This window comes from Stegostoma tigrinum, chromosome 20, assembly GCF_030684315.1.
Source record: "Stegostoma tigrinum isolate sSteTig4 chromosome 20, sSteTig4.hap1, whole genome shotgun sequence".
Lineage (NCBI taxonomy): Eukaryota > Metazoa > Chordata > Chondrichthyes > Orectolobiformes > Stegostomatidae > Stegostoma > Stegostoma tigrinum.
This window is the reverse complement of record NC_081373.1, coordinates 31,310,532-32,256,147: the sequence shown is the minus strand read 5'-3', so window position 1 is coordinate 32,256,147 and position 945,616 is coordinate 31,310,532. Positions and strand designations below refer to the sequence as shown.

General features: G+C 40.2%; 7 protein-coding genes across 19 annotated transcripts; 4 read left to right on the top strand and 3 right to left on the bottom strand.

The window, feature by feature from the left end:
- Positions 1 to 22,643: 22,643 nt before the first annotated feature.
- On the top strand, positions 22,644 to 377,115 carry LOC125461867 (disintegrin and metalloproteinase domain-containing protein 12). Of its 3 annotated transcripts, none has more exons than XM_059653083.1 (23): positions 22,644 to 23,173; positions 79,817 to 79,950; positions 99,866 to 99,939; positions 228,311 to 228,389; positions 253,630 to 253,706; positions 268,872 to 269,058; positions 272,955 to 273,020; positions 276,376 to 276,447; positions 284,340 to 284,509; positions 296,963 to 297,047; positions 308,534 to 308,682; positions 323,362 to 323,539; positions 324,279 to 324,368; positions 329,597 to 329,792; positions 332,224 to 332,332; positions 338,003 to 338,201; positions 344,170 to 344,247; positions 362,410 to 362,518; positions 363,165 to 363,300; positions 365,210 to 365,297; positions 366,113 to 366,358; positions 369,882 to 369,997; positions 375,365 to 377,115. In XM_059653083.1, the coding sequence occupies exons 1-23, from the start codon at positions 23,011 to 23,013 to the stop codon at positions 375,414 to 375,416; spliced, it is 2,853 nt and encodes a 950-aa protein (XP_059509066.1). In that variant the 5' UTR covers positions 22,644 to 23,010; the 3' UTR covers positions 375,417 to 377,115. The 3 variants fall into 3 exon arrangements, with proteins under 3 accessions (XP_059509066.1, XP_059509065.1, XP_059509067.1); XM_059653082.1 differs by having other exon boundaries at positions 22,645 to 23,173; positions 366,110 to 366,358; positions 375,365 to 377,114; XM_059653084.1 differs by lacking the exon at positions 99,866 to 99,939 and having other exon boundaries at positions 23,060 to 23,173; positions 366,110 to 366,358; positions 375,365 to 377,114.
- fank1 (fibronectin type III and ankyrin repeat domains 1) lies at positions 377,074 to 438,965 on the bottom strand. Its single transcript, XM_048551160.2, has 11 exons — positions 438,806 to 438,965; positions 431,188 to 431,356; positions 413,061 to 413,185; positions 409,746 to 409,827; positions 404,880 to 404,954; positions 397,774 to 397,839; positions 395,163 to 395,328; positions 386,560 to 386,703; positions 384,118 to 384,195; positions 379,183 to 379,227; positions 377,074 to 379,065 (listed from the first exon to the last, which is right to left on the bottom strand). The coding sequence occupies exons 1-11, from the start codon at positions 438,810 to 438,812 to the stop codon at positions 379,030 to 379,032; spliced, it is 993 nt and encodes a 330-aa protein (XP_048407117.1). The 5' UTR covers positions 438,813 to 438,965; the 3' UTR covers positions 377,074 to 379,029.
- A 2,032-nt stretch (positions 438,966 to 440,997) lies between these two features.
- Positions 440,998 to 473,784, top strand: LOC125461738 (putative pre-mRNA-splicing factor ATP-dependent RNA helicase DHX32). 3 transcript variants are annotated; one of them, XM_048550841.2, is made up of 11 exons: positions 440,998 to 441,559; positions 453,398 to 453,591; positions 454,691 to 455,075; positions 463,993 to 464,238; positions 468,085 to 468,184; positions 468,796 to 468,954; positions 470,213 to 470,404; positions 470,767 to 470,916; positions 471,139 to 471,329; positions 471,775 to 471,956; positions 473,427 to 473,784. In XM_048550841.2, the coding sequence occupies exons 1-11, from the start codon at positions 441,269 to 441,271 to the stop codon at positions 473,611 to 473,613; spliced, it is 2,277 nt and encodes a 758-aa protein (XP_048406798.2). In that variant the 5' UTR covers positions 440,998 to 441,268; the 3' UTR covers positions 473,614 to 473,784. The 3 variants fall into 3 exon arrangements, with proteins under 3 accessions (XP_048406798.2, XP_048406797.2, XP_048406799.2); XM_048550840.2 differs by having other exon boundaries at positions 468,796 to 468,966; XM_048550842.2 differs by lacking the exon at positions 468,796 to 468,954.
- Positions 473,785 to 473,844: 60 nt separating this feature from the next.
- bccip (BRCA2 and CDKN1A interacting protein) lies at positions 473,845 to 489,665 on the bottom strand. 2 transcript variants are annotated; one of them, XM_048550843.1, is made up of 7 exons: positions 489,321 to 489,664; positions 482,716 to 482,790; positions 482,528 to 482,608; positions 481,202 to 481,291; positions 476,304 to 476,488; positions 474,761 to 474,932; positions 473,845 to 474,156 (listed from the first exon to the last, which is right to left on the bottom strand). In XM_048550843.1, exons 1-7 carry the CDS (start codon positions 489,435 to 489,437, stop codon positions 473,986 to 473,988), a joined length of 891 nt encoding a protein of 296 aa, XP_048406800.1. In that variant the 5' UTR covers positions 489,438 to 489,664; the 3' UTR covers positions 473,845 to 473,985. The 2 variants fall into 2 exon arrangements, with proteins under 2 accessions (XP_048406800.1, XP_048406802.1); XM_048550845.1 differs by lacking the exon at positions 482,528 to 482,608 and having other exon boundaries at positions 489,321 to 489,665.
- Positions 489,485 to 523,192, top strand: uros (uroporphyrinogen III synthase). Of its 6 annotated transcripts, none has more exons than XM_059653090.1 (10): positions 489,485 to 489,708; positions 497,296 to 497,380; positions 497,720 to 497,734; positions 502,672 to 502,768; positions 506,318 to 506,395; positions 510,210 to 510,287; positions 511,864 to 511,947; positions 514,772 to 514,857; positions 520,613 to 520,711; positions 522,988 to 523,192. In XM_059653090.1, exons 2-10 carry the CDS (start codon positions 497,318 to 497,320, stop codon positions 523,105 to 523,107), a joined length of 720 nt encoding a protein of 239 aa, XP_059509073.1. In that variant the 5' UTR covers positions 489,485 to 489,708; positions 497,296 to 497,317; the 3' UTR covers positions 523,108 to 523,192. The 6 variants fall into 6 exon arrangements, with proteins under 6 accessions (XP_059509073.1, XP_059509070.1, XP_059509069.1 ...); XM_059653087.1 differs by having other exon boundaries at positions 497,651 to 497,734; XM_059653086.1 differs by having other exon boundaries at positions 497,242 to 497,380; positions 497,651 to 497,734.
- Positions 523,193 to 529,385: 6,193 nt separating this feature from the next.
- On the top strand, positions 529,386 to 543,769 carry mmp21 (matrix metallopeptidase 21). The gene is made up of 7 exons (XM_048550875.2): positions 529,386 to 530,366; positions 530,959 to 531,655; positions 532,506 to 532,645; positions 537,960 to 538,101; positions 539,680 to 539,937; positions 540,023 to 540,195; positions 542,156 to 543,769. The coding sequence occupies exons 1-7, from the start codon at positions 530,220 to 530,222 to the stop codon at positions 542,453 to 542,455; spliced, it is 1,857 nt and encodes a 618-aa protein (XP_048406832.1). The 5' UTR covers positions 529,386 to 530,219; the 3' UTR covers positions 542,456 to 543,769.
- edrf1 (erythroid differentiation regulatory factor 1) lies at positions 542,907 to 605,394 on the bottom strand. Of its 3 annotated transcripts, none has more exons than XM_048550872.2 (25): positions 605,030 to 605,394; positions 599,165 to 599,367; positions 597,498 to 597,564; positions 591,775 to 591,900; positions 589,808 to 589,932; positions 588,610 to 588,769; positions 587,298 to 587,399; positions 586,970 to 587,091; positions 585,807 to 585,918; positions 584,168 to 584,315; positions 581,907 to 582,018; positions 577,719 to 577,830; positions 576,459 to 576,725; positions 576,083 to 576,154; positions 575,048 to 575,198; positions 574,201 to 574,392; positions 567,524 to 567,724; positions 566,380 to 566,598; positions 565,963 to 566,189; positions 559,760 to 559,918; positions 556,657 to 556,806; positions 553,434 to 553,587; positions 551,670 to 551,785; positions 549,664 to 549,824; positions 542,907 to 545,855 (listed from the first exon to the last, which is right to left on the bottom strand). In XM_048550872.2, exons 1-25 carry the CDS (start codon positions 605,132 to 605,134, stop codon positions 545,684 to 545,686), a joined length of 3,735 nt encoding a protein of 1,244 aa, XP_048406829.1. In that variant the 5' UTR covers positions 605,135 to 605,394; the 3' UTR covers positions 542,907 to 545,683. The 3 variants fall into 3 exon arrangements, with proteins under 3 accessions (XP_048406829.1, XP_059509063.1, XP_048406831.1); XM_059653080.1 differs by lacking the exon at positions 542,907 to 545,855 and adding an exon at positions 548,976 to 549,270; XM_048550874.1 differs by lacking the exon at positions 542,907 to 545,855 and having other exon boundaries at positions 549,705 to 549,941.
- Between the last annotated feature and the right edge of the window lie 340,222 nt (positions 605,395 to 945,616).

Genomic DNA, 945,616 nt, shown 5'->3' with positions numbered 1-945,616 from the left:
ATCTTATGAATAAAGTATATTTTTTCAAATTAAAAAAAGATGATGAAACGTCTGAAAATGAACCTTCCAGCTCTGCGAGCAAACTCACACCCAGAACTTTTACTTCTCTTCGTTCTCTTAATTCATTAATGGTTGCTAATATGTTCTCGTGACAACAATTAGAGCCATTGTTTGCTCAGTAAATTTGTAATAACATCAGTGGTTCACTTGTTATTGAGATTTGTGATATAAAGTGCCAGGATAACTTTGAAGTGAGCTGCTCCAGGCCATGTTCAAAATATAGGCCCACAGTTGCATTCAGCTGTTAAGTAGCTGGGTTCACAAAATCAAGCAAGCGCTCTGGCATGGATTTCACTTTCCTTGCAAATCATTTTAGTCTGGTGTCCAGGAAAAGTAACACCAAAGAGGCTAAGCAATCAAGCATATTGAAGAATTTTCACATAGAAACATAGGAGCAAGATTTGGCCATTCAGTTCCTGTTCAGCCATTCTAGACTGTAGCTGATCACCTGCCTCAATGCCATCTTCCTGCACTAATCTCGCATTCTTTGTTGTCATTGCTGACTAGAAATCTAGCAAACTCTATCTTGAATTGATTAATGACTGAGCTTCCACAGTCCTTTATTTAAAGATATCAAGAATTCACCATCCTCTGGGTGAAGTCAGGCCTCCTCATCTCAGTCCTAACTGGTTTACCATTTTTTCTGAGACTGTATCCCTGGGTTCCAGATCTCACAACCAGTGGAAACATTTTTTCTGCATCTCCTCTGTTTTTCTCCTTCAGATGTTTGTAAGTTTCTATGAGGTCTACCTCACATTCCTCTACACTCCAGAGATTGGACACCCAATCTCTTCAATTTCATAAGACTGTCCCATAATCCCAGGAATCAATCTGGTGAACCCCTGCTGCATATCCTCCATGGCAAGTATGTCCTTCCTTAGACAAAGTGACCAGAACTGCGCACAGTGTGCCTGGTCCAGCCTAAACAGTGTTTTATACAATTGAAGCAAGTTTTCTTTCCTCTTGTACTTAAATCACCTTGCATTAAATGCTAACATTATGTTTGCCTGCTGGACTGCTTCTTGAACTACCTGCATGCGAGCTTTCATCGACTGTTGGATCAGGACACCCAACTCTCTATAGCTATCAACACTTTTCAATCTCTCACCTTTCAAGAGGTACCCCACACCTCCATTCCTCCTAAACTCACTATTATCGACAATGTATTCTATCTGCTATGTTCTTGCATACTCAGTCAGTCTAAATGAACTTGAAGTCTCTTTGAATCCTCCACAGACAACAAACCAGGAAACGACAACATAGGTTTTATCATGCTTTCCTTATGAATTTACAAGAAACAACATACATATTATACAAATACAATTAAAAGTAGAAACTGAAATACTAAATTATTTCTTCTTGAGGTGACATCCTTGATTACTTAGGGGTTGCTGATCCAAGGCTTGTGTCATAATTTTACTCGGTCGCAGGTACAGGAGGTTGGCTCTATGTTTACCTCAGCTAGAATGATGATTGAGCCTTGACTGGCCTAGGAAAATATTACATACAAACTTCTAATAATATTACTCTCAGAATCTATAGCAATTTTATTACTTGATAAAATAAATGAGAAATCACAAATCACAAATTAGTTTTTCAGAGACAGAGGTTGTTTGAAAGCAATTGGGATTTAATAAATTGCTAAAAAGTAATTATCATAATGAAACGTCTTTGCACGTTCAAGATTTTCTACAGTGAGAATAATAGCTTAAAAGAAGATATTAATGTGAGTTCAGTATCACCTAATTGATTTCCATCTGTGAGGCCTTTGGTAATGCATCCTGGAGAGGAATGGGCGTTCACTGACAGCCACCTTTTGATTTATGAGTTTACCTGTGAATATGTGGATGGTAGAGATTACTGTCACTTTGGAAGAGTGAACGCTGACAGATTTCACTACCTTTATAACCGTAACATCTGAGCTACCGATTCATCATTTAATTTGTGGCACTAAATGTTGGGTCAGTTATTTATATTCTGGCTAAGTAATTGACTACCTCCAACACTGGTGTACTGAGCTATGGAATGTATGTTCTATGCACTGCAGTAACTCGCTGGGGTCACTTCAATACCACTAGACTCCCAACATCTTACAACACCAAGGAGGACAAGACCAGCAATATCTCAGGTATAAGACAAGCTCTACACTGCGTTACACACCATTCTGACTTGGTCATGTATGTTACTTCATTGTCACTCCTTGAAAGTCTCTACAAAGAAGAATCATTGTTAGATGATCAACACCAAAAGGAATGCAACAGTTTGTGGAAGTACCACCACTTTTTTCTTAGGACAAGTAGGAATGGGAAATAAATGTAACCATGCTACTATTACCCACGGCAGAAGTCATGAAAACAGAATTATTGTTCTTAATGTGCATCTTGATTGTGTCTAAATCAGAATGCACTCTTAATATTAAAACAGGTCATTGGTAAACACTTTTGGTAGCATGATTTCGCTTCTGCGCTAAGTTAGGGTGTAGTTTAAAATTAGATCAATGGAATGAAATTCATGTATGCTTAAATTTGAGAAGAATCTATGCTGAATCAGAGAACATTAAATTCTGTTACCCAGCGCTTTCCCAGCTGTATTGACTTGCTATGATTTCTAAGGAAATGAATCTCAACATGCCAGAAGAATGACTGCTTTCTCACTGCTGGGAAACTGGCTGTACATCATAACATGGGGAGTTGGACACTCCTCGCAATGTTGTTGTTATCATACTGTACACTTGATAACATCTTTTTTTAAAAAGTAGGCCTGTTTTGTTGGCTGAGTCACCAAAGAATACGTGTTTTCCTGGTATTAACAGAGAAACTGTGTAAGAATAAAGGAATATTGTTTACCTCTGCTCACTGATAAAATTCAACAGGAACCTGTGTTGTCAAAAATGTTACTATGTAGCCCTGCTCAATGAACATTCAGCTGTGAAAGTGGGTCTTGCTGAGCCGACATTGGAACTCAGCTTGAGGATCTCTGTGGGACTAGAAGGTGCCTCCTCAGAGGGTAGCCCTTGTCACTCAGAATTTAGGTGGGATAGAAAAGCAGGCTTGATGCCTGGAATTTGAAGGAGCTGTAGCAACTTCCTGGAAAGCAAATAAAAACTTTGTGTGGATGGAAATTCAATGGTGCAACAGCAATGCCACCACTACCAGGAGGCACCCACACACTGTGGGCAAACATGTTAAGTTTACTTCAATAAAGACTTCATGTTAAACACATTGTACATATAAATCACAGACCCAGGATGGACATGTCACCCAGGGAGTGGGAGGGGGAGTTAAAAATGTTTGCTACCAGTAGGTGTTGTCGTTGTTCGCGTACAGAGCGCGGATGCTCTACAAAGCGGTCTCTGAGCCTCCACTTGGTCTCACAGATGTAAAGGAGGGCACATTGGGAGCAGTGGATGCAATAGACCACATTGACAGATGCGCAGGTGAACCTCTGTCTGATGTGGAAGGTTTGATTGGTGCCTTGAATTGCAGTGACGGGGGAGGTATAGGGGCAGGTATAGCCCTTTCTTTGGTTGCAAGGGAAGGTGCTGGGGATGGTGGGGCTAGTGGGGAGTGTAGAGCTTACATCGGTGAGACCAAGCAGAGGCTCGGAGACCACTTTGTAGAGCACCTGCACTCTGTTCACGACAAACGACAACACCTTCGGTCGCGAACCATTTCAACTCCCCCTCCCACTCCCACTCCCTGGGCGACATGTCCATCCTGGGCCTCCTCCAGTATCACAGTGAAGCGACCTGGAAACTGGAGAACCAATACCTCATATTCTGCCTTGGAAGCCGACAGCCCAATGGCTTAAATGTGGATTTTACCAGTTTTAAAATCTCCCTACCCCTAGCCTCATCCCATGACCAACCCTCTATTGCATCCCTGCCTTCTTCTCCATCTTCTCTCCCACCTATTCGGTCCTCTTATCTCACTGACCAAACCCCACGACTCCCCACCTGGACTCACCTGTCACCATCCCACCTGTGTTCCCCAGCCCCACCCCTCCTCTCTCTATTTATTTTTGAGTTCCCTTCCCCATCCCCCATTTCTGAAGTAGGGTCCTGACCTAAAACGTCAACTTTCTGGCTCCTCTCATGCTGCCTGGCCTGCCGTGTTCCTCTACCTTCTCACTGTGTTATCTCTGAAGCAAGGCTGGATTTTCTTCCAGACACAATGGCAGAATTATGAAATAATGACAGATTTAAGGTTGAAGTTGCTACATTTTCACTATTAGTGTTCCCAAACATATTCCACCCTAAATCTTTTTGAAGAGCAGAAAAAACATAACAGTAATTTTAAAAACACTTCTCGGCGCATTCAGAACTTTTTTGAATGTTATGTGTGAATAGTATGTACTCAATATTAAGGAACAAAGTGAAAAAAGAGTCCATTAATCAATAAGTAACATCATTGACACAGTTCACAGAAGCCTGTGAATTTGCAAAATTAAAGGGTGATCTAATTAAAGATAAGATTGTATTAGGCATACAGGATCATGAAGTGAAAGCACACTTACTGAGAGAGGAGAAGCCTAAAGTCACAAGAGCAATCTTCATCCAGTCATGTGTGTTTGTGCAATGATAGTTCTGTGCTTGGCTACCATGTTCGTTAGTTAAGTAGTCAACTGAAAGACACTATTAAAGTCTACATATAAGTAAAGGTATTGGGGAAAGTACAGATGGTGAGTGATGCTCATGAATCAAACTTACCAATATTTCAATAGTAACTACTTCCACCGTCTTCTGTGGAGCCTGTTACTTAAATTAACCAAACCCTTTGTGAAGTATTGGACAGAATCTTATCAGAGGTGGCTTTAGAAGTAAGACAGGCAGGGCAGTGTCTGCCTGGCAGTGGTAAGTAACTAGTTATCAGCAGTTAGTTACACACTTAGGTTCAAATTAGTGATGGCCCTGGAAGCTTGCTATTGGGACTAAAGTCTAGCAGCTGAATGGAGGTGACCACCAAGGAGAACCACAATTGTCATTCCTGCTCCGCAACAATAGCCTCGTAGCTACATTTGCAATTTACTCAACCTTCTTTTGAAGTGGTCAGAGTAGTCCTCCACCCGAAAGACCCCTCATGGTCTTCCTCATACATGGCAAGTCTCCTAGAGATCCTGGCAGACACCCAGAGCACAAGGTGCTCCCATAGATCCTCCTGCCATGCTCCATAAGACAAGGCAGGTGGAGGTACCCTGTCAATTTGTCACCTCTAGTAAAACAACAAGCAGGTGACCCTCAAACCCTGGAAATGACCTAAAATTTGTTTAAAACTTAGTTAATAAGGTTCTGTCAATTCTTTTTTAGTTTTGAAACGGTTCTGTCAGCGTTTTTTTAGCTTTGAATTTATTCCTCCAGCAAACCTTTAACAGCACTTAGCAAACAGCAATGGTCCATAAACCAGATCATATGATCAATATTCTTGCTACCTTAGTTTAAGTCACGTGTCTGAAGTCCTGCTGCATTAGTCACTGCATTATGAGCTGTTAACAGCTGTGCTACAAGCAACAGCCTGTCAAAATCTGGCTTCAAATCTGCCAGCTAATTCCTCTTGGCTTATATTTTAATATTTACCTTGGACTATGTCCTCCTTACATGTCAGGACTGTAGCAGCCACAATTTCCAGATTCTGTCTCCCACTGTGACCATTTTGTAGGTTTGAGCAAAAGTAGTATTGGAAACCATCTGCTTCTGTGTACGTGTCCAAGATGTTAAGCAGTAACATCAGCAAAGTACAACAATGTTGCTGTGGCAAGGTGTTCCTTCTCATTTCATTTCTAGGCAAATGTTTAAAGGTATAAATTGACAAATTTTGGATAATAACTTTACTAAATAAGTGATTAAACATCATGGGGGCAATTGCTAAATTTTGACATCCCATTTACAAGGTTTTTTGAATTGGTGCCATATTTCAATTGTAGGATATTGCTGCTGTTCAAATGTTATTTACATTTGATCTTGCATGCCAACAATGCACCTTTTGGGATTTTTAATGAGTCTTTCTTTTTTATCGGTAAACCAGTGGAAACTCTAAATTAACCATGCTGCAGACAATCTCTGCTGTTTTTGTTATAATACATACCTTCTAATATTTGAACCTTTACGAAAATGGTGAGACAAGTCCTAACTAATGTTCTGTTAATGGGAATCTTGATTGTCATAAATTGGGTGGAATCTCTCCCATCCCTGAATAATGTGGACCATGGCAGAAAAGTTGGGAAAATTGGGTGAGATATTCAGCGAGGGCCTTTTTGATGTTGAGAGAAGGCAATCCCATTTTCCAGCCAAATGTTGAATGGTAAAATGAGACTCTTGTTAGTGAGTGGCAAGACACTGATTATTGTGGATTATCACTCATTAAAACCCTCATCACCACCTAATCTCATCTCATTAATATGCAGTTTCCGATTCTCTCACCTGCTAGGTAGAAACTAGATGCTGAGGATTATGAACACAAATGTCAGAGCAGTCCAGTTTACCTACTGCTCCTCTGGACTTTCATCTTGAGACACCTGGCATTAGCATCTCAAGGCACATACTGAGGACAGTGAATGCACTCTCCACGGAGCTTGGTTTCTAATGCTACCAGCTTCACCACATTGTTATGGCATATCTTCGATACTCTAATGTAAAGCTCTGAGCTTCAGTGCTGTACTTTTCAGGGCACTGGCATCTGCCATTGCAATGCTGCTGCAAAGAGGGTCTTTGTACAGGGACTGGTACCCAGCTCATGGATTGGATCAGATAGCATTTCAGGGCTGCTTGCTTGCTATCATGGTGCTCACTCAATTTGTGTTTATTTCGATGCTTCCAGCATTCCTGCCTTGCTTTGCAACTGCTTCACCTTCCCAGGTGCACCTTAAATGACTCCATTATGCAATCTGCTGACTGAGGTGGAGCATAGATACAATGTAGCTCATACTTCAACCAGAGTGACTATGGATAATATGATAAGCCTCCTAGAGATGGGATTCTGCTGCTTGAATCACTCTGAGACAGGGTAGGGGGTTTTGTAGTACAGTCCAGATAGGTAATGCCTTATAATTCTCGGAAGTTATGCTCTGCCCAACTGCAGTAGGATTAAAAAGGGATGTGAGACAGCTGGAGCAGTCATCCACTGACAGAGATGAGAACACCTAACAGGAAGTAAGTAACTTCCTGCATGATACAATGCAGCAGTGTCAGGCACAAAAAGCCAGACACAACTTAATTGATACCCAGCTCCTAAATGAACTCAGGTGGGTATCCATTAGGTGCTGTGGTCCATCAGTAAAAGCAGAATTGTATTCAGCCATAATGTGTAACCTCATGTCCCAGCACATCCTTCACTACTCCATTACTATCAAGCTAAGGATCAATCCTGGTTCAATGAGCAGTGCACAAGTGTATGTCAGTCTTCATCCAATTTGACACACTCCTTATGACGTCAAGAAATGGCTGAAGGCACTGGATACTGCAAAGGCTACAAGCTGTGACAACTGAATACTTGTGATTTAAAACTAGCTGTGCTCTAAGCCAAGCTGTTCCAGTACAGCTACCACAGGGCACCTACCCAAAATTGTAGAAGATTGCATAGGTATGTCCTGTACACAAAAAGCAGGACAAATCCACTTCGGCCAATTCCTGACCCTCAGTCCACTCCAGATCATCAGCAATATGAAGAAAGGTATCATCATCAGTGCTACCAAGTGGCGCTTGCACAGCATCCATCTGCTCATTCATGTTAAAGTTGGTTTCCACCAGGGCCACTCAACTCTTGATCTCTTTACAGGCCTGGTCTTGAACTCAAGAGGCAAGTTGTGAAAACCTGGTCTTGACACAAAGGAGACCTCGCGAAATTGAAGACAGTGGGAGTCTAGGGGAAATCTCTGCACTGATTGAAATTATATCTAGCATTCAGGAAGATGATAGTAGTTACTGCAGGGCAATAGTCTGAGTCCAAGCATATTACATCAGGAATTCCTAAGGATAATGTTTCATACCAAATCATCTTTAGCTGATTCATCAGAAGCAGCATTGACCATCACTTTGTCCATGGTGCTACTGGCCTGATTTGCTGGCAGCTCTGTCTGGGAGGAACATCATATTCTGGGGTCCTCAGCTGGGAGAAAGGCTGGCTAGTGTTCACCTCAGTGCCTGGTTGACAGACAATCTGGTTGGCCTTCGTACTAAGAGTGAACATGGGTCTTTCAGCATTTTATCAAGGCAGTGCACAAAGCACCTGCTTAACTCAGAAGATCTACCTGTTGTTTCAATTCTTACCTGCAACATTAACCATATTTTCCATTCTCCAGAGATACCAGTGGACTACCAGGCATTTATACAATTTTCTATTTTTATCTCAGGTTTCCAGCAATTGCAGCATTTTTCCTTTTGCTCTGAGTTTTGCATTGATATCTGCTGCACTGTTTTGTGTTCAAGAAATATATATTAAACTTAAGGCTGAGAGACTGACTGGTGAAGGGGGAGGAATAAACAAAAATATGCTTGCAGCACAGCCTACGAAGGAGAGAGGGGAATTCATTCTCATAAAAAAGAGCCTTTATTAAATCTTTATACTATACTTACATAAAGTAGATAGAAGAGAGTGTTCCTTGAACCGTGCTGGCTTAGTCTTGGCTCCAAGTGTGTCTGACATCAGGAGGCATCACTTATATGTATATACACACATTAGTATATTAGAGTTTGATTATTATCCTGCAATGCTTTCTTTGAATAGGGTTGAATTTTAACAAAAAATTGGAGGGAAATGCATAAAACAGTACAGTAGGAGGGAGAGGAACTACATGAATTTTGTTGAGGGTTAGAGGATCACATGGGTCTTTTGTAATGCACCTTCAATGAGGAGAAAACAGAAGGTAAGACTGCATGGACAGATAAAGGTGGAGTGAGTGAGAGTGCAGCAAAAGGAAGGGATGGGAGGATACATTACTTTATTGGATCACTGAATGACATGATTTAGTGAGGGAAACATGGGGTTAGTTGGAAGAGAAATGCAGTTTGGAAAGGTGACAGGGTCAGGATGCAGCTGAAACGAGGCAGCGGGAGGAAGTATGTGTGGATGAGACAGGAAATGGGCTGCTTATATTTACATTTTAAAGATGGAAAGAAAAGTTGAAGTCACAAATAGAAAAAAAAACACCAAATAAGCACAAAGAAGATAAAGATAGCCACATGCTAAAGAGAAAAGAGATAATGTACAGTATGAAGACAGACCTTTCAGAGAGTGCTTACATTGTCTGACTTATTGGGTAGGATTTAATGATCCTCTTTGAAGCAGTTTGGGAGAATGGACCAATAAGGGGTTGTAGATAGAGACAATCAACTTCCTGACTAACCCCAGATCAAGTCAGAGGTGAAAAAAGCTGAGGTTAGTTTTCCCACACTTAGTCAAGTGAGGCTGTTATCCTTGCAGTTACCACTTGGGTTGGGGACATCTGATCAGGCATCCTGTACATTACAGAGGGTGTCTCAAGCAGCAAGGATCTCATTAAAAGGGGCCTTTATTAAACTTTACACTATATACATAAGTGAATTGGAGAAAGCATTCCTTGAACCACTGCACCCTCTGGGGCCTTACGATATGCGACAATTTCTGTACACATAGCTTCTTGAGCCTCCATCACAGGCTGCCTGTTGCAGGAACCAGCAGTGGTCAGTGGTCCTGCCGGGATGATGAGTAGTCAGCCAACGACTGGCCAGTAGCTCTCAGAAGCTGTCTCTTCAGACTCAAAAACCCAAGATCCCTGACAGCAAGGTAGTTAAATGCATGATTACCATTTAATCCTGTCAGTGTTCCCAAAAATGGCTGCAGTGCTGTTGTAACTAGCTCTAAAGGACAATATCATTGGCACAGCTGTTGAAGCCAGTCCCTCATATGCAATGTTATGAAGGAATGATTACTACTATTGAATTAATTATTAAACCAGAGTTGGTGGGATTAATAGACGAGCATCTGATTAGCAGATGATATACACACACAGACATTTCCTTATGCAAATCGCTGGTGCCTTCTGGCCCATGCCCACTGAAACTTTGATTTTCACAAACTCATGCTAAGGTTACCAATGTCCACTCCTCCCATCCAATCCTGGCTAAGTTTCCCTCAGCACCACAAATAAGGAGGTTTATCTGGGAGTTTTGAAAAATTCCTTTCTGTAGGAGTAAAGATCCCAGTTCTGTGCGTATCCTGCTGGTGAAGCCACAATACTCCCTTTTGGAGGCTGATATATTGTATCATAAATTCAGAGTACTGCTGTCCACAGATATGCTACATTCCTATCCAAAATTCCAGATATTGGGAATTCTGTACTTAGCTGCATTTGCTTTGGTAATGGAAAGGAAGCTTTCTTCCCCCCTTACAAGGCACTCAGAAATGATTAAAGACCCAATTGTTCTGGATCTCCACCACTTTCTGAGGAATTCTAACAGTCTTCTGTTGGAATTCTCAGGGCTTTGATCTCTATTGAACCTTGCCTCAGATAAAATTTTTTAGATCGTGCTTTTATGATGTTTTCACTGTAAAAAAAGTGCAATGCCTTTCCTGCTTCTAAGACTTTCCATGACTAGTCCTAACTCCTTAGCCAATTGTTCATCATTGATAGCACAGAAAGGCATTGGAAATCATTAACAGCAACTTTGGACCCATTTTGTACATAACCAACCTCACTGTCAATGGTTCACCAACCCTTTGTGATTGTAAGTGCAGATATAGTCAGAGTGTTCCGGCCTTCTCATTAAGTCCTTTGCCTCAAATTTTAAAAGACAGATGAAAAAGTTTCTATTAGATAGATTTCAGACCTAATCAAAAGACTTCTGTATAAGTAGGTTGAATGATTTTCTTGTAAGGATTAATATCTTTCATTAAATTAAGTTACTGATCTTATTTCTAATAAGTTTCTCCTTTTAAACAAAAGTGTAAATGACTTTAATCATACCCTTTCTTCTTTTGTAGCTTTTGTTTGATTGGTCACTTTCATAAACTCATAATAGTTTCCTTGTGAGTTTGTGTAGTTAAGTTTGATAGATCCCCTGTATAATCAGTGATGATTTAGTGCAGCTTTATGAATATGGTATCCAGCCAACTAAATGCAAATATAGATGCGTTAATCATAGAATCATACAGTACAGATAAGACTCTTCAGCCCATCGAGTCTGTACCAAAGTAGATAACTACCTGCATTAGTCACACTTTCCTGCACCAAGCCATAGCCTTGAATGTTATGACACTTTTAAAATGCTCCGCCAAGTGCTTTGTAAAGGTTGTGAGGTTACTTGCTCTGACTACTTTCCAAGGCAGTGCATTCCAGGGCCCACCACTCTCTGTGTGAAAACAATCTTTACTCAAATCCCCACTTAACCTCCCGCCTTTCACGTTAAAAGCTTGTCCGCTTTTCTTTCAACCTTCTACTAAGGAGAATGCGTGCTTTCTCTCCATCTTGTCTATGCCCCTCATAATCGTATATATGTCTATTAGGTTCCCCTCAACCTTCTCTGCTCCAAAGAAAACACCTTGAGCTTATCCAGCCTGGCTTCATAGCTGAAATTTTCCATCCCAGGCAATATCCTGATAAATCTCCTTTGCACCCCTTCCAGTGCAATCACATCCTTCCTATAGCTGGTTACCAGAATGCTACACAGTACTCCAGCTGTGGCCTAACCAAACTCCCTACAGCTCCAACATGACCTCCTTGCTCTTATAATCTATGTTTTGATTGATGAAGGCAAGTATCACATAAGCCTTCTTAACAACCCTATTTACTTGTTCGGTGCCTCCGAGATCTGTCGACAAGCACATCAAGATCCCTGCTCCTGTGAGCTTCCTCGTGTCCTCCCATCTACATAATCTACACAACTCTTTGAGTTACAAAACTTTGATATTGAAATATTGAAATAAAGTGTATATACATACATGCCACTTTCCCTTTCTAAGTTGATCAACAAAGTTAAAACTTTTTCTTATTTATGAACTTTTATACAGAATACATTTAAATTACCTTGACAACTTCCAGTAATGATTTTTCTCTACAGATTATTTTACAGGCTTCCCACTAATGCAAAACAATGCAATACCAGCTAAGCTTACAAATAGCACATCCAGGAGAAGCTGTGAATGGAAATTCCTGTTAGCAATTATCAAAAAATGTGTATGTTAAAGGTACAGCTGCAAGCTTAAACCTATGGCTTTAATTTTGTGAGTCTCTCATCTGAAATTGATGTTTCTCGGAAAATCTGTACTGAGGCTCATTTAAGCACAGACCTTGGATAGAAAACATTGCAACAATTTATTAGTCTTGCAGAAATTACTATTGTACAGGCAACTAAGAATTTTCTTATAAATTTAGATATCCATTAGATGCTTGTTATTTTACAAATCCTACTTACAGCTTTAAATTCTCAATTACAAGAAAAAAATGGCAGCTGGCAGTAATTGAAAAAAATATACTGGGAGATTGTATCAGTTTGTCTTTTTAATAAGTGTTGCAGACAGTCCATTTTTGACTTTATGGGCTATAACTTAGATAAAGCCCTTTGGGGGCACAGGGATTATGAAACGCAATTGCCTCACCAAATAAAAGTTATGCAGACTTCACACATACCGTAATGCCTATTCATCTATCTGATTATAGCACTCATTCATTCAGCAGGGGCTCAGGTTCACGTGAGGCTAGCAACAAGTAAAGTTAGACTGCATCTCTAAAATTCGGCCAGTACTACTTAACAGGAATACGCATTCTGGCTGAAAGTGATGTTGGATAAACCTGTACAAGTATCTCTCAGAGGGATGAAAAGAAAATAATGGAGCAGCAAGGCAGATGCAGGGCTGCCAGATTCTTTGAAGTAGTGCAAGGGGCCTCAGTACGGGGAGGATAGAGTTCATAAGACATAGAAGCAGAATTAGGCCATTTGGCCCATCAAGTCTGCTCTGCCATTTGATCATGGCCCATATGTTTCTCAATCCCATTCTCCTGTCTTCACTCTGTAACCCTTGATCCCCTTCTCAATCAAGAACCTCTCTGTCTTAAATATACACAATGACTTGGCCTGCACAGCAGAATTAGGCCATTTGGCCCATCAAGTCTGCTCTGCCATTTGATCATGGCCCATATGTTTCTCAATCTCATTCTCCTGTCTTCACTCTGTAACCCTTGATCCCCTTATCAACCAAGAACCTCTCTGTCTTAAATATACTCAAAGACTTGGCCTGTGCAGCAAAAAGTTCCACAAAAAGCATAGCAGAACTTCAAGGAGTTCTCTTGAAGAGAACTCTGGCTGAGGAAATTCTTCCTTATTTCAGTTCTAAAGGGTCATCCCATCACCCTGAGGCTGTGTCCACAGGTCCAAGTCTGTCCTATTAATGGAAACATCTTCTCCGGCCTTCTCTATCCAGGCCACTCAACACTCTGTAGATTTTAATGAGATAATGCTCCCTTATCAATCTAAACACCATCAAGTACAGACCCAGCATCCTCAACTGCTCCTCATATTCCTTCATCCTGAGACCATTCTTGTGAAAATCTTCTGGACCCCCTCCAACGCCAGCACACTCTTTCTTAGATATGGGGCCCAAAACTGCTCACAACATTCCAAATACAGCCTGACTAGAGCCTTAAACAGCTTCAATAATACATCTTTGCTTCTGTGTTCTAGCCCTCTCGAAATGAATGCTAACATTGCTTTTGCTTTCCTCACTGCCAATTGAGCCTGCACGTTAATCCTGAATCAGGACTCACAAGTACTTTCGTGCTTCAGATTTCTGAAATTTTCCCCATTTAGAACGTAGTCTACACCTCTGTTCTTCCTACCAAACTGCATAATCTTGCACTTTCCCACATTGTATTCTATCTGCCACTTCTTTGCCCACTCTCCAAACCTGTCCAAGTCCTTCTGCAGTCTCCTTGTTTCCACAACATGTCCTGCCTTTTCACCTATCTTTGTGTCATCTGCAAATTTAGTAACAATGCCCTCAGTTCCTTCATCTAGACTACTAATATATAACAGGAATAGATGCAGTCCAACATGTAGCCATGTGGAACTCCACTAGTCACTGGCTGCATCTTGAAAAAAAATTTCTGTATCCCTACTCTCTGCCTTGTGCCAGTCAGCCAATCCTCTATCCATGCCACTACCTTGTTCCTAATACCATGGACCCTTATTTAGCAGCTTCCTGTGCAGCACCTTTTCTGGAAAACCAAAAGGATCACATTTGTCTAACTTGCTTGTTACTTTTTCAATTCTAAGAGATTTGTCAGGCAAAATGTCCCCTTGACAAAGTCGTGCTGACTCAACCTTATTTTACCATTCACTCCCAAGTATTCCACAATATCATCCATAATCATCAATTCTAAAATCTTATCAACAACTGAGGTCAGGCTATCTGGCCTATAGTTTATTATCTTCTGCATCCTCCCTTAGACATTTTCCAGTCCTTTGGAACCCTCCCTAACTCCAATGATTCGTGAAGGTATTTCATAAATGCCTTGACAATGTCCTGAGCAGTCTCCTTTGGAACTCTGAGATGTAGACCATATGGTCCGAGTGATTTATTCACCTTATCCTAAGTGATGGCCACTATACTCACCTCTGCCCCCAACTTCCTTGAAGTTCTGTTATGCTGCTGATGTCTTCCACTGTGAAAACTGATGCAAAGTCCCAATTCAGTTTTTCTGCCATTTCTTTATTCCCTATTACTATTTCTCCAGCCTTATTTTCCAGGTGTCCAAAGTCCATTTTTGCCTCTCTCTTGCCTTTTAGAGAATCTAAAAAAACTTACAATTGTCTTTTATATTACTAAGTAGTTTACCATCATAATTCATCTCCTCTCACCTTATTGCCTTTTTAATTGTCTTCTGTTTTTTAAAGCCTTCCGAACAATTAGTTTCCCATTAATCTTCAACACATTGTATGTCTTTTCTTTTGCTTTTTTCTGTCCCTGACTTCCCTTGTCAACCATGGTTGCCTCCCCTTGAATACAAGGCCCCTATGGCTGCTGAGATGCTGCGATGGATGGTGAACTGGGAAATATTGGTGATGCCACCAGGTTTAGACTGCATAATTCCTGAGGGATAGAAATTGAGAATGACTTTGATCTTAACGTCCACTCAAAATCCCATCCTGCCTTATTCTGTGGCTGATGGCCTGATTCTAGGAGACACAGTTCTGTACCCACTTTCTTGATGCCATCTCAGTCATTGCTTCTAACTTGGATCAACCAAATACTATAAACCAGATAGGATAAAGATATCGAATGTCATGAATGGAGATGAAGGGGATCCAAACAAAGAAAGAGAAAATATATATGCCAGGCTGTGAGTAAATTAGCTGAGGGATATGTTGAATGACAAGACAAGACAATGTCGTTGAGAGACTGTTGCCTACGTTACAGAAGAAGGTGGACACTTCTATAATAGAAGAGGATTTTGGTGATTGACATAGGTTTTATCATACATTTTGAGATGGAATGTTGTAAGCTGTCAGCCATTCTTAATACATTCTTCTTACAGCTGCGAGATCTTGTGAATTAATCTTGAGCACAATAATTGTAATATTGTGAGGGTGCACGGCTTTCATTGTGTCGACTGGACTCTAATGTGTGCAACATGAGCTTAGTTGGCTAGTCACCAACATCTAAGCTGGTGGCAGTTTTAGGAAGAAACCAAATTAAGATTGTTCGCTTTAAACATTTGACTGAAGACAGTGAAAACCCTCTACTTGTCTTTTGGACTCACATGCTGGGTTTTACCATTGTTGAAGATGGGAAGTGTTCAAGGAATTTCCTCTTGCATTGTTTGACTGCCTTTTTGCCACCATCTCCTCAAGGATGTACAGGGGCACTGAACTTTATGTTGATTTATTGTTACCCAGATGCAGAGTGATTTCTATGTCTTTTTTGTGTTTCATCTTCTATCTATAGTTGGTGTTTTAAATTGGCAGTCCAGATACCTGGCGTTGTGAATTCATGGGTTTCGTACATTTACATTGCTACTTTCTTGTTGATGTAAATTTGCTTCAGACACACATCAATGAGATCATGACAGAGTTATTCATGACAGAAAAATAGGTCTCATTTTCAAATCCAAACTCACAAAAGATAAATGACCCAAGAATCCTTTCACAGTAGACTTCATACTGGTTGGGTGGAAGTCACTTGCTGGCGTAACCACAGAGGAACATGAGACTCAGGAACAGGATTGTGGCTTTTGGCCCTACAAGTCTGCTTCCCCATTCTATCAGATCATGACTTTCACCTCATAATAACATTGCACCCCCTTGCTTTCCAAGAATTTGCCTCTGCATTAAAAATATTCAAACTTTCTGCTTCCATTGCTTTCATGGGAAGAGAGTTCCAAGGACTCATGGTCACTGTGAGAAAAACAAATTAATCTCACCTCTGCTTTAAATGTGCACCACTTTAAAAAGTGACCCCTAGTTCATAAGAGGAAACATCGTCTTCACATTTACCCCATCAAGAACACTTATGTATTTCATTCAAGTCATCTCTTGGTCTTCTGAACACCAGCAAATACAGCCTTAGCTTAGCCTGCCAAACCTTTTCTCATTAGACAACCAGCCCATTCCAAGTACTAGTTTAGTAAAATATTTGTTCTCACCAGTGCCTTGTATAACTGAAGCAAAAACACCCTATTTTTGTATTCAATTCCCCTCACAATATATGATAAATTCTATTACCTTTCCTCATTACTTACAGACAAACCTTTTGCGATTCCTCTACTAGGACACACTAATCCCTGTACGTCTTTGAGCTCTGCAATCTCTCACCATTTAAATAATATGCTTGCTTTTCATTTATCCTATCAAAATGGACAATTTCATATTTTTCTACATTATTCTACCAATGGCAGATTTTTGTCACTCGCTCAACCTACCCAAAACATTTTGTATCTTCCTATGTTGTCGACAGAGCTTACTTTCCCATGTATCTTATGAAATCCACCCCGTTTTTGTCATCAGAAAATTTGGCAAACATACTTTCTGTCCTTGCATCCAGGCTATTTATTGTAAACAGTTGAGGTCCCAACACTGCTTATTATGTCCTGTCAGTATGAAAGATACTTATTTATGTTAATTCAGTATTTCTTGTGAACCATCCAGTCTTCTATCCATGGTAATGTGTCACTCCATATAGAATTTTTTAAAAAATCCCCAATAACCTTTGACATAGTACTTTATCAAATACCTTTTGGAAGTGCTATTACATCCACCATTTCCCTTCAAGAATCTCCAACAGATCAGTTAAACACGATTTCCCTCCACAAACTCATGTTGATTCTGCCTTGAACTAATCTATGTGTCCTGCTGTAATTTAGTTAATGACAGCTTTTATTATGTTCCATATGACAGATGTTAAATTAACTAGTCTGTAGTTTCCTCTTTTCTGTTTCACTCCCTTTTAGAAAATAATACTTATATTTGCTATCTCCCAATGAAATGGGACATTCCCTGAATCAAGGGAGTTTCGGAAACTAAAACCGATGCATCAATTATTGCACTAGCCACTTCTTTTAAGATCTTAAGATGAAGTCCATCAGGATTGAGGCATTTGTCAACCCACAGCTCCAATAATTTACTCAGTATGACTTCTGTGGTGTTTGTAATTTTCCTGAGGCCCTCCCCTTCCATCTCCTGATTTAAAGCAGCTTCTGGGATATTGTGTAGAGCTGGATGAACACAGCAGGCCTTCTGGGTCTAGGCCCAAAATGTCGGCCTTCCTGTTCCTCTGATGTTGCTTGGCCTGCTGTGTTCATCCGGCTCTACACCTTGTTATCTCAGATTCTCCAGCATCTATAGTTCCTACCATCTCTGGGATATAGCATTGTCTATGACAGGGACTGATGCAAAATATCTATTCTATTCAACTGTCATCTCTTTGCGTTCCATTATCAATTCTCTAGGCTCACTTCCATAAGCCTGCTCTCTTATAAATATTTATAGAAATTAACGTTTTCATATTTCTTGCTAGCTTTCTCAGATATTCTTATTTCTGCACCTCACCCAACGCATTATTTTTTAGGCCTGTCTTTGCTGTTTTTCATTCTGTCCAATCTGCTGATGTTCCAATTGTCTTTGCACATTTATATGTCTTCCATTTTGATACGATCTTTAACCCTTTCAATAAACCAGACATGGTGGGTACATTCCTTAGAATTCTTATTACTCATTGGAATTAATCTATTCTGTGCTCACTGAAATATCCCCTTAAATGCCTGCTATGGCTTCTCTATTTACCTATCCTTTAACCTAATTTGCCAATTCACCATAACCATCTCGGCTTTCTTGACTTTCCAATTGTCCTTATTTAAGTTTCTAAAAAAGCAGTCTTGGAGCCACTTCTCTCTCCCTCAAACTTCAATCAGATTATGGTCGCTACTACATGCTTGCCTTCACTATGAGCTAATTAAATAATGCTGCTTGTTGCACAATACTAGGTTTAGTGCAGCCTACTCTCTGGCGAGCTCTAGAATATGCTGTGCCAAAAGACTATTCTGAAACATTTTATGAATTCTTCATCCATACTACCTTTGCCCATTTGACTTTTCCAGTCAATGTGTAGGTTAAAATGTCCCATGATTATCCTCACGTCTTTCTGACATGCTCTTTCTATTTCTTCCTTTACACTCCACTTTACTGTGTGTTTACTGTTAGGGGCTTGATTCCACATCCTGGTTTCCTTAATTTAAGTCATTCCACTCTATTTTAGTAATACAATAATTAACTAATCAAGTCACGCTAGGCATTTTCCTAACTCCCTGTCCTTCTAAATGTCCTATATTCTTCAATATTCAGGTATCAATCCATGTCAGCCTGCAGCCATTGCTCTGTAATCGGTACCAGATCACACTTACTTATTCTACTTCTGCTCTCAGTTCATCTATTTTGTTTCAAATGCATTCAGTTACAGAGGTTTCAGTTATATCCTTTTTTTTGTAACTCTAGTCATATGTTGATTTTCTGTTAGATTTGTCCCGTCTATTCTTTCCTGTCACAGTCTGTTTATCCCGTGTTAAAACCTTTCTCTTTGTCCTGTATTACACATTTCAATTTATTACATCTTCTCAGATTTGATCCCTAGCCCTCTCTACTTAGTTTGAAAGTCTGTATAATTCCCTCATTATCCAGCTTGCAAGAACATCAGCCCCAGCATGGCTTGTGGAGACCGTCCCAATGGTGTGGATCCCACTTTCCCCAGAACTGGTACCAGCGCCCCATTAACTAGAAACTATTTCACTCCAATCAACTTTTAAGCCACACATTATTCTCCCTTATCTAAGTTTCTCTGTGCCAAATTACACATGGCTCAGGTAATAATCTAAATATTATTACCTTTGAGGTTCTTAAATTGGTGTCTAGCACCCAGTTCCTTGTACTAACTATGCAGAACTACTTCCTGTGCTCTGCTGAAGTCATTTGTACCTAGATGGACCATGATAACTGGGTTCTTGCCCACCCATCAAAAATTCATCTCTACTCCTGAGGTATGGAGCCCCGAACTCTGGAAATAGGCAGGCAACACAACCATTTGAACTCTCACCCTTTGCTGCAGAGAATGCTGTCAATCTCTCAACTATAATGTCCCGTACTACTATTATGTTCCTTTCTGCTCCCCCATTTGAATGGCTTCTCTACCACAATGTCTTGAACAGTTGGCCTCACTCACATCAAATAAGCTCAATGGACCTCAAACCCATTGGACAACTGCAGTGTAGAGGGTCCTGTCTCCAGCCGTCTATGTTCCCCCACCTGCCTCATTTGTTGTCTCAATCTCCTGTCCATGAGCACTGACCTAATCAGAAGATCCTGTCCTAAGAGTTGTGGCTGCTTCCTGGTACAAAATATGCAGACAACTCTCCTAGTCTCTGAGGCACTGCAGTGTCTGCAGTTCACCCTGCAGCACATAAGCTCTGAGCCCGTGGCTTACCACAAGACATGTTTATCTTGGATCACACTGGCATCCTGGAATTCTGACATGTTTCAGCTGTGATCCATCACTGTCCTGCCATCAAGAATGTGCTTTGAGTAAATACCTTCTTATCTGCAATTATAATTTGAATAATGGTACCACCAGTTGCTGTACTATTTTAAACCTGAGGAATAGGCTAAACTTTAGGCAGTTACCAAAGAGTGATCAAATAATTAGATTTCCCTCCTGTAGCACAGTAAGAACTAATTCCTTGAGGCTGAAAATTTTAGGAAAAGCAAATACAAAGGAATATCTTCTCCCCTTCCTCTGCTAACTCCTTTAGTCCCTAACTCCCAGTACTCGGTAACAAGTTGCAGTCAAGTGCTAAGTTGCTTGTTTAATTAAATAAGCCCGACTGATCTTTCCACAGGTTCTGAAGAAGGGCCACTGGACCCGCAATGTTAAATCTGCTTTCTCTCCATAGATGCTGCCAGACCTGCCGAGTTTTCACAGCATTTTCTGTTTTTGTTTCCAACTGCTCTTTCACTGGAAACCTTGTTAAAACCAAGCTTAAGGCTAGGAACTTTATAACTTAATATTTAACTGAAATCTATGGTTTCACTACAAACAAAATAGATTGTAGAAAAAGATTTAGACTTTTACCTACCATCTGTGAGGATTTAGTCTCTTTCATCTGGAAGATGCTGACTGCCTGTCATAACATCTATTTCCCACCTGCTTCTCTCTGATCATGGTACCACATTACAAAGGAACAGAAACCAGCTCATACTAATGAATGGCATACCTATAATGTATGAAGAGAGGGAAGAACATTAGGATGATAATGACTGTGTGGTGATGTTGAGTGACAGCAACCAGCAACAACAAAACAAGTTGTCAAACAAGTTCAACAGAGAACAACAGGTACCTCTCTAGGAGAATACATGATCACCAGATCAGCATGACTTGTCTGACCTCCAAAACATTACACTGAAGAATGAAATGTTATTCTCGAAAGCTCTTTCTTACTTGCTTGTATAATTAGTGAATTGGCAACATGTCATGCTTTTGTTTTTGGAGGAATAAAGGTTGTTGTGTTATGTCTCGCCTGTGGAATTCATTCCCACGTAGTGCAGTGGAGGCCGGGACGTTAAATGCCTTCAAGGCAGAGATCGATAAATTCTTGATCACACAAGGAATCAAGGGCTACGGGGAGAGTGCAGGGAAGTGGAGTTGATATGCCCATCAGCCATGATTTAAATGGTGGAGTGGACTCGATGGGCCAAATGGCCTTACTTCCACTCCTATGTCTTATGGTCTTATGGTCTCATGGTCAGATTCTTTTAGGAGACTTGCTTTCGATGTCCTCACTGCACCATGGCATGTGACTTGAAGATGTCAAGGTCTCAGAACTACATCTTACTTTGGAGTACTTGAAGTATGACATAATATTAAAACCATCCTCTGTTTTGATAACTTAATTTTAGTCCAGATACTCATGGGCCTATTAATTTAATGTATATAATAATTAGCTGTACTGGATATGTTTTGGATTATTTGATGCTACAATATCCAGGCCCAGTTTATTTTGTTATGGCAGAATACAGGCATTGGCACATCAGGTAAAATACTTTGTTGGAGCAACATCACATCATAGGCAAGATGGGAAACTGCGACAACTCCATATAAACCGGTACAACATAATGCAATTGTAACCATTCTGAGATTGGCAGTGAAATAGTAACAATTATTAATTTGATATCACCACCACATCTTCCAGAACGATTCCAAAACATACAGGGAATTAATTCATTTGAAATTGTGTAGACAAAAGCGGCAGCAATTTTGCATAAACGCCATTGACCGGATAATTTGATTTTTGGCGATCCTGTTTAATGCAGTGTGGATCAAGCCGGGGAAACTTCATTCCAATGGTGCCATGGAATTAAGTAGTTTTCACGAGTATCCTTGTATTATAGTGTTAACTTGACGGTTGTAGTTGTAAAATGCTGCGCATAAACATGTTAGTTTCATCTCCATATTATAGACCTACTGCCACTATATCACACAGATTTTCTGGGACAGGAGTTGTTTCAGTAAAAGGAGAATGTTGTTTATTTTATTCAAAGTGTCGTTGAGAGTCTGACTGCAAACAGGCTGGAAACGTTTCTGCCCGATGCGACCTTGTTTTGGAGGAGTTCTGGTGGGCACACATATAGTTTGTGTCACTGGTATTTCTGTCTCAAGCTTATCTCTCGACTTTTCAGTGAAGTTTGTGGTGGAATGCAATAAGAACACCCCTCCCCCTCCACACTTCGAAAAAAGCGAACAAAAACCCAGCTGAGTTTCGACTGTTAAAGATACGCACACTGCCTACCGCCTCAACGGTTTCTGCTTCGTTTGTCTGTACTACTGTGTGCGCTTTGTGATCTAGTTATGAAACATTGTTTCACACTGCTATCATCCCGGCGCCAGTGAGCATTTTGAGCTTGTTAAATAGAACACTTTACTCCCAATCCCTCGGAGTTTTTGCTGTGCCTGAAGTTTCAGAAATCCAACATCAAATTTGGAAAGACATTGGTCACTGTATAGACCAAATTGCTATTCACCCTTCAGGCTTTACGGGAGAAACAAGTATCTCTCTTTCTGCCCAGAGAACCGTTCAAGTGGACGTTTTGTTTTGATTACGTCAGCAGCATTGGTCCATTCATATTTTCAAACTGAACATTGAACTGGCCGGGCTTTAGGACCACGCGGAAACCTGTGTTAAGTGGTCGGGCGAACAGCTTTCCTGGGAGGAAAGAAGCTGCTAAGGTGGCATTTTTCGAGCGGGGTTTCCCGTTTGGGTCTGGAGCACATGAATTGGGCATCTGAGCCGTGTCCCGTTGCTTTAGGAACACATGTCTTTACAGCCTTTGTCCCAAGTGAACTTTGTGACAGTAACCGTGATCCAGCCTCGTCTGGGAGGGCTGAATGAGGAGAGTGACCCTCTGCCGGAAATCTCCCACGTCCTGATCTCGGCTCACTCTATATTATGGTGCTGATCTCCCTCTTCCAGTCACATGAAACGATCGCAAAGTTATCTCACAGTCTACACAAGATGACAAGAAGACTTGGACGCAATGGTTTGGCAGCAAGGCTGCAAATACTTTATGTTCTGATCAACGTAACCGATGCCTTCGTAGCGTTGAACGATGGTGAGATTTTTTTAAACAAACAATCTATACTTGTAATAGGATCCCAGAAGAATTCTAACTTGTGTTTTGCTTTTCCGGGTATTTTATGTGCAATGCAACCCTCTTGCTACCGCGCTGTGCCCACTGCTGCTAATTCACGTTACTTGCAGCCATCCAGTGGCGGTTACAGCATCTGGCTCCTATTTGAATTAATCCAAATACATTGGGAACAAACTTCTCTCCTGTGCACTACATCATCTAGACAGTTTACTTGGTACCTTGGGAGATGTGGATTCAGTCAAGGTGCTTCGTGCCCTGGGAACTCTGAACTAGACTGGCTTCCTGCCTCTTGGTTAATTTCCAACATCAGATTGTTGACTGTTAAGGTTTTGATTGCCAGATTTAATAATTAGTTTGTTCCCCAGTCTAGTCTACATCGTTTACAGCGCAAAACAGTTTTAGTCTGTTATGCTCAGTGCGCTGTTTGGAAAATCTAATGACCATTTATAGGTGCTAAACGTTGGAAGTATCTTCAAATCAGATATTCTCCTTGTAACGTTTGTCCGGTTAACTCGTACCACATAACAGGACTTAAGCATTTTACTTGTAAAGTGACAGGAGACTGAACAGAGTGTCTTTGATTGCACTTTTGAATGGAATCAGCTTTTAAACGCAATGTACTATGTATTTAAGTAACGTTCTGATTTAGAAGTATGAAGCAAAGACACTTAGCACTTTACTGTTGATATCCTATTTTAAATGCCAACATTACGTCACCTCTCACCCATCTCTTCCTTACCAGTGTGACCAGTACTGATTCATACTTACATGTACTAGCAACAATAGCCTGCCTCCAGACATCAGTGCCAAATGTCAGTTTTCACCCCAGACTTCTGGCTTAATGCTCCAAGGGAAGGGCAACATCCTTTTCTTATTTGTTACAGTTAGAGAAATACGTACTGATAATCTCCCAGTGAAAATGTTTGGACTTAAAACAACTTACAGTATTCGGTGAAGTTACTGTGGGATACATGTCTCAGCTCAACTAGTTACAAAACAGGAGTCACTCGATATGTTCCTTTTTCATGACTGTAAAGTGTTCAGGTCTTCTATTTGTTGAAATACACTTCATCTTTTATGAAAAGCTAAGACAAAGCATTTCTTCCACAGGCTGAATAGACTATTAAATATTCCCTGTTTATTTCTTCAGTTGGGCAAATTACCTCAGAATTTATTAAATAGCTTGGCACCAAAGGCTAATTGCTTCTCCAGGTCAAGGAGTTGCAGTAATCAGCTGGTTATTTTCTCTGCAGTGACAATGAATGCTCTTAGGATTTAGGATTCCCTCTACCTGTTTGTCTGAATAAAATTGTTCAAATAGTTCCCCTCTTTAAAGCAGAAGTCTGGACTATGGTAATCTGCATGATTCTGAATTGTTTGAATGTATCCATTTGAAGAAGATTAGGGACCAATTAGGTGCCATAAGGATTTATTCAATGTCTCACAGAAGGAAATCACAGACGATGAAATATTTAATCATAGACTATTGTCCAGTTTCTTTGGAAATGATATTGCTGGTTCTGTAGGCAGTAATGGGAATGGATGAATTGTTTTGTTTATGAAATCCAATTTTTTAAATTTCATTATCAGTGAGATTAATGCTCAGAGAGGGAATACCACTTTTATATGTGGCCATGAAACCCCAGTGTTCCATACCACAGAATATGACAGATTTATTCCCTGACTCAGCAAGCAATGAACTTTCAATCCCTGCTTGGTTAGTATGGGCGATGCTGATATCAGGGCAAATATTCATCTGCAAAAGAATATGAAAAATTCATAAGGAAACTCACTGGAAGCTCTGTGAAACACTTCAAATTGGTCACACAATGACATGACAGAAGCCCATGAGCTGCTGCACTTTCTAACTCATAACTAATATGCTTTGCAACTTTACAGGGAAGGAAAACAATCACTCTCTGAAATTTTTCAGCATCACAGTTTGTGTTCTTGTTGTCACCACATTTGCAAAGAGCTACTATTAACATGAGAGATAATGGGAATTGCAGATGCTGGAAAATCCAAGATAACAAAGTGTGAAGCTGGATGAACACAGCAGGCCAAGCAGCATCTCAGGAGCACAAAAACTGATATTTCGGGCCTAGACCCTTCATCAGAGAGGAATAAACAGGGAGAGAGGGGGAGGTGGACCGAAGATGGAGAGAAAAGAAGATAGGTGGAGAGGAGAGTATAGGTGGGGAGGTAGGGAGGGGAAAGGTCAGTTCAAGGCGGCGGGATGAGGTTAGTAGGTTGGAAATGGAGGTGCGGTTTGATGCTGGCTGTCCAGTACCCTACTGAAAGAGTGCTACACTGTTAGTGGTGTCTTCCTTTGGATGAGTTACTATACTCAGGTTTTGCCTTCCTCTTGGCTGGATGTAAAAGATTGCATGACGCTATTTCAAGGAGGAGCAGGAGAGTTATTTTTCTGGTGTTCAGGCCAATATTTAAATATAACTGACAAACAGATCAGAAAATTTTGAAGTACTCAGCAGGTCTGGCAGCATTGCAAAACATAAACTGTTTTTTTTCTGTACAGATTCTGCCAACTTCCTGAGTATTACTCATTTTTAAATTTTATTTTTGTTCTCCTGCCTTTGCAGTATTTTGCATTTGGAAGAAACAGTTAATGAAGTCATAAGCGTAATTCTAAGGTGGGACCTCACTATGTGTGTTTCAAACATTGCAATCATAACTACAGTTTGAAAATACTTAATGAGCTGTGCAACATTTTAGAAAGCTTTGATGTTCGAAAAAAACTATGTAAATGCAAGACTTTCTTATTTTTTTAGTTTCAAAAATATACTTTATTCATAAAAATAATCTATTAGTGCATGCAGAGGTTCAAAATCACATCTTCACACACCTTGCGGGAAAAAAAACAAAACATTGGAATTTTGACATTCCTCTGAGCTTCTCTACAGTTGCAAAAATCAAAGGCATTTCCTATTAAGCAGGTAATGATTTACGTTCATTCTGAGACACAAAGAGGACCTGACAACTTGATGGACTCTTGTTATATTTGGCAGAAAGCCTGTAGATGGTGGTCTTCCCCCACTGCGCTTTTGTGGCAGCTGCCCCAAGCTTTAGTGCATCCCTCAGCATATAGTCACATGGAATGTGACAGTCTGCAACACTCATTTGAGTCAATTCTGTATCCTGGAAGACCAGCAAGTTTTGGGCAGACCGAAGGGCGTCTTTCACCAAGTCAAGGCCCTCCACGTGCAGTCAATGTTTGTCTCAATGTGCATCATGAAGAACGGCCCTTAGACACAGAGGGCGTTAGTCATGTGTCTCAACTGCTCCGTACAAACCTCAACAAAAACCAATGCATTTCTCTCCTGACTTTCTTAGTGAAGGCACATTCCAGAAGGAGTTGAATGATAGTTTCTTCAGTAGTGCAGCTGCTTCGAGGGCAGTGTGCAGTGTCACACAGACTGGCATTCGTAGAGTTGTACAGCACAGAAACAGACCCTTCAGTCCAACCAGTCCATGCCGAATTTAATCCCAAACTAAACTAGTCCCACCTGGCTGCTCCTGGCCTGTATCTCTCCAAAACCTTCCTATTCATATATCCTTCCAAATGTCTTTTAAATTCTGTAATTGTACCCGCATCTACCACACACAAACCATCCTCTGTGTAAAACATTTGCCCCTTATGTCTTTTTTAAATGTCTGTCCGCTTTCCTTAAAAATTTCCCCGCGATTGATTAATTGATTGATTTTGAGAGATTGATTGATTTATTGTCATGTGTGCGGAAACACAGTGAAAAGGTTTTGTTTACAAGCAGTACAGACAGATCATAGTAAGTAAGGATGTACAGATCAAATTGACTTAGACAGAGGCACACAGGTAACATTGCACAGGGCATGCACTTGGCGGAATCAGCGTTAGCAAGATCAGCATTATTTGAGGCTAGAGAGTCTATTCATCACTATCATAAAGGCTGGGCAGAAGCTGTTCCTGAAGCTGCTCATGCATGTGTTCAGGCTTCTATATCTTCTGCCTGACAGAAGAGGTTGTAGGAGATCATTACTGGGGTTCAATGCGTCTTTGATGATGTTGGCAGCCTTTCCATGGCAGTGAGCCGGATAAATGGAGACTATGGATGGAATCACAATGATGCCACCTGAAGGTTGCAGGAACAGCAACTCATATGCCGCCTGGGAACCCTGCAGCCATATGGTATCAATGTGGACTTCACCAGTTTCAAAATCTCCCCTTCCCCTACTGCATCCCTAAACCAGCCCAGTGCATCCCCTCCCCCCACTGCACCACACAACCAGCCCAGCTCTTCCCCCCCACCCACTGCATCCCAAAACCAGTCCAACCTGTCTCTGCCTCCCTAACCGGTTCTTCCTCTCACCCATCCCTTCCTCCCACCCCAAGCCGCACCCCCAGCTACCTACTAACCTCATCCCACCTCCTTGACCTGTCCGTCTTCCCTGGACTGACCTATCCCCTCCCTACCTCCCCACCTACACCCTCTCCACCTATCTTCTTTACTCTCCATCTTCGGTCCGCCTCCCCCTCTCTCCCTATTTATTCCAGTTCCCTCCCCCCATCCTCCTCTCTGATGAAGGGTCTAGGCCCGAAACGTCAGCTTTTGCGCTCCTGAGATGCTGCTTGGCCTGCTGTGTTCATCCAGCCTCACATTTTATTACTATGGATGGAAGGTTGGCTTCTGTGATGGTCTGGGCTGTACATACCACCTTCTGTAGTTTTTTTACAGTCCTGGGCAGAGCAGTTGCCATACCAAGCCATTTTGCACCTGGATAGTATGCTTTCACTGGTGCATCTGTAGAAGTTGGTCTGGGACCTTATGGACATGCCAAATTTTCTGAGCCAGCTGAGGAAGAAGAAGTGTTGTTGTGCCTTCTTGATTGTTGTATCTATGTGGGAAGTCCAGGACACATTGTCAGTTATCATCACTCTGAGGAACTTGATGTTCTTCACCCTCTCAACCTCATTTCCATTGATGTAGATGGGGGCATGTTTTCTTCCTTTCCTTCTGTAGTTAATAATCAATTCTTTAGTTTTGCTGACATTGAGAGACAGATTGTTTTCATTGCACCACGTCACCAAGCTCTCCATCTCCCTTCTGCAGTTTGGCTCGTTGTTGTCCTTGAAATTTCCCATCTTAGAGAAAAGACAACTACCATCGACTCTATCCATACTTCTCATTATTCTATAAACTTTTATCAGGTCACTTGTCAACCTTCAATGCTCCAAAATATCCCAGCTTATCCAGTCTTTCCGAGAACTCAAACCTTCCATACCTGGCAACATCCTAGTAAATCTCTTCTAAACCCACGTCAAATCACCCTTCCTATAACTGGGCAACCAGAATACCAGAAGACACAGTATACCAGAAGAGGCTTCACCAATGTCCTGCACAACCTCAGCATAATGCCCAACTCCTATACTCAAGGACAGAGCAATGAAGGCAAGTGGGCCAAATGCCTTTTTAAGCATTCTGTCTAAATGTGATGCAAACTTTAAAGAGTTATGCACCAGCGCCCCAAGTCCCTTTATTTTACAACACTATCCAAGGCCCTACCTCTAATTCATGAAGTATCGATGGGCAGTGCACTTCTCACCACCAACCAGGCTATGTCTTGGTACTTGTTAGAAAGTTCTGTCAATGAGGCATTCTACCAAATGACTGTGACATTTTGCTCAGGATCATCACCCATCTTCCGAACCAACCCCCATCTACAACCGGATCCATCCTCTCATTTGACCACAGGATCTCAAGGACAGAATGTGCTGATGACTGCCTGATGGACTCATCAAAGGTGTTTTTCTTTGAACATATTTCCATGATATGGAACAGTCCAACTACTTAGAGCATTCTGCAGCACCAAGACCAGAAGACCAGACCCATCCTAACACTGGGGACAGATTGAATCTCAATATGTAGTGACACTTAATGTTTGCTTACCGAGGGTATATGCACATCTTGATGCAGCCACACACAAAGGTGGTCATCCGGATGAAGGCGGCGTTGGATACGTCCTTCCCCGACGTTATCCAAAACTTTGTATATTGTGTACCCTACGGACACAGTCTATTTTTGACTTCCAGATGAAGTGGAAGATGGCTCTGGTCTCAGATGCTCATGAGCCTACGCACTGACACCGGATCCGAGCAGAAAATGGGGTCGTCATCCATATACAGAGAGGCCTTGACCAGAAGGTCTCCACTGCCTAGAATAGCCACCCCTCTCTGGGTCATTTTAGAGGTCCCATCCCTCATGTAGGTGTGTTACATCCTATCAAAGGTCCAGGTTGATGAGGCAGGCATCCATCTCCCTGTCCTGGACAGGTGATCGTATCCCTGAGTACCACAAGGCCCTAAGAGATCTTCTTATTCGGTAAGGCACAGGTTTGGTCATAGTGAGTCGCCGACCCAGAGCAGACCTGATACGGTTGGCACAATTTTGTAATCCACATTCAGCAGTGAAATTGGTCACCAATTTCTGATTTCCTGCCTTCCGCAGGTCCTAGCCAACCAAGTCCCACAGAGTGGAATACAGTGTGGCTGGTAACCTGTCACTTCTGGAAGTTTTAGTCTTCTAAAAGGATTCAAGGACATTGGTCAGCTCATTGAGGGATAACAGCTGGTCCAGACTCTCCTCTATGCAGGTGCAATAGACAACAGGAATGACTGGAAGACCACACTGCCTATGGGCTTTGTGTCATACTGTTTAGCATAAAAGGATTTGCTGACCCTCAAGGTGTCAGACTGAGATGACGTTACTGAGCTATCTTCTTCCTTTAGGCTGTTGATTACGGAGCTGTTCCTGTGCACCTTCTGGAAGAAGAAACACGAGCATGTCTCATCCTGCTCCATGGGGCGGACCCTGGACCAGAAGGTTATCTTGGAGACCTCAAAAGGCAAAGACTGAGGCTTACTGGTTCTTCACCATCTAGAGATCTTCCTTGACATTGACCCCTATCATTTGCAGCAGGAGGAGATTCTGCAGACTCTTCTGAAGTTTGGACAGTTTTCCTGATCTCTCTAGCCTTTTGAACACCTTTCAGGATGAAGAATCCCTTGATATTCCCTTTGACTGTTTCCCACCAGTTCACTGGAGACTGAAAGAGGGGTTTCGTGGTTCTCTAACCTGTGTCATCCCTTATGAGTTACTTAATGTGTTCTGAGGTCAAACGTTTCATATTCTGCTTCCACATTTGCTTGCTGACCTGCTGGTTTTCTATTGGTGACAGTTGGCCGGCAGGAGGTCGTGGTTAGAGTTTGTCATGGGCTGATGACACTGGAGACACAAACAGGAAATCTGTCCTTGAGTGGATAGACCTACCTGGCCATGACCAGGAGTAGCTACACTGTGCTTCATCTGCAGGGGTACTGAAGATGTTATGCAGCTTGGTGACTTTACCTGTTTCCATCAGGAATCTGGATGTGGCAGCCCAATTTCATGTCATGTTCCAAATTGGGTTGAACTTTTGTTATGCTCTGCACCTGGTTTCTCGGAGTTGTGCAGTGTTGGGTACCTCGTGGTTCCCGACATCAAGAAGTGAGATTTCACTAGGCCCCTCAAAAGGTCTAGCATTTCCATGTCAGGGGTGTTCATCTCCTCCCCGCTGTTGGTGCTTCGCTTCTATTCTGTTTATGGCCATCTTCTCACATGTTTCCATCGGAAGAAGAGTCACTGGTGTGTCCTTTGTGCAGCTGTCTCTTTGTCCTTCTTTCAGCTGTCTCGCTACACTCTGCAGCTGGCCCTGTGTAACTGAAGGGTTTTCTTGTAGTGGGTTTTCCTCAGCACCTGCCACACACTGTCCTGTTCACTGTGTCCTCCTCCTTCCATTGACTCTGTATTCTCAGGCAGAGGTTCTGTTGGTCTATCACTCGCTAGAACATCTTCGTTGATCTCTTATAAGTTTTCTTTCCTTCTGGCTGTCCTCTTTCTCAGTTGTCTTATTGGAGGGTGACGCCTTGCTGTCTTTTGGGGGCCCAACTGCTTAAGTTGTCACTTCTGTCCATTTGTGGCCCCTTGTCTCAGCCAAAACTTGTAGAGATGGCTTACTTCCCCACACAGGTTGCAGGTCTTGGTGTCTTTGCAGTCCTTAGTCTGGTGCCCTTTGTAAATGTGGTTTGACATGAAAATATGATTGTATACTTAGTATCAAACTGAAGTGATGTGTGATTGCCCCTTTTTAAGTGGCGGTGGTGCTTGGAGGAGTAGCTTGGTGTCCAACTTCAAAATTAAAGTTGTAACTAATGTGCGATTGTGTTGCACATGCAACTGACCTTGTACTGAAAGTGAACCTGCTACCACTTGGACTGTTTGTAGCTGAAATACTTCTGTGCTAAATAAGTGTATGAAAGAGGAAGCAATAGAAAAATAAGTTGACAGGGTGAGAAGAAATAAGGTTGTTCCCTGCCATAGTTTTCTTTTGTTTCTCTTTTATTTTCTCTAGTATGGTCTTCGAGTTCATTATGTTCATGAGTTTTACTTTCGGCTGACTTGACACTATCCCCATTAAACTGCTGACCGGTTGACTCCCTCCTTAGCTGTCATGTGAGTTAACGTTATTGATCATCTCAACCACCTGTTGTACTGCCTCCTTCTTATATCTGCTGTCTTCACCCCTCTCCAGAACAGAACAACACTTGATCCTTGACAACAAAGTGTGGAGCTGGATGAACACAGCAGGCCAAGCAGCATCTCAGGAGCACAAAAGCTGACGTTTCGGGCCTGGACCCTTCATCAGAGAGGGGGATGGGGAGAGGGAACTGGAATAAATAGGGAGAGAGGGGGAGGCGGACCGAAGATGGAGAGAAAACAAGATGAGTAGAGAGGAGAGTATAGGTGGGGCGGTGGGGAGGGGATAGGTCAGTCCAGGGAAGATGGACAGGTCAAGGAGGCGGGATGAATTGGTAGATAGGAAATGGAGGTGCGGCTTGAGGTGGGAGGAAGGGATGGGTGAGAGGAAGAACAGGTTAGAGAAGCAGAGACAGGTTGGACTGGTTTTGGGATGCAGTGGGGGAGGGGAGATTTTGAAGCTTGTGAAGTCCACGTTGATACCATTGGGCTGCAGGGTTCCCAAGCGGAATATGAGTTGCTGTTCCTGCAACCTTCGGGTGGCATCATTGTGGCACTGCAGGAGGCCCATGATGGACATGTCATATGAGGAATGGGAGGGGGAGTTAAAATGGTTCGCGACTGGGAGGTGCAGTTGTTTGTTGTGAAACGAGCGGAGGTGTTCTGCAAAGCAGTCCCCAAGCTTCTGCTTGGTTTCCCCAATGTAGAGGAAGCCACACCGGGTGCAATGGATACAATATACCACATTGGCAGATGTGCAGGTGAACATCTGCTTGATATGGAAGCTCATCCTGGGGCCTGGGATGGGGGTGAGGGAGGAGGTGTGGGGGCAAGTGTAGCACTTCCTGCGGTTGCAGGGGAAGGTGCCGGGTGTGGTGGGGTTGGAGGGGAGTGTGGAGCGGACAAGGGAGTCGTGGAGAGAGTGGTCTCTCCGGAAGGCAGACAAGGGTGGGGATGGAAAAATGTGTTGGGTGGTGGGGTCGGATTGTAGATGGCGGAAGTGTCGGAGGATGATACGTTGTATCCGGAGGTTGGTGGGTGGTATGTGAGGACGAGGGGGATCCTCTTGGGCCGGTTGTGGCGGGGGCGGGGTGTGAGGGATGTGTTGCGGGAAATGCAGGAGGTATGGTCAAGGGCATTCTCGACCACTGTGGGGGGAAAGTTGCGGTCCTGGAAGAGCGTGGACATCTGGGATGTGCGGGAGTGGAATGCCTCATCCTGGGAGCAGATGCGGTGGAGACTGAGAGGTCCAGGAAGGTAAGGGATGTGTTGGATCCAGGAAGGTGTCTAGGCTGGAAACGTCAGCTTTTGTGCTCCTGAGATGCTGCTTGGCCTTGCTGTGTTCATCCAGCTCCACACTTTGTTATCTTGGATTCTCCAGCATCTGCAGTTCCCATTAACACTTGATCCTTGTTTTCTCATAAACTACAAAGTCAGCTCCACCCATCCTATCCTTTTCAAAATTCTTAATTTTGTCAGATGAAATCTTAAAAGGGTCTGACCGACATGGGTTTTGTCAAGTTTTATCTCAGAATTGGGTGAGAAGTTTCAACATCAAGATCATGTGGCTCCATTATGTCAGTCAGGGAGCTGCGTTGACAGTGATTGGGGCCTGGTCAGTTATACCCAGGGGTTGCTTGTTGAAGAGAGAGTAGGAACTACAGATGCTGGAGAATCAGAGATAACAAGGTGTAGAGCTGGATGAACACAGCAGGCCAAGCAGCATCAAAAGAGCGGGAAAGCTGATGTTTTGGGCCCAAACTCTTTTTCAGAGGTTGGTCAGAGGTTTGGACAAATTAACATTTCTGTATGTCTGTCTGTCAATTGTTAGGAGGATGCCATGTGGGCCTATAAGGGCAGTGATTGGGGGTGGGGCATCAAGGCTGGGAGGTGAGAGCAGAGGCATCTGTGGAGTTAGGGACAAGGACATTGATGAGAAGAAACTCAAGATGTGTGGGGTTATGCAGAACAGTGTTGGATGTTATTGAGAAGTTAAGAGAGGTGCCTTAGTGGCAGCGGTCACCACAGGGGAGTCATAAAGGAGGGAGGGGAGATGGGTTAAAATACAATGATGTGGTTATGCAAGATAAAAGAAGACTTGAAGGTGTACCTGGTGACCACAATAGGCTCACTGTTGAAGGTGTCCACCATGAGTTGTGTTCCCCATATCACTTTATGTTATGTAGATAAGTAATGTAACTGATACATGACTGGGACAATGCCTAGAGTGGAGTCAGTGTCACTTTGATGGCCAAAAAAAGTGGACTCCATGTCTGCTGGGCATTAGGATATTGAAGGATCATATACACGGGCTTGAGTTTGCAAACCCCAGCTACATTTCATTGGTAAACATTTCTTCACTTATATGCAGAGTGAATATCTGTGTGCTTCAAATGTTACTCAAAGGTAGAGTGCACCATGCATGGTGTGTGATCGTAGTGATGCTGAAGTTTGTAACATTAGATTAAAAAGTGGCAAACACTTGGCAAGAGTGTCCCTTTATTTGTGGGACTTGCAAGGGTGTTTTGAGATGAGGCGACTATCACTGCATCATAAGTCATGGAAGTATGATGATGGACTGTCATGAATATCATGGAAAGTAGGATGTTCGAGGTTGTTCTGGGATGAGAAGGGAGTTAAAGCACAGTAGGCACTCTATTTTTGATATAATGTGTTGGTAACTCAATTGGCACAGCACCTTCACTGAATTGGTGCACATACTGCGACCAGAGCTGTGTTGGAACAGAGTAAGGTGCTGTTGAAGGTCAGGCTCGGCAGCTGAGAGTGGTCTGGAACGGCCCTCCAGTCCAATCCATGCAGAGTGTGCCACACCATCCTGCTGTGCTGTGTTCTACACAACTGGTGGAGCTACAAGGTGATGTGATAAATGCTGGGCATACAGAAAAACGAGAGCAGCCTTCTAAGTAGAAGGATGAGGATACTGAGCCGGATGTCTCCTTGTGACTGACAGAGCTCATCTGCATCAGGCCCTGAAAGACAGACAGGACCTGATTCACATCTGATTCCAGTAGTTATTAGCTGGGTGCCAAAGAATCATCCTGGACCTTCAAGGTAAAAATGTCAGCATTTAGTTTACGTTGTAGGTATGAAGGCTGTATTCATTTCTTTTGAGTTTCCTTTTTGCTGGCTGTCATTAATTACTCGTGTTTGGACTTGTCTGAATGCTTGCCTTTATTGTATTGCACCCTCATGTGACAATGACAAGTTGCAGGTGACTATTGGACATCAGGTAAAGTGTATTGAAGGCTCAGAATGGATCTTCATGAAAGATGGTATTTAAGGACAAGTGTGGTGTAGTGTTTAAACAGCGACTGGGATAAGAAAATGAGTGTGAGCATGTTGGCAATGTGCTGTTAACACCAGAACCTAATGGCTGCTCTGCCATCATGCAACCAGTGAACCATCAACATCTGATTGCCAGTGTTTCTCCAAGTGCTCAGCTGTCCCTGAAATGTGTTGCAGAGACAAAGGATGCTGATTCTTCAGCACATTTAGACTGAGTGGTGAGCGGTTCTTGGAGTGGCATGCCATAAGATCCCATAGCAGCAGGTTAGGTATCATTGAGATATCTCCCTGGGCCGCGTAGCACAATGCTGTCCAAAATACTCAATGCAACTTCCCCTTAGCCAAAAATACTAAGGTCAGCCTGTTGTCATGCCACAAGGTAATACTTATCTTTCCTGGAAATCCACATCTGAATCTCTCCCGTAAAGGGTGAATCTTTCTTTTCTGTTTGGCTAAGTGTAAGTTGCATTGTTTGTCACAATGATTCTTGCTGCAAGCTCAGGCGAGTTTTCTCGCCATACCTTACCAAACTCATCACATTAGTTGTCATTTTTGCCCTCATGGTGAGTATCAAGTTTGACTCCCACCCATCTTACAATTTACCATTCCTGGAACAACTTACCACTCAGCAGAGATCCCAAAATTGACTGATAACCCTGATGCCAGCACCACTTTAAAAAGACTGTTGTGCACCCAGAGAAAGCACTGTCAGCCCTAAGGTGCCATGCATGGGTTCCTGACATTTTCCCTGGATGTGGCAGTTAGGGGGATATCAAAGCCCTGCTTTCTGGGCATTTTTCTGGAGCTCCTGTTGGATGGGGTTGTGCAGCAGTGGAGGCTACGACACCAGACCATGCCAGGCTGATCTGAGGTTCCCACCCAGATTAAAACAGTCTCATCCATTTAGAGGGATACCCAGAATTATAGATAAAAGTTCAATGACCTTCTGCACTCTTCCAGTATATGATGTTCTTTCTGAAACCTCACAATTATTTGATCTCTGCTACTGTACGTACCTCCCACCAAATCCTATACTCTACCCCTGCCACAAGTATTTGCAACATTTTCCTACCTACCATTATCCACCCTAAACGATGCAACCACTCACCCTGCACATCTTCTGCATGGCTATCTCACTCACTTGGGATATCTCCCCACCTGTACCCACAGAAATACTTGTGCCACCTTCTGTCTCATTCCAGGAGCAAAGCAGCCCAAAGTAAGGCAGAAAGAGTCAAGACCAGTGATGTGCTGCTCATCATTCAGTTCCTCACTTCCTTATGAGCAGAGGAACCTGACTGTGATGGTCCCAAGCACGGTTTGGACTGATATCAGAGACTGCACTAGATCCACTGTGTCAGGATCCCCTGGGCGATGGACATCCCACTTGACTGGACTGAAACCTGCTGACATCAGTGTCAAGTTTCCTAGCTTTATGTCTGCACTAAATGGAGCAGCAAGACAGCAGTAATTTGAGCTTGGTATCTGTGGCTCATGGGTCAATGCGCCAAGGCAAGGCAATGCAAGGCAGGGAGACTGAGAGCAATGAGGTAGGGTAAGAGTGAGTGAATGCTACACCACTGAGTGAAGATCCTGGAATTGTAATCCAGTCCAGTCCATGAGTGCACAATGTTCTTGTTGCGGTGTTACAGTAATAGTTGTAGTTGCAGCCCAGGTGGATTAGGGATATGACATGAAGATTCATAGTGGCTGGCACATGTTGCGTACCAGTGTCTATAACTGTGGGATGTATTTGGTTGGTACCTATGGAGTATTTTGGTGGTCAGAGCCCAACAAGGAGGTCTTTTGCAGCAAGCAGTGAGTTGAATTCACTATATACCTACTCTGGATTCCATGTCGTGTTTTCCTGATGACTGGTTTGTGTGGTGAGCTTGGTAATGTTGTAACCTAGATAATAAAGTGTGAAGCTGGATGAACACAGCAGGCCCAGCAGCATCTCAGGAGCACAAAAGCTGACGTTTCGGGCCTAGACCCTTCATCAGAGAGGGTTCTACAGCATCTGCAGTTCCCATTATCGCTAATGTTGTAACCTGTTGGGCTGTTAATAAGGCATTTAACAAGCAATAATGAGTGTCAATGGGGAACTTATTAGCAGGAGTCTCACTGTGCCACTTTGGTAAAGCGTCCAAGATGCAATGACATTAAGATGGGCTTCACTGAATATCTCAGCTGATTCTACCATTTTCTCACCGTAGGCCACACTGTTCAGAGTCTAATAAGATTGCACTCAAGGTTTTCACCTCTGTAACATTATTGTAATGAGTCTTCTCAGAATCAAATAGTGACAAAATCCACCCTCTGCCCTTTCTTCCTTTACTTGTCTACAACCTTTTACAGATTGATCTTGCAATTCCTCTTCAAACCTGGCCATTGTTATCTAGCTGAGTAGGACTGCTGTCACTCAGTTCGGCACTTGTCAGTTCAATTTTAGCAAAAGAATCATATGTAATAGCTTTTCTTCCAGCTCTCATACTGTTATATGTCATGTTCCTGAAGGTTCTGTCATCTTTTCTCTCTCCGCATACTGACTGTTAGCAGCATCTTCTGAGTACTCAGTGTCATTTTCCACATGGGTGCTGACAACATCTCAATTCTCTCGATCTTGCACCACCTCTAAGTTTGTGAACTGCTTAACCATCATTCAGGATACAATGCCTACTGTCTTCGTTTTTGGTCCCCTCCACAAACATACTCCCTCAGACCCAGCTCCATTCGTTTTCCTGATAATTGCCTGAATCTGAACCAACGGTTCGTAAACTTGATGTCATAGCAGGCAGGATGAGGAGCTTCCAGCCATGTACCTTCACCTCCATTAAGAGTGCATATATGTACCTTTGTAATATTGGCCTGTACTGTCCCTGCTACAGTTGTTCTGACATAAAATCCTCAGCCCTGCCTTTCTATCTCTTGATCTTGGTTGGCTTCCTACGTGAAATCTTTTGTAAATCCAAGATTATCTGAAACTCTGTTGCCGTTGTCCTAATTCACATCAGTCTCTGTTTGTCCATTACCCCTGTGTTCACTGATCTACACTAACCAGTCGACAGCTTTAATTAAACATTTTCACCCTTGTTTTCAAATTCCTCCATGTCCTTGCCGCTCTTCTTTTTGTATTATAATACTACAGCAAAACATCTTAAGAAGTAAAGGTATGATTTAGATCACAAGGTAGTAGTAGGAGGTACTATGGCACGTAAAAGTAAATGCCTCTGACGAAGGGTCTAGGCCCGAAACATCAGCTTTTGTGCTCCTCAGATGCTGCTTGTCCCGCTGTGTTCATTCAGCTCCACACTTTGTTATCTTGGACCTGATTGATCTGTTTTTGGTCTTGTAAAATTCTGTGGAATTCTAGGCGTATTTGCTTGAATGTAAGAGAAATTTAACCAAATTGTATGTTAGTTGATAGATCTGATGCCCATTATTGAATTAATTCATAATCCAAAATTACTTCAGTGCTGCTTCTGTTATCATTTCATTGGCATTCACATTCGCTTATTTAGACTTAAGCAATTAATAACTGGTAGAAGAATACAATGCACCTTAAAGTAATTAATATTAGAGTAGAGCATTTAGTATTTCACTGCTAGGGTAAAATGGTAATTTTATTGCAAAGAATGCATTAGGTACAGTTTAATAAAAGTACAGAATAAGAATTTAAATACTCATGAAGCAGAGCGAAGTTTACATGAATGCAGGAGCAATCTTAAATAAATTAATTAATTTGTGGCAGTACTCTTCAGATTTCTCAATATTATAACAAGGTACACTCAATCATTGTTGGTAGTGAGAAATACAATATTAAAGGTAATAATTCCAGTCTTTATTAACTTTCGATGAAGGAACTATCCTTTAATGGTTCATTAAATGCTTATGAGCATATATTAATATATGACGTTAAGCTTACTATTGTTATGTAAAATGTTTTAAAGAGGTCAGTCTTTCTTACCTTTAATTCCACTTAATATGCCCATCCAAGGAGCCTTCTTGTAGCTTAGATCCTTATAGATTATGTTCAAAGCTTTTGGATCAACTCCAGATGTGGTAGATGTTAAACCGAAATTGCCAAAGCTGGCAAACATGTTCTACTTGGCCTAATTGTTCTTTCGAAGAGTAATAAATCATTGATACTAGAACTGACTCATTTAAGATACAAAATAAAAATGATTCTGCTTTTAACGCTTTCAGTTATAGCCTTCTACAGTATATTTGTCTTGTATGCTCTGCTGAAAGGCAGACCCTTGGTTCATAGTTGGCTAATGCTTCAGTCTCAGCTGTTTTCCTGGAACGTTTTGCTGCTGGTGGCTTGTCATTTTTCATTCTCAGAGGTAAGGTGAGAAGGCAGATCCCAAGACAACCTCAATTGGAATGAGAGTCAAATCCATGCTGTTGGCATTTTAATAAACCATTCATTAGCCATTTGAGCTGATTTCGGATTCCATGCTTTATGTATATATTGCTGATCGTGAAGGGCTTTTCTTAACCAGTACATCCATTGCAGTTTACCTTGGAATTTACAAACTGTTAAAATATTGTTACAAAATAGGTAATGCAAATTCTTGAATATTTTGAAGCATGTTGCGAAGTCTTGCCATTTTACATTATTATGGTTAAAATTTCTTGATATGATTGTGAAAAACCTCTATGTTATTAAACATCTTGCCTAATGTTTTGGCAAAAGGAAGAATATGTTTTGAGATTCTTAAAATATTTATCCCACAATATCTCAACATTTCCTTGTAACTGCCAAGTTGAATTACAACGAAAGAAACAGTAATGTTCTTGACATGGTTTTTTTGGTTCATTGTGCATCGCACGTTTGGTTTATTTTTTGCATTTCTGTTGTCTGCTCCTTACAAGTCTGAGTGTATTGAGTCATTGCTGGTCTCTGATTCCATAGATATAGGGTGTTATCCAGTATTTCATCCAAGTCGTCGTTCTTCCTGATTATATGTAAGGAATTTGGGCTTGAACTTGACAAAGAATTGACAATGAGACTAGTCAACCTTTAACAAGCCAGAGTTTTTTTTAAAGTACAAAATTCTAAAACCTAACAAACCTAGGCAGCAATATGCAGGGCTCAGACAAACTTTGCTTCCCACATATGAATAGTGAAGGTTTGTAGAACTTGTCAAGTAGCCTTGCTTGTTCCTTGCCTTTCACACTGCTGTGTGGCAGTCCTTTGTGATGATGTTCCTTGTCTCCTGTGACTAAAATTTTTGGCATGATGTTTTATAAAATATTTAGTGAGGATCTCCACTGCACAATCCTTTCTGGTTAGTGTAGACAGACTTACACAAGTCAGATTGGAACCATTGATCCAAAACTGAAAAAGCATTTGCATAGAACTGTTACTCCGTTAATATATCCCTGAATTGTATCCCAAAGCTGTGTTGGTATGGGGGCATCATCGTTGAGTCTAATCTTGTTCTTGTCACATATTCACACGTGCATTGCAAGAGAGATCAGTCTGTGGCAACCAGCAGTGAGAACTTGGATAACAAGAACTGCAGATGCTGGAGTCAGAGACGTGGATAGAATTTGTGCATTATAACCCAGTTTTACTAAGATCAACCGCAGTGTGTGTTCATCACTTTGGTTGTGATTGTTGACTTCAACATACTGGGGACCGAACCTACAATCTCTGGGGCCTGGAGTTTCAGCAAACTTTTCAAACCCAGGTGAAATCAAATAAGAGAATTTTATGAGTAACCATTTGCATCCTTGTATAAGTTTAACACTCCCTTTTGTAGTAAGAGAGGAGAATAAACATTTGAGTATAGTTGTTCCTTGTGGGAACTCAAAACAGGAGGGAAAGGTGGCATTTATGCCATTGGTGGAAGTGAGGTTGAGAGGGGTTTGCGAGAGAATAGAGTATGTGGAAACACTGCTCAGAGACAGAGAGAGAGAAAAAGGGTAGGCAAAAAAAATTGTTGATGATAAGTTGAGACAGACAATTGCTAGAAAGCTGCAAATGAAAAGAGTAAATGGTTGAAAATGGGTTGGATGTGCTCAGAGCAGCTTATAACTAACAAGACCTGGTGTTTGGAGAAAGGTAATGAACAGAGAGGGTGTTTATGTCCTTAAGTTGTTAAATTCAGTGTTGAATTCTGAAGACTGTAAGGTGCAAGGCAGAAGAGAAAGAGTTGTTCGTTTGGCCTGCATCAAGCCTTGTTGGCATGCTGCGGCAAGCCTGAGACTGAAATGTTGGCACAGGAACATAGTGGTGTGTTGAAGTGGCAGGCAGCTGGAAATTTTGTGGACAGAGCATGGAAAGTACTAATGCAAAGTGACAACTTTGAAGATGATCTCTCCCTTGGTTTGACATCAGTAATCTCTTTGTTTGCCAAATCCTTTTTTCTCCCTGTCTCTGTGGGCACTATCTCCGTGTACTCTATTCTCACCCAACCTTCTTCAGCCCCACCCCTGTTTATCAGCATAAGTACCACCCTTTCCCAGCTATTTTCAGTTCTGATGAAGGGGCACTTGACTCGAAATATTAACTCTGCTTCTCTCTATGCTGATGAGTTTCTCCACGACTTTCTGTTTGTATTTCAGTTTTCCAGCATCCACAGTTTTCTTGTTTTTATTTCACACTTCCTTTGCCTGAAACTGTCCCTGTCCACAAAACTAGCCATGCCTCCAGCTTGGGAAGGTGAGCTGCTTTTATTTGGGAGAGGAGATGTTCGTCACAATATTTTCATGTTCTCAAAGTGCTCCAGAGTCACTTGAATCCAGCGTGAATTACCTCACCAGCAATCAGTTGAGGCCACCGACCAAATCTGCCCTTTAGCAACAGAAATAATGAATTGGTTTCAAATATTTTTTTCTCATACCTTTTATACCATCCCACCCTAGAACCTTGAGGTGCAATTGGTGCCATTCTGTTTAGAAATTGAAATTTACACTGATTCGTACAGACTTTATGCTTGGTATTATGCTAATGAGTTTCTCCGAAAAAGGCAGGTGCAACTTCACCTTGGTAAATTAACTGTAACATTATCAGCAGATATTGATTGCATGCCCGACAGAAACTCCAGACATTGGATTTTATGGCTTTAGACAATCTTGACCAACTGAGCCATTAAGCAGATCCAATTTTAAAATGTTATTTAAGCCATGTTTTAATCTATGTAATGGTTCATAGCGAATTCACAATCCCTCAGAATCCCTTTTGAAACATGTGCAGCTGAAGCTGATTTAAATCAATTAAAAGACTCCACTTTACATGAACATTTGATTTTTTCAGGTTTTACTTTAGGCACAAATCAAAAACAGGAAATCAAATGCAAAAATGTGTGTTGAAAATGCTTGTGCTTATCTTATCCCTCGCGTGGTAGCTTGGCTCTGCTGATAACGTTGTCGTCTGAGTCTGAAGATTGTAGGTGGAAATACCACACCAAATCTTGAAAATGTGCAGTTAATTGAAGGAGTGCTGCATTGTTGGGTGTCTCATCCTTTGGGTGTGATTTTGAATCCTGCTCCATTTGCTTGTTAAGTCAGATATTTTTAAAAAATCCATAAACACCATTTGAAGAAGAGCAAGAAGTTGTTCTGCTGCGAAAATAGGGCAGTACGGCACAGTACAGGCCCTTCAGCTCACGATATTGTACTGACCTATTATCCCACTGTCAGATCAAACTGACCTGCATACCCTTCATTTTACTATCATCCATGTGCCTATCCAAGAGTTGCTTAAATGTTCCTAATGAAAACAAAATATTGAAAGCAGATCAGGCAGCATATATGGATGTTGAAAGAAAGTTAAATGTTTTTGATTGATGATGTTTAAGAGTTTTTGCTTTTGTGTTGAAACTCTCCTGGCTAACATTCTTCAATGACTTTCCCTGACAAAAATGGATTAACTGATTTTTCATCTCTTTTACTATTTGTGATCCTTCTGTGTGCTAATCGCCTGCCACATTTCTTTGCATAATGGTGATCACACGTCATCAGTTTACAGCAATATGTTGAAGGTACTATTTTATACAAATTCTTTTCTCTATGTTCAGTGTGCTTGCATTTATAAACCACTTTATTGTGTTGAAATGTCTGTGATCACAGTCAATGATATTTGAAGAATATTCTTGTAAACACCAGACTAGCCAAGCCAGATAGCTGCAAGAATTTACACTTCTGAACTCCAATCCTACTTTGTGATCTAATCTTGTTAGTTTTATAAATTATATACACAATTCTTTCCCTGGTAAACTTTTACGGTAAACAAAATAAATTGTATTATCTGTTCCACTGTCTTAAACATCTCCCTTTGCATGTGGCTCCAAATTTCACAACCATTTATTGATCCAGACCTTTTGGGAGGAGGGGGAGGGTTAAAGATAAACGCTGGAACTGGTGTCTAAATATTTTAAAACCACATATTTCCAGTCAGTAGGAAGATAAAGCTTTGACATATCAGGAGTCTGCCTAACCTTCTAAAGTAGAAAGCTTAGATAGTTTCTTAGATAATTTTTACCATAACCAAATATAACCTGAAAAGAAACATGCAGATCATGGGGTTGGAGTGGTGAAAACAATTTATTTTCTGTGGACGACTTGAAATGCCATCAATCTTATCTTAAAATAACACTTCCAACATACCTTCATGAACTTAAATCTTGAAAAAGTAATCTTATTCTAATAACCTTAACCAAACAGAAAGCCTTATCTCAAGTTTTCTAATCTGACGATTAACAGAACCAACAGAATTAACTTATTAAGTTAATAAAACTTGACCCATTATTACAATTCCTATGTAACATCTAAATTATGAAACATAACTGCCCACAAAGCACGTATAAGTAATTTGGCACAAACCAAAATGATGATGCCTTAAGTAGAAGATGTTATCCGAACTTTTCATTTATGTACTATATCCCTGTTTATATTTAAAGTGATTGACACATATGTAGTTGTGATTTTTATTGTGAAAAATAATGGGAGATGGATTTCTTAATAGTTAGTTTCACAACAATTCTCAAATCTTGTCAATGAAGAAAATATCAGCAGCTTTTCATTGCAAATTTAGAAACAGTTATAAATTAACATACTCTGTGTATATCAGATTTTTGAATTGCATTTAAAATTTGAATGTTAGTGACAAGAAGAGAATGTAATAATTATAAATAGTGGTACTCCTTTTCAGAATGAAGAAGCAGTACACTAAATTGTTTTGAATAGTTCTGATTTGATTCAACCTGTCAAAATGTCCCTTAATGCGGTTTGGAAACATAACTAGTGTACTTTTTTGCTTATACCTATAACATTCATTAGGGGGTTGGTGCTGGACAACTGGATTGTGATGGGAAATGATGGCAGCAGCACAAGTTTAATTGCAGCACTGCCTGAGGTTACCATGAAGAACTTTTCTTCTCAGCATTAGTCTTGCAGTGATCCTCTGATAAAACCACCAGATATATCTTTATAATGAGAGAGCTGCATATGGTCTGGTTATCCTATTGTAACTTTACCTTACATACATTAAGAATTAGTGAAATAAGAAAACCAAACAGATAGGTTGAAAGGCGTAGATATTCCTTTGTAGATTAGTTGCTCAATTGCCAGCATTGTGATGTGCCGGTTGCACATTGTGTTTTGTATATTTAGATTATCCACTCCAACAATTATTGAAGAAAACTTAAGTTTCTTGCACATCTTGGTTTTAGATGTAATAAATTTGGTTAATTTACTTTATGGACGAGAACAATTTATTGTCATTGGAATTTGACTATTGCTAGAGCAATCCAAAGTGATAGAATAACATCTGCAATGAAGTTCTTAGGTATATATTGCTGTCATAAACAGTTACAGCATGGAGAGCTGCTCTTACTTAAGGATTGGCAACCAATTGCCTATAGCGCCAAGTGAGTATCTAGTTAAGAATTCTGCTCTGTGTATTTTCTAATCAACCTAGTTATGAGGCGAGATATATTTTTGATGTTTCCCAAAGTCTTTCAGGATTTTGGAGAAAATACGTGACATTCAACTTATAAGTACATTCACTTCCTTAAATTTTACTTAATGCAATTTTCTACTGCTTTCTGCTGCCTAGGCCCTATATTTTGGAGTACCCTCCCTAATCCTCTTTGCGTCTCCATTTCCTTCTCCTCCTTTCACATGTTCCTTAGTACTTAGGCCTAATATTTCAGGAGGCTTAGTGTCAAATTGTGTTTAATAATGCCAGTAAAGTACCTTGAAATGTTTCATTGTTTTAAAAGGTGCCACGTCAATGCAAGTTGTTGTCATCCTGGTCAACATTTATTGTTTGAACAACACCAATAACTTAGATAGTTTTTAACTTAACTCACTGTTGTTTGAGAATAAAATGGCTGTCATATTTTCTAACATTGTGGAAATGGCATCTGTCTTTGTCATGAGTAGTGACAGTACTCAGGATGTGTGTTCCTTCAGCATTGACACTATTCTATTTATAGTGGACATTTTGTGAGTGGTAGTGATTTCTGCAGTTGGTACAGATGGATAGTGTTGGCTAAACGCTGACTGTATTTTTTCTAATCTTATCTGGGCTCTCTTTCCCACCATCAGGTCATTTTGTTTGCTCTGCGTTTTATTACGTCTCCCATCAACCTCCATTCATTGATTCCAAGAATTCCAGTCAGCATTGAGGACTTGGAATTTTAAAGAATGAGGAGGGATCTGATTGAAACTTACAAAATACTGAGAGGCATGGATAGAGTGGACATGGAGGAGATGTTTCCATAAGTAGGAAAGACCAGGACTTGAGAGCTCAGCTTTGCAGTGAAGGGACAACCCTTCAGAACTGAGATGAGGAGAAATTTCTTCAGCCAGAGGGTGGTGAATCTGTGGAACTCATTGCTGCAGAAGGCTGTGGAGGTCAAGCATTTGAGTATATTTAAAACAGAGATGGACAGGTTCTTGATTAGTGAGGGATCAAAGATTATGGGGAGAATGCAAGAGAGTAGGGTTGAGAAACATATTAGCCATGTTCAAATGGTCGAATAGCCTAAATGGGCCAAATATCCCAATTCATCTCCTATATCTTATGGATTTCCCATGCACCAATGCTGATCCCAGTCGACTTGAGGCCTTGCATGCAGCCAACCTTGCGTCACAGATGTGGGCAGTTGTAAACCTCATGTCAGTTGTAAGCTCACCAGAGCTTGTGTTTGGCAAATTGACCATCATCCATTCAACTTCGATGATGTAACCAACAGAGCCACCACTGACCAAGAGGACACAAACACTGGAGATTCCTGCATGATGATGTACTTCTGTGTTTGCCATATTGTTTTATAAGGCGATGTCCAATAACAGTCTGAGGAATGGGAGGTGGAACCCATGCAGCCACCTGTCTTAACTTGCAGTAGGTCTTACTGCTACAATCTGGTGCATTTTAACATACCGGTATCTGGCTCAAGGTGGGAAAAGTGAAAAGTCTTTGCAGTGGAAAGCATCAGGAAGTTTATGCCAGATCAAGTACATAACCTCTCATTTGTGTTTAGATTTCTGGGCATGGGAAATGCTCCCTTTTTTTCTATAAGGCAGAGGCAGAACCCATTGTTTTTGATATCTGCCTTTGCTACTTATACTCTACAGGCAGCTCCATTAATTGGGTGGGGAATTTGCCTCAACTCTTGTTAAGATATTTACATTTCAATGTAGCATCAAGTTTTTCACAAACATTTAAAATACGTCCTAATAGCTAGAAGGCCTTCATTGTTAAATATCATTTATATCTGGTAGGGAAAATGAATTGGAAAGTTCTTAAATGAAGAAAGCAACTAGACAACTCGTACTGTAAAAGATGGCAGTTTTAAGACTGTAACATGAAAAGTGTACTATCTCTGTACACAGACACACACATGGAATAAGAACAGGCAGAGTATCAGGAAAGATGCAGAGTTGAAAGTGGAGAAAAATGTAATTTTTTTCCCATCAATGGAACAAAAGGCAGAGTCTCAGAATAAATAAGTGCCAATTTAAGACTGAGATGAAGATAACTTTCTTCTCTCAGGCTGAGTAACTTTGGAACTCCTTGCCACAGGCAGCCTTGTGTATATATAAGGCTGAGGAAGATAGATATTTGATCAGTAGAAGAATCAAGTGTTACGGCGAATGGGCAGAAAAATAAATGTCAGGAATGCTGAATCAGCCATGACCATGTTGAATAGTACAGCAGGATCGAGGAACTGAATAGCTTTCTCCTGTTCCTATTTCTTATGGCTTGTGGTCTAATTGGGGATCACTTGGTATGTATAAAGCACTTTGTTCTGTCGTCTCTATTTTAAGATATAGTAACCCATGATTCAGATAGGATTGTTTAATTTGAAGAGACGATGCTATTCCAATAAAGGTGCATAAAATTGAAGACATAACATTACATTTATGAACAAATTAATTATTTAAAATTAATTAATTATAAATTCAAAATTAATCCAAAATAGATCACAATATCCTTGTCATGCAGTTTTGAACAAGCGATTTAACAAAAATACAAACAGTTAAATCACTTTGTATATGGAACAACTGTGTAGCATTGGAAATCATTTGCATAGCCATAGGGACTATTTTCATTCTGAGAGCAATGAGGTTAGGACCACTGCATTTGGAAACAACACGTACCTGTAGGGCATAAAACTGATCACAATGCCTCAATGCTGAGTTAATTTCTTTAAATTAATATTCACTGTTTCGTGTAATAAATGCTGGAAATATTAAGGCAATAGCCTGGAGATAATTGGGTGCTGAAAACCTTTTATAGATCCCTTAAAAGGAAAACAACATAAAATTTTAGGCCAAGCAGCATCCCAGGAGCACAAAAGCTGACGTTTCGGGCCTAGACCCTTCATCAGAGAGGGGGCTGGGGTGAGGGTTCTGGAATAAATAGGGAGAGAGGGGGAGGCGGACCGAAGATGGAGAGAAAAGAAGATAGGTGGAGAGAGTATAGGTGGGGAGGTAGGGAGGGGATAGGTCAGTCCAGGGAAGACGGACAGGTCAAGGAGGTGGGATGAGGTTAGTAGGTAGATGGGGGTGTGGCTTGGGGTGGGAGGAAGGGATGGGTGAGAGGAAGAACCGGTTAGGGAGGCCGAGACAGGTTGGACTGGTTTTGGGATGCAGTGGGTGGGGGGGAAGAGCTGGGCTGGTTGTGTGGTGCAGTGGGGGGAGGGGATGAACTGGGCTGGTTTAGGGATGCAGTAGGGGAAGGGGAGATTTTGAAACTGGTGAAGTCCACATTGATACCATTAGGCTGCAGGGTTCCCAGGCAGAATATGAGTTGCTGTTCCTGCAACCTTCGGGTGGCATCATTGTGGCAGTGCAGGAGGCCCATGACGGACATGTCATCTAGAGAATGGGAGGGGGAGTGGAAATGGTTTGCGACTGGGAGGTGCAGTTGTTTGTTGCGAACTGAGCGGAGGTGTTCTGCAAAGCGGTCTCCAAGCCTCCGCTTGGTTTCCCCACTGCATCACAAAACCAGCCCAGCTCGTCCCATCCGCTCACTGCATCCCAAACCCAGCCCAGCCTGTCTCTGCTTCCCTAACCTGTTCTTCCTCTCACCCATCCCTTCCTCCCACCTCAAGCCACACCTCCATTTCCCACCTACTAACCTCATCCCACCTCCTTGACCTATCCGTCTTCCCTGGACTGACCTATCCCCTCCCTACCTCCCCACCTATACTCTCTCCACCTATCTTTTCTCTCCATCTTCGGTCCGCCTCCCCCTCTCTCCCTATTTATTCCAGTTCCCTCTCCCCATCCCCCTCTCTGATGAAGGGTCTAGGCCCGAAATGTCAGCTTTTGTGCCCCTGAGATGCTGCTTGGCCTGCTGTGTTCATCCAGCCTCACATTTTGTTATCTTGGAATTCTCCAGCATCTGCAGTTCCCATTATCTCTGATAAAATTTTAGGAATTGATATTATCGTTTTGTTCAAAAATAAAAGCAAATTAGTAAGCTACCTGTCTCTGCATAAAAGAACCTATCATACATTTGGAAATAAATCAGCAGGTAATAACAGCAATTTTAAAAGAGGAATCCACTTTTTGAATTAAGACAAACATTACTGCAAGAGCAACTCTTACAGCAACTACTTTAAATAAAATTGAGAGTGCACAGTAATCTTCAGGCAACTAAGATCTGCTACTGAATTTTCCCTAATTTACATAAAACTCAGGACCTTAACCTTGAGCTTTGTGCACAGTTCATTTGTACATTAAGTGCAATGGGCATTAAGTAGAGAAATCAACCAGACAGGATCGGTTAGCACCACTATCATCACGGTCGCATTATTGGCCTCATGGAGCTGTGGCAACAACATTAAGTGCCTTTTAATAGTGTTAAAATCTGCTGTTTATTAAAAGCTCTAGAACACAACGTCTGAGACAGTCATCATTTTTCTGAATTCATACACTGCATTGCCACTGTTCCACACTGAGTTTCAACTTGCACTGGTTCACAATGTTTCCTGTATAGTATCTTTTATGTGTCATCTTTTATAAAATATGTAATCACTCTTCAAATGTAAACAATAGTGATTCCGTAAGGCAAAATATAACATCAAGTTGTTGAGCGTGTAGAGAAGAAACTTGTTTTCATGTAAAGTGTCCGTAACCATGGTACCCAGTAAATGTAACACAATTTATCTCTTCTGTAAGCTGTATCCCAGCAACCAAAAGGAGCTTCAACATTGCAGCAAATATTGGGTGCCATACAGTTTGTTGTTTTGAAAATTTGTTAACACCTGGGAGACCAGGTCTGGGCAACAATCTTCTCTGGAACTGTCCACGGTACCAGACAGATCTTAGCTGCATTAAATATGCTAATCAGGGCCTGTGAATCTATTTATAAACCCTTTTTCAAAATTGTTTATGAACGACACATACTTCCCACAGCTTTTCTAATTCAATAACAACATTGCCAATGGTCTTTAAACAGATTGCTGAACTCACCTACCAAAAGATAGCTGACTTTTTCTTAACTCTATGCTTTAGTGGAGGCAGCAGGGTGGTTTTGTGGTGCATCAGGTGGCATCCTTGCCTTGAAGTCAGAAGCTATTGATTTCCTCACACCCAGGACTCTATGGCCTTAGTAGGATTGTTCATCACTTGGCCAAACAGCTCGATTTTCAATCTGTAAATTCTTCCATTTTGTATGAAGATTAGGAGAATGTCTTGGATTGCCATGATGCAGAAATGTTGACAAACCACTGCAGTACTTTTGCATGATGGACCAGCATAAACACAATGGAAGTCTAGTGTGGTACCTGAAACTGAGAGACAGAGAGAGACAGAGAGAGAGAAAAGAAGCAAATTTGCTCATGTTCATTCCACAAAAATATTGCTAGAAAAAGCTCTCTAACACCAACTCACTTTCCCCCTTGCCTTTATACTTGCTCAGTGTTGCAGAAGCTGAGCTTCTTTAGCATCTGCATCTGGAGCAGTAAGATGACTGATTAAATTCTGAAACTTGCTGCCTTTATGCAGACAAGGCCCAAAACTCAATTTACACTGAACCTTGTGCATAAGTGTACATTTTACCTGCTCCCAACGCTCATCAAATTACTTCATCTATCAGCATTTCTTTCTGTGACCAAAAGAACTGCGGATGCTGTAAATCAGGGACAAAAACAGAAGTTGCTGGAAAAACTGAGCAAGTCTGGCAGCATTTGTGAAGAAGAATCAGAGTTAATGTTTCGGGCCTGGTGATCCTTCCTCAGAATTCTGATCTTTCAGAGTGCAGCCAGACCTGCTGAGCTTTTCCAGCAACTTCCATTTTTGTTCACATATTGTGAGGCCTTGTGCCTGCTGTGAGGCCTTCTGAGACAAAACAGAATACAATAGTGGTTGTGTTGCTAATAATTCTCCATCCATTGCCCTAATAAGTCAAAATGTTTTACACCAAATGCTTGCGTTCTTCTGTAAGTTTCCTGTTAAGTTCTAGGCTTTATGCAAAGGTGTGAAAGCTCAGGTATCCATTGATTTTATTTTACAACACACCCATTTAAAAATACACTGTAATAGTACTTGAAGATTACTGATAATAAGTCAACTGATGAAAGCCAGGGACTGAAACTAATCTTCAGAAAATGTTGTAAGTGTTTATTTACAGCAATACGTCAAAAAGAGACACCTCCTGATCCAACAACCCAGCAGCTCAAAAGAGGTTCCACTCAATTGAGGACAAAGCAGCTCACTTGACTGGCACTCCTTCCACTAACTTAAGCATTTATTCTGTCCTCATGTGCACAGTGCAATAGTGTGCACCATATGCAAAAAGCATTGCAGCAACTCACGAAATCTTTTCGACAGCACCTTCCAGAGACATGACCTCTGCCAGCTAGAAGGACAAGGGCAGCAGATTCATCACCCGCCACATTCAAGTTCCCCTCCAAGTCACACACTGTCTTACCTTTTGTCAATGTTTTCTGCATTATCACTGAGCTTGTCTTCACATTTTCCTCAAGAGTAAGAATGGAGAAGGAAGCGTATTTGACAACCCAGCTCTGCCTGCCATATAAACATTTCCATGTGCTGGGATCGTCTCTACCTCTTCATTCTACTTCTGATCTACTAGTCCAGATTTCAAGCCTCCTTTACATCCCCATTCCTCCTTTCATTTAACCTTGAGTGATGGAGTGTTTACATCTTGGCCTAAAATATTTGATCATTTTTCACCTTAACGACCTCTCTCCTCTCCTTCAGATGTCTTGTGAAAACCTGGATTTTTGAATGCACAGTTAGTCACTGTTCTAAGTATTCTGCCACTGCTGTATTACTGATAACGATCTGAGTTAGGAACCTTGACTGATTTTCCTATTCAGAACTTGAGGACAGTAAGGCCTACTGCCACGTTTCTGCTCTTGCCCAGCAGATAGCTAGCACAGCACTGAACAGATAATCAGGCTGGAGAGCATATTGTTACCTTTCCTGCTGTGCATAGGTCAGAATCATACAAGTGCTCATTCACTGATAGATTTATAATTTGTAATCTGTTAGAAATGATAGCACAGAAAATACAATCTATGACATCGAAGGGGGTCTGTACTACATTCAAAACTGGGAAATAAGATACATTTATCCAAAATTCTTCATGCAGTGTATATAGCATAAAATCACTGTCATAAGGAAACAAGTTAAAGTATATAACCTACTTCATCTTAGTTACAGCCAAGTATATCAGCTGCCAATTATCCTACATGTAATACACATTAAATGAACAAAAGATTATTATAAAATATCCTTAAGTGTGCACAATATTGGCATAATCTTCTGATGCAAATATATTTCAAAACATGGTCTTTCTATGAAATATTTTTTGCTTTTAATCTAAGCCAAACATATGTTTACCATGACTGATGAGTACAGATTTCCAAAGTCATATGGTTTGAATGAAGCCATTTATTAGATCCAGACTTGAGGTTTTCAATACGCTGAAATTAGAAGCTTAACGTATTCAAACTGCCTAAAGTGAGGTACAGAAAGTAGATGTGATACTTCCTTTTTGGGATGATTCTGTGAATTTAGAATTGTGTTTCATTTCTTTCAAAATGCTTGAAGAAAAATGGATTTTTGCAGAGTTGGAACTGTTTTCAGGGTAATAGAGATAAATAAAAGTCAGGGATGAAAGTTACTCAGTTACATGCTTGAGTACAGAACCAGAGGAATTTGAGAAGTTAAGAATTTTTTATTACTTTGTATTTTGAATCATAAATTAACGAATGTACTGAAACCATATGTAAAAATTGTGAAAACTTTAGCGACTGCTATTCACTGGGAGGACGGTAACTTATCTGCTATTGCTTGCCTGCATCAAGTGATTGCATTTGTTAACGTTCCAATTTTTCCCTGAGCAATTTTGCCCTGACAACCCAATGGCCCATCTATTTACCATGCAACACAATTATCATTTTAATTACTTTCAGTTTTTCTGTATTACTGTTCAAAATGGAAGTTGCTGAAATATTAGAAGCACAACTATTGAAATTGCAAAGTAGCAACTTCAAGGTGTATCTGGGTGTTGACATTCTACAGGAATGAACTGCCCACCATTGAAGGGCACAAAAATGTGGCTGGAATTTGACTTTAGCTTCAGTAAACAGATATGAGAGCAAATGATTTGAGTACTCTGAATTTAAGCCCAAAACTTCAAATCAATTGCTAAAACCTGCATGTTTGGATTTGAATTTGCTTTTGGGTTATCAGCCCAAGTTTACAACAACATGTATTTATACTGAAACCGAAAGAACTGTGGATGCTGTAAATTAGGAACAAAAACAAAGTTGTTGGAAAAGCTTCGCAGGTCTGGCAGCATCTGTGAAGAAAAGATCAGAGTTAATGTTTCAGGTTCGATGACCCATCCTCAGAACTTGTATAGCACCTTTAACATAGTAAAACATCCCAAGACACCTCACATAAGCTTTTGCAAATTTATTATCAAACCACACATTGAGATCTAAGGGCAATGATCAAAGATTTGGTAGATTTTAAAGATCATTAAAGCAACAAAGGTAGACAGGATTAGGAAGGGAATTCAAAGGCTTTGGTAGCTGCAGACAAAGCTGTCAGTCATGAAGAAACTGAACGAAAGGAAATTTAAAAGGCCAGGATTAGGAAATTGAAGATATCCGGGAAGTTTATAGGTCTGGAGGAAATAGGGTGGGGTGAGGTAACAAAGGGCTTTGAAAAGTGTGATGAGAATTTTAAAAATAGGGCATTGCTTAATTTGGATCCAGTGTTGATCAGCCAACATAGTAGTGACAAATGATTAGGATGTGGCATTGTAAGAATGCAGACAGCAGAGATCTGGTCGACCTCAAGTTTATGGAGGACAACAATGACATGGTAAGGGTTTCAACAACAAATGAGCTGTGGAAGGAGTGGCAGTGGGCAAAATTAATATTGATTAAAGAGGTGGAAGTTGAAATTTAAACTAACTTCAACAATTCCACCCATTTTAAAAAAATGGACATACGAGGGTCCCGACCTGAAATGTCAGCTTTCCTGTTTCTTTGTTGCTGCCTGGCCTGCTGTGTTCCTCCACCTCCACTCTATTATCTCTGTCTCCAGCATCTGCAGTTCTTGCTATCTCAGTGATATACAAGCACTGCAGCCTTTTTCTTGTGTAACCTGAAATTGGTAGTTTGATAGCCAGTTTAGAAATTGAACTGAAAATATGTGTTGTTTTAAGATTGTTGCTTCCCTGTGCCAAAGTAGAGGTGCTTTTGTTTTGCACTCTACTCATGCCACATTGTACTGCAGTTTATTTGACACTACCACTAAATACCAAAGGTAAATAAACGTTCTTTTCATCAGTTTTGATGTACTTGTTTTGATACTAACGAACAATTGTCTCCCTTCTCCAGGGAAAAAAATGACTTGTATCGTCTAAATTAAATGCATCACCAAAAAACATAATTTTCACAAATATGTATGTATAGTTCTGATGAGACCTTAAAATTAAATGTAACTACAACCTTGAACTGAGTTATCAAAAAAGCTTTTCCAATGGCTGCATTTTATCAGGAAATGGGACAAATACTGCCATCAGGAACTAACCACCACTTCTGGCCCACCTGCTTGCGGAACTTTGTGTTGATCCTGGTCCTAACTGACCTGGAGAAAGGTCAAGTACAGAAGAAACAACCAAAAGCCCTCAACTCTATTCTCAAAAACTTGTGCCCTGTGATTCTGATTCAATCAGTCGCTTATCCATGGACAGTTAAATCTTCTGACTACTTAAAATCGTAGAATCCCTACAGTGTGGAAGCAGACAATTCTGCCCATTGAGTGTGCACCGACCCTTTGAAGAGCATCCACCCACATCTACTCTATCCCTGTAACTCCACATTTCCCATGGTCAATCCACCTAACCTGCACATCTTTGGACTGTGGGAGGAAACCGGAGCACCTAGAGGAAACCCATGCAGACACGGGGAGAATGTCTGTGTGGAGTTTGCACAATTGCTCGAAGATGGAATTGAACACAGGTCCGTAGCACAGTGAGGCAGCAGTACTAACTACTGAGGCACCGTGCCGCCCCAAAAACTTCAAAACCCTCCTCATCTAATTCCCACGTCTCTTTACCCCTCAACCTCATGCACCATCAGCCCTTCATCCTCCATCCCTCAGCACCTTTTGTGTCCTCACCCTTTATGAACAGAATTGACAAACTCTATAAGAAATGTGGTCTGGTTGTACAGAACCTCAGTATTGCTGAAAAAAGGCACATTTGGCTGAAGCTTTTCTATTTGCACTCTTCAGAACAATTCATAGGAAATACCAATGTAAAGGCAGATCAGTACATGTGGTTTTATTGGATTTTCTGAAAACTTTTAATAAAATCCCACATAAGACGTTATTGGGCAAAGTCAAAGCACATAGGATTGGTGGAAATGTCCTGGCACAAATTGAGAACTGGTTTGTAGTCAGGGAATAGAGAGTAAGAATAAATGTGTCATTTTTGCAGTAGAAGACAGTGACAAATAGAGTACCACAGAAATTAATGCTTGAGTTCTTGGTGTTTCCATCTACTCACAATATATAACAACAATCTTGAGAAGGAAATTAAATGTAATCTTTCCAAGTTTGCTGATGACACAAAGCTAGTTTGAAGATTGAGTTATCTTAAGTTTTGAGGAGAATGTAAAGAGACATCTTGACAATTAAAATGAGTGAATAGGCAGGCGTATGGCAGATGTGGTATAAAATGAATAAGTGTGAAGTTGTCCACTTCAGAAGGAGAAATAGAATGACAGAGTATTATTTAAACTTAATGGATTGGGAAACGTTATGTGCAAAGGGACGTAGGTGTCTTTTTACATTGGACACTGAAAGCAAGCATGAATTTGCGGCAAACAGGAAGGCAAATGGTATGTTGGTCTTCATTGCACTATAGTTTGTGCACAGAAGTAAGGCAGTCTTGCTGGAGCTGTGCAGGACCTTAGTGAGGCTGTATCTTGAATATCATATGCAGTTATTATCTTGTTACCCAGAATAAGATGTATTTATCATGGAGGGAGTGCATTGAAGATTCACCAGACTAATTCCCAGGATGACAGGCTTGTCATATGAGGAGACCGGGCCTGTAATTAGTGGTGATTAGAAAAATGAAATCTCATTGAAACACAAATTTCTAACAAGCCTGGTCAGATAGGATGCAGCATGGCGTTTCCCCTGGCTGGAGGGGTCCAGAACAGTTAGTTACAGTCCAAGGATATGCGGTAAGACATTAAAGACAGGGTTGAGAAATTTCTTTACTCAGTGGATGTGGAGGCCATGTCAATGCACATATTTAAGAAAGAAATAGATTTTCAGAAACTAAAAGATGTCAAGGGGTATGGGCAGAGAATGGGAATATCGTGTTGAGATAGAGCATCAACCGTGATCGTACTGAAAGTTGTAGTGGGCTTGATGGATCAGATGCCTATTCCTATTCTTAAGTTCTATGTTTCTAATTAACATTTATGGTATTTGAGTGGGGGAGTGCTGATTAGTTAACAAGCAGATTTTTATTGGTAAGAGGTGTTCCCATGAAAAATGCACCAGTTAAATGATGACTGGTAGCTGCCAAGCTTTGTTCAAATTCTAAAGCAGAAGGGTTGACTCAGATTGGTCCAGATATTGTCCTGAGAAATGAACCAGAGAATGCTGTTACCAAAAAAACAAACACAGGTGCAGTGTTCTTTCTGTCTGCAGAGAATAGAACTCGGTCTATTAATATGTCTTTCCTGGTATGCACAAGTGCACTGTGTAGCGAGCCTGACTGACAGACCAAAATTGGTCATTGACATAAGTCTTAACACACTCAAGAATTTTTCAAATATATCATCCAACTGTGGAATCTCATCTAAAGCTGGGCATTGTTTTGAGTTTTGCAGGCCTGAGCTGGTTGCTCATGGTCAGTTCTTTATTTGTTGCAAAAGGCTGAAGGGATGCCCTGTTTGATACGATCTGCAAGTCTTTGGACATTACACTATAGCCATCACACTAACACTGAAATTCATTTTCCACGTTACTTATTTGTGTGATAGACTAAATGTCTTTTGGCTTGATGTTCAGATCTCCGTTTCTGAAGAAGGTTGCTCTTGGTCTTGAGGGAGTGCAGCAGAGGTTTACCAGGCTGATTCCAGGGATGGCAGGACTGATGTATGAGGAGAGATTGAGGGCTAGGATTGTTTTTGCTGGAGTTCCGGTGAATGAGATGGGCTCTCAGAGAGTCTTATAAAATTCTAACAGAACTAGACAGGATAAATGCAGAGGGTATGTTCCCGGTGGTGGGTGTATCCAGAACTAGAGGTAACAGTCTGAGGATTTGGGGTCGACCATTTAGGACAGAGATGAGGAGACATTTCTTCACCAAAAAGTCGTAAGCCTGTGGAATTCAATATGACTGGAAGTAGGTAATGCCAAAATATTGAATGTATTCAAGAGGCAGCTAGATACAGCACTTGAGGCAAATAGGATCAAAGGCTATGGAGAGAAAGCAGGATGAGGCTATTGAGTTGGACAATCAGCCATATTCGTGATAAATGGTGGAGCAGGCTCAAAAGGCTGAATGGCCTCCTCCTGCTCCTGTCTTTGATGTTTCTGTTAGTGGAGAACATCACTTGTGGTGCCACTGCATGGTAGGATCAAAAACAGCTAGCTTTACCTGTTGCGCAGTTCTTCAGCTATCTCACCCTTCAATGACAATCTGAGGTAGACTAGGCACTAAACCAAAAATGACAGCCTTGGGTTGACTCACAAATTTGTGTGATCTACAGTGAGAAATAATCTGATCAGAGTAACCATTATCGCACATAACAGCTTTGATGTTCGCAGTACATATCTGGACAGAATGTATAAAAACAATGGGAAAAGATTAAATTTTGCACATTGATATCATGCCAGAATATCCTTTCAATGGTGAGACATGCACTGTACCTGTTTTTTCCCTGATATGAATATTATTATCTGAAAATTCTTCCAATTTACGTGATTAATTCTTTACTTGACATCTTACCAGTTGACAGAGGTGACAATCTGTAATACATTGTTTTACGGGTAGTTATATTTTTCAGTCACTTTGTCACAACTGAGCACAAATACAAGTTATACTGCCATATTTAATGACAACTGTAAAAGGAGGCAGAACCATTTTGCATAACTTTTAAATTCTTCCAGCCTCTGGTCTATGGTTAACAATTCCATGTACATAACATAGGAACAGCAGTCAGCCATTCAGCCCTTCCAGCTTATTCTACCATTTACTGAAATCATGACTGATATCTGTCCTTTGGTCCATATCCCTTAATACCTTTACCTACCTATCTTAGATTTGAAATTAACAACTGAGCTAGCATAAACTGCCATTTGTGGAAGAGTTCCAAATCTCCACCACCATTTATGTGTAGAAGTGTTTCCTAACTTGCCTCCTGAATGGTCTGGCCCTAATTTTTTAACTATGTCTCCTAGTTCTGGTATCCCCAGCCAGTTTATCTACCCTGTCTTTTACTGTTAATATCTTGAAGACTTTAGTCAGACCTTAACCTTCTAAATTCTAGAGAAAGCAGGCCTAAATGTTCAGAAAATGTTGAAACAACAAACCAAAAAAAATTTTTTGAGGGGTTGCTTGCATTTTGAACAACAGCATATTTACACTCAATAAATTATGCTCACTCATTTCAGACCTAGTGAAAATGGATGTCAACTAAGCTTGTTTCAGAGATAGTAGGAACTGCAGATGCTGGAGTTAATTAAGCTTGATGACAGTCTCCCTGGACCTGATTGAGGACTACTTCCTGTAGACTTCGAAATAAGTTCATTTGGTTGAAGTGCATTCAGTGTGTTTGCTGTGTACGCTGTGGAAACATGGTGTGGGCATGAGATTGATGTAGCAGGGTGCTGCACAACAACATGATGCACCCCCTCCCCCACCTCCCCCACACCAATCACTTTGATTGATTGCTGTTGACAACCATGACAAGCTGCCTGGCTTTGTGTCTGCAATGAGTGAAAAGACAAAACAGAAACAACGGAATGATTGGAAATTCTGAATGACATAACAATGTACCAAAATGCAAGGCAAAGTTTCTGTCAGCAATAAACTAAGTGCAGAGTGAGTGAACACTAAGATAACATGCTCAGATCCCTGAGATGCACTGTGTTCCAATTAATGGGATGTGTCTATGTCCCTGTGCACTAGGCAGTCTGGCAGCATATAGCAATGGAAAGTGTTGATGATCTCCAAGCATAGTGTTGAAGTACTGAAGTGTATTTGAAGTGAATCAGGGATGTGCCATGATGCTGTTGTGAGGCTGATGCATGTTCAATGGCAACTTCCTTGGATGAAGAATGCAGGCTATCACTACCCACTGAGCATGTCCTGAGATGTTGGGAACTCCTGGCCAAGGTGGAGATCTGGAGGGACAACCTCCGAACTGATATTGCTGGGGACCCCCTCTGACTTTCATGTTGGAAGTTGTTACTTTTTACTGCGTCAGCAAAACAACAAATCGTGTGTCAATAAAGCAACATTAGATAATAATGAGATGTTAATACATGCAAATAAGCCCCTCGTTGTTCATGAGCGAAACTCTTGCCTCTCTGTTAAAACCTTGGGTGGAAAATCAGGTGTTTGTTCTCGATGATGAAAAACCGCTTGCTATATTTTTTACAATTGACTGGCCATTGCCCACATCATTCAGGCATTGGGAAGATTTCACCCTGCACTTTGCAATTAAGGATAATAACCCTGTAACTCAATATTCAGAAAAGACATATTTAAGATGGATGAATCGTGGTTAAATTTCATCCATACATTTTGAACAAGTCTCAGTTTGTTGCCATCTAAGCAGTAGAATTGTTCACATATCAAGTCTGATTCAGAGCAACAACTTTGTCTGTTCCAGTGGATTGGTTCTATATGACTAATTTTTACCATTTTCTGCACATAACTGTGGTTTTGTCATGAACAATTTCCATAAGCACAAGTGAGACTTCTAGGCAATTCCCAGAGATACTGGTGAATTGTGGGTAAGAGCTATACTTGATTCTCAATGCCATGTCGAGTACTGAAGTATTTGGCTTTACTTTGTAATTGATTGTTGATTAGCTTGTTAAAAATCTTGGCTATCAAGGTATAGTCTGTGTCCAGTTTCAAATAAAAAATATTTCACAAAAAACAAAGATGTGAAAGATTTAAAAAGTTTCCCATTTTTTGTAGGAAGAAACTGAGTAAGAGTATTTATAAATAAAAATGGGCAAGAACTTTGCAGGAGTATTAAACATATTTGTTGGAAAATAGGTATACATTACCTGTTTATGTGGCAGATATAATGTTTAATTAATAGGTTAACTAAGTTAATTCACAGTTACAGTTTAAGAATATGGAGTAGGCCAATTTAGGGCTGAGATGAGGAGAAATTTCTTTATCCAGAGTGGGGAAGCTATGGGATTTTCTGCCATAGAAAGCAGTTGAGGCCAAAAAATTGACTTGTTTTAGAAGTAGGATACATATTGTTGTTAGGGCTAAAGGAACCAAAGGGTATGTGGAAAAAGGTGGAATTAGATACTGAACTGGATCATTACCCATGATATTGAATGACAGAGCAGGTTTGAAGGGCCTAATCCTACTCCTACCTTCTATGTTTCCATTCTTCAGTACATATGTAGACCTCTGCAGTATACTATGTGTTCCTACAGCAATAACTTTCAAAAATATTGCCAATTCCATAAATCCCCTATTGCAATTAAAATGTGTACAGTATACAGCATACAGATGATAACGCTTGACAACATTATAAGTTGGCCTAACATCATTGAACTGGTATCAGAGATAATGGGAACTGCAGATGCTGGAGATTCCAAGATAATAAAATGTGAGGCTGGATGAACACAGCAGGCCAAGCAGCATCTCAGGAGCACAAATCCAGGCCCGAAACGTCAGCTTTTGTGCTCCTGAGATGCTGCTTGGCCTGCTGTGTTCATCCAGCCTCACATTTTATTATCATTGAACTGGTATTGTTTTGGGGACAATTACCAATTGTATGGCTACTACAGTTTATTAAACAAGTTAATACCATATGCGCACCTGTCAACCAAACATAGAACAGAATAATAGGGCTGAATCTTACAGTTTTTTTTGGCCAAGTGGTGGAGTGATTCTTACTGCAAGGATGAACAAGTTCTCTTGTCATACCTCACCAAACTTGCCATATTAATTGGAATTTCGGCTTCTATGGCACGTATTAAGTCTATTTTCTGACCAATCTTACTATGCGCTGTTCCCAGAGAAACTTGCTGTTCACTGGCGATCCCAGAAATGACCGACAAACCTGGTGCCAAGGCTCTGTTTAAGACTGTTGTGCCCCTGTACAAGCATAATCTTGCCGCAGACATGGGTGAATCAGCAACCCACTTTGCAGACATGGTGTTGGAGCTTCTGCTGGTTAGGCTGATGCACAGGTGGGACTAAAGACCATTAGACACATAAACAGTAGGAGGCTATTCAGCCAATTGCATCTGCTCTGCCATTCAATATGAGATCATGGTTGATCTGATAATCCTCAACTCCAATTTCCTGCCTTTTCCCTGTAAACCTTGATTCCCTTCTGTTTATCAATCTGACTGTCTCAGCTTTGCTTAATGATTTATTTATTTATTATTTAATTTATTTACTTAATAATTTAACCTCAACAGCCTTTGTGGTAAAGAATTCTGCAGAATGTAAGAAGAAGGTCAATGTCCCTGTCCATTCCAACAGCGTGAGTGCCACCATTTCTCTCTGATGCCTCACACTCACTCTCTCTCTCCTACTGCACCCACCTCCAATCAAAGCCCGTGTTCAACCATTTTAATTAATGCATGCAACATGTTCACCATTCACCCTCACGTGATCCAAACTGCGCCAACACTAACCCTGCATGCCTTCTTTATTGCCAACTTACTCTCTCAGGAAACTTCCCCTGCTTGCACCCAGAATGATAACTGTGCCATCCACTTTCATCTTCCATCATACTTGCTTCTCAATCCACAGCACAACAGTCCACAAAGGGCAGAAAGAGTCAAGGCGGGTGTTATGCTGCCTATTGTTTGGCACCTTATCTTTTACGGGCATATGGGCTGGTGTGCCAGTGCCTATGCAGCGTGTCTGAAATGTTGGTGCCCAGCGTCCAACATGGAGGTCTTTTGGAGCAAGCAGCAAGCTAAATCTACCAAGGTCTGGTTTTGATGTCAAATTTTCACAATGGGTAGTCTATATGTTGAGTTTGGTAAGATCGCAACCAGTCATGAGTTGGACTGCTAACAAGGTGTTTAACCAGTGGTTAAGCATCAATTGGCAACTCACCACTGTCTCACCAGAATCTCTCCACATCGCTTGGGACAAAGATATAAGATGCAATGAGATAATCTCAACATCAGACTTCACTAAACATCTCACTGGATTTTGCCATTCATCTTGCATACCCCATGTCGCTCAGAGCCTGATCCAATTCTCACATAGAATACATATTAGATTACTCAAAAGACATACAGGAGGTGAAACATATAGCAACTGGTATAAGTGAATGGCTTGTTTTACCTATGTTAAATGTACAAACACCAGAAAAGTGTCAGTTGACAAATATATCAGTCGTTTGATAACTATTTACGTAAAATTACTTGAAGTGAAATGTTCTACCAGATGCAAATTGTTTAAAAATCAAACAATCTGTTTTTAAAGGAACGATTGGAAGTGGAAGAGTCATTGTCTAAAAGAAACTATTGGGTTTAATATGAAAATTTTATAATTGTGTAGAAAAGAATGATCATGTTACTTTGATGAACACATTACATCTAATATATCAACTGTTACTGATTAGATGTAACTTAAAGTTATATTGTGTGCTTTTCTGGTCACAATGGTGTTCTGCAATAGGTCAGAAACAATAAGAAAGTTGTTCATTATCAGATTTGAATAAAACAAAATAGCTGTATCATTTTTTTTGGCAGAGAAACAGTATCACTACCAAAATGTCTGTTTCAGGAAGATAAAGAGATACAGACCTAGCTTTGGTTTTGCAAGTGGAATTCTCCAAAAGGCTTCACTGTTTTGAAAACATTGACCAATGTGTAAAGACGAAGGGTAGAATTTTCCAGTCTGACGTGGTGCGAAAGTTTGTCTGAAAGGGAAATAATTATGTGAGTTGGCGCTGGAGACGTGCTCCCACCCCCTACTCCTCGCTAGCTCACCAATCAAGATCCACTAGGGACTTTCTCAACATGTAACAACTAAGTCCGTTAAGTGGTCAATTACAGTCTCTTAAAAGGCTTCAATCTGCCATGTGCCTGGTTACCTGCATCTACACCTGGCAAGGAAAAGAGCTGATTTCTCAATTAGGGAAACCTTTGCATACCACTTTAGGAAGGGGTTCTGTTTCCCCCGGACAGAGGGCCAGATTGGGCAAGTGGGTAGCCTTTAAAAGCTTAACCTCTGCCCTTTTCTGTCGATCCCCTTCAAAGTGCTCCCTTTGACTCCCACCCCATGAAAAGTATGGACGAAGAAGCCGTATTGTCAAGGCCAGTGATAGGCTAAGAAGCTCACCAGTCAGCTCTTAACAAGTTGGCTTCCAAATAGTTAGACTAAGGATGAAGTTATACAAATACATAAAAGCATTAAAGTATATGGAGACCAGAGTAATTGTTGTCATTCATCTTTATTATGTCAGGCATTGACAGTTTCAGAAGCTACTTATAAGGATGTTCCACCAATTGTAAATTTCCTGGAGCTTGGTTTAATCAGATTACAGTGCCTCACGTGGGTGGGTATAAATTAGTTAATGCAAAAGAGAAAGTTATGGCCTCCACTGGGATTTTGCCATTGGCACATAATTTAAAAATCTCATATTTCGTACTTGGCAGAAGGGACCCAAAAAATGCTGTCCAAGATACCTTGTACTTGTCCAAAAATAGGATTGGAATAATCCCTTTAAAAGTTTTTTTTAAAATTAGCACTACATAAGCTGCTTACCTTGTTTTCCTGCGGTAGGTTCCTGAGGCTTACTGTATCAAAATATTCACTTTGGCTTCAAGGGGAGAAAATTTGAAATGATTTATCTGTGAGAGGTTCCGTGACAGAATGAAGCCTGACTTCCACACTTTTGCAGACGCACCTGAATTGAGGGATGTTAATAGACTGCGGTTGATCTAATGTGAACCTGGCACTGGAGTGGGTTTGATACATTTGGGTTTCTGTAATGTGTTTTAATAGTTACTACTTCTAAAATTAAACGATCTAGCAGCAGAGTCGCATGACTATGGCAAGCCACAACTATACAACATAAAAATGCATTTCTCTAAACATCACCTATTCCCTGCAGTTAGAAATTAGCCAAGTTATCCAATATATGGTCAAAAACAAAACAAGCATTCATCAAATAAATCATGTATTTATTCCATTTCAGACTTTGCAAGTGCATTTCATCCCTGATTTTGAATGCTTTCACATCTTTAAATGACACACGATGAGTTAAACTGGTATCTGCTCCAACACGGAGGTTGTTCAGAGCAAGTTGTGAGCTGAATCTGCCAGATGTTCGCTCTAGTTTCCATATCAAGTTTTCTAAATGTCAAGCTTACTTCATGAGCTTGGTAAAATGGGAGACTGAACATTGATGAAACAAGTTGCAGTGATTAACAAGCAATAGTCCCCCTTAATTGATAACTGGCTGTTATCTCATGAGAAACTTACCAAGCCTTATGAGAAACATCAAAGGTGGAGTAGGATGCTCCTGATGTTGAGATCAGCCTGACCAGACTTTTCGTCTGATTCTACTACAAACCACACCATAGACCATGTCATTCAGAGCCTTTAGATTCTGCCCAATGTCTTTGCTGGGTTGACTTCTAAAGCTTATTGTTTGTTTCGAGTGATTCTTGTTCTGAGCATTAATACCAATGCATATCATCAGCAAAGAGTTTGCACAGAGGCTCACACTCTGATGGCTGAGGTTGTCAAGTTATTCACAAACCCATCAGATCATTACACAACTTTCACATCTGCTCATCATTGCATTTTTGTTATTGCTGTTACTTTGTCAGGACCATGTGAAATCTTTTTGCTGTCAGTAGATAAACTATGCACTTGACATAAGGCATTTTCAATTGCAAATTTTTATTCTTCCATTCTTTTTTATTGCATTTTCTTGTTTGTTGTTCTGTGATGACTGCTTTTTATGTTTTTGTTTGCTTACCATTAACTGCCAATTCTTTAAAGAACAATTTATTTCCCTGCTTGTCTTTCCTTCCATATTTTTAGATCTCCTAGTTTGTTGGTGCTGCCAGTTCCTCTATCTTGTCTTTCAGGCTGGGCTTAAGGCCTTTTGGAACTCTCCATGGCATGTACTGAGTGGATAGCCAACTTATATATTCACCTAGAAAACATCCAAGACCTGTAAACACATCTTTGAAGTCTCCTAGGATCAATTCAACATTCAGCAGTTTAGTGGCCTGTGACACACTGCAGATCTCTTCATGTAGGGTTACCAAACCCAGCAATAGACTTGCTTCAGCTGAGATGAGTGGAATTTGCTGACTGTCTGCTATCTAGAACTCCAAATCTTCATTCTTTCTATTGCATAGTGCTCTCGGCTTCATTTGACCTCAGGGGATGAGTGTCATTCAATTATATAGCCTCAGATTTACCTTTGAAGACTTTAGTTTTCAACCACTTCACACAGGTATGTTAAGGTCATGCTATTTCATGAAGCATTGGTATCTACCTAATGCTTCTTATTCACTTGATGCTGTCTTGCAGTCTTCATTCTTAAAGTCACAAACTGTGTTTCACCTTTAGATGTGACATGATTTTTGATATGTAGTGATTCTGTGGAATCATTGTCTGCTAGCTCTCCAGCATCTATCTTCATAGGCTTCTTTCTAGCTGAACACATGCATGCAAAATCTCATAGCAACAGATCATAACATTGGATTATATGGAATTTCTAATTACAATGTATTCTATAAAAGAAGACATATGCTTGAAACGTGGCTGTAGATGTAAATTCAGTGGCAAGTTGTCAAAACCCCACGCAAACACGAAAAGTGCACACCTGTAGAGTGTCAAGGAAATTTTAAACAGAGAGGCGTAAAAGGAAGAGATGATGAGTGGCTGATGACCCCACTAAGTAGAAAACCAACTCCTATAGAATATGTTCCAAATTTCAGGCATGTTTCTCTTGTATGCTTTCAGGAATATACAAAAAATGGTTTAAAACCAACTGCAACCCTTAGTTTGTATGCTGTTACTCAGCAATATGCTATTGTTGAATAGTGAGCTGTGAAGGTCACAGCATGAGTACAGCCAGAAGGCACAGCTCTACTGCCAGTAAAAGAAAAATTGTCTCTCACTTTGGAATTCTGGAAACCATGCAAACCAGTGACGTAAGGAAGGAAACAGGACAAAAGCCTGTCAACTAACTGCACAGCCAAGACTCTTGAAAACAATTGCTTCGCAACCAATGTCAACATTACCAGCTTAAAGGGCACATCATTCCATCATCAAATCATCATGGAACATGGAGATTGCCTTCGATACCTTTCAACTGTTGCATGTTACTCAATTCACAATTCTAATCTGCATGTACGTGTGCTGTGTTTATAATGATCTTTTCTTCTTTTTAGCAGCTAATAAATCTACCCTTTCTTTAGCACAAGAAAGCCTGTTTAATTTGTTTAAGACATAAATACATTCAGTTTCTGAGAAGGTATCCGTGAAGAAATGGCTCCTTTTTAAATTTAGCTCGTTGCGACAAACTGAGAGAGAGGTTGAATTTAGCTTGTTGCGACTATCTGAGAGAGAGGTTGAATTAAGATGGGAAGCTATTTCATCCCTTTTCACCTGGGTGCATAACCCTTACAGATATCTCATCTGGAATCAAACTCCGAACCCTTTGTTGGGGACTAGGCATAGCAAAATTCATTCTCCTTCTCGCAGTTGGAGCATTGCTTCCCTCAAGCTGAACATGCTTCCTTTTGTGTCGTGTTCTCCCTCAATATTTACATCTTACACTCTGGCATTGATCTTTCTACTCTGTTTTCCAATGCATTGTTCTTTTTGGCCTGGAATCTCTTTCAGCATAATGTATCGCATCAACGGCTCCCTTTCAATACTCCCTAACTGATGGTTGACAGCCTCTGATCTTCTGAACACATTGGTAGCCTTATTAGCTCTAATTTTGAACACATACCTTTCTTAGAGGGTTCAATATTTGTCTTCAGGACTGCCAAAATTTGTCCAGTCAGGCTTTTCTACTTCTCACTGAGACGTAGATTGCAATGTAGCTTGTAGACTTATGTCTTCACACTGATAACAGAGTTGCTACTCTTATTTATTATTCTGTACCCATCTCAGAGTTCAGTTACTGAGACAGAAGAAATTCTGCCTGATGTCACCTTTTATTTCTTCAACAGTAGGGAGGAAAATCCAGAGCCATTCTGACTTGATCAGTAAAATCTGACTCTAAAAATCCACACAATGTTAGCTTCATACTTCTGACCTTATATTTCAGTTAGTGTGTTATAATGGCAACTACTTATAAGTGAAAGCAAGTTGCATGACTTTGGTAAGCTGCAATAGTACAATGTACAAATGCATTTCACCAAACGTCTGCATGGAACCCCTCTAAGTTAAAATTCAATTCTAATAAAGCTTACCCTATTGTTTTTACCTTCTTCCAAAAGTCCACAATCTTAAAAGTCTGTGATCTTAATACTGTACAAATGATGATTGCAAAATATTAATACAAACTTTTCAGATTTAGAACTCATGTTTGTTGCTAGATTTCGATCTTCAAACGTATAAAGTATGCTGAAAGAATATTTTGCTCTACAAGTTATTTTAACACTTAGTGTTCTAATATTTCATTATTCCTGCTGCAGAAACCTTTTCATTAAATTTCAGCAAACTGAGCTCTGGTTTTTGTTTCTGCTTGCTACCATAGCATCAGGATCTTTGGCTAGAGATCAGTGGTACAGCCAAGACAACACAAACTGTGCGTTCTTGTCATCTCTAGGTCTAGGCTGATGTCTTTAGTAGAGTGATACTTTTGTGCATATTATCTATGTTGACAAAATTACTTCTCTGACTGCTTTGGAGATTTAAATTTAAGCACTTTGAAGAAACTATTGTGTATTTGAAAAGAGAATAGTTGCGATTTTATTATGTGTAGTTTCAAAATTGTTTTGGACTCTAAGATTCATTATCAGGTCCTGTGTTTTACACAAAATTATGCCACCACGTTTGATTTTCATTTCACAGATGTGAAGTAGCTCCAACTGTTTTGGGCTTCTGCGAGCTTGATCTGTTTACAATTACAATGATGAAAAATTTACATTTTTCATTTATTGTAGATTTATGATAAATGTTGGCTTAGATTAACGAAGAGATGAAAGAGTGCACAAATTTGGCTTAAAATGTGAAACTATTGTGTAAATATGAGAATTTGGAGTAAGACATATTATCTGAAGCTTTTTGTAATGTTTTTCCAAAAGCAATTTATATTAAAAGAAATAAAACTTGATTTTTTCTGCACAGTGCAAAGACTTGAGTTATTATTCCCTAAAAAGAGTATGTTTGAAATATTTAGTGCTTTACCAGCAAGACAGATAACACATTTTACATTGTACCCATGGGCTGCTCCTCTGTGTTTAGATATGAGTAGAAATTTGTGGTTAGATATTCTTGTACAGCTGGTTTTATGACACCAGAAAGCTTTTGGTATAATGCATTAAATATTTACATGTACAGATGTGATGTTAAGAACACAGAGGAACGTTAATGCAAAATAATACTTTATTCATAGGGAAAGGTACTTTCCCTTGTATTGAACTTAAACACAAAAATCGTAACATCACACTAAAAGCATAGGCAAAATTTATAACCCAATGAGGTGGGTTGGAAGGGGAGGCTGGATGATCCCATAAAACTGAAAATATGAAGTGACATGGACTGCCCATCCTTACTGTATGTACTCCACTCAGGGTTTGGGGAAGGCTGAGGAATACCTTTTTGCCTCGATGTCAACGGAGATCCTTAAGAATCCAGTTAGGAGCAGCTTTAAGACCTCTTTCCACCATTTCTAGCATTGAGTGTCCACTGAAACACCCTTCTTCCCTTCCCTCAGCAACACTCCAACCTTGTGATGGAGGCTACCTGAGTAGCATCAAGGAAGCCAACTATACTAACCTCCATTCTGCAGCCTAATGTACTTAAACAGGAGCAATTTGTTTTTAAATATGATTTAGTTTTATACTTCAATGTAAAGCACATCAGTTTTCTTCAGTATATTTGGATTTGCATTTGTTCTTGTAAATGAGCTGTCCTTATTTGCTCTGGGTTGTCTCAAAAGTCATTCTCCTAACTAAATAGTGTATAGTTCATAATTTGATCCATATTTTGGTAAAAAGCATGGATCCTTCTTAAGACTTATCAGCTAATGGACTATTCTTGTGACACAAAAGTGTCAGAAAAGATGGCAACATTGGTTTTAGTTTTGATTGTTTGAGACATATATTTGTGTCTTCTCATGTGCTCTAAGTTTTAATATGGTTCTCTGTGTGATATCTGTGTCCTTTATTTGTTTAATGCATTAAATATTTGAATAGTGGCAGTCTAAAAAGAGGTTTTTTTTGGATTCTTCTGTGATGATGTCATGTGGTTGAACTACCGTATTGTCATTAACAAGGATGGACAACATGGACTGCATTTCAGTTTTACATTTTCGCTTAGCAAGGAATTCCACATTCAACCTGTGGCCTGCATTTTTAGACCATAAAGCTCTGGAATGAATGAGGCTTGATGAACAATGATACATGGACGGTACCTCCCTTTTTATATCTTTTGGAGTTAAGGAATTGTTATGGTACATGCACATTAAACCTAAGTAAGAAATGAAATGAAGCGATCTGTTATTTTAAAGCATCATTGCTCTGAAATTGTCATTGACATTTCTGTGCAAGCTATTCATCTTTGTGAGAATCAATAACACTTTTGCTCACAAAACTAACATCAACTGTGCCATTCACCAATTATTGAAACTTCAGCTGTTGAAAATTTCTTAGTTAAAATTATTTCTAGTTTTCTTTACAGAAAAACAAATTAGCAGCCTTTCCACACTAAGCTAATTGAAACTAGCTGTAACTGAATTTTTAAAAGGTTATACTGTAGCAAAAAATGCTGAATATTTGTCATATTTTCAGATGTGAGAACTCTCATCCTGTGAAATGTACAATTTAAAAGGGATGTGACTCCAAAGTAGATCATTAGTATCTTGTGACAAATATTCTACCTCCTATGATTTACCTGTAGTCACATACACCAATATCATAGCAGTGCTGACCAGTTAGCTTCAGAAAGCATTCTTCATGGGTTATATGCAATGCCTTAACAATAGAAGTCAATGGTAACAATGAATACTCAATGCTATTTCCATGGTGTAGTCAGCTTTCCAAGATAAATATGTTTGTTACCCAGGTATGGGCTGCATTTATCCAATTTCTTCTATAATTTCATAAAATCTGCTTCCACAGTCTTTGCATTCCAAGTTAAAAAATAATCTCCCCATCTTCTTTCTAAATCTCCTTTGTAAATCTTTTGTCTGTTATTGTCAATCTGTGTGTTTGCATTACTCCCCCTTTCAAAAATGGGAACAGTTTATCCTCATTTGCGCAATCAAAACAATTCATAATCACTTCTTAACCTTCTCTGTTGTAAGGAGATAAATCCCAGTATCACTAGTCTCTCCACCAAACCGGAATTTCTCCTTCTGGAGAATTCCCCACACACTCTCAGTACCTTAACAACCTTCCTAAAGTGTGGAGCTGGAGGAACACAGCAGGCCAGGCAGCATCAGAGCAGCAGGAAAGCTGACGTTTCGGGTCGGGACCCCCTTCAGAAAATTCCTCCAGCTCCACACTGTGTTATTTCTGACTCCAGCATCAGCAGTTCTTACTGTCACTACCTAAAGTGTGGTGCCAAGAATTAGTTATAGTACTCCAGCTGAGGCCTAACCAGTGATTTATGAAGAATTAGCGCAAATTGTTTGTTTTGTACTCTGCCTTTATTTGTAAAACCAGAATCCCACGAATGTCTCTTTTATGCCACATCTAAACTTAAGAACAGGAGTAGGCTATTAGCCGCTTGTTCAGCCTCCCTTCGCTTTGTACCATTAAATGTCTTTGTATAATTAAATCTAGCAACTTCTGATTCAAAATTTAAGTTGATTTATTATTGTGGGGGAGTTCTAAAGCTTGACCATTTTTTGTGTGCAGAATTGTTTTTGAATTTTGCTCCTGAAAGGTCTTGCTCTAATTCCAAGACTGTCTCCTCTGTTCCTAGATCTTCCCCATCTCCAGTCAGCAGGAAAAATTTATTACTATTTGCTCTATCTGTTTCACTTAATATCTGAAATCTTGGATGACAGGTTTCTAGAAATACAATCCGAATTACTGCAATCTTCTTTATAATTTAACCTTTTATCATTCTGGTAAACCTACACTGCACACATTCCAAGGTCAGTGCATTGTTCCTAAAGTTGGTTAAATTTCCTTTTACATTGTTCTGTTTACATCTGAAGTCGATGACCTCACATTTACATATACTGGATTCCAATTTCATTGCTTTAACCCATTCATTTAATCTAACAAATCTCTGTAATCTCATGCATTCGTCGACATTACTTACACTTGTACCTATCATATGTCATTGGCAAATTTGGATCTGTGGATTTCTGTCTTAACATTTAAGTTGCTAATAAATACAATTGTATACGTGATATCATGGAATCCCTTGCAGATCCTTGAAAGACATTGTTAGTCATTTTCTGCCAATTATCCTTTATCTTGGTTTCCCACCAGTCAATAATTATCAAACCAAATCAATTGCCTTCGGGGCTTCAACCCTTAGCTAACAGTTTCTTACATGGGGCAGCATTGAATGCCTCCAGAAGTCCACGTAAATAGCTTACATAGACATTATCCAATACACTACTTTTGCCATTCCTTTGAAAAGCAATTCAGTCAGGGCCATAAACAATGTTTTTATTTAAAAACAGAAAGAACTGCAGATGCTGTAAATCAGAAACAAAAAGAAGTTGCTGGAAAAGTTTAGCAGATCTGGCAGCATCTGTGAAGAAAAAATTCAGAGCTAATGTTTTGGGTCCGGTGAACTGTGGAAGGGTCACTGGACTCAAACATTAACTCATGCTTTCCTAACAAGTGTTCCTAACATAGCTGTAAATAAAAATTGAGTTGATTTTGGTATTCCAAAGACCAAGGAATAAAGAAAATTACAGCACAGGAACAGGCCCTTCGGACCTCCAGGCCTGGACTGATCCAGATACACTATCTAAACCTGCCACCTATTTTCCAGGGATCTGTATCCCTCTGCTCCCTGCCCATTCATGTAACTGTCTAGCTACGTCTTAAATAATGTTATCGTGCCCGCCTCTACCACCTCTGCTGGTAACGCGTTCTCAGCACCCACCACCCTCTGTATAAAGAACATTCCACACATATCTCCCTTAAACTTCTCCCTTCCAACCTTGAAATCGTGACCCCCGAGTAACTGAGTCCCCGACTCTGGGAAAAAGTTCTTGCTATCCACCCTGTATATACCTTTCAAGATTTTGTAGACCTCAATCAGGTACCCCCTCAACTTCGGCTTTCTAATGTAAATAATCCTAATCTACTCAATCTCTCTTCATAGCTAGCTCCCTCCATACCAGATGATAAAGGAATAGTGTAGGTTAGATGGGCCTCAGATTGGTTTCACAGGTCGGCACAACTTTGAGCGCCGAAGGGCCTGTGCTGAGCTGTAATGTTCTGTGTTCTATGTTCTAGCACCCTCCATACCAGGCAACATCCTGGTGAACCTCTTCTGTACCCTCTCCAAAGCATCCACATCCTTTTGGTAATGTGGCAACCAGAACTGTACGCAGTATTCCAAATGTGGTTAAACCAAAGTCCTATACAACTGTACCATGACCTGCCAACTCTTGTACGCAATACCTCGTCCGATTACTGAAAGCATACCATATGCCTTCTTGACCACTCTATCCATGTGCGTTGCCACTTTCAGGGTACAATGGACCCGAACACCCAGATCTTACTGGGCATCAATTTTCCCCAGGGCATTTCCATTTACCGCATAGTTCGGTCTTGAATTGGATCTTATATTTGCATCGATTGAACCCTATCTGCCATTTCTCCGCCGACCTCTCCAATCTATTTATATTCTGTTGCATTCTCCAACAGCCCCCTTCACTATCTGCTACTCCACCAATCTTAGTGTCATCTGCAGACCTGCTAATCAGACCATCTATACCTTCCTCCAGACCATTTATGTCTATCACAAACAATAATGGTCCCAACACAGATCCCTGTGGAACACAACTGGTCACAGTTCTCCATTTTGAGATCCTTCTACTACAACTCTGTCTCCTGTTGCCCAGCCAGTTCTCTATCCATCTAGCTAGTACACCCTGGACCACATGCGACTTCACTTTCTCCCATTAATCTTCATACTGCCTTTCTGTAGCTCTTACTTTGCCATTCCTTTGCACTTTTCTTAGTTTGTTTTATTTCTTTAAAGGATAGGCATAGCCCCTATCAGGCCAGCATTTATTGTTCATCCACCTTGCTCCAGAACTGGGTGCTTGCTGGGCGTTTCAGAGGTAGTTAAGAGTTAACTGCTTTATTGTGGGTCTGGAGTCACATGTTGACCAGACCAGGCAAGGATAGCAGATTTCCTTCCCCAAAGGACATTAGTGAACCTGATAGGCTTTTATGATAGTCCACAGATGTTACATGGTCACCACTCAGCTAGTTTTCAATTCCAAATTTTGATTGAATTCAAATTTTACAATCTGCCAAAGTGGGATTAAAATCCATTATACCAGAACATCAGAGCCAGAGATCACTTTACCACTATGCCACTGCTCCCCACCTTGGATCTGTTTTTTCCTATTGTATTTTATTGTATATTGCTTTGTTTTCTCTTTCAGTTTTACGCTGTCTCTTCCCTCTTTAGTTATCCATGGATGGGCTGTTTTGGCTTGCAGAGCTCTTACCTCTTGTGGGTATTTATATTTCTTTATTATAAATATGTTTGAACAGTTTCTGATCTTCTGACATATCACCCATTAAGAGACTTTTTTCAGTTTGCTGTGGACAGTCTGTGTCTCGTCCCATTTAAATCAGCCCTACCTAAACCAATTCCATTAAGTATTGTTTTATATTTGTGTTCCAAATGCGTAAGTGACCTCAGCCATGTTATAATCACTATCAAGTAATATTCCCACCCTGTTAGGTTGAGGAATTCAGGAAACGATATCAGCATTTGTGGATAAGATGATATTCTAAAAATGGGTTAACATGGCAAATAAGTACCTTGGTTATTTTTACTGTAACTACAACGATTAAGGAATTACTTAATGCTTTTGGAGAAAATGTCTTAGTACACTAAAAGATTGGCTGGATAGCAGAGAAAACAGAGATTATGCAAAGGGATGGTAAGAACTGCCAATGCTGGAGTCTGAGATAACAATGTGGAGCTGGAGAAACACAGCAGGCCAGGCAGCATCAGAGGAGTAGGAAAGCTGACATTTCGGGTCGGGACCGGACCCAAAACGTCAGCTTTCCTGCTCATCTAATGCTGCCTGGCCTGCTGTGTTCCTCCAGCTCCACAGATATTATGCGTATGGGTCTCTGTCAGATTGGCAACATGTGACAAGTGGAGCCTTAATAGTTTGCTATTTACATCAGTGACTCAGGGAAGTGAAGACATGGCAACTAAATTTGCAGATGACACCAAAATAATAAGGAAGTATGTTGTGAAGAAGACATAAGGAAGTTGCAGGGAGATATAGATAGGTTGAGTGAGTAGGTGAAAATCTGGCAGATGGAATATAATGTGAGAAAATGGGACAATGTTCAGTTTGGCAAAAAGAATGAAAAAAGCAGAATATTACTTAATATTATTGAAAGGAAGAATAACTGCAGAATTCTGAGGTACAAAGGGATTTAACTGTTGTGATGCATGAGTCAAAAAAGGTTAGCATCCAGGTACAGCATGTAACTAAGAAGGTGAATGGGATGTTGTCATTTATTAATTGCACATAAAGTTTAGGATGTTAAGCTTCAGTTATGCAGGGCAAGGTGAGACCTCATCTTAAACACTGTGTGTAATTTTGATCTCCTTATTTAAGGAAGGATGTAAATACATTGGAAGTGTCTCAAAGGAGATTTATAAATTGATACATGGAACGTGTGGATAGTTTGGACAGGATGCATTTGTTTGAACTAGTGTTTTGGAGAATGAGAGGTGACATGATTGAACTGTATAAAATCATGAATGGTCTTGACAAAGTGGAAGTGAAAAGGATGTTTCCACTTGTGAGTCATTCAGATCAAGGTTGCACTAATATTAAAATTAGGAGTTTTCTTTTGAGAGATAAGACAATTATTCTGTCAGCAGGGTGTGCAACTTTAGCATACTCTGTTTCAGAATGTGTTGGTGGGTGTGGTAATTGATTATGTGTAAGACAGAGATGCATATATTCTTGCCAGGCAGGGGAATCATGGATTGTCAGGTATAGATGGAATGTGAAATTCCAAACATGAACACAAACGGATCAGCCAGGTTCAAGATGTGAGGGAGGAAGTTTAAAAGAGATGTGTGAAGCATGTTTTTCACACAAAGGGTGGTGAGTACTTGGAACGCGTTGCCAGAGGAGGTTGTGGAAGCAGACACAACAGTAGCATTCAGGAAGCACCTGGACGAATGCATGAGTAGGAGTGGAACAAAGAGATATGGATCCTGTAAGTGAAGGCAGTTTTAGTATGGAACGTCAAAATGTTTCATTGCGGCTTGGAGGCCTGATCCTGTGCTGTATTGTTCTTTGTTCTTTATACCAAAGTGTGGAGCTGGATGAACACAGCAGGTCAAGCACAAAAGCTGACGTTTCGGGCCTAGACCCTTCATCAGAGAGGGGGATGGGGGGAGGGAACTGGAATAAATAGGGAGAGAGGGGGAGGCGGACCGAAGATGGAGAGTAAAGAAGTTAGGTGGAGAGGAGAGTATAGGTGGGGAGGTAGGGAGGGGATGGGTCCCTCTCACCCACTTGAACCTCTCCCCTGCAGAACGGGCAGCCCTCCACTCCAACCCCAACCTCACCATCAAACCCGCAGACAAGGGAGGCGCAGTGGTAGTATGGCGCACTGACCTCTACATCGCTGAGGCCAAACGCCAACTCTCCGACACCTCCTCCTACCGCCCCATTGATCATGACCCCCGAGCACCAAACCATCGTCTCGAATACCATCCATGACCTCATCACCTCGGGGGACCTCACACACACAGCCTCCAACCTTATTGTTCCCCAACCCGCACGGCCTGTTTCTATCTCCATCCCAAAACCCACAAACCCGCCTGCCCTGCTCGACCTATTGTCTCAGCCTGTTCCTGCCCCACCGAACTCATCTCCACCTATCTAGACTCCATTTTCTACCCTTTGGTCCAGGAACTCCCTACCTACGTCTGTGACACTGCCCACGCCCTCCACCTCCTCCAGAACTTCCAATTCCCTGGCCCCCAACACCTCATTTTCAGACGTCCAGTCCTTATACAACTGTATTCCTCAAGCAGATGGCCTCAAGGCCCTCCGCTTCTTCCTGTCCCGCAGGCCCGACCAGTCCCCCTCCACCGACACCCTCATCCGCCTAGCCGAACTCGTCTTCATCCTCAACAACTTCTCTTTCAATTCCTCCCACATCCTACAGACAAAGGGGGTGGCCATCGGCACCCGCACGTGCCCAAGCTATGCCTGCCTCTTTGTAGGTTACGTGGAACAGTCCCTCTTCCGCACTTACACAGGCCCCAAACCCCACCTCTTCCTCCGTTACATTGATGACTGTATCGGCGTCGCCTCTTGGTCTCCAGAGGAGTTCGAACAGTTCATCCACTTCACCAACACTTTCCACCCCAACCTCAAGTTCACCTAGGTCATCTCCAACACATCCCTCACCTTTCTGGACCTCTCAGTCTCCATCTCAGGTAACCAGCTAGAAACTGATGTCCAATTCAAGCCCACCAACTTCCACAGCTACCTAGAATACACTTCCTCCCACCCACCCTCCTGCAAAAATTCCATCCCCTATTCCCAATTCCTCTGCCTCCGTTGCATCTGCTCCCAGGATGAGGCATTCCACTCCTGCTTATCCCAGATGTCCAAGTTCTTCAAGGACCGCAACTTTCCCCCCGCAGTGGTCGAGGGGTCGAGAACACCCTTGACCGCGTCTCCCACATTTCCCGCAACACATCCCACACACTCCGCCCCCGCCACAACCGCCCCAAGGGGATCCCCCTTATTCCCACATAGCACCCCACCAACCTCCGGATACAACGCATCATCCTCCAACACTTCCGCCATCTACAATCTGACCCCACCACCCAAGACATTTTTTCATCCCCACACTTTTCTGCCTTCTGGAGAGACCACTGTCTCTGTGACTCCCTTGTCTGCTCCACACAACCCTCCAACCACACCACACCCGGCACCTTCCCCTGCAACCGCAGAAAATGCTACACTTGCACCCACACCTCCTCCCTCACCCCTATCCCAGGCCCCAAGATGACTTTCCATATTAAGCAGAGGTTCACCTGCACATCTGCCAATGTGGTAAACCTATCCACTGTACCCGGCGTAGCTCCCTCTACATTGGGGAAACCAAGCAGAGGCTTGGGGACCGCTTTGCCGAACACCTCCTCTTGGTTTGCAATAAACAACTGCACCTCCCAGTTGCAAACCATTTCCACTCCCCCTCCCATTCCTCAGATGACATGTCCATCATGGGCCTCATGCAGTGCCACAATGATGCCACCCGAAGGTTGCAGGAACAGCAACTCATATTCCACTTGGGAACCCTGCAGCCCAATGGTATCAATGTGGACTTCACAAGTTTCAAAATCTCCCCTTCTCCCACTGCATCCCAAAACCAGCCCGGCTTGTCCCCGCCTCCCTATCCTGTTCTTCCTCTTACCTATCCCTTCCTCCCACCTCATGCCGCCTCCTTGACCTGTCCGTCTTCCCTGGACTGACCTATCCCCTCCTTACCTCCCCACCTATACTCTCCTCTCCACCTATCTTCTTTTCTCTCCATCTTCGGTCTGCCTCCCCCTCTCTCCCTATTTATTCCAGAACCCTCTCCCCATCCCCCTCTCTGATGAAGGGTCTAGGCCCGAAACGTCAGCTTTTGTGCTCCTGAGATGCTGCTTGGCCTGCTGTGTTCATCCAGCTTCACACTTTGTTATCTTTGATTCTCTAGCATCTGCCGTTCCCATTATCTCTGTTCTTTGCTCTTTGTTGACTTTGAGTGGGCTGGCTGGAGGGGCTTAATGGTCTACTTATGTTCCTATTATGTATTTTCGTATGATTTTGAAGAAGGGTTAAGAAAAGAAAAATAAATGAGAACAATTTATTTTCAATCATTAACAAATTGCTGTTGAATAGAACACACATTTCTGGTAATCACAAAAATGAAAAAAAAATTGGAAGATGGAAAAAATGCTTTATACGGATGGTGAATAGGATGTGGAACAGAACATCATTGTAGTCAATAAAACACTTCTAAGGAAGAATTAGATCTTGGAAAGCTGGGAGATCAATGCGGTGCCACAATCTTAAGATTAAATATGTTGAATGCATTTAATGTTTAACTTTGTGAAGTGTAATGCTATCTGAATGTCATAAATTGTTCAAATGCAAAGTAACAGTCTCCTTTCAATGCATTACTATGTTCCGAGGAGTAAGTGCATTTCTCTTTCTATGATTGAAAGGTTGAAGGCTCATATTTCAGCAGAGGAGAAACTATTATTGTTATTAATTATTCTTAAAAACATTATCAATCTGCAAGCAGGTTAATCATAATCCATTTTTAATTGAGGACTAATGGGGAAGTGACTGCCACTTGCTGTTGTTCCATCTGGCCCGCTCATGAGAGAGTTTCTTAAACTCATCATAATGTAAATAATGCTACCTCAATTTCTGGCTTATCGAATATGACAGTAATCTATTACACCTGATCCTTTGTCTTCTGGCACTTGATAATGAGAGAGATTTTTGTTATTATTTTGCTGGGTGTGCAAAGTTTTGCCAAAATTATATCCGTTTTAAAGGCAAGTAGACATAAGCTTCACATTGGTTCTAATTTTATCAATGCCATGATGTTGTGACTCTCCCTTCAACTTTGTCTTTCGGTCTTTGGAGAAGTGCAGGTCCTTCATGTGATATAAACCCTACACAACAAACTGCATTATATAAATCAAAAACAGGATCTTAACCCTATAACATACGGGCCCAATCTAAAAGTGATGACATTAACGAAAGGAAGAAATCATTCATGCTGTTAGTGTTTAGAAACATTCAGGGATGCAATTGCATTTGCTTTACGAAGGCTGTGATTTTGAAGTGTTATATGGTAGAAGTCGGTTTTATTGAGGGAAATTTTGTAGCATTGTTTATTTAATTCAAAGTCAGAGAGGATCTTTGTTACAAGAATTTTGAAAATGTGTGGCTTAATATACTCCACTTTTTCCTACTGCTACAAAATATAATGTTATATTTTTCACTCTTGACACATAAAAACATCTGAACAATTTGTTATATTATGTACATTTGGGAACATAATCCATTTCCGATCTTTAACAACAATGATGTGTTTACAGGTAATACATTGTCCGGTAAATTGTCATCGCCTAGGCAACAAGATCATCTAAAGCAGCTGCAACAATATGAACAAATAGTCCCTTACCTCCTGGATGGAGATCACCAGAAACAATGTAGCAACCTGCATGGAAAGGTCAGCATCTTTATTTTTACTGTTTCTAACATGAAAAAGTGACCCATGCCTGATTAGACATTAATCATTCTTCATAGTGGATCAAGTGGACATAATTGCCACTGTGTATGTTCAATATCTCTCTAACATTTCTTACAGTGCTTTTTGTCTGGATTTTTAAGATTAGAGTTTGTATCCAAAGAAAATTTAATATCGCTTAGTTGGGCAAAAACAATCATAGCATTTTGAGAAAAAAATTATAATTTCCAGTAATGTTTAAGATCAGACTCAGGCCATTAGACAGGAGTATTCTAATTTTCACAGGGGACAGCATCCAGCCAAATCTGACCTCAGCAAATTTCATGCAGCTTAAGTTGACCATAACCACTGCTGCTCAATCCATTGATAATGGGAACTGCAGATGCTGGAGAATCCAAGATAATAAAATGTGAGGCTGGATGAACACAGCAGGCCAAGCAGCATCTCAGGAGAACAAAAGCTGACGTTTCGAGCCTAGACCCTTCATCAGAGAGGGGGATGGGGTGTGGGTTCTGGAATAAATAGGGAGAGAGGGGGAGGCGGACCGAAGATGGAGAGAAAAGAAGATAGGTGGAGAGGAGAGTATAGGTGGGGAGGTAAGGAGGGGATAGGTCAGTCTAGGGAAGACGGACAGGTCAAGGAGGTGGGATGAGGTTAGTAGGTAGGAGATGGAGGTGCGGCTTGGGGTGGGAGGAAGGGATGGGTGAGAGGAAGAACAGGTTAGGGTGGCAGAGACAGGCTGGACTGGTTTTGGGATGCAGTGGGTGGAGGGGAAGAGCTGGGCTGGTTGTGTGGTGCAGTGGGAGGAGGGGACGAACTAGGCTGGTTTTGGGATGCAGTGGGGGAAGGGGAGATTTTGAAGCTGGTGAAGTCCACATTGATACCATTGGGCTGCAGGGTTCCTAAGCGGAATATGAGTTGCTGTTCCTGCAACTTTCGGGTGGCATCATTGTGGCACTGCAGGAGGCCAATGATGGACATATCATCTGAAGAATGGGTGGGGGAGTGGAAATGGTTTGCGACTGGGAGGTGCAGTTGTTTATTGCGAACTGAGCGGAGGTGTTCTGTAAAGCGGACCCCAAGCCTCCGCTTGGTTTCCCCAATGTAGAGGGAGCCACACCGGGTACAATGGATACAGTATACCACATTGGCAGATGTGCAGGTGAACCTCTCCTTAATATGGAAAGTCATCTTGGGGCCTGGGATAGGGGTGAGGGAGGAGGTGTGGGGGCAAGTGTAGCATTTCCTGCGATTGAAGGGGAAGGTGTCGGGTGTGGTGGGGTTGGAGGGCAGTGTGGAGCGAACAAGGGAGTCACGGAGACAGTGGTCTCTCCAGAAGGCAGACAAGGGCGGGGATGGAAAAATGTCTTGGGTGGTGGGGTCAGATTGTAGATGGTGGAAGTGTCGGAGGATAATGCGTTGTATCCGGAGTTTGGTGGGGTGGTGTGTGAGAACGAGGGGGATCCTCTTTGGGCGGTTGTGGCGGGGGCGGGGTGTGAGGGATGTGTTGCGGGAAATGCGGGAGACGCGGTCAAGGGCATTCTCGACCACTGCGGTGGGAAAGTTGTGGTCCTTGAAGAACTTGGACATCTGGGATGTGCGGGAGTGGAATGCCTCATCGTGGGAGCAGATGCGGCGGAGGCGGAGGAATTGGGAATAGGGGATGGAATTTTTGCAGGAGGGTGGGTGGGAGGAGATGTATTCTAGGTAGCTGTGGGAGTCGGTGGGCTTGAAATGGACATCAGTTACAAGCTGGTTGCCTGAGATGGAGACTGAGAGGTCCAGGAAGGTGAGGGATGTGCTGGAGATGGCCCAGGTGAACTGAAGGTTGGGGTGGAAGGTGTTGGTGAAGTGGATGAACTGTTCGAGCTCCTCTGGGGAGCAAGAGGCAGCACCGATACAGTCATCAATGTAATGGAGGAAGAGGTGGGGTTTGGGGCCTGTGTAAGTGCAGAAGAGGGACTGTTCCATGTAACCTACAAAGAGGCAGGCATAGCTGGGGCCCATGCGGGTGCCCATGGCCACCCACTTTGTCTGTAGGAAGTGGGAGGAATTGAAAGAGAAGTTGTTGAGGGTGAGGACAAGTTCGGCTAGGCGGATGAGGGTGTCGGTGGAGGGGGACTGGTCGGGCCTGCGGGACAGGAAGAAGCGGAGGGCCTTGAGGCCATCTGCATGCGGAATACAGGTGTATAGGGACTGGACGTCCATGGTGAAAATGAGGTGTTGGGGGCCAGGGAATTGGAAGTTCTGGAGGAGGTGGATGGCGTGGGTGGTGTCATGGACGTAGGTAGGGAGTTCCTGGACCAAAGGGGAGAAAATGGAGTCCAGATAGGTGGAGATGAGTTCAGTGGGGCAGGAACAGGCTGAGACAATGGGTCGACCAGGGCAGGCAGGTTTGTGGATTTTGGGAAGGAGATAGAAACGGGCCGTGCGGGGTTGGGGAACAATGAGGTTGGAGGCTGTGTGTGGGAGGTCCCCTGAGGTGATGAGTTCGTGAATGGTGTTGGAGATGATGGTTTGGTGCTCGGGGGTGGGGTCATGATTGAGGGGGCGGTAGGAGGAGGTGTCGGAGAGTTGGCGTTTGGCCTCGGCGATGTAGAGGTCAGTGCGCCATAATACCACTGCGCCACCCTTGCTCAATCCATTCACTATTTTCATTGTTACTTATTCCTTTCCTACAAAGGACCTTTACAAGTCTACAGAAGATTTTGTAGTAAAGACCAGTACCTGGTATACTGAGGACAATGAATGAGTGTTTATAGTTGGAAAACTAAATTGGATTCAATTCATGTAAAGTTTATTATCGAGTACCAGAAGCTGTACATTTTTTCTGCATTCACCAGTGTTTTTTTCTATCTCTTACCTAATGATAGTACTATAATGCTAGAATACACTTTTTAATTAACACTCAGAAGAAACCCAAACATGGTTCACACTACAGAACTAGAACTAAATTCAAGTTGAAGTTTTGTGACCATGCATGTAATTGTTATTCAGGCTGTGACTTGTAATATTCCTCAGGGATCTGCACTGGGTGGTTTATTTTTAATAAAGGATGTGGATGAAGGAAGAGTGAGGAGAAATTTGGCATGTTATATACAGGTCTACATCAAAAACTCAGGGTGGGTAATGCTATGGCCTACTACCTGTGTGGCCGATGTAGTGTTATACTTTGATCTCTATGAAGAATAGCATACTATTCAGGGAACAGCCTGTAGTGCTGGCTGTTCTGGGGAACCAACCTAAGTCAGCAGAAGCAGCGCTACATGAACAGATTTCTCTCTCAGAGGGTGGCACAATAAATAACATAGGTTAGAGCAGAAAGTTGCAAAGGGGTTTTGATGGATTGTGAATTCTTTGGAAAGTATGATGTCATTCACTCTGGACCTAAGAAAGATGGAACAGCGTAAATAGCGAGAAATTAAAAACATTAGATGAGTAAAGATAACTCAGGGGTCCAAATACAGAAATCACTAAAGGCTAGTGGAGAGGCACAAAAAGAATTTAGAATGCTAGTAAAATGTAGAACTTTATCTCAAGTGTTTTGGAATACCAAAGATTGAAAGTTATTTAATACAAGTCTAGAGCTCTGGTTAGATCCCATTTTGTGTACTGCATCCAGTTCTAGGCATCATACTGCCAGAAAGATATATGAGTCTCAAAGGCAAAGCAGTTCAGCTTCACACAGTAATGAGACACTGAGTACTAAGTTATATGAACTGGGTACATAAACTAGATTTGCATTCTCTTGAATGTAGAAGGTAAATAACTAGCTCTTATTGAGGTATTTCCAGTATGTTTTTACTGCTTGGACCAGGAGTCTGGTAGTTTGGATTTTCTTTACTTTTTACAGGATGTAGGTGTCAATGGTTCGACCAGCACCTGTTGCACTCTTAATAACTGACAAAGCACTCCCATTGATTCAGAAGCTCAGATAAATCTAGGTACTCATCTGTAATCCCCTAGCTTCTACTGGAGGACAATCCTCACCTGGTCAACTCCTGACAGCCCTACATTTTGATGGCACACCTTCTGTTTAACTGCGAACATCAAAAACTGCAACTCAATGACTGACCCAAATCAGGTCCTATGTTTCAACCTTCCTCAAAAATCTCAACAATGCTCAACAGTTTGAAGGGAGATCAGGGAAGATGTGCTGACTTTGCTCCACAAGTGGCACATAGGGAAAAGCTCATATCATGGCAAAATCAATGGGCCGGCACGGTGGCTCATTGGTTAGCACTGCTGCCTCATAGCTTCAGCGACTCGAGTTCAATTCCATCTCAGGTGACTGTGTGGAGTTTGCACATTCTCCTTGTCTCTGCATGGGTTTCCTCCAGGTGCTCTGTTTTTGTCCCACAGCCCACAGATGGGCAGACTAGTTGAATTGGCCATGCTAAATTGCCCATACTGTCCAGGAATATGTAAGTTAGGTGGACTACCCTTGGGAAATGATAGGGTGGGATTCTCTTTGGAGAGTCAGTGTGAACTTGTTGGGCTGAATGGCTTGTTTCCACACTGTGGGGATTCTATGTGACTGTGTCCATCAATGTCAGTGCATCTTCTACATTGTGAACTTCTTCCCTGAGAGAATCATTCCTGGCCACATCTCAATCATTCATAGTAAATCAGCTGAAGCTGTTGAATGGATTTTAAACTTTGACATCATACTTCCCCAGCCATGTGTATAATAATAATAGTAACAATTGAGGTGTTTATGATGATTAAAGAATTTGAGAGGCTAGTTAAGATAAACTGATTCATCTGTTGGGAACAAGGTGTCAAAATTAGAGCTAGACTTTAAGTATCAAATCAGAAGAAATATCAGGGAACAGTTGTTTTAACAAAGGGTAGAGTAACTCCGGAAGAAAATAAAGATTGCAGAGGCTGGAAATCTGAAATAAAAGTGGAAATTGCTGAAGGAATTCAGAGCATTCTGTAGAAGGGTCACTGGACTTAAAATCTTAACTCTGCTTTCTTTCCACAGATACTGCCAGATCTGCTGAGCTTCTCCAGCAATTTTGGTTTTCGTGTGGGAAACCTGCAATTGTCATCTGGATAGACCAATAGAGCATTTCAAAATTGAGATTGATAAAGTTTTGTTTATTTTCAAAGATATGAAGGGTTAATAAATGAAGCTTTTATTAATAGAGAGATCGAGTTCCGGAACCAAGAGGTTATGGTGAAGCTGTACAAAACTCTGGTGCGGCCGCACTTGGAGTATTGTGTACAGTTCTGGAAGCTTTGGAAAGGGTACAGAGGAAATTTACTAGGATGTTGCCTGGTATGGAGGGAAGGTCTTACGAGGAAAGGCTGAGGGACTTGAGGCTGTTTTCATTAGAGAGAAGAAGGTTGAGAGGTGACTTAATTGAAACATATAAAATAATCAGAGGGTTAGATAGGGTGGATAGGGAGAGCCTTTTTCCTAGGATGGTGATGGCAAGCACGAGGGGGCATAGCTTTAAATTGAGGGGTGAAAGATATAGGACAGATGTCAGAGATAGTTTCTTTACTCAGAGAGTAGTAAGGGAATGGAACGCTTTGCCTGCAACGGTAGTAGATTCGCCAACTTTAGATATGTTTAAGTCGTCATTGACAAGCATATGGACATACATGGAAACGTGTAGGTTAGATGGGCTTGAGATCGGTATGACGGGTCGGCTCAACATCGAGGGCTGAAGGGCCTGTACTGTGCTGTAATATTCTATGTTCTAAGATTGGTAGAAGAAGTTAAGATTCAGACTAACAGTGACTTAATTGATTGGCAAAACAGGCATGAGGGGTTGAATAGCATACTGTTGTTTGTGCATTTTGTGAGTTGCCGCTTACAAATTTGAATTAACACTGGTTCTGTCAAGTGACAGTTGAAGTGATAGTGAATGATATCATTAGTTGAAACTAGCAGAAACTATGTGGCAGTGATAGAAAAGTTTACTGAATTTATGATGGAGTAGATTGCAATGATCTGCCGAAGGATGATATTTTAAATTCCATTTCTGATATTCTTATGACCATTACTATTTATTCTCATTTATTGCAACAATAAGTGGGACATTTCATTATGATACAAAGCTTAATAACATTTACGACAGGATGTCCAGGCAATTTTCTTTGATACGCCACTCAGCAGTACTTTCAAGCACTTGCATGAGCTACACATGAGAGTTATGACATGAAATATCAAATTCTGAAGTGCGCATAAAAAAATCCTCTTTCTATGGTAAACTGCAGTCTAAACAGCTTCAACTTAATGAGACCATCTTTTTCTCCGTCTTGTTCTGCAAGAATATTGGTTTGTAGGCCCCATGACTAAAATCATAAATTATTTGCAGTCTGTAATTTTGATACCTCTGATTCACAACAAAATAATTTGTGATTATAGTCTGCATTATTTTCTGCTTCATCATCATTCCTCTTGTTCTCTCTGATGTTGGAGAGGTAGAACTGCGTGTTCTGTGCAAACACATGGAAGCTGTCTTTACAGTGACATTATCTTCAGGCATGAGACTAGATTACACATATGCAGTTCTGCTTCATCACCGCTGACTTGTAATCCCAAGTTGCCCCTTTGTTGTCAGACTGCATGTTTGGATCAGATGCACTTCCTCCCAAATGAAAATTGCGAAGAATGAGAATATTGGGTGGAATCTTCCCAAGCCCTGAATGAAGTGGGCTACAATGAGAAATTTGGCAAGATCAGGTGAGATTTTGAGTGTAACATTCCTCAACATCAAAACTAAAAAGTTGCATTTTCAACCAAGTCCCAGATCCCAAGATGAAATGCTTACCAGTGAGTAGTGAAAAGCCTACTAGTGGCAATTTCTCATTATAAACCTCATTACTACCTAATCTCACCTCATTAATTCCATTCTCCCACTCACTGGATAGAAACGAAATCCTGAGAATTCCTGACATGAAAGTCTGAGCAGCCGGTGACACCAGCACACTACCTGCTCGTCCGAATGTCCATCTTCAATAGTAGGCACCAATGTCTCACAGCATACTTGATAGGCAGTGGCCACCCATGTCCCACATCCATGGACTTTGGCACTTGACACATGCCAGCCTCCATCATCACAGTATGCCTTCAGTGTACTTACTGTAAATATCTGCATGGTAATGCTATACTTTGGAGCACTCTATCACCTCTAATTGCAGTACTGCTGCAAGTACATTTTGCACACATGGACAAGCACCCAACTGATGGATTGGATCAGTTTGCATCTCAGGGCTGGTTACTCAGTATCATATCACGCACTTACTCAACACGTGCCTGGATGCTCACAGCAACCCATGCTTTGACTGGCATTGTCTTTTGGCACTATGCCCCCTCAGCTAGACTTTGAAGGCTCACGATACATCACTTTTGCTGTTTATTGCAGACACAAAATTAGGCAACTTGTCATGGTTGTCAGCAATGATCAAGTCAAGGGGTGGACACATTGGCGTTCCACACTGTACTATGCCAATCTCATAGCATGTGCCAACAGCCTACTTGGCAAGCATACTGCATATGCTTCAACCAAATTGCCATATTCCAAAGTTGAAAGGGAGTGTCCCTCTATAAAGGAAGGGGGAGTACTGTCACTTAAGGAACCCCAGTACAGACAATAAGGACAGCATCTGTTTACACCTGAAGGGTTTGAGCACAGTCAGCCATCCACTTGGACTGGTGAGGGACCACAATCAGCCCTGTAAATCCAATAGCCTCAGTTAGGGGAGTCACAGATTGTCAGTTAGTCATTTGTATTAAGAGCATTCAGGGTCTTGTCAGTGATCAATCGGGACTGTCCATCCAAGTTGACAAGCATGTTGAGCCACAGTCAGTCCTGGGGGATATTAATTAATATCAGGGGAGGGGGTACCAGTGGATATTCTTGTGGCAGGAAAGTTGGGGGGAATGAATCCTGGAGATTGGACACTGCAACATGGGACACAGAGGAGTCAATGATAGTGAAGGGGAGATATTTGACTTTTGTGGGGGTGAGAGCTGTGTGGTCATGTGGTGCATGGGAGGACATGAATGCTGCAAGAGAGGGAGTTATAGACAATTACCACCATTGTGGCCTTGATGAGGAAAGTATACATCATGATGACGGTCAGGATTAAAGTGTATTGACGTGCTTAAGGGGTCCGGATGAGAGTTGGATGGTGATCAGTAGTATGGTTATCCAGGGAGTGCCAGGTAGAAAGGAACATAAAGGTTGGCGAAGAGGGGTTACTGCTGACAAGACCACACCTGGGACCGTTATGGCGAGCACATTGTGTGTTGGCTTCCATGATCTCTCCGTTCCTACAAACAGCCTACAAATACAAAATAGTTGTGATGAAGTGAGGATGGCAATTCTGACAGCTAACTCACCTCTTGTTTCTCCAAAGCCTTTCTGTTATCTACAAGGCACAAGTCAAGAATGTGATTGAATGGTCTTCACTTCCCTGGATGACTGCAGCTCTAACAGTACTCAAAGATGTCAACATGAGCCAGTTCAGAGCAACTCACTTGATTAGCACCCATCCATTATCTCCAACATTCATTCCCTTCACCATCATGGCACAGTAGCAGCGATATGTAACATTGGTAAAATATAATAGAGTAACTCATTCAGGCTCCTTCAACAGCCTCATCCAAACCTGTGATGCCTATCACCTAGAAGGACAAGTGTAGCAGAAGTCTGGGAACACTACAACCTGCAAGTTCTTTTCCAAGTCACACACCATCCTGGAACTAGAACTGCATCACTATTCCTTCAGTGTCATTGAACCGAAATCATGGAACTCTCTTCCTAACAGCACTGTGGTGTCTCTACACCGCAAGGATTACAGTGATTCATGAAGGCAGCTCACCACCCCTTTTTCCAGGGTAACCCACAATGACTTTGCTGCTGGTTCTTTTTTTAAAAGTTGAAACACTTCAAAATCAAATTGGTGCAAAAACAAGTTTAACAAGTTCACAGGTTGCAAATTATAACAGAGTTGGAACGAACCCGGTGTAGTCATAATAATACCATTGTTTGTCCCTTGGTTTTCATTTTCAGAGACCTTACATTAGATATTACACTTTACCTGGGCATTTTTAATGTTTTCAACATATTTTATCTTCTGGAACCAACTTGAAATATTTGCAGAGTGGCTTAAACAGTGCCTTTGTTTTACCAGCTTATGTAAATGTAGAGACAATAAATTTTACATTCAGGGAGCATTTGTCTATTTACAGTACTTCTTCTCAGTTTACTTTTGCATTGGTGGGAGTAAAGGCACACTTTTCAACAGGAGTGCCAGCTGTTTACTGTGGGTTAGTTATCAGTTGGCACATAACATCATTACTGCTACAAAAGGAGCTTCTGCTACAGATACATAGAATCAATACAGTGTTGAAGCAGGCCATTTGACCATTCAAACCTACATTGGCCCTCTGAACAGCATACCACCCAGACCCACCCCTATTCCTGTAACTCTGCTTTTCCCGTGACTGAACACTATGGGTAGTTTAGCACGGGAGAATGTGCAGACATCACACACGCTGACTTCAGAGTGTGGAACCCAGGCTCCGAGTGCTGTGAGACTGCAGTGATAACCACAGAGTCATAGTGCCACCTCCACTGTAATGTTTGATTTCAGATATCGCAGAACATCCAAAACTGTTGCATTCAAGAGTGATTTTACAGCAGTTTATTTAGATGTGGCACTTTCTAAACTGCATTTGCTAAAACGAAAGGAAAGGCACATGACCTGTGACATGTGAGGACGACTTACTGGTCCTAGAGTGTGAAAGGACTGGTGAAACTGAATTTGGTAGTCCGGGATTGTAGTTTCTTGATTTCAGTTTGCAGTCTTCTGTATTGCTCTCTTTCTTCTCAAGCTAACCAAGGTGCTTGAAAACTTTGTGTCCCAGTCTTCCTCAGTCTGAAGAGGACTGGTCAACAGGGATCACTTTCAAAAGCTCCTTTTTTTTCGTGTCTCTCAGAAACTTGCTTTTTAACCTTTTCTCAGATGGTTTGTTTATGCATGGATCATTAGATCCAACATTATCAGGGATATCTGTGCAAGAGACCTACCCTTGGCAGAGATAACAGGCCTGTCCTATGTTTTTCAGCCAGAAAACTGCGATAACATTCTTCACTAGACTTCTACAATATGTAATAAATTTCTGAAGACTACACAGCGATTTCTTGTAAAATTCACCCACTGCTGCAGGGCATAAAATCTTTTTCCATTTTTAGTATGTGGAAGATTTTTTTTATTCACTGTTGGACATGAGTTTCATGGCTGGACCAGCATATATTGCACATCTTAAGAAGGTGATGGTATGCTGCTGTATTGAACCGCTGCAGACCATGTGCTGTAGGTAGACACACAATATTCTTAGGGAAGAAATTCCAAGAATTTCACCCAGTGGCACTGAAGGGACAGCAATATATTTCCAAGTCAGGGTGATGAATGACTTGCAGGGGAACTTGCAGGTAGGTGATGGTGTTCCCATGTATCTTCCGCCCTTGTCCTTCTAGATGGAAGTGGCCATGGGTTTGGAACGCGCTGTCTGAAGATATTTCACCAATTTCTGGACTGCACCTTATAGATGTTACACACTGCTACTCCTGAATGTTGGTGGTGCAAGGAGTGAATGTTTGTGATGTAGTGCCAATCAAGCAAATTGCTTTGTCCTTGATAGTGTCAAGGTTCTTGAGTGTTGTTGGAGCTACACTCATCCAGGCAAGGGGTAATATTCCATCATATTCCTGACTTTAGCCTTGTAGATGTTTGAAAAACACTGGAGAGTCAGGGAGTAAGTTACTCACCATGTTATTCCGAGCCACTGGGCTGCTTGTGCGGCCACTGTATTTATGTAGCCACTCCAGTTCAATTTCTAGTTAATGGTAAACCCCAGGATATTAACAGTGTGTGATTCAGCAATGGTAACACCATTGAATGTCAAGGAGTGGCGGTTAGATTCTATCTTCTTATAAGTGGTCTTTTCCAGGCATTTGTGTGGTGCGAATATTGTATGCCTCTTGTCAGCCCAAGTCTGGATATTGCCCAGATCTTGTTGAATTTGAACATAGACCACTCCTGTATCTAAGGAGTTGTGAATAGTGCTGAATGTTGTGCAACAATCAGCAAACATCCTCACTTCTGACCTTATGATGGAGAGAGGGCCATTGATGCAGCTGAAGATGGTTTGACCTTGAGGAACTCCTAACAGGGATGTCCTGGAGTTGATGACTGACGTCCAACAATCACATCCATCTTCTGATGTGCCAGGCATGACTCCAAGCAGTGAAAAGCTTTTCCCCTGATTTCTATTAGCTACAGGTTTGCCAGGCTGCCTTGGTGCCACATTGGGTCAAATGTAACCTTCATGTCAAGGGCTGTGACTCTCACGTCACCCCTGGAATTTGGCTGTTTTGCCCATGTTTAAACCAAGGCTGTAATGGGGTCAGGAGCTGACCGGTGTTGGCAGAACTCAAAACTGGTCATCCCTGAGCAGGTTATTGCTGAGAGAAATAAATTCGGTCACACATTGCAAAACAAACCTCAATGAATATTACAAAATGCATGAAGAATGGAGGAACTACATACAAAGCAAGACATTAGCTAAGTCCTTATAAAACGTCTATTAGACTTTAGGTGGAGTGGTGTGTTGTATTTTTCGCACCACACTTTCAGAAAGGGTGCTGAGACCTCAAAGAAGGTGCACAGGAGCTTGATTAGAACAGTATCAGGTATGAAGGACACCAGTTAAACGTGGAGAGACAGGAAGAAGGTAGAGTCATTGTGTTTTGAGCAGAGAGCTAAAGAAGAATTCTTTCAGAGGTGTTAAAAATCTTGAATTGTTTTGATATAGTAACTAAGAAGAATCTGTCTCCAATTGTTGAAAGGTCAATAACCCAGAGGTCATGGATTTAAAGTGATTGGCAGCAGAACCAGAGGCACTATGTGGAAGCTTTTGGTTTACACAGCAATGTAATATGATCTGCAATGTACTGCCTGGGAGGAGTGGAAACAGATTCAGTACTAATATTTACAGGAAAATTGGATGCATGCTTGGATGGGAAAAGATTCCAGGGTTATGAGGACGAGCAAAATGCTAGGATGAATTGGATAACTCTGTATAAGAGCTGGCACAGTAATGATAGGCTGAATGGTATTCTGTATTCTGTCATTCTGTCAGTTTACTGGAATTTTGGCTATAAGAAGGACATTCTCCAGAGGCTGCATCACAGGATAATTTATGGATTTTTTTTGTTGTTGTGGGTTGTGTGTATTCCTACATGTGATGGGGTACAACTAAAAGCAGGATGACATTTGTCCCAAGCATGAAGAACAGCCCTGGACTTTACCTTCCCCTACTCCAATGATGCTGTCATAACAAAGGATGTCAATTGTCACATCTTCAGCGCGGAATAAAGGATGTGTAATTTTCAAGTCTTCATACAGTTTGAGTGTCACCTAGGATTGTGTTGGTAGTATTCCATCTCTGAGTCACAAAGTTTTGGGTTCAAGTCCTAGCCAGTACAAGATTTTAAAAACATCAGAACCTGGCACTGCAGGGCTGTAGTGAGGGAAAACTGCAAAGTAATGAGATGCCTTTTTTTTGGCAGTAACATTGGACTGACAAACGTCTGCCCATATGGATAGATGCAAAACATCTTATGGTACAGTTTCAAAGAGGAAGGGGATCAGTCCAGTGTCTTGGCCTATATTTAAAACTCAATCAATGTTATAAACAATTAAATGATCATTAATGTTTCCTCCCTCCAAAATTCCCTCCCTTTATTCCTTCTATGTTTCTCTCCTTCACACTCTCCTTCCTTGTTTGGTTCCGTCTCTCCTTCCTTTCTTTTCTTCCCCCATTCTTTCCCTAATGCTGTTTAATGTCCAGCTAAGGACCCAATTGTTTTACTCTGTTCAAGTCAGTGTTACAAGTTTTGCCAGTTACTAACTTGAAAAAGAGATTATACACGTATTACGCATGTTCTTGCTGAATTTCAGAAGTAATTTGTTCAATATGCAAGAATTCATGGCAACTGTTTCAGAGGATATAAGAAAAGACTGTTCTGTTTAATTTGGGGCGCTGGAAATCCCATGAGATGAAACAGATTTTCTCCTGGTCTGTGGTTTGCCAGCTGTGCTTCTCATTCTGAGAACTATAAAGACAGACACTGAGTACAGTCTGTTAATGATATCCAGCAATAACTTGATTTAGTCAGCAGTGTGTCAGAAAACTACAACATTGACTTAATTAAGTTTCATAAACATACAATGCCTGAAGTTTGTGTACATTTTTCTGCCCCTAAGAATTCTCAATAGCCCAAATACTTCCAGCATCTGAACAGAGCAATTTTATCAGAGTTCAGTTCATTGCTCAAGTCAGTTACTGGACATCTGGGTCTTTGCTTAAAAGAGCTTGAACTTGAACTACTAGGATCCCCATTTCCAACAGAGAAGCAATTGAATCTTATAGTCGATGCAGTTATTTTGAAAAAAAAAGTCTTAGTTATAACCTTAATGGAAGATGCTCATTTCAGGAAGATGGAGCAGTGCCATAAACTGCACTTATGACTCCCTTGGAGCCCATGAGCTCCTTTAACCGACAAAGTTAATGGTTCCCATGCTATAGAAAAAGGAAGTGGAAAACATGAAGTGGAGAAAGAATAGAAACAGTGAAACGTGAAATAGGCAGGTTTTTCCATTTTAAATCAAGTTCATTAGTGAAACATGGTTTTAAATAGTATATTATTCATTAATATAAATATTAATACCACTTTGGATAAAGACTATGAATGTCAGAAAGGAGGATAACTTAGAAATTAATTCATGTGGTTAAAATCAAACACCATCTGATAGTCAAATATTTGTTTGTTCATTATCTTAGTAGCAATCAACAATATATTTAAAAATGTTATATTAGAAGATAGAAGAATTCCATATGCATAAGGTTTGTATGCTAACATTGTAAATAGAGATTTCCAGATTAATTCATGCAATGCCTTATTTTGATACCTTATTATGCTTTTGGTGGATTACATAAACTGATCTTGAAAAACCATCAATAAGCAAGCTATTTCTCAATTTGATTTGTGCATTTTTTTGGTTGTATGACTTTACCACAGTCCCCGCAAACTAAGATATGCTGAATTTTTGTTGCATAGGTACAAATGTCAAAGAATTGATTTGTCTGGGATGTAAACTTAGGAAAATCCATTTACAATATTTAAAATCTTAACATTTTAAATTTTAGAAAATATTATCTGGAAGTTAATGCAAATTAAACAGAAAAAAACTGCCAGAATCAAATATAAAGTGATCATTGGAAATAATGTCAAGATTGGAAGTAGTTAACATAGATCTTTGAATCAGAAATCATGTTGGACAAAATCTGTTGCAGTTTCTTGAAGATGTAATAAGCAGAGTAGGTATTACACAGGCTCAAACCCCATTATGGAAACTAGTAGAGTGTGAAATGAAAGGGGAGGCAAAGGCTTAGTGGGATTATTGCTGGACTGCTCCTGAGACCCAGGTAGGTGGACCTGGGTTTGAAAACTGCCACAGCAAATGGTGGAATTTTCATTCAATAAAGATCTGGAATTGAGAGCCTAACGATGACAATGAATCCATTTTCGATTGCCGGAAGAACCTGTCTGGTTCACTAATATTCTTTAGGGAAGAAAACTGCCTTCCTTACTCGATCTGGACTACATGTGACTCCAGATCTGCAGCAATGCGGTTGACTCTTAACTGCCCTCTGTGCAATTAGGGATAGGCAATAAATGCTGCTTAGCCAGCGACACCTTATCCCATGAATCAATAAAAATAATCCATAAAATAAAGCTAATCTTAGTAATGATGATCATGATAACTCTCATCAGTTGCTGGAGAATCAATCTTTTTCACTGATATCCTTTAGGGAAGGAAATCTGCCATTCTTACCTGGTCTGTCCTACATGTGACTCCAGATCCTTAGCAATGTTGTTGATTCTTAACTGCCCTTTGTTTCAAGTGCAATTAGGAATGGGTAACAAATGCTAGCCTTGCCAGCATCACCCAGTTCCTATGAAAGATTAAAGAAGAAGCGATTTCAGCCTGTGACTAGTAAGGGACTTCAGTTCAGTGCTTGGGTGGGCTATTAACAGCCTATACCAAGGACGTAGATATGGGTCCAAAGGTAATATCTCCAAATTTGTTGGTGACACAGACCAGAGTGTGAAAGTGAATTTGTGAGGAAGAACAGAAGTGCATAGTATTTTTCAGATGGCGAAAGACTAGAATGTGTTGATGTTCAAAGAAACCTAAGTGTCCTTGCTCATAAGTCATTGTAAGCTAACATGCAAGTCGGCTGGGAGGGCAATTGGTTTATTGACTTTTATTACAGAAGCATTACAGGAGTAAAGAAGTCTTGCTGCAATTGTATAGAGCCTTGGTGAGACTTCAAATAGAGCATTGTGTATAGTTTCCTTCCCTAAAGAACTTGCCACAGAGGAAGTGTAATGAATGTTTATCAGACAGATCCTGGGATAATGGAATTTCTTCATGAGGAGGCAGTGAGGACACTGGGCATTAAAATTTAGAAGGCTGGGAGGGGATTTCATTAAAGCATACGAAATCCTAACAGAGCTCATCAAGGAGGATAAGGGAAGAATGTTTTCCTTGGGTGCTGTGTCTAGAACCAGCGAACACAGTCTCAGGATAAGAGATAGATCATTTAGAAGATTGAGGAAGAATTTCTTCAGAGGATGGAATTCTCTAACCTGGAGCATTATGATGATTCTGCCATTAAGTATATTCAAGACAGAAATGGACATATGTCTACATATTAAAGATATCAAGGAATAAGCAAATAGTGAAAGAAAATTGAGTTAAGATCAAGGCCTAGCCATGAACTAGGTAATGGGTAAGCATTCCTAGGTCCCTATATAAGTATCAGAGATAATGGGAACTGCAGATGCTGGAGATTCCAAGATAATAAAATGTGAGGCTGGATGAACACAGCAGGCCAAGCAGCATCTCAGGAGCACAAAAGCTGACGTTTCGGGCCTAGACCCTTCATCAGAGAGGGGGATGGGGGGAGGGAACGCCACCCGAAGGTTGCAGGAACAGCAACTCATATTCCGCCTGGGAACCCTGCAGCCATATGGTATCAATGTGGACTTCACCAGTTTCAAAATCTCCCCTTCCCCCACTGCATCCCTAAACCAGCCCAGTTCATCCCCTCCCCCCACTGCACCACACAACCAGCCCAGCTCTTCCCCCCCACCCACTGCATCCCAAAACCAGTCCAACCTGTCTCTGCCTCCCTAACCGGTTCTTCCTCTCACCCATCCCTTCCTCCCACCCCAAGCCGCACCCCCAGCTACCTACTAACCTCATCCCACCTCCTTGACCTGTCCGTCTTCCCTGGACTGACCTATCCCCTCCCTACCTCCCCACCTACACCCTCTCCACCTATCTTCTTTACTCTCCATCTTCGGTCCGCCTCCCCCTCTCTCCCTATTTATTCCAGTTCCCTCCCCCCATCCCCCTCTCTGATGAAGGGTCTAGGCCCGAAACGTCAGCTTTTGTGCTCCTGAGATGCTGCTTGGCCTGCTGTGTTCATCCAGCCTCACATTTTATTATCCCTATATAAGTAAATGGCTTTGAGTTTTTTTCTGGAAGTTAATGTTTAATAATATGATAAATGTTTTGGTAATGAAATAATTTTAAAAATGCAGCTATCAGGGAGAAAGCAAAATCTTACACTTCTTAGATGCATTTGAAGGAAGCAGCTCTGCCTTAAGGATATCTGAATTTCAATTTTTTGCAAACATTAGTTTCAGACCATGCAGATTACATGACCCACAGATGCCAGACATTCAGCCAAATTGAAAGAAGATTTCTTCATCACTGTGGGGTTTACTCTTGACACAGCTGTACAAGTATAAATCATCTGTTATAGCTTTCTGTGTTAGCTAAGATTGTAACAGAGAGTGAAGACTTAAATTCAAGAGTGTGCACTTCAGTTAAAAGGTTAGCATTTCCTGGATCTGCGGACAAGCTGAACAGCTTTGATACAGCAAATATCAGAAAACAGTGTGATTCAAAATATATGCTTATATCAAATCCTAACTCATTTTCCTTCACACATCACCAATCATTTTTCAATATTGGCAGGGTTTAGGCAATCGAGTGCATCTGACTGCAGATCTTAGAAAATCTACCTCAATATGTATGAACTATTTGATTACCTTCAGTTCATTTATCATCAGTACAAATTTTTACTTTAGGGTGTCAGAGATTGGAATAATACATTAATTCAGACAGTATCGAACAACAATGAATCTCTTAGGCCATGCATGATCAGTTAAGTAGAACAACAAGAAAGATGGCTGTAAGCAATTTATCACATACAGGTTATTTCTTTGGTATGTCAATTCACCCTGAAATTACACTGCATTACTGTTAGGCTGTAATGACTTAACATGATCACATGTAGTTGTCTGTCCTCCACTGTGACAGGTTCAGAGCTCACTTTAGTCAATAGAAAACTGTGCAATGAGTCTCAATTACAACACTCTAAACATTTGCGAAGAGGGACGTAGTATATTCGCAACTACAGGAAAAGGGGGCAGAGAAGTTCAGAAGACATTTAGCTGTAAAAGCGCTTGTGTAATGGAGACAGAAAGTAATTGTAAAGTTGAAAGAGGGATAACCCATCAGCCAACAAGCATTTTTTATACCTACGTCTAACCTTTCAAGAGCTGTGCCATGTGTTTCTCCAGGTATAGAATCAGTTTCAATTCTTAATTAACACAGGATTTGTGGAGAATTAACATCCATTGAGGGGCAATCTACATTTATATGAGTTAGCTCTTTTACTTTCCATTATACTTAAGGCCAAAGGAGAACCTTTGAAGAGCAGGTGTGCATGCTGGAATGGATAGAGATAGAAGCTAATGTGCTGAAAATCTTGTCAAACATTAAGATTGACAAGTCGCCAGGCCCGGACCAGATTTGTCCTCGGCTGCTTTGGGAAATGAGAAATGCAATTGCTTTGCCACTTGCGAAGATCTTTGCATCCTCGCTCGCCACTGGAGTCGTACCTGAGGACTGGAGAGAGGCAAATGTAATTCCTCTCTTCAAGAAAGGAAATAGGGAAATCCCCGGCAATTACAGACCAGTAAGTCTCATGTCTGTCATCTGCAAGGTGTTAGAAAGGATTCTGAGCGAGAGGATTTATGACCATCTGGAAGAGCATAGCTTGATTAAATGCAGTCAACACGGCTTTGTGAGGGGCAGGTCATGCCTCACAAACCTTATCGACTTCTTTGAGGATGTGACTAGAAAAGTTGATGAGGGTCGAGCTGTGGATGTGGTGTATACGGACTTAAGCAAGGCATTTGATAAGGTTGCCCATGGTAGGCTCATTCAGAAGGTCAGGGGTAATGGGATACAGGGGAACTTAGCTATCTGGATACAGAACTGGCTGGCCAACAGAAGACAGCGGGTGGTAGTAGAAGGAAAATATTCTGCCTGGACGTCAGTGGTGAGTGGTGTTCCACAGGGCTCTGTCCTTGGGCCTCTACTGTTGGTAATTTTTATTAATGACTTGGATGAGGGGTTTGAAGGATGGGTCAGCAAGTTTGCAGGCGACACGAAGGTTGGAGGTGTCGTTGACAGTATAGAGGGCTGTTGTAGGCAGCGGGACATTGACAGGATGCAGAGATGGGCTGAGAGGTGGCAAATGGAGTTCAACCTGGATAAATGTGAGGTGATGCACTTTGGAAGGTCGAATTTGAAAGCTGAGTACAGGATTAAGGATAGGATTCTTGGCAGTGTGGAGGGACAGAGGGATCTTGGTGTGCAGATACACAGATCCCTTAAAATGGCCACCCAAGTGGACAGGGTTGTTAAGAAGGCATATGGTGTTTTAGCTTTCATTAACAGGGGGATTGAGTTTAAGAGTCGTGAGATCTTGTTGCAGCTCTATAAAACTTTGGTTAGACCACACTTGGAATACTGCGTCCAGTTCTGGGCGCCCTATTATAGGAAAGATGTGGATGCTTTGGAGCGGGTTCAGAGGAGGTTTACCAGGATGCTGCCTGGACTGGAGGGCTTATCTTATGAAGAGAGGTTGACTGAGCTCGGACTCTTTTCATTGGAGAAAAGGAGGAGGAGGGGGACCTAATTGAGGTATACAAGACAATGAGAGGCATAGATAGAGTTGATAGCCAGAGATTATTTCCCAGGGCAGAAAAGGCTAAGACGAGGGGTCATAGTTTTAAGCTGGTTGGAGGAAAGTATAGAGGGGATGTCAGAGGCGGGTTCTTTACACAGAGATACACTGACTTGTCATCATATTCAGCACAAGACAAATACATAAAGCAAAGCTAAATTAGTACAACCATTTCATCTACTATGTTAATGACTGTTAATGTCTTGCCCAATCACAGACTGGCACCTTTTAAGGTAGCAGCTGCCTCTAATGCACCCGCCAGTTGCCCATGATCTGTGAATGACCCCAGGCAAGAGGTGATTGAAGATCAGTGGCAATGGACTGAAGCATTTAAGTGGGAACTGGAACATTAAACATTACAGTATTGGTTGCTTCTCATTTAAATCTCTCATCTTCTGTCTTCAAACTTACTTTGGGAGTCAGTATTTAATTCCAAGCTGCATTTCAATTCCTCACAATCTGGACTTTACTGCCTGCATTCACAGTATTATCAGTTAGGCAGTTCTAATATTAATATGTAAAATGCCAGGATTTAAAATAGCCTGGTATCAACTGGATACATACTACAAAGGGAATTAGTGAATAGACTAAACACTATTTCACACAGTATCAGACATTTACAAACAGAAAGTCTAACTACCCATGCATTTTAAATACTATGTTTTGTGAATTTTGTATGTTTTACTACAGAGTCACCCGAAATGGGCTAAGTTCCTAATTGAAGCTGAAGGCAAACAGTTGGTCATCGAACTTGAAAGAAATGAGTGAGTAGTTCTTAAGCAGTCTGAGCTACAAATTGATGACATATGTATTGCCTCGGGCAGTAACTGTGTTCTGTTAAACGATGCGTAGCTTCTGGTAAATATTTTGTAACTGTAATGTTCCTATTTAAATTTGAATTACTTTAAACTCAAATAAACATTAATCAACACATTTTAGGATTTTGGTAAACATATAACATTGGACAGTCATTAACATAGTAGATGAAATGGTTGTACTAATTTAGCTTTGCTTTATGTATTTGTCTTGTGCTGAATATGATGACAAGTCAGTGTATCTTAAAGACCTTGCTGTTGTTATTTTTAATCATTAAAACATGTAACGATATTTTTATCATCAATCAAATATTTATCTGTTGGCAGAATTGGTACTTTGTAGTACACTGTCTTGCTCTCATAAATCTGAACCTCAAGATTTCACTTAAATATTTTTACTGTGAATGCTCCAGCAATGCATGAATGCAGATATCATGCTCAATTCTAAAGTTGAAGACTTTGGTTTTGACGTTAAATCTGTCTCCTGAGGATTATAAAGTCCTTACTACACAGAACGAAATAATCCCTTTTTTGTATTACGTAACTGTAGTAAAAAGAGACAAGTTTTGGTTTTGGAAACATAAGCACTTAAGATGGAAATTGATAAGTTATTTTGAAAAAAAACGCACATGGCAATTAATTTTGAACCTCCAGCAGCTGCCATTCCTCAAACCTCTCCCCATTTTTATCCCATGGAGACATAACGACTACAGTTATTTGAACAAGTGGTACCTTTGTCCCTGTAAACCTCATGCTATATTCTACAAAAGATTGGTTTGCCTGTGATCACTTCAATAACTAGTGAGGATAACCTGAGCAATGATGACAAGTTCATCAAAGTTGATTGGTAACCAGTGAGATTTTTAAAAAATTTACTCTTGGGATGTGGGCATCACTGACTGGGTTAGCATTTACTGCATGTCACAAGTTGTCTTTGAGAAGGTATTGGCTCTCTTGAACTACGAGAGTCCAAGTGCTGAAGGTAGACCCAGAATGCTGTTAGACCAGGAGTTCCAGGATTTTGACCCATCAACACTGAAGAAACAGCAATTTGTCTCCATGTCTGGATAATAAGTGGCTCAGACAGGAACTTGCAGATGGTGTTCTGCTGCCCTTACATTTCCAGATGGCAGTGATCATAGGTCTAGAAGGTGTCAACGATGAATATCCTCATTTCTTAGCTAATGATGGAGGGAAAGTCATTGATGAAGCAGCTGAAAATAGATGGGCCTAGGACACTGCCCTGAAGAGCTCCTGCAAAGCCCTGCAGCTGAGATGACCTCTGGCAACCATAACCGTCGTTCCTTGTGCCAATCCAGCAGAGAGTTTTCCCTCGTTCCCATTGACTTCAGTTTCGCTAAGGCTGCTTGATGCTACACTTGGTTAGATGTGCCCTTGATACCGAGAGTGAGTGCTCTTACGTCACCCTTGGAATTCATATCTTTTGTCCATGTTTGAACCAAAGCTATAATCAGGTCAGGAACTGAATGGGTCTGGTGGAACCGAAACTGAGTATCAGAGAGCAGCTTATTGCTAAGCAAGTGCTGCTTGGTGGCACTGTTGATGACACCTTCCATCGCATTATTAATGATCGAGGGTAGACTAATGGGATAGTTATTGGCCGAGTTGGATTTGTCCTGCTTATAGTGTACAGGATCTCCCTGGGGATGTACCCTAATGTCAGGTAGATGCCATTATTGTAGCTATACTGGAACAGTTTGGCTAGGGGTGCCACACATTTGGGGGCACAAGTCTTCCATACTATTGCCAGAATGTTGTCAGGTTCGATAACTTCTTCAGTATCCAGTGCCTCCAACTGTTTCTTGATATTATGTGGAATGAATCGAATTGGCTAAAGATTGGCGTCTTTGATATTGGGGACATTATATTGATCTCAAAACATTAACTTTGTTTCTATCTCCACAGATGCTATCTGACCTATTGAGTTTCTCCACCATTCTGAGTGAGTTTCAGATTACAACATCCACAGTAATTTTATTTTGTATGGGTGTCATTTTACTAGTTTTCCAAACTGTAGTCCCCCTTTCAAACACTGTTTTTTAAAACAGCTCTTTTTCATTTTGGTCCCCAGTTTTCAAAAACACAAAATTAACAGACATATTCGTTATATATAGAAAGTAAATGCTTTTGACGCTCACCAACTAAAGCCACATAAGAGTCAAATACTGTTGAATTCTCTTTAGTTCCATATTACTCTCATAAAATGCTTTTATTCATTGCTTTTCATTGCTATTATTAATTATGTATTAAGTAACCACTGTAACGTTTCTTTAATTTGACTTGCAATGAAACTACCAGAAGTAAAGGGAATTTTGTTGAGATAGCATAATAATATTTGATTAGTTTATTTATACAGTGTACAGCTGAAGCAGAATTTATTCAGGACAGAGGTAAACAACAAAATTGAAATATTTGCTCGAGACTACCATTAATTCCTAAAATTTGACCTAGTTTGTGATAAAATGTTGTTTGTTTATTTATTGTTACACGTAATATATATTTTTAAAGACAGATTGAGTTAAAATCCAGGAAGAGGGTGTAATTTCTTACCTGAGTGATGAGATCTGTCACGGCCCTGATATATGACCTTGGTCCTTATTTTAACAAGCTAATTTAGTACGAGTAGCTAGCCAGTGAATTATCAATGCAGATCTTGCTTGAGAGCTGCTGACAGTGCCACAACAGTTCTCAGGCAAATGGATCTTGAGGAGAAAAACAGGCAGGGGAGAGAGTGTGGAAATAAGATTGGGGAGAAACATTGGCAAGGTAAATATTCAGGGACAGAGAAAAACAGGGCAAGATGGGGTGTGTTGGGGGGGTGATGGTGGGCGCACAGTTATAAGATCAGTGGACCAGTGTTGATCAGAGCCCAACAGTGAAGGCAGGCTGTATTCTTTAAATCTGAAATCCTTGGGTACATTCTGGCTTCTCAAAAAAGTTATCTTGTTGGGATTGTGTACCCCAAAATCTAGTAGTTCCTGAGTGCACCCCAGGAAACCAGTCTTGCATTGGTGGGTTTTAAGCGGTATTCAATTCATTATTCTCCCTTATAATTGATTTATCTTGTGCTTAAGCCACGAATTCCACCTACCAGTGAGATACTTGTTTGGAGAAGGTTGGGCTGTGGGTGTTTTTACATATACTGTTCCTTAGGCTGTTTGCTCTTTATCTCTAAGTATGGCTCTTAAACTCCTTTTAGACTGTCTTGTTTATTTACACGTGTAGTAGGTTATTAAATACAACTAACTAGTGTAATGCCTAAGACCTCTCTCTTCACATTCTAGTCTTGGGTCTTCTCTCTCATTGAATCATGTGATCAGCTACATCAGGTATTGTTATAGCCATGAATCTCATCGTACCATACTCATATTGCATTGGGTACACCTTCAACTTCAGACAAGCGCTACCTTCCTGCTATCTTGAGCATTTTGTTAGCTGACTTGCAGAATTTAAGATAATAACTGTTATTGTTGTTATAAGACTTTGTATTGACAGAGAATAAATGATTCTGCTTTCCTGGTTTCCAGTCCACGGATCTATTATTACTAAAGTATACATTTTCACGAATACTGTCAGTTGTGTAGTTGCATTTTAACACAATATTTTAAAAACTGGTCATCTTGCTTTACATTCAATTTCACAGCAACTCAATTTCTATCCATCTGAATGGTTTGAGTTATAGTGTGAGGCTGAATAGGCTGGGACTTTTTTTCCCTGGAGCATCAGAGGCTGAGGGGTGACTTTATAGGGGTTTATAAAATCATGAGGGTCAAGAATTCGGTGATAGCCCACGTCTTTTCCCTAGGTAAGGGATTCTAAAACCAAAAGGCGTTGGTGAAAGTGGAAAGATTTAAAAAGGTCCTGCGGGGTAAATTTTTCACGCAGAGTGTGGATCAAGCTGCCAGAAATTGTGTAGGTGGGTACAATTACAACATTTCAAAGGCATTTGGATGGGTATATGAATAGAAAGGTTTATGGGGATATGCGTCAAATGCTGACAAATCGGAATAGGTCAGATTGGGGAATCGAGCCTGCACAGACGAGTTGGACCAAAGGCTCTTATTTCGTGCTGTATGATTCTATGACTCTCTAAATGATGAGAGTAAGTTATAAAAACAATTGATGGAGCTGAGTTAAGTATTTGCACTTTTGAAACCAAAACAGTTGACAAGCCAGTATCTTATAGCTTGACCCTAATGTTAGCTAAAAAAAAACAAAAAATGTTTATGTAAAGAATCAGCCTTATTGGATTCAGTTACAACCGCAGCATGCCCGTGAAATGTCCAAGGCAGGCTGGGCCAATCAGTTCAATCCCCCAATGAACCAAGCTAAAGCTTGCAGTTAATACTGTTGCTAATGGTGAATAAAGAACTGCTGCTCTGCCGAATAAAACATTTATGAAACAGACCTTGTTCTTTCTACAATTAATTCTGTTTTTGAATTACTTGTTGCATGCATTATTCTACCAATAGAATTGACCTAGTCATTCATTATTGCCAAATTCAATATCTCAGTGAGATGCATTTAAATTAAAACAGATTAACATTATGTCAAATAATCCATGCATTATTCAGGATTTCTGTTCTTGGTGGCAGCACCCATTTTGTTTGCTGTATGTTGGCTGTCTGTATTGTAGAAATTCAAGACCATTAGAACAGCTCAAGTATATTGAAAGTGCTGCACAGTCTTTTATAGCCAGCATTAATTCAGCTACTCACTGACTATATCCCGCTAACCATCAGAAGCCGAAGCAAACGTAAACTTAGATCAGAGACGAGCTTCACACCACATTTTTGTCAACTCGCACCTCCATAACACCACTGCCTCAGTTCATTTGATGCTCAAATTCTCATTGGTGTCTTTGTTAGCTCTGAATTTGACTATTGTAGCAAGCACTGAATAGCTTATGTGAATTGGAAAACATCCAGAACCCGGCTGTCCATTTCCTAACTCACACCAAGCCTGGTGCAGAGTCATATTGGATTTGAAATGTTAACTCTATTTGTATCTCCACAGATGCTGCCAGACCCTCTGAGTTTCTCTAACATATTCCAGGTTTGTTTCTGTTGTCCAGCATCTGCAGTATTTTTAGTTTTATTAAGCAAAGCCTTAGATGTAAAATACTCATCTTTATTATCAAATGTCTTCATTGCCTTACCCTGCCCTGTCTCTAATTTTCTGCAACCTTATTATTCTCTCAGATATCTGGACACCCCTAATCCTGGCTTCTTGAACATCCCTAATTTTAACATCACCTCATGTAATCGGGTATTAAAATTTATTTGTTAATGCTCCTATAAAGCACTTTGGGAGGTTTTAATACATTCGGGGGATATCTAGCCACAAGGTTTTGTTACACTCTTCAATTATAGCATCATGAATTTGCTTCAAGGTCAGTATTAAAGTATTGTTGTGGAGCAGATTCATAAATACTGCACTGAATTTAATGCTACCATGTTAATGGGTTTGAAAGCAAAGTTGGGGAACACATTAACTTCAGCAGCTAGCTTATCCACTGCTTTTGCTTTGACCCTGCATTGGTGCAGCAGCTTGCTCATGTCAGTCATGCCCACTTAAGGAACTCATTCTGCTTCTGCAAAGATATAACTGACAGTAGGAGAGCTCTGTGCCAAGCAGTTTTCCTTCATGGGCTAGTGAAGCACATGGGATAGCCCAACTTAACCACCTAACTCTGTTCGGTGGAGGGCCCTCCCTCCTCCATGATATTACTCATTCTCCCCAGCTTACTGCCCTTAGGGGCCTCTCAAACCCCAGCCACTCATTTTCCTTGCTAATGCATGGAACCAACAAGAGCCTCAATTCTATATAAATACTCCAGGCAATGAAGAGGTCTTCAGCTCCCTGAGATGAGAATACCTCCTTCATCTGGATGGAATTCTCACTCCTAGCCAGAACAATGGCATGGCTGTGCGGCAGCCAATGTTCCCCTGTTATGACCCTGTTATAAGGAGGGGTGAATTGGCCTCATTCTGCTCTTCGCTGAATGATCTCAGAAATGATTCAAGCTCATTTCAGGATGTATAAACATCTCCCCCAATTAAAATGTAGTTCACTGTTTTCCTCAGAAACAATAAGCAACCAAATATAAGGTTGCCTTTAGTTTAAAAAAAAGACAAATTTATTATCTACTAACTCTGAGGTAAAGAATAAGGACGCAACGTTACGTTAACAGACCCTGAAATCAGGATCTGATTCCTGATAATGCAGGACCATTGTATGAAGGAAGTTGGGATTGCTTAGGACTATATTCCCTGGAATTCAGAAGACTGAGGAGGTATCTTACAGAAACCTATTAAATTCCAAGAAGAATAAACAGGAAAAATGCAGGAATTATGTTCTGATGATGAGGGAACTGGGGTCAGAGCCTATGTCCATTTAAGACTGAGATGAGGAAAAACTTCTTCACTCGGAGAATGCTAAGCCTGTGAAGTTCTCTGACACAGAAAGCAGTTGAGACCAAAACATTGAACATTTTCAAGAAAGAGACAGACATAGTTATAGAATCGTAGAGAACCATAGAAGCCCTTCAGCCCATTAGGTCTGCACTGACAAAAAACTACTTTGAACCTGCACTAGTCCCACTTTCCAGTACTTGTTATAACATTTCAAGTGCCCATCCAAGTGCTTTTTAAGGGTTGTGAAGTGTCCTGGCTCAACCAGCCTCCCAGGCAGTGCATTCCGACCTCCACCACCATTTGCTCAAATGCCTTCTGAACCTCCTGCCTTTCACCTTAAAATTATGCCTCTTTGTTATTAACCCTTCAACTAAGTGGAACAACTGCTTCTTAGGGCTAAAGAAATCAACAAATCATGAGGTGAAAGCAGGAACAAGCTGCTGAGTTGGCCAAGCAGCCATGATCATGTTGAATAGTGGAACAGGCTTCAAGGGAAAAATGGCCTACTCCTGTTCCTAGTTTCTGTGTATCTACATAGACCATCTTTCATAGTAACAAAACCAGAATACAATACCTTAATGTATCTGTAATAAACTTGGTATTCCTTTAATTTTCTCGTGAATTCCTTAGTACAAGTTAGTTCTTTAAAAATGAACAAATTTTGAGGTTCCTTCTCTTTCTACCCTTTGGCATGACTTTCCCCTCTCTGCTGCTGGTGAGGAAGGTGGCAAGAAAGGCAAATGATTGGGTGGGTTGGCCTGAGAGAGATACTTCATTTCCCTCCACCTCAGCAAGTAAATTCTAGGTAGGAAAGTCTATTGGTGACATTCTCAACTTGCTGCCAGCTCAATTACATGCCATGTCAGCAGGAGGTTGCATCCATTGATGCCAGTCTGGAACGATCAAGTGCAGGGAGGCAGGACAAGTGGGTTGATCTGCTGAAGGTCATCCCTGAGCCTCTGCCTTCACACCCTTCTCCCCATGACACATGACTTTCCCACTGCTCACCAATCCAGCTCTTCATGGCTGCGCAGCCTGGATTTGCACTAATGTTCTTCAATTCCTTGAGGTTGCCAGTCTGTGTTTGGCCAGTAGCCAAACCTGGTTTGGACTTCAGCAGTAAGACTCCCGATGGAATGAGAAATTCTCCAGAAGACCATTAAGTAACTATTTGGCACTTAATCACCCAAGCTTTTTTTGGGTTGTTTGGGATTTAGAGTGAGCCATCCCTGAAATTACCACCTCAGCAACTGAGTGGCACAGAGCACAAAATTCACGAGACGTAGGAGCAGAAATAGACTGTCTGGTCCATCGAGTCTGCTCCTTGCCTGTGTTTCCATAAACTTTTGATGATAGACAGTGAGCCTTAGACAAAAAAAAGTCTCTACAGATGCAAACAGTGCTGCTTCTTCAGCAAATGTCTTTATAATTAAATAGCAAAGGAAAGGAATTCTTTCAAGTTTCTTATCCTTTTGTGTGTTAGTCCCTGGCTGGACACGTCCTCTGCAGGAAGTAAATAAACAAGGTTTATAATTATCAGCTTCAGAAGCCACAAGCAGGACATGACTACGACTCAACTTCTTTTTCTCATGTAGATTTGTAATCTCATGGAATACTTGCTACTAAACATGACTGCACAATCTCTGGAAGCTTTAGTGAAGGAAATAAAAAAGTTGCTGATTAGGGGAAGAAGGATATACACTTGGCACTGGATCAGCCTGTCTGGAACAAGAATTTGGAGAAAAATAATTCAAATAGAATAGTTGAATTATCTTCCTTTGTTTTGGAACATACTGTTTTCCAGTACTGTGGATCACAACTCTAGTATCCCAACATTTGGAAGCCCAAAACCTGGGGCTGAGGAATTGCGGAATGCTTGTCGATAAATGGATGTAAATACACTATTTGAAAAAAAATCACCTGAAGACACACATTTCATTTGTATATCATTGTTCTTGTCGTTGTTATGTTAATGTATAACAATTCCTCAAGGTATTTTCTCACAGTCCTTTACTGCTGTAATAAACTTGGCTATTTATTTCCCATTATTCAGCTTTATAACATGTCACCCATCTCAGTATAGTTTGTAGCTTGTTTCAATTCTTTAAGAATCCTGTTGGACATTCTAAGTTGAGGTTTATTATTAAGTGCAGGACATTGAAAAATGTTTGAACAAACATCTTTGTGGGAGTTTCCTCGATTTCTGCCCAGCTGCTTTAGTTTTGGAAAATGTAAGCAGAAAATTATTTCATGTGTGTAAGTGGGGGTTTCCTCTAAAATTTTGCCAAATTTAAAGCAACATATTGAAATTAGCTTGAAGAAATTCATGCAATTCACATGATCTGCAGCAAAAACAGCCTCAAGCAGTCCTGAAGACAGATAGCATTTCTCCCCTCCTGCTGCTGGAATTTAATTCTTCAGGTGCTGGTGAACTAATTCAAGAGACCATACCTCATATGAGGTTAGATGCTACTTGTCAGCAGCCCATAACATTATGAAAGACATCTCACTTGAGCCAGATCCAGTTTTAATTTGATGTTCTCAAATGCACACTTTTAAGCATGGATCACGAGCAAACAGAAGTGGAAACACTGCCTGGATTTTCTCAGGATGAGGACTTAAATTAATTCAATCAGCTTTAGACTCAAAAGATTCGAATATAATACTCAGCACTGTCATATGTGACGTAAGATACATTACCTGAGCTCTCGTGAAATAAGGTATCAAAAAAACTGCTTAACGAGTCTAATGTTGAGCAGCTGTTAACAATTCACCTGCAACAGATTATGGTTTTAGTCATTTATCTCAAACTTTAATAGTAATGAGCCTTTTTAACCAGACATTTACTGCTGTTCTGCATCCAGCTTCAACAGAGATTAAACTATTTCCCTTTATGAAATTGAGGCCTGGAGACCTTTCAGGAATATGATAAAAAGAAAGGAACTCTGTATCATGACTCATTGTTGGGAAGACACTTTGGCTTGGAAAGGAGAAGCCTTGGATTAATACCAGTTGTAAAAACATCACCCATTTCTTTGAAATTGTATTTTAGAGTCTCATAAATTTCAAATGTCTATTTCATCCATGCAGTAAATGTCAGCTTTTTTTAAAGGTGATCTAATGTTCCAATATACCTCATCCACATAAAGTTTTCCACTTTTCAAGTGCAGATGCTTTTATGCAACATTTTAAGGATTATCGTAGCGCAGTAATGTTCTTCTTGCATCTGATTTACCAAAGTTTGTAACATATCTAAAGTGATATATCGCTTATTGTGATCCAGATGTTAGATCATTTTGGCGCTTTCCTTAATGTACTTTATTTCGGATGTGGGAACACAGAAATGGCTTAGTTGGACTCGTCAGATATAATACAGATAAACTCTGTACAAAAAAAGTGAACACGTGAAAAACAGCAGGCAGTCAGGCCAAGCACTTGTCTTCCTGCCGCACACCTAACTGGGACAGTGGGGTAAGATGCCAGGTTTTCAGTCAACATCTGCCCACCTAACTGCTCCCCAGTCACCAAATTTGCCAGAGCAAAGTCATTGAATTCCACCATAGAGTTAAGAAAACAATATAATAGAGGTATATAATCTGAAGTTTTGCTGTTCACATTTACAATTCATAATCACTGGCAGCTAATGGTATTTTGATTTGCAACAGGACAAGTATTTTCATGACTATGTATTGGCCATAGGTTAGCATTCCAGAGTTTGTGAATACACTTCTTGAAAAGTCAGGCTGTAACTTTGAATTCAACAAATTTAGCAATTTGTCATCTGACAATGGCTGTATATTATTCATCAAGCAGTTCAAACATGTATGACACATTCCTGGGAAGGAATGTGAACCTGGACCTACTGCCCCAGATGTAGAGGCAATACCACTGCACCACAAGAACCCTCCTCATATTTTTAATCAATCTGAGGTTGTAGACCTGCTTGCCGAGCCGGTGGGTTTGGTTGCAAATGTTTTGTTACTCTGCTAGGTAGCATCGTCTGTGTGCCTCTGTCCCATTTGTTATTTATATGCCTCGGTTTGCCAGGGTGTTTGGTATTATTTCTGGTTCTATTTCTCAGTGGTTTACACACAGGGTCTTATTCAATATGGTTGTCGATGGAGTTCCAGTTAGAACACTAGGCCCCCAGGAATTTCAATGCATGCCTCTGTTTGGCTTGTGCAATTATGGATGTGGGGAGAGAGATAATGGGAACTGTAGATGCTGGAGAATCCGAGATAACAAAGTGTAGGGCTGGATGAACACAGCAGGCCAAGCAGCACCTAAGATGCTGCTTGGCCTGCTGTATTCATCCAGTTCTACACTTTGTTATCTCCAGTTTTGGATGTGTTTCCCAGTCAAATTTGTGTCCCTTGTTGTCCATGTGTAGTGAGACAAGTGAGAATTGGTTGTGTTGCTTGGTGACTAGTTAGTGTTCATGTATCTGTATTGTCAGTTTTCTTCCAGTTTGGCCTGTGTAGTGTTTCACACAGTCCTTGCATGGTAATTTGTTTCTTGCACCAGTTTTGCCGGTTTTGGGTATGGGATTCTTTCTATTCGTTAGTAGCTGTCGTAGGGTGGTTGTTGGTTTGTGGGCTACTTAGGGGTCTGAGTAGCCTTGTGGTCATCTCTGAAATGTCCTTGATGTACGGAAGGGTGATTAGTGAGTCTGGTTGTATTGTATCTTCCTGTTGCGGTCTGTCTCGGAGGGATTATGTCTACAACCTCATCCACAATCCAACCGACAAATCTTTTCAAAAAATTTTAATCAAGCTGTTTGGACATGTTATGACACACCTCCAGGCAGGTAGAGCTCGAAGATGGCTGTATTGGCCCAGAGATAGGGTCATTGTCGCCATACCATCAGATCCAGCAATGACTGAAATAAGCTACCAGGAACAAAAAACTGAAGTCTCTGGAAAAACTCAGCAAGTCTGGCAGCATCTGTAAAAAGAAAATCAGAGTTAACGTTTCGGGTGCGGTGACCCTTCCATAGAACTGATGGTAGCTGGGAAGATGTTGGTTTATATTGCAGTAAAAAGGAAGGGAGATGGGGTAGGGTGTAAACAATAGGATAAAGGATAGAGCCTGAAGAGTGAGGAGAGAAGTTGGATAGACAAAGAGAGCGATAACGATCTGGCTAGGATGGTGAGTAGTTGGTAATGGGGACTGTTAGTGACTAATAACAGGTAGTGTGTAATGGTAGACTATGTGATAAAAAGCCTAGTATGTAGGGTAGGGGGCTAGGATATGGGAGAGTTTAGGCCCTAACAGTATTGAACTAGATATTGAGTCCTGAGGACTGCATGGTCCCCAAACAGAAAATGAGGTGTTGTTTTTCCAGCTTGTGTTGAGCTTCGCTGGAACACCGCAACAAGACAGAGACAAATACGTTGGCCAGGGAACAGGGTGGTGTGTTAAAATGGCAGGCAGCAGGTAGCTCAGGGTCTTTTTTTTTGCAAGCAGAGTGTAGATGTTCTGCAAAGCGGTTACCCAGTCTATGTTTCTTTTCCCCAAGCTACCACCTGATTCATCAAGGACCTTTAAATACAATGGACCCATCATTCCTTCTTGGCTTAGCCTTATTTGACTCTTGTATCAAACAATGTGATTAACTGGCAATACTCTCAAGGCAGTAGAGGAAGTGCAATGAATGCTTATTAAACCGTAGACAGAGAGTTGTAGTGGAAGGGAGTTTCTCAAAATGGAGAACTGTGACCAGTTGTGTTCCACAACTGTGTGCGAGCACTGTTGTTTGTGAGATACATAAGTGATGTGGAGGAAGGTGTAGACGGTCTGATTAGCAAGTTTGCAAATGACACTAAGATTGGTAGAATAGCAGATAGTAAAGGGGACTGTTGGAGAATGCAGCAGAATATAGATAGACTAGAGAGTTGAGCACAGAAATGGCAGATGGAGTTCAATCCAGGTAAATGCAAGGTGATGCATTTTGGAAGATCCAATTCAAGAGCGAACTATATGGTAAATGGAAAGGTCCTGGGGAAAACTGATGCACAGAGAGACTGGGTGTTCAGTTCCATTGTACCCTGAAGGTGGCAACGCAGGTGGATAGAGTGGTCAAGAAGGCATACGGGCATGCTTTCATTCGTCGGACGGGGCATTGCCTACAAGAGTTGGTAGGTTATGGTACAGTTGTATAGGACTTTGGTTTAGCCACATTTGGAATACTGCATACAGTCCTGGTTGCCACATTACCAAAAGGATGTGGATGCTTTGGAGAGGGCACAGAAGAGGTTCACCAGGATGTTGCCTGGTATGGAGGGTGCTAGAACATAGAACACAGAACATTACAGCGCAGCACAGGCCCTTCGGCGCTCAATGTTGCGCCGACCTGTGAAACCAATCTGAGGCCCATCTAACCTACACTATTCCTTTATCATCCATATGTTTATCCAATGACCAATTAAATGCCCTTAAAGTTGGCGAGTCTACTACTGTTGCAGGCAGGGCATTCCACGCCCTTACTACTCTCTGAGTAAAGAACCTACCTCTGACATCTGTCCTATATTGGTGCTAGCTATGAGGAGAGGTTGAGTAGATTAGGATTATTTACATTAGATAGACGGATGTTGAAGGGGGACCTGATTAAGGTCTACAGAATCATGAGAGGTACAGACAGGGTGGATAACAAGAAGCTTTTCCCAGAGTGAGGGACTCAATTACTAAGGGTCACGATTTCAAGGTGAGAGGGGAAAAGTTAAAGGGAGATATGCACGGAAAGCTCTTTATGCAGAGGCTGGTGGGTGCCTGGAATGCGTTGCCAGTGGAGGCGGTAGAGGTAGGCACAGTCGTGTCGTTTAAGATGTTTCTAGACAGATACATGAATGGGCTGGAAGCAGAGGGATACAGATCCTTGGAAAAAAACGTGACAGGCTTAGATGGATCGGCACAGGCTTGGAGGGCCAAAGGGCCTGTTTCTGTGCAGTAATTTTTTTTTCTTTGTTCTTTGTATGTCCACTTTCTATGAACAGTTTTTAAACAAATTGCATCTGAGTTTTGCATTTGCATTTCAATGGGCTAAAGACATGACAGCAGCATGACACATCGTAGCAAGGCAGTTCCATCAACCACTAACAAAACCCATCAAAAAATTCTGTTAAAGTACTAATTACTAGAAGTTGAAGTGAAGTCTGGATTATTAGGAGGAAAGGAAGTTGGTGATAAATTGCAAAATTTCTGCCTGTGGTGAATCATGGATTTGAAGATGGACCAGGGGCATTGGGGGTGGTCTGTTTTGACCCCAGCTGTTCCCTCTATGATGAAACAAATTGGATGAGATCTCCAAATGTACATCTTGTATATATTAGAGGTTTGCTGATAATGCTAAGCTGTGTAATTAAAGGAAAGTAAACAGCGTTCATAAACATTCCTGTCAATTAAACAGGGATGTGCAGATGAATTTTAATGTAAACAAATCTGAAATCATTCATATGATAAATGTGTACACAGTGAAGGGTGCCCATTAAGTTGCTTAGTATTGGTGGAATGGGCTATCATTCACCAAAGTTTTCCAGCCAATTTAAAACTACCATCAACAAATCACAGCAGCCAAATTATAATGGAATCTGCTTTTTTTTGTATTGCAAGCAAATAGTTCAGTACTGGATCTCCAAACAGATAGCTATTATTGTTTATGTTACTCTTTGTGATTTTGCAAATCCTTGCTACCAGTTGAGACCTTGAAAGGAACAACTAATGCCCACTTAAGGGTCTCACTGCTGGCTTTAACCTTACAGTACAGACAGGAGACACACCATGCGAGGAATCTGAATAAAAACCTCTAGTGTGTTTGATGGCAGCTTCTAGTGAAATCTATCACTCAGGTGCACTCAGTGCCTCTTGGAGGGCACTGGCATTGTGAGAGACAGAGTGGATGACCTGCTGAGAGCCACCCCACTCACCCCTGTTGCTCCCCCCTCACCCACTCAGAAAACCCACATGAAACCCACATGAAACGTACCTTCTGCCTCCACTCTCCAGTGGCCAGTGACAATGCCCAGCTTGGATGGCTGTTGTACTGGCAGCAGTCATTGCTTCCTTGTCACTGCTGCTTGTCAGTTTTGCTGCTGGCCTTTGATTGCCTCTTTTTGGAGGTGACATCTGACCCCAGAGTCTCACTGCTGTCCAGTTAATGCCTGACTGGCACTCAGTATGGTGGGTCTTCGTCAGAGAAGTTAAATTAGCCTTGCCTTTATATAATGCTCTTGGTATGTATCTCTTAATATGGAAAGCAAAGGATAAGATGTAAAGAATTGTTCAGAATTTCTTTGTTTCACATTACTGTTTGAAATTGTACCTCCGGTCTTATTTAACATTTCAGAGAACTGGGTTGCGCTGCACTGATATCACTGATGTTACAATTAATAACTTGGATTTAGTTCATTAGTGCATTAAACTAAGGAGAAAAGGATAAAATCCAAAAGGACTGCAGATTCTGTGAATCAGGAACAAAAACGGAAGTTACTGGAAAAGCGCAGCAGCTCACCAAGGAAGGGTCACTGGATCTGAAACATTAACTCTGATTTTTTCTTCATAGATGCTGCCAGACCTGCTGAGGAAAGGATAAACTTTATAATGCTTAGTATGTTTAATATTTAGAATCCAGAGCACAATACTGAGTTTTAGGGACGATTTTCAGATTGATAATACTAATACTTTTCACAACTTTTATATATTCATCTGCCCATGACAGGCAACTCAGTTATCAAACCCCATAACTTTAGCAGCTTGCTTACAGCTAGACTACGGAAACTGTGAATGCAAATTGCATCTTCAATTAGTGAATATTAGGGAAGATGACCAAAAGCTTTGGTCAGAAAGGAGAGTGTTCAAGGTGGACGGAGAGGTGTAGGGAAAGTGGGACAGTGGCTCATTGGTCAGCACCGCTACCTCACTGTGCCAGGGACCTGGGTTCAATTCCACCCTCGGGCGACTGCCTGGATGGAGTTTGCATGTTTTACTCATGTCTGCATGGATTTCCTCTAGGTGCACCGGTTTCCTCCCACAGTCCAAAGACATGCAGGCTACGTGCATTGGCCATGTTAAATTGCCCGTAGTGTCCAGGATGTGTAGTTTAGGTGGATTACCCATAGGAAAATGCAAGGTTACAGGGATACTACAGAGAGGTGGAACTGGGTGAGATGCTGTATTAAGAGACAGTGTGAAGTTGATGGGTTGAATAGCCTGCTTCCATATTGAAGGGATTTTATGAATTCCATAGCTTAGGGCATGGGCAGCTGACTACACAGTAGCAAATGTGGAACAATTAAAATCAAGATCGTTAAAAGGTCAGAGTATTTCAGAGGGATGTAGGAAGCGATTAGAGTCATAGGGAAGAATGAGGTCAGGGACTGAAAAAATGACAACTATAATTTCAACATGTTGTTTTATTGGGAGCTAGTGCAGGTCAGCAAACACAGGAGAGATGGTTGCACAGGACTTTGTACGAGAAAGGACATTATAGCAGCAGTAGCAGTGTTTTGGATAACTTTAATTCAAAGTCACATCTTTGCCTAGCTGAGTTTAAAAGGGCTAGATAATTTAGTGACGTTGGTACTAATGGATTCTGCAGAATGCAGAAGGACCAACAAACTGTTTTATAATTCTGAAATGTTCTAAATGGTATAGCAATGCTATACTGTCATTCTGCGTTTCTAGACAGTCTGTATTTCACTAGTACTAATACTTCTGCTGTGCTGAAATCAGGAAAGTATAAAACTCCATGATCTTTGAAGATTGTGATTTTTACATGAAGGCATATTTGCACAGCTTTAATTTGAGACTACCACCATGCTGACATCACTGCTGTCTGAATCTTGCTGGTTCTAACACCAGTTTTGTCTGAACTATACTGTTGAATCATGTCTGAGGTAGTGGCAGAAAATATGCTGCCATATGGCATCACTGTATTTTAATTTAGTGCTGTAAATATAAGACAAGACAGAGCTATGAGACAGGATTTCAACTTCTTGAGTTCTGTTGTTAAGGAGATTTGTCTCAGAAAAAAAGTAAATTTAGAAATCTGTTTGCCAGCCAGCAATGAGATTTGATTCTGATTGACAAGGTACTATTTCATGCAAATGTCAATGGAGGGTGGGGATGGGGTTTCAGCTGCTAGCTGAAGAACCAGCGAGAGCCTGGTATTGCTGCTTTTGAGGAAGGTATGTCAGGATTAAGTGTCTCTCAGGCTCTGAAGTGGTCAGTAGCAGGTCTCCCGTGGTATCAGGGACCCTGGAGTGGAAATGCCTCACCTCCCTTAGAGCTGTCAGCTAATCAATGGCCAGTCACTTTCTATTGCACGCAGGACCCATAAGAGCAGTGGTGGTGACCAGCAATGCAGTAAGACAGAGGCTGAGGACTGTTATGGGACTCCAGTAAGGCCACTGGTGAGTGATGGCAGGATGGGTGACTGGGAAAGGCAGGAGGATGGAAGGATGCAGTTGCAAGGACAGAGAAATGGCTCTTTGATCCTTTGATCAGGAGTCGGTTTTCAAGTTCTTTGCAGGACAACTGCATTATCTGTGCTGATTGGATACCAGCGACATCATGATGAGGTCCTTAAGTAGGCACTTGCTCCTCCAATTAAGGGCCTTAATTGGCTGCAGGAGAAGAACAGTCCTCCCACTGGGCACACCCTCTCTTTCCCCTGTGCCCACCTTCTATTAAATTTGTTAGTCCCCAAACTCGCTTCAGGGTAGGGCATCAAATTTATTCCGCAGTTTCTGTACTGTCAGGGAATTTACTTTTATGTTTAATTGTCAAAAAAGGAAGGTCTTGCGAAGTAACTGTAGCTGTCATTTGAAAAGCTTAATGTCTATATGACATTCAGTTGCAACCCAGGATACAATGTCATCCCTTTTTAGGGTTGGACTTAAGACAGAAGTGTGGAGTATAATGTGTCAAACTAAAGACACTCAAGACAGTTAGTCATTCTTCACTCAGCCAAATGGATCCCTGTCTTGATTTAACTATCTTATGTATATTGCTAGATGCTCCAAGTTATTCAGACACTGATGGCTCTTCAGACGAAATCGCAGGAATGTCAAATTGATGTGCTTGTTTTTATTGTTGCAGTGATGTATTCATCAAAATTATATCTTGGTGATCATTTCTTGAAAGCTGATCCTTCTTAAAATTACCAAAATTAATTTAAGGTGATTGAATGGATTTCTGAATCCTCCTGTACCAAATTTCCTCAAACTCCATGTTTTTTCATTAAACTTCAGTTCAGTTTTGTCTTGAAGTCACTTTCAGTTGCCAGCTCTGGGAAGTTAATTGCAAAACCCTACAGTAAATACATATATTTTAGGACGTGAGTTTGCTCGCTGAGCTGGAAGGTTAGTTTTCAGACGTTTCCTCACCATTCTAGGTAACATCATCAGTGAGCCTCCTGTGAAGCATTGGTGTTATGTCCCGTTTTCTATTTATCTGTTTAGGTTTCCTTGGGTTGGTGATGTCATTTCCTGCATTGGTGATGTCATTTCCTGTTCTTTTTCTCAGAGGATTGTAGATGGGCTCCAAATCAATGTGTTTGTTGATTGAGTTCCAGTTGGAATGCCATACACTTCTAGGAATTCTCATGCGTGTCTGTGTTTGGCTTGTCCTAGGATGGATGTGTTGTCCCAATCAAAGTGGTGTCCTTCTTCATCTGTATGTAAGGATACTAGTGATAGTGGATCATGTCTTTTTGTGGCTAGTTGATATTCATGCATCCTGGTGGCTAGCTTTCTGCTTGTTTGCCCAATGTAGTAGAACATAGAACATAGAACAGTACAGCACAGAACAGGCCCTTCAGCCCACAATGTTGTGCCGACCATTGATCCTCATGTATGCACCCTCAAATTTCTGTGACCATATACATGTCCAGCAGTCTCTTAAATGACCCCAATGACCTTGCTTCCACAACTGCTGCTGGCAACGCATTCCATGCTCTCACAACTCTCTGCGTAAAGAACCTGCCTCTGACATCCCCTCTATACTTTCCACCAACCAGCTTAAAACTATGACCCCTCGTGCTAGCCATTTCTGCCCTGGGAAATAGTCTCTGGCTATCAACTCTATCTATGCCTCTCATTATCTTGTATACCTCAATTAGGTCCCCTCTCCTCCTCCTTTTCTCCAATGAAAAGAGACCGAGCTCAGTCAACCTCTCTTCATAAGATAAGCCCTCCAGTCCAGGCAGCATCCTGGTAAACCTCCTCTGAACCCTCTCCAAAGCATCCACATCTTTCCTATAATAGGGCGCCCAGAACTGGACGCAGTATTCCAAGTGCGGTCTAACCAAAGTTTTATAGAGCTGCAACAAGATCTCACGACTCTTAAACTCAATCCCCCTGTTAATGAAAGCCAAAACACCATATGCTTTCTTAACAACCCTGTCCACTTGGGTGGCCATTTTAAGGGATCTATGTATCTGCACACCAAGATCCCTCTGTTCCTCCACGCTGCCAAGAATCCTATCCTTAAAGTAGTGTTTGTCACAGTTCTTGCAAGGTATTTTGTAAATGATGTTCGTTTTGCTTGTTGTCTGTGTAGGGTCTTTTAAGTTCATTAGCTGCTGTTTTAGTGTGTTGGTGGGTTTATGGGCTACCGTGATGCCATGAGGCCTGAGTAGTCTGGCAGTCATTTCCGAAATGTCTTTGATGTAGGGGAGCGTGGTTATGGTTTCTGGAGGAAAACGACAACAAACTGCTATTCCTAGATGTCACAGTAGAGCGAACAGTCAATGGGGAGCTTCAAACCAGTGTCTACAGGAAAACAATACATATGGACCAAATACTGAACTACAGGAGCAACCATCCCAACACCCACAAACAAAGCTGCACTAGAACATTATTTCAATGAGCCACTACACACTGCAGCACAGAGAAACTATGAAGAGCAGAAGAAAGTCACCTATCCAGCGTATTCAAAAAGAATGGGTACCCAATGAACACAGTCTGCCGATTTCTCAGCAAAAAAACCCAAACAAACAGACAAAACGCGGCCAGAAACCATAACCACTCTCCCCTACATCAAAGACATTTCGGAAATGACTGCCAGACTACTCGGACCTCTTGGCATCACAGTAGCTCACAAACCCACCAGCACACTAAAACAGCAGCTAATGATCTTAAAAGACCCTGTACAGACAACAAGCAAAACAAACATCATTTACAAAATACCTTGCAAGAACTGTGACAAACACTACATTGGACAAACAAGCAGAAAGCTAGCCACCAGGATACATGAACATCAACTAGCCACAAAACGACATGACCACTATCACTAGTATCCTTACATACAGATGAAGAAGGACACCACTTTGATTGGGACAACACATCCATCCTAGGACAAGCAGAGACACGCACGAGAATTCCGAGAAGCATAGCATTCCAACCGGAACTGCATCAACAAACACATTGATTTGGAGCCCATCTACAATCCGCTGAGAAAAAGAACAGGAAATGACATCACCAATGCAGGAAATGATATCACCAACCCAAGGAAACCTAAACAGATAAATAGAAAGGGGACATAACGCCAGTGTTTCACCGGGGGCTCACTGATGATGTTACCTAGAATGGTGAGGAAACATCTGAAAATAACCTTCCAGCTCAGCGAGCAAACTCACATCCAAAACCTCAACCGGAGCTACAAATCTTCTCAAAACTTGCTAACATGTATTTTACTTTAGTATGAACTGTTCTCTTCAGATCGATAATTTTTTCTAAGTCTGCGCAGAACACTGCTAAGGGTGGTTTAGATATTTCACAGAAATCCCTTTCTGAGTAGGTGGATTTCAGAATTTTCTGTGAGGAAAATGACTGGGAACTAAGTCATATTCTATCAAGACTGGTAACTGTCAAGTTAATTGAAGTGGACAGTCAAAGAGACTTGCTGTATAATCAATGCGGTGTTTATGTAAGCTGAAATGTTTTGATCTGATTTCACGTCATGTAAGATCATTCCCTTCCACCCTATCCCATTTCTTTCCATTCTTGTCTTACAAGTAATGTCTTACCACATTGAGTCTTTTTTTTTTCTTTTCGTTCTGTTGAATACCACTCTATTTGGTTTGGATTTTCCCATTAGAAATATTGCATTCCTATGCTTAGCAGACATAAGGACAACATCAAGATTTAACATTGCCGTATTGATTTTATTACACATTCTTAGAGTTTTAGCAGATTTTACATTGATTTTCTGAATTGAAAATCTTAATGAGGACACACATGGCTTGGGAAGATAGAGGGAAACCATGTGTCTGTAATGTTTAAACTCTTTTTTTTCATTCAGTCATGTATTGCATGTAAATCAGCCAGTGCAGGTTCACAATCTACCAACGAAATCATACTCGTGAAAAATATCCAATGTCATTGGACTCTAAATTTTATATAAAATTCCAAAGAGAAAAGTGCTTACATTAGAGAGAATCTGGAATATGTAATGAAAGGGCATCTTTGGATCATCTTTGCCACTGAATTAGATATATAGAAAGGGCTGTTTATAAACTTATCTGAAACTGCTGCGCTCATAAATTTGTTGTTTTTAAAGAAGAGTTCCTGTGAATGAAATACAAGGACAATTATCTCCTCCACTGTTTGGGTGTAATCTGGCAGAATGGTCATCTGTCTATTGTAGAATATGCAAAACTTTGTTTTACAGAAGTCAGTAAATGTACATTTTTAACCTGATGAATGTAAGTATTTGGCTTAGTTCTGAGTTCAATTGATACTATAAAGAGATTTCCAAGCTGTCCAAAGAAATTCTGCCCAATATTTGAATATTTTTCTGTGGGATTATATTGCCTTACTCTCGACACTTCAGTAATTTTACACCAGAAGTAATGGTGAACATCCTTTTCAAAACATAGTGGAGGTATTGTGGTACAACAATATAAGGACCAGAGAATAGGATTTAAATTTTAACGAAAATGTTCGTCATGTTAGTTGATCATGGGACATCCATCTATTTCAGTGAACCTATTGCAGAAATCCTGACCTACTTTTTCATTCAACCTGATTGGCATCCTAGCTTGCACCCTTGTTAACGTCAGCTAAACCGGAGCCCTTATCCTGTCTTGCAGAATTACAGAATGATATAATGTTTACAGGAGGTCTTTTGGTCAGTCAAATCCATGTTGGCATCCAATCAGATATAAAGCCCCAATCATCCTTCATTCCTGTCCTTGATGACATGCAATGACTCAAATTTAAAATTCTCACCTCAAACTCTAGCCCTTTTTTTAATCTCTGACTTCCTCTAATCCTACACATTTTTCCTTTTTTTACAATGCTTTTAACTACTAATTCTTAAAATCCTCGGCTCAGTACCAGTTTATTTTAAATCACTGTTAAGTACCTTCAATGCATTCCTACAGTGAGGAAACCATATAACTATGAACTGTTATGTACAGCAAATTAACCACTCCAAAAATTGGAACCGTATTTTGCAGGGAGATATTGTCGGTGAGATTATTGTGGTTTGGTTCTTCTGACCTGTTCACAGTGTCTTTCAGATGAGGACACACCTTTCCTCTGATGGAACCATTTTGAAGATGGGCAGAGGAGTTTTGCCTAATGTCCTCGCTAATATTTATCCTTCAAACCAACATCTCAATAAAAAAAATCTAGTCGTCCATCACATTGCATTGCGCTATCTAAATTGGAAATCATATTTCCTACATTACAATAGTAATGTACTTAGAAATAATTCATTGGCTCCAAAGCTATTCAAGTCATCCAGGGGTTGTGAAGATGCTGTATAAATGCCGGTATTTAATCTGTTATTTTCCAGCCATTAATTTTACCTCGGGGCTAGCTTGAGACTTAAAACTCCAATTAGCTTATATTACCTAAGTTTTACCAGAGTTGTTCAGAAGCATCAGCAGCGAGTATTACAATGCTTGGCCATGCAGGGGTTAGGGGTGGGTGTGGTGCCTAGTGGAAGGTAATATCTGGTAGATAGAGACAGTTTAGATCGCCTACTATGTTAATTTGGAGGTGGCTTGCAGAAAGAGTGGTCATATCTTCTTCTACTAAGAGTGGGAAAATGGTTATTGTCAAAGCTAAGTAGACTAGCAAGTTAAAAATCTGCATTCCAGATTTGGCCATGTGAGATCGGATCATATGTACTTGCCTTCCCTTCTTATTTAGGAAAGTGGAGCACATGTTTGGCAAATTTTTGGTTTAATCATGTACTCATTTTCATCAACTATTTCTTTCGTATTCTTACGTTTTAAGTCATGTAAGCGTTTTCCTTATTGAGGAACTTCAGAGAAGTTATTTTTGTCGTTTTGCACTTTTTTGGGAGATGTGGGAATAAAGCAAGGGGACATTCTGTACTTGTGGAAAAGACCACAGTTATGCATGGCCTCTGAGAAGTATGTAACTCAGGTCAGGCTTCATTACTGCTCATGACTAGTTTCAAAAATTTAATCTGAAGTCTGCATTTGTTCCAGAATTCAAACTGCATATTGGAATTAAATCTCATTCTGGGCCTGTGTTGAGTATGCAGGGCTAATAGGTTCTTTGGTTGAACTGAGCTTTACAGCAGGAGAACATTTTGAAATGATATTCAATTCCTTATTAAGCAGATGGTATTTCCATATGTCATTTTCATATACCTATGACTTTACTGTGAATTCTGCTCCAAAAATTTCTTCAGAGATCTGCACGACATGCTTTTATAATATAAATACTTAATCTGTTTATTTGGTGTTCCTCCTTTTGTTATTACGCATCCCCAAACTCTCACGCTACCCTTATATTAAACATTAACTAAATTTCAAACATATACTTTTTGAAATGCACACTAGAGTTGGATTCAGTGGTTTGTGCTGCTTTTTTGTGGGATGTTAACAGGACTTTTGCAATAGAAGAAATGATTGCTCACGTTGGATGCAAGAGAAGGGGTTTAAGCATTTTGGAAGCAAATATGATTTATACTATTTGCTTTTGTGGAGAGTAAACTTTGTGCCAAATGTCTATTTTTTATTATGTTCTTATCTTTGTATGTATTTGATTGAGGTTCTAATTATAAACAGATGTGAGATTTACCAATCAGTTGCAGTATCACCTTAAGGTCCAAGTGATGTTATTCTTATAGATTCATACATGTTTACAGTACAGAAGGTGGTGCAGAAGTATTATGCGGTGGTCAGTACTGCACACAGCACTCCGAAAGTGGCCTGATCACATTTTATACAGATCCAGGGTGACCTCCTTGTTCTTGTATTCCTTGACTGGGCAACAACTGTATATACTTTGTTAACCACCGTATCTACTTGCCCTGCAACCTTCAGGGATCTGTAGATATGTATCTTCAGTACTTTTAGTACATTCTACCATTCATAGTGCAATCCCTGGCCATGTTACAGCTGCCAAGCGCATTGCCACACACCTGTCTGAATTAAATTCCATTTCCAACTGCTCTGCTGACTGACTAGTCTTTTGGTATTTTCCTGCAGTCTATGGTTATCCTTCTCCCTATTTGCCACTCTACTAATTTTTATGTCTTCTACAAACAAATTGATCATGTCCCCTACAGTTGAGTCCAAATTAATAATGTACATCACAAATAGCAAGGGCTGCAGCACTGATTCCTGCAGAACTCCTTTTCAAACAGATTTCTAGTCACAGAAACACCCCTCTACCATCATCCTGTGCTTCTTGTCTTTCAATCAATTTGTCATTTTGCTTTGGATCCCAAGGGCTCTTACTTTTCTTGACCAAACTGCCATGGGGGATCAAAAGGCTGGGTAATGTCAATTAGACCACATCAAATGCGTTATCCTCAACAAACTCCTGATTGTTTCCTCAGAATATTTGATCAAATTTATTAAACATAACCTTCCTTTCACAAATCCCTGCTAACTATCCCTGATTAATCGCTGTCTCTTTAAGTGTGGACATATTTTGCTCCCCAGAATTATTTCTCATCACTTCCCCACCACTGATGTTAGACAGAATGGTTTGTAATTTCCTGGGCGATCCTTTTCTCCCTTTTTAAAAAATGGGAGAACATTAGTAGTCCTCCAGTCCACTGGTATCTCACCTGTGGCCAGAAAGGATTTGAAAATGATGGAGGGATCCTAATATCTCCTTCTATACCTCTGTCATCTGACTGGAATATATCTCATCTGGGCTTCCAAATTGATCCACTTTAAGGCTCTCTAGCACCTTAACACCTCCTCTTTCTCTCTCTGAATTAATTTCTTCTAATATTTCACAGTCTTCTGCACAGATTTCTATACCTGTACCATTCTTTCCCATTAAGATTGATACAAAATATTTATTGAGGACTGTGCCCATGTCTTCCAGGTTCACACAAAGATTAGCCTCTCTAGTTCCTAACGGGCCCTATTCTTTCCCTAATTATTATCTTCCTCTTTATACATTAAAAATATCCCTTTGGGTTTTCCTTTATTTCACTAGCCAGTATTTGCTCATGCTCCCTCTTTGCTTTCCTAGTTTCCCTTTTAAGTACCCTTCTTCACAATTTATGCTTCTCTAGGGGCTTTGCTACATTGAGCCCTCAGCATCTGCCTCTTTTTTGCTTAATCCTAACCTATGTCCCTTGGCATTCAGCATTCTCTAGCCTTGGTCCAATGCTTTATCTTCGCGGGAACATGTTTGCCCTGTAGTCTCACTGTTTCTTGTCTGAATGCCTCCAACTGTTGTGACTCAGACAACTGCTGTGCATAATCCATTTTGGAAAAATCATATCTTAGCAAAAGTAGCCTTTCCCTAGCCTATCCTGATTTTTTTTTTGTAACTATCTGTTGTTATGATCACTATTTCTAAAATGCTCCCCTATGAATATCCTTTGTACCTGCCTGGCTTATTTCTGAACTTTTTGGTCTGGATCTGCTCCATCCCTTGTTGGGCTTTCTGTATTTCATCTAAAATTATTATCCTGAATACAATTTAAGAATGTTGTTCCCTCTCTATGTTGTACACAAAAACAATCCCGGTTAATGTTAGGACAGTTAAAATTCCCTATTCTCTGAAATTTTATTTGATACTTGTTGGACAAACCTGAGTAAATCTAGAATTCTTAATATCTGTCTTCAATTCAAAAAGAAATACATCATTTCGGTAAAAGAGATGAACATTTCTAAGTTATGCCTGAATTATTGCAATTTATCCTAAGTATTAAACATACTAAAATTAAAAATTTTGGGCCACATAGTATTTGCCAAAAAAGGATTGGAAGTTTGTTGAGCATAATAATTTTTCATGAAGAAATTGACACACAGATGGCAACATTGGCGTATCCACTCACAATCCTTTAATAAGGGACATGTACATTTTAGCCAAAATGTCAGACAGCTGGAAACACTGTTGGAAGGATAGGTTGCATTCAGGAGGGGTTCTGTGTGATGCATTTTGCAGTTTGAAGAGCACTGTATATAGAACAACATAAACTATTGATATCCATTTGATTTTACACCTTTAGAGTTCAGCCTATGTATTTTAAACTAAGCTCTGAGTACTGCAAAGAGTAAAGATGACAATGTGAACATTGTCTGAAGCAGAAACTGCTACATTGCTAATATTCAGTTTCTAACTTGAATCCAAGGAATGAAAGTTTCTGGCATCAATTTAGGAACAACTACGTGTCCACCAGCCCTGCATCTTTCACAGACTGTGGTCTAACATTCCTTCCTGTACTGAGATGGTCTGTAGGGAATATAAGGATTTCAGTGTATAATAACATCTGGAGGGGGCAATTAATGGAATTATATGGAATCATTATTTTGCAGATTTTCCCACAAATAATGTTTTATATTTTTATGCACCATTGAAAATTGAATTAATTTTTACATATCCCCAATGATTTGTGCATTTTGGGCATTTTATCTGTGTATCTAAAATAATCCATGATGTGATCTGATCACAGATATCTTGTTGGAGGGCTTGAGGAGGAACATTTCATGAGGTTGGCTTGGAACCTTTTCCATGTTGTGGCATTTTCTATTCTTTGAGCAAATGTTCCTGCTAGTTCAATTATGAACCACCCAGCCTGAGGATACAGTACATGATGGTGGGTACAAGGAGTGCTGCACATGCTGCTCATTCAGTGCGACTGTGCAGGCCAACATACTTAAGCATGAAAAGCTCCATTGTTTCTGCACAGTAATCATTTAGCTTTCAGTCTTTTAACACCAAGAGGGAAATTTTCTTGCACTTTATGCTGGAACAAAAAACTCCTGAGGCGGGAATGAAAAGATGATTCCCATCATTGGGTCATCATGCCTTTTATGTTTCTCTGGGACTTTCAAGGGAGCAGTGCTTGGTTCTGGTCAGCAATAAGCTCAAGCCAGTTGGAGAATTTCTAAAGAGGCAGGAGGTAGGAACTTGTCATCATCTTCCACTTTTTGGCTGCTTCTTAGACATCACAAAGCAAGAGCTGTCAAATAAATAGATACTGTCGTCGAGCTATGGAATCTCACTGGACAGAATGATTGAGGGAAAAAGCCAAACATTTCATTTGAGAAATAGCTGCATTTAAAAAAAAATCCAGTTGGAAACTCTTGGCTGGCTATAACTCAGTTTCTTGCTTCTTTTCCTATTGCTATTGTATACCTACTTTGGCTGCACTGTTGCTGGTGCATGGTGTGCTGAACCAAAAGAGCATAGCTATAAGATAGTCTATTTTGGAAACACTATAGGTAGGTTAAGGTAATCTGAACCCCAGAGAATGAGCAGGAACATGTTGAGGCAGGTTGAAAAATGTGAAGCCCAATCCTAACCTGCAGCAAACTTGCCAATTTTCAATTTAGTTGCTGATGCTTGTGCACACCTGAAGTACTATCACTCTAGAGAAGCAGGTCCATCATTGTAATATTTAACTGAGGCTCCAGTCATTTGAGTTTAATAGCAGCTGCATGATCCATCAGATGCATGTTTTTTATCAGCACTGTTTATGGCTGGGCGAAATAGGAATGCTTCGTCTGGACCCCCCAAGCAAACCTTTTGACAAAGTCTACCTCCCTCCCTGCCATCAGCAAATCGCTCAGCAATCTTTAATTACCTCTCCAATCATTAAAACACCAACCGCCACTGTAGTCTCTTTCTCCCCTGTACTCTGTGCTCTGAGCACTCCCACTATGCCCCAATTTTTTAAATTGCTGGGAAACACTAATTGTAGCTATGCTGCTCTATTGCTGAACTTCCCACCTGGACAAGAAACCAAGTAGAGCAATTATTGTATCAGAGATAATAGGAACTGCAGATGCTGAAACATCCGAGATCGCAAGGTGTGGAGCTGGATGACCACAGCAGGCCAAGCAGCATTTTAGGATCAGGAAAGCTGATGTTTCGGGCCGAGACCTTTCTTCAGAAATCCATTTCTGATGAAGGGTCTAGGCCCAAAATGTCAGCTTTCCTGCTGCCTGGCCTGCTGTGGTCATCCAGCTCCACACCTTGTGATCTCTAGAGCATTAATGAGAGGTTTTGTAATTAAATCTTGCGGAATCTCCATGTTTCTTGCATTTCCAGGTTTCCTGACCACAAAAAGAAAAGCTCCTGCCCCCTTGTTGTTCTCCTGTAAATTTTGGGGTCTATCCATCAGAATACATACAATGCTCATATCAAGAGGTTTCTAATAAGAACAACCCAGGCATATGACATGTAATTTTTTTAAAACAACTTTTTATGATAAAGCTATTACTGCTCTTATTGTGAAATGTAATAATGTAGCCGGCACCGAGGGATCCTATCACTTTGTCAATTACTGTTAACGGTGCTGATTATTTATTTGCCTTGTATACATAATTAAGTTCAAAGCACAGAAACAGATTGAAAAAAGGCTGTAGAACAGATGTAGTGTCAGCTGCAATTCAACTTACCCCTATGGCTGTTGTGACACCTTTTGAGTGGAGATTTCAGAGCTTTTCCAAGAATTGGGCCTGATTGGAAACTTCTGAACACACTGCACTCTGCAACAGGAGAACGTAAAGGAACCCAGTTGCTGACTGAGCAAGGGTATTTAATTAAATTCATCAATACAATTCTCGATCCACTTTTATACCCAGATTGGAATTACTGTAATTTATAATTCTGTCAGTGCCGTACATTCCTCCTTCATGTATACATGGATATCAGCCTGATTTGATGAGCACATTGCAAATGCAGTGAATAATGAGGAAAAACCATTTCCCTTCTCCATAGTTCCATAATCAGATGGAATTTTGACATGTATGAAGATCAATAAAGAATTTAACTAGATGAAAATATAATTTGCAATAAATAGAGAAAAGAAACATTCACAAAATGCTTAATGTCAAATCCTTAGTGTTGTTTGACAGCACCAGCATTCTCATGTCTATGGAATTTCATTTTGTTAAAAGAGAATAGATTACCCTTTTACTTTAATGTGACCCTGGGACTTTTTATTATTAATTCAGGCGGATGTGGTTATCACTAACGAGACCAGCATTTTTTGCCCATTCTTAAATGTGCTTGAGAAGACGGAGAGCTGCTTCCTTGAACTGTTGTAACTTGTGGAAGGGCCTTCCACAGTGCTTTTGTGGGAGCGTATTCCAGGCTTTTGACCAATTTACACTGACAGAATAGCAATATATTTTAAAGTTGGGATAGTATGTGACTACTGGGAATTCGGAGGTTGCAGCATTTACCTGCTACCCATGTCCGATTAAAAATCAGGAAGAATGAAACTGTTGTTTACAGTCCCTGCTTCAAAATCCACCCCCATGCTATTTACTGCACCACTGACCCTGACAATTAAGCTAGTTTCTTTGCAACCTTGCAGTCGTATTTGACCCCAAGGTAAGCCTCCGACTCCATGTTTATGTGACCGCTAAGACCTGTGGCTCCATTCAATCACTCAGCTTCTTCCCTGTCTAGGCCCATTTGCTGCTTCAAAACTCTTTAATTCCTTCAATACCTCTTGATTTGAGTATTCCATTCGATTCCCGTCTAGCCTCTGACATTCTGTCCTCCATACATGTGTGTTATTCAATGCTTGAATGGTGAGAGGGAGAGGGAGAGGTTAGGTGTCTTTGTAAACCAGTCACTAAAAGTAAAAATCCATGTTCAGTCGGCGGTGAAGAAGACAATAGGTTTGCTGGTCTCGTAGCAAGAGGATTCGAGTACAGGAGCAAAGATGCTGCATGGCGATTGAACAGTGCCTTGGTGAGACTACAGCTGGAGTATTATGTTCAGTTTTGTCTCCTTATCTGAGGAAGGATGATATGGAGAAACTGCAATGAAGAGTTACCAGACTGATTCCTGAGTTTGCAGGACTGCTGTACGAAGAGAGACTGCGTTGGTTCGGACTATGTTTACTGGAGTGCAGAAAAATGAGGGATTGGGGAATCTCATAGAAACCTATAAAATCCTAATAGGATGAGACAGGGTAAAGACAGGAAGGAAAATCCAATAATCTGTTTTCCTACTTTTACAACCGAAATGGATAGCATCACACTTATTCGTATTATATTTTGCTTGCCATTCATTTCCACATGCACTGAACTTGTTCCAAATCATACTGAAGCATCTATGCATCTTTCTGACCCTCCAACCCAGCTGCGCCATCTGCAAACCATCTGCAAATCATCAATCGATATTGTGAATGGCTGGGGTTCAAGCACTGATCCTTACGTGTGTCCTGCTAGTTACTGCCTGTACTTTGAAAAAAGACCTATAAATTCTTACTGAGACAATAGGAACTGCAGATGCTGGAGAATCCGAGATAACAAGATGTAGAGCTGGATGAACACAGCAGGCCAAGCCGTATCTTAAGAGCAGGAAAGCTGACGTTCCAGGCCTAGACCCTCCATCAGGGACCTGCTGTGTTTATTCAGCTCTACATCTATAAATTCTTACTCTTTGTTTCCTGTTTGCCAACTAGTTCTCTATGTCAGTGCATTACCTTTAATTTCATACACTTTAATTTTACAAACTAATCTCTTATGTGAGACCTTATTGAAAACCTTCTGAAATTCCAAGTAAGCTATATCTATCCCTTCCCCTGCACAAGCCAGGAGTGTGATGGAATACTCCCGACTTGCCTGGATGAGTGCAGCTGTAACAACATTCAAAAAGATGAACACCATCACGTCCACAAAAATCCACCAGCAAGACATAATAGTAGCAATGTGTTGCACCTACAAGGTGCATTGCAGAAATTCAGTGAGCTCCCTAGACGGCACCTTCCAAACTTACTACTGGTCCTGTCTAGAAGAACAAGAGGATCAGATACATGAGAACATAACCACCTGCAGGTATCCCTTCAAGTCACTTGCCATCTTGACTCGGAAATTATCCTTTCCTTCAATGTTGCTGAGTCAAATTGCTGAAAATGCCTCCCTGTCTGCATTGTGATATGACTACACCAAATGGACTGCAGTGGTTCAAGAAGACAGCTCACCACCCTCTCCTCAAGGGCATTTAGAGATGGTCAATAAATGCTGGCCCTGCCAGAGAGGCCCATATCTCAGGAATAAATACAAAATAAAGAGCCTTCAGGATTTGTTGGTTGCTGAGATAGTCGATGCATTATTTTTAATTTTCTGAAACTCCCTTGCTTCAGGGCTCGTCTTACTAGTTTTGAAAATAGTGGCTGTAACTCGTTTATTCAAAAAGCTGGGAAGCAAAAATCAGGAAGCTGCAGGCCACTGACCTTAACACTGGATTATAAGGAAAATGCAAGAAATTATGATTAAAAAATCATATCAGGGCATTTTGATAAATTCAAAGTTTGAGACAGATGAAGCATGAGTTTTGTGAAAGGGAAACCATGTCTAACCAATCTATTTTTAAGGTGGAGATAAACAGATTTTTTTTAGGTAAGAGGGGGTGAAAGATTTTGTTGGGTATGCAGGAAAGCAGGTTTGAGGTTACATTCAGATCAGCCACCATTGTACTGAATGATAGAGCAGGCTTGGAAGTTGAAGGGCCTACCTCTGCTGTTAATATTGTATATTTGTATATATGTTCATGTATTCATAATCATATCTCATATCAAAGACAGGCCATCCCTTGATGCTGTCAATAAATCTATGATTTTAAGGTCCCCCTGCCTCTCATGCACATGCACACACAGCTACATGCACGCACGCACTCACTGTGGTACTGATAGATTGTGGAAGCAGTCACACAGCATGAATCCTAAAATGGTAGCCCTCCAGATTGTGTCAAAAAAACATCAATTGCAAGCACCGTGTTCTTTCAACTGAGTCAAAGCAGGCTTTTATTCCCCCACAATTTACAGGGCAAGGGATTTAAGACCTTGACAGCTTAACAGCTCCACAGAGCTCGTGCAGTTTTTATTCACAGCAACAACCATCTACTGCTACCAATCCTAAACATAAGTCTGAACTTGTCTACAAGGATACCCGGACATCTCTGACAAGGGAAATTTCTGGTAGGTTCAGACTTTCCCACAAATGCCAAAGCATATGAGTCGTGTTTCAGAAATGGTGACAAGAATTTCTTTTCAGTTAAAGCAGCTGTGATCTTCTATGCACTCGGGACTCCGATTCCAAACCCCACCCACTGCAACAGTGGTGCTGTTAATGGTATGGGCTTCCAGAATTTTGAGTCTGGTATCATTTTGGCTAACGAGAGGAGCCCTCATAACTCAGTGAAACAATTCAAACCCAAGAAACCAAAATAAGAGGAAAATTGAGTTTGTTCTATAGCGTATAATTGTTGAACTTGAGAAGATAAGGGAGCTATTGCACACAACAAATGATTAAGGTTCGGAATGCACTCCAGATTCAGTAGGAGCTTTCAAAAGTAAATTAGAAGGAGAAATAAAGATCACAAAGATATGGAGTAAGAGTGGGACATTTGGGACAAGCATTTGGATCACACTTCCAAAGAGCCAACGCTGACCTGATGGACCAATAGCTTTCTTCTATGCTCATTTTTGCTGAATCTCTGATGAGGTGAGACCATGGAAGAATATAAAGGGAGGAATAAACACATTGTGAGCCAATGTGTTTCAGTGAAGTTGGAAGTGATGAGTGTAGGATAAAGTACCATCAGCAAAGATTTGGATAAGGTTTAGTTTCTGGATTTTGGAGGATGAAAGACACACACAAAAGCATTAATGTAATGAAGTCCGAAATTTTTGCAGATATACATATGAATTTCATCAGTGACCCTCATGGCCTTTAACCTCTTTCCTTTCATCCCATCTTCAGCCACTTTCCTGTGAACCTAGGTCAATGATCTCTCTTCTACCCCTAGTGTTTTATCTCTCAATGCCATCTTATAGCCATCCCACCCCCAAATCCTTGACCACTAACCCAGTCTCCAATCACAATCTTACCCCTCAAGATGTTTGAATCCCCACCTTTCAGGACTCTGACTCCCTCTTCACCCTTAGCTTGTCTCTCTGACTGCAGCCTCTGCCAATGGCTTAAACACCTGACAGCTAGCTTCTTTTCTGGCTGACTGTGGTCAGGAAGTGGGGGAAAGTGGGTCTTGTACTATAACCTTGTGGTGTATTTTTACAGAACCTCATCCTTCCAACAAAATGTAAACCTGAACAGAAAACCATCTATCCCATTACTCCTTTCTCAAGTCTAGACAGAGGCTTTATTGTGACAGGAATCTTGGGGTTAAGGGAGAAAGCTAAAATTACTGAGGTTATGAAATGGGCTCATGTCTTTTGTGTGAGGTTGCCTTCCATTGCAAATGTTACTTTGCTGCAAATGAAAATAGAGTTTCTGTCCAAAATGCACAGGGTAAAATAAACATTGAGTGTCAATATCAGACGATCAGTAAAACAAACGATGGCTTAATATTGGAGCCACATTCTTATATTGTACTGTACTGTGACTAGCAGGGAAACATGAGCTTAAAGGCTTTAGGTATTTCCAGCAGAACCCCTTGCTTCTGTAGGCTAAGGAATGTCTGAACTCTCAGCTGTAATAATGTCAAAAAGAATCTGACTGAGATTGCATATTACATTAAATTTATGTTGGTGACCTTTGTTTTGTTTTATTTGGTATTTTGCAACAAGGTATACAGCAGAAATTGAAAATTAAACTGGAGCTATCTGCTGCTTATGGAGAATGGCTACCTACTGGCCTTATGTGGAAATATCTGCAGGTAGTCTAAAAGACAGATTTGCCAGTTATATTTGCATTTCTGAATTATTAGCATTTGATTTGAATTGGTTTAGGCAGACACTTTGTTAAAACCTTCTTTAAAACCAATCTCTTTGACAAAGTTTTTAGCCATCTGATTGCAAGCTGCTGTGATTTGGTGATTTGGTGCATTTCTCAACATTATAGGTGCTATATAAATGTAAATTTGTTGTTGCATGTTGATTTGAGAACTAACTAAATGGCACCCAACCCTAAATGTATTCTCGATAGCTCCATTAATGCGAATTGGATAGAACGGATTTTGCTGTTAATCTGACATTGAAGTAAAAATCCTAGAAATAAACAACAATTCCACCAACATTTGAAAGCAAAAAGAAATATTTCATGAGAACTATAAGGAACTGTTCAGTTCTAACCGCGGATCTACATCTACAATCTTATCTTTCATCCTGTTAGAAGCTGCTAAGTCTGATTTTAATTTCAGGATTAATTTTCAGAAATATTGTTCAGAGATTGGTATAAAACTTATTTCTGTTGGTTTCTGAAACTATGGAGGAGATTTAATCTCTAAGAATGGATGGGCTTTGATTGAGAAGTAGTGGGTTTAAAAAGGCCCTGAAGAGACAAGGCAAATCCCTTGAAGAGGTGGTTATTGACCCCTTGTGGGAATCCTAGACAGATGCAAAGTTAATACAGCCAATACCACCGTCTCAGTCTAAAACCACTGAGCAGCCCAACAGGCATCTGAAGTTACAATTTGGTGTTAGAACTAGCCAGATGGTGTCATCCTGCAAAGATATTGCTCATTGTGATGGCCTGCTACAGTCACGATGACATGAGCCACAAGAAACGAGTGACTCAGTCTTAAGGATGGTGAGACCTTTGAAAGGAACAGGTCATTGTGGAAGGAGCAAGAGGAGGAAGATAAAACAGGGGGTCATGCTGCTAAATGGATAGGTACCTCTGGCTGTGGGACAAATGGCATTCTGCTGCTATCATTTAAACAGGATTAAGCTCCTCTGCCTTACTGCCCTTAGGTTAGATCCAGATGGGCACTGAGGCCTCCCAAGACCTTTGTCTTTCTTGTAATATCTCAGTAATATCTTGTAATGCCTTGCACAATCAGAACAACCAGTGCCTGCCAGTGGCAAGACTAAATGAGCCCTGCACTAAAAATCTGATCCATCTCTGAGTCTCAAAGCAAAAGTGGAAATAAATACTTACCATCTGACATGACTGGATAATGCCTTGGATTTGGTTCTAAATCGTGAAGCGTATAGGAATTTTAGGAAAAGGTGGAGTGGCTCTTATAATTAATGATGATAATGGGACAATAGAGAAGAGGACCTAAGTTCAGGAAAGCAGGCTAGAACAGCATTTCGGGTGAGATGAGAACCTTGTGAGTTGTGACCAGACCTCCTAAGAACACCAATTTAGGAAATCAGAGAATAAAGGAAGAAAGAAATGGAATAGAAGCAAATTATTATGAATGCTGGAAATTTGAAGTAAAATCAAAGTACTAGAGAAACTCAGTGGGCCTGGTAATGTTATGGAGCAAGAAACAAAGTTAATATTTGAAGTCCAATATGACTCTTTAGAATACTGGCAGTTTGTCAGAATTACATAAAAAGTATATTCCGACAAGAAAGGAACATTTCAAGGGTGGATCCATTTAATAGTGGAAATTAAGGAAATGGCAGATGAATTGAACAGGTTTTTTTTTTACAACACTCTTCACTGTAGAGGACACAATTGACATCAGCCTCCTACTGTACACTCAGGACCGTATGGCCAAATTTTGTCCAAACTCCATCTCTAAGCTCGCTGACAACACCACCATTTAACGCTGGATATCAAATGATGAGAGAGAACACAGGAATAAGACAGAGTACTTGGTGACATGGTGCAAAGATAACAATTTCTCCGACAATGTCAGCAAAACTAAAGACCTGATCATTGACTTCAGGAAGCAAGTAGGAGGGCACATCCCTATCTACATCAATGGAGCTGAAGTGGAGATGGGTGAGAGCATCAAGTTCCTAGGAGTGACAATCACCAACAATCTGCCCTGGACCATCCATGATGATGTGACAGTCAAGAAAGCACAACAACGCCTCTTTTTCTGGAGGTGAAGGAAATTTGGCATGTCTGTAAGAACCAACTTTTACACATGCACCATAGAAGGCATACTATGAGGATACATCACAGTTTGATGTGGCAACTGTTCTGCCCAGGACTGTAAAAAACTTTAGAGTTATGAACACAACTCACACCATCACACAAGCCAACCTTCCATCCACTGACTCCATCCACACTGCTTGTTGCCGCAGAAAGGCAGCTAACATCATGAAAGACCCTTCCCATCCTGGCTATAATATTTTCCAACCTCTTCCATCAGGCAGAAGATACAAAAGCTTAAACACACATACCAACAGGTTCAAGAACAGCTCCCCCCCTGCTGCTATTAGACTTCTGAATGGATTTTTGAAATTTCAAATCTGTTGTTGATCTTGTTTTCTGTGCACCTTCTCTGCAGCTGTAACTTTGTTTTCCTGATTCTGTTCAATCACCTAATGATCTTTGTATGTTACAATCTGCCCATAGTGCATGCAAAGTAAAACTTTTCTCTGTACTTAAGCATATGTGACAATAATAAATAAAATCAAATCAAATCAAATCATCTCAGAAATAGCTGTAAATTGGGAAATGGAAGTAAGAGAGGATGTGAAGAAAATTATAATCACTTGGGGAGTAGTCCTGAGCAAATTGTTGGAGCTGAGGGCTGACATTTTCCCAGGTGACCTTCATCCTTAAAAGAAGTGACTAGTAAGAGAGTTGGTACATTGGTATTAATTTTCTAAAACTCCCTTGATTCAGGGAAGGTTTCCTTAGATTGGAAAAAAGAAAATTGAATTCCTTTTTTCAAAAAGCAAGGAAGACTAAAATCAGAAAGCTACAGGACAAGAGATATTGGGAACTGCAGATGCTGGAGAATCCAAGATAATAAAGTGTGAAGCTGGATGAACACAGCAGACCAAGCAGCATCTCAGGAGCACAAAAGCTGATGTTTCGGGTCTAGACCCTTCATCAGAGAGGGGGATGGGGTGAGGGTTCTGGAATAAATAGGGAGAGAGGGGGAGGCGGACCGAAGATGGAGAGAAAAGAAGATAGGTGGAGAGGAGAGTATAGATGGGGAGGTAGGGAGGGGATAGGTCAGTCCAGGGAAGACAGACAGGTCAAGGAGGTGGGAACAGACAGGTTAAGGAGATGGGATGAGGTTAGTAGGTAGGAAATGGAGGTGCGGCTTGGGGTGGGAGGAAGGGATGGGGGAGAGGAAGAACAGGTTAGGGAGGCAGAGACAGGCTGGGCTGGTTTTGGGATGCAGTGGGTGGAGCGGAAGAGCTGGCCTGGTTGTGTGGTGCAGTCGAGGGAGGGGATGAACTGGGCTGGTTTTGGGATGCGGTGGGGGAAGGGGAGATTTTGAAGCTGGTGAAGTCCACATTGATACCATTGGGCTGCAAACCTGGCCCTTGGTTTCATCTGGAATTGTTTGGAACCTAAATTGTTTTGATGTCGAAAAATACATGACTGCATTGTTAGTCAATCGTAAGAGCAAAATTTTAATAATTCACTTTGTAGCTGCTCAGTAAATTGTAGCCTTCAATTCTACATTGTAGTATTTCAGCATGCTGTGTAATAAATATAGGTTCTTAGAGATTAAATAACTGTCTAGTTTTGAAATTGATGTCGTAATGTAAAACTGTTTGGATTTGCTGCTGATAATATTTCAGTCTTTCTGTTTTGTGGACTTCAAGGTATAACTAAATTGTTGCTGATGCCTTTGATATAATCACAGTGTAATCTAGTTTCAGCTTAGCACTGAAATCTGTTTTTGGGCATCTAAAGACTGTACATGGAACAGTTTGAGTACTGGACAAGGAACCTTGCAATCATAAGATGGGAGGTATATGGAGATATTCAGGTGGGCCACATTGGAGAGAAGAAGCTGCACAGCAAACTATGTTGTGTTTGGAAATACATGTAGTGAACCAGCAAACAAGTGGAGAAACATATAGTTGTGCAAATGCAAAATGCAACCAGTCATGAAATGCAACTGTGAAGTTCGGTGAGTTTGATCCCCTTGATATGAAGTCCATAATTTCAGCTAGACAGATAGGGTGAAGAGGCCAGGACTGTTTTCCTTGGAGAAAAAAAGGCTAAGAGGTGAGTTGATGGAAGTATTCAAAATCATGAGACATCTGGACAAAATGGTTGGGAGAATCTGTTCCCACACATGAAAAGATCAAGAATGAGAAAACAGAATGAGAATGTAGAAAATAGCAAAAGGGTCATAAGGATTTCTTTTTTTGATGCAGCAAGTGATTAAGGTCTGCAAGGCACTGCATGACGGTGTGGTGAAGGTAGGTTCAATTGAAGCTTCCAAAAAGGAATTGGAATGTTATCTTGAAAGGAAGAATGTGCAATGTTACAGTGAAAAGGCAAGAGAATTGCACTAGGGAAAGCTGATGCAGACTATTGGGCCAAATGGTTTCTTTTTGCACTGTCACAATTCCATCATTTTGTACGTTTTGCTTAAGATAAGAAATAGGAGCAGGAGTTGGTAATTTAGCCCCTTGAGCCTTCTCTGCCATTTAATATAATCATGAATGGTCTCACCTGGGTCTCAACTTAACTTTCCTGCTCGCTTTCCATAACCCTTCAACCTGTTTCTACCTAATAATCTATTAAATCTCCTTCTTTACATTTATTCAATGTCCTAGCATCCACCACACTCCAGGGCAGCGAAATCCACAGATTCACCACCGTTTGAAAGAAATAATTCCTCCATATCTCTGTTTTAAATCTGCTACTCCTTATCCTAAAACTTTGACCACTTGTTCTAGATTTTCCCAGATGGGAAAAAGTTGGGTGTTGCAGGATCGAGGGGGTTGTTAAATGTCAAAGAAAATATAACCTAGGTTAGAGATATTCGTGATGCTTTGTAAAGTCAAACACTTGTTTGCCTATGATTTTTTGTGAAGTAAGTGTCGTATGATAACATTTCAATTTGTACATGTAAAGTGAATTAAGTTATTTTTAAACCTGTGCCAGTTCAATAGAATTTCTGTCTGTATATTATGCACATAATAACTGACAGCATCAAAGAAGTTCATTATCTACGAAATAACTTGAGATATCTTTTCAATTTATGCTGGCCATAAGCTCTGATTGGCTTGAATCAGCATTTTTTTTGTTATTTGTGGAGTTCAATAAAATAATGCCACCGAGCATTGTGTGGAGGAGATGTTCTATGCCTCATTTTTACTCAAGGCAAAATATTTCAGTGGCTTTCCTTCAAGTTCTGCATGCTGGAGTATGCTGTCAGATTTTCCAATAGCATCTGCAGGCATTTGGCTGCATTTTCCCACTTCTGGACCCCACAGACTGTATTTATGGCCTGATCGGTGAGTCAGTTTCCCTTCTTCAGCAGAAAATGTTAGCCTCGGGTCAGACATCCTGCTTTCAGCTTCCCTCTAATAACTTTGTCTTAATCTGATTGAGGGCAGTAGTCTGCATGTCACCAATTATGGCCATCGTGGTGAGCTCTCAACGGAAACATGTCATTTTCTGTGTTCCTTTGGGAGCCTTCTCATTGTAGGGAATCCTGTATTAATGGCTACATATGCTGGCTGAATTTTGGCAGGCACACATAGCTACCAAGCAGTGCACTCTACAAATTTCCTCTATCTGTAAAGAATGCTCCAAGTTCTGACTAACCTTTTCTGTGAAAATGTTGTCCTCATTTTTTCTCCCCTTCACCTACCCCCTCCCATCCCTATCTCGCTTTTGGCTTTCTCATCCCTAAACCCTCCTATAGTTTCCTCCCCCATTTCAATTGTGGCCTTCTCTGCCCACCCTTCTTGTAATCTTCTCCTCCTCTTGCAGCCTTTTGTTCTTGAAGTGAATTGAATTCTTTGGCAATTAAAAGCAGTCTGCAATAGAAAATAACCCTTCACTTCTACCTTAATCCAGGAATGCCTAAATTGCAGAGCATGTGCTCACATGGCCATATCTAACCTTAAATGAATGCTCCCCTTTCAAGAACAGAAAAGATTGTTATGATAGACATAGGAAGAATATTATGCGTATGAATTCTATTATCCTGGCAACTCCAACAATTCCTTCATCCAATAGCGGTCAACTGTGCCAGCATTTTGGTTTGGGCCAAGAAGACTGTGGGAATGCCTGTCAGAAGAACAGAATATGTACTATAGCCGTAGCTCATAGACCAGGGACAGGAGCAGAAGTAAACTAAAATAAAATATTTATTTAGACCTTGATCTTAATGAAGCACATGAGCAATTCAGGTGTCTGGAGATGCCAAGGTGAGTGTTAAATTCTGATTCACAAGGATCCTCAAGATTATTGTAGCTTGCTAAGCCCTGTAGAACATTGCCCTAATAAAAGGGTATGACCATACAACAGGAAGAAAGATCTACTTTGATTTGATTTATTATTGTCACGTGTACCTGCATGTAGTGAAAAGTTTAGTTTTGCATGCTGTACAGGTAGATCATATCAAACAAAGAAAATAAGGTGATAGACAGAGCGAGGAATACTAAGTTAGGCAGTAAAGAAGGTACAAAAAAACAAGATCAAGATTAGATTTGATTTGAAGAGAAAGGCAGCAGCAAGTGGAGGGAGAAGGCAAAAGCTTATTTATACAAAGATGTGCTGAGTCATCAGGAGTCATCAATTAGTATTTGTCAGACCAAATATTTACTTACGTATACAACATCCATTTCAACATGTGTGCAGTCCCCTTGTCAAATATAGCATGTTATTGGGCTCATCAAGGTCCATGAATAACATTTAATTTCTCTCAAAGAGCATTAATCATGCTAGACAATAAACAGCAGAACATATCATGATATCAATTAATTGTGTTTGCAGGTCTGTCCTCTACTAAATACTTGTTGATGTTTTTCCAGGAGAAAAGAGTCCAGCAAATGCAGGGTCTAGAGTAAAATAAAATCTACCTCAATTGTCATTGAACCATATTGCACAAATGAATGCATAGAACAGCTATGTTAGCAAACTTTTCACATTCATAATAATTCAGCAATGCATTGGTAGTTTGATGAACATTTACGAATCATTATTACAGATGTGTGATTTTGTTACCAAGAATGAGATTGATTTCTTATGAAGCAAGTCTTCTATTACTTTTGGGGAAAAATTGGATTGCCCCAGAAAATTGATGCTGAGGTTACAACATGTGATTAACCAGTGCCTGTTTCCTCCAATGCAGGCAGTATCCCAACCATGAATTCAATATTTACCCAGCACAAACCAAGCTGTTGAGTGACTGCACATCCCAGCAGCCAGGAGGCCATATGAAGGTACTATAATTTAAGTCTAGTCCATAAAGCCAGATTGATGATATACTCAAACCCAAGGCTCTTTCTCAAAGCCCGCTTCCTCCTTCTTCTTTCTGATTTACAAGCTGCTGGAGATGCAGGAATGCACCTCTTATTTTCTTGACTCTTACCACAACCGTCCTCTGGTGCTTTATTTTGATCAGTTATCTATGAATTATGACTTGACTGGGAAATGCTGCAAGGACAGACTACTGATGAAGAAATGCAATCATTCATTATGAAGCTTTTCGCCAACTGCTTAGTTACTGATGTTTTACTTTAAGTTTGCATGGCAACAGGTCATGCTTGTGTAGCTTCAGTCAGAGCTTCCACTGTCATAGCCAATACATGGATGGCTTTTTTTTGTGCTTAACAACGTCTGTCAACCTACTGTTCTGCAAGGAAAACAGTTACCACTTCTCCAATATACCTACATAACTGAAGTTCCTCATCCCTGGAACCATTCTCGTAATTGTTTTTTCTGAATCTTCTCTTGCCATACTCCAGTTAAGGCCAGACCAGTACTCTGTAAAATTTTAACATAGATTACTTGCTTTTGTACTCCATGCCCCTACTAATAAAGCTTGGGGTGCAGTATGTTTTATTAACCAATCTGCTAACCTATCCTGTAGCTGTCAATGATTCGTGCCTATGTGCATCAACGTCTCTCTGCTCCTGCACTTCCTTTTGAGGTGGGCCTTTGTTTTATTTTCATTGTCTATATCCTTTCAATCAAAACAAATCACTTCACTCTTCTTTGTATCAGAGCCAGCATCGATTTTTAAGATAAAAGTTGTATTTAACTAACTTGCTAGAGATTTTTGAAATCATAACCTAAAGGCTCAATGAGGGTAATGCAGTAAAATGGCATACATAGACTTCCAGAAGGTCTTTGATACAGTGGCACACAACAGCCCTGTGAGGAAAGTTGTGGGTTATGAAATAAAGGGGTTAGTAGCAGCTTGGATACAAAAGTGGCTGAGTTATAGGAAACAGAGAGCAATGGTCAATGGATATTCTTTGGGTTTGAAGAAGATTTATGGCGGAGTTACCCAGAATTCAGTATTAGGCCCCTTGCTTCTTCTAATCTACAGCATGAATGTACAACATGAGGGCTAAGTGATAGGTAGAGACAGAGCCTGGAGGAAGATCTGCCTAACTGTTCTTCTCTCCCTCTGGGCTCTGTCTTCATCTATTGCATACTCCTCCTCCCCTCCACCACCCTCTGCCTTCAGCATTTTTACTATCTTTTCCTAACATCTACTACTAGTTCTGAAGAAGAGTCACCAGACCTGAAATGTTAACTGTGTTTTCTCAGCAGCAGTTTTGGGTGCCATTTGATAGTAAAGAAGTGAGTGCATTGAGGAGAGTACAGAGCAATTTACAAGAATGATTTCGGGGATGAAAAATTTCAGTTATGAGAATAGACTGAGGAATTTAGGACTGAGTTCCTTGGAAGAAAGAATGCTACAAGGAGATCTGATAGAGTGGGCAAGATAGATTAGATAGGGAGAAACTGTTCCACTCATCAAAAGAACAAGCGCAAGAGGGTGTAGATTGCAAGAGGTCTTCGTAGAAAGCAAGGGTGAATAAGGAAAAGCTTTTTCACTTAGTGAGTAGTTAGGGTCTGGAATGCACTGCCTGGAAATGTGGCTGGAGGCAGGTTCAATTGAGGCATGCAACAGGGCTTTGGATGATTATTCACGAGAAATAATGTGCAAGGGGATGGGGAAAATGCAGAAGATTGGCACTGGGAAATAAGACCATAAGACTGTATGATTTAGGAGCAGAAATTGTGCTATTCGGCCCATCCAGTCTGCTCTGCCATTCATTCATGGTTGATAAGCTCCTCAATCCCATTCTTCTGCATCCTCCCAATAACCCTTGATGCTCTTGATAATCAAGAATCTATCCACCTCAGTCTTAAATGTACTCAATGACCTCACCTCCAAAGCCTTCTGTGGCAGTGAATTCTACAGATTCACCACTCTCTGGCTGATGAAGATGCTGCTTATCTCCATTCTTTACTCTGAAGGCTGTGCCCTCAGGTCCTAGTCTGTCATAACAATAGAAGCATCTTCCCAACATCCACACTGTCCAGGCCATTCAATATTCTGCAAGTTTCAATTAGATTCCCCCTCATCCTTCTAAACTCCAATGAGTATAGTCCCAGACTCCTCGAACCTTCCTCATACGTTAAGCTTGCCATTCCTGGGACCATTCTCATGAACCTCCTTTGAACCTGCTCCAAGGCCACTATATCCTTATTGGGATATGGGGCTCAAAACTGCACACAATACTCCAAATATGGCCTGACCAGGGCCTTATAAAGCCTCAGTCATACATCCCTGCTTTTAAATTCAAGTCCTCTCAAAATAAACGCCAACATTGTATTTGCTTTCCTGACTACTGACTGAACCTGCAAGTTTACCTTGAGAGGATCCTGGACTAGAACTCCCAAGTCTCTTTGCACTTCAGACTTCTGAATGTTCTCCCCAAGTAAAAAAAAGTCTGTGTTTTTATTCTTCTTAACAAAGTTCATGACCTCACACTTTCCCACATTGCCCTCCATCTGCCACTTCTTTGCCCACTCTTCTAACCTGTCCAAATACTTCTGCAGCCTCCCCACCTCCTCAATACTACCTGTCCCTCCACCTATCTTGGTATCATCTGCAAAATTATCCAGGACACCCACAGTTCCTTCATCTAGATCATTAATGCAATAAATTTAAAGTTGTGGTCCCAACACTGACCCTTTAAAGTTGTGGTCTCAACACTGGAGAAGGAGTAAGCCATAGATAAAGATGGAGACCAGAGGGAGAGAAGAGCAGAAAGGCAGATCTTCTTTCAGGCTCCATGTCTACCTATCAGTTAACCCTCCCCCACTTGTGGCTTCAGCATAGGAACAAAGGAACATGAATAGACCATTCAGTTCCTCAAGCCTGCTCTGCCATTCAATAAGATCATGGCAGATCTGTGGCCTAACTCCATATGCCTGCTTTGGGCTCATAATACCTTTGCTTAATAAAAATGTATATATACCAGATTTACCTATAACAACTGTGGCGGAATTTGAATTCAATAAATATCTGGAATTAAGAATTTAATGATGACTATAAACCCATTGCTGATTGTCGGGAAAAACCCATCTGGCTCACTGATGTCCTTTAGGCAAGGAAACTGCCATCCTTACCTGGTCTGGCTGACATGTGACTCCAGACCTACAGCAATGTGATTGACTCTTAACTACCCTCTGGGCAATTAGGGATGGACAATAAATGAAGCCTAGCCAGCAACACTCTCATCCCATGAATAAATAAAGAAGAAATAATTTACACAAAATGGCATTTGAGGAAGAGAGTTCCATACTCCATGACTCTTAGCATGTAGAAATACTTTCTAATGTCTCTCCTGAATTGCGTAGCTCTAGTTCTTGGACTATGCCCCCTGGTTCTAGAATCTTCAAATAGTGGAAATTGTTTTATTTGTATCTACCCTGTGTTTCCCTGTTAATATCCTGAAGACCTCAATTATATCACCCCTTAAAGTTCTAAATTCTAGAGAATAAGGGCTTGATTTGCCTCATCTCTCCTTGTAAAACTACATTGAACCACCAGTGCCAAAATATCCTTTCTAAGATGTAATGCCCTGATCTGCTCACAGTACTCCACATTACAGCTATTTAAGGTTTTAAATAACAGCAACATAACAACTTTATCCCTGTACTCCAAGCCATTAGGTATGAAGGCCAGCATTCCATTAATCTTCTTGCCTATTTTCTGCATCTGTTTGTGACATTTTAAAGAGCTATACACCTGAATGCCCAAATCTCATTAGACATCCACTGTATTTAATTTTGTGGCCTTCTGAAAAAAGCCCTGATCTGTCCTTTTGCAGTCCAAAATGGACAACATCACACTTGCTTATGTTAAAATCTATCTGCTATAGCTTTGCCCATTCACCTAATCCATCAATATCCAAGTGTAATTTTATGCTGTTATCAACAATGTCAACAATGCTGCCCAATTTTATGTCATCAGCAATTTGGATATTTGACTTTTTATGCTTTATCAAAATTGTTAATGAATATTATGTATAGTTGAGGACCCAACACAGTTCCCTGTGGGACACCGCGAGTCACGTCCTAACAGTTTGCATACTTATCCATTATTCCAACTGTCTGTTTCCTGCTGCTCAAACAATTTCCTATCCATGTCAATAATTGTCCCTCAATTCCATGGGCTCCCACCTTAGCTGGAAGTCTCTGTGTGGAACTTTATCAAAAATCTTCTGGAAATCCATACATATAACATTGACTTCTGTCCACCACCTTTGACATCTCTTCAAAAAACTCTGTGAGGTTTGTCAGGCATTCCCTCCCCATTATAAATCCATGCTGACTCTCCCTGATTAACTGAATTTTTTTGAGGTGATCAGTTACCCTATCTTCGATAATAGATTCCAACAATTTCCCCACCGCGGATGTTAGGCTAAATGAAAACTGAAAGAACAGCAGATGCTGTACATCAGGGACAAAAATAGAAATTGCTGGAAAAGCTCAGCAGCTCTGGCAGCATTTGTGGAGAGAAATCAGAGTTAACATTTCAGATTGAATGAGTACTGAGGAAGGGTCACTCGACCCAAAACATTAGCTCTGATCAGCACAGATGCTGCCAGACCTGCTGAGCTATTCCAGAAATTTCTTTTTTGTAACACATGTTAGAGTAACTGGTCTGTAATTCTCCAGTTGTCCTCTGTCCCATTTTTAGAGAGCAGAGTGACATGAATTTTACATATAAGCCACACCAAACCGTAGATTAGATACCAGTCTGTAACACACTCTAGGTATCTGTTATTTTATATAACCTCACCCTGAACCCCTCAAGCACCTTCTGGACAGTGACTCACTCCCAGGTATCTGTTATTCTGTACATAAACCACCCATACATTTTGGTTAGATTATAATCTAGAACTCACTGACGGTATTTGTTCTTTTCGATATAAACCCCCTGAACCCCTCAATTAGATTCCACTCTGTAACCCACTCCTGGGAATTTGTTATTCTACGTATAAACCAACCTGAACTCCTGGATTAGATTTCAATCTGTAACTCACTTCCAGATACCTGTTATTCTATATATAAACTCCACAAACACCTTGAATAGATGCTAGTCTATTCCCAAGTATCTGTCATTCTACATATAAACCACACGAAGTCCGTTGAATAGATTCCAGTCTAACTCACATCAGGGTATCACTAATTCTTTGCATAAATCCTCCCCAAATCCCTCAATTAAGTAACAACCTGTAACTCAATCCAAGGAATCTTAACACTCCCAAACGACCCTAAGCTCCTCAATTAGATTCCAGTCTGTCTCTCACTCTCGATATCTATTATTCTATATAAAATCTTCAAATTAGGTTCCAGTCTATAATTCACTACTGGCTATCTGTTATCCTATATATAATTCCACCTGAAACCCTTGATTAGATTCCAGACTGGAACTCACTTCAGGATTTTCATTGCTCTCTTTTTAAACCACACTTAACTCATCAATTAAATACCACACTGTAACTCACTGCAAAATATCTGCTATTCTACATATAAGTCACCTGAACCCCTAAACTAATTTCCAGTCTTTAGCTTACACCTGTGTATACGTTATTCTACACATAAACCAACCCAAACACCTCGATTAGATTCCAGTGTATCACACACTCAGTGGTATCTGTTATTCTAAACATAAACTACCTGAACCCCTTAAATAGATCTGATACTCACTCCCATAGATATTTATATAATCCCTGCCCCTTAAAACCCTCAATTAGATTCTACGCTGTATCTCACTTCTGTGGAGATAGTAGGAACTGCCGATGCCAGAGCCTGAGTTAACAAGGCATAGAGCTGGATGAACACAGCAGGCCAAGCAGCATCACACGAGCAGGAAAGCTGACCTTTTGGGTCTGGACCCTTCTTCAGAAATGGGGGAGGGGAAGAGGACTCTGAAATAAATAGAGGGGGGGAGGCACTGATGGAAGGCGGATAAAGGAGCAGATAGGTGGAGAGAAGATAGACCGGTCAAGGAGATGGGGATAGAGCCAGTAAAGGTGAGTGTAGGTAGGGAGTTGGAATGCAGGTTGGTCAGTTGAGGGAAGATGGACTCGTCAAAGAGGCGGGGATGAGATTGTAGGTAGGAAGTGGAGGTGGGGATTTGTCAGTGAGGTTGGAGGAGTGGATAGGTGTCCATCTTTTCACCCACTTATCTACTTCTGAAGAAGGGTCCAAGCCTCAAACGTCAGCTTTCCTGCTCCTCTGATGTTGCCTGGCCTGCTGTGTTCATCCGTCTCTATACCATGTTATCTCATGGCTGGTTATCCTTTTATTCTCAATGTAAACCATAGTGAGGACTCAGTTCTGAGGAAGGGTCACCGGACCGGTAACATTAAATCTGATTTTTTCTTCACAGATATTGCTAGACCTGCTGAGCTTTTCCAGCAACTTCTGTTTTTATTCCCGGTTTACAGCAACTACTAGTTCTTTCTGTTTTTAAACCATGGTGATCTTGTTGACGAGATACCAGGCCGTAGTATCACCTTTTCCTAGCCACCACTAGTTTTGAACAAGGGCCAGTGAACCTGAAACGGTGACTCTGCTTTTTCTCTACAGATGCTGCCTGTTGTATTGTGTTTCTTCAGCAATTTCTGTTTTAGTTTCTGGTTTACAGTATCCACAGTTTCTTTTTTTTGTTTAGAGATGTTATTATACATCTCTGGAGCAAGCGAGACTTGCTCAGTTAGGGACATTACCGCTGCACCACAGGAGAGCCTATTGTCCCTTTCTTTTATTGTTTACTTTTAATTAAACTGTTCAGACGTTTAGAACAAACCTCTGGAACAGGTGGGACTTGAAGTCACACTTTCTGGCACACATGCAGGGACAATATCACAAAGGCAAGGATGATACCACTGTGCCTCAAGTTGTCCTGCTGATATTTTTAGTTATTTCCTAACCATCTGTTCAGAGATGTTTTGCCTCACCTATTGAGTAGGTGGGACTTGAACTTGACCCTCCTGACTCAGAGGTAGGGACACTACTGCAGTACCACAAGAACCTCAGAGTCCATCTCTTTTTCCTAATTAACCTGCCAAAAGATGTTTTGACACACATCTGGAGCATGTGGGACTTCAACTCGGGCCCCCGGCTCAGTAGCTGGGACACTACTGATGCGCCAGTAAGCTCTTATTTTTCTCACATAACTTTTACAGGCATTCTTTGCAGCCATGGCAGTGTTCATAATTGGAGTCACGAGCATTGTTTGGAGGGAATAACTCTTGCTACCCAGCAGTAAGCCTGTAACTTGGCAATCTGATTGAATTAAAGGCAGCACAGAGGACTAATGCAGAATGAAAGATTAGTGACTGCTGCCTGGATCACAGGCATAGACCTCCATAATGCTTTGCTTACGCTCTCAAACCATTTAAATATTGAAGGATTGGAATCACTTTAAATTGATAAATGTTTCAGAAATGATCCTCGGTGATTTCCCTGATACGTTGACGGAATACTAACTATGAGATGTTAATGCTATCACCTGTGCAGTCTGAAAGGAGCTTGCAGTATATATGTTGAGGGTGGAAGTGATCTCGACAGCCATGTATTTTGATATGCATGTCGTGGTCTGACACTTTGGGTGATGGTTAGGCAGATTCAATAGTCTGTTAAGTCTCCTTTGTAAAGTGAAGGCACCTCAAACATTGTTCCTCATTCAAGATGAGATAAGTATTCTCCCTGAAGTGCTTCTGTGCTCATGCCTTTCTTGTGAGGTGCCCTCCTCCTTTCTTTTCTGGCAACTGCTCCTGGTTTCTGGTGTATTCTTTGATTCTATCAATCAGCTTCTTTTTTCATCCAATCACTCATCTCTGCAAACAGACAGTTTGTGAAGCAGACGTTAGACAACCTGCACAATGCAAAAAAAGCAACAAACCTTCGAACTAGGAAGGTCCTCCATGTAAGAACATCAGTTAAAAAAAGTAGCAAGAAACAGTAAACTACAGCAACAAATCTCTTTGATCACCTATTAAATAATGGTGGTGAAATGGCCATGACACTAATTATTGGCAGCTTTTGATGAGTGAGCTCAATATGTAGCTCGCGAACCCTGGGAGTGATCCAACTCAAAGATGGATTTTCCTTCAATGAAGGCCTGTCATCTGCATACATTATTATTAACTCAGGATGCTGATGTGTGTGCTGTTCCCTTTACTGATATATTAGACATGTTGTCCACTATTTTGAGACTTTTAAAGGACACGTGCACTTATGCTGCCCAATTTCTAAGGTTTGGTGTTTGCTGTAACTTTGTATTGTTGCAGTGGAAAGCGCCATTCTTGCTAAAATTGTTTCTACATTTTGTCTATGCAACTTGTGGACGGATCTACCATTCATGCGGTGAAACAAATGCAAGCCCAACTTCATAAACACTTCAGTGTTCCCATCTTGAACATGCTCCAGGCCATAATGAAGCACTTCATTTAAATAATTTAGGAAGGTCAAATTGAGAATCACTACCACTTTCTTAGGAACCACTATGAAGAGAAACATGTGCTCGACTTTCTAAGGTCACAATTAAGTTGTTCGCAGTTGATGTGCAATCTCAGGGGATTTGTGGCTGAGTGAAAGTGCACAAATGGTCATCTCTTTTCAAGGGACTATGAAAGCATGTGAAGAATGCAAAGTCAGCAAATAGCTGTGGGTTTTTAATGCTTTGGTACTTGCTTTTTCTTACTTAAACAGATCAACATTCCCCTTGATATGGTAACCTGAATTATGTATATTAACTTTCACATGTTGCTCATATTGTTTCATTATAGACAATAAATGACACCTGTTGCTTAGTCAGTGGGAGGTTGAAGACCCCAATATTAGAGATTACAGCTGAAAATCATTTTGAAAGCTGGAGCCATCCAAGTGTAGGGTGTCAAGTCTGTTTTAAGCTTTTCTAAAATGTTTAAATAGGCTCTAATTCAGACCTTTGTGCTTAGGTATACCGATGTTCCTGGAGAAAATGACGAGCATATGCATGCATGAAGAAGATGCACATGCTTGGTGTTGTTTTCTCTGCGTTCTCCACAGGCGAAGAATACCACAGATCCAGAGCAGAATTTTTGCCCCAATGTGGGGATAAACGCGGAAGTGAGTGAAAGAGTATTTAGTGTTTCGCTGTCAGCCAGCATGTTATTTTACCTGTGCCATCCAATAGCCTTCAGCCTAATTTTCTGGAGGTGGAATGAATATTGTAAGGGCTACGCACCCGCCTGCCAATGTGAGGTGGCCAATGAATGTATGAGTCAAACCATGTATCACAAGTCTACTAGAATCCTGGCTCTAGGAAAAGAGAGATGTTGTTCATTCTGGCAGAAAGTGCGACATGTTTCCCAAAGGCATCTCTGCTAGAACCACTGGTGTTTACCATTTGCATCAAAAATTGGACTCAAAAATTGGAGATATTGTGGTGAAATATACAGATGCCTCCAAACTGAGGGGTACTGATAATAATGTGGAGAAATGGACCAAAGTTTAGAAGGACTTAAACAGCCTGGTAGATTTGACAGCCAAAGGGCAAATTAAATTTAATACAACAAATTAAGATTAATTTTGGTGAGTGAAATTACAAAAAAAAACATCCCTTGAAAGGTAAGATTCTAAGGCTGATTGTGGATCAAGACCTCTGGGAATGCAGATACTTAAATCACTAAAAGTAGCTCCAGAAGTTAAAGCATCCTCAAAGAATGTCGGGTATTTGCGTTCAATTCTAGAACAGACGATGAAATCATAGAGTTGTGCTCACTTTGCGTGACACCTTGGGTTGATCATGCTTGGAATGCTGTGAGCTAGTCTCCATGCTGCCAAGAAAGCACTGAAGTACCAGATCAAGTGTAGAAAGATTTACAAGGGTGTTATCAGAATTCAGCGGATGTCACTATCAGGAAAGACTGAGCAGACACAGTCAGCTCTTCTCCCCGGAGACCTGATAAAAAGCTTTAAACATACAGCAGGGTTCATTAGGGTGAACATGCAGAAATTATTTTGACCTGTGTGCAAATCCAAACAAGTGGCATCTGTATAACATAGCTATGTCACATAAAGAATTTGGGAAAAGCTTTCTTCTGTATGTGATGAGAACAAAGTTGCTATCAGATGAAATAATTGAATAAAATAGCATTGATGGACGTAAGGGGTGGTTAGGTTAATATTTGAATGAAAAGAAAACAGAAGAATACAAGCGCAGAGTGGAAAGAGATAGTTTGAGCTCAAGAAGAGACATATGGAATATAAACATGTGCTGTGTGGCCTGCCTTTGTGCTGTTAGATACTGTGTGGTGTGAATTATGTGTTTTTGCTCTGGTTGTTGTGTACATTCTTTGTTGTAGTTTTTATTATGGATATCATATGTATTTTTTGGATTGTTTTCACTTTTGCTAACATCCTTTTTACCACGTTTTGGCCTACTATGCAGACATACTTGATGCAATAATTTTGATTGTACATCCATTGTTCAGAAAAAGAATTGGATACTTTAGTTTCAGCCATAAAGTAAAATAACACTGACAGACTACTTTGGAAATTTTTGCTGAAGCTAAAGACCCAGTCTAAATAAAAACCAATTTCTCTCTCAGTGAAAAGTGTGTTGTCCAGAATATAAATCTGGTGATTTTGATATAACACTCTGGGTATAATGCTCAATTTACCAGTGGGCTGCTTAATATCTAACTAAGTTGTGCTTAATTAATGCAGTCACCACATTTAAAAAGAAATAAATTTTCCTTGATTGATGTCATCAAGTTTCAAACACAAATGGTCATTTGGAAATGTAAACCCTAGTTAGCAATTTCTATAAGATAGAAGTATGACTGCTGGCAACTCCTGCTTTTGTCTGCTAAACGTAGCACCGAGAAGAAACTGGCCATGATCAGGTATTTCCTTTAGAGTACAACCTTGTTGTAATAGAAATGCTAATTGAAACTTTAACTCCGTTCAGACATGTTGGATTAGTTCAGTTGGAACCTCTCTTATTTCTGAATTGAACATCATGGTGCAAACTCTAGTATGAAAGCTAAGATGATACCACTTTGCAGTGCTGACAGAAGCTCTAGACACAATTTTATTGATGCATATATTTAATATTTAAAGGGATCATCAACCAGTAAGAAATTGATTGCTGTGTGACTTTTACTGGAAGTTGCTGACAGAGTGTGTTTCAAGCTTCGTATTGTGACATGAAGTTTATGAAGTCCTTAGAGAGCTGTGTCTGGCCTGGTCCTAAACAAGTGTTTGTGATGTCACTATTTCTTAAAGGAGCTTCTAAGAGAAGTCTGCCACCTCACGTGGGAGGAGCGGTTATCTCAGAGCAGGGTGAGGACAGCATTGCCAGTGGCTGTGAAGGTAATCATGGCATGGAACATCTTCATGTTAGGCTTCTTCCAGTCTGCAACAGGCAACATCTTCAACTTCTTGTGGTCTGACATCCACTTTTGCTGAAAGAAGCTCACTGATGCAAAGAGAAAGATATGTATCAGCATAGAGGCATGGCCTAATGGTATTGTTGCTCAACTATTAATCCAGAAATTCAGCTAATGTTATGAAGACATGAGTTCACGTCTCACCATGACAAATGGCAGCTTTGACTTCAGTATAATCTGGAATTAAGTGTCTAATAATGACAATGAAACCATTGTTGATTGTCAAGAAAAAAACCCATCTGGTTCACAAATGTCTTTTACAGAAGGAATTCTGTCATCCTTACCTGATCTGGCCTACATGTGACTCCAGACCCATGTGATTGACTTGTAACAACCCTCTGGGAAATTACAGATGGATAATAAATGTTGGCCTAGCCATAGACACCTATATTCCATGACTGAATTTCAAAAAAGTCAGAGCAGGAGCAAAAGCAAGGCTTTACCAAGAATCCGGGGTTCCACTGACTGTACAAAGGTCATTTTGTGGGCGTCATACATAAATTTAGGGATGCACCACAATAGCACAGAGTTTTTGCTTCCTCATGATGTACTGAGTACACCTGCATCCCTGCTGGATGCTGACACCAAGATGAAAACGTAGTCGCAATGAAACCTTGGAAATAAATTAAAATAAAGAGAGATTAAAAACCTATCAAGATTGAAAAAAAAGGTGAAGTACAAATAGATTTTTCTAATTGTACAAAATTGGCTTTATGTTGTGCAAGTGCATTTCAAAAAAGTTGGAGGCAAGCATGCGCAATCAGAATTTATCATTGAATGGTTGGTGTGAGCAGACATTCTCATAAATCCTCGCCAAATGGATAGCAGCCTTTTTTAAAACTTTGTGCCAATCCATCAGTAGGAAGAGGTATAAGGTAGGATGTCTCTACTTAAATTGATAAAACACAGGCCTAGATGAAATGCATCTAAGGATACTAAAGGAAGTGAGATTGGAAGAGGCACTGGCAGTAATGTTCCAATCACCCGTAGACATACGAGTGGTGCGAGAAGAATTGCAATTGTTACAAATTTGTTCAAGTGAGTAAATATAAGGCTAGAAACTATAGGCCAGTCATTTTAACTTCAATGGACTTCAGTTGTTTAGACAGGATTTACACGTATTTGGAAAGGCAAGGATTGATTAGGGATAGTCAACATGGCTTTGTGCATCTAAAATCATGTCTCACTAACTTGATTAACATTTTTGAAGAAGTAATAAAGAGGATTGATGAGGGCAGAGCAATGGTCAGGATGTAAATGGACTTCATAAGGCTTTTGACAAGATTCCTCATGGAGACTGGTTAGCAAGATTAGATCACATAGAAGAGAGGGAGAACTAGCTATTTGGATACAAAACTGGCTCAAAGGTAGAAGACAGAAGATGTTAGAGGAGGATTGCTTTTCAAACTGGAAGTCTGTGACCAGCAGTGTGCCACAAGGATCGGTGCTGGGTCCACTGCTTTTCATCATTTCTGCAAGTGATTTGAGTGTGAACTTAGGAGATATGGTTAATAAGTTTGTATATGACACCAGAATTGGAGGGGCAGCGAACAGCGAAGAAGGATTCCTCAGTTTACAATGGGATCTTGAACAGATGGGCCAATGGGCCAAGGAGTGGCAGATGGAATTCAACTTAGATAAGTGTGAGGTGCTGAGTTTTGGAAAGGCAAATGAGGGCAGGTTACGTACTTAATGGTAAGGTCCTTGGGGAGTTTGCTGAACAAAGAATGAACTTTGCAAGTTCATAGTTCTTTGAAAGTGAGGTCACAGGTAGATAGGATAGTGAAGAAGGCATTTGGTATGCTTGCCTTTATTGGTCGGTGCATTGAGTATAGGAGTCAGGCGGTCATGTTGCAGCTGTACAGGACATTGGTTAGGCCACTGTTGGAATACTGCATGCAGCTCTGTTCTCCCTGCTATAGGAAGGATGTTGTGAAACATGAAAGGGTTCTGGAAAGGTTTACAAGGATGTTGCCAGGGTTGGAGGGTTTGAGCTACACAGAGACTGAATAGGCTGGGGCTATTTACCCTGAAGCCTCGGAGGCTGAGGGGTAACCTTATAAAGGTTTATAAAATCGTGAGGGGCATGGATAGAGTATTTTCCCCAGGGTGGGGGAGTCCAAAACTAGAGGCCATAGGCTTAGTGTGAGAGGGGAAAGATTTAAAAGGGACGTAAGGGGCAACTTTTTATTGCAGAGGGTGGTGTATGTATGGTATGAGCTGCCAGAGGAAGTGGTGGACACTGGCACAATTACATCATTTAAAAGACACCTGGATGGGTATCTGAATAACAAGGTGTAGAGGTGGATGAACACAGCAGGCCAAGCAGCATCAGAGGAGCAGGAAGGCTGACGTTTTGGGCCTAGATCCTTCTTCAGAAATGGGGCTGATTTTATCTTCTCACAGGGTGCATATACCATCAGAATTACACTTGGTCCTGACCAACCTCTCACCCCAGGTTCCAAGCCCCAGGTGATGCTTTTCTCATTAGGAGTGAAGGGTCTCAGCCCGAAACGTCAGCCATCCTGCTCCTCTAATGCTGCGTGGCCTGCTGTGTTCATCCAGCTCTACACCTTGTTATCTCAGATTCTGTAGCATCTGCTGTTCCTTTTATGTCTGGCTATATGAATAAGAGGATTTAGAGGGATATGGGCCAAATGCTGGCAAATGGGACTAGATTTATTTAGGATGTCTGATCAGCATGGATGAGTTGGACCAAAGGGTATCTTTCTATACTGAATACCTCCATAACTCTATGATATTGGGGATAAGATTAATAATCATTTTGGCAAATGTGGCCAGTACAGGTTTGTTAAGTGTAAACCATGTTGATGAGGTTATCAAAATCATGAGGAGTCAGGACAGAATACATAGGGAAAATCTGTTCCCATTATCAGAGTTCAAAAATTTGAAAAAAGCCTTTCATGTTGCAAGTGGTTAAGATCGGGAATACATTGTTTGAGAATGCGATGGAGGCAAGTTTAATTAAATCATACAAGAAAGAGTTAGTATTTTATATGAAAATGGATAATGTTTCAGGGTAAAAACAGAAGTTCCTGGAAAAGCTCAGCAGATGTGGCAGCATCTGTGAAGGAAAGAATCAGAGTTAACGTTTCGGGTCTGGTGACCCTTCCTCAGAGCTGGGGAACAGGTTCTGAGGAAGAGTCACTGGACACGAGATGTTAACTCTGATTTCTTTCTTCACAGATGCTGCCAGACCTGCTGAGTTTTTCCAGCAACTTCTGTTTTTGTTCCTGATCTACAGCATCCACAGGTTCTTTTAGTTTTTATTTAATGTTTCAGGGCTTTGAGAAAGTACAGCAGAATGGTTTTTGATCAATTGCTTCTTTGGAGAGTCAGAACAGACATATCAGGCTGAATGGCTGTAACTGATTTCTGGTTCTGATTCTGTAACAAGAACTGTGCAGGTACAAGGAAGACCATCAAGCAGACAATTGGCAAGCAATAGTCTTACTTCCTGGAATTCTCCAGAGGAGCTTTGCATTCCACCCTTGAGTGACTACCCAGATTTTTGGTTGTGTACTATATGTTCTACAACTACATGTTATGAGGAACTGCCTAGGAAGCAGTATGGTTTGGAGGAGGATGAGAAGATGCAATCATTATACCATATATCTACTTGAGCTCTCAGAGATTTGCTCAATGAGGAGTGCTTCTGCTGACTCCACCCTCCCAATCCCCATTCATTGGCTGCTGTACAATCCTCATCTCTCTTCTTACAATGATCATTAATTGCATTCCTTCACTCCACGCTTACTAGTTTGCCCTCACTTCATTACAAAGGCAAAATTCCAACATCAAATCTCTACCTAGCACACATTTAGAATCTTTGAATCATCCGGTAGAGAGGAGGTCCAATAGCCCATCAAATCTGCACCAACAAAGAAAACACTCTGAACCTACACTTGACCCACTTTCAAAGCACTTACCATATAGCCTTGAATGTTTTAACATTTCAAGTGCTCATCCAAGTACTTTTTAAAGGTTGTAATGTCTCCTGTCTCAACTACCCTCCCAAGCATTGCATTGCAAATTCCCACTCTGTTTGAAAAACAATTTACTCCAAATTCCTTTTAAACCTCCTTCCTTTCACCTTAAACTTATGCCCCTTTGTTCTTGACCTACTAACTAAGTGGAACAGTTGCTTTCTATCCACCTTTTCCAGGCCCCTCATGCAACTCAATCAGGTCCACCTTGCCCTGCTCCGCTGCAAAGAAAATAGCTGAAGCTTATCCAGCTTTTCTTCATAGCTGAGCTGTTCCATCCCAGGTGCCATCCTGGTGAATCTCTTCTGCACCCCTCCCATTGTAGTTACATCCAGCTTATGATGCAATGACCAGAACGGCACACAGTACTCCAACTTTGGCCAAACCAAAGTCCTGTTCAGCACAAAGATGACCTCTGTGCTCTTATAATCTAGCCATGACTGATAAAAGCAAGTGTCCTGTATGTCTCCTTAACTAACCCTTTAACCTGTCCTGCTGACTTCAAAGGTCTGCAGACAAGTACCCCAAGATCCCTTTGTACCTTTGAGCTTTGTGGTGTCCTGTTATTCATTGAGTACTCCCTCGTCTTGTCACAACTCCCAAAATGCATCATCTCACACTTGTCAGGATTAAATTCCAACTGCCACTTATCTGCCCATCTGACCAATCTGTCTATATCCTCCAGTAACCTAAGACCTTCTTCCTCGCTGCGAAACACCTGGCCAATCCTTGTGTTATCCGCAAACTTACTTTTCATCCCTCGCCACATTTTATTTGACATCATTTAAATAAATCACATATGATAAGGGACCCAGCACTGATTTCTGTGGTATACCCCTGCGCACTGGCCACAAAGAGCCTTCCAGCACCACCCTCTGTTTCCTACCATGAAGCCAATTTTGGATCAGATTTACCAAATGACCCTGGATCCCATGTGTTTTCACCTTCATTTTCAGTCTCCCATGTGGGGCCTTGTCAAAGGCTTTTCTGAAGTCCACTTAAACTATATCATTTGTACTACCCCAATCTCCACATCTGATCATTTCCTGAAAAATTCAATGAAATTTGTTGGACATGATCCCTCTCCGACAAAGTCATGCTGACTATCCCTGATCAAACCTTGCCATTCCAGCTGGAGATTAATTCTGTCCTTTGAAATTTTCTCCAATAGTTTTCTCACCTCTGATGTAAGATTCACGGATCTGCAATTCACTAGTTTACCTCTACAACCTTTCTCAAAAAGTAGAAACGCATGAGCTGTTATCCAGTCCTTGCTATCTCCCCTGTGGCCAGAGAGGAACTAAAAATTTGAATGAGAGCCCTCGTAATTTCCAACCTCATCTCCCACAATAGCTGGGAATTCAACTCATCCAAACCTGGGGATTTGTCTACTTTTAAGCCCCACCAAAACCTCCAATACCTCCTAAGTCCCTATGCCAATCTGCTCAATAACTTCACAGCCCCCTTCCCTAATTCTGCACCTGCATCCTCCTTCATTCAAGTGAAGACAAAAATTGAGTATTTGTTTAACACTCTACCAATGTCCTCTTGCTCCACGCACAGATTTCCCTCTTGGCCCCTAATGGGTTACTGGTTGCTGAATTCCAAGGTTCTGATCTGGTCTTCTAGCCACAGTAGTGTTTTGTTTGCTTATTCTGGATAATATTAACCTTTAGATATTGATTATATAATTATTGATAATTATGATAATTGATATTGACATATTGAAAATTGTAATTCTTTGAATTGTAAGGAGTCGGGGTTAGATTCCCTTTGTAGGAAATGCTCATTGCTTGTCACTTGTGTGGCATGAATGTTTTTTTTTCCCTTAACGGTCCAAGCCTAGATGTTGTCCATGTCTTGCTGTGCATTGTCGTCTTCCGCTTCAGTACCTGAGAAGTAATCACTGATGCTGAACATTAGGCAGTTGTCCGTGAACATCCCCTCTTATAAATCTAGGGTAGAAGATATGACATTGATGAAGATTTTTTAAATTGTTTTATATTCTGATAGAAATACATGAACATTTTAGTTATATCCTATGCAGAAATGCTAAAAGTTTACAAGTTAAATATAATTTTACCATTGACGTTCTGCAGTATTTCAGTATTTATGGAGGTATTGGAGACAGTAGAAACTGCGGATGCTGGAGAATCTAGGATAACAAGGTGTAGAGCTGGCTGAACACAGCAGGCCAAGCAGCATCAGAGCAGGAAAGCTGACGTTTCGGGTGTAGACCCTTCTTCAGAAAGGGTCCAGGCCCGAAACGTCAGCTTTCCTGCTCTTCTAATGCTGCTTGGCCTGCTGTGTTCATCCAGCTCTACACCTTGTTATCTTTTATGGGGTATTGATGTGTTTACACATCAAGCTGCTTGATTAAAATAAACGGACAACAAAAAAACATACGTAGTGAACATTAAAAATGACTAAATTACAAGTTGAGTAATTGTTCATAATGAGTAATATTTGGTTTACATCCAATCCACATGTGTCTTCAGCACAGGCTCAATATCATGTCTGGGCACCAAATGGGATTTACACTCAAGCACAATTCTTTCATACTTTCATAGAAAAAATATCAGATTATCCTGAAAAATCCCAATCCCTTCCAATATGATAACTTGAAAGAAAATCAAAACAGCTTTACATAGAATGTAACTTTTACATTTTAACATTAATAGCTGGAAAAAGACTGGGCTGAGATCATTAGCTTTGTTCATATTCAGAATAATTACAATACCATGTACCAAACATAATTCAATCATAGGAAACCAGGAGTAACCTTTCACTTTTCAAGTTCAATGTTGTTAAGTGTGTCCCTAGATGACACGCCATAAAACCTATCTCTTTTGCCAAACTTTTGCTGGTCTACCCTCATAACATGTTATACAGCTTTATAATGCACCCGTGAAGCACATTGCGGTGTTTTATTATGTTAATGTTGCAATATAAATACGTGTTGTTGTTGTTATTGGAGTATAGAAATATGATTGCATCTCATAATCACTACCTCTTATCAATGCAAAAGTAATTGCAATAATTAAAACTAATAAGTTAAACCAATGCTGGTTGGAGCACTGAATGAAAGGCTAAATTTTAGACGTATACCCACAGATTAAACAGACATAATGAATGAATAAGTGACTGTGTGTCTACTAATTTTATCTGCTCCCTCACTCTGATTTCTCAGTGACTCCAACAGATTGAAAAGCTGTTCTAAAGATATAGGAAGAGTAAACCACAGGATGGTAAACTTAATCACAATTCTCTGTAACTGATTCTTAAGAGGTCCTGGTAACAATGTCTCTTTCTATAACCAAGCTCAAATATTTGTAAAGCTAGCTCTGATACTGTTTAGTTTGTTTTTGTTCTGTATTATTCTATTATTATTTTCCCGTATGATATTGTGTAACAGAAGAACATTCTGTGTCGGTGGTTCAGAGGAAATTTCCACTGCAAATTGATATTAAACCAAAGAGATGAGGGAAGTTCTGAACTGTGGTCTCTGCATTGACTGAGCTAAGGCAGTTATAGGTTACCATAAACATTCTGAATGTAGAATGAGCAGCCTTCTATGCCATACTAAAAGTGTGTTAGAGGCATTTGAGAACTATTTAGATGAACACTTAAAACGAATAGCATGCAAGGCTGTGGGTCAAGTGCTAGAAAATGGGATTAGAGTCAATGGATATTTGATGACTGGCACAGACACGATGGGCCAAAGGACCTCTTTTTATGCTGTAAAAACGTAATGATGCTCTATGACTGCACTGCCAGAAGTGTATACTTACAAACGGTGAATGAGGACAGAATCAGACCAGATAGTTAATTACATTTTTACCACTTGGTTGAGGTAGCAGAAAATGACTGCTGATCACGGAATCATATTCTATAACTTGTCACTGCCTTCCAAGAAAGGAATAAAATAAGCAAAATCAAAGCAAAGAGATGTGTTTATTTTCAGAATTGTCAGAACAACCTGAAGCATGTCAATCACTTACAATATAATTCAATGGGAAGAAAATTTTAAAAAAAGTTACATTCACTGGAAAGTTAACATTTTCAACATTCATTGTCAGGAAAAACATCAAACTGAACTGAGATTCCAGAAAGGGGCAGAATCTTGTGGTGGTGCCCATGTCTCATTCATCAGTGGTAGAGTGAGTGAGACACCAGCTCTGCCTCTTCCAGGGAATGCCTACTGAACCATATACCATTCATTGGAGAGGCCACTGGTAGATCTTCCCCTGGTATTGTAGCAAGATGAGGTCTACACTGTTGTAATTGACTATTCAGAGGTTTCATTAAAGACAAAAGAAATGAATTTTAAGTGAACATGTCTTGGGAACCCTACAGACTCAGGCTGCAGTTCCGTGTGATCTTGCATCACTACAACTCAGCTCCTTACTCGAATGCTTGGTAGCTATTCCTACATGAAAGACCCTTTACTCCATAGCAATCAGGGGCCTGTGACAGAGGTCCCAGAGCTGGTCAAAGGCTGGCAGTTCTCGCATCTGCAGCACTGCAGAGGAGACCTTGCCTGCTGGAGGAAGAGGACTTCCAGTGTCCCCAGATTACACAGAACCCAATACAAAATGAATACAAGATGAATCAGCTCGGTGGGGAAGGGTTTGGTTTTAGGTTTGACCATGGAGACAGAGGTGCCGGGGTTTCAGAAGTAAGAATAGGGGGCTGAGGACTGATGGCCAGTCTTGATAAGGCACTGATTGTCCATAACAATGCCCTCCCCATCCTCGATAAACTGCCCAGTGGCAGTGGGCTGAGGCCTTTTAAGTGCTTTTAAAAGTGTCCCAAAAGTTTCATTTAAGGACCTCAGTCAGTGACTGGACAAGAAAATTAATCAAAGGCCGTCCCATCCAGAACTTAATTCTGGTAGAGGAATAAAGGTGAGAGATTTAACTATATCATCTCCCATTTAATTAAGTTCCCTTCCAACCAGCAAGCTTCACATCTCTAAGAGCAGAAGATTCCATCCAAAGATCTTAGAATCTTCTCTATCGACTTAATAAAATGATCATAGTGTCTGTTTATCAACCTCTTCTTAAAAGGTAACACTTTACTACATACTATCAAGTATTTTTACTTTTGCATTTCTTAAAATTTACTTAGAATTAAATCTCAGTAATTATCCTTTTTGCTAATTTGCTCAGTTAGCCAATTAATTTATATGAAAGCAGACTTTGCAATGAGGGATAACAAGGTATGGCGCTGGATGAACACAGCAGGCCAAGCAGCAGCAGAGGAGCAGGAAAGCTGACGTTTCAGGTCTGGACCCTTCTTCAGGAATGGGGGAGGGGAAGGGGATTCTGAAATAAATAGAGAGAGAGGGGGAGGTGGATGGAAGATGGATAAAGGAGCAGATAGGCCAAACAGGTCAAAGATGGAGCCAGTGAAGGTGAGCGTAGGTGGGGAGTTAGGGTAGGGATAGGTCAGTCCAGGAAGAATGGACAGGCCAAGGAGATTGGATGAGGCTGGTAGATGGAGGTGGGTTGGGGCTTGAGGTGTGAGGAGGGGATAGGTGGGAGGAAGGACGGACAGGTCAGGGAGGCGGGGATGAGCTGGGCTGGTTTTGGGATGCTGTCGGGGAAGGGGAGATATTGAAGCTTGTGAAGTCCACATTGATATCATTGGGCTGCAGGATTCCCAAGTGAAATATTTCGTGCTGTTCCTGCAACCTTTGGGTAGCATCGTTGTGGCACTGGAGGTGGCCCAGGATAGGCATGTCATCAAAGAAGTGGGAGGGGGAGTTGAAATGGTTCATGACTGGGAGGTGCAGTCGTATGTCGTGAACCGAGGGTAGGTGTTCCACAAAGCAGTCTCCAAGTCTCCACTTGGTTTCCCCAGTGCTGAGGAGGCCACATTGGGAACAGCAGATACAGTATACCACATAGCATACGTGCAGGTGAACATCTGTTTGATGTGGATGGTCTTCCTGGGGTCTGGGATTGGGGTGAGGGGGGAGGTGTAGGGGCAGGTGTAGCACTTCCTGCAGTTGCAGGGAAAAGTGCCAGGGGTGGCGGGGCTGGTGGGGTGTGTGGAGTGGACAAGGGAATCACAGAAAGAGTGGTCCCTCTGAAAGGCAGATAAGGGTGGGGAGGGAAAAATATCTTTGTAGTGGAGTCAGTGGGAAAGCACCACAGTACCAACTTCCTAGTGCTGCTGCTCTACACTTGCATCTCAGAACTACCTTTTTAAGAGCAATTTAGGGTTGGCAGCATATACTGCACTTGCCAGTAGTATTTACATTCTATGAACAAATTTTAAAAAGTTATAAATATCCCTCAGATGGAGACTCAAGGAATAGCCTGCATACCTCACAAAAATTGTTTAGTTAATGTTTCAAACTGCACAAAGAGAATAATGTATATCATCTATAATTTTACACTGTTAATGTGCCTGGAGCAGCGTTAAAGAATTTTCAGTCAGTTCAGCTGTTGAGATACCAAAAATATTTTCTAGTAGAATACCTTCTGTTCATTGCTATGTTGGTTGTTGCAATCAATCTGCCATGAAGCGCATTTTGTGCGGTACTGTAACTATTTTTAAGTATGTGGATTGTTTCATTTTTACTTTTTGTAAAAGCTGATTCAATAAATCAACATTTTATAACAACAGATGAGAACAGTGTCTAATAACATCAGCAAATTTGTTAGGTAAGGTAATCTCTGTCTTCATGATCTTGCTACTTGAAAATGGAGAAATCTAGAAAGATTTGTTTCTGAATTTGGGATTCAAGTGTAGTGATGATATCTGTAATGATTTCTAGCACAGTCTGAAAGGTATCCTGTTCCCGAGTATAACATTCTTCTAGTGTAATTGTGTGTGAACGGAATTTAGTGAATGTCATTGGCTGTAAATATTCCCCTAACTCTCAGACGGCTCGTTTGTACACAATCAAGGCAATAATCTTCACATTTGTTATGCGTGCTAGAAAGTTCCACCAGACTAAATATTCTCCGTAAAGACATTCCACAGATAAAAAGAGGGGAGAAAGCAATGAAAGTGCATTTTGATAATTATGGTCGTTTGCACGTTTGGTCACATTCAAAACCTACTCTGCAATTACTTCAGTGTTTAAATCTTCCAATTGCTTTTCTGCACCTAGATCATTCTATGTTTTTAAAGACAACAACATATGTTTTTGCTAAAAGTAAAATCGCATCTTCCTCATCAAAGGGTGGAAAGGGTTAGGCGAACGGTAGTGATTGTAGGCAGGATCAGTAGAGTATTCATGTAAGAGATGGGGTCAGTCCTGCAAAACATCTGTGTTATTGTAGGAACAACTGAAATGAAATTTGGTAGATGATCGAATGTTGATAACTTGTTCAAGAGTGCATGGTACTAGAACATTTTAAATGTTTTTGAGGTATCCATTGTTTATGTGCAGCGTTTCAGAGGTGGATATTAGAGCTAAAAAGGTTATCTGTGAACAGTTGCACATAAAACCATATTGGCAATCATGTAAACCAGCAGGGTCTAAGTTGAGTAAAAAGTGCTAATGAAAATGATGTATTTGAGGATATGAATACGCAATTAAGAACAGTAAGAGTGACACCAACAGGGTCGGTGGACTTACTGGAGTTCTGATAGGAGAAGATACAAGACACTTAATGGTCATAAAACTCGATCCTGGTCATGGTCGTCAAATATAGTAGAATATTAGAGGTAAGACCCTTATCCACTTCATTGATCAATACAAGGCAGAAAAAGACGAGTCGCAAAAGTTAGCTTTCTCCTCAGAAAAGCTAGAAATGGTATTTTGCTGATTGAGGAGCAAAGTTGTGAGAGAAAATCTGATGGACTATAAAGTAAGTGACAAAGTTCCTCTTGTTCATTTTTATCTCGTGATGCAAGTTACAGTTGCTCCCACAGCATGGCATAATCTTGTGGCCAAAATGATTATAAAATAAAATCTTCACATTTCAGAGGACAGAATTCTCAAGAAAAGTAAGTTAATTAATGAAAGTAAACCTTACAATGTCATCATTCTACAGTTTCATAACATTGTTAACTGAATATTGTCAATTATCATTTCACAGTCATTCTTTCATATATAGTATATCTTGTAGTATCTTTCTTTCACCTTTAATAGTGATGTTTGTTCCCTAATCCTGCAGCCCATTATGGTCTCATTGCAAATAAAGTGGTACATTGCACAACAAGGACTGGGAGGCAGGAGACATAGTCCACAAGATGGAGAGCCCTTCACCTGCCTGATTCTCCCGATTAGGTGAAGAACAGGGTGAACGAGGTCAGCCACCTGTTAGGGTTCTCAGATATATCTTGAGAATGAGCCCATCTTTCTCAAGGGGAAGCTTTCTGCTTCATTAATGAAGAAAATCATCCTGGATTTGAACCATTAACTTTGTTTCTCTCTACGTAGAAGCTAGCAGATCAGTGAGTTACATAGCTTTCCCTGTCTTTATTTCAATATTCTGCTTTAATAATTCTGGTGTCAAAGGCTAATACCTGTGATCTTTCAATATCCTGATGGACTTTGACATATCTGTTCCACTCACCTCTCCTCTGGGCTCTCCACTGTTGCACCTGCTTCAGGATCTCCTGCAGTCCCAGCAGTGATGACTGTTAATGGTGGTCCTCTGATTGGTGGACACCGCTCTTAGGCTCAGAACTGCATTTTTAAGAACACAGGACTCTCTGGTGGTAGGCATTTAACTGGCTGATTGGCATTTAATCTGATCAGAACCTCCACAAATGGCCACAAGACCGTTACCACTGGCTTTCCAGTTGTGGATAGAGACTGGTGGTGACATTCAATTCAGCCTCAGGTGTAGACTGGCTTAGTTAAGGCTAGTGATGTGTCAGTATTCTTTAATAGCATTTCTGCCAGATTAATCTTTTGTATTACTTCATTTGTCCGATGATCTTAGATTGTTTTGTACAAATAACTTGTTTGCTGTTCGCAGTTAAGAGATGCATAAACTGCCAACATCAGCTTCTCTGTGTGCTTTCAGCCAGGAGAGAAATGATTGAAGAGATTCAGTGCTAAAATACTCCACGTATCAATTAGATAGCTGTTTTAATATCTGGATTGTAGTGTCTTTGGAGTAATTTAAGAATTACTATTTCAAATATAATTTGATGAATATTGTATTGTATGTAATTCCTCTGCTGTTCTATCAACAGCATAGAACTGGGTTTAAGCGTCCAATAAAATACCACCCAGAGAATATTATCTTAAACAGGTCAGGTATTAAAATTTGTAAATGTCACCAACTGCCATTTCTAATGAATATTCTTTCATAAAGAATTAAAATGATATGTAAGTAGCTGGTATTTCTGAAACAAGATGGTTAAGAAAAAAAAATTGCTACACAATAAAGCATTAGTGCGTGGTGTAAAAGAGTAAAATACTCCCAGAAGTGCAAGCAGAGAGAGCCTGGTTTAGTGGGTGGCCAACCCACCTTCATTCTCCGAATGCCAAGACAACATCCAGCAGATTAGTCTTATCTGATGAGAATGGACTGATCTGTGTTGTTGCATCTAGCCAGTCCGCCTGGTTGGGGTAATGACCTATCCACACTGAAAAAATGCCTTGTTGTGGAAAAAAATAACTCTGTCGGATGTTCTGCAGCAGTGAAAGAAATGAGTGTTTGATGTGCTGTTGGACACAGGGAAGAGAATGAAAGATAGTGCAAGCCCATCCTTAAGTCATGCTGCCTAATAAAGCCTCTTTTGCTTTTAGGCTTTTATATCATTGATTCATTTTACCAATGCTTATAGAATTTTGATCATCACTCAGTCTGATGGCCAATGAAGTCTGGCTTTTGTGATACCAGGTGACAATTCTGTGAAATGCTATGGCAGAATGTGTGCAATCAGGAACATAAAATTTTAAAATAAAAATAATAAGAGCAGGATTATTCCATTCTGCATCTCATGCCTGCTGCACCATTTGGTAAAAAATGGTTGATTTGATTATGATCTAACTCCACTTTTTCTGCACACACTACCCACCCCCGTCCTTAACTGCCCTATTGTCGTTGCTGCCTGAGGAAAAGGATTCCAGTGAGTAACAGCAGTTGCTGAGAGCAGAAATTCTTGCTCTTCTCTGTCTTAACTGAGACCCATTACTTTTTAAATTGATTTAGCTCCAGATATCTAGATTTTATATTTTAAAAAAGCATGGATAGGAGTAACCAAATTTGTTTGGTTGGGTTCTAGCCCAACTTCCCTCCACTTGGCCTCAGCCACTGAAGGAGGGGATGTCAAATGCCTTGTTCACTACCTGATATCTTCAAGAGTATAGGATATACACTGCAGGATCCCATCAACCTCTGCACTTTTCAGAACCCTACCATTTGTTGTAAATGTTCCTTTCCTTGTTGATTTTCCCAAAATGCATTATCTTACACTTCTCTGAGCTGATTTCCATTTGCCACTATTTACCTACCAGTTCATTGATGTTTTCTGGCAGCATCTAGCTTTCCTTTAACATTTGTCACATGGTCAAATTGACACAATCTGCAAATTTTATAACCATGTATGCTGCCTACATGTAAGCAAGCCTAACTCATTCATCTGTGCCTTAAAATGCATTTTGAAAGGTCGAATTTGAAAGCTGAGTACAGGATTAAGGATAGGATTCTTGGCAGTGTGGAGGAACAGAGGGATCTTGGTGTGCAGATACATAGATCCCTTAAAATGGCCACCCAAGTAGAGAGGGTTGTTAAGAAAGCATATGGTGTTTTGGCTTTCATTAACAGGGGGATTGAGCTTAAGAATCGTGAGATCTTGTTGCAGCTCTATAAAACTTTGGTTAGACCACACTTGGAATACTGTGTCCAGTTCTGGGCGCCCTGTTATAGGAAAGATGTGGATACTTTGGAGAGGGTTCAGAGGAGGTTTACCAGGATGCTGCCTGGACTTGGAGGGCTTATCTTATGAAGAGAGGTTGACTGAGCTTGGTTTCTTTTCATTGGAGAAAAGGAGGAGGAGAGGGGACCTAATTGAGGTATACAAGATAATGAGAGGCATAGATAGAGTTGATAGCCAGAGATTATTTCCCAGGGCAGAAAAGGCTAAGACGAGGGGTCATAGTTTTAAGCTGGTTGGAGGAAAGTATAGAGGGGATGTCAGAGGCGGGTTCTTTACACAGAGAGTTGTGAGAGCATGGAATGCGTTGCCAGCAGCAGTTGTGGAAGCAAGGTCATTGGGGACATTTAAGAGACTGCTGGACATGCATATGGTCACAGAAATTTGAGGGTGCATACATGAGGATCAATGGTCAGCACAACATCGTGGGCTGAAGGGCCTGTTCTGTGCTGTACTGTTCTATGTTCTAAAGCGGGGGCCACAGAACTGAGCCTAACAGAACCCCTTGGAAAACAGCTTCCAAACTCAAAAACGTTCATCACTCCAACAATCATAAAAATGACAGGGTTCTGAAGAAGTCTTATTATTAGCCCTATTTATTTCTCCTCAGGCTCTGCCAGATCTGTTGAATTTCACCATCATTCCCTGCTTCATGTCAGATCTCCAGCATTGGGAGTATGTTGTATTTTAATTGAAATTAACTTTGAATTTTGATTTGATTTGATAGCCACATGTACCAAAATATAGTGAAAAGCTTTATCTTGGGAGCAGTACAGGTAGATCATTGCAACAAGGACATACAGACTATAGGGTACTTAGACAGAGCGAGTCTTGCAGTCTTCCACTGCACAGAGGTGTGCAAATTACGATCAACATTAGCGAGATCGACATCATTTGAGGTTAGAGAGATCCTTTCAGCAGCCAAATAATAGCAGGGAGGAAGTTGATCCTGGACTTGGTGTATGTGCTCAAGCTTCCATATCTTTTGCCTGACGGAAGAAGTTGTAGGAGAGCATTACTGAAATAGGATAATGGGAACTGCAGGTGCTGGAGAATGTGAGATAACAAAGTGTGGAGCTGGATGAACACAGCAGGCCAAGCAGCATCTTAGGAGCACAAAAGCTGACATTTTGAAGGGTCTAGGTCCGAAACATCAGCTTCTGTGCTGCTTGGCCAGCTGTGTTCATCCAGCTCCACACTTTGTTATCTCATTACTGAGATGGGATGGGTCTTTGATGACATTGGCTGCCCTTCCATGGCAGTGAGCCATGTAAGTGGGGCCCATGGATGGAAGGTTGGCTTTTGTGATGGTATGGACTATGCTCACAACGTTTTGTAGTTTCTTACAGTACTTGGCAGAGCAGTTGTTATACATGCACTTGTTATGCACCTGAATAGCGTGCTCTCTATGGTGCATCTGTAAAAGTTGGTCAGAGTACTTATGGACATGCCACATTTGCTGAGCCTTCTGAGGAAGAAGAGGTGTTGTTGTGCCTTCCTGATCTTCACATCCACGTGGGAGGTACAGGACAGGTTGCTGGCTATCATCACTCTGAGAAAAATGTTAACAGTCAGAACCCTCTGAATCTCCTCTCCATTGATGTAGATGAGGCATGTCCTCCTCCTTTCTTTCTGAAGTCAATAATCAGTTCTTTTGCTTTGCCAAAAATGCGAGAGAGATTGGTATTATTGCACCACGATATCAAGCCTTCTGTCTCCTTTCCATATTCTGATTCATCATTGTTTGATATCCATCCTACCATGGTGGTGTTATCAGCAAATTTGTAGGTGACGTTCATTCAGAATTTGGCCACATAGCCGCGGGTGTACTGGGAGTACAGTAGGTGACTGAAAACGCATCCTTTGGGTGCTCCAGTTTTGAGGGTTATTGTGGAGGAGGTGCATTTGTCTATCTTTACTGATTGCAGTCTGTGGATCAGGAAGCTGAGGATCCAGTTGCAGAGGGTGGAACCGAGACCAAGGTCTCAGAATTTTGAGATTTGTCCGGAGGGGATTATGGTGTTGAAGTTAAAGCTGTAATTGATAAGTAGGAGTCTGATGTACATGTCTTTGTTGTCCAGATGTTCCAGGGATGAGTGTAGGTCTAGGGAAATGGCGTCCGCTGTGGACCTGCTACATCGATAGGTAAATAGCAGACGATTGAGGCAGGCTGGGAGATTAGATTTGATGTGGGCCATGACCAGCCTCTTGAAGAACTTCATGATTATGGAGATCAGAGTCACTGGGCAGTTGTTATTAAGGCATGTTGAACGTGCTTTCTTTGTTTTCTGTCACTAAGTCAGTTTAGATTTAACCTGTTACAGTCCTTTCAATCTTAATGAACTTTTAATTTATCACCAGCCTACCACATGGTACCTTGTCAAACACATTGCTAAAATTCATCTTGGCCATATCAAAAGCATCAGTCCACCTTGTTACCTCTGCGAGCAAACGGAATTAATTTAGCTTTTCTATTCATTCATGGGATGAGGGCATTGCTGGCCAGATCAGCATTTATTGCCCATCCTTAATTGTCCAGAGGGCAGTTCAGAGTCAACCACATTATTTTAGGCCAGGTACAGATGGCAGTTTCCTTCCCTAATGGGTATGAAAAACCCAGATAGGTTTCCCTGGCAATTGGTAATGGAAACATGGTCATTATTAGACTGCTAATTATATATTTTTTAAAAATTATTGTTTTCACATTCTACCATGGCAGGATTTAAACCCAGATCCCCAGAAAAATACCTGAGTTTCTAGATCAACAGCCAAGCAACAATGCCACTAGGCCTTTGCCTTCCTGCAGATATGCCCTTCACTAAATAAATCAAGACTGAATCTCTGAATAATCTGTGCCTTTGTCAAACTTATTCAGAATTGTTTCCAACAGTTTTTACGTCATTGAGATTAGCCTAACTGGCCCGTATTTAATCAGATTAACCCTTCCTCCCTTCTTAAGCAAGAGTAAAAAATTAACTGTCGTTTGGCCTTGTGGCACCAGGCCCATTGCCAGAGAGGCTTGCAAAATGACAGTCAGATCTTTTGCTATTCCTTCCTTTGCTTCCCTTAGCAGACATCTGGGCCTAGCAATTTATCTAGTGATTTAACATTTTGTCTGGGTGTAGTAATCTATCTAATAATTTAACTTTTCTTCTAAGCCTTGAGATTTACCTAATAATTTAACACTTCTTTTGGGCCTAGTTATTTGTCCACTTTCCAGGATGATGAATACTTTACTGTTTTCCCTTTTACTATCTTTATCCCATTCAATATTTCACACTCCTCTCCTTTCGCTACAATGATTACTTTGTGCGTTCTTCTTTATGTTGCTCATTAAGTATTGTGACCACATCATTGCATGTGCCCCCCCACTCCAAACTTCACACAAGCTACCAACCAGCTTTTATGATTCTAGTCATAATGCCTAGTAATTTTGAGAGTTTCAAGATAAGAATAGATGTAAATCCTGAAATTAAACTCATGTTATTTGGCTTTGGCGCTGATATAACTGATCTGTTCAATCATCCAAGAAACCTTATTTTAACCAAGTTCTCCCAAGAAAAGGCTGATTGTAATTATGATGAACCAAATCTACTTATATCAACGCAATGACAACCATTGCCAGTGTTTCTGCAAGCCATGCTCCGTTAGTAAGTGCTAGGAGGTACATGAGAGTGACCCAGAGTGACCTAGTGAGAATCCTGGTAATTCTTTGGATTGCTTACAAATCCCATCCAGTTTATACGCCTCAATTTCTAGCTTTTGCTTGATTGTGTATTGAAGAGGAAGACTTTTTATAGAGAAGCTATAACCTCACATTCTACAGGGATTGTCAGCTTTAGTGTCCTGCTGTGAAAGCAACAGTTCTTTTTAATTATGCAATTTTTATTGATTCCAGAGCATTTAGTGTATCCATTAGGCCATCTGCCATTTTTTCCTTTCCTTTTTAGTGCTATACGTAGCCAAGAATGATCATTTCAGACCACAAGGCACAGCAATAGGAAGTATTGACTGAAACTAATTGAGACCAAAGCTTGTTATCTGTAGCTGTATTCTCAGGAAATCTTAGGCAATAACACACAGTTACTGCTTATTTCTTTTTACTGCTATATCACACTTTTACCAGGCACCAAAATGTAAACTAAGAATGTTGAAAACCTAGTGAGAATCCTGGTAATTCTTTGGATTGCTTACAAATCCCATCCATCAGAAAACCTTTGTGACTCAGCTATTAATTTGTATTTTATCCTATACAGTTGCATGTCTTCATGTTAAACTCCATGTTCTATATTTAGGTTTAGTTCTGGTAACTGAATGATTTAATTAGCCATTCAAAGGATTCATATTTTCCCTGAGGAAAATTTGCTGCATTGAAGCTCATGGAGCACAGCCTTGTATTTAATTAATACATAGTTGCAGGAAATTATCAGCAAGTAATTTTCCATTGACACGTGCAGTATTTTGAACAATCAAGACATATGTACATAATTTCCTTTATCCTGACAATGATATTGAACTTCCAAATGAGTATGTGGCATTTTGAAATCACTACGGGTGTAGAAAGTTTGGACAGTAATCTTTTGTTGTAACATGGTGGGCTAATTTCAGATTTGACAAAATTGTTCATTGGGAATTGCTGTATAATTCTACAGAACAACTGATACTGTTGTAGAGTCATTTGAATTTAATTGAGTGTCTTTGTTTTGTGTAATAATTGTTTGCTGAATTTAGGACCCGATTTCCCTTCCCAGATCAGAAGCACAGGGATGTGATATTTCCTGGCTCGATGAGCCCAACCTGGGAAAAATTGCCCCAGCAGATTGGAATTTTGTTTTTGGACAGTCAGATTTCCTGGGAGGCAACTGGTTGACTCCAGAAGGAGGGCAGACCCTACTGGTAATGAATGTGAATTCTACACAAGACCCACTTCCATGCACTGGCACTGTATTACAGTTTAGTGAAAAAGAATAATATCAACATTAACGCTCTAGTCCTCATGCCTCACAATTTCTGTACCTGGCACACTTCCCTTGTTAATCCATGCCACACCATGCACTAATTTTAATGAGATTTAGTGACCCATATTGCCACTCACAACTGGGTGATTACAGAGAAAACTGCGCCAGCTGTCCTGATGGCGTTTGCTGTTTGATGTTCCCTGTGATTGTTTGACCACAATTATCGCATATGTATCGCATATTAATTCTTGATGTTTGAGAACAAGTTGTATGTGTAATGTAGATTGCTTAACTGTTCTAACCTTATATAGGGTAGTTCAGTTTGGTTGTTCAAGACTGTAGAATCTTGTGGCTTTAATCTTTTAGTAAAGACATGGGATCACATATTCTACTTCCTTTAAGCAAAGTTACTGGTCCCAAACAGATTGTAACATAAATGTAGGAGTCTTGTTGGGGATTGTAACATCATTTGGCAGCTCATCCAGGATCATTAAATTGTTCTTTGACAATTCATTGACAGTTTGTCAGCTCTCCAATTGACATTTCCAATGATTTAATGCAATTTTTAAGCACAATCTTCTAAGAATCTGAATGTTATCTGCCACCCCTCAAAAATGGGGAATTTGACTGCCTAAGAGCACCTGACCACCACCTTGAAGTTGCCCAGGTTCATACCCACAGAGGTTCTTCAGCTCTCCAGGCAGGTAGTATGGCTTTTCAAAATACTTTTGCTGAAACAGACCTGCCCTTATAGGATCAGCTTTATGTATTTAGGGTTCCAGACAGAAGAGTTACCATGATTGTATCTAAATGAAGGCAGCTGATCATTTTATCTTTGTAGTTGTGTTTACATGAAGACTCAGCTATCACCAAGCCTGTCCCACAAAATTCAGAAGTGACACGTTTGGAGCAGGACCTATGGTTTTCTGAGATCTTCACCATTTTCTGAGCCTTAGCATATAAAAATTCCCAATGCCAGGGGCCATGCAAATTTCAGTTGCATTTAGTTTTCCGGATTGACTCAAAATTAATTTTCTATTAGTAAAGGGTGTAAGGTTACAGTAAGACATGGCATATAATTTTGAATGGAACTGCAGAGTAAAACAGGCTAATAGCTTCTTTTTGTATGTGGTCTAATTGTGGATATACTCAAAAATTTGATTAACAGTAGTTATAATTGATGTATCCATTAAAAGTTGGAAAAGTTATGTGCCGGTACCTAGGTCACATGAAAATAAGGTGTTTTTTTTCTGGTAGTGCAACAATTTGGAGTTTAAAATTTAGATTTCAGAGAGCTATTTAACTGTTAGGGTTCAATCCAACTTAAATCAAATTTCAACTTCAGTTTGATTCTTCGTTACTCCTTTATGTTAATAAAATTGATTTATTGAAGGTGAAATAATCTTTATCCAATAATCATTAAACTCTTAATGGCTGCCATTGACAATCTCTTGTACTGAAGGTTTTGCTAGTAGAGTAATGAATGTTCTTTTGAATTATTTTCTTCAATGTTAGATGAATAACATTGTTAGTCCTGAGCTTCAGGACGAACTTCAAATCCTGTTTGTGCACCTGCAGCTGCTGATGCTACATACATTTCACTACATCCATCAAGATAACAAAAGAATAAATTAAAACAAAGACTGGAGACACTGAAGATCTGAAAGAGAAATGGAAATTGCTGGAGAAACTCAGCAAATCTAGCAGCAATCTGTGAAGAGAAAGCGGGTTTAACATTTCAAGTCCAATGACCCTTCTCCAGAACTGATGAGCCATCAGGTTTGATGAAGGGCAGAGAACAAAAAAAATTTGTATTCACTCAAAAGAAGATAGAATTTGGAAGTAAGTAGGCCAGAAAAACTATTTCATGGCATGTTCTAAGGATCAAAGTAGTCTTGCTTCTGGCATAATGCACAGTTCACTGATTAATCTGAACTTTTCTAACAATATGATGAAGTGAACTAGCTACTTACGTTTTTCAATACCAGAAATTAGAAATTTATTTAAAAGCATGTTTGCCATGATGCTGAAAACTCATGACTGATTGTTCACCAAAAACTTCGCTATTATTGAAGGAATTTTCAGATTCTCTAAGCATGCCAGTTTTACACTCATTGTTGGTAAACTATCAAATTAATTTAGTCAGCAAACATCATGAAGCCACAATCGTATGTTTGAATGAAGGGAGTTAGACTAGATTTCAGAATAGTATTTTGCAGCTGTCCTTCATTTACAATTCCTCATTTAAGCTCAATGTTTCACCCACTGTTATTCCCTGCAACTTACTCATTCAATCCTGGGCTGTTGCTTGGGGACGTTGGTGTGAGGTGGTGTGCCTTAGTAAACAGTGCTTTCTCTTCCTTCAAATCTGAACCCCCTAGCAAAGCAGACAAACATAGGTTAGGGTGTTAACAGTCAAAGATTTCGTTGAACAGAGTTCAGCTTGTGCAAATTTGTAAATTATAGGCTCTTGTGAATTGAGTATACTTATATCATTGACTGAGTGAGTGATTGAATTAGCCAGTAACAGTGAAAGTAGTCAAAACATATGGGTGGTGTTGTCCCTGAGCTCTACTCCCTCAGTGAATTCTGAGACCAGAATTTTGAGCACTTCCTCCTCATCTTGTGTGGAAGACAATTCAGGGGCCCCTTTGAGTGTGCATTTGATCTCATCTGATGCATGCAGCTTTTATCCTGTATACAGTAATGGAACATATTGGGGTAAATTTTCATTTTCACTGCCTGGGTGGTAATCTGTCAGAGCTGAGCAGCTGCCCATTGTAGGACCTGGCTGAGATTTGTTCCATTGATTTATCTCCAGGAAGGAGAATAATGTGAAATCACTTTGTTGTCATTGAATGTAATTAACAATTCCACAGTTGGAAAAGCCTGCAGAGTATCACAAAATAAGTGAAAGCAGCCAAAGCGATCAATGTTTGTTTTGATAAGGAGTTTTATAGCTAAGCTGTCTGGAAACTGGTGTCTCACATTATTAATAGTGAGATGTTGATGGTACTCTGATTCTACTTAACATCAGTGGGAATAATGGAACTCTTTGACATGTGCATCTGATTCTTAATCTTTAGTCCTTGCTGTATAGACATTGCAAAGCAGAGCTTATACAGCAAGAAGCAAGCTAACCTAACAATTGTACTTAATAGGTGCCATTGATGAGACAATGCATGTGGAATTATTTGTAACACTGGATGGCAAATTAAACATTTCTGCAAGAGAAGACTAGTCATTTGTAAGAATATTGAAACTTCGGGCAGCTGTGCAGTTTTTCTGTATTTTAGGAAAAACACACATTTTAAAAGCCTGAGAACTGAGACTGAAGAGCATGTATGTGCCAGAAATCAGTGCCACATTCACAGAATTAACAAAGAATACAGCACAGTAGAAGGCCGTTTCACCCAATGAGCTTGTGCCAGCTCTTTGACCTAAGTAATTAATCAGTCCTACTTGCAGTTTCCTTCCAGCATTTTCCCAATTCCCTTTCGAAAGTTACAATTGAATTTACTTCCATCACTGCAGTATATTCTGGGTCACAGCATCTTCTGTGTACTTTTTTTTCTCTGATGTTGCCTCTGATTCCTAAATGTGTGTGCTCTGGTTGCTGAATCTTCGAACACTAAAAACAGTTTATTTTATTCATTTTATCAAAAATCTTCAAGATTTGGAGCACCTTTATTAAATCTCTCCTGTGTTTTCTCCATTGTAAGAGTTACTTCAGTCTCTCAAGTAACTGAAGTATTCGAGCTAGTTTCATTCTAGTTAACAGCTCTACATTCCAAACCTCCAAAACCGTGACATTGTTCATAAAGGATGGCATCTGGAATTGTCACACCGTTCAGCTTGGGACTATCAATGTCTCATAAAGTGTGACCATAACTTCCTTTCTTTTGTATTCTATGTACTGGATCCTGGTGGCAAAATCAGATCTACAACTATTTAGTGCCTGGCAAAGCTGTTAATCATGAGTTGACCGGCACAACCAACAGTTGAACATGTAGACTCTGGCTCCTAAGCTCCGTTAGAATTTCCTCCTTTTTGGTTCCTCTCCTCCCCATTTTTCCTACAAATTTGAATTACTTTACCTGACTTTGAATTATTCTGCCCATCTTATGTTTCTGTAAATGTCCGCTGAAGTCTGTTACATACTTCATCGTTATTATAATTCTGAGTTCAGTCGCTTTCTACCCCATAGCCAATTACATATCCATGCACCCAATGTCTCTTTAATCTAATCTCATTGGTTTTAATTTTGCTTCTAGTTTAAGTTTTGGCTGAAAGTCCTAATAATTATGGTTTAATGTCATTCAGAAGATGGATCCTCTTGAGGTAAGCTGAAGACCTTATTACAGGTGTTATGAGGAAGAGTCATAACACACTCAAAGCATTAACTCTGCTTCTCTCTCCACTTATGCTGCCAGATCTTCTGAGTTTCTCCAGCATTCTGTGTTTATTTCCCATTTCCAATATTCACAGCTTCTTGCCTTTATTATCCCAAACATTTCTTTGAATAACCTTAGTAAGATGATGGACATTCCTGTAGTTTGGTACTTTAACTTTAGCTACTGTTTGGTCTCTTCCATTCCAAGTTGACACTATTTGGATGAATGCAGCAGGCCAAGCAGCATCTTAGGAGCAGGAAAGCTGACGTTTCGAGCTAGGCCTGAAATGTCAGTTTTCTTGCTCCTCTGATGCTGCTTGGCCTGCTGTGTTCATCCAGCTCTACACCTTGTTATCTCAGATTCTCCAGCATCTGCAGTTCCTACTGTCTCTGAATTGTTTGGAGTCTTTTTTAGGTGCTGAGAAAACTGGAAACTATTTAAGATCACACGAACTAAGTAGTGAACTTCAAAACTAAAATGACTCATTTTACAAATACACTGGACTTTTATGCCAAATCCTAAACAATACTTTCAATTGCTGAGCACAAATTCAAAATCCACAAAATCCAAATCTGGAAATCAGAAATAAAAACTCATTTGTAATGAAAAGTATGTACCTCAAACTATATAATGACCTGCTTGTAACTCCATCATTTTCTTCTTTTACATTTTACTGTTAGATTTTAAATTGTGTTACTGGCATGTGTGTTATCAGGTGGCAAATATTATATTGTGTTAATGTACAATAACCTCAGCCAGAAATGGAACTGGAGGAGTAAGGGTGGAGTTCTGAAAATCAAACTGAACGCTTTCATGAGCCAAGATGGCCAGCTGCAGGCCAGCACAATATTGAACATAGAGGTTTCACAGTGTGGACCTGTGAAGCATTTTTATTTGTTATCTATTGAAAACACAAATGCAATTTCCAAATGCAAAACTAGGTCATTGAGCTTCCAAACAAACATTCTGTATTGTGTTTGGCAAGTTTTGATTTTTCATACACAAGCACAAATTTTTCTCTCTCCCTAACATTTGTTCTACCACACAGGTAGTTTCATTGAATTTATGTCAACATGGTTGTTTAGAGTTGCCAATGAATATCCAATTCCTACGTTCAGATAGCAATAGCATGTATTTAAATAGCACCCAAGATGCTTCACAGGAACATTGTCGAATAAAAATTTGACATGCATAGAAATATATTAGAATAGTTAAATCTAGAGGTGACCATAGCCCTGATGAGGGTTTCCACAGGAAAAGAGCAGAGGTGGGGAGAACATTCAGGCAAAATTATAGAGGTAGAAATAGGTGATCTCCATCATGGCATGGATATGTAGGCAAAACCTCATTTTGGAGTCATATGTGATGCCAGAGTTGTAAACTGTCTGGTTTAGACTAAGACAGTTGGCAGGGAGAGAGATTAAATCAGTAGCTAGAAAAGAGTTTGTGGTGGAGACGAAAGGCAATAGATTCCGTTTTCTCAACTTCTTGTGGAAGGAAATGGTTGAGATTCAGTACCTGATGTTGAGTAAGCAATTATGAAGTGATTGGAGAGGTTGAGAGAGATGGTGGTGAGATGGAACTATGCATCATCAGAACCCATGTGGAATGTGACCCTGTGTTTTTTCAACGACTTTGTCAAGGGTGTCCATGCTTGTGAGAGATGAGAGAGAGAAGGGAGAGATCCTTGTGGAACTTTGGAAAAATGGTAAGGGATCAAGATGATATATTGCAGGTAATTACCAGTCTGCGATTGCATAGATGAGATGGAACCGGGTAGGGCAGCATGTTGGCTCAGTGATTAGCACTGCTGCCTCACAGCACCAGGAACCTGGATATGATCCCACCCTTGCGTGACTGTGTGGAGTTTGCACAGTCTCCCCATGTCTACGTGGGTTTCCTCCGGGTACTCTGGTTTCCTCCCACATTCCAAAGATGTGCAGGCTAAGTGGATTGGCCATGCTAAACTGCCCACAATGTTCAGGGATGTATCGATTAGTTGGGTTGTAGGGCTTGGGTCTGAGTGGGATGCTGTGAGGTTCGCTGTGGACTTGGGCTGAAGGGCCTGTTTCCACACTGTAGGGATTCTGTGATAATGTTAAGCACATCCAGAAGGTAGACAGCCACTGTAGGAGAATGATGTGGTAAATGCTTTAGACAGGTCAAAAAGTGTGAGGAGAAGAGTTTACCTTTGCTACAATCACATCAGATATCATTCTGACTTTCATAAGACTACAATCATTAGAAAAACCTGTTTGGAGAAAGTCAAAAATGGATTTCCAAGTGAATTCAATTTGGGTTTTGGAAATGAGTCCTAGGGATGAATCCTCTTGGGATAAAGTTCAGTTGAAGGTCAAACTGAAAACAAACTATACTTTCTGGAGATTCCACTGGGCAGCTCCGAGGACGACAAAAGTTGATGCAGACAGTCTTAGAGGCGTTTTTTCTATTTACTCACGGGAACTGGACATTTATTTTTTGTCCATAGTTCCTCTTGAGCAGGTGGAGGTGAATCGCTTTCTTGAACTGCTGCAGCCCATGTACTGTAGGTAGACCCCCAATGCCATTAGGGGAGAATTCCAGGATTTTTACCCAGCAACAGTGAAGGAATGGTGATATATTTCCAAGTCAGGATGGTGAACAGTTTGGTGAGGGGCTGGTATTTGCTGCTAGTGGTTCCCATATATCAGCTGCCCTTTTCCTCCTAGACAGATATGGGTTTGGAAGGTGCTGTGTAAGGATATTTAGTGAATTTTTGCAGTGCATCATGTAGATGGAACACACTGTTACTACCAAGCTTCAGTAGTCAAGTGACTGAATGTTTGCAGATGTGGTGTCATTCAAGATGGCTACTTTGTCTTGGATGGTGGCAAGCTTCTTGAATGTTGTTGGAGCTGCACCCATCTGGCAAGCTGGAAGTATTCTACCATGTTATCGACTTGTGTCATGTCTGTGGTAGACAGGCTTTGCGGAGTAAGGAGGTGAGTTATTTGCTACAAAGTTCCTAGCTTCTGCCCCATTCTTGTAGCAACTGTATTTATATGGCACATCCTCTTCAGTTGCTGGTCAATATTAACCAAGGGGTAAGTAGTGGGGGATTCAGTGATGTTGATGCCATTGAATATTAAGGAATGATGTCTTTAATGGAGATGCTTGGCATTTGTTTGGTGCAAATGCTACTTGCCACCTTCATCCTAAGTCTAGCTATTGCCCAAGTCTTGTAGCATTTGGACATGGACTATTTCAGTACCTGAGGACTTGCGAATGGTGCTGAAAATTGTATAATCATTGGCAAATATACCCAATTCTGACCCTATGATGGAGGGAAAGTTATTGACGAAGTAGCTGAAGATATTGGGCCTAGGGCACTACCCTACTCAACTCCTGCAGAGATGGCCTGGAGTTAAGATGACTGACTTGCAACAGCACTACCATCTTACTGCATGCCAAGCATTGACTCCAACAGTTTGGAGAGTTTGCCCCATGATACTCATTGATTCCAGTTTTGCTAGGGCTCCTTGGTGCCATACTGATGTGGCCTTGATGTCAAGGGCTGTCACTCTTATGTCACCTCTGAAATTCAACCTTTTTTTCCGACCAAGGCTGCAATGAGGTCAGGACCTGAGTGGCCCTGGTGGAACCCAAACTGGGCATTACTGAGCAGGTTATTGCTGAGTAGGTGCTGCTTCATAGCACTGTTGTTGAAACCTTCCAGCACATTACTGATGATCGAGACCAGACTGATGGGGCAGTAATTGTTTACTGAGCAGCAATAATCCCTACACTGCTGTGTACTTCAGAGTCTTAGAGAACCTAGAACAGGCACCTTAAGGCACCGGTAGTGTCTTTGTAAGATCCTCCAAATCCCGAAGCTAGCCACCTGTCCAACACTGAGGCATGTATCATTCACAACTAGTTTTGCTAGCAGGACAAGTTGTTCATTTGCCTAACACCAGACTCCAAAGCAACTGAGCTACCCAGGACAACAGGCAGTGTTTAGGAATATCCTCAAAGCAGCCATGAAGAGGTCTAAAATGCTGATAACTCATTTGGATACCTGGTTTGTAATTGACTAAAATGGATAAGGTTCATTTGGAGAACAAAGAATAAATTGTGAGACTACTTTGGAAACTTGCAAAGGCGAAAATAAATTGTCAGAGATAGTGTATAAAACTTCAAGCTACCCATCAGCTCATTAGTTGACCCTCCATAGACTACGTGCCCTGCATGTGGCACAGTCTGAACAGCATGCATTGGACCCATCTCAGAACCCATTGAGTTCGAAAGAAGCAAATAGTCTCCCATTCCAACGGGCTGGCCTACAAGAAAAGACAAAGAAGTTGAATGTACAAAAACACTTGGGTTTAACTGAAATCATTTCAAGATCTGGCAACAATGCCCCTGCACCCTACCACCATCCTCAAACACCCATCAACTTCAAACAGATCCTACAGTGGAAGGCACTGCAAAATCAGCACAACTTTTATTGTTTTGTTATGGCACTTCTTCTTTAGCAAGTATTGTAGCAATCTTAAGACACTATTCCTCGGTGTACACAGGTTCTTAACCTGGAATACAACTCTGTCTGGCTGATAATTGTATAACTGTGTTGTCTTTAAAATACATTTTTTTCTCTGAAAAATCGAGCAACAAGTCTGAATATGTCTCATTGTTCAAATCCAGACAATTTACAATCGAAGAGGTGTTGAAACCAATTTGATATTTATCAGTGGATCATTAAATGACAGTGCAATCTCATCACGAAAGACTTAATGCTGTCAGTTCTTGTCATACACAAAGCTGATTATTGACATGTGCTCTTTTGTGTATATTGCGGCTGCTTGTTCTAGCAAATTATCTATCTCTTGCAGATTAATTTCTCAAAGACAAAATGTAAATGTTTCAATAGATGCAATAATCTGACACTTTTGATGTTGGTCACACAGTTTGAATTTACTGAGAAAAAGGACTGATTTCATAATTCTGAGAGAAATAAGTTAATTTTTTTAATTGACGAACACAAATGGCTATTTTGCTCAGAGATAATGGGAACTGCAGATGTTGGATAATCAGAGATAACAAAGTATGGAGCTAGATGAACACAGCAGGCCAAGCAGTTGCTCATGTCATATTGTTCCCACTAACTTTTAGGATGATATGCAAAGAAAGACAATTATATAAAGTCAATGCGTACATTTGTTTATTAACTGATGCAAAACTGCTTTATTGTGTAAACAAAAATAAAGAACTGCAGATGCTGAATATCTGAAGCAAAAGTGAAATAGTCAGAGAAACTCAGTAGGCCAGGCAGCATCTATCGGGAAAAAGCAGAGACAACATTCCAGGTCTAATGACCATTCTTGTTCAGTACCGAAGAAGGGTCACTGGACCAAAATGTTGATTGTATTATCTCTCCACAGACGCTGCCAGACCTGCTGAGTTTCTCCAGTTATTTCTATTTATGCTTTATTATTTAGACTGATTTCAACAACTAGATGTTATGGCTTGCTTCTAAAATTGCACATGAATTTGCCCTTGCTGCTTTGAACTTAATAGTTTAGTGTTGCTAAATTTATTGGATGACTGTGATTAGTTCTTTTTTGAATTCTTGTGAGAATGCAGTGTAAACTGTATGTAGAAATCCAGAGGCATCAATTTAATCTATGGTTTTCTCGGTGCACGCTTATTTCATGCAGCTGGTCTCGCTTCAGTCAAAAAGAAATGAGGACATGCCTGTGGGACCTGGCTTTAAACTGGGCACAAGAAACAGTATCTAGTTGTCTTGATTTCTCTGCAGCATGGATGTAGGGGGTAGGAAAAGCATGTGGGCCTCTTTCTCTCATTAAAAACATGTGAGCTTTTCTTTCTCTTGTCATTCTCCATTTTATCAATATTATAGTTGTCACTGGTGTTTTGAGCTTCACTCTTCTTCACCTCCTGAACGAGAAACATACCACCTGAACAATCTGAACTGAAGGCAGTGTTTGATTTTGCCTGGGTTATGATTCTGTGAGGTTCAGTTTCCCTGGTGGTCCTTGGTCTCCATCTACAGTGTTCAATTTCACTGGCAATTCTGGGGGAAGGGAGAGATGTTCCTTTTTTGGTCACTAATTTCTCTAGTGACTTATGAAAGCTATCACTAGGCATCCTTCAGGCAAAAGTATATTTTTGTAGCCGTTGGATTCTATTGTTGGCAATTCTTTGGAGATGGATAGGCGGCATCCTATTCCAAAAGCTAAAGCCAGCTGATTGTTCATCCCTAATTAATAAAAAAAAGTTTTGTCTGTGGTATTGGCAGAAGTGTTTTCCCAGTTTCCATGAGCTGAAAATATTATGTTCCCTTAGTCCATTTCACTGAAACTTTACAGCGGTTATATTTCAGGGCAGAACACAAGAAGCTGAGTGTATCTTGAAACAGATCCAACTGTAAGCTTTAATAAATTTACACATGATGTAACATGTTCATGATATAAGCCATTTTAAACATCTGAATATTTTTTCACTATTATTTTGAAAACTCCCTTGTAAGGTTTACTATGACTCCCTGAAATAGTGTAGTTACATTTTCTGGAAATGGTGAAAATTAATTCCAGTGTGTGACCCTTCACCCACTTTTACTGATCCTCAGTGCTGTTTCACAGAGAGTGACTGGAGAGACAGTTATCATGTCTAGTTACCAAAATAATTTGCAGCCATTCACTAGTTGTGCTTACGGGAATCACTTAATGAACAACTAATGTGCTATTTAAAAGCAAAATCTGTGGAACAGTTCATTGGGGGTGCTTAATAGCACTTGTCTGAACAACTGCTTATGGGTTTGAATTCCTGGCTACATATTTTGTCCTGATTGATGGTTCATCCACTGTGTTAACTGATTGAGATACCAAACTGGAGGGAGTGTTTTTGGTGGGTGAAGGGATATTTGATAGCACTCCAATAGTTTAGTGAGGAACCCTCGCATTTCTGAATCAAAAGGTTCCTGGTCAAGTTGCATGGTTCAAACACAAAACTTAAGGCTGACATTCCAGTGTAATACTGAGGGAGCCCTGCACTTGCTGTCTTTCAGATGCAATGTTAAAGTTGAGGCCTAATCCACCCGCTTGGATGGATGTAAAAGTTTCCATGCTACTATTTGAAGACAAGCAGGCAAGCTCTCCCAAGCATCCTGGCAAATATTTATCCCTCAAGCAACACCAGTAAAACAAATGATCATGTCACTGTTTGTCAGTTTTATGTGCTGGTACTGCCTGCCACATTCCCAATATGACGAGGAGTGAGTATGCTTCAAAGAGTACTATGTCAACAATAAAGCAACTTCAGACATTTCAAAAGGGCTGCAGAAATGCAAGTTTCCTTTTTAAGCAACAGATCTCGACTAAAGTTTAGCTTTTGTTCACCAGATAGCTTGTCCTAAACAGCAAGTGACATTAATTGGCAAGAAAGGGAAACAAAGTTGGGGATCACAAGAGAATGAGCTATGTTATTGGCTGATATGGTTCACGAGAATAAGCTTTGTTATTATCAAAGCTGACAGATTCCACTTTGCCACACTGCCAATGTTTAGTTACTTCCCAACAGTTCAGACCTCCAAAGCAGTGAAAGTTTTTGAGGAACACCAGTAAAGTTCTCAACTCATTTTTGACTTTTCCTGTCATTTTGTTTTTGCTGACTGCCTACTAGTTTACAACTTGTTGTATCTATCTGCTCCCCCCAAAGGTCAATCAGCCCATCTTCTCTCCAATTTCACACTAAATGCATAATTTATTCTCCTGTGGCATTTATTTTGCTCAGTCTGTGTTAGTATTTGGTGAGCACAATGTTAATTTCCTAATCGTCAAATGATAAGGCTTAAAAATGTCAGGAGTATAGATGCCTACACTCACTCTGAGAATTACATTGTTTCAATTTTATTTGTATGTATTACTTCAAATCTGGTTTGATTTATATTCTCAGTAGAATTAAAAGGTTTGGTTGCTAAACCCAATTGAATGCTCTGATTCACAGTATTTTTACAGCCTACTAGAATGGGGCTACTATCTTAACTCTATCAATGTCGTTTACTTTATTCCCGTTACTCCTTCTAACCAACTCCTGAATTTTGAGAAAGTAAGAGGAAGAATGGAACTCTAAAGAAAGATCATCTCAAAGTTTTGTAGACAGTGGATTCATCCGTATATTGCTCAACTTAGAGCATGACTCACTCAAAACATGTGGAAGCTCCTTCTGTACTACAGATGTGCTATCAATGGTAGTTACATGAAGCTTTTTATATTGCTGTCATAACCTTCTTCTGTCATCTGACTTTAGACAACTTCAAGTAGAGCTTTGTAAACACATTAAAGTCAATTGCTTCATTTGTTTGTCAGAAACTATACATATGGCAAAGTAATTTAAATGAGTTTATGGTTTGTCCCTCCATTTAAACAGTGCTGACTCAGTGAGATAATGCATCATTTGCATTCATATGCAAATTTTTCTTTCCATTCATTCATATGCTGCGTGCAACTCAGAAATATAAAATGTTTTTTAGTTGCCTATCAATGGATGTCTGTCATCCTTCCATCTGTGCGAGATGATGGGAAACCAGTGTCAGAACCAGGCTGAGGTCAGATGAGATCATCAGCTGCACTTCATCTGGCCGCTGAACAAGCTGATTCTGGAAATGCAAAGTTTTCCACATGCATCATGTGTGAAGTTGGCCCTTGTTGACGGGAGGGGGTGCTCTGTTCTAGTACTTTGCTGAACTGGCACCTGCTTTGGAGCTTCTGAAACCATGTTGTAGTGTTGCCATCATGTGTATTGATCATCAGCAAGAGTTTCCTGGTTGACATGATTGATGTTGAAGGCTTTTATGTCTCTTTGGGTAGCATTGCTGAAGTGGAGCCTCGGATACCCAGCCTATCTCTTGGCACTGGCTATCTCCCAATTTAATATTTCATTTTGGTGATGGCCAATTTCTACTCCATGTACATGGCCAATCCAATGAAACTTTCCTTGCCTAATTGGCTTTAATGACTTTGGGCTGTGTTTTTCTTTGGCAGACACTGTGGACCTTTAAAATTGGTGGATAGTGTTTGATTTCAGAATTCCTATTCCCATCCCCAGTTTTTGCTAATATGAGGAATGAGTGCAGGCAGAAAACTCACACCCAGCGCTCCTGATAGGGCAGACTGCACTACATCTCCTAAATCCCTGCAATTATCAGGGAGTCAGGACAGCTTCTCAAGGGCATATGATTTATGGTCCCTTACTGGTATGTTACCACAGCCTGTTCAGCAAATTCTTTTGAAAGATAACTTCTACAGAGCTTACTAATGGCCTACAAAATCATGGTCCCTGTTACCTTCCATGCCAAATGATTGTACTTCCACGCCCATTTACCCAGTATACATTCTGTACAGAATCAAAAAACTGTTTAGGAACAATGGCACATGTGAAAAGGTTTTAAAAATGACTTTATTTTTAAAAATATTGTCATTGCAATCCTAAGAAAGTATCAAACAACCAAGTTTTAAGGCTTTAATAGCAGAAATGACAGCACCTGACCCCTTTTTATCATGTGGGAACAGGAAACATTGACAAAATAGATCTAAGAAAATAAACCACCCAGCAGCTTTACAAAACACTGAACCTGTGACTCCTAACTGTAGTCATCCAAGTAGGGGAAACATTTATCATCAACATTTATGCTATCGAGTGCCTTTTTAATTGCAGATTTTTCAATGAGACAACCTGTCAGTCTTCTAAATTTAAGGAAATACAAGCTGCTGAAAACTCGGAGAAGCTGGTGTTGTTTTCCTTAGAGCAAAAAAGGTTAGAATAAAGTTCGATACAGATTCTTAAAATCATGAAGGGTGCAGAAAAAGTAAATAAAGTAACTGTTTCCAGTGACTCAAGAGTTGACAACCAGAGAACATAAATTTAAGGTGACCAGAAAAAGAACAAGAGACAGTATGATTAATTCTTTTTGCGCAACAAGTGTTTTAAGATTTAGAATGTGCTACCTGACAGAGTGTTGGATACAAATTCAGTGACAGTCTTCAAAAGGGAATTGTGCACCCCTGTGGGAGAAAACTTTGCAGTGCTGTGGAGAAAGAGTAGGTGCATCGGACTATCTAGATTGGTCTTTAAGTAGCAGACTGAGAGGGTCAAATGGCTTCCAACTGAGTTGTACCATTCTGTGATTTCATCTGGTATTTCAATCCGTGAGTTATGGCAATCACAATATTTCACAGCTATATGTTTAAAAAGTGGATGCCGTCATTGAATGCTAAACAAAGTAAATGAAAATGCAAAATATTCTGTTGCTACAGTTACAGTTTCTAAATAACATCTGATGTCATCAAAATTAGTAACAGCAGTGAATGGAATGCACAGGTGAACTGTAACTGGGCATTTTATGTTACTGAGTAGTGGATAGTGCACAAGAAGTTCTGGAGCAAAGTACAGCCCATGTGCTATCTTTTGAGAGGAGCCATAAATTCATTTCCCAAGTGTATTATTTATAATAAGTTAATTATATAAAAGTCACATGTATGCCGCTTGCTGTCATTTGCAAAGTTCATCTGATTGAATAGAAACTAAGGGATATAGTGTCGGAGACTAGGTCACAATTCCTGTAAACCAGGTTCTCAAATCCTTATGATAATATCAGCAGTTGACCTACTAATAGGAAACCACAAAGGAATTGTGATTGTGATAACAATTTTTCAGATTTTCAATTTTTTTTTAGATTAATGAATCTTTAGATTAATGATTCTTCCTTTATTGTCAAATAACTAAAATGCCCCATATGTACTTCTACAGAGAGAAATGATCTTCAAAATACATCATATTTTTTCATGATTTCAATTCTTTGATGATTTGTAGGCTTACACGTGATATGCACAGTATTATATATGTTTCTTTCTAAAATATTTAACTTTTTAATTCACCACAGAAAAGCTTACTTTGCATGTTGGGTTCTTACTGTGAAATACTTTTAGTCAATCAAAATATATTTTCTTCACTGATCATCAAATATCAATTTTCTATGTATCTTGCTTTATATCTTCTTAAGATTATGACAAAACCCAGAATATTAAAGGTGCTAAGAGGATCTGGAATGAGCACTTGAAACTAAAATATTAAATCATCTCAGAAATTAGAGTATGTCTACAGTTAGTACCTGTACCATTTGAATGAGTCAAATGACCTCAACCCTGCTGAAATTTCCATACTTCTGTACTGTGCAATGCTATTATATATTTCGTCACAGTAATATATAAATTGTTATATCAACTGCACGGTGTAAAATTGATTTACAGTTTATAAAACATTATATTGTACACCATACACTAATGAGGAATTTGTGATTCATTTTTACCTTTATTAGACACAGTGTCAAATTTAGAACATGAAGGTCATCCTTCCAAGGCATTGCATTACTAAATCACCTTTTGACATTTTCATGTCAAACTGATACCAAGTCATATTCAGACACGTGACCAAATGCTTCCTGTCTTCTTTGTGGCGTTTATACTGTTGGAAAATGGGTAAAAGTAGGGAGAATTTTTAAAAAATTTATTCCATTTTCAGGTGTTCAATATCTTGTTTAAATCTTACTGAATGAGCCGCCATGCGGTCTAATATTCGGCTTCGGTCAGCTTTGTTTCTCAGTTGCTTTTCCATCTGGTCTATCCTTACCTTCCTTTGCTAGTGCAGCACTGATTGGGATCTTCAGGTGCAGACTTGAACTATGATTTATTATTGCATGATAAAAATGTTACAGTTGCCTTTCAAAAATGGAAGCGTTAGTTTAAAATGACGAAAAGTCAAATCGCAAGAGGCCCATCCGCACATTATCATTAAGCAGAACATGGAAATAACTGAGGAACTCCAATGTAACCCAATTTTCCTAATTTATGCTTGGTGTCAAAAATAAATGGAGGGTGGGGATGTGAGTGCCGTGGGGATCCAAATGGATCATACAAATTTAACACATCATAATTTCACTGCTGTGAGGAACGGTCACCGGATCCAAAACGTTAACTCTTTTTTTTTGCTTCACAGATGCTGCCAGACCTGCTGAGCTTTTCTAGCAACTTCTGTTTTTGTTCATAATTTCACTGTATTTTTGAAAATAAGTTCTGATAATAGGAGAGAAAATTTATTTTGTTAAGCTAAATTCCTGCTGCTGGTGCTCTCCCAAATCTGAAGCAATAGAAAGAGAAATCAAATGCTGAACCTGTATAAGATACTGGCTAGACCTCAGCTGGAGTATTGTGTACAGTCCTGGGCAGCGTGTTTTGGGAAGCAAGTAAATGTGTTGGAGAGAGTAAGAGGTTTTTGACGATGGTTCCAGTGATAAGAAACTTCAGTTATGAGGTTAGAGAAGTTGGGATTGTTTTTCTGCAGAGGGGATTGCTGAAGAGTGATTATAATAAAACTTTTCCAAATGATGAGGAGGCTAGACAGAATGATAAGGAAGAAACTGTTCCTGCTTGCCAAGTGATCAAGGACCAGAAGCCACAGTTTTAGACTCTACTCTATTTTCTCTCACACATGCTGCCGACCTACTGAATTCCTCCAGCACTGTCTGTTTTTGTTTGTTTCAGATCTCTCGCATCCACAGTTTTGCTTTTATATGTCGCCGTTTTAAAATGTATTATAATGGAAGCAAGTGTGAAGTGAGAAAAAACTTTTTGTTGTAGCGTAGGTCGGGGTCTGGAAGTGTCACGGAGGCAGTTTCAGTTGAGGCATTCAAGGGGGCTTTGGATGATGATTAAATAGAAAAAAATGTGCAGGGTTACAGAGAAAAAGCAAGAGCTTGGCACTAAATGAAATCACTCAGAGACTTGGTGTAGCTTTGAAGGACCTGTTTCTGCAATGTAACAATTAGCCTAATATCATGCACAAGCCAAGGTAAGAACAGAAAAGAAGGAATTTTATGTGAAGTAAGTGGTCTGTGTACACCATTTGTTACAACCATCAATAATTACTTGTTGTGTATGTGTGCGTATACATATATATATAAAATATAGTCATGATAGTGAGATAGGGAAAGAGTATTTGAATTTTAACTTCACCATATTGAACAGCCTTTCTAGTTTTCAAAATAGCATCATGTAACATCTGCACAAGTAATTTTTCATCTCCCTCTACAACTGCACATGGGAATATCTAAATAGAAGTATGCCTAAAGGTATGGACTGTATTTATGGTAGACTCTTCATTATCTTCTCTTATACTTTGTTCAAAAGTGCCTGGGGTCCTCACATGTTTAAATCAAAGCTATTTAGATCTTATTGGAACTTTGCAATTGCAAATCAATTTAAATGCTTCAGTAAAAAGCTGTCTTTTCATTTCAAAGTAACAGAATGAATAATGTACGAGTTTCTATCATAATGCAGCTCATACCAAAGTAACATATTTTAAGTAAATTAACTCTTAATTTACGTCCAGTATATTTAATGGTTTTTTTTTAGATTTCATGGGGTTGGAGCTACAAGCTACCAGAAGAAAAATTGTGATTTAAGTAGGTTTAATCGTTTAGATACCATGAACTATAATGAACCTCTGGACATAATTAATGGTTTAAAACTAATTATCCACTCATGGCAAAGTTAATTAAAATTCACAAAACGTGTGCACTTAATCATTTTTTTTCAGTCATTGACTAAAGTTTAGGAGATTGTGTCACTGTCTAATTTCCATGTCACGGTCCAAAGTACTGACAAGAAAAGAACTATTGTTCTGTAGAATATATTTTCTTCAAAAATATGTGAACTAAGATGTCGTCAAGGAAATTTAACACAAAGAGATTAGCTGTGACTGTTCTGAATTAGATATTTCTTTGACCTTTATCTATATAATTCTTTAATATCTTCAGTTGAGTGGTATTTGATAAATACAGTTTTGTATTTGTTGTTGCTAGCTGTATGTTGCTGAAGTGACTTGTCATGTATTCAGGCTATAGGAACTAACCAACAGAGCAATTAATATGTGACAATGTGTCAGGAAGTAACAGGGCACAAGTTACCATTGCAGAATGTTCCAGAATCAGTGCAACGTGGCAGATGTTGTAGCAGTACATTGTGCACAAAATTGGTTGCTAGCCATGATGATGGAAACTGTTATGCAGACAGCACTGCCTTGTGTTCCTTGATAGAATACTCCTATCTAGTTGTCTACACAGATGCTTCAGTTATAGCGTGCACAATACAAGGCAAAGAAGGGTTGTTCCTCTGCTATTTATTTAAAGGGACTACAATCATGTACATTCTGCTTGAGCAGTCATTTCAGATAAAAGGTTGTTTATTATTATGGTCAGCTTTAAATAATATAAAGTTGCCTCGTGTCACATTAACTGTCTTCTGCAAATCCATAAACCCTATGCAAATTAATGAAGTTTAGAAGGCGTCAATATTTAATTAGTTCTGATGAAGGGTCACTCGATTTGAAATATTAACTCAGTTGTCCCTCCATAGATACTGCCAGACTTGCTGAGTTTCTCCAGCAATTTCTGTTAATATTTAATCTTTTTGGACAGGATGACTGCATCATGTGTTGCCAAGACAAGCAAACTCTCAGTGAACAGCTTTCACTTCGTCATTGCCTCGAATAAACTCACACCCAGCAGGAAAATCATTGTAGGGCCAGTCACTATGACTAGGATCATTTGAAGTATCCCAAAAGTATCATTACTTTTCTATCAGCATTTTGTTGAGTATATTCTAATCAGGTAGAATATTACTGTGTACCGCTAAATCATATTAAACATTAAACAATGACAGCACTTATAAAATAACAACTCAATACAATTAATTTATGATGCATAAGAGATTACTTGAACAGTGTACTTCCACCTTAATTTCAATACTGGTTCATTAATAATTTTCATTTTTCATTTTAAGGTGTCCTTAAATTGGAATCGTAAAACAGTCAAATTAGCTTAACCAAATTAACGTGTAATATTTATTATGTGAAAGATATAGCAGATTCTATTTTCTGGGGTGGATTGAAGCCTAGGTGGTACAGCTGTAAAGGCCAGTGCCCTCAACCTAACCTGCTACCCAGTCTGCATTTCATTCTGTACCAGTTAAATATACAAAATATTCTGCAAATTGCTTCTAAAGAAAGGAGCAATTATGGGCCATTTGTCTTAAGTGTTTCTGCACATTAGATCACAGAATAATTTCTACTTACCTCGTTTATGAGAATCCACAATTTTACCATTGAGATGTGCTTCAGTTTAGCAGAGTACAATTAAATGCCAGGCAGGTATCACTCTCCATCAGTCTGAACGACAGAAGTGATAAATGCATTAACTAGCATTAACAAACAACCTCTTCAGTAATATATTTTTAAATAAGTGGAATTTTTTCTTACATGGAGAGCATTCAAAATGACAGCATACTGCAGAAAGATTAGATTCGTAGAATCATAGAATTTTACAGTACAGCAGGAGGCCATTTGACTCAGTGTGTCTGTACCAGTTCCTGAAACCGCTACCCAGCTAAACCCGCTCTCCTGCCTTAGCTCCATTTGCCTCTAAATTCATCACTTTCAAACATATATCAAGCTCTCTGAAATCTCCAATGGAATCTGCCTCCACTACTCTCCCAGGCAGCACATTCAAAATCCTAACAACACGCTGAATAAAGAAGTTTTTCCTCAACTGACTCCTACCTGTTTTGCTGAAAATCTTTGTGTCTGATACTACCTCTCTAACTAACACCTGATGAAAGAGTAAAACTCGGTGTATTCAAATAAAGCTGTTGGACTCTAACCTGGTGTTGTGTGATTTCTAACCTTGTCCACCCCAGACCAACACCAGTACCGCTACATCATGGCTGAAAATCTTGAAATTGTGACACCTAGTTACTGACGCACCAACTAATGGAAACAATATCATTTTTTACTCTGTGAAAACTATTCATAAGTTTGAACACGTCATTGTGGTCACCTGTTATTTTCCTTGAAGCAGAGAAGATTAAGCCCAAGCTTTTGTGCTCCTGAGATGCTGCTTGGCCTGCTGTGTTCATCTAGCCTCACATTTTATTATCTTGGAATTCTCCAGCATCTGCAGTTCCCATTATCTCTAAGCCCAATATCTCTAGTCTTTCCTTGTATCTAAAATCCTTCATTCCCAGTATCATTGTAGTAAATCTCTTTTGAATAGCCTCCAAACAACTAGCTGCACTCTTAATCAGGGAGATGGTAGCCCCATCAATCTTCCTAGTACTTATCAAGTCAGTAAGTAGTACTTACTCATCCTACGTTACTTTTAATTTGAAACTCCAATATCAATTTTTTCAATTTTTCCAATTTTTTTCAAGTCAACCATTTTTTCACATTGATAGCAATCTTTGGTGTCTCATTCAGCTTTTCAGTACTCTCTAATTAGCAAACATTTTTGGATTTACAATGCAAGGTAGATCAGAGTATGATGGACATTGATTTTAAAGTTCAGTAGTCACACACCAAACCCCCAAAATTACAACTTTGATGACGTTTTGAGCTATGTAAACAATTTCAGACAAATGTCTGTGTCATTAAATATTTCATTGAACAAAATAAATGGCATTGCAACTGTTATGTCTTAAATAATCCTCAATGAAACCTGACAACTCTGTGGTTCCAGTTTTACGTAGCCTTAGAAATGTTCCAAAAATAATGGCTAAAGCAAAGGAATTAACAAAAGGCTTGTAGGAATTTTTGGAACAATGATTTTTATTTTTACCAGCAGTTTAAACAGCAGGGATAGTTTTGTCCCTTTGTCAATGTTTGAATGGATGTAGGATTAAGGGGTTCGTAGAAACAAGGCCAGCCACTAAAAACCAGAGTATTTGAATAATCGACAGGAAGACAGCAAAAGACTACTCAAAATGTTTCTAAAAATGTTGCATGAAATTAATTTAGAAAGATTAGTACGAGTTTATATTCTCACTGCGCATTACAATAAGGTTTGAAAACAAACTGAAGCCATCAATGTTTCAATTTTATGAAAAGGCATGGAGTATTATCATGAAACTCTAACACTCATAGTCAAAATAATTTTTGATCTATCAGGAGGAAAGTATCTCAATTCACTTAATGAAAGTTGACTTCACAACATGCAAATTATGGTCACTATTGTCTGAGAAGGTTGGAAAATCAGTGAATAAGCAGCCCACCCCTGACCTGCCAGAATTTTCCCAACTGTGGGGGGTCACACATCTGGTGACCCACCCATCCTTGGGGCAGCTCAGACCCTTAGTGACCACCTACAGATTTCATCCAGCCCACCTGATATTTTACCTTGCAGGCTGGTGTGAGGCAATGGAGATGATCTCCTTTATGCACAGACTATTAAGATGTCTCCCTCTCCACCAGGTCATCCACCATATTTCCTCCACTATATCAGCCTCTAGAACTCTACCCATACCCTCATTCCCTCACTAAGACTCCCAAATCTGTCAGACACACTTGAGTTCCTCAGCTCTGGAATCAGAAGTGGTCACTGCCAGAGGGTGTTTCTGGGACTACAGAGTTCACCAGCCACCTGACTGTCTTGGAGTTTACTATGACATGATTTCCTCCTGCGAAAGAAGGTGAATTCCACCTTAAAGCCGTTAATGCTTTTCTCAGCATTAAATTACTGTGGGGCAGCGCTGGGACCATGGATAGGCTTGGGCAGTACATTGCGTCTCACAAAGTGCATAACGGCTATCTCTCTGTCCCTCTAACACATACTCTCTCACTCAGTGACTTAATCCCAACCATTCCAGATAGGAGGGATTATAGTGTATTGTATATTTAAATCTCTCCCTTTCAAAGGATTTCACACATCAAACTTCAACCTGTTTGTTACAAATGTAAATCAGTCTTAGCATTTTTATTGTTCTTTTGCTGACCTTGGATAAGCTAAGACATCTATACCCAGCTGATAACAAAGTGTGGAGCTGGATGAACACAGCAGGCCAAGCAGCATCTTAGGAGCACAAAAGATGCTGCTTGGCCTGCTGTGTTCATCCAGCTCCACACTTTGTTTTCGCGGATTCTCCAGCATCTGCAGTTCCCATCATCTCTGATACAATAATACCCAGCTGATAATCTTCAGAGAAATAATTGGCCTCAGGAAATGCCTAAAATGAGTGAGCTAGTAATTGAAGCACAAAAACGTAGAATCTAGGAACAGCAGTAGGCCATTTGACTCTTCTAACTCCACCATTCAATATAATCTCGGCCAATCATCCAACTCGTTATCTTGTTCCCACTGTCTTCCAATACCTTTTATTGCTTTAAACCTGAGAATTATACGTAACTTCTTGGACCACTCAGTGTTTTGGCTTCAAAGGTTCTCTGTGACAGAGAATTCCTCAGGCTCACTACGGGCAGGGTGAAGAAGTTTCTTCTCTGAACTCAGATTTTTACCTATTAGATTTCATGGCTCCAAAATTTGGCCCCATCATGCCACTGCTTTCATCACTACAAGCGCTGGCAGATGTAAAGATAGCAGCTGCCATGAGAATATGTCTGTTTACGATAATGTTTGTTGTGGCCTTTGCCAATAACTGTCTTAGGAAGATTGAGATGGTATGTCATCCTTGATGTTCTGGACACTTGCTGAGTAGGATTTTTTATTTACTCATTTCGTGGGATGTGGTTTTGCTGGCTGTCCAGCATTTATTGCCCATCCCTACTAGCCCTTGAGAAGGTGGTGCTGAGCTGCAGTCCATATGCTGTGAGTTGATGCAGTGCCATTACGGAGGGAATTCCAGGGCTTTGACTTAGCAACAGCGAAGGAACGGTGACACATATCCAAGTCGGGATGGTGAATGGCTTAGAGCGGAGCTTGAAGGTGGTGGTATTCCCATACATCTGCTGCCCTTGTGCTTCTAAATGGGTCGTGGGTTTAGAAGGTGCTGTCTGAGAATCTTTGTGAATTTCTGCACTGCATCTTTTCGGTAGTAATGATGGGGAGGTGCTGGTGTTGGACTGGGCTGGACAAGGTCAGAAATGATATGGCACCAGGTTACAGTCCAACAGCTTTATTTGAAAATACAAGCTTTCAAAGTTTTACTCCTCCTTCAGATGTCAGTGGGAGAGGTAGTACCAGACACAGAACTTATGAGTAAAAGATCAAAGGTTTTACACCACTGCTGTGGATGTACTAAACAAACCTAAGATGCTGTTAGATCTTTAATCAGTTAGAAGGTTTTGATTGATTAATATGTATATCAGTGTGAGAGAGAGAGGGAGACTGTTTGTGTGTGTGTGTGTGTGTGTGTGTGTGTGTGTGTGTGTGTGTGTGTGTGTGTGTGTATGAGAGAGAGAGAGAGAGAGAGAGAGGGTGCGTATGAGAGTGTATAGTCTGGTGGGGCCACCTGTAGTGTGACATGAACCCAAGATCCTGTTTGAGGGTGTCCTTATGAGTACTGAACTTGGCTATCAGCCTCTGGTCAGCAACTCTGCGTTGTTGTGTATCCTGAAGTCCACCTTGGAGGATGTTTGCCCAAAGATCCAAGGCCGAATGTCCTTGACCACTGAAGAGATCCCCCAGAGGGAGGGAACATCCTTGTCTGGCAATTGTTGCACGGCATCCATTCATCCCTTGTTGTAGCATCGTAATGACATCTTAGGTTTGTTTAGTACATTGTCAGCTTGATCTTTTACTTATAAATTCTGTGTCTGATACTACCTCTCTCTAACACCTGAAGCAGGTGTAAGACTCTGAAAGCTTGAGTTTTCAAATAAAGCTGCTTGACTAGAAACAGGTCTTGCTTGATTTCTGAACTTGGAGATAGTACGCACTGCTGCTACTGAACATCGGTGGTGCAGGGAGTGGATGTTTGTAAATATAGTGCCAATCAAGCGGGCTGCTTTGTTCTGGATGGCGTCAAGCTTCTTGAGTATTGTTGGGGTTGCACTCATTCAGGCAAGGGTAGAGTATTCCTTCACACTTGCCTCACTTGTGCCTAGTAGATGGTGGATAGGCTTTGGGGAGTCAGGAGGTGAGTTACTCCACAGTATTCCTAGCCTCTGACCTGCTGTGATAGCCTCTGCATGTATGTGGTGAGTCCAGTTGGGCTTTGATCAAAGATAACTCCCAGGATGTTGATAGTGGGGGATTCAGTGATGTAACACCATTGAATGTTAAGGGGCGGTAGTTCAATTGTCTCTTATTGATGATGGTCATAGCCTGGCATTACTTACCACTTGCCAGCTCAAGCCTGGATATTGTTCAGATCTTGTTAAATTTGGATATGGACTGCTTCAGTGTCTGAGGAGTATGAACAATGCTGAACATTGTGTAAACATCGGTGAACATCCCCACTTCGGGCCTTTCGTGGAGGAAAGGTAATTGCTGAAACAGCTGAAGATGGTTGGGCCTGGGACACTACCCTGAAGAACTCCTGCAGAGATATCCTGGAGCTGAGATGGTGCTGAGTTATTTGTGTTAGTTATGATTTGCTACACCAACTTTCCTTTTTAGTAATTTCAGGCTTTGTTACCATCCTCTATCAAACACAGGCATCTAAACATACATGAGACAACTTCTCCCACCCCTACTATTGTTGCACTTTAAAGGGATTAACATGCAATTGCACATTTGGTATGATTACTCTATTGTGGTACTTTAACAGAAGTTATTTCATCCAGAACAGAGTGGCCACTGTCTTCGCAGGAGGAGAATGCGTGTCGCTTTGCCAGGGCAATGGGCGTCCCAACAGTGTAAGGTGCTCATTCTGCATGTTCTGATGGTGCCCCATAAAAATGGGGAGGTACACTGCACAGCAAAGGGGTTCATGCTTTGAGTTGGCATCTGGCCATTATTTTGCTGAATACCCACTATCCTGGCAGCAATCACCATGTTTCTACCCAGTACCAGTTAACCACTCCAACCAACTTTGGGCCACCACGTCCAACAGAAAGTGGCTGATGATATCAATGGTCAAGGACTATATGTGTGATGAATGCCTTCCCTCCACCATCTGATTATACATGAGCAATACTTTAGAATGGGACCCATGCCACAATTAGGAATCTAGTGAAGCAGACCATCTGCAAGTGGAAGTTTCCACACTTCACCAGAATGTGTCTTATGATTCATAGTGGCTAGGTGTGTCCTCCACAACCCAGTCATCATGCCAGCAGGCCCACAGTAACCACCTCAGACGAGGAAGAGGGGAATGGAGAAAGTGCTTGAGAGATCTTTGCTCCAAAAAGCCAAACAGGATGCTATGGAGCAGCTCTGAACCTTTAGGGTGAACAGACTAATTAGTGGCTGAAAATAACCATGGTTTTAATGTGAGAATTTTCAGCATGCTTTTGCTGGTGGTGTCACCAGCTGTCACTAAGGAACATCAATTAGAGACAAAAAAAAACTGCAGATGCTGGAATCCAAAGTAGACAAACAGGAGACTGGAAGAACACAGCAGAATCTGGATGAAAGGAACAGTGAACATTTCAGGTATTACCCTGCTAAAGAAGGATAATACCCAAAATATTGATTGTTCGTTTCCTTCAGATGCTGCCTGGCCTGCTATGTGCTTCCAGCCTTCTATTTATCTCCAAAGGATCATTGGTTAGGCTGCACATATACTAAGTAAGCTTTACAGCAAGCAAACAGTTTTCACTTCTTGATTTGAGACACTGATTAAGTTTCTTATTAGCATACCCAAAGGGCCCATCAAAGGGAATGGGAGAAAGAAGGAACAGGATATCGATTTGGATGATCAGCCATGGTCAAATTAAATATTGGAGCATACAAGAAGGCCAAATTTCTGCATTTCTATAAAACCTGCTTGAGTCAGCTGTTGTTGAGGTCATAACAGAACTTGGATGAATATATTGTTGAAATATTTTTTGGATGATGTTTGGGCATAAGACATTCATCTCTAAATCAGATAACTTTGCACCTATTACTTCCTGAAAAATCAATGCCGTCTGTGTATTCTCAAATATATTATGAACAGTAATGAACAGCTTCCAAAAGTAGCAAAATACAATGTGCACCAACAAATCTGTAAATACTATCGAGCTGGGTTAACAGTACATCAAAAGAAATCAGTGAAATTTACAAGAAAATACCAGAAACGACTGAGCAAATTAAAGTAGTGGAAGTTTGAACACAGCACCTTCTGCAGTAAACATCATTAAAAAGGAAATTGTTCAGGTTTAATAGTTGGCCAAACATAAGGTGCATCATCAATTAAAGGACAACATTTGTGCGTACATTTGTAAATTTAAGAAAACAATTCCTGGATTTCAAAGAGTGCTGTACTGAAATTCTGTAAGATATACTTGGTCTCTCTATGATTAAAGTAGAATCAGTGAAAACAATTTTAAATGGATGGTGAGGGAATTAAATCCATTCCCATTGTTAGGAATATAGGGCAATAGGAACAATACTGTGGGAGAGTTACTTCTTGCAAAACCAAGTTTAAGGCAAGTTAGAGGACACTGTAATAAGTTACAAAAGAACCAGTCTACTATTCCTTGAGTCATCATCATATAAAATAGTCTACTATTTCATGTAGAAAATGTCGATTTGTTGGAAGCATTCAAAAAGAGTTGATTCGTAGCTATTTTCTACAATGCTCAGAGGGATGGATGTTGAGTTACTGAAAAAAATAAAAACTTGTCAGCTAAAACCTTGAAAAAGAACAGAGTGATGGGATAAGCTCGATAGAATGAATGACAGTTTTTACATTTATACATCGTTCCGCTCAGCCTTCTCATTTCTATGCAATTTAATGATTGCTAGAAAATGGCAAGAAAAGCATTACATTGTCTTCAAATCACTGCCAAAGGGAAATCTTCCATATCTCAACTTCTCACCAGCTCACAGCAATGACGAACATCTTCAGAAGGTGATTGTCAATAAAATAATGCATGGACATCAATTAATTTGAGTTGTGGGAATGTTAATTTAACTCTTTATTTTGCTTTAGATCAGATGAGGCTCAAGCTTCTTTGTTAACTGTTTATTCATGCACATATGGGAGATGTACACTTCAAGAAAATGACGTACAGTTTAAAGTTTGTTTGCAAGAACAGAGATTTTATATTGTTTTTACAGATAGCAAGCTTCCAATCACAGGTTACAAAGTTACTCACCCTTACGTCCATCCTACATGTTTGCATAGTTGAAATTCCAAATTAGTACATATGATTGTATCATCTACTATGTTCAAACAACATATAAGACAAATTTTCAATATTTCCACACTCATATTCTTTATGAATCTGACAAGGAAATGTACATTAAATGATAATTGAGCCAAAAAGACCATGCCCTGAATTTTACCAAAAATCAGCTGTCAATTTCAGCAAGTTTCATGGAGTTTCTGTCTGTGTGCTGTAGTTAATTACCTAATGCAATTCTCCGGTGTTGACTTTATTATGCATACACCAAGATTATACAATGCCGTGCTTACGCTATCATGTGCTTACCAACAGCGAAAGCACAGGCTGCTGGCAGGACCTCCCACAACTCATGCTTCCGGTGCCATATTTCAACCACAGCTGTGCACCAGATCAGTCACTGCTAGTCGTAAACAGTGCTTCACAGTACGTGTATTGGGATGGAAACAACACAGAAAAGCTTCTCAGGGCACACAGGTGGCTGCAAATAGAATCTCACACTCCTAAATGTATTGCTATTTTCCTTCATCACCTGTCTGGTTTTCTGTCATTATAATTGTCACTACAAGAATTAAGCTGCACAGGCTACTCATCCCTAGTACTGTACCATGTTCGAATCCTGTTTAATGTTCTTTCCCTATTGCTCAGTGTAACATAACATCTTTACGTTGTTCAGTGTGGGAACAGCACATGTTGGAAAGCCTTCAAACAGCTAAAAATGGTAACTTTAATTCAACAAATCATAGAGAACAAGCGAAGAGCTGTATTTGCTTCTGGGAACAAACAGTGGCTATTTGCCTTTCAAGTAACAACAAACTTACAGTAAATGAGTAATCAGTGCACCCAGCTCACATCTATTAGCATTGACTGTAATTAAATTCTGGTTAATTGAGCCTAATGCTGCGCCACTCTAGCATGCTGAAAGGAGGAATAAATCTGAAAGTTGCAGTTCTGCTTCTAACGATTTTTAGGCTTGAAAACTAACAGGTGGAATATTATAGGAATGAAAGGTTGGGGATTAGAGGGGACATGTATAGGGTTGTTGTTATGCGATCCCAGGAATTTATGCGCATTCAGCTTGTAAAATGCCTCAAAATTGTTTCAGGAAAGGATAATGAATACTTGCTCAATGGCCTAATTTTCATAAAGGAAGACTGCTACAACTCTTCCAGCTTGTCAGTATCCATCACATCCCCTATTGGCTTGAGCTGTGCAGAGCACAATATGCAGGGATGATGCAGCAGGCTTTTCTGGAGTGGACAGCAAGCACACCTCAAACTGATGATTGACCAGATCCCTGACTGATCTGTGTGCAGATTCTTGACGAAATTATCATGAATCTTTAGCTGAGTTGTACTTGACCTGCATGACTGACCAGGGTCCACTCACTGGACTGCAGTGATACAGAACACCTGACCCTGACTGCTGCAAGAAGCCAACTGACCATGTCCAAGCCCCTGGACTGAAATTGGGCAATGCTGTTGGCTGACTGTGGTGTCACCCTGAACTGAAGACAGTCCATCTTGACATGAATCAGTACTACTCCCCTCAGACTTTGAGACATGGCTATTTGACTGAAGCACGTGCAATGTGTTTACCATATTAACTGTCGGCACATTTTGAGGCAGTTTACATGCAGAATGTGCATAAACTCCCGGGACTGTGTAATAACAACCCCATGCATGTCCCCTCTAATCCCCAACCTTTCACTATTAGTTTTGAGGCCTGAAAATCATTGGAGCAGAATTGCAAATTTTAAAATTTATTCTTCCTGTCCTAATTTTATACTATCACCACTATCAGTTTATAGTTGCCAACTTTAAGCCAAATCATGGACTATTCCATATTTACTGCATGAGTTATAATAACTTAGAAATATTTTCAAATCTAGTCATTTGAAAACCTGTAATAGTCGATTCTCTGGACAAAAGATATGCCATAGAGCTACAAAATTGGTGCATAATGTGGATTCCTCAGTGTGATGTATGCAAATAAATTAGAATTTACATGATGTTGAGTATTTTACCTTGCTCTGAAGATGTTCAAAGTCAAAGACAGCTACTGGACTTGTCTTACATCTGATTTCACACTTTATTTTTGAAGAAGGGTTTTACCACTTCCAGAAGGTTTTTATTTAGGATGGCAAAGGATAATTTTCCTCCGTTTTTCTTGCTTTACTCTATATTCTGAATAATTTCTTAAACCTGCTTTCTCACAGCCATTGTATTAGTGTAGAGACAAATGCAAGCCCCTAAGGAATTAATTGTACAAGAACTTTATTTGAAAAATAATTTAAAACATAATTGCAACTAATTGAAAACAAAGCATTGGAACCTCTGAATTATTTCAATGGAAGTCCTGCCAGAGCCAATAATTGCAGTTTCTCCTTACTGGGACAGAATTAAGCAATTGGATAATTTATGAGCAATGTCTGATCCCAACAATATTATTCAGTTTGACACAAACAAAATGACCATAATAGTTCATGAACTTTCTGATTATTACAGTTAGAACTTAGGTTTGGATACCATTTCAAGAGAAAAACCCTCTAAAGGGAATTATGCTTTATGGGGCCGCAATAATATTCTCCAAGAATGGAATGAAATATCTAGTGTTGAAACATTTTTGGTCACACAATGGGAAAATTTAATTGAGCGTATTTTTCTGATCTGTACATCAATAGCAGGAACATGATAATTATCTAATTGGCAATGAATTTCTTTACTCAAAATTGCAGTCATAGTAGAGTCTAGTTTCTGGACTGATTAACCTGGACAGGAATTAAGGTAAAGAAGCAATCACAATCATATTGAGGAGCAGGGCAGGTCGCAGGGTAAATGGTGCACTCTATTCATATCTTTTGTACTGTTGTATGTTTACATTTGGGACACTGCGTTACTCTGAATCCAGGTCCCAGAACATTATTTGGGTCTCTGCATTAACAGTAAAGCAATAAAGCCACTAGCCTTTTGCCTCCCCATGACACATGACTCATGCACATACACCTTCAAGTCTGTTTGCCTTTACACCCACTTTTGAATTATATCCTATGTTTAAATCTTCTGTTACCTCCTATTCTGTCATATTACTTTACTAAATTAATGTTATTTTTATTTAGTGTTTACATCTACCTAAGGTATATATGTAAATAAAAACCGAATGGACTACAGATGCTGTAAATCAGAGACAAAAATGGAAATTGCTGGAAAAGCTCAGCAGGTCTGGCAGCATCTGTGAAAAGAATCATAGTGAATGTTTTGGGTCAAGTGACCCTTCCTCAGAAGGCTGAACTTTTCCAGCAATTTCTATTTTTGTGTCTAACATATAATCATAATGGCCTATGTTTTTAGCTGATATGGCTTTCATAATTTGGAGGAAATCACACTCAGCTAGACTCATTTGCAGAACATTGAGCCCCATAAATCTTTGTTATGGAAAATTTGATTTGAATTTTTTTACACTAAAAGGTAGTGAGCAGTCATTCATCATTTAAAGATCTTTTGTGTGAAGAGGTTTGTAACTAATGTAAGCAAATTTAAATGGCTGTAATTGAATGAGGCAACTGAAATGTGCACAACAAGCAATAAAAACATATCAGTAATAATTTTATCAAGCAGCTATATTGGCACTTCCATACTAGAACAAGTGAAAATTTCATTAATCTGGCTGTGCACTCCAGCAAATACTATATATTAGTACCATATATAATACTAAGGTACAGAAAAAGTTTGTAAAAGGTAATACTCAGATCAAGGTACAAATGGATTTCAAGAAAGAAACATAAGGCTGAATGTTACCAGAAATTGGTGAAGCAACTTCAAGGAGTTTCATGGATGGTTTCTCTCTGTGAGTTCCAGTCGGTTATATTAGTTAAAAACCCCTTCACACAAATGACCTTCAAATGATGAATGACTGCTCACTGGCTTCTAATACAAAAAAATTCAAATCAACTTTTCCATAACGAAGATTTATGGGGCTCAGTGTTTGCATTTGAGTCTTGCTGAGTGAGTTTTCCTCCCAATTATAAAAGCCATATCAGCTAAAAACATAGGCCGTTATGTTTATGTGTATATGTTAGACACTTCTCACCTCATTATGTATGTGTCACAATCCCATGATGTCACAGCCACACGATCATGCTGACAAGTGGAGGAAGTACGCACTACTGCCAGGAAATTACTGTCATCTTGGAGCTGCCCGTTCCAATTGCAGTGTACAAAGAATTGCCCTATGGATAGCTGATAAAAGTAAGCTGGCATTCTGATATGCAGACAGGGACTTGGAGGTCCTGGTGGACAAGGTGTGGAGACAGGGGTTGAGCTCTTTTCTCAGGACCACGAGATGAAATCATGGTGCCAAATCCTGCCAGACTGGTATGAACTTGCCAGCTTGGTTCATGTGATATCTACGGCCTGGAAGAACACCCAGCAATGCAGGAACAAGGTTGATGACCTTCTACGCTGCAAAAGGATAAATGCTACCGTCTTCACTCTCATATTCATGCTAACTCTGCCATTGCACCTATCTTCTAAAAAGGGTTCATAGTTTCCTGCTCTTTCTATTGCATACAGCATCTTCCCTTACTGACGCTCACCAACTCCAATCCCCTCTGACTACTTAATTCTGCATGGCCTCTGTGCTGCCTATTCAGTAGGGCAACTCATGTATATTGACTGCTTACTGCATCCACTGTCCTTTACTAAATTTTTACTTTACTACTTTTTACTAAATTTTCAAAAACTCATTTCAGGTGGGATATGTAATCCATGGTAGCAGCAAAAGCAGATGAAAAACAGTCACCATTGCTTTTCGCCCCCAGTCACCTTTGTACTCATCTTTCATTAAAACTAAAAGAGGATCTTGTTCCATAATTTCTAATGTCAAATCCTTGACTTGAAGCTGTATATTGGTTCATCTACTTCACTAGAACCAACCTCTGGAGAAAACTTCCTTTATGAACTGCCCCTTACAGTTTTGGTCAAAATTAGTAGCTACAATAGTGAATATAATGTCTACACTTTTTTCTGCAAGGATTATAAAATATCACAATTTGAACAAGCGACCATTACAAATGCTGTGTCGCATACGATAAAGGGACCTTGAGATAAACAGAACAATGAAAACTGTATTACCTGACGTGAGACTAAAAGCATGAATATAAGCCCAACTAATTATTCTTGATTATTTCAAGACAAAGTAAGTACTGAACCTGCCAATTTGATAGATTTAAGACTGTGTGGCTTCAAGGCCAAAGACAGTCTTTTACAACATTCAACATGTTAAGAATTAAAAGCTACTGGAATTTAAAGAAAGAATCAAGCATAAATGAAGAACATTACAGCCTCATAGTTCTCAATGAGCAATAATACAGTATGTGGCTATCAGAGAAATCATTAACCCTCATTAGAACACATAAATTAGAAGCTCACAGGAGTATCCTGTGTGCAGTTGAGTGGAGTGATTGTTCCAGCCTGAAGTTTTTTGAATGGCCTCCACTGTGCTTTCTCTGAAGAAAAATGTTTGATGTGAACAAATCATTGTTTTTCGTCCTGAACAATTGTTAATACAATATCTGAAGCCAAGAACTAGAGGTTCTGGGCAACTGAGACACCATAACAAGAATCAAGAAATCTTGAGGCAGTTGTTTCTTTTTGGGAGGAATATTAAGCCTTTGAAAAATTATAAACTATTTCTTGCAATGTCAACATTTTCTTGGAAATTTCTTTGCCTAATTCTGAATTGAAAATAAAAATTTGGTAATATTGGGTTTGGGTTGCTTTGATCACGAGATGTATTCAATCCCAGAACTGAAATCAAGAGTCAATTATATCTAAAGAATAACAAGAGCACTATAGCCCAATGTCCTGGGAATGCATCCTAGCATTTGTGAATGATTCCAGTGTTGATTTTTCTCTATTGCAAATTTGACTAGTACTGTACATATTTATCTTATGTTGTTTATTGTAAATCTTTATCCATACTAGTAAATCCAGTGCAATGTTGCAGTTCACCAAAGATGCATCTCACTGCAGGTTAGATGCTTTGTCATTATTTAAACCCACTCAATTTGCAGTTTGTTGAAAATCCATTGTATTAGTTCCAGTCTGACACAATGTATGGATTTCTAACTCACATCTCCTCATTCTGTAACGTCTATGTCCTGCACTGTGGTACTTCAGGTACTGAAGCACATTGCAGGAACCAGTGAGCTGGTAGATTAGGAACATTTAGGACAATGTTATGTAATGGACTTTTCTTGTATTGGCCTAACATCAAATAGTCCCCATCCTGTGATGTTATCACCTATTTATGGGAATTTCTTCCTTTTGACTATGGTAATTGTTCTAGTGTGTTCTAGTGTAAATACCATTCTTTGTAAACATCAAGACTGAATAAGTGCACTTTCAAATAATTTCTGGCTATACCAACATGATGCAAAAATCCCTTGACAGAGATACCAAATCCTAAACAGTTATAACAGAGTAGGCAGTCAGAAACATCTTGGCTACAGTCTGAAGATTAATGCTCCAGAATTAAGCTATTCCGGTATCCTATAACACTGGTCTCAACCTGACAATGTGGAAAATGTACCTGTTACATCCTACCCATAAAAAGTAGGGCAAATCTGATCCAATTAGCTATTACCTAATCAAGCTACTCCATCATCAGCAAAGTGCTGGAAGGTATCACTGACATTGCTATTTTGCAGTACTTACAATGAAGTAATCGGGTCACCAATGTTCATTTCTTCAACAACAAATCAGTTACAGACTTCATTGAAATCCTGCTCAAAACATGGACAAAAGAGCTGAATTCAACAGATGAAGTGAGTGTGATAATCGTTGGAGTTCAAGGCTGCATTTGACTGTGTGGCATCAATGGTCCTTAGCAAAACTGAATTCAAATCAAAGCAGGGAGGAAGCTCACTACTGGAGAGTTTGAGTCATACCTAACCCAGAAGTTGATAGCTGTAGTTGGTGGAGGTCGTTTAATCTCAGCTCCAATGCCCAATAGTACCCAGATCAAGCCACCTTCAACTATTTCATCAATATGAAGTCTAAAATGAGGAGCTTCACTGATAATTGCAAGATTTTGAAACTGTCCATGCACATATTCAATGAGTCCTGAAAAATATTCGTCCATGCCTGTTTAATGGCAAGTAGTGTCAGACAACAAGAGTCTGACAGTGATTATCATCATGGGAAAATGTACCGTATCCCTTTAATGTTCAATTCCCCATCAACATCCTACCATTATCATTGACCAGAAACTGAACTGCACCAGTCATTCAAGTACTGTGGCTACAAGAGCAGGTCAGTGACTGGGAATCCTGTGGCAAATAATTCACCTCCTGACTCACCTACAAGGTGCCACTCAGGAGTATGATGGAATACTCTCTGCTTTCCGAGATAAACGAAACCACATCAACACTCAAGAAACTCAACACCATCCAGGATAAAGAAGCTCATTTGATCAGCACACCTTCAAAGTTAACTCCTTTTGTCAGCAACACAACAGTGGCAGCAGTGTGTACCATCAATAGATGCCCTACAGAAACTCCCAAGACTCTTTTAACATCTTCCAAAACCCCAATCTTTGCTATCTAGAAAAATAAGAGCAGCGGATGCATGGGAAGAGACAATCTCCAAGAGTCTCACACCATTCTAAATAACAACTATATATTCTTGCCTTTTGTCACTGGCTCAACCTCTCTATCAGCACTGTGGGCATAACTACACTACACTGACTCTAGCGATTCAAGAATTTGGTTCACCACCACAACCTGCGCCTTGAAGACAATTAGGAATGGTCAATAAATTATAGCATTACTAGTGACACTAATCACAGGAAGCTGGAATAATCGTTATCCAATACGCACATGCTAAAAAAAAGTGGAAACAAATGGTAAACATCGTGAGTCTGTTACCAGCAGAAGTTCAGAGATGAGAGGCCAGGCTTTATATGCCACATACAATGGAAACTCCTGCTTCCTCTGAGACAGCATAAGCATTTACCAGCAAACTTCAAAGGGGGACAGTTGTGTATGCCAGTACAATGTGATCAGCACAGCAGAGAGCTAGCTACTTTTCAGATGAGAGATAATGGGAACTGCAGATGCTGGAGAATCCAAGATAACAAAGTGTGAAGAACCAGCCCAGCTCATCCCTGCCTCCCTAATCTGTTCTTCCTCCCACCTCAAGCCACACCTCCATTTCCTAACTACTAATCTCAACCCGCCTCCTTGACCTGTCCGTCCTCCCCGGACTGACCTATCCCCTCCCTGCCTCCCCACTTATACACTCCTCTCCACCTATCTTCTCCTGTACCCATCTTTGGTCCGCCTCCCCCTCTCTCCCTATTTATTTCAGAACCCTCTCCCCATCCCCCTCTCTGATGAAGGGTCTAGGCCCGAAACGTCAGTGTTTGTGCTCCTAAGATGCTGCTTGGCCTGCTGTGTTCATCCAGCTTCACACTTTGTTATCTTACTTTTCAGATGAATTTGATTTTAATTTAAAACTGTATTCTCCAGACTCCACTCCAGTCACCTGCATCTTAAGTAGCAAAAATTTTATAAAACTACAACTGCTATTTGGAGTTACTTAAGATGCCCAATGGGCTAATTCAGATTTGACAAATGTTCACTGCACTGAATTGGACAAGTTAATTCTAAACTGATTCTAGAATTACCATCTATTAGGCAAGTAAAATGTTGAACCTGAACTTATTCTACCCTAGTCCACAGTCCATTGGAAGTCCATGCCAGAGGATTGGCATTTTATAAGCAACTGTGGCCTTGATGTTTCTCAGTCCATTGCAAGTGCTTTTTAAATAATATTTGCATTGCTGTGACTGAAGTATCCAGAATAAATAAAACTATTGACAAAGTCTGACATTGCAATGCTAATTTAAATCAGCAAAGGAGTTTGAGAAAAAGATACTCCCCCTTTAAGGCACACAGAAATACTTTTCTTCCTGTCATAAATCCTGGACAGTGAACCAATGTTGTTTCACTTATTGTACATGGTACAGCTGTGGTTGTCTCCATTGTCTCACAATGACCACAGCTTCACTGTTGCTTTTTCTGTTATCTGAAATGAGAAATGCAAGCCACTTTAGCAATGCTGTGCCTCATGTTACAGACAGTATCAAATATTCTAAAGTATTGAGGTAGATCAAAGTACTTCTTACATCACTAATTTTACCTTTGTCTAAAAGCCACAACTCATTAGGTGGTAATTCGATCTTAGGAGCAAAAGTAGTGAAATGATTAATATCATTGTAGTCTTTATTTTGCTTTGGATTTTCTTTTCTGTTTCCATAATTGTTACTTGTGTTTTTATCCGTACAAACTCAGATTATTAAAGATATTTTGTAATGAGTAGACATAGTGAAGACTAGCCAAAAGTGTTGCAGTATTTAGGTTTTTCATATAATCTAGCTATTAAATTTTACATTCTTGTCAATCTTCCATAAAGTTTTAATATCCTGTCTTTGCTGGATATGTTTTTACTTTGGAAGCATGAGACATATATGTGGCACAGGGGATTTCATGGATCTTTTCACAACTACAAGGAATCAGGGCAATTCATTTTATCCTTTGAGTTTTGTGAACAAATGGAAGACTTCAGTCTTACTTTAAAGTATTATTTGTGGCATGCACAGCGTAATTGTAGAGTGTTTGAAATTGTGAATTAAGTATCACCTTTCCAAAACTATCAAATTGAAGTGAGTTGGAGCCACATTGACTGAGATGAGCAGCATTTAAATTTTGCAGGCAAGGTAACTGTGGTGGGCCTAATATGATGGTATAACGGTGATAACTTTCTTTTTGCTTTGCTTTTAAAGTGAGCCATTAAATGATGACATAGTCCATTTTAGATTAAAGTTTTAATTTTTTAAAGGAAAAGATCTGCCAGATTTGTTTATGAAATAAATGAAAATAAACATCTTGGCTTTCACTTTCCTTGTCAACAATTTAAAGTTCCTCATTTGGGTGACTTTCTTATTTAATATTCTCTGCATCAAATCTCTAAATTAAAGAAACAACTTTTCAGGCAGTGACATTTTTGTCAAATATTTTCATAACCTCTCTGTGACTTTCATAGTAATAAGATTAGGTTATTTCCCATGTGACTATAGCCTAGTCCTATTTGCATTTATCACTTCATAAATCTGAAGTTGTATTTGTGCATTTATGGATTCTATTGTTGTGATGTAACCAAAGAGAAGTTCATTATTTTATATAATAGTAAGTCATACAGTTGATTGCATTTATCTTTAACTTTGAATTACTGACATTTAAGCTGATGTGTGGGACACGTGGATTTTGTGAAACATTTTCATCAAACAGAAATAGTAAGTCTTTTCTGCCCCATGTTTCGGTCTTATTGTGATATGCTACAGTTTGTCACCAGAGATATTATTAAAATGTATATTGTCTTTTGGTAGAGTTTTAGCAAAATGCTGTGACAGGATTAATAATATACTGGTGTAGTTAGACTGTTGATTTGATTGCTTTGACAGATTTGTTACTTGGAAACTTAGAGATAAAATTGTTTTGTATCTATTTTTGTGCTTGTGACTCGTGACTGTTCACACTCATTCACATGAAAACACTGTGGAAATTTGGTGCATCTTCCTGTTGCCTGTTGGTAGCATTGGCCTGAGCAGTGCCCACACTGCTGAGTGCTTGACCGTGAAATAAGCAGCAAGCACTGATGGTACATGGTGCACCCAGCAAGGTCCTCTTCCAGCCAATTTGCCTCTCTTAAAGGTAAGATGCATTGAATTACAGGAGGTTGCTGCTGAATGTTATCACTGCAACTCTTAGGGATGGGTAAAGATACAAGTCCCAGTTCATTGATGTGGCATAAGAGGCCTTACAGATGGTCTTGGACTTTAGAAAAGAGACCAATGTTTCTAAAGTTGCCAGAAATCCTCAAAGAAGAATTCTGAGTTGGTGTTGTGGCTGGGGAGATCAATTCTGGGAGTCTGGTCCCTAGAACCTACGAGCAGTATCTCAAGACCTCTTCTGATTTTATGTAATTGGCCAAGGCCAAGGATGAATCTTTACATGATATCTCCACCTACTATGCCACTAGCTTTTCATGCCATTAAATGTACCATTTCAGTTGCACTGCAGCACTTCTTGACACTCATAACTAAAATCCACATATTCTATCTCAACTTTAACACTGGCCGATGATGTTAGGCTTAAAGTTAGCCCCTCCATATAACTCAATCTACTCAACAATGACAGCTAATGCACAAGTACAGTATCGTATAAACACTAGCATTCTTCCCTCTCCCTTGCAGGACAACATTGTTCTGAACTGCTGAAAAAGAATGGAATTTAACAGACTGTTAATTTAAGGTCTGCATCTGCTGGGTTTTTCCAAAAAATGACTCCTTACTGTAACATGTTATTCAGTTGACAACAACATTAGTTGTCATCAATCAACCATAATTGATGTTCCTCAATTATGTGCCTTAATGTGCTGTGTTGCAGAAAGCCAGTGATGAAGGATAGAACAGAAACCAATCTTTCCATGCTATTTGTTATATGCTTACTTGGGAAGCATAGAACCAGGAGTCATAGTCTCAGGATCCAGGGTGGACCACTTAGAATTGAGATGAGGAAAACATCTCTTCACTCAAAGAATAGTAAATCTGTGGAATTCTCACCCGCAGAAAGCTGTGGAGGCCAAGTCACTGAATATATACAAGAAAGAGATTGATTCATTTCTTTCTGTGTATTCAGAGTATTGAGGGGTATGGGGAAAAAGAGAAAATATGGCATTGAGTTGGAAGATCAGCCATGATCATACTGAATGGTGGACAGACAGGAAGACTGAATGACTTACTCCTGTTCCTAGTTTTTTTGTTTCTATATTTGCAGATTTACACATTCTAAACATACCCCAACCAACACATTTAAACCTACCTCGTTTTACAGGAACATAAGTAAGTCATCAGTTAATGTTCAATGCTTTCAAGTAATTAAACACAATTTTCTGTTCATACCTCACCCTCTCTTGTTATTTGGCATATAGACTGACAGTGTTACCAGAAGCCAATTGCTTTCCATTTTCATGCTCCTTCCCTCCGTCCAGCCTTCCCCTTCAGACTATCTGCTTTTAGAAACTCAGGAACTGTGACTTGTCAAGTTACAACAGCACCAGGCAGAAGACTGAACACAACAGCATGGTACTGATGAAGCCAACCCTGTCACATGATCTGTCATTCACAATGAGCAACTCAGATGCCGTCATTGTACACACCTTAGAGTTTAATGTAGGGTTATAATCAGCACATGTCAATGGCAAGATATAAATGGTTGGTAACTTGATCGGGGAACAGACTAGTTAGTTCACTGGAGGTCATTGTCACAAGTGGACTCTGCTGAAGGAGACTCTGATGAGGACCTTGATGAGGCAGCATTCAGGAGAAAACTGTTGAAGATTCGAAACAAGAAACTGAGGACCTCTCAAATGAATTGGACTTAATTGAAGAACAAAAACTCAGGGAGAAAATTGAATCTGTGGCTGACTGCTTGGGTTAAGGATAGTATTGGATTAAAAGAAGAGGCTTATAATTTTACAAAGATTGATAGTAAATTGTAGCATTGGGATTGTTTTAAAAACCAGCAAAAAAGAACAAAGTTGATAAAAAGAAAAGAAAATTGTATGTAATAGTGAACTAGCCAGGAATATAAAAATATAATAAAAGATCCATCATAAGCTTATAAAAATGAATACAAATAGTTAAATCTTGCCCCTTAAAGCCAAGACAATAGAAATTATTATGTGAAATGAGGAAATGGTACAGGCATTGCATGAACATTTTATGTATGTCTTTGCAGTAGAAGACACAAGTTACGTAGCAGAAATAAATGGGACCCTACAGGGGCTACTGAGGAAATTCAGGCAATTAATTTCAGCAAAGGAAAATTACTGAAGAAACTCCAATAATAATAAGTCAGCAAATCCTGATAAGCCTTATTCTAGGTTTCTAAAAAAGATAATTAAAGGGATAACACATATGCTGCATATCAGTTTCCAAAATTCCCTAGATTCTGAAACAGAACTAGGAGACTGAATGTTTGCAAATGTAACATCACGATTCAAGAACAGAGCGAGAGAGAGAGAGAAACAGATAATGGAGATCTACAGGCCAGTTAGTCTGACATTTACCTAACAATCTGTTAAGTAAATCTTTACAGTACACTTAAAAAAGCATCATGTGATTTGAACAAATCAACACGGTTTTACAAATGGGAAATACTTGGGGTAATATATTAGCGTAGATTGAGATGTTATTAACAGACAGGAAGCAGTGTATAAGGATAAATGTGATATTTTCAAGTTGGTAGGCTGTGACTCATGAAGTCCTGAGGTCTTACATTTATAATATATTCAAATGATTTGGATGAAAAGTCAGGGAGTAGCATATCTAAGGTTTCTAATGGTATAAAACTAGATGGAATACAAACTCTGAAGATGATACAAAGAGGCTGCAAAGAAATATAGATCAGTTAGGTGAATGGGCCACAATGTGGCAGTTGGACTGTAACATGGACAAGTGTGAGGTTATTCATTTTACTAGGATAAAAACAAGAACTTTTTTTTAAAGGCATAAAACTTCACATGTTGACACTCAGGCCACCTATGAAAGGAACACAAAATGGTATATCATGCAATTTGGAAAGTAAATGATGTTAACCTTTATTACAAGGGGACTGGTGTAAAGGAATAAAGAAGTTTTGCTATATTTATGCAGGGCTTTGATTAGATCATGCCTGGAATACTGTGTATGATTTTCGTCTCTATATTTAAGGAAGGATATGCTTACTTTGGAGGCAGGACAGTGAAGGATCCCTGCAATTAGAGCACTGTCCTGTAATAAGAAGCTGAGTAAACTGGCACTGTATTCTCAGGTATTTCAAAGACTTGAGAGGAGATCTTACTGAAACATTCAAGTTTATGAAGTAGCTGGACAGGGTAGATTGGTCCTCTGACTGGGCAGTCTACAACACTGTTTCAAGATATGGTACCAATCATTTAGGACTAGATGAGAAGAAATGTATTCACTTAAAGTATTGTGACTCTTTGGAATTCTCTACCTTCATGGATTGTGGACATGCTATCATGTTTTGATAGATGAGTTTTGATCTATCAGAGAATTAAAGCACACTAGATCGACCACTATCATATTGCATGATGAAGAAGGCTTGATGGTAAAATGGTCGTCTCCTGCTCATTTTTCTTATTGTCTTCCAATGTGCCTCCCCCAACATGTGGCAGTGTGCAGGCCACGTTCAAGTGGATTAAAGGGCTTTAGCTTCTGCTCATAATGGATCCAAAATTGGCGTTCTTGTAGTTTTATTAAGATTTAACATAAAAATGCAAATACTGAACGGTGGGAAAATTGTATCATCGCAAAAATACACCATCTGTTGCCACGCAATCTTTGTTTGGTAGTCATGCAGTCAAATCTTTGGAACAGCCTGTTCTTGTCTATCTATAAATCAGGCCAATCTTTCCACTGAATTGATAGTGGCACATGGGACATAAATGTTCGAAGCCCTGATTGAGTGGATATAAGTTTTAGTAGATTTGATCAAGTTGTCAAGAATGGGAGAAGGCGGTGAAAGAAAGGGTATTTCCAGTTCTTCCAGGCATAACTTTTAGTCGGGACATGACCAAAAGCGTCCACTGATAATGTCTATAGAGATTTCCACATGTTGTCCATACCTTCAATACTCCAAAATATATGTGAATGTGGGCAGTGACTAATGTAAGAGGGAAAATGATGGGAGATAGATCCTTCATTAAATAATAATCTTTCAGAATATGTATTTAATCAGTGAAAATGTACTATGAAAATAATAAGTAGTGATCTGAATTTATTAAAGTCTAGCTGAGGAAAGGTTGAGGCAGTGCCTTGAAACGTTTTGGTAGAATGAATTATATCACATAAGGAATGAGATTCAATTCATTATAGTTATTAATTTTAGCCTGTTCTAGTAATGTAAAATTTGTGACAATTGTTATTAAAGGCACTGGCACTGAAATCCAGGGTCATAATCTCAGTGGATGTGCCAGGAATATGCCCTCCAAGGCCCTTCTATCCACATCCAGATGAGCAGAAATTGAAATAAAACATTATAAGGGAACCTACTGCTATGTCAGATCGTTGATTTTCATTAAACATCCCATTTGCATCATAAATATTAAAGCATTAATGCGATTTGGAATAATGAATTAATGACTAACTTCACAACTTTAAACAGTTTTAAAATGTAACTTCCCAGTTTTGAAATTGAACAAATGAAACATTAGCATTTTGCTGAATGCAAACTATTTTCTTGATGTTGACATGTTGATAAAACACCAGATAACATAAGTAAAGCTAATGACATATTCTGACCAGGAACTCTCCAGCAGAATATTAATCGTTTAAAGAATTTTGCTTAAGCCACTTAGCCTGAAAGCCTGAGTCCAAGTGGTTTATTTTGTTTACATCTTGCTTTCTCAGGGAATCACCTTTTTCTGTCTCTGACTTTAAAAAAAAATACTGCAAAAAGAAATGCTTGGAGGAAAATTATTTTGCCCCTGAAAGAAAGCACCAGGTTCACAACACCTGACTAACCCACACGTTTCATCTGATGCAGGCAGCACACGCCCATTATGCTACAGCTTGCAGCCAAACCTAATTGTGTTTTAGAGAGGTTGCATCTCTGGTGAGGATCTCAAAAATACGAGCAGCACAAGTTCAAACTGGCCTGCATAACTTAAAGTGAGTCTGTAAATCTTAAAAGAAGGTGCATTTAAATTGGAACATATTCTGGAAGTCATTCTAAGAGTTAGTTTGACCTGAAAAACACAAAGGAATGGCATAACATTGGAAGAAAGTAAACTCCACATTGCTCCAGTACCACAACCAGAGTTGGACCAGAGGCTAGACGGCATTCCATCCAGACCGTAAGACATAGGGGCAGAAATTAGGCCATTTGGCCCGCTGAGTCTGCACTGCCAATCAGTCATGGTTGATAAGTTTCCCAACCCCATTCTTCTGTCTTCTCCCTGTAAAATATGATCCCCTGAACAGTCAAGACCCTATCTATCTCTGTCTTAGATATACTCAGTAAGCTGGCCTCCACAGCCTTGTGTGGCAGTGAATTCCAAAGATCCACCACTCACTGGCTGAAGAGGTTTCTCGTCATCTCTGTTCTAAAGGGTCTTCCCTTCATTCTGAGGCTGGGCCCTCAGGTCCTAGATTCTCCTGCTAATGGAAATGTCTTCCCAAAGTCCACTCTACCCAAGCCTTTAAGTCTTCTGTAAGTTTCAATTTGATTTCCCCTCATCCTTCTACCCTCGAGTATAGACCCAGAGTCCTCAAACATTCCTCATAGATTAAGCCTTTCATTCCTGGGATCATTCTCATCAACCTCCTCTGGATCCCCTCCAGGGCCAGTACATCCTTCCTGAGAAATGGGGCCCAAAATTGCTCATAACATTCTAAATGCCGTCTGACCAAAGCCTTATAAACCCTCAGAAGTTCATCCCTGTTTTTACGTTCTAATCCTCTTGAAATAAATGCCGACATTGTATTTTCCTTCCTAACTATTGACTTAACCTGCAAGCTAACCTTTAGAGAATCCTGAACTAGGACTCCCAAGTCTCTTTGCACTTCAGATTTCTGAATTATCTCCCCATTTAGAACTGCACTCCACTGCAAAGGCAGTTGAAGCAGAGCATATTGAGGGTTTTTGCTAGTTGTGTGCGCATGAGGAAACTAATGCAACACCCAAGAAGATTAATGACCTCTGATCAACGGTCAAGATTACGGAATATTTCTTCAATTGCCATTTCACGATAACTGAACAACTAGACTTGCATTACTCAATTAGCCATTCATTCTTTCATACAACTACACTCAATCTCTAGCAACAATAACTAATAAATTATATCTATGTGTTTACCATACCTGAGCACATTTGCATATTTAGGCAGCTGCCATATTTTCTGTCGCCTCCAATGACCAGAGAGGTTTTGCAAGGGCTCAAAGGAGTCCACTAATCCGTCTTCCAACAGATTACAAGGATTGCTGACACAGCGCCCTTGGGGCCTGGTGGTAGCTGGTTGGAGGATGAACTAATTGCCCTGTCTCAAGATAAAAATTTCTTCCTTTCAACCTTGTCATGCTATCAATGAATTTGTTGTCTACTAACCAGTTTGGGTGAAATGCCACCCATGTGGAATGGATGCATTGAAGCCAGAGCTCTGTGAGTTTATTCTTCAAAGTTGTCTGCAGTGTCCTCAGTGAAAATCAGCAACCTTCTACCAGCTCTGCTACAGCCAGTGAGATAGCACTGTGTAGCAGCATCAGTATAGCCAAAGCGCAAAGGCACAAAAAAAAGGCTTTCAGCCATGGTCCCGCAGCTAAAGCACCCCAACAGGCATGTTTACCAGTTAATGCATTCCTAGTCTTCCTGCCAAACTGTAGAGAATTATAAAATAGTAGTCCAATACCTTGCCACGTAAGAAGACCTCAGTGCGTTGTATTAACTTCACAAACATAACCAGCTGATTGTGTTTTGGAGCACATTTAACATATGACACATTGTAGTTCCCCTCAATGCCATGAAATTGTGTTATATTATTACATTTTCTTGGTATGTTTTACTAACAATTGGACACATTTGACACTTTAAAAAGTACAGGAAAACTGAGCAGTTTACAGGAAAGGCCTGATCATGATCTTGGAGCACTGGAGTGCGTTACAAGATTGAAACTCAATCAAGAGATTCAGATAGCATCATAAGCCACAAGAAACCATGCTTGAAGAGTTCCCCAGTCATCCGAACCAACAGTGTGTCATAACATAAGACACACTGCAAATCATTGTTCCTTTTCATAATAGCTTGATATCATTTAGCATTTCTTAAATGTTTGGGGCTTTATTATTGGTGTTTGTATCTTCTATTACTGGCACTAACCACTGCCGTTACGGCTGCTGAATATTTTTGTGGTGATCTGTGTCCTGAGGCAGGAAGTGGCAATGTTTTACAACGTTATGACAGTCAACTGGCATTATGATAGAGACAGATGATGGAAGAGAGGATTTCTACTGATAAATAATACTCTGTTTTGACAACAATAGTTGCGATTGCAGTAGTTATTTTGGGAGGGGAGGGGAATATATCAAGCATAAATTCATTAAGAGTACTATTGCTAAAAATACTACTCCTCTAAGTGGATTTGCCAATTGGCAGAATGCACACACATTGAGATTATTAAATGTTGGATGCACCAAAATCATTATAACCTTGTCATTTTTCTAATATCACATTGGTTTATTGGCTGAAGGCCAGAGGGAAGCCCATTCTCTGGAATCGGGTTGACTCATTATTGAGAATGCATTTAAGTATATGGTTAGGCATGATTTTCTCTGGCTTCAATCTTTTCATAACATCATAAACACAAGAACAACATTATCTCCTTGCTTTTAGAATTAATTTCTAATTTTGCTGCAACAGTGTACTTCTTTGTTTGTACCGTTTATAAAGTCCTCATCTGGAGGAAGTGTGCTGATTTGCTTGTTTATGTTTGGGTCATGAAACCGCACTCCACAATGTTTAACCTAAACCAACCAGCATTAATAATAGGCAGAAGCTTTTATAAATTTCGAGACAGTGCTTTATATGAACTAGCTTTACTGACATCAATTTCTTAAATTGGTTCAAAGTGATCCCACAAATAAGATTCCGGTCATTGGTTTGCATGACAGCTGGACTCAGTGAGACAGTATATCAGCAAAGTGCTAGGATTCTTGTGGCACAGTGTTAGTGTCTGTATGTCTGGACCAGAAGGATCAAGTTCAAGCTCCAGAGGTGTAAAATAACATGTCTGAGCACACTGATTTGAAAATATCTATAACTGAGGTGGTTGTACCAGTATAAAATAGCTGTAAGCAACTAAACTGTTTGGGAACATCTATATAATCTTTTGCAACACTCCAGGACAAACAGGTAAGAGAGGTAAAATCCTTGACTCTTTCATTTCACTCTTAAATTATTTAATTGATGTTATAGTTTTTTTAATTTCACTTGTTCAGAATTTCAGTTCTGTGCTTCAAGTTTATCTGAAAGTGCAGTGCAACAGGAAAAAAGCTGAGGAATGACACAAAGTGAATTGTTCATTCAAAGAGCCAGTGTGGACACGATGGACCAAATGGCTTCTTTCTGCACTTTGACAAATCTGTAATTCTATTTGTGACTACTTACTGCTCCAAAAGTGATATAGTCTTGCACAGTTAAAAATGTGCACATCTTGATTTTTTAACACGTAACACCATACTTGTATTTCAATTATATACAAGTGCCCAACTTCCATTCCAATTTACAAACTGAAAAGGAAAAATATGTGTCCCTTACAATTAGACAACTCAAACAAGGTTACATTCTTGACAAAACATTGACAATTAAATTGTCCACATGGTAGGGGGGAAATATTCATTAGAAGATGAGGCTGTAATAGCAAGCTTGATTAAAATAATCTGGCATTTTTAAAAATTTTTATGAGTGGCATATATCAACATCCTTCTATAGTCATGACAGATATATATTTCAAAATGTTTAAGTACCAGTAGTTATCCCACGGTTACTTTTCTAACAAGGAGTCGCTCATTTGATGTTGAATTTGCTTTTGAGAAATTCATCTGACTGGCTTCTGTAAGATCAACCCATGCTCTTGTAATAGATCTGCATCCAGTCTCAAATCATTAGCATCAATTGTTAGGGCATCGTGAAATTTGGTAAGGCTATCTCTGGTTAATTGATCAAAAAGACTTTCAGCATCTTCAAAAGGATTTGACTAACTACACTCCTTTGGCATTCATCAAACTCAAATGTATCAGTAAAGCTGCTGTAGTGCTGAAATTTGGTATAACCTCGTGATAAAACCCAGACGTTCCCAAAAATCTCATTTCCCATTTTGATCTAGGGGCAGGGAATTCCACAACACTTGTACTCTTGTTGTTATTGGCAGCGCTTGTCTTTGTCCTACTATATGCTTGTTCTAGGTTTCACATGCCTTTTCAAATTATTTTTGGAAAGCTTCTATCCAAGTCAGCCAATTGAAAGAACTGGAATCTTTGTTTAGGGAATTACAAGTGGTTCTCCCAAATGCCACTCTACATCGTTACATCATCAACATAAACCACACAGTTAAAAATGCTGGCTATCGTTTGGTACGTCAGTCTCTGGGAAGTACGCCCCTGTCTGCCTCAATGGTGTTGAAGTGGAGATGATCGAGAGCATCAAGTTCATAGGAGTGATGTCCACCAACAAGTTGTCCTGGTTCACCCATGTTGACACTACAGTCAAGAAAGCACAACAAATCCTTTGTTTCCTCAGGAGGGTAAGGAAGTTCAGTATGCCCATAAAGGTTCCTACAAATTTTTATAGTTGCACGGTAGAAAGCATCCTATCTGAATGCATCACAACATGGTCTGGCAACTCCTCTTCCCACGACCGCAAGAAACTACAAAGAGTTGTGAACATAGCCCAGTCCATCATGCAAAAAGGCCTTCCTTCCATTGACTTCATCTATACTTCCTACTGCATTGGGAAAGGAACCAACATAACAAGACCCCTCCCAACTCAGTTATACTCTCTTCCACCCGCTTCCATCCAGCAGAAGATATAAAGGGTTGAACGCACATACATAACAGACACAAGAACAACTTCTTCCCTGCCATTTTCAAACTTTTGAATGGACTTCTTAAATATTAATGTTGATCTCGCTGCATTTTCTCAGCAGCTGTAACACTGTATCCTGTGCCCTGTTACTCTACTATACTTGTACAGTATGATATGCCTGTAAAGTAAAAAAACTTTGCACTGTACCTTGGAACACGTGACAATAATAAATCAAATCAAAAACATTGTTGTTTCCCATCATATGCATACATCGCACATTTTATGAAACATCCACTGCCTGCCTTTTACCCAATTTTGGAAGGGCTTGAGCAAATTCGCACAGCTGTCACTGGACTTTGGACCAGACTGATCTTTCATCATTGGATCATTCCTCAAGAGTCAGAGCTTCTGTTATTTACATTCCAGTTTCTAAACTGATTTTTAAAAATCACTCCCTGTCCTTTTCCCTTGTTTAAAAATTCCAGCTGTACCTTCTTGAATTTTGTTGCTTTTTCCTTCTGTTTATGTTGAAGTGTACTTGCCCTTTCAATTTTGTCTTTCTGAAGTGCTCTTTCTCTGTTTTTGCTCTCTAGAATGTTTCTCATTTGAATTTTTTTTATTTCCATTTCTCTTTCATGTTCAAGCTACATCATTTATAATTGCTAATTCAATTGACTCACCATCTGGTTTCCATTGCTGTCTTCCATTTTCAGAATATTTTGTTATTACCTCCAATCTGACACCTCCTAGCTCTCTAATTTTAATTTTAACCATACCTCCCAGAAAACTCAGTTAGCCTTGGTGATAATTTGTAAGTAATTATGGGATCAATCTGTCACCATCAGAAATGACTAAGCAACTGCAAAGCCACTTTGATATCTTAGTCACCATAGACCTAGAAGATCATAGGGCTGCTTTCTCATTCAAGAGAGATGACAGGTGGTGAATTTGACCTGAGGTCACCACTCCTCAGTTAAGGTACTAAGTCAAGAAGGTAGGATCTTCATGGTGATCTCAGTCAGTGTTGTCTAATCAACTGGACAAGAAACCCGGTGTATTTCCTATGTCCTTTTCCAATTACCAGTAACCCATTTCCAATTTCATGATCCCTAGTTAAGTATCAGGATGATCCACCCCTTTTAAGCTATGACTGAGGCTGGAGTAGTGCACTGATGTTCTAGTCCCACTATTCAGTAGGTCATAACATTAAATAATTTTGTCCAGTTACCAAACTGACCAATTAAATACCGTATCTATATCAAATTTAAAAAGGGGCATCTATCAACCAGGTTTCTTAATAAACACAGCTGTTGGTTCATTATTAAAACAAAGCATATTTTATAGAAATGCAATAATTGCTTGATGTGCACAATCTATAATATGGAAGATAAATCTTTATTCCCCTAAATATCCCCAAAACACACTGACATTCTTCAGGAAAATGGGATATTCTTGAAGGCGGAAGAGCCTGGAGTCTGTAGCTTTCATGTTTTGGTATGTATCATGAAATCATGCATGACTATCTCAGAAGTCTTGTAAGACCATAAGAAATAGGAACAGGAGTAGACCATTCAGCCCCTCGAGCCTGTTCTGCCATTCACAGAATAATGTCTGAACCGACATTCCTCATGTCTACTTTCCTGTCCTTTCCTCCTAACGCTTAATTCACCTACTGATCAAGATTCTTTCTATGTCAGCCTTAAATATACACAAGGACTCTGCCTCTGAAAGTTCTCTGTGGCCAGTAATTCTAAAGACTGTCAACCCTCTGACAGAAGATGTTCCTGCACATCTCAATCTGAAATTGACAACCCTTCATTCTGAGACTACCTCTGATCCTTAGTCTCCCATGAGGGGAAATGTGCGCGCAGCATTTATCGTGTTAAGCCTCTTAAGAATCCTATATGCTTCAGTGAAATCACCTCTCATTCTTCTAAATTCACAAGAATAGAGTCCCAAACTGTTTATCCTTTGCTAATAAAACAAGTCCTCCATGCAAGAGATCATCCCAGTGAATCTGCGCTGAAACAGCCCAGATGAGATGTTTTTACATAAATAAGGGCACCAAAACTGCTCATAGTACTCCAGACATGATCTCACCAGCACATTGTATACTTGCAGTAAGTCTTCCCTGGCTGTATACTCTAAGCTCCTTGAAATAAGGCCCAGCATTCCATTAGCCTTCCTGATTACCTGCTGCACTTATATTCTCACTTCCTGTGTTTCATGCACAAGTATCCCAAATCCATTTATGTTGCGGTTTCTGCAGGTTTTCCCCCATTTAAGTAATGCTGTTCATTTGTTGACCCTTCTAAATTGAGCACCTCTATATTTCTCCACATTGTACTCATTTGCCAACATTTTGCCTACTTACTTATGAATATCTCTCTGTAAACTTGTAAACATGGCTTGCTCATGAGATACACAGTTGAATTGTTTATTCAATCACACTTTCTAAAGGGTGACTGAGTTTCACCCTGAGCTGTTGTAAAGGGTTTTATTTCAAAAATGGGAGCATTCAGCTAAGCAGCTTGTTCTTAGTAAGCTTATCTTCAAATCAACTTGTTCAAGTCAGGATTTCCTCCAAGTAAACCAGATAAAACAAACACCTCTTCAAGTCAGTCACTGTTGAAAAAAATTCCAGCAGGGTCAATAGCAAAACAGTTATTAGCAGTCATGTGATTTCTGAGAAACCTTGTTTTAAACAAAACATCTGATATCCACCGTGAACTTTCTATTACTTCATTTCCTAAAATAAATACTTACTGGTATTTCTGTACAACTTGAACTAAATCAATTTTCCTCCATTCTTCAAAATAATAGTCTTCCAAACAATATTATAACACATTTTCGTGACAACTAGCATTGCCTTTCATCTCCCTCACACCAGGATTGCAGCATTGTGTTGGAAAGAGTTGTGCATTCTGAACAGGACAAGCACTGTTCATAGCTGTCTTTTCTTCTTTTCTCCGTGCTGGTGCCAATAGACACATCACTTCACTCAATACTTGCCCAAGTGACAGATCTTAATAACATTGCAAATAATTAAAAACATTTCATGAACTAGAACAAGCTGTCCTGCGCAAAACATTATTGCTGGTGTTTATGCTTCATATAAACATCTTCTTAACCTACTTCATCTCACTGTAGCAATGTATTATGTAAAAGAAGTACATGTAGCCAAAGCTTTTTTGTTTTGCACTTAACAAGACAAACACAAGAAGGCAAATTGCAAATGAACAACACTACAGGAGAAAAGGGTGCTGATGCATTGGCAAGTCAGCTTTAATTGGCCAAGGCACTGCCAAGGATAAAGCAATGGGAAACTGTAGACTCCAGAAGCTCCCAGATAATTTTTTGAAAAGTTCAATGTTTGAATATATTTCTTTTAACAAAGAACGAGTCCCTGCTTACGAATATATATTCCAGTAAGCATAACTGAGTCACATGATGAGTTTGACTAATTTTCTTAAATTGTTTGTTGATACAGCTATTAACACACTCCTGTTCATTCAGTAAATACTGTCTAATCCTGGAAATGGTAAACATTATATTTTGGGTTTAGCAAGTATGAGCTCATTTATTATGGTCTGCACTCTGCTTATTATTGAGCGAACATTTTTATTCACAATGTTGCTCAATTGTGTGGTCAGCTGAAGATCTTTATGGATTGAAATTCAGTTTTGGTCTGACACCAGGTACATAGAATGTACATCCCAATGAATGGCTGATTGAGTCTAACAGCTCGTTCCTTAAGTTGCTTTTTTAATAACTAACAGTTAGGTAGCCACACAGCGTAATTGTCTGATAATTGGCAAAAGAATCAGAGGCAGCAAAAGAGAAAGCTTTCTCACTATATTTTTTTATTATTAACCCTGCCTAATAGGTGATGGGTACTGATTCAATAACAATTGTGTACGTGCTTGGAAACAAAATGTTAGTGGTGTTATTGGTTTTTGGGAAAGAGCAATGGCAAGGGATTAACTGAATTGATACTTCAAAGAGCCAGTGCAGATTTGATGGGTTGATTGGGCTTTTTCAGTGCTGTGCTATCTTAGGATCGTATGAAAAAGCATTTTCAAACCGCAAAAATCACCATAAAAAGTTTTCCATCCTGATCAGATAATCCCAGGAGCTCTTGTGCCTCCTGTGTCTTCAGTCTAAATTGCGCAAAGTACAAGAGTAGTGTGAAGTCAGGAAACTCGGAGCTGGTTCAGTCTGTCTCTGACTCAAGCAAATTAAGCCAGCGGGACTCATCGAGTTGATTGCAAAAAGGCTCAAAAGCCATGAGCAAGCTCAAGAGACCTGTTTTACAAGCAAATATTGCCTATAAACAAACTCAACAAATTTTCTCACGAAATAGCTTTCTGTGCTATTCCTGCACAACATATGGTGAAAACTCAAGGAAAATCACTACGATTATGTCATACTTCTCAATAGTATATTGCATCCACCAGTTAGTTACTTATTCTGCCACCTGTACGTGCCATCATGAAGTATATTTTGCTCTTTTCCTTGCTGTTTGCCCAAATCTCTTTGGTATTGTAAACAAATTTTCGAATGATATTTATGCCATATGAACCATAAGCAGTGAAAAGTAAAGGTGAGTATCCATTGTCCTTGCATTTAAATATTTATAACGCTTCTCCAATACATACACAAATCCTTAACTCATAATTTACTGATCTATTGATAAAATTGCCCTTTACATTCCCACATGTGCTGGAATTTTGTGCATTAAACTGTCTGTCATGCACTCCACTGAACACTCCCTGAAATCTGTTTACATTGCAGCAAATTGTATCCCCATTATCTACCAGTCAGTCTGTACAGGAGCGTCGCAACATTGAACAAGAGGCTCATCCATATTCTAAGGATGAGTTATCCACATTCAGTAATTGATGAGCTCATCCAGGCCAATCCATGTAGTTCATTTAACACACAAGTCTAGTTACTGATCTTTTCATCGCTCTCACCTCTGGTCTTGGGAGTGAACTAACGATGATTATGAATGATGTGAACAGTAAACAAACATAAACAGTTATGTCTCCTGATATTTAAATTTAAGTAGTAAGATTTCATGACTTGAAAATGTCTTGTTGTAAAGGGCTTCCATTACAAACCTTCAAAGATGCTGTCTGCTTCCTACACATGTACTAGGAAATGTTAAGATAATTAAAATTAGTACATGCAATTGAATTTATTTGACCCTACCAGAGTGGCCATGATGGCAGAGTTGTGGAAAAAATCAGGGCACTGTAACTACTTCCAATTCCTCACATCAGGAGAATTGTCCGCAATTAACTTGGTTGCAGGAAGGGCCCAGCGTGGGAATCCTGCTTGCTAGTGATGAGTTAAGCTTATGAATGATCTAATACCACCAGCTATCTGTGTGAACCCACTGGAATTTAGTGGGCCTAAAGACTGTCAGATTTGCCTGCGGCCTGAAAGGAAGGGGAATCCCTCATCTGCAGACATTTAGTGCCAGATTGATGGCATCGAGAAAGGGGAGATTGCTGAAAGCCAACTCCTGACCTTTGTCTCTAACTGGCTACAACCCTTCAATGATATTGTCGTTCCCATAGCCCCATCCCACACCTGCCCCATTCCAAACCACTATCCAGCCCATACCATTCCCCATCCCATCGCCGGCCCCATCCCATAACATTCCCAATTCCATCCTGTACTGCTTACCTAGGTCCAGGGATCCGTAGAGTCAGAGGGCCATGCAGCATTGAAACAGGCCCTTAAGCCCACCTCGTCTATGCTAACCAACAAATACCACACTACTCTAATCCCATTTACCTGCACTTAGTCCATAGCCCACTATACCCTGGCATTTTAAGTGCTCATCCAGATGCTTCCTGAATGTTGTGAGAGTGCCTGCCTTCGCCATCCTCATAGGCAGCACATTCCATATTTCTGCCATCCTGTGAGTGCAACAAAAATTTCTCAGATCTCTTCAAAACCACTTGCTCCTCACCTTAAGCTAATACCCCCTGATCTTAGACACGTCTGCCACGGTGAAAGGTTTCTTAGCAGCAATCCTTGGGCTGGATCTCACAGCTTTACTGGCAGCAGCCACCACCCTGCAGATTGGATGTGATTGCTGCCCCATGAGCATCTTAATTATGTGAAAGGCCCGATGCTAGCCAGTTAGGTTACCTGCATTGGGCCTTCCCTACAGAAGCGATTCGTAGGTTCTGTTTGTGCCAGGAGGAAAGTCGGAGGGGCCCTTTTTCCTAAAAGTAAGTCCCAGCTAGGAGATGTGTTTTGATTTATTTCTGATTGGATTACATGCAGTAACCAGCTGAAATGCAGTGATGACGTAAACCTTCACAATGGTCTCAGTTCTGTAACTATGGCTGAAATACTTACCACCACAATTCAATATATAGAGTAAATGATGCAAATCATTATGCTGGAAAAATGGAGTGTCAGACTGTGCACCATCTGTGTTTACACGTGCTTCAATACTTACCTAATATTTCAGCATTTAGGCACAAAAATGTAATGAAATTCCACGTTGTTTCAACTCATTAGATATCTCTCTAATTAGCTTAAAACATTGGACCCCCACCCCAACTCTGCACCCTTCCCAGCTGAGACCCTTGGATGGTCCAGGCATTGGGGTTAGGTGATAAACAGCTGTTACATTGTTCAATCCATTCAGTTCTCCAGAAGTGGAGCAATGCTGAGCATGCTACCTGGTCTGTCATAAAATTGGTCAGGGGTGGAGGATGAGTGTGAACTCCATCCAAGCTACATACTAACATGGGGTGGGTTAGTAAAATTCAGTGCAGCATGACTTGTATTTCAAATGAAGTGGCAGAACATTAGGGGTTATGGACAGCATAATGTAGCTTGCCGCTTCAGGAGTAACAGCGGAAGAGTTGTATACAATGAGACATATCATGGAAATTCACTCTCTATCATGAATACATCCACCCTATTAAATATCAACTCAGACATGGAAAATTTCAAAATAATTTGTTATAATAATTTACAGATCTGGCATTTATGTGAAGCTTGCCAAATAGCTCTATGCATGATGTTCTGCCCATGTTCAAAAAGCTAGTACAATTCCAAAGAAGAATTCCTATCCCTGCAATTATGCACTCAGTTGAAAAGAATACTTAAATTGGTTGCCTGATTATTTTAGATTTGCAGGAAGAAAGATATTTTAATCTTGAATCATACTGTGTGCATATGATCCAGAATTTGTCCATTACAATTTATTCAATGTGCTGTTTAGATTAGATTCCCTACAGTGTGGAAACAGGCCCTTTCGGCCCAACAAGACCACACTGCCCCATGGAGCATCCCACCCAGACCCAACCTGCTATAACCCATACACCCCTGAACACTACAGGCAATTTAGCATGGCCGATCCATCTAGCCTGCACACTTTTGGACTGTGGACGGAAACCAGAGCACCCAGTGGAAACCCACACAGACACGGGGAGAATGTGCAAACTCCACACTGACAGTTACTGAGGCTGGAATTGAACCCGGGTCCCTGGCGCTGTGAGGCTGCAGTGCTAACCACTGAGCCACCGTTGCCTGATTATTTTAGATTTGCAGGAAGAAAGATATTTTTATTTTGAATCATACTATGTGCATGTGATCCAGAATTTGTCCATTACAATGTTTCCAATGAGCTGTTTATGTTCAGGAAGAAAGATATTTTTATTTTGAATCATACTATGTGCATGTGATCCAGAATTTGTCCATTACAATGTTTCCAATGAGCTGTTTATGTTCTCTGTGTTGTATCGGGCTATACTTTTAATTGTTTCATGCTGTTCCTGTTTTGCAGTGTACTTTTTGCTGAAAACTACACAGAGACACACTACCTGCTTGATGGCAGTGCTGTCACAAACACACGGAATTATACGGTAAGTAGCTGAAATCTCTTGTTTGTAAACAATAAAGTCACGTTGCTATGTCTTCAAGGATAGCTGCACAGGTGGCTAAAGCCTGTACTGTACCAACACCAACAATCAGAAGTTATCCATGTTAACCTATTAAATTCACCATAGCTCGTATATTTCTAATTCTGCTTAGTCTCCTAATTTGTTGGAAATGCCTGGACTGAGTGTTTACCTGATTCACAAAATCACACACTTATTTTGGGGAATGCTTAATACTCATTCTTGCCCACCAATATAAGTTTCATTTGATCCTGTTTGAACCAGCACATCAATTACGTTGTGGAAATGAAAAGTTCACTTCTCTAGCAGATAAAGGATGATTTAGCCATGCTTGACCCTGCTTGAACTGCTTGCTATGGCCGCCTGATGACATTTACAGAACGGGAATTGGTTGAGGCCATCCTGCTGTTTCAATGAAACACTTAAAAGTGTGGGCCAAAGGTGAACATTGATATAAACCGCTCTGATTTGGAAGAAATATACTGCAGTTTATTTTTGTTGGCGTTGCCTTGCTGTTAATAAATTGTCATTATTTCTGGTTTTACTCTTAACACCCTTGAAGAAACTTGATTCTATTTCATTCCAAATGTTGGCAGGATTACTTGGAAGAATCACATGAATTGTAGTTGCTGTTTTGAGTATCAACACTAAAGCACTCTTAGTTTGACATATTACTGCTGTATTTAACATGGCCAATATAGCACTTGTACTATCGCACTACTGCTGCCAAATACTGCTCCATGTTGATTTTCCTGACCTCAGCTGACTTTACTGCCCTTGGGCTGGGGGAGCAAAAAAATCTAACAACATTCTCACTTTGATCTTGAGTTAGTGATTCTGCTGTTAAGTTTTCTTATGTATATAACCACTGAGGGTGGATTTCCAGTTAGTTGTGACAACGTCCACTGGCAAACGTCCCACTGACACTTGGGCCCAAATTTTCAACTTCTAGGTGGGAATCAAAAGTTTCTGGTTAATGTTATCCCAGGATGCCATTGAAGGGACAATCAGTGCTGAAACAGACTTTGAACACCAAGGGAAGGTGTTTAGAACTTGTCGTTTGGAGATGCTCATTGCCCGGAATGTGAATGGTCTGAATGTTATTTGTCAAATCTTAATGTGTCCAAACCTTGCTGGATATCACTGAATCCCTACAGTGCAGAAAGAGGCCATTTGACCCATCAGTCATAAACAACCAACTTGCGCATTGGATTAAAACGGAAGGTGCCTTAATACTAGCCAAGTGCCCACTTCTAATACATTAATGATCCTGTTCTGATCATTTAGAACAGGGTCACAGCCGGGATGGATAGGCACCTGGAAAACTCTGCCAAGAAACACCTCAAGCAGTGCAACAGATCTCCTGGAACTCGTGTAGGCTGATACTACAATAATGTAGCAAATACATTCTTCATCCCAAAGGCATAACTATCAACTTGTATAGACCTGATGAAATGGCAAATTCAAAGTGCCATTGATTCCCAGATTTTGGTAGTTTTTGCCGGATCAGGAGTTGTATTTATTTAAGTATTGAAAAGTAATATACTTTTTACCTAATGTTAGAAACCATGTATATAACTTCAAGTGGATCTGTATTATCAACACTGCTACGTCTTTCTCCAGAAAGAACAAAGAAACCTACAGCACAGGAACAGGCCCTTCGGCCCTCCAAGCCTGAGCCGAAAAAGATCCTCTGTCTAACCTGTCATCTATTTTCTAACGGTCTCTGTCCATTTGCTCCATCCACGTACCTGTCCAAATATATCTTAAACGACGCTAACGTGTCTGTGTCTACCACCTCCGCTGGCAACACGTTCCAGGCACCCACCATCCTCTGTGTAAAGAACTTTCCACGCATGTCTCCCTTAAACTTTCCTCCTCTCACTTTGAACTCATGGCCCCTAGTAATTGAATCCCCCACTCTGGGAAAAAGCTTTTTGCTATCCAACCTGTCTATACTCCTCATGATTTTGTAGACCTCCATCAGGTCCCCCTTCAATCTCCGTCTTTCTAATGAAAATAATCCTAATCTACTCAACCTCTCTTCATAGTTAGCACCCTCCATACCAGGCAACATCCTGGTGAACCTCCTCTGCACCCTCTCCAAAGCATCCACATGCTTTTGGTAATGTGGCGACCAGAACTGCACACAGTACTGCAAATGTGGCTGAACCAAAGCCCTATACAACTGCAACATGACCTGCCAACTCTTGTACTCAATACCCCGCCCAATGAAGGAAAGCATGCATATCCGTGGTACATATTTAGGATGGAAACAGTAACAAATATATTAGATAGCCACATATGGAAAATACTTCTTAATCACGTCCTTTCCATTTTAACGGCGCTATCTTAACCAACCCATAGCCCAACTCCAAAGGGTGTTTTCTGGGGATATTTAAGTTTGTCAACGTCTTAACGGATGTAATCTGCAAGGTTGGTAATTTTCTCTGAAATGTCAGGGATGTAAGTGTAGCATTCTTTCGCAAGGAGGGCACATGTGCCTCCTTTTTCAGAGAGAAGCTAGTCCTGGGCCGTTTGTAAGACAGTTGTGCGAATGGCCAGCATTTCGGCAGTGGTTTTATCTAAGGCCTGGGCTGTGCCATTAGCTGTCTGATCCAGGGCAGCAGCCATATTGTATAATTCCTTGGCCAACCTGGCAGTGCCATATGGGGGAAAAGGAATAGAAAAGAATTGTCGGGTTTCAGTGATGGCACACTGCGCAAAGTCGAGCAGACATCGGGTAGTTTTAGTAAGGTGACCCATAAACGAGACCACATAAGCACAATAATGTAGCAAATACATTCTTCATCCCAAAGGCATAACTATCAACTTGTATAGACCTGATGAAATGGCAAATTCAAAGTGCCATTGATTCCCAGATTTTGGTAGTTTTTGCCGGATCAGGAGTTGTCCAGGAACGGGAAAACCAGGCATATGCCTTGTGGCCGCAAACAAAATAGCTACCGTTAAAATGGGTGAAAAGGGGAATATTTTTAGTAAACAATTTTGTTTAAAAGTGCCTCCGCGGTTGGCTTTGTGAAAAATAAGAAGTCTGTTGGAGCCCTGTGTGAGGACAGAGCTGTTGAGTCCCTTTGATCACAAAGGATTGGCATTTTTTTCCCGGGAGGGGGTGAATAGAAATGTCATAATATTGGGAGCATTTGCTGACTCCCATGGGTGTCCCCTTCTCCTGAACTGCAGTTCATGTGAGACAGATAGGGGTTCTGCACCTTCCTTCATATAAATTGTGGGTCAGTGTAACAAAAGGGGGAGAGGAGGTGGTGCAGTAGTCTGGTTGTTAGAATCTTTTGAAGACAGTGAGGGGGTACCTTGCAGACTGACCACTCTTACATTAGCCTGTCGTTGTTAACCATTGAGCAGCCAGCTTCGGTCTGTAAACCCTCCCAATTTCCGGGCAGTGAATTGTTCTGTTTCAGCACCCGCTCCACCAGAGATATTGAAGGGGATTGGATGTAATTGGATTCCCCCTTTGGAGTGGGTTGGAATATGGGTACACACCCAACAGCTGGACACATTATTCATAAAGGCGTAAGTATGAAAGGTAAAGGAAAGTGGTTACATTTAGTTCTCATTTAGGTATGTTACCAAAAAAGACGCGAGTAACAGATTTATCGCAGACAACTTCATGTTTCGATATTGTGGGTAGTCCTTTTTAAGCGGAAGTGTGGATCCAAGATTTCTTGTTGTGGACTTTAACAGTGGATTGTGTTGTCAGCAGAACTCGATATGGACCTTCCCACATGGCACCCAAAGGTTCTTTATGTATTTTTTTGATGTAGACCCAGGTACCGGGAACTAAGTTGTGTGCTCCATCTGGGGGATTTCCCCAAGCTGGCGACACCTTTTGAGAAGCAGAGCTCACAACTATGGTTAGATCTTGACAATATTGGAGCAAAGAGTCAATTAGCAGGTAGTAACCAGCAGTACGTAGGTCAATGATACTGCGTGGGGACATAGGCCAACGTGCCATGATTTCAAAGGTCTTTGAATCCTATCAGGAGTTGCCCGTATACTGCACAAGACCAGAGGTAAAGCTTCTGCCCAGGTATGCCTTCCTGGTGGTCTTGCTGTTTCTCTTGGGTAAGATGCCTTATGGAACAGGGGACTTGACCATTGTCAAGATTGTTGTTGACGAGTTTATCTGGGTCAATACATCCATGCCCAGTAAAGCTTATGTGAGGGGACCCACCCCACATGGAGGTGACCATTTCATAGGGGCCCAACTGTATCAGGAAGGGGTTCTGTTCTCTCAATCTTGAGTTCTTTCTCCCCAGCTCCCGCTGCTGTCCTCTTCTCACCCTTTCAGGGTAGACCATGGCCATCAAACAAAGGAAGGACAAGTTAACTTGGCACCTGTGTCAAGGAGGCAGTCAGCTTCCTTCTCGCCCACTCTCATTAAATCCAGTCGATTTTCTAAAGCTGCAGTAAAAGGTGCTAAAAGGCGGGGGATGGGATGAGTTAGTTTTTTTTGTAAGATCAATGAGTTGCTTCAGTTGAAACTCTGAGTACCCTTTATATTGCTGAAGTAGAGTCAGGCATTGCATAAGGGTGAATTTATCCCACCTAGAAGACCCTTTAGGTGGTTTGGGATTCTGTTTCCCACCTGGATTCTTTTTCTTCTGTCTGCAAATTTTACTCCAATGCCGTTCCTTTCCACAATTGTGGCATTTTCGGGGATGTTTATCAGTGTTAGTAGGGTCTACAGTGGGCATGACTCTGAATTTTGATTCCATGATCCATTCCATCTTAGTTCCTTCTCCTGTCAGGTCTCTGAGGGAGCTGTGGTGCTGCTCCCGATCGCAGCAATATAACTTCAGCATTATCGCGAGTTCGGGTTCAAGGCCAACCATAAGGGCTGATTTTAATTGGGCAAGTGTCTGCTTTTCTATATCATGCACCCCATCATCCCAAGCAAGCCCTAAGTGTTCTATCTGAATATCCTCGAAGGCTGTAACGTCTTCAGTACCTTTTTGTTGACATTAGTTATGTTGTTACAATCTGTCTTAGGAGGGCTGTGATCGTGGAGCCAGTTGTGGATAGAATGCCACCTGTCCTCTAACTTCTATCTGTTCTCTCTGAACTGTGCTGTCACTCGAGTGAGAAGTTAATTCCCCATATTTGATTCCACCGTGGTGGATAAAATTTGAACTCTGTCCATGGGATGAAACGAGTAAATATTTTTCAACTTTTGCAATTCCCTCCAAGTTTTTAGACTCGGCTTTGTAGGGTCTTCTAGGCAATTCTTTTGACCAATTTCAGATCAGGGGCTCAAGAGCAGCTCATTGCGTGTTTTTGTATTTGGACCCACCCCCCATTGTCCTTTTCTTTAACATTCGTCTTTTTCCATTTTTATTGTTTTAGTCAGGCTGGGCACATGGCTACAGGGGTTCCCTTACTAGTTTCGGAATCATCATCACCTTCTGAGAACGATGCCAAGTTGCCTTTAAGAGGGGATGCACTTGGAGTAGGAACGGAATATAAAGGTGTAGCGGGGTAAGGTGGCAGAGCCAGCATAGAAGTCTTCATGTATTTTATCCCCTTTTTAGCGGTAGCGTACTTGCCTTTAGTTTTTAATTCATTATATACCGTTTTCAACTGGTCTTTCAAATTATTCACTTTTTGGTCATGATTGAACTGGTCAATGATCTCTTGTCTCTCTCTTAATTGTTGCATAACACAAAGAGACCATCAAGTTTGTTATTTACCTTTGAGTTGGGTACTTTTTCCCCAAGCTTGTTTGATTTCATCCAGGGACCACTGACTCTTGGAAATTTACAAATTTCCATTCAGGTGGTAGGGAGATTGAATTGTTGATCAATACATTCTTTTGCGAGACTTCCTCTTCTAGAATGCCAGGCAGTGCCTGCTTACCTTTGACAGCAGTTGGCAATGAACGAGACATTTTTACGCTTGGTCTCACATCTCTTAGATCAGAACCAAAACTAGATTCTTTTTGAGCCATAGATAATCTATTTGATTACCAAAAGGTTCATCTCTTTTTAACAACAAATTCTGGACTGACCCGGTTTATCTTCTTTGGATCACGTAAGACAGGACCTTCAGCATTTAGACTGTTACTTTCTCCCAAGGACTTTTAAATAGAGGAGTCCTTACCTCACAGATGCCGGTAGAATGAAACGAGAGCGATGGTGGTGGTAGAGCATTTTATTGTGATGCTGCCAGCTATGCTAAGTTGTTGGATTCTTTCTGAGACTGGCGAACAGGAGCAAGACGGACACTGGGCAGAAGTCTTAAAGGTTGTCTTTATTGAAAGCACTTCTTTGTACATCTTTGAGCTTAAGCTACTTCCAGTGAGTAGACGTGGCTTTTTATGCAGTATTGCAACAGATACTTGCTTGTGGAGCTTGCTCATACAGCATTCTTATGGCTATCTGTTCCAACTATGATAAACATTTCCTTACAGAATATTCACTCATTGCATCTCTCTAACACATTTACCATGACTTACACAGGCATGACAGTATCTTCTGTCAAGCGCCACTTTAGTCAATCACTTTAACCCGATCATATTTGCTGTCACGTGCCACTTTAGTCATCCTAACTACCTTCAGATGCTACCTTCCACAATGACTATTGCTGTTGTCTTTGCGAAGCTGATCTGGCTTTTACTGCTCTCATGGCCTCACTCTACATTATCTCAGTGATCTTCTTTAGCTGTATGTGCATCATTCCCCCAATACTGTTTATGCTTTTCTGCCCGTTCTCTGCATTTTAACATTATAAACCATTCTTGCAGCCATTGCTAGCATCACTTCTTGTTCTTACCTTCATATCATATTGCCTTGCATTCTTCCACCTTACTTTCAGTCAGAATCTTAAAAAGAAATTACCTTTGACTCACTATTTACTACAAATTTCATTTCTTTTCAGTTTTCCCTTCCTTCCTTCTGTTTCCCAGATTTGATGTATCTAGTTAACGCATGGAAAATGTTGAGTTCAAAGCAAGAGAGGAGAATTATGTTTAAGTATATTATCCAGTTTCATAAAAATGTGTTGCCAAATGTTTTATCTTGGATTTGTAATTGCAAGTTTTTATTACCAATGAAATTGTCTTATTGATTCTGGTTTTAAAACAAATCAAAACTCCAGTAAATTTATGCTTATTTTATGGTCATTGAAAATTCAGTGTCTCATTCGATGCATCACTTTTCAAAGACTCAGTATGCTAACTTCACCATCGTGATTCTATGAGAATGCTTTGCAGAGACAGATTTATGTAGTGCGCTATCATAAAGAAGATTTACTGATCGTACCTGATCTCAGCAGAGTAATAGAAGAAAAGTAGTGTCACTTAAGAGAATGAAATCTTACTAATATATGACGCTTTTAAGCACATAGCCAGGGATGTCCTGATAAGCATTGATCAGAAGAATGTAAAAGCATTACAAAATGGCATTCCCATAGTTAATGTTCTGAGGAGTGCCAGGAGACTTACCTTCATGGCGTTTTAAGAGAAAAGTGATCTGAATCTAAGCGACTGAAGTTTTTTTTCTGTTTAAAATGAATGTCAGGATGACCATGTTAGGTTAAGTGTTCACTCGGGGGCAGGAAGGGAAGCTGGAGACTGCTTAGAAGACAGGAAACCCAAAATAATGAATTTCCTGTAGATCCTGCCAAATTTAATGTGAAACATTTTTTTTCATTTCTACCTCTCAGCCACAACCAGTCAGCATTAGAAGCTGGTTGACTGTAGGGCAGGTGTGCCTTTGACAGTTGGCCCTTGAATAACAGGGACAGAGAAATAGGAAAGACTGGGCAGGGGTGACCTGGGGAAATAATAGAAGCCAGGGAGAAGATGGGCGCCCAGATCAATAGAAATCTGAATCCAAAGGTAAGATTGGAGCCTGGAACAGATTGAAGAGTGGAGGTCAAAAGGAAGAACATTCAGAGAAAATAACAGACCTGCTGGAGGTGATCAGAGGAGTTCAAGAAGAATCAGAAGAGTTAGGAGGAGATCTGAAGGGTGTGGCGTTGTCCAATTGTGGAGGTTTAGTGAAGCAGGAAAGCTGGATCCAAAAGCTTAATGCAAAGGCATCTAGCTCCAGGATCCAGAGGTCCTTTCATCTGTTTAGCTGCTGACGTTCCCAAAACTTGGAAATTAAGCTAGTCAGGATCAAGCTTAAATGGTGCTAAATACGAGGCACACAATCTCATTATGGTATTTAAATTTCCACCCTTTCTCCTGGGAGTGAGTTTGTTGCTTATGCATTCCCCGCCCCACCCCATTAAAACTGAAGCAGATGTGCTGGGATGGAAATTCAGATTTTTAACATTCTAACACCCCACCCTACATAAAACTACCTATTTCTGTGGCTAGAATGCATCACCCTCCCACTTCTTTTGAATCAAACTTGGTTCGCCACTGGAAATCCATTATCAAAGATCACAAATAAATCTTTAACTGATCTGTCTCAGTTCTATTGAATTGAATTTCAAATTGATTAGAATTTGAGTTCAGTTCCACAGATTTTTTTATTTCATTTTCGAATGTTACAAATTGTTTGAGCTACAATATAATTTCTCCTTCACCATTAAGCATTATTTCCTGACCTTCCACATGTTGCCACTGTTCTGAGACCATCATTTTTGTGTCAGTTGGTCAAAATATGGTAAGAGTCAGGTTAACTAAATGAAGACCGCTGAAGTAACTGGGTGGACAGGAAAAGGAAAGTGTTACAACCTATCCTTCTACAGTTCTGTACTGCTGAGCTATCCATTTTGTACAGTCTCAAAATTTCCTGCCTGCTTTTTAATCGAAAACAAATTTATAGTCTCAAACTGCTTTTGAACATGTTTAAAATAGAATTCCTTTGGCTTCTTATTATGTTAAACTTACAGTAACTTGTAAAAACAGGCCACAGACAATAATGCTTCAGCATTTTATTTCTTAAAGAAATTAACATTAAAAGAATAAACTTATTCAGACTGTGGCAAATAAAAATACGCTTGAATCTTTTGAAGCACTGTTACTGCTGGTCTGTCTATTTCCTAACTCTTCTTTGACTAATTTCCTCACTTACGGGTTGTAATTTTCTCCTATATACCAGTGGCATAATTACTAAAAACCAATCAGGATATGCTTTAAATTAGGTACAATTTTGGAGATTTTGTTTCGTTTTTACAAATTATCTTATCACCCCTACCACCATAACCATTAAAGTTCTTACCAGATTTAGATCATTAAGTGATTTGAGTACCTTATATTTAGGTGTGTGCCTGGTATTTAATTATCCAACCATGTTATGATAACACTGCTTTGCTTGTATTCTTAATTGGGATGTAAGCATCATCGGAAAGGCCAGTTTTTGTTGTATGTCACTAATGCCCCTGAACCAAGAGACTTATTGGGCCATGTCAGGAGAAGTTAAGCCTGAAGTCACATGCCAAACAAGGTCAGGACGGAGATCTCTTACACCAAAGTGGATTTATTTGAGGGATTTTAGGACAGTCAATAGTAGTCGTCATAGCTACCATTAATGAACCTGCCTTTCAATTCTGATCCATTGAATTTGAATTCCACCTGCTGCTTTGATTAAATTAGCTATACCCACAGCATTACCATCAGTCTCTGCAGTACCAACCCAGTGATATCAACACTTCACCACCATCTGCTGCTTTGCGATCTGAATCAGGCTTGCTGCGTGCTGCTTCAATCCTTCTAAAGGCAGATTGAAACACCTGGTGGGATAAAACCAGATGCAGATGATTACATTTTTCAATTTAGCAGTAGACAGAGCACATAAGTAATCAAAACTAAATTTGTCTCAAAAAATTCACAAAATGCACATTGGAAAAGGGAAAAAAAAGCAGAGATACATTACTGTATCACTATTGATAGATTCACCTGACTATTTCTGCTACATATTCTGGTCCTTATCAGCTTTAGGCTTCAGATGAGTGAGCTTATGTTTACTAAACTGATCTTTGTCCAACTTTAGCTGGATGGCTTATTCATTGCCCTGTATCTTTCTTCCCCTATCCTCTGCGGCATCACGGAGTATTTAGCTCTCCTTATTTTTCTGTAGGTCAGTGATTCAAGAGATTCAAGAAGCTTTTCATCTTTCACTCATCTGGACAATGTGCAAGAAGTACCAATGTAAAAAATAGAAAGGGGAAGAAGAGAAATGATAGGCAGAGGAATCAAAGGCCAGAATCAAATAAGTGCCACAGTAAACAATACAGGAAACGGGACAAGGATTATTAAAAAGACTAGCCTCAAGGCTTACCACCTGGATGCATGGAGCATTTGATATAAATTGAATTAATTAATCATGCAAATAGATAGTTTAGTGAGAAGGAGGAACTGAATCAAATCTGTATTAGTAGAGAAATAGTGTTGGAGAAATTGATGGGATTGAAGGTAGATTATTCTCTAGGACCAGATAACATCCATCCCAGAGAAGAGAAGAGAGTGGCCACAGAAATAGTGGATGTATTGGTGGTCACCTTGGAAGACTTTTTAGACTCTGATATAGTTCCTACAGGTTGGAAAGTAGCTAATTTAACCCCACTATTTAAAAAGGGAGAGAGAGAGAAAACAGTGAATTAGGGACCAGTAAAACTGATCTCAATAGGGGAAGATGTAAATCAAGAATTTTACAGCAGAGCACTTTGAAAGCCATGGTAGAATTAAACATAGTCAGTATGGATTCACAAAAGGGAAATCAAACTTGACAAATCTACTTGATTCTTTGAGGATGTAACCCGTAGATCTGATCGGGGGATCCAGTGAGTATGATGTATTTGGCCTTTCAGAAGGCTTTTGACAATGCCTCACATAGAAATCAATGTGTAGAATTAAAGCTCATTGCAGTGGGGTAATTATTGAGATGGACAGAAAATTAGTTAGCACACAGAGACCAAAGAGTAGGCATAGTTTTAGAATAGGTCAGTTTCTGAATAACAGTGGTGTACTGCAGGGAACTAGGACCCTAGATTTTCAGAATATGTGTTAATAATTTAGATGAGGAAACTCAATGTAATATCCCAAATTTTGCAGATGGCACAGGTTGGAAGGGTGAACTGTGAGGAGGATTCAGAGATGCTGCAGGGTGATTTGGACAGGCTGAGTAAGTGAGCAACAGCTTGAAAGATATAGTATAATGTGGATCAGTATGTGATTATTCACGATCGTAGCAAATTAAGAAGGAAAATTATTTTTTCAATGTCTGTAAACTGAGAGAGGGGAATATTCAACAAGACCTAGGTGTTCTCCTGCACCAGACACTGAAAGTAAGCACGCAGATGCAGCAGGTAATAAAAAAGGCAAACTGTTCGTTGACCTTCATAGAGGATTTGAATACAGGAACAAGGATGCTATAATTATACAGAGTATTAGAGAGGGTACATCTGGAAGATTAAATGTAGTTTTGGTCTCCTTATTTGAGGAATGATGTTCTTGCTATCATGGGAGTGCAGCAAAGGCTTACCAAATTGATTCCTGGGATGACAGGATTTTCATGAGGAGTGATTGAGTTTGTCAGAATTGTGTTCATTAGAGTTTAGAAGAATGAGAAGTGATCTCATAGAAACCTGTTTGAATTTTATCTAATGTAAAGAGAAAACAGTATATATATTTTTTGAGAGTGGAGTGTTGATTTGGTCAGCAAACAGAGTCTGATCCAAAAAGGCATTACCATTGTAGAATGCACTAGTGAGATGATGACTGACTGCTAACTGCCAAGCTTTGTTTAAATCTTAAACAAAGTAGGTTTTACCGAGTCAGTCAAGGCGTTCCCTGAGAAATTAGCAGAGAATTGCTGTCACCTAGTTTTCTCGTTTGTAATTGGTGCAATGTGTGTACATGTTTTTTTCTGTCTCTAAGGGACAAGGTCTGTGCATTAATATATGTAACTTGCAGAATGCATATTGTGCCACACTGTGAACACAAGTGACAACCTGAATTAGTTTTGTTTGTGAGGAAAGCCTATTTGGGTAAGATCAGCACCTGACCTGTGTGAACAGCTGAAGGAATATGTTTTTTGATACAATCTGCCAGCTCAGGGACATACACACTACACACCTAACTTCATACCAGATATGACATTCATATAAAATTTGTGTGATCAACAGAATATCTTTTTAGCTTGCTGGCGGCATCCTGTTAGTAGAAACTGCCATTGACATTGCAAATGCATTGCAGTCGCACAAAATATTCTCCTTGGTAGTGCCTCAATTTATTAGAGTCCAATTTCCAACCAAGCAGCAGTCTTCTCTCATTCAGTATAATGGCTGATTTCCTTTGGTATTTCTTGCAAAATGTCCTGCTAAGTGCAAGGCAAAGCCTTGAGAAAATGTCTTGTTTTCATCAAGATTCATACTGCCAAAGGGCGATCAACTACCTCTTCTTGAATCCTTGGGATATGGCTTAAAAATAATCTTCTATCACTCCCTCATGAATAAGGAAGATACTGGCTTCATAATCCAGCCTGTGTCAAATCAATCTGGAGACTAACACAAAAGTGATCATCCTCCAGCAGGAAGACAGATCGAGGCATTGAGGAAGGAGCCAATTTAGAACATAGAACATAGAACAGTACAGCACAGAACAGGCCCTTCAGCCCACGATGTTGTGCCGACCATTGATCCTCATGTATGCACCCTCAAATTTCTGTGACCATATGCATGTCCAGTAGTCTCTTAAGTGACCCCAATGACCTTGCTTCCACAACTGCTGCTGGCAACACATTCCATGCTCTCACAACTCTCTGTGTAAAGAACCCGCCTCTGACATCCCCTCTATACTTTCCTCCAACCAGCTTAAAACTATGACCCCTCATGTTAGACATTTCTGCCCTGGGAAATAGTCTCTGGCTATCAAGTCTATCTATGCCTCTCATTATCTTGTATACCTCAATTAGGTCCCCTCTCCTCTTCCTTTTCTCCAATGAAAAAAGTCCGAGCTCAGTCAACCTCTCTTCATAAGATAAGCCCTCCAGTCCAGGCAGCATCCTGGTAAACCTCCTCTAAACCCTCTCCAAAGCATCCACATCTTTCCTATAATAGGGCGACCAGAACTGGACGCAGTATTCCAAGTGCGGTCTAACCAAAGTTTTATAGAGCTGCAACAAGATCTCACGACTCTTAAACTCAATCCCCCTGTTAATGAAAGCCAAAACACCATATGCTTTCTTAACAACCCTGTCCACTTGGGTGGCCATTTTAAGGGATCTATGTATCTGCACACCAAGATCCCTCTGTTCCTCCACGCTGCCAAGAATCCTATCCTTAATCCTGTACTCAGCTTTCAAATTCGACCTTCCAAAATGCATCACCTCGCATTTATCCAGGTTGAACTCCATCTGCCACCTCTCGGCCCATCTCTGCATCCTGTCAATGTCCCGCTGCAGCCTACAACAGCCCTCTACACTGTCAACGACACCTGCGACCTTTGTGTCGTCTGCAAACTTGCTGACCCATCCTTCAATCCCCTCATCCAAATCATTAATAAAAATTACAAACAGTAGAGGCCTAAGGACAGAGCCCTGTGGAACACCACTCACCACTGACGTCCAGGCAGAATATTTTCCTTCTACTACCACTCGCTGTCTTCTGTTGGCCAGCCAATTCTGTATCCAGACAGCTAAGTTCCCCTGTATCCCATTCCTCCTGACCTTCTGAATGAGCCTACCATGGGGAACCTTATCAAATGCCTTACTGAAGTCCATATACACTACATCCACAGCTCGACCCTCATCAACTTTTCTAGTCACATCCTCAAAGAACTCGATAAGGTTTGTGAGGCATGACCTGCCCCTCACAAAGCCGTTTTGACTGCATTTGATCAAGCTATGCTCTTCCAGATGGTCGTAAATCCTATCCCTCAGAATCCTTTCTAACACCTTGCAGACGACAGACGTGAGACTTACTGGTCTGTAATCGCTGGGGATTTCCCTATTTCCTTCCTTGAAGAGAGGAATTACATTTGCCTCTCTCCAGTCCTCAGGTACGACTCCAGTGGAGAGCGAGGATGCAAAGATCTTCGCAAGTGGCGAAGCAATTGCATTTCTCGTTTCCCAAAGCAGCCAAAGACAGATCTGGTCCGGGCCTGGCGACTTGTCAATCTTAATGTTTGACAAAATTTTCAGCACATCAGCTTCCTCTATCTCTATCCATTCCAGCATGCACACCTGCTCTTCAAAGGTTTCATTCACTACAAAGTTCATTTCTTTCGTAAAGACAGAGGCAAAAAACTCATTTAGGGCTTCACCTACCTCCTCAGACTCCACACACAAGTTCCCTATGCTATCCCTGATCGGCCCTACTCTTTCTTTGACCATTCTCTTATTCCTCACATAAGTGTAAAATGCCTTTGTGTTCTCCCTAATCCGTTCTGCCAAGCCTTTCTCATGCCCCCTCCTGGCTCTCCTCAGACCATTTTTGAGCTCCTTCCTTGCCTGCGTGTAATCCTCTCTAGCTGAACTTGACCCTAGCTTCCTCCACCTTATGTAAGCTACCTTCTTCCTTTTCACAAGAAGCTCCACCGCTCTCGTCATCCAAGCTTCCTTTATCTTACCCCTTCTTGCCTGTCTCAGAGGGACATATTTACTCATCACTCGCAACAACTGCTCCTTGAACAGTCTCCACATGTCTATAGTGCCCTTACCATGGAACAATTGCTCCCAGTCCATGCTTCCTAACTCATGTCTAATCGCGTCATAGTTTCCTCTTCCCCAATTAAATATCCTCTCATTTTGCCTAATCTTCTCCTTCTCCATAGCTATGTAGAATGTGAGGCAGTTATGGTCACTATCACCAAAATGCTCTCCCACCACAAGATCTGATACCTGCCCCAGCTCATTTCCGAGCACCAAGTCTAGAATGGCCTCTCCCCTCGTCGGCCTGTCAACATGCTGCGTTAGGAAACCCTCCTGAACAGACCTTACAAAAACAGCTCCATTCAAATCTTCTGCTCGAAGGAGGTTCCAATGAATATTAGGAAAGTTAAAGTCACCCATTACAACAACCCTACTACGTCCACACTTTTCCAAAATCTGCCGACCTATGCTTTCGTCAATCTCCCTGCTGCCATTGGGGCGCCTGTAGTAAACCCCTAACGAGGTGACTACTCCCTTGCTGTTCCTAATTTCCACCCATACTGACTCAGTAGGCAGATCTTCCTCGACAATGGAAGCTTCTGTAGCTGTGATACCCTCTCTGATTAGTAGTGCTACACCCCCTCCTCTTTTTTCCCCCTCCCTATTCTTTTTAAATGTTCTAAACCCTGGAACATCCAGCAACCATTCCTGCCCATGAGAAACCCATGTCTCTGTTATGGCCACAACATCATAGCACCAGGTACTGATCCATGCTCTAAGTTCATCACTTTTATTCCTGATACTCCTTGCGTTAAAGCAAACACACTTTAACTGATCCCTTGGTTCCTTCCCAGGAAAATCCTTCCCACTAGCTGGTCTACCTCTTGCTATTGCCTCAACTGCATCAACTCTCACCTCCGGTATACAGCTCAGGTTCCCACCCCCCTGCCATACTAGTTTAAACCCTCTCGAACTACTCGAGCAAACCTTCCACCCAGGACATTGGTCCCCTTCCAGTTCAGATGCAACCCGTCCTTCTTGTACAGGTCCCACCTTCCCCAGAAGGCATCCCAATTATCTACATATCTGAAGCCCTCCCTCCTACACCAGCTGCATAGCCACACGTTAAGCTGCGCCCGCTCCCCGTTCCTCGCCTCGCTATCTCGTGGCACCTGTAGTAAACCAGAGAACACTACTCAGTTCGTCCTGCTTTGCAGCTTCCATCCTAACTCCCTGAAATCACTTTTTATATCCTCAATCCTATTTCTGGCTATATCACTCGTGCCAATATGTAACACGATTTCTGGCTGTTCACCCTCCCCTTTTAGAACCTTATACACCCGATCGGAGACGTCCCGGACCCTGGCACCAGGGAGGCAACATACCTTCTGGGAATCCCGATCCTGACCACAAAATCTCCTGTCAATTCCCCTAACTGTCGAGTCCCCTACCACGAGTACTTTTCTATTCTGCCCCCTTCCCTTCTTTGCCACAGTGTCAGGCTCAGTGCCAGAGAACTGACTACTATGGCTTTCCTCTGGTAGGTCATCCCCCCAGCAGTATCCAAAACGGTATACTTATTGCAGAGGGGAATGCCCACAGGGGATCTCTGCACTGTCTGTCTGTGCCCTTTCCTCCCCCTAACTGTAACCCATCTATCCTTGTCCTGAGCCTTAGGAGTGACCAACTCCCGGTTACTCCTCTCAGTTACCACCTCTCCCTCCCGAATGATCCGTAGTTCATCCAGCTCCAGCTCCATTTCCCTAACACGGTTTTCAAGGAGCTGTAGTTGGGTGCACCCCACCTGCAAAAAAAGTACATGTCTTTTTAACAAGTGATTGACCACAATTTGTCTGAAAATCCAGAGGGATCACACATCTATTCACAATTGAAGAACCATGAGAAATGGCCTCGTCCAGACCTGCAATGATCTCATTTTAAATAATTTGAACATGCGATTCATTTCTTATTATTCCATTCTTATATGTATTTGTCTGTGTGTTTGATCGAATGAGCATTTTGACGTGTTTACATTTCGTGTGCTGTGTGAATAAACTTTTTTTTCATTTACCAAAAAGCCTGCTTGTGTCTATCCATTAATATCACAACACTCAAATGGTTTAACCCACACCCTCTAAAATATATATTTTCTCCTCCCTGTCTAAAGGTGTTGACTGTTGTAGGCTCTCCCCATGCACACAAAATAAATTTTCAATAGTTCTCTTCCCATGCCTAGTGGCATATGGGAATGACAACTCACATGCTTCCTTCTATATCCATAGCTGTTTTGTTTTCCCAGGACTAGTCTGCGGCTTGTAAACTGAGATGCAACTCCATATTAAACATGGCTAATCGGAAGACACTATTACTCTCATTGTTTGCCTTATGCATATTGGGGAAAATTGTGACATAGTGATCCAAATTCTCATTCTAATTTTGCAGGAGACATTGTTCCAAATTTCCATCACAGCATCTAGTTGAAATTAAAATGAAGTAATACATCTGAAATTGAAAGCTAGTCTCAGTAACAGTGACCACGAAGCTATGATCGATGGTTGTAAAAATCTATCTAGTTCACTGCGCTCCTTTAGAGAAGAAATCTGTCTCTGAAATAGCTTATCAAATCATTCAGTCCATGACAATTTTGGATGGGCAACAAATGATGTGCCTGCTGGCGTCAGCCACATGGTACAAAAAAACAAAGAAACCTTGTGAACCATTGAGGAGTGAGGGAAATGTTATTCTACCTTCTCCCTCCTGCGTGATACAACTTTTCTTAGGCTTTCTTGTGTATCCTCTATGCCTCCCAGGTGCACAGGTAGCATTGTAAAATCTACCTCTCCAGTTGATGAAGGTTCTCCCCAAGTCATGGAGTTAGTAAGTGCCGTCATAATGTTGTCACCAGATATAACTGTAAACACTTCATACAGAACATAGAACATTACAGCACAGTACAGGCCCTTCGGCCCTCGATGTTGTGCCGACCCGTCATACCGATCTCAAGCTCAGCTAACCTACACTATTCCATGTACCTCCATATGCTTATCCAATGACGACTTAAATGTACCTAAAGTTGGCGAATCTACTACCGTTGCAGGCAAAGCGTTCCATTCCCTTACTACTCTCTGAGTAAAGAAACTACCTCTGACATCTGTCCTATATCTTTCACCCCTCAGGTTAAAGCTATGCTCCCTTGTGCTGGCCGTCACCATTCTAGGAAAAAGGCCCTCCCTATCCACCCTATCTAACCCTCTGATTATTTTATATGTTTCAATTAAGTCACCTCTCAACCTTCTTCTCTCTACTGAAAACAGCCTGAAGTCCCTCAGCCTTTCCTCGTAAGACCTTCCCTCCATACCAGGCAACATCCTGTAAATCTCCTCTGCACCCTTTCCAAAGCATCCACATCCTTCTTATAATGCGGTGACCAGAACTGTACACAATACTCCAAGTGTGGCTGCACCAGAGTTTTGTACAGCTTCACCATAACCTCTTGGTTCCGGAACTCGATCCCTCTATTAATAAAAGCTAAAACACTGTATGCCTTCTTAATAGCCCTGTCAACCTGGGTGGCAACTTTCAAGGATCTGAGTACATGGACACCGAGATCTCTCTGCTCATCTACACTACTAAGAATCTTACCATTAGCCCCGTACTTTGCCTTCCGGTTACTCCTACCAAAGTGCATCACCTCACACTTGTCTGCATTAAACTCCATTTGCCACCTCTCAGCCCAGCTCTGCAGCTTATCTATGTCTCTCTGCAACCTACAGCATCCTTTGTCACTATCCACAACTCCACTGACCTTAGTGTCGTCTGCAAATTTACTAACCCATCCTTCTACACCCTCATCCAGGTCATTTATAAAAATGACAAACAGTAGTGGACCCAACACCGACCCTTGCGGTACACCACTAGTAACTGGTCTCCAGGATGAACATTTCCCATCAACTACCACCCTCTGTCTTCTTTCAGCAAGCCAATTTCCAATCCAAACTGCTATGTCTCCCACAATTCCATTCCTCTGCATTTTGTACAATAGCCTATTGTGGGGAACCTTATCGAACGCCTTGCTGAAATCCATATACACCACATCAACCGGTTTACTCTCATCTACCTGTTTGGTCACCTTCTCAAAGAACTCAATAAGGTCGTGCCTCACAAACTGCATGTCCTGCATGACAGTACAAGTTTCAAGGAAGACAAAAGTTAATGAAGAAACAGGCTTTACATTTGGAGCCACAACTAGCCTCTGGGCAATGCCATATCTATAACTCATAGAGGATTAAAAAAAAGGTCTGACAAAGAGCAAATGATGAATATAATGCAGTGCAAGAATGAAAGAAAAAGGAACGCTCAGACTATTGTTTTTCTTCTAAGATATCAAAAGCTTTCATCTGTAATTGCTGGAATTGTTTGTTCAGGTGCAGGATCAATGGATACTTTCAGGAAAAAGCACATGGTCTAATTGAATCTCACAGTACTGTTTTGCTTACTTACCATTTTATGAAGTTGGTTCACTGCTGCAACTTAACTGAAGTTAATAATTATCATAATATTTGTAGAAAATGTGCACAGGGATATAATAACATATATTTGAGAGCCCCATTCATATAGCATATTATTGCAAAGTAACAACTCCAGAATAAATTCATCAGGTTCTTATCTTAGGCAGTGAATTGCGGTAATAATTTTACGCTTAATGACCATGAATATTGTGAAATTTATTCCGTGAACTCTAAATTGGTATTGCTATCTAGATTTCTTTTGTTACTACAACAGTTCCATTGGCGGTCATGATCTGTATATTTCAATATTATGATAACTGCTCCATTCTTTCTGCATGTATGTAAGTATTGATATTGATGAGTGTAATTTAGTTTTACTACATGCCACACAGGGATCATCCCACGCCCTGATATTTGGTACAGAAGCCAATCAGTTTTGTCAATGCATTAATGTTAAGTAATAAACCAATCAACTACAGCTTCTCCATGGTAGTCTAGTATTTAATATCATCTTCTGTGCTACAGTGAACAGACAGATAAACCAGAATAAAGCCATATATAAAATCATTTGTTGAAAAGTCCTACCAACGTTGTCCTTCTTCCTTCTGTAATTTTTTAAAAAATTATTAGTACATGGGAAGTGGGTGTCACTAGTGATGAACTTTTTTGGTTACTATATATTAGCCCACATGACGTTTACCACAAGCAGTTGGGTTCCTAACTCATATTGATATGATTGTATACCTATCTACAAGGTTAGGATATCACAGACTTACACGCGTAGTCTGCAGTTAATACTTGCTGATGTTGTTTCATATTAGTATACGTGTAACCAACTGACAACACTGTCTGCTTTACACAGGCAGACTGAGTGCAGGCAAGTTGGATACTTTCATCGTAGAAGGTGACATATCTTGATGTGATGTAACTGTCTTAAATGTACAGGCCTGTCTGGTCTGGAATCTGTGCCATTTTACAACATCCTACCTTCTCCCATCAGAGAATGTCACAAGTGCAAGAATCCATATTTATAACTTGTATATTCAGAAAGCACCTTGTATAACATGAGCAATCTCATCATAATATAGTTTTCATAACTTGATGGTGTAGCTTCACTCTGTGGTGTGCTTTCTGTCTGTGCAGATGGATATGTTTCATTTGTCACATATGTATGGTTGCTGCAAATAACTAGCTAACATGACCTGCTTTCAATCTACAATTTCTGTAACATTCTTCTACTGCCAATATACTGCCCATTATGCTGCCATTTTTAAACCCATTTCTGGGAGGGAATTTCTGGTTGGGCCAATATTAATTTCCCATCCCTAGATGCCTTTGAGAAGGTGGTGGTGAGCTGCCGTATTGAACTGCTGCAGTCCATTTTTTGTAAGTAGGCCCACAATGTCAATAGGGAGGGAATCCCAGGATTTTGACCCAGCGACATTAAAGGAACAATAATGTATTTCTAACTCTGATGGTGAGTGATTTAGAGTAGAACTTCCAGGTGGTGGTGCTTCCATGGATCTACTGCCCTTTGTTATTATACATGGTAGTGTTCTTGGGTTTACAAGGTACTACTAAGCTCGTTTGGTGAATTTCTGCAATGGATCTTGTAGATGATAAACATGCTGCTACTGAGCATGATGGAGGATGAAAAATGTCTGTGGATGTCGTACTATTCAAGAGGGCTGCATTGCCCTGGCTGGTGTCAAGCTTCTTGAGTATCATTGGAGCTGTACTCATCCAGGCAAATGGAAAGTATTCCATCACAATCCTAACTGAAGCCTTGTGGATGGTGTGCAGAGTTTAGGGAGTCAGGAGGTGAATTATTATTGTGGGAGTCTCTGATCTGTACTTGTAGCCACAAGACTTATTGGCTAGTCTAGTTCAGTATCTGTTGACAGTGATGGTAATGCCATTGAGTATCAAGGGTGATGGCTAGATTTTCTGTTGCTGGAGATGGTCATTGCACTTTTATGGTGCAAATGTTGCTTACCAGTTATCAGCACAAACTTGGATGTAGTCCAAAATGTGCTGTATTTGGCCATGGACTGTTTCAGTATCTGAGGAGTCGCAAATGGTGTTGAACATTATGCAGTCATCAGTGACCATCTTCACTTCTGATGTTATGACAGAGAGATAGTTTAATGAATATTGAACTGCATGTCCCAGACCACATGTAGTTGATCCCCCTTGAGTTAGATATTTGAAGTTTGTTTGAAACAATAACTACTTGCAAAGCTACAATATCACAGATGTGCACACATGGTCTGGATTGGGTGCTTACCAATCTTATTATGCATTATATACACGCATAACTGACTGACTGCTGTAGGTAGAGACAGTGGGTGCAGGCAAGACCTGTACCTTTAAAGCCGAATGTTTTACATATTGATGTCATGTGACTGTCTTAAAGATACAGGCCTGTCTGGTCTGGAATCTAAGCCAATTCAGAGGGCAATTGATAGTCAATATTGTAGCTGTCTGGAATCACATTTAAACCGGACCTAATAAGAACACCAGATTTCCTTCCCTGAAGAAAGTTAGTGAAATAGATGTTTTGTCTTTTTAACGGATAGCAATGATTTCATTGTCACCATTGCAGAAACTAAATTTTAATTCCAGATTTATTAATTGAATTTCAATCCCACCAACTGCTGAGGTGGAACTTGACCCCAAGTTCCCACAGTATTAGTATGGGCCTCTGGATTGCTAGCTCAATACGATTACCACTGTGAAACCAACTCCCCTAATATTGGTGTCTTTGTTTTGGAAAAATTCATTTTGTTTTTCTGAGTTATTTGCAATGTGAATGTTAATTATAATAATTATACTCATTAGAACTATAATAAAAGTGATGTCACTTCCAGGATTTCATAATATTGCTCGCAAGTGTGGAGCAGATTCTGCAAAGAGCAAATTAGAACTCCTACTGATTATCTTTGATATCATAATGAATTTAACAGAATTGTGCATGAAATTTTACATTGACGTAGTAGTCACTATGAGATTTGACAAATTAAAATGTGGATTATGCACCATAATCTTTTGCCTCAAATATCTTTATATATTTGACTTTAATAGCACGCAATATGAGTTATATGAGTATATTCTAGGAATAAATCAGTTGCATTAATCAACCTCATTATTGTGAAGCTGAAATATGTTTAGTCCCATCGCTAAATGGCTGAGCATAGAGCTTGCAATTTGCACTGAGAGCCAGCCCTCTACTTGATTCCGGTTCCCGGTCTCTCTGTGCAACATTCAAACTGCCTGAGATTGAGTGTCTCTCTACCTTTTAAGCAAGCGAATAAAACATGCAATGGAAACAGAAGACTCCACCCATTATTATTGCTATTGCACACACATTGATGAGGAAATATTGTGTTCAAATGTTATAATAAGTGAATATATCCACAAATGTTTACCAATTTGTAGGTAATTATTTTCCTGATGTACCTGTCCAGAGTTATCATTACACATCTCTGGAGCAGATCAGACATGAACCCAAGCCATTTGATTAAGAGGCAGGGATACTCCCACTATGCCACGAGGGCCCTAATTTATTCATTTATGTATCTGTATTTTGTCCTAACTTTTCAATAAACATAAGCATAGTTTCAAAAACAGAATTACTTGTTATATTCTAACCGTGTTGAATTAAAATAATGGCTTAAATTAGATTCCAACTCATAAAATTAGTATAATTTTAATATTTGTAAGGAAATAGTGATGAATAGCTTCAGCTGTATTAAGCTAAAGAGATAAATGCATGTATTAACATATGTAGAAGAGTTGTGTTTTAAATCATTGCCTCAGTAGTTATATTTGAGCTAATGTGCATGATTGCACAAACACAACACTGAGAGGTCAACAGATCTTCCATTATCGCCTCATCTTAGAGATACTACTCCGTAAGTGGACTGTCACTTAAATAGATATAGTTGCTGACTATACAAGGAGTTTTAATTTAGATTAATTAGCAATCACCTCAGAAAATTTATGCTTCTTGAGTTGCCTCTTCGTTTGGGATGAAGGAATTCAGGTAAAGTCTCCGAAGTCTAATCAGACCAAGGGGCTGCTCTCTTTTATACAGAGATGACTGGTTGTGGTTTAATCTGAGGTGAGGGGAGAGGTTGAGAAGGGTGTGGGAATTGAACCTATGCTGTTGATATCACCACGTTGTCCAGCCAACTCAGCTAACCAACTCCTGTGGACGGAATATATGGACTTGCCAAACAGAGAAGCATACTCATGCTGAGCTGAAATGAATCCTTCATCTTGCTTGTGACCATCAACCTCTCCCTTCTGATACTGCTGCCAGTTCTTGGGTTGTCTCTGTTTTCCCAAGCCAAGATCACACTCAATTGTTTAGTTTCCTTCAGTGTGTGAAAAGAATGAGTTGTACTCTGTGGAAGGGATTTTCTCCTCCCGAAAAGTGGTGGGAAAGAGCAATTGGTTGGGTGAGTTTGCATCGGGGAATACCTGCATCATTCAGGTCATCACAACAGTTAGATTTGGGGTGGAAGAGCCACGGTTAGGCTTCCTAACCCACCACCAGTCTGCCTTCCTGGCTGGGAAAATGGGACGGCTTGCCTGATGCTTTTGGGTGGAGCCCTCAGTTTGCCCCAGCCTGACAGTTAATCAGGGAAATTAACTGCAAGGAATTGGTCATTGTAGACCATTCCCTCGCACTGGCCTCCGACCCTCCATGATTTGCTCTTTCCGTGATTCTACTCTGTGGTTCTCCCTTCCCTGCCCCCAGCGAAAACCTAACATTTCACTGATTGGACCTCTAGCACCAAAATGTGGCCAGCAGCCTGGACCTTCCCTCAGGCTCTGGGAGAAGGAAGTGCTTGAGAGCTACAAACAAGATTCATTTCAACTTATCTGAAATTTGCGTTTCTGTTCAGTGACTCTACACTTCCTTCACCCCAGAACCTCTGATTGAGGTAACTCAGCAAAAGTGATCCCTAATGCAGTGGCAGCATGGGACATCTCTACTGTAGCACCGTACACAAGTGTGCCTGAATTTCACCCCTTTCAATGATCATCCCCACTGATCGAGGGGTCCCCCACAGTCTATACCACCTCAGAGAGGCCGTGTATCAGATCTGCTTAGAGAAGGGGGCTGACTCCATTAAAATCATCATGAATGTTTAGTTGTTCACCCTAGCAATAGCATTGGCAAGGGCAGGAGTACTGGGAACAAGCTATCCATGCCACTGGCCTGCATCTGTGAAATAGACAGGAAGTAGGAATACAAGTGAAAATTCTGAAGTTGAGTACTGTCAACCATTTTTATAGGATTCCCAGGTTAATCCGGCTCAATGGAAATCCAGACCGCTATCTCTCACCCTCCCTTCATCGTGCACATATGTATTGGGTCTGTACTTTTATCTAAAAGGGAAATCTTTTACAGACCATTTATAATTGTGTCGGATGGAAACAGTATAATGTTTGATTGATGCCAGAGTGTTGAGTAGAATTAATGAAAGGTAACATTTCAATGATCAGTTTTCAGCAGGCTTTCAAAAGTGTTCCTTGTAAGGGAAAGGGAAATTCCTATTTATTTTAACTTGTTGCGTATTAATTCCTGGCAAACAAACTGCTTCCATCCGACATGTGGTATTTTCTCTTCTGGATGGCACAGGATTCATTTTTCTCTTTAACACATTAGAGCATGTTATTTTAGCGCATGGAGGATGTCAGCTAATTTTAAGTAAAGAGCTTTAGTGATTAAAAGAAATTACTGTTCTTATGGTTCTGCGAAACCTGCTCTAACAGAGGTCCGATAATCAAATTTATTACTTAAAAACCAACAACAAATACAGAATACTTTTATTTTACTGCAGACTTCACATTCTTTAGTGGAATATATTTTGTCCAGTGAGTTATGATAAACATTAAAGGATGTACGTGAAATTGTTATAATTGAAGGATCTTATTTAGTCAAGTAGCAACTCATTCCATTAGAAATGCTTTTGTAGCAATATTTTCATGTGTGGTTTCCAGTTTAATCAACATTCAGTGAATTTCATTGCATGTCTTAAAAATATTGAAGATTTGCAAGAGAAGAAATATGGTTCAAGCTTTACAATATTTTGTTTTAAGGGTCACTGCTACTACCATGGTCACGTGCAAGGATATTCTCAATCTATTGTCAGCCTCAGCACTTGTTCTGGTCTCAGGTATGAATTAAACCCTTTTCATTTGCAATGTGTGTACAGAAATAAAGTAATTCTGCTTTGGGTGAATTTGCCATATTGATTAGCATTTATACTCATTAGCGCCATATTCCAAATAAAAGTCTGTACCTGGAAACTTATTCCATCCCTCGACATTTTGGTTCTACTAAGTCACAGGTAGATAGAGTACAAATGAGCAGGAAATTGATGGTACTCCAAGATACCCAACAGACTGAGCTCCTGATTTTCACCTCCCCATGAATAGAACTCTCTAGTTATCATGTTATGCCTCACCAAAACAATGCTGATGAAATTTGCAATTTATTGAACTGGGAATTAATGAGGCCATTCATCCGAATATTTAAGAAGCTTGTTTCTTCTTTTACCTTTTATTTCATTTGGATTCATCTTCCACTGAGAATATGAATCTAATTTCAGAATGTGATTAATTTTTGAAGTTACAACTAATTGAAAAGCTGCTGAATTTTTAAAAAATAAAACGGCCTTAAATATGACAACTTTGTACTTCTTACCAGATCTGCAGAACCAGCTTCTTCAATACCGCCACTCTGAAGAAAGCCTGCAATTCATGTCAATAGTAATCAAAACTTTAGTTGGTGCCTATGTTACAACCTTTACGTTTTCTAATGGTGCACCTAGAGTAAGATTTAGATCCTTTGAGTCAGTCTCTGGGCACCTTTAAAAATGACAAACTAGACCTAAATGTGGAGTCCCTCTACAATTTCTGCTAGCTCCAGCTCTTGCCAGACAGGATATGAATCACACAGGAGGGAGACTTGAACTCAGACTCAGTGTCCAGTTCAATGGTTCCAAGGCCTTAACCCAATGTGAGAGAGATTTATCAGGGACCCCAGTGCTGCTCTGGCCTAGGTCTCTGGCCCTGCTCCCACCTTTGGCCCCAGCCCTGACCAAAGAACATTGCCCCCCACCCCCAATCAGAGAACAGTGTCTGCTGCCCCCAGCACAAGCACACTGGGGCTCACCCCTGCTCATACACAATGTGCCCCTTTCCCTGAACCAAGCACAATGGGCCAACCCATTGACTTGAGCAAAGTGCACAAACTGGCCAAACTGAATACAGCAGCTCTGCTCCCTGACTTAGCACACAGTCTCGCTGGCTCGCCTAGCACCTCAGCTTTTAGGACCTGACATACCCCCCTTGCCTTTGCCTTAACCCACAATGTGGGAGTCAGGAATTTTTGAAGTGGACATCCTCACTTGTCAGGTGAACAATGTTCTTTTAAACACCATGAGCTTGAGAATTTTAAATCCCTGCTTTTTAAACAGCAAACAACCTGAGACTGTCAGTGAGAGTTTAAAACATCTTCTGATTGTGCAATTTCAATTAAGTTCTTTGTTGATAATTTTCCAAGGGGTTAATAATGTTTGACTCACTTTCAAAAGCATGTATGTCAGTAGGAAGTTCTGGGTCCAGTTTGACTGATGGTGTAAATAGGCTATTAAAGGATAAGATGTCTTTTATGTAAACTCTGAATAAAGGTGTGTAAATGAGTTTGTTTTTGCAAGAACCAAACTACCTGAGGAATTTAAAGCTTTAAATGAGTTTCATGAATGGGACATTTTTCCTGTAATCAAGTATGTAGAAATATGAGGTGAATTAGATTGTTCAAATCTCGGAGATGGATTGGGAGTATGAGAGGACCAGGTTTGGTTAGAGGGCATAAATTAGCATGAAGGGGTAAGTGCGTATTGGGATGTGTAACGGTCATGAGGTGGTAGGGAGATGGAAGGGGATTTGAGTGGGTAGAAGGCATGAATTGGCATGGAGGTGGCATGTTGATTATGATATCTCATTAGGTGATAGAGTATGAGCTAGAGAGCCTAATAACTTCCAACAACTGGACGTAAGCTCTACCTCAACACTCACCCATCCCCAAGACCACCCAGGATCTTATTTTAGGTTTGATGGGTCTGAATCATTCCATACCAGTGCTTCCCCAGAGGGAAGATTGGGACTTATGAGCTCTTTAAAACCAAGGCAAGTCTGCAAACTTGGAACATTTCCCAACTTGATAGCAAAAATCTGCCCCTGAGTCTTTTATATCTTTTATAGTTCTAACAATAAAACATACTCTAAAATTTGCTGACTTTGTAACAAAAGGAAACAATTGTGCACACGTCAGAATCAGCCCATGCTCTTTTTTATTGACTAATACACTCCACATAACTAGCATCAGATACAAGAAACATCTGCAAAAGATCTGTTGCATGACAATAAATTGTTTTACATTACCAACCTACTCAAGATCAAATCATATTTTATAGTTTCCAAAAGTAATATGTTTTCCACCATATTTATTTCCGACATTCTAAACCAAAAACTGAGTAGTCCAACATCTAGAATATGGATTCCAATGTTATAACAAAGTAATTAGAAACTTTTTAGGATAAAGCGCAACAGTAAGAATAGAGTATAGTGTGCTTCCCTGAGCTTTCTTATGCACTTGAATTCATGCTTCCATCAATATATTGCATCCATCTGCACAAAGGTCACAGTTGTGCTCTGACTACTAGGCTCTAAACACTGTCTGCATGACGAATAGAGGATTCTCAGTAGTAATTGAGTCCTGCATCTGTTTGACTTTGCAGTGAGGATTTTTTTTAAAAAAAGATTGAGATCAGGCATGTTGCATCTCTGTTAAAGTGACAAGAATTAGACGTGATTGTGCAGGTTTTCCCAGGATGCCCAATGCACTAGCATGGTACTGGAATGTGAGTTTGTATCATTTTGAATTTATACAGAATCTGCTGACAGCCCAAGCTATGTCTGGCAACTTAAGGAGAGGGGCTTTCAACTCAGTAGGCCCGAATCCCAATGTTATTCGATTAATATTTCATTGTTCTAAGAGTTGCAACCTAATAATGAATGCAAGCCTGCCTTAACTAAGATTATTGTCAGGATCCACCCGATGGGCTGGTTTTTCCCTGCCCTGAACAATGAATCATTTGGGAAAATATGACGAGATCAGAAAAAAGAGACTCTCAACGGTGTAAAGGAATCCAATTTTCCTTCCAAGGTTTGAATAGCGGGATGAGAATCTTGCTGGTCAGAGTGACAAGAGGCCTATTTGCATGCATTTACATCTCATTATTACCTACCTTCTCCTCATTCATGTGCAGTTTATTATCCTCCCACATGGCAGAGAGAAACTAGATGGTGACAATTGCTGACCTGAAACTTGTTGCAGATACTCAGCAGCTTCAGCTCATTGCTTGCTCCTCTGAGCCTCCAGCTTGGACAGGAGTCCTTGCAATCACAGAGCATACCGTGTTAACAGTGACCAGCCTGCACAGTTTGCCCATAGAGGTTGGTTTCAGATGCATAACAGTCTCATCACATCATCAGGGCTCATTACCAACTCACTTAGAATACAATTGTCGACTTTAATGCTTCACTTTGGAGCGCACTGATTAATTTTATTGTAATGTTGCTCTCAGGCCAGTTTGCACACAGAGACAGGCATCCATCTCATGCATCAGAATTGGGTGTATCTGATCTTAACTTGATTTCTTAGAGCGTGTGCACATACAAACACAAACATCTGCACACACGTGCACACACATACACACTTCACAGTTACATATCTACCCAACTCATGTTGCCTACCATGCAAAGCCTTTTTGCTCTTTGCCATCTCATTCAGAACTTAAAGTATCATAGTAGTTCTGTCTTGTCTTGCCTTTTGGCACAGATACAAAGCCAAGCTTCTTGTCATGGTTATTAGTGAAGGGGTTGGTCATGTTGCTGTATGTTATTATCCTATGTCCATGTCACACCTGCACCATGTGGCAACAGTTTATGCAGCAAACATACTGCATGTCCTTCAAACTAATGACTATGTCTTAAAGTGACAAAGAGTAGTCCTTGGTCAAGTCAGGAGGGACTGCCATCAGTCAGAGGGTTGTACCATAGTCCATTACTAGCTACACCTGATCTCAGACCAGTGGGTCAGCCAAGGTCAGTTGGTCACTCAAGCAGTCATGGTCAGGAGTTCCTTATCTGTAGAATCAGAGATAGGGCCACAGTCAGTCCTACATGTCCAGTGAAACTAGTGTGGGCACTCACAGTAACTCAGTCAAGCAGCTGGTCACTCATCTGTCAGCATTGTATTTCCAACTGTGTCAGGGGGTTGTAGTCCTGTGATTCTGATCTCTGAAAGTCAAAGTAAGTTATCAGGACCCACAGCTGTATTGAAGTCAATTTTGAGGACTGAAGGCAGCATGCAGAGGGAAGATGAATTGTGACAGGAGCAACTCAACATACAAGGCTGGAAAGAAATGGTGTTTTGGAGAATATGGAAAACTGTGGGAAAGGAGTTGCATCAGTGGTCACAAGGACACTGGCTGTAGTGGGGGGAGAGTGTATCATAATGTGTAACATTGCTGAGCTGTTGGCCCACGGCTCAAGGATAATGTTGAGGAATGATGACTTAAATAAAAGATTTACGTGTGAACATATGGAAACGCAGAACTGATGGGGTTGACAAGAATGCAAGGAGCAACAGAACAAAGAAATTTGGGAGGAGCCTATTGGTTACCAGGCCAAACCTGTAATTCACTCTGCTGAACACAGATCTGTGTTACCTTCCATCCTCATCTGAATCCCAAAGACAACAGTGGAAATAAAAAAAAGGATGACACCACACTTGGAGTGGATGGAGCCCATGGAACCTGTGGCTCTGTCTGAGCACATGAGCTGTACTTGTGAGTTGGGTGAAACCCTTCAAGAGGCAAGATCATTCATCAGGCACTTCCACAGCATAGGTTAAAATGGTCTGACATCATTGCATCCTGCAGTGTGTGTAACCCTGGTCTCATAACCATGCCGTTGTTCATTGCAGATTGAAGATAGTCATCTCAGTGATAGAGAAATAATCACAGGTGGAAACAATCCAAAGTCTCCGAGGCAACAAAAGGGCATGGTGCTGCTTTCCTCTGAGCTGTAAGCATTCACTAACATACTCCGAGATGCAATGCTGTATTCTTGAGTTTGTTAATGTGGGTGATTCTGCATATATCAGAGTAAGGCCTACTATGTCAAAGTTCCATATAGAGGTATTCTATTTCCCACTTTGTTGGATTGCTCCATGTCCCAGTCTACGGAAGAATGTGCTAAACTGTCACTTGTATGTAATGTAAATGCTGATAGCTCACATTACTAAGAGCTGTTCTGTTTCTCAAATTCCCCACATAAGCTCACTGGAGCCGTATCCAATGGTTGTAGCCACAGTACAAATCACCATAACTGTGGCTGCGATGCAACAAGTTCAGGACCAGGAGCAACCTCCAGCGGTCTACATAAAGGAACTGTAGCTTGTCTCCTCACAATAAAGAGGAGGTAACGGGAGGACAAAGTGTATTGTCCTCTGTGTCATTTCCACTGAGAAGGATGCGGTTTCACTGCAGGCCGAGGATGTCCTGGGGTATCATCAGAAATGTGTTATCTGCTGGAGTGAGTCTTACTCAGCGGGTAGGTGGCCATCCTTACCCAGTGGCCATTAAGGTGACTGCTGCAGGACATTTTTGAGTGACTGGCTCCTTTCATGAACCTCTCAGTGCTCAACCCACAGAAGTATCAAGGCCATTACTGAAGCAATTTGTGCCAGATCACACAGTTCTGTCTTATTTCCCTGTGATGAGATCAGAACTGAGGCCCAAGAAGTAGGCTTTACCAACATATCTGGCTTCCCCCCCATGGAGTAAGGTGTTTTATCCATATGCACATTGCAACAACAACACCATCTCAGAACATGGCAGACTTATTAAACAGAAAAAAAAATCAACTCCCTCAATGTACAGGCTGTCTGATCATTGGTACCACATACTGGAAGTCTGTGCCGGGTACCCCAGAAAATGAATAATGTCTACATTTTTGACAACTCTCAGGTTCCTGCTTTATTTCAAGGGCAGATAGCTAATAAGAGGCAAGGGCTACTGACTCTGACTGTGGTTGATGACTCCATTACTGACCCCTTGGCAAAGGCAAAGCATAGACAAGATGCTGCCCATTCTTTATCAGCACAATCCTGGAGCAGATGATAGGCTTCCTGATGATGCTTGGATCTGTCTGAAGATTGGGGGCAGGGGGGTGTCTTTGAAGTACAGATGTCCCAGCATCGAACTGGAGCAAGCAGAGGGGATGTGATGATGCTGAAGAGCTGGGAGAGTGGCAGTCATCTTCCAGGGACGAAGATGAAGACAGGAAGCAAGAGAAACATTGCCTTCTATGCAATAGGGCAGTGCAGAGTCAGGCACAACAAGGCCGACTGGACTTGATTGACGTCCCCTTCCAGCTGATGCTTGTTGAGTGATGTCATCATTCATTGACTGTGAACGTTGGAGTTGCTTAAAAAGCAAGCAACTTCTGTTTATCCCCAGAGGCAAATGTAGCAATTTTTTGCATTTTTTTTCTTGGCTTTACATTTTTGCTTAGGAAAATGACCTTGAACAACAAACGGGTTTAACAGATTGAGGGTAATGAGTTAATGTTGTTGGGCACTTCATCATTTATTCTGTATCCCTTGAACTTCTGTTCTGCTTCTGCTGCAAAGCAAACTCTTGACAATGTCATCAGCATTCATTATTATAAGAACAATGTTCAAAACATGTAGATTGTTTGCAAATTTGAAACCTCAGCTTCAGATGAAATTATTGCCCAAGTCTAATCATTACTCAAATAAAAAGCAAGCCAATACAATCACCTGGATATGTAGTGCAAAAATAGGAACTGCGCAGCAGATCAATCATCAGCAGTAGACAGAAGACAGTGAATGTTTCCAACTTGTATCTATCTTCTGAGCTTACAAATAAAAGATAAACACATTAATATTTCTTCACACTCCTTAAAGGCAGCAGTTGACCAAGTATAAAATCAACGAGCCTAGCAAACAGGGATCAATGGGAGTGATAATGGGAACTGCAGATGCTGGAGAATCCAAGATAACAAAGTGTGAAGCTGGATGAACACAGCAGGCCCAGCAGCATCTCAGGAGCACAAAAGCTGACGTTTCGGGCCTAGACCCTTCATCAGAGAGGGGGATGGGGAGACGGTTCTGGAATAAATAGGGAGAGAGGGGGAGGCGGACTGAAGATGGAGAGAAAAGAAGATAGGTGGAGAGGTGAGTATAAGTGGGAGACATCAACCGCCTCAACCTCTCCATCCCTCTCGCCCACTCCAATCTCTCCCCTGCAGAACGGGCAGTCCTCCGCTCCCTCCGCTCCAACCCCAACATCACCATCAAACCTGCAGACAAGGGAGGCGCAGTGGTAGTATGGCACACTGACCTCTACATCGCTGAGGCCAAACGCCAACTCTCCATCACCTCCTCCTACCGCCCCCTTGATCATGACCCCACCCCCGAGCACCTAACCATCATCTCCAACACCATTCATGACCGCATCACCTCAGGGGACCTCCCACACATAGCCTCCAACCTCATTGTTCCCCAACCCCGCACGGCCCGTTTCTATCTCCTTCCCAAAACCCACAAACCTGCCCGCCCTGGTCGACCCATTGTCTCAGCCTGTTCCTGCCCCACCGAACTCATCTCCAGATATCTGGACTCCATTTTCTCCCCTTTGGTCCAGGAACTCTCTACGTACATCCGTGACACACCCACGCCCTCCACCTCCTCCAGAACTTCCAATTCCCTGGCCCCCAACACCTCATTTTTATCATGGACGTCCAGTCCCTATACACCTGTATTCCACATGCAGATGGCCTCAAGGCCCTCCGCTTCTTCCTGTCCCGCAGGCCCGACCAGTCCCCCTCCACCGACACCCTCATCTGCCTAGCCGAACTCGTCCTCACCCTCAACAACTTCTCTTTCGATTCCTCCCACTTCCTACAGACAAAGGGGGTGGCCATGGGTACCCGCGTGGGCCCAAGCTATGCCTACCTCTTTGTAGGTTTCGTGGAACAGTCCCTCTTCCACACCCACACAGGCCCCAAACCCCACCACTTCCTCCGTTACATTGATGACTGTATTGGCGCCGCCTCTTGCTCCCCAGAGGAGCTCGAACAGTTCATCCACTTCACCAACACCTTCCATTCCAACCTCAAGTTCACCTGGGCCATCTCCAACACATCCCTCACCTTCCTGGACCTCTCAGTCTCCATCTCAGGTAACCAGCTAGAAACTGATGTCCATTTCAAGCCCACCGACTCCCACAGCTACCTAGAATACACCTCCTCCCACCCTCCCTCCTGCAAAAATTCCATCCTCTATTCCCAATTCCTCTGCCTCCGCCGCATCTGCTCCCAGGATGAGGCATTCCACTCCCGCACATCCCAGCTGTCCACGTTCTTCAAGGTCCACAACATTCCCCCTGCAGTGGTCGAGAACGCCCTTGACCACGTCTCCCGCATTTCCCACAACACATCCCTCACACCCCGCCCCCGCCACCACCGCCCCAAGAGGATCCACCTCGTTCTCACAGACCACCCCACCAACCTCCGGATACAACTCATCATCCTCCGACACTTCCGACACAATCCGACCCCACCACCCAAGACATTTTTCCATCCCCAGCCTTGTCTGCCTTCCGGAGAGACCACTCACTCCGTGACTCCCTTGTCCGCTCCACACTTCCCTCCAACCCCACCACACCTGGCACCTTCCCCTGCAACCGCAGGAAGTTCTACACTTGCCCCCACACCTCCTCCCTCACCCCCATCCCAGGCCGCAAGATAACCTTTCATATTAAGCAGATGTTTACCTGCACATCTGCCAATGTAGTATACTGTATCCATTGTACCCGGTGTGGCTTCCCCTACATTGGGGAAACCAAGCGGAGGCTTGGGGACTGCTTTGCAGAACACCTTCGCTCGGTTTGCAATAAACAACTGCACCTCCCAGTCGCAAATCATTTTAACTCCCCCTCCCTTTCCTCAGACGACATGTCCATCATAGGTCTCCTGCAGTGCCACACTGATGCCACCTGAAGGTTGAAAGAACAGCAACTTATATTCCGCTTGGGAACCCTGCAGCCCAATGGTATCAATGTGGGCTTCACAAGTTTCAAAATCTCCCCTTTCCCCACTGCATCCCAAAACCAGCCCAGTTCTTCCCCTCCTCCCACTGCATCACAAAACCAGCCCAGCTCGTCCCCTCCCCCCACTGCATCCCAAAACCAGCACAGCCTGTCTCCACTTCCCTAATCTGTTCTTCCTCTCACCCATTCCTTCCTCCCACCTCAACCCACACCTCCATTTCCTACCTACTACCTCAACCCGTCTCCTTGACCTGTCCGTCTTCCCTGGACTGACCTATCCCCTCCCTACCTCCCCACCTATACTCTCCTCTCCACCTATCTTCTTTTCTCTCCATCTTCGGTCCGCCTCCCCCTCTCTCCCTATTTATTCCAGAACCCTCTCCCCATCCCCCTCTCTGATGAAGGGTCTAGGCCCGAAACGTCAGCTTTTGTGCTCCTGAGATGCTGTTTGGCCTGCTGTGTTCATCCAGCTCCATACTATGTTATCAGGGATCAATGGGAGTCAAGGCAAAAACTTTCTGCTGGTTGGAATGATACCTAGCTCAGAGGAAGATAGTTCTGGTTGTTGGTAGTCACTCATCCTAGCTCTAGGAGTTCCTCAAGTCTTTCCCCACTTGACTCCTTCAGCTTCTTCATTTTATGAGTGGGTTTGTTCGCTCATGATTGCATAATATTCAGCATAATTCATGAGTATTCAGAGACTGTAACCATTTGTGTCCATTGGCCACAAATAATGGGTCACACCCAGCTGGGCTGATAACTGGCAAGTCGTGTTCATACCACAGAAGTGCCAAGCAATTACCATCTCCAAATACAGAGCATCTTGCCATCACGCCTTGACATTCCTTGGCATTACCATCACTAAATTCCCTCCCATGGGGCTACCATACACCAAAAACTCAACTGGGGCAGCTATTTAAATGCTATAGGTACAAAATTAGGCCAGAAGCTAGGAACTCTCTGGCCTGTAACTCACCCTTTATATTTCCAGATGCCTGTCCACCATCTACAAGGCACAAGTCAAGACTGTGAAGGAATACACTGTATTTGTCTGGATGAGTGCAGCTCCAACAACACTCAAGAAGTTAAATACAATCCAGGACCAAACAATCCAAGTAGGGGCAGCACTCTGTATCACGTACCAGATGCACTACAGCAGCTCACCAAGTTTCCGATGACACCCTATCCCAAATCCTCAGCCTTTGTCACTTAGAAGAACATCGGCAGCAGGTGCATGGGAGCACCCTGAACTGCAAGCTTCTGTCCAAGCCACACACCATCTTGAGTTGAAACTACCTGATTGTTCCTTCACTGTCTTTAGAGCAATGTCTTGGAACTCCTGTTCTAATATCATTGCACATGTCCCCACACTCCAAGAACTGCAACAGTTCAAGAGGCTATTCAACAACAACTATTTTAGGCCATTTAAGAGTCGCCAGCAATGCCGTAAAATTGAATTAAACAAATGCATTTAACCGCAAGAAACTCTATATTTTCCTCTCAAAAGGTGCCTTCTCTCTTGCAAAGATGTCCTGGGTTTAGATCCAAAGAGGTGCCTTATCTCTCCAACAGGGTACACAGTTCTCCAAAAAAAAATGCCTCGTCTAATCTGCATATACTGGGTCCCTCACACCAGGGAATCTAAAATCCGATCTCATTGTAGGCAGCCGATCATTTATATGGCTGGCAGCTTTCGGTATGAGGCATGCATAAAGTATGGACTGCCCCAAATCCCGTTCTGGCAAAAATGAGATGCTGTATCCTAGGGGCAGGACTTAGGATTCATGGCTTCAACCAGAATTTTCATCACAGTTGAAATACTGTCCATCATTGTGAAAATCTGAGACATTGCATCACATAGACCAGGGAGCTATTTCCACTATTCATTCAAGAAAGCAGGACAGTGTGAATTCCAAAAGTCCATAAGACTATGAGATATAGGAGCAGAATTAGGCCAATTGGCCTTTCAAGTCTGATCCTCCATTTTACCATGGCTATGTTTCTCAACCCTATTCTCCTGTCTTTCGCCCATAACCTTTGATCCCCTTACTAATCAAGAACCTATCCACTCTGTCTTAAGTACACTCAATGACTTGGCCTCCACAGCTTTCTGTGGCATTGAATTCTACAGATTCGCTACCCTGGGACTGAAGAAATTTGTCCTCAACTCAGTTCTAAAGGATCATCCCATCAGTCTGAGGCGGTGCCCTCAGGCCCCAATCTCTTCCATCAGTGGAAACACCTTCTCCATGTCTACTCTATCCAGGCCTCTCTGTATTGTGTAAGTTTCAATGACATCCTTCCTCATCTTTCTAAAATCCATTTAGTACAGACCCAGAGTGAGAGAATGAAATGAAATCTAAATAAGGAGTCCATCAGTTAACACAGGTCACTAACAAAAGAGGTTTTAGCAAAATTCTAATCTTCAGGAAAAATTCAGTTTTCTAGGTTTTTACCCATATTACCTTCTCATCACTTTAGTGGTACTTTGCTAACGAAACAGTTGGAAAAGCTAGGAATTAATGTGTCTCATCAGTTAATTGACATTTAATTTCTAACATCCAAATATTTAAACCATGTGAATGGGGAAAAAAATCATCAGATTGCTGCTGCGTTCAAAGAAAACCTTGCTGTGGTGTCATGTCATGGTAAAGAATATTAAAGCTATGTATTCAGTGAAATCAAAGGAGGGTTTCATGGCAATGCGAAATTTGAACTAATGTTAACTTGTGACAAGCCAAGGAAAGTACTGACACATGAAATATAAGCAGACAGTTTATGTTGGCACTTTCTCCACTCCTGACCATGGTGCATTACATCAAATCAATTCAAGCTCTCAAATAGTTGGAAAATACAAAAGCTCCTTTATGCTTTATGGTTTCCTGAAATTTGTTGATTTATGGAATTTAATTGGGTACTCACTAAGGATAAATTGCTACAAAATTAGAAAGTGCTGCGGCAAACATTTCAGTCACCGCTTAACAAATATTAAGTACTGAACTTAGTTTTATTTTAGCCAGAGTGATAATAAGATTATAAAACAACTGCAGACTTGCAGAGTTTCTTCAGTTTATACCCAAAAAAACCTGAGAGAAAATCTATTGCCTGCTAATTTGAATGGCATCCATGAGTTTTGGTCATTTTTCACTAACTTATTTAATTGGTTGCATGTTCAGAATTTAATATTACAATGTAAAAATGTTCTTAAATATTTATGTACATAATTAACACACTACTTAGGAGCAGGAGTAGGCCCTTCAGCCCCTCTGTACTGCTCTGCCATTCTGTGATACCATGCTAATCCAGTTGCGGTCTCAGCTCCAGGAATTCCAACCTACCCCAAGAACTTCCGATTACCTTGTTCGTCACAATTTAACTACTTATTCCTTTGAATTATTCAATGGCTCCACTTCCACCATTCTTTAGGGTGAGAATTTCAAAGACTCATGACTCTTTGAGAGAAAAAAAGCAAGAATATTGATTATTTCTTTAAACTATGTCCCTTAGTTCTAGTATCTCCCCCAGGAGAAATACCCTTCAACATTCACCCTGTTGAATACCCCTCAGGATATTATGTGTTTCAATAAGATCACCTTTTACTCTTCCAATGGATACAGATCCAACCTATCTAATCTTTCCTGTTATCACTCCCTCCCCTACTATCCCAGATATTGGTTGGATGATGTTGCATTCTCTTCGTTGCTCTGAACACCCTTCCATTCTTTCTTAAATAAGGAGACCAGAACTATACATACTACTCCAGACATGACCTTGCCAATATTCTACAACTGTAGCAAAACCTATATATTCCATTACCCTTGCAATAAATGGCAATATTCCATTTGCTTTCATAATCATTTCTTGTTCCTATATTCTAAGATTTTGTGATTCATGTACCAGGACACTCATAAAATGATGATATATGGGAGCAGAACTAGGCCATTCGGCCCATCAAATCTGCTCCATCATTCAATCTTAACTAATATGTTTCTCAACACCATTCTCCTTCCTTCTCCCAATAACCTTTGATCTACTTACTAATCAAGAACCTTTCTATCGCTGTCTTAAATACAATGAGTTCCACAGATTCACCCCCACCTTCTGGCTGAAGAAATTCCTCCTCATCTCCCTTCACTGTCTCCCTCTTTACCTTAGAGTTCTGCAATCGTTGTTTAAATAGTATGCTGCTTTTCTATTTTTCCCGCAAAAGTGAATGAATTCACATTTTCTGACATTATTGGGCACCTATCATATTCTCACCCATTCACTTAACCTGTCTGTATCCTTTTCAAACTCTTTATGACCTCTTCACAACAACTTTTTTACTTACTTTGTATCATCAGCAAATGTAGCAAATATGCATTTGGTTCGTTCATCTAAGTCATTGATGTAGATTGTAAATAATCGTGACACTAATACTGATCCGAATGGCATACTGTTTATTATAATATGCCAACTGAAAAATGACTGATATACTCCTACTGCCTGGAACCTTTTAGGCAACCAATCTGCTATTTATATTAACATAATTATCTAAGTGCTCTGCTCTAACTTCGTTTATTAAAAAAGTCCAGAATTTTCCCAATGACAGATATCTAATTGGCTTGTAGTTTCTTGTTTTCTGTCTCCAATCTTTCTCATCTGAGAAGAGGCATATTCACTGTTTATTATTCTCATGAAGTCTTTCCAGAATCCAGGGAACCTTGGAAAGTTAAAACAAATACATTGCATCTATTATCACAGTTTGTTGAGGACCCTAAGAGGAACACCATCAGGACCTGGGACCTTGTCGGTATTTAATTCTGATAACTTTCTCATTATGCTTCCCTGGTGATTGCAATTGTTGTATGTTCCTCACTCCCTTTCAAATTAATTCAATTCTTTCTGGGCTGATATTTGTAGTCTCTAAAATGAAGATAGATACGAAATATCCGGAGAAACTCAGCAGGTCTGGCAGCATATCTGGTGAGGAAAACATGATTGATGTTTCAAGTCCAATATGACGCTTTTTAACCACTTGTAATTTCAGATTTGCATTATGAATTCTCACTTTCTGGAGGACCTATGCTCATTTTACATACTTTTTTTATTTACACCTATAGAAAATACCAATAGAAACTCATACTTCCTGTTTTGTATATTCCTAGCTAGTTTTTTCTCTCTCTCTCCTCATTATTCTTTAAGTTTTTCTTTGATTTTTAAAACTATTCCATCCAATTTTCTGGCCCACCACAACCCTACATAGATTTATGTGCTTTACCTTTCAAGTTGATACTATTTTTAACTTCCTGAGGTAACCACAGACATATGCTCTTCTTCAGAGTCTTTCATTCTTACTAGAAGGGTTTAGAAACCTGTTTAAAATATCTGCCACTGTATCTCTGCTGACCTTTTTCCTAATTTCCCAATTCACTTTAGCCAGTTCATACTCTTGTTAACCTCTTATTACCCCTATATAAATTTAAAACATGAGTTTTAAATTTTTTTCAAGCTAAATGCAAAATTCAATCATATCATGATCACTGTTACTGAAGGGCACCATTAGTACGGTGTCATTAATTAATCCTGTCTCATTCCAGGATACCAAGTTGATGTAGTATAGCTTGGCTGCAGAAAGTTTTGCTCCAAGAAACTGTCCTGAAAACACACTATAATCTCATTTTGCAGATTACCTTTGCCAATCTGATTCATTAAATCTCTATGTAGTTTAAAGTTTACATGCGTAAGACAGCTTTCACAACTAAAACAACTGTCCATTGCTGCTTCACTGTGGTATGATCAGACCAAAAAAGGATGCTGCGCCAAAGAAGAAGCTATTAGGAGGGATGCTCACAACCTTTGTACAGAGCTGTTTATTTTTGAGGAGAGTCTTGTAGGAGGAGAAATGGAGAAAGGCAGAGGGAATTCCAGACTGTGGGGCCTAGTTGGCAGAAGACACAAATGCCAATGGTGGGAGGAATTGACAAGAGGCCAGAATCAGGACAGTGGGGAATTCTTGGGGAAGATGAGAGAAGACGCTACAAAAAATGGCAAGTTGAAGCTCTGAAGTTATTTTATTCTATTGGTGAAAATTTCAAGTTGAAAGACTAGGATCTGTCTCTCGTGACCATTTTTCTCTGTTTTCTTTGATAGGGGATTTATTTCATTTGAAAATAAAAGTTATATATTAGAACCCATTGAAGGTGTCACCAATTACGCACACTTGATCTACAGAGCGGAAAATCTTAAAGGAAATGTTGGTACTTGTGGACATAACTTCAGAACATCAGCTACAACTGTGGATACTGTTGTTGAGTCCTTACAGAGGTCTTCTACAAGGGTAGGTTAACTGCATTTGCTTAAGGGAATAAAATACTGTTTTGCAACGTGTGGCCAAGTAGCAATGATGTTTTAAGAAGCTTTCTGAAAAGAACTTCCTAATGTAATTATTTTGCAATAAATCTGTCACATATTTGACAGATTCCTAACAGATTTAATTTATATGACTGTTTATCCTAGCAATTATCCTTAGAAGTATATCTTCCAGTATAAAAGATGAGCAGATGTAAAGAAGTTGGAGTTGAATGTTTTTCTTTTTATACAAAGCAATATTTTTTAAAAAATGTTAGGATAAACACATTTTATTGAAAAAAAAACATAAGTGACTGTTGGTCTTCTGCCAGTTAATGTAAAACTAGCATTTGGAAAGTTGCGGGATGCTAACTCATTGCTGTTAAGGTCAGCAGAGAGCAGCAGATGAGCAGGACATTCTGTGCCTGGCAGAGCTGTGTAATGTCATGGGTTCATTGTTGAACATTGCAATGAAAACATTAGATCTACAGTCCCACACTTGCAATCCATTAGTCTTGACCTGATTTGTGGGATGAAGATATCCCCAAAATGAAAAGTTGCAAAAGCATTCAAGAAGGATGAAAATTAATAAAATAAGCAGATGCATTTGACATTAAATCATCTTAAATATTTTAGAACTGCTGAAAGGTAATATTAAGAACTGTTTTTTCAAGTGCAATAATTTTATCTAGTGCAAGCAACATAGACGAGCTTGTAAATCAAAATTACTGTGCAGGCTACTTGGACAGAATTTTTTTGGTCAGTGATATTCAGCACATGAAATTACATACTCTAAATTAAAAATCAGTTGATAAGAAGAAGGAACTGTTGCAGAAGTGTTTTTAAAAAACACATATTTAATGATTTTCATGTTTTCTGGATACCTCAGAGTACTTCATGTCAAAAAGTTACTTTTGAAGTGGCCACTGCAATTTTGTGAGCAAGGGAAATTGTAAACTTTTGCGCAGTTAGTTAAGTGGCAAGTGAATTTGTCATACTGATGTTGGTTTGGGAAATGTGTGAATAACATAGACAAAAATATTGGGATGATTCCTTCTTCCATTCAATAGGGCATTGGGCTCTTTTAATTCTGCACGAGTAGGCAGATGGAACTTCTGTTTAATATCAGTGAAACAGAACTGGATTGAAATGCCAACCTGGATTAGAGTTAGTTGCTTAAATCCAATAGTAAGGCTTGAATCCATAACCATCTAACTTGCATACAGGAGAGCTATCAACTGCCACAAGCAATTGAACAACACAGTTTCAATTCCTACCTTTCACTTGTAGCAGTTCCAGGCATTTTTAAATTTTTTAATTGTACATAATTCTCTGTATTTAATATACAATTGTTAATGGAATAGCTACACTGAAAAACACTCCTCAGTAATGTGACAACATGATAGATTCACAATCCAATCAAGTAATCTAACTGACTGTCTGTTTATACCCTTAACAGAAAAGAAATTAAACAGCAGTGTTCCATTGTGTTATAAGATAATAAACATCTCCTAAGCAATCTTGACATTTAAATTGGGACATTTGTCACAGCAGACTCCATATAACTGAAAACCATTAAAGTTATAAATGCTTGCTTTTACACTTTCACTTGCCTACAGTGGCCCGGAAACAGGTGTCTGTTTGGTTGTTAACAGATTAGTAACTTTGCCATTTAGAAAACTGCCTCCAGGATAAAGTTCAGTTGCAAAATTGAGTGTGTAATAAGACAGTGATTCTGTGTTCATTGTTTTTACAGCCTCAATTCCAGAAAGAAAAAAAAATTGGAACTATTTAAGTATGACCGGAAACTGTGAAAATAATGAAAATTCTTCAAACAATAAAAAGCCAAGTTTTAAAAATATGTCTAATTTTCACATTTTATACGAAATAATTCCACAGGAAAGAGAGAAAATATCCTGAGCCTCATACTGCAGCAAGATTCCTATGTTGACATTACCAGCATATCAGGTGAATACTGGCAATGTCAACATACTAGGATTTTTATTAGAAGTGTCAATAAAATAGAATTTAGCTCACGATTAAAGAGAAATTGAACCCTCTATGTGGTAGGCATCGTACATGTTGATGAGGGCCACGTTTTAAATCTGAAGATTGTCCAAATTTCCCAATGTTTGGCACCCTAGTATTATCATTTGGCGACAGAAAGCTGCTGTGTTTCCAAACCAATTAATGGCTTTACTTTGTAAGCAGAAAATGTTCAGTTTCCAACTTGTTTTCCCTACATAGCAGAAATGCATCAAAAACTATCTCCATTGAACATTCTGTCCTTTTGTAAAGCTCCTTTCTGTGAAGACCATGTACTAGTTTTAGAGGAAGAGAGGGAGAGGTTTATAGATGGAAATCTGAGACCTTCAGATTTTTTTGAAGGCACAGCCACCAGTGACAATGAATGTGTGAAATGCACAAGATTCCAGAGTTGGGGGTAAAATGGAGTCATCGGAGGTTTGAAGGACTGGAAGGTATAACAAAAGTAGAGGAGGATTTTAGCACAGACCTTTGAGTTCTAAATTGGAAGTTTTTAGGGACTGACAATGTTGATTGGCCGGTTAAGTATAAGTGAATTTGGTGAAGGTTGGAATACAGAAAGCAGAGCTTTGGAGAAGCTGAACTTCATGGAAAATAGGAGGATGACAAGAAATGCACTGGATTAGGTAGGTTCTGGATGTACATAAGTATCTAATAGTGGCTAGGCCAAAGCACCTCATAGATTTTGTGAGCTACTTTGTGTACAGCCTTCAGCAGTCTCTTTAAGGATCACTTGCTTGTCCATTGATCATGTATACGCAACCTCTGGCCATTCGCACCTGAGAGTTCTAATTGGAGACCTAAAACCAGTGCTGAATCTTGGCTTTCATATTTAAGCAACTTCACGTCCATTTCAGGCTCCTTGTCCATTTGATGCCCGTCTAAAAATTACACCAGGTAGGACTTATGCAATTATAGGCCAACTGATGTGACCTCTCTGTCAGATCTTCAACTGCTGTCTGTTTTGTTTAGATGAGAAGAAGTTTTTAAAATTGTCTCTATTTATGTTAAATACTTTTGGAAAGACATTAATTAGAGAAAAAGTTTGTTTTGCATCTTCAAAAAAAATGTCAGACTAGGAAGCTTACACATTAATGTTTGTCTTTTCTATAAAATTACCAATAATTTGATGGTGTATTTGAACCTTAATTTTATCATTGATGACAATACATTCCACTATTACTCTGAAAATGAGATTTGACACAACTCTGGTGACCTGTAAAATTTTAAAGACCACCATCAAGTTCATTGAAGGTGTAGAAAATCTAGACTCTCCCAACCACCAATTCTACAAATTTAAACGTGCACTGGGGGAGTGGAGCTCTCGCCATTCCTGTATTAATGAGCTACTGGTGGGCTGGACGCAGTACTACCTTCACAGATCACACGTTACAGGGGATGTACCCTAACAGAGGTTGGGTTTTAGAAGAGGTTCACACGCTGTCTCTTCAAAAATAGAAACAGAAATTGCTGGAGAAACTCAGCAGGTCTGGCAGCAGAGTTAATATTTTGAATCCTGTGACTCTGCTTTCTCTCCAAGGATGCTGCAGTCTAGCAGAGTTTCTCTAACAGTTTCTGTTTAGGTTTCAGATTTCCAGCATTAGCAGCACTTCATTTTATTTTTACTGTCTCTTAAATAACGCATTTCATTTGATGTCATGTAGAGTGAAAAATAGTTAATTATTTAAATGTGATTTATATGCTTGTGATGGTAATGTCACAGAGAGTTTATGAAGCTTTGTGATATCTTCCTTATAATGTCCTTTATTATTGGGTACGTAAATAGACTTTGAGAGATTTTTAGAATTAGCAACTTAATATCTGTACCTTGTTTTGCAGCACAAAAGAGACATATCGAAGACCACTAAATATGTGGAACTTGTTATAGTGGCAGATAATCGAGAGGTAGGATATTAACTTTCAGTTTAAGGTCCTTCAGTCTCATTTTTCAATTAACTATAATTCTGCTATTTTTGTTCTGCTCCTTAACAACTGCACAAAAGATGCACTGCCTTAGCAATATGTAATGAATTGTGGAGCTACAAACAATTATGGAAACCATTTATGAGTGAATTTCGAAGGGGCATCTTAATCATTTGCTATTTGTCACTTTTTATCTGTCCACATTTTATCAGCTAAGTGAATTCTCGACCCTCATCTAAAACCTTTGCCTTTTCCATTACCATTTATTGCAGGATTATGGGATTTGAGTAGTTAGACTGTCCACATGAAATATGTACTCATAGAAACCATGCCCTGCCAATTGGTTATTTTAGCAATTCGCGTGTTTTGATCCCTTTTCTGACTTTTTAAAAAATTATTTAGAAGTTAATAACTGTTTAAATTGAAAAAAATTCCCCAACATACCTGCATGATCATTACTGGCCCATGTTGCAATATAATGGAATGCAAGAATTTAGGATTGGGCCAGACCACTGTTGTCTTAAAAACACCACATCCTACAAATTTCTCATATTTTGCTGTCAGATCATTCACCAAGTATTTATCTGGTTTCCTGATAAAATTAATCCGTTCTTGCAGTCAGATTTTATGCCTTCACTATTGTCACTGTGGATGGTGGACTCAAAAATGAGGATAATTTTCCATTTATGTCCATATGTAAAACTGACATTTGTACATTTGCCATCCCCTCCACATCATTGTTTTTCTTTTTGTCAGTTGAGACGAAAATCGAACTGATCACATGATGAGCTGCTGAAATGGAAGCAGCAATTTTTCATTTGCAGCCAAAATGAAAAGTCGTCCTTATTGTCTTTTCATTTTTTCCTCTTTAAATTTGATACATACATACTAAAACATTCAATGAATCCAAATTTTTATTTATTTATGTTTCTAAAAATTTAGGAAGGCTAGCTCTCTTACTTCATGACATGAGCCAGTGAAGAACATCAAAGCATGATTGAACCAGATTGCCTTGTGCTACTGGCCAAGATTAATTCTCATGCTGTGATTTACTGATCACAAAGTTACATCTCCACATGACCCGAGCTAATGGAAAATGGCAATAATACATAACGTCATACTCTAACAATGAACGCTATACAACTGACTTCTTCATAAAAGATATCCATCCTATCAAATATCCTCATCTTTGTGACCTTCACTGATCAGACAAACTATGAGGCTTAAATGTATACCATGTTCTAAGAAAGCATTATCATCTCATCACTCGTACACAAACTATGGTTCTCTATATTGCATTGCATAAAAACAGGCTCTGAATATTTTTGCAAATGTACATCCTATGCTGTTAGAATCCTGGAAGAGACTGATAACATTTTAAAAGATGTAAAATTCCAGGGAGTGACTGAAATAATCACAACAGAATTTCAGGATTTTGCTGCAACACCAAAGTCAAAATTAACTAAATTCTATTTCAGTAGACAGCATTAATTCTAAACTCCAGAAATATTCCCCATTGATCTTAAAATAATCAAAAGTCACCCTTTATTGTTGTACTTCATTCAGTTCCTTAAACTGACACTTCATTCTCCAGGAACCATTCAAAGGCAACTCTTGGCTCCCAAAGGCTTACTTAATTTCCTTTCCTTTCCCAGTAAGGTAACTTATAATTCAGAATTGACTTTTACAGTGAGGGATGAATTGGAGATCCTCCCCTCAAAGCAAAGCAAGTTAAATCTTCTAGCTCTGATTAAAATTTCAATCTGAGCACAATCTACTTAATGAACAATAGAGACTTGCTGCCTCTCACTTGTGTAAAATATCCAGAGAAATCTTAAAAAAAGCACTGTGAACTGAAACTACAATGGCTTCTGATGGATTCTTCACCACTCAAAGTCCTGCTTTTTGGCAGTGTGAATCACAGTTTTCATATCCGGGTAGAAATGTGAACTGACTGTCCTTTAGATCCCCAGCTCAACAATCTGGAAGTTAAAGAGACACTTCGAAACATATTGAAATTTTTACTACATTCTTAATACATCCATATGAGGTATTGAGAGTAGCAGTCTACCCAGAATTATCATAAATGTCTTTCCATTGTCCACAGTTGTGGGCATATTGCACCTTTTTCCATTAAATTAATCTGGAGCTCATTGCCACCTAAACAACCAAATTGGCCAAGCTTGTTGGCCAACCTCTCTGATGAAGGGTCTAGGCCCGAAACGTCAGCTTTTGTGCTCCTGAGATGCTGCTTGGCCTGCTGTGTTCATCCAGCCTCACATTTTATTATCTTGGCCAAGCTTGTTGTCAAGTAGGATTGAGAGTAGAAACATTTTTGAAGAAGGGCGTAGACCCGAAACATCAGCTTTCCTGCTCCTCTGATGCTGCTTGGCCTGCCATGTTCATCCAGCACTATACCTTGCCATCTCATGCTCTCTATTCCTGTATTTTCCTTCAAATTAAGCAGAATGTCCTAAAACATAGCAAACATCTAAACTTCATATTTGTAACACGGACAAGTGCCCAGCTCACTTGCTAGAATGGATAATCATCCACATGGAATGCTAATAGGTCACAGTTCGGGTGCCTACCATATCTGAAATCTTGAGAACGCCTATAAAGAAATACCAGGGGATATAATGTGCCACTCTCCCCACTACTGTGTCCCTTACTACATCCTTACAAGGAGACTAGTTTTTAAAAGTTATATTTTTTTTAAGTTGATGCTTTTTTGGGACTGCAAGCCTGATTCATAACCTTGTCTCTCATTTAGGCATATCATCTCTAGTTGCCACAAATATACATCTGCCGGTCCAGGATGCCAGACCCTGTGCCTGGTCTTGTCAACAAACTCCTTGAGCTCCTTTGAAAGTTGCAAATGGAATACATCCAATACATCCATACCTCTAAATAACATGCAAGCTCAATAAAAACTTAATCAGAAACAAATAAAAATTTAATGAAGCTCCATTTGAAATATAGAAAAAAACTGGGATATGTGGATCCTTTAGCCTGCTTCATGGGATCATTGTAAGATTGTGTTTTACCTCTATTTCACTTTCCCATCAGAACCTCATATCCATCGATTCCTTGAGAGTCCAAAAATCTATGTGTTTCAACTTTGAATACTCTATAACTGAACATCTACAGCCCTTTGGGACAGAGAATTCAAAAGAATAACAAATCTGAAACAGTTGTTGAAGTTAAACTGGCAGGACTCACAATCCAGTGTAATCATTGAACGTTTTGGAGAGAACCATAATTGTCAGAAGTGATATAGCAAACTTTATAAGCCATTGTAAACATAATTATTGTAATCTTTTGATTAAATCTCAAGTTTCAGAAACAAGGGGCAGATTTGGAAAAGACTAAACAGAGACTGATAGAAATTGGCAATTTTGTGGATAAGGTAAGTATGCAACACAATATTTCGAAAGCAATTAATTTTGTCCAACAATATGATAAGCAAGAAGGGAGTAAAATACATATGTGATAAATGTTGTAATTTGAAAATCAATAGGAATATGTTCTTGTTTATGATTTCCCCTGATAAGACTTCAGTGAGAGATGCTGTCAGCTGCAGAGTACATTTGGAATGGTGTAAAAAGCAGGAAGTGTTCTATAAGGCTACCACTTCATAGCTATGCCTAAAACAAAACTGAGCCACATTTCATTGCATCTCCAAATCCTGTGCCCCATAAGACCTTTGACATAGCCCAGAAATTTTGTAAAAGAGCTATGGCTAGCTTCACAAACCTATTTTCCCTCGATTCGAATCGGCAACAACAACTTATATTTATAGAGAACGTTTAACATAATGAAGTGTCCCAAAGTACTTCACAGAAACATTACAAAATAAAGTAGACAGAAAGACACAAAGGAAATGTAAGATTACTTGATCGAAAGCTTAGCTAAGAATGAACTGAAGGGGAGAAAGTGAGATGTAGGCAGAGAGGTATAGGGAGGAAGTCCAGAGCTTTTGGTCCTGGCAAGTGGTGGAGCATTTATGATGCGGAATGCTCAAGTGGCCAGAATTAGAGGATTCCAGATGACACAGACAGTTGTGGGTTTGGAAGAGGTAAAGAGTGACAAGGCCGCAAAAAAAAATTGAAAATAGGGATGAGCTTTTTAAAATCGAGACATCGTTTGACCAGGAGTTCATGTACATCAGTGAACAGAACAGTGATAGGAAATGGAGCTTGCTGTGAGTTAAGAACTGGACAACAAACTTTTGGATGACCTCAAGTTTGTGCAGGGCAGAATGTGGGACATCAACCAAGAGTGCATTAGAAAGTCTAGAAAGAACAAAAGTAAGAAGAGGAATTCTGAAGAGGTCAGTGAATGAATATGGATAATGTTACTGAAATAGATAAAAACAGTCATTGAGATGACTTGAATATGAGTTCACAAGCTCATGTCAGGATCAAATGTGACATCCAGGTTGCAAACAAACTGGATGAATGTCAGACTGCTGACAGGCAGCAGATGGAGTCAGTACTTAGAGGACAGAGATAATGGGAACTGCAGATGCTGGAGAATTCCAAGATAATAAAATGTGAGGCTGGATGAACACAGCAGGCCAAGCAGCATCTCAGGAGCACAAAAGCTGACGTTTCGGGCCTAGACCCTTCATCAGAGAGGGGGATGGGGAGAGGGAACTGGAATAAATAGGGAGAGAGGGGGAGGCGGACCGAAGATGGAGAGTAAAGAAGATAGGTGGAGAGGAGAGTATAGGTGGGGAGGTAGGGAGGGGATAGGTCAGTCCAGGGAAGACGGACAGGTCAAGGAGGTGGGATGAGGTTAGTAGGTAGCTGGGGGTGCGGCTTGGGGTGGGAGGAAGGGATGGGTGAGAGGAAGAACCGGTTAGGGAGGCAGTGACAGGTTGGACTGGTTTTGGGATGCAGTGGGTGGGGGGGAAGAGCTGGGCTGGTTGTGTGGTGCAGTGGGGGGAGGGGACGAACTGGGCTGGTTTAGGGGTGCAGTAGGGGAAGGGGAGATTTTGAAACTGGTGAAGTCCACATTGATACCATATGGCTGCAGGGTTCGCCTGAGATGGAGACTGAGAGGTCCAGGAAGGTGAGGGATGTGCTGGAGATGGCTCAGGTGAACTGAAGGTTGGGGTGGAAGGTGTTGGTGAAGTGGATGAACTGTTCGAGCTCCTCTGGGGAGCAAGAGGCGGTGCCGATACAGTCATCAATGTACTGGAGGAAGAGGTGGGGTTTGGGGCCTGTGTAGGTGCGGAAGAGGGACTGTTCCACGTAACCTACAAAGTGGCAGGCATAGCTGGGGCCCATGCGGGTGCCCATGGCCACCCCCTTAGTCTGTAGGAAGTGGGAGCTTGTAACTGATGTCCATTTCAAGCCCACCGACTCCCACAGCTACCTAGAATACACCTCCTCCCACCCACCCTCCTGCAAAAATTCCATCCCCTATTCCCAATTCCTCTGCCTCCGCCGCATCTGCTCCCACGATGAGACATTCCACTCCCGCACATCCCAGATGTCCAAGTTCTTTAAGGACCGCAAATTTCCCCCCACAGTGATCGAGAACGCCCTTGACCGCGTCTCCCGTATTTCCCGCAACACATCCCTCACACCCCGCCCCCGCCACAACCGCCCTAAGAGGATCCCCCTCGTTCTCACACACCACCCTACCAACCTCCGGATACAACGCATCATCCTCCAACACTTCCGCCATTTACAATCCGACCCCACCACCCAAGACATTTTTCCATCCCCTCCCCTGTCTGCTTTCCGGAGAGACCTCTCTCTCCGTGACTCCCTTGTTCGCTCCACACTGCCCTCCAACCCCACCACACCCGGCACCTTCCCCTGCAACCGCAGGAAATGCTACACTTGTCCCCACACCTCCTCCCTCACCCCTATCCCAGGCCCCAAGATGACATTCCACATTAAGCAGAAGTTCACCTGCACATCTGCCAATGTGGTATACTGCATCCACTGTACCCGGTGCGGCTTCCTCTCCATTGGGGAAACCAAGCGGAGGCTTGGGGACCGCTTTGCAGAACACCTCCGCTCAGTTCGCAACAAACAACTGCACCTCCCAGTCGCAAACCATTTCCACTCCCCCTCCCATTCTTTAGATGACATGTCCATCATGGGCCTCCTGCACTGCCACAATGATGCCACCCGAAGGTTGCAGGAACAGCAACTCATATTCCGCCTGGGAACCCTGCAGCCATATGATATCAATGTGGACTTCACCAGTTTCAAAATCTCCCCTTCCCCGACTGCATCCCTAAACCAGCCCAGTTCGTCCCCTCCTCCCACTGCACCACACAACCAGCCCAGCTCTTCCCCCCCACCCACTGCACCCCAAAACCAGTCCAACCTGTCTCTGCCTCCCTAACCGGTTCTTCCTCTCACCCATCCCTTCCTCCCACCCCAAGCCGCACCCCCAGCTACCTACTAACCTCATCCCACCTCCTTGACCTGTCCGTCTTCCCTGGACTGACCTATCCCCTCCCTACCTCCCCACCTATACTCTCTCCACCTATCTTCTTTACTCTCCATCTTCGGTCCACCTCCCCCTCTCTCCCTATTTATTCCAGTTCCCTCTCCCCATCCCCCTCTCTGATGAAGGGTCTAGGCCCGAAACGTCAGCTTTTGTGCTCCTGAGATGCTGCTTGGCCTGCTGTGTTCATCCAGCCTCACATTTTATTAACTTAGAGGACAGAGTTTGGAGCAGAGACTGAAAATGTCTTTAATCACAAATATTTGATATACACCAATATTAATGCTTATCATCATCACATTATCTCAAGTAACAACATTGTAAATATGGCATTGGGGACTATAGAGTTATATTTGGGGCAGATGGAGCACTTAAGGAAGGCAACTTTGTTCTTCTATTGAAGATTAGAATTTCTTGGCCCACATTAGAAATGTTGGAAGTTGTATTGAGATGTTTTTATAATTATATTGCATAGCATTCTTGATTCCAATTTCCCATGGAAACAAAAATGGATTTAATTTCATGATATTAGGAAAAGAATGAAGGCATGAAAATTGTCAAATTAGAAATGCCCGTAGTGAAACATCACAGAAGGCAGGTCTCCACTGAGATGGACACTCAATCATCTGGTCTGCGCACTAAAAGTGACCATTTTGTTTGTGTGTGCCTCAGAAAGCAACGCTTCCCCTCCATCATTGCCAATAAAAATTATTGGCAAAATGTGTAATCTTCAAGCTCAAACCCGACACCCAACGCACACATTGTCTAGTTCATCACTACCAAAAACTCAATCCTCCCAGGCAATGACAGGTGATGTACCTCACATTAGCCGCTTGTCAACAAGGATGCCACAGATACTTTCTTCAAGATTACACAGTTTGTTTCTCCAAGAACATTATATCATCTTATGTGCTCATTATGTTGGGACATGAAAAGGTTCGCTACTTCCAGACCCTGAAGATAATGTTCATGAAAATGGTGATGATCACAAGAAGAATGATCAGCAATGAGGATCTTATGCAGGAACGAGTAAATAGCATAAAACAGCCTGAGGTGAAATGAAGCTATCCTGTATGCAATGTGGATATGGCCGGCAAGGCCAACATTTGTTGCCCATCACTATTTGACCTTGAACTGAGTAGCTTGTTATGGCCATCTCAGAAGGATGGATCTAGAGTCACATCATGTCCAGACCAGCGAAGGGTGATAGATTTTCTCCTTTCAAAACATCAGTGAACCAGATGGATTTTTAATGACAATTGCCAGTGTTTTCATGGTCATCATCAATGTGCCTTGAACTCCAATTATTGAATTCAAATTGCACCAGCTGCATTGATGACTAGTCTGGTGACATTACTGCTGCACCACTACCTTGCTTTATAGCAAAGCCATATTACTGAAATTGATTAAATGGAACAAATCATTTCACACCTTCTTGTTCTCACAAAATGCTTCAATGGCTGTAAAATTCTTTCAAAATTAATGTTGTAATTTTTCAACTTTAAGCAGCTTTCATCTCAGGGCAGATGGTCTCCTAGGAGCTACAGCTACCAACATTCTTTCTTGATGTACAATAGAGGAGAGGAACCGGTTTGGAGCACGTGAAGACATTAGAGGAAGGCTTGAGATACAAGCTAGACTCAAAATCACTATCCCAGGGGAGATAGCAGCATCTACATCCATGTGATGAAACTTACTGGTATAAGGCACAGGCTCAGAGATGAAATCACATACCTTCATATCCTCCAAGGGCTGTGGCATTTTTTTGCTTGGACAATCTGCAGAACAGTGTTAGCTGTTGTACTGGAGGCTCCAGTATTTTAAAAACACTTTGTTGTGTCTTGATATCCCAGAATGCTCCAATCCTGTCATGGTAACTATCTCCAGGGTAATCTACAGGTTGTGAGATTCTTCCTGCAATATGCTGTAGATGTTCGGTAGTGGATTGCTTCCACATTCCATCTTAACAGTTATATTTATCGAATCTATCTCCACTTGAGATGTGTCCTTGTGTTAATTACTCTTATGAAGGTGTCGAGTTCAGCGTTCCCTGGATTCTCAGCTCAGGATGGTCAGCTTTCACTGAATATCCACTGTAACTTGTATTTGCATAGTGTCTTTAATGTATCAAAGAGGCTTTGTAAGGAAATTCTGGAATTTAGGCTCTTGACAGTTAAAGATATGATTCCCAAAGATCTGCAAAAAAGAATGGAGTCTTCCCTTTATTACATTCCCAGGTTTTTATTCTTTACCTCGTTCCATGCTTCACTCAGCACCAATTCTTTTACTTCTCTAATTGCTCACAAGTAGGTTCCTCCATCCTTGTTCTCCATGGAGAGTATTGTACCACAGTGTTATTGAGGAAATGTCAGGAATAGAATTTCCTGACTGGCAGTAGATAATGTATGAAGCTCTTGGATTGTCATTAGAGTGTCCAACCTGTTTCTTGAAAAGTACTCCATGAGCTGAAATGCAGGAAAACCTTCTTAGCAATGCAGGTGGTGAAAATGCATCTGGAAGAGCTCACTGCTGAGTACAAAAGAAGAGCAAAACTTTGGGAAAGCACACAAAGTTGAGACAGTTTTGGTATCAATCTTCTACTGTCAGCTCATCTCCAACCTGATGGTGTCTTATCGACACTCTTTGGTGTCGTCGCAGAATTTGCCAAGCTTCCTCATCCTTAACTTGGTGATTCTCCTCCAGAAGTACTTCTCCGATGAGAGAATGCAATATTAACATCTTGTAAGTGACAAGGACACTGTCCCCCACACAAGTGTTTGCATTCCAACCTGATAACAATTGCAACTGCATTGTTACTTTAATTGAAATGTGTTTGCAAATTAGGAGTGACATGTATTGCATTCACCATGAGTCAAAAGAGCGACTGCTAGGTTTTGACAGTGATGAAGTGTTTGAAGAGATTGTCGTTTGCATTGGTGAGTACGCCTGGCCACAAAAACTTTCCCTGGAGAGAAAAGAATCAAGGCTCAATTAGCAGCAAACAATGTAGGCCAATTGAACCTTTGATTTTGTGCTGGTCACCTATATCTAGAGAACCAATGTCATCCTCCTATAGCAACATGTCATCCACACTTGCGAGAAAACTTGCCACCATAATATGTCTATTTTACCTCTCTAGAAACAGAATGATCATTTTAAATAGGAAGTTCTTTCCAACAGTTGTTATCATGACTGCAGTTCAGTTTAACAATTCTTACCAAATGCAAGGCGTTGCATCTGCACCCTGGTCATTCTGCTATTTGCCATGAATAGTGATTGTTTTTTACTGTGGATGAGTCGTGTCAGCTACCAACTATCAAAACCCAACTTTACTGTTGGGTTTGATCCAGATACTTTTCTAGTTCTTCACTACCTATCTCATATTTATTCCATTTTCAGGGTGATTGATAAGGGAAGTTCCAACAGTGTTGACATAACAAATAGGTTACCATCAACTGTTGAAGCAGGAGATTTTGACATAATTGCTTTTTTTTTTCTATTCTTTCTTAGATGTATAAATCCTGGTCTTTGGATGCCGTTGGAGAGTGTTCATGAAAGATATAGAGACCAATAATTTTGATAGATTATTTTGGTTTTAGTGAAATAATAGACATTTGTGAAGAATGAAACAGACCAATATGATAATATGTGATCGTTTAAAGTAACTGAAATTATTAGTGCAGATTTTGTGGTCAGGTGCAAAGTGAATTTGCTCACTATTAACTTTGGAGTGAGCTCCCCACAAAGATCTAGAGGTCTCTATGACGTGGATTTCCCTGTTCCAGACATTAATTTTGAATATGACACCATGTCAAGGGGATTTTCTGGCATCCAGCAATTGTATTGTCATTAAACAATGTGAGTAGCCAATAACATTGAAGAATTCTCACCAACAGCAAATCAGGAAGATAAAGGCACTGATTATTCTTTATTTTTAACATTATTTTATTGAAAGTGAAATCAAGACTGAGACATAAATATCAAGAAAGAAATTAAAAATCATAAACTTTATGAATAGCATATTACTTTTTAAAAATTGTTGTTCTTTTCAGCATATTTGTGGAATGTCAAAGGTCATAAGTTAAGTCTTCAGTGCCCAAAAGGTTGTTTAGTAATAATTATGATGTTAATAACAATTAAAGGCCCAGTTACATCTCATTCAATTTCTACTCGACTGCAGTCTGTGGGGACATCTACAGCACACCTGATGAAAAAGCATAGAATCAGTGATGTTAACTTCTGACTATCAATATTGAACTGTGTTTGTATGGTCTCCAGGCATTGCTGTAGGTTTCAGAGGGTGATGACAGTGAACATTCAGTTTAGTTGTTATTACTACTGCAACATTAGATTAGATTCCCTACAGTGTGGAAACAGGCCCTTTGGTCCAACAAGTCCACACCGCCCCTTAGAGCATCCCACCCAAACCCATCCCCCTATAACCCACACACCCCTGAACACTTCAGCCAATTTAGCATGGCCGATCCACCTAGCCTGCACATCTTTGGACTGTGGGAGGAAACCGGAGCACCCGGAGGAAACCCACGCAGACACGGGGAGAATGTACAAACTCTGCACAGACAGTTACCCGAGGCTGGAATCGAACCTGGGTCCCTGGCGCTGTGAGGCTGCAGTGCTAACCACTGAGCCACCGTGCCGCCCTTAAACATCCAGCCAATGAGTACAGTGTGATTGAATATGATCTATTTATGATATTTGGAGGTTTCATTGTCTTATAACTGGCATTAAGTAATGCTAATACGGAGCTACTTGTAGCTAATATATGGGCCCTATGTTCTATTGGGTATAAGAGTTATTTTATTATAGTTTTACAGATCCTTGAATATACGAGTTGCCCTTGTTGGAGTTGAAGTATGGACTGACATGGATAAATGTTCAATAACTGGAGACCCATTCGCCACACTCAATGAATTTCTTGACTGGAGGAAAGTGAAACTACTGTCCCGTAAATCACATGACAATGCCCAACTCGTGAGGTGCGTACTGGCTGGTACAATTAATTCTGGAGCTGTGGAGTCATCAAAACCCATTCATATGTGCAACAGTCTTAGTATATTGTGCAGTTGCACTCTTTTTTTACAGTTGCAGTGATATTATTAATTCAGTCACATCAAATTTAACTCTTTAATTTGATACCTTTATATTTCAAACAGTTGTGAAAGTAAGAGAAAACATACAAACAAGGGGATGCCATTTAGCCTCTCAAATCTGAGTCACCATTCAATCAGATCATGGTGGATCTGTGTATTCACTCCTTCTACCCACTTTCAGAATTTTTAATATCATTTTGTTGAAAAAAAGACCAAGCTCCGTTTTAAAATGATTCCAGTCTATGAAAAAATTCAACGTGTTCTGGACAATCATTTAATATATATTGAAGTCTCATTGAGATACAAATTACAAGTATTAACCAGAATGAGTGTGACAGACATTGTAATACTGGTCTATATGCATCCAGTCCACCACACAAATCTCATTATACACTAAAATGCCAATTTACTGTCAGTTTAAAGGCAGTTCAACTGCCATATTAGGATATAAGTGCAGAAGAATGTTGTATGTAGATTACAATTCCAGCTTTCAATTTGTAAAACGTTTAAAATTGCTGATTTTGGAGGACAAATTATCTAACCAGTTTTCAGATCACCACAACGCACAACATTCTCCAACTAATGAAATACCCGATACCCGAGCTGTTGTTGATTAATGAAGTTAGACCACAGGAACAGTTCTCATGAAAGGTATTTACATAAAATCTCATGTAGTTCTGCATGTGCCAAATTTTGACAGGTAAGAAAGATGTTAAGCAAAGCACAGCAATCTGAAACAGACAGCAGCTCATAAGTTAACTTCTGTTAAAAACAAAGTATAAATGAACTCAGTTGGAATCCTCCTTATGTGTGTTTAAACCACTTCCTGTTCACTGGAAAATATGAGATTCTGACAATAATTAACAACAAAGGCTATTTTAGATGCATGTTATGCTATCAAAAGGAGTTGAAAATCTACATTGAATTTATTTCAGACACTGGCAGACAGCAGGATATCACATGAACATTGCCAGTATCACTATTCCACATTTCTAGACTAGAGAATTAAATGCTGCTGTTTTTCAGTTCTTTTGCTAAGCCGCTGCTGAGTGACTTGATTCCTTGCTGGAATCTGATTCCACAGGCATTAAGGATGTGAGATTTAACAGGGATTATCGGCAGGCAGTTTAACCATGGGGTCATTATGGACAAATCCAAACTTGTCCTCAACAATTGCTTTTACAACAAGAGTCATTAGATTATGATTAAGACTGGAACTTTGGCTGAATTTTTTCCACTGTTATCTAAGATGCCACAGCCAACTGTAACACCTCTAGTACAGTCCTGCTGAGATCAGCTAACTCAACATAAACCAGGAATCCATCCCAAACTTTATGGCACAGTTTATTGAACCATCAAGTGAGAATGTAATTTGAATCTGAAGACATCAAAAGAGTAATTTATCCACAACTCAATTCATTGCCTTAATTTTGTATCAGGTATTTTTTAATTTTAGTACTTAAAATATTCTGTTTCTACATTATATTAGAATAAACTTGCTGCTATTGAAAGAGATAGTTGTAAGCTCAAGATTCATATTTAATCTATTAAAGTTTAAATTCGGGTGAGTTATTAATAATTAACCAAAGGGTTATTTTTATGATATAATCTTGCAAAAGGATTTTCCATCGACTATTTGTCATGTCAAACAATGAAATAACACTGGTGACAAAATGTAAAGTTTCTTTCTTCTGAAAAATATAAAAATAAATTACCCCAGAAAATTCACAAGGAATAAATCAATAATTCTGCATCCCACTTTTTAAATGACAGTTTGTCACAAGGATAAAATGCTTCAAAGCCTTTGATGAAATTTAATTTCTCCACTGGAAGTGGACGGAGAGGTGGTTGAGTGGTGGTGGAAGTCAGTTGGGCGACAGCAAGGTGCCTGTGGTAATGGTGATAATATATATAATTAATTCAGAAACCATGGAGTGGAGAGCCTGTTGTCTTCCCATCCGATTAATACAAGACTGGGGAAAGTCAAGGAGGCTTACCTGCCCAGAGACCAATTACAGCCCAATTAATAGTCACTTAAGAGCCACCATGTAAGATCAGTCAGAATGCAGCTAAACAGATTGATTATCAATTTAAAAATCCTTCCAATGTGCCAATGACAGGCAGTGAGAGTGGGAGAGTACCCTGGTCAGCCAAAACCATATGATAACAATCTTCCAAGTTAAAAGACTCCACACACAGGTTCTTGCAATAAGCAAGTGTCAACATCGTTCTGAGAGATTACCATGCATTGTCACTCACAATCACACACACACACACACACATACACACACTCATAAATGCACATATAATCACATGCACACACCTCTCACAAATTACACATAATCGCATACTAACATACAGACACATTCTCTCTCCCTCTCTCTCTCTCTCACTGTCTCAATGCACATGCACACACATTTTTTTCCCGGATTTGTTCTATTAACTCTGGTTGAATACTCTGATGGCCTCATTTTTGGCTCAAAATTAAGGGTCTGTGGAGCCTGTTCCCAGGGAGAGCCCATTCAGCACACTGGGATTGAATTTCCTGGCTGTGACAATGATTCCATCTGATGAACAGAAAGTCTGTGGTTACCCTTCTGCAGGGAACACTGAAGGGAACTCTGACAGATTTAATTGTCATTCAGGCAGTGAAGATTCGTAAAGGCAAAGGTCCCACCTCCAAGGGCTGTATTCAGTCAGAGCACTGGCAGATTTTTAGTTTCTGCAGTGGCACTGGAGCAATGGCCATTTTTGGCCTTTCGTCAGGACTAAGAGAAACAACATTAATGGAAACCTTGCAAGAGAAGTGAGCGCAGTGGCTTTCTGGGACCAGTGAAGTAGTCCCTGGTAGTGGGGTGAAGAACTTTCATTTTTAAGGAAAAAGGGAGCCCTCAAGCTTGGGGAAAGGGGGCAGCTCTTGCTGCAGGGGGTATGCTCCAGAACACTTGTTGACTCACACTCCCACTAAGCCTGAAAGGAAGTCTTCAGGGTATGCCATTACCTGCTCATTTCAATTGGCTTCCAGCTGGAAGTTTGTCCTCAGCCTTCTCTCCTGCTGACAACTGGAGGAATTTGAAAAGACCACAGACTCTTCTCATCTCTTCACATCTTCCCATCCCACTAAATGATAGCCCCACTTCCCACTTTGCTGCCACAGTGTGGGAGTGGGAATGAAATTCTGCCTTCTTGGAGAGTAGCTACGTCCACAGGAAGTGTGGGCTCAACAATCCGTAGCCCCACCCATCTATTCCTTCGACCACAGTTTGTTGACAGGGAGCACCAAAGTACCCTCACTGATGCATGTTCCTCTGGACACAGGTAAACATGGTTCAACTCAAGTTTCATCCTTCATGTTTAAATCCACTCAGGGTTACAGGTATCCCCATGATATTCAACATTCCACAGATAGATATTCCCACTACATTCTGAGATCCATACTCAGTGCCATGTGTTGTCACATGCACACTGTTGATCTCTCTCGCCAACAACACCAGTTCATGCTGACTCAGAGGTGCACTGCACCCCGGTTCCACTTCTTTCTCTGGTTCGTTCGACGTGCTAACAAGAAACTTTTCCTTTTCCTTTTAGGCATTGAGTAACACACGACAAAGCAACTTCGAGATACCCAAATCCTCCCAAACCTTCCTCCCCTCCATTCACTCTGATTCCATCTCCTCTGTGCCAATCCTGCCTCCTATTATGTATTCACCATCCATCCTGACCTTCTGCTGTTGATGCTGAAGGTTCTGTATTTAACAACGGTCTCAGTTTCATCCCTCAGAGTCCCCACCGTAATGAATTTTGGGCACAATGTGACATCTTCCATTGTCTTCGCCTGCATGTCCATTTCTTTGGACAAGAGCCCTCTCTCCATACCACAGACCCCTTCACCCACCTCCAACATTCTCCCTCCACCTGACCCCTGCCCTCTGGCTTTTACCTGCACTCAACCTGTTCATTGGTAACTGTCAACGTGACATTGGTTGCCTCAATTTTCTGCCCCCCGCCCCATCACCCATTCCAACTTATTTTCCCAAGAACTGACTGCACTTCATGTTCTCGGATCCAATCCTCACTTTCTAATTAAGACTGCTGACAAGGACAATGCTGTTATCCTCTGGAAGACTGACCTGTACATTGTGGAGGCTGAGCACCATCTCTCTGATACATTCTCCTGTCTACCCCAGACCATGACACCACTATGGAACATCAGGCCATTATGTCCACAACAGTCATTAACAATATTTCATCTGGTGATCTCCCACCCAATGCCTTCAATGCCTTATCGTATTCCAACCCCAACAGTTCCCTTCTACCTCCTTCCCAAAATCTACAAACAGGGCTGCCCAGGCATACCCATTGTTTCTGCCTGCTCTGCCCCGGAGAACTCATCTCTTCCTGCCCCAGCTCAGTTTTTCTCCCACTTGCATCTGTGATTCCTCTCACGCTTTATGCCAGTTTCAGAATTTCCAGTTTGCAGGCTCCAGCTGCCTCCTCTTTATGATGGAAGTACAATTCCTTTACATGTCTATCCCCCGTCAGGATGGTCTCAGGGCTCTCTGCTTCTTCCTGGAATAAAGGCCTGAACTGTCCCCATCCATCTACACCCTCATCCGCCAGGCAGAGCTGATCTTCACACTGAACGATTTCTCTTTTAACTCCTCTCACTTTATTCAGATCAAAGGTGTGGCATGGCTTCCTGCGTGTGCAGCAGTCATATCTGTCTCTTGGTGGGGTACATGGAAAATTCCTTGTTCCACTCCTACTTTGGTCCCCACCCGCAGAGTGCTGTTTCCCTCTCTCACCTGGAATTGGAAATTTATCAATTCCACTTTTCATTTCCATCCCGCCCTCACCTTCACCTGGTCCACCACTGACTCTCCCCTTACTTTTTGAACTCTCTGTTTCTATTTCTTAGATTAGGCCAGCCACAAATATCTACTACAAACCAATTGGCCCCCACAGTTACCTTAATGATTCATCCTCACATCACATCATACTTCCTGTAAAGACTCTATTCCACTCTTCCAGTTCCTCAGTCTCCATCACACCTGTTCTGATGATACCAACTTTGACAAAGGGGCCTCCAAAATGTCCACCTTCTTCCTCAACCAAGGATTCCCCAACACCTTAGTTGACAGGACCCTCAGCCAGGTCTGTCCACCTCCTCTCTTCCCTCCCACAATAGCGATAGGGCCCCCCCACCCTCCCTCCCACAATAGCGATAGGGCCCCCCCACCCCTAGTTGATAAGGTTGCATAGAGGTGTATGGTATGTTGGCTTTTTTAGGCAGGGGAATTGAGTTTAAGAGCCATGAGCTTATGCTGCAGCTTTATAAAACTCTGGTTAGACCACACTTGGAATATTGTGTTTGGTTCTGGTCACCTCATTATAGGAAAGATGTGGAAACTTGAGAGAGGGTGCAAAGGAGATTTACCAGGATGCTGCCTGGACTGGAGGGCAGGTCTTATGAGGAAAGGTTGAGAGAGCTGGGGCTTTTTTCATTGGAGCGAAGAAGGATGAGAGGTGACTTGATAGTGGTGTACAAGATGATGAGAGGCATAGATAGAATGGATAGTCAGAGACTTTTTCCCAGGCCGAAACTGACTGTTATGAGAGGACATAATTTTAAGGTGATTGGAGGAAGGTTCTTTATACAGAGAGTAGTGGGCATGTGGAACGAGCTGCCAGCAGTGGTAGTGGAGTCAGATACTTTAGAGACTTTTAAACGTCTCTTGGATAGGCACATGTGAGATAGTAAAATGTAGGCTATGCAGGGTAGTTTGATCTTAGTAGGATAATAGGTCGGCACAACATTGTGGGTTGAAGGGCCTGTACTGTGCTGTACTGTTCTATGTTCTATGTATTCATTCTCCTAGGCTGACCATTATTTGCTCCTTTGTCTGTCCAGCTGTTCTCTCTCTTTGGGCTCTATCTCCACCTATCATTTACCCCTCACCCCTCCCTCCACCCTATCTTCTGCATAAAAACCAATTTTTTCCCAGCTAACATCAGTTCTGAAGAAGGGTCCTTGGACCCGAAACATTAACTCTGATTTCCCTCCACAGATACAGCTCTACCTGCTGAGCATTTCCAGCAATTTGTGATTTTGTTTCTGATTTCCGGCCTCTGCAGTTCGTCTGGTTTTTTAAAACATGACCCTGGCCTGTCTTCTTCATCAACACTGAGATCCTGAGCAGCCAAAGGATAATTGTCAAATCGGCATTAAACTGATTGCTCTTGTCAACCAGAAGATCCAGCTGTCATTTGAGACTCAGATTCGTCCTTTAATTTCTGGTCTGTTTCCCAATTGTAGGCCTTGTGCTTGGACCAGGGCTACTTTCGAGCTATGTAAATGTCCCGGGGAGGACTGGAGCTTGGATTGAAGAGGTACATGGCTCTTGACAAACGTAGAGGAAGGCTAAATTGGCAGGAAAATTATTTTACCCCTGTTTACAAATACTTTACACCATGGAGGACAGCTACTAACAAAAATTGAGGAAGCAAGAATGAAACAATCTACGTTTGTGGAGACAGACTCCATATTTGGTTCCCACTCACAGCTCTTATCCTGTGACATGTAACATCTAGTTAATTCCCAAACCCTTGGCAGTAGAAACCATTGACCAGCTTTTTGAAGTCAAGAATTCTACAGCAAAGCATTTTTCTTCAATGGCCATCATACTTGTTTCTCCAAGTTATGCTTATTTGTTAGATGACTTGCATAATGAAACTCATGGGACAGTTTTCCTAACATATTGATTTCTGAGGAATACGAACGGATACAATCCCTGCAGTATTGACTATATTGATGGAGTTCTCAAGATACCTCTGCTTGTAATTTTTCTGCAATTCATTGATGCATGAATGATGATTCCATCACAAGCTTTATATCATGAGACCTGACTCCACACAGAAAAAGTACTGGATGTGAAACTTACCAATGAACAATTCTCACAATTGAAAGCCAGAGTTCTGAGCCGGGAGTATGGAACATTGCTGTTTCTTATTACAGCTTTGAGGACTGTAGCCAGCATATTTCACTTTTTACATATTAATTCCAAATGCTATCTCCACTCCAGCAATTCAGCCTCCAAGTATAGAATGTGTCCTCGGGAAAAAAATGAATTTTAACTTAAAAATAATAAATCTTATAAATTTTAGAAGTTTAATTTACAATTAACAGAGACTTAATGATGTTAGAAGGTACATGAAAAGCAAATAGATTTTAATTCAAAAGCTATCAACAGACCAGATTGGTTATTCTGTCTTCACAAATGAGCTCTTCCTGCATCCATACCTCACTGCCAGACAAAAATGTCGATTTGGAAAACCATAGAAGTTTAGTGCATCAAAGCACATCCAGGCTGCTCTTTAATCATCTTCTTATGGTGGAACAGGATCATTAGCATCCATCTGAAATTAGTGCATGTACAGAAAATATGTAATCTCCCTATCCAAATCATCAATACAGATTGTGAATAGTTGGGACCCAAGCATTGACCCTCTCAGTATGCCTCCAGTTAGTACCTGCCAATAAGAGAATGATTGATTTATTTCTCTTCTGTTTTTTCTGTTGACTGATTCTTAATCCATGCCAAATAAAATACATCCAATTCCATGAGTTGCATTTTACTTACAATCTCCTGTGTGAGATCTTATCAAAAGCCTTCTCAAAATTTAAATGCACCATAACTGTTGGTTCATCCTTATCTATTCTGTTACTTGCAACCTCAAAACATTCTTACTGATTTGCCAGTTCCATCATTGATTTCCAACTGTACAGCTGTCAAACTGTTATAATAGTTTCTAGTATTTCCCTGTTACTGATGTCAAGTCACAAGTCTGTCGTTCACCATTTTCTCTCTCTGTCCCTTCATAAATTATGAATTACATTTCCCATTTTCCAATTTGCAGGAACTGTCTCAGAACCTAAAAAATGTTTTAAGTTGACCACCACTGCATCCATTCTTTCTAAACGCCTCTCTCAAGACTCCGTTCTGTAGATCATCAGTTCCCAGAGATTTATCAACTTTTACTCCCAATGATTTCTCCAGTACACCTTTTTTGTGAAGGCTAATTTATTTCAGTTCCTTACTCTTACAAGCTCTCCAGTATTCAAGGAAGGTTTTATATCTTTATCCATGAAGATAGATACAAAATATTGTCTATTCAGATATAGTGGGGACTGCCGATGTTGGAGAACCTGAGATAACAAGGGATGAACACATCAGGCCAGGCAGCATCAAAGGAGCAGGAAAACTGACATTTCGGGTCTAGACCCTACTCCACTTATCTCAAATCTATTCTTATCTCCACTTATCTTGACTCCATTTTCTCCTCCTTCATCCAGGAACTCCCCACCTACGTCCATGACATCACTCACGCCCTCCACCTCCTCCAAAACATTTGATTCCCTGGTCCCCAACACCTCATCTTCACCATGGACATCTAGTCCCTATACACTTGCATTCCCCACACAGATAGCCTAAAGGTCCTCCGCTTCTTCTTGTCCCGCAGGCCCGATCAGTCCCTCTCCACTGACACCCTCATCCACATAGCTGAATTTGTCCTCACCCTCAACAACTTCTCTTTCAATTCCTCCCACTTCCTACAGACAAAGGGGGTGGCCATGGGTACCTGCAGGGCCCAAGCTATGCCTCCCTCTTTGTAGGTTACATGGAACAATCCCTCTTCCAAAGCTACACTGATCCTATGCTCCACCTCTTCCTCTGTTACATCCATAACTGTATCAGCACCGCATTATGCTCCCACGAGGAGCACAAACAGTTCCTCCACTTCACCAACACCTTCCACCCCAACGTTAAGTTCACCTCCAATAGTTCTGTCTCATTCCTGGACCTCTCTGTTTCCATCTCTGGCAACCACCTGGAAACTGATATCCATTTCCAGTCCACCAACTCCCACGGCTACCTAGAATACACCACCTTTCACCCACCTTCCTGCAAAAATGCTGTCCCCATTCCCAATTCCTTTGCCTCTGCCGGATCTGCTCCTGAGATGAGGCATTCCACTCTCATACATCCCAGATGCCTTCATTTTTCAAGGACCACAAATTCTCCTCCACAGTGATGCAGAACACCCTCAACCGTGTCTCTCACATTCCCTGCGATTCATCCCTCACACCCCCGCCCCACAATAACAACCAAAACAGAACCCCCCTCGTCCTCATGTACCACCCCACCAACCTTTGGATCCAACGCATCATCCTTCAGCACTTGTGCCATCTGCAACCTAACCCCACCGCCAAAGACATTTTTCCCTCCCCACCTTTATCTGCTTTGCGGAGGGACCACTCTCTCCGTGATTCCCTTGTCTGCTCCACACTGCCCACCAGCCCCTATACCCCCGGCATTTTTCCCTGCAACTGCAGGAAGTGCTTTATCTGCCCCTACACCTCCCCTCTCACCCCAATCCCAGGCCCCAAGAAGACCTTCCATATCAAACAGATGTTCACCCGCACATCTGCTAATAATCTGGTGTACTGTATCCGCTGTTCCCTATGTGGCCTCTTCTACATCCAGGAAACCAAGCAGAGGCTTGGGGACTGCTTTGTGGAACACCTACACTCAGTTCACGACAAAATCGTGAACCATTTCAACTCCCCCTCCCACTCCTTGGATGACATCTCCATCCTGGGCTTCCTGCAGTGCCACAATGATGCCACCTAAAGGTTGCGGGAAGAGCACCTCGTATTTTGCCTGGGAACCCTGCAGCCCAATGGTATCAATGTGGACTTCACAAGCTTCAAAATCTCCCCTCCCCCTACTGCATCCCAAAACCAGCCCAGCTTGTCCCCGCCTCCCTAATCTGTCCTTCCTCCCACCTATCCCCTCCTCCCACCTCAAGCCCCACCCCCATCTTGTACCTAGCAGCCTCATCCTACCTCCCAAACCTGTCCTTCCTCCCACCTATTCCCTCCTTCCTCCTCAAGCCCTACCCCCATATCCTACCTACCAGCCTCATCCCACCTCCTTGACCTGTCAGTCCTCCTTGGACTGATCTATGCCCTTCCCAAGTCCCCAGCTACAGTCACCTTTATTTGCTCCATCTCTGCCTTTTTGACCTGTCTATCTCCTCTCCACCTATCTTCTTCTTTATCCATCTTCTATCTGCCTCTCCTTCTCTCCCTATTTATTTCAGAATCCCCTTCCCCTGCCCCATTTCTGAAGAAGGGTCTAGGCCCGAAACATCAGCTTTCCTGCTCCTCTGATGCTGCTTGGCCTGCTGCGTTCATCCAGCTCTCTACCATATTATCACAAAATATGTTTTAGTATCTCTGCTATTCCCCTTTATAAATTCCCCTGTCCCAACCTATCGTCAACCAATATTGCTCTTTGCTTATCAATCCCTTTTTATAAAACAGTTTTCTCTAGAATGTTTCTATGTCCCTCAGTTCGCTTTCAGATTCTAATCCTTTTAGCTTTTTCAGTTTTTTGATCTGCCTTTGTTGAATTCTTAAACATTCTCAGCCTTCAGGCATATTACTTTTTTGACAACTCTGTAAGATTCATCTTATGATTTAATATAATCTTTAATGTTTCCCATTAGCCATGGTTAGATCACCTGATATGCTTCCTTTAGTGCCACAAAGGAACGAGAATTTGTTGTAAACCATGTATTAAATGCTTAATTTTAGATATTTCCTATCTATTATCATACCTTCTAATGCAATTTCCCAAGCTACCAGAGCCATTTTTTCCCTCACACTTTCTTAGTTTTCTTTGTTCAGATATAAGTTTCCAGTCTTGGATTGAGCTACATAACCTTCCACTGTGAAACACTAAAGCTGTCATGATGATGGTGGTTGTGAGGGAGGTGGTATCATGTCTAGCAGAGTTAAATTGATAGTTTGTGGATATCAATCAACAGGTATGTTGTCAGGCATAGTGGGGTCAGGTCGAGTTGGAGGTGGGTATGATGTGGTTGTTGCATCAGGTCGGTGGGGTCCAGTCAGGAGTCTAGGAGATGTACTTTGATGGGGGTAGTCAGGGTAGGTGTTAGAGTAGGTTTTAATCCTCTGTGAACTCCTGGGTAACTATAAAACTTAGCTGAGTTGGAAACCTCTAAATTTAAGGAGCTTCTTTGGAGCATTCCAGATGCAGGGTAATTGCCCAGCGGAATGGTAAATTTCCTGGCAATTCCCACAGAGGCAGCTGTGATCCCAGTTGCCATCTAGCCTTTGGAATTCTTTTATTTTCCTAATCACCCTGTTCAGAAATGTTATTAACGTGCCTCTGGAGCAGTTGGGACTTGAACCTGGGACTTCTGGTTCAGAGATAGGAACTCTACCACCGTGTACAACAGCCCCCTAGCCATTGGAATATGTGGATCAACATTTTGTAATCAAAATGAACACACCAACACCTTGACTATTTTATTAAAAATAACCAACAGTGAGTGGAGCAAGTTTGCACATCAATCAATCAACAATCTCCCCACATAATTAATAGCAATGACTTAGAACTTCTTAAGGTATAGTGGTCATGTACTTATCTCCAGGCCAGGAATGCCACTTGCTCCAGATGTGTCATAACCTGCCTGAATGGGTCAATTAGAAATATCTTTGGAGCTTTCAAGAGCTCCAATGGCACAGTGTTGGAGTTCCTAACTCTATACTGGAAGACCTGTGTTTTAAGTCCCTCCTTCTCAAAAGAAGTTGTAATTCTTTTGAAAAGGTTGATTTGCAAATAAAACAAAGGTTTTTGTGCAGTAACCTTCAAGCAGACATGTCATGCCAAACATCTTGACATGTATCTCAATGTCTATTATCTAGGAAGCTGTTGTGCATTGATGACTCAAAATCATTTCTAAAGATGGATGCTTGGAGCTGTCATCTGCAGTTTTGGCTTATGATGCAATATTTACTTCAGTCATTAATAATAATCAATTCTGTAAAATGGAGATACTTTTCTCAATATCAGAGGAGCAGGAAAGTTGACAAATTTCTAAAGAAGTGTCCCGACCCGAAACATTAACTTTCCTGATCCCCTGATGCTGCCTGGCCCACTGAGTTCCTCCAGCTCTACACTGTGTTATCTCTGACTGCAGATCGGCAGTTCTTACTATCTCTGATATTTTTCTCAGCAAATTATTGTCTGTTAACTGTTCTGTCTTGTTTCCATAATTGTGTGACCAGCTGTTAATAACATTTGTCAAAGAGTTGTCTTCATGCCAAAAATCCCAACTATCAACCTCGGCATCAACCCTGCTGCTGTTATTGAACAGATAGAAAGCACTGAACTTATGACTAAATTCAGAAAAGCAACATCTTTAACTTCATAACATGCTGAAGTCTCTTTTGTTATACATTTGCAGTGGGGTGTACTTCCAAGGAACAACCATTGGAATGGCACCTATAATGAGTATGTGCACAGCTGAGCAGTCAGGAGGAATTGTTATGGTGAGTAGTGATCAGCAAAATTGTGCATGGTATGAACTTTGAGCCTGCCTATTTCCAAAGGACTCGTTAATCTTATATCTTTAAAGAAAATAAACTGAATGTTCGAACACTTCTTTCATCTATGCGACCTATGTTTAAATTCAGTTCAATTATTGATTAAAAGTCTGTCCCTCTCTATTGACTGCACACAGCCAAAGTGATGTGAATGTGGCCAGTCTTTGTGCAGTTTCTGCTGGGGACATGTTCACAGCACAAAATGGCAGTTAAACTGATATTAGTTTGTATTTTTCTCAAAATAGGATGACTTCTATGGGATTTGAAAATGAATAGATTTGGATTCAAAATAAGAGCAATTTTTAGTGTTTGGGTAAAGGAACATAATTTGATTAGCTTGAGAAACAGAGGCTGCTTTTGATTTTTCATGATTGATGTTGATTCTAGCAGCTGGGATATTACCGGTGTTCCAATTTCCTTGATGGAACAAAAAGCATTCGCCTAAAAGCATCACCCTGAATCCTAGATTTACCAAATAGGTCATTATTTACTGTTACTCTGTACATATATTGTGTCAATATATACAGACTGACTTAAGACTAACTGTCTAAATATTCCATATACATGTTCTCACTTCCATTGTTGCCATCCTTTCTTGGTAGAACTGCTAAGCCAATATGTGTACAGTCCATGAATGGAGCACTTAATCTTGGGAATTCGCCCAATTTAAAGAAATTGATTTTTTTCTTAAGATCCCTGACAGATTTTCATAGTTTAATGTACAATGTTGTAGGAATTGCTTATCTGGCACTACAAGGCAAGTTATATTTCTTGCCCATCTACACCACTTCCACCCAACCAGAACATTTAATAATCTGTGAATGACTACATTTTCTAAAGGAATATGTTATATGTATAATGCAAAACTGAAAGAATTTGTTTCCAAAATACTATTCTTGCAATAAGTTCATTAAAACAATATTTTATAACCCTCATGTGTTCAACATTATTACACTTTACTCATTTGTTTTCAAATTGTCAAACAATAATCCACTTATGTGATTCTGAAGCCAATTATTTAAGTACCAACAGATTTCAAATATTTCCTGAAGGAGTCAAATTAAAACTTTTAAAAGTCTCAATCAGGACAAACTTCTCTTGCCATTTCTCTTAATATGTAACAACTTTGTTTATATAACCTTTGTTTATGATGGACTTGAACCAAATATTTAGCTTTCACTTTAGAATTATTAATTATATAATAATAATTAATATGAGTGTTACTATTTGCATATATCATGATAACTTTACGAGAACTGAAGTGCAGCAAAGGGGTCAAAATATTTATTTTACTAAAATACAGAATATAAAAACTGTAATGCTTTTGCTGAATGATAAATTCAATACCAATTCACTAGTTTGGTGCTAAAATAATCGTCAAGATGCAACCAGATTATACTGCAGTATTTGTGTCAATGCAATGTGCTTGCAATATTTAGTTGATTCAAAAGCAGCAGCATAGCTAAGCAATTAAGTTGCTTAATGGATAGCATACTCATAGTCACTGTGAGGCCACCTAAAGGAAATTGTTTCACTTAGTGTTGGCTTTGCAGGATCTGTAGCATTATAATTGTTGGGACACATTAGAGCTCGTTAATTTCTTAAAGTTGCTCTTTAATTTATAATGAATCAATTCTTCCCTGACTTGAAATGTAGCCATCGGTTCAATGACCATGGATGCATATTTGCGCAGAGGTCAACTCGACCAGCCTTAAAGTAATACAGGACTGATTGCATAAACCTATGACTGGCAACAACAATTCGCTTCTTAAGTGCTGTAGGTTACAAGAGGAAAAGTCACGTTGCTAGTGAATAGTATTTGATGCATTTCTGTCACAACTCCAACTGAACTCTAAATTAACAATATATATAATGCCAAGGATATTTTTATTCTTATGAAGGAACAAAAGTGATGTGGATGTAGGGCCTGTACTGTCTGTGAATACCTTTTCATTTATTTATTTAGTGAATGCAAATCCTAGAAGCCAAATGAAAGCCCCTTCTTTACGTGATTAGTCTGACAGTCCATAAAGGGTCACAATTCAGTAATGTGAGTCATTGCTTGTGTCTCTCCATTAGTGCAAGAGCGGTTTCTACTCAGGCTTCAGCAGTAGAAGTAAGTAGCGTAGGGTATACTCTCCAAATCCCACAACAATTGAAAGTAGAAGGCCTACTGGCATCTAAGCAAAATGTCATTGGATAGCTTCTAAATATCCATCACACTAGCCTTCAAAATGATTGTGGGTCTTCAAGTTTGATCTTCCAATTCACCAGAAGGCTTTCCCTTTCTGACTTCTCCACTATTTACCCTAGCAAGCATTTTGGCCTCAATCTCATTGACATAACTTTGGTAGAATTGCCTAGGACTTTCTAGCAAAATTATGGTAAGTTTAATGCACACACAATATTACTGTATATGTAGTCTGGCAATGTGTGATGTGTGAGAAATATCACATAGATTAAATTGCCACAAAATGTTAAGATATTTCATGGTCAGCACATTGAAAGATGGGCCTCATCATCAAATTCCCTATGGAACTGCATTAGCACATTATTTAACAACTAAACCATGCAGTCAAATCATTTACAAGAAAATAATAGAAACTGTGGAATTTCATCTTTGCTGGTAATAAATTATTTTCATAAATCTCCAATCATCTAAAACTGCTCCTAGTTCATCTCTACCAAATTGGCTTTGCTGTCTACAAAGGGGAGCTGGTTAGGTGTCAATCCATTGATTTATCTATTTCACCTATTATTTCCTTGCATTTCTAATGGGTGCATTTTTATTCATACCCATCCATATACTTGTAAATTTACCACTTATTGTAAAAGCACTTCAGTTGCTTACTAATCCATGCTGGTCCCATGACTCATAAAATATTCTTTGGCATGATTTTTATATGTATGAACTTAACACACTTGCAAGGGTTAACAATGACATATTTCTTGCGCGGCTGAAAAATTGACAACCAAACTATACTGGATTTTTTCATTTCGGCTAAGTTAGCAGAAAGAGTACTAAAGTTGGCCTCAGCATCTTGGAATAGGGCAGAGGAAATTCGGCCAAGGATGCTGATTGCTTTTCGGAGATCTTTGTTTCGTGTGTGAGTGTGTTTGTATAGTTAAATGATTGCAGGATCAGGTGCAATTGTATTGATTCCCAGAATATAATGGGGTGCTTTAAATTAATGAAGCATATCCACTGGGTGAGAAACCGAGGCAGCCAACATCTCTGGAATTATGCCCCAGCGTGAGTGAGCATTCTCAATAAAGGAGGTGGTGGGGAGAACGGACCTCTTGAGTTGCACTGCAGATTGCTAATCTCCCCTATTAGAACGCACAGATTTGTGAGTTTTGGCTCTGAAATCATGCCTCGGCATGGGTCAAAACTTCAGAAGTGGAAAGATTTTGGCAGGAAAAGTTTAGTCAGGAGATTGTTCTTCTCTTATGCATGTTGGAAACCATAGCTTAAGTTTTTCATTTGCAAATTCCAAGTGCACTTTTTGAACTTGCTGCAGATGTTTATTAATAATTAAACAAGATATATCTTCATTCATTCTGCAGACTAAAAAGGGATGTAAATTAGACTTTAATATCAGCAATGATATGTTTGTATCTAGTACAACAGCCGATTCATCAAGCTAGATCCAAAATGTTTCATAATGTTTGTTAGTTTTCTTAGTTTGAAAATGTAGGTTTCTTTTAAAATTACTCCTGTTAGATTGGTATAATTAATAATGAAAGGTAATAACCACTTGGACTTAAAAAATAATGATGAAATGAATATTCACTGACATTCCATTGCTGAATACCCCACTCTTAACATCCTGGAGGTTTCCAATGACCAAATTACCAAGGCTCCTTAGTCAGCACCTTTCAAATCCACAAGTGCTACCATCTAGAAGGGCAAAGACAGCAGATACGTGGGAACACCACAGCCAAGTTCCATCCATGTTACCCATCTGGTACCCTTGGAAATATATCACCATTCCTTCAGTGTTGCTGGGCTAAAATCCTGGAACTGCCTCTTTAGCAGCATTGTAGATGTGTCTACAACAAATAGACTTATAGTGGTTCATGAAGACAGCTCACCACAACCTTATCAAGGGCAATTAGGGATGGGCAATAATTAGTAACACCCACATTCCCTGAATTAATTATGAAAAAAAGACAGAAATATACAACTATCTTCACATAAAATATAGCCTTCTGAATTGTGAGGTTTTATTCAAGTTTGTTATCAGAATGGATTATTTGCCTTCAACATTAAACCATTTATTGCCCATCTAAAAATTCTTACAACAGTCTTTTGAAAATTCCCATCAATGCCAATATTACTTCGGTGTTTTCAATGAGAAGAATTAGCAACTTCTGTGGGGCTTCTGATAATCTATCACTGATTTTATGACATAAAATTGAGACTACCATGCAGGGGATTCGCCAGATCAGATAATAAAAGTTTGATGAGTTGTTATTTCCTGTGCCTGATATTTTCTTTCTTCTTCTATGATTAAACATGTTGGACTGGAAGACCCGTGAAACTAAATAAACTGCTTTTGGATAGATCCAAACAGCTTTCTGATCAGTCGAAACCCACAAATTGGAGAGCAGGTGTTTTAGTCCTCCAGAAACGGGAAGGTTTAAAAATCTGCTGATGAGCCAGTGACCCAATCCTCATTTCTCAGTTTTGTCTCACAGTGCTAATTTCATGTGCCTTTACTGTCAGCTGTTGCATGTAATATCAGAAGAAGTTGGAAAGTATAGAAAGTACTGTTGGCAAGAGTTGGCTGTTATCATCCTATATATTTATTCAACTGGAGCAGGATTGAATATAAAGAAGAGCCATTTACAGATAATGTGACTGCAGAAAAAAGAACTGTGGCAGGTGGAGCACAGTGTAGAGAGGTGTGAGTAGTTAGTTTCAGATGTAAGAAAGAAATATGGAGTAACTTTTTAATGACAGCAAGCTAAGAATTATGATTAGATGAAAGTGCATTGCAAACCAAAATCCGAAACTGAGAGGCAATGGGTGTAAATCAGGCCACTGTTACTCACCAGTGAACCGAATCTAGGCCCTCAGATAACTTCCCCAAGACCCAGAGTGAATTTCAACAATCCTTTCCCTTCAAGGGTTGGGGAAGGAAGGACATTTAGTAATTGCAAGTCAGGTAAATGGCCAAATGTTTCTTCATTAGCAGCGTAGGTTGGAGTTGGTCATGTTTGTCCTCAGGTGGGAATTTACAGGTTTCCATTGAATCTCTGTTGAAGAAATTGAGAAATTATTAGCATGATTAATATGTACTTGGGCAATTGGGGTGGTAATGATTCTGTGACATCTATTTTCCCAAACCTGCTGTATCCACCCACCTCCACCCTAGTACAAAAGTAGTTATCTGTTACATTTATTGCCTAATAAAGACTAACAATGCCACATTGTTAGCACTGAAGAATATTCATTTCTGTATGCTATAAACTTCCAAGTGAGAACATATCAATAGTGAGCATGCTATTTCCTATATTCAGAGCTTTGCATTGACTGGCCAAATGCAACTCAGCTACCAGCATCAGGTTTACAGATATGAAGTTGTCTACTTTAGTTGTTTAGTTGAAGTTGTTTATTTAAACTTAGTCCATTGTGAATGCCAACAAGAGCAGTTTTTTTATATCTGTTCTTCAGTAACCAGATGTTAGTTTGGAACAGACCTTACACATGTATGATCTCTGTGGGCAAGGCTTCCTACGTTGAGCCCAATTTCAAAAAATCTTATTTACAAATCCAATGTGAATCCCAAAATTCTGTCTAAGCAGAATACCTTTATTATTCATTAAGTTCAAAAATATTTTATATATTTCATAATTCTATTAAAATGTTTTTATTGATATTTAACATATTTTGTCAATAAATTTAAGTTTTAAAATTATCTTTATACTTGTAACTAAAGGAAAGGATATACAAATGTGCAAGGAGTAGTGTGGATCCAGGGCACTGGGCTAGACAAAGATAGTAAGAGGTGCAGAAAGAAAATTTTAAAAGATGCTTGTGATGGATGTCAAAATTAACACGAACAGTTTTCAGTTATATTAGGAAAGAAAGAGGAGACAAGGGTAATGTGTGCTCTTTAAAAAGAGATGCAAGTATCATGGTAAATAAAATTAAGGAAATTGCACATTTGTTAAGTAATTACCATGGAGGGATCTTGAGCCTAAAAGAGTGAGTGGCTTTGAAAGTAGGAGTGTGGGTAAAATGCTGAAATCACAATATGTTTGAAATTCAATTCAAATCTGCTGACCATCCTTTTAAATGCAGCACACTCAGCTGTGAGTGAGAAATCCCTTTGGGAGAGGAATGTTGCCAGTTTATATATGTTAATGGCTAATTAACAGCTGTTTTAACCAGAACTATCAATTTTATTAGTCAACACATAAGATTCCCAAACTTTGTGGAGCTTGCCAGGGCAGGAAAGATAAGTAGACCGTGAGAACTGAGGGGATTGAGCAAATGAAAAGCAGAAATGCTATAAGTACTGAGATGTCACATCAGCTTCCTTCCCTAAGTGAAAGGCTTTTGTTCATGCAACTTGTTCTGGAACAGTGCCTTTCCTACTTTGAAGATGATTTTCACCAATTTGAAGGTCATTCCTGCTGCTTTGAAATTTTGTCTGTGATATGCACTTTTGATATGTCAGACCAAACGTGAACAGCAGTTGCAATGGGAGCCCAGCCCTTGCATGTTCCCCTCCAAGCCACACATCATCTAGTTGGAACAGTCTGGCAGTTGCTTCAATGTGAGTGGATCAAAATCCTGGAACTCCCTTCCCAGCAGCACTGGGTATATGTATCTATCAAGAACTGCAGTGATTCAAGCAGGCAGCTCTCCACCATCACCTCAAGAACAATTGAGAATGGGCAACAAATGCTAGTTTAAATAGCAATGCTCACATTCCATGAATTAATATAGAATAAAATCAGCTCAATGTGGGTGTTTCTTATGCAGCTTAACCTTGAAGCTGTGAAGAAGCCCAAATTGAGCAGCAGCAACAACCTTCCCCTCACCAACCTGCTACTCCACAAGGAGACAGTGAATGAATGCATGGTGAAGCTGCCAGGAGGCAATATCTGCAACGCAGGATGTATAGGAATAGGGTCAGCTTCCAATCACACATCATTGCCTCAGGAGGCTCAGTGTATCACATGTTGTGATTTGTAGTTTTCTTAGAGATCTCATACTGTGTGGACCTGCAGCAACAATTTACCAGTGGCTACGAAAGATACTGCTGCACTCAGCTTATTTATGTTTGTCTTCTTACAAGTATCTATATGAGATATTTGCAAAATTTTATAGTCTGCTGGTCATAAATAAGTTGCACAAAAGGCAGATGGCATGTTTGCCAGGGTCAGCAGTTGTGTATACTTTGCCACTAATGAGGTCAGGCAGAATGACCAAACACTTGGGTTTGTAGCTACGGCTGTCTTCCCACAAATCCAATGCGCCATTGACTGCAGACACATGGCAATAAAAACACCCAGAATACTTCCAGTCTGCTGCAAGAGACACATTCCATTAGCATGCAGCTTGTTTGCAGCTACAAAAAGATTATCCAGCGTATCTGTGGAGGATTCCCAGGCAGCTGCCATAATGCTTTCAACTTGTATTCTCCTTAAGCTCCCCAAATCTTAATCAGATTTAGGGTATATCTTCTGGAGATAGAACCTATCCATTTAAGATAACTTGAGGGATACCTGTTAGGACTCCAAACAGTGAGGCCTACTGTGATACAGTGATCTAATCAAAGCCCACTGACCTCAAAACCTGTTTTCGGGCAAGTGATCAGGATGCTGAAAATGTGCATTAGATACCTGGATAGCCTCGGGATGACCTCCTGTATAAACCAGTCGTGCATCAAAGATGATAATAGATAGTGCAGGAGTGAGGCTTGGAGAATACAGGAGGAAGAAGGTGTTGAGCACATCACCTCTTCAGAGGAGAAGGAGGAAGATACAACTGTGAATAGGGCACTGGTAGTAATGCAAATTGCTCTCAGGATGGCTGAATTCTGGAAGTGTTGGTTGAGATTCAACCCTTGGGACAAGAAACAATGTGTGTGTGCTGACTGAGGAGGCGTTCATTAACCAGGAAGTAAAAGTGTTTTAAGCAGATTTCCCACTTCTTTGTCTCCTTTCTCCATCTCCCCTTTCAAGGCCCTCTTTACATAACCTACACACAAGGAGCTGGAAAGCACTTTGAAAAATGAATGCTAGGTTTTCATCAATTCTGTTTAAGATGGTATTCTGAAACAGCAAGCCTTTTGTAAAGGCCATTTTACACATTTAGTCTGTCACCATTAATGCTGCATACAATGTTCTAAAGGTTCAGTGGCTGAAGATGACATTATGAAGTCCTCAGATTCATGACATAACTTAACCTACTTGAGACAGATTCCTCCCTCCAGCAATGCACAGAGTGGCTGGAAGATATGCTAGCACCTCAGACTTTTTTTTTGCTGCTCTTCTAGAATTGTCCACTTTGTTAATAGCCTCGAAGGCTCAGCATCTGCATTCATCTCAGTAATTGTTGAAACGACCTGTACTTTTGAACAGGGATTCTGATTTTTCAGCCTAGGATTTTCATAGAATCTCTATAGTATGGAAGCAGGGACCACACCGACTCTCTGAAAAGCATGCCACCTACATCCTCCACACCCCCTCCCCCAACCTCAACCCACCCACCCACCCTACTACCTGACCCACCATGTTGCCCTTGGGTTTGCATTGCTGCCTCACGGTGCCAGGGATCCAGGTTAGATTCCACCCTCGGGTGACTCACTGTGTGGAGTTTGCATATTCTCCCTGCGTCTGCATGGGTTACCTCTGGATGCTCCGATTGCAGGTTAGGTGGACTGGGTATGCTAAATTTCCCATAGTGTCAGGGATGTGTAGGCTAGGTGGATTAGCCATGGGAAATGCAGGTTTGCAGGGATAGGTTGGAGTGGGGTGCGTCAGGATCCATTGTCTTCTGAGGGTCAGTTTGGACTCGATGGGCCGAAAGGCCTGCTCTCACGTTGTAGGGTATCTATGATTCTATGATTTTGAAGGAAGTAAATGAGCTAATTGAATTTGCTTTAACCACCATTTTCAAACCTCTCCCAATTCTAGACTGGAAAATTATAACCGTAGTTTTATTAGTTTAGAAAGGTGAGAGAAAATAGAAGATTATAGACCTGTTGGTCGAATGATTGTTATGTGGAAATTATTAGGATTTATAATTAAATTAAGAGTAATAGGAACACTGAGAGAAATTTAAGTTGATTTGGGAGTCCCAACAAGGATTTTTACAGGCTGTCAGTGAGTTCAGTTGGCTGGATGGCTAGCTTGTAATGCAGAATGACAGCAACAGCATGGGTTCAATTCCTGTACCAGTTGAGGTTATCATGAAGTACTCTCCTTCTCAACCTCTGCCTGAGGTATGCTGATCCTCAGTTAAACCTCAAATGAGAAAGCCACCTGTCTCTACTGAGAAAACCGCCCTATGGCTTGTAAGAATTTTGCGACTTTTCCTTTACCCATTGGACACGGACCATTGGCCTCAACTATTCACTATATTTATTAATATAAAATTGATAAAATTAATATTATGTTAATGTAAAATGCAATAGAGAGAACATTTCCAATCATATTAATGACACAAATCTTAGTGACATGGAATAAAAGGAACATTAAATTACAAAGGAGAAAGTGATAAATTAAGTGGGCAAACTAAACTATACTAGATAGTTTTCAGGTAATGTGTGAGGCAATTTTAGACAAAGACCTTTAAATGTTATTTAAATAGTGCAAAGCTTGGACATCCAAAGTTGTTTGGAAGTCCATTTATACTACTAAGCTCTAGTAATTGAATATAAACTTTAATCAAAAAGGTAAACAGAATGATAGTTCTGATAACTAGAGGGATAACATATAAAGAACAGCATGTTATCTTATAGCTGTGAGAAGCCCTAGTTAAGCCACATCTGGGCAGTGCACTACCTGGGCTGGATTTTACTGCCTCACCATCACTCCTGTTGGCATGACTTTGACTGGTGAGCGAGGTGAGGTAAATCCAACACAGGGGATGGCAAGCCCACCACCTTCTTATCTCCCCCAATGTCTAATGAGCTGTATCCCCAAGGTATGGTTAGTGGAAAGTGGTTAGTGCTGAAATCAACAGCCTGTGTGATGTTTTTTACGTAAGTAATTATTAGTGAGCCGGTTGACCTAAATATTGTGCTGCCCATGCCATAGTATCCTTGGTATGGGCAGTTAGACAAGAGTAGACAGCAAATTTGTGAAATGGTTGGTAGTGGAGTGCAAAAAACATTGCATCATGTCCCCTCCAACCCCACTCCCAACAAAATTCCAGCTGATTGGCCTGGGAGGAAGACCAGTGCAAATTCATCATAATAACATTTGTACTCCTGGGTTAAAGGGTAATTTAAATGAGGCTTATGTAGCTGAAAAAGGGGTGGCTTGTGATTTTTACGGTTTTGAAAGGAATTGATAGCGTGTCTAATAGATATTATTGTTTTTCTGCTGGTCTAAAAGAAGTATGGTAGTGTCTCCAAAAAAAAGCAGCCAATGCTGCGTTTATAGTTCTAAACCCAGGACTCATAGATTTTTGTTTACCAAGGATATGAAAAGGTACAAAACTAAACAGGGTCAATAATGTTAGGATACAGCACAAGCAAGAAGTTCTTATGGTGCACTGCTAGAAGGCCTAGGTTCAAGTCCCACCTGTTTTGGAGATGTGTTGCAACATGTCTGAACTGGTTGGTTGTAGATATCTCTAGCATTGAGGTGGAGGTGCCTATGTTGGACTGGGGTGGACAAGATCACTTCGGCTGATGAAGGAGCAGCTCTCTGAAAGCTTGTAATTTCAAATAAACCTGTACCACTATAACTGGGTGTTGTGTGACTTCTGACCTTGCAGATATCTCTAGCTCAGTGAGAAAAGGCTCTGGACACTGAAAACCCTACTCCTTTTATTATGACCAAGGAAATCTTCATAGAGAGGTGTTCATTTACTGACTTAGACTGTAATTAATAATATGATCAATCCCTTGTTATCATTTAATTTGAATCCTGTACTCTTTCCGATGGCATCCCTGAAGTCCAAATTTTGAGATAGCGGGAACCGCAGATGCTGGAGAATCTGAGAGAACAAGGTGAAGAGCTGGATGAATACAGCAGGCCAAGCAGCATCAGAGGAGCAGGAAGGCTGATGTTTGGGGCCTAGACCCTTCTTCAGAAAAACCTGTTCTGAAGGAGGGTCTAGGCCCGAAACATCAGCCTTCCTGCTTCTCTGATGCTGCTTGACCCGCTGTGTTCATCCAGCTCTACACCTTGTTAGTCTAAATTTTGAATTATGAATAAATATTGTTCTCTAATTTTGCCAGGATCATTCAGACAATCCTCTTGGAGCAGCGGTAACAATGGCCCATGAGCTGGGCCACAACTTTGGCATGAATCATGATACTCCTGAGCGTGGCTGTGCCTGCAGGGCAACATTGGAGAAAGGAGGCTGCATTATGACACCATCCACAGGGTAAGTAAGAATATGATTAAATAACGTAAGTGAATGTCTGTCCTTACCATTGAAGCTTGGAAGTTGCCCAAGGAAATGTTTCAAAGCTGAAACTTTAGAAAAAAGAAGACAAGATTTTTTAACTGAAGAAAACATATGTGACTATCCATGAGAATCCTTAACTATACAGTTAGCAAAAAACAAACCTCCCCAAAAAAACTGCCTTATTTCTTGTCTCAGTTTATTTTAGTTTATTTTCTTTAACGCTTTGTAAGAAGTGTCGTTTTGCAGGGTTGGCCTGGATATTCGTTCATGATACTATTTGTCATCAACCATGATAGTCAAGATTTAAACAGTTTGTAGTCATAATGTCAGAAAACTCAGCCATGCATTGAGGTCTTGATAAAATTGTCCAGAAATAGCAAAGAGTGGATTACAAATCTCATAGAGTTATTGAGACAATTCAGAAAGTGATTCAAATATACAACTGCAAAATTTACGGTCATCCTTTATTACATTAGGTCAAGGAAAACCTGCAATGTGCACTCTGCAAACTTCACCGCTATATTTAAGGGATATAAGGATTGGTATTATGGTACATTTATGGAGATTTGTTTTCAAAACCTTAACTAAGTGGAGTGGATTCCATAGTCCTCTTCTTGAATACAGTGTGCAATTCTGGTTGCCCTGTTATACAAAGCTTGTTATTAAATTGGAGAGGGTTTGGAAAAGATTTACCAGGATGTTGCCAGGATTAGAAGGTTTGATTTATAAATAAGGGCTGGATAGACTGGGACTTTTTGAACTGGAGGTTAGGCAGTTGAGGAGTTACATTATAGAGGTTTATAAAATCATGAGGGCGTAGATAAGGTGAACAACAAAAGGTTTTTCCCCTAAGGTGAGGGAGTTCAAAATGGTGCACGTACTTTTAAGGTGAGGGGAAAAAGATTTAAAAAGGACCTGAGGAGCAACTTTTTTAAACAGAGAGTGGTTAGTCTGTGGAATGAACAGCCAGAGGAAGCGGTGGATGCAGGCCCAACGACAATGTTTAAAAGATTTTTGGATAAGTGCATGAATAGGAAAGGTTTCAACAGATATGGGCCAAACTCAAGCAGGTGGGATAGTTTAGTTTGGGAACATAGTCGATGTGGGCTAGTGGTACGAAGGGGTCTGTTTCCATGCTCGACGACCCTATGACTCTGCTATGGCAGTCTGAATGTGGATAATCCTTTGAGCTGGTATTTAGGGGTGGATTGCACAAGGTATCTAAATTTCTTTAGAAATGCTAACCATTTCCAAATGGAAATCTTCATTATATGATTACAATATTGCTACACATTATAGATAATTTTAACCTAACTTGGAAATGGATGGTTCACACATATCCATTCATATTCCACCAGCAAGTCAGGTTCAAACTCACCAAAGTGACTGGGGCAATCCTTTTTCCCAGTCATAGGGGAGCATGAATTTATTTATATTCCTCATTATTTTCATCTTAGTAACTGAAAGTTTACTTGTTAGAAAAACAGATGGAAATAGGTGGGCATTGACTAAATTGACTTCTGTACCTATGGATTAAGTTGACAGTACCTTATGATAAGTTCAATTGTAGCTTTCTTGCAGCTTGTGCATATTATCAACAACTCACAATAGATACATTCCAGACAACAAGGCCTGCTGCCAGCATCGTTGATACAAACTTGTTATTGAATCTCAGATTATTATCCCAGACTAATGTTCAAAGATTACAACTCAGCATGATGATGTCACACAGACTTGAAACTGCCAAATGGAATTAATTAGGAGCTGGTCGTCCTGCTGGGACTAACTACGTAGGCTATAGCTTTGTTTTTCCATCACACTGCAGTTCATTGTAAAATAACTTTGTCAGTACAGGAAAACCGGATTACCACACATTATGGTTTCCCCAGTAAATATTTCACAAATAAAAATCGACCTTACTTTATTGTTGGAGTCACTCATGCTGAGGTTGAAATTCTGCTTATAGAGAAAATAAGTAGTAAGAAGAACATCATGCTAAACCTCTTTGATATATTGCATGTGACAAAACTTGTATGGTTTTGCCAGCAGCACAAGGCTTCAAGTGAAATGCAAGCAGGAATATTAGTTTTACCCAGGAGATGTACCGCTGTAATATGCACTCTTGGGTTTCTATTACTTTTCAGAAGTAAACTGAACCAAGTGCTAGCATTTGAGCTTGTTTCAACATTTGAGTCTCAATTTTCTATTGTCTAATGGACTAGGCTGTTGCAAATTCTCGGCTGTTTGCAACAAAACCTGTGTTGCCAAACTATGTTCATTTCAATGTGTTATTTTTCTGCTATATTTTAATGTAGCATTAGATTTGTGAGCAGAATCAACAACAAATAGTACTTATCTAGCAGCTTTAAAGTAGTAATACATTTCAAGCCACTTCACAGAAGCATTCTAAATCAAAATGCAACACAAAGCCACTTTATGATCCATGGGCAAATAACCAGATGCTTGATCAAAGAGGTAGGTTTAAGGAACATCTTAAAGGATAAAGTAGCAGAAAAGAAATAGGATTTTTAGGGAGGAAATTCCAGAGCCCTAGGGCCTTAGTAGCTGGAGGCAGGGCCACAGAGATAGAATTATTAATAAAAACATTCAAGAGAACAAAGTGGACGGACTGATAACTCAGAGGGTTTTACTGCTGAATGAGATTATGAAGGCAGGAAGGGTCAAGACCGCTGCAGAGTTTAAAAGAAGAATGAGACCCTGTGGGAGACCCCTTAAAATCTACTTATGGACCCCTGCTTCAGAGATACCTGATCGATAATTTCAGGATCTAAGCTCTAAAGTACACAACATGTCAGTGTGTGAATTGATGCCTATGAATCTATGTGACAATGTTGTTTTTTTCATTATTGTCTTTCTGCTCTTTTACCTCTTTCTCCTCCAGCACTGACTGGACAGATTATGTTATTGGGTATCTCAAAGGAGGAACCAGGGCCGGGTTGTGCTAAAGGAAGGTGGGGAAGCTTGCACTATCTACAGTTTGTAAATCAGAAGAGATTGTGGGATGTGGGTCTAGTGGGATGGGAGAAGGTTTGAATACATTATTGTCATTCTGGTTTCAGTCCAAGTGTCAGGGCCATGGCTTCAGTCATAGTTGCTCCAATGATGACAAGAGCTATCTCCTCCAAGGGGTGAAGGACATGTATCTAGAACTATACTGCTGCTACTGGAAGTGCACCAGCTTGTCCTTTAAGACAGAGGGAGGTTTACCAAGGGGTGTGGTGAAAGGTAGTTGGGTAATGTGGCTATCATGATTAAATAATTTAAAACGTGCGTAAGTTATGTGATATCGGTGTGAGGCTTACAACATGACTTTTGGGGTGAAGCTATTTATGCTATGTGTGAGTTGTGGTTGACAGAGATGGTTGGCAAATGACTGGTGGGTATGTGGTGCATTGCGCAGTGTGTGAGGCTAGTTTTCCCTTGGGAGAATTTTGCATTCGAAGATGGCTGTGGAGGGAATTTATTTCTCACAGTACTATATTCTGATCCTCAAAACTGGACTTGTGGCATTGCTCATCAGTTATTTGATTCAGAGAATTTGCCTAGAGGGCCTGACCACTGCCGCCTCCTGTCCACCTCCTTCATCAAAGCACCTAGGGACCTAAAGCTGCCTGCCTAATTGCAACATGCTTTTCTTGCATTGTCATTAGCAACCAGCTCCTTCAGCGAGAATGCACCTTTAAGAGGTTTATTGGCTGCCTAAATCAACAAAGGTTAGCTTTAAGTAGTGCTTATATCACCCAAATGTGAGTCGTCTGATGGAGCATGCAGCCCTTCAGTGTTGTGTTTAGCACTGACCAAATGCCACTATCGTGCAAATCAGTCAGCACAATGAAGTTTTCCTGCATTGGAAACAACAATTTAGTTATGTACTGCAACATCCATATTCTTTTTTCAGGCCCAGCCTAATCTCACAGGCACTGTTTATTGAATCAATATACTAAATCTTTATAGCCAAAAGAAGGTAAGCATTAGCATTTTACCATCTTTGCATCCACAATACATTACTGTGAGACTATGGGAAAAGAGCTTTGCGCATATAAGTAGATTCCTATGATGTGTGCAAAAAATTCAATGCAAAGTAACAAACTGTAGATCAGTAACTTTCATCCTGTTTCGTTGTGCTCAATCCAAGGCCATTAAATGTTGTGCTAAAATACACACATGCTTTGAAAAATTGTCATGTAAGTGGTTTTCTTCATTTATCAACTTCAGAGGATGTAGTGTTTCTGTTTACCAAATTTAAACACAGCCAATCTATCTTGGCTTTCCATCAGTGGTTTTCTACAGATGTAGACGTAATTACTTACCAACACGCAACTGTGCTCTAATCCCATTACTTTTAGCATTAACTCTTCTTTTTGTTCAAAGTTTTCTAAATTGTCAGCAGCAGAAATAGTGTCACATTCCTTCATATCTCTCACCTGTGTCACTGCTGTAATTTATTTTATTGTGGAATTGCAACATGAAAAGAGTCAGTGAAAGAGAGATGAGCCAACCACTGACATGTTACGGCTGATTGTAGCTACTTTACTTGGCTGCCTGATTTCCTCTAGGAAATACTGTTGTCTGAATGAAATTCCCACTGTGGTCTGGAGACAGACCCCTCTGGAATAATGTAACAAGCTGTCAGCTTTGATGAATTAGCACTCCGAGTTTACTTTGTGCTTGAACCACAGCTTCAAAGCTTTACTGTTACATTTGTAAATTTAATATCTTTTGTCAATCTATCCTGGCCATGCCTCAAATCTGTCATAGATCACAATAGCATTAAATCTTTATCATATGGCTTTCCTTGTTGGAAAGTCATTTTATGCATCTTGTGAAAATAACGTTTCAGATTAAAGCTCAATTTTTTCTTGTAGATATTGGAAATAAGGTAGGTGTGTTGAATATAGCAATAATTAATTGATGTTTAGAAATAGACTTGAAAATGTTTTCAGACATTCGCCTTGATATTTATGAGGAAGTGTTGTGTGCGCAGGCAGGCAGGCAATGTAATCCCAGAAAATTTAACACAGCTCCTAATCGCAACCCAATGGTGTCGACCACCCAGACAGCCAGACCAAAAGGCTGTCTAGCTATTCGGCTGGAAGCTCTGTGGCATCAGGTCACAACTGGGGGCCATGCAGAAGGAAGGGGTCATGCAACAGAAGGGACATGAGTGAAAGTTTTCCCAGAAAGATGGAACTGGAGGCAACAAAGTGGCTTAGGGTTTGGAGTCACTTTAGTGACCACGGTGTTTGAGTTACAAGGAGGTTAATAAATTTTCTTGGTGGGCTGGGGAAGACAATCCTGCTCCTCCTGGCCTACAGTCAAAGCTGAAAAATCATATACCCATTGATTCCATCCTGGAAAGCTGCCAGCACTCAGTAAAATGCTTAAATCAGGGACATACATCTGGAGACTATTATAAGTCCCTATCTACCCTATGCCACCTCCACCCCATCTCACCCCACGCCAACTTCCAGTCCGCCTTGGAAATTAACATTACTATGTTGTTTTTATTTTGTGTTGGTTTTATGCCACATTCTCTGGATATGAGATAAACAAAGAAATAGAAGCATCTGTCTAGTGGAAGAGTGAAGGAGTCTGCTCACTGAAAACAAAAGAAGAGAAAAAACAAGGCTGAGAAATCTACACCAGCAAAGGAAATGCAATGAGGGAAGTTAGAATCTGAAATCACTGAACTCGCTGTTGATTCTGGCAAGCAGTAAAGTGACCAGTTGAAAGATGGGACACTATTCCTTCAGATCATGTCAAGATTCAATGAAACACTACAGCAGGTTATCAAGAGAAAAGTCAGACTGAGAACAAGACTTAAAATAACAGATAATTAAATCCAAGGCTAATTTACTTAATTTAAAATTTTATTCATTCAGTATGTTTTTACTTATATAATTGCCTAGTAGTGAAGCTATTTATTTCATAAAGTAACTGTAATTTTATTACAGTACCCATGAAACAACTACCTGCCCACATATGACATCGCACCTTGATAGATTTTGTTTTCTCTCTCTGTCTCTGTTTATCCTCACCCACTGATCTCAGTTGCTGATTACACTCTTACTGCGCTTTCAAGCCTCTGGTCCTGTGAACTTTACTGATCTCAGTCACTCTTGTGTGTGCCCATGTCCAATGCCCTATCTCTAGCCTGACATTTATTTTTGTGTGTCCATAGAACACTTTACTATTCATTTTTATATTCCATGGTAACTTAATTTAATAATTTCTGTCTGCCTTCTGTATTTTGTTTCTTTCTTAATCATTTTATGTTTTCCTCTGCTATTTGTGTCCTTAGTGTATACCTTTTCTTTTAGTATTAATTTTTTCCTTATTTCTTTACTCACCTAAATTACAGGAAAGTTTGTACTTTTTTTAGTGGGCTGCATGCCTTTGATCCTCATGATCGCTGGTATAAATATTTCCCATTGCCATTCTATTTCTGTGTTTCACCGTATTTATTGCCAGTGTACATTCCTTAGTTTCATTCCGTTTCACATCAAATTAGCACTTCTCCAATGTATTACCTTGGCATTTATTTTACTTGCATTTTTCTGAATCACTCCCTTAAACCCTATTATGTTGCGATTACTGTCGCTTAATAGAACATAGAACATAGAACATTACAGCACAGTACAGGCCCTTCGGCCCTCGATGTTGTGCCGACCTGTCATACCAATCTCAAGCCCATCTAACCTACACTATTCCATGTACGTCCATATGCTTATCCAATGACGACTTAAATGTACCTGAAGTTGGCGAATCTACTACCGTTGCAGCCAAAGCGTTCCATTCCCTTACTACTCTCTGAGTAAAGAAACTACCTCTGACATCTGTCCTATATCTTTCACCCCTCAATTTAAAGCTATGCCACCTCATGCTCGCCATCACCATCCTAGGAAAAAGGCTCTCCCTATCCACCCTATCTAACCCTCTGATTATTTTATGTGTTTCAATTAAGTCACCTCTTAACCTTCTTCTCTCTAATGAAAACAGCCTCAAGTCCCTCAGCCTTTCCTCGTAAGACCTTCCCTCCATACCAGGCAACATCCTAGTAAATCTCCTCTGCACCCTTTCCAAAGCTTCCACATCCTCCTTATAATGCGGTGACCAGAACTGTACACAATACTCCAAGTGCGGCCGCACCAGAGCTTTGTGCAGCTTCACCATAACCTCTTGGTTCCGGAACTCGATTCCTCTATTAATAAAAGCTAAAACACTGTATACATTCTTAACAGCCCTGTCAACCTGGGTGGCAACTTTCAAGGATCTGTATACATGGACACCGAGATCTCTCTGCTCATCTACACTGCTAAGAATCTTACCATTAGCCTTGTACTTTGCCTTCCAGTTACTCCTACCAAAGTGCATCACCTCACACTTGTCTGCATTAATCTCCATTTGCCACCTCTCAGCCCAACTCTGCAGCTTATCTATGCCTCTCTGCAACCTACAGCATCCTTCATCACTATCCACAACTCCACCGACCTTAGTGTCATCTGCAAATTTACTAACCCATCCTTCTACGCCCTCATCCAGGTCATTTATAAAAATTACAAACAGCAGTGGGCCCAACACTGACCTTTGCGGTACACCACTAGTAACTGATCTCCAGGATGAACATTTCCCATCAACTACCACCCTCTGTCTTCTTTCAGCAAGCCAATTTCCGATCCCCATACTTTTTCATTCCTTAGCTGTTCCAGTATTTTTCTCAATAGGAGATCCAGCAGTGCTCCTGCTCTCATTGGGATTTTTACAAAATGGATAAAAAGGGAGGCCTGAATGCATTGGAAAACTCTGTTCATTTTAGGTCTTTTATTAGGAGAATTTGGCAGTAGTTAAAACTCCCTATGATTATTATTCTATGTCCTTCAATGATTTAATATAATTGTATACATATTTCTTCCTCTACATCCTTTCCATTATTAAATGGTATGCGAAATGCTCCAATTATCAGGACCAATTTTTTTCTCATCTTTTATTTCAGTCCTCATATATTCTGCTTCTCTTAATTGTATTCTGTTAATTGTGTTAATATTCTGTTATTGTCTCACTTTCTAACTATCATTGTATTATTCAAATTAATAAACACCTATGCTCTTTCTTCTGAGGTGTCCCTTCTTTTCCCTACTTGCTGCATCCTTCTAGCTCTGATGAAGAGTTACCTGGACTTGAAACGTTTGCATGCTATCTATACATGGATGCTGTCTGACACACTGTGGTCTTCAGCATATGTTGCTTTCAGTACAGATTCCAGCATCTGCAGTAATTTGCTCCTCTATTCTTTCTTTCTGAGTTCTTTACAATTAAATAATAACCTACAGCTTTGGTCATCAGCCCTTTTTTTATATTGCCATGTACCAGATGTATATTGTTGTTTGCTCTCGATCCATGCCTTCAGATCTCCCATCTTTTTTTTATTTTTGTCCAAAGTGTGGACAACATTGTCGTGTTGTCCATTCTTTGGAAACTTCAACTAGTTTTGACATAACCTCATTTACTTGCATACTATACTTGACAGGTGGACAAAAGGGTCAGTGTCAACTTACAATTCAACTTAATTTTATTCACAAAATACACTAAAGTCACAAAAGGGCCCAGAGAGATGAACTTTGTGTAAAACCTTACTCTCTCATGATAAAACTCCTGATTCTTACATTAATTATTCTATCAATTGCATTCTTAAGCCTTTATCACAACCTGAACTACTACTGGCTATCTGTTTAGGACTAGATACTACCCATGCATTTAAACGTGGCCAGGCTGTGTAGTTGGCTCTGAAGAAGGTTGGGCTTGCACTTGGCCATCTACTCTCTCTTTCCAGGTGGTTGGAACTCCCCTGTTGGGCCAGGTTGTGTCTTTGCTGAGAGAATTGATCCATGGTGTCCTTTCTTATTGCCCCCTTCCTGCATCCTTCTTTCAAGTCAAGGCCACAGTGTCCAGTGTGATCCCCGATGTGTCAGTGGCATGAACCCGTTCCATACGTGGTCATGGCAGGAACCCGGGGTGCCAGCAAATCTGCTTGCTTTACTCCAAGACACAAAGCAGCCTTGTTTTCTAGGGCAAGCCCGGGCTTGTCCTTGCCTGACTTTGGTTTAGAACATAGAACAGTACAGCCCTTCGGCCCACCATGTCCATGCCAGCTATGATGCCATTCTAAACTCATCCCATCTGTCTGCACATGGTCCATTTTTTTTCTGTCCCCTGCCTGTTCATCTGTCTGTTCAAATGCTTTTTAAACATTGCCGTCATTTCTGCTTCTAAAGTTTTCCCTGGCAGTGAATTCCAGGCACCTACCATCCTCTGCTTAAAAAACTTGGCCTTGCACATCTCCTCTAAACTTTCCCCTCCTCACCTATGCCTTTGTGTGGATGCTTTATGCTTGATCTGTCCTGAATGTCTCATCAGGCCTGGCTGCTCAAAGGTTGCCCATCTTAGTTTTGAATGCCCATGAGATGAAAAGTATACATCTAATTTATTTGCAGTTTCTTTTACTTTATTTTTAATGGGCCTTTATGTTCATATTTTATATCTGCATTCCCTGATATAAGAACAGAGGCCAAGATTTAGTGCCCTTTGCATTAGATGTGAGGATGGGTGAACTTAGAGATGTTTAAGTCTCTGCTCCCATCAGTGAGCTTTCTCAATCACTCAATAGATACTCAAAGGGGTGGCTGTCAAGCAGCTTGATCAACCGGGAACCTTGCCACTGGAGTTTTACCCTGTCTCTCGAGAGAAGGTGGGGATCAGGGAATGCTGAGAGCAAGGCAAGATGTGGCAAGTGGAGCCCCCTTCCACTGCCCAACATGGCAGGCATACCCCACTGGTTTCCAACAACATGATTCTCCTGTCTGCCAGGACAGTTGAGCCCTTGGTGAATTAAGGTCCTTCAGCGACCAATCGTGGTAGCAAAGATTTTCTCAAGTGAAAAATAGCTTGTGAGGTTGCGAGTGTCTCTCTGGTGCTAACCAACACAATTATTTGCCCTCCTCACTACCTTCCACACCACGCCCAGGGAGGGGCTACTCCCAACCATAAGTAATATGAGTAGGAATAGACTTCATGGCCTATTTAGCCTGCTCCTTTGATCCATACGAGCTTGGCAGATCTTTGGATTCAGCTCCACTCCCTCCCCTTCCCAATATTCCTTGATTCCCTGAGAGTCCAAAAATCTGTCAATATCAGCCTTAAATATATTCAGTATGGTGCATTCACAACCCTCTCAGGCAGAGAACTTCAAAGACCAACAGTACCTTCGAGTGATGCATTTCTCCTCCTCACAGCCCTGAATAATGGACTTCTTATTCTGAGATGTTTTAGATTTCGAAGGCAGGAAAACATGTCCATTTATTTTAGTCTTGTTCCTCACTTTGTTATGACCTTTATAGTATTTTTTTTATTTGTTCCATTAGATACTTCACATCAGTCTGATTCCTTTCAGCTAACTTTGAGGCTTCAACAGTCCTAATTTTTGAAGTGAATCAAACAATGCACCAAGTTTTTTAGACCACTAGGGAAAACAGTGCAGTCATGTATCAACTTGTAGAGAAGAAATTCTATCACACAAAGTTATCAGTAAAACTCCATAACCAAACTGAATAGTACAGCAAGATTGTTAGGAATAACAGACATACCTATTTTCATCAAGTGCTTAAATAATCTCCCTTTCCCTCCTCCTATTAAACTTGTAGAACACATTGAGGCACATTAATAATCAGGCCAATAGGACTTGAGAAAACTTAAAGCAAAAAAAAACTATACTAACTTATACATTCAATGTTCCTGTGGCCCTGCCAGTAAGAACATCTGGTTACTTATTACCTGTAATAACAGCAGGAATCTGATGAGAAGACAGGTATAACATTAGAGTCTGTCTGAACACATGTACTCAGAAAGGACAAAGTTCATGGTGAGTGAAATCTTTAAACTGATCTGTAACTTTCATATCAAGAATTTAGTTTAAATTCCACTTATGATTATGTGAACATTCAGAAATGTTCTCAGGTTAGCCCATTTCTAACTAAAACAAGTTAAATTTATGTAATGTAGTCCCTTTAATGTAGAAAAAAGACATCTGCGTCATCATCAAGTGTTACATTTCTGCTGTCCAGAAAGCTTTGTTCTCAAGATTGTTAGTTGTACTTGTAACAAAATACTTAATCTACAAATACTGTGCCTATTTTCCACAGTTTGAACAATATGGACTCAATTAAAAGTGCACAAGAATTGACAGGAGGGAATTAGAAAACAATAATACGTTAAGAACAAACCCAAAAGTGCTGGAAATGCTTAGCAGATCAGTCAAAGTCTGTGAAAAGATGTGGAACATTCATCAGAACTTTAAAAGAATACAGGTGAACAACATTTAAAAATGAAAAGAGCAAAAGGAAACAAGGAAACATATGCACAATACACGTGCACACATTCTCTCACATTTTTAATCTGGAGTTTAAATGCTGAATGAAATACAGGTTATGCACAAGGTCTATTACTGCGACAAGTAATGCAGAGGTCATGTCTGTGCAGTGGCCCACAAATATTGAAACTTGACACTTTCAAAAATGCAAAAATGATTTAAGGTTTTGAGACAAGGGATAGTAATGTTTATTGGAAGAATGTATTTTTCATAATAATTTAATTGTACATTTGTAATAGTTTTTATAACTTGTTATATGATTATATGGTACGCTATATCAAAGATGTACAGCAACGCAAGGATCTGGATGGTGACTTTTTGTCAATGGAAATGTGTTCCCATAAATGTCTTTTGATAAATCATGTTCCTTTAATTAAAATTTGTTCTAAATAGCATACTTGATGCAATTCAGATGCAATGGATTGAGATAGATATAGATTATGATTTTAGTTTAAGTTGTAATCCCAGTGAGTTACTGGTACTTCTGATTGGATTTATAGAGTTGTACTTGTGAATATATAAGTGACGGTGACCTGAGTAGATACACGTAATAGTTTAACTCTTATTTTGAATTTAATTTAGTCAACATGGGCAATTGGGAAAAGGTAGCATGATTGGAGAAATAAGATTCTCACATTGAGACAAAAAAAACTCTGAATTTCAACCTAAGGCCTAGGCAGTCAGATCAGAATCTTGCTCGTGAGCGGTGAGTGGTCTATTGTATGTATTAATATCTCATTATTATCTAAACTGACCTGATTTACATGCATGGCAGTATTTCCCCAGACTATGAAGAGACAGTGGCAATTTCTGACATGAAAGCCTTGAATAGGTGCCTGATAGCTGTAGCTTGCCAGCATCTTATCCAGGCATCCACCTTGGCCAGCATTCTCTTATACCTCAGGGCATGCTCCATTAATAGCAACAGCCTGATCTCATTACCCCTCCCTGTCTACAGAAGTAGGGATCAGACAAGCAAAGGCCTCACTCTATCATTCTGACACATCTCAGATTCACTTATAATGAGGCTCACCACTTCAATACAGCACTGGAGCACACTATCTCTCCCAGGCCATCTTATACACAGGGACAGGAACTGGTCTCATATTAGGAATGAAGTCCACGTCAGGGCTCTTAGCTGGCACTCATAACAGATGAGACTACCTTGTGCCTACTTGATGTTCGCACTAGCCTTTCCTTGCCTTTTAGCACGGGCACAAAGCCAAGCAGATTGCCATGTTTGGCAACAATGAACAGTCAAGCGGATGGCTATGTAAAGCACCATGCTACACAAGCAGCCTATGTGGCACACACACCAAATTAGCTTCAATCAAAAGACCATGTCTCAAAGTCTAATGAGTATAGTCCACAGTCAAGGTTAATTGGTGTTGCTTCAGTCAATCAAAGGCAATGTCTGATCTCAGCAATCACTTTACACACATTACATTTGGGCAACGTTCAAATCATTTGTGATCAATGGTATCACTTTGTAGAAGTGTGCAACAGGTAATCTGAAGCTGCCCTTATGCCTGTATCCATGGTAGTTCTCATCTGCTTGATTTCAAAGGCCAAATGCATGACAGGAATAGAGACAAGGGGTACCATGTGCAAACATGGCTATTGGCTTTGTTATGCAATCCTGTGACAGACTCTGAACATAACTACTATGCAGCCACTCTTCAACCAAGACCATCAGGGAGCAGACGATTGGCCTCCTGAAGACGAAGTACCGATCTTTGGCTCAGTTTGGGGGAGGAGGCTTGCAGTACTCACCAGACACGAGCAGGTAAAGATGAGATGTGAAGGACAGTGAGGAGTTGGGGCAGTGACAGGAGTGTTCCAGTAAGGAGACTGAGCAAGATGAACATCACCTTCACTGTGATAATCCAGTGTAGCTCTGGGCACAGAAACAGACACAATTTAATTGACACCACTTTCAGTAGATCTCAGTTGGGTGAAGACATCATTCAGTGACTGTAAATTTATTGTTGTTTGAAAGACAAGCACCCCCCATTTGCTCCCAGAAATAAATGCAGCTTTTTTGTTTCTTCTTTCTCCTCTCCTGTTGTTTCATAGGTTAACTTGAACGACATTTTCAGGGCTACAGTAAAGTAATGCTTCTACATTGAGCAATAATAAAATGTTATGCTATGATGGGCATGAAGGAAAGTGTAGACAAGCTGAGGATGGCTAGCTTCATTCTTGTATCTGCAGCAACAGTAATGCTCAATCAGATAGGTGATAATATAAAGTGCCAATATATTTACAATCGGAATATTCTGACAACAGTGTCATCCATGTCATCTATGTACCTGCAGAGGTTTTCTTTTCTCATCCCCACCCCCAACTCTGTCTACTATAAAAGGCTATTCCTGTCTAGCAGGAGAGATAGTAGGAACTGCAGATGCTGGAGAACCTGAGATAATAAAGTGTAGAGCTGGATGAACATAGCAGGCCAAGCAGCATCAGAGGAGCAGGAAGGCTGACGTTTTGGGCCTAGACCCTTCTTGAGAAATGGATCTAGGCCCAAAATGTCAGCCTTCCTGCTCCTCTGATGCTGCTTGGCCTGCTGTGTTCATCCAGCTCTACACCTTGTTATCCCTGTCCAGCAGCGTTTGGTTTTGTGCACAGCTGAGCTTTAAAGTTGGTGGTGTTGGCACAAATCCCAGAAGGTGCTGTTAGCAGCAAGTACTACGCCACTGTTTCATATAGTGCAAGACTAGCACTGTAGAGGTGTGCTTATTGAGGCGAGCTATGGAAAGTAGTATGAGATAATGCACTGGAGCTCAGGGTGAGAACTGCAGTGAAACTTCTCAAAATCAAGTTTGTTGATTTTTGGGAAAATTCAGCCTATTAGATTTAGGCATTAAGGTGAGCTTTAGACAACATTGTGTTTTTTAAATACTGCAGCAACCATTGGGAATTGATTCAGTGTGTTTTAGTTGTGAACATCAGCATTATGTGAAATATTCTAATCTTCTGCCGATGATCCCAGTCCAAATTGTACATGTTATAGCAAATGCTGCATGTTGTTTGCAAAGTTAAGCCCGAAAACTTAGTTTTCAAACCAAATAGGTTAATTAACTAGTCTTTCCTTTCTTTACAATGTGTATCCTGTTGCTATTTATGTAAACTGATAAAGAAGAAAGAGGATGTAACAAATGCCATTGCATTGACTTGCACACTTAGGCTTGCCCCTGTTTTCTTTTTAGCTATCCTTTTCCCACAGTCTTCAGCAGCTGTAGCAAGAAAGACCTGGACAGTAGCCTGGAAAAGGGAGTTGGAATGTGCCTCTTCAACATGCCAGAAGTAAAAGAGCTCTATGGTGGGCAAAAATGTGGCAATGGATACGTGGAAGAGGGCGAGGAGTGTGACTGTGGTGAACTAGAAGTAAGGCAATGAAAGAGGCACTAAATCTGTTTCTTAGTCTTGTACAATTTGCAATTCACTCTTTGGGGATGAGTGTCAAGCTTAATTCTGTGCAGAAGTTTATCACAAAATAAGTGGAGAATAGAAATGCGAATGGCCAAAATCCTGCAGTAATAGAATGAGCAACAGACGCTAGAAGTATTAGGGTAATTCAATTTTAGCTGGCCAAACAGATAATGATGGACTACACGGCCTTTCTTTAGAGAAATAAATAAAGCATACAATCTGACCATATCCTAATACTGGTAGCGGCAAAAAATAGTGATATCTTTGAGAAGTTCTGGGTGAAATTGTCAACTATCACATTAGGAAGATGTTGTAGCACGTGGTTTGAATTGATGATCAAGTTTTGGTGAGATATCTGGATTCAACACATTCAGTGAGTTTGTTCTGTTTTTCAAAATGTTATCAGCCAATCAAATGAGCTCATTTATGACATTGCATTTACCAGTCACCACTCGTATGGGATAAATGAAAATCTGAATGTAGCATGCAGAATAGTTCAGACAATCCTATCAATAGATTACTTTTTTTAGGAAATGACTCAAAATTATCGAGATTTGTATCTTTCATTGTATGCAGACAGGCGTTTGTGCACTGTTATCGAATAATAGTTACAAGTCAAAACGTTTTTGTAATGTCTATTGATTTGATTATCGAATAGAAATGTATAGACATAAATAAATCTGCTTTCTTTGAGGAATGTACCAATCCCTGCTGTAATGCAAGCGCCTGCACTCTGAAGCCTGAAGCAGTTTGTGCGCATGGACTTTGCTGCGAAGACTGTAAGGTAATAGAATCTTTTGAGAACTTGGCTCACTTCTCTCTCTCAAAAAATGTACATTTTTATATCTTCAGTTTTTAAATCATGAACCTTCATAAACACATATCTCTAAAGCTGACCAGAATTTAATAGACATGGCAGAAATACCTGATGGTAGCAACATTGTCCTGGACGTTTTCAGGATGACTGGTGGGATTTATTCCTTCTTTTGAGCCTCTCGGCTCATGTGAAGGAAATTTTTCTCTCTCAAAATTCTGGTGCAGGATGGACATCCTTCCTGCAGAGCTTCTGACCAATCAGTTCTCCGTTCATCAGTGAATGCCATCACTGGTGGTGATCAGAGCCAGTGCAGAGTTGTGGCCATGAGGAAGATCAGAGATGGAGCCTCAGAGTTAAGTGGGATGGGTTTGATGGGGTGTCCCTTTCTGGCCTCAGTGACAGTGGGAAGAGGAGACCTGAAGGGGTGGCATGGTGGCTCAGTGATTAGCACTGCTGCCTCACAGTGCCAGGGACCCAGGTTCAGTTCCACCTTCGGGCAACTGTCTGTGTGGAGTTTGCACATGCTACCTGTGTCTGTGTGGATTTCTGCCAGGTGCTCTGGCTTCCTCCCTCAGTCTAAAGATGTGGAAGCTATGTGGATTGGCCATACTAACTTGCTCAGAGTGTTCAGGGATTCCGTAGATTGGGTAGGTGACAGGGAACAGCTAGGGGAATGGATGCTGTGAGGGGCGGTGTGGCCTTGTTGGGCCGAAGGGCCTGGTTCCATACTGTAGGGATTCTATGATCCTGAAGAAGGGTCACCGGACCTGAAACTTTAACTCTGTTTTTTGCTTCTCAGGTCCTGTCAGACCTGCTGAGCTTTTCCAGCAACGTTCTTTTTGTTTCTGATTTACAGCATCTGCAGTTATTTCAGGTTCTATGATTCTATGGTTGCCTAAGACCCTTGATTGGCTTCCAGGCAGGATAGCCTTTCTGCCCTGAATTAAATCAAAAGGGAATGGAAAAGGAAGGCATTGGGATCACCACCCCACTCCTTTCTGCCCAATTACTTTGACCCCTCCCCCCACCCACTGCCTCTAGATCCACTCTACAGGAGTCATTACATTCTGCTCACTGCACATAAAATGATATGAGATAGAGATTCAGAATGAATTGAATTTATTGGATAATGAATAGATGTAGAACACACTGTAGGATAAAGAGAAACTCAATCAAAAGAAGACTGTTGCACTGCATTGGTAAAACATTCTGCCTGACAAGGCATTTGGATCCACGTTTGTGAATTCTGACAGAGTGGATTTATGATTTTGGTTGGAATGCCAGGCCAGGCAACAAGGTGAGACAATTTTGGTTATAGATAGCAATTTGAACACAAAGCAGGTGAAGTTTACCTCTAATAGCTGTACACACCTAGAAATGATCTTGCCTAATTTGCTTCCTGTCCACAAACACAACACCAAGGCATCACATATATCTTCTAAACTCAGTAGATCACATTCCTTGTCCTTCTTCAACCCTTAGGAAAGTCACAATGTACTGTAGATACACTGACCCTCCCTTAGGGTGGAGGAAACACTCATTTATGTTAGTCACGCAACTGCTGGTGTTCAGTCACGTAGCAACATTGTTAAATGACTGGGAACAGCTCAACCTCAACCTCTGTGGCCTAAGAATGAGATATGAATATAAGTAAATTAGCTTGTATGTGTTAAACACGTGAAAAGTTTCTATGCCATCCATTATAGACTGATCTCATTTCTATCATGGAAATACTAAACAGATCAAGCAGCATCTGTGAAGAAACAGAAATCAGCCATCAGCACTCAGGAAAGGAAAGCTTGACAAGGTCCTGTGTGGTAGACTGGTTAGTAAAATTAGATTGCATGGGATCCAGGAGTCATAGCCAATTGAATACAAAATTGGCTTGAAGATATGAGACAGAGGTGATGGTAGTTGGTTGCTTTTCAGACTGGAGGCCCGTGACCAGCCACAAGGATCAGTGCTGGCTGCACTGCTTTTCATCATTTATATAAATGATTTGGATTTGAACGTAGGAGGTCTGGTTAGTAAATTTCCAGATGACACCAAAGTAGGGGGTATAGTGAACAGTGAAGAAGATTATTTCAGAGTACGACAGAACCTTGATCAGTTGGCCAAGGGACGAGGAGTGGCAGATAGAGATTAATTTAAATAAATGTGAGGTGTTGCATTTTGGTAAGGCAAACCAGGGCAGGATTTATATAACTAATGGTAGGGCCTTGGGGAGTGTTGCTGAACAAAGAGTCCAAGGGCTGCAGGTGCATATTTGCTTGAAAGTATAATCGCAAATAGACAGGTGGCGAAGACATTTGGCACACTTGCTTTCATTCATCAGAACATTGAGTGTGGGAGTTGGGACGTCATGTTGTGGCTGTACAAGACTTTTGTAGAGCCACTTTGAGAATATTGCATACAATTCTGGTCATCCTTCTCCAGGAAGAATGTTGTTAAACTTGAGAGGATGAAGACAAGACTTACAGGAATGTTGCCAGGACTGGAGTGGTTGACTTATTGAGAGAGGCTGAATAGGGTGGAGTTTTTGTCCCTGGAGCATTGGAGACTGAGTGGTGACCTTATAGAGGTTTATGAAATCATGAAGGGCATGGATAGGGTGAATAGCTGTGGTATTTTTCATGGAGAGTCCAAAACTAGAGAGTAAGGTTAGAAGAGAAAGATTTTAAAAGGACTTGTGGGGCTCTGTTCTTTTTTCAAATAGTACTCATCTTTAATATCTTCCGGTCTATTGAAGACTTTAAGACTCAATGGTTGACTGATGAGCCTCAATTACTCTTCAAATCCTGCCCAACTTACTGAGTATATTTTGTTTATTTTTCTGTTTTTGTTTTCAGATTTCTAATATTGTTGTTTATGTTTTTTGCTTCCATCTCTCCCTTTTTTAAGTTTTATTCCACATCCTTAGAAAGTAACATTTTCATCTTCTCCAAAGTGTATTGATTAAATTGTGCTCTTTCTCTACTTTGCCATTAAGCATGGCCTTCAATATCACTGCAAGTGTTTTCATTGTTCCAATGGCTGCTTGAAATGTAGTAGTTTACTTTGCTTACTTTGCTCCTCTGTGGCCAAGTTCGAGATGAGATCAATGTTTTTAATAAGAGTGACAAGTTTTGTCAAGTTTCAGCTTCATTGGCACTAAAGGTAAAGCTGATGGAAGCCTGAGTTGAAGTGGAACCCAGGAAAACTGCAGCCCAATTAATAACTGATTCACTGGGGACATCTAGAGGACAAGTCAAAGATCAGCTATGAAAGGAAAGGTTTTTAGTTAATTTATAATCTTTATCCATTTAGTACAATAAAATATAGAGTAGCAGACTGGTGTAAGAGTGTTCTAATTCTGTAACAGGTTATAAGATCAATATGAGATAACTTTCCACTTTCATGCTGCTACCGTGCAGAAATTCAACCATTATTACTGTGTATAGATATTTGAGTATGAAAAAGGCACAAATTTGCTACCACTTAAGTTGATGGAGAGGTAAACAGAGTATAGCATATTTTCAAATTTCTGAGATGTTTTGCCAGCATATGAGGGCCTCTGCTGGTGCTGCAAAGCTGGAAAATTAAACCCTTAGAAGTCTAATAGAAGAAAAGAAATTAATCATACACAATGTGACCCTTCCATGTATCTTCATTCAATCTGTTTATAGCGGAAATGAGGGCTATAATTTGGCTAGGGAGGGCATGGCATTTGTATTAGTAACAATACCTGAAAATCACAGCCAGCGGTTTCACTTAATTTTAATGGCAATTATTTCCATTATGCAAACTGCCAGAAAAATCATTCCATCCAAGTTTTGGTAGAAATGCTGCTAGAAGTGTGTGTAGTAGCCCCTCAGAGTTAGTATGCATTTTGATCATGGCAGGAGACTGCTCATAGAGTTTTTTAACCTGTGAGGCTGTGGCCCTGCAGCTACCACATGGTTCAGGCTGGCCAGGAAATTCTCTCACTCTTACCAGCTGCCACACTTTCATCTGAAGGATTTATAAGTTGCTATTCAATCTGTTTGGCCACGTTATGACATAACTTACCTCAAGTCCTGAGGTAGGACTGCGGAGTCAGGAATACTACCACAGTGCGATAAGACCTTCTGTGCTGTTATAAATGTGATGCCACATGTGGCCTGATTCAATGCTGTAATAAATTTTCTAGATTTATTTGAATAATTTCAGTGGGTTCTTTCCAGTGTTGCCAAATGTGCTTGGAAGCTGACTGCTGGGGAAATGTCAGGGTGGGAGATGACTGTTGCTAAAGGGCTCTAAAACCTCAATAAGCTCAAAGAGTCAGTCAGATCCCCAGTTACTTGCATGTTGTTGCCTCACTTTTTTTTAAAGGACAGCATACCTACGATGGATATTGCTGCAAAGTCTCCCTCCAAAATAATTTTTGCAAAGCCATTTAAACTTTCTTTCCATTATCCTGTTGCCTTGTAATGATAGAAACCTATCAATTTTTATTTCATTCCCCAATGTGAATATCATGGGTATGCATTTTTTACCTATATATGGCTACAATGAGGATGCAGTTGTGGGTCAAAATTCTGGAACTTCTTTTCTGTCAGTGCAGTGGATGTATTCATACCACATGGACTGCAGCAGTGCAAAAATGCTGTTCATCAACACCTTCTCAAGGGCAGTTGGAGACAAGCAATAACTGCTTCCTTCATCCACAACCCATGAGCAAATAAAAAAAAGATTAAATTCTAATTCTCAAACTGCCGCAGTGGAATTGGAGTTTGTGTTTACTATTATTAGTCAGTGTCCTGGATTATAAGTCCAGCAAGTTAATACTGTCATATGTAGGATGCTGTGTAGGAAGTAATAATGATGAATATGCAACACTTGAGAATGAATTATCAGATGCGTTCATCTGTCCATTTATCATATTTTTCATAGTAGATGCACAGAAACCCCAGAAAAATGGTCTTGGGGCACAAGAGACTTGCATGAATCTCAATAGAATTTACTCCCATTGTCATCCAATATTATTGCCTCTATTTAAATATAGCCACTTTAAATTTGCTTAACATATTTATTGATTCTATGTAAAATGTTGAGATTAACACGTACTGTAAATTTAGTTATATCAGTGAGTGACTTTCATTCTATTTTCAAAATTTTAAAATACATGGTATAACTTTCAGCTCATTGACTTTTTTTTTGATAATGTATATTTACAGCTAAAGCCACCAGGAACCCCTTGCCGAGATTCCAGCAATTCTTGTGATCTGCCTGAATTTTGCACTGGAACAAATGCTCAGTGTCCAGCTAATGTGTATCTGCATGATGGGCAACCCTGTCATAAGAAGGATGGTTACTGTTACAATGGGATATGTCAGACCCATGAGCAACAGTGTATTACTCTTTGGGGACCAGGTAAATTGTGATTGTAAATCTAACTATCATACAGCATAGAAAATATTTTTGTGTGTATTCAAGTCAAGACGTTAAAATTGCTATTAAGGATCTGATCCCTTTACAATGTCATAGTGTACATATTACTTAGGAGCAGAATAGACAATTCAACCCTTCAAGCATGCTATGTTATTCAATAAGATCATGATTGATCTGATTGTGTTCTGATTTCATATCTATCTCTGATAACCTTTGATTCCCTTGCCAAACAAGAATCTATCTACCTCTATCTTAAAAATATTATTTGAAACCTTCTTCATCAGCTTCTGAGGTAGAGTTCCAACTTTTCTAAGAAAAGCATTCCTTTCCTCACTGTTCTACAAGGATCACCCCTAATTGTAAAGTAGTTCTTGGCTGTGGACTCAGCAACAAGGAGAAACATCCTTTCCAACTTCAACTTGTCAAGACCATTCAGGATCTTATCAAATTCAAATAAATCATCCCTCACTCTTCAAAAATATAGTGAAAACAGTTGCAGCCTAACCAACCTTTCCTTGTAAAATAATTTGCTCATTCTATGTATCAATCTAGTAAATGTCCACTGAACTACCTCTAACAAATTTATATCATTTGTTAAATAAGGAGATCAAAACTGCGCTCAGTATTTGAGATGTGATCTCACCAATGCCCTGCATGACTGAAGCATAACATCCTTACTATTATGTTCATTTTCTCAGTTAATAAAGAGTAGCATCCCCTTACGCTTCTTAATTAATTGCTATACCTGCATACTACACACTGTGTCAATCCCTCTGCACCTGAAATTCTGCAGTTCAAGTGAAGCCTGATGTAGTGATTGGAATCCTGGCCAGATGGATCTTATTGGCTATGAGATTCTTGATTAGGGTTGTTAACCTGGGCCAATCGGGAAGCCCTGGCTGACCCCGATGTAAACAGGAGATTCAGGCAGTCTCTTCAGTCTAGGCACTGTCTTTCAGCTGGCTGGTTACAGCCCTTGTACTTTGCACATGTAAATAAAGGGTGACTTGGTGATGGGATACCAACCTCTATGCACTTGTTTCACTTAAGGAATACATTGCTTTTCATTCTTAATGCCAAAGTGAACAACTTTACATTTTCTGACCATAATACTCCATCTGCCAAGTTTTTATCCATTCACTAACCTATTTATGTATCCTAGCTGTGTCTTTTTCACAGCGCACTTTCCTAACTATCTTTCTGCCATCTGCAAATTTAGCCACTTGTTCTTCAAGTCATTGAAATAAATTGTAATACATTATGGGCTCAACACAGACATTGAGGGACCTCACTCATTCACATGCTATCAATCTGAAAACGACCCTTTTATGCAAACTTGTCTTCTGCCTGACATCCTATCATTTACTGTGATAATATGTTGTCCCCTATACCATGAACTCATCTTCTGCGTAATAACCTTTTACGTACAAGCTTGTCAAAAGCCTTTTGGAAATTCAATACAAGCTTGCCTTTATGCACAACACACATTATTCTTTCAAAAACTTCCAATAACTTGGTTAACTTATATGAGAGAAGTCAAATCATTCTAATTTATAATGGTTCTACTTCAACTCTTACTTTTTATAATTAAATTATTATAAATATTTACTATCATTAACTTGATGGAGAGAGAATAATATAATGTACTGCCAACATTCTACACATGAAGCTCTTAAACTAAATGTTTGGACATGTGTGAAGGACCCTAGGTTAACCTCCCTGTTAAGCTAGCTTTGCCTACTACATTTGTGAAAGCACACTATCTCTGCAAACCAAATACAAACTAGAACATCCCTGCTGTGTGGTTTCAGAGACAAAAATCTATGATACATCATGAATTAGAACCTAGCACATATCATGAAGCTTCTCTGAGGGTATCGTTACATCATCATCAATTTCTCATCTAAGATCAAATGCCCACCTGAAGCAGCTACCACAAAAGTTGAGAAATGCATAATTCTGAATTTCGGTATAATTGTTATAGAGGATCATTAGAGAAAGGGTTGTGCTACTTATGGCTAATGGTCAGACTTTCTACACAAGGAGACCGATATTAATGAAATGTTATTAGCTCCAGCTGGAGAGAAATTTGAAACATATATTACCTTGGTGTGGACTTGAACTGAGTGAGGAATGAATGGTTCATGACATATTTCTTCGGTTCATTTTGATCAGAGGTTGTTCTGAATAGATTTGAAAAGCTTAACCTCTGTATTCAATGGTAGTAAATCAGATTTAATGTTTTATGAAATCTGTACACAAAACTTTTCTAATAAGTGAAGAGTATTTTTTTCATAATTCACCAGTTTACTTCTGTCTTTGGTATAAAATGAGAGGTAGTTCCATTTCTTAGCACTTTATGCGCCCGGAAAAGTATTCATAAAAGTAACCAAAATTGTTCCAACTCCTTTAGGTGCCAAACCTGCCCCTGCAATCTGCTTTGAAAGAGTTAACTCAGCAGGTGACCCATATGGTAATTGTGGGAAGGACTCGACTGGTCTGTTTGCAAAATGTGACATCAGGTACAAACATCTTTTATCTTTGCAAGACACAAACAGTTTCCACTCTGTAAATTGATGTAAATAAAGACATGCAAAAGTACAGAAACTTGTACAAACTTCCAATTAGCCCTATGTTTTTAATCTTCTTCTTTAGATCTGCTCCCTACTTAGCACACATCACTTGTTTTTGTTATATGTATGAGTTTAATATATGTTGCCTGCCCCATGAATGGAGGATTTCATCTTTGAAGAATTAGTACCTCTTATGTGTTATGAGAATTTTAGATTAGTATAAATTTAAGTAAACTAGAAAGTAGAGGCCTGTTTTATTTTTTATTTAGTTGTGATATAACTCTTCCACCTTATTTCATCTGTGACCTAGGAGCAGTGTATCCGTGATCTGTTTGACTCTTATACACTCTTGTGTAACTGATTGACTCAAAGGCCCATAGTAAATGATGCTCTGTTTAGAACCAAAAGGATCAATTTTCAAGCAATGTCAGTTATATTATTTGTAACCAGCATTTAATTTTCCACCAGACTTGATTTTCTGCAATGGCAAAATCGTTATTCCTTAAAAATTAATTGAATATGTATATCCAATCTGAATTTACTTTACATCCATGATATCTAAATTTCCAAAGGCTAACGTTAGCGCTATCTCTACAATGTCTAATTTTCTATTAGTGCGATAGCGCTGTTTATCCACTTATTCAAGTTCCCAGAAAATCTGATATGGATATCCAACTCTGATTCCCAAATTTCTGCAGAACTTTAGTGTTTTTGCCTACATTACTGCCTGATTTTCCATGCAGCTTAGATCAGATTTCCAAAGGATAGCTCCAGATTCCTTCAGGAGCCAACACCAACTAGCGAATATGATTGTTTCATTTTCCCACAGCAGTTCAGATTGATACAACAAAACAATGGATTGTGGATACTGGAGATCTGAAGCAAACAGAAATAAGAACTGCTGTGGAAACTCAGCAGGTCTGGCAGCATTTGTGGAGAGAAAACAGAGTTGACATTTCAAGTCCTAAGATCCTCGATGCTTTGCTTAGGTTACCCATTTTCTGGTTATTTACAGTGACCACCATTGTATTGCACTCAAAGAAACTAATTTCTGTACTGATATAGAGAAGGTATCTTTATTAACATTTTATGCAACAGGATGCTTGTCAGTGGAATGTTTTCAATTTAACTTCCAATTATCATAATTTGTGAGGAAATGCAAAGGTCTGGAAGTTAGATTGTAGCAAAAGTAGGTATGAGCAAGGTTATAAGCACACTCCATACATCTAAAGAAATTGTTGATTGAACTGCAGCAAGGTTTTTCACAAGCTTCACTTGTATGTTACTTGTGAAATGCTTCATCCTGGGAGCAGATGCGCCGGAGGTGGAGGAACTGATGTCCATTTCAAGCCCACCGACTCCCACAGCTACCTAGAATACACCCTCTCCCACCCACCCTCCTGCAAAAATTTCATCTCCTATTCCCAATTCCTCCGCCTCCGCCGCATCTGCTCCCATGATGAGGCTTTCTACTCCCGCACATCCCAGATGTCCAAGTTCTTCAAGGACCGCAACTTTCCCCCCACAGTGGTCGAGAACGCCTTTGACCGCGTCTCCCGCATTTCCCGCAACACATCCCTCACACCCCGCCCCCGCCACAACCGCCCAAAGAGGATCCCCCTCGTCCTCACACACCACCCCACCAACCTCCGGATACAACGCATCATCCTCCGACACTTCCGCCATCGACAATCCGACCCCACCACCCAAGACATTTTTCCATCCCCACCCTTGTCAGTTTTCCAGAGAGACCACTCTCTCCTTGATTCCCTTGTTCGCTCCACACTGCCCTCCAACCCCACCACACCCGGCACCTTCCCCTGCAACCGCAGGAAGTGCTACACTTGCCCCCACACCTCCTCCCTCACCCCCATCCCAGGCCCCAAGATGACTTTCCGTATTAAGCAGAGGTTCACCTGCACATCTGCCAATGTGGCACACTGTATCCATTGTACTCAGTGTGGCTTCCTCTACATTGGGGAAACCAAGCAGAGGCTTGGGGACTGCTTTGCAGAACACCTCCGCTCGGTTTGCAATAAACAACTGCACCTCCCAGTCGCGAACCATTTCAACTCCCCCTCCCATTCTTTCGATGACTTGTCCATCATGCGCCTCCTGCAGTGTCACAATGATGCCACCCAAAGGTTGCAGGAACAGCAACTCATATTCCGCTTGGGAACCCTGCAGCCCCATGGTATCAATGTGGACTTCACCAGCTTCAAAATCTCCCCTTCTCCCACCGCATCCCAAAACCAGCCCAGTTCGTCCCCTCCCCCCACTGCATCACACAACCAGCCCAGCCTGTCTCTGCCTCCCTCACCTGTTCTTCCTCTCACCCAACCCTTCCTCCCACCCCAAGCCGCACCTCCATTTCCTACCTACTAACCTCATCCCACCTCCTTGACCTGTCTGTCTTCCCTGGACTGACCTATCCCCTCCCTACCTCCCCACCTATACTCTCCTCTCCACCTATCTTCTTTTCTCTCCATCTTCGGTCTGCCTCCCCCTCTCTCCCTATTTATTCCAGAACCCTCACCCCGTCCCCCTCTCTGATGAAGGGTCTAGGCCCAAAACATCAGCTTTTGTGCTCCTGAGATGCTGCTTGGCCTGCTGTGTTCATCCAGCTTCACACTTTATTATCTTGGATTCTCCAGCATCAGTAGTTCCCATTATCTCTGATATCAGGCAGGTGTCCTGGACAACTACAGCACCCCCTAGTGATTATAGCATGCAGTGAACCTCTGTTGCAGGCTGAGCACATAAATGCTGCACATCATTCTCACAGAGATATATTTTAGTTAGAGTTCACTTAAATTTAAGGTATTTTCATGAAAAGAATGTTTCCAGTTGGGCCCAGGTGGCTGAATTCCATAGCTAATAGAAAAAGCTTTTTGACCCAAGAAAATTACTTTTTGAACAGTCATTGAAGCAGTAACATCTCATTTCATACCAATTCCAGCATTTATTTTTGTGAAAATATCCCAAGTCAATTCTGGATTGCTATGCATGAATTTATGAAAGTAGCAATAAGGATACTCCAGAGTTCTCAGTTTTTAGAGTTATGTGCAATCATGAAACTATATTTCAAACCACATGGTGACATTAAGAAGCATTTGTTACACTTAAAATAGAAAACTATGAACAGAATGCAATTAACTGAGCTTGCTTCCAATTTTTAGGTTAATACAGCCTGTGAGTTGACCTTTATTTCTAGATTAGCTTGAACAACCAGTTTCTGTAATTCAGAAGAAAAGTGTTCTGCGTTGTCTTCTCTGAGAAGCTGAGATACGATATAACATCTAACTCTCATGGCCCAGGCCGGGAGGATTCCATCGGATGGGTTTTTATATAAGAGTGTGCTTGAAGGACAAAACACAATTTCTTGATATCTCTTACAAACTCACCATATACATTAGGAATGTGAATTCATTTTTCAATTACTATCTGCTGTCTTCAATTTTTAATGAACATTTGTAACGTTTACATGCTTTCTTCAGACTTAATGCAGAATCTTATATGGGTCTGAGTTCTTGGACGATGGTGAAGTTTGTGGCTATCCTGACTTCAGGAGTATCTCACGCTCTACCATATATGCTTTTCCCAAGCGGCATGGAAAGATTCTCATTAGGCAGTGGCAAGTTGAACATTGTTAGGGGTTGTTGATTGTTAAATGCCATTTTTATGGTCCAACTTGCCTTATTTCATATTCACATTTCTATCTGACCAAACCTACCAAACAAACTGGATGGGACCTTGGGAGAAATGATGGACTATCAATTCTATCCATGTCTTTCATAATTTTGTCAACAGTGTTCGGGTCGCCCCCTCATCCTTCAACATTCAATTGAAAACAAACCAAGTTTGTCAAGCCTCAGACAGCACCTTCTGAATTTGCATGTGCTAAGCTGTTTCCAGATTTTCCGAAGCAGCTTTTGGTGATTCTGCATTTTGCCTGAACTATTGAAATCCCCATGATAGCAATTAATGAAAATAATTGAATAGTGAGAGCATATACTCTTACCCTTGTTGTCTTGCCATTAAAACTCTTGAAAATGTTATCCTTTTTGAGGTGTAATTGGGTTTTAACAGCAAGCTTAGTTCACAATTGCTATTAATAGCCCTGAAAGAGTAGTTTTATATTTATTTAATGTCATATTGCTCTGTTACGTTAAGAAATTCCATCTATATGTATTTTGTTTTTCCAGTGTGGCTAAGCTGTTTTAATTTTTACCTAAATTTCATGTTGCTACCCAATGCATCTACTTTGCCACTTATAAAACTTGCAATTAAAAGTGAGGAAATTTGGTGCTTTAATTTTCCTAGTTTGCCGATTATGGGAATACTTCACATTGATTGGCTATTTACTGCTTACAGCCATTACTGCGGCTGGATGCCTGAGGATGTCCTTGAATTGCTGTAAGGTTCAAACTGACATTTGAAAAGGGGATATTTGTACCAAAATATTGTCACATCTTGGCAAGCAGCTACTTCTTCTGGTGGCAGCAGCAAGTGCCTTCGCTTCAGTGCTGACTGTAAAGTCTAGCCCCTTAAATTCGATCAGCAAATGTACCCATGGATGAAAGACACAATATGTTTCTCTTCTTAGAGACATTGTAATATTTTTAAAAAGTCTGATGATCAACAAGCTTGTCTCTTGTTTGCAGACAAATTCTTAGGTATATGACAACTATTTTATAGCATCAGCCTTATCCCAGAACAAAATTAACAAATGAATACGCATAACAGCTCATGGAGGTAACTTGTACCAAATTTGATGTAAAGCTCAACAAACATATTAGAGCTTTATTTTAAAGGCAAATGCACTGCTCTTTCATACAGGAGTTAACTAGGAGAAACAGTATTACTTGCTTTTAAATTTTAAAATGCAATAGTTAAAACTGTTTTTGCTGAAGGCTGAATAAATTCTGCCAGCAGAATATTGATGTGTACCTGAGCAGCTATCAACTCAGCAAAAATATCGTCCCCACATACACAAGAACAACTTCACTTGAGGCCGAATCATTTATTCAGTGCACAGGAGCCTCATCATTTATTTATTGCCTAGTAGATTTGGCAGCTCAGACTGCACATTACTTAAATGAACTGCGAGTTGAACATTTTCCAAAGTTACAAACTAAGCTGAATGAGGCCTATTTGTAACTTAGTCAATCAAAACAGACAAGCTTGGGAAATATGGAAAGAAATGTTACACTGAATGAGAAGCCTCCGATGGCTGCATGAACAACTGTCAACATATATAAAAACCTTTTACAGATTGTTACAAATTAGGGATTAATTTGGATTTCTCTATAGTACTCTCCATTCAATGCGCTTTTCAATGTGATCATCAGTACAAAATAGAATTCTCAGTGTGTTGTATGGTTTAATTAAAAAATAGAAATTTTGAAGGATGTTTAAGGATATTAGAAGGTACTTGTCACTTACTTTTATTCCTGGATATTGCTGAATATCTTGGCACAATTAATGATATGTTTAACATAACTCGATGGATTGACAAAATCTCTCAAAGTTTAATTATTCTGTGAATTCTAAAGTGTAATTTGTAGCCATCACCTTTCCACTCCATGTGTTACACATTCTGTCTATTTTTCTCGACAGAGATGCCCAGTGTGGAAAAATCCAATGTCAGGGAGGAGCAAGCCGCCCTGTCATTGGGACAAATGCAGTCTCCATAGAAACTAACATTCCCTTGCAAGAAGGTGGAAAGATCTTGTGCCGTGGCACACATGTCTATCTAGGGGATGATATGCCTGATCCAGGGCTTGTGCTGACGGGCACCAAATGTGGAGAAGGGAAGGTAGGTCTAAGCCATTGTCAATCATTTATTGAACCGTCATTCAAATAAGCATTCATTCTCTTTAGATAGGATTTTGTGTTGCTAAATATGAGTGAACTAACCTTTCATTACAACAGGAATTACTACCAAGGACTAAATTGATAGCATTGATTAGCTGTAAAGGTCCAACATTAGCCAAGATTTTTTGATGTAATTGTATATATCGTAACACTGACCATTTTCCTAGACTAATATTGTGATTTAATGAGATATATTGGGTAGATTAGCCTCTGTGGAGTCAGCATGTACCTGAACCATGAAGATTGATAGGAGTTGAGATATTGGGAATGGCAGATGCTGGAGAATCCAAGATAAGAAAGTGTGGAGCTGGGTGAACACAGCAGGCCAAGCAGCATCTTAGGAGCACAAAAACTGACGTTTCGGGCCTAGACCCTTCATCAGAAAGGGTCTGATGAAGGGTCTAGCCCGAAACGTCAGCTTTTGTGCTCCTAAGATGCTGCTTGGCCTGCTGTGTTCACCCAGCTCCACACTTTCTTATCTTAGACCAATAGGAGCTGTTCCCTAGGCCACTTCAGCATAATCAACTTTGAACTGCAAGAGCTGATTGAGCTAGCACATGCAGCTCCTCTGAGCAAAGACGTCAATGTTGGGCTCACTGGCAGAGAGCCTCACGTAAGGTCCAGGAAAACGGAAAAGGAGCAAAACACTGAGTGGTAGTTCACAGCCACTATAGTATCAGAGGAATACCCCTGTTTCTCATGGCTTTACAGAATTTTCCTGAAAATAAGCTCAACTTAGATTAATTCAGTGGGAATTCTGCATCTACCTGAGAAGACAGACTGAACCTTGATTATTTAACGTTTCATACAGTCTGAAAGACAACACTTACAGCTATGAGAGTCTTATCACACTTTGCTGAAGTTCCAGGAAGGCATTTGCCACTACACTCAGGATTAAATGGGAGGACTACTATAAGGCCTAGTACAAGTTTACTGTGTAGGAAGAATGGAAGTATCATAACATCTAATCTTCACCAGGATATCAGTGCAAAATCAACACACATGCCCATTTGTTACTATCTGCTCTGCCATAGAATTTGTGCTCACAGTCCTTCGTGTCCTGGACTTCTGACCTCAGAACTGTAATGGAATGCACCACAGGACATTTCCCCTGAAGGTAACTTCAGGGGCTACTGATCTTTTTGTAGACGCTTTGGATGGAATGGAAAGCAGGTTTTGTGGAAGTTGGTGACGTAGGAAATTTACTCAGGAACAAATGGGTGGTGACCCAGCTGTACTCCCACCTCCACACCAATTAAGACCATGGCAGGAAGGCAATTAATAATGAACGGTCTCACTTTTTGCTGCTGATGGTATCACCTTGGGAGTGGACTTATCATGTGGGAAATGAGACAAACAAACCTGTGCTGAGCTGCTTGTGGTTTCCCAAGGGGATCATAGGATGGGATTGGTATCCCTCATTCAAAGGTTTTCAATTCCTAAGCAAGAGATCTGGGGGAGGGGTAGAGCCTCTGAGAGTCAAACCCCTAACACTGCTTCTGACCCCCATCCCCACATCCTGTGCAACCAGATCCCTTCTCCCTTGCCCTGCCAATATCCACATGTGACCAGGGCACAAGTGATGATACTGGACCTGGAGCCACCAGCATCTGATTGACCATTTGAGACCATAAACACTTTTCGCGTGAGTCCTAAATTTATTCTGCCTCTGAGGATCCTTGATCATGGGGAATTCCTGCTGTTGTCCAGTTAAGTACAAGAGTGATACTTTTTGCAGAGATCCTTCCCTAAAAAAGGTAACATAGCCACCCACTATCTCTTAACTGATGGATAAGATCCCATTTCCTTAATTAAACCAACCCTACGAGTGCAGCATGTGAGGAGTAATCCTATTGGGAAAACATGACGGTGCTTTTCCTGTTTTGTACTTTGCACTTTACTTTCTGAAGTCTGACCTGCTGTCTAACGGTTTGTTTCCTATCGGTATGAAGAAAAAAGCAGATTTCAATTATTTACAGTGTAGCAACTTTTGCGAGTAAATTAGCAACAGTAAGGAAGGAGAAAATTGGCTTATAATTTGTAGAACTTGTAGCCAAATCCTAGTAATTTATGTGCATACTGTGCACCAGCACTACTCCAGCTTCTTTCACACTGTGCTTGTGCAGCAAGTGAAGTGGCTGTACATTGAAGGACTGAATACATTACACCATTCAAGTTGTCAGCACCATTTATGCACTGTGCTCAATGGACAATTGTGCAGATGAATATTTTAATTTCATTCTTTGAACCTTACTAGTTTGAGGCCAGGAACACTCCTCATGTGGCCCTTTAATTTTATTTTCCATTCATGTTCAACATCCACCACATGTTAATCTGACTGGAGTTTGAAAAGGTGAAACTGGAAGCATTTTCAATCTCCATTTTTTTTTCATTTATTTTATTTAGAACTACATAGATTTCACAGCACAGAAACAGCCCAGTCAACTCTACTGATTTATGCTCATGTTCGCAATCTGTATCAGTCACAAAGATGGGTTGAATTTGTAAATTAATTATCCTGCTACTGTACTTTGTCCAGCCTTAGTGAATTCTTCATTAGAACTGAACTTGAATCAGAATTTTAGCTGTAATACTGTGCCCAATTCTGCTTCATTTTAGTCCCTGGCTTCTAACCAGTGCGTCTCTTCCTAGATGTAGAGTCTCACAATTATCACTCTAGTTCCCTTTCTTTGAATGGATTTCTGAACTAACTAAGCAGCACCTCTCTCTTGGCTCAGTCATAAATTGGATTTAAAGTACAACCCCTGCCATCTCCAATCTGTTTTAATCCATCAGGAGAACCACAAAGGTTTTCATCTTCAGCATTTTTTTTCTACATTTCCTTGTTCGTGATTGAATTATTTTGTTTCAAAAAGATGAAAATCACATCAAAGTATTGATAAAGTTTCTGACTTCATGAAAGCCAAATAAAATTTCAATAGAACATAGAACATAGAACATAGAACATAGAACAGTACAGCACAGAACAGGCCCTTCAGCCCACAATGTTGTGCCGACCATTGATCCTCATGTATGCACCCTCAAATTTCTGTGACCATGTACATGCCCAGCAGTCTCTTAAATGACCCCAATGACCTTGCTTTCACAACTGCTGCTGGCAACGCATTCCATGCTCTCACAACTCTGCGTAAAGAACCTGCCTCTGACATCCCCTCTATACTTTCCACCAACCAGCTTAAAACTATGACCCCTCGTGCTCGCCATTTCTGCCCTGGGAAATAGTCTCTGGCTATCAACTCTATCTATGCCTCTCATTATCTTGTATACCTCAATTAGGTCCCCTCTCCTCCTCCTTTTCTCCAATGAAAAGAGACCGAGCTCAGTCAACCTCTCTTCATAAGATAAGCCCTCCAGTCCAGGCAGCATCCTGGTAAACCTCCTCTGAACCCTCTCCAAAGCATCCACATCTTTCCTATAATAGGGCGCCCAGAACTGGACGCAGTATTCCAAGTGCCGTCTAACCAAAGTTTTATAGAGCTGCAACAAGATCTCACGACTCTTAAACTCAATACCCCTGTTAATGAAAGCCAAAACACCATATGCTTTCTTAACAACCCTGTCCACTTGGGTGGCCATTTTAAGGGATCTATGTATCTGCACACCAAGATCCCTCTGTTCCTCCACGCTGCCAAGAATCCTATCCTTAATCCTGTACTCAGCTTTCAAATTCGACCTTCCAAAATGCATCACCTCGCATTTATCCAGGTTGAACTCCATCTGCCACCTCTCAGCCCATCTCTGCATCCTGTCAATGTCCCGCTGCAGCCTACAACAGCCCTCTACACTGTCAACGACACCTCCGACCTTTGTGTCGTCTGCAAACTTGCTGACCCATCCTTCAATCCCCTCATCCAAGTCATTAATAAAAATTACAAACAGTAGAGGCCCAAGGACAGAGCCCTGTGGAACCCCACTCACCACTGACTTCCAGGCAGAATATTTTCCTTCTACTACCACTCGCTGTCTTCTGTTGGCCAGCCAATTCTGTATCCAAGCAGCTAAGTTCCCCTGTATCCCATTCCTCCTGACCTTCTGAATGAGCCTACCATGGGGAACCTTATCAAATGCCTTACTGAAGTCCATATACACCACATCCACAGCTCGACCTAGGAAGTCAAGGTAAATCAATCTCTTCCAACATTCATAACTTTTGATGTTGGAAATCAGTCAAGTACAAATTCGCAGCTCATCAGGAACAAAAACAAAGTTGCTGGAGTAGCTCACCAGGTCTGGCAACATCTGTGATGGAAAAAAAAAACAGCGTTAACATTTCGGGTGCGGTTAACGTTCCGCCACTCATCAGGGATGTTTATTACTGGAATATTAATTGAGTAGAAACTAAACAAAATTGCAGAAAAGGCAGGAGATGGAGAGTGGTGATGCAAGGAAGTTTTCCATCATGGAGACCTGTTGCCAGCGGTGTTCCACAGGGATCATTGCTGGGTCTGCTTTTGGTTGTCATTTATATAAATGATTTAGATGAGAATATAGAAGGCCTGGTTAGTAAGCTTACAGATGATACCAAAATCGGTGGTACAGTGGACAGCGAAGAGGGGAAAAGCCAGTTTTGAGGAAAGGTCACCGGACTCGAAACATTAACTTTGTTTTTTTCCTTCAAAGATGCCGCCCGACATCCTGAGCCTTTACAGCAACCTTGCCCTTGTTCATGATTTACAGCATCTGTAGTTCTTTTGGTAGTTAAGAAGGTATTTCATTACTCAGACCTTTGAGGAGAAGAGTTGGAATGCCATGTTGAAGTTGTACAGGATATTAGTGAGGCCTCTTCTACATTGTTGTGTCCAATTCTGGTCGGTGTTCAAGGAAGGATATTATTAAGCTGGAGAGGGTTCAGAAAAGATTTACCAGGATGAGACAGAAATGGATGGTTTGAGATTTAAGGTGAGAATAGACTGGGGCTTTTTTCACTGGAAGTTTGAGGGGTCACCCAATGAATGTTTATAAAATAGTGAGGGATCTAGACAAGGTGAATGCCAAATGTCTCTTTTCCCTACTGTTATGTTGCAGAAAGTTTTGCTATTCATTTTCAGAGGTTTGAGCGTATTCCCTGTCCTATATCTAGTCCTGTTAACCTGTAATCCTGAGTTGGCGAAAGTCACCAAAATCCTACCAAACCATAAAGTTGCTTCTCATTAGAGAGAGACAGACAGTGGTGGATTAACTTGAGAGTCACCAGGTCTCAGGCAAGAGGAGAAGTAGGGAAGGCGAGTCTTTTGTGGTAACCTTAGCCAGTGCAGGAATTGAACCCACTTTTGGCATCACATGCATGCAAACCAGCCAACTGATCTAAGGTACCTTAGCATCTCAAATTTAAACTTTAATCCTTATGCCTTATATCCCTCATGGCTTATCATTCCCTATCTTTGCAGCTTCTTATAGCATTGTAATCCTCTCACACCCAGTCATGCCCAAATTCTTTGTCCTTCCTGCTTTCCCATCTGTGCAACCTCTTGCCTTGCCCTGCCATTGATTTCAACTGCCTTAGCATTGCCTATGATTCAGGAAATTCTTCTAACTCCTTTACCTCTTTAAGGCCAACCCTTCTTAAAAAATAAACTCTTTGATCTTTCTTTGATTCCTTCTCTGAATGTATTTGTTACATTGTCTCATTATTTATATTTTGATTGCTCATCAATTGAACATTTTATGTCATTTTCCGTATTAAAGCAAATGATGTGACCACTGCAGTTTAAATAGGGGTCTCTGAGGACTGGATATTAATTTACATTGCACCACAAAGAATTATTAAAAAGAAAAGCTTCACGTAAAGTAACACAAATGTTGATCAGAGCACAACTCTGTTATTTACTTGGGTATTCAATTTTCTTAATGTGTGTTTAGATTAATACAGACATTTGTTTTTTTCTCAGATTTGTCTAAATCGACAGTGCCAGAACATCAGTGTCTTTGGAGTGATAGAATGTGCTTCAAAATGTCACGGCCAAGGGGTAAGATTGTGCATCATTGCAGATAAAATGTGTGTGATACTCCCCTAACCATGAAAAGAATAACAGTACCTTCCTTTGCATCAAGCTACTTTTCTTGATCTAGTGAAGATTCATCCTACTTAATGTAAACATCCTTCAATGTACAAACCAACGTTAGATTGAAAGAAGGATCAATTTTAAATTTAAGTGATGCTCAATTCTTTAAAGTTTGTAGCCATCTGAAACTAGTCTTGTTCTCAACTGACAACAGTAATCAAATCTTTATGCAAATATAATTCATTTCCACAGTTGCAAATTAAGTCTTCTGTAATATTTAATATTAGCAAAGCAAAACTGAAAGTGTCAGTCCTGATAATATTAGATAGAATTTAAGCATCAGTACAGTACAGAGCAACAGCATCTTTGAAAAACGCTTTCAACAATGGTAAAATGTGCCAGTGATGTGCTTGGGAGGAAGGATATAAATAAGTGAAAATCTAAGCCTCATTCTCTGGTGGCTATATTCTGGGGAAGTATGTTCTGAATTTATAAACGTAAGTTTGGGCCGTGTATTGATTTTTTTTAAGCTCAACCTCAAACCTACACAGAAAGGTTGTAAGATCTGAATAGAACTTCTGTTCTAACCATGTAGGATTGAAGGATCAAAAAAAGCTGATTCAGCCAAGAGTGCTCGCTCCATTATCCAAATGGTCTTCATTAATCTGACTAGGTTGTAATGATTTTCTATCATAAAATAACATTCCTGCACTCTTGAATGATTCATAAATCAATGTACTTCTCTTCTGAATACTTCAGTGGATTTTCACCTGGGTGACTGTTTGTTTCTTAAGAAAATAAGACTTAAATGTGACAGAGCTGAGCTGAATTCAGTTTGTCGTGGATGACAGGTTTGTGATGCAGAGCAGATTCAATTCTCTCACCAGCTGCACTTACCACGAAGGACTGTCCTTCTCAGCCTCACCCCTTGCCCGAGGCATGGTGACCCTCAGCTTAAACCACCACCAGTTACCTCTGTTTGATGAGAGACAACTCTGTTGTCTGCTAAGACAATAAGGGAGACTTTACCCTATTAATGATGGCCATTTGATCTTTTATTGTAATTCTTTCTCATGTACCTTCATGCATCAATCTTATCCAGGATCCTAACTATTTCAAGCAAAGTTATAGGATAGCTTTCTCTTGTTTTCAGTATAAACACCAAATATTTTTGCTGATTTCTTCTGGTTTCTGTCTGCAAATATAGCAGACTTCCTAATAAAATACAAATGCATGAGCAGACTGGTCTACTTGGTCACATCAGCTATGATGTTAAGTCTTTCCATCATTCCCCCACTTCCCCTTCCCCATAGGTGAGTTTGTTAGTCTGTAACAGTCCATGTAGCCCATGAAAGCTCCTGCGTTGGAGCTCTTGCCTCACAATAGGAGGCTTTCGTCTGAAATTCCTCGGCATAGGGATGGGCTGGGTCCAGTGAAGAATGGGTGGCTTCCTCAACCTGGACCTTTTCAGGGCAGGGAAATGATATGACTTTAAAGAGAGCTAGTCTCCCCACAGCCTGTGTCCACTTGGGATTGGGGAGATCCAAAAATTCCTCACTTTGCCTCAACTTCATACAGTTCAGTTCACCACCAGCACCTGTTACAGAACGGATAGCCACAAGATGCTGTCATTGGTCACATCTGTGCTGGGGTTTAGGTATGAAGATTTTAGATTCTATTTTTCCACCACTTTTTATTCTAGTTGGCTATGAATGTTTACATCATTCTGTAGATACATGGATTGTGCTTTGTTAGTTAAATTCTCTTTTTTTATTGAGCTTAGCAATCACTCCTGCAGTAAATTTCTGTAAGGTGAATAAAAATGTGTGTATGAGTAAATGGAATTTTTAACCTTTTAATCACTAAATAGGGTAAATTAGAAAAGAATAAAGATATGGCCACTTTTACAGACACCATATGACTTCAACTGCCAGCCAATGAAGTAATTTTGAAGTCTAATCTATGTTGAAATGCTGAAAAGAGAGCTGTCAACTTATGCACAGCAAGCTCCCACAAACAGCAGTGATAGTGACAAGTTGCTAGCACATGGAGAAAATGTGAAATTGATGTGGCACTCTGCTGTACGGTGAGATATCTGACCCCTTTACGTAGGATTGTCTTGTTGTGTGACTGTGCTAACTGGCACAGCAAAGCAAGGCAAGGCAGTGCACAGATGCTGTGAGTATGCAGGTAGGCACTAAGTAAGCAAGCAGTAACAGATCAAGCAAGGAACCTGAGATGTGATAATGGGAACTGCAGATGCTGGAGAATCCAAGATAATAAAATGTGAGGCTGGATGAACACAGCAGGCCCAGCAGCATCTCAGGAGCACAAAAGCTGACGTTTCGGGCCTAGACCCTTCATCAGACTGATGAAGGGTCTAGGCCCGAAACGTCAGCTTTTGTGCTCCTGAGATGCTGCTGGGCCTGCTGTGTTCATCCAGCCTCACATTTTATTAACCTGAGATGTTGTCTAGCCCAATCTGTGGATACTGTGTCCCTTCTACAGTAATGCAAGTCTGTGCTCTCAGGGTGCCTTGTCAATGTATCAGAGAGGAGTTTTATTCATTCATTTAGGGGATGTGGCATCGCTGGCTTGGCCAGCATTATCGCCCATCTCTAGTTTGCCTTGAGAAGGTGTGGTGGATTGTCTTCTTGAAGTCCATTTGCTGTAGGTAGATCCATAATGCCTTTAGTGAGGGAGTTCCAGGGTTTTGACTCATTGACACTGAAGCCATTGTAATATACTTCCAAGTCAGGATGGTAATTGGCTTGGAAGGAAACATGCAGATAGTGGTGCTCTCAAGTATATGCTGCCTTTGTTCTTCTAGATGATAGTGGCCATGGTTTTGGAAGGTTCTGTCTAAGGAGCTTTGATGAATATCTGCAGTGCATCTTGTAGATAATACACACTGCTGCTAGTGAGGGTCCATGGTGGATGAGGTGAGTATTTGCATGTGTGGTACCAATCAATTGGGATGCTTTGTCCTAGTTAGTATCAAGCTTCTTGAATATTATTGGAGCTGCACTCATCCAGGCAAGTGAATGGTACTCCATTCATCCTCCTGACTTATAATGTATATGGGGAACAGACTTCAGGCACTCAGGAAATGATTTATTTCCTGCAATATTACCAGGCTGTGATCTCTGTTGTGGTTGTTGGAGGCAGTCATCTCAGCTTCAGGACATTTTTTTCAGGAGCTCCTCAACCAAGGCCCAATCATCTTAAACCAAGTTCATCAATGGCCCTTCCCTCTATCACTAATCAGAAAGTTCACTGATAATTGTAACGTGTTCCATTCCATTTGCTCTTCCACAGATAAGGAAGCAATCCATTCATGCAGCCAGACCCCGTCGACATCCAGGTTTAGACTGATAAGTGGCAAGTAAAAGTTGTGCCACACAAATGGCAAGTAATGATCGTCTTCAACCAGAGAGACTAGTACCCTTTCCCTATGACTTTAGTGACATTACTGTCAGTAAATCCTTCACCATCATAGTCCTGGCAATAGCCATTGACCTTGAACAGGATCAGCCACAAAATTCCAGTGGAAACAAGGGCAGGTCAGAAGCTTGGTTTCCTGCAAAATGTGACCTAACACGTGACTCCACAGAGACTTTCCACCATTTATCAGACTTAAATTGGAAGTGTGATGGAATTCTCCACTCACCCGGATTAGTGCTGTTTCTACAGCATTTAAGTAGTTCAATGTCATCAGAGTCAAAGTTGCCCACTTGATCAGCACCCAGGTCATCACCTTAAAACATACCCTGCCCCTCCATTGCAACTTTGTAGCAGTTTGGACTGTATCCAAAGTGCACTGCAGCAACTCAACTGAGCTTCTTCATAAGAAACCTTTGAATCCTGTGATCCGTGCCATCTAGAAGATGGGTAAAGGTGAATACCACTATCTGCAACTTCCCTTCAATCAGTAATCTGTTAGTTTGAAAGTAAATAGCTGTTCCTTCATTGTTACTGGATCAAGATCCCAGAACATCTTCCTTAGCGGCACTGAATACCTTCATCATATGGACGACAGCAATTCAAGAAGGAAACTTGTCAAAGCCAATTAGGGATGGGCATTAAATGTTTGCTTTGCCAGTGATGCCTTCATCACATCAATGATTTTTTAAAAAAGCCATACAAAATGAAGGAACATCAAATTAAATACAACTACTATTTAAAAGGCACTACACATCAAATTCCTTGTCCCAAGGGTTTGTCACTTCTACAAGATAACAGAATAGGAAAATGATTTAATTTAGTCAACTCTACACAATATAGTTGCATCAGCCATTATACCAGCAACTTGAGTGTGGACAGAAAGGCTGGCCAGTTTTTAAATTGACTCCCTGCAATCAACGTTTTTGCACTTGCATCATTCATGTCACTTCTCAGTTTCTTTTTATTAGCATTATAATCATAACAGTGCACAATTCCAAATGTTTGATATCATCTTAGCATATGAAAATCATTCTTATCAAAGCCAATAGTGTATTGTGTTTGCTTTTACAACTATTGTACTGTATTGTGATGAATATATTAATATCTGATTAATATTATATCATTCCTTGTCCTGTCACACCTTACTTATCATCTTTCCTCAAACATTTCAAACACACACGTTCTTTTTTAATACTTTCCTTCATCAAGATTACTTATAAACAGCAGATGGCCTCCATTTAACACATCTGTCATGCTCCAATGATAATCACTGTTGAAAACTTTTCATTTTCTACTATTTAGGCAATTTATTATCCAATCTGTTGCATCTTCCTTTTATTAATAGATTTCGCGGTCATTGGCTATCTTTCGTTCTGGTAGTATCTTTCTGAATTTCGATCACCTTATTGTAGTAATCTTTCTGTGTCCTCATGATGTACAATTGGATCTCTCAAATAAACTAACTGTAATTCATGAATGATTTGAGAAAAATGAGGAAATATCATTGGATTTGTAAAAACTGCCTTGTCTCATAAAAGTGCCATCCATCCATCATGACCAACTTATTTGTTGGAGAGACAAAAAGCCTGATGGAAAAGATCTCTGATACAAAATAATTAATTGAGCCCATATCTACAGCTTTTTTTGGTGAGAGTTCCATTTTTCTAACATCATTTCTGTTTCTTAATTTCTCATCTGAATAGCCTGGCTCCTTTCCTGTTTTTCTCCTCCTAATGTAACACACAAGATCCTGGCAACATTCTGGTCAATATGCACATTGCTGTTGCTAAAGCCAGTATATCATTTCCAAAGAACGTTAACACATTATTATACACAGTGATCCAAATGGGGTCTAATTTGGACTTAATATAATTGCATCTGTGTCCTTCACTTTTTGATATTTTATTGTAACTGACTTCTATATTTTGATGAGTTGTTGCTGATGAAGGGAGAAGTGCTGCAACTCTTTGTTAATGAGTAAATAGATTTATAAGAAGGTCTGGCCTGACATTGTAATCTGCAGGTTTAGTGCCAGATCAATTTACTTCCCTGTGAGGGCCTTTTGCAAATGATCAATATAAATAACAAGGACTTGTTTCTGTATGATGGTCATCAATGAACTTAAGTTAAGATTTTGTTCTCTCTCCTATGTCCTTTTCAAATGTAAGATCGTCAGTCATTAATTGCAGCTGCAAGGTTTCTTCAACTAATTGTTTGCAGCCACCTTAGAGCTCTGAACATTACTGTGGAAAAGAGACATTTTCTTCCATCAGTATGTCTCTCAAATTGGATTTCACAGTTCTTAAAACATTTACTCTGTTTCTCTTTCCCAGGCTTGTCAGGCCTGCTGGGTTTTCCAGCTTTTTTCTGTTTACATGCTCTATACTTTGATCGACAGAGGATACAACAGGGTGTGGATAGGCTCGAGACTTGGGCAGAGAAATGGAAAATGGAAATTAATCCAGACAAATGTGAAGTGACGCATTTTGAAAGGTCTAATGCAAAAAGGAAGTATACAGTAAATGGCAGAACCCTTAGAAGCATTAACATATAGAGTGATCTGGGCGTACAGGTCCACTGTTCCCTGAAAGTGGCAACATAAGTGAATGAGGTGGGAGAGGAGCCATATGTTCATCGGGTAGGGCATAATGTGCAAATGTTGCATGTCAAGGTTGGACAAACTTGGTTTATTTTCACTGAAATGTCAGAGGCTGAGAGGCAATCTGATCGAAGTTTACAAAATTATGAAAGGCACAGATAGAATGGATAGATGGACTCTTTTTCCCAGTGTAGAAATGTTAATTACCAGGAGACATAAGTTTAAGGTAAAAGGGGGAAAGTTTGAAGGAGCTGTGAGAGGTAATCGTTGCACGTAGATTCATGCAATGCACTGCCAGAAGCAAATATAATAACAACCTTTAACAGGCATCTTGACAGATACATGAATACGCAGGGAATAGAGGGATACAGACTACATACAGGCAAGAGGTTTTGAGTTTAGAAAGGTGCCCTGGGTCATTGCAGGCTTGGTGGGCTGAAGGGCCTCTTCCTTTGCTGTACTGTTCTTTGTTATTTGTAAAACTTTTGAGAAATCCATTGTTCCACTGTTCCTAGCTTTTCACCATTTAAATAATAATAGTTATTTGGCAGGACAGGATGTGAGTATTGCTGAGAAAAATACATGTTGTTGGAATTTTTGTCTTATACTTGTCAGTATATTTCACAAAAATATCAATAATTTATAGTGAAAACCAACATTTATACTACATGACAAGTGGACTCTGTTTGGAGAGTCTACCAATTATATATGATTGATAGTTAACTGGCAGACTTTGTTTTAGTTTTAAGTCAATTTTAGGGAGATTGACTGATTGGTCAGGGCTTTTCCCTGCGAAATGAACCAGTGAATGGCTGTTATTTATCTTGTTGAGTTGAAACAGATGCAATGCATGCAAATGTTCCTTCTGTCAACAAAGAATAGGGCCCTGTGTATTTATAATATATATATTATGTATGTCTTCTCATACATCCAAGTGTGCCACATTGTGAGCTTAACAACTGTCCTGAATTCATTATCAATGTAACACCCAGGAATATGCAGCAGCTGTTGTCCAATTGCAGTATCACCGAAGGTTCTCCACTACATCTACTGCTAATCTGCCTTCACTGGTCACAATACACATTGTGATTCCCACACTCCACATACTACAGGATGGGCCTTCTCACCAGTCATATAAATAGGAGCCAAGCCATTTGTTCACCATGCAAACTCAATGCTTAAATCAGTGGATTAACACCATCCTGTGTGATGATGCTACCCTGATCAGATAATTTCTCACTGTCTATTGTGCAAACGCATGAAAAGCCATAAAGCAGTGACCCTAGCTCTTGAAAAGTATTCAGTATATCTCAGATAATACTGAAGGGATAAGGTATCTCAAGTTTGAGAGGCATGTTGAGCTAGTTATTTCACACAACTACAATGCAGCAACAGCTCAAGAAGTGTTCACCGCTAACAACATACTGCCAATGAGCCAAAATGACATTCTGCCTATCGCATCAACAAGTAACGTTGTGTATAAATTTCAGCACCAGTGTGAAACCAGGAATATAGACTGTAATCACAAAATAAAAACCAAAAGAACTGCGGATGTTGTAAACCAGGAACAAAGATAAAGTTGCTGGAAAAGCTCAGCAGGTCTGGCAGCATTATCCAAAACATTTAACTCTCCTCCACAGATACTAGCAGACCTGCTGAGCTTTTCCAGCAATTTTGTTTTTGTTTCTGTACATCACAAAGACTGACAGATTATTTCAAACAGTATATCTCTTTATCAGTTGGACCATACCCAACTCATTTGCAAAACTTGTGGCACATATCCAACATTATATAATTGAATGACTTTTACTGGATAATCATTCGAATGCAAAGACCTATGATGGCAACCAATTTAGGATTATCAGTCAGGTTTACAGTGTAGCATAATTGCATATGCTGCAACCTATATCTATTAATACACAGGGGACTGTTCTTTGCAGTTAGAATGTACATGTACTCAACAAAATAGGTGACAACCATTTGCTTAATAATTTCTCAAGGCCATGCCCTTACAAGTAAACTACCTGGTTTAAAGTTTACGCGAAGCCTAGCAGATAACTGTCAATGATAAGAGATAATGGGAACTGCAGATGCTGGAGAATCCAAGATAATAAAGTGTGAAGCTGGATGAACACAGCAGGCCAAGCAGCATCTCAGATAACAGTCAATCATCACTAATTGGTGTGTTCTCCATAACAACTCATACACCAATCAAAATCTACTTGCCATTCAATCAGCTGTTGTGCTCTCATGCAGTATAAATGTTGGTGTTTTCATTGAATTTGTATTCTTGCAAATTGTCTTGAAGAGTACAAGATAAAAAGAACAGAAATTGTCCAATGTGGATTCACTGAAACTGGGTCTGATTGGAAGAAAATAAATGACGGAGCGAGATTTGAAAAACTTTCTTCTCTGTTTCCTGAAAACAACACAAATAACAGAGTACAAAGTGTGAAGCTGGATGAACACAGCAGGCCAAGCAGCATCTCAGGAGCACAAAAGTTGACGTTTCGGGCCTAGATCTTTCATCAGAGAGGATTTTTTGTGCTCCTGAGATGCTGCTTGGCCTGCTGTGTTCATCCAGCTCCACACTTTGTTATCTTGGATTCTCCAGCATCTGCAGTTCCCATTATCACCGATCACGATAATAGAGTGATGACAGAAGTGTTTTAAGTTTGCAACAGGTTGGAGTAGAATAACAGCTTTTTTTGAGAGGTCAGAAATAAAGGGTTACACCTAGGACATTTAGAATACACATCAAAAGGAACTTGTTTATATAAGTTATAAATGTATGGAACTAACTTCCAGGTTGAGTGAGTAAGGCAGGAATATAGTTTACTTTCATGGTGCCTCTAAATTGGGAGTGGAGACTGTTTGATAGGACAGGAGGCTGTGAAGTGTGGATACCTCTATTATTTCTCACAATTCTTTTGATTCTTAGTAGGGATGATACAATGTTGTCTGTTTGTGATGATCAGTCTTTGATTTAACAGCCAATCAGGTGGAGCTGGGTCTTTTCTTGTATTAGAATTCTTTCTTTCAGTCTTCAAATTTGATCTTTAAAATGGGTGAGAGGTGCTGTTGTTCACAGGCTTTTGTTGGTCTCTAGAATGCATTACACTGTCAAGTCTGTATCAAACTGAAGTTGGACCAATCCAAAGGCTGACGTTAGGTAGTTTTTCCTGACTCAAAGAATCCTGGTACCACTCTGTCTCACAAAGAATCCACCTCACTGCTCCAAAAAGTAACGTAATTTTTGGAGCTAAAGTGTACACCACATAATCTCACTTATCTTCAAGTTACAAAAGCTCACCTTGTACCTTTAGCTATACAGAGGTAATGGGAACTGCAGATGCTGGAGAATCCGAGATAACAAAGTGTGGAAATTTAATATATTTAATATGAGGTAGAGGTGCAGTGTTGGACTGGGGTGGACGGGCTCAAAAATCACACGACACCAGGTTATAATCCAACAGGTTTATTTGAAAACACAAGCATTTGGAGCTCCAGTCCTTCCTCAGGTGTTAGTGAGAGAGGTAGTATCAGACACAATTTATAAGTGAAAGATCACAGATTCACACCATTGATGAGGATATACTAAACAAACCTAAGATGCTGTTAAATCTTTAATCAGTTAGAAGGTTTTAATTGATTAATATGTATATGTTAATCCCCAAATTCTGTACGGTCTTGAGAGAAGGTTTTATCAGTGTAAAGAAGAGGTGACATTTTAAATCAGACAGTGCATGTTAGGTGTGATCAGAGATAATGGGAACTGCAGATGCTGGAGAATCCGAGATAACAAAGTGTGGAAATTTAATATATTTAATATGAGGTAGAGGTGCAGTGTTGGACTGGGGTGGACGGGCTCAAAAATCACACGACACCAGGTTATAATCCAACAGGTTTATTTGAAAACACAAGCATTTGGAGCTCCAGTCCTTCCTCAGGTGTTAGTGAGAGAGGTAGTATCAGACACAATTTATAAGTGAAAGATCACAGATTCACACCATTGATGAGGATATACTAAACAAACCTAAGATGCTGTTAAATCTTTAATCAGTTAGAAGGTTTTAATTGATTAATATGTATATGTTAATCCCCAAATTCTGTACGGTCTTGAGAGAAGGTTTTATCAGTGTAAAGAAGAGGTGACATTTTAAATCAGACAGTGCATGTTAGGTGTGATCAGAGATAATGGGAACTGCAGATGCTGGAGAATCCAAGATAACAAAGTGTGGAGCTGGATGAACACAGCAGGCCAAGCAGCATTTCAGGAGCACAAAAGCTGATGTTTCGGGCCTAGACCCTTCATCAGAAAAGGGGGACGGGGACAGGATTCCGAAATAAATAGGGAGAAAGGGGGAGGCGGACTGAAAATAAATAGAGGAGAAGACAGGTGCAGAGGAGAGTGTGGGTGGGGAGGTAGGGAGGGGATAGATCAGTCCGGGGAGGATGGACAGGTCAAGAGGGCGGGGTGAGTTTAGTAGGTAGGAAGTGGAGGCGCGGCTTGAGGTGGGAGGAGGGGATAGGTGAGAGGAAGAACAGGTTAGGCAGGCGGGGTCGAGCTGGGCTGGTTTTGGGATGCAGTGGGCGGGGGGGGGGGGGAGATTTCGAAGTTGGTAAAATCCACATTGATACCATTGGGCTGCAGCGTTCCCAAGCGGAATATGAGTTGCTGTTCATGCAACCTACAGGTGGCATCATTATGGCACTACAGAAGGCCCAGAATGGAAATGTCGTCTAAAGGAATGGGAGGGGGAGTTGAAATGGTTCGCGACTGGGAGGTGCAGTTGTTTACTGCAAACCGAGCATAGGTGTTCTGCACAGCGGTCCCCAGGCCTCTGCTTGGTTTCCCCAATGTAGAGGAAGCCACACCATGTACGGCAGATGCGGTATACCACATTGGCGGATGTGCAGGTGAACATCTGCTTGATTGAAAAGTCATCTTGGGGCCTGGGATGGGGGTGAGGGAGGTGGTGTGGGGGCAAGTCTAGCACTTCCTGCAGTTGCAGGCGAAAGTGCCGGGTGTGGTGGGGTTGGAGGGGAGTGTGGAGCAGACAAGGGAGTCATGGAGAGATTGGTCTCTCCGGAATGCAGACAAGGGTGGGGTGGAAAAAATGTCTTTGGTGGTGGGGTCGGATTGTCGATGGCGGAAGTGTCGGAGGATAATGCGTTGTATCCGGAGGTTGGTGGGGTGGTGTGTGAGGACGAGGGGGATTCTCTTTGGGCAGTTATTGCGAGGACAGGGTGTGAGGGATGAAGTGATGGAAATGCGGGAGACACGGTCGAGGGCGTTCTCGATCACTGCGGGGGGCGGTGGGGAGGTTGCGACCCTTGAATAACAAGGATATCTGGGATGAGCGGGAGTGAAATGCCTCATCCTGGGAGCAGATGCGGTGGAGGCGAAGGAATTGGGAATAGGGGATGGAATTTTTGCAGGAAGGTGGATGGGAGGAGGTGTATTCCAGGTAGCTGTGGGAGTCGGTGGGCTTGAAAGGGACATCAGTTTGTATTTGGATGCCTGAGATGGAGACAGAAAGGTCCAGGAAGGTAAAGGATGTGTTGGAGATGGTCCAGATGAACTTGAGGTTGGGGTGGGAGGTGTTGGTGAAATGTATGAACTGTTCAAGCTCCTCTTGGGAGCATGAGGTCGCGCCGATACAGTCATCAATGTAACGGAGGAAGAGGTGGGGTTTTGGGCCAGTGTAGGTGCGAAAGAGGGACTGTTCCACATAACCAACAAAGAGGCAGACATAGCTGGGGCCCATGCAGGTCCCCATGGCCACCCCCTTAGTCTGTAGGAAGTGGGAGGAATCGAAAGAGTAATTGTTGAGGGTGAGGACGAGTTCAGCTAAGCGAATAAGGGTGTCGGTGAAGGGGGACTGGTCAGGCCTGCGGGATAGGAAGAAGCGGAGGGCCTTGAGACCATCTGCATGGGGAATGCAGGTGTATAGGGACTGGACGTCCATGGTGAAAATTACGTGTTGGCGACCGGGGCAGGCAGGTCTGTGGATTTTGGGAAGGAGATAGAAGTGGGCCGTGCGGGGTTGGAAAACAATGAGGTTGGATGTTGTGGGTGGGAGTCCACCTGAGTTGATGAGGTCATGGATAGTTAGGGAAATGATGGTTTGGTGCTCGGGGGTGGGGTCATGATCGATGGGGCGGTAGGAGGAGGTGTCGAAGAGTTGGTGTCTGGCCTCAGCGATGTAAAGGTCAGTGCGCCATACAACAACTGCATCTCCCTTGTCCGCGGGTTTTATGGTGAGTTTGGGATTGGAGCGGAGGGCTGCCCATTCTGCAGGGGAGTGGTTGGAGTGGGTGAGAGGGGTGGAGAGGCTGAGGCTGTTAATGTCTCGACAGCAGTTGGAGATGAAGAGGTCGAGGGAGGGTAGGAGGCCTGGGGGTGGTGTCCAGGAGGAGGACTTGTGTTGGACGCGGGAGAAGGGGTCAGTGGAGGGAGGGCTAGGTTCACGGTTAAAGAAGTCAGTGTGGAGGCGGAGGCGGCGGAAAAACTGCTCAATGTCCAAACGTGACTGGTATTCGTTGATGTGTGGGTGGAGGAGTCAAAGGTGAGCCCCTTGCTGAGGACTGACAGTTCATCTTCTGTCATTGGGAGATTTTGGGGGATGGTGAAGATTTGGTAAGGCTCAGTGTGGCTGTCTCCTCTGGGGTAGCTGGCTGTGGAGGTTGTGGGCAGAGCGATGTGGTCGTCAGCTGTGGGCGGGGTTGCTTCGACAGTGGGCGGAGTTTCACTGGCGCCGGCATTGGCTGGAGTTGCGCCGGCGGTGGGCGGAGTTGCATCGGCGTCATCGGTGGGCGATGCAGCGGCAGTGGGCAGAGCGGGGTGGCTGGCAGCAGCCGCGGTGATAGTGGTGTTAGTGAGTAAGTAGTAGAGGTGGAGGCGGTGGCCCCAGCAGCGGTCATGTTTGCGATTCCAGAGGTGGTGTGCCCGGCGGCGGCAGATGTGATGTCAACGGTGGGCTCACTGGCCGTGTCCTCATGGTCAATGGCGGCGGGTACATTGTGAGGGAGGTGCAGAATCAGGCTGGGGATTTGGGAGGTGGAGGAATCCTGTGTGGAGGTGGCAGGAGCAGTGAGTTTGTTGTACTTACAGTTTTTGGTGCCCAGTAAAGCTGAGTGGAACTGTGTGTTTAGTCTGTGGATCCTGCGGGGGATAAAAAACAGGAGAGGTCCTTTGCAGGTCTGAGAGAGGGAGGCTGTGAGCTGGGGCAGGCTGGATTGCAGTGCCTGGAGATGCCGGCGCATGGCTGTGAGCGTGTGTTTCAGGACTCGCAGGGGGAAACGCTTCTGAAGGGTCTCGATGTTCTGGATGTAGATATGGTCACTGTTGGGACAAAATTGGGAAGGCTTGAATGTGGTCTGTAGTCCATTGGGGATGATCTGGTTCTGTAGGCAGGTGCTGAGGAAGATGATATGGCTGTGGTACCTGGTTTGCTTCATGACATGGTCAAACAGTTTCAAGCCCTCCCCCACCCCCATCCCGGGCCCCAAGTTGACTTTCCACATCAAGCAGATGTTCACCTGCACATTCGTCAATGTAGTATAATGCATCCACTGTACATGGTGTAGCACCATCTACATTGGGAAAACCAAGCGGAGGCTTGAGGACCACTTTGCAGAACACCTACGCTCGGTTCGCAGTAAACAACTGCACCTCCCAGTCGTGAACCGTTTCAACTCCCCCTCCCATTCCTTAGATAACATGTCCACCCTGGTCCTCCTGCAGTGCCATAATGATGCCACCCGTAGGTTGCAGGAACAGCAACTCATATTCCACTTTGGAAGCCTGCAGCCCAATGGTATCAATGTGGATTTCACCAACTTCAAAATCTCCCTTCCCCCCACTGCATCCCAAAACCAGCTGAGCTCGTCTCCGCCTGCCCAACCTGTTCTTCCTCTCACCTATCCCCTCCTCCCACCTCAAGCTGCACCTCCATTTCCTACCTACTGAACTCATCCCGCCCTCTTGACCTGTCCGTCCTCCCCGGACTGACCTATCCCCTCCCTACCTCCCCACCCACACTCTCCTCTGCACCTATCTTCTCCTCTATCTATCTTCAGTCCGCCTCCCCCTTTCTCCTTATTTATTTCAGAATCCTGTCCCCATCCCCCTTTTCTGATGAAGGGTCTAGGCCCGAAACGTCAGCTTTTGTGCTCCTAAGATGCTGCTGGGCCTGCTGTGTTCATCCAGCTCACACTTTGTTATCATCGTTAGGTGTGAGACTTGTTTAGAATCTGTTTGTGTTCTAGTTTGGAGTCAGACTAGTTTTATTTCCAAAGTAGGAATTTATACAATTCCATATTGACTGACTGTCTATAAATTGTGTGCTTTTTGAACAAAATAAAATGTATCTGCAAATACAAATTCACCCCATTGATTCACATCTGTATGCGTGTGTGTGTGTGTGTGTGTGTGTGTGTGTGTGTGTGAGAGAGAGAGAGAGAGAGAAGGGGGGTGGTGACTGATTGTGTGTGTTGGGGCGGCGTGAAGAGAGTGTGTGTGTGAGGGGGGAGAGAGTGTGTTTGTGTGTTTAATAGTAACACTGTTTTTGTATGTAAAATTTTTGTTCCACCAGTTTTGTCATGTGATCCTGATAAATAAGAATTCATATGATTATGAGCATTGTTGACCAATGTATTCCTCATGATAGCATGCTAATAATGTTTCATATTAATTAACCATTATTCAACCTTATTTTAAATGTTCCATTGAACTAATGTGCTTTTACAATGGATGTATGAGATATTTTGAATGTAGTAAATCTGGTTGGTGTTTGCAAGGGTTTTGGTGTATCCTAAGATTTATTCAGATACACAGCATTCAATGCAAGTCACAATTTCATCTGAGTACATTGTTCAAAAGTTGTGTTTATTTGTATTACAAAAGCTAATCAGCTCTTTTAATGAATTATTAAGTGTAATAACCATCCACATTTCTGCACCTATAAGGAGAGATTAAAACATGGACTGTGCCCATACTTCTAGAATTCAGAAGAGTGCAATTTGGTCTAATTGAAATACATAATATACTTAAAGATTTTATGGGAGAGATGCAAGAAGCTGTTTATTCTGGTTAGGGACTCAAGAACAACAACATCAGTTTCAGAATGACAGGTTAACCACTTAGAACTGAGTTGAAATTTCTACACTCAATGGTTGTCCAACTCAGTCAATTCTATCAGTGATAATGGGAACTGCAGATGCTGGAGAATCCAAGATAATAAAGTGTGAAGCTGGATGAACACAGCAGGCCAAGCTGCATCTCAGGAGCACAAAAGCTGACGTTTTGGGCCTAGACCCTTCATCAGAGAGCTCTCTGATGAAGGGTCTAGGCCCGAAACGTCAGCTTTTGTGCTCCTGAGATGCTGCTTGGCCTGCTGTGTTCATCCAGCTTCACACTTTATTATCTCAGTCAATTCTATGCTCGAGCAGCAAGTTAAAAATTAGACCCATTAACATTCCCAGTAAAATGCTCATTCAGAAGAAAACGTGTGAAATTACTGTGTATAACAATTTCAATAAAATCCTTTCGTAACAAAACAAATCAAGACTGCAGAAGCAATTTCACTATCTGTAATATCCTCTACAGACATTAAAAGCAATTGCATAAAGAGCCTTTTCTCATTATTACTTCATGTGCAACACAAAAAAGCTCAGTTTTCCTTGTTCAAATAATTTATTGCAGATGAGGTTTTTAATCACTAAATTGTGCCATCAATTGACTTCAGTTCTAAAGTATTGCTACATTTTGTTAATCTGTTTATTCTTTTTCTTAACGAGATTTTTGTGAATCCCACAAATTTGAGATTCAGGTCACCAGCAAGCACATTTTGTTTTCTTCAGGCAATTCCATCAATTTAGGAATTTTTAAGTTTTCTGAATTTAAATTTGAGTGATTGACGAAAAGATACTTTTGAAGACAGAAAGTGTTTACTTATTAAGTGATCTATATCTCAAAAATATTTCTGATGTTCATTAATGTACAATGTAAAAGATTTACACAAACACTCTGCAACCTTTTAAAGATTACAGTTAGAGAGAAACAGGGATATTCAGTGTTCGTGTGGTCTCAACATTGATCTATGTGCTCAAAGATTTATGTTCCCCCAATGGGCAACTTTGCCCAGCAGCAGTGCTGGCACTGTATAAGATTTTTCAACCACTTTAAATGAGATTGGAAAGTTATGCACAATGTGCAGTTGAATTTTGGATATACATGTGCAGCAGCCAAGGCTACCCACCAGGAACACAAAATGGGAAAATAAACATGTTAGTGTTCCTGGAATAGGGAATCAATGGTTGGCAGAGGAAGGAGGTTTATGACAGAACAATAACCCATTGGTTTTGTATGGATCTGGCTTAAAGGTACTTTCTCAAACTCAATTTCCATATGTTCTCATACTTGCTGCTCTTCTACCAATTACAATTTGTTTTCCTTACAGCATTGCCTTTGTGTTGCTTTTTTGTGATTGAAAAAATAGAGACATGGCATGTGTCCACCCTGTGTCCATACCGCTGTTGATCAGGCTAATGAGAAACATATTGGATTAATCATATATGATTCAGTCACCAGTATTCACATCCAACTTTTAAAAAAATTCTTAAAATGCAGACATTGGTGCTAAAGCTAGCATTTATCATCCACTCTGAATTGTCCTTGAGAAAAGGTGCCTAATCTAGCTTCAATCTGTCTTTCTCTCTTCTGCACTTTGGAAGTGCTTAATCATGCCTACCTGCCCTTTGACCCCTTGGCTTAGGGGTAAGTTTTCATTGGTGAACTGGAATAGTGGCAATTGACTATTTGAACAGCATAACAAGGTTTCTCCTGGCTTCACGTACTAGCTACAACAATTCCAGCAAAAGTCACTAAAGTCTGTAAAGTAACCATAAGATTTAGGAACAGGAGTAAACAATTCAGCCCCTCGAGGCTGCTCTGCCATTTAGTTGGATCATGGCTGGTTCGTCGTGTCCACTTTTCTGTGTTTTTCACCTAAGTCTTGATTCCCATATTGATCAAGAATCTAACCATCCTCGTCTTAAAAATACGCTAGGACTCTGCCTCTACAGCTGCCTGTGGCATGGAGTTCCACAGACTTACAACCCTCTCAGAGAAGAAATTCCTCATCTCAGTTTCAAATTGGCACCTGTTTATTCTGAGACTAATTCATCTGGCCCTAGATTCTCCCATTAAGGGGAGGCATCCTCTCAAAATTTACCCTGTCAAAGCCATTAAGAATCCTGTATGTTTCAATGAGATCACCTCTCATTCTTCTAAACTGCAGTGAGCAGAGTCCCAATCTATTTAGCTTCTCCTGGTAAGACACTCCCTCCAAAGGGAGGATCATCCTAGTCAACCCTCTCTGAAATGCCTCCAGTGAAATTATATCTTTCTGTTCACAGTACTCTAGATGTGATCTCACCAGTACCTTGTACAGTTGTCGTAAGGCTTCCCTATTCTAATACAATAACCCCCTTGAAGTAAGGACCAACATTCAGTTAGTCTTCCTGATTACCTGCTGTGCTTGTGCTCTAGTTTTATGTGTTTCATGCACAAGTGCCCCCAAGTCTTTTTTGTGTTGCAACTTTCTGCAGTTTTTCTCCATTTAAATAATAACCCCGTTGTCCCTACCAAAATGAACAACTTTACATTTTTCCACATTATCCTCCACATGGCAACTTCCTTATCAATATTTCTGTATAAACTGTTTGTATCCTGCTCACAAATTGCCGTTCCACCCATGACATTCAAGCACAATCACTCTGGATGGTTTTTTGACTCCCTAGTTAGAGATATAAATTGCAGCTTTCAATTGGGAACAGCTGGCTAGCAGCTTGATGGAGGATCTTTCCTGATATATTGCAGATTGCCATGCCATATAATACATGTACCAATCAATCTATCTGGACAAAGTGTAGTTATCAGTTCTAAATGTAAAATCTGAAACATTTGGTGCATCACATGTGATTGCACTTAAATTGATAAGTAAAGTAGAAAAATAAAGCTTTTTCTTCACTTGAACTTTTAACAATTGCTTATGAGTAATTTTATGCGTTAATAGGTTTGCAACAACAATAAAAACTGCCACTGTGACCATGATTGGGCTCCTCCATATTGTGACAAACCTGGGTTAGGAGGGAGCGTAGACAGTGGACCCATGAGGCTTGAAGGTGAGGAATGGCTGTATATTCCCACAATAGCAATGGATTAGATTCATGTCGATACAGTCTGATATCGGATTCTTCTACAAAAGTACACCAGCATTTTTCTTGAATATAACGTAACATAATCTTAGAAACTAGCCAATGAATATTATATAATAGGTGATATTAGAAATAAACACCTATTTCATAAATTTAACTGTGCTAATGGAATCATAATGGTAACATGTAAGTTCCCTTCTTGTATAGGGAACTAGCAATGCAGCATAAAATTAACATTTATAGCTTAAACCATTTTTAGCATGAGCTGTCTGATTTTTTAAAAATCTATTACTAAAATACAAATGTTTTACTTGAAATATGCACTGAATGTGGTCTCAGAAAATTTGATTGGGGTGAAGATAGGTTATGGAAGAGCCACTGTGACATTAGAAGAGACCACATTTATGGGAATGCTCCAGTTATGGCAGTCAATTGAAAAAATCCTTGAGGAAATGCGTGAATCAAAACTTTTAGAAATTGGTGGAATAAATAATCAATGAAGCAATTAACTAAATTCATGAGTTAATTAAACCTTTATGTGATTAGGTTGAAATTATTTTGAAGGCAATGTTGCTGGCAAAATTGAATCTGTATTTACTAATTTTTTTTACAGAAAGTAACAGCCTGTTTGTGGGCATACTAGTTACAGTCTTGAGTCTTATCACTGCGGGTGTGATAATGTGTTTCAAACGGAAAACATTGCTCCAGCTGCTGTTCTCACATAAAATAACAACAGTTGAAAAGTTAAGGTAAAGTCTTGCAAAAAGTATTTTCACCAGTTTTTACTCTGGATCCACTTAAGTTTCTAGCCAATGGTAATACCAGACAAGTCAGATTGTAGAATGAAACTTGGTTTGATAGATTATCAGTTTAATTTTTGCAACTGATTACCATGATAGTTAGTCCAAGAGCATCAGTTTGCCAATGGGTCTTTAAAAAAAGAACACAAAAGAAAAAGAACAAAGACATGTTGAAATAAACACGACAGTTTAAGAAGATCTTAACATGAGTAACACAACAGACCTCTTTTTTAATTCCATGTTTAACTGAATTTCCAGTTTTGATAGGCTAAACTTCTTTTCAGTTTGAACAACTTAAAAAACTGCTACACGAACTTTCACAACTAAGGCATTTTACTTACTAACCTGGCCAGCTGCAACAGTGAAACTGTTATTCTGCACTAAAATTCAAATTCTTCTGAACTGCAACCTAATTCTGTACTGAAACATGCCTAATCTGTTTTTACTGTATGTCATAAAGGTATATTTTGTAAATACTTCATCAATTAACTTCATGGTCATCCCGTTAAATGTCAAATTGAGGTGTTGAATCCAGTTTCAAATGAACTCTTGACCTATTTCTAAAAGTTCCTTCATAGAGGTGAAATCACATATCTATTTTACCTTTACTTCCCAAATGACTATAACATAGTATACATCTTTATCAAAAACTGTGTTCTCATTAACATTGCATAAATAAGATATCACTAATTTGCAGACACAGCAAATGATTAGGAATGCAAAAAAGAATATCGGTGTTATTGCAAGAGGAATAGAATATAAAAGTAGGCAGTGCAGCTGTGAAAAGTTTTGATGAGGTAATATCTGAAGTGTTGTGTACAATTTGGGACTCTTTTGGAAAAGGATTTTGTTGCACTAGAAGCAATATGAAGAAAATTCATTTGACTCATTCATGGAATGTTTAACTTATCCATTTAAATTTACTTGTGATTAAAAATGTAGTGCAAAAATGTTACTATCAATGAGCAGAGCAATTGAAGATTACTATTGTGCTGCATTGGAAAAGCTGCTGAGCAATGCTAGCTGATGAGTAACAGTTGATGAATTTGTGCTCTCCTATTACAAGAATATTGCAAAATATTTCAGAGATAAACTTTTAACGTAGTTAAAACATATTTTGATTTCATTTGTAAATTTTTATTCTATAAACATCTTCTGCCTTGTGTTCTGACACTTTGATTTAATTGGTATGACCGAAGTTCTAGATGTTATTGATAGCAAAACTATAAAAAATTGAGAGATTTCCCTTTGTCTATAGAGTGGATCTTTTCATGCATATTCTCTGAGTAATGAAACACTCTGAGATCTTTCAGATCAAATTTGGGCTCAGTCTGAAGCTAGACACCTGATATGGAAAGACAGAGAACCAACCTACTGTATGATCTTTTTTCATTTTTCATTCTTCATTTTCAACTCAAGCAAGTTAATGAACTGTTTCAAACTTCTACTCCCCTTATAAATACAAGTAACCTACTTGTCCCAATCCTCCAAAATACAGTTGCATACTGTCAAGAGAAAAATAAAAATAAGTGGCCTGTTTCCAAGCTTGTAATTCTGGTGACAGTAAATCAAGTTTAACTTCTCAGTGTTTTTTAAGTTAATAGACTGCACAACATAGTAAAGGGGCAATCAGAAAGTGATCAATTTGTAAAAAAAAACCTTTATCTTGACCACCTAGCTATGGAGATGTTAAATTGGATATTATTTTCCCAGGGCAAGTTGGAGGAAAATGGACCAAGAATCCTGCTATGATTGCCATGTCTATGTTATCGTTGTTTTAAAATACTACAATCATAATTGACTATATTAAGTTTGCGTAGATTAATCATACTGAGATCTTTCCCATTCCTATCTACAGGACTGTAGGTCCGACTAGATCATCAACACCAAGCCAGTCCAGTAGTACATACACAACTCCCATCAAAAGACAAGCCAAAATTCACAAGGTATGTCATTAGAAAAATTTATTGAGCAAACCTTCTGATCAGATCCATTTGCTGATGCATGAATGTGATGTGCTATCACCCCTCTCTGGATGGAAATGATGCAAATAGCAGAGAATCATTTAGTTGCTTCATTATCTCCATGATTATGGTGTGCAGCCCAATCCTGTGTTGCCTGGTAAGTGGTTATAAACCCAACAGGAAGCCTAAGTTTCTGCAAGACTAACACCAATTCTAGCTTGACTAGATCACCTAAGGGGAAGGTGCATTACAGCTGCAATTGGTGCTAGAAATGGCTGGGGTAGATTTCTAATGAGGAGGAAACCAGACTACTGGAGGCATAGGCTAGAAAAAGGACTTTTAGGTTCCCAGATACAGCACTGTCTTTCAAGTGAGATATTAACATAGGGCTCCAAATCAGTGATTGCATAAATGTAACAGATTCTATGGCAGGATTTGAAGAAAAGCAGCAGTGTTATCCCTAGCATCCAGGCCAATATTTGATTATCTAGTCATTATCGCACTGCTGTTTTTGGAAAATCTGCTGTGTGCGTATCAGCTGCTGTGTTTCCTACATAGCAACAGTGACTCCCTTCCACAAGGTATTCCACAATGACTGGAAAACACTTTGGGATATCCAGTGATAAATGCATGACTTTCTTTTATCTTCTATTAATGATTTGTTCAATAGTCAACTAATGTTTTTAAATGCAAAGTTTAACATGATAAATAAGGCCTCAGAAGCAGTGTACATCAAAGCTAACTAACATATCCTTAGCAAATTACAGTTAATTTTTGTGGTGCATTTATTTTAGCAGACAGACAATCTGCAATCAACCAGCTCATTTCCACCTCATAATGTGCGAGATCAAGCTATGCGAGGACCACCTCGCTATCAGCCAGTTCACATTAGTAATCCATTGCCGAATTCAGTTGCAAGAGCAAATTTGCACTTTTCCCTGACACCTCAGCGGGTCCTGCCCCCACTGAACCACAGTATGGCATCTAATTCAGGAGTACCAAGCAGACCATTGCCAGCCAACCCCTCCTTCAGAAATCCACAGGTATGCATATATTCTGTGTACTGCAGAGATTTAAACTGAGTCTACATGCTGAAATATTCAAGTCTATCGTTTGAGAAGAGCTATTTCTCTGATGTTTCAGCAACATTTCCTAGTGATTTTGAACTTTCTCACAGTAAATTGTGATGATTCAGACTATTAATGTTTATGCAAAACAGTCTGAAATATGGAAATGTACAATTCATCTTATTGTTCCAGTTGCTCATTATATCATTGTTCAACAAAGGTTACTTCAATTTATTTTGTGGAAATGAATCAGTTCTGTTGGTTAAATATTTAATTACTGCTAAACAAGTCATGCATTCCTTATTGTTTGTCATAAAGTTATCTTCCAAATAAATATTAATAAGCCATATTTCTTAGGCCTTGTTTCCAGTCATACAGACATAACAGCCCAAGTAGAGATATCAGCAGTAACTCACAGCATCCAGATTTTCTGTTCAAGCTCAGCCAAGATTGTAGTGATGGAACACGAGGAACTTCAAGAAAATTCTTAACTGGCCCCACCAAAGATCTTCACCTCTTATCACCTTTACTTTAGAAAGGTTATGTGAATATTCTATGGCTGGTGTGCACATTTTGCTTTAAAATGACAACTCAACATTTTACATAAAGTTTTTGTTGCAATCTTTGAGCTGCGGTTGTGTTTGAGAGAAGTTGAAACAAATGGCTTGAAGGAAACAAAGTACTCTTGTTTTCAAGAATGCCTTGAGTGGCAAACAGAAGGAAGATAGCGCGAGAGAAAAGGTTACTGAAATATTTTTTGTTCAATGACCAGCTTAGAATAAGAAACTTGGAAATTCTGCTCCTCTCTCTGATGATCTTAACAGTTTCTATAGCTATTTCTGACCTCTGCTTATCTCATACAGGCTTGTGACACCTGAAAACAAAATTGTTAGCATTCACTAAACCAATTTTAGGGAGGTTGAAAGACACTCAGATGTGAAAAAGCATTGCTAGTGCAACATAAATTAACAAGCAAGCCTGAGCAACAGTAGTTGTGATTTTTCTTAATAAATTCATGGGACGTAGGTATTGCTCATTCATAACTGACCTTCAGAAGGTGGTAGTGAGCTGCTTTTTTCAAATACATCTGAATTATTTGCTCTGGACCATCGCATTTGTGTGTATCTGGAGCCACATATAGGCTAGGCTAGGTAAGGACAGTAATTCTCTTTCCTTAAAGGATATCTTTAAATCAGATTTGTTTTTACAAACATCTGCTAACTTTATGGTTAATAGTACTGAGATCTCCTCGTTGACATCTTCCCAATGCAGTGCCACCGATGGGGGGGGATTTCCCCAGTAGCAGATTGCAAATATTGCTTCAAGAGCTATTTTACTCAGTTCCTGGCCTTTCGCCAATGCTGGAGCAAACCTCCACCATGTCAGTTGCCGCCAGCATCACGTGAACCTGCGGCTCCATTATCCCAAGGTGAGGGACAAAGAACCTGCCTTCCTTGCTCCCTGCCTGACCATTTCCCCACCCCTGAAGGGTTCCTCCTCTCGTTCTTGTCCCAGAATCTTTAATTTTTAATTTATCTGGAGGGCGCCAGAGTTTCTTTCCTGTTTCAGTAGTCTCCTCTCTGTGCTAGTGGCGCTCCTAAGGCTTCAGCAGCAGCATCAAACCCCACTTTCCATCTTCCATTGAATGATGGCCCTGAGGCAGCCACCCAGGAAGCTGTCTGTAGAAAATTCACTGTGTTCCTCCCGCTGCCAGCAAGTGCAGGCTCACAACCCCTAGTTATGTTCAGCTTATGTCTCTAGATCATTAGTGCAGGCCTGTAGTCCACCAGCATAAGGACTCTTCTACCATGCCTCATTGGAAGGCTACTTTGTTCACTAATTCTATAATCATTGTGAAATCATATATAAATTTTACCATGCAGTATTTGCATGATGTATGATGTTAAGAATGCACTTGTAGCATCAGTGAGTGACATGATTGCCCAATTTCATCTAACTGCATTATTCCATTGCCTTCTACACTGAAGTATCATTAAAAAATCTTGTATGCCATATTACCATAGCAACATCAACCTTTTGATTCCTAATGTTTGGGTGTCCATTTGAACTTTCATCTGTAAAATTAATTATGAATATTTCTAAAGATCCAAGATGATTTTGGTCTTTTCAAAAGAAAGAAAAACTGCAAATGCTTAAAATCTGAAAAAAAAACCCTGCTGGATAATAGTCAGCATATGAAAAGAGAAAAGATGCCTAGTTAACATTTACTCACCCATGAAATAATGACTAATTTTTTTCTCTTTTGTCAGAGTTTGATAGACCTGTTAATGTTTACTTTTATTACAGTTGAGTATTATTAGAAAATAACATTGGATTTTATTCCACTACATGTGGAGAAAGGGGAAGGAAATAGCTTGTGGTCTTTTATGTGCAATTACTATTTCTCTTTTTGTCTGACTTAATATGTTAATAATTGCTTCATTCATTATGGTAAATAATAACCTTTTATAACTTTGGTTTAACAGGAAGAGATTTAACATATTAAGTATTATTAAGTATGTTGGCACTTTGTAAATGAACAGCAAATAGGACATTTTACAGATTGCATGTACAATTTACACTCCCAATTATAGTCATTAGTCAGCAGAAGACCGATTATTATCCTCAATTTGTATTAATGGCAGTTAACCAGATGTGATTCCAAGACCATAATATATCTGGAACTGTCACCTTTTGGCAAACAAAATAACTCAAAAACAGAAAATCAGATATACAAATCAAAATCTTAAAAGCTCTAAATCTCTACAATACTGCAGCTAATAAGTTCATTTGGCATGTTTGAAGTAACATAAATATTGTTGTATTAATTGAGTTAAGCATTTTCACAAAACATACAATGTAATTGAACCATAAACTCTGTTTAGCCACCAATGCAACCCTGTGCTGGCCTCTTTCTCAAACTGGATCAAATTATTTGTAATCTGTGTCCTGTTTGATCCTGAACTGAGTCTGACCCCACATCCTTTCATTGAAATGAATCTACTTCCACTGCTATACTATCACCTGCCTACTCTCCTTCTTTAATCGATCTGCTGCTGAAACCCTCCTTTATGTTACTCCAGGCCTGTTTACTCTAATGCTGTCCTGCACTGCCTCCCATGGTGCATAAACCTGAGCTCATCCACCACCCTGCTGCCCATGTTATTACTTGGACCACATCTCTGCACCCATCACCCAGCATTCACTTCTGCTTCCGATTGACCAAAGCTTAAATTTTAAAATTTAATTTTCATTTTAAACTCCTCTATGGCATTGAAGCTCCTTCATTCTGAAACCTCTTCCATCATTTTGTGTCTCTTTCAATTACTTCATCAGTGTCATCCCATGCAACAGCAGTCAGGAAAATCAAGAAATTGTAGCATATATATATAATTGTATACTTATGACCAATGCGTGTATTTATTTGCTTCTCTACCTGGTCAGTCCGAATTACTGAAATCTCAACTAACAGGCATTATGTTGTTCATGTTCATTGCAGGGTCCTTCAATGCGCAGCCCTCCAAAGAAACCTCTGCCAGCAAATCCTATAAACAGGCCATCACAACTGAATGCTCCCTTCAGACAGCACCCTGAGGCCCAGATCAAGCCTGTCAGGTGAGTTTTTTATACAATTTAGTTCTTACTTGACAGTGAGTGAAAAAAATCATAAAAAACAGCCTAACAGATTTAGATTTCATAGCCAAAAGCAGAATACATGCTCCCTAACTATGCCAACAAGCATTGCATAGATTTTCTTTACTTCCAGAAAGCTAAGACAATGTTCATGAAATTCTGTAAGACTTCAAAATGCTCAAATCCTTGTACACTTACTGAAACAATCAATGATAGGTGTGAATGTGAAATATGGTGGGAATGGGCTCATACAAGAAGCCAAAATTGAATGTCTGATCAAAGTAATGGTGAAGCTTTCAGACATTAATGAAATTGATTTGTACAAAGATATGAACTGTAGATTAATTTACTTGTTTTTATTTTATCAGAATTTGTTTGTAGTGTTCATTTCAAAGACTGGTTTCTCTGCATGAGGCACATCAAAATAATTATTTTCTCTCATCCCTCCCACCTTCGTTCTCCTGCTACCTCAAAACATTTGTCCAGTCAACAGGCTCATAAACACCCGCTTTTGAGCTTTTTTGGGATGATCATTACATTGGCTTTCTTGTCAATTTTGCATTATCCTCTGTGAGGAAGCATGTAGACCCTACTCGACATCCACCTGACACAACCAAAATTAAAAATTTCTATTGTAACATGAACTTGTGCCTTCCTGCTCTATAGAACAGCACACTGAAACACTGGCCTGTTCCTGTATCATAAAAGGTTATACTTAATTGAAGCTTAATAACAAAGCATTTCATTGATGAATTAGGACTACGTAACGAAGATGAGGATTAGTTAAGATTCAATGAGCATTACAGTTCAAAAGAAACAAAAGGCAAAAAGAATACTGCAGCAGAAAACACTAATTAATTTAGATTTCAAAGAAACATTATTTTCCATTCTGCCTATTCTATGTGAGCATTTGAAGCTATATTGAGTACTCTTCTTGCTGTTAATATTAAAATAGAAAAATGTGAAAAATTGTATTTGAAATCTGAAAATACAACATGCATTCTGAAGACAGATCTTGATTATCACATTATCATTCAGTAGCTTTCTTATACCTTGTGTATTCAAAGTAATTTAACAATAAATCCATACTATTTCATTCATTAAAAAGTGTTAACAACTCAATCCATGTTGTTAAAAAGCTAAAATATTGAGGTTATTTCCTATTTTCTTTCTATCTCAGCACAACAACTCCAATAAAATCTGCATTCTTCCAAACTAGGGCTTTTTGTATACTCTACTTTGCTTTACCCCACTATTTTTGTCCATCTTTTGAGATATCTAAACCTGAAAGCCTAAAACTCTCTCCCTAAACCTCAATACTTTGCAATGCTCCTTAAAATATTCTGTAAATTGTCTTATCGACTGCGCTGTCCAATGGGCCAGATATTGTTTTCAAAGTAACAGTGAAGCTGAAGGTAATCCCTGTTATTTAGGTACATATGCTGTGGCATTTTCAGGTCAGGTCAGTTGTATGAATATCTAGAATTTGCTCTCTAAGTTATACTCATTTACTATTAATTTTGTGAAAGCCATATCAAGCTATCTGTCTCCCTGATGACTTGCCTTAAATGGTGTGATATTACTGTTCCTGCTTGCAATAAGATTTCACTAGTACAGGTGTACATTTTCTTTCTTTCAAGCATTAATTGTTTTCCTAGAGATTAAAAATAATGCAAAATGGTGACTCAGTTGTTTTTTTCTTTTCTGCTCGCTCAATCTCGCCTTATCGCCTTCTTTATTTTTCTACCTATGCTTTATTTTATATGGAAATTACCAAGTCTAATTTACACTCCATGTCTTTGTACTTTTCTTTTTAACAAACCTTCATTTTGATTAGTTTGGGAGGTACATATTTGCTTGTTCTATTCACTCAGGTCCCTCAATGTTCTGTTACCAGCTTGCAGTTGTAGAAGCCTGCCATTCAAACGTTTAAAAATCCAACCATGCAAGAGAAAGTCTAATGAATAGAAAATGCTATTAGATAGCTAGCAACAGTTTAGATTTAATAGATTGATGCTAAATAATTTAGATTATGTACTCTGATTCTAGTAAATGATGTGATTTGATGGAGGTGTGTAAAATTATAAAGGGATGGAGCAGAGGATAGAAACAGACTGCTGTTGTTATCTTTCAAGGGGTGCAAGCTATTACTTTGGGAGATACTATTGAAGGAGCATTGATGACTGAGCATATAGTAGTGAAAGACACCTTTTGGCCCATAAATCCCACCTTGTTGTCAAGCACTGACTTACACTAGTCCCATTTCGAGCAGTTGGTCCACAGCCATGTACGCTGTGGCACTTCAAATGATCGTCTAAATATTTCTTAAATGTTATGAAGGGCCTGACCTCTACCACCCTTTTGAGGAGCATGTTCCAGATACTCAACACCCTCTGGATGAAAAAAGTCTTCCTTAAATCCCCTCTAAACCTTCTGCCCTATACCCCATACCCCTAGGTTATTGATCCTTCAACTAAGGGGGAGAATTTTTACCTATCTAACCTATTTATATTCTTCATGGTCCTCAACCAGGGTCCCCTTCAGCCTTTTCTGCTCTAAGGAAAATAATTACAGCCTATCCAGTATCACTTCGTAACTGAAATGCCCCAACCTAGGCAACATTCTGGGGAATCTCCTCTGCACCTACTCCTGCTGTGGGCTGCCTTGTAGTTATTACATCCAGTTAATCCATTTTACTGATCCAGTTAAATTTCTGGTCAATAACAGCCCTCAAAATTCCATTGGTAGGGTCAAGACAATGGTAATGCAATTGAATGTCAGGAGACAGTGGTTAGGGGCTCTCTTGTATGAGATGATCATTGTCTAGAGTTACGTGGCATAAATATTACTTGTCATTTATTAGTGTAAGCCTCAGTATCCCCAGATCTTGCTATATACAAGCATAGATGTCTTCATTACCTCAGGCATTCTGAATATGCAAACAATTATCAATGAACAGCACTAATTCAAATCTTTAAATGGAGAATAAAGCCTAATAAAGAGAAATAGCTGAGGATAAATTCACCAAGAATACTGTGCTATGGAATTCCTTCAGCAATTTTCTTGGGCTGAGATAATCAGCCTTCAAAAACCAGAAACATGACTCAATCAAAAAATGTGCTTATCAATGACACATTACTATTGACTTCAGTTTTTCTTATTCGTCTTTTTATTGTGCCCAAGATTTCTACCGAGGCACTTCGTACCTAAGATTGCGCCATGTGTTGGTGACATTGTGCACACTTCACTGTACTCCTGTCATTATCATTGACTTCAGTTTTACTGGGTCTCCATGGTGCCACACTTCATCAAATGCCTTGATGTCAAGGACTTTCACTTTGGATTGCAGTTCATGTCCATGTTTGGATTGAGGAAGTAACGAGGCCAAGAGATGAGTAGTCCTAGCAAAATGCAAGCTATGGATTCATCGAGTAGTTATTCGGTGGGCTGTGCCACTTTGTTAATGGCTTGGTAAAAATTGCTAAGAGTTTTTTTGCCCAATTCAGATTTGTTCCATTTTTTTGTACCCAGCATTGTAAGTCTTCAACACTGCTACCAAGGTGTTGTAGGTTCCCCTTAGCGTTTTCTGCATACAGCACAGTTAGCTGTTTGTTGATGTTACGTGGATTTAATTGTATTGGTTGAAGATGTTGGCCACCTCGGGAGAAACCTAACTCAATTGGCAGTTTTCACTTCAACCTTATCTTCTGCACTGAAAGGCTGGGCTCTGTAATCATGGAGAATGTGGTGTTCATTCTTAAGCTTAAAAGTGTAAGAAATGAAAACTCACACATTGAGAAGCTGTTAAACAGACCTAAAGTAATGATAAAGGGTTAGTGTGTAAAAACAACCAATAAAAGTTTGCCCTTCCATAGCTAAATAATAGAACTAATGAATCTGTAACACTGCAGTTAGCCCCTTTTGGGATATACATTACTTGTATGAAGCAATTGGTAAGCAAGGAAGAGTCTTGAAGTTTTGATATACTGTTTAGACCAAAGGATATGTTCTTGGTATGCTTGTCACACTTCTCAAAGAATTAAGGCTGGTCACCTGGTGTGATTGCGTTAGAACAGAGAGGGGTGCGTTGGACAATATAATTAAACTTTTGCAGAAAAAAAAATGACCAGCATCTATATAGCACCCTTCACAATCCCAGAAAATTCATCGGCCTTAAAGCTCTTTGGAAACATTTTTGAAATAAAGCAAATATGGCGACTAATTTGAACACAGCAATGTGACAGGGATGGGATGTTCTGTCTTGTGTTTCTTGGTCAAGAAATCAGATACAACTTTCCTGCTCATCTTCAATCATTGAAAAAATACATAGGCCTCGTTTCGATATCCCATCCAACTCACGGCATCCCTGGCAATGACTCCCTCAGCATTGCTTGATTTTTGTGTTCACATCCCTAGAGTTGTATCTGAACCCACAATCTTTTGACTCATAAACTAGATTACTCCCAAATGAAACACAGCTAAATGTGATTCCGCGCAGTATCTACTGATGGCCAACAGCACTTTGTGGGCCATACTGAGCTACTCCCAGCCAAAGTGTATTCTGTGTTTATACAACTGTCAATATTCCCTCTAAATGATGTTCAGTATGAGGGAATAAAGCTTCACCAATTATGGGAAGATGATGGTTGTATTGTTTCATGGTCTCTATGTATGTGTTTAACCTGAAATTATGAGACATCATGGATTCTGAAGTCACTGTTGAGGAATCCCATGACCAACCACACCTGACTGTAAATTGTTGTTGCTTGCGTATTTGGGAGATCTCAACTGTTGTTGGACAGGTCAAGCCCAGTGACTTTAAATTTTCATCTTGTGTTCACTTCATCACTGCATCCTCTGTATCCACGTAACCTGCCCCAATCCTACAACCCTCTGGGGCACTCAAAATTCCTGGAACTTTGGCCATTTGAACATTCCCCTTTTTTTTTTCAACCACTTTCAGTAGTTGTGCTGTGAGCCATCCAGGCCTAGTTTTCTTCAATCAACCTACTCACAGAATGCTCTTCTTCCAAGACGTTATTTATTAGAACTTATGCCTTTAACCAGGTTACTTGAATATCATTTTTGTTGCCTCATTGTCAGATTCTATTCTTGTGCATTGCATATAACATTTAATGATGTGAAAAGCACTTTGTAAATGCAAGCTACTGTTTTGTTGGCATAACCAGCCCATTTATGCCAGATTAAAGGTTATAGTAAAATAGCAGAAAGAATAATGTTTATCAAGTATAAATGAAGTCTACTGAACAAAGCTTGAGGATTAAATAGATACATGAAGAAATTGTGATTAGCTCTAACTTAATTTGATTATCGTCTTCTTTATTTCAGACCGGCACCCAAGAAGCCTCAGCAGTACAATGAGATTAACCGACGATGTTGACATCGAATGACGAAAAGAATTTACCTGCCAGCAACTGACCAAACATGTTTGCACTATATGAGAATTCTACATTGAGTTAGTCCTCTTATTAACCAGCATTGCAAATAGGAACTGTTCTTCTATGTATCCATTTCTGTGCTAGCATTTCTCGACTGGCACGAGCAATGAATAGCAAGGTACTGGTGTCTACCAAGCTGTTCCTTTAATCCCAACTAGACAAGAAATAAACTTCATATGCATATAGTTGAGAGATGCTAGTACTTCAATCTTTTATACAAAGCAAGTGGTCCCGTCACTCTCCTATCATTAATGTCTCATGTTACCACAAAGAATCTTAGCAACATGCCATAGTGGCTTCATTGTTCCACATCACTGGGTTTTTATGGTGTACCATCTGCTTCCACACTAAAGATGCATTTTATTCCATTTTTTAAACAAATATGCCATCAAAGCAATGTATTTAGACAGTAAACACATGAAAATATATCAGTGCCTTCAATGTATAAGCAAGATATCGCATGGACACAATGCCCTTGTGTACTATGCCATCAGATCCACTCATTTTATGGGTTGTATGACAGAGGGCCATACACGGCACTTGTAAAATCAATCAAATTTTGTATGACGTAAGAAACCATATAATTAGGCATTTTAATTTAACAGAAGTGCTAAATATGTTAATAGTGATTGATCAATTGTTTGAAATGCATTCTTATACTGTAAATAAGAGGTAAGCTCACACCACTAAAGGTTGTGAAAAGATTAGTTGGTGCTTAACATATTTTGTGTACTATAACAGAACTGATAGATAAAGGGATTCTGAGCTCCTGTTTTTGGTGCTGTGGCTCCTTATGGTGCTGTGTACTTGCTCAGGTACGTGTAAATTATTAATTTATGTTGAATATTTATTACAATGCAGTGCACTGTGGCAGACACTTTTACAGTAGCTGAATTTTCTTAAAGGAAAATTTCTCTGAGTGTCATAATTGTGATCATTTTCAGCAAAAAAAATTTCACTTAATTGCAACTAAGTAGGATAAATGTTTTGCTCTAAAGTTACTAGGGCACAAATAAACACAATGTGCTATTATTCTTAAACAGCAGGAATTTAAATAAATCAGATTGGGATGAGGAAATTCAGCACAGATTGGAATGATTCACAGAATTCATCAAAAATCAAATCACTGCATTGTTTTCTTTTCAGGTCAACCATTTTGTAAAATGATTTTTAAAGATTCCAAACTTGTTATTAGTGTCTCTAGTTTATTGATTAAACTATACTCACATTTTTGTAGCATTTACATATACTAGAAGGTCAGCTAGCCACTCAGAGCTCTTTTTGTTAAATGAAATGTATGTAACATTCCATTTAAGCTAGTTCAAGTTTGTCGTGTATTTTAGGTTTTACAGGGAAACACTTCCACAGTTTGTTTTCCTCTGCCATTGATTCAAGGTTATGCTTGTGAACAGTCCGTTATTCACTAAACTTGGTGTTCAAATAATTCGCTTTGTGTCAGTAGTTATTTTGTGCATCATCAAGCTTTAATTCTTTCAGATCACACTACTACATTTATATCAAAATAAAGAGTTTGCATTGAATCAGCTATCTGTGTGAAATTATAACAGTATTAGCTAGAAAAGAGGAAACATAAGACGCTTTCCTTCCATATGTCTTATATTCATGAAACATACATTATATTTTCTATGTTACATAATTATTTGAGGTCAATTGTTCTTTAAATTGTATTTGGAATTATCGTCTTGCAAGACACTGGTATAAGCAGAGGATGTTTCAATGTTACTCCTTTACCCATAAACATCTACTTAATACATAGCTGGAATAGGAAGATGTTGTTCATAACCAACTCTATCCCTTTTATTTTGACTCTCAAACAACCTGAACAATCTAATGGCAAAATTAGATTTTAAACCAATCTCATGACAACCCATTGGAATACAGTCCACTTTGGGGAAGCAAGTCGTTCTGTATCATTACTTAAATGATACATGATCATTAGTTTCAGCTACTTGATGGTGCATAAGGAGGCTTTCTGATGGAATGGGTAGTGTTCCTGACTTTGAGTCAGAATCTCTGGATTCAAGCCTCAATCCATGACTTGAACGGTCAGGAGAAGTGCATTCATAATAGGGCCAAACATGCAGAGTCATTCTGCAATCCTTCCAGCACACCATGGCAGGCAGTAAAAGTGGGAGAGATTCCTGGTCAGCCAAGTGACCAAAAAAAGGGTAAGAGCTTCCACCATCCTAATTGCAGATTGCAACGTGCATGTAAAAGTGAATTTTGCCACAGCAACTGGGATATCTTAGTGGTGATGGCCATTGTCTGACTGACTGACATGAACCAGACTGATGCCAGCAGCATGAGGTCCAATAATTGTTTCAGCTGCAGTGGACTTATAACCTTCTTGTGGTGGAAATACCTGTATTGTGGGTCAGACAAATCTTTGGGCAGATAACTAAAGACATTTGAACATCGGGAAGGTGTCAACCTTTCAAGTCTCAATCGAACAAATCTTAACACAAGTGAAACTCAGCCCTTCACGTTCAGTATATTGATCCATAAATGGAATAAAATACTCAACTCCTTTAAGTTTTCTGTACATTGAATTCTGAAATAAGATCCTTAGATCTTTGTAAATTTTTTAGAGAATTGGCTGAAAAGTAGAAATAAAAAGTAAGCTATGAGTGCTGCAAGTCTGAAATAAAAACAAAATATGTTGAAAGTGCACATCAGATTAGTCAATGTAAAACAGAGAGAAGAGCCCTCGTCCACATGTACCATAAAAAACTGTTCTGCTGTCACCAAATCTATCCAATATAAAAGACCATAATCTGTTTGAAATTGTGTTTTCATTTATATCCACTTGTCTGTCAGCCAATAAAGCTCTGCACTTTATTAAAAAAAATTTTCTCTAATGGTATTTTCTATTTCCTACTTAAACCCAAACCCATCCTTAATTGTATAAACTCAAGCCTCATAAATATCTTTGTAATACATCTCAACTGTGAGAAGTGCCTTGGCAAATATGCTTACCGTTGATAAATGTTGGAGCACTAGTTGAAGGCTTGGTTGGAAGAACATATATTCCAAACCACGTTACAAACCTTCTACCAGCCTGATTCAGAATGACACAGACAGAAACATGGCAGTCCCATCTAATGATCATAGAAAACTGATTTGCAGCCCAGTCAGAACAGTAGGAAAATAAAGGGCTTTGTGACCTCACTAAAAAATACAGGAGATAATGAAAAATAATCGGACATTTCATTAATAATCATTTTTGCCAGTAAGATTTCAAGTTTGAAAAGCATAATTTAGTCTGAGTAAAAAAGTGATTAGGCTGAAGTACTCAAACAGAAGTAGAGTGTTACAGGTGCTGGAAACCTGAAAAAATTACTCAGACAAATAGGCAGCATCTTTTTACAGAAATAGAGATAATGTTTCAGGATAAAATGTTAACTCTGTTTCCACAGATGCTCCCTAACTGTTGAGTATTTCCAGCATTTTGTGGAATGAGTTTTGCCTTTGACCTTCACAATCTTCCGAGTGTCTCCTGAATATTTCCAGAGTCTACCTTCTTCTTGTAAATTCTCATCTTCCATACTCTTCAAGCAGACTGATCACATTCTGTAGAATAGAATATAAACAGTTCATCATTCGATAAAAATCTAAAATAATTGTTCCGTCAATACGATACTAACCAATTTCTACATCAATAAAAGTGATCAATAAAATGTAAAATACCTCCGTGCTAAAGGATTTGGCCATTTCTAGGACACTTGTACCATGCTGGAATTAGACAGAGAAAGATGTAAGTGTTCACAGGTCTAAAAACAGTAATTTTGGCATTTTGCTAAAAATGGTATTCTTGATCTACTGTGTTAATGTGCATTATGCAATCAGATAGTAAACATCTTGTACACTATCATTTAAAAAGAAATTAGTATGTATTGATGCCTTAGTGGTATTACAAAAAAATTGACATTACAAATATAGTAAGCAATTAGTTGTTTGCTATATAGTTCAAGTACATGCAATAATTTGTTAGTAAAAAAGTGCTGACTGGCCAAATTCAATTTCTAGCTACAAAAATTTAGACCAACATTTATTGTATCTCATACTGGGAAGTTATCTCAAGCAAAGATACGGAATGAGTATTTCCACGTTTTTTAATGTTAAAAAATCCTGGGATTGAAAATTAAAAATGTTGGCAAATTAGAATAATCATAAAGAAATTGAAACACTCAAAGGCTAAAATCCAGAAGGCCCGCAACCTGTTATTAGTCATACAGCCATTGAGATGTACAGCACAGCAAGAAATCCTTCAGTCCAACTCATGCATGCCAATCAGATATCCTAAATACATCTACTCCCATTGGCCAGCATTTGGGTGATATCCCTCTAAACCCTTCCTGTTCATATACCCAAACAGATGCCTTTTAAATGTTGTAAATGTACCAGCTTCCATCACTTCCTCTGGCAGTTCATTCCATACATGCACCACCCTCTGCGTGAAAAAGTTGTACCTTAGGTCCATCTTAAATCTTTTGCCTCTCACCTTTAATCTGTGCTGTCTAGTTTTGGACTACCACACCCTAGGGAAAAGACTTTGCCTATTTATCCTATCCATGCCCCTCATGTTTTGCAAACCTCTCTAAGGTTATGCTGTCACCAAATCTATCCAATATAAAAGACCAAAATCTGTTTGAAATTGTGTTTTCATTTATATCCACTTGTCTGTCAGCCAATAAAGCTCTGGACTTTATTAAATAAAATTTTCTCTAATGGTATTTTCTATTTCCTACTTAAACCCAAACCCATCCTTAATTGTATAAACTCAAGCCTCATAAATATCTTTGTAATATATCTCAACTATGAGAAGTGCCTTGGCAAATATGCTTAAAGGCACTGTTGATAAATGTTGGAGCACTAGTTGAAGGCTTGGTTGGAAGAACATATATTCCAAACCACGTTACAAACCTTCAGATGCTCCAAGAAAAATAACTCCAGTCTGTTAAGCCTTTCTCTATCACTCAAACCCTCCAACCCATTCTTGTAATTTTTTTCTAAACCCTTTCAAGTTTCACAGCATTTCCCTATAGGAAGGAGACCAGAATTACACGCAGTATTCCAAAAGTGGCCTAACCAATGTCCTGTGCAGCAACAACATGACCTCCCAACATCTATATTCAATGCGCTGACCAATAAAGGCAAGCATACCAAATGCCTTCTTCAATATTCTGTCTATCTGCCTCCAGTTTCAAGCAACTACCAACCTGCACTCCAAGGTCTCTTTGTTCAGCAACACTCCCCAGGACCTTACCACTAAATGTGTAAGTCCTGCCTTGATTTGCCTTTCCAAAATGCAGCACCTCACATTTTTCTAAATTAAATTCTATCTGCCACTCCTTGGCCCATTGGCCCATTTGATCAACATCCCGTTGTACTCTGGGGTAACCTTCTTCGCTGTCCACTACACCTCCAATTTTGGTGACAGCTGCAAACTTACTGACCATACCTCCTAAGTTCACCAACAGGTAATTCCGCTGTTGAACTGGCCACAGAATGCAGTATAAATAGAAATACAGCCTGTGGACAATTGTGGTAGAATCGTAAAGAAGTGAAGACAGTAGACATTCACAGTGCTTGAGGATATGCCAAAATCACTGGCCAGACAGGGCAAATAGAAAAACTGACCACCATGTTTTTAAAGGGACTGAGAAAATAAACTTTTAGCAATTCAATCAGGTTCCAAACATGCATCCATAGGTAGATCCCACATCTGCTGTGTTGTAAGCCAAACCACTCACCCAGAATACCGGCATAATCACCAGGGCCAGGAGAACATAGGCTGGATGTTCTCTCACATTGTCCAAATCCCTTCTGTCAGCATATAAAAGTTCTGCCCCAACAAACCTTTGTAGAAAGTGACAGTGGGGACTGATATCTGGCATATCTATGGTCTTACTTTATTTCCTGAACAGAAAAGCAACAAAATTGTTGATGCTGAAAACAGCAGAAATGCTTAGCAGGTCAATGGTGAATCAGAATTAATGTTTCTGGTCACTGACCTATGGTCAGACATGGAAAAAAAATGTGAGATATAATACACAAATGCATAGTCTGAGAAAGGGTGCAGGTGAGAGAACAAAAGGCAAGGTCTGTATTAGGATGTAAAGCAGAAGAGATGAAGTAGTAAGCTGAATGATGGTGCACGGCAAAAGGAGTAGGTAATTAGACAAGTAAAGAAACAAGAGATGGCACTAGAGAATAGAATGAGAATAGTAGAATCATCATCAACAGATGGCTCCAAACAAATGCCTTTGGTTAAGAGTCTACCCAAATGGCACAGAAAACGCTTTCACCCCCTTCCTCCAGAATTCCAATATCTCTTGGACAGCTCCCTATTGCCTCCTATCTGAACCTTTTTGTTTAAAAATTGCTGGCATAACACTGGTCATCTCTGCTCCCTTCACTCACTCAGCCTACTTCTCCTTGAAACTGCAGCTCTCCATTCTTACAGGTCTACCTTAATGTTGTCATTAAACCTACAGAGAAATACATTCGGTTTGCAAACAATGTTTACCTATTCAAGGCTGAGTGTCAACTCTCTCATGCTTTCTATAACCTCCATGGACCATTACCCCACTACTAAACATCAACTACTTTTAGGACAGTCAGTGGCATCAGCTCCTCTGAAAGATCTTCTCTCCAGGGCCTCCAATCTCATAGTCCTCAACAATATGCAGCATGCTTGTATCATCCTCCCAAAAAGTATGGACAGGACTGCCATGGTAGACTCCATCATTTAAGTTAGTTTGTAGCCCAGAAAACATTGTTTTATCTCAACAAAATTTTGGTTTTCCTTGTTAAGTTTCTTACCAACCACAGCTGTAACTCTTCCAATGTTCCCCAGCATTTTAACAGTTTTTTAGTTTCCTGAATGCCAACAATTTCCTTCTCTTCATGGACAACCAATATGACTACATGTCCACATCCCATCAGGATGGCTTGAGGGATCCCTGCTTCTTACCTAAGCATATATTTTGTCCAAAATCATCGGGCTTAACCTGCTTTCATATTTAATAATTTCGATTTTGATTCGGCTAACTCACCTCAAGTAAACAATGTCCCACAGGAACCTGTCTGGGTCCTAGCTATGCCTAAATCTTTGTGGAATTGAAATATTGATTGGTCTCAGTTCTCCTATCCATCTCATTTTCTGTTTTTTTTTGAAGAATATATATCTGTGCTGTTTCCTACATGTGCTCTGAATTCGAATATTTTAAAATCTTTTTTTCTGATTTCTGCCCTCCTCTTAACTTGCTTTCATGTCATCCATTTCAGACCCTTTATTTCCTCAATTTTTCTGTCTATATTTCTGGGACTAGGTTACCAACAAATAGCCATTACAAACCCATCAACTCCTGTGGTTACCTCTCTACGCTTCCTCCAACTTCTTTTTACGTGAGGACTCGAGTCCATCAGTTTCTTTGTCTCCACCACATCTACTCTAACAATGCCACCTTCCAAATAAATGCTCCAATTATGTCTTTCTTTATCCCCAACTAAGGAATCATCTCCCCAACCCGGTCACCCTGTATTGTAATTGTAAAGGGTCCCAAATATGCCTATCGATTTCTCACACTTCTACTTACAGTACGTATCGCTACCCAAGAGTTTTCTTTGTCCACCCCTTCCATCTTTCATCTGGACCATCCACGGCACCCATGTCCAGCAATAAGAGCCTATCACCCCTTTCAGCATTACAACAGGGGTGTTTCGACTGGGAATGTTCACTCATACCTCAATCAACAATTCCTCCTTACCCACGACCCCTTGCTATTGAAGCACAGGAAATGCAGTAATAACTTTTTACTTCACTCATGCTTACTGTTTAGGGTCAAAACATACGTTCCAGATGAAATAGCGATCCACATGCCCTTCTTCCAATTTATACTGTGTTTGCAGATCATCATGCAGTTTCCTTTCACATCGGGAAGTCCAAGTGCCTAATGGAAGACATCCTTGCAGAGCACACTGCTTAGTCTATAAAGGTGATACCGAGCTTCTAGTCACCTATCATTTTAATTTTGTAGTCCACTCCAACTCTGGCACTATATCTTTAACATCTTGTACCGTCCCAACAGACTTTAATGTGAGCTCAAGGAACAGGACCTTATCTTTCATTTAGTCATTTTATCACTTTCCACACTCAATATTGAGTTCAAGAATTTTAGATCATAATCTCTGTCCTCAGTTTCACAGTTAGCAATTATTGATAGTGATATTTCCATTTATGCCTGTTCCGTACACATCTCTTAATTCTTGTTCCATTATCACTTCCTTTTACATTAATCATATTGCACATGCCTTCCACCCCATCACATACAGCCCCTTACATTCTCTATCCCAAACAGCACACACTCCCTCTAAAGATTCTGTTCTTACTGTGAACCTCCCCTTCTTTATCCATAGAAGCTGTGTAGCCAGCATTTTATACTTTTCCTTTTTTTAATCTCTATTTCTTACGTGCACTGATATAACTATCAACTTATTTAATGGTCGCAGTGTACCTGAAGGAATGTGAGATTTGGAAAAACAATGTTCAATTTCTGTTCATGTAATCTCTCTTCCTAAACAGTCAGTCTATTCAAGGCTTGAATCTATCATAATTACCTGATTTGTTACAGCAGAATCGGCCCCATTGTTCAGCAGCAGGTGGACCAGGTTTTCATGACTATTAAGCACTGCAACCTACAGTTATTTTTTAAACAGTAAATAAAGAATGTTATGAACCATCAATTGTCACTGCGAAACTGCAAAGGAATGGTTCAGACTAATATGATTGACCTAACCAGATCAGAACATGACCAAATTGAGGAATGAAATGACATGTCAGTCTAGGTGTGCACCACAGTAGCCAAGAGCTCAAAGTTGTAGAAACAAAAGTGGATATTTAACCTGGAAAGTGGCAAGGATAGAGGACTGTGAAGGTTTCAGCATCAAAACTGGGGTAGTTGAGCAGAAGAGAGAGTTGGAGGTCAGGATAGATGCAGACCATTGAGTTCTGGATAGCTTTCTCTGCATATGGAAGGAGACTAAAGAGTTTGGGACATTCAGGAAGGCAAACATGATGGTGTTGAGGAAAATAGCAGAAACAAAACAAAGAACTGTGGATGCTGGAGATCTGAAATGAAAACAGAAATTGCTGGGGAAACTTGGCAGGTCTGCCAGCATCTGTGGAGAGAAAACAGAGTTAACATTTCAAGTCCAAAATCCCTTCCTCAAAGGAGGTATTGGTAATTCAGATGAAGGTTAAAATGCTGAGTCTGAGGAATAATTCAGTACAAAGATTAAACAAGGAAAATGGAGATGATTTTGGAAGGAGAGTCACAAAGGGACTTTGGGAAATGAGACATTTTAATATTGCACAAAATAATCCAGTTAAATCTATTATTTCCACTTCACAGGCAGAGAGAAAGTAGAATGTTTGGAAATCCATTATGCAGGCCAATTTTTCTAGACTTTTCAAAATTGTTGTTCGAGCAATTAGTTTCTAATCATTTTATAGCAATTACTTACAGATAACTGGAAGTAAAGAATAGTACATGTAAAGATCACAGTCTTCAAAAGCTCCCAAGAATCTAAAAGGATGATCTTGCTATATAACCTGTTAAATGTGAACTCCTGTTTTCAAATTGGTTACATGTGTTTGATTTACCTATCTCATACAAACGTCTTATATGGGACTGAAAGATGTGTAAATCCTGTTCATAGTGAGAAATACAATTTGTATCATTGAAACATGAATGTGATTTGTTGGCAATAAGATTAAATTTATGGTTCTTTTTCATTATACTCATTGGAGCACTCTTGTGTGTCTCTCAGGCATTGAGCCATTGATTGTGGTATGCTCCTCTATCAATTCCCTCACAGTAATCATGCCTTGTTGATAATGTGGTTACCCATCAAATGTGTTAAAAGCTGCAACCCAGATTAACATGGTATTAATGGGTACAAATGTTGACACGATTGTAAATAATTTATGGTTGAAGAGGAGCATTCAGGCCATCATAATGAATCCATTCTCAATGTTGTTTTATTTGAAATGATTTCAATGTGTTCTGCAGGAAGACGTCTTTACTTCTGTCATGAAGGACAACATAATACCATTTGCCTTCCTAATTGCTTGCTGCATCTTTTAGTCCCATGAACAAAGATACCCATGTCACTTTGGACACAAGCACTTCCCAACATCTCTCAATTTAAGAAATATTTTGCCATTCTGTTTATTCTACCAATGTGAATAATGTAATATTATAGACCACCTACCAAGTTTTAGCCCGTTCATTTATGCTATGTAACACCTCTTGAAGCCTCTTTGCTTCTACCTCAAAACTTACATTCCTAACCAGATTGGGCCATCAGCAAATTTGAAAATAATGCATTGGTTCCTACAACCAAATCCTTTATGTAGATTATGCACAACTCTCTGTTGTTTATTCCTAGTCTCTGTTTTATGTCCATTAACCAATTCTCAGTTCACATCAGTATATATTTCTTCATTTAACCAAACATGTCTGTTCTGAAACTTGCAAATTAAACTCCTTACACTGAGGTAACCTATTTCTAACTGTTCAAAATTATCTCTCTTCTTCAGGAGAAATTGTTTTACATATCTAGCTTCAACCACAATTTCTGCAAACTGAAACTAAAAGATTACTTCAAGCTATGGGTGTTTCCCCAAGCCAATAAAAAGCAACTCCAGATCCTAATTAGCTATTGCTTTCTCTGTTCACTTGTGAAACTTTCCCAATGTAAACAAATCCCCATTAGCCATCAAGAACTAGCTCAATTTTTTAAAAAAATAAATCAGCATGGTTAGGTAGTTATTTACAATTTAATCATTCACCTGCATAGACACAGGCCAAACAGACATACCACTAGTTCAAAATCCAAATTCTAATATTACTATTAAAATTTATCTTAATCATTGCCCTTTCATTTCAGTGTATTATATTACAACTTAATTTTGATTGGTATTCCCTTACAATTTAAGGATATCTGGGGCAACAAAGTAGTATAAGATGCACATCAGTAATGAGCCGAAATACCTACCATTAGTGGTGTTGTTCCTTTCTTGTCTTGGATATTCACATTTGCACCAGCTTTAATTAAAAGAGAAGCAACTTCAGTACTGCCATTCAGGACAGCAACTCGCATTAATGGTGTCCACAGTAAATGTCCATCAGTGATGTCAACCTGTTCACAATTGACAAAAGAAAACCAGAGAAATATGTACATCATGTTAAAACACCTAAGGTAACTTCATTAGGAAATACAGTCAGTGCTGAGTAGTGGACAGAAAGAAAAAGAAATCCATCATGTTGCATAAATCCAGCTTCCCTTTTATTTTTTTTTGGGCAAGTTAACTTCTTGAATCATGTTTGATAATTCTCTGTCAACTACTAAGATTTTGCCTTTGTCATGTTAGCACATCCTAAACTACCCCATAAGAGAAGAACCTGGAGCAAGAATTCAGCACATTAAATCAAAGCTGTTAAATGATAGTACTGCTACTTCAGTATGCTGTGTAATGAACTTGTCATTTTAATATAGTTATTAAAACTAATCTTAGACAATTAAAACAAACAACAGAAACCTTTAACATTTGAATGAGCCTTTCATCAAACTTTGTCCTCAGCTCAAATTGAATACACAACAATAGAACATAGAACAGTACAGCACAGAACAGGCCCTTCAGCCCATGATGTGCCGACCGTTGATCCTCATGTATGCACCCTCAAATTTTTGTGACCATATGCATGTCCAGTAGTCTCTTAAATGACCCCAATGACCTTGCTTCCACAACTGCTGCTGGCAATGCATTCCATGCTCTCACAACTCTCTGTGTAAAGAACCCGCCTCTGACATCCCCTCTATACTTTCCTCCAACCAGTTTAAAACTATGACCCCTCGTGATAGCCATTTCTGCCCTGGGAAATAGTCTCTGGCTATCAACTCTATCTATGCCTCTCATTATCTTGTATACCTCAATTAGGTCCCCTCTCCTCCTCCTTTTCTCCAATGAAAAGAGTCCGAGCTCAGTCAACCTCTCTTCATAAGATAAGCCCTCCAGTCCAGGCAGCATCCTGGTAAACCTCCTCCGAACCCTCTCCAAAGCATCCACATCTTTCCTATAATAGGGCGACCAGAACTGGACGCAGTATTCCCAGTGCGGTCTAACCAAAGTTTTATAGAGCTGCAACAATCTTAAACTCAATCCCCCTGTTAATGAAAGCCAAAACACCATATATGCCTTCTTAACAACCCTGTCCACTTGGGTGGCCATTTTAAGGGATCTATGTATCTGCACACCAGGATCCCTCTGTTCCTCCACACTGCCAAGAATCCTATCCTTAATCCTGTACTCAGCTTTCAAATTCAACCTTCCAAAATGCATCACCTCGCATTTATCCAGGTTGAACTCCATCTGCCACCTCTCAGCCCATCTCTGCATCCTGTCAATGTCCCGCTGCAGCCTACAACAGCTCTCTATACTGTCAACGACACCTCCAACCTTTGTGTCGTCTGCAAACTTGCTGACCCATCCTTCAATCCCCTCATCCAAGTCATTAATAAAAATTACAAACAGTAGAGGCCCAAGGACAGAGCCCTACGGAACACCACTCACCACTGACGTCCAGGCAGAATATTTTCCTTCTACTACCACTTGCTGCTTTCTGTTGGCCAGCCAATTCTGTATCCAGACAGCTAAGTTCCCCTGTATCCCATTCCTCCTGACCTTCTGAATGAGCCTACCATGGGGAACCTTATCAAATGCCTTACTGAAGTCCATATACACCACATCCACAGCTCGACCCTCATCAACTTTTCTAGTCACATCCTCAAAGAACTTGATAAGGTTTGTAAGGCATGACCTGCCCCTCACAAAGCCGTATTGACTGCATTTAATCAAGCCATGCTCTTCCAGATGGTCATAAATCCTATCCCTCAGAATCCTTTCTAACACCTTGCAGATGACAGACGTGAGACTTACTGGTCTGGAATTGCCAGGGATTTCCCTATTTCCTTTCTTGAAGAGAGGAATTACATTTGCCTCTCTCCAGTCCTCAGGTACGACTCCAGTGGAGAGTGAGGATGCAAAGATCCTCGCAAGTGGCGAAGCAATTGCATTTCTCGCTTCACAAAGCAGCCGAGGACAAATCTGGTCCAGGCCTGGCGACTTGTCAATCTTAATGTTTGACAAAATTTTCAGCACATCAGCTTCCTCTATCTCTATCCATTCTAGCATACACACCTGCTCTTCAAAGGTTTCATTCACTACAAAATTTGTTTCTTTCGTAAAGACAGAAGCAAAAAACCCATTTAGGGCTTCACCTACCTCCTCAGACTCCACACACAAGTTCCCTATGCTATCCCTGATCGGCCCTACTCTTTCTTTGATCATTCTCTTATTCCTCACATAAGTGTAAAATGCCTTTGTTTTCTCCCTAATCCGTTTTGCCAAGCCTTTCTCATGCCCCCTCCTGGCTCTCCTCAGACCATTTTTGAGCTCCTTCCTCGCCTGCATGTAATCCTCTCGAGCTGAGCTTGACCCTAGCTTCCTCCACCTTATGTAAGCTACCTTCTTCCTTTTGACGAGAAGCTCCACCGCTCTCGTCATCCAAGGTTCCTTTATCTTACCCCTTCTTGCCTGTCTCAGAGGGACATATTTACTCATCACTCACAACAACTGTTCCTTAAACAGTCTCCACATGTCTATAGTGCCCTTACCATGGAACAATTGCTCCCAGTCCATGCTTCCTAACTCATGTCTAATCGCGTCATAGTCTCCTCTTCCCCAATTAAATATCCTCCCATTTTGCCTAATCCTCTCCTTCTCCACAGCTATGTAAAATGTGAGGCAGTTATGGTCACTATCACCAAAATGCTCTCCCACCACAAGATCTGATACCTGCCCCGGCTCGTTTCCGAGCACCAAGTCTAGAATGGCCTCTCCCCTCGTCGGCCTGTCAACGTACTGAGTTAGGAAACCCTCCTGAACAGACCTTACAAAAACAGCTCCAATCAAATCTTCTGCTCGATGGAGGTTCCAATCAATATTGGGAAAGTTAAAGTCACCCATTACAACAACCTACTACGTCCACACTTTTCCAAAATCTGCCGACCTATGCTTTCTTCAATCTCCCTGCTGCTATTGGGGGGCCTGTAGTAAACCCCTAACGAGGTGACTACTCCCTTGCTGTTCCTAATTTCCACCCACACTGACTCGCTAGGCAGATGCTCCTCGACAATGGAAGATTCTGTAGCTGTGATACCCTCTCTGATTAGTAGTGCTACACCCCCTCCTCTTTTTTCCCCCTCCCTATTCTTTTTAAATGCTCTAAACCCTGGAACATCCAGCAACCATTCCTGCCCATGAGAAACCCATGTCTCTGTTATGGCCACAACATCATAGCACCAGGTACTGATCCATGCTCTAAGTTCATCACTTTTATTCCTGATACTCCTTGCGTTAAAGCAAACACACTTTAACTGATCCCTTGGTTCCTTCCCAGGAAAATCCTTCCTCTAGCTGGTCTACCTCTTGCTACTGCCTCACCTGCATCAACTCTCACCTCCGGTATACAGCTCAGGTTCCCACCCCCATGCCATACTAGTTTAAACCCTCTCGAACTACTCGAGCAAACCTTCCAGCCAGGACATTGGTCCCCTTCCAGTTCAGATGCAACCCGTCCTTCTTGTACAGGTCCCACCTTCCCCAGAAGGCATCCCAATTATCTACATATCTGAAGCCCTCCCTCCTACACCAGCTGCGCAGCCACGTGTTAAGCTGCGCCCGCTCCCTGTTCCTCTTCTTATTGTAACCAATATTATATTCTCAGGGTGAAATTTTATTTAACAGAGATGGGGAGTTTGGGAGCATTTATTGGGTTATAACTCCAAAAAATGATAGCATGTGAGGAATCCAGAATGTCTCGATTCATTTCCTCATTGCACAGGGAATTGGAAATCTGCTTGTAGCTATTATGTCAGACCCTTAAATATACTAGGTAACTATTAACTGACAATTGATCTCACAATCTGGCTTCAGTAACTAGCTTACAGGTTTCTTGAGCTATGTGGATCTCAATTGGAGTCACTACACAAGAGCACAGTGGGACATCATACAGCATTGAAACTTTCACACCACTAAAACCCAATAGCTGAGGCTGTGCCTATGGAAAAGACTTGTACCCTTACTTGGAAACAGTCCAACCTGTCCATGCTGACCAGATATCCTGAATTAATCTCGTTCCATTTGTCAGCATTTGGCCCATATCCCTCTAAACCCTCCCTGTTCATATACCCATCCAGATGCCTTTTAAATGTTTTAATTGTACCAGCCTGTACCAGCCTCCACTACTTCCTCTGGCAGCTCATTCCACACATGCAACATCCTCTGCGTGAGAAAGTTGCCCCTTAGGTCCCTTTTAAATCTTGTCCCTCTCACCTTAAACCTATGCATTCTAGTTTTGGTCGCCCCTACCCTGAGAAGACGATTTTAGCAATTCAACCTGTCCATGCCCCTCATGATTTTACAAACCTCTATAAAGTCACCCCTCAACCTCCGACGCTCCAGGGAAAACAGCGTATTCAGCCTCTACTTATAGCTTAAACACTCCAAACCTCACTTTTGAAGAGAAACAAGAAGTGCAGTAATGCTAACACCAGCAGCAATGGTGGCAGCAACAGGTGCCCTCTGCTTGCCACGTCGCTCAACACAGCTGAAGCTCAAAGGAGGTCATACCTCACAACGATGTCAACAACTTGACAATCAGCTTCCTGGAAATGAAGCTTCAACGCTTTGTAACTTGTCATTGCTGACTACTGCTGATTTTTAGAACAATACCTCTTTCCATGACAGCTGGGCGGATGTGCACTGCTAATAGCTGTTAAGATCACAACAGTCCTCAAATTCTATACTTAGAACTCCTTCCAGGCATCTGCAGGGGAACATCTGTAGGATTTTAGAATCTACAGTATACAAGTCCATATCCCAATTCATAGATAAATTGTTTGCGATGTCACCAGGTCAATGACCCAGTCAAGCATGCAGGTCTGGCCTGTGGGGCAGTGGCTGGATTTTCACAGGATTAGGGAATCAGAATGTACACAAGTGATAATTGAGATACTCTTGGGTCATTCTGGAGCATTCAACAACCAGAAAGGATTCCACTCCATTAATGTCAGGCTACTACATACTCTGTACCACCAAACGCATGTGTTTCCTTCAGGCAAGGGCTTCGAGGACACAGATAATTATGTCTCAAAGGAGATCTGCTTATGATGCAGAACAGGTATAACAGGGGCCATATCATCACATGGACAATCACTGAGCAAGCACTGGTTTGATGTGAGATTTGGTTGCCTTGAGAGATTTGATATTACTCTTCCAAATGTTCCAGCAAGAGCATTTAGAATGGTGATGTTCTGCTTTACCTTGCACAGTTCAAAACCCTTTGAACTTTGATAATCTTTTCATTTTTCTTCATATTTAACATTCAATTTCTATGCTCTCTTTCTTTTTGGTCTTCTTTACTGAATTCGAAATGTCTCTGAATCCTCAGGCTTACAATTTTTCTGGCACATTTACAAGCCTTCTCCTTTGATCTATCTTTAATTTTTGACCTGTGGTGCGAAACAGAATCTAGGTTTGTTTTCAGATCAAAAAACTGCCTCCAGTGGAAAGCTTATTATATAGCTAAACTTCTGGTTGCAAATTGTCCTGAGTGACAGAGTTTGAGTCAGATTTGTGCAATCAAGACAGGTACTGCAAATTTCCAGGACGCACGGTGGAAAGGCCATGAATCTTTTGATCACACTCTGAATAAGCGAGTTGTAGATTCTGTTGAGCCCACCCAATCCCAGAAACTGTGTATAGGTGGTCAGGGCAGGGAGCCAAGTGCCAAAGCAAGCTGATTAGAAACCTGCATTTGCTCTCTGGCACTTTATCTCAGTTGCATTATTTAAGTATTCTACATGCTCTAGCCCTTATTCCCCACACCCTTTCAATCCTCCCACCATTCTGTATGGCACCTCAATGTCAAAAACCCTGTCCATGGCTCTTCAAGCCACCATGCTAACATGTCCGTCGTTAGTGTCCAATGGCATTTCATGGCCTTGCCATGCCCATTAACCTAATGTACACCAGACACAGAATCAATTAGTCATATGATTGACATCCACAATGGTGTGTGGGATTGACTAAGGGAAAACGGAACTACCCACGTCCGTGACACCACCCACACCCTCCAACTCCTCCAAAACTTCCAATTCCCTGGTCCCCAACCCTTATCTTTACCATGGACGTCCAGTCCCTACACACCCGCATTCCCCATGCAGATGGCCCAAAGGTCCCCCGCTTCTTCCTGTCTCGCAGGCCCGATCAGTCCCCCTCCACTGACACCCTCATCCACCTAGCCGAACTCGTCCTCACCCTCAACAATTTCTCTTTCAATTCGTCCCACTTCCCACAGACAAAGAGAGTGGCCATGGGTACCCACATGGACCCAAGCTATGCCTGCCTCTTTGTAGATTACATGGAACAGTCTCTCTTCCACACCTACACTGGCCCTAAACCCCACCTCTTCCTCCGTTACATTGATGACTGTATCAGTGCCACTTTGTGCTCCCACAAGGAGCTCGAACAGTTCATCCACTTCACCAACACCCTCCACCCATCCTTAAGTTCACCTGGACCATCTCTGATACCTCTCTCTCCTTCCTGGACCTCTCTGTTTCCATCTCTCGAAACCACCTTGAAACCAATATCCATTTCAAGCTGACTGATTCCCATAGCCATCTAGAATACACCTTCTCGCACCCACCTTCCTGCAAAAATTCCATCCCCTATTCCCAATTCCTTCGGCTCCACTGCATCTGCTCCCAGGATGAGGCATTCCACTCCCGAACATCTCAGATGCCTTCATTTTTCAAGGACCGCAACATCCCCACTCAGTGGTCAAGAACACCCTCAACCATGTCTCTCACATTTCCCGCAACTCATCCCTCACACCCTCTCCCTACAATAACAATCAAAACAAAATCCCTCTCATCCTCATGTACCACCCCACCAACCTCCAGATCCAAAGCATCATTCTCCGACACTTCCACAATCTGCAATCTGACCCCACTACCAAAGACATTTTTGCCTCCCCACCCTTATTTGCTTTCCAGAGGGACCACTTTCTCCAGAAATCTCTTGTCTGCTCCACACTACCCTCCAGCCCCACCAAACCCGGCACTTTTCCCTGTCAACTGCAGGAAGTGCGACACTTGCCTCTACACCTCCTCCCTCACCCCCATCCTAGGTCTTAAGGAGACTTTCCACATCAAGCAGATGTTCAATACTGCATCCGTTGTTCCCGTTGTGACCTCTTCTACATTGGGGAAACAAACAGAGGCTTGGGGACTGCTTTGCAGAACACCTACGCTCAGTTCTCAATAAACAACTGCATCTCCCAATTGCAAATTATTTCAACTCCCCCTCCCATTCATCAGACAACATGTCCATCCTGGGCCTCCTGCAGTGCCACAACAATGCCACCTGAAGGTTGCAGAAACATGACCTAATATTTCGCTTGGAAGCCCTGCAGCCCAATGGTATCAATGTGGACTTCACAAGCTTTAAAGTCTCCCCTCCCCCAACCACATCCCAAAACCAGCCCAGCTTGTACCCGCCTCCTTAACCTGTCCTTCCTCCCAACTATCCCCTCCTCCCACCTCAAAGCCCATCCCCATCTCCTATCTACTAGCCTCATCTCACCCCCTTGACCTGTCCGTCCTCCCTGGACTGACCCATCCCCTCCCTAACTCCTCAACTACACTCACCTTTACTGGTTCCATCCTCGCCTCTTTGACCTGTCTGTCTCCTCTCCACCTATCTTCTCCTCTGTCCAGCTTCTATCTGCCTCCCCATCTATCCCTATTTATTTCTGAAACCCCTGCCCCTCCCCCATTTCTGAAGAAGGGTCTAGGCCTGAAATGTCAGCTTTCCTGCTCCCCTGATGCTGCTCAGCCTGCTGTGTTCATCCAGCTCTACATCTTATTTTATCTCAGATTCTCCAGCATCTGCAGTTCCTACTAGCTCTCACTCACAAATCTTCTTTAAGGAGAGAATCTGCTATTTCTGTAACATTAGTCCTCACTTGACTTCAGCCGGTCTGTGAGAGGCAGTTCCTAAACACTGACTACATCCAGCAATTCAAAAGATTGCTGATGTCAAGAAGAGATGATAAGAACTCCCAATGTTGGAGTCAGAGATAACACAGTGTGCAGCTGGAGGGACACAGCAGGCCAGGCCACATCAGAGGAGCAGGAAAGCTAACGTTTCGGGTCAGGACCCTTGGAAGAAGCTGGCTTTGATGGTGAGAGACTTGAGATGCTTGACATCTTCCGGCATTTGCAACAATAATGCTCAGCATCATAGCAATCTGTGGAACCAAAGTGTCAGGGTTCTCCATCAACAAAATGCCTCCCTTTGATCAGTGAAAACCACCTTCATGCTTTCTTAGTTAGTCAGCTTCGGTGACACCTTTAAGATTTTCTATGAGAACCGCCACATTTCAAGAAATTAGTATTAGATCAAATTAGTATTTGTAATTGTTCCATTTGCTTTACAATTAAAAAGCTAGTCAGCTGATTAATTTACACACCTTACAACCTTCATTTATCATCCATTCAATCACATTCAGGTGTCCCCCATCTGTAGCCCAGTGCACGGCAGATGAACCCCCATTGTCTCGGGATTCCCACGTAGCTCCAAATCTCCGAAGACATTTAGCAACATCCAGGTGCCCAGCAAAACAGGCCAGCATTAAGCTATAAGATGAGAAGAAAGAGTACAGTTTTAACCTAAAACATGTCATATATGATTTTCTTCTCTTTTAAATATTCTCCACACTTACTCAACCTTTAAAATGGATTCATGCTTTTCCCATTTTCAGGAAGGGCAAGCTGGATTGAAAGACAGACCTGATGACCCAGGAAGAGCACAGCAGGCTGCTGCATTCTGAGGCAGGTTGGATAGAAAGTCTACCTCAGGGTCCCATCACTGTGCTCAAAGTTTAAAATAAAGATTAAAACATAACGCATCCCTCCTACTCTCATTCCTCTTCATGCCAACACATGCTACATACTGCATTGCAGCCAGCCCCAGCCCCTCATACCCCATGCCGACCCATGCCGCTGTACATATCCCATTTGGCCCTTCAAATCCTCACTGTAAAAATATGCCCCATCACCCATGGCCCCTCATATGCCTCATGCCTCCAATCATTCCAACAATGGCTCTTTACTCAATGCCAACTAACTCTCATTCATCACTTCCATGACACGCACACTTTTTGCCCTTCCTGCTCTTTGTCTATTAACCTATTATCTGGCTGGAACATTTGTCAGGAGGCATGCTGGCAGAAAATAAAATTACCTGTCAATCTGATCTGTCATAATTGAAAAGCAAATGTTCTCATTGATACAAAAAAAATTGATAACATTGAAATTACTTCATCTAATCCCTTGTGTAAACAAACATTTCACTTCAAACGCTCAATACATAATATAAATAAATATTTCTCTTACTCACTTGAGCCTGGATGTCGATAAACAACTCCATTGTAAATGCAGTTGTAGTTGTATATTGTAATGTTCATTTTACACACACTCCATTGTGGAAATTATAGTTTGGGAAATCAGTTAGGCAGCACAAATCAGATAATGGCTACTGTGGCAGGAACACTGATTCCGAGCACTTTTGTTTTAAGTCCACTCATTTTTTTTGTACAGTTCCTTGTCAGATTTGGCAGATACCGTCATGATCCCAATCATAAGAAAAGTAATGAAAGGAATTTTGACAGTTCAGTTAAGCTGTACTTACTAAGCAATAGCCCAGCTTGAGTTCTGCCAGGGACACACAGCTACTGAATTCATTCTAGCCTTTAGCCAAACATGGGCAAAATAATTTAACTCCAGAGGTGAAGTGAGAATGACTTTGACATCAATTCAGCATTTGACCAGGTATGGCATCAAATAGTCCTTGCAAAATGAGTCAATGGGAATCAGGGTAAATCCTCTCCACTGGTTAGAGTTTTGTCTAGCACAGAGGAAAATGGTTATGGTTGTCAGAGGTCAGTCATCTTAGCTCAAGACCATCTCTGCAAGTGTCTTTAAGTTAGTTTTCTATGGTAAAACAACTTCAGCTGCTTCATCAAACTGCATCCTTCCATGATAAGGTCAGAAGTCTGGATGTTTGTTGACGATTGCAACACCTTCAAAACTGAAGCAGCCTGTGTCTATGCGCAATAGGATCTGGACAATACCCAGATTTAGCTCGTAAGCGACATTCAAAGTGACCAGCAAATTATCACACAATGATAATCTCCAACAAGAGAATTGAAGTACCCATTTTTCCCAATCCGAAAAGATGCCTTACCTCTCTCAAATATTTTCTCAGCATCAAAAGGTTTCCCATTATTCTCCAAAAGGATACCTCGGCTACTCAAAAGAGAATAAACCTGCTCCTACTTCATCTAATCTCCATCCTCTAGGTATTTCAAACTCCATTTTTATTGGAGGCAGGCTGTCATTTAGTAGGCATCTGCCCCCAGGAACTATGCAAGGGCAAACTACAGACTAGCCCCAGTCTTTTTCTCAAACAAATTAGAGATTTGGGGTTTGAGATTGAGATTTGCAATTCCTGATTTCTGCCAGCTTTTCACTATATTGGAGATATTCTTGCTCATGGTGAATATCTGGAGCATTTAAAATTTAGTGTCTAAAATTAGCTCTGAGATAGAACCTCTACAGCACAGAAGGAGGTCTTTCAGTCTATCAGGTCCACACCAGCAATTCAAAGAGCATCCCACCCAGACCTAATCCCCTTCCATATCCTGTAACCCTTCATTTACTATGGCTACTCTATGTGGCCTACACATCCTGAACACTATTGACAATTTCAGTGTGGCCATCCCACCGAACCTGCACATCTGTGGATTGTGGGAGGAACCCAGAGCACCTGGAGGAAATCCACGCAGACATGGGGAGAACATGCAAACTCCTGAGGGTAAAATCGAATCCAGATCCCTGGTGCTCTGGGACAACAGGGCTAACCATTGAGTCGCTGTGCTGCTCAAATTGGCAATTAACATCATATTTCCACACATGATACAACACAAATCAGAATTTCATTCATTCCCAGGTTAAACAAGGTTGTCTAACAATCCCTCTGATGCCTTTCTAACATTTGCTTTACTCATTTTTTCACCTTACCTGTCTTTACCGCTGCCATTTTTCTGATTAATATCAGCACCAGATTTTATCAGAATTTCCACTATTCTGGGAGAAAAGTAGAGAAATATTAGTTAAGATATGTCTCAGCATTAAGGAAGAAATATGTTTAATAAGCAGCAAAGACAGGAATTGATTTTTTTTCCTGTATGTTCCTCAAATTAAGTTGTGTAATTGTTTCCTTCTATGCATCATGTACACATACTAAAATGAACGTGGCTTATCGTAGCTCCCTCTTGCAGTCAAGATAATATTCAAACAGGCAGCACAATAAAAGGTTTCCATCCTTCATTTGTTGCTTTGGTTAAAAAATACGATGTTTGTCTCTTTTATTTTGTAATCCTTTTCCAAGGCGCTATCTGTATTTCATCCTGCCCTTTATCCTTCTTGGTCACCACTTGAATCCAATCACCTAACAGAACAAAGAAACCTGGTTTGATCAGCAGCCCATCTACCACCTTAAACATCAACTCCCTGCACCACAGCACATCATTGCTATAGTCTGCAGCATCTACTAGATGGCATCTCCCAGACACACATCTGCCAGTGAGAACAAGGGCAGCAGACAAATGGGAACACCATGACCTCCAAGAGCTGAGTGCAACATCCCTTCTCCCCACAACCTACTCGGCAATGTTTTGCTGGAAGGGGCATGGAAAATATTTTGCATGCCTAGCCCATCTACTTCCCTCCCACCATCGACCTGTTCCCCATTATATGGAGTTAGGTAAACTGCTTGTCCATCCTTAGATCTATTTAGCACTTTAACTGCCCAACTAATTGATAAAAGGACTTAAATTCACATCTACCACCACAAAATGTTAGGTCATAGAAGGCCTATCAGAATGCAAAGGGGTTCATGTTTGAAAATGTTTAAGTGAACAACCGGTAAGAAAGGTGGGTGCATATCCATCAGAAGGTGATCCATGCATATTGGGGGCACATCCCTATGTTGTTAGTACATAATTTGCCCATCCCTACCTGCCTCCCAAAACCCAAGGCCCTTAAACCCTCAACTCTTCCCTGGGCTCTCCAGTCCCTCTCTGTCCTAAAAGACTGGGACATACCTGTTTCCAGTTGCCATCACTCATCTTCTTCTGCCTCCTTTTGGACCCAGCAATGCCCATTACTGGGCACTACTGGGACTGCTGGAGCAGCTAACCAATTCAACTTGGAGGAGGCCCACCGCTAAGCCTGGTTAGCCAACACTCAGGTTTTGGCATTGAGAGGCAAGCTTTTTAAAAGTTTGCCTGTTGGAGACCGACTTTCCTTCCAATGGAGGGAAAGGGGCAGCAAACTTTCCACACCATTCTTCATAAAATCCAGCCCGATGTTTCCCTGCACGTCACAAATCACCTTCATCATTGCTAAGTCATCACGTTAAACTAAAAACATTGTGGGATATCTTCACTCCACAAATGACAGCAGTTAAGGAAGGCAGCTTACCATCATTTATTCAAAGTAAATATGGAAATTACAGCAATTATAAGCCTCACTGGTGATGTCCATATTCCAAAATGTTTTGTTAAAATATACAACAAACATCTAATGCTTTTCCTTCACAGTCAGACTTTTAACACAACTCTGTGCTATCCTAATATAGATAAATAGTCACAGAGGTTTATAGCATGGAAACAGGCTCTTTGGCCCACCTTGTCCACGCTGCCCAGTTTTCACTATATACATAGTTCCATCTGCTGTGTTTATTCCATATCCCTCCATACCTATCCCACCAATGTACCTATCCAAATGTTTCTTAAATGACAAAATTGTACCCATCTCCACCATTACCTCTGGCAGCCCATTCCAAACACTTACCATCCCCTGTGTGAAAAAAATTGCCCCTCTGGGCACTTTTATACCTCTTCCCTCTCACCTGAAGTCTATGCCCTCCAGTTTTAGATCCCTCTACCATGGGGAAAAGCTGTTGGCTATCTACCTTATCTATGCCTCTCATGATTTTATAGACGTCTACAAGGACTTTAGCTAGTCACCTATATTCCAGGGAAAAATGTCCTAGCCTATCCAGCCTCTCCCTATAACTCATACTTTCCAGTCCTGATAGCACCTTGTAAATCTGTTCTGAACTCTTTCTACTTTAATGATATCCTTCCTACAGTACAGCAACCAGAACTGCATGCAGTACTCCAAATGGCCCCTCACCAACATCTTGTATAGATGCAACAAGATATCTCAACTCCTATACTTAATAGTCTGCCCAATGAAAGCAAGCATGCCAATAGCCTTCTTCACCACCTTGTCTACCTGTGACTCCACTTTCAAGGATCTATGAACCTGTACCCCTAGATCTCTTTGTTCCAAAACACTCCTCAGGGGCCTACCACTGACAGTGTAAGTCCTGCCCTGGTTTGACCTACCAAAATGTAATACTTCGCATTTATTTAAATTAAACTCCATCTGCCATTCCTCATCTCACTGGCCCAGTTGATCAAGATCTTGCTCTATTTCCAGATAACCTTCTTCACTGTCCACTATACCATCGATCTTGGCATTATCACAAACTTACGAATGGTACCTCCTAAATTGTCATCTAAAACTTTTAAATAAATAGCAAATAATGGTGGACCCAGCATCAATGACAGAGGTGCAATGCCACTGGTCACTGGCCTCAAGTTTGAAAAACAACTCTCTACCACCACCCTTTGTCTTCTGCCTTCAAGCCAATTTTGTATCTAATTGGCCAGCTCTCCCTGGATTCTGTGAGATTTAAGCTTACTCAATAACACCTATGTAGTACCTTGTCAAAGGCCTAGCTAAAGTCCTTGTAGACAACGTCTACCACACTTAACTCATTTACTTTCTTGGTCACCCCTTCAAAAAACTCGATCAAAATCCCCAGACACAATTTTCCACACACAAAGTCATGCTGACTATCCCTAATGAGTCCTTGCATCTCCAAGTCCCATCTCTCAGAAAACCCTCTTACCCACTGTAGATGTGTGGCTCACCACCAGTCTGTAGTTCCCAGGCATCTCCCTGCAGCTTTTCTTAAATAATGGTACAAAATTAGCCACCCTCCAATCTTAGGGTGCTTCACCCATGGCTGTCAATAATATAAACATCTCTGCCAAAGGACCCACAATTTCCTCCCACACAGTCCTGGGATACACTTCATGAAGTTCTGGGGATTTATCTACCTTAATGCGTTTTAAGACTTCCTTCACCTCCTCTTCTATAATCTGGATTCTCTTCAAGATATCACTATTTATTTCCCCAAGTTCCCTAGCATCCATGCCTTTCTCAACAGCAAATACTGACGAGAAATATTAATTTAGGATCTCATGCATCTCTTGTAGCTTCACACATAGATAACCTTGTTGATCTTTACGAGACCCTATTCGCTCCCTAATTATTCTTTTGCCCTTTGTGTACTTGTAGAATCTCTATGCATTCTCCTTCACCTTGTCTACCAAAGCCCTCTTGTGTCCCTTTTTATTGCTCTGATTTCTCTCTTGTGTACCCCATTGCCCTGTATACTCCTCAAGGAATTCACTTGATTCCTGCTGACTATACATTGTCAAATGCCTCCTGCTTATTGTTTTGACTCAGGCCTCAATAACTCTGGTTATTCAGGGTTCCCCACTCCTGCCAGTCTTACTCTTCACTCTAACAGGAACATGCTGGTCCTCAACTCTCATTAACTCAGTTTCAAAAGCCTCCAACTTACCAGTTGTCCCTTTGCCTGCAAATAGCCTCTTCCGATCAATTTTTTAAAGTTCCTGTTTAAGATCATCAAAATTGGCCTTGCCCCAATTTAGATGTTTAACTTGTGGAGCAGACTTATCCTTTTCCATAGATAACTTAAAACTAATGGAACTATGGTCATTGGTCGCATAGTGCTCCCCCACTAACATTTCCAACACTTGCCCTGCCTTATTTCCCAAGAGAAGGTCAAGTTTTGCCCCTTCTCGAATTGGGCCATGTACATACCACATTGGAAATTTTTCCTAAACACACTTAACAAATTTCTCTCCAACCAAGCCCTTAACACTTGTGGCAGTCCCAATCGATGTTAGGTAAGTTAAAATCCCCTACTATTACAACTCATTATTCTTGCAGCTATTTGCTCTTCAATCTCTTGCTGACTGTTGATAGGGGGCCTATAGTACAATGCTACCAAAGTAATCTCCCCCTTTTTATTTCTCAGTTCTACCCATATGGAGCCAGCAGACAAATCTTTAAGAATGTCTTCTCTCAGTACTGCATGATGTTCTCCCTAATCAAAAACACAACTCTCTCTTCTCTCTTGTCTCCCCTTCTATCATTCCAAAACATCTGCGCCCAAACATTGAGTTGCCACTCTAGTTCTTCCTTCAGCCATGTTTCTGTAATAACTACAATATCCTAGACCCACGTACCCATCCATGCCCAGAGTTTATTTGCTTTATCTGTCAGCTCTCTAAATGAAATAAATGCAGTTTAACCCTGACTTCCCTTGCTTCCTGCCATGTTCTTGCCTACTTTGTCTAGTACTAGGACTAACAAAACTGCCTTTACCATTAAAATTGCTCTCGCCAACTTCTGTACTGTCCTCAACCTTCTCTTTCATCTTCCTACTGCTTTGGTTCCTACCCCACTGCCAGATTAGTTTAAACCCTCCCAAATGGCTCTAACAAATCTCCCCACCAGGACATTGGTTTCTCTCCAATTCAGATGCAATTGCTCTCCTTGTACAGGCCACCTCTACCCAGTAGAGAGCCTAGCGATCCAAGGATCTACATCCCTGCCCCCTGCTCCAGTTCTCAAGCCAAACATTCATCTTCCAAATCCTCCTATTCCTCCTCTCGCAAACACGTGGCATTGGAAGTAGTCCAGAAATTACTACACTTGAAGTCCTGTGACACTTTCTGCCTAACCCCATATGATAACTTTTCAGGTTCTCTTCCCATTTCCTACCTATGTCATTGATACCAATGTGTACAACAATTTCTGGCTGCTCAACTTCCCCCTTAAGGATTTCATGCATCCACTTAGAGATGTCTTCAACATTGGTAGTATTCTTCTTTTCGAATTAATTGTCATTTTCATTTTCCGTAATCATCACCTGTCCTTTTTTATTCTGTTCTGACATGACAAGATTGCATTTTTATTTTTACAATTTTGTAATGAGTTCCAAAACTTAAAACACGATCCTGCAAAGATGTATGTTTGTGAGCAGTCACCTCAATATTAGTTATCCTCACCTTTCCCTGGGGGCAAGGATACTTTGCGCTAGGGAAATGAAGGTCACAAACATTAAATTTTACATAAGCATCATTCAGTGGTTAGCCTTGTCAACATTTGCACATTGCCCACTAGGTGAAGCAGAACGTAAATTGTTGATGATTCTGGTGTTTATGATTTCTTCATTGCAAGCATTACATATACTATCAGAAATGTCTCAAACATAAATGGTTATAGATATGAATTGTTCAATATTTACATGAATGGCTATAAAACCTTTAGTACATCCACCTCATTGAAGTGTGACACTGAAGTGTTTTTTTTGTAAATGTGTTTTTTCTTTAAATGTGTAGGTATCAAGCTTTCTTTTCAGGTTGTATTAACTTACCATTTTGAGATATTCTAAACTGTCATGGCTTCATACGGGACAAATAAATCACCTTAGGGTATTCTCCATATTGAAGATCAGATTTTCGCTGAGCTGCAAGATGTAGCATCACTGAAACATAAAACTTCTAACTGTAACCGCTGAGGCAACACTAATGTGCAGCTCTGGTTCACTCAATCCCTTTCTTCATGTGTGTTTATTCATGATAAATAGTGGGGCTGTCAAAAGGACACATTTTTTCCCCACAAATGTCCCAGATTCAGAATTCACAATTGGTTGATTTGCAAGTGTTGCCACGGTGACAGTCCCAGGTGGGCTACTATATCTAAACGTCTAGATCATGTACTGAATTTGCACTGCAAATAAAAGTTAAATTGTTATACAATTACAATTTTATACCAATAACTTCCTGAATGTAATGGATAAAGGCCCATAAGGTACAGGTAGACTGTTAACCATTCTGGTGTTGTCAGGTGTTCCAAATGTCAAATATAAAGAATGGTATTTACAAATTTTTCTTTCCTTCTGCACACAGTAATTAATGTGTCGAGGGCTCGACTCAAGATTAATTCCCCAAAATTCTGTTCTCAAAATATTGGTGACCTCCTTACCTTACATCCTATTTCACATCTGTTGATGTTCTATACGTTTTCTTTTTCCACATATCAACTTTGCACCATCTGGTTTTCTACAAATGCTGCTCAGCCTAGGGGGCAGTTGATATAATTTTCATCTGCAGAGTTTAAATCCTAAGAGGAATTTTACCTTCCAGTATTGTTTGAGTTGGCTCCCCATTTGAAATCTTTCTAAAACCATCAGTAAGCCATGATGTGGCTGATTTTCTGTGATAGATTGAGATAGAGACCACACAGAAACATACATGAACTTTGAAGGATGTTTTGAATTATTTCTTTTACGGTGTATATTTTTTATGAGCATAGAGAATGACTTTTTTTAAATATAATGGAGGGTTCTCACAACATTGCTATTCTTAAAATGTAGATGGGTCTTTGAAATATGCAAGCTGTCCATTTCTAAATTTTCTAACGTACCAATAACTAACATCATAATTGAGAAACCCAGAAAGAATCCCAAGGTCAGGAATTCACATATTGAGAATGCAACAGACAAACAGAACAGAAATGTGTGCTGGCAATAAATATCAATCTCTTAGGATTGGAAAAATATATAACTCAAACTAATACCTTGTGTGTAAAATCCTATAATGGAAATTACCATTCTGTCAAAAATGTTTGCATTTATTTCAAGTTTCTATTGTACATATCTTTCTTTCTTTTTACTATGACCATCTGCCATTTTGATGTAGAATCTGGCATTGGCAATTTAACATAAGTTGATAAGAGGCTGTCGGAAATTTCTGGGATTTCAAGCATAAGATTCAGGAAATGTACATAGTAACACATAAACATAGAAATTTGACAACTGCAGGAAATTAAAACAAGCACTTTACCATTGAATGACTAAGAAATTTTGTACCCCTTAGACAAACGAATACCTTTGGTATCCTTTCTGAGCAGCTAACATAAGCGGAGAGAACCCAAGCTCATCAAGAACATCCACCTTCACATTTCTGAAAGAATAATAAACAGGTTCACAGTGAAATTCTTTTGAAATTTTCAAACCAGACAATCTATTTTCAAATTCAAAAGTAAGAAACAAACAGCATGTTTAACATTTTAAATGTCTTGCTGACACTTTAGGCTCATATATGAAGAATGAGCAGATGAGATCATAGCACCAGCAAACTTTCATAAAGGTACAAAATAAAGAAAATTCCCACCTTAAAAAGTACAAAGAGGCTGACTGATTTCCTGGAAATTACTTTTATAAAGTTTATAAATAATTTCCAATTCAGGTACTAATTTCAGCTTTGTAAAAGTACCTGGCATACAACTGGCTATATTTTGATGTATGCAAAACAGTTAACTGAATATACTTTGCTCTGGCTTATATATATGTTTCTTCATTTGTTAAAGAAAACAAATAATTCAAAATTCACTGAACATCAATATGAAAAAACAGCACTAATATTTTGGTTTTAACTCACAACACCCAATTTCACAAAAGTAAAATCTACCTATTATACTTACAGATAAAAGTTCTTTCTTTCTTCAATATCCCACTTTTCTGGGCAGACACCAAGGATCATCGTCTACATGGCTGAGGGTGAAGTCTAACTGTTCTCTCACTCAGTGAAAAACTCTGAAACTGACATTTTCTGCTCTGCGTGAATTCATCTGCAACCATTTAAACACTAACACAATTCAGGCAATTATTTGCTTGACACTATCATCAAGGAAGCTCAGAGTTGGATGTCAAATGCACAGGGGTGGAGCTTAGCAAAGCTAATGGCTGACTTGCTAAAGGTAAAGCTCCAGGTGCTAATCCTACACAATCTGAACTCATCAAGCATGGGAAACTAGAACTCCAGCAGCATCTACATGAACCTCTCTGTCTCTACCTGATAATTGGACAGTTCCTACAGATGATAAGATGTGGGAGCAGAAGCAGGCTTTTCAGCCCATCAGGTTTGTTTCACTATTAAGCAAGATTATGACTGATTTGAAAATCCTCAACTCCATATTCCTGCCTTCTCCCTGTACTCCTTGATTCTGTTACTAATTAAAAATCTGTCTACCTCAGTCTTCAATATACTTAAGTAGACATCTACAGTCCTCTGCAGTAAAGGATTCTAAAGAGTTCATTTCCCTCGGCCTTAAATGGATGACTTCTTATGGCCCATTTTTCAGGGTTATGCCGTCTGATTCTAGATTCTCCCAAAAGTGGAAACAATCTTTCTACACTTGGACTGTCAAGAACCTTAAGAATTTATATATCTCAATAAGGCCATCTCTCATTCTTCTAAACCGAATGAGTACAGGCACATATACTCAACCTCTCCTCAGAAGACAGTCCCTCCAGACCAGGTATTTGCCTAATGAGCCATATCTGACTGCCTCCAATGCCAGTACCTGGCTCCTTAGATAAGGGGACCAAAACTGTTCACAGTATTCCAGCTGAGGTCTGGCTAGTGTTCATAGTTTTAGCAAGGCCTTGTTTTATACTCCATTCCTTTCGAAATTAATGCCAACATTTGCCTCCCCATTACCTGCTGATCTTGTATACTAGTATTTTGTGATTCATTCGGAGAACTCTCAAACCATTCTGTGCTGTAAGCAAAGTACTGCCAATGCTGAAACAAATCTGAAAGATCTGAAAAAACACAGAAAATGCAGAAAAGTCTGGCAGGAAAGCTGGTTTCTCCACCATTTTCTGTGTTTGTTGCCTCTGTGCTATAGTTTTCTGCAGTCTTTCTCTATTTATATAATATTCTGCTCCCCTAATCTTTCTACCAAAATGCATCAAATTTTCCCACATTATATTTCAACAGTCAGCTTTTTTCCCTACTTAACCTGCCTATATACCTAATCTCTTTGTTTTATCCTCACTACTTGTTAGTAATATATGTTGTAAATAATTATGGCCCCAATCTTGATCCCTGTGGCATTCCACTAGTTACAGATTAGAGAATAGTTCTCCAAAGCCAAATCTTCTTTGGTCTATAACTAATCTACAAAAAATCATGGAAAATTTAAAAGCAATTCGGTCCCTAATGAAATCCAATCTCAAATCTCCTTAGTTACACTTTATCACTGTACTATAAGGTTAATTCATGAAATGACCTACGGATTCCTCTGGATGCTGAGCTCTTCTGCTGAACATTACCCTTTCAAGAATTTTATTTGCTCCCAGCATAAATAAATATAATAAGTTTAAAGAAAGTTTCAGTGCCTTCTTTTGTGGATTGGTCACTACAGTATTAGCAGCTGCATGTTTTGTTGAATACAACAGTATATTTATTTATTCAGCTTTTGAAGAATTTGAAGAAATTTATTATCATAAGGACTATTTTCTCCAAAATATCCAATCTTGTATTCTGTTTGATATATTTCTGATATTATACCATTATGGTAGTATTATTTCTCCTGCCATTTCCTTCTTAATCAGGGTATTTTTTATTTCCTTTAAAGTTGTTGCAAATTTGCAATATCACAATGCTATTGATAATTTGCTGGCTTTTAATGTATGCACATACCTGTATGTAATATAAAGTATATAATAAACTTAAATCAGTGCCACTGCATTTCTCTGCCGACAAGATTTGGTAATTCTGTATTACAGCAATGTCATCCCCTTGTCCTTACTTTAAAAGACTTTAAACTCTATTATAGCAGTGCTGTATTATTTCTTGTACAAAAGCTTTAATTTCTGTGAAATGAAAAGACTGCTTTTTGGGGCTTCCTGCATTTTGTTGCAATCAAAATGGTAGTTTTGTACCTCCTTGAGCAAAATGTAGATATACCTGCCTCTTCAAGCTTAGATGAAGATTTCTTGAAATTTTGCATATAAACTAAATGCTTTCCTTTGATTCATGAGCTAATACACAATGCTCTTCTCAAAAAAAATTGTGGCTGTAGTCTTAATGACCTTCCCACCAAAACGGTCTTCAAATTATGCAACTCTCAATCTCAGTCTTAAATTTCCTTTTAAATTCATTTATTTACTCTGGAAAGTGGGCATCGCTGGCTGGCCAGTTTTTATTGCATATCCCTAGCTACCCTTGAGAGGTGGTGATGAATTGCTTTCTTGCGTCACTGTTGTCCATGTGCTGTAGGTTGACCCACAATAGCTTTAGAGAGGGAATTCCAGCATTTTGACCCAGTGACAGTGAAGGAACAATGATATATTTCCAAGTCAGGATGGTGAATAGCTTGGAGGGGAATTTGCAGCTGGTGGTGTTCCCATGTATCTGCAGCTGTTGTCCTTCTGGATGGAAGTGGTTGTGTGTTCGGAAGGTGCTGTCTAAGCATCTTTGGTGAATTTCTAGCAGTGTATCTTTTAAATTATATGAGCGTTGGTGATGGAGGGAGTGGATGTTTATGAACGCAGTGCCAAATAAGCAGGCTACATTATCCTGGATGGTGTCAAGCTTCTTGAATGTTGCTGGAGCTGCACCCATCCAGGCAAGTAGGGAGTATCCCATCACACTCCTGACTCGTGCCTTATAGATGGTTTTGGAAAGTCAGAAGGTGAATTACCCACCCCAGTATTCCTAGCATCTGACATGCTCTTGTAGCCATTGTATTTATATGGTGAGTCCAGTTGAGCTTCTTGTAAATCCCAGGATGCTGATACTGGCAATAGTAACACCATTGAATATCAAGAAGCAGTGGTTACATTGCCTCTTATTAGAGATTGCTATTGCTTGACATTTGTGAGGTGCGAATGTTACTTTCCACTTGTCAGCCAAGCCTGCATATTGCCCAGATCCTGTCGAATTTGAACAAATTTGGAATGCCTCAGTCTCTGAGGAGTTGTGAATGATGCTGAACATTGTGCAATCATCGGCGAACATCTCCACTTCTGAAGTTATGGTGGAAGGAAGGTCATTGATGAACCGGCTGAGGATGGTTGGGCCTAGGACACTACCATGAGGAACTCCTGCAGAGATGTCATGGAGCTGAGGTGACTGACCTCCAACAACCACAAGCATTTTTCTATGTGCCAGGTATGACTCCATCCAGCAGAAAATTTGCACCCTGATTCTGATTGATTCCAGTTTTGCTAGGGCTCTTGATGCCACAATCTGTCAAATGCAGCCTTGATGTCAAGAGCTGTCACTGTCACCTCACTTCTTGTATCACCAGACACTGTTATCTTAAATCTTCTCTTCATGTTCCCATTGCTACAGCCTTGGTGATTCGTATACTAAGTAGTGTACTATTTACTTAGTAAGTCTTAAAAGAATAATTCTATTCTAATAATACTATTCACCCTCCTAGCCAGATCGTTGTCATCTCCTTTGTCTATCCAACTGCTCTTCTTTCTCTTCAGGCTCTATCCTATTGTTTACTCCCTACCCCATCCCCCTCCCTATTTTCTGCATATCAACCAATGTTTCCCAGATATCATCAGTTCTGAGGAAGGGTCACCGGACCCAAAACATTACCTCTGATTTTGTCTTTACAGATGCTGCCAGACCTGCTGAGTTTTCCCAGCAACTTGTTTTTCTTCCTGAGGTTGAAAGTTTTTGCCTTGAGTACTGTGTTTGCCCTCAATTCCTGCTATGAGTTCTGTTGATTGCTTGTCATTATCAAGATTTTGCTAAATGACTTTTCTCTTCTTTATTCATTAACAGGATGAGGACATTGCTGGCCAGATGGCATTTATTGCCCATCCCTAATTGACCTGAGGGCAATTGAGAGTCAAACACATTGCTTTGGATCTGGAGTCACATGTAGGCCAACCCAGACCAAGTAAGGATGGCAGTTTCCTTCCCTAAAGGACATTAGTGACCTACCCTGACTGCAGAATATGGTGAACTCCTTCTATGTCATTCTTAATTACAGCACGGTGCAGATGTTTTCTGTTTATTGATTCCCCTAATTATAAAAGAAAACAAAAAATTAAAAATTGAAAACCTATATGTTAGCCATGAAAGGGAAAAAGCAAGGCTGAATATTTAACACTGTTGGTTAGCTCATTGGCTGGACAGCCAATAATGCAGGATCAATTCTCATACCAGCTGAGATTAATATGAAGGACGAAGGACTCAACTTTTCAATCTCTCCCATCACTTGAGGCATGGTGACCCTTCAGGTTAAACTACCATCAATCATCGCTCTCTAATGAGAGAGCAGTCCTACGACAGCTTTGCCTTTAATCTCAGAAGGCAGGATCCACATGATTTTCTGACTCACCCATTCCTTGTGTATCAAGTTAGGAAATATTGTGCCCCAACTATTATTATGTCAACAAATACAGACAATATATAGAACACGAAATTTCTAAAGTATGTTATTTACATCATAAAATATCTATGATCCTAGATAGACAGAAATATAATGAAATTACAGACACCTTGGGGTCCCTTTCCAGAGTCTAGATTCTGGTTTAAAATCTCTTGCATTTACCATGACCTTTTCATGGGCAATTACTGATAGGCAATAAGTGCTGGTCTTGCCAAAAACATTTACATCTCAACAACAAATTTAAAAAGTCTAATTTTCAAAAAGCTTCTCTATCTCAATTGAGACATAGCAAACTGATAACAAATTCTTTGCAGTTTTGTACAGTCCACCCATACTTGGTACAAATTTACTTGAAGCTGCCCAAACTAATCTCATGTAGGAGTTTTGGAAACATTAAAATGGGGCTAATAACTCTCATCAGCTTGAGACAGTTTCAAAACAACACAGACAGAAGTGTAAAGGTTGCATGGTAATCAATAGCATTATGTAATCACAAGGAGTCATAAACAAATGTCTCAGCGATGTTTTATAGCTAAACTAAAATACAAATGTTTTTCTTTCAGTTACAGTAATGAGCACACATTGATGAGAATATGAAAGACCAAAAAGGTGGAGGCAGGGAGCCAGGAACACTGTCGCTATTGCCAATGAACAAAGAGAAAAAAGCAAAAGCTGGAAAACAGCCAAAAACAAAAGTATTTCAATTATGTCTCCTACATTCTTGTCTCGCCGTGTGTAATCAGGGACTGTTATCACACTGTATATCTAAGATGGGCATCCTGGTTAGTTTGATGATGAACAACAGTTTAATTCTTCATCGTCTCTTTGGTCTTAGATACCCTCAACAACAAATATTTGCCACTAAGACTGAAAACAAAATATTTATACAATCTTATCTTTGTTATAAGCCTTTTGTGAGACATATTTGTTTATGAGTCCATGAGACTATGTGGCACTGATGATTACCACACCATCTTTATACTACTGGCTGCTGTTCGAATTTGTCTTTGATGTTATCTCAGACTGATGAGAGAAATTAACCTCTTTTTAATGTCTACAAGGACATTAGTTGTTAAAATCTCAGTAGAGACAAATGTTGTGGCATGCATGCTTTGCCTGAAGCCTGGTCTGAAGCTCCTTATCTGCTGATGCATTATTTTGTGCTCTTGGCAGTTTCTGTCAGTGGGTGGTTTGCTAGTATCTTCCACTCTCACGGCCAGGACAAGAAGGCAGAACCCAAGTGTCTTACAGCTGCAACAGAAATCGATCCCTACTGTTGACTTTATTCAGAAACACATGCAGGTCATTTAGCCTACTGAGCTAACATGGCCCCTAAAGACCACAATGTTTTAAAAACATAATTCAAATTCCCAGCTGCTAACTTGAGAAATTATGCTAAAATATTTCACATTTTAACCAAAAATCTTTATTGGATGAGAGTTGAACAAAGAAGGGACTGCAAACTCAATAAAACACAATATTTTGTAAATCCAGAAATCTCAGCAACATACTCCTCAATCTATTTAGACTTTCACCAAAGAATTTCACTATAATTTACAGAATCTTGAGGGCTCCTTCAGTTCTCTTGGCATCAAACTGTCTTAGGTCAAGTCTCTCAAGTATTCATTTTGATTTTCCCCAGTGTTCCCACTGTGTTCCAGGGTATCAGATGTATTTGGGTCCTTCCAACGGCATTCAGTAAATCAAACCCTTCAAATCTCCTTCATCGCTGCAACCCAGTCCTCACTACCTTCTTGCTTCCAAATCAAAATCAAAAACACCCCTAGTTCCTGATGAGTTTCTCTATCTGGTTTGAGCTCTTTTACAGCTTCTGGGATTTTCTATACCTTCTCCAAACTGCTCTGGACCCAAATTTTAATCATCTATTTCCCTGAAAAGTTACACAAATAAAACATAAAAAAAAACTTCCCTGCAATGTATCTCTATCGCAATGTGTCTGGAATAATAAAGATAGGATTTAAAATAATAACTTCCAATTCCTAAACCTTGCTTTCTTTTAGCAGATCCATATGAATAATTTAAACCCCATAGTGAGATAGCTGTCGACATTCTGTCTCCACCAAGATGTTAAAAGAGGTATCCCATTATTTAGTTTCTAATACATCTCAACATGATCTAAAGTAAACATAGGCCACTCTCTGATTTGCCATTAGCCTTGGTTACTTGCTACTCAAGCCAGGTGTTTTAAGTTATTTTACATTAAAAATTCCAATCCCCAAACTAAAGGTTTTACTCCTGGAATATATGATTCATGAAATTACGTATTTGTAACTCTACATAAGACTAGTTTGAGCAGCCTCAAAACAGGTTGTATTGAGCTCATATGCACTGTGCAAAACAAACAGAATTTTCAACATGCTTACAGAAATAAGAGTTTTGCTGTTACAATAGAACAGGAAATCAGGTCTAGATGTAAGCTCTTTTAAAAAAGCTAAAATGTAGCTAGAATTAGTAAACATCAACACGTTCCAGGCAACTAAGACATCATTTCAAACAACTAATTGAATATTATGGTAATATGGTGTTACTAATTCCGAGTATCAAGAGTACAATACTTTCAGCCCCTTGTTAAGAGACTGTTCTCCACTTTCTCTTGCCTCTGAAGTCTGATGCCAAGCTGACAATTCAATCAATATATATTTAGCTCCTAAACTGAACTTCACATACAAATAATTGAGTGTCTTCATGCTAACAACACAAGAAATTGTAAGTTATAATTTTAAAGTTGTAAATCCTGCAGTATTCTTACCAGTACATCAACCACTAAATTAAACAAGCCAATTATTTACTGTCGTGTTGTAGAAATTTTGCCATAAGCAATAAAAGAAATAAGTGAGACTCACGTGTTGTAGAAACTGTCACAGCTGGGCTGTAGGCACAATTTCCTGTAGAATTAATGACTTTTATTCGAAATCTATATGAGGTGGAAGCCTCAAGGCCTGTAACGACATGTTGTTTCGCATATCCTCTGGAAAAATAAAGGCATGTAGAATTTTAGATCAACCAATCTAATAGCTCCAACATTAGATCAAGAGATTAAATGTAAAAAGCATTTTAAATACACATTTGCAAAATAGTTAAGTGGCAATATTATTAAAGAGTTAGCATCACTATTACAAAAGGTAACAACAGTAGAAAATCATAATCAATTTTAATACATTTTCTACTGAGATTTGAGCATAAAATATTTTCTGAATACATTATTTGAGAACAGTCTGACGAGGTTACTGAGACTTATCAGTGTGAGACAGCCACATAGGCAAATTAGCATTTGCCTAAGCATCTAGACTCTTTAATCTGGGATATTCAAACTGTCTAAATTTAATAAATCTTCAGTCAGTTGTTATCCCCAAGGACAGGAAATCCAGTAGTAAAGTCACTAATGTGAAGACATAATGTTTAATATTATGTGTTTCAGCATGAAGAATTATAGTCTCACCTACTCATAAATAAGTCTCGTGATGAATACAACGTACAACATATTCAATTTCATAAATTTAGAGATGACAGCATATTATTCTCCTATAGTTAATAGGCCAAACAAGAATAGGTTATTGGGAAAAAGAAACACATGATCAAGTTCATCAGACAGAAAAATTGCTTCTTTTTACTCTTATAGGATTTAATTTCATACAGAAGGAAAGAATGTTATTTTTCTGGACCAAATTAATGTTGTCTTGTTGCTTACCAGTTTGAAGCCTATGCACTTCTGCCATCTAGTGGTGAATATCAACTGGCAAGGAAATTAAATTTGAGCAAAAGCAACAGTGAAAAAGATAAACAATGTTCCCAGCCTCCTGCAGCAGTCTTAACATTTTAGAATATTAGAATAGGCACCAAACAGAATAAAAAACAATGATTTAAAACAAAAAACGATTAATAATTGTTCTGTGTAATGTGTTCATAATAGTTTGAACATCTGAGACTATATAACGATATACTCTAGAATATTCTTAGTTAAGGTAGACGCAGTTTTAACAGAGCCCATGCACAGAAATGTCTCTCCTGATTGAAGCCATGAACTGACCAGTTATCAGCTGTCAGTATACCAGCACTGGTAACAAGCACAATGTTGTTGCTTCAACAGAAACGATTAATTGTTTTATTGTTTAGCTAAATTTAGATGCTCAAGCAGCAAATCCATAACTGTTTAGCTCTACAGTTAGTTAATTTAGCAAAATGGAACAGGAATTTATTATGTGCCTGAAATATTTGATTTCCTTTCTGTTAGCATCACAGATCCTTCAAATGTTAATGGTTACTCAATTGACTAACAAATGAAAATGGCACATGGAAAGAAAAGTTTTGAATGTGAGTTTTATTAAACAGTTGGCCATATCATATTCATTGCATAATAGTACTTAAAATTGGCTACTGTTTCTCTTCCACAACATAGCTACTGTTTCCCTTTCACAACCGTATTTCTACAAACATACTAAAAAGTAAAAAAAATTTGTTTCCAGAAGCATAGAAACATGACATTGAATTGAAAACACGCATACAGTGTTTTGCCCTAAATGAATTCAAACAATTGATGCCTGGATGTCTTGTAAACACAAAAGGGCAAACAGTCAAATTTGGGTCATCAATCTGTTTCCTTCTAGAGAGGTATGTAAAATCTAGGCTTCCAATCTATGTAATTTCCAGAGTAAAAATTCTGCAAACATCTCACCAATCCTGCAACATCATGCATGTGGAACTCCAAAATATTCAGCTACTTTTCATCATTTAACCATGGCTGGTTATCTTTGACAAGAGATGTATGTCAACTGCATTTATATGGAATCTCAGCAACAAATCTTGAAAGAGCAAGATTTTTTTTGTTCAGGCTATCCTGGCGGGGTCCAGAGACGTAGTCCCATTCTTCTTGTTCCACGAGGGAAAGTTTAACACAGCTTACAAGGCCTCATTCTGCACATAAGACCTTACTGAACAGGTTAGACACACAGTGCATCGCACTCAGACAAGGTACAAGATGTTATTGTCGTCCTATCACAGTCCTGTGGATTTAATTTGCTTAAAAGCATATGGACTATTTTTGTAGGAACAATACTGCCTGACTGTTTCTGAGAGTGCCTTAGGTGTCCAACAATCAACAGCACTCCAATCAACAAATCAGCAGGAAACCATCCCACTGTACATTACCTTTTAATCTGTTCATGAACACTGGGTGAGCAGAGTTAAAATCCCCGCTAGTGTTTCTGATCTAATCCAACTCTGAATAGAATTGTATTAAAGTGCAGTTGGGCAGAGGTTGAGCAGAAAAGGGTATTCCCTCATTTTTCTTTCCCTAACAGCCAGGAAAATGGCACACATGGAAGTTGGGAACAGGAAAACTAGCTCTCTAGTGGACAAACTAGCAAAAACTTATACTAGAAAATTTTATTACTGGATTAGGAGCTCTTTCAATTCAAGAAACATGCTACAAAATGAGATGAGTTCCTGGTACTAGATTTAAATTTTCCATTTACTGAGATAGGAACTGCTTGCGTTGTATAAAACAAAAAACTGTTGGAAATGCTGAACAAGTCTGGAGTATCTATAAACAGAGAAACAGAATTAACTTTGTAAGTCAAACTGCCCTGATAAAGGCTCATCCACCAGAAATACTACCTCTGTTTTTCTCTCCAATTTTGTTTGCAGGCCCACTGAATATTCCTTGCTTCCTAAATTTTTGTTCCATACTTGCAGTATTTTAACATTTTGTTCTTCTGCGGATGCCGTTGAACGTGTTACTAGCTTTGGCTGGGAATTTTCAAAGTTCTGATTGACAAGGAATTCTGGTTTAGTAACCAAAATAATAGCTGAGGTAATATTCCTGCTAGATTGGTAAACTAATGACTAAGAAGAGAGTGTCTCCTGCATATGTTAGGGAACAGACACATGTTATATTTCTGGATTGTCACTCAATATATTTTCTGGTTTCTTGAGGGCGAACTCCCACTTACTGTGGCCCAAAACAGTTCTTTATGTGACTAACATCTGGGTAATTTTCCAAACTCAGGGCTCAAAGCTACTTCTGCATTTTACCTTACACGTTACATTGCACAGTCCCATTTGATTTTTGTTAATTTAGAAGGCTATAGAAGACTTTCTAGATCATGACTTAAGTTATAAACTAATAGTCAGAATTTTTTATCTATACATCAATAATTGAAAAGAAATAATGACACTACATCTCAAATATTGTTCGCAATTTTCATCTCCTTATTATATGAACATAGACCATTCAGCCTCTGGAGGCTGTTCCACCATTCTTATTTAACGAAGGATATAAATGCACTGGAAGCAGTCCAGTGGAAGCTTACTAAATTGATACTTGGAACGTACTTCTTTTTTAATGAGGATAGATTGGGTGGACCAGGCTTGTTTTCCACAGGACAGAAGAAGAGTAAGAGATGACTGGATTGAAGTAAATGAAATTTTGATTGGCTTTGATAAAGCAAGCATGGAAAGGATGTTTTGTCTGGTGGGTGAATCCAAAACTAGGATAACCTTTTAAAATCAGCTGTTGCCTTTTTAAGGCAGCGATGAATTTTTTTTTTCTCTCAAGAAGTTGCATGACTTCACCTCTTTGCCTCAGAAGGCAGGTCTTTATTATTCTAAGGCTTAGCTTGGTAGACCCTTTCTAAGAAACATAATCAAAGATTATATAGGGTAGATGGGAATGTGGATTTCAGCCATGCCTTATTGAATGCAGAGCATGCTTGGGGAATAGGAGGGGATTTGGCAAATGGTTAACTTGTGCTTCTATGTCATATGTTCATTTGTAATATACAGGTTTACAGTACCTAATTGTTTAAACATCCAAAACATCTTACCTTGTAAGACAGAAGATAATGCATCTTCTGAAATAGGGAAGGTATCTCCGCCAAATCTTAAGGCCTGTTTCACGCAACTGCTATGAACAACTCTATGAATTAATATGGCATTGAATGTATTTTGAATGCTGTTCCACAAGCAGCTGGCCTCCTGAACTGGATTCTGCATCCTTACTTTTAGTCAGAGGGCAGGCAGAATAATGTCAGATTCAATCACCATGATGTCTTAGTTGAAAGGTGCTTTCTGACATGTATAAAATACAAAGCAAAAGCTACAATAGTTGCACAATTAGTGGTCATATTTTAATTAAATTTTTTTACAGAAACTTTGTTTAACTAAATGGATAAATGAGAATCGGAAGCTTAGTGATAGGAAGACATTTAATGGTAAAAACACCCATCAAACCCAAAAAATAAGGTTGGCATTAAGCTGATCATCCAGTATAGTGGTGATCCTGCAGAATTTGGGAAAAGCTGAAAAGAAAAAATTAAAAGGCTGTTTCTTGATTTAAAAAAAAATTATCTAGTATTAAATGTTGTCTTTTTTTCCAAACTGACTTTCTTTAAATCACTTAAAAATGATTTCTTTAAGAGCACAGATGCTTTAAACTTTTTTTGTGTGTGGTGAGGTAGGTGGAGTAGTTTAAATGACCTAGTTTATGAATATGCTGAAACTTCGAGCTTGCTGAGCAGGGCACATTGTCTATGATACTGTCGAGAGCTCCTTCCTTTGCCAATCTAGTAATCTGCTTGGTCTTTATGCACGCTTATACTTTGACAGGAAACTCTTTTTTTAACTTTAGGTCAATAACTTTAAAGTTTTTATAGTCAGTTTTGATGAGCTTCAGCTGGCTGAATGCCTGGGAGATGATGAATCAATATTTCATATTCCACCTCATATCATTGCCTGATGTGAAACATCTGGGGTCTTATTATTTGTGCTGGGCCAGCCAGTTACCTCCATGAACAAATGAAATGAGTAAAAGCCTGAAAACATTCATACATTTTACGGCAGTAAAACTGTTTTATTAAGCTGATGGGAAATTCAAAGGTCATTAGAATATCAAACAGATAGAACAATACAGACTGGGTCAAACGAAAGCACCTTTTCAAAAAAGCAGAAGTAAAATTACATGGCAATACAATGAGATTTTCCTCAAAGGGAGAGGACTGCAATTCCACTTTTCTTTTCTGATGGCAGTTAAGACCTTTGGCCAAAGGGAAAATGGTTATGACTTCACAAATGCAAAATATATCTATGTTCAAGAAGGAAAAGATACACAATTCTAGGGCTGGATTCTACCATAAATTTTCACATGGTGTCATTTTTTGTCAAGTTTCTCACAGGGTATGTACTATTTCAAACCTGCCTCATGGCCCAATGGTGCCCTGCTCATCCAACGCTAGCTCAATTCTCCCACTCTTGCAGACACTTATACTGGCACTAGTATAATATTTAAAAGGCTGTTGTGCACTCAGTCAAGGACTATCAGTCCAGGCAGTCCTGTTTATCACATTTCCCTAAGGTATGGCAAATTGGGATAAATTATGGACAGGGACAAGGGAAGTCTAGTTGGATAGGGTGGTATAGAAGAAAGATGTGATCTTCCCACATGGCTGGTAGAGAAGACCATAACACCAGACACCGCCAGCCTGGTTCAACATTGCCACCCAGGTCATTGCATTCTCTTCTACCTGACAGAATGCTCATCAGAATAGGAAGATGATCAGTGAATTTCCTCACTCTGCCAGGTTAAGCGCCACCATCTTCTCTCCGCTTCCTCACACTCAATCTATCTCTGCTACTCCACCTACCTCTCACTAAGGCTCATGCCCTACCATTATGTCCACTGCATCACCCATCCGTCACTTTCCCCTACCCGTCTAATTTCCCCACACTACTAATTCTACATGGCCCCTGTGCTTCCTGTTCACTCTCTCTCGCAAAGCACCTCACCACGCATCCTCCACTTGCACCACCACCAACAGCTGTGCCATCTACTTTCATCGCACTCAATCAATTCCCATTTTCTTTCATTCAAGGAGAAAACAGCATATACTGGCACACCCCACCCCTACAAAAGGTAGGTTCTGACCCTTAATGCCCAGAGTGGTTGAATTATCATACCTAGGCCCCTGGAATGAGACCAGAGGCTGCCCTGGACTTACTGTACCTGACCCCCTGACTGAAGACTGTCTCCCTTGTGGTTTACTCCACCAAAGCAGTGAGACATGGCCTTTTGCTCGATGCACATGCAGTGTATTTGATGCATACACAGTTGGCACATGGTGTAAGTGTGAGATAGCCATAAAGTTGTGCTGGAGAGCAGCATGTCCATTGCTTGATTGATAGCTGATAATTACCAAGCTTCCCAGTTTTGTGTCTGTGCTAAAAGGCAAGTGAAGACAGAAGTTGTCCACCTGTTAGCTCTGGCTGAGGGGGAAAAGTGCTAAAAGGCATGGCAAGGCAAGGCAAGGATGCTGTGAGAATCCAGATTTGTGCTCAGGTGAATGAGTGTCACAGAGACATAGATTCATACAAGAATCTATGGAAAGAGACCCTACGGTCCAACTCATCTGCACTGACCAGACATCCCAATCTGATCTAGTCCCATTTGCAAGAATTTGGCCCATGTTCCTCTGAACCCTTCCTATTCATATAGCATCCAAATGTCTTTCCAATGTTGTAAAATTATACCTGCCTCCACCACTTCCTTTTACAGTTGGTTCTGACACACACCATCCTGTGTGAAAAAGTTACTCCTCAGGTCCTTTTTAAGGCTCTTCCCTCTCACCCTCTAGTTTTGAACTCTCCCAGCCTTGGAAAAAAGACTTGGCTATTCAGTCTATCTATGATCCTCATGATTTTATCAAACTCTAAAAGGCTACTCCTCAACCTCTAATGCTCCAGGGAGAACAACTCCAGACTATTCAGCCTCTCCCTATAACTTAAAACCCTCTAGTCCCAGCGACCTTTATAAATCTTTTTCTGCACCCGTTTAAGTTTAATAACATCCTTCCTATGGAAGGATGACCAGAATTTTACACAGTGTTCTAAAAGTGGCCTCACCAATGGCCTGTATAACCATAACATGTTGTTCCAACTCCCACACTCAGTGTTCTGACCAATGAAGACAAGCATGCCAAATGTCTTCTTGGCATGCCTTCTTTACCACCTGTCTACCTGCGACTCCACTTTCAAGGGACTATGCACCTGCACCCCTAAGCTTAGCAACACTCCCCAGAGCCCTGCCATTAATTGTGCAAGTCCTGTCCTGGTTAGCCTTACCAAAATGCAACTACACACATTTACCTAAATCAAATTCCATTTGCTACTGCTCAGCCCATTTGCCTATCTGATGGAGATCACTTCTGTTCTCTGAGATAATCTTCTTCACTGTCTACTACACCACCTATTTTGGTGCCATCTGCAAACTTATTAACCATGCCCCCTATATTCACATCCAAATCATTAACATAAGTAACAAAAAGCAGTGGACCCACCTGAACTCCTTGCAACAAACCGCTCATCACAGGCCTCCCAACTGAAACACAACCCTCTACCACCACCCTCCGTATCATACCTTCCAGACAATTTTATATCCAAATGAGATAAACAAGGTGTAGAGCTGGATGAACACAGCAGGCCAAGCAGCATCGTAGGAGCAGGAGAGCTGACGTTTTGGGTCTCGACCCTTCTGAAGATATGATGCTGCTTGGCCTGCTGTGTTTATCCAGCTCTACATCTTGTTATCTCAGATTCTCCAGCATCTGCAGTTCCTATGATCTCTCTTTATATCGAATTGGCTGGCTCCCCCGGATCCCATAAGATCTAACATTGCTAACCAGTCTACTATGCGGAACTTTGTCGAATACTTTGCTGTAGTCTACGGAGACAATGTCTATCGCTCTGCTTTCATCAATCATCTTTCTAACCTCTTCAAAAAACTCAAGTTAGTAGGGCATGATTTTTCAGTCACAAAGCCATGTTGAGCATCCCTAATCAGTCCTTGCCTTTCCAAATATATGTAAATCCTGTACCTCAGAGTCCCCTCCAATAATTTACCCACCACTGATAGCAGGCTCACCAGTCTACAGTTGCCTGGCTTTTCCTTGCAGCCTTTCTTTAATAATATCACCATTAGCAAACCTCTAGTCTTCTGGAACCACACCAATGGCTGTCAATGATACAAATATCTCTGGTAGGGGCCGAGCAATTTCTTCCCTAGTTTCTCAAAAAGTTCTCGGAAACAACCAATCAGGTCCCAGGGTTTTACCAACCTTTATGCATTTTAAGACCTGCAGCACCTCTTCTGTATTATGAATTCTTTTTAATACATCACTATTTATTTTCCCAAGTTCCATAGCTTCCATGTCCTTCTGCACAGTAAATACTGTTGTGAAATATTCATGTAGTATCTTACCTATCACCTGTGATTCCACACAAATGGTCATGTTGATCTCTAAGGGATTCTATTCTGTCCCTAGTTCTCTATTGCCCTTATGTGCTTATAGAATCACTTCAGATTCTCCTTAACTCTATTTGCCAAAACTATCTCATGTCCTCTTTTTGCCCTCCTGATTTTACTATTAAGTGTACTCCTGCTGCCTTTATACTTCTCTAGGAATTCACTAGATCCCCGCTGTCCATACCAGATATATGCCTTCTTTGCCTTGAGCAGACGCTCAACTTCTCTGGCCATCCGGAATTTCCTACACTTACCAGCCTTGCCATTCACACTAATCAGAACATATTGCCTCTGAACTCTCATTATCTCACTTTTAAAGACCTCCCACTTCCCAACCATCCCTTTACCTGTGAATACCCCCAATCAACTATTGAATGTTCCTGCCCAATATTGCCAAAGTTGGCCATACTCCAATTTAGAACTGTAGCAGTGATAATGGGAACTGCAGATGCTAGAGAATCCATCCAAGATAACAAAGTGTGGAGTTGGATGAACACAGCAGGCCAAGCAGCATCTCAGGAGCACAAAAGCTGACGTTTCGGGCCTAGACCCTTCATCAGAGAGGGGGATGGGGAGAGGGAACTGGAATAAATAGGGAGAGAGGGGGAGGCAGACCGAAGATGGAGACAAAACAAGATAGGTAGCGAGGAGAGTATAGGTGAGGTAGGGAGGGGATAGGTCGGTCCAGGGAAGATGGACAGGTCAAGGAGGCGGGATGAGGTGGTAGGTAGGAAATGGAGGTGCAGCTTGAGGTGGGAGGAAGGGATGGGTGAAAGGGAGAACAGGTTAGGGAAGCAGAGACTGCATCACAAAACCAGCCCAGCTCGTCCCCTCCCCCCACCGCATCCCAAAACCAGCCCAACCTGTCTCTGCTTCCCTAGCCTGTTCTTCCTCTCACCCATCCCTTCCTCCCACCTCAAGCCGCACCTCTATTTCCTACCTACCACCTCATCCCGCCTCCTTGACCTGTCCATCTTCCCTGGACTGACCTATCCCCTCCCTACCTCCTCACCTATACTCTCCTCTCTACCTATCTTGTTTTCTCTCCATCTTCGGTCTGCCTCCCCCTCTCTCCCTATTTATTCCAGAACCCTCATCCCATCCCCCTCTCTGATGAAGGGTCTAGGCCCAAAACATCAGCTTTTGTGCTTCTGAGATGCTGCTTGGCCTGCTGTGTTCATCCAGCTTCACACTTTGTTATCTCCAATTTAGAACTTTAACTTTTTGATCAATTCTATCCTTTTGAGTAAATATTTCAGAACTAATAGAATTATGAACACTTGCCCCAAAGTGTTCCCCACTGACACCTCAGTCACTTGGCCTGCCTTATTTTCCAACGGCTCAGGTATTGATCCTTCTCTATAAGGTACATCCATGTATTGAATAAGAAAGTTTTCTTGCACACATTTAACAAGTTCCTCCTCATCCAAGCCCTTAACACTATTACAGTTCCAGTTTGGAAGGTTAAATTCCTCCACCATTTCAACCCTATCATTCTTGCAGATATCTGACATCTCCTTGCATATTTGTTTCTCAAATTCCCACTGTATATTGGGGCACCAATAATACAATCTCAAAGTGATCATCCATTTCTTACTTCTCCGTTTCCCCCAAATGACTTCCCTGGATAATCTCCCATGAATATCCTCCCTAAGTACAGCCTTAATGTTATCACTAACCAAAAACGTCACTCTCTTCCTCTCTTTCCACCCTTTCTATCCTTCACATTGCATCTCTATAATCGGAGAATTAAGCTGCCAGTCCTGTCCATCCCTGAGCACATTTCTGTAATAACTGTGATATCCCAGTCCCATGTTGCCAACCATGCCCTAAAGCAAGCCAGCAGCCCTGAACTGTATCAGAGATAATGGGAACTGCAGATGCTGGAGATTCCAAGATAATAAAATGTGAGGCTGGATGAACACAGCAGGCCAAGCAGCATCTCAGGAGCACAAAAGCTGACGTTTCGGGCCTAGACCCTTCATCAGAGAGGGGGATGGGATGAGGGTTCTGGAATAAATAGGGAGAGAGGGGGAGGCAGACCGAAGATGGAGAGAAAACAAGATGCCCTGAACTGTAGCTCGTCTAATCCATGAGCAAGGACCCTACCCCACCCTACAAAGTGTCCTCGCAGCACAACTGTAATTAGAGGTGCCAGAGTACTCCAAAGTGTACTGAGAAAATGTGTCATGATGGTGTGGAAAGGTTGGCATGGGACAGATGTCAAGTTCTGTGGATATTGAGTGTGCTCAGCCATTGCCTCTGAGATGCTGGTGTAGGGTGTCTATGATGGAGGAGCGAGTGACAAGCTGGAGTCACTAGGTAGCCACTTAGTTGTTTCATCAGGAGTTCTCTCTATCCAACAGGTGGTAGGAAGGGAACTTGAACAGTAAATGAAGTGATTAAGTAATCATGAGGATGATAATGAGTGATAATCCCCCGTTAATAGGTCTCTTGTCACTCACTAGTGAGAATATTATCTTGACATTCAGAACTTAGTTGGAAAACATAGTTGGTTGCTCCTGAAATAAAGCACCACCTCACTCAACAATTCACATGACTTTCCAACGTATCTCTTCATTGGCCAGATCCTTAAGGGCCTTGGAAGTTAGTGGGAGAGAAAATGATTTCTCAGCTGTTCAAAGTGAAAAACAATCACTTAAAAAAGAAATATAAACAAAGAAGAGTAAATTCAATGGAAGAAACAGTAAGCATTATTATGGGGTAATTATTATTTATTTAGCAACTGGGCCCAGCTGGCGCCTTCCCCAACTGGTCAGGGGGCCAACTGGGACTGTGCGGAGTGATGACTGCCGGGGTGGTTTCTTTGCTTTGTTTTTTTTCCTTCTTTGTTTTTTTCCTTTAGTTGGTGTATGTACCCCCTGGGTAACCCAGAGCGGCTTGCATGACTGGGTAGGTGTGTAAATATGTTTTATTTTTTGTACATCTTACGAATAAAGTATATTTTTTCAAATAAAAAAAATTATTATTTATTTAGCTATGACTTAAATATCCGTTGTTGTTAAGGAAGAATTCTGGATATAATCCTAAATTTGCTTGACATCAATCTGAAACCGTTTCTTCTTATCCTAGAATCACAGTTTAGGTTTCTTAACCATGTACCTCAATGGCATGGAAGACAAATCTTCTTCAGATCTATGCCCCAAGACTGGTCCAACTCACATCAGCACAATTTCCACCACAAGAAGAGCAAGGAGGCGAGTCACAAATCCACCACACTTAGAATGGGGGAAATCAAACCACATGCTATTGAAATTTATATGTTCCACATCAGTCATCTAGCCAAGGAGCCATGGCAACATTTACTTTTACATGCTTGTTGGTGGATGGAGTGCCAATCAAACAAGCTGCTTTAATCTGAATGGTATCCATATTCTTGCATGTTGTTGGGGCTGCACTCAACCAGGCAAGTGAAAATTATCTCATCACACCCCTTACTTGCAACTTGTCAATGGTGGCCACCCTTAAGGAGTCAAATGGAGATTACTTACTTCAGAAATCCTCACCTCTGACATGCTTTTGTAGTCAGGAGTGTTTATATAGCTGGACCAGTCAATTTCTGGTTGATTGTAACCTCAAGGATGTTGATCATGGGGTAAATCAGTGATGGTAATGCACTTGAATGTCATGGAGGCATGGTTAGATTCCAACATGTTAAGAATGGTCATTGCCTCCCAAATGTATGGCATTGACTTGCTTCTTTTCGGCCCAAAGCTGAATGCTTGGGTATGGACTGCTTCAGTATCTGAGGAGTTGTGAATAATATTGAACGTTGGCAATCATCAGCAAACATCCTCACTTCTCCCCTTAAGATGGAAAGAAAGTCATTGATGAAGATGGCTGGACCTCAGATACTTCACTGATGAACTCTGGCTGCAATGTATAGCAACTGAAGTCATTGGATACCAACAACTACAACCATCATCCTTTGCACTAGGTATGATCCAACCGTGGAGACATTTCCCTTGATTTCCATTGACTTCAGTTTTGATAGGTTTCTTTGACACCACACTCAGTCAAATGCACCCATGAATATCAAGAGCAGTCACTCTCACCTCATCTAACCAAAGTACTTCTTGTCAGTGTGGTCACTGTTGAAAGGTAGGAAACAGAATCAGTTTTGTTATTCTGCATTTCCAGCAGAAACAAATGCTGTCCCTTCCCTGTTTTACACAAGTAGTTTGAACAACATTTTATTCAAAGACTGTTGAAGAGATGATCTTCTTCAAGAAAGGCAGAATAAGTCCCCATTCCAGCCTAATCACGTTCTTGAAGAATTTGGAGGGTATAGAGTTACTACAAAATGGTGCTTCCTAACGATTTTCCAATATATAAGTTTGAAACCTCAAAAGAATCTTTTTGTAAAACCAAAACCAACACTGGATATAGTTAAACTCACAAGAGTGATGAAGTTTAAGGATAGAAGACAGGAATCCAGCCAGAGAAGCAGCATGTGTCCATTCAATACTATAGCCAGTACAGTACGTAACAAAACTCTCAATGATTTTTGAAGTTTTGCTTCTTGAAAGTTATCAAATTAATTGTCTGAGAGATTACAGCCTAACTGAAATCAAAGATTTAAATTCTCCTTAAAAGCAAGCAAAACATAAGTGAAATGGAACATAGTTATTTTCATGATCTTATATGATCAAACACAGAATCCAAAATGAGAACATAAGCAATTGCAACACAAGTAAGGCTAAGATGAATGGGTGCATGCCCATATAGTAATACAAAAAATTGCACAGGGGATGTGCAAGGGAGCAGTCCATTTAAGCTGCATGCATGTCCAACCACATGACAAGCTTAAAGGGATGGTGCAACAAATAGGCCATGGACAGTGGATAGCAGTTAGAGGAAATATTGAACCTGATTGGACTATTCTGTCCCTTAAGCCTTCTCTGTCATTCAATAAGATCTTGGCCAATCTCCTGCATGAATGTCACATTCCCACCCATTCCGGAATCCCTTGATTCCCTGAGAGACCAAAATTGTATCTATCTCAATGTTAAAAATGCTCAGTAATGGAGCATTCAGAACCCTGGGGTGGAGAATTTTAAAGGCATTTATAAATGCAATAGCAATATGGCTTGGTGCAATAATGATAATACTAACAACATCACACCAACAATGATATTATTGAAAACCTGTTCTTGGAGTTAGAAATTATCTGAGTAGGCAAGGGAAAAGGAAGCAGACCACTGAGAAGAATAGAGTGTCAACTTAATGAACAGTATAACATAGAAACATGACAGGGATTGTTGGTGGTATTAAGAGTCACATGGCAATATAATCTGTAATCTGTAAAATGTAAATTACCTACAAAATACCGGTTGGTCAATGCTGCTGTTAATGTGTCTGTAACATTAAAAATCTTTAAACTTTAAATCTTGTTGATTGATCCTTTCAGCCAGTCACAGGAAGGTTATTGGTCTCTACAGTGATCATAACTTGTTTAAAAAATTCAATAAATCCAATTGAACATGATTTGCCCTAAATAAATCAATGTGTGCTTTCCTTAAATTAATCCACATTTTACAAATGAGCACCATGTCTCCTATTCACATAACTTGTACTGCCTTGGATAGAACAGTTTTAAGATAGGATACAAAGAAAATGTTGTGACCTACACAGCAACGTTAATGTAACATAAGGAGGTATAATTTCCAATCTTGACATTCTTTTTATAGGAACATTTGTTTCTTCTGACAATGCTGAATCTGAACTAAAGCTGTATATGCAAAATACAGAATGTTGTTCAGTAGATTTCACACCCTAAAACAAATCCAAGAACTACTACCATAATCTTTGGCAATCTTTAAAATCATTTGTAACTGTAGTCTTGAATGAGTGTAGTGCAGACAAATAAGTGTAATATTTCTTTCAAAGGTACAAGTAGTCTTAAAGAAGTTACAACACAGAACAGGCCATGCAGCTGAACAAATCTGTGTGTTTCCCCTCTCTGGCAGTCAATTTACTGATGATAAAATCCCATAAACATCAAAGAGCTGATTTTTTTTGTTAACCTATTTAGCTAGGATTGAATTGGTAAGGACACCCAAAGAACTACTTTCTTTGAAAAAGAAATTATTTATATCCCTCTGAAAGAGCGGACAGGATTTTGGTTTAATGACTCATTGAAAAATGCAACATTTCTAATGATGCAGCACTCTGTCAGTCCTGCAAAAGGATCAGGCCAGATTACGCTGTTATGATTACATTGAATCATTGATCCATACTGCATGGAAACAAGACTCCGGTCCAACTCTTCCATGCAGACCAGACATCCCAAAGTGACCTAATCCTATTTGCCTGCATTTGGCCCCTATCCCTTTAAACCCTTCCAATTCATACATCTATCCAGCTGCAACCGTACCTACCTCTATCACTTCCTCTGGCAACTTGTTCTATGCATGCATAACCCTCAGGTGCTTCTTAAATCATTCCCTTCTCAACTTAACCTATCCCCTCTAGTTTTGGACTCCCCCACCTTGGGAAAAAGACCTTCTCTATCCACAATATCCATGCTCTTCAAGATTTTATAAACCTCTGGTTTATAAAATAAGGGTGGCCACCATTGACTCTCCAGGGGAAAAACAGCCTCAGTCTATTCAGCCTTTCCTGAAACTCAGAGGTCTTGGTACATGTTCCTGTTAAATATTATTTTTTAATTAATTGGCCTGACACCAATTGGATTTTTATAAGACAGTTTTTGACCGAAACAAAGACTTTGAATGAAACTGAAATTAGTTTCATTCAATTTACAATGTAGTTCATGTTCCGCTCCAGAGGGATAGAAATGAAAAAACAGTGAAGATTCCTTAAGAAACAATAAATTCCTGGAACAGTGTAAACAGCTTTTTTCCTACCTTATCAAAAATCAAGCTTTGTAGTGTGCCAGCATGGAAAAATGAACCATTCAGAAATTAATTGATTGAACAAAAGTCCTTGATTTTCACAAGATGACTATCTGTATGTGAGCTAATTAAAACTACCTTTTGGAATACACAAAGGATTTCTGAATTTCTGATGGTAGTTAAAGTGAAGTTTTCTGACCAACTAAGCTTTGTTTGTGTTTACCAAAATCGTGTTTTAGCAAATGCAGTGTTCGCTGATACTTCCAAGTGCAGAAAAATTCACGTGTGCTAATCCTCAAAAGCACATTCACATGTACCCAGACACATACACCATCATGTAGAATTTACATGTGATGTCATATACAAAGTACGCATACACAGGGAAGCACATGCGCCTTTGGGATTCCGCTGTGGGGAGCAAGGACCGGGGATGGTCTCCATTTAAAGCTTTGTGCAGTTTGTGCATTCTAGGCTTATAGAACACAGGAGGAGAAATAGGCCAATCAACTCATTGAGTTTGGTCCACCATTCAATAAGATCATGGGTGATCTGACAACCCTCAGCTCCACTTTCCTCCCTCTTTTACAATAACCCTTGATTCCCTTAATAAGGCATAAAAAGTAGGAACCAAAGTAGGCCATTCAGCACACTGAAACTTTGACAATATTCCTGCAATAGATAGAGCACTTTTAAAGGAAGACTTCAATTTCCACAACAGTGCCTCCAGAAAAATAAAGATATCAGCGACAACATTAACTGCCAACTGAAGACCAAAACCTTTTGGTAACCACAGTCTGAGTGCACAGCTGGCTACAACTAGTGAACACTCCTTTAATTTTTTTTTTCCCTGTTTGAATCTTAACTTGGTCAAGCCTGTGACTTTGTAATTTTGTAATTTATAATTTTTGCATTTTTGTTTCAAGAATGTGAATGCATGGGTTATGGAGGTTAGGATGTGTTTTAATGGTTTTATTATTTTTATCACGTTTAATTAAAGAAAATCTGTTTTGTTTTGTATCACCATGTACAAACAAGTAAACAATGAACCGGCAATATATTCTTTAAAAATTCAAACTCTGTCATAGTCAAATGAAAAGTAGGCAAAGCAGGGAACCAATCCAGCTCACTTCACCTGGTTGTGACAATGTACTGAAATCCGACAGTCTACTAACAGTGTGCAGTGAGTCAGTTTCCTTATACATCATTTAGGTCACACTGACACTCATTGTTAAAGCTTGATGATGGCACAGCTACTTATTCTATCATGCTCAGTGTTCCACCTTCTAATATTGCATTTATGATGCAAAGCAAAACACAACAAAGCAGTTATGGAAATGCTAATTGTGTAAATTCGGCCATTCAGAATTGTCTGAAATTCTGAATCAACTTCTACATTTGATTGATGAATTTATGGTTCTTTTTTAAACAAGATGAGTGGCAGAACTGGCATTGGTAGACTAATAGATGCAGTGGCAGACATATGAAATAATCAGGAGCAACTCAGAAGGAAGTTTTCTCAGATACCACGCAGAGGTAAGGAATAAAACATTGGCTGTGCACAAGTTATATATCCACAAGCTGTTCAGCTTTCATTTCATTTTATGCTTCACACCATCCTGAACCGCACAGAAATTCCAATATATCAGATTCAAAAAGACCCCAAATGCTTTTTGGTGGTTATTGCCCTGGAGATTCCTGGACAGGGGTCTCCTGTTACACCCTGGTCAAGGAATCCTCGAGTCTTGCCACACAGCAGATCATTGTCAAAACCATGATGACTGGGTAAGGATGCCAAGATGATGAGTAAATAAGATTTCAGATGAGTGAGAAGGGTATAGTGCCGAGTGAGAGAGTGTAGGGTGCCAGATGACAGAGAAGGTAGGGTGCCAAGTGGGCATAGGGGGCTGAATGACTGGCAGGCGGGAGCATTGACTTGCTGGAGGGTAAATGGACAGACTAGCTGATGAGATTTGGGGTATAGATACACAACTGGATTTGTTTAAGGTAAGGCAAGGTGTTAGGTGAGTGAAGTATTTGACCAGGCAGGGTAAGTTAGGGTTGGGTAGGAGGCATTAGGTGCTAGCTGTCAGGTCTGGTTAGGTCCTGTGGCATCAGGTCAGGTCAGGGAGGTATCAGTTCCCTTTAGGGTTGGGGCAAGGGTGTGGGGAGGGATTTGGGGGTTATTGGGGCAGTGGTGGAGTGTCAGCTCCAGCAGGGTCAGGCCATTGCCAGGGCATGAAAGCCAGGTTTAACAGAGATGGAGTGACAGGTCCAGCTGGGGTGGGGAATGGCATCAAGTCCAGTGGACGTGTGTTGGGTCTGATCAGGAGCTAGGGTATTGTCAGGTCTGGTGTGGGGAGATGGTTTGTCATGTGGGAGTTGGAGGGTGTGGATTCATGGGTCAGGCAAGTTACCGTTGGAGGAGAAAAAGTGGTGAGTCAGGGTTCAAGATAATCGCTAGCCTGAAATTAAAACAGATTTCAAAACCTCTAACATTTTCTGCGTGTATATTAAGCTTAGGTGAGTCAAAATCTTCCAAATTCTCTGACTTTAAGGGACTTCTTTCAGAGAGTTTCGGACATAGGTCTGAGCATGCATCTCCAATCTACACTGCAGAAATAACTAACTCACCAGTAAAATATCTAGGCTATAGAACACCTCTCAGTAATATTTTGTGCTCAACAAATAAAATGAATTCTGTCAGTGTGAGGAATCAAAGCCATACAACACCTGTATTGCAATATATCTAAAAGGATTTTGTGGGACAGAGTGAATGGTTATTTTAAAAGTTTAGGTACTTACGTGTATATGTTATCATAAGTATGTGTTTTAATGTCCTCCTCTTCAATTGAAAAACATAGCCCTCGATTAGAAGCTACATATCCTTGCAATTGGTGGTGCTTATTCCAGTAAAGTTCAATGCTGTGATCGGTCACTTTACCCACAACTGGAGGGTCAGGCCTGGGGATTTCTACTCGGCAATTTATTTACAAAAGGAGGTAAAAACACATCATAAGGTCATAAGGCATTGAAAAGTGGTCTTTTACAGAAAGCCGGTGAACTGTAACAGATCATCAAAGTTTCATTTATAGTAATGCAACTTATTTTGTACTGACTCACCTTACTAAGTGAATGAGGCTACTTCTGTAAAGATACCCCACAATACAATGTTATACCAGTGTAAACAAACGTACCATAGTTGGGAACAGGTCCTAAGCACTGCAAACCTATTAAAAACATTTTATCAAGCACATAATTACCATAGAAATAACCATAGTTATAACAAAACTAAGTGAGCTAGTTATTATTAGTTAATAATCAAATCTCTATAAATAGTCAATTTTAATATTTAAATAAGCTATTAAGAGTATTCCAGTTTGCTTTTGAGAGGTCATGTCATATGTCAGAACTGCTGAGGCTCATTCATTACTTGAACCACCAGAGTTTTGAAATCTGTGAAAGCTGTTTTCATTTGTAAAGTGTAATTAACTATCATTATTTTTTCTGTTGGACTGACAACTAGCACATTTATCATTGAACGATTATGAAAAGTCTTGCAAGTAAACACACTTCCTGTCAAGAAACATTTATATAGAAAGGGTCTTCAATTGCCATAACCTAGGCATCGGCAGAAGGAGCTAGGGGATGGCCTTTGAAAGCCTCAGTCCACCATTGCCAATGCCACCCCTCTGAGCCTCGGCTCTCCCCATGACTTCAACCCTGAGAGAAGAAATAAAAAGACCTCTCTTACTACTGAATCCCCTGAGGAGTAGGCCTTGATTAAGGACTTTAAGACCCAGAGGTTGCCAGCCAATGAAGGACAGGCAGCTTCTGGGATCTCAGACTGCTAGTGTTGAGGCCCAAGATTGGCCCAAGATTATGATAGTGACCTCTCTTGCTTGTCAGCTTTTAATGAGTTGAATGATGGGCAATTGGATGAACAATTACATTGATGTGGGTGGTGTGTTAGATACCACTTACCAACATAACACTGTCATTCCAACACTTAGAGAAAAAAAGGGGAAATTCTGTCCATTGTATCTCTGCAGAAATTCCTACAAAAACTGCATTCAGATCCAGGGTCTTTCCTGTGTGTTATGAGACTCAATTTGCTCCAAATGCTGGCAGATCCTAGGAAACCATCCATGTGCAAACTTCAGAAGCAAAATATTGCAGATGGTGAAACAATGAACTGAAAACAGAAAATGCTGGAACTATTCAGCCAGTCTGGTAATGTCTATGGAGAGAAAATTTGAAGTTGTAGACTTGCTCGCTGAACCAGTGTGTTTGATTGCAGATGTTTTGTCACCCTGCTAGATAACGCCATCTGTGCGCCCAGTGAGAAAGGCTACAACCTCATCCACAACATGAGCTACAAATCTTCTCAAAAACTTTAGAGAAATTTTGAGTTTATGGGCTTAAACTTCATATAAATATATGCACATAAGAAATAGGAGCAGGAATAGGCCATCTGGTCCATCAAACCTGCTCAGCCATTCAACAAGATCATGGCTGATCTTTTCATGCTCCACTTACCTGCCCACTCAACGTAACCCTTAATTCCTTTAGTGCTCAGAAATCTATCTACCTTTGCGTGAAAAACATTCAAAGCCTCAACTGCTTCACCTGGCACGGAATTCCACAGATTCATAAACCTTTAAGTGAAGAATTTCCTTCTCAACTCAATCCTAAATCTGCTCCCCTTATTGTGAGGCTATGTCTCCTTGATCTAGTTTCACCCAGCAATGGGATCAACCTCCTTGATCCTGTTCCTCCAAATTGGCCAAATATCAACTTTGAACAGCTTCACAGAGAGTTTCACTCTATGAGTATTAGTTAGTTTTACACAGAATTCTCCACTGTTCTCATTATTAGGCATGTATCATACTCCTACAGTGTCACATTTGTGTCATCTTTTCCTCACCAGAAGTCAAAGAGTTCATCGCTGCTGGGTCCTTCCAAGTTTCTGGCAGCTGGTGCTATATTTAAAACCTAGTCATGCACCTGGTTATTTTGCTCCCAGACAGGTATAGCCCTTTCCAGCACCCTCTATCAAATCTCCGCTCAGCCTTCTTCTCTTCAAGGAGAACAATCCTAACTTCAATCTATCCTCATAACTGAGGCTTCTCATTCCTGGAAGCATTCTCATCAATCACTACTGCACTCACTCCAGTGCATTCACATCTTTCCCATAATAAGACCTCCAGAACTGTGCACAAAACTCCTGCTGAAGTCTAACAAGTGCCTTATGCAAGTTCAGCATCACCTCGTTGCTCCTGTACTCTATGTCCTATGACTATAAAGTTGAGGACACCATAAGCTTTATTATCTGCTCTCTCCACTTGCCCTTCAATGACGTGTGCAAATAAACACTCAGGTCCCTCTGTTCCTGCAGCCCCTTTAGAATCATATCCCATATTTTACATTGTCTTTCTGTGTTCTTCGTACCAAAGTACATTACTTCTTCACATTGGACATCATCTGCCACCAATCTGCTGGCTCAATCTATTTGTCAATGTCCTTTTGAACTTCCAACTCTGCCCTCCTCACAGCTTACAATTCTTCTAAATTTCGTGTCATCTGCAAAATTTGAAACTGTCCCCTACACATCAAGATCCAGCTCATTGATATGTACAATGAAAAGCGAGAATTCCAAGTCTGACCCCGGGACCTCACTGCAAACATTCGTCCAACCCATTTGTACATACATTGCACCTTTTTGAAAGGGTCATGCAGATTGCCAACCTCTGCTGCATTCCCAGAGAAACACACTGAAACATGGAAAATAGGAGTAGCTTTTTGACACTTTGACCTTGCTCTGCCATTCAATATGATCAAGGCTGATCATTCAGCTCTGCACTCTGTTCCTGCTTCTCTCCGTGCTTTTTGGTCCACTTAGCCCTAACAGCCAAATCAATTATTTCTTGAAAACATTCGATGCTTTGGCTTCAACTGCTTTCTGTGGCAGAGAATTCCACAGGCTCGCCACTCGAAGGGTGAAGAAACACCTGCTCATCACAGTCCTATATGGCCTACTATATGTCCATAGACTGTGATCCATGATTCCCATGGCAACACCCTGGCCAATTGGAGTCTACCTGCCCGGTCCGAAAACTAAGATTGATAGTTAACTGTTCTTGCTGCATCTCCATGCCAAAGTGGTCCCAACCAATCAAAAGCACATTTTCATGTATAGATTGATATCCTTTTTTGCAGATGTGTCTCTTGGGTCCTAGGCCTGATGATTGCAAGACCAAAAAAAACTTTGGCATCTTGTCTCCTTTTTTGGCAAAGTTTGAGTTCTGTACTAACAAGTAACATCAAAGAAATAGAAACTTCCAGACACTGACAACATAACTCAGTTGTCATTGGGTGAGGGAGGCAGTTGGCTAACATTTCAGATTCAGTCAGTCTCAGACTCTGTGTTCTCATTTGTGAAATTCCGATGAGACTGAACAGGCACTTCCTGTACCCACTCACTTTTACAAGATTTTCCTATGAGATATGGGCATTGCAGGCTAGGCCAGCATTTAATGTCCATTCCTATTTGCCCAGAGAGCAGTAAGAATCAACGACATTGCTGTGGCACTGGAGTCACATGTAGGTCAGACCGGGTAAGAACAGCAGTTTCCTAAAGACCATTAGTGAACCAGGTGGGTTAATCCTAATAATCAACATTGGTTTCATGGTCATCGTTAGATACTTAATCTCAAATATTTTTATTGAATTCGGCCCAACAAGTCCACAGACCCTCAGAGCATCCCAGCCAGACCCATCCCCTCAAAACCCACCTAATCTACACATCCCTGAACACTACAGGCAATTTAGCACGGCTAATCCTCCTAGCCTGCACATCCTTGGACTGTGGGAGGAAACCAGAGAACCTGGAGGAAACTCATGCAGACACAGGGAGAATGTGCAAACTCTACACAAACAGTAGCCTGAGGGTGGAATCGAAGCCAGGTCCCTGTTGCTGTGAGGCAGCTGTGCTAACCGCTGAGCTACCGCACTTCCCCAGTTCAAATTCCACCATCTGCCATGGCAGCATTCAAACCCAGGTCCCAGAATATTATGTGGGTCGCTGGATTAATAGCCTAGCGATAATACCACTACACCATCGTCTCCCCAGAGTTCCCCACAAAAGAAGAGATGGAGCTGGCAGGATAGTATAATTCTCATGCAATCCTGCCAAAAGTCAATATCAGGATTCTCTGACCTCCATCACAATGGAGCACAGTTATTTATTTCCCCTCTCCCCCTCAGGTCCATAACACAGGGAGTATCATTAGTCTTTGTGCTTCTGCTCCATCATTAAGGCAAGTAAAAGTGTTACTAAATCATATTTAGAGTGGTAATGATAGCAGGGTTAAATTATCCATCCCCAGTCTAACATGTACTGTGCACTTTCTGATTTTACATTCTTTTCCAATTACTGGAAAAGTCCAGCATGTTGAATTTCGCTAAAACAATAACCATAGACCATTTACTGTAGAATAATGCACACAAAATTGCATGCCATAAAATGTTAGACAATAATCATTTTCTTCCATACTCGTGGTAAGCAATTCATGAGAAATTCTCCATTCATCAGGAAAATACCTTTATTTTGACAAATAATCAATGTATATCAATGAACTGTTAAAATAATATGCTTAAAATGAATGGAGTAATCAAGTGCTGAAAATTTGATGATGACAAACTGAGAATGAACATCTTTGGTTATTCTGTTTTATATTCAGAGCAGGAAGAAACTCAAGGTCATGCTGTATGACTATAGCTGGTTTTCCGCTAAATTTGCCATATCTGTTTGAAGTGTATCCTAAAGGGAAGTGTGACATTTATGAATTAATGGATAATATACACTTTATTATCATTGCTAGTCTACAGTCCTAAGCTTCCACAGTCCTGCTCCATAAACAACAATGAGCAATTGTATGCACTGAGAAATGGTGGATTCCAGAACATTTGGCTTCAACAGCTGAAGACATGAACATTGGTGGGTAAAGAGTGTGGATATGCTAAGTGCCAGAGTAAGATCACAGAATCAGAGACTGGCTGCAGTACTGAAAGAGACCAGTTAGCCCATTGTATCTTTGCTAGCTCTCTGATAGAACAACTCACCACTCCCAAGCCTTCTTCCTATAATACTGCATTTTTTTTTTCTTTTCAGATAATGATCTAATTCCACTTTGAATGTCTTGACTAAACTTACCTCCACCAGACTCTCAGGCAGTGCATTCTGGATCATAATCACTCACTGTGTGCAAAGTCCTGTCTCATGTTGTCATTGCTCCTTCTGCCAATTATCTTAAATCTGTGCTTTCTGATTCTCAATCAAATCACAGTTTTCCCTATGTACCCTATTCATTCCGCTGATAATTTGAATACTTCTATCAAACTTGCTCTCAAATCTCTTTTCTCCAATATCAGTCTGACTTCGCCAACCTATGTATTAAATTGCATTTCCTTAATTCTGGAACCATTCCTATGAATCCTTTCAACACCCTCCTTCATATCCTTCCTAAGAATGAATAGGAAGTTAGGGGCTTAGGAAGCGTAGGGGGCAATGGATTAGCAAATTCTGGCACCAGTGAAGAAGTGAATGATTCCTAAGGGATTATAAAAAATGCTAAAAAATTTATTTGAGAGGTATTGGGTCAGCAAGGACCGAGATGTTGACTTGATGCAGATTAGGAAAGAAACAGCAGAATTTTGGATGAGCTAAAATTCATTCAGGAAAGACAGATATTAAAGACCACTGACAACAGAAGTTTAAAAAAATTGCAAATTGCGGACACTAAGGAACATCCAATGGAATGAGATTACACATTTGTAACTTCTTTTAGATCAGAGAGTTCAGTGGCAGCAACCATCACTTATTATGTTGTTAACAATTCATTTACTCCTGAATACATCACATTAACATTTCCTGAGGTCTTTAGTGGGGGATACTATTGAACATTCATTGCACTGATTTCAATGCTGAGTTGATCACTAAGTGTTACAACACACTGTGCGGAGGTGCAAAGTACCTCTGACAGCAACTGTTAGATTTCTATGTTTAACGCTACATGCTCAGACACCAGATTTTCTATACAATTTACTCCATAGTAACTATAAATCATGCTGGTAACCCTACAATTATCTACATAATAGATACTACATGCCATTTTTAAAAATCATTCACAAACTTGTTTTCAATCTAATTCACAAGAAGCAGTCATCACTCACTAGTGGCAGCATGCCTCAATTAGTTTTACTCTCTCCTTTGCTTTAGAAGGTTACAGGTTTAGACCATACTCTGTGTTGAGTGCATAATTTAGAGTGAGGGCAGTATAATGCTCAGAGAAACAGTGGGACTTCATCAGCCTGCCAGGCAAATGCAAAAATCCTATAGAAATTTTATTTGTGAGGCACTGGGTCAGCAAGGACAAAGCTGTTGACTTGATGCAACATAAAGCTTGCTAAGTTGTTTGTCAAAATTCCTCCCTCACCTAATAGCAGGAATTTTTGGATTTTGGATAAACTTAGCTTTGAATGGTGACTGAATAAATTATTAAGCCTGTCACCTGCCTTATTCAAGGTTTATTTTAAAAATCAGAAACAAATGGAAATGCCCTAAGTGTTTGTTAACTTGAAAGTGTACATACAAGCCACAGTCCAAATGCTGAGTATACTGTATAACCTAAACTGACATTTCAATACAGTACTGAAGGTCTGCTGTATTGTTAGACATGCCCTGTTTTTGGATGAGGGAAAAGAGGCCCTGTTTCTCTCTTCAGGTGATTGCTTTAAAAAAACCCCTACAATATTCACATTTACTCACTAACTTGTTCAGATATCTTATTACACATCTTTAGAGCAGGTGGGACTTGACCTAGGTCACCTGACTGAGATGTAGGGACATCACAGCACCGCAAGAACCTTCATAGCAATGCTCAAAGTGTAGGAAGTTCTCTCTGCCACCTGGCCAACAAGTATTCTTCAGTAACTACCACCAATACTTCCAAAATTAGTTATTAAGTTACTGTTTGCGAAATCTTGGCAAAATTCAAATCAATTGTCTTTTTTTTAAAAGGTTTAAACTCCATAAAATTTTTTTTACTTGTGAATCTTTCAAGACATACTGGGGATCTAGATAAAGCTACTTATTAACAAATTATTTATTTCTATGTATCATTTTATATAGATAATTATGAGCTATTTAAGATTAATACCCAAATTCAGTATAATTAGTATTTCTTACTCTCTGATAATTAATTAATATGATGTACATATGTTATCAGTTAGAAAAATTTTTGGCCATGTTGTTTTGTCAGTGTTCACGTGTGCTCTCATTGTAACGGTGCGTAACATCGGTGACCCGTGAATTACAATTTTTTATACCCAGCGAATTCACTTACAAACTCAGTAAAGTTACCTTCCATGGTAGATGTATGATTTTTTAATTTTTCAATTGACGAATGCTGTAGGTTAAGCCTGCGCTTGTAAACTCCCAGGGTCTTTCCGCCTGTGCTCACCGCTTGATCCTAACCTCTCACTCCCTGCTCAGGCCGTCTGACGCTTTTTCCTTTCTCACACTCTCTCTCTCTCTCGTTTACCTTTTTTTCCATCTCGCGTTTTCTTTTCGGACGCCGATTCTCTGTTGCCCTGGAAACACGAATTCGAGCTTCTCTGACTCAACGGCGCCCCACACTAACCAACCTCGCCGCTTTGTCGTTGTGTTTGTGTTCGTCTTCATGCGCTTTGTAATTGTAGGCAAGGAGAATCTGAGGGCTCACTGGTCTGCTCCCTGGGCTAGCTGAAAACACCAAAACTGAGGCTTTGTCTCAAGCGTAACCTGTGAAGTAAATAGACATTAATCAGCAAGCAAATTTAGAACTTATATCACTTTTTCAGAAAATATTCTTTATTTAATATTAAATGTTATGGTCAAGTTAATCAAATAATATTTGATCACTCACATGGATTACTTACATGGTGAGAATTGTTCGGCGTGTTATAAGGAAAACACTGTCGAAACATTCAAAGCGAGTGTTTACAATTCTGCAGCATTGGAAATATTGCAATCCTTCTGTCAGAGTTTGACTGACAGTTTATTCACGTTTCTTTCAAGATTAAGTTTATATGTTGCCCTAACTTCTGATCCCCAGCTTTTTAAAATATATAGATCAAACTATTGCGGGTGCTGGAGATATGATACAAATAAAAACAGAAATTGCTGGAGAAGTGCTGCTGACAGACCTGTTGAGTTTCTCCACCACATTGCCTTTATTTGTATATAAACACTGCTTCCTCCTCGTCCATCTGTCAGTCTTTCTAAATTCCAACTAGCTCGTCGGTCAACATCCATCTTCCAATTTAACCTGACTGTGTTGAAATCAAGACTAATCAACATTCCCCATGGTCGCAAATGTGTGGATTTCTTCAGCTCCCTGATTCCTATAAGCCCCCGGTCAGTTAAAATGAACTCAAACGTGCTTAATCATCATTTTCTAACGTACACGGACCCTTTAGTTCTTATCAGTTGTAATAATGTACTGAGCCATGGTTTTTCATTCAAAAATGAAAGTCAATTTACCGTGTCGTCCATAAAGTATGAACTAAATAAATGCGAACTGCACTTTGCAGGTAGTTTCCAATCGACCTGTTCAGTGATGTTAACACACACGTCTGGGACAGGTGCGATTTAAACCCAGCTCTCCTGATCTAAAGATAGTGGGAAACGCAGATGCTAGAGAATCTGAGATAATGTGTAGAGCTGAATGAACACTGCAGGCCACGCAGCATCTAAGAAGCAGGAAAACTGACGTTTCGGGTCTAGACCCTTCAGAAATGGCTTGGACGACTCATTTCTGAAGAACGGTCCAGACCCGAAACGTCAGCCTTTCTGCTCCTCTGATACTGCCTGGCCTGCTGTGTTCATCCAGCTCTGCACCTTGTTATCCCCTGATCTAGAGATAGGTACAATACCACTGTGCCTCAAGAGCCCTTAACTGCATTTAGTATGGTTTATAGAATCACAGAATAGTCACTGGGCAGAAGGAAGCCATTTGGCCCATCATGCACTGCCTCTTTGAATGAGCATCTGGCTAGTGCCATTCTCCTGCTTTCTTCCCTTAACCCAGCACACTATTACTTTTCAAATCATGAATTTGTTTGCTTCGGGATGAGTTGATTGAACCTTCCCTCTCCACACTCTCAGGCTGGACTCTCGTGGTTATTTCGAGGACAGGTGCAGCAGAATCGGTTAGAGTCTATTCCTTTTGGAAGTTTACTTTCTGGGTATGAAAAAGGGGTCCACAGTCCAATGCCTGCTCGGATTGCGAACAAACACAATAAAATCTGATGTGATTCACATTCGAACACAAGCAAAGAGGGTGATTTGCATTTCTTCCAGTGTCCTGCCCAGGCGGCTCTGTGACAGATGTGTTTGTGCAGCCGGTTACTGAGAGACCAATTAAACCTTTCACTCTGCAGTTTCCAACAAGCATTCCCCTAACCGGTATTGTCAGGAGATTAAGTGGCCACATGACCGTATTATTCTGTACAATACTCTCTCGTTTAGTCCGGTCTATTCAGTCAATAAATAGCGCGACACGTGGCCTGGGATGGAGGGAAGTCGGCAGCTTTAGCCAAAAGAAAGATGCACTTGTTTTACTGCAATACCTTTAAGCGATCGGTTTGCAATAAACATTAATTTCGTTTGCAGATGATCGCTGGCAACAGCAGACGATTAGGAGAGTGCGAAGTGGCGGTAGACAGCAGCAGGAAATGTTGGTGTTGGTTTCCAACTCTTTACAGGACCAGGTATTAATAGAACAAATGATAGGAAGTTGAGTGTGATAGTTCTGCTGAGCTCCCTCAATCCACACAGGCTACAATGGCTGCTGTTCAACTGCACACTGCAAAGCCGGACGGCGCATCGCTCTGTGACAGAGAAACTTTCTGCGAAGAGTTTGGATCCGACAGTGGGGATGAAGTTTTGCTCTGTGATACAGACTTGGAGCTGAATCCCTTTGATGGGTTGCCTTACTCCTCTCGCTATTACAAACTCCTACAAGAAAGAAAACAGTTACCGGTGTGGGGAGCAAAGGGCGCCTTCATGGCGAGTTTAATAAGCAATCCGTTTATCATCCTGTGTGGAAACGCGAGGATCGGGAAAAGCAGTCAGGTAAGAGCAACCAAGCACGTGGGAAATATCCGGCTAAAGTAAACGCTGCTTTAATAGGCTTTTGGCTTTAAAGACTGTCCTGTCACATGGTTCCCAACATGTTTTGAAAAAGGCGCCAATATTATCCATGTTCTTTTTTTCTATTCTTGAATGAGGCAAAGCTACTGTCAACTTTCAAATGAGCCTTTTGTTTCCACTAACGTTGTGCACAGCTCTAAATACAGAGCTGTAATTTCTGCTAACCCGACCTTGGTGATAAGGCTGGCATTGAAAGGACAACGCTGGCACAAGGAAATACAATACATGTTTTGTGATTTGTTTGTGCTGTGTCAAAATCTAGATAATATGAACAAGTGTTTACAACACGTTAATCAGTAATGATAAAATAATATACTTTTCTTCTGGGAATACTTTCAGTTGTTAGCTAAATTTGGTAGTGTTTCCATTTATTGAAAAATAAAGCACATTTGGAGATGGTCTTCACTAATATCCTGAACAAAATCTACAATATATTACAGCTGCTAGCTTAACAGACGTGGGCTATTATCAAAAATTGGATAAATGTTTTCTTTTAAATTCTAATTGATAGGAATGCATGGAACATGCAATCTTCATTGTGTTAGGTGAAGCATAGATGGCAACTAGCAAAAGGTAATAGTGCTTGTTGTAATGGCATTTTAATGTATCTTTGTGACCAGGTGTGGAAAAGTAAACCAAATCCCCTCTTTAAATCCTGTTGGTCGCCCACAACAAAGATCCCTAATTTCTTTTAGAATGTAGCTATATTACATTTCAATCAACCTACAGTTCACTAGTTCAAAAAGGAAGAGGCTAATTACAAAGTTTTCTTGAGTGACAGGAAGTATTTTTGTTTGCTAACTCAACCAGATAAAAATAATTTTAAAAAATTACATCAAATACATATATAATCGTACTTATAAAATTTGAATAAGGAAGACCATATAATTCAAAAACTCCTCAGTATCTTTGAGGTGCTAGGTTTAGCCTGGGATCAATTTTGTTTAATTACAGAGTCAAAGAGTCATACAGCAGAGAAACAGACCCTTTGGTTCAACTTGTCCATGTCAACCAGGTTTGCCAAACTAAACTAGTCTCACTTGCCAGTGTTTGGCCTATACCCCTTTAAACCTTTCCTATTCCGGTACTTGTCCAAATGTCTTCTAAATGTTTAACTGTACTTGCACCATGCTGCCCAAGCTGTACTTTGAGTGGTGTGGTGGCTCAGTGGTCAGCAATGCTGCCTCATAGCACCAAGGACTCGGAGTCAATTCCAGCCTTTGGCAGCTGTCTGTGTGGAGCTTGCACGCTCTCCCTGTGTCTGTGCGGGTTTCCTTTGTGTGCTCCAGTTTCCTGCCACAGTTCAAGGATGTGCAGGTTGGGTGGATCGGCCATGCTAAATTACCCATTGTGTCCAGGGATGTGTAAGTTAGGTAGATTAGCCACAGGGATAGGGTAGGTGGATGAGACTAGGTGGGATGCTCTTTGGAGAGTCATTGTGGACTTGTAGGGCTGGATAGACTGTTTCCACACTGTGGGGATTCTATGATCTACTGCTTCCTCTGGCTGTTCATTCCACATACAACCCACCCTCTCTGTGGAAAAAGTAGCCCCTCAGGTCCCTTTTAAATCTTTCTCCTCACCTTAAAAATATGCCCTCTACTTTTGAACTCCCCTACTCTAGTGAAAACACCCTTGCTATTCACCTTAGCTATGCGCCTCATGATTTTATAAATCTCTACAAGGTCATCCCTAAACCTCTTCCACTCCAGTGAAAAATGGATGACTTTTATCATCCAGAGTAATGAAATTTGTATTACCTCTGTGCACTGAGTGAATAGAAGTTTCTCAATTTGCTCTGAGTGAATGCCTTTCCTGAGGCTGAGAGAAACAGGGACAGAGTGAAAGAGCAAGCTGTTATGGAATCAATTTTCATCTCTCCTCTCTGCTGAAGAGCAGTTTTGTGCGGGGAAAAAAAAGTTTGTAATGCAATGTCTGGCATCTTTACTTTTTCCAAACCGGATAATTTGCAAGTGACTTCTATCACCAAATGAAAGACGTAAATCAAATAGAAAATATCAATGTTGGGTAATTGGTTTCATTCATTTTGATGTATGATAATTTCAGTTTAGGCTGATTTCTATATTGATGGTTTCATGAATTTGCTCAAATCATGGTCAGATGATAACTGCAGCCACCTAAAGTTAGCATCTTTCCTTTTTTTTTGAAACCATTTTCACTTATGAAAGGTCTTGATATTAAAATCGGAAGACAGAAGTTGAAAATTAATATTCCATGTTACTGCTGTCATAATGTTTTGCTTAAACAGAATGGATATCCAGGTATATTAATCCAGCTAACTGTTGATTGAAAGTGGCACAACTTTAGTTGAAAAATCATATTTAGCTATAATTGCTCTTAGCATCTATTGAAAAAAAATTAAATGGCGAGGCTGTCCTCTTCCAATAAAGGTGGCATTGTTAATCAGACTATGAACTTGGCACAGCCATGTTGACATGGATATATTGAGTAATGAATGAGATGATCAGTTTGTTTTCTTGTCATTTGTGGGATGTGAGCATGTGGTCAACATTTATTGACTGCCCTTAATGACACTAGAGGTGTCCATGAGCCACTTACAATTGAGTGACACGCTGTGACATTTCAGAGAAGAGTTAAGAGTCACCATGTTGGTTATATATTTTGTGTTATATATGTATTGTTGGAAAGAGTATCCTGTGGAAAAGGTTAGTCATTGTTCCTCAAATTCCACTGCTTATATAGAACAGGAACTTGACCTCAGTTATGAATTGTTTCATTTCAGATGACAAAAATTTACAGTTGATTTATTTGGCATGAGTCTTGAAGTGTGCATTTGTGAGGGTACATGCAGAATTACTATAATGTACCATATTCCTTTTGAATTACATCACCATTGTTTTGTGGGTTGTTATGATCGGTAACACATTAGTTGAAACATTGTGCAAGTGAAAACAAAGGTAACTTGAGAACAGAAATTGAATACATACTTAAAAAGGTGGAATTTGCAGAGGCATGCTGAAAGAGCTGGAAAGGGGAAGAACTGAGACACTCTTCCACAGACACAGCAAAGACAGAATGGGCCTGTTGCCTGCTTCTCCACTATACAACTATTTATATGCAAGTGCAATAATGATGTTTGCCGCTGTTTCACTACTTAAACACGTTTACATTTGTGCTGCATCATTCGATTACTGGATTTACATATGATGCTGATCTGCTCTTCATAGAGCATAGTGAACTCAGAAAGGTGCATCTGAACAGTAACAAGCCACATACCTCCGCTTTACAGCAGATACCAACAAAAAATCAAGTGGAAACAATGGTGACTCATGAAAAACTCAGTTTTCCAAGTTCAGCCTGCCTGATGTGATTTGTATTAAGAGTGTTGAAATGGCTTATTTTTAAATGGAAGCTGGTAGAATATCATTACACTCAAATACACATTCTGGATTGGTATTCTGAAGGGGTTGAACATCCGAATTCTCTTTGGGTGATATGTTATGTATTGTAGACAATTATAAGCCACTTGTAGCTCCAACGAAGGTCTTGGCTGCACAGGCTGCAAAAACATTTTGAGCATCTTTCTGAGTGCTTCAAAGGTTTTGGGATGAAAACTCAAGAAAAGCTTATTAAATAAACACTGTGTATATTGGAAACCAATTTTAAAATAAATCATAATTGAACACGCACTGTTTGTCATTCATTGCACATTATAAGAATGCTTTTAGTTGTCCAAAATCCAAAGATGATTGTTGAGTTCTGTTCTTGGGAAGGTCTCTGAACATTGAGGGTAGAATGATCATACCTAGTAGTGATTGACTGCTCCTATATATAGTTGGCCTGCTGGTAAACATTTTACAATCTTAGAATCCCTACAGTGTGGAAACAGGCCATTCAACCCATTGAATACACATCTACCATCGGAGAGCATCTCACCCAGACCCAATCCTATCCCAGTAGACCTGCATTTCCTATAGCTAATCCAATGACCAATACATCCCCAGCTGCTATGGGCAAATTAGCATGGCCAATCCATCTAACCCCCACATCTTTGGACTGTGGAAGGAAACCCACTCAGACACGGGGAGAATGTGTAAACTCCATGCACATAGTTACCCAAGGGTAGTGCTGAACCTGGGTCCCTGGTGCTGTGAGGGAATAGTGCTAACAACTGAGCCACTATGCTACCCCAAATAATCTTCCCATGTAATACCCTGATAATGTGCCCGGGTAGCTAACCTGCTGTGTATATCTGCATCCAGTGCCTTGTGTGATTCTCTTAATCTGTACTGTTACAGGATTCATGGGGTCAATGCAAACTGAAAAATATGGCTAGTGACAGTTTTTATCAAGATTATGTCAATATTTGATTTCAATTTCTATTTCTGCTGATTCTCTAAAACAAAAATATGGACCTCTCCCTTAAAAGTGATTTTTTTCAGCTTTTTGTAATTATTCACATTGATGTGAGTTTGTAACAGAATGTTTTAGATAAAACTTGTTCATATTCCAAGTCAGGAAACTATAATTCTAAGTATTTGAGAATTTATTTCTGAATATGTAAATCTACTTGCACCCATTCATTTAGTCTTGAACTTGTACAGAAGCTGCCAGAATTTCTCCACTATTCTGTGCTTGTTTCAAATTTCCAGCATGTACAATATTCTGCTTTCATTCTGTGTAAATTTCCTCATAATTTGCATCCCTGTGAGCTTTTATAGAATGTGAGCTTCTATTTCCAATGACGTGTGAGCTGTGCACCCTCAGAAATATTCATTTTTCCTTTCCTGCCAACTACATGTACTGTGAGATACAATTTGTGGTTGGCATTGATTGACCCAGTGCATAGCTGGGCTTTAAATACTGTGCCAACAGCAGTAATCATGGAAGGTCCCAGCAGTGGCTACTACTTCCACCACTGGTGAGCACAAGGTAGCATATGAGTAGTGCCATAGAGACATGGTGCATACAGAATCATATGAACAATGGACAGCATCAGGGAGGTGATGGCCTAGTGGTATTATTGTTGGACTGTTAATCCAGTGACCCAGGTAATGTTCTGTGGACCAGAGTTTGAATCCTGCCACAGCAGATGAAACAATTTGAATTAAGTTAATTTCTGGGATTAAGAATCTGACAATGATTGTAAATCAATTGTCAAAAAATGCATCTGGTTCTCCAACGTCCTTTAGAGAAGAAAACTACCAGTCTTACCTGGTCTGGTGTACATGTGACTCCAGACCCACAGCAATGTGCTTGACTCTTAACTGCCCTCTGGGCAATTAGGGATGGGAAATAAATGCTGCCTAGCCAGCAATGCCCCTCATCCCATGAATGAATAAAGGAATGAAAAACCCTCCATTTGAAATATACCAAAATTGGCACTTAGCTGACTCTTGGTAAAATTTAGTCCTTAGCATTCATTTTAAAGCCGTAAAAAATTTGAATTTTTAAAAAAATATTATTTTTTAAGTCTGTGGAAGTCCTAGCCAAATTCGAACCAGGAGTAATGGCTACATATGTTTGAAATTTGTTGAGAGCAGACATTCCTCCTAAGAACTTTCTTGTATATTAGATTTTTTAAAAATTGCAATTATGAAGTAGTGTCAGCCATACATTGTAAGTGACGTGCTCTTCTTTGGAGCCTAGGTTTTCCCTTCTAAAGTATTTTCTATGTAGATTTCAAAGTAGTTGTGATACGTTTTAAAAAAGAGATCCGTTTCCTTTTAAGTAGAACATATGAAATGCAACTTGAAACTTTTATGATAATTGTGGAATCTCAGATATTAAAAGAAAACCTCTTATCTAGGTACTAATTTTCATACATAAATAAGAAATAACTTGTATTACTGATCTATCAATGTTGTAGATTGTCAGGTACCACTTTGCAAAGTTTTGATCACTCTTTCATCTCTGTTCTGCCGCCTCTATCATCTTTAAGTTTTGCAGCATATTGGCAAGGATATTTTTCAAGTTTATTTCAAATTTGAGATGTGTATCAGTGACTACCAGTTTTGTAAGGTTTGAGGATGGAAGAGAAGACCATGAAGTCAAAGGAATGAGGGGTAAATTAAACAAGTAGTTTAAAAAAAAGAGGCGAATGTCTCATCACTCTAAGCAGTGTAGTGTATTGTAAAAATAACAAACAGGTAAGAGACATAGGCTAGCTAACACTAATGCCATAAGCTACGTAAAGTAACTTGAACTATTAAATTGACAGTCTTAGTGAGAAGGGCTGTAAAAGACTTATTCAGATTTGATTTTTAGCATTAATGATTAGAGAATGAAAGGCAAGTAATCTAAGGGACATGGTTGTTTTATGGCACATCTAGAACTATAGATAAGATAAACCATTGACCAGTGAATTCCAGGACACAACTTCATTCTGATTTTTTTACTGCAATGTATGCTTTTGCCTGTTGACCTAACAGATGTGTGTGGCAGGTCAATGTCACACTAAAAACTGAGAAAAATGCAGGTGCTGTAAATCAGAAAGAAAAACAGAAATTGCTGGGAAAGTTCAGCAGGTCTGGCAGCAACTGTGGAGAGAAATCAGAGTTAATGTTCCGGTTCAAGTGATTCTTCCTCGGAACATCACTCAACAGGCTAGGTGAAGTGTGCTGCTCATCAGCATGAAGCAGGTTGGGAGGAGAATGAAGCAACTTTGTATCTCTTGAAACAGAATAGGAGGTGTGCGCAGCAAATCAAGGTCTAATATATAGCAGCAGCGAGCCCTTCAACATGTCCCAACCTGTCTGAGCCAAGGTGTGACATTCTCTTGACTTTTGATTGGCCAAGTGGTTTAAATCTGAAGAGTGTGGTGAGAAATTAACTTTTAAAATATTTAACATACAAATTATTAATTAAATAAAACAGAGATGGCTGGGCAAGTGATCTATTGCGACTTTAGTTCATGATGTAATCCATTATGACCACATCTGCAACAAATATTGGCTGCTAGAGGAACTTCAGCTCAGAATTGATGAGCCGACAAAGTGTAGAGGGAGAGTTACGCAGATGGTGGGCTTCAGAAGACAGTCAAGTTCCTTCGATTAACTACCTCAAATTTGGTCCGTGGTCAGACAGGAGGGTGTGACTGCACGTGAGGTAGTTATTGGAAAGTAGAATTTCACCTTGGAGGAGCCAGATCCAAAGTTTTATCCAATAGGTATGAGGTTTTCAATCCTGGCGTGGACGAGAGCCCAGATTGCAGGAAAGACGAGTGAACTACCAAAACATTGTGGTTCAACGGGGAGGGGAAAGAGGAATGTAAGAGAAATAGGGAATAGCATAATGAGGGGAACAGATACTGTTCTATGCAGCCAAGATAGAGTCCTGAAGGCTGTGTTGCCTCACTTAATATCAAGGTTCAGAACATCTCTTCTGGGCTGAAGAGTTACATCCAGTTGTCATTGTCTGCTTAGGTACCAATGAAATTGATAGAATTAGGTAAGAGCTTCTGATGACGCATTATGAGCATCTAACAGACTGAATTAAGAAGGAAAGCCTCAAAGCTAATAATCTCCATATTACTACCTGAAACACTACAAATTGGAATACTGTAAATGAGATTGGAGACGTAAATGTGTGGCACAAGGATTGGTGTGGGAGAAATAGGTTCTGATTATTGGGGCACTGGCAACAGTACTGGGGAAAGACAGTACTGTTCCACTGAAACTGGCTTCATTTGAATAAGGTTAAGACCAGTGACCTGGAGAACACTGTAACTAGAGTTGTAGATGCAGTTTTCAACTAATTAGTTGGGGCGAGGGATAAATTGATGGGAAGTGTAAAAAAATCAGAAAGAAATAAGAGAGCAGAGATGCAGACTGCTGAAAATGCAAACTACAAACACATGACAGAAAGAAGTAGATTCTTCAGTATGTTATTTAAATATAGTGCAATATAATTCTTAAAAATAAGGAGAGTGCAGCAGAATTAGAACCAGAGTAATTAATAATAGTAACAAATTCAAGCTTAAGGCTCTTTATCTGAAGGGCATACAGTATTTTTAACATGATGGTTGCACACAAGTAAATGAAAATTATAGCTCTTACAAAGACATGCTTGTAAAGTGACCAGGGCTGGGAATACAATATTAAAGCGTATTTGGTGTTCCCGAAAAAAATAAGCAAAAGGTACAAGAAGGTGGGGTAGTGTTATTATTAAAAGAAGCTGTCTGTACAGTGGTGAGTAGTTATGCAATTGATCATGACGTGAAATCAGTTTGGGTAGAAATAGAAAAAGGAAAGAAGTCACAGGTGGGAGCAATTCATAGCCCCCAAAGAGTTGGCTCACTGCAGAAAAAAGTACAAATGAAAGGTCTAAGAACAGCAGTAGAATTATCGTGGGTGATTTTAACATGCATTTTGATTGGAACAATCAGAAGTGCTACAGTTACAGGGAAGATTGCATCCGGGATTGTTTCTTAGAGCAACACATTGCACAACCTACTTGCGAAAAGGCTACTTTAAGATATAGTAACTTGTAATAAGGTAGCAGTAATAAGAGATTTAGTAATTAAGGATCCTCTACGAAGTAGTGATCACAACATGCTAGAATTTAAAATCCATTTTCTGGGAGAGAAGCTTAGGTTTCAATCTAGTGTACTCAACTTTAAAAAGAGTAATGCCAATATAAGAAAGAGTTGTCCAAAATAGGCTAGGTAAAAGGTCTTAAGGGAAGGTCAGTGGGCAATCTATAGAAGATATCAAAGCAGATATTTGTAACACTCACCAAAACAAAATTCCAGTCAAAAAGAAAGACTCAATGAGAAGAATGAACTACCCATAGTGAACAAAGGCAATCAAGGAGATTATTTAATCAAAAACTAAGATATACAAAGCATCAAAAATTAGTGGAAGTCCAGAGGATTGGGTACCTTTTAGGAACCACTAGTGGATGAGTAAAAAATTAATAAAAAGTGAGAAAATTAATTATGAAACTGAATTGGCAAGAAATACTAAAATAAATAGCAAGATAGCAGCTAAAGTAAGTGTGGGGTTCTTAGAGGATGCAACTGGGCAATGGATAATGGGAAACAGGGAAACGGCAGATAATTTAAACCAATATTTTGCATTGGTCTTCCTGGTTGAAGATTCTATAAACATTCCAAAGTTAACAGGTACACAAGGTGCTAATGGGAGGACATTAATCCTAGCTCTGTATCTTTGGCATGTTAAACAATCCTCAATCTATACTACTACATTAGCTCCAAATATTTGAGCTACTATCTTGTGCAATACCCTTTTATGTGGAACCTTACAAAAGCCTTCTGGATATCCAAATACACTACATCTACCAGTTCCCCTTTATCAACTCTACTTGTTATATCTACAAAGAACTCTAGCAAATTTGTCAAATATGATTTCCCTTTCACAAAACTATAGTGACTCCATTTGATTATGTTACTTTTCTAAACATGTTTTCAAAATTGTGTTTCTTCCTTAATAATGAACTTTAGCATTTTTCTATCAGCAGATTTTAGGCTGACTAGCCATGAGGGGCAAGAAGTTTAACAAACTAATGGGACTAAAGACAGACAAGTCTGGATGGAAAATTGTTAAAGTGATGCACATCTGCTTTCTGTCCCCCTTCCTTCTTGAAGATGTGCATCACCTTGGCAATTTTCCAGTCTGCTGGAACCCTCTCAGAATTCAGTGAGTTCTGGAATATTTTGACTGATGTCTAAAATATCTCTGTATTCATTTCGTTTAAAACTCTTGGATGCAGTCATCCGATCCTGGTGACTTGTCTGCCTTTCGACCCATTAGTTTGTTAAACACCTTGTCCCCCACAGCTAGTTAACCTAAAATCCATTGTTAGGAAAATGCTAAAGTGCATGATTAAGGAAGAAACACAATTTTAGAAAATACATTTAGAAAAGGAACACAACCAAATGGAGTCACTATGGTTTTGTGAAAGGGAAATCATATTTGACAAATTTGTGAGAGTTCTTTTGTGGATATAACAAGCAGAGTTGATAAAGGGGAAATGACAAATGTAAAGTTTTTGGATTTCTAGAAGGCTTTCGATAAGGTTCCACATAAAAGGTTATTGCACAAGATAGGAGCTCATGGTATTGGAGCTAATTTAGTGCTGTGGTTTGAGGATGGTTAACACACTGGAGTTAGAAAGCTAGGATTAATGGGTCTTTTTCAATCTGTAAAAACATAACTAGTGGAGTGCCACATGAATCATTTGTAGGGCATCAATTATTTGCTAAGTATGTTACTGACTTGGAGGATGGAGCAGAGCTTGCTGTATCCAAATATAGGTGGGGTGGGGGTGCATACTATGATTAGGACATAGGGAATCTGCAAAGGAATATTGATATTGGCAGATGGAGTTTAATGTTAGAATGTAACGTCATACACACATGGAAGAAGAATCAAAAGGCAGACTATTATTTAAATGGAGAGAGATTCCAAAAATGTGCTGCACAGAAGGATCTGACAGTGCTTGTGCATAAAAAAACAAAAAAGTTAGCATGCACGTGCAGTAATAAATAAGAAGGCAAATGGAATTTTGGCCTTTATTCCTGGAGGGATTCATTTTAAAAATACAAAAGTCTTGCTACAGTTACTGGGTGTTGGTGAGGCCACACCTGGAGTACTGTTCACCATTTTGGCCCCTGTATTTAAGAATAAGGCATACAAGCATTGGAGGCAATTTGAGAGATTCTGAGATGAAGGGCTTGACCTATTGAGAAGGGGCAAACAGGTTTGGACTTTATTCATTAGAGTTTAGAAGACTGTGGGCTGATCTTATTTAAACACTAGATTCTGAGAGGGCTTGATAGGTGGATGTTGAGAAGATTTCCACTTTTGGGGGAATCGTGAACTAGGGGACATAGTTATAGAATAAGGGAATGCTCATTTTAAACTGAGTTGTGAAAGAATTTCTTCTCCCAGATGGTAGTGAATGTCAGTGAATGTCTGCTCTAGAAAGCTGTGGAGGGTGGATAAATGAAAGCATTTAAAGAAGATTTTTGAAATATTGAGGAGTAGAGGGCATTGTGGATCTGGTATAAAGAAGGAATTGAGGCTTGAAGTTGATCAACCGTGAATGGCAGGGCAGGTATGAAGGGATAAATGGCCTACTCCTGCTCCAATTTCTTATGCTCTTATAACCTATCGGAAGAATTGCCCAAGCTGTTTGAATTACTGCCTTGACTGATAGCCATCCAACATTTTCCATGTGCAATATCCAGGTATGTGCATATAATATATGTTTCTAAATACATTGTGACAAATACGGGGAAGGCAATGGGCTAGTAGTATTGTCGCTGCACTGTTAATCCAGAGACCCAGGTAATGCTCTGGAGACCTGGGTTTAAATCCCACCATGGCAGATGGATAAATTTAAATTCAATATTAGAAATCTGGAATAAAAAAGTTAATGATGATCGTGAATCCATTGCTGATTTTTGGAAAAACCCATCTGGTTCACTAATGTCCTTTAGGGAAGGAAACTGGCATCCTTACCTGGTCTGGCCTATGTGAGTCCACATCCTCAACAACATGGTTGATTCTTAACTGCCCTCTGGGTAATTATGAATGGGCAATAAATGCTGGCCTAGCCATATCCTGTGAACAAATATTAAAAATTGCCAGCATGCAAGTGTTTGTCAAGAGTTTATTAATTATTGCCTTGCTTACTCTGAAGCTATGTAACATTGTTTTTGTAAGTGTTCAGTTCGATGTTCAATTGTAATGTAATAAAGCATAATGCTAGAGGTAGTGGTGCCCTGATAGTTTTGTTTGTTATCTCTTTTAGATCCCACAATGGTGTGCAGAACACTGTCTTTCTTCCAAGTATCAGCATGGTGTTGTGGTGTGCACACAGACACATAAGCAGACGGCTGTCGGCCTTGCACTCCGTGTGTCAGATGAAATGGATGTCAACATAGGGCATGAAGTGGGCTACACAATTCCATATGAAAACTGCTGCATCAATGAAACCATTCTGAGGTCTGTGTGCCTGTATCTACTTTTGGTGACCCTTGCAGAATGATCAGTCAAATGCAAATAGGAAACAGACTGCAGCTGCAAGTCCTTCTTCAAGCAAATAACACCATATGCTGCTCCTTATCATTTGCATTATGCTTCACGAGGATCAACAATAGAATGCAATCATAGTACTGGGACAAAAAGAAAGGATTAGAAGGAACAAGATTAGTTGGAGGGGGAAAAGATAAAAGGAAAAGTGGAATTTAAAAATTTGGACAATGAAATAAAGGCAATTTAACAAGAAGAGTGAATTAACTTTCATAAATATTTGAACTGATTAAAAATAATTGCAATTACTTATGGCTATAAATAACTATATTTGATACATCAAAGTAGATAACTTTTGCTTCCACAATGTCTCATGTAGTCCTGTTGCAAATATGCACACAATAGATTATGTTCATAACTTTAAAAGCAAATGAATAGTTGGAGGGTGATTATTTAAATGTAACAATGCTAATACAATCCCTATGTTTATACTTTCACATTTTAACTTATGGCTGCAGTCCTACTTCCAGCTGATAAGCATATGTTTATGATATCTAAAGGGAATAACAAAGCACAGAAGTTTTGAAAATTTATAACCATTTCTTTCCTCTCCTTCCAACTCGCCTCAGATCCAATGTACATTTGAAAATACTGTATTATTTCCAATAGCAGGAATGGCTTGGGGGACCTTGTGATGTGGTGGTGTTGTCCCTACCACTGGGCCAGAAACTTTGGGTTAACAGTTTGCTTCTTGGCCTTTAAGATGTCCCAGTATGCCTGATGTCATTCAGGAGAGTTCCCTTATCAACCATATTGCAGTAAATAATAAATTAACTGAGAAGTTCTGAGGAAGGGTCACTGGAACTGAAACGTTAACTCTGATCTCTCTTCATGCTTGCTGCCAGACGTGCTGAGCTTTTCCAGCAACTTCTATGTTTGTTTTTGATTTACGGCATCTGCAATTCTTTCAATTTTTGTGATAAATTACATGGAAATCTGAATAATATCTAACCCATTTCTTTTAAACAAGCTGAGATCAAAACCACCAAATAACAAAATTTTAATATTCTAGGTACAGCACGGATGATATGCTACTGCAGGAAATGATGTCAGATCCTCTATTGGAGCACTATGGAGTTATCATTATTGATGAAACTCATAAAAGAACTGTTTCCACAGATGTACTACTAGGCCTTCTAAAAGACATTGCGAGACAAAGGCCAGAACTAAAAGTTGTAATAATAACCTCCCCTCATATGTCCAAGAAGCTACATTCCTATTATGGCAATGTTCCTCTTGTACGAGTGGAAAGTGAAGAACCCATTGGATATCCCGTTGAGGTTGTTTATAGTTGCATACTTCAAGAAAACTATTTCCTACCTGCACTTAGACTGCTGTTTGAGATACATCAAACAAGGGAAAAGGGTGATGTTGCAATTTTTCTATCCTGTATAAAGGTAAGCTCATTCTTTGAAGCTTTTACAATATATTCCTCCTTAATATGAGAATATAGGAAAGTTAGTGAATGCTCAGTTAGCCTGGCAGCTAAAACCAAAGAACTAATGAGAACTCGAGAACTCATTTGTGTATAAATAACTAAGCCAAATTAATTGTTTTGTTTGATTCATTATTTAATGTATAATATTTTCAGTCAAAATAACATCTTCCATGACAAAATTTGTATGTCATAACATTTTCTGTAAAAAAAACCTGAAATTTTTGGATGGAACTGTGATGAAACTATGACATTTCCTTGCAGTTAATGCACTTCTTTCATATCCAGTACAAAAATTACAAATCAGTAGGATGCATTGTTTTTAAATGTTTTAAAGATAGACTACAAGACATGCTTTCTGAATTTTAGTAGCTTCCTTGTGGAATACTTGACTATTTGGTACATTGCTACTGCAGGTTCTTCAGATATTAGTAATTTGTTGCAGCTTTGAAATGGCACCCATTGTCTTGAATTCTTTGTATGATTTTGACATGATATGCATGATATGTGGTTAATGTATGCTCCCACAGTGCAGTAGCTGAGCACAGTGCCCTGGCTCCAGGAGGAACCGCCATCAGGCTGCCACATCCTTGATTCATCTTAGGGCATTGTAGGAAAGGCACCTAATTTTCTAGCATCATTTGTGGATAAATAAAGCAGCCGCCTTGTGCACATCAATATTCCATATATGACAGAAGGTGAAATTCTTGACCCAGCACTCTCTGACAACCCCAAATGACTTATCCTTAGCTCCCATCTCTTCTGTATCCATGTGCAACTGTACTATACCATCTTTATAAGAATTGCAGTCAGATCATGTTCCCTGCCAACTGTACCCTTATTGACCTATCTGCCACCTCTGTATTATCAGTTGGCTTGTCCAGCGTCCAGTTCTGCATCAGTTCCTGACCATTGCCACACAGGTTTAATCTAATAGTTGCAACTCAATGTCGTTTTTTGATCTCAAACTGATCTTAAGGCCTGTATCATCACTCTGACCTCAGTCCACCTCCTCCAGAAACACACTGTCTTTTACACATCTAGGTTTCATTATTGTACTGTTACCCTGGCCAGCCTACACCCTTGACTCTCCATGAGCTTCATCTCATCCTGATCTCTATTGCCAAATTATAAGTTATATCAAGTCAATGCGTTCATCACTTGTGTGCAAATTTACATTGACTCCTTCCTGGTCCAACAATGCCTCAAGTTAAAATATGTACCTACATGTTTAAAGCCCTTTATGAATTGACCCCTCCCTGCCCCTGTTTCAGCTTCACAACCCTCCAGGAGAACTGCGTTCTTTCAATTCTGTCCTAGTGGGTCCCCACTTTTTGTTTTGCCAATGGTCGCCTCAACCTGATGTTCTAGAATTCAACACCTGAATTCTGCAAATGTTTTGTCTCTTTAAGATCCTTATTAAAACTTATCTCTTTGACCAAACTTTTAAACAGCACTCCTAATATATACTTCTTCAATGTACCGTTAATGATCTCATTTCAATAAAGCATCTTGGGTCTTTTTTTTTCCACATTAAATATGCTATATAAATGCAAATTACTTTTGAGTTAATGACATTGATTTTTTGCTTGAGGGACTGATGTTGCCAGGTTATCAGGAAAAGTCACTTCTTCTCTCTTAAAGGACAGACAATAATTTTGTTGATCTGCTTCATTTAATTCGTTAAATATCCTAATGTTCATTCTGCATTGTGTACCAACCTTTTGCAGAATGTAAGGATCTGTTTGAATTTTACTATTGCCAATTCACTGAAATAAACCTAGGTGAAGGAAAATCATTTAAGCTTGAACAGGAAGGAAATGTATTGTCCTGGCATGTAATCACACTACAATAAGTTTTATATGGAAATACCTTTAATTTGGTGCCCCTTGACTGATGTCCCAAATGTGTAGTAGTTATTTAATTAATGTTTGAAATAGTCACTATTGTTGGGCACAGAAAACTGCAAGGTTCCACATACAGCAAATACCTGATATATTTTTGTGCTGTGCTTAACGGTTTAATTTGATCAGAACACCTACAGTTCAAATCATTCAATGATACCTTGGACAAACATTGAACAGAGAGCCTACCTTTATCTGTCATCCAAAAGAAAACTGCTCAGACAATGTAGCTCTCCAGCTCCTGGAGCCAATCTTCCCCAAGTCCTAGTTTTTTTCTCCACAGTCTTTAACCTGGAAGCATAAATTGTGTTCTTCTTGAACTAGGCTGACACTGATTAAGCTTGTTGTGGGGTTTATGCTAATTTCTGAGGGAATGATCAAACTAGAATAGAGGTTATCTAGAGATGTGGTGGAGGCCAATAATATGGATTCTTTTGCAAGCAAGTTAGATAGTACATCAAAAGGAAAACTATGTACGAGTATTTTAAAACATGTCGTATGTTGAGTGTAGCATAGTTTGGAAGAATGGCTCCCAACTTTTTCCATGACTGGGCATTTTCCAAACCTCATGTTCAAATTTGTTATAGACATACCGATAGAGATTGGTAACACTGATCATTCAACAACTACTCTGCTGCTGTATCATGCAATTATCAAGATAATAAATGGGAAGCCAATAGAAGCTTTTTTCATTGAGCCATTGTCATAGTTTGGCAACTATTTCAATGTTGGAAATAACTTCTGAAAGGCCAAGATGCAATTAAAAATAGTACAAAATTCAAGTGAGTCCATATATGATTTCATTAATGATCCATACAGGCTAGTAAAGAGATGTGATTATGGCAACTTAAAGTAAAAATTCTTAAGAGATCGGATCATCACAGGCATTACTGATGAGTCTTTGTCAGTTTTATTGCAGTCCACAGAAAATCAAACTCCAGAGAAAGCCATTCCAATAGTGAGTGAAGCAGATATCTGGAAGCAAAAGAGATCAATCTTAAGAGAGAGGATAAAACTTCTAAAATATAGGACATCTGTGGAATCTACTGAATTCTTGTGGCACAAAACCTCAAAAGGCACATTTAGATGGACCAATGCAGTTGGGAGGATGGACGTCAGATACGTAAAGCCCTTGCTAGTGCTATGGAGACATGAACAGTGCCAAGATTTAAAACAACTGAATGCTTGTATTCCATGAATGTAGGTCACTTTCAAAAAAAATGTGTGGTAGTAGGTCAAAACAGGACCCAACACAGGAAAGCAAAAGACTACACAACAAAATAACTGAGGTGGAATAGTTGCCAGTCGAAGACAAACCCAAAGGTTTACTACGGAAATCAATCAGACCAAACATTTGGCTTGCAAACATCCTTATCATTAGCCATGTCACAATTTCAAGTCAGACACGGGAGTAGGTGTTACAGTTCTATCATATAAGCTATCGTTGACAAAACTCTGATTATAGCTGAAAAATATTAAACTACAGTCAAGGGTTCATTATACTTCAAGGTGAAGGTATGCTGTAAGCAACAGCCCAACAGAGGGGACACCAAATACTAGAGAATCTATACAGACTGCACAAATAATAATTTTCAGTCCTGAGTAGGACATCTCTTGACCTCAATCACATTCAAAACGTGGATGAGGTTAAAAAGAAAAAAAAACAAATAAAAGCTGGTAGAAATTTTGCTGAACACTGTAAGGTCATGCTGATCCAAAACAAAAAGGAGAAAGTCTTGATTAGTTATGTTTGGAGTAAACAATTGTTCCAAACTATAAATGATTGACTGTACCAGTTTGGCTGATATGTTTTCCAGTGTTATCAAAGACGAAGAGTTAAAGTTGTATTGGTAAGAGTGCAACAGAAGTTTATGAGAATCGTTCCAGGAAGGTGCAACATCAGTAATGAGGATAGATTGGAGAAATTTGGATTGTTTACCCTTCAGAGGTGAAGGCTAAGGGCAGATTGATAGAAATTGCTAAAATGAGGAGGGGTCTAGCCAGGGTAAGTGGAGGGACACTGTTTTTGCTTGTAAAACCATTGAGGACCAGAGGGCACAGTTTTAAAGCATTTTGCAAAAGAAGCAAATACCAGGTGAGAATCAGAGCGGTCTGGGTTTGGAGTATACTCCCTGGAAATCAGGTAGAAGCAGGTTCAATTGAAGCATTGGCAAGGGAACTGGATGATTATTTAAATAGGAGCAATGAGCAGGGATATGGAGAAAAAGCAGGAGTTTGGCGTTCACTCAAAATGCACAGGGTTGGTGCAAGTGCAGTGGGCCAAATAGCCTCTTTCTGTTACATTACAGTTCTGTGATTCAGTAAAGTGGATTCCAATTTCAAGAGGCAATAACATTCAGGAAGAATCGTAAGCAAACCAAAATATTTGCACCTCAAAGATGCACAGTGATATGCAATGCATATATTTGCAATTTGCTGCACCCCACAATGAACAAATATCTACCCAAATTAAGTCCGTCATTAGGGAGTGGACAAGTGCAAGCAAAAAAGAAGACCCAATAAAAGTACAGCTTTTTATCAAGTAAGGATGAGGCTCTAGCTAACATAATTGAAGGTATGGACAAGTGTGGTTTCATCAATAATTGACTCAGGGTGGGGAGGAGAAAGCACATAATATTCAGGAAGTTTAAGTAATAGGCATATCTAACTCATCAGAGATCTACTGGTGAATACGAATCAAATTCCATTGTCACAAATGGTGTGTGTAGTGATTAGAACCAGGTGGACCTCGTTGACTCAGAGATAATGGGAACTGCAGATGCTGGCGAATCCAAGATAACAAAGTGTGAAGCTGGATGAACACAGCAGGGCAAGCAGCATCTCAGGAGCACAAAAGCTGATGTTTCGGGCCTAGACCCTTCATCAGAGAGGGGGATGGGGAGAGGGTTCTGGAATAAATAGGGAGAGAGGGGGAGGCGGACCGAAGATGGAGAGAAAAGAAGATAGGTGGAGAGGAGAGTATAGGTGGGGAGGTAGGGAGGGGATAGGTCAGTCCAGGGAAGACGGACAGGTCGAGGAGGTGGGATGAGGTTAGTAGGTAGGAAATGGCGGTGCGGCTTGAGGTGGGAGGAAGGGATGGGTGAGAGGAAGAACCAGTTAGGGAGGCAGAGACAGGCTGGGCTGGTTGTGTGGTGCAGTGGGGGGAGGGGCGAACTGGGCTGGTTTTGGGATGCGGTGGGGGAAGGGGAGATTTTGAAGCTGGTGACGTCCACATTGATAACATTGGGCTGCAGGGTTCCCAAGCGGAATATGAGTTGCTGTTCCTGCAATCTTCGTGTGGCATTCTTGTGGCACTGCAGGAGGCCCATGATGGATATGTCATCTGAAGAATGGGAGGAGGAGTTGAAATGGTTCGTGACTGGGAGGTGCAGTTGTTTATTGCGAACTGAGCGGAGGTGTTCTGCAAAGTGGTCCCCAAGCCTCCGCCTGGTTTCCCCAATGTAGAGGGAGCCACACCGGGTACAATGGATACAGTATACCGCATTGGCGGATGTGTAGGTGAACCTCTGCTTAATGTGGAAAGTCATCTTGGGGCCTGGGATGGGGGTGAGGGAGGAGGTGTGGGGGCAAGTGTAGCACTTCCTGCGGTTGCAGGGGAAGGTGCCGGGTGTGGTGAGGTTGGAGGGCAGTGTGGAGCGAACAAGGGAGTCACGGAGAGAGTGATCTCTCCGGAAGGCAGACAAGGGTGGCGATGGAAAAATGTCTTGGGTGGTGGGGTCGGATTGTAGGTGGCAGAAGTGTCGGAGGATGATGCGTTGTATCCAGAGGTTGGTGGGGTGGTGTGTGAGAACAAGGGGGATCCTCTTTGGGTGGTTGTGGCGGGGGTGGGTGTGAGGGATGTGTTGCGGGAGACGCGGTCAGGGCGTTCTCGACCACTGTGGGGGGAAAGTTGCGGTCCTTGAAGAACTTGGACATCTGGGATGTACAGAAAGTGCTACACTTGCCCCCACACCTCCTCCCTCACCCCCATCCTAGGCCCCAAGATGACTTTCCACATTAAGCAGAGGTTCACCTGCATATCCGCCAATGTGGTATACTGTATCCATTGTACCCAGTGTGGCTTCCTCTACATTGGGGAAACCAAGCGGAGGTTTGGGCACCGCTTTGCAGAACACTTCCGCTCGGTTCGCAATAAACAACTGCACCTCCCAGTCGCGAACCATTTTAACTCCCCCTCCCATTCTTCAGACGACATGTCCATCATGGATCTCCTGCAGTGCCACAAGGATGCTACCCGAAGGTTGCAGGAACAGCAACTCATATTCCGCTTGGGAATCCTGCAGCCCAATGGTATCAATCTGGACTTCACCAGCTTCAAAATCTCCCCTTCCCCCACCGCATCCCAAAACCAGCCTAGTTCGTCCCCTCACCCCACTGCATCCCAAAACCAGCCCAGCCTGTCTCTGTCTCCCTAATCGGTTCTTCCTCTCACCCATCCCTTCCTCCCACCTCAAGCCGCACCTCCATTTCCTACCTACTAACCTCATCCCACCTCCTTGACCTGTCCATCTTCCCTGGACTGACCTATCCCCTCCCTACCTCCCCACCTATACTCTCCTCTCCACCTATCTTCTTTTCTCTCCATCTTCGGTCTGCCTCCCCCTCTCTCCCTATTTATTCCAGAATCCTCTCCCCATCCCCCTCTCTGATGAAGGGTCTAGGCCCGAAACATCAGCTTTTGTGCTCCTGAGATGCTGCTTGGCCTGCTGTGTTCATCTAGCTCCACACTTTGTTATCTTGGACATCATTGACTATCAGGTCCATGTTTGGGGCTGTTAACCTAGGCCAATGAGGAAAGCCCTGGCTGACCAATATAAAAGGGAGATCTCTGTGCAGTTACTTCACTTATAATTTGAAGAATGTGCAAAAGACTGTCAAGCTAATTATTACCCTGTTTCACTATGTCATGAACACTCCTTTTGCAGTCAATAAGTTGTGGGGTAGGACTTGAATATCAAGCTTCTGACTTAGTGGATCTGGGAATGGGTTCTATCCATTGAGCAACACATCCTTATCCAAAATTCTACCAACCAATCAATGCTGAGAAAATCCACCTCACCTAACCCTTTTGCCACCTCCTTCAACCCTGATATTACTCTAGACAGCTCTGCTATTGATCCTTCACATCCAGATACATACAGCGCTCCATGTTGGTTTAAGCAGATATACAGGGTGCAGCATGGAAACAGGAAATTCACTGTCAGTGTTTATACTCCACAGGAGCCTCCTCCCAGTCTCCTTCCTCTAACCCTGTTAGCATCTCCTTCTGTTCCTTTTACTCTCATGTGTTTCTCCAGTTTCCTCTTCAACGTATCTTTTTCATCCAGCTCAACCACTCCTCTAGGTAATAGTTTCCCCAATTTACTGCTCTATAGATAATGAGGTTTCTCATGAATTTCTGACTGCATTTATTAATGATTATTTTAAATGATCATTAATTTTTAACACTGAGAAGTGGAAAAATTTTTTCTAACCATATTATGACAGGGTCTTTCATGATCTTATGACCTCTATCAAGTCACTTCTCAATATTAATTGAATAAGAAATATAAACAGGAGATTTAGAATCTCCTCAGATCTGGGGACTGACTCTGAGCTGGCTGGCCACAGTCAGTGTGCTGTACACACATAAATAAAAGATGAATTGGTGACAGGATACCAGCTTTGTGCATTTATTTTGGTGTGCATACAACTGCATGAAAGACATAACTACACAGAGGCAAACAATGTACAAAGATCCAAGGTGCAGCACATTTTAAAAAATGTTGGTATATCAGGGCCAGACCGTCACCAATTAAAGAAAAGCCATATATCACAACCCCTCCATGAGAGAAACACAACAGGTCAAAAACCTTTCACTTCAAGACAGAACTACAAACATCAGACTGTCAAGAAGGTAGTTCAAGCCAGCTGCCTTCTACACAACAAACTACAGATCTTTCAAACCTAACAAGAACATTTTGGGAAGAATAGCTAAACCCCCAAAATTGTGTGTCTGAGTTTGTAAAGTCAAAGTATTGGGCTAGATCAGGTAATGGTAATTGTAATTATATAAACAAGTATATAACAATAAAAGTATGTGAGGAGACAAGATGTGCAGGAAAATTTTGCATGTGTCTGAAAGTATTTAACTGAGTTCAGGAACCAGCACCCACTGTGGTGATATCACAAGGACTTGGTCACAGTAAAGTAGGAATTTGTTGGGGACTGACTTGGAACTGGTACACTTCTAACAGTCTCTGTAGTAACATTGAACAGATTTGTGTAATCTGTAAGTAGTTACTGTAATACAAAACCTTTTTATGATTCTACTTGTTTATTGCATGTATCAACTCCCTTCAGAAGTTAATAAAAGGAGGTGCTCTCCCATTGTCTTGCTCTCGTGATGTCATCAATTCTTGTCAGTAAATTAAAAACATTCAATCTTATTTCAAGTAACTTCATCCTTATAATTTAGAAAGCACTTCTGAGATTTATTTTAAAATTTACTTAAAAGATTTAATTACAATTACACATTCTGTTAGTTACCTTTCTATTCCTTCTGCTTTAAGGTTGGGTAGTTAAAGAAATGCCTTTGGCATTCTTGAACCTATCAAGTGACTGTTCTCTTCTTTTGAGCCTTAAGTGTTGCTAAACTTTATGACCATGGAGCATCATAACTACACACAATCTGTACATATATATAAAGTGCTTTTACCAAGAATCACTGCAGAGTAACCATGTATTTGTCTTCCAGTAAGTCCACCAATGTCATGACAACTGGGCAGGCCCAAAACAAAACTGATGGGTTTGGAACATTAATCAGTCTTGTGTTACAGCCCATGGGTCAAATCTGGATCTTTTTTGTGGTTTGATTGTTAACATTCTGATCATGTGTAAGGATACAGAAGTTTTTCTTTGAATACTTTTGGCTGTGAGTTATCAGAATGTATGTGACACTTTATGTATTTGCAGGAAATTGATGAGGCCTGCAACATAATCAGACAAGAAGGTTCTAAACTGCACCCAATATTGGGAGTGCTAGTGCCAATTCCTTTTTACCCAGAGCAGAGTAGATATGTTGATGGACAAAGTGACATGTTGGAAAAGAACTCCAAGCAGTACAAAAGGAGAGTGGTATTGACCACAAGTATGGGAGAATCCTTAATTTGCATAGAGAATGTCAAGTTTATCATCGATGTGGGCATGGAGAGAAAGAATGTGAGTACACCATATCTCTTTGGTGACTTCGTTTAGTAACTGTGTATTAAACGTGTGGTTAGTATAATTCCAAAGTACAGAAATTACTTAATGGCAATCTTTTATAACTTTATTTAACCCAGAAGAAATCTTCTTTTAACTCTTGTACCAGAGCACAAAAGAAAATTGATAAAGATTGGAATAAAGAAGAAATTAAGGAAAAGCACAGATAATGTTTTATGCCATTTCCATTCCCAACCCTTCTTCACAGCTGGATGTTTGTGACCTTTCTTTATGCAGCCACATATCTTTATCTTTTTAAGCAGAAGCTTGATTTTGCTACTCTTTATATTTTCTAATCAAGTTTTCAAATGTAGGTTGACATTTTATATTTCATGGAATGGTGATAGATCTTGATTGCAGTTATTACAGATGATGCCCTAAATTATCAAGTTTATTATCCTGAATATATTTCCGAAGAAAAGGATTTTTTTGTCTGTGGCCCCATTGGAAACAAAGAGAACTGCTGATTCACTGACTTGTTGATTTGAGATTGTTGACGCTGGTTGTTAGTGAGGGAAATGCTGTGCTTGGCTGGAGTAGGGCAAGAATGTGTTAATGAGCCTGTGACAGATTGGTTTTTCACATCCTGATTTGCTTCAGCCACATTTGTTTTGGGTAAGACTTTCCTTTCAAATAGAGAATCACAATGCCCTTTTTTCCCTTTTTTATTTTCTCATGGGACATGAGCATCACTGGTTGGCTAGCATTTTTTGCCTGTCTTCCTGATTGCCTTGAGAAGATGGTTTCAATGTTTCTTTTTCAGTTCTCCACCCAAAGACAAATCCAACCGATACGTCAATATCACTGCATGCCATAGGACAAGAAGGCAGGTCCTGACTCCATCCCCATTAGTACGGGGATCCAACCACATGCTGTTGGTGCTGTTTGGTGCCAATCAGCCATTCAGACAACTGAGCCAACCAACTCCCATTTACGAGGTAGTGTAGCAGCTTGCACTTTTAATGCATGTTGTAGTGCTGAAACTAAAATGCAACAGTCGAGGCTCCAATTTCCTTTCCATTACATGAATGTCTGGGAATTCCTCCCACTTTTATTAGTGTATATTGAAAAAATTAACATTTATTTGGCTACATCATAAACACACCTTTCTTGGCTATCAAGTTGTGGAATGGAAATCACAGAATTGTAAATGAAGAAAGAGGTCATTTGATCCATTGTGTCTGCACCAGCTTTCACTTAGTTCCACTCTCCCACCTTCTCCCTATAAGCTTATTGTCTTCCTTTTTCAGATAACAGTCTAATTCCCTTTTGAATGGCTCAGTTGAACCTGTGCCCACCACTGCCAAGCAGTGCATTCCAGATCTTAAAACACTCACTGTCTGACTTCGTTTTTCTCCAGATTGTTTTTGCTGCTTTAGCCAACTAATTTAAGTCTGCGTCCTCTCGGTCCCAAGGGAGAAGTTTCTCTCTGTTCACACTTCCCAGCCCAATCATTTTGATCTTCATTTCTCTGAGGAATAAGAGACTAACTTTTCCAATCTGTCTTCTTAACAAAAGCTCCTCATCTATGGAACTATTTTTAGGAATCCTTTGTGAAATCACTCTCCAATGTTGTCATAACCTTCCAAAGTGCAACCCTCAGAGCTGGATGTGACACCCCAACTGAGGCTGAACTAGAATCCTATTATACAAGTCAGCTATAACCTTCTTGGTCTTATACTCAATGTCCAATATGTAAGCAGTGAACTGTAGATTAATGTAGCTTTTGTGGCTCGTTTCTTAATTTGTAATGATCCAAGTTAAGACGGACCGGCAGTAAAACTTTGTTTAAACGATTTAAGGGTTAGTTTGCTACAAGCTATTCCTAAAGTTTCTCCAGGTATAAAGAAATAGATTTATTACAAAATTACAGGTACCAAAATTAAAAACAAGTGCAATTCAGGTTGAAGATTACTTGCATGAAGAAAATTCTAGTATGTCTGTGTAGTGTATGGTTAGGACCCTTTTTTGAGGCATTTGTGCTGAAACAAAGAGGTTAGCTCATTAAATCAGATCCAGCAGTTTTAAGGGCTGCTGACGTTGGATAGTTGGTGGTTTATTGTAGATGGACCACCAGAATTTGGGAAGGAGAGAAGATTCCTTGTTCTTCATTAGTTCTATGCTTTTCAGACTTTCGCACTGACTGATTTTCCTTCAATAGGATAGTAGTTGGTTTCTGTTAACCTTTTTTCTTTGGTTAAAACTGTCCCAAGGGTAGTTCTCAAAGCTTTCTACTTGGAGTTCTACATAGTCGATGTTCAGAGGTCTTTTTTATATGTAGTTCATTGGTTTAAAAAAATGATGGTATGTTAGACTTAAGGAATACTGGGATGTACAAAGGAAGAAGTCAATTATGCTGAATCACTTTTAAGTTCTTCCTCCTGTCTGCTGTTTCTCCCTGATACTTGATTTCTTGCACCCAAGCACCTGCTATTTCAAGAACCTATACATGTCCAGACATGACTCTCTGGAATCCATTAATATTTGCAGCTGTGTAGTCAGGTGACTTGTAACTTTTTTTTGCTCTTTTATGCTGAGTCAGTCACATTAACTTTTTTTAAAATATGCATCATCGTAGTAGACTGTAAAGTCAGAACTCCTTTGACCATAACATTAAAATACTCTATGGTTTATTAAGTGTGGTCTCTCAATCTGTCCTGCTATTTTAAATATATATCCCTCCACGTTCCTTTGCTCCTGCACACCCTTTGGGATCATTCCCTTTAGTTCATATTGCCTGTTACCAGAGCCTCTTGCTCACAGGCAGAGACAATACATACTGTTCCACAAGACCTTCTCTTCAGAATTTATATATGAGTATTCAAAAAAAAACTATGATTGAAATTATTCAAATTTTTTGGGGTGGCATAAATGTATGGAATGAAGAAGTGACAGGATTTCCATCCAGCGCAAGACTGCTGTAGCAGGAACCCTTGTGTGAGTGAGCAACTTTGGAGAGTCAGACTGAAAATAATGAACAAATACTTTTGGAATTCTGATGAGAAACATAAAGAGAAGGATGTTCAAAATTCATTTTCTTGTAAAGTTTTATTTAATTGACATATATCCCCCTGTTTGAAAATCTGGATTGGCTATCACCAAAAACTCATTTTCTAGGTGTGTCAACCCTTGCAACTCACTGAAAAAGGTTCAAGTCCCACAGTTTGAAAATGATGCTATTGTTGTCTGGAAATTTTTTTTGAAAAGGGACATTTTTGTGTATCAAGACTAATGAATTGTACTATGTTACACATCCACCACTGGAATCCTAAGAACGTTTTTTATATAAATTAGTTATTTGTCAGTTTACTGGTCTACAAGTAGATAAACAAATGGCTTACAAACTATGTCAAGTGTTAATGGTGGTTTTTAGAAATCTTAAGCAATTTTTGGAAATGTTCTTACTACTCAACTCTTGTTAAAACAGTACCTTGGAAACAAGTGAAGTAGTTCAGGGTAATAAGTCATGGGCAGCTGATAGACATATGCTGAAAAACTGAACGGTTTCAGCTGATTAAACTCCAGCAGCCCCTCAAGTCCCAAATACTTGGGTTTTATCCGACAGGAACCTTAATTTCCTGAGTCATGGCATGCTGAATATGTTGCTAGGGAAAGAGTGTGTATGTGTACTGCATATTAGGAGATCTTCTACTTGTGTGAATTTCTCAATAGCTTTATTTAAAGTAGCTTTGTTCACGTTGGATATCCAGCTGCCCAAACAATTCTGCCTCGCTGTCTTCCTCACTTTTAGTCTTTCTTCATTTTTATTTATTGACTGTAATTTTGTTCGCTGTTTAATCGTAGGTTTACAATCCAAGAATACGAGCAGATTCTTTAGTGATGCGACCCATCAGCAAAATACAGGCCGAGATGCGGACACACATCGGGGGCACAGCTAGATTGGGTAACATCTCTGTAATCATTTGATAGCGTTTTAGAGGAGATGGTATACTTAAATCAAACTAATGCTAGAAACTCTACCTACTGAAAGTAGTTTAATAAAAGAGCAGATGATACCCTTACGTTGTAGTTGAATGAAAGGGATTTTTACTCTAAAGCTTCTTGAGAAAGACTTGGAGTGTTTGATGGCGGCACTGTTTGTTCTTTGTACTCAAAAGAAACAAAATAACCAAGAAAATTACAGCACAGGAACAGGCCCTTCGTCCCTCCAAGCCTACACCAACGTGCTACCCTTCACAACTAAAATCCCCTACTCTTTTTGCTGTAACACCAGTGAAATCATTTGGGGTGAGGTAAAATTAATTTCCAGCAATATTGGGGTGGATATAAAAAAATGTAAAAGAAAATCTCTTATTGAACAAGTCAGGATAACATTCTCATTCTTTGGTGCGAAGAAATAAGCATAAAGAAATTTGAAGGTTGGAATTTTCTATACATCATCAAACAAACATTGCTTTTGCCTTAAGTTTTATAATAACTGTTATTGTAGCCTTCATTTTGCATAAAAATAAACTTTAACTTGTATAACTGAGCTATTCTAATCGGCTTCTTAAGGCAAGTGTTTCCGATTATACACCGAAGAGTTTCTGAACAAAGAGATGACAGAGCTTTCACCACCTTGTGTACTGGAATCCAATCTTACTCGCATGGTTTTATTCCTGAAAAGAATGGATATAGCAGACATGGGGCAGTGTGACTTTATTGATAAGCCAGGTAATATTACAGGTAAAATATGCATCTAATCAGTGAAATGATCCAGTTCTGAAGTGAATATCAGATGTCAACTTGTTTAAACTATCAAAATTTGCCTTAATGTTCTCAAGTTCTAATGAGTTATGCAATCTTTCTGAAACCTCAACTTAATTTCTGCAGCTAAAGTTTAAGTAATCCATAAATCCCAACAAATTTATCGTTTCAACACTTTTTAAACAATACCAATATTTTGCAGTAATTTATCTAAATCCTGATTTTTATATGCAAAGATAATCTTTGCATAAAAAACTTTAAACATAAAATGGTGATTGATACACAAAGCATATTTCAGCTGCATGTATAGCATTCTACTGTAATCTCACAACACAATGTCACAGTGTTTGCATTGTATTTTACTTCTGATGGCTGCATTTAGCTTTCTCTGCAATTTTTATGAATTCCATTTCCACAATACAACTTTGTTTGTATTGAACAAATCCTTTGTCTCTTTCCACATTGTCAAAACATGACACAATGCCTAAAATCAGAAATTTTGAACAGTTGCAAGTTTCAAAACTAAAATTATATGCAGTACATTTAAGTCTATAAAAGCACTGTTTCTTGATTTAAACAGTTTGGGTTTAGTGTCTGTTCTGGATTATTTAAAAGGTTGCCTTTTATGAAAATCCACATGCTGTTATCTGTACCCTAACTGACAGCGCAGTACTAAAGCCATTATTAGGAATCTACTGGTTTGCTCTGTCAAGGATGACTGAGCATGTACTGTATACTCCAATTATGACATATTGCCAAATCTTTCAGATTGTTAAATGCAGCAGAAATTAGAAACATTTGTGTCGGTTCATAAATTATACACAATCAGCTGTACTTTGGCTACTGAATACAAACAAGTTGCCAAAAAAATTGTTTTCCAACACAACTGCACTAAATAACCTAATTTATCTAGTAATTGCAAAGATTGTTTCAGAGAAGAAACAAATTACTAGAATTCTGAGCAGTTGTAGAAAATGAATTTTTTTTTGGAAATAAAAGACGAGATGCACGCATTGCCTAATGTATGTTGGTCAACCTATTTTCTCAGATCTCCCCCTGCCCTCAGCAATTAGGTTAAAGGAAGCTGCACTTTAAATAACGTATTTAGATATCATGGGTCTAGGTTTGGGAATGTAAATTTTCTCATAAAACATTCTACACTGTAAAAAAATTTAAAACAAATTAGTCATTACATAATGAACAATTATATTGCCTTTTCCACCAGCCCCTGAAGCCTTGATGCAGGCATTAGAAGACCTTGATTACCTAGCAGCCCTGGACGACGATGGAAATTTGTCAGAAATTGGAATCATTATGTCAGAGTTCCCACTGGATCCCCAAATGGCAAAAGCTCTTGTTGCATCCTGTGAATTTGACTGTGTGCAAGAAATGTTAACAATAGCTGCCATGGTAACAGGTACTTGGGCAATTAATTACATTTTTGTACTTTTCTGGCATATTCATAGCCATTACATTCAGGTTTTGTTTTACGATGTACACTGACATAACTCTCAGCCTTAAAAACTCAATTCTTCCTTAAAATGTTCAAGAATTTGTATTGATTAGTATTCGTTTACAACATCTGCTTTCATTTGACATTTCAAATGTCTGCTAGATTTTCATGTACAAATGTTCATTGAACATACTTTAAGTTTTGAATATTTGAGTACTTTCTCAAATGTACACAAAGCTTCCAATAGATTTCAGTAGAATCATGAATGATAAATTACACCTAAAAGTTACTGTTATAATTGTTTCCTGCACTTTCTCCTTGTACAGCTCCCTTTTGTTTCTTGGATCCACCTCCTGGTTCAGAGGAAATTGCATGCACTTGTCGAAGGAAATTTTTGCATCCAGAGGGTGATCACTTTACCCTTATAAATGTTTACCATGCATACAAACAGAACAAGCTATTGTCATCAAACCAATGTAAGTAAACTTTAAAATTGGAGGAACACTGTTGAGGGGGATCTTTGTTAGCTGTTGAAAATTTTTCTTGCATGAAACTTTCTATAGTTTTGATAAGCAAGTACTTATTTTGAAACTGATAAAAAAACTTTGATTTTACTCCTATCCATCTTCTGTTATAATGTTTTAAAAACACAAAAAAAATCCGGCTGTTGCAGTTAATTTCATTTTACTCTTGTGCAGTCTGTGAAGATGAAAAGTGGTGCTATGACAATTTCTTGAACTGCTCTGCTCTGAGGTCAGCAGATGCTATCCGAGCTGACCTACTGGACATTATGCAACGCATTGAGTTACCCATTTCAAAACTTGCTTTTGGTACACACAAAAATTCACTGAATGTGAAAAGAGCTTTGTTATCTGGTTATTTCATGCAGGTAAAGACTTTTAAAAATATCTTTCACCATTGTTTTGAAACTTATTCTGACTTCTGAAGTGGGACTGTGTGTAAAAGTACAAGACAGCATTGTGAAGAGTTGCAATGTCCTCAAATGATCAAGGACAATAGAAATATTTCTATTTCTCTAGACTCTTGCAATGTGTTGTTCTGCTTAATGTGTTATGATATGACTCATCATTTTTTTTTAATAAAAGTCCAATCAATAAGTAGCCAAATTCTTCACTCATCAAGTGGCTTTGAATATTCCTCAACTTTGAGATGCCAGTTTACCATGACAATTGATGCAAGAATCGTCCCAGGGCAAAACTATAGACTTGCTTTACTGTTACTTGTACATCACATACTGATAGTGCATGGAATTTTAGTTATAGTTTGCACCCATACAAGCTTTCATTAGATCAATATAACATTCCTATTTCCAGACAGCTCGAGACGTTGATGGATTGGGAAACTATGTCATGCTAACCCATAAACATGTAGCACAGCTGCACCCTTTCTCAAGCTACTCTTCCACAAAATTAAAACCAGAATGGGTTTTGTTCCATGAATTTACAATATCTGAGAACAACTGCATCAGAATCGTTTCAGATGTATCACCTAAAATGTAAGTGTACCTTCATTAAATTCTTTCAGAGTCCAAACGAAGGACGATTTAAAAATCTTGATAATAAAACATGGTTAACAATTGAATACCTTAAATTCCTGTTGCCTACAAATGTCAGTTAATCTGCACAATCAAATGGCAAAATTACTATCAAGGGTTTGAAAAGATACAAAATCAGAGAAACTAGTATGGTTTATAAATATTCCCTCAATCTCAAAACGCATGATTACCTTGGAACAAAAAAGTTTCTCTCCTGATGGAATGTCATTTTGAGCAATAATTGAGAAATATTATTGGTAAATTTTGATTTTGTTTTTAAACATTTAATCCTTATTTTTCAATTATAGCAAAATCTGCTTCCACTCTTAAAAGTTGGAGTTTTCCTTTATCAGTTAATTAACAATCCACATTCAAGCACCTTGCCTCTAACCATTTCCTGTCAAAATGACAGTCATATAGATAAGAAACCGTCCCTTCAGCCAAACTTGTCCATGCCAACCAGGTTTCCAAAAACTCTGCAAGTCTGGCAGCATCTGTGGACAGATTTCAAGTCTCTTTTCATAAACACCCTTGGAGTAGTTTTATCAGCTGAACATTTCAGCACATATCTGTTATGTCTCTCTCTACATCCTCCAAATATTCTTCAATATCCTACCCAAACTCTGCTTTACCCTTTTCTTTCCTCATACAATGCTTAATGTTAGAAGAAGAGGAAAACTGAATTAGAGTACTAATTGTGACTGTTTATAACTTTATAACTTATTTTCCCCTCACTTCCTGTTTTCTGTCACTGGTAATTTAGCTGCACAGCATACATTCTACCTTGGATAAGCTTAAATCAGACATGGTATGTAGTAATAAAAGCAATCTAAGACATTAGCAGGTATGGACAACAAAAAAAACCTGGCACATCTAGCAAATGAAACTGTTAAATTAATATAAAATTGCATTTAAAAATGAGAGAGATGAGAAAACTAAACACCTACCCATGGTTTCCTAATAGGTGCTTAAAAACTTAAAATCTCATTCGAAACTGAATCTGACAGGGACATTCTCATTTTGTATGACTCCGCACCAATTATTTTCCCAATACATTCATGAGTTAATTTACATCATTACAATCTGAAGCTTTGTAGATGTTCTGGATGATAACCAGCTGGACTCTCAGGAAGACCTTCAGTAATGTTCCAAATGATTTTTGGTCAGCCTTGAAGCTACAGTCTACAGTGAGCCTTGATTCTGATGGCAATATGGTTCTGATGTTAAAGGTTCTCTTTTTGACTGAGCAATATAATGAGAATAGCTGAGTTTTTCAGCAACTGAAGATGTCAAAATACAGCTGGCTAGGCTGTGTTTTTGGATCTTTGTTCAACATTTGATGCAAAAATGCAGTTTTGAAAACACATCAACAAAACAGCAGGCTTATGTTACAACAGGTTCTTAATCTGACATTCTTTGTTTCTCCCATAGGTTTGTACAGCTGGCTCCTCAGTATTACTTCACCAACCTACCACCTAGTGAGAGTAAGGAACTCCTACAGGAAATCATTGATCACTTCTCAAAACTGTCAGATGGGGACGAGCAGCATGTAGCCAACAAAGAAAACAAGCAAGAAGATCTTAGCCACCAGAATGAAGACAGATGTATCATTCAATGATGGACTAAATTGCACAATTACTAGATTGGGCAAAAAAAACTTCAATAGAAAAATAAAGGGCCAAAGCTTATGTTTATATTTTGTGGAAAAACATCACATAAAACATCTCCAGGAACTCTCAAGGCTTTAATACTCTTTAAAGCTAACTTAATGGATTTTACTCTGGTTAAATTTTAGGTCAAATGTATTACTTTAAAAATTTTAATACTCATTTGTCTAAATAAAAGAGAATAAACCAAGAAATTGTTTTTTATTTCTATTTCAAAAGATTTATCTTTTCACTAAAATACCAAATTAATGGGATAAAGTAACCACATATTTACAACTTGAAACATTTTGTCTAAAGTGGATAACTTCTGTAGTTTCAGTTCATTATATTGTTAAGTATTCTTCAAGTTTGTTCATAATTGCATTTATTCGGTCAGCAGGAATTAGCATAACTGTTCGAAGAGGTTTCATAGGTACGTCATCAAAAGACCAGCGTCCAGAGAGAGAGCTGTCACTCTCTTCTTGCACAGAGTAGCTGTATGTTATAACAGATTGCTAAAATGAAAGCAGATAATTAGAAAAGGGAAGTCATATTAAAAGATACAACATTCAATAAAATAAAAGTGATACATTTAAGTTTAAACCATAGCAGACACATCACAATACTTTTCCTTTATTAGCAGACTTCATTTAAACAAAAACCTCTGCAATACAACTACTTTGATAAGCTTGGCAAGGAATTGGATCAAGTTATAATTGATATCATACCAAATACAGCAATCTGTTTTGACCAGCATTTTAATAACCAGTATTCTCAATAAACTGGCAAGAAGTTAGATATCTGACATACCAGAATTTTACTATATGATCACAATCTCAGCGATGTCTGAGTAGTCAGTGGAGGGTGCAAGTGAAATGGCTCGCTGAGTTAAGTTTTATTTAAGGCAAAGTTACATTATTTAAGTGATTTACTCTGTAAGTAAAGTTTAACAGTCATATATATATATCTCTGCATTACATTTCTATGATTTAGTGTCTGTTTTTACATTGACTATGTGAACCTATTGATCAACTGGCCCACTGCTGGTGGACACATAGGTGGCAGTTAATAAAAAGTTTGCTGTATATTTTTTTGGGGATGAGGGTGGAAGAAACTCACCTCATAAAAGAATTCCTCTTCTGCATTTATAAACCTTAATTCTTCTTTCACTTTGCCCTTTTGTTGTGGCACTTTTTTTTTTCCCGCTTCCATACAGGTCTTGCTGATCATAAGGTAATAATGACTCTTGCCACAAGATTTATTGGTCTTGCGGGCATCCATCAATTCAGTCCTAAATATATTCAAAATAGTATTGAAATCAAAATATGAAAAATTCCATGTCGGCAGTATGTTAAAGTAGAAGGATTATGCTTCAGTTTGCCAAGTAATTAGCGTTACCGTGCAGATAAACAACAATCAACTCCATTATGGTTCAAAAAATTATGTTCTCCTTCATCTTCAGCCTTCGATCAACTCAACAGCAGTAACGTTAGCTAATAGGTTTTTGGGCTTTTGAAAATCCAGAGAGACCGACCACACCTCCAATACCTTGAACAGTTCTGGGCAACACACTAAGGATAGATATTGTCTGATCAGCTTGTGCAGAGACGTTGTTAAGTGCCCTCTGGGACTTGAATCTCAGTCTCCCGGTGCAGAGGTTGGGAGGGTATGACTGGGCCACAAGAATCCTTAAGCAGACTTTAAGGAGATACTGGCTTTGAACAGAATTAAATGGATAACATTCAATTAAGGGAAAAGACTACACAAACCCGGGCTGTATTCCCTAAAATTTAGATGGTTAAAATATGATGTCATCATAGTTTTAAAAGACATTAAGGGCAACAGATAAGTTAGATGAAGAAAAACTATTTTCCACTGCTTGTGGTGTCGTGGCTTAGTGGGTAACATCAATGGCTCTGAGCCAGTAAACCATGATTCAAGTGTCAGCCCATGAACTGATGGTAAAGGAAGATGCATCCATAATAAACAGGTTCATTATTAACCTATAAATTCTTCTGATGTGTCTCTGGCACAGGGTCGGGAAATCAGAACAGTGTGACAGCTACTGTGCAACAATCTCCCTACATTAAAACATTCCCTGCACAGATTCTTCTCATGGACTGTATTCCTGGGCAAGTGCCTTCCACACTCCCAAGGGGATACCAATTTTAAAATCAGTTCAGACTTTGGTTAAAAAGAATCTACGAGAGGCATGAGACAATGGTGGGTATATTGAATTAGGCTACAGGTCAGCCATGATTGCTTATAGGGTTCTAAGACCAACCCCCGTTCTACTTGTCGAAAAGGCCTTCGAAAGAGTATTTTTCATTAATGCAAGTTCAAACTGTAGATTTAAGCTGTCCACACTGGTCGTATCTGCCTACAGCCTTTTATGGAATGCATAATATACTAGCAAGTATGATTACAAGTGTATGCAGTGAGCAACAATTTTTTTGACCGTTTACTCCAAATATGAACTAATACTTTGTCAGTTAATGAGGGCTTCATCTTGTTTAAGTGGAACTTTTAACCAACTTTATTGTACTAATTTGTGTCACTGGATTAGAAACTCAACATGTTTCTGCCAACAACCCCACCCTGACCTTGGATTATTCACAAACAAGCCTTTTATAACAACAATAGCTCAGCATGAGGTACTTACTGGAGTTGTTTGTGTAAGGGCAGAGAGATCTGTGGTGGCACATTGATGAAGCGTTCACTGATGAGAAAGCTCACTGGCTTGCTGTTGTCATTTAGTATTTTGTCCAGCTGCTCAGCTGTACCCTGGTGGTGAGTCTCGCACTGGCTCAGAACCAATTCTTTAATCTGCTCAACAGGCTCCATTCCCTAAAAGATCACAGAAATAAATCAGTTAGCCATACTGATTTACACTGTGCCTCAACATAAAATTAATTCACAATGATATAAAAAAGTAGCAAAAAAAGTACACACTTTTCAGATAAGCTCACAAATATATCATTGATGCTACTGAAACAGGCTATAACAGCAAAGCAGCTATTATTCAATATCTAGTGGTTTGAAAATTTTATTGTCACTGTCAAATTGAAGGAAAAACAAGTTTATTTTGAAAACTATTAAGGAAATCTGTATGAAGAGAAATATTATTTATTTTTGCTTTTTATTTATTTAAATTCAAAAACTTACCCAACTCATGCAAGCTCAAGTAAATCCTACCCACAAATGAACTTAAATCAATTTGATTAGATGCACTTTTAATTATAATATCTTTCTATATGGTTGCATAACTGCTTCTAATGAATACTGTATATCGACCTGCTACCGTTGAATTTCTCTTCAGTTAATGAGCTGATGCTTAAAGCATACCATGCCATTCTTAACTAAAGTAAACCACAATAGATGCCAGAGATCTAAAATGAAAACAAAAAAGAACACTGGAGAATCTCCAGTTTGGCAGCAGTGAACAGAGCAACAGTTAAATGTTCAGTCTAATAAGATTCCACTTTACAACTTAAGTTTTCTCCAGAACTTTGTTTTTATTTCATGACATTGTTCCAAATTACAGAAAAATATAGATGTGGTTTCTCATGCTAGTTGTACTTTACACTGGTAAAAAGTGTATTATCTCAACATATTTAAAAAGGAAAAATTACCTAATTACACAGATGTAATAAAGAAAATTAATATAAATGAAATATTCAGTGCATCTATCTTACTCCTTCATACAGTTTTCTCCAAATTGTCCTCAATTCTCACTCCACTTCCCATTGTTTCCTCAAGCCTAACTGTTCATTTATTCCTGCACTCACGTTATTTCTTCATTGCAATGACAGTTTAAGTTTCCAATAGTTAACTTATGAACTTGCTTGTTGACGACCTTGGGCTTCATAAAACCGCTTCCTTTTGACTTGCAACAAACTCCAGGTTTGTTAATATGTATGATAGGAATTTACATCTATTGTGCCATAGAGTCAGTATGAAACCAAAATCGCAAGCACAAAAGCAGGTGCTTATATAAAGTCAGGGTCAAAAACAGCTAAATGAGGAAGCAAAATTACCACATGCCCAAAGACACTGAAGAACTACAAACATTTTAGGCCCATTAGAAGATTTTGATATCAAACTACAAAGATTCAATTTGCATTAAAGCTTTGCCTTAAGATACAGTTCAACTTCTACCTTAAAGATAAAACTATTTAAGATTATGTTTAATCATTGCCTTTAAAGTGACTTTTGAAAAAACATTCCATATTTGAAATGCCTACTATTAAAATTTTTTTTAAACCTCTTTATTAAATCAGGTAATGATCTGAATCTGTGGTCTCTTATTATATTTGTCAAACAGTAGATCCTAACTTTCACTAATTTTGATCAGTATCTTTCAAAGTTTTGAAACCTTACACTGGATTCGACTTCAATCTTCATCTTTAATGTTTTAATTCCAGATCATTTCAGTCAAGCCTCAGTACTTTTTCTATGAATGTCTAATATGTTTCTGATGAGGGGGCCCAGAATTGTAGGAGAACTTTTAATGGGTGATTATTAAGACCTATTTCAAAAATCAGCATCACTTCCTTATTTTTCTGTCCAACGCCTTGGTGTTCAAAACTGAGAATTACATTTTTAAAAAAAGCAAATTAATTTTAATCAAACTCAACATGCATTGTCATTAAAAGACTCACAATGATTATCACTCCTCTTCTAATTACTGAGAATCTGACCATTCAAATAGTGTTGCTGTATGCACAGTTCTTATTCTCAAAATTAACACATCACATTCAATGAAGTGTTTCACTAATGCCCTTTAGGAAACGGAATCTTCCTTATGACATTTGGGCTGCATGTGACTCCAGACCCACAGCAAAGTGATTAACTTTTAACAATCCTCTGAAGTGTCCTCAAATGCCACTCCATTGTAGCAAGCTTCCATGATGTCCAATCAAAATGATGAAATTGACATACCATGTGACACTAATCTAGGAACTGAAAATGACAGTTGTGAACAGCCCTGTTGACCCTACAAAATCCTCCCCTACATCATCTGGGAGCTTGTGCCAAAATTAGGAGTGCTGTTTCAATAGATGTGCAACAGCAGCCTGAAACTATGTTCACAGAATTATAGCCTAGGGACAACAGTGCAGACGCTATCGCCACAACTTCTGGCTATATCCTGTCCCAACAGCAGGAGAGACCAAGTAAAGATGATGGGACAGTGGTATATAGCCAAGCAAGAGCTCTCAAGACCTCATGATATCTCAAGTCAAATATGGGAAATGAAACCTCATGGTGATTACTACCTGTTGTCTTCAAACAAAGTCTGTAACTTTCACAATCCTGCATATCCACTAATCAAGTGGATGATCCATTTCAGCCTCCTTCAGAGGTCCCCAGCAACACAAATGTAAAATCTTAAAACAATTCAATTCACTCCACATTATATTAAAAAGTAGTTGAAGACACTGGATACACATTTGATAGCCACAGTACTGAAGGATTGCTCTTCAGAACTAGCTTTCCAGCACAACTATAAACATTTTTAATCTACTGACAATGGAAATATGGCCACGTTTGTCCTGAACATAGAAAACAAATATGGCCTGGCCAATTACTGCCATATCAGTATCCTTGATCAGAAAAGTGATGAGAGGAGCATTGACAGTGCTATAAAAGAAGTGACCTGATCACTGATACCTAGTATCACAACTTCTGGCCTCACTGCAGTCTTGGTCTAAACTTGGATAAAAGGGCTGAACTCCAGTGATGTGATAGTAACTGCCCTTGTCAACATAACATTTGACTGAGTATGGCAGCAAGGAGTACACTAAGAACTGAATGATGGCAAACACTATTTGCAACTCCAAGATATTAAAGCAGTCCACATCCATATCAGCCAGATTACATTTGGGCTTTGTGTCAATATCCATGCCACACAAATGCCAGGCAATAACCATCCCCAACAAAAGAGAATCTAACAACCATTTCCTGAACATTCAATGGTTTTGCCATCACTGAATCTCCGATTATCAACACCCTGAGATTACCATTGACCAGAAAAGTAAACTGGACTAGCAATGTAAATACAGCGGCCACAACAGCAAATTGAAGGCTAAGAATCCTGCAGCAAGTAACTCATCTCCTGATTTTCCAAGGCCAACTCACCATATACAATACACAACCCAGGAGCAGGAATGTTAATCTTCACTTGCTTTGAGGGGTGCAACTCCAAAATCATTTAAGAAGTTTGACATCATCCAGGACAAAGCAACCTATTTTACTAACGCCTCATTCAACACATTTGGTATTCACTCCCTTCATCACCAACGCACAACTGCAGCAGTGTGTACCATCTACAAGATGGACTGCAATAACTCAGCAAAGCTCCACCAACAGCATTTTCCAAACCCACAAACTTTGCAACCTAGAACGAAAAAAAATGAGAACATCAATTGCAATTTCCCCTTCCACTCACCATCCCAACTTCGAAATATATTGCTGCTCCTTCACTGTTGCTGGATCAAGATTCTGGCACTACCTTTCTAACAGCACAGCAGGTGTACCTACGCTCCATTAACTACAAGAAGGCAACTCACCACCACTTTCTCCAGGGCAATTAGGGTTGGACAATAAATACTGGCTAAACAGCAATACCAACTCCTATGAATAAATAATAAAGAAATGCATGTCACTTCACCGAACTATATCTTATTACAATTTCTTCCTCACACTTTGCCAACTGATATTTGGCAAAATTTTGATAATTCCCAAATACATATTTAAAATCTGTAAAAGAGAACAACAAAAAAATTCCTGCAGCAGCTCCTAGGGAGCATCACTATTCAGTAAGTTAAAATAAAATCCATTTACCCTTTTCTTAGATCTTTCTTGAGCATTTCTATATATACACCATGTTTTAGATGGCAAAACTTACATATCTATCAACTTCATTCTCATTGTTTAAGCATTACCTGTGTTTACAAATCTGTTGACTATTCTCAATTTGCTCGTGCACAAGAATTCAAGGATGGCTGGGAATGTACAGTAATCAGATCAACCATTACTGAATAGCAAAGGAGGCTCAGGGGGCTGAGTGCACTTGTCCTGCTAATTCACATATTTGCGGCTCACTGCCATATTTCTAGTCATAACTAACAAATTCTAGAAGTTAACCCAGAATGACCATGAAACCAAATGACCAATAATTTATTGCCCTACCCTTTTCAATTTTGAACAGGGACATAACATTTGTCACTCTCTAGCCATCTGGCATAATTCTTATTTCCAAAAATGCTTGGAAAAATTTAAGAGTGGTTTGCCTGCTTCAAAAGGTGGTGAACCCGACTACTTCCCTTCTTCAGGGAAAAATGCCAAGGATTCCGATTTCAACAACTGATATTAACATAAATGTAGAGATTAGTTGCAGTATTTAATCACTATTAAATGCACTGGTCCTAAAGACGATTTTCAAAACAGTCGAAGAAAACATACAATAACCAGCTTAATTTCTATATTAGAAATCAGTTGCATGTAAATTCAAACACAAATAAAGCAATTTACAAACTCAGTTAAGAATGGCGTATTTACCTTTCTTTCAGTCAGATTTATAGCAGTGATGAACCCAAAGATGTCATCTTCGTCATCTTCTTCATTACTTCCATCCAATATCTCAGCTTGCTTTAAAATATAAAAGGATTAATCTATACAATGCAGTGAAGCATAAATTCAAGCTAAACAATTCATACAAGTCTTATTTCCATTTAATACCTAGGAGTACTTCAGAATAAGTACATCCAGTTTCTCTTTTGAACCCAAGACACTTCACTGACTTTCAAATTTCTCTAATATCAAATATGAAGCATACTATGAATATGATTCACATGGCACCAAACAGTGCAAAGTGTGTTAATAATATCAAGCAGTCAGATTAGTAAATCAAGAACCGTTCTCATCTTAAAAGCCAAAAGAACTGCCGATGCTGTAAATCAGGAACAAAAACAAAGTTGCTGGAAAAGCTCTGCAGGTCTGGCAGCATCTGTGGAGGAGAAAACAGAGTTAATGTTTTGGTTCCGGTGACCATACCGCCTAGAACTGTTCTGAGTTCTGAGGAAGGGTCACCAAGTCCAAAACGTTAACTCTGTTTTCTCCTCCACAGATGTCGCCAGACCATTCTCATCTTAATTTTTTAAGATACTTCCAGTAGCACATTCCAACATCATTATTATGAACATAACTGTCAGGGCAAAAACATTAATCCAATTTTCTTCTTCAGATCACTGACTTGCTTTGTACTCCAACATTTTTTGTTGTGATGTTTTGACCCCCGAGTGAAAGGAGCACTACTTCAAATTACCAACAAACTATTCTCCTTGGATAACTGGCCTGAGAAGATAGCTATAAAATTTCATAAGTAGCAGTAACAGGATTGCCTTCACTACATGTTGGAGGAGAATATAACTTTCACATGTAGGCAATCATGCTAACTACATACCTTGAACAGTACCAATTGCTGTACAAACTCAACTCTGAAACAAGTTTACAAATAATAGTTGCATTTCATAAGGAAGTCATCGCAGGGATACTAATGCCATCTGCTCATACAACAGCATCTTTGCATAGGTCTCATGTTTATGTTGGTTAAATCATATGAAATACATGAAACATTGCAGAATAATCTGGAATTATCAAAACATGCCTAACCAGACTCTGTATCAGAATCTGCAATTTTTATGAGCTAATTTGACCAAATGACAAACCAAATTTATTTGCAACTTTAAGCTCAATTTTCAAGCTCAAAAATCTATTTTAAAAATATGAAGATCAAGCAGGGAAAAAAGCTATTATTATCTTTCTCAGTTTTGATCAGGTACTCTGTGATAGTACTTAAGAACAAAGCCAACTCAGTTGACATACCCGAATAACACTTCCAACATGATTTTGTTGAATTATGATGTTAGCTAGTTCAATGATGTTGATACTGGCCTTGAGAAATAACTGCAAAAGGAAAAACAATGAAATGCAGCATTACAACTGTTGTAAATTGGCACTAAATTAGCCACACAAAACCTACACCTAAAAAAATCTCACATTTTCAAAGTTACCTGTTGCAACAGTCTCTTGATTCCATTATGATCATTGTCAGATATGGCATGCGCTTCAAAATCTACTTGCACTTCCTGCAGAACAGAAATATTTGTAAACATATGCAGGCATTAACACCATAGAGGGTGGGACACCAGCAGCAAAGTCAGTATCGTTTAACCCATCTGCAATTACCAAGATGGCGGCAAGATGCCACCTTGCACCACTGCGGTTACATAGGGGCCTCTAGTATTTACCATAGTGACAGTAAAAGAATGAATACATATTTTCAACACAAGCAACTTGGAAATGCAACCAATTTGGCAAATGAGTTTGGGAAGTTGAGAAGGAACCTTGGTGAATGGCTGCAGTGTATTTTGCAACACAGAGATGGTGAATTGAGTGATTAAGGCGGAGGTGGTCCAAATCAATTGGGCTCTCTCACCTTCCTTGTCCCCTCCCCTTCAACCCTTCCGCCAATTTCTTGTCCCCTTCCCTCCAACTTCTTCCCTTTCTTATCATCCTCCAACTTTTGCCCACTGCGCAACTATCTGCTCCTCCGAGATAATAAAGTGTGAAGCTGGATGAACACAGCAGGCCAAGCAGCATCTTAGGAGCACAAAAGCTGCCGTTTCAGGCCTAGATCCTTCATCAGAAAAGGGGGAGGGGGAGAGGGTTTTGAAATAAATAGGGAGAGAGGGGGAGGCAGATCGAAGATGGATAGAGGAGAAGATAGGTGGAGAGGAGACAGACAGGTTAAAGGGGCGGGAATGAAGCCTCTAGAGGTGAGTTTAGAGAGTGGGGAGGTAGGGATGGGATAGGTCAGTCCGGGGAGGACGGACAGGTCAAGGGGGCGGGATGAAGTTAGTAGGTAGGAAATGGAGTTGCAGCTTGAAGTGGGAGGAGGGCATAAGTGAGAGGAAGAACATTCTAGCGAAAAGGATAAATAGGGTGGTCAGTAGGACTTTAAACTAGTGAGTCGGGGGGAAAGGAAAGTGAAAGAGAGAGGGAGTATGGAGTTAAGTGAAAAGATAAGCAACAGGATAGCATGCGTACAGGTGGATTTAAGCTCGAGGCAGACTAGGAATACAGCAAAAAGGAAGGATAGCTTAAGACACTTTGGGATTTCCAACCTCTCTAATAATGATAAGAAAGCTAGCATTAAGACACTTTATCTAAATGCTCTCGGTATTCACAACAAAGTAGATGAATTAACAGCACAAATCCTCTTGAATGATTATGATGTGATAGGCATCACAGACACAAGGTTGCAGGGAGCTCAGGACTGGCAGTTAAACATCCAAGGATTCACAACATATCGAAAAGACAGGGAGGTGGGCAGAGGGGGTGGGGTTGCATTGTTAGTTAAGAATGGAATTAAATCTATGGCACTGAATGACAGAGGGTCAGTATATGTGGAGTCTGTGTGGGTGGAATTGAGAACCACAAAAGCAAAAAAAAACTATAATGGGAGTTATGTATAGACCTCCTAACAGTGATCAGGACAAGGGTCGCAAGATGCACCGAGAAATAAATAGGGCATGTCAGAAAGGCAAGGTCACGGTGATCATGGGGGACTTCAATATGCAGGTGGATTGGGTGAATAATGCTGCTGGTGGATCCAAAGAAAGAGAATGCATGGTATGTTTGCAGGATGGCTTTTGGGAACAGCTTGTGATGGAGCCCACAAGGGAGCAGGCTATTCTGGACTTACTGCTATGTAATGAGCCAGACTTTATAAAAGACCTTAAAGTAAGGGAACACTTCGGAGGCAGCGATCATAATATGGTAGAGTTCAATCTGCAGTGTGAAAGAGAGAAGGCAAAATCGGATGTAATGGTGTTACAGTTAAATAAAGGTAATTACAGGGGCATGAGAGAGGAATTGATGAAAATCGACTAGAAGCAGAGCCTAGCAAGGAAGGCAGTAGACCAACAATGGCAGGAATTTCTGGGTGTAATTGAGGACACAGTACAGAGGTTCATCCCAAAGAAAAGAAAGATTATCCGGGGTGGGCTTAGACAGCCATGGCTGACAAAGGAAGTCAGGAGATATGTCAAAGAAAAAGAGACAGCCTATAAAGTGGCCAAGAGCACTGGGAAATCAGAAGGTTGGGAAAGCTACAAAAACAGACAGAGGATAACAAAGAGAGCAATAAGGAAGGAGAAGATCAAATATGAAGGTAAGCTAGCTAGTAATATTAGAAATGATAGTAAAAGCTTCTTTCAATACATAAGAAACAAACAAGAGGCAAAAGTAGATATTGGCCCGCTCCAAATTGATGCAGGAAGGCTAGTGATGGGAGATAAGGAAATAGCTGAAGAACTTAATAAATACTTCGCATCAGTCTTCACAGTGGAAGACATGAGTAGTATGCCAACAATTAGGGAGAGCCAGGGGGCAGAGTTGAGTATGGTAGGCATTACAAACGAGAAAGTGCTAGAAAAGCTAAAAATTGATAAATCTCCTGGCCCCAATGGGCTGCATCCCAGAGTTCTGAGGGACGTGGCTGAGGAAATAGCGGAGGCTTTGGTCGTGATCTTTCAAAAATCACTGGAGTCAGGGAAAGTCCCAGATGATTGGAAAACTACTGTTGTAACTCCCTTGTTTAAGAAAGGATCAAGGCAAAAGATGGAAAATTATAGGCCGATTAGCTTAACCTCAATAGTTGGTAAAATTCTAGAATTCATTGTCAAGGATGAGATTTCTAAATTCCTGGAAGTGCAGGGTCAGATTAAAACATGTCAGCATGGTTTTAGTAAGGGGAGGTCATGCCTGACAAACCTGTGAGAATTCTTTGAAGAGGTAACAAGTATGTTAGACCAGGGAAACCCAGTAGATGTTATCTATCTAGACTTCCAAAAGGCCTTTGATACAGTGCCTCACGGGAGGCTGCTGAGCAAGGTGAGGGCCCATGGTGTTCAAGGTGAGCTACTGGCTTGGATTGAGGATTGGCTGTCTGACAGAAGGCAGAGAGTTGGGATAAAAGGGTCTTTTTCGGAACGGCAATCGGTGACGAGTGGTGTCGCGCAGGGTTCAGTGTTGGGGCCACAGCTGTTCACCTTGTATATTAATGATCTGGATGAAGGGACTGGGGGCATTCTGGCGAAGTTTGCTGATGATACGAAGATAGGTGGACGGGCAGGTAGTACTGAGGAGGTGGGGAAGCTGCAGAAAGACTTAGACAGTTTAGGAGAGTGGTCCAGGAAATGGCTGATGAAATTCAATGTGAGTAAATGTGGGGTTTTGCACTTTGGAAAAAAAAAATACAGGCAATTTAAACGGTGAGAAAATTCGCAGATCAGAAGTGCAAAAGGGATCTGGGAGTGTTGGTCCAGGATTCTCTAAAGGTTAACTTGCAGGTAGAGTCCGTAATTAAGAAAGTGAATGTAATGTTGTTGTTTATCTCAAGAGGGTTGGAATATAAAAGCAGCGATGTGCTTCTGAGGCTTTGTAAGGCTCTAGTTAGGCCCCATTTAGAATACTGTGTCCAATTTTGGGCCACACACCTCAGGAAGAACATATTAGCCCTGGAGGGTGTCCAGCGGAGATTCACAGCGATGATCCCTGGAATGGTAGGTTTAACGTATGATGAACGGCTAAGGATCCTGGGATTGTACTCATTAGAGTTTAGAAGGTTGAGGGGAGATCTAATAGAAACTTACAAGATAATGTATGGTTTAGAAGGGGTGGACGCTAGGAAGTTGTTTCCGTTAGGCAGGGAGACTAGGACCCGTGGGCATAGCCTTAAAATTAGAGGGGGTAAATTTAAAACTGAAATGAGACGACATTTCTTCAGCCAGAGAGTGGTGGGCTTGTGGAATTCATTGCCGCAGAGTGCAGTGGAGGCAGGGGCGTTGGATGCCTTCAAGGCAGAGATCGACAAATTCTTGATCTCAAAAGGAATCAAGGGCTACGGGGGGTAGTGCAGGGAAGTGGTGTTGAAATGCCCATCAGCCATGATTTAAATGGCGGAGTGGACTTGATGGGCTGAATGGCCTCACTTCCACTCCTATGTCTTATGGCCTTATGGTCTAACAGGTTAGGGAGGTGGGGACGAGCTGGGCTAGTTTTGGGATGCAGTGGTGGTGAGGGGGGAGGGTGGAGAGATTCTGAAGCTTGTGAAATCCACATTGACACAATTGGGTTACAGGGTTCCCAGGCGGAATACGAGTTGCTGTTCCTGCAACCTTCGGGTGGCATTGTTGTGGCACTGTAGGAGGCCCAGGATGGACATGTTGTCTGAGGAATGAAAGGGGGGGGTAGTTGAAATGGTTCGTGACTGGGAGGTGCTGTTGTTTATTGCAGACCAAGTATAGGTGTTCTGCAAAGCAGTCCCCAAGCCTCCACTTAGTTTACCTGATGTAGAGGTGGCCACAACAGGTACAGCAAATGCAGTATACCACATCGGCAGATGTGCAGGTGAACATCTGCTTGATGTGGAAGGTCTTCTTGGAGCATGGGATGGGGTTGAGGGAGGTGGTGTGTGGGCAAGTGTAGCACTTCCCGCAGTTGCAGGGGAAAGTGCCAGGTGTGGTGGGGTTGGAGGGGAGTGTGGAGCAGACAAGGGAATCACAGATGAGTTGCGGGAAATGCGGGAGACACGGTCGAGAGCATTCTTGACCACTGCGGAGGGGAAGTCGCGGTCCTTGAAGTTCACCTGGACCATCTCCAAACACATCCCTCACCTTGCTGGACCTCTCTGTCTTCATCTCAGGCAACCATCTAGAAACCGATATCCATTTCAAGGCCACCGACTCCCACAGCTACCTGGAATACACCTCCTCCCACCCACCTTCCTGCTAAAATTCCATCCCCTATTCCCAATTCCATCACCTCCGCCACATCTGCTCCCAGGATGAGGCATTCCACTCCCGTACATCCCAGACATAACTCATCCTTCAAGGATCACAACTTCCCCCGCAGTGTTCGAGAATATCCTCGACCATGCCTCCTGCATTCACCGCAACTCATCCCTCACATCCCGTCCCTGCAATAACCACCAAAAGAGAATCCCCCTCGTCCTCAGATACCACCCGATCAACCTCCGGATCCAACGCATCACCCTCCAACACTTCCACCATCTACAATCTGACCCCAACACCAAGACATTTTTCCATCCCCACCCTTGTCTGCTTTCCGGAGAGACCACTCTCTCCGTGACTCCCTTGTCTGCTCCAGACACCCCTCCAACCCTACCACGCCCGGCACTATCCCCTGCAACCCCAGGAAGTGCTACACTTGCCCACACATCACCTCCCTCACCCCCATCCCACGCCCAAGGCGGGCTTCCACATCAAGCAGTTGTTCACCTGCACATCTGCCGATGTGGTATACTGCATCCGCTGTACCTGTTGTGGCCTCCTCTACATCAGGGAAACCAAGTGAAGGCATGGGGACCGCTTTGCAGAACACCTACGCTCGGTCCACAATAAACAACTGCACCGCCCAGTCGTGAACCATTTCAACTCCCCCTCCCATTCCTCAGACGACATGTCCATACGGGGCCTCCTGCAGTGCCACAACGACGCCACCCGACGGTTGCAGGAACAGCAACTCATATTCCGCTTGGAAACCCTGCAGCCCAATGGTATCAATGTGGATTTCACAAGATTGAAAATCTCCCTTCTTCCCCCCCCCCACTGCATCCCAAAACCAGCCCAGCTCATCCCAGCCTCCCTAACCAGTTCTTCCTCTCACCTATGCCCTCCTCCCACCTCAAGCCGCACCTCTATTTCCTACCTATTAACCTCACCCCACCCCCTTGGCCTATCCGTCCTCCCCAGATTGACCTATCCATTCCCTACCTCCCCACCTGCACACACCTCTACAGGCTCCATCCCTGCCCTTCTAACTTGTCTGTCTCCTCTCCACCTATCTTCTCCTCTATCCTTCTTCAATCTGCCTCCCCCTCCCCCTTTTCTGAAGAAGGGCCTTGGCCCAAAACGTCAGCTGTTGTGCTCCTGAGATGCTGCTTGGCCTGCTGTGTTCATCCAGCTCCACACTCTGTTATCTCGAATTCTCCAGCATCTGCAGTTCCCATTATCTCTGATACAATTTTACCCTCTCCTCTGCCCCACTACCCTTTCCCATTTCCCATTTCCCTCAACACACCCAATCTCCACTACTCCATCTTATCTACCCTGACTTTTTCCACTTGTGTCCATATCCATTTCTCTTCCGTCCTGAGTCTCTCTCACTCTTGAAAAGAAACAGATAGGTTGTTGATTAGTAAGGGGGATGAAGGGTTATTGTGGGGATAATACTGTGGAGCTGGAAGAACACAGGGAGCCAGGGCAGCCGGAAAGTTGTTCCTCTGATGCTGCCTGGCCTGCTGTATTCCTCCAGCTCCACGCTGTATTTTCGCTGACGCCAACATCTGCAGTTCTTGCTACCTCTTGAGGCGGAGATGGCGATGGGGAGAACAGAAGGCAAGAGGATGGGATTGAGAAAGACATCGGCCATGTTGGAGAAGATTTGATGGACTGAATGGCCTAATTCACCTCCTGTATCCTCTAGTCTCTCCCGCTCTCTGTGCTCCCCACCTCCCCAGTGGCTGCGCGCGCTCGGGTTCTAAACCCGTCTCGCGGGCGGTGACGGTTGGGTCGACCGTTATTTTTCTCACTTGGTGTATTTCCGGCTCCGACTCTTCACTACTGTCCCCAGACTCTTCCTCCGTTCCACTTCCCCTAGACTCCTCTACTGCCGGATCCAGCTGCCGCCGTTTGGCCGAAGACGCCATCTTCCAGAGCGCAACGTCAGCGGAAACTACACTGCCCGGGGGCCTTTTCCACAGCCGGAAATCATTGCTCTAAACCGTGACAACCATTCCCACTTGCCGCGAAAATCATCTGCGATTCCGTATCGTGTGAAGTGTGAAGAAACACCTCTTTCTGTGAGTGTCAGATTAAAGCTACTGTTGGGTGCAGGGATCATTTGGCGCTGCCCATTCATGACCTTCGACCCCAAAGCGGGCGACCTGCGGTGACGTCATCGGTGGGAACGCCTTGGCAGTGAGTGAGAAATAAGTCTGTAGTATTGTAGATATAGGGCGGACCTGGAATGGGGGCGCGGTGGGAATAGGAATAGAGAGGAGATTTCTGAAGGAGGGTCCACACCCGAAACATCGGGAATTCCTGGTCGTCTGATGCTGCCGTGCCTGCTGTGTTCTTGCAGCTCCACACCTGATCCTAAGAGAGAGAGCTACTGGGATAAAGGGAGGACTGGAATATGGGGGTGGTGGGACCATGGAATGTAGTGGTTTGGAATAGAAAGGAATCTGGAAAATGGGAGTGCAGGAATAGAAGAGGACTGGAAATAAAGGGGAGGGGGATTTGGATGGTAGGTGGTACTGAACATAGGGAGTAACTTGAAGGAACTGAAATAACTGAAATATGAGAGAGGATCTGAAGTATAGGGGGACTAGAATGTAGGTTTAATCTGAAATACAGAGAGGGGCTGGAATAAAGTAGGGATTTGAAAAGTAATTGGGGAAACTGGAATATAGCAGGATTAGAGTATAGGATGGATCTGGGATCTAGGGGTTTACTGAAATATGGGGGGGATCTGGAGTCCAGAGAGGTTCTGGAATATTGGGGACTGAATATAGAGAAGTACTGGAACATAGTAGGAACTGGAATAGAGTGGGGATTTAAGGAAGGACTGGAATAAAGGTGTAGGTACGGGTATATTGGCGTTGAGAATATAGGGTGGATCTGGAATTTGACAAGGACTGAAACATTGGGGACTGGAATGTAGGGCCATCTGGGATATAGAGAAGTACTGGAATATAGGGGATTGAATATAAGGAAGCACTGGAACATAGTAAGACAGGAATAGAGAGGGGATCTAGTATAAAGTGGGGAGTTGGAATATAATTGTGGGGACTGGAATATGGGGGATGAGAATGTAGGGTGGATGTGGAATACAGGGAGGGACTGAAATGTAGGGGGCATCTGGATTATAGGTACGGACTGGACTCTTAGTAGGCAGAACTGAAATGTAGAGGACATCTGGAATGTAAGGGGGACTGAACATAGGTCGTAACTGAAATATAGTGGATTCGGGTATAAGGGGAGATGTGGAGTTTAGGGACGGTTGAAATATTGGGGGAGTCTGGATTATAGGGGTGGATCTGGAAAGAGTAATCTTTGGAATATGGGGTACGAGTTGGAATATGTAGGGGTCTGGATGTAGGAGGGAGTCTGGAAATGGTGAGGACTGGAATATCATGAAGGGGCCTGGATTGTCGGGAGGACATGAGTAATACAGGGGTGTCTGGAATATAAATGTCTGGAATATGTGGGAGTGCCTGGACTGTCGAGGGGAGGGGTAGTCTGGAATACTATTGAGGCGATCTGGAATACTGTTGCAGAAGGAATATAATTGGCACAGTCTGAAATCTGGGGAGTCCAGACAGGATGCAGTATGTGGTGGAGAGAGCAAACTGTCTGTAATATAGGGATCTATCTGAAATGCATGGAGAGGGATAGTGTGGCGTATACAGAGATCCGCCTACAATGCAGAGAGGGGACAGTATGAAATATGTAGGTACCTTTTGTTAATAAAGAGAGAGACTTCTGGAATGTAAAGGTCCCTGTAGTAATATAAAAAGAAATCTCCTGTAATATAGAGATCCTTCTTACATAGAGAGGGACAGTCTGAATTATAAAGATACATTTGAAATACAGGGAGGGGTGGTCTAAAATATGTAAGGAGAAGAACAGTCCAAAATGTACAGTGACCATCAAATACATAGTCAATGATAGTAAGTAATGTAAAGAGTGAGTGATAACCTCTGGGTACATAGCTGACATTTAAAGGACTACCTGAAATATACAGAAAGTGCCAGATTGATATACATAGAAATGGATAGCCTCAAGTACATATATAGTGACAGTTAGAAATATAGAGAGTGACAATACTCAGTGCCAGCCTGAAATATGCAAAAAGCTACAGTCAAAAACATAGACAATGTGACAGTTCAAAATGATCGTAGAAGTAGAAAATCATAGAATCCCTACAGTGGAAACAGGCCCTTCGCCCAACAGATCTACACACTGACCCTCAGAGCATCGCACCCAGTCCCATCCCCCTAATCTACACATCCCTCAACACTATGGGCAATTTAGCATGGCCGATCCACTTACCCTGCACACCTTTGGACTGTGGGAGGAAATCCACGCAGACATGGGGAGAATGTGCAAACTCCACACAGACAGTCGCCTGAGGTTGGCATCAAACCCGGGCCCCTGGTGCCGTGAGGCAGCAGTGCTAACCACTGAGCCACCATGTAGAAACATTGACATAGAACCATAGAATATAGGAGCCAGAATAGGCCACTCAGCCCTTCAAGCCTGCTGTGCCATTCAGAATAATAATGGCTGATGATCCAATTAAATACCTTGCTCCTGACTTTGCCCTATATCCTTTGATCCATTTATAGTTGACAGTGAAATAAAGTGACAGAAATGTACAGTCAGAAACACATAGAGAGTCTGGAGGCAATTCCAGAGAGAGGCCATGGAGGGATTTGAAAAAAATTTGAATTTTAAAACTTGGGAGTAGTTTGATCAGAAGCAAGTACAATTTGGCTAATAAAGGATTGATGAATGAATAAGACTAATGCAAGAACACTGCAGAATTTAGGATGAGCTTAAGATTTTGGAATGTGGGAAGGAAGCCAGGAGCTTTTTAGACTGGTTGAGTCTAGAAATAACAAAAGTGTGGATCACTGTTCCAGCAGATGCGCTGAGGTAGTGGTAATTCTACGGAGTTAGAAATCAGACAGTCTTGGTGATGGCAGATATATAGTCTGAAACGGGTACTGAGGTCAGATATTCTGCTAATGTTATGAATAATTTGGTTCAGCCTCAGATGGTTGCCGTAGAGCGTGATGAAATGGAATTTGTGGTAGTGACTGAAGACAATGGTTTCAATCTTCCCAATATTTAATTGGAAGTGATTTTTGTTGTTAGATGTCAGACAACTAGTCTGATAATTTAGAAACAGTGAAAGAATCAAGAGATTGAGAAGTTACAGAGAGAGGTACATATCAGATGAGTGGTACAAGGATAAAACAGTATGAATTTCAGTTACATATAGAGCCGCATAAACTGAATGACACCTATCTAGCAGAATACTGACACCCAGCTACGTACTGAGTAAGAGTGACAGTTAACAATTCAATCACAGGTGCTTACAGAATATCACATTGACAAAGGCATAGTTTGACTGACAGCTACATGCAAAGGGATTGTATGTTGAGTGACTGAGATATGTACATAGTAGGAAATGACACTGAGTGGCATAAATACTCTGAATGGGCAACAGAAAGATCAATATTGATATGCACAAAGCGAACCATAGAGGGAAGCATTGCAAGATATGGTCTGAATTTTACATGCACCTCTGTGTTTTTGGCAGAGTGGGTATGTAAATTTGGAAGGGTGCCAACCTCACCCCTTTCTCACCCATCTCTGAGCTCACTCCCATACCATGGTAGGTGGACAGGAGCCAAACTGACTTCTGGAGCGATTAGTTAATGAGGTTGGTCAGCAGCTTCAAGAGGTGGGACCTCTCCCCAGTGATGGGTAGCTGCCCCAGTCTCATCCACGAATTCAATTGATACACCAGCACTAACACCCCTATCCCCTCCTGTGCAATAGCTACAGCTGCAGCGTGGCTTTCTTCTTGGTCAATCCACTCCTCACTGACTTTGCTGTGGGGTGTGGGGGATGCATTGGGTAAGCTGTCCCTCCGTCACTAACCCATGTAAAAGTGTGCCCATTGTGATTTTGCTTTTCATTCAGATCTTAATCACTTAGACAGTGACTACAGGCACCACATTTACATGTTTAGACAATGTACTGGACTGGATCAATAGTCCTTCATCATGTACAAAGCAAATAAGAGGTTTTTGTTCACATTGGTGAGTCGGAAAATTAGGGTCTGTGCTTCCATTGATTAAACAGATTCCTCATGATAATTTTGCCCATCAGGATTCATTGGTAATAGAGTAATGTAAAATTGGATTATGAATAATCATGCTATGAATAAGAAATCAAGATATTGGATGTGGGTCTGGCATTGTTGCTGGTCCAAAAAGCTGCATTATCCTGAACCCAAATGAACTTATTAAACGCTATAGTGCTGAATCAACTGTTTTACTGCTACTCCTATCTAGCAAAGCATTTGGATCATTTCAAAAAAGAGCTTAGTGGCAGCTGCAATGTTAGCAATCAACAACCAAGGAAAGGCTATTAGCCTCATGACTAACAAGTTTTTATTGTTGGAAAGTTTAAAAATGTAATTCTCCATGTTGCAACTTGTATTCAAGTTGGGAAAAAGTTAGAATAAATATAACGGACATAGTTCTCAGGCTATAAATTAAATTCCCAAGCCAAAACAGTGCTTCTTGAATTGCCTGCACCAAGTTAAATGGTTTGGCTTTTATTCTGAGGCAACATCTGCTGGATTGAGACCTCAAGAAACATCTTTTCTACTTGACACCTGTCTATCCCTTCAAGAATTTTGTAAGTACCTCGTAGATCACCTCTCAGTCTTCTAAACTCCAGGGAATGCAGGCCCAGTCTGCTCAATCCCTCCTCATCGGACCGTCTTAGCATCCCATAAACCAATCTGGTAAACCTTACTGTAATCCTATGCCAAGAGGATCAGAACTGTGTACAATAATCTAGTTGTGGTCTCACCAGTTTTATGTACACTGAACAAGAACCTCTAACTCCTGTGCTCAGATTCTGTTGGGATAAAGACCAACAGTCGATTTGCTTTCTGAATTGCTTGCTGCAGATGCATACTAGCTGCCAGTGACCTATGATCAAGGACATCTAGGTCTTTTTAGATTTCAACATTTTCCAATCAACACCATTAATGCAATATTCTGTACCTTTGTTGCTCCTACCAAAGTGGATAAACTTTTTACATATCAATGTTATATTCCATCTACCATGCTCTTGAGTACAGATTCAGTCTAAGATTCTTAAAGCCACATTGCCTCCCCCCTCACAGCTCAAATTCCCATTTGAATCATTTGCAAACTTGAAATATTATAATTGGTCCCCAGATCATTGATACAGATTATGAACAGCTGGGGCCTAAGCAATGAGATACCCTACCAACTTGAGAATTAACTATTCATTCCTACTGTCAGCTTTCTGTGTGTTAACCAATACTTAATCATTGCTGCACAATATCCCTAATGTCATGCACTTTAATCTTGTTTGCCGACTTCCTATGTGAGACTTTATCAAAGGACTTCTGAAAATCCAAATATCCCATAACCACTTGTTATCTGCTAGTAGCATCATCAAAATCTTCATCACATTTGTCAAATCTGATTTCCCCTTCATAAATCTATGTTGACTCTGTCCAATCAGACAACCATTTTCTAAATACCCAGTAAAAGCATTTTTTTAAAACAGAGTCTAGTATTTTACCTGCTACTGGTGCAAGCCAATAAAGCTGTGATGTTTTCCCTCCCCTTTCTTTCTTAAATAGTCTGGTTAAATTTTCAATCTTCCAATCTGTAGGCACCATTGCAGAATTTTTGAAAGGTAATCACTAATGCATCTATTGTCTCTCTAGGTATCTGTTTGAAGGTTATTGGGCCCCAGGGGTTTGTCAACTCTCAGTCGGAGTAATTTCCAAAATACTATAACTTTACTAACACTAATTTCTTTCATTTCTACAATTGGTCACTGGACTTCTGGATCTTCATTATTTCAGGAAACTTCTTTTGCCTTCTTCTGTAAAGACAGACAAAAAGTATTTATTTGGTTTCTCTGCCATTTCTGTCTTGTTTATAAATTCATCTGTCTCTGACTATAATGGACCCTCATTCATCTCTACTAATTATTTCCTTTATATTTATCTTCAAAGGCTTTTACAATCTGTTTTATGTTTCTTACTACTTACATTCATTCCATTCTGTTTTTGTAACAATTTCTTTGTCCTTCTTTGCTGAATTGTAAAATTCTCCAAATCTTCAGGTTTGCAACTATTGTTGGCAATTTTATAAGGTTCCTCCTACAATTAACTTGCCTTGCTATCCCTGCCACTTCTGCTTTCTGTCAAGGTAGGAAGCGTGTAAAATCAAACTGTTGATCTTTCGGCCACCTCATGACATTTCTAAAATTTTACGTTGGGGAGACATCTGCTGTCCACTTGCCCTTGGACCTTTTGAGGATTCCTCTGCCACTATTATTTGACCTGTATTGGGGAGGCTGACATCATGTGGGAAATCCGGTAAGCTTTAATTGCATAGGCTGGTGTCAGGCAAGGAGTACAGTTGAAGGGGTTGTGGAGAACTCCATTGCAAGTCCTCTAGGCCAACCCCATGTATCATCTGATCCCTGGTCTCATGAACCCAGCCTCCCAACCTCACTCCCCCACTGACATCCCCAACTCCAGAATTACGAGGACTCTTCGACATGATATAACTGTCTGTGGCAATAGCATTGGCCAGTATGCCCAGCTGGTGTTGCTTAGTCTACAGAGCTACTAATTGGCCAATACTTTTCCTCCTGAGAAACCAAAAGAAGTCTCACCTTAAAGCAATTAGCCCTGCTTCCAGTGTTAATTTGCTGTGGGACAACCATCAAGATCATTAGTGGGCTCCCCATCCATCTACTTTTTAGCTGAGAATGCAGAGACTGGTGCCCTGTAAAATCCAAGAAACAGAGAGAAAAGAACAGAGCCATGATCAAGTACATGTAGGATGAATGGACAGAAATAAATACACACAGGAAATGGAAGTAAATGTGTGAGGTACAGTAAGTGAAAGCAAAGGAATTGATAGAAAAGGTGTTACAAACTTAAAATGAGAAATTCACTTAAGAATTCTTAATGCGCAGTAGAAACATGAATCTCCCAGTATGCCGTTAAGTATGTTGCCATAACATTAAACAATAGTGCAGTTGAGAAAAATTCAAGATTCAATGCCCAGTATGTGGCTGACAGGATAGAATTGAGTGAGTTACAAATATCCTCACCATTCCTAGGCAAGTGAAAATTTAGCTGAGGACACAGACTTAACTAACACAAGTTTTGTCAAACAGGCATATTCAAATAATTAAATATTATACCTTTGCCCCATTAACAATGATACTAAGAAACATTGGTGTGGTATTTAGCAGTATTCATCTAACCTGTGTATTAAATGCTTTATTAATGACAGTAATGAGATTCGAATATACACTATGTAATGTACAATTATTTCTTCATACATTTGCTACATATTGCTTTTTACACCCAGCCACCTCTTTGAGTGTCTGAAGCAACGTTTCCTAGAAAGATGAGATGGAGACAGAAACTAGTGTTAACAAAAAAGTCTTATCGTAAAAACACACATTTGTTGAAGGGTAGTTCACAGACAGCGGTGTAAATCTTTATAATTTGAATTTGAATGAAACTCTTAGATATTGATATCCAATCCTTAAAACAGGGCGTGGCTACAAAATGGAGGCATCGATGACTAAGTGACACACTTATCTTGTTATAACAAAATGTGTGCCTGTACATTTCAGTTTACAGTCCTGCGTACGAAGCATTTTAGTTATTTGTAATCCTATTGATGTTAGCAATTCTGATGAAGTGTGAGAAATGAAAGTCCTTTTGCTTAAAGAACCCAAAGAAGGAGAATTGGGAGCTGATCCTTATATTCAGGTAAGTGGCCGGGAAAGTGTTAATTTTGATCTTTTATATCTCTATAATTCTTCAAATGTTATTGTATGCAAATATTTATTCAAAATAATAGATTTTTATTAATACAACCTTAATGCAAAACATCTTGATTAATCATTGTATGGCTAATGTACTTTTGGAGGAGACATTTTGCAGGCAATTACACAACAGTGTAAGCTCAATTATGCAGTTTTATATGAAAAGGAATCAGAATTTCTATCACAATCGAATTTGAATTGTTTTTGTTATCAGGAGTTTATTTCACATGGCCTTCAAGCAACTTTAATTCCTGTTTTGTCATTTGAATTTATATCACTTCAGGACTTATCAAAGAAGGTAAATTTTTTAATAATTATTGACTTTGTGTTAGTTTTCAGATACTAAAATGCAAGTGATTTGAAATTATAACACAGTACCCACTGAAGTTGTCACGTTGTGATCAGCAGAAGTTGTATTAGGGTTTGTACATTTGAAATGATTTGAAGAATTACTTTATGCACTTTGGCAGGAAGAATAGAAAGGCTGGAATATTACTTAACTTTGGAAAGACTGCAGAGAGCTGCAGCACAGAGGGATCCTGTTGTATGACTCACTAAAATCTAGTGTTCGGTTTAGCAGATAATAAAGAAGACAAATGGAATTTCGGCCTTTATTCCAAAGGGAATGGAGTATAAAAATAAGTCTTGCTAAAACAATATAAGGCACTAGTCAGACACAGCTTAAATACTGTGAATAGTTTTGTTCTTCTTATCTAAGGAAAGATATATTGACATTGGAGTCAGTCCTAAGAAGGCTTAATAGTTTGATCCTGGGTGTGGAGAGATTTTTCTATAAGAAGATTTAGTAGGTTGGGCTTGTTCTCAATGAAGTTTAGCAGAATCTGAAGAGACCTTATTCAAACATATAAAGTTATTACAGGCCTTGACAGGGTAGATGTGGAGAGGTTGCTTCCCCTTGTGGGAAAGTTAAACTAAAGAGCATTGCCTCAGAGTAAGTGGTCACCCAGTTAGAACAGAGATGAGGAGGAACTTCCACTGTCCAACGGTACTAAATCTGTGGGATCTTTACTGCAGAATGCTGTCAACCATGGTTTAATAAGTATATTCATGATATAGACAGATTTCTACTTATTAAGAGAATAAAGTCCGTTTGACCCAATGTGCCTGTGAAAATAACCCATATTTGAGCTCTTGGTTCATAGCTGTGTAATTTACAGTGCCTCATGTGTGTGTCCAAATATTTTGCAAATGCAATTAGGTTTCTTTTAACCACCCTTTCAGGAAGTTAGTTTGAGGATCTCACCATGATTTTGTTGAAATAAAGTATTCATTAAACCCTCCCTTACTCCTTATGCTAGTCACGTTAAACCTATACATCTTGATTATTAACCTCCCTGCTAGCAGAAATTGGTCCTTACTATTCACTTTGTCTGGGCTCCTCATAATATTATCTACTTCAACTAATACTCCCTCCTCAGCCTCAATTGTTTAAATGAAAAAACTTGAGTGTATCTAATCTTTCCTCATCATTAAAAAGCTTCATACTGACGACATCTTTGTAAACCTCCACTTGCTCTCTCTAGAATGATCTTTCCTGTAATCCACTGACCAAAGCTGTATGCATGTCTCTAACTATGGTCTAACTAGTGTTTTATACAGTTCAAATGTAATCTCCCTGTTCTTGTACTGTAGGCTGTGCTCAACTATCCTGTTAGTCAATGTGCAATGAACCAAATACTTATATCTTGAGAAATGGATAGTTCATTTTACAATGCATTTTTCTTTGCAAAAGAAGTATATTTTTGAAGACTATAACATTTTAAAATATATCAGAGTAAAAACAATTTTCCATGGAATACATTAATTTTATTTGTATTTATATTGTATTTATATTTGTTTCATTCTTTTTGATAAAGTTCAGTGCTGTAAATTTTACATCAAATTTGTACAGTACTTTAGTCTCTAGTCACATTTAGCTAATCGGGACTCCAGATAAGCCAATTGGATTTCAGATTACTAAATATAAATTGAGGACTAGGTGCCATTGTTGGGCATATCAGTGCCATATTCTTATGAAATATTTTTGTGTACTTTTACATTTTTGTTAACTTATTGTCAAAAATACGAAAAAACACAATTTTTTTCTTCATTTCTGTATTGAGGAAGAATATAATTCTTTGTCATTAGCAAGAACTAATGCAATTCTTTGAACTTTTCCTTTCTTCACATCACTGCTGTAAGTCCTTGGTTCCTGAAAGCTAGAGACATTAATTAAACAAACCTGTAAATGACATACAAATAACCTGTGGTGAGAAAGCAAGCTGACGTTTTGAGTCTAGATGACTCTTCGTCAGAGCTCTTCCTTAGCTTGCTTTCTGTCCATGGACATTGTCTAACCCACTGTGATCTCCAGCATTATTTATTTTCAGCACAGATTTCAGCATCTGCAGTTATTTGCTCATACACTTAAATGAATATTGTGCAAGTTGAAGCATAGAATCTCTATATTTTGGAAGCATGCCATTCAGCCCATCATGTCCACGCTGATCCCTCTGAAGAGCATCCCACCCAGCCCCATTGCCCTAACCTGCTCGTGTAACCCTGCATTTCCCATGGCTAATCCACCTAGCCTACACATCCCTGGACACTATTGGGAAATTTAACATAGCCAGTCCATCTAATCTGCACATCTTTGGACCATTGGAAGAAACCAGAGCATGCAGAGGAAACCCACACAGAAACAGGGAAAATGTACAAACTCCACACAGACAGCTGCCCGAGGATAGAATCAAATGTAGGTTCCCGCCGCTGTGAGGCAGTAGTGCTAACCACTGAGCCACCATATCTTTTCTCCTAAAGTTAATACATGCACTAAAGTGGTGTCACCTGTAAATCAGAATTGTGCAACAACAATATACAAAGAGAGATATTAATCTCTTACTGGGATTATGTAAAGTACATTTCTTGCTTAAGTTAAATATACAGTATTATTGATACAGCAAGAAGCACGTCAGAGGTGCTCTCTCATTAAAAATATTTTATGTCCTCATTAGGCAGGAGGACTTTATTTCCCTTTTGTTTCATGCTAGAGGGTTAACAGATTTGAACAGTAATAGTGGACATGAATCATCAGCTGTGCCTGGACCATTGTCAGGTTCGGCCTTCCTCTTAATTCTGCCTACAATGGGAAGATACTGGGTTATTCATCTCCTTGACATCCTGTATTCTTTCCTCCCTCCTCCCCACCATTCTCTCTCCTCCACTGCCTCCCCCTTCCCATGCTGTGTCTGCCCTGCCTCCTCCAACTTCTTTGGTCACCCCCTGCTTTTCATCGTCACTCTCTCCCCCCACTCTAATTGCCTTTGAGAAGGCGGTAATGAATTGCTTGTCATTCTTGCACTGAAATTTCACCCACAATGCTGGAATTCCTTGATTTTGACCCAGTGACACTGAAGAGATGGTGAAATGTTTCCAAGCCCGAATGTTGTGTGGTTTGGTGGCCCCGCCATCCTCCACCTTCTCTTCCAAGAACAATATAGAAGAGCTCATCAATTCCTTGGTCATGAGGACTGATCAATTGCTTCCATAGCTTCTGTCCCCTTCCCTAATATACTAAACCGAATCTCTCCTCTCACAGTCCTAAACATATGTCTTTCCCTAGTTTCCATGAGTAACGTGATATAGTATATGCACAAAAGTGTTTGTGCTCTACAACAGCCCATTTTTGCTCCTCGTTATCAAACGCACATCAAAATACCTTCCTGTTCCTTGTCCCCCTCCTGTGTGCACACAATACAGCCATGCTATTCATTTCAGTTGCTGCATTTTACTGAATTTCACTTTGAGTTTAGAGTTAGTCTGACATCAGTGGTAGGGAAATTATTGGAAAAATTCCTAAAGGACAGCATTAATCAATACTTGAAAGGCAGGCATTGATCAGGAATTGTCTGTGCAGACTTGTTAGAGGGAGATCCTGTCAGACTAATTTAGTTGAATTTTTTTGAAAAGGTGATTAACTGCGCTACCCTCAACAAATATTTAATGTGGTTTACTTGACTTCAGTAAGGCCTTTGACAAGATCCCACACTGAAAGTTAGTCTAGAAGAGAAAAGCCCATGGAATCCAAGGCAAGTTGGCAAATTAGATCCAAAATTGGGTTACAAATAGGCAGCAGATACTGATGAAGGCTTGTTTTTGTTATCGGGAGTCTGTGACCAGCCATCTGCCACCGGATTTGGTGTTGGGACCCTTGCCACTTGTTATTTACATTAATAACTTTGATGTGAATTTCGAAGTACAATTAGTAAGTTTGTGGATAACATGAAAATTGGTGGTGTTGTTGATAGTGAGGAGGATGGTCTCAGGCTACAGTCTGGTATTGATCATTTGGTAAGAGCAATGGCAGATGGAGTTTAATCTGATATGTGCAAGATGATGCATTTTAGGAGGTCTAATAAGCAAAGGATATACAGAATGAATCATACGTTCCTAGGGAGTATTCAGGAACAAAGGGAACCTGTTGTACAAGCCTTTAGATCTCCAAAGATTTCAGCACAGGTAGACCAGGTGATGAAGAAGGCATACTGGATGTTTGTCTTGATTAGTTGAAGAGCAGAATGTGGGAGCAGGGAAGTCTTATTACAATTTCATAGTACATTAGTTGGGCCATGGATGAAATATTGTGCACTTCTGGTTGCCACACTATCAGAAGGATATGATTGCATTGGAGAGAGTGCATAGGAGATTCACCAGCATGTTGCCTGGGGTGAAACAATGCATTTATGAGGCTGAGATGCTTTCTTTGGAGCAGACGAGGTTTAGACAGAGTAGATCATGTTAATCTCTTCCTCATTGGCAGATGTATCTAAGACTAGAGGGTACAAGTTTAGTTGGACTGAAGGATCTGTTTCCAAGCTGCATATAAGTGAGATTCAAGTGCATGATAAAATTTGGCAGCTTTAGAACCATGATAGTCTGAATAGTTTGAATGATAATTGATTCAAATAATTATCTAATTCACATTTGAATTATCATTATGTTGTAACTACCATTTAAATGGAATTTCCTCTGTTCAGTACAGAGCTACATTTTGTAAAAGAAAGAATTTTAACATACAGCCTACGAACTAAAACCGGTTTTGTAGAAGATGATGTGAGGCAGAATTAATTTATAATTGTAAATTTAGTGCATGAAGAGGCAAACACAGCCACTCAAAATGTTTCTCATAAGCAATTAATTCTACAGTAACACAGTTTCATTCTAATCTGTATGTAGCTTTCACATCCTGAAGGTTATGGTGGTCTGATATTTACCAGTCCCAGAGCTGTTGAGGCTGTGACATTATGTTTGGGTGAAAAGGCTGTCAGAGAAGGTAAGTGATGAATGAATTGTACGAGTAGTTTGTAATAACTTTAAGTTGCTTTAAGACCATACCTTCCACAAATCAAGTGAGGTAATAACTCAATCAGAGAATACTCAATTTGCATACTCTTTCAATGCATGCATTCTTGCATGTGGTTTTACTTATTTTGTTAATAGTTTTGACTTCCTGTCAATATGTAACTCATTCCACTCAGCCAACACTCAGCCTACATGAAACAACAGAAGTCATCATGAAAGGTACAAAGTACTAACAACTTTACCCTAAATGCTTTTGTGTTTTACTTTTATTTTAAGAAAATATGGATCCTACATTTTTATTCCCTACCAGTTCTACTTGAATACCTTCATCACAATAATTGCAGTTCTCCAAGAAAAAGACCTTCTTTGGGGCAACTTGGAGCCTGTGGTCAGCAATGCTCAAATCCTAAACATGAGTAGAACTAGAGAGTATTAAAGCACAGTGGGAGGCCATATAGTGCATTATGCCTGAGAGAGTTCTTTGAAAGAGATTAGCAGTCGTCCCATGTTCCTGTTCTTTCCCATAAGCTTTTTGTTCTCCATTAGGTATTCATCCAGTTCTCCTTAAAATTACTGTTGTGTCTGTTTCTACCACCTTTTCAAGGAATGTATTCTATACCGTGAAAACTTTCTGCATAAGAAAAAATATCCTCGTGGTTTGTAGTTCTTTTCCCATCACCTTAAGTCTGCAACCTCTGGCTACTGACCCTCGTGCCACTAGAAGCAGTTTCTCTTAAGTTACGTAAGCAAAACCAGCGATATACAGCATGGAAACAGACCTTTTAGTTCAACTTATCCATGCCAACCAGATATTCTAAATAAATGTAATCCTATTTGCTTGCATTTGACCCATATCTCTCTAAACCCTTCCTATTCATATTCTCATCCAGATAACTTTCATAGAGTTAGAGAGATGCATGGAATGTCTAGTTTGCTGAAAGCACATCAGATACAACTATCCAGTTTAGAAATTTGATTATCTATTCCAAACGTGTGTTTAAATTGTTTCATGTCAGCTTTCCTGAAATTTTGCTGTACTTAAAGCATCCTTTATTAATAAAATTTAATCAATTCTTTACATTGAGTAATCGACTCAAGTCACTACAATCACATTTGAAAATGTTTTGACAAATCTTTCAGAAAAAACAGAAACACAAACAATAGACTTTGTTATGGCCCAGTGCAAGGAGTGAACTGATTCCTTTACTCATCCTGTCCCCTACTGGGCATAACAAAATTATAATTTAAAAGGAACCTGATATTGCTTGTTATATATAGAGAAGACCGGAAAATGCTTAGTCTTCAAAACAAGAGGCTGCTTTGTTGAACAAATAAGGAACTAGTTTACTGCAAAAAACACTTACTTAAGCAAAACTTATTAACAAAAGGTTTAACACGTACACACACACACACATACACAAACATCGAAGAAAGTTATTTCAGAGAAAGCCGGAAAGGGTGAAGGCTGTTGCCCTTCTGTCCAACTATCTGTGTTGAAACCAGTATAGTTTCACACCTGTAAACAAAGTCATGGGACCTCTCTCCGGAGGTTTTGTACTCGGTCTCCAGGTAAAGCATCCAGTGTTCTATGCAAATACATTTGTCCTGCTGTAGCAAGTGCTTTTCGTTCGAAAAGTTCATTGTACACATTTCCGTCTTATGCTAATATAAATTAATATTTCAAATAAGACTTCTTCATCACAAATTTATTAGATAAGTAGGAACAGGCAATCAAATAATTTGTGACTGTAATTTGTTGACATTTACACCTTTGCATGGTGTTGATCTCCACACTGTTAGCAGAATCCCTTGCCTACATTTCATCTGATAGCCTCAAAACGTGTGCCTCATTATACAGCAACAATAAGAGACCACCACAATGTTGCAGAAAACATTTCAAACAGTTGTGAAGAAGGGTCACTGGACTTGAAATGTTAACGCTGTTTTCTTTCCACATATGCTACCATGCCTATTGAGTTTCTCCTGCAATTTGTTTGTTTTTGTTTTCAGATCTCCAACATTTGTAATTCTCTGTTTTATTAGCTCACGGTGGTATTTTACCATTAAAATTGCTCAAAGTTTGTTATTAGAGAAAGTATTGCAAGCATCATAGCCCAGATTACATAATTATGATCAATGCCATTACTCCTTTGAAGTTGACAGCAGCTTCTGGAATATGAACACATGCAATTAAATGTGAAAATCCAAAAGTGATCTTATTGCTCAAAGTGTTCAATAGTGAACCCTGTAAAAATTCTTTATAAAGTTATATTTTATTGAATGTACTGTAACTAGGTTTTTAATGATATAACAAGTTCATAAATTACTGCTAAGTATCCCTGAAAGAGTAATTTTATATTTACTGAAAAAAGACAGATTTTGTTGCAGCATTCATTTGGACTATTCTAATAGTCTAATTTAAGGGGAAACTCAATAGTTTTCAGCATTGTAGAATCACAATTCATTTGGACAATATTTGCATGAGAGTCCTGGGGTGTGGAAAGAATTACTCTTACAGCCAATTTACAATTGTTAGTTGGGCTTATAGTGTGGCACAATTGTGTGTTAGAAGCTACATATATTAATACACAGGGCCTGTTATTTGCAGTCATAAAAAACATGAAACATGCGTGTTTCAAGACTACAAAGTAGGTAACAACCATTTGCTGATTGTCTAATCAAAGTTAATCTGCCTGGTTTAAAATTTGAACAAAGCTTAACAGCTAACTGTCAATCATCATTAACTGGTGAAATCTCATTTGGCGATGTCTTTTCCAATCAACCCACTTTGCTAACCAGCTGAAGCTTGGGTAACTTGAGTTCACTAGCTGTTATTTTTTTGTGCGAGCAGTCCGGAACAACAACATACTTCTCTCCTGCATCATAAATGTTGGTATTTCCCCCTTAAATTGGTAAAGTTGTGAATTGACCTGATGAGTGCAATGTAAAAACCTTTGACAAATGTGTCTTTTTTCAGCAAAACACAAGTTCTGTCAACTAAAAAACTAATTATAATCTCTAATATCAAATTTATCCATTATAAGAAATTCCACATAATGCTAAAATTTAAAAATATTACAACATTTTAGCTTTTATCTTAATCCATTCTACATATTTAAACCACGTATTTGCTATCTGTAAATTATAAATTGCTTCACTTCTGACTGAAAAATCTAGCCTGCTATAATCTTAAATACGGAACGAAGTGTGAAGTACTATAATCTTGGTAGGAGAAGAACAATAATTGTTTTTGTGCTTAAAGATTATTATGGTTATTACACAATGAAATTATTATGGATCCAACAAGTTGTACGTACTTTATATCTACACAATGCATACATAAATTTTGAAGCATATTAATGGTTCTACTGTAATAAATATGTTCACTGATTTTTTTTTAAATTTGATTCCATAGATTTAGTAATGATTAGGAAAGCTGTTGACATAAAGATAGAATGTTGTATCAAAAATCTTAATATATTTCATCATGTTTCCAAATCTCCATTTTTATTGTCAATAGAATGGAATAACAACATTTTAAAAGACAAGTGGAAAGAAAAATCTGTCTATGTTGTTGGAAAATCTACAGCCAAATTGGGTAAGAAAACTTAGTTCTATGTGTATTGTATATGCATGCGCAATAACAGTCAGAGTAAGTAAGCAAATATTATTAATCAGTACTCTGGTAAATGTACATACTGTGAAAGTGAAGTTTGAATGCTTATCGTGATCTAGCGAATTGTAATGCCAATTCAGACTACTGCTACATCTTTAAGTGTAATTATCAGTCAAGGACCAAGGTTTATCAAAATGCTAGAGGTCTAGTAAGGGACAGTTGGGAAAAGGCAAGATTGTGAAGGATAGTAGAACAGAAAACATCAGGGCTTACATTATGCTGGTAAATTGTAACTGAATTTTTTAAAATATTGCCTTATGCATAAAATGCTCACGTTGGCTGAAAAAGAGCTGATTTTTATATCTAGTGTGTTGAATCATTCAATAACTATATGTTGTCTAGGTCCTAACCTCTGGAATTCACTACCTTATAGAAAAGTCAAGCACCATAGTACAGTATAAGGTGAATGGCAAAATACAAATGGCAACATCAGGAATATCTTTCATACACAGCATGTTATGTTTTGGAATGCAATGCCTGGTAGTGTAGTAGAGGCAGATCCGCTCATGGTTTTCAAAAGGAAATTGAGTAAAAATGAAGAAAAAAGAAATTGTAAGACTATGGAAGAAGGAGAGGCATGGAACAAGCTGAATTGCTCTTGCAGGAAGCTTGTACAAATACAGTAGACAAATTGGCCTCTTGTACTAGCTATTCTAAACAGCTCTGACTTTTCTGAAGAAGGGTATAGGCCCAAAACAGCCTTCCTGCTCCTCTGATGCTGCTTGGCCTGCTGTGTTCATCCAGCTCTACACTTTGTTATCTCCGTCTTTTGTTTCCTCCCTTTAAAACAGTTCTTAAAAGTTCCCTCTTTGATCAAGTCTTTCTGCCTTAACATATGCTTGTGAGACTTAAAATCAAATATTGTTTTATCCCATGAAGTGCCCTTGTGGCATTTTATTACATTGAAGACATAACATCGGAGGATCAGGAAGTGCCTCCTCCTCAGTATTGCCTGTACCAAAGACCCCAAGACAATCTCAAAGAAATTAGCATTTCATAGATAACAAAGTGTGAAGCTGGATGAACACAGCAGGCCAAGCAGCATCTCAGGAGCACAAAAGCTGACGTTTCGGGCCTAGACCCTTGATCACTTGCTTGTTTCTGCCACATTTGTGCTTGCAAAAGTCTTTAATTTATATCTCACTATTAAGCAGAGTCTTTGATATTCAATATTCACCCCCACCCACAAGCAAGTACTCATTTAGTAATAGCTGCATGCTTGCATGATTAAAGTCACCAGGTAGCACAATATTATGTACTTTCTAGTAGAAATGAACTTGATAATACGCATGGCTGTAGGATGTAGTAGTGCCCAATTACAACTTTAGCTGAGATCAGTCAGCTAGGCAGCACAAGGGATCAAACCTGGACTGAATGGAAGATTGGTAACGAGAGGGCACACTTTATTGTGATTGCAGAGTCCACTGATGGGGTGATGGAAACTGATTCAATAGCAATAAGACAATTTGATAATATTTGATGAAGAAAAGAATGAAGGGATATCAGGAAAGGTCAGGATAGTGAGTTTAGCTGGATTTCTTTATGAAAGATCTGGTGTAAACTCAATGGTCAGAATGAATGGCAGAATCACAGTAGTCTTATGGCACAGAAGGTCAGCATTCAGCCCATTGTGCCTGGACTACCACTTCAAATGAACATCATTACTTCCTGCTTTTCTCTCCATACCATTGCACATTAGTTTTATTCAAATAATCATCATCTGCCTTCTTGATGCCTCAGTTGAACCTGCCTGTACCTTCCAGGCAGTTTATTTCATAACCTAACTACTCGCTGAGTGAAAATGTTTTTTCTGATATCACCCTGGCTTCTTTGCAAATCACTTTAAATCTCCCTCTTGTTCTTCATCCTTGTGCAAGCGAGAACAGTTTCTCCCTTTCCACTCTATTCAGCCCATTATGATTTTGAAAAACAATATCCACTTAGCTTTCTTCTCCCCAAGAAGAACAGTCCCAAACTCTTCAAAATTATTGAATTTTCTCATCCCTGAATAATTCTTGTAAATCACTTCAGTAGTCTGTGCAAAAGAACTGTGAATTCTGTAAATCAGGAACAAAGACAGAAGTTGCTGGAAAAGCTCAGCAGGTCAGGCAGCATTTATGAGAAAAAATCCGAGTTAACATTTCAGGTCACCAGTCCTGAAATGTTAGCTCTGATTTTTTTCTTCACAGATGCTGCCAGACCTGCTGAGCTTTTCAAGCAACTTCTGTTTTAGCTTCTGTATTCTCTCCATTGCATTCACTTTCCTCCTATAATGTGGCACCCAGAATTGCATGGTGTAGTTTAGCTGAGGTTTAATAAGTATCCTATACAAATTCAGCATTACCTCCTTTTTGTGTTATCCCTATTAATAAAACTGAGGATACTATATGTTTTACTTGCTGCTCTCTCAATCTGTCCTGTTATCTTCAATGGCTTTTCTGCCCTTTACCATTCTCTTACATTGTCTTCCAATGTACTTTCTACCAAACTGCATCATCTCACACTTCATGGGCTCCTTTTGTATTGTTGTGTTGCATGATTCTTCATGATACGTGTGACTGAGCATTTAGAGTGAACTTAACCACTGAACAATTACGGGAACAGTCTTGAATATATAGATCTTGATTTAAGTTAGTTACCTTATTTAATAAGTAGTAGGCTAGACATAACTGGCAAGAATATCATGGACTCAATTTCTGCCCTTGTATAATGATCATTAGTCAAGTCTGGATGGTAGTATGTGCTCTGGGCATTTTAACTGAATCTGCTACCCTTAGATTATGGAACTGAATTATCCTAATTATCATGTAGTGTTTTCTGACCAAGCGCTTATCTGGAAATTAGGTGACCATAGGTTTGAATTGTCTGTTTTCCCCCACAGGTAGCTGTAAATCAGTAACTTATTACTATTAGTGGTCAAGGATCACTAATAACAGAATGTCCTTTATTGTCATGTACTCAAGTACAGGAGTACAGTGAAAAATTTTACAATGTCACTTCTTATCGTGCCATCTTAGGTACAAGTACCTAGGTACAAATCTTAGATACAAAAAAGAGGAATAAAAAAGAAACGTAGCTGCATTACTTTACAGTGATTCATATTATAAGTTAGAAATAAAACACAGTTAAAAGGATAGGCATTACAGTCAGGTGAACAAATGACAAATAATTATTACATTGCAGAAGCTCAGCATAGGGACTTCCACATACAGTCTGAGTGCCTGCACCATACCCCAGTCCACCAACTGTCCCTGCACCACTCCAAGTCTCTAGTATGCTCTGCACAGGCTCTCAGCTATCCAATGTAAGTTTTCTCTGGCACCAACATGAAATACTTCTTAAACTATAACACAGCAAAGGACTAAACTGGCTCATGTAAGGAAGTGTAAAGAGGCATCAAAGAAGTGTTGGTGCCTGTGCATCTAAATAATAATAACAATAAAATTAGAATACAGTAGTAGCTGCTTTGCTTAGAACATTGATTTAAGATCTATAATTGTACTTAGATATTTAAAAAGTAATTCGGAAATAGAAGAGAAGCAAAGCCAAGCATTTAAACCTAGATTGGAAAAAGTGTAATGTTGACCAGTAGTCACTATTCCCTGGAAGAAAGTGCCCCAGTGCTTGTGGCTGATGTGTTTGCAGATTTATGGCATTTTAGTTATTTCATTTCTATCATGCTGATTGATGTGTAGCAGCAGCGATTTTAAAAAAAAAACTTTTTAATTTTTTTTAGTAGTCAAAGAAATTGGCCTTGTAACACAAGGAGAGGACTCAGGAAATGCAGAAAATCTAGCTGAGCACATCTGTAACAGTAAGTGAACAAAATCTCTTCAGAATTTGTGAAATTTTAGAAAACACAAATTCAGTTCATACATATTATTCATGTAGCCAATATTATAGAAAACTTAACAGTTAATACTTAGATACTGATCTTAATCACATGACATTTTAACTTGGAACAGTATTGGCGTTGTTTCTTGGAATCTGCACCAAAACCCGGATCGTCTTTCCGAACAACTGTGGGTGTATCTACACCAGATAATCTGTAACAGATCTGGAAGCACACAGCCGGCTTCTCAAAGGTTAATAGAGACAGGAACTAAATGCTAAATTTGCTCATACGCCATGAAAGAATAAAATAAAACTTATTATCTAGGAAAGCGAGAAAATAAGTATACTGGGCTACTTCATTTCTTTGTAATTAAAGCATGGCGGAGATATTCTATTGTTTAAAAGTAAACAGAAATGCTTATTTTGTTAGGAACAGTGTATAAATTTTTAAGTTTCATTTATCTTTTGTAATTTTGTGTTAATAAGAGGAAGACATTATTTTTAGATTTTTTTGTGAGCTTGGTGCTGGAAACTTTGGACACCTGTTTGTATATGTACATGTTTAGTGAGCTTTTACAAAATTGGGGGGGAAAACATCTGTAAACCAATCAGTCAGGATTTGCTAGAGAGTGGAAGCAGGATTAATTAATCCTACATAACTGAAAACTGAATTTAGGGAACTACTATGGTTGCTCTGAAGTCAAAATAATAGTAAGTTTTGTTAATAAACATTTTATTATTTGCATAAAAGATACATTTGCAAACTCTTGAGAATATATTCAGAATTGACCTCCATGCTTTGCAAAAAAACATAGTCAGGGATTTATCAAGCCAGGTTTCACTTTGGGATCTGACTTGTCCAGTGTTAATAGCAGTTGAAATTGGACAAGATATGTGATGTACACACGATGACTTCATGAAATATGTATTCCGTGATGGATAACACAAGTTTTTGGGAAGACACAAACTGAAACTTGTGTGGACTTGTTGGACCGAATGACCTGCTTCCACACTGTTCGGATTCTATGATTTTATGAAACCTTGAGATTTGAACTGGCAATTATGCAGCAGTGTTACTTTATGTGACTTATGGTCTATTGTGTAGAATGTTCAGCCCAGAAACAGGCCATTCATGTTGGCATCCTGATTGCATACTCACAAATTGTACAATATTGATTGTAATAGAACACTACAGCACAGTACAGGCCCTTCGGCCCTCGATGTTGTGCAGACCTGTCATACCGATCTCGAGCCCATCTAACCTACACTATTCCATGTACGTCCATGTGCTTGTCCAATGACAACTTAAATGTAATAGATGTAATAAATGTGTTTTGTATTACCATGTACAGATAAAAATTGTCAGAAGTCACACTTCACCTAACAAAGGAGCTGTGTTTCGAAAGCTTGTGATTTTAAGTAAACCTGTTGGACTATAATGTGGTGTTGTGTGATTTCTGACTTTGTCCACCCCATCACCAGCATCTCTATATTCACAGGTTAAAATTGTGTTAGAGCTTTATTTCTAAAGAAAAATCTTGTTCTCATTTCTGCAGAAGAATCTTCAAATTCCCTGCCTCTTCTGTTTCCATGTGGTGCTCTAAAAAGAGAGGTACTTCCCGAATGTCTAAGAGAAAAAGGTATATGCTAATTTTCTGAGGTACAAAGAAGACTATTTATACTGGAAATGTGTAATGAAAATAAAACGAATGCTTGAATCATATTGCACATCAGTCAGCATTTTTAGAATAATATTTTTGATGTGATGTTTCATCAAAATCCATCAGTGTTAATGAAGAAATGTTGAGATATTTACCTTTTTAGATGCAGATCAATCTTCTACACATCTGTTTTTTTTCAATAGAACCTGCATCTCTTAAGTCTATTCTCACTTGAATTGCATAAAGAAAGAAATTAATGACATAAATTTATACTTATGACCATTGCCTACTGCTCATGATGCAGCTTCCCCTATATTACAGAGACTAACGTGTGTCTACTTTATGAAACACGTTATTTCAGTCCGCCAGTGTGACTTGAGCTACCAGTCATCCACTGTTTTAATTCTCCACCTTGCTACCACTCTGAGCTTTCTAGCCTTGGCCACCTGCAGGTCATTCATCCCAAGTGCTTCACGTGTCCTGCCAGACCATATGCCTTTTCACACCCAGACATGCCCTAAACACTCGATCACTTACCTAGTAAGCTTCCCAACTTGTGTTTTGGCACTCTACCTACCTGTCACTCACCTTTCTGGTATCCCAGCCTCATACATGCTTTACATACTTACCCATTCATAGTACCTGTCCTGGTGACTATTTATGCTGCTAGACACTTAAATTACAGAATACAGCAATTACAGCCACGAGAAAGCAAGCATGGTTTGTCTTCACGCAACTATCCTGTACTGCAAGGGCATTGTTGAATTGAAGGTATGCTGCATGTTTTTGAAGAGTCCGTGATCAGAATCAGAAGCAGAGGTTTTTGCTAATGTAAAAAAAGTGACAATCTGTCTTTTGCCACTCTTTGGAAAACATGCTTGTTCTATGGCCATTATCCACCTTGACCCACCATCCACAGATGTTATCATCAGCAAGTTACCACATCATCAAACCTACTCTTGGACTAACATTCACACCACTTCAGTCCTTCACACTTCAACACAGGGACATCTATGGTTTGCATGCTTCTGCCAGGTTACTTTGTGCACAGGGACAGACGTACATTTCATGTATCTGCTTTTAGATTGCTCTTACGGTGCCCTGTCATGGATTTTTTTACCACAGACTTATGGGTTGCTAGCCTCTGTGTTGGTCACATTGTTTTATTAACATGCAGGTCTTTAGCAGTCAGTTATAGGCTCTCAGCTTCTCTAATTTGTGCCTTCTAGCACAGAGACAGGCAGTTTGCCACAGTGAGGAGCACTGAACGGTTAAGGCGGTGGGTATAGCACTGTGCTACACCATCAGGCTCAAAGGGCTGAATTGCACACTCCTGTTCCTAGCCCTTATGTCCTTTTGTAACATCATGCCTGCAGTATGTTCCAACAGTTTACACAGCAAATGCATTCTGTGCTTCAAGGAAGTAGCCATATGTGAAAGTCAAAGGGGAGCAGACCCTATGAACGAGCAACAGTCAGTCAGGATTTACTACGACAATGAGTCAAAGGGTTTATCCTATTCCAGTCAATCCTGCAGGTCAAGTGCAACAAGTTTGATGATTACAGGTAAATTGATCAGATGCTGTGCAGTAATCAGTCCAAGAGCGTGGACCAAGTTTTCCTTCAAAAACAATAAGAATGATTGAGTATGATGGAAGTGATTCGCAAAAGCAATTCCTAGTGAAGCAGAGTGAATAGGAGGTGCAGAGGACAGGAAGATTTAGTAGTTTGGGAACTTGAGGAGGATGAGTGCATTTGAGAGATGAAGTCTTGAGCCTTGAGATGTGTGTGTACGGACAGAGTTGGAGTAAGTGGTGGCTCTGTGAGAATGAGGTAGCAGAAAAAAGATTGTGACATTTATCCCTGCAAACTGCAGAAGATCATTGACCATCGTCCTGTACTGCTGGTATCCTACTTGATCTAGGACACAGCACTGACCCAAGCTTCAATTTGTGTCCAAGTTGTCTTGATCTGGTGGCATAGCCTCCTGTAGTGTCCTCCTCTCTACCTCCTTGTCCACCAAGATCTCATGGTGCCTGTCTGTGAAGTCAGGAGGGAGCTTTCTGCTGGGTCATGTCCATGGTAATAACATTGAAGCATCATCACATTGTGAGGTCTCAGAGACAGAATGAGCAGAAGTAGTATTTTCTTCCATCTCACACCCTCCCTAAATAACCATATTTTGGTCAGTTATGGTATGATCCAGACATAGTCTCTTCGCAAGTCCAGCTGTTCAACGGTACATCTGCTAAACTGTCTTTAAAACAGCGTTTGTTACAAGTTTTGTATAACTCTGTGGGATAAACAATAAACTGCACATTCAAAACACCTATTAAGAATTCATACAAGAAGATCAACACATCTTATTTATGGTTTGCATAATGTTGCTTTCAGTAATTGTAATTTGCGCTCCTGTGCGATTGTTGTTTTCTTATCTACGACTTATTTACACAAAGGTGGAACCTCACAATAGGTAAACCTAGGAAATTCTAATGCCAACTATCAGGGCTGTATTTAAATCTAGGGTTCAGCCTACTTTCTATCTAGCGCCCTTCTTCCAGATATTTCAAATAATTTAATGTGTTTTTCTCTAAAATTTTGCTATGGCACACAAGTATGTCTTGCAAACTTGCTGAGAATCGATTCTTGCTGACGTATTGATCTCAATTAATATTGAAAGAGGTAATATTAATTAAATCTGTTCTACTTCTACAGCAAAGTGTGTACAAAAATAGGAGGTGGACTTCATTAGAGCTGTTATAATGTTTTTAATTCATATTTACAAAAGTCTGCACTGATTTCAGGTGTTCCTTTGGAATGTTTAACTGTCTATAAAACATCTCAGCATCCTTTCTTCCAGCAAGCTTTAGATAATTATTTTTCAGAACAGGTACGTCATTCAGGTTATTTTCCATCGCATGTTTATTTAAGTATATGGAATTATATTGGTTATGTGGATTGTTCTGTTAATGTTATCAGCTAAAGTATCCACTGACAGACACCATTGTGTAATAAGTACCTGTGTATTATAATTATATTAAATGTCTTTCCTTGGAGGCTTTAATTGCTCCAAACATAATTTTTTCCCCGATTTCCCCCCAGAAATATATAAGTTTACTCAAAACGACTTTGTACCTCAGGTGAATTAAGGTGAGCAATTGTGAGCAGTCTATAGATTGGAGCACAGGTGGAAGGGGACAGTTTCAGTAATGGTAGTGTATCATGTTAACTACCTGTTGCATATTCTGACTTAAAAGATCTGCATTGCTGATTATTATAGAATGAGTGAATGTAAACAGGTTGGAAAAAACATAACATGTATTCCAACAAGTATAGGAGAGAATCATTTGGACTCACTGAGTACAGTTGGATGTTTGCACAAAAAGTCCAGTTTGGAGAAAATTTCCAACATTAGAAATGGGGACCAATTGGCATTTTGCATGAGGGAACAATTACCATGAAATGTGGGTTAAAAACAGCTGGTTGACTTATGTCCTTCAGGGAACTTACCAGGTCAGGGTTTTACGTGATTCCAGTAGAGGAAGAAAAACTGTTTCTCTATTTGTTGTAGACAACATGCAGGTGGGAAGATGTACTCAGTTCAAAGACGTGAACAAATGGAAATTTAAGGACACTGGAAGGTTGGTTCCAGGAAGGCATCACCAAAGTGAACCATGCTGCAGATGGCTGGTTTATTGAAGGTTAAAGGGAAAGACTTTGACTTTCATTGGATGTTAGGACTCTGAAACAAGGATAAATGCCTGAAGAAGCTAAATATAAGTTTGCACAATTCTGCAGAGAGTGTGCTATCATATAAAAGTGACATGGAAATTTGAGTATGTTAAAATGTCAGTCTTTTATTGGAGTAGTGCCTAGCTGATATTGATTTTAGTTTATTATAGTAAAAGTTTTAAAGCATGGAATCTCATGTGATTCCTTTAAATTGGACATTCACAATTCGGACCTCATTTTTCACAAGTTGTAATAAATGATAATCATTCTACTTCCACAGAAAATGTAGATTATGAATTGTTATCATAAATGTAATACAAATTTGTGAAGCTAATGTGTTTAAAATCGCTTTCCTGTTAGGACAGGCAGCCCTCTTGCTCACTTTCTCAAAGAGGTCTTTCTAGGTAGCACATAGTTCGGAGATGTGTCCTGTAAATCCATCTCCTCAAATCAGCCTTGGGTTTCCTGAAATTGCTGGTGGCCCTCACCAAAGTATTGAACATTGACAGATCAATTCCAGAGACTTCACAAATAGATTTATTCTTTGTGATAAAAACTCACTTTTCTAGTTCCTTCCATGGTACCTACCAGTATTAAATAGTACCAGTAAATGTTTGGAAATAAGGTGTACATTTGAACATTCCTTATTGATAATTGTTCAGCAAGAATGTAACAGACAGAAAATGCTTTAAACGAGCATCATACATCAGTGGGCCATTAAAAATGTTAACTCGCAAATGCCAATTCTGTTTACTCCATCTGGTATCAAGATTTGGTTGGAGGCCTTACATACTGCGAAGGCAAGGGCTTTGACAACATTCTGGCAATGGTACTGAGGGTTTGTATTCTAGAATTTGCTGCTCCCCTACCGAGCTGTTCTGCCAGCACAGTTCAGGCATCAACTTGACAATGTGGATAAGTGCACAGGTATGTCTTGTACATAAAAAAGCAGGACAAATCCAACCTGGCCAATTCTAGCTCCATCAGTCTGCTCTCGATCATGAGGAAAATGATGGATGATGTCGTCAGCAGTGCTCTGAAGCAGCACCTGCTCTGCAATAACCTGCTCAGTGATGCCCAGTTTGGGTTCCACCAGAGCCACTTGAGTCCTAACCTCATTACAGCCTTTGTTCAAACATGGACAATAGAGCTGAATTCCAGAGGTGGTGTGCAAGTGTCAGCCCTCGACATCAAGGCTGCATTCGAACAATTGTGGCATCCATAAGCCTGAGCACAATTTGGAATCCGTAGGAATCAGGGGCAAACCTAGCTCCTCATCTCAACTCAGCTCAGGATATCTGTGGAGGAGTAGTGCCATAGGCTCAACTACCTTCACCTGCTTCATCAAGCAAGCTCCATCATAATGTCAGAAGTGGGGATGTTCACTGATTGCACAATTTTCAGTATCATTCACAACTGCTTAGATTCTGATATGGTCCAATTTCAAATGCAACGAGATGTGGTCATCACCTCAGGGGACCTTCCACCCACAGCCCCCAACCTCATTGTTCCCCAACCCCGCACGGCCTGTTTCTATCTCCTTCCCAAAATCCACAAACCTGCCTGCCCTGGTCGACCCATCGTCTCAGCCTGCTCCTGCCCCAACGAACGCATCTCCACCTATCTGGACTCCATTTTCTCCCCTTTGGTCCAGGAACTCCCTACCTACGTCCGTGACACCACCCACGCCCTCCACCTCCTCCAGGACTTCCAATTCCCTGGCCCCCAACACCTCATCTTCACCAGGGACGTCCAGTCCCTATACACCTGCATTCCGCATGCAGATGGCCTCAAAGCCCTCCGCTTCTTCCTGTCCCGCAGGCCCGACCAGTCCCCCTCCACCGACACCCTCATCCGCCTAGCCGAACTCGTCCTCACCCTCAACAACTTCTCTTTTGACTCTTCCCACTTCCTACAGACTAAGGGGGTGGCCATGGGCACCCGCATGGGCCCCAGCTATGCCTGCCTCTTTGTAGGTTACGTAGAACATTCCCTCTTCCGCACCTACACAGGCCCCAAACCCCACCTCTTCCTCCGGTACATTGATGACTGTATCGGCGCCGCCTCTTGCTCCCCAGAGGAGCTCGAACAGTTCATCCACTTCACCAACACCTTCCACCCCAATCTTCAGTTCACCTGGGCCATCTCCAGCACATCCCTCACCTTCCTGGACCTCTCAGTCTCCATCTCAGGCAACCAGCTTGTAACTGATGTCCAATTCAAGCCCACCAACTCCCACAGCTACCTAGAATACACCTCCTCCCACCCACCCTCCTGCAAAAATTCCATCCCCTATTCCCAATTCCTCCGCCTCCGCTGCATCTGCTCCCACGATAAGACATTCCACTCCTGCACATCCCAGATGTCCAAGTTCTTCAAGGACCGCAACTTTCCCCCCACAGTGATCGAGAACGCTCTTGACCGCGTCTCCCGTATTTCCCGCAACACATCCCTCACACCCCACCCCCGCCACAACCACCCTAAGAGGATCCCCCTCGTTCTCACACACCACCCAACCAACCTCCAAATACAACGCATCATCCTCCGACACTTCCACCATCTACAATCCGACCCCACCACCCAAGACATTTTTCCATCCCCACCCCTGTCTGCTTTCCAGAGAGACCACGCTCTCCGTGACTCCCTTGTTCACTCCACACTGCCTTCCAACCCCACCACACCCGGCACCTTCCCCTGCAACCGCAGGAAATGCTACACTTGCCCCCACACCTCCTCCCTCACCCCTATCCCAGGCCCCAAGATGACATTCCACATTAAGCAGAGGTTCACCTGCACATCTGCCAATGTGGTATACTGCATCCACTGTACCCGTTGTGGCTTCCTCTACATTGGGGAAACCAAGCGGAGGCTTGGGGACTGCTTTGCAGAACACCTCCGCTCAGTTCTCAACAAACAACTGCACCTCCCAGTCGCAAACCATTTCCACTCTGCCCTCCCATTCTTTAGATGACATGCCCATCATGGGCCTCCTGCAGTGCCACAATGATGCCACCCGAAGGTTGCAGGAACAGCAACTCATATTCCGCCTGGGAACCCTGCAGCCTAATGGTATCAATGTGGACTTCACCAGTTTCAAAATCTCCCCTTCCCCCACCGCATCCCTAAACCAGCCCAGTTCGTCCCCTCCCCCCACTGCACCACACAACCAGCCCAGCTCTTCCCCTCCACCCACTGCATCCCAAAACCAGTCCAACCTGTCTCTGTCTCCCTAACCTGTTCTTCCTCTCACCCATCCCTTCCTCCCACCCCAAGCCGCACCCCCATCTACCTACTAACCTCATCCCACCTCCTTGACCTGTCCGTCTTCCCTGGACTGACCTATCCCCTCCCTACCTCCCCACCTATACTCTCTCCACCTATCTTCTTTTACCTCCATCTTCGGTCCGCCTCCCCCTCTCTCCCTATTTATTCCAGAACCCTCTCCCCATCCCCCTCTCTGATGAAGGGTCTAGGCCCGAAACGTCAGCTTTTGTGCTCCTGAGATGCTGCTTGGCCTGCTGTGTTCATCCAGCCTCACATTTTATTATCCGAGATGTGGACAATTTCTCAGTTTGGACTGACAAATAGAATGTAACATTCATGTAACACAATGCGAAGCAATGACAAATTCTAATAAGAGTCAATTCACCTGCTGCCCCTTGACATTCAATTGAGTTATCATCACTGAATCCACCACTATGAACATCTTAGGGTTTTCCATTGACCAGACATTTATCTGGACTCACCACATAAATACAGTGGCTACAAGAGCAGGTTGGGGGCTAGGAATACTGCAGTGAGTAGGTCACCTGAAATTGTTAGCTTTGTCACAGAATCGTAATATTAAGTTCAACTATGTATAACTTTATAAATAACTTTATATGACAGCTGATATTACAAATATTATGACAATTGGTAGAAATTTCAGCAAGGAATATGAATTACATGACCAAATTTGAAAAGTCATTAGTAATAAGCAAGTAGGAAGGGACGTAACAATCGGTGCTGGAATTTGGTCAATAATCGTAGGAATCCAAGGGCAGGTGACAGATGGTGTGACAAACATCACGAAGTAATGGGAGGGCCTCAGGTGGACCAGGAAGTTGTTCATTATTGATCATGTATTCACAGTATTGGATGCATGTATCACAGGAGTTGTGGCAAGCACTGATGTCAGTGTTGCATGTAAGCATTTTAACATGGAATGTGTAAATATCGTGTACTTTATTGGGAAAATTAGAATATCACTGACCTCTCCTCCGTCACGTGGTAAAAGAACTCCAAATAAGGATCAATTTATGCTTCTGAACTCGAGACTCGGACTCCTGCTTAAAATCCCTATCCAGCATTAATAGATAAAATTAATGTATATTTAAACATGTTTATATCAAGTCACAAATAAAATTCACCCTCAAGAAATAAATGTTTACAATACCAGCATTAAAATATTTTTAACAGGAAATATCTTTTGGTCTGTACTTGACTGATTTTATTCTCAAAAATATAAGCAACAACAGAAGATACCGTAGGGCCAATTGAGCCACAAATAAAATTCACCCTCAAGAAATAAATGTTTACAATACCAACATTGAAATATTTGGTTATGTTCACAGGGCATTCCTGTGCGCACAGTTTGAAGGGAAATGTTAAGCCATTTCAGACATGTAGGACAACATCTCTACTAAATTAGTGAATAGCAGAATGCGATACAAACATATAATAAATTTGTACATGTTACTTGTACATTCTAATATATTTACAATGGCGAAAACAAAGACTTTTTAATTATCTGATTAGGATGTGTGATAGCAGTATGGCATGTTTTTCTACCAAGAGATACATTTTCTCATGGAATTTCACAGTTTGGAACTGGTAAGAAAAATTAATTAATCTGTTTTCCTTTCTCCCACTAGGGAATCCCAGATATTATCACCTTTTTCAGTCCATCTGGTGTTAAATTTTGTCTGAGCACCATCAAAAAATTGGCAGGGGCCTTCATTGACACAATTAAGGTACTTTTCTTGGAAATATCTTCTGGCCTGTACTTGACTGATTTTACAACAAGAGATACCGTGGGGCCAATTGAGCAGTTGTGTTTTTACGGGATGTTTCCTTGCATTGTGGAGCATGTTGCAAGCTGAAGCTACTCATTTGTGATAGATAAATTAAGTGATGGCAGCATTTTTCAACTTTTTGAGTCACTGGCACAGGGGGTATGGAACCCTTAAGATCATTTAATTTTAGTCAGATATGTCAGATTGATCCCATACAAAAAAATCAGCAATTCTCTTTAGCTATTCTCTCTTTTGGTATGAGTTTTTAATTTATAATCATTGTTACTGTAATCTCTGGATCTGACTTTTACAAGGTTCATTCTTAACAATATGTTTGACAGCTGAAATTGCACTTTTTTTCTTAGTGCTTCTCATATAGCTGTTTTTAAACTACTTAATGCTGCGATTTATTGTTGCATTTCCAATTGCAATACTATTTATAGACAGATTTTCCTAAACATTCAAATAAAAGTAAAATATTGCAGATACTGGAAATTAGAAATAAAGAAAAAAAATACTGGAGAAACTCGGTAATTTTGGCAGCATCTGTGGAGAAAGAAATAGAGTTAATGCTTTGAGTCCAAATATTCTTTACGAAAGTTCCAAAGAAGAGTCCTTGGACTCAAACCATTAATTCTGCTTCCCTCTGCTGCTAGACCTGCTCAATATTTTCCAGTTATTTTCTGTTTTATTAAACATTGTTAAGCACATAGAACATAGAACAGAAATGCACAGTACGGGCTCTTTGGCCCACAAAGTTGTGACGAACGATTATTCCACTAAGATCAAACTACCCTGCATACCCTACATTTTACTATCCTCCATGTGCCTATCCAAGAGTCGCTTAAAAGTTTCTAAAGTATCTGACTCCACTACCACTGCCGGCAGCACATTCCATATGCTTACCTCTGACATCTCCCTATACCTTCCTCCCATCACTTTAAAAACTTGTAAGTTATTTCCGCCCTGAGAAAACGTCTCTGGCTATCCACTCTATCTATTGCTTCAACCAGAGACTAATACCACATGTTTAATGAATGAGCAATATTCTGTTTTGCTTGACTATAGCAGTTGTGCAAAAAGAGTTTGTGTTGAAATAATGAAGACAGTTGCAGTTACTCTTCTGGTGTTGACACCCACTTGGACTCAACCCAGCAATCAGCATTTCAGATGTTGGCTCATCTAACACCATGTCCAAAGATGCCTTAACTCCCTCCTCCCAGTGCCACCCATGTAGCTACCAGCTGAGGTTGCCGATGGCTCTATGGTCTGCAAGTTTCCCTGTCTCTTTATTTGTAGCAATGAACAGGTGGCAGACCAGTATTTAAACGTAGCTTGTGACATGCTATGGAGGAATTTTGGAATATTTTCAAAGAACTGCTTAAAGTGATTTGTCAACTAACTCACTTCCATAAGAAACCATATTAGATTATAATCTGCATGCTATGGCATGCTTTCCTTCATTGGGCGGGGTATCGAGTACAAGCGTTGGCAGGTCATGTTGCAGTTGTATAGGACTTTGGTTCGGCCACATTTGGAGTACTGTGTGCAGTTCTGGTCGCCACATTACCAAAAGGATGTGGATGCTTTGGAGAGGGTGCAAAGGAGGTTCACCAGGATGTTGCCTGGTATGGAGGGTGCTAGCTTTGAAGAGAGGTTGAGTAGTTTAGGATTATTTTCATTGGAAAAACGGAGACTGGGGGGGACCTGATTGAGGTCTGCAAAATCATGAGGGGTATAGACAGGGTGGATAGCAAAAAGCTTTTTCCCAGAGTGAGGGACTCAATTACTAGGGGTCATGAGTTCAAAGTGAGAGGAGGAAAGTTTAAGGGAGATATGCATGGAAAGTTCTTTACACAGAGGGTGGTGGGTGCCTGGAACGCGTTGCCAGCGGAGGTGGTAGACGCAGACACGTTAGCGTCTTTTAAGATATGTTTGGACAGACACATGGAAGGGTCGGGAGCAAATGGACAGAGGCCGTTAGAAAATAGATGACAGGTTAGACAGAGCATCTTGATCGGCGCAGGCTTGGAGGGCTGAAGGGCCTGTTCCTGTGCTGTAGGTTTCTTTGTTCTTCTTTGTTCTAAGCCTCTGTTCAGTTTGTTCACATTTCTCTATAATTATCCCTGTTTATTTCACTGCATTTGAACTGTGCCTTTCCAGGTGCTTTCTTCTCACCTCGTAACTAAATCGAGTGAAGAATTTTACATCTTTTTGTTTTATTGTCTTTACAGTTTGCAGCAATAGGACCAACAACAGCTGATGCCATGGCAACAGAGGGACTGACTGTGAGTTGTACCGCAGAAAAACCTACAGCTGAAGATCTAGCAGCTAGTATAAGAAGAGTGCTATAAAAAAGTGCCAAGAACATATTAGTAAAACATTTGAGATAATGGGAACTGCAGATGCTGGAGAATTCCAAGATAATAAAATGTGAGGCTGGATGAACACAGCAGGCCCAGCAGCATCTCAGGAGCACAAAAGCTGACGTTTCGGGCCTAGACCCTTCATCAGAGGCTCTGATGAAGGGTCTAGGCCTGAAACGTCAGCTTTTGTGCTCCTGAGATGCTGCTGGGCCTGCTGTGTTCATCCAGCCTCACATTTTATTATCTTAGTAAAACATTTGTTTCTTTTTCTTTTTATGACTAAAATGGTTGTTTATTTAGCATCCTTTCTTTCTTTAGATTCTGTTTAGATTGGAGCCTTATGTTTCCTACCCTTTAAAGTTACCTTAAATCAGGAAATTTCACTTTAGTTAGTTAATTTCTGTAACCTGATTTTCTAAAATGCATTTATATTTGTGAATCCCTTGGAAATTGTGTGTTGCTTAGTCAGACTGATACAAAGATATAAGAAATCTCTTTATAAGTTAGTATCTCATTTATAGTGCACAATTTTTTATATCTTGCCCAAATATTTTGAGAAATCTTGATTTTTTTCTAAGTTAATATGAAAGTCTAGCAGCACTGTAATATAAACACCAAACTATTGGATTCTAACCTTTGCAAACATTTTTTTGGATAACAATTTGGGAGTGATGGTGACTGGATTTTGTGAAGTATGTGTGGGCCATCCCATTAGAATGCTTATTATTCAGATTGATGGTAACATATTTAAATTATACATATTATTTCAAACTATAAGATCTAAGAGTTGACATTCAGGGCAGGATTTATTCACTAATAAGAATTGGGTAGAGGTTGGAGTTAACCACTTTTGCTATGGGTCTGGAATCACTTGTAGGCCAGACCAGGCAGGAATGATAGATTTCCTTCCCTAAAGGACTTTAGTGAACCAGATTTTTTTTCTTAGGACAATCAACTGTGGTTATATGTTGCCATTAGACTAGCTTTTTATTATGGATTGAAAATGAGTTCAATTTTCACTATCTGCCATTTTGGGATTCAAACACACGAACCTGGGCCTCTGGATTACTATTCCAGTGATATTACCACTATACCATCACCTTCTCTAAGCTATTGTGTATGAGATTTGCTAAACTGCATTCAATTAGGCAACAGTTTGTTTTTCTGTACATAACCTTATATTTTTATCAAAGTTATATTTTGTTTCCAAACGCTTTACCTCTGTTTTGTCTTTGGAGTGGCAGTCAGAGCAAAGATACGTGCATACTACTCCATTTCAATAAACTTGCTGACCTGAATCCAAACTGAGCTATAAGACTGTGGTCTTATTTACCATTCATTTCTGCAATGTTCTGTTGATTGTTAAATGACCAGAGACTGGCATCTTAGCAGGATTCTGTATATTTTTAAGAGCAAATTTGATTTTTGGATCTAATATTGATGCTAAAATGCTTTGCAATATGTCATTTCGTTTATCAATCCTGAGCAATATCTAACTTATTTTAATATAGTTTAGACTTTAAAAGGACAAGAAGAGCTGAGGCTAGTGATCTGTATTCACTGAGTAATTTCTGTTTGCCAATGGTTGAAACAGCAAGGACTTTTAAAATAATTCATGACTGGAATACAATGGTGATAAATTGGAAATTTTGTATTTAAGTGAGATGTTCATCTGCTTTTGCTTACTGAAACTTCAAAACTTATAGTCCCGATATTAATTTTTCTCTGATAAACACTGACAAGAGAAGGATGAAGTACATCATTGATACTTAACAATGGCCGAAATATTGCACTGGGGAAAGCTGAAGAGTTTTTACTTCTGTTCCTCCACTGAAACTGACTACGCCTTCTGAAGTGTGGAATAATACAAAAAAACAGAAGATTCTATGTCACCGTAGTGGGCTCATTTTGGAGGCATCTCCAAACTGCAATCAGTGAGAAATTTTACAAATTGACACAATTTCCACTCCTACCTATTAGCCTCACTATAGAAATCTCGAAAAGGTTATACTTTGTTGATTGAAATGCAGCTGGATTTTTAAGGGTAGTATTTTCATAATTACTGCTAAACTCCCTTACCAGCTTTAAAAGAGGAGAGTAATATTTGTAGAATGTTATATTTCTTTATTATAATGTGTTACACTTAAAATTCCATAAGCCTGGCTTATCTTCATACTAGCTTCTTTTAGCTTGTTTTAGTTGGACCATAATTTTGTTGTTACCTGAAAATATAAATTAAAAGTGTCGGGTGTTGTGCTTTAACTTTTTTTATGTGTATGCATATTTCAATGGGTTTGGCTGTTTAACATGCTTGCTGATATCAGTGCTGCTACAAGCTAATGACATCACTTTGACTTGATGCAAGACTTAAAAAGCCACTGAGGAAGAGGAACACCACACCACAAAACTCTGTAGAAGGCAACTGCCTTTGAGGTAAGTGGCACACATCACTATTTCACCACTGACCACAAAATTGAGTCAGGATCAGAGTCAAGTGCAGAAAGCTACACTTTGGTTATTGGTGAATAAAAGTATCTTTGTGGGAGTTATTGTTTGCCGTGAACATGAATAAAATTTTCAGTTTTTCTGCAGCACTATTTTTACAATATTTGATAACCAATGAATATTGTAGTTTTACAAATCTAGTAAATTAGAGGACAGGATTTTAACACACCAAGGGTAATTTAAGCCCGAAGAACAGCTAAATTGGGGTTTGGCGAGACATTAATGTTTGAAAAATTTTAAACATTCCACCAACCAGTCTTAAACCCACCTACTTGCATATTTAACAAAGTTGGAGCGGATCACAGGCAACCAATCTGCCCTCAGGTGAAAGGCCGTGTCTGCTAAATCTGATAAGAGGACTGTGTGCCTTCTTTTTAACAGGTTCTTCTAATCCATTTTGATCAAGTTTCCAACATCATGGACTTCGTGAACATAAGGCTTTGAGAAGGGCAGTGTCCAAGAACACCACCTATATATTGTATTGGAAATTTACCAGTTCTGTTTGTGGGTGAGGAGTAGCAGTAGGAGTAACTAACCTGTTTCCTGGTCCATGATTGCCAAACCTCTGTGACCACGACTGAAACTGGTTTGTCTTCCCATGATCGTAACTGGAATCAACCTCTTTCAAAAACCACATCCAAAACCCCAAACCTTTCCTGTGACTATGACCTACACCTTCCCCATTAAAAGCAAAGTACTATGGATGCTAGAGATCTCAGATAAAAATTGAAAGTGCCAGATACAAATTTAAACCTTTCAAGTCCAATATAATTCTCTTTGTAACTGAAGGTAGCTGGAAATGTGATATCTCTGGGCTTCCTTGTCTTGTGTTACCATCAGCATCCCCTTTGCCTTACGCTCTGGGCACCTTTTCCATCTGTTGCTTGTTCTACCTCCCCAGTTTTTCAACAGCATAAAGACTCATATTTTTGCTGCTTTGTACAGTTCCAAAGAAGAATCAGTTTTGGACTCTAAATGTTAACTCTTGTTTTTCTCTCTACAGATGCATCCAGACCTGCAGAGTTTCTCCAGCAGTCTCTTCTTTTTTATCCCTACTCATTCATGATTCTTCACAGTTAGTTATTTGCAGCATTTTTTGTCCAACAAGCAGGGAACTCATCAAATAGGCTGGCTGTCAAATGGAAAACCCTTCGAAAAAACTATGTCATATCTGACAGAAAAGTATTCCAATTCTTTCCGTCAGCTTTGCAAAGGCATATTCCAGGTGGAGATGGACAATAGCCTCTTCCCATCACAGCTGCTATGCAAAGATATGGGATTCCAGGCATGCAGGAATGACTGATGTGTTAGCTTTTCTCCCCTACGGCCAAGTGACAGCTTAGTGCTTGTTTGAAAATTCCAAGACAGGAGACATTTTAGCAAATTATTTTGACAGGAAGACCTCTGACAGATCCACCATTGCCAGATTTTCTTTTTGAGTTTTGGTATAACTCCAAATAATGCCAAACTAAATCTCCAGCATCTTCTGATACAGTAACTTAACAGTGAAGGGGACAAAATAGATCATCCATGTGCAAGGAAGCTTTGACCTGAACACCTCTATTTGTTGAAATTGTAATCTTTATAGTGCCCACATCCCTCTTGATGGGCTCAGACAAAGGTTTGAAAGAACTCATAAACAAGTCATTGGACTGTCAAAAAAACTTTTCAGTATTGATTGAGATGTTGCTACTGATATTTGTCAGAATAGTGGATACATTTGCAGACTTCCACCACAAGTCCTATTTTGGAGAGCCTCCAAATGTGCAATATTTTGTCAAGGTCCTTCTGGTTCAAGTTAATGAAGAAGGTACCCATCCTACTATCCTGCCCATAGGTGATTGTATCTCTAAGTAATGTGAGTTTATCAGAGATCTTCCTTCCAGGTACGGTACATGTCTAATCATGGTGAATCAGACCTCAGAAAAGAACTGATATATTTACAGTCAAATAGGCCATCTACTTCTGATTTCTTCCCTCCATCTCTTCTATGTCTGAGTGACACTGATTATAACTGTCCTCATTGCTGCCGTCAGCCAGAAACAGACTCTTCTACATTTCCAGCAGGTCTGGGCCAATGCAGTTTTTTTCTTTATTTAATTGTTTTTTAATCAACCTGTTCAGAGATGTTATTACACAGCTCTGGAATAGGTGGGACTTGATCCCGGCCTCCCATTTCAGGGATATGGATGCTAACCAAGTCTCAGAGTTGCTTTATCATTGGTTTTGGTTGCTGAAGACCCGGAATTTTCTTTGTACGCCTACAGAGGTGTCACTGTTTCTCTATAGGTAATTGCAACAGCCAAATTGCACACTGTTACACAATTCTCTTATTCGCTCATGGGACATGAGCTTTGTTGGCTAGACCAGCATTTGTTGTTCTTGAGCAGGAGGTGGTGAGCTGCCTTCTTGAACAGTTGCAGCCCATGTGTTGTAGGTAGTCCCACAAGGTCCTAAGAGAGGGAATTCCAGGCTTATGATCCAGTAATAGCAAATGGACAGTGATGTATTTCCAAGACTGGGTGTGTGTGGCTTGGAATTTTCAGATTGTGGTGTTTCCATGTATTTGCTGCTCTTGTCCTTCAAGATAGAAGTGGTCGTGGGTTTGGAAGATGATGTGTTCAGAAGGTGCTACTGAACAACAGTGATGGAGGGAGTGGATATGGTGCCAAAAAAGTGAGCTGCTTTGTCCTGGACAGTGTCAACCTTCTTGAGTGTTGCTGAAGCTGCAACCATCCAGGCAAGTGGAGAATATTTTGTCACCCTTCTGACCCGTGCTTTATTGATCATGGACAGGCTTTGGAGAATTCGAAGGTGAGTTATTGATGCAGGAGCACTGGCCTCAAGAGACTTATTAAAATGCTGTCAAGTTGGGTAGAGTATTTGTAGATTGAAAGGCAGGATATTAGAACATTTGATGTTTGTAAAATGATTAGGGGCAAGAGTGTGTGGTCCCTTTAAAAAGCTTGGAAATTTGACAAAATGTCTGCACAGAGTTCTTGAATTGAAACATTTATATTGAAGGGGTATACTGTTAGCAGGCAAAGTAGCATTTTTACTAAGACAACAGGTTTTAAATTTAGCTAATTAATTTAAACACCTCTGCTCGGTTCGCAACAAACAACTGCACCTCCCAGTCGCAAACCATTTCCACTCCGCCCTCCCATTCTTTAGATGACATGCCCATCATGGGCCTCCTGCAGTGCCACAATGATGCCACCTGAAGGTTGCAGGAACACCAACTCATATTCCGCTTGGGAACCCTGCAGCCCAATGGTATCAATGTGGACTTCACCAGCTTCAAAATCTCCCCTTCCCCCACCGCATCCCACAACCAGCCCAGTTCGTCCCCTCCCCCCACTGCACCACACAACCAGCCCAGCTCTTCCCCTCCACCCACTGCATCCCAAAACCAGTCCAACCTGTCTCTGCCTCCCTAACCTGTTCTTCCTCTCACCCATCGCTTCCTCCCACCCCAAGCCGCACCTCCATCTCCTACCTACTAACCTCATCCTACCTCCTAACCTCATCCTACCTCCTTGACCTGTCCATCTTCTCTGGACTGACCTGTCCCCTACCTCCCAACCTATACTCTCCTCTCCACCTATCTTCTTTTCTCTCCATCTTCGGTCCGCCTCCCTCTCTCTCCCTATTTATTCCAGAACCCTCACCCCATCCCCCTCTCTGATGAAGGGTCTAGGCCCGAAACGTCAGCTTTTGTGCTCCTGAGATGCTGCTGGACCTGCTGTGTTCATCCAGCCTCACATTTTATTATCGTGTATCCTTGAAAGTGATTTTGCAAAAGGCTAAAGTTTGGTTGGATTGATTCACACTTTTCCTGACACCTGAATAAGTTAACCTTTAAATTGCAGTCGACGGTAAAATTTACAGGTTGCCTTCATCAACAGCCTGAAATTCTACAGGCTCGTTCAATTTTCAGCAAAAATTTGCTAGAAACATCAACTGCATTCCTTTCGGCGTGGCATTCTCAAAAGCCCTGTACAAAATGGAAGTCCTCAAATTTATATTTACCAATTATTGTAAACAAGGTCAATAATGGGGCAATTTGAATTCTTCTTGTTTAAAACACTAGTTTTAAGTGTGAAACAAATTCAGGAAAATAGGCTCGAAACACAAAATTTTATTAATTCAAAGTCAATTTTTCACATTAGGCTGAGAAGACCAGATGATTCAAGCCCCAGATGGCTATGGAATTTTCATTGCTGTCAACTTTACATAACTGTTAAATTTCGACAGCTATCAAATTTACATAACTGAAATAACTGGAGTTTACCAACTTTAAAAGTCTAAACAAGACACTGACCTCATCCTGGTTACAAATCTCATTTTACAAAGCACCTCACCTTTTTAAATGCAGAAGCCAGCACTACTGTAAATATACCATTGATCCGTTAACAAATAACCTCAGAATTCAGAGAGTCGATGTACTCCGCGGGTGGGATTGGACAGAGTGTTTGCGAAACTCGAAGAGATTTTTTGAAGTTTGGTGAATGTGTGTTGAGACAGGGTGAGCGCTTTTGTTACATAAACCGAAGATTTCCGCGCGTTGGCCAGATCGGCTAGTAATCGTCAGCATGCCGCTGGTCTTATACCTGAGAGTGTTGTGGCTCAGCGTCATTACCTGGGGGAACTGTGAGAGACTGTTTCATCGTCGCGACCACTCGGACATCTCATCTTCAGAATACCGGGCACGTCCCATTCTGAGCCAAACTGCAGCTGAGGTAGGAAAGCACAGTTGAACATTAATTATTGCTGAAATGGTTCATTGTGGAATGTTGCAAATTGATTAATCATGAATGCACTGATATGCATTTGAGGAGATGATACTTTCATATTTGGTTGGAATGCTGTTTCTCTAGGATCTGAGCAACCTTTGCCTATCCTGTCTAAAGGGTAGGGCTGTATCACCCCATCCCCCTCTCTGATGAAGGGTCTAGGCGCGAAACGTCAGCTTTTGTGCTCCTGAGATGCTGCTGGGCCTGCTGTGTTCATCCAGCCTCACATTTCATTATCTTATGAAGGGTAGGGCTGCAGTTTTAAGTCAGATGTGTTGATATGATGTGGCTGAATTGAGGAAGAAATTTGACCGCAGTTTCAGGCGATCTGGAATTGCGTAAGATGCGACCTGAACCAGTAGCTTAACGAGTTTTACATACCAGTTCTGACCAAGAGTCGTTGACCCAAGGCTCGTTCTGCCCACAGATTTAGCGCACTATTTCCAGCATTTTCTCCTTTGTTTCATTTGCACGTTTATCTGTTAAACTTCGCTATATCATGTTTACTGAATTTGGGAAAATATATTTTTTATTCAAGAAATATCTGCATAAATATGGATGGACAGAACAAATAAAGTGGGAGAACATCCAACGCCAGAAAACTGAGAACTTTGCAGGTGAGCATCGCGCTCCTAGAGATTTGTTGGATCTTATCAGGGAAGGCTCCTCAGCTTCCAAACAATGGCAACAACGTCAAGCTGAGTCCACGAAAAACTCTGCCTATATTGAAGCTTTAAAACAGTTCCAGAAGGCCAATGGGATCCCCGTGACTGGAGAGCTAAACAAAGCCACCCAGGAAGCTATGAACAAACCGCGATGTGGGGTCCCAGATAGAGTTGTGTCTGAAGATAGCTTGATGGATAATGAGACACAAGATATTCTCAACCAAGCCACTGATTTCGATAAAACAACTGATAACAAGAGTGGTACCAACATGACCGTAACCTCAAAGGTTCGCAAGAAGCGTTTTTTAGAGTTACTGCTTTTTCCCAGTCAACAGAAGGTGCCTGTTCGCCCTGACTTGTTTAATAGAGTACCAGAAATGGCCTTTTCTAAAGCAAAACTTACTTGGCGCCTGATGGGAGAAGGTTATAGCCACCAGCTCTCCATCGAAGACCAGAAACATGTGTTGAGAATGGCTTTTAGGATGTGGAGTGAAGTTATTCCTTTACAGTTTGAAGAGAACAACAACTCTCCCGCATCAATGGTTGACATCAAGCTTGGTTTTGGGACAGGTAATGTTGATGTACATATCACATTTAACACATACAGACTAGTTAGAACGTCATTAACCCAAGAACAGAAAATATACTAACTTTTGTGTGTCAATAAAATAAAGATTTCAACAAACAATTATGAAGGCATACAGTGTTTTAAGAAGGCATACAGTGTTTAGCTTTTATTAATAGAGGGATCGAGTTCTGGAACCAAGAGTTTATGGTGAAGCTGTACAAAACTCTGGTGCAGCCGCACTTGGAGTATTGCGTACAGTTCTGGTCACCGCATTATAAGAAGGATGTGGAAGCTTTGAAAAGAGTGCAGAGGAGATTTACTAGGATGTTGCCTGGTATGGAGGGAAGGTCTTACGAGGAAAGGCTGAGGCTTTTGAGGCTGTTTTCATTAGAGAGAAAAAGGTTGAGGTGACTTAATTGAGACATATAAAATAAGCAGAGGGTTAGATAGGGAGAGCCTTTTCCTAGGATGGTGACAGCGAGCATGAGGGGGCATAGCTTTAAATTGAGGGGTGAAAGATATAGGACAGATGTCAGAGGTAGTTTCTTTACTCAGAGAGTAGTAAGGGAATGGAACGCTTTGCCTGCAACAGTAGTAGATTCGCCAACTTTAGGAACATTTAAGTCATCATTGGACAAGCATATGGACATACATGGAATAGTGTAGGTTAGATGGGCTTGAGATCGGTATGACAGGTCAGCATAACATAGAGGGCCGAAGGGCCTTACTGTGCTGTAATGTTCTATGTGAGGTTTGATACTTTGCAGTAGAAAAATATTGACTTGGTTTACGGACATCAATTGTAATACAAATTTTAAGGACTAATGTATTTAATATGTTTTTTTGCACCAGGTCGACATATGGGCTGCACACGAACATTTGATGGCAACGGGCAGGAATTTGCTCACGCTTGGCAATTTGGTGACATTCATTTTGATGATGATGACCATTTTACAACACCAAATAATGCAAATGGAATTAGCCTGCTGAAGGTAAGAACCGTTACCAGCATTTTTGAACCTTGCTTATTTTTATGTTTCACGCTCTGTTATTTATGGTTAAATTTGTAACAAGTCATTTCCAAACTTATTGAGCTGTAATATTTTGATAGATTAATTGTTGTATTATCCTTAAATTTCACTAGATTTCCTCTCCTCTTGAAAACATTGTTTAGCAGGACTGAGGCTACTCAAACCAATGTTTAAATGGCATTGCTACAGTTATAATTATTTGACATTGTGTCACTCTAAAAGCAGGCACCAAACAAAGAATTGGGAATATTTTTGCTGTGCATTCGCGCCATTCAGAATCACAGTATGTCGAACTTTATGTATTTTAAATGGCTTGTGGAAATATCCCCCCCACCCCCAAAAAATGCTGGAACCAGATTATAGAAAATAGCAAAAGTGATGAAGAGACTTAAATCGTAAGCAAATCAATGTTTGGAGTATTAACTAATAGGTTGGTGAGCTGCAAGGTTAAGCTATCATGAGGATTATGGTGTGGTCAAGAATTAAGTTTTAATATTGCTAGTTACAAAATTTTCAGGAATAGTAAGGAAACAAAGAATGGAGGGTGTATGGTACTATTGACTAAATATTGATATTACAGTTCAAATTGGGAAGGATATACTCGGCAGTTCTAGGACTGATTCTATTTGGCTCATTGTTTAGGAAACAAAGTGTGTTTGTGGATGTGTGTTTTACAGGTTGGGAGAGGCTTGTAATAGTGTTCCTAAAACTCTCAGTTTTGGATCTGCTGCTGTTTTCAGCTCTAATAAATAAAAATCTAGACTCAGATGTAGGGAGTAGCATTATGATTCAGGTGATACAACATTTAGCAATATTATAGATAATAGTGGCATAGACTTCAGGATGATAGGCAAGATGGCAAAATGAATGCAAGTGTGGCAAATCATGTTTAGTACAGAGAAACTTTGAGCGATGCACTTCAGGAGAACTAATACAGAAACACGTAGTTTAATGGTTCTGTCTTGAAAAGCGCACATAGCAGAGAGACATCTCGTTGGAGGAAGTTCAGAGAAGTTCACATGGATGATCCCTAGAATGGAGGAATTGCCTTATGAGCAAAGGTTAAACAGGTTGGTACTCTACCTATTGGAGTTTGGAAAAATGAGAAGTGATCTCATTGAAACGTACAGGTTTCTTAATGGGCCTGAGAGGGTAAATGCTGAGAGAAGGTTTCCCCTCACGGGAAAGTCTGGGACTAGAAGGCATAGTCTCAAAATAATGCAGCGCTAATTTAGGATGAGATGAGGAAGAATTTCTTCCCTTGGAGAGCCTTTGGAACTCCTTGCCACAGAGAGCTGAGATGCGGAGTACTTCTGCATATTTAAGGCTGAGATAGATATATTCTTCATCAGTCAAGGAATCAAGGGTTGTGGGGAAAACACAGGAAAGTGCATGGCAAGAGTTTTGGATCAGCTATGATTACATTGAAGGGTGGAGCAGACTCCTGTTTCCGTTTCTTATGGCATTATGATGTTGATGTATAAGAATGCCTAAAGGAGGCAAGGCAGGTTGATAAGATGACTACAGGCAAATAGAATTCACGAATCACTTAAATAAAAAGCAAAGTACTGTCTATGTTGGAAATCTGAAATAAAAATAGAAAATGCTGAAGAAACTCCACAGCTCTGGCAACATCTGCGAATGTGAAACAAAGTTAATATTTCCAGTCCAATTTGACAAAAATGCTTCAAAGAGGAGTCACATCAAACTTGAAACATTAACCTTCTTTCAGTTTCCACAAATGCTGCCAGACCTGTTAAGCTTCCTGAACACTTTGTTTTTATTTTGTGATTTGTTAGGTTTCAGCTGTACCGTGGACAATGCCAAGCTCTCAACTTCAGGAGTATGGAGGAGATTCATGTTAGCTATGAGCAGAGACTGATGAATCAGGCCACCAAGGTGTAGAGCTGGATGAGCACAGCAGGCCAAGCGGCAGCAAAGGATCAGGAAGGCTGACGTTTCAGGCCTAGGCCCATCTTCAGAAATGGGGGAGGGGAAGGGGGTTCTTAAATAAATAGGGAGAGAGGGGGAAGCAGATAGAAGATGGGTAGAGGAGAAGACAGATGGAGACAGACCAGTTAAAGAGGCGGAGATGGACCCAGTAAATGTGAGTGGAGGTGGGGACTTGGGGAGGGGATAGGTCAGTCCAGTGAGGACGGACAGGTCAAGGAGGCGGGATGAGGCTGGTAGGTAGGAGATGAAGGTGGGGCTTGAGGTGGGAGGAGGGGATAGAAAGACAGGTTAGGGAGATGGGGACAAGCTGGGCTGGTTTTGGGATGTGGTGGGGGGAGGGGAGATTTTGAAGCTTGTGAAGTCCACATTGATATCATTGGACTGCAGGGTTCCCAAGCAGACTACGAGGTGCTGTTCCTGCAACCTTCAGGTCACATTGTTGTGGCACTGCAGGAGGCCCAGTGTGGACATGTCAGCTGAGGAATGGAAGGAGGAGTTTAAATGGTTCGCGACTGGGAGGTGCAGTTGTTTAGTGTGAACCAAGCGTAGGTGTTCTGCAAAGCAGTCCCCGTGCTTCTGCTTGGTTTCCCCGATGTAGAGGAGGCCATAACAGGAACAGCAGATACAGTATACCACATTAGCAGATGTACAAAGTCTTCTGGGGCCTGGCGTGGGGGTGAGGGGGAGATGTAGCACCTCCTGCGGTTTCAGGGAAAACAGCTGGTTGTGGTGGGGCTGGAGGGGAGTGTGGAGCGCACAAGGGAGTCCTGGAGAGAGCAGTCCCTCCAGAAAGCAGATAAAAGTTGGGGATGGAAAAATGTCTTTGGTGGTGGGGTCAGATTGCAGAAGTTTCAGAGGATGATGCATTGGATCCAGAGGTTGGTGGAGTGGTACATGAGGACAAGGGGTTTCTGTTTTGGTTGTTATTGCAGGGAAGGGGTGCAAGGGACAATTTGCGGGAAACACGTTCGAGGGCATTCTCAACTACTGTTGGGGGGCGGGGGGCGGTGGGTGACGTTGCAGTCCTCGAAAAACAAGGACATCAGAGATGTACAGGAGTGGAGTGCCTCATCCTAGCAGCAGATGCGGTGGAGGTAAAGGAATTGGGAATAGGGGGCAGCGTTTTTGCAGGAAGGTGGGCATGAGTCAGTGGGCTTGAAATGGATATTGGTTTCCAGATGGTTGCCAGAGATGGAAACAGAGGGGTCCAGGAAGGAGAAGGTGGTATCAGAGATGGTCCAGGTAAACTTAACGTTGGGGTGGAAGGTGTTGGTGAAGTAGATGAATTGTTCGAGCTCCTCGTGGGAGCATAGGGCATGATATGGTCGTCTATGTGACGGAGGAAGAGGTGGGGTTTAGAGCCAGTGTAGCTACGGAAGAGGGATTCAGGACAGTTCTCCTTGGAGCTGAGCAATTTGAATGAAATGTTTTGAAAAAGAGAGGTTTTGTTATTGTTAGTTAGAGGGGAAGAGATAAAACATACTCTTTAATCTTCCAATTGCTGTCCACAAGCAGTGGTCTTTCTTACTCTTTCCGAAGCAGGATGTGGTATATTTCTCCCAAAAAAAACTTGCTTGTGCAGTCTTACTTTAAAATAACTCAAAAATTTTGTTTAGCATGGTTTATTCATGCATTCAAACCCAGGGATAATTGTTGTGACACATGCACTAACACACGAGGAAGCAAAAGGAAAAGGAGTTTGCAATTGAGAATATCTTAAAAAGCAAAAAGTGTGAATATTCATTCACATGATTGTCAGAATCCAGAAAGTTATTGACCATTTAACTGAAGGAGAGGTGTTGCAGAATTTCTGCACAGCTGGTAACAGCACAGCAGGATATTGATAAATAGAGAATCAGTCTACTTTGCAGGCAAGTGTAAGGATTTTTCTCAGAGGAACAACATTTTAAGGATGTTTATTTCGGCTCGAGACAAGCTTAGCCATTAGCTTAGAGTCTCACTGCTGTATTTGATTTTGACACAAGGGTAGGGAAGAGTACAAAAATTATAATTTTTTCAGAAATCCAAGGACGTCAGTAATTTGACAAGCCCATAAAGACTTCATTTCAATTTATTAATTTGCTTTTATTTCACTCACTAAGGATCTTTCATTCATCTTAGGAAATAGATGGTCCTTTTACATACCTCCGGTGGTATAATAAGGTTGGATGATTCTCACTTTGTTCTCCTCTGCTGCTGGAGAGTATTCCTGGTATTCTGTTGTGTTTGTTGGGTGTAGAATCTACTCAAATAAAAGGCCTGAAGATTCCAGGGGGATAAGTGTATAAGCCCTGTCCTGTTAATTACTACTGGAATTTTCCAAAAATGTAGTTAACTTGTCTCATGCGATTGCTCGACTATTGCCAACATTGACTTTCAAAATTGGTTAAGAAAATACAACTTTACAATTGATGATATCTTTCAGGACTTGTAGGCCTAATAGCATTGAGACAGGATGGCAATTTTGAATAGCGTCTCTCTAAGGAGCATGGAAGCAAGCTAGATCTGACCCACATTCAGAGTTACACTACACGCTGGTGCAATCAATGGGTGTAAATATTAGAAATAGAATTTAATTCTCATGCCAGGCTGTTAAACACAGGTGCACTGACTTCACTGTCAAGTGTTTGGAATAGTCAACGAAACAGTTCAAGGACATTGTTGAAATAATTTTAAAAAGTGCTGCAGAAACAGGTGTTCAGAGCAACTGAGGAGAAACAGAATTAACTTTTTGTAAGCATGTTGTATGAATGTTAACTGTTTCTCTGTTCATAGATGCCACCAGGCCTGCTGAGTTTCTCAAGATCTTCTGTCTTTATTTCATATCAAAGGCATTTGCAATGCTTGCTTTTGCTAAAGGAATTTCTTGCTTTGGAACCTATCCACATATTCTGGATTTTAACACTGTAAACATACAGAACCTTATGGGTTATCCTATGCCAAGAGGATCAGAACTGTTTCTGTATTCAAAAATAATGCTTATTTCAGCATAGTAATTTTGCCAGCATTGGATTACAAAGAATGCAGGTGTAAGATAACAAGGTGTAGAGGTGGATGAACACAGAAGGCCAAGCAGCATCATAGGATCAGGAAGGCTGACATTTTCAGCCTGGACCCTTCTTCAGAAAGGCCCGAAACATCAGCCTTCCTGCTCCGATGCTGCTTGTGGCCTGCTGTGTTCATCCAACTCTACACCTTGTTATCTCAGATTCTCCAGCATCTGCAATTCCTGCTATCTCTGACGCAGGTGTAATATAGAGTTGACCAATTGTCCTTTGGTTAGTTTATTTCATGACATATTTCAATTTGCCCAAATGTATAGGTGGCTGTCCATGAACTAGGACATGTACTGGGTTTACCTCACATCTACAGAACTGGCTCAGTGATGCAGCCCAGCTACATTCCACAAAATTCAATGTTTGAGCTGGATTGGCTTGATAGGAAAGCTATTCAGCAACTCTATGGTAAGAACATTCAAATTTAAATTTCAGCAACTGATGAATATTTTAAAAACATGAAAGATATTTTGCTGTTGTTAGAGCCTGCCAGTAATATATCCAGTAGCAATAAAGAATCACCAATTACAATAACATTGGAGGTAGTAAATGACGTTGAGGCATGCTTTTAGAATGATGTCATAGATCCTTCTACAGTTTAGTCTCTCCCTAGCTTGTTGGTAAGTGTAAATGTAAACTTTTTATTAAATTTTAATAAGTCTCTGGACTTGTCCATCAGATCTTTCACTGACAAACTAACAAAAAAATATGCAATGTAATTCTTGTAGAGCTGCATTATTGGTTAGTTTGTCAATGAACGATCTGAGCTTACAGAAAAGTTGATGAAACAATTTAATTCTAGGATAAGAAGCTGATGGACAAGTCCAGAGACCTTTAAAATTTAAAAAAGTTTACATTTGCACCTTACAAAATTCTTCATGTTTACAATATTGCCCTTTCATAGAGGCTTAAAAAAAGTGCAGATACCAAGTCAGAGAAGATACTAAGTGGGGTGACGAAAGATCCTCAATTTAAAAAGTTTCTTAAATGAATGATAGTGGTGGCATTGTGGAGGCCTAATCCTCACCCCTCCAACACGATACTTTGTAACATTTTGCTTTACAAAACCACTTCATAACTGATTAGCCTTCCTGGAAAGACAAAACAATTTAAGGAGAAAAATACCCTGGGAAATTCCTCTAACAGCCACCAAGACCCTGATTTATCATACTTAGTACCTAATTTACCTTCAGTATGCTGAGATTTCAGACCCGAATTAACCCACCTCTTCAATGGAAGTAACAAGCAATGTTAACAAATGGCAATTTGCTCCACAACATACGCATTTTTCTGAGTTAAGATGAACCTCCAGACATCTAGCGCTCAATCTAAATGACTCCCACTTCTCCACAACCTGTCTAATTGAAATAATTTTATCTTAAAAGTTCCAGTGGCATATAAACTGACGGTGGGTCAGAGATGAGTGACAGAAGTAGTAGTTAGGGAACAATGTGAAAAGATGTAAACGTAGATTCTGTTCTAAACGTGGTTGTACAGAATTGTGGATGAATGTAAGAATTTTAAAATGTGACATTCAACACAAGGAACTCCAATTTTGTATAACATTTCAACTCTGTTACTTTTGACTCAGTCTGTAGTTAGCTAGTAATCTTCAGTAGTGCATTTAGTGAGGGTTTTTAGTACATAAAGTTGATCCACCAAGTGAATAATGTAGGAATCAAAATTTTTTAAAAAGCCAGAGTTAAAGTACCAAAGAATATGGCTTGAGATATTTGACTTCAAAAAGTTGCAAATTTAATGTAGACTCATCCAGATTTGTAAGCTAGTGGAAAGATTATTCATTCACTGCATGAGGAGTTATTTTTGGATACAAAATTCACAATTTCATAGTTGATTTAGAAAGAACCCATATGAGCTGTTTGCCATCTCAAATAGAATACAGGCTGCAATTGTTTAGAATATTGTATGAAATTACTGAACTTATTTTTAAAAAAGGCAATAGATTTCACTGATTATTCTTTTTAGGTGTATGCAGAAGTCCTTTCGACACAGTGTTTGACTGGATTCATAGGGAGAAGAATGAATATGGGGAGACAATAATTCAATTTAACACATATTTCTTCAGAAATGACTTGTATTGGCTTTATGAAAATCGTAACAATCGAACACGCTATGGAGATCCAATTGCACTCTCAGTTGGATGGCGAGGAATCCCAAGTAATGACATTGATGCTTTTGTACATATATGGACATGGACAAGAGATGCCATCTATTTCTTCAAAGGTGATTCAATAGTCAACATATTTTAAAAGCAGTTAATGTTAGTTACAGAATGTTAGTTTCAACATGTACTTGTACTCTTACACAGGTACCCAATTTTGGAGATATGACAATGAAAATGATCAAACATACACAGAGGATGCAGAAGGAAAGAAATATCCCAAAGTAATCTCTGAAGGTTTTCCAGGTGTTCAAGGTCCAATTGATACTGCTTTTTATGATAAAAGAAATCAAAACATATATTTCTTCAAAGGTCCAAATGTAAGTTTTATTTTTGTCCTTGGGATGTGGGCAGACACAAGGCATTTTCACTAATTGATGGAACAGGCAGTATGGGCTATTTGGCAATCTTCATGCCAAATCCTACCATCATTTGGAAGAAAAGGTCTAATAGTGCCATTTTGGCAACCTTCACAAAATGAACTATTACCATCTAAACTAATTACAGACTGTAGTCAAAAATAATTAACAGTTGAAATGTTATACAAAATTGGACATATGTTGAATGTCAAATGTTTTAAAATTCTTACATTCATACACAATTCTCTACAACCACATTTAAAATTAAATCTGACTTTACATTCTTTTTGTTTTGTTCCCTAATTTTCTCTCCTGTCACTCATCTCTGTCCCGCCATCAATTTATGCGCCACTGGAACTTTAACCTGTGTATTTGTTACTTCCAGGCTCGACTCTTTCAAAGTACACCTGTCTAACTTCCGTTCTATCCTCTGCAAACTTAGGCTTATTCAAAACATTGGTGCCCGGATCCTAGCACATAGCAAATCCTGTTAACCACTATTGCTGCTCACTGATCTGTATTGGTTTCTATTTTTAAAATTCAAATTTTCTTATTCAAAACACTTCAAGGTCTCAACTCTCCTCATTCCTGTGACCTCCTCCATCTAAGAACTTCAGATTCCTTCACCACTTTTCCTGCATCTTCTATCATTGGAGGCCTTACTTTACAGAATATGAAAAGATGTTCATCAGCACAAATTACTAGATGATTTCAAACATGTGCCTCCAACATACAACACCTAAAAGTCAATTGGAGTATTAGAAGCTTGGGCAACTACAAATCAAAAACTATAAATGTTAACAGTGCAACACAACAAGCCATTAAGTGGATTTAATACCTGACTGCCCCTCTTCCATTGTTATGTTCTCACTTGGGTGTCCTTTAGTGGTGGTATATGGAGTCCACAGGCTCACTACAAGCCTTTCATCACCGGTGGGCTTTGCAGGCACTAGGGTGCCTCATACCCCAGATGTAACATTTTGATTTGAGTTTGCCAAGTTTGTTAATATTTTCAAAAGAAGCTGTTTAAGACATTTGTTTAAAGAGCAGAAATTTAAGCCTGACACTTAAAAGATGAATGACCCATTTGACGGTCATTTGTATACCTGCAATTCTTGCCTTTGAACTGCTCTGATTGAGTATCAGTGAAAGTGTACATTATTTTAGTTTGTTTTACCGTGGTAGTTTTTGCTTTGTGTGTATTATTGGGTCTTAGGAGAATGTAATTTAAGGGAATGTTATTCCCTTCATGTTTCTCTTGTTAAATCTCATTAATTAAGGTTATAAACGTGACCCTCTTGTGCCCTAATAACAGGTGAAAAAAATCAATATAAACAAGGGAGCTGGGCTGAATCTATTTAAAGTCCAAATACCTATGACTCGTGGTACAGAGGTAATGTCCCTATCTCTGAGCCAGGTATCTGGGTTCAAGTCCATTTAAGTTTGGTTGGAAGCACTTACTACCTGAAAACATTTGGAAGTACAGCATTAGTGCATCATTACACCACTGCACGATGCGCAGTTTCACAAGTGCAATTAGGGCAGTAAATGCTGATTTCACCAATGACTCACCTGGTCATTTGACAGTGACAATTTTTCCCCACTACAAAACTTCAGTCAACATATTTCATCTGACCATAAATTTTTAAAAATTATCAATGTGTTAATTAGTAAAGCATTAAAAACAAGGAGACAGTACTTGAAGATTTGATGGTAACTTTGTTTGAATAAAATGATAGCTGCGGTAATGATGATCAAGGCTTCGAGGGGCAGAGATTTTTTTTTAAGGGTTGTCTAATGTTTTTTCATCTGAATATGGTTCAGGGATACATGATTAGATTGGGGTTTAAAAAAAAGTAAGGCTATTGTACACCTGAAATAGTCACTTCCTAAGTCTTACTACATTCATTTTCTTTTATAGGTGGTCACTTTCAATGTGAATACTAATCAGATTAATGGATATCCAAAAAGAATTATAGATGTATTTCCACCAGTTGTACAGAATGATCATCCCATTGAAAACGTGAATGCTGTGTACTACTCATATCACTACAAGTCCATATTTTTCTTCAAAAGCAATTTCTTTTGGAAAGTGGTCAGTGACCGGGATAAAAAGCAGAACCCATTATTGCCACTAAATGGACTAATGCCTATGAAAAATATATCAGATCAGTGGTTTGATATTTGCGATGTCCATTATTCAATGCTGAATAAGAGTTAAAATTGCTTTAGAAGTTTTCACAAATTGGAAAATTGCAAAAACAAAAGTGGTTAACGATTGTATGACAATGGCTATTCTGGATCCAACTGTGTAATTAGCCTGCTTTTTATACTTAATGGTCCAAGACATTATCCCAGGCAAAGGCAAAATCAAGTGACTAGAAATTAAAAGTCAAAACCATCTGTAGTAAAGTTTGTGCTAGGCTGTTGGTAATTCCACAGATGTAAAGATTTTTATGTTTGCGAAATCACAATGCATTAAGGCTGACATATTTATACCATGAAAATTGTAGACAAATGTAGTCAAACAGTACTTAATTTGTTTTCCATATACATACTACATACAAATATTTTTTTCTAATTCAAACTATATGACATCTTCAACACCTGTTCCAGGTACATATTTGCTTGGTATCAATGTACACAACCTTTGATTGACAGACTACATGATGGATTGTTTTCATACTTTATTAATATATTTTATTTAAAAATGTCACATTGTATTAGCTTGTGTCTACTGGAGCAGGAAAAACACATTCTTCCAACAAAATGAATTTCTGAACAAACTCTGCAGAGCCCTCATATATAGTTACCTGTCCTTATTGAACAGGAAAGGTGAAAAATTATAAAAGTTACAAAAAATTCAGATCTTGTAACACTTTTGCAGTAAACTGTAAATAATATAATCAACCTCTTCATTTAACTTCCAACATTTCTAATATGGCTTGTGTTATCCCATGAAAGCTAGTAGACTTTCACTTTTATAAAACAAGAGCTGACAGATTCTGAGATGGATTCATAAACAGCTGTTTTCACTGAATAGCATTCTCTAATTCAGCCCAAAACACACTGGAAACTTCATAGAAAAACAAGGGAATAAAATCTGACCTAAACAAAAAAAACTATCAGATTGTTCATTTAGTACTAGTTATCACACAGACACACTAGTCGCAGATTCTGCACATGCTTCCATATTTTTCATTCTTCACACTTCTTGAATTGACAGTACATGAAGTAATCTGTAAACTGAACCCTGACTTTTTTTTAAAAAGTTGCATTCCAATTTACCTGGAGAACACTGCACACATTTTTAAAAGTATATACACAATTATAGTTACAAATTTTACATATTGTTAGCAAAAATCCTGCAATGCCACTATGTAATATACAAACTGTACATCGTGAAAAGCAGACATTTATTGAATTTTCTTTATTAAAATGCAATCTGCTTGTGTAACTGTAGATATTTACCCTTCTGAGTGCATGTTACCATCTGTAACACCTTTTCTTTCTCCCCCAATCATTTGTAACAGCAATAGAGTTAAATAATTAAGTATTTTCAAATTTAGTGTACTCCTTGGATGTTTATTTCACAAAGCTATCAATAGTAATGATCAAAATGAAAAATGTGCACCTAAATATTTGCATAATTCCTGCCTTACATCCTCAGAGTGTCAATAAAAAAAACCTGTGCGGACCTGTCACAAAACATGCAGGCTTGGGCTGTTAACAGGCAAGTAATATTCATGCCACAAAAATACCAAAGACAATTTCAACGAGGTGGGGTGCCTCACTATCTCATGACACTGAATGACATTAACATAGACAAGTTCTTCACCAACATCCTGGGAATCATTCTTAACCAAAAACTCGATTGGACAATCTATATTAACATCTCAAGTAGGTCAGAGGCTGGGTATTCTATAATGAATGGTTTACGTCCTGACTCTTCAAAACGCCTCAGGACTAGATGATACAATTCATTGTTAAATTGCCTACAGAGATATAGCTGCAACAGTTGAGGATTTAATATCATACATCAAATTCCACATGATCAGCAATTCACCCACTATATCAAATGTACACTCACGTTCAATTCCAGCATTCAGGATGAATTATCTATATAATTCTTTGCAGGAACTTGCCAGGAAAACTGATGACCTCCAATTGGCAAGTCAAAGACATCAAGTGCACAGAACCATCAATCCCAAGTTCTCTTTATATAAAATTATAGATATCCCCATTCCTTCACTGTTGCTAGATCAAAAATGTCCTGCTTATTGCGGGAGCAATTTCATCACACCAACGGCAGTATGCCACACTATTACCATCTTAGTAAGTAGCAACAGGCAACAAATAATGGTTTTCCCAGCAATTTCCACATTTGAAGAAGAATTGTAAAGAATCATGGTGATATCTATCAACTGGTCACATCTGTAGATCTTCAAAAATTGTAGTTCACCTTTTTTCTTTGAAACTAACCCCACAGTACTGATTTCCACTTTCCCATAGATAAATGAGTTTAAAAACAAATAAATCTTTACTATTCATCCATTATCATCAGGAAAAAAAACGAGCTCACCTATTAATATGAATATTCTGTATAACACGTGACTAAAATGCAACTTGCCACTTGTACCAACTTGTGATGGACTGTTTTGCAAGTTAAGGACATTTAAAAAATCCATTAACATATCTTTTTCCATTAATTAATCATAATCTGAAGAGGGTCATTCATTTTGTCAGTTTCTGTGCCATTACTTCATGTAGAAACTCACTGACAAACCTTTGAATGCAAGGTGCATACATATTATAATACACAATATTTAAATTACAGCTTCATTTCAACATTATCCAAAGCTTATGCTGGTTAGCAATTTTGTCTTTCTCTCAGTGACAGTGACCCATGCTGGCAGACAGGTCTCCTCAGTTCCTCATCAACTAGCCATTCCTCAAGCTAAGGTAGAATTTTTCAAGAAACTATTCAAATCTGAAGCACCACCAGACATCACATTTATTCCATTTCTGATAAGGGTAACTGAAAAGCTATAGAAAGCAGGGACAATGAATGCTTTTCCTCCTCCTCAGCTCAGGGATAATTTGGCTACTAGCAGCAGCTTTACTGCCAGTGTGGCTGGAACTGGCTTAATAGGGTCTGAATCTGGGAATTTCTTGCCTTTGTGTCAATATGACATTCATGGGTAAATTAAATTATTGCTTCAAAGACAGCTTTTAATTGGTACAAATTATTTCTTGAAGTACTGTTCACACTGGTAACTCTAATGATTTGAGATTTATGTATTCATAGATCATAAATGCTTTTTGAAGATTGCTCATTTGCCTTTTGGCAGGTTACTTAAACTGTCACCATTCAAAAATGATCATAGAAAAACAAAATTCAGATTTTATAATGATGTTTTGAGTACAACAGTGGGAGAACACCTGATAATCACACAGATCCAGTCTCATCAACTGATGATCTGGATGATAAATGTTTCAATAAACTCAGTATCAATTCCACTCTCTGTATTAAAGAGGTGTCCTTATCAGCTGTTGCCCGCAATAATGTAGAATAAGCATGCTTGTAGTTTTTCAACAGTATTCGATCATCACCAACGCCGCTATAAAAACACAAAACAATGACAATGACATTACTTTAAGGAAGCCAAAATGAATAGAATTTGACGCTTTGAGCCTAATCAAAACTTTTGATTTCTGATGCTGCACATTTAATCACAATAAACTAACAGCCACCTTCAACTGAAATATCACTTATCTAAATTTGCATTTTAATTAACAGGAGCTACATTAGAACGACAGTAGCCAAAATTAAGGTACGGCTAGATTTTGTCTCTAACACTACTACAGGGAGCATGGTTCACTCAAGTCATTCATAAATATCAGTTCCTCACTCTCCATTCAAAAGAGACAATGAAAACCTCCTCACATTTCAGTTCTAAAGACACTTAAAATTTACCAAACAAAATACCCTCAATACATACATACTCTACTTATGCAACATAATGTGAGGGATTCACTTTGGTACAAATAGAAAGGCTTTTTTTTAAAAAAAGGCACAAAACTTATAAATGTTAATATTCAGAAGGAATTGGAAGGAATACAGAGTTAGCACATAGGTACAGCATGCAATTTTGAATTGAAGTGGTTATGTTGTCTTTTATCATAAGCGAGCTAGAGGGAAAGAATAAAGTAAGTCTTGATACAACTTATTATACTTATGGACCATGCAGTCAAATTTATGTAATGCAATCTGGCCAGGGACAGTAACTCTTACTCTTAAACTCAATAAAATGCAACATCCAGGGAAATTAGTTTTGGTGGAGAGGCAAAAAAATTCCGTTGTTTTGAAGAAACAACAAGAAAACTTAAATATATATTGCATTAGAATGCTAATGAAATCCACAATACATGTACAACTTCAATTTTAATGAGCAGAATTAACATGGTCAATAAGAGAACTACACTGTGATCGAACACCACTAAGCACAAATCAATAGCAAATGAGATCAAGGCAGATCCCACAAATTTTTCAGCAACTTCCCCCAGGTGGTAACGACGTGGTAGGTCAACAAGTCTCATTAAACTTTATAAAGAATCATGATTTTTTCATCTGGCAAACCTGGTTTGAAACTCCCTTCCAGAGCCATCTGGTCAAAGACTGCATTAATGACTGCCCTTGTTCTCGATCACCTTCCTTTCTTGAATCTAAACTGCCCCTGGACTCAAACTGCATTCCAGCACTTATGCATAATGTCAGCTGTTAACTGAAAGCTAGCTTCATCAGGCTAAACTGCCTCTAGCTTTTACCAGAGTTGCATCATGCAAATGCTGCCTTGTATGCTCTTCAACCTCTAATCACTCAGATGTATTGAAGTATTAATGCTTGCAAGATTTGTCCAAACCCTTTATTACTTAACCATACACAGTGCCATTTCTGATTCCACTATTTAGCTGCCTACTATTTCCTAGAACTTGATCCTGAATTCTAACTATCCAGCTGCTCTCAGTTCCTCACAGTATCCCATAAATAGCATGCGTAGGTTGGCTGCCTCACCAGCAATATGTTAACATAGAAAATAGGAGCAACAGGCCATTCAGCACCTCAAGCATGCTTCACAATTCAATATAATTATGGCTAATCATACTGCTCAATTCCCCTATTTCTACTTTCTAACAATATCCTGAAATCCCTTTAGCCACAAGAACTATATCGAACTCATCCTTGAAAACATCCAGTGTTTTGGCTTTAACAGTACTGTGGCACGTAATTCCATAAGCTCATCACTTTTTGGGTGAAGGACTTTCTCCGCAGTCTTAAACTACCTACCCAATTTCCTCAGAGTGACCCCTGATCCTGGACTCCCTGATCATCAGAAAAATTCTTATGCCTACCCTATCTTGTGCTGTTAGCATTTAGTAGATTTCTATGAAATCCTATCTCAGTATTCTAAACTTGCGTGAATATAGTCCAGATTCTTTTTTTGTAAGTCAGTCCTGCCATCCTAGGAATCAGCCTGGTAAAAAAACTTTGTTGAACTCCCTCCATAGCCAGAATATCCTTCCTAGAATAAGGAGATTAAAGCTGCACATAATACGCCAGGGTGTAGTCTCACCAAAGTCCTGTACAATTGAAACAAAACATTCCTGCTTCTGTACTTGAATCCTCTAGCTATGAAAGCTAATATACCTTGCCTTCTTCACTGCCTGGTGCACCTGCATGCTTACTTTAAGCAACTTTAAGCAACAAAGACACTCACGTCTTTTTGTAACTCCCACTTTCCCAATCTAATTGCCAGATAATAATCTGCCTTCCTGCTTTTGCTACCAAAGTGGATACTTCATATTTATCCACATTATACTTTATATTTGCCATGCATTTAACCGCTCACAACTTGTCCAAATCACACTGAATGTCAGCATCTTCCTCACAGTCAATCCTCCCATCCAGCTTTGTGTTGTTTGCAAAATTGAAAATCTTACATTTAGTTCCCTTATCTAAATCATTAATATATATCTTGTGAATAGCTGAGGTCTAGTACCCCATCAGTCACTGGCTGACATTTGGGAAAAAGTCTCATTTACTCCCCTATTTCCCATGTGCCAGCCAGATCTCTATACATATCAATACACTACCCCAATACCATGCACTTTAATTTTACATGCTAACGTATGTGGGATATTATCAAAAGCCTCTGAATGTCCAAGTAAACCACATCCATTGGCTTGCCCCCATCAACTCCAGTAACTACATCCTCAGAAAAATTCCAGTAGATTTGTCAAGCATAATTTCCTTTTTGAAACTCCATGCTGACTTTGAAAGATCCTGTCACTATATTCTAAGTGCTCTGCTATTAAATCTTTTATAATGGGCTCTTATTATTTTCCCCACTACCAATGTCATGCCAACTGGTCTATAATTCCCCTGTTTTCCAATTACTTTTTTAAGAGTGGGGTTACATTAGCTACCCTCCAATCCATAGATACTGTTTCAGAGTCTACAGTCTTGAAAGATCACCACCAATGCATCCACTATTTCTACGGACACTTCCTTAAGTACTCTGGGATATAAATTATCAGTCGCTGGGATCTGATCAGTTTTAATCCCAACTAACAGCAGTATTCCTAACATCGTGTCTGTACCTCTCCGTCTCTTATCCTTGTTCAGTGCATGCAGCCTCTGAACTCCTGTATAGTGATCCTCAAACTGTTTTGAAAGACCTGTTGAAAACCTGAATTAAGCTCTTCTGATTGCTGGGTAGAACTGAGTGTTTTTTTGGCTTGAGTGCAAGAAAATGCGTACAAAAAGGAATCATTACAAATTGTATGGGACTTGGCCTAGACCACACCTGGAATACAATGTTCAGTTTTGATCTTTATATCTAAGGAAGAATATATTTGCCTTTGAGATGGTATGGTGAAGTTCCTTAGAAGGCTGTGGGGTGACCACATGGTAGTATAGAAGATCCTGATGGTGCCTTGACAGAAGACACAGAAGTTATTTCCCTGGCAGGTGAACTGGAAAACAAGAATCTGGCTTCAGGATAAGGATCCAATCAATCATTCAGGAATGAGATAAGGAGAAATTGAATCTTTCAAATTCTTGATCAAGGATTGTTGATGTTCCGTTGTTGAATGTAATTATGGCTCAGATATTTGGCATCCTTGAGCAGAATGTGAAATGGAGTGTGGACATGAAAGTGGAGTTGATGTCAAAGATTACCCATGATAATACTAAATGGTGGAGCATGCTTGAGTGACAGTATGGTCTATTCCTGCTACTATTTCGAGTTTTATGTTCTCATTCATACATTTGTGTTGTGCACAAAGACTGAGTGCTACAATATAAATATACCTAAGAAAATTGGCAAAATGTGGTATTTTGATAAAGAAAGGACTGCATTTCATTACCTGCTTTTCTTTTTTGAGGTCAGTAGTTTGATAAGTTGAAACAACAGGAAAGAAAGTCGAGCTTCAAACATGTTGACAAGATTTGTGATCTCTTCTTCGTTCAAGCTGGAGGAATCATTTTCAGGCATTTTTCCATCATGGCATGCTTGACAATTTCCTTGCTAATTTTAATGAAAAGGGAAATTTTATCGAGATGACTTCTGAATGTTCATGATAATACGAATTTTTTCAATTTCTATCTTCTTTCCATGATGGGTTTAAAATAATGTGACAAATGTCTGTAACATAATAAGCAAGGAGAACATGGCCAAGGTTTAAAACTGGCTAATTTTTTGGTTTTCACCTGACACTAAAACTCTGTTACCAATCTGCTGTAATAAAAACATCTGGCTTTTATCTCAGCTATGGAGTTCCTGACAGAGTGGGTAGTGAAAATTCAAACAGCATCAGCCTAAGGCAAACTTTCAGATTTGCTCCCAGATGTCCTTTTTTGAAAAGCTCATGAGAAGGCACTGCTAATTTTCTGCAGTATGCTCTAATGTATATCAGTGGAACTAATAAGCCTGAAACCCACAGGGTGATAACAGACAACAGGCACTAAGGATACAGGTTGCCTTCTCATATTGTCAGCGCAGGTATTTCCTAACATCCCAAAAATAAAAGATGAACAACAACACCAGAATGTCAGTTGGGCCAACCCCCTCCAGCAACAAGTGAATGCTTTTATCTAACTTTATCACTGCCATGCCTTTGTCAGTCTGAATCCAAAATTCCCTCCCGAAAACTCTGGTTCCCTACTGCATTTTTCTCCTTTGATAACAAATCCCTCCTTTTGACAAACAAATACTCTAGAATGGTTAAGGGGGATGAAATCAGAGGTAAGCAAACTTGAGCCTTAGTGGTGTAGAGATCCAGCGCTCTATCACTAAGGGTCCTAATGACCTCAGTGTTGTAGATGAGTTCCTGGTGAAAGGAAATGGATTAGGTTGCTTTCCTCAGCTTGTTTGTCACTAGACTAAACCTGCTCAATTAAAATCCCTGTCCAGATGGCATCAACAGACATGCAATTGTATGCATAACTTATACAATCTGGAGGTCTAAGAAAATTTATCATGATGCAATTGCTTCATGATGATATGACTCCAAGTCTTGAGTGGGGTTCTCTCAAATAGGCCCCTTCAAAATCTACCTGAATGTAACTATTCATCTCAAAGGTCAACTTACCCTTGATGATAGTATTAAACTCATTACATGGATACCTCAAATGTCAAAACTAAACTGACCACAGAAATACATGCTCTGGACTTTGTGGGTGACTGCAAAGTCACTGCTCACACTGCACTAGATTTGTAAGCTAGACCCAATCCTTCCAAAAACAACAACAAAAACAAGGTTGTTGGAAAAGCTCAGCAGGTCTGTCAACACCTGTGAAGGAAAAAACAGAGTTAATGTTTCAGGTCCGGTGACCCTTCCTCAGAACTCCAATAATCAATCCCTCTAATCACGCATTCAAGAAACTTGGCCTGTTCTTGAGTATTAACCAAACCAAAACTTGTATCAGCCCATACTTGGTCAGTTAAATATTCCTCCTCCCAGAAATATTGAAGGAGAGAATCTGGAATGAAACACAATAATCAATGTCATCCTTAAGAATTCCAAAAACAGCTACAAGATCAGCCCTGAAGCAGAATAAACCTCTCTTTCTCCTTGGTTTCCACGCTGATTGCAGAAAAGTATGTTTAGTTGCACTAGGATGATATTTGTTTTTCTTACATCTGTTTTATTTTAACAAATCCAAAGCAATAATATTTATTGTGATCAACTGAGCGTCATTAACTAAACATACTGAAGCAACTTCACCCAAGGATGCTTCAACGAACACAGGGAAGATCTACCCTGCCTTTACCTAGACCTATTTCATCAATTTGAGATGGATTTGACCTCAGTGGAATTTTAAAAAAAAGCTTTCTTCCCTTCCCCTATTACAACAATTGGAAAATACTTACCAGTGCTTGGACTGTGGAAAGTTCACTCTGGATAAGCAAAAATGGATATTCTGAGTTGATGATTATATCCAGTGCTCCTGAAAGAGTCTTCAGTTTTGAAACATTGCTATTTTGATCTACAGGGCATGGAATAAATATCACTTTCTATTTCAAAGATTTATTTTAATAGGAATATTACAGCAAAATAGAAATAAATTAAACTTTTAAAATGACAAAATTTAAATTTTGTGGGTATATAGTTTATAATATTCTTGATAAGTGCATATTAGAAACTAAAGCTTAAAAGTGAGTAATTTTCATTTTAAAATTCACCAAAAATGGCCTATTTATCAAAAAGCAACCTGGGAAACACTGGCACAACAATATCCTTGTAGTGGTTGCCAAATTATTCTGCTGTACTAATGCTGAGAAAAAAAATAGCCTGGGTGGAAAGATGTGTAGTTATAAGTGAGCTGATTCCAACTTCTAAAGAATCTGTGCCCAATGCAAGGAGTATAGTGAGCAGCAAGCAGATGGACCAGGGAGTTGTGCAGACCTTGAGGTGGCTTAAAAATGAAGCTGGATCTTTTGAGTACACTAATACTAATACATACATGTGAAAGATGATTTTTTGAAAACAAAATCCACCACTGTAACACCAATCTAATTGGAAATTGTGACTTTTTTTAAAAAACTGTCATTTTCAATAATTGTTGGTTGAATTAATCTGGTGGAAAATGGCAGTGACTTCAAATGCTTTCCTTTGCATTTTCAGCTGTATTGATCAAAATGTATTAAACTAATATACTGAAAGAAATTAATTTTGAAGCAAAAATTTTCATGTAAGTGAATTTGAAAACAGAAGTTCATAGAGGATATTTTCAAAACGAGTGCTATATGTGCTCAAGTCCAAATTGCACTTTAAGTGAACCTCCACCCTTTGCTTTTTGTAATGAGGTAGCAACAATTCTTGTGAAAGGATTTGGTACCCCATCGTGAACAGGCACCCATTATATTAATCAAGTTCAAATGCTCAGAAAAAATGCATTTGCTTCAAAGAGGTGCCCAGACTCATCAAAATTATGCCAAGTCTACAAGAGTTAAAAATTATATGACCCGGTTACACATATGGTTGTATTCTGTCATTGTTCCTCTATATCGTGCTTTTCACTGACATTATCCTAATACGTAGCATCAGATTTCACATGCATGCTAACAGCATCCAGTGCTGCATCACCACCAGCTTTTCAGACTGCTGTCAAATAAAACTGATGATCCAGCATTCAGTACTGTTGACCATCCAAGTAAGCATTGGGAAAGGTGAGTTATTTCTTGCTTTCTGCCCCTGCTGCAAATTCCATTCCTCTGTCTTAACTGCTTAAAACAAAACCAGTCCACTCTCAATATGGTGTCGCATCTCAAGATGGACTTCTAAGAGCATTCTTTCCATTCTGTAACATTGCCTAGCTTCAACTGGCACAGTTCATTTGCTGATGAAACCCTTGTTTACACCTTTGTTACTTCTAGACTTGATTATAATACAAGGTCACACTGTCTTTCCTGTCCATGTATTAATTTGCATCTGTCACCATGGTTGGTGATCTAGTAGTTTCTAGTGCAGCAATGTCGGGATTTTAAAATTTTCAATTATTCTCCATATTGTTCCAGCACTTTTACAAATCCTTACTTTTAAGTTAAATTGTGAATGCAGTGCTTAAAGAATTTCTATGTTTATAAAGTGACATTAACAAAATTAAGTTATTTTAGAACCTAATATTTACTTACTTGCCATCTGAAATTCTGAAAATGCAACCCGTTCTAACTGAACACGCAGCAGTTCACAAGGTGCATCTTTCAGCAACTGAAACAATTTCACAGCCTTGTTGTAATGGAGATCGGCCAAGCTGCGATGCTGCTTACGAAAATGGTCATCACCAACCTACATTTTATAAAAAGAAATTACATGTACTTTTCAAGTTAAGACTTTAGGAAAAACAATTTTACCTTTGTAAGGATGTTAACAAAAATCAATAAAACAATCTCTGTAAGGTTTCTTGCCCCTTATTTAATATAAGCTTTTTGGATTAAACAGTCATGTGAGAATTGACAATATTTGAATTAAACAATTTAAGCTAACCAGATTTTGATGCTTAGTTTTTAAAAAAAAATTACAAAGCCAGAAAGGCGATTACAATCAAACAAGTACACCCGAGACTTAGTAGAACAACTTTCAAGGTATCAGGACACCACAATGTCAAAAGCATTTCAGAACCAACGAATTACTTTTTAAAGTACAGTCATTGTGATACGTTGGCTCCCTCCACCACTGACATACACTGTCAGCAACATGTACCATCTACGTAATGCACTGCAGTATCTCAACAAGGCTTCATTTCGATAGTACCTACCAACCCTGCAGCCTTTGGCACTTGCAGAGGCATGGGAATAGCAGCATGTGCAAATTTCTTCCAAACCACACAATATTCTGACTTAGAACAAGCTGCTATCGCTGTAACGACATTGTGGTTGTACCTAAACCACACAGAACGCAGTGATTTAAGATGGCAGTATACCACCAATTTCTCAAGGGCAATTAGGAGTGGAAGTACATGCTGGCTTGGTCAGCAACACGCAATCCACTGAGTGAATAAATAAAAAAGAAAAGCTTTGATAGAACACCAGAACTTTCTGACTATAGCTTAATTAGCACCATTGATCTTGTGCATTCACCTGAGAGGCAGGCATGATTTAATTTGATGTCATCTGAAAAGCAGTACTTCCAAGTATGGAGAGGCATTGGCCTATTGGTATTATCGCTGACTATTAATGGCAGATAGTGGAATTTGAATTCAATAAAATGTCTGGAATTAAAGAATGATGATCATGAACACATTGTCAATTGTCAGGAAAACCGATCTGGTTCACTAATGTCCTTTAGGGAAGGAAACTGCCATCCGACTCCAGACCCACAACAATGTGGTAGAATCTGAACATCCCTCTGGGTGATTAGGGATGGACAATAAATGCTGCCTGGCCAATGACGCCTTTATTCCATGAATGAATAATGGAATTAAACTCCTTATGTATTGCATCAAGTGTCATTGTAAATTACATCCTTAAGATTCTCCGGTGGAGATTTAAATCCACAACCTTCTGACTCTTAAGGAAAATATGTAATCATATTATTGGTTGGTTATATTGAATTTCAATACAGAAAAAAAATTAGAATATTGAACAATGTAGCCCAAACAACATAAGTCAGAGGAGGTCATGATCAAATTCGATAATATTCTGTACTGGCCACAACTTAAGTACATTCGTCAGTGATGGTCATCAGCACAGAGCAAGACTATGCATCAGAAGTAGAATAGAGCAGACCTCAGGCTGACTGCCAGTATTATGACACGAGTTATAAAGACAGATATGAAAATGTGAATTGTTCGCGTTAAAAAGGTGATAGAGAAGTTATCTCGCAATAAACACCATGTAAAAAAGTCAATGTAAGGCCACTGATTCAAATCAGTAAAAGCTAAATTCAAAACTTATGTTCATGAAAACAGGTATAATCAACAAAGTCAGGAGTTTTAGCAATGGAGGAGCTTTATGATATTTATTTTAAAAAAAACTTGGAGTAAATGGCCGGACTCTCCCAAGTATAACTTGCATTTTGCATGGTCATACATTTAACCTTTCTCTTGAAAAAAAAACACTAATTCCTAATAAACCACTTCAAAGAAATTGATTTTGATCTCCACACAGAAATATAAAATACAAAATAAAGTACTAATTCCTTACTTAATAAAGGGATACAAATATGACTGGAAATCCTGTGCATGTTAAGAAGCTTAAACAAAGATTCCTGCATCACACCATTCTATCTTATTAATTTATGGGATGTCAGTGTCACTATCTCGGACATCATTTATATTGCCCATCTCTAATTGGTCAGAGGGCAGTTAAGAGTCAAATACCTCGTTATGGGCCTGGAGTCACACATAGGTTAGATTGGGTAAGGACCAGCACGTTTCTTTCCCGTAAAGACATTAGTGAACTAAATGGGTTTTTTTCTGACCAAAAACAGAAGTTGCTGGAAAAGCTCACAAAGACTGGCAGCATCTGTGAAGAAAAATCAGAGTTAACATCTTGGGTCCAGCGTTCTGAGGCAGCGTCACCAGACTTGAAATGTTAACTCTGATTTTTCTTCAGAGATGACAATTTTGAGGAAGGGTTACCAGACCCAAAGCGTTAACTGCTTTTCTTCACAATCTTTGCCAGACCTGCTGAGCTTTTCCAGCAACTTGTTTTTGTTCCTGATTTATGTATCATTTGCAGTTCTTTTGGGTTTTTCCTGACAATTGGCAATGGTTTCATGCTCATCTTTGAGCTCTTATTTCCATATTATTGGGTTCATCTTCCACATGGAACTCGATCCTAGGTCACCAGAACATTACCTGGACTCTGGATTAATAGTCTAGCAATATCACCACTAGGTCATTGCCTATTCCCACTGGAGAGCAAACGATGGCAAATATACACAAATAAATAAAAACATGAATTATAGGAATATTGAACATAAAATGAAAACAACTCAATGCAAAGATATCATATTTTAAATATTTCTCCATCCAGCCTGATTGACCAGAAAGCCATCATTTTAAAACAAATTTGAACTCAACCTTAATTATTTATAAAAATAGTCAAATATCACTTAAATATATAAATCAAATATTTGTCAACCAATGCAATTTATTTTCATAAATATGTAATGTTTTAACAGCATATGATTTTGCCTGCCTATTGAAATGGTCATGAGGTGAGTCACAATCTTGATTTCAAGACAGCGTAAAAGGAATGCCTTTTAATTATTTTGCCATTGTTAAATTTGACTGGCGTAATATTTGAGACAAAATGCCTTGAACAAATAGCAAACAATAATTAGCTGTTGCATTATCTGTGATTGTGATTTGTGTGGTTTTAAGAATATTTTTTCATTAAAGTTTTAGATTACCTGGTTTCTAAGAGAATTATGATACATGGAGGCAAGTCTATGATGAATTGTTGCAGCCCGATACTGACACAAGGGTTGTCTTGCAGATTCTGTACGTATATCACAGTACTTGAGAGACTTCATCATAGAGTCAGCAACTTCTCTCTCAATCTGAAAAATTGTAAGACAATAACTTGAATTATTAAACAGATCAAGTAACCTCAAGAAAACACTTACTGAACACGTGACAGCATAGGAAAACAAAATCAAAGGATGAAAAATATGTAATATGATTGCTCCTATGAAGGAGATGGTGACATTTTTTATTACTACAACAAAATTATCTTTAAATGACTTTTGAAAGTACAATAGAGTTTAGTAACTCCTTCAGTTATTCAACATCTCACATTTAATTCTAAAAGTAATACATTTAGAATATGATTTGTTATTCTAAATTTTCATACTTGCATTTTAGAAACATGTTTGCCCAGAATTTGCATTAGTAAAACATACCCAATGGCTTAAACCTATCCCTCATTGCTCAGCTAGTTGCTGTAAGTGAAAACTGATGACAGAGGTGTGGGCAACCGGATATTTCAGACTTCATGGAGTGATGATATTCAATCTTTCATCTTAATCAATGAAATTAGAAGAAATAATATGGAATAACTGAACAGGAAACATGGAAATAGGAAAAAACCGTTTGGAATGAGAAAGAAAGGGAGAAGCAAACAAAAAGCTAGAGAAAAGTGAAATTCATAAAACGTTTACAGCCAATTTACCTCAAAGAAATGAGACACCACAGTTTGCACTAACTTCCATTCTGGAAGAGAACGCATTGGCAGTGCAGAACCATTAAGGGTTGCCATCAAAAAGATTCTTGTGCAGCTATGCAGTAATTTTCTGTATTAAACTTAATGTAGTTCATTTTGCAAGCATTGCAATTCCTTGGAACACCCTGGAAGCTTGAGGTTGATGCCAACCTTTTGTTATGTCAGGCTAACAGTTGAATGGCAGAAATTGTTTAGTAATTTACATGATATGCCTTGCCACAAATTGCTGGCCAATTTATACACTAAAAACGTCTTGCTAATGAAGTGCATAATTATTTTACTAGAAAATTGTGGGTCGCTGCTTAAAGTATATAATTTTCTTTGCACTACAGAATCAATAATAATCATGGAGCTCCCTCTATTGGCAATATGTGTAAACTGACATCTGGTATGATGCCAAACCCAAGTTTTCAGTACTGCTGAAACACTCGTCCCTGCTACCGTTATCTCTATACTTGGTTACTCCAATTCTCCCATGGTCAATTCCCCCATATTACACCCTACACAAACTGGAGCTTGTTCAAAAATCTGCTTTTTTCCTAGTTTGTGCCACGTCCTTGCCACCTGTACCCATGCTCACTAATTTGCATTGGTTCCTGTACCTGTAAGGCCATCATGTTAAAATTCTCCACCTTGCTTTCAAATTCCTCCAACTTCAAAATTTTAGCCTGTTTATTACTAGTTGCTGTGGCTTCAGGTACCTAAGCCTTAAACTCTAGAATTCCCTCTTAAATATGTCAGCCTCTCTTTCCTCCTCTAAAATGCTCCATAAAACCTATTCTTTTGACCAAAATTTTGGTTTTGTCTCAACATATCTGATTATGTGGTTTTGTTTCACATTTTGTGTCAAAACATTCTTCTGAAATAGAATGGGACATTTTACTAAGGCACTATATTAATGTAACTTCGTGACAAGCAGATGACACAAAGCTGGGTGGGAGTGCTCAGGAGGATGCAAAGATGCTTCAGTGTGATTTGAACATACTGAGGGAATGGGCAAATACATGGTAGATGCAGTATAATATGGATGTATATGAGGTTATCCACTTGGTAGCAAAAACAGGAAGGCAAATTATCAGAATGGCTATAAACTGTCGGGGAGAATGTGTATTGAGACCCGGCTGCCCTTGGACACCAGGCCCCAAATGTAAGCATGCAGGTACAACAAATGGTAAATAAGGCAAAAAATATGTTGATCTTCACAGTGAAAAGATTTGAGTACAGGCGCAAGGATGTCTTGCTGCAATTATTTCAGGGCCTTGGTAAGGCCATACCTGGAATAGCATGTGCAGTTTTGGTCTGTTAGCTGAGGAAAGATGTTCTTGCTATGGAGGGAGTGCAGTGAAGATATATTAGATTGATTTAAGGGATAGCATGACTGATGTATGAGAAGTTAAATCAGTTAGGATTATATCCGCTGGAGTTTAGAAGAATGAGGGTAGGATCTCAGAAACTGTTAAAATTCAACTGACTAGACAGGGTAATGCGAGAAGGATAGTCTCAAATGGCAGAATGTGAGGATGTGGGTAAACCATTTAGGAATGGCACAAGGAGAAATTTCTTCATCTGGAGTGTGGTGAGCATGTGGAATTTGCTATCGAAGAAAATGGTCAAGGTCAAAACACTGTACGATTTCATGGAAGAACTGAACAGAGCACTTAATGCTAAAGGAATCAAAGGATATGGGGAAAAAACAGGAATAAGCTTTTGAAATGGATGATCAGCTATGATCATAATGAATAGAGCAGTGGGTTCAAACAGCCAAATGACCTACTCCTGTTCCTATTTTCTATGTTCATTGTTGATGCTCTGTACAGTGAGATCGGATAATTCCATAGCGCATTTGGTATAGAAATAGGTTACTCAGTGCATGCAGTACATGACAGTATTTATTCCCCATTCAACTTTCCTCACTTCTACTTACATGTATTTTTGTATGTGTTTCAACCACTCCATGTGATGGTGAGTTCCACTTTCAGACCACTGAGTTCGCTGTAGAATTTCCTCATAGTCCTAGCTATATTCTTCTGCACAAGTCAAACTATTCTCAATTCCTACCAAACAATACTAACAATATTAAACTTGGGCTCAATTTTCTAAATTGGAGTGGGGAAAGCAACTTAATGGGGAATCAGACTCCTGTACAGTAGCTCCTGGAGGAAATCAGGTGTGACAGCATCATTGTTATCCTTCCACAACTTTCTGACACTTCCCAAAATATAAAACTATTTACAGAACTGAATGAGGTGAGCAGTGAACTAAAAGGTCACATACTGCATCTTGTTCAATACCTGTTCCTGAGCTTTTCTTGATAATGGAGCATAATCTTGTTCCAGGGTTGCCATTGTAAAATAGGTTGTTGACAATTCCCATTTCACAGAATCCCAAACAACTGGATGTTTTTCCCATCTGCTAAGTGATCTCATTGCCTTTAGATAGTAATCCACAGCCTGCACGTAAAAACAAAAGTTGTCAGGTAAGTTAAACTCATAAATTCTGCAATTCCAGAAAATGCTTAAACGTTAATTTGTATCAGTTAAAAAAAAAGACACATAAATGTCAGTGAGGTTAAGTGTCAAGAGTGGTGACTGCAGTATTTTCATGAATGACATGGAGATTTATTTTAATTCAGTACAATATTTACAAGGCAAACATTACAGATTAACGTCTGAAAGTCCCATCCCACGTGCTCAAATCTTCTTCATGAAACAGTTTTAAGCATTTATTTTTGATTTAAACAATTGAATTTACATTGCCAGTGGCATAACTTGCAAGATGGGAGTTGGTTTGCTTAGCCACAAAGAGATGGATTTAAGCTTTGATCCCTTAACAATATTAAATTAGCTGCCATTTGAGATGACAGTTCAAGAACTACAAACTGTCTTATCACACGTGGACTAGGGAAATGGAAGAGTCAACCATTGCTAGGATGCTCAAGCTGTCTTCAATGGAAACTGGGTGAAGACAGTATAATCGCAATGGCACAACACATCCCATTCCAAAGTCAAATAAACTGAAGGGTGCCTGATGAGCAAATTAAGATTAAAAATGAAAGAAAAACATGGAACATACACAAGGCAGGCAGTGATGTTGTGATAATGTCATTGGACGAGTAAGCTCAACTCCAGGCTGTGGGTATGGGTCTGACTCCCACTGTGGCAGGTGGTGAAATTTAAATTCAAAAAATAGCGTGGAATTAAAAGCCCAATGGTGGCCTCGAAACTACTGTGGATAACGCACAAAAAACATCCGGTTCACTAATGTTCTTTCGGGAAGAAAGCCTGATCCGGTCCAGTATACAAGTATCGCCACACCCACTATGATGTAGTTGACGCTCAACTCCCTCTGGGTGGGTAATACATACCAGCCTAGACAGTGACACCACATCCTACAAATTAATAATAAAAAAGCTTCAGTCAACTGAAACGTACTTAACAGAAGGGTTTTGAACGTGAAGTAATTAAACACTGATCTATATCATGAAAGGAATTTAAGATCATAGTTTTAGGGGTGTGGATGATACTACAGACATATATGTTTAATAATTCACATCAGTTTGGAATGAGAAACAAAAACAGCCTTAACAGTGTTAAATAAGAATAAAATCAAATTTAAAGAACATGCTTTCACTACAGAGTAGTGCACAGAATCCCATGCAGGAGCTTCAAGAAATAAACCAGATTTCAAACATGAAATTGATAATTTAGGCATTTTCAGAGTTGGTGGGGACTATAAATGCTTATCCAAACACAATTCCTTTGCTATATTTAGATGAGAAGAAAATGCAGCATTAACCTAATTTCATTTATAAAACATGTTCCTATTAACAGATTAACACTAAATAAATGTAATCCAGACTAGTTCCTTTGAAGGAAACATGTATGGCATGCTGTTGAGAAAGAAAATAGGAAACAGTGGTAAAAATAGGTCCAAAATTTCTGATGGCCAGATGATTGTTTCTACAGCATTGGTCACAGTCACTCATGAGGATCCTGTGAAATTCCTGAAGTACAGACTCCAAAGAAATTGCCTTGGAAACTGAAGATTTCATTCAGCACTTGCCCTACATCTGGAACTCTTTGAAAGTGTATATTTAGAATGGAGAATTCAGAGGGTTTCTCTGTAGTTAAGCAAATCGTTACTCGGGAAAAGTTAGAATATTGAAAACATAATCAAACTCAGTAAACTATTCAACTGACCACCCTCCCCTACCCACAAACTCACCAGGCACACCTTCAAATACTCCATTCCCAGATGCTGACCTGACATACCCCTCTCCCCTCAGGATTCAACAATCCCATCACCAGAACAAACATCACACCTCTACCTTTGATCTCCATCTGGCCTGGGGCTAGAAGCCAAACAGTCCTCAGACCAGACACACCTCTTCCCAACAAAGCCAATATCTTAGCTGGTCACTTGCACCCTCACTTTGAATCAAGCGAACAATTACCCTTTCACACATGTTGTCAAAGTGGCTGCTTGCTGACCCTTTAAATTATGGAACACAGCAAGTGATTGGAGAAAGAGTGGGTGTGGTTTGCCAGCCCCCGATTGTTCTGCACTACCAGCAGCCTGTCAGCGCCCTGAGTGCAACCACTGTCAGAAACGTGGAGCCCCTTCATTTTGTGAAAGAGCAGTATGACAATCTGTGTGATTGACTACAAAATCCAAGCCAATGACAATCAAAAAGCGCCTATCATACATACTCCCATCATAATTTGCATTGTAAATTATAGCAATTCGCAGCAAAATACAGGCAGTGCCTTTCTTGGGATTCCAGAAATTGCATGTCTAGAATAAATAATGGTGTATCTCCTTAACTACATGCTGAAATATCCTTACTTCGGACATGGAGGGTCTAAATCAGGAAGCTCGAGGTAGAATATTTAAATTAGTGCTGAATATGATGTACAGAAATAAAAATAAAGAGTAAAAGATGGATGTGATTCAGAAAGAGATGAGACACAAAGAAAAGGTTTCTTTTTAGAAAAACATCAGCAACTAAAATGAGGGATTATTTGCTTTCAAGTAAATTAAGATTGTGTATGCTAATAAAAAAAACTTGTGCTTCATTCCAAAAAATGTAACATTTTTCTGGCATTTTCAGATGGCTACCTAATGGGCAAACACTGCATTCCACAGCCTTCATGTATTTGATACCAGTTCTTTTGATGAGGTACCAGTTTAGCAAAGCAGCTTGGATAGCAATTTCCTTATTTCTGCTGACACTGGAGATGTTGTATAAATTATATTTAAGTAATGATAAGTGCTGAAAACCTCACCATTATTCCTATCGCCTACCAAGAATCCATGCCATTAAAAATCTTGGGGAGTTAAATCTGCAAAATGTGAATATTTTCACAATGTGTAATATTTGGCTCAAAATTCTTAACTTTTGTCCAAGTGTTTAGTCATTGTCGTATATGCAACTAAGATTTTTTTTAGTCTTCAACTATGTTATGACAGGGTACTAGAATATGAGGAGTGATTCTTTAGTATTAAACATATGAATTAATAAAGGAGTTAACAGAATTATGAAAATAAGCTTTGGATACGTTACAGAAAGTGGTATGGTGGTCTCAAGCAAAGTGTAGGATTGAGCAGAGTCTTTACACAGATAGAATGCGTCAGGTATGTGACTTACAGAAAGGAGACAGTATTCCCAAGAGCACAGATAGATAGGGGTCCCTGAGGCACTGGAAGTTTTATGAAATCTTGATATGGATGTTTAGACGTAGATTTTCTTATCAGTGAGGCAAAATGAACAAGGTGGAGCGATGTAAGGGGTCATATGTGGTGCCCTTTTTGTTACAATCAAAATCCTGTCAGCATTAAGTTAATGATTTTGTTTCTGATCCTCAAGCAAGGAAAACATGTTTGTATAGGATCTTACAGCCATCTTGCTTTGCATTTACGTTGGATGGGTTCAGAACCATGAGGAAATAAAATCTTTTGTCTGAAATATAAAAAATGATGCACATAAGAACATAAGAACTTTGAGCAGGAGTAGGCCATCTGGCCTCTCCATTTAATAAGATCATGGCTGATCTTTGAGACTCAGCTCCACTTACCCACCCACACCATAACCCTTAATTCCTTTACTGTTCCCTTGCCTTAAGAACATCCAGTGAGGTAGCTTCAACCACTTCACTGGGCAGGCAATTCCACAGATTCACAATCCTTTGGGTTGAAGTTCCTCCTGACCTCAGTCCTACATCTGCTTCCCTTTATTTTGAGGTGATGCCCTCTAGTCCTACTGCCCCCACTTAGTCTATTCCCTTCAAAATCTTATGTTTTTGTAAGATCTTTCCTCAATCTTCTGAATTCCAATGAGTATAATCCCAGCCTACTCACTGTCTCCTCATAATCCAACGCTCTCAACTCTGGAATCAACCGAGTGAATCTCTTCTGCACCCCTCCACTGCTAGTACATCTCTTCTCAAGGAAGGAGATCAAAACTGCACACAGTACTCCAGGTGTGGCCTCCACCAGGACCCGAGACAGCTGCAGCATAGCCTCCCTGTTTTTAAACTCCATCCGTCAAGCAATGGCATCTCCTGCACCTGCAATCCCATCTTCTGCGATTCATGCACAAGGACACCCAAATCCCTTTTCACAGCAGCGTGCTGCAATTCTTTACCATTTAAAACATAGTCCATTTTGCTGTTATTCCTACCAAAATGGATGGCCGTACACTTACCAACATTGTACTCCGTCTGCCAAACCTTTGCCCACTCACTTAGACTATCTATATCCCTCTGCAGACTTTGTGTCTTCTGCACGCTTTGCTCTACCATTCACCTTAGTGTCATCTGAAAAATTTGACACACCACACTTAGTCCCCAACTCCAAATCATTTGTGTAAATTGTAAACAATTGAGGTCCCAACACTGATCTGTGAGGCACACCACTAGCCACTGACTGCCAACCATAAAAACAACCATTTACCCCTACTCTTTGCTTTCTACTGCTCAACGAATCCTCTATCCATGCCAATACATTACCTGTAATAGTGTGCAACTTTATCTTATGTAGCAGCCTTTGGTGTGGCACCTTGTCAAATGCCTTCTGGAAATCCAGATACATCACATCCACAGGTTCCCCATTGTCCACATGCAAGTAATGTCCTCAAAGAATTCCACCAAATTACTTAAACATGACCTACCCTCCATGAACCCATGCTGGGTGTTCCCAATGGGCCAATTTATATCCAGATGTCTTGTTATTTCAATCCTTAATGGCAGATTCAAGCATTTTCCCCACTACCGAAGTTAAGCTAACTGGCCTGCAGTTACCTGCTTTTTGTCTACTTCCTTTTTTAAACAGTGGCTTCACATTGGCTGTTTTCCAATCTGTGGGAACCACCCCAGGGTCCAGTGAATTTTGGTAAGTAGTTACTATGCATTTGCTATTTCCCCCATCACCTCTTTTAGTACCCTGGGATGCATTTCATCAGGGCCAGGAGATTTGTCTACCTTTAGCCCCATTAGTTTGCCCAGCACGGCCTCCTTATTGATAACAATAGTTTCTAGGTCCTCACCTGCTATAACCTTCTTGCTATTAGTTTTCAACTTGTTATTTGTGCCTTCCACTGTGAAGACCGACACAAAATAACTGTTTAATGTCACGGCTACTTCCTCATTCCCAGTTATTAAATTGGCTTTCTCATTCTCTAAAGGACCCATGTTTACCTTTGCCACTCTTTTATGATTTATGTATTTATAGAAACTTTTGCTGCCTGTTTTTTTGTTCTGAGCTAGTTTACTCTCATAATCCATCTTACTTTTCTTTATAACTTTTTCTTGTAGCTTTCTGTTGGCCTTTAATGATTTCCCAGTTTACTAGTTTCCCACTACTCTTTGCTTTTTTGTATGTGTTTTTTTCAATCTGATACTTTCCTTTATTTCCTTCGACATCCATGGCTGGGTCTCTTTTCCTACAGTTCTTCCTTATCACTGGAAGTATACTTCTGCGAAGCACTGTGAAAAATTGTTTTGAAAGTCCTCCACTGTTCTTCAATTGACCCACCATGAAGTTTTTGCTCTCATTCTACCTTAGCTAACTCCTTCCTCATTCCTTCATAGTCTCGTTTGTTTAAGCACAGGGCAAAGGTACTGGATTTAACCTTCTCACGCTCCATCTGTATTTTAAATTTGACCATACTGTGATTGCTCCTTCCAAGAGGATCCCTACATGTCAACAGTATATTCACCAGAACATCTAAAAAGTTATCAATAGACATCAAAACATTGCCTAGAAGCTAAACTTAAAATACTGAACAGAATTTCAGACATGGATGAGAATTTTACACATATGCATCGTAGCCTGACTGAGAATTCATTGCTGAAAGTATTCTCAGAAATGCAGATTGTACAACTTGTTCATACTTGCCTTCAGCTGAATTCAACTACTGAATAATTCTGGAAAATATAATTCAAAACTTCGCTAAATTCAAAAGGATAGGTAGAAGGGTAAACCATAAAAGACATGCCTTGTTATAATACATGGCTTCCTCAGGTGAATATTCTCCTCTTTTTGAATCACTTCCAGTTGGAGCATGTGCCTGAGCACAAAGTCTCATCAATCTCCCAGTGTTGCAAAGCAATAAGGCAGCATTAGTTTCATCTTCTATAGTCTCAAAGTCTTGAATACCCTTTTCAAAATAAGAAAAGCTTTTCTTCCATAGCTCTTGTTCTATCATTGTTATTCCTTTGCTTGCTGCACAGTGGAGAAATACAAGCAAATTATTTTTCCATATTAAAACATTCATCTCAAAGATCTTTAACATTCCCAGGAATGTTTAGCTATATTTTCGTATTACCTAAAGGGAACAGCAACAAGCCAATTGCAAATAGTATGCAGTTCACGAGAAAGATGCACGGAATAAAAGCAGATGGGGAATCTTTACCTGTTCCTTCAGTTTGCACAGTTGCAGCCTGATTCATGTAAAAAACTCCAACCTCATTTCTGCTGTTGCCTAATCTCTTCAACACTTGCGTAAGTTGCTCGATAACATGAACATTTTGATCACAGGAATGAAGCAGTTCAGTTGCGGCCTCGTAACATTTGCAGCTAACTGAAAGTTGGTATTCCAAGTCCATATAAAGCTCTGTAGCCCAGCTGAAAGCTAGAATAATGACAGTTATACTCAAACCAGGGAGAAGAGGAGGGAATTAAAGACAGTTAAATACTTCTACTAATTTTAGATAGCTTCTTTCTCCTTTTGTAGAGACTGTGGTTTGTAATAGATTTTTGGTTGTCCTCACCCCTCTCTCCATGCTCCACACTCCCACCCTCTGAATGACAGTGGTGAAATATCGAAATATTATTCTACAGCTCATCATCAACTATCAGTCAGCAAATTCTTCCAAACTATGTTTCAATAGCGTAAGAGGAGGAATAAAAGCCAGGCTCTATCACATTCTAAAGAGGGCTGTCTGGAGGAACAATGAAACTCATGGAATTTCTTTTCTCAACAGGAGGCCTTGAAGCCAACAGCAGTATTGACACCAATCCCAGCACTGAGATGAGCAACATAAAGACAAGGGATACCACCCAGAGTCCTTCCAGTTTAGTGATATGATACGTGGCAAATTTATCCATTAAGCATTTCCAGAAACACCGATGTTTATTTCATGAAAATGGAAGCATGAAGTCATTTTAGACAAAGCCCAAACTCACACATGGTACTTAGAATAGTGCAACGGGACATTCAACATTTCTAAGACATTTGTCATGAAAGCAAATTTTTGTAGGCGCATAACTGTCTTAGAAATTATAAAAAGAGCTAAATGTGCAGTCAGTGAGAAACGACAGGGTATGTCATGCTGTCATGGGCATTCCATTGTTAACAGCCCTATTTAGCAGAATAAAGCCTGCATATCAGTGATGTGCACTGCACAAGTTGTGTTTCGGAGGACTGCAATAAGTTGTTTTATCTTGCAATGAAATAAGTTGTCCTATTTTGGGTGAAAAGCAGGAGTGTATCCTGATCTGAACTATTCAGTGTACAATTCTGCAGCAATTTAGAAGTAGTAAATATGAAAACTTACCTTGGCAGCTGGATTCTCGGTGGAGGCTATGCAATATTTCTTGATCTTCTCTAGTTTGGTAGTTATATTCCTCTTGATAAGCTGCTCTATTACTGGCATTTTGAGCTAACATTAACTGAATGTCACCATTTAGTGTCAAACATTGACTAAGAAAGAACAGGACTTCAGGTGACAAATTGTTAATAAGGCAGCAATAGGCATCTGTCAAGGGGAATAAAAAAGGCAACAGTTAACACAATATGCTTATAATGGATATACCACAAGGTCTTGTGTAACATTATTCATTGTAGCCCAGCATCTGAAGTAAAAAGTACGATATTCTAAAAATGACCATACTTGGCTGCAGCTCATTTTCCTTTTGCTACGATATAGCAAATTTACTGAGGCGTCACATCCATGAAAGATTTGCAATATCGGCTAAAATACAATTATTTGACTAATGTGTTTATTTTCCAACATTCCTTGGAAAAATTCCTTCTTATTGTATTTATCACTGAAACAAAAAACCTTCTTTCTCCCACAAACCCTTGCAAAAGCGGATAGCTGCTCTTATTAAAACTGTTGTTGTTAAACAAGGCAGCTGACTCAACAGCTGAATGTCCGAAGTCCAATATCCAACATGTTAAATGGAGACATTTACCACTGATCAAACCTGATGAGTCTAGACACAATGACTGCTCTCAGAACCAAAGCTGCTCACAAGCAAGCCCTTTGCGCTACATCAAATACGGATACAATCACTGCAGAAAAGTCTCAGTTGAAAAATCTTTAGTACAATTATTACCAATTGTTTTAAAACAAGTGCATTTAAATTATGGTCTTAAGTCAATGATGCCAGTTCCTGTCCTTCCACATGCACGGTAGAGCTGAATTTCCCAGGTCTTCCGATTTAGAAAAAAAACTATTTGCACATTTACTGAGAAGGATATTTTCTCAAAAATGGAATGGGAACTTACATCTAATGAGAGAGCAACTTTTTTCAATCCTTGAGATGGATAAGTCAAAACAAAAAGCTAAGATCGAGCAGGTGAAGAACTATTAATGAATCAATAACACAAATAGAACTAAGTGGAGAACAGCAGCTCAGATTTATGCAAGAAATGGTATGGAAGCACCATCAGTGATGTTGGGAAGCACAGAGAATTAACTTTCAGCTATTAACAGGTGAAAAGTGACCTGGCAGGCAGCAAACAATTAAAAACAGAGACTAAATACGGAGTGGTGTACAAAGCAAGTCAGCACTGTCGAACTATTCAATGGGAGTATTTGTTTAAATTCTGATGCATTATATGAAATATACATGTGTATTTTTCTGGAGAAAATCTCTCAGAATTCAAGTGACAATATAAGAAAAAAGAATCATAAACACACCCACATAATAATTCTATAACCTAAAGTAGAAACTGACATGAATTGCTTGATTACGGGAATTTAACAAATCATACTATCAATGTAGAGAAGCATACTGCTAAGTTCCCAACACTCCAGCTTTATCCTTCTGAACAATTTTACAAGCTATAAAAATAGCAACAGGGCAAGTTCCAGAGGAGTTTCAACAGGATTGGGCATATCACTTTTTTTTAAAACGCATCACGAACAATATTTTGTAACTTATTTTTCATGGTTAAAGGACCAAAACAGCTCTTATGGAAGTAACAACCGGCATAAATGGATGCGACAAAGATAAACATCCACTCTTTGCGCTTCTCGAACTGTCCGCAGCTTTTGACTCAGATGACGGCACAATCTTCTTCCAATGTCCATCAACTTTGTCCAATTTCCCTAAGGACACTGGATGGGTTTTCATGACAACTGATGTTATTTGTCATAGCCACCATTACTGAGGTTAGCTTTTGATTCCATATTTTACTAGTTCAATTTAGATTTCACTAGCAATGATTCAAGTCTATTTTCCCACAACTTTAGCCACCATACTACTATTCCTGTCACTGAGTGGGGCTGCTGTTCCCTTGTTCAAATACCAACTTAGTAGCCAGAGATGCACTTGCAAGGCTTCTCTTCCTGCTCCCATTGGTTTGCTAGAGCCATACTTTTGCTTCCTTTATCCCTCAGCAACTTCCTTCAAAAGCACTGTATTAGTTTTCAAATGGATGCCAATGACAGAGCTTTATTTTATCTACTCTTTGGAAATACCTCCACTGATTCTAAATTATCAGACTGCTTATCTGGCCTAGATTCTGGAGCAGAAATTTCCTTGGCGGATGGTGAAATCTGAATTTAATTAATTAAAAAAAAATCACCAATGAGAAAAGACAGCCTAATGGTTGATTGCTGGAAAAATCCGATTGCAACCCTCACCTAGTCTGGTGTACTTGCGACTCAGATCCACAGCACTGCAGTTGATTCTGAAATGATGTAGCAACTTACTCACTTGTCCGTAACTGCTACAAGATACAACAAAAGCAATGGAACCGGAAAGAACACCCAACATCAACCAAGGCACTGGAAATAGTAGCAATCTGTCGACCATACAAAGTCTCGCCAATCTGGAGGCTTACAATGAAATTAAGAGAGCTTCTCACAGCCTAGCCAAGCAACATGCTGACACAGTCAATCATCTCAGCGAACATCACCACCTCTGGGTATGTCATATCTCACCAACAGCACAAATCCAAGAGTGGTAGGTGGACAGTGGTATACAGTTGGGAAGGAGTTGATCTGGGAGCCCTCAAGTTGACTCTGGACCTCATGAAATTTCATGGCATTAGGGAAAATGAGAGTAAAAGAAGCCTTCTGCTGGTTACTACCTACTGTGGAATCAGTATTCCTTACAGGTGAACATCACTTGAAAATGCTAAGCACACAGCACGGCATGTGCTCTGTGTGCAGGATTTCAATATCCATTAACAAGTCTGGCTTGATAGTTCCACTACTGCCTGAGCAGGCAGAATCCAAAAGGACATAGCTGCTAAACTGAATTTGTAGCACATAGTCAGGGAACCAACTCTTATCAGGAAAAAGATATTTGACCTCATCCACACCAATCTACTTGCGGATGTACATATCTATGCCAGTATTGTTAACAGTGACCACACCTGCCTGCATAGTGAGGATACCCTCATCATACTGCGCAGCACTACCACAGTGCTGAATGGGACTGATTTCAAATAGATCTGACAATTCAAAGTCAGAAACCAGAAAGCACTGTGGATGATCATCAGCAGTCAAACTGTACTCAATAACAATGTGTAACCTCATAGCCCAGCATATCTCCTTAATATCAACCCAGGACCTTGGTTCAATAAAAAAAAAGAAAAGGGCATACCAACAGCAACATCAGGAATATCCAAAATAGCTGTCAACCTGGTGAAGCTACATCACAGCATGCTACAGCAAGAGTCAAAAGATTCCACAATCAATGGTTCAGGTCTACGTTCTGCAGTCTTGCCACATAGGGTTGTGAATGGTTCAACAATTAAGCAATTCATTGTCAGAGGTCGATTCACATACAGCTCACTCTCAATGAGGGGAGCGCCCAGCACATCCATGCAAAAGACAAGAACAAGGAATTTGCAAGTATCGTCAGCCAGAAGCACCATGGACCTTATTGCTGCCTCCGAACAGCCACAGCGTCGACGTCAGTCTTCAACCAACTCGATTCACACTAAAAGATACTAAGAGATGGCAGAAAGAACTGGATGCTGCAAAGGCTACGGGCTCTGACAACATTCTGCTAAAAGTACCGAAGACCCATGCTCTAACAGCCACACCCATAGCCACACCCTACACAAGTTACTCCAGTGCAGTTACAACAATGGCATCTACCCAGCAATGTAGAAAATTGTATAAGTATAGTATGTCCAATACACAAAAAGCAGGAAAATCCAACATGGCCAATTACTGCATAATCTGTCTTGCTCAATCATCAGCATAGTGATGGCAGGTATCGTCAATAATGCTATTAAACAGCACTCACTCACTGACACTCAGCACTTACTGTCATTACAGCTTTGGTTCAAATGTAGACAATAAGTACTAAATTCAAGAAGGGTTGTGAAGGTGCCTGACTGTCGACATCAAGGCAGCATTTGGCTGAGTGCAGCACCGTAAGAGCCCTCGGAAAGCTGAAGCCAAAGAGAATCAGAGAAATCTCCCTGCTGGTTTGAATTATATCTAACACAAAGAAAGATGGCTGTAGTTGTTAAAGGTCAATCATTCGCAACGATAGGCTTCATGGCACAGGTTCTTTAGGATGTTGATCTCAGCTGAAACCTCTCCAGCTGCTTTATCAACGGCCTTTCTTCCAAGATAAGATTAGAAGCAAGGGGGTTCACTGAATATTCCATAACTCCTCAGATGCTGAAGCAGTCCATGTCCATTTACAGCAGAACCTCGATGACATTCAGGCTTCGGCCAAGTAGTAAGTAATATTCAGAGTTCACAGGCATGACCAATCTCCAATAAGAGTCCAATCATTGACCCTTAACATTTACTATCAATCAATTTCCATTGCCAAATCCCTTATGACCAACATCCTGGGGTTAGCATCAACCAAAAATTAAACAGGTCTAACAATGTAAACACTGTGGCTACGAGAGCAAGTCAGAGATTAGGAATTCTGCAGAATGTAATTCACCCCTTGCCTCCTCAATACCTGTCCACTATCTGCAAGACGTAAGTCAGGATTGTGATAAAATAATTTCCACTTGCCTGGATAAGTATAATTGAAAGTTCCTATAGGTAATCACCCTGCATTTGGAGGTATTCAAGAAAAAAAGACAAAAGTCCCGACGAATCAGAATTTGGACTGTTAAGACTCACTAACTTAATACCTACACAGAAAAAGCAAAAAGATAAAAGCCTAATCAACTTCTGGTTAAGTATTAAACTAAAGTCCAGAGTAACCACTGAACTGTAACTCTTAACCCTCCATAACTTGAAGTGAAACCTTGACACCCCTTGTGCTTCCACACCCAATCCAAGACATTATATGCTTTGCTAAATGTTCTCTCAATACGTACTGAAATCTTCAAGCATCTGTACATATGAACCCACAGTTCGCTCTGTCCACGTACATGCTTCAAGAATGGCATTAGTCCATTTATCTCTTCTTTTTCACATGATTCATCAATTCATTTTCTCTATATTCAACTCCACTTGCCAGTCATTTGCCTTTATTTTGCGAGGCTATTTTGTAGGGGAGATGATGGTGTAGGGTAATGTCACTGGCCTTGCAACCCAGGGCTTCAAGCTTATGTTTTTAAAAGCTTGAATCTCACCATAGGAGCTGGTGGTATGTAATGAGGGAAGACATGATTAAGATGCCTAAGATAATGAGAGAATCAACAGGTAGAAAAGGAAGGAACAATTCCATGGTAGATGAACAAATGATCTGCAAGGCACAGATTTAACGTAAGGGGCAGAAGCTTAAGGGGAGATGTGAGGAAGATTTCCTTCACCCAGAGTGTAGTGGGAATTTGGAACTCAGTCACTGCCTCTAAGAATGGTAGAGGCAGCAATCCTCATTACATTTACTAAGTATTTAGATGTGCACTTGTGATGCCAAGGCATAGAAGGCTTTGGGATTAAAATATGTAGTTGTTTCTGAACAGCACAGACTTGACGAGCCGAAGAGCCTGTTTCTCTGCTATAAACCTCTGACTCGATTAACAGCATCCTCACTGACAGCTGCACCTTCAAGTTAGGTATCAAATTTTGAAATTTACAGTGTATTCCAATACTTAAGTCATTCATCATGCAAAATAAAAGAAGTAGTCTTAACAGTGACTCTTGGGTGCAGTACCACTGACCATCATTCTCCAGTCTGGAAAAGGACTTCCCAAAACTCTTTCCTAAACCCTTTTTTTAGTCAAGCTAACTAAGACACTCCAATTTCATGAGGTCCAGTTTGTTGACCAGCTTTTAAGCAGTACTTCGTCAAACGCTTGTTAAAATTCATACAGAAAACTGCCAATGCAATCCCTTCATCAAGCTCCCTGCTACTTTAGCAAAAAATTCAATTCAAATCGATCATTTATAAATTCAAGTTGGCAAATTTTGATTTACCAAAATCTCTCCAAGATTCTATTTACTTTTTCCTTTGATTATTGCTTCTACAACAGACTAGCCTGTAGTTTCTAGGAATGTCCTCACAATTTTTTTTTGAATAAGAGTGTCACATTACCTTTTTCTAATCATCTGGAGGCTCTCATATCTAGTGAAGACTGGAATTTTTTAAAAAATTCATTTGTGGGATGTGGGCATCTCTGGCTGGCCACCATTTATTTCCTGTCCCTAGTTGCCCTTGAGAAGGTGGTGGCAAGCTGCTTTCTTGAATTGCTGCAGTCCACTTGAAGATGGCAAGATTATGGCAAACCTTTCTGAATCTTCACTCCCACTTCTCTTTGCAACATGGGATGCAAGCAGCCAAACCAGTCACCTTATCTACTCTGAGCAGTTAGCTTTTCCAGTACATCCTTGCTTGCAATTTTCACTCCACCCATTATCTGTTGATTTTTCATCATGTCTACTATTAGTAAATACCTAATAGATACAATTTTCTCAAGCATTCTAGCCTCACTTGCACCTCCAAAATATATCAGTCTATGTCCTGACTAGGAGGCACCTCTCTTACTAACCAATTTATTGAAGTTACTTAACTTCTACAGTGTCATTTTCCAAAACGGAACATGTAATAACAATATGCAGCCACTTACCAAGAGATTGTAGAGAAAGTTTAATATATCTTAACGCTCTACCATACTTTTGCAAAGTAGTAGCTGCATCCGAGAGAACAAAGTAAGCTCTTGAAGCTTTAAAGATTAGATTCAATTTCATTTGATATTGCCATGTATCTGGTATCATCCCAGATTGGCTGGGAAGTTCATGTGTTTTATGAGCTGGGCCAACTGTGAAAAATAAAAGCACTAAAATCAAAATCACAATATTATTAGCTGAAGAGCTCGAAACTTTAAATAAAAAATCAAATCAGGCAGGTCATAAAAGAATTTTAACGTGGATTTCAAACAAATTAATTTGAATGGGTGTAATGCCCTCCATTAAAAAAAACACAAATTAACTACCTCTTCCCCACTAATCTAAAAGCATGTTGCTTCTGAAAGAAAGTAGCTAATTTTAATACAGTTAGATATAATCTATACAATGACACTTGTCACTTAATTTAAACAATTTATGAACGCACAAACATTTAAAAAATATTTCAAATGAAAAACTCCACAAAAGCATGTTGAACAATACCTGCATCTAATTATAATATATTTTTAAGCAATGTTATGTGTAATTCAGCATTACTCTGAACAGTGAATTTGGAACCTACTGTAAGACAATACTGTGCAATTATGCACAGAATTTAAACACTATTGGGTTAACATAAATACTGCAAGTAATGTCCTTTTAAAGTACATACAAAGCACTAAAATTAGTAGCTTGCAGGGGTAAAGATATTAAGAGCAACAGATAAAAATGTAAAACATGCAGAAGTTATAATTTAGCAAGAAAAGTATTATATGTGGTGTTCAGGGTGAAGTTTTCTTGACTACTTACCTTTGTCCAAAAACAAAGCAATTTGTTTCTTAAGAGCTTCGTGACCTGTGCATTCAGATTCGTCTGCATACTTCAAAGGTATTGGAATACTGGGATCAACAGCCGGAAGGTCAGTCTCCTTTTTAACACTCCCATCTACAGCCTTCAGCCCCTGAAAGAAACTAACATGATTCAGTTGAGCCTAATCAACAAAGTGACAGATTATATGAATACTTTTGATAATTTAAAGCAACATACACACAATATGAACATTATACTAGACACCTCAACAATTATCATAGCTTTCAGCAATTTTTGCTCTAGAACAGCTATTTGTCATAAATGAATTATTTAATTACTCACAGCTGTGTAATTTTTCAGCATCAGGCCAACCTTGGAGATATTTAAAAAACCGGGCAGCAACCGATGACAGGGTAACGTCCTCATCCCTATGCTGGTAATTTTTAATGGCACAAGATAAGCACTTCCAACTTGGCTGACTCTTTTGCATGTAGAACATCTTGTATTCTCACCCCTTGAAATTTTCCAAGTCAGGTCAACTTCTGAATGACTGAGGAGCAGTCAGGATTCAGAAGTTTTGAAAGGTAAATTTAAAAGGGCTTTTCCATTTCCTCATGCATCTTTCATGCCCACTCATACATGCATTATGCACAGGAGCACGGGATTTTGAAATGCTGAGCGTAAATAACTCTCAGTTGGAAATCTGCTTTGAGGTAGAAAACAACTGTGATTCTGAAATGACAACCCCATAGAAGTGTCACAGTTTTTCACAAGATCAATAACAGCAACTTTGTTTACTTCACCCACTCAATTTGTCAATATAGACATTGAGCAAAATAGAACACAGAAATAACCTAAAAGATTTTTCTAAAATTCTATCGACTGGTAAAATTGCCAAATGCGCATGTCACACTTAACTGTTCAATCTCCAGTGCGGCCCCAAATGGGGATGTTAGAAGCCTGAGCACCACCACCTTAAGGTTGTACATATCGTGTACTCTACAAACTAAAATGCTGAACAAATGAATTAATTACCTCAAGAACGTAATTGAGAACAACTCTGCATCGCTCCTCTGTATCATGACAAACTGGAAACGCACAGATGGGCTTCAAAACAAAAATTGAATGTAAAACATTCTGTTTAATCAAGTTACTTAAAGCAATCCCCCTTAATTTTGCCAAAATCAGTACCAGGACGACAGATCCTCTGTTCCCAGTTTAAGCAAATGTATTGAAAGAAAAATCTATTCTAGCTGTAATGCATTTTTATTTAATTCAGAATGGAATAAAAATATGGATTTTATGTAACAGTTTTTCATATCTATCATTGATAATGATTTTGTACTATAACATTTATTAGACTTAGAACATACATTCGTCTAAACAAAACTTAATTAAATTGGGTACATACCCTTATCTGGTGTATTGATTTGTACTTCTCAGGTACAGACAATTCTCCAACAGATTTAATGATAGCAACAGCTTTGCTATCGTCTGAAGGTTCAGAGCCATTGCTGAAAGAACCATTTTCATCACTGTCCTCTGGAAGATCCTCATCTTCACTGTAACTATCAGAATTCTCATTCAGATTTGATCCATTTTCATCTCGTTTTGGTGGTTCATCTAGTTGGAAAAGCTCTGAGATCATGTAGTTGGCTGAAGCAATAATTTGCACAAACTGCAAAATTGTAGTTGCATAAGTAATTAGTGAAGAACTTGAATGGAAAGGATTTGCTTATTCAGCACAGGATGCAAAATCATGGATGTTAAATATTTATTATCTGCAATCCATCAGCCTTAATATTTTGCAAATGATGTATCCTACCACTTCAAAACTTTTGACACAAACAAAACTTTTTTTTAATTCCAAGCATTGTAAATACAATGGAAACAGTATGATGCAAATTCTTAAAATTAGCTAAGTAATTATTTTAGGTAAAGGAAATAATTAACCACCCAATTCTAGGTCATTTTCAGGCAGAATCAAACTTTCAACTCTAATTAACGTTTTTAAACCAGTCAGTTTCTTACTTTTCCTGAATTGAACAGCTAAAGGAGAACTAGACTCAATCCTGTCGCAACCTCCAAGTCACGGGGGCAGCATGGTGGCTCAATGGTTAGCACTGCTGCCTCACAGCGCCAGCAACCCGGGTTCGATTGCAGCTTCGTCTGTGTGAAGTTTGCACGTTCTCCCTGAGTCTGCCTGGGTTTCTTCCAGATGCTCCCAGTTTCATCCCACAATCTAAAGATGTGCAGGTTAGGCAGACTGACTATGCTAAATTGTCCATAGTGTCTAGGGTGGGAAATGCAGGGATAGGGCAGGGTGTGGGTATTGGTAAGATGCCCTTTGGAGGTTTGGTGTGGATTCGATGGGCCAAATAGTCTGCCTCCATACGGCAGGAATTCTATCATTCTTTAGCACTGGTAATTAAGGATAAAACCTAGAGTTTTGATGCAATTACAAAAATGAAATATAACTGAATATGCACAGTGAAAAAAAGAGCATTTTTGGTCGAGAGAATGTAAATAATTGAAAGCTCTGATGTGAAAACTTTAAGTGCAAATAATTAGAAATGCCAATATACATTTCATGCAATTCAAAAGTGTGCATTGCCCAATTAAAGCTCTTCTTGAATACAAAGAAGCAATCCAAAACTCAAATCCAAAGTACCTGAGGATGCCTTTCTTTATCCAGCAGTTTAATACAATTTAACAAGAGGGTCCTTATAATCCCATAATGTTTCCTGTTCTGAACTTTCTTCTTCATCATGTTACTTGCAACCCTATAAAACATAGTGTATATCTATTCAAATGCTTGAAGAATGAAAACAGAATTAGAGATATTAAAAGCAACTTGAACATAAACTGTTGTGCAACATATCTATTTCCGATAATACTCGGCACAAGAATGAGCATATGGGCGCATTCACCTTTATACTTCTACTGGTCGTCGCCTTCACCTTCTCTTGATTTACTTCTTTCTTTTTCCCTCTGCACCTCCATTTTCATGGGAGGTGATGAATTATAAGACACCTCCCAGTCGCGAATCATTTTAACTCCCCCTCCCATTCCTCAGACGACATGTCCATCATGGGCCTCCTGCAGTGCCACAATGATGCCACCCGAAGGTTGCAAGAACAGCAACTCATATTCCACTTGGGAACCCTGCAGCCCAATGGTATCAATGTGGACTTCACAAGCTTCAAAATCTCCCCTTCCCCCACTGCATCCCAAAGCCAGCCCAGTTCTTCCCCTCGCCCCACTGCATCACAAAACCAGCCCAGCCTGACCCCTCCCCCCACTGCATCCCAAAACCAGCCCAGCCTGTCTCCACTTCTCTAACCTGTTCTTCATCTCACCCATCCCTTCCTCCCATCTCAAGCTGCACCTCCATTTCCTACCTACCACCTCATCCCGCCTCCTTGACCTGTCCATCTTCCATGGACTGACCTATCCCCTCCCTACCTCCTCACCTATACTCTCCTCTCCACCTATCTTCTTTTCTCTCCATCTTCGGTCCGCCTCCCTCTCTCTCCCTATTTATTCCAGTTCCCTCTCCCCATCCCCCTCTCTGATGAAGTGTCTAGGCCCGAAACGTCAGCTTTTGTGCTCCTGAGATGCTGCTTGGCCTGCTGTGTTCATCCAGCTCCACACTTTGTTATCTTGGATTCTAGAGCATCTGCAGTTCCCATTATCATTGGCTTCCATCTGTTTTGCTGATTGGCACAGACCTTTCAATCAGGTTTGGAAACTATTTCTGAACTTGTTTGGATAAAGGAAAGAAGATCCTCTGGGCCAGCAGTCTTCCCTGCTGAAGGTAATGAATCCACACAGCCTGGAGCCACATGGATCACTGCTCAAACTATGACCCCTCTTGATATTTGGCAGCCGCATTCCAAGATTTAAATGTCTTGAAGACACATTGACAAACCACTGAGAAAAGGTAATTAGAAGTTGAAGCAGGGTAGGCACAGTGACAGACAAGTGAATATTGTGACAGGAAATAGGCAAGGGCAGTAGGATGGCAGTTGGGTGCAAGTTGTATGATTAGGATACAAAGCTGAGGGAAAAATTTCAGCTGGGTAAGTAGGCATGGTTCAAACTGTAGAGGGGGAAAGGAGGCAGGAGACAGGAGAAGCAGAGGCAGACTGGGAGGAAGATGTAGAAGGGGGTCATTGTAATGATCTCTGTGGTGGCTGAAGTCCTCTGTGGTTATCACAATTGAACTTTTCTCCCTTCTTGACTATAATCCTGATCAGTGTCCAAGACTGGCCATGCATGGGCTCCTCTTTCCAAGTGAAGGAAATAAATTTCTGAAATCTAAGATCCCTCTTACAACCAGCTCACAGAGCACAACTCCACTCCACCCCCAACTTAAATTAATATCAACAGGAAGACCCTGGAAAATTTGGGCCACTTTTTTGTATTTCTGGAACCTCCCCTTGACAAAGGCATGTGGTAGACAATGAAACTAATTATTGCCTCCAGTGTGCCAGATGAGCCCTGGTCTAAATGAGAAAGAGAGAGAGTATTTGAGTCAACATCTCAAACCCACAACTAAGGCAATGACTTACCAGGGAGCAGAGATCCTTGCTTCTATATGCTTTGGAAATTGGGACACTGTAATAGCAGGCACCTGAGAAATATCATTAGTGGTACTAATGCAAGATCCTCCAAATCCAATGGCAAGGAAGCAGCACTGTCTCCCAAAACAACTTGTCCAGCAGTGAGGAATTAAATCACTCAAAACTCCCCTCTGCTCACCAAGAGTTTGCTCATACGCCTGACAACCATGCTCCCAAAACTGGACCACATGTATTAGGAGAACCCCAGGACGATAGCAGGGATGTCCTCAAAGTATTCTTGAAGCATTCTTACTGGCCTGTGGAATCTATTGCTTTTCGCCAACCAAACTGGAGAAGGTTCCTCCAGAAAAGCACTAACGCAGAAACTTTGTCAGGAACAGGCAGAGACAAGTCAGGTACCAGAGAGAGTACACAAACCTCAAAAGAAAACCCATTTACCCAACCTTTCAAGTACTACCTGCCCATATGTGGCAGTGTCAGAGAATTACATGTATTGAACTTAGTCCTCTCAGAAATCATTGAACAGCATCCTCTTCCATTCAGAGGAACTGCCTACAAAAAATAATATTTTAAATATTAAATATTCCACTCAACACAATCATTGTTACTTTTTTAAATGAAAAGCAATCATAAAGTGGTTCCATCACAGGAGAACTCCACTAAAGTTAACTGAAGCTTCAAAGTTCACAAAAAAAAACTATCAAATGAAGCAAAATATAAAACAGTATTATATTTCATTGTATGTGAAGATACTTCTATTTAAAAATAAATATCTTTAGCACTTATTCCAGCATCTACACAGCATAGGAAGAAACAAGCTTGCAAGATAAAAACTGATATGATAAAGTTAAAGCATAGGCATCCAACTGTATTGCTTACACTTTTAGCTTCACGGATGCTGTCGACATCAACTTGCTCACTTTTTAATAATTTGCCACCACCACTCAGCTATATGGCCAGGTGAAAAGACTAAGCTAAAACGTTTTGCTTAATAGCTTGGGCAAAATAAAAAGGTCTGATGGATCAAGACTAAGAATTTATTGAAATTAATTTCAATAACATTTCACAAGTCGGACGGCTATAGCCTACTGCACAACAAGATTTACGCTGAGGTGTAGGGGTGAACACATCAATCTTCAAAAGAGTACTGAAGCATAGACAGATTTTGGTGATTATTACAGAATAAATGAAATTGAAACAGGTTCCAACAGAGGGAATGTTTTACTGGGTTGACTAAAAATTGTAGGGACAAAACCTATGCATTTCAAAATGCCTCCAGGATGAATGCCTTCTTCACCACTGATGAAACAACAGACAGGGTCAAAATTAGCAAAAAAAAATGACCACCATGCCTGTAACAAAAATGGAAGTATAAACAACCCTAAACAGCAAGGGACAAGTAGTTGAACACAAATACAAATATATTTATTGTCTGTCCGTTCACTACAGGCAGAATACTAACAATGCAGCTGTTTGAAAACCAGAATTGACCACAACGGGACATGTTTTAATTTAGGAATTTAGCACTTGAGACAATGCACACTGGTTTTTGTCCAATTGAAAACTTCTTGCCCAGATTGGAAAAAGGAGCAGTCGTGTCAAAAGACTGCTGATTGCCATGCTATTGTACGTTCTGCTTTGAGTACATTTATGACCGCTTCCACAGAGACGACAATAAATCAATTTTAGTAACTGGACATTTTTGAATGATATACTGTACAATCATCCTGGATTAGTTCTAGCTAAAAGCATGAGTACGTTGCCGTAGTCCCAAAATTTGCTTGAAAGGCAACACAATGTCGAAGCACCAACTGAAGATCAAAACTGCCTGACAACTGGACTTAAACCTTCCAGTGGCTGGACCCATTGCAAGACACCAAGAGGAGCTGCTCTGAATAACACGTCAGGCTGAATGTCCAAAATTCAGAAAATTTAAAATCCACCACTGTCTCTCTCCCAAGTGTGCCAGAATCCGGACACATCTGTATATATACACAGAAGTATAAAAAGGACAGTAGAATTAGGTTTGCAAGCACTGGTACGGAAACGTTGGGATGCTTTATCCCCTTCTCTGCTGTAGAATTTATGGTGCACCTTTGGCCTAGTTACCAGTTCACAGAATTATAAATGGAATTTACTTTGGTTATTTCATCAAGAAAGTTACCATCCTTCCACTTCCTCCCATTGGTTGCCTTGGAATTTTTCCTCGCGGTCAGCACAGAGGGCAACAAGAAAGGGAAAAACAAATCTATCAATTTGCTTAGAAAACTTACTTGTACAGTAAGACAGCAACAGGCATGGTGAAAGGATTTTGATATTTGTCTTCAGTTGTTTCTTCACAAAGTGTCGTCAGATCATAAAGTTTTACAATGTCACTTCCACTTGCTGAAAGAAACAAAGGCAAAAACCATTGTGGAAACATTTTAAACAGTTACACGTTCCAAAAATTTGGTTTTCCTTTTAAGCCACAAAAGACAACTAGTCACACAGCAACTCAATACTTTTGCAAGCACACTTCAAAGTATAACAGATATTGGCTCAAACAGCAGACAAAAATTCGCAAATTTGAAAATCTGATCTTAAATAAAATACAAATCTGAGGCTAATCAAAGGTTGCTTTTTTGACCATTAGAAGAAATAAATCTAATTTAACATTATATCCTAAAAATATAACTTATCAAACCTATGCCTTCTCATCCATAAGCTTGAGAAAAAAAAAAGTACAATCATTTTAGACAAACATTATGCCTGCAACTTAGCAGCAACAAGAAACAACTGTTTTATATATATAGGGACCAAAAAGGGAACTTACACTTGGAGATGGGGCACTGCCAATATGATAAATGAATACTTTGTATCTGTCTTTACCAAAGAGGGAGATGCTGCCCAGTCCATGGTGAAAGAGGAAGAAATTCATTCATTAGAAAAGATGGGTCAGAAGAGTTGGATAGACTGCTTGTACCTAAAGTCGACAAGGAACTGGGACCAGATGAGACGCATCCAAGGATTTATAAGAAAGTTATAGTGGAAATTGCAGGGACACTGGCCACCATCTTTCATACTTCTGTAGACTCAGTGGTAGTACTACGAAACCGGAAAATTGCAAACATTACAATTGTTCAAGACATGCTATAAGAATAAGCCCGACAATTACAGACAAACCAGTTTAAATTAAGTTGTGGGGAAGTTTTGAAAAATAATTATTCTGGATAGAATTAATAACTTCATAGGAAAAGGTGGGTTGATTAGGAACAGTCAGCATAGATTTCTAAAGAGGAAATCACATTTAACTAACATGCAGGAGTGTTTTTGAAGGGGTAACAAAGGCTTGATGACAGTGAGACTGTTAAAGGTGGTGTACATGGATTTTCAGAAAGCATTTAATACAGTGCTGCTCAGACTTGAGGAATAATAACAGTAACAGAATAAAAGGGTCAGTAGTAACATGGATACAAAATTAGTTGCATGACAGGAAGAAAGAATGGTCAATGGATATTTTTCAGTCAGGACGAAGGTTTGTAGCAGAGCTCCTCAGGGGTTGCGACTCTTGCTTTTCCTGGTATATATTAATGATACAATCTCTGAGTGAAGGGGGCAGTTTCAAAGTTTGCAGATGCACAAACACAGACAAATTGCCAGAACAGTGCAGAACTCCAGAAGGATAGAAAGAAGTTGGTGGTGTGTGCAAATTAATTTTCAATGCAGAGAAGTGTGAGGTGATGCATTTTGGTAGGAAGAATACTGAAATGGAGATACAAATTAAATGGACGGTACAATTCTAAGGAGGGTGCAGCATTGAAGAGATGTAGAAACAGTTTTCAAGAATGGTTCCAGGGATGCCAATCTTCAGCTATGTGGATAAATGGAAGAAGTTGGGACTACTGTCCTTGGAGAGAAGGTGGATAAGTAGAGACCTGAAGCAGGTTTTCAAATTAACGAGTGAGCTGGGTCAAGTAAAATCGACAGAAATTGTTGCCACTCATCAGAACAAGATTTGAAATGATCTGCAAACCAAATGAGGGTGAAATAAGGAAAAATGTTTTTTTCCCCAGTGAGTGAGTTAGGATATGGAATGCCTCGCCTGGAAATGTGGTGGAGGAACACTCAACTGAAATAATCAAGGTGGCACTGGATAAAAACATTGTGCAAGGGTATAGGAAAAGGAGGAAACTGGCATTTAAAAATGATGTTTGTTTGAATAACTGGTGCAGGTACGATGGGTTGAATAAACTCTGTCTGCACTCTAAAATTTCTGTATTTCGACAAAATAGTATTCACAGTAATTCATGCTGACTTATGATCTTGTTTGTTCTCATGCTTAATGCAGATTAATAGTCCACAGGTGATCTAACCACCTGACTCTAACAGAGAAATATATTTTGCCCAAATGGGACTACAGCTAATTACCAATTATATGTCAAAAAATAATCAACAGTGCAACAAAGGAAAACACCTTGTGCCAAATAAATCAGCATTTGACTTCAAATGAATCTACTGCTTTAAATCTGACTTTCAATTCAATATTTTTGCTCACCTTTAAAGAGCCAATACGTATGTCCTTCTTTAGTACAATTTGCCTTTAGAAATGAGAGAATATTCTGAGCAATATCTTTTACCACTTTAGTGGAGAAACTGGAATTATCTAAATTAGGGATATCTTCTGTCTTTATCATTTCATATCTCTGCAAAACATGCAAAAGTTACAACGAAATTACAAACTGGAAAAGAAAACTGAACATTTATTGATGAACAGAAAGTCATTTAAATTGACCATTGCCAAGCTTTATCCAAAGTTAAACAGGTATATATTCCAATCATTTGTATTGGACACTGTTTCAGAGGCTTTGCTCCCATGTCTGAGTGAAAAATCAACACAACAACATCATTCTCAACCATCCAAATATTGCCCTTATTTCATTTCTGTCCCCAAGTACTGCTTGGAGATTTGCATATTCAGTTGTTATTGTTATAAATTATTAGAACGCTGTTGCACATTGTGTGAAAGAACACTCAGAAGAATAAAAATTCCAATTCTGTATATGTCACTGAAAACAGCAGTTAGTAGAGATAAGTTCTGAACTATTTACTGTGAATAAAAGGAAAAATGCCCGAGTTAATGAAAAACAGTGATGCGCAATGAGAATGAGATTGAGAGCACAATATAAAGACAAGATGGAGAGTAAAAAGTCAGCTTCAGTTGTGATGGAGGAATGGAAAGTACAGCGTGAATTCAAAGGGTGTAGGGACGAAAGTTAAATTTGGGAAAACTGGAAAGGGTGGGGGGCGGTGGTTCGGGCCAATTTTGAAAGTAAGATCTAAGTCCGGTGATTATTTTGTAAATGCGTAAACTGCAGAAATGATTCATGTTGATGGAACATATATCTGGAATTGCTTTGTTGTGTGTTGATTTTGCTTATTTTCAATAAATTAAAACACCCAGGCAATTTAACAGGAGGAGAGAGTCCCTTTAAAACTGTTTGGATTGGACGCAGTTGTCTCTCTGAACAGAGTCTTAAGAGAGTGTGGTGTGTCTATGCACTGTGGCAAGAGAACAGAGTTGGAGGAGAAGATTAGCCATTATGGCAGCCTTTTTAGAAGGAGCGCAAGCTAATTTACTGTAAATCCAAATATCTTCAGATCTTTTTGGTTACTGAACAGACTACGAACTGTTAAATTAAGGAAAAGTAGCTTTGAATTAATAACTGCATAATCTTTTGTACTTTATTTCTGAATTTTCTAAAGGAGCATGTACCTGAACACCCCTAACAGCTGGGAAAATACACCATTAAATCTGGAATGAGAGCAGAAATAATATTTCCAAGATGCACTTCAAATTCAAAACTTGCTAAAGATTCCTGACTGGAATGAGCCTGAGATCAAAAATCCTACAAACAGGGTTTAAAAAATCCCTATTTTTATTAAACGATTATTTTAAATGACTTCATTACAGCTGGTAGTAGACGCAAGTCTTGAAATACGGATTCAACCAAAAATTATACCCAGATACTAAACCACTAGCACAAAGGATATTGGAATTGTTTTGATTAGCAAGTGCCCATGTGTATTAGACAGAAAAATGCATTTGTCTTTCAAAGTTGAGCACATTAAATAAAAATGAAAATATCACAGTACTGAACTACTATAAGTTTTTTTTAATCTAAAATTGTTTTTACCTGTACAATCCCATTAACGTGAAAGCACATGACAAGTTCTGGAACATTGCACATTAAATTGTCAAGCCAATAGTCAATCCCTGTCAGAATGTTAATTGGTTTGTTGCTATCCCTAAGAAAGAAACAAAATGTCTCAAATTAAAGCTTGCAAACTTAGGTTGATCAATTTTGCTAATACAAGTCAATGATAATTGATAGAACCAAGAAACATTTAAAAATAGAGGCATAAATTCCTTGGATTAACAGTATTGGAAAAATTCTTGTATCGGATCATGGATATACCAAAACGTTTGCCAGTCTATTTTTTTTTAATTCACCTGTTAAAGGTTGTTACTACACATCTCTGGAGTAGATGGGACTTAAACCCAAGCCTACTGGTCCAGAAAGGAACACCGCCACTGCACAAGATGACCCAATGAACAAGTAATTTGTATACCCAGACAAACTGGTGTGTAGAGTTGTCACCTTGTTGATATTTTCTGATCAACCCAATCAGAGATGTTACGGCATATCTCTGGTGGAGGTGGAATTTGAAATTGGCTTCCTGGCTCCGAGGTAGGGACACTATCACTACAGCACAACAACCATCCCACATTTTCCAGTTTTTACTATCTTATATAATTCCTACCAACTGCACTTTGGTTTCTGATCTCATCTCCTTCCTAGTTTCTAAACTTTGGCTAAACCCAAGGGGAGACAAATCTAATGTTCTATTTAACTTTACTTCACTGACTAATTTGAGAACTGTTATAACTCCTTAAAAACCTCTGAAAAGTTACTAGGCATTTGTACATTGAATAACAGCCAATCATGCACACAAATGAACAAATTACAATTTATTCTTCTCACTCATCTCTCAAACAAACGGAGTATTGAATTGCACTTGGGGCAAAACGTTTTACTGTGACAGATTACCTAGATATTTATTTAAATGACTTGCCAGGCATCAAGAAAGGAAGCAAGGAAGAAAGCATCTGAAATTTTACTAACAAAGTACAAAAACGTTCTAAGCCCAAATTTCGCTGTTTACAGTTATGATCCCATCTGAATTACTACTACTAGTCTCAGCTTTAGCTGTTTAGCATTGGGGTAGAAAGAGGTACTTGAGTGAATAACATACTGAGTGGATAACTGACACCTTCCATACTGCATAAAAAGCTTACCTGAGTCTTAAGCTTACAGCTGGATATTTTCCACCACCAAAAATAGGCATATTTGAACCCACAAGCATATGAATATCTTCAAACGTCCAAAGAATATTCCTGACAAAATCATTTTTAAGCCCCTTTAGAAAGAGAGACAAGTTGTTAAAAGGATACATATTTTTAAAATAGAAGAGTGAAGAAAGGACACTTGAACATTATCAGATATCAAGGAAAATGTAACAAACTTAACAATACCAATTTTATTTATTATAAAACCAATTGGGACCTATTATAAAAGCTCCCTTTTTTTAGGGAAATACTTGGAAATTGGTCATCTTCACCATACCTGACTGTTTTCCCCTTCATTCAAAAAAGTAGTCAGATTTTGTTCTTTCGGGGTAGTGGCCACCTGCTCTAATACATATGTGGCTTCCAGAGGAACATTCCCCTGTAAAAGGTGCAAGCATGTATATTTTTACCCAATACACACACTATTTTAGCATTTGCAAAGAATGTTAAAACATTAATACAGCAGAGCCTACTTAAGATCTGGTCCCATTGATTAACTCTCCATCACTCCCTCTTTTACAAAATCATCTCAGATCAATGCATCGCAACTTAATTACAATATAATTTCGTGCTCACCAACGCCTGTTCCTGATTAAAATTTAGACAGTAATTTCATTCTTGAAATTTTTTTCTGCCTTCTAATTCAGCAATGGCCTGATAATACCATTATCTGACAGAATTTAGCTTGAAAAATAAAATTAATCAAGCTCTAAGCAATGAATGTTTGACTGCCAGTCAAACACAGTAATCTGCATTACAGAAATTAAAATCATCTACACGCTAACACAAAAGCATTTTACAGAAACAACAAAATTCCAGATGAAATCATTGAACCTGATCTTGAAGACTCCACTGTAATGGATTTACATAGATTTAATCCAGTGTAATGGTATTCTTTTCTCAGAAATATAATAGATATCAGAGTATTCAATTTTGTTTTCAAATCAAATTTCCTTTATTAGCATTCTACAGTGAGGAAAATTCTTTTAATGGAGTTAATTATTTTGAAGCCATTTAGAAACAAAATGATCAAATCTAAATTCTTGGAATATGATTATGCAGTTTAACGCCAACAAATATACTAATTTCCCAAGATCAGGATATTAAAAAATGGTTTTTATAACTAGATGGGTAATGAATGTTACAGTTTTCTTATTCTTTCAAGTGTACAACTCCATCTAAAGAAATATAGTTAATCTGTTCAAACATAATCATGCTAAAATGAACTGGTTGTTTATAAAAATTGTCTGAGTTTATACACAAATGTACAAATTACAATGTAACAAAAGGACTACTGCGAACCAATTTATGTTTAATTCAATAATTCTGCATTGAAAACAGTGAGATCGCAGACATTAAGAGCTATTATCAAATATTTGCCTTATGTTGACTATACTTACAAACAAAATTTTACAGAATATCACTAATATAATTCTAAACTAGCAGAATAAGTAACCCGAACGAGATATTAAGCAGTTTGCAAAGGACATGAGAAAATAATCAAATGACATGAAAAATTCTTGGACTGTTAAAATTTAACTGAACCATAATGAGCTCGGAATTATGTAAAATGCACAGTAACAACTTACCTGTTCCTGAGGATTTCCATCTTCAGCGACGGAAGCAGATGTTCTCAGGGGTGCAGGCCAGGAGGAATCCTCTACAGCTATGGGGTTTACCTGGGGCTGAGTGTCAGCAGGTTGTGCTATAGGAGTTGGAACTGGTTCAGCTTCACAATCTCCATTGACACTAAAAGCATTCAGAAGAAAATAATCAATACAATGTTTACAACTAGAAAAAAAAACTAATGGAAATCAAAAGGAAACTGAAAAATAAATATTATAATAAATGACCGAAAAACTACATAGCTGTACAGCATGAAAAGCAAGTTTTTAGTGAAACATTACAATCTCTTCAAATTGGAACAAGTTTCTTTTTAATAAATATTGTGTCAAATACAAAAAAATTCAAATTTGCTTTAACCCACAACATAAAATTTCCCTCCATATCTTATGTATTATATGAAAAAAACTCCCAATAATTTGTCATGGTTTACTCATTAAACAACATTTACCTCATGTTATTTTGGATGCTGGAGCATAAATTTTATGTAAACTGTAGATACTTTATTTCCCTAATTGTGTGAAGTTTATTTTGTATGCTAAAAACTACAGAATATTGTTTTATTCCAAGTTATGTATCTGGGATCACAAACTTTATGTACTTCAAACAAAAATAAATTAACAGGTTGCTAACATCATAACATAATTTGGAATCAGAGGTTAGAGAGTAGGGGAGGATTAGCTTAGCCTAAGTTATAGTCCGTAAGAAATAAGGGAAGATCACAATTCATAGCTCGGAGTTTTGTTAGCTGCTGTCAGAATCATCTATTTCATAATCTACTTCAACAAATCATCTGGAAGTCAAAATGCAGATTAATTAAAATCCTCTGCGCTTCTGAAACAGAGTCCACAGAAGTGGTAGAACTAAAACTGAGCTTGTCAAGTAAGTACTCATTTGTCCTAAAAGGAGGCTTTATAATCAACTTTTCTCCTAACATATCATGAGAAAGAAACCAAATCCCAGATTAGATCACACAGTTTGAACGCAACAGTTCTTAACCATTTTCAAACCTAATTTCTGCATAATATTCAAAAAGATTGTTTGTGAAATTTGGACACAGTTAAACAGAAATAGTAACTTATTTTGTGCCAATACAATCAAACTAGTAGTGTCCAAGTTGTCATCTCATTTACTGATTGATCATAAATTAAAATCAGTACTCACCTATAGTATAGAAATTTGGAAAGAATTGCTTTCTGATAGAACTGCTCCCTGCTTTTCTTTTTTCTTTGCCATTTTGGATCCACAAGTCTTTGGTATAATTCTTTTAGCCAATTCCAGTCTCCTGTCTAAAACGAAACAAGTTCTTTTTCATTCACATAACATTGCATTTAGAACAGGTAACCTGTACAAATACAAATTTGACCATGGTTTAAAGGATTAACAAAGATAAACATGTACTTCAGGGTACTACCGTTCATTCTTACTATTAAGCATTAAAACATTATTTCGGAGAATAGATTAGCTGTTTATAGGGCACAATCACAAAACCTTTTTGAAAATAACTTTTCAAACAGAAATTCTAATTTCTAGCTGTCCGCGCAAAAAATAAAATATCAAGATTACGTTTGAGCAATGATACTATCACAAAAGACTATACTTAAAGAAGACAACTGACTGAACATTATTTTCTTTTTGTGGACAATTTGCACTTTAAGCAAATGAAGGAATATTGGTTCCCCATTTAACGTGAAGAACAACAAAAATGAAAGACTTTTGGTTATGTCACACGGTTCTTCTCCAGCCAGGAACCAGCAAAAATTAATCTCTGGCCCCCACGGCTTGCTTTCTGCAAAGGTGTCCAGAGCAAAAGGCAAAGCAAGTGCTAATATCAGTAAAGATATTACTAAAGATATACTGAAGGGAGCAGCATTCCCTTCAATTTTCCTTCCAGCTGCACGAGCCTTTGAGGTCCATGCATGATTTTTTTTTCGTTATGCATTCACAGGATGAGGGCATCACTGGCCAGGCAGCATTTATTGCCCATCCTTATTCGCCCGGAAGGCAGTCAAGAGTCAACCACATTGCTGGAGTCACATGTAGACCAGACTGGCAAGGACTCCAGACTTCCTTCCTTAAAAGGCATTAGCTAACCAGATGGGCTTCTCCAATAATTGACAAAGGATTCATGGTCATCATTAAACTCTTAGGTCCAGATTTTTATTGATTTCAAATTGCACTGTCTGCAGTGGTGGGATTCAACCCAGGGTCCCCAGAATATTACCTAGGTCTCTGAGTTAAAAGTGTAGTGATTATGCCACTAGGCCATCACTTTCCCCTCTGGAATTGAAAACGAATGCTGCAACTGACATGCAGACATCATCATTGTGTGTGGAACCTTGGAACTCAGAGGCAATGGTGGTGATGAGTCGGTATTTGTAGCAGAAAAATAGGTAAACTCTGCTGACAGCAAGCCCATGGAAACAATGGTGATGGTGGTGTTTTTGGTGGGTGTGTGGGGGAGGGAGGGGGGCATCAAATGAGAACTGAGTTTATGGTCTGAAATTGTTGAACTCAATGTTAAGCTCAGAAGTCCGTATAGTCCCTAAGTAGAAAAGGAAATGCTGTTCTTCCAGTTTGTATTGGTTATCACAGAACGCTGCAGACAGCAGAGCAGAACTTTTTACATGATGGAGAAAATGGAAGAGCTCCACAAAACAAACTTTCCAGACAAAGCACCAATTTACTCGCATTTCTTGCAAACTAATTTGCCGCATTCACTTAATAGGATCTGCTCTACACTGGCAATACAAATGCATACTGGGTAACTGCTTTGCAGAACAAGTTGGGCATGAAGACGTTCCACAAGTAATTCACTCTGCATGTGCGAGTTAGAGCATTCAAGTATAATGGAAGAATCATGTAGAATTAATTCATTGCAAATCTGTATAAAAATGTTCTTTGGAACGTACAGACCAAACTGGCAATGCCACAATATGACGTTAAGAATTAATCAATACTTAAAAAACAAAATCAATGTGTCCAGTTAAGTGCAAATGATGCAGATAAGGGATATAACCCAATTGGACTCTCTCCCCTTTGCTCATCCATTAGACTTTGCAAAATGGTACCAATAGATGGTTTTATATAAAAGCTATTTCATGGTTAGAACAACAGGAGCTTATAATTACCTGGGATGAGGTCATAAACAGTTCCTGAATATCTAATTCATCAAGCAAGAGGGTCCTTCCAACACGATGAACACCCATGCTGACATGTGATTTGCTGTATGGTATCTTCAGTAACTTTTTTATGTTCTAATTTTAACAAAATGCATGACATTACATTTCATTATCATCATAAGATGAAATTAGCACTCACTTAGCAATGGTAGGTACATTTAATTAATGCGTTGCAGGGAATATAGCTGTTCATTTATTTACTTTATGGAGTAACTTGCCAACTTTACAGATCATGCAAAATTAATTGTATGTACAGAGGTTTAAGCAATATTTTAAGTCTCAATGTCCAAAAAACAAAGTTCTTCCGGAATTAATTTTAAAAGTGTATTTTGTACAACGTGGAATATATCTGATATAAATATAATCAAAATTAAAAATTTCACATTGTCAATGTGTATTTTTTCCGCGAAACATGTGAATGCATTTCACATCTGGATAGTTTATTTTAGGTGCCAGATAGCTTTCTGGTGCTGGCAGTTCATTTGTTATCATATTTTCACACTGACAAAATCACATCAAACTGCAATTAATCTCAAGCCAAGTGCTTTGCGAATTTGAGAGTGGCTCATGAGTTTTTAACCTCATAGATAAAACAGGAATCACCAGAAGTTGAATAATTGCTAAATTGATATCTTCAGTTTACATACACAACCAATTAACAAAATAAAATCTTTCAGTAAACACACCAAAACAGAAGTCCTCTTGCAAGCAAGCAGTGGCTGCTGGGCCTGTGTGTCGCAATGATTTGTCACAAATATTCCATTCATGTTGGAAGACTGGTATTAAAGTGGTGTTACATCTCATCTGACTGAAGTTGGAATTTTAAATGTTTTATAGTGACTAAACTAAATTATACCTTATTCCTATGTGAGATCCCTCAAAAATTTAGTCCCTCTACAGTGCAAATTTCAACAGCAAAACTTAAGGATTAATGTTTTAGTGAAGACCTCCAGCCAAGGTCATGGCTGGAGTTGGTTGGTTGGTTTGCCGAACTGACTGTTTCTTCTTCTAGGTGACATCTTCAATGCTGTTTAGCCTCTGTTGAAGCACTGTTGTTCTGTTCCATTGTGAATTTATGGTGGGCAGTCCTGTTTCTGGCTTTGCTTCGTAGTGGTATGCAGATGGCATCCATTTCAATATTTGTTTGTGGCACCAGTGGTTGAAAACCAGGCTTCCGGGAATTCTTGTGCTTGTCTTTGTTTTGTTAGTCCTGGTACTGTTATGTTGTCCCACCAACCCAACTGATCTCCTTCTCTGACATTCCACATCAAGCAGAGGTTCACCTGCACATCTGCCAATGTGGTATACTGCATCCACTGTACCCGGTGCGGCTTCCTCTACATTGGGGAAACCAAGCGGAGGCTTGGGGACCGCTTTGCAGAACACCTCCGCTCAGTTCGCAACAAACAACTGCACCTCCCAGTCGCAAACCATTTCCATTCCCCCTCCCATTCTCTTGATGACATGTCCATCATGGGCCTCCTGCACTGCCACAATGATGCCACCCGAAGGTTGCAGGAACAGCAACTCATATTCCGCCTGGGAACCCTGCAGCCATATGGTATCAATGTGGACTTCACCAGTTTCAAAATCTCCCCTTCCCCTACTGCATCCCTAAACCAGCCCAGTTCATCCCCTCCCCCCACTGCACCACACAACCAGCCCAGCTCTACCCCCCCACCCACTGCATCCCAAAACCAGTCCAACCTGTCTCTGCCTCCCTAACGGGTTCTTCCTCTCACCCATCCCTTCCTCCCACCCCAAGCCGCACCCCCAGCTACCTACTAACCTCATCCCACCTCCTTGACCTGTCCGTCTTCCCTGGACTGACCTATCCCCTCCCTACCTCCCCACCTACACTCTCTCCACCTATCTTCTTTACTCTCCATCTTCGGTCCGCCTCCCCCTCTCTCCCTATTTATTCCAGTTCCCTCCCCCCATCCCCCTCTCTGATGAAGGGTCTAGGCCCGAAACGTCAGCTTTTGTGCTCCTGAGATGCTGCTTGGCCTGCTGTGTTCATCCAGCCTCACATTTTATTATCTTGATCTCCTTCTTTGTTGGAGAGAATATAAACAAGGGAGAGTTGGTCACGCCATTTTGTTGCAAGTTAGTGGACATATCCTGGTGGCGAGTTTCCTGTGCGTGTGTTCTGTGTATTGCTTCTTACAGTTGCTGCATGGTATTTTATACATCACATTTATCCTGCTCTTTGTGGTTTCTAATGAAGGGTACGGTGGCCCGTGTATTGCAGCAGTGTCTTCTTCGTGTCGCTTATTTGCCAGGCATTGGCAGATCTAGCTATTAGGATATCTGCTGTTTTCAACACCTTTGTATAGGTGTTCCTCTTCGTTTTTGCATACCACGAGGTGTTGTAGTGTGTTATCGCTCGTATAAACAGAGTCTTGACGCAACTGTTTGTGGACGCTGGGATGGATACTGTTGTAATTCAGGATTCGGTCTGTGTGTGTAGTCTTTCTGTACACACTGGTAAGGAATTCACTGTTGGTCATTTGTTTGTTCCACCATTTTGTCTAGAAACGGGAGCTGATTGATGTTCCTCTCTTCCCTGGTGAACTTGATCCCAGTGAATATGTTGTTAACAAGGTGGTTTGCTTCTTCTGTTTTCACTTCTGATTTAATTTTTTCATGTTTTCTCCTTCTACTTCTCTGATGCCCGTATTTTGATCCCCTTCTTTTTATAGCCCTCAATTATTCCCACATCTTTATTCATCCCTGGATTACCACAACAGGTTAGTCTCACCCTTTATTTTACCAAAATACAGTTTTCCTTCACTGTTAATCAGCTGATTCAAAGTTAACTAGGATGCAGAACATGGCAGAAGAACCCGTTGCTCTTGAAAAGCTTAATTATTGCAATATTGACAAATATTAAAGCAGCTCCTCTTAACAAGGTCCAAATGAAAAATGAAATGCAAGGGAGGAAAAGACCCTTCTGATTGATAAGCATATTGGCCCAGAAATTCTGGTCGGGATTGAAATCATAGTTTCTTTTAGTTGAAAACTTCACACTTACCTTTTGATTAGTTCAGTGTTGGAGATTCCTGGACTATCATGAAACACTGAAACCTATCCAGGAATGTCCAGCCATCAAGAGGAGAGGATTGATATGTAAACCACACAGCTTTTGCGGCATTAAAAACACCATATTCTGAAGTTAAAATGGCCAGCAACCTGGCCAACAGCTCTGAAAGCTACAGGAAAACGGCAGAGATAGGGTAGGAGATGGATGAAAGGGGGTGCCAGGCAGGTGAAGGTACCAGATGGGACTGTACTAGTTTGTAGGTGGGCAGAGCAGGGCAGGTGGTCAAGCATGATAGAAATATTACAATGCAAATACATGAAGCTACTGATAAAATATAGCTTGCGTTGCCACATAAATCACCAGTTATCAGCAGTGAGCCAAAAACAGAGTCACTATTCTTGATTCACAATCTTCCTGGAAGGTGATATCCATTGGTAATCTAAGCAAAGCAACAGTGTCCGAAAACCCACACAGCTTTGAAACAGTTTTGCTTACGATTAGCACTGTAGAAATGGGGATGTGGAATCTGCTAAAAATTCCCACACTAATTGTTATCCACTGATAGTTACTGCAAAGTGTGCATGTGAAAACAAATAAATAATCAGACAGACTCAGGAGAAAGGCAGCCAAAAAGGCTCCCTAGTATTCAATATCAGAGCTCACAGTTGGAAAAGCCACTGGAACAAGACACCAAGGGCACGGTAATATCCCATTAATTGTAAGCGAGTGCGAATAATGCTATTTTATGAGAAAAGAAATTTGGGGAATAAAATTACATTTATTGAGATATTGGGAATAAAGGCAATCCCTGGATTGCAAACAGACTAAACCATTTGTAAGTGCAGGAAATGTTCATATGTTTGATCTTGAAAGTTATACCCCTGTAATGGATTGTGTTCATAAGTACAAGCGTTCGTAAAACTGGACATTACTAAATCAGGAACCCCCCCCTGTAAAATTTTGATGAAATCCACTTCTTATACTCATTGTCAGTAATCTTTAGTTATATCTGATTTTATCCCATAATAAGGGAAGGTTTTGTCTGGAGGTTTTTAATTGACTCCTGAATTGATCTAGGTGACCAAAGTTAGTAAGCTAAGGAGAGAATTAAAAGCAAAGGAATAAGTTCAATGCAGAAAAAGTGCTGCAACTGAGAAGGTGGAACTGTATAATCTGGCCTCATTAAGAAGTCTTAAGAGCTCTTTGATAACACTGTTCAGTCAGAACTCCAGGAGGTATGGGAAATATATAGGTGCTGAGGTCAGGGCTCAGGAAAGATCAGGGAGCTATGAAGGCTCAGAAAGGCTGCAAGCTGTTAGAGGTTCAGTGAAAGAGTGAGGTGAATAAAGCGCTCAAGCAGATGTTACTAGGTGCAGCTGAGAAGCTTTAGACCTCGGAGAAACCCAGGGACGAGTACCAGTTTGATGAAGCTATATGTTTGAGGAGGAGCTGGAACTGTGCCTTTGTTTGGACGCTAGGTTACACTTGCAGGGATGCAAGAAAGTAATATTTCACCAAAGGAAAGCAAACTACCAAGACATGAGCAGTCATTAAGGCTGTCCACAACCAAGCAACGCTTGAACGATTTCTAAAACTAGGTCTACATACATGAAGAACTGGAATCGCTCGTAAGATTTTCACGAGATTTGATGACTACCTACTGTTGATTGTGAACAAAGACATGGGATCTCTCTAAACCATGTCTGTTTTTTTGATGTGTTCCTCTGGGGTAGTCAATCATAGTTTGTCTTCATTATCCATATTTACAACAGGTTAAATCTGGACAGAAGAATACAACTCATACAAAACAGTGGCATTGATATTCTCATGTATATTTAATACACATTTTTGTCTATCAAAATTATGACTATTGTCATTACAAGTGTAAAATAAGGTTGCCATAGTCCCAGAGGCCACAAGACCACGCTCTCATTGCAGGGGAGATGACTGGTGGAGGATTATCACACCTCAGGTAAGGGACGAGGGTGAGAAGGTGGGACCTTCACGGTAACTTTAGAATGTTTTTACACCTGGATTCACAAATGTTAATTTACAAAATTACTGGTCCCTAGCGAATTTATAACATGTTGTGAGATTTGGTCTGGGATCATAAAAAAACCTAAATAGCAAGCTTACTTGAAAGTTCTGTGATGAACATTAGTGTAGTACGTTCCCAGACCATAATAATTTTAACTTTATAGAATGCCTATCAAGTGTTAAAACAGTTTCGTTGTGCCATTAAGATTCAAGCGGAATTTAAACCAGAAGGTTGGTCTTAGTGCAAAATACGTTTGCTATGTTACAATTATGACTGCAACGCACACCTAAATTTACAGCATAATGGACCAAAATAATCTGTAAAAAAAAACAAATAAAAATGTTTTAACAACTACGTGATTTATTGTTGACCCCTTCAAATATACAGTGCTGCTACTTCTTTCTGACAGGGACAAAGAGACAATCAGCTTTTGTTGATATCAATTAAATTAGAAGAGTTTAATATAGCTGCATTTGAAGACAAGGAGGCATTCTTAACTTTTGGAAAACTTTCAAGATTGATATACTAGCTAGACAAACTATGGCTTTACTTAAAGAACTAATTAAATGCATATCAGTCAGAATACAGTACCTCAGAATCAGAAACAACATCAACATCATTCCCAATGCAGTCAATGAAGTCATATGCCATTCCAAAGCTGAAAGAAAAATAAATTAAGATTAATTTTCTTCATAAAATTACAATTAAAAAATCTTCAAAGTCTATATCAAATAGAAATTATTCTGATGAAATGCTGTACATTAACTTGCTCTTTTCTTTTATTAGGATTTGCCTTCCCAGCATTTTGTCACGAACTACATCAAGAGGCAATTTTTACATTTGATTAGCGCTAGTGTTACAAATAATATTTTAAACAGCCTTATTTGTAGAAGCTTGAACCCAACAAATGGTTCAATAAGTAACCTCAAAAGGAGCATGTTGTTTGTGCAAAGAAGGGGATAGCTTACAGTCTAGTACACTACCAATAGCTGAACAAATTTAGCTGATGACAGGGGACTCGAAGTACACATTTGGAGAATGTTGTCGAAAGAAATACCCTACTCATTCCTAAATAATTACATTATTTATTATTAATAACTCCAAATGGCATACCAAGGCATTTTGTTATAAAATAAATTAAACTTAACTGCTCCCTTAAATTAGCTGGCGTGAAATAGGTGAACCATGATTTCCCCTCACTGACACTGCTTCCCCTAACAATCCTAGCCTTGATAAAACAGGGTATATGATCATCAGAAAGTAACTGGGTTCAGCTATGACTGATGGTTGATAATGATGACATTGATCATCACAATCAGAACATAACTGTAGCAGAAACCGAAGGACCTAATGCAGGAACAATGTAATTTTAAAACAATATCAACAATTTTTTTTCCATGTCTTGACTCTCAAACTGAACCTATCATCAAATTAAGTTAGCTCATTAAGAAATACCTTGATTTGAAAATTCTCATGTTGATTGACAATATCTCCACCATCTTGTCGCTTTCCATTTCTGCCATCTCCTCCAGCCCAACCTTTATGTGCACTTCTCAAATTCCAACCTCTTGAGCATCCTAGAGTAGTCACTTCTCCATTGGTGGCCATATTTTGCCACTTCACCCAACATGATTCCTTGAAAACACTTAAACCCAATCCCTTTGACTAAGGTTTTAGATATCTAACCAAATAGCATCTAATGTGACTGTCATGTTTTGTCTTGTAATGTTCCTGCAAAGCCTTTGCAACATTGCACTGTACACATACAGGCAGTCCTTGGTTGGGAAACGATTCTGTTCCCGAGTCCTTTTGCAAGTTGATTTGTACACAAGTCAGGACAATATAAAGCAGTCCGGCATAAGCACTGGAAATGTTTGTACATTAAATTACATCCTTGTATGGGATTGCGTTTTTAAGTGCATGTGAGTGTAAGTCAGGCTTCATAAATCAGAGACCTCTGTATAGGTTTTTGTCGTTATACACAGAGATTACCAAATGACTTGTTACTCGCTTTGTAATATGAGTAACCCAAAAACATTATTTGAGCAGCATGATTGCCATGTAATAACATTTTATTACTGACAGAATTCTATGTCCTTTTTATCACAATTAAGCCCATCAGGAAATTGGCAATGCAATAGCCTTAGCAGACACAAAAAGAATAAACAAAGAAAATGCATTCATATAGCAGTAAGAAACTCTAACTAAACATGGGTAAATGTATCGTCCTGAACAATTATAATTCTAAACTAAATCACCTGGAAAATGGCTTGCTCTTTTTGCTTGTTCCAAGAGAAGTTGCATCCATTTGTCCAAGTTGGCTAATCCCACGCAGCCAATTTGCAGGAGGCAATTTAAGGTCTGTTTTCTCTTGAAGTCGTGCGTATGCTGCAGGAGGTGGCGCAGCAGAGTATTTCACCACTGCTGTACTTTTCACCTCATTACCTCCAAGAACGTTTTCCTATATAAAAATGAAAACATTTAATCAATGTGGTACAAAACAGCTGACAGGTAGCTTTGTTACAGTTTTTGAAGCAACACCAGAAAAAAACTTTAACTAATCATTTGTTTCAGTGCTATAGTAAGTTAGCTTCCATTTTCCTTGCATAACAGTAATCATAGTTCAAGGTAATTTGTTAGTAGTGAAGTACTTTGATGCATCTTGAGATCATGAAAGGTATTATATAAATCAAGGTACTTTCTCTTGTGTCTTCTGTGATCGGAACATTTCACTGTTGTACAATGGTTAAGTAAAAGATATTAGAAACATAAATTGAAATTGTTGGAAAATCTCAGCAGGTCTAGCAGCATCTGAGAAAGCAGAGTTAACATTTCCAGTCAAGTGACACTTCCAGAAAGACAACTGCAGTTGTAGTTGTTCAAGGTCAATCAACCCATCCTCAGAACACTCTTGCAGAAGTTCCTTTGAGTTATGTCCTGTACATTTGAATCTTCGTATTACCATTGCCATCAAGACTGAAATTCAAATCTGAATAAATGAGGACAGCAGGATTGAATGCCTAGAGAAACACAGGTATAGATAAAAATGAAGTGCAAAGCTAGCCATGCTACAACGGAGGGCAACATGCAGCATTTCAGCCAGTAGAGTCCATCTTAGCTTCAGCCTGAGGTACCAGTCTTCAACCAATTTGATTCATTCCACAGGATATCAAGAAACTGGTGGAAGTATGGGAAAGCAAACGCAATGGGCTTGACAAATCCCATCTGTAATCATGAAGAGTTGTACTCCAAGCCAATTATTCCAGTAAAGCTACATTAAATTTTAGCCAAGATAATAAAATGTGAGGCTGGATAAACACAGCAGGCCCAGCAGCATCTCAGGAGCACAAAAGCTGACGTTTCGGGCCTGGACCCTTCATCTGAGAGCTCTCTGATGAAGGGTCCAGGCCCGAAACGTCAGCTTTTGTGCTCCTGAGATGCTGCTGGGCCTGCTGTGTTCATCCAGCCTCACATTTTATTATCTTGGATTCTCCAGCATCTGCAGTTCCCATTATCACTGATTAAATTTTAGCCAATGGTTTGGGAAAATCTCCAAGGTACACCCTATTTGCAAACACTAGAACAAATCCAATTCAGTCAATTACGACCAAACCAGTCTATTCTCCCTATCGACAAGCAATAAAAATATCTTCAAATGTGTTAAGTGGCAGTGCATTGTCTACAGCAAAAACTGGTTGCTGGATGTTTGGGTACGGTTAGCAATCAGCTTCTGATCTGATTACACCCCAGTTCAAAAACGGGCAAATGGGGTGAATTCATGATAGGTTAGAATGACTGTCTTCATGAAAGTAGTTTTTGACTAAGTATGGCAAAGCTAAAGTCAGTGGAAATTCGTTATGATGATGATGGCCTAGTGGCATTATCGCTGGACTGTAAATCCACAGACCTAGGCAATGTTCTGAGGACCTGGGTTCAAATCCTGCCATGGCGGATTGAGTTCAATAAAATTCTGGAAATAAGTGTCCAACAATAACCTGTGAAATCAGTGCAGATTATCAGGAAAAACCCATCTAGTTCACTTATGTTCCTTCTGATGAAGGGTCTAGGCCTGAATTGTCAGCTTTTGTGCTCCGAAGATGCTGCTTGGCCTGCTGTGTTCATTCAGCTCTGCACTTTATCATCTCTTAAACTACCATCCTTTCCTGGTCTGGCCTATGTGAGTCTGCAGAGCCAGAGCAATGTCGTTAATTCGTAACTGCCCTCTGGGCAATTAGGGATGGGCAACAAATGCTTGCACAGCCAGCAACGACCTTGCCTCATGAATGATTTTTTTAAAAATTGGGTGGGGGTGTTATCATCTGACGCTCGGAAACATAACTGCACAAAGGTGGTCATAGCTATTCAAGGCCAATCAAGTCATCCTCAGAACACTGCTGTAGAAGTTCATTCTTTCCTGTTTGGAGTTGATAAGACTTGAACTTGGACTGTCCAATCCAGAGTACCACTGAGGCACAAGAGCCTCCCCCACCTCTTATAAAATGTCGCCAGCTGGAATGTTCACTGACAACTGTGTACTGTATGTTCCAATTACAACTCAAAACTGAAGCAGTCCACATCCATAGCTTGCAAGTCCTGAGTAATATTTTGACTTAGGCTAAGTGGAAATTAATATTTATTACAACACAAAATCCAAGCGATTGCAAGTCCGAGGAAAAAAATACTAGCATTCTCCTCTCGACGCTCAAAAGCATTTCTAACATCGAGTCACCCATCTGCCATCAACATCCTGTAGGCATTACAATTGTCCAGAAACTTAAGTGAGCCAGACACAGCAAAACCAGTGCTAAAAAAGCAGATGCAAATTAGGGATTGTCTGGCAGGTAATTTAACATTTTACTTCCCAGTACATCTACTATTTATAAAGGCACAATCCAGATGTCAGATGCCAGATGCCAGATGCTTGGATAAGCACAGCTCCAATAACATGCAAGGAACTTAACTCTATCTATCAGAAAGAACGCCATTTGACTGCCATCCCATACACAACCTTAAACATTCACTTTGTCTGCTTCTGATGCAATGTATCCCATTTATAAGATGCACAACAGCAGTTGCCAAAATTCCTTTGACAGCACATCCCAAACTCTCAACCTGTTTTTTTTTATTTTTTTTACAGTGTGAAAACAGGTCCTTCGGCCCAACATGTCCACACCGCCCCCTGCAGCAACCCACCCAGACCCATTCCCCTATAATCCACAAACCCCTGAACACTACAGGCTATTTAGCACGGCCGATCCACCTAAACTGCACATCTTTGGACTGTGGAAGGAAACCGGAGCACCCAGAGGAAACCCACGCAGACATGAGGAGAATGTGCAAACTCCGCACAGTCACCCACGGCTGGAATTGAACTTGGGTCCCTGGCGTTGTGAGGCTGCAGTGTTAACCACTGAGCCACCGTGCCGCCCCAAATAACCTCTAACAATAACCTTAACCCAGATAATGGCAGCAAATATATGGGAACACTATTATCTGCAATTTCCCATCCAATCCATGCCCCATCCTGACTGGAATATATACCATTTCAGTTCTATTGCTCAGTCAAAATGTTGGAATTCCCTTTCTAACAACACTGCAAGTGTACTTACATTTGTAACAGTTCAAGCAGGCAACATTCACAGTTCTTCCCAAAGTTGATCAGCACAACAACTGTTAGCCTTGCTTGTATTGGAGGCAATTGTCATCATCTAAAATTCTTGAGATCAATTTTAAAATCTAGGAGGTGGTAAAGTGCATTGTTGAAAGATACAACACTTTTCTCCAAGCTTTCATTGAGCTTCACTGGAACAGCATGGACTGCAGAATTAAAGCGACAGGTGATGCTAAGTTCAGAGTCTCATTTCTAAACTGAAAGATTGCATTCCTCAAAAAGTCACCTAATCTGTATTTGGTTTACCAAATGTAAGAGGTATTTTATCAAATGCACAAAATGTAGGTTAAACATCTGAAAGAATAAATCACTGTTCCACTGGCAGAATGTTTTTGGTATCTATAATGTGAAGGGTGGAAGAGGCAGATGTTACATCCCCTATGTTTTTAACAGAACGTGCCATGGGAAGGGGGAGGCAGAATGCAAAGTGAACCTCTGGACTGGAAAAAGGGAAGCATTTGCTGACATTACAAGGAGCAGAAATTGCAGATAAATCTGTTGAATGGGCAGGCTGGAGTTAAGAGGAGTCCTGCTGTAGTACTGGAATGGCTGAGAGGAAACAGACAGATACTGTTTAAGATCCTAACAACCAGAATGAAGGGAAATCCCACAATAGAGGAAGTAATGGTTCAGAGGTGGCATAATCAGAACAGGCAAGCAGCAGCACAGAAGATACAAGAAAGGAAGCAGGATTGTAGGGAGTGTAGTCACGTTGACAGTTAGAGTCTGAGAGAGCACAATAGGAACTGTTTGGTAGCCTATCACCTGAAACAAAACAAAGTAGTTAAGGAACACTGGGAGCTGAAGGGCAGGGAATGGTGGAAACACGAAACAAGGTTGATTGCCTAGAGCTGAAAAATTCAACAGTAGGAAATACCAATTGCACCATCAATACACAGAAATAGATCTGCTGGAGGGGCTCCCTAATTGTACTATAATAAAGAATATGCCACATATCCCATGAAAAGACAGATAGGGGCCATTCTCATGTATGAATACTCATTTTACTTAGGACAAGTCAGTGAAATTGAGGGAAACTAGTACAAAATTGACGAGTGCAGGCAGGCAGAGAGAAGTGTTGGTGAATAGGGACAGATTACTTCTTGTTTGAATGGAGGCCCCACAAGCCCTCTAGCCCCCTCAACTTGTCCCTCAGAACTGGATAGGCGGGTGCTTAGTTGCATTATTCTCCATTAGTGGAAACTGCAAGTGGCTGCGAGCATCAAGAGTCACAAATACAGACATCAGAAGGTCAGACAAAAGGATAAACTGGAATATGAGCTGTGAAAACAAGGAATCAGATGAGTGGAGTAAAAACCAGATGAAACAATAACTGTACGTGGGTGGCCGTAATTGTGGATCTTCAAAAGGGGGCAGAAGATTTTGTGCTGGTTACAACTGCCGATGCTGAAATCAGAGATAACACAGTATGGAACTGGAGGAACACGGCAGGCCAGAATTTTCTGAAGAAGGGTCCTGACCCAAAACATCAGCTTTCCTACTTGATGCTGCCTGGCCTGCCGTGTTCCTCCAGTTCCATACTGTGTTATCAACTTGCAGGGCTGTGGGGGATAGAGTAGGGAAATTATAGTCGCTCAGAGATCCAACATGATTTTGATAGACTGCCTTGCTCCTGTGCCGTGATAACTGAGATCTGATCTGATCTTTCTTTCTTGGTCTCCAGTTTTGTAATTCCCAATCGCACAAAATTCTCTAAGGTAGTGTGGAGCTGGAGGAACACAGTATGGAACTGGAGGAACATGGCAGGACAGAATTTTCTGAAGAAGGGTCCTGACCCAAAACATCAGCTTTCCTACTTGATGCTGCCTGGCCTGCTGTGTTCCTCCAGTTCCATACTGTGTTCCTCCAGCTCCACACTACCTTAGAGAATTTTGTGCGATTAGGAATTACAAAACTGGGGACCAAGAAAGAAAGATCAGATCAGATCTCAGTTATCACGGCACAGGAGCAAGGCAGTCTATCAAAATCATGTTGGATCTCTGAGCGACTATAATTTCCCTACTCTATCCCCCACAGCCCTGCAAGTTGATTTTCCTCAAGTCTTCATGGAACTTCCTTTTGATGTCATCTTTCATTTGAGTACAACATCCTCAAAGGCAGCATTTCCATGACCATAAATTGCATTTCAAAAGTTGCAACTCAAAGCAACACACCCGCACCATTCCTATCGCTAAAACTTTCAACGCATCCCCTGGTTTCTAAACTACCGGGAGCAACTGGCAAATGGTCATTTCGAGGGCCTTCTGTGCTTTGTGTCCTTGGAGAAGTAACCGGGATCCTCCGGGATTGTGGATAAGGGAGGGGTGGTGTCAATAACTGACGAGGGCTACATCCAGGTGAACAGCAGGGTTGGAGATGGAGGCTCGACCAATGAGGAGTCTCAAAATTTAAAACAAAAAGTTCGAGAAAGCACAAAGGACCTCCTACCTACCTGTTTCAAGTCACAAGTTTCCCTGCTGTTACTGCTACTCTCTCTGACTTCAGCCTTTCGAGGGGCAGAACCACTGGCTGCGGCCGCACACTCCCTTCCCTCCATGGTTACTCGGCAGCGTGGGGGAGACGGGCCACTCCGGGCAAAAACATGAACCGGCTTCTTGCCCAGAACGTTCTAGAAGTCATTACCAAACAAGTGGGACAAGAAACGAGGTTAAACGCGGCGCTGTCGAACACAAAGGCGAACGGGAGTGTTTTCCTACCCTCGTGGCGGCAGCAGCCGGGGACGGTCACTACCGGCACCCCCCACCCCCTTGCCCCAAGCAGAGGCGAAGCACCAGTAGTGTCACCAGAAACTTCTGCCGGAAGTGCCGCAATCCAGTTTCCGGCAACGCGCGGAGTTCCGTTAGAAACGGTCAGAGCTCGGAAAAGAGAGGGAGATGGTTGCTTCGTTGCTGACGGCAATCTCTTGTACATTCGTTACACCTATCGCACTTATTGGAGAGGAGGCATCCGCCAGAAGCACCCCAATACACATGCAGGAAAGAAAATGTTTTCATTTTGGCTTTCGCTGCCTGGCGATCTATGCCCCTCACCTCGCCTATCTCAAAGCGTTTTATTCTCTAATCTAACAGAGTGGGGAAAGTTGATTCAGTAGTCATAATGGTGGAGAGAACGTTATATCTGGATTTCGGTGGCAGGTACAAAGCCATATGTCAAACGTATGACGTCTTGTTGAAAGCAACATTTGTTAATTTCAGGGATCAATTCTCTGCAAACAAATGAGTTCAAGTCTTGTACCTTTTCTGAATTACCTGGGCGACGAGGGAACCTGAGCTCCTTGTTTTTTTCCATGGCAACACCCTGGACATCAGAGATGTTTTGCCATATTCCTCCTGTAGCATAAGCTGTTGTCATCATTTGAAGGTTGGCTTTCTTGTGTCGACCCTGGAAATGGAAGACAAAGCGAAACATAAACAGCAAGTCCCGCTGTTCATCAATATTCAAGGTCTTTATAATTTAAAAAAAAGTATGTGATTAATATTATTCCTAATGAATCTCATTTGTTTATTTTGATGCCAGCACATGTTTATCCAAAAGTACTGCAAATGTTTAGAAGTTTGTTTAGCTATGTTCAGAAGTTAATTCCACATTTTACGCAAAAATATATGTATTTCACCAAATGCTTCATTTTGTTCTGAATTTGTAGCATCAAGAAAATAGAAAATTTTATAGTAGTGTTTAAATATTCCTGAAATGTAGTGCAACCCATATAGTGGAAAATACCTATGATTTCAGCGCACAGTTGATCCTTCTGCTCATTTTCACTAAAGGGTAGTATGTTGGTGAGATAAGCATTGGGGTTTAGATGTTCCAGGAATGTTAATATCTGCTATTTCTGTTGAGACGAATAAAAGATACATAACTTTTTAAAAATTCAAAATACATGGCTGATGAAAAACTGCAGCGAAAACAAACTACAGAAAATGATTATGCAATCTGCTGATAATTCAACTATTAAAACAGTAAATGTTGGCAATTATGTAGTTGGTCAGACAGCATTCTCTGTAGAGATTAGTGACCTATCATCAGGACACAATATTTTACAATCATGCTTGAAATTAGTCAGTAATTTGAATTAATCAACACAAATGGAGCAAAATGGGAATTCAGTGATGAAAATGAGAATTAAACATTTAGAATTGAACAAATTTGAATCAAGGGCGAACTACCCTTGATTCATGTATTCAAAATATTTCATGGGAATGCCAAGGATAAAATATTTACTTAATTATTAACATGTATTAAATTGCAGATAAAACAATAAAGAGCTTCTTTGAAAAATAAAGAATCTGTTGCTTTTAAAGAGAGGTGGGCACCTTGGCGGGATACTGTGCTTTATTTCCCTCTCCACCTCCATTTTGGTTTTGTCTCTTCCCTTTCTCCCTACCTCCCATCTTCACTTTTGAGTGTATGTATTGCCCATAATGGGCTTTGCTTGTATATATTTAATTAACTACATGGCAGTTGTGGTGCAATGGTAATGTCCCTATCTCTGAACCAAGAGGCCACAGCTCACGTTCCACTTGTTTCAGAGGTGTGTAAAATCATTGCTGAAAAGGTTGATTAGAAAATATCTAAAGAGTTTGTCAGATGTGCTCTCATAACACAGTGCTAATTTCTCTACTTTTGCACCAGGAGGCCTGGGTTCAAGTCCCACCTGCTCCACAGGTGTGTCATTAACATCTCTGAACAGTTGATTAGGAAAACATAATAAAGGGCCTCTGTTTATATTTTTGCCTGGGTGCCATTGGAGACAGAGCACATAGTGTCCACCAATGTTCCCAATGCCTTTAGAAACAGGTGGTACCCTGAGGGCTTCAGTGCTGTATTTCCCCCTTCCTGTTCTCCCTACCATTCCCTCACTTCTGATGGTTTGCATTGTTCGTGATAGGCTTTGCATGTAAATATCAGATTGGTTGTACAGGTGACTTATTGGTGGTGGTTAGTAGTTGGAAAAATTGTCAGTGATTTGGTGGTGGGAAAATCATTCGATTTTGTGTGTAAGGACACTTCTGGCGATATATATATATTACAAAAGTAGCCTCTATAAATTATGCAAAATCGCAATTATGCAACAGCTTGTTGCATTTTTACTGGGCACTATTTACAAATAGAATGATAGCTCTTACAGGACAGAAGTAGGTCATATGGTCTGATATGTCTTTGTCAATTTTTGAAATAACTTCAATTTAGACACACCAGTTCTTCTGCCAGTAAACCTGAAAATTAATCCAGCACATGTCCGGTTATCTCTTAGAAGTGCTAAAGGGATTTGCTTCCACCACTGTTTCAGGGTGTGCATTTCAGATCCTAACAAGTCTGTAGGTTTTATTCCCCTTTAGACTTTGCGACAATTACTTTAAATCTGTCAGATCTTGTCATTGCTTCACTTGCCTGAGGATCCACATGACTGAGGTTCCTTTTCATTTGTATAATTATGGTTCCATACAAATTGGGAACAGGTAACATTAACATTATACCTTAAACATTGTTTTGGGGGTTTGACCGTACAGTTCTAAAACCCCGTGTGTGTGTGTGTGTGTGGGTTGTACACTAAGGACTTAACTGTGTTAGATCCAGACTGCTCATAATTGTCTTGAGAACTTTTTCGACATATAATTGGAATGTCAATTCAGCCAGATCTTAATTGTTAATCCATTTTGAATGAAGAACTCTGTTAACTTCTCCATCATTAGCTTGGCAGAAATTGTTCTCAAGGAATTAGCATCTGGAAACAAAGCAGTCAAACCATAAAAGTACAGATATACTGGTTTCTCACTCCTGTTTTCAGTAGAAGACACTCACAGTTTACCAGCACCCCAAAGATTGATTACCCAAAAAACAGTACAGGAATTAGTCTGAGATAATGGGAACTGCAGATGCTGGAGAATCCAAGATAACAAAGTGTGAAGCTGGATGAACACAGCAGGCCAAGCAGCATCTCAGGAGCACAAAAGCTGACATTTTGGGCCTAGACGCTTCCTCAGAGAGGAAATTAGTTTTGCTGGTTTCTTTTCAGCTGTGGTTTTCCTACAATCTAGCTATTATGACACATTTTTTAAAAAAAAAAGTTCTTTTGAAGTCCTGGCAAGGGAAATGTCATCTTATTCAGGTTTGGTTTTTCTGGATCCTTACATGTCTTATTTCGGAATTTAATTGGCTATCCTTAATATCTCCTGATGATATTTGAGCAGCATCACTATCTAGTGAACCATCTATCTTCATTCACAGGTCTGTGAGAATGTCTCTATTTCCAAATTAGAATCATATTTTTAATATTCTAGTATTCTGGAAATGCCTCTGCTTAAATTTTGGTTTGTGCTGAATATGCTTCTTAACTCTGGATTGACTTGCTGAACCTTGATCGAAGAAGACTTATAAACATTTTTTTCAGATTATTCAAATCCCCAAAGTTTCAGAAAGCCTAACACCCGTTGCGCCAAATTGGCTTCCAACATTTAAATTTGTTTAGCCATTGTTCAGGTCAGTATACATGAAGGCAAAAATCCTGGAATCTTTTCCTGCAACTGCTTTCTGTTTTTATTGAAGAAGCTACTATGTTACCGCTGGCAAATCATTCCCAAAGTATAATAATGTGTTTACCTATCTCATTTGATAAGGAGCTGCTTTTCTTTTCAACAAGCATTCCCTGTAGCTCTTAGGTAACTAATTCACTTTCCCTGCACCCACAGTAATACTGCTAGTATCTGGCTTCACAACTGCACCCAGAGCCACAACTTGGTCTGTTATACTCATGGTAAGGGTCGTTTTTTCTGCATAAATCTTGAGCACCCCAGTAAGTCCAACTTCTAGCAAGCTGCATGAATGCAACTAACCTTGTAACAACGAAAAGACTAAGGCTTTTAAACAGCTGTTCCATCCTAATCACCTCTGTGGTCTAAGGAGGAGGTCCGAGGGTATTTTCAACTGCTCCGTCATGTCCTTGACTACTTGCCTTCCTTTCATCCTCCCATTTTCTATTCTCAGATTTGTGAGGGTAATAGAAAAAGTGATTTTGTGAACAAACACAATCATAAGCCATTTTACCCGCCTGGTTGTTGTAATCAGGGTCTCTGTGTGGATTATTTCTCATAAAAGGACTGAATTTTAAAATTCCTCTCAGAGAATTATGATAGTTCTCGTTTGTGGTGTCTACGTCTAAATCAAAGGTAATTTGGTCAACTCTTTCAAAATTCTATAGAAGTCTGTCAAGGTTGCATTCTGAAGATTCTGAAATTTCTGTATTTAAACATCAGGGACCACTCATATGCACCAAGAATAACTACATTTGCCATTTCACAATCATTAGAAGCTTCTTTCAAAAGCTCTGCTTGTGCAAAGCAGGCTAACTAGAAATGTCCACTTTTGGCCACCTTACTGTCTGGCTGTCTTTTGAAAAGAAATTTAAAAATGCTTCTACATCCTTGTCATGAAACTTTGGGAGTGCCTGCACAAAGTTAAGCAACTGCCCACTGGTTCTTTCTCTGAAATTCTAACTCTAAATTCATCTTATCCAACTACATCTGTAACAGTCAAACCTCATCTTCTTCTGTTTCTACTTGTTACTCTGGCTCTTTTCACTCAAATTTGAACTTTCTGAACACTAGTTTCTGAAATTCAGATTTCCTAGATTTTGATCTAATATCTAACTGCACATGCTGTGCAGTTGTGCAGTAGACAATTCCTTTAAAAAAAGTCTATTCCAGGTTGCTGCACAAATTTGCTTCTGTCAAAATGTAAGCTTTATTTCAAGGCACAAGAAATTTGGTGTCTTTCCATTAACTCTTTTCTATTATCATTACTCCACTTCAATTAGACTTTTTTTGGCTTTGAGTTATCCCATCAACCCCCAATTTATGTCACAATCGAGACTGAAGGAGTGCATTGTTTCGCTTTATGTCCTCTAATGCATTGATCACAACATAAATTTAATTCTTTTAATTTTAACAATTCCCACTGACCTCTAAGTGACCTGTTTAAAAAAAATCCAATTCTTCTCAGTAATCCAAATGTGTACTGCCGCAACCCTTTAAGCATGAACCGTAAAAGAAAATGAAGCATCTTTATAAAAAGAACAAACTGGGAGCAGAGAAATTTTGCAACAGTAAGCAAAATACACATGCAACTGGGCATGGAGAATTTAGGCTACACAGGTGTGTTATTCATTGAAAGGAAAGAAGACTCCCTCTTATTCGACGCAAACAATTTGCAGTATGACTATTTTAACACACGAATATTAACACAATCCCAGATTCCAACCAAATAGAACAACAAAACTGCATTGTAACATTAATTATTTAATTATTAAAGTTTATGTACTATACATCAACATGAACAATCTATTTTTTAAGTACTTTTAGAGTCAACCTGTTAATGGTTTTAGTTTTACGTACTAGGTTTAATGACCTAAACATTGGCCCGTGGTGTTCGGACGACGTTGCTGTAATCAAGGTGATTCTTGCTTTCACAATTGTGTAGGCGCGGCTTTTGAAAGAAAGACCTTTATTTAAAGATAGACATAACCGGAAAAAATGCAAGAATCTCTAGAAATCAACAAATTAATCGTAATGGTGTGGCTTATTGGTACAGACACAAAGAAATAAGATTATTAAAGCATGATTTCAACTTTGAATGTAGCATGTATATTGTCACATGTTGGTCTTTGCTTTCAGCTTATTATACGATCTGAAGAACCTAAAGGATTAATGATTGACTTTCTCGCAACTCTTTTGCTGCCTTGAACTGCCGCACCAGTTGCTTGTTTCGAATAGATCAAAATGTTACGCGTGATACCTTTAATGTTACGTTAAAATGCGACAGAATCTGATTAAAGGTGCCATGACTCATTAAAGCAACGTGGAACATTGCTGTTTTGTCAGTCTCTGATTTATATCTACTGTATTCTCTTTGCCTCCTGATTTTCACGATAAATTTTCCCAATGCCCTGATGTTCCAAACGTTGATTGCAATAGCTGACATATTTATAAACAGTAGCAAAAATACTTGGATGAAAACCGTAAGAACTGCGGATGCTGTAAATCAGGAACAAAAAGAAAGTTGCTGGAAAAGGTCAGGAAGGGTCACCGGACCCAAAACATTAACTCTGTTTTCTCCTCCACAGATGCTGCCAGGCCTGCTGAGCCTTTCCAGCAACTTTGTTTTTGTTCCTCTCATACTTGGATGAAGGCTTTTCAAGTGCCATAATTGCTTGGTACGCCCCATATTGCTGCTAACTGTGAGCACTGTATTTTTTCAAACTGAAAATTGCAGAATCTGCAATAGCAATTAAGATGAATTTTGCCAAAAAAATACAATCTCCCTCCAGATTTTCTTTACAAAGGCACACTCCAAAAGAAGTTGAACAAGGTCTTTTCTGCTTCACAGCTACCTCGAGGGCAACATGCAGAGGGACTGAAACTCCAACGTGTCGGATCGATTGATGAGAAAGACCTTTCTCTCCACAAGTCGCGTTACACCTTGGTACATGTTTTTACGTTCTGGCATGAGGCATTTTGCCGGATGGCTTTGAGGGTCTGTTCAGGGAGCCATGTGACAGAATTTCCCTGTACTGCAGGACCAGTAGCACTTTCACAAAAACTAGACTTAAGACCGGACAAGAAATATCTTATTTTTAGACATTGAATAGTACATCATATGTGGTACATCATAACAATCCTGCTCTAACAATGACCATCATCAGCATAGGACATCTGCTGATGATTTTCTAAAGCACCAGAGAGGTGCAAATAAACTACTCAATATCTGAGTGAAATAATTCAGAATACAAGAGCACTGGACATAATTGTTCCAGCTGACTTCAATTACGACATTTGAACCAGCAATTGATTGTAAGATAAAATGTTACCGCTAGAGGATGGTTCAGAAAGGAGTGCTTCTTTTCAAATACACATCTCCAGAACACAGTAAGATTTGGATAGAACTCGCCCTGAAGGGTGTGTCTTCTGTTCCTATGGTTTCTGTAAACTATTCAAGCTGGACCCGACGTTCAAGCCTGAGAACGACAGACCGTGGAGAGAGAGCTTTGGAACATTGGTATCGAACTGATTACATTTTATTTCTAATTTCGTTATTCTCGCATTTGTTTACCATTATTTGATTTGTTTGTTACTGGTGCCAGGGGTGCGTTCCTTCCGTTGTTTTGGAACGCCGCGTGCCTGGTTGCAATAGGAACGAAGTCGCCTTGAAGAGAATCTCATCTGTTGCCTAAAGTAGTGACGAGATTGGGACAGAATGCCGAAAGGAAGGAACTGTAATCCGAGCACACAAAACGATGGGAAATGGGTAGGAAAATTAATAGACATGAATTTAAAACTCTTAAAATTAAGTAATGATCCATTTAATTTTAAATTGTGGGGTGGGGGAGGGATGGTGGGGGAATTTTTGCTCTTTTATTTTTAACTTATGTTAGTTCGCACACATTACAAAATACCACCATGAATAAAAAAGTTTTAGTTAATATTTGTTGCCTACGTTTCTTAAATCGCAGGATCGCAGAACGATTTAAACGACTGATTGAAAATGTTCGCAATACTGCAAATTTGCACCAAATAGTTGAAAAAGTTATGTACTTCCACTAAGGAAAGCCAGACACTAAACTGTTTGTGAACGTTTCAACTGCGAAAAATCATTCTGACGTCAGCTTTCCTGCACCTCTGATGCTGCTTGGCCTGCTGTGTTCATCCAGCTCTACACCTAGTTATCTCAGATTGTCCTGCATCGGCAGTTCCTATTATCTCAGATTCACAGTCTAACTGCTTTTCACTTTCCTCCGGTTATATGAAGAACTTGCTCATCGTCTAATCAGAGCTCAAACTCAATTTAGATTAAGCTGACATTGGCTGATCCATTCAGTTTTCCTTTATAGTTCGGATGTTTTGGAATATATTGGAAGAGCTTCTGAGCCATTGAAATAAAATGCAAGAAAGGACCTCTTCTGGGTGGAAAGAAAATTCTTAGTCTATAACTGTCACATTTAGTTGCTGGTTCTTTCATTTTAAAATAACTTGTGTAATACTAACCTCGTCTCGTTAGCTTCGGAATATGTTCCAGTAACTCAGCTTCAGCCAATCCTAACTAAGCAGCTCGGAGGAATAAGGCTTTACCATTGTGTGAAATCTCTCTGCCTATTGCCTGAACTTCATTGCAAGTTTAATTGTTACCAGCAAACTGTTGACTGTAGCACCCTATGGCAAATCTAATAACCATGTGAGACTAATTCAGCAAGAATCAGAGAAGTAATCTGAGAAACTACAAGCAAGAAAGACAGATTGGCTTTTATGTCGAAACTTTCTTGGCATCAAGATGTCCAAAAATCCTTCACAGCCAATAAAATATTTTGCAAATGTAGTCACTGTTGTAATGCAGGGAACGTGGCAGCCTATATGTGCACAACAAGCTCCCAGAAAAAAAAGTGATAATGACTAGATCGTGTTTTTCGTGATGTTGAGCAGTGAATGTTAGCACAGTTACTATGCAGAATCTTCTGCCCTTTTTCCAAAGGAGCTTGTATGACAACTTGACTTGACTTAAAATGTCACCAAAAGACACAACCTCTAACAAAGCAGCATTCCCTCAGTACTGCATTGGAACATCAACTTAGATTCTGGTTCTCAGATCTTGGGACTTGATGTGAATGGGAACAATGCCAACTAAGTCATACACAGGAGATTAGTAAGGCAAGAATGCATTCTTACTTCAACACTCTCTTGCATTCAAAGATCTTTTACCATATCTTTACAAATATCGGCATTGGTATTGATCAGATCTCTTTTTTTTTAACTGGGACCATGCAGGTAATATCTTACTTGTCCATTAGGATGCATCAAACTCAGAGACACTTTGAAAGCTTAAGCTTTTAGTGTGAGAAAGTCATCTTTAGCCTATTGCTCTATTGGAAAAAGACAAAGTTTGGTAGAAATACTGGAATACAAAAAAAAATGAGATGTAGAAAGTGAATGATTTCATCTACTTCGGTAGAATACGGTCATCAAATGGGAACAATAAGTCATCATTTTGAGGAAAGGAGTGTATTCAGCAGTTACTTTCAAAGAATTGCTGCAGGAAGATCGGCTCTGCCTCCCTGAAAATGCACCTGTAGGCAAAAAATGGCACAGATATATTTTTTTTTATTCAATGCACAAGATGAGGTCAGCAAACCCCACCTGAGGATGTTGAGACTGGAGGTTTCAGATGAAGTTAGGAGTTGTAGTATGGTTAACTGAACATGATTGCAGAATTGTCAGTGTTTCAGTTACTGACAGTGCAGCAGGTGTAGACTCCAAAACCCATAAAAGCTAGGAGCAGGACTTGGCAATTCAGCCCCTCAAACCTTTTAGATCATTCAATACAACCATGGCTGATCTCATCTCAAACTTAACTCCATTTTCCTGTCCACCATCCATATCTCTTCACCCTATTATGAATTAAAAATCTGTGGTTTCGGAACATGCTTACCAAACCTCATAGGCAGTGGTATCGATGGCACATCTGTGACAAATGCATAATTGGCAGAAGAAATTAGTGGAAAGGGCTGATCCCCAACATCCCTCTTCTCTACTATGGGATAAGTAGCAGATGTAGACAGAACAAGGGCAGAATAATCACTTGAGACCTCAGAGGGTGAGCAACGAAGTGAAGAGGCAGCATCATGTCATTTCAGTTTACCCTCTGTCAAAGCAGATATTTGCACTTGCCTGGCATTAGCTCATGTTTACAAAGCATGGGACCAGCTGATAAGTGTGACACAGTTCTGTGCAAGCAACTAATGGAGCCACTGACAACTGTAATGACTCCTTATTGGAAGACTGAAGAAGGCCCAGTGATTTTCACTTCCAAACAGATGCTAAATGTCAGATTCATACCAAAGACACACATGCTGGGACTGTCTATTATCCACCCAGAGGTTTTTGGTCAGCTAAAACATCTGGACTATCTTATACTCTCAAAGTTGTGATGGTTTCCCAGGAACCTTGCACAAACCAAGAAGATCCAAATGCAAAAATTGCACTCTAGTTGTGTGTTCACTGAATGGAATCCAGCTGTTGTGCTCTCATTCACCTCCTCACTGAAGGAGTTAATACTTGAGTGCTTGAGATCACTTTTAATTAATGCCAAGATCTGAAAGCCTGTTAATCTCCTAACTCTGCAGACATGAATGGCACATTAAAGACATTGTTCCCATAGTCTGTCTTTAATAAATACACCCACTCAATGGTGTCTCGAGCATCTTCCTCACATGATTTAATTTTTTTTTAACCTTCCTATTTTGAAATGCCCAGAGGCATTTTTGTAACTTTTTACCAGAGTATAACTGCGGTGAATGTTACAGATCCGTTTAAAGGAAATCTAATAAGCGTATGAGGGAGAACAAAATTGAAGATTGTGATGGTTGAGTTAAATGAGAAGTAATGGGAGGAGACTCCAACAGAGTATAAATGCTGGCCACAACATTTCTATGTAAGTATTAAACAGCACAAATGAGTACTCTCACACTGCCCATCTTTAAAACAAAGTACTTGTAAATGGTCTTTGAAGATTTGAATTGAAATTAGGAAGGGATATTAGTTGCTCCTGATGGATGCAACATTGAGATCCTCCTTGGCTAATTTGGTTCTGTTAAGTTAATAACAATCTATTCAAATTATCCAAAATAAAACTAAGAACTGCAGCTGCTGGAAATCTGGGACAAAAACATAAATTGCTGGAAAATCTTAGCAAGTCTGCCAGCATCTGTGGAGAGAAAGTAAAGTCATCATTTTGGGTCCTGTGATCCTTCATCATAACTAGTAGTAGCTAGGATAATGTGGCATGTATGTTAAAGACAGGGGGTGCAGCAGGTGTGGGTAAGGGAGAGTACAGATGGAGACAGAGCCCATAGAGAAAGACAGTTGGGCAGACAAAGGGATGTAAACAAGGGAAGGAGAAAAGCTGATAATGGAGACTGTTAGCAGGAGAAAATGGGTTGGCTGTACTGAAAGCAGCCCAAGTGATGACAAAGCCTGGGTGAGGGGTGGGTAAAGGACATGGAAGAAGGTGTTCAGGCCTAAAAGATATTGAACTTGATGTTGAGTCCTGAAAGCTGCAGGGCGCCCAGGCAGAAATACCTTCTAACATGTCCTTTACCCAGCCACAAACCCCAAGCCTTCACACCATGTGGGCTATTTTCAGCACAGCCAACCCATTTTCATCCCTTGGTTTTCCTAACTGTCTTTCTCTCCCTTTGGGTTTCATTTCCACCTATCCTCCCACTCTTTTATTCCTCCCCCCAACCTTGTCTTCAGCATTCATACCATCTTCTCCTAGCTACAAGTTCTGATGAAGGGTCACTGGACTCAAAGCATCAAGTCTACTTTCTATCCACAGGTGCTGCGAGACTTGCTGAGTTTCTCCAGCAGTTTCTATTGTTGTACTGAAATTCTCTGATGCTTGAATGAACCCATTTAACATGGTCATAGACTTTTGACACCGTAGGATAAATAGTTGGAGACTTATTCAAAGCATGCTGGAGAGGAGGATAGGCACACACTGTGCTTCTATTTTGTCAAAGACATCTGAAAAACTGAATTAGCGAATTTGTGATTTAAGCCTATGTGTTGGACACTGAAATTGTACTTCAAGGTGACTGGCACATTGTCAGCTGCCTCATGTATATTATGTCACTGTGTCATTAATAGATGCCTGTTGTACAGCCGAGAAATTTCTGAACCTAAAGATAATAGTTTTTGGATCATTTTTACCTGGACTTGGAGTATGAGAAATTACCCATATCTACAGCATTTTATATTTGTTATCATTTCCTTGTAGAGGCATTCAGGTTCTGTTGAAATTCTGCAGACATGATTTTCTGGTCATTTGAGGGCATGGGATGGATTGAATCGAATTGCTAGGAGGTGTTGCAATGTATTTTTAACTTAAGGGTATGCTTACTGTTCTGCAAATGAGGAGCTCCTGATACCAAGTGTTGGATTTTCATTTGAAATTGGGATCAAATGCTGACCCTGACATCACACAACATTCAACAACTATTTTTGGTGAGCCAGCAAATTAGTGGAGAGAGGGTGCAGTCTCCATTCAATTAATGGAGTAGATGGACTCTTGGGGCTGGCAGCCCCACTCTCCAGTGTGGGGGTTGCTGTTGCTTGCATAGAGAAACCTTACAACAGATATGTTGGCTAAAGATTAATTTTTAAAAGTTGACTTAAAAGCAGCCACAACTGTTAGTCTGTGAACATAGAGGACCAACCCTTTTCCTTGATAGCCAGCAGCCACAACAGATGACCAGGGCAGCTGCAGACATGTTCCTAGCAAAATGAAGTGGTGCCCTCAAGTCCACACCTCCCCAATTCTTTGCCTGGAGGTTGCTTCCTCTCATGAACCAGTGAAGGGCCCATCTACTGCAGGCCTATAGTCATTTTAATTACCTCATTTGACTACCTGTCACTGTTGGGCAGATAGTTGTTCCACCCTAAACCAGACTTCTCAAAAATGGCTTGGGGGCAGGGTTGCTCCAGAAATCCAACTGCCAGCTAATGGCATGAAATTCAAATATACTCATCCTTTGCTCTGCCCTCATTGCCCTTTGAAAGCGCTACCACAGGTATCTGCTGATATTATGCAAATTCAATTATGACCAACTCGTGACAATCTTCCATTGTCAGGATGAGGTCACGGTTGGACAACAGTGGGTCTGTGCTGATTTGAAGTAGCTGGGTCTTGGCTCTGCGAACCAATAGTTTAAACTCAGGTAACTTAGGTGTCCTTAAGGAGAGAACTGTATCATCCTTATGTAGACAACAGGAACTTAGCTGGTATAGATCTTTCAGAACCTTTTTCAAGAAACTCTTCAATTAGTGATGGATTTCCAAATATGTCAAAACTCCACTACATAAAACAAAAAAACAGTTAGCTGGTGCACAAAATGAATCAATTCCACATTACAGGTCCATTAAATAAATAGAACTTTGCAGTTGTCTTCATTTTATCCTAGTGGAGATCACAAAGTGTTCTTCCTTCCCAACTAAATTTCACAGTTAACAAAGTGTCAAGCTGGATGAACACAGCAGGCCAAGCAGCATCTCAGGAGCACAAAAGCTGATGTTTCGGGCCTAGACCCTTCATCAGAGAGGGGGATGGGCAGAGGGTTCTGTGCAGTGGGAGAGAGATTCCCTGAGGTATGTCCAGAGGGTAACTTCTTCAGGTTAGGCATCCCTGGAAGAGGCTTCGCAGTGAGGTTAAAATTGTGATCAGAGATTATGGGAACTGCAGATGCTGGAGAATCCAAGATAACAAAATGTGAAGCTGGATGAACACAGCAGGCCAAGCAGCATCTCAGGAGCACAAAAGCTGATGTTTCGTTTGGCCTGCTGTGTTCATCTAGCTTCACACTTTGTTATCTTGGATTCTCCAGCATCTGCAGTTCCCATTATCTCTAAATTTCGCAGTTGCTCAATTTCAATTTTTGAAAAGCTGTGGAAGATTTTTCCATTCATTTCCCAATAAATTATTTGTGAGTCATTCCCTTCCCATCCTGTAAAGAAAATCCTATGCACCGATCTTATGAAGCAAGAAGAAAAACTTCCATTTTCAGATCATGTTTAACCACCAGATATGTCAAAATGCTTTTACAGTCAACAAAATACATTTTATAATTCCATGAAGTCAGGAATATGGCAGTCATATTTGTGCTCAGCAAACACCCCAAAACAGCAATGTCATGATAATTGGATAATTTTTTTATCATATTAATTGAGGGATAAATATTGGCTACGATACTAGTGTAACTCCACTACTCATCTTCAATGTAATTCCATGCAATCATTTACATTCACCCAAGTAGGCAAATGTGCTCTCATCTTTAATACCTCATCCAAAATGATAGTACTTCCAACAGTGTAGCACTCCCTCCATCAAGCATCAGACTTGATCAATTTGCTCAAATCATGAAGTGGAACTTGAACCAAAGGCCCGAAGTATGTGTGCTACCAATTTAGCCTTGCTTGACAATAATGCCCCACCTGAAGAATTCAAGATCTTTCTAAGATTAGCAATTCTGAAATTCTTAGCATCCATGTTTCTGGATTTGTGAGCATTTGCAGTACAATTTTTATGCTCAGGTGCATGGAAGGAACCTCCGGGTGCAGGCACAGTTGCAATCAACACTAGATGTCAGTAGACACTGGCTTTTACAACAGTGAATTTCAGAGGATTGAGCAAGTTGAATGATTTAGTTCATTTGGCAGAATAGATGCCCAAAGCCACAAAGCAGTGGCATGTTTGTATTTAAATTATACTGGCCATTTGACATCTTGGTAAACACAATATTTTGTTTTAGAGTTGATATACTCATTATGGTGCTTGCAATCTACCAATTGATTCATCTCACTCATAAAAGAAGAAAACATGATACTCACACTATCATTGGTTCCAAAATAAATGTTATCTATTCTTTGAAATTTGAACGATGACAATGAACTTCTATCATCCGAAACTAATTATGTCATGTGAAGACAACAATGTAGTCTTCAATTTGTTGCAACTAGTTTTGCTCTCCTCTATAATTCTTTTGTCATGAGTGGCAACAAGCACATATATTTATCTTTTAGCATGTAGCTTTCACATTTCAATGAAAACATAACTAATTTAATCAAAATGAAGGAGCCAAATTACAGGATTTTCTTGAATGCGAGAAAGAGGAATTTTATTATTTGCTGCCTGGAAAAAATAATAAAAATGCAACTTAACACACACACACAAACACACACACACACACACACACACACACACACACACACACAGAGTCAGGTTAAAGAGAAAACGGAAGGGTTTCTAGTGCAGACAGGAAGATAAAAAGCCATTGTAGTTTCAACTTTTTAGAGTGCTTGATTTGTGAGAATGATCTGATATCAGACTGTTTAGCTGTTCTCACATTGCTTCAGCAGTAACAAAGTTTGTAAGATATCCATGAGTTCTTGGTGATGTTTTTCACATTACATTTTCATTGGGCAGTAACTTTGAGGCTGTAAGAAATCGTCTTCCATATATTGTTTAGAATTCCACCTTTCTTTGTTCTCCTCTAATGCTTAATTTCAGCTGTTATAACATTGTTCGGCGCATATTCTAGACTCTAGTTTCATTGTCTTTTTTCAAGCTGGATGATCTGTCCATCAAAGTGTAAATTCCGGAAAGGTATGAATAAACTGGAAATATTGAAACAAAAACAGAAATTGCTGGAAGAGTTTAGCAGGTCTGGCAGCATCTGTGAAGAGAAATCAGAATTAACGTTTAAGGTCAAGTGACCCTTCCTCAGAACTTTACAGCATCTGCAGTTTTTTATTCAGTTTTTATTGGAATATATAAATCTGTGCTCAAATCCTTTTGTAATTATGTTAATTTTGTCTACAATTGATCTTTGTTTATTGATGATTTCATGAGCTTGGCTCAACTTTGTCAGGTGATCACAGTAGCCATTTTAGGTCAGCATTTATCATTTCTAAAACAAATTTTAGCCCTTGAAACTTTCAGGTATGACAATCAGATGATGTAAGTTGAATATTAATAGTTTTTTTTGTATGGTTGTAACAGTATTGAAATAAAAATATTAATGACCCACTTATGCAGCCCACAGCCCCAGCTTCTAGATATAAAGTCTTATTGAGTTTTGGCATAAACCTTACCCTGTTTCACATTTTGCATACAGTGTATATAGTGCTCAGTTATCAATAGAAGCCTCGCATGTCTATTCTTTCAGTTTAAGCATCCAAATGTACAAGAATTCCGATTCTGTATAAAGCCTGAATCTACTGCAGATAAATGTATGACAATGCAAAACCAGAATGTTTCTCCAAGCAAGTTAAATGATAAATTACCATCATTGTATGGCGCCCGTGAGAAGGTAAGGCAATGTGCTGTAGAAGTAGATGCACCATTTTTAATGCTTACATGAGGGTTCTTTTGTCTGGAATGATTGGCTGAATTTTATGCAGAGATGGTAGTCTTCCTGAATTCAGGAGCAAGCAGCTTTCTTCTGTGTGACTGGTAAGCCTGAGCCAATATCATGGCCGTCAGGCTGCAGGTGGTACAGGGTTCTCTTCTACCCTTTTTTGGGGGTGGAAGTTCTGAGTCCTATAGCGGTGAGTGAATTAAATGTCTAGTGTGACACCAGGAAAGGAAGCCACTGATGGGACTTTGCTAGTTCCAAACTCTGAGATGCTAGTGAAAATGTATCTTGGAATTTCACCAGATCTAGACAGGAAGGCCTCCATGAAGTGAGGGAATGAGAGTTTGTGTTTAGGAGTGAAGGGTGCTGGAACAGTCAGGCCGGGGCAGTGGAGAATCCTTGGCAGTTGGTCGTCTGGGCACAAACAGGAGGCACACAATCCCACTTACAACAAGGTTGCAAGTAGAATAAACATGATAGTGGAAGGATGTCCTTAAGTAACTTTTGATTGGCAAATTAAGGACCTCAGTTGGCCTGCATGCAGGCACGCTATCTTGAAGCATCCCTGTCAGTGTTAAAACCAGTAGTAAAGTGCAGGTGATGGGCTTGGTGGTTTTGTTTTGTATCTTCTTTTTTTCTGTTGTCAGACCATTCTGGGGAAGGATATGGAATTCCACCTGATGTTGCTAATATATGTTATGCCAGCATTTTTGCAATTCCTTTAGTATTAACTGTCAAAGGATAGATTTGAGAAGATATTTACCCTATTGCAGTTATTTCTGTCTGCTAGTATTGCATTGCTACCTTATACTGAATTTATTAGTTGAGTTTTGAATAGAGAACAAATATGATTCATGCATTTCTGAAAATCAGTCCTTAATATTTGCAGTTCAAGTAAAGTGCAAACAATAAATATGCTAGGTCTTCAACATCCTCACCATTTTTGCTGTTGCAGCAGACAGTTTGGCAAAATAACAGGTTTTTGCTTTACGTATTTGTGTCAGAGAGACTGGGTAAGGGTAATTTAAAAATTAGACTTGGCCATCAGTGTTGCTGGCAGGGCTGGTTCATTCCATGAGAAGGCCAACAAACACACTTAACTCACCATACAGTCAGCTTCTGGCAAGAAAGACACTAGCCCTGAATAAACACTCTCTTCCCAGAATTATTTAATTCAAAAGTTATTTGATGGCTAGGATATTGAATTTTCCCAAACAAATTACACTCTGTGCTCGCTCATCTCACTGCTTTCTCCAAATAATGTTTAACAAGGAGGAACACTGCTTTATTATCTGAAAGAGGACGGTGGGTGCTAATCAGTGGAAAATTTATTTGCTTGTGTTGACCTGAAACCATGAAACCACAAAACCCATGGCATCCAGAGTCAATATTGAGATCTTCCAGACCTACTTCTGCTTGATTGTTTTTCAATGTGCTTCCATCTTGTTGGTGGAACAATATGTATTTAAGATGTTAAATCATTGCACATTTTCATTCTACCTTTAAACTTAGTATTGATTGAATATAGCAACAAGGAGCCCTAGTAAACCTGAATGCAGTAGGAATAGGGAAAGAAATTCTTTATTAGTTGGAGTAATCAAATGGAAAGCTAAGTGTCATACTTCAAGAGTTCTCAAACATTGTCACAGCCCAACCATCTTCAGTTGCTTCATCAATGATCTTTCTTTCAATCTAATGTCAAAAGTGGTAATGTTTGCTGATAACGGCAGTGCATATATTTCCATTTGCTGATGATGGCACCAAATATATTTCCATTCACAATTCTTCAGGTAAGGAAGCATTGTAAACTGGAGTGCTGTATTCAGAGTAGAGTTGAGAACTAGATATAACAACTGAACAACGCAAAATGAGACACTTTCATTTTCCCTTATTAAAATGCACTTGATGGTGCCACATCCAGAAATATTCACTCTCTCCATCACCTATTCTTAGTAGCAGAAATGTGTACTATCTACAAATGCACCGTAGAAATTCACAAAAGCACCTTACACAGCACTATCCACTCCAAGCATTCACCACCTAAATTTGCAAATATATTGCTTCCTCAGTGTTGCTGGATCAAAATCTTGGAATTGTGTGCATACATGCATGAACCGGTGGTTCAAAAAGGCAGCTCACCATCACCTTCTCAAGGCATTTAGGGATGGGAAATAAATGCTGGCCCACCTAGAAACACCTACATCTCATGATTGAATAAAAACAATCTCAAGGTTTCTCATTCACTCTCTTAGTGCTTACTTACTTTGTGACAACATTGATACTCACAGCATTTCTGCCTTGTTTGGCTTGCCTTGCCTTGCTTTTTGTTAGCTTTTCCTCCTAAGCCAGAGCTTGAAGGCTCATTGTACTTTGTTGCTTTGTTTTTTCACAGAGATGCAAAGTCAGGCTACTGGCATGGTTGTCAGCAGTGATCAGTGTCAATCACCCACCTGTACCATGAGCCAGCAGTGTGCATAGCAAATTCATTTCCTGTGCATCAACCAAATGGCCATGTCTCACAGTCGAAGGGAAATAGACCTCAGTGAAGGGGACTGCTGTCGGTCAGGCATCCCTGTATAGTAAGTCAAGGGCACTGTCTGCCCTCAGTCCTGGACATGGTCAATCGGCTGGTTGGAGTAGTCAGAATCAGGGAGTAAATATCAGTACAGTCCATGAGTGAGCCACTGTCAGTGTTACGATTCAGCTAAATGTAAATCAAGGAAAGTTATCAGGGAATTCTGCTCCGTTGTGAAGTTGAGGAACTCATTTTTAGGGATTAGAGGCAGCAACCTGGGATGCGGAGGGGAGACGAATTGTAGAAGACGATAGTGCACAGGAGGACATTAGATGCTTTAGGAGGGCCTCTTATCAGTGGTCACCAACAACATGACCTCGCTGGGTTGCTGTGCAGAATGATGGTTAAGTGGTTGGCTGGGCTCAGGAAATGATGATGAGAGCTGCAGATGGTTGTTTAACCATTATGTGCAGAGTGAAGGGGTACTCCAGACTGTCAATTCTTGATGGGCTGCATGGTTGACTTCAAAAATTGGGCTAATGCCAGGGATTCTGTGATATCCTAGCAGTGGTGACATTCTCCACTTATGTTAAGTGGGAGAATAAGTCAAACAACGTGCAGGCTGATGAATTTGTTCAGTAAGTTTCCCACCTATTGACAGATATTGGACGTCTCCCTTTCTGTTCCCAATGAATCTGAAAAGTGAAAATGACTTGACTTAGCAGTATTTAAAGGCTACAGGGCATCAAGCTATTTTGTCCTTAATAATCAGTGTAATTGGTAATTCCTGGCAATGGTTTCCTTTTAAAAAAGCATGGAAACTATCTAGAATTGATTGTTATGATCCTGAATCTAGATGCCACAATGGACCACGAATATCACAAGGAAGAAAAGATACTCTGATTTATAAATTCCTTATGGTCTAATGACATCATAAATTGTTCACAACTAACAAGCTATGTTTGAATTGTTGAATCACAGTCATTTATGGACAAATACGGAAATCAATTTCTCTGCAGTGAGGCCCCATGGATATTGATTCTGATCAGTGCTTCTGCTTTGCAGTATTGTTTAGGTGAGTAATGTCAGTTAGGATATTTGAAAATCTTCTGCACTGTGAATAAAGTCATGGGGTCTGTAGCAGTCCTCCTTAACATGTAGATAGGGTTTACAATGCATTCAGAAGAATGACATAGAATCACATAAATTTTGCAGTGAAGTTTAGGAATATGGCTTGAACTCAGCCTTCTCATTTGGAAAACCTTGTGAATAGATCTGTATCATTCTCATAATTGTTAATTAATATAAATTGCAGCAGATTTCTGAAATATTTTTAACTTGATCATAATCTGTCACAGGGGAGATTTCCACAGACAACATACAGTTTGAATCATACACCTAAACCTCTTCCCTTTGTAAGTATTTTAATTTATTGATACTATTGAAGTCATTTAATTTAAGAAACCTTGTCAACATCAAATGTAATATCATTGACAATATTTGTGCTTCAATGTAGTGGCATTCAAGTTGTACAAAATAAATGCTAACTTGAACCTCAATGTCATTCCAAGCTTGTGAAGTTTTTTTTTCTAACTACTAATCGTATCATGGTCCATTCAATGTACTACATTGTACAACATTTTTTCTCTCTGAACTAACACAGGGCAATGATCACCATTGTAATTTTGTGCAAGTGCCCATAAATGTTTCGTTTTGCGACAATCAGATTGTTGTGTTTTTCTCTATGAGCTGTGTATGGTAATGAGCCAACATCAAGATGACATCATATGACCAGCAGCCATTAGGAATGCAAGAAGCAGCAGGATAGACTAAGAACGTGAAAGGGTATTTTGTTCTTATCTGCAAGTTAGTAGTTTATATGTTAAATAAACCTGCTTGAGATTTTCAAGTAACTTGAACCCATGCTACTTAACAAGTTAATATGAAAGTGGTAATTCTGTGTTACGGAACACAACACACAATACAACACTCTTAGCAATGGAGGTTGGAGCTTCACATTGATTGCTCTGAAGCTGAAATCATTAATGAAAATTTTCATTTGTTCATAACAAACTGACTAGGGCGAATTAAGTCTTATTTGTCGCATATTAAACTCCAGTGCTATTGACTTTTGTTAATATCTACCTAAATCAGCATGACAGCCTCATTATCCCATCTCCTGGCTTCACAAGCCTCCCAACGACTCTTCTCCTTGGCATTCTCTTTTCTTTTCCTAGTGGGATGTTTGGCTGTAGTAACTGTGTTATCCCTGAAGCTGGCCAAACTTGCCTGCAAGGAATCAAAACCTGGCAATAAGCTTCTTTCGTTTTGATACCCAATGTATCCCAAGCAATTATGTAGGCAGTTGTAAAGCTTGCCATGCAAAATACTTGTTGGATACTTGAAGAGCCCCTGTTGAACTAGTTGAGGTACATGACTGTGGTCAAAATGTTTTTCATGGTGCCAAGTGGCTTTTACATGCAGAAGATGTTTAAGTATTATTCAAACCATACACCTTGCTGTCTTCAGGATGTTACAAACTTTTATCAGAATCTTCTTCTAATATCCTTCTTTGGAATATAATATTGTGCAAACTCCTCCAGTTATAAATCAGTTAGGGATTCTGTTGTGATATAGCATGGTAACGCAAAGACTACAAGGAAGAACAAATTTGACTGAAGTCACCATTGCTTGCTCAATGCATTCTTTTAAAAGCAATTCCCATACTGGTTTATAAATTACTTATTGCACAAATCCATTTTGGTGGACACTGCAGCTTTTATGATTATGGTGTGAGCTGTCAAGGCACTCAATGGATGCCAAATAGCAACAACTGGTTACTTTATTGTATCTAATATGAGTAATAGAGGAACAAAATTAACTGCTATCAAAGGAGATGATCGACACCTGCTGATTTCTTTCATTTCCTGTAGTCTGACCATGCACTTCACAAAACTGTCATGTTGTGGAATAAACAGCTCAGTTGATAGCAGCTACTTCAGACTGATATTGAATTTTACAAATGCAGGTGTACAATTACATTTTATTTCCAATGATTGTTTTTGGAACATTTAACCATAGTTGCTAACTTATTTAGAGAAAAGCAAAGCAAAAGCAGATTTTTTTTGCTATTCTTTACCTTGAATAATCTTTCTTAATTCAGTTATGATGACCTTTAAGTTTTATTCCTCTCTTTCCTATGCCATGCAGAGCACCCCACATTGAATAGATTAAGTAAGCAATCTTCTTCTAAGCCATTTGCAATGTCATGCTGTTGATCGTTAATAAGTGTATAAGACTGTGCTTTGCAGTCCCTATTTCAGGTAGTTGTGGTTACAATCCATTTCCAATGATCTAACCAGGATCACTATGTCATGAAATAATTGCTTTGTTTCTAGTTGTCTAGACAGTCTTTCTATTTTGAATTGTGTGTTATCTTGTCTCTTATAGGACTTGGGACAGAAAAGACCCTCTTTGATAAAACAGACTGCACATACTTATGAGCTGTGGGATCATGGAAATTCATCTGCGATGAGTGGTAGATTTGGTTTTACCATATATCAGACATCTTATCGGGGTAACCAGGACACAGAACGCCCTTTCTGCAGACGTTTCCCCAAAATTCCTAGCAAGAGATCCAAAATTGCTCAAACGCAGAACCCTACTGAAGTAATGTGGTTTGGTAAAAATAATTCCCTGTACAGAACTCCACTAGAGATTTTAGGTAACACTCAACGTCCTCTATATCCTTCTGACAAGAAGACCAATCATACAAAATCTTCCCGAAAAAATTGCATGTAGTGTAGATTCCTACTAGTATTTCTTTGATTGTGGACATTGATATCTTAACACAAAATAAAAGTAGATAGATGTCAGTAAATTATACTTATCTATGTTTGTTATTGACATGCAGACTCTGAGTTTCTGTTGATTCCAACCAGTGCAATTGTTCCTTGCAAGTACTCCAAGCACCTCATACACAAGCTTCCAGTTCAGCTCCATCTGCAGTCTGATCTTGAAGAAGCATTTCTCCTGTTATTTCAAGCTGTGTACAATATCTAGGACTGTAGGAACAGGAGTAGGCCATTCAGTCCCTTGAGCCCGCTCTGTCATTCATTAAGATCATACTGATCTGTAGCCTAATTTCATATGTCTGCCTTGAGCCCAATTCCCTTGATATCTTTGCTTAATAAAAATATGACTATCTCAGACCTAAATTTAACAATTGAATTAGCATCAAATGTTGTTTGTGGAAGAGAGTTCCAATCTCCACTGTTCTTTGCATGTAGAAATAGTAAGAACTGCAGATGCTGGTGAGACCAAGCGGAGTCTCGGAGACTGTATTGTATAGCCTCTGTGCTTTGTTTGCGACAAACAACACCTTCTGGTCATGAACCATTTCAATTCCCCCTCCACTCCCTGGGTGACATGTCCATCCTGGGCCTCCTCCAGTGTCACAATGACGCCACCCGCAAACTGGAGGAGCAGCACCTCATATTCCACCTCAGGAGCCTACAGGTCAATGGCCCAAATGTAGATTTTACCAGTTTCAAAATCTCCCCACACTGGCCTCATCCCATGACAAACCTTCCCTCTCATCCCTGCCTCCTTGACCCAACACAACCTATCCATCTCGACTCCCACCTATTCGCCCCTCCCACCTCACTGGCCAAACCCCACCACTGCCTATCTGCACTCACCTATCACCATCCCACCTACCTTCCCCAGCCCCACTCCTCCTCTCTCTATTTATTTCTGAGGTCCCTTCCCCCTCCCCATTTCTGAAGAAGGGTCTCGGCCCAAAACATCAACTTTCCTGCACCTCTGATGCTACCTGGCAGCTCCACACTGTGTTATCTCTTTGCATGTAGAAATGTTTTCTAATGTCTCACCTGAAAAGCCTGTCTCTAGACTGTGCCTCCTGATTCTAGAATCACCAACCAGAGGAAATAGTTTATCTACAATAAATATATTAAAATTCATCACTAAGCTCCTCATTCAATCATTTTTCTAACAAACAGATAACACAAAACACATGTAGAAAAACAGGAAATAAAATTCACCTGGAAATACCATCAAATCTATAACAATATCTAATCTGTGAATGGATCGAGATGTTGACATGAAATTTTTGAGTCTGAAATGTTTTCTGTCTGGTACAAAATAGATCAATGAATGTGTTTATTTCAAAACAAAGAGGAAATATCTTTAGTTAGGTCTGCCTTTGTGGTTTTTACTCTGCAATGGACTGAAAAGCTATAGATGTCCTCCATATGATCTTAAAAAACAGTGTGTTTAAGTATGTGTATGTGTCAGCCTGTGTTAAGTACAGATCAAATAGGACTTCAAGAATATGATTAAGAATTTCATTGCTGGAGTTTTAAACTTCATTGAGGTATTGCATATCAATGTTGCAGGTGCATTGGACATGAAACTCATTTGTGTTGTACCACTGCATGGGAGGTACCACTGGCTGTTTCCCACATGGTGGGATGGAGCTGGGGTGGGGAGTATGAAGTGTTGCATCCAGAATCAGCATAGGATGACATGGTGGCTTAGTGGTTAGCACTGCTGCCTCACAGTGCTAGGGACCCAGGCTCAATTCCATGCTCAGGTGACTGTCTATATGCAGTTTGTACATACTCCCTGTATCTGTATGGGCTTCCTCTGGATTTTTTGGTTTCCTCCCACAGTCAAAAAATGTGCAGATTGGGTGGATTGGCTAATTAAATTGCCCATAGTCTTCAGGGATGTGTAGGTTAGGTGGGTTAGCCATTGGAAATGCAGAGTTACAGGGGTAAGATAGGTGATGGGTCTGGGTGGTGTTTTCTTTGGAGGTTTAGTGTGGGCTAAATGGCCTGCTTCCACACTGCAAGGATTCTAAATCTAATCATTGGTAGAGTGAGATCACAGCATTGCTGATACTAACAAGTTCTAAAAATCAGGCAAAAAAATATTCAGGGAATGCTTTCCTTGTTCATATCTGAAACAACATACATTTAGATGTAGGATTGGGACTGTACGATGGTTAAAAATTCTAGGCAATATACCTCCTTAGATTGAAAGGAAACAGATGACTGAGTTTTAATTGTTGTGCAAGGGGATTCTCTTGGGTGTGACTAGGAATGCTAATGGTGTTATGATAATGTTTATTTCATTGACTTCATCTGAACTGCTCATTTTCCAGGCATCAACTTTAGTGCATTTCTCATTCAACAGCATTGCAACCTAATTGTAATTAGGCCAATGCTACAACTAGTTTTTATGAAGGAGAAATGATTTGAATGCAATGGTTGGATTGAACTATCTTTAGGATGAGATGGAACATGATTTCCGATGGCATTGTCAGATGCTCTCATGCACACAAATTCAGTAAAATATGCATGGATTGAGTCCATTGAAGTTTTCTCTGACAGCCGGGTGAGGAGCAGCAGGCACAATAGTTACATTGGGCTCCTACATCTGCCCCCACTTTTTGTCCTCAGTGGCAAGCATTCTGTATCTCCCCATTCCTGCAGTTTCACTTCTATCTGCAATGGCATGTTATGAAATACACAGAAATCCTCAATCATTCTGAAAACCCTTAACAACCTTTTGGACTGGGTTCCTCCAAACCTGTGAAGGCACCAACAGCGTGTTTTAAGTAAGCAATAGCATGTTCTAATCGTGCCCTTGTGGTCATATGATGCCTAATATATTTCTCATCTGGCTTATTTGGTGGATTCCTCAGATTCATCAGCCAAGTCTTGAGAGAGGATTATTCCATTCTGCAAGGAGCCAAACTATGAGAGATGTGACAGTGTCAAAATAAAAGAATAATGGAAAGTCTCTGGATGTCAAACACAGTCATACCTGATGAATTTCAGGAGGTCACATACTATTTAAACATTTGGGAAATGAAATACCTCGTGCTGATTATGACCGAGGACACCTTTATTGTAATTTGTGTGCAGTCAACTTTCGTAGCTGTGAGAAAGAAGTCACCGTGGCAGAGCTGATTTCTCTCTCTGTTTGATTGGCATTTTCCATGACTAAATGAATGTGGATGGAAATGTTATGTAAGGTAATATTTATGAAAGAGTTAATGTTGAAGCTGCATTAAATTCCATTCAGTCTGATGCGTCACAGTCTTCTGGTGGAGTAAAAGCAGTCTAACGCTCAGTCCAAATAAAGGTCCCACATGTCATCTCTGGCTCCTGATGGGCATAACTACAAAGATTATAAATCAACATAACTTGTATCTCTTGCTACCGTGCAACAAACTATATCTTATGTAAGATGATGTTCTCATTCTGATGCAATAGTGCCTTATCCTTCACCACTGTTAATTAGACAGACCTTTTGAGTCAGAGTTGAAAGGACGATTTAAGGCTTTTGTTGTGTAGTGTTAGTATCCCTACCCCTGAACAACAAGACACATGTTCAACTCCCACCTGCTCCAGAAGTGTGTAATAACATCTCCGAACAGGTTGGTCAGAAAATATCTGGAAAGGACAATTTCATCAGTGCAGACTGGGAAATCATCAGCTAGATATCCGTATTTTGATTTGATTTTTGTAAGTTTCTACTGACCACTTATTTCTGTTTTTAAGTACAGTGCCCCACCAGAGGCTTTTTAACCCAAATTAATGATTGTTATAAGAGTAGAAAGAAGCATTTCACAAACACAGTAGAGCTTTTGGGAGCTGGAAAGTATCATCATGCTGGTTAACAATGTCTTAATTTAATTTTGATACACTTTTGTTATATTTTTGTAAGATTCCATTGGCCATTTGGTTTTGGTTTTGTTATAATAACCCCACCAGCACTGTTTAACCTGTTAAAGTTTGTTTTCAAAGAATAGAAAAGAGGATTGATCCTTCGCACCTGCCTGTCTGACCCTGTTCTGGGGTATGCTTCTGCTCAGGTGTCTGTGGAAAGGGAGCATGCAGAGTCTGCCAGCACATTGGAACCTTTCAGGACTTGTGGGCATTACAGGGGCTGGAGACTATCATCACCCCTGTGAATAATATTTTAATTTAATTTTGGTAAGTTTCTGGATGATCACCTGATTTTGTTTCTGTTACAGATCTCCATCAGAGGCTGTCTAACCTATTTAATATTTATTTAGAAGAGTAGAAAGCAGGATTGGATCATTGTACCCAACTGACTGCCTTTCTTCCAGAGATTATGCCCATACCTATGTGTTATGAGGAAGCATGTTGCACCCAGTCTACATTTCAGACCTTCCACAACTGGCAGGCACAGAAGTGACTGAGGTGCATCTTTCAGCTAAAAATGATACTTAATTCAAAATTTTCCAAGTTTCCATTGTGATTTGTTATTTTATGTTACAGTGGGACCATCAATTCTAGTTTATTTTAATTTAGTGCATAAAATGCGCTGAAGAGCTAAAAATTAATGATGATATTTGACAGCTGCATGAGAAAATAGATTGTATAGGATGGGATAATAGGCAGGGAAAGCTAATGATGATACTTGACAAGCTGAATGAGCTCTGCGAATATTCCTTTATGGGTCGAAGATGGCACCTGCAGCTCGTTTTTTCTGTAACTGTGTTTTCTGTACTAGCCAGCAATTTTCTCTTCTGTATCTGCTGTTCTTTTCGCTGGCTGTTTGTTACACTAGAAGAGAGAAAGTTTCGTTCCAAGTCACTGGACTTCACCATGGACAGTGATCATGAACAGTGCTAGGAACAACCTAAGCCCCCAGACCAACTATTGATTGAGGGGTCCTCAACAGGCAGACGGGCGAGATGCTTATTGTTTTTTCTTTTCTGTTTCATCCTTTTTATTTACTTAATAAATGTTCCTTTCTTGTTTTTTATTATTACTCAACAAATGTTTGTATTTAAGCAAATTGCTGTTATCAAGCTTTTTCTTAACAACAGTGAACCGAATCCACAATGAACAATTGGATACACTCTGATCCAAGACATTTGGTCCTTTACATACCACCAGAGGTTGCTACTGCAACATACATTTACTGCTTCAGAAAACAAAACATTCATAACCTGGGAGATGTGCTTTGGGCCCTGTTTCATCTTGTTGCTGAAGCACATCTTATGTCTATGGATCTAACGCTGATATTCTCATCCCCTTCAATCTATGTCTTCCATTCTATCCCCCTGACCAAGGGAAAAGCATGTGGCTACAGAGAAGGCATCTCTTTCTGTTTTGTTGCTGTGCATGGTGCTGTACTTGCAGCTAGCCCTTCTGCTTCTCAAAGTCATGACTTTGCTTTGGCCTTGTTGACCCTGGAAAGTTCTACTATGCTGAGAAAACCTTTGTGCAAGTTCTGAAACCAAAATGCTGGGCTAATTTCATGGTTGATACATGGTTAACACTTAGTACTGATCCATTATTTCCCCTGAGAAGATTATAATGGTGAACTAGCTTTTTTGACCATTGCACTCCATGTAGTGGAGGCAAATCCTAAATACTCTTCAAGAGAAATTTTCAGAATTGTGACCCAACTTCAGCAGACAACCAGCAATATAATTCCATGATAACAAGGTGTAGACCTGGATGAACACAGCAGGCCAAGCAGCATCATGGGAGCAGGAAAGCTGACGTTTCGGGCCTAGACTCTTCATCAGAAATGGGGGAGGGGAAGGGGAATCTGAAATAAATAGGGTGCAGTGGGAGAGAGATCCTCTGAAGTTTGTCCGGAGGGAAAGGGTTACTTCTTCAGGGTAGGCATCTTTAGAAGAGGCTTCGCAGTGGGGTTAAAATTGTATCAGAGATGATAAGAACTGCAGATTTTAGAGAATCCAAGTTAACAAGGTGTAAAGCTGGATGAACACAGCAGGCCAAGCAGCATCTTCGGAGCAGGAAAGCTGACGTTTAGGGCCAAGACCCTTCATCAGAAGTGGGGGAGGGGAAGGGTGATCTGAAATAAATAGGGTGCAGTAGGAGAGAGATCCCCTGAGGTTTGTCCAAGCCTGAATATTGTGCAACTTAGAGAGCAATTTGCATATGTTGATGTTTCCATGAGTTTACTGCCCTTTTCTAGATGATGGAGGGGTCAAAGTTCTTGGAAGGTGCAGTCAGTGCAGTTTAGGTGGATTGCAACAGTGCATCTCGTTGACAGTTTATACTGCTGCTACTGTGGACATTTAAGGTCATGCAACAGATGGTGTCAAACATCTTAAGCATTTTTAGAACTGCACTCATCCAGGCATGAGGAGAGAATGGCACCACAACCTTTAGAGAGTGAAACCATTGGAGGCCATGTGGTGCAATAATAGCATCCCTGCCTCTAAGCCAGAAGCTCGAGATGCAAGTATCAGTCCCCAGGATTTGATAGCCATGGAAGGCATGATGCATTTGAAACATGTTCAAGCAAGCTGGTTGCTGGCCTGTAAATCATTCCAGCACCAGTGACATGTGGTAGGAATGGGAGAATTTCCTATACCCTTGCTGTAGCTTCTAGCCTCAGATAAATGGGGCTGGTTAGTGATTGGAAAGACATTGAGGTATAAAATTAGATAAGTTCAAATTGATTATTGACACCAAGCTGATAAAGTGAGGATAAAGCCCATTCACTGCACACGAGGAAGACACATTAATTTTAAGTAAGTAAATAGGTTGATTTTTATGAGGGTAAGTAATGATGAGGTTGAGGGGAAGGAAAGCTTTACTCACTATCAAGGGGCTTGATGCAATATTTATATCATTGCTTTGAACAATCATATCAAGAACTGCTAAAACTGAAGAAAAATTATATTCGTTGTTATCATTTCTGTACTTTTAATGAAATGACATGATCCAAATCTCACTCTCTCCATTTCAATTGGATTTACAGCTTACTGGTTGTGTGTAATCCTCAATGAAATTCAAATCCAATACAATCAAATTTAAATTCAGTTTGAATCTCATCACAGCCCACTATAATCAGTCAAGCAGAGTTTTCCTGGCTTTTTTTCTTGGTTTAAGCATTGAATTTGATTGGGAGTGCAGTGCTGGATATGCTTTCACCGAGTGGCAATGCTTCTTAAATGTTGCTATTGTATCCACTTCTGCCACTTCTCTGGCAGCTCATTCCAGGTACATACCATCTTCTGTGTTTAAAAAAAACCTGCTTCCCTCATCTCCATTAAACTTACCTCCTTTTACCTTAAATGTACATCCCTAATAAATGACATTGCTATTCTCGGAAAAAGACTCCGATTATCCATGCCCCCCATAATTTTGTAAACTTCTATCAGGTTGCCCCTCATCCTTCAGTGTTCAAGTGAAAAAAAAATGCTGTCCAGCTTCCCCTCATAGCCAATGCCCTCTGAACCAAGCAACATCCATGTCTGTATTCTCTTCAAAGTGTCCACATTCTTCTTGTAGGTGACCAGAACTGTACACAATTCCAAATATAGTCTCACTAACATTCTATGCAGCTGCAACTGGCTGGCCAACCTTTATACTCTTTGTCCTGATCAATGAAGGCAAGTATATCATATGCTTTCTTGTCCACCTTATCTACTTGTGTTGCCACTTTCTGGGAGTTGTGGAGCTGAACACCTAGATCCCTCTGTATGTTGATGCTACGAAGGTGTGACAATACTATGGCTTTAACAGATATATTTTATCCTGTTTTTTGAAGAGAGGTCTTGAACTAGAGGTAACGAATTATCTCTTCCATGACAATAAAGTAAATAGCTTGTGTGGCTCTGAGTTTTAAAGTTACAACAATGGAAGCCACCTGAATAGGTGGAGTCAGGCTGCCACAGAACCAAGGTTTGAATTTAGCTTTCAGTAGTTGGGATTTCGAAGGTAGCTGCAATACATCTCTGGCTGCCAGAGTTTTTTTTTGTGTTCTTGTGGACTGGAGAACATCAAATGTGAGACAATCTATTTTACTGCATTTAACTTTGCCAAAACTGTGTTTGTGGGATGTTACTATATTGGAATAGTTGCTGTTTAGTTGTTAAATAATCTAACATTCTGTTAAGCATTCTGTTAGAGTTAAAGTTATACCAACCCTTCTTGCTTTTGTTGTTACTTTAACTGGGGGTAAGAATGAAGTATATTTTGCTTAAAGCTGAGTAGTGTGACTAATTAAATTTCATAGTGTCACAGAATCATACAACACAGAAACAGACCCTTTGGTCTAACCAGTCCATGCCACCATAGTGCCGTACTAAACTGGTCCCACTTGCTTGCGCTTGGCCCATGTCTCTCTGCACTTCTTATTCATGTATTTATCTAAATGTCATTTAATCATTGTAACTGTACCTGCATCCACCATTTCCTCCAGAAGTTCATTCCACACATGAACCCCACTAGGTATAAAACATTGCCTCTCATGTATTTCTAAAATCTTTCTCCTCTTACCTTAAACAAATGCCTTCAATCTTGAAATCCCTCAATTCTAGGAAAAAGATGCCTGCCATTCACCTTATCGATATCCCTCATGATTTTATAAACCTCTATTTGGTCACACCTCAAACTCCTACACTCTACATTGAATACAACATTTTATACATGCCTTTAAATAGGGTAAAAGTTCAGGCTACCTCCTTGCTATATTTGAAGGGCGTTTTGCCTGATCCATAACGAAGGGTTCTGCCATTTACTATACACCTCACTCCTGCATTAGATCATCAAAAAGGTATCACCTTGCATTTGTTCAGATTAAACTCCAGCTGCCGTTTCTCCGCAGAAGTCTCCAGTGTATGTATATCTCACTGTATCCTCTGGCAATCCTCCTTACTATCCACAGCTCCCTCAATTTTTGAGCCATCCACAAACTTACTAATCAGGTCCCCCACAATCTTCTTCAAATCGTATATATTACAAATAATGGGACTCCCAGCACTGATTCCTGCAGAGAACACTGGTCCAAGATCTCCAATCTGAAAAACACCCTCCCATTGCTACTTTCTGTCTTCTATGACTAAACCAGTTCTATATCTATCTTAGATAATAGGAACTGCAGATGCTGGAGAATCCGTTATAACAAGGTGTAGAGCTGGATGAACGCAGCAGGCCACGCAGCATCTTAAGAGCAGGAAAGCTGATGTTTTGGGCCTAGACCCTTTTCTGATGAAGGGGCTAGGCCCGAAACATCAGCTTTCCTACTCTTAAGATGCTGCTTGGCCTGCTGTGTTCATCCAGCTCTACACCTTGCTATATCTATCTTGCCAGCTCTTTGCAGATCCTAAATGACTTCACCTTTCATATCAACCTGCCATGCGGGACCTTGACAAAGACTTTTCTAAATCCATGTAGATAACATCTTCTGCCGTGCCCTCATCAATAATTTTAATCACTTCTTCAAAAAACTCAATCAAGTTTGTGAGACAGCACCATCCCCTCACACAGCTATGTTGCCTATTGCAAATAAGTCCTTATTTTCCCAATGCCAGTAATTCTTGTCCCTAAAAATCTTCATCAATAATTTCTCCACCACTGAAATAAGGCTCACTGGCCTGTAAATTCCTGGATTATCTCTGCTGCCCTCCCGAAACAAAGGAAAAACATTGGCTATTTTTCAGTCATCTGTGACCTCTCCCGTGACTAAAGAGGATACAAAGATTTTCTATAAGGCCCCAGCATTTTCCTCACCTGCCTCCCTCATCATTCTGGGATAGATCCTGTCAAGTACTGAGGACATATCTAACCTAATGCTTTTCAAAACACCCAAGGTACCCCCCCAAACCTTTTTTTTTATATTGACATGACCCAGAATGTCTCTATACCCCTCCTGAGACTCACCATCTATACACAACTATATTCTTATCCTTTGTGAACACCAATGTAAACTATTCTCTAAGGACCTTACCCATTTCCTCCAGCTCTATTCATAAATTCTCTCCTTTTTTCCTTGAGTGAACCTATCCTCGCCAACTCTCTTGCTCCTTATTTTTGTTTAAAACACCTTGGGATTTCTCTTAATCCTGTTTGCTAGACATTTCATGGTCCTTTTTAGCTCGTCCAATTCCTTGTTTGAATTCTTTCCTGCTATCTTTGTATTCTTCAAGGGTTCTGTGTATCTTGAGTTTCCTGAACCCTACGTATGCTGCATTTCTTTTTGACTAAGGTCTCAATTTCTCTTGTCATCTAAGTTTCCAAAATCTTGCCATTCCTAACCGAGGGAGGCCTGTGGTACAATCCTATTAAAGTGATTGCAGCCTTCATATTTCTAAGGTCTAACGTTATGGCCTTGCTGGATGAGCCCTCAGGTGGCTACCCTCAGTACAACTAAGGTATTCTCCATTATCAGTAATGTAATTCTCCCACCTCTTGTACATCCCTCTCTGTCTCACCTGAAACATCTAAATCCCAAAACATTAAGCTGCCAGTCTTGTCCCTCTCTCAATCGTATCTCTGTAATAGTTATGTTTTCATTTATTACTATTTATTAATCTAAGCTGGAAGTTCATCTGCTCTACCAGTTATACTCCTCGCATTAAAACAAGTACACCTCAGACCACCAGTCCGGCCATATACAGTTAACTTTTCCTGTCTGTTCTTCCTCTTAGCCTTATAGCCTTAGTTTCTGACTTCTCCTTAGCCGTTTTACTTTCTGACCTACTGCTCTGAATCCCACTGTCCTTCAACAGTAGTTTAACACTTGCGAGTCACACTAGCAAATCTCCCTACCAGGATATTGGATATGCTCCAATTTAGATGCAACCTGTCCTTCTCGTACTGGTCCTACCTTCTCTGGAAGACATCCCACTGATCCATACACCTGAAACCCACTCTCATTCACCAGCACTTCAGCCACATTTTTAATTGTACTATCTTCCCATACCTTACCTCACTGGCATGTGGCACAGAAAGTAACGATGAGATTACAACCCCAGAGGTCCTGTTTTTCAATTTCCTATCTAACCCCCTCAACTCCCTTTGCAGGACCTCATCTCCTTTTCTGCCTATGTCATTAGTAACAATTTGGACCACAAATTGGCTGTTTATCCTCTGCCTTCAGAGGGGGAGATAAACTCAATCCTGGAGACTCATTTGTGGCCACAGAAACACCTATCTGTGCCTCTGACAATATAGTCCTCTATCATTACTGCTAGCCTGAACTTTACCCCGCCCTGCTGTACAACAGTAGCAGTCATGGTGCCACTGATCTGACTACTACTGCTTTCTCCTGAAAAGCTCCCTTCCCCGCATCAGTATCCCAAATGATATACTTGTTTCATTGGGGAATGGTCCCGGGGATTCCTGCACTGCCTGCCTGTGCATGTCTTCCTAGAGGTCAGCCTGGAGGTCTGTCTGTGTAGCCCTTACTTGTGGTGTGACCAGCTAACTAAACATGCTATCCATGATATTCTTAGTCTTACGGATGCTCCACAGTGAGACCATACATAGCTCCAGGCACTCCATCTGGCAAATCAGGAGCTCCAGGTGAACACACTCCTGTATACATAGTCACCATGGACACTGGAAGTGACCTTGATTTCCCATATTTTGCAGGAGGATCATTCCATGGGGTTGTGTTCTCCTGCCATTTTGAACCTTACTGATGAAAACAACAATATCAATTACATACAAGGAATGGCAATACAGGGAATGGTGGTATTTTCATGTAGCAGCTACCATTATTCTTGTCGGGCTTGTGCTTTTTCTGATCCTTTAATGAGATGTGAATTTCATTAGGCCAGCATTTATTGCCTGTCGTTAATAACCTAAAGAAGGTGGCAGTGAGTTGCCTTCTTGAACCATTACCATCCACATGATGTAGGTACACCCACAGTGTCGCTTGGACCCTTGTTGAAGATGCATCTTGTGAGTGATATATACTCTCCATTGCTAGCACAGTGGAAGAATCAGTGTATGTTTTTAAGGTAGTGGACGGGATACTTTTGGTAGGTTCTCAATGGTGTTGGAGCTATATCCATCCAGGCAAGTGCATAGTATTCCATCACGTTACTGTGTCTTGCGGATGGTGGAGGAGAGCCATTCACCACAAAATTCTCAAGCTCTGAATTTCTGTTGTATTCACAGCAACTCTATGGCAGGGCAACTTAGGTTTCTGATCAATGGTAGCCCTGGAGATACTAATGGTGCGTGCTTGGTGATGTCATTTGAGAGATATGGTTAGATTATTTTTCTTATTGGAGACGGTAATTGCCTGGAGTTTATTAAATATTATTTGCCACATATCAACCAAAACCAAAATGTTGTCCAGGCCTTGAAAGTGATACAGACTGCTTCATTATAAAAGAGGTGTAAGTAGAACTAAAAACTGTGCAGTCATCAGCAAGCCTCCCTATTTCTGACCTTATGGTGGAAGAAAGATCAATGATGAAGCTGCTGAAAATGATTGGACCTGGGAATTCCTTCAGTGACACCCTGGTGCAGAGAAAATGTGCCTCCAAAATCACCGCTATTTTACTTTGTGCTAGAGTGTGACTTTAATGGGACTCCACAGTTTAGTAGGCCGGAGCACAGCACCAATGTAAGGGTTCAATCCCTGTGATAGCTGTAGTAGTTCATGGAGGGCTGCCCTGCAAATGGGACAGGAAATATACAAGAATAATGATGAAGGAGTCTTGGACATTGAAAAGGTAAGATCCTATGAGCATGATGATTTTGAACATGTGATCTGTGGCTTCAAGGCAGCCTAACATTCTTCACAATAGAATGTTTATATTGGAGCTTTCATTTGACAACATGAAAACAAATCTGTGAATATAGAAAACACCATTTTACATACTGTAGTCCCTTGTACTACCTTCACAATGTTTTTGGTGAGGTGGCAAAATAAACTAACTTGGTGACATCAATGCTCCAGGGCTGTGTTGCAAATATCTCTATAGTGCTAGGTGTGATGTTTTTATGCAATTAGGGCAAATTGCTAATTTAGTTCTTATTTTCAAAATGTTTCAGAGTCCATTAAATATCCTTTATTTTAATGGTCCTTTAATTTAATGACACATGCATGGTAATGTTGTTCATTATTTAATACTCACATAGCTTCGGGAAAGGAGCTAGGCATTTCCAACTCTGGTAATCTTGATACACTATATTGTGTAAGCACTTTTCTCTTTAGCCCACACTCCAGCAGTTGTGGAGCTTAATAGCTGTTTAAGGAATGAGCATCATTTGAGGAATGAGCATTTTTGTCAATGAAAGCAATTACAAAAACTCCTAGTATTTATTTTGCACAGAACATTAGTAGAAGCTTGCCTGACATACAAGAATGAAAAAGAAGGTTTTCACTAGTACTGAGATTATGTGTTTGGAATAGAAGCATGCAGCTGAATTTAGCTCAAGGGTGCCAATCTCATACCAGCTGAATACTATATTGAGAAATTGAAGGCATTTATGGCTGAATACTGGAGGAGGCAACTTAAAACTGAAGCTTGCTCCTGCACAAGCCCATCAGTTTAACACAGGACTCCCTGGCATGATGTACCTATGGCCACCTCTTACTCCCCTTTCCACCGCACATGCTCCCCACGCATTGGCTGCTACTGTTTCTTTACAGGGTACAGCCATATTGGAAGTTTGTTCACCTTCGGAACTAAATTGACACTTTAATTGTTTATTCACCATTGATGGGAGGCTCACTATTGCCGCTAGAAACCAGCTCTTTGAAAACACTGGTGAGGCTGGGGGAACATGTCCATGGACTGGTGTGATAGCTGGTAGCAAGAAATTGCAGGCATGCTCATCTCCAGACTAACCTCCATCTCAGGATAAAGATTCTGCCATTGGAATTCCTTACAAAGGAATTGTTTCTACTTTTCAAAGATTTAATTTCCCATTTTAGTTCCATGCCTCATTTTTAAGGCCATTTCAGAGTTCTGCCTATGGAGTAATTATCGAGCCAGGATGCAGTCAAGGCAATACTCCCAAAAAGAAGCACACTATATAGAATAGTAAAATTTACACGCTTGATACTCTTGGCATCATTTTGTCATGTGTTTGGAGTCTAACTGCATTTAGTCTCCCCAAACAATCCTGCTTGAGTCTATGGAACATTGTGAAAGAACTCTTCATTTACCATCTAATCTATACACACATTTCTTAGCAGTAGGGCAGAATATTGGCTCCCTTGCAGTCCTCTCTTCCTAATTGAATCATGAGAGTCTGGCATGATTATACGTATCTTGTTCTCGGAAAGATGTCTAGAATGTTGTACCTAAGGGTGTTATGTTAATGAATTACATACAAAAGGTGTAGTAAATGTAGCATGAGGGAACGTTTTTCTTTTCGCAGTAGATGTGCTCTCAGAACAAGATTCCTTGTGTTTAACTCAATCTCATCTCTGATCATCTTATCATTTCTTAGATGCCAGACTCTAATGATTCAGTTAGATGTGTCAGTGTAGTTACATACTGATGAATATCTTTTGTTTCTCCCAGCTGTAATGTTGAACACACGCTGTTATATGTAAAGTTAATATAGAGCTCAGAGCATTCTTCAAAGCACACAAAACGTCTCCTGTCTCGCTTTTCTGCTTCTCATTGAAATCAAGGGGGCAATGCAGCTCGAAACACACTTTTTCCAGCACATAAAGCAGGGTCGGTCTTTTCATTTCATTTTATAGCTATGCTATAGTTTTGCCACTAAGGGTGAACAAAAATTCAATCCTATATCTCATATTTTCTTTCAGACCAACAGTAGCAGGGAATGAAAAATCGCTGAACTTTTAGCTCACACAGAAATTCAGAGTTACAAAACTTTTTAACTTCTTTCTGTCAGCACCTGGTTCTCTTATTGCTCTGAGAATCCTTGCATTTTGAGCTGCTGAACACTGACACCATGGCCCAACAATGTACTTCTAATGGTTGCCACAGATGCAAGCAAAGGCACTTATTTTGGAAGTAAAAGGCACTGACTATAGCAAGCCGTTCAGTAATGTAAGGCTACATTTGCATTTCTTCAAAAAAATGATGTTCACATTTTTTGAGTAGTAGGTCAGAATATTGGCGTCTTTCAAGTTGATTCCATTCAGTCATGCAACACTGGCATCATTTCATCATTCTACTTTTACCTGATTTTAATCCCATTACTCCACAGACATTGGACACAAGATCCACTCTGTCCATCAAAGTTGTACACTACAACTCCAGTACGTACACCCCACAGGAAGTACTGCAACAACTCATCAGGGAATTTAGACAGCATCTCTTGTAATCATGACTGTTACAATCCAGAAGGACAAGAGCAGCAAGGCCATGGAAACATCATCAATTTCAAGATTCTCTCCATGTCATGCACCATTCTAATTTAGAGCTATTTTGTGACTCTTTTGTTGTTGGATGAACATTCTGGAATTCCCTATTTTTCACCATTACTGCAAAGAATGAAGTATTTCTACCACTGCCTTCTTAGAAGCTGGGTAATTGACTATGAATACTGGATTGCATTTATTCACATTGAAAGTTAAGCTTTAAGAAAAATATCGGACATATTCCTGCACAAACAGGAATGGGAGTTCTCAAACTAGTTACCATGCCATTGATTCTGTAATCCCAATTTTTATAATGTTTGTCAAAAGCCCAAATCTGTTACTCCAAAACTTCAAGGACATTTCCAGTTACAACACAATCTATGTTAACTTATCCTTTGTCAAATATTGCCAGGCAGAGAAATGATTAAAATTATTCTACATATCTAAATTTCAGTACCATGATATTCATGCTTCCTCATTTCTTTTAATTGTATCATCTGCTAAAGTGTACAAGATTTCATGCATTAATATAATTTATAGAAGTAATATACAGTGGCAACCTCAACACTGTATCTTGTAGCACTCATGAGAAACTGTATGCAAGTTAGATATCCATTCATGTGTTACAGGTCATTTTCCAATTACATTTTCACACATTTCCATCTATTCCCAAGGTTTTGATGTTACATCACGTAGACAGTATCAACTGCCTTACTAAAATCTAGCTAGATAACATCAAAGATTTTTCTCTGATGCTTTTAGTTAAACTAATTTCAAAATGAATTCCAAGATGCTAGTTAAACACTGCCTCCCACTGTTAAATTATGTTGAATGTCTCAAAGAAGCTCATTCATCTCAAGGTACTTCCTTTTGTTATCTTCAGAATCTGTCCCTTTACTGACATGGGACATAGGAATAGGAGTAGGCCATCCAGCCTCTTCCACGATTCGACACAATCATGACTGTTCAAACAATTAAGAGTTTTTTACATACAGTGCCCCATGACCCTTTATGCCATTGATAATTAAAATTGTATAGATCTCTAATGTAAACATTCTCAAAGACTGAACACCCACTTACCATCTGGGGTAGTGAATGTCAAAGATTCACCATCCTGGTAAAATATTTCTCTTCATCTTGGTTCCAAACACGATCTCGCTTATTTTTAAATTCTGGGAGTCAGGGAATATGTTACCCATTGCAGAACCGCAAGGCTCTGACCTACTGTCATAGCCACAGTATTTTTACATAGCTGGTCCAGTTCTGCTTCGGTCAATGGTAACACCTAGGATGAAGTTAGTTGGGACTTCAGTGATGGTAATGCCATTGAGTGTCTAGGGAAGATGGTTAATTTCTCTCTGGTCAGTGACAGTCATCCCCTGGTGTTTGTGTGTCATGATTATTGTTTGCCACTGTCTGCTGAAGCCTGGATATTCTCCAAAATTTGTTGCATTTAAACACGGACTGCGTTAGTGTCTAAGAATTTGTGAACTGTGCTGAAGATTGCACAGTGAACATAGGCACTCCTGACCCTATGATGTGGGGAAGTTCATTGATGAAGCAGCTGAATATGATTTGGACTAGAACACTATTCTGAAGGAGTTCTGCAGTGATGTCTTGGAGCTGAGATGACTGATCTCGCAAGACCATAGCCATTTACGTATGTGCCAGGTATGATTCCAACCAGTATAGAATTTTCCTCTGATTCTCATTGACTCCACTTTTGCTCAATCTATTCGATGCCACACTCGGTTAAATACAGCCTTGATATCAAGGGCTGTCACTCTCATCTCACCTCCATACTTGTCCACTTTTAAACCGAGGCTGTAATGAGATAAAGGATCTGAATGGCCCCAGTGGAACTTAAACTGGGTGTCAGTGAGTAGGTTATTGCTTAGCAGGAATTGAGTGATAGTATTGTTGATGACCCTTTCCATCGCTGTATTGATGATTGAGGCAAGACTGATGGACATGTATTTGGTATGGTTTGATTCGTATACAAGTTATAATTGGGGAATTTTCCACATTACCAGTGTTGCGCTGTACTGGATCAGCTTGGTTTTGGGTATGGTTTTCATACTTTTGCCAGAACATTGTCAGGGCCCAAAGACATTGCATTATCCAATATCTTCAACCATTTCCTGATATCACATAGAGTGAATTGAGTTGGTTGAAGACTGTCGTCCGTGATACAGTGGACCTCTGGAGGAGGCTGAGATGGGTTACTAAATTGGCACATCTGGCTGAAGATTATAGCGAATGATTAGTGAACCCATCTGGTTCACTAATGATCTTTAGGGAAGGAAACTGCCATCCTTAACTGATCTGGCCTACATGTGATGCCAGACCTACAGCAATGTGGATGACTCTGATCTGCCCTCTGGGCAATTAGGGATGGACAGTAAATGCTGCCTGGTCAGCAACGGCCCCACCCCATGAATGAATAAAGAAAAGAAAATTCAGCTTTGCCTTTTGCACTGATGTGCTGAGATCCCCCATTGTTGTGGATGGCAATATTTGTGTCTCCTCCTCCAGTTGAGTTGTTTAAAAGTCCACCGGTGATCATGACTGGTTATGGCAGGACTGCAAACCTTAGATCTGATCCATTGGTTGTAGAATCTCTTAGCCTTTATTATTTGCTTCCTCTACATTTCACCATACAAATACTCCTGGTCTGTTGCATTCCCAGGTTGACAACATATTTTTAGCTGTGCTTCGTGCTTCTCCTGCATTCTGTCCTGCAGTCTTTATTGAATCACAGTTGATTACCTGGTTCAAAGGTAATGGTACATTGGTGACTATGCCACGTCATGAGGTTGCAGATTGTGTTTGAGTATGATTCAGCTGCTGCTGATCACCCACAGTATGTTATAGTTGCGTAATTTTGAGTCGGTCAACCTGTTCAAAATCTCTCCCATTTCATATGGCAGTCGTGCCAAAGCAGGATGAAGAGTATCCTCAGCATAAAGATGGATCTTCAACTCCAGAAGGAGCGTGCAGTTATCACTGCTACCATTATGGTCATTGGCCGATGAAACTGCAGTGGGCAGACTGCTCAGTAGGAGCTCAAGTTTGTTTCTCTCTTCTTTGCTCTTTTAGCACCTGTTCTGGACCCAACCTAGCAGCTATGCTCTTTAGAGCTCAATTAACTCAATGAGTAGATTTCTGCAGAGATACTTTCGGTTATGGATGTTGAAGTCCCCCTCCAACATTACATTCTGCACCATGCCATCCCCAGTTCTTCCTCCAGGTGATGTTCTACATGAAGGAACACGGATTCATTCACACTGATTACCTGTCTCTGGATTACAAGTCCAGCAACAATGCCATCAAGTAAAGACTATTGAATTTATAACCTTCTTCCTTTATTTTTCAAATTTAAATTAAAATGGATTTTAATGTTAACTATTAGCGTATTTCTTTATTTTTCTAATTCTGTGAAAGTAGTGTTTAACTCTTTAATTCTGTTTCTTTTACTACTTTGTACCGAATTGTTTTTGTCCCAATTTACCTTTGTACCTAAGGTAACACTGTATGTGGCAACATTGCACTATTTTCACTGTACTGTGCTCCTGTATTTTGTACTTGAGTGCATGTGACAATAAAGTCTAAATCTAAATCTAAATCATAGGCAATTGCATTAATCAAGTTCTTACATAGTACAGGTCAAATACACCTATAATCACGAAATTCTGCATGTGAGCTGTGTACAGTCACTAACAATGTTGAGTACAAATCCTGACCACAAACTACCATAACCATGTTATTGATTTCTCCAAATTAGTCATAGTGATCTCTGTGAAGCAGAATTCATTACATCAGGTTTATTAAGGGTCACCTGTGGTCCACAATTCCTAAAGACATTCCAAGGTCCCTATGCTACACAAAGTGCTGAGCGCTGTCATACTGCCTGACCTGCAAGTAATTGACAACATGTTCTTGGAAACAATACTGTCCTTCTTCGATGATGTGGGAAATGCAAGGATTTAGGAATCCTACTGCACTTACAGTCTTCTACTGCATGTGCATGATGTAGCTTGTGCTGCATACATCAGAATAAGATTTGCTCTGCCAAAAATGTGTGCATAATTTCCTTGTCAGAGTACTCCATGTCCTGATGTATCTAGACTATGGAAGTGCTATCTTTTCTGAGAAGTGTTACAGCTGACATTATCTTCTTTCTGATATTCCCCACATAGGGTCTTTGGAACAGTGACCAATAGATCCAGACAGAGCAGATGTTATCATCACAGTGACTATTGCAGAATGAAGGCATGGAGAAATTGTGGATGAACAGTTATATCAACAAGTCCAGGATCGGCAGTAACCTCCATTGGCTACCGGACAGCCTTTGGATGAGAAAGTTGCAGCAGAAGGTTCCCCTGGAAAGTGCAGGGGATACAGGTAGCCCAAAGGCTATTGTCCTTAATATAATTGTCTCTAAATGAGCCAATAGCAATGTCACCAAATTGAAGATATCCCAGGACATTGTCACAGAACTATATCAGCTGCTGGAACAGGACGTGTGATCTGAAGAATGGGTGTCCATCAAGCTGACTGCAACTAGCTGCTCTAAAGGGTTCACTGGGGTCCTATGTGGATCTCTCAATCCTCAACTCACAAATATATCGAGGAAATTGCTGATACAATTTGTGCCACATTGCACAGCTTCATCTCCTTGCCGAGCTCATTGTTGCAGCCCAGACAGCGGGCTTTGCCAACATAGCTGGCTTTTTCCAAGTGCAATGCACAATAGACTGTTCACAGATTACAGTGAGGGCCCCATATCACAATGTGGCTGAGCTCATTAATTGAAAAGGTTTAATTTCATAAATGTACAAATCATCTGTGATTATCAGTGCCATATCGTAGATGTGTGGGTATGAGGCTAGGGTACCCAGAAAGATGCCATGTTGCCTTTATCTTTGAAAGCTCTCAGATTTTCACGTTTTTTCAAGGTGTATGTCTTACAAATATAGCTACAGGGAGACAAGGGTGCCCTCTGTAACCATGGCTAATGGCTCTGTTAGGCAAGTTTGGCCGGGTGTAGATACAATGCAGCCCATTCTTCTAACTGGGCCATGTGCAACAGATGGTAGGTTTTCTGAAAATGTGGTTCCAGTGTTTGGATTTGTCTATGGGGTCCATGGAGTACACACTAACAGAGAGCATTTGATAATCTTGACATGCTGCCCTGTTCACAAATTCAACAGGAATTGCAGCAGGCAAAGAGGGAATGTAATGGATGCAGAATAGCTAGGACAGCAACAGCAGTTTTCTGAGGAGGAGAAGAATATGTGAACATCAGAACCAGGTGCAGGTCCTTTGAGCCTCCTCTGCCTTTCAATAAGATCATGGTTGATCTTTTCATGGCCTCAGTTCCATTTACTCACCCTTTCGCCATAACCCTTAATTCCTTTACTATTCAAAAAATTATCTATCTTGGCTTTAAAAACATTCAATGAGGACTTCACTGGGCAGGGAATTCCACAGATTCACAACCCTTTGGGTGAAGAAGTTCCTCCTCAATTCAGTCCTCAATCTGGACCCCTAAATTTGAGGCTATGCCCTCTTGTTCTAGTTTCACCCATCAGTGGAATCAATCTTCCTGCTTCTATCTTATATAGTCCCTTCATAATTTTATATGTTTCTACATAGATTCCCCCTCATGCTTCTAAATTCCAATGAATATAATCCCAGCCTATTCAGCCTTTTGTCATAAGCCAACCCTCTTAATTCTGGAATTAACCTAATGAATCTCCTCTGCACCCCCTCCAGTGCCAATACATCCTTTCTCAAGTAAGGAGACTAAAACTACATGCAGTCCTCCAGGTCTGGCCTCATCAGCATACTATAAAGCTATAAGAAAACCTCCCTGCTTTTAAACTCAATCCCTCTCGCAATGAATGACAAAATTCCATTTGTCTTCCTAATTACCCATTGTACTTGCAAACCAACCTTCTGCGATTCATGTACAAGGACACCCAAGTCCCTCTGCACAGCAGCATCTCATTCAGCCAAATAGAAAGGTGCAGCATTAGACACAACAAGTCAGACAGGACTTTACGGACATTCACTCCCAATAGATGTAAACTGAATGATGTCATCATCAAATTTGTTGTTGTTATAAAGGCAAACAACTTTGTTTAATCCCTGAAGCAAATGCAGACTTTTTTGTTTCTTAACTTTTCTTGTTGCTTAATAAAGGTTAATGTTAACAACTGTTTGAAGGTTTTGCAACATGTGATACACCCATATTGTACAATGACAGGATGTTATAATGTTCTGGGTGTTAGGGAAAGAGTAGTATGCTAGGCAGAGTTCAACATGGTATGGTATTAAGGATAAGTTACTTTTGTTTAGCTTTAGCTACAATGACAGTCGATCAGACAGGTGAGGATGAAAAGTGCCAATACATTTATGAAGGGGTAACACAATGTGTAGCTGGAGGAGCACAGCAGGCCAGGTAGCATCAGAGAAGCAGGAATGTTGATGTTTCGGGTCAGGACCTTTCTTCAGAAATCACATCATACCACATTAATGAATGTGATACTCCATTTCCAGTGACCAGCCACCTGCGCCACCTATGTGCCCTCAGAAGCTGTTCTTTTTTGTTTTCCTCCCAGTACGTCTCCTGTGAAAGGCTATTCCTGGTTGGCAGTGTTTGACCTGGTACACAGCTGGACCTGGTATACAGCAGAAAACTCTTCGGTACCAACAGTTGGGATTATTTCTGCCATTGGTGTGCACAAGTCATATAAACTTCTGCCATAGAGACATGGTGCATATATAATTAGGTTAACAGCAAAGATTTGCAAAAGGCAATTTACTAGAGCCCACTGAAAGAAAATCTCCTTGAAACTTCCTGAAGTTGATAGTTAGTTGGCAGAATCTTACCTTAAATTGGCAATCCTCACACTGTGAAATCTGGGCCAAAGTCCACAGTCAGTGAGAAAACCTATAAGCAAGACCATTAAATCTCCTAACTGAATGAAGAGACTTTACAATAATGGAAGTTACCAAAAGGGACAAAAATCAAAGCAATCATTCAGAGATATATCCCTCATCGGATTAGGAGAAGGTCATTAGGCCTTGGAGTTGTTCTGCCTTTCAGTGAGATCCTGGCTGACCTGTATCTCCACTGTATTTACATGCCTTCCTTCAGTACATTTACTTGAAAAGAATCTGATTCAAAAACCAATATACTGTGGCAGCTGGGAATCTGAAAGGAAACAAAAAGTACTGAACAATCCAGCAAGTTATGCAGCATTAGTACAGTGAGAGTTAACATTTCAGATCGATGATCTGTTGTCAGAATACTTTGTCAAGAACCTATTGATCAATTTGAAATTGTTGGACATTATAGCAAACATATGAGATTTACTTGCCTTGTGAAACAAAATGAACCATTGGTGCTAAGTATAGTATTAGAAAACAATGTTGTGCACCACATACAATGGGGCATCTTGACAAACCAAATAATCAACAAACCACTAGAGGGCAGCACACACCAATTCATATTTTTTTAAAAAGCAGGAATAATAGAATTCCATAGAATCCCTACAGTGTGGAAACAGGCTATCCGGCCCAACAAGTCCATACCGACTCTGCCAAAAACATCCCACCCAGATTCAACCCCCTACCCTATCCCTGTAATTCTGCATTTCCATGGCTGATCCACCTATCATACACATATCTGAACATTATGGACAATTTAGCATGGCCAATCCACCCAACTTTCACATCTTTGGACTGTGGGAGGAAACTGGAGCACCTGGAGGAAACCCACACAGACACAGGGAGAATGTGTAAATTCCACACAGACGGATGCATATGTTTAGAATTGAGCCCGAATCCCTAGCACTGTGAGGTAGCAGTGCTAAACACTGAGCCACTGTGTTGACCCAATATTGTTCAACAGATCTTACCACGATAAATTAAACACCATCTCATGAATGAGATCTATCTGTCTAAATGGGACATTGCAATATTAATCTATATTTGTCTTTACTCTTGGTGACTCATGAGTGTGGGCAGATATCTGAAAACAGATGTCAGTGATTGGTGCCTTACTACAGTTGCTAAGAGCAATGAAGCACCATTTAGGCACAACCATTTTCATTCTGGTTTTGCTTTTGTATATTCTTTCTGCAGTTTCATTTCCTTGATTGCTATAGCTCAGACTTGGGACCAAGATGGTGTGGAAAATCAATCATGTGGCGTTTCAGTTAGTGACTCTGAGCAATACTGCACCAGAGCTTGGCACTTATTTTGTAATGTGATGACTTTTATTGGAAAAGGAGCGGTTTAAAATGTTTTGGGTGAGTGGGAAGAAACAGTAAGTAATTGAATCCCATCATATTACTATGCAAACTGCCAAAATTCACACTGAAATTAAGATGACCATCTGCTCAAATTTGATGCAGTCTCTTTTCTTCTCCCTGTAGGTTGTAAAAGAAAATGTTAAAATATAAATTAGATGGCATTAGCTTAGTTTTTCCTTTTGTTTCATCCAATGTGGAATCCTTAATTGTTATTGGAATTAAGCTTTCAAGTATTTTCCAACATCAGAAAAATAAGCTTCAATTCTCAAGCCACCAAGTCATTTTCATAACTGGCCCTGACCAGTTTTTCAATTACAAAAGGGTAGTAAACTTAATTCAATTAGGAGAACTAACTTAATGCTTCACGTTTGATTTTAATAACATCATTATTTTAAAGTCTTACTTTTAGACAAGCTGTTTCCTAACAAGCAGCTTTACCAGAAAAGTGGCCACTTAAATAGTGTCCTTAAGAGGTAGTTAACTGTGGTTTTGTCGTATTGTTTGTAATGGGTTATCTCTCATTGAAAATATGGGAAGCTGTACCCTGGCCCCCAACTTGATTTCTTTCTAACAATTAGCATCTGGAACTTGTTAGTCTGTTATTTTCTTTGCTGTTCCTTAATAGCAGAAACCTCAAAGCACACTTGGGGTTGGTTTTGACTGGATTCAAATGAATTTCATCTGGATTTTATGTTATGTACAGATGTAGATAATGTTCTGTTCTTATATATTTCTGTTTGGTTTTATCTGAACTCACAGCAACTTTTGGAGATAGCAAGAACTGCAGATGCTGGAGTTAGAGACAAACAGTGTGGAGCTGGAGGAACACAGCAAGGCAGGCAGCATTAGAGGAACAGGAAAGTTGATGTTTCGGGTTGGGTCCCTTCTGCAGAAATGAAACTTTTACAGTGTTGACATGATAGGTTGTAGCCTTTAATAAAAGCAAAATACTGACGATGCTGGAAACCTGAAACTAACACAGAAATGCTGGAGAACTTCAACAGGTATGACAGCATCTGTGTATTGAGAAAAAGAGTTAATGTTTCAAGTTCAGAATGGCTATTCTTCAGAAGTGAGCCTTTGCAACAACAGTTGCAGCACTTCCTCGTCAAAAGGTAACAAAAGAAATTGCAAAACAATAAGTTATCTGAACTATCTTAACCTCAGTGTAACAAAATAATTTATGTCTCTGTTGTTATCAATGGCAAAACTAACATCTGTAAACAAATGTATTGAATGCAAATAGGTGGACTGTATCTTTAACTCAAGCTAAAACAGAATGAAGGGGGTCATGTGATCTGCCTGACATGAGCCTGTATGGCTTGGTTACCATGGAGACCAGGGCCTTGATTGTGTGCTATTAAAATGCACATGCCGGGTTTAACATCTGGAAACCAAGGCAGAAGCGTATGTTCTTATGATTGAAGACTTTCAGTCTCAAAGATTTTGTACAGCAACAGAGAGAGATGTGTAGTCATTCTGATGCAGTCAGTCAGGTAGACCTCATATAGTATGAGTTCCCTGATTGGGCCTGTTTCTCTTGTCTAATCAGGGGGCCCTGGCTGACAGATATAAACAGGAATGTCAAAGATTCTGTTCACTCTGAGAGCTGGCTCTCAACTAGCTGGATCAGTGTCAAGGACCATCCACATGTAAATAAAGGGTAACGGAATACCGGCCTCTGTGGAACACAAGAAGGAACAACAGTTTCTGTTGATCAGAGCATTAGTTTATATAACAGTGTTTGTGTAATTGTCATTACTAGGTATTGTTAAACTATATAAAAAGTTTTAAAATTTGAATTCTTGCTGTGCAATTTCTTTAAGTTGGTCACTGGGAATTCAAACATCTTCTTAAAAGTTGTTGGTTTTTGCAGGGACCATAACCATAGTTTATTGTAAGTCCACAATTGTTTTCACTTTCACAACAAAATGAAAGGAGGTAAGGCATGCAATCTCCAAAATAACAGTAAAAATCTAGGAATGCCATGCAACAAAATGAAATTTGACCTCAATAACCATGAACCAGTAATTCTAAATCTAACTTTTTTCGCAGACATGTTTGAGAGAATGGGAAAGACAGGAACAATGTTTACAGTTGAGTTAAATTTGCAGATAAATGGTTAGATAACTTCTAACTGCTCTCTTATGAAGGATCTAGGCCCGAAGCGTCAGCTTTTGTGCTCCTGAGATGCTGCTTGGCCTGCTGTGCTCATCCAGCTCCACACTTTGTTATCTTGGATTCTCCAGCATCTGCAGTTCTCATTATCACAGATAACTTCTAAAGTTTATTTTGATTAGCTTTGGGATCAGGGATTATTTATATAGAACTTTCCCATAGGAATTGGAACAATGATATCCTTGACTAGGTAATGAAGTACCCAAGAGCAGCTAAAATTTAGCTGAAGAAGCTGCACAGTTTGGTGTTCAAGGAAGCTCACAATGATGCAGATGCTATTGAAAAATATTTACCTAGCCAATTTATGCTATGATAGTGTTTTCACTGAGACCACTGTACTAAAAAAAATTGCCCTAAACGACAAGACCAGTCACATAAATATCATGGCTAATGCAGCAGGTCAAAGCTGGGTATTTTCTGGTTGGTAATTCATCTCCTGACTTCCTGAACATTTTTGACCACCTATGTGGCCCAAGTCAGGAGTGTGACAGAATACTTGCCAGTTGCCTGAATGTATGCCACTGCAATAACACTCTAATGCTTGATGTCATTCATAGCCCCACTCAACAGTTTAACAAATGCACTCTTCACCATACTTTCTGCTATGTGTATTATCAGCAGAAGGCACAGCAGAAAGTCCCAGAAGTCCCTCCCAAATCTGAGGTCTTTACTGGCCTGAAGGGCAAAGATTGTAGGTGCGTAGAAATATCCCACCGCCTCCAAGTCCCCCTCCAAAACATAAATCATCCGGGCATTCAAACATAATTGCTGGTATTTCACTGTCACTGGGTCAAAATCCTACAACTCCCACCATTAACAATACTGTTAGGGAGCCTCTAATTCAAAAATAGCAGCAGTGCAAGGCAGCAATTAATTATGTCTCACTGGTAATTAAAGATGGGTAGTAAATACTGGCCCTGCATTGCTACCTGCAACCTATGAATGAATAACAGATGCACCAACGCCTTCACATTTCCCTCTTATTCACAACCATAGGCAATTTGTTCACTTTAGGAAGATGAAAACTGTTTTCCTTATTGACAGTGGCCCAAAGGAAGAAGGTGGATTCACAATGGAAAGAAAGAAAAGCTTGCATTTTTTTTCATGATCTCCATATGACTAAAAGAGCTTTGTTTCTTTTGACAATGTAGCGAGTGTTATGGTTTGGGTAAAGTGGCAGCCAGTTTTGAACATAGCAAACTGTTAATGTCCGAATAAAAGGCAATTGACTGTCAATACTCTGATAATACAAGATGATGGATGGGGAAGGGCTGAGATGGGATATAAGTCTGCTCCTCTGCCATAGCATTTTGTTTATAATTTTAAAAAATGTATATATTTGTTGGATACTGCTGAAGGCTCTTGAGTGGATTCATCTATTCCATTTTTGATAAGGATTTTTGATAAAACATGTGTTAATTTCCTTATTTACATATAAATAGAATTGAAAGCCTATGGAAATGCCTGAACACTGGCTCATCCCGATATGAGGTTATTGTGTTATGTCTCATTGTCAGCATTTCAGTACTCTTCTGAGAGACATGCTTATGATGTCACCGCTGCATAGTAGCATGTCACCTGAGGTCATACAGATCTCACACTCCACCTAGCATCAGATCATTTGAAGCATGACATGCTACTAAAAGCACACTGTTCTGTTGTAATATCATAACTTAAATGTAGCCCAGGCACTTTTTTATTCACCCGTGGGATATGGATGTCATTGGATGGGACTCCATTTATTGCCTATCGTCTCTAGTTACCCTTGAGATTATATACTTTTGAATATAATGTTTGTACATAATAGGTAATTATAGTAAATGCCTGATGGATTCTTTAAATTCATGATATCCAGACCCAATTTCTTATGTTACAAAGGATAACATAAGCATTTGCCACATCAAGTAAAACACACCGCTGAAAGTAAAATCATCCCACAGATCATCCACCTTTCAGTGTCCTTTTGTTGCAGGATCCTATTCCCTGAAATTGGTCCATGTTGTTCCAACGTCATGCCCATAAAACTGGTACAGCAAGTATTATTTTTGTTTCATCACCTTGCTAGTCAGTGCACCTCTGGTGAAACGTTGGTGTTCTGTCACACTTGTTATTTATATGCCTTAGTTCACTGGAGAGTTTGGTATTACTGCTGGTTTTGTTTCTCAGTGGTTTGTACACAGAGTCTAATTCAATGTGCTTGTTGATGGAGTTCCAGTTGGAATATCAGGCATCCAAAAGTTCCCTGGTGTGACTCTATTTGGCTTGTGCAATTATGGATGTGTTGTCCCAGTCAAATTCGTGTCCCTCAGTCACAAGTCTCACTACACATGAACTACATCAATTCGACTGGGACAACACATTTATAATCGCTTAAGCCAGACAGAGACATGCCAGAAAATTCTTGGAGGCCTGGTATTCCAACCGGTACTCCATCAACAAACACATTGAATTGACCTTGCGTACAAACTGATGGGAAGCAAAACTGTAAGTAATACCAACCACTGCAGCAAATCAAGGCATATAAATAACAAATGGGACAGAACACCAACATTTCACCAGAGGCGCACTGACGATGATACCCAGCAGGGTGACGAAATGATGGCAACCAAACCCACTGGCTTGGCGAGCAAGTCTGCAACCTCATCCATACCCCAAGCTACAAATCTTCTTAAAACTTCAGAGTATTATTTTCATACCAGCATGTTTTGCATGAATCTTTATTACAGTCATTGCTTTTGTGATCGTGTTTCAAAATAAAGGAGTTGTAAATTACTGGTTATGAATGCGAGATTGATAACAATGCTTCCCAAGCAGTAATAGATATAAACTGTATTGAAACAAGTTGTTTAAATTCTCAGCCTCCTGCATTATCTAAAGTTATGATAAACATTTTGTTAAGAACGTAAAAAAATTGAAAACAGAAAAAAAATCAAATTCTTCAATCTGCACAATTACGTCTAAAAGTTTATTAGGAATGTTTCTGGATTGGTTAATTTTCATGTCAGGACAATAATGGCCTTGGTCTGGCTTTGGATGGAGTTGCAAGGGAAAACATAAACAACATACCATTTCCTAATAAAGAGAGCTGAGGCCTAACATAAATGAGATGGAGTTCCTAAATAAACTGAAAGGGCTTTAAAACATAATTCTCAAGAGTTGGGGATTTCTCTCAAAGCTGAATGAAATGATCAGCAAACCTGTTATTATTGTGAAGGAGTCAATGGACATTGGAGAGTAACCAATGTGTTGAGCACAGGCCAACAGACCCTGATTCAAAAAAAGATGAGCAAATAGATACAGGCTGCTGCACAACTTCAATTCTATTTTAATAACAGAATTGTCTGGAACAACACTGAGGATATCAGTTCAGCAGGAACATGGTATTCAGCCAACCATGTGGTTTAGGTAGGCAAAATCATCTTTGACTGCATTTTGATTTTTTTGAGGAAATGATATCTCAAGTCGACTGTGGTATATAGTATAATGTAAAGTGTGGCATATACAATAATTTAAGAAGACATCTGATAAAGTTTCCTATGTAAGATGAAACTCAAACCTGTGAAGATTCAGGACAATTAGGAATGGGAAACAAATGCTGGCCCTGGCTGTAATGCCCATGAAAGAATAAAGAGAGACTTGCTGTCAGGAGAAAACAACAAAGACTGGTTAGAAACAGGATTAGGGTCAAAGTGGGTGAGGTGAAGGGGGAAATATTGTCATCTGAATAGATGTATTAAAATGGACTGAATTACCTTTATCTGTAAATAGTTCATTAGTGTGTAAGTGCAAGATATAACTGAGCAGTTTAGCAATGCTACAAACTGCAACAGGCCGAAGACTTAAAATAACTAAAATCAGATATTAAGTTTCACATACGGTAACAGTTACTAGAATCAAACAGGTTCTTTGTTTTTAATACAATGGAGCCTTCAGACTAAGTAACATAAGGACAATTTTTTGTCTTTAGCACTCCCAATGCAAAGCATTGTGTGCCAAGGGAACATATTGGAAATTCAGAAGTGCGATATGCCATTCATTAAAATTAATGGATGGAGGGGTGTATAGGAGGTGCATACTAAATTTTGCAATATGTTCTTCCTGGATCCAGTGCTCTGTACTGAAGTGCTAAGATTCATAATAATTAACCCCATAGCCATATCAATCATTTTACTTATCATCAAGGTCTAAATTTTATTAAAATGCAGAATAGAAAAAGAGAGTGTATGAGTTTACACTCACAGGCTAGCAAAAAAAAACAATTTACTAGATTGTATGCAAACAGTCCAAATTCCTTCATGTCATATTAACTCTCAGAATTTTGGCACTTCTAGGCTGAATTTTAAATTCTGATTTTAAAGTTGGCATGGAAATGAACAGGCTCAGAATGTCAAACTGATGGTCACTATAGTGTCCCACCTGGACCATTTTCTCAGTAAATTCTAGTTGGCCACCATGTTCCCGTAGGCATCAAGGTACGGAATGTTTGTCCTATGGCAGCAGACTAGAGGGGACAGCACTCCGGGCAGGTTTATCCAATCTCAAAAACTCAATTTCAAGGTCTGATTAGGGATAGTCAGCATGGATTTGTGCACGGGAAGTCATGTCTGACAAATCTTTTAGAGTTTTTTGAAGAGGTAACCAAGAGGATGGATGTGGGTAAGGCAGTGAATGTTGTCTTTATGGACTTTGGTAAAGCCTTTGACAAGGTCCCACATGGCAGGGAGAGCTAGCTAATTGCAAGGAATAGAGGTAAGAAGCAGAGGGCGTTGGTTAAAAGTTGTTTCTCAGACTGGAGGCCTGTAAATGATTTGGATGTGAACATACAAAGCATGATTCATAAGTTTGTGGATGATACAAGATTAGGTGGTATTGTTGATAGTGAGGAAGGTTATCAAAAATTACAGAGCGATCTTGATCAGATGGGGAATGGGGCTGAAGATTGGCAAACATAATTCAATACAGATGAGTATGAGGTGTTGCACTTTTGGGAAGTCAAACCAAGGTAGGGCTTATACAGTAAAAGGTAAGGTCCTGAGGAGTGTTGTGGAACAGAGGGACCTGGAGTACAAGTAAATAGTTTGTTGAAAGCAGCGTCACAGATGGACAGGGTGGTGAAGAAGGTATTTAGCATGCTGACCTTCATCGGTCAAGGCATTGAGTATGGGAGTTGGAATGTTAAGTTACAGTTGTATAAGTTATTGGTGAGGCCTCACTTGGGAGTATTGTGTACAGTTTTCATTACCCTGTTATAGGAAAGACATAGTTAAACTGGAAGGTGTACATGGAAGATTTATAGGGATGTTGCCAGGACTAGTAGACAGTCATAGGGAGAGATAATGGGAACTGCAGATGCTGGAGATTCCAAGATAATAAAATGTGAGGCTGGATGAACACAGCAGGCCAAGCAGCATCTCAGGAGCACAAAAGCTGACGTTTCGGGCCTAGACCCTTCATCAGAGAGGGGGATGGGGGGAGGGAACTGGAATAAATAGGGAGAGAGGGGGAGGCGGACCGAAGATGGAGAGTAAAGAAGATAGGTGGAGAGGGTGTAGGTGGGGAGGTAGGGAGGGGATAGGTCAGTCCAGGGAAGACGGACAGGTCAAGGAGGTGGGATGAGGTTAGTAGGTAGCTGGGGGTGCGGCTTGGGGTGGGAGGAAGGGATGGGTGAGAGGAAGAACCGGTTAGGGAGGCAGAGACAGGTTGGACTGGTTTTGGGATGCAGTGGGTGGGGGGGAAGAGCTGGGCTGGTTGTGTGGTGCAGTGGGGGGAGGGGATGAACTGGGCTGGTTGAGGGATGCAGTGGGGGAAGGGGAGATTTTGAAACTGGTGAAGTCCACATTGATACCATATGGCTGCAGGGTTCCCAGGCGGAATATGAGTTGCTGTTCCTGCAACCTTCGGGTGGCATCATTGTGGCAGTGCAGGAGGCCCATGATGGACATGTCATCAAGAGAATGGGAGGGGGAGTGGAAATGGTTTGCGACTGGGAGGTGCAGTTGTTTGTTGCGAACTGAGCGGAGGTGTTCTGCAAAGCGGTCCCCAAGCCTCCGCTTGGTTTCCCCAATGTAGAGAAAGCCGCACCGGGTACAGTGGATGCAGTATACCACATTGGCAGATGTGCAGGTGAACCTCTGCTTAATGTGGAATGTCATCTTGGGGCCTGGGATGGGGGTGAGGGAGGAGGTGTGGGGACAAGTGTAGCATTTCCTGCGGTTGCAGGGGAAGGTGCCGGGTGTGGTGGGGTTGGAGGGCAGTGTGGAGCGAACAAGGGAGTCACGGAGAGAGTGGTCTCTCCGGAAAGCAGACAGGGGTGGGGATGGAAAAATGTCTTGGGTGGTGGGGTCGGATTGTAAATGGCGGAAGTGTCGGAGGATAATGCGTTGTATCCGGAGGTTGGTAGGGTGGTGTGTGAGAACGAGGGGGATCCTCTTGGGGCGGTTGTGGCGGGGGCGGGGTGTGAGGGATGTGTCGCGGGAAATGCGGGAGACGCGGTCAAGGGCATTCTCAATCACCGTGGGGGGGAAGTTGCGGTCCTTAAAGAACTTGGACATCTGGGATGTGCGGGAGTGGAATGTCTTATCTTATTCCACTCCCTGCGGCGGAGGCGGAGGAATTGGGGATAGGGGATGGAATTTTTGCAGGAGGGTGGGTGTGAGGAGGTGTATTCTAGGAGGCTTGGAGACCGCTTTGCAGAACACCTCCGCTTGGTTCGCAACAAACAACTGCACCTCCCAGTTGCAAACCATTTCCACTCCCCCTCCCATTCTTTAGATGACATGTCCATCATGGGCCTCCTGCAGTGCCACAACGATGCCACCCGAAGGTTGCAGGAACAGCAACTCATATTCCGCCTGGGAACCCTGCAGCCTATTGGTATCAATGTGGACTTCACCAGTTTCAAAATCTCCCCTTCCCCCACTGCATCCCTCAACCAGCCCAGTTCATCCCCTCCCCCCACTGCACCACACAACCAGCCCAGCTCTTCCCCCCCACCCACTGCATCCCAAAACCAGTCCAACCTGTCTCTGCCTCCCTAACCGGTTCTTCCTCTCACCCATCCCTTCCTCCCACCCCAAGCCGCACCCCCAGCTACCTACTAACCTCATCCCACCTCCTTGACCTGTCCGTCTTCCCTGGACTGACCTATCCCCTCCCTACCTCCCCACCTACACCCTCTCCACCTATCTTCTTTACTCTCCATCTTCGGTCCGCCTCCCCCTCTCTCCCTATTTATTCCAGTTCCCTCCCCCCATCCCCCTCTCTGATGAAGGGTCTAGGCCCGAAACGTCAGCTTTTGTGCTCCTGAGATGCTGCTTGGCCTGCTGTGTTCATCCAGCCTCACATTTTATAGTCATAGGGAGAGGTTGGCCAGGAAACAACATTATTCCTTGGAACGTAGCAGATTGAGTGGTGACCTTATTGAGGTGTATAAAATCATGAAGGGCATACATAGGATGGGGCACAGTGTCTCAGTGATTAGCAGTGCTGCCTCAGAGTGCCAGGGACCCAGGTTCAACTCCAGCCTCAGGAGTTTGGAGTTTGTGTTGAATTTGCACATTCACCCCATGTCTGAGTGGGTACCCTCTGGATGCTCTGGTTTCCTCCCACAGTCCAAAGATGTGCAGGTTAGGTGGATTGGCTATGCTAAATTGCCCATAGTGACAAGGGATGTTAAGGTTGGGTGTGTTAGACATAGAAAATGCAGGGGTAGGGGAATGGATCAGGGTGGGATGCTCTTCAGAGTGGCAGTGTGGACTTGTCAGGCTGAATGGGCTGTTCCCATCCTGTAGGGATTCAATGATTCTTTTAATGCATATATTCTTTTTCCCAGGGATAGGGAATTGAAAACCAGCAGGCATGGCATTAGGGTGAGAGGGGAAAGATTTAAGAAGGACTGGAGGGGCGACTTCTTCATGCAGAGAGTGATGTGTATATGGAATGGGCTACCAGAGAAAGTGGTTGAGGCAGGTATCAAAGCAACATTTAAAAAACAACATTTGGATAGGTACATTGATGGGAAGGGTTTAGAGGGATATAGATGAAATGTGGGCAATTGGAACTAGCTGAATGGTCAGCATGGACCAGTTTGGGCCAAAGAGCCTGTTTCCAAGCTGTATTACTCTATGACTCTACTCTATGATTAACTTAATAGAAACATTAATTGCATACCATCTTCACTCAATCCAAAGCATATTTCTGACAAACATTTACTGACTCATGGCTTTTGATGTCATTCCTCAAGTGGCTGCAACTGGTAGAAGGCTGTTGCTGCTCATGTACTCATTGTAGAAATGCTTGTGAGTATGCAGTTTATGCTCAAAGCTGTCTGAACCTGGATGGAAACTTCAGCACTTCACTTGCCACCAAGACAGTCTAGCTCAGCTAACTTCCTTGAACCCCAGAAGACAATAGTTGAAAGGATAGTGAGGGTTCAGACATGTTAACATAGAGAGAGTGAGGGGATGGATCTCCCCTATTCTGCTACACTCATGGAGCTGGGGTTCACCAGTCTCCCTGAAATGATGCCTGTATAGGTTTTGAAAGTGAAACTGAAGACTTGCATTTATCTTGAACTTTTTACAACCACCAGATGTCACAACACATCTCATAGGCAACGAAGTACATTTTAGAATATACTGTCTGTTGTAATGTTAGGATTGTGGCAGCTAATTTGTGCTCAGCAAAGTGATAATGTTCAGATGATCTGTGTTTATGATAATGATTGAGAGATAAACAAATCCAAGGACACCAGAGATAATTCCCCTGCTCTTTGTCAAAGTTATGCCATGGGATATTGAATCAGATCAGGCAAATTGGGCCTTAGATTAAGTTCTCATTAAATTGACACCTCTGATAGTATAATGCTCTCTCTGTACTGTGCTGTACTGGACTGTCAGCCTTAAATTTTGTTCCCCATTCATGGAATGAGGACTTGAACACAGAATCTAATGATTCAGAGGTAAATGTGTTACCGGCGGAGCCACAGTTGACAAAGTAGGTAGAATTCCCTAACTTTTCAGTTTGCCAGTCTATCTGAGCTGAAATCCAGAATCTGTAAGGATTCTAAACAGGAACATCAGCTTCTTTTCATAGAGATGGAACTTCCCTGTTGCTAGCCATTTGCTCCAATTTAGAGTGCAAATGCTGTGAAAGAGAATGCCAAATAAGCTGGAAGCAATGTTCTGTATGGTTTCACATTGGTGTCCAAATTATTTGGCAGGCTCTCTAATATTATATAACTACCTATGCAAGGAAAACTATTTTTCTGCTCAAAATCATGGATCTCCCTTCCTAACAGCGCTATGTGTGTCCTTTCACCACAGACACTGCAGCAGTTTAACCAGTCAGATCCCCATGACCTTTTTAAGTACACTCAGGAATGGGCGGTAAATGCTGGCTGAGAAAACAACGCCCATATCCCACGACCCAATAATAAAAATATGCTGAATGTGTCACCAATGCAGATCCCAATAACTGGCTTTGTTAGTCAATCTCTCATGATGTTTAAGAGTTGGAATGTATGACAATGTCTCCTCAGAAGGGTCATCCTCCTCTAAAGGGGCAGCAGAGTGCCTCAATGGTTAGCACTGCTACCTCACAGCACCAGGGACATGGGTTTAATTCCAGCCTTGAGCGACTTTCTGTGTGAATTTTGCACATTCTTCCTGTGTCTATATGGGTTTCCTTCCACATTCCAAAGACGTGTAGGCTGAGTGGATTGGCCATGCTAAATTGCCCATGGTGTTCAGGGATGTGCAGGTTAGGTGGATGAGCCACGGTAAACGTAGGGTTACAGGGAGAGGGTGGGGGTGTGTTTGGGTGGGATGCTTTTTAGTATAGACTTGGTGGGCTGAATGGCCTGTTTTCACGCTGTACAATTTGGTGATTCTAAAGTGTCATTTCAGAAGTTCTTGCTGGTGAGAAGAACCTGGCAGAACACTAAGAAAGGCAGGACGGTAGGTTTAATATTCTTGGACACAAAACTGAGAAAGGAAGTAAGGTCTAATCAGTGGCAGTATTGATTAATGAGGACATTGCAACAGTGAAACGATATTTGAACAGAACCAAGCGCATAACCCATAGGGCTGGAACTAACTAACCAAAATTTTTATTATATCGCTAAGGGTGGTCTAAAGGCCACTGACTCATGGGAGAAATAAAGAGGAATAAATCTGCAAGGAATGACAGACAAGACTTGCAGAGTAATAATAATGGGGGAATTCCAATTTGGAATGTAGACTAGAAAAATTGCAGTTAGAATACCTAATTCATAACTCTTGGCTCAGATTTTCATTTTATCTGGATATTTGCACTGTTTTTGATGGACGTGCATGTTATGTTCCTACAGAAACCTGACTTGTTCACTTCTGACAGGTAAATCTCCTACTCCCAAATCCCTTCCTGATTCTTATTTGCAAACTTCTGGAAAAGTGGGATACTAGCAATATGGAAACTGGCTAAGTGACAGGAAATAGAGAGAAGTGGTGAATGGTTTTCTTGGACTACAGAAAGGTTTATAATGGAGGTTTCTTGGGATTAGTGTTAAGATTCTTGCTTTTCTTGATATATATTAATCAGCTAGACTTCAATGAACAGAGCATAATTTCAAAATTTATGAATGGTGCAAAGTCTGGAAGTTTTGTGAGCCATGAGAAGGGTAATGTAGAACTTCAATAGGACTTAGACAAGATGCTTGGTGGAATGGGTAAATAAATGGCAGATGGAACTTAATGTGGAGAATTATGACAAAATTAATTTGGTAGAACTATGACAGACACTAGAAAATAAAGTGTATAATTCTAAAGGGGTTGCAGACACAGAAGGATCTGAGTCTATATATGCATAAATCATTGAAGGTGGCAGGAAAGGTTGAGAGTGTGGCTAATAAAACACAAGACATCCTGGGCTCTGTCAAAAGTGGCATAGAGTACAACGTAAGAAAAAAAAACATGTTAAGCCTGGTTCAGTCTCAATTGGAGCATTGTGTCTAGTTACAGAGGAGGATGTGAAAACATTAGAAAAGCTGCAGAAGATGTGAATGATAATGGTTCCAGGAATTAAGCACTTTTGTTGTGTATATACATTGGAAAATTTGAAACTGTTCTCCTTGGAGAAAAGATTTGATGGAGGTATTCAAAATCATGGGGGGTCTGGGCAAAATAGAAAGAAATTGCTCACATTTGGAAAAGGATTGAAAACAAATGGGCCAGATTTAAGGCAATGGGCAATGGAAGAAATAGTGATGTGAGGAAAAGATGTTTTCACACAACATGGGTTTAGCATCTAAAATACACAGTCTGAGAATGTCCTTGGGAAAGAGTCATTTGAGGCTTTCAAAAGGAAATTGGATAAGTGATCCAATTTCACATTGGTGTCCTACAGTAAAGGTTCAGTGAGGACAGCACAAATGCAATGGGCCAAATGGCTTTACTCTTATCTCTTGAACCAGGGAGGTCTAGGAGGATTTTTGATCCATCTTTTAACATGTGACACAAAAATATCAGTAAAGTGCATTCTTGCTTTAAATAGGCCACTAGAGATCTACTAGAAACTGTTACCTAAAAGTTGGCAAGCTTTCCATTCCCCATGCAATCAAATGGAAACATACCAATTAAATTTAAATGACGTCTGGGAGTAAAAATACCACTTAAGTGCATTTTGTACTCGTCCACACTGAGTTAACCTCATCTAGGTTAAAACTGACCTCATTCCATATGTGTGCATATACGTACACAGGTAGTTCAATAAATGACTTGCAGACAAAAACAGCATCTCGTAGTTTGATTATACTCTGGTTCAAAATTCTCATTACAAAGCTTTTGGTTTGTATGGCACATTTTGTAGCTGATATTGCAGGTACATTCCCCTTTTTAATGTCAAGGAAGATACAAACCCTAGATGCAAAGCAGGAAAGGGGAATTTATCTATCCTTGCTCAAACAGGGAATTGACAGCATTGTGTGTACCAACATAGCTCAGACCAGAGATTCTTTAAAAAATCAACAAGAAATATATTGGAATTAATCAGAAACTGAAACTCAATAAGGTAACGTTTTATTTGTTCTTACCATAATTGCTGATCCAATGTTTGTAATTTCAACATTTGAAATTGATGATGATGTTCAGTTGCTAGCTAAAGTGAGTGATATGATAAAATATTCCTTTAACAGCTGAAGACCTACAATTAAGCAATGAAAGAAAGATGTATATCATTTGGAAAGCCTGCGTAAGTTTTAACAATGAGTATAGACAATGTCAAACCCATTAAAGCTAAACTTTATATTTAATGTGACTAGAATATCGTGTTTTACATAGTTGTATTTTATTTCACTGCAATTATATATCCATATCAAAAACCAAACTGAAAGATATCCAACTAATATTAATTCATATTTTATGCACAATGACTGTAAGATGAGGTTGTGCTTTTTAAAAGGTGTGACATTTTATGGTTCCGTAATTGAATGCAAGAATTTGGTTTAACTGCAAACATTTTCAAACGTCAGTGTAAAAAGAGCAAGTTGCTTCTGATAAAAGTTATTTCACAAGCAATTTTTATATCTTTAACCCTTTTTAAAATATATTTTGAATTCTGCAACAACGTTCTTCTAATTTTTTAGTCAGACAGGCAAAGATGTTATTATTATTTGTTATTATTTATTATTTGTTATTATTTGTCCTATTTCCATGGTTTCCTTTAATGTTCTGTGCTCTTTCAGATGAGAAGGCTGTTGGCCACGAAATTTTGGAGAGAACTCATCTAAAGATGCATTTTTTTTACAGTAAAGATTGGAAGTAGGATTTCTAATCCTCTGGGCAAATGTATTTTAACCTTAGCCTCAGAAGAGAACCCACTTACGAAGGCATAACAATTTTTTTTTTCATTTCCTATATCAGCCATACTCCTAGCCTCTTGGAGTGCAATTGCCAATTTTAGTGTCAATTTATGTTGAAAGCAGCAAACAATTGAGTGCTGCTGTGCTGAATTATGGCAATTTCATACAGTGCATCCACATGCTATTAGGAAGGGGGTCGGGATTAGCCAATTCTTTTCATATGAAGACTTTCCCGAAGGAGATAAAGAGCTCTCGAACATCACAGCAGATTGGACTTTAACGTATCCACGTGATGAAACAATCATTTTAACCTATCAAGTAAGTCACCTTTCCTCAAATCTTCTCTCCACGGCATTTAAAAAACTGTAGCCAGAGAAATAACCTCTCAGTCAAAAGTGAAGAAGTTCAGTCCAAAATTTCTCTCAGCATGATTAATAAGTTATTTATTAGTTCATTAATTAGCTCATTAGCAAGTGAACTGTGATTGGTATTTGCATTTCCATATAGAATGCACAAGTTGGATGATGACTGACAGTTAACTGCCAAGTTTGGTTTAAAACAAAACCAGGCTGATTAACTCTGAATGATTGAAACATTACCCTGAGGAATTCACCAGGAAACAGCTGTCATTTTTTTTTTAGGTTGAAATAGGTGTAGTCTCTGTACATGTCTTTTCAATCTGTAAAGACTATGCCTCAGTAGTGTGATATATATATAGCTCCCAGTATGCACAAGTGTGCCACACTATGAGAGCCCGACTGGCAATCTTAAATTGGTTGTCAGTGTAATTCTTGACACATCCTAGATTATGGAGAAAATGTTGTTGAATCACAAAATCACAAAATATTAAACATAGGGTTTAGAGTTTTACAAGTCCAGGCAGGGTGGGTACAGTCAGTATCCTTGTCTATTGTGAATAGCCAAATGGACATGCTGTTTGATATGATCCAACAGTGCACTACTAGCAGCAAACGTGCACTGAAATTCATAGACCACATTATTCATATGCATGATAAGCAAAACATTTTTTTGTCTTGACAGAAGCATAGTGTTAGTGATTAAGCCTTGGGCCCAGCAAAGTACCTCAATGTTTAGCACTGCTGCCTCACAGTGCCAGGAACCTGATTTTTATTCCAATCTCCGACGACTGTCAGTGTGGAATTTCCACATTCTCCCCTTGTCTATGCAGCCTTTCTCTGGGTACTACGGTTTCCTCCACAGTCCAAAGATGGGCAGGCTAGGTGGATTGGCCATGGGAAATGCAGGGTTACACAGATGAGTTGGTGGAATGCGCTTCGGACAGTGTGGGGCTGAATGGCCTTTTTCCACATTGTGGGAATTCTATGTATTTTCTTTTAAAGAAATAATGTGCTGGTTCCTCAACATTTCCTAATGTGTGTCATATTTTAGTGTTTCTGCTGTGGACATAATTGAGAATGAGAAAAGTACACAGAAGCAGAATAAAATGAAGGTTGACTTTAAAAATCTACTTTGCTGACATTTATACTCTGATAATTTTTTTTCAGGGATAGTCCTCGCCAAGGGGGCTAAGGGCATCTAAATAATTTCTCTAAATCAGGTTCTTCTTTTGAATATGTACACATCTGAAAACCTAGAAACAGGTGACAAAGACTAATCTACAGGTGACAATATGTATATGCCAGCACTTTCAAGAGTACATTGCATTTTTAACACACCTGCTGTTGAAATATGGGTGTGCATGAAATGGTGTAAAGTAGTGTTGGGGCTTGCCACGAGTGATTTTAAATGTAAAGCAAGGCAATATGCAAATTGTGACATCATAGAATTCCTATTGTGTGGCAACAGGCCCTTTGGCCCAACAAGTCCACACTGACCCTCAGAGAATCCCACCCAGACCCATTCCCCTGTAACCCACTTAATCTACACGTTCCTAAACACAGGGCAATTTAGCATGGCCAATCCACCTAGTTTGCACATTGTTGGACAGTGGGAGGAAATTCCCTGGTGCTAGGAGGTAGCAGTACTAACCACTGAACCACCATGCAGCTCCATATATTCTTGGTGCTTTGATCTGGTACAGAGTATTGTTTGGTCGCGATACCATGCCAACTGTTTTGCAATATGGTGCTTTCTTCTCCTCATGCACTCAAACCTTGCAGGTATAACATAGAGCTTTGAGTTGGCAGAAAATTAGAGATATTTCTCCCTTTTGAAAGAAGAAAGCATTTGGAGTAGAAATTGTTTCTTTCATAAAGAGTCAGCTGGTCATCAAATGAAGATAAATTGCCCAATCCTACACTTCCAGCATGGAGCTAAAGTCAGGTACAGGATTACAATAAAATCACATAAATATTCCAACCTAAAGCCCCTCCTAACATGAGCCCTGCTGGAATCACCTTTTGTTTTTCTGACATCTCTTGAAAGTGATGAATCCTCACAACAATTCACCATCCTGTATTCGTTAATTGTTGCCATAACCATCTGGGATGCTTTGATAGATTAATTGCCATAATTTCTTCGTGCTAGTATCAGTTTAGGATACTGCGGGGGAAAGCTGCAATACAGGCTGTTTGGCAGAAGATATGCTCAATCTTGATGAACATTAAGTAGGCTTATAACATCTTGCTTAGTAGCTGGACAAATTATATTTTAAATCTGTGATAGCCTCACAGTAGACTATCAGGCTCATTTGATGATTGAGTTGACGTGACTACTTCAGCGACACGACATCAACATTAAGAATAATCAGTGCAACTCTTTGAACACATAATAACACACAGAACCAGTGGGACACATTGGTTAGCTCCTCTAGGGAACAGCCCTCTATATCAAATACAAAACAGAAAGAATTGTAGATGCTGTAAATCATGAACAGAAACAGAAATTGCAGGAAAATCTCAGCAGGTCTGGTAGCATCTGTGGAGTGAAATTGGTTAAAATTTTGGATAGAGTTCTGAGGAAGGGTCACTTGACCTGATGCGTTAACTCTGATTTCTCTCTGTTTCTTTCTGTTTTGTATTTGATGTAGACAGCCGTTCCCTAGAGGAGCTAACCAATGTTGCACCCTCCTTATCATATATTGTTGATTAACACTTTCAGATATTAATTGTCATATTCAGCAATATCCACTTGATAAGTAGACATTTCAGCCAAATAAATATTGGGCTGAGTGAAGACATTATTTCAGTATCTGCTCTAAACTCCATGTCCTCACTATTGACTTCATCCCTCTCTTCCTGGCAACAGTCTGATGTTTGTGGGTTTACACCCTAAGTGTTATTTCTGGCACAAAGACACTTGGTATTTGTGTCATCATTTTGGGGGTATAGGAAACAAAGCTTCTAGAGCTGTTTTGTGCACCAGGATTACAAATCAGTAGCTTTGGTACTAAGATTAGAAGGTCCCTTGTGAGTTGTTATCATTTAAATTTAATGGATGGAAATTTCTACAGAACTATCAAATCTTGCACCTGATCTACTGTTTTTCTCTAAATGCATTAAAGTCTGTGTTGGATGTATAGGTATGTAATTTTGTCTTGTAGTCTGCATCTGACCATGTTACATCAGATCAAAAAGGTCTTGATGCTGACATTGATTGTATTCACCTCAGACCCTGCTGCTGGTGTGCAAGAGTTTGGTCAGGGTGGTGTTTAATCCCAGCCACCTTCAGATGCTTCATCAATCACCTTCCCACCAGAGTGGGGGTATTCCCTGATGACTGCACAAATTTTTAATGTAATTCTCAACTCCTCAGATACTTAAGCAGTCTGTGTCCATAAATAGGAAGACTTGAACAGTATTCAGGGTTGGGATGATGATTTACATGCAATATTTGTACCAATTTTGTCCCAGCAATCTCTAGTAGGCAAAAATTTAACCTCAGCCCTCAACTGTTTGAAACTTACAGCATTAAAATCACTGAATCACTCACTATTAACATCCTTGCGTTACCACTGTCTAGAAATGGAACTGGATCAACAGCATTAATATTGTGGTTGCTAGGGCAGGTCACAGGTTCAGGTTTCTTGCTGCAAGTAATGCTCCACCTGATTCCCCAAAGACTGACAACCATCGACAAGGCACAAGCCAGGGCTGTGATATAATATCCTCCACTTGGCAGTATTGGCACAGTTCCAGTATCAGTCTGAATCTCAACTCCATCAGTCTGTTTGATTAACATTCCATCCACCAGTTCAAACATTCCCTCCTTTCTCCACCAAGACAAAACACAACAATGTGTACTGTTAACAAGTTGCACTACAGTGACAAATCATGCTTCCTTTGACATATCAAAGCTGTGAGCTCCACCATGTAAAAGGAGAAAGGCAACACCACCACCTCCAAATATCCCTCCTATCCAGACTTAGATAGTTATATCACCGTTGTTGGGTCAAAGGCTCAGAACTCTCATCCTAACAGCATCATGGAAGTACCTAAACCACATGGGCATCAGTTATTGAAGAAGACAGCTCACCATTATTATCTCAACAATAATTAGGAATTCGCACCAAAACTGACTGTGAAAAGCTCAAAACTATTTTAATTTCCACCATGTCCAATCATACCCTTAGATCAGCATGAAAAGTCCACAAGAAAACTTATTTTAAAAATTTCAATTTATCCTTCATGACAGGACTGTGGTGTGTACAGCTTTTTCATTTCATTTCCTGAAATGTGTTTTCCCACGGTCTATTAATCAAAGATCCATTGATGACAAGATGCACCAAACATTTGACTTTTGTTTATTTTAACTTTTTTAATTTCAATGTATGCAAGTTTAGACTCCCAAAGATATCCAACCACATTGAATTTTGAAGCTATTATCAGAAGCTTTTTTCAACATGTGCTGATTGTAACAAAGAATAAAATCTTGCAGCTCCAAATGATAATACTTTTCCATATATAAAATATATTATTATGCAGCAATTTTTGAAAGTGGAAAGGCTTGTGACTAATGCATAGCATTTAATAGTAGAAAATTGTTGTCCTTGATGTATTTGGGCATGGCAAGGGCTGGAAAGCCTGAAGTGGGACTGCGGCAGTGAAAAGGAAAATTGGACTCACTTAAGTTATCTCTTTTCTCTTATCTTATTCTAAGTTAATATAAATGGCACCACATATGTATGATGAAGGTACACACTTTTCACTGCATCTTTACATTGAATACATGTGACAATAAATTATTCAATAAAAAATAAAATAAATGAGCAGGTTGTAAGATTGTATGCTGTACTTGACTAATAGCAAACAGTCTGGGTTTTTCTTTCAGAGTAGTTCAACATGCAAGCAGAATCAATGGTTAAAGGTAATAATCCCCATTGCCCATTTTCTCCTAATTCCCAGTGCGGGTTTCTGAACAATGTGTGATACAGGAGTATTAACAGAGGCGTTGTTTATCTTTGTTGTATGTTTAGAATAGCCTTGTAAAAATATTGTTTCCAGGTTCACTGCCTTTGCATTGTTATTTGTATCCTGTTGTGTTTGTCAGCAGATTTTAAGCCCCTGTTGATTTCTATCCCACTATTTTAATAAGTAACTGCATGTTCTGATTCATCTATTGTTACTGATAATTACGTACCTCACAGAGCTTCCTGAGCCTTTTGTTTTGTTTTCAACATTGTTGAAAGTAAACTTAATGTGCCCCTCATAAACAACTGCTTTTATTTGTTAAAAACTGAAATAATTTCTGATGCAATAAACGAAAGATAACCTGTGGCATCTGTTTACAGCTGACATTTGCAGTGTATGAATGACTAATGGTTAAACTAAATGTGCTGTTTTTGAATGCATGAATAGAATTTGAACTGCACTTGATCAGAACTTGGGAATTAGTTTTACTTATATCTGACTCTGCATGCACAAATATGTTTCAGAGCATTAAATCCTCACTCCTGTGACACAGACTTAACTTTTTGGACATTCATTCCTATCCCATCATCTTTCCCTAAGTTTTGTGAAGGTCTGGGTCATTGATATAAAATGTGCACGTCAGAGAGCAAGTCAATAAAAATACAACTGCGATGAGGGAAGTACGGACTCCACATGGTTCCTAATAGTTGTGCTGGATGCACGAGCATCCTGTTGTGTTCTGGCTTTTACTGTTCAAAAGTTGGCAGAAAGGGTTGAAATCTTTCCTCCCCTGACAGTGTAACCTGCAGTCAACCACAAAGCATTCACAGCCTCCAAATGCTGCAGTGAAACATGCTCAGAAGAATTTTACTAATTTTTTCAGGTAATCCAGAAGCATGTTTTCCTTCTTTCTTTACTGCTGATCTCAGAATTCTGCAACAGGAAGTTCAGCTGTTCCCAATTCAGCACAATTCCCCAGAGTCCACTACCAGCATGCAAATAATCTCAGGCCAGAAATCAGACAGAAAACAAAAATTCCACCCACTGCCAACCAGCCATAGATTTGAATCTCAATTGAAAGTTCAGGCAAACAAATCACTTTGAAATATGAATATAAACACAAACTCGACTGAAATATCTACAGATGTGTAATTGTCCCTTTCAAGTTTTTCTCCATTTACAGAAGAAGTTTATTCTAAGTGAGAAAGTTCCACAGCGAGTGCTCAGTGCCTATGTGAAGGTGCGATTATTTATGTAGGTGGCTGATGGTGGATTTCATGTTGATAACTGATTATTTTCTTCCTGCCTTAGGGCCACTAGTCCTCACCAATTGAAAGCCCCTTTGCTATTGCAATAAACCAGCTCAGCACACCCAGCACCTTCATAGTCACATACACAGGAAAGAATTTAATGGAAGATGGTGAACATATTGCCATCAACCCCACAGTTTCTCAACAATTTAGTATTCAAGAGGTGTTAACTGGCTGCTCTCAGAGAGCTACTGGCTCCTTGTGGTCCTAGCGATGCAACCCAGGAGCAATAGTCATTGCTGGGATGAATCCAGCCCCAGTGAAGAAAAGCAGGGATTGGGATGGAAGGCTAGGAATCAGGAGGTCTTTTGACGGGCAAAGCATGGGTGGTCCATGGGCTTTGAGTGAGAAGTTAATGTTTAGGGAACACCGAAATCAGAAGAAAATCTTTTGGCAGAGTGGTTTAATTTGGAAACGGGGCCTGTGATCAAATACCTTATCCTGTCAAGGATTGAGCAGCTAGGCATACTCTTAGTACTGACCTTCTGTCAATCTCAAAATTGTGGTTGGGTGAAAGCAGCTCTTATGTGACCATTAATTTGTCCCAGAACATGGGCGGGTGGGCTATCTACTGTGGGCCCCACCTGCCCGCTATAAAAGTATCGACAAGGGGCAGATAGGATGGCTACCCAGATAGACTGTGCCAAATTAATCCACTGGTGGCAGCCCATAACAATCTGCTGACTAAATCCTTTCAATTCCAGAGGAAATTGTATTCAAGGTTTTTTTTTCTGGAACATATCCCAGTATATTTAAATAGTTAAATTTTAAACTTAACTATATTTAAAAGTAGTTTTAAATTTAAATAGTTGTTCCACTTGACATTTGAAAAAGCCAGACAGGAAACTCTCATCAATTATAAAATGTGCCTCTTTCTGCTCAAGTGCCATTCTGACTTGGATATGTACTCACACATTGCTTATTGCATACATTATGAAATGGAAGAAGGAATGACTAATCTTTAGGAAAAATAACCTGGTTTTTGATTAGCTTTTGGAACAACAAAAACTTCCACAAGAATCCAAAACATAAGTAAAATACCATGATGCTACAGTTGTTTTACAGTCTTGACAGCTGAACAATATTCTTCTCACAATGCAGAAATTGCTGGAGAAATTCAGCGGGTCTGGCAGCACCTGTGGGAAGACAGCAAAGTAAATACTAGTAATTCTTCATCAGAAGGGGATATATTTTAGAATATCTTCCTCACTACACTTCCACATTACTTTTAGTACTCCAGGTTTTGTGGCTAAGGTTACTAGGAGTAATATTCAACTCTGTCAAGAGCACACCACTGGCACTTGAACTAGCTATCCAATCACCCAACCCCATTTTTCCTTCCATCGAAGACAAGATGAGTGAGGTGTATAACATTTTGCAAATCCACTAATCTAATAAATGCGTCTCCTTCCCTTAGTATTCTGCCCAAGTTTCAATTTAATCCCAGTTATGTTGAGCTCCAGGACAGTGTATCTGCCATGTATACTTGTTATTTCTTATTATGTCCTTTAATGAGAAAGTGGCTCACGTGTGATTGACTATGCTTGCCAAGGTGAATTTATGTATTTCATTTTGCATAGTAAACACCCCTCTGTGGTAAATACATCTGATTTAGCCAATCCTGGATACATTTCTGCAAAGTATAAATTCATTTGTTATTGAATTTGATCAGGCTTGCCACAGCAATGGCTTGGAGGTGGACCTAACTAGTTACAAAAGAGTGGGCATAATAAGAAAAAAACAAATGTTTAAAATTGCAGAGGGAAAGATAAATATATTAATGTTAGTTACAAGCTGATGAGATGCTTTCTTTTATAGTCAGCCAAATCTGGAAAAGAAGGTTGATCCTGAATAACTGGAAAGTACGGCGTTGAAGCCTTATGCAATGATCATGGCAATAATAATACCATGTGAACAAGAAACTGCAAACAAGTCAAATTATTTTACTATCAATTAGTTTGATATAAGATCAGCTCACTTGAGGAAAACGTAAAGCAGTATACTGAGTAAAATAAAAGTTAGAACATGTGCTCTAAATGATGAGACTCTTAACAGAATGGAGGAACTGTAAATTCTGAGTTTTGGGTAATTAGATCTCTACAAGAGGGAATATCATTAGAATGAGGCCTTAAAAGGGCTGATAAGATTCTAGGTTTACACATCACTGTATTGGATACTGAAAGGGGATGTGTTATTGCAATTGCAAAAGATATTTGTTACATCAAAGTTGCAGTATTGCATTTTCTGGACACCTTGTTGTTGTAAATATATTAAAAGGTCTGAAAAAAAGATGCAGCAAACATTCACTAGAATAATACAACAACTTGGACTGAAATATTAGTTTTAACATATAAAAATAATTCATTGGTGAATTAATTGTGACATCTGATAAATCAGTGAAATTATCCTCATAAGTACTCTGGAACAGGGACTGAAATTCAAAGAGGATACCATTTGTTTTCGCTGGCTTTACTTTGGCTAGTCAATACAAGTGCTACAGGAAAATTCACATCCATTTTGTAGTGGTAAGATAATTAATCTCCTTTAATAGTCTCAGCTAAGGTAGCCTGACAGTTTGAATCAGGGTATCTTTATAAACAGTAACAAAAAAAAGCAAGGCTGGAAATTGGCAATAGAAACTCAGCCTAGGAACTGAACCTATTTTGAACGTAGCTGACCAAGTGAGGAGTTGGTGGTGCTTGCTGAGATATAAAATGTAATAAAATAAGTCAATAAATTGTTCTTCCTTACATTGAAAAATTCTTTTCTTTTATGTTTTTGACGGCTTGTGTTACTCTTTCAACCAAAAGGGTCAGAGCTGATAAGCTCCACAAGCTCTGTCAGCTAAACTTGGGTTCTTTCCTCAGTGGAACCATAGTTAGCTTCCTTTTACAGTCCCTTTCAATTGTATTTCCAAAGCATAATCCCACAATTTTTCTTCAATTAACTGCTGTCCTATTGATATGAGGCATCATAATGCTATCACACTTATCTTCTGAAAAGAAACAAAGAGTAAAGCAGAGAAGTTTAATGTTAGAAGAAAAAAATACATCAACATCACAGGAGTGACAAGCAAACAGTAAATCAATTTGTAGTGTCACATTTCATTTCCACTGCACATATTGATGCTGCTATTTGAATGACTCCCAAAACAATCAAAATTGCTGTGCTGCACCTCAGTTCAGTAAGTTTCATTTACAAAACTGGAAAGCATTATTTTTCGTTTGTTGCATTTCTAATTTTTCAATGTAAGAAAGTAGTTAAATTAGAAACTGATCAAAAATGACAGATATCAGAACTAAGCTTGAGTTACTTCATGACGCCATGCTCACAATTCTGAAAGCTAAAGCTTTAGTTCATTTAGGGGTCACTGCTATTGACTGAATACAAATAAAAATCATAAAAGTAGGAATGTATATAGAACTGGGTAAAAGTATCAACAATTTTCTTTTACGGTTCCAATGCTAACCAAAACTAGAACAACATGACATGTACAAAGAAATATAAGACAATTCTGTTTGCCAGGACACATGGGTTTAGCAAATGCCAATACTTTGTCATGCAGCTAAGTTCTGTTAATTGTATAATAGAGAAATATGAGTTTGCAGATATTTTTGCTGAAACTTTGACTTTGTCACCTTAAACTCCTCAAGTCAGAAACAAGTGCTGAATATAATTCCACCTGAACTATACACTGCACACTTACATACATTTCCAATGGAGTCATTATAAAGAAATTAGAAACAAGAGCCCTTAACAATACTTTTCCCGAAGTTGTTGCCAAAGTCTGATGTAGTGCATCTGCTTCTCACATTTTTAATTAATTTGTCAATTTATTTTCAAACACACCATGATGGATCATTTCCTTTTTGCAATCATGTTCGAATTTTTGTTAGTTCTAGAAAATACTCAGTGGAAAATGTAGAAAAAAAGTTTAAAATAGTCTTAGCTCATTTTAGGTCTAAAACTTCAAAGTTAGATTAAAGTCTGTGTAAAGGACCACATATATTTCCTTTTGGACTATAGACTAGAAAATGCAATGAAATGAAAACTGGATATTGTTATGTGTCCAAAAAGTAAAGGAGGGATCTTGTTCTGCAACTTGAAAATCAAGTGGGATTGTACAGAGCACTACTAGTTCTGCAGGACTCTGTGTGATATGTTATAGGGAGTGAAACAGCATAGGCTATGGTGGGCAAGTAGCAAAACTGCGCCAGAATTCCAGCAAGGCCTTCTTAGAATCAGGAGCAATTAACTGAGTTCCAGATATTGAGGTGGGATTCTCACTAGGAAGTGGCAAGCTGAATGTTAAGGGGGATTTATAGCTTACTGACAACTTTATTAATGGCCCAACTAACTTCATTAGTATGAAACTTCCTATCCTACCACCATCACACAGCACAGATACTATTATTTCAGCTTGCTGCTTGCTCCAAAGGATATCCATGTTGGACATCCATAGCACAGTCCCTGGACATTGACCACACACACCTCATGCTCATGGACATTAGCGTCTAATAAGCGCCAGCGTCTAAGAACATTCATTGTACACCTCTGATCTACTCAGGGTACACTTTTGCCCTTCAGTTCTGCTCCTCAGGGCACAATGGCAATAATCATTGTAATGTTGCAGGAAGGACATTTAGCGTTCAGAAACACAGTACTCCATTCAGGGAGTTGACCAGGCTGTATCTCTGACTGGTTCACGTGCACTCTTTGCATTCACTTGTTTTGAGCTTAGCCAATGCTGACAGCATCCCTGCCTTGCCTTTTTGCATCTTAACTCTCAGCTGCCTTGCATTTCTGTTTACTGCAAACACAAAGCCAGGAAGTTTGGCATGTTTGTCAGCAATTCTCAGACAAATCAAGTGAGGGAGCCTTTGCTCAGAGGGCCCCAGCACAGTAAGCCAAGGACAGCCTCTGAAACCAGTCCAGAGGCTTGGATGTGATTAGTCAGTCACTTGAGAAATATGAGATAAGTCAAAGGAGGCAGAATGGTTGGAACAGACCTTTTGAAAAGCCCACAAAGGCTTGATAGACCAAATAGCTCCTTGCTGTGCTATAGAAGTTCAATTCATGACAGCCAGTTAATCAACGTGCTGGGCCACTGTGGGAGATAAATTAATCATTTAAAAAATAGGAGGTTAAGTTCTTTACTTTGATTTTATTTTCAGAAATCATAACCTCACTATTTGATCTTTTAATGGATACAGAATTCTATATTGTGGAAGGAAGTGACATTTATAGAGATGGCAGCAATTTTTGCTTCTTTGATGCTTAACACACTCATCTCAGTTTGATATCAGTCAACCTTTTGAGCTCAGCATCAGCACTGCAGTACTTTCTCATTCAAAACCCTAATACGTTGCTGACAATTACACCAAACGAACATCAATAGGATTCCATGTCACTAGCCTGAAAAGAGATTGTGTTAATATATCAAACATAACAGATTAAACCGGAACTGACAATACTATTAAGCTACCCTATTGCAAATCAGAAGAAGGGTTGAAATATCAGTCATCAGGAATATAACCCTGGATGCTCCATGTGTTTCTTTGTGTTAAAAATGATCTGGATGATGAAAAAAAGACAATTTCAGAATGTTTTCCATTCATAATTAATAGGAAGAAAATATAACCAAGAGACCACAATATATAGAATAGAAAATGAATCCTTTTGACATCTGGTTTATATTCCTTGCGATTGTTAAACCTTAAGGTCCTGTTCAGTTTACAATTTTGCTTTAAAAAACATCTGTTAGAAATTAGACTGGGCCTGTTTTTGGACCCTGACTTGGTACTTCATGACTACATACACCCTCTCTCAATAGTTAGCACCAGGGATATGAGTTTGATCCAGCTTTGGAGGATTGCCTGTGTGGAGTTTGCACATTTTCTCTGTGTCTGCGTGGGTTTCCTCCAGGTGATTTGGTTTCCTCCCACAGTCCAAAGATGTGCAGGTTAGGTGGATTGGCCATGGTAAATTGCCCTGTATTATTCGCAGATGTGCAGCCTGGGTGGATACACCATGGTAAATGTAGTGTTACAGGGATAGGTAGGGGTTTGGGTTGGGGTGGGATACGCTTCAGAGGGTTGCTGAAGACTCGATGGGCTGAAAAGCCTCTTTACACACTCTAAGGATTCTATGATTCTATTTTACCATTATTAAGTGGAATTTGGATTTAACTTACAGATGTGCGGAAAGCCTCCAATGCCAGTAGTATGTTCACAGGTAGCTCACTGAAGGGGAGAAATAACTTTTTGGTTGCTGGCAGGAGTTCATTGTTAGGTTCAGAGGGTGTTGGTCCAAGCAACATGGACAAGTGCTTTCCAGGATGATGAAGTCTGGGGAAGCTTCCTGCCTCCCACACTCCATAGAACATATACTTTCACATGTCCAGAAAAATAATTAATTTTATAAGTGGAGAAACCAAGAACTGCAGATGCTGGAGTCAGAGTAAATACAGTGTGGAGTTGGAGGAACATATCAGGTTAGGCAGCATCAGAGGAGCAGAAAAGTCAATGTTTTGGGTTGAGAACCTTCATTGAATCTTGATGAAGGATCCCAACTTGAAACATTGACTTTGCTGCTCCTCTGATGCTGCCTGACCTGCTGCGTTCCTCCAGCTCCACACAGTATTGACTAATTTTATAAGTCGGCCTTTAAACAGGTATTTGCCTCTCATTAATATACTTCAAAGGCCTTCTGCTTATTTCAGCCATCTGCCAAGTCTACCAAGGAAGTGGTCTAATTTAACAATGCAGAATGGTTTGCAAACAACGTCACCATGAAATTGGTAAAATTGACTTAATGCCTAACAGTTACTTTTACTATCTGTTTCTTTTGGTGGCCCTAAATCAGGTACCATTCTCTAACATAAAACGCTGTCAAAGAATAGAAGAAGGAATAGGCTGAAGTTTGCAGTGTTCAAAATCATTTAATTGATCATCATTAACCAGACAGAACCTAACACTCTATCCTTGATCATCAACGAAACCTCCAAATCAGTATGATAGGATTACCAGTGACTAGAAATTTTCCTCAAATATCTCACAAGTGTAGCTCAGCAGCTAAGAATTCCATGGAAAATATCTCAGCCCCTGATTCCTTTAGGAGTTGTCAATTCAGGAGTTTCTGTTGAATTTAAAATCATAAATCTCCATACATACTTTCAAATCAGGGTGCTATGTGACTTAGAGGGGAAGTTGTGGCACTCAAATGCTTCTGCTGCTCTTATTCTCCTTCTCTTTTAAGGTGAAGAATGGCAAAGTAGCAATGTTATTAGATCAGTAATCCAGAACCCAGGCTAATGCTGTGAGAATATGGGCTGATATTCCATTGTGGCAGATGGTGACATCTTAATTCGATAAAAAAAATTAGTCCCCCAGTTCTGAGGAAGGGTCACCGGACAGAATATGTTAACTCTGGTTTTTATTCTTCACAGATGCTGTCAGACTTGCTGAGCTTTTCCAGCAACTTCAGTTTTGTCCATAATGATGTGGTTGACTTTTACCTGCCAACTAGGCAATTAGATTTCCCAGCCAGCGATGTCCACTTGAAGAAAATAAAGTTTGTTCAACCATATAGATTGTATAAGTCGGGATTGTGATGGAATACCCTCCACATGCCTGGATAAGTGCAAGTTTAAGGAGGACTCCAAGAGGCTTGACAGCATCCAGAACAAAAAAGCCTGCTTAATTGAAACTCCATCCACCACCTTATTATTCAGTTCCATCCATTGGTCCAAAGTGGCAGCATTGTGTTCCATCACAACCTACCAAGGTCCTGTTGTCAGCATCTTCTAAACAAGCTGCATCCATCACCTAGAAAAATGAGGCTGCAGATCCAAGGGAGCACGACCCCCTTCTAAGTTACACACTACCCTAATTTGAACTGATGGATAGAAGTTTATGTTTTGGAATTTTACACAAACCCCTGATCTGAACATTCCTGCTCCAGTTCACTACATTATCACTGTCGCCAAGTCAAAACCCTGGAACACCCTCCCTAATAGAACTGTGAATGTACAGAGCTGAATGTATAGATCTGATCCATTAATTGTGGTCTCACTTAGCTCTCTCTATCATGTGCTGCTTCTGCTATTCAGGTGCAAGTAGTCCTGTTTGGTACCTGCACCAGGTTGACACCTCATTTTTAGGAATGCCTGGTCCTGCTCCTGGCGTGTTCTCCTGCATTATCCATTAAACCAGCATTGATCCCCTGGTTTGACAGTAATGGCTGAGTGGGGGATACGCTGGGCCATCACATTGCATATAGTATTGCAGTACAATTCTGCTGCTGTTGATGGTCTACAGTGCATTGTTGATGCCCAGTCTTGAGTTGCTGGATCTGTCCCATTTAGCATGGTGATTGAACCACATAACATGACGGAGGATATTCTCAATTATAATGGGACTTCATTTCCATAAGAATTGTGTAGTGGTCACTTTTACTAATATTGTTATGGATTAATACATCTGCAGCTGGCAAATTGTTAAGCATGTGGTCTAGTATGTTTTTCCCTCTTATTGGTTCCCTCACCACCTGCTGCTGACCCAGCCCAGTAGCTATATCCTTTCAACTGACCAGCTCAATCAGGAGTTCAGCTGATATTGAAATCCCAACCCAGAATACATTTTGTACCCTTGCAAGCCTCAGTGCTTCTTCCAAGTGTTGCTTAACATGGAAAACATAGATTCATCAGATACAAAGAAACAAAGGGAGGACAGTATATGGTAATCAGTAGGTTTAGTTGCTTGTGTTTAACCTGAAGTCATGAAGTTCATTGGTTCAGAGCCAATTTTAAGGATTCCTAGGGCAACTTCTTCTCAACTGTACATCACTATGCCATCACCTCTGTTGTATCTGGCCTGCCGGTGGGACAGGACATATCCCAGGATGGTAATGGTGGTGTCTGGAAGATATGATTCAATGGGTAAAACTATGCCAGATTGATGCATGGCTGGTCTGTGAGACAGCTCTCTGAATTTTGGCACTAGCTTCCAGAAGTTATTAAGGAGAACTTTGCAGAGTCAGCAGGGTTGTTTCTGTTGTTGTCTTTTTTGGTACTTGGGCTGATGCCAGCTGGTTTGTTTGGTTTCATTTCTTTGTTGAGACCTCATAGTGATTAATATGACTGAGTGGCATGCTTAGCCATTTTCCAAAAAAAACTTATCCACAGGCTGAGGGCATCATTGGGTAGGCTAGCATTTATGTTCCAGAGGGGCATGTGAGAGTTAACCACATTGCTGAGAGTCTGGAGTCACATGTAGGTCAAACCAGATGAGGATGGCAGATTTCCTTTCCTGAAGGACATTAGTGAACCAGATAGTTTTTCCAATAATTGACAATGGAGTTATGGTCATCATTAGACACTTAATTCCAGATTTTTATTGAAATCAAAGTCCATCATCTGTTGTGGTGGGATTCAAACCCTGGTCTCCAGAACATTAGCTGTGTATCTTGATTAATAGTCTGGCAATAATATCATTCAGCCATCACCTCTCTCTTCCATTTTCCTCTCTTCCACATTGAAATATCTACATCACTTAAGTACTTCCCTTCACCAACGTAATTGAGAATAGAAATTCACTGTGTGGTTGTTAATCACAGTCTTTGCTCCATATTCTACTGCCTACTGACAACATTGTTTATCACTCAAACAAATCCTTAAGCTCTGCATTGCAGGTTTAAAAACATGATTTATCTTGAGATGAAATTAGATTCATTTTTCATAAATTATATCCCCTAATATACGAATTACAAAAGAAAAAAAATCATTCTATATTTAATTTCTTCACAAAATTCAATAAATACAATTACATTGTCTGGACCAATTTGTCAGAATATCCATGAGAGCTGTCATGGGCCTGCCCAATTGACATGAATAAAAGCAGCAGAATCTAATGAGAACACAGACAATCTGATGGTGCAATTAACCAATATTAATTATAGTTTGCTTGACTATATGGCAGACCTTTGGTCGCCTAATTACTTCACAGCAAGAATTCTTTTGTATACTTCTCTAAATTTTAATTTTCAGTGAAGTATAAACATCAATTCTAAACAAGTAAACATTATGGAATTTGATGCCTCAAATGAAGTGATTTTCATATTGCTATAATTTTTCAGCAGAAGTCAGTAAGTGGAGAATCACAGTTTCCATGCAGTGACAGCAGTCAGAGAGGGCAGGAAATGCATTTAAAGCAAACTAAATTAATATCAACATAATTCTACTGGCTGATTTAAGAGTACGTTACGTATTTACTGTTCAAGTCCTGCAGAGGAATTAAAATAAGGTATATGAAGTAAGACATAAAATGGCATCTTGAAAGATTACAATGTGAAATAAGTTCACTTTCCTTGAGGCAGAATTGCAATTGCCATAACAGTTATTTTGTCACTGTAACAAGTATATTGTAGTTACAGACAATGGAGTTTATATAATGTCTTTGGAATCAATTTCTCCAGAAGAAGGAAACTGTTCTAAAAATAAACTAATTTGCACAAAGGGAGAAAAATGCTCAGTAATGAAATAATTTAATGTCAATTTCTATAATAGATTGTAAATGTACTAAGTGGCAACTTGGGCTTGTTTCATTTGGGCAACTGCTTCTTAGTCATGATGTGTTGATATACATTAAGGGTATAACATATAGTGATCATACTATAGTTATATTAGAGATATTTTAAGGTATTTAAGTTCTATAGTGCGCTGGCGAGCTTCCTTGATGTTTCAATGTCTGGTCTGTTTTTTACTTGTTCTACTAGATTTGGAGATTATCTGGTTCGGGTGGAATGCAGTGTGCTCCAGGCATGTCTTCAGTACATTGCAGCGTATAGAAGACATTAGAATTGTCCCGAGTGAGAGAAACTGGATGTAGGTCACTTTCAACACTCCAAATGATCCCCCGGAGTTCTGTTGTGCTGTTCAAGCTTTTGCACAATCCGAATACATTTCAAAGCATCTTACCTCAGTTGATCAAGTCAGAGTCAGTGGCCCTTGCGAAATATTTGAGTTAGTGTTGCTAGTATGCACTAGATACTTTAGAGGTTGGATTTAATAAATAACATTACATATGAGATATTGCTATTGCAGAATTATCTGTGAAGGTTGATGTGACAAATTTGAGGGCTCTGGAGAATTTAACTGGTATTTCTAAAGTTTTGGATCACTTTTGACCATTTCACTTCATTCCCACCCTGACCCCTCTGTCACAGGATTAGAAATCTGGCAAAAGAGCACATCAGGAACAAGAAAGGAAGTATGGATTTCTGTATGTGTGACCCACCATATACAATTATCACTGAGACAGAATAGTCACACAACACAGATAGTATGAGAATAAGACACTAGCTTATAACAAAGCAGCCCCTCAGATAGTACGGTGTAGAACTGGATGAACACAGCAGGCCAAGCAGCATCACAGGTGCAGGAAAGCTGATGTTTCGGGTCTTGACCCTTCTTCAGAAATGGGGAGGGGAAGGGAATTCTGAAATAAATAGGGAGAGAGTGGGAGGCGGATAGAAGATGGATAAAGGAGAAGACAGGTGGAGAGGAGACAGACCGGTCAAAGAGGCAGGGGTGGAGCCAGTAAGGGTGAGTGTAGGATGGACAGGTCAAGGGGGCGTGATGAGGCTAGTCGGTAGGAGATGGGGGTGGGACTTGAGGTAGGAGGAGGGGATAGGTGAGAGGAAGGACAGGTTAGGGAGGCAGGGACAAGCTGGTTTGGTTTTGGGATGTGGTAGGGGGAGGGGAGCTTTTGAAGCTTGTCAAGTCCACATTGATACCATTGGGCTGCAGGGTTCCCAAGCGGAATAGGAGTTGCTGTTCCTGCAACCTTCGGGTGGCATTGTTGTGGCACTGCAGGAGGCCCAGGATGGACATGTTGTCTAAGGAATGGGAGGGAGAGTTGAAATGGTTCACGACTGGGAGGTGCAGTTGTTTAGTGGAAACTGAGCATAGGTGTTCTGCAAAGTGGTCCCCAAGCCTCCGCTTGGTTACCACATTCTCTCTTACTATCTCTCAGATAGTACTCCTGCTGCACACAATACACATGTAGCTCGTGTCATTAGGGATCTCTGAGGAGCTCTGTATAAGTGCAGTGAAATTTACCATAGAAATGTTAAGGTATTTCTATGATCTTATGTAGGAAGAGTTGCAGCCACATCTATCTCTGTATAACTCTCTCTGTAACTATGAAGGCAATCACTATCTTCAACCTCTAGATATGATTTTGGGGATATATGTAATATCCATCAAATTGCAATTCTGTATTTGTCAGGTCATTGGTATCTGTTGCATGATGGCAGCCCAATTCAAATGTCCTGAGCATGCACAATGTTATCCTCATCCTGATAATTTGCCAAGCCATCCTTCCATCATTGGAGAGCTTTCTGAAAACATCAAAGTGCTTTTTCTATCCCCAAACATAACCTCTCTTCTTCAAACCATGGACCATGGTGCCAGAGCAATTTTTAAAGATTATTATTTAAGGCACACATTTAAGAGGCTGGTTGCAGCCATTGAGGGGGATAAGGGCAGTGTTCTTCAATTTTGAAAGAGTTTTAACATCAAGAACGCAATTGACATGACGGTGGAGACCTAGTGTGATGTCAGTACAGACTACTTCCTTACTCATGAGGAAATTTGACAGAAACCTCTTCCAGATCTTTTTTCAAGATTTTAAAGGTTTTAATCCAACAGAGGAGCTCCCAAGAATCAAAGAACATAGTATTGATCTTGCAAAGCGAGTTGGATTTGAAGAACTGGAGAGTGAGGATGTTGAAGAGCTGCTTGAGTCCCACTGTGAAGATCTCTCTTCAGCTGATCTACAACAACTTGTTCCTGAGGGGCAAGTGGAAGCTGGAGATGAAGAAGATGAAGTCCAGAATGCAGCACTACAAGAGCTTTCCATTTGTTTAGTTTTCTATCCTGAGGGAAAGTGAGAAGCAGTTGCAGCTCTGAGAGGGCAATGACTTCAATGCAGAATGCAGCCGGGTAGCAGTTTGTGGAATAAGATCTTATTTATCACCCTATGAACAGCTTCTCATGAAAGAAGAAAAAAAGACAAAGCAGCATAAGTCAGATGTCATTTTAAGCCAACCCCCAAGAAACTGTCAGAAGACAATGAACCGCAGCCATCCAATTCTGGATTAACTATTTTTTGCCCTAACCCTGCAACCACAACTACACCTGAAGGTGATGATGATGATGACAATGATGACTCTCAGCCCCTACATTAGCACAGAGCATCTTCAAAATCTCCCCTCTCATCGAGTCATCTTGAGATTTTTTTGAAGATAAGGTGTTAAATTTACTTTAATTTAATTATTAAATATGAATAAAGTATTTAGTCAAACTGTGCTACACTTTGTGTCAGGCTTTTGAGTAATTTTGAGTGATATTTTTTGGCCTGCCCCTGACCCTGCTTTTTCCATCAGCCCCATTATTTCTATAGTGTGATTTTGTATAATGTGATGTTGCTCAGGAATGCAACAATCGCATTACAACAGAACTCCCTGTATTGTTAATGATGGCTTCAACCTCTTACACTGTTCAGTTAATGTTGATTGTTTTTTTGTCATACAAGATGTAACGTTTCCTTGCATTGTTTAATTTATGAGAGGTTAAGACCTTTGTTTGCCATTGTAATCTTTCAAATGAAGCCTCAGGCCAGTGCTCAATTGAGGCTTGACCAATTGAGTACAATTTATATTACTTTCTTTGAGCAAAATTACTGGCCCAGAATTAAATAGAAATATATTTCAGTCTGGCAGGTGTGATTAAATACATTTGGTATCATTGACCATATCCCTTTTCTAATCCATTTTTTTTTGCATGAATAGATTTGTATTATGGCTAAGTTCTTTACCAAATGTAAAATGATGAGCAATACCAAAGAGAAGCTTTGAAATATTTTGTCGAATTGCCCTTTTGAGTCAATTAATCTTGTGGTTATTTTTAATAGTCTGGATTGGTGAAACCTCACATCATGTACCGTACATTCATTTGATTGTTACCATACTTCTTAAGCACTTTTTACTATTTACCATCTGGACTAATAGCAAATGAGAGCTAATCAAAAATAGCACAGAACTTAATTTGAGCTTTTCATTACATTTCTCTGTAACTTTGTTTTTGAAGATATCATCTGATCTTTAATTGCTCAAGATGTTCACTTTTTAAAAACTGCTTTTCAAAAATAACTCAAACACCTGCATATTGTCTTGTTCTGTTGCAAAATACACATAAAAGGGTCACATGTATATAATTCCAGTCAGTGACATGGTGGCATTATCAGATGTTATTCCTCATATTTTTGTTTCTTCTTTTAAAGCAGAGCCTCAAAACCAATTCTGCCTTGATCACAAGTAATGCTTTCTCAGTAACGGTCTCACCCCAGCACTGAATGACGAAATGCACACATGTAGTAACTATGGTGAATTTAACACAACTTGATCCTAAATCAGGACTACTTAAACTATGCTGCATGGGCCACATACAGCGTGCCAAGTCAGGGATGGTCTGCAGTTTGGGCTACTGCCTCTTGAAGCAGTATGGTGATATAACTTCATAGAGGCCAGTATTCCGTCACCAGGCACCCTTTATTCACACATGGAAAGTCCTTGACACTGATCCAGCTCCCTTAGAGTCAACTTTCAGAGTGTCAGGATATCTGACATGTCTTTTTTCATCTGTCTGTCAGGGCTCCCTGATCGTACCATATTAACATTCCCAGTCAGGGAACTCATATTCTATACGTCCACGTGGCTGACCTCATTGCAATCATCATCACACATGGAAGCACAATCTAGGTTAGAATTGTTATCAGGTCAGAAACGGGACTGTCCTGTTCCTGGGCTGATGAAAAACTTGCTTCTGGTTCATCTTGGTGCCACAGAAAATAATTGGAGATCATTACAAATACTGCAGTGGACTGAACTCTGACTTTTGAGTACTCAGTGTCAATGCTGGTTAAGTTATTTTCCTATGAGCACTGACACAAAATAAAGAGCTCATCAATGAACTCCTAACTCAGTACTTTACACATTTCTCAGATATCTCTAACTCCGTAAATGAAGTAATTTTAAATAGGCAATTTTTTCTAATTTCTTAACGTCTTTAAAAATGCATTGTTAGACACAATAAACAATGTAGGAGTCAAACTATTTTCAAGAGACGGCCATATAGACAGGACAAGAAGAAATCTAATGAAACAGTAAACACATACAAAAGTAGCTTTAAATTGGTGGACATAAAAACCTACAGAATATCTTTATGGCTTATACAATGATATGATTTTGTTTTCTAAAATATATCTAAATATGACTTTACCGAGGCTAGCTTGGCTGGGAGCTGAAAACAGGGTTTCAAAGGCAGCGCGGGATTAAATTGATTACCCCTGTGTGAATATATTTACATATGTCTGTACACTTTTAATTTCACTGCAGTAGTCTGCAGTTGGAGAAGTTATTTTAAAAAATGACAAAGAAAAAGGAGTGGTTGTCTTCTTCGCAGCTCCTCATTCGCAGGGAGTTTCACCATCTTAGGTCACTACTGAAGGCTTAAGCATCAAATTTAAATTCTTTTCCAGTGTGGCAATGCCAGAACTCTGGTCTGTGAATGAAGGCAAAAGTAAACAAAAGATCTTTCCCTTTATCCTTTTAAAAACCTTTCCAAATTCTCCATTCTTTCTTTCTCTGCATTCATCAATATGTTAGTCCTCACTGAGGAGGTTTATCTTCCCACTTATACCCAGTAGCTGTATCAAGTGCTCTTGGCTCAAATATTTAGGCACTGACCGAACTATGTATGTGATTCTCATGAGGTCTTAAGGCCCAACGATCCTCAATGCTCAGGGCAAATAAAACTCCAAAATGTCATAGGAGCTCACAGCAGTAAATTTTCGAAGAGTTTTCGTCTGTATACCTACGTAGGAGTCAGTTCAGAGAAAGTTCACTTGGCTGATTGCTGAGAGGGGTTTGTCTTCTGAAGAAAGTTTGAACAGGTTGGGTTGACATTCATTGAAGTTTGGAAGAATGAGATGTGATTTTATTGAAACGTATGAAATTGCGAAGGAGCTTGACGGAGTGGATGCTGAGATGATATTTATCCTCATAGGAGAATCTGGGGCAAGAGTTTTAACATGCAAGGCCTAACATTTAAGACTGAGACTGAAGAGGAATTTCTTCTCTCACAGAGTCATTAGGCTGTTTGCTTCTCTTCTCCAGTGAGCAGCAGAGGCTGGGTCATTACATTTGTTCAACATTGATTTAAGCAGATTTTTGATTAAGATGGGAGTCAAGGATGAAGAGTGTGAGGGAGGAAAATGGAGTTAAGGCCATAATCAACTCAGCCAAGTTCTCATCAAACAATTGAGCATGCTGAAGATGATGAATGGCCTTTCCTGGACTTAATTGTTATGTGCTTAACATTTAGTGTGGCACGGTGGCTCAATGGTTAGCACTGCAGCCTCACAGTGCCAGGGACCTGGGTTCGATTCTAGCCTTGGGCAACTGTCTGTGCGGAGTTTGCACATTCTCCCCATGTCTGGGTTTTCTTTGGGTGCTCCAGTTTTCTCCCATTGTCCAAAGATGTGCAGGCTAGGTGGATTGGCCATGCTAAATTGTCCGTAGTGTTCAGGGGTGTGTGGGTTATAGGGGGATGGGTCTGGGTGGGATGGTCCAAGGGGTGGTGTGGACTTGTTGGGCCGAAGGGCCTTTTTCCACACTGTAGGGAATCTAAGATAACATGTAAGTAGACTTGCACAGAAAGGCTGAAATGGTGGGTTAATGGAGGATTTTGGGTGCAGGGAATTGATAGAGTAGTTAATATGAAAAGGTCTCAAGCTAGTGGGAGCCTGGTATGAGGGCACACAACCACATTCGCAAGGAGCATGATCCCAACATGAAGCAGGAAAACCTCCAGGTGACAGATTTGGAGAATGAAGGAAAAGAGGGACATTTATCTGTATGCTCCAGAAAAATAAATGCAGAAAATACCTAGGACTTCTGGGCGAGGTTCCTTTCAGTAATGGAGGCGTGCAGCAATCCATCATTCAGAAATGAGAGGATTAGAATGTAGAAAAGAAACTCAACCCTTGGTTAGTTTTGGTGTTTGGCAACAGGAGCCCTGACCAGATTAGCTGGAAATAGTATCATAAATAGAAAAAAAGAACAGATCTGGTGCAGTTTTGCGTGAAACCCTGAAGCCAGGACCACCATGTCAGTATCTGGAAGGTAAAGGGGCCCTCCCTGCTTGGTTAAGACTCCACAGGACCCAACATTGCTCATCACCTCTACCAGTCCATTTGAAAAATTCAACAATTCCTCCTGCTACAGAGGTCCACCAGCAGGCCACCTGCAATCAAGTTCTACTAGCAGCCCAACCGTCATGGTGCTTGGCTAATATGGTGTAATTATTTAAGAAAGGTTGTAAGGAAAAGCCAGGGAACTATAGACTGGTGACCCTTATGTCAGTGGTGGGTAAGTTGTTGAAGGGGATTCTGAGGGAAAGAATTTACATGCATTTGGAAAGGACTCATTAGGGATAGTCAGTATGGTTTTGTGCATAAGAGGTCATGTCTCATTAACTTAACTGAGTTTTCTGAAGAGGTGACAAACAAGATTGATGAAGGCAGAGCGCTCAATGTGTATATGGACTTCAGTAAAGTGTTCAACAAGGTTCCGCTTGGTAGACTGGTTAGTAAGGTTAGATCACATGGGATCCAGGAGAGATAGCCAATTGGATACAAAATTGGCTTGAAGGTAAGAGACAGGGGAGGTGTTTTCAGTTTGGAAGACCAGTGAAGAGCCCTCAGGATCAGTGCTGGGTCCACTGCTTTTCATTATTTATATAAATGATTTGGATGTGAATCTAGGAGGCACAGTTCGTAAGTATGCAGATGACATCACTGTGGTGGACAGTGAAGAAGGTTATCTCAGAGTACAGCAGGGCCTTGATCACATGGGCAATAGGCTGAAAAGTGGCAGATGGAGTTTAATTTGGATAAATGTGAGGCATTGCATTTTATTCAGGCAAACTAGGGGAGGAGTTATACAGTTAATAGTACGGCTCTTGGAGCATTGCTGAACAAAGAGACCTAGGGGTTGAAAATGGAGGTGCAGGTGGACAGGATAGAGTAGAAGGCGTTTGGCGTGCTTTGGTCACAACATTGAGTATAGGAGTTGGGATGTCATGTTGTGGATATACAAGACATTAGTGAGGCTACTTTTGAAATACTGCATACAATTCTGGTTGCCCTTCCATAAGAAGGATATTGTTAAACTTGAGAGGGTGCAGAAAAGAATTACAAGGATGTTGTCATGACTGGAGGGTTTGAGCTTTAAGGAGTAACTGAACAGGCCAGAATTTTTTTTCCCTGGCATATTGGAGACCCAGGGTGACCCTATAGAGGTTTATAAAGTCATGAGGGGCATGGATAGAGTGAATAGCCAAGGTCTTTTTCCTAAGGTGAGCCAGTCCAAAACTAGGGAGCATAGGTTTAAAGTGAGGTGGAAAGATTTAAAAAGAACCTGAGGGGTGACTTTTTCATGCAGACAGTGGTGCATGTGTGGACTGAGCTGTCAGAGGAGTGGTGGAGACTTGTACAATTACAACAGTGAAAAGGCATCTGGATCGGTACATGAATGGGAGGGTTTTAAATGGATATGGGCCAATTCCTGGCTAATGAGGTTAGATTAATTTAGGATATCTGGTGGACATGGACAGCTTGGACCGAAGGGTCTGTTTCTATGCTGTATAACTCTGTGACTCTAAATTAAGACTGTTAACAGTAGTAGACTCACCAAGTTTAAGGGCATTTAAATGGTCATTAGATAAACATATGGATAATAATGGAATAGTGTAGGTTTAAATGGGCTTCAGATTGGTTTCACAGATCGGCGCAACATCAAGGGACCAAAGGCCTGTACTGTGCTGTAGTGTTCTATGTTCTGTGAGTGTAACATTTACATCAGAAGTTAAATGTTCAAATTAATCTCACAAGTACATGTTATATTCCAGAAGGCCAGCCAGTGAAGCTTAGGGCTGGAGCCGAATTTCACCATTTTTTGTTAGCATTTATTTAAAGTTATTTATTTACAAGTATGCACCTAACAACCACAGTTTGAATTGTTGTCCAGTCATAACTAGGTTTAAACTGGGGGGTAGCTCAGTGGCTCAGCAGTTAGCACTGCTGTCTCACAATACCAGGCACCTGGGTTCAGTCGCAGCTTTGGGGCACTGTGTAGAGTTTGCACATTCTCCCCATGTCTGCGTAGGATTCCTCCAGGTGCTCTGGTTTCCTCCCACAGTCCAAAGATGTGCAAGTTGGGTGGATTGGCTGTGGGAAATTACCTATAGTGTTCAGGGAAGTGTAGATTCAATGAGTTATGGGGGGATGGGTCTGGATGGGATACTTCAAGGATCAGTGAGGATTTGTCAGGCCAAAGGGCCTGTCCTTACACTGTAGGGGTTCTATGATGAGACCTCTTTTAAGGAAGCATAAATGCTTGATTGGAAAGGGGTACTTTTATCATACCGTAATAAAAGCAAACCAAAACTTAATCATTCAAATTAATATGGTATTCTGGCATTGATGATCCATTTGAGGATACCCCTCCACAGTGTCAATGGGTCATGCAAGGCCTTAAGGTTGCCAGCTGACATTATGTGTCCCCTTTCTAGATTCCCTGAAATAGACATAGCACACAGTCAGGCCTGACAACTACTTTGATGACACAGTGCCTAGACCTGGTAATAGCCGCTTTGATCGGATATCGCCATTTATAGGGGCACAAATGAATGTTCACCTGGAAACATGTAAACATAATTAACATACAATTAACAGAGTGCACCCTTTATTATTATATCTTCAGAATGTATAAAAAAAATTCACGTTGTGCAGTTTTTCCTGATCCCTTTTTCTTCTTTTCTCCCAACATAACTGTTCTCCTTTTTTTGCAGTTGATATTGAAAAACAACCTCTTTGTAAAAGAAGTCAGAACATGAATAGTTTTTCAAAAAAATTGACTTTTTTTTCTGAGGCTCACTCCAACTAATTTGCACCCACTCCGGATTCTCTCTGAAGCAAGCTGAAGTATTCTTCAGTAACCAGTTAGAGAGCCATTGCTGACCCATTGACCCACAATTACTTAGAAAGCTTTTATAAAAAGATAATTCATAGCTACTACCAGCACTAAAAATAACCATTTCAGAGGACTTGTAGCTCGGAATTGAGAGCAAGTGCAGCTGAACACATGGCTATAGAGCTGGTGCAGGTGGGAGGGCTTCAGATATGTGGATCATTGAGATAGCTTCTGGGGACATTGGGATCTGTACAAGAGCGACGGGTTGCACCTGAACTGGAGGGACACCAATATCCTGGACAGGAAGTTTGCTAGACCTCTTTGGGAGGGTTTATACTAATTTGGCAGGGGGATGGGAAGCGGAGGTATGGCTCAGAGGACGGAGTAGCTAGTGTACAGGTTGAGACAGCATGCAGAGAGTCTGTGAGGAAGGACAGACAGTTGATAGGGCAAAGTTGCAGATGGGTTGAAGTCTGTTGATTTTAACGCAAGAAGTGTCAGGAGTAAGGGTGACAAACTTAGAGTGTGGATCAGTACTTGAACCTACAATATTGTGGCCATTATGGAGTCTTGGATAACATAGGGGCAGGAATGGTTGTTGGATGCTCCGGGGTGTAGGTGTTTCAAAAGAAATAGGGAGGGAGGTAAAAGAGGTGAGGAAGTAGCATTGCTAATCAGGGATAGTATCACAACTGCAGAAAGGGAAGTCATGGAAGATGCTTTGTCGATTGAGTCAGTGTGGGTGGAAATCAGAAACAGGAAAGGAACAGTCACTTTATTGAGAGTTTTCTATAGACCCCCCCAAATAGAGGCACTGAAGGCCAGATTGGGAGGCATACTTTGGAAAGGTGCAGAAGTAATAGGGTTGTTGTCATGGGTGACTTCAACTTCCCTAATATTGACTGGAAACTCCACAGTGAAAATAGTTTGGATGGAGCAGATTTTGTCAGATGTGTCCAGGAAGGATTTGACTCAATACGGAGATAGGCCAACTGGAGGGGAGGCCATATTGGACTTAGTGCTTGGCAATGAACCAGGTCAGGTGTCAGATCTCTTGGTGGGAGAGAGCATTTCGGTGATAGTGATCACAATTCCCTACCTTTACTATGGTCATGGAGAGGGATAGGAGCAGACAACATGGGAAAGTATTTAATTGGGGGAGGGGGAATTACAATGCTATTAAGCAAGAACAGCAGAGCATAAATTGGGATCAGGTGTTCTCAGGGAAATGCACAACAACAATGTGGAAGTTGTTTAGGTAACACTTGCTATGAGTACTGGATAGGTTTGTCCCACTGAGACAAGGAAAGGACGGTAAGGTGAAGGAACCTTGGAATGACAAGACATGTGAAACTCCTAGTCAAGAGGAAGGAGGAAGCTTACTTAAGGTTGAGGAAGCACGGATTGGAGAAGGTTCTAGAGGGTTACAAGGTAGCCAGGAAGGAGCTGAAGAATGGACATAGAAAAGCTAGAAGGGGATACAAAAATGCCTTGGCAGGTAGTATGAAGGAAAACCCCAAGGTGTTCAAGACCTAGGTGAAGAACAAGAGAATGGCCAGAGTGAGGTAGGGCTAATCAGAGGTAGTGGAGGGAACTTGTGCGTGGAATTGGAGGTGGTAGGGGACGTCCTTAATGAATACTTTTCTTCAGCATTCACCAGTGAAAGGGACCTTGTAGTTTGTGAGGACAGAACGAAACAGGCTGACATGCTCAAACAGGTTGTTGTTAGGAAGGAGGATGTGTAAAAAGTTTGAAAAACATGAGTATAGATAAGTGCATTGGGCCAGATGGGATATACCCAAAATTTCTATGGCAAGTGAGGGAAGAGACTGCTATGACTTTCGTGATGATCTTTGTGTCCTGACAATTCAGTGGAGTAGTACCAGATGACTGGAGGTGGCAAATGTCATCACCTTGTTCAGGAAGGGGAACAGGGATAATCCTGGGAATTACAGACCAGTCAGTCTTACTTCGATGGTGGGCAAATTATTGGAGAGGGTTCCAAGAGATAATATTTATGATTATTTGGAAAATCCCAGTTTAATTAGAAATAGTCAGCATGGCTTTGTAAGGGCAGGTCATACCTCGCAAGATTTATTGAATTCTTTGAGGATGTGACAAAATACATCAATGAATGTACAATAGAGGTGTATATTGGATTTTAGCAAGACATTTGATAAGGTTCCACATGGTACATTCATTCAGAAAGTAAGGTAAATTTGACTGTCTGGATACAGAATTGGCTGTCCAATAGAAGACAGAGGGTAGTAGTAGATGGAAAGTACTCAGCCTGGAGCTCGGTGACCAGTGATGTTCCACAGGGATCTGTTCTAGGACCTCTGCTCTTTGTGATCTATATAAATGACCTGGATGAAGAAATAGAAGGATGGGTTAGTAAGTTTGTCAATGACACAAAGGTTGGTGGAGTTGTGGATAATGTGGAGGGCTGTTGTAGGTTGCAGCATTGACAGGATGCAGAACTGGGTAAAGAAGTGGCAGATGGAATTCAACCCAGAATGATGTGAAGTGAGATAATAAAATGTGAGGCTGGATGAACACAGCAGGCCAAGCAGCATCTCAGGAGCACAAAAGCTGACGTTTCGGGCCTAGACCCTTCATCAGAGAGGGGGATGGGGAGAGGGAACTGGAATAAATAGGGAGAGGGGGGGAGGCGGACCGAAGATGGAGAGTAAAGAAGATAGGTGGAGAGAGTATAGGTAGGGAGGGGATAGGTCAGTCCAGGGAAGACGGACAGGCCAAGGAGGTGGGATGAGGTTAGTAGGTAGGAAATGGAGGTGCGGCTTGAGATGGGAGGAAGGGATGGGTGAGAGGAAGAACAGGTTAGGGAGGCAGAGACAGGTTGGACTGGTTTTGGGATGCAGTGGGTGGGGGGGAAGAGCTGGGCTGGTTGTGTGGTGCAGTGGGAGGAGGGGACGAACTGGGCTGGTTTAGGGATGCAGTTGGGGAAGGGGAGATTTTGAAACTGGTGAAGTCCACATTGATACCATTAGGCTGCAGGGTTCCCAGATGGAATATGAGTTGCTGTTCCTGCAACCTTCGGGTGGCATCGTTGTGGCACTGCAGGAGGCCCATGATGGACATGTCATCTAAAGAATGGGAGGGGGAGTGGAAATGGTTTGCGCCTGGGAGGTGCAGTGGTTTCTTGTGAACTGAGCGGAGGTGTTCTGCAAAGCGGTCTCCAAGCCTCCGCTTGGTTTCCCCAATGTAGAGGAAGCCACACCGGGTACAGTGGATGCAGTATACCACATTGGCAGATGTGCAGGTGAACCTCTGCTTAATGTGGAATGTCATCTTGGGGCCTGGGATAGGGGTGAGGGAGGAGGTGTGGGGTCAAGTGTAGCATTTCCTGCGGTTGCAGGGGACGGTGCCGGGTGTGGTGGGGTTGGAGGGCAGTGTGGAGCGAACAAGGGAGTCACGGAGAGAGTGGTCTCTCCGGAAAGCAGACAGGGGTGGGGCTGGAAAAATGTCTTGGGTGGTGGGGTCGGATTGTAAATGGCGGAAGTGTCGGAGGATGATGCGTTGTATCCGGAGGTTGGTAGGATGGTGTCTGAGAACGAGGGGGATCCTCTTTGGGCGGTTGTGGCAGAGGCGGGGTGTGAGGGATGTGTTGCGGGAAATACGGGAGACGCGGTCAAGGGCGTTCTCGATCACTGTGGGGGGAAAGTTGCGGTCCTTGAAGAACTTGGACATCTGGGATGTGCGGGAGTGGAATGTCTTATCGTGGGAGCAGATGCGGCGGAGGCGGAGGAATTGGGGATAGGGGATGGAATTTTTGCAGGAGGGTGGGTGTGAGGAGGTGTATTCTAGGAGGCTTGGAGACCGCTTTGCAGAACACCTCCGCTTGGTTCGCAACAAACAACTGCACCTCCCAGTTGCAAACCATTTCCACTCCCCCTCCCATTCTTTAGATGACATGTCCATCATGGGCCTCCTGCAGTGCCACAACGATGCCACCCGAAGGTTGCAGGAACAGCAACTCATATTCCGCCTGGGAACCCTGCAGGCTATTGGTATCAATGTGGACTTCACCAGTTTCAAAATCTCCCCTTCCCCAACTGCATCCCTAAACCAGCCCAGTTCGTCCCCTCCCCCCACTGCACCACACAACCAGCCCAGCTCTTCCCCCCCCCACCCACTGCATCCCAAAACCAGTCCAACCTGTCTCTGCCTCCCTAACCTGTTCTTCCCCTCACCCATCCCTTCCTCCCACCCCAAGCCGCACCCCCATCTACCTACTAACCTCATCCCGCCTCCTTGACCTGTCCGTCTTCCCTGGACTGACCTATCCCCTCCCTACCTCCCCACCTATACTCTCTCCACCTATCTTCTTTACTCTCCATCTTCGGTCCGCCTCCCCCCTCTCCCTATTTATTCCAGTTCCCTCTCCCCATCCTCCTCTCTGATGAAGGGTCTAGGCCCGAAACGTCAGCTTTTGTGCTCCTGAGATGCTGCTTGGCCTGCTGTGTTCATCCAGCCTCACATTTTATTATCTTGGAATTCTCCAGCATCTGCAGTTCCCATTATCTCTGATAATGTGAAGTGACTCATTTTAGAAGGTTGAATTTGAATGCAGAACACAGGGTCAATGGCAGGATTCTTGGCAGTGTGGAGGAACAGACAGATCATGGGGCCCACATCCATTGATCCCTCAAAGTTGCCACCCAAGTTAATAGGGCTGTTAAGAAAGTGTATGGTGTGTTGGCTTTCATTGCAGGGGAATTGAGTTTGAGACAGGAGGTTAAGCTGCACTTCTATAAAACCCTGGTTAGGCCACACTTGGAATATTGTGTTCAGTTCTGGTTGTCTCATAGGATGTAGAAGCTTTAGAGAAGGTGCAGAGGAGATTTTCCAGGATGCTGCTTGGACTGGAGGGCGGGTCTTATGAGGAAAGGCTGAGGGAGCTAGGTCTTTTCTTACTGGAGTGAAGAAGAATGAGAGGTAACTTGATAATGGTGTACAAGATGATGAGAGGCATAGATAGAGTGGATAGACAGAACCTTTCCCCAGGGCAGAAATGGCTATCACGAGGGTGCATAATTTTAAGGTGATTGGTGGAAGGTAGAACGGATATGTCAAAGGTAGCTTCTTTACACAGAGTAGTGGGTGCAGGAATTGTGCTGCCAGTGGTGGTAGTGGAGTCAGATGCATTACGGACATTTAAGCGACTCTTGGATAGGCACATGGATGATAGTAAAATGTAGAGTATGCAGGGTAGTTTGATCTTAAAGCGGGATGGTAGGTTGCCACAACACTGTGGGCCAAAGGGCCTGTACTGTGCTATGTTCTATGATCTATGATGCGCAGAAGTGAATTATTTAAAACTGGAGAGACCTTCATTGCAGCAATAGGACGCCTTCTAGCAAGTGGCATAAGAAAACTAAGAAGTATTAGCTCAGAAGACTTATCCATATTCATATTTAGATAGTTTGTTTACAGCACATGCCTCCTGCATCGCAATTTTGAGGCAATTTTTCTTATCAACTTTTATCATTACAGTTGGAGATTAATATTTATAATAGAAGTTCAGAAGTGAATATGTTTATGTTAACTGTCTGCTGATCATGATGGTATGAATTGCAAGTTCTGGTTATCTGGTAGAGCTGTAATGAAATTCCTTACTCTCTGTCCCTCAGCCGCAAATTTCAGCTTGTTTTTATTTAATACTTCCAGTGACAGTAAGAAGGGAGAGAAACGATAGGGAGAGGGAAAGGGAAGAAGAGGAGAGAAAACAGAATGAGGCAAGTTGAAGGGAGGAAGAAGAGCAGAAGGAGAACAGAAGAATGAGCTATCATGAGGAAAGTGAAGGGTGGCTGAGGTAGTTCAAATAGTTTGCGGGTACTTTAGGTGCTCCCTCATTCAGCCCAGACTAAATGCAGGAAGATGGAACTTGGTAAATTTTCCATTGGGAAATGACAGAACACTATGGTTAGGGCTGTTGAAGTTCTAATTGTTGAAATGGGCTAATAGGGCAGGAAATGATAGTAACATGGTCATTGAGTTGCAGTTAGTGTGGGTAGAGGAATCTGAAAAGCCACATGCAAGCCTTGCACTGATATTGTGACAGTGGTGGGATTTGGGCTTTGAAAAGGGACTTATCACTGGCAAGACACAAACATGGTTGTGTAACAGCAATATTCCCAGGCTACTTGAAAGTTTAACATGAAAATTAGGGTTTCTAGTAATGATATTATTACTGCCTGTTTATGGATGTAGGGATATTTTCATTTGATTGACTGTCACATTAGGCTGACAGCACCATTTACAGGTTCCCATTGGGACAATATTATCATACACTATTTTAAATTCCTTTTTTATAGTTGTGCACTTGCTATCTCACACATTTCCAATAACATTTCCCCAATGCACTTTGTTAACAATATTCAATTTGTTATACGTTTCCGAATCACTGTAAGTAACACTACAAGAGGAATTATACTTAAAGATCATAATTAAACAGATGAAAAGCAATACTTCTTGTTGTTACAGAGATACCATCACGACACCATAGAAAAAGGCTTTTCAGACCATCCTGTCCAGGCTGGCTGAAAATAACCATCTAACTATGAGTGGTGTTATGTCTCTCAGCTGGCATGCAGTGAAGACACAAGATTGTGATATCATCGCTGCACCATATCATGTAGCCTGAGGGTACAAGGGACTCAGATTCCTTCTCAACCAGGGCTGTTTGCAGCATGACATGCTAACGGAAGCATGCTACTGTTTGTAACCATATATTTTGTTATTAGCAGAGACAGTGAAATGTCTGTGACTGTAAGAAGCTGTGATAACATCTGTTTATTCTTTCAATATCATGTTATCCATGTCTGATTTATACTATGGATATAAATGTAAGTATCATCATCTCAGATGCAAATGCTCCACTGGTGGCAAAAGCCACACCACGGCAGCAGATCGCTCCTCAGATGCAAAGCACAGAAAATCAGATGGTAATCTATTAGGGGGGAGACATTTCCAATGGACATATGGCACACTGAATAGAATACAAATATTATTTTCCTTGCCTATCCACTTTCCACTCACTGTGCATCGGAAACCATTAACAAGGATTTTCACTTCTGCAAAACCTGCTCTACTGTCACCAGTTCTTATCTACTCCATCTAATTTTTTATGAGATGAAGCAACTATATTCAGTCTGTGAATGATAGTGCATTGTGTTCTTTTGGCACCATGAGAAAAATTCCTGCCAAAAGCACTTTGAATAGCATTCGTACCATGTGCCACTTCTCATAAAGACCCAAATCTGAGAAATCAGCTTCCCTCCATTTCGGCAGATTCCTACAGTATTTCTTGACATGTTCCTCTACTCTTCAAATGTGATTATGTGATTCATATAACTAGCAAATCAGAGAATAATCTGCCTTACTCTGTTGGGGAATACAAGAATCCCTTGAAAAGTAAGAAAAGAGTTATTCAATGGAAAACATTAGCAAAAATTCCCAATGTAACCACATTCTGTACCTACAGAGATATGCTTTCTTGTCAAAGTCTCTGAGATAGAAATGAAGATTATGTGAGGATTTTCTGTGTTAGGAATCCTCAGACCAATTCCAGTACAATCAACTCTTCTTGGAATCTGAAATTAGTTATTTTAACATAACCTGAACATTATTATCTTCTATTCCAGATTCAAAGTGTGAAGCTGGATGAACACAGCAGGCCAAGCAGCATCTCAGGAGCACAAAAGGTGACGTTTCGGGCCTAGACCCTTCATCAGCTCTCTGATGAAGGGTCTAGGCCCAAAACGTCAGCTTTTGTGCTCCTGAGATGCTGCTTAGCCTGCTGTGTTCATCCAGCTTCACACTTTATTATCTTGGATTCTCCAGCATCTGCAGTTCCCATTATCATTGAATCTGGAATGTTGTGATCTACATAGCTGTTTTTTTAACTGACAACGCAGTCTCAGAATAGTGCCACAGATACATGACATTCAGGCACTGCTCAAGTCTGCAGGACATGTCTTGCCAGATAATGGGAGTTTACCAATTTACGGAATGTGTGTGCCTTTTCAGTGCTTTTGTGTATCATGGAGATCGAGCATTCAATCAAGAAGCGTGACTGCTTCTGGAAAAAATGATGAAATCCCATCAGAAAGCAGGGAGTGAGAAAAATCTTCCAGCTTTGTGAGGGCATAGATTTCAGGTTGTTTTTGACAATCATACTTGTGCACCTGTACTTTGGCAAAAACAGCAATATGGGCAGCTTGAGCTGCCATCATACTGTTTGAGAGCTGAGATCAAAGTGCTGAACAATGCATCTGGCACCTGTTTGATCTGTGAGCAGCACATTCATTCATCAGTACTAGCTGGGAATAAGCCAGTGACATAAAGGTTTAGGGTAGCCTTGTCTCCATATTGCATCTTGGCTGAAGGTTATTTGCTCCAGATGGCAAATCACTGCAACTGGCACCTTGCTGGCCCACAGGAAGCTGTGACAGTTGTCCTTATTGGCAGGTCGGTATGCCAAGGTCTGCACATATGGTCCTGTGCCTATTAATCTGCCTGGCATCTTTCTTTCACTTTGTTCTACTTTCTACTGTCTGAATTATGAAATGCTTCACTTAAAACATTTCAAAATAATCTTGGTTTAAGGATTACATTAAAGTCATTACTAAAATGAGAAAATGAAGTATTGAAAATATAGGAAAATAATAACATTAATAATGTACTAAAAGTTCCATGAGCAAAATGTTTCCCACATTCAGATTTGCTATGTTTATGGAGCTTCCTTTGCTCTCATTCCAAATGTTGTTGAAGAACGAAGGAACAAAGCCACCACAAGTGTAACAAGAAGGTGCTAGGTATTTTTAAAGATGGCTGTTGACAAAAGGCAGGGCCTAAATGAGGTTTTACACTGCCCACTCAATAGTCAGCTGCAGTTTTCTACCCATCTCTGGAATGCTGCAGAGGTCTTGTGGTAGAATGGCTAGCATCGTTGCTTCCAAAATATAAATTTTGAGTTTGAGTACCATTCTTGAACTTGATAGGCATCAGGGTGCTTTCATAATGTAAACTTTTCTGATATACCTGGGCAAACTGTAGGAGTGGGAGAACCTCCTGGTCAGCCATGCTCTGATACAAAGGACCAGACCTGCATGTTTTAAACTTTGGCAAAATCCTTGTCAACCATTCCGGGAGAAGTTAACTCAGGAAACAGACACAAGCACCTGCTGCAGGTATCATTCTATGCAGAAAGGCCTTTAGTCTGGTGAAAAGTTGCCCAGGGTCATGCAGATGAAGACTGGAAGTTAAAACTTCCCAAGTCTCAACCTAACTACATTTTTATTTTGATCACCACCTCCTCTTCTCCCACACCACCACCCAACCAAATCCCACGGGAGAAGGAGTGGTCAGAGTTGAAATTGGCACTTCCCTATTAGCCACATGATCAAGCTTCTATTCAAAAGTGCATATAATCTGATTCTGTGTTACAAACTAGCATTTTCAGAGTGACGTACTGTTGATGCATTCATTTTAACAGAATGGCTGGGAAAACTACAATAGGGAAACATATTTGTCAATTAAGTTCAGGTGCCACTTTCTGTCTTTTGTTTTTTAGTTGTGTATTTTTGATGGTAGCATTTATATTCTTAAGATTGTATCTATGATTTTATCTATTTTTGAACCAGGGAAATTGTACAACGGTGACTTGTAAACTGATGCAACAAAGAGCAGACAGTCCATTTTGTTTTGTAAACAAAAAAAATGATGATGATTTAATTTGATTATTATTACTGCTTTTTTTGTTGGGGACAAGACTTAATATAAAGCATATCTGTGATCTACAGAATCACCTTTGCAGGTAGAGAAACCTCCATGTAAAAGGAAGGAAATATGATTCTGGCTTATTGAGTGATCCTCCTTGACAAAATTAGAACTGGATTTTTGTGTAATATCTAAATGAATTAGAAGTTTTGTTCTGATCTCAGCTTCTAACTGTCCCAATTTCATCTGAAGCTAAAAGTTCTTGCTTCAAATTGCAAACATTGTGACTTGTAGTAAAATTACAATCATCGGTAGAGTTACCATTGATTTAATGTGGAAGATTTTTACAAAATATTTTATCTTGACAATTTGTTTAAAATAGTTAACGAATACAACAGCATCTCGGAGATTAAATGCACGTCCAAGGGTAATCACATCATGTTTGATGTAGAAAGTGCACATAATTGGAAGGAAGGTAAGGATTAGATCAGCACTGGCTGTAATGATCTCTACTCAGCAACAGGCTCCCAACTCACAACACTCCAGCTCATAAAGAACAGTCAAATTGGCTGAGAGATTAGAGAGCTATGGAAAAAAATAATCCAAATGTTGAGGGAAAAAATGGAAAACATTGGCCCAGATTTTTTGGTTCTAATGTGGCTAAACTGTCAATATTTACAACAAGGAAATGCAGACACTGGAGATCTGAAACAAAATCAGAAATTGCTGCTTTGGCAGGTCTAGGGCGGCGAAGCAGAGTTAACATTTCCACTCCGGTGACCCTTTTTCAAAACACTGACAATGAAACCACTAACCTGACAGCTCCACAAACATTCCCATTCTCAATGAATTAGGAGACCAGTGTGTTAGTGCAAAAGACAAGACTAGAGAATTTACAAATATAACACAGTGTGGAGCTGGAGGAACACAGCAGGCCAGGCAGCATCAGAGGAGTAGCCTCCAGCTCCACACTGTGTTATCTCTGACTCCTGCATCGGCAGTTCTTACTATCTCTTAGAGAATTTACAATCATCTTTGGCCAGAAATGCTGAGTGGATGATCCATCTTGCTTTGACTTGAAGTCCTCAGCATGACCGATGACAATCTTCAGATAATTTAATTCAGTTCACATGGTTTCAAGAAATGCCAAATGCACTCAAACAGCAAAAGCTGTGGACTTTAACAACCTGACAACAGTACTGAAGATGCACGCACCAGACTGGCTGTGCCGCCAGACAATTGTTCTACAACAGCTACAATACTCGCATCGATCCAGCAATATGGGAAATTGCCTTGCTATCTCCAGAATACTAAAGTGGAATATATTCAACTCAGCCAACTTCCAGCTCATCAGTTCACTTGTGATCATCAACAGCACTATTACACCTGACACCAGGTTATTGTTTAACAGGTTTCTACAGACACACACACACGCAAATCTGTGGGGTGAATTTGTGTACAGATATATTGTATTTTGTTGAAGAAGCACACAATTTATAGACAGTCAGTTAAAGTGGTGTTTTATAAATTCCTACTTTAGCAACAAAACCAGTCTGACTCCAAACCCAAACACAAACAGATTCTAACCAAGGCCTCACACCTAACATGCACTGACTGACCTAAAATGTCACCTCTTCTTTACAGCAATAAGTTCTCTCAGGGCAGGGACTTGAAAGAATTTTGGGGATTTGCATATACATATGAATCAATTAAAACCTTCTAACTGATTAAAGATTTAACAGCATCTCATGTTTGTTTTGTACATTCTCATCAGTTGTATGACCCTTTGATCTTTTACTTATAAATTCTGTGTTCTATGTCCTTCTTTCTTAATTCCACTGATGAAGGGCTACGCTTCAAAAGGTTGTGTTTTCAAATAAATCTGTTGGACTATAACCAGGTGTCGTGTGGTTTCTGACCTTGTTCACCCCAGTTCAACCCCACACCTTCACATCACAGAAACAGAAAAACATTGAAAATAAGAGCAAGAAGAGACTATTTGGCCCATCGAGCCTGCTCCGCTACTTAGCATGATCATGGCTGCTCATCCATCTCATTGACAATTTCCTGCTCTCTCCCCATGCCCCTTGACATATTTACCTTCTCGAAACCTGTTTCTTCCTAAATATATTTCATGACTCGGCATCCACTGCCTTCACAGGCAGGTTCACCATCCTTTGAATAAAAAAATTTCTTCTCATCTCAGTACAAAATGGCCTATCTTGTACTCTGAGAGTGTGCTCCCTTGCTCGTATCCTTCCAGCTAGAATAAACATCAACCCTATGTCCAGTCTGTCCAGGCCTGCCAAAACTTTATAAGCTTTTATGGGATTCATTTTCACCCTTCCAAACTCCAGGGAATACGGCCCAGATGACCCGAACTCTCTTTAAACCTGCCATCTCAGGAATCATCTTGTGAACCTCAATATACTCCCTCAATGGCACATATACATTTTCTTACATGAGGAGACAAATATTGCACACAGTGCTCCAGGTGCTCACCAATACCTGTATGGCGCAGCAAAACTTCCTTGCTCCTGGACCCACACCCTCTTTCAAGGAAGAACAATATACCATTTGCTTTCCTAATTACTTGTTAAAGCTCCCTCCTTCCTGGCGTACATGGACTTGGACAACAAGGATCAATTCTCTTATTTCTCACGCTATAAACAGGCTACATTTGTTTTCGCTGTTCTTTTTGATTTTACATGTTTATAGAAAGTCTTACTTGTAGAAGTCTACTTCTTTGATCCTTGTGAGCTTACTCTCATATTCTATCTTGCCCTCTTCATCAATCTCCTGGTCAACCTGTCTTGAGCTCTAAACTGCTCTTAGTACTCAGATTGACTGCTTTTTCTAGCAAATTCATAGAACTCGTATTTGAACCTAACACTATCCTTAATTTATTTTGTTAACTATTGTTGGGCCATTTTACCTGTTGAGTTGTTTTGCTTGAAAGGAATGTATCACTGCTTCAATGCAGGCATTTGTTCCTTAAATAATAACGATTGCCTATCGCCCTTCATGTGTTTTAGTTAGATTATCCAGTCTATTGCAGCCGACTCACTCCTCATGCTTTCGGTTTCTATTCCAAAGAAGAATTCTATCATTTTATGGTCACTTACTCTTAAAGGACCTCTCACAATGATTAGCCCCTTTTCATTGCACAAACCAAACCTAGGATAAAAGCAAAATACAACGGATGCTGGAAATCTGAAATAAACACAGAACATGACGGAGGAAGATAGCAGATCTGGCAGTATCTGTGGAGAGAGAGGCAGAGTTAATATTTTGAGTCTGGTATAACTCTACTTCGGAATGGATCTTCAATTCTGAAGAAGAATTACATCAGATTCAAACCTAATACAAAAACCAAAACAAAACAGAAATTGCTGGAAAAACTCAGCAGTTCCAGCAGCATCTGTGGAGAGAAACCAGAGCTAACAATTTGGGTCCAGTGACCGTTCTTCAGAACTGAAATAGCCCAATCTCGATTTGGTTCTTCAACATATTGTTTTAAAAATCTATCTTGCAATCACTCTAGGAATTACTGTTGCTAATCTCACTTGCCATCTTTATCTAGGCTAAAACCATCCTTGATCACGGCTAGTACCTTTGTTGCATGCAACGCTTATTTCCTGTTTAATGCAATCCCCCACATTGCTGCTATTTAGAGGCCAATAGACAACGTATGCTAATATTTTATGTCCCTTATTGCTTCTTAGCTCCATCAGTGTCTTCAGCTGCTGATCCAAATTCAAAACACTGATTTCCTGTAGCTGCTGATGGAGACACTTCCTGGTTCTGTCGTCATCCTGGACACTGAAAATATCGCTGAAGTCCATGATTGCTCATTGAAGAAGCATTCTACCTACCATGAATTACCCTTACTTTTTACATTTAGTTACTTTAGTTTAAAGAATATTGAACCTAAACTAATTATCTTTATGTTTTAAACACTGTAAGCTGTTTTTTTTGGCTAAGTATGAATTGAGTTGAGGATTTTTGGAGGGCTTTCCATTGCAGGCCTAGCACGTTTTCTCATTGTGTCTTAACTAACTTGCCTCATTTACTAGCTATGGCATCCCTCAAGGTTGCTTCCAACAATACCATACTGTGAACTGTTCCTGGAATAACTGCCAGGATATCCTGGAATTAACCAGCATCTGTGCCATTCTTAAAAGGCTATTGTGCACCCAGTTAGTACTGTCAGTTTGCAGGTGTCCAGCCCAATTCCTGACATTTGTTCTGGACGGCTATTCTGGCAGCTGGGCTGAATTGGTACCATCTTTGCAAGCAGGTACTTGGTGGTCCTACTAAATGTATTAGCGCAGAGACAAACTCCCTTCTGTCCAAGGGCTAGCTGTGGAAATGTGACACCAAATCATGCTAGCCATATCTGAGATTGCCACCTGTGTTAGAACAGTCTCAGCTATAGGAATGGCCAGCAATGTTGGAAGGCCAATGACTTGCTCCACTTTGTTAGTGTCAGTTCCACCATCTTTTGTTTGATATTTCACACTCGCTCTATCTCTGATATCCACTTCCCACTAAGGCTCACGCTCAATGTCTTTCCTCACTCAGTGTCACACCCACCTCAACCTCTAACAGCACTAACCTTGCATGCCCTCTGTACTTCCTAATCACTTGCTTGAGACACCTCCCCACCTGTACCAAAATAACTGCTGTGTTACCCATTTTCATCTCCTGTGATACCTGCCTGTCTCTCATTCCAGGTGGGAAAATAATCCAGTGTTGGGCTAAAAATTCAAGATGCATGATGGCTGCTCAGGTTTTGGTCCCCACACCTTATCAGGAGAGTATCCTGACTCTGGCTGCCCAGAATGGCTGATTGATTATACCAAGTACCTGGGCTGCTATTGGAGGCTGCCCCTGACTGCTGTGTCCGAACCTCCTGAGCAAGTGCTCTTGCCCTTGACTTGATTGAGGATCACTGACAAACATGAAGAGTGCCTTGCCTTTGTTCCTGTGGATGGCAAGGTGAGACAGAAGTAATGTGACCCTGGTATCTCTGGCTGAGCAAGCAATGCAAAAAAAAGGCAAGAAACTGCAAGGCAGGGATGCCAAGAGCATCCAGGTGTGCTCAGGGCGAGTGTGTGTCATGACATCAAGTGAGCAAAGAGTCCAGAGATGGGACTGTATGTGATCTCTGTCCATGGAGTGTGCAAAGGGATGTTGCTGCCCATTTTCCAATATGGAGGTCCTTCAGAGCAGATGGTGAGTTGAATTCACCAGGTACCTGCTCTGATTTCTATTCACGTTTCTGGATGTCTAGTTTGTTTAAGTTTGATAAGTAAAGAAGCTGAGTATTATTGAGGTCATTTGGGTTATTAACAATGCTTTTAACAACAATAATCCCTCTTAATTGGCAACTGCCTGCTGCCTAGAAAAAATATGCCAGGCTACTTGTTGTAAACATGAAAGATAATGTGAGATTCTCCCAATATCAAGATAAGCTGCACTGGACTTGTGCTACAATCTTGCCATAGTCGTGTCACTCAAATTTCGATAAGATTCTGCCCTCTTAAACTGCACTAAACTAAACTAAAAGCCAATTTTTATTTTAAAGTCATCAGTTGAAATACTCACCTGGTCTTGTTTGCTAAGGATGACACTCAGCCCTCACTGACTCAAGGTCCCACTTGGTTAGCTTATATTTTCCCTGCAATTATGCTCTTGAATAATTTCAAAACTCACCCCTTTTGTGCAGCTTTCCAACACCGCTCTCTGTGGTGCTTGTTCGGCAATAACCTGCTCACTAATGCTCAGTCTATGTTCAGTCAGGTCCACTCAGCTTCCAACTTCATTGCAGTCTTTGCTGTAACTTGGATAAGGAGCTGACTTCCAGAGGTGAGGTGAGAGTGACAGCCCCTGACATTAAGGTAGCAATTGACCAAGTGTTACATCAAGGAGCAAAACTAGAATCAAATGAGAACCAAGGGAAAACTCTCTTTTGGCTGGTTTCATGCATATATCATTGTTGTGATTGTTGGAGATCAATCATTACTGTCGGTATAGCAGTTCCTCAGAATCATATTCGTGTACATTTTTCTTTCAGCTGCTTTGTCAATGATGATTGCATGATGGTAAGTCACATTTGCTGCTCCTCAGATACCAAAACAGTCTGTTTCCATATACAACAAGCCTTGGATAATACTTGGGCTTGGACTCATAAGTGGCAAGTAACATGTACACACAAGTGCCAGATATTGGAACATAGAACATAGAACTTAGAGCAATACAGCGCAGAACAGGCCCTTCGGCCCTTGATGTTGAGCCAGCCTGTGAACTAATCTAAGCCCATCCCCCTACACTATCCCATCATCATCCATATGCTTATCCAAGGACTGTTTAAATGTCCCTAACGTGGCTGAGTTAAATCAGATATTGATCATCTTCAACAGGAGAAAATCTAACCATATTCACTTGACAGTAAATGGTTGTGGGTATGGTTGGTAAGTTTGCAGATAACACCAAAATTGGAGTTGTAGTGGACAGTGAAGGTTGTCTTAGAGTACAACGGGACCTTGTTCAAATGGGTCAATTAGCCAAGGAGTGAGAGGTGGAGTTTAATTTAGATAAATGCGAGGAGCTGCATTTTGAAAAGGCAAACTGGGGCAAGACTTATACAGTTAATGGTAATGTCCTGGGGAGTGTTTCTCAACAAAGAGACCTTAGGATGCAGGTTCATAGGTCCGTGAAATTAGAGTCGCAAGTAGACACGATAGTGAAGAAGGCATTTGGTGCACTTGCCTTTTTTGGTCAGGGCATTGAGTATGAGAGTTGGAAGCTCATGTTGCAGCTGTACAGGGCATTGGTTTGGCCACTTTTGGAATACTGTGTGCATATCTGGTCTTCCTGCTATAGGAAGGATATGAAACTTGAAAGGGCTCAGAAAAGATTTACAAGGATGTTGCCAGGGTTGGAGGGTTTGGCTGAATAGGCTAGGGCCATTTTCCTTGGAGCATCAGAGACTGAGGGGTGACCTTATAGAGGTTTATAAAATCATGAGACGCAGGGATGGGGTGAATAGACAAGGTCTTTTCCCAGGGATAGGGAGACCAAAACTAGAGGCCATAGCTTTAAGGTAAGTGGGAAAGATTTAGAAGGGAACTAAAGGGCAACTTTTTCATGCAAAGGGTGTTGTGTGTATGGAATGAGCTGCCAGAGCGAAACGGGGAGACGGGTACAATTACAACAATTAAAAGGCATCTGGATGGGTGTATGATTAGGAAGGGTTTAGAGGGATATGGGCTAAATGCTGGCAAATGGGAGTAGATTTATTTAGGATATTAAGTCAGCATGGACAAGTTGGACTGAAGGATTTATTATCTGTGCTGTACATCTCTATGACTCTATGAAGTAACTTGACATCTTGATGTGGAACTATATCACCATTCCTTCACTCTGGCAAGGTCAAAATATTGGAGCTTCCTTCTTACCGGCACCATTGGTGTACCTACCGTCAGGAACTGCAGCCCTTCAAGAAGGAACAGAACCACCTCAAGGGCAATCAGGGCTAAGCAATAAACTTTCGTGAATGAATAAAAAAATTATCAACTGCTACATAGCTTTGTTTTGCAAATTTTCCCTATACCATTAATATCTCATCCTGCCATGCATAGATTTTGAACTGAGGGGTTGGTAATTGCTATTCTGCTGATAACCAAAGTTGCTACGTAGTTGTATGAGATCAGCCAGAATAACCTTCTATGCAATAAACTCCATGTGATAGAGTTCTCTGTTTGAGTCCCACTTTTTACACCACAATTCACTCAAAATCAATATCACTGACATAGGATGGCAGTGTTATCAGCAGCAGCTGCATAATTACGTTCAGTGCTAAATTAATTTCTGTGATCTTTGTGCTAGTTTTAAAATAATTACTGTGCTACACTAGCCCTCAAAATGGACATGATCACCAGAGTCAACTAATTGCTGGTTTCCATTAATTGTGGTCAATTTCAGGCCTTGAATAAATCTCTAAAATTTCAGTTTGGAGCAAAGACATTGAAAGGCATGCTTTAAAAGTTTTAAATAAAGTTTACAAAGAAATTGACTTCTGAACCCCACCAGAGATGACAAATGGTAATGTATTTTTTGAAAAGTTTTCAATAATTTAATTTTAGTTTACTTATGGGTGTTTAGCCTGCTGTGATTTAAATACTTAATTTTAGCAGTAAACCTGTATCAGCTAAAGTAATCAAACTCTACTAAGTTGCCAATTTATATAAATTAAGGATTTTTACTTAAATAAAGTTAAAAGGTTTCAAGATACTGTGTAGGATTGGGCAAAAATACTGATCGTCTAAAATACTGAACCAAAACCCTGGATTTTCAAAAGCTTTAAAAAAAATAAAAATAGCAGCTAGGCTGAGCTCTGGGAAAAATACTCCACAGACACCGAGATGGCTGCTTGGAACCATTGTCTAGCCTGAAAATCCAATTCACACCTCGACTCCAAGAAAACAATCAACCAGGCCTAACCCTGTATGCTGAAACTAATCTTTTACACCTCGGGTTCCTGATAACAGACACTCTGGAACCTATACAGACACTGGACGTTCAACTTCAATCAAAATACATTCACACATACTCTTAACTGCCATGAAGCCAATTGGCCTCAAAGGGAACACCAGAAACACTGCAGTAAGTGCAGATTTGGCACAAAGTTAAGAGGCTCACAATGAGTGTAATTGCAGGCTTAGACCTCACCTAAGTGACCCAGTGCCCAAGAACTATCCCCACAGCTGTCTCCAGAAGAGGGATCCAAGAGAGCTATCTCCCTGAGAGCTATCAGCATAGTTATCCCTAGAAGTGGGAATCCCAACAGCAATTCTGAAACCTACCGACGCAGCCCTGTTCTGCACCAGGGGAACCAACGGCAACCAACCACAACCAGCAGACCTAAGAACTCTGAAAACCACTAGGCTGATCAACACCACAAGGCCTCAGACACACCCTAAGGTGAAAACTGGCTTGCAAAAACCACCACAAGTAATTGAAGCCAATTGGCCTCAAAGGGAACACCAGAAACACTGCAGTAAGTGCAGATTTGGCACAAAGTTAAGAGGCTCACAAAATACTCACCCGATAAATCCAATATGTGCCGTACTGCTTCAGTGGACTCACTCCAGACTGAAGGCCTACACTGTCCGAAGTCTTCATTGAGGCACTGGGTATGGCAAACAGGAACAGCCACCTGTACTTCAAAATTGCAAATTCTTCCCCAGTAGTATGCTTAAGCTCCTGAGACCCCAAAATTTCCAACCTAACTAGCAGGGAGGAGAAGGCGAGTGTTGACAATGCAGGAACCCCAAGGGAAAGAAATCTGATGAAAGTCTTCCATGATTAAAACTGTTGTTTAGTTCTAATAGGGTTTAATCTGTAGTTGATTTAATAGTGAATTTAATTACTGTCCTCAGTATAGCACTTTGTGTCAGTTTCACTGTTTATTACATTTCCCCTTATTTCTTGTGTTAAACTTATCTTTTGTATTCATAAACACGAGATTATTTTGCCCTGGAGCACCTGTCTACTGTTTTCTTCATTCCACATTCCTAAATAAGCCCAGCGTCAGGACCAAGACTCCGTAGGTGATAAACAACCAAAAAAAAACTCAGCAAATTACTGATTGAAAACCAGAACCCTACAACTGCCTGATGATATTGGTTCATGGTAGCTTTCACTTTTGACCGTGTGGAAATAAATTTAAGTGGGGACTTGGAAAAAAAACTCAAAGTTGTCACAGTTTGTGTCCAGATCACTAATTTTAAACCAATGTAGAAACTCTACCTCTTTTTGATACTATGTTAATTGAACATGAGTCCTCCTCAATCACATTTGTTCAATACTTTTCAAAAAGTGGCCAGAAATCTGAAGTCTGACCATGAAAGGAAGTAGTGTTTATCTCCTGTATGGGCACGATATAGTTTATTTAAACTTCAGTGCATTCTTCAAATGTAAGGAATTTCTAATATTACTACCTCTAAAATATAATTTTGTAGCATCGGCAAGTTAAAGAATAAGACACCACAATCAGGATCTGCAAAACTGAGAGACGACACGTAATCTGATAATGCTTAAGTTTAACAATAAATTGGCTGGTATGCCAGCAGGTGGCCTACATCAATGCCCCATCTGCAGAAAGTGTCTAGTTAAGAGGATACAGAAATCGATACTACCAAGATTGAGGTGTACGTGTCCAGAATCAAGAAAATTTAGATCAAATTTTGGTTTTCCATAATTCAAATTTGTCTTTGTACAGAGGCTTAGGATACGTTGATAATAATAGGGAGGCAGGAGGGGAGCAAGTTTGACAATAGAGCTGGGATGTAAAGAGGCAATTTAACCACAGGCTGAGACTTAAACTTTACCAAATTAAATTTCATCCTGTCAGCTAGATAATCTGGTCTTTAGGATTTCAAATATGAAACCAATGTTAAGTATGAGGCAAGCAGCCTGTGTAAATATTTTATGGATGGACCTGCTTCTCAAAACCATTTTGGTTCATGTCCCCAACATTAAAACGAATACAAATCAATGGGATTTAAAGTTGCTACTCTCTTGATATTTTTAACCTCCCTTCTTAACCAGCCTTTGGTGGTTATAGCTTCCCATTAAGTGACAAAGAATTGTGGATCATTACTTTCATGTGAGTTTTAAGAGAGTTTCCAGGGTCTAGGCCCGAAACAACAGCTTTCCTGCTCCTATGATGCTGTTTGCCCCGCTGTGTTCATCCAGCTCTACATCTTGTTATCTCTTTCAAACTTCCTTCCTTCTGTTGTATGGTTGTGAAGAAGTTAATGTTGAAGATTACATTAAGTTCCACCCAATCTGATGATGTCACAAAGCCTTCAGTGGAGAAGTGTGAGTCAGTTTGATATCCTGACGAGGTCAGGTGTAGCTTGTACAGATTGCTCTATGCAATAAATTGCATCCTGTTGTTAAGGCAAATGCTTCTTGTTAAGAAGCTCAAGTGGTTTATCTTCTATGATTGTTAATTGAATAAGACCTTAGATTCAGTATTTGAAATGTGATTTTAGCATTCAGGACTCTAGTGATACAGTCATAGTGCCTCTAACTCTGAATTAGGAAGCCTGGGTTCAAATTCTACTTCCTCCAGAGGCATGCAAGAATATCTCTGAACAGATTAAAAGAGAGAAGATTAAGGGCCATGTGGTGTAGTACTGGTGTTTATATCTCTGGATCAGGTGGCCTGGATTTAAGACCCACCTGTTCCAGAAGTGTATAATAACATTTCTGAACAAGGTAGAAAATCTCTGGAACAATAAGACTGTGACTGACTATTAGGAAACTTGTGGCACAGTGGTACTGGATTAGGAGACCTGGGTTTAACTTCACTTCCTCCAGAGATATTTCACAACATTGCTGAATGGGGTGATTGGAAAATATCTAAAAGGAGGTTTCTGCCTCAAGGGGTTGTCCAAGCTGTTATTAATCATCTAGAAAGGGGGAATCTGTGATAGCATTACACCAAAACTGCAAGTGGTTGGTCCCTCAAACATATGACACAGCCATTGCTCATTTTTCTCTTTCAGTTCCACATTGTTTGCCCTCGTCTTCCCTTGTTAGGTGCAATCAAGCCACATATTTCTTTATGTCCACTCTCAGTGACTCTATTTAATGACCTTATTTATTATGTATGCATTCTAGGACAAACAGCAATTGTGCTAGTATTGTATTAGGAGGCGATTTGAATTTATTTTCTTATTTCTCTTGTATACAATGCAGGAAAAATAGATAGAAAATGGCAAAGACTGTAAATTGCTCCATTTGTATTGTCAACATGCTACCTGAAATTGCTCTAAATCAACTAGATTTGCAATGTAGTCGCAGTTAATAGTTCAGTAGCTTTTATTAGCGTTATTTACTTTTCTTTGTCCCATTTATAAGGTTCTTTCAATAAAATCTCTGTTGGAAGTATAGAGCTATTTCCCTTTATTCAACTGTGACTTGCTAATGCATGCATGCTCAATAATCAGTAGAGGTTGAAGGCTCCTTGATCTATTTTCATTTAGGTTTGAGTTGTTTTCTTAAATTTACAGCCTATAATGACTCATATAGACATTTAATGTAAGAAATTACTGGCCTGCCTTTTGCTCATTTTATTTTTTTATCAGCGTGGACTCATTGAGATGAATCAATTCAGAAATGTGTAATTCAAGAGGGCATTGAAAAATAAATAGGAGGGAAATCTTAAGAAATATCAAGCAACTCCATACTCCACCAGAGGCAAATACATCCTGTATTCTAATTTTACTCAATCCGGGTCAGTATGAGCAAACTGTTAGCACAGTTGAACTGAATCCTGTGGTGTCTGTTAGGTTATTAAAATTATATTATGGAAAACTGAAAGAATAATTATAAGAGATGCAAATAAGTGTTTACTTAAATTGGTCATAAAGTCATCTCTAACTCTGACTTCTAGAATGCAGTGATATTAAACTGTGATATAACCTACAGTACATTGTGTCAGAATGGAATGTCGGTGTTGAATTGATTTTTTAATTCTGTTCTGAGCAGGAAAAGCTAAATAACAAGTGAAAATATAACAAGTCACTGTTTGCTTATTCACAGTTGTCAAGCACATTTTAATATTTATCACTTATAATGATATCCATTACTAGTCCAGATCCATTTTCTTTTATGCTGAATGTTGGTCAGTAATCTGCAGTTACACCAACAGATCAGCAAGTCTGCAGTGATGTTTAGTTTAATGCAGTACTTTTAACATTGTACAATTAAGTCATGTTTTAGTTTAGTAGCCAGCAGCTCGAGGCTACATGTAGTTATGCTTCCAAATGCTATTTAATGCAAATTTTATCTAAAATATGCACATACTAAATGAAGAAAATTGCACTCTGTTTTCTTAAAACATATATAAAAGCTTAATGTGTGTTGAACATTCACACCAACAATAGCTTTATATGAAAGAGAGCCATGCAGCTGTGCTTTCACATGTAAATTATTTTTTAAATGTTAGAGAATCAAAATGTTATAACTAGGGAGTTGTTGGAAAGGATTTGCCTTTCAAACAACCTTGTCAACAGAGATGCCAGATGATTTTCAAATAGGTTCATAAATTTGTATGTGCACAAGAGCAGCTGAAAACAATAAAATATTGAGTGTAGATGTCATGGTGACTTTCAAAACAGTGTAAATTATTTTTCCATTTTATCGACTAACATTTCATTGTTTATTTAAAACTTTGTATCTATCTACCCTTGCCGTAAATTTTTTTCTGTTGACTTTCTCATTGTTGCACCTACCTTTTAGCCAAGAGTGAGGTAATGTGGATTGTATGTTTTTCCAAGGCAACTGTTCTTGCCAGTTCAGTGTTTGCTCAAAAGATCTAGGCATAAAATGTACCAAAGCAAAATATGTTAGTATTTCTCTTTAAACTTAATCATCACATACTATATTGTCTCAACCATCAGTCAATGGTTTTTCAGTATTTGGTCAGTTTCTGAAAATATAAATGTCTCCATTGGTACCCATTCATGTATTGTAGATGCTAGTATTAACCTCACTTTGACTACTCGTGGACCATTTGTGAAACATTCAAATTTAAGCTTTTATTGTAAATCCCGATTTTATTGTTACTGTGAATATGCCTTCAAAGTCTCCTCAGAAATAGGCTGAATTGGCTTCTAGCTATGGGTTAACTAGCAAAGTACTGGTTATGTCACAAAGTCCACATGATCACATATTCAATTCTTGCTCTGTACTATATTGATTGGTCTCAAACAGGGCAGCAGTTGCAATGCTTTAATTGGTCTCAGAGTCCCTACTTTGGGAAGGGAAATCATTCTCACTGATTGCTATTCAATGATCACTGATAAAATATTTGAATATTTAGTAATTAGTGAGGAAAACATTGAACTGTAGAGAGTCCCAGGGCTGGACAATGGACGCAGTGTTCACACTGTCCTTCATCACATGCTTGTTCAATATGATACACTCAATTCATGTTGCCTGTTCATTATATGTGCGTTGTGTGCAACCTACATGAAACAGGCTATCGACTCACTGCATGCTTTAGCACAGGGCCCAAAATTGTGACAGGCTTGCACAAATTAATTATCCCAGACTACTAGAGGTAGCTTTTCCTTGTAAAATGCAGGGGCATTCTGCCTGGAGAAAGTAATGTATATCCTTTTGCATGTCATCTTGATTTGTTGAATAACGGCACAACATGAGAGTGTTTCAAGGCTTCAGAAACTGCACTGGAAATCTAGGTGGAGCTGGCAGAAACAAGAAATATCCTGTAGCTAATGTGGACTAGGCTGACCCCAGATGAGCACTTGGATTGCAATGGGAGCAGATAGCTGTGGAGGTCAAGGTCAGGAGTCCCTGAGGATATGGATCCTATGACCCCAACAAGTAGCCATGCTCAGTGAATTCATCTTCAAACACCACACCCCATCAATTGTACAATTGAAGATAGACTTTGCTCAATGCAGCACAACCTTATCACTGAAGTGCTGACAATCTTTATAAATTGAGAATCATACCTGACATTCATATTTCAACTCACCCAAATGGGTTTTACAGTTTCATCTCACAGCCTGCCCGCACTGTGAGCTATTCAACAGTGGCAGCTACAGTACGGAAACAGATTTCATCAAATTCACAGACATAGGGCGCAGTGACTCACAACTTGAGGCACCAGGAGCTAACCAGAGGGTCACTCACATACCTATATATTCTTATCCCAATGGAAGAGACAAGTGATCACCATAACTGAAACAGCTATTACTCAGGCCCTGGCCTGTGGTGAGGTGAAACTATTGTGGATGACCATATCCTTATACTGGGTCCTCCTCCTCCTCACATTCAACTACCCTTGATCCCATAAGCACTTTGAGTTGGAAACTGCAGATGTATTTATTTATTTATTTAAGGGATGAGGGCATGGTTAGGGCAGTATTTATTGCCCATCCCTAAATGCCCAGAGGGCAATTATGAGTCAACCACTTTGCTGTGGGTCTGGGATCACCCGTGGGCCAGACTGGGTACAGATGGCAGTTTCCTTCCCTCAGGGGCATTAATGAACCAGAGGGGTTTTTCCAACAATCAACCATGGATTCATGGTCATCATTAGACTCTTAGGTCCCCAGAACATTACCTGGGTCTCTGGATTAGCAGGCTGGTGATAATATCACGAGGCCATTGCCTCTTCTAAGTGTCTAAGCAGCTATCTCTTGCTTCCTCACACCTTCCTGCCTTATCTTCCACACCTCCCCCAACTCCTGCCTCCTTACTCATGATCTCATCCTTTTGCCTTTCCTCTTGCAAGTACCCAAGAACTGTTAGAGGTGAAGGTGGTGATGTAGGAGCAATAGATAGAACAACAATAAGACACTGGTGACGAAGAAACACTGCCACTTGATTTAACACCTACAACCACTAGGTCAGGTACTGACATAATACACAATTTAAAGGACAACATAAAAGTTAGACTTGCATATGGTGAGACACAACATGTGAGTGGCCTGCAGCCAGAGCAGAGGACGATGGCAAACTTTCATGTGGGTTCTGTTGCAGAGAACTCTTGAACACTTTGATGGGACATGTTACTTTGAAATATTTTGTGCATTGATTGCTATACTAGAAAATCTACATGTAATGTCCAACAGTATTGAGAGCTCTGACAGTAACTTGCAACGGCGTTTTGTGCAGAGCTAGGAGGTTGTCCTTACCGGTGTGGGAGTGGTGGCCAACACCATGAGAACACTTGTGGACTCAACCAGGACGCTGTGCCTGATGACTGATGTCTCAGCTGCCATTGCAACACAAGCAGAAGACCTGGACATTGTAGTGGAGGGTCTGGTTTATGTAATGATAGCTCAGGCTGCTGTGATCACAACAGATACTATGCGAAATAGAGTGGCACAATGATTCAAGGTTTAGCACTACTAAGTTGTCATAATAAATTGCCTAGATGTTCAGGGATATGCAGGCTAGGTGGATTAGGCATGGGAAATGCAGGCTTACAAGGATAGGGTAGGTGGCATGGGTCTGGGTGAGATGCCCAAGAGGTGACTCGATATAGAACTAGGGTGAATGGGATCCAAGTTTATGGGGAGAAAGCAGGATTGGCTATTGAGTTGGACAATCAGCCATGATCTTGAAGAATGGTGGAGCAGGCTTGATGGACTGAATGGCCTCCTTCTGCTTCTATCTTCTATTTTTCTATGCTCTTTGGACCATCAATTTGGGCTCAATGTGCTGAATGGTATGCTTCCACACTGTAGGGATCCCATGATTTTCACAGTATCACAGAAATCCATCCTCCAGTGCATTGTTGATGAGGAATGTTCAGATGTCACTGGGAGGAGTATGGCAGTGGCCCTGTATATCAAAAACCTGCTGTCCTTTTGCAGGATCACAGCATTTGCTGTGCTACCCTGCCACCCTGTCAATGACATCAGCCAGCTTAGACTGAAGCTGTCAGGGTCCTGGACTCTATTTGAGCCTACCACCTCTGGAATCCACTTGCCATTCTTAATTTGATGACAAACACTGAAATGCCCTCCTAATGGTCTGTGATCTTGAAGATTGCAATGCCACGTGGCCAGCTAACAGCAGAAGGGTTGAAAACAATGGGATAGTGCTAAATATTGAAGTGCCAGAACAGTTTAAACTTTAAACTGTCACAAAGATTTCTGTTTCTGGAATGATTGGAGATGTTTTCCAGTCACAGTACCCTACAGTTGAGTCCTTCCTTTAAGAAAGATTCTGGTAAGGTTCTGCCACTATCTCTGTTAAATATTGGACAGGATTCAGCATCTGGTTGCAACGGCATCTCTGACAACAGCAAGTTTGAATATTAGAGATTCATTCTCAAAATCATCTTAATGTTGACTTGATGCTCCAAGGTGATCATTTATTGTCTAATCATCATAATGTTTTCATCTTAATGTAAAGTGCAATGATATGTTTTTTCACACTTGAAAAGTGTGATAGAAATACTAAATGTCATATTGTTTACATAATTGCTTTTTGAATTTAAAAAGTTTCATTATTTATTTGATTCATAATGTATGTCTTTGATTTACATTCTTATCACATTCAGCAATAGCATTTACATCAGTAGGTGTTAACATTGACTGAGTATTACTTTTTGAGAGTGTAAAACTACATCTACTGTGACTTGCAAAGTTTTTGTTGTAATATTTTTAGTTTTCATTGAAAGTGCACTCCTGAACAGGGAGGTTATTACAGCAAATTCAGATAAACTAAAAGATAGGAGATATCAGGTTTATACTAGTGCCAAAATAGAGAGACAGTTGAGGTGTTGTTCACTATCGCACGGTTTATCTTCACATTTTTTACACTCTTTTCAACTTTCATTGTGTCCTGTGCGATGGCTCATGATCCTTATCATGGGTTACATCAGAAATAAAAGTATCACCTTGACAGAAGTAATTCTGTGGCAGACAGCAATAGATCTTCAGCCTATGGTTCACACAGTAAGAATTTCTCTTTTTTTTCAGCATAACTATTTAAAATTAAGATCAAATAATGTAGGAGCAAAATTAGGTCAGTAAGCCCATCAAGTCTGCTCTACAAAAAGAAGTGAAGCCGGCACCATGAAAAATGTTACAAAACAGTACTTTCGATGCACATGTTATTATTTATGTGTAATGTAGATTCCCTTTAAGGCCATTTGCCACATTATTTCATTCATATATTTGCAACATAAAAGTAATATAACATCTCAGTGGATGCTATGTCCAACTTTTTCTCTTAATGTTAAATCAGACAGTGAGAAGAAAAAAAACAATTCCCCTATTATTGCTCAAATTATGTTCTTTTCTCATGTAAATATGTTCCCTATTTTGAATATTGTGCCCATCAGTGCAATATGATTAAGTAGATTGCTACTGTAAGAACTAGTAATTTAAATTATACATGGTAAATTATTGCTGCATAATAGTCCTTGAGTATCCTTCTAGTTGCTACAAATATTTAAACTGCTTCAAAGACCATTCTGGCATTCTCCACATATCTCTAAAATATAACTGGCTTCTCTTCCATCTTGGACTTCACCAGCTTACCTGCTCTCTATTCCTCACAAGGAGCTCTAACTGTTGCCTCTTCACTTGACTATTCTCCCTTAATCTGTAGACCTGCTTCATAATTGTCTCTGACCCTTTCCCTTTCCTTAGCACTATCCAGGTTTTAAACATCACTTTTTCCCCTTTATCTTTCAATTATTCATGGAATGTGGGAATCGCTAGCAGGACTAGCATCTATTGCCAGTGTCTATATTCTCTTGAAGGTGTGGGTGTGCTGTCTTCAGGAACCACTACAGTCAAAGTGGTGTAGGTTACCAGCAGTGTTGTGAAGAATGGAATTTCAGGATTTTGATCCAGGGATAGTAAAGAAACAGGGATATAGTCCTAAGTCAGAATGGTGTGTGTTTTGAATGGGCATTTGTAGAAGTTGGTGTCCCCTTGTATCTGCTGCCCTTCTTCTAGACTGCAGAGATTATGGGTTTGGAAAGTGCTGTTGAAGGAACATTGGTGAGTTGCTGCAATGTATCTTGTAGATGGTACACATTGCAGCCATTATGCATGAGCAATGAAGGGAGTGAATTTTGAATGTGTTGGATGTGTTACCAATCAAGTGGGCTACTTTTTGGTGTCAAGATTCTTATTGGGGGTTGTCCTATCCAGGCAAACAGAGAGTATTCTATTACATACCTGATTCATGGCTTCTAGATGGTGGAAGAGCTTTGGTGAGTCAGGAGTTAAGCTATTCATCTCAGAATTCTGAGTCTCCGATTTTTCTTATAGCCATAAGCCTTGTATGAAAATCATCTGTGACAAACACTGAAACGCATTAGACAGTTGCTTCAACATCTTGGCTGTTGGCTTTTCAATAGAACATCTTTTCTTTAAAAAGTTAAACACATCAAAAATGCTCTCTTTCTTAGTACCGGGGTATAACTACTGAGTATGCATTTTAGATCTAATACACAATGCAAACAAATAAAACACCTGTCTATTAGATTACATAGCTAGCTCTCCTGCTGTCCTATTGAGCTTTTGCTTGTAAGATTTACCGTTGTCTTAATTATATATAATTTTTTACATGATTGAAGATTTTCATGCCTCAAATGCCACTCAAAAGCATGAAAAATTCCTTGAAACTGCAGAACTTCTGAGGCCTATGCTACCTATCTATTCAGATAAGAACGAAATACAATATTTCAAAAAATTACCATGATACATATTACAAACATTTAAAGGCTACAGGAAGCAATCATAGAATTATCATCATTTGTTTTTGTTAGAACTGGTTCTAGAATAATAGAATAGTTACAGCATTGAAGTAGGCCATTGGTCCACTACATCCTTGCATTCCTGAATATGCAAGTCAGCTAGTCAAACTCTCACACCCTCCCTCAAATGCCACAATAAATCTTTCACGTAAGGTGCTTAACCAGTTGCCATTTGAGATCCTCGATTGAATGTGCCTCCACCATTATTTAAGACAGAACATTCCAGATCCTGATATTGATGCAAGCAAAAGCTTTTCCTTTTGCAGCCTTTGGTTCTTTTGCCAACCACACTAAATTTTCGTCCTTTCGTTCTTGATCATTCCGCTGCTGCAAGCAGTTTCTCTCTGTCTACTTTGTCTAGGCTACTCATGACATGAACAGTTCTATCACATTTACTCACAAACTCCTCTTCTTAAGGAGAAAAAACAGAGTTTCTGCAATCTATCAATGGAACTGAAGTTCCTCATCCTTGGAAGCATGCTTGAAAATCTTTTATGCACTTTCTCTAAAGCATTCACTTACTTTCTAAAATGTGGACCCCAGAATTGGACATGATACGCCCAGTTGAGGCTGAATCACACTTTTCTAAAAATATCATTATAACTTCCTTGCTTTTGTTCTTTATACCTTTATTTAAATAGCCCAAGATCCAGAATGCTTTTAAAACTACTTTCTCAGCTTGCTCTGACAACTTAACATGATTAAGGTTAGCATGTAGATCCGCATGTCTGACATTTGAAAGGTAATAAATTGTTTCCCTGCTCTTTCTCCACTTAGAGTGTAATCATTGGCATTTACTAACCTGCCATTTAATGTTTGAAAGGTTTTTTTAATACATGTATGTCCCACTAAGTAGAATCCACTGGCTGTTTTATACAGTGGCGGCTGCAGGTGAGTTTTAATCAATGAGGCAGAAACTCTTTCGCACAATAGGCATCAGATTAGACGTGACCAGCTGTAGAAAAGTCATAAACTGCCTCTCCAATCAGCCTGAACAATAAAATGTGGCAAAAAACCTCTCTTTAATCTACACGCTCAGAAATTGAACAAGTGTTCAAATCTGTTAAAAATCATCCTTACAATCAATTCATAAAGTACTTTGTATCTTTCTGCCTGTACAGAATGCAGAATATGAAATCAAGATGATAGTTTGAGTTAGGATGCAGATCAGCCATGATCCAAGAGAATTTTGGAATATGTTAGGGGGCTGATTGTCCTATTCCTTCTCCTATACTCTTTTTAAATTCCAAAGTGGGCTTGAATCCATAACAGGTTTAGGATATATTCTTTACATATTGCAGTAGACACATTCCAAGTTAAAAACATGGTTAGGGTTTTGAAATACATTTGTCACAACTGACCGATTGCTTTTCGATCTCATCATTAACAAGCACATTTTTCTTTCTTTCCCGAGTCAAATTGTATTTGCCTAGCTGCTTCCACAGGCAGAAGTTGCTCTCCAGAACTTGACTCAAGATAATCCTTCCTGAGTACTTTTGCCAGGGGCTTTTGGCAAACTAAGTGAGACGGTGATGTAAAATCCAATTCAAGTTCAACTTCAACCCTGTCCATCATTGACCATTAAACAGAGGTCACTGGACAGTGATCAAAAATGATACTCATGACAATTTGGTTTTGAATCCTTAACTGATAGTCACTGAGATAAATTGTAGAATTGCACTGTTAATGCCATCTCAGCGTATTAGACAGATATAATCCCAAAACTGCTTCTAGTGTTCAGGAGGCAGAGCCAGTACAGAGGAGTTCAAAATACTATATTTTAATATTAGGTACATGTACCTTTAGTGGTGCACGTCTTAAACTGCTGACTTGTATTCATTCTACATACAGCAGCAGCCAAGGTCAGATACAAATGCTTAGTTAGTTTTATCTGTGTATAGCCTCATCTTCGAATAAAGAGCCCGCATTATTGCTTTACCAACTCACAGCATGTAATTAGAAGGTTTACATCAAAAAGAAGTACGTAACACAGGGTGCAAGAAATGAGCAGAACTGAACTAGTCTAACTTATGAAAATGAAGGGATAGGAAAGTGGGAGACGAGAAAAGGGGGATTAAGTGCAAGTTGTGAATAGTGCATTTTGAGAGATAGAGAATGGAAGCATGAATGGAGTCATAGAGTAGAGGGGAAGAGAGAAAAAGAGCATACTGAAGAACAAATGCATACTGGCTATAAGAGATTACAGTGGTAAAAGTGCAAGGTGAATTGGTTAGGAAGACAAGAGTGTTAATTTAAACAAAAGACTGGTACATAAGTATTGGTCAGGGAGGAAAGGATATTCTTGAGCTTTTTTTTGAGAACACCAACGTTTGCCTATTTTCTAGATTGTTCAACCTATTGCAACCTTCATCCAATAAATAAATTTCCACACACACAGTAACAGTCAGGAATGTGAACTCTGGCTCATTTCACCTACCCTGGTCAAAGAGCTGTTTCTAGGCTACCACTAACTGCACATAATATAGAGATATTACCTGGGATGTTTTGATCTGCATTGTTCAGTTTAAATTTCTGGCACAGTGGTTAGCACTGCTGCCTCACAGAACCAGGGACGTGAGTTCAATTCCAGCCACAGATGATTTTGAGTGGAGTGTGCACATTCTTCCTGTGTCTACGTAAGCTTCCTTTGGGTGCTCTGGTTTCAACTCATAGCCCAAAGAAGCGCAGGTTAGGTGGATTGACAATGCTAAATTGCCCATAGTGCGTGGGGATGTGTAGGTTAGGTGGATTAGCCATGGAAAATACAAGGATAGGGTGAGTCTGGTGGGATTCTCTTTGGAGGCTAGGTGCGGACTTGATGGGTTGAATGACCAGTTTTCACACTGTAGGGATTGTCTGATAATGCAGGCATCACTAGCTGGGCCAGCATTTATTGCCTATTCTTAATTGCCCAAGGACAATTAAGGGTCAATCAGGTTGCTATGGGTCTGGAGTCACATGTAAGTTAGACTAGGTAAGGATAGCAGTTTAATTCCCTAAAGGACATCAGTCAATCAGATAAGTTTTACCAACAAACAACGATTGCATGGACATCAGTAGATGCTTAATTGCAGATTTTTATTGATTTTTAACTTCCATTTTCTGCCATGGCAGAATTGAAACCCAGGTCCTTTGAACATTACCTGGGTCACTGGTTTAATAGATTAGTGATAATACCTCTAAACCATTGCCTTTCTTCAATGTAGATAACCACTGAACTTCTGCAGGAGCTGGGTTTTGTTACCTCAAACAAAATAAGTATTCTCTTTCTTGAAAAACATGAACAGCAATCACTGACCTAGTAGCTAGCTAAATTGATCTCCCTTCTCTGACATTTCATTGCATACTTGTGATGTAATCTGTTTCAATATAATTGCAATCACCTTTAAATCACTGAATTTGCCTATTTCTACTTAAGAATATAGCTCTGAATATGTGAGAGTGGGGGGAAATATTTTGAATGAAAATAGTTACTAGGTATTAACCAGATTTTTTAAAAAGAATTATAAACTATGAGTTGGCAGATGTTAACTGTAGGAAACGTTCAAAACTGAAGTAAAATGCATTAACTTGAATAGTGTGTAAATGTATCATTGAAGTAATCTAAAATAGTTCATTACTAATAGCAAAGGAACGTGGCATTTATGGACAAAAAAGAATTGAGAAAGAAAGGAAAACTGGATTGGGTTCAGGGAAGCAGAATGACAGATGATAGGTAATTTATACAGTGCAAATTTGTAACCATGCGTGTGCTGACAATCACAGCTTCCTAACGTGACAGTTGATGGACTGACCCTTGACATTTAAACTTCAGGTCACATAAAAGGCTTTGGGAAAATCCTAGCACATACGATGTCAAAAAAAGACAGCTGCTTGCGAGGTCCATTCAGTTGCACACTTACAAATGTTGCTTTAGGGAAGATGCTTGCTTTTCGGAAAAAAATCGTATCAGGCCAAGGCACCAAAATGCTCCAGCTTCAGTTTTATTATCACAGAAGAGTAGATGACAAAAACTTACAATAGATGTTTCACATTGCTGACAACATTTTAATCATACCATTCAAACTGAGGCAATCAAGAGAAAATGCCAGAAGAGAAAACAAAATTTCAGAAGCACTATTGCAAAATTTATTTTACAAAAGCTTAAAAATTATTATAAAATTAAACTAGAATCCACTGTTTACATGCCATGGATTTTAGCTTATTGTGACCTTCAGTACAATGAAGAACTTCAGATTTAAACAGAAATATTTATAATATCTGATGAACAGTCTGTGGAAATCAAATATTTACATCATTTTAAAATACATAGATATGCACATATTTGATAACTATAGAATGACAGAAATGAGCTCTTGACTGGAAGAACAATATTAGAATTCAAGACCTATGTGGTGTTTTCTTTAGACCATCTTGTAAAAGGACAGTTGGTAGTTTACAGGTGGCAAGAAACAAAAAGTGTCTGGGTAAAAGAAGTTTGACCTACTTTGGCCATATTTGATGGCTAGCCTGAAGGTCCACAATAGAATGACTGTTAAACTTACACCTGGCAGCATGTGACCATCTGAAGAGGACAGTGAAACTCCAGCAGTCAAATCTGAGAGACGTAAAAGTGAACTCTGAGGAAACAATAACTAAGTGGACACACTCTTGTTATTTTTTTTCACTTTCTGGGTAGATCAGCACTGTTGGCTTTCACTCCAGGGTGGAAATGTCTGATCAGTTTTGATAGACAAGGGGGTCAATTATTCTGAGGGAAGCGGAGGTGGGTGCAGTTAAGAAAATGAAACTGAGACCACAGCTAAATTAGCTGTGAACTTACAAAATGGTGTATCAGACTAGAAGGGCCGTACGGCTGAACTCATGTTCCTAACACCAATATTACTATATTCCAATTTAGAATTCATTGTATACTAAGTTTGAATCACTTATAATGGAGGTGAGACAGTGGTATTCTTTTGAATGTATCTCAGGTATATTTAAAATATTAAAATTAATTTATGGTGCTACTTTATCAAATGAGGCTTTTATTATCAATTTCAAACATTTAGTTAATATTTGATGTTTATTACTCACCACTTAGATCAATTTGTAATATGTTTAATTAAAAACCTTTCCTATTTGAAGTATATTATTGGTTAGTGCAGCAAATGATGGCACACAATGAGCTTCAAAGAATCATTGCCAGTACTCAGACATTGAGGGCACAAATAATTAATAGATGCCCCTCTGTAAATGTCTGAAAAGCTATCACTGCATTAAATCAGAGTGTGGGGTATACCTTACACAGTCACTAATTGGCAAAAGTGTTATTCGCATCATTATAACTATTGACTGAACAGCTAGTTTGCAATGCAGTAATGGCAATTTCTGCATTGGCTGAGGTTATTTTGAAGAACTTCCCTTCTCAACCTCTCCCCTCTCTTGAGACATGGTGGCCATCAGGTTAAATCACCAACAAATCTCTATAATGAGAGAGCAGCCCTATTGTCTTGTAAAACAATGTAGTCAGGATGCTGGGGATAATTAAAAAAATCACACATAAATCTGGATGTTATCGTATTGCCATTTATGTGAGCTAGTTGAAAAACTAGTGAAACAGCAACAACAGTTAAAAAAGTTAGAATTTTAAAAGTCTAAGGGCTCAATTGTTCTGGGTGGTGTCAAGCTTCTTGAGTGTCGTTGGACAAGGCAAGTGGGGAGTATTCCATCACACTCCTGACTTGAGCTTTATAGATGGTGAACATGGTTTGGGGAGTCAGGAGGTAAGTTGCTTGCTGCAGGATTCCCAGCCTCTGACCAGGTCTTGTAGCCACTATATTTATATGATGAGTCTAGCTCTGTTTCAGGTCAATAGTTACCCCCAGGATGTTGATTGTGAAGGATTCAGCGATGGTAACACCATTGAATGTCAAGGGACAGTGGTTAGATAGTTACTTATTGGAGATGGTCATTGCCTGACATTTGTTACTTTCCACTTTCCAGCTCAATGGCTCAGTGGTTAGCACTCCTACCTCACAGCACCAGAGACCCAGGTTCTATTCCACCTTCAGATGACTGTGTGGAGTTTGCGCATTCTCCCGGTGTCTGTGTGAGTTTCCTCTGGTGCTCAGGTTTCCTCCCACAGTCCAAAGATTTTCAGGCTAGGTGGATTGGCCATAGTGTCCAGGGATGTGTAGGTTAGGTGGATTATCCATGGGAAATGCAGAGTTATAGGGATGGGGTAGGGGGAGTGGGATGTTCTTTGGAGGGTTGGTGAGCCAAGTGGCCAGTTTCCACACTGCATGAATTCTATGAATATTGTCCAGATCTTGTTGCATTTAAACAGTTTCCTTCCCTAAAGGACAATAGTGAACCGGATGGTTTTTCTTCCCCCAACATTTGGCAATAGTGTCATGGCCATCATTAGACTCTTAATTCCAGATTTTTATTGAATTCAAATTCCCCATCTGCAGGATGCGAACCCAGGTCCCCAGAACATTTGTTGGGTTCGGACTGGGATTAACAGTCCAGTGATAATAACACTAGGTCATCACCTTCTTAACTCCAGAGTTCCCCTCTTGAATGTGGTATTTGTGCTATTTTAAGGTTGCTCTGTTTGGAAATTCAGCAATGCAGCTGTTGTTTACACTTTTCTTAAATTCTGTCCTGTTCTTTTGTTCTGTTGCAGCTTGAACTATACTTTAAGTCCACAATTTTTTTCTTTTCCTTTGCACAGAAAATACACTGAAGCTTATCTTGATGGACTAACAGCTTCTGCAGCCCAATTTGAAACCAACTCCCTACCTGAATAGTATCAGAGATAATGGGAACTACAGATGCTGGAGAATCCAAGATAATAAAATGTGAGGCTGGATGAACACAGCAGGCCAAGCAGCATCTCAGGAGCACAAAAGCTGGCGTTTCAGGCCTAGCCCCTTCATCAGAGAGGGTCTAGGCCCAAAACATCAGCTTTTGTGCTCCTGAGATGCTGCTTGGCCTGCTGTGTTCATCCAGCCTCACATTTTATTACCCTACCTGAACAGTGCAGTGATTGTAATGAGGCCAGCCAGCTGGAGCTCTTAGAATATCAATTCCCTGATTGGGGCTGTTAACCTGATCCAATCAGGGGGCCTTGGCTGATATATAACAATGGGAGAGTTGAGAGATGCTGACATTCCTGTAGCTGGCTCTAAAGTCAAAGTCTGCTTATTTATAAATAAAGGGCTACTTGGTGATGGGATATCTTCCCCCCCCCCCCCCCCCCCCCCCCCCCCCCCCCCCTCTCTCTGTGGAGTTATTTCTAATGAGGCTTACAAATAAAGTCCTTGCTGTTCTGGTAGTGTTTTTTTTTTCCTGGGATTTCATTGTAAATGTAATTTTTATGCTAATTCACATCTTGTCTGAGGTCTTTTCCTGAGATTTTTCTACTTGTATTACTGCCTTATTTGGTAAGAAGAAACACCATTGATCACCATGTTGTATTTTCTTGTGTGATTTTGTAAGCAAGGTACTTAAATGGAAATCTCACAGGTTTATCCACAAGCTCACACTATAACTTGCAGTTACAGATACCTATATATGATTCCTTATTCTTACTTGCTTCTGCTGGAGTTCACGTGACAGTCATGGAGTCTCATCCTGATTCTTGGCACGTTAGCATATCCAGCTCTTAAAACAACAGCCCAAGATTCGGTTTGTTAATAATACTAGGTAACTAATTTAGAGCAGTTTCTGTTAATTGAGATGGGATATCATTTAACTTCTTACATAGGAACAGGGACAAAACATTTAATGCCTAAAGCCTGTTTTACAATTTAGTTAGTTTGTGGCCAATCTGTATTTCAGATCTATTGATCTGCCTTTGATCTCTATCTCTTGAGGTTTTGCCAAAAGAAATCTGTGGCACCAAAAATACAGGGATGATGTGTAATGTTATTTCCTTCTATCTTGGGTCAAAGAAATCATTATTTATAAGAGCACTACATCTGAGTGCTTTTATTCACAACACAACCTTTGGCACAGTTAATACAGCAGCAGTGATTCAGACAGAATCTGGTATGATTCCATCATGTGGGATTTCCGTTTCTAGCAGATTTCTGATCATTTAAATTGTTGAAATCAAGAACACTCTGCATCATCACCATCAAGGTGTACAGTGAGAAAGGGAATGATTGCTTAAGTAGTGAATGGGATGCAAGTCACAGCAATGGTATTTTCTTGGATGACATTGAACTCCTTGAATGTTGTTGAAAGTACACGCAGCCAATGAAGAAGAGAGTGTTCCACCACACTGCTGACAGATGTCCTGTCGATGAAGACAAGCTTTGGAAAGTCTGGCAGTGAATTGCCTGATGCAGAATTCACAGTGTCTAACCTGCTCTTGGAACCATTAGTATTTATATGCCTGGTCCTGTTCAGTTTCTGGTCAACAGAATCCCCCCAGAAAGTTGGTGGTGGAGTATTATATAATGGGACTCCCATTGAAAGTCAAAGGAGGGTAGTTAAATACTCCCTGCCACTTAATGTGGCTTAAATGTTATTTGCTACTTCATTGTCAAAGTCTGAACGTTAGCTGGGTCTTCTGGTGTACAGTGATACATGCTTCAGTACTCGAGCAATTTCAAATGATATTGAACACTTTTAAATCTGCAGCGAACATCGCACTTCTGATGCTGGATGAAAGACCAATGATGAATGAAACAATTGCACAGAGGTCAGTGTCCTGTTACTAAGTCACCCTTTATTTACTTGTGCACAAAACACTGGCTGCAGCCAGCCAGCTCAGATTCAGCCCACTGGCTGAGGAGATTCTAAATCTCCTGTTTTTTTTTTACTTCCTTCAGCGTCAGCCCAGCTTCATGAAAGGGAAGTCATGTCTGATTAATTTATTCAAGATTTTCAAGGAAGTCTCAACCAGAGTAGATAAAGAGGAACCAGTGGATGTGTTCTATTTGGACTTTTAGAAGGAGTTTGCAAAGTACCTCACAATTTAAGAGGCTAGAATGTTGGAAGTAGTATGGATTGAGGATTGGCTGATGGGCGGAAAACATGAACGGGTATAAGGGATTCTTTTACAGGTTGGTGATCTGTGGTCAAGGGGCTTCCACATTAATAGGTGTTCTAACCACAACTGTTTACAATAAATATTAATAACTCAGAGTGAAGTAACTGTACAGAGGTCAGTATCCCTTCACTGCATCGTCCTTTATTTGCTAGTGCACAGTACACTGGCAGTGGCCAGCCAGTTCATAGTCAGTCTTCAACTGAGGGTTCTAATCTCCTGGCTATATTAGTCAGCCAGGACTTTCCTGGTTGAGGTTCTTGATTGGGAATGTTAACTTGGGCCATAGTTAATGAGGTCCACCTGTTACCCAATCGCTATAATGAAATAGCTGCAATTGAACGCAAAGGTCAATGTCCTGAGGAATCCCTGTAGCTATTGTTTGGGACTGAGATGATTGATTTCTGAAAAAAACACAGTTTATCTTCTTTTTTTCCTGCTGGGTATGATTCCAACTAACAAGGAGTTTTCTTTCTAGCTCCTGTTATTTTAAGCTTTCCTGGGATTCCTTGATCCCAGTCTGCCAGATGTTGCCTTGATATCAAGGATAATCAATTTCATCACCACCTTCAATTTTCCCTCCAAGCCATGCACCACCCTGACTTGTAAATATAGCGTTGTTCCTGCACCTTCACAAGATTAAAAGCCTGGAATTCCGCCCACCCCCCCACCCGACAATGGCATTTGGATCAACCCATAGCAGGTGGACTATAGCGGCTCAAGAAGGTAGCTCACCTCTACGTCCTCAAGGGCATCTAGGAGTGGTTAATAAATGCTGGCCAGCCAGCATTGCCCACATCCCACAAATGAATGAAAACAAACCTCCACAGGAATTCAGAAAGTTTGTCTACATCCAGCCCAAGGTAATTGAGAACTGGAGTTGAGTGGCCTTGGTAGATCCCAAACCAAACAGTAGCTAGCATGTTAGTGAGAAGGTTTTGGCATTTGATAATACTGACAATGACACCTACCATTGCTTAGATAATGGTTAAGAGCAAACTGATGGGGTGGTAATTGGCTGGATTAGATTTGTTCCACTTTTTTATGGGCTGCATATACCTGGACAATTATCTGCATTGTTGAGCAGATGTATGTGTTATAGCTGTACTAAAACAGTTTGACCAGATGCATGGCCTGCTCTGGAGTTCAGCTCTTCAACACTATTGCTGGGATATAATGGGCACTCATCCTTTCGGTGAGTAGGCCCAGCACAGACTCATGGCAGTCGGAGAGTGGGCTCGGCACAGACTCATGGTGGTTGGCATCGGTGAGAGTTTGTGATACCGGTGGCTTTCGCATTGACGAGGCAGTCCAAGCACCGACTCATGGCTGCTGTGGTAGAGGCGAGTTTGTGTTCCTGGTGGTGCCTGTGTCCAGATTCATGGAGGCAATGGCAGAGGCAGTTTGAGGCCCAGTACTAGACCCTGTGGCAACAGGAGCAGTTGCATGGAAGAGGTGGGCCCGAAGTGGGCTCATGGCAGCGGCAGAATTGAGACTGGGCCGGTGTGGTACCCAGCCGCATTGGTGGTGTCTGCAGTGGTGAAGTCCAGTGAGGACTTATAGTGGTGAGGGCATTGATGGAGGCTAAATGGTGCCAAAGAGTGGTGACTTCCATTCCAGCAGCGGTGGCCCAGCAAATTGACTCATGACTGGCCACCAGGCCCATGGCCTATGGCAGAGCAGTGAACAAGAGGACTGTAAAATTGAACACTTTTTCTTTATTTCTTTAGTTTTCTGCCTTTACGTTATTTTTACTGTTTTAATATGGCGCCAGAGAATGGTGACACTACACTACACTTTTCACAGTATTTTGTAACAAAATACATATGACAATAAATAAATCTAATCAATTCAACCATTTCAATGTCACATGAACTGGATTGAATTGACTGAAGATTGATATCTGTGATGTTGGGGACCCAAGGAAGAGGCCATGCTGGATTATCCATCTCTGTTTGCAAATACTTTAACATTATCCTTTTATATGTGTGTGTTGAGGGACATATTGCTGAGGAAGGAGATGTTCATGAAGTCTACTCCTATCATCTACTGTTTAATTGCCCACCTTCACCCTTATTCGCCATTCTTATAAAATATGCCAGGTTTTTAGAGCTTTGATCTCTCTGTTAGATTCACTTATCACTCTCTGTATTGTGCATGTAGTCCTGTGTATCTTGTTTTTAACTATTTTCAACACTGGAATGTTTTCACTCTTCATTGAACTAAGGTTGATCCCCTGATCTGATGACAATCATCAAATGAGCGATATGCCGGGCCATGAGCATGCAGAATGTGATTGGGTACAGTTCTGCTGCTGTGGCTGTAGCGTCTTATGAAGGGCCAGTTTTCCGATACTGGATTTGTTTTGAATTTATCCTATTTAATACCGTGGGCATGCCACACAACAGGATAGAGAGTGGCTTCACTGTGAAAATGGGGTATTGTCTCCACAATGATCATGCTCTAGTTACTCCTATTTCATTGATGCATTTCAACTGTAGATTATTGAGGCAATGTCAAGAAGGATGTTTTTCCTCCTGATCGTTCCCTCATTTGTTACTGCAGATCCAGTCCAGCATGTTGGTCTTCAGGAAATGGCAGATGGAGTTCAGTCTGGATAATTGTGAGGTATTGTATTTTGTTACAACAAACAGGGGCAGTACTTATGTAGAACAGAAGGACCTAGGGGTTCAGGTGCATAATTCTTTGAAGTTGTGTCACATATAGACAGGGTAGTTTAAAAATGCATTTAGCATGCTTGCATTCATTGCTCAGGCATTTAGAGTGTAGGAGTTGGGAAGTCATATTGAAGTTGTACAGGACAATGACGAGGCCTTTCCTGGAGTACTGTGTCTTGTTCTGATTTCCCAGTTCTCAGAAGGATATTATTAAGCTGGAGAGGGTTCAGAAGACATTTATCAGGATGTTGCTGCATATGGAAGGTTTCAGTTATAAAGATAGGCTTGGATTTTTTTTCAGTGGAGCTTAAGAGGTCAAGAGGTGACCTTATAGAGGTTTATAAAATCATGATTAATAGTTGGTGTCTTTTCCATAGGATTGGGGAGTTCAAGACTAAGGGACACCTTCTTGAGGTGAGAAGAGAGAGATCTTAAAAAAAAAGAGGGGCATTTTTTTACACAGAGGGTGGTTCGCCTGCAGAATGAACTTCCTGAGGAAGTGATGGATGCAGGCACAATTACAACTTTTAAAAAACACGGATGAATAGGAAAGATTTGGAGGGATATGGACCAGGAGCAGGCAGGTGGATGTAGTTTGGTTTGGTATTATGTTCAGCATGGATTGGTTGGACCAAAGGGCCTGTTTCTGTGCTGTCTGACTCTCTGACTCAGCCAGCAGGGTTAGTAGTGGAGCTACCAAGTGACAGTTGATTATACAATTAATTTTCCATTCAAAGTACATTTTGTGCTCTCAATTCTTTCTCCAAGTGGTTTCAATATGTTGAAGTGCTGATTCATCAACTAATGGAGGGCAATATGTAGCAATCAGCATGAGGTTTCTTTGTCCATGTTCATCCTGATGTTATATGTCTTTACGCCGTTACTGTCAATTTTGCAGATTTCATTGTTCACTCCTCAATAGTACACTGGTGTGCCATTACTTCTGATGAGACTACCCTGACCATGAACAGTTTATACAAAAGAATTGTGCTGATGGGACCTCTGGGATTCAAAGATATCATTCTGTGAGTATGAATCAGTACTTCAACATGTTGAAACCACTTATTTAATTAACCTGTGGACCAGCTTTCCCAATTTTGCTGCAAGGTCCCAAATGTTAGTGAGCAAAACTTTGGCTTGTCTTGATTGTCTTTGTTGTATTCTGTGTAATCAAGCTAAGGTTTTTTTTAGACTTGCTCATTGCATTAGATACACTGGCGTTCAAAAGTCAATCATATTGTAGTCAGTCTGGAGTTACATATAGGCCAGACTATGTATGAAGATGTATAAGATGGATATCCAACATAAGATGGCAGATTTGCTTTCTTACAGGATGTTAAATTTGATTTTTATGACAATCAATATTTGATTGTCACAATTACTGATATTAGCTTGTTGTGGATGGTTGGCTCACCAAGCTGGTTTGTTGTCCTGCAGATGTTTCAATTACCCTGCTGGATAACATCATCAGTGCAGCCTCCAGTGAAGGGCCTCACTGGAGGCTGCACTGATGATGTTACCCAGCAGGGTAATGAAACATCTGCGAAACAACAAACCAGCTCAGTGATCCAACCATCCATAACATCCATAACCCGAGCTACAAATCTACTCTGAAATGTTCGATATTACCTTCTTCTTAAATTCTAGACTTATTTTGTATTCTAAATTTAAACTGAATGCCGCAGCAATATTTGAACTCATATCTTTAAATCGTTAGTTATAGTACTCTGGCGTAGTAATCTAGTGACATCATCACTGCTTTTGAACAAGGCAGAAGAAATTGTTTTTCCTTTCTGTTCCTCTGTGTGCAGAGCACAGAAGACTGAGAGGAGGGTTGATAAGAGATTTTTACCATTGTGAATGGTTAATTAAAATAAAAAAAAGTTTGATTGAAAAATTGGGAACCAGATGAATAAATTGAAAATAATTTAAGTGATTCAGAAATAATGTGATTTAAAAATAAATTTTTCTTATACAATCAATTAGGAATACAACATTACGATCAATCAATAAGATGGTGGGAACAGATTCAATCATAGATTTCAAAAGGGAATTGGATAAATACTTGACAGAGAAAATATTGCAGGGAAAGGGTGGGGAAGTGAGACTAATTGAACTGCCTTTCGGTTTAAGTGCACAGTCTTTAGATTGAATGGCCTCATTTTGAGCTATATTATTCCATGTGTCTGTGTAAGCATAGAGTTCATGGGTTTACAGTGTTTACATTTGTCATTTATTGTGGATGAGTTATTTCTGTTTGTCTTCTCTTGAAGAACTCTATTCTTCTTACCTTGTCAGTATGAGAATTCAAAGTATCAATGCTAAAATTTGTAGTATCTTCAAATGTGCAGAAGGATTCGCAAAGTGGTATTTTGGTTAACATATCAGAGTTAGAATTAAATTTTATTGTCACATGTACTAAAGTATGGGGTAGATGAGTACAGTGAAAAGAGTAGAAAGTTGCCATTTCTGGCACAATCTCAGGTACAAAATCTTAGGTATAAGTTAGAAAAATAGAGAAATAAAGGTAAAAGTTCAGGGTTACAGTCCATCTAAAGCAGAGAAAGAGAAAAATAAAGTTAAAGTAGACGGGACAGACGAGCCTGAGTTGGGTTTCACCTTGATGCTGGGAGACCGTGTTGGGCTCCACTTCAAAGTTGGGAGTCCCTCAAGTTGTAGTCGTTCAAAAGATGAAGTTTCACTGTTTTGTAGTGATACACTGTTCATAAAACTTCTCATCTGAGAGGTGGCTTTTTGTTCTAATAGTTGAGACGAAATACCTTTTTGAACAGATCTGTACGGCCAAATCAAAATGCACATTATCTGAGGCGATACAGATTTTATTTCAGTTGCCTTCTTGAACCTTGGGTATGTTTTGTATATGACAATCTCGGTTGGATATGCTAGGTAAATTGGACTCTGTGTAGCTTAGTTTTGATACCTTATTTGTATATGCGAATGGTTTGGAGAATTTTTGTTGAGTGATTTGGTTGAATATGATAATTGCTGGTGGCTTCAAAGTATCTCATAAATTATATTTACTGCAATCCCTCTGTCTGGTCATATTGCTTGCGCTCTTGTCTAGATGGTTTCCAATATATATATCTTTTCACTGTTATTTTCGTCCTGTATGTGCAGATTTGAATTTACATTCAATTTACATTTACATTCTCATTTACATTTAATACGTAAAGTTTAAAATCTGGAAGGTTAGGTCAAAGTCCAATACAATTGAAAAGTTATCATGGAATCTTGCAATACACATCTGCATAGGTGGAGTTCTGGATTATTTACGATTTTATCTCCTTGATCATACTGGTGAGCTTACTCAAAAGCTTTTAACTAAGAGTTAAGTATGCTATACATGAATTGTGTGGAATCTTGCTGATACATTGTCTTGCCTGTGAGCTGGAGGATTGTATGAGGACATTGTGTTGACTCTTCTCAGAAAGGCTCACCAAACCACAAGCCAATCGGGCAATGCGGAGACCAGTGGTGGGTCTTCCTCTGGAATCAAGATCCCAGGGAAGGAGATCTCCATTAGGAGACAGCAGTCCTTGCATTCAGTAGCGTCACAGTAGAATCTATGGTTGTTGCATGAAGGACAGTTTCAGGAGTCACAGAAATGCAGAGTGATATAGTGTACTGTTAAGGAACGTAGGGGGTAAATTTTGAAGATTGGGGTTAGAGAGAGAGTGGTTCTCAGCAGCTTCCTTCCTCCTTCCTGATCTCCAGTTTTTTGATCAGCCATTCTGAGTTGTTGATTTGGGGGACCACAAATTCACTCCTACCAGGGTGACAAGCTAGACACATGGATATAACTACACTCTGCTCCTCATGGTGCCAGGCCCTTATGTAGTTGGGTTGATCCTGAGTTGGTGGTATCAGGTTATTCATTGGCTGCTGAAGGGTTTAACCTGACAGTTGTTGTGTTATGTTGAGCCACAGACATAGCATACTTTTAAAGGGACATGCTCATAATATCATCACCATATTATGGTGTGTGACCTAAGATAAAGCTCTCAGTATCAACCTTACTGAGCTCTGTGCTCTTGCAGCATGACACGCGGAGGGAAATTTGCTGAACTGCATGCAAATTGCTTAGCTTAAGCCCAGACATGCAACTGTAATGTACTTATAGAAAAGCCCGGTGCTGTAATAACAGTTTGATTAGATTAGATTCCCTACAGTGTGGAAACAGGCCTTTTGGCACAACAAGTCCACACTGCCCCTTGGAACATCCCACCCAGAGCTATTCCCCTATAACCCACACACCCCCTGAACACTATGGGCAATTGAGTATGGCCAATCCACCTAGCCTGCACATCTTTGGACTATGGGAGGAAACCAGAGCACCTGAAGAAAACCCATGCAGACACAGGGAGAATGTGCAAACTCTGCACACACAGTTACCCAAGGCTGGAATCGAACCCGGGTCCCTGGTGCTGTGATGCTGCAGTGCTAACCACTGAGCCACCATGCCGCCTTTTTTGTATTCTTCAGTACTATGTGACCCAATTCTTATCCTGTTGTTATAAGAACTATCATTACTGTCACAGTGTGGTAGGTCATTGTTATATCACACCACATTTTGTCATTGTGACAGTTCAGTAATAGTCACATGTAACTCCTCATAAAGATGTAAAAACAGAAATTGCTGGAGAAACTCAACAGGTTTGGCAGCATCTGTGGAGACAGAAACAGAGTTAACATTTCAGGTCGGTGACCCTTTGTCAGAAGCTAGGAAAGGGGTTGGTGGGGTAAAGGAGTACATGATAGAAAAAGGCGGAGCCCAGAGGGAGAGAAAGACACACAAAGAAATGGATAACACCTGGACTGCTTTCAGTATAGCCAACTCATTTTTACCTACTTTAGGTCCACATGAGCAGCTTTTCTTTCTCCCTGGCTTAGCACTATCCATCTTTTTGTCTGCTGCTGATGTAAAAGAAGAGGTGCAGCCTTTAAAAGGCTTGCTTAAAAGTAAAATAGGAAGATTAAAGGCATCTTAATTCCTTAAAACTAACATCAACAAAAAAAGAATAGTATCAGCTAATGACAAACAAAGAAACTAGGAATAGTAGTAAGCTATACAGCATTTCAAGCCACCTCCACCATTCAATCTGATCATCACTGATTCTCTACTTCAAAGCCATATTCCTGCTTTCTATCCCTTGATACCTTTAAGATAAAACAAACCCTATCTCCTTCTTAAATGTATCTAGTGACTTGGCCTCCGCTACCCTCCTATGGTGGATAACTCCACAGACTTACTACCTTTTGAACGGATAGTTTTCCTTATATCAACCCTAAATGATCTATTTCACATCCAGAGACCCTGTCTGCTGGTTCTGCCATTTTGTTCTCTTCCATTCAGAACCAAAGCTCATATGGCCCATCACCCTCCTCATTTGGTGCAAGCACTCCCTAGTGGCTGTAGGCCTTTATCTCTTAAAGACACTGACTTCCACTCAGCAATACTTCCTTAAAAGATTATAACCATAAAAAAAATTGAACCAAGAAAATGAGAAAAAGACAGAACAGTGGGCCAGGTAAAACAAAGACACAAATAAGCCCAGCATTTTTCTTCAATAAAACAAGAAAGAGAAATGGAAGCCATGCATTTGACTATGGATTGGACAGGTCATGACAACTTCCAGAAATGCAGTAATTTAAGCAACATATGCAGCTTTACCTTGTTGATCAAGACATAAATGCTCCCAAGAGGAAATCACTTAAAACGTTTGCTATTGGCAAAGAGAGACCTCACTGAAATAAATATATCCATTCTTTCTAAGGATGATAAAGATTGCGGACAAGCTTAAGGTACAAATCAGCTTCTAGATTAACAGACTCCAACTCATGTTGTTCAGATAGAAATCCCTTAAATCCTATTGACTTCTTTTTGAGGTTTCATGTTCTCTTCATGTCTGCATGGGTTTCCACTGGGTGCTCCTGTTTCCTCCTACAGACCAAAGATGTGAAGGTCCGGTGGATTAGCCATGTTGAATTGTCTATAGTTACTAGGGGTGCGCAGGATAGGAGGATTAGGCATGGTACTTGCAGGATTATGGGGAAAGTGTAGGGGAAAAGGGTCTGGGTGGGATGATCTTTGGAGGGTCGGTGCAGACTTAATGGGGTGAATGGTCTCTCTTTGCACTGCACGGCCTATGATTCTACTTTGGTGCCAGATACCACAGCAATGGGGATGAGAGTAGTTTCTCTGAAGAGGAACTCACAGAAAGGTTAACTGTGTTGCTAATTGCCTCTACAATAAAGAAAGCCTTCTGGAAATATCATCTGGGCAAATAAAAAAAGCCGCACAACAGGTGCCTTGCTGGAAGATGGATGCTAACATGGCATGTGGCAGGCCAAAATCAATTACAATGTTTTGAGTGCTAAAAACACTATTGCTACAATAAACCAAGCCAGCATGATCAGTCAGATATGCACACACCCACCCAGGAATTGTACGGTATTTCTTCATATCTGAAAAGCATCTGGCACCAAAGGGCATTGGGCATGCATGTATAGAAAACCATTTTAGAGGGTTGTGAGTCAGGCAGTAGATGCAGCATCATTAAATATTCTTTTAGGGTAGAGGGAAAGTGATTCTTGATTGCAAAAGGAGTGAAAAATTATTGGGGAAATGCAAAAATGTAGGTTTAGGGTTAAAATCAGATTAGTTGTGATCATTTGAATTATGGAGCAGGCTTAAAAGGCCAAGAGGCTGACCTTTGCTCTTTGCTCATATGTTCATAAAATCAGGTTTCAAAAGCCAAATCAAATCCTGGAACAAGACACTATGAAGTACAAGGTCCAATACCATATGCTAACAGCATAGACATTCATCTAAATGTACACATGGATATCAATGAAGTGAACAGTCAGCAAACCAAAAAGCAACCTTTGGAAGATGACAAATTCTTTCATGTTGATAGGCTAAGACAGGCAGAAGCTTTAATGACCATCAACCTCTGTATGTCCCCAGAAGGCAGATCAACATACAAAGGAAGCCAAAATGGTATGGAAACTAAATTCCAGTATATTATCACTAGTGTCTTAAAAGGCATATATGCAAACGAGTGGCACTCCATGGTACAACCTGTAAACGACCTCTCACAATCTATGACAGACTTTCAACTCCATACAGTGGTACATCACAGTGCAGTACCAAGATACAATTCAGCTTGGATTTGTAAAAATCATCCATTAATAGTGGCAGGAATATGAGCACGCACAAGTTTCAGCATCATAACCATTTGCAAGGTTCAAACCACACCCACTGTTGTAGAGCAGATCTTAAGGATAATGCAACATCATTCATTAATCCTGAAAGGAAGTGTAGTGTGCATGTTCAGGAGAAGCATCCAGTGGAACTGAATGAGATTGTTCACAATGGTATCATTCTGAGTCACCCAGCACACTGATTTGGTGTAGCTCCATCACATGCGTCTTAGAGAAAGATGACACCATAAGGATATGCTCAGATCCAAGGCACCTCAAGCTCGAACTTAAAAAGGTGCCCACATAAAAGTACAGACGCTGGAATAATTCTGTCATTAGGTTCTTTTCAAAGTTTGATACAAAGCCTGGCTACAGGTCCATCCACCAAGCAAGAAGGGTCCCAAGTAGTCACAATATTTCAGACAGCTTTTGGACAATACTACTAGTTAGGCAATTAGTAACCCAGGCGTATTCCGACAACACATGGATAGGATTATTGACAATGTAGCTGACTGTGTTAACGTTGCTGATGAGGTCATGGGTCAAAGGCAGAGCGTAACTGCACCTTGTAACGACAGCAACACAACAACTTGGATTGGCATTTAACATCATGAAGTACAGATCAATGTCAGCCAGATAAACCTTTTTTGTGTCCATTTACTTCAAAGATGGAGCCTGTCCTAATCCAAGAAAGATAAAGAATGTTAAGCAAATCTCCTTTGCACAGGTTAAGGAGAACCTGTACTGTTTCCTTGGATTTTTCAACACTTTTCTTGCTATATATTTCCACCTTTGCAGAAGAGATACCTCCGCTGAAAGGTTTACTCAAGAAAAATGCTCCCTGTGAGTGGCAAGATAACTGACATTATGTTTTTGATTCTCTCAAGCAACCTCTGTCAACAAAATCATTCCAACTCCTATAGCGCACTACCAGGCAGGACAGGATTTTCGAAGTAGGTGCAATGGAAAAACTCCTACGCACCCTTCTTTTGTGAGGTAAAAAGCCTATTGCTTTTTGATTGCAATTCCTGTCATCTTCAGAAGCCAAGTATCCCAATATAGAATGTGACATGGTTTCAGAGATAGTAGGAAATGCAGATGCTGGAGAATGTGAGATAACAACGTGTAGAGCTGGATGAACACAGCAGGCCAAGCAGGAAAGCTGACGTTTCAGGTCGAGACCCTTCTTTACAAATGTGGGAGGGGAAGGGGACGCTAAAATAAATAGGGAGAGAGGGGGCAGCAGATAGAAGATGGATAAAAGGAGAAGATAGGTGGAGAGGAGACCGACAGGTCAGAGGGACAGGGTTGGAGCTAGTAAGGGTGTGTGTAGGTGGAGAGTTAGGGAGGGGATAGTTGGTCCAGGGAGGACGGACAGGAAAAGGATGCGGGATGAGGTTAGTGAGGAGGAGATGGGGGTGGGGTTTGAGGTGGGAGGAATGGTTAGCGAGGCCGGGACAAGCTGGGCTGGTTTTGGGTTGTGGTCGGGGAAAGGGAGATTTTGAAGCTTGTGAAGTCCACATTGATACCAATGGGCTGAAGGGTTCCCAAGTGGAATATGAAATGCTGTTCCTGCATTGTGGCAATGCAGGAGAGCCAGGATGGACATGTTGTCCAAGGAGTGGAGGGGGAGTTGAAATGGTTCACAACTGGGAGGTGTAGTTGTTTAGTGCAAACTGAGCGTAGGTGTTCCGCAAAGCGGCCCCCAAGCCTCTGCTTGGTTTCCCCGATGTAGAGGAGGCCACAACAGGAACAGCAGATGCAGTATACCACATTAGCAGATGTGCAGGTGAACATCAAGCAGATGTGGAAGGTCTTCTTGGGGCCTGGGATGGGGGTGAGGGGGGAGGTGTAGGGGCAGGTGTAGCACTTACTCTGGTTACAGGGAAAAGTGCCGGGAATGGTGGGCTTGGAGGGGAGTGTGGAGAGGACAAGAGAGTCACGGAGAGTGTGGTCCCTCCGGAAAGCAGATAAGGGTGGGGAGGGGACAATGTCTTTGGTAGTGGAATCAGATTGCAGATGTCGAAAGTGTCGGAGGATGATGCATTGGGTCCGGACGTTGATGGGATGGTATGTGAAGGCGAGGGGGATTCTGTTTTGGTTGTTATTGCGGGTAAGGGGTGCGAGGGATGAGTTGCGGGAAATGTGAGAGACATGGTCAAGGGCATTTTCGGCCACTGTGGAGGGGAAGTTGTGGTCCTTGAAAAACGAGGGGATCTGGAATGTCTAAGAGTGGAATGCCTCATCTCGGGAGCAGGTGCAGAAGAGGTGAAGGAATTGGAAATAGGGGATAGCCTTTTTGCAGGAAGGTGGGTGAGTGGAGGTGTATTCTAGGTAGTTGTGGGAGTCAGTCGGCTTGAATTAGATCTCAGGTTCCAGGTGGGTGGCAGAGATGGAGATAGAGAGGTCCAGAAAGGAGGGAGAGGTATCAGAGATGGTCCAGGTGAACTTAAGATTGGGGTGGAAGGTGTTACTGAAGTGGATGAACTGTTTGAGCTCCTCGTGGAAGCATGAGGCAGCACTGATACAGCCATCGATGCAACGGAGGAAGAGGTGGGGAATAGGGCCAGTGTAGTTTTGGAAGAGGGATTGTTCCTTGTATCCTACAAAGAGCAAGGCGTAGCTTGGGCCAATGTGGGTATCCATGGCCACCTCCTTTGTCTGTAGGAAGTGGGAGGGATTGAAAGAGAAGTTGTTGAGGGTGAGGATGAGTTTGGCTAAGCGGATGAGGGTGTCAGTGGAGGGGGACTGGTCGGGCCTGTGGGACAGGAAGAAACAGTGGGTCTTTAGGCTATCTGAATGGGGAATGCAGGTGTATAGGAACTGGACGTCCATGGTAAAAGTGAGGTGTTGGGGACCAGGGAATCAGAAGTTTAGTCCTACTGAGTGCACGATGATGTTTGCTGCATTACTTGTCAAGTCCAAGGGTATGATTATGAAATCAGTTACAGGCCAGGTCAAGGATAATTGCATTTGATGCATTCAGTAGATGATCCAACCATACAAAGAGCAAAACGCTCATCTTGAATAATACATGGTTTCTCTACATCTGCATGATGTTCTTCTTCTCCTTGGGTCAAAATTGCATTGAACTCACGTGAATGAGGAAAATGAAATCTTTGTGACAGATTACATCTCCAAATTTCTCATTGTTCAAAAACTTAGCAATATAACAAATATAACCAATAGTGAAACAATGACCGACACTTTCAGCTTATTTGCATTCCAGAGTGGATAGTGACTGGCAATGGACCACAGTTCACGAGCAAACCATTGCAAGACATGTGTGCTATGTGGACAGTGACTCATAACACATCGTCATCCCTCATTGATCCTGAAATAACCCAGCAGAACATACAATATGTACTATAAAATCCATGCTTGTCAGGTGTTGAGCAGTGAAACAAGACGTTTTCATTGCACTGGTCATTTTCATGCAACTTTTGTGGAGAATTATCCCCAATACAATTCTGGTAGGAATGCAAGCGCAAATGATTTTGCCTAACAACCAACTGTCTAGCCATTTTGAGACACAGGGCATTCTTCTTCAACAACAGAAAAGAATGAAAGAGATGCATTACCAGTGAGCAGGCAGAAAACTACCACAACTACACAGTAGACAGAGAGTGTGAGTCAGAAACTGAGTCACAAACACCTGGATATCAGCAAAAGTTTCTCAAATATGTAATCTGCCAAGGAAATATGAAATCATTACCAATTATGGTGCTACACTTCTAAGGAGAAAAAGCCAACTCAGATCAACGTACAAGTGCTAATCGTGTATGCAAAGAGAAAGGAAGAAAAGTCTGGTGACAATGAGTGAACAATAATGCCAAGGAAGGGCACCCAGCAGCAAGGCAACCTGGAGCAACTGAAAATAATGCATACCTCTCCAGATGGGTATACAGCCACTTGATCAGGACGAGTCATCAAACATCCAAGACGTTATATTGAAATTTGAATTATTAATCCTGTTTTTACATGACTGTATAGTTGTTGAATCAACAACTCATTTTTACAGTGAACACTGTTTGTCTGTTTGGGGTCACTTTTCCATAGAAAAAGGGGATGTTGTGTAATGTTTTGACACAGATACGTGATGAACCTTTAAAGGGACATGTACATGATATCATCACCATATCATGGCATGTGACCTAATGGTAGAAAGCTTGTTGTCTTCATCTTGCAGAGTTTTATTCTCCTGCAGCATGACACATTGAAATGAGGCATGCCGTCGTACATCTGAATTGTTTAGCTTGAGCCTTAACATGCAAGAGCCTGTGGTTGTAGTGCACCTATGTAGATACCAGGTGCTGAAATAAAAGATGTTTGCATTTTTCAGTGTTTGTGACCTAAATTTTGTTTTTACATTGTGAGAGGTAACATTAGCATCACAGTGTGATCATGGGCAAATCATCAATATATCACACCATTGTGGTTTTTCACATCTGTGGGAGGGTGGGGAAATTGACCATTGTCCATTCCACCTATAATTCTAATGGAAGCAAGAAGACAGCAGGATTCATGTGCAGCACAAACTTGCGTGATGAAATGCCCTTCCGACCTTGCCATTGGCGAGAGCATCTTGCTTTGTAATTTTTTAAATTTGAAAGTACTTTTTCTTTACACGTAAACACAACCACATCATAACAGTTTTAAGAAAACATTTAAAATATCTTCCACTATGCAATGCACAACTATAGCTCATTTCCTCTCATAATCTGTTTTCAATGTCAGACAGTCTCAATCACAGATAGTCAAGAAAGAACAGTTCAGTTTCAATGTTTCCATACTTCTGTAATAACAACACGTGATTGTGTTAAATATGAAACATTGACGTGATTCATACTCCACTATCACCAGGTAAAGTTACTGAGGCATATTGTCGTATGTGTACTGGCATTGGTAATGTTTCTGTGGATTGCCCATGTAGGGATTTCTCATTTTTTACAACATGGCATTCAATATGTCTCGGCAGAGTTTAATTTTGGGTCTACCCTTACTATTATTGGGAGGTTGTACATGGTTTGCAGTAGGGGAATACTTTGTGCGATAAATTATCTTAACTCATTCTGTGCTTTTATGTGTTAATTGCAGATACATATGCATAATGGATTACTTGGTTGTTAATGAAGGAGACCAAAGAAAATTGCGGTGCTCTTCATGGTAAAATTGATTGGGATTAGGTAAGTAAGTACAGATCAAAATTCAACCTGGAAACGTTCTGTTCTGTATTGGTCCTTTTTAGATTTTATGTTTGATTTAGTGACGTAAAAATGCTATGGCAGGCTGCAAAATGTTTAAAATATCAGTTTTAATAATTTCATCACTTCTTTGACACAGTACTTGCAATTTAATGGAAGTCACAGATAAATTTGAAATGTTCCTTGATAGTTCTTGAGATATTGAAGTAGTGCAGTATCATATTCCAGATTGAATAGCTGCAAAGTGATTTTCCATTTCCCTGTGTGTTATTTGCATGCTGTGACATAGTGGGGTGCCCCTGAAGGTATCATGAACAACAGTAGCAGTGCTTAATTTTTTTATATCATGGTCAGAATAGTGGGGTTGAGTTTTACCAAGTGGGAGGACATACTGACGTTGGGGCCAAATTAGTGAACCTGGCAACTCAGATAGGAAGTAGTTGGCACGGAAGAAACTGTCGATACTCTTATCTAATTAATGGGAACACAGTCATGAAACATTGGAGCTAATCAATAATGGTGGGTGGGAGGCAGTCCCAGCTGCTGCTGCATCATACAGACAAGGAAGGTTGCATTCAGGTTTAAAGCATCACCAAAAGAGACACCTGGAAGGGAGATGAAGGAGGGGTTAAATACAAACAATGAATGCAATCAGGCAGAGAGACATTCAAGTACACAATGCCTCTCTAAAAGTGCTCCTCCAGGTATCAAAGACAGAGCAGGAGGTGCTCAACCAATTCAGTGGGAGGAAGCAGCCAGCAAGCTTCATTCAAGAAAACATGCCGTCAGGTCACAAATGAGATCAACAGTCGCCAGTTGTCAGTTACCTCATTACTATGTACTTCTTTCTCTGGTGATGATGGAGTAATTAATCAAATCAATGTTTTGTATCTAACACAATTAAATGGCATTATGAGACAACAGAAGTGCAGAAACATTGCATATGAACCATTCTTTGTAGACTACCTGTGTTCCAAGGCTCACTGGTACAAACAATGAATGACCAACTCATTCCACTAGCCTTAAATAATATGACAGCATTGCACAAAGTTTAACATTGCCTAAAACGCTTGACAATGCTGCCTTCATGGACACTGGTACTCTGATATCTCCATGTTGCAGAATCTCCCTGATCTTTTTAACCTGGTTTCACCTTCTACGACCATGAGCCACCAATTATGACCATATCTGTCCTCGTGTTTCACTTTTCCTATTGCCTCTCTCGGTGATGCAATTTGACTCCCTGAACATCTTCCTCTCTCTCATTCCCCTCCTCCCTAGAGGAGTCAAAATCTGAGTTGATGAGACCTGCTGTTAATTGCTGTGCTCAAATCCAAATACCTCTTAATCCCCAAACTCCACCAATGTTAGTTGCACCTTATTATCATAGGCCGTCTCTGATGAGTTCACCCACTTGGTATATACCTTGAATTCTTTGTTTTAATGCTTCTTAATCTTCCTGTGATGCTCTCAATAGCTTTGACATCCAAACACCTCTCAACTGTTAATGAGTTCACATCCTGGTAATTGATGAGTTTCTGATTCTCTGTGGATCCCTTCTGCCCATTGTAAATTTTTTAAGACTCAGAATTGTAGCTGACTGGTTTCTTAACATATTTGACTGACCACCTCCGCCAACACCACTACCACCGTGGCCCATATCAAACACAACTGAAAAGCTTCCATGAAAATTGGCTGGTGGTGGGAACACTTCTGTGTTCCATTCAAATGTCGTGTTCCTAACACCTCCACTGCTGCCACCTCCAATAATGTTAGCTGGACACCAGTAACATTCAGCCTCTGGAGTCTAGTTTGAAGCTAAATAGCTATTTATGACTTTTAAATATTCTTTTGTTGTGGGTTACTTTTGCCCACACAAGAACTTTTATTATTCTCAATATGAAGATGAAACTGCCATAAATACCAATGGTCAGGTTGCATCTTATTTTGCCATTGTTAAGTATAGTCTTATGGCTTCACAACTATCTGATTATTTCTGTTTACTTGTTTCACTAACAGGACTTTGTTTATTTTTGACATTCCATTATCTTTGCCAAGTTCTCATGATCATAATTGAACTTTTTACCATTTTGTCCGTCTTCTGTAACTGCGGGTATTTTCTGATACTAACGTTAATAAGTTTTACTTTGTGTGTTTACAATTCTTGGTGACTGAAGAAATGGAAAATTACAATTTTGTGTCTATGAAAGCCTTTGAGGAGATACAAAAAAATCTTATTGCCTATATTTTCAATACATCTTTAATACTATTTAATATGAGGTCTTGCCTTAATCAAACCTTTAAATTTTGCCTTTTTATTATTACTGGGCAGAATGAAAACTGTCAGTTCAACAAACATTTGAAATGTGTCAGTCACAGCCACATGTTAAAGTCAGAGTCAGTAACATTACCATTTACTGATAGTTTAAAACAGGTGGTTATTAGATTGGGTGCTGTCAGTTGAGCTACTTTCAGTTTTTCTTTCTGTACAATTTCACCCGTTTTACCAAACAACAGTTAAAATAATCTCTGGAGTCTGTATAATAGAGTGCACATGTAGGTTTTGCATGGATAAGAATGATCAAATGAATTGTGGAGTAATTTAAAAATTGATAGTTTTTGTTAAAAAGACGTGATGAAATGGAGTTCCACATGTAAAACATCTTTACATTTGTTTATAAAGATTCAAGTATCACTACAGATGGTATGAGTTTATCTTCAGCACCAAGACAAGGAGTATATGTTTCAATAAGAATAAATATTTAAACACATCTTTACTCTTGATTACTCAGGTGCAGTTGGTAATGCAGTAGTTTCATTGTCATGATCAGCATCAATACACACTCCTTTGAATAAATAAGGACAAATGTCATGGCAAAACTGCCAATGTACACATACTTTTGTTATAAATCATTTGCGCTCAGAATTTTCAGCACTGAACTGGTTAAGTGAAGAGGTTTTATTGTCGAGAAGCTACTGTTGTGAAATTTGATGTAATTCAATGCTGCACAAAAAAATTAACAGTTACAATATGTTTAAAGTATTAAAGTGCAGAAAACGAGAGAATGCCCCATTTGTACTTTTTGCAGAGTGGTGTTTGAAAGGATGTTGTAACATTTAAACCAAGGGGAAAATAAGGATTAGAGTGTGAGCACATTATACCCATGTAACTACTGAAAAACAAATGCAGTTCTGTATTCAAAGACCAATCATGTGGCTTGCTCCTACATTTTTCCCAGAGCAGAATACATCAGTATTAAAAGCAATAAATAGATTCCCAGATGTAAGCATGGATCCAATTAAAATCCATGTTTTCTCCAGTTCAAAGTGTAAACAACTCACTCGTTGTTTAAAGCCACCATTAGTCATGCCTAAAAGTAATATCAGCGTGTTGCTTTACCAATAATACAATTTTAATGCATTTCTCACTGCTTCACTGTAATACATGAAACATAGCTGATTCAGGAAGCATAAGATTGTGACGCAGACAGTAAAATAATGCATTGTTCACCAAAATAGTCATGATTTGTAGCACTTAAACTTCCTAGCTGCTAAAAATAAAGACAAGCAATATTAAAAAAGCTAGTCATGTCAAAAGGTCATTGACATGTCTGTGCTTCACAATGGTATTATCATTCTAGTCTGACAAATTCATGGAATGTTTCTAAATGAAATCCATCTGTAACAAACATCATCAACTAAGTAAAGCAGTCTGATTTCAGAGGATGTCAACCAACCATGTGGTTTGCTGTAGTCAGTGTGTCTGACATGACACAAACTGACAGATACAATGCTGTGTAGTACATCCCTTTGAGCAAATGGTTCCCGAGGGCTCAGATGAAAGCTTCATTTACCCTAAATCCTTCTGAATCTCTTAAGACATAACATCTGTTCAAGTTCTTAATATAAAAAATGCTATTTACCAACTTGGGTTCTCACAGGGCCAGTGATTAAACAAAATATCTTAAAGACACTTTTTAAAAAAATGAGTGGTCTACATTGAACAAACTTACTTCACCTTTTCAAGCCACCTTGATTTCTTAGTCCACGACTTTGCTAATGCATTCATAATCGTTAGGCAGAGTCGCTGTAAGGGTCAAAGACTTGGTCAGAGCCATGCAGTGCCTCTCTCTGCATTACTTGTTTTATGCGTAATGCAAAATGTTACTTGAAATTTGTCTTCTCAAAATGAAATATTAAGTAGGAGGTAAAATATCAGACTCATAATAAGCATATTCATCATTGTCAAAGGAAATTCATTTTAAAATAATTTTCAGAAAATAAAAATTAAACTGATGTTCTCACAAACCATTTACTGTGTAAATGTTATAATATATCTCCTTAGGTTTTCACCCTTTCAAGAGTAGTTAACACTTTGCTGCAGGCAGGAGGATTACTAGAATATGAATGCTTTTTGACGTCTTGAAAAAAAAAAATTCTCTGTGCTCAACAAAAGTTAGGATTCAAGAATCAACAATATTTGATGGCCAGTTTTTCCCAACCCTGAGCACAGAAGGAGGTCATTTAGTCAATTGTGTACGGATCAGCTCATTGTGAGCACAGTCCAAAACAAATCCCATTGCTACACCCCTGTAACTTTCTATTTCAAATATTTATCTATTCCCTGCAAGCACGTAATGGTTTCTACCTCAACTACTTAAATTGACAAAGCATTCATGCTCTACCAAACATTTAAATAAACACATTTCCCCTGGTTTTGCTCCTGATTCTCTTAATGACAAATTTTAATTCATGAATTTCACCACCAATTCTTCAACAATAACAAATAATTTGTTCCCCTATTCATGATCAATTTTAAAATCTCTTATATAGTTACATGTTTATTGCTCCACTGGAAGTATTCCTAGAATTTTAAATGTTCCCTCATAATAATTTCCTCTCACTGGTATCATTTTAAACAATGGTATGGAGAGACCTGAAGTCAAAAATTATTGTCTTCTATGTGTCAGGACTGAAATGCGAAAACAGCAATTGTAGAAAGAACAGGACAATTTATACAACATAGAAAATATGCTGATTGATTGAACATTGGTTGGGACAAAGATAAATATGGGTGTGTTAACTGCCCAGTTAACTGACTCATTTTAAACCAGGCAAATGATCTCTTATTGGCCAGGGTATTGCCAAGCAAATGCAGAAGGGATAACTCTCTCCAATGCTTTGTTCCTCACTGAATATGCCTGGATACATTCCATCTGCCGACAAAGAACAAGGCCCTGCGTACATATAATTATAGATTCTAGCGAGCACAAATGAGCCTTACTATTGATATGAAAAATGGTTTCTGGTGTAATTTTTAGCACACTTGGGATTATTTAATAGAAATGTCCCAAAGTATAATATGTCTGATATTGGACATTGGAGGGGAAAATTCCCTCCACCATCAAGCCCACCAACACCCACAACCCTGGTGTGTCTGAAGTAATGGTAAGTGAGAAGACAAAGTAGGCAGAGAGTGAAAACATCACCTTCTTGTTGTTGAGAAAAGGTGCTCAATTTAGTCTTCAAACCTGAGATGTTGATGTCAGAATTTCTGAAATAATTAAATTTACTCTGAGGTAATAAAACAATCTTCCATTTGGTTAACGTGGGCTTGATCAGGTCAATAGGCCTCTTAAGTATTCCTCTAATTTATCTTCCAAAAATTACTGGCTTCATTTATACTTAAATTTGTAGTAATGATTCTAATTTAGAAACCTGCAACTGAGTGAGATTTTGAAGCTAGATTTTAACATGAAAATGTATTCTCAAATATCCAATTACATTAGTAAAATAACTGAAGAAACAGCAACATAATTCTGGGACATTCTCTTGACATGGAGAGAGTGTTTGATAAAACATGTCATCGAGGAATCTGAGTGAAATGTAAGTCAATGGGAATCGTGGTTAACTCTTCAGTCATATATTGCACAAAGGTAGTTGGCTGTGGTTGTTGGAGACCAATCGTCTCAGCTCAGGACATCACTGCAGAAGTTCCTCAAGGTAGTGTTCTATGTGCTTCTTGAACCAACTGCAGTCGTTCAGGAAGACTACTTCCCACCAGCACCTTCTCAAGGGCAACTAGGGACTGGCAATAAATGCTTGCTGCTTCAGAGGTGCAAGCCTTCCTTGAAGATTTTCGTTTAAAGTAATTCACTTTCTGACTCCCAGTCTACAGGAAAGTGATGATTACTGTCCAATTAGCAGGATGAGCACAGCTTCAACAATAATCAAGATGTTTGTCACCACCCAGCAAAAAAAACAGCTGACTGATTTGGTACCCAAACTGCCACCTTCACTAAAAATGCACAGTGTCAGCAGTGCGTATCATCTACAAGATGCACCCCAATAGCTCAAAGGCATTTGAACAGCACTTTCTAAACCCACAAATCCTACTACCCAGAAGTACAGGTAAAGCAGATGCATAGAACATAAACACTTTTAAGTTATCATCTAAGCTACTTATCAAATTTGCCAAATCTTCACTATTGCTTGGTCAAAATCTATGAAATCTGTTCCCATTGCACTATGGCCTTTTCGTTATGGATTGCAGCCATCCCAGAAGGCAGTTTATCATTATTTTCCTAACAGCATTTAGGGAGTGTGGGGGAAAATAAATGTAGCTGAGCCAGTGATGCCTACATCCCTCAAATGAATAATAAAAAGTTGCATCAACAATTCTTCTGATGATGAAGCATTCTGTGCCCTCTTGCAGCATTATATGGACAACAGCCAGGCTTTGGCTGGTAAGTGACAAGTAATTAACATTCATGCCACTCAAGTATGACCATCTCCATCAAAAGAGCATCATGCCACCTCTACTTAATGTTCATGGTATTACAGTTGCTGAACTTTCTCATCATTTAGCCTTGCCCAGAAACTCAGTTGTAGGGTAGTGTAAGGCTATTCACACTAGAGCACACTCGGTATCTGCTATTAATGCATCATGTCCAATGCCCAGAAGCCAATTTCACTACCCACAAGGCATAAGTCAAAAACGTTTGAGAAGATTTGTAGCTTGGGTTGTGGATGAGGTTGTAGATATGCTCGCCAACCTGATGTGTTTGGTTGCTAGGTAACATCATCGGTGTGCCTCCAGTGAAGTGTCAGTGTTCTGTCCCGCTTGTTATTTATATGCCTTGGCTTGCTGGAGTGGCTGGCATTACTTCCAGTTCTGTTTCTCAGTGGTTTGTACACAGGGTTTAATTCAATGTGCTTGTTGTGGAGTTCCGGTTGGAATACCAGGCCTCCAGGAATTCCCTGGCGTGTCTCTGTTTGGCTTGTGCGATTATGGATGTGTTGACCCAGTCGAATTAGTGTCTTTTTTGTCCATGCGTAATGAGACAAGTGAGAATTGGTCATGTCTCTTGGTGGCTAGTTGGTGTTCATGTATATGTATTGTAAAGTTTCTTCCAGTTTAGCCTGTATAGTGTTTCTCACAGTCCTTGCATGGCATTTTGTATTTTACTCATTTTGCTGGCTTTGGTTATGGGATCCATTACATTCATCAGTAGCTGCCTTCGGGTGGTTGTTAGTTTGTGGGAGACTCTGATGGTCTTGTGATATTCTCTGAAATGTCCCTGATGTATGGTAGGGTGACTTATGAGCCTGGTGGTGTTGTGTCTTCCCGTTGTGGTTTGCCTTGGACATAATGGCAGATTGTGCTTTTTAGGTATCCATTTCTTTTAATGGTATCCATTTCTTTTGAATGCTTCGTACAAATGTTCCTGTTTTGCTCTGTCTAGTTCCAGGTTGCTGTAATGAGTTTGTTTAAATAGCATTCTGATGCAGCTCCGTTTGTGGGCGTTGGGGTGGTTGCAATGTAATTGAGTCCCTGGCCCATATGTGCGATCTTTCTATATACAATAGTCTGGAGTTCCCCATTGTTTTTGCATTCTATCACTATGTCCAGGAAGGGTGGTCAGTGGTGTTCATTTCTTCTTTTGTGAATTTTATCCCAGTAAGGATATTGTTTATGCATTGGTGGGGTTCTTCTAGTTGTCATTTAATAATCATGAAGTTGTCATCTACATATCCAACCCAAAGTTTAGGTTATTTAGTGGGGAGCGCTATCCATTCTAACTTTACATTACTGCTTCTGCAAACAGTTCTGATATTGGGAATCTCTTTGGTGTTCCTTCGATTTGTTTGTATATGTTGTCATTGAAGGTGAATTGGGTTGTGAGGCACAGATCTAGTAGTTTCATAGTGGTGTCCTCATTGATATTGTTGGTGTCCTGGGTTGCCTGCTTACTTGATTCATCCAGCAGTGTAGCACTTGTCTCTTTGACTAGGTCATTGTTTATGGGTGTAAATAGTGCTGTTATGTCGAAGAATATCATCATCTTGTCCTCTTCTATCCTGGTGTCCTTGATGATGCTAAGGATGTTAAATCAGGATCTGAAGTGTGATGGAATACTCTCCACATTGCTGGAAGATCAAAAAATACGGTAACAGTCAAGAAACTGAGCACAATTCAGGACAAAACAGTCAATTTGGTTGGTAGTAAGGTGCCAATCATCCTCAAAAATAGAGGAATTATAGTACTGTAAGGTACAGAGCCTTGATTTGGCTTTTCTAATAAGCTTAAAAAAGCAAAAATCTGCTACAGGTTCACTTTCAGAATTGGGCTTTTGTTTTGCTTTCTCGATTATATTTGCAAACAGAGTTATTTGTTAAAGAACCTCTCAAGTATATTTTGCCTGATTAAAAGAGATTACATCTTTTAATATAGCCTTTCTTCAAATACTTTGGAAAGTTACCAAAGAAACACTGTTAGAAGCTAAGGAGAAGCATTTGAGCTGACAAAATACTACTGCTGGATGCTGGGGAATAATGCATACTGCTCAAATTTAAATCACAGGATTGGCACAATTGAACCTCAACTCTGAGCAAAGCTGTCAATGTCAATGTCAACTACAGGCTATTGGGAGGATTTCAGATTTTCAAGTATAAACATTATTGTGAACAATATCATAGGAAACATGCTGCTAAATATATATTTTATACTGCTTAAGCAATCAAAGCAACTTTTGTTATTTACACCACAGAGAAGTATAAAGACATGAACAATTGATTCTTTCCATTAATCCTGTTTTCAACTTCAACCCAGCCAATAGTTTCTTCATCCCTACCAGAAAAAAACATTGAGTGTCCGATTATGCTCTAAAATGCTCAAAATAGGAGAGGCATGATGAAAATCAAACGGTGCAATCTGAAACAAACCTTGGCTCCTAGATGATCATGCAACAGCTTTCAAGGATTCGAAAGTGATCACAGCTTGTTAAATGTGTGTAAATAGACATCATATGTAGCTTCCTACAGATATGATATTAACAAATCTTATAATGGATGTTCAGGACTTTCTCCATTAGTTTCCCTAACCCTTTCCATTTCAATTGGCTGCTGCCACCTGCAAATTCCTTCCCAAGTCATGCACCTGACTTGGAACTGGATCACTGGTCCTTCACTGTTACTGGGTCAAACCCTGGACCTCCATCTTAACAGCCCCCATTTACCTGGCTGCTGTTTGAGGGTACCTGACAGCAAGATCCTGCAGCCTGTTTGAGCAGCCCCACAACTTGCAGCATGCTAGGAATTCAGCAGTAGTCACCATAACCCAGATCGTGGTCTTGACCAAGGTCCAGGCTACACCACTGGCCAGGAAAACCAGGTATTGCAGCAATCTGGGAAAAGGGCCAAATTGGGAAAAAGGTAGCAATGTATTGTGAATAAAAAAGTTTCAACAAAAGGCCTACCACTAATTAATGTCTCAGAACCACAATCATTGCAATTCACTTGATTCTTCCAATTCTTCACCAAATTTTATTCCTGTAATTCTGGGAGTCGAGGCTGTGCAAAAAGTCACACTTTCTCCTTCAGGCCTGCTGGAAAGGTAACAGATTGACCTGAATTCAAACCAGCCTCCCAAAGTCTCCAGCTGCATACCTTCCCCAATCCCTTCCCCAGGCTTGGAGTCATCCCCAGAAACCCCTCCCTTCTCCAGGCTTGGAGATCTCTCCTCCTTCCCCAGACTTGAAGACTCCCACCCCCGTACCCTTCCTTCACTTGGTGTGGAGAATTTCACCTGAACCCATCCTTTCTTCTCCAGACTTGGAAACCACCCTTTACCCTACTGTCTACCTTCCCCAGGCACCTCCCCCACCCAGCACCCACCTTTTCTTCACTAAGTTTGGAGACACTGACCGTCGCAGCACAAAGAAGTCAGATTTTTTTGTTGGGTTATTGTCTCACTGCTAACATAATTTTTAACTTTAAGTGAACTCATGCTGATTGTTAATAAAAAAATTCATGATTCACACAGTAGAAAATTTTTCCATTCAAAGTTGATTGTAAACTACTACAATTGATTGAGAGTCCAATCTCTGTGTGTGACAGGGGAACCATTATAATCTCTCCTTGTTGTTGACTCACACAGCAAGGTAGGGCAACTAATTGTATTTTCCTGGAACACTAGAAGCATTGACAATAGCTTTGAATTAATTTTTAAAATCTTGAATTTCAATTTCAGTCAAGAAATGAAATGTAAGAAGTGTGGCTAAATCATGTACATGAAAGAAAGGAGATGCCTTTATATCTTATATCTTTGAAAGTATTTTACAACCAAAAACCATGTAAGCAAACACAGTTAGTACTATTTACTCCACCCATCTATTCATCACAATTTCAATTATTTCAACAGCTATTTTTGCCTTCTGCTCAGAATTCATTACAATTTTCAAGCTATAACAGTACTGTACACAGAAAACAATGAATTCTTGAATCAAAACAGAATCAACCAAGTCTCAAAGTATGTATATTTGAAAGAACTAATTTTTTGATTCTGAATCAATTTTTGTTTTGCCTTGCAGGGGATTGTTGAAAAGTTGAATTATTTCACATTCAAATTAAGACAGAATCCCAAACTTCTACATTAAAGGTTAAGTTCCTCTCTCTTTTGTCTATTATCAATATCAATCCTTCCTTGAGGAATGGGGGTTCTCAAAGATATTTGCATACTCTAATATACTTTTTCCACTGTTCTTTTAGTCCAGGCCTGTAGTCTAGTTTATTTCTGTTTTATTTGCTCTCTGATTCTCCAGGTGGAACATTTCCACTTCCTGAACAATTTGAACAATGGGGAGTCTCTTGAGAAAAGAAGGTGAAATTGGCAAAAATATTATTCTTGAGTGAAATAAAATTCCCATTCTCCAAGAATATCAAATTGAGACTCTTGCTAATGAGAGAGTTATTTGCATCTATTAGCTTGTTATTATTACCTAATCTCAATTTAAGGAGATAAAATTTACAATTCTCCTACATGCTGGATTAAAACTAGATGTAGGCAATTCCTGACAGGAAAGTAAGAGCAAGTACCTGCTGACTCCAGTTTGCCCCTTGCTCCTCCAGGCCTCCATCTTGGACGTCAGTCCCCAACATCTCAGAGCATGTTCCATGGCAGGTGATCAGCAACACTCTCTGAGCATGGAAGCTGGCATTGGACACATACCAGCCTCACCACAAGCTCACGGCATATCTCCAACCCATTTACAATATATTTCTTCACATCAATTCTGCACTTTGCAACACACTGACACCCTTATTGCGATACTGCTGTTAGGATCTTTTGCACACATGGACAAGTACCTAACTTACGGATTTGATCTGGCTGTATCTCAGGGTTCCTCGATTGCAATCTCAGTGCTCATTCATTTTGTGCTCTCTTTGATGTTCCGAGCATCTCACAGTTGTCTTGTCTTGCCTTTTTGGACTTTCCCCTCAGTCAGAGCTCGAAGGTTCACAGTTCTTCTGTTTAATCTTGTCTTTTGGCACAGACACAAAGTCAGGTAGCTACTCATGGTTGGCTGCAGTGATCAGTCAAGCGGCTCAACTTGTTGGTATATGGTACTACTGTACTTCAATGTTATACCTGCAAAACGTGCCAGCAGTCTAAATGGCAATAACACTGCCTGTGCGTCAAAACAAGCTAGGACACAGTCAATTCTGCAAGTCCAGTTCAACCAGTTGAGTGACTAATTGAGTGAATCAGTCAGTGTGCTGCAGATCATCAGGAGTCTGGTCAGACATCAGTTGGAACTAGGTGAGTCAGGGGAGTGGGCCACAGGTCAACCCAGGGGCTCAGTGAAAGTCAAGAGAGCTTATGAGGTAGTGGAATTGGTGAAGTGAATTCTGCAGATTGGAGGCAGCATGCTGGGATGCAGGAGGGACAATAATTGTGAAGGGAGTGAAAGACAAAATAGAATACGCAATAGAAGGGACTGAAAAGTAAAAAAAATGTGTAGGTTTACTGGTAATTACAAAGTATGTATTATAGTATGTATGTAGGCAAACACAGTAACCTCTATTTACTCTACCCAACTATTCATCACAATTTCAATTATTAAAAGTTCAAACTATGAATGTATAATGTTATGATTTGATAGTATAATCACTTGAATTAGGTTAAATGTGATTGGATGATACAGTGGTGTGTACTAATGTAATTGGAATGTAAACTATGAAATATGATTTTTGCGTGGTGATATGGGAACGTAACTGTGTAACCTGTGATTGGAAACTTACTCGTAAAAACAGTATGAAACCATTTCCGGAGGGACCATTCTCTCCAAGTCTCCCTTGTCCGCTCAACACTCCTCTTCAGCCTCACCATGCCCGGCGCATTTCCCTGCAACCGCAGGAAATGCTACACCTGCCCCTACACCTCCCCCTTCACCCCCATCCCATGCCCCATAAAGACTTACTACATCAAGCAGATGTTCACCTGCACTTCAGCTAATGTGGTATACTGTATCCGCTGTTCCCATTGTGGCCTCCTCTATATCAGGAAAACCAAGCGGAGGCTTGGGGGCGGCTTTGCGGAACACCTACGCTCAGTTCCCATTAAACAACTGCACCTCTCAGTCGCAAAGCACTTCAACTCCCCCTCCCATTCCTCAGACAACATGTCCATCCTGGGCCTCCTGTATTGCCGCATGATGCCACCTGAAGATAGCAGGAACAGCACCTCCTATTCTGCTTGGGAACCTTGCAGCCCATTGGTATCAATGTGGACTTCACAAGCTTCTAAATCTCCCCTCCCCCACCACATCCCAAAATCAGCCCAGCATGTCCCCGCCTCCCTAACACGTCCTTCCTCCCCCCATCCCCTCCTCCCACCTCAAGCCTCACCCCCATCTCTTACTTGCTAGCCTCATCCCGCTCCCTTTACCTGCCTGTCCTCCCTGGACTCCTCCTATCTCCTCCCTACCTCCCCACCTGCACTCACCTCTCCCAGCTCCATCCCCACCTCTTTAACTAGTCTGTCTCCTCTCCACCAACTTCTCCTCTATCCATCTTCTATCCGCCTCTCCCTCTCTCCTTATTTATTTCAGAAACTCCTTCCCCTCCCCCATTTCTGAAGAAGGGCCTAGGCCCAAAATGTCAGCCTTCCTGCTCCTCTGATACCACTTGGCCTGGTGTGTTCATCCAGCTCTACACCTTGTTATCTATGAAACCGTGTTCTTGCTGTAAAATTTGAACTGTACACCATTTTCTTAAAGTTTACAACTCCCATGCATGTACAAATAAATGTTTTAACTAAGAAACTTGGGCTTCGCCTGGTCTAAGAGGAAATAAAGGCTTAAACTATCCATTTCAGTGGAAACAACTGTGCATTGGAGGCTTTCAGTAACTGCAGGGGTGGAAGCCATTGATGGTCACAACCATCCCAGCATCAGTGAGGTCATAGTAGAGCACAATAACAAATCTCACAGGGTGACGTTGGGATATAAAGTTGTCATTCAAAGTGGTGTGTGGGAACTTGTGTAAGCTCAGTGCTAAAGGGTTTGATAGGGAGTGCAAGGAAGAAAGGGACATGGAGCTTCAGTGGTGCCATTTGATGACCAGGCTGAGCCTGTGACTCATTGTGGCAAACGGCTGTGTCAACTTCCATACTTGTGTGAATGATCAATGTTCACTGGAAATAGAAAATGGCTACAACCAAATCCAGAGTAGGTGGTGTAAGTGTTTTTTTTCTGCCTGATCACACAGTCTCCACTTGTAAATGATGTAAAGTTCTTCCAGGGGCAAATGCATTGATCAGCTGCTTTCACAGTACAAGTTGAAGTTATCTGTAATCACAATAACCTGCATGGGAAATGCATGAAATATCCAACTGTGTTGAATATAAATTGAGGTGACAAGTAATCTTGACCATGCTTTTGGTCATTATAAACTCAACAAAGTCAGCTGTGTGAAGCAGAAGTAATCGCAGGTGACCCTAAAAGTGTCACTTGCTGGCCACAGTTCACAAATATGATGCAAGGTTTCAGCACCTGCACAAAGGCACAGAGCTGATTTCCTCTCACATTGAACTGTAAGTATTCACCAACACGCTATTGCATCCAATGCTGTCTTGCGTAGGCAATGTGCAATGTGGGTGGACAAAGTATCAGTAACCATATAGCAGTTGCATCCTTCTACTGCCTTTGCACAACACAGTTGGTGCTGCATTGAATGGAGTAAGGCCCCAGTGTCAAAGGACTACATAGAGGCATTCCAGAGCTCTCCTTAACAGAATGCACCATTATCCACTGTACAAAGGTGTTTCCTCAGCTGTCAATTGTTTGTTGTACCAATGCCGACACTTCACATTATTAAGGGCCTGTTTTTTTTTAATTAATTCTGTTTCTTGTTTCCCCCACACAAGTTCATTGGAATCATAGCTAATGAATCCCTGAATGACTGTGATTGTTATCGCTTCTGTGTGGTGTTACGAAGATTTGGAGAAAGTGAGGAGAAACAGATGCATCAGCAAACACAGGGCCAACAGCAACATCCAGCAAATGCTGAACTGCCTACCCCTGAAGATGGTCACTAGGAGGCAAGATGATGACTCGGTAAGGCAACCCCCTGATTAAGGCTGAATGTAAATAGAATGTAGCTCATTTCTCAGTTGGAACCATGGTGGGGCAGGCAATAAGACTCCTAAAAGTGAGGTTCTGAATCCTGGATTAGTTTGGAGAGTGCTTGTAGTGCAACCAGACAGAGTGTGCTGCATATTCCTAGTATGCTGTGCACTGCACAACTGGAGTAGGCAACGAGGCTCATGATGAACTCTGAAGAGCTGAAATGAGCAGCAGCAGTCACCCAAGGAAGAAGATGGGGACATTGAGAAGGAGAAACATTGCCTTCAGCATGATAGAGCATTGCAGAGTCAGGCCCAAGCCAGACACAACTTATTGACAGCTGGTTCCAATAGAGGTGAACTAGGTGTACTAATTTCTCATTGACTAAACCTATTGCTACTTGAAAGGAAAGCCATCCCAGTCTGTTCCCAATACAAAAAGCAGCTTTTCTTTGTTTTTTTTTCTCCCCCTTCTATTTTGCTGTAGCTGAATAATAGTGAATGCTTTCAACTGTTTAAAGTTTTCTTTTCAATATGTGAGATCTTGCATTGAACAATGAGATGATGTTAGGCTACACTGGGCATTACAGATTTAAGATGGGATATTGTTAAAAACAGAAAGCTGTGCAGCTTGTTTTTAATTCGCAATACATTTACTACCGTGCAGTTGTCTTTATAACGATGTGTCAGCTATGTCATCTATGTGCCATGAGAAACATGTATTTTTGATATCCTTCGCACTACATGCACTGTGAAGGGCAACTCATGGCTGGCAGCACTTCATTTGGTGCTTGGCTCCTTCACCAGGAATAGTGGGCGATGCTATCCGTGCTAAGTACTTGCACCTCTGGCAAGGAGGAAGATACAAAAAGTGGGGCATCATAGATGGATGGTGCAGAGCTAATACAGAGCTCATGTGTTTCAAAAGTTAGTGTGAGAAAATTCACCAGGGCTCACAGAGAGAAATCCTCCAGGAAACTGTCCACAATTTACATTTAGCTGACTTCTGGTAAAATTCAGCTCCCTGTTTAAGTTCACTTATTGAGTATTTATTTTATGGAAGCTTTTACGTTCAGCAACTGATGCGATGTTGGCTCCTTTAGAAAATGCCATATAAATATCAGGTTGGAATGGTTTTGGACCACATAGGGTTAGTTCTAGCACCAGAGATATTTAACTGCTTCAAGGAACATGTTGGTTCCAAGGTTGAAAAGGTTGATAATGCAGTAGAAGAAAGAAAATCATTCAAATGGAGGTAGCGTAATGAATATTCTGGAACTTTTCCTTGATTAACTTTATGTATCACATAATATTTATGCAGAACATTTCCTAAGAATTAAATGGTGGTATATTTAATAATAACATACATTGCACATGGTCTGTGGAATGAGATGTGTCATTCTAAGTTTCTAGTTCTCTTTGCATTAAAACTTCATTGTCTTTCTCTGTATCTTAAACTTCTTTAACCTCCATTGGCATTTAGCATTTGTGACCTCTCAAAAATCACAAATTTTAAACATATATTTGTGCATAATGGCTTTTCTTATGCCTCTGAAGAATATTTATTTCAAATAACAGTGTATAATATACTTGTCGTCATCATAAAGCAAATTCACAGTACCATCCAAATATCTGTTTGCAGCTTGCAATAAATTCTGTAGTAAAGGCCAGAGAATGAAGAAACTGTTTTCATACTCATACTGTCAGTAACTTCAGGCATCAACAGCATGATCAAAAAGTAGTTGAGAGAGAAGATTCAGCTCACTAGAAAACACAATGCAATAAGCTACTGAAGTGCTTATATACGATGCCACATGGTGATACAGAATTGATTCACCTTATTATTGAGTTCATAACCTTAGACTCATCCTTGTAAGGATAGTGCAAACCAAAGCTGCTGGGAAGGTGAAGATCGGAGAGAGAGGATAATATTCCCTGGTGTGCCTTAATGCACCAAATTGATGGCTGGTGTAAGGATACATTGATGGAGGCCTCAGAGGAGATTGCTTTCTACCATAGTTGCTGTAGAGAGGTTAAAATTCATAACAACAGTTTATTCTTGGAGGTATTAAACATTTCTGACTTATTATAGAGTCTTAGAGTCATACAGCACGGAAGCAGACCCTTCAGTCCAACCAGTCCAAACTAAATGAGTCCTACTTATCTGCATTTGTCCCATATCCCTCCACACCTTCTTATTCACGTACTTAACTAATTGACTGTTAAATGTTGTAATTGTACCTCCTTCCACCCCCTTCCTCTGGTAGTTCATTGCACACATGAACCACTCTCTGTGTAAAAAAAAGTTGCTTTTCACATTCTTTCTAAATTTTTCTCCTCTCACCTTAAAAATATGCCTCGTAATTTTGAAGTCCCCACCATAAAGGTTTGTTATTCACCTTATCTGTGCCCTCATGATTTTATAAGCTTCTGTAAGGTCACCCCTTATCCTTCTACCCTCCAGTGAAAAGGGTCCCGGCCTATCCAGACTCTCCCGATAACTCAAACCGTTCATTCCCAACAATATCCAGGTACATCTTTTCTGAACCCTCTGCAGCTTAACAATATTCTTCCAATAGCAGGGGAACTAGAACGACACATTGTACTCCAGATGAGGCCTCACCAACCTCAACATGGCATCCCAACTCCCATTATCACAGGTCTGAGCATTGAAGGCAAGCATTCTAAACACATTCTTCATCACTCTGCCTACAAAGAATTATGTACATGAACGTTTAGATCTTTCCGTTCTACAACACTACCCAGGGCCCCACTTTTAATTGTATAAGCCCTGCCCCTGTTTGTTTTACCAAAATGCAAAACCTCACATTTACCCAAATTAAACTCCATCTGCCACTCTTCTGCCCAGTGACCAATCTTTTTGTAATCTTAGATAATCTCCTTTACTGTCCACTATACCACCAATTTGTGTGTTATCTGCAAACTTACTAACCATACGTCCTATATATTCATCTTAATCATCTATATGAATGACAAACAAAAGTAGATCCAGTACAAGCCTCAGAGGTATACCGCTGGTCACAGGCCTCCAGTCTGAAAACGGACCCGTCAAGACCACCTCTGTCTCCTACTGTCAAGCCAATTTTGTATCCAATGTGATCTAACTTTACCAATTTGTCTACCATGCAGAACCTTATCAAAGGTTTTGCCAAAGTCCAAGTAAACAACGGCGACTGTTCTGCCCTCATCAATCCTTTTGGTTACTTCCTTCAAAAACTCAATCAAGTTTATGAGGCATGATTTCCCTCTCAAAAAACATGTGAACTATCCCTAATCATGCCTTGATTCTCCAAATGCATGTAAATCCTATCTTTCATAACCACCTTCAACAACTTAGCCACCACTGATGTCAAACTCACAGGTTTATACTTGCAGGCTTCTCCTTACAGCCTTTCTTAAATAAATAGGTAAGTATATGGCCACAAGTTATTCAAAGCCGCTTTAAATACGGAGATTATTGAGAAACATGTACCTTCTACATTCTTGAATATCTGGAACTGAAGAAAACTTTCACAAAAATGAAGTCAATCATTTCTAGTCTCTGCGTACAACACTCTTCTGTGCATCACCTTACAACCATTAACTGTGCCCATTCATCTATTGGCTGATTAACTGGGGTAATCAACACAGTGAAGGAACAGCAAAATAGTACAAAGTCAGGGTGGTGTGTGTGGTAGAAGGGAACACGGAAATATATGGTATTCAACTCTACCTGCTGCCCTTGTTCTTCTAAATGGGTAAATGTCTTGGTAAGTGGTGGATTGAATGAATATTTAAAGTGATGGATGGTGTCAAGATTCTTGATTTTTTTTAAAAAAATGCACAGTTATCCAGAACAGTGGAGAATATTCCATCATACTCTTGATTTCAGCCTGTTCAATAAGAAACCAGCTTCGGGGAGCCCATGGTGAATTACTCACTGCAAAATTCACAGTATCTGAGCTGTACCTCTAACTGTAGTATTATTTGGTCTAGTTAGGATTGTGATCATTGTAACCCCTGGATGTTGATGGTGAGGGCCTCATCAATGGTAACACCAATTAACATCAAGGGGTGATGCTTAAATTCTCTCATTTGGAGATGGTCATCACCTGATGCTTAAGTGTCAAGTACATTTTAATTCAATCATAGGACGTGGGTGTTGCTCTGGACCAGCATTTATTGACCAACGCTTGCTGTCCTTGAGGTAGTGAACTATCTTCTTGAATCACTGCAGTTAATTTGCTATAGGCTGATTCAAAATGGTGTTGGGGGTGGAGTTTCAGGATTAAGATCCAGCAACACTGAAGGAGCAGCAATATATTTCCAGGTCAGATAGTGAGTGACTTGGTAGACTGTATGCTAGACCAATTCAATTTCTGGACAGTGGCAACCCCAGGATGTTGGCCATGGGAGATTCAGTAATATCAATGCCATTAGATATCAAGTGGTAATGATTAGCTTCTCTTTTGTTGGAGGTGGTCATTCCCTGGTATTTGTGTGGCACCAAAGTTACTTGTCACCCTGTCAGCCCAGATTTGGATATTGTCCACAACTTGCTGCATTTGGACAGGAATGCTTATGGTAATGTTTGTACCATGCATTTGTCTAAGCCTGAATGCTAATGGATTTCTGAGTTAACAAGGTGTAGAGCTGGATGAATACAGCAGGCCAAGCAGCATCAGAGGAGCAGGAAAGCTGACGTTTTGGGCCTAGACCCTTTCCTGCTCCTCTAATGCTGCTTGGCCTGCTGTGTTCATCCAGCTCTACACCTTGTTATCTCAGAAATCTTCAACATCTGCAGTTCCTACTATCTCTGTTAATGGATGTTGCTGTGTTCAGTCATTACTGCTTGAGTGTTTGCAGGGCTATAAATGAAGTCAAACACTTTGTAATTTCATCCTTACCTTTTGATGTAGGGAAGATCATTAATGAAGAGGCTGAGAAGAATTTAATCTGGGATGTTGCCCTGAGAGAGTCTTGTGGTGAGTCATGCAGCTGAAATGATCAGCAATAAGCAACCACTGCCATCTTCCTTGATTCATTATGATTGTAGTCAGTACAGAGTTTTCAATCTGATTTCAATTGTCTTTAATGTTACAAAGACTCCTTGAGGCACTCTCAGTCAAATCCTACCCCAATGTCAATGGCAGTCACTCTTATCTCACTCTTGGAATTCACCCTTTTTTTATTCATGTTGGGCCTAAAGCTGTAATTAGGTATGGAGCTGGCTAGTGTTGGCAAAACCCAAACAGAGCATAGGTTAGCTGGCTGATGCTGAATAAGTGCTACTTGATCTCACTGTGAATAAGATTTTCCATCAGTTTGCAGATGGTTGCGAGTAGACTGACAGTGTGGGGAATTGGTGAGATTGTCTCTTCAGGTCCTGCCATTTGATGTCCTTTGTTTGATATGGCAGAATCCCCTGGATGTCCAATTTCCATTCCCTCACACCCACCCTCTGCTTACCAGTCTGAAATGGTTAAGACAGGTTGGACTGTTGCTACTGTTTTTAATTATTTTGTTTGATATTTTTAAAATTTTTTTATTTGTTTAGCCTTTAAAATGGAGAACTCATCTCCTTGCTGTTCATACTTGTCTGATTGTGAATATATGCATTGTTAAGACCAGTCCAGTGAGGCTTAGTTGGGCAATACAAATGTGAGATTAAATGTGAAGTTCATTAAACTTCCTGTTTACCTTTGCATTTTTGGTTTGTGTAAAGTTAATTATTGTTATTTGTTCTCCGTTTTGAAATATGTTGCTTTGATTCAATAAATATAAAAATATTTTTAAAAACAACTTGCTGTGTGTTTATAAAACCTTGCTGCTGCCTGGCATAATTTGTTCTTTTTTTATTGAATCCAGCACAGTTCATTAAAATATCACCTAAAGCAAGAATGGTGTATTGTATTTTGCCAGTGCTTTTGAGAAAATATTATGACTTCACCTCCAATAATCTTCTAAAATCATACTGCAGTCTATTGGATACTATCTTTTAAAACTCCAAAGACAGTGTTTTTCATACCTTGCCTTGTAATTTAATACTGCTGGCAAGTTCAGGCAGTATTGAATATGGATGCATTGACTATGTTTAATTAGGAATAGCACTTTTGAACTTGTGAATGCCAATTCACTCAGAGAGAAAACATTTTTCTAAACTGTGATTTATTTTTCAGATCTGATCAGTCCAATCATAAAGAAATTATGAATATTGGATGCACTTTTAGACCTTTGATATTTACCATAGACATCAATTGGAGTGTGAATCTGTCTTGACTTAATCTCAGATTGCTTTTTTTTTCTTAAATGTTGCTAATTAATGCATTTTGCATTAAAATAAGATAGTACACTGACATTAAAGGTCAAAATGAGGCTGAGATTTATGCACGTGTGACTGTGAAGTTCAATACATAATATTTCCTTTTGGAAATGTTTCATTTTAATGCTATTGGTTTTCTGTAATTTTCTCATCAAAAACCATGTCATCACAAAGGATGATTGTTCAGTATTTCTGTGGATATTATAGTCTAATCATAATAGTTTGGCTAATTTTATGAATATTAATAAGACCTAAGGGATTTAAATAACAGTAATTTACCATTTGCAATAGTCATGCAATTCAGCTAACAGCCCATCATTTCTGATTCCAGACATATCTGAAAGATAGCAATAAATCTTTGTAAAATCCCTTCTATTATGCTACTACAATGAGTAAAAGGTTGCTGTGTGATGTAAATTTATGTTTTTAAAAATTGCTCTTGATAAAGAGAAAATTGTGTATTTTTGCTATGAAAAGCCTAAATGTATACTTCCATTTCCATTTTTCTCAATCAGCATGTTTTCGGTATTTGTTCTTTCACACTCCGATTCCTCAGCAATTTGTTAAATTTATGAGTTGGGCAGCATGGAAGGCTCTAAAATATTCCCAAGTACAAGTATAGCTCAGAGTTTCAGCAGAGCAGGAAAATTAAACCCTCGGTCAGGGCAAAGTGTGGGTTCATAATGTTTTGCACAATGTCTCATCCAGATGATGGGCTAAGAGCTGATTCCCGGTGATTGAAACATTGCTGACACCAGCTCAGATCACCACAACCTGTTTCCATGGTTACTAAGAGAATGAACACTTGTCCACTTACTTCAGGAACCTCATTAAATCAGGCAGCAGGAGAGCAGCTGTGTTCTCAATGTGTTCCACTGACAGTATTCCACTCATTTATGATGCTCAGGTGATCTTCAGCCTAGGCTAGGCCAAACTATTCAAAATTTTGAGAGAGGGACATATGGTACAACAAATGGAAAAATTTCTATAATATCCAACATTTCTCAAAAGTGAGTAACCTACTTTTCATTGTTTTGCTTTAATTTATAATACTGCAAAATGCATTAATTTTAAAATTAGACATGTTGCCATCATTATAAATAAAACTGTGAAATTCAGTTGCAGTAAATGCATTATAAATTCCTGTCATTAAAATATTTTTTATCTAACCAGTTTCTTATCATTTTACAAATGCTGTTCTAATAACAGCATAGCAACAGGCAATTCCTATTTAATTGACATTTATCTGGACTTAATAAGTAAAATATACAACACCATATGTGTTTTCAAGTGCTTCATTACATGAATCAATGATCAATCAGATGCGAATGTTGTAACTACAAATATTTGTCAATAAATTCAGTATTGACAATTGGCTGCTTTTGGCCTGTCCCACCCAAAATATGATCACACTGGTTGAAATGTTGTTGCTAAGTACAGAAATTATCCTACTTTTGTCACCCTGTCTGATTAGTCAGTTGACACTCCTGATAGCCAAATGTTGAAATCATTACTGTATGTAGAATCGGTTTCTTTTGAGTAGGTTATGCAAGTTGGGTAAACTAACAAGCATCTCCAACAATGCATCTATAAATTTAAATTTTGTCGAAGTCCTACATCTTTTCCAAGTTATTTCTTCTCGACTTCTGTGTTTCCCCCTTCCTAGTCTGCAGACACCAGAGTGAACTAATGATATGCAATGTGACTTTGTCAATCTTAAACAGCCAGGAGGAGATCCCCAAAAGCAGTCTATTTTGTGACTTCCCAATTGCCCCTCCCACCCAAAGAAACTAAAACTTTGCCAGGCCCCTCAAAATAACATGTCAGTTTGGTTCAGAATGCACCAATTTTGTTATAACCATCCCATTATTCTGGAGGGACAGCATTGTGGTACACTTAGCCACGATCTGAGGGATTGTTGAGATATGAAGTTATTCTTATATTTCTATTAATAAATCCAATTGTTGAAGCAACTTAAAAGAACCAGGGAAATGTAACAGTTCACAATTAGCATGCTTCTGTTTCAAAGAATAAATAGTAACCTCAATACATAATTTAATACATGATAGTAAATAATAACCTTGTAATATCCTTCTGCCACTCACATGACCATTACATCTGCATTCTTTTTTGTTTCTTTAAGATGATAAAATTGCTATTTTCCTTCACAGTTTGATGCACTCTATCACTTGTATTTTGTACAATCCAATAAGAAAATTGTTGAATAGAAATCAGATGCAAATGATTGTCATGATGTTTCAATACAGTGCACATTGCCTATCTGAGAAATAAATTAGAAAATCCTGGAACAGACAAACAGCCAGTAGAAAGGTTGTTTTAAGGCCTATTGGATGAACATTGTTATATTTTGTTATTCATATCTATGGCTACTTGGGAATGGAACAAACAAAGGGATAGCTGTTGTACAGATTTATAATATCCTCACCTACTTAACTTGAAGTATAATTTGCATCTACAAAATGCCAATGATTTTAACATGATTCTTTAGTTAAAAGAGCTTATTAAACTGATCAAACCAACACCATATCTTACATGCTAAGTATATCGTAAGATTTCAAAGTGTCAATTCCATTAACTCAAAATTCTAGCTGAATCTAAATTGACCGGTAGCTCCAGATTAGTGGAATTTGTGCCAGCTTGTTGTGTGACCATATCAATGAATTGGGATGAAATTAAATCACATTGCAGCATGAAATCACAGACAGCTCTAATTTGATATTGAGATCTCTCGTGAAATCCAACAAGTATGGGTGAGGAGGCTAATGACCCTAAAGAGTTGGATGAATGCTCATTCACCTGTTTTCCTTACTGAAGCTCCAGAGTTACTAAAAATGCTCCAGGACTGTGCACTGCTGCATGAAAGTATGGAAAAGATACTTATTGCATAGATGGCATGGTGAACAGTATTGATGTAGTGGGGAACTATATTGATGGCGTGGGCAGACTGTATCAAAGGAGTAGCACTCTGTGTTGATAGCATGATGGGGGCCACTGATAGTGTGGTGGATTGTGTTGATGGATTTGTGAAGTGTTTTGATGGTGTGGTGAATTATATTGATGGCACGGCAGACTGTATTGATGGAGTGGTGAACTGTATTGATTGCACAGTAGACTTTATTGATGGTATGGCACACTTTGTCGATGGCTTGGTGAACTGAATTGCTGGCATGGCGGATTTTATTGCACCTACCCAAAGACAGCATGCTGAGCTCAAAACTGGTTACCAAATTTTTCCACTGTTAACTCGTAACATTTTTCAATGTCTTTTACTGTACAAGGTCAGGCCATTATAAGGTGTGATCAAATTGAAAAATAAAGACATTTTTCACATATTTACTGTCACTGTTTTTATTTGATTTCTTTGACATAGAGTGTGGTTTTGCTATAATCAATTTGTTTAGGTGCCTCCTCAGCTATCTTGAAGCTCCATTTCACACAAATTTGTGGGCAGTCTCCCTTCAACTTATTGTAATCTAACTGTATCCATTCACAGCTCAAGCGAGACAGGTAAAAAGTCAATGAAAACACCATTTTCTGCTATGAGTGGGGAAATAAATCACTTTGAAAGAATTTGCGAGAGATGTTGGTCAATAATATCCATGCTTATTTTCCTATCTTTCTCAAGGATTTTGCAGACACTGCAGTTTGGTGGAGTGATTACAGGTTATTCTAGCTTTGGATATCTCAGTCATAATTTTTGACATTGTTCATGAGCATGTGCCAGAAGATTAGTTGAGGCATCAGACCATGCCAAAGACCTTCTCTGTTGCACATGAGCAAATCCATGCTTAATATATTCAGTCATTATTGTCACCTGTGTATTGGCCAAAGAATTGCAAACGCACCATAAATTACGGCAAAATTTATAGAACTGACTCGTCTACATCGGAAAAGGTTCTTTTTACGAAGACAACAGCAAACAATTTATTGGAATAGTTCATTGTTACAAATAGTCAAGTTACCCAGCTAACGTAGGGTCATGAAAAGAGTGCCTACAGCAATCTTAGGAAACGGAACTCAGGACTGAAACTACTGCAAAGTTTCCTGATAATAGAAAGAGTATTTCTTCTACAAGGGGCACGGAGGAGAGGATAGTTATATGACACAAATTATCAGCATCAAATCAATCCTGTCCCTCCCATTTTGAACAATGGTTTGTTGAAAGAATTACCCTATCATCTCCATCCTGCCAGAAGAGAATTTTGAGACCTTTGTTCTTTGACGGAATGCTGACCAGCAATTGTTGCCCACCCTATGGGCCTTGAAATGAGTAGTTTGCTACCCCATTTCAGGTGGGAATTATGGGTTATCTACATTTCTCTGCTCTGGCACTGGAATTACTTAGGCCACACTGGATGAAGGATGGCATATTTCCTTCCTTAGTGAACCAGATGTTTTTAACAAGGATTATTATTTCCATGGTGACTATTACTGAGATAAGCTTTCAATCAAGACATTTTCTTTTATTCCATGAATTTAAATTCCACAAGTTTCTCTGGGATTTGAACCCATTCCTGGATGTTTGGAATACCAGTTCAGTGAATCTGTGTCATCGCCACCACCACTCTAGCTGATACTCCAGGGAAAAGAACAAGTCTTCTGTTTAAGAGTTATTTGTGGTCTACAACACAGAAAAAGGCCCTTGGCCCAACAAGTCTTCACTGATCAAAACTATTCATGTCCAGCACTTGACCCATAGCCTTAAATACCTTGGTGTATATCTAAATATTTCTTAAATGTTATGAGGGCCGCTACCTCTACTGCCCTTACAGGTAGGGAGTTCCAGATTCCTTCTAGCCTGTGAGTGCAATTTTCTTTCCTCATATCCACTATAAACCTGCTGTCCTTTATCTTAACTGTCTTGATCCCTCCACCAAAGGGAAAGGTTTTCTGCCTGTCTACTCCATTTATGACCCTCATAATTTTATGCATTTCAATTACATCTTCTTTTAGTCTCCTCTGCTTCAAGGAAGCCTATCTGAAACAAAAATAGAAATTACTGGTGAAACTCAGCAGGATCTGCAGCATCTTTGGGAAGAAAGCAGAGTTGATGTCTCGAGTCCGGTGGCTCTTCATCAGAAGAGCTCTCGGTGTTTCCCAGTCTCCCATCATTCGCCACGTATTCCCTTGCCTTATTTGTCTGTCCTAAATACGATCACCTCAAACCTATCTGGATTAAATTTAATTTGCCATTGATCAGCCCATGTAATCCATGTTTGTACTTGCAGTTCTTTGGTTTCTAACACCTAGCTGCAATGGCATCTGTAGAAATGTTGCGTAAAAACTGTGTATCTGATCATCTTATTCACAAGGGATCTCCAACAATTCACTAATGGCACAAAAACTGAGAGTTAATGTTAATTTCATGATTACTGGAATATCTGTCTGATTGCCAAGAGAAACTTTAAATTTCATGGTAAGTCAGTTCATAGATCGATGGTTGAACTGTTTTTCCATGAAAAGCTAGAAAATTTCAAGTCCTGTAACAAATACTGCAGAGTTCACAAAATGTTTTCTATAATCAGCTGCTGATTGACTTTTCGGTGTTAGTTTCTACTGCACAATCTTAAGTCTCTGCTCTCTCTGTTCTTTCCTTATGCCCCATGTTAGTCTCTTGGGAGATATAAGCATCAGGTAGTTTTGCGGATTGATCACCATTTAATTTTAATCAGGCTCACCAAGGGAAGCATTTAAACTTCCTGAGACATCCTGACTTGCAATATATGCCAAACCCCTATATTCCACAGCACATTAATACTGCTATTACTGCTAGACGGTCTTGATAAGACATGTTTTGTTTAATTGCTGTATTACTAAATTTTAGTAATGTAGTGAATGATTGAGAAATGAAATAGTTTGTAGATTTGCAAAAATGTCATTAAATGTATGTTCTTATTGATTTAATTTATAATGGGAGATATTATTTGTTGCTGGACAATATGTTGAGCAGGATCTGTTTCTGTCAAAAATCAATCTGAGTAAAAAAAAAATTGCCTACCTAGTGCAGGGAAGATGATTACCAAATATGGTAGTTTGAATTATATTTTCTCAAATTGTTGTTTGATTACAAAGTAGTCAAACAGACTTTTACATATGTAAAATTTCTGTCAATTATATGAATTTAATTGACAGAGGTGTAGATTGCATACAATTTTAAACCTGGTCGAAGGAGAATTTATAACATGTAAATAAATCCATAAGTGGGCGCATAAGTTTCAAGATGATGGCAGATAGATTTGAATTATTTTCCTGATTACTGATTCTTTTTGTATTATACAAAGTACTTTAATTCTTTGCTTTCCTTGATGAAAAATGGACAGCGATGTGACGGCAAAAGATGTGCGCAGGTCAGCAGGTTATTTGTAATGAAGGAAAAAGGGCGGCAGCAAGGGAGTAATGTACCAAGTGCCAGATAAAAATCTGTTGGATTCCACGAAGTTCAAAGACGAAAAGAATGAAAATGTCTGGCTGCAATCCACCATTGGTCCATGCTATAACGGTATTGCAGTATCTGTCAGCAAGAGCTTTAAAACACAATGCCACCTCGTAATTAAATGCATTTTTTGAACAATCCAAATAGTATTCCAGTTTCAGAGGTAATGTAAGAACAACATAATATATTATTAATTGGAATTTATTCATGGGACTCATTCGTCCTTATTGAAATCTCTGCAGGTTTGAATCCAGATATTCCTTCACTATCTGTGCTTCTCTGGCTTAAAGATACTTTGACTAATTGTGACATAGTTGCCAAATAAATACAAAATCTCTTGGTGGTCATCATAATTAAAGCATCTTAATGTTTTTGTTTTCTCCCTTTGTCCTTTGCAATTCTCTATAAAATTTTCGAATCTATCTGTCACTTCTCCTTTGCACACTTTGGTTTATGTTGCATGAGCAATCCTCATTGCTAAACATGATGTATGACGCTGTCTGAGATATTGCCACAATGGGATAGGTTTGTTTCCACCATCTCCTTTTAAGGCATGGACCCACAGGTCGAGTGTACTAGAAGAAGATGTAGTTAAGAACACAGCAACAAGAATAGATCATTTGTCCATTAGATCTGTCCCACCATGCAATAAGATCATAGTTGATCAAACACTTCTACTCACCCCATCTCCAGAGCCCCGTGCACCACAGGTAACCAGAAATCTCTTTATTGCTACCTTAAACATATTTAAAGAGAATTCCGAAGATTCACAACCCTTTGAATAAAAATAAACTCATCTCTGACCTTTTGGCATCACCTTATTTTTAAATTGCGCACCCTGGTTCTAGACACTTTGCCTGCATCTACCATATTCATCTCTTCAAGTGTTTTGTAAATTTCAATGAGATCTCCTGTCATTTGTTTTGAAACTGCAAAGAATACTAGCCCAGCTTTGCTGCAATATAGTTTCATATCAAAAGACTCGGGGTGGATCATCCATTTCACATTGGACTACTTGAACCCTTTCTTCTCTCATAGACTGTTCTGCCTCATTAACCTTTATCTTTGATTGGCTATTTGACTTCTTGCTGTCTGTGACTGTGTCCTACTTTGATGTTCACATTTTCCTCCCATGACCTGTTGTGTTACTAGTAAAAACTACCTTTAATTAGCAAATATTGCATCCACAGTTTTTTTTTGTTTTTATTACTTTTTAATAGCTGGACATTGCTTGTGCCTGTGAAATTTCTTTGCTCTATATCCTTGATTAGGGTTTTTTAAATGTATCTTGTGTCTGTCCTTCTCATTCCTAAGGTTTGGTTTTAGTATTTTTTAAAAAAATCTTTTAAACTGAGTGTATTCACTGATCTCCTGTGGTAAGACTGTGTTTTTCTTCTCTTGGTTTTGACCTATGCTGTTTCACTCACCACTTGTATAGTTTTATCAAGAATCATGTCTTCTTTTGATTAGAATAAATTTGACAAAAAACTTATCAGCAATTCCAACAACAATCTATATCTCATGAATCCAAGATCATTAATGAATTATCTTTGGATTTCCTTGGGTTCTGAACTCTTCTATTAAATCATGTTCTTTCAAATGTTTTATCTGTTCTGAGGTTAAAATAATTGTCAAAGGTTTTCAGTACTTCTTCAAAAGTACATGATTTATGTTTGATGTCTTGGCAAGCTATAACACCATTCATTATGCCCCCAAATTCTATTTACAGTAGATTAACATGTTCAGCTTCTAATAACTAATTTGGGAGCTGTTCTACATCTTTAAAGATTGATTTTCCAAGATATAGAACTTCTGTTTTGTTGGGTCCATCCTTTGAAATTTTGATGCCATGTCTTGCTAATGTGATTATTTATTTTCCTTGCTGAAAAGGATTTTCATTTTGCTGTAATAGCAATTTTGCTCTGTGCTGCTATAGAAAGGTTTTCCTGCATTTAGGGAACTAAAATGGAGATTTTCCACATTTTTGAAGCTAAAAGGGAGGGTTTTCCTATCTTTTTCAGCCAAAAAGGGACGTTCCCATCCATTGTGACCAGAATGTTGGATTCCTGCTTTTTCTACACTTAAAATTGAGGATTCCTTGAATAGCTTTAATGAATGATTCTCATTGTCTGTTTTTAATCATAGCTCTTTACAGCTAATTCCTGCTGTCTGTGGCTCTAATAATGATCCCATTTCTTTCATGGTTTCCCTGAACTAGTGAACCTGCAGATAGCCAGAAACGATACGTTCCACTTTTTCCAAATATCCCAATATGGGCATCCAAATATCCTGTGGCCTTATTAAAGCCTCCAAAATTTCTTCTTCTGCATGATCTTGCCCACTTAAGTTTTGATTATATCCCTTTATTACTTCAATTCTGACTTTGTGAATTCCCTAGATCTGTGACCTCGTTTGCAATGCTTCTGAGGTCCTTGATTTCTCTTACTCATGCCTCATGGTGCCGACACAATACAGCAGTGATACTAAATCAGAGCTGCAAGTACTTCACTACTAACTTTCCCAGCTTGCAATTTTGTGACGTTTTTAAAAGCTGTCCCTTGCTGGCTAAGGATTTTAACTTTACTCAAGGACAGGCAGATGTTTGTTCGCTCTCAAGCTGAACCCTGTCATGGGACCGTTCCTACAGACCACTGGTGCCTGATGCAATTTGCAGTTTGCCTTGGAGTGACTAATGCTTCACCTCGAAGGAATTCCTAAACCTCCTACTGCAGTGGATCTTTTAGGTGTCGAATAGTTTTACCATTGACTCTCGACACTGCCTTGTTGAAACTTGCCATAAGGACTTCTTGGATTTCTTATTTTGGGCTCTCGAGTGTTCAGCTCTTCTTGTTGTCATAAGCATGCAAGACCAAGATCCCTAAGGCTGTGCTTGAAGAAATATTCAAACATTCACCTTAGTTCACCTGTGATATGTGAAGTGGAAACTGCACAATTGCATCCATGGTGTGTAAGACTATTTGCGCTACTGCTCACCATGCTTTTCTGCTCTCGTCCTCTTCAAGGCGAGAGATCTACAGTATCCACTTTGTCTGGTGCTGTCTTACGTTTATAGTTAATTACATATTAGTGAGTAAGAACAAGTTACTCTGATATGAGATTGTTACAAAGACTAAGAAGAAATCCTGGATGATTGCTTTAACTCCTTCAAGATCCTGAAGTGTTTTTTGACGTCACCATAGTGGGTGGTACTTTAGGCAATCTTCTGTATTAACCTTTCAGGCTCTTATACAACACTGTAAATGCATTACAGGTACATTGGATGATTCTTGTTTTTCCATAGAGTAGGCCTCATTACTGGAAATGCCTTTTTCAAATGTGCCTAAGACAATGAAGAAAAAGCCTTTCTTTAGACTTCTTTCCAAAGGACTGTTCTCGTTTTAAAATGTGACAGAATAACAATGACAACAAATCTTGTTTTGAAGTTTTAATACAGGATTAAACTTATCAAACAACATTTAACTTAAAAATTGTTGTTTGTTTACCTATGTACTTAAAGTAGATGTTGTGCCATATTAACCACATGAATTGGAATAATAAATTGGTTTGGACTTCTTCTATTCATTTACGGGATATGGGCATCACTAGCATTTATTATCTATCCCTAATTGCCTTTGAGCAGACAATGGTAAGCTGTTTTCTTGAACTGCTGCAGTTGATGAGATGATGGGAGTTGGAGAACGTTGTCAGTGAGTTCCAGGGTTTTGACCCAGCAAGAGTGAAGATATAGCAATTTAGTTCAAAGTCAAGATGGTATATGCCTCTGAGGAGAACTTGTAGGAGGTAGAATTCCCATTCTTCTACCATTCGTGCACTTGGGTGACAGAGTTTGTTTTGAAAAGAACCTTGGTGAGTTAGTGTGGTTCACCTTGTAATGATATAACACTGCCTGTTCATCAGTGCTGAAGGGCATAAGTGTTCAAAGTGGTGTTTGGGGCATCAAACTAGGAGTTAGGAGGTGAGAGATGTGTTACTTGTTGCAAAGTACTCAGTTTCAGACCTACTGAAGTAGCCAGATATTTATATGACCAATCCTGTTCTGTTTCAGGTCAATGGTAAGTCCCCAGTACAATGATAATGAGGGATTCAGTGATGGTAATGGAATTAAATATCCAGGGATAATGATTGGATTCTAAGTTGTTGGAGGCAGTTGTTACCCGGCATTTGTCTGGGATAAAGATTACTCGTCACTTCTCAGCCCAAGCATGGATGTTATCCAAGTCTAGTTGAACATGAAGCAGTCAAATTTCAGTATCTGAGGAAGAGAAAATAGTGCAATCATGAGTAAACATGTGCATTTCTGATGGAGAGAAGGCCATTGAAGCAGCTGAACATAGTTGAGCCTAGGGTACTACCCTGAGGAACTAGGGCTCTTGTGGTACAGTGGTAGTGTCCTAAATCTGGACCAGGAGACTTGGACTCAAGTCCTATCTGATCCAGAGGTGTGTCATAATACCTTTTGGACAAGTTGATCCTGAGGAACTCTCTCAACGTTGTGTTAGCAATGAGATAATTAATCTCCAGAAAGCACACCATCTTTCTTTGTGCTAAGTCAGAAGAGGGTTTGCCAGATTCCCACTGATTCCAGTTTTGCTAGGATTCCTTGGTGCCATACTGTTGAAACACATTCTTGACAGCAATCTCTCTGTAAACCCACAATTATATGACCTTAAGATGTTGCTATTCTCTTAACCTTGCAATCTTCCCAGCTCTGGAAGATAATTGCTCAGATGATTTTATTCACAATGATAAACTGATGATTTTTTCTGATTTGAACAATCCAGATAACTTAAATGTTGCCAAACAATTGCTAGACATTCAAACTTTAGACTTCAGATTTGTCAGAATCCAAACTATGTACAGCTTCTTTGCTTTTTTTCTGGTTTGAATTCTGATTCAAATAACATAGCTAGATCAGAAAACGGTTGCAACTGCACAACACTGAGGAAATCAACCACTTGTTTGTGTTAATTGTATATGACTTGACTCCTTGCTGCAGTGGTCTTCTCAGAGATTAAATTGACCAGGGATTTCTGAAATATTGGGCTGAAATGTATGGGGTACAGTGTTACCCACTCCCATGTCTGCAGCTTATGCTGAAGCTGACAGCCGTGCAAGTTATTTTATGCTCATAAAGAGGCCACCTCTCCTTCATTAATGAAAGGTCATAAAATCCAATCCATTGCAGCAACCTAGCCTGGAAATATAACTTTGAATGGAGTTGACATTTACCTCCTATATTATTATGTTGACTTAAACATTACTTCATTGGCTGTAAAGCTCTTCGAAAATCTTGACATTATGAAAGGAGCTTTATAAATGCATGTCTTTTTTTCTTTGAAGTAAAAGAACACTGCTAACCTAAACTATATAGCACATAATTATGTTCTATCACATACCATATTCCAGAAGTAAATCCTTGAGTGAGCTATGCTTAAGACTTTGTCAATGCTATTTTACAATTCATTATTAGAAGACATGTAACAATAATATAACATGTCTAACCTCTCCAGGCATGTGCTCACTTTTTCCCCTATCCATTGGAACAATTCCTACTCTAGAGATTGAACTTCCACTTTAATGGACAAATTTAAATCAGGAATTCATTCCAGAATTTCTGATTAGTGATATCTTGACTTTAGTAATTGCCCATTTAATAATATCTATCTGAAAATCTGTTGCCTCAAACAATACCATTATGTGTACGTATCCAGCAGCAGCATCAGCATTATGTCTTGCCCCAGAGTCATACATCATCCAATGGATATAAATGCAAATTTCAGCAAGAGCATTTAATAAATCTACCAAGGCCTGAAAATCCCTTTCACCAACTAAGCATAGTTAAATGACTTGAATTTCTGAAGTACTGAGGGAAAAAAAAACCTAAAAGTAGCACCCTTTTTATCTTTTCATCCCGAATCCTTAATTTTTCTTTTATCTATTTTCAATTCTTAGTTTTCTTTTGTCTATTGGAACATTTTCCTTAATGCACAGTTTCATTCCCCAATGCATTCAATTTCCTCTGGTTAAGTTCAAATTGCACTTGGCAATTAGTGAATAACTTAAAATTATTTTTTTCAGCCACGGAAGTTACCTCTTACATGTGCACAATTAATTCTCTAACACACTCTCACATTTCTTCTTGAAATTTGCAAGGGATGCTGCTGGTAAATTGCAGGAGTGAACCAATCAAGGGATGCAAATAGCTATGAAACATCAGTGGAACTCATTAAGCCAAGTTCAATATTGGCAACTTGTAAGGTCGTCAATATCCAAAAGTGCATGAACCTGATGTGCCATTGTACATAATATACTAAAACGTATGATTTAGTTTGTACTTCTCAACTTGCTTATTGATGTCACTTGCAGAATGTGCATACTTGCTGAACCTGCGCTCTTTTAAATGTTAATAAATGAAACACTTTCTAATTCTTTTTGTACAATTATGGGATATAGGCCTCACTGGCTGGACCAGAATTTATTGCCCGTGAGACTGGTGGGGAGCTGCTCCTAGCATTGGTGCCAAGCTCTTCCTGATCTTGGGCCATATCTTAACAATGCACCTTTACCAGCAACTTGAAAGAAGTGACTCCAACTGCACAATCATTCTTCACAGCTCCTCATTACTTCTCTGAGACCACCAATGTGTGAAAATGATTATGAGCAAAGGGATAGTTTAGTTCTGTGGACTTGCAATCACCAAGATTGAGTTAAAACTTCTTGAACTCACTTCACAGTCAACAGATGGAAGAAATATTTATCCCACTATTCCAAGTCGGATTAAAATACTAATTCAGAGGACTCCAATACTAAATCCTAAATGCAATACAAAATTCTCTTTGCGAGTTTCTTATTTATATAAGAACATGGAGAATTCCAAAAAGCTTTTCTGACTGCCATATTCAAAATAAAATGCTTGAAATATGGAGCACCACAATACATTTGTTGTCTAAAAATGTAATGTGTTTAATGTCTGTAGGATAGAACAGTTAATATCTACTGCACAAATTGGAGTGCTTTGTCAGAGATGTCAGCTGGAGTCAGATCACGTGACGAGAACCTGAGAGACAGGTTGTAATGAAGTTCTGCAAAAGTTTAATTTGTAAATAGCCAATATATGTTTATTAGTTTACAATAACCTCGTTTGGATGGCTGGTCTGCAGTGCAAAGTGACGCCAACAACGTGGCTTCAATTCCTGCATTGGATGAGGTTACAATGAAGGACTGTCCTTCTCAATCTCTTCCCTTGCCTGAAGTGTGATGACCCTCAGGTTAAACCACCACCAATCGTCACTGTTTATTGAGACAGCAGCCCTGTGGACTGGTAAGGCTATAATGACATCACCTTTAGTTTCTGGCTCTCTCCTATTGAAGACGTGCAGGTCCATTAGATGAACACATGGTGTTAATATCTTGCAGTAGTGATCTGCAAACTATTTTAGGGTCTCCAATGCTGAGAAATGTGAGAAAGTAAAAAAAAAAAGCCATCAACTCAGCAGATCAAAATCAATGCTTGTAGTAACAAGTGGAGTGACAAATTGTTAGTCAGTCTCACAACAGCTGGAAACAGGTGCATTGAGGTACAGAGATAGAACATAGAACATAGAACAGTACAGCACAGAACAGGCCCTTCAGCCCACAATGTTGTGCTGACCATTGATCCTCATGTATGCACCCTCAAATTTCTGTGACCATATACATGTCCAGCAGTCTCTTAAATGACCCCAATGACCTTGCTTCCACAACTGCTGCTGGCAACGCATTCCATGCTCTCACAACTCTCTGCGTAAAGAACCTGCCTCTGACATCCCCTCTATACTTTCCACCAACCAGCTTGAAACTATGACCCCTCGTGCTAGCCATTTCTGCCCTGGGAAATAGTCTCTGGCTATCAACTCTATCTATGCCTCTCATATAGATGCCCTACCCCGTCCTAGGCTATTGTACCAGATGAGGGCCTTGACCAGGCTGCACGTGGGATCAGCTGATGTTACTGCTTCAATCGCTACCAAGGATTCTGGGCATGTGGAGAAGCCAGACAGGGACAACGTCAGTGTGCTACTATATACTGGGCCTCACTGGGGCCTTCTGAGGTGGCATGGTGGTTCAGTGATTAGCACTGCTGCCTCACAGTGGCAGGAATCTGGGTTCAATTCTACCCTCGGGTGACTGTCTGTGTGGAGTTTGCACATTCTCACTGTCTGCGTGAGCTTCCTCCAGGTGCTCTGGTTTTCTCCCACAGTCCAAAGGAGTGCATGCTAGGTGGATTGGTCATGCTAAATTGCCCTGTAGTGTTCAGGGATGTGTAGATTTAGTGGGTGAAGGGAGATGGGTCTGGGTAGGATGCTCTGAGGGCTGGTGTGACTTGTTGATCCCAAGGGCCTGTTTCCAGACTGTAGGGATCCAATGAAGATATTCAGTTGGCAGCAGAGCCAAAGACATTTTAATATAACAGTGAGTCAATAGGAAAAATTAGATATGCAGAAGTCCTCACCAATTTGACTCCTGAAATCATTTGAAATATGCTACCAGTACAGACTGGGATAAATTTGACACAGCCACCCAAAACTCTGCTGCAAGTGTTGATTCCTTTCAAAATGATTGCCATTGGCTGCCAGTGTCCGTAGATGTGAGGCTGAAAAGCACAGCAGGTTAGACAGCATCTGAAAAGCAGGGAAGTCAACATCTTGGACAAAACCCTTCATCAGGACCTTCTCCAGTCCTTATTGTCACCAAACCATTGGCTGCCAGTTCATATATGATGTTACAGGGCATCCAGAATGCCTGCCAATGAAAGTGGAAAGAATTAGTCAAGATCATGGCATTGTTCAATGTTTCTATTTGCTGCGAAATAATCCCATTGTTATCATGTCAGTCTAGCAATCAGATCAGTCTTACTGAGCCAGGGAGCTTACACTAATTTGTACCTTTATTTGCAAATTAGTTGAGTTGGTGAATCAAGATGGACCTGTCAAGATAGATTTGACCTAAATTGTTCACTGGACTGGCAAAGCTTCAAACAGCATACTATAACACCTTGAAACCAACTTTTGAGGTAGTGTGCTTATTTACGCTTAGGACGGTTCCACGCTTGCATACGAAAGGTCAAGGGAGATCATTTTCATTATTGCACAGTTTAGAGAGTACATTGATCTGCAGATTTTCTTTGGCTTGGAGAGTAGGCATGTGACGTACATCTTCAATTTTGACTGCATTGAGACTAATACCATATTGAATAAATAAGGCTGATTAAGCTTAATCTTATCAACAATTACTTGCTGTAGAAAACTAGTCCTTTATGATAAAGTGCTATCAAATTTCATAGAAGCTCTTTTGTTGCTGCATGGACTTTTGAGGCCCGTGCACTGCAGCAGCGTCTAGAAGTGGATGCCATTCATTGGGGAGGCATTGGTAGTAGACTATTAATCCAGAAACTCAGTTAGTCTTCTCGGTGTCCAGGTACAAATCCTGCCATAGCAAATGATGGACTTTGAGTTCAATAAAGAATCAGGAATTAAGAGGCTAATGATAACCATGAAACCATTGTTGAAAAAAAACTCATCTGGTTCAGCTTTAGGGAAGAAAAAGACCTGGTCAGGCTTGCATGTGACCCCAGACCCATGGCAATGTGAAGACAATAAAAGGTGAGGCTGGATGAACACAGCAGGCCCAGCAGCATCTCAGGAGCACCAAAGCTGACGTTTCGGGCCTAGACAGCCTAGGCCTGAAACATCAGCTTTTGTGCTCCTGAGATGCTGCTGGACCTGCTGTGTTCATCCAGCCTCACATTTTATTGTCTTGGATTCTCCAGCATCTGCAGTTCCCATTATCTCCATGGCAATATGGTTGACTCTTAACTACCTTCTGGGCAATTAGGCATGAGCAATAAATGCTGCCCTGCCAGATGTGCCCACATTCCATGAGTAAATGAAAACAAAAATAGCGTGTGTGGAGCTTCCAAGCAGCTGCATGGCTGCATAGCCCAGAAGAAACATTGGTGACTACCAAGTACTTTCTGTACTCCTGGTCACATTCTGCTAGAACAGATCCTGACTGACTGAACAGCACCCTCTGCGATCAATATCTTGTTGATGTTCTGAAAATACTGATTTTTTTTTTTCTAAATAAAGGATACCTTTGCCAAGTAATATAGATCCTGTGAATTTGAGATATAAATCTTACATTGAGTGTTGTCTGGGTATCTCTTTGGAGAAAAGCTTAGATGTCTTGAATCCAAACATACACTGTGCCATCTTTCATTACCTTACATACAGTAGAACTACACCAGTTTGTGCTGATGTTCATATTGATCCATACAATGATCCGTGGTTTACTAAAGAAATTGTATCTCTTGTTAAGCGGAAGAGGGAGGCTTATGTGACGATGAGACGAGATGGTTCAGATGAGGCAATGGAGAGTTACAGATTAGCTAGGAAGGATTTAAAGAGAGAGTTAAGAGCAGCAAGGAGGGGACATGAGCAGACATTAGCAGGTAGAATAAAGCTTTCTATAGGTAATGTGAGGAATAAGAGGATGACTAGGGTAGGAATAGGGCCTGTCAAAAACAGAAGTGGGAAGTTGTGTGTGGACCTTGTAGAGATTGGAGAGGTGCTAAATGATTATTTCTCATCTGTTTTCATTGAGGAACAGGAGAATATATTAGAGGAGATGATTGAGTTACGGGCTACTAGAATTGAAAGGATTAAGGTTAGTAAGGAGGAAGTGTTATCAATTCTAGAAGGTGTGAAGGTTGATAAATCCCCCTGGGCCAGATGGGATTTTTCTGAGGACTGTCTGGGAAGCTAGGGACAAGGTGGTGGCGCCTTTGGCCTTGATCTTTGAGTCCTCATTGTCTACAGGTTTAGTCCCAGAGGACTGGAGGATTGTTAATGTTGTGCCTTTGCTCAAGAAGGGCAGTAGGGATGACCCAGGTAATTATAGACCATTGAGCCTTACGTCTGTTGGAGGAAAAGTTTTGGAAAGGATTATAAGAGATAGGATTTATAATCATCTAGCAAGCAACAATTTGATTAGAGATAGTCAGCATGGATTCATCAAGGGCAAGTCATGTCTCACAAACCTCAGAGTTTTTTGAGAGGGTGACCAATCATGTGGATGAGGGAAGGGCAGTTGACGTGGTGTACATGGACTTCAGTAAAGCCTTTGATAAGGTTCCACATGGTAGGTTATTGGAGAAAATACAGGGGCACGGGATTGAGGGAGATTTTAGCAGTTTGGATTAGAAACTGGCTTTCTGTAAGAAGGCAACGAGTGGTGGTTGATGGAAAATATTCAGCTGGAGTCAGATCACTAGTGGTGTGCCTCAAGGATCTCTCTTGGGACCACTGCTGTTTGTCATTTTTATAAATGACTTGGACGCAGGCATAGGTGGATGGGTTAGTAAGTTTGCAGATGACACTAAAGTCAGTGGAGTGGTGGACAGTGTGGAAGAATGTTGCAAGTTGTAGGGAGACTTGGATAAACTGCAGAATTGGGCTGAAAGGTGGCAAATGGAGTTTAATACGGATAAATGTGAGGTGATTCACTTTGGGAGGAATAATAGGAAGGCAGAATACTGGGTCAATGGAAAGATTCTTGGTAGTGTGGATGTGCAGAGGGATCTTGGTGTCCACGTACATAGGTCCCTGAAAGTTGTCACTCAGGTTGATAGTGCTGTTAAAAAGGCTTACGGTGTGTTAGGTTTTATTGGTAGTGAGTTCCGGAGCCGTGATGTCATGTTGCAACTGTACAAAATGTTAGTGCGGCCTCATTTGGAATATTGCATGCAGTTTCTGGTTGCCCCATTACAGGAAGAATGTGGAAGCATTGGAAAAGGTGCAGAGGAGATTTACCAGGATGTTGCCTGATCTGGAGCGCAGGCCCTATGAAGAAAGGCTGAGGGACTTGGGTCTGTTCTCATTGGAGAGAAGGAGGCTAAGAGGGGATTTAATAGAGAAGTACAAGATGATCAGAGGATTAGACGGAGTGGGCAGTGAGAGTCTTTTTCCGAGGATGATGACTTCAGCCTGTACAAGGGGACATAGCTACAAATTGAGGGGTAATAGATTTAAGACAGATGTCAGAGGCAGGTTCTTTACTCAGAGAGTGGTAAGGGCATGGAATGCCCTGCCTGCCAATGTAGTTAACTCAGCCACATTAGGGGCATTTAAACAGTCCTTGGATAAGCATATGGATAATGATGGGATAGTATAGAGAGAGGGGCTTAGATTAGTTGACAGGCAGGCGCAACATCGAGGGCCGAAGGGCCTGTTCTGCACTCTGTTCTATGTTCTATGTTCCCCCATAACGTCCAGCTCTCACTTAATCTTCTTTGATATGTGCACACATTTTCTGGTTGAGCAGCAGCGCGAGCGGGAGCTTGGATCAGGAGCCTCTCGGGAAGCCGGTGAGTCACTGTTTTTGAATCTATAAAAAGCTTACCTCGTGAATAGGCAGAGGTACACTGAGCAGGAGTGGACACGGGACTGGTGAGTGAGTGAGGTAATATATTTGTGTGGTTGCGTTACCCGAAACACTACCCGGGTAGTGTCTCCCATCCATCCTCCTCCTAATAACCAAACAAAGGTTCTGTGTGCCTGATTGGTAAGGTAACAAGTTCACTTATTATTCTTTATTTTTTAAGTCTTGGGAATTTAGAATAATGGGAACGGAGGTCAGGGCAGTTGAATGTTCCTCCTGCAGAATGTGGGAGGTAAGGGTCACCACTAGTGTCCCTGCTAACTACATCTGCCGGAAGTGCACCCAACTCCAGCTCCTTGAAAACTGCGTTAGTGAACTGGAGCTGGAGCTGGATGAACTTCGGATCATTTGGGAGGCAGAGGGGGTTATTGAGAGGAGTTACAGGGAGGTAGTCACTCCTCAAGTACAGGAAAAAGACAGATGGGTTACGGTCAGGGGACGGAAAGGGAACCGGCAGGCAGTGCAGGGATCCCCTGTGGCCATTCCTCTCAACAATAAGTATACCGTTTTGGATACTGTTGGGGGAGACGACTTACCAGGGGAAAGCAGTGGGGCACAGGTCTCTGGCACAGAGTCTGTCCCTGCTGCTCAGAAGGGAAGGGGGAAGAGGAGCAGAGCAATAGTCATTGGGGACTCCATAGTTAGGGGAACAAATAGGAGGTTCTGTGGGGACGAGAGAGACTCACGGTTGGTGTGTTCCCTCCCAGGTGCCAGGGTGCGTGATGTCCCTGATCATGTTTTTGGGATCCTTAAGGGGGAGGGGGAGCAGCCCCAAGTCATGGTCCACATTGGCACCAATGACATAGGTAGGAAGAGAGATGAGGATTTAAGGCACACATTCAGGGAGCTAGGATGGAAGCTGAGAGCTAGGACGAACAGAGTTGTTGTCTCTGGTTTGTTGCCCGTGTGATGTGCTAGTGAGGCGAGGAATAGGGAGAGAGAGGAGATGAACATGTGGCTACAGGGTTGGTGCAGGAGGGAGGGTTTTGGATTCTTGGATAATTGGAGCTCTTTCTGGAGTAGGTGGGAACTCTACAAGCAAGATGGTCTTCACCTGAACCAGAGGGATACCGATATCCTTGGGGGGGGGGGGGGGGGGGAGATTTGCTAAGGCTATTCAGGTGGGTTTAAACTAATTCAGCAGGGGGATGGGAACCAAAATTGTAGTTCGACTATAGAAAAGGTTGAGAGTAGGGTGGTCCGAAATGAAGTTTCAGGGACGCAAGATGGCACCGGAAAGCAAGAAGTTGCTTTGAAGTGTGTCTACTTCAATGCCAGGAGCATCCGGAATAAGGTGGGTGAACTTGCAGCATGGGTTAGTACCTGGGATTTCGATGTTGTGGCCATTTTGGAGACATGGATAGAGCAGGGACAGGAATGGTTGTTGCAGCTTCCGGGATTTAGATGTTTCAGTAAGAACGGAGAAGATGGTAAAAGAGGGGGAGGTGTGGCATTGTTGGTCAAGGACAGTATTACAGTTGCAGAAAGGATGTTTGGGGACTCATCAACTGAGGTAGTATGGGCTGAGGTTAGAAACAGGAAAGGAGAGGTCACCCTGTTGGGAGTTTTCTATAGGCCTCCGAATAGTTCCAGAGATGTAGAGGAAAGGATAGCAAAGATGATTCTCGATAGGAGTAAGAGAGCCAGGGTAGCTGTCATGGGGGACTTCAACTTTCCAAATATTGACTGGGAACACTATAGTTCGCGTACTATAGATGGGTCAATTTTTGTCCAGTGTGTGCAGGAGGGCTTCCTGACACAGTATGTAGATAGGCCAACGAGGGGCGAAGCCACATTAGATTTGGTACTGGGCAATGAGCCCGGCCAGGTGTTAGATTTGGAAGTAGGTGAGCTCTTTGGTGATAGTGATCACAATTCTGTTATGTTTACTTTAGTGATGGAACGGGATAGGTGTATACCACAAGGCAAGAGTTATAACTGGGGGAAAGGCAATTACGATGAGATTAGGCAAGATTTAGGGAGCGTAGGATGGGGAAGGAAACTGCAGGGGATGGGCACATTAGAAATGTGGAGCTTATTCAAGGAAAAGCTCCTGTGTGTCCTAGATAAGTATGTACCTGTCAGGCAGGGAGGAAGCTGTAGTGTGCGGGAGCCGTGGTTTACAAAGGAGGTGGAATGTCTGGTCAAGAGGAAGAAGGAGGCTTATGTTAGGATGAGATGTGACGGCTCAGTTAGGGCGCTTGAGGGCTACAAGGTAGCCCGGAAAGACCTAAAGAGAGAGCTCAGAAGACCCAGGAGGAGACATGAGAAGTTGTTGGCGGATAGGATCAGGGTAAACCCTAAGGCTTTCTATAGGTATTTAAGGAATAAAAGAATGACGAAAGTATGATTAGGCCCAATCAAGGATAGTAGTGGTAAGTTGCATGTGGAGTCAAATGAGATAGGGGAAGCGCTAAACGAATATTTTTCAACAGTATTCACTCTAGAAAACGACAATGTTGTCGAGGTGAATACTGAGATACAGGCTACTAGACTAGGTGGGATTGAGGCTCACAAGGAAGAGGTATTAGAAATCCTTCAGAGGGTGAAAATAGATAAGTCCCCTGGGCCGAATGGGATTTATCCTCTGATCCTCCGGGAAGCCAGGCAGGAGATTGCCGAGGCTTTGGCATTGATCTTTAACTCGTCATTGTCTCCAGGAATAGTGCCAGATGACTGGAGGATAGCAAATGTGGTTCCCCCGTTCAAGAAGGGGAGCAGAGACAACCCTGGTAATTATAGACCATTGAGCCTTACCTCAGCTGTTGGTAAAGTGTTGTAAAAGGTTATAAGGGATAGGATTTATAATCATCTAGAAAAGAATAAATTGATTAGGGATAGTTAGCACGGTTTTGTGAAGGGAAGGTCGTACCTCTCAAACCTTATTGAGTTCTTTTGAGAAGGTGACCAAACAGGTAGATGAGAGTAAACCGGTTGAAGTGGTGTATATGGACTTCAGCAAGGCGTTTGATAAGGTTTCCCACAATAGGCTACTGTACAAAATGCGGAGAAATGGAATTGTGGGAGATATAGCAGTTTGGATCGGAAATTGGCTTGCTGAAAGAAGACAGAGGGTGGTAGTTGATGGGAAATGTTCATCCTGGAGAGCAGTTACTAGTGGTGCACCGCAAGGGTCGGTGTTGGGTCCACTGCTGTTTGTAATTTTTATAAATGACCTGGATGAGGGCGTAGAAGGATGGGTTAGTAAATTTGCAGATGAAACTAACGTCGGTGGAGTTGTGGATAGTGACGAAGGATGCTGTAGGTTGCAGAGAGACATAGATAAGCTGCAGAGCTGGGCTGAGAGGTGGCAAGTGGAGTTTCATGCAGACAAGTGTGAGGTGATGCACTTTGGTAGGAGTAACCGGAAGGCAAAGTACAGGGCTAATGGTAAGATTCTTGGTAGTGTAGATGAGCAGAGAGATCTCGGTATCCATGTACACAGATCCTTGAAAGTTACCACCCAGGTTGACAGGGCTGTTAAGAAGGCATACAGTGTTTTAGCTTTTATTAATAGAGGGATCGAGTTCCGGAACCAAGAGGTTATGGTGAAGCTGTACAGAACTCTGGTGCGGCTGCACTTGGAGTATTGTGTACAGTTCTGGTCACCGCATTATAAGAAGGATGTGGAAGCTTTGGAAAGGGTGCAGAGGAGATTTACTAAGATGTTGCCTGGTATGGAGGGAAGGTGTTATGAGGAAAGGCTGAGGGACTTGAGGCTGTTTTCGTTAGAGAGAAGAAGGTTGAGAGGTGACTTAATTGAAACATATAAAATAATCAGAGGGTTAGATAGGGTGGATAGGGAGAGCCTTTTCCCTAGGATGGTGAAGGCGAGCACGAGGGGGCATAGCTTTAAATTGAGGGGTGAAAGATGTAGGACAGATGTCAGAGGTAGTTTCTTTACTCGGAGTAGTCAGGAAATGGAACGCTTTGTCTGCAACTGTAGTAGATTCGCCAACTTTAGGTACATTTAAGTCGTCATTGGATAAGCATATGGACGTACGTGGAATAGTGTAGGTTAGATGGGCTTGAGATCGGTATGACAGGTCGGCACAACATCGAGGGCCGAACGGCCTGTACTGTGCTGTAATGTTCTATGTTCTATGTTCACACTGAACCTTCAGGGAGGTTTGAGTGATGAAATTGCTTCTTCTGAGTTGTGAAACAGCACCACCTTTCATGTTTCCTCAGGAATTGAATCTGTCTGTGTGTATATTTGTCGTAAACCCTGAACTTACTCAATACAAGCAGTCCTAAACACACTTGCTGCAGTTGGTATCTTGGTGATCTTGTGAATGATCTCAATGTTGAATTCTGTACACATTGGTAATCCTACTATTGCTGATTTGAACATGTCCACCAGATTGAATCCACAAAGTTTCCGTGTAGAATTGCAAATGCTGCATTTCATTGTCAAAATATCAGTATCAGGGATGACTCGTTATGTGCAGTTTTATTTTGCTGTTCTAGCTTGTAACATTAACTTTCAATGATCTAGGTCTCTATCCTTCAGTTTTCTGACTGTAGAACATTTGTATGGATCCTGTGTCAGATATGTTCTTGAATATATGTTTACCAATGTTCCTTGGGCATGTTAAAGAGGGAAAACCTTTTAATTGTTTGACTTTGCCTGCAAATTGTGGTTGGGTTCATGGTTTTGCAATTTCTTCTGTCTGACTTGTCACCTGCACAGATCACTGATCTGGCTAGCTCAAAGTTGAGTGCTCACTGTTTAGCCAGCGCAGTATGTATTTTTAAATTGTTTTCCTGGGCCTGGGTGTAAATGTAACTTCAACGCTGTTTAACCTCTTTCTAAGGATGTTTCCTGTGGTTTTCCGAGTTCACATTACTGCCTTTACTTTTTCTCGAAAATATCACCACATTGCGTTCCTTTAATGCAGAATTACCTTGCTCATATTGGATTAATGATTAACACATGATAGCATTCGGTATCATCAAAGCGCTAGAGCGTGGAAACGGGCCCTTCGGCCTATCAAGGCCACACCGACCCTCTGAGTACCTCAACCAGATTCACCCCCTTACCCTGTCCCTATAATCCACCTAATCTATACATCCCTGAATGCTACGAGCAATTTAGCAGGGCCAATCCACCTAATCTTTGGACTGTGGGAGGAAACCAGAATACCCAACGGAAACCCACGCAGACATGGGGAGAATGTGCAAACTCCACATGGACAGTCGCCCGAGAGTGGAGTCGAACCTGGGTCCGTGGCACTGTGAGGCAGCAGTGCTAACCACTGAGCCACTGTGCCACCCTACGGTAACAGAGCACCCTACCTATAGTCTACAGTCTAGCCTGCTCCTTAGACTCTCACAGTGGCCTGTCGTGCACATCGTGCTTGTCCGTGGCTCATCGTTTCTTAATGAACTAAGTATGGCAGAGTTCTCGAAGCAATAACACATTGAACACTTAAAAATTGTAATTAGTCAATATAGTTTAGAAAGCTAAAGTAGAATGCACACTAACCTGAAATATTGTGCCATTGCCAGGCCCTCATGCATTGTCACTAATTACATTTTAAATCTTACATCTTATCTGAGGGATAAGATTTATGACCATCTGGAAGAGCATGGCTTGATCAAATACAGTCAACACGGCTTTGTGAGGGGTAGGTCATGCCTTACAAACCTTATCGAGTTTTTTGAGGATGTGACTAGTAAGGTTGATGAGGGTCGAGCTGTGGATGTGGTGTATATGGACTTCAGTAAGGCATTTGATAAGGTTCCCCATGGAAGGCTCATTCAGAAGGTCAGGAGGAATGGGATACAGGGGAACTTAGCTGCTTGGATACAGAATTGGCTGGCCAACAGAAGACAGCGTGTGGTAGTAGAAGGAAAATATTCTGCCTGGAAGTCAGTGGTGAGTGGGGTTCCACAGGGCTCTGTCCTTGGGCCTCTACTGTTTGTAATTTTTATTAATGACTTGGACGAGGGAATTGAAGGATGGGTCAGCAAGTTTGCAGACGACACAAAGGTCGGAGGTGTCGTTGACAGTGTAGAGGGCTGTTGTAGGCTGCAGCGGGACATTGACAGGATGCAGAGATGGGCTGAGAGGTGGCAGATGGAGTTCAACCTGGATAAATGCGAGGTGATGCATTTTGGAAGGTCGAATTTGAAAGCTGAGTACAGGATTAAGGATAGGATTCTTGGCAGCGTGGAGGAACAGAGGGATCTTGGTGTGCAGATACATAGATCCCTTAAAATGGCCACCCAAGTGGACAGGGTTGTTAAGAAAGCATATGGTGTTTTGGCTTTCATTAACAGGGGGATTGAGTTTAAGAGTCGTGAGATCTTGTTGCAGCTCTATAAAACTTTGGTTAGACGGCACTTGGAATACTGCGTCCAGTTCTGGGCGCCCTATTATAGGAAAGATGTGGATGCTTTGGAGAGGGTTCAGAGGAGGTTTACCAGGATGCTGCCTGGACTGGAGGGCTTATCTTATGAAGAGAGGTTGACTGAGCTCGGTCTCTTTTCATTGGAGAAAAGGAGGAGGAGAGGGGACCTAATTGAGGTATACAAGATAATGAGAGGCATAGATAGAGTCGATAGCCAGAGACTATTTCCCAGGGCAGAAATGGCTAGCACGAGGGGTCATAGTTTTAAGCTGGTTGGTGGAAAGTATAGAGGGGATGTCAGAGGCAGGTTCTTTACGCAGAGAGTTGTGAGAGCATGGAATGCGTTGCCAGCAGCAGTTGTGGAAGCAAGGTCATTGGGGTCATTTAAGAGACTGCTGGACATGCATATGGTCACAGAAATTTGAGGGTGCATCCATGAGGATCAATGGTCGGCACAACATCGTGGGCTGAAGGGCCTGTTCTGTGCTGTACTGTTCTATGTTCTATTGTTCTAAAGCGATAACTAAAGCAATCTCATCACCTTCTGTGATCTGCTAGTTTACAGTCACATGTTCTTCTCCAAACTCTGAGACCTAGGTCTTGATTCCCACTCTGCAACTGGATCCTTGACTTCTTGACCCATAGACTACAATCAGTGAGAGTTGGTGACAACACCTCTTCCATGATAATCCTCAGCCTCCTACTGTATTTCTTATACATTCAAGACTATGTGGCCAAATTCCACCCCAACTCCATTACCAAGTTTGCTGAAGACATCACCATTGTGGGCTGAATCTCAAACAACGACAAGGCAAAATCCAGAAAAAGGATTGAGCGCTTAGCAGCAAGATATCAAAAAAGCAATCTCTCCGTCAATATCAGTATTACAAAAGAGCTGGTAATTGACTTCAGGAAGCAGAACAGAGGGCACGCCCCTGTCAGCATCAATGAGGCCAATGTGGAGATGCTCTAGAGTGTCAAGTTCATGCGATTGATGATCGCCAACAATCTGTCCTAGTCCACCCATGTCTACGCAACAGTCACAACAATGTTTCTACTTCCTCAGGACGCTAAGGACATTTGTCATGTCCACAAAGCCCCTTACCAATTTTTATAGATACACCATAGAAACCATCCTATTTGGAGTCATCATGGCTAGGTATGGCAACTGCTCTTCTCAAGACTGCCAGAAACTGCAGCGAGACATGAACACAGCCTTATCCATCAGGCAAACCAATCTGCCATCCATTCACTCCATCTATACTTCCCACTGCCTCAGGAAAGCAACCAAAATAATCAAAGACCCCTCCCACCCAACTTTTATTCTCTCCCACCCTCTTCCATCGGGCAGAAGAAATAAAAGCTTGACTATGCATATGAACAGATTCAAGACCACTTCTTCCCTGCTGTTATCGAACTTTTGAATGGACTTCTCAAATGTTAATTCTGATCTCCCTCTGGACCTTCTCTGCAGCTATAACACTTTATTCTTCATTCTGCTGTGCTCCTGATGCACTTGCGTGGTACAATCTGCCTGTAGAGCACTTAAAACAATACTTTTCATGGTATCTTGGTATGTGTGGCAACAACAAATCAAATGAAATCAAGATGCTGGACATTCCCAAACATCAAACCAGGAATGTCTGAGTGTTACCATGTGTCTGAAATGAGCCTGCAACTGTATCTGATAATCTGGTATATCTCAGGCCACTGAAGAGATGTTCTCCAATTGTTCAATGTGTGCAACCTATTGAAAAGACTGCAAAATAACCTTGATGGCTTCCTCTTTCTAATCTTGCCCATGGTATCAACTTGGGTGGGATCTACTTTTCATTGGTGTTGAATATTATTCCCAATGGATTGATGTTAACCATCTATATATCTCCACTTTAATGACAATTGTCATAATATTTAAGAGACAATTTGCTAAGCATAGCATTCCAGATATGTCATTTCAGAATGAGATGCACAGGTTGCTGATGATCACTTGAAACACTTCACTGAATTGTTTGGTTTCCTGTACATTGCCTGCTGGGCCTAATATCATCAGGCCAGTGGAAAGATTGATTTGAAGGTATGGTGCCCTATATGGTCGAGGCCACATTAAAGAAATGTGACAAGATTGACCTGACCTTGTAGGGTTGCCAGTCCACACTTGTATACAATAGTTTGATTCCTCTTTAAGCTTCCAATGGATAGAAGGTTACATATTTAGCTCTTGGCTGAAGAGTTTTTGGGAGAACTAAGTATTGCAGAAACTCAAATAAACCAAGACAGATAATGCTGGAGAAACTCAGATCTAGCAGCTTCTGTGAAGCGATGACAGGGTCTGGGGTGTGAGAGTGGTTAAAGGACATGGAATAGGGTGTTCAGACTCTTAAAACTATTGAATTCAATATTGAGTTCTGAAGACTGAAGGGTCCCCAGTGGAAAATGAGACACTGTTCTTTCAGCTTGTGCTGAGCTTCACTGAAGCACTGGAGCAAGCATGAGACTGAAATTTTGGCCAGGAGCAATGTGATGTATTGGGGTGACGGGCACCTGGAAATTCAGTGTCACTTTTACAAACAAAATGTCGGATTCTGCAAAGTAGTCACTCAATGTATGTTTCGTTTTCCTAGTATAGAGGAGATCACATTGTCTCTCTGATAATTATTAAGTGAATCATCCATGATGTCTGGTAGAGTCATACAGCATGGAAAGAGGCCAGTAAGGCCATCATGGCAATGTTAATCATCCGGCTATTCTATTCTAATCCTATTTTCCAGCACATGGGCTGTAGCCTTGTATGGCTATGTTGTTTCAAGTGGTCATCCAGACAGTTCTTCAATGCCTGGAGGATTCCCATCTCTACCAGTTTTTTAGCCAGTGATTTGCTGATACCCACAACCATGTTAGCTGAAATCTCCCATAAACCCTCCTGCTCCTTATCTTGAAACTGAGCCTCCTGGCTTCTGACCCCTGTACTAAGAGACAACATTTCTCCTTATCTACCCTGTCTATGCACCTCACAAAATACTACACTTTAATCAGATCATCCCTCAGTTTTCTCTGCTCCAAACTAAAACAAATGATCTAGTCTTTCTGCATTGGTGAACCAAAAGACATAATTGTAATCCGAGAAATCACAAAGTATAAGATCAGATATCAGATCGCATGGAGCTAGTACCTGAAACGAAGGGTTTTAATGAAGTCCTCCGACAGTCTGGAATATATGACAAAATCTGCACCACTGTAAACATATGTGTTGTGACTATTTCCACTGAAACATTTGAGATGTCTTTGGTCAATTCGCTACCTTTTTATTGATATTAATCTAGGTTACAGATATCAAGCAGGAAGGATGCCCACATGACATATTTGATAGAAGTTAGGCTCAATCTTAAAGACAGAATAGGTTTATGATAAAGTACTTTTCACAGTTGGTATGTGAATCTATTATGAGACTTAAATCTGGACTTGAGAGTGGCATTATTGCTAGTAACATTGAATTGAATGTCTGACCAACAGTGGGAACACTGGTTAACTCCTTTCAGGAATATCTCTTATATCATGATGAATGCAGTTTATTTTGTGATGTCTGTAATCCTAATTGCCTTATACACAGAATCTACCTTGTAGCCAATAGGTGTTCATTCTTTCATGACAGCATCATTCCAGCTCCCTTTTCTGTTGACAACATGCAGATCCCAGTCATAGCTCTTTGAATAATTCATTCACAGGATGCGGCATCACTGGATTGGAAAGCATTTATTGCCCAACCTTAGTCATCCTTGAGAAGTTGGTGGAAGCTGCCTTATTGAATGCTGCAGATTTTGTGATGTAGGTGCACCCGCAGAGCTGGTAGGAAGTGTGTTTCGAGATGTTGACTCAATGTCAGTGACACTGCATTAATGGAACTTTGGGGGAAAAAAAGCTTCACTTTTGCCCTTGAAATTTTAAGTCTGCTCCAATGTGACAACTTTATACATCAAACAGTTCTAATTGGTAATGAATGCAAATTGAAACAGAAAAGAAAAAATAATTACCACCTTTTATTTTCAGTGACTTACTTGAGGAGAAAAGTAGCATAAGTGCTTTGTGCAATTGGAAAGTGAGCCAAATTCACTGTGGTTGTGTAAAACCATGTGGTAACAGGGTTGAATGTGCTAAAGGTCAGGCAGTAGATTATTTAATTAAAGAAATTTGAAGCTTTAAATTACACAAGACTGCTTTCACCGAGCCGCTCTAGTTCTTTAAAATATTCAGCAGGAAAATAAACAAACAGCTGTTTGAATGAGTACCCAAGTACTTGTGTGATTTTATTTGTTAAAAACTGACTTATGCAGAATTAGTGAAAGCTTGAAGACTGTCCCAGGTGCTGAATTTCTCATTGACAACCCTATTTGATTTTAACCAGGAATAAAGAATTGTTTGTGCTCTAAACTGATGCACATATACTGTGGTATTTTAAAGTTGAAATTAAATTTCTGATGTTTGATATTAGGTCATTATTATGTACACACTTGATATAATTTAGTCATTTAATTCAGTGAATTTGTACAATGACTATATTCATACTATTCAGATGAATATGTTTTCAGCAGAACCAACATAGGTCTTAAATGAAATGAGTTCATGAGTAGGTCAAGTATAAACATGACCTCCCTCCTCCAACATCAGTCAGCAAATCACAAAGGAGTCATTTTTCCTTCAAGCATAATAGCTGTTGTGATTCATCACTGGGCTTTATGTAAGGCATGCAAAGTGCTAATACAGCAAAATTAAAACTCAAAAAAGCTCGAAACTGATCTACAACTAATTGAATTGTAGAGAAAGCTTGTTCTAGAAAGATTAAAACAGATATAAATAAATCCTCACTTGAGAACTTATTCTAGGTATCTGACATCCTGTCATTTACAAATTCCTGCTATTTGCATACATTTTTAATTCAACAGGCTGTGCCCTGATCTCTGTAAAAATGACCCGTCGATCAGTATAGGATCATAGTGCAGCATTTTTCTTTTCTCACACTTATTTAAAATTTCACTATTAAAATTATCTGGAATCATAATTACTTTTAAAGCTCAGCAAAGCCATCAAGTGCTAATACTATGCACTTTTTGTTATACTGACTATTCAAGCTCTTACTGACTTGTCATAAAAGATTCTGTCTGTATGTGAAACTCCCTAGGATACCAAAGTAATGTGCCCATATATAGACAATAATGGTTGATTGCAACTGGTTCAAAATAACAAAAATGTAAAAACTAAAGTTTTCAAGGAACCCAAGATTACAATCGATTAAAAAAAACTCTCAATATATTACAGATAACAAGGTGTAGAGCTGGATGAACACAGCAGGCCACGCAGCATCAAAGGAGCAGGAAGGTTGACATTTAGGGCCTAGACGTTGTTAAGAAAAAAATCTCTATTACAAACATTTCTGCATTTTTAGTTGTTCTCCTGATATGTAAAAATTCAATCTGAATGCGGTTCACCTGCTTATGACGTGCATAGTTGGCGTTAATACATTGAAGCTGCATAGGTCATCAGCAAAGACAAATAAAACTAACCAGCAAATGGCACATCAACCCATTTTTCTTCCCTCATCAGTTTATAATTTTTATCTGCAATTCCCCATTCATAAACCCTTTGAACATTCACATCTGGGTCTCAATGAAGCAAAGTCACATCATATGCCAGAGGTGCCCACTTCTTGTTATCCTTGGGAGTAGTTTACAGCAACACAGAAGTGCCTTCTGAACTCGAGACAACCATAATCATCTGGTCCAAGTGTGTGGGAATTCAAAACTCAAAAGAGAGATAAATGGATATCAAGGAAATTGCTGGAAGGTTATAAATGGTCTCATGAGTGTGCTGTCACTTTTAATGGTGCAGTCTCATTGTAAATCACCAGCACTGGAAAAGTAGCAGCTTAAAATTTCTGAAAACATAATAAGCACATTTTGTCCTTTTTTTTCCAGATCATGCCCTCTTTAGACACCTTAATTGAATATGTTCCATGTAAGAGTGTAGTCTATTAGTACTGTGTTGGAAGGCATTCCCAGATGAGTGTTCAGATTAACATAAAACGTAATTTATCCTGAGGTGAACACAAATGAAAAAATATAAAATATTGACAACGACAATTAGGTCAGTCAGTCTCAGGAAAGCACACAAAGGATTATCCAACCTCTGATAAAGATGAAGGATTGCACCGAAGCTGTTAACCTGTCTTTAACGTTGAACTGATCTGTGACAAACTGTTTATTTTCTGTAGTTGTTGTTCTATATTCTGTTTTTTCTTAAAAGTATGCTTTATACTCCAAAATACAATTAGAAGTGAAAGCCTGTTTTTTTTTTGGTAAAGCAAGAGGTTTCCACTTGTCCTCGTTTTTTCAAATGCCATTAAAAGAGATTCTGTCGCAGCTTAATGAAGAGGCAAATGGTTTACAAGAGGCCAACAGTAGTGTTTACTGATTTGACATTAAGTTTTCTCATTTGGGGTAGCTGTGATACTAGCAGGAAAATTACCAATTAGAACTAGATTTTATCTCAAGTACTGTAGTCAATAACACTGCCCTGTGCATCTATTTGCTTATTACAACAAAAATAGATTAGCATAAATATTAGACGATGAACAATAGAAAATGCAAATTTATTCTGATTTTTTGTACCATTCTGAAATTGATGATGGAATTAAGAGACTCTTTCTTTGTCTTTTAACAAAGCTATGATGAAGGCCACGTATGAGAACTTTGATACAAAATTATTAATGTGCAGGATGCAAATAGAAATGAGTCTGTCACACATTTGGAGCTGGCATAAGTCAGGCAATGATCTTGAAGCATTATTAGAAGTAAATAGTACACAGATATTTTCAGCCCAATATATTAGTCATTGTTGGTTGTATTTTGGTGCAGCATAAGGAAAAGGGGGCGAGCAGCCTGGGAGTGTAGAGGGCAGGGAGGAGTATGATGTGTACAGCAAATTAGCCCAGAGAAGAGATACTCAAAATTCAACTAATGTGAAGGAGGGACAATCATGCTGAAGTTTAGCAAGGAGATGGTGACTGAAAAGTACCGTTGGTATATAAAATCAGGATAATTAATCATCTCCACTGGATACCAGTGCAGTTAAGTTCACTAATTTGCATAATTTTCAAAACACGGGATCTTGGAACCCACAAGAAATATAAGAAGTTGTTTTGTTTTGTAACTCACAGCTCCATTGTCATGAGCCTGGTCAGAATAGTGTGCTAGAAATTCAGCCCCACTACTTGATTCGTCACCACAAGAATGAAATGTGGCCAATTTAATCTCTGGGAAGGTTAACATTATGGGTGGGAAATATATAAGCAAAAAAGTGTAAATATCCCAAAATCTAAAGAAATTTGAAATTTTACTCAATGTTCCACATAATATTACCTCTTGATGAATACCTTAAACAAATGATTTGATCATTGCTTGTAGTAATTGAAATGTTCAAATTATCTTCTACGTTTGTCACATTAAGCAATGTTAATGAGGATGATGCATATAATGATGCTACTCTGACATCAGAAGAGCACAAGAGAGCATACCAGAAAGAGACATGTAATGGACCAGGAGTGGATCACTGCTGGAAAACTGCATTCAGTAACATTTACGAAGACAATGAGAGTCTTACTCTCAGATAAGGGCAAATTAGGAATGTTAGGGACTCAGAATAGCAGCAGCCTCTAAGATTGCAAATGTCAATACCCTACAGAACCAAGAGAGTAGAGAATCCATGATGGGCCAGCAGCAGTCAAGAGTCTGTGTGAGGAGCACAACTCATAACCTTAGCTCTGACGGCCCAAGGTATGGTTACAAAATATATATTGCAATGGTAACTACATTTAAAGCACTTTACTAACCATAAAATGCTTTGGGATGCCCGTGGTCAGAAAAGGAGCTACACAAATACAATGTATTTATTTCTTGTTTATTTTCAAGTAGTTATTTATTGCAACTACCCTAAGCACATCTAAAAGGCACATTAATAAAACATGCATGGTGTCTTTCACTTCAGCCAGAAACTCTTACAAATTTCTTATGACTGTATTATTGCTTTCATTCTGGGGCAACAAATTACTGCACATCTCTTTGAAGGAAAGAAAGCATGGGCAACTGATATTACTCCACGAATTTTTCTTTTTCAACTAAGCACTGCAGAATGATTCGCTTTAGGTGACTGGTACACTTTAGGCACCATTTCATGTAGGAAGCAGGAAGGCCCAGTTGGGAAACCCTCTGACTCAGGAGGCACACTTCCTTTAAAAGGGCCCACACCCAACATATTTTCATTTTGAGAACGCATAGGTTGGATTGAATTGTGCCTGCCACTTACAGAGATGGCCATCAAAGTGAGCAAGTGCCAAGCCAGGTTGGCTAAGACATTGTGGTTCAAGCATTGCTCTTGGACTTCAGCCAATTGAAGGTTATTAGTTCCTCTAGCCCTCAATTTAGGTCCTCATAATTTCCCTGCAACTTGCAATCTTCCATACTTTCTGTAGAGCAAGCTATTGGGATTCCCCACGTTACTTCAATCTTACCCATTCACTTATGCATTCTCCATACACTGAGTTATTCTCCATATCAATTTGCACACTATCTACGCTACGCAGACATCAGATATCATATAGAGATGCAAAAGAGAATCTAGCAATCTAATAAAGTTATCATTCAAGCATATTTAACATTGAAAAAGAATTTCATTCATGAAAGCCATTCAAAAATGTAAATCCCTGAGGTGGTCAATCTGTTTCACAATATCAATTTCAGCAATCACAGCCTATCCTTTAATAACCTCTTTAAACTGTTAATCAAATGTCTTCACATGCCTCCACTGGCATAAGTGGCCTTGACATTTTGGCTCAGTTACAGTAACACACCATGGGAAATATAAACAGTAGAGTCTATTTAAATTACTAAACGATTTAGCTGATATTTCTTTCTAAGCTACAAACAATGGCATGCCAATCAATGTATTCTAGCCACAAGTGCCTGTTTTTCATACGTTAAGTGAAAATGCACACTTTTTCTCAAGCCTAAAGAGCTAGGGATTTAAATTAGTTCCGATCATGACACTTAAATGTTTCTTAAATGTGCCCTTCGCAAGCATTTATATCTCCTTCATAAAATTGTGGACCCTACACTGCAGGTTAAGGCCAGTGGAATCCATTTGCACTCAGAAGACAGGTAACATACTCTGCTGAGTTTGGGTCCCTTGCCGGTTTAATTCATGCCCTGTCCCCCTCCTGCATTAGCAAAAGTAGGATCTGCCCAGAATGAAGGTGAGACTTCTACATTCAAATCCCAAACACCATTTTTAAAAATTTCCCAGGATGTCCAAACTAGTGAAGTTCCAGACATGTGAATATAGTGTTGATCACTAATTCATAAATAATGTCTGTGCAAACATGTTAGTTCACCATATAATGCAAATTTAAATTATACAAATTTTTTAGTACCTGTCGGTTGATCTGCACAATTGCCTAATCAAACTAGTGGAAGACTTTTAACAGCTTCCCTCCTCATCAACTGCACAGCTCTTAATTTAATTGAAGTCAACCATTTCACCGACGATAGTCTATTATCTATTTCATTTATTTCTCTCCCAATATAAAAGTAGTGATTTGCAAATTTATTAGTTGCACAAATACAATTCTCACAAGAATTTGTCATTTCACTTTATCTCTCTTAATGTCCTTCATATTTACTCAAGGGATTGACCACATGGAAGTTTAGTCATTTTTTTTTGCTCATCTGATATATTTTGAAATATCTATACAAATTACTGCCTAATTTCAGTCCACTGATTTGTAGTAATATTTCTGTTGTACTCTGGATTTCCTTTTCATGTCCTAAATCTTAACCTGGCCTCCTCTAAGTTGCTTAGAATAGTTGATGCAAGTCCACTTTCTGAGTAATGTACTTCCCAGACTTTTGTTTGTTGAGAATGTTTCTCCTTTGCTTTGCCTCACATCAAATGACTTCCTGTTTCTTGTTTCTAATATGGAATCCATACAGTCATCTATGAAGCCGACAGTGAGATGGAATTTCCAAAATAGTTTTGCACTGTACAACATTTTCATTTTTTTTAAACAAAAAATATCGCTGGCTGTGCCAGCATATATTGCCTGTCCCTAGGTGCCTTTGAGAAAGTGGAGGTGAGCTGCTTTCTTGAACAGCTGCTGTCCATGTGCTGTAAGTAGACCAAAATGCCATTAGGGAGGCTGTTCTCTGACTTTGACTCAGCAACAGTAAAGGAATGACAATGAATTTCCAAGTCAGGACAGTGTGTGAATTGGAGAGGAACTTGCAGGTGCCCATGTATCTGCTGCCCTTGTCCTTCGAGACGGTGGTGATCATGAGTTTGGAAAGTGCAGTCTAAGAAGATTTAGTGAATTTCTGCAGAGCCTGTAGCAGGTAGTACACACTGCTACTACTGAGCATCAATAGTGGAGGAAGTCAATGTTTGTGGACGTGGTGCCAATTAAATTGATAGCTATGTCCTGGATGGTGTCAAGTATCTTGAGTGTACCCATCCAGGTAAGTGGAGAATATTCCATCACACTCTTGACTTATGCCTTGTAGATGGTGGACAAGTTCTGGGGAGTCAGTAGGTGAGACGGTTGCTGCGGAATTCATTATCTCAGATCTTCTCTTTTAGCACTGTTTTTGTATTTGATTTATTTATTGTCATGTGTACTTTGTTACAAAGTACAGTGAGAAGTGTTTTATGGTATCTCTACTCTCTAGCACCATCTTAAAACAGAAAAATAAGCTAGAACATGGAATATTAAGGCAGTGGAATAAAGGAGTAATGAAGAAGTGTTCAATTTTACACTTATTCATGTTAAATGCTCTGCCATGGGCCTGATGGCCAGCCAGGAGACCCTTTGCTGTGTCACTACCACCGCTGGAATGAAAGTCACCACTCTTTTTGGTGCCATCTCACCTCAAAATACGCCCTCGCCACTGGGTCTCACTAATGCAGATGCCATTGATACCACCAAGTACCACACAAGCCAAAGCTTGACTCTGCCACCACCATATGTCCACTTCAGACCCACCTCACCAACACAACCACTGATAACGCTGCAGTGTCTCGTACTGGGCTGAAGCGGACCTCCATATCCGTAAAACTGCATTGGATGCAGACCCCACTGGGAATGCAAACCCACCTGCACCACAGCATCCATGAGGTGATGCTATGACCACCTTGTTGATGCAGAATGCACCAGGAACCAAAACTCTCTCCAACGCTGCCACCTTGAACAAAGGCTGGGCCCACTTCAGTCCACACAAATCTAATTCAGTTTCTGGTCAACGGTAACTTCCAGGATATTGATAGTGGGGAGTACATTGATGACAATGCCATTGAATTTCAAGGGATGATTGTCACTTATTGGAGATGGTTAGTGGCTGGCATTTGTGTGGCATGAATGTTACATACCATTTTTCATCCCAAGCCTGGAAATTATCCAGGCGTTGTTCTGTTTGAATGTGGACTACTTCAGTATTCGGGGAGTCTTGAATGGTGCTGAACGTTGTGCAATCATTGGTAAACATTTCCACTTCTGCCCTTTTAAAGTAGGAGGAAGGTCATTAACATAGCAGCTAAAAGTGATTGGGCATAGGACGCTATTCAGAGTCGTGCAGTAATGACTGTTGCTGAGATCATTGACCTCCAACAATCACAACATAAGTGCCAGGTATGGCTCCAACCAGCAGAGAGTATCCCCCTTGATTCACATTGATTCCAGTTTTGCTAGGGCTCCTTGATGCCATGCTCAGTCAAATGTGATCTTGCTCGTAAGAACAATCACTCTCACTTCATCAGTAGATTGTCTCATTAATTTGTTTAAAAAATGTGAAAGTAGTACTGTATCCAATAGTGACTGATTATTGGCTGAGCTTCAGACACTATTACTGATAACTTTTATGTTCAGCAAAATTGTATAAAGCAAAAATAACACTTTGTCATGGATTATAATGTTCTTAAATCAGTGAGATTATTGACTCTACTTTACTCAAAAAGAGGAAATTATGAAGAATATGACATAACATTTCTGCCTCATTGCAAATGTTTGTCTTCCTTGGAAGATGTGATGAACTATTAGAATGTAATTTTTGTTATTATCATTCAAATTATTATTTGGGAAGGAGGATTCTAAAGTAGAGGACAAATGGGTAGAGAGTTTTTGGTTTTTAGTTCTGTGAAGGAGGCTGACCACCATGATAACCCAGTTAGAAAAGTCAAACTCATGTCAAGCCAGATTTCACTCTGGAATCTGACTTGCTCAATATTAACGTGCTGGGATCATATCAGAGGTAAGTTGGAGTTTGAAAGTCAAGACTGGTGAGGCATAGCCTTCAAGAACAGTTCAATTAATTGAACACAAAAGCTATGTTATTTTTAGTCTCCACACCTGACTGACCTAATTGTGATTCCTGGTTGCTCTCCTCTTCTTACCACTTTCCAGTTTTCTTCTTTCGCTTCCTCCAATAAGCCCAGCAATGGACATGCTGGTGCACCTGTCTTCACTGAAACAGCTTTGTGGTTTTGTTCAGTGCTACATTGCTAGCTCCCTCCCCTGCTTGGAGTCAGATTTTATTTGAGCATTATTAACAGATTGTGCAATCAAAGGCAAGCCTAATTAATATTGTGCAAATTCAATTAATTGATGTTCAGAGCAAAAAGAACACAGGTAATGTCCGTACTGCCCATTAGCATGCACTACATCTGACTGCTCCCAAGACCAATTTTAAATTGTGATTTGAAATCATAACATGAAGTTCATGCATGCACTATCTCTGAGCCCTGATCAATTTTACCATTCTCATATACTCTCATTCTTAGTAAGACAGGTTTGCCAGTTTAAATTTAGAAAATACTGAATAAGCTCAACAGGAAATAAAGTCAGCCAGCCTATCTCTGGAGCAACCAGACAGTCAGTGTGCTGCTTATTACCAACTGACGTAAATGAGAAAATTATTTCACTATTTGTTATATTGGACATTTCAGGATATAATAGCACAAAAGGAGGCCATTTGACCCATTATTGCCAGTGCTAGCTCTTTGGGAGAATTAACAAATTAATTTCATGGTCAATAAATGCAGAGCTGGACAAACATAGCAGGTCAGACAGCATCAGAGGAGCAGGAAAGTCAACATTCCAGGTCTCCAGCATCTGCAGTTCCCATTATCTCTGATCACAACACTTCAGGTGTGTCTGTTCTTTCCCCAGAGCTACTCTATTTGTTTTCATCCACATATTTATCCAATTCTCTTTTAAATATTAATATATTGAATCATCTTCCACCATCCTTGCTGCAGTTCATTCCAAATCAGGTCAATTTGAGAAAACATTCTTCATGTCATATTTGCTGATCTTAACAATCACTTTAAATCTGAGTTGTCTCTTTACTGAACTTTCTGCCACTGGAAACACCTTCTCCTTCTTATTATTCCTGAAAATCTCAAATAAATCTCCTCTTAGGTAAAAAGTATGTTTTCAGCTTCTCCAATCCATCCTCATAGCTCAAGTTCTTTTGTCTCTGGTACCATTCAAACAAATTTCCTCTGCAACCTCTCCAAGTCCGTGACATAATTTCCTAAAAAGTGGTGCCCAGAATTGAACAAACTTCTCCACCCACATTTTTCCTGTTGCCCTGCAATTTTTTTTCTCTTCAAGTACATATCTACTTCCCTCGATGGATGATTTAGTAAAGATCAACTGAAATGCAAAGGACAAATACTACCTGAGCTTTCTTTGCACTGTATCCTGGCATATTTAAACAACTCCTCAGTGTGGATGCGCACTATGATTCCCTTGTATTCCAATGACCTTCATATATGGAACAATATGGGGGCAGAACTGTGCCAATTTTTGAAATCAAAATTGCAGGATAATTGATTTCCTTGCAACTTAATGGAAAACCTGCACCAATCCTCTATATGACATTGCTGATATCAACAATTATCTTTCCAAAGCCCTGGCCACAGTGGAGTAACTTGTTAACAGCAAGAGTCTAAGAGAACCTGATGTAATGAAGATGACTAGAGAGTGATGGTAAACAGCTAACTGCATCTTTACTCCACTACATGTGTCTACCTCTTCCATCTGTCATTGCCCCAGAGCCATTTTTCTCCACATTGGTGATTCCACCCTAAATAAACCACAGAACATTCACAGTGACCAAGGATATAGGGTACGCTTGATGGATTATCTGGTCTTTTTCTGCAAATCGGGTTTGTACATGGATCGCCATCGAGCCACTGATATGGGCAGAGACCTTACTGCACCATTATTCTGGTAGTGTAAACCTTCAGAGAAGAAAATCTCAGTTACCAAAAAAATACAAGCCAATCCAGCTCTATAAAGCATATTTATTTCACATCATTCAAAAATTATAATTTGAAGAATTTAAGTGTATGTCACTGCAAGACTAGATAAACCTCAAACCCACTGACTCACTTAAAAAAAATCTCAGAACTTCAGAAGCTGGAAATCTGAAACAAAAACAGAAATTGCTGGAGAAAATCTGTTGGCCTGGCAGTATCCATGGAGAGAAAACAGGGTTAATGTTTTGAGCCCAGTGACTCTTCATGAGAACTATTGACTTGTATGCAGCTTACCCTAACCATGCCCCTCATGATTTTATAAACCTCTATAAGGTCACCCCTCAGCCTCTGATGCTGCAGGGAAAATAGCCCGAGCCTATTCAGCCTCTCCCTTAAGTTCAAATCCTCCAACTCCGGCAACACCATTATAAATCTTTTTTGAACTCTTTCAAGTTTTACAACATCTTTCATATAGCAGGGAGACTAGAACTCGATGCAGTATTCCAAAAATTGCCTAACCAATGTCCTGTACAGTTGAAACATGACCTCTCAACTACTAAACTCAATGCACTGACCAATAAGGGTGAGCATACCAAATGCCGCCTTCACTATCCTGTCTACCTGGGACTCCAGTTTCAAGGAACTATGAAACTGCGCTCCAAGATGTTGCTGTTCAGCAGGTTTGTACATTGGTCCCCAGGATCTTACCATTAAATGTATAAGTCATGCCCTCATTTGCCTTTCCAAAATGCAGCACATCATATTTATCTAATTTAAACTTCACCTGCCACGCATGTCCACTTGTTTCTCTTATTTCCTCAGCATCCATGATTAAGGAGAAGTATTCATTAAAAATCTCGCCCATCTCCTGTGGCCCAAAATATTGATGGCTTTGCTAATCTTTAAGGAGACCTATTCTCTCCATAGCCATCCTTTTACTCTTAATATACTTATAAAACCTCTTTGGATTACCTTTAACCTTATCTGCTAGATCCATCTCATACCCTCTTTTTGCTCTTCTGATTTCCCTCTTTAAGTGTATTCTTTCACTTGTGGAAGCAAGGTCATTGGGGTCATTTAAGAGACTGCTGGACATGTATATGGTCACAGAAATTTGAGGGTGCATACATGAGGATCAATGGTCGGCACAACATCGTGGGCTGAAGTGCCTGTTCTGAGCTGTACTGTTCTATGTTCTATGTTCTAACTCACTTGAGCCGAGTGTATGCCTTTTTTCTTTTTCCTAATCAGAGCCTCAATATCCCTTGAGATAAAAGGAACTGCAGATGCCAGAGAATCTGAGATAACAAGGTCTGAAGCTGGATGAAAGGAGCAGGAAAGCTGACGTTTCGGGCCTAGACCCTTCATCAGAAATTTCTGATGAAGGGTCTAGGCCCGAAACATCAGCTTTCCTGCTCCTAAGATGCTGCTTGGCCTGCTGTGTGCATTCAGCTCCAAACCTTGTTACCTCAATATCCCTTGTCAGCCAGGATCTCTAAATCTTCCAGCTTTTGCCTTCACTCTAACAGTCTGTTCCTGGGCTCTTGCTATCACACTTTTAAAAGCCGACCATTTCCCAGTCATTCCCTTTTTCTTCAAACAACCTCACCCAGATTGACTTCTGCTAGATCCTGCCAAATGGCCCCAAAATTGGCCCTTCTCCTTTCACACCTTAACCTGTGAACTTATCCCATCTTTTCCCATAACTATGTTAAAACTAAGAGAGTTATAGCCACTGGACCCAAAGTGCTCTCCAACTGACACTTCAGTCACTTGCCTGACCTTGTTACCTAAGAGGAGGTCCAGTGTTGCACCCTACCAAGCAGGACCCTCTACATATTAAGTTAGGAAACTTTCTTGGACACATTTGACAAATTCCACTCGTTCTGGGTCTTTTACACTCTGGGTGGACCTGTCAATACAGGCAAAATTCTATGTTTCCATAACATCGCCCATCATTCTTCTAAACTCTAGTGAATATAGACCAATCATTTCTAATCGCTCTTCAGACATCGGTCATGTTATCCTACATATCAATTTCCACCTGATCCAGTGTGCCTATCACATGCCTTCGTACTCAATACTACATGAATTCAGTTCGTAATGCACTGCAATGTATTCTGCGCAAAAATCATATATTTTCTGCCCCATTGTCTCAACTCCTGTTGTGAACAGAACAAATGCCATTATCCTATGATTTCACACGTACAGATGCTTCACTGTTGCTTCATGATTATCTCATATAAAATAGCCTTCCGGCTCTCAGTTCTTTCAGAGTATATTTGCAGAGTTCTTTGACACTGACCACTGTTTAATGAAACCACGTGATCCCTCCCCTCAATCCTTCCCTGAATACCTTCATCCCCTTTATCCCCACCCTATTCCCAGGGCCTTATCTCTCCTCTCTGCCATGGCCCCCAGATACTGACCTGGACTTTAGACTTTAAATCTAAGTACTGCCTGTCCACTGTAATAATGTCACTGTAAGAGGAAATATGGAAATTGTCAAATAATCAGGATTCAGAGCATGTGACCAGCAGCCATTGTGCAGTCTAAATTGTCCCCATGTGTTGTGAGGGAGTGCAGCTGTGCTTTCCTGTAACTATAGTTGTTGAACTTTCCAATGAATCTTTGCAAATGAAGTGATGTAAAAGGACATCTTGTCCATTCTGGTGGTCACATCTATTTTTTGAAGAGCTTCAAGTGAGTCAGGGGACTGAGGTGTCTGTACCGGCCATCATTAAGGAGAAAGTGAAAGGGAAGCTCAAAGGTCTGAAGGTTGATAAATCACCCAAATGAAATGGACTACATCCCAAAGTTCCAAAGAAGATGGCAATGGAGATTGCAGAGGCATTGGTGATGATTTCATAGAAATTTCATGGAATCTCTAGGGTGTGGAAACGGGCCATTTGGCCCAACAAGTCCACACAGATTTACCCCTCTACAGTATCCCTGTAACTCTCATGGCTAATCCACTTAACCTACACATGCCGGGACACCATGGGCAAGTTAGCATGCCCAACCCACCTAATCTGCACATCTTTGGACTGGGGGAGGAAACCAGAGCACCCAGAAGAAACCACGCAGATGCCAAGAGGATGTGCAAGCTCTACGCAAGCAGTTGCGTGAGGGTAGAATTGAGCCCAGGTGACCATCCCATGGTGATCTTTCAGGAATCACTGGAGTCAGGATGAGTGCCAGAGGATTGAAAAATGGCTAATATAATGCCCCGTTTAAGAAAGGAGGGAGGCAGAAAACATGAAATTATAGGCCAATTAGCCTGACCTCATTTTTGGTCAGATATTAGAGTCTATTATTAAGGATGAGATTGCAGAGTACTTGGATGTGCATGGTAAAACAGACGAATCAGCACAGCTTCATCAAGGAGAGGCCGTGCCTGACAAATCTGTTAGAATTCTTTGAGGAGATAATAAGCAAGGTAGACAAAGGAGAGCTAGTAGATGCGATCCATCTGTATTTCCAGAATGGATTTTACAAGGTGCTGAACAGGAGTCTGCTAAATAAGGCAAGATCCCATGGCGTTAGAGGCATGGTATTGGCATGGATAGAGGATTGGCTGATTGGCAAAAGGCAGGGATTAGGGACTAAGAGGGCTTTTCCAGGGAGTCTGCTGATGATGAGTGGAGTTCCATCAAAGCCCGTGTTGGGACACAAATATTCATGTTAAACATTAATATTCTGGATGAAAGAACTGAGACATAGTTGTTTGCTTTGCAGATGACACAAAGATTGGTGAAGGACAGGTAGTGCTGAGGAAGTAAGGAGGCTGCAGAGGATTTGGAGAGGCTATGAAAGTGGGCAAAGAAATGACGATGGAATTCCATGTGGGAAAGTGTGAGGTATGCACTTTGTTCAAAGAACAGAGGTGCAGACTATTTTTTTGAATGAGGCAAGTCCTCAGAAGTTTGGAGCACAAAGAGAATTAAGAGTCTTAATTCAGGGTTTCTCTTACGGTTAACATGTAGTTTCAGTTGGTAGTTAGGAAGGCAAATGCAATGTTATCATTTATTTTGAGAGGATTAGAATCCAACAGCAGGGACGTTACACTCAGGCTCTCGTTAAATTGCATTTGTTACGTCGAAAGCAGTTTTGGGCCCTGTATCTAAGGAAGGATGTGTTGGCCTTGGAGGGTGTCCAGAGGAGAGTCAGAAGGATGATCCTGGGGATAATAGGCTTGTCATATGAGGCACAATCGAGGATGCTGAATGTGTACTCAGTAAAGTTTAGAAGGATGAGGGGATCTAATAAAAACCTATAGGATGCTGCGAGACATGGATGCGGAGAAGTTGTTTCTAGTGGATGAGTCTAGGACCTGAGGGCACAGTGAAAGGATGACCCTTTAGAACTGAGATAAGGAGGAGTTTCTTCAGCCAGGGTGTGGTGAATCTGTGGAACCCATTGCTGTAGAAGGCTGTGGAGTCCGTGTGATTTAGTGTCTTTAAGGGTGAGATCGATAGGTTCTTGATTTGTGAGGGTTTAAAGGATCATGAAGAGAAGACAAGTGAGTAGGGTTGAGAAACATATCAGCCATGATTGATTGACTTGATTGATTGATTTGATGGACTGAATGGCCTAATTCAGCTCTGATATATTATGGTTATACAAACTTGTCCATGAATGAAATCTGGTTCCAGAGATACACCCAAAGGCTGGAATAAGACCTAACCAAACAAAAAGCATGTACAGCTCACTGGCAGAAACAACAGAAGCAGTGTGCCGGAGACCCACACAAACACAGGGACATGCAACAAGTTAATAGCCAGATGGAGTTGGGTGAATATTCCATGTGGAAAAATCTTCAGCTGGGAAGTGAACAGGTTTTTTCCGCTTTGTGAATATGGTATAATCCCCGTCTCACTTTGTCATTGATGTGCCTCCATAGTTAGACCTGGTGGAATGCAGGTCTGAGCACGTTTCCAGCAGCCCCTGAGCATTTTGATGAACATGGGCCTCCAAAACTGCCACCACCCTTGCCAAAAAAGCAGCAAAGTCCTCACATGCCTGAGCTACTACTTCATCTCTCCACCTAGTGTGGTGAGGCCTTTTGCTTTTTCTACCTGATGTTCCCTTGCAGGCTCACCATATTGCTCTTGGCTGAATAAATAGGCATGTCTTCTGTGTGATGCTGAACTCCTTTCTGGACTTCAGTAGTGCTTTAAGTGTTCCTTCCTCCATGAATCAGTCATGTTCTCTCCAGATTGTGCCTCAGAGTCTAATCCAGATTAAGTACCCTCTGAGGTGAGAGACCTTTCACTGGTGCAGTGTGAAAGCGAATACATCACAGGCATCATTCACTGATATCTCTGTGCCCTCTTCCATTTAAACCATCTTTTGGCTTCCCCTACCTGTGAAGGAGAGGAGAGAATTTGTTGGTGAATATGCACAAACTCTTACGTACAGTCATGTATGAAAGTCTCCACAAATCTCAAGAGTGGAGAGCAGATTACAGTGTTCCTCGCTGCTCCTGCTGCCTCACCTATCTCTCCATTGGTAAAGTACTGGGCATGTCCCTCACCTGCCAGCAGGATGGGATGACACCCAATAAGGTCTCACTTGGTGGCTGACAGACTTTCATCGTCATTATGTTGTAAGATGTGGAGAACATGCCCTCTTGTCATCAAGCCAGAGGCTTATTATAATTGAAACTGGTAGTTCTGGAGTGACAAGGATTCCACAAAGGGAACATATCTTTGGAGTAGGCCTTTGACAAGGTCTTTCATGGCCGGCTGATATGGAAGGTAAAGTTGCATGGGGTCAGAGGTGGGCTTGCAAAATGGTTAAAAAACTGGCTTGGTCATAGAAGACAGAGTGTAGCAGTGGAAGGATACATTTTCTAATGGAGGGCTGTGACTAGTGGCGTTCCTCAGGAATCAGTGTTGGGACATGTGCTGTTTGTAGTATATAAAAATGATCTGGAGGAGAATGCAACTGCTCTGATTTGTAAGTTTGCCGATGACACAAAGATTGCTGGAATTGTGGATAACGATGAAGACTGTCAAAGGATACAACTGGATATAGATCAGTGGGTGACATGGGCAGAGAAATCGCTGCTGGAGTTTAATCTGGAAAAATGTGATGTAATGCATTTTTTAGAAGATCTAATTCAGATGGAAAATATATAGTAAATGGCAGAACCCTTAAGAGTACTGATAGGCAGAGGGATCTGGCTGTACAAGTTTACAGGTCATTGAAAGTGGCAATGCAGGTGAAGGAGGTAGTCAACAAGGCATATGGCATGCTTGCCTTCATTGGCTGGGTCAAACTGTTAGCTTAAAAATTGGCAGATAATGTTGTAACTTTATAGAACCTTAGTTAGGCCGCATTGGAATATTGTGTTCAATTTTGGTCGCCACACTACCAAAAGGATATGGTGACTTTGGAGAGGGTACAGAAAAGACTAACCAGGATGTTGCCTGGTATGGAGGGCATTATCTGTGAAGAGAGATTGGAGAAACTTGGTTTGTTCTCACTGGAATGATGGAGGTTGAGGGGTGGTTGGATAGAGGCCTACAAGATTAGGAAGCATGGACAGACTGGACAGTCAGAAGCATTCTTCCCAGGGTGGAAGAGTCAGTTACCAGGGGCCACGGGTTTAAGGTACAAGGGGCAAGGTTTAAAGGTGATGTACGAGGCAAGTTTTTTTACACAGAGGGTGGTGGTTGCCTAGAACTCGCTGCCAGGGGAGGTAGTGGAAGCAGATTCTATTGTGACTTTTAAAGGGCGTCTTGACAAATATATGAATAGGATGGGAATAGAGGGATATGGTCCCCAGAAGGGTAGGGGGTTTTAGTTGTGACAGGCAGCATGCCAGTACAGGTTTGGAGGGCGGAAGGGCCTGTTCCTGTACTGTAATTTCTTTGTTCTTCTTGTTCTTGTTTGTACTTTAATTTTCTCTTGGAATTCAGTCTGGAAGTAGGGGAAGGGAGGGTGGTTCTCAAAGAATCAATACTGTATTCCTTGAACTCTCCACTCAATGTCTCTCCCCTGGCTTCCTGTGCTCATAAACATCACTACCCCGCACTGGCACAAGCACAACCACCAAATGATTAAAAATTCACAGGTTGCATGAAACCATTCATGCTGCACTTTACTGTTCATTCCGTAATGACTTGTTCGGTCCAGCTCCCTGCCTTTCATCTCAGCACACCATATTGCACCTATCTTCATGATGAAGAGCTACCAACAGACATCACGAGTTTTGCATTCCTTAATGCTAAGTGAGTAGCAATCTTCTGATGCCTTGCTGACATCACGAAACGGGGTGGTGGGGAGGAGGGAGGTTGTGGGTGGGTGGTGTGAAAGTTACAACAACAGACTGCTCCACCAACACTTTGGGTACTGGCATTGAACACTTTGCCATTCTGGCTTATAGGTTTCTCCCAATTGTTATGGCATAAGGAAGGTTATTGAAAAACTGGTTCAATTTGAATTTCCCAAAACTCTGTTTATTTTTGCAATATTATCATAGCCTCTTAACTAAAAGCGAAGACTTCCACTTTTTACAACATGCTGCATAATTACAATAAGTATTCTTTTGAGCAGAGTCATGATGAACTAAAGAGGATTTCAGACAATAGAAATAAAACTGTATTTATCATAATAAAAGGAACATCCCCTGTTAAAATAGAAATTGCCAGTCAGGCAAGAGTCATCAACTTTATGGTTAGATGTTTTGTGTGGATGGATGTGCTAATTGGATGACAGAACAAAGACAATACAAATATTATAACAAATAATATAAATTTGATTGAAATTAATTTCAAAGTCCAAGAAAGATCCAATCAGCTGGATGGAAAGTAGAGCTTTTGAATTGTATAACGAGACAAAATTTCATGCTAATCTTGATCCTAAAATTTACGTGTGAATTATTGTGGAAGCAAATAATCAAAGTGCATGAATGATCCAATCGTAAGTTGAAAAAAATCAAAATGAATGAAGTACAATAAAAATCAGCCTGCATTCAGCATGTGGAGAAATCAAGGAACATTAGATAGCTCAATAATCAATCATTGTTCATTTGTTACTTTAATATAGTTGTGTGTTTAAATAGTTCAGACCCAATTCATATAACATAAGATATTTATTATTCATGATACCACATTTTTTTGTTCCAAAACGACATATTTTCTGAATATAAGCAAAGCATCCACTTGAAAATGCATAAAAGTAAATTTATATTAAAAGTACAACAATGAAATAACCTTGTACTGGCTAGTTACAAAAAAGCTTTATAATTAGATTTTTTATCTCATCTTTACAAAACAGAAGAAACTCATTTGTATTTGTAATTAAACCTTTCATCATAAAAGCAACTACCAACAGAGACTGTTTCTGTGTAATGAACCCAAACAACAAAGTTAATTCATTTGAATATTTAGCAGTTATTATAATGTATTTCTGTTTTTCAATAAAAGATTTTAAATGGCATTTATCTCAACAGATTTTTGATTAAAAATAGTTAAAATAAAAATTGAAAATATCTATTTCAGTATATTTGCACATAACAACAGTAAGACAATATTAGAAGTCCACTTTGTAAGGATTTCCTACTTATTTAAGGGTTAGATTTTTAGCCTTGTTAAGCAAAAACTTGTTTGAATATCAATATAAAAAGGAATTCAGACCCTTAAGTATTGAACTTTTTTTCAAGATTTGATTTTCTTTAAAATTCAATCCAACCTATCTTTTTATTCCAGCAGTGTTCAAAATGTTGATTTGTCAGAAATGTTATTTAAAATGGTTAAAAAGAATTAAATACAAAGCAATAAATTGAAATATCTTAACAATACTTTTTGTACTAGTGACAAATTCAAACATTTAATAGCAATAGTATTATTTATTATGTAACCAGAAGTATGTTATTCTAATGCCTTGATATACCATGTGCAATAATTCATATTCCATTAGGTTGATGTGTTCAAATCTTAATAAAGCAATTAATCTTTTCAAGTATAAATCCTGCCAACCTAGTGGCTACAAGCCAGCAATGACCTCTGACAAGTTTTGAACTGATGCACACATAATAATAAAACTCTTAACACCGTGTCTTTGAATAATATTTCATTAAAATATAATGGGGCAGACTTAAAAAATAAAGTCGAAGAAGAAGATTCAATTTGACGTCAGAAGACAAAATCCATCTGTTGACACAAAAATATTTGTCAATTTATCCTCCTTTAAACCAGTTAAAGGTGGCAGGAACAGTGCCAGGCAGGCCAATTGTCCTCCTCTACCCAGTCTAAGTAAGCATTATTCATCAGGGAGTGTTAGCTGGATATTACTCCAAGAAGAACATTGAAAATGATTCTGCTTGTCTCCCCATCAGCATACGTACATTTCCAATAGGGAGCCATTGATAGCGATTTTTCAGTCAGAATTTGAATGATTTTTTTTCCCCCTTGCCAATCACAGGGCCTGTTTGTTCGGTCTATCAGCCTGCTGTAATGCCTCATGACTGAGCCTGCAAGCTGATTTTTACTCAGTATGAATGGTCAACTGATAGTTACAGATTAAGAAGACCCTTTACATGCCTTACCTCACTGTGAGTGGTTCCAATAATTGCTTTTTATGTCTAATGTTTTGCCATTATTTAGTAAAGTTTGCTACAAATACATACTTCCTCCATTGTACAGAGAGATTATAGAGGTACATTTTGAAGAAAAAATAAATTTGCAAAACTGCAAAACCTGGACTTGAATCTTTCTTTTGTACTGAACACGAAGCAAAGATTTTCCTTATGAAAGCAATTAATAATTAACATTTAGTGAGCCCTTACAAATGAATATTCAAGTACAGTCTTAATGTTGTTATATGCAAACATTCTGGAATTGACGTGGACTTCAACGGAAATAAGTACCAGATTGGTTGTATAATGGACAACTGATTCACAAATACCAGTTTACTATCTGTGCCAACTGTAGAAGTCATTCACTTGCTTATTTCGCAATGAACTTAGTCCTTCCTGGTCTATATGGCTCATTGATTCCTATGATAAAGACTGAAACTGGCAGGGATGAAATGAGTCACTTCTCACCAAACTTTTTGTATGATAAAATACTGCATGAATGGGCAAATGATTGACAAATTCATTTCAACACAGATAAATGCTATGCATACTTTAATAAAAAGAATAAAGAGGTCACATTACTGGGAAGGTGCCAGTCTGATTGGAACAGAGGAACAAAGGGATCTTAGGGCACAAATGCATCAATCACTCAAAGTTGCGCTGCAGGTTAATGAGCTTATAATAAAACAAACCAAGTACTTGGCTTCATATCTGGAGGACTGAAATTTAAAAATAGTGAAGATATGCTCAAACTGTAATTTTAAAGGCAGTTAAGATTACTGTGAATCTAGACTCACATATGGGCCAGACAAGGTAAGAATGGTAGATCTGTTTCCTAAAGGACATTAAAATAGAAGATAGGTTTTGTGATCAATCAATGATAGTTTCTTGGTTATCATTCCTGAGATTAGCTTTCATTTCCAGATCTTATTCATTACATGTAAATTCTGCCCAGCTAATATAGTGGGATTTGAATCCATCTTATAGGGCATTAGTTTGGGCATCTGGATTGCTAGATGACTGATATTACCACTAGGCTACCAACTCCCCCGTGTCTTCTACCTTACATGAATATATGGACAATTGTTTCATTTTAAGGATGCAACCAATCCTAGAATAACCTTTCAATATTATTACTAGGATGTTGCCGGGGGCCACAGACCTAAATATAACCAGTGGACTCTGCAATTTCTTATTATCATTTGGAGTGGAGTGAATTGAATTGGCTGAAGACTGGCAATAAGATGATGATGACCTCAGGAGGAGACTGTAATGAATCATTCAGTTGGCATTTTTGAGCTGCAGTTGATTACAAATGACTTGTTTTTTGTACTAATTTTCTGGGTTTTGTAATCAATGAGGATGAGGATATTTATGCAACGTTCTTCCATTTGTTGACTCAATATCCATGATGATTTTTTTGACTTGATCATGGGATATGGTTATCTCAGGCTAGGCCAGCACTTGTTGCCCATTCCTTATTGTCCAGAGATCAATTAATGATCAACAACATTGCTGAGTACCATGCCTGTTTAGACCTTTAGCAAGATCTATGTTTGAAATTCATAAGCCGTTGATGTCCCAGATCAAGAAATCCATTTGGATAGCATAGTGTATCAATCTCAGTTTTAAAATTAATTTTAAATCTAACATCAATTGCTCTGTGCAGAAGAAAGTTCCAAACTTCAACCAATTCCATCCCTTGCTCTGCAACTGTATGAAATTAAATGTTCTGTTCACACCTTGCTGTCATTTTTGATCTTGGGATGAGATTCCAACCTTATATTCACAACATTATTAGGAACACCTATTTCAAACATTCTAATGTCATTCAATTTTGCCCTGCCTCAGCCCATTGCTACTAAATTTCTCATCTGAGCCTTCATTAAATACAGTCCTGACTATCCCATGGGATCCAGAAAATAGAATCATAGAATCCCAATAAATGTGGAAGCAGGCCATTCAGACCGTTGAGTCACACTGACTCTCCAAAGAGCATCTGACCCAGACCCATTCCTCTATCCTAACCATATGACTGTGCATTTCTCATGATAAACCCACCTTGGTGCTGTTCCCTGGACACCACAGGCAATTTAGCATGGCCAATCCATCTAGCCTTCTCATCTTTAGACTGAGAGAGGAAACCAGAGCACCTGGAGGAAACCCATGCAGGCACAGGGAGAATGTGCAAACTTCACACAGACAGTCGCTTGAAGCTGGAATCGGACCTGGGTCCTTGGTGTTGGGAGGTAGCAATACTAACCATGGTGCTCATCTCCCACATTCTACCATCTGTAAACTTAAGGTTCTCCATCTCTGTTGCCCATGCCTTAGCTCACAGCAAGTCTCATTCCCAATCATTCCCTTTTCCTCTATGACCTACATTGGCACCCTGTGACACAACATCTTGATTTTTAAATTTTTATTCTTGTTTCCAAAACGTTCGTCCTTATGTTTGCCATGTCCTCCATCCCTACAACACTCCAAGATACCCAAGATACTTCCCTAACTCTGGCCTCTTGAACATACCTGATTGTGACTGTGCTTTCTGTTGTCTTGGCCCCAGATTCTGAATTCCTTCCCAACTCCTTTTCAATCCACTACTTATGCTTCCAGTTTTAAGACACTTCCTCAAACGTATTTCTGTCACTAAACCTCTTGCCATCTTCCCCAATATATCCATATGTGGCTTAGTATCACACTTTGTTTACAATGCTCCTGAAACACACATTACATTGCCTAAAAGGTGCAACATAAATATAAATTGCTGTTGTTCTACTATTTTTTCCATCGAAATTGTTTGCCTATCTCACTCCTGTCTGTTTAATTTCTACAGGCATCCTAGTCATGGGTCACCAACCAAAGGCACAGCTTCTGTGTCACCATTTTGCCCTGTCTATTTCATTTAAAAATGTGAAAACTTCAATCTATCACTTTTTGCCTTTCTAAATTCCAGGCAATGCAACCCCTAATTTGGGTACTCTTAACCCATAATTTAACTCTTGGATTCCAGGTATACCTGGTGAATCTATGCTGCATTCCTTCCAAGCCCGGTATATCTGTCCTAATGTGTGGTACGCAGAAATGCTCATTTTGCCAAAGTACGGTCCAACATGACTTCAGGTTGACGTGGCAGTTGCTTGTCTTTGCCATGTCTTTTTTTGCTGCTGCTGATAGACCACCTGAGTTTCAATCTTATAACTTCTTACAGGATTTTAATAAAGGTAAGTGACTAAATTGGCTATTTCACAAGGCAGTTAAGAGTCAACTACTTCCCTGTAGGTTTAAACTCACATATAGTCTACATCAAATCAATAGACCACACTTCCTTCCGATTTCATTTTTTGAATGTTCTGGTGTGAAGAAACATTTTTCTTGTTTGGTACACAATAGACACAAATCCTGAATAATTTATTATTATAACAGCAATTTCATTCAGAATATTTATAAAAAATACCAAATAGTTTCAAAATAAATATTCAGAGAATAAATGTTTCATGTGTGTTACAAGAAAGAATCCAGGGAAAGCATTAGAATAAATAAATAATACTTTCTAATGGCACAGGTAATGAGTTACCTGTGTACCAATCACAGCAAATTAATATAAGTTTAATTTCCAACAAATTTCCACAATATTTCATTCCATACATAATGGGAAAATTTACAATTTCATATTTTAAAATAAAGATTCAGAATTTACTATGTATCTAGTAATGTTACAAATCCTACCACTGCAGTATGTCCTTTCTTAAAAGAAAACTTCATATTGTCAATTTTGGATATGTTTGTGCCAGTTTTTTTCCCCGATTATAAGTTCTCATGTCTACATTTACAGTGGATACTATGTTTTGTATATATCTCTCACTAATAATATCACCTACCACATATGACACCATTGCATCACACAGTTCCTTAGTTGCAGAGAAACCTCTATGCTTGCAGCATAACGTTATTTTCAAATGAGCTTATACCTGCCCTCTCCCATGGAGGTGAGTGGCCCTACAACATTGTTCAAAGAAGGAATTTCCCTGGAGTACTAGTCAAATATTATTCCACAACACGCTTCACTAAAAACTCATAACATGCGCTTTAATTTTACTATTGTTTACCAGACACTTGTGCGCAGAGTGGTTATCATATTTCTTTCACAATTCAAAAGTTCTTTAAAGTGACAATTGGATGCCGTGAAAGGCTTTACAAAAATGCGAGTTGTTTGTTTGTTTCACTACACTGTGATAAGTGTAAAACTGAGTCGTACAGTTTGCATTATTATTTGTTTGGATAGACAGTGCAGAAAATTGGGACAAGTTCAATATAAACATTGTGATCAAGTTTAAAAGTTTATATAATTACTACCATATAGAAAATCGCATGAACTGACTCATGAGTTTTCTTACTCCTTCATCCCCTAGGTGTATGATTCATTCAATTGATCATCAGAAAAAGCTGCAGAACATCTGCAGGCTGGACCACCGCACTTAGTCCATTAAAGAAACAAGAATAGAAGGGGATTAGCCTTTAAACTAAATCTGTCCCATTTAGTTCTTTTCCATCACAAATAAAATGGATCCTATGGAAATTCACAGCATTATAATGCTCCTAGTTTAGCAGTAACTCTGTTGATCTGTCTGCTTTCAACAATATGGATCATCAAACTGTCACATGAATCATACTACTGCTTCTCAATTGTCTCCAAGGCTCTGGGGTATCTTGTGTTGCTCTTAAGTCACTTAAGTTTTGAACAGGAGGCAGGTAATATTATTAGATGTTAAGTGTTGAAATCTTGTATTCTACAGTGCTCTTAATTTATCACACAAGCAATGTGAAAAGCTATCTGGTAGAGGGACAGTGTGCCCATTTAACTAAGTAGTGAAATGGAAATCAGTGTTCAGAGAAATGATTGCTGAACATTAGCCTCAAGTTAAGGAAAATAATGAAGATTTACATAAATTATTAGCAATAGCCACTGATCATAATTAATGTCTTAAAAGTAAGAATGTGCACAAATATTAAAAGGCCTCATATGGTAAAATGAAAGCGCAACAGTTAGCAAGTTTTGCGCCATCTGGATATATTCTGTTTTCCATTAGTGTTCATATGTTCAAAATTAGGCAATATTTCCTGGGCCCTTCTAGTTAGAGCGATAGGCATTATTGATTTGAATGACATCAACAAGAGTAAAAATTGGGAAGAAAATATAACAACACCTTTCCCTTTCGCCATTGTACATCTACATGTTATTCACCTTTTATGAAGCCATAATTTGGACAAGATACAATGATGTATTATTAAACTGACTGCAAATTGCTTTATAACCAGTGAGAAAGCTCACTTGGAAAATGGCCTTCTTTCTCCAGGTTTTGACTGAGTTGGTATGTCTCTGGAGCTATTTACAAATGGTGGGCAGGATCAACAGCAAGGTTACCATCCTCATTTCCATCCAGTCCTGCTTTTTGCTGGCATACGATAGTGCTCTGTTGTCAATGTCTCAATATTCATTTGGTGTATGAAGTGTTTGAAGCCACTGTTTTGACACTTTAATGATATATCTGACATTTTTATAGAGTTGAAGTAATAGTAGGGATTTGAATAAAATAATACTTGTGAAATTGCTTTCATTTCCTTTCTCTCGCAGCAGTTCCACGCTTGTCATTGTTGTGGAATCATCGGTGATATGCAAAGAGCCTACTAGCCCTGCTTTGAAAGGGCATAAGTTAGCATTGAGTTGACATGGAAGATGTAAGGGAACATGTGGCCATTGGTGGGGGTGGGGTGAGTGAGAAGATCAGAGGGATAAAAGACTAAAGTTTTCCAACACCACTAGAACTTAATCTGAGCTTCCAGGCAAGCCCTCTAAGCAATCAACATTGACACATAACACAGTGTGGAGCTGGAGGAACACAACAGGCCAGGCAGCATCAGAAGAACAGGAAAGCTAATGTTTAGGCTTGGGACCCTTCTTCAAAAATGAGAGAGGGGAAGGGGGCCCTGAAATAAATGGGGTGTGGTTGGGTTGGGAAAGATAGGTGGGATGGTGATAGCAGGTAGATAGTGGTGGGGATTGGTCAGTGAGGTGGAAGAATTGCATAGGTGGGAGAGAACACGGAGAGGTCAAGAAGGCTGGGATGAGACGGAGGGTTGGTCTTGGGATGCGGCTGGGAGTGGGGAGATTTTGAAGCTAGTAAAGTCCACATTGAGACCATTGGCTTTTAGGCTCCCAAGGAGGAATATAAGGTGCTGCTCCTCTAGCTTCTGGGAGTTGGCACATGTCTACCTTGTGGCCATCAGCCCTCTGCATCCATGTGTAACGACTGTAACTCCAACATGCACCCACCCTTCATTTTTTAATTTAGCCATAAACCATGCCAAACTAGGAAATGAAAGTTATGCAGTTATGAGCAGTCTTAAAATAAAATGTAGGTGCAGATATAAAGTTTTATGTTATAGTTTTAAAAACGCTTAATGAAGTGAAAAACAATATACAATGTTTATGACAAATAATCTAATAAATTACAAATGGCGATGAATGGATATTGAAATAATTTGGACATTGCTTTGAAATTAATTATGCTCCATCTATTCAAAGCTTAGCTACTGAAGATTAAAAACTAAAGTTCTTTGTAATGTTTTAATTTTAATTGTTTTCTTTGATGTGCAAGTATAAAAAGGTTTTGCACCTGCAAAGTAAAATGCTTTGAACAGCCAAAACCAGAAAACATCTCACAAATACTTCATCATTTTTCAAATGTCAGTCTTTGCCAGCATTTCAAAAAACCCTTGATAATATCTTTGTGCGCTTTGACTTCCTTTGATTAATAAATGCAAACAACTTTCACTGTGAAACCCCCACAGCGACCTCTGCATAACAATCAGGGACAACCTCTGGCAAAATTATGCACCAAACAGCGTCCACAGTACCTCCTTCAGCTTCGAACCAAATTAAATCCAAATCTGATAATCAGAAACCAGTACTGGAGGCTGACCGTAATGATGCTTCACAATCTCAACTGCATTTAATTAAAAAGTAACAAAGTTTTAAATGCTATATTTCATTGATTACCCATTCATTAAAGGTATCAGGGAGAATATTGTCACCATGGTGACGATTTTGTGAATTCCTGGTACATAATAAGATTCTTCAGTGTTTACACTGAGGGAGAGAAAGCTGATGTTTTTTTAGCTCACTGAGCCTTCGTTGTCACTGCAGTTATTTGGATGTCAAGTCATGTTACTCATTGAGCCTGCCTGCGGTTAAGTTCTGCTTGTGCTACTGAAATAGCTTGCATTCTTTGAACGGTCAGCTTACATGGACATCCCTTATATATTTTGTTGTGACTGAAGAATCATGAATTCCAAACTAAGCAATACTGTTACATCATGAATAAAGCCCTCCACCAGTACAAACACACAGTAAAATTATTTACTTTTATGGGCTCTGAATTAACAGCAGCACAGTTGAATTTAAACTGCAGTATTTAAAAATATTTATAATTATTATTCAGCTTTACTGGGATTTATTTTAAATTAGCAAAATTAAAATTTGCATGAAAATGACTGACTTTACAGTAGAGGTTTCACAGCACCTCTTGGACACCGATCGCCTGCATATAAGTTTTGATACATGTCATGTAATACTTCTGCACAAAGCAGGATTCTCTCCGTGATGCTTCTGTTTTCTACATGCAGTGACTTAGCGCTTTTAAATCTGCCTAAGATCATTGGTTGATGTAAGTTGGCCAGGAGACAAATGGCTTGAATACAAATCATCAAGTTTAATCTGAATTTGTAACATAAATCCATTATTCTGTGAGCAATTCTGTTTCAGTACCTGCACATCACATTCTGGGGACAGTTTGCACTGTTTTTAATGCTTTCCACTTTCCCTTATTACCAGAACTAAGGAAAAAACCATGTATAAGAATAGTTGATCTCTGATATGCTGCATCCTATTATCTCCTCAGTATGACTGCTGAAATGTGAAGTCAATGGATAGTTAATTTTCCAGTACTTTACCTGCCTTGACAAGGTAAAAAGATTCAACTTAATTGCAAGCACAAACATTTCCGTGATCTCTAAATCTACCAGTACCGTTGTGAAGTTATCCAGATGTTCGTAAAGTCTCTTTAACAGCAAAGGAGAGATGCCAAGCACAAGTATAATTGGTTTATAATAATATGGATTAATAATTAATTGTGACAATAATTAAATGTTTCTATTCTCCAGAAGAAGCAATATAACATCGATTTCCCTTGGTACTTCAATTCTCAATATTTGTTTTGAACAGAGCAATATATTTGTACTGTTATTGCACTGAACCTCACTGCACTCACTTCGTATCCATGCAACAACAGTGTCTTAGCAACATTATAATTTGCAGTTTTTTTCATTTGAAAGGCACAATGTATCTATCTTATTCTGACTTTTAAAAGGAGGAAAAGTAAGTACTATTGATTTAACAGCTGATAGCTGTTGTCAAGCACATAGAGCAGAAGTGTCTCGGAACTTTGCTGATGCCTCATTTTTTTGAGGTCAATAGTGAGTGGAAATAAACTGATTCAGCTTTTGTACAGCTTGAGTAAGTTTTTGTGGCAAAAGCTGTTCATGCACTTGCAGCACATTCACCTCCACAGGGCTTTTAACTAACAGCCAACATCTGTTCTATTTTGACTCCCTTAAGTTGTCACATATGGAATACATGTTCATGCACAAAACCATATACTTTGTGTTCCGACAACCAGGGAATTTTAAGTAGTTGCAATGAATGAGAAGGGAATTTGTTGTGGCCTGTTTTCAGGTACTTAGATGATGGGGCACAAGCATCGCATTACTGAACCGGAAGGCCAGTGGTTTGTCCAAAATTTGCCTTCCAGCCTATTGCATCGTTGATATGAGCTACCAGCTACAGCCTTGAGTTTCACATGTATTTTATTTCATTCATTCATAGGATTCTGGCATCACTGGCTAGACCAGGGTTTATTGCCCATTGCTAATTGCTCAGAGGACAGTTAAGCATTAGCCAAATGTTGGTCTGGAGTCACGAGTAGGCCAGACCAGGTAAAGACAGTGATTGCCTTCCCTTGAGTGCATCAGTGAACGAGGTGGGTTTTTGCAACAATTGAAAATGGTATCATGGTCATCATTAGACTCTTAATTTCAACTTATTTTTATTACATTCAAATTCCACAGTCTACTTTGGCTGCATATAAGCCTAATGTGTTCATAAAGGCTGACAAATGGTTGCACAATTTCCTGCTGCAAAGCATGTTTTGGGTCTGGGAAGTCATTGATCTCTAATGCCTGTCTGTAGCTCCTGGACATCGCTGTGCATGTGAATGAAGACCCTCCTCCCCTGACAGGGGCTGAGCAAGTGCCTGGCTTCTGGCAGTCCTCCAAGTGCCAGTGGCCTGCAGCATCTCTCTCTCTCACCCACCTTCGGGACAGTCACTGCATGGTGCTCACCAGCCTCTGATCTCCCTGTGAGTCGACTGATCCCGTCGAAGTGTCAATGTTGGAGCTGGTGGCAGAGGACGAATGGGTTTCAGCAGGCAGTCTTGTTGATGCATCCTCCAGGATCTCAACATTGGCATCCTCAGAGGTTGACAGGTGGTTCTTCCTGGAAACTTGGGAGGCTCACTGCAGCTGTAAAACACAAGGAGTAGAAGGCATCAAGGCCAACTGGTTACAGGTGGTACCCGATGTGCGAGAATGACTGCCAAGTTAATGCACCCTTGCAATTGAACAGCAAGTGTTACTTATACAGTTTCTGGGACACGGATGTCTCTGCATCCCTGTAGGTATGCTCCCAGTCTTCTGGAAAAGCAAGGATTTTCTCATTGTAGGGGGAGAGAAGGCCATTTATATTGGGCACCTCCCCTCCCTTAGGGCAACTCTCCAGTGGTTGGCATGGATGTTAGGGTTAGTACATGTGGTGGAAAGGTGTTGAAGTGTTCTAGGGGAATGAGGGAGCAACACAAAATTTGTGCAGGGTTAGTTTAGTGGGAGGATGGGAGATAATGAGAGCAAGTGAGGGAGGTGTTGCCTGTAATGAAGGGTGTGTCAGTGCAGGAACCTTGATACAAAGTGAGATGTCTTCAAAATAACTAGATGTAATTTAGTCTTAGCTAGAAACAGTAATGTTCAGCCCATAATCTCCACCAACAGACTGCATGATGTATGTAGAATGGATGGAACCAAAGTAAATGAATACTTAACTCTTTCAGAATCATGACCTTAGACAGCAATTTCCACCTGCGGACTTGAAACAAGAACGGAAGTTACTGGAGAAACTTAGCAGTTCTGACAGCATCCGTGGAGAGAAAGCAGAGATAATGTTTCAAGCGAGGACTTTGCATTAGACAGTGCATTCATAAAATGGCCAATCAGGTGAATAATTAACTTGTAAACGCTGTCAATGTGCTTACGCTATGTGATTAGAATTGGAAGAGAGTCCTGATTAGCCATTTCTTGATGTTGAATCACACATCTCAAGCCATTGGAACAGTTTAGTGAGTGACCTGTTCCAGGAAAAAGTGGCTATGGGAACAGACACAAGTATATACATTGTACGTGTTACCAGATGGTGGCGTAGTGGCTATATCACGAGCCGACATATCTAGAACCTCAGATTAATGCTTCGGAGACATTGGGTTCCAATCCCACCTGAAGTTCTAATACCAAAGCATAACCATTGTGATGTAAACCCATTTGATTCACTAATGTTCTTTAGGTAAGGAAATCTGTCATTTTATTTAAACCTGGTCTGGCCTATGTGTGCCTGTAGACCCATAGCAAGACTGACCTCTGCGTAACTAGGAATGGGAAATAAATGTCAGCCAAGCCAGCGATGCCCACATCCTGTTAATAAAAAAAAGTGAAAGTTTTCAAATAAAAAAAATTCCGGAGCAATTTTGCTTAAATAACTTTTGCTGCTGGTATTAGTTGATGAACACTTTAATCATTATTTGACAAAAACTTGAATCTGTTCAATTCAAAATAAAGGCCTGTGTCAAAAGTGTGTTTAGAAATGATATGCAAACACAAAAGGCATTTATCCCTAAAATCACGAAGAGTACTCAGAGGAAAATCTGTCCCCACCACTCCCAGTCACAAAGTTCATGCAATTAATTGTTCTTTAACCTTGTAGACCAGTATAATCACCTTAAGCCTGCTACAAGGTAATAGCAGTCATTCATATCCTGTGGAGCAAGGATGTCATACCAGCAATGCTTCACTACTTTCTGCACAAAGACGTTTAGCTGACGGCCTATGTCAAACAGCTCAGCTGTTTCATCCTGCTGAGAGTACAAGCAATGTTTGTGGAAGTGTCTTTGACAGCGTACATCTGAAAACAAAAACCAACATTTCTCAAATGACTGCAGATCATACCCATGATTTCTTTTTGGTAGAGTTCATTGGAAAAGTCATTGGGGGAGAAAACTGTCTAGTGATTTGGAATGGCTGAATAAAAGGGACTGATGAATTAATCAAGTCAACAGAAGAAGAGGTAGTTTCAGGATTGAGAAAGCCAGAAAATTAAAAATGAGGGTCATGAAAGACAATAAGGAATGGGGAGTCAAAAGAGGTCACAACATGTGGAACAGGAAAACACTAACTTAACTATCTGGTATATTCCTTACCTCCTCACCATTTACTCACATGACGTCAACAGCTACTAATCAGGAATTGTGGTAGTGTCCTTACCTCTGAGCCAGAAGGCCTGAGTTGAAGTCCCACACATGCCGGAAGTGTGTAATAACATCTTTGAACAAGGTTGATTAATAGTTTAATTGTTGGAAGTGCTTAGCAGGTCTGGCAGCAGTTGTGGAGAGAAATCAGAGTTGATGTTTCAGGCTGAATGACTTTTTCCCCGAACTAGAGCTCTGAGGAAGGGTAGCTCAACACAAAACATTAACGCTGATTTTGGTCCACAAACGCTGCTGAGCATTTTCAGCAATTTCTATTTTTGTCTCTGATTTACAGCAACCACAGTTCTTTCAGTTTTTACTTTTGATTAAAAATATTTACAGATAAATAGATGGAACATTTGCATTGTTACTTCTGAAAACCTAGTTTAATAAATTAATCTTTTCATTTTATATGTTTTACTAGCATTGATTGCCAACAGATATTGTGCATCCAAGTAAATAAACATATTTGACGTACTTTCAGGTTGTCTTGAGAGATGTTTTATTGGTCTGACTTTGTGTTTTTGTTATAAATGATTTTCTAGTGGTGCTTCCAATTTACCATTTTATATAATCAGAGTTTCTCACGTTCTCTTACCAAAATCATCTTCAATTTGTTACTGTATTCAGGATACCCGATGATCTGCAATTTCAAATACTTTGTAATGATTTCAGGGAAGAGGTTGACTTCAACAGTGGAGTCATTCCTGTCAGAATTCTAACAAGGAATTTTCAACAAACCAGTCCTTGTGGGCCAACAATCATGGCATACTCACGGACAAATGCAAGGGCTGCATTTAAAGTTTATGGCTGGGTTGCAATGGCAAATTATGGACAAGACGTTACATTAAATCTTAACTTGGTCCTCATAGCAATTAACTTTAATTAGGACTAGGAAACTTGTCCTGATAAGTATTTGAGGAATATCATGAGAATCTTTTTGAAGTATTTATTTTTCAAATTTGTAAGTTGGAGACACGTTGAACTTATCCATTGCACATAATAGAACTGGATAGTGCCTGTGTCTCCATTATGTTCCAAGACCACAAAAATTTGAAATTGTTTACTGATTTTGCATCCTACAGCTGCCATTTGTATGATGCCATAACTCACTAAATAATTATTTCTAGTTATAGGCAAAGAACACTTTGGGGGAATTGCTCAAGATTGACTGGAATTGAGGTAAGTTAATGTAAAACACTGAGGAACTAGGTAGAAGTATGAATTGTGAAATAGGAACTCCACACAATACTGTGAAAAGCCCATGACAAAACCCATGGCAACTTTCATCTAAAAGGACAAGATAGCAGACGCATGGCAACACCAAGTTCCCCTCCAAAAAATCCACCATCCTAACATGGAAATATTACACTGTTCCTTTAGTGTCACTGGGTCAAAACCCTGGAATTCCTTCCGTAAAAGCAGGGTGGGTTGACCTACAGTACATGGGCTGCAACGAATCAAGGAGGCAGTTCACCACTGCGTTATCCAGTGCAACTAGTGAAGGGCAATAAATGCTGGCCAGCCAGCGACACTCACATCTCATGCCTCACATCCCAAGAATAATTAAAAATAATAGGTTGCAGAAAGATGCCAAGGTTTCTTGAAGATTGTGCAAAGGACCAAGAGAAAGTGCACTCAGGAACATAGAACATTACAGCAGAGTACAGACCCTTCGGCCCTTGATATTGTGCCGACCTGTCATACCGATCTCAAGCCCATCTAACCTACACTATTCCATGTACGTCCATATGCTTATCCAATGACGACTTAAATGTACCTAAAGTTGGCGAATCTACTACCGTTGCAGGCAAAGCGTTCCATTCCCTTACTACTTTCTGAGTAAAGAAACTACCTCTGACATCTGTGATGAACTTAGAGCATGGATCAATACCTGGTGCTATGATGTTGTGGCCATAACAGAGACATGGGTTTCTCATGGGCAGGTTTGGTTGCTGGATCTTCCAGGGTTTAGAACATTTAAAAAGAATAGGGAGGGGGGGAAAAAGAGGAGGGGGTGTAGCACTACTAATCAGAGAGGGTATCACAGCTACAGAAGCTTCCTTTGTCGAGGAAGATCTGCCTACTGAGTCAGTATGGGTGGAAATTAGGAACAGCAAGGGAGTAGTCACCTCGTTAGGGGTTTACTACAGGCCCCCCAATAGCAGCAGGGAGATTGAAGAAAGCATAGGTCGACAGATTTTGGAAAAGTGTGCACGCAGTAGGGTTGTTGTAATGGGTGACTTTAACTTTCCTAATATTGATTGGAACCTCCTTCGAGCAGAAGATTTGAATAGAGCTGTTTTTGTAAGGTGTGTTCAGGAGGGTTTCCTAACGCAGTACGTTGACAGGCCAATGAGGGGAGAGGCCATTCTAGACTTGGTGCTCGGAAACGAGCCGGGGCAGGTATCAGATCTTGTGGTGGGAGAGCATTTTGGTGATAGTGACCATAACTGCCTCACATTCTACATAGCTATGGAGAAGGAGAGGATTAGGCAAAATGGGAGGATATTTAATTGGGGAAGAGGAAACTATGATGCGATTAGACATGAGTTAGGAAGCATGGACTGGGAGCAGTAGTTCCATGGTAAGGGAACTATAGACATGTGGAGACGGTTTAAGGAACAGTTGTTGGGAGTGATGAGTAAATATGTCCCTCTGAGACAGGCAAGAAGGGGTAAGATTAAGGAACCTTGGATGACGAGAGCGGTGGAGCTTCTAGTGAAAAGGAAGAAGGTAGCTTACATAAGGTGGAGGAAGCTAGGGTCAAGTTCAGATAGAGAGAATTACATGCAGGCAAGGAAGGAGCTCAAAAATGGTCTGAGGGGAGCCAGGAGGGGGCACGAGAAAGGCTTGGCAGAAGGAATCCGGGAAAACACAAAGGCATTTTACACTTACGTGAGGAATAAGAGAATGATCAAAGAAAGAGTAGGGCCGATCAGGGATAGCATAGGGAACTTGTGTGTGGAGCCTGAGGAGGTAGGGGAAGCCCTAAATGAGTTTTTTGCTTCTGTCTTTACGAAAGAAACAAACTTTGTAGTGAATGAAACCTTTGAAGAGCAGGTGTGCATGCTGGAATGGATAGAGATAGACGAAGCTGATGTGCTGAAAATTTTGTCAAACGTTAAGATTGACAAGTCGCCAGGCCCAGATCAGATTTGTCCTCGGCTGCTTTGGGAAGCGAGAAATGCAATTGCTTCGCCACTTGCGAAGATCTTTGCATCCTCGCTCTCCACTGGAGTCGTACCTGAGGACTGGAGAGAGGCAAATGTAATTCCTCTCTTCAAGAAAGGAAATAGGGAAATCCCCGGCAATTATAGACCGGTAAGTCTCACGTCTGTCGTCTGCAAGGTGTTAGAAAGGATTCTGAGGGATAAGATTTATGACCATCTGGAAGAGCATGGCTTGATCAAATACAGTCAACACGGCTTTGTGAGGGGTAGGTCATGCCTTACAAACCTTATCGAGTTTTTTGAGGATGTGACTAGAAAAGTTGATGAGGGTCGAGCTGTGGATGTGGTGTATATGGACTTCAGTAAGGCATTTGATAAGGTTCCCCATGGTAGGCTCATTCAGAAGGTCAGAAGGAATGGGATACAGGGGAACTTAGCTGCTTGGATACAGAATTGGCTGGCCAACAGAAGACAGCGAGTGGTAGTAGAAGGAAGATATTCTGCCTGGAAGTCAGTGGTGAGTGGAGTTCCACAGGACTCTGTCCTTGGGCCTCTACTGTTTGTAATTTTTATTAATGACTTGGACGAGGGAATTGAAGGATGGGTCAGCAAGTTTGCAGACGACACAAAGGTCGCAGGTGTCGTTGACAGTGTAGAGGGCTGTTGTAGGCTACAGCGGGACATTGACAGGATGCAGAGATAGGCTGAGAGGTGGCAGATGGAGTTCAACCTGGATAAATGCGAGGTGATGCATTTTGGAAGGTCGAATTTGAAAGCTGAGTACAGGATTAAGGATAGGATTCTCGGCAGCGTGGAGGAACAGAGGGATCTTGGTGTGCAGATACATAGATCCCTTAAAATGGCCACCCAAGTGGACAGGGTTGTTAAGAAAGCATATGGTGTTTTGGCTTTCATTAACAGGGGGATTGAGTTTAAGAGTCGTGAGATCTTGTTGCAGCTCTATAAAACTTTGGTTAGACCGCACTTGGAATACTGCGTCCAGTTCTGGGCGCCCTATTATAGGAAAGATGTGGATGCTTTGGAGAGGGTTCAGAGGAGGTTTACCAGGATGCTGCCTGGACTGGAGGGCTTATCTTATGAAGAGAGGTTGACTGAGCTCGGTCTCTTTTCATTGGAGAAAAGGAGGAGGAGAGGGGACCTAATTGAGGTATACAAGATAATGAGAGGCATAGATAGAGTTGATAGCCAGAGACTATTTCCCAGGGCAGAAATGGCTAGCACGAGGGGTCATAGTTTCAAGCTGGTTGGTGGAAAGTATAGAGGGGATGTCAGAGGCAGGTTCTTTACGCAGAGAGTTGTGAGAGCATGGAATGCGTTGCCAGCAGCAGTTGTGGAAGCAAGGTCATTGGGGTCATTTAAGAGACTGCTGGGCATGTATATGGTCACAGAAATTTGAGGGTGCATACATGAGGATCAATGGTCGGCACAACATTGTGGGCTGAAGGGCCTATTCTGTGCTGTACTGTTCTATGTTCTTCTATGTTCTATCTGTCGTATATCTTTCACCCCTCAATTTAAAGCTATGCCCCCTCATGCTCGCCTTCACCATCCTAGGAAAAAGGCTCCCCCATCCACCCTATCTAATCCTCTGATTATTTTATATGTTTCAATTAAGTCACCTCTCAACCTTCTTCTCTCTAACGAAAACAGCCTCAAGTCCCTCAGCCTTTCCTCACAACACCTTCCCTCCATACCAGGCAACATCCTAGTAAATCTCCTCTGCACCCTTTCCAAACCTTCCACATCCTTCTTATAGTGCAGTGACCAGAACTGTACACAATACTCCAAGTGCAGCCGCAGCAGAGTTTTGTACAGCTTCACCATAACCTCTTGGTTCCGGAACTCGATCCCTCTATTAATAAAAGCTAAAACACTGTGTGCCTTCTTAACAGCCCTGTCAACCTGGGTGGTAACTTTCAAGGATCTGTGTACATGGACACCGAGATCTCTCTGCTCATCTACACTGCTAAGAATCTTACCATTAGCCCAGTACTTTGCCTTCCAGTTACTCCTACCAAAGTGCATCACCTCACACTTGTCTGCATGAAACTCCACTTGCCACCTCTCAGCCCAGCTCTGCAGCTTATCTATGTCTCTCTGCAACCTACAGCATCCTTCGTCACTATCCACAACTCCACCGACGTTAGTTTCATCTGCAAATTTACTAACCCATCCTTCTACGCCCTCATCCAGGTCATTTATAAAAATGACAAACAGCAGTGGACCCAACACTGACCCTTGCAGTACACCACTAGTAACTGCTCTCCAGGATGAACATTTCCCATCAACTACCACCCTCTGTCTTCTTTCAGCAAGCCAATTTCTGATCCAAACTGCTATATCTCCCACAATTCCATTCCTCTGCATTTTGTACAATAGCCTATTGTGGGGAACCTTATTGAACGCCTTGCTGAAATCCATATACACCACATCAACCGGTTTACTCTCATCTACCTATTTGGTCACCTTCTCAAAAAACTCAATAAGGTTTGTGAGGCACGACCTTCCCTTCACAAAACCGTGCTGTCTATCCCTAATCAATTTATTCTTTTCTAGATGATTATAAATCCTATCCCTTATAACCTTTTACAACACTTTACCAACAACTGAGGTAAGGCTCACTGGTCTATAATTACCAGGGTTGTCTCTACTCCCCTTCTTGAACAGAGGAGCCACATTTGCTATCCTCCAGTCATCTGGCACTATTCCTGGAGACAATGACGAGTTAAAGATCAATGCCAAAGCCTCGGCAATCTCCTGCCTGGCTTCCCAGAGGATCTGAGGATAAATCCCATTCGGCCCAGGGGATTATCTATCTTCACCCTCTGAAGGATTTCTAATACCTCTTCCTTGTGAACCTCAATCCCACCTAGTCTAGTAGCCTGTGTCTCAGTGTTCTTCTCGACAACATTGTCGTTTTCTAGAGTGAATACTGTTGAAAAATATTCATTTAGCGCTTCCCCATCTCATCTGAATCCACACACAACTTACCACTACTATCCTTGATTGGGCCTAATCTTACTTTCATCATTCTTTTATTCCTTAAATACCTATAGAAAGCCTTAGGGTTTACCCTGATCCTATCTGCCAACAACTTCTCATGTCTCCTCCTGGCTCTTCTGAGCTCTCGCTTTAGGTCTTTCCTGGCTACCTTGTAGGCCTCAAGTGCCCTAACTGAGCCTTCATCCTAACATAAGCCTGCTTCTTCCTCTTGACCAGACATTCCACCTCCTTCGTAAACCACGGCTCCCGCACACTGCAGCTTCCTCCCTGCCTGACAGGTACATACTTATCTAGGACACACAGGAGCTTTTCCTTGAATAAGCTCCACATTTCTAATGTGCCCATCCCCTGCAGTTTCCTTCCCCATCCTATGCTCCCTAAATCTTGCCTAATCTCATCGTAATTGCCTTTCCCCCAGCTATAACTCTTGCCCAGTGGTATACACCTATCCCTTTCCATCACTAAAGTAAACATAACAGAATTGTGATCGCTATCACCAAAGTGCTCACCCACTTCCAAATCTAACACCTGGCCATGCTCATTACTCAGTACCAAATCTAATGTGGAATAGAATAATAAAGTTGATGCACAAAATGCGACTTCAAAAGTGTTCTTCAACTGTACAGACCTCTAGGAATTGATGGAAAAGTCAGGTCCAAACAAAATAGCAGTAAGATTATCTTAACTACACATTTGGAGAAGCTTTAGGCAGAATTGTCCAGCAATTTAGGAAATCAGCAGTAGGGTGACCTGACTATCAACAACAAGATGAAATAGAAAGACAAAGTTAGAGTTAATAAAATACAGGACATCCAGAGAACAGTGGAAGGAGGAACAGGTCAAATGCTGGAGGAGAGCTTATTGTCTGATTAAAGAGTTGGCTATGTGAAATAGTGCATTTAAAATCTGGAGAGAGAAACTGAAGTGCCTGACAACAGATGAATCAGCTATTATTTTGAAAACAGCTTACCATTGTTAGTTTTGATATCAGTGAGAATAGCCTGTGTGGGCTGAGGTTATTATGATGTGTGTACTGCTGATACTATATATGATTGTATAGTTAATGAGTACTGCATAGATCTAATTGTCTCTACCCCTATAACTCTTGTTCTCACTTATCTGCATGAATTTTCTTGGGGGGTTGCAACATTGTATTTTTTCCCCCTTGCCTTAAACTACATAAGATAAAAGAGTATGCAATTATTTAAATAAAAATTATTACAAGCCATCCCTAAAATTTAAAAGATAATGTTAGGGATATCTCTGAGTGAAGCCAACATTTTTTGACTATGCCTAACTGAAGAAATGGTGGGCTACCAGACCAGGGAGTGAACATTTTGGATTTTTATAACAACCTGTCAATTTCATGATCATAAAATGCAATAGAAGCCTTTCCACTGGCATGTTCTGGATTGTAACTCCAGGCCCTTTAGATTATTAGTCAATCATGTAATCACTGCTCTACTGTGGTTAATAGTTAATTAGTGTATTCCTCATTTCAGAGGAACCATGATTACTTGTCAAATTCTACCAGCCTTGCCCTTCTCATACTTCCCATGTAAACACTGAAGGATAATGTAGAATACATTGTGAAATTCATATTATCAGAGAGTTTGTTCAAGTGTACCAGTTTTCCTGAAATTATTCACTTGTGTAAATTGATGTACAAAGAAAAATGCATGTTCCTGGAGGAATGTATGATAAAAGCCATTGGTATATCAATGGACAAAGCTGACACAAATCCACTGGGGAAACAAGCTCGAGACAGCTACAGATATGATAATATTTTTATGCATTCAACCGTACAGAGGCATGTCCAGTATTCCATTGCTTCATGGGGCAACAGGGGGTTGGAAGCTTAAAGGATAGGAAAAAACATGACCGAACCAGAAACTGCCCCTGTTGTAGATATAGAAAATTAAATAGCCCAACCTTGACAATGCCTATAAGCATTCAATTTATACAGCTGTAGTATGAAGTCTAACCCATAGATGAATGTTGGGATCTTCTTACCTATTTTTATGTTTTCAATGATTTACACAGTGGCTCAAGAGAAGTGACAGTAGTGTTTGCTGATGATACCAAGTGAGATGTATTGAACACAGAAGAAGAATGCAGAAGATTTGTAAAAGGATAAAAAGGTTAGCAGAGTTGGCACATAGGCGGCAAATGCATTTCAGTGTTAAGTATCATAATATGAGAAGGTAAACGTTGAGGGGAAATAGTTCGCCTGTAAAGGATGCAATGATAGGGAGGTTCAATGATAAATGTACAGAACATAACATAAGTGACGGGACAGGTACAAATAATTCGGCTTTTCAAGCCCGTTTCATTATTCAATAAGATCATTGCTGAGCTGATCATGGTCTTAATTCCATTCTTCTGTTTGCCTTTTTTAATTCTTGACTTCCTTGTAAATCAAAAATCTAAACAGCCTCGCTTATATTTAATGACCATGTCTCGCTGGCATGGAGAATCCCAGCAGCTGGAATGTAAGTTCTAGCATCTGAATGGGATTCAAGTTTTTGTATCTAAGGATATTGAATATGAAAGCACAGAAAATACAGTGAGCTAGATATTGACTCCTGAGCCAGGTAGTACAAATTGGAATCTTTCCTGGCTCAAAACATCATTTTCAATCCAACAGAGATAGATGAGGGCTGGAATCAGACTCACTGCCACAGGATACAGATTAAAGGCAAACGCAGGTGTTGCTGTGAGCTGAGGCAGGAAGGTTAATGGGTTAATGGGTTAATGGGCTAATGGGCTAACCTACGATTTTCAGCCAGTTATTTCCAAAATTGTGGCTTTTTGGCTTTCACCCCTCACATGCCATCATTCCCAGGCAACTCATAATTCTACCTCCATGCTCCCATCCCACACCCCACAGCAGTGATTGGGGCAGTCAGTTCAATTAAGGAGCTCATTAGGACCTCAGATTTGGTACGTTGTAAATTTTCACAGGGCGTACCGTCTTCAGGGCCAGCTTGAGGGTTGCTAGAACAGGACTGGCTCCATTTTGAATGGAGATGATCAATTTACAAGTCACACTGAAGATGTGTAATGTAGCTGAGGGGACCTATCATAGGACATGTTTAAAAAATGGTCAACAATTTCTCATGTTCCTACCTTTTGCCGCATTCCATGCTGTCCTTCATAAACATATAAAATCTACACTTTCCATTTTTCCAGTTTTAAAACTTTCCACTTGCCTGGCAGCCACAGCAATTCTTGTAGAAGTGAGTCAGAACATGACCTCGTTTCCAGCTCACTGTTTCTGTTCCCACCCGCTCCATTACCTACTGCCAAGCAGATCCAGCACTGACTTCATTGACAGCTCACCTCCATCAATACTTCAGGCAGTTTCTGTTCCTCTTGTGAGAGTATTCGTAATCCAGAAGTTAACCCACCTCCCGACTCCATTTCCACCACGAACGTCAGTAAGCCAGTTGACCCTCCTACCCGGTTCAGCCTCTCAATGGCTGATGTGATTGTGGCCTGAAATCCACATCCCTGCTTTCCCCCCAGTCACCTTTGATTCCCTTATGGTAGCCCAGACTCTATCTACTTCTGTCCTAAAAGTATTCCATCCTTTTCATTCCACCTCCATTCTTTCTATGTGAAAGAGAGCTGCAAAGTTCTAAGTTCACAACCCTGAGAGAAAAATATTTCTCCTAATCTCCATCATCCCTTATTTTTAAAAGGTGCCCCCTGGTTCTAAACTCCCCTATGCAGGGAAACATCCTTTCAGCATCCAGGCTATCAAGTTCCCTCAGGATCTTATGTATTTTAATAAGACCATATCTCCAACTTCTAAACTTCAATGGAGCCCAACCTGTCCAATTTATAGTATAGCTCCCTAATCTCAGGAATCAGAAATCCAGTCCAGATCAAAAGGACAGCAGTGCAGAATCCTTCAGTTTGGCACCAGTATGTGCATTGATTTTTGAGCCGAAGATTTATGAGTGGGAATTAAATTCTCACGCTACTCGGAGGCCAAAGAGCTATTAATGAAACTACCACTAAAATCTAAAATGAAAATTCCAACTTGTTGGCAAATCTCTAACAGTGGTGCATAAACTCAGAATCATCACTGCAACAATGAAAAACAGACTGATAGGAATTTTTCCATTGATTGATACTAGAGCAGAAAACCATTTATTAATCATGGCATTTGAAAAAGAGACTGACATAAGTTAAGGGATATCTATTCATTATTTGAAAATAAAGCAGAGAAATAATTGTTAAGTAACTAGCACTGTTTGACAAGTAAGCACTAGCCAAAATACGTGGACAAAATAAACTATCGCCGTTATAACATTTATGATTTTATAATCGGTAAAATCACCTATATCTTCAATGCCAGTGCTTCTTGTCCCCATCCAAAGACATATCTAGTCAGAAACTTCCCAAGAAATGCTGTGTTTAAAAGGTCTCAGATGTCCCTCATAACTATGTCCTACAGCAGAACTGGATACAGTATCCTACCTATAAACACCTTAAAATTCTGAATCTATTCTAGTATTTCTATTCTAGTAACACAAAGTAGGGCATTTTAGCCAGGGATGTACTATGTCACATTCACCCTCACTTAAACAGATATTTGCATTTGGGCATTTTCTGTCACTTGCACAGAGGCACCAAAGCAGACAATTTACATTTAATTACATTAGAAATGATTGACTACCACTGATCAAAGCTGAGTCCTCACAAGTTTCATGAGGTCTCTGGATCCATAATCATAGTTGGCTGCTTTCTTTTTCCAAATATGTTGAAGCCAGAGATTATAGGATCTTGGAACCTCAAAGGCATCAGTATTCAGGAGGAATTCTCCTACTGTGCTTGCCATCTGCATACGAAGACTCTCACAGCAGATGCCACTGATGTTGCCTTGTGTTCAATGGCAGAGTGCAGTTCAGGCACCTGCTCAATCATGGCATCATTCTGATTCAAAAAACACAGAACAGCTCTAGGCAGCGGGCTGCATAAATCACATTCCAACTCTGTTAAAAGGAGAAAAGGTGTCTGGTTTTCCTGTCGTTTGTTGCATGTCCTCAAAACGCTAACCCCAACATATATCTGTATATATATATTTTTTTCAAATTCATACGTTATGAGTGCCATGACACATGAGAAAACAGGAACTGTCACTGTAGCCCCTGCTGAGAGATGGGTGCAGCCTTACCTGCTCCTCACCTAGTTTCAATTGCATCGTATATATCTTTGCTAAATTTATCTCCTTCTTCTTGGGTGAAAATATCTGAGATGCTGCACAGAATAAAGGAAGTAAATGAGGTAAAGGTGTTTTCGGGCCAGAGAACATAGGGATGATTCATGGCCTCGAAACCCCGGTGTGATCTTCTGTTCATTGGTCCATTTTTGGTGTCAAAACCTTAATTGTCATCGGGAAAGAATGCATCCATGTAATTGTTTGTGCAACCTTAAGAACTGCCAAAGCAGACCACAACACAATTCTTCTCTAAAGTTTATTTTTCTGCCAGTTACACCCTCTGGCTATTTGTTGATTATTCCACTTTGTGCCATCCTTAAGACTCTGCACAACCTTACCACCTGAAGAAGTGTTCAGAAGAAGGATCACTGAACCTGAAACATTAACTCACTTTCTCTCCACAGATGTTGATAGACCTGTTGAGTTTTCCAGCGATTTCTGTTTTTATTTCTCACCACTGAATTCTTTATTTTCTTTCCCTTCCTCTCCTGCTACATTATTTCATTTCGGATTAATATGAAATGTTTATGTCCCTTATCAATTGTCTAAGTGTTTTATTAACAAAAAGAACTGACACATTTATGCAAATTGATAATGAGTTACTCATCAGTTATGTGTATGTTCTCAACTCCAATCTTACAGGAGTCACACTGTTCATGGCATGTTCCTACAAATGTGTTACAAAGCCAGATGTAAAAAAAATTGACCTGTTAGATATAATTTAACCCCAAGAAATTTCTTTTGTATCAACAAAGAAAATACGATGATCCATAAGGATTTGATTGCCATAATATTGTATCAACCATAATAATGCCTATTGTTCCATATGTGTTGTCACCGATGGCAATTGCAAATGGTAGGAAGTAGTGTTAAGTAGAAGCGATATGAAACCATTGCAAACTTTCTGCATTTCTGATGAAGGGTCTACGCCCGAAACGTCAGCTTTCCTGCTCCAAAGATGCTGCTTGGGCCGCTGTGTTCATCCAGCTCCACACCTTGTTTTCTTGGACTCTCCAGCCTCTGCAGTTCCTATTATCTCTGGTTCATTTGGTTATTATGCAAATAGATTGTGCGTGAAAGCTGCCTGATAATGAATGAATTTTAAAGAAACCGATCTCAGTGTTGGTTGAATCCATGTTGAATATCATCCAATATATACCTCAGACTTGTATAGAACAAAAAATTCAATCCTATCAAAAGATGGGCTATTAGAGGGAATGCAAGGTCAGGGATTGTTGAGGTGTTGACAAAGATCTCATGCCTTCTTTGGCTAAAGGTGAAGCCCAAGAAGACCGGAGAATAGCCAATGTTGCTCCTTTGTTTAAGAAGGGCAACAGGGATGTTCCAGGAAATTATAGGCCAGTAAGCATTACGTCAATGGAAGGGAAATTATTGCAGAATATTCCTAGGGAAGAATTTACTTGCATTTGGATAAAAATGGACATATTAGGGATAGTCAGCATGGCTTTTGAAGGGAAGTCTTGTTTCACAAATTTGATTGACTTTTTTGAGGAAGTGATGAAGATGATTGAGGATAGAGCAATGATATTATCCACTAAAGCATTTGACAAGGTTCCTCACAGTACGCTGGAAGATTAAGTCACAGTGAGTTGATAAGTTGGAATCAAGATCAGCTTGGCCATAGAAGACAAGTGTTTTTCTAACTGGCAGTCTGTGACCAATGGTATTCCTTGTGGAACAGTGCTGGACCTCTGTTGTTTGTAGTTTATATGAATGATTTGGATGAAAATGTAGATGGTTTGACAAGTGAGTCCTCAGATTATACGAAAATTGGTGGAATTTGGAATAGAAGATAGTTGTCAAGGGATACAGCAGGATATAGATCAGTTGAAAGTAAAGCAGGGGAAACGGCAGATGGAGTTTGATCCAGGCAGGTGTAAGGTAATGCATTTTGGGAGGCCAAATGCAAGAGGAAAGTATACGGTAAAAATGGCAAGACGCTGAGAGGCATTGATTTACAGAGGGATCTTGTGGTTCAAGTTCATAGTTTCCTGAAAGTGGCAACACAAATGAATGAAGTGGTAAAGAAGGTATATGCCATGCTTGCTTTCATGATGAGGTATTGAGTTTCATAGGCAAGTCATGTTGCAATTATATAAAACTTCAGTTAGACTAGATTTGGTGTATTGTGTGCAGTTCTGTTTACCACACTATAGGATGTGGAGTCTTTGAGAGGGTTCAAAAGAGATTGACCAGCATTTTGACTGGATTAGAGTGCACTAGCTACGAGGAGAGGTTGGGGAAACTGAGTGTCAGAGGGTCGGGTGACCTGATAGAAGTATGTAAACTAATGAGAGGCAGTAGGTTGCATAGTTGGAGTTTTTTTTCCCATAATGGAAATACTAGGGGGCATAGGTTTAAAGTGAGAGGAGGAAAGTTTGAAGGAGATGTGCAAGACACGTTTTTCAGGTAGAGGACAGTAGGTGCCTGAAGCACACTGCTGGAGAGGTTGTAAAAGCAGATACAATAGCAAAGTTTACGATGCATTTGACAGACACATGAACAAGCAGGGTATAGAGGGATATGGACCGTGTGCAGGTAGATGGGATTAGTTTACAGTGGCATCACGGTCTGCACAATCATGGTGGGCTGAAGGGCCTGTTCATTTGCTGTACTGTTTTATATTCTATGGTCTAGAACCTAATTGTCCACTTTTCCAGATTTTTCATGGCATTGCTTAAAGTCAGTTGGATTTCCTGAACTTCTGTCTTGCATAGTTCCACAACCACAAACATCAGGGAAAGTTAGAGTAGACCTAGATCATTGGATCTCAATGCTTTCTACATTCCTTCATTATTTCCGAGGCTTTCCTAAGGGGTAGGTGACCAGGAATTTGATAAGACCTGCAGTAAACAGAGCACAGGTATGTTCGGTCAGTTAGAGGGAAAGGTAGCCTCCTTCCATTTTAAGGCCTTTGCAACTGATTGTCAATTTGAGGTTAATTTCTGTCGGTTGGAAATTTTTACTGTACATTTTTTATTGCTGATATGGTGCAGACATAGGTGTGAATTATATTGGGAGCGTAGTAGATGCAGTTGAGGTGAGCCTTAGTTGCTCATCAGCATTGACGTGGTGGGCCAGGGAGTCTGTTTCTTTGCTTATGATCTTAAGACTCTTAATCAACCAGAAGTCACCTCAAAATTTACATTTTACAGCATAAGATAAGCACACCAGACAGACTTAAACTAAATGAGCTGCAGCAGCTGCTAGAGACTCAAGCAGTCACTTGCACAATGTGATGTTGCTGTTGTTCACAAATGGGCTGCAGCTTGAGGTTGAATCTGTTCCTCCAGACGTAGCTGGCTGCCTGGGGCTAGTGCGGGGGCACACTTGGCCATATGGGTGAAACCTATGATTCCTTGCACCTTTGAGAATCCTGCCACTTTGTAAGATTGCAATGATCTGTAATGCTATCACGGGTTGTCAATGGGGAGTTAGATAAAATTGCTTGCTCTAGCAGACAGTGTATTCATGACTTGCTTATGCATCTGTGTAGAGATAATTGACAAATGTTAAGAATGCCCCATGACAGTTTGAAAAAGCCGAATATCAGAAGAAAAAGTACATGTTATAATGTTAAATCTACAAGAACCTGGTGGAGGGGATCACAAAGCTGCAAAACCATCATGAGGTGGTCGCACAACTTTAAAGTCACTGGACCATTAATGCAGACTAATGTCCTGGGGACATGGGTTCAAGTCTCACCAAGACAAAGTTTGAACTCAGTACAGTTCTGGAATAAAAGACAAGTTGAATGGTGACCATGTAAAAACCTAATTTTTTTTAGGAAGGAAATTTGATGTCATTACATGGTCTGGCCCACATGTGACTCCAGACCCACAACAATATGATTGACTCTTAATGAGTCAATCAGCTGATGACATCCAATGAACAATTTTTAAAAAAAGTCATGTCTTCCTCTATTTTTAATGAGCAAATGCCATTGCCATTGAAATGTAGCTCTGTACCTCCATGTATGTGAAGGAGGGCAGGCTCGATGAAACTACTGTGCCAAATGAAGCAGTTACCTCTTTCAAAAGAGGATAAGGTGTATGAGCAATAGATCTACAAGCATAAGCACCCCTGCCAAATGAGGTTTTCTTTACTACAGATTCTTGCAAGGAAATCTCAAGTACAAAAGGAGTCTTTGTTGGTCACTGAGAGCTTAGGTGCTGCGTTTCAGGATGCCATATTACATGGGGTATGCCAAGATCCTGCTCCAGACAGCAGGGACTCATTGTGGCTGATTTGTCAGTAAAAGGGTATAGCTTTGCATGCAAGGCCCTGCACCAGTGACTGGAGGGTTTCATACATGTTCACCCTTTACTCTGGCATTGTAATCCCTTTTTCACCTTCATTACTTTTCATTTTATAACTCAGCAAAGGAAAAGGTAAAAACAACTTATTTTCTGCACCAATAAATGGACTGTGAACAAATGATGTCCAATCCAGCTGCAGTGGCAGATATGACTATGCCATCTAGCAAATGAAGGGAATTATGTACAGTGTTGCACGTTAGTGATGCTACAGTAAACCACAGGGGTTGATGTGGCAGCTCCAAACATTGTCACTCAAGTGGAGAAGTAATTCAGCCCAGGGCACAATTTATGAACTCCATCAGCTTGACTGTTTTCAGAGAATGTCATGCAAGAGAAATCCTGATACTAAATTGACATAGACCACAAAATCTTTGGCAGCGCACCATGTTCTGTTTTAAGGTCAGAGGTTATGTGCGAGTGAGTATTCTCTATCCTCAAATCTAATGTTTTGTCTTTTCATTCCTGCCATGTGATGCAGTTGCATATAGTACAGTGGCAGTTTTCCAGATTGCTGTTCCAGGAAATATTTACAAACAATCTGACACGCTGTCAACTAGTAGACAAGCAGCGCAGAGCACAAGAGATTATATAAAGTATTTTTACACTTTTCATGCCCTGAGCTCTAAATTAATTTTATTTTTGTCTGACATGTTTATTTATGCAGGTGAATGTGTGAGCTTTGTTTCAATTGTCTGTAATGGTCTTAAGTGCAGCTACTTCACTACAAAGTAGGCACGAAGTTTGATATCCTGTCATAAGGATTCTACATAGTTGAGTAATGCAAATCACCGCTTCTGAATGACTACATCTTTGCCACCTGTAGTTATGCTTCAGTGTTGTATAACTTTAATGTTTTTCTTTGGTTCTTCAATTTTGAGTAAGATTTCTCCGAGTGTACAACAAAGACAGAAACTTTTTAGCAATCAAAGGGTGTCATATTTTGAAGTACAAACGTTGTTATACCACGCAATAATACCACAAAAATACTAACAATATTTCACACAACAAGTTAACGGCCTTGGTCAATCTTTGTAATATTCACCCACTCTGTAGAAGTGCCAGGCAGTAACTATCTCCATAAAGAGAGAATCTAATCATGTTCCTTGATTTTATTACCGTCAAAGCTTAACCGGACCAGCAATGTGTGATATAATACTGTAAGATTAAGTCAGAGGCTGAGGATTCTGCAGTGAGTTGCTTACTGACTGATTGCCGAAGATGCCATCATCGTCAAACTGCTCTCTTAAATTGTCCTAACTTGGAGCTATATCATTGCTTCTCTGTTGCTTGGTCAGAATCTTAGAACTTCCTGCTTAACAACTCTGTGGGTGTACCTTTGCCCCAAGGTCTGCATCAGTTCAAGAAAGCAGCTCAACACCACCTTGTCAAGGGCAAGACTGGGCAATAAATGCTGGCCTAGACAGTGATGTCCACACTCCATGACTGAACTGAAAAAACACTGCCGAACGGTGACAACAGTGTGTACCATGCACCACCGGGCCGCCTTGAACTGCACCTTCCATACCTGTACTGATATTCCCTTTAATTTTTCCCACCACTCTGTCGACCTCCACAGCAGAAGGTCCAAAAACCAGAAATCAACAAAGTCACATGCCAAACAACGTGGACAGATACTTTGAGCAGGCAGAAAGTCTATGTTTTGAGGGTGCCTCACCCATGACCTTTACTATCTTGAGGGCAGCAGATGCTTTAAAAATGATGAAGACAGAGAGTTACTTCAGTGTCTCATTTGAAAGATAGTAGCTCTGATAGTAGGCTGAAGTTGAAATGATTTTGATACCATAAACCAGTAAATAACTTCCAAGAGTGATGTACATCATCTAATCTTCCTAATCAACTTCTAAAATCTAAAATATATTCTATTTAGGTTGCTTTACAGAGATGTTTCAGTAAAGCTTACTTATATCTACAACTCTCTGCTTTATTTCACTTGAAATTAGGTCATCTGAAACAGACTGTTATTTTGATGATACAGCACTCTCACCAGTCCACGCAAAGTGTCAACCGATGGTAGTGGGCTGACCCTTACATTCTTTTAGCTGAGTCTGGCTCACAATGATATTTTTGAAGGGATTTCTGCCATGAAGCCAAGAAATATTTCTCGCCATACCTTAGCAAAGTCACCACATTAACTGTATACCTCACCCCCTATTGCATCTGTCACATCCAATTCTGGCCCTGTCTTACCATCCACTGTTCTCAGAACAGCTCGTCATTTAGCAGCTATGCCCAAAAATCTGATGGGTTCCAGCAAAGCATAGCATCTGGACTCAAAAGGGTTAGTTATAAGTGAAGCCGTTCAGTTTGTGGACTAAGGACTAATTATCAATGGCAAAGGTTCTATACCTGCCAACAAATATGTGATTGGCTGTCAGGTAGCTGAACAGGTTGAACAGTGAACAAGACAGAAAGAAACTAGTCAGACTAGAAGAGCAACCAGCAAATCTGCATCAACCACAAAGTCTGTCTCAGTTTTCTGCAGTAGGCCACTTTCACTTTGAAGAAAACCAATTTATCTTTCCTTTAGAAGATGCTGCAAGTTGTGACTTTGAACTGGATGAGTAGAGCCTTTTACGAGTGACTTTGCCACCCTGCATCTCTTGCAAACCAGTGGAAACATTCAATAAAAGAAATGTAAAGGAGAAGCCTTCAAATAAGCAAAGACAAACCCACCAGGTTTTATGGATAAAGGCTACAAAACTGTTTTCCCAGATTTCCCTCTACCCATGTGTTTCTTTTTTAAAGAGTTTAGAGTTTTTATTTGTAGAGTTTACTTACTTTAACTGAATTGTTTATTTGCAGCTGGAATCCATTGACCTGTTACAGGTAGTGATTTCTTGTTAATTAGAGAAACCTGGTCTTTGCTTTCTATTAATTGGTGTTGAAAATCAGGTAGTTTGGAAATTTTGCAGATTTCTTAACGGAAAATATTTTTTGGGATGACTCTGGCAATATCCTCCTATAGCTGTCTTTGTGACTGTGTGAAAAAGTACGTCAATACAGCAATACTGGTTGCCTTTAGCTTTGACTGAAGGACCAACATGCTAACTGCCATGGCATGGCAAGATGTTAAGTGTGCAATTTGCTAAGAGAGCAAGTGAGTAGTCCTGACATGCAGCCTGGTCCAATCAATGAGCCACGGACCTGTCCCTGCAGGCAAAGTGTCCTTGCAGCAGCCTTCCAGTACAAGTTGACAGTGCACCCTGCAATGTAGCTCTGTGTGTCCTAAGCAGCCTGCCGGTGTATCAGAGAAGTGCCATGTTGATTGTGAGGAATGGGCAATTGCTGGATTCCCATGACCATAAGGGTGTGTGCAGTTGGTGCCTTTGGATTGTATTAAATGCAGTTTGGCTGTACACAATATGGAGGCCCTTTGGAGCAAATGGCAAACTGAATCTGCCAGATACCTGCTCTGATTTCCATGCTGCATTTCGTTGTCATTTAGCTTGATCTGTGTATTTGGTGAGATAGAAAGTTACATATTAATGAAACAAGTCAGTCCAATAAAAAGGCATTTAACAAGCAACGATCCACATAAATTGGCAACTGGTACTGCCGAGCAGGAAACTTGCCTCACTGCTTGTCAAAAGTATAAACAATGGAGTGAGATGGTCTGGAAAGGTCAGTGTTGGGACCACAACTTTTCACATTATACATTAACGATCTAGATGAAAGAACTGTGGGCATTCTGGCTAAGTTTGCAGATAATAGAAAGATAAGTGGAAGGACAAGTAATGTTGAGGAGGTGGGGAGGCTGCAGAAGGATTTGGACAGGTTAGGAGAGTGGACAAAGAAGAGACAGATGGGGTACAACATGGGAAAATGTGAGGCCATGCACTTTGGTAAGAAGAATAAAGGTATGGCCTATTTTCTAAATGGAGAGAAAATTCAGAAGTCAGAAGTGCAAAGAGACTTGAGGGTTCTAGTCCAGGATTCTCTCAAGGTAAACTTGCAGGTTGAGCCAGTAGTTAGGAAGGCAAGTGCAATGTTGGCATTTATTTTGAGAGGACTTGAATATAATAGTAGGGAAGTACTATTGAGGCTTAATAAGGCCCTGGTCAGGCCACATTTGGAGTATTGTGTGCAGTTTTCAACCCCAAATCTCAATAAGGATATATTGGCCCTGGTGCGGGTTCAGAGGAGGTTCATGAGAATGGTCCCAGGAATGAGAAGCTTAACATATAATGTTTAAGAACCCTGGGACTATGTTCATTGGAATTTAGAAGGATGAGGAGGGATCTAATTGAAACTCAGAGTACTGAATGGTCTGGACAGAGTGGATATTGGGAGGATGCTTCCATTGGTGGGAGAGACAAGGACCCAAGGGCACACCCTTAGAGTAAAAGGAAGTCATTTTAGAACAGAGATAAGGAGAAACTTCAGCCAGAGAGTGGTGAATCTATGGAATTCACTGCCACAGAAGGCTGTGGACGCCAGGTCATTGACTGTATTTAAGATGGAGATAGACGGGTTCTTGATCTTCTAGGGGATCAAGGGTTATGGGGAGAAAGTGGGAGAGTGAAGTTGAGGAACTTAGCAGCCATGATTGAATAGCGGAGCAGACTCGAAGGGCTGAAATGCCTAATTTCTACTCCTACGTCTTATGGTCCCATGGTCCCAATGTCGAGATTGACTTCAAATCTCACTGTTGACCATGTCACCAGACCTGTATAACTTTACAACTGACGTGTTTAAGTCTCTTAGAATGGGGCTCGAATCCACAACGTTGTAATTCAGGGATGGGATTTTGACCATCCAAGCTGTTTGAGAAAACTATTGACCACTGATTTAATAACTACAATTATCAAGTATTAACAGACTTGAGAATCTATTTCTAAATTCATGATGGACATGGAGGATGATTTGGCTACAGTAGGGCTGTAAAGCATTTTCATTTACCACCCTTATACTTTCTTTCAAAATATTAGGTCTGATATTTGGAAATTTGATCGCTTAAATTTCAAATACAGCTGCCTTCCATCATAGGTATCTTTCTCCAGCTGCCATTGAACCAATATTGAGCAGAATTTAATTCTTTTTGATATTTAAGCCAGTATTTAATACCCAAGTGTAATGTATACTATTCATTCATTACAACCAACTTCTACATCTAAAATATGCTCACTTAAGTTGTTTTGTAGAGGTGTTTCATTAAGGACTATTTATTTGTATGTCTCTCCTTCATTTCCTTTGAAAATAAATCACCTTAAAAAGACATGACCTTGATTGTGTAAGATCAAGTTTCAATGAGGGTAAAACTAACATAACCCTATTTCACTTTGGTGACCAATGTAAGCTGCACAAGTTTCTTTACCGTACACTTCAGTTAATTAACTCACACAGAATGCTAATCGGAGAGATGACTGAATCAGGGATCAAAGAAGAAACTTGAAATGCCAGGCTTCAAAGGTCCTATTTTTCCTGTCTTTCTTGGAAAATTGATTTCCTTGTGAGAAAATACATTTTTGACATAGCTATAATTTACCCATGTTTGACTGTAACTACTGTTGATGCGTGGTGGTGTATGGAAAAAAGTCAGTGGCAGCAAAGCACAGAGAGTACAAAGGCTTGTTGTTTGATGTGTGCCAGCACAGTATTGTGTGGTAACCGAGTCATCTTTCTTGGAGTTAAACCAAACAAAAGCTGAGAGAGTTGTTTGTGCAGTCTGTTCTGGGGTGAGACCATCCATCATTGTCTAACAGTAGTGCAGATTACATTGATTCTTTTTTAGCTTTATCTGCCCATACGCTCCCAGAGGACTAAGGTGATGACTTATGATGCCTCAAGATTACTACAAATAATAAAGCACTGAGCTGCACAAAAATGAATGTGTGTATGTGGATACTAGAAATATTTTCCATTTATATTTTTTAGGTGATTTTTTAACATGCAAATAACCATTCCAGAATCAGAGATAATAGGAACTACAGATGCTGAAGAATCCGAGAGAACAAGGTGTAGAGCTGGATGAACGTACCAGACCAAGTAGCATCAGAGGAGCAGGAAATCAGAGGAGCAGGAAAACTGAAACGTCAGCTTTCCTGCTCCTCTGCTGCTTGGCCTGCTGTGTTCATCAAGCTCTACACGTTGTAATTCCAGAATCAGATGTCTTTTTCAAACATGTTTATGTTTACTAAAATAATACAGCTTCCAATTACAAGTTATAATATTGTAGGTTCTGTGTATTTCCAGTAAAGTTCATGTCTGTCTCTCAGTCTTGAATGGTCAGTCATTAGAACTGTCCTACAGATAAGCCAAAGCCCTGATTTAACAGGAAAACTGTTATTCTTAAACCATGTCTTGTCCATCAATTTGTCGTTAATTGTGTTCAGACAGTAGATATTAATTAGGGATTCATCTGTATGCATATATCTCTTGGAAGAGGATCTCATGGCAAAGTGGCAGTGCACCTACCTGTGGGCCAGGATTTCTGGTTTCAAGTCCCAAAATCATGATGTGGTAGACACAAAGATGTGTCATTACATATTACATATGGATAGGAGCAAGCTGAAAAATGGATTGTTTCGAGAAAAAATGCTTGTAAATGTACAAAGGTTTGGCTCTAGTGTTCTGTTCTTCACCGTCTAGCTACTGAGTTCCAACATCATGTGGTCAATATTTTATCATACTGCTGCAAATGGCAACAATATGGAGTGTTAAGTTGCAAAAGAACACTTTTCCCTGCATGTTTTCTTTTTATAAAACTCTGTGAAAAACTTTGAGAAAATGCAGTAAAGGACACAGATAGTGAAAATGTTGCAATATTTTGTGTTATAATATCTACATTTTTGATTTGATTTCTTCCTGTCATGTGCACTGAGGCACAATGAAAAGTGTTGCCTTATGTGCTTTACAGGCAGGTCATACTGTACAATTACATTAAGTTAACAGAACAGAGTGCAGAATACAGTGTTACAGTTGTCGAGAAGGTGCCAAGAGAGCTCAACTTTAATAATAGAGGCCTATAAACAGTGACGAAAAAGCTGCTCTTGAATCTGTTCGTACATGTGTCCAAACTTTTTGATGAAAGAGTGTATAACCAGAGTGGGAGGGATCTTTGATTATGTTGGTTGCTTTCCTGAGGCAGCGGAAAATGTAGATGAAGTTAACTGCTGCTCCCGCCATCTGGGCTCACACTAGATCCCAACTACTGTCAGGTTCTGATGCTGCCGTTGCCTCCACTGCTCCAGGTTTTTTCTTCCTTTCTTCATTCATGGGATGAGGGCATCACTGACCAGGCAGCATTTATTGCCAATTCCTTTTGAGTCAACCACATTGCCGTAGGTCTAGAGTCATACGTAGGCCAGACCAGGTAAAGATGGCAGTTTCCTTCCCTAAAGGACATTAGTGAACCAGGTGGGTTTTTCCGACAATCAACAATAGTTTTATGGTCATCATTAGAAACTTAATTCCAGACATCTGCCGTGGTGGGATTCAAACCTGGGTTCCCAGAACATTATCTGGGTCACTGGGTTAACAGTCCAGTGATAATACCACGAGGCCATTGCCTCCCCACTTTCTCAAGGTCCATGCTAGATCTATTCCCCTCTGCACTGGGCTTGCTCAAGATCCACAAGGTCTGCTGCCCATGCCATCTGAGCTCAAGAAATAAGTAAGGAAAATAGAAGATAGAAAACAAAACAGGAAAATAGAAAAAGAGAAATTTCATTGTGCAGTATATGGATGTTCTTAACATAATTTGTTACAATGCTTCCTCTTTGTATGTCTTTGTGGCCAGAGAAACCTGACCCTGTATTCTTGCATTGTTTGCTCATTTGGTGTGGGCATCACTGGCTGGATCAGCATTTATTGCTCATTCCTAATTGCTAATCTCCAGCTCTGAGTGGCTTTCTGGTGACATCGCAGAGGGCAGTTGAGAATCAACCTTGTTGCTGGGGATCTGGAGTCACTTGTAGGCCAGACTGGATAAGGACAACAGATTTCCGTCTCTAAAGGACATTAATGCTAATTGATGGACGCATGGAACGAGTCAGGTGGGTTGAATGAAAGCCTGCTTAAAATCAGGTGATCTTGTTATGAAGATGCTTTCTATTCAATATTTTACATTGATTTTTTTAAAAAGGTCATTTCAATGAATGCATATAGTCTTTTTACCAGGGATGGGGAATTGAAGACTGGATGGCTTAGATTTAAGGTGAGAAGGGAAACATTTAAGAAGGACCTGCGGGGTGACTTCTTCATGCAGAGAGTGATGCGTATATGGAATGGGCTGCTTGACGAAGTGGTTGAGGCAGGTACAAAGCAGCATTTAAAAATCATTTAGATAGGTGCATTAGTGGGAAGGGTTTAGAGAGATATGGACCAAATGTGGGCAATTGAAACTAGCTGAGTGGGCACCTTAGTCATCATGGACCAATTTGGGCAGAAGGGCCTGATCCATGCTGTATTACTCTATGACTCTATCTAGCTTCTCTTCCAGTGTTATAGCCTTTATTTTACAATTGCCGGGAATTTCTTGCCAAAATTGTTGTCACTTTGTCCTCGCATATTTGTGGGTAACATGGCAGAATTGGCAAAACAAAAGGAGTACTGCACCTCTCACAGCGCGATGATTGTGTGACGCTGACATGGACAATCTTTTGATGCTAACATTGCGCATGCTCAGGACGAAGCCCGTGAAACGATCATGTGATGTCGACTCATACTCCTCTGCGTACTGATGGAATCATGTTACAGCCAACACAAGTTTGTGTTTTAGACATAGCAACCTCCTACTCGTCAGTCACTTTATAGCCAATCGTGGTTGCTGGAACACACGTTGTAGCAGAACTGCCTGTATTTTACTTGCTTGGAAAAATGACTCAGGAATGTAGAAAATGCATATTTTGTGATTGGACCAGATATTCAGATTTTTAAAATATGCAGCTTATATGAACCAAAATAATACCAGCATAGATAGAGCTATTGGAACAAAAGCCCCATATTAGTGCTGTAAATTCTCTACATGGCTTCATGTAAAGGGAAGCAATGGAAAAGATTAATAGTCCACCAGTATTACCAGCTCTGATTATCAACCTCCAGTTCTGGGCGCCCTATTATAGGAAAGATGTGGATGCTTTGGAGAGGGTTCAGAGGAGGTTTACCAGGATGCTGCCTGGACTGGAGGGCTTATCTTATGAAGAGAGGTTGACTGAGCTCGGTCTCTTTTCATTGGAGAAAAGGAGGAGGAGAGGGGACCTAATTGAGGTATACAAGATAATGAGAGGCATAGATAGAGTTGATAGCCAGAGACTATTTCCCAGGGCAGAAATGGCTAGCACGAGGGGTCATAGTTTTAAGGTGGTTGGTGGAAAGTATAGAGGGGATGTCAGAGGCAGGTTCTTTACGCAGAGAGTTGTGAGAGCATGGAATGCGTTGCCAGCAGCAGTTGTGGAAGCAAGGTCATTGGGGTCATTTAAGAGACTGCTGGACATGTATATGGTCACAGAAATTTGAGGGTGCATACATGAGGATCAATGGTCGGCACAACATTGTGGGCTGAAGGGCCTGTTCTGTGCTGTACTGTTCTATGTTCTATGTTCTAAAACACAGTGGAACTTTAGTTTAAAAACGGCATTTCATGGAAGACTTGCTGGTTTTGCATGTTTGAACTCATTGCAGGGAAAATATTTGACTGTTTTACATTGAGTTTGTAGCTGTTCTGTGTGACCAATGTTTACAGGCTTAGGATGTGTCACTTGGAAGAAAGACCATTACAGGACAAATTCACCTCATGCCCCTGTTTATGAAAGACATATGTTGTGTGATCAGAATGTCACCTGTTATCTCCTCTGGGAGAATGAGAAAACATTTCCGTATAATACTTGCTGAGCATGCGACTTCTGACTCAACTCCAGGAATGGGTGATAATCATTAGTGATTTGACAACACTAGAAAGAACAGATCTGGAAGTTTGTACATCAATCCCTTTAGCCCTCAAGAATAATCACCAATGGTCCGTTTTTTTAAAAAAATTCTCTGCAAAGGGAAATCTGTGTTTTTGACTTAGCCCGAAGGGTGGGTTATTTGTGTATGTGCATTGAGGCGGGGTAAACATATATATATATTTTCACATTATAAAATATGCATGTAAACCCATTCCGCATCTATGTTAAATGGGTTTTATTTCATGATAAATCAATAGTTTAGTTTTGAAAAGAAATCTTGTTGATAGGTCCTTTAATTCAAATTTAATACGGACAAAACCTACAATTGGCCATATCGTGATGTGGGTAGAATGCCAGGGAGGAGTAGTAGGGCCAAAACAATAGACAATTCTTCACATCTTGGTTGCAGTAACATCATTTAAGTGCACAATATGACATTGCTGCAGTTTCTCCGACTATGTGGACCTGCTGATTCTCGAGCCACAATTTTAACTCAGTGGGAATTGGATGGATGGTTCTAGGATAGGTGGCAATCTGTCCTGATCTCAGCACAAACAGAAATAGAGACTTAACTCTTGGGACAATATCTCCCAAGTGTCCATTTTTTTGCCCCCCCCCCTTTCCAAAACCAATAGAAAATTGCAGATAACCAATGAGCAGCAGTGGAGGATCAGTTAGTAAGAGGCTACCAGTGCTCATCATAGTTATGGGGCAAGCAATCAGCTAAATTGTGGGGGGACTGTTTAGAGGCGACTTCAATCATGAGGCAGGAATTGAGGAGGGGATGTCTGTTGGAAAATCTGGCTCTGCAGGTTAACAGTGCAGTTGGAGCAGTATCCTGCACAGTTGCAGTACATTAATTAATCATTGCTTTGGCTGTGCTACTAAAGGTATCAAAGGAGTCTGTCAGCCCAAGGTAAAAGGAAGATCTTTATTGATTGCTCACAAATCCGAGAAGGATGGTTCCCTCAGATTATCCCCCGAGATCTATCTGAAAAGTAAGATCTTCCTTTACAGATAGATGTCTGGGGACAATCTGAGGGAACAATCTTTCTCTGATTTCCCACAGTCGAAACGTAGTTCACGTATAAGGTCAACTCCATATCATTCATCAACCAATGGTCAGGCAGAAAGAGCAGTCTAAACTTTGAAGGCAGGCTTAAAGAAACAGCCTACAGCTTCACTAGATGCCAAACCATCCTGGTTCATATTTGATTATAGGATCACCCGTCATGCAACTACAGGGATAGTTCCAGCAGAGTCACTAATGGGGAGAAGGTTCCGGACCTGTGTCTGTGTATTGCAAAAAATGCACACCATTTCCTATTGTCATCCCCATGTTTGATGAATGAACTGTAAGCATGTCCAGCCACTTTGAGTGAGCGTCCACAATGACCTAAAAACATTGAGCCAATGAAAGGACCTGCAGAGGCAACATGTAACCAAGTCCAGGCCATCAGACGTGACTTCTTACCAACACCTTCATTTTGGAAACCTTTGAATGACCTGATGGAGTTCAGCCAGTATCTGGTGGTGACATTTGCTTGGGACAATCACTCTTACTCCCCACAATAACATGCAATCCTCTACTGTGATCTGGTGTCTTCGGGTCCAAAAGTATTTCAATTCTGGTTGCGACAGCCCTTTTGTTTCCCCCATCACCACCAGATGTTTCAGTTTTGCCAGGACCAGATTTTTGTGCATCCAACGTCTGATATTATCCTTATTCCAACTTGTACTTATACGTAGTTACAATTAGAGACAATCGCTGAACTTGACCTGAAGCTACGGGCGGCACTGCCTGTTTAAGTAGACGTAGCAGGGGTTTGTGGTCTATTATTATTACAAATTTGCATCTGTAAAGGTATTAATGGGACTTTCTGATGCCAGATATGACGGCCAAACCTTCTTTCTTACCTGGGTGTATTTACGCTCAGCATGAGCCATAGTCCTTTATGCAAATGTTATGTTAACCTATGAGCTAATACTACTCTAATACCGTACGGGGAGACATCGCATGTCAATACCAGCTCTTACTTAGGGTCATAGTGTGCCAACACCTCAGAGGATGATAACTGTTTCGTCGCTTTTCTCAAAGCTATGGCATGGCTAAACATGCCATTTCTAATGCTGAGCCTTTTATAAGAGTTGATGCAAAAGTGCCAGAATGGAGGCCAGGTTACGTATGAACTTACTGTAATAATTCACCAGCCCAAGGAAAGACCCATGCTCCGATACAGATGTGGAAGCCAGGGCACCTTTGACTGCCCTCCCTCTATCTTCCAATGGGTGTAGCCCAGTCTTGTTGACACTGTCACCCAAATAGGTTACTTGAGGTGCCTAGAAGACACATGTTTCCCTTCTTAGGAATATGCCTGCTTACGAGACATATCTAAGGTTCTATGTTCAAGTTCTGTAAATGTCTCTTTATTGGTCTTCGTTGTTATTAGCACATCATTCAGATCAATATCAACTTGATATTTTATCAGGTAAATGATAAAATGTTCTCCATGGTCCGCTGAAAAATGGCAAAGGCTGCCGAAATCCCAATTGACAGTCTTGTGTATTGGTACATAATCTTATGGGTATTAATGGTAGCATACACCTGAGAATCCTCATCTAACTGCAATTGTAGGCATGATTAGTTCATGTCCAGCTTTATGAAGGACAGTTCCCCTGCCAGCTTTTCGTACAAATCTTCTATATAGTTAGTTATTCATCCAGCCTCAAGAAGTAGTTTACTGTTTATTTTATAGCCCCACTAAAGCGAATTGACCTGTTGAACTTCATAATTGGTAAGACCACTACTGCCCATTCTACCAACTGGACTGGTTTGATGATTCTTTCTTTTTCCAGCCTCCTGATTTCTGCCTCTACGTTTGCCCATAAGGCAAATGGCACTGGGCGGGCCTTTCAGAATCATGGCATTGTTTCTTGGTCAACATGCATGGTGGCCTTGGCTGTTTTGATAGACCATAGACCATCCTGAAGAACTTCCGAGTATTTAACTAGTACTTCACTTAGGCAGCCATTTTCTAATCAAAAAATGTTGAGCCATTCTGGGTGAATCTTTCTCAACCAATTTTGCTGTATCAAGATTGGGCCCAAGCCCTTTACCGCAATCAATGGTAACTGAACCAAATGCTTCTCACAAGAAACCAGAACAGAAGTTGTACCCTTAATCTGTAAAGGTCCCACAGTAGAGGTATTTGGTTTAGCCAAGATCTTGCGTAAATGTAAGGGTTGGTGTCCAGAGCGAATTTTGTCACTGGTTCTACAATCTCTGAAATGGCCACCGACCTCCATTACTTAACCATTTATTTTGATTGGTTCTGGTTTGGATGTTGCTAAGCAATTTAAATATTCCACACCAGATGTAAGGTGCACTCTATTGGATACCAGCCGATGAGTTCTCTTACTCAGTTTAGGTCTAGTGAGACTCTTCTGTTTTTTCAAGTCTTTATACGAGCAGCAACTAGAATGGATCCTGAAGAAAATTTTAATGGTTTGGCCAAGGTTTGGCTTTATTTTGGGGTTTTGCTGTGAGCTAACCTCAAGGCCCCTTGTTCAGGATATGTCCTGAATGAGGCTATGTAATTACCTTCAACAAAATGATGTTCCCCAAGCTCAGTCGGACTGGCAAGGATGTCCACTTCCATCAGAATACCCTGCAACTTCTGTGCTCCATCTGCTGCATTTTCTAATGACATATCCAGTTGTAGTGCCTGTTTGAAGTCCACTTGGGCTTCAGATAGTAGGTGCTTTTGCATGGTTACGTTAATCCCATGGTTAATCCCACATATCAAACCGCCTCTCAGCATTTCATTAAATGTTAAACCAATGTCACATGCCTTCACCAGTCATCATAACCTAGTCATCTAAATCCCCAGAGATAATGGGAACTGCAGATGCTGGAGATTCCTCTGATGAAGGGTCTAGGCCCGAAACGTCAGCTTTTGTGCTCCTGAGATGCTGCTTGGCCTGCTGTGTTCATCCAGCCTCACATTTTATCATCTAAATCCCCAGATGGATTTCTCTGGTTCTCGAACTGCTGAGTAAAACTGATAGCATCTTAGAGTTAGAGGAGGCTTTGTGTCATAACATTCCTTAGCTAAATCCATCAACTCTTGAAAGGTTTTAGTATCTAGTGCCTTAGGGAAAGTTAGGCTCCTAATAATGGGAAAAAAACTGTGGGTCTACAAGCTTTCAGGAGAATTACTCATCTTTTCATGCGCCTCAATATAATTTACCCAGAAAAAATAACACATTCTTTTGGAATACTGGGCCCAGTCTTCGACGGCATTCTCGAATAGGTCAAGCTTCTCAAACAATGGCATGGTGCCAGAAATGCTTATCCAAATTCAAAGACGACTGTTGCCAGTTAATTTATTCAGGAGCATGCTTTTCTCTCATCGCCACTGAAGTAACTCCACAAGGGCTGGTTTCACATAACAAGGCACCCTTTATTTACATGTGGAATGCCCTTGACACTGATCCAGCTCCCTCAGAGCCAGCTCTCAGGGTGAATTCCTCAGCCAGGGCTCCCTATTCGGACCAGATAAACCACCCCAATCAGAGAACTCATTCTATGAGGCCCATAGAACATAGAACATTACAGCACAGTACAGGCCCTTCAGCCCTCGATGTTGTGCCGACCTGTCATACCGATCTCAAGCCCATCTAACCTACACTATTTCATGTACGTCCATATGCTTATCCAATGATGACTTAAATGTACCTAAAGTTAGCGAATCTACTACCGTTGCAGGCAAAGTGTTCCATTCCCTTACTACTCTCTGAGTAAAGAAACCACCTCTGGCATCTGCCCTATATCTTTCACCCCTCAATTTAAAGCTATACCCCCTCGTGCTCGCCGTCGCCATCCTAGGAAAAAGACTCTCCCTATCCACCCTCTCTAACCCTCTGATTATTTTATATGTTTCAACATCTGGCAAACCTCATCACAATCACTGCAGGCCCTATCAAAGCATGTGGAATTAACACAGATGTTGATGCATACTAGCCATGAGATGTATACCACAAGTGAGAGCATTCACCAAAAAATTCAAGGATGGGGGAAGAATAAGGAAAGCATCACTTAAGGATTTTTGTAAGTACATAAATCATACCTGAGCAGAAGAGCATTGCAGAATTCAGATTTATGTCCCAGAAGTAAAATATTTGTGAGTAAGTTAGAGATGCCATCAACACTTCGGTATGATTGAATAAACTGCCTGCTTTTACAGCAGTTCCGTCAAGCTTCAATAATAAATATACATTTATTTTTGCTGAACGATTTGAACACTACTCATTCCAGTGCACCAGTGAATAGAATTCATAAAAATACTACAATTGGCAACTGCACTGTAGTCTGGCAGCTGGATGTAAATCATTTTGATTGTCTTTCTTTGATAGATTTGAGCAACTGAACTGTTAACCAAAGAACAGAAATATTTTTGTTAGGTTTCAAATTAAAATATAATGTTTGAAAAACAGAATTTCTCGGGCAATAGAATTGATTATTGCACAATCTAATCAGCAATTAGACTTGATACAGAGATAGTAGGAACACCTGATGCTGGAGAATGAGATAACACGGTGTGAAGCTGGACGAACACAGCAGGCCAAGCAGCATCAGGAGAGCAGGAAAGTTTGACATTTCAGGTCGAGACCTTTCTTCAGAAAATTTTCCAAAGAAGGGTCTCCACCCGAAATGTCAAACTTCCCTGCTCCTCTGCTGCTTGGCCAGCTGTGTTCATTCAGCTTCACACCGTTTTATATCAGCAATTAGACTTGAAGTTTTTTTCTTTACCGAAACTAAATCATAAGCATCTTTTTCAGGAGAACTGTTAATTCTCCTAAATGGAATGGGTTTGAACAGCTCCAATTAGTTCTCATAACAGTCAAAGTCCACCTGTAAAATTGACCACAATTTTGCACTAATTGCCCAATTCATTCAGCCCTCCAGCCAGATGGGAATGGCAAATGGAAATCAAAGTACAAATGGGGAACGGAGTTCATGAGGGTACATTGCTCATATTGGGTGGCTTAGCAGGTGTCTATATTACATCCAAACAGTGGCTGTGAATGACCTGGAAGTGTTTGATTTTGTCAATGATCACACAGGGTAAAATGTTCAGTTCCTTCAAGGTTGCCATTCCTCACCTTGATCACAATCCTTGCTTTACACTCCCAAAGTGCTTAATTGATTGTAAAGTATTTTGGAAAGTCTTGAAGTCATAAAAGGTGTTATAGAAATGCTAGTTTACCTTTCTTCAATGAGAAAGGAAAGCAATTTCTATAGCTGGCATATATCATTCCATTTGGGAACTAGAAGACTATCCTAAAGCTGGAAAAATTGTGTAAAACTGCAGTTCTTTCAAGCATCAATAGTAAAATGGTTTACAGCTTATGAATACATTACTGTCCTCTGCAGTAGGCAGCCTCTGCCTGTACTGTAATAAAAATAATTAATGATGTAATAATATTAGACAGAACCAAGCAGAGAATATTTTGTACACATTCTTATCTTTATGATATACTGTCAAACAGTTCACCACACTCCATTTTTTTATTAAAGTTAAAACCTGCCCTTTCAGTAAATTGACCGCTATCTGTCATTGCTGACATTTAATCGAGCAGAGGCTGCAAAAAGAAAGAAAAAGGTTATGCAGACAAATACATTTTTAACGTAATTTTTTTTCATGATAAAGCTAGCAAAATGTAACATTTTCAGCATGTTTAAGCAGGTATTGTGAAGTGGTATACCAACGATGATCTCCCAAATATACCCCTTCAATGGACAGATGTTACAATGCAGGATTGTTTTATGTTTGATTTGTTTGCCACTGGAACTGGATAATGACAGAGAATATTGTTACCTCTTGAACATCAACATTTCTCTGCAAAATTCACTAACTGCTCTGGCAATAGTAAAAATAAAGATGGAAATGTCAATGAAATTCAGCATTTAATCCTGAACTGTTTAAAAAAAACAAAAGATTTATATTCCTGGAATTGATTCAAGCAAATGTATTCGGTAAGATTCTCTCTGTATGTCAAAACCTCTTAATTCAGTTTGAGATTTGTCAGAGACATTGGGCTGAAACTTAATTTCTTTCGGTTAGGTGTCAAGTTCTTTAGAGGGTTTATGGCCATGAGGCCTAACATGATTTCTATCTATATCTTACCAAATTCATCTCATTAACTACTTACCTCAACCCTATCACATCCCTTTCACTGAATTCTATCTTACCACAGATCATTCAGCAGATATCCACCAAAAGAACAACATTCCTTGTACTCACACCATTTTGAAAGTGCCTTTGTGCTCCCAGCCAAGTGTTAGAAATCTGGTCTTGCCCTTAACTAGCAATGTATTAACACAGCAGCCACAAAACCATGCTGTTTACTGCAAATAAATTGATATGGCTGACACTGCTGCAGTTTCTCAATCTAGCTGCAGTCTAACTACCAGGCCACACAATTTACCTGACTGACTCCATCCCCTCCCTCAATCCCACCATCAGTTCCTCCAAACATTCATCATCCCTCCAAACTTTCTGTTCTCCAATACTGAACATTGTGTACTCAGCAAAAGGCCTCAGCTTTAGCCCTCTGCATCCCCAACTTAATGAATTTCGGGTACAATATAAACAACAAAGTCTTCTTCCATCGCCTTAGCCTCCATGCCCATTTCTTTGGACGAGAGTCCTCTCTCATTTCTACAGAACCCCTCATCCATATGCAATGCTCTTCCTCCAGCTGGACCCCTCCCTCTAGCCTCCTACCTACACTCAACCAGTTCATCGAGAAATGTAGATGTGATATTGGACACCTCAATTTGTCTGTTCCCCCACCTCACCCATTCCAACCTACCTGTCCCCGAAACTCCCCCCACTCGGATCCAACTCTGACTCTGTCATTTAGCCTGCCAATAAGGTGGTGCTGTTGTAATCAGATGCGCTGACTTCTACATTGTAATGGCTGAATGTCAGCTCTCAGTTAACTCCTCCTATCGCCTACTGGACCATGACTCCACCATGGAACATCAGGCCATTTTATCAACAATGGTTACTATGCTAATTTCATCTGGTGAAACCCCCACCACTGCCTCCAAGTTCATAGAAACCAGCCGCACATGGCTTGCTTCTACCTACTTTCAAAAATCCACAAACAGGACTGCCCAGGCAGACCCATTGTTTCAGCCTACCCCTGCCCCATAGAACTCATCTCTTGCCACCTCGAATCAGTCTTTTCTCTCTGGTGCAGTTCCTGCCCAATTACTTCCGCGATTCCTCTGATTCCTCTTTACTCCAGTTTTGGAATTTCTAATTTGCAGGCTCCAGCTGCCTCCTCTTCACCAAGGATGTGCAATCCCTTTACATGTCCATCCCCTACCAGCCTCAGGCCTCTCCACTTCTTCCTAGAACAAAGGCCTGAACCGTCCCCAACTAGCACCACCCTGTTCCGCCTGGCTGAGCTCATCTTCACCCTCACCAACTTCTCTTTTAACCCCTCTCATTTTCTTGAGGTCAGAGGGGTGGCCATGGATACCCACATGGGCCCCAGGTATGCCCATCTCTTCATAGGGTATAAACACAATCCCTGTTCCAGCCCCTCTCTGGCTGCCTCCCACAACTCTGTTTCTGATATATTGATGATATCATCAGTGGTGATTCCCTGTCTCGTCCAAAATTGGAAAGGTTTATAATTTTCGCTTCCAATTTCCATCCTGCCCTGACTTGCACCTGGTCCACCTCTGACTCCTCCTCTCCATTCCTCACGTTTCTGTTTCTATTTCTGGTGATATACTGGCCACTTATATCCACTGTAAACCCACTGAGTCCCACAGTTACCAGGACTTTACATCCTCGCACTCCACTTCCTGTAAAGGCTCCATTCCATTCTTCCAGTTTCTCTGTCTCTGTCACATATGTTCCGATGATGCCAACTTCGACAAGGGGGCCTCCGAAATGTCCACCTTCTTCCTCAACCAAGGATTTCCCAGCACCATTGCTGACAGGACCTTCAACTGGGTCCAAACCATCTCCTGCACTTTGGCCCTCTGTTCCATCCTGCAGCAGCGCTAGGGTTTCCTTTTGTCCTTACCTACCATCCCACCAGCATCCATGACCAGAAAATCATTAGCTGTCACTTCAACCACCTCCAGCAAGATACCACCACCAGGCACATATTCCCCACTCAGTTGTCTGCCTTCTACAGGGACCTTTCCCTCCACCCTGTTCCACATTTCCCTCATTCCCAAAATTTCCCCCATAGCCCCGTGGTACCTTCCCCTGCAAATGCCAAAGATGTAACACCTGCCCATTTACCTTCTCGTTCCCCAGTATCCAAGGGCCCAAACATACCTTCCAGGTGAGGCAGCACTTTACCTGCATTTCCCACAATCTAGTCTACTGCAATCGCTGCTCCCAATGTGATCTCTTCTACATTGGGGAAATGAAGCATAGACTAGGTGACCACATCACAGAATGCCTACATTCAGCATGGAAAAATGACCCTGAGTTCCCATTACCTGCCACTCCAACACACTACCCTGCTCCCTGGCCAATACCTCTGTCTCAGGTTTGCTGCAGTGCTCAATGTTGAGTTCAATAACGTCCGGGCTTGAACTCTCCTATGTCCCACCTCCCACCCCCATTCACCAGGCCTTGTGATCACATAGCTTGCTATTACACACAACTCATTGTCAGCCACTAACAGTCTCCACTAACAGCCATTTACCCTCCTAGCCAGATCATTATCCACTCCTTGGTCTGTACAACTGTTCTTCTCTCTGTCTGGGATCTATTCCCACCTACTCTTTACTCCTTGATAATAAAATGTGAGGCTGGATGAACACAGCAGGCCAAGCAGCATCTCAGGAGCACAAAAGCTGACGTTTCGGGCCTAGACCCTTCATCAGAGAGGGGGATGGGGTGAGGGTTCTGGAATAAATAGGGAGAGAGGGGGAGGCGGACCGAAGATGGAGAGAAAAGAAGATAGGTGGAGAGAGTATAGGTGGGGAGGTAGGGAGGGGATAGGTCAGTCCAGGGAAGACGCACAGGTCAAGGAGGTGGGATGAGGTTAGTAGGTAGATGGGGGTGCGGCTTGGGGTGGGAGGAAGGGATGGGTGAGAGGAAGAACAGGTTAGGGAGGCAGAGACAGGTTGGACTGGTTTTGGGATGCAGTGGGTGGAGGGGAAGAGCTGGGCTGGTTGTGTGGTGCGGTGGGGGGAGGGGACGAATTGGGCTGGTTTAGGGATGCAGTAGGGGAAGGGGAGATTTTGAAACTGGTGAAGTCCACATTGGTACCATTAGGCTGCAGGGTTCCCAGGCGGAATATGAGTTGCTGTTCCTGCAACCTTCGGGTGGCATCATTGTGGCACCGCAGGAGGCCCATGATGGACATGTCATCTAAAGAATGGGAGGGGGAGTGGAAATGGTTTGCGACTGGGAGGTGCAGTTGTTTGTTGCGAACTGAGCGGAGGTGTTCTGCAAAGGGGTCTCCAAGCCTCCGCTTGGTTTCCCCAATGTAGAGGAAGCCACACCGGGTACAGTGGATGCAGTATACCACGTTGGCAGATGTGCAGGTGAACCTCTGCTTAATGTGGAATGTCATCTTGGGGCCTGGGATAGGGGTGAGGGAGGAGGTGTGGGGGCAAGTGTAGCATTTCCTGCTGTTGCAGGGGACGGTGCCGGATGTGGTGGGGTTGGAGGGCAGTGTTGAGCTAGCAAGGGAATCACGGAGAGAGTGGTCTCTCCGGAAAGCAGACAGCGGTGGGGATGGAAAAATGTCTTGGGTGGTGGGGTCGGATTGTAGATGGCGGAAGTGTTGGAGGATGATGCGTTGTATCCGGAAGTTGGTGGGGTGGTGTGTGAGAACGAGGGGGATTCTCTTTGGGTGGTTGTGGCGGGGGCTGGGTGTGAGGGATGTGTTGCGGGAAACGCGGTCAAGGGCGTTCTTGATAACTGTGGGGGGAAAGTTGTGGTCCTTGAAGAACTTGGACATCTGGGATGTGCGGGAGTGGAATGTCTTATAGTGGGAGCAGATGCGGCGGAGGCGGAGGAATTGGGGATAGGGGATGGAATTTTTGCAGGAGGGTGGGTGGGAGGAGGTGTATTCTAGGTAGCTGTGGGAGTCGGTGGGCTTGAAATGGACATCAGTTACAAGCTGGTTGCCTGAGATGGAGATTGAGAGGTCCAAGAAGGTGAGGGATGTGCTGGAGATGGCCCAGATGAACTGAAGGTTGGGGTGGAAGGTGTTGGTGAAGTGGATGAACTGTCCGAGCTCCTCTGGGGAGCAAGAGGCGGCGCCATTACAGTCATCAATGTACCGGAGGAAGAGGTGGGGTTTGGGGCCTGTGTAGGTGCGGAAGAGGGACTGATGATGACAAGATGACATTCCACATTGGCAGATGTGCAGGTGAACCTCTGCTTAATGTGGTATACTGCATCCACTGTACCCGGTGTGGCTTCCTCTACATTGGGGAAACCAAGCGGAGGCTTGGAGACCGCTTTGCAGAACACCTCCGCTCAGTTCGCAACAAACAACTGCACTTCCCAGTCGCAAACCATTTCCACTCCCCCTCCCATTCTTTAGATGACATGTCCATCATGGGCCTCCTGCGGTGCCACAATGATGCCACCCGAAGGTTGCAAGAACAGCAACTCATATTCCGCCTGGGAACCCTGCAGCCTAATGGTATCAATGTGGACTTCACCAGTTTCAAAATCTCCCCTTCCCCAACTGCATCCCTAAACCAGCCCCCTCCCCCCACCGCACCACACAACCAGCCCAGCTCTTCCCCTCCACCCACTGCATCCCAAAACCAGTCCAACCTGTCTCTGCCTCCCTAACCGGTTCTTCCTCTCACCCATCCCTTCCTCCCACCCCAAGCCGCACCTCCATTTCCTACCTACTAACCTCATCCCACCTCCTTGACCTGTCCGTCCTCCCTGGACTGACCTATCCCCTCCCTACCTCCCCACCTATACTCTCTCCACCTATCTTTTTTTCTCTCTATCTTCGGTCCGCCTCCCCCTCTCTCCCTATTTATTCCATAACCCTCACCCCATCCCCCTCTCTGATGAAGGGTCTAGGCCCGAAACGTCAGCTTTTGTGCTCCTGAGATGCTGCTAAGCCTGCTGTGTTCATCCAGCCTCACATTTTATTATCTTGGATTCTCCAGCATCTGCAGTTCCTATCATCTCTGATACTCTTTACTCCTTACCTGCTTTCCCCACCTTATCTTCTGCACAAAAACTGACAGTTTCCTCGCTACCTGAGGATGGGTGAGAGACTGATTTCTCTTCACGATTGCTGTCAGACCTGCTCAGTTTTTCCAGCACTTTGTTTTGTGTACACAATTTACTCGTCCTTAGCTACATCCTGTCTAAACACCTCCTCTGGAGACCTGCTACTTGTCATTGTCCCATACGTGAATATCATATACAGGCAAGCAATTTGATAATTCCAAACATGAGATTTTACTTAGCGCCAGCAAAAGCAAATGCAAACTAAACAAATAGAGGCCACAATTCACCCCAAAATGTTAATCAAATGCTGGCATCATGACCAACAACTATTTTACTGTCCGGAATAGTGTGCTGCATCCAGTTCCCATCACAGGAACCAGACATCATTGAGGATTCTCTGGCCCAGCATAGCTAACTCAGTCATGCACAAGGTGAGGTTCCACATCCATAATTTCCATGTGTTTCTACTCGGAAGACTGTCACTATTCTCCAAGTTTTCCAAAAATCATCAGATCTCCTCACTGTATCACTGCCTGGCAGATGTGTAAAAGATGTGCAGCAGGTAGAATAAAGGAGAACCCCAAAGCTTTCTAAAGGTTTCTGAGGAATAAGAGGATGACTAGGGTAGGAATAGGACCAGTCAAAGACAGAAGTGGGAAGTTGTGTGTGGACCCTGTGGAGATTGGAGAGGTGCTAAATGATTATTTCTCATCTGTTTTCATTGAGGAACAGGAGAATATTGGAGAGGAGATGACTGAGTTACGGGCTACTAGAATTGAAAGGATTAAGGTTAGTAAGGAGGAGATGTTATCAATTCTAGAAGGTGTGAAGGTAGATAAATCCACTGGGCCAGATGGGATTTTATGAGGACTGTCTGGGAAGCTAGGGACGAGGTGGTGGAGCCTTTGGCCTTGATCTTTGAGTCCTCATTGTCTACAGGTTTAGTCCCATTGAGTTTTTTGAGAAGGTGACCAAGCGTGTGGATGAGGGAAGGGCAGTTGACATGGTGTACATGGACTTCAGTAAAGCCTTTGATAAGGTTCCACATGGTAGGTTATTGGAGAAAATACAGAGGCACGGGATTGAGGGAGATTTAGCAGTTCGGATTAGAAACTGGCTTTCTGTAAGAAGGCATCAAGTGCTGGTTGATGGAAAATATTCAGCCTGGATTCAGGTCACTAGTGGTGTGTCTCAAGGGTCTGTTTTGGGACCACTGCTGTTTGTCATTTTTATAAATGACTTGGACGCAGGCATAGGTGGATGGGTTAGTAAGTTTGCAGATGACACTAAAGTCAGTGGAGTGGTGAACAGTGTGGAAGAATGTTACAGGTTGCAGGGAGACTTGGATAAACTGCAGAATTGGGCTGAAAGGTGGCAAATGGAGTTTAAACGGATAAATGTGAGGTGATTCACTTTGGGAAGAACAATAGGAAGGCAGAATACCGGGTCAATGGAAAGATTCTTGGTAGTGCGGATGTGCAGAGGGATCTTGGTGTCCATGTAAATAGATCCCTGCAAGTTGCCACCCACGTTAATAATGTTGTTAAGAAGGCTTATGGTGTGTTAGGTTTTATTGGTAGAGGGATTGAGTTCCGGAGCCGTGATGTCATGCTGCAACTGTATAAAACGCTAGTGCGGCCTCACTTGGAATATTGCGTGCAGTTCTGGTTGCCCCATTACAGGAAGGATGTGAATGCATTGGAAAAGGTGCAGAGGTGATTTACCAGGATGTTGCCTGGTCTGGAGCAAAGGCTCTATGAAGAAAGGCTGAGGGACTTGGGTCTGTTCTCATTGGAGAGAAGGAAGCTAAGAAGGGATTTAATAGAGAGGTACAAGACGATCAGAGGATTAGATAGGGTGGATGGTGAGAGTCTTTTTCCAAGGATGATGACTTCAGCCTGTACAAGGGGACATAGCTACAAATTGAGGGGTGATAGATTTAGGACAGATGTCAGAGGCAGGTTCTTTACTCAGAGAGTGGTGAGGGCATGGAATGCCCTGCCAGCCAATGTAGTTAACTCAGCCACATTAGGGGCATTTAAACAGTCCTTGGATAAGCATATGGATGATGACGGGATAGTGTAGGGGGAGGGGCTTAGATGAATTCACTGGTCAGCACAACATCGAGGGCCGAATGGCCTGTTCTGTGCTGTATTGTTTGAAGTTCTAAGATGCCGTGGTTTGTTCCCGATGTTGAGATGGGCCTTGCTGGATTCTCACCCAATTCTTGCTGTAGCTCACATTGTTTAGGCCCCCTTTAACAGAGTCTTCAGGCTGCAACTTCCAATAAGTACAAATGGAATTTCGAAATTTGGTGTCGTGGGTGGAGGTGGGGGTGGGAGGGCTAACTGGCTGTTGCAATCTCCAGAACACAATGCAATTTTTGTCAGGATGGTGATGGGGAGCTATTGTCTGGAATCCACCAGTTTCAGATTTTCAGTCAGCCAGACTTCAGGAGAGCCATGGGAACAAGTCACAGTGGACCCAAAGTGCACCCACAGAGAGATACTCACACTCACCTGCTGAATCTGTGCCACACAGTGTTGTCTTTGCTGGTGTTGGGAGGCTTGTATTTCTCATCTTTAGGGGCAGAACTCCAAAGAGGACAGAAGGACACAGCTGAGCAATCAGGTTTGGACGACAACACTTGGATGAATATGTCAGTGCCGTTGAGGAAGCACAAATGAGAGTTACAAGGACAAGCACCAGCAGGGGCAATTTCCTCGTGAGGAGGAGACCAGAGAGGGACTACAAGGGAAGGCCCTGTTGCACTGGTCATAGGTCCATTGCCTGGAAATCACAAAGACTGTGCCTGTCCAGGGAGCTGGTCCTGGGTATTTGCATTTTTGTCCACAATGACTTGATGCCATGTGACCTACATGGAAACCCCCTACTTATCATGGCCTCCAGGATATTGAATTTTTATTCTTCTACAGCATTGCATGGGTCAGCAAGGACCTGTCTAGTATCTTGCACTTCGAAACTCAGACCATCAGCAGGTCATGGATTCTCTATCCTGAAGGACAGGGTCTATATTCATTTTGAGACAGATCGGTCAGTACAGTAAAAAGACACTGGGATTTGCCACCATTGATGGACTCCCTCAGATCCTGTGGGACACACATTGTAGGCAAGCAGCCATCAAGACATTTACAGACCACCAACTAGATCCCTGAAAAGAAAAGTATTCCTCTCACCGGATGTCAGCTTGATCAATAACCACAAGGAGTGCATCCTTCAGGAATGTGTTTGATTACCACAAAGCTGTCATGGTACTTTATCCTGCTGAGGTCCCATGTGCTAGTCTCTTCAGGTCAATATCCAGGCTTCATGCATGACTGTGGGAGTCTTAAGGTATTTCCTCTAATGACATGTCTTTCGATATTGGTCTGGCACCCAGTCTGAGCTGGGAAATAGCAGTAACCAGATCCATCGAACAACGCTACATCCTGCAGACTTTTGAAAATGTGCTTCTATCATCTTGAAGGATTGGGTGGTTTCCCCAACCTTTCATACTGTGGTTACTTGCTGAACTGTGTGACAATACAAAGTGAGCTGGAGGTGGATGAAGTAGAGGAAGAGGGCTACTGTCCCTTGGAAAAGGAATGGGAGAAGGAGGAAGTGGATACAAGGTAGTGCTCTGAAGGAATCTGGTGTCCACACATTAGAGGGAGGATGCTGAGGCAACCCCAGGACCCATAATGATTGACAGGTCTGCTTAACCGCAAAGGCCATGCTAATCCAGCAATGTTTCACTTGAGTGGCTCCCATGCTGAACTTGCATTAAGTCAAAATTTCCTGCTGGCAGACACATTGGGATAATCCCATCAACAGCCACAGACTTGGAGCATGGAATCTCCACCATCACCATTGCCATCATCACAGACAGACAGGTGTCAGATCTAAAGCAGTGGGTCTCCACCAGCCCCTGTCCTCTCTTCATCTTCTTTCAATTTCCAATTACAAGCTATGAATGCACTGACATCTGAGCAACATCATTAAACAACATAGTATAATGTAACATCAATTGCAAACAACATATTGCCTAACAATCACATCTAATTGTATGCAGTGCTTCCTAGTGGCTGAGAATAAAATTTAGCAGCATGAACATGTCTGTATCCAGCTGCTGATGCCCCTTATACCATCTTCATCCTGGATGCAGCTTTGGGGATCCTTTATAGGCAGCTGTGCTGGCACCATTGTTGGGGCAGCCCATGTCATCATGTAGTGAGGCTTCTTTATCAGAAGGGTCTAAGAGGTGAGGGATAAGGTGGTCCCTGATCAGTTTCTTCAACTGACTTAGTCATTTCATGATGCTTTTGAATGATTGGTGAGACCTCTGGCTGTAATGGAACTGGCATCCACTCCTCCATATCTCTGGATCATCACTGAAAGGGAGTGTTCCATGAGACAGAGTGTGTTCCTCTTTTTGTGTTGATGGCATACTGCTCCTACACTAACTCTTCCTGATACTAAGCAGTTGATCCTCTCTCAATGGAGGAATTCATGCACTCAAATCCCCAAGCCATGACACAGATCTTTAGCTTAATTTTCAATTTTTGCTGTATGTTAAAAAAGTGCAAATGTGGTAACTATCCACCTTGAATTTGCTGCTGGAATACATCAATCGTGTGTTCAACTTCCAACACCGACTGTGTAGGGTGTATCCGTTTTATAAATTAACCATGACAACCGGAAAATATATATTTGATGTGAATCCTAGTAATAATTATTTAAAATAGATAATTTTGTGCAGAAGACAAGGAGGAAATTAATTCCGGATGAGATTGACCAAACAGTGATAATTACCCTATATTTTACAAATGGGGATGAACACAGCAATCTGGAGATATACAGAGTAACCTGACGCCTTTAATAAGCAGTTAGAGATAATCTACAATAGGATAATGTACATAAACATCAGAGAAATCAAGAATACGATACCTGAAATGAAGGGAATTGCAAAATAGGGAGTAGTAACGTAGTGGATAATATGAACATGATAAGGCCTTCATATTAGGGTGTCTTATGAATCATAACACTGAGCACTCCACAACCATTTATAACTATGAAATCTGGCAGATGCAAACTACTATGCAAAAATCAAGGCAAATTAGGAGCTGGGTGTGTGAGGACGGGATGGGGCATTGGAGTGGGAGTGAGTCTTAAACAAGCCTCTCTAACCGCTTTTGGTCATCAAAACTATTCCAGCAAGTCACATTGGTCCTGATTTATATCCCTTGTACAGAGTGATTTTCTGTCTTAGGCAAAAATAGGAACAGCTTTTGCTCTTTCTCTTCCTTGAGTGAATTTAATGAATCAACACCTGCTGCATGAGCTACTCCACAGGTCAACTATTCTTTGAGAGAAGAACAATTGGCAAATATCCAGAGATAACTGGAACTGCAGATGCTGGATAATCTGAGATAACAAAGTGTGGAGCAGGATGAACACAGCAGGCCAAAGCTGCATCAGAGGAGCACAAAAGCTGACGTTTCGGGCCTAGACCCTTCATCAAATAGCAAACCTAGTTCGGCCCAGACGCAACCAATGATGTTGCTACCTTGCTCCCTCTGACAGTCAGTTGAAAGAATAATTAGTGTCAGACACATTGATCAAAGAAATCCAGGGCTGCTTCATTTTCTCAGTAGCTCAGCTTAATTTATATTGCCATCCCCAAATGAAGCGGATACAACTCCCATTCCAAGACTTAAGGGCACACTTTGCTGTGCCACTGGTGTAGAGTGCAGACCAGCACGGCACTATTAGAGGAGTTACCCCTGTGAGAAGATGTCAGCTTCTTGAGTTGAATGGTAAGGATCAAGAGCATTATTATTTGAGAAGCAGAACCCTGGCCAGAGATCCTCCCCCAATTAGCACTATGACTGATTAAGGTTTATTTATCAATTATCTCATTGTGAATGATAACACAGAAAGACACAGTCATGTTAGCCTGCTAAACTGTATCAATACACTCTTTCACAGCAATAAAAATTAACTGCACAAGTCGTTGGAGATATTTTGATGAGAAAAAATATATAATTGCAAGATTTTTTAATTTAATATTTTCTTTCTTACCTATTTACATTTTCAGGTATTTTGGAAACTGTTCCACATATTAATGCTATTGCAACAAATTGTTACAGAACAGAAAAAAAAATCAACATGCACAAATTAGACATTAATTCCTACAATGTCTGTTGCAAGACGTAAAATTCTGCTCCACAACCTGCCAGGTGCCAATAGCAATGGCTTGAATTGTTTAGAATGGTTTGTAAGCTTTTGAATTTGGTATTTTCCTGGTAATTGCAACCATTTACTTTAATGAGTTATCAGAAGGCAAGTAAAATTTTCTAACACTATACTCTGGCATTTATTCCTCAGGCTCTAAAAATAGAACAATGTAAATTATTTTGTGCTTAATGCAGTAAGTTGTTTACACAATTCTTGCTGGTGCAATGAACTATCTGGAACTGAATCTGATTAAAACAGTGACAGTGAGTAATCAAAAAGTGCTTTCACAAGTAAAAGTACATTATCTAACAGTTAAGCTCAGCAGGCCAATGTCTGCATGATGTCATGGATTGATTTCAGCCTCTAATTCATAGGTGCCTTTATTGAAAGGAACTCTTGGATTTTTGGATGCTCACACAATATTGGGTCCTTTGTCTCTTTTCTTGACAAGAATGTGACAAAAAGCTTGAAAACTTTTAAGCCTCCATCTGAAAAGAGAGGGCATGTCAAGATTTCCAGTCAAGATCCTTTGTCAGATGAAGATGTTCTGGTGAAAGGTTTGCTTTCAAAGTACAGTCCCAGCTTCTTCATTTTTTTATCTGCTGGCAAAACTTCTGTGCCTTTGCAGGTTTTCTTTTTTGTGCATAATAATGATGATGATTTTGTCATTAACCATTCAATAAGAATACGTCCTAAAACAAAATAATGATCTCGCTGATCCAGTGTACTTATGTAGGTAATCAGTCCATGTTGGAATAACTCCTTTGTAAATTATATATGTGGCTGTCAATGCCTCTATGCCAGTTTTGTCATCAACTGTACAACTTATTTAAGATGAACAGACTGGGCTGTAGGTCCATCCAACCTAATTTGTTTCTTTAAGAAGCTGCACAGTTCCATCTCACGTTTAAAGAATATATGCTTTATCTGAATCAGCCCAGACTCATTTGAGCTAAGATCTCAGTTTTAGGAGGCAAAGCCTGGAAAGGCCCTGGAGATAGATACCCCCACAAAATGCATTTCAGCAAAACAGTCAGTGATAGTCCAGCCATATTCAGCTACAAGTGTAACACAAACTACCAAAAACAGGACGCATGGAACCTCAGTGCTGCTCAAGTTGCCAATTGCGCAACAAGCGGTTTTAACTTGGTAATGTCAATGTCCAATTTGCAAATGGCTTAGATGTGAAAAAGAAAATAAAAGACCTTTTTCACTGTGCTTGATTTTTCTGAATTAGCAGCTATAAATTCATGTCCACGTTATTTGAAATGCTAACATTATGAATTAGTTGCATCTTGCATTGAGTTGACACAACATATGTGGTAGTACTACAGAGATATTTCTCACACTTTCACTCCTGAACTATAAAGGGTCAACTGAGGCGATGGGACTTTCATGCTCATTCTATCTCAGTGCTCTTGGTTAAAAGTCATTTCCTGACTTCATTGCCTCAAACAATAATGTGCTCTGTACTAGCACTGTGTTTGATTTTAGTTCAATGACTCCGTATAAATATAACAACAGCTCTCCAGCAAAGTCAGCAAAATAAAAGAGCTGGCCACTGGCTTCTTGAAGCGAAGTCAGCATCAATGGTGCTGATGTGGAGATGGTCCAGGGCATCAAGTTCCTGGGAATGATGATCACCAACAATCTGTCCTGGTCCACCCTTGTCAATGCAACAGTCAAGAAAGCACAACATTGTCTCTACTTCCTCAGGTGGCTAAGGAAATTCAGCATGTCCATGAGGTCTCTGACCAATTTTTATAGATGCACAACAGAAAAGCGTCCTATCCAGATGCATCAGTGTGGAGCTGGAGGAACACAGCAGGCCAGTTAGCATCAGAGAATCTGGAAAGTTGATGTTTCAGGTCGGAACACTTCTTCAGAAACAGGGCGAGGGAAGGGAGCTCCGAAATAAATAGACAGGAGGGTGGGGCTGGGAAAGGCAGGTGGAACGGTGATAGGTGACTGCTGGTAGGCAGTGGTGGAGATTCGTCTGTGAGGTGGGAGGAGCAAATATGTGGGAGAGAAGATGAACAGGTTGTGTTAGTTCAAGGAGGCAGGGATGAGATGGAGGTTGGTCATGGGTTTGGGAGATTTTGAAACTGGTAAAGTCCACATTTAGACCATTGGTCCAAAAATGTTGCAATTTAGCCCAATGGTCTACTCATGTCTCCCTCAGAAACATAGAGCCATACCCACATTCTGAGAGTTCTTTCATTGTGCAGAACTGCCAGAGGAAGGCAAACCATGCCCATCTTTAACAGCAGTCAGCTGCTGCTTTCTGAAATGTCAAGCTGAAAACAACCACTCTGACAGCTGCTATCAAATTGTAAGTACTTAGGTAAATGTGATGTTAGGTTGCTGGAAGTTTAGTGTGCTAAATAGGAAGCGGGATTTGGTGCCAGGTAAGCAGGGTATTGGATGGATAGGTGGGGGGGTGTCAAGGACCCAATTAATTGGGGTTCTAGCTGGGAAGGATGCCAACTGTGGAGGCACTAGGTGTGCCAAGGGTAAAAGGCCAGATGAGGGAGGATGCCAGATGGATAGGAACAAGGTGGCAAGGTTAGGATGCTGTGTTCAGGATTGGTCAGGGTGGATGGGAGACATTGGATCCAGCAAAAGGTGGGAAATGTGGACGACAGGCCTTGGGCATTCAGATCAGGTCAAGTTGTGCAGGGTCTGCGGGTAAGGGTTGCAGAGGGTTCAGGTCTGGTAGAGGGAGAAAAGAAATCAGGTCAGGACAATTCGGGGGGAAAAGAGAGATAGTCAGGTCAGACCAGGCTGTGTCAATTTGGGTGTAATGATACCGGGAGAGGGGATTGTCATGTTGAGTTGATAGAGAAAAGGGTGTGATAGGTGCCAGGGATGAGGTCCTCAATGGGAGAAGACAGTTGGGTTGCCGGCTGGAGAAGAAGAAGTTGGGTCTATCAGGAGAGGAGCGGCCAGGCCTAGGGTGGAATAAGGGATTGGATGTTGGGTCAAGGAGAGGTGTACGTTAGTAAGTGTGGGATCAGTTTAATTCTTATTCAGGGGTAAGAACATGTATTTAATGGTTTAACTTTTCTGCAGTAGAAACTTTAATTTCCTATACGATTCTTTCAGAGTGTGCTACAATGGGGATTCTTAAGGGTCCACATGTGCAACTCCAAGTTACACTGGCAATTAGAGGATCTGGTCCAAATACTGTCAATAAATTAAATGTTAAAGAGTGTTACTTTTTTGGCATAATTAAGAGCTGATAGCATACTGATAATGTCACTGGGCTCATAATTCAGAAGCCCAGACAAGTGCTTTGCACTGTAGTAGATAGTGGAATTTAAATTCAGTGAATTAAATGTAATGTTGATCATGAAACAGTCATTAACTTTTGTAAAAACCAACTCGGGAGGAAATTTCTTGTTCCGACCTGATCTGGCCTACATGTCATTCCAGGCACAACGCAACTTGACAGATTCTTCACCGCCTTCGAAATACTGAAGAATGCTACTCAGTTGTAGGGCAATTAGAGATGGGCAACAAAAGTGGGCCTTGCTAGTGATGAGAGCGTGCCATTGAAGAATAAAATTAACATCCCTGTTTTTGTGCGAAATAAGGTGCTTTAAAAAAACACAGAACTGACACTAGTTTGGCAGGGATAGGTCCTCAAAATTGACAAACCCTTCCAGTAATCTTAGTTGCTACCTGTGTGCAGCTGATCACACCCTGAATCTATAGGCAACTGCCAAGCCTCAAATCCAACTGCCTGCTTATTCGGACTGCTATCATTGCAAGTAAAGTGGCATGACTTTCAGCCCTAGCATAGAAACTGTCAGATACATGTCTTAATTATTTGTGTCGTGTCAGTTACAAACTCCTGCAAGTTCTATAAGTTTAAAAAAAACAAGTTGCAACGAAGACTTTGAGAGTTTCCAGTAAAGCCTAGTCACCAGGCCCACTTGGCAGCGGGTTCCAGTAGGTTGTGAATGTCCGCTACATCAAATTGTGGCCCTGCATGCCTCCTGAGACATCAATGTTCTAACATGTCATTGAAATGTATCTACTGCCTGTGGGGTCTCTGCATTGGGTATGGCTTCCTGTGAATCACACCACTCTAGTGAATGACACTTGGAACTACAGGTCTGTGAGCAGAATGCTGGTGCTGCTGCTGATGTTGCTATTTGTAGCTGCTATTTCTGCTCCTGTTAATATTCGTGGTCATCATCTGAGTTCCAAAGTAACGCAGCGCATGTAACAGCCGTACTGATGTGGTAAACTTGTGCTCTGAATTAGCAGATCAGACATCCAATCTTCCAACATGTAGATCACACCTCCAAAGTATGTGCAGTAACTTGCAAAGCTGTGAAGTAATCTCTCAGCACTGGTATTGTGAACAAACCCTTCCATACTTACAGGCGAGAAAGCAGCTGTGAGCACCCAGACTTTTTTCCTTTACAGTAGCTCCAAGCCCTTCAGCTGGAACTGACTTTTTATTTTGCTCTCACTGGTGAATTACAGAAATCCCCAGAAACCATAGACCCAAAGTTAAGCTGTAAAGCCCATCTCAACATTATACCAGTTGAGTGAGTAACACACCTCGGCTAACAACTCACTCTCTCTCAGTTGGGAGCCATGCACATCAACTAACATGCCATAATGAAACAGGACAGCCAACAAATCAGAGATAGCTTTTCGACACTTAGACTTTAGCCCAATTTAACCATCCATCTGCAATTAGTTCAATAGTTCCGGCCAAGTTAAAATTCTCTCCTTCTTTAAAGTGGAACGTCAGGTCTGTTACAGTGTAAACCTCTCAAGATTACTAACAGGACAGTGTTATAGTCAGGCCTGATATAATTGATAATTAAAGACAATGAACAAATATGTTTTTGTCCATCAATACCATGGCAAATGTTGGAATAAACTAAGGAGTGATTTATCTATTTGCACACAGTTGCATTTAAGGTTGAATCTTATTACTTGAATCTGCCGGTTGTTGTCTCTGGGAATAATAGTTGAGAATAAACTTGGTTTTGTATTGAGGGCACAAATTGTAATGTTTCAATAAAGTGTTTTGTTCTGTATTTGCTCAAGAGGCATCCCAATATTTTGTACCCAGATGCACTTAGATGCAGCAAATTACAAAGAGACTCAGGCATATGTATTCATTTGTGGGTGGGTCCACAAATGGTGCAATATTAGGCGATATTAGAGATCAACAAATGGTTAAAATGGATACCTTTTCATTGTAAGAAATTCATATACATTAATGAAAATGCAAGCCATTGCAAAGAACTTACAATCAAGATGGTGAACATAACTCGAGGTGACCAAGTGCTTGATAATTGGTGGTTCAAAGCATGCAAAACATCTTATTTCTTTTGTGAGTGGAACAAAATATTTTAACAACTATCTCCAGTACTCCATAAAACCTTGAAAACAAAAAGTGTCAGGCAAGATTCCCAAAGGGGAGATGATGGCCTAGCAGTATTATCACCAGCCTTATCAGTCAGAGACTGAGACCAGAATTCTGGGCATCCGGGCTCAAATCTTGCCATGGCAAGGGACAGAAATTGAATTTGTTTCTTTTTTAAAAATGTTAAACCAGGAAACAAATGATGACTATGAAGCTGTTATTGATTGTTTGGTGGGGGAAAACATATCTAGTTCACAAATGTCCTTTAGGGAAGGAAATCATACATATGTGGCCAGATGTCTTCAGTGAGGGAGCAGGCAGTGTCCACCAATACTCTTTAGAGAGCAGCGGGTATTATTTCTCCCTCCAACTCCACTTGTAATTAGCCCCTCCCTTTTTCCCTCTCCAACTTTTGTTGCAGTTGTACTGCCCCTGGAGGGTAGTGCCTGTAAATCATTAACTGCTTAACTGATAACCCAGGTAATTTTGCTGGTGGTTTATTGAAAGAAAATAACAAGAGAACCATGAAGTAGTTATCTGTTCTGGTTGTTAAATGTAAAACTGTTTTAAGCCAAGTAGGTGGAAATAGCTGAGAAACAAAAATTTCTCGGCTTAATTAAATTTGTCTTCAGTGGTTGTAGCAAGTCAATTCTGAAATGTTTTTTGTTTTATATCATGGCACTAAAGAACTATAAGCTAAGAAACAGCAAATCCTCAGTGAATTTCTTCTTTCCTTGTTCAATACTACACGAAATACACATCCATCATAATGTCATTGATGCAGGTAGTAAACTCTTACAATTAACCCACCATCTGTGGAACATCTGGGGCACTGTCCCAAGTGTTTACACATATATTTATGACATTCTATAAACATCCTTCTTCGAAAGTGTTTTTATTCATTAACAGGATGAAGGCGTAGCTGGCTAGGCCGCATTTATTGCCCATCCCTAATTACCCAGAGGGCGGTTCAGAGTCAATCACATTGCTGTGGGTCTGGAGTTACATGTAGGCCAGATCAGGTAAGAATGGCAGCTTCCATCCCTAAAAGGACATTAATGAACCAGATGGGTTTTTCCTGACAATTGGCAGTGGATTCATGGTCATCATTAGATTTTTAATGCCAGATTTTTTTTATTGAATTCAAATTCCACCATCTTCCATGGCAGGGTTTGAACCCAGGTTCCTGAACATTAGCTAGGTCTCTGGACTAACAGTCCAGCGATAATACCACTAGGCATTATTCCGCCTAAACGTGGAAACCTTAAACTCCTAATGGCAAAATTATTCAGATAAAGAAAGATTTCACTTGATCCGCAATAACTCTGCCCACTATTTTACACCTTTAGTTTCTGAGGGCCACTCAAACTCTAACACATGCTACATTTACTTCAGGTTATATTTGGGATAGTGGTAGGATAGGAAGACTGAAATAGGAAGCCTGATGCAGAGTGCTGTTGCTTTCCTCTCTTAGCTTGTTTCTGTGATATGTCTCAAATGGAACAAACAGGAGAGAGTTAATCTGGCGTGGACAAGCAACACATTGGCTACTCAGACAGTTCTGTTGCTGCTAATGGCCTAGAATGTTTGCTTAATACTTTGTTCGCTGTTTACCAGATCTGTTATTATTCTATCCCATTTGGCATGTTGCTAGTGTCATACAGCATAAGGGAAGTTTCCTCAGTGTTAAGATGGAATTTGATCTCCAAGAGGATTGTGTGACAATTCATCTGCGACAGATAACTTGGTGGGACAAGGTTAGCCATTTTTTTCCCTTTTAATGCTTTTCTCAGCAAAGTGTGACTGGAGATTCAGGACCCTACATCAACTGCACTCCATGTCCTTGTGACCTGTGTCACTTCCTTCAAGTTGTTGGCTGAGGGGTGACCTTACAGAGGTTTATAAGATCATAAGGGGCATGGATAGGATGAATAGCCAAGGAAATTATCCTAGGGTGGATGAGTCCAAAACTAGAGGGCATAGGTTTAAGGTGAGAGGGAAAAGATTTGGAGTCATTAGAGATGTACAGCATGAAAACAGACCCTTCAGTCCAACTCATCAATGCCGACCAGATATCCTAAATTAATCTAGTCCTATTTGCCAGCATTTGGCCCGAATCCCTCTAAACCCTTCTTATTCATGTACCCATCCAGGTGCTTTTTAAATGTTGAAATTGTACCAACCCCCATCACTTCCTCTGGCAGCTCATTCCATACACACGCCACCCTCTGCCTGAAAAAATTGCTCCATAGGTCCCTTTTAAATCTTTTCCCTAAGGTCCTTTTTAAATCTTTCCCCTCTCACCTTAAATATGCCATCTAGTTTAAAAAGGACCTGAGGGGTAATTTTTTCACACAGAGGGTGGTGCTATATGGAAAGCACTGCCAGAGGAAGTGATGGAGGCTGGTACAATTACAATATTTAAAAGGCATCTGGATGTGTCATAAATAGTAAAGATTAAGAGGGATTTGGACCAAATGCTGGCAAATGGGACTAGGTCAGACTGGGATGCCTGGTTGACACAGGCTAGTTGGACCGAGAGATCTCTTTCCATGCTGTATAACACTAAGGGTCTTCATTTCCCAGTGATAGTCTTGAATGCCTGCTCAGGAACCACCATAGCTTTCTACATTTAGATCTCTTCCTGAAAATGGTGATGAAAGGTTTCATTACCTCTTGATTGTTCTTTTTAACTGTTAGCTATGGTTACTATTTCCTTTCAGAAGAAAGTACACAGAGTTAAAGCTGAGTATATTGAAAACAGCTCGAGTGTTAGTAGGCCTTCTTTCAGTGAGTGTGAAAAAAGCAACTTCATGAAATGTGATAATAAAATGTGAGGCTGGATGAACACAGTAGGCCAAGCAGCATCTCATTAACTTCATGAAATGTAATTGTTTTTCCATTTGCCTTCATGTTAAACTGGGAAATGGAGACATATTTACAAAGAGGGAGGGAGAACAAAACCTCCTCAAGGCATCTTTGGATAAGTTGTTGATGGTTTTCAAATGCTGAAACCAAGGTGGCTACACATGTGAAGAATCAATTTTAGATTGCATAGATCAGCCATTGCCTCTCAGTTTGATCGGCCTGGTCAGGTCTGTTACCTGAATCTTGCATTATATTTCCCAGCAGTAATTGGTGCAGACACCACTGATGACCAATGCCGTCACAGTTCACTGTGGCAGGGCCTTCCTTTGCTTGAGTTTTCCTCTGGTCTAAACAACTGCTCCTTCTTTTCCCCATTTAAGCAAATAACCCTCTACAGAGAAGCTTAAAAAGCTGAGAGTTCTGAAGATTACTGCTACTATATCAGACATGTTCCTTTTGATCCTCCTTAATTAAATTGCTGCGCTCTCATCTTTATGGTTTGAAAGTATTCTGTGTTTAACTCACTTATTTATACATGCACCCTTGAGATACAGAGAAAAATGGAAAGTTAGGTAGTTAGAATTGACTGATTTACTTACCAGTGTCTCACTGTCTTCCATTTTGATTAGCACTTTTGAGAAGTTAGCAAAAGTAAGAAATGTGCAAAAGTGCAGCTATGCTCATATTACTAGATCAGGACTTCAGTTTTTAACAGGGGATGCCGGACAACAATAACAATCAGGAATCTAGTCAAGATATGTTGACTGAGTAAAATCCAAGGATTAGAATCTATGATCTTTTTGCCTCAATTCAACATCTGTCAGCACACTTATCACCGTTTAACTAATCCTGTTTATAATCCTTTGATGTTGCCTACCTCCTTGCACTGTTTAACTTTTCTTTGGCAGTTAACAGCTTGTATTTCATTTGGCCCTATTGATGAAATGTTCAAGAGAAAAAGAAGAAAATCACTTCCTAAAAATCACTAAAGCCAGGAGATTTTTGACAGCTGAACCCAAACAACAGTAAGGAGTTGATACAACCTGCCAACATTCCTGAAATTAAAAATGACAGAAAGCAACAGCTATGGCCTAAATCAACAATATTGATAGACCACTGCTGCCCAGAGTTCCAGCCTTTGTATCGTTTGTCATAAATGCCTTATTTTCTTATGCTTTAGTTACCAAGATGTATATGTGTATATTTAATGTATATTTAAAAATAATAAAACCAATATCTTTATTCAAAATCACCAAAAAACAAATACATTATTGCTGAATCCAGCCATCCTTTTAATATTTATAATGTGCAAAATGCTGTATTCTACAAAAATGTGCACCTGTATCAAAGATCTTGCTGAAGCACAAATGATCCATTTTTTCACAACTCAGATTACTATCAATATGAAGACAGATAATGTTTCACACTATGGAAAGAGAGAAACAACAATGTTTTTGACAGGCTTTCTGATACATTTTTGGGTCAGCCCAAAAGATCAAATAAATATAAGCATCAGTATGTTTTTCAAATAAATAGAGCAGCTTCATTAATAACACACTTTGCTGTTTTACAAGAAGAGACACTATTTTTCATGAGCAAAAGCCATGTGAATATCAAATAGATTGGTCCTGCCTTTAGCATCTGATCTGTCAGATTGCAGCATTATTTCCATGTTGATGCGAGCTAAGATATTACAGTCCTTCATTATCTTGACAGACCACATCCTTCAACAGGGATCTCAGAATTTTAGGTTCTCAGCTAACAATAGATCAAGCTCACTTTTTTAATATATATATATTCAGTTCAGGGACAGCATCTTAAAAATAATTCGCCATAGCAGTGTAATTATCGAAATCATAGCCTGCTGTTGAATCACCGAGAATGGCAAGACAGGAAACAGTAAATAATGTGCTGCAAAGATGGTTTGCATGTGGCTTTTTTGTCATCTTCATTTCCAATATTTATAATAATAATTTTGCTAATGCAATAATAAGCAATTTCATGTCATTCAGCTAAATAAGCCTGTTTGGCCTTTTTGTCCTTCATTTTTCTTCATAACATTCACAAGTATAATTTGCTTGAGTAAAATATTATCACAGGACAGTAAATATGCTAATATATTTTAAATTGCAAAATTAATTCATCCCTCAAAAGTTGAAATATCCATTAATATCAGTAGGTTTTTCATAAGAGATTCTCATTTAATTTATCATGTTGACAGCCTTACAATAAAACACAGACAAAAGTGCAATTTTCTTTATTTCACAACGACTGCTTAAAAACCATCAAAACAATCCTAATTTTCTGATTCAATTTTTATAAAGTTTTACTGCCTATGAAATTCCATTGTCAATATTAGCAATTGTGTTCAATATATATGTATTAATATGATATGGACTGTCAACCTGTAACATTGATCATCTGTTTGTATACCTGAGACCTGGAGGCTACCAGGGAAATAGCAGCGAAGGAGAAACAGAGTTGCACAATGGGAGATCAAAGGATTTTTAAAAAGCCTCAAACATTAACCAGTCCAATTAAGTTAGTGTAAAGCCAAATGAGAATTAGATGCAGGATTTAAGCCCAAACATCCAAAAGAGGCAAATATCAATAACCCACTGACCTCTGAGAAATCAAGTTTTTAAAAATATCTCAAACCAGTACATGGATTATTGAACTGCTCAGTGAAGTATTAACATTTGGGAAGAAGGCTCAGTCCAGCGCATAAGTATGCCTGCTAGTCACAAAGCAGGTTTTAAGTCTAGTTTGGGATGAGGAGTGTGAATGAGGAATGTGTGTGTGTTGTCATCCCAATTTATGCACATTTATTTCATTTGATCTTGTAATAGAATGCTCACGCTAAACCAAAAGGAGAAATAATGTTCATGCTTATTTTCCATGGTGGTAGGGGGTTACGATAATGGTCTGTCAAGTTTTAACATCCGTCATCTGATTGTTATACCTGACATCTTTCAGGATTAAAATGGTTGAAACAAAAATTGAATATTGATGTAAAATGGCTGCTATGATCACCTGATCACTGAAGTGAAACGACTTGAAATAAAATTGTCATTTTGACTAAATATATTGAAACAGACAGCTGAGTTAACACCAAGGAATTGCATTTCCAATATCAATTCACAATTGTAGGACAAATACACAGTTTGGAGATCCAAGATTGCCTGTACCTGTTTAACTTGGAAAGACGATGAAGTCAGACTTGGGAATGTACAAGCGAACCACATTTCAGTAGCTTGTTCTTGAGCAATAGAAACTAGAGAAGAAATTAGAGATTCATAATAGCAGAACCTGGAAAGCTCTCATTTCCACACCACATCCAACATCAGTACCCCCAATCTGATTCCTCTTCATTGTCTCGGAAAACAATACCAAGTTAGAAGACAAATTTGAAAAAAAAAATCAAGAAAATTCTACTGCAGAGTGTACAGGACAACCATTAAAATTGTGGTAGCAGGTTAAAAATCTACAATGTCAAGGACTCTAAGAACAGAGGGCCTTTATTCTATCTGTCAGTATCAAACACTGTTTTCTTTTAAACTTTTTACCCATGTTTGTTGTGTTTGTTGTCAGCTTTTTATCACTTTTTCTCAGTGTTAGTTATAACATTACTTCCACTTTTCCTCAAGCAAGCCAGGTAATTGTCAGTGGTTAGCACTGCAGCCTCACAGCACCAGGGACCCGGGTTTGATTCCAGCCTCGGGCAACTGTCTGTGCGGAGTTTGCACATTCTCCCTGCGTCTGCGTGGGTTTCCTCCGGGTGCTCCAGTTTCCTTCCACAGTCCAAAGATGTGCAGGCTAGGTGGATCGGCCATGCTAAATTGCCTGTAGTGTTCAGGGGTGTGTGGGTTATAGGGGGATGGGTCTGGGTGGGACGCTTCAAGCGGCGGTGTGGACTTGTTGGACCAAAGAGCCTGTTTCCACACTGTAGGGAATCTAATCTAATCTAAAAATCTAAATTTGATCTAATTAACTACATTTTACTTGACATGTGACATTGTTGTATATTAAAAAAAAACTTGGCAGAGAAGGTCATATATAGAGGGTAAGCAAACCATCTTTCTGAAACCAGCAAGAAACTTGTATTATTTTGAAAGAAATAAAGATTGATTGTTACATAGAATCGTAAGGTCATATAGCACAGAAATAGAACGGTTGTAATGAGATCCCCGATTGGGGCTATTATTCTGGTCGAATCAAGGAGCCCTGGTTGACAGATAAAAACAGAAGTGTCAGACATCCTGTTCACTCTAAGGACTGGCTCTAAAGGAGCTATATCAGTGTCAAGGACTCTCCATGTGTAAATAATAGGCAACTTGTGATTGGATACTGGCCTCTGTGGAGTTATTTCAAGACCCATCTGGCGAACTCATCCATGCTGCCCAGCTTTCCTAAACTGATCTAGTACCATTTGCCCCGTATCCCTATAAACTTTTCCTATCCATGTACTAGCCCAAATGTCTTTTAAATTTTGTATGTTGTACTCAACTCTGCCACTTCCTCTCTCAGCTTGTTACACATATGCCCTCAGGTGCCTTTTAATTTTTTCTCCTCTCACCTTAAACCTACGCCCTCTAGTTTTGGACTCCTGTACCCTGGGGAAAAGATTTTGGCTCTTTACCTTACATATGCATCTTATGATTATACTTGTTCCTGAGACTAAATCTTTAAACCATGCAATCTAAATTCTGAAACAGTTTCTGTGCAGTGAAGTGAAGTCATCCAGCTTTTGGTTGAGTTTCTGCCTATTTTCCAGTTGACACAACATTGTATTTGTGGTAGAAATTTGAGACAGCACTGTCCTGTCCAATCTGTCAACACTACATGGTGATTTTATGCCTTGAACAAACATTTGGAAATTTGTTAGGGGAATGCAGATTTCCAAAATACACTCCTGCTATTCAGTAAGAATGTAGATACAAAATATTTCCATTTATATTTATTTAGCTAGCAATGTCCCAATCTTCCATTCGCAAATAATCTTAGAAGAGTGAGTCCTGCTAAAATTGACTTACCACATTGCTACTGCTTTTTATGTATTGGGAAATTGCTCGACCATAATTTACCACTCATCAATTTCAACTGAAACATAGATTTGACTCATTTTAAGTACCCTTGTCTAAAATGATCTGAGATGATTCTCCAAATGGATTGTCTGGAATGATGTTTTAATGATATCACAACAGGAAGATGCCTCAACAATGGCCTTCAACTTATTTCATATACTTCATATTGCAATAAGTAATATTCTAGCACAGAAAGGGAAAAGACCTAGAGCACTTTCAAGCGTAAGTCAAGTTGATTGGCAAAGGAATGAACTATGATATTTGTGTGCCAAGATTTTACAGAACTTACAGTTTGGTGCAGAAATTCTTCCCTTTTGACTTTGTTAATGCGGTGAAAACTAAAGAAATTGATTTCTGAAGTCAGTCTGATGTATCTGTCATATGTGAAATTGTGTAAAAGACCATAACTCATCTCTTATAGCGCACAGATCCTTCTAACATCCTAAGTGAATACTTACTTTTCTGAGAACAGGATAGTTTACCACTGTCCAGACCTCTTCAACCAAGTCCTTTGAAGCAGAAGGCTGATCTCAGCAGGAGTAAGGATAAAAGATTTACTTAATAAAGATTAGAGTATATGGAAACCAATGAATTAAATCATAGTAAGATTTTTGGCCGTTTGGAACATCGAAGATAAGCAATGAATTTATGAAAAGCAAACAATTGTTAATCAAGAAGATTTGCATATGCTTTGAATGGCTTGGAAGTTTATGATTTCAATGAATGTAATACTGTAAAATGGCTGACGTATGCAAATAGTTTCCCCACCTGCTTTTTTCTCCAACAATCATCTTTTGAAGCTAAGCATTTGTGTTGATTTCTAAAGTTTTTTAATTTCTGAAATTCTAAAGACTATCCCAGTGATTCAAAAATCTGTCCGAACTTAAAATAGACACTATAAAATGATATGTTTTGTAGATACGAAAGATCAGACAAAATACACATCAAATGCATTAGTTGAGAAAATATTTGAGCATTTCAAAATTTTGAATGTGAATGTCACCACATCCTTGGAATTATGATTTTAGCTAGTATTTATATTATTTTTCAGTTAGCAAGAAACAATATGAATACTGTTTGTGCAGTCTTCTATAGTTGATTTGTTAATAATTGTTTTTGGTAGTCTTGAAATCCTATGTGTAATTCATTGTATCCATTTATGTTTGTTGTACTTGAGTAAGTACATTCATTTTTGCTCCTCTGTCTCTTTGAACATATCCTTTCCAAACTTCTGCAGTAAATTTAAAGTTTAAGATCAGTTCGTGAAAACATTGCTTTGTGTCTTAATAGTTAGTTGTTCCCAAGTATTCATTTTCTTACAATTGCATCAAACACATGTGAAGGACAACATGAAGATCATGAACTTGGCAGGAGAGAATATGTCACGATGACTTAAAGCAACAGGTTCTACCTCCAAGTTGTGTAACTGTGCCAATATTCGAGGAGAAACTGTTAAAGAGGTTTCTATAATGCCATTTCTGAACAAACTATGAATGGAAATGTTTAGGATTAAAATATAAGTGTATATCACCTGTGGTGGTCAGAAGTCAACAGACCTAAAGTGCAAAAGAGATGGATGTTTGTTGTGTTTATTAGACCATTCAAACCAAAGTATACCATTCAGTCTGATAGCACCCAGTTGGATAGTTGCAAGGTAATGTTGCAAAATATAATGCAGTTTGTTTGCACACAGTTGCCAGAGTATACTGAATAGGACTTTCTGCTTAGTCTGCTCAACAGACTGATGGAGAAGCATTGATATCATCATTTGCAGATTTGAAATGTCATTCAAATTCTCTTGATTCCTCCCTTGAAGTCTTATGGTGAAACACGTGGAGCCTGCATCAAGTTCATTTGCAATCAAAACATAATGTATTAGAGAAACTCAGCAGTTCTGGCCGTGTCTGTGGAGAGAGCAACAGTGTTATTATTTCTATTCTGGTACGACTCGTCTTTGGAACTCAAGTTCATTTTCAATTAGTATCCAGTCACATAGAGAGTAGGATTTTCTGTGTGATCCTCTGGACAATATGTTCTCTTAAAGTTTAGCAGCTGATCATTTGTAAATTCTATAAGTAGCTTCAGCAAAGACAAATTTAAAAGACATTTTAAAAATGTCCCTTTACTTACATATTCATTAATTTTGAACATTTTTAAATTAAGACTGGAATTTTCTTTTAGTAAATGTACTAGCTAATGTTAATTCTTTAGAATCATTTAATTTCATTGAGTAATGCAAACATTACATTTTTTTGACCACCTTAATAATCCTTGGTTTCTCAATTACATCATCATCCACTGTCTCCTCTTCTATGTAATTATCCATTCCTGTTTCATGTTGATATTGGAAGTCAGCAGTTTGTTGAACGTCAGTCTTTGTATTTTCTATTAGAATCTCATGTTACACATGATGCTGTTTCATCTTCATTCACATATTCATTAGAATGTATCTTAATCTTTGTGACCCTTCTTGAAGTGTCCACTCTGGCTGCTATATAGTGTTACAACAATATGCTAAAGGTGTTCTTTACAGTATTGGACTCCACATAAATACTACAAATATTGCTTCATCGTGAGTTGATATCTTTACTGGAAAGTCTAATGTGTACTTCAGATATGTTGCTAATAATAATACATGATCTCACATTGACATACTACAAACATCATAAGAGATTATCAGCATTATCATATATTAAATTACTCGGGTTAATTGGATCTGAAATAATAGTCTGAATTGTTTGTTTTAATTCCTTAGCAGCAAACATTTAATGTTGTTTTTAATTTATATTGAAATTGGTTAAATTGTGCAAACGATCCTTTTATGTCTTTACTCTAAATCACTGTGTACAATTAGTGCACTCTCAATGTTTCTGTTGTGTTAAATGGGTTACAGCACACTCTCTCAAAACCAGCAGCATCAGGACCGAAGCCATGTCAGATTTAGGATTTCGCCGAATTTCAGGTTTGGTATTTGGGCAATGGCTGGCTTGAAACAATCTGATAACAAACTTGGATAATAAACTTGGTGACATGCTTGCCTAGCTAAATAGTTCAGCCAGCTTCATTTGAATTCACTAAAATATTTTTCAAAAAGTGCATGGAATCTGGTTTTCAGTCAAATCTTGTGTTTCAACAGCTGGTTTTGAGACAGTATGAATGCATTTGCAATATTTTTACCTTTTGGCTGGAAATTGAGAAAAAAATGTTTCTTGCTGAGTGATATTATTTAGCAAACTACAACAGCTTCATCAGCAAACCATGCAAAATGTTGAAAATAAGGGCAGATGCGCACAAGGTATGCAATTTAATTTCCAAATTAATGAAGGAGTTACTTCAGTACAGATTAGCATATATAAAATAGGTCGTGGTAAGTGGCTCCTTTGTTCTATTTCATACTAAGGTCTTGAACCTCTTATATGTTTAAGTAGCAGAATTGTCATAGACAAGCAGAAAAATGTTCACAAATATTTGCAATGTGCTTCCAATTCTGTAACATTAATAAATCAGAACTCCCCGAGTACATCAAATCGCTCAAATCAAACTGATTTTACACATCAAATATATTTCTGTTGGAAATAAGAATGGGCTACTTTAAGAGAATTATTCCTCAGTATCCAAATACAATAAAAATTTTTGCCCCAAGCTATCCCCACTGCCTTCCTCCCCCAGCACTGACTGTTTACTCCTCCAGGAAGATTTCAACTTTCATTTCTTCTAAATCATGGACTGGCTTTGGGGAAGAAAGGAGGTGAGATATTTGTTGCAGACTTCCTCGCCTCTAACCTCCCTTTGCACAGTTTTTAGATAGCAGGTCCAGTTCAGTCTCTGATCAGTGGTAACCTACTCAGATGTTAAAAGTGTGGAATTCAGTGATGTAAATGCCATTGAATGTCATGGGACAATGGTTAAAGTCTTCTTCTTGGAGATGGTTATAGCCTGGTACTTATGGTGTGATTGCTCCTTGCTACTACTGCACATAGACATAGACTGTTTCACTAACTAAGTAGTGATGGATTGTTCTGAACATTGTGCAATTATCAATGAACATCATTTCTTCTGACTTTTTGGAGTTATACAGCACAGAAACAGACCCTTCAGTCCAACCAGTCCATTCTGAACATAATCCCAAACTAAACCATTCCTGCCTGCTCTCCTGGCCCATATCCCTCCAAACCTTTCCTATTCATGTACTTATCCAAATAAATTTTAAACATGGTAATTTTACCCACATCCACCACTTCCTCAGGAACTTCATTCCACAAGGAACCACTCCCTGGGTAAAACAATTGCCAATCTTTTTAAATCTGTCTCCTCTCCCGTTAAAAATGTGTCCCCTAGTCTTGAAATCCTCCATCCCAGGGAAAAACCAACTACCATTAAGTCTATCTGTACCTCTCATTATTTTATAAGCTTCTATCAGGTCAACTCTCAACTTCCTATGCTCCAGTGAAAAAAGCCCCAACCTATCCAGCCTTTCCTTATAATTCAAACCTTCTAAATCCTGAGTATCCTGGTAAATCTCTTCTGAACCCTGTCCAACCTGATAATATCCTTCCTGTAACTGGGCAACTAGAACTGGACACAGTATTCCAGAAGAGGTCTCACTAATGTCCTGTACGAACTCAACATGACTTCCCAATGCCAATACTCAAGGGTCTGAGTAATGAAGGCAACAGTGCCAAATGCCTTTTTGACTATCCTGGCTATATGTGAAGCAAACTTCAAAGAATGATGTCCCTGCACCCTCAAGTCCCTCTGTTCTACAGAACTACCCAAGGCCATACCATTAATTGTATAAGCCCTACCCTTGTTTGTTATACCAAAACACAGTACATCGCATTTATACAGATTGAACTCCATTTGCCATTTTTCAACCCAAAGGCCCATTTTATCAAGATCCCTCTCTTAGAAAATCTTCTTCACTGCCTACTATGCCACCAATTTTGGTGTTGTCTTCAAAATTACTAACCATGTCTTTGACATTCTCATCCAAATTATTTGTATAAATGTCAAACAAAAGAGGGCCCAGAACACCGCTGGTCACATGCCTCCAGTCCAAAAAGCAATCCTCCACCATTACTCTCAGTCTCCTGCCAGTAAGGCAATTATCTATCCAATTGGCAAACTCACCCTGAATTCCATGTGACCTAAATTTGCTAATTAGCCTACCATGTAGAACCTTATCAAAGGCTTTGCTAAAATCCAAATAAACAATGTCAACTGCTCTGCATCAGTTCTTTTGGTAACTTCCTCAAAAAACTCATTCAAGTTTGTGAGACATGACTTTCCTCGCACCAAACCATGTTGACTATGCTTAATCAATTTGTGCCTCTCTAAATATTCATAAATCCTATCTTTTATAATCACCTCCAACAATTTACCCACAACCAAAATCAGACTCATGGGTGTATAGTTCCCCGATTTCCCCTTACACCCTTCCTCAAACAAAGGTACAACATTAACCACCTTCTAGTCTTCAGGCACCTCACCTGTAGTTACAGATGATGCAAATATTTCCGCGAGGGGTCTCATAATTTCCTCCCTTACTTCCCACAATGTTCTGGGATACCTAAGATCAGGTCCTGGAGATTTATCCACCTGCATATTCTCCAAGACCTCCTGAACTTCATCTTCTGTAATGTGAATGGTTTTTAAAACCTCAACGTTTATTTCTCTGCATTCTCTAGACTCCATTTCTTTCTCCACCATAATAACTGAGGCAAAATATTAATTTGGTATCTTTCCCATCTCCTGGGATTCAACACAAAGATGACCTCCTTGATCTTTAAGAGGCCCTACCCACTCTCTCGTTACCTTCTTGCTTTTAATGTATTTATGAATCTCTTTGGTCGCATGGATGTACTTCTGAGGCTCTACATGGCTCTGGTCAGGCCACATTGGATTTTTGCGCCCTGTACCTCCGGTAAAATCTACTGGCCCTGGATCGCATTCAGAGGAGGTTCACAAGAATGGTCCCAGGAATGAAACACTTAACATTTGAAGTACATTTGAGGAGTCTGGGTCTATACTTGATGGTGTTTAGAAGGATGAGGGGAGACCTAATTGAAACTTACATAATGGCCTGGACAGAATGGATGTTGGGAAGATATTTCCATTGATAGGAGCGACGAGGACCCGAGGGCACAGACTTAGAGTGAAGAAAGACCTTTTAGAACAGAAATAAGGAGTAACTTCTTCAGCCAGAGAGTGGTGAATCTATGGGATTCACTGCCACAGAAGACTATAAGGCCAGGTCAATGAGTATATTTAAGATGGAGATAGGTAAATTCTTGATTGACAAGGGGATCAAGGGTTATGGGGAGAAAGGGGGAGAATGGGGTTGAGAAACTTACCAGCCATGATTGAATGGCAGAGCAGACCCAATGGGCTGAAATGCCTAAGTTCTGCTTCTGTGTCTTATGGTCTTTGGATATTCTTAACTTATCTTCCAATGTTATCTCATTGCCCCTCTTTGGCTTTGTGATTTCTCTCTGAATCAATATAAAGAGTGTAGGGCATTCTTAAGATTTTCAATTGAACCAAGTTTTTATATATTTAAAATAAGATTCTCTTTTATTCTTGAATAGAAACTCAATATCTTTATTCATCCATTGTTCCTTAATCTTACCAGCCTTACCCTTCACTCTCACACTAACAAAATGTCTCTGAACTCTTGTCATCACACTTTTGAACATTTCCCACTTGTCAGACATCCTGTTGCCTGCAAACAGTCTACTCGAATCAGCTTTTGAAAGGTCTTGTCTCATACCATTAAAATTTGCCTTGGTCCAATTAAAACTTTATATTTTATGGAAGGCTTATCCTTTTCCATAGCCATTTTGAAACTCGTAGAATTATGATTGCTAGACCTAGAGTGTCCCCTCACTTTTACTTCAGTCACCTGTCCTGCCTTAGTGCCCAAAACAAGGTCTAGTTTTGCTCCTTTTCCAGTAAGCGCATTCACATAGTTGTGAAGAAAATTTTCTTGAATGCATTTGAAAAATTCATCATCATCCAAACCTTTAACACTCTGGTAGCCCCAGTCAATGTTTGGAAAATTAAAATCCCCAATTGTTACAACTTCATTATGCTTACAAATATCTGAGATCTCCTTGCATATTTGTTTTTTCAATTTCCCTCTTACTATTGGGGAACCTAGAATACAATCCCATCAGTGATCTTTCCTTTCTTACTAGTAATTTCTACGCATATATTTTCATTTTCATGGGACAATTTTTCAGGAATATCCTTTGTAGGTACGGTGGTAATGTATCCCTTAATCAAAAACGCCACCAGACCCCAACCCCGCCTTTCTCGCCTCCTCTTCTATCCTTCCTATAGCATCTAAAATCGGAGCACTGAGCTCCCGGTCTTGTCCATCTCTCAGTGAAGTTTCTGTAATAGCTATGACGCCCCAATCCATGTACTTAAACATGTCCTGTGTTTATCAATCTTAACTGTAAGACTCCTTGCAATTAAATAAATGTAACTTACTTCTTCAGAGGCACTACTTACTCTAACTCTCTCATCCTCCTTTTCTAATTAACATGCTTTTCTCACATTCTGAACCTTCCCCATCAACCCTTCTGTTTACACTGCTACTCCAAATTCCTCCACTCCCCTGTTTATCTGTATCAAGCCTCCCTTAATAGAATGAGTAAATGTCCCAGCTAAGGAAAGTTCTGAGGAAGGGTCTCTGGACCGGAAACATTAACGCTGTCTTCTCCTCCACAGATGCTGCCAGACCTGCTGGGCTTTTCCAGCAACTTTGTTTTTGTTCCAAAAATTGGTTTGTTATCTGCTGTTTCTCTTTTCATTATGAACTCCCCAGTTACATCATCCAAAGTACCGCATTTACTTTAGTTAACCTCTTTTTATATACCCCTAGAAGCTCTTCCTGTTTGTTTTTGCAATTTTTTTGCCAATTTAGTTTTCTTCCTCATTATTAGCATTTTAGTTTGCTGCATCTGGTTCAAAAAAAGTTCCATTCCTCTGGCTCACTACTACATCTTGCTGACTTGTTGGCTTTAGTTTTTGTTTGGGTACTTTCCTTGACCAACTTTGTTAACACCAATGGCTCATCCTTCTCATTGAGACCTTCTTTTTGACCGGAATAAATTTGTGCTGTGTATTATGAAAAGTCTGCCACTACTTATCCACTGTGCTTCCCCTTAAACTATTTTCTCACCCTCTTTAGACAATGCTATCTTCATTACTCTATAATTACCTTTTTATAAGGTGTGGGCCACTTGTTGGAGTCCAGAATTACTCTCCCTCAAAGTAAATTTGAAATTCCTCAGGATTCTTGACTACACAATTGCTTATTAATCCTATCTAAGTTCATCTTATAAGATTTAAAATAACTGGTTCAACATATGTTTTAAACAAGAATTCTCTGATGCACTCAAGATATTTGTTTTCGATGTTACACTAGCTTATTGATTTGTCCAGTCATATTCAGATTAAAATCACTCATGACAATTGTAGTGTCCTTTTTAAATGTTTCCATTATTTCCCAATTCAGACTTTGTCCTGCGGTGAGGCAACTTTTGAGGGCCTAGAGATGGCTACTGTCTGTGAAATCTCTCCCTAGTTATTCCTTATTTCTGCCCATACTGAATCCACATCATGATCACTGTATCACAACTCACTGTTGCATTTTACTATTAAAGGTACACTGCCTTCTTTTTCTTTTTGCTGGTTCATCTGGAATGTTGAATATCCTTGAACATTGACTCCCAATCTTGGTCACCCTGTAACCATATCTCCATAGTAGCTATTAAGTCATATTCATTTATTTCAGGTTGTGCTGTCAACTCATCTATTTGTAACAAATCTTGCATGCATTCAGATAAAGATGTTAAGCTTTGACTATTTCCCATCGTTACTCTCTGTGGTTATAATTCTGTACTCTTCTGTATAGATTTTCTACCTCTTTCTGTCATGCTTTGATTATCATTCACATCTTCAATATACTGCCCCTAGGTTTTTGCCTTTTTCCCTTCAATCGAACACTCCCCCTCCATTAAATTAGTTTATCTATGACTCAAGTTATATGATTTATCAGGATATGTGTCCTAACATGGTTCAAATTAGACCCTTCTGAATGGAACAGCTCTTGCTTTCCCTTGAACTGGAACCCATTTCTCCGACACCAATCTCTGAGCCACACATTTATCTCTCTAATGTTATTTACCCTATGCCAATTTGCATATATTCAGGCAGAAATTCTGAGATTATTACAATTTTGGTTGTATTTTAAAATTTAACTCTGATCTGCTTGTAATCCCTTGGTAGACCCTCTTTCTTCGTCCTATGTATGTCATTGGTATCTACAGGGACCTTGACATCTGGATCCTTCCCTTCCCACACCAAGATCATCTCCAGCTCAGGAGAGGTGTCATGAATTTTGGCACCAGGCAGGCAATTCAGTCTTCAGGACTCTCCATCTTTGCTGCACAGAACAGTATCAGTTCCCCTAGCTATACTATTCCAATTAATACTACATTACTCTGGGTTTTGGTCAGCTTGCTCAGACTGTGCTCTTGTCCACATTGGGAGCAAGGACCTCCAATCCATTAGACAAGATCACTGGCTGAGGCTCTTCCAAAGCTAAATTTGGATTCGCATTTCTACTTCAGTCACACCTTCCTGTCACTGGCCACAGAATAAATCTTATGTAATTAATCCAAGGGGCTTGAATACCTCCTGAACCATGGTGTCTAGGCCCCTCTCCCTCTCCCTGATGCAGCATAATGTCATCAACACTGAGCTAAAATTCCTCAAGCAGCCAATACTTGCTACAGATATGGTCACCATGGATCAAACTGGATATACCAACTCCCACATACTATAGCTCCAATACACCACTTGCCCAGCTAACTCTATTCTATTCAATCATTAATTTGGGCGTTAAATCATTTGAAAGGAAAATTTCCTAACTGCATCCTTCAGCTGCAATAACATCCCCGGATTTTAACCTCTTGGCCAATCAAAAAAAGATGTAGTGGATATTCCCACCAATCACCTGCCTGTTTTCCTGTGATGTCACACCTTTGTTCTTCCAGAAAGTGACAGATTGAAGAGGCTCTTTGTCTCCCATCGCTGTTGTCCTTCTCACAAATGTTCGCTCTTCTCTTTATGAAGCTACTGTCTCAATCTCTCATGTTGCTGATTCCACTCTCTCTCCTGCTCTTTCTGAAACCCCTGCCCACTCTCACACACTCTTTTTGAAGCTGCTGGCTCCTCTCCTTCTTGTGCTGTTTCAGAAATATAGGCTTCTCCACTCCCTTGCTCAGTATCAGGCTGGTGCAGGTCAATAGCCAGCAGTGAGCTGAAGGCACTGGGTACCTGCTCAGAATCCCATGTTGAGATTTCTCACTGTCTAGCTTGTCTGGCATGTTTGGAAGTTGAGGTGAGTTGTTAAGACACTTTAAGAAGCATTCGTCCGCTTAATTGGAAACTCACCTCTGGGAAAATGGAGTGGGAAAGTCACCTTGCCACTTGGCAAAATCATAAAAGATGCGATGAGAAGCTGTTGTGTCGAGATAGCTGTAGTTGGATTCCACATCCGATTCTGTTACAAATGTCTCCATTGCCCATGTTGCTCAGACTCCTCATAAGATTACGCCCTACATTTTAAAATAACGTAACAATATTACATTGCAACAATGATATTTAGCCTTCATAAACCTCACATTTGAATTTTTTCATAATCTACAAGATGCAGTTTTATAAGGAGCAATATTATAAGGTAAACAGATCGTAAGCAGCACCTGTAATAACTTTTAAAAAGCATTACACATTATGCTAAGCTACCAATTACTTCACAGAGATACTATTTAATGGTAGTATTACTGACTAATTCAACAGGCCAGGCTGAATGCTCTGGGAATTGGTGGAATTTAAGTTCAATTTATAAATCTGGAATGTAAACCAATGGTGATCATGACAAGGATCAGTGGTAGTAAAAACCCGTCTGGTTCTCTCATGCTGTTTAGAGAACAAAATCTGCCATCTTTACCCAGTTTAGCCTACCTGTGACTCCAGGATAAAGCAATGTTATTGATTTCCAACTGTTCTCCAAAATACTTGGACATGTCACTGAATTCAAGGGCAATTACGGATTGTCAGCAAATATTGGCATTACCAGCGATGTCAACATTCCATGCAAAAATGTTGAAAAAAGTTTATAAAAAAAAGTGACATAGAAAAGCTGGAGTTTTCCATATTTGAGACAAATGTGCTAACAATTATGCAAATAACTAAAAGGCAGATGGGAAAATATGACTTCAACACCAACAATTTGCATTTATATAGAACTTTGAATGTAGTCAAACATCCCAGGGCACTTTCACAAGAACCTTATCAAACAAAGAGAATCTGTAAAATATGAGGGTTTATTAGTTTACATAAAATTATCCAACTCTGCTAATCGACAGCTTATGAAATCTGCTCATGACTTTGTGAAGGATGTACATATGACACTCTAACAAAAGAAAAAATCAAAGTGTCATTAGCCTCACAATAGAAGTACCTATAAAAATCATACCTCAAAGAGTTACTCAAACTTCATCAGAAATTGAGCAGAACTGAGTCTTGCTTAGTGAAACAGCACACCAAGGATTATGTGATTTAAGAATAGTTTGTGAACAAAAATGAAAACCATAATTGATTATGAGCAGTTTGCCAGATCAAAGCAAGATAGAGTAATAGATTTCATGCAGAGTTGAAATTAAATAAACAGAGATGAACTTTATTGGAAGTTGTAATTGGAACAACAAGCAGAAGTAGAAATCAGCCACATATTTTTAAAATAGAGAACAATCAATAAACAAGCAAGCCAACGATGTTTCTGTTGTGTGATCTGAATTCATCCAGAGATAGCTTGGAAATTGGGTACAACTTCAATGGAACTTTAATAAACAATCTAAGATACACCTACAATAATGTTGATTGCAGGCAAAAAAAGGACAGTACAATAAATTCTTGAGAAAGCAAATAAAATAAATATGGATTGAAAACAAATGGTAAGAGGATAAGGTCAATGGGAATCACAAAGAAACATGAATGTCCTAAAGGAGGAGTGAGAGCAGGAAAATAAATCAATTAGATAAAATCATATATGGGAGTACTGTTAGAGGCCAAAGTAGCAGCAAAGGAGGAAGCCAATGACTAACAAAGCACTTAACTATACCAAGAAAATATCAATGAAACTGTGAATTAAGCTGGTGATGGAAAGAAAATTTCTAAGGAGTTATTCATATTCAGCAACATGGTATAGATGTGCAAATTACAGCTAATTGTTTAAATGGAAATGGAGGCTTTCTTTTGTAACACTGCAGAACAATGCTGCAAAGTAGTTGGCCAAAAAGAATGATGAATGACAAGGTCATTGAAGCAGAACAATGAGGAGTTGATGATGAGTAAAATAACATGCTGTGGAAAGAACATACACACAGCTCAAGAAAAATGTTTCGAGTTGTTACCGTCTAGAAAGATTCATCGGAAAGAATCAAAAGGCAGGAACACACTCACAGGAGTAGTCCACTTAGCCCCTTGTACATGCTTAAACATTCAATTAGATCATGGCTGATCTGTGCTCCAACTCAAATTATTCACATTTGCTCTACATTCCATGATAGCCTTTCTTAACAAAAATCTGTTATCATACTACTGAGTTACAGAAACCCTTCCCAGGTACATACCTGCTGTTTCAATTGAAATCGGCTTACTCAGTAGAGACAGAAGGTCTTATTAGCTGCAAGGATGAATACCACAACACGCAATGCATTTATATAAATAACATCAGGAAAGTTACAATTATAAGGATTATTTTACCCGTCTGCACATCCACTGAAAGGCTCATTTAACAACATTGAATATTCAGAATTTGGGCCCACTGTTAGAATCCTAGCTCTCAGTATTACTGAACATGTTCAATTCAGAGTGGAACCTAGCTAGACAGACCAGAAGTTTTATTTTTCTTTTGGTTCACCGTGGAGGTCAGTCACTGAAAATATTTATAAGAGGCTGCGAATGTACTTTCAGAAAAAAATCATAGAAGTTCTGATGACAAATATCAGAAAGAAAGATTTATCCCTTTAATCCCAGGATAATCTTCCACTTAAAAATCAGTGAAGAGTAACTTCTAACATCATGTGAAAGCTTCTTGGTCACCTGGCATGGCTGTAATCAATTCTCTTTTGACAGATTTCTGTACATTCACTCAATGCAATTTTCTTTTGCTTGTGTCTCTTTATAAGCTACCATTTCAGCTCACTTATTACCTAAAATAGATTCCCAAAACTCAAGTCCTCAGCAGCCTTGTAGGATGTCCTCCTCTTTGACGCCTTTACAGCCTTTTGCTCCTGTGGCTTTATTTTTTTAAATCATAATCATCTTGCTACTTCTCTCCATTCTCACTGATTGGATGAACATGCACTTACTCTTCTTCTTTCTCTCTCTCTCTCTCTCTCTCTCTCTCTCTCTCTCTCTCTCTCTCTCTCTCTCTCTGTGTCACAAAATTCAAGTGGGTAAACTCCTAGGCAATTTTCTCCCCAAATGTCTTGTTGGTCATTTAACTAAAATTGCTCGATGCCTTTATAAATGTTGCTTTGAAATCATGCTTCAAAATGACTTTCTGACCCTTTTAAAACCAAACAATACAGATCTTCATAGAGCTAAAAACTAAAATCCATTTTCCTCCACTTTATAAACCAAGTTATCAAAACAACACCCACAATATATAATGTATGGTCTTCGTACCACTCTGCCCATGTTTTTCTGACAGTGGACAGTACGTGTCCAAATACTGCTGCTAGCTGACAAGTCCCCATGGCAGTGGTATAGACTGGCAAAATTGTCTTTGTTGTATCACACTGAGTCAAATTTTTGCAGCAAAATATAATGATTTTGCAATAATAAGAATATAGCCAAAAATATATCTTTTGATTGTTATGATCATAGTAAAAACAGGCTACAATACTTATCTTCCGACATCTAATTTTCAAACCTGAAACCTTTCATAGACTGAAAATGGCTCTATAAAGAAGAAATACTGAAAAAAATGGCTGCTGTGGTCACCTGATCAGGTTGATCCAAGCTCATGAAACTATTAATAAACAAGGGTGAATCAGACCCAAAATTAACATTATTATAAAAAGCATTGAAAAGCAGAATGTATTTTCCAGTTGACTTATACTTTTCATGAAGTTATAAAATGGGATGAAAACTGCCTGCATACCATCCATATTGAAAATAAATGATGTAATTAGACTCTAAAATAAGGATTCAAGTATATTTCAATAGCTGTTTTCAAGCAACAGAGCAGAGAGAAGGAAAATCAATTTTTAAGCAAGAACTGGAAGACTTTCTCATTCCCCATCTCTCACTGTCTCTCGTAACATCAAAGGCAATGCTAAGTGAACAAGTGCAGATAGTCATCCATTTTCTGAGATCTCAAGGATATCCACAAGCTGAGAAAGTGGCAGCTAAACAGCCAGGAGTCAAGTCCTTCTCACAACTTGAGGATTCAAGAATGTTAAGCTGCAGATGCCTCTAGCTTCCCTCCTGCCCTAGACAACACCCACCCCGACAAAATTAGGATGCACTTCTGTGTATGTCTTTGATGTTGCTTTTTGTTATTGTCATCTTGTAACTAACAATATTCCATTTTTTATCCTCTCAAGAAAACCTTATAATTTGTATCCTTCAGTTTTGAATTAATTAATTACCTGTTAATTGAAGTGTAATAGTTGTGTGCTAAGACAAACAAAAAAAATGTAAAAATAGGAAAGCAGAATCGCTCCCCTCATCTAGCCATAATATTATCTTGATAACTTCAACACCAACGTGGCATGGATACCCTCTTTCTCATTAACCTCTTCCAATTCTACAACACTTCAAGATTTGCTTACTCCATTAATCATTCCATAGTGGTGACCAGATGCTTGAATCCTAAGCTACTACCAACCCACCCATCCCAACAAAAGTTCTACCTTTCTACCTCTCCCTGCTCCTTTAAGACACTCACCAAAACCAAGCTTTTCATTGTTTATCAGAAAATGACATTGCATAGTTCGATGTTAAATTCTGTTTTGATAAATCTCAATGAAGCATTTTGGAGTGTCTTATTGCATTGAAGACATAATAAAAGTGCACACTATTGCTTGAAGAGTAAAGGTTTGCTTCACTTAATCACCTAACAGTGTTCCTATTTGTTTAAAAAAAATATTTCATTCATTATTATTTTTCTGGTTATTTTGCAAATAATTGTTTTCTTTTTTCTGTAAGCTGTGATTCTTGTCATTTTCTTTCACTTCTGACATTATTTAAAGATATGGATCAGATAACAATATTCAAAACATGTAGTAGGCATGCCTGATGAAATCCTTTAGGATCATGTCACTACGTGTCAAAACATACAGCATAAGCAGGCAGAAAACAAGAAAGAAAGATGCTGGGAGGATATTAAGAAATAAATGTTATGATGTTCAGAATGTTAGTCACGCAGGGCATGTAGCTCAGTCTGATTCAATTAAAATAACACAATACTTCTTCAAAGTGAAACAAAAAGCAAATCAACTGCCAAAATACACAAGAGCAATAGTATTCTGTTCCAACTGTGCCACTTGCACACCAGCATTGCTATCCATCCTCCAGAAGCTGGTACATTCATTCTTTAGAGAATTCTCAAGTGTGAAGGTCAATTAAACCTGGAATTCAGGCTCAGTGTCTGACCAATGCTTGAGCTTTGTCATCTCTGGCACATCTACTCTTAAAGGAAACATCCTGCAGCTTTGTGAACAGAAGGTACAGTATCTGCATCCCTAATTAATAAACCCTAGAAAAATTATTTTAAAAATGCAGAGTATTGAACTGAACAGTTCTGAGAGTGTGATTTTGTTAGAATGTTACTATTTATTGTGACAAAAAATATTATTCTCATTTATAGTTCAAGGAGGAATTTCTACCTTTAACTCCAATATCTTGATAGCCAATGGTCTTGTTTCCAAGAAAATTGCTACATGTTGTAACAGCAAAAGAATCAACATAAAAGGAGCTAAATCGGAAGCACCACCTGGCATCAAACATGGCACAAGAAGCAGCAACAGCAGACTCAGCCTTGTTGACGCTACAGAGTTCTCCTTATTAATGTCTGGGATCTAGCACCAAAATTAGGAAAGCTGCCTCATGCACTAGTCAAGCAGCAGCCTGACATGGTCGTACTCACAGAATCGTACTTTACAATGTCGCAGACACTGTCATCACCATCCCTGAATATGTCCTGTCCCACTAGCAGGACAGACAACCAGACATGGTGGCACAGTGGTACATAGTTGTGGGGGGAGTTCCCCTGTTTAATGTTGACTCTGGATCCAATCAGTCTCAATGACATCAGGTTAAATATGGAAAAGAAAGCCTCCTGAAAAATCTGTTTACCACCTACCATCCCACCCAATACTCAGCTGCTGAATCAGTATTCCTCCGTGCTGAGCACCGTGGATGATGCATTGCAGGTGGTAAGGGCACAGAATGCAGTCTGGGTGGAGGACCGCAGTGTCCATCAGCAAGAACAACTTGTTATCATTACTACTGACTTTGCTGATGGAAGGGATCATTGACAGTAGTATTTTCTCAGCAATTACTTGCTCATCGACACTAAGTTTGGGTTCTTCCAGCACCACTCAGCTCCTGACCTCATGACTGTCTTGGTCTCAATATGGGAAAAAGAACTGAATGTCAGAGGAGGTGAGAGTGACTGACCTTGCCATCAAGACAGCATTTGGATGAGTGTGGCTTCAAGGTGCCCAAGCTTAACAGGAAATTGTGAATCAAGGAGAAAAATCTTTGCTGGCTGGAATTATTCATAGCTCAAAGGAAGATGATTGTGGTTGTTGGAGGTCACTCATAATACATTAAAGCAAGAGTTCCTAGGTCCAAGCATCTTTAGCTGTTTCATCAGTGACCTTACCTCCGTCATATTGAACTCTTGGAATGATTTTTATGTTGGGCAGAATTTGACAAAATTATTGTTAAGGGTCACAGGGAGGCAATTCTGTGGCAGAGAGCGTAAATTTGGGATAGTTTGATTCTTTCCTGGTGCTTGGATTAAGGACTTCTCGAAAATTTCAAGCATATTGTTAAAGGTGAGATTAAGAAGCCAGAAATTATTGTACACATTGGTAGGAATAACATTTCTAAGGAAAAGATTAAAGCAGTAAAGAGTGAATTGAAGAGGTTAGGTAGAAGATTAAAAAATAGAACATTGAAAGTAGTAGTTTATGGTTTACTACCAATGCCAAAATCAAACAAGGGAAAGAACAAAAAGTTAAAGAAGATAAATCAATGGCTGAACATCTGGTGCATTATTCCGGGGTTCAGGTTTTTGGACAATTGGAGTGTCATTTGGGGTAGAAAACACCTTGTCAAAAAGGATGGGTCTAACCTAAACTGGAAAAGGATCAATATCATAGTTGGGAGAAAAATAAACAAAGTTGCTAATTCTACTGACATATGACATGTACTGATCATGCGCCGTTCCCATAAAACTCTCCAATCAGCAGATAACTGGCAAAAGACCAACATCACTTGCACCCATGCCATCTTTGAGAGGCCACTGTACAAGTGGATAAGTGCTGGCAATCTGGTGTTGCACCTCACCCTGTGGATGAAGCCATGCTGCCCAGAGCATACAGCTGGCGTGGCTGACACTCACTCACACATGCAACCCCCTTCTTTCAGCCTAGGTTAACCACCAGGCCAATCACTTTATTTGACCCTGGATACATTGCTCTGATGACCCTCTCTAATCCAGAATACTCTATCCCGGGGGGAAGGCATTGCTGAGTCTACTGGAATGCTCTTTGAAGGGTCATTTCAGACTCGATAGGCCAATCTGCCTTTACCTGCACTGTGGGAATTCTATGATTCTATGGTCCTGCCAGTCCATGATGGATCTTCTGCACCCAGCTAGCACCTGCTGGAACTAGGTGCAGTCAGGTCCTGTCTGCTTTTTAGGGACGGACACAACTGAGCTCTGTCATCCACAAAGATCACACCCTCCAACTCAATACCCTCATCCTTGTCCTCATACACATCTCCTGCTCCCCCAGCTTCTCCGTATCTATCACATTATCTCATTGTTTACCCCAGTTGAGCAGAACACTACAAGCCAAGATAGCGCAGTCCAGGTTATATTGGAGGGCCCTGGCAAACCCTCAAAGCTGAGGCATTGCACCTTCAGCAACTTCATCATCTGCTACACTATGGCCTTGGTTGCTGCATGTACACCGAGCTGGTGAAGATGCAGCACCGACTGAGAGACCAATGTATTACGTCCAAAAGGGAAGACTCCATCCCATCCCAGAACCATCTTAACTATTTCATTTTCCACTGCACTCATTAGAGTCCACTGGCATTTTAACATGGCATATGGAAGTAGCGTTCCACTCATTCCCTCCTCCCCTTTCAAGTTCCAGAAATTACAGGATGCTTTTGGCCAGCATTTGTCCCTTTTTGAGCTATTGCTACCAACCTTCCCTCAAAGCTGCACAGCTGCCCTGAGGTTCCTCCGAGATTCTACTCGCACTGATTCGTGTGCCAATGACATGACTCTGGCTTCAGAAGTTGATGCCGTGGGTCAATCTTGGAGGTCAATGCATGGGAGTTAAAAATTAGAGGGAGAATTGATTGCCTCTTGACTTCTGCATCATTGTGATGACAATGTTAATTTAGCCAGCCTCAATGGCCTAGCGCAATCTGCCCTTGAATAACTTTTGGAACATAAATTCACTCTGCATACGGATGAAAAAAATGATTGCAAATGAAATGAGTTTGCCAACCCTTGCTTCACGTATTTGCCCTTTCAATATCCTAAGTGGCTCAGTGGTTAGCACCGCTGCCTCACAGAACAAAGGACTCAGGCTCGATTCCACCCTCAGGCAACAGTCTGCGTGAAGTTTGCATGTTCTCCCTATGTCTGCGCGGGTTTCCATCGGGTGTTCCAGTTTTCTCCCATGGTCCAAAATGTGCAGGGTAGGTGGATTGGCCATGCTAAATTACCCATAGTGTTCAGGGATGTGCAGTTTAGGGGGTCATAAGGGGATAGGACTCGGTTGGATGCTCTGAGGGTCAGTGTGGATTTGTTGGGCCGATGGGCCTGTCTCTAGACAGTAGGGATTCTATGATCTATGATTCTAACATCCAGGAGAAATGGATCTCACACTTTCATCCATCAAACACTGGGTCCACTCAAACTGGGCATTGTGCAATCATTTTTCAGTTGCATTGCACATCTGGAGAACTGCAAAGTGATGGCACTGAAGAAAGTTCACAGTGGACACTATCAACACCAGGCTTACATGTTGTACGACAGAGCCTTACCCTCCACCCCCTTGAGTTTTGACTTCTGCACCCCTTTCGGCAGTGATCTTCTTGCTTGCTTTTCACCTTCTTCAAAGCGGAGCAGACTAACTCCGAGGACTGTAAATGCGCCAGACCTTGAAACAACGTTGATGAGCAGTCCCTAGACATGACTGACCAGAGTCCAAATAGTTGTCATTACACCTTCTCAATGATGATGCATGACTTCCCTGACTGCTTGACTCTGTCGGACTGACCATTGCCCAGTCCTTGACGGCAGTTAAACATATCCCCTGTGGTGAGGGTTCCAAGTTGACAACTGACTGTGGCCAAGCACCAGCACACCCCTAACCATCAGCAGCACACCGTTGACTGGACTGAGGACTAGCCCCATCTGGTTTCTGACATGACCATTTTCAGTGTGCTTGCTACTCAGACAGCTGGCACATGCTATAGAACGTTAGATTGCCATCTCAATGTGTCATACATCAAAATGTCACTCCCCTTGGCAAACTTCAACTGACAAGTAGCCTGTCTGTGTGTCTGCGCAAAACGGCATGTCAATTGCAGCAGTACTGATTGTCTTTGGCTCGAGCTAACGCAGAATTTTCTAATGACAGATGTTAGGCTAACTGGCCTTGGGTTACCTGCTGCCAGTCTCCTTGCTTTCTTGAACAGAGGCATCACATTATCAGGTTTCCAATTTTTTGGAACCCTCCTGAAATACAGTGAGTTTTGGACTATTTTGACCTGTGCATCCGCTATTTCTGCTGTCACCTTCTTTTAAGCCCTTGGATACAGACTATCAGGTCCTGGCCACTTGTCTACCTTTAGACCCATTAGTTTGTTCAGTACTTTGTCTCTTCTGACCTAACTGTTATAGCATCATTCCTCCCATTAGCACCCTGCTTATCTGTTATCTTTAGGATGTATATAATGTCGCCCAATGCAAGACTGATCCAAAAATTAGTTTAAAAACCAAAAGAACTGTAGATGCTATAAATCAGGAACAAAAACAAAGTTGCTGGAAAAGCTCAGCAGGTCGGGCAGCATCTGTGGAGGAAAAAAACAACATTAACATTTTGGGTCCGGTGACCCTTCCTTAGAATAAATTGAGAACAAATTCCTGAGTTCTGAGTTCTCCATAGAATTAGATGTGAGGGATGTCATAAGGCAGAGTAGATAACTAATGAGCTGTGTTTGTTAAGATATGTTGCAAGATCTCCCAAGACTCATGGCAGACCCTCTCCAACAAAATTGACACAACTTGCCCCATTTGTTGTTCTCTGCATCTCTGACATGAATTCACTAACATAATCCAATAACATGAAATGGATAGTATTATATGTACGATCCCTGTATATAGTGTTAAAGATTTTATTTACAGATGGCATATTCAATTGTAGTGAAATATAATACAATTAATTGATAAGGAAGCCTGCAGCATTTTTAAAAATTTGATTCAAGTAAGTTGGGTTTAGAAGCAAACAATAATATCTATTCATTTGCACTTTCAGTAATTAAAGTAACACGATGTTTCTTAATTCAACACTTTTTCCATGCTTGTTCTGGTTATATTTTTCCTTCTCTCTATCCTGAAGACTATGTCTCCCTTGCTTGGGTACAACTCCATAGGTGATAGTTTGCTCAGTGTCTTGCCATTCACTCGGGCACATGCACTTTGCTTGTATCTACCCAAGGTGGTATTTATGTGCATTCACAACCATGACAGATGATGTCAACTAATAACACAAACTAGGGATCAAACCTAAACCTTTCGATTATTTATGGCATATAAAAACTGAATATGAAAATATTTAAATATGAATATAAAACAAATATAAAATCTAAATTGAACTCTAGCGTTTTATGTTTATATATTCATTTGTGGGATGTGGATGTCACTGGCTGGCCAACAATTACTACCTTTCCCTAGTTGCCCTAGATCTGCATTCCTGAACCATTACAGCCCACCTGCTGTAGGTTGACAGACAATGCCATTACAGAGGTAATTCCAGGATTTTGACCCAGCGACAGTGAAGGATTGGTGATATATTTCCAAGTCAGGATGGTGAGTGGCTTGGAGGGGAACTTGGAGGTGGTGAAGTTCCCACATGTCTGCTGCCCTTGTCCTTCTAGATGGAAGTGGTCATGGGTTGGAAGGTGCTGTCAGAGAATCTTTGGTGAATTTCTGCAGTACATCTAGTAGATAGTACACACTGCTGCTACTGAGCGTCGGTGGTGGAGGGGGCGTGGGCTTGTGGATGTAATGGTAATCAAGCAAGCAGCTTTATCCTGGATTGTGTCAAAATCATACTCCTGACTTCTGCCGTGTAGATGGTGAACAGGCTTTTTAGAGTCAGGAGGTGAGTTACTCATGGAAGTATTCCAAGCTTCTGACCTGCTCTTGTAGACGCTGTGTTTATGTGATAACCCCAAGATGTTAATAGCGGGGCACTCAGTGATGTCAAGGGGCTGTGGTTAGATTGAGTCTGGATTGGTGGTGGTCATAGCCTTGTATTTGTGTGGCACAAATGTTACTTGCCACTTGTCAGACCAAGCCCTGGATATGGTCCAGATCATTTTGCATTTGAACATGGATGGCTTCCAGCCTCACTTTTGACCTTACGATGGAGGGAAAGTCATTGATGAAGCAGCTGAGGATAGCTACTCCTAAGACAGTACATTGAGGAACTCCTGCAGAAATGTCCTGGAGCTGAGATGATTGACCTCTAACAACCACGGCCATCTTCCTTTGCGTCAGGTATGATTCTAACCACCAGAGACTTTGCCCCCGATAACTATTGATTCCAGTCTTGCTAGCACTCCTTGATGCTACACTCAGTCGAATGCAGCCTTGATGTCAAGGGATGTCATTCTCACTCTCACCTCTGGAATTCAGTTCTCTTAGCCATGTTTGAACCAGGCTGAAATGGGATCAGGAGCTGAGTGGCCCTGGCAGACCCAAAACTGGGCATCACTGAATGATTATTGCTGAGCAGGTGCTGCTTGACAGCATGTTAATGATACCTTTTATCACTTTACTAATGATCAAGAGTAGACTGATGGAGTGGTAATTGGCTGGGTTGGATTTTTCCTGCTTTTTATGTACAGGATATCCCTAGACAATTTTCCACATTGGCAGGTAGATACCAGTGTTGTAACTGTACTGGAAGTGCTTGGCTAGGGGAGCAGCAAGTTCTGGGGCATGAGTGTTCAGTACTATTGCTGGAGTGTTGTCAGGGCCCAAAGCCTCTACAGTGTCTCTACACTGTCCAGTGTTTCCAGTGCTTTGATATCACGTGAAGTGAATTTAATTGGCTGAAAATTGATATCTGTAATGCTGAGGGCCACTGGAGGAGGCCGAGATGGATCATCCACTCGGTACTTCAAACTAAGAATTGTTGTGAAAGCTTTAACTTTGTCTTTTGCACTGATGTGCTGGGCTCTTCCATCATTGATGATGGGGCTATTTGTGGAGCCGTCTTCTCCAGTGAGTTGTTTAATCATCCACCATAATTCACAACTGGATGTAACAGGACTGCAGAGATTAGATCTGTTGGTTGCGGGATCACTTAACTCTGTCTGTCATTTGTTGCTTATGCTGTTTGGCATGCAAGTAGTCCTGTTTGGTGACTTCACCTGGTTGACACCTCATCTTCAGTTATGTCTGGTGCTGCTCCTGGTATGCCTTCCTGCACTATCCCTTGAACCAGGGCTGATCCCCTGGCTGGATGGTAACGGTTGAGTGAGGGATATGTTGGCCCATGAGGTTACAGATTGTGCTGAAATATAATTCTGCTGCTGTTGATGGGCCACAGTACCTCATGAATGCCCACTCTTGAATTGCTAGACTTGTGCGAAGTCTGGTCCATTTAGCGTGGTGATAGTGCCACACAACACAATAGAGATTGTTCTCAATATGATGGCCGGACTTTGTCTCCACGAGGACTGTGTAATTGTCACTCTTATCGGTACTGTCATGGGCCGATGCATCTGCAGCTGGCAGATTAGTAAGGATGATGTCAAGTATGTTTTCCCTCTTGTTGGTTCCCTCACCCTCTTTCATAGACCTCGTCTAGCAGCTATGTCCTTTTGGACCCAACAGCTCGATCAGTAGTACTGCTGCCAAACCACTCTTGGTGGTGGACATTGAAATCCCCCACCCAGAGAACATTTTCTGCCCTTGCCATCTTCAGTGTTTCCTCTAAGTGTTGTTCAACATTGAGGAGAACTGATTCATCTGCTGAGGGAGAACGGTACGTAGTAATCAGCAAGTTTCCTTGCTCATGTTTAACCTGAAGGTATCAGACTTCATGTGGTCTGGTGTCAATGTTGAGAACTCCCAGGGCAATTCCGTCCCGAACGTATAGCACTGTATCCACTGTGCTGCCGCCTCTGCTGGGTCAACCCTGTCAGTGGGACAGCACATATCCAGGGACAGTGACGGTGGTGTCTGGGACATTGTCTGTAAGGTCTGATTCCATGAGTATGACCACATCAGGCTGTTGCTTGACTATTCTGTGAGACAGCTCTCCCAATTTTAGCACTAGCCCCAAGATATTGTTAAGGAGGACTTTGCAGGGTCAACAAGGATGTGTCTGCCATTGACTTTTCCAGTGCCTAGTTCAATGCCAGGTGATCCATCCGTTTTCATTTCTTTGAGACTTTGGAGTGATTGGTATAACTGAATGGCTTGCTCGGCCATTTCAGAAGACAATTGAGAGAAATTCACATTGCTGTGAGTCGGGAGTCACGCGTAGGCCAGAACAGGTAATGATGGCAGATTTCCTTCCCTCATGGGTTTTTCCAGCAATCGATTATGACTTCATGGTCATCAGTAGTTCTTAATTCCAGAATTTTTTAAAAATTGAATTTAAATTCCACCACGATGGGATTCGAATCCAGGTCCCCAGAACATTAGCTGAGTTTCTGGATTAATAATTGAGCAATAATATTGCTAGGCCATTGTCTGGCCCTTGTTAACTCAATAACAATAAAACCACTGCTTGTAAACCAATATTCTGAAGCCATTATACCTCTGTAATGTTTTAAGGCATGTCTTCTGTGCGACTGCGTCAAACCGTGCTGCAACATTGCAAATTAAAGTGGCCATCCATTCGTGGGTCATTAACATAGATTGTGACTGGATTTTCTATTTTAGTGTGATCTCAGCACATTTGCCATGGGTAGTGATGGGGGTGGATGTGGGTGTGAGAGAAAATGGAGGATCTGCCCAATACAAGGATGAGCCCCAGACTCTGCCAATTTTTCAGCCTCGGGATCATGCGTATATCATTCTAACAGGATAGGGCAGGGAACAAAAAGTACGAAGTCTCAACATGTAAACAGCACATGGCTTGGCCTGTGGCTGCAGAGACAAACAACGACATGGCAAATTTGTTCTTAAGAACTTTTAAATCATAGCCAGTTCACTTAAATTTGCAATAAAGCATTTTAAGCCATTTTTTCTCCATCCAAGAATTCTGGATTTCAAGATTAAGCTTATTTTAACAGGCAAAATACATACCTGTAATATCCTGTGATAAAAATTGCTGGATGACCAGATAATGTGTAGAACGCTTTCCTGAATAAGTTTCTACTTCCGGCTATTTACTTACACAGATGTGGGAAGCTGGTTGGTGGCATAATTTGAGCAGAACATCATAGGCTGGCATCTTTACACCTAAACTATTAGGACATCTCTCTTTCTAATTAACGGTTAATATTTTGTTTCTCATTTTCTGTCTAATAATGAAACCTCCCCAGTAATTCTCTGCAAAGATGCACTCTGTACTGTTTTATGTTAGCTCAATAAGAACTAAACTGTGGCTTGTGAACCAGTGTTCTGAAGCCATTATACCTCTGTAATGTCATAAGGAATGTGTTCTGGGTGACTGTGTCAAACCGTACCGCAAAAGCGCAACTAAAATGGCCATTGATTCATGGGTCATTTGCATAGACTGTGAGGCTCAGCCTAATAATCTCAAGGCACTACTTGGGTTTCCAGTATACAGCAATGAACCAGCACACAGTAGAATGCACAATCAGAAAATGGATTGCTGGAAATATGCTCAAGTCAAGCCTTATGCTCTTAAGGGAGCTACTGATCTTCCTTAAAGTTGCTTTGTCACAGAATGGGGAGATAACATGATTGACACAAGATGTTTAAAACAGCAGTGGTGAACTTCTCAGTGCAAAAATAAACAATTTAAGTAACCCAGCCTTAAGTAAATTTTCCAGCAGATTTATTTCCCACTTAATTGTGTCATTTTACAAAGACGAATAATGACCTAAGCTCCATCACCTTGTGAAGTTTGACATGGGATCTAACTTGTGTAATTTCCCTTGCATAAAGTGGCATTTATTTTTAGCTGTGATTTCTTGTTCTTGATGTCAAAATTGGATGAAAGAAAATCAGGAAAATTCCATTTTCATCTTTCACTGTGCCATCTTATGGTATCAATGGCTCCAGTGTTGAACAAGTATGATGTCGACAAACGTTCCTTATAGCTGCACCGTCATGTTTACATAAGATGGTAGTGTCTTCGGCATTTTGCCCACAATCTACTTTTTTTCAAAATTGTGCATTTCTATGTACCTTTTTAAAATGCAATCATTGTGTTCAAGGGCTTAGAACAGCCAACTAAATTCAAAGTCTGGCACTAACCCTATCTATTACAATGCTGTGAAGTTTGCTCTTGTAGTTTCCCTGGTAACATGTTAGACAGCAAGTCCCATACTTGATTCTCAAATAAGCACAGACTTCAAGATTTAGTTTGTATTTAATTGACAGTTTCATTTTGAATTTGTAATGTCAGATACCCAAAGTCCAAGATGGCTGAGTAACTATATTCAAAGAAGTAAGAAGCATTTCTTTTCGGTCAGGGTCATTGAAAGCATTCTGAAAGAAAGGCATTTGACAGTTTGAAACTCGCATGAGAAAAGACAACACAAAATTCTCAAAGCAATCTAGAGACAGCTAATGAAGGACCAACAGGTTGATGCGCTGTGCCAGATTTTATTTTCATTGCCATGGAAAACATTGCCAAGATTTTTAATTTCAATCCAAATAAAAGAGATACTGAGACTAGGAAACAGCCTCTGAAGAGAATTTGGATATCATTCCTTTGACATAGGAAAAAGAAGATCTGGCAAGCAATGTAAAATCAACAGCTGATTTGCTACCAGACTGATTTCTGGAATTGTGAAATATCATCTCCTTACAACCATACACCACCCCTCTCCTGGGGTTCTCAACACTGCAAGGTACCTAATCTGCTTAATTTCAACCAAGCACCTCACAGTAATGATCTGGGCATTGCTTTGGGTGTTCATTCTGTGTTGAGCGCCAATATACATCTATCCAATCTGGGGAAGAAGTCTGTCAGCATGCCGCTGGGGAAGGGTGTGCATTTGATTGATGGAGTGATTTATTGTCACTTGTACTGAATGCGCTGAAAAGCTTTGTTTGCGAGCAGTACAGGCAGATTATGGTGAGAAAGGAGATACAGATCAAAAAGACTTAAACAGAGGCATACAAGATACATTGCACAGGGTGTGTGCTAGGCAAGATCGACATTAGCAAGATCAGCATTATTTGAGGTAGTAAATCCATTCATCAGTTTAATAACAACCAGGAAAAAGCAGTTCCTGAACCTGCTGGTGTTCAGGCTTTTCTATCTTCTGCCTGACAGAAGGATTGTAGGAGATCATTAACAGTGTGTGATAGGTCTTTGATAATATTGACCGCCTTTCCGCAGCAGTGAGACTTGTAACTGGGGTCCATGGATAGAAGGTTGGTTTCCCTGATGGTTTGGGCTGTGCTCACCACCTTCTGTACTTTCTTATGGTCCTGGGTACAGTAGTTGCCATACCAGGCCATGATGCAACTGGGCCCATTGTTTTCAATAGAGCATCTGAAGAAGTTGGTGAGGGACCTTACGAACATGCTAAATTTACTGAGTCACCTGAGGAAGCAGTGGCATTGTTGTGCCCCCTTGACTGTTTCATCTATGTGGGAAACCTAGGACAGGTTGTCAGTTATCATCACTCTGAGGAACTTGATGCTCTCCACCCTCTCAACTTCAGTACCATTGATATAGATGGGAGTATGCTCTCCTCCTTTCTTTTTGAAGTTAATGATCAGTTCTTTAGTTTTCCCGAGGTTGAGAGAGAGAGGTTGTTCTCATTGCACCACATCACCAAGGCCTTTACCGCCCTTCTGTATTTTGACTCATCATCGTTAAAAATACATCTTACTACAGTTCTGTCATCCGCGAACTTGTAGATGGCATTCATTTGGATTTTGGCAACACAGTCATGGGTATATTGGGGGTAGAATTGGGGGCTGAGGATGGATCTTTGGAGGGCTCCTTGGGTCAGAAAGCTGAGGATTCAGTTGCAGAGGGTTGAACTGAGACCAAGGTCACAGAGTTTTGAGATCAGTCTGGAGGAGATAATGGTGTTGAAGGCAGAGCTGTAGTCAGTGATCAAGAGTCTGATGTAGGTACCCCTGTTGTCCTGATGTTCTAGGGGTGAGTGCAGGACTGGGGCTATGGCATCTGTTGTGACCTGTAATGACAGTAGGCAAATTGTAGGGGATCAAGGCAGGCTGGGAGACTAGAGTTGATGTGGGCCATGACCAGCATCTCAAAGCACTTCATGATTGTGGAGGTCAGAGACATTGGGGTGTAGTCATTAAGGCACATTGCATTGGCTTTCTTAGGTAAACAGATGATGTTGGTCTTCTTGAAGCAAGTGGGGACTTCAGCTTGTAGAAGGGAGTGGTTGAAGATGTCACTGAGAACTCCCACTAGTCGGTCTGCACAGGACCAGAGTGCTCGACCAGGTACACGGTCCAGGCTTGTCACTTTCCTTAGGTTGACTCCCAGGAAGACCGATCTGCTATCTGTAGTGACGACCGAGGGAACAGGTGTGTCTGGGGCTACTGGGCCAGGCATGACCGTACAGCTGACATTTTGCTCAAACTGAGCATAGAAAGCATTGAACACGTCAGGGAGGGCTGTGTCTTTGTCTGCTATCATGCTCTGCTTCATTTTGTATCCCATGATGTTGTTTAGGCCTTGCCATAGGCAGCAAGAGCCTGTTTGGTATGTTTGGTCCTCTAACTTGGTCAGGTACTGCCTCTTGGCATCCCTGATGTCTTTGCGGATGTAATATCTGGATTTCCTGTATTGGTCTGGGTCACCTGACTTGAATGCTGCATGTCTGGTCTTAGTTGCGAGTGGATTTCCTGGTTCATCCAAGGTTTACAGTTGGGAACACTTGGATTGACTTCTTTGGTCCTTGGAGATGCATTGTGAATGAGCAGGAAGAAAGATGGTATGGGCAAAATTGCTGGAGACATATCAGGCATAAGCGACATTTAACGTATCAAGCCAGCTTAAACTGTTTGGTAGCTCAGTATCTATAGTGCTTGGAGACATTTGTGATCATGTCACACAATTAGTGCAAGTTGTAGATCTTCCTTGAAGTTCACGTAACCCACATCCATGCTTCCTTTCACAATGAATGTGTTAATTGCTGCTCCGATAGCTTTGAGCTGTAAGCTGCAACCTCTGGATTCATTGTGTTAAACACGTAGAATCAAATTGAGACAGTCATAAAGTAGGACTTACATTGAATTATTGCTGGTTTTGAGATTTGTAGCTCAGGTTGTGGTTGAGGGTGCAAACTTGCTTGCCAAGTCAGTGTGTTTGGTTGCAGACGTTTTGCCTCCCTGCTAGGTAACATCGTCAGTGTGTCTCGGGTGAACGGTTGATGTTCCATCCCACTTGTTATTTATGTGCCTCGGTTTGCTGAGGTGGATGATATTACTTCTGGTTCTGTGTTTCCATGGTTTGTATATTGGGTCCAGTATAATGTGTTTGTTGATGGAGTTCCTGTTGGAATGCCAGGCTTCCAGGAATTCCCTGGCATGTCTCTGTTTGGCCTGTGCTATTATGGATGTGGTGCCCCAATCGAATTTGTGTCCATCTTTGTCCGTGTGTATTGAAACCAGTGAGAATTGGTAGTGATTCTTGGTGGCTAGTTGGATATTGTGTATCCTTATTGTCAGTTTTCTTCCAGTTTGGTCAATGTAATGTTTCACACAGTCCTTGCATGGTATTTTATATATTACATTATTTTTATTATTATGGGTATGGGGTTCTTTACGTTTGTCAGTAGCTGTCATAGGGCGGTTGTTGGGTTGTGGGCTACACTGATACCAAGGGTCTGAATAGTCTTGTGATCATCTCTGATATGTCCTTGATGTGCAGTAGGGTGACCAACAACCATCCTGTGACAGCTACTGATGAACATAAAGGAGTCTTCCCAACAGAATCAAATTTGCGCGTGTTATTTCTTATGGAACAAAAATTAAAAGGAAACTGATGGATTTTACTATGCAGTCTGTATTGCATTCATTCATGTATTTTGCATAAAGAAGTGACTTTATTAGTTCACAACTGCATTATTTTGGCCAGTGTTTTTGTTTCATATTCCACAATGGCCACAGAATGAGTTTGACAATGCTGGGGTTTCACAGTTTATGAGTACCCAATTTATGAACGGCCATGCTTATGAATGTAATCCCATACAAGACTATATTGCTATTAATTTTAAAAAACCAGCACGCAAACATTTCCTCATGCTTATGAGTGGCTATTTAATATCGTCCTGCATTGTGTTCCAACTTGTCACGAATCAACTTGTGAACGGACTCAAGAATGGAACCTGTTTGCAACCCGGGGACCGTATGTACTGAAAGAATTACATTATCCTGCAGGATTCTATGTTATAATAACCGGATCATGCTACTACTTAGTAATATAACAGGAAGGCTCACCCCTGTTGACAGGAAATGCAAGGTGTAGCTAAGTGAGTGAAAACTAATGCAGATTTATGAGAATAATTAGTGCAAAACGCGGATACCTTTAAATATTTCCTTAGGAAATTTAAGTTGGCACTGTCAAACTTTTAACAGGCACAAGTAAGAGACCCTTGTGATGTAAGCAAACATTAACATACAAATATGTCTGTGGTGTAATGATAGTGCTGAAAGCTCAAAGCCAGGAGACTCAGGTTCAAATCTCAACATATCTGAATGGCCCAGAAAGTGATCTCCATGGCTAACTTATTACATATTACCCTCTTCCAGAATCTGTAAGTAAAAAAGATGCATGTGTAGGAAACACCAAGATGAGCCCTCCCTAACAACAAGCTCCAACATAGATTTTTTTAATCAAGATTTAATTTTGCTCCCTGTGTTGGGTTCAATATTGTGTTCGACTTAATTTAAGATTTGATATGGTCAAAGCTGGCAGGAAACACTCAGGAATCCTCTGTACTTTCTTCTCATTTGTCATAAACTTTGAACGTATATTCCTCTGGGGAGGCAAAAGGGGAAAGGAAGGCAAAAGGGAAAGGGGAGAGAGAAGGGTGGAAGGGGATGTGAAGAAAGAAAGCGTGCATTTTATCACCTTTCATGACTTCAGAATGCCCAAAAGTGCAAATAGTCCTTTTGAGGTGTAGTCACTGTTGTAATGTAGTGAGCACAACAGCCAATTTGTGTACAGCAAGTTGAATAACTGACCAGTTGGTCTGCCTTAGATGTTAATTTTGAATAGCACACCAGGAAGAACTCTCCCTGCTATATTCGAATATGCTCAAGGGATCTTTTAAATTCACAAGAAGACAAACAGGATCTTGTCTGAACGTCTCATCAAAGAAATAGAACCTGAACAATGCAACCTTGAAATTGAGCAGTGAGACTTCAAAACCTTGCTGTTCAGACACAAATTTCAACTTCTTAGTTTTGTTATGAAAGTAGCTTCTGCACTGTGCACATATACCTCCGATATACTTCATAACAGGGGAGCTGACTCTCTCAGAATAAACAGGAATCTTTTGAAATCAGGATCAATCTCCTGGTGGCTATTGAAGTCAACATGAGAGATTTGGAGTTGTCTCTGAAGCAAATAAATTAATATTCTGAAAACTGGTACTGATGTAAGTTGTACACAAGCACTGCAGTCATAAATGTTGCTGCCTGTTTATTTCCTTCCAGAAGGTAAAATGGCAACCCTGCAGGAATAGTTATAGATAGCAGTATTGTCATGTCAATATGATATAAAGGACATCAAAAGTAATTGTTTAAAACAAAACAAAGAGCTCTGCAGAAACTCGGCAGGTCTGGTAGCATCTGTGGAGAAACAAAGTTAATATTTCAAGTCCAGTAGAACTCTTCTTCCGAACTGAAAGAAGCTGAAAAATAGTGTTTTGATGCTGTTGTCGGATGGGGAGAAGTAAGTGAAACAATTCGTGATGGTTTTGAGAGCAAAACGTAAAGGGAGTCATGATAGTGTTAAGGGAAAGATAGAGACATGAAATAGGCGTAGAGGAAGGTGTCACAAGGAGAAAATGAGTTTGCTGTTGTTGAGAACATTTTTGCATATACTCCCACAGCCCTCTGGCCATTTCATTTGTATTTGTTGGCTTTCCTCTCAGCAGAGCTAATTGTCAGTCATGTCCAATTTCTAACCACTGAGCCACTGTGCTGCCCCATATCATGGACAGTGACTAAGGTTATCATAAATTGCAGCAGGATCTTGATTAGCTGGGGAAGTGGGCAGAGAAATGGCAAATGGAGTTTAATGTAGACAAGTGTGAGGTGTTGCATTTTGGAAAGTCAAATCAAGGTAGGAGTTTCATGGTGAATGATAGGGCCGTAAGGAATGTAGTGGAACAGAGGGACTTTTGAGTTCAGTTGCACGGTTCTCTGAAAATGGAGTCACAGGTAGACAGAACAGTGAAGAAGGCGTCTGGTTTTCATCAGTCAAAGCATTGAAGACAGAAGTTGGGAAGTTATGTTGCAGTTGTACAGGACATTAGTGAGGCTACACTTGGAGTATTGTGTTCACTTTTTTAGGCCTGGCTATCGGAAGGATGTTATTAAACTGGAAAGAGTGCAGAAGAAATTTACAGGATGTTGCCAGGACTGAAAGGACTAAGTTATAGGGAGAGGTTGGACAAGCTCAGACTTTTTTCTTTAGAGCCTAGGAGACTGAGGGGGGTGCGGTAGGAATCTTATTGAAATGTATATGATCATGAGAAGCATGGATAGGGTGAATGCATTTGGTTCTTTTTCCCAGGGTTGGGGAATCAAGGACATTAGTTTAAGCTAAGAGAGTAAAGAATAATTGGGAACATGAGAGGCAAATGTTTTTACGCATATGGTACGGAATGCGCTCCCAGTGAAACTAGTTGATGCTGGTATATTAACAACATTTAAAAGATATTTGGACAAATACATGGACGAGAAAGGTTTAGAAGGACATGGGCCAAGTGCAGGAAAATGGGGTTAGCATGGATAGACATTTTGGTCAGCGTGGGCCAGTCTGGGCCAAAGAGCCTGTCTCTGTGCTGTAGGACTCTGGCTTTTTGACTCCATCGCCAGCAGATGTGGCCACGCCACTAGAGTCTTCCTGCTAGCTCCTAGGTTTCAAGGCAGGCCAATAGAGTCTCCACGCTGTAGTGGAATGGTCATCGAAGGTTAAGTACTTTTTTCACTTAACCAGAATGAGTGCTACTGCCATTTCTCTGCAATTCACACTCATTTTTTCACTGCTACTGTTTCCACCTCCCACCAAGGCTCAAGTCCCACAACCCTCACTACAGTCTCCTCCCTTGCTGTTTCTCTTCATGACTCCCTCCCACACCACTAATTCTGCATGCCCTTTGTGTTGTTTCCTTAGTTTGCTAGTAAACATATCGCTTCCTCTCACACCCACCAGGGATAACAGCCATGCAACGTGCTATCATCTCTCTCATTTCCCTTTTTCTCATTACAGGGAAAGACAGTCCATAACAGGGCAGAGAGAGAGCCCACACAGTTTGTGGGTGCCTGACATCATTGTCCTCATGCTCTAAGGGGGCAGAATCTTGCAGGAGAAGGCTATGACTGAACCTATTGGGATGTTAAGATGCCCATGAGCTGCCAACTGCATCAGTACCATTCTGCATGCCATTGCTGCTTTCCCATTAACCCTGCTGTCACATTCAATCATGCCCATCATTTCTGACCACTGGCCATGATGTTTCCCCCACCCTGCCTCTTTTTTTCTCTCTCTTTTATCAGGTTCTGCAAGCCACTCGATGATGTCTGTGGAAGAACCACCTTCTGTGATCTCTGAGGAACCATCAACAAGGCTATCTCCTGCATTGCCCACCAACTCCAATAGAGACAGCTTCATGGGAACCATAGTTGTCGGGAGTGTGGGTACACAACCTAGTGAGCACCTCACGACAAGTGTACTGCAACTGGCTAAAGAAGGAACAAACCAGGGAGCTGGCAGTCAGAGGACTGCTGGAGGCCAGCCACCAGTTCAGCCCCAGACAGGAGAGGAACCTGGAGTATCAGCAATCAGGGACTTCATCCACATACACAGGGAGGAACAGCAGTAGCAGACAGGCATCTGGGGGACAAATTAGCTCTCAATACCCAGAAGTTGCAGCAGTGACACAAGTCATGCAGTTGTCTAGCTGCAGGTTGGCAACTGTCATGGAGAGCCAGGGCCAGCGTTTCAGGGGCAGACAGAGAGGCACACACTAGCACTTCATCACCCCAACCATTGACAAAAAGGTGATGGGGACCCTTGATTCCAGTCCATGTTCCGCATCCTCACAAGGAGACAGGCTATGCCAAGAGACACCCAGCAATAGGAGGAACTACTCACAAGCCTCTGTGCCCCTTCCATTCAGGACACTGCAGAGGTGACTGGGCCTTCTGCCTCCAATCCTCCTGCCCCTCTAATCTTTGGAAGCTCAAACCAAGGTGGGTCAACTTGTCTCTGGGAAGGAGACCCATGACATTTCTGCCCTGTTTAGACACAAGTGTCCCAGTGTCGCTCTACCAAATCTTCATGGCAAAGGAGCTGTACATCAGAACAGGTTCATTCCATCCCAGCTGTGCATCCAGGGTGTACACTGAGACACCCTGTAAGTGAGAGAAAAAGAAACCATATTGAGGGCACTTTGATGGCATGGGTGAACATGTTTTTTTGTAAATACATAAAAGTTGATGACCTGTATTTTCATGCAACTGCTGTAGAGCCTATTTATGTAGACACTCAGTGTATTTTCATACTAGCCGGAAGCAATTCATGGCTTCAGATTAGCCCTAATGGATGGAGGTCTGGGCTTGCAGCCTACTCTACATATTCAAGCATGGGCTACAGGGCTCACATTTGGCATTGTATGTTACTCACACCTTAGGTCCTCCTGGTTCAATATTCCTAACGGAATTGACATATTGCTCAGCTCTCTCTGTGCAAATGTGTTCCTGTCAAAGATTTGTCCATCAGGAGCTGTGCCAGGAAGATGCCTAATCCAGAGAGGGTCTATACTATAGATGGCTATGGAGCAGGTAGTTGGAATGTCAGTGTGCTATACCCGTCATGGACCTGTGACCTACGTTGGCACCATTTCAGATTCCTTTGTGTGGTCATGTGGGCAGCCCCGTCCTTCACAGATAGAGTCACTTACCACACCCACTCTGTGTGTGCCTGCTGCCATTTTCTTCCCATTGTACATATTCAAGTTCCAGGCACACAACAGTGAACTGTCCTCTTTCTGTGATTTCTAGCCTCAATCTGGATGTGACGGCAGCCCCAAATATTCACATCCCTTTCCTAGTATCCCATCACATCAACCACACTGAATTCACATTTCCCAGTGCTTCTACCTGACCATCTACGTTCACTTCCACCCGGACTCTGGTAATTGAGCTAACAATGCCTGGATTGGTCATTCACTGTCTCTGTCCTTGAATACATGGTGTTCCTGACTTTTGACAAGTATTCCCCACAGTACACCATTTCCCAGTGAGGCTTTACATTATCACTCCCCTCAAACTCCTACAACTCACCATTACAATTAGTCTGTGCCTTTGCCTACAGCCAGCAGTCCCATTCTCAATTACTAAACTGCCAAGAGATAATGGGATCTGCAGATGTTGGAGAATCCAAGATAACAAAGTGTGAAGCTGGATGAACACAGCAGGCCAAGCAGCATCTCAGGGGCACAAAAGCTGACGTTTCAGGCCTAGACCCGTCATCAGAGAGGGGGATGGGGAGAGGGTTCTGGAATAAATAGGGAGAGAGGGGGAGGCGGACCAAAGATGGAGAGAAAAGAAGATAGTGGTGAGGAGGTAGGGAGGGGATAGGTCAGACCAGGGAAGACGGACAGGTCAAGGAGGTGGGATGAGTTTAGTAGGTAGGAAGTGGAGGTGTGGCTTGAGGTGGGAGGAAGGAATGGGTGAGAGGAAGAACAGGTTAGGGAGGCGGAGACAGGCTGGGCTGGTTTTGGGATGCAGTGCGGGGAGCGGACGAACTGGGTTGGTTTTGGGATGCAGTGGGGGAAGGGGAGATTTTGAAGCTTGTGAAGTCCACATTGATACCATTGGGCTGCAGGGTTCCCAAGCACTTCCTGCGGTTGCAGGGGAAGGTGCCAGTTGTGGTGGGGTTGGAGGGAAGTGTGGAGCGAACAAGGGAGTCACGGAGAGAGTGGTCTCTCCGGAAGGCTGACAAGGGTGGGGATGGAAAAATGTCTTGGGTGGTGGGTTGGATTGTAGATGGCGGAAGTGTCGGAGGATGATGCGTTTTATCTGGAGGTTGGTGGGGTGGTGTGTGAGAACGAGAGGGATCCTCTTGGGGCGGTTGTGGTGTGGGCAGGGTGTGAGGGATGTGTTGCTGGAAATGCGGGAGACGCGGTCAAGGGCGTTCTCGACCACTGCGGGGGGTAAGTTGCGGTCCTTGAAGAACTGGGACATCTGGGATGTGCGGGAGTGGAATGCGTCATCCTGGGAGCAGATGCAGCGGAGGCTGAGGAATTGGGAATAGGGGATGGAATTTTTGCAGGAGTGTGGGTGGGAGGAGGTGTATTCTAGGTAGCTGTGGGAGACGGTGGGCTTGAAATGGACATCAGTTTCTAGCTGGTTACCTGAGATGGAGACTGTGAGGTCCAGGAGGGTGAGGGATGTGTTGGAGATGGCCCAGGTGAACTTAAAGTTTGGGTGGAAGGTGCTGGTGAAGTGGATGAACTGTTCGAGCTCCTCTGGGGAGCAAGAGGTGCCGCCGATACAGTCATCAATGTAACGGAGGAAGAGGTTGGGTTTAGGGCCTGTGTAGGTGCGGAAGAGGGACTGTTCCTTGTAACCTACAAAGAGGCAGACTTCACAAGCTTCAAAATCTCCCCTTCCCCCACTACATCCCAAAACCAGCCCAGTTCGTCCCCTCCCACCACTGCATCCCAAAACCAGCCCAGCCTGTCTCTGCCTCCCTAACCTGTTCTTCCTCTCACCCATCCCTTCCTCCCACCTCAAGCCGCACCTCCATTTCCTACCTACTAACCTCATCCCACCTCCTTGACCTGTCAGTCTTCCCTGGTCTGACCTATCCCCTCCCTACCTCCTCACCTATACTCTCCTCTCTACCTATCTTCTTTTCTCTCCATCTTTGGTCCGCCTCCCCCTCTCTCACTATTTATTCCAGAACCCTCACCCCATCCCCCTCTCTGATGAAGGGTCTAGGCCCGAAACGTTAGCTTTTGTGCTCCTGAGATGCTGCTTGGCCTGCTGTGTTTATCCAGCTTCACACTTTGTTATCTATACTAAACTGCCAAGTTCAGCAGTTATGGCCATATTTGACATCTCTTCCTTTGCAGCTGTGAATGGACTCAACAGACTGCCTTTGGATACTGTGTGACCTTGACTGATGTCAGGATAGCCCCAGGCAAGACATGCCAAGGTCCCTGACAGTTGCTTATTCAACTTCTCAACTGCATTAGCCCTGCCCTCCTGGGCTTATCATTATGGAGACAATGAATTGATTGTGGCCCACTCCCCTGACTGGATGTCTGTTTATGACCAGTATGGGATGCTGTTCTTGATTTACTATGCTTGAGCCCCCTGACTGATGGGTGCCTCCATAGACTTCAGTGTTGAATACTTCCCTGAGAGTTTGATACATGGCTGCAACGTGTTCACTATCTACACCTCTGGCACAAGGCCATATGGCAAGATGTACATCCCATAACAAAGGGCTGCCTAGCAGGAAGGCAAGCTGTCAATTGACATCTCACCACTGCCTAGTGAGAATCTTGCCATGCCACTTGTGAAAAGCATAAAAGGTGCGTACCGAAGATGGAGAGAAAAGAAGATAGGTAGAGAGGAGAGTATAGGTGAGGAGGTAAGGAGGAGATAGGTCAGACCAGGGAAGACTGACAGGTCAAGGAGGTGGGATGAGGTTAGTAGGTAGGAAATGGAGGTGCGGCTTGAGGTGGGAGGAAGGGATGGGTGAGAGGAAGGACAGGTTAGGGAGGCGGAGACAGGCTGGGCTGGTTTTGGGATGCAGTAGTGGGAGGGGACGAGCTGGGCTGGTTTTGGGTGGGGCAACATCAAGATGGAGCTCGCAGGCTTGTCGCCTGATTCTGCTATACATCTCACCATGGCCCGTGTCACTCACATTTTAATCACTGTGTTCTCTCTGATGAGAGAAGTGCGAGTGAAGCACATACTTGGCTTTGGCAGATCAGCAGTCATTTCCAAAGTGCACAATGCATTTTGATAAGATACCTGCAAGTCCAGATTTGTCCCAGGCTTCCAGTCACCTGTCATTTTACTTCTCCACTTTGCTCCCAATCTGACCTTTCGGTCTTTGGCCTCCTGCCATGTTCTATGCAGGGTCAGCACAGGCTTGAGGTATAACAGTTGAACTGGAAACTTTACAGTCTTCTAGAATCAACACTAACCCAGATGTTCCAAGGAGTGGGAGTCACAGTCAGATTGCAATCCCCTCTTTATCTGACCATCTGAATGTCTGGGTCAATGGGTTCGATAAGTTTTAATCTCAAGATCTCTCCACTTTGTTTTATTTTATCCACTCCCCAATCCCCTTGCATGATGTCATCACCCACATTAATGTGGCCGTGCGAGCGCAGGATTTAAATGCAGTTCATGAATATTGTGTTGATAAATATGCTCACTACATCTTCTGAATGGGTGCACAGTGTCCTGACAGCAACCATGGTGCTTTCATTCTGTACAATTTCAGTGCATGACTTTGGTCATCATGTTAAACCATGCTGACTCCTAGATAGCAAAGGCTACTTATTGACTGCTTCATTACACTCACACATAGCACTATGCACATAACGAGAGCCATGTTGCATCAAAAAGGGATTGTGTACCAATAGGGAAGTGAGCTGTGGAATGGAGAATTAAGTTGGAAAATAGCATCATTTTCAATGATATCAGTTCAACCACTAACCGTGGTTACATTTACATCTTGACTAGTTCTGTCTCTTCATTAGAATGAGGACCGATAGCTACAGTTGCATACTGTTGGTTAGAGCCATTGTCTCCTAAGACAATTGGCACAAACATTCCAAGTGACACCTAAAGCCTAAATTATCCAATCAACCAATAGTCAATCAAACAATACTTCTGGCATCAGGGGAAAATTCAGCAGCTTTCAGAATAGTTCTCATAGAGCAGTTTGCTGGAATAAAATAAAGAGTTTCTACACGGATTGTAAGGTACTATTGATCATTCATAATTGTGAATTGTGTGTCATGGAATACTGTTCAGTTTTGAGTGGTCTGTCAAATTTCCATTTTATCGATACGTATTTTAATGTATTTTACTTGATGAGTTTCCATACTAGAAGCTTTTAGTCTCACTCCACGTTCGGCACTGAGACGGCTGACCTCAGCTGTCTCTACCAAATGTGTAATAAGTTTCAGTGGTCCCAGGTTATGATGGAATGAGTAAGTAGGTCCTAACCCTTGAATGCTCTCCAGTGAGCCCTGTTAGAAAGTATGCACTTGTAGACATTTGGTGAGGACAAACGTTGCCACATTGTCCCTGCTCATGAGTCACTGGTTGATACTTGCTATTAAGGCTCACAAAGGAATAACTATCTGATCATGGGGGCTGTAGGATGGCCATTTCCCATGGAACAGTATAACAATATAAACCAACCACCTTCAGAAGAGAAGGGCAGAAACTTGAAAACAGGTGGTGTAGTCATTTTAATCTAATCAGCCTGGCAGAAAAACAGTGGAAATAGATTGGGCACATGTTTTAGAGCATAACCATGTGAGATGATACTCGTGAAAATTAAAATCAGATGTAAAACTATCCTCTTCTCCATTGATTTAAATTCAGATCCTGCCCGCTGTGAGTTTAATAACTCTTGAAAACCAAGTTTTAGATGAAACAGACATATAAAGCTTAAAAATGGCCATAATATTGGGATATTAATGATTCAAATATTTGTATAATATTCTTCTGGCCCCTATTTTAAAATGGAAACATGAATATTGATGTTCACATGTGGAAAACCTGGAAACAGGACTACCTTATTCTATATCTTGAGCCTGTACTGCCACTTGGTGAGACCATTAGCCTATCTGCATCCTTACTATTTTTAACCCATCTTAGTTTCACTTCCCTTACAACCAATAGTTAGCAAAAAAAGACTATTGACCTCCGCTTTAAGACTATTAGTTGAGCTAACATCTTATTGCTTTTTTATGTCAGAAGGATTTACAGTTACACCATCCTTGACTCAGACATATCCCCTTGTCCTTTACTGTCCGACCGGCAGAAAATGTCCCTCACTATTACATTGTCATTTCTTTCAAAATCCTACAAACCTCAATCAAATCACACCTTAACTTCCTGTTCTCCAAGCAATACAAATCTTGTTCATGTAAATTTTCCTTTCCTCATTACTGAACCCTTAGAGCCCTGGAAACATTCTGCACCACGTTTTTTTCATGACAGTTATAGTCCTCCTAATGTGAAACGCTCAGTTATATGTACAGTACTCCAGCAGTGGTCCATGTAGTCAGCTATCGCAGAGCGCAAAGAAAATTATTGTTTACTCAGCTTTCTTGTTATTCTTCCCATATTACAATGGAATGAGATGGAAATTCAGTCCTGGGTTTTCATATCTGAGGCATGGGTTTCAATACTAACAGGATAAATGAGCTAACTATGTCCTCTGTAACACAGGGTCCTTTGTAAAATGAAATTGAGCAATTTCAAATCAGTTTACAGTGTGCATTGGCACACAGCATGAAACCAACACTGACTTACCACTGGTCACCACAAAACAGTTTACTTCTCTCTGGAGAGTCACAGGATGTTCACTGTTGTATTACATTGGAATTGTGCTTAAATATATCTTTGAAACAAAACAAAGGGAACTTTAGCCAATATTATTTGATGTTAGAAATGGAAAATGTTCCAATTCCAATATTTAACATCGTACAAGTTGGTGAACTATTCCACCTGAAAGTTATCATTCCGAGGCCGAAACTTGGCCATAACCATGTGATGTTCGCACAAAATACTTCAATTAAAAAATTATTTCTTCTCGTTCGTAGGCATTCAGTACTAATTGAACCACGCAGTATTTCCATCCTCTCATTGTTCGAAATTATTTTGCTCTATTGTTCACCAGGAAAGTCTGGCAGGAGATCCATTATGTAAACTATGGTGTTGTTGATTACACACCCACCTCTAAGCAAGAACATTGGTTGTAATATTGTAAGGGCCTGAGCAATGTGGGCTACGGTGGGATTTTGCCTGAATCAGATGAGAAGTCCAGTGAGGCCCATCTTGATGTCAGGAGCACCCTGCCCATACTTTATGCTTTTCACAAATAGTGTGGCAAGTTCCTCAGTTGACAGCAATGAGTTACCAATGAAAGGGATCATAATCTGCTAAATGCCTCATTGAAGGCCCAACTCACCTCATTAATATTCAGCTTCCTGTCTTACCAAACTCTTGAGGCAGCCCATTACCTGCCTTGACTCTTTCTGCCTTACTTAGGGCTGGTATTTTCCTGGAATGACAGAGAGCTGAGTATAAAAGAAGATGAAAGAGGGTGACATAGTTTATACTGTTTGATATAGGTAGGGAGGTGTGCAGAGTGAGTGAGTAGGCAGTATGGAGACATGCAGTGTCAGTGGTATCAGGGTTGGAGTGGGTGATCGTGAGTCAGTGCAGGCAACGGTGAAAGTAATAGGGCATGATCCACAGTGGGAGGGTGACCTTATTCCGACAGTTCTGTGCATTCTTCCTGACAGCTGAGACTCTTCAACCCAGGTGGCACCTTCAGATCAAGCTAGCATAGTCTGGAGCCACAGCTTTCACTGCTGGCCCTATGGGGAAGGGAACATCTGCTGTGTACACCTCCCTGTGCAGCAGGACATCTAGGTCACTATCACCACAGTTTGGCACCAATATCCCCTCTCTCTGCCATATTTGGACAAACTTGCTCCAGATGACAGTGCTTGTCTGGGTATACAACAGGTTTTCAAAGGTGGTGCCAGTGAAATGGATGCTGGTGAATTCCAGAATATCTGCTTAGTGGTGAGTTGTCCTGGGAACATTGCATGGCAAGATGGGGCTAGAATTGGACTGAAGGATGCCATAGTGCGAGGGTAAGTAGTTAGTGACATGATTTTGATAAGATACAATGAGAAAATTCACGAGGCAACACAGTAGAAATACCTCCAAAACCTTGGCAAAAGTCGTAGATCGTTAAAGAAGCTAAGATTCATTCACTATGTAGAAGATGCTGTCTTTCCAGCTGAAAATTTAAGCGAGGCACGTTGCTGTTAGGAGGTGTTAAAAGGCCAGTCGCATTATTTCAGAAAAGAATCAGGGAGTTCTTCCTCTGTTTGAATTAGTATTTACCTCTCAATCAACATCATTAAAAAAATACATATTTATCTGGTCTTGATCACATTGCTGTTTGTGTGAGCTAGCTGTGTGCAAATTAGCTGCCATGTTTGTCACATTACAACAGTGACTGTATTTCAAACATACTTTGCTGTCTGTGGAGTGCTTTGGGGTATTGTGAAGGGAACAAAATAGATGTCAGATTCGTTCTTTAATTTTTGTTTGAATAATTAAGTAATTTAATTCTTTTAAAATTTAATTTCACTCTAGGATAAATATAATGACCTCGCCACTTAGTGAATACAGTATTGAAGCATAATTTTAGACTTGTGGTCCCTAAAGAGCTGAATCTGCAATATGGATTTTCGGCAAAAAAGCAGTGGTGATAGAATGCATAGTCAATAGTTTGTGAAATTCCATTCTTCCATTTTGATACTGAAATCATGGTTTGTGGGCTACAATAATTCACTGTGTGGTCCTAGAAAGTGCAAGGGACTGTTCAATCACACAATCTGCCTTGCTGAACCCAGCCACCTCCTGGGGATGTTGATCTGTTAGATTTGGCTTTATTTGTCATCTTTCATTTTAGTTTTATTGTTTCTTTTCCCATTACAATATTTTTACTGTTTATTATATCCATGTATAAATGAGAAAATACAACAATAAAACCAGAACAGAAAATTGCAACCACTATACAGGTATGAACAGGAAACATCCTCTAAGTATTGAGTGAAAATATCAATTATAGGTCAGCAGAAACCTGCTCACATATACAGAATAAATTAATGTACAATTATCATTCTAAGGTATCAGAAATGCAGAAGGAATAAGCTGAACACAGTTAACTTTGGAAGTATTACACTGTACACCTTAGGGGGTTTGTTCATGCATTAAAGCTGAAGCATCAAACTGCTGACAGATGTTAATTAAGTGATGTTTACATTTTTGATTTACTGCCTAAACAAAGATAAGACAGCCTCCTCAAAACAGTGTGAATACACAGTCCAAACACATCTATTAAACCTGTCACACTAAACATGACAGCTTTCTTCTAACCTAACAACCATGTTTCTTAATTTACATATTAATGAGAAACTGAAACAGGAAATGCACAAATTATTTCTTTCTAACAGGGACTGCTCCTGACCAATGGTATAAACTTGCAGTTACCTTCATGGCATACAGGCTGTTGCAGTAATGACTATTTTACCTTTATCTAGCCTGTAAAATACATTGGTCTGTTGTCTGCACCAATAATCTACCCTGAGACAAATCTACTTTCTGCTTGCAAATTCGCTGTGTTAAAACCCAAAGAGTGATTTGTGCACTACAAAAATGGACCTGGTCATCTACCAAATTGTCACAGTTAAAATCGGAGGTATGTTTCTAGTTTAATTGATACTTATGGTTTGTGAATTGTCTATATTTTAGTGTGGCCAGTTTCAGTTAAACTAGAGAAATGCATCAAAAACAGAAAGAACTGCCGATGATGTATATCAGGAACAAATTCAAAGTTGCTGGAAAAGCTCAGCAGGTCTGCCAGCATCTGTGAAGGAGAAAACAGAGTTAATATTTCAGGGAAGGGTCAACGGACCAGAAACCTTAACTCTGCTTTTTTTCCTTCACAGATGTTGCCAGACCTACTGAGCTTTTCCAGCAATTTTGCTTTTGTACAGAAATGCAATATCGTGTGTCAGTTGTGTCAATGGTACACTAGAAATGTACATCAAAGCTTTGATCCATTGGAAATAATGCAACAGGGGGACTTCAGGATCTGCCAGGTAGATGAAATTTGATGGGCCCGATGTTATTACTGTACCTACGGCTGGTCTGAGCACATAAAAGTGATAATCTTTGCAATCTCCAAAAGTAAAGGACGCAACAGCAGGCAGCCTGTTTTGAAGTCAGCTGAAGCTGACCATGGCTGTTTATTAGGTTTTTTAAAATACCACACCTCTTAAAAGATGACAATGGATTATGTGATGAAGGACCAAGGACATCTGTAATTAAAGCTGTAAAAGTCATTACTTATTATCTACCTATCATGCATTCCTTTATCACCACTACTTTTCCCTATTTTTCTGTAACTGGGTGAACCTAATCCTTTGTTTTAACCTCAGTTGCAGTATACACTCCAAACTGTAAGTCTGCGAAGTGATAATGGCCCGGATATTCTAATGCACAGATGGTCATTCGGATCAGCACAGACTGGAATTGCATATTAAGATCATATAGAATGTCAGAGCAGGAGACCCTATGGGATTTGCCTGGGTAATTGAACATTCCAAGGGCCTTTTCCCTTTGCCTCAAAAACTCTAGAAAACCCTTTAATGTCAGAGGATTTGGACAGTTCCACTTCCATGAATTTAGCAGACCCCTAGGAAAAGTTAAGTGACTAAAAGTCCAACCTAACTCCTTGATACCTACTAAATTGTCCTCCACCTGGCCCTGATCAGCACACCAACCCTAACTACACCTTCCAAACTCCTTAAAGGACTCCTGACAACCAGCCTCAAACAGAACCCAACCAACCCCAACCATCTCATTTCCAGCCACCCTGCGACCCGACATCCAACACCAGCCTGAATCTCAAGGACACAACACCCTCTCCCATCATTGACCCCAACTCACTATCACCTTCAACCTCTAACATCCCACCCTAAGGACACCATTACTTACCTGGCACCCTACCTGTGTGGCACCCTATCCACATGGCTCACTGCTGGTCTGGCATATTTCCCACCTGCTGTGTTACCATTTCCTATGTAACATTCCAACCCCTTAGGCAATTGCTACCTAAGCTCACACTTACTTGTCATACTTACTCTGCCACAACAGTTGACAAAGTGTTTGATTTTTCTGCTGAACATTTAAATTTCAGAAATCGCAATGGCTGCTGCAAAGGAGGGGCATGGTTGCCCTCCCACCAACTATCCCACATTAAAAGTAGAATTGTGCTGATTTCAGCCAAGTCCCATATTGATGATGAAGCTAGGGTTGGAATTCATATCTAAAAATGTGGAGATCAGTACTAACTGAACTAAAATATGAGCAGAATGGCTCTGAATGTGATTGTCACACCCCTGATAACTGGGCGATGGAAATTTCTGAGGAAGGGTCTAGGCCCAAAAACGTCAGCCTTCCTGCTCCTCTGTTGCTGCTTGGCCTGTTGTGTTTGTCCAGCTCTGCACCTAGTTATTTCGATGGAAATTGTCCTTTGGTTTTAATAGCACAGTGAATGTGTTTCCTCATTTTATAAAGAAACCAGCTGGAACATTTTAAGTAAACAACAATACTTATCTGACTGGAAGCCTTATTGTCACATGTTCTTTTGTGTGCTTGGGCAAAAACTCTTTGTGTCAAATTGTACATACAAATCACGGACTATGTAAACAAAATGATACTCAGTAAGATTTTGTATTTTCTTCCAACTCCACATACTGCATTTCCAACCTTCTCCCCAGTAAGTAGTTTGCTCCTATTGATCAGTGGTTTATGGTTTCAGAGCTGATACATGGCTCTCAATCTGAACACTGCTATTAGTTGCCAATGGCACCTTTTTGCAGTGGAGATTGAAACACAATAGATTGCATTTTCACCTGTAATATGGATGAAGTTCAGGTTGTTTTTGTAATGGGCAGTCGATCCTCAATGCCAGTTTTACACTCAGTTTTACAATCAGTCCCCAGAAACAGCTTATGGCAGCAGCTTCACCTCCTATCATGCTCAATATCATTCATATAACCCTGTATTTTTGATAGCCATACTTCTGTTAGAACTTCTCTGTCTAGATTGGTTTGCTATCACAATTTTTCGTCATGTTTTCTACATATCCTGAGCATTTTTTTACCTTAACATTTGCAGCTTGCCTTAATGTTCTTTGAATCATATCACTTTTGCTTTCTTTTGTTAGGACCTTTCTAATTTTGACACCTTGTTAACAAGTAAGTGACTGTATTTAGTTCCTTAATCTACACCTGGGGAATATTGTCCCTGAAAATACACCAACAATATATCATTTTATATGTCATGACAGCTTGACTGGAGCTGAAACAATACTTTGTCTTGCTGTGTTAAATCCTCTCAGTGACAATTGCACAATCCATTCCATACTGATTAAGTGACACATCAGGAATTGGAGAAGCATTAAAGAATAATGATCGTGGATAATCATTTCTGCCAGTTTTTGTGCGACCACTAACCAAACTGCTTAGCCCAAGTTTGTTAATGGAACAAAAAGCCCAGAAATTTTTCACTTTTGAAAAGTAAATTGATTTCTCGATATCCACAATTGCAGTTTCATTAGGTACCATTAGGACAGTGATCAAGTGTAAAAGTCTTGAATGAAATCCCTCTTTCTGCCAGGGTAAACAAGCGGCCACCATTTGACTACACGACTGCCACAAAAAAATTAGGACCTGTTTAATAAAATGTGGTTGTGAAGGTCTTGGTAGTATTTAAATAACAAATGAAAAGTGGATACCAGAAATCAACTGTGGCATCACATTTCGACGTCAAATAATTGTTGCAGTTCAATTCTGACAAAATGTACCTTTTGCCCTTTAAATTTTGGCTAATAATTAATCCGTGAAAGTCATTTAGTATTACAACTAAAATGCAATCATTAAGAAATATTGAACTATGACTTTATTGAACATAAACAAAAAGCAGTTATTTGAATAATATGCAATAGTCAGTTATCGTGTTATATCCTGAATGATTGACATTACCCTTTAGCTGGACATCTGCTCCTTAATACACTTTGACTGGTAATTAAAGTTAAGTGCAACCAATAATTATACTGTACATTTTCAACCATGTAAAATAGATCCTTTTAATAGCAACATTTAGGATTAATGTGTAAATGATTCTTGTGTTCAGAAGGCAAATATTCAAAATTTTTTCAAAATGAGAGTGAATCACGTTGCTTAAAAAAACAATCAAGTATAAAACTTAGGAACTAGAGACATTATGGAAAAGTAAAACTGAACTGAAAATATCAGATGCTTGAGACACTTTGTATTGAATTTAGGAAATACAAATTGCAAAAAAAATTGGCTAATTTCTAACCAAAGCTAACATTTACCTGTTTTGCACCAGAGCGTGAACCAATTGTGATTAATTAATTATTTGCAAGATATAATTAATAACAGAATTACACGGGCAAGTCAAAATTTGGTCTGCTTTAATCCCACATGTATTAGTCTTTTTTAATGATATAAATTATGTACTTTCACAGGGTTCATTATGTAAAATACTTAATCCCGAGGTTTCCACAAAGATATGTACTGCAATAAATTCACTTGACAGCCTGCAAAATCAATTATGAATTTAGCAATCATATTACTGCTGGTGCCCAGTCACTGAACTTAACAAATACGAGACAAAGTGTTATGTCAGGGTTCCCATATGGCAGATTTATGCAGTCTAAACCTGTAAAGAAAAATCAAGGGCCAGGTTGAGAGACCAGTTATGCTTTACAATCTGGTGAAAGGTCCAAAAAGTTTCCTCCAGCTGGATGACGACATGACGTCTGTTGCAAAAAGGATTTATGCCACTTTATATTGCATCAAAAATTTGAATCTGTTTTGAAAGCAAAGTTTCCATTATGTTCTGTTTCATTTTGCCTGTATTAAAGTTCCTTATGATTACTTGTAGCTGCCTGCAGAAGTACTAGAAAAGAATCTCATCTCTGAACTCCACAGTTGCTTAAATTAAAAAAAATGACTCCATTCCCCAGGCTCTTGTCAATGACATCAGCCCTGGCAGGATAAAGTATGATTACAGAAGTGTATCAGAATAAAATCACTTTGAATTCAACCTTCACAATCTCTTCTGCAATTTCTCAAAAATAAAATGCATTTAAATTGATTTATTTGCCAGAGTTGCTTATTTTTCATTTATTCTGCGTTCAGTGAAAAACTAACAGCAAAGCAAATCTATAACCCTGTATCACTCACCCAATACAAATTGGTGAGTGGTGCAAATTTTGTTAGCTATGAAATTAACAGCATCAAATAGTATTAGTTAGATGGCAACACATATAGAAAGAGATGACAAAGTAGCAGCAAGTAACAGAAGCAAGTACTAAAGCTAAGTTGTGTAGATGCTGGAAATCTAAAGTAAAAACAGAGAATCCTGGAAATACTCAGCATTTCTGGCTAAAGCAAATATTCTGGGATAAGTATTTAGTTGATGAAAGGCAGGTGTGCAAACCAAAGCCATTGCACGCGATGACTTTGGGTGAATATCCTTTGGTGGTGCAGAAAACTAGGGGCCCCGGCTCCAGAAGTTCTCCCACACATTGGCGGGTTGTACCTTCCTTAGCCTTGTCTAGTGAATACAATGGGATCACTGACAGAGGGAGGAGAAGTGGAAATTTGTATTTTTTTATCCTGGGAGAACCTCTCCAGAGAGCCTGGCTTCCTCCTCCCACTGATTTCACAGTGGCACTTCCTGCATCCCTGTGGAGAAGATGCTAAGAGTAAGGTGAAGCTGTCTTTTTTTCCCCTCTGCACTAAGCTCATGGGCTAGAGTGAGAGAAATACAGCTCTTCATTTGTATGGATTATACAATAGACCTCATTCTCCATAGTGGTTGCTAATCTCTCCATAGAAAAAAAATCAAGCCAGAATTGTGGGCGAGGTCAAGATTTTGATAGTCCTCCTCAATCTGTGCAAGTTTCCCTCTAGTTCCTCTGCCTGCTTCTGCAAGTTCATTGGAGTTCAACATCGGCTTGGGGACAAATGTGACTCTGATGCCCAATTCTCCACTTACTGTGAGGCATCTCTGCTGACACAGCCTCTGTCAAATGTTGAGATTGCCAGAATATGACCCCAGTTCTATACATGAACCCTTGGAAAGCTATGTGAACCTACCTGTGCTGGTAGAAGTTGAGGCAGATGATGGTGCATCCTCTGGGTGCTTTTCATCAAAAGTAAATTTATCTGTTAGCACTATCAACGCTGTCTTTCTCAGCATGTGGTAATGATCTGTATTGGAGAATTCCAAAGAAATGTGTCCATCTATCTGGGAAACCTAATGTCACAAGCAACTGTAATGCAACAATATTTCAACACTCGCCTCGAAGTGTTCCAGCTCTATTGGCTGAACAGTCCAGCCTCACCACTTGCACTGAGCATCCTCTGTGCTCTCCAACAATCTCTAAGACCTCTGCACCAAAGACTCAATTAGGCTTAGCTCGGCCACTCCTCCTTCTGTCTTGGCTCTCTCATAGCCATTAAATGTCTCAGGATCTAGTGATCAGAGTTGTTAACATGCCAAAGAACACCTAATTCCCTTGTCTGCATGAATTCACATGCTATTTAATGACCACACAATCTAACTGATATCCAGTCACCTGCCCTGTACAACTGCCACTCAGTCTAGCCTACTAAACCTTTGCTGCACTCATGAGAGCAAGACCATCTTTCCTCAGAAAAGGATACCAAAATTACACACAATATTGTTGGTGTGGTCTCACCAAGACCCTGTACAACACATCCCTGCTCCTGTACTCAAAACCTCAAATGAAGGCCAACACACTATTTGCCTTCTTTACCACCTGCTGCACCTGCATGCTTACCATCATTGACTGGTACACATTGACACTCAGCTCCCACTGCACACTACTGTCTCCCAATTTATAGCCATTTAGGTCATAATCTGCCTTCTTGTTTTGGCTTCCAAAGTGAATAATCTCGCATTTATCCAAATTATCCTGCGTCTGCCATTGATTTGCCCACTCCCCAACCTGTCGAGATCATGCTGAAGAATCTCTGCATACTCATCACAGTTCGCTCTCCCACCAAACTTGGTATCATCTGCAAACTTTGAGATGTTACATTTTGTTCCCTCACCCAAATCGTTAATATATATTGTGAATAGCTGAGGTCCCAGCACCGATCACTGTGGCCACTAGTTACAGCCTGTCAATTTGAAAATGACCCATTAATTCCTACTCTTTGTTTCCCCTCGTGCCAAACAGTTTCCTATCCGTCTTAGTACACTTCCCTCAATCCCATGCACTTTAATCTTGCACATTAATCTGTTACGTGGGGCTTTGTCAAACGTTTTCTGGAAGTCCAAATATAGTATGTCGACTGGCTCCCCCTTCTCAACTGTACTTGTTACATCTTCATAGAATTCCAACAGACTTGTCAAACGTGATTTCCCCTTTTCACGAATCCATGCTGACTCTGCTTGATCCTGCCACTGTTTCCTAAATGCTGTGCTATGAAATCCTTGACAATGCGCTCAAGAATTTTCCACACTACCGATATTAGGCTAACCGGTCTAGAATTCCCTTTCTCTCTGTCTCCTTTTCTGAATATAGGAGTGACATTAGCCACCCTCCAATCTGTGCATCCACTCTTTCTAGAGATACTTCCTTAAGTACACTGGGACATAGATTAACAGGCTTTGTGGATTTATCAGTCTTCAATCCCAACAATCTTCCTGGCACTATTTCTCTAATTATATTGATCTCTTTCAGTTCTTCCCTCTCATTAAATCTTGCATCCTCCAACAATTCTGGTATCTGATTTTTATCCTCTTTTGTGAAGACAGAACCAAAGTGTGTATTCAGTTCCTCAGCCATTTCTTTGTCCCCTATTATATGTTCCCCACTTTCTGTCTGTAGGCCTCCTACATTTGTCTTTACCAATCTCTTTCTCTTTGTGTACTTATAGAAACTCTGAGCATCCGTCTTTATGTTCCCTGCAAGCTTACTTTTGGACTCTATTTTCCCCTTCTCAATCAATTCCTTGGTTCTTCTTTGCTGAAGTCTAAACCTGAAGATTCGGAGCAGTTTATTATTTTTCTTGGCCAATCTGTATGCTTCTTCCTTGGATCAGGTACTCTCTCTTATTTCCTTTGTAAGCCATGGATTGACCCACTTACCCATTTTGCTTTTGCGACAGACAGGAATAAAAAGTTGTTGCAGTTCCTCCATGCGTTCCTTGAATGCTTGCCATGGCCTGTCCACTGTCACCCCTTTAAGTAATTCTCCCCAATCAATCAAGGCCAACTTATGCCTCATATCCTCGTAGTTTCCTTTATTAAGTTTCAGTACCCATTCTCTGAATCGACAATCTCACTCTCTATCTTGATAAAAAAAGTTATATCACGTGATGGTGAGTCTTCTCCAAAGGGTCTCACTTAGCTAGAATGGCATTAATTCCTTTCCCATTACACAGTACCCAGTCTAAGCTGGCCTGCTTTCTAGTTGGTTCTTCAACATATTGGGCAAGAAAACCGTCCTGTTTACACTCCAGGAATTTCTCCTCAATGGCATTGTGGCTAACTTGATTTGCCTAATCTATATGCAGATTAAAATCACACATGATCACAGATATTCAATTATAATATGCATGTCTAATTTCCTGTTTAATGCCATTCTCAACACCATCACTGAGGTTTGGGAGTTTATATATGACACCTACTAATGTTTTTGCCCCTTGGTATTTCTCAGGTCTACCCTTAAAGATTCCAGGTTGTCAGAGCTAATATCCTTTCGCACTGTTGTGTTAATTTCCTCATTAACCAGCAACGCAGCTCCAGCACCTTTTCCTTTTTGCTAGTCCTTCCTAAATACTGAATACCCTGGGACATTCCGTTCCCATCCCTGATCACCCTGCAGCCATACCTCCATAATCCCAATTATATAGTACCCATTTACATCCATCTGCACAACTAGCTCATCACTTTATTGCAGATGCTCCGTGCATTAAAGCACAAAGCCTTTAAGCTTGTCCTTTGAACAGTATTTGTCTCTCCCTGATTATTCTCAATAACCCTGTTTGAATCTTGTCCTTGGTTTCTCAGCCTAATAATTTTCTTATTCCCTTTTCTAGCTTAGTTTTTGTCCTCACTGCCTTCTTCTCTGACTCTTTATATAAGTTCCCATCCCCCTGGCATATTAATTTAAACCCTCCCTAACTGCTCTAGCCAACACTCCCCTTGGGACATCAGTCCCAGTCCTGCACAGGTGTAACCTATCCAATTTGACAAGGTCCCACCTCCTCCCGAACCAGTCCCAAGGCCCCAGGAACCCAAAATCCTCCCCATGACACCATCTTTGTAGCCACATATTCATCCGTTTTATCCTGTCATTTCCCCTCTGACGAGTACGTGGCACCGGTGGTAATCCTGAGATCGCTACCTTTTCTTAACTCTCTTCTTGGCTCCCTGTATTCTGCCTTTAGGACCTCACCCCCTTTCTTAACCAATGTCATTTGTATCGATGTGTAGAACCACCACTGGCTGTTCACCATCCCCCCTTCAGAATGTCCTGTACCCACTCCGAAACATCCTTGACCCTAACACAAGGGAGGCAACATACCATCATGGAATCTCATTTGCAGCCACAGGAACACCTGTCTAATCCCCTTACAATTGGGTCCCCATGACTATTGCCCTGGCACACTTTTTATCCATCCCCACTGCAGCAGAGCCAACTGTGGTGCAACAAGTTTGGCTGCTGTTGCTTTCCCCTGATAGGTCATTCCCCTCAACAATATCCAAAACAGTGTAGCTTCACTTGAACTCAGGGTGTCAGGTTGCCGAGGTCCTCCTTCTGCTGGTGGTGACTGTGCCAATGCAAATCTTTGCACCAACTGCCAATTAGCATTGTCGCTGCCTTCTGCTGGACCTGCAAAATCCCTTGGTTTGGTAACTTCATAACAGGCCCTTTGATGCTATACCACTTGCTAATTAAACTGGCTGGTTGGAGAAGATCCATTCATCCTTGCGACACTGGGTCTTGGCTGGGCTGCATAGCTGCTCATCTCCTCCATGATTCAAAAGACTGCCTTGATCAAGGGAGTGGGTCTCAATTCCTATTCCTAGGGAATGGAACAACATCTCTGGCCTTTGCCAAACTTCCAGGAGGAAAAACTGCAGAGAGGCATTGGTAAACCATGGAGCTGTTCCTTCTTTGTGCCAACAAGTAGAAGGTGACTTCTCCTAGTCAGCACCAGTTCTCATTGCCTGAAGACATTTGATGTTTGCAGAGTTGAGCATTTTATAACTCACTCCTAAGCTGAAGTTGAGTCAATTCATGGCAAGGGTGAACACTTCCTGTCCTTTTGCTGTATATTGCATGTGAGACGCATGCCCACCACGCACATTGGCTATTTACATTGTATTTAGGTGTATACCTGCTGCTGATGAATGAGCAGGAGCAATTATATTATTGGCACATGCTTTTGTTATTTAAATTGGTTTCAACTCCTCTGAGTAGCAGCCTTCCTATCATCAAATTCAGTCATGTTAAAAATGGGGCACAAGACCATAGGGCATAGGAACAGACTCATCGAGTCTACTCCCCCATTAGATCATGCCAGATATGTTTCTCAACCCGATTCTCCCACCTTCACCCCGCAATTGTTTATCTCCTTACAAATCAAGAACCTATGTATCTGTCTCTGCGTCAAACACACTCACTAACGTGGTCTTCACAGCCCTCTGCGGTAATGAGTTCCACAGATTCACCATCCTTAGGCTGAAAAATTCCTTCTTACCTCAATTCTAATGGGTCGTCCCATCACTCAGAGGTTGTGCCCTCATGTCATAGTCTTTTCTACCAGTGAAATCGTCTTCTCCGTACCCACTCTATCCAGGTCTCTGTAAGCATTCTTAGCTTCCATCAGTTGTCTCTCATCTTTCTAATGTATAGACCCAGAATCCTCAACCGCTCCTCATATGACAAGCCATGGGGGCTTGTCTTATCTAGCAGCCTCCTGTGTGGCACTTTGTCAAAGGCCTTCTTGAAATCCAAATAGATCACGTCCACTGGCTTTCCTTCATCTAACTTGTTCTGTACCTCTTCAGAAAATTCTATCAGATTTGTTAAGCATGAAATCCCTTGACAAAGTCATTGCTGGCTCAGCCCTATTTTACCATGCACTTCCAAGTACTCTGCAATCTCATCCTTAATAATGAACTCTAAATTCTTACCAACAGCTGAGATCAGGCTAATGAACCTACAGTTTCCTGTCTTCTGCCTACTTTCTTAAATAGGGATGTTACATTAGCCATTTTCCAGTCCTCTGGGACCCTCCATGACTCTAGTCATTCCTGAAAGATAACCATCAATGCATTTACAATCTCCTCAGCTATCTCTTTCAGAACTCTGGGGTGTAATCCGTCTGGTCTAGGTCATTTATCCCCCTTATCCTGAGTGATGCAATTACACTCACCTCTGTCCCCTGACTCTCATGAAGTTCTAATGCATTGCTCGAGTATTCCACTGGGAAAACTGATGCAAAATCTCTATTCAGTTCCTCTGCCAATTCTTTATTCCCCATTGCTACTTCTCCAGCCTCATTTTCCAGCAATCCAATGTCCATTCTTATTCAGAGAATCTTCTTTTATACTGCTAGCTAACTTACTTTCATATTTCATCTTCTTCTCCCTTATTGTCTTTTTAGTCATCTTCTGCTGGTTTTTAAAGACTTCCCAATCCTCTGACTCATTGCTAAATTTCACCACATTGTATATGTTTTCTTTAACGTTTATGCTGTCCCTGACCACCTTGTCAGCCATGGTTACCTTGTCCTCCCCTTGGTATGTTTCTATCTCTTGAGATGAATTTCTTCTGTCATGCCCAAATTTCCCTCAAAAACTCTTACCATTGATGTTCCACCATCTTCCCTGCTAAACTAATCTTCTAACCCAGTCTGACCAGATCCTCCCTCATATCTTTGTAGTTACCTTTATTCAATTGTAACATCGTTACATCTGATTCCAGCTTCACTCTCTCAAACTGCAGAGTGAATTCTATCATATTATGGCCACTGCCCCCTTAGGGTTCCTTTACGTTATTCTTCCTAATCAAGTCTACCTCATTACACATCCACAAATCCAGAATTGCCTGTGCCCACCTGGACAGTGCCACAAGCTGCTCTGAAAAAAAAACCATCTTGCAGATATTCTACAAATGCTTTTTCTTGAAATCTGCTACTAACCTGATTTCCCCAGTCCGCCTGTATATTGAAATCCCCATGATTATTGTAAAAGCACCCTTCCTACATGACTTTTCTATTTCTTGATTTATTTCCTTCTCTTCATCCTGACTACTGTCAGCCACCAGAACTCCACCAGATTCTATACCTTCCAATAATATATCACTTCTTGCTATCAATTTAATTTCATTGCTTACTAACAAGACAACCCTGCTGACCTGCCCATCTGCCTGAGCTTTCGAAAGGATCTATGGATATTTAGTTCCCAGTCCTGATTCCCTTGCAGCCAAGTCTCTGTGATACCTAAAACATTGTATCTGCCAATTTCAAACTGCACTGTCAAATAATTAACTTTGTTTCATATACTATGTGCATTTAATTGCAATTCCCTCAGTCCTGCTTTGACTGCTCCCCCTTCTCATAGTTGTCCCTGGATCTGCTATGCCTGAAGTTAGATACCCGACCCTTTCCAAACTCTGTCCCATTACTTGTTCTGGAAATTTTAATAACGTCTGCTGATCCCTCTTCCATCTTTAACTTTTTCTATGCAATTGAACCTGCTATCTAGTTTGGAGCCCTATCCACAGCCCTGGTTATGCAATTTGCCAGGACTCTGGTCTCAGCATGATTCAGGTGGAGCCCCTCCCGTCAGAACAGCTCTCTTCTTCCCCAGTGTGGGTGGAAGTTTCCAATGAATTCAAAACTGTTTCTTCCACACCAATCTTTAAGCTACACTCTCACCTTTATAATTTTTTTGACCTTGTGTTAATTTGCTCGTGGCTCAGGTAGTAATGTAGAGATCCAAGTGGGGCAGGAACGCAATGTGAGTTCCTCAGCAGTTTAACTCAATATTCAAAATATTCCCATTTGGTGCAGTCTTTAAATTCACCTCGCTAAAATGCAGAATGAAACTCTTTAAATGCCTATTCCTCATTATCCTAGAACAAGGATCAAATTTTTACTACAAATAATGTGTTGGCTTAATGGTAACATCAATGGGCTAGTAATCCAGATAGGCCGTAGCTAATGTTCTCAGGGCTAGGTTCTAATCCCACCACGGTAGCTGGTGAAATTTGAATTAAATTGCTGAATCTAGAGTTAAAAATTAATTTAATAATAACCACCAATTAAGTATCATTAAAATTCCAGCAGGATTAAATGTCATTTAGCCATCCTTATTTGGTCTGGCTTATATGTGGCTTGAGATCCTCAGCAATTTTAAATACTTTTTGAAATTGGTGAGCAAGATACTCAGTTGTATTAAGCAACTGGAAAGGAACTAAACTGAGTGGATCATCTGCAACCACTTAGACACTGGGAACAACAATAGCAAACACAGATCTGTTGAGCCTGCATTCTTCAAAGTGAGGACAAAAGAGCTGAACTCAAGAGGGTGACTGTCCTTAATATCAAGGCAACAGTTGACCAACTACAAAATCAAGGAGTCCAAATAAAATTGACATTGTGTGGAAAACATTCTGCTGGTTAGTTGCACCTCATGTATAGAAAGGTGGTTTTGGTTGTTGGAAGCCAACCCTCTCAGTCACAGGGCATCACTGACAAAATTCCTTCGGGTTGTGCCCCAGGCCCAACCATCTTTAGCAGTTTTATCAATGAGCTTCCCTTTATCATTATACAAAATTAGGGATGTTCCATACCATTTCTAACTCTTAATCATGGCTTTATTGCTGGACTGTTAGTCTAAAGACACAGGTAATGTTCTCAGAACTTATGTTCAAATCCCATGGCAAGTGGTGGAGTTTAAATTCAATGAAAATCTGGAATTAAAAGTCTCATGATAACCATGAATCAATTGTCAATTGCCAGGGAAAACCGATCTAGTTTACTAATGTTCCTTAGGAAAGGAAACTGCCATCCTTACCTGATCTGGCCTACATGTGACTCCAGACCCCCAGTAAAGTGATTGACTCTTATCGCCCTCTGGGTAATTATGGATGGGCAATAAATGCTGGCCTAGCTGGTGATGCCCTCATCCTTTGAATGAATTTTTAAAAAATGTACTAAAGCAGTGTCAATTCATGTACAGCAAAACTTGAACAATGTTAGATATCAGCCAATAAAATGTCAAGTAATATTTGTGCTACGCAAGAGACAGGCAATGGTTAACGTGAATCTACCCCCCACCTGTTGATATCCAATCGTATTTCTATTGCTGAACATCCTAGTATTGACATTTTGGTAGTTACCATTGGCCAAATTACCTATTCCATTGGAGCTGGGCTGGCTATAGAGATACTGTGGGTACAGGATCAGGTCAAAGCCTCGGTTTTTTGTGCCAGGTATCTCATCTTCTGTTTCTCTAGTACCCAACCATCATCTACAAGGCACAAGTAAGCAGTGTGATGGAATACTCAACATTTGCTTGAGTGGGTGCAACTCCAAAAATACTGAAGAATCTCAACACGAAGACAAAGCAACTCACTTGATTGGGATCCCATCCATAACTTTTGACATTCATTCTCTTCACAATTGGCAACACTGAGTACTATCCACAAAATGCACTATAGCAATTTACCCAGCAACTCTGACCAGCAAACCAGAGTGTTCCATATGAATACAACATACTGTACAAGTGCTTTCCAAACTGTTGCTGGGAATACTTTTGTCATATGTCTTTGTCATAAATACTACTAACCCATTTTTCAGAGATGGGAGGTGATATCAGTCAGTACGATCCAGAGTCTGCTTCTGGAATGCATCAGTTGTGAGTTCAAGTTCCAACTCCAGCTGTGTAGGTGTGTCTGTTTGATAAATTAACCATGACAACCAGAAAATATAGTTTGATGTGAATCCTAGTAATAATTATTTAACCAAGATAATTTGATGCAGAAGGCAAGGAGGAAATTAATCCTAGCTGAGATTGATCAAAGAGTGATAATTACCCTGTATCTAACAGATGGGGATTAACACGGCAATCTGGAGATATATAGAGTAACCTGATATCTTTAATAAGCAGTTAGAGATAATCGACAACAGGGTACCTATATAAATACCAGAAATATCAAGAATATGATGCCTGAAGCGAAGGGAATTACACCACCAGGCTACACCAACATAGCTCATACAAAAATATAAATGTGATAAGGAAAGACCAACAGGTTTCTGTATCTGACCCCATTTTTTATAACATCTTATTAATCATAACATAGAACACTCCATAACCATCCACAACAATGAAATCTGGTGGAGGAAAAATACTATGCAAAAATCTGAACAAATTAGGAGCTGGGGGTTGGAGGTATGGTTGTGGGTGGGAAGCCTATAACAATCCTCTCTGACTACTTTTGGTCCCCAAAACTACTCCAGGAAGTCACATTGGCCCTGATTTATATCCCTTGTACATAGTGATTTCCATCTTGGGCAGAAATAGGAACGGCTTTTGCTTTTTCTCTCTCTCCTTTGAGTGAATTTGACAAATTACCGCCTGCCATAAGAGGTCACTACCCAATTCCACAGGTTGACTATTCTTTGAGAAACAAAGAGCCACACAATATATTACCTGGTTCAGCCTGTTCTTAACTTGCCTGTTGCAAACCTGCTCCCTCTAATATATTCTGTTTAAAGAATTGTTTGAAGTGAGCACAAGCCAGTCTATTCATTATTTAATAAACATCAATAAAATGTTCTGAGAATACACTTCTTAAGTGTACAAACCCTAAGCCTATCTGGGTAAGATGGTTAAACTTGGAATCAATCTTGGCAATGTCTTCTGCAGAGCCGTTAGTACCATCCAGCCTGTTAGGAAACTAAAGCAAGGCACACAGTTCTAGCCGAGACCTAATCAGGGCACATGGACAAATTGGTATGCTTATTTTCGAATGAACTTTTCTGTGAGCACATCCTAGAGTAGAGATGTCAATAACAAAGCTGAAACCAGATGATGTCAGTGAATGCAGCATAGAACACTGAGGTAAGAAAGATCAAGTTAGGCAATTGTTTCACTCTCCATATAAAGGGCAGCACTGTGGCTCAGCGCTTAGCACTGCTGCTTCACATCACCAGAGAACTGGGTTCAATTCCACCCTCAAGCAACTATCTGTGTGAAGTTTGCACATTCTCCTTGTGTCTGGGTGCTCCGGTTTCCTCTCACAGTCCAAAGATGTGCAAGCTAGGTGGATTGGCCATGCTAAATTACCTGTAGTGTTTAGGGATATGTAGATAATGAGGGTTGCTTTGAGGGCCAGTGTGGACTTGTTGGCCTGAAGGGCCTTTCTCCACACTGTGGGAATTCTATTCTATACAGGAAAAAGCTTGAGCACAATGAGTTGCTCTGAATGTGCATCCTTAATGTGAACCAACAAAAGTTCAGAGAATCAGGGCCAAGTCTA

Coding starts and splice junctions, on each gene's coding strand:
- LOC125461867 (XM_059653082.1), top strand. CDS start 23,011: ATGGTGCTGATCTCCCTCTTCCAGTCACATGAAACGATCGCAAAGTTA. Junction 79,951..99,865: donor GTAGCAACCTGCATGGAAAG/GTCAGCATCTTT, acceptor GTTTTACTACAG/AGTCACCCGAAATGGGCTAA. Junction 253,707..268,871: donor AGCACTTGTTCTGGTCTCAG/GTATGAATTAAA, acceptor TTTCTTTGATAG/GGGATTTATTTCATTTGAAA.
- fank1 (XM_048551160.2), bottom strand. Junction 404,955..409,745: donor CACCATATTCTGCAGTCAGG/GTAGGTCACTAA, acceptor TTATTCTTTCAG/AAATGTGAAGGTGGATGTTC. Junction 395,329..397,773: donor AATGGCAGCGGTAAAGACAG/GTAAGGTGAAAA, acceptor CTCATCTTATAG/CTTAATGCTGGCCTGTTTTG.
- LOC125461738 (XM_048550840.2), top strand. CDS start 441,269: ATGGCTGCTGTTCAACTGCACACTGCAAAGCCGGACGGCGCATCGCTC. Junction 471,330..471,774: donor TATCTGGTTATTTCATGCAG/GTAAAGACTTTT, acceptor TCCTATTTCCAG/ACAGCTCGAGACGTTGATGG. Junction 471,957..473,426: donor TCAGATGTATCACCTAAAAT/GTAAGTGTACCT, acceptor TTTCTCCCATAG/GTTTGTACAGCTGGCTCCTC.
- bccip (XM_048550843.1), bottom strand. CDS start 489,437: ATGGCGTCTTCGGCCAAACGGCGGCAGCTGGATCCGGCAGTAGAGGAG. Junction 476,489..481,201: donor TAAATCTGACTGAAAGAAAG/GTAAATACGCCA, acceptor GTGATCTTTTAG/GGAATGGAGCCTGTTGAGCA. Junction 474,157..474,760: donor AAGAGGAATTCTTTTATGAG/GTGAGTTTCTTC, acceptor CTTTCATTTTAG/CAATCTGTTATAACATACAG.
- uros (XM_059653087.1), top strand. CDS start 497,318: ATGAAAGTCCTTTTGCTTAAAGAACCCAAAGAAGGAGAATTGGGAGCT. Junction 506,396..510,209: donor AAAATCTACAGCCAAATTGG/GTAAGAAAACTT, acceptor AATTTTTTTTAG/TAGTCAAAGAAATTGGCCTT. Junction 520,712..522,987: donor CCTTCATTGACACAATTAAG/GTACTTTTCTTG, acceptor TTGTCTTTACAG/TTTGCAGCAATAGGACCAAC.
- mmp21 (XM_048550875.2), top strand. CDS start 530,220: ATGCCGCTGGTCTTATACCTGAGAGTGTTGTGGCTCAGCGTCATTACC. Junction 531,656..532,505: donor CAAGCTTGGTTTTGGGACAG/GTAATGTTGATG, acceptor TTTTTGCACCAG/GTCGACATATGGGCTGCACA. Junction 532,646..537,959: donor ATGGAATTAGCCTGCTGAAG/GTAAGAACCGTT, acceptor CCAAATGTATAG/GTGGCTGTCCATGAACTAGG.
- edrf1 (XM_048550872.2), bottom strand. CDS start 605,134: ATGGAGGGAAGGGAGTGTGCGGCCGCAGCCAGTGGTTCTGCCCCTCGA. Junction 576,726..577,718: donor ATAAAGAAAGGCATCCTCAG/GTACTTTGGATT, acceptor ACAATTTTGCAG/TTTGTGCAAATTATTGCTTC. Junction 567,725..574,200: donor ACTTTCTCTACAATCTCTTG/GTAAGTGGCTGC, acceptor TCCCCTTGACAG/ATGCCTATTGCTGCCTTATT.